The sequence below is a fragment of the Pithys albifrons genome, chromosome 15 (genome assembly GCF_047495875.1).
Source record: "Pithys albifrons albifrons isolate INPA30051 chromosome 15, PitAlb_v1, whole genome shotgun sequence".
NCBI classification, from domain to species: Eukaryota; Metazoa; Chordata; class Aves; order Passeriformes; family Thamnophilidae; genus Pithys; species Pithys albifrons.
The window spans coordinates 5,537,134-6,690,566 of NC_092472.1; the positions used below are offsets into that span (position 1 = coordinate 5,537,134).

Genomic DNA, 1,153,433 nt, shown 5'->3' on the forward strand with positions numbered 1-1,153,433 from the left:
TCAGGAGGTATTTCAGTTTGCTGTATGTGTCTGGTAGGCATTAGGACCTGGGATATTTTTTGATTTTCCTTTGTTAGTGCTTAACCTTGTTACCTGGTGGGAGATGGTGTGGCAGAGAGTTAATCAACACTGAGCTCAGGCACCCACTATGTGCTGTGAGCAGCTGAAAACAGAGGCCAGGGGTCAGCACTGCTCTCATAGCAGTGATGCCTGTGGTCTCTGCTGTTGTACCCTACCTTGCTGCTTCTACCTCTCCACTGTAAACTGAAATGTCCCCTGTAAGAGCCACAGCTTGGCTGCTTTCCCTGGTCTGTGGGAGCTGCCTGGTGTGGGCAGTTCAGTCTCAAACAAAGAGGGAGAACAGGTCCAGAGCTGAATAAATGCACATGATGGGCAATAAACACGTGAAAGCCCAAATCTGCTACTAACATCCTCTAGTCTCCACCTGCCTGAAAACCCACACAGCACTCAGGTGAGCTGCCATGAAGGTGGGTGCTGCAGCCATTCAGCCATGCACCCACTGCCTGGTGTGACAGTGCCCAGGACTGTTCAGTGACAGGGAAATTCCAACAGTGATCAGCTGCCTCTTCTCCAGAAAGAACAGATTCCACAGAGAGACTATTTTAAAGAAAATAACCTTTGCTGTGTAAAAGAGTTTCAGTATATGAAAGTTTTTGTGTAAAAGCAATGACTCTGGCATGCTCTTCCCATGGCCTCTGGCAAAGCTGGAGCAGAGTGTCAGGGTGGTGTCCCCACTGCAGCACTCAGCAGAGCCTGCTTTGCACTGAGCTCACTCTGCTGGGCCGTGCTCCAGTTCATCGAGGATTTCTCACTGATGTAACCGCAGTGCTTCGAGTACCCCTGCGCGTCCCATTCGTCTCCATCCTGCAGCTGGCTGAACTGTGTGCATCCTGTGCTTATCCTGCCAGTATTCCTCGCTGGGACCCATGCCACCTGCACCTTTGGCACTGCCAAGCGCAATCCCTGTCGCAAGCTCAGTTGCAGATACTGATGTGAGATGGCAGTGGAAGGGGCTGCCGCTGAATTCCGAGGGGGAGAGAAAGGAAACGGCCTGTCAGAGCCCCGCCGAGATGTGCAGAGCGGCTGGAGGGAGCTGTGACCGAGCTGCTCTTTCCCAGGGAGGATTCTCCACCCCGTCCTGGGTGGGATCTTGGCTGTCCTGCTTAAAGCCGAGCAGATGGGGTTGGAGTTCAGTTGCCCAAGGCAGGACTTGCTTGCTTGCAGGGACACAGGAATAACTTCTGCACAGGACAGTGATCTGCTGCAGTTCACTCTCCCCATGGAAGGTAAGAGGACGTTTATTTTCTTTCCTTGGTTAGGCTATTACTTTGCTGTAACGATATGAACCAAAAAATGAGGCATGAACTGTTGTGGGAGATGGAACAGCAAAGGTGTGGGTCTGGCTCTTCCTCCTGGGATGTGCTCATTTGGGCTCATTTAACAGGAAACAGAAAGTTTTGCAGTGATTGATTTTGTTTAAGACTTAGCAAAAAAAAAAAAGTTATTAGAAATGTTGTGATCTAACACTTTAGCATGTGCAAGTCCCACAGAGGGCAGGACTCAGCGGTACAGCACAGCTGTCCCTGCAGGGCACAGCAGAAGGTCCCTGTCTGGCAAAGGTTTCTCCTCTCGAGGGGAACAGCCCCCCATACTTCTTCCTCCCAGGGATTGCCAGGACCCTCAGCACTCCCGCCGGAGTCCCATTCCTGTGGTGTGTGCACAGCCAGGGCAGGGAAAGGCTTTCCCAGGGGGACCCAGCAGGGTGGTGGAGCTGGGAAAGCAGCAGCAGTGCTGTCAGCAGGGACAACATATCAGCCCTTGGGAAAACATCAGTGTGGAGGAGAAGTCACCCTGAACAACGATGCCTTTTCCTGAAAAGTGATAGCAAAAGTGATCTGTTTTTTGGGAGGAATGAAGGCTAGAGGGGACCTTTGGGGTGGGTGTCCTGAGCCTGCAGCAGTGGGTGGCTGCCTGGCACCCAGCAAGAGCAGGGGCTGGAGAGGGGCAGTGGGTGCTGCTCCAGGCCCCCATACTCAGCTGTGCCCCCAGGTCCCACCCGTGTTTCTCAGGGTGGTTGTTGTCTCAGCTGGCTCAGTCCTCCAGTTGCTGTCTTACCTCACTCCTGCTGTGCCCAGGTCTCTCTGGCAGGGCTGGAGCTGCCTGACAGCAGCCCCGGCTGTGGGAGTTGGTGCCCCACACTGGGGCAGTCCTGGCATTGCTCCTGCCATCAGCTGGGCCAGCCCCAGCTCTGCCTTTGCCTAAGGCTTGATTTGTAATGCTGAAAAAATCCTACAGCGACTGTGACAGCTCTGTAGGAGGGTATTAGGCATCTGTGTGTCAGATGGTGGCCTTTAGTTTATTGCTTCATGTATAACACTTTGTATTCTCAGGGCAGGAGAGGGAAGTGTTACAGTGAATGTTTTCAGAAAAGGAATTAGTGTCATGCTGTCCCTCCCCAGTGACTCTGCCCTGACAGACAGACACTGGGACTGTGGCTGCCCAGCCTCACTGGCAGCTCTGCTCTCACATGGGCTTGGAGGACTCTTTGCCAGGACCACAACTGGGAATAACACTGCATTTCTTGTCCTTTGCCTCTCAATAAAATAAATCAGGCTGAGTTTTCAACCCTCTGTTTGCTGATGCTTTCCAGCCAAGTTTCAAGTCAATTTGTTTCTCATTGCTCTGCGTCACTCTGGCAATGTGCCGAGCACAAGAACTGAGAAGAAACACAATTAGTTTGCTGCATTTGAGACCAGGGCTGAGCGGCCATCTGTTGGTATATGCAGGTCCTCCAGGTGATGGAAAAGGTGAAATTTTTTAAGGTAGAAAACTACTTGTGTTTCAGAAATTAATAACTTGTTGACATAAACTAAGAGTCATAAGAAAAGAGTGGGTTGCATTGGCAGGTATTCTGTAAGACATGGAGCGCTGATACAATGAATGCTGTAGGAAATGACCCAGAGGGGTTCTGGCCGGAGGGCAGGAGGGGCTGAGCCACTGGTCATGCCATGCTCAGCCACAGGGAAGGACCCTCTTTGCCCATGGCTGCTGTGCCACAGGGGCACTGGACAGGAAGGAGCCAGCATCCTCCTGCTCTCCTGAGTGCTACATTCCCTGGTGAGGGCTGCTGGCAAAGCCAGGAGGAGTCATGGCATGAAGCCCTGCCTGCGGTGGGCAGCAGGGCCATCCAGGTCCCAGCAGCACCTTTGGTGGGGTGCAGTGGTGGGGACACCGCTAGGGTGCTGCAGAGACACCTGAGCAATCATGGGGCTGCTGGGTCAGCACTTCTGGCTCAGAGCAGGAGTATCCCCTGTCCCAGCACTTCTCCTGTGGTCAGAGAGCTATTAAGAACTGAGGACATGGTTCAGGAAGCATTTTCATGCAAATTGTTCTTCTTTTTTGTATAAGTTTGCTGTTTCATCTTCTGAAGTTTGACATTTAGGAACACTTCCAGGGTTAACATTAGCTGACACCTGCCAAAAACCTGGTCCTCCAAAAAATCTGACACCTGCCAAAAACTAGTCCAGCAAGCCTTGCACAACAGGGGTTGAGCACACACAATGCCTGCTGTACCCATCCCTCCTCCACCTCATCCTGTTTCCCTTGATGCTCCTGGGAAAAGGCAGGACCTGGAACTGTTGGAAGGAATGCTTGTGTGGGAAGGGAACTTGGCTTCTCTGGTGAATACATCATATAGAATAAGTAACGACTTATGCATTAAACAAAGCTTTATGAAAGACAAATAGAAAGGAGAGGCCCTGCTGACAGCTCTGAAGGTTTTACTGTGATGCCTGACATGTTCTGGCACTTGAAGCCTGGGCACCACTTCTGAGTCTCAGAGTAGTTCAGAGACCTTAGGCAATTGAAGCAGGATTGGTGCTGCTCACTCTGGTTTCAGCTTCCTGGGGCTCTGGCACTGCTGACCTTGCTGTTGTTTCCATCATCCTCCAGGAGTGGGGTGTTTGTAGGGGACAGGCCTGTGGTGGGTGCACAGAGGGCACTTGTGTGAAAAAGCTGGTGCTCATGTGCTGCACAGCAGCTTCTCACATTCCTGCACTTCTCTGAAAGAGGATCAAAAGCATCCTCTTGAAGTTTGCCCTTTTTTCTCAGTTTTACTCCTCATATTTAGTATCTGTTCCTTCCTCCCTTCTTTCACAAAGCAGCCCAGTAATCAGATGACATCCCTGACTCACGCTGCCTAGGCACTCATGATAGGGCCTTTCTATTTGTTAGAAAAAGCCTATTGATTTAATTTCTGTATCATTATTCAAGCTAATATGGAATATGTCACTGATGGTGGTGCATGAAATCGAACAGTCTGAAAAAAAAGAATGGTGAAATATTAAATAAACTTTGCCAAAGGATGGGGAGGAGGTGGAGGTGAATGTGCAATAAGGCTACATGGTGCTGTGGCTGCTGCTCCTCCTCTCTGGCTGTACGAAGGCTGTGTGCCCCTGGCTTCTGGGAAATGTTGGCAAGGTCACCTGAGCTGGTCAGACACCAGCACTAGTCACTGCTGGGGGACATGGGTGGAAAGCCACGTCAAATATGGACAAGCTCTTTTCCAACCCCATCTAACTCCTATGCCATGAGTTGTGGCTCTGGAGGTGATGCTGGCAGAGCAGGTCACCCACTGGTTACCTGGGATGGGAAGAGGACAAGACCTGTCCAGGATCTCTCCTACCTTAAGCAAGGAAGATGAGAGCTGTCTGCCAAGGGGGATATACTGTTTCTGTGACCAGCACACCTTGGCCTTATTAACATCAGCTGTCATTCTCACTGTTACATATAAATACGTATTTATGCATACTGAGGCACCTGGAGAACATGTAATAGAGCAGCCCCACCTGGGCTGGCTGTCCAGGGGCTGTGGGAAAGGCCTGTCAGGCACAGCTTTCCCTGGCTCTGGGGTAACTTGCCACTAGATGTCACAGTGTGCTTGGGTTTGCGGGGACCAGGAGTGCCACTTACATTGGGGACCCCCAACCAACCCACCAAGACCAGGGCAAAACTGCTCCCTTAAGTCCCTCTGCTGAGCTGAAGCACACAAATAGCATCTTTATGTTTGTTCTTGTCTTTCAGAGCAGATTGGAAGCATTCTTACCTTTCATGTGTCATTCAGTAAAGTCTGAGAGATCAACAGATGACTGTAGAGGTTCACCTGGTGCCAGCCCACCGGGGTGAGCCTCGTGGGACCAGTGCCCTGACAGATATGCAGTGGCCCTGCTCCCACTGCAGCAAGTGTCAAACCCTGGTTAGCATCAGGTACTTTGGCAGGAGTGACACTCTGTGTGTGCTTCAAAGCTCTTGCTCCAGTGGGGACATGTTTTGCCATCAATCTGGTTCCCACCAGCACGAGGTGAACAGAGAGCAGTGCTCGTACAGCTGTCTGGAGCTGACCTCTGCCTAAACCATCCCAAATGGCTATTTATAGGCACACAGGAAACCATGCTGGACCCTGCACTTCCTCTCCCATCCAAGCTGAATCTTTTAATCAGCTCAGCAGCACAGAGAACGTTAATTTGTGTGCTTTTCCACTGAGCATTGTGCTGGGCAGTGGTAGGATGTTCATGCAGTCAGCTTTGGGCAGGCTGGTGATGAGATAGGCAAGTCACCTTCTGAATTTGTTACAGCTTTATAGAAATTGTATGTTGTACATTGTTAAAAGACTAGGAGTAGATTAGAGAGTGATGCATTTGCTAAATAGCTAAAGGAATGACAGATTTATAACCTCCTGGCTGAAGTGATTTATGTACAGACCCAGACTGGTGAGGCCACACCACTCCCTGCATGCAGGCAGATCTTGGTGAAGATTAGCTGCTCAATTAATGATGGCATCACTCTGCTGCCTTCCTTCACCACCAAAAATGAGCATGGCTTTGCTAATCTCAGACTGAACAAATGAACAAATGACACAGTCAGGTGTTACCTGGGGTGGATGGAGGATTCTTTCCTTGTGTTCAGTGGCACTGCTGAACCTGAGACCAGGATATGCCCAACCTGAGCAGGGATCTTGTGCTCTGGACACTGGTCCAGCCTGGAAAGCTGCTCCCTCCCTGCTCCCATCTTGCATACAGAGATGTTGGGTGGACACAACAGCTAGTGAGGGGAGACAGGGCCTGTGCCCTGCATGTTCAGGCAGAGGAGCCACTGCCTGAACCCCCAGAACTCAGAGAAATGTGAATTCCAGCTTGTGCCCCAGCTGTCTGGCACTGTGCTGCCCGATCACTGAGGAGTGTTCTCTCTGCCACAGACAGGATGGATGGGCTATTGCTGCAAGGCACCCGCTGCTATTAATTTTCACCACATGAATCTTTCTCACCACTAACACATTATTGTTTTGCTTTGTCTGGGATTGTCTTTCCCCATCTCCCTTGGCACCAGTCCAGAATATCTACAAATCTTACTTAGTCACAGTCAGTGACTGTGCCTTAATATTAGGAGTCTCCTAAAATACTCACAGTGCTGCTTTCTCCTTAGAGAAGGAGCTGAGTCTCCCTGTCATCCCCACTCACCTGCAATAGCTAACACAGCTAAAGGTGCTTGAGCAGAGCTGAGTTCTCCTCCAGAGAAGGAGGCTTTACTGGTTAGGGCCAGCCTACATGCTGGGGGGCTGTAGTGCAGTTTCAGCTCTGGGGAAATGGTGTAGCCTCACAGCATTTCATAAAAGCATCATCACAACCTTTCCCTTGCTCCAGGCAACTGATGCCAGGGGAGGCCACCTGCCCAAGCCCCAAAGACAGCCAGAGTGTGAGGAAGGAACCTTCCCCTTTCTGGAGGTATAGGTGGCATCAGAGGATAGATTTGTCTAACATTTACTGGTGTAGGATAGTGCTGGGACTTAGAGAAGCAACTCTTTGAAGAAAAACCCCAACATTAAAGAAAATTAACATAAACGTAATTTTCTGCAGTTATCGCCAATCTCAGATTAATTCTGCAGCATGACCAAACTGCTGCAAGGCCCCAGACTAGTTTGTTAAATATGTACCACTGTATATATTGAATGTGATCTCTGGACATGTGAGGGCTTCTGGAAGAGAGTGCAGATAAGAGCTGGCTGGAAGGCAGAAGCCCAGGAGCTCTGCAGGAGCAATCTGTGGGCACAGACACATGCAGGGCCCTGAGTTTCCTTTCACTTGTCGGGATTTTTTCACTCCTGTTCTGTTCTGCCACCCTGAGGTGTGTCAGGTTTTGATTTGCACCAGCCAAAGAGCTGCATGTGGAGCCTGGCCATTAAACCTCCTGCTGAAAAGCTGTGTGGCTGTTAGCCCAGCTCTGGGGAAGAAGTGGGGCTACAGGGCAGGTACCTCATGTTCCACAGCCAGCCATCCTCACAGCCAGAGGGTTTGACAGAGACTCCAGCACTGCTTTGTTCCTTCCCCAGGGCTCTGTGGGCATCCCTGGAGGTGCAGTGCATTAGCTTCTCCACCTCCTGAAGGCAGAAACAACTTTTCCACATTTATTCTGCTCTCATGTCAGCTGAGAACACAACACAGGCTTGTGCTGCATTCCCTGTGGCTGATCACAGTGCCCTGAGCTGGGACCTGTTGGTGCCAGGGGACTCTGCACCATAAGCAGTAAGGAAGGTGCCTCTGGGCTCTGCTTCAGAGCTGCCCAAATTGCTAACATTTCAAAACCACATAGACTTTGTCTTCAAATCCCTGTGTATGATGTCTGTTGAGGGCAGCACTGCTCTTTCCAGGAGAGGAGCTGGAGCTGAAGGTGGGCAGTGCCCTCTGGTCCCACATCCAGGTGTCCCACAAGTGTCCATGTGTCCTGCAGTGGGGCTGGGCAGGGCTGGGAGCACGCACAGCTAACAGGGCTCCTGCTGCATCCAGTCTCAACAGCAAGGGGCTGTGAGCACAGACCAGGCTCCTGGGGTGTAGAGTCTGTGAAGCTCAGGAAAAGAGAAATTCTTCTTTGGGATCTTTACTGTAAGCAGTTGGATGGTAGGGATTGTGATGGCTCTGCTCCAGAGGCAACCCATTCCCGGGTGAGGAGGCAGTGATGATGGATGCACCACAGCCAGCAGGTCTCCAAGGGGGAACAACCCCCAAAACCTTTCTGTGCCCAGTGAAAATGCACAGGAGAGCAGCTACTCAGTATCTGCCTGAATTAAGTGTCTGGCTCAACATCAGGCCAGATGAACCAGTGGGCATTTTTCCCTTGATGGAGATCTCCACAACCAGCCAGCTAGAACCTGGGATCCATCTACATGCTCAGGTAGGGCAGTGAGCTGGAATGAGGGGGGGTGAAGAGGGAAGGCTTTGACTGGGATCCCAGGACTGTTGAGCACTTCAAGACAACCCATGTACAGTCTTTAGCACACAGACAGAGCCCACGTGCACTCTGAAGGTATGGGATCCACCCTCAGCCTGTCCTGGAGTCGCTGCTGGCACAGGAAGGATCTGCTGCTGCCAGGAGAAGGGAGCACACGATGTTCAGGGAGGAGAGGTCAGGTCTCTTCCTGTTTAGATATTTTCAAAAAATGCTTGAGCATTTTAGTGGAAAAATGACTGAGGGAACCAACCAAATTAGGAAACAGGAAATACTGCACAGGAATAAATATAGTTTTGACAGCTGAAATGAGAGGCAAGTGGCTGCCAGGTAGGGCTGGTAACCACCCTGCTGGGCTTGCAGCTTGTGCAGAGACTCAGCAGCCGAGGGGCATGTTCTCACTGCCAGACACAGGGACATACATACCCAGCAGTGTGCCAGGTGTCAGAGCCAAGTCACTGGGTGTCTTTCCTCCTGGATTCTCCCAGCATAGTGCCAATAGTCAGCAAGATTTGTCCTTCAAGTCAGGGACTCCTAGCATTTCCAGCAGTGGATACAGAAAGCTATGGCACTAAAATCAGAAGTTTTCTGGAGTATAAATAGTAGCAGAGTTCCCAGTGCCAGGTTAACTGTGCAATGATATTAGCTGTTCCAATCTGATGTCAGCCCTGCCCTTGATTCTCTCTCCCCTGCAGCAAATCACTGAACCTCCCCAAGCTCCTTTCCAGCCATATGTTAAGTTGATGTAATGCTGCTTTTAAGTCTGTGCAGTTACTCAATTACTCCTGCATCTGATTGTCAGTAATACGCCCTCAGGGCTTTGATTCAGTTTTGTCCATTGATTTGCAGTGTGACCTTGGGCACCACGTTAAATACACTTTCAATATTCAAAGGGATTGTGCTCATTTATGCTCATGATCATGCTATCCAAGCTCCTACTCAGCTCCCAACTCTTCAAACAGAGTCTGCTTGTTATTTATTGTGAAATTTAAAGATAGAAGCTGACTTAAAATACAAAAGAGTTCTGGAGGCCTAAGTTCCATTCAAATTCTCCTCAAGCGAATTTCAATGGAGCTTGAAGAGTGTAAGAAAGGTAGATACTTCTGAAATGTCACCCTAGCTGTACCTGCAGGGTCTGACATTCCACAGACACCTGAATTACTCAGGCAAGCTTCCCTTGCTGATCCACCCTGATGGCTGTGGAGCTTGCAGAGCATTCAGTATGCACATATTTAATACCTGCTCGTGCTGGAGGGGGAGGACGCCTCAAAGTGAAAACTGCTGTGCAGTTAAAAGTGTTCTTCCTCAAAACTTAGCACTTCTCAACCTCAAGCTGAGTAATAGCAGGAGCCCCTGAATATCTGGGGACATTTTGGAGGGGTTGTGGGGTTCTGCTTTCCACTACCCTGTATGTTCTGTACCCTGGAGGAGAGAGCTGTGGAATCAGTAAAGGTGTCTGTTTGAAGAGGGTTCTGCTGGAAGAGTGAGTGGCCAAAGGAGAAGAGTGGACAGACCTGAACCTGTCACTGGGGTTGACCCCTGACAGTGATGGTGCAAAGTTTTTGGGCGTGTTTTCTCTTGTGCATGTTTGTATAAGGAGCAATTATGGTTTTTCCTTTAACTTTATTGGATTCCTGTGAAACAGCATGGACAAGAAGTAATCTTTTTTTCTGAATATTTTAAGAACTTGTGCCTTGGTTTTCTGTGTATGTTCATTGAGAGTAAATGAGGCTTGGAAAAACTGCTAGGTTGGGTCTACCCTGGGAATAAGCACACAAAAATTACGCTTTCCTAAAAATGTTCTTTGCAATCCCACCCTTCAGGAGTGATCTTCCCTGGAATTAACTAGCCCAGCACTGGCAATCTAGGGCTGAACTTCAGCTCTTGTTCATGCTCAGCAGTTACTCTTAGGGTACAAACAGCTCCTTGGAGCCCGGGGGTGAATTGCTGAGGAACAGCATGCCAGGCAGAGTGAGGATTCCAGAATCTGGCTGTCTGTCACTCCAACCCAATGAAAATCCAGGGCCTGGAGGACAGAAGGTTGGAGTGGGACCTCAGTGATGGCAGCAGCAGGATTTGCTCCCCTCTTGGTGTTCCTCCCATACCTGCAGTGCAAAGGATTTCAACTGCAGCATCTCTGCACTGCCATCAGTGCTGATGGTGCTGAGAGCAGGTGGGGTCAGCACAGCCCTACACAAGAGCTCTGCTGTGCAGCTGAGCACTTTGGATCTGTAAAGTGCTGCATTCTCCTTGCCTGTGAAACACTGAAAGAGTGTGATTGCTGCAAATACTGCAGCTTCCACACAGCAAGCCTCAACCCCCTGAAATAGTTACCCGACATCAGTGAAGGCGAGGGCAGTGCTAGACTTGAATGGTTTAAATAAGTGAAGCTACAGACCTCAGCTGTGCTCTGATTATTTTCTTTGAATTTGCTTCCTTTCCATTGCTTTTTTTATACCGAGACATAAATAATGTTAAATTCCAGATCACCCCTGGGTCCAAAATTTAGCTGTAACAGGGACTTCTGCCAACTTTTACAAAAGGATTTTGCTAACATGAAAGAAAAATAACTCATACATAATAAACACTCCTCCTGACCCACACTATCCTTTTGCATTTAAGGTCAAACAACTCTGAAAGGAGAGAGAAAAAAAAGAAAGATAAAGGAGATGCAGAGAGTCAGCTGCAACAACAAGCCAAACCCTTGCATGAAGGTCCTCCCATCAGGGTTTGGATATTTAAACTGTTCACAGCTGCCACTACATTTTTGCCTTGGCCTGAATAATGTAAATACTGGGCTGGGTAGTGCTTTCCTTTACACTGGTGTAAATCCAGGCTGGAGATCCAACCTTGACCTGGCCATGCACACACTTTGTCCCTGGGACCCCTGCCCTCTGGTGAGGGGACCTGTTTCCTCAGAGGAGCTTGCCATCCTTTGTTGCTTGCTGCTGTGTTGAATAAAAGGCTAAATTCCTCTTGTTTCTTGAAATAAACTTGCAAACCCCTTGACCTTCCTGAGTTGGAGGAATATGTTTATGCATTAATTCCGTTTGTCTTCCTGAGTGTGTAAGAGAGACAGCAAAGAGGCGAAGGAGAGTTGGGGAGCTGTGTGACCAGCCCATTTTGATATCAGAGATAAGACACCAATTAATCCCACCCACTTTACAGTATGCAGTCATTCCTATTACTTTTTGGAGGAGCAAGAAAATGAATTATTTAATTGAATCCCCTGTAATTTTGCTTTATATCAAGTTCATGACACAGCAGTATAACCTTTTGGGTTGTGTCATCTATTCTCACGATGTCAGGGCTTATGGACTTCTAGAAAAATATCAGGAGGTAATTCTGCAGCAGCAGCTCTTTTCTAAAGAGTTAAACCATCCAAACACATCTTCTGTACACTTTGATTGCTATCTGAACTCAGGGGAACCAGAAGATACAAAGCTTAGCAGTGGACAAGAGGCAAAGCACAAGGAGGGCTGGTTACTGGCATACCTGATTTAAAGTGTAGAGCTTTATTGAAAGGCTGTGGCAGCTGGAAGAAGCTCTTTAAGACAGAAATCATCTTTGCTCTGAGGCTATAGCACTGGGAGTCCCCATGGGTGTCATCACCAGGTACTTGTAATAATGTCACCATTTCCGAGACTCTTGGCATGAGCAGCATGGCAGGAGAGGAATTGTGAAGGGATAATGGATAGGAGGATGAAATTGGGAGGAAAAACTTAATTGGAATTAACTAGCTGAGAAAAGTCTCTTGATCTGTCAGACAGTGAAATTGCCTCCCAGGAGCAATGGTATAGTCCCAACCACGTGGGCATTTAAAGCCAGTCTAATATCTGTGATTCCCTGAGTTAACTGGAGTATCTCAATAATTGGAACTGACACAAAGATTTATCTTCTTTGATTGACTGGCTTTCATAGAGGCTCATCTCTTTGTGGTGCTGCACAGAGCTTTCAGGGCAGCTGTTTGCACTTAAACTGCCAGGAGCTGACAGTGTGTATCCATTTCAGATCTTCAAATGTGTTCTTTGAAAAAACACTTAAATCACTGGAATAGACAGTACTAATCAGTCTACAGGAAAATGGAGCATCCTTACCTGGGGCTCACTGCTATAAATCTCGCTGTGCCAGAGCTCAGCCATCCTACAGCAGCAGGGCCTTTTAGGTGCATTACTGCCAAACGCCCAATCAGCCTGAAAAATTGGGCTGCTTTTGGCCAAGGCAATAAAAGGAAAAGGTGTTTCACCCAATGTATAAAAACAAATGGTTGGTGTGTCAGCAGTTACAGCAGATAAGGATTAATCACAACAAGATGCTGGAAATGATCTCCCATGCTGGTTTTTTTCTGATTTCAGAGAAGACAGTGTGTGGCAGCAGGCTGGCCTGAGGGGGGAGGTCCTGGAAGGGGGTTTGTGTTTGGCTTTGCCCATTCATTCACCCCCTGTGTGACCTTGTGCATATCTCCTCTCTCCCTCTGCCTTCTCCCATTCAGCAAAGCTCTTCAGAGCCTTCCCCTGTATATTGGTCCTTTCTGCAGTGTGCAGGTAGGACCTGAGAAACTGAGATGCCTTTTATGATGTGGAGAAGCACAGCACTTTGGAAATCAGAATTTATGGAAATATAAACTCCCAAGCTGATTAGAGTGTGAGATTTACAAGCTAGGACTATCCACACCAGGCTGGACACAGAGAGAGGAACCAGGTATTGCTGCCAGAGGAGAAATCCTCTTGGCACATTGGCTACTGGCAGCACCAGGACAAGCTTCAGGTCATAGCTTGTGGATGTTACTTCACTGTTGCAAGGCTGTAGGAGGTCTGACTCACAGCCTGGCTTCTCAGCTTAGAGACACAGCCTCTCCCAGGCACACCTGCCTGCAGGCATGCATTTCTGTGGACAAGAGTTGCACAAGCTCTGTCTGCAGGGAGAGCAGCCAGAGAAGCACTGCTGGCTCTCCTGCAGGATTGCTTTGAGCTCCAGTCCAAAGGGACAGCTTAGCTCTTCCTCCAGTGCCTGCCCCACACAGAAAAAGGGAGCTTTATGCCCTGAGGATTTCTCTAATGCTTTATGCCCTGAGGATTTCTGTAATGCTTCGCTGAGGCCTTGCTGTGCCATTCAACCTTTCAAGTCTCTAATGGGTGCCTCTGGATGTTCTCACTCCTCAGCAGGCTCCTCCACTGGTCACAGGCTGGTGTGGGGGGTGTGGGGTGTGAGACATTTCCTCTGCATCAGGACATGTCTGTGTGTGAGAAAGCACTTGTGTGAGAAGAAGGAAGCAAGAGAGCAAAACAGATGGGAAAACAGGAGGATTCTTTCTCAGGGACACAGCCCCAGTAGCAGGAAGGGATATGGGTGCCAAGGGGGTGCAGATCTGGGAGGTGGGCAAAGAGGCAGCTCTACCACCTGCTGGGCTGAGAGATGCTGGAGTGCCAAAGGCATGAGGAAACCACCCATCTGTCACTGTTCCAGCCACATCCCAGTCACCAGTGCCTCTGGATTCTGGAAGGTGCTGGACTCCTCTATTTCAAGGCACTTTCAGGTTTGAAGGTCTTCAAGTGTGGAGAGCCAGTTGGCCTCTGTATGATCAGCTCTACTCTGCTGTTCACTGCCCATATGACCTAGTTGGGAGAATGAATGTAAATGAAATATGCTCATGTTTTGCCTGGAAAGCTGTCAGGTATACAAGGATAATATTCTGATTTACTTTTGAAAAGTAATGCATTTTTAAGGGGTTTGCATCTCATTGGAACATTCTTTTTCAAACTTCTCTTTCTGCTCAATGAAAAACTTGGATTAAATATATCTATACCCGGGGGGGGGTGATATGAAGAAAATTTAAAGTGAAAATTAAGGAGATAGTTGATAGTAAATGGTTATTTCACATTCAAAAAACCCCAAACAAAAACAGAAGACCAAAACAAACAAAAAAACAAAACAAAACAAAAAAAAACACAATAAAGGAAAAAAGGAAAAAGGTGAAAATATACTTTGAAAGGCTTTGGGTAACACATGCAAAGCTAGAGCCACTTTGTACCCCAAGGAATTTTACACAGATGTATATTCCTTCTTTACACTCTTCTATGAAGTTTCTTCCTTCCCTTACTGTTTATAAAGTCTGCTCAGGAGATCACCTCTTCTGCTGAGCCTGACCATCTCTGCATGTTGGGTTGTTGAGTAAAATCCTTTTCTTGGGGAGCAGCCCAGAAGGGCCCCACTGAACCATCTGGGCAGGGAGTGGCTCAGAGCCCTTTTGGACCCACATGGAGCAAGTCCAGCAGTGGTGGCCCTCAAGTGCCCTGGGAGAAGGTTCTGCTGTTGGAAGACCCTGCTGCTGGTTCAAACACACCACAGGAACAGGGAGCATCCTCTGTTTGCTGCCCACTTGGCTCAGGAGGGCTTTGCTCCTGCCCCACCGGTCCCAGGCTGGTTTCCTACACCTGTTCTCCTTCAAAAAGACCTTGAAGAGCTCTGGCCTGAAACTGCCAGCTCTTCTTACAGGCCACAAGTCCTGCTGCTTCTCATGTTGAGCAAGAGTGCAAATAAATATTGGTTGTAAAATGATTCAGTCTTTATGAAACCCAGCTAGACTTTTTGGCTTTTAACAGCATCAGCCTCGAATTACACGTCTGGACTAGACACAGTGCAGAGATGAATTTCCTTTAATTTGTTCCAGAGTAGCTCACCATTTAATTCAACAGAGCAGTTCCTTGTTCTCCTATTCTGGAATGATGGATTGTGAAATGCACTCCCTTAAATTAATCCAGACCCTTGATTTCTGTCAGCAGAGTAATCTTTCTCAGCGGTATGCTAAGTATGCTTTTAAAAGGTATGGTGAATATGAATGATATGCACTTGGTTGATGATTTAAGTGTTTACACTTTCCAGCCATCACAGAAAAAACAAATGTGGCTTAGCAGCATTTCTTTTTAACCTTTTAGAAGTGATCATTCAAACAACATCAAAGGGACTTAAACGGATTTCCAAATTTGACGGTACAAGTGAGGGCAACTCCCCTCTCGTCACAGAGCCATCATTTTGAAACAGGGCTGAGCAAAGCTTAGACTATTTCTGATTGCAGGGCTTCCATAGATCATCCAGAAGGATTTCTATTGGAGCCATTAATGGTAAAATATTTCATGTGTGTGCTGTCACTGCTTATGCTGGCTTGATGTTGCAATGGAGCATGTCCTTTATTTTTTTTCCCCTGTTGCTGTTTTTTTCTTCTTAAAGATGAAGTGGGGCATTTTTGGAAAGGAGAAAAGAAGGAGTATGAATATTTTGATTTCTATATTGCCTGCTTTATAAGAACAGCAAAAAGTTATAGTGAAGTTGAGTAAGTGATATTGATGTAAACCAACCCATCAGGCCCTATCAGCCCAGACTCACTCCCTGTTATCAGAGGTGAGGACTATCTGAATGCCACAGCTAGAAACTGCACAGCATTCCTGTGTCCAGCTGGAACCTGGCAGCAAGGGTTATTCTTCAATGTGGGGAGACAAGACAGATCCTCCTGCCACAGAAATATGTGGCTGTGCTTTGTAGGCAAAGGTAAATGTCCCTAAACACATGAACTGCAGTGCACACCTACCCATTTGCTCTCAGCAGGTTTACACCTACGGAAAAGGGCACATTGACACGTCTAACCTCTGGCCTTGGCTGAGATCTGGGTTCCTGCTTTGTGTGTAGTGGCAGTATGCTGGAAAGGGTGTTTAGAATCAGGAGTTAGAATTAGTCTCTTTCTTCACTGCCAGTGGTAGACATAGATATGGTATCCTTTCTGCAAAAGAAGTTTAGATCTTACTGAGAAATATGTAAAAGGACTGTATTATCCCAAATATTAGGTCATGTTTTGCAGAAAGTGAGAAACTGTTTTCCTGTAGGGCCCAACCTACAAGATGTGTCCATGTGCTGACATCCTAGTATTGACAGGATAATCCACTTTGTCCTTCTAAAGCCTTTTACAAAGGGAATGTATACTCAAAATGCCTAGGTAGCTAACGTGTACCTGGCACCTTCCACACCTACCTCTGCCCCAGCCTATGACATTTGCCTCAGGTGATGCTGTGGATATTTGGCAAGCAGAGGAATCATATGTGTGTTTTCTGCCATTCTGTCTTAGCCACCTTTATTTGCCTCACTCTTTAAAAAAGAAGGAGAAGACTTCCAATTTCCTTCACACTCCTTGCCAGCCCACTCTTAAGACAACACATGCTGTTGTGATCTGTCAAGTCCTCTAATAGTCTACACAGTCAAGCCATCAAAGGAAAAATTGCTTGGTTTAATAAAGGAATTGTACTATGTCTGAATGGACACAGGCTCCCATTTCAGGTAGGCTGGCACCAAACTTTGCTCCACTTTTAGCCAAGGACTTAGTACTGCTGAAATCTGAAATGAGCTAAAGAACTTGAAGGTCTTTGGATGTGAAATTTTAGTGGTTTAAGTAGTTTAATGTCAATATTTCTTTTTTGAATTTAACACCCATCTTCTTCAAATTCAAAATGCATGAAATAATGTGGAGTTTTGAAAGTCTGTTATAGTCAAGTAGTAAAATAAACAGTTGAGAGGCTTTGAGGTCTTAAAACCAAGCTTTACTGGGCTTGTTACTTTTCCTAAACAGAAACTAATTGTAAACTTGGTTTGCAGTGGTGCCAAGATAGTGGATGCCTTTACACCCATCACCTGATAGTGGAGACCTTGTGGTTGTCTAGAGATGTTATGGAAGATACAGCCATGTATCCTAAATATGAATTAAATTAGAACTGAGATCCAGCTGCCTTTTGTGTTCACACTGCTGTGTGACAGGAGCACGGGCTCAGTCTCCAGCCCTGGGCTCAGAGCCTTTCTTAGAAGCAGTTTGCTAACCAGAGTGGGATCTGTCAGCAGCTTCAGGAGAGCACCTGGGAGTGGCTGAAAGATGGCACAGAGATGACAGAACCAAAAATTGGGTATTGGTGTCTTTGGTAGCGACTTTGTGTTCTTTATTATTGCTATTAACATCAAATCATAACTAAACCAGGACTAAGGCTCGGTGTCTCAGAGCTGCACTGTGAGTGCCCTGCCTGTCTCACAAACCTCAGCCTGGGTGCTGAAAGCCTCTGAATTGCTTGCCAGGGGCTTTGCATGAGCTGGTGTGAGCCACAGCCCACCCGATAACTCAGCCCTGTGCAGGGCTGTGCTCAGCGTGGGCCAGTCAGCTTGGGCACTCTTGACATTCCTGGATGTCTTCTAAACATGCTGATAGAAATGTTGTTTAAATATTTGCGAGTTATTTAAAAATAGTGCGTCAAATCAGCGGCCCGGTGACGCCCGGCAGAGCTCTGGCCGGGACGAGGGCCTCGTGGAGAAGGAAGAGGTCAGCACGAGTTATGTACACAACTCAGGCTCTGACGAGAGCCACACTGGATGCTCGGAGCACAGAGCCTGTTGGAAAGCCCGTGCACGAGGGGCCCTGGGCTAAGGGAGCCGAGTGGCCCTGTGGTCCTGAGCCTGGATGGATGAAGGATGCTCAGCCACCTCCAGCAGGTCCATGGCTGGGGCAGGAGGGTCTGCCTGGGGTTGGGGCATGCCCTGGTTCCTGGGATGGGCAAGCAGAAACACTCCCTGGTACCCAGAGGACCACCAAGCCATGCCAGGGCTGATGGGCATTCCTACCCCATCCTGAGCTCTTCGTACTCTCTTAATACTTCCCTGGCTTGGTGCCTATCTGTGTCTTTGGAGAATTTTAGGAAAGGAAAGTGAATTTTCAGTCCCACCGTGACTGAGGCCTTTAAGCAGTGTCTTCTCCCTACTAATAGATGGAGCAATTTTATTGGGGTCACCCTTTGTAGGGTTAAAGGGGGTGTGTTAATGACAGTCAGAAGAGCTCAGGCACAGCAGCATCAGAAAGCTTGGTAAGAAGATTGGAGTTTATTTTATTTTTTAGTTACAGCATTACCTCGTATATACTCATGTGTCCAATATGTCATGACACTATTGGTTAGTCAGTTCACCCAACATACATGGAAACATTTGACTGGTTACAAGGTATCTCACATTCTACAGGTGGCTCCTGCTCCTTAAGGGTGCCCTCATCAATTAATTACCTTAGACATCAGGAGATCCACACACACACCACCATGCCCTACCCATTTTAGGTCAGTCCAGGTGGCTGTTGGACAGAGGGAAAATCTGATAGACAAGAGAGCCAGACATTATCTATTCATTATTTAAAATATTTATTTCCAAAGCTTTAAAATATTCATAAAATATTTTGAAAGTGGATTTTATATGTGAAGTGTATTCTCTTCTTTCAGTAAACAATTATCATGCAGAAAATAAAATAAGCTCCCAGGAATTGCTGAGATACATTGTAGTCTATTAAGGAAGCTGAGCCTACTGTAACATATGAATCTGGTTTTATGTTGCCTTTAAATCCATTTGACATCCATTCCAGGCCTATTGTAAAAATGAGATACATGATTAGAGCACCACTGTTTTCTTTCCAAGGTATTTCCACTTTTTAGAGTTGCTGCAAAGGAAATGATTTTTAAAGCACTCAGAATATTGACCTGTTTCTTGGCTCTTGTCACAATCCATAGAATGGCTGTAAGGGGAGATCCTCTGCAGTTCCCCGTCTAGACAGCGTATCTTGTACATTTGGAAAATGGATTTGCAAGTTGCTACTGCAATTTTACACTTTGCCTTACAGATACTGATCTGCAGTGTCTTTTTATTCCCCCTCACTGGTTGCTTTATTCTTGCTCTCTTTGACATCTTCTTCTCATTTGAAGTGCCAAAGTGAAAAGCCAAAATGAGCCTTAGCTTCTCTGAGGTCCAGACACACGAGTTGTTCTGCTTTTGAGATGAAAATGCTACTGTACTTATGGAATTTATTGAGGCTATTTATCAAAATCTTTTGGCTGTTATTCCTCTCAAATGAAAATTGCCTTTTCAGAAGTTTGCCACAGGCCTAATGTTGGACATTCAAATGAAAATCTTGAGCTTATGTCATAGAAGTGAGGATATAGAAAAAAAACCCACAGAAATAGAACTGCAGTGTTTTCTGGTAAGCTCTCAAAGATTTCTAAGAATTATCTGCTGATGATAAACTTGAACCAGGAAAAGAGTAAATGGCATCAACTGTATCATAAAATCATAAAATATAATAATTGATTTGGCTCCAATTGACCACCACTACTTTTTTCTGTCTGTTATTGACACATTCCTGGAAATAAATTGTTAAACACAGGCAAACATATTTGAAAAGAGTTTCAGCTTAAGGGGGAACACAAACAGATCAAGGTCACTGTGGTATTAGTTGCTCATACCAAACAGCAGATCTGCCAGCTGAAGGTAAGATCTGTTGGTACCTTGTTTTTCATCTGGATAATGTTTGAAAATAATGAAACAAGGACGTGAATGTGGCAAAACCAAACTACTGTGGAGAATTCAAGCCAGTAATTGTTAAATTTATTTAAGCAGTATTCTATCAAAACCTAAATACCTTTCAGATTTTACTATTCTAATCATCAATTTTACCCATAAATTATCAAAATTTCCAAAGTTCATAATATTCTAGGGCTTCTTATATGTGAGCCACCACTCCCTGCTCCCTTGTAATAAATCACTTCATGTTCCTTTGCATCCCCATTGCTCACACTGAGGGCAGTACCACACCAATGGCAGTAACACCAGTTCCCAAACTCTACCACTGTCATTCTCTGATATTTATTTAGCTCCAAAACGAGAAGTTCTTGGGAAAACTCACAAAAAAACCCCCTGTTCTCAGGAGATTTCCAATGAAGTAGATCTGACTGCACGTGCAGATAAACTCAGGATGGGCTTTGCTCTAAGTGTGGCACTTGTTTCCTGAGCTGTTAAGATATTGTTAAAAACAGAAACTGTCTTTTAATGTGTAAAATCAATCTGCTAAAATTAGCAGATTGGTGAAAAATTGACCTGTCCAGCTACTTGGATTTGTTGCTGAAATGAGTGTCCATGGGATCTCTGAGTTGCTTTGTACAACAGCTGAGATATAATGAAGACAGAAATAAAATAAGCACAAGGTACTGCTCTGCTTTTCTGATCAGGCAAGAAACAGCTGTTATTCAGTAACCATGACTGAAAGAGGATCCAGAATTTGGATACAGATCTTATTTAATTTGGTCCTGGTTCACAGCAATGTCTGAGCTCCAGAGGGAAGGATTGAACTGTGTGTCAGTCTGTGTGTCGTCTCATCTGCTTAACCATTGATGGTGGGAGGCTGCAATTTCTTCAGGAGTTTTCATCTGTGACACTGTTTCCCTACATGCCAAGCCCAAAATCCAGTGCAGTGGCAGTGCTGCCACCCAAAGGGTTTGTGTCCTCACTCAGCCTCTGCAGCTCTGCTGCTGGGGACACGTGGCTTGTGCTGCACTGACTGGGCAAAGGAACAGCACAGAGTGGGTTGTGATCAGCTTTGCACCTGCAGGCCTGGTCTATGTGTCAGAGGGACACAGCAACATACAAGTGATTCTTGTGGGTTATTTTATACAAAGGGCTTTTATTCCCCACGTGTCAAAGTGTCATTTCCAGAATGGCTCATTCATCCATGCCTAAACCTCAGCCCTTTGGAGGAATGTTGGTAAGACAGAGTGGGGTTATTTATTTAAATAGCTGAAAATGTCCTGGTGAGTTTGTTCTCTTTATGTGCTGCTGGACTGACAGGCACTCTGAGTGACAGTAAAGTGCTCCTGCCTGGGTGCCCTGGCAAGGGCCAGGGGGTGAGTAGGTGGCAGAATCGCTTCAGAAGACACAGGACAGCACGGACTGTCGGCTGCATTTCAGCACTGAGGCAAAGGGGAGCTGCTTCTCTCTCTGACTTCTCCCTCCATGTCAAATTTCCACGGTGAGCTGTGGCAAATGAGGGCTGTGTGTGGCTCCCACCTAGTTCACCAGGAGCTCTGGTATTTTTTAATTATTTCCTCCTCAGTCAAGTACCATTAAAACCAGTGTGTGCCTATTAAATAAAGCAAATTTGGCAGTCTGGACAGGAATGACTGATTACTTGCTTGATGCTGTATTTTCTTCCCTCCTTGTTTTGGCTTAGCTTGTACCTGGTGAACTCAAATTCACAACCAGCACAACCCATTTCCCCAAGCAATGGGGCATTACATGGAAAACCTGAGAAGCCACGCCAGGGAGACACAGCAGTGCCCACCTCTGTTCAGAGATGGCACAGCACTCATCACCACTCCCATGTCAGAGCCCCTTGGGGCTCACCTGCCAGAAGCAGAGGTTGTGCCCAAGCAGACAGAGGGCTGTGGAACCAGGCTCTGTGAATCAAAGTTGGTCAAAACCTGTGGCTTCTTATGTGGGAAGAGTTGAAAGAAGATACTTTTCCATACAATTCTACACATATTATGTAGAGGAGCTTCAGGTACTTCTGGATGTTCTGTCTCCTCCCACATGATTGTCTTGCTGTCCCATTTCCATACTGTCTTTGGCAAAGACCACCACTGTCCAAGACAGGACACTGTTCACTGGTGGCATGACAGGACCTGGCACACATGCTGCTTATGCTGGGACTTGCTCTTTTGGGTTTATTTTTCACATGAAACCCCTCTAGAGTTTCCTTCTGGGGAAAATTTGAGAGTAGCAGATCCCAGCATGACTGCTTTGCTGGGAAAAGCATTTTGTCATTTCTAAAATGGTTACTTTGGATAAAAAAACAAGCATCAATGACAGTGCCCATGTGTGGTGCATGTGAAAAAAAGAGTCATCTATTCCCAAATATCTCAGGTCCAGACATAAGCAGGAGCAATACAAAAGCTTCCTCAGGGCCATTTCAGCAGCTTGTTCATTCCACTGCGCAGGGGCTCATCTTTCTGGAGTGTAAATAAGCCAGGCCCAAGTTCTCTTATGCTTCTAGAAATGCACTTTAATAACATAGATGGAAAAACCTTTCAGAGATGATACTTTGCTGGGAGTAGAAAAAGTAACAAATCACAAGCAGCAGCCATTTCCCCCAGCAGCCTATGCAGAATTAGTTTTATTAAGGTTCAACAGTTAGAAGTTGACATTAACTTGATTTTTTTCAATATGCTTTCAATCCAGTTATATATCCAAAACATTGGCTACATTTTGGTAGGAAGAACTGAAATGAAGCCTCTGAGGGTGCATTATTGATAAAGTGCTTTTCCTTCCTCAGAAACATCTGTTTGTGAGGACAGATTTTGCAGAACTCGTTCCTCAAGCATCCTGGTCAATGCTCTGTAGATTGATATTTTCATGTAGAGATTTCAGAAGTGTTGGTGGCTCTGCCTTTAGTGTCACCTTTGCCTTTAAGTGGCTCTCGAGATAGGAGAAAAGATAAGTGATTGAGAGCATCAAAGTGCTGACTCTGCTTGTTTCTTTCAGTTGGCAGAGGGTCAGGACTGTGATTTCTCTCTGGGTACCCTATTCCCTGCTCTGGGCAGTGAAACTCCTCCATGCTCTGTTCCCAGGCAGGAAGCTTTGACACAGATTTTCAACTCTGGAGGAGAAACTCCTCAGGGAACTCCATGCAGCCACTATATTTCTCCTGAGTTTTTTCAAGTTAAGTGTTCTTGGTGAATCCGTGAAACAAGATGTTATGTTCTTTGTTGCTACATTCTCTCACCCACATTTTAGGAACTTCACTAGTTCTGAAAGAATTCTTCAATTTGTTTAGACTAACCATAAAAGTTTCCTGAGGAAATCTCTGGAATTCATGGTGATAGCATAGTGTTTTCCTCTTTAAAAAATGCTTGACTTCTAACAACAGCAGGCAAAAGCTGAATTCCAGCTTGAGGTCTGACCTGCTCTAATGAGAAGCAGATTGCACAATTTTAATGGAAATAGGAGCCGTGGAATGTAAAGCAGGGAAGATCAGACCAAGTCATTGTCACCTGCTGGACGAGGCAACACTCTGTGCTGTTAACCAGGATCAGCAATTCCACAGTATTTCCTTTCAGAACAACATAGAGTAGTTGGGATTAATGTACCAGCAGGTAAACAGCCATATAAGAGGACCAATTTCTAAAGGATACAGGAATAACAAGGACACTTTGCCTTTCCATTTAAAAAGAGAGTTTGTATTTAATTCTTAGTTCTGGTATTACAAGGGGAATCCTCCCTGGTTTTTATTTTGCAGGATTTCTAGAAAAGAGGTACATTCCCTACCATTTGGGGTTGTTGTGACCTAATTGTAGAAGGTTGAGTTTGGAAAGGAAGACATAAAAATTACAACTAACCATTACCTGACCCTGTCAGGGACCAAAATCCATAGCAGGGGTTTCCAGATTTCAGGTCTGTGAAGGTAAGCCTGAAAATGAGATAATGCTTTATCTGCTGCAGGTTTCACTGGAAGGTCCTTGTGAAAGCAGCCAAGGAAAATTTATTGGGAGGTGGAGAGTGGGACTTGGAGACACATTATTTAATTTTGTTTTTCAGGAGGGAAATCTGCTGTTAATTCTAGAGGGCCAGTGAACATGCCAGTTTTCTCACATAGATGCCTTCTGACAGGAAGACCAGAGTGATAATTAGATGCTACTTTTATAATATGATGGATTAATGTTTTGTCTTCACCTTAAGAGCACTTCAGCATATCCAAGAGTCTATGTTTAATAACATTATTTTCCTCACTTTAAGCAAAGTTAAAGACTATTCAGCTTACTCTTGTCACAAGAGGAGAAAAGTAGTGACACAGGTTTCTGCTCACACACCTTTCTCCCTCCAATATACATTTGAGCAGTTTTTCTAACCTGCCTTGAATCAAAGATAATAAAGTTTCAGTCTTGGTCCTTGGGAAAATACTTTCCAATCAATGGATTTCCTTCTCAGGAATTTTTGCTTTTCTTAACCTGTTTTCTTTTTTCCCTGCTTATTTTATCTGCTTATTTTCCATTCTCAATCCTTTTCTAGTGAGCTTATTAATTTTCTTCTTTGCAACTGACATTATTCCCCACTACCTCTAACATTCACCTCCTTTAACTGTCTTAATGTGTTGACTGTGGGTTTGGTCTGCATTTTTCCTCCCAATTGGTCTAACTCCTTAATTAACCATGTAGCTTTTCTCTGAACAACTTGTTTCCATAGAAATATCTCTCTTGATGTCTATAGTAGAGTCACAACTGAAGTGAGATCTCCTGATCTCCTGTGTCAACTCAAGATCATCAGTGAGGAAAATAGAAAACTATCAATTTGGGATTTTATCAAGAGAAAGACAGAAATTAAATTCCAGTCAGTTTTTATTCCTGAAAAGTGTATGTTGAGGGAGGTGGTTAAAGGGAGTGAGGGGAGAAAGGAGTGAGGTGATCCCTTGTATGGGAAATATTCCAGTGACATAGGAATTGAAGTATGCAAGCAGCTTGGCTTTCATGAGAAGTGACTCCACTGCTTGGCACGGAGCCTGTCTGAAATAACTTCAGTAGTTTGGGGGTTCTGCAGAGTTTTGGTTGAGCACTAGTGAGGGATTCAGCAGTGGCAGGCTCGTTTATAACAACAATTCATTTTGGCCTTGCAGTACTTTGTGAAGTTGTTTAAAATGCCCCACTCTGTGATTGTCTTTCACCATATTTGAGCAAGAAGGAATATGTCTGGTTTGAATTCTGTGTACAGAATCCCTGCATGTGCTGACCTACAGTGGACTGATGGCTGGGGTTTGGTCAAAGCTTGTAGTGAAACCCAATAAAAGTGTTCTGGAGAGTCTTTGTCAAGGGTAAGTACCCCCAGAAAAGAGGAAATCAAGCAGCAATGACCATTTTGAGGAAAAGATCCCATTTTCCAGGCTTCAGTCCCAAACAGTGGCATGAGCTTTGAGGCTTTAGTATTGTTATTGTGTGGTCCTTGGTGAGCTGCAGAGCTGGGAACTGAAAACTCCAGGTGAGCAGGAAACATTTTCTTGTCATCTTTCCCTCTGGTATGGGAATCTCCATCAGCAGCCCCACAATCCTCTGGCAGGCAGATGGGTGTGGAGAGCTGTGAAAATACCCAAATGCCTCTTCTGAACCTGTGACAACTGTAATTCCTGCTGCAGGTAGAGGTGCTAAGGAGCAGCTTCTGTGGTGTGCAAACCTCCTGTGTGTGGGCTGAAGCTCCTCAGGTCAGGGAGATGCGGGGACTTCCAGGGTTCAGACAATAGGATAGAGAAAATGATCAAAGAGAGCAACGTGATTCCTGCCTGAAAAGCCTTCAGAAATTCTTCACTGAATGCCATGTCCTACTGAAGTGGTTCATCCATATGATTTCCTGTGGGCCTTTTCTTGGTCCCTTGCAGCACTAGGAACTTTGATAGTAGTTTATTGTTAAAGAGAGAGAAAATGAGCATTTTAGGGTGGGTTATGCACTGACACCTCGTGGGAAACACCCTAAGCACAATGGGTGGGGGGAAGAACCTGCACAATGTAGCTAGAGCATTTTTATCATATGGGAGCAGTCTACTGATGTTATCCCCATATTTAAATTATACATTCTGTCTCTCTAATCCAAGTACATAGCTGGGAATTTAATCAGAGTAGGGTGTGTACTTTATATATTGCTTTGGGTGGGTCTGGTTAAAAACATTTTCTTGGCTAAGCATAACTAACACTGTATATCACAATACCTTAATTTCTTTTGTGTTGTGTCACCCTACACCTTTTTTATTGTGCCATACACACTGTCCATTTAAGAACCAATTGCACAAAACTAAATCATAAGTCTTTACAAATTTTGCAATGGTTGTAATACAGAAAATTGATGATAAGGAAAAACACCCATAAATTTCAACCACATTAGGGTATAATGTTCTTAAATGAGATTGGGTAAAAGAAGTAAAGAAAAAAAACATTATTTCACCTCTTATATCTTCATTTAGGAAAAAAATTTTAAAAAATGGCATCCAGAAGAATTCTTATTTTAAACAGAAAATTTTTGCTTATCCTCTTTATTCAAGTTCTTATTTTAATTTCTGGGTTTTAAGGTCCAAACTGTAAGAGCCTGAACACTACAAGAAGCTACCCTACAGAAATTTGGAGACTGGTCTGGTTTCCTATAGTGGTTCATTGAGTTTGAATTATCTTTCAATCTCTGTAAATCAACACAGCATCCCACCCTTCTGTCTGCCCTATAGAACTGCAATGCCTGGAGGTCCAGCACATATAAAATTATTGAAGTTAACATCTAGGGAAATAATTTTAAATGTATTATTACTTTGGATATGTTCTTCAGAGGCCAGCCTACATGACCCTCTGTACCTGTTGATTATCCCTGCACAATGATTGTTCAGGCTGCAAAGGCTGATCATGGGGTTTTTTATTAGATTTTCTCTTGTATCATTAAAAGCAGAAAGTCAAATCATAACAGCAATGAACTACACTTGCTAATAGCAAAGAAACCGAGTCTTTTGCAGAGTTCCCAAAGCACAACAACATGTTTTTAGCACCCAGATTCGTTGCTCAAATGCATATGAATGTTTAAGACCACAAACTGCTTTTTGTTGAGACTAAGTCCATGTAAGCAAAATAAAAGCTCAGGTTGTGCCCGTTCCATGAAAACCACTGTAACGAGGGACCTCATGCAAAACAACGAGCTCGTGAGCTGAAGCATTGCCGGGTTCCACTCGTTAGCAGGAATCAGAGCAGTTTTAAGGATGAATCCCAGCTCTGCTCTGTTCCATCTCTGCTCCTGGGCACAGCATCTCCTTGGCAGGATGCAGCATTATTCAGATTTTTGTGTGCTTTAGGTATTTGTTAGGAAAGAAAATACAGAAAAGTAGCTAGTTCCGTAAAACTTTGAGAAATGACTTTGTCAAAACTTTAAAACATCGAGGTAAGTCAGCAGCGGCCCCAGAAGGTGCTGGTTTGCCTTTGGGGCTTCCTTCGCTCTGAACAAGTGCGGGGCATGGGATGGTGTGGCGGGTCTGAACAGCGGGGACGGACAGGGACATCTGCCAGGTAGGGGCAGATACCTGAGGGACAGCCCTCCTGAGGCACCGCACCGAGCGCGGGGACACGGAGTGCGGGGACACGGAGGGCTCTGCGGGGACACGGAGCGCGGGGACACGGAGCGCACTGTGGGGACACGGAGCACTCTGTGGGGACACGGAGCACGGGGACACGGAGCACTCTGTGGGGACACGGAGAGCGAGGACACTGAAGGCTCTGTGGGGACACGGAGCGCTCCGCGGGGACACAGAGCGCAGGGACACGGAGCGCACTGTGGAGACACGGAGCACGGGGACACGGAGCACTCTGTGGGGACACGGAGAGCGGGGACACTGAAGGCTCTGCGGGAACACGGAGCGCTCCGAGGGGACACAGAGCGCGGGGACACTGAAGGCTCTGCGGGGACACCGAACGCGGGGACATCGAGCGCGGGAACACGGAGCGCTCCGCGGGAGCAGCCGGGGCGGGAGGGGCGGTCCCCGGGCGGGGCGGGCTCGGGCAGGGGATGCGGCCGCGGGGGCTGTTCCTTGCCTGGTGCAGGGCCGTCCCGAACCCGATCGGAGCGGCGGCAGCGGCCGCGGGGCTGCGGCAGATGACATCCCCCCGTGAGGATCCAGGTGAGTGCTGTGCCAGGTGACATCCCCAGATGAGGATCCAGGTGGGTGTTGTGCTGGGTGACATCCCCCCGTGAGGATCCAGGTGGGTGCTGTGCCAGGTGACATCCCCAGATGAGGATCCAGGTGGGTGTTGTGCCAGGTGACATCCCCCCGTGAGGATCCAGGTGGGGGCTGTGCCAGGTGACATTCCTCCCGTGAGGATCCAGGTGGGTTCTATGGCAGGTGACATCCCCAGGTGAGGGTCCAGGTGGATTTTATGGCAGGTGACATCCCCAGGTGAGGATCCAGGTGAGGGCCATGCCAGGTGACATCTCCAGGTGAGGATCCAGGTGGGGGCCATGCCAGGTGACATCCCCAGGTGAGAATCCAGGTGTGGGCTGCTGTTTCCTACCACTGCTTTGTTAGTCTGACAGCAGCTTCTGGTCTGCCTGCACTTTGGGTCACGCTGTTCTAGTAGCTGCTGCTTTTACTCCTTAGTTGGATGCACTTGAAAAGTGCTGAGTAGATTTTGTGACTTTGCTGTGTATCTTTGAATACCAACAAGCTCCATCAGGGTACAGTGACCCAGTAAAAGGTCATCCACAGCACAGCACAGCCTTTAGCAGGGCCAATAAACCAGCTTGCTTTTAGATACAACCACTTACTGGGCAGTCTCTTTTGGGTTAAATAGTTCTTTATGCATAGATTGAACCTCTGTCACACACAGAGGTATTATCAGCATTTTGTATAATTAAGGAAAACTTATTGCTACATGATGAAAGGGCACAGACAAATAACTTGTGTTGGGTTTTGTTACTTCTGTGCTAGAGGTTTATTGATATTGGCTCTGGTGGAAGTGAGCAGTTACCCTTCCTGCTACAGCTCCTCCTAGAATCTTGCATCAAGTGTTTCTCAATCACGTACAAGGGTCCCATGGAAAAACATCCATAAGGAGCTTTTGCGTCAGAGAAATGTGGGATCGGTTCCTGCTTTACAGCCAGCAGGACCAAATCATGGACAGGCAACATATGTGTGATTAGGCAGCAGGGAGATAAATCCCCTGTCTCACGCCACTTACTTGGATAAGGATTTTCCACTGTGGATTGCAAATTATACTCTCATTCCTCCTAAAGCTGATGTGAGTTAGACACCTAATTCCCTTCAGTACTTTGAAATTCCTACAGAGCAACCACTGCCTTCTCTAACTTACATAGAAGCAATTAAAAGATCAGCCAGCACTGACAAGCTACTTAATGTGGTCTGCAAAAAAAGTGCTTTTAAACTTGTCTAGGTCCCAGAAACCAACATGGGAGGCAAATGACAAGGACCTAAGTAAAGACCTTAATATCAGCTTGGGAGTTCTAGTAATCAGCTTGAGGAGCTGAGGCCAAGAAGCTGGACAAAGATGCAATTAAGGTTGCCACAAAGTTCTGGAATACATTGCAGTTCCCAGCTGTGATAACTGAAGAGCTGGCTGCAGTTCCAAAACACCAGCATGATAGTAAAGTAGGAATGAAAGGACAAATATCTTGGCCTTTTCATTTTCCAGACATTTATGTTCACTATCTGCATGGAGCCTAAATTATCCTGGCTGAATTCCAAGCTGTAATCTTTTTTTTCCTCTTCCTTGAGTGGGTTAGTAAAGTACTATTAGGCTTTGATATTTTGCATTGCACAGGGGAAAACAGAATAAACATTCCCACTTATTTATGCTCCATCTTAGCTTTTAGACAGTTTGACAGTTTTACAAGTCCCTGACTGCTTATCCTGGTCAGTGCAAACACCCTGCTCTGAAAGCATCATGTTTGAGCCTTCAACATGGAGAGAACATGTTCTGACTCTTTTTAAGTAAGAGGAGATAAATAAAGTAAAACAATTGTTGAAGATCCAGTCACAGGTAAAAAGCAGTTCTGAACATCTTCTGGAAATCAGAGTTCTAGCTCAGCAAATGCATTTTTCACAGAGAGTGTATAAAATGAAATACCTCATTGGCAGCTGTAAGTCATAGGGAAGATGCACCAACTTTAATAGCCCTGGGAAGACACACAAACTAGAAAGATGTAATGGGAGACTCATAATTTTATCTTCAAATAGAACCTGAAAAGCCCTTGTCACTTCCAGCAGTGCCAGCACAACCAGCAGTGACAGGATCGAAGGCAGTGCATGAAGGACCTGCCGACTCACAGCTGATGGCTCGTGAGCTGAAGCAACAATGTCCAGAGTTTGATGTGTGGCTGCCAAGAATGCTCGGGGGTTTTATTCCAGGTCTGGAGAGGCTGAGGGGGGAAATAATTCAGGTTTGTCAGTGATGAGAGAAAGCAGCAGCACCTCCCCATGCTGGGGCAGTTGGCCCTGCTGTGGCACATCCAGCAGGTTTTGAGGTGGGGGCTCTGGGCAGGTGCTTGTCTGTGGCTGTTGAGGAGGGTTTACTGCCATGAGGGAAAAAAAGTTCTTCCTATACAATGTCAGAAATTGAGAAAGAGCAAAATACTTTGGATTTTTTCCTGTTTCATTCTGGAGTGGTGTAATATGTCGTCAAGATGAAGAGTTAGTCCTACCCTTTGTTCTGTTCTCCTGTCTGCACGTGGCTCTGTGCTGGGCTGGTTGAGAAATCCAGTCCTTTCTGCAGGCACCACATTTGCATCCTGCAGAAAAGGGGGTAAATAAAATCCTGCAGAAACTAATGCTGCAAACAAGGAAACCTCTTAAACTGTTTTGCTTCCTGGCATGGTTTTGGAAGAGCACAAATCCCTTTAATTAATGAAGTCCTGATCACCGTGTGATTCCTACCTGTTGAAACTGGAAAACTACTTTGGATGGAGATTCAAGGCAAAGTAATGCATCTACCATGGATTTTAGAAACCTGCTAAAAATTGCTTTGAAATAGACCTACAATGAGACACCTCTGTGAAAAATGATACATTTAGGTGAAGGTTTCACACCAGGCTGAGCTCCCCCAGAGCTGCCAAGTGGGGGTGGGCCGGGTGTGTTCCCACATCTCACCCTGCAGGTACCCACCACAGCTCTAGTCCTGCCACTGGACTTCATCAGAACATGTGATAGCTGACTCTGAAGCTGGAACATCACAAACTTGACCTTATGACAAAGAAGTGACTTGTTTTCTGCCGGTTTGGCTGATGAGACCTCCTGGCACAGGCTCAGGGTGTCAGTGAGGAGGGGTAGGAACAGGCAGTTGGGGAAAGGAGAGGGAGAGGTCTCCTGCTTTGGCGGTAGGTCTGTGCAACTGCAAGTCACACTGCATCCTGTTTGTTGTGTTTGTTCTTTCAAATACAATCTGGTATCCTCCCATTGTATTTAGAGGGAGCATTTTTATAAACTTGAAATACAGTTTGACACTCTTCTTTAGCTGAAGTTTGTGGTCATCTCATAATAAGGCTGACTTGTCTGTTTCATGTACAGCTGTCACAGGTCCCTTGTTGTAAGGAAAGTGCTGCTTCTTGAGAGGAAAACATCTCAGAGACAATGCCCAAATCTCAGCACAGATATCTTTTCATTATTGCAAACAGTCCTGTTAGTCCTGATGTTCACAGGGATTCAATACACGCTGTAGCACCTGGTTTCTAAGAACCTGAAGAGTCTGAGCACTCCAGTCTGCAAACAGGACAGTGCTCAGATGGAGGAACACAGTTTTTCAGCCCAGGTGGATGGAGGAGAAGTGTCACAGCCAAGCTGCTGCAGGTACTGGGGCTCTGGGCAGGGGGGTGCAGTAGAGCACAGAGGGCATTGCAGTGGGGAGCAAAGGGCAGCAGCTGTGCAGGGCTGGTGTGCTGGGATGGGCAGGCTGGGGCACAGCCAGCAGTTTGAATGCTGTTTGCAGTGAGACTGGGCTGAACCCCCAGCACAGAACACACCTGTGGAACACAGCACAGCCAAAGCATGGCACAGGCCATGTGCTCTGTGTTGTGTCTCATAAACATTTGGTAGTAACCTACCACCCGTAGCCCACGGGGAAATAGCTGGCTTGGCATGGAAGTGTTGCTGGCAGCCTCTCATCTACGAATAGTAAGCTTTGCAGGACTTTTTTTTCATCTGCTTAATTATGAAATCAGTTCATGGGAGGGAGGTGACACATTTAGGTTGCTCTGCTATTTCAGTTGTAGAGATAGCACCCAAAAGATGTCAAAAATTTGTCATCCTCTTGTAGGACATCCAGCTCACAGGCAGATACACTGACTGCAACAGTATTTGGGGGTGCAGCTCCAAGCTTTCTTTCTGAAGGCTCTTCTGTTTCCAGTTTTTATTCAGAAAGAGTCAACTTCTCTCCAACAAGCTGATCTAACATCAAGAAGGACTACACAATTGCTATCAACTTGGGGTTTTTAGTACATTGGTTTAAAAGTTGGTTGGTAAACCTGGAAGATACTTTTGCTGTGAGAGTGTGACTCCAGAAATGGGAAATCAAACTCTAAGCAGACAGAGAGGTTGGTTGGGAAGGTGTGTGTCATCATGTGCAGGCAGGATGGGAAGCCAAGCTTGGGATGGGTCTTCACAAATGACTCATCTATACTCTTTGTCTTGCCAAAAATACAGCATGAGGGTCCTTTCAGTAGCCTCAAAGAGTCTTCAAGAAGATTGTCTCTGCTTTTCATGAGGAATTTTGCATAGGAAACTGAGCTTTGACTATTTTTCAATGCCTGCCTTAAAGAATCATGCAAGTTGCCAGGAGTGTGGTTGCTCCTTTAGCTCCTCCATATTATAAGAAAAACTTCTAAGTGTGTATGGCATGTTCATAACAGTTATTGCCCAAGGTGGGTATGTTAGTTAATGCTACTCATGATTATTGCTCCTTTTACATCTCTATGAGTTTTATTTGCAGGGACAGCACTGCTGGGGAGCTTCAGCTGCATTTTGCCATTGGTATCTAATGAGCTTCACTTGTCCTTCACGTTGCAATGTCATGAGAGCAAAGCAGTCCTGCGTGCTACTTTCCTTTGAGCAATTATTTCTTGTTTCCTTTTTATTTCCTCCACTCACTCTGATCATTGTCATAGTAATACGGGCTGGTCTGGGAGTTTCTTCTCATCAGAGTAAAATTCCCAGCCATCTATTTATGATTTCAGTTTTCAGAAGGAGGAGGCAGCACAGATGCCACTGAAATGTGGAATTATCAAGAGGACCCTTTAGGTAATTATTTTAGCAATGAATTATCACATAAAATCTAATGGCAGATATATTATAGAATCATATAATGTTGTGGATTGGAAGGGACCTTAAAGATGATCCAGTTCCAAGCTCTCCTGCCGTGGTCAGGGACACCTTCTACTATCCCAGGCTGCTCCAAGCCCTGTTCAACCTGGGCTTGGACACTTCCAGGGATGGAGCAGCCACAGCATCTCTGGACAACCTGTGCCAGGGCCCCACTACTCTCACAGCGGAGAATTCTTCCTAAAATGTAATCTAAACCTCCCCTGGGACTGTGCAAAGGTACCTTTAAAGGCCTGAAGATTTTCATTAGCAAAGAAGACTCCTGCAGCTTCTGTGACCTTGTCCTGTGGAAAAGGCCACCTGAGTTCAGGAGAACTGAGCAGTTGCTGAGGTCTGGAATTAGGACAGCTGTAGTTTCTCCACACTGAGATGGCTAAATGAGTCTATTGGGTTCTTCTAAGTGCAAATCACAATGCTTTGTGAAGACTTCTGGTGTTAGAGTGGTCACACTCCTGGCTCTTTTCTAAAGAGTATTTTCTGTCCTTTTTTGCTCTGTGAGTGCAATGCTGATCTCTTTTCAGTCCTATCTCTTGGTATTTCATAAATGCTGTGTTGTGGTAAAATTACGATAAAGTATGACACTAGATACAGTAATAAATGTAGGCATAATATAGATAAGCTGTTGTGGAAGAAATTAGTTTCTGTTCTGCAGTTGGGGGAAAAAATAGTTGTGCATCTGTTTTATGTAAAAACATCCTTGTTTTCCTATGGTATCATAGAATCATAGAATCTATTGGGTTAGAAAAGACCCTCAAGATCATCGAGTCCAACCCTTGGTCCAACTCCAGTCCCTTTACCAGATCATGGCACTCAGTGCCACGGCCAAGCTCAGTTTAAAAACTTTCAGGGATGGGGAATCCACCCCCTCTCTGGGCAGCCCATTCCAATGCCTGAGCACTCTCTCTGCAAAGAATTTTTTTCTGATCTCCAACTTCAATTTCCCCTGGCAGAGCTTGAGCCCATCATGCCCCCTTGTCCTATTGCTGAGTGCCTGGGAGAAGAGACCAACCCCCACCTGGCCAGAACTTCCCTTCAGGGAGTTCTAGACAGTGATGAGGTCACCTATCACTTCATTCTCAGATGAAAAAGCTATAGAGTTTTGTGGAGGGAAGCCTGTTTTATGGATGGCATTGTCCAAAATAATCAAGTGGTAATGGAAACAATTTAAAATTTAGAAGTAGAATAATAAAATCAGGGAAGTTGTGCAATTTCTTTGCTGAGTTTCTTCAATCTTGCACTGATGACTTACAACTGAGAAGTTCGAGCATAACAAGCAGGGTATTTGAACAGGTATGTATGTGAAGTGCCTTGGAATCCTAATCTGTGAGTGGATGTGTAAAGAAAATAGTTTTAAAGAACAGGTCTAGCACATCATGCTACACTTTAAGGTGCTTTAAAAACGTTTCTCCCTACTGAGCATGCTTGATTTTAAGGTGGTTTAAAAACCTTTCTTTCAAAGGAGTCTTTGCCTTTAGGTCGGTGTGTGCTGCAATGTGAGCTGAAGTACACACAGACTTACAGAAAGGGTATTTGGGAATTTTCTTCTCCTCTACAGCCCCAGCAATTTCTAGTACTGGCAGAGATTAGAGTCTGATGGCATGTGCTCATGCCGACCTGTTGGTGTTTTTGGGGAATCTGGTGAGTGCTCTGTGAGTCTCTGAGGTTCCATTCAGTGGGAATGGTACAGAACTGGCCACAGGGCTTTAGGAATTGTCGCAAAAGGAGCAGTTAACTCTCGACATCTGCTGTGCTGCAGTCACTGCCAAGCTGCGTAGGTAGTTGGCAAGGAAATAAATATTGATAGACCCTAGCAACAGGTACTCCTGAGAACTCTGCTTCTGGGAATGCTTAGGCCGTGACCAGGGTTATTAACCTTGTGATAGCATTTTAAGTTTATTTATAGGATTTGTTTGTGTCTTATCACCATCTCTCAGAACTGGAATGCACGAAGGGGCTCTGCTGTGCCAGGGCATGGATGTGTGTTCCACACCTTCTCTGGTGACTCAGTTCAACATGCAGCAGATGCTTCACCCTCCGTGTCTCAGGGGAGCTGATGCACACTGATGTAGGACATCCCCAGTATGTGCTCACATCCAGACTCTCCTATGTTTGCTTACCCATCCTATGGCTGCTCCAGGGCCTTGTGCATGGAAGTGAGTTGGACACAAGGATTTATTCCTGTTTAAAGGTATCCTAACAAAACACTGATATACAAGACCCTCAGAGAATCCCCCAGGTGCAATTAGCTCACGCTGTGAGAGCACTAACTGTGGTGAGCACTGCCCATGACCAACTGTGTGTTCTCCTTGCAGAGATTGAAGCCAGAGAAGCCTGTGACTGGCTGAGAGCTGCCGGGTTCCCCCAGTATGCTCAGCTCTTTGAAGGTATGATCACAAAGACTCGTCAAGCAGCTGGCGATGAACTTGAGCAGAACTGTTCTCATAAATAATCTGTTTCAGAACCTGATAATTTTGATGGAGGCACTTCCAAATTCTGTCATATATTCATGCAAATCTTCAGAAAAATAGGAAGCTGGTGTGTGTTCTTGCAGAAGGGACATCTCAGCAGGGACTCAGTAGAATTCTGTAAAGGATCAAATCTTTCCTGGTTTGCTTTTCCCATTGTTAGACTGTAACTCAGTCAAATCTCTGCTTTTGTGATTTTTAGTTGCTTATATTTTCTCAGGCTCTTTTACTTGTAGTGCTGGAGTGGTTTTCCAGCCACTGATTACAACCAAAACTCCTCTGAGGCTCTCCAGCCTGCCCTCTGAGCCAGATTGCTTTATTGATCTGTTGAAAAAGAATGTTGCAAAAATCATCTTGCAATCATAAGCATTTAAAATTGATACTCAGCATCAGCCAGTCAATTAAAAAAAAAAAAAGGAAAAGAAGGAAAAAAGGAATTTCAGCACATTTTCCTGTCATTAAATCTACGAAGATTGATTATTTCTTGTGGGGGAAGAATGGATTTATTAAGAACTTGTATAATTTTCAGGCCACATTTATGCTTTTACCTTAAAACTCTTCAACATATATTTATTGTTACAAATACTGAATGTAACAAAAGCTAATCTATTTTTAAGCAAGATTTTATCAAAGGGCTATACTTAAAAGAACCTTCAGTGACTTCTGCCTGCTGTCATTCCCACCTCCCCCTGTTCACTGCAAAACTGAGAATTTGAAGCCAAGCCCCAGAGCTGCATTTGAAAGCTGTGTGCTATAAAATGTGCTGCCTCATGGAAATGCTTCCTGTCTGACTGCAGCAGATTTTATTCTCTAAGCTGTGTGTTGGAAATGTCCATTGCTTCTGGAAAATGAATCCCTTGCATTACCTTGAAGTTTAATTTACTTACTAGGAAAATTAGGCCTTTTTTTTGTATTTCTATTTGTATTTTGTATTTTTGTCTATACCACTTAGTCATTGCAGGCTCCTGGAAAGGCAGAAGTGTTTGTCTGCCTGTAACTAATAGCAGCAAGCAGGTCCCTGCATTTATTCTACTTGCCCAAAGAAACTGAACCTCACTTATTTGAAGGATCTTTGTATGAATATATAGCTAAAGAAATAGATTTAGATTCCTTACACCTGTGATGAACATGTTGCAAAATTGAAATTGCAATTAAAACTCAGATTTCAGATTCAACTTCTCTGTTTACAGATATGCAGTTTCCCATTGATGTAAAAACTGTAAGGAAAGATCATGAATTTTTAGATGGAGATGCCATTGAATCACTATTCAGGTAAACATGAAATATCAACCATCTTTAATACCTCCAGGCCCCACAGTTATTTGTCATTCATCTTTTCATGCCTTTGTTTATGCCAGAGACTTGCAAAGTCACCAATTCTGTGACTGAAGGAAATCACTTAAGCACATGATTTAGTACCAGTGAAGTTAGTTGTTTTAAGAATTTAAAAGCAAAGTAACCACGTGTTTGCACATCTTCAGCCAAGATCTTGGAGATGTTATACTGAGCATCAAATCTGTCTTTTCTGTAACATGAGATGTCTGCAGGCTGGGAAAAAATAATCAGTTCCCTGCAAGCACGACAGGCTGCTCTCCAGGATCACATATAATGGAGTGCAGGAATTTCCTCTGGCCAGCCAAAATCTGTTCTAGCTGATAGACTGAAAAAAATCACCTGCACAAGATCTGTTCTATTTCCCTGAATGTTGTTTAAGTGAGAAGCAAAGGTATTGATTTGAAATTATTGTTTTGCACAGCTGTTCAGAGCACACCAGTGAAATTGCATTGTCAGTGGAAAGGCAAACCCACAGCCCTTTGGCCTTTCCCCATGGAAGAGCCAGGGTGGTGCAAGGCATTCTGCTTCATCCAGCAGTCACTGAGGCATTGTCCTTGTGAGATTGTTCAGCACAGTTTCTTCAGCAGAAATCAGATTTTATAACTCTTAAGGGACTGGAAAGTTCCTCTCCTGGCAAAGTACTTTGGTCCTTTTCTGTGCTGTCAGGTCGCCCGAATTCAAATCCTGCTTGCAGCAGGAGCACCAGGAGGAGTTGTTCACATTTACATCTCTAAAGCACAGCAGATACTCCAGGACTTTGGGTCTGTTTTGTTGCTTGGTATGACTTGAGATTAGCTGAGTTGATTAAAAACTTGGTTGTAATAATGCCAAGGTCATGGGTTCAATCCCCTGTGTGGGCCATTGACTTGGACTCGATGATCCTTGTGGGTCCTTCCAACTCAGAATAGTCTGTGATAATTAGAGGAGGTAAAAGATGTGAGAAGTCACTTCTGTCCTGGGTGCTCCTTGGAGGCTCTGGGTGTGCCCAGATTCAGGATTTCAATCTTTTTGATTCCACATGCTTTAATTAAAATAATAGATAATAAAGTCCTTCTGAAGAATAAGATTAATGTCTTCATTTATTTAAAAGTTATTTTTTAACAAGCCCACTCAGACTTTCTTTCATTTTCAAAGTCTTAAATCAATATGGTTTTTCACAATCATTAAAGCACATATGTGGGTTTTTTTTTTAGTTAAATGATTAATTATGGTTGTCTTCTCTAGTAAGATGGCAGAACTGGAAGTGTGACCATCATGGGGTTGTTATTGGTGCTGGTTTTGGCAAAATGTATGAGGAACCTCTAACAGAATGTCAGTCATGGACACCAATAATTAAAGCTCAGTGGCAGAAGATCACGACTGTATTGGCACACGATTGTTTTCAAGAAATAAAATAGTTTAAACTTAAAACTTCTGTCTTTTTTCTCATACCCCAGACGGCTGAACACACTGAACAGGTGTGCATCCATGAAAGTGGAAATAAGCCGTCAGAGGAGACGGGTATGTTTGTAAAACACAGTTACTCTTCTCATTAAAAATGTGCTCAGCTGTTGTATCAAAAACCTGGTTTTGAAAACTGCACGAAGAATTAGCAGCTTCTGAACTTCCCTCTCTATTCTCTTCCATCCTGCAAAGCTCTTCCATTTGCATTTTCTGCTGAAAAACATAGAGATGGAGATTGAAATTATGCATTGTTCATTTTGTAACTTCTTAACGTAGGTTAGGGGTGGGGTTTGAAACAGTTTTAAAAATTGATTTGACACACTTTAGCATCCAACAGTTACACCAAGGCCCCACCTCAACATGTCTATCATTGCTTTCCTATGTAATTTCACACTTTATTTAAGTCCTGAAAGTGAAATTTCACTCTTGCTGAGTAAGCAAAGAAATTAAATGGACAGCCCAAATGTTCAGCCAATAGAAGATGGATGGGTTTTAGCTGTGGTGGATTTGTCCCCTCCCACAAAAAGTTCTGCAGCCAAAACAAAGTGAGAGTCACAGTTTGGCTGGGAAACTCTGAGATGCTGGACTAGTAAGAAAATAATGCCATCTTCTGGAAAAATGTCTAGATTTTTATTTGAAAGTTCTACTCTGTCATTAGGGAGGAATGGGACAAGAGGGAGCCCACAGAGAAGAGACAGGTGGTTCCATCTCTAACACTTTGCTGTCCCAGTGTTCCCTTGGGATGGGGACAGTAGAGCCAATGGAGCACTGGGACAGGTGCCAGGGGAGGCTGAGGAATCCAAGAGGGTGCCACAGATATTGATGCAGCCACAGCCCCACAGCCAAACACTGCCAATGGATGAGTTTTGGTCACAGAACTGTGAAAGCGTGTTTGTTTGGCTTTAGGAAAAGTCATGTAAACCCAATACAATGCCATGTCTTTGGATATGCCACAAAACAGGATTTTTGACCCTTAGATCAAATCCTCCACCTTTTCCTGTGGTAAACTTAACCAGCTTTGTCAGCATGTTTGAGAGCATTTGTCAGCAGTTTTTTCATCTAACTCAGGGCAGACATTCAGTGACTGAATGGTCTCATTTCTATATGTTGGTCTTGGAAGTTTTGGATGTAGGCAGAAAATTAAATCTCCTTTTCTGTTAATTTTTTTTTTTGTTATTTAAACTTTGCCAAACTTTGCCCTTGAACTGTGTTTTGTTTGTTTTGTTTTGTTTTGTTTTTTCCTTCTAAGAGTGACGATTCTGAAGATGATGAACCTTGTGCAATAAGCAGTAGGTGGGCTTATGAGAGGTGCAGTCAGAGGTGGTCTCGAATCCAGAGCCTGGAAGGTTTCCCAGCAGAGGAAGGTGCCAGTGCATCAGTCCCAAGCAGTCCAGTACTGAAGATCATCAGCAAGGAGGACAGTGTGTTTCTGGATCATGGAGAGAGGCACGATGTGTCCTCAATTCACAGCACCAGCAGTGCTGACAGTGACATTGTTAGCTCCCCAAAACCTTTTGAAGATGTGGAAACCAGTACGAGCTCCTCGAGATGTTCCTCAGTTAAAGTACCCTCACTGGACTCTACTTTCAGTTGTTCTCCTCCCCCCAGTGAATTTTTAAATATCACCAATGAGCAAAAGTTTTTGGATAAGTCACCATCTAAAAAGAGGAAGAGCCTTCTAAAGAAAATGGAGAAGCTGCACTTAAGGAGCTGCAACTTAAGGAGTGGTCAGTCAAAGGCCAAACCCATAATAAGTGAACCTGTTCTTCTGGAAGGGCTTAATGAAGAAAAGATGAAGATGCTGAACTGTGTAAATATTTCTGACCTCTCTGGCATCCAGACAAAGAACAATTCTTCCTTTTCTCCCCGGAGCTGCAACAGCAGCAATCAGTGTGGGCAGAGCAGCACAGTGAGCACTCCAAGTCCTGGTACACAAGCAAGCAGCCCCTGTGAAGGAAGGGGGATGCTTGCAGAGCACACAGACTCCAGCAAGCTCTTCCTGGGGAGTGATCTAGCTCAAGAAAACCTGAAAAATAACATGACATTACAGAAGAGCCAGATGTTTCAAATACCACAAGGCCATAAACCTGGCACTTTCCCCACCACACTTACAGACAGCTCCCTGTCTGCAGTAGACAACTCTTCTGTCAACTGGAGAACTGGGAGTTTTCATGGGTGCAGGAGAAGCCGGAGCAGAAGCAGTTCCAAGGACCCCAAAGCCCCCAGGAGTCCCCTTTCAGGCTCAGATAACAGGCTAAGTGTGTATGATAACATGCCCAATATTGACCTTGATAATTTGGAGGCAGCACAAGTTGGTGATGATGATGTTTTTTCAGAACTGAACAATGTTATAGCAGATGTCAACGGTCTCAGAAAGTTGGTTGATCAGTGGACAGAGAAGCTCTCAGAGGATGGGGATTCTGACTTTGCCAGTGATTTGACCTCCTTGTATCCATCCTCCCCTAAAGAAAGCTCTCTTGAAACAGAGGACTCAGAAGATAAGACTGTAGGGGACACTGAAGGAGAGAACAGCTGTGGCCTGGGCAAGGAGGTCGGTGCTGCAGACCTGACGTACTTCACAGACTCTGGAAAGACCCACAGGTCAGCCATCCTTGTGTTTCCCTTCAATTCTGGCCACTCAAAATAGGATTGCTTTGCCAGAACAAAGTATTCTCGAGTCTGTTCTGGGCAGCAGGGTCTTTGCTGCTGGTGCCAGGTACCACTGGTGTCACTGGTAGCACTGGTGCCACTGGTCTGTGGGCACTCTGGGGACATCTGTTGAAAGTAGGACAGTCATGATCTGGATGAGCACTCAGATATTTGGAATCAGGCCTTAGAGCCAGCTCACTGGATTTCTTAGGGAAGTTGTTTGTATTGCCAGAGCACCTCCTGGATGGGAAGTAGCTTGTTTAAGTGCAACTAACTGTGGTGCTTGGGAGATGCAGGTCCTTTAGAGTCTCAGGTGCTTCACAGATGCAGGTAGAAAACTAATGGAGATGATGGAAATGGTCTTAAGCTTGAACAATATTTATCCCATAGGCACAGGAAGCAACACTGGTCTGTGGAAGAGAGTGTGAACCTGGAAAGCCTTTCCATCCAGGATGGCCAGTCGGCTGCCCAGCTGGCCCGGACACAAAAGCTGGCCTTGTTGAGACTCACTGCCTTAATGGACAGATATTCCCCTTCCAGTAAGCAGGGCTGGAACTGGTAAGTTGTCTAATACAACTTGTGCTGAAAAGAGAGGATTTGATGCAAGCAAGTGAATTTCCTTGCCTGTCTAGATTACAGATATTAAAGCTGAGGAATTTCATCCTATTAAATCTCTGGCAGCTTCCTGGTTATTTCCAAGGGTCCAGGGTTTCCTCTCCTGTGGGCTGAACTTTGGCTCCTTGCTGATGGTCATGCTGTTACCGACTGTAAAGGACATTATAGTTTCTCTCTAAGTTTGCCCAATTTGCAGGGCTTTGTCAGAGGTGCTTCATAGGGATTGTGGGTCCTGAGGCGAGAGCTGACTAGGCTGAAAATGCAGTTCTAGAGCATCGAGTCTTTGTTTGAACTAAACCAGTCACTAAGTCAGATGCTCAGAGGACTTGGAAACATCAGTCCGCGTCTTGTGATACTTGAGTATAAAAAAAAGTTAAAAAATCCTGCAGTGCCCTAAAGGGATGGAATGTATTTCCCATGAGGATGCTTTATTAAAGCTAATTTCTGTAAGGAAATAAGGAAGTAATTCCTGTAATCACCTTTACTGGTTTTCTCTCTCTGCTGGTGCTGTGTGTACAGGTTTGTGGCAGGATTTGGGCTGTGACAAGGTACAACTAAGTCCTGTCCCATGCATGAACAGCAGCGGGTGGAATGTGCTGGAGACCTAATAAGTTGCACGTACTTGTTTTTTGTTTCCAGGACCATACCAAAGTTCATTAAAAAACCAAAAGCCTCGGACTACAAGGACAAAAATGTGTTTGGGGTTCCTTTACTGCTGAATGTGCAGAGAACAAGCCACCCACTGCCCAACGGGATACTGCAAGCCTTGGACTACCTGAGAAGCCACTTTCTTGACCAGGTATGAACTCAAGGCAGCCCAGAGCAGCTCTGGGCCATGGATGGATCTGCTCCAGGGAGCCAGACTCTGCTTCTCTCGTTTGTGAAGGACTTTCTTGTCCTCAGGCTTTGAACAGGCAGAAAACTGTAGGTCTGAGCAGGCAGCCTGTGAGGACATAGTGCTGATTCCTTCTGGGAATACCTTTAGTCCTGTGTGGTGTTTTTGTGCCTTGCCTCACTGAAAGCCTCTGCAGCTGGTTTAGGCAGTCAGGCTGTCTTCACCTGGGGAGGTGTCATGTCTCTGCTCCCTAAGGAGGTAAATCTGCCAGACAATGACATTGTTCCCTCTGTTCTGTGGTTGCTGGTAGTGCCAGAGCTAATGTGAAAATTAACCTTGTTTCAGCTGAAATGTACCACTAAGCAGAGAGAAAACACATTACAACAGTGCCTGTAACATATTTTTGCGGATCTCAGCTCTGTATTTATCCCCTAAGTGGAGGTGGCAGTGGAAGTGTGTGATGCATATGGTTTTTCTATAGCATAGCTGCAGAAATGGGAGACCCTGTGACATAAGACATGCCAGTTAAAGAGAGGACTTTTGTTTTCCTATGCTTGGCCATGGTCTAGGTGTGTAAAATGTCATGGCAAAGTACAAAAGCATGTGTGTTCTGTGAGGTGACAATACTAGTGTGTTCCATTTTGAGGTCCTGGTATCCATTTGGTTAACATAAATAAACCAAAAATGCAATACTGTCTCAGTGGCACACAGGGAAGTTGTGAGCAGAAGTTGTGTTGGGGTCGAGTTCATGGGAAAATTCTAAATCTTGGTTTTGCCTGAAAGTTAATTGACCATTATATTAAAACCAAAATCCTAATTCCCCTCAGGATGGCAATGCCCTTTGCCAGTCTGTGGATGGATTAGATGTCGTGAATCTGAGTCAGTTTGTGCCAGCACAGTCATTGATGTGTGTTTGTGTTTGGATGGACACACATTGGTGTATTTAAACCTGCCCCTGCCACATGTGAACAGAGCCTGCACAAGCAAATGGACAGATGTCAATAACACTGATTTTAAAAGTCAAAAAGAGTAATTTTGCATTAAATAAAAAGCAAACAAACATGACAATTGGTATGTCAGAGCTGGTTCTGTGGGCATCAGGTGTGGTTTGCTTGGTAGGAATGTCTGTGCTGCTTCTAATGATATGAAAGTGTTTGGTGTTAGACATACTGCCATAAGGTCTTTGCTATCAAAGGGAAGGTGAAGGATCAGTTATTTGTCAGAAGTTTGACTCCTGATGGCTCCTTACTTTGCCTCTAATATTTTCTTTTACCTGCAGGTTGGCCTGTTTCGAAAATCCGGTGTTAAATCCAGGATTCTGTCTTTAAGAGAAATGAATGAAACCAACCCAAACAACGTCTGTTACGAAGGGCAGTCAGCATTTGATGTGGCAGATATGGTGAAGCAGTATTTCCGAGACCTTCCTGAGCCTATATTTACCAGCAGGCTCTGTGAATCCTTCCTCCACATCTACCAATGTAGGTAACAAAAGATGTGGTTTTCCAGTTCCTTGGATGTCTTAATACTCAGCTGTACAAGGCAATGGCCAGACTAGGACTAGTGCCAGGTCCCCAGCAGTCAGAGGAGACAAGTCAGGCAGGGCATTTCTGAAAAGATGAGTTAATTGTGGCTCTGGACTTCAGAGCTTCCCATCTGCATCCTGTGAGCCAGCTATTTCTGTTCCTTGAAGGATGAGTGTGTAATAACATGCCTTCTTAAACCGTGTTTTTAAACTGTCATTTCCTGATGCAAAATGAAGAAATAATCTGTTTCCCTTTTTCAAGGTGTGACATAGCTCCTTGTGCAAGAACTCCTGTTATATTGATGACATTTCTTTATTAGGGTGCCCAAGCACAGCTCCTGTGAAACAGCATCTTTGCTGGGAAATGCCAGCAGCTCTCTGGCTGTGCTCACATTGTTACTGTCCTGGAGATTCAACCCCAAAAAGAAGGAAATGTGAAGCTGAAATATCACATTTCATAAAGTTCAAACAGGTTCAATCTCCAGTACTTTGCCCTCAAGGAATTCACTCTCAAAAAGCAGCTGAGTTGGGGAAGGAACTTGCTGAAGGGGCTAATGATGTTGTTGCTTTTGAGAAAAGGTTCCAAAAGGCAAAGTGTGAGATTTCTGAGGGGAGAAATCAGAAATCATGGTTTAGGTTCTGCAGCCTAAACCATGTGACATTTATTGATATAAGTCAATTGGGCTGCTTCCGTTCTGTGCATCCATGAGCAGGATCCCAAGCAGGGCACTGAACCTGTAGGTTCATACATCTCTCTGTCCCTAACTTCCCAGCAGACAAGGAGAGGCCATTACATCAAAGGTACCATTTCTCCTCTTGCCTCTGCAAGCCACGTGTGACCTTCATATTTTTTTCCGTTTTCAGACGTGCCAAAGGATCAGCAGTTCCAGGCTGTCCAGGCTGCCATTCTCCTTCTCCCCAAGGAAAACCGAGAAGCTTTGAAAATCCTTCTGTTCTTCCTGAGAGATGTGGTTGCTTTTGTTGAGGAAAACCAAATGACCCCAACCAACATTGCTGTCTGCCTTGCACCTTCTTTGTTTCACCTCAACACCCTGAGGCGGGACAGCTCCTCCTCCTCCACTAGGTATTGATATCTTGATCTTCAGTGCTGCTGTCCAGAGTTCTTTGCTGGAGCAATGCTTTCTTTGGCTGGCCCAGGGTCAGTGTCGGCTTTGGAGGGGGAAATAGTGTGTTTGTTCATGGGGCTTGCCTTAAATCTGGTTGCTCAGGTGCAGCAGGAGCTGCATGGAGCGATCCAGGCCCTCACTGTCCAATGCAGAGGGCAGGTGTGAGTCCCCAGTGCTGTGCTGCTGACCAGCCTGTGTGTGTCCCTCACCTCTGCTGTATTCTCCATGGTTGTGCACAGGTCCAGATGCTCAGGAACCCAGCTTGTGGCCCACTACTGGCTTTAAAGTGGTGCCAGCCTTTGGAATTGTGTTCCTGCACTGGCAACCTGAGCCCAGGTGCCGCTTTAAGGCCCTGCAGGTTCCTGGCAAATGTAGGAGCTACTGGTGCTGGTTCTGCTGGGTGATAAGGCGATCATTCCTGCCAAATCAAGCCACAGGGATTCTGTAAATTTATCTTAATAAGTAAAAGTATCTGGGTTGCATAACATCCCTAGTTTGTACGTGCAGGGAGGAAGGTGCCCTTGGGCCAAAGGAGACAAATAATCTCTAAGAGCATTCGTGCCTTATCTGGCCCCCTGAGGCAGGGCTGTTTGCTCTGCTCTGTGCTTTTGCATTATGGACAGATGTGTGTTAGGGCAGGGGAGCACAGCTGACTGTGAAGGGAGCATTGTGCACCCATCAGTGTGGGGGGTTAAACATCTCTCTTGGAGATCTGAAGGACTAGTCCCAAAGCAGAAGCTGTCAGATGTGCTGTTGGCATCTTTCAGGCTCTGGAGAGCACAGAGGAGCAGAAAGAAAACACTAAGGATTTTCTTCTGGATGGTGTAAAACATCTGAAAATGCCTGGGGCATTCCTGTGCTGAGCCAGCTCGTGGCAAGGCAGCCATGGGGACACTGAGAAGGCAGCTGGGGATGCGATGGAGCGGCAGCAGGTCCTGCTGGATTGCTCATGGGAGTCACACTCTGGGAGTTGTATCTCTTTGGTATACATCAACAGTACTCTGAAATGCTAGGACCAAAAATAGAAATAAAGTTTTCTCTTTGTTGTCAGTGTTTAGAGGCCAGGATGCTTTGAAGCTTTAGCTTTGCTGTAGCTGTGCATTAATGCCTTGGTGCAGGGTTCCAACTTCAAAGGATGTGAGCTGACAGGTCTGACTCTGAGGAGCAGCGCTGAGCATTATTATCTTCCACCCAATTTTCAAGCCATTTGGCAGGAATGCACACACATAAAAGTTTCAGAAGCCTGGATTAATGATGTCATATCATAAATATGAATTAAAAGAGGGCACTGTTTTTGAAATGTATTTAGTGTGGTTTGGGCCAAAGGATTAAAAAAGTTCTACATAAGCTTTGCAGGTATCAAAGGAGACTGATATTGAAGGCTACACACAAATCAGTTTGGGGTCATTGCTGTCCTTGCCCAAGTGTGTGATGACATTCTTGGGGAATAAAATCCTTGGCTTATCTTTCTTAGGCATCCATTACTACTGGTCAGTGGTACCCTGGACACTTCTGGGGTGTGCTGGGAGGGAGCTCTGTCTGTGGATGTTGCTGCAGTAACATGACACGAGCCCCTACATGGCACACATGGGTCATTCTGTGCAGTGTGTTCTCCATGTGATTCCCAGCACCTCATTCAGCCTTCCTTTCACCTTCCCCTCTCCACAGATCCAGCCAGAGGAAGTGCAGCCTGGGGAAGCCAGACCAGAGGGAGCTGAGTGAGAACCTGGCAGCAACACAGGGCTTGGCCCACATGATAATGGAGTGCAACAGGCTCTTCCAGGTATGTCACTCGCTGTTGCAAAGCAGAAGCCCTGAGGTGGGTGGGCTGCTTGGAGCAGCAGCTGGGCCATTGCTCCTCAGAGGGCACTCCCAGCCCAGCTGCTGCTCTGAGCCTGTGACAGGGGAGTCCTGTTGATGCTATTAAAGAGAAAATCGCTGTCATTGCAGGTTCACTGCAACTATTTGTAAGGTCTGTGTGAGCATTCCTTCTTTCCTCTCTACATCCCCAACAACAATGGGGATTTGACTCCTTGGGCTTGGAGTCACCTTAGAGAGCAGCCCTGGGATAAAGGCTGCCATGTCTCCTTCTCAGATAGTGGGTTGAAGTTGAGGCTTTGCTCCTGAGGTCTGGCCAGAGCAACAGCCATGCCTGGCCATGGACCCCATTAATCTGAACCTGGACCTTGGCCCACAGACTGACTTCCCAGCTTGACCATGGACTTTGCCCATCCTTGTGGACTTGCCTGGTGATTGCCAGACTGTGGCTGACCCTGGTTGCTGTCCGTGGACCTGATCCTGACCTCCCTGGCTGACTCACCTTCCTGGCTCTACCTCGGACCTCATCACCGTGGATGTGTTTGATTACCTGGACTTTCGGCTGACCCTGGCTGCCATCTCTGCCCAGCTCAGGCTCTGTGGGACTGGGCAGCTGCCCTGTCAGCCTTGTTATCCCACTTAACACCTGGTCCCCTGCCCTCAGGGGTGCCATCTACCCTTGGTGCACCCTGACTGTCAGCTCGGACCTTCTCGAGCTCTGCTCCAGCACCTCATCTGGGCAGGGGCCACTGCCCCATGGCTGCCCTGAACTGATGTGGGGCCCTGCCCCAGGGCTCCTCCAGCACTAACTCCCACAATGAGCCCCTGTCTTCTGAGTGACACCCCTCCCCAGAGCAGGGGGTCTCCAGGGAGCCAATCTCTCCATGGTATGAGTGTCCAAACTGAACAGGGTTCCTAAGTGACCCTGTGCATTCCCTGCCAAACCACAGGTCCCCATTTCCTCAGCAGTGGCCTGAACCCCTTTGCTGGCCCTGAACCTGCTGTCAGCCCTGTACCCTGAGGTCAGCATGGGAGCTGGTCCTGTCCCTTGCTGCATGGCTCCCTGGAATAGCCCCTGGGGACTCTGAGCTACCCTTAGACACATGGACATCCCATATCCCCTGCTATGACCAGGGCACTTTGCCAGCAGCATTGCTGACTCCAGCCCTGAGCTGTGAGGGTGCCCCTCACCCAGGGGTGCTGGGGTCCTGCTGGAATGCCCCCTGCCCTGCCAGGGGAGGCATTTGGTGCCAGCTCTCGGGGATTGCCTGGAAAAGGCTGTCCCCCTTCTGCTGGAGGCCACAGGCAGCTCAGCAGGGCAGCCTCTGCTGTGCCCCTGGACACACACCCGCTGCTCTGGACCCAGACCTGGACTATGGTCACCGTGGCCACTGCTGGACTGTGGCTGACGCTGCTTCCACGACTGAACCTGACCCTGCCTGGCCTGGCCTCGGCCCCTGTGAGGACTCAGCTCATCGTCACTGCCATCCCCAGGCCTGTCCTGCACCCCCCAGGTAGGGCTGGAGAGGCACTGCCCAGCCCTGCCCAAGCCTGAGAGGGAGTGCACGGCCATGGTAGGGGAGTGGGTGAAGGTGAGTGCACAGAGGGGGATAGGGAGCACAGCACTTGGTCTGGACAGCTGGTGGGGCCCCCAGCACACATGGCTGCCACCAGCAGGGTGGGTTTGTGGGCACTGCTCAGCCAGCCCTCGGAAGGGAGCATTTGCACAGGTCTGCACTTGCTCAAGTGCCAGCCAGTGCTCACCATGTGAGGTGCTGGGCACTGACCAGCTGTGACAGTCCATCCCTGCCCCAGCTGTCATTATGGGGAACAACATGGGACATCAGATAAATACATACAGATCTCTTGTATCTACATAGACCTATACATATATGTATGTACATATACATACACACATACCTGTGCCAGTGAGCACCTCTATCAATGCAACACCTACTCTCTAATGGTAGCAAGGCTGCATTTCTGTGCTGCTTTTGGAGTCTGAAGGTTTTTTAGTAGGCTTGCAGTACAGCCTCCAACAAATCCCAAGGCAAAGGCAGGAGCTGTGACTCCTTGTAGTTACCCATTATCAGTATGTACCCTGCATAGAGGTTTGCCAACTCCATAGGGATTCAAAATGTTGCTGCTGAGGGAAAAGGCATTTCCCTTCTGTTTTCCTCTGAGGCAATGAAGTTAACTGATTTGCTCCTCCCCTGGGCTTCTTGCTCCTCCAGGTACAACTGTTGCCTGCCTGTACCACCACAGATGACATCTAAGGCCAGGTGACCTGCACATAAGGTAAAGAGGATGGGGGGGATGACCAGAGTAAGGTTGTTTCTGGGAGTTTGGGTGGGTGCACAGTGGTTGGAGGGTTTCCTGGAGGTATCCTTGGGTGTTTGGGATTCATGGGCTTTGGATCCTGCATTGAGAACTGCTCTGAGCTGTGCCCACAGCCACTTGTGCCTCTGTACCTGCAGCCACTGAAGTCACACTCTTTTTCTCTTCTTTTCCTTCCTCCCACCCCGTATTTTCTTTTCTTCTTCCCTTGCCTGCTTCTTGCTTTTCATTCCTCTCTCTCTTCCTTTTTCTCTTAAGGGGGTGCTGCTCCCTTAGAGCACCTTCCCTTACCACAACCCCACCCCAACAGACACAGACAACTCCAGTTGTTTAGTCCCTTTATTGTCCTTCCACAGGGCACAGCTACATCCTCTGCACAGGCTTGATCCCCAGGATGTCGAATCCCTTGGCCATGACAGCGGCAGTGGCTTCACATAGGAGCAGCCTCCACATGTTCACCTTCACAATCTGGCCTGGAAAACACCAACACACAGGAGCTGGAGCAGCTGCTCAGGACACCTGATGGTGCCCTCCCCAGGGGAAACCCCTTTGCCCACAGCCTGGCCCTGGACTGGCACACTGAGCCCTTCCTGCTCTCCCCAAGCCGGGCAGACTGTCCAGCCCTCGTGTTTCCAGGTGCCTGGCTGCTCCCAACTCTACTCGACCTTCCTGCTCACAGGAAGATGACAACATGGGCTGTCCTCTCACACTGACACTAGTTCTGCAGCAGCAAGTAGTGTGACAACAGCCTTTCCAGAACAGGAAAACACCCTGGACAGTGCCTGCATCATGGTACCTTACAGGCATGGGCAGCACCCCACGGCCAACACTCACCACTCTGCCTGTCCTTCTCAACGCAGTAGCAGTTGTCGTAGAACTCGGTGAAGGTGGTGGCCAGCTCATAAAGGTAGTCACAGAGCGTGTGCAGTAACAAGTCCTCTAGGATCTTCTGCAGGATCTCAGGGAACCTCAGGATGCACTTGCCCAGTTTCCACTCCTTCTCATGGTCAAGGATAAGCACCTCTTCCCTGGCTGCCTTCCGCAGCATCTGCTCGTCAATGTTGGCCAGGCGAGCGATAGCCCTGCAATGAATGATGCCAAACACGTGCTGCTTGTGAGGCTCCCACCGCTCAGCCTGCCCAGGACCAGCCTGCCACCTGTCTGGCCTGTCCCAGGGCTGATGTCCTCCCTTGCCCAGTCCTGGGTGACCAGGCCAAAGAGGGCAATCAAGCCTGGGGATGCAGGGGGAGTCCCTGCCCTCGGGGTGATCCAGGAGGGCACTGCAGAGGAACAGGGAGGGATGGGCTCTGGGCACCTGCATCAGCAAGGACAGATGATGCTGCCAAGCAAACCAGGGCTCAGGGTGCCAGAAAAACTCTGGGGTATGGCAATACCTGAGCTGAGCAGCTGCCAGAACACAGGTGCACACTTTTCCAATGACCTAAATCCTCCTGATTAACAGAAACTCCCAGAGTTCTCTTCCTGGGACATGGGTCACACAGAGGAGCTGTTTCAGGTGGCAAAGGACACACCATTTGCAATGACAAATAAAATACTGCCTGTGGTGCACACCAGTGTTGCTGCCTTCTCTTACCAACTTCCACAAGCACTAATGTGGCCATCACCCCTCTCCCCACACGTTCCTCTGTGATGCAGAAAGCATCAGCACCAGCTCCCACTGCCCTCACCCACCTGATCCGTGTGAAGGCATACAGCAGATAGGCAGCTGTATTCCCTCGGTCATCCAGCATCTTGTCGAAGGAGAATACGTAATCGTTTAGTCTGTTGTGGGACAGATCTGCATATTTAATGCATCCAAAAGCGACCGATGTCTGGGCAGCTTTCAGCTCTTCTGCTGTGAGGACCTGGTGCAAATTCAAACCAGGTTACAGTCAAAGAGGAGGAACACCACGTTGACCTCATGAACCACAACACTCAGCCCTGGCCACCCAGCAGGGCTCAAGAGGAAAGCCCAGGCTGCTCAGGGGATTTTAACCACGTGGTAGCGGTACTCAGTTCACATGAACCTCTCCACTTCAGGGCACCAGACAACCCCACATTCACGCCTCACTTCTCTTGCAATCAACTAGTGCTGCAGCCCTGCCCAGGTTAAGGCTGATTCCATCTTCTTCTGACAGCCCATAGGACCTCTGTGCCTCACAATGTCCTACCTGCCAGGTGTGATGTTTATACTGTGCTCCTGCACGTACACACAAGGAACACCTGGCCCTGGGACCTTTCAGTTTCACCCCACACTGCACAGCCCCAAGGAGCTGCCCTTTCCAAGTCCACTGCCTCACACTGCTTGGACAGACTCTGGTCCTTCTGTTACATTCCACGGTCCACACTGTCCAGTTCTCTCCAGGTCATCAAGGAGCAAGACAGACAGAAATCTCATTAAAGGGCTTTGAGCAAACTCAGCCACAGCCCCCAAGGGAAAGGTTCCAACCACCCATCATCAGAAGTCAGTGCTAGCCCAGGTGGCCATGGCTGCAACTTCATGATCTTCCATCACCTCCTGCATCTTGGGGGAGTCACAGTTGTTGCCATCACACAAGGGAGACCTGACAGTACCTGCAAGGCCAGGTCTCCTGCCCGGCCCAGCTCTCTGCTCTCATCCTCAGGAAACTCTGCACTACTCAGCACAGTTCTCAGGAAAGATAAGCAATTTGTCACAACTACCTTGTCCCGTTCCTTGTCTTTCAGCTTGTCCATAGCTCGTTTCAGCCCTTCTTCCAGCAGGTCTATGAGACGCACTGTATCCCCTGAACGAGTTTTGAACTTCTTCCTGAAAACATAAGAAATGACCACCTGAGTAAGAGGCAAAACACTTCCACTCTCTGCTTAGGGCACCACAGGCAGATACAGGACATGCACCAGAGCCTCTTGCAGGGATTTCCACTGCTTACACCTTATGGCTTAGTGAAAAAGCATATGGCAAATCATTTTGTATTGAAGAAACTGCCATCACACAGACAGCTACCAAACTGAGAGAACACCCACAGGGTGATGATCAGGAAGGCTGCAACAGTCAGAACCATCCCAATTCCACACAGGATACAATGCCAGTGCCAGACTTTTCCCAGCTTATGTTCCACCTACCATTAAGCAGGTAGAAAGTAATGGAAATCGTGGCTTTTACCACTGTCATCTCCCAGGATTCACATCAGCTGCCACTGTGCTTCCACCACACAATCCCAGTGCCCTTCCCCAAATGCCAGGCAGCAGAAGCCAGGCCCTGGAGGGAATGTGACCACAGCACCAGCGACTGTGTGAACAATGACACACAACAAACTGACAGTTATAGATAACAGCATGGGATGGGGTGTGCTCTTCTGGGGTTTTTTTGGCATATCACATACTTGTCAACAAAACAGAGCAAGTCTCCTGCATTCCCTCAAACATCCTCTCCAAGGCAAATAGAGAAGAAAAAGTACACCCAAACACTTACTTGTCTTCTCCCAGCACCACTCCGAAAGCTGCATGGGCCACTCTGGTTACTTTGGGATCATACCAGCCAATCATCTGTCCAGCTGCAAACACTGTTTGTAAGTGCACAGACTGCAAGGAATAAACACCAACAACCGGTTCTCAACCCACTCCTCCAGGTGCAGTTTTTTTCACAGTTTTATCTCATTCACAATGATGCTTTCACAATGAGGATTAAAATGTATCAAGCTCCACAGACAAATTCTGCTTCAGAAAGTTCAACCTTTTGCAGAGCTTTCCTGGCTTACAGAATCAGCAACTGGCCAATTCCCATCACTGCTCAGGTAAGGGGTAAATATACCAACCATACACAAGACCCTGTGGTGTTCTCCCTGCGTTCCTGTCACATCCATCATTTTACACACCTTGTGATGACCTCCAACAGCAGGGACAGCAGAGCCTGGTGACTCACCTGGCCACTATCAACAACGTAGATAAGGATATCACCCTTCTCTTCACACAGCCTGTGTTTAAGAGCAGCTAAGTCTGATGTGTCATACGTGTAACCGCCGTCTGACTTCATGATTGTCAGTGGGACAGGGAAACCTGGGACAAACACGATCTTCCGGCCATCATCAACCTGCACAAACCCTAGAAAAGCCAAGGAAAACATGCAGTTTTGTATCACAGTCTGGAGGTTTGTGGGCCAGCAGAAACACTTCCCTGATGCTACCTGCAAGAAGAGGCCATACACTCACATGATCAAATAATTAATGACTTACAATATGAAAAAAACCTACATGAGAACTCCCTTGTCAACTAAGTCACATTCTACTGCCCTCCCAGAACTGCACACAAGGACACAGTTCTGTACAGACATGGCCTTACCAGGAGACACCTAATTTAAAAACTCCCATCACTGGCATCCAGATCCACCTGTACAGCCACAAACTCAGCATCACAGAGAATAACATTAAAGGCAACAGGTATTATGATGATGCAATGAGGACTTGATATAATGTTTTTCAGAGGTAAGACTAGTCAGAACACTTCAGATGGTGAGACTCAAGAACTGCTAAATCCAGACAGGAATACATAAAATCAGAGACATTTTATGCTGCATTTGGCTTCTTGCCAGTTTCCAAGTTAACATGATCCAAAAATCCCACTGTCTTCACAGAGATTTCTCAAAGTTCCCACACACTCACAACACTAGACCAGAAGTCTGTCCTGTATTACTACTGACTATTTAGTGAGGATATAATAAATTCCAGTAGTACCTCACACTATTGCCTACAATTATCACAGACAAACAGATTTGTCAGCAAGAAAGATTCAAGCTTTCTGGAGTGAAACACTTAAGAATCAATTCTGCTAATGCAGAAAGAAGGAAAAGCTGTAAAAGATCCAGGAAATCTGGCTGAGGAAAAAAGCAAAGGTGGGAAACACGCAGCTTGAAAATCATCAGCCCTAGTCCTCCATGAACAGGAGCAGGGTTACCACACCCATCCTCACAGCTGCAGAATTTCTGACCCAAGACCAAAAGCCTCACCTTTATCCTCAAATTCTTTCACAATGTCTTTCATCATCTCATGGTAGAATGACTCCCCTCTCTCTATGATTGTGATGTCCAAACAGTTGTAGATTTTCTGGAATTCTTGAGGGAAACAGAACAAAATATTTCTATTAAAGGCACACAGTGGCAAATGTTTACCAGTGGGCACAACAAGATGTTATCCATCTCTAGGTCAACTCAGGAGACAAAAAAAGCTTTCACAGACAGCCCAGTACTTTGCCTGCCCTGGCTTTTTGGTTTAAACTTCTCATAGCAATGTGGCAGTGGTTTTCCAAAGAAAACAGGAGCATGGGCTCAGACACAGAGGTGAGGAAAGCCCCACTGTTCCACTGCTGAGACACATTTTTGCATTTGGCAAAGTCACCTTTGCGTGACACGTCACAGATGAGCTCCCAGGCCTTAATGAACTCGGGGTTTTTGCTCTGCAGCAGCACCACACATTGGTAGGCACGTTTCTTAAACTCCTCCTCTGTGTCAAACCTCCGCTTGGATTCCTGCAGGGAAACACATGTGAAAAAGCACTGCTTTCTCCCCTGAAACAAAGAGCCACTCAGAACAGCCCCTCCAAGCAAGCTCATCTCAAAAGACAGAGAGGCTGCAAGCTTACAAAGCCCTCTGATCATGCCCCGTACAGACAACTCAATACCAGACACCACAGTTCATTGCCCCGTGGAAGGTTATTGCAATAATCTAATAAAGTGATTCAGTTCTCTTGTTTCTCCAAAATACTCTGCAATCTGTAAAGTTCCTTAATCTGCTTTTGAGATGTTGTTATAAATATCACAGTTATTTGATACAATTACCTTGTAAAAAGCTTGGAGATCTCCAATGGGAGGAGAAACAGTTAAGTAATCTGGAAATTTGTCTTGGAGATGAGCAATGAGCATTCCAAACTGGGTGCCCCAATCTCCTAAATGGTTTAACCTTGAAGCAATTGAAGAGCACAATAATCATTTCTTAAACATATACTTTAAAATACATTTGAAAAATATATATTCTAAAAGAAGAAACATAATTCCAGAAACTCAGACCAGTCAAGCCCACCAATTTCACTCTAAGGAAGTTGCCGCCCACCTCAATTCTTTACCCTGCTACACTTGCTCAGCTTAGTATCTTACTACACATAAAGACTTATTTGCTATGTGCTCATAAATAAAGAGCAACACAGACCAAAGCACAGAGACAGGTACTGCACAAACAGCCAAACAAGCCCACCACACCCCAAGGTCCAGTCTCACCTCAGAACATCATAACCTGCGAATTCGAACAGCCGGCACATGCTCTCCCCGATGATGGTGGACCTCAGGTGGCCAACATGCATCTCCTTTGCAATGTTAGGGGATGAAAAATCCACCACCACCTTAGAGACAGCACCAAAGAAACACATGAATAAAAGGCAGTGGACATTACCACACCTCAGTCTGGGTTTTGTTGAAGGGGGTGAGCAGGGGGAACAAGGCTCACCTCTGCTGACCCTCACACCCTTTGCTGCCAGCAGCACCCAGCAGCAGAGAAGGCCCAGAGGGGACATCAGAGCACGCTTTCAGCCTGGGGCTTTGCTGCAGCCCAGCCCAGGGTCAGGGATCACTCCCAGGCTGACCTGGACACAACACCTGCCCCCAGGGAGCCCCATTCCTCACCCCCCAGAGACCACACCACGTACACACAGCCTACTCTGTGGCCCCAGTGCCTACACCACACCCAGTACTCTGCTCTAACAACCTGCTGACATGGACATCTGCTCAACACGTCATTTCAGGGGTGAATTTCAAAGCTACCCGCAGTCCAGCACGTTTCACTACAGCAGGTGCCTGTGTGCTTAATGCTGTACCTTTTTCCTTTTGCCAATAGCTGGTGGCTGAACTCCATTCATCAATAAACTGCTCAGCTGCTTCGACACAAAATCCTTTCTCAAGTGGACATTGATAAAACCTTCAGAGGAGAAAGACAGCAATGAGTGCTGGGGCTGCAGAAGTGCCTCAAACCACTTTGTTTCCTTGGATTTCTGCTTCCTCCCATCAAGCACAAGAGCACATGAAGTCAGCATGACACAAAAAACAGTTCTCAGCCACAGGACAACAAAGCTGTCACTACAAGAAATTTCTTTTCCCAGATTAGGAGAGTCTGATTCACACCACTGTAGCCTTTCCTGCAGGAGTCAGGTGCTCAAACTACACCACTGACATAACACCTTTTTGTACACTGTCACTCAAAGGTGAATTTATAAAAACAATTCTTTATGAGAAAATAAATAATTTGGCTTCCAGAATGCAAATCCAAATCCTGCTTTGTCTCCATTTAAAAAATTAATATCCTAAACCATATAGTTTCACCTGGGATAATCCCTGCTTGTGGGATGACATTGTTTTACTTCTCCTGTTTCACAGAGCCAATCAACAAGCTTCTGCCCAAGCCCTGGAGGGGCTGTGCCATGGGATTTCTGTGTTTAAGATGTAGCCCTAAGGAATATGAGCCCTTGTGTTGCTTCTTGGGTCACAGGGACAAAACAAGTGCAGTAATGAATAACCTCCAGGCTACTCCAGCCTTCAGTGCTGAGGCCCAGCTGTGCTCACCATGCAAGAACAGCAGGAAGGACATACCAATTTCTGCTCTCATTTCATGACTGTGACCCAATACCCATCACCAGTATTCGAAGGCGAAAAGTCTTTAAGCACCAGTAGAAAAATTGTTAATTAAGGGGGTCAGGGTCACACTTGGCAATTCTAATACAGAGGTAAATTTTCTGCTGCTGCACAAGTCTGAGGGCTACAACCAAGACAGAAGCAGCCAACTCACCCTGCAGTTTTAAATTCAAACTTCAGTTTTAAATCATAAAACAGCTGACCTCGGCTCAGCTTCCCTGTTCACCATCTAGTATAAGACTGCCCTTTCTGCTTTAAAACATACCAAGTGTTTAGAATGAAACTAATCTTACCAGGACCAGCAATTTCGACCTTCTCAATGCATTCATTGGCAGGAATATTTTTTGATATTTTCTCAGCGATTTCTCGTGGGCTAACCTTCTGTTCCTTGGTTTTGAGCAGTATCTGAAACACATGAAGAAGATCAAGCAAAATTCAGTCCTCCAGAGCATTCTGCAGAGTGGAACAGAAACACAGATACTGTGGCACTGAAAGATTCTCGTGGTCCTTTAGCTCCATAAGGCAGAGACACACTCAAAGAAAAACATCTCTAGTGAATTTAAATCAGTTCTCCACAGCAGAAGCCTGACCCAACACATTCACTCCCTTCTGCTCAGGGCAGTCTCCATGTCAGAAGAAAATCTCCCAGGCTATTTTTCAAAACTTGTTAAGTGGTTTGGCAAATTTGTATTGTTTTAAGCTAGTAAAAGGGATAAACCCTTTAAAAATCAGCATATCTGGCATAGAGTCCTTCACACTGCTTCACAATCCTGTTGACCAGTCTCATGAGTGTCCTCAGCTCTGCCAGCATTCGTTTTTAAAATACTGAACTGGGCCTCCAGCAGACACTGAGAGTAGTTTCAAAGCAAGTCTGTTGATATATGATTAAAAGCAACCAAAGCAAACTGCCTTAAGTCCTGCCTTAGTCTCGAGGTTAATAAATAGATAAATGAAGAAATAAGTCATATCCAAAACCTCAAGCAACCAAAGATAATCCTAGCACCCTTTCCTTAAAGGAGCATCAGAAAAATTACTGGGGAAGTAGCTCCCTTTTTCCCTTGAGACATGAGTGGCCCTGGAACTCAAAAAACACAAAGCAATGATTGCATCAGAGTGGTTTGGGTTAAAGGGACCTTCACACATCATCTAGTCCAACTCCACAATTTCCCTGTCCATTCCCAAAGCATCTTCTCACATAGCTTTTTGCAAATCTTACAAAAACACCGTTTAAAAGGATTCTGTGAGCTAGTTCAACCCAATCCTTACAAAACACACTGTATAAATTACCACAACTATTTCTTTCTGAGCAGGTGATTTTCTGTTATTGCTGTGAGGTGTTTGAAAACAATCTATCACCTCAGTCCCATCAGGGCCACAAAGATGAAGCACCTCTTTGTCAACTCAGAATTTACCCTGCTGCTTGGATCTGCTAACTTGCAGTCTGTTGCAGAATGCATTTCTACTAAGGTTTTCAGATTCCTGTTTAACCTGTTGTACAGCTGATCATAACAGGATCTTTATAAAATGGTAAAAGCTTAGAATGGGAGAGAAAAGCAAACTTTTGTAGCCTTTAAAGCTACTCAAAGTGTAAACTATAGGAAAGATAAAGGCAAAACCAGATTATGGGCACGTTATACCAGATTACAGACGTGTTATCTGAACCGTTCCAGAAACGGTTACCATACTCCATTTACTCTAAGGAGCAAGTGGAGCTCCTGGCTGAATCCCCAGGCATTAATACGCTAATGAGCTCCCACGGAAACAATGGGCATTTGTGAGGGCCCTTTCCACACCAGTGCCTTGCAGGGAGAGGCTGCTGCCTGGCACGTCCCAGTGCTCCCAGTCAGGGCACTTCCCACTCCTCTGGCAGTCCCAGTGACCCTGACTTTGTACAGGGGACACCCTGGGGACACCTGCCCCACAGCCAGGCCCCTAAAACTTGGCCAGACAGGCAGTACAGACCCTGCCCCTCTCACCCCCTAGCTCTGCTGTGCTGACACGCTCCCAGAGTGCTGCCTGTGTGAGCATTGCCAAGCTCTGGCCCAGGATCCACGGAACAAACTCCCCAGCCAAGCCCAGCAGTAGGAACCCTTATCCACCAGAACAGCTGAGAACCTGGAACTGGAAACCCTGGCTTGGAGAGGACCATTCAGACACCGAGTTATGCGAACAACGTCGGCACTGGGAAAGCCGCGTCTGCCCGAGAATCCCAACCGCGACTTAATTGGGGTAACGGCACGGTCAGAAAAGTGGCAGCGCTCCGAATCCCGTGTCAGTGCAGTCACCCAGGGTGCTGGGCCAGGCACAGCATGCTAATGAGACCAAGGGAAGACACACGGGTTGGTGAGGGCAGTTTCCGCCCTGGCACTCCGGGCCAGGCGCCTGCTGGCTGGCACGTATCGGAGCCACCTCATTGTGCTGGCACAACGGGCACAGCAGCTGCCCATGGCAACCTGGGGGAGCAGAATTCCATGTGTGGCAGGGCAAGTTCCATGTCAAAACTGCCACTCTGTGGGCTAATAAAGGTGAATTGACAACAGAGTATGTAAAAAAACCCCCAACAAGTTGTTTCTGTTGAGATTGCCAAATGAAAGATCTGCGGTTGCAGAGTCTGTTTAGTCGCTCCAAGGCATCAGTGAATCAAAGTTTGGGTGTTCCAGCACCCAAGCCAGAGCTCACTACTTTCCTGGTTTTACTTCACCACAGTCCCAGTTCACTGACCAAATGTTAAAGTAACTCTTAACCTATTTGGGTCCTCTTCGGTCAAATATCTCCCCAATAAGCAGCAATACCATAATTTTCTAACTAACTGCTGATACCAAGCAGGATAAAAAAACCCCACTCCTTCCTTGGCACACACTAAACAGGTGTTCTGTAAAGTGGAACCATCCTTAAAGCTACCTGAAAACCTCCAACATCAGAACATTGGAACAAAATCCCCATATTCGCTGCCTTTTGGTAAGTTAAAATAAAATACAGATGCCACCAACCATAGATGTAGGGATGCCCACACAGCCTCCCCTTAGCAAATGCTTGGACAACAACAGCCAATAAGATAGGAATGAGGGCACAAAAAGTGTGTGGAATAGTGGATTCCAACCAGCTGAAAAGAGCATTTGTCACAAAACTGAAAATGTAGGAACTCAGCACCCACAGCAACACGAGGTGTGAGCAGTGAGGGGAACCTGTAGTGACAAGGATGAGGCACCTGTTTGTCACCTGCCCTCTGAGAAAGGGGAATGTGCACATGACTGTTCAAATGTGTGTGGGGATCTCACACTTTCCTGGCACTAGAGAAGAGCATTCAGAGATATGCAGGTGTTTCTCAACATTTAACTCCCCAGAATTGTGATTTATTGTTTTGCTGCTTTTACTTCCAAACATATAGCTCACTAATTGGTAGATAATTGCACATCATTAGTAAATCAGTGCAGCACTTAAATCCTGATTTGATTTAGATCCAATGAACTGAGCATTTTCCTGTGTTACACGTTAACTCTCTCATACCAGTCATCTAAACAGAGGTCTAAAGGTCAACTCTGTAAAGGCCCCAAATGCCATTAGATACTCACTCAATTCTCAGTCCAGACACCTGTAAAAAGCCTGGAACAAGTGTAGGATTGCAGCTCTCACTGTGCTGTCTGTCACTTACCTTCCAACAGACAACATCCCCATGTTTCCTTCTTTGTGAGGATTCCTTACACTTACCTGTGATATGGCCATGGCACTGTTACACTGGTAATCCCCAAATTTGGGCTGCTGACTTGGTGTCACCACTAGTGGAGGGTTTTCTAACTCTGGGTAAGCAGCTTGAATAGCAGCTCCAAAGATCTCCTGAAGACAGCTGTTGATATTAATCATGCTTTTTGCTGCTTTACTTCTTTCCTCTTGAAGGCTCTGGGAAAAAAAATCCAACCAAATCCAGAAGGCTAAATTCACAACATTGAGGAACTGTTACATCCCACTTTTCTGGCTGCCTGGCAAAGCACAGCTCACAGATCTGGCTGACACCTCTAGGCACAGGAGTGACATATACAACATGAAAATTAGGTGATTCAAGATCTGCTTTTGCTGTTGAACTCCCTAGCACAAATCTTCCCCTAAATTCAGGGCTGCATTACTTCTCACACCTTTGTCAATGATCCTGGGACTGAATTCATCTGGGCCACTTGGTACATGACTGGCCAAGACGTGACAGTGTGGGCTTACTGACCTACTGACATTTTCCATAAAGTAGGTTTCTGTTTAAGGAACCAAAAAATACCTGACGTGCCCCCAGTTAAGGCGCCAGAACACAGAGTGAGCCCACTGTCACACACCACTAGCTGTAACAACCTGACATCATTTATTTAGCTTGTCCAAATGAGAACAAAACCCACATGCTAACTCAGGAACTCTTTATTCCCTTACCTTCTGAAGGAAATTCAAGCGGTACTTGAGCTTTGCGTTTTCGTCTCGCAGCCCCGCCAGACTCGGGGACACTCCCAAGCACCCAAAGTTCTTCAGACGCTCAATTTCTGCTGTTAGCAACTTGATCTCGTTTTCCTGAAAAGCAAATGGAATTGTTACAGTAATTCCTGGAATGGGGACAGAAGGTGATGAGCTACAAGATCTCAGACTCAGTGCTATTTTGCCTCATGAAGGTAACGGCAATGACATGTAAGTTGAGTAATTCCAAACAATTATTGTGTAAAGATTATTTCCATTTGTATCAAAACTAGGGATTCTAAAACATTCTTTTAAAAAGACAGTGAGAGGATAATATCACTAATATCAGGACAAAAATGCAAGAAATACAACGGGTCATGCTAATAAAAGATCATCCCAAAATAAGCACTTTCTCCAGCTTTTTTAATCTAAGAAACATGTCAAATTATTTGACTCAAAATTCCCTAAAGCCTCTTTCAGCCAGTTTCACCATCTCACAGGCCAGTTTCTCTTCCAGAGGAGAAAACCACAGTCACTCACACAACCTCAGGAAGCTCAGACCCCACCTGGAGACAGGAATGCCAGGCAGTGCAGCCTGCTGCTCCACAGGGGCATTTCCAGAGAGTGCACTCACTCCCACCTGGCCACACCACCTTTCCTTCCCTGCCTTCAGCATGGCTTCTCTCTTAAAATTGTCATAAGACATTCAGGAGCAATCAGGAATTTTAGGTGGACCTCTATAGTCCAAATAAACAAATTTCCTGATGTCTCTCCAGACTTCACAGCCTGGACTCGGGCAAATGCTTCAAAAGCCCAATGGTTGGAAGCTGCTGCAAGGAGCAGGAATTTTCCTCACCCCACTCCCTATAGAAACCAAAGAGCTGGAATTTCATCCCTGTTGTCCATCTCCTGTCCTCCCCCACAACAGGCTTTGTGCCCTGAGCCACAAATGTGGCTCACACACAGAAGCCTGGAGGCTCCTGGAGATTTAAGGGACTCGGTGCCCCATAGATATTGAGGGGCTGGAGCGGGGCCAGAGAAGAGCAACGAGGCTGCAGAAGGGACTGGAGCACAAGTGCTGTGGGGAGAGGCTGAGGGAGCTGGGGGTGTTTAGCCTGGAGAAGAGGAGGCTCAGAGGTGACCTCAGCACTGTCTAGAACTGCCTGAAGGGAAGTTCTGGCCAGGTGGGGGTTGGTCTCTTCTCCCAGGCACTCAGCAATAGGACAAGGGGGCACGATGGACTCAAGCTCTGCCAGGGGAAATTGAAGCTGGAGAGCAGAAAAAAAATTCTTTGCAGAGAGAGTGCTCAGGCATTGGAATGGGCTGCCCAGAGAGGGGGTGGATTCCCCATCCCTGGAGGTTTTTCAGCTGAGCTTGGCCGTGGCACTGAGTGCCATGATCTGGTAAAGGGACTGGAGTTGGACCAAGGGTTGGACTTGATGATCTTGGAGGTCTTTTCCAACCCAATCGATTCTATGATTCTATGACAGAGGGAGAATCAGCAAGCATTGTCCACCCTGGCTCCAGCCCCTCAGGTCCCTCATCCAGGCCTTCCTCTGTCAGAACTTCCACAGCAGGACGTAGCTCAGGTTATTATTGTAGTCAAATAGGCCACCAAACCTTAACAAAAAGGACTCATTTACTTTGTTGCTCTTGAAACAAACAGAATATTTAATTAGGAATAAAATTGGGACATTGCATCTCCTGGTCGTGTATGATCACTTGAACAGCAGCTCCCAGAAATGCTGCTGTGACCAACTGCAGATGCTCAAACACCTGAGGTGAGGCAAAACAACCCTAAGATCGGCCTATTTGTGGGCCAAGCTGAAAATCAGCACTTTTGAGGTCATTCTTCAGTTGTGCTTCACTTCTTTTACAGCCTCAAGGTCTCCTCAGCTACACAACAGGATGCTGCTTCCTGCAGTTCAGATGTGAAAAAACAGGACTATGAGAAAAAAACACAAACCCAAACTTTCTCAAATCCTCTGCTTTGGCTTTTAGACAGCTAAATCATTGAACAGCTGTACCTTGAAAGTAATTACTTTCAAATAGTCCATTTCAGCTTTTCCTTTAGCAACCCAAAGCATGTGCCCCAACTGTTTTTCTCTCATGAAACCTTCCTCCCTACAACCAACAGCAAATAGATTTGTTTATTTTCAACTTCTCTTCCTGGCCTGACCTGGTAGTATTTCACATAACTTGGAGACTCATTTGAAAAAATCTTCTGAACCTCAAGTTTAAAATAGCACAAGAAAGAATTCATTGTGTTTTCACAGCTGAGCCACTACAAGTTTCATGACCATTATTACTACAAACTGACTTAAAAGAACATCAAAGCAGTTACTTACACATCTTATTCCCTCAAAGCCTAGAATGTGCCTTAAAGAAAAGCACAGAGGTAGCTTCTACTTTTATTATCACACTATCTGTAAGTTCTGTTTCCACAAAGTATTATCTTTACTCTAGCAAAGACACCAGCTTTAGGACAGGCTACCAAGAACCCAAGGAGAGTTCCGGATTGAGGGCAAACATTGGCCAGAACCAGAAAATCACATTCTTCTTTTGAAACTAAAATCACTGCATCTCCAAGACAAGTAGCAGCTCACACTGCTCCTGCATAAGGATTTCCCCCAAAGTTCTAACCACTGAAAGAGATGTTTCAATACCATTGGCAAGCTTTTCAGAACAGGAATTTGCTGTGGATTTTCCTCCACAACCACAAACACCTCTGGCCATCCAAGAGAAGGCCTGCAGGAGGTGAGATGACCAATATCCTACTGCAGCTTCTTTCATACAAGCATGGATGAGGAAAGAGGTTTATCCATGTGCACAGCCAGAGCTAGGATTCTCAGGAATCACTGAGCCCTGGGGCAGACATCTATCCCAAACAGCTTTTCCCACACAAATACAAGGTGACAATTAGTATCCTAATCTGGCCAGGAGGTAAAAAACCCTCTAAAACAAAGCCACAGCTCAGCAAGAACCATCTAGCTCTTTCCCATGACTGAACCAAACCAGCACAGACCCCTGGAGGCACCTGAGCTGGCCCCATTTCAGATTTGACCAAGGCCATGTCTCAGCCCTGACTATCAGGTGTAGTGCTCCTCTTCTTCACAAAGTTTCAGAAACAATCCTTATGTTACTTGAGAACTGAGAGCAGAAGGTTTGACCATGAGGGCTCAGCTGCCTACCCCAGTGCTGCTGCCACTTCAGTCTCCCTTGCTGTGCTCATCAACAGGTAACACCAATGATGAATGGGTGGTCCCGTGGTGTAAAGGAGAGCACTGTGGACTCTGAATCCCAAGGTCCTGAGTTCCAGTCTCAGTGGGGACTGTCCCCTGGCAGTTCAAGCCTCACTGCCGTCCCATCCCATCAGATCTCGGATGCTCAGCAGGGTCAGCCCCGGTCAGTACCGAGGGCTGTGACAGTCCTGAGCACTTCACTGTCACTGTCCAAGCTCGCTCAGCCATGGCAGATGGACCTCAGGACTTAATGGTGGGGCCAGTTCTGTGCATGCTGTGCCTCACCTAAACAATCCACTGCACAGGCTGGAAGGGCTCACCCATGTGGGGAGAGCCCTTCCCAAATCTTTGTTCTCGAAGTTTGGCCATACTAATGATGAAATGAAGTTTTCATTCAAATGACCCAGCAGAAAAGCCTGGATTGATCAATGCCTACACTGCATTCCAGAATTGATGCCGTTGGAATCTCAACAGCTGATGGTCCTCATGGGTCCCTTCCAACTTGAGGTATGCTGTGATTCTGTGACCTCCACACCCATAACCACATTGCTGAGCTTGCCTTTAGACATTTATGTCATAAATGCCCCTTATCACTGTATCTTGTGATAAAGCTAATCCTCTAGGAAATCACCTGTGAACACCAGATGTGACTGAAATTATGAATTCTACATTCTTTCTGAAAACCAAACTACTCTGCAAAACTACAGATAACCCCAGTAACTCCTCTCTCACGGCACCATTCAAGTGAGGGAGACAACACCAATACACCTCTGATCTACAAGATGTGTGACTGAGAAAAGGAATGAAAAAGCTGCTTTTCAGGTCCTAAAGTGTCACCCCCTGGTTTATTCTACCTGCACTGTCTATCACAACTTGTCAGTAAAGGGTCATACCTGATGACCACCTCATGAGAAGCTGCAGGAATTACATGAGGCCATGCTGACATCTCCAAGGGCTCTTTGGTCAGCTGAGTACTAGAAATCTTCCCCTCACCTGTGAATACAAAAAACCTACAGCTTTTTCAATAGGACCAAAATCATCCTTACATTATCCCTTAGCACATCAGGCTGTCTTCCAAAGATCCCACTGAATTAACAAGAACTTTGTACAGGCTTCTGTCCCTACACTTTAACATGACAGGGCTTTTCTCCATCACAGTTAAAATTTAAAAAAACAGAGAAAATGGCCTGAGAAAGCATGGTAAAGGGAGCAAAACAACTCTTTTCTTGCCTTCTGCAGAGGGATCTGGACAGGCTTGAGAGATGGGCTGATTCCAATGGGATGAAGTTCAACAAGGCCAAGTGCAGGTCCTGCCCTTTGGCCACCCCAACCCCCTGCAGCGCTCCAGGCTGGGCACAGAGTGGCTGGAGAGCAGCCAGGCAGAGGGACCTGGGGGGACTGAGGGACAGGAAGCTCAACAGGAGCCAACAATGTGCCCAGCTGGCCAAGAAGGCCAATGGGATCCTGGCCTGGATCCAAACTAGCGTGGCCAGCAGGCCCAGGGCAGTGACCCTTCCCCTGGACTCTGCCTTGGGGAGGCCACACCTTGAGTGTTGTGTTCAGTTCTGGGCCCCTCAGTTCAGGAAAGAGCTTGAGGGGCTGGAGCGGGGCCAGAGAAGAGCAACGAGGCTGGAGAAGGGACTGGAGCACAAGTGCTGTGGGGAGAGGCTGAGGGAGCTGGGGGTGTTTAGCCTGGAGAAGAGGAGGCTCAGAGGTGACCTCAGCACTGTCTGGAACTGCCTGAAGGGAAGTTCTGGCCAGGTGGGGGTTGGTCTCTTCTCCCAGGCACTCAGCAATAGGACAAGGGGGCACGATGGGCTCAAGTTCTGCCAGGGGAAATGGAAGTTGGAGATCAGAAAACAATTATTTGCAAGAGAGAGTGCTCAGGCATTGGAATGGGCTGCCCAGAGAGGGGGTGGATTCCCCATCCCTGGAGGTTTTTCAACTGAGCTTGGCCGTGGCACTGAGTGCCATGATCTGGTAAAGGGACAGGAGTTGGACCAAGGGTTGGACTTGATGATCTTGGAGGTCTTTTCCAACCCAATCAATTGATTCTATGATTCAATTCTATGATTCTGCTCAGTTTTATCTCTACTCCTACTCAGCAGGCTCAGTGCAGTAACCCAGCACACGGTCCCTACTCTTGGTTGGGTTATTTTCCTGAAGAGCTAATGACTCCTGCAGGCTGGCTCACCAGGCTCCAGGGAATGCTGCAGCTGGCACAGGGAGCACGTGGCTGGGAGTGAGGTGACAGGGAGGTGGAGGCTCAGGGATGCCACATGGCCTCCTCCAGCCTCCCGGAGTCACAGCTGAACACTGTCCCTCCTGCTTTGCTTCACTGACTGCAATTTGTCTATGGACTAAAGACCACATTGCAGTGATGGCAAAGGGAGAACCACCTTGCCAGAACACCTGAGATGTCTTTCCTCCCCTAGCAGCAACAAAGGAGGAGTGGAAAATCAAAGGCTAAAAGGAGCTGCAGAGATTCAACAGCCAGATTTATTATCTCAGTGAATAATGGCAGTGCTTGTCTTATGTTTGCAAGCAGAAAACCCACTGGAAAGTTGCTCAAGGACACAAGAGTATGGCAGGCATAGCCCCACAGTCCAAATGTCCAGAACCTGTTACATGATCCTGGGGCAATCCATGGAAAATCAACCTGCAGGAGTCAAAGCTTTCCTGCACTGTTTCTGTACTCGACTGTCAGTACTGGCCACTGACTGGGACAGACCCGGCAGTTTTATTTATTTTTCATATTTCTCGCAGTCACTGAATAGGGAAATGGTTGTCACCATCTCTTCCCAATCCCGACCACCTCACGGACGCCACAAATCCGTTGGAAAAGGCCAGGGCTGCCACGAGCATCCCTGTTCTCCATCCCGCAGGTGCGCCGGGAGCGTATCCCTGGGTACCCCGGCCGGGAACGGACCGACCCAGGAAGCGGGGAAAGGACCCAGCGCCGCGTCGGAGCGGCTGCCGAGGCCTCTGTTTGTGCAGGAGTCTGTCAGGAGTGCAGTGTCGGGAATGAGGAAGGGCTTTAACGCCGCGCTCCGTGCGGCACCCGCGAGAGCGGCCCGGGAAGCGCCTCCGCCCTCCCGATCGCGGCTCCGGCGGGACCGCGGTTTCCCTGGGCCGTGCCGGGTTATCCCGGCTGACCCCGGCTATCCTGGCTGTCCCGGCTATGTCGTACTGCTCCCAGCTGTCCCGGGCCGCTCCCGGTTATCCCGGGCCGTTCCCGGCTATTCTGGACTGTCCCGGCTATCCCGGACAGCTCCAGACTATCCCCGATCATCCCAAGCCGTTTCCAATTAGTTCCGGGCCAATCTCGGCTATGCCGGGTGTCCACGGATATCCCGAACCGTTCCCGGCTGTCCCGGGCTCTCCCGGCCGCCCCGCCCGTTCCCGGCTATCCCGGACTGCCTCGGACCGCTCCCGGCTATCCCAAACCGTTCCCGGTTATCCCGGGCTATCCCGGGGTGTCCCCGCCCGTTCCCGGTTATCCCGGGCTGTCTCGGACCGGTCCCGGCTATCCCGGCCATCCCATCCCGCCGCTCCGCACCTGCCGCGCCAGCCGCGCCGCGCTCTGCGCCACGCGCGCCTCCATCCTCGCGCGGCCGGAAGCGGGAGCGGCACCGCGGGAAGCGGAACGCGGCGGCGGGGCGGCGGCAGCGCCCCCTGGCGGCGGGGAGGACCCGGCGCGGCTGGATCCATCCCGGTGGGAATTGTGCGCTGGGAACGGAGCCGCTGCCCCAGCGGTGCCCTGTGTGCCCGGGACTCTGCTGGGAAGGGCAGGGAGAGGGAAGGCAAGGGAGAAGGGAAGGCAAGGGAGAAGGGAGAAGGAAGGAGGAAGGAGGAAAGGGAGAAGGAAGGAGGAAAGGGAGAAGGAAGGAGGAAAGGGAGAAGGAAGGAGGAAAGGGAGAAGGAAGGAGGAAAGGGAGAAGGAAGGAGGAAAGGGAGAAGGAAAGACAACAGAAAAGGGAAGAAAGAGGAGAAGAGAGCAGGAAAGGTAAGGGGGAAGGGAGAATCAGAGAAGGGAAAAGCACCCCCATCACATCGTTCAGCACTTCCACGGGTGAAATGTTCACGAGGAATGTCCCATCCCCAGGGTGTGATACAAAATGGGCACCGGGAATGGAAAGTGCGGAGGAAAAACAAGTGACAGGACCCAGGGAACGGCTGGAGCTGTGCCAGGGGGGTTGGGATGGATCCCAGGAAAAGGCTCCTCCCCAGAGGGTGGTGGGCACTGAACAGGCTCCCCAGGGCAGAGCTCAGGGAGCGTTTGGACAAGGCTCTCAGGGACGGGGTGGGATTGTTGGGATGTCTGTGCAGGGCTGGGGGCTGGACTGGATGATCCTTGAGTGTCCCTTCCAACCCAGGACATTCCATGATCCTATGGAATACCTCAGCTGCAGTGCCAGCAAAGTCTGCAGGGGGTGGTGGGGAACATTCCCTGGGAGAGCAGGAGAGTTTGGCACGAAGGGGCTGGGATGGGGCTGGCAAGGCATCGAGTGGCTCTCACCCAGCTGTGTGCAACATGGCACTCTGTAACAAACCAGGGAGCACTGACTGACATCTCTAGCCTTGAGTAAAACCTGACTGTAAACAAAAGAAATATCCTAGGAGAAAATTACTCCAAGGTATATCCACCATCTACCTCTCAAAAATGCCTGGTCTGAAGGATGAACATGTGAAAAGCTGTATGATTCCAGATGGTGACAGAAAACCCCCTCATTTTAGGTGCCAGGGGATGAGAAGATTCACACCAGACAAAAAGCAAGAAGGCAGCTTTGTCCAGAAAGGTCACTTTATTGGAAAACCTTAAAATGGACTTTAAACCTGCAGCCCTCCTCCCACAGCAGTGGTTTCAATGGGCTCCCCACGTTACCTCACAGACCCATTACAGACATGAGCTGCAGTACAAATGTTAAAAGTGCAAGTATTCTGAACTTCACACCTACTTTTATGACCTGGCAGGAAACACAGACGCTTCACAGCTCACAGAGAATTCGTTCACAGCACTTGGGAGTCCAAACTGGCTCCCTGCATTCCCCACGGGGTACAAAATACATCACTGAGAGTCCGATGCAGAACATCATAGAAGGTAGGGGTGAGGTTCCTTCAAATTCATTTTATTGCAGTAAAACCTCTAAAAGGTAGAGCTGTACAAAAAGTCTAAACAGCATTATTTAAGAATAACAGCACCTTACGCTGCATTTGTTCTTATTTAAAATTCTATTTCCCAAAAATACATTCCTAAATATACAAACTATACAATCTTGTCACTTTAATGCTGGTTTCTGTGATGATATAACTTTAACCTAAAAATCTTCAAAACATCCACATACTGACAAAAGCTCTAATATACAAATGCCTTGGTACCTTCATAATACCACATAAATAACTTCAAAACCCAAACTGCATTTGTAGAATTGTCCAGAAAGCAAATACTTTATGGTGATCACACATCGTCTGCAGAGAGCGTGGGGATGTTTATCCTTGGCCGTGTGAAAAATGCCATTTTCTCTCTGAAAAAAAAGATGATCAGTGGTTAATGCAACAGGAATCTTGCCAGAAATGTCCATCATCCACGTGAGAATTTATCCCACCAGCTGCTCCCACGGGGAACATCCTCCCACAGCCTACACCTCTTAATTTCCTTATCAGACAGGAGGCTATGGTTAAACTCACAACACTGACCTTACCAAAAGCCAGCTCTGAAAGGCTCAGGTGTTTTTTCCTCCTGGGTCTGATCCTTAGGGAAGCAAAGGGCTGCTTCTGTGTCAAAGAATCTGTTGCCAGGTGGGGAATGATTTGGAGTACTTTGATCATGTGCAGTACTGCAATGAATTTCCCTGACTCTCATGCCTCATACTTTGACATAAAAACACAGAAGTTCTTACTAACATTTAACTACTTCTACAAAGATTAGAGTTCCTCATCAGCACCTTAGTTATCCATAGAAAAATCATGGCAGCAGCCAATTTTTCCCCTCCTCTACCTGCAATTACCTGAATGACTGGACTTCCAGAGGTTCCTTCCGACTCTGCCCTCGCAGCCTGTGGACATCCTTGGCAGCAGCTCTCATCATTTTATCAGCCTTGAGCTCACACTTGTGTTCTGTTTTTTGCACCTAAATAAAGAAGGAAAAAGTGTTGGGTTTGTTTCCAGGAGGAATTATTTTATCCTGACTCATTTCCAAGTACGACACAATTTCATCTGGAGGTCTGAGGGGTTTGGAAACTGTTGACTCTGGAAATCATGAGCCACAGAAGCTAAACTGAAGCTCATCAGCTAACCATTGTAATGGAGAGAGCTTTTTGTGAGGTCTTCTTCCAGCTTTTGGTAAGAATTATGGGTGCTATCAGCACTGTCTTGGTATTTTCTCAATGTACCTTTCAAGCCAAAAGATCAGCTCACACAAGAACAGGGCACCCCATGTTCCCAAAGCACCTTGAATCAACTCCCTCCTACACCTGGTGCCATCACACCTCAGCCTCTGCCTGGTGTCAGCAGAGGTGCCCAGTAAATCCCAGAAGCTGAGAAGGAGCCCTGTACACGAGGGAGGGTGTGATGTAGGGTAAGGTAAGTGCCAACCACCACACACCACACCTGCTACAGACTGGGAGGCTGCACTTGGCAGAACAGATGGCTCCTGTCACTTCTCATATTTGTGCCTGTGCTAGGGCAGGAAATCTCTGTGCTGGGAAATGCCAGGGTTCAGGGCTGACAACTTTATGGAGCTGTACGTGGAGGACACAAGTGACTAGTGCTGAGGCTTCCTTTACTGACTGTCCCAAGTCCCCATCTCCACAATCCCATTTCTCAAACAAGGTGAATGAAATCCAAAGGCAGGTATTACTCACTCGTTTCTCCACCAGCCTCAGCAGCAGCCGAAACCTCTCATCGTCCTTCACCCACTGCGGCAACTCTTTTTCACCCTGACTTTGAGCTTGCTCCAGCTGCTCCTTCAGCTCCCTCAGCACTGAGATCTCCTGAACCAGCTGGTCGTGCCAGGTTTTTGAGGCTTGCAGGTCCAGCTCCAGGTCCAGTGAGGTGCGGATTAGACGCTCTGTACCGAAGGACTTGACTGAAGGCTGGAAAGGAAGAGGGGTGTGAACACAGGGAGGAGAACTGTCCCAACACTCCACCCAGGAAGTGCCAAATACATCACGAGACCCATTTTTCCAACACTTCTCTTTGCACAAACCATCTCTATTGATCCTGCTTTCCAGTCAGTCTCAAGACAGAAAGCACAAACTCAAAGAAGTCTTATAGGTAAGTGTTTTGATTTCTGTGTTTCCACTAAAGTTCTTCTTTGGCAGCTTCTCCAAATCACAAGTTTTGCTTGCACACCTTGCTCCTAAGTTTAATGCTTCATCTCCAGATGAATCCCCAATGTTGCAGGAAACACCTGTGACTGTTTTTTCCAGTGACATATTATGTTGCCTTCTGCTATTTTCAAACACAAGCTGTCCCCCAAAAAAACATCTCCTTAGCAGCTCAGTATGAGTATCCTGGTGGAATTTTAGTGATTGCCATCACAAGGAGCACAGGGGTTCATTGTGTGCCACAGAGTCACTGCAATGGGGTCACCTGAGCGTCTGAGACATTCTCATCACTCTCTTCCCCAGCTCCTCATATTTTTTATAAATACTTAGGAATCTCATAACAATGAACAGCAAAACTGTGCTACATCTTGCTCTGACAAGATGAAAAATACCAGGAACCACTTTCCTAAATTCATTGTTCTAAATGAATTCCAGCTTAAACATTCCTGTCATATTCCGTTATATCAGAGATTTCTCGAGAGCCTTGAGAGACTTCTCACACACAAAGAAAAGGTTGTGAATGAAAGCATGTGGCAATTGATTTATGTTTGCAAATTTTTCCTTTAAAACAGCTTTCTGCTTTTTGCAAGTGTCTGTGCCAGATTAAAAAGAAGTGATGATGTTCTTACCCGTTTCACTCTGACACTTCGTCTCTCCATCGCATTTCGAACGAAGGGGGGCTTTTTGGATAGAGTTGAACTGTCACTATCACTGCGATTCAGCTGAAAAGGAATGTGGAAAACACGTATTTTTCACGAAAGAAATACAGGCAGTGCATGCACACATTATCAGTGAGACCAGAGGTTTCTGAAAGTGGCTGTAAGCAGAACTGTGAAGTTTTGTGAAAGGCTACAGCAGAGAGCTGCCACCCCCATCTGAGTGCATAACATGCACTTGGCACAGCCAGATCCTGCCACAAGCCTTGAACTCTGTCCCTTTTTGAGAATAGACTGTGTGGAAAGAGAGACATGAAGGGTATGATATGGGACTTTATCCCACTACTGCTCTTCTTCTGTGCGAGTAACTAGCCTGGGCAAAACAACCTAGAAAAATAAGCCCAAGTAATAATAATAATAAATTACTCTTTTCTAGCACCTGTAAAGCATGGGACTATTTCATTGGACGTTTCTCTTTTCTCTAACGACATGTATTTTGAGCTAGTGGTGGAAGAGGCAGGTTTACCTGAAAGCTCTCCCTCTGGGTTTGTCAGCTGAAGAGCTGTCATGTTACACACATACAGCCTGCCTTCTTTTGTGATTGTCTCTAGAATCTTACAAAGAGCTCAGCTAAGCACAGTTTAATTTCCACCTCATGATTCTTTTCCAAGTTGGGGGAGGAGGGGAACGGGCATGTGGGATCTGCATGTGCTGGGACACAGGACCTGTGCCAGCCAGGCACAGGCCACTGCTGCAAAATAAGTAAAGTTCGTTCCTCTGGAAGCTTCTGAACCAAAGAGAACCTACACAGCAAATCTGGCACAGCTGTATTAAGAACATGCCCACTTGGGACAGGTCATGCATGATAAAAAACAGTGCTTGCTCCTTTGCCAATTCCACTTAAAAGACAAGTTATTTATAGTTTATTCTGACCCTCAATTCAGAAAATAATTGTAAACAAACATTTCAAAGCAGAGGAAGTGACATCTGACCCAACACGTGACCTGTTCAGTTACTTCCAGACAAAGCACATTGGTGACTTACAGACTTCCACTGTTTTTTGGCTGACATTATCAAGTACTTACTTTTCCATTTCTATCAAGTTTTCATGTTCACCTCACCTAAAGTCAGGTGGACACAGTTAACTTTCAAGTTCAAGTTAGCACAGAACAGTTTTAAAGCAGCAGGAAAGGGTTTGATATGTAGATTATTCATCACTGTTTTCCAGCAGCCCTTCCAGGTCAGTTTGGGCAGCTCAACATGCTGCGTGTACCATGAACATATATGCACATACATATCTTACAAATTTGTGCTTAATACTGTTAGTTCCAGGGAAAGATACTCGCTAGGAAGTGAGGACAGAGCAACTTCTGAAGTTAGAGGAGTAGAGAAGAAAGTACTGTCAGATTTCTGTGAAAGATTCAGCCTAAGTGAAGATTGCTATCATGCATTAGAGAGAACCAGCATTTGTAATGTCAGGACTGCATCTTCCTTACCCGACACACATACTGGCTCTGGGGGCCTGGGGAGAAGGTTTTGGAGCGGATGATGGTGCTGCCTCTGACAAACTGAGTTTGGGGTGGATTTGTTGCTCTTTTGTCTTTCGGACGAACCACAGTTGAGGAGGACTGTGCAAGGCTCTCTGTGTTGGTCTCTTTATCCACCTGGAAGACACACACTGCAGTGTAAATGCCACCTTGCCATTGACCCCATGACTCTCACCCAGGGCTGTCTGACAGCCACCTGTGACACGTCTCTGCTTTCAGTCCCACAGGTGTTGCATTAAAAACCCAGGTATTCTTTAGCCCTTTCCATGCAGGGTGTCTGTCCTGACACTGCTCCTGAACTCTGGCTGCTACATGAGCGGCATCGCTCCCTAAGGGCTCCACGTCCATTGATTGCTGTACAACACAATTGATTCCAGAGAGCTTTGCCTGTGAATCCAGGACATCACTGTGACCTGGCAGTCTCACAGAGAACAGAGGTATGATTTTAAAGACCATTATCTTGTTGAGCATCAGCAGCAAAGATCCAAATCGATGTACAGAGAGCACGTGTACAGCATACCTTTGTTTGACTACAGCTGCATTCAGAATTAAACAAGGTCAAAACCACTGTCACATTAATGAAAACAGGTTTCATGAGCACCTAAAGGAAGGCATGAAACAGCCCTATACTAACTGTGAGACAAAATGGTCACAAAGTTACTTACAAAGATTTTGGGTAGATACAACAATTAATCATCAATGATGAACTTTTAGGTAATTGCCGTAGCCTTGGTCAGCTCAACAGCAACCCAGTCAGGTGAGGAATGAGAAGATTTACTCATCTTTCTGTTCAAAAGGCCCTTGGCTGTACCTTCTCTGCTATTTCCATGTGTAGCTGGGAATTCAGACTTTCTTCTGTTTCCCACAGTGATTTTCCAGCACAGAATTCTTCCTCCTCCTCTGCTTCATTTTCACTGATCTCGTCCTGCTCTTCTGGATCAGGAACCTCTTCATCTTGCCTGTTAGGAACAGCTTTGTTATTGAACTGGCCTATTGTGGCCAACACTGGTGCTGCAGCATGAGTTATCTGCTGGACCAAAACACACCCCCAAGGCAGACAGTTGCACTGGCAGGCCCTGTAGCCACGGGGGTTACACAAACATAGGCTTAGAAGGGAACAAGTGAAACTGGAGTGAAACTGAACCAGAAGGCAACATTACAGCCAAAAACTTCATCCTGATCTGGCTTCAAAAGAAGGAAGCTGATGGTTCAGCCATGTGGTCTGAGCTTAAGGTGAGTACATCTTGAGGGGAGCTCTCAGAATGCCACTAATCTTAATTAAAAAGTGTTGCTAGAAAAAAAATGAAGCATTTGATGATTAACATCCTTTTTAGCTCCTCTGAACTCACAGAAAGCTTCTCCATCAACCCCATTGGTCAGGCTTGCTTTTTATTTCAAGTGTTGGGCTCCATTAATGAAATCTGAATCTGAACCATATAAATAACAGCCTTGCACCACACAGTGGAGTTTTCAGGACATCCATAGAACACTGAACAAATAACAAAATTAGCATAGTCCTGTTGACTATTTTCAACACTTATCAGCTTTGCTCTCATTTTCCATGCACAACCTCCAGAACAGAAGAAATAGGATTTTTCACCAAAACAGAGACAGAAGCAGCCTCCCACGGCTCAGTATCATCTGCTCTTTCTCTGCACATGAATACCCAAATGCTCTGATCACCCTACAACACTAAGATGGTAAAATGCTACCTACCAGCCCTCTCCACTAGTTAAAGTGCTTCTGCTTTCCTCCAGTTTCTTCTCCACAGCTTCCAGTTCAACAGCTGTCTGCTCTAAGAGTGCTGAGACAGAGTCCTGAGGGGAACAAGAGGCTTCTTGTGAAGAAGTGACTCTGGCAAACTGCACGGTGCCCATCCTTTCAGGTCAGAACAGCCCCTCCTTTCCTGCAGTGGCAGGAGGGAGCCCTGCATTGTTCAAGCAGCCCGTTGCACATCCAGTGCTCAGCCCAGCCTGTGTGAGCACAGCTGGCCCAGCTGCCCCCGCACATGCATGGCAGCAGCTCTAGGCTGAGCCTGTTCCATGCCAGGCACATGCAGAGGTGAGTCTGTATCTCACCTTGTCCAGCAGGTTCACTGCAGCGAGGTGAACTGCCTGGTGGGCAGAAAGGCAAGAGCCTGCCCATCATCACCTACACCAGGCCACACACCTCATCCCTCAGCTGTGTGAGGAGCAGGTTGCAGTGAGTATTTAGCCCAGGACAAGGGCATATCTGTAACTGACATGTTTATTATTCTGCTGCATTGAACGTTTTCAAGTTGTAAATACAAACACATCAGCCCTCCCTTCTCTATTCTAACAGTCCTTCGGCCACACAAACCCACTTGTTAGTGCTGTTTAGAAGAGATTTGTTTGACTAAACAAGTTTTTCTTACTGTTTTTTCAGTGCAGAGTACTTCAGAGTGACTGTTTTCTTGTTTATTTTTCCTCTGTTGCTTCTGCTGATATTTATAACTAAGGAGGTTATACCAACGGGTTGATTTCTCTCCAGATCTACATATTTCAGCAAGGCTAATTTGTGCTCCACCCTATGGAGAGCAAAAACACAGTCTTAGTGTAATACTCAAATGAACAACTACCACACCAGTCAGAAGAAAAGAGAGTGAAAATCCAGGACTAGTTCACTTTGGCAAGTCTGATGAAAAGAAAAATTGCCTGTTTATCCCATTTCAACAGCACCGGTAATGCTTTATTTATGTTTATTTTTTAGCATTGTCTAAGGCTTCCAAGTAACAAGTGTTTCTGTACAGCAGTGTACAAGAATCCAGAAGTATGAACAGTGTTACTGCAGCCAGGATAAACTACAGTCAGACCTTCAAAGGAAAGGAGAAAGGAAAAGGAGAGGAAAACTCCCTTTCAAGAAATTTGCAAGGCTGACAAAAGTCACTGCCCAGACCCAGATGTTTTAGCTTTGTAGGTTCCATTCCTCTTCACCTGTCTTATTTTTTACTGCATTATATTAACACATAACCTGATACATTCCAAACCAAAGTAATTGGTCCCCAATTACACTACAATAAATGTTTCCAAAAGAAAGAACAATAGTTAGAGCTTGACATCAAATCACGAGAGAAGTGGTCTGACACTCACCAGTAGTTCTGTAACGAAACATTTATCTAATAATATTTTTTTCCTGATGACAGTTGTTACTGCAAAGAATGTTACGTGGGAGAGATCATACAGCTAAGGATTATTAACACTTACACAGAAATTGCCATAACTTCTGTCTAATTAAAGGGGAAACAAATACAAAGTATGAAGATAGAGCTGGATACTAACCAAACATTCCTCAAGGTGAGACTTATCTACAGTGCAAACATCAACTCTTAAAGTCTTCTGGCGCAAAGCAGGGTAAGAGATGGAAACCCAAAACACTTCATTGTACACAAGATTGTCCGAAGCTTCCACGGGTCTCGTGCGGAACAAGCAGCTCGTGCTTTCCGAGCAGGGCAGGACAGCCACACGGACGTTCCTGTGGAAACAGCACTGCACTCAGGGCTGCCCTACAGGGGGGCAGCTCCTCACATCTGTGAGTGAGAGTCACCCTAAGCACTGGGGACAACACTGTCCTAGCCTGTTCCCTGGAGCATCAGTCAACTGAGAAAAAAAGGAACATCTCGTCACAACATCAGAGATGTGAACTGGCAGAGACTGCCACAGACTTCATCCTTCTGAATCTTGTAATCAGACATCATGGGATCATGTTTTACATGTTTTTTTACATCTGTGCAGCTTGTCACACCACTGTATGTGGAAACAGCACAAATGAATCAAATTTTTGTCAGCTTATTCAGCACACAGCTGAATTTAAGAAACTTGTGCCTAGAATGGGTCTGGTGAAGCTGCATTTTCCTACACCTGCACCTGTGCAGGTGCCCAAGGAGGAGTTCTGCAGCAAAATGAACAAGCCCTCTCCACTCAGTTCAGTTGCTCCAGGCACCGCTACAATTAAGAACCTCACCAGCTAGTGCTAATTCCAGGCATGTCTTTCCTAGTAAATACAGACCTCCTGAGGAAAAAATTGCACCTAATTCCAGTTTACAGGTTTATTAGTTCATAAGTGTTGGCACACATAACAAAGTATAGAAATATTTCAGAAAGGGTGAATATTTAAGAGTGGGAAAAACCATAAGCCCATGTCAGTTTTATTCCCACTGGAATCCAACACAAATATATCAAGTGTGTTTATTTCACCCACTTACACTTTTTGATCTTGTTGTAACAGCAGTGCTCCAACATTACTCAGCTGGATGACCAGTATTGCAAATTGCTTATTTTTCTCATCATATCTAAATTGAAAAGACACAAAAAAGCATTATTGTTAGAGAGGTGTGCCTTGGACTCCATGAATGAGTATTCAACTTGTTTCATTAATACAAACAACATGAAAAATCTACTAACAAGACAACACTATAATGGGACCATGATTTGCCTGTAGTTTAAAACAAAACCAGTTGCATATTACATGAAGTTTTGCTACCAGTGCATCCAGAATATAGAACAGTCCAGAATATCCAGAACTTAGTTCAGATGCAATGGGCTATGGATTTGACCTAACACACATTGCTTTTCCTGGGGTCTAGTTAAATTGGTGTACTGTAACTAGAACTTTAGAAAGGCCTTATATAATGACTGTGATATAGAAAAGGTACTTCAAGTATTTTCACTTGTACAACAGTGAAGATGTTGTGGGTAACCACTGTTTTACTGTAGATGGTCATGACAAACAAACTTTGTGCTACATATTTTTCCTCAGATCTCACACAAATTCCACTGTCATTTAAGTAGGATGCCTCTGTGCCTGCCTTGCCCACTGTGGGGTTCAGGTGGGAGCAGTGACTGTGACTGCCATCTATTCTTAGCAGACATGAAGGAGGGTAACTGGGCCAAGAATCACCTGGAGTTGAGTGTAATTCTCAATTACACTACAGAGAGTGCATTAGTTAGTTAATACTAACAGCACAGGATAAGAAAACAGCACAGAAAGCACTATCTTTTAAATCCCAGCTATCATTCTTTCTGCTGGAAGGGAAATCCAATGAAAATGTGTCGCGCTTACCTCATTGCAATTTGCACTTTAGCTGTCCCAGCTGCTTCTGTATCCTCACTGTCAAACACCATCACTTCTGACACACATGGTCTGAAAGGAATCAAAGACAATTAAAGACTTGATTTGCCTCTTATTGAAGTGTTTGCATTTAGGTGATACAAGATCTTTTTGCTGCCATTCAGGGGTTGGGTGTATGGATTTTATAAAACTAGCAGCTAAAACAAAGCCCATTTAAGAAGCAAGTGCAATCAGCCTTAGAGGTATGTGTTACAGTGCTTATCAGCACAAAGTCATATGTCTTCCCTCTTCATTGCCAAGAAAAAAGGCCACACAAAAGACTGCAAAAATAAGGCAGTGGGGGATTTTTTAAAGGGTTCCCTTGACTGATTTTAGTAAAAACGGCTGACTGCCCTGTAAGAGAAATAAGACTTTACAACTGCAATCCTGTCCTGAATTGTGACAGCAAAAATTCTCAAGTTTTATTAGATTTAAGTAATTTCTTTGTTTCTTTAAGAAATCAAACTTGCTTAAGCACATTAAAAGTGACAGAGTACAGTGACTGGTCTTGCTGGAAACAGCTATTCTGCATCATTTTTCTCCCAGTGTTTTTCTCCTCTCCAGTTTTATGCACTGAAAGTCCCCAAAACTACATTCGTTGTCTAATTGACTCAAGAAGCTATGCTGCAGCACATGAAAACAAGATTAGCATTCTTCTCTTCTAATTACTTTCCATATTACTGCTAAGCACCCTTGCATTTCCTTAGTTTTCAGCTACAAAGGGCACACAGATAGTACATGTCACCCTTACAACTTAGAACAGGCATCAAAATGACACTGAAGGGGTGGTAAGTCAATAACCCCAGCAATGCTAAATAACATCAGACATGTGAGTGTGCATGGGATGCCTCCTGTAATTGTCACATGTCATCCCTCCTCCCCTGTCCACAGAGCTCCCTGTCCCACTGAGGGGACACAGGAGTCCTGAGACACCCTGACTGACCAGGCTGAGCCCGTGAGCTCTAATTTACAGAAGTTTTGCACTTCCTTGTCAAAGTGGATTGTGCTGCAAACAAAAATGACTCACTTATCTACAGAAAAAATGAAGATAATGAATGAATGAGGGGAATATGAGATGAGCAATTTTTCACCTCTACAGTTGTGTCCTGCAACTAATGGTCCTATAATTCAGCTCAGGGCTAATAAAAGCAGTAGGAAAATCCATGTTAGATGCAGCCAAATCAGGTGCTAATAAGATCAGTATCTTCCAGTGAACATTTTGACAAAGACCCTCAAATAGCTTTAGCAAGCAGCATGGGAGGCCCAGAAACCCAGCAGGAACAGTGACTCCCAGCACTTGGGAACTGCATGGCAGCACGTTTACACATCCATGAGGCACTTCGAGGTGCTTCTGCTGTCTTCCTTAAACATCTCAAATCCTCTCACATGACTGAGGGCTGTCACTAACAGCAGAATGGCTCACTGGGAGGAAGGGAACTTTACACCTGCCAGATGGCTCTGCTACCCTCACCAGGGCAGCAGTCACAGCTTACCAGCACCTCCACAAACAGAGCAGCTGTTCAAACAGCTCTCTGTGAGCTTGATTTCAGCTATTATGGGAAGCCTGGGTCATTTTGATAATCAAATCCAACCTGCTCATAGATTTTTCAGAAGCATTAAGAGACCTGAGATCGAAAATTTCAGCCACCAAATTACAAAGAAAGGTCATAACCAGCAGTATTCCAGCTGACTTTTTGTGCAAAGCTGAGTCATTGGTTTTGTCCTAGAGACAGATCTGATGTCTACCTTTGTACAGATGCCTCGTATACTCCGCTATCTCCAGCAACAGATTCATCAGACACTGCAGCGGACACACACGCCACCTTCAGTGCTGGCCCTCCAGATGTATTTATACCTATCAGGAAAGCACAGAGGAAAACAAAAGCAGGTGTTAATGAAAACAAACTCTCTGGATAAGCAGCAGCTTTCTTCTTATCTTCCCCTCGAATTGCATCATTTCCCCCGCCCCTCCCTCAAGTATTGTTAAGCAACAGGCACATTTCTGAAGACAGAGAGGACACAGGTAGGGTGGGCTGAGCTCAAAAGCCACCGTGGAATGGGTGCACTGGGAATGTGCCTGACTTTTCTGGGGCTTTTTCTTCTCCAGGGAAATGTGAGGAACAGCCTGTGTGGTGGCTGTGAGAGCAGGGCTTCCTCACACAGTCAGTGCCCATGAAACCCTTGGGACCTGCAGCAGTGTACCCACAGGTTGAGGTGACACAGGGTGTGTTGGGTGTGTCACAGCTACCCTGGCACCTCCATGGGCACGAGTTCTCACAAGCAACACGAGGAGAGGCTTCCAAAGCCCTGGAAAGGTACCCACGACATGATGGGCAACATGCAGAAGAAGCAGAACTTCTAAATTTGAGTGAACTTTTAAATCTGAACCAATGAAACATCTGCTTCAAGTCTCCCCTTAAGCAGGCAGCAGACCTTCTGGTCCAGCCACCCAGAGAGCAGTGGCTGGGCAAACTCTGCTGACCAAGCTCTGGGCAAATCTGGATTATGTGGAGGGATATATCCTACCTGGAGAGCTTATACCAAGTTTAACTTCAAGGAGGGGGAACAGCCACTACGTGACTACCCCTAAACCTGAAAGGTTTGTGTACACAGGACATAGGGCAGGTCCAGAAAGACCAGGATAACTAGCTGAACATGGGGAGAAAGAGAGTATAGGACTTAAAACAGTAGCCGTGTACAGGAATGCAGGGAAAAGGAGATGGGGAAGAGAAACCACACAAGGTGAAGCAAGGAGTTTTGCACAGCAGTGTTACTGCACATAAATTCCTTGTGCTACAAACCAGGGAAAAATATGTCCTGGAAATGTCTGTAAATTGTGCACCTTTTCACTTGAAGGTTTCTGCAGGGATGTGCTTTCACCAAGAGCATGAAGAACTCCATCTGCCAGTGTGGCTAACAAGGGCTGGGCTATACCCAGCCCTCAGATCCCCCTCACTGTCAGGGTTGTGGGAGACCTGCTCTGAGACTGAAGAGGTGCCAGGGTCACTTTGGGAGCAGCTGTGACCCCCCAGTGCAGTGCACTCCTCTCCAAGGGGCTTTTGTTTTTCAGCAGTGCTCCCTCTTTCCTATTGACTTAGTAAACACTTTTCCCCAAAGCAATATAAGATTTCCATCACATATTTTCATTATTACAAAACAAGTTTGAGTTTTGTTTGGTTTTTTGGGTTTTGAGTTTGGTTTTTGGTGGGGGGTTGTGTTGTTGGGTTTTTGTTGTTTTTTATTTTCACAGTCTCACAAAGCCACTTAAAGAATTAAAACCAGCTTTGAATAAACTGGTGGAAAAAGTGTGCAAGCTCGACACAGGGTTATGGAATCCCGTAAGGACTTGCTCTGCAGCCAACAGTAGAGGGTGCTACAGGTAACACCAATCCATTGAGACATCTCTGCCATTTGGACCCATTTATCCATGGATTTTTTGACACTACCACCAAATGGCATATTTTGTCTTGGGATTCCCATGAAACCACTACAGAAATAAAATGTCCAGACCTTTTTCCCATGGGCCAATCCACAAGAATAGAAGTTAGCACCTGTAACACAGTGTGTCAGTCATTAACTGAAACAAGTGGATCCATTTAATTCTGGCATTCCCAGTTTAATCCATCCTCTCTCCAGCCCTGTGCAAGGGCCTGGTCCCTGCTGTGCTCTGGAGGCTGTGCTGGAGGTTTGTGGGCAGGGGCAAAACTGTGCTGCTTCTTTCCCCAGTGCTGCTTTGCACCTCCTAGTCTGTGGTTTGAATATGAAAATAACTTCTCCCTCACTGGCTGGATTTCTAGATCAGGTTGTTTGAGTTCTACACACCACTCTCAGAAATGCTGCTCTGGGAATCCCTTTCCATGAGGTTTCTTTACTGGGAAAGGCAACACAGGTTGGCCTCCCCACACTTAACCTCCTTTTCTCCTTTAGTTACCAGTGCCATCTAGTCTTTTCCACCCAGAAAGCCTCACTTTTGATCACTTCCCTCAAGCACCTCTGGGCCAAGAAAGGTGAATACAGGGGGTGCACAGACCCCAGCAATGAAGTGAGTCTCTGTACAGTGGAGTGTTAAAGTGTAAACCTGAATAAAGATGAATAGCTCCCTTTAAAGGACTCATCATGCAGCCATCCTTTTCCTTACTGTTTTTGCAGAGGATTTGGAAGCTCAGCCCTGCAAGTCTTAAGCTCTTTCGTGCAGCTAATTAACACAAAATTTGGATTTTCAGTTTTTAGCCTTAAGTCTCTGGAGAGGTCTCACACTAATAAGAAAGTTTATGGAAGATTTCAGAACTGACTCAACTCTCTTCCATATTTCCAGGCAGATAACACTACCTGTGTTTTCTCACCATTTTTTCCCACTTATATCAAGAATTTAAAGCTTGTTCTTTTCTTCCTGCCATTTGCCCTTCCACAGGCTCTCCTGGACACACCATGACAAGGCTTTGAAGAGCCATGTCATGCACTTTCCTCACATCCACACCATTTAATCTAAGAATGTCAGATACCAGGTTTTGCTATTAGTTTCACATGAATCGCTTTTCAGGTGAGAAAGGAAACCTTATTTCAGTCTCAAAGGCAGTAAAGGTTCTGTTCTAACAGCAAGACAAAGCAAATCCCTCAGCTATATACTACTGAGCTGTGCTTACAGGACATGTGAGTGTGCTTTGCCCAGGACTGACCACCCCAGATCCAGCCACGGCGCTTCGAGTGTTACACTGGACCACCCCCCTGCTCCAAAATGCCTGAGGAATAAAATCTCATCTCGTTATTGCCCTGAAATAAACTACTTATGGTGATTATTTTGTCTGCTGACTGGCTAACAGCAGTAATCACTTAATCTGCTTAACACCTGAGCTTTCACTTTAACAGCCTTGGCAAATCTTGAAGAGCTAAAAAGGTTAAAACTAATCAGTGCCCAGTTCTAATAAGAATAATTAGTGTTTCCTACTCAAATGCATAATACCTCTTGCTTGTAGGAAAATGGCAGCACAAAGGGAATGATTTGTACTCGTGTCTTTTATTGTGTTTTAAATAGTGTCAGCCTTCTTAATGCAGAAGGCAGTGATAACATGGTACTGTTTCCCCTTATTCACACAGGTTGTTCTATAATCCTACAAAAACAGAAACAAAATGCACTGCTGGTTCATAAGACTTTAGCCTGCAAGTTTATATTGTTATTAAAGCTCTTCCTCACTGCAGCTACAAATCCAGTCCTTTTACTCATTGGATTTTACCCAACTGGAGTCACAAGGGCTTCAGACAAGCCCTAGCACTGTGCTCTGGCTGTGTCTCCTGCCTCCCATCCACTCCAGCCCAGCCATCACCTCAAAAAAGGATGAACTCTTCCCACCCAGCAACAAACCATATGCATATATGAGAACATCCACTATCTCTAAATGTCTTACTTTATCAAGCTCGCAATCTAAACACGTTTTTGTTGCTAAGAGACCATTCGCCTCAAAATATCAGAATTCAAGCACAGCCTTGACATGTCTGCTCAGCTGAAATTAATAAATTCATTGCCACTGATTTACTGGGAACCAGAGCAAGATCTTATGCATTCTGAAGTGGAGGGGAAGGATTATTATTATAATTTGTTAACCATTAAGCTAAATGGCTTTCCCAGCCCTCCTCAAAACCTCGGTCAAAAAGTTTGCATCAACATGGCATTACGTGTCTCCCAGACCCAAAACACTGGATGACATTCTGAACAGTTCGGTGTCAAATTAAACCAGGAATCCCATCACAACCACTTATATTGGCACATGAAATCCCCGTGAGTTGTGTACACATGCCTGTAAGTACAATAAAATCACACTTTAATACAGTCTTTTGAAAGACTCATCAGGTCGGCAGCATTTTTTGGGTACAAATTAAAATACCAACACTTCCTCCCAAACAGGACAGAACTCACAGCTGAAAACACTTTTCAACATAAAGATATCAAGATGACAGGCAGCTTCTGAAACACTTGCTTCTCAATGCTTAATGAACTACATTAAAAATAAATGCATGCAGTGCATGCAAATCTTTTTCCATACCTTGACCTAGATGTTTATCTCCTGCTCTGGGCTCTTCCAGCCTACAGTTGCCACTCCCAGTGCTCAGGGTGAGTTCTGAGAGATTTGTACTTATCTCTGCATCATCAAAATCCATATGGCTTGAAAAGGCATCACCAGTTAGGAGTGGGTCTATCACCAGTGGAGAGCAAGGTGGAGATGGAGAAGAGAGGGATGACCTTGGAGACAGCGATGTCATGGATTTTGGAGTACCAGACAAGGATCTCAGAGCCTGGATGCGGCTCGTGGTATCTGCTTTTTGAGTTTTTGCTACTTCATTTTCATGAATAGTGGTGATACAACCTGATGGTCTGAACCCAGTGGCTCCTTCCAAGAGCAAGTCAAGCTTGTTTTGATATTCCGAGTCCAACTGCTCCAACTGCTCCAGGTGCTCGAAGTAGAGATCAGTGAAACTGGCTGAGGTGGATGAATCTTGGCTGGAGGTGGCCAGAGATCCTCTGCTAGATGCAAGGGACCCAGGGCTGCTGCTCGAGGAAAGGGAAAGCATGCTGGTGGAGAGACTGAGGGAAACAAGGCAGAAAACAATTACACCATAATTTCTCCTGAAAACCCTGGAATGTCACCAGATCTCTAAGCCCACATGTTTTTGCTTTGTTAGCTCAGGCCATTTGCATTAGTCCCCACAGCAAACCAGACCCACAGTCTACACAGCAAGAACACTGGGTCACTTCTCAATAAAAACAGTGTCATTCATCCATATTTTTCTGCTCAGCATATCAAACTCATGAGAGTCCTTGTTTAGCCAAAACAACTGTAATGAACAGTTTTGAAGCAATTAAAATTAGTGACACTGCCCTCCTCCCCACAAATGTCTGGAAAATATCTATGGCTCCTGTTAAGCTCCAAAGCATAAAAAACAGCAAGGCCCATGCAAGAAGATGAAGTTATTGCAAAGAACTGTCTGACCATATGGAAATTTTCTTACATTTGCCTCAATTTTGGATCCACAGACAAAATGCAATATCACAGCTGCCTGAAACTGGCCCTCAGAGATCACAATAGACAGCAGAGCCAGCAGCTCCCAGAAAACTGGCAGGATTTACCTACATGAAAGATGCTGCATGGAATACAGGGCCAGGAGAGCAAGGGAAGAGTTGGGGCTGGGCTGTGAAATCAGTTCACACACATCATTCATCCCTAGAGTTCCAGGTTCAGAACATAACTGACAGCAATATTAATTTTAAGCAGGTGCTGAACAGAAGTCTGTTCAGATGAGAAAGCCCAGACACCACAGCACAGTTTTCTGCTCAGAAGACCCAACAAATTCTCCAAGTAGTGACTACAACATGCACCATATCTAGAAATTCCATTTAAACCTACACTCCTGCTCTGGATATGAAAAACCTTGCTCATTACTGACCCTCACTTCAGATAGGGATTAGCTACTGAAAAATTCTGCATATCCATAAGTGGCTTAAGTTGCCCCACTGAACCACAGTGAGATGTTAATAAGCCTAATAAATCCTTATTTATTATTTATGGAGTAAAAGCTAGAAGCTACATTTGTATAATTATGTCCATGACCTTATGAGAAAAAGGCAAGTATGCTTCATTTAGTATAATTTTGGCACAAAATGTCTTCTGCATTAGTGAGACAGATGTGCACTGCATCACACTTGTTCAAAAAAGCTTCTGGGTGAAGTACAACTGAAACATGAGAGATGTTTCCCAATACTGGCAATATATAGAGATCTGTCAAAGTCTAATAAATTTACAACTTTTCAGTATATTTCACTAAGGAAAAGGTTTTAATTAATCTTTTCCCTATCAAAAAGCTCTGCTCAACTTCCTTTTGTGCATAGCTTTGAATGCCAGACATTTTGCATTATGGGGTTAATAACAAACACTTATTCTTCTGAAGGAGCATGCCAAGAACACTGGGCACATGGTTAGGAAGAAATTAGTTTCACATGCTTCTTGGTCACCTCAAAAGATCCCTAATCAGCTAGGTGAAATGAAAGTATGATGCATTTCCACTGCATAAAAGCCTCACAGATAGCTATGCTCCATGGTGGCTTATTTACATGTCAGTCTTGCACTATGATTTCTTTCCAGTCTTTTCGGTGTCATCTTCACAAAATCAAACAGAATCCAAGTGGAGCAGAAGCTACAAACAGAGTAAATTCAGTACACACTGATAGGAAAAACCTCAACCAAACAAAAACCCCACCAATCCTTCTTGTTAATCAGAACAATACAAACATAGTTTCAGCAAAATGATGGTTTGACCTTATTGCCTGCAACTTGTCTGGAAATAGTAATCCTGTGCTTTTCCAAAAACACAGCCTGAACTACCAGATCACATTATGGCTGCAGAAACCTTCTGAACCACAACAGATTCAGAGTTACCTCAATACATTGTCTGCATTGCAAGCAACATTTGCAAATTATTTAGAAAGATATTGTCATGACATTCATACATTAATGTGTAGTTGCATTACTAAGATCCACTTCACTTGCTGTGTGTGTTAAGTTGTCTTTAAGGTACTTTATTAATATGATACTTCAGGAATTCAAACTTCAGTGAAAAAACCCCAGCTATCCTTAGTCACCTAAATGTTACAAGTCTGGACTAGAAGGGACTGTGCAAACCCCTGTTGTCAGACAGGCAGTTCCACAGAAAGTCCACTGAAAAACATCCCTCTACTGATGTATGACCCTCAAGGCTTCTCTCTCCACTGACTGCACAGAGGTCTTAGGTCACTACTATAACTGAAAGGCCTTTTAGCCCTCTCAGCTGAGGGATGAAATTGTTAGCAGAGAAAGGCAGTTAAAGCACCTACAGCTTCTGGAAAAGGTCACCCACCTTTTCAGCTGGGTGTGCAACATTGCAACTAATCGTGTTGTTTCTTCCAGCTCCCGGACAAGCTGATTTCTTTTGCTACTCAACTTCAATCTAAGAGAAGACAGAAGAAAAAGATCAGCTAAAGCAGCAGTTAGTATTTAAAATGCAGAGTAAAGATAAAATCTCCTTTTTTATTCTGTGAAATCCTACAAGAGTTAATAAGAATACCCAATGTGACAGAGGACAGAATTTGGTCAAGATGGGTAAATGTTCACCAATTTCTGAAAATGTGGAACTCAATCCTGAAAACATTCACAACAGGGCAAAATAATTACAGCCAGCGCCATAAAAGTTAATGTTCCTAGGATCAGGCCTCAAAAGAGGCAGATTTCACTCACTATACACTATTGCATTCCTGTAGATACTATGATAATAAAGGTATAAATGCCTTCATTTCCTTTCACCAATGTCTATGACTAAGGGTTACATGATTTAGTTATTCACCACCTCATTACAGCTCCACATCAATTATTGACTTTAGCAACATCTCAGCTTTATTTCACACCTGAACTGGTTTGAGACAAACACGTGCACTTGGGTGCTCACACCTTGATTTAACAGGTCTCTGGACACAAAATCCTTCCCCAGAAACAAACTGTTTCTTTGGCACACTAGAACGTGACCATATTCCTGAAAATCCCAAATGAAAGTGTTCATCTGATGGCAAGACCAGAAACATTTGTCAAACCACGGATATTTCAGGCTGGTAAGATGTCTACATTTTTTCCACCATAATAAAACAATAAAAAGACTATGTAGAAAAATTGGTGTCACCTGGACACTGACCATGTAGAAAAAATGAAAATACAGAGCCACAAAGAGTGAATTCAATCTGCCTATTCCATAGATATTCCAGAGACTGCAGCTACCAGAAACATTGTTGTAGCCACCCACATTAATATATGCAGATTGTAAAACACCTGTAGGCAATGCCTAATGCAGTATTCATCCTCCCTGTACATTCCCCTGAGATCTCCCCCTGCAACACAAGGAAAATTGGGGAGCAGAGCTGGCATTTTTTTCAGCTAGTTTAGATTCACAGGATATTCCCTGCAAGTCCCACAGCCCTGTCAAATACCAGATCCTACAGGAATCACGTACAAGGATGCTAAGAACAAACAACAAATTTTAAAAATTTAAAATTCCATCTGCTGACATTTACCAAGCTGCAGACTGCACAGCGAGTGTAGAAGGTGCTGTGAGGTGCTGGCTGCATACAGAAACATTACACTGCACTAACTGTGTTATTCTGAGTATTTCCTATAAAGGATACATTGTAGGAACAACAACCTTTCCCCACTAGCGAAGGGAGACTTGTGGGTTGCTTGGGAGGATTTTCAGAAGCTTTCCAAGTGGAGCCTCCTGGGAATCTGAGGGCACACTGCTATGAGCAGGCAGCCAGGGGAGGTTGCTGTTTGCTCCTGGCTACCTCTTGCCCAACAAGGCACATTCTGTCCTGTGCCCACTAACCCACCTCTCAGTTAGTGCTTTGCTCTGAGTGTCTCTGGCTGCCTGCAGGTCTTCCTCCAGGCGCCTTCTCTCCGTCTCCAGTCTCTCCACCTCTCCTCGAGTCCATTTTCTGGGGCTGATAAATCGCATTTCTTTCAGGAGCTCCTCCTTCTCGTTAATGAGGATCAGACGATCCCGCTCCGAGTCCAGCACGCCAGGCCAGGCCTCACTGTCCAGCTTAGCCAGTTGGATTTTAAGGTTTGCTATTCTGGAGGGAAAAAAAACAAAGGTAGTTATTCCCTGAGTACCTGATTTCCTGCTCCAGACACCCAAAGGTGCACCACAACCAACCACATCTTCCACTGCCACGAGGAAGAATCTCAGCTCAGGAACAACTACCCTCATGTCCCCCTTACCAATATTCTGTCAAAGTGACACCACCCCTGGGATGTGGACAAGCAGAATGGGATTTTCTCAGGTTTGTTCTCAATGAAAAATTAAGTCTCCAGATAATCTACAGTGTCCACCAGTCCAGGAATAATATAACAAAAATTCTGGATCTCAGAAAAAGCCATCAGATGTATTCCAGGTGTGTCATATGCCTCAAGGCCAATGGCCTCACAGTAGCTCGTGTGGAGAGCATGATGTGCTAAATATCTGGTCTTTAATCAGCTTTATGGAAAAGAATTGTATACTCCCTATATATGATTCAGATAAAGATCAGTGTCATTCAAAAGTTTAGGAACTCTTTTGTTGTCCTTACAATGAGGAAGTTAATCCTGTCTCCATGCTGCTACTGGAAGAATCCACCTGTTGACTCAGCAATAAGCATTTTGGACATTAAAGAGCCAGAGTACTTCTGGTGCACCCTGCATCTGAAGATGTGAGGAGTCAGAGAGGCAATAAAACCCTACCTAAATCCAGAGCTGCTTATTTGTATCAAAATTAAAGTCTGTTTTCACTAGAGGTATCATTCCAGTTTAAAGTCTGCATCACCAGTCCTTCAGCACCAGACCACATGAGCTCAGGCAGAAAGGTGATGACTGAAAGCAACAGCAATACAGATCTAGAATTTAGCAAGAGCTTTGACTGACAGCAGAGGAGAGCACAGCTTGTGGCAGGTGAGGAGGTTGCTCGCTCCAACTATCTGCCCATTCCCAATTTCCTGAGTGTGTGAAGTGCTCAGTTTGGCTCCACAAATGATCAGCTTTGCATTGCAAGACACAGAGGGAAACAGAAAACCAGCAGCAGGCCAGGATACAGAACGAAGGGTGGTAATGTCAGTTTTCCCAAGGGAAGCTGAATAAGAATTACCAAGGACTTGCATTTCTAGAACTCGCACAACCCAAAAAGTCAAGTGGCAAGCAGGGAATGGAAAGGGCAGAATGAACTGCAGTGGAAAAATTAGAAAAGCTTAGAAGACAAACAAGAAGAAAAAGTATTCTGCAATGTAAGGCAAGATATTTGCAAAAATAATTCACCTGACTGAAGACCAGAGAGTCAAGATATGTGCCCCTTCACGTGATTAACTCAGGTTAATCTCTCACTTGGGTTTAGTAGATACACAAGAAATGGAAATGAAATGCTGTACATGTAAAATGAATGTCCAATATTCATCTCCCTTTGGAAAGGGCTTTGTGACATGATGACAGAATTACTGGACTTAAATTGGGCACAACAAATAGTTGCAGCTACTAATCTGGATTCACCTCCTTCTAGAATTTGGTTTCTGCTACAGAAGCGCAGACGGTGCCGCTTCCTCCAGCAAACCAGCACGTGTGCAGGCACAGAGCAAAGTCAATGCCAACCACAAGCAAACCCAAAGCGTTGAGAGTAAGCAATAAGATGCAGATCTGGGCAGCAGCAGCTACACAGCTCCTGAGTGGCCTTAAAGAATAAGGCTTTGTCTTCCAAGCTCCAGAGACCAAGAGGAACTGGAGCCCTGAGAGAGCCTGTGAAGAATTAGCCTCACACACCCTGACCTGCCTGCACTATCACAGGAGACAGACTAGAGATCACCTTCCTGAAGAGAAGCCTCACTTTCTGTAAACCCATTTCCCACAGCAGGTTGCTTACTCTATTTAAAGTTCCATAATTGATAGATATTCAGCTCAACTATTTTTAGGTTGTCTTAAGAGCTGTTTTGTTTTTGAGTGCCTGATTAAGTGCAGTACTGTGCTCCAACGAAGAATTAACAGTGGCATTAATTCGTAATCCAAGAATTCCTCTGTGCATTTTGAAGGGATATGAGTCTAAGAGGATTGGCTGGCATTAATCTGATCACTTTTGGCATACATTTGCATGGATATGGCTTTTCCACGGGAATTTGTTCTCTCTGCATTTCCGAGTCCAGCAGATTTGTTAAACTAACCTCAAGTTTTACCTTGGGTAAATGATCATTCTTTTTCCTCTTCTCAGTTAAAAGGAGATTTATGTATTCTATTTTTCCAATAAAACAGCACCATTACAAAAGGAACACCCTGCAGACAGTCTGGCACTTGGCTGACTCAGAATTCATGCCTGAGTCTGAACTGCATCTCTGCTGAGCCAGGCTGGGTTTGTTGTGCTGGGCTCAGGTCACACTGTCTTTCTGAATGGCCACCAGTGTGCAAGACTGAACAAATACTGAACAGGAAGGTCAAGTTTTATTGCACTGTTTCCTTTTTACCTAGAAAAGGCAGTTAGATGATTTATTCATTGTCTCTTTGGAGATTGTTCAGAGCACATGCATCTCCACTGAGCAGACTTTGAAATCTACAACCAGTAATTAGCAATCCTGTATCAGATCAGCCTCTGTCCTTCAGAAAAAGCAAAACAGCTAAGTGGGAGGTGTGGTCTAAAAACTGACCAGTCAAATGCCCACTGTTGCAATGCTACTCAATGTGACATTAAAATATTTCATCTTAGGAGCTTAGAAAACATGCTTCTAAAATCCCAGAGCTGCCACCAGTCACATCAAATCCAAGCTGAAAGTTTAACTGTTGAAGGAAGTAAAACAGTGCAGAGTGCAAGTGCTACACAACTGAGTTACTTCTGCATGTTTGAAACTGTACAATATAATTTAGCTACATTTATGCTGCAGCAACTCTCTCCTTGTTGAGATGCAGCAATGACATCTCCTTTGACATGATACCCATTATCAGATTCCAATCCAATTAAGCTAAAGGTTTGTCACTGCAGCTGCCCTCTGTCCTTTTTTGCAGGTTTTACATTATCTGCTTTAGGGTTCTCGTTGTCTTCTGTGCTGTGACAGGAAAGGACTTAGTGGTGGGTAAGGGCACAGGCAGAACTGTGTCCTGACAGTTCTGGTGTAGTGAAGTTCAGCAAGTTATTCACCTACATCTGTGCCTTTAGTCAGGGCTACAACAATGGTGTAAACAGTGTCTGTCGTAGTCTGCTTTGAAAAGCCTCAGCCCCTTACAAATCTAGTGGTTCTAAACTAAATAATTTTGATTTCAAGCCTTAACTTTTACCTTGCCAGAAAATGCAGAGCTAATAGGACACATGTATTTCACCATTTGGTTCCTTCATAGTACGTGTGTGGGCAAAGCACTTACCCTTTTTGTGTTTTTGGAACATTTTAATGCTGTTGTGGGGACAGGAAACACTTCTAACATCACAAGGAAGAATTTTCACAGGAACAGAAGGTTCCTTGTGAGTCACTATATCCATAGTATTGTTCCAGTTTAAACCAGTCAAGGTATTTGTTTCTGCAGCTCCTACTAAATACTGTGCCAAACTCCCAGTGCTCTGATAGCAGATCTTTTCATTTTAGCATCAATTATTCATATCCTTTCAGATCCATCTTTCTTCACAGTAATGTTTTTAAACTCTCAGAAAAATCTATAGATAATCTAAGACAGACACGGGGAATGGGCATCAAATATTCTTTAACTGCAAGATGTGTTGTATGCCCTTCATCATTACTTCACATGAACTACTGCACTGCCTTAATAAAGTTCTGCTTCTTTTTAAAAAGCATATTCATTATGCTCTCAGGTTTGTCACTATTCCCTTCCCCTCCTTGGAAAAGAAACAAGCTAAATAAGAGTAGTCCTCTTCAATCGGAAATGTAAAGTCAGTGTGAATTAAATTGCAGTCTTCAGCAAAGCTTAAAAGGCAATTTCAACACTGAAAAATTAACCAGTGCATCTGAAGGAATAATATTTTTAATGTTGCTTTAAAAAGTCACTGAATGATTTGAATGTCAAGGTAGTTTGGCAAATCTTGGACTGGCAAAATAAACAGTTCTGATGAAACTGTTCCACCAAGAAGACAAGTGTAAATTGGTGTCAAAAGCAGCTGGGCACAGAGTCTCTGACAACTGCCACAGACACAGATCAAATTTTATGCCATTGAGAAACATGGCCTATTAGCCATGCCAAAAGAGGAAAATGAGAACATTATGAGTAATCTCAGCCTTAAAGCTCTTATTTCTAACCAGAGACTGGATTAAAATCCTTCTCTTTGCATATATCTCAGTACAGATTCTACCATGCATGTGAACATTTTTTATTCTGGAATTGCAAGGTCCCTCTAGAGCAGTTACGAATGAAGAAGTCACCATCACTGAAATAGGACTAGGCCAGCCAAAGTCTAAATAATAAATGCTTGGTGGTTTTTCATTTAGCTACACAGTTGTGTTAGCTATTATCTAGTAAAAAAGTAAATCCTGGAAATCCTTTGCTTAAATTGGCCTGTTAAGTAGATACATATTTTTTTTAATCTATTCTCCATTCATCTCAGATCAGAGGGCAAGGGTGAAAACTTAATTTCTAACAGATAAGCTCTGGAATTGCAGCCATTGACAATATTTTGATATGTTAGGTGTTAACACAATACACATTTCCCCTTATCAGACTCAAAGCCATGCAAACATTCATTTCATTTTGAGTAGGCTAAAGAGATGCCTTGCAGTACAGTCTCCTTATTAGGAATGGGGAAGCACTGGCAACAGGTAGCAAAACCACTTATGTCCCCATAGGTGTGGCCAGACTGAATTCTTCATGTATTAGTCACACCTTAGTAATTTCTAGGATGGTTATTTATTTCTTCAAAGATAATGCTGGCCCAAAAAGCCCATTGTCTCCCCAGCTCAAAAATGACCATATTTATTTAGCAGTAATGCTGGGATTCAACCTGGTGCCACCTTTTCTAGTGAAATATCCTCAGAATAAGCTGTGTGACAGACCAAAGGTGCAGTGGTCCAAAGCATTACCTTCTCTTGGCTTCTTCATACTGCAGGCGCAATCTCACTTTCTCAGCCAACTGGTTATTGCTGCTGGTAACAAACTGAGACACAAAATACAACATCAGCAACGTAGCAACCACTCCCCTTTGGTATTTCCTATTGAAATCCATGAGGTTACAAGTGACACCTGCTCTTGTCAAACATTTCCTAGGTAAAGCAATCACAGAATAGGAACATACTGCCTTTGGTTGTATTTTTTAATGATTTCTTCAAATACTTAAACCTCCACAAGATTCAGAGACTCTTTGTGGCTGAGTTGATTAGAAAAGAAGTAAATCTACCACATCTATCCTGGGCTTCTACTTCCATGCACACACAAATGGCTTTGTGATCCTTTCCCTTAAATGCTAAGTGATTCATTGCATTTTGGTTTGGATGACATCTTGCTTTGGCTGTAAAAAGGGACAGCCCATCATGCCCAACTCTGCAGATCTTTAGTAACATGTGGGGGCCTGACTGAAAGTGGCTGCAATGTTTAAGTAAAGGTTCACAGGAGGGGCTCTGTGCTGTCCTGTGAGAAATAAAATGCACCCATAATACTGACAGTTATGATCTTGCTGCACATGTGGACTGAGGGTTTATGAGCTCTACATGCTTGATGCCATGAAAATATCTGCACATATGCCATTGTTCTTACTTGTAACACAATAAAAGCCAAACACACTCTTAAGGGAAGAGTTTGGCCCATATGTAGCTGTAGTTTTTTGTTTTGGAGCATATCATTGCCATAAAGAGCTAAGGGAAGATTTGTATCACAAGAGGCTACACCTCCTGGCAAAATAAAACTTCCCTTTTATTCCCACCTGAGCTATTCTGATAGAGGCAGTGTGGAGAAACATGAGGTTGCCCTTAGAGATAGATTAATGTGGCACAGGAAAATGAAGGTCCCACTGAAGTTTCAGCCAGGAGAAGGCATGATTTCAGAGAAACCTGCCCATGTCTGGAAACTCATACTAGGGCAGTACTACACATACTAAGGCATAGTCCACATGCCCAGGGTTTGCCATGCATTACTCACATTTCCTGAAACATCTGTCTGGGAGCTGACATCCAGGTACTGCCTGGGTAACAAAGGGCTGGAGCTTTCCACAGACAGGCTGCTGGCCCACAGGTCTTGCTGAGATCCTCTGTCGTTCACAAAGCTCTCTTTTAACCTGGCTAAGCTCTAAAACCAGAAAAAGTCAGGAGGTGAGCTCACTTCTGCTCAGAGCACCTCAGCAGCTACAGAACTTCAGCCTGACCACACGATTAAGGTCTGACCAAGTTTGCTGAGCCCACTGAAACTCCACAAAGATGAGGTCAGGCCTGGCTGGGTTGCATCTCCCACAGCCTGGAGCAGTCCAGAGGCATCAGCACCCCATCCTGCCTGGACAGACAGGCTCTTGCCTGGGGGTGGCAGACCAAGAAGACTACAGGGTTCATTTTTAAACAATAAACCCTGAGACAAACACTCATCTCTAAGCAAGGGCTTATTACTGTTGGTTGTTGTATTTTATACTTCTTATTTCCAGGATCTGAAGAACCAAAAGGCTGCAGTCCAACCACATCACAGAGCTAGTTTATGTTAATAAAAATCTCAATTACATATCTGAAACACAGAGTACTTAAATTACATCCCAGAAATTCAATCTTATAGCAATGGTGACACAAGTCATCTTGTTTCAATACCTGAATGAGGTCTTGTTTTTCCTTCTCCCCTGATGTGATGGCCTTCTTGAGAGCTTTCATTTCACTTAAAATGGCTTGTGCCTCATCAAGTTTGTAGCCACCTTGAGTATCAGACATTTTCATGTCAATTCTGTATAGAAATGAAAAAAAGCAAGTTAAGTTAACACTTTGTAACATCCAGTTAATTGAATCATCCTAGATACATGGATCTGGACAAGAATTTTTAAGAAAAACACCCTCCAAAGTATAACAAGGACAATAGAAGGAACAAAGAACCCCATCCATCACTGCCTCAGTTACTCCACTCAGGAGCACCTTAAGCATTCTAATTTTAGCCATATCATCATCTCTTTGACTCCTTAGGGAGGATAAAGGTGCCCACAAAACCCCCCAAAGGGTATGGTTGGACAGACTGCTGCTAACTGCCTTGTTCCTAAGCTAGAGAGGATCAGCCATCTATGAGAATTACCTGATTTTCAGTCATGATTTCAAAAACCAGGCACAGATGTATTTGCTTGCACAACCTAATTACAAGGCACCTCATCCTTCCCTTTCCTCAAAGGAATTCTACTATAGTTGACATTCATAATAAATATTTATTTAAAAGATGCCAGATGGCTAGTCATACAAAGGTAAGTACCTGAATCTTTTCCTCCCCTTCCACTTCACCTCAAGCTTTTCCTCAGTGCCCAAAATCAACAACTCTTATAATTAAGACAATAGGCTGTACTGTGTCATCTGTATTGAGCCATACTGAGATAAACAGAGTACCAGTTAACTGACAAGAGCCTGGTTCAAAATCTCTTGCCATGAAGCCAGTTCTGATGTGGTCAATCACACACAGGCATTGATTTGAGACAATCACCCCCATAGCTGTGTACTTGTTTCAGCTGCACATGCCTAAAGATATCAGCAGCAACACATTTCAGCTTACGTTATTTAGGCAGCTATTTATAAATGTAGTGGGGGATGCATCACAAGCCAGAAATGTTCTGCTCTGAAAATAAGATCTTGAGAACACACTTACTTCTTCAGTGTTTGAAATCCATGCTCTTTGTACTGGAGCTCTTGCTTCATGTGAGCTACTTCTCTCTTGAGTTTATTAACCTGCAGCAAGGTGTCACATTTTTAGAATGACATTTTATGTGAGTATTTAGGTACAGCACTACCCATTCAATTCAAAATTGTGCGGTTTAGACAGTACTCTAAACAAATTTTCCAGATAATCAGCTTCTCTCAACAGCAGCAAACAGCTCTAAATGCATCCTCGTCAGGACTTTATCACTGACTAGGGCTTTATCCAGGACACACTATTATGCCTGGGAATTGGGGTTCAAGAGAAGTTCCAACCTCCTAAGCAGAAAAATCGAGAAAAATTCAAGAGAGACAAAACAATAAAGCACATGTAATTTTTACTCAAAAATGTTTATAACCTTTCCAGTCACTAAAAAACCCATTAAGCATCAAGACAGGAGTTCCACTCCACAAAAGCCACCTTCCAAGATACCAAACTAAAAGGCCCCACTGCACGAGTAACACAGCAGGATGATAATACATACTGTAAATCCACTGACCCTACAGCTTGCTGTTTTATATTCCTCCACAGAGGCCACACTGACCTACTTTACTTTAGTCCTTTCTTTTTCCCAAACTGAGCTCTGCATGAGAGCGCACACAGCCACTGCTGACAACCCGCACTGAGCCCAGGACAAAACAGCTGCCAGTCTCTGGAGGGAACTCACAGCTCCCCAGTGCTGGGGCACAACGAGGAGCCAGCACATACCCCACAGCGTAGCTGTGCAGCAGGATGTACTGCCAGCTGCCAAGGAAGTCTGAAGTCTGAGGGAAAAAAAAATGTTTCAAACTCCTAAGGTTGCAACATTTCAAAATTTTCTCCTGGATTAAAAATAGCAACATTAGCTCTTCCAACTGCTTTGGCATCTCCTTTCAGTATTTGCCATGAGGTCTGCAAATATCTGAAGATTACTCATGGCAAGCAAAGGTCCCTTTGTACTACTCACCCTGGATTTTGTAGTAGCAATCTCCGCTTTGAGGATCTCCGGGTCATACTTGGAACTTGATGATGAGCCAGAGAGCACTAGAACAAAAGGAGCACCCAGTTCAGCAGCTTCACCCTCCTCCCCAGCACAAACCGAGACCTCCCATTGCCCCTGCACACCCAGAACTCCACACGTTGCTGGTGTGGGCCTTTTGCCCTGTTTCCAGATCTCACCCTCACAGGGAGAAAAGGCAACAGTGCAGTCACAACAGTGCACTCCACTAAAAGTGTATACTAAAGAGGCTAGAGCGTGTACTGCATCTCCAGAGCTTGGATTTGTTCCAGGTTAACACACTTAACTCGGATTCCCAAACATGTTCACTCCATTCAATAGTGTGACTTTCTGCATTTCCAAAGACATGTAAAAGAACTGAAGGGACAGGCTCACTTAATTATTTTTTTCAGACTTTCTCATTGAGCAAAACAATCTGGTGAATATTTAGAAGCAAAGAAAAGCAAAGAATGAGAAAGAACTGAAAATGTGACCCAAGCCTTCTCACAGCCTTGAGGACACAACCAACCCTACAGTGTGTCACCCTGGATTAAATCAATGTCCCATTAGGAGCAGAACTCTCTTCTCAGCAGCACTTAAACCCCTCCTGCCTCAGAAGGTACAGAAGCTCCCCAATGTGCAATGTTGTTAGAGGTAGCTGTAGGCAAGGGAGGTATTTTGATCCTTGCAGCCACCAGTTTATGCCCCATAAAACATGGGAAAGCATTTCCAGTTCCTTCTGTTTGGTTGTAATTTTCAAGACAGATCACATCACACCAGTGTAACTCATGTTCTTAGTGTACTGTTCTGATGTATCAGTACTCAGGTGGAGTGCTTTTAAGACCAAAAACTCTACTTCAGAGATGATGGATGGTGCCCCTGTCAAACAAGAATCCTTCAGCTGACAGAAAACTACTTAAAATCGTTTAACATCAGGCACAGGATTAGCCAGTGAAATTGTTCACAATAAGACCTAACTCCCAAGAGTAAAGCAGGGAGAGGTCAGTCCACTGATGGGGCAGGCAAGAACACAGAGTGTCTGCAATTATGAGGATTATAAAAGAATTTCTGGAATACTTGCAGGCAATAAATCCTCCTTTGGCCACTTTCCAGCTCCTAACTAGTAACAGTGAGGAGGAAATATTGCATTCTATAGACGTCTCTGCACCAACTCTTGAAGCAACAGGTATTGATGCTTCCTGTGTGACGAAGAATGTGGAGCACAAAACAATGTTCTTCACACACACAAGATGCAATCCAGCAATGCTGGCTTTTACACAGCACCCTCTGACAGTTCCTTCCTGCCAGGGAATCTGCAAGAGACCTTGGAGAGGAAGGTTTTGGACATGTCCCCCAGACAGCCATTCAGCTGGTATGTTAAACTAGAAAGGGCCTGGGAATGCTGTTCAAGATGGGCATTTTTGCCTTGTTTCTATACTTCAAACCGGGGAATTAAGGAAAATACCATATAATATCTCTTTTCCACAATGAGCCAATCACCATATTTTTTCATGTCTCTTGAAGGCTATGCTGAAAACCTGCGTGCTGACTCCAGTGACTGAGCCAGCCACAACAGTGCTCCAAACCAAACAAGTGTTGGGCAGCTACTGCTTTTGAGACAAACTGAGCAAACGTGAAGAATGACAAGGCATAACACACCCCAGTGCTCTATCAGAGGACCAGCTTCATGCATTTTTACCGTCCTAGTTACTGGCTAAGAGTTCACTAACTACTCACAGCTGGTCTGAGAGCCCAGTTTGTGCTCCCAAACATCATGCAGCTGCCGATATTCTTGCTGGGCCAGTTCAAGCCTCTGCTGTTTCACTTGATAGATCTCCTTCTGTGCAGCAATCGCCTCCTGGGCCAACACCAGGTAGTCTTTGAGCATGTGCTCCTGCTCCCGCCTCCATTGCACTCGAGGGTCTTCTATCTGTGTGGTTTCTGAGGCAGAAAACAGGAGAGAGCAAGGTCAGTGGAATGCAGGTTTGTTCTGCTGCCTGGACAAGCTCCACTATTTATGACAGCATTTTAAAACAGTCCCTTGCCCTATGCCTGTAATAAAAAGGAGGAATAAAGACATTTTCCTTTTCTCTTAGGAGGTGATTGTTGATCCACAGTGAATTCCAATGAGCTTTGTTGAATCATTGTGTAGAACAATTGTCATACAACTTCCCAACTCCTCTGCTGCTGAAGCCATCCTGGTTCTGACTCTTAACAACATCCACTCGAGAACATGCACACACAGCTCTAAGATACTGACATTGACTGTTAGACTTATCTTTATTGCAACTGCTTTATAACATACTAATAAAATACCTCTACTTTTTCACTGATAAAAAACCCCTTCAGAAAATATCATTGCCACGTGACTGCATTATACTGCATCTGACAACATGAAAGCAATTACAACTCTGCCTGTCCTCCTGGGCTGCCAAGTGGCTTTTATTAAAGAGGGGAAAGAAAACCTTCTCACTCAGATTCCATAGGTAAGTAAAAATAAAGACTCATTAAATGACAGGATGTATTCATGAAAGCTTCTCATATGACATTATATGAACAGAAGGGGAGCAAACACTTCCTTCATCAGAAGCAGGCACAGCAGTAACTCAGTGAAGAATCCAGGAGGTGGAGTTTAAGGTAACACAGGCAATGCAGTCATGAGCAGTTACACCACTTCTATCTCTGTTACCCCAACACAACCAATTCATTGCTTTCCAGGTTTCTAATCATGAAAAAGGCATAAGGACACAGACACACAGATAGTCCTAAAACTAATTAGGTGAATTTATTGTCAGTATTTGTCTCTGTTTTGTGAGGAATTGTCCAAAACATTTTTCATTTCTATTTCAAGGCTATTACATGTTCTTGTTTGGAACAGGTTCCAATATTCAGTTGACCAAGTGCTCTGAACTGTCTAAACTGACATGCTTGAATAAGGATGCCTAGTTACCACATAATGAATAAATAATAAGGAGGACCTGCTTGAAACTATCAGTAGGAATCTAATCTGCATATCTTAAGAGCCTCTTTAAATATTTAGTAAAAGCTGCCAGGGTGGAAGGTATGAGCAGCTTTTAAGTGAGTCAGGCAAATACTAACACTTCAATGCACAGGATGTAGGGGAGAGAACAGTTTGACAATAATCCTCAGAGCTGAACTAGAAGTAAAGGATTTTCCCCAAGGGATGGACACACGACCATTTTCACAAGCTGTCCATGATCATGCTGAGGAGAAAATTAACAGGCTACTCCAGCAATAACTTGTTTTAACAACATCTCAAGACCCAAAAGAACACATGGCACTTCAAATTACATAACAAAACTTAGAGAAGCTGCAAAAGCTGATTAAAAAAAACCCCAGTACAGTTTGTAGAAGCATTTCAACAAAAAGTCCTTTACAGGTCCTGCAAGCACAAGCAACATTTCAGCTGATGTAATATTAAAGCTAAGCCTGGACTTGAAAAACTGCCCCAAAATAACTTGAGAAAAAAGCAGCTGATTGTGCCACCTGTAGGTGTTGGTGCCCTCGCGAGACAACACTATGGTCTCTCTTAGAGGGAGCAAAGGAAATGTCAGGAGGACACAGCACCTGTAAGACTCCGAAATCCCCAGGCTCCTGCCTCTTCTTGTCCCCAAATCCCATTTTCCAGATAACCATTACTCACACTCGGATGGAGTAACTCGCCTCACTCCACAGTTGAATCAGGAGGGGAAAGTCTGCTGTGAGTTACCCAGGGAGCTGCCCCCACATTCCCAGACACAGAGTTTCCCTGGACCAGATTCCATGAATAAGCACCAGGAACCGTGACTCGGGACACTTTAATTTCAAGCATAATAAGTATCTTGGCAAAATACCCACAACTCTTGTAGTCTAATTCAGGACACAGGGTCATAAGTCTACCTAGACATAAGTCCTCAAGCTTGGCTATTTCCAGTTTTAACTTAGACTAGCAGTCCATTCTTCCCATAATCCCAAGAAGGGTGGTAGAAGCTGCTGCAGGGAAATCCCTCCAGGGAGGAGGAAACCAGGAGGAAAACTATAAAAATATTCAATCCTGAACACCTCTGTGAGGTGGTGAAGCATTGCCACTGCCCTAAGCCCACACAGCATCTGACAGAGAGAATGCTCAGCAGCCAGCTCATGGAGAGCATGCACAGTGCATTTAGGCATTGAAATGCTTGTTTCCATGTTTTTTCCAAATATTCACCTCAAGCTTTTCAATAATCACAGCACTAACTGTATCCCCTTGATTGCAGCTTTGAGCTTTGGTTTTCAAACATGTAATACCAATCAATGAAAATGCTGGCCAAGGGCTCTTGATGGGTCCCAGCTATTGAGAAATGCAAAACACATTCAAAAGTGAGATGAAAGGACTGTAGAAATGCAGGCTGTTACATCATTTGTTGTTCTGTGAATTCTTAATATAATGTTGAGCTTGTCATAAATAAATCTGGTTGGTTCATGTTGGAGGAAGGTAGCCCTACTATGCTTGCATCAGCATCATGTCTTTGTCCAAATCAAATTCCAAAGAAGTTCTCCCAGAGAGATACACTCAGGGCTATGCATTAATACTGTATTAGGAATATTCTGGGTACTCAATTCAATTTAATTGTATTTATTTTCCCACAGAGAGGTTGTTAGGATTGTTCTCCATCTCACTTCTTCTAATGGCTCCTGGCTTTAGATTTAATTTAAGTCTGTCCTTGGGATTGTTTCTGATAATTAGTCTCAAGCACTTCTGCAGGATGCAGCAAGAACCACCATGGCTCCATCCCCTTCACACCCTCTGACAGTTCCTTCCTGCCAGGGAATCTGCAAGACACCTTGGAGAGGAAGAAGGTTTTGGACATGCTCCAGAGGATACTTCAACATAAACCTCAATGATGAGCTTCTTGATTAGTTTAAGGTAAGTGGAGATGGTTTTGCTCTATCATGATTCAGATTAAAGCTGGCATAAGAAATAGGGTGATGAGTTTGTTTCTCTTCTCTTTAACCTTTTAGTTGAAATTCTGGTTCAAATCTTGTAGCCTCTGACATCCCACAGAAGTGTAACTGTTTTAAAGCAGCTGTCATTTCACTAAGCAGGTGTCAGCAGAGTTTGAAGGCTTCTCTGGATGCCCTTGAATCCTGTGAGCAGCACAGACCAGGGGGAACAGCTCTGGACCACACTGGGCTCAGACCTGCAACCAGACCTCTGCATGCCCACCCTGGGGCCAACTCAAATGTACAAAAGGAATCATGTTTGGTTTGTCTCAACTACACAGAATCCTTTAGGTTGCAAAAGACCTTCAGGAGCACTGAGTCCAACCATAAGGCTTCCATAACCCACAGCAAGCTCCAGGTTAAGGCTATTTTCCCAAACCTGGACTCTGAAATGGACACAAGACATGGTCTTACAGATCTATAGGAGATCCCAATTGCTGCCTTGCAATTTAGCACCTTCTCAAGTAAAGTTTGTCCAGTCCTCTCCCCTGCAGATCCCCTTTGTCTTGCCTATCCTTTCTTTCCCACTATCCTTTCCTGTAAAAAAAAAAAAAACAATGTTCCACATTACTCAGGATAAAGCCATTTAAAGATACGTAAATCCTGTGATTTTAGGATGACATAAGCTCTAAATAAAAATATTTTTGTCACCTTCATATCTGGAAACTTTTGATCTTTGTATTGCAGAGGTCACTTAGTGTCTTTTGGGAATAGGCTTTTCATTCTCTGTTTTTAATACCCAAGAGCAGTTGCTAAAGCCTGTAAGGTACAGACACAGTCCTGGTGAAATTATGGCATTTGTGAAAAAGGGTGTGAAGATGATGATACCCAAGGGAAGGAAAAAAAAAACCAAGGGGAAAAAAACCAAAACCAAACCACCCAACAAACAACAAACCAAAAACCACCAGACTTCTACAATTTTATTTTTAAAAATATCTTGTCACTTGCTGAAAAAAAAATGCTGAAGTTCTCAGTTGAAATCCTAGAAGTAGCCTTAAAAAAATCCCACAACTTCAAGGCACTTCTGTCTTTTAAAAGTTTTTCTCTTTGTATGAGTTACAAGCTTCCCCAAAAGAGCCTGGGCATAATTCTGCTGTGAAATTCTGGACTGCATTTGGAGCTGTTCTGTAAAGAGAATCAAAATCACTGATTTATTTTATTATTTTTTCAGGGAATTTGTTCTAGCATAACCCAATACACTTACCCTATTACCTCTCTGTAATGATAGATCAAGTGCTGTATTTTCTTATAATTCAAATGAGCTTACAAAGTTAACCCTTTTGGTCTATCAAGCATTCTAACAAAGAGCATCGTTTGAGGACACAAAATAAAACCACCACAAGCCTGAACTTGCACACATCTCAGGATATCCCAAGCTTACTTGAGAGCTTCCTCCCCAAAGGCAGTGCAAGCTCCTGCAGCAAAGGGAGCTCGTGCAGTCATTTTAGCTGATCCCTGCCAGGGGAATCAACACAAGACCTTTGCACTGTTTCTGATGGTCTTGCCACAGGGACAAATTCCAGGCTAAGAACAAACTCCAGATCACTGCTACCTAGTTGGACTCCTCAGCAGAACCAAATCTTACAGAGGTGTGTCCCTAGGATCAGCTTCAATGTCACTGCCAGTCTGAACACTGCAACCCAAAAGGTCTCAAATTCCTTGTACAATAGAGAAAGACAGGATTTGCTTCCACAAGCTGCAGATCTCATCCACTCTAAAACACACTGTTAGCAACTCTGTGGTTTTATATTCAGTGTATTTCAACACAGGCACAGAACAATCACTCTGCAAAAATACAGTAACATGTCACTTACTGGTGTTGTGGTCTATGTAATAGACTCCAACCTGAGGGTCATAAGCTTCTTCCCATCCTAATGGCAACTCGTCACTAATGCAGTCTGCAAAGGTTAGTGGCTTCGTATACCTGAAAGGCAAAATAATATTTAGCACAGATAGAAGAACACTCACATCTCTGTTCCAAACAACTGACCAGAAAACAAGTGCTACAATGGCTTCAGTATCAAAACCAAAGGAAGTTGAAAACAGTGTTAAAGCTTTTATTCTTATCAAATAATACTCTACCAATTGTTCCCTTCCTTCATCTGAAGTTACAGCAAGAAGAATTCATTCTGACAGAGCTCCGGAGCCTTGCCCAGCTCAGCCAGCACTTGCTCGACAAAGGAACATTAAGATCTTTGCCAGTAACAATCCTTGTCTCTCAAGTGAAAGAACAAGACTGTTTGCAGGCAAGTCCTGTACCAAAAATATGTAGACAAGAAGGAGCAAGATGAGAAATTCAATTTGCATAGCATGAATAATTAAGACTGAACAATCAATAGCAAGTGTGGAGGACTGTGGGACCACTTGTCATGCAACTCCTCTCATTTGCATTGCAATATGTTCTGTTTCATTAATGACAAACTAGATTAGTTTCTCAGTATCACAAAAATGTGTAACCCACTCCGTCCAAATGAGGAAGTATTTCCACAGCACTGCTCTGATGAGTTTTTCTATCAAGAGACCACATCCAGCAACAGTCTGAAGGCTTCTATGGCTAAACACAAAGCTGAGAGTACCCACTCCTTGAGTGACCCCACAGATTTTAATCACTGAAACCATGTCCCTTTCCTCCCTTTGACTCGGAGTTAATGAGCTTCAGCTTGCACCAATAAAACACAACCAAACACAGCACTACAGGGAGGCACAAGCCAGGAAGAATTCCTCTTGCAGGTGTCTCATCTCCAGCTGCCAAAAGCACAATATGCCATCGACCCACCACAGAACCCCAAAGCACCTGGTATATCTGGAAGGGGGGGCATGACTTTGTGTTGGGACTCACAGGTCTGACTTACTCTGACTTACCTGGGGAGTCCTTTGAGCACAAAGCACAGCACACACTGTAGAACATCACGGTCCCTTCTCAGCAGGCACGTACTGAGAGCAACTGGGTCAAAAAGCAGCCATGGAGCTGCACCCAACTCTGCCACACACAAGCAGCATGTCACAGGGAGGCAAGAGGGTAGGAGAGAAAGTCTCCAACCCCCTGGAAAAGATCGAGCATGTTTGCAGAAAGTCTTTCATATCCAAAGGTAATTCAGCAAGGCTGACAGCTCGACAAAGAGTTTTACTCAATTCTGAGCATACTTCATCTGGAGACACTGAGAAACCAACTGGTAACTCCATATTAACACCTTACAGTCACTCATCAGTGTTAGGGGGAATTTTAGGGAAAAAGCCTCCAACCAGAAGAGGTTCAATATAATTCTCTCCAAACATGACCCATACATCTGGTATGCATTAAGAACAAGGTGGGGACATTTTGTAAAAGCCATGTAAGCCACCAAGTCCTCTACTTACCTGCTGCTACATTTCCCTTTCAACACATTGCCCTTGCCATAACAAGCACTGTTTGAATTACTATTTCCTCAGAAAATTTCCTTTTAATTTAAAGCTCTGCCATGCAAAAGAACTCAGAGCTTCACAACATAGATCTGTGAAACTTTCGAAGGGTTTATTTTTACAGTTGTTAATCTAGATTGTGTACCAAAAGCATGTTTGTGTAGAAAATAGAGGTTAACTGAAAATAAAATAGAATCTCAATACTTGTGATTGCTATCCCTTATCCCATGTTATTCCCCATGATCAAGCTATTTCCTCAGCTCGAGTACCCAGTATTCGATCACATCCAAGATGCACAAGGGTGAAAATGCAGAGCAAGGTCAGATACAAGCCACTCTCTGGAGATAACACAGGTGAAAGTGCAGTAGCAAACGTGTTGGCAATTCACTCTCTGCAAATGGCATCTGCTTTTGTTCAACATTAGTGGTTCATGTGGAAGCAGGACAGGTAGGGAAGAAGGATGCTGAAGTGCTAAATGCTGAGCTATGGAGGACCTGCTCCCACCCCTGAGAGGGGCACAGGCATGCTGGGATCACAGAATCATAGAATATGCAGACTTGGAAGGGACCCATCAGGATCATGCAGTCCAACTCCAGGTCCTGCACAGGACTCCCCAACAATCCCACCACGTGCCAGACAGCATTGTCCAAACGCCTTGTAAACTCTGACAGGCTTGGTGCTGTGACCACTGCCCTGGGGACCCTGTTCCAGTGTCACACCACCCTGTGGAGGAAAAACTTTTTCCTGATACCCACCTCAAACCTCTCCCAACTCAGCTCCATGCCATTTCCTCAAGTCCTGTTACTGGTTATGAGAGTGAAGAGATTGGGATCTGCCCCTCCACTGCCCCTCAGTAGGATGTTAAAGACCCCAGTGAGGTCTGACCTCAGTCTCGTCTTCTCCAGGCTGAACAAACCAAGTCCCTTCAGCCACTCCTCACACGGCTTCCCCTCCAGACCCTTCTCCATCCTCATGGCCTCCTTTGGACACTCTCTAATGGCTTCATGTATTTTTCTACATTGTGCTGCCTAAAAGTGCACACAGTACTCAAGGTGGGGCCACACTAGTGCAGAGCAGAGTGGGACAATCCCCTCCTTTGGCCAGCAGTGGGGAACTCAGCCTGCCCTGCCCTGCCCGGCCCTGGCCATCCCACTGTGCCACACAGGGCACGGTCCCCAGGAGAGCCCCTGGGCACAGCCTGTGCTGCAGACTCTGCTCAAGGGCTGGGCAGGGACACCCTGCAGCCCACCCCGGGGTCTCACTGCTCTCCTGACACCCACACTCAGGGTAAGGGCACCTTCTCCTGCCAGCCCAACAAAACTTCAGTGCCTTCAGGATGGTCATGCATTCGCAAAAACCAGAAGACAACCATAATAACTGGTCTCCACTTGTTTTCTTAAGACTTAAGAATCAAGCTGATTTCTGAAAGCTGTCTAAGGGCTGGTCTCAACTTCACACACATCAGGAAACCCAGCATGATGACAATTTGGTGGAGCTGCTGAGGACTTGGTTTCAGTAATTACTTGATAAGCATGACACTGTTCTTCCATTGCACAATATTCTGTAAGAAAAAATCAGTGAAAAATTTTCACCTCTAGTCTGTGATAAAGCTTCAATTTAACACTTATTAGATGTCATTTGGAAAAAGGGAAAGGAAGACAAGTTAGTATTTATATAAAAAGTCACAGAAGTACTGTGCCAGCCAGGCCACAGGGAGTCCAGGAGTCTTTCCCTGTGCATCATTTGATAACACTCAAAATATTGCTGTGAATTGGTAATATGATTGCTGTTTTCCTGCTTCTAAAGAGAGATCTGTAAGAAGACATGCAATTTCCCCCTGGATTTGCAGCCTGACATTGCACATCAGCTTCCATTCCACCCTACAGACTGATTAAACCAGAAACCATCCCTTTCCCATGCCCCAGCTACGGTGCTCAACATTTCTGGTGAGTGATCCAAGCATCCCCCAACACTGAGCAGTAATTAAACCCATACTTAAAGTACATTAGTTGAGGGTGTGCTACAGACATTAAACATACCTCAATATCTTAATTAGTATTACACACTGAGTGGAGTTTCTGCAGCAGAATTCTGCTCAAGAATCACACCTAACACTAATATCAAACTCTTTTTTTGGTTAAAAACAAAAACCCAAACAAACAAAACCAAAACCAAACCCCAGTGTTGAGCAGCACTATGAGACCCAGGTCTTGGGAATACTTTCATTAGAGAATGGCACTGTAGTGCCAAGGCTTAATACCAAATTTATAATGGTTCTGTACTGCTTTTGTCCAGTCCTACTTTGTTAAAGGCAGTCGAATTGCTTCCAAATGTGCTCAGGAACTGTCAGACTCCATAGGAAGCCAAGACCAAGGAACTGAAGGATGCTTATTCCTATTTTCCATATGAAATGCAATGCATGAACTACATCCAGCCAGTTCTTTCAGCTGGAGTTTCAGAAAAAGGGCAGGAAAATCAAGGCAGGATCAGTCTGCTCTAGCAATGACACAAGCCAACTGGAGATGTGCCAGTTACTGGGGCTCAGAGACAGACAATTATCTCACTTGGAGTCTCATATTTTCAGTGTATCTCAAGGAGAATCCACCACCAGGCACAGACCAGCGCCATCCTCCCTGGCTGACCACAAGCTGCCAACTATCCTATTTGTAGATAGGAGTAAATATTCATTAAAGGAGAAATCTGTCATTCAACTAGCAAACAGAAGAGCAATTACCTTTATAAGTAAGTTAGCAATTCCATTTGTGTGCTGGTTTGAAGGTGAACCAGCAAGGGAAAATGAACTCACCACGAGAGAGATTATAAGTCAGAGCTAAAATTTAATAATAATATTATTATAACAACACTGACACACAAGGGAAATTGCTTTCAACTCACAATACCCCAGCAGTATAACCCAGTGTCCTGGGGCACAAACCCAAGGGGGTTTGTTTGCCCTTGTGCTGAGACCCCTGTGGCTCCCCCAAGTCCAGAGCAAAAGGTAAAGAAAAACCTGTTGGTGCAGGCGAGGGCTGTGGTCTGGGCAAGAGCGGTGATCTCCTGCTGTCGAGGTCCTGCTGCTGCTCTGGATCCGACGAGAAGTACCCGAGGTCTTCTTACCCACCACTTATGTACCCTCAGGGAGCACTCAGTCCCTCCCCCTGGGCGGGGACTCACACAATGGGTGATTAACTCTGGGAGCCAGGGGGTGTTGAGCTGTTGATGGCCCATTAGCAGCTCCGCCCCCCTCAGGCTGGGTGTGAAGTGATAATGGCTCCCTGGGCAGCTGCTGCTAATGGCCCATTGTCCTTGGGGAATGAATAGAGGGGGTAGAATACACAGCTTTGATCACCCCCACACAGGGTTAGCTGGTCCCTCCTGCTGAACTAGGACAATTTGTTATAGACAAAACAGCTATTTCCCCAAATAACTGCACCTTCACAACTGTATTACTTACTTTTCTAAGCTTCTTTGCCTTGCCATTGTGGGAAAAACTGGAACAAATCAAAGCAGCAATGCTACAATTGCAGATGAAAGACATGCAGTGTGTTGTGCAGCCAGACTTTGAATACAGCATACAAAGAAAAAGGAGATTATTTCTTTGTTTTAAGATATGAATTTAGAGGTTGTTATGAAAACTGAAATAAACCAGTTTTCCAGAAGGGGTCCAAAAATCAAGTGTCTCCCTTAGCACACTCACAGTGTAACATGATGGATTAAATGAGCAAAAGAAGTTTCTTTCTCACAGCAAGACATGATTTAGTTAGTGCATTATTGCTGCCTAAAACAGGACTGTTCCTGCATGTGGGAAGTTAAAGCTAGAACATATCTGCAGGACTATTCCTTTGAAACATCTCCTTTACAATTCACAAAGCTTTCTGAGCTGCCTGGGAAAGAAATCTCATCAGCTCAGTCAAACCATGTTATCACATAATAGCTCCTCTCTGAACATAGACTCAAAGCAGCAATCTACAAAAATGGACCCTTTGCACCACTGTGCTTATAACTAAGGAAGGAAACCTACAAAATGGTTTGTGCATTCCTTACCCTCCTCCATTAGGGAAACCTCCAGATTCACTCATCCAGCTTTCAGAAAAAAAGTAGTTCACCCAAAAGTTTAGAAAATCCTAACTTTGACTTCTGATCTCCAGACGCAAAGAGGGATCCAAGGGGGTGAACTCAAAGTCAGCAGATACAGCACTTCTTATTAAACCCAAACTGGTCTAGTTAAAGAGATGACACTTTGAGACATGAGGCTTGTCTGCATCTTCCAGCCATGCTCGCTTTGCTCTAATGCATCAGTTAGACCAGAACTACCCTTCAAATGCCTCACCTGCTTCTAAGCTGGAGGCTGAACTTGGTGTGGAGCTCTACAGGAGAAATTAGCCTGAGCTAGAGAAGATATTTATAAATCATAGCCTAACTCTGGCCTTCTATCTCACCCCTAAGGCATCCATATGTTCGTCTCAGATCAGCTCACCTGTATCTCACATTCATCATACCTGTGACTGCACTTCCCCCATTAGGCTACATTTTAATGAAAGTCATTATTAGGAATATTTAGTATTTTGAATAAGAAACATCAAGCTAGATTTATCCATTTACATCATGTTCTCTTAGTGTTCAGTATGTTATTTTTTTCATTGAAGTGCATTGAAGAAATTCAAATTTACTTGAACAAGTGTAAATGCTCATTAAGACACCTGGAAACCAGGTCCCCACAGCAACCACCACACACAGCACGTCAAGGACACCATTTCAGAAACTAATCCTGATAAAGAGAGGTAAAAGATAACAGCATCCCCCAACTTCCTAACCTGAGAAGCATCCAACAGTCTTCAGGCATAGGCAAGCTGAGGGGAAAGCTACTGCTCGCCCACCAGCCATGGTGAACATACTGAGACACTTCCATCTTTGCAAAACATTTGCCCCCAGTAGATCAACTATTTGTACAGCAAATGATGTTCAAATCCCACTGCCACAGCAGGAAATAGAAAGTTAGTTTCCTACCTGTATTTTCCAAGTCACATCATTTTTTAAATGAGAAGGGCTTCTATGTTTCTTACTTTTTATCATCTTCAGTTTCTATCACAGATAAAACTGGAAGTCAATGTTATCATGTGCAAACAGTATTAAATGGAAACTTGCTCATCTCAGATTCAGAAAGCCTTTCTATACTCTTTAACTCCACTGTTGTCAATCAAAAACCTCATTACACAGGAAACTGAAGGCAAATAATCCTTGTATAACCAGTTTTTGATTGACAGAAGGTTTGTTAAACATGTCTGTACAGAGACTCCTGATGGGAGTGGGAGATGGGTGACCTGTGCCACTTACAAATCTGGAGTTCATACTCCAGGGGTAACAGAAATCAATTCTGAGCTTCTTAAAACAGAGAAAGCTATTTTTGTAACTAGTGGATTTCAGTATCAGTTGGTGGCCCACAGCCATGGAGTAAACCCACGGGCAGCTGTTGGTACAATGTGCATGTCCGTAGATGTGCAGGCAGCAAATGGTGCCCTTGGGTCAGCGAGATGGGAACATTCAGAAACCAACAGTGCCCTGACAAGCCTCTACACCTCACATAAACCCACTTAATCCCTGTGTTTGCAGGGTTCCTCACACCCCATAACAAAGTAAAGCCATTTAAACAGGAGAGCCTTATTTTAATCAGTTCAGACCATGGGGCCTTCCATGAAATCCTTCATGGCTCCCTGTGGGTGAAACGCCAGACCAGGGGATGTCCTGCCCTTTGCCATGCCCAGAGCAGCAGCTCCCTGCACAAGGCACAAAGGTGGCACCTGCATCACTCAGGATCTTCATGTCAGCTCCTCTTACAGCTACACCATTAGTCACCAAACCCTAAAAAACAGCTAACCAGCTCTGTTCAGCTCTCCCCTTCCCTGCTGCACTCACAGGCACTCACAAAGTGTACAGGTCACACAGGCTTCACGGGCAAGGAGTCAAGCCAGCTAACAAAACTATGGCTTGTGGCAGAGACTTCCACTCACACCATTTCTCTTACAAAACCAAAGTCTTTAAACCCAGCATTTTGTGGGAGAAGCTTAGAGTCAGGTTTTATTTTCAGTGGCTTCTACTTCAATTTTTTTTTTTTTACACAGCATTTCTTCATTTCTTATTTGAATATAACTCACTGCTCATTATGTGCCAGGACATGCTGCACAGAGCAGAACAGGGAATGAGCTAAAAGCACCTGGTTCCAGCTGTGACACTGGGGCAGCTGTACACAAGCTCCCCATGGGTCTGAGTTTTGAGGAACCTGTTAATGGGCAGAGCTCCTACTGCACCTCAGAAGGCTGCTGCAAGAATCACTGCCAGGAGGCTCGACACCATGACATACAAGCTGCTTTGTTTTTAATGAGGTCATCCCATTCTCAAGACAGACGATGAGTATTTTTAAACTTCAGCATAGAAAAACCTATCACTTTGCAGACAAATTTTCTAGGGCTACAGCAATCTCCTCCTCACAAAAGCTTTTAAAAATAGACTCCTACACATTTATTACTCAACTTGGTGATCCAGCCCTCAAACACACCAGGGCCACTCGTCACTATAGTAACTATTTTCCCTGGGAGCATCTTCTCTCACTGCTGGGAGAATTGCCTTTGGAGGCTGGAGGTGTGGTTGTGAAGAGGCCCTGGTTTATGATCTTGCTGGCAAAGCTTTCCTCACCCATCACGACACACCTGGGCATGATGAAACGCTCCCTTGGATTCCCACTCCAACTGTAATTGAGGGAAGAGGTGATGAGAACGGCTCATCCCTACCAGCAGCGACACAAGAGGCAGCTCTGGGCCACATGGCACCTTCAACTTCACTAAAGCCTCACCAGCTGCAGTGGAGTTAAGAAGGGGGACCTACACGCTGAGGGGGGCAGAAAGGAGTAACTCAGGGCTACCATAAGCAGACAGGAACCATGAATGGGAATGTGCCTCCCAAGGGACAAGTAGAAACCTTTAAGAAGCAATCACAAATTTGAGACGCTTTTTAACTATAACCCAAAGGAGTCTGATAACAGATCAAATACAATATTTCAAACTTTTGGAAGCCAGACATTATCCCAAGACCTACACCAAGGCACAGTCACCCTAAACTTCTAGTAACCTCAAAACCATGTCATTTTAGTGACTGTCAGTGTGTGGTCCTGGTCTTGGTGTGCTAAAGGATAACTGGGAACAGAATTACACCCCTTCCAGTATGAATGGGATCAAGTCTGAGAAAAACACTGTATTTGAAGCTGTTACTGCAAACTAAACAAATTTGCTTAAACTAACAACATAAACATTACCAATAGAAATGCTTTAAAATAAACATGTCCTCAAGCAACTCAAACTGAAGAGTTGTTTGCTTTTCAGAAGTCGTTCCTTTCGTTGCCATGGTTATTGAGCATCTTCTCATCCTCCTGAAGATCTCTTTCATCTTGTATCTCCTCCTGCCCCTCAATACTCCACGCATTTGGTCACCTTTAGAATAAGCAAGCCCAACATCTACCTTTAGAGCTTATTTTCCAAGCTGTCATAATTTTAAATACTTTTATTGACACAAGAACTCAGTGCTGTCCTCTACTGTTCTTTGGCCAAGCCATGAGAATAACCTCTGTATCTTGTTAAGCTGACTTTAAGTTGAGTGTAATTTGCTAATTTAGATCCTTTCACTTAAGCAGGCAACATCTACATTATTCTTTTTCTACAGAAATTAGTCACATGCTGCCCAAGTAGACTCTCCACAAAAGAGATCAGGAGACACCAAAGACACCTGAAAGTCAGGCAACAAGTCTGTATTTCAAGCATTCCAAACACAAATGTGTTTTTACCTTTTAATAGCAATACAATTCTATTAGTCAAACAGATTCATGGAAGCATAATTTTGTATATAATACCAAATTTATGACCCCAGCAGCCACAATGAGCACACCTAGCACAGATCAGTCAAACAGTTAACAGTTCTCTCCGCTTCTGAAAAGGCTTGCATGTTTACAAGCTCTACTTTGCACACAGTGACAGTCTGTTTGTCCATGTATTTCTTTTCAGTACAGATCATTTACCCCTGGAAGCAAAGAACTACGAAGTTATTTGCAAGGAGAAGATCATCAAAAACCACTTACAGATTTTAGATCATTCCCAGAGATTAACAAACTGGTTCTGCAAGCAGGAGAGAGGCAGGAGGTCAGTCATACCTTCTTAATCACTCAAACGCAAAAATTCCTGGGATAGTTCAAGGTTAAAAAGTCAGGAAATGGAAGCTGAGGCTTCTCACAACATTAACTTGCCTGCCAGCCTGTATATCCTGCATGCTTTCCTGAACTGATTAAGCAGAAAAGATATAAAAGAGTAAGGTACAACTTGATGAGAACAGTGCAACATGACTGAACTAAAAGCATGCAAGAGTTGGAATTTAACCATGCAAGTAATTAAAATGTCTTTAGTTTGAAACAGCTGGAGTTGTTTAAGTATGCCTTCAGTTCTTGTAGGATAAGCAGCCTTGCCACCTGCACAGCCTGAGAAGATCGACTAACAAGTCAGCTCTCTCTTCACTTGGAAGTTCAACTGTTCTGGAAGAAGGGGACTGGCCGCTTCACAGGAAGGGATAAATTGTCTACCAAACATCCAGAGTAGTCGGACTAGTTTCTTGGCATATTTTGGAGATTATGAACTGGAAGGCTTGTCTCCATTCTTACAGCCTGCATTCCTACTTCCCTGAAAGGCTGCCCATAGTGTGGGTGGCAGCAGTTTACTTTGGCAAGATGCCTCAAGATAAGGAGGTGTTTAGGGCAGACTCCCCCCACAATACAGATCCTAAAGCAGGGAACCAATACCCACAGTCAGGAAAAGATAAATATTTGAGATGTCAGCAAGGAGGTAAGAATTGAACAACTGCTGCACCTCAGCATTCAGGAACATGTTACCCATGGACAGCAGCATGCAAAGATGGGCAGTGCAGCAATGCAGCACTGGGCTGACCATCCAGATCTCTATGAAGAGGAACAAATTTGGGATTCACTCCACAACTGCACTCATTGAGCACTGAACTTTCACTTCATGCACAGTGATTACAAACCTTAATTCTTTGAGAAAAAATGCATTTCTCACCAACATGTTCATCTCTAGTGTGAAAAAGCAGTGTAACTGTGAATGCCTCCTGCAACACTGTCAGCTCCTGTGCCCTTTATCCTCATGGCATTGGAGTGGGAAGAGACAACTCTAGGGTGGCATCACTGGATTCATCTAGGGACCTAATCCACCCAGTGTAGAAACCAGGCATTTCTAGTATGAAAGCCTATTTGTAAAGGGTCAAGGGCAGCACAAGAGGCTGGTTCACATGCACGGGGTTTGTGTGCTGCTCCCTGTTCACCTCCTGCTAGCATTGGGCTAATTGTTAGCTCTGTACAGCAGCTTTAGCAGAACTTGCCTGCTTGCTGTTTCAGCATTATAAACATTCTTACTGAGTTATATAGCTATTTGATGGTCCCAATCCCAAACAGCAACATTATCAGGCTCTCTGCTCTGCATCCCCTGCAGAACACAGTCTTGGTAAGCAGCAGGGCATCACCAAAGCTCATTTGGTTCTTTGCCCTAAGACAGATCAGTTACAGCCACTCAGCTTTTATGCAATGCCTAGATCAGTTCTGAAAACATTTCATGGCTCTCTGATCTGATATCAGTCTGGCAACTGGGAAACCTTGTCCAGATGGAGCTGAATCCAGTAACGCAGAGGAAACTACCAGGTCATGTGAACTCCAAAGAGGCCTCAGTGCTGCCACAGGAGTTCATGGGCCCCTTCAATGGCATCGTAAACTCAACAGTACCAGGCATGAACAGGAAAATTTCTGACTGCCTGCAAGAATCAGAGGAGATGCCCGGGCAAGATCATCTTGGCAAAGGGGACAACACAGAAGAACAAATATCCTTCTAGTTGCAAGACAATTGTGAATTCAAGGTACAGAATACATACGTCAGCATAAGCATTGCCCTGCCGACTGTAATCCATGCCATATCCTTCAGGAGGGGCAAACCAAAATTATTTCAACAGGCTCAGCCTTGTGAGTTAGCAGTGAAGGCAGCCTTTGGGAATAAAAGCATGGCAACTCACTTCTGATCCAAAAAGCAGAAAGTCCGGGTTGCACAGCCCTCAGCTCATGGATGCAGTGACTGCTGAAGTACATAAGCACTTGGAATTTACAGTATCAGCTTTACTATCTACTACGTTGCTGTAAGTGTTGATGCAAGGTCTTCTCGGTTCCTGAAAAGCCATACTGTACAAAAATAAACAGAAATGTCAGAGAACAGATGTCTAGAACAACCTCATGAGAGTAAGGCTTTAGGAGATGTAAAGAGTTAGAAGGTGAGAGTATAAAATTAATAGGTTTAGCATCTTTTTCTTCCAAAGTAACAGAGCCTTGAGTTACATGTAGTTAAGCCACAAAAAAAATTATGCCAAACTGCATTTATAGGCAGAAGTGTACAAAGCACTAAACATAGCCCAGTACTTCACACATTGCAAGGGAGTCAATAAAAATCAACAACTATTGAAGGTTGTTCACGCATTTGAGGACAGCAAAAGTGAGATTTGCATCACCAAGTGAGTTTGATTGATTTACTCTTATAAACATCATTTATTTTTAATGATCCACTATCAGTATGTTTTGCCAACAGATCAAATTTCTGTTAATATGGAAGTTATAATGTCTCTTGCTCTTTACATTCCCCTTCCCCACCTATCTCATGTGGTTTAAAGCCCACTTGCAGTCCTTCTGCCAGCTCTGAAGGGGCACAAGCAGCCGGCTCGGGATTTGAGTGCCCAGAACTCAGCTCAGGAAGATCAAAAATAGTCCATCTGTAGAGAGGCAAAGGCCAGGAACCACAGCTCAGATCAAACTGAGAGAAGGACTCTGGTTTTGGCACCATCTCCTTTCAGGATTCTGGAACTGTGTCACCACCATGAAAGTCTTCAGGTTCAGGACAAACATGCATTTCACCACAGCAAAGCCAAACACATCAGCCCCATGGTGTCTTGAAACTGGGTGCTTGCAGCAATTGTGAGTAAACCCAGAAGCCATGTGTCATTTTTCAGAGTTCAAGCAAGAAATCCTTATGAAAATTTTATTTTTCAAGGCTGTTTACAACTCAAATTTTATTGCAGGGAGCACTACCTGAAGATCTCCGAACACAAGCTCATGGATGGAATCAATATCCAACTGTTCACAGAGGATGGAAGCAGAAAGGCTCAGCAGACAGGTACAACCAGTAAATGAGATCCTGATCACAAATTATCACTGGTTGCCACAAAAGCAAGTTGTCATTTTTAAACATGAGCGTACACATGTGTCAAAGTGTCATGTTTCACCATGGGGTAACTGGCAGCATTTTTCCTGTTAAGGTCTTGTGGAGAACAGACTGCTCTGTGTTGTGGCCTGAGGCAGTTAACCAAGTTTCTACCTAATGCAGTGTATCATATTTTTTAAATGTTCAATAGACTTCTACAGAGGTACCAGGTGTATCAAAAGCTTTTTAGTTATTCCTCAGTTCAAAACATACAGCATTTCTTTCCACTAGGCAAGGACTCGGCATACATACCACTTCATCACTGCTGCTCACACTTCATGCTCCAGGTATGTGACAGAGACACACCTTACATAGTCTTATTATTTAATATTTAGCTACTATTTTACTTTGGAGTATGACCAAGAGCACAGAAACCTACTTTGGAAGGAACAATCTCTTCCTCTTTCCAATACACTCTGGTGAAGGGGGCTAAAACCAGATTATTTGTGTCTTTTTTATATCTCTCTATTCCCACTTCTCCCAAGGCAGTTCAAACCTCCCTGACATCCGATCCCGTCAGATCTTGGAAGCTCAGCAGGGTCAGCCCCGGATTAGTACTTGGATGGGAGACCTCCTGGGAAATGCCGGGTGCTGTAGGTTCTAGTCCTGAGGACTTCCCTGACACTGTCCAAGCTCGCTCGGCCGTGGCAGATGAACCTCAGGACTTAAACGGTGGGGCCAGTTCTGTGCACGCTGAGCCTCACCTAAACAATCCACTGTGCAGGCTGGAAGGGCTCACCCACGTGGGGACAGCCCTGCCCAAATCTTTGTTCACGAAGCCGAGCCACACACACACACATTCCCACTTCTCCCATACATGTGTAGTAGGTTTGTACCTCATTCAAGCTCCTGGCCTGTATGGCAGCAGAAACACCAGTTTCAGTACCACCATGCTCATCATTCCACCTTAGAAAGTGAAGGAGGTGAATCCCAGCAAACAGGCTGCATTTCATCCCAGTTGTACAAGCTGGGTAACTTCAAAGAAAAAAGCCAAAGATGCTAGATTTGTCTAAATCAAGTATCACGGCAAACAAATGCTGAAGTTATGGCAGGAAGGTCAGGCACGTTCCACCTCCCTGAGCAGAAGCCATTCCATTCCACAGTACCTAAAACCAAATGTCTCAAGATCATCAGCCACATCCAAATTCCTAGCACACACCTACACCTACTAAAACTGAAAAGGATCTGAATTTGTTCAGTGAGAAAAGGTTTTTACCCAAATGCTCTAAGCTAAGCATTTAGAAAGGAATTATCTAAAATACACCATGGCAAATGCCTGAATTCCTCCAACAAAAAGCACACAGCACACAAGGGTAAGTTCAGATAGCCACAAAGAAAGACAGGTTTTTGTTCTATTATTCTCAAGAGAGAAAAAAAACAACAAAAAAACCCACCACAAACCAATGAATTTTGAGTATCTGCTCCCGAAGCTGCAGTGCAGCCTCAGCAACTAAAGTACCACAGTCAAGGTGTAACAATACTTAGATTTCTTCAGGAATGCAGCATTTTTCATTTTAGAGCACATATTCACAGAAGTGTTGATTTATTTTTTGCACTGCAAGAGTTGCTTTATCTGCACAGTGTCATTTTCCTGGCACATGCTTCAGGATTAAAAGCACACAGAAAGCATTTTAGAAAAGGATCCATTTCTAGGAGATGCAGTTTCTTAACCTGAATTAGCATGTGACTGTACAAGTACACACGACAGCACAGGGGAGGAAGGGAGGGAGAACTGTGTTGGACCCCCAGCACCAAGACATCAGCAACTGAGCCAGGCTTATGGGGTCTTTTGCTCCCATAAAAAGCACCTCTCCCACCTAAAACCCTACACAGCTTTTCCTTGCTCCCCTTCCCAGTGCAGCAGCTCTGCACGCCCATTACACCCTCCCATGAACTGCTGCTGTCTGGTAACACAGCAGAATAGCACCCTGGCCCTTCTGCCCAGTGAATTCCCAGTGGGGTTAGCAGGACTCAGCTTGCCAGGGACTGAGTGTTAGGAACAAGAGCAGCACAGGCAAAAAAAATGCTGCACCCCCCTCGTTGGTTGTGATGAGCTGTCTGACTGTTCACCAGATTTCTGGGCACTAAACTCGCAGATGAGCTTCATCTGCCATGGAATCATAATTAAAACAGGTCCCCTCCAGTGGCCCATCTTCTCCAGCTGCCAGGCTCTGTCTCGCTACTGCCTTCAGGCTCGTTATTACTTCTAAATGCATAGAACCCATCAACTTTAGGAGCCGGTGCCTTGGATTTACAGGCACTCAGAGCCCGCAGCCCTGGCGGCTCTGCAGCCGCAGCGCTCGCTGTCACACTGTGCGGCAGCGCGGCCGCCGAGGAATGTGCTCGCTGACTGCACCTTTTCATCTCGATAAGGATTTTCAAGGTCATGTTCGCTCCCCTACCGGCTCCTCCCCGGCTCCAATGAAATCCCAAGCACGCAGCCCTGGCCCCTGGTGCGTGTTCCCACCCTCCGCGTCTCCCGGACACCGGCACAACCTGTCGCATTCCTCCGCAGCAGCAAAGCCCAGCCTTGCCCTGTGCTGGCAGCCCCAGCCCAGGGTTAGGAACAGCAGTGGCAGCCGCTGCGCCAGCAGGACCAGCAGCTCCGGTGCTGCAGGGTCAGGATAGCACTGCAGTGAGGCTTGCGACCTCCAGGATAAACATTTCTGAATTACGTATTTCAAATAAAACCGGATTCCAGTCGGGGCCAAGGTCTAATCAAACTCATGGGCCAAGAGAAGGGCTCTCGTGGTAACATGCTGTGCACGCTAAAGCACATGCATACAGGATCTAGTGAGCCTGTCTTCAAGGACACAACATGGGGACTGCCTCTGGGGGCAGCCCCCATCCCCACATCCCAGAACCTCCAGCCAAACCAGCCCAGCATCAGCAGCCAAGGGGGAAGAGCTGCTGCCAGCTCAGGGGAACAGGCAGAGGTGGTGGCACTGGGCCTGGGAAAGCCCTTCTCCTCTGGGCACAGGGGATGCAGCCCCTCTCTTGTGCCCAGCAGTCATTGCTGCATGGATACAAGAAGCTTAAGGACCTGCATACACTCCCCACACCACATAAGGTTTCTAGCTAGCTACTGGAGAATCATACATGCTGCCAGCTTACAAAGCCAGCTAATTATACAATCTGTTAAGCATGTATGCGCACACAACAGTGCTTTGAGTCATTAGGGGACGGGATTTATACTTCACTGCACGCATCTTGCTCTTTGTGAGTGCGTGCCTGGATACAGCCAAAACGAACACAAGTATCTGGAATGTCTGCAGCTCGCAGGCCAGCGCATCTGAATACAAAGCTGAGTCCTAAGAGGCTCTGACTGGCTGCTGTGACCCGCAGTTGCACACATTGCTTCCCCAAAGATGTCTAAAATCCTTACTCCCCTTTTTACCACACTGAGCATCTGGAAGCAGAGCACGGCATAATGTTTAAGCCACGTTGTGAAGCTGCAAGAGTGATGCTGCAGAGGACACAGCAGCATTGCAGGTGATGGGTTGTGAAGACAAAGAGCTTGACATCGGAGCCAGCAGCAGTGCCTGCCATAATGTGGCTGTCCCGGATTTAATTCCGGCAGAAGGGCACTGGCAGGGACCTCTGTTCCTATGGCAGCAGCCACTCCTCGAGGGCCGAGCCCATGCCAGATGGAGATCTCTGTCCTAGGTGTCTGCCAGACAGAGAATGCTGTGGCACACCAGAGAGACTGTCTCTTCCTTACAGTCAGTCTGTCTCTTCCTTACAGTCTGTCTTCATTTAACAGTGTCCAGTTTTGCTGCCACTGATGTCAGGCAGATCGACTGCAAGGCAACAGCTCTCTGCAGAGAGCCCCAGATGATGGCTCAGACCAGGGCTCCCTTCCATGCTGCACGTGGCCAAATCATTTGACTGTTTTTTATGTAGAAACTGAGAGAAATAGCTGTGTTTCTCACGGATTCTATGATGTTTCTGACATTTCTTATTTTTTAAAACAATTTCTAATGCTGAGGATTTCACTTTGGCTTCACAGATCTCTAAATATCCAAAACAACATGCAGGTGAGTTTTAACCCCCCTCAACTGGCTCCATCCCCATAGCACGGCTACATCCTATGGAATGCTCTATCCTAAGCAATCATATACCTATAGGTTATGCTATACTTTCACATGGATATACTTGACACTGTATGTTCCATTTTTACCTTCTAGGCATTGCCATTTTATGTATTATTTAACATAAACTTCAAAATAGAATGATTTTAAACATTTGGTGGGTAAGGCACAGAATATTATTTCAGGGCTTTGTAACAAGTGAAGCCAAACCACCTACATTTTCACACATTTCTCTTCCCTGCAATCCACAGAAGCAGCAGAAGGTACTAACTCTGTAAGAGTTTCAGCTTTGTCTTGGAAAATCTAAGGTGGTCAAAATAAGATCTTAAAATGTAGCAAAGTCCACATAAACCCAGCACAGTAGGAAATCAGATCTTTCTTTGTGCCATATCAAGCCCCAGCTCCCTTCCACCTGTAATGAGGTATTTTCTCTCCCTCAGTTTTCAATGCAGAGGATGTAACCAGGAAAAGATGATGGTGAGCTACATCTATGCTCTGCTCAGAAAATAAACTCGGTAGAGCAAACAAGCTGCAGGATCTGCAGGTGCTTTAAGGACATTTCACTCCTGAAACATTCTTGTGGGGCCTGGAATGCCCCCGGTCACCAGTACCTCTCCTAGAAAATTACAAAGCAAGGTTCTGAAAAACAAACTATGTCAATGCAAGTCTTCTCTATGCACAATCCAAATCCTTTGTAGCTGACATTGGTAGAAACACATCCCTTTACCTCAGTCACATTTTCCCTTCTTCCATTCAATGAAAAAGAGGAAAAAGCTGTTTGGGGCTTTTTTTCAGACAGCATAAAATAGTATTTCATGCTCAGATCCCTCAGTAACACATTTTCTCCATAACTATCACGTTTTGTAGCTTTCATATATGCCAAAGATAAGAAGCAGCTGAATGAGTCAGTCTAAGTCAAAACCAGTATTTGTAGCAAGACATTTGAGGTAAAACTGAAGCATCTGGGGAGGTGGAAAGTGTTACTGAAACCAGATCTGTGTGGGTACAGACACCTCCCCTGTAAGGGAGCTCAGGGTACAACACCAGGAAGAACAGCCTGCACACACCGTGTGTGCTGCTCTCTAACCAAGCTATGGCAGGCACTGCTCCAATTATCAGCTGCCTGATCTGGCCTCAGCTGTAGCTTGTTTATAACTCACTGAAGCTGTTAGAATACAACCATTGCTGCTGCTCAAGGCAATTACCTAAAATATCTCAGCTATTTGTTTTCATCCTTAAGTCAAGGCTGTGTTTAATTGATCTGACACTGTGCCTTTCAGTACTGTACACCTGCTCTTAAGCAAGGCATCGTGAGAGCTTGCAGGTTCAAAATTTGCTGCTTAACTGAGTGCTGCTTCACCATCAGCACCTGAATGAGATGCAATCCCCATGCAGTAATTCTTTTTTAGCAAATAATTTCACTTTGTTATCCTTTTTATTAATTTCTACACAAATGCTGATCTACACCATCCATGCAGAACTTACTCCCATCGGCACAGCTAAATAAATTTCTATTCACAGTTCAGCTCACCTGCAAAAACCAAGCTGAACCTCCCTGGCAAATCAAATACTTTTTCTGCCCTTGTCTAGTAATTTTAATCTAATCTACAGACTGATCCAGGGAACCAACTTGCTATCAAGTTCCAAAATCAGTGATGAATCTGCAGAACTATTAAACACACAGACCTTATGGGCAGAGGTCTTTGAATACTTCTCCTTTCCACTAATAATGTCCTTTATTCAATGTCCTTTATTCAATGTCCTTCTAATAATTGCAAAATCAATGGCATAAACAGATGCTTCTCCTGTTCCAGACTGGAGAAGACAAAGGGCCATGATGTTGCAGAGACTGCAGTGCTTGGAATGAATGAAATATGACATTGAAATTCTAACAGCATTTCAGAGAAAAATATTGAGTGCTCTGCTAGACTCCTGAGCAACCACACACTGAGCAAGGCCAGAATGCAGGTAAAATGGTGCCTCCAGTTACGGATGCAGAAGATGCAGGAAGGATATCCAGAAAGCAGCACATACCTTTTTAGGTGTCACCTTCACTATGTCGCAGCAGATGGAATTACAGCCCACAGTGCAGCACTGAGAAAACATCAATCTGATATTTAAGCTGTCTGCTTTGAAAGACAAACTACAAGTGACACAGCTGCCTGGCTGAACCCACACTCACCACCTGTGGTGCCAGGCTAGCACAGCACAACTGCTCCGACAGCAGCTCAGGATTGAGCCTGACTTCCAGGAGAACCATGTTGGCAGGAAGGTCACTCCCACCCCAGCAGGTCACTGCTGCCAGACAGTCCTTGGGCCATTCCAGCTCACTGCAGCAGCAGAAATTGTGCCCAAAAAAGAGGGAGAAGTTTCCTGCATGCCAGCAAACTTGGTGAGGAGTCAGATGGGCACCTGGGCTAAAGGAATGGCCACCTCCCTCCCACAGCAGGATAGCTCAGCCACTCCTCAGCCTGCTCCAGCCCTGCCAGTGGGGCTTGTGCTCAGGCCCACAGCCAGAAACAAGGCCTGGGGAAAAGATTTTTACCTTTTCCACCAGCAAAAGTACAAGTGGTCACAACGCTGTAAGCAATGGTTCACTGCACTCTTGTGAGATGGATCCAGTGCCAATCACTTATGGTTACTAAAACAGAGGGGAATCAAAATCACCTCCCATCCAGCCTCTACCTGAGCAGCACTCATTTCAAAGATGGGATTTGTTAATACATTTCCCTCTGCTGGTTTTGCTCACTAATGTGTAACCGAAGACAAACTCATACAGCCTCCCAGTAATGAGAAACATCACACCTCACACAACAGCCATTCCTCTGTGTGCACCTGAACTGCTCCATGGTGAAGTGACTGCCATATAAAGCCAAGAAGTTGCCAACTCAGGGTTCAATTTAAGGACAACTGTGTTTGTTTCCCTCAATTTTGTCCTTTCAATAAAACTACACCAATTCAAGTTCTTCAAGTACCCAGTGCTGCATTTTACACGCCCTTCTGTGACTTCCCACCAGCTTAGAAACACTGATGCTCTGAGCACAGCACATGATACAAACTCTCAGTGCTCATTGTAAAAGCAACAACTTTTCAGTCACCTGGATACATTATTTCAAATCAAGTGAAGCACAGCTTTGTACAGCAGAGCCCCAAGCACCGAGGGGACATCTTCTCTGCTTTGTGCCTCCCTGAACGCTGCACTAGACAGCAACAGGGAATCCAGGGCTCTTCTCTGATCACCAAGGAGCAGAAACTACCTGCGACTGGATGAGGAAAACAAGTAAACAGGACTAAAAGGGCAATTTGTTACACCTGTGCCAGCCAGAAAAATACATATATGGTCCTTAGTGAATTGAGTGCACTGCTCTGTCTTGTTCAGCTCAGTCAAAGCATCCCACAAGTGAGCTGTTACAAAACAGGAGTAGGAAAGCTAAATCAGACAACACACCTTTCAAAGACAGCCTAAACTCAGTGGGGAAGAAAGAACACAAGAACTCTGCTGGATTTTCCCATCCAGCATTGAGGTACTTTATATTCTCCCAATGCAAAACTATGCATAAAGGAGAAAGAGCTCATAAAGGAGCAATTCCAAAATGAGCCATCAGGAACAGCAGAGGGGAGTGCAAGAAACACTTTGTGATAGTCCAGATACAAGAACAAACCACGGTTTTCCCAAAGGGTAAACAGGGATTTATATAAATGGAACTGAACAGGCTTAGGTCCAGCTTTAAGGAACTTCAGTTGTTTTATAACTGCCCATAAACACCAACCATCACAGAGGTCTGGTGCTACGTGGCCACCAGTCTGTGTGCAAGCAAAGGAGCTGTGGATCTAGAAGGGACACAGGACTGCTAATTCCAGCTGCAAAAGAACCCCGAGGAAGGTGAGGGCAGGCACAGAGCACATAATACAGTCACAGTGTAAGACCCAACCTTATCACAGTGGTACTAGAGGCACACGCTAAGCTCTATTTTTTCAGTAGGATGCCTGGTGGTTGCTGTCCCATTTGCAGAGTATCATTTAGGGCGATGACTGAAGGGCAAGACAGACCAGTTGCATCACCCCACCCTTCCCAGGAACGCTGTCACTGAGCACTCACCAGCTGTAACAACCCAAGGTGCAGGAAACAGTTATCCCATAGCAGTATTTTTTTTCCCATTCATGTGTTAGAAGTAGATACTTTGTGTGCAATATTTTAACACTTCTGAAAACCAAAAGCATTAGCAAGAGTGTATTCATATTCATCTTCTAGAGTTACATGAAGAACTGAGGCTACATCTTTTAAAGGCAATTCACTTCCTTTGCACAAAGCCCACCTATTTCAGGCAGCAGCACCCCAAGCTGTTACTTATCTGCTTCCTTCCCTACCTACAGGATATAAAACTTTAGACAAAGGTATTTGACATTAAAATCAGTTGAGAAAAAACATCCTAAGTTTCTAAGCCTATTTGCTTTTCTTAGCATGATAAGCTTTACAGTATTTCCCGCAATTCTTTGCTTTGTGTTTTGTTCAAAACTTAATGATTTATACTAATAAAATAATGCCCAAAGCACAACAGAAATCTTTTAATAGGGTGAAAATTAAAGTATCAGATCTATTACACCACCCAGCCTTTCCCCTCCACTGGAGAAGCATTAGAGCCTTTGGACATCTCATTTCAACAAGAAGGTTATTTAGTTCTTGAGTTTGGAGTAAAGTATTTAATCACTAAAGGATTTGCAAATTACACATGAATATGCATGTACCACTTCTCACCATGACATAAATCCTATTGTATATTTATGAATGGATTGCTTTGCCTCCAGCTTCTACATGTATATAAACACAGGTTTTAATCTTCAATTCCTTCTTCCCTCCCTTCTTTTTAAGGGGTTGCTTAAACAAATTTGCATTTTTGGAATCTATTACCTACAGCGTAATTCTGCCTTTTTTTTTTTTCAACTTCATAAACCTTCTCCCATCAGGCAAAATGAAATGCTTACTTTATGAAAGGATTTAAAGACTCTGTAAGCATGGCCATCAGAGAACTAAGCAACAGTGTTATACAGTTTGGGAATGACAGATTTGAAGCAACAATCACTGGAAAAAGAAGTGCATCAGAGCTGGGAACACAAAGGCATGGAATGACAGGTCAACAGCTTGCCTTCAATGGCAGAGACACCAGTTAAGGGGAAGTAAACCCTTCATAAAGATGGAGGATGCCACAGAAATACCAAAATCATTGTTGTAAAATCCCCAATACTGACATAACTCCATTATTCCCTACACCTTTCAACGGGCATCTCGGCTGGTCACGAAGCAGTTGGACCAAAGCGGCATTTCAGCCTGTCCTCAACAATAAGAAAGGCAAGAGGCAATACCATCACTCAGAGAGGTGTTGCCACACATCTGCCCAGCTACCCCAGGGAAGTAATTCCAACAATAACACCCTTAGAGGGCATTGTTAGAGTGATTTAACTCAGGTTATTTCACTGCAAGTGTATTCTGCACTAAATCTGACTGCAAAGGAACACTTCCCAACATGCCACACTCCATCAGAACTGTCACAAGCAGATCTCCAAGCAGAAGGATTACGGGTGTGAATTACCACTTGGGCTGTTCTCGTTTTTGCTACTACACAGCAAAGCCCTAACACAGAGGAGGAGTAAATGCACCAGATGCCACCTTCTCTCAAGGACCTGGTGTCACTTGGCAATGCTCAGAAAACGGGAGCAGCCTTGAGCCCCAGCCCCACCTTCCCGACTGGGGCTCTGGCAGCAGCCACGGAGACGTGATGGGACACGGCCTGAATCAAGAGCAAACCCTCCCATCCCCAACCAGTCACAGGTCTAAAGCAGGCTGTGAACAGCAGACTGCATGTTCACCTGCAGTCATTAACTGAGACCTTTTCCCAACAGAACCACCACAGCACCTGACTCAAAACCCAGAGTGACCCCACTAGAAAGGGCCACCAGCTCAGCAAAGCTACTGAAGACAACACAACTGGTCAGAACTACCATGCAAGGGCCTGTGTCTGGGAAGCAGGTAGAAAATAAACCAGGAAGTGCTATGGGGGATTAACTACAGTCTACAGGAGAAACAGAGAATAAAGATGAAAAAATTCAGCAGAACAGTTGCTTTAGGGATAAGAGTGGCATTTACAAAGGAAAATAAGTCTGAGTGGAGGACTCTGTATGACCAGTTCAGTTGCAAATTTGTCTTTGCAAACTGAGATTTTGTTATGCAACCCTTTTGCAAATGACCAAGCCAGTCTCCACCCACCCCTTCCATCCACACAGTCTTCTAAAAAGAAATCTTAAAAAGCAAGTGAGGAGCACTGCCCAAGGAGTATAACAGATCAGGCAAGCAAACAACATGTGCTTTAAGAAAGTATTCCCATTCAGGTTATGCTTTCATTAGCAGATGATGGCAGATACCTTCAAAATTAGATTACCAGTAAACCAGTTGTATGAGAACTCACCATGCCTGCCACACAGTAGTCTATGAATAATTAACAGACAATATATGACAACGTATCTGCCTTCATTCAGAATTACAGACCAACCCAATCAAAAAGATACCACACTGATATTGGACAGACTGGGTTTAAGTTAAAATCTGGAAGCTTCCACATTCAAATTTAAAAAGCAAAAAATAAAAAAGTCAGGAAGTCCAAGATATCTCCCAAACCTTGGTGCCACAGAAAACCATGGGAACACAGCAGCATGACATTTCACTTTCCTGTGTATACACATGAAAATAAGGCAGGAAAACACTCACTGAGGTCTGCAAAGAGATGTTTTTGCCAGATAAATCTGTCCATGTCTCAAATATTGGAAAACTTACTTTTTGAGAACTAGCTGTTAAACAGTTTAAAGCCTTCTGTGTATGTGTCCATATAAGAATTAAACAGTCAATGTCCCATCAAGGCAATAACGTGTAATTCTGATGATTAAACCCTGTGGTGTGAAATGCTTACTAGCAACATAAGACAAGTAAGCCTGGCTTACTGAGTTGCTGGCTGACAAGCTATTTAGGTTACCTGGATGTGGAGATGACTTCAAGGAATTCCAGAAAAATCTAAACAAGTGGATTAACTGACAACTGGAAAGAGACCAGATGCTGAGAAACGTTGAGTACTGAGTTTTACCTCCTTATTCTCTGCAGGGTTAACACACACTGTACAAATACACCTGAGCATCACCACATACACACCCCAACACCCAGCACTGTTCAAAGTGCTGATTTAATTTCAAGTCTAACTATGACAAAATTCTGCAATACCAAATGCTGTCCATGTTATTTTTTTTTTATAAACCACAATTAGATAGCAAAAGCTCATCTGAAACACTAGATACAGTACAGGTCATTCTAATTTAGATAAGCCTTACTATTTTTTCTAAAAAAAACCAGTTCTTTTTCTAACCATGTTTTCCCTTGAGAAAAGTTTCCATCCCCTCTATACAGGAATTCATTCAGAGCAACAGCAGTCAATAAAGCTGCATCACTGGCATCACTCCATTAGTCATAGGGAGCACCTGGAAAAATCCTATAAGGAATGCAGAAGCTGCTGTGGCAGCAGAGACCTTCCAAAGAAGGAAGAAGGAAGGTCTCTGGCTAGCTAAGTCCTCTCTTCCCAACAAAACAGCAAAAGTCATAAGCAGCAACCAGAAAACTGAAATAAAGTCACATCAGATGCTGAGGAAGTGCCACCATTCTACCAAAGGTCAAGTCTGAACATCAGAAGCACATCAGAAGAGCACTGCACCAATCTAAGAGATGTTACAGACAAGAGCAGTATCACCACCTGGGCATGGACCTTACCCTGGGGGGCACTGCTGCAGTAGATCTATTCCATCTCCTGGATCAGTGGCATCAGATGCAAGAGCACAGCACACACACGGCCTCAGAAACCTTTGTAAAGCGCCAGGGAACTACAGGAGCCCCATGGGGCAGCAGCAGACAGGCTGAACATCTCCCCTCAAGGAAAGCAGCACTGGATGAGTAGCTTTAGAGCACCACAGAACATCCACCTGCACTACTGCAATGCAGGACATGAGGAGCCCACCCTCACCCATCTGTCTGGTCCCCGTGAGCCCAGAACAGCAAGTGCCCCATTCCTGAGGTGCTGCTGCCTCCCCACTCCTACCCAAACCCCTCCTCCCGTGCATTTCAGCAGCTGCAGCACAAGCCAATTCTACCAAAAGAGTGTGATCCACTCCCAAAGGGGTTACCACAACCTTCTGTGAACCAGGCTGACTGACCAGCACCACCCAAGGCAGGCCACCAAGAAGAGATACCTCACAGGAAATGGGCTGGATAATATGCAGAGCTGCATCACATGTGACAGGCAAATACCTTCCATTATCATCCCCACCCAAATCCCCTTTGAGATAATGTGGATAAGCAGCTCAGAAACATACCCAGCCTTTCCAACAGTCCAGCTATGAGACCTTCAAGTGTGCAGATGAAGACGTCAGCAGATGGCTCCTCCTGCTCACTCAGGTTTAGGTGCTGTGGTGTAACAGATTACTGCTGCTAAGAGAACCTGCTTGAGCCCCTCAGAGGATGTCCCACAGGATTCGTGCACCCCATGGTCTGGAGATTGCATGGGCAAGGGGACAGCCTGCACAGCTGGGCCACCAGCATGCCTTCTAGCAGCTGCAGAGGCTCACCTGGCACGTGCCATCACAAGTTGTGCCTGGCATAAGCAAAACTAACACCAAGCTATCCACAGTACAGCTTTACAGAGCAGTTCTGGGACTACCTGCATCTTCCTGTGGCGCTCTAAGGATCCAGAAGATTATTTTACCCACTGCTGCTCCTCTGCAGGCCATGCTTGCTGTGGTAGGGTTGTGAGAGATGAAATAGCAGAGAGCCCTCTCCTCAGCAGGGGACTGCCCTTGTTCTGAGTACAAGGCTATTCAGGCAGTTGAAAGTCACATATGAGAAATTTGCAAGCTGCTGCAGGGTCATTTAAGCAATAGTTTCACTTACATTTTAGTTCCAAATAGCTGTGTGACCACCTTACATCTCAACTCTGCATAGAGCAGATATGAATGACTGCCTCTTGCAAATCAATACTGTTTATTGCGTGCTTTAAATCAATAAAGCTTTCCCCCATAGAGAACATTCTTCTAAAATAGTGATTAGGCATTTGAGGAGAACTAAACAGTTTCACTGAACAATGCCATTAGTCCTGAAACATCAGTTTGACATCTCAGCCAGAAAGCACTTTGTCAGAACTAATTAATCCCCACAGCACCTCTGCGAGACTCAAAAAGCAATTCATCTGCTTTTTAAATGTGTTGGGTACTTATGTGACAGAACGTCGTGGTTGGGGTGGAAGCCGTAAGTATCAGCATAAACTGAGAACAAACCAAGCCAGGAGAACCCATCCAAGAGTATGAAAAAACCAGTGAACACTGACAGCTGTAGGGTTTGGCTTCTTTGCATCTTCCTGTTACACACCAAACCTCCTGTGACTATCTGGAGAGTCTTCCAGATGTCACTTCATTGAATGAGTGGCAGTGAAAAGCAGTTATTATTCTACTGGGAGCAGTTTTGCCCACTGTTTGTTCAGCCAATTATCTATGCATGTAGCTTAAAAGGGAGGGGGGAGCAGTAACCTTAGGCTCTGTGAACAAGAGCTCTGAGTTTTATTTGAGCAGTTTAAGCTAAGTCTTCATTACCACAAGCAAAGCACGTAACCTCACTAAACAGGTCTCATGAATGGCAACCAGCCAGCATAAAAAGTATTTCTCCCCAAGGAAGTGGACAATCTGCATAGCACTCTTCTGTGTGTATGGAGTAGCACGAGTCTACATACCTGCAACCTGACTCTGCCAAGCTGCTGCCACCCCTCTTTATTAATTATTATTTCAGCAAACACTTGCCCTGCTGGTGCAGCACTCAAGGCCACTGGGTCCAGGCAGCCAACCCCTGAACAGGGAGACCGACTTTCCCAGGCCAGCTGCATGGTCTCTCCCTCTCTTTGAGAGAGGCTTGAAGTTCTCCCATATTTTGACACAACTGAGTGTCAAGTGAAGCCCAGAACACTTCAGTGCTGGCACACAGTGGGATCAGTCCTGGTAACGTGCTCAGGAATGCACTGCAGGGCGGTGACAGTGCCCGGCATGCTGGGCAGAGTGCAAAGCTGGACTTGGCAGCGTGCAGTCACCTTCAGGAGCACAGAACAGGAATCAATCATTTACTAATACTTTCCTCCAGCAACTGAGATCAGAGCCTGTCCGAAAAGGTGGAGTGGTAGGTCAGCAACAGGAGCACCCTGAGCCATCTAGCAAACATCACTTCTTTTTGTACAAGTTATTTCATTAAACTCCCTTGGACAAGTCTTCCCATGTCTTCCAACAAATTTTCTGGCACAAAGTAGAGGAATTTAAATCAGATTCAGAAAGGGAAAAGTTTGCTGCAAACTCATCTTCCAATAACTGTGCTAGCTATGAAGATGCCCTGTGAAAAACACCACAGCAGGTGCTCTACCTCATTGCTGATTTCACCTGGGCTCCAGCAAGTGAAAATCCATTCTTCCTGTAAAAGTCAGTCAGAAATTATGGGCAAAGCAAAGCACCTCCAGCTCTGGGAACACCTGCTAGGCTGGGCTGGCAGAGAGCCTGACCAGGTCAAGTGCCTGGGGACAGTTTCACAAGTGCACCCTCAGCAGCATTCCTGGGTTGCCACCAGAGACAGCCCCACTCCCACACCTCCCAGCCTGCTGGCTCTACCCAGCTGTGCCACCACAAGTTTCTGCACAAGAACACACACCCTGGATCAACTGTTTCTGTACAATTAACCCAGAGAGCAAAATAACATTTTTCAGCCAGACCTGCATTGATATAGAACTTTATCCTGGCAGCAGTAGCAGCTTAAGGTGCCCCATCAGCAACACCACTGAGCACCTGCCCCAGGTGGCCAACACAGCAGCCACCTCTCACCTGTGTTGGTGTGATGGCCCCTGATAAGGCCTGATGGGCTGAGGAATTCGCCTCAGCCCCTGGCGGGATGCTCCTGGCCAGGACAAAGGCTTTCAAACTGGTAAGATTAACATAGGGTGGAGTGTTGTTTAAGGAATAACATGCCCCCCCTTTGCCATATCTTCTATGACTGCTCAAAGGAGCCACCCCCTCCAGGCATCTGCATCACCATCACCCCCCCCAATACATTGACTGTTGGTCACAAAACCACATGAAGGAAAAAAAAAAGGTATAAAAAGTGTTTGGAGTTTAAACTCCAGCAGAGAGGAGTGGGAGAGGGAAAAATGCCAGCCTCTGAGAGGGTAACTGCTGCAACTTATCCTGCCTTCTCCTCTTCCTGGAGCAATGTAAGAGGGTGAGACCATGTGCTTTCTATTTTTTTCTAACTTTATTTTCTTAACTTTACTTTCTTCCTTTCTTACTTTGATTCTTACTTTATAAGCATTCCTTTTACTAAATGTGTTTTGCTACTTTAATACTAATAACAGTAACTTGTTTCACACTTTGCTGTTTTATATTGGTTTTTGCTTTCTGCTATTCTTACTTTATAAGACCAGCTCTGTTTTGCAACTACAGTAACTTGCTATACTTTCAATGTGCAGTTTCTTTTTCAACATGTATGTTGATAAGAAGCAGTTTTGCTCTTCCCTTTTGTTTTATGTCACAGAGAGTGGTGTGCAAGATATTTCATTGTCCTGTGTTATGGAGAGTGTGTCTGGATAAGTGTTTTAGGTGGCTGTGTTTTAGTTAGTAGTTCTTTGTTGCTGGTTTCTGTTGTAAAAATGGGACACATTGCTGTATTGTAACTTGAGTTTAGTGTGTTTGTCTCTGTAGAACGTGTTTTGTGCTGGTTTCTTTTGGGGTCTTTTATTATCAATTAAATACAATCTTGCAGCTGAACGTTATCACTGGCAAAGCAGAAACCACAATAACTGTCACATATTTGTATTAATAAGTGTTATTTCAGGAGCTGTTGTCAGAAAAGTTCTTTTTTGGCTTAAGTGTGGCTTCATATTAGAAATCAGAAACCCTTCCAACCTGTGTGCTGTCAGTTAAAAGACAGACAGTCTTGGGGAACATAAGGCTCTGATTCTCTAGAAGCGCTTATTGCTAATAATTTCCTCCCTGGCTTAAGTGTGGTCCTCACATCAGGGGTTAGAAAACCTTCCAGCCTGTGTTCTGTCCTAGTTGGGCAGGCAGTGCTGGGTTCATAAGGCTCTAATTTTTCTGGAGGTGCTTATTGCTAATTTTTCTCCCTGGCTGAATTGTGGCTTCATATCAGAGGTCAGAACCCCTTCCAACCCGTGGGCTGTCTGGTAGTTGGCAGACAGGGTTGGGTACATAAGGATCTGATTGTCTGGGAGCGCTTACAGCTAATAACTGTTAATTAATACAGTTAAGACTAGAAATCTTTGTATTTCTGTCTCCCTCCTCCCTTTCAGGTGACACACCTGTCATACTCACACCTTCTGGAATTTACTAACCAATTTCCTGCCTTTCCACTGGATGGAGCTCAAGATAACTACTTTGATATGAAAATACATGACCTACATAGGGATGAACCTGTTGATTCCATTGCCAAATAAGTTTCCAGTCAGTGGCAGTGTCACTAACTTCACAAGCTGTCAGCCTTTGAGGCAAAATTCAAGGACTGATCTTGTGACCGAGATGACCTTGCCAGAGCAGAAGATGAAGCTCAGTCTACATATTTCTAAACAAGATGATTTACTGAGATTTCTTCAAAAGCAGTTCTGATCTTTTAAGGCTCAGAATTCCCCAAGATGCATTAAAAACTGCTGAGCTGAACAAAGCTTCACATTTTTCATTTTTTTCATGTTCCAAAGGGAAGTGAGATAAAAATAATGCTTTTAGTAGTTCTAAAGTCAGTGCCAACATCCTCTGTCACTACACATCTGTGCACACCAACCCTTTAGCACTGATGCCCTTGCTAAAAAGCATCACACCTGTTGTTTCCAGCCTCCCTCCCCAGTTTGAAGTGAGCTTACACAAGTGAGCACACTGACTCTGAAGGCAGTCCCTGCAGTCTCCAAAGTGATCAAGACATCCTAAACCAGGCTTGCCTGGGCTGCCCAGAGGAAAAAAAACCAACCAAAATAAAGTCAGATTTTTCATAACTGAAGCAGTGTGATAGATTTCAGTTCCAGTTCACTTTTTCCAGTTACAGGTGCATCCTGTGTTAATTCATCTTGAAAGACATGGATTTCAGCTCCAATCCACTTTTTCCAGTTACAGGTGCATCCTGTGTTAACTATCTTGGAATACACTTGATATTAATAAATTAAAATAATTTCAAGTGTCACAGAAATCTTACTGACTGTCCTTGTCTCCCTATATATTAGCACTTACATAAACCAATTACCATGGAAAAAAAGCAAGAACAGCCCAAGTCCTACACATTAGGACACCTGTTCCCAGAGATGGCACTTAGATGACTTTGAAGGCTGCATTTTTGTCACTTCTGTACTCGTGGAAAACGGTCATCAGCAGTTTCTATGGGCACACACTGAGCTGCCTGTTCTTTATAAAGTAATCAGCTATTTTGGGGAATTTGAACATGAGAAAGCAGCAGATTCACATATATATGACAGGGTGCTTAGCTAGCTATCAGTAAGGAAAGGCAACAGCAGGCATCAAACTAGGAGCCTTCAGCTGCATGACCTCTGCTGCTGCCACTGATGAAAGAAAAAGCTTGGAAAGAGAAATGTTCCATCTTGGAGAACTTTTCCCTCTTCTCCTTTTTATTACTGATTTTCATCTACATAAAAGCACGGCTCCTTTTATCCCTGCTGCCTTTTATTGTCCTCCCTTCTTCCAGACCTTTTGCTTTGGAGAACTCTCACATTAGTGAGTTAGCTGTATTTAGCTTTATTCCAATGCTTACAGTTATTCTACAGTTAAGCAAATAATCCAAGGAGTAGAGAGTTACATTCAAAATTTTAGCATGATGGTCACATTTCTAAATCTTCAGTACAGGAATTTTGGAGACCAAGTGTGCAGAGCAGACTGGGGGTTAAAAGCTTAAAGATGCAGAGGAGACAAAATACTCTGCAGCATTTCACATGAAGCCTAGAAGGGCATGGCTGGATGATGGTGTTCTCTATATGACATGCCTGGCTTTTCTCCACTGAAGTCTTCAGGCTCAGCAAAACTGAATCTTCTTGAATGAACAGGTGGCCCTGACTATTTTGAATATACAGGTCTTTTGCATGTGACTCCAGATAAGATTAGTAGATGTTGACCCTCAGCCTTGGCAAACCTCTTCACTAAAGCTTTGCTTTGGAGGTTCAGCCTGCAAAAACCTCCATGTGGAGTAGGAAAGGAATTCAGGGAGCAACTGCAGAGAATGTGGGCTTTCACAGAATGAACATATCCAACCCTTTACAGCAAAAAGAGCTCTCAAGAAATGAAGGGCCATCAGCTGAGGCACTGCTGCCTTCCAAAACTGAAAACATCTGCTGCTGTTTAGTAGCTTCACCAAACTTAAACTAGAAGTGCTCCTATTTCACCAGCTTTCACTCTCAACAGGAGTCCAGTGACTGAGGTAAAATGAGAAGTTCAGCCAGCTCCATCTGAAATAACCTGCTTACACCACCAAGCCAGTAGGAAGAACACAAATATTCGAGAGTGGGGCAGGTTATCAGGTATACCCAAATCCTCAGTGCAATCCTGAAACTTTTGGGTTGAAAGGCAAGGAGAAGTTAAAAACTTCTGAGACAGTCTGATGGAGAGCTAAGGTTCTCTAAAACAGGTGTAAAGAGCTGAAGGACAGCACACCACCAGATCCCAGATTCCCATCTCTAACCCTGATGTCTGATGAAAGCAGAAATCTCACTTGGGACACTCTCTTGTTTCAGCGCTGCTCACACTGATGTTTAAGAACAGGCAGCAGCTGGTGCTGAAGTCTGGAGTCACCACTGGTTTTTTCTGCCTGGCCACCAGCACAGCAGCTACCAGAGCAAACACATCCTCTGTGTTAAGGAAGCCATGAGGACAACCCTCTGGCATAGTTTACCAATAGGTATGCACTGGTGCATACCTGAAAGATCATGTTTGGTTTTAGACCTAGGAATGGGATTTTTTTCCCCTAGCTCAGTAAGGTTTGATTTCCCATTACAATGTATTCAGTTCCTAAATTACCTAATTTCAAACAAATCTACCAAAAAAGTCAGCTATGAGAGCTTCCTTTTAGACAAGGAAAATCACAGTAGGGTTTTGGGTTTTTTCTCCACCTGTTCAGCAGAACTGCCTGTAGCTTTTTAACCTGAAATTCCAGTAAGCAGGGTACCTTGATTCTTTTCTGTTACACCATACCACAGCTACAGTAGCAGTTACATCACCTTAGATGATTTCCCAAAATGCTCTAATGTCCACAGATTTCTCAGGACTGCCCTGAAGTCTGGAAAGGTATGAGGTAAAAGTGCTCTGACATGCAGTTGCTTCAGTCAAGATTCCAGACATCTGAGCATCACTCTAGTCAGCTTTACAGGAGAGGGAGATGCCACCAGTGATTTCCAACTGGCAAAGTCTAACGGCCCCTCTTACAGCCCATCTGCAGGAGTGGTGTCATGTATTAAACAAGAACTGGACAGCCACCAGCCCAGCTTTTGATTTCACAGCCCAAGGCCAGCTGAGGTCCCACCTTTCACACTCTGCCTCCCCTTCCCTGCTGTGGATCTCCCTCCCCTGTCTGCCCACAGCCAGGTCTGCTTCCCTCCCAGCCTACTGAACCAATCTCAGTCAGCAGGACTACAAACCTGACACCAACAGCTGCCACAAAAACAATGGGTGAGCCCATGCCCTGAAGCTAGATGGTATCCCTGCTCGTGCTTATTTCCACTAAATTAAGCTAGAGTGAAAGATTTAGGGAAGGTTTAAAAACCTCTGTGTTCTATCTTTCACTGCTGCACCCTGAATAAACCGATCAGGTTTTACAAAGGTACAGTACCCCTGATAAGCAGCTGAGTTCAGAGTGAGCCTTAACACACACACATCTGCCTCCACATTCCTCAAATGTGCAGTTTTACAGATGTCTTACCTAATATCTACTGCTTTTCACTGGGTAACACACAGCATGTGTAAGTACAGCACACAGAGCACTGTAGGAAATTCACACTCTCAACTCCAGCAATTTTAAAGATGACTTGTAAAAGGCCAGGCTTACAAATGTTTAAACTTAAAATACACTGATAAAGTTCAATGCTCAGTGTGAAAATCCCAGTTCACTACTGCAGGGAGCAGGCATCTTGTGCCTTGAGCTGATCAGAAATCCCCCATCAGCTGCTTTTCACAACCAGTGGTAATTACTTGGAAGAGAAACTTCTTTTCTGTATACCAGAGCAGGATTTCAACTCATACAAGCACATTATTCCCCAGATGATGGGTAAGTGTTGTGTCACATAGTTGTTCTAGTATGGGCCAATAAACTCTTCAAAACTTTGAGGATTTTCAGGGGGAGCATCCCCCTGAAATACGGGTTGTTTTCTCAGTACCACTACTGGAAGATGACTCAGATGCAAAGCTCGTCAGGGCCACATGTATTCAGGTGTATTTCTATGTGCACAATAAATATGTCATGTGATAGGAGTTATCAGTGCGTGTTTGAATATTCTCCTTTAACAGTGGTGAGCAGGTAATGGTTTTGCAGCAACTCAGTACATATGGCTAAATGAGGCATCCATTTAGTCACTTCTGTCACTCTTGAATCACTAACCAAGGGCACACAGGAATTTTTATAAGCCTAAATGAGGCCTATTAGATTTCTCACTTGTCTTCATTCTCTGTAACAAAATAAAGATGCCAGGGAAACAGTCCTAATTTAAGCTTCTATTGACTTTGATGAAGGTTACAAAAACACCTTGAAACAACTGTGTAACTGTGTTACTGGCTCTTCTCAACCACATTACTGAAACAGAACCCCAAACCGACTTCCAAACCCCCAGCAGGTTCCATTTGTGTTCAGTACACACAAGGATTATTCCTGGAATGCAGAACACTCCTTGAAATCTTGTAAAACTGGACAATCATTCACTTCCATGCTTAACAAAAAACCCATCTAAGTAAACAGAGTGAAGGCAAAGTCCTGACATCCCACCACGAATGGAAGCCCCTTGATGGAACTGATCGCCGGAGCAAGGGAAGGAAAGGAACCCCAATGCAGAAATCACACTCTCTGCCCCGTAACAACTCCCTGTCCGATGGGGAAGCCCGTGAGATTTACCAGCGACAAACCGCATATTTCACATTGTTGGAATTTCCAGCTCACTGAGGCAGATTTTTGAGTTGCTGTGAGCAGGAACTTCGGCTAACAAAGCATTAAACGGGAAATTTAGAAACTTCTGATTTCAGCAGCGATCCAGGAGCTGAGTTTGCTGCACGCTCAGGCTGGCTTCCCAAAACTGCCTCGAGCGTGCAGCTACAGCGTGCTGGGACAGAGCAGTGCTAGGAAACGACCTGGATCTCGAGCTGTCTTTCTTACTTTCTCTACGTGACTGATACAGGGAAAGAGCCACTCAGAGCAAGGGGATAGTGCAGGGAAGACGGCGGCAGAGAGGGGCGATGAGACACACCCTGAAGTCCGCGACCTCCGCGATGGCCGAGCTCGGCAGAGCCACGGAGCTGCTCGCAGGGCTGGGCCACGATGCGGGACCGGACCGGCGACAGCTCAGCGACCCTTCCCCGCCATCCCCCCGCGCTCCCGGCCCCTGGCCAGGGCGACACGGCCGCGGTGCAGCGAGCGGCGGGGACTGCGGGATGGCTGGGAAAGAAAGAACCGGGCAGGGAGACGAGGGCTCGGAACTGCAACAACACAACTCGCTGAGCTCCCTCCATCCCTTCCCTCCCCTCCCGTGCAGAGGCGGGCGCCGCTGCCCTGCCAGGCCCGCAGGTAAAGCCACGACCGTCCTGCGCTCCCATTCCCTCCCCACCCCTCCCTTCCCGGGGTTCGGCAGCAGGTCCCGCCGGGCCGGGGCACGCCGTGCCCGCCGCGCCCGCCCACCTGTCGCGGGGGTCGACCCAGCTGGTGGTGCGGCTGCCGTGGTCGATGTAATACACCTTCCCGTCGTAGTCCCGCGCCTCCTCCCAGCCCTCGGGCAGCGGCAGCTCCTTGCGCGGCATGGCCCGCACCGCCGCCCCATGCACCGCGCCGGGGGCCGCGCCGGGGCTCCCCTCCCGCAGCGCTGCGGGGGCCGCGCCGGCCCAGGCGCGCAGGAGGCGCGGCCGCCGTGGCAGCTTCACATGCCGCCCCGGCGGGGCGGGGCCCGCGGGCAGCGCCGGGAGAGGAGTCCCGCCCGCTCACGCCTCCATTTCCTGCTCCGCCGCCGCCCGCGCCGCCAGTCCAGGCAGGCACCGCCCCCGTCGGGGATGGACAGTCCCCATGGACACGGCCCCGCCCTCCATGGACATGGACACGCCTCCAAGGCATGGACACGCCCCCATGGACACGGGCACGCCCCCTCAGGCACAGACACGCCCTCCATAAACACGGGCACGCCCCCTTGGACACGGACGGGCTCCCTTGGACATGGACACGCCCCCTTGGGCGCAGACACGCCCTCCATGGACACGCCCTCATGACATGGACACGCCCCCTATGCTCACGGACACGCCCCCTATGGAGACACTCTCCCTAGATACGTCCATGGACACGCCCTCACCATGGATACGGACACGCCCACGTGGACATGGACACGCCCCCTATGAACTGTCTATGGACACCCTCCATGGATACGCCCCCTTGAATACCCCCCCGCACCGCCTCTCCCAACGGCGGCGCGCCCGAGAGCGCCCCCTGCCGGCGGGGCAGGACGGGCTCAGGCCCCGTGGGGGGATCCCGGGGGATCGGGATTCGGGAATGGGGGCCAGCGCCGGGCGGGACAGCCCGGCCAGGGCCCCGGGGCAGCCGCTGTGAGCGCAGCCAGGCATGTGGGACCAGCGGCTGGGCTCGGCCCCATCGACGGGAAGCACCCGGGCCAGGGCCGGGAGGGGATGCTCCGTGCCCCGGGGACACGGCCATGGAGACAGAGGGGCACATCAGCCCCTCCCCGGCTCTGCGGGCATGAGATGGCCATGACGACGGGGACACTGCCCTCGGGTTCCCCGGCTCAGCTGGGCAGGGCTCTCCACAGGAGCCATCGGAGCAGCCCCCCGGGGTGACTTTGTGTGGGTTCCAGAGGGAAAGCCCGTGGCAGCTGGGTGCGTGGGTAGAGCTCAGAGCATCGAGAGGCCGAGGGATAAGAGGGCAGCACAGCAAGCCCCGGGGACAAGCGGGTGATGGGCCGGGGGATCCCACCCTGAGGACACCGACCCCTTCCCGAGCAGGTACGGAGCGTGGCTCTGGCTCAGCCGCCGTGCAGGATGGAAAGAGCTATGAGGACGTGTCCAGCACAGTCTTCTGCCGCCACATTTCAGGCGTTTAGGCTTGAACAGCCAGCCCATGACACAATGTCACGACAGGAGATCCTGCAAGCACGCCATGAGGCTGTGAGCTGCGGCGGGAGCGGAGTTCTGTGTGAGGCAGCGCCTTCCCCCGGGAGCACCAGCCGACGCCGCATTCCCACCGTCACGGGTGGGGGAAAACCAAAAAGTTTTGTCGAGCTGCACTATTGAAACAGCAGAATGGAGCAGGGATCCCTGCCAAGCACAGCGGTGGAAAAGGAAACTGGAGGATGGGAAGAGGGGGGAGCCCCGAGGGGCTGGAGAGGAAAAGTAAAAGTGAAAAAGACAATTAGAAATAACGTCTTATTTTTGGTGCCAGATTTTGAGGGTAAGATAACTTCTATCAGGCTTTCTGACAACCTGCTGGGAGTCAGAAGTGTGAATTCTCCAGAGGCCGAAGCAGAATGCAGGAGCAGTTGGCTGATGAAGTGGTTGAGCAGGGAAGAAAATGAAGACAAGTAAAACTGAAAGTGAGGCATTTGGAAAATAGCCTGATTTAACCCCATTTTATCTGAAGCCAGGCTTGGAGGGGGCCACTAAACGTGCTGCTTTTCTGAACAGGGCCATACACGAGGCTTTCAAGTTAATAATAAACCAAGAATAAGGGGATAAACACTCTGTCCAGAGCTCTGAGCGAGGCTTGTGGTTTCTTTTGGAAGGGCAGGCTGGGAGCACTGGGAGCACTGGGAGCAGCGTCGCTCCAGCGAGCACAGCCCGGGACCGTCGGGAGCCCTGGGCTCACCCAGCGATGTGCAGGGGATTTCTGCAGGGCACTGGAGTAGTCCCTGCCGCTGTCATTTTCTCTTTTCTGCTTTAATCTCCTGGATAACGGTGTTTCTTTCATAAAACACTCAGCAAAGTGCTTAAGACATTTCAAAGGAGAGACTGGAAAAACAGGAATAAACCCCAGCAACAACCAATGTTTTAAAATTACCAGAGAAGAAGCAAATAAAAAAGTGATAACCAGTGACTGTGTATTTTCATGGTCCTGTGTTTGTGGTCTTATGTTCAAGTACAGAGATACTTGCACTAGGCATGTTTATTTTCAGGTGTTTTTTCAAATTTTCAGGGCATGTGTAGATCATACAGCAAAAGGCTGTATGTAAAGAAGCTTTTGAAATAAAGAACCTTTTCCTGGTATCAATTGTGTTTCTGAAGAAAGTAATCGTGTAATTTCTTTTAAGATAATTGCTTTTGAACTGAATACCTCAGAAAATATTTGCAGGTAGTTCTGACTCAAGTCAAAAGATCTTATTTTTCCTCACCTCTTTATTCATTAACTCAGAAAAACACCCCTGCCATTGAACCATATAAATTTATAAATATAATCAGGAATGTGCATATGGTAACTTACTCCCTTTTACCACTTACACTCACAACAAAAGAATTCAGTGTTATCAGAGTATGTTTGAACGGTAAAGCAATAAACAAACAGGTGATTGTTTTCTCAGGAGCAAAGAAAGGGAAGGTTTGGTTCATAGGTAAGCGCTCAGCTATGTGAAAAGGAAGAACAGGGCAGAGGCCAAAGTCTGCAGATACGTCTTTTTTTTGCCCTGGAGTCAACATCTCCAGCATCATCTCATGTGCTTCATACCCCCGTCCCACCAGAGTCCACAACGGGCCAGGCAACAAACTGCTCAGGAATTTTCTGCTGGTGGGTTCTGTTTTGGAGAAGCTAGTTCCTTGCTGCTCAGGATTTTTTTTCCCTAATACATTCAAAAGTCTGTAATTTTGTACTTGACACTTAAAGCTCTATTCTAATTGGCTGAAAACAAGAAAACGAATTCAAAGGTGACTATTGTCCTCTTACTGAATACTTTCTAATAGCTGAACTGAAATAGGAGGGAAAATGGGTTTAAATTCAATTGCCAGGAAACAATTTCATTTACCCCAAATACCACATTTTGTTTAAAACCTCCAGCCTTGTTCAACTTGAAACAATCATGTTATTTCTTTGGAGAGCTCCCTTACCCTTCCAGAAAGCCTCTTTCCCATTCTGCCCCCCCCCCCCCCCCCAAAAAAAAAAAAAGTATATGTCAATTTTTTTTCAGTTTTCAAACAGAATTTTATTTTTATAAAATGGTCAAAACCAGGTTTGGAAAGATGGAACATATCATTGTGGAAGCAACTTGAAGCCTTCCTGCTTTCAGAAGCTGTTTCCAACCTGGCAGGAAGAGCCGAGGTGCCCACGAGGCAGGGAAGAGTGCACACAACCTGCTGTACTTTCCAGCCCCAACATGAAAGGCACTTTCTGCAAACATTGGCAGAGCCACTTCATTGTTTTATTTCAAACTAGTCCTTAAAAGACCCATTGCTGGAGGCCTTAAAAAAAAAACGGGCAGCTGATATCCGCAAAGCCATCCTGTTGCTCTGGCAGGTGTTGGCTGCACCTTGCCCGGTGTCCTGCCGGTCCTGGCACCTCTCGTTCCAGACAGGGCATCTGTCACTCTGTTCTGTGCATAGGCAGCGTGGGGCTCGGTGCTTCCTCACACACCGTGCCGTGTAGCCCAGGTGGGATGTGAGAAGAGAGTCTCAGGTTCCTCTAGCAAGGGGATTGAATAGGACCTGTGCAGCAAGTTGGGTTTTCCAGTACCAAGAAGTCTTCTGATGTTCTGGCCTCTCACAAGAGGGTTGTAAGAGGTATGTGATTAGTTGGTTCATGAAACAAGGTGCAACAGAATCACAGATTCATTGAGGTTAGAAAACATCTTTAAGATAGTCAAGTCCCCAGTTGTGGGGCCACCACACAGAGCTGCTATGACCCAGGATGAGATATGGTAGTCTGCAGGACTGTCCCCAGCCACTGCTGAATCAGGGTTCTGCTGAGTCACAGGCCAATATTTACACCAGTGCAAATGTTCTGGCCATCCCCTGCCACAGGCAAGGCTGACTCTAACACAGCAGCATCATTAACCCCCAAAGGCAGGAAACCCTATGTCAGCCCAGCTCTGCTCAGAAGAACAGGATCCATCTGTGACAGTTCTTGTGGTTCCTGGGGCTGTCAGGGCTGCCACAATCACGTCACTTGGCCATGGGTTTGCTCTGTGCCGCCTTCCCAATCCTTGGCACTTTGTACACCTGCATCAAAGATCTTTATCATTCAGCAAACAAGCCTGCAGTGAGGGAATAAATTCCTAACTATGACCTTTGGGTGACCTGAGGGGTTTTTTTCACCACAAACAAAACAAGTTTTGGATTTTTCCCCCCAAACAACCCTTATCTCTGTTGTTTTATTAGACCCTTGTGGGCCCACTGGAAGCACTGCAATTGTCTCTTGATATTGCTGCAAAGGTTGGGCATCTGTTTTCCCTGAATGGGTGGATATGTCTTGCAACACACACTAGGAGCTGAATGTGTGTCTTCCACATATAATAGGGAGCTGCTTCACCTAACTGGGGGAGCACTCAAGTGAAACTGGAGCAGTTCTCATAGCAGTGAGAGTCTGCAATCTCACCATGAACCCCTGCGCCAATCCCCCCACACCCAGATGTCCCCTAAAGGGCATCACCATTTGGAACCTACCACCCAGCTGTCAACCCAGCTGCTCATGTGGGGCTGTGCTGAGGACATGGTGTTAGCACTGAGCTCCTCAAGATCTGCCCTTGGCAGCCACCCTGGTGCTGTGGATGGGAGTGAGGAATGAGGCCAGTCACCCTCAGTTATAAGAGTTTAAAAATAGCTTAAAAATTTCCATCAACCTGTCATAGAGAACACATATGACAGAAAAATCAATTGGTTTGTTATCAAATGTTGTTTTCACTGGCCCATTATTTGCTCAGAAGTTAGGGGGAGCTCCTCCCACAAGCAGGTTTCTCCTGGTCATGTGTCAGCTCCCCAGCCAGAGCACCTCACGTTTTTGCCCTGAAAACAGGAACTTTGGCATTACTGCCAGCATGATGTGTGGCCCTCAAACCAAGACTCACCTCCAATCCTGTGTGGGTGTCCTACAGCAGCAGAATGGGGCTCTGGGATGTGCACAGGACACGGCATGGCCAGAGTGCATATCCAGTGTGACAAGTGCCCTTAGCTGCACACAACAGCCTTCCATGTGTGTGTCCACGTGCACTGATACCCCTAGTGGACCTTGAGCTGTAAAAGCACCTCAGTACACGGCCAAAACGATCTGTGAAACACCCCTGCAGATTGGAGCTGCAGAGGCACTGCTGGGGCAGCAACATGTGCCTGACTCAGGGCAAGGGGAGCAAAAGCTATTTAGTTTTGCCAGCGTGCATTATGTTCTCAACTTGAGAGATGGGATTTTTGTATTGAGGCTGATTTTACACTATGGTAGTGACAACAGGGCACTGCAGGTGGGATTTCTGTGGTCTAGCAAAGCGCTGTGAAACCTCTGCCTCTTGTTAGTGTTAACTAGCAGTTTCAGTGCCCCACCTGGGCACAGCAGCTGGTAGTGCTGAATGGGGAAGGGACAGGTGCCACCATCTCTCCAAGTGGGAAGTGGCTGGGCAAGGGACGCCGAGGCTGATCTCATGACCAGACTGCTGCTCTGCAAGTTGGCAGTGGGACAGGAGCCAGGTGCCTTGGCAGTCTGTTCTGCTGCCTCTGCGGTCTGTCCAGTGACATGTCTGCAACTGCCAAGTGCAGGAGCAGCACAGGGACCTGCCCTCCAAGGGCTGCCATTGCTATTGGTGGCATGGCAGGTTCCAAAGGGGACAAGACCACTTGTACCAGCGAAGGACAAGGTGAAGGCAGAAGCAAGTTCCCTAAGGCTTTCCCTTCCCACCTACATACATCACACCTGCTCAGCATCGTGCTGTTTTGGTCAGATGTGAACTTGAATCTGGCACTCAAAGGCTGATGAGGGGGTGCTGATACCCACAGCGCTGCAGGGATTTATCCCTGTGCAATGCAGGGCCAGGAGCAAAGGCTGAGTGGCTGTGGGGCAGTGCAGCAGTGATGCTGTGGCTGGATGAATGTGTGACTACAGCCCTGAGGAGGCAGAGCTTCGCTCCTGTCCACACACAGCAGCTCACAGCTGCAGCAGCAAAGAGAGGGAAAAAGCACCCCAAACAACCCCCACTCAGTCATGGTACCATATAAATCAGAGATACTAAAAGCAACTGTTTATTTAAAGCAGCTTAGTTTCACTTTGAAAATACTTAACAAGAGGCAGAACTCCAAGGACCACTTATTCCACCCATTAGTAATCCAAATGCTGCTCTGTAGCTGCTGCTCATCCCCACATGACTGAACACAGCACTGAGCCTTCCCAGCAGGGTGGTTATTACCTTCCTTTCCTCTTGGGGCCCCCAAACCACTCCTGAGAAGCCAGGGGAGGCCTGTGACCACAGGCACAGTAGCATTTCTCTCCTGCCCATGGTACAAGGGTGGCTGGTGGTACCTGTCACACCTCAGACCAGGTACTGGTGGCAAACTGAGGTGGGTCCAACAGCCAAAAGATCTGCCAGGCTGCTCCTGCCAGGGCCTGCAGGGTCTGCGGCAGCAGGTGAGGTGAGGGGTGGCCAGTGGGGCTGGTGGAGGCACAAACGCAAATCTGGCACAACAGACCCACTTCCTCAAGCAAACAGGCATGGATTTTAAATCACAGCGAGTTCTGCAGTTACATTATCTGATGGCAAATATGACCAAGTATACAATACGTTCCCCTTAGCTGTGTCAAACCTTCAGGAGAGTAAGGGGGCTGTGCTTCCTGTGCTGGGGTGGGTGAGAGCTGCTGTGGTGCCCAGTGGTGCCTGGCAGTGCCCCGCAGCCTTGCTCTGTGCCCAGCAGTTTTGGTCAGTGCCCAGCTAGGAGGAGTGAAGGCTGGCACAGCTGCAGCTGGGCTGGGCTCACAGATGGGAGTTGGGGATCCTGGTCACCCCCCAGCTGAAGCTGCCCCATGTGAGGCTCAGTGCAGCAGCACCTCACCTTGAGTTTGTGTGAAGAGCAGCATGGCACAGTGAGCCCTCTGCCAACTGCCTCAGCAGGGACTTGGTGACAAAGAAAAGGCCTTCATGGTCTTTGGTCATTCCTGGTGTGACCTGCATTCAACCTGCATGGGAAGAAAATCTGGACCAAGAAAGACTTACATTCTCTGGACCAGGATCAGGCAAGTGAGCACAAAAATGAATATGGACAAATCCTTGGTGCTGATGGCACTGCCAGGCTGTTCCCTGCTGGCTGTGAAGTGTCATTGCAGTTGGGGGTGGTTCTGGGCAGAGAGGCTGATAAACCTCAGGGTCCTCGACATTTCAGGGGACAGGCTGGAGAAAGGGGCTGGTGGGAGCCTTGTGAAGGTCAGCAAAGGGAAGTTCAGGGTCCTGAACCTGGAAAGGAACAACCCCAAGCACCACTACAAGCTGGAGGCCACCCAGCTGTAAAGGAGCTTTCTAGAAAAGAACGTGGGGGACAACAAGTCGGCCATGAGCCAGCAGTGTTTTTGCAGCAGAGCAGGCCAGCAGCATCTTGGGTTGATTTGGCAGGGCATCACCAGAGAGCTGAGGAGGTGTCCCTTCCCCTCTGCTCTGCACCAGTGAGGCACAGCTGGAGTGCTGGGTCTGGTTCTGAGTGATCTGTGTAAGACAGACATGGACTTATTGGAGAGAGTCTGGCTGAAGGCATTAAGATGAAAAAAGGACTGGAGCATCTGCAACAGGAGGAGAGGCTGAGTGAGCTGAGACTGTTCTGAAGGGAGGTGGCTCAGGGGTGATCTTATCAGAGTGTACAAGTATCTGAAGGGAGGAATAATCCTGACAAGGCAGCCAGGGTTGTCTCACTGGTGTCCAGTGACAGGACAAGGGGCAAAGGCAGAAATACAGAGAATTCTGGTTAAACATAAGAAATACCAATTTTACTGTGAGGGTGACTGAGCACTGGAACAGGTTTATGTCTCTATTGTTGAAGATACACTAACTCAGCTGGAGATGCTCTTAACATGGGACTCTCTGAAACCAAAGAAAGGAGCTGGGCTTCAAGCACTCCACCCACATCACCATCTCCTTTTCAATAAGTACCCTGTGCTGTGTAAGGAAAGTGGGAAACCTCTCCTCTCAGGTGTTTTGTCCCAAGGTTTTTAATGACCTGCCTTCCCTACCTGAGCAGAGACCAAGGAATTAAGATGAGGATGTCTTCTAAAAGATCCCTACAGTCCTCAGAGGCAAATAAGAATCTGTTTATTATCCCTAGAAAACCTCTGACAGATGAAAAAATCTGATTTATAAGGAAGAACCTATTGAGTCACTGACTATTGCAGGCCACTTAAAATTAGATAGTTGTATTACTGATTTAATGCACTAATATTTCTTAATATTTTACTTTCATTTACTTATTTACTTATGGCTGCAGTTAATAGAGTTTGAGGAGCAAGAGGTATTTGACACAGTCACAAGGCCTGGGCTTTAGCAGTGCAGGCAGTGGTACAACCCACACAGTTTTTCTGGCTGATTTCTTTTTGTATGCAACCACCAAGTTAGACTAAAGCCTGCCAGAAGCTGTCATCTAAAGATGTAAAACTTCTGTAAATACAATTTCTTCAATAGCAATGCTGCTGAGCTGCTGTAGCAGAGCCCAGATAGTCTTACAGAGCACTGCCTGCCACCTTCTGTACTCATGATGCCTTTACTGCCACTTCCATTGTAAATCCTATTTGTTAGAGATTTATAAATTGGCTGCATTCATTTGCTTGTCTGAAAGTTGGTACATGGCTCTCTCCCATGGTGTTTTTACCACATTTTACTTTATTACTCGCTTTTTTTTTCATCCTTGGCTCAGAGGCACCACAGAAGTAGCCTGACTAACCATTAAATCCTTCCAAGATGCTGCACAAATATTTTAATGAACAAGGAGGTGAGAAGATGTCAAACCTGTTCCATCAGAAACATGTTTTTAAGAGCAACATCCCCCTCCTGCTGCAGGAAGCTTTGGCAGGACTGGTGGCATGTGCTGGGCTGCAGGTGAGCTGAAGCTCATGGTGGGTACCAGACTGACTCTTGCCTTGGCACCAAGCTCACGTTCCCCAGGTTAGAGGTGGCTCCTGGGGCTGGTAGTAGCAGAGGTTGGCCAGCCTGCAGCATGCAGGGTGCTGGCAGGCAGCCCCTCAAACTGTGGGGGAGAGGCTGGCAGGATTGAGTCCCTGCCTTCTCTGCCAAGCTTTTTCCTTTCTGGAAATCTGTCTGTATGTCTGACTTGTGTGCCTGAGCACATCCCCCCGGTGATTCCACTGCTGTGTTTTCACTTGTGTTTGGTGATCGTGGTGGGGAGGCTGAGTTGACACAGGGAGCTCTTGTCCAGCTGAAATTAAAACTACCAACTTAGCCCATGGGTGTGAGGGTGCTGCAAAGCACCCTGTGGTGACTGTTGTGTGACAAAGTCTTACCTGTTCTCCCTACTAGCTCAGGTAATCACCTGCCAGGTGTTGCTGTAGGCACAACACAGCTCATAACCACAACTCCAGTTGTGCCCAGCACTGCTGTGCTGTGTTAGGCAGGAGCAGAGAAAGCTTTATCAACGTAGGGGAGTTGGTGCTTTGACACTGGCAATGGTAGTTGCATTTCTAGAGTTCTTGGTTGTGTTCAAGCATTGCATAACACTGTTCGTTAGAGAGAGACAGACATACAGGGTAAGGTTTTGTTGACCTAAACAAGCAGTTTTACAGCATATAAATATATGTTTGTATATTGATCCAACCAACAGCAGAGCCTTCAGAGACAGACCCTGCCCAGCAGAGCCATCTATTAGAGCCCACACTCCCTCACTCTTTTCCATAGGCTGACTGGTTGTAAGGCTGTAAGTTCTTGTTGCTAATTCAGAGATCTGCAGAGTAAACCCTCTTAGCAGCTGTGACAGCAACTGTGCTGTGGTGGATGCCGACCCTGCTCTGGACAGAGCAGCCCTCAGCACTTGGTGCCACAGAGGCAGAGAAGTGAGTTTGATTCCAGACGAGTTTCAAATGCAGTAAGTAATGTTTAAACTAGGTAATCCTTGTAAATAAGAAACTTTCATACTGCAGGCTATACCTGAAGAGTTTGGGAAGGAATTTTCCTTGTTGGCAGAAAAGCTCAGAGGCAGCTCAGAGGCAGAGGGGTCCCCATCTCATTACACCCTTTTGCTAAAGCCAAGGTGACTGACACACTCTACATTGGGCTAGTAAAGCCCCATTTCCACATTCAGAATTTCCCAGGGATATTTATTCTTAATTCCTCTTTGAAGAAGAAACTAAAGTTATAGAAGGCCTGATAAATTCTATATTTCCTGAGATTAAGGGCCCTGTGCTTTACATTTGGATGGGGTAGGACTTGTAAAGCCATCCTGCTTTAGTTTGTAAAGTGTGACCTCACCGTGAACAGACAGTTAAAACAAAGGCCACCTGAGTACAAGACTGACCTTCACATGGGGTCCTCATGCAAGATCACCAGAGGAACAGAGGACAGTAGGATACAGTGACAGAACTTTGCCTTTCAAGTTTTCTAGTGCTGTACCCTTAAAGCTGCATGTTGAACATATCCCTATGTTTGACCATGACTGAGTGCTTCAGAACTGTTTGAGACACTGCTGGCAACAGGGTCAACCTGATAGAAATTATAGCACAAAGCAGTTAATGCAAATTATTCAATGGCATTTAATCCTGATATGGTTTTCTTGGATTCCCAAGGAAGACTGATGCTTCTTTGGCAGGAAACTGGACCAACAAACATGAAGAGCCTTGGAAGGAGGTGTTTTGTTCAGGTGAGATGAGAGATGAACCTGTTATTGGCACAGTGTTTCTGGCAGGAAACTTCTGAGAGGCTGCATTACTCAAGGGGTGGGAGGTGAAAACTAGCAGTGCCAGAACCAGGCTCCCAAGCAGCCACTGAGAGTTCTCAGAGCCCAGCCTGCGAGCTTGTGTCAGCCACTGCACTACAGGTATGACAAGTGGGCATGGTCTTAAACTCTGCCAGGGCAGGTTTAGGTTGGATATTAGGAAGAAATTCTTTACAGAGAGGGTGGTCAGGCATTGGAACGGGCTGCCCAGGGAAGTGGTGGATTCCCCAGCTCCAGAGGTTTTTAAGACAAGACTGGATGTGGTACTTAGTGCCATGGTCTAGTAGCTGCTGTGGTAGAGGATCAAGGGTTGGGCTTGATGATCGCAGAGGTATTTTCCAACCTGGCTGATTCTATGAAAAAAAAAGGGGGTCTAAATGCTTCCTTCTCCTCATTTGTTCCCATGAGAGTGTTGTGGATCCACTGGTGTGGCCCAGATTTAGGAGGAGTGTCTGTGTGTGCCTTTATTTGGGGCACACTGAGACCCCCAAGGAAGGCTGACAGGGCACTGCTGGGGACTGGCATGGACAAGGCAGTGCCAGGAGGCACAGACTGGTATCTGTGGGCATCATGAGCAGAACAGCCAAAATGCCATGGAGTGCCACCTTGAGAGGCTCAACACCTGTGGTGGTGAGGAGCAGGGTGTGCTGAGATACACCTACACCCACAGCCAGTCCAGGCTTTGGGCTCAGTCAGGAAACAAAACGGCTGTTTTTTAAAGCTGAAATGCAGGGTTATAAATACCCAATTCCTTCAGTTACAGCAATCCAACAGGAAAAAGGAAATGTAGTCTAATGTTGATTCTCCATCTGGTTTTAGCATCAAACAGAAACCTTTTCTTAGATTCCTGCTCTTTCTGCGAAATATTCAGCTTACAGTTGAGTTAGGAGGGCAAACCTGCATTTGTAGCTCTTGGGCTGGCCTGAGCTCATGCACTGTGCCATCCCCCAGCCAGGAGCACCTCCCAGGCTGTGTCCCTTCATGGCTGCCCTCGGCCAGTCCTGATCACAGCACTGTTGGGGACACAGCCACAATGCCACTGTTAAAGCCAACACTTAACTACTTCCTCATAAGAAGAATCCAGTTCATCTCCTTGGCATTGCTTTAGGTTAATCATCTCTTCCATATGGAAACGTGCAGCAGGGAGGAGAGGGGACATGAAAGAGCTTTGAGAAGAACAGGAGATACCAATTTGAGGGGGGTGAGAAAAGGGAGGGTTGTAGAAAGGGAAAAGGAGGAAGAGATTCCTCAAGAAGCAGGGGACCACCAGAGAGCAGGCCATGGCCACACCAGTCCAGTTATCTCTCCCATTGTTAAGTGAAACCTCTTCAGTATGGCCTCTAACAATGAGATGTTTTTCCCACACATGAGAGAATCTAGCTCTTTTGTCATAATTACAAAAATACAGTGCTTGTTCCAATCAGTTTGTGCACCAAACCCTCTCAACTGCAAGAAAAAATCCATCTCAACAAATGACTGCAGCAGATTACCAGTACAGGGCCAGGTAATGCAGAATACTGTGATCATGGAAGGTGCCTCCACCTTGTCATTTCATCTTTTATACCTGCATTAAAAAATAAAAAATAACAGCACCTCCTTAAGAGGTTTCACTTGTAAAGAACAGACTGGTAATGTAACAGCACTTCAAGCCCAACAGCACAGAAAAACACCTGCAGTGAAGGACAACCAGGACTTCACCTGAAAATGCAACCAGACTCCTCCTTCAGAGGATGAGTAACAGGGCTGGGGGTTCCTGTGGGTGCACTACATAGGGGGAACACGTAGGTGTAACCCCCAGTCAGAAGGGGGTGGCTCTTGTTTGCACAGCAAAAATTAGATGTGCTTTCTGAGTGCTCCAGGTGTTACACAACACAGGCACTGAACGGTTCGGCTTTAAAAATGCCCTGGAGTGAATTAATGCCCATAATCAACTCAAGCATCTCTGTCGGTATCATGAATCATTAAAAACCTCATTTCCAACCCCAAAAGCAACACTGTTCTTGAAATTAAGTAGAGCTCCCTTGCTACATACTTAAATGAGATAAAAGTGGCAGGACTCTGGTTGATGGATGGCTCCCTTTTATCATCACCAGGAGTGACTGTTTGCTTAGGAGAGAGTCTTTGATCTTACCTCCCATTTTTAAATGTGGCAGAAGTAAGCAATCTCCCAAAGAAGACAGATTTCATGGAGACTTCCTGGCTCACAGCACAGCTTTCCATGTTCCACTTAATATTATCTTACTACTTTTTCAAACTGTTTGGAGGTTACTTTAGTGCAATTAAACTAATTCCAGGATTGAAACATGGCAGTTTGAGGGTTGCTAGTTGTGAGGTGCAGAGAGGGAATTTCTAAAGCATTTACCAGCTTTCTCCTGTGTTCTAAGCAGAGTTTTGGGTTATGTCTACATAGGACTTTGCTTGCCCAGAGATGAAAGGACCAGCCCTCTGCAGAATCCATGAAGCAATAAGAAGTAATTTCCATATATAAGATGCTGTGTGCATTAGATGACAGTCAGACATGAATCACTTTTACAGGATTTTTGCAATGGAAGACAAGTAATTCACAGGAGTTTTAGAGACTTTATTTATGTATAAACAATTTAAACACTTTGCCATAAATTATCTTTGCCTGTCTCTAGTCTTTGCTTAGCAGCAAATTAAAATTAATATAAAAACTCAATGAACAATTCATACATGTATATTACAAAAAAGTTCTTGTACCAAAGTTCTTATTAGACTTTTTTTCCTTTTTTTTTTTTTTTTTTAGTGGTGACCGTAATGTGATTGTCTCAGTTTCTCGACCAAACAAACACACTAATAATTTTTAAATCTGAAACAGTGATTGTGCCTTCTGGCTGATGTATGTACAGGGTGATCTGACGTGGTGCCCATTTGCAATAGTGTAACACAATGCCCACAGCTCTACTGGAACTGATACCAACAAACTACTGAATCTAAACAGACTACACCCTGTAACTGTGTTATACTGTCCACAATGGAAATCTTCAAAGACAAACAGAGTATGAAATTTATCTGTAGTGATTTATAGCCACCATTTTGAATGTAACTTTACACTCTGCCCTCTTTGAATAAGTTAAGCTTCAGGCCAGACAAGTGGAGGGTCAGAGTGCAAGTGTGGTTTTGTTACTTTTAAATATATTTTCCTTTCCTATTTCCAGTGCGCTCTCACTTGCATTCCATTTGTCCTCCAGTTGCTACACACAAATCACCCCAAAGTCATGTTTTAAATGCACCTGTATTTTGCTTTAAATGAAAACCTCTTGGATATTTATCAAACAAGCAGTCTGAATCATCTGTGTTTCATCAGCTGGTTAGTGAAAGTGGCCCACTTGGATTTCTTAGTTTGCTCACGTGTGAATGGAGTGAGGTAATACAATACGAGGCCTTCTTTTTGTTTTTCTTTAGACCCAGAACAAGTGGGTAATATTTCAGGGGTACTTTTTAATTTGTACGGTTAGAGTTTTCAGTCTGGCTTTAGTCCACTTCAGGATGTGGTTTTTAATCCCTTGAACAGTAGCATTTAACTCAAAAAATATGAGCTTTTTTGCCACTTACTATCCCAGAGTAGCTCAGCCTAGTGCCCCCATTTAGGTCTTCATCTCCTTAGGAGAGGAGATAACAGTTGCGACTACTGATTCATCCAGCAAAGGATGACAGCAGGTTAATTTGTTACCTCTTTCCCATTTCATTCTGTCTTAAAAACTGGATGTTGCTGCTACTGTCTGCTAGCTCTGGGTACTGCTCCACGGGCAGGACATAATATCCCTCGTAACCTTGAACCCTTCCCGTGTTCAGGAGCTGCTGCCTCTCTCCGTCTGTCCATACCCGGCTGCCCTCTCGGCCGTCCCGTGCCCTCTGCTGCTCCCTGGCCCAGGCCGAGCCCAGGGCTCGCTGCCGAGCCTGGTCCAACACTCGCGCCTTCTCCTCGTCCAGCGTGTCGGGGCTCAGTCCGTAGCGGATGCTGATCAGCAGGGTGGAATACTGAAACTCAATATTGGTAAACCTTCGAGTCCTGCCGTTGACAAGGAGCGTGGGCTGGGACACGGTGACGTTGATGCCGCTGTCCAGGACCTTCCTCCCGCTGGTCATGGCGAGGGTGACGAGGTCGCTGTCGGCCGAGCCGATCTTCACGAAGTAGTGGGTGTCCCTGCCCTCGATGCTGTAGTGCATCTTCTCCAGGTAGTGAGCGCTGTTGAGCACAGAGGCGATTTTCCTGCTGTCGTCCGTGGCTATGCTGGAAACGCCCGTGGTCACACGGCCCTCCTTCACGGCAAACATGATTCCCTTCCCAATGATGGGAGTGGTCGTTGCGAACCAGTGACCTGCTTTTTCTCTAATACTGGCATGTAATCTTTTGGATATGACCTGTCCCTCGAGCGCCATGAAAGCCTGGTTGTGCCTTTCAGTCGTCTGCTGCACTCCTGTAATCAGCTGGGGAAAGCAAAACAAAAGAAAGAAAAAAACCACCAAAGAAGATACAGATCTGAACATATTCCTTTCAGAGACTGATAATGATCTTTGCTTTGCTTTTTTAAGGAAAGCTATGCAGTGACAAATTCCTCTCTATGGAAAGACCACCCTCAGTTACCCATCCTTATACATATCCTGTTCAGAATCAGGTATTAAATACTCATTCAGCAAATGATTTTGCCTTCTGTAAAACTAAATAAAATACTTCTCATCATCCTTCATAACATCTATGTACCACACATTTCAATTCTGGCAAATTTTATAGTGTCTAGTACAAGAATAAGAAAGACCCAAGTCTAGAGCAATTTTAATCAGAGCTGAAAACAAACAGAATGAATGTATTGAAAGGTGGCATTTAACTTCTGAACACTTTGGCCCAGAGATTTCAACCAGTATATATAAATAAAATGTTTGTGAATGTAAGGTTTTTTGAAAATAGATAAAATTTGGACTCAAAAGGAATTCCTGAAGAGGGGATTTAGACTCTCAAATGAGTTAGAAGCCTGTGAAAGTGACATGTTCAGGTTTGTACAATCATTTCTATTGTATTACCACAAAGATGAAGTAAGCCTAGCAAAGACTAAGTTTGGAATTGGCCTAGTACTCTTCTTAAGTTTATTAAATGGGTTGTCTTTTATTATAAAGGACAAAAACAGTACACCCAGGTGGCCCACAAGGCCAAGGGGATCCTGGCCTAGATCCAAACTAGCGTGGCCAGCAGGCCCAGGGCAGTGACCCTTCCCCTGGACTCTGCCTTGGGGAGGCCACACCTTGAGTGTTGTGTTCAGTTCTGGGCCCCTCAGTTGAGGAAAGAGATTGAGGGGCTGGAGCGGGGCCAGAGAAGAGCAGCGAGGCTGGAGAAGGGACTGGAGCACAAGTGCTGTGGGGAGAGGCTGAGGGAGCTGGGGGTGTTTAGCCTGGAGAAGAGGAGGCTCAGAGGTGACCTCAGCACTGTCTGGAACTGCCTGAAGGGAAGTTGTGGCCAGGTGGGGGTTGGTCTCTTCTCCCAGGCACTCAGCAATAGGACAAGGGGGCACGATGGGCTCAAGCTCTGCCAGGGGAAATTGAAGTTGGAGATCAGAAACAAATTCTTTGCAGAGAGAGTGCTCAGGCATTGGAATGGGCTGCCCAGAGAGGGGGTGGATTCCCCATCCCTGGAGGTTTTTCAGCTGAGCTTGGCCGTGGCACTGAGTGCCATGATCTGGTAAAGGGACTGGAGTTGGACCAAGGGTTGGACTTGATGATCTTGCAGGTCTTTTCCAACCCAATCCATTCTATGATTCTATGATTCTATGAAAACATGTACCATGGTCCACCTTTAACCTGACAAGTACTGAAGTTAACTGGAGTAGCAATTCAGAGCCTCTAACTAGGAAAATGACAAAAAATGATAAGAAATCCTCTTACAGGGTGAGAAGTAGAACCTGTTTTTAACCAGTATAAGCACCAACCTAAGTTTAGTGCAACACATATGTTATTAGGATGGTTTTACCAAAGGTACAACAGATGATAAATTACCCTGACAAACTCTCCCTTTGTCATTGCTAATCAAGTTAATCGAGTTACAACTTGTTAATCAAGGAATAACTCAATAAAAGACAAACTAATGACATTGTAATTATGATAACAACGAAGGCTGGCAAGAAAGGCAAATGTTCATTAGTATAAAAACTAGCTATACTCACTTCATTTTACAGTGAATTAAATACTTGGCCTTCTGCTGTAACTACAGAAAAGGCAGCAATTCTATCCACAGAGTGGGGCAAATTTATCAAAAAAAGTAACTTGATATTTCTGCCTACCTGTCCATTTTCACATGCTTGACTCTCAGACAGCTCGTAGGGCGGTGACACAAAGTACATTTTTGCTCTAGGGAAACCAGGAATAATGTTGCTAAGCTGAAATCCAAACATCACCAACCAGCTTTTGACATCTAAGAGTTAAAATAAAGCAGGAAAGTGAGAAACAAATGTGTGTAACAAATAGAGGAAATAAGAAAAAGAATAGTAAGAAATCCGCCCTTGACATCCTTAATTTCAAGTAGCAACCAAAGGCACAATTAATATTACACTGTGGAACTTTATGGAATTGTAGCAGCCATGAACAGGCACAGTATAAAATCCTTGAGATTTATCCTAAATACCCCATCAGGGATATACCACCTCTTTCATTCTTTTTCCATCATAGCACATGGATTATCCAAACATTTTCTGGTTTGTAGTACTTGTTCCGTTCCATCTCTGACACCTTCTGATGTGGCTACTGTAACCTATAACTGTATTGTAAAATGATATTTTATTAGGTTAACACTTTGAAAACATTTGCAAAGTCCTTTGGGGAAATACATGGCTTCTCTTCTGTGTCCTAGTTCTATCAGCTGTCGTCGGGTCTCAGGAGGCTCCATTAAAAGCAGTGAGAAGCTAGACTTGTAAATCAGATGTCTAAATTTAGGCACCAAGAATATCCTCCCCATCCCTCCAGGGAACGCAGGAGCTGCACTGGGAGGGTCATAGCTCAGCTCTGAGGTGAGCTTTGGCAAGTTCCAGCTGTGGCTTCCACCAGGAAAACTGTCTTCAGATCTACCTGAAAAAGCTAAGGAACTACATTAATAACAGTAATTCTCCCTCAGCAGGTATTAAGAACTAATGATGTATTTTAGTTACCCAAATGATGTTTTTAACAAAAAAAGAAAAGAGTCCATGACCCTGTTTTACATTTCCCATTCCTGATTCATGACCGTTTTTGTTTAAAAATCTTTCCTATCTTTTCCAGTGGCCATCTCTCCTTGCTGGCCCACACTGGCTCCTAATGTTGCAGCTTCTTCCTGTGAGCTGAGCTGTTGCAAAGCCTGTTTTCCCCAAAAGTCTTCTTTTCTTAGCCATTCTGACTCTAAAATAAGTAGTAAAATATTCTACCTCTGCGATGGTGTCTGTATCTGTCTCCCATCATGCAGTGACTCCTGTATTTTTCCTGCACCTTTAGACAGCACAGGGTCACTGCTCCTTTTAAGGCTTCAATTTATTTTATAGTTAAATGGTATCTCCCAAACAATTCACTTCAGCTGCCCTAATTCCACAAAAACCAGAAGAGGACCTATATACAAAGTAGTCACTAATGTGCTTTGCAGCACTACACTTGCTACAGGAATTCCTTTTCAGCAAAGCCTGTGAAAAAAGCAGTGTCAGGGGTTAACAGTAAGAATGGATTGGAGGGGAGATGTTTCTGGGGTTTTTTTTGTTCTCTGGGATTTTTAAACTATGACAGCATAGGTGCCACCATCATCCCTTCTTGTGCAAGATAATCTGTTTAGTCCATACAGCAACAAATATTTGCATCATTGATGAAATATTTTTATCAACTACAAGGTGTGTGTTGTCCCAAAATGCAATTTATCTTTCTAGATCTCCTCCAGTGGATGGAAAAATTAAATTAATGCAATTTCAGAATGTAGCAAAATGCAGTAAGGTGATGCTGAAAATTTCAATCAAACAGGGGTGGATGAAAATAGGCATGTTGTTGAATTTAGGACAACAGAATTTGATCCCAAGGTAATTTCAGTCACCAGTATTTTCACTCTCAGATACAAACTGCACTGTCTCCAAACTGCAGAGTAGCTCCAGTGGAATCTCTGGTGTGTTACAACTATTAGGTCACAATGTACTAATGAAACTTGTTATGATTTTCTTTGAAGGAAATGCAGACTTTTCTTGAAATTTAAATTACTGCTAAAAGTAAGATTGCTCCACTTTAAAAATGATATCACTGCTCTAATTATTGTATATTGCATATTCAATCCTGAAAAAAGTGCTTTTCCTGAAGACATATTAATTACCTTTCCTTTTAGAAACTGCCAGCAGCTAGTTCGAGTACTGTGTGATGTTACTAAGTGAAAAATTATTCCTAATTAAGAAAGGGTTACTAGTTTTACACAGTTCTAACATATGTGATCAAAACTACTTTTGTTTCTCAGCTCTACACATTCCTTAACATTTCTTAGTCTTTCAGGATGAAATAATTATTTAAAAATCAAGGATTTTGTTTTAATGACTAAAGACTGTTTGCACATTAAAAGTTAAATGGTAAAAAGAGGTTTAATTGAATCCATTCTGGGTGCTAATTCATAATGTGCCCACGGGCTCAGTCAGTAGTTAATTTTGAAAGTAGCCTTGAAAGGAAGAGATCTGAGAAGTTCTGGTTTGTGATTCTGAACCAACCTGGCAGTAATTCCTGCAGGTGACTTCACTTGTCTTGATACAGAATTAGAATGAACACATCTTCATACAATACTAATTCAATAGGAAAAGCACTATGGCTGAGCCGAAATTTCTTATTAATAAATTAATATTATTTTTATTTTTTCCCTCCATAATTCATCATGGCTTCTCACTTAGTGCCCTTCATTCAAGGAAGAGCAGTACCAAAGAATCAGAACTAGCCAGGCCTTTTCACAGCACAAAAAGGAAAATGGTCCATGCTTGATGGGAGGATTCAGCAAAGGGCTAGTAAGGAGAAGTCAGGGTTTCTTATCAAATCAGCTTCCAAAGTGTAGTGCTATGTAATATAAATGTGATGAAGTCTCACCTGTTACATAATTCTTTAGATCCAGTTCATTGCTGAGAGGGTTGTTACTCTTGAACATGTACAGATTGAAAGGAGCGGGTTCTTGGCCAATTTTTTTCCACATGGTGTAATCAGGAGATGTCCAGCGCCCAGCCAGGACATCATAGTCCCTTTGGGTAAAATGCACAAGTTTGGTTAAAGGATCATATAGCCCTCCATGGAACCCAATGACCAGCTGGAAATCTGGGTTAGAGTCATAGTAAATCTCCCCGTACGCCGTGTACTGAAGCTGTTTGATCATGAGGCCGTTGATGCTGAACACGGCCAGCGGAGTGCCCGTGTTATCAGAGGCCACGTAATACTCTTCCCCACTGCTACTCTCCATTGCAAAGAGGTGGCCTTGCAGATCGTAGTACAAAGAGGTAATTTCAGAATTGGAATGATTGTAGACATGAGTTACCCTTGTTGGATTGTGAAGATCAGCATAAAAGTACTGTACGTGATGCCCCAAGTTGGTCTTACAGGAAGCCCTTCGGCCCAGCCCATCGTAGCGGTACTGGACACTCCAGCCATTGGCTTTGTTGTAAGCTCTTGTCAAGAGCCCTTTGGAGTTGTACTCGAACACATCCGCGCCCCTCTGCCACAGGAACCCGTCGTCGTCGATCTTGTACGGGATGTCGCCCAAGCGCGTGATCCTGTCTCTCAGGTCATAGCGCAGCGGCATCAGCCGGACGCTGTTCCCAGGATTCAGGAGGTGCAGGTTTCCATTCAGATCGTAGCTGTAGCGCCACGTGGGCCTGTCATTTACTGCCACGCTTTGCAGTTGCCCATCTCCATCATAGTCATAGGTGTATTTGGTTGTGTTGGCATAGGGACCGAGTTTCAGCTCCCTTTTGGTCACCCTCCCCATGCTGTCATACTGCACAGTCATCCAGTACATCAGAGACCGGAACATTTCATACTGAACCTCTTTAATCCGTCCGTGGGTATCAAAGTGCTTACTCAGTGTCATAACTGCTGTGGTGATAATTTGATTTATATCATAATAAATAACTCCAAATTTGCCAAAATGCTCTACTTTGCCAGAAATCTCATCGTAACGGTAAAGATCAACTGGGAGAGGCGTCTCACTGATTATGGGTTTGATGCTTGCAATTCGAAAGCTGTTATCGTGATATGTATAATCAAACCTTGCATTGACCATGCCTTCTTCAGAGAACCTGTAGATTTGTTTGTCAACAAGAGGACCAATTTTCCGATAGCGAATCGTACAAGAAAATCCCCCACTTTGCAAATTCACCATTTTCAGGACACCTGTAGTCTCATCGTATCCAAAAGTAACCGCAGTGCTGTCATAAACAATCTCGGATAATTTGGACAGCTTTCCATACTTGTAGAAGACTTGCCGGCCAGTACCTAAAAACGATGTTTTCAAAATCCTCCCATCATCGCTGTAATCAAAAATGACGGAGGCGTTGCTTTCAGGAGGGTTATAGATGTTTCTGATGTAGCCAATAGAGGTGTGAGTGGACATGCTGTGCCGAGCCACGCTGGGCATGGTGACAGCGTGGAGGCGGTCTGAGGAGTCGTACTCGAAGATGTACTGTCGCTGGCTCTGGAGCAGTAATACCATGGACTAGAGGGAAAACAAGAATAAACAGTTACCAGCTTTCAGCATGTGGCCTGCGGGAGGGCACTGGAGAAAAGTTTACCGAAGGGGCACTAATGTTAAATGAATACACAGAGAATCAGATACATTAGTTAGGGGCACGGAGCTGCTCAGGGATGTTGTCAGATTGCCAGATGAGAGGATCTGATGCTTGGAAATCAATATGCTGACGCTCCAGAGAAAGTGTAGGTTAGCAACCTGTGAGCTACCCTCCCTGCAGGAGCACTTCTTTATTCTTTCTTTTTCTTTTTTTTTTCTCCTGAGGGATATACAGGAGTTAGACAAATGACTTGATTTATCTTTCTGCCAGCAGTTGTAATTCACAACTGTTACTGTGAAATATGTGAGAAAGCAGGGAACATCAGCTCTGGTTTGCTTAGAACAACAAGAAGGGAAAGGGAAAACAATGTGCAATTTTGCAGTATTTAAGACAATTTTATGACTGAAGTGTCTTAATTAGGCAAGTAAATATGCATTACCATATTTTCATTTAATAAGTAATGATTAAAGATGAATTACCTGTTTCTACATGAACCTTTTGTCAGGTTTAGTCATGCATTTTTGGCTTAATTAAGCACAATTCATTGTGTTAGTTTATGCTGTTTTATAGCAGCCTTGTTGCTGTCAGGAAATCAAAAGACACAAACCTTGAACACAGTTATTTCCCATTAAAAATTAGCCAAATTCAGCTAACTAATTGGCAAAAAGGGAATTTTGAGACCAGGGTGAAAGAGAAAAGAGACCAAAAAACACCACCTAGTTTTGTGAAATTTATAATTCTGCTTTGCAAAATGTTGTTTGCTCAGCAAAGCCACTTAACTCACGGAGCAGCATGAAGTGATGGAGTTGCTTTGTTCTGGTACAGACTGTCCAGCAATTATAGAGGCCAATGCACCATGTATTAGAAGCCACACATTGAAGTAAGGTGGACACTTCAACAGGATGAAATAGCAAAGATCCAAGATTTTGTAGAGTTAAAGCCAAGATTTTACAAGTTTCACAGGTCATGTCATTGAACAGAGAAAAGGTGTAAGTCCAACAGTGATGAAGTTGTTTCAAGACCACCCGAGGGATGAAGTCAAGAGACCACTATCCAAATTTCAAGCAAAAAAGGAAAGCTTCACCCAAGATTTCACCCAGTCATTAATATGGAAATTAAAAGGTGTCAACGATGAACTTAAGACTATAAATGGCTCATTTTACATGAACAAGTTAGGTAAGTTTTTGCCCAGTATGAACTTGCCTCCAACGCTGTCAATAAATACCTTTACTGCTAAAAATACAAAAAGCCTCTTAGCAGTTATTTATTTTGAAGCATTTTTCACTATCACAGGGATTCTTAACAGCTGGAATGCATCAAACTTTAGAAATTTTGTGTGTGTGTGTGTGACGTGTACAGCTTAAAATGAAGCTGGACAGTACTTTGTGCCTTTGCAGCTGCTGCCAGAAGGTAGCACAGCATCACCTACGTTCTCTAGGTAGGTGTAGCTCCACACTTTGCCGTCGGCGAACATGCGGGACACGACCCTGCCCTGCTTGTCGATGTCCGTCCTCTCGCTCATGGCGCCGCGCTGGAGCCCGGCCAGGCGCCCGCTCAGGAAGTAGGAGACGTTGACGGCGGCCAGGCCACTGCTGGGCAGCCACAGGAAGGGCCGGCCCAGCTGGTCGTAGATGATGCGCAGCGTGAACTTCCGGTGGTCGTCATAGATCTTCTCCGTGCGAATGTTCCGGTCGTAGTCGATGGACAGTAAATTCCTCCCGTGCACCTGTGGAAGGAAAGGAGGCTGCGCTCAGGGCGTGGTGGGCACTCCATCCCTCTGGATTTACAGCATGCACAGCAGAGAGATCCATTTTGGGAAGGGTCAGATGTCTTCCTGACAACTGGCTTTTGCTTTCTACTTCTCAATATATTCAAATTTGTGACTCTGAGTGTTTTGCTGGCATAATTCCCATCTCCCTGCAACAGGGGAGGTGTTATCCTAGAGAAAAAGGCTTCCCTTATGGTCAGAACATGCAGACATTCTGCACACCTAAGTATTAAAGTGCAGAGAAATGAATCACTTTGCATGGAAGTAATTTTTCTACTTCTGCCATCAGTTGTTGTTCTCACCCCTTAATTGTTGCTTTTTCCCTACAAGCACTCTAAGAACAATAGAAGAAATTATAATTTTGTGTCTTCACTGAGGTTTAGCCACTTGGCTTCTGTAATTCCAACACCCTGCTTAGAATTCAATCACTTATTGTTTTCTTCATTTACTTTCCAAATATTCAATAGCTCCTTCAGCAACCCAGTCACTTGGGGTGGTTTCTTTTCTTCTGTTCAAAAACCCTGATCATACAGGCTGGGGAAAGATGGACTTCTAGTGTTGAAAATCAAAAATGTCAAATAATTAGGTTAAACATTTATATTTTTCCTTTTTTTTTTTTTGAGTTATAATCTTCATTCAAAGTACAGCATGAGGTGTTTCAGTGCCAGATTTATTTATTTATTTATTTATTTATTTATTTATTTATTTATTTATTTAAATAAAAGAGCCAAACAAGAAAAGGAGAATAAGGATGCCAAATGGAGAGGCTTCCACTGAGAGTGCTATAATGAGAGATACATAAATACATTCACTGGGGGCTAAGCCATAGAATTCAGGCTAATGCTGTAATCTGATAAAGCTTCTTAAGTAATTTAATTGTAGATGCATCATTAACAAAGCAGAAGTCTTTAAATTAGATACAATTTGAGAGCAATGACTACTTAAAAAGTATTCATCAATTTCTGGGAATTTGTTCTTCAGCTTATATTTTACAGTGGCTTTGATTAAGCAACGTTTCCTCTTTCTCGAAATTAAACTGCACATCAAACAATATGTAAATTAACCCTGAGCCTTTCTTAAGGACATAAAAGTTATTCTGAGATATATTCACTGGCAAGGGTAAACCCAATTCCCACCCCAACCAACTCAGTAGGAAATCAGTTACACAGAAAGCACATTTAAAATTAATACAATTTTGTGTTTGTAAAGAAATAATTATTTCAAATTATTGCTCATTATCCTAATTTTTTCCATTAATATAATTTATCTCTTTAGCAGTTTGCATTTCCTCAGTGGGCAATTACTAGAAAAAAAAGCTCTCTTCTGTAGGTTTTCCCAAAGGTTATCCCAGCAACTTCTCCTATGATTCAAAGGAAAGATAAGGTATTTTTCTTAAAACACCTTGGGGCAAAATAAATCATATTCTGCTCTCCCATTGTAATGAAAGCAAAGCCAGGGAAGCCAAACTCAGCATCAGTACTTTCTTAACTGGTTACTCTTGTTTGGTAGGATCAGTCCTGGTGACAGAGACATAACAAAACTCTTTCCATTAGCAGAAGAGGGCTTTGACTTCCTAAAAACATTTAGCTATAGAATTAAGGGGTTAGTATATGACTGACAGATTCCAATTTCTAAAGGATAGACAGATTTTCTAAAAGAAAAAAAAAGCTTTCAGAAAAATTAAGAACTGAATTGTAGCTTTTGGACTTTTGTTCGTTTCTGTTTTGGCTTTTTGGTAATTTCTGAAGCTTCATAAAGCAATTGGGATTAATTGGGTTCCTTCCCTCCATTACAGTAACTGCAACCATAATCTGCATGTAGGAAATTCTGATACAGGTATCCTCTCTTTTCTCAAGAACATTATGGCAGTTATTACGGTTTTTTGCCACTGAAAACAAAATTAGTAAGTTGGTTTGTTTTTTAAATGGTTACAGAGACAAGAGCTGTGCACACATACAAACATCACTTGGAGATGCACACACAAACATCACCTGCTTGGATAATCCACTAACTTCATTTGCATTTGTACAATAAGTAAGACCAGAGAGTGTAATTGCAGTATCATATTAATTATATAGAAACCCAAACAGGCTGACTAACTCCCACTCTTCCTGGGAACAGTAATAACAGTTACAATTATCACGACTGCAGATTACCTAACAAGCCCTTTCTCTTTTGTTCACGACCCACATGCACATCTGGTTTTCCCTCAGCTGCTGCTGAAGTGGCTGTGGGGATGTGCCCTTTGTGCCCTGGAAAGGTCTGGCCACAAAAATCACTTACATGATGCTGTACCACCACAGAAACTCTTCAGAAGGGAATCTGATCAAGGCTCTGTCTGCAGCCACCACAAGACACTGAACGTGTGCTGCATAAACCAGCAGTGGACAGTGAGTGGGAAAAGGTAAAGGTGAAGTGCAGGTCTTGCTTTCTCAGGTTGATGAAGCTTGCCAGGTGTGTGGGCAGAGGTTGACACGCACGGCTGTGACGTGCCCACAGCATGCACGGGCACAGCTGGGCCATGGGGAGCAGCACTACATGAGGACTCACAGAATCATCCAATATTTTGGGTTGGGAGGGACCTTTAAAGATCACTCAGTGCACCCCCCCTTCAGTAAGCAGGGACATCTTCAACTGGAACAGGCTGTGCAAAGTCCAACCTGACCTTCAGCGTTTCCAGGGATGGGTCATCTACCACCTCTCTGTGCAAGCTGTGCCAGTGCCTCACCACCCTCACCATACAAGATTTCTTCCTTACAATTAGTCTAAATCTACCCTCTTTTAGTTTAAACCCACCAACACCTGTCCTATCTCAACAGACCCTGCTAAAAGTCTGCCCACACCCTTGTTACAAGATCCCTTTCAGTACTGGAGAACAGGGGGATGTGCTCCACAACTACTGACAGTGCTGAGAGGTTGAGGTGCTCACCTGAGAGGTGAATCCCACAGAATGACCACCTCTTCAGCACCCCTGATTCTGAACTGGGGATCCAGGAGATGGCCCCCCACACTCTCTCACCTTTGCAGGTTGTATCCCTATGTGCCACAGCTGTCCCTGCCTGCCACCTGCTCCCCTCAATGTTCCAACACAACAGCTCTGTCTTGCTCACTAAACAACTTATCAACTAGAATAAATGAGATGCAAATAAATTCTGTGCTTTCTCCCTCATTTTCGAATTGCATTTTCAGTCCACTCAACCTGTGATAATCTCATAGTGATTTTCATTTAAAAGAGCTAAATGGATATGTGATTATTGTTACAGGAACTACCACCAGACAATTAAATGTTGAGGTGTTGCTAGATAAAGCATTGTTTTGATTTGCATAAACAAGATGCAAAAAAATCTATCTCAGGCAAGGTTTCAGCTCTAAGATGTGTTTAACTTCAGCTAATTACCACAAGTACGTCTATTAAATGTTTAGCATTGAGAGTTAGGATTACAGCAATTTCATTTCAGGGTCCTATTTACTTTTATTTTGAACACCCCATCCAAATGCAGAGGTGATCTATTTTCCACTTATAATCAACTGCTGCAGGTCAGCACATAAAAAATCAATTACACAGCCATGAAATCTAGTCATTAAGGATTAGCTGCTAATCTCATTCAATTTTTTGTCTAACTTTCCCCTCTCTCCCCAGTAAGTACATTCTGAGCATTTATGAGAATAAGGAAAGAGTTGTTAACTCAATACTGGGAATTAGATGTTAGGTAACAGGAAAATCCCAAAATCTAACATGCAAGTATTTTTTTTCTTTTGTAAATAACCACATAATTGTTTAAATATGTTGGATTTAATATATCATCTTGAACACACAGAACTGTACCTTGTGTTCAGTGATGTTGAAAGAATTACTAAAAGAATGAGGACTTGATTTGCACTGCATTTGTTTTCTTCCCAGTATCTTATAACTCTTCCAAAGCTTCATATACTGAAGCAGCCAGTGAAAGTTCAGATACTGAAGGGGGAGAAAAACAGGCCAGCTAAGCACAGAATGGGATTAATCCAGCTGCAGCAGATCTTTAATTTGGCAGGAGATGGATTACATGACCTGAGTGTCTTTCTTATCCTATGCTTATGACTTTGTAATTATAGCAATTATTTTCCAATTGTGCCATTTGGGAAAGGGAATAAACACAACACGCCTGTCTCGGTGAGTGTGTAAGGGGATTTTACAGCAGCAGAATGCAACTGCTCAAGCTGCAGTTGTGTTTGCTCCACAGCACCAAGTGGCTACAAATGACGAGCACTCAGATTCCCACCTCCCACCGTGTTCAGGGGGAACCTCATCGCTCTCTACAACACCCTTAAGGGACGTGTCAGGCTGAGGGTCAGCCTCTTCTGCTGAGTCTCAAGTGAAAGGATGAGAGGAAATGGCCTTAATCTGCACAGGGGAGGTTCAGATTAGGTATTTAGAACACTTTTTTTGCTGAAAGAGTGGTCAGGCATTGGAATAAGTAGCCCAGGGAGGTGGTGGAGTCACCATCTCTGAAGTGTTCAAGAAGCATATGGATATGGCACTTGAGGACGTGGTTTAGGGGTGGTTATGGGGATGCTCAGTTAACAGTTGGACCAGATCACTTTGAAAGTCCCTTCCAAACTTAATGATTCTGTGGGGGTATTTTTACCAAACTCTTTTGGCATACTTTTAGCAGCAAAGCTTCTGCAGCAGATTTTACCAGATGATCCCACTCAGCAAACTGACCTCTCAAAGAGAAGAAAGCATATCATACCAAAGACAATCCTGCAATTGCCATTTTTAACAAGTAAAAAGAGAGAACGCATGTCCTTTAAAATACAAAATTAATTTTCTGCCCGAAGAGGAAAAGATCATTATTGTAACGACAGATTCTACTTACCCTGAGCTTTCTTCCAAACACAGTCACTTTGCCTTTAATCTGTTCCTTCCTCAGACGCCATTCAATTGAGTTTAAACCATTTTCCATTGGTAGAGAAATATTACATCGTCCTATGGTGGGAGTCACAGTCCCAGCCAGGACATGAGGTTCGCTGTGAAAGCTAATGCTCATGCCATTGGCATACATCACTCTCAAAGTACCATTATTACAGAGCTGGTAGCTGTTCCTCACTTGATCTACAGCAATAATGAAAAGAAAATAATTTAGCTACTCCAGTCATAAAGAAAACATATAGCTTAATTTGATTGGTTTTTTTATTGCACTCCTGTTGATGTTAAATGAAGTCAGCCTGCAATTACCATTTACGTGGTACTATGGTGGAAATTACAGATGTTACTGATTCATGTAAAGAACAGTTGTGTTACACTGGGCCTGCAGAGAGATACTGTGTTTATTTCATTATGTTTTCCCTTCAGTCTTAATTGTGAATCAAAATGCACAGTGATATGTGTTCAACCACCTAATTTATTTCTGATAGGAACAAAAACTCCTGAAAACTGAACTGCTGGATAAACAACAAGCCATTAAACTCCAGGACAAAAAGAAAAAAGATTGCTGGACTCTTTAGAAGTAGGAAGAAGTAAGTGCCTCTTCTTTTTCCTTCCCACTGTTTAAAAACTGTCTCCAAGCAGAGGCTTTGTGCACAATTACAGTTTGGCTTTAAATGCTCAAGGTGTGAGGCTCCAACAGTGCAAGCTGGCAGCCAGAGTCCTTCACTCGCCTGCCTTCCTGCCTCCCCACCGAACCACAGCGGCCTGATGTGCACACCTGGCTCTGGGCTGTCAGACAAGAGTTACAGAAATATTCCTGTGCTTCTAAGGCCGTGTGGTTCTCCAGCTGTTTGGCACAGCCAGGTCCATTCTGAGCCAGGGTGGAGCTGCAGTGTGCAGCTGTCAGCAAAGCATCAATATTTGCCTGACAGAAGGACAGCATCTATGTAATTAATCATCTGGTGTAAGAGAAATAAAGTCTTTGTAACCAGACCTGTCATGGTATAATAGTCTATAAATGTTGACATTTATGTCAAGAGGAGGCTATTGTTTGATGATGATATTCTCATTCCGGTGACATTACATCTTAATTAAAAAGCCCCATCACTCACCAAATTCCTTTCAGTCTATCTTTGATCACTGCCTGGCTTTGCTCCATCAGATACAACGCCTGGGCGGTGCTGGAAAGCTCTCCACAAACACTGAGCCCCTGTGCTGCTGCTGTCTCCTGCCACACTTGGGCTGTAACACTGTGCCCAGAAATGACCATCCCCTTATTGTTCTACACTGTAACTAATGTCAGGGTACAAATTTTGAAGATGTCATTTCTTATAGCAGGAGGCTCCCTGAGCCTCTCCAGAAGGATCTCCTCCTCCCAGGCAGAATCCATCAGTCAGGCTCGCACTGAAGTTGGAGCCAATTTTCCAGTGAAATACAGAGAAAGGTGTATGTGTATGGCCAAACTTCGCAAATGAAGATTTGGGAAGGGCTCTCCCCATGTGGGTGAGCCCTTCCAGCCTGTGCAGTGGATGTTTTAGGTGAGGCACAGCATGCACAGAACTGGCCCCACCGTTTAAGTCCCAAGGTCCATCTGCCACGGCCGAGCGAGCTTGGACAGTGACAGGGAAGTTCTCAGGACTGTCACAGCCCCTGGTACTGACCAGGGCTGACCCTGCTGAGTATCCGAGATCTGATGGGATGGGATGGCAGGGAGGCTTGAACTGCCAGGGGATGGTCCCCACTGAGACTGGAACTCAGGTCTTTGGGATTCAGGTCCAGAGTGCTCTCCATTACACCACAGGAGAAATATGTGAGTGGGTGAAGTGACCCTGACCCAAGAGGCAGTTTGACAGGACTAACTTTCCCCAGCAGACAGTGACCATACGTACTTGACACAAAGCATCACTGTAAAATGTCTCTTACCTGTCACTTTAAGAATAAGCTTTACGGGAGATATATTCTTGCAAACCTTACATAATTTTCCCCCTGCTCACAAGTGTACTAATGACACGACTCTTTCTCAAGCTTGTGTGTGTGGTTAGGAGGTGTGCTGAGAAGTGTGCTTTGGTACCTTGAACAACTGTATAGGAAGCCTCCACAGAGGAGAGATTGGTGATGACCGTGACATCGTCATCCCGATTAGAATTCTCAATGTCGATGGTAATAGACTTTTCCATCTCTCGATGAAGACTAGTTACCACTCCAGTGGGACGTGTTACATTGGTCAGACGCCCTTCATGATCATAGCTAATAGAAAAGTTAGTGAGAGCAAAAAAGCATGAGGATATATGTTCATTTCAATACCCAAAGTATTAATAATGCACCACATTTGTGCAAAAAAACCCCAGAATGAGACAGATTTTCAAGAACATCCTGGCCATATCTATTTCTCTGTTCTTGAAAGAGTCTATGATGATGAAATAATATATTTTTAGAGATACTGATCTCAACTACATGGGTGTAAATCCAGCATATTTTAAATTATTACATTAATTAAATTATTATGAATATACAGAGTGATATTTGGCTCAAACAATTATAATTAGTAAGTTAAGCTGCATTTAATAGTTGCATTTCACTTTAAGGAAGGGGACTTCTGGTGGATATTACAATATACAATATACTGCATATTTGTAATTGAATACTTAGTGGAAACTAAGTATGGTCTTTAATGACATATCAAGGAATAAACTTGCCATAAAGGATTAAAAAAGACATCAGCCTGAGAACATCATAATTTCATTTCGATCTTATCTGTGGTGTTGAACTGCATTTTGGGGTCAGTATTTTGGCTCATAAAGATGAAAGATGAAAAGCACAGGATAGGTTGGAGTTGCACAAAGGGCAGCAGTCAGAACTCAGAATAGACCTTAGAAGATGAGTTAAGTGCTCCAGAGGCATAAAGACAGAAAAAAAAATAAAAAGGGCTGCTCTCCATGAGTTTATTTAGTTTAATTTATTTAGAAGTATAAAACCTGAGGATGGGGGAAAGAAGGAATGCTGCTGGAAATCAAATCATACCATTTCTCCCTTTCCTCTAGTGTGCTCTGTTTGTGTGCAAACATAAGCTAAAGAAGCAATCCCTGGGATCTTAAGGGCAAGAAATGGGGACCTGCAACAAAATCAGCACTCCAGTCTGCCACTCTGCTCGCTGCAGTTCTCTGCTCGTGCAAGAGTCTCTCCCCCAGCCACTACCAGAGCACAGAGAGGCAAGAAAAAATGTCCTGTGTAGATAAAGGGAAAAGTTTAGATAGAGATTGAAACCAACTGCTCATCCTTCGAACGTAGAAATCCAGGGAGCAGGAAGCCTGGAAGAGAACTGGTAAATCCATTGCATTGCCTGAGAGTAACAGAAGAGGAGAGGAGCACGTTTAGTACCATGGAGCTCGCTCGCTTCTTTGTACATCATGGTTAGCTGGAAAGAGGAAAAAAAGTCAGTGCTTTCAACATGGCTTTACAATTCTGAAACCTCAAACTGTGCCACCTGAACTGTACAGCACATATTCACAATCAACACACAGAGTGGCTCCTCGGGTATTACAAATAAAAAAACCTCACTTTCAGATCCATTGCAAATAGTTGCACTCATTCAACTGAATATTGGGGAGGAAGGAAAAAAAAATCACCTGTGGAGCAACAAGCCTTGCCAGAACCAATGGAAGTATTAGGCAAAGAAGGAAATCAATAAAACAGAGCATCATGCAACCTAAAAGGGACCAATAATACATTGGGTTCATTTAAGCAGTTCAGGATCAAAGAGATTAAGCAGCATGTTTTTTCTCAAGAAAACTCAGTAGTTTCTCTCCACATACACATAAATATTTTTATATATATATATGTATATATATATGGGTGTGTGTATATATATGTATATATTTTTATGCTATCAGCAAGATACTGGATAAAAGATAATATGTTGAGATAATCTATGAAAGGGGGTTTGGTGAAGTCTTTATAAAAGATCCTCAGAAAAAAAAATAAAAAATTGAACACTATTCAAAAAATAGAGATGAGGAAAGAACTTGATCCAGCCAAGAATCCAAAAAAAAAAAAGTACAAAGAATGGACAGTTTCAAAAATGTCAAAGGTTAATAATGAGAGATGCTCCCTGTATGTGGCATGTTTAGTTATAAGCAGAATGATGAATGATTTACATGTCAAACATTACAGGGGAGTCAATGGGGTTCTGTGATGTTACTTAGGACAAACTAGCAAAGTCTAGGAGTAGCCTCAGCATGACTGTGCAGTGCTTGGTGAACTTTCAGAAGAATGGTTGGTGAAATTCCCCATCAGCAAATATATTTTAGGCAATGCAAATGAGACATTAATTTAAATTCTTCATTCACATTGCTGGGTTTTTAATTAACCTAGGAAAAATTCCTGGGGATTGCTGTGGGCTACTCACTGGAAATCTCTGTTCAGAGTGCAAGGGCAGTCTGAAAAAGTAAATATAGATGGGAATGTACAGAGACTGAAACAGAAAAATGAAAATATTCCAGTGCTATTTCAAGAAATCAGGGTTTTGCCCCTGCCATGGGGCATGTTTCCCAGCCCTGGTCACAGTCTGGAAACCAGCAACAGCAGAGATTAGAAGGGTTTATAAGCATGTGATGCACACAACATATACAAAAGTCCTCTCCATGAAGATCTGCAGAACGAGTTTACGAGGTAGATACACAAAGTAGTCACTGCTTAAATGATATGTACACACTGTGACTCCAATACATAAGCCATTTCTACTTTGTCCATTGCATGAATAAAATCCTATTAAAAATATCTTAATGGTAAAAAATTAAAATTGGTAAAACAGAAACCTTTCACATACTACAAAATTTAACTGACATATTTCTGAGGGTTGGTTTTTTTTGCTTTTTTTTAAGTTTATGTACTATGTGAGAGAAAGCACTAAGTAAACACAACTTCCAGACAATTATCTGAATAGTAAGAAAAAACTATATAGGAATTAAATGGTTATATTCCTTTCGTCTTCATGTCATGAACCTGGGTGTAATGAAGTAATAAAGAAAATTTGCAATGGAAAATATACTAATTGACCTGGGACTGACTTCTTGGCATCTTCTTCGGAATCAGTCACTACCTATCAGAGGCTATGACAGAGCATCAAGGTGGGGTAACCAGATCTGATAAGGCAACTTTTATATCTTCAAATGAGGTGGGCTCTGGGTACCTGGAAATTCCTGAGCTTTTGCTACTGACTTCAGATACAGTCAGGTTTCATCCTAAGTTTGTCTACTCACAAAATTAGAAGGGGAAACAACCTTTCTTAGTGCCAGTATCTCAAAAACCTTCTGCCCATTAACTCACCAACACATTGCTATCTGCAACCAAGTGTCCCCAAGAGGCAAAGGTTTCCCAGGACAGCTCCAGGTGCCACCAGGGCCCTGGCCAGCCCAGGAGCTCCAAGCCTTCCAGAGCCATCCTGGGAAGCTGGGCCACCCAACACACCTGCAGCTCAACTGTGGGACACAGCTGAGCACTTGGCACCTTCTCAGGCAGCCACAAGCAGCTGACCTGTGCATCCCTTCAGCAAGCTTGTGACAGTGCCCTGAAGGCTGCCCTCCCATGTCCAGTTTCAGGGCACCTCTACAGCTTAGGCAATTTTTACTGCCAGCATCCTGATGTCTGAGGTTTAAGGGTGTGCTGTTTGACAGCAGCAGCCAGGACAGAGCCACTTCCAGCACTGCAGAAAGCAGGAACAGCAGCTTTTGACTTACCACAGAGCTGGGCAAGGCACAGACCTATATACATTTACATACACCCATATTTTCTCCCCCTTATAAAACCTGATTCAAGAAGAAACCGGCAGCAATCTCTCAGGATGCTCCCTGGACCAAGTGGAACACCACTGGGAGCCACTTCAAAGATCTGTGCTTTGTGCCCAGACCAAGCTTACATTACCCCATGTGAGCCTGCTGGTGGCTGTTCTATTATTGAAGAGCCTTGCCTGCTCCTACTGCAAATGAGCTGCCTGCACACACACAGGTGCTATCTATAGAACAGACATATGGAGGGTGTACACACACACAAAACCAGTTTGTGTCTGCACTTCTCTGCATATACAGATCCATACCTAGATGAACTGCAAAACTTAATTCTGAGAGCGTTTCCAGGGTAAAGTTTCAGATAAATGAAAGGAATAGACTCAATAAGACAGCACAGCACTTCAACACCTGGTTGATATAAATGCTCTGAAATAAATTTTTCATAAGAACTTTAGTTCATGTAGTATTTTACTACTTAGAAGACTTCTGTTTTTTTTTCTAGTTCTGCTTCCATTTTGACAGTTTTGGGTGCTGATTATGTGTGTATGAATGCATGAGTGTAACGGCACAGAAAGATATTTTGTTGTCCTTATAAACTCTCATTAGCTAAATATTTCTTTCATCTTCAATTGATATTAACTTATAGCTACCAAAATAAGTTGCAGAATGATGAATACAGAATATTCCCTTAGGAGCTGGTTTGAAGAACAAACAGAAACCAGTATGGGGTGACTGTGCACTGTGATTGTTTAGGTTTGTAAATTTGATTTAAATAATGGCTATACTGTCCTCTCACCTATGGGCTCCATGATAATGAGAATGCATGTACAAATCTGGGATATAAGTTATTTCTGCTGCCTCATCAAAGTTATTAATTATCCAAGACAGTTCTTCAGGCTGTACTATTTAGACCTAAAGATGGTACTTAACTTCCACTGATCTGAGGCAAAGGTTGTACATCTTTTCTTATTTGATCTTGGAAAAAAATTGCAGTACTATATCCACATTAAGTGATATTTTCAGCTGATCTCAGTAAGACACCTAAGCCCTTTTATATTTCCTTAGGATTCATAATACAATTTTTCTAATAACTCATGCTAACTTACTACTTGGTGTGATTCTCAGACATCAGTTGTACCAGTTTTGTGACTGGTAACTTTCTGATGACCTTTTTAGTCTTTTATTAATATTCATGTCGAGTTTTCAATTACTTCACTATTTAGTTTTCTACTACTACTAATTCATATGACTGAATCTTGAGTAAAAAACAACAAAAAAACCTACCTAGAAGGGCAACCACATCTCATCAGCAAAAAAATGAAATTTTATTCTGTCTATTCCAATGAGCAGGTAACATCTTGATGTGGTCACATAACTGGACTATTTTTGTAATAAATTTTCTGGGCAAGAAATAATATTTGCAAAATATTAAGGAAGAAACCCACTGCAATCTGTGAGCCCAGCCTAGAGGAGGAATCACGGTTTGGTGTGCAGGGCCCCACCAGAGGGCACTGCCTTCCTTCGTACGGGAGCCAAAGGCAGCGTGGACAAAGCACTGATGTGCAGAGCTGATTTAGAGATACTCTGAGCAGATTGAATACAGTGCTTTTTATTCCTGCATTACTTGTGTTATCTCTAAACAGAGAGAGAGTGGTGGCCAAGCTGAATGCATTAATAAACCAAAAGAGGTGTCTGTCATTGCTAGTCTGTAACCTTGAAAATAAGACTGCCATTTAAAATGAAATACAAAGACCTATTCATATTTTGCACTCACTAACTTGAGGAATGATATTCATTAAGCATTAATTAACTATTTTTAAAAATACATGGCATCAGATTTGCCATACTTAAAAGTTAAATATATTTTTTCAATATATCATTTTGCTTCTATTTTTAAAGTTGCTACGATGAAAAAATGGCAGAGAGGCTACTAAGAATAAGATAAATATTAATAAAAATCTGACTGGTTTTTCTAGATTTTTAATATACTTTTGAACTTCAACTCTTCAGATGAATTTCATTTAAAAAGGAACTTCTGTCTATTTAATCTATACACTCATGAGCACCAGTGTGCTTTTGGGTTATCTACAAATTATGGAAGTTACACCAGGGGTCTGACAGATAGCTGGGGATCTAATTTCCTCACTTGTCTCAAGAATGAACAATCAGTGAAGTTAATCAACATTTTAACAACCATGAGCAGTATATGAGTCTGAACAGAAAGGCAGATAATTTGAGCTCCCAAAGAGGCTGCAGCATTAGGGTTCCTAGAGAGAGGCAGCTCAGAGGGAGCCGCAGTGCTGGGGGCTGCTCTGGCTGGGCACTATTGGAGCCGTGGTGACAACTACGAGCAGGTTCACTCACACGGGGCTCTGGACCTGGCACACAGCCCTTCGTGCTGGAGGTGGATGAGCTGCCTTGAACCCGAACCATGGGCAGGGATTTAGGTGGATCAGTACCCACACAAAGCACCCGGCACAACTGACACAATCAAGAAGCCACTTAACCATTTCCAGCATCAAACTAGACTGAGGTGCAATGGCCTCATTCAGTATCAGTGCAAAACCTACAACAAATTGCAGCGGGGTCAGTTCAGGGCCTACTCACTACCATTTGAAAAATAAAGGTACGCTTAATATATCCAAAAACATTCTTACTCATAAAATGTTGTCCATCCTGTTTCATCACTCTTCGTTGCTAAGAGACCACTGTTTCCGTTATATGTCATTAATCCGAGCTCCAGGGTCTGTGTTGAGACTAGCTTGAGTCCACCATTAGTGCCAACAGCCAGCGTGACAATCTGATTATCCGGCATCAGTAAGTGGCGGGGCATCCCACTGGCATCCCGACGGACCTTCAAGGAGTTGCCATTGTTGTCCATCACCTCCGTGACATCGTTATCGCTGCTATAGGTGAAATTGTACAAGTACTCCCCGGTAACGAGGCTGAGAGTGTACTGGTGAATCCCATCAGCATTGAAGACATACAGCTCCTGTTCTCCTGGAGATGCAGCTTCATATTGGTTAAAGGAATTAAGAATGGGCCTGTTTTTACTGACAGCCCTAATGCGGATGTTTCCAAGATCAGCTATGTAGATGGTACCATCTGGGGCCACAGCTAAGGAAGATGGTGAATTTAAGATGGCATCAGTGGCATACCCATCATCCCCAGCATAGCAATTACAGTTGACATCATTTTTGCAATCACAGTCTGAAGCTGCCCCTGCAAGAAGGCATATTTCTCCATTGGTAGTTACCTGGCGTAGCCGATTAATTTTTTTTTCATCTGTCTCACTGATGTAAAGAACTCCTGTGTGTGAGATGGCAATGGCACTGGCTGATTCAAGTGCAGAATGAATAGCCAGTTTGCTAAGAGAGTAGTCTATACCAGGAACCTGGCAGTGCATGGGGCGTCCAGCAATAATGCTAACTTGATGGTTTTCTGTGATCCGTAAAATAACATTGTTCTCTAGGACATAAAGGGAGTTGTCCATGGGATTGACAGCGAGATCAGTAGGCCACTCCAGCCGTACCTATGAGTTGCACAAATTATTACTGTAAAACTCGTAACTGAAAAGTACACTTCTAGTGTTTAAAATTCCATGTGTTACAACAGCAAATTAGTGAGGGGTTTATCAGCGTAAAGCACGAAACCAAGTCATGAACGGCAACGATTTCAAACAATGATTTCGCTTTTCGGAAATATTAAAGCTACGTGCGGTCGTAACTTTGGCTAATTGTGTTTCTGTGCAAAGAAAGAATGCTACATTGTGGAAGCTCTACAATAATTACAGAAAAACAGGCAATTAAGACAATAACTCCCATTATCTCAACCTTATTTCTCTACAGTTGCATAAATAACCTGTGTTAGCCACAGTAAAAAGGATGGTTCACTCATTTCAGTAACAAATCAAATATGCTATCATCTTGTGCTGCATAAAGTACTTCTTAAGTGGCCAGGCAGTCATCCAAAATAGATGCCCATTTCTTCTAAGGCAGAGAAGAAATTAAATGCAGTAAGAGTCTACCTGGGTGACATCCATGCTGGAATCACAGCTGAGAGGTCGAACAGCAGTTAGGTCATTGGAGCCCAGCAGGGTTGATATAATTCCATTCTGATCCACTTTTCTAATCATAGTGGCATCAACAAAATACATGAGTCCATACTTATCCACTGCAATTCCTGCAAATATAAAACCCAGGCATCAGTGCCCCCGGCTTTGGGACAGGCTTCATCTTATTGACAAGTTTACAAGATTCACTTCCCCTGTTCTTTCCTCTCTCCCAACCTGAGCACGGGTTCTGGAACCCTCCAAGTACCCACAGTTCTGCCAAATAAATGGCTTCAAGTAGGTTTATCTTTCAGGGCTTTAAAGAAAACCACAGAAATCTCAAACATGCCAAAGAGCCAGCAGAATGCATCAGCTCATTTCCAAATTCAAACTCTGCATGATATATTACATAAACCCAATTAAAAATTCTCTCCTAAGCTTAACTCTTGGAAATTTGAGGCTTTGCTTTCTTCATCAGAAGGCTCTAATAAGGATCAAGATTTTTTAGAATTCCTTTAAAACTTTTTAAAAACTAGAAGGGCATTGTATTATTTCTGGATGTTTTAAAATTCTTTGACCTGTTGCAGTAAAAATACGGGATGAACATCTGGTGTTTCCAGATGAAGACACAGGAGTTGCCAACCTAGAAAAAAGGGGAAGGTTCAATGCCTGTCACATTGGGAGTCAGAGAGGAAAAGCACAGAATGAAAGGGTGCTCCCTCGGAGGAACAGACGGATGCTGCTGCTGCCGGTTGGGAAGGAGGGCAGCCTTTTTCTCACTCGCCTTTCCTGCTTTGATTTGGTGCACTGCCTTGTCCGTTTCTTGGGCTGAAAATAAAATATTGATCTAAAAATTCCACCTTCAAATGGTTGCAGAGCTCATCCTACTGGACGGTGAGAGAAGATGCAGCTTCATCTTCTTAATTTCTACGTATTAACTGAAACTACTTCCTATACAAAGAAAACAGGACCTTCCATTTTTATTCCCTTTTATGATCACCTCGTTATTCTCAGCCACTGATGTTTGAAACACCTGGCAATACACCTGATTAATTCATCCTTACAATTAAGATGAAAGAACAGAGCAGAAAAAGCCTTAAAAAGAAACACATCCCTAAATCTCTAGATCATCTTGAAAACATTTTGTTAGAAATTAGAAACTGAAAAGGGCAAAAACCCTTTAATTTTTTTCCTCTGACTCTGAAGAAAAAGGAGATGCACAGAATAAAAACTCAGAGAAAAGTCACATCAGGCAGTTTTCCTCCCCAAAGACTGTATCTCAAACAGCAATTTGTTTCCCAGTTTACACGCTTGTTTCTTGGAGTGAGTGGTACCCTGCTAATTTGTGTTCTGTTCTCCTTGTGCAGCACTCAGTGTTGGGGTAATAAAGTTTGCTTTAACTAAACAAAGCACGAGCACTTGCCAATCCACTGTAATTAAAGCCCAGAATAAAAATCACCGAGCAAGGAGTGATTTAATTGCCAGATAATTATTTCCACATCCAGCCTAGCCGCACACAGTCATTTTCTCCGGCTCCTTTTCCCACTTTACCTCGAGGGCTCATTAGAGTTGCGTCCACTGCCTTCCCTCCATCCCCACATCTGGCTTCGTCAAAGGGCAGGCACTGCTCTCCCGTCCCTGCTACCACTTCAGAGTTACCCGCGAGGTCTTTGGTGCCTGTCAGGGACTTGACTTTGTATATCCGCCGACTATTGGTGTCCGATACGTAGAGCGAGCCTGAAACAGGGTCCACGGCCAGATAGTATTTATGAGCGGGATTGTTGCTTTAGAGAGAAAGAAAGCATAAAACAGAGACAGCTGAGCAGTCTAGAAACTTCACAGGCTTTCAGAGCTTGGATACTCATCAGGCACAGAAAGATCTGGAAAGAAAGTCTGACACCTTCATAGAAAGCTGAGGTCTGAAGGCCCATCATCTGAGGACCTAACTTGATTAGGGCCTGGTCAGTGTTCAGAGGGATTGTCATTTTAAATTTCACTCATCCTTCCACACTGAACCGTGCACAGCAGAGCCCAATAAGCCAGAGCTGCACAGCAGTCTTTCCTCTTGATCTCTTTAGCCCTTTAGATCTGCTCCAGGTCAATTCTCTTCAGCTTATCTGTTTCCCCCCTCCCCACCACCTTGTTTAACTTCCTTTGGAAGCAGAAGTCATAGGAGTAAGATCAAAGAATCAGCTTCTGAGTTACTCAGATTATACCGCAAGATTTGTGGGGTCTTGTATAAATGGGAGGCAGAGGCATAACAAATTTATTCCTAAAGCAAATTTGTTCTCATTCATTCTTATCAAGAATCTCATTTACGGCAGATGAAGTTGGTTATATAACTAAAACCAGAGACCCCAAGTGTCTGACTTTAACTCCAAACCTTCTGTTATCGAAAAACTGGTCCTCAGTTTGTGATTAGAATGGGCACTCATATGGAAAGCTACTTCTCTTCTGGAATATATGTTTTTTGACAGCTTGTCACATTTTGGAACTACTTTAGCAAATCATCTGAAAATTGAGAAATGTCAATCTTTGCAATATATATATATATACATTCACACACACAGAACTGCAGTGCAGAAATATTTTCAAAATTCTTGCCTGGCTAGTTTAACTCAATTTAGTTGGATTTTAAGCATGATGTGAATTTTGCAGCCTTTGGAGCTTATGGGTGAGCATAAATAAGGCCAATGGTGGTATGAAAGCATAGGAGACAAATGAAGACGAGAAAGAAAAAAAATGAAGGTTACTTACCAGTAACCAGAGGAATTTGCCTCCAAATATCCACACTCCTAGTTTCATGTGGCAAAAGTGCCCATCTCCAAGAGTGAGGATACACAGAGGTAAGTTTTGGTGGACATAAGCCATTTCTTGATCAGACTTGCTCAAAGTTATAATAAGGTCGTTTTTGGCAGATGGATCATCGGCACACAAAATAACTGTGGTCGTGTGGTCGTGACCAGATTTGGAGGAATGAGGAGGCCCCAAAATATCACTTTCTACAGTTATTTTCCTCTCTGCCATGATTTTAGGTCATTAACGGCTTGTTCTGAAACTGTAGAAAGTGGGAAGGAGATTGGTTTGATAGCAATTTGGTAGGCAGAGGCAATACCATCTGCTGAAGTCTAGGAGTGTAGAAATTAGAGATGAAGAAATACAACAAACAAAAAAATATTTGTCAGGTTTATTTCATGCATGGATCTCAGAGTACTTTAAAAAGATGGGTATTGCACCCATTTTACAGAGGAGGAAACTGAGGCACAGAGAGGTTAAGTGGTGTAGACAAGGTTATGCAAGGAGACTAGTGACATGCTTGAGATTAGAGCTCAATCTCCTTATTCCCCAAGTTCCTCTCCTTATCTTCAGCAGCAGACTGCACCTCTTCACTAGACCCTTATCACATTCCTTCTCATCCCTCCAAAAATAATGCTCAGTCTTCTTTGTCACATAGAAAAAGAGTTCTTGCCGCTTGGGAGATTCTTCCAGTCTCTCAGGTATCTGAGCTATACAAACACCTGCACATTTGCTGTTGTGAAATTCTGCTCTCTTCTTCCACCACTCTGTCTCCTGACACTGAAGAACATGCTCTGCTGTGACACTGGTGGTGTGCCCTTCTTCACAAATACACCCAAACTTATCTCAAGGCTGCCCTTTTGTGTGGCCCTTCTAAAACTAGGCAGGCATAGACTGGAGCTGGGCACGGACACAGCTGCTTGCACCCAGGGGCAGGGCCCTTGCTGGTCTCAGTGGTGAGAGCTGCTCACACACTGCCCAGAGAAGCAGCAGCCACAGCACAGCAATGGAAGGGTCCCTCTCCTTTTTGGATATGATTTTGCCAGCCCGTGTCTGCACTCCTGAGTGATCACACCTCTGCCTCCCTCTGCCCCTCCGCTAGCCCCAGGTGTGTCCTGCTCCTACCAGGATGGGATAAGGGATGTCAGAGTAAAGAGCAATGGCAGAACACAGGCTTATCTCCCTCCCTCTCCTCTCCTGCAGTCCCGGTGTGTCCATGGAGCTCATCCTGCCTTTCTCCTCCGGAATCTCCCCCAGGGCAATTGTGCCAAGGAGTCAGTCATGAGCTTTGTTTCCGAATTACAGAGTGACTCCCTGGAGCTGCAGACCTGTTGCATATCCCTTCCCTCTTTCCTGAGCTCTGTAAGGCAGCAGAGAGGGGAAGACTCTCCATGCAAATTTTTGAGGGACTTCGTCAGAAAACGACTGCTAGAAGGTGACATGCAGTCACTGTGTCCCCACAGGATTGATGAGACTATTGCCTCAAACAGGGATGTGTTTTATAAATGAGTAGTCAATATGTCTCAAACTGGTGTCTGAGCAATTAAAGACCTCTGCCTCTCTTCTCTCCGTGGCACTGTAATCTTTTATTTGAATTATAGGAGCCTAAGGATTGTACCTTGTTTTAAAAGATTTTCCATGGCATTCAGCATTTCTCAGAGGCCTCTGCCAATAATGTCTCTGCCTCCAGCCCTCCTGGATGAATGTGGTGGTCAGCAGCACCTGCAGCCTTATTCTGCTCTGTGAGGGAGCCTGTGCCTGGCAGTGCCAGCAGGACCAGCTTATCCTCCCTGTTCTCATAGGGGCATTAAATTCACAACAGTGCAACAAGAGCTCTTCTTCAAATCTAACCAAAAAGAGAAGCTGCCCAGAGCAATTCTGAGCACCTGAAAAACACACTTAGCTTAGTTGAAGCAAACGAGGAGCCTCCAACACCACCAATAATCATTAGCAAATTGTGAGTGAATTCATCCAGATAAGAATATTTACTGGTGTTACACTTGCCGTACCAAAATACACTGCTAAGGGGAAATAATACTATTTAGCCCAGACCATCTATTGCATCAACTTGTATTACATAAATGAAAAGTATGGTTTTAAAAGGGTGATGCACAGGACACCATGGAATAGTTTACAACAGCTCTTGTTCTTGCCCTTCGTTTTCTCCAGGATGAACATCCTCCCTGTCCCATGTGGGGCATGGAAGGAGGTTTCCTAAGCTGCTGCCATCCAGAAGACCTCAGCTGAGGCTGTAGAAAATTGCTTCTCCTAACATCCAGAAAGGTTATGCCTCCCTCCTGAATCTTACAATGACTGCATCTAGTGGTTGCATACAGCCAGCCCCACAGGTTGACTATTAAATGTATTTGACAAAAGAAATATAAACTAAATTATAATATAAACTGGCAAAGGACAGTAGGTTCAGAAAATCATTAATGACTGGGAAATGAGTTTTTGACCTATATGCAGTCATTTGTGCTTTTGTGAAAATGCTGTTGTAGTTTACCTTGACCATTTAGACCAATTATAGACAGCAGGGAGAGGTGTTTATCTAGAAGTTAGCTTGGGGTTCATTATACTTGCATTCTACTAGAAATTTCTAATTACTGTCAGAACTTATTTGGTTGCTTTTCGACTGCATTTCATAATTGCTAATGCTTATCATATTCATAACACACAATTAGCACATAAAATGTTTCTATATATGGTACATGAAGAACATAACATTACACAAGAAGCACAACACAAAAAGCAAACACAATGAAGCAAACAAACCATATCAAATTATATGGGAAAGAGCTCATGTCTTACCTATGTTTAAACTCTTTATTTCTTTATAGAAAGAGAACAGAAGAAAAAAGAACAAACAGTTAGCTGAAGAATAGATGGTAAAGCAAACATAGTATTTGTTTTATTTTACAAAAGGACACAGGAGAAGATATCTCTTTTCAGCACTAGCCTTAGCTTAGTTTACAGGTGAAGAGTGACTGGGAGGGACAGAGCTCCAAGGTAGTTCCCTAGTAGGATACCCCCCACCCCCACCCCTCATATACAGGAAACTTTCTGGCCCATTCAAAGAGTTTTCACTTGGAAATAAATGTAGTTTGTGGGCTGGGAGTGAGAGAAACTGGCAGTTTTCTGAAGACAGAGCTGGGCAGGGAGAAGTACTGGGCTTAGGATGTTGTCTGCCAGTTGGAGGTAACTTCTTTAATCCAAATAGCTTTCCAACAAGTTATTTCTAAAGAAATTTCCACTATGCAGGTTTTTTTCCTCTCCCCCAGTCTCTAAAATAATTGCTTAAAGCAATTTTGGATGCTCCTTGGTATCTATTGAAGCCTATCAAAGGAAATGTCAGAGCAGAGGAACCCGCTTCTAAGTGAGCAGTAAGGTGCTGTACAATGGGGGATAAACAGCATTAACTGATCCACAGTTTACTGCCCAGACACAAAGCCAAGGGAAAAGTGTCCTCTGCTTCCAAGAAAAAAAAATACATTCTCCACACCACAACGTTGCACTGCATTGATGTAATTTCCATTTAGGAATATCCACTGAATGAAACAAAGAGGGAAGTGACTCCTGAGATGCAGCACTTGAGGCACAGCCCTCAACTGGCAGCACCAGCATTAAGTGGGACATGCAACCCTTGAGCCAAAATCCCTGCTAGCCATTCCAAGCAGGCACCTTCATAAAGGACAGTGCAAAAGAAAAATGCACACTGGGATATTCCAATGTATAAAGTTACTCAAGATTTGTATTGGTTTAGGTGAAACCAAAAAGACACCAGTCGGGAAATCTAAATAAAGTCATGTATTTGGTTTGTAATACTTGTGGACATGCTATTGCAATGTTATTCAAGCTGCTTGATATGAGCTAAAGACTCTGCTCTCATTCATACTTAAATGGCTCAAATCTTTGAACTCTTACCCATGTAACTCATACAGACTTTAAGATGAGCCATGAATCACAATAATTGCTATAGATAATGTTTGCTGGAATGGATCTTAATTCCATTTAGAGGAACAGAAGGCAAAAGACATTGCTGTAAATCCTAAAAATCCGAGTGTCAAGTCCTTTGCAGCTGCCCAACACTACTGACGGTACAGTAACTTCACTGTTCATTTGTAATACTTTTAACAGCAGCTAAACAAACTATGCTGTGGAAAGCAGATTTTCATAAAGGGGAAAGTGGACAACAGCAGATGAAGAAGTCCATCTTCTGTTTCTTTACTGACATCCTTTCCTATTTTCCCTCTCACATGATGAAAACTGAAATTCCCTCTTAATCTCTCTGGCATAAAAAGCAAGCAAGGTGCTCAGACTGATACTGTTGTAAACTTTGAGGCAACACTTTCAAACATCAGGTGTGCTAAGAAACTTTGGCCCTGGCAAATATTAGGAACTGAGGTGAAACAAATGCCTTATATTAAGTATCCTAATCTGAATATGTTTCTCTTCACCTATAAAACTGTAGTCCTATTTACTAAAAAGCTAAACAGAACTGAGCCAATTAGGAAAAAAAATAAATTAGCATATTCTATATAACGCAGAGTTTTAGTGCATATTGATATAAATATTTATAGCAGGTCACACGTCCATGCCAGCTACACTTCTGTGGCTCACACTGAGCTGGTAGCAGAAAGCACTGCATGATCCATGACTTTAAAAAAAATATAATGAGGCAGCCTGATGGTGTATGAGGTAGGTGTCAGAGAGTGATTTCAGAGTAGAATTGGCCTGAATCAGATCTCTTTTCTCTTATATAGAATCAGAATTCACAATAGTGACATCAACAGAATGACATGAATGGAAGAGAGGTGTAAAATAGAGCTAAGCCTCCTATTCTTTAACAGTCCAATCATTTTGTGCTTTTTCCCACTAATTAAAAACTAAAAATACAGTGAAAGCAGAGGAATTGGTTATTGGCCATATCATTTAAAAAAAAAAAAGTGACCTAAATTCCCTCTATGTTCTTTGCAGCTATATCCAATTTCCAGGAGCACTAGTGCTGCTGCCTGAGTGGGTTCCAGAAGGGTCAGCACAGCCAGTGCACAATATTTTTCCTCACTTTTCTGCAAATATTCAATAGTGCTGTAAGTCTAAGTCCAGTTACATGAGTTAGGGTTTGAAGCAATAGCTCTTCCCTCTCCTAAAAGAATGAAAAAGGAGATGGAACAGAAATGGGTGAAGTGGTACACTCTACACTCATGCCTTTCCTATTAAGTGAGCAAATCTTAAAGTTGGAAAGGGGCATGGGATAGAGGGACAGGGTTACAATTTTAAAGAGTTCTGATGATGCAGAATGACTCTGTGTATCAACCTGAACAGCACTTGTCAACCTACAGAAACAGACTTATAAGAATGGGAAAGTGTCTCTCAAAACCACGGATAGGAAAACCTTCCCTCTAACCTCGTGAGACTGTTCCACCTTTGCTCATCACTGTGGCTCAGTACCTAAGGGCAGTCAGTTCTGTAGTTTTCAAACAAAACTGAAGGATGTATAGCAGTGAGGGGAGATTTCATCAATGATCACTGACAAGACAGAAGGAGGTGGTTTGTACTTTTTGTACAAGTAGATTTGTACTCTTAAGTCCCTCTCTGTAGTCACTGCTCTGATAAGTGACAGACTTTGAACTATGCATTTCTGTGCCCCATTTCTCCACTGGAATTTAAATAGGTTGAAAGTGACAATGTTTTTCCAAATTATAAAAAGTAATGGTAAAGGCTGATTCGAGCACAGGCTCCAGAAGTGATCACTCAGGTTAACACCTTACCTCAGCTCCAGTATGCTCGTGACGTTCCTGGAGGGGAAGATACGTCTGATGTAGTTAAAATCTCCAACAAAGAGACTTCCATCAATCCCCACTGCCAGTGCTACAGGGGCCAAAAGTTTATTTCCTTCTGCCAGACCATTGCAGCTCGGACAGGATATGCTTCTGCGGCGCCCATTCCCCATAATGCTGGTTATCACAGCCGGCTGCTGAGTTAGAAACTGATTTTCTCCGTTGCCTTTGTGCAATATACCTAATGACAAAGAGGAGAAGAAGTGGTTATTACCACCATTCATTTCAAGGGACTTCAGGCTGTTCTCTTTTCAACAGCTGCTCTTAAAGACTCTGCACTGAAAAGACTCCATCATTTGGTTTTTCAATGGTACAAGAAGAGCAAAAGGGCTTTGCAGTAGTGAAAATAAAGGTGTAATGAGATTCACTTTTAAAAAGCACACACATACACACCCAGAGCAAAACCTACAGCCAGAGTCCTTTGGAAATCATTATGAAAGAAAACACTGCCACATAGCCCTGGCCTGCCACTGTGGTTTAGGCTGTGATATTAACTGGGAAGGCAAACAGCAGAGAAGACGTGTTCCTTATCTGTCTGCCTGGATCCTCTCATTCCAGTTTCTTGCATTATATTTTGTCTGGAATTTTGTGCCAGCCTGACTGTTCTCTTTCCACCTCTCAGTCTTTCACACTTTTTTAAATGGAAAATGAAAAATGAGAAATGGAGGCACCAGAGAAGATGATAACACAGAAAATGAAAATGAAAAGACAGGAGAGAGATGAAACTCCCTACTAAGGATCAATGATAAAAGGCAAGAGGGAAGTAGTGCTACAGATCTTTATTAGGCTTCAAGGAAATACCTTTAAGATAGGATTTATTTTCAAAATATTTGTTCAAAGAGCAGACCCCTGCTCCACGAAGAGAGTGGATTGTCTGACAGAGTGACCATTTTCAGAATCATCAAAAACTGTGGACATCTGGCTGGAAAGTTTCAGCCTCATGTCCTTTCAGAAATGCAGTTGTATGATTCTAATGTAACTGGCTCCCCATTGGTGGCAACAGTGTCATGCACTACCCAAATATCTGTTTAAAGAGTGTTGGATCCACAGCTCAGCACTGGAAGTGTGTTCAAATAGCCTGATCTTGCCCACTGTCAGTGCTACTTTAGATTTATTGAGCAGCAACACACTTTGCTATTTGTTAATGCAGGGATCAGCAGGAAGGCTGTAAACAACACTCTACAGGGATCAAATAAAATGCATGCTGAGCATTCAGCTCCCAAAGAGTACAGTGTGAGGATCAGAAACATTCAGCTTTGGATATGGAGTGACAAAGAGAAGGGAGGAAAATACAAACAGGTTACAAATGAGAAAGACAAACGAAATTCAGTATCTCATCACAGAGTTATACTCCTTGTAAGCTCCATCTCAGGGTAGAGGGAAAAAATGTGAAACAAAATGAACCAGGAAGAGGTGTGGTTAATATCAGAAAAAACAAGGAAGGAGGAAAGATATTACAGAGGAATAAATGAACAACAGAATAGAAAGTAAAGATTTGGACTCAGAAAGACATGCTGTGCAAAACAGTCAAAAATTTGTTGACAAAAAATTCTGACAAATGCAATGTGTTCCATACCTTACCGAGCTAAAGATGAAACAAAAGGATGGAGAAATTGCATTTTTGAAAGTGTAAATATAATGCAAATAAAGAGTGTTCACAAACAAAACTGCATATAGGACATAAAGCACATGGAATTAACCAACTCACCACTCTTGACATTAAGAACATGATGCTTATCCAGAGACCATCCTCCTAAGTTGGAAGGATCTAGCTCAAATCCTTGCAGCAGTGCTGTTCTCTTCTCCCATAAAATCAGGCTGGGGCAAGTCTCATATTCAAACCCCACAGACACTGAAAGAAAATAAAGTCTAATATACTTGCTGAACAAACACTGAATTAAATGTCCAGATCACATTCCAATCAATCAGCATTCCAGTTCCCCAGGCCCCTCCAGAGGATGGAGTGATTACATTCCTCCCTTTTATTCTATAATATTGTATTCACATCTTTGACTGGACACAAATTTGAAACTTCATTGACATGTACTCTGATCACTTCTTTTAATATTTCACACTGGGAGGTGACTGGTTTGGTGGAAGGAGAGTGAGAAATACAATGTTTAAAATACAATAAAATTATTCTATCAGATAACAGGACAAGATCAAATTCTTAAGCTGCCAGATGTTCATGGCATTTATTTAGTGAATGCATTTTACATATCACATAACAAACAGCAATGAAAACTTTGTGTGCATTTAAGCACAAGTGCACTGTAAGTATTACTCTGGAAAGCATTATCCCCATCCAATAACTTAAGAAAGAAAAGCTATAGCAGAGAAGAATTAAGAAAATAATTAATATTTTAAAAATGAGCTGTTCTTTCTACACTGGCACAGCTTTGTTGCTTATTTTTAGCACTGTTGTATCAAAATTATTCTGATACTCAATAAAAACTGAAAAATATTATGATGATCACTCTTTCCCCCACCCACTAAAACCAAGCAAACTAAAAATAGCTGTAGAATTACAAGACTGAACAGCATTAGAAGAACAGCATTTTCATTTCAAATGTGTTATACCACAAGAGACTACAATAATGGCATGTGTGAAAACCCAAGTGCACTGCAGGCTGCCAGCCATGGGGATCATTTGTTAACTGAAAGAAAATAGAAACATGGACCAAAATTAATGGACTAGGTTTCACCCAAGTTCCTGTGTCCAGTTTTTCCTATTACCTGGTCTAAACCAGGTACCAGCCAGGAAACTAAGGCATGTTGAAGGAGTTTGCACCCTCTGAATATGATTTTTAATTTGTAAAAAACCAGTAGTACAAAGATAAACTATGTCAGGGAGATAAGAACTGTTCAGCCTATATTTGCTCCTCCATAAGAAATCTCTGCAGTTTTCTTACTAAGAATTAGAGGTGTTGGGAGAGTTTTGGAGCTTGTATATTCTGACTTACCTACAGCATCTGACAACCCATAAACCTTCTGCCCATAGGCATCTGTTTTGTCCCAGATAAATGTATATGCCAAGTTGGGAGATGCCTGGAATGATTTTTGAAACAAATGCCCTTCAACTGCTACCATCAAATGCACTTTGATTAGATTGAGAGGCACAAGTGTCTGAGTCATGATGATCTTCAGTAGGGATTTGTATCCAGCAGTGCGGGAGCTCAGGTAGCTGAGCTTTATACTAGAGCCAGGGATCTCAATTTCTTCATGAAGCACCTGGGTGGGAAAAAGGTCAAACATTTCACATTAGTGATTTTTATTTCTTTTTAAATATCACCTTGAATATTTTTTATGAACTTATGACTTTCTACTACTGGGAATGGCTACCCCCAAACCAGTGCAGTGACACAGTTCAGCTATTTTTGACAAAGAATTATTTGGTGTCTGGGTACATATTCTTTTTAAGAGCCCACTGCTGGCAAAAGGGAAAATAAGAAGTATTTTTACTGCAAGTTATTTGCAAGGGAAACATAAGAAACACAGTCATAGGAAACTGCAACTTCCACTGACAATATAAAGACTAACTGAACACAGTGAAACAACAGCACCAGGAGAGTTTTCCTTTGTCCTAAGTAACAAGCAAGGAAACAGACTGTGGTTAGCACCACATGCCAAGCCTTTGCAAAATTCCCTTGAAAGACGTAAGCTGTCAACTGAAATACAGAGATATACTTGATATATTGTATGATAATGGGACAATGCAAGGTAGTCAAAGATAAATGTGTCTGTGTGACATAAAACTGGGACATCTCCTGCTGCCCTCCTTAGAAAACCTGGTGCCTGTCAGAACAAATGCAGTTCTACAGATGCCTTTGGTGCAGCAGTTGCAGGGACAGGGTGACTCTCTGCTCAGGTCAGCACTAGCACCTGCCCACTGATTTCTGTCTCCTTTCACTCCCACTGTCCTTACCTGGGTTTCTGGCACAATGGGATTCCGACTGGGAGTGTCACTGAAGAACGTTGAGAGTGGTGATGAAATGATGACTGGGTCGGGACGGACAAAACCACTCAGATCACAGCTGGGAATGGAGTTCTCCTCTGTCTTCATCACAAGTGTGTCCATGGCATAGAAGCTATTCCATGGCAGCCAAACTGTCCTTTCCTGGCTCATAAAGGGGGCCCGTTCAAAGTGCAAGGTTAGGGATGCTCCACCATTTGCAACCAAGTCAAACCTAGAAAAATGTTGCCTTTAGAAGTGACAAGACTGAATAATTCCAGTAATAGCATTGGTGGCTAACAACACAGAGGTGTACCTACACCAATGGGTATATGTCTGGTTTTGGCTGGGATGAAGTTAATTTTGTTCCTAGTAGCTGCCACAGTGTTGAGTTTTGGATTCAGGGTGAGAACAACACAGATAACACAGGGATGATTTTGTTATTGCAGAGCAGTGCTTGCCCAGAGTCAGGGGCTTTCCTCCTCCTCAGCCCACCCCATCAGAGAGCGGAATGGGGGTGCACAAGGAGCTGGGAGGGGACACAGCTGGGACACCCAACCCCAAATGACCCAGGGGATATCCCAGACTATATGGTGCCATGCTCAGTATATAAACTAGGGGAGAAGCTGCTCCAGATCTCCTTGGGTATTTCTTTCACTTTTTGTTATATTCCTTTTCATTACAATTTATTATAAATACTATTTTATTTCAATTCTTAAATGTTTTGTCTTAACCCACAAGTTTTCTTACTTTGACCCTTCTGCTTCTCTCCCAGTCCCACCAAAGGCAGGGAGAGTGAAAGGACCATGATTATGTTTTAAATGTCATCCTTTGAATGATCAGTAATGGCATGTGAACCTCTGGCAACTAAAAGGCAAAAACCAGCCAAGAAAAGCAAGTCACCTGAACAAATTTCATTCTGATACATTATAAAATCTACATTAAATAATTAAAAAATGCCCAACAAACCCACAACATTTATTATTACAAACTACCTTTATACAGAGTCAGCAGAGAAGCCAAATTGATTCTGAGCTGGACACTGAATTATCCCTTTCCTAAAAGACCCTACCCATCAAGCACAGAATAGGACACGTGACAGTAAGAGAACAGTAATGAGAAGTGTTCCACAAATAAGAATTCCTGTCCCCAGGACAACTGATCTATCATTTTTCAGAAATATTACGTGTTTACTCCCAGGCCCCTAGACAATCACAGCAGTAAAGTGGAGCTGCACAGGCATTTGAAATCTGGCCTAAATGAGTGAAACGCTTCCAGGTTGTTCTTACAACAGAAGGAGGTTATCAGTTGTTCCATGTAAATGCTGGCAATGGAACAAATTACTCAGTGACTTCAACAATCTATTCAGATTCAAATATAGTGCAGCTCACCATTTACTGCAGTATTAAACCACTGAAATCAAAATTACACTTTTATTATAACAGATTAATATTCTGGGAAATGTGGCACTTGAATACTCCCTATAGTTAGTTGACTTACATTAATTATTTCAATTCAGTTGTTTGTATGCACGATCAAGATAAAATGGCAAATGTTTACAATGCCTGTGTCAGATCCACTGGTTTAGGTACCACAGCCAGGAAACCAGATAAACCATGACACATTGACTTTTGTTTATCTGAATTTGTGTGCATTTCAAATAAGCTGATACAAGGGGGAAAAAAGCACTTTTTTGCACAGCAGGAAATTGTCTAAATATATTCAATTAGAATCTTTTGATTACATTCTACCCTGAAGAAACTCAAAAGAGAGTGTATCTTCCAAAGAAAAGAGAGGCAGAAGGGAAATTTTAACAAAATATACTATTTTATAATGATACTTTTTTTTTTCCCTGGAAGTGTTAGCCTGCATTGCATTTTAAAATAAAACATTTCTGGTCTCAGCTGGATACTGCTGTAGTCCACAAATGTTTTCATAGATACAGAGCAATTTATTTGAAAGGAGCCTGCCTGCTAACACGTCATTACCAGAAATCAGCCTGCTCGTATTTACATGCACTTAGTATTCAAAATGCCATGTGAAAAATTACTTTTCTGTTTACTTATTAGCTCTTTGCCCTGGGAGGAAGGCAATGCCTGGTACCACATGGTTCCATTAGATCACACCATCTGTTAATCAGCAGAGGCACCACAGATGAAACAGGAGCTCAGTGGAGCGGGGACACTCACGTGCCATCCTGGCGAGTGATGGTGTAGCCATACTTTGGATACTTGACAAACGACACGTTGACCCCAACTAGAGGAGTTCCATCTGTAGTCACCACTTGGCCTCTTATGAGAGACACAAGACTGAGAAAGAAGCAGAATTCAAGGTATTAATTACAAAAGGAAAGTTATATTGTTTATAAATGAAGTAATGGAGCACTCCTGCCTCGTTTACTCTAAATCCAGTTTCCTCCAAAGATTTTTCAAATACTGAGGAACCACAATATTGCCCAGCTCCCTCTATACACCTAAACCAAGAAACTGTTCATCTAGACAGTGAGATGTGCATACAGAATGGGAGTTAGTGCTTTCCTTGCCTAACAAGGCTTTGCAGAGTCGAAAGCTCCCTCATATTCAGCCAGGCCAGAGCTGTGATCCTGCATCCCACTGGAGCTCAAAAACCTCCCTGTGGACAAGAACATGTCTGTGGGTGCCTAACACACTTGGAAAACATGCTGCAATGCCCTACCTTCTCTTAGACAACCAATTCTCCAGTTCAGGTTCCCACTGCCTTGTCTTAGGGAATGACTTGAGGTTTGTGCACTGCATTCAGTCCTGAGCTGGAACCCTCACTCTGCGCTTTGCCAGCAGGAGGAAGGATTTGGTTTTAAGGCCAGATTTATGCACAGGCAAAACAAAGAGTTTTCACAGCCAGCAGGATAATCAGCTTTGCTCAGCCTAAGGGAGATGAAGATGAGCTGTTCCTCCAAGAGGCACAGTCAGTTTTTTCTCTTTAGAGAGTGCTTTTTAAGTGCACAGCAGGCAGAGAGTGCTGCTGCTCCCAGCTGGAGAGGAGTCTCCAGCCCCTGGCTCCTTTCCCTTCCCCTTTCCCTCCACCCTGAGAAAAGCAGATCAGTGGGGGTGGAAGCTGCTTGGTACAAGGGAGGTGGAAAAGGAAAAGCTTCCATTTCTACAGTGGAAATGTGAAAACAGGACAAGATGACCTGGGAAACAGGGAGAGAGTTAAGTCCTCTTAATGCATAATCCTGAGGATCACAAACCCACATTTTCCTACCTGTATTATACTGGCTATTTTACAACTACTTCCTTGTATTTTTATTCCATACAAGGTGCAATATTTTCTTCAATATTACATAAAAGAAACTAATTAATGAAAATGAACCATTTCTGTTACTTTTCTTTTAGAACTTTCAACTCCTTCTTAACCCTTCAGGTCGAATTTTAATTTGCAAAGTAACACTTCACATCAGAATATGGAATTTAATAGAAACTGATACTTGCTAATAAAATCTACTTGGAAACATATCGGACCAAGATAATTGTCCTGGCATTATTCATTTTGTTTGAACTATTTTATGATACAAACACACAAAAGTAGTTGCAGGAAGAAAGACACTCAGGCTTCTCTGAGGGAACTGTGCAGAGTAGATTTAAGAAAGAAATCATCATATGGCAGAAGGAAATTAATAATGCCCATGACATAATTTTTCTACCTTGAATTTGAATACTTCAGGAAATAATTTGAAAAAAATATTTTGGTCAATAATCTTCCTTTTTTTTCCAAAATGCTAAAATCAAGAACACAATGGATATTAAGATAAGCTAAAATGTAGATAAAATCTAGATTTATAAGAAGTAATATTTTGACTAATATTCACACATAGGACAACCTTTCTTTGGTAATCTTTTAAAAGTGTAACTTACAAATTAACCTGAGAGTTGAAGTCTTTTTCCTTTTTTTTTTTAACAAGGAACTTAAATGCGTAAAAACACAATATATAAAAACATAACTATTTTTTTTCCTGAAAACGTAATTTCATCTTCTTTCTGCACAGAAATTATCAGTGACATTAAAATAATTTTGCAATCAATAAATTTGATTATTTATTGCTATTTATTCTTTTTCTTATACTAAGACTGAAAAAACAATAACCCCTATTTTGTCCCTGTTTTTCATGTCTTTCAATGGAGTGAGAGACTGAGCTAAGCAAACAGAGCCAGTATCTGTCATGGGAGCTACTTCTTGGAACAATGGGAGATTCAGTATATGTAAAACTTGGGAATCTAACCCTATGGCACTTTTAAAAAGTCAGTTTTAAAACTTACATTTTTGACACTATACATTAATTTGCCTAAAATTGGTCCCAAAAATAACAGCTGAGCTGTAGAATTATCAAAAGCACCTTCACAACTTAAGAGGCTAAGGCCAATTTTAACATCATTAATATGCCATTTGCAAGGATATGCTAAAACCTGCAGTGTTCTTGTGATGAATAAAACAGAACCAAGATTCCTGCCATCAGGACCCTAGAAAACATGCTTAGAAAAAAAAAATCTACCATTTCAGATGAGATTTTTTTCAAAGGACCCTCAGGATTGAAGTGCCAGCTCCTGCTTAGCCTAGAGCTCCAATTCATAGAATCACTGAATTGTTTGGGTTTGAAGAGACCTTAAAGATCATCTTGTTCCAACCCCCTGCCATGGGCAGGGACACCTTCCACTATCTCAGGATGCTCCAAGCCCTGTCCAACCTGGCCTTGGACACTCCCAGGGATGGGGCAGCCACAGCCTCTCTGGGCACCCTGTGCCAGGGCCTGCCCACCCTCCCACGGAAGAATTTCTTCCCAGTATCTAATCTAACCCTGTCCTCTGACAGTGTGAAGCCATTCCCCTTGTCCTGCCACTCCAGGCCCTTGCAAATTGTCTCTCTCCATCCTTCTTGCAGGTTCCCTTCAGGTCCTGCAAGGCCACAATCAGGTCACCCCAAAGCTTCCCTTCTCCAGGCTGAGCAATGCCAACTCTCTCAGCGTTTCCTCCCAGCAGAGCTGCTCCAGCCCTCTGACCATCTGGGTGCCTCCTCTGGACTTGTTACAGCAGCTCCATGTCCTTCCTGTGCTGGAGGCAGCTCTGCAGGTGGGGTCTCACCTGAGGGGGCAGAGGGGCAGAATCCCTGCCTGTCCTGCTGCCCACACTGAGGGATCAGCCCAGCACATGGTGGGGTTCTGGGCTGGGTCATGTCCAGTCTCTCCCTCACCAGCACCCCAAGTCCATCTGTTGATCCCCAGCCTGGATTGATCCCAAGGGTGTCCCGACCCTGGTGCAGCACCAGCACCTGGTCTCATTAAACCTCATGGGATTCCCATGGGCCACTGCTGGAGCTTGTCCAGATCCCTCTGGATGGCATCCTGCCCTTCAGGTGTGTTACTGCAATATTTATGCTGTCAACAGCCTAATTCTTAGGCTGTTTTGAAGACTCCAACCCATAATTATATTTAAACATCTTGATTATTTCTAATACAAATTCTGATATTTCTCCATTCTATGGCACTAGAACGTCTCCATAGAACTGGAAATTTGGAATGATAATCACCTGCCTCTGTAAAGCACTTGAAGACCTAGGAATGAAGTGTTAGATCATGTTAATAACACAACCCATTATCAGATGATAAGTGGAATACAGACACAGGGAATACACTAATTTTCATTCCAGATAGCTTAAGAAGGCAATGCCTCAAGCACTGATCAGCATCCAATACATGACAGGAAGCTTCTGGCTTCTCTTTACTTGAGGAAATTTTGCTGCTGGTAACTCACATAGAGCAGAATGTACCAAGCAGCCAGTGGACTATTTAGTTTTTATGCTGTGGCCTCTATCCCTTTTTGAACAAATTATTCAGCCTCATGAATTAGTAAGCTTCCCTTTTGTCTTGTTTTACTTTTCATACAACACTGCAGAAAAGTGCAAGAATTTCTCCATTTTAATTTTAGAGAGCTGATAAAAAAGATCACAACAAATGAAGTGGAAAACAGAACAACTTTTTTTTTCTATTTTTTTTTCCAAACAACTCCACGTGTGTATTCTTGGAGTATTTTATAGAATAGCATGGAATCTATACTATACAGGGTAGGATCCAGCAGGGATTTCCCACTGGAATATGGAAATGAGTGTGGTGTTTGAGCAGCACAGCAATGAATACAATGGGGACCTGCCTGGTGTATCCAGAAACCTCATGATTCTCTTTTTACAGACAAATATTTAGGGACCTGCTCTACATCACCCACTAAGCCTGTAATGGGATCCTGACAGAGAAAACAGTTTCCTGTAATGAACTCCAATCTTTTGGGCGTTATCTCAAATGAAGTTCTTTCTTTAGTTTTAACTTTGGTGATAGGAACATAATTAACATATTCATCAATTTCTTAGCATCTTTCCATGGAGACCTATTTAAATAATATTGATAATACCAATCTTCTTCTAAGCATACAATGGCATCAAATATCAATTAATGATGTGCTGGCTTTTAGACTCATTACAAATATATAATTAATAACCATACAAAGAATAAGCTTAGGAAAAAAAAAAGAAGAAGAAAGTCTCATCAGATGTACTGATGATACAAGTAAAACAGCCTTATGTAAGGAATAAATAATAAAACTCCCTTAGTTAATGTATCTTTAAAATTATTTGAAATGTTATTCCACTATTGAAACTTGTGCTAATGGCACTAAATAAAATGCAATCTCTTTTAACTGGAAATATATTTGCATTTTCTCTTGTTCTAGACTGCAGTCTTCACAAAATGTAAACCCCAGAAACTCCTACTCAGTGAAAGGAACTTTCTTCCAGGTGTTGCCAATATGTTAAAATGCTAATAAATCTCAGTGTTATAAATAAAGGCCACATCATAAACTGCAACAGAGTATGGTCAGTGCAAACACAGGAAGCACCTGAAAACAGCATCTCACATTAAAACACAAATAAAATCGGTGGGAGGAATTTTGCCCCCCAGTTCAGCTGCACAGATCCAGCGTCACGTTTATAGCTGGTACCTGCTGTTGAAGGGGTTTTCTCCTGGGATGATGTGAGTGCTGTCCTTGCCCACCAGGAGCTTGATTCGGTCATAGAATGACTTCACCGCCGGCGGCCCGGAGTGGCTCTGCTGGATGATGTCCAGGGGGTCCCGCGAGCCGCGGCACAGGAGGCTGTTCTGACACGTGGACTGCAGGCAGCAGTCGGGGTCCAGGCAGTCCACCAAGCCATCTGAAAGGCAACAATCCTCAGATTCAGCCAGCTGCACAGTGCCCTTGAGCACAAATATCCAATGGGAATCTTGAGGCACTGGGAAAAACTGCTAAAGCCTTCTCTTCATAGCATCTCCACGCACCAAAACGGGTAATTGAGCCAATAATGTGATGAGGACGAGGCTTTCGAGCACACTACTGGAGCACCACTACAAATAATGCATCACAGAATCACAGAAGATTCTGAGTTAGAAGGGACCCACCAGGATCACTGAGTCCAACCCTTAGCCCTGCACAGGATCATCCCCAAGAGTCACCAGTGTTAGATGAAGATTAATCCCCAAAAAACCTGTTAAGAGTTGAAATTAGGAAAAAGAAAGTGGAAGGAAGAAGGGATTTTTTGTTTAGGTTTATTTACCTATTCTTTGTTTGGGTTTTTTGTTTGTTTTTTTGTTTGTGTTTTTTGCTGGCTTTTTTCTGTTTAGTTGTGGTTTTTTTGTTTGTCTGGGTTTGGGGGGCAGTTTGGTTGGTTTGTTTGTTTTTTCCTTTATCTTCAGAATTATGCTGTTTCATTTCATTTGTTCAGTTTGGGGAACTGAGAGGAGATGGGAGCGACAGAGTAAGTTACCATTGTGTAAGTAAAATAATAATTTAAATTGTGACCATTTTTGGCAATTCACAAGAAGTGCTGCTGGAACTGCCACCTCACACAGGCATCTTACCCAAACTTGTGTGCATGCTTAGATAAGGAAGGACCAGCCACACAGTTGGTGGGATCAGTCATTATATCACATATTAGGTTGTTCATCAAGAATATTCCTTAAAAATGTATTTTTAAGAAAAAGTAGAATTTTAACACCAGAAATTAAAACAGAATCAATGGAAAGATCAATCTCCATACTTAGATAAAAAACAACTATTTTTAGCACATAGAGAACCTTCTAGCATTATCCTTTCCCTTGGTATCAGCATTAAACTGAAATACATTCTCTCAATCAAGTTCTACTGTAATTCAGAAATTAATAACCATTTACTTTAAAATATTATCATCTCTAACAATTTAGAAACATTTTTTTCATCTACTCTGGCAAGAATCAGGCACTCAGTCTGCAATCTGCTTATGTCTGTCAACCTTCAGAGTCTCCCCACGGTGTATTATTCTGATTTTTCAATACAAATACGGCCTGGGCATACAGTAAGTGTCATAAAAAGTAGAGAACATTCCAACAGGGAAGCTGACAAAAGTACCTTAGAGAAGAGCATGACTCATGTATTTTCAACATTTTCAAATGCACAACAGACCAGCACAGTGATAACTGGAAAAATAACAACAACAGAAAAACCCAACCCAAAACTATAAAAAACTTTTATTTTACAATTAGCCTTGTATTTCCAACCCATTGTGTGTGCCTGAAATGACTGTTCCTGATTTAAAAACAAAATTGCCAAGATATGCTGGCAATGCTTCAGTCAGGCCTCTCAAGACATTTGAGTCAGACAAACTGCCTTGTTGTGAGAGCTCTGTGTTGCTGTAAGGTCAGGCACCTGTTCACATTAAGAGCTCCATTTATCTTGAAATCCTTTCCAACGTGGCTTTAGGAATTCTCTGGTTTGCTACAGCCCATTTTCCACCCACTTTATATAATTCTAAGGACATCATTAGCTTCAGGGTATAACTCAAGGCAGTTTTCCTGTTAAGCTCTGAGAACTTTTTTCTCAGCACCCTGAGTGTTTTTCTCAGTTTGCAAAACCTCTACAACTATGAATTTAGAGCTGCCCACTGTTTAGTCCACTCAGTTCTTTTACTCAGAGGCAAAAAGCCCCTAACAACATACCAGAAATAACAGAGGCAAAACACAGGATAAAAATTACTCCCTTTTACATTTACATGTTCAAGCTGCATCATTTTTTTGCTATACCTGTTCTTAGAGGTGAACATAAATCACGCCTGTAATGACCTCATCATGCAGCAGATTATGGGCTGCTGTAACCAACCACTTGTGATGCCACCATGAACTTTGAGCTGGCATATCAATCTCCAGGCTCCTGTCAGTCACACGAATCACATCTCTATGCTCGCCAGCCCCCCTGGATATCGTCTGACATTGCAATCTCCAGTAAATTGCCCTGCCACTGCCAATCTCGCTGGTATCTCACAAACAATCAAGCAGGCAATCAAACTGCTCTGAATTGCCAGTTCAGGACCTGGGAGGCGAGAAACGTCTCCATTGAACACCAGGGAGAAACCTGCCTGTGATTCCCCTCGTGTGAGAAGGTTTCGATGCAGTTATGTGAACTCAGGCTCACACACTTTCAGCTGGCTACAACAATCTTTAGGAAAACCAGGCACAGGGTGTAACAAATACACACAATTCACTTGCTTAGAGCATTATTACTCATAATATATGGCGATATTCTCCTGCACTAATTTATTCCCAGATGGCAGGATTCAGGATTTAGGATATTTTTACCTTATGCAACAGCAGCACTGAGTTCTGGATCTGTTCAGCACACACAGCCAGACCCTGGGCACTGCTGTTTGGTATCAAAGGCTTATACACCACTGTGCTGTTCACACTGTTCACATTCATATTTGCTGCTATTACTGACTTTGCTGCTCTGAAATCTCTGACTCTATGCATGAAAGTCTTGGTTACTGTCAGAATACATCCTGCTTCTAGTTCGAGTTTGCCTAATTTGCTGTCCAGACTATTACCAAAGAATGGCTGAGATTGGCAAGGACTTCTGGAAGTCATCTTGTCCAACCCCCCTGCTCAGACAAGGCTACCATGAGGCCAGCTGTCCAGCTCCATGCCCAGACAGCTTCTGAGTATCTCCAAGGAATGGAGATTCCACAAACTTGCTGGGCACTGGGCTCTATTGAACAGTCACTGCACAGAGAAATGTTTCCCAGAACACATTTGTGCTTGGAGTTCCTCCTCAGGTGCACGACCTTGCACTTCAGGAGGTTTCTATCGGGGCATTTCTCCAGCCAGACTGCACTGTTACATAAGAAGCAAATTGTGACAAAGTCATTTATTTGCATTAGACTGAGTTGATTAAACAAGGGCTTGAAAAAAACGAACCTTTAGTAAGAGAAAACTCTGCTATTAGCATGAATTTTAATTGGAACTCAGTACTTTGGTTTTTAATATATATTTCAGAGCTTGTCATCTTCCAGATTTCCTGGGGTGTGCTGAATTATTTATATGGTTAATTCAATGACAAACCCCTCACCATTTGCCTCACCAAAATATTGCTGCTTTTCATGGCATACACATCTGAGTTTAAAGAGGGCACTTAGCAGTTCTCTGGAACTCTGCAGGCTAAAGGGAAGGACTGGAGAGGGAGCTAAGATGGTGCTGAACCTCTTCCAACAATCTGAGACCAAAAGAAGTCCTGACTTGGCCTCAAATGAGAGGAAGGAAATAGGAAATTTTGATCTGATTTAAACTGGCAGCACAGGAATTAACTCTCCATTTCTGCTGACAGTTCTTCTGAATTCCCAGATATTTTCAGAAACAAAGGAAGTGACACAGTATTCCTCTTGAAGACTTTACTTCTGCTAATGGATATACCCATTTCTTGACTTTCCACAAGTTTCTCAGCAGACTTTGCTATACAAAGAGAAAACTTTGAAGTATTACATGTAAGCAGACTCACCTACTTGTGCATAATTGAGAGGGCTTTATTAGCGTGTTCCTCTTGATCATTGTTACAAGAACTCAAAAGATCTCAGGAGGAATAATGACACATTTTACTGCTACGCTATTTAGAACCTCTCAGCATCAGTTTTTCTTCATCCCTGGATGTACTTCTGACCACATCCAGGTGACTGGATTCCAGAACTGTGCTACACCTTTCTGCAGAAAGTTGATGTTTGGGCTGTTGGGGTTCTGTTAAACCCCCACAAGGAAATTATTGTTCGTTTCCACACTTCTCCAAATACTTGCAGGTTGTGCTTCAGGTTCAGTTCATGATGCACATTAGAATGAGTGAACTTCGACTTGACACCCAGCTGCCTGAGAAAATGCTTTCTGTACCCAGCAGGGACAATTCTGTTTCCAACCCAAAACTCCCGAGCCCGTGCTCAGCAGAGGGCATCCTTACACTTCCCTCGCTGCAGGAGCTGGGGACTTTCAGAGCCTAATTCCTGGATTCTTTTTCTTTTTCCAATAAACATTTCAGACTAATGATTAAAATGGAGGTGGGGAAGGGGGGAGGAAACAGCAGCTACTACGAACCCTGAGGGCAAAAGGGTCTTTGATCACTCTAAGGGCAAATTAGTTAATTTATCATGATCCGATTTTAATTATGTGCAGTATTAATATACCCAAGGTGAAAGAATTAGAGATGCTCTATCAGATTATCAAAAGAGTAGGCCTTCTCTCTGCCAACACAGAAATATTTTAATTGAGCTCTGAAATTGCATGCAGAACTGCATCTGCAGGCAGGCTATGCCACAGCCCAGGATATCTTATTACCAGGAAGCTTTAGCTAATATTTAACCCAAATTTTCACACTTTTGAAGCTTGATCTAATTACTGTCAGCTATATTGGCATATATCATTCAAAATGATTCCATAGAAGTTCTGGGTGCTAAGAAGAAAGGAAATGCTTCTATTCCTGATCCAGCCCTGTTTCCTCAAATATATATATGGTCAGACTTCACAACGAAGATTTGGGAAGGGCTCTCCCCACATTGTGCCCTTCCAGCCTGTGCAGTGGATTGTTTAGGTGAGGCATAGCATGTGCAGAACTGTCCCCACCCTTTAAGTCCCAAGGTCCATCTGCCACAGCCATGTGAGCTTGGACAGTGACAGGGAAGTCCTCAGGACTGTCACAGCCCCCGGTACTGAGCGGGGCTGACCCTGCTGAGTAGCCGAGATGTGACGGGATGGGATGGCAGGGAGGCTTGAACCGCCAGGGGATGGTCCCCACTGAGACTGGAACTCAGGACCTTGGGATTCAGAGTCCAGAGTGCTCTCAAATAGCCTCAAATAGCCAAACTGGAAACACACTGTAAACTGTCAGCACATCCATTACACCACTGGCTTTGATAGCCAACTGTGAGCACAACGGAGCATTTTTGTAACCAAAGCTGCCCTTCAGGAAAAGCTGGATGGTAAATCCCAACTTGTGGTGAAGTAAAATTAACCTGGATTCTGTGTAATGCCGAGGGTTGGAGTTCCTCCAAAAACTCCTCACTGAGGTTTTAAAGCATTCTGACATATGAAAATGGTCAACCCCCAGCCCCAGCCCCCTTGCCTGCTCAGGATTCATAGAATCATAGAATTGATTGGGTTGGAAAAGACCTCGAGATCATCAAATCCAACCCTTGGTCCAACTTCAGTCCCTTTACCAGATCATGGCACTCAGTGCCACGGCCAAGCTCAGCTGAAAAACCTCCAGGGATGGGGAATCCACCCCCTCTCTGGGCAGCCCATTCCAATCCCTGAGCACTCTCTCTGCAAAGAACTTTTTCTGATCTCCAACTTCAATTTCCCCTGGCAGAGCTTGAGCCCATCGTGCCCCCTTGTCCTATTGCTGAGTGCCTGGGAGAAGAGACCAACCCCCACCTGGCCAGAACGTCCCTTCAGGGAGTTCTAGACAGTGATGACCTCTGGCAGCCAGGAAAACCCTCACTGCTGAGAGCACCAGCTGGAAGAACCTACTGCACGTGTAGCTCCAGCTTGGGGGCCTTCAGAACCTGTGAATTCCAATGGATTATTGATGCTCCAGCTCCAAACCACACCTTGTTCAGAGCAAAGCTGACCCAGAGGGCTCCAACACAAGAACAACCTTGAAAAAAAATGTTTGTTCAGCTCCAGTGTACACAGATATCTACATGGATTCCTTGGTGCCTTTTTAAACCATGGAATTTACAGTCACTGAATTTTTTTTTTCTTTTTCTCCAGGGGTTGTAAGAGCACGTTATTGTAATAACACACCCTGAGAGGGGCAGGGGAAGGATGTGTGGAAAGGTGATTAGAGGCTGACACAAAGTCTGAGCAGACTCACACCCAAGCACACTCATTAGCTCTTGTCAAACTTACATATTGTCTAGTTTTGATACAGATTTTACACCCCAGCCCACATGACTCACTCTGGCCCCCACCCACAGCAGATTTCAACTACTTATTGCATTTAATGTGTTAAACTTGACTATAGTACAGGCTCTGGGAAGGTATTTTCTGTGCCAAGAGTATTCTGGGTATTTATGTTGAGAACTTCATAAAATCTTTTGTCTGTGCTGAATTAGAGACCCCTGCTGAGGCAATGCTTGTTGAGGCAAGCTAAATTACATGATTTGCTTTTGTACTGTGAAATACTTGTATTATCTTAAATGTCACGAGCCTGATGCAGTATCAAGTCAAAGGATTCGTAATTTTCTAAAAGCAATTTTTTTCTAAATGTTTATTGCAGGAAGACACTTCTCTTTTCCTTCTATTTTCCTTCTGTCTAATTTCAGAGATGAGTTTTCTAAGACAACTCAAATAAACAGCATTTCAATCACTCAAGTGCACTGTCCTGACAGTGAACTTCTCTAGAAATGTATTTTTCTCGTGAATTGAAGACATTTCATAGTGGAGCAGAGAGCTGACTTTCTTCTCATTCATTATCTTTAATGTATTGTGCCAAACAGAATTATCACCAACTGTACTTCTTGGTGGGGTTACAGCTATAAAGTAACAAACCAAAGGGCAAAATTTGCCTTCTGCGAGATGCACATCTCCCTTTGGGAAGCCAAGAGGAAAATAAATTAAAATGCATTTTAAAGGGAATGTCCCACTTTGCATAACAAATAAGAAATTCCTCATTCTATTTAGCTTAGTATTCTGTACTGCTATGGGTTGCTTCCTTTCCTTCCCCTCCTAATTTTAGTCTGGATAATCACATTTTTGGGAGAAATGTGATCTGGAAAGTGACATAAACAGTCATTGCATTTAACATTTATGGGGTTTTTTTTACCTTTTTTTGTAACCTGTCTGCACCTATCATCTCCATCCTGATCAAATCTGAAACAAACCAATTTAGCAAAATTTTGGTTGTTTTCTGTTAGTTTGTTTTCTCTGAGATTACATAATATAACTGTCTTGCCCATAAAAAAAGTATAAAAATGAGCAATTTTGAAAGGATGCAAAAGATGTGAGAAGAGAGAAAGAAGGAAAAGAAAAGCCTAGAAAGAGCAACCCCAGTGGGCAATGCAGGCTCCTGACAAGGCTTCTTTTGCAGAGGCCAAGTTTCTTCAATATCTCTCCCAAGTTATCCCAAGATGCTCAGGACAAAGATCTCTCAATATAACAGGTCTGAGCTGCATCCCACATCCAGTGAAACTATTCTTTAGAAAAGACACGAGTTTAGCTGTGCATTACCTTGTCTGCTGTACCTGGAGGCACTGACAGGTCTAAGGGGAAATCCAGTTAAACACACACAATTTAAGGAGACTCTTTCGAGACACTAAAAACGTTTTTCAATTTAGGAAAAAGTAAATTATGATAAAATAGTTATTGCAAAAAGAGGGGTATAAAGAGCCACTGTAGTGATTTCTTTATGCAATGTATCAGAAGAAATAAGAGCTTAGAAAGTAATGTACCTTCTCCCATTCCTCAAAATACCACCTGTAAAGCCCTAATTTCCTAAAATAAATCCAGGGTGAATTAAATGGGTTATACGTGTCTGTTGGGGGGATTATATATTGTAATCACAATTACAGGTCTTAAGATAAAGCTATTTCTAATCCCTCCAAAAGGTGCTTAATAACGATTAGATTACTGAGGGACTGATTAAGGAGAGAAACTGGCTTTAGAAGTGGGCACAGTGAGTAAATTATGTGATCTAAACATGGTTCAGAAAACAGGAACACTTTCCAATTTAAAGAGGTCTTAGAAGTGAGTCAATGCCAGAATCCCCTTCCTTTTCAGTCAGGTTTCTTCCTTAAAGATAAATAAATAAACAAACAGATTAATAAGAGACTTTCAAGTTTTTTCAGCAAAGTATCCTATGAACCATAGTAACTATGAACAGGTTCATAATTAATCACAGATTCACAGAATGGGTTGGGTTGGACAGGACCTTAAAGATCATCTTGTTCCACCCCCTACCCCGGGCAGGGACACCTTCTACCAGATCAGGTTGCTCCAAGCCCTGTCCAGCCTGGAACATTGCCCAGTTAAGCTCATATCTCAGTCTGACCTGTGATGGGAAGGACAAAAGCAGGTGAACTTCCCAGTGCTGCCTCAGAACATGCCCAGCTCCACCTGCACAGCCCCTGGGGTAGAAATCAGCTTTGGACACCTCTCCTCCCTCTGCTCTGGAATCACCCTTTATTTAGGTGAGTAATCCACAGAGACATCTCATTTAAAATGAAGATTTGGAAGTCTCAACAAGACAGGGACACATCTGCCCCTTTAGGAAAAAACAAACTAAAGAACATTAATCTCAAACAGAAAGAAAATATTAAGTATAATCTTTCATTTTTCTCTTTCTGAACTACGGTATGGAGTTTGGATTGTGACAGATAATAGGACAGAGCAGGACAAATGGGAATCCCTCTGGAGTCAGTGGCAATGCTCTCCTTGACATCCATGAAATGAAGACTTGGCCCAAGGCCTTTGAATCTGATTGTGAGATACAATTACAATAAGAATGGCTGAACAGGGAAAGAGCTCCAAAATATGTTAAATTTGCTGCCACATGGGGAGGAATGAAAGGCAGAAAATGACAGCTCCCTTTCAGTGACATGCTGAAGGGACTGTATTTTAACAACATGCATAGATGGACAGAAAGGAAGGAGGTTCAGCTGTCCAAAGAAGGACCTCATTTAGGAAAAAATTAAAAAAAAAAGAAGTATTTTTTGCTACCCTACTGCCTCTCAAAAGAACAACTTGTGTCTTCAGTAGTACCCCACAGCCACCTGCCTACGTTAACAGAGTAATGTTGCCAATGGAGCAGCAAGTGAGTTCGACACTTTGCTGCAAATAAACTCAGCTGAGTTTCAAATGAAAAGAGTGACTGGGAGGAGAGGCAATTTCTTTAATAATCTTGTATTTTATGTGAAACTCGGGCTTCTGGTAACTACCTGGATCTTTAACATTGACTCCCATAGTCGAGTTTTCAGCTTTGTCTAATGAGAAAACTTAATTTTATCTTTTCCTTTCTACTCAGAGCCACAATTCTGTAAAGATGCAGGTTGAAGCACAGAGCACACATCCCTTCCAGCCCCTCCATTCCTGCACACTCCTCGACAAACATACAGATCACAGGACACATTCCTGGCCAGCTGTGTAGTGGTCCAGACACATAAAGAGCAGCACAGCTCAGGCAAAGGCAGAGCTGCTCTCTCAGATATTAAGTGATGAACACTATATTGGGTTTTGAGTTTTGGTGTGACAGTTTGACAAACTGATGGTGATGACAATGACTGTCCTCACAACAGGTATTGGAAAGGACCACATGATGTCCCAAAGAAATCTGAAACTCAAAATATAATCAAGCAAACTGCAACAGCAGAAATCACCAGGGCATGAGAGACTGAAGAGCTCTGCAGTGCCACAGCTTGTGGGTAACTCAGCCTGTGCCACACACAAACACAGCTGGCAAAGCCAAAGTGTCTTTGGTTATTCAGGTATGCCTGGCAAGTATGTGGAGAAAGAGCAGCTGAACTGGTGTTGAACAGCACCGGAGCTCCCTCATAAAAGCACACTATAGAAACAGAACAAGGATGGGGCTATGAGAGAGCAGGAATGAGTGTTGAATTAAAGTGCTGAGCTCAGGGTCAGAAGACAAGAGATTCATTTCCGCCTCTATCATAAAATCCCCATGTGAATGTGTGTGGGTCAAATGGACTTCTCAGGCTGTTTGGACCTTGGAACAAGCATAAATTTTCAATCTATTTACACTCACAAGAAGCAATGAGCAGCAACCTTTCCAGTATCTGGAAAAAAATGACTTCAACCTGCAAGCATTGAGAACATCGCACGAGTTCTCCCCTTAATCTTTCCAGCCTTCAGCCTGACCAGCCTGTTTTGTTTCAGGTGCTTTAATATGGTAAATCAGAAACCACACACTTTGCATGGTAATGGAATATATGAATTTGTCTTAATTATATAATGTTGTCTGGCCTGTTGTATGTGTTCTTTGCCTTCGATAAACTATTTGCCTTCTGTGAACCCAGTTTTAGAATTCTGAAATTTTACATTAGGATGAAAAGCTGAATGGTCTCAATGGTCACTTTTTTCTCCTGTTTGCCTGTCTGTTATACAAGTGCAGAATAATTACTGGAAAGATAAATAAACCTCTTATTCCAGTATTTCTAAGAATGTTTTCCTCCTTTCTTTGAGGAAATTCTAATGCTACATCCATTTCCAAATTGTCCTTTATCATCTTCAAAGCCTGCAAAGACTGCAAACCTAAGCAGTTTACCTTTTAGTTTCTTATATTGCACAATAACACAAGTTTAGTGGTTTTTTGTATATTTAAATGCCAACTAATTTAACTTGGCAGTTAGATTCTGCTCTTTATGATTCAGTAACAGCTATAAATCGAGTTCTAGTTGTCTGAAATTGAATCAGCTTTAACACTTCTAAAATACTTCCATAAGCTCTGATCATGTGAAACCAAGGAACTAATAGAGGATTTACATATTAAAACCAGTGAATGATACTCAGATGTGGCTAATATCATGTAATCAAAACCAAAGCCACCTGTTTCTCAGTTTGGGACTTAGAAACAATTTCTAAACCCTGAAATCTTATATAAAATTAAAGCACTCAATGAGAATTTTACCCTAGAAGAAGCCATTCAAAGCAGCCAAATGTTTCTTTGCAGATTTAGGAAATATATTTATAAAACATTTAGTAATCAGCAAACAACTGATGTGCTCTTTAGATTCATTATTGGTCCAAGAAAAGTGAAGGAGTCTCAAGGAAGAAAGCTGTGTCTGATGTTTGGTTTTTAATGGAGAGCAGGAGCACATGAAAAAGAATCTTTGTGTCTTACTAAGGACATTGTATTGAAAGTTGCTTCAAATGAAGGAGCAAATCAAGCAGTATTGTTTAAATGGCACAACTCAGAACTGGCCTAATACACCAAGGAACACTCTACAAATCTAGATAAACTAAAGCCACCTTTGAAGGGAAAGACAGAACACATTCTATATTTAGTAGGGATAGGCCTGGTAAAGAGGAGGGAGAATCAAACAGGGATGTCAGATAACACATGCCTGCTCAGCACACCTTGCTCAGCCCTTCAAAGCCTGGCATGTGAGCTGTGCAGTGTGACAGCAAGTGACAGCCACTGACATGGGCTGTGCATGGGAGAGCAGGACCCTGGCCCCTGGCACAGGCAGGACGGGACACACACTGCTGACACACACTGTGCCAGCTGCTCTGCTGTGCGCTCAGGCACTTCTGCAGCTCACGTGTCCCAGGGGCCACAGCAAGCGGTTCTGGTGCCTGGTCTCACTCCCCACCGTGGGCTGTAGGGTGGGACTGAGCCTCCCACCCAGCCCATCACCGGCACTGTGGGTCCCCAGGGCCACAGCTTCCTCTCCCTCACTGTCTGGAGAGAAGCACAACAGCACCCTGACAGCGGTGAGTGCAACCCGCTGCCCTTTCGGGACCGGCCATCGCAAGGCTTTGCTCACCTCCCTCGTTATCCTTGTTGTCGGCACAGGCGGTTTCCATGGCGACGCTGCATCCCGGCCCCCTCCAGCCGCTCTGGCAGACGCACTGCCAGCTGTTCTGGCCCAGCGTGCACCTCCCGTTGCCATTGCACAGGTCCGGGCAGCCATCTGGGATGGGAGGACAAAGGGAGAAGGTAAGCCCAGGGCACAGCCACCCCGCTGCGGTGTTACTGTGCAGACAAAAAGGCTTGGTCCTGCCCCTGGGACACACGCTCTTGGTGAAGAAACGGGACAGCTCCGAGAAATGGGGATCCGGCTCAAGCCAAAGGGCAGGAGGAGCTCTACCTGCTGCACCACATGTCTTAAGAACCCTGTAAAGGTTCAGACCCTGAGTTGATAGAAATGACAGTCTGTTGACAGAAGATCTGTCTCCTGTGTGTATAGACACGGGAGGGAAAACATCTCCTTTAACAAGCTCCTCAGTGTTCAAGAGGGCTTTTTGTACTGTGAGTTCCACCATTCTGCAGAGCTTCTCTAAACACAAAGTTTAAATAAATAGTTTTAGAAATATTTTTCCTTCACTGACAGTAATTTTAGAATACCTACTAATTTAACACTAAGTTAATGTATATCATAACGTAACGTTTCACACTTTCTGAAAAACACATTGGAAGAGTTATCCCCCAAAAGATGTATGTTTTGAATTGACTGTGGATGTGACATGACTTATTGTATAGCAAGAGCTGAATTAGGAACAAAAATATTAATTAGCTAAGCTGCTTACAAGTTCTAACAAATGTCCACAGGTGATAGAATACCTCAACTGCTTTTTCCTGGAACTAAATGAGTCTCAGGAGGCACTACTGGTATCTTACTGAATATTCATTATGAAAAAGGATAAGAAAACCAAACTGCAGCCTTGGTACATCCAACCAAATCCATCAATACCCAATCCACACCAGCATGTGGAGGTGACAGAAGATTTGAGGGGCCTGCAGCAGATCTCTCACAGCACCTCTTCATGAGTCAGCAGGAGAAGGCTGTGTTGCCATACTGACAATAGATGTTGAATCTCAAATGTTCACAAGCTCTCTTGTTAAGAGTTGAAAGTACAATCTAATCCTGCCACCCCTACAACGACTGGAGAACATGGAAAAATGTTCTCATTGCTGCTACTTTTGGACAGAAAATTTAACCTCAGAACAGCTTCCAAAGCATCACACTCTCATTTTCCTCTCCACCAGCAGTGATGGGTCACTGTTGGCATCAAGACCCTGCTGCAACTCTCTCAGGTCTCACCGACTGGCTGGGTTAGTCCTTCACGTTTGACACTGTGCCCCCAAGCTGTGACTATTAATTAAGTACTCCACTCCTACAGGCTTTTTAAGAGCACAAAAGGACTAATGGGCACCCTACCAGACTGAGGATACTCTTCTCAGCAATTGTGAGTGAGGAAGGTAGCAGTGGGAAATACCCTGAAAACAAATAAATATGTTTTCTTTGTCTGAGCAGCACCACATCAGACATGCAGCACTGGAGAAGGACTAAGGTGACGGTATGTTTCCTTTGTGCTCCTTGGCCTCTGCAGGGAGCAGGGAACAGAAGAAATGGTCAGGTTAGCACAGCTTTCCCACTAGTGCTGAAAGGCTGAAGCCCCCCAGAGATCACTAATTTGTTTCTATAAACCTGTTCAGAAAGCCATAGCTCTGAGTTTGCCTCTTCCTGCTCCTCCCAACTGCCTCAGCTGCTGCCAGGTGATGGCAGAGGGCAGTTCCTCTGACCCCACACTGGGTTTCACACTCCTGCAGCAGTTTCTCGTGTGCCTCATTAGGTCCAAGACTATGCAGTTCATGTTACACAGAAACCTATCAATAGATAGAAACAAGTCCTATAGGTTGTATTTCACAGATCACAGAATCCCAGACTATTCTGAGTTGGAAGGGACCCACAAGGATCATCCAGTCCAACTCTTAAGTCAATGGCCCACAGAGGGGATTGAACCCATGACCTTGGCATTGGTACAATCAAATTTTAACCAACTGAGCTAATCATTTCAGTGCAGTTGTGTAGGAAAAAAATAGAGTGCCCCTTTCACTCAAATTTAGGGTTATTTTGCCATTACATATCCCAGCTATAAAAACTTTCACTTACTTTTGCAGCAGCACAGGGAATGGATTCTCGAGATATTTATTTTACCTCTTTCATTTGTCAGGTTGTTTGAATGACCAAAATGATAACATTCAAGGGGAGGCATCACAGTGTGGGACAAATTATTCATTTTAAACGAAAAGCAAATACTAATTGTGAATATACACACACAGTTGGTTTTACACCGAGGCGCTGAAGAGAATTAAACCACTGAGGCAGTTTGCCTTGCAGCATATGAGCAAGATGAAAGCAGGAACAGTAGGGAGCTAGCAAAATCCCTGAAAAGTTTTAAGTGCAGCTGGGGATTAATGGACATGACTTTGCGTTTAGTGTAAGGAGAGAAGGCAGCAGTGCTGCTCTAGACATGATGTTGCTAGGAAACACTATGCTACCTCTCCAGAGCTTATTTAACCACAGCCTTCCAAAGACAGGCTGTTTGAATAACATAAAGAGCAGAAGGAAGGGAATGAACAGCAGTAGACTATAATAAGCTACAAGTACTCAGACAGTAACGTCTTCCTTTAAGGTCTATTAAATTAATGATATATTAACTTCAAAACATCTAACTAGGTATTTTGCATGGTTGTGTATGTCTCCATACATGCCTACGTGCCTATATGGATTTTCTGTTTTTCTTCAAGTAAATATCTATATAGCATTATAGTCTGATAGACCAACTAGATGACAGAGCTCTATTATAGAATCATAGAATCGATTGGGTTGGAAAAGACCTCCAAGATCATCGAGTCCAACCCTTGGTCCAACTCTAGTCCATTTACCAGATCATGGCACTCAGTGCCACGTCCAATCTGCGTTTAAAAATCTCCAGGGATGGTGAATCCACCCCCTCTCTGGGCAGCCCATTCCAATGCCTGAGCACTCTCTCTGGAAATAGTTTTTTTCTGATCTCCAACTTCAATTTCCCCTGGCAGAGCTTGAGCCCATCGTGCCCCCTTGTCCTATTGCTGAGTGCCTGGGAGAAGAGACCAGCCCCCACCTGGCCAGAACTTCCCTTCAGGTCTATCTATTAAGGATAAGTTTTATTAAGAAAAAAATTATAATTATGCACCACACTGACTATTTCTATTTAAATTTTCCTGTGGGTGCATGTGCACAATGCGTAGCACTGTATACACACAGCATGTCCACATGGCTCATGGGCTTTGATGGCCTTCAGGGGACTTGAAGAGTTGCATTCTGCAGCCCACACCTGGCAATGTGCTCCCTCCTGGCTGGCTTATGAATTCTCTGAGTCAGGAAGTCACAGAGGAGTAAGGCACTCACAGAGGGAAGGGCTATCAACATCTAATCTTAAGAGGTAATCCATGGTGGTATGAAGCTCTCAGTCACAGCCCTTCGTGCTAAGCAGACAGGTTGTTATTCCTGGTGTGTAGAGAAATTCTCCTCATCTTTTCCATTACAGAATGCTTAATGGAAAATGTCAAGAAGCAAGGTTAAAAAAGAAGAAAGTGCTTGTTTAAAGTGCTAGATTGACAACCTATTTATTCACAGAACAGGCAGAGTACAGGCAACAGCAGTTCAAGTGTCTCACACTTCTGTAGCTGCTGCTAAAGGTGAAACACTAATGCAGCCTCCCTTCTCTCTCAGCCTCCAGCTTGTCTGTGGGATTGGAAATTGGGACCTTCGCTACAGGTACACATGCATTAATTAAACCAGCAAGAAAGATTTCAGTATGTTTTGCAATGTTGCATCAGGAATCTGTGATGAACATATGTGAGATCATCAGAGTCAGACTCATTAAGAGTAGCAAACCCCACAATATGGCCAGTGCTTGTTTTGAAAATGGGTAGTGCTGGATGTATTTACAAGAGAACACTCACAGGTCCCATCTACAATGAAATTATTCTGAGACCAAATTGCAAGGTGATTAATTCATTTTTGAACTCAGCAAATTAATTTCCACTATCTAGGCAGTAAATCAAAAATTCTAATCCAATTTTGGATGAATTCTGAACTGAGTTTATTTTCACTCCACTGCTACTCATTAACTCCTGGTATACCAATACCACCTGGTCCAGCTTCCCAGAGATACATAGATTTTCCTTTGCATAAACTACTTTAAAACTCCAAAACAAACATTTAAAGTAAATTAAACCATAAAATTGGCCCAATTAATTAGTGGTTTCTGTCAGAATCATCAGAACTCCCTTTTACAGTGGGGCAAATTTCTGGAAAGAAAAGGGAAAGGGAAGCCAACAAAAGAGAAGTTAGAGAACTCCTGCTCTTTTATAGAGTGTTCAAATTTTGAAGGAATTGGTGTCTCACAGTACAATTAAAGAAAAAAGGAGGATAGGAAACATGGAGGGAAAAAAGTAAAATCTAATCACTTACAGAAATGGATGATGGAAAACCAGAAGTAAATGAAGATGTTATGTCTTCTGATCCTACACTGTCTATCAGCCATCTATCCTCCAAACTCTTCCAAACAAGATCTTCAAGCAGAGAGGGTTCCTTGCACCCCTCCCCATTTAGTGCACATGTGGTGCAGCTACAGCCTGGAATATGATATCCAGTGTTTATTTTTCTGCCTGACCTCATTTCACACATCCTGATCCAAAACAAAGCCTGCTGGCAGGAGTCTTCCCCTGACTTGAACTGAGGCTGGACCAGGTGGTCCTGTGGGTGAGGAAGCCCTGCAGCAGAGAATGTTCTACAGCACAGCGTTTTCTTGCTCACACAGGTTTCAAAGGGAACATTTAAATTACATTTAAATCCTCCTCTTCTCATTACAGCTGTTAACTACACAACTGGAGCAGACAACAGTAGTCTGGGAGATGATGGCACCTGAAGAATATAGAGAAATGACATAAAAGCAGCAATGACAATAGCCTGTTTAATTTGGATTTTAGAGGATAATCACTCTTTTCATACTTTCTGTTCATTCCTTCGGTGAGGTGCTGGTATGCCTATAGCTATCTAGCAAATAATAAATGAGGTACATAGAATGAGGCACCTAGCAACATTGAAAATAAAATTATGCTTTTTATTTGCTATTGTTATTTTTTAATCCTTCAATCCCAAAGCCTGCAGGGCTTAGTTAAAGCCAAAGAAAGGGCATACAAATAAAAATGACACACAGTGTTATGGGAAGCACACACGAGTTATTTTCTACAGAGCAACACTTCAGCTAAAATAAACACATGTCAATGCAATGCAGGATTGGTTGAGTGAGAAGTGAGGCCTCTTTGAGTGAATTTGGACAACTCCAGAACAGGCTGGAGCCATGCAGAGGCACTACCCCAGGCCTTTGAAGCAGAACAGTGACACTGATTGACAAATTGTTAAGAATTAACGCAGCCTTTCAGGGTAGCACAAAGCCCAGTGTCGCTGCTCCAGCACCACGGCAGCTCTGCCTGGTTTCCAGAGAGCTCACTTGGAGCAGGAGCTCCTCTGTGGCACTCGAGTTTGTCCCCAACATGCTCTGACTGCCTTCCTTGCTTCTTTTTGATTTTCCTTCCTATTTTTTTTACAGAAATCATTTTGTTAAAACTACCCAACACCCTAAATATTTCTTTAAGCTAGATATCAAACAAAGGAATGTATAGAATAAATATCTACTTGCAGGTGTGTCAGGCAGATGAATACATGGCTGAGTTAGAACTACAGAAGGACCCAGCTATAAATTTATTTACTGAACAGGCTGAAAAAAGGAAAAGGCCAAAAATTAAGTTTCAAGGACTCTGAAATCCTGGACTGTAATACTTCTTGTGCAGACAATTATGAATTTTAAATAAGATTCATTAAATTGCCTGGAGAATGTATGTCATAACAGAATTTCCCTCTAAATTCTATATGGTATCTATCTATGCAATTTTAGTCTTTCACAAGTAAAAGCAAGAACTCAGGGAACACCCAACTTTCCAAACAAAGTAGAGAAATATGTGAAAAACTTGTCACTGTTTAGAAGAAAAGTAAAGCTCTCACAAAAGGGGAACTGCTGATATTAAAAAGGAAGTTTCAAGAAAAGTCTTGAAAAAAGTCTTTTGGAAGAAAAATAACAATAAAATAAGATACAGAGACACACACACACACAGAATAAGAGAGGAAAGCTCATGTTGCAACACAGGTCACAAACATTTGAGACTGAAAAACCCCCAGGGCTGTCAGAGCATCACGCCTTGTTAACAAGGGATTGCTCCCAGCAGAACATTCCATTTTATCCAACTTCATTTTAAGTGACTCCAGCAGATGGGCCCCTGTGACTTTCTTGAGGGGGAGACACCCTGGAGGTCTCTCTTGTGTACAAACAACAGAATTCTCATCACCAGCTTTTGGTGTGACCCCCCTCCCCTCCAAGCTGCCAACAGCTGGGCAGGGAAAAGAGGTGGACAGTTTGTGCTACACCGTCCTGAGATTTGAGGTAACAACACAAATCCCTGTCTGCTCAGAAGGTTGAGACTACACACAGAGCTCCAGCTGAGCCCAAGAATTTGGACTACCTGTGGATGTAAAAGGCAGTTTCAAGAAGCAAGGGAGGCTGCATGATGGGAAGCTCAGTCCTAAGGTTGTCCTGCCAGGCAGTGCCCTGTCTGCACCCTGGTGTTGCCAACATGAACATGAACATGCACCACGTCCTGCACTGTGGCTTTATGGTGACCAGGTGACACCAGTTTCAGTTGTGTGCCAGCATGAGCACAGCAGAGTTAAGGGTTCAAACACAGGAAGGTGGTGTTGGGAGGAGTCCCTCAGAGAATTTTTCTCACCATACCAACACAAAGGTTTGGGCTTGGAGTGTCAGGACTGAGGATAAGACATGGCTGATGACTTTCAGATTCCAGCTGAATGGTGGGATGGAGGTGAGAAAACAGAACCCCAGCACCTGGGGGTGGGGAGAGGTTTTTTCCCCGTGTGCTGGCTTGACTTTTGGGCTTTTCTTTGGGCAGCTGCAAGAAAGGAGCCACTGCTTGATGGTGAGAGCTCTTTTTCTGGCTCTGCTCTTTGCTTTTCCCCCTCCATCTCTGGGCACCCTGAGCTTCAAAGAGACAGAGAAGAGTCACGGCAGCTTCAGGACACACTGCAGACCTTTTTTTTTTCTTCCTGGGGACAGACTTAGGCTGCAAAGAGATTCCTGGGAATTATCACCATTCCTCCACTCCCAGCTTTTTATTTTTTCTTTTTGCACAAAGGACAAGGAGAGAAAGAGAGAGAGTCCACGTGAGTGTTCACCCCTTGTCTCTGCCTCGCTGGGAAAAGACTGAGAATTCCCCTTGCAGCCAGCCCAGGTGTGACACTGACACTGTCCATAAATACAACTGCTCCAGGAGGAACCCACCATTTGGGGGTTGTTCTTTTGTTTTTACATTTGATGCTGGGGGAGTAGTTTGCTCTGATCTGTTTATGGTTATATCTATGTCTTCATATATATATACACAAATATAGAGTAGTTAAGAACAGTTATCCTTCTTATATCCATTTTCTAATTACAGTTCCTTTTTCCTAAATTTAATAAGGAGTGACATGATTATTGAGGAGGAATCCCCTCCTCTGGTCTTTGGTAAACAGTTTGGTTTCCCCCAAACTAAGGCAGTAGTTATGTGGGATATAAGCAAAGACTCTGCTGCAGCCCAAAGGCTACAGTAAAGCTCCAGGATTCCTTCTATAGGCAAAGAAAGAGATAATTTGTGAAGTTTGGAGCAAGAGCTGAAATTTGACCCTAACAGCACATTTCAGTGACACAGTGTATTCTTTCCAAATAAGACTCATACTCAACTCCTATTCATATACCCAGTAAAAAGACATATAAAAGATGCAGTAAAATTTGTATTTAAGATAGCTGGGTCTTTTGAATTAATCTTACTGTAACAAAATCCATTTAGAATATAATTCCAGGTGAAATTACATTCATAAAACCACTACCACAACCATAATCTTTTACTGTACTAATGTTTCTGATATTGCATACAAGGCCTGGCATCATCCTTTGTAATATGTAATATATTTTCATAAAAAGAAGCCTTCTCAGGTTGGATTTATCTCTAAAATAGGTCTTTATAAATAGTTTGGTGGCAGTGGAATGATAAAGTGACCTATCAGACAGGATGTGTATATTCAGTCAGTTGAAGGGCAACAACCAAAACACTGACTTCATATTTAAATGAATATATAACCTAATTACAATGCAATAACTAAAATTCCTACATTAATCACAGTGTTATGGCAAGTGGTTTCAGCCCTTCATTCATAAAAATTGGGATTCTCACCATAATTGCTACTCAGCCTCCTTGCACACAGTGCAATTTGCTTTTATATTATTTGAAATATATAACAGTTGTAGCTTTTCAAAAATAGGCATTTGAACTTTTTTGAACGAATGTTTTGAAAAAGTGTTGCTATACTTTTAGATACACTTATTAACTACAAAGCTTCTAGAACCTCATATGTGCTAAACTCCCTGTATACACCAAGATACATGACAGTGAGCTCTAATTTCAAATATTTCATAGAATCATAGAATGGATGGGGTTGGAAAAGACCTCTGAGATCATCAAGTCCAACCCTCGGTCCAACTCCAGTCCCTTTACCAGATCATGGCACACAGTGCCATGGCCAAGCTCAGTTGAAAAACCTCCAGGGATGGGGAATCCACCCCCTCTCTGGGCAGCCCATTCCAATCCCTGAGCACTCTCTCTGCAAAGAATTTGTTTCTGATCTCCAACTTCAATTTCCCCTGGCAGAACTTGAGCCCATCGTGCCCCCTTGTCCTATTGCTGAGTGCCTGGGAGAAGAGACCAACCCCCACCTGGCCACAACTTCCCTTCAGGCAGTTCCAGACAGTGCTGAGGTCACCTCTGAGCCTCCTCTTCTCCAGGCTAAACACCCCCAGCTCCCTCAGCCTCTCCCCACAGCACTTGTGCTCCAGTCCCTTCTCCAGCCTTGTTGCTCTTCTCTGGCCCCGCTCCAGCCCCTCAATCTCTTTCCTGACCTGAGGGACCCAGAACTGAACACAACACTCAAGGTGTGGCCTCCCCAATGCAGAGTCCAGGGGAAGGGTCACTGCCCTGGGCCTGCTGGCCACGCTAGTTTGGATCCAGGCCAGGATCCCATTGGCCTTCTTGGCCACCTGGGCACACTGTTGGCTCCTGTTGAGCTTCCTTTCAATTAGTACCCCCAATTCTTTACAATCTCAGACCCTGCTGATATGGGAAGTCCATGATCAGGGTGAGGAAGGGAGCACTTCCAGACCTCTCCTTTGACTGAAAACCCTCCAGTGGGGCAAATGTTCTTCTCCCTCTGAATCAAAGCCCTGATGGGTCAGCAGAGGAGGTCCACTGTGACTGCTTACCTTTTCTCAGGACACAGATGTCACCCACCATTTCTTCTACTTGAAATTTTAAAGGAGAATCGACATCACCGGCTCTACTGCTCAGGAAATATTTTTAAGTAACATTCTTTTTTGCAACCAAGTTTCAGTGCAGAGGCAGGGGAGGCAAACACCAAGCCAGGGTAAATCAGCCACGTCCTGGTAAGCTCAATGTACAAATACCTTAAGTACGAGCTACAGAAGATGCAGAGAAGGGCACTGAGTGGTAACAGCCTGTGCATTGGGCAACAGGGAGGATTGTAGGGAGTCTGTCATAAAAACTGTGAGCCCAAGTCTGATGTCTGACCTCCTAACAATCCTGCTCTGAGGAAGAGGCTGGACCAGATGACCTCCTGACATCCCATCCAAACTGAATTATCTATGATCCCTTCAGCCTTATCATTCATAATTCTCAGGGCAGGGAATCCCAGTTTTCTCAGGCATTATTAAAATATAATTACTTGCTATTCATTAGGTATTAATGCCTGCATAGAATTTATAATTTAGCTATTAACTTTCAGGTATGCAAACGCAGATCCTGTGTAAGTGCACAGGTTATCTCGGAAAGACGAATAAATATGAGCCTTAACATAAGTAGGCAGTTTGCTCTCTTACTGTGGAGCAGATTAGTATGTTCTGTCCCTTAATTTTGGTACAGGACTTGTGCACTATATTTTGCAGCTGACCTTCTTAAAGTATTAATCACATTGATTCCATGGCTGGTTTCAGACCTCAGAGTTCAAACATTCCAGCTGTCCCAAAGCAAAATCCAAAAGAAAGTGAAAAAGAAAAAAACCAGAAGTTTTTATGAAGTATTGTGGGATAGTTTGGAATGAAAAATGTAACATACCCTAAATGCTTCTCATACTCTTTCTGGCTTGCAGTAATCCTAGATATTCATGAATATGACTAGAGGTGACCAAACCCAATGGATATTGGAATATTAAAATAAATATACTTCACATGTTTGTTATTGCTAGAATTTATGGAGTTTTAATATGTACAAGTGTAAAGTATGAAATGATGCCCATGACCTAGGATCAGTATTCCCCCACACAGGCAATGTATGTAAAACAAATTAAAATAGATAAGCAATGCATTCTGAGTTGTGTGTTTGGCAGGCGTAGTATAGAAGATGAATATTTTAGTACATAAACTATAAACATGCCTTTAATTCCAAAGTGCAAGGCCCCATTCTGCACTCCTTGTCAATATACATAAGCCTCATGAATATCAGGCCATTTTCCAATTTTTATAGCTACCAACTGCACAAATACCTAATAAAAGTCATAAATAAACTGGTTTAAATCCTGCATACACAGACAAAGCATAAGTCAGTTCTTTTTGTTCCTTTTTTATCTGCCTATGTGGTGAAGGAAGAAACCTCATAATCCTTCATACATAGCCAGTTGCTTTGATATTTAAATACTAAATAAATCTGGGAAGGTGATTTTGATCTACTAGAGAGATCATCTTCTCAATTCCACCCCCAAGAAAGACAAATGCATTTAATCTGCACTTGGAAGAAATTTGGAAGAGAAACGAGTCTTTAGGCTCTGCTTGCTTTACATTTAACATATTTACTATGAGGCAACCGAGAGCTCTGCTCCTCCCCTCGCCTCACTAGAAGTGTCCTTAATTCTCTGGAACGAATACTTAAGTCTTTCTGCTGCTAGGCAGAGTATTTCTTTCCCATTTCTCTGTTGAAGGCATCAGAAGCACCAACAAGACTTTTAACCTGATTGCTTTGCATCTGTATTTGACAGTTTTAAAGCCATAGTGGGACAGGCAGGTTGTTACTCGTTATACTGGGAATGTTTGTCAGGAGAACTTCACTCAGGAGGTGAAACACAAGATAAGTGAGTTGGAGGTGCAGCCAAGAAGAGACCACCCCATCTCAGCTGCAATAGGACTGTATAACCAGTACATTGGATTAATGCACTTTATTCACTGATCCATGTCAGACAAGAAGGTGCACAACTACATATTGTCAGGATATTTGGTTTAGTTTGAAAAAAAACCCCAAAACAACAAACAAACCCCAGAGGGGAAAGCAGACAATATTATTATAAATAAAGATCAGTTATGAGGAATTCTTGTTCATCATCATCATAAACAACAACTAAGGTCTGTGCATGGGACAGCTAAAGGAAAATGTGCTACAGTTTTGTGTCATTAGCTCTTTCTTTGCAATGCAGAAAATACAGCTTGAGTAGCAGATCACTGAAAATCTAAATACCAAACAGGTATCAAACACATTTTTCTTTTCTGTTTTCTATCCTGATTACTAATCAAAAAAGGTCCCAGGATTCGTACCAGAGCATGAGATTGCTCTGAAGGGCAGCACTGCTGACCCTCAGCATTCAAACAAAATGATAACTCAGGTTACCACGCTGTTTCCCAGAGTTTCAATGGCTGTGGTGTCATTTTTCATTCTTATGCATAGCTGAAGTGTTAGCACACTTCTAGGAACACATTAGAAACTCACAATTATTAGGCTTTTCTTTAGTTAATAATCATTTGTCCAAAGCTGTGAAACCAAGCAGCCTTTTCCCATTGCACAGCAACAGGAAGCAGTTTGGAGCAGAAAGGCAAGTCCTGCCCTGGCTCGAGCTCCAGCACTCTCCACACTCCGTGCCATGAGGAGCCAACAAGAGAGCCCTTTGCCACACCAAAATGGCACCTGAAGGTCTCCCTGCTGAGGTTTGATGGCAGTTGGACTCTGTTGAGTTTCAGATCTCCACGGATCACAATCAAGCCAAGGGAATTTTGGAAGAGCTCAAGGTTTCAGAGTAAATACACATGTGGGACGTGCTCAATCAGGCACAGTGCATATCCAATTTACTGCTGTAAGACATCAGGAAGTGCTTGTAAAAATCCTTTTTAAGTGGAAAAGCTCTCCTGCAGTTTAATGACAGAGCCTTTCTCCTCCAGATACAAATCTGTCAATAAAGACTTTTAAGTGCTTTCTCCCCTTTGAACCTCCTTCTCTCTGACTGAAACAACTCCCTGACTGCCATTAGCTCCTATACTGGACTGAAGGCACCTAATTCGAGTAAGGGATGAGCAGCAGTAGCTCTGTGGAAGTTCATCTTTAATAAACCTGGACAAAACCCAGAAGCAACACCAAGAGAACACACATTATTTTCCTTTTCACTTCACTGTCATTTGCTCACTTCTGAGTGATATCCCTCCTCCCAATTTCTAACATCTTTATCCCGAGGAATAAAATACATAAAAAAATAATTAAGGTCTGGGGGCGTATTCTGCAAATAACTTTATGAAATGTTCCATATGATATCAATGGGGACACTCAGCTTAAGGAATCAGACATATTATATATGACTTGATAGAAATTTTTACAACTCTGGTGTTTTATCTCAGAAATGCTGACAAAAATCCTTGGTAGAGCAGAGGAAACTGTAACTACAAAAGTTGAATAACAGATGCAGTTTTTAAAGGAAGGCAAACATGATAAATTATCCCAGTTCTGCTGAATAAATATTTCCCTATAAAAAGCATCTCATACTTTAAACTTTCCATGCAGTAATTATTTTAAATTAAGTAATGAGGATTTTAGGGCTTTCATAGTAAGCAGAAGTACAATTACTAGTCTAGGATGACAGAATTTACTTAGAAAATTCTTCATGTATGGGAGATTGAAAGATTAAAAGGAATGGGGAAATAATTAGGTTTCACTAAGCAGTCTTAGTTTTATTTGAAAAAAAAATTCACGTGGTATGAAAATATTAAAAATTTCAGGAGATGCTTCTGTGTATCCCAAAAGTTTGCTATCTGAGTGATATTTTATACCTAATTAGCTGTCTTGATAAAGGATATGAACTACAGTTTGAAATCAAGAGTGGCCCTTACCAACTTTAATTCTCTTTTTTTACTCAGCGTACTCACAATCAAAATTGTTACAGAACATCTAACAAAAGATTCCAGTGAAAAATTGTAAAACTGGTAAGATCTCCACCTCCCTCTGGATCTGAAGTAAGGCAAGATAATGCTTAAAAAAAAAAAATATATATATATATATATATATTTCTTCATTCCCTCTTTTAGCTATTTGTGCAAGAAAAACATGGTATAGACACTGGTCTGTAACCCCCTCTCTGAGGAATATTGTGGAATAAAAGTGACTGTTGCCTGTTCAGCCTTCACAAAGAGTGACCTTGACTCTGATAACTCTTTCTCTAAACATGGAAGACTTTCTCCCCTCTAAATCAATATTTCTGACTTATTTTGGAAGGGAAAAAAAACGGTTCAAACATTCACAGGACACAATGAAGATATATATGGATTGGTTTCATGATAAAGAATCAATTACTAACGATCCAAGGGAGACAGTAACAAAAAAGCAATTTTACCCCTACTTTCCAAAGAAGCTAAAAAAAAAAAGAGATGAATTGGATCTAAAAATCTGTGCCACTGTACTCCCCTCCACCCCAATTCAAGCATCTATTAGCAGTGGAAGCAACATTAACCTTCCTTTCAGAATCCCAACAAGCTCCTCTGCAATGATCCAAGTCTAAAAACCTTTTAATTTATTTATTTTTTTAAAATTACAATAGGCACATTGCCACTGCTTTTCCTGTACTGGTATCAAATTAGTCTAAAAAAAAAAAAAAGAAAAAGGTTTTAGAACTAATCAGAATCCGTAAATATTTTAAGAAATTCATATTGTGTTCTCACTTTTCAGCAGTAAGTAATGATCTATGGCTTTCTGCTTTCAGTAATACCTTCCTAGTTCAAATACAAGTGATCCTGCAAGTTAAAACAAAAAAAAATAGGGAAAAGGAAGAGAAACACCCAACTTCTTTTCTCTAACTGCTTAATTCTGAGCACAGTAGCTGCCACTGTAAGACTCCGTGCTATAATGCTAATTCCTCTATTAATTTCAGAGGGAAGTGATCTGGAACCCACCACATACACATTTTGCTTTGCTTTATTAAATGGAAAGCAAAAAACTCGGATCAGTTTACATTGAAACTGTGCTGAAAAGTGGATGGTAACATGCTACATTAGGGACTGAGTTCTACTCCCTGGTATTCCCAGTGGTTCAAACAAAAAGTCAGTTCTCTCATCTGTACTAATGTGTCTCTGGTTTGGGGAGAATCAGCATCTTCTGGGACGTTTAGGGGGTTGTGTTTGTGCATTCTGAATTTACAAAAATAGCTTCAGCTCTATCCTTGAGGAACTCCTTCCACAGGAAACTCAGCAACTCCTTTTGATTCCTAACAATTGGAAAATCACATTATCTGCAGCAGTCGATCAATAAATCACCATGGTGTTCTAGGCAAAAAATGCTGTTGCTAAACTGATAGTTTTTTGTTTGCTAATTTGTGCTCTTGGATAATTGTCCTCTTAGTATTGCTTCTAGCCTCAAATCACCACCTAGCAACCCAGTCATATTTTTCACTACAAACTGATTCAGTTTTTAATTAAAAAGAGTGGTTTTAATCACAATCACACCATTATATTTATTTCTTAGCTACCAAAGCTATTATCCCTACTAATTCTCTTCAGAACAGGGACTGCATCTTGATGCACTGTGGTTCTTTAGCTCAGCTGTTCAATGCTCTGAAAAACTATTTGAAGGCAAATTAAAATATATGTGGTCCAGATGCATTACGAGTCTTACTCATTTTTCACACTCTTGAATAACTTTAGCCTTCCAACAGCTACCTAAAAAAACCCTGACCTGAAATTTTATAATTAACCAGAATAAATACAGGAGAGAAGCATCTTATGTGGGTTCCTGTAAAAATACACCAAGATGTTAGAAGTGTATATACTTTTCAATTGAATGATTAACTATCAGCTCGTGTAGTTCAGTCATGTCAAAACATTTTAAAAAGAAATACCTAAACCTTTCCTTGAGGCTATTTTGTTGATATCTTATTTTACAGCATTTTAAAAGCAGGTCCCAGCCTATTCATGCTGAGTTGGTCAACCTGTTCCACACCAGGCTGTTAAAAACTGTGAAGAGAAACTAAAATTACAGTGGGTTTAGAAAAAAGAAATAAACCTCTGACACTGATGGGTTGTTTGTTAAAATTATAGCTCCCTAGTTACAGACTGCAGGAAACCCCAGGCTGTTTAAAAGGCATTCTACAATGGAGACATTACAGAGGAGGTGGGTCGGACTTGGGTGCTTTTATGCAAACCATGTCTGAGAGAACCCAGAGACTGTTTTGCTCTTGAGCATCTGGGGGTCCCTGCACAGCCCCCAAGAACCAGTGAGACAGCACAAGAAATGCAACACAGCCCAGATGTTACACATCAGTCATGGGCCATAGAACTGGCACGTTACAGTAGGGCAGGAGCAAAAATGGCTTTTAAGGGTGGTAGAATGAGAGGCAGGAAAGCTTAACATGGATAAGCAGACAGCCATGTCTCCTCTGCCCAAATTTTCATTAGGGATAACGTTCTGATCTGTGTCACACCAAAGTCTTTGTGAAAGCAAAGTTGCCACATTTCCATGAAAACTGCTTAACTGTTTAAGAGAGATACTTGTTTGGAGTGAAATATTCAGATTAAGTGTGGAGCGTGCAGGGCTGAGGGTCACCTCTCAGATTGGAAAATCTTCAGGGAACAGCTGGGCCATGAATCCTTTCTGCTCTAATCCTGTTAGTGAATGAGGGGAGAATGACAACAAACACAGCACCCTTAATTTCTCATGTCCTGCTTTTGCTTTGGCTTTCAGTGTGACTGAACTGCTGGTAGATTAAGGAGACACCAGCACTGCTTTGTCTCCATCCATCCAGGCATGGACGTGTTTTGAAGACAACTGACAGGCTGAGATGGACAGGTATGTGTCAATCAGGGCTGTATCACTGAAAACACCACAGTAGAACGTGCTGGAAATTGTAGAAACCTGCCAGCTAGCTACAATTTTTTGGCAGCTATAAAATCAGGTAATAGTGAGCTAAATATTACTACAATTATTTGCACTTCCAACGTACAGAGATGAACACGGACCACAACATCGGACCTGAATGCCTTTAAGAACAATCAAGTTTGTACACAGCTCTTACATTTCAGTAACCCACATATTTGTAATTTCTTTGGGCAAACAAGATACACCACGTTATAATATTCCTGACTTTCACAGAACCACAGACTATTCTGAGTTGGAAGAGACCCCCAAGGATCATCGAGTCCAACTCTTAAGTCAGTGGCCCACACAGGGGATTGAACCCATGACCTTGGCATTATTACAACCAAGTTTTAACCAACTCAGCTAATTATATGATGATTTCTGTTGGACAACAAACTTTGCTTCTTTTTGGATGTACAGAAAAACTAAATCTGAACTGAAATAGGCTGAGGCTGCCTACAGGAATAATCTCCAGAACCAAAGTTATCCTAATGAACATTTCATAACCAGAGCAGAGTAGGGATGGAAAAAAGAACAAGAGAAAAGAGCTGGATAACATAAATTTTGTAAAAAACTCTCTTCAGTAAGAATGGCTCACGATACCTCATAACTCGTGCTCTGAACAAGTCCCCATATTCAATCCTTAAGATCTTTTTAAAAACTGTCTAAGTAAGGGCTTTTAGGGAAAGAAGGATGTATCAATATTCAACATCAGTGTGAATTCACCCTCAGCGAGCAGTTACTGCCTAAGAGGGAACTGACACTTTAAAGAGAAGCCTTTCAATGGTTTCGTTTTTCCCTGAAGCCCTAAATAGATCACACAGCAAAATCCTGAGCTGACACTTCTGAGGTGCTACAGAGACCGTTTTTTCCTTTTTATTTCTGACATTAATATTTTTAATACAACATTAAACTAAGAAAATATTGAGCAGAGAATTTCAAAAGCATCAAATATCTTAGGAAGACAAGTCTCTGACTTCTAATGCATCCTAACCGTTAATTTGATATTAATTTGGCAAGAAGCTGAAAAGGTAAGGCTTTGCATTTGAATTGTTATTCCACAGAGTTTGCAGCAGGCAGGCAAAACACAGTTGGCTTTATTTGCATCTTCAAGCAGGAAAGATTATCTGAAACCGATGCTGAAGATGCAGAGATTGTACTTTGAGAAGGTATAGGCAGGAATGCAAGTGATCAAGGAAAAGTTATCTTTAACAAGAACACAAACAGCAGGCCTCAAAAGGATGGGCAGGCATTATTCTCTCTTCTATTTCTTTCTTAGGAAGCATAAATATTACATATATATATACACACATATATATTTCTCGAGAGCTGGTACTACCTTTCTATCTCTACACAATCTATGTCACTGACCTCTCACAAGCATTCCCGTGTCTTTGTTGTTTTGTATCCAGCAACACCATGTAATTCACTCACTTGCTGAAGCTCTGCTTGACACCACAGGGTGCAAAATAACACAGAAAATATTATCTGCAGGAGAAGAGGAGATTGTCTGACGCTGGGAATACTCCTGTGAACAGCAAAATCAGCTCTGCCCTTTCAAAAGTTAGATCAGCTCCTTGATTGATTGCCCTTCCCCCCTTTTTGTGGTCTTTTAAGAGTTCAAGAATTGGCCAGAAAATCAATATAACTCATGTAGAAAGCCCTCCAAAAGGAGAAAAAAGAAATGTGGTTTTAGTTTGGGAAGCTATTCACCGGTATCTGCTGGGTGCATCTTTGAAGTACTAGACATAATGCAGGAAGTTTTGCTGAAAACACACTCATTAAATTTTTTTAGGCTAGAAAGGGAAGAAATAAGGTCATGTTCTGCAAATATCCTATAAAAAGAGAGAGAAAAAAAACCACTCAAGTGTTCTGACACTGCACTCTGACATATTTCAATCATTTACAGGAAGCCTTCAGCAAAGAATGCAACAGGAAAGTTCTTCCTCATGAATAACTTGCCTTTCAGCCAAGAAAGATCCCCAGCTGCCCCGTGCAAATTCTGCAAATGAGAAGGAATTCTGTTCCTAAACTCCCTGAAAGTCAAACCAGCCTCACAATACACAAATCTCTACACAGAATATATTTCCTTACAAATACACATAATCAGCTTATGATAAAGTAAGAGGATGCACATCATACTTCTGGATTCCCCAGTGCTACAGAAATTGTTTGGAAAGTTGATCCACAAAAGGAGCCAAGTATCTTTCAGCAGGAATTTGCAAAGTTACAAACCAGAAAGAAGAATTCCAAGGAAGAGCTGACCACACAGTATGTGATCTGGGGACTCCACAGCCAAGAGATGTCATTGTGAAGTTTTGGGGGTGAAATAAAAGATAACATGTTTACAAAACCAACAAAGCAGCTCAACAGCAAAAGCAGCTGGGATGCATAAAAAGCATCAGCTTTCAGGAAGAAGTTTATTTAGCAGGAACTTGCACCTTTACTGAAGCACAGAGATCCTGGATGACCATTTGTCTGACTGACTAGTACAGTTCCTTGGTTTTGGTTATAAAATGTAACATGATACAACATATTTGGGAGCTGGGGGTGTTTAGCCTGGAGAAGAGGAGGCTCAGAGGTGACCTCAGCACTGTCTGGAACTCCCTGAAGGGAAGTTGTGGCCAGGTGGGGGTTGGTCTCTTCTCCCAGGCACTCAGCAATAGGACAAGGGGGCACGATGGGCTCAAGCTCTGCCAGGGGAAATTGAAGTTGGAGAGCAGAAAGAAATTCTTTCCAGAGAGAGTGCTCAGGGATTGGAATGGGCTGCCCAGAGAGGGGGTGGATTCCCCATCCCTGGAGGTTTTTCAGCTGAGCTTGGCCGTGGCACTGAGTGCCATGATCTGGTAAAGGGACTGGAGTTGGACCAAGGGTTGGACTTGATGATCTCGGAGGTCTTTTCCAACCCAATCCATTCTATGATTCTATATGTGACCAAACCCTCTACCTTTTGAGTCTCTGCACTCGTATGACAGAAATGCAAATGTGAATGATGGGCAGAGAATGACAGGAATTGTTGAGAATCCCACAGGTTGCCTCATGAGGCACCCGCTGCTCTTCTGTTTTGCTGAACAGACACAGGGGGGAACCACCCTCCAACACGCCAAGGGTAGTTTGGCACCTAAAAGGCTGTCACAGATGTGCTTCTCAAGAAACCTGCTACCAGCTGGAAAAACAGTGGGATAGTTGTATCCCCCAGGTGATGAACTGGGATCTGCAGATACAGAAACAGCCAACAACTGTAACGTTTCTGGTCATGTCATCATCTATATTACCAACATATTTCTGTATCAGCAGTAATGAAGAGTGGTCATGACCCAAATATTTCCATGCATTTTTCAAATAAAATGAAAAAACGTGTTCCTCCCTCTACAGAGCATGCAATCTAAATTCCTGTCATCTTCGCTAGAGATTTTTTTTATGCTGTGATAGGTTATAAACTGCTACAGATTAATTTTAAGTTAGAAGTGCACTGGAGAAGACTAATATATCCAGCTCCTTCTAAATTGCTCTTTGTCAGATGCAATGGCTTTCCACTGCCTCCTCCCACACACTTTCCATCTCTCCTGAAAATTGCCTCATCTTTGAATCATTAGCGTCGTAATTACAACAAGAGAAATCAGTAGTAGAAGATAAAAATCTTTGACACAATGAGCATTATCATGGGACAAAAATATCTTGCTATATCCACAGATAACACAATGCTGCATTATTAATGTTCCTATTGATTATTGGCTTCATGATAAATCTTTACACTTTACTTGTGGTATTCCTTCCGGATGACAGAAAATATAAACATGTCTAAAAGCTGGAAGGGGCGTGGTCATCTCAAAACACTTTGGGGGAATGTGTGGAATTTGTAGTAAACTTTAGTTTTTAGCAAAACCAGAGGTGGAATTCTGTCCACCCAGAGTTCACCTGGGCAAGTCTTGGTGCTTTAAAGGGAGGGCATTTAAAGTATTTACCTACTGGGTGTAAGTTTGTTTGGATGTTTCAGAGTGGCTCAATATCCACAATGACAAGCCCTTGTTCTGCAAATACAGAACACACAGATCAGCCTTGTTGGTTGGAAAAAGAATCAAATCTACTTCCAAGGCATTAGATTCTTAAAAGGAGTGAAAGTACAAATCTTAACATAGGCCATTATGAAATAAATTCCTTAGAAGGAAGGCTTCCTTTGAAGCTCATTTAAAACAAGACTGGAAGGGAGCTCATGCAGTTCACTGACTTTCTGGTGAGCTCCCTGTCCCATGGCAGGAGGAATTACCCCTTTGCTGTTCCTGACAGGTGTTTGTCTGAATGCTTGTTAAGAGCTGCATTGAAGAAGAGTCCACAGCTTGCCTGGACATCCTACTTCAGTTTTTCATTTACTGTTATATTTTTTTCCTAACACCTAACATAAATATCCTGTTCTGTAACTTAAACTTCTTAATCCTGGACACAGAGCCCTTCCTTTTTCCTGAACATTTTTATTGTATCTGAAAAGTTTAGGTTATTTTCCAACATGTAGGTGACAGAATTGTGGTTCTTTCAAACCTTTCCTCTTCATTCCAGGCCCTGAAAACACAGAAGATAAGACAAAGGGCTAACGCAATTTCCAAATCCCTTATTAACTATGGAGCATCAGTTTTGATGGTTTTAGTACAGGGGCCAAGGACTCAGTGGAGGAAAGAGAGTGGCAGATCCCCACTCTGGAGTCAGATTTCCAAAAGGAGTATCAAGGCCAGGAACAGTGTTGGGTTCATGGTTGAACTCAAGGACCTTAAGAGTCTCTTCCAGCCTGGCTGAACCTCAGCAGAGCCTGCAGAGATGCCCATCACCTGGTGGGGTTTGGGTGAGCAGGGAGGCAGGGGGAGGTTCAGCCTCCATGCCTGGACCAGGGGGCAAAGCTGACTTGCTTTGAAAAGTAAAGAACAGAAAATATAAGAATTGTCTGGATCAAAATCTGCAGCAGAGCATCCATATTATCACATAGCCTTGAGTAGGGTCTTTCCCAATTTCTGTCTGAAGGGGAGAGCTTAACCTACATCTAATGCAGGGTGTGAGCAGGCTTGGGAATACAACAAGCAGCACAAAGAAAACCTCATGTATCACCTTCTGATGAGAGCTCACCTTAAAGGACACATTTGCAAACTTTTACACTTTACTTGTAAATATTCAGGATTAAATCCGGATTTCATTGGTCTCACAGTGAGATTTTTACCAGTAACTTCATAAGAGTCACATTTCATGCTGCAGGGATATGAATTACAGATGGAATTACCCTTTTTAAATGGTTTTTCTGACTGTTTCATAAGATCTCCATATATATCACACTGTCCTTGGAACACTCTCTTGACAGTTTATACACAGAACACCCGCCACAACCACTTAAAAACAACATTCAAATATTATTTTCAGTGAAAGCAACAGATCTGTTGTATAACAGCACACTTTAACAACACTCACATGATTCACAGAAAAGCTAAATCTTCCATCTTAACTTTCTGTCATGAAATTGGCTGGAGATTAACAACTTCCATACCTTAGTCTTTCACTTTGTTATTAGTTTTCCAATATTTTTTTCTCATCTACATTACCCTCTATTATTTAGTTGTAACTTCCTCCATAATTGCAATCAATGAATAGTAATCACTTAATAAACATATCCTGACAGGTCTATTTTTGCACTGGGAAAAGATTAATTTTCTTTATCACCACTCCAGTAAGCAATTTTTTTTTCTTGCTTGAAGTAGCAAAGTGAACTGTAGTTCTGCTGTGCTACACAGAGTATCTGAGCAAGACCAGACACTGCTCCTTTCACATCATTTGGATATAGATTTGTCAAAATCTGTGTAACTTGGCACATGCATCCATCTTTATTTGCATTCATTCTTATAGGTAATTCTATTGCACACAGGCAAAAGCTGCTTTGCACAAACAGTTTGTTAACACTGAGCTAATTCTGCTGTGCTGGGAGGCTTTTCAGAGTGCTTTTCTTAAAACCAGGTAATGCACAGAGAAACTTCACTTTGGTTAAAAATTTTGAGCTCAGATGCTCAACATTGAAATGCCCAGGAGTGTGTATTCTGTTAATGTCTTGTTTGCCTAATTTGATATTATATAGAATAAAACATCCTGAGTGAGCTTGGATACCTGCAGGTTGCTATGATGATTTCTTTCCCACTGCCATGTAAATAAACCATGTGAGACTGGTAAAGAAACACAAACAAAAGAAAATGCATTTTGGTTTTCCATAGAAACCTGCTTTTCTTTCTCATGATTTATATAGTTTTGTTCCAAGTGGGCTTGGCCTGAAGTCACTGGAATCAAAGCAAGTTTTCCTGCTGACTTCACTTCAGACCAGGCATAGCAAAAAGTGGAAATTCAGAGGAAATAACCTCTCCCACAAAGTTCACATTTTTTTTCTTCAAGGCCATATGGAGAAATTCTCAAATGTCTAGTGAGGTAAGCCTGGTCATGCAGTGCTCCTGAAAAACTCAAATGGATATTCAACAATACAAACTGTGCAAGGATGGGAAAGATTCACCCTCTGCTCCTCTGATGTCTTACTCTGGTCTGAGGCTTTGCCTCAGGACAAACAGACTGTGCAGTTTGTATTTTAAAAAGGACTAAATCATGGCTTTGGACTAACAAAATAAAATAAAATAATTCTAAAATCAAGGTTTTAACACATCAAAATTGCATTCCTGACTATTAGCTTTTCAGGTGGACCCTCTTCAGTGAGTGATTCTGACACTAAATGGGGTGTCAAACTTTCAGTTGGAAGCGAAACCATAAAGGCAGTTCTGTAAAATTAAAGAGCACTTTAGTTCTTCACATTAATGTTTAAAACATCTAGAACAACTCATCCTTGTACCAAAGTCTCAATTCACTGTAAGGACAAGTTTTCCAGTGGTAACTCCAAGCGTTTTTCATCCCAATACTGACATAAATAGCTTTACCATCATTGTCCTCTGAACTCTGCCTGTGTTTCAGTCCCACATAACAAACCAGTGGGGTCATGCTGAGCTGTCCCTCTGAACTGAATCCCATTCCTGCCATCCTGCTTTGTGCTTTTGTAAATGGCCTCAGAAGAATTCTCACTAACACAGGCTTATCACAGGAATATGCATCTGTCTACAAACAACAGACAACTTATGACTGCACAAATCTGATAGTTATAACCAGGAGGACATACCTACTTTTTTTGCACCATTTTCATCCTTGCCACAGGCAGAAGCACATTAAGTTTCAAGGATATGTTTCTAACACAAACCAAACAAAAAAAGCTTAGGCCTATTTTAATCACTTTAGAAGTCTCACCCTTCCTCCGGAAAGAATTGATTACATACATCAAGAATAGGGAGATAGTTAGTTCAAAGCTCTGAAAATAAGACTTAAAATCTCACTTCAGAGTTCACTAGTTCAGCCTGCAATTTTCAGCACACTTTGGAGATCTTGGTAAAAGGCATCTTTTTGTCTGCACAGTAATGAAGACTTTACACACACTAATTACTTCTAAACATAGGCATATTACTAAGAGATTAGAAAGCAAAACAAATTTTGCACAAAGCATCAACTTTTAAAATAAGCAATTATTACAGAATTTAATGAAAAAATACATACTAGGCATTTTGTAAAGATCTGGGAAGAGCTTAACATGAAAACAAAATGCCTGGATTAATCTAGCAGAGGTGTGTTGATATGATGGAAGTCTGAAAGCAGTTATGAAAAAACACTCTGCAGCTGTGCTGGTCACAAAGTGTTCAGTCATAAAGGCTTTGATTTAAATCATATTAGCATAGTGTGGCAAAGCATGCAGCACCACAACATCAAAGGATATGCCCTGAAAATACACATCAATTTTTCTTTTCTTTTTTCTTTTTTTTTTTTTGCTTTTCTCTCCAATAAGAGCAAACTTTTAGTTTCCAACTCATATGCATATCAGAAATGATTTGTATATCCAGGGAGGAATCAGAGAGGAATGAAAAAGAAAAACAGCTTGAGGGATGCAAGAATCTCACCATACTTTTAAGTAAAGAAATAACAATTCACTTGTAATAAGACTGTCCCATTAAGGTCCCTGATTGCCATTAAAATCTCAATTGACCTACTCTTTTCTTTGTTAAATTTACCACCTTAAGATAATGAAAACAGTATGATTTTGGTTTGGACTCAAGAGGTTTCTTTTAAGGTACACCTCACAGCCCTCCAAAAATTTTTCTGGAGAAAAGCACACTTTGTCTCAGCAGCTGGATAATCTTGTTCCAAGGAAATTTGTTCAGACTTCTCAGAGGGGATGTGACCACTGAGAATTTCCCATTTTTTATTTCAGCATAAAGAAAATAACAGTCTTCTCCTTTGTTTTGGGTAATTTTTCCAAATAATCAGCCAGATGGGTTGCAGAGACAAAATAAAGAACTTTATTCAGGAACAATTAATTTCCTTCTCAGAGTAACTTTTCTAACATGGTAACTGAGAGGACAGAACATCTTTGCTTTGTGTAAGTGTGTCCTTTTTGAACTTGCCAGGCTGACACATCCCAGCTGAGATGGAACTGTGCTGGTCCCAGCCCTCTGTGTGATGCCAGGATAGGAGGGAAGGGGACAGCAGGAGGCTGCAATGCCCACAGAGCCCTCTCATGTCAAGACTGTCCCCATGCAAACACCATTCCCACTGTCACAGCACAGAGAGTGCCAGGGAGCCACTGCTGTACCACTGGGAACGCTCATTCCTCCACCACTTGATCCCTCTGTGTGGTGATGTGTTTCAGATGTGATCTATGACAGCAGGAGAGCACTGAGGCACCAGACCAGGCAATTACAAAAGGTGCCATTCACACAAAGGAATGTTGAGTTAAGTTTGAAAATCTTGGCTTGGATGATGTCAGGACGGACCTTTTGTTACATCTTTACGTGGAATTTGTTGTTGTGGGGTTTTTTAATCTCTACAAATCATTTTGTGACTGATTTTAAGTGATTCCAAGAGCTCCCCTGCATTTCAGCCCCACTCTCTGTGCCAGAGTTAACCCCTGAAAGCACGAGGGTCCTTAAGGGAACAGCCCATTACAAAACACAACAGTAACTATGTCTCTACGATTTATGAAAAGAAAGCAATATGTGCCTGTTTCGGTGCCTGTCGTTTGCCTACCAATGGTGCAGTGCTCCCCATTCCAGCCCTCTCTGCATTCACACTTCCCATCTTTACAAGTCCCGTGCTCCGTGCAGCGGGGGTGGCACACGCGCTGGTCACAGGCTGCCCCCGTCCAGCCCTCCTCGCAGCGACACGCTCCGCCCATGCACACCCCGTGGGTGCCACAGTCCACAGAACACACTTCTGGGAGAGAAGAGAAGAGAAGGAATCACCAACTCATTTGTAGAAGGTAAAAAAAAAAAAACCAAATCAACAACAAAAATCACAACCCAACAACAACTGGAATTACAGATCTAGTAAAGGGACTGGAGTTGGACCAAGGGTTGGACTTGATGATCTCAGAGGTCTTTTCCAACCCAATCGATTCTATGATTCTACAGCGGGTGGTTCAGTGGCAGCGGGGCAGGAGCAGCAACCACATTGTGAAAGGAAGGGGAGCAGAACAGGCATGTCTGGGCTGAAAACTAAATGCCATCAAAATGTCTGTTCATATTCTGAGGAAAACTGGCATGTAACTCTTGCTTTAAAACTAAATTATATTTATGTATGTATGGTCAGACTTCAGGAACGAAGATTTGGGCAGGGCTCTCCCCACGTGGGTGTGCCCTGAGCCCTTCCAGCCTGTGCAGTGGATTTTTTAGGTGAGGCACAGCATGCACAGAACTGGCCCCACAGTTTCCGTCCTGAGGTCCATCTGCCACGGCCGAGCGAGCTTGGACAGTGACAGTGAAGTCCTCGAGACTGTCACAGCCCCCAGTACTGACCGGGGCTGACCCTGCTGAGCATCCGAGATCTGACGGGATGGGATGGCAGGGAGGCTTGAACTGCCAGGGGACGGTCCCTACTGAGACTGAAACTCAGGTCCTTGGGATTCAGAGTCCACAGTGCTCTCCATTACACCACGGGACCGCCCTAAATTATATTTAAATGTTTAAAAAAGTCTGCTGGTGTGTGCTGGACAGACCACTGCAGAGCTGTGTCCTCTACACAGACACAAATTTCAGAGGCAGCATCCCCAACACCTGTCAGCAGCTGGAGTGGGAGCAGGTGGCTCTGTCTTATTCACACCTGGACCTTGGGGGATGTATTTCACTGGTAGACATTGATTTGCTAAGGATGACAGTGAAACCCACTTAAAACTCATTCAGCAGAGAATGGTGGCAATTCAGGGTCGCTTAGACTGCAGGAGTGATGGGTAAAAGACACTTTCAGAGGAAAGACTTTGGATTCCTGTTACTAACACAGTCAATTATCAGATGTGTCACTCCAAAAATTCTACTGCTCTCTGCCAGCTGAAGTTGTAGAAAGACAGAGGGGTCTTTTGCCCCACACAGAACCAAAGCCATGGACAGTGAAACTCTCATTCATGATTTTTTCTGGCTTCTAACACACGAAGCAGAAAACACATATCTTCATATGCATGTTACTGGTGGGGTATTCTAAGTCATTAATCTTAGGAAATTACTGAATATTTTGAGAGAGTTGGTTTTGGCCCACAGCTCCATCTCTAGGTTCAACTTACAATATAAATGCAAAATATCCAGTAGATTATTCCCCACAAGTAGAACATTTCCTGTCTTGTCAAATCTGCGTTTTCCTCTTTTGCTCCCTGTGTTAGAATAATGAAGTTTTACATCTGTAGCTTTGGTGACGATGAAAATTTTAGCCAAGTTTTGTGCCTGCTTTTAAGTGTTACAAACTTTTAAAAAAATACATTATAGATTTTTAAAAAATATATTCCACATACAACTGAATAGGGAAAAAACCCCTTTATTTGAAAATCAATCTTCCTGGTTTGTGATGTTTTTCATAAATGAGTAGGATTTTGATGTGCAGTAAAGCAAACCCCCAGAATGCACTTAAGTGTAGTGCTCTCCACTCTTCAAATGTTACACACATTTATAAATTATGGCTGCCTTCACTTACAGTTGGGAAACAGATCTGGAGCACTGATGCAACTTTTTCAGTCCAAATGAGAGTCAGTGTTAGAATGAAACACAAACTCCTAAGCTGCATCCACCTCACCTCCAACTGAAAGCCCCAAACAAAGAATTTCATGAAAAATAGTATCTGAGATACATATTCACATCTTCCCAACTAAACTACACAAGAACCAACACATTCCAATTTTCTAAATTATTTGCATTTGAAACTTGCCATAGATACTGATGTCTTAACAAAATAGGAACAATGGTGCAAAAGCAGGGGAACCCCCCTATTTGTCTTACCAACGGAGCAGTCGGGCCCCATCCAGTTGGGATCACAGCTGCAAAGCCCCGTGTCAGCCAGGTAGGTGCCGTGCCCACTGCACTGGTCTGGGCACTGGGCCCTGGGCAGCTCACAGTTCACTCCTCCCCAGCCTGGGCTGCAGAGACACTCCCCATTCACACACACGCCGTGGTTGGAGCACGTGGGATCCAAGCAATCAACTGCAGAGGGAAACAGAAACAACGCAGAGAAGGGTCAGGTCACATAATGGAGAGTTTGGAAAACACACAGACGTGTGCTCGGAAAAGTCTGTACCACTGTGATGAGTAAAGCACATTGAGGTGGTTCTTCAAGTCCTATTAACAGCTGGTCTGAGAATGGGAAAGTGATTTAATTTATGTTTTACATTAAATAAAACAGGGTTTGACTGAACTATGGCAGTTTGACTGAACAGTGGTGAAGGGACTGGAGCACAAGTGCTGTGGGGAGAGGCTGAGGGAGCTGGGGGTGTTCAGCCTGGAGAAGAGGAGGCTCAGAGGTGACCTCAGCACTGTCTGGAACTGCCTGAAGGGAAGTTCTGGCCAGGTGGGGGTTGGTCTCTTCTCCCAGGCACTCAGCAATAGGACAAGGGGGCACGATGGGCTCAAGCTCTGCCAGGGGAAATTGAAGTTGGAGACCAGAAAAAATTCTTTGCAGAGAGAGTGCTCAGGCATTGGAATGGGCTGCCCAGAGAGGGGGTGGATTCCCCATCCCTGGAGGTTTTTCAGCTGAGCTTGGCCGTGGCACTGAGTGCCATGATCTGGTAAAGGGACTGGAGTTGGCCCAAGGGTTGGACTTGATGATCTCGGAGGTCTTTTCCAACCCAATCCATTCTATGATTCTATGATTTACTGCAGGAATGCTGTGGTGGGGACACACAGACTTAAAAATAGCACTTAAATGTATATATCAAGAGTTCCACACATTAGCCTGGAGACAATTCTGAAACACACTGAAGTTCCAATGGCTCGTGTATTGTACTTTAATTAAAATGTAAGTTAATAAATTGCAGTTTGAAAGGATTTTTCTTTGGAGTACCTTCATCAACAGTGTTATTATTACTCTTAAAATGTTAGAGCATTGTGAGAACAATTATGAGAGCCACTTCAAGTACCTAGAAGTCGAAATACCAGTGGCTTTCAGCTGCATTTAGGCTTGTAATCATTGAGGCACTTCGAAATGTTTGATCCATGGCTCATTAATAGCTCAGCTATGAAACTGAGAGCCTTAGTTACTTCAACCCATATTCTAACCAGCAGATTACTCCTCTTAAAGAAATAAAACCAGAAACAGATATGGATTTCATATTTTCTCAGTCCAGAAACAACAGAGGGAGAAAGTGAAAATAACTATGATGGAAAATGATGCAATGAAATTTCAGTTGCTATTTCAATCCTGATAAATAAAAGAATGTTATGAGCTGTCTTTCAAATAAACTTTATCAGTAACCTTATGAATTTCCAAATTATTATCTTATATCATGAATTTGTATAAGTACACTATGCCATACAGCAAATAAGAACATAGAGGCTTCATCAGCTGCCTTTTGCTGTGGAATTGAGGGCCAAGGTCAAATTCATGTCTTAAATAACTTGAATTCCTCTCATGACTGGTATATATTAGCTCACAACAACAGGACCAAGAATGATTGACATTCTCTCTTGCTGCTCCGGGAAGATCTGAGTTTATAATGAAAGTGATTTATCTCTCATCTTTCCAAATTGATCCTTCTAAATTAAGGCAGAGACATTTTCACTCTACCTGATGTGAACAATACTTGATCTTTCAAATCTCAACTTTTCTATAAACACAGAGCCTTGTCAAATTATTTTATGTAGTTGCAGAACATTTAAAGTATATAGATTAGACACAAACAGAGGATTGAGGCAGGCACAGAGAGGCAATAACAGGAGTTATCAGAATAGTTTTGATTTTAATTCAGATTACAGCAGTACAGGAATAAATTACTGTAAAATTTCCTAAAAGATTTTCATTTTAATGATGACACTGGCTATAGTTTTGGGTGTTTTAAAAGACTTAAAGCTTAGTTACTCAGACACAAAAATATTATAATGCAATTTTGTAGGTAAACCAAGATTGGTTTTTGCTCCAGCTCAGACAAAAATTGATAAATTCACATTATTTTAAAACTATGCAGAGTGCTTGTTGCTGTTACTCCTTCTTGGTGTTTAATAAAATCTCCAAGGTTTAGACTATATATCTTTCATACCATTTCTATTGAGCCCAATAGACACAGAGCTGTGATAAAACAGTCTGGTTGAATAAAGAAGTAAAGAACACAAAACCCTAGGTCATGGTACTTTCAGGATGAAGCCCTCCCCATACATTTAGTCTATTTTTTTTTTAGATGATATTTTAACAGAAAATTTAGAAGGGTAATATGTGTGTAACATCATATGTGGCAGGACAGCCACTTTTAGGAGATAATGATATGCCATAATGTACTTTCCTTGTCAGGAATGTATCATCTCTTCCAATTAAAGTACTAATGAAAGGAATGTGAGGCATATGAAACCCACCACCTTCTGCTACAGAAATGAAGTGCCTTTCCTCTATCCTGAACCACAGTGCTCATGCAGCTGAGACTTATTGCCACAGAATAAGCCTCTCAATGCCCCTAAGCTGTTTTACAGGATAGCACACTGAACACCTTTGTCCTTTGTTCTGGACAAATATACTTTCTAGCTGTTTTGTTCTATCATCTGGGTAAGTAGTAGCTTTCAAAGTTGAAACTGAGGAGGGTTTTACTTTGAGTTCCAATCTTGTTCTATTTTAACACACCCTCTTCCAGTTATCATCCTGGGCCAGATCCTCTGCTGTTAAAATTAGCATAATGTGATTACCTGCAATAGAACTGCCCTGCAAAGGTTCTGGCCCTGAGATGTGGGAGGGTTTGCCATGGTATTTAGTGAGGATTTATAAAGGGACTGTCTTTGGTGTTTAAACAAAGAACGCGCCTCAGCGAGCAGGTACGTGAGACTCAGAACTGCCGGCCCCTTGGCAGCTCAGATCATTAGAGCTCATTTAGTGTTGGGCCCTCTGTAGATTTGACAAAAAAGGGACTGCAAGCAATTTATATCCTTAAGGACAAAAAAGGAGGTCAAGGAGTTTTCCGAACAATATGTACTGTGAAGTCCCCAAAGAGCCATGAATTACATTTCCCAAGTTAAATGTCATTGAAAAATGACTCGAGCAGGAGAGTGACAAGAAAAGCAGCCTTAATTTAACCTAATTTGGTGATTTCACTCCTCTCCCCCCGAAACCAGAGTGAATGAAGCCTGACAAATATGCCTCTTCATCTCGGGTGCAAATTTGTTAATAGAACAACAGTGTTTATGCTGCAAAAATTGTGCATCACAAATATTGATTTTGGTGCCACTTCTGTTTCAGGTAAATTGTTTGAACAATATGACTATGATGAATAGCAGAAATAAAAAGCTATCGGGAAGACAAAAATGCTGACCCACTTGTTCTAATTCAATATCCTAGTTGGAAAATGGCAAATGAATCAACCTTCACCGTTCCTTTTGGAAGGTCTGATCAAGAGAGGAGATTTCATATATTATATTTAACTGTAGATACAGCATTTGTATCATTCTACCATTAAAAGGGTAAAATTTTAATTAATGTAAAAACTTAAATAAAAGTAGATGATGAATTGGAGAGACACCACTTCATAGTATACTATAGCACTTGAATTAATGTAATATGCACAAAAGAAATGGAATTTTAGAGAAAAAATATGATATTTTTAAATTTATTTGCAAATTCATTCATTGACTTATTTATTGCCCAATGATATATACAAAAGGTTATTTCAACCTTTCTTGTCATGTTATTGGCCCCTTCCAAGTTTACAGTAGATACCTCCTGCCTTTGTAATCCATTTATCTTAAGGAGAAAGCATATCCTTCCAATCACAGTGTTGATTAAATAATGCCTGTCCTTTCATCTCAAATAGCAATTCACCTTCCAAAAAAACTTAGTTGACCGAGTTTTGTAGTGGTCCCAGCTTTGGGTGGTGTTCAACATCTTTGTTGTATAAACTTCTCCTGAGCTGCAAATATGTTTGTTTTATTCATTTCAAACATTCACTTTAGGATAAACTGCATTAAGCACTACAGGAGTCTATTTCTCTTACAGAAATTCTACAATACACACTCAGTGTAAACTGAGAACTCGCAATTTTAAGTAGACAAAAAGGACATTACAGAATTTTCTGGATCTAGTTTAAAATGTAACCCATGAAAAACCATGGAAAAACTCTTGATAATGACTGAATTCTGGATTAGAGCTGTAACAACCAGTACTGTGAAGCTTTAGGAGATGACAGGAATGAACTGAACAAGCCATCGCAGTGCTGGCAGTCCCAATAGTGAGGATCTTTCTCAGGTTTTTTTCCTCCTTTTAGCCCTGTAAGTTCACTCAGACTAATGCAAGATTTTGTCCCAAAGGTGACAACTGTAGTCCAAAGAATAAAAGCCTTAGGGGTTTAGGTCCCCACAGATTTCTTCTCTTTGTTTTCTGATGGCAGAATCAACTCTTTATTATAGGGTAAGATAAAAATCAATACACATGGTGGACAGCTCTGCAACCCATTCAGAACATTCCAGAGAGACTCCTTAGTTCTAAAAGCATGTCATCCTATCACTTTAGTGCTCAAGCTGCTCCTCCTTTTGGAGGACTAATGAACTCTGGAGTGTCATCATAACATAACTTGAACTACTACAGCCCTGAGGATGTGCCAGGCTATGTTGAACTGTCTATTAGCAATTGTCAGGGGAATTAAATTCCCTTTTAAAACCATACTAACATATTTTAAAAAGAAAAGCAGTCCAATTTAGGTTGTGAATTCTAACAGAAAACACTGTGAATACAACCAGTTTTGAGCTTAATCCATGACTGCAGTTTGCAAGGGTTATTTTGGTATATTTGCTCATTTACATACACAAGGAATTGGACACTTTCAACCTGAAAAGGTTTTCTTTATTTAAAAGACAGTCACTGTTCATGTGTACCATCCACCTTTCCTTATCCTGTATGATTGCAGCTAACAGGAGTAATTTGCCCTACATTAAGTCTGTAAGTCACATGGATATCAAAGTCTTTCAAATTTGTTTCATCAGCTGCTGTTTAACAGTGACTGATACGTTTGCTTTGTGTGAAGCTGAAGCTGAACAATTTTGTCTATCACTGCTCCCTTTTCCTCTGCATTTCACTTCTAAAATGTTCAATAAATACAATACATGAGAAAAGATTTTTCTTCACTTTTTGGCAAAGGAATTGTTTGGCTTTACTTGTGGCAGACACTCTTAACACTGCAAAACAGTATATACAGAAGGCTCAGAAATTTTGTCTGAACTTTGATTAATGAGTAAAATTGTAATCGACCACATTTCTCCCCTCTTTGATAATAATCTGCTCCAGCAGTTTTATGCTTAGGATTTTTACCCTGTTCTTTCCTTTCAATAAATAATTCCAAAAGCCAGAGAACAAACTGACAACATAGAAAATAAATATCGTACCTTCCTCACAGTTCTCTCCTTTGTAGCCCACAGAGCAGACACAGTTCCCTTCGATGCAGGAGCCGTGACCTCCACACGAGGGATCAATGCACTGGCTGCTGGGCACATCACACTCTGCACCTTTCCAGCCACTGTAGCACAAGCAGGTGCCTTTGGAGTACTGACCATTGCCACTGCACAGAACTGGGCAGGCAGCTGGAAAAGGGAACGAGAGAAAAACAGCATCCAGGGTCATCCAAGTATTTGTGTCAAAGTGCACTAAAGATCCACTGCCAAACACTTAGACATGTACTCAAATATGTTAATTTACAGGGGAAAAATCCCCCCTAAGATAATGCGTAGTAGCTCAGTTATCATTTCCCAAAGAAATAACTTGAGTACTATCTAATAAACCACACATGTGTTGGGCATTCCAAGAAGACAACTCCTGTTCTTTATAAACTACTGCCAGTGTTTGGGGTAACTGATGGGTGGTGTGGACAGATTTGAGTCTGCCATTACTCTGCTTTCTTCCTCTAGGTAACATTCCATTTTCACAGACAGCAGAACACAAAACATTCAGTCCCCACAACATTTTATTATGTGGCACCTTCCTTCTTTCACAACACTTTCTAATGTAATGGCCCCACACTTTTTTGAGCTCCTTTGACTTTCACTGTAAGAATCTTGAACAAAAGAGTAACAGAAGCTTTCAGCTACTAGAAATGCATCTTGCCACCAATATCCTTGCTGAACCTGGTTTCCCCAAATCCCAGAGTGGCAGCTTTTACCCTGTGTGTACTGGCAAGAAAGCACCATTAACCTTTATCCCTCACCCCTGTATTACTGAGGGAGTAAGACAAATTCTGAGCAAATATTCATTTATGCAAATGAAGTGAAGGCTATGAATAATAAAGGCAGTTGGCAGGTCCTGGGTGCCAGGAATCAGATGTTGTACATATGCAGAGCAATGGAAAGAAACAAGTGGTTTATTAAAACCCAGCTGCATATAAATGTTACACTAAGACCTATTCACACTCCTATATGCTCATGTCTGTAAATGTGGCAATCTGCAAACCTCTGTGCCTGTCCAAGACTGGATGTGGTCACTTCCCAGAGAAATGGAAAAGAGGAATAACAGGAAATGGGAGTAATGAAGTGAAGCTTTGAGAAAAGATAACACTTTTGTGCTCTTCTCTTTGATGCAGTTGGATATAGATGGAAAAGTATTTCCCTGTCTCTTCACCTTTCAAAGTAATTAGAAACTAACTCCTGGTTTTGCAGTGCCAAAAATACACTCAAAAGCTGCTGTTAATCATTAAAAGGTCCTAATGTCTTCTTGGCTTCTATTATCCCTTTAACCTGGATGATCAAGAAGAATCCAAGTAATTGATTTCCTACAAAGAAATGTGTAACAGTCCAGTTATCCAACTTTTCCACTGCTCAGTCCTGCAACCCTTATTGATCTTACCTGTCCCATTGATCTGCTGCAAAAACACATTTCAGGATAGATTTATTTCACAAATTTTCCTATTTGAAATGGGAAAAAAATTGATCAGACAAAAATAAATTCAGATTTCTAACCTGCAATGTTAGCTAAAATTTGGAGTGCTGAGAGTTATTTCAATTAAAACACAGGTTGATGGGCCACATCCATAATCTTTTTTTAGCCTATTGTTTTCTACAGTAAAACAATTAAAAAATCAGTATGCTGAAGTTTGGTTTTTTTTGCTACTGTTCCTATATCTTAGAGCCACATTATCCAATAGGACTTCATTCTACTGCATTCCTGGTGTTCTGTCCTACCATGAGTCTTGTCCTGTTGCTTTCTTACTCCAAAAATGAACACAAATTCGAATAAATATAATTTCCAGCAGCAAATGTGATCTATGTTCACAAGAGCTTTACTGATTTCTGTGAAAACATTTATTCTCAAGTTCTATGGGGTTTGCTTTTTTGCAGCTGGTTTCAGAATTGAGTGTATTGAACCAGCTGGACTGAACCACCATGCAAATATCCATGATGTCCATCCTGCACTCCAGGACAGCCAGTTTGACATCTCTGTGCATGTCCAACACCCTTCCATGATATACCACATGCTGAACTAGCAGCAGCTTGACTGCTATGTGGCTATTCCTCCTGCCTGCAGGTCTTACACCAGGAGCCTGGCTCAGTTCCCCAGTGTCCACAGCCCTGCAGTGCCCAGGGTGCTGCTCCTCCTGCAGGGCATACAGGGGAGCCAGGAAGAAAGGGATAACCTCCTTCACTTCTCAGGTATGAAGACCTGGGGGCACAAACAATTCCTTTGTCCATAACTCTCCATTTCACTGCAATTAAATGATTGTTTGGGCTGACATTGATAGGTTTTCCCAAAAAGGTAGTCACTTCTGTCCTGCTCTCTTTATTTGCCCCAGTGAAGAGGATCTGGTGGCCAGTGATGAGAAGGAAGCCTGTCCTGAAGACCTGCAGCAATCACAAGTGCCAAGTTTCCTGATGCCATCTCACACAATCTGACATGTTGTAGAGACACTGGCCCTTTATTTGGGCCGCATTTTAACACAAAAATCTCTGTTTCTAGAACAAGGCAACGTGGTGGTTAAACCTGCAGTCCCCCTGTTCACGCCCACTACAGAAGGCAGTAATATTGTTGTATGCAAATTCTCCACATGGTTCCAAGCCATTGCACAGATTCAGAGTTATCATTATTGATGGTTGCTCAGTGTGGATTCTCCAGCTGCACTGGGACATGCTTTTGCTTTTTTCCATCCAACTCCTCACTGTGCTTTGATAAAACTGCAGGAAATGTCCCAGGAAAGCTGAATGAATCCATAGGCACTAGACAGTTTCTTTGCACAAACCACATTTGTTCAAGCAGTTACAAAGACAAAAAGTAAGGGTCAATTCACAAGCTGGATACAAGGGAGGAACAGCTTTTTTTGTTGGTTTACAGGTCAACATGTCACTCAACACCTGAAAGGACTTCAGTTCTGCAAACCTCTCTTCTGGAGTGAAAACTCAAATAAAGACAATAACTATTTAAACAGCACAGTTCTTTGTAAGAGGGACTGAGCTGAAACAAATATGTTCCTAAAGTAAATTAAAAAAAACCAAAACAACAAGAAAAAACCCCAAGCAACAAACCAAGCCACTTAAATGTGACCACTGTAGTCAGAGCTACAGGTGTCTAGACCTACAAATCTGTAGCAGGCATCAATTATCTGCTTGCCCTAAGTCTCATTAAGCACTGGGCAATTGCAGTCCAGCTAAAGGAGATGCATATCTGCTATTTGGAACTTGTCTGTAGAAAGGCCATTCTTAGCTCCTACTTTTGACCTGGATTTGCAAGGTTCAACTTCTAGGACACCAGAGACTGGCACAGGAGAAGAAAGATTCCTAGATGGTGCTGGGTCTTGGGCTCCCCACAGTAGTTCTTTAGTGTTCTCTCACTCTGCTGTGGTGCTTCAGGAATTTAAGTAAAGCTGAAAGCCATGTCACAGCTTTTCATTCCTCTCTTCATTCTTCTACCAGGTCAGAGGTCTTGCTGTGGTTCATAAATCTATTCAGTCCTTGTGAGGCTTGTCTATGAGTTGAAGAGCAATCTGCCTCCAGTGGTCTGGCACTGCAGCATGCATGGCCACGATGTCAGTGACACCAGAACTGACTCTGGGCAAAAAAGAGACTGTCATTTAACCTTAGTTGAGATTAAGACACTTGCAACTGAAAGCCACAGTTTAATCTACAAACCTCTGCTGGGGTTATTCTACAAACGATGTGACAGGAATATCACTTTGAGAGTAAGAAAACTGACGGAGATTCAGGGTCAGATTTTGGCATTTCCAAGACTGCCATGTCACTAGGATTGCAGGAGAAACATGTAAGCAAGAATGTAAGCAAGTGGAGGTTGTAAGAAGCTGGCCTGCAATAGATAGTTCTTCATGGATGTTTTTCCTGTGGGCTTAAAGGCTGTTCTGTGTGAGGAAGAGAGAGAATCAAGCTGCTCTTCCATAGAAAACAGAAGCAGGTAGCCAGAAAGAGGCCTGCTATGCTTATTTGCTAGAACATATTCTTACAGGATGAGAATCCAAACCAATCCACTCTAATTTTACATCCAAGCAGCTTCAATTAATGTGGAAACTACTCAGTAATTGTCTGGAGTTCTTGTTATTTAGGACTGTTTAAGTTTTCCTATGTGAAGTGGATGGTCCTTGTTCCAGGGCAGAACTGACTGCTCAAAGTCTGTTGAAGGAATGTGAAGGAAGGTGCTTTATGTAATGGAACAACCAAGTTCTATCTTATTTCCGTGGACAGAAAGGTTGCATTTCTCACACCAGCACTGTCAAAAAGTGGACAGAGGTCTTCAGGAGCAGTTATGCCATCAGTCAAGCAAGTTAGACACAAGGGTACGTACCCTGAGTGAAGTTTGAATATGCACATCAAGTATTAACCCTAAATGTGGTTTTAGTGATGTCATTCTGCCCTTTACTGGTATTTGAACAAAACCAGCCTGTTCTTCACATGGGTCTCTGCAGAGGAATGGATACTACAGACCTTTCAGTCCTGTAGGCTCCACACATTTAAGAACATCAGTTGAGCAGGAAAGACAAGCCAAACATCCCTCCAAAAGTTCTCTCTCTGAAGATTATCTTTGGAGAGTTACTTTGGAGAAATGTTAACATTCCCTGAGGCATGAGGCAAGGTGATTTGGTAACAGCCTGTGACACCTGGCTGAGGAGAGGAGGTGGCAAGGGGTCACACCCAAATGGTCTGGCATCACAAGCCACTGTTCTGTCCAGTGACAGAGCCCACAGGTTTCCCAGCTGCAGGCTGGGCACACACTCCTTTCACCCACCCTTACAGTGTTCACACACACATACTCACCAGAGGTGTTCTTCTAGAGCATGGCAAGAAACCAGCAAAGGATATCTGAGCAGTCAAACTCTTGGAGGCTGTTGCAGAACTCGGGTTAGTTACACAGCTGCTTGATTGAGAGGCCTTCCCCTGCTACTTGGAGTTCCAAACAGGATGTGAAGGCAGAGTTCTGGCTTGGTTTCTCTTGCTGTAGAGCAAACATTACCCTGGTGCAGAGAGTCCTGTACCACTGGGATCTAAGCTGTCAGTTCTCTACTGCAGGCTTTTTTCAGTTCCTCCTTATAAAACAGACAAATTGGTATTCTTCTCTTCAAAATTATTTGAGTCTCTGGGCACAAAGATATGCAGACTTGGAAGGTTTTTGAACTTGCATCTACAATGTTTCCCTGTCCTGGACCAGGCCACAAGCAATGCCCTTCTATTGCTCTTATTTTGCAAGCAGCTCAGTTTTACATAGAAATGTAAATTTTTGAACATGGCAGGAGAAGATCAGCTTCCTTTGTGTCATCTACAGGCTTAGGAGTCCCCCCATGTCAAATTTTTTTAATGTATATACCACAGGATATTGTGGTGAGATGCCCATGGCAGGCTGGTGAGGGGAGTGATGGGTCTGGATGGACAAAACTGCACCACGGGCTCATGTCTGAGTGAGGTTGTCTCCATAATGCTTGCAAACCCTAATCCTGCATATAAACATTTCTTCTCATCACAAGCTGGTGTGGAAAAAAGATGAGCTTTACTGCCTGTTCACAATGCAAACAGTATGGAAAATCAGGGCTGAGTGTTCAAGTGTGAATTTGACTGAACTAAGAGAGGACTTGGACACCACCTGAAGTGCCCTCACCCCAAGTACTGCTGGCTGTTTCATCCACCAGTTTTAGCAAGATTATCTGAAAAGCTAAAGCTCCTGGAAGAACATCCCATGATTGATCACAAAATTAGACAAATTCATGGAATGAAGCATCATCTAAAATTGTACAAAGTCCCAGCTCTAGAACCGAAAGAATTTCCTGAAGAAGCAACAAAGGCAAGTACAATTTTTACCCTTCCTCAACTCTGCTGCATGCCACCATACAGCTGAAATCTGGGGTGAAGTGCAATTTTGGTCTGAGCCATTATGGCTTTACTTCATTAATGTAACCTCTACACAAACAAACATATTCAGGGGAAAAAAAAAGAGACACTACTTGTTCTCCTATGTAAGATATATTCAGCCTTTGTAGAACTGTAGAGAATTCTGTCAGACCTAAGAGATATAAAGATTATTTTTGTCTGTAGGTCCTCCTGTTTAGGAGGAGCGAGTGAACTTCAGTCACAAAAAAACCCACTGAAGTGACTGGTCAGTTTTGATGTGCTCTTCGGACAGAGTTGCACAAATTCCTAGTTACATGAAGAAGTGAAATGCACACTCACATAATAAAAATACAGTTGCTCTTTGTTTCAATGACCACCAGGAATTGTACTGAAGACAGATAAAAGGTCAAAGTTCTTACCAATGAATGATACCAGTGACCCTTCTGGGTGCAGCTCCTTTAGGGGATGATTAATTCCCTCTCTAACAGCTCTCACTTGGACTTCCTTCCAGCAGAGATTAAGCTGCTACTGCTGAGAGATTATTCAAGGGTTTGCCAGTATAGAAAGAAGATGGATTATTGTTTTTGACAGTCTAATCTGAAACCTCTAAATGCACTCCAGGTCAGCTCCAGACTGGAGTAGAAAGAGAGGAAAGATCTAAAACAAGTGTTGTCTACAGCTGCCTGTTCCAAACACTTAATAAATATGAGTAGGGTCACATTGTATTGGTGTTTGTCTCTTTTTGTCTTTATGTTGGTGATGCTTATGTGGCATTTAGACTGCAAATACTGATTTCTCTTCAATGGACAAATTAGATTAATAACCAAGTAGGTAAAGACGTGTTTTGCTGGAGCTGAATCCTACTACAATTGTCTACCTAAGCCATGGATAATTTTAGTGTCACTCCAAAAGCTACAACCAAGTTCCCATTTTCCTAAGATGAAGTCATACCTATTTATTATGAACAATCCTAATCTAAATGACTTAAAATCCACAAAACCACTACACCCAAAGGAATTACAAACATTTGCATTTTAGAAAATCAGCCCAGTTATTAAAAAAGTTAATTGCTGTCAAGCTGATTCAGAATGTTGGCTCTAGACTTTACATTATTATAAACAAAATAGTACTGAGACATCCCTTATTTTATTACACATCATTTATTACACCAAGTATTTGCCCTTAATTGTCACATGGCTTGTTACACCAAGTATTTGCCCATAAGATATTTCTAAAAATTAGGAGACATATGAATCTACTTATTTGCAGTCTGAAAATGTAATTATTTCATTTGATAACACTTTGCTTCATATTTTCTGTTTAAACCTATTTTAATCAGTTGGCTGCACATTTCACTACTTCTCTGCATGCCTATAAGTTTACTGGAGTTCATTTACGGTTATGAAAAGCTGAAATAACTTCCAAGACCACTCCATGGTTTAGACTGTTTGTTTTTTTACCAGTTTATGTAGTTTTTATGCTACTTTACTGGTGAGAAGATGCCCCACTCATAGCAAAGTTAGACCCAAGAAAATTATTCTGCAATGGGAGACTGAATGAATCCAAGACTTTCCTCTTTGTGCCTCACAAACATGTTATTTGCATGGTCAGGAAGAACAGTGTTTGAATTCAGAGATCATTAACTTCTGTCAGGCTGAAACGTTCTGAGGAACAGTGACAATTAGGAAGATCCACAAAAAAAAAAAAAAAATTCTTCACAGAGAGAGTAATTGGGCATTGGAATGGCCTGCCCAGAGAGGTGGTGGATTCACCATCCCTGAGATTGATCATTTAAACGGAGACTGGCCGTGGCACTGAGTGCCATGATCTGGTAAAGGGACTGGAGTTGGAGCAGGGGTTGGAATTGATGATCTCAGAGGTCTTTTCCAGACCAATCCATTCTATGATTCTGATTCTTCAGGCTGCTCTAAGGCCTTGTGCTCTTCCAACCAGAACTCATCTTGTAGATGTTCACCCAGAAGAAGAACAAGTAACAACTATCAAAACCTGTCACTGCCATTAGATAGTTATTTCATGAAACTTTGCTTTACAGAACACACAACTAATTTTTATGATTTAACAGCAGTGCCACCCTACCCTGGCAGGCATCAGGTCAGCACTGAGGGGATGCACAGCCCTTCCCAGCCATGCCCTGCTGTCCCTACCTCAGGTGCCCAAGCCCAGTCTTACCAAGTCCCTTGCCCACCTCTGCCAGGCTGCACATTAGTAAGCAAGGAAGAGACTCCAGAAGAATTTCCAGAAGGACAAAAAACCCATCAGGTGTGTCAAATCTCTGACATTCAGAAACCATTTGAGGGAAGCAGCACACGCTGACTTAAGCACTAAAGTATGGATGCTTTAATTAATCCGGGGTGAATTTAATTGCTTTAGTTAAGTGGAAATCGGGTTAAAAATGATGCAGAGCATGCTGGGGTGTGTTAAAAACATGACATATGAGTTGGATGAATCGATAAATTAAAAGCGCACAGATGTTTTAATTAAACCCAGGAAACTTAACGAAGACCACTAGAGACTTTTAAGCCTATGATTAATTCAATTCATTTAAAATACCTGTAGAGATATGGGGATGGCTCCATTTGGGGAGTTATAGAAGTTCTCAATCGATAAGTACTTAAGCTGTTCTACAAAAAAAATGGCAGGATTTTTATAGAAGTGACTGAACAGCATTTATTGCATAATGAATATTTACATTCTTCTGAACTCTCAGCAAACCTTTGCTTTGGCAAAAATTTATCAAAAAGGTCATATTTTTTCTCACTGCCTTCAGTGTGAGCCCATCTGTCAAACAGACAACATTTACTGTTCCATTCTCTACTATTGTACAAAGTCCCTATTTCCATTAGATAATTGCTTTGCTTAACAACTGTTACAAAAATCCATGCAAGAAATACAAACATGTCTTCCCACACTATCTAGCACCAATTTCCAGAACCACAGCCAATTTTTAAAATCTCTTTGAGGCTGGTCACTTGGTACAAGAATATTTTGCTTGATGAATTGACCCTTACAGTATTTTCAATAACAATGCAGTCTGTAGGAATAGGGGAAATAAAAATTAAGAAAATGGCAGCTACATTGGAATTATTTTAATGGTGTATTGAAAGGACTGAAGTCCCATTACTGCTGTCGTGCAGATGAGCTGAGACAATCTCACTAAACACCAACAAAGATCTTAGTTCTCTAAAGACACTGGAGCACAGCAGGGGGAGAAAAAAACACCCCTGTGCTGTCTCACTGGAAGCCACAGTAGAACATAAAAAAGATTTTTAAATGGCATAAAACAAACTAAAAATGGGAGACAGAGAGAAAAGATGACATTTGAATGCACTAGACACAGATAACGCTGTGCTGGGAGTCCAATGTCTGGAGGACTTTCTCTTGTCAGTACATTCTGCATTCAACACTCTCAGCCTGTTGGTCTCCCCCTCCCCTGTTCCAGCAGCTGTGCAGCTCTCACTGCCCGTGCTAAAGGACAGCCTGCAGTTCTCTGTGCAGTACACTAAGATGATTTGCAAAGGGTGGACTGTTTTGCAGCCAGTCCAGGTCGAGTTCTGCCCATCTCCTATATCATTAAAGAGCAGCACAGTTCAATGTCTTTGTCATATGCATCAGTGTGTTCAAGGAAATGGAAGTTCCTCTGCCCTGGTTCTGGTTTACCACAGAAGAATGTGACTGATCAGTTTGTCACATATTTTATGTCTGAAAAGAAAGGAAAAAACAAACAAACACCCTTTTTCTGTGGGAACTGGTAACACAGAATCAGGGCTGTGAAACTCCTGCTTTAGATAAAAGCAGTGAAGACCATGCAGAGAAACAAGTTTTACTTTCTACCAACAGATGGAAAGAAACAGATGTTGAAATCAGCTACTGTCAGAGACAAGCATGTAGATCTTCATTTGCATCTTGATAACTTCATCACTAGAAAAACTGAGGAGGAAGGGAAAACCAAACTATTTCAGAGGTTTCAGTTGCTACCTCAGTGCAAAGATCCACTGAGAAATCACAGAGGATGCTTCAAGCTCACACAAAGCAGTGGTAAAGACAAACATCAAATACCAGAATCATCCTTCCAAACTTGTGTGTTATGATTCATAACAGAAGCACTAACAGCATGAAGCCACTTGTGCTTGTAGAATAAAGAACAAAAAAGTGAGATATTTCTTCAGATATTTTTGGTAAAATTTTACACCTTTCCTAGAGAATGTTGTAAAAACTATTGCTTTTTGTAAATGGCTTAGCCCTGGCTAAGCAGCAGTGCAGTGGATTCAGGATTACACCCACAGGCTGCAGATTAGGGTATTTAAAACCCCAAGCTGGCTTGGTCTTATTTTAGTTACCACTATTTGCCTTATTAAATTTACCAGAAAATATTTAAATCATAACATGTTTAACTTCACAGTTCCACATTAGCTTCAGATATTTAAACATTTTACTACATTTGAGTCAGAGATTTTTTTGTTTGTTTGAGAAAGTGAAGGAGGATGACGGTGAACTGAATTCAATCTCACCTGAATAGAGGCTAAAGATAGAAAAGTATCTAAATTACAGGTTGAAATCCAGATGCAATGTAGGTATGAAAAGAATTCATGCATGCTGAAATACAAAGCTTGGTTCTGTTATTCAGGGATGGCAATGTCTAAGGATCTTTTCAACCAGCTGCATTTCTCTAACGTGGTTTCCAATACCACTTAATCATAGTTGCTTCAGTGACATTTAACATGAACACAAGGACTCCAAGACATCCCAACACAACGGCAAAGACAAAATCTTAGAACTTAATGAAATAAACAAACACCAGGACAAGTCCAGGGAGACAAAGCAACCTAAAAACAAAATGCAGATTGCAACACAATTAAATAAGCTAACCAATTAAACACAGAAACAAATTACAAAGCACACAGCACGCTGAGCACAACTCAGCTCAGCAGAGTGCAGTTAGAGCAGAGAGATTCTTGGCCACCAGTGGAAGTATAAAGGGAAAAAGATTTGTGGCTTGCCAGACTTAAACTGCACAATGGTTTGTGTCCTGCATGTATTTGTATGCATGTCCAGTTCCTTGCTGCACTGGGAACCTTTTGAAATATTTATTTATTAAACCCCCACTGAAACAGAAAATATTTGTGCAAACACATGTGTTTGTATTGCACATGCACAAGAAGGGTAGAAGGATAAAGAAAGTGAAGTAACTGATAGTGCAGCAGCCTTCAAAAGCAGCTGTGAGGGATCAAATCAAGGTACTCAGTTTTTAATAAGCATGAAAATATTATATAATGCTGTTGAAGAAAAATCCATTAATAAAATTTTACTGTGTTTCCATCTTGGACATAAGCAAAGCAAACTTTCTTATCATACTAAGCCAGTAAAATTTGGTTCCAGTTCAGCTCCTGTACTGCCCCTGGCTCTGTCTTTGGTCTCTAAATTCCTGCAGGTTGGGTAGTGAATGATCAGATAAAGATGTCTGAGTGTTCACTGAAATCAGAGATTTATAATTCCTTACATGTCCCCTTTTTACCTATCACATTTTGCCCATCAGTGCCTTCCCTCAGTTATTTTCTTCTTGTTTCATTACTGAATTCCTCAGCAATCCCCATTTTTTTTCCCTACTCCTTTTGTCTTTGACATTTTCTCCTACAGAATAAGTCTGCCTTAGCTGCACCACCACACTACAAACTCTTTGGGACATAATTCCAAGTTCATAGTTGCAACTTAATTTAGAAACATGAAAGGGCAGTGCAATCCACATGCACAAATTTGGCTTTATGTTTATTGGCATTTTAATACAGAAAACAAATGCTAATTCAGTTGTTACACTAGATGCAAGTATCAGGTATATTTAACAACATTAAGTAAATAGAGTTTGAAAATTTAAAGCATTTTTGCTGCCTTGTAGAGGCACAATTATAACAAAAAGAAGGAAGGATGTGCCTCTAAACAACAGGAGCATTCCCACTTGAGATGACTCAGGACAAGCTCTTTTGTAGATAAATTCTTTACAATCCTAAATTCAAAGCTGGAATCAACAGAAGCCATAAAAACTTCAAGAACAATGAGAAGTTAATATTTTGCATGTTGAAAACTATAGTTTTAAAGGTTGTTTTCCCAAATATTCCCAATGCTAAAAGTAGCTCCTGGGTCCTATTTCAACTTTGCAAATATTCTCTTACAAAGAAGGCAAAGGGTCTGAAGCACCAACTGTAGCCCAGTGCAGGCTGGGGAGTAATCTGAGTACTTTTCTGTCACCATCCTGTTCCTAACAGCACACCTGCTAATCTACAATGTACTACAGAGACAGGAACATACTTCTAAACAGCAATGAAATGGTAGGATGCTAAATTACCTGTCTTGTAACAGAAATTTAACAAGGTATCTGTTGTAGAATTCTGGAGTCCAGACTCTGCAGTCCCCTGTTCTTACTTCTAATCTCCAACAGAATCCAGGAGGATTGATGAGGAAAGCTGCAGCCCAGACAGGATGGCTCCTGCATTCCCCTCCTTGGCACTGCTGATCGTGTGCCTTGAGCCCCTTTTGGAGCCATGACTACTAAAAATCTGAAAGAATTCAGCCTGTGACCCCATCAGTTCTTGGCTCCTGTTTAAATTGCCAATTAGAAAGAGTGGGAGTGATGGATTTTGTGTTTGCTCTACTTGTCTACCTGACACTGGATCAAACCTACTATCTCATTTCATGCAGGTTAAGTAGCAGCTGACAGACAGCAATGGCTGTCAGTCATTGTCAAAATAGCTTACATGGCCATTTATTTATTCTGTAATTATTTTAGGCAGAGTTAATGGCACAAACCCCTTTTTAGTGTACTGCAGTTCTGTAAGACTAAGAAAAACGAGGGCAATCACTGTCCTGTACATAAAACTCACTGAAAGGCAACTGAGGACATGATCAGTTTGCCAGAAATGAAAAAAAGTGTACTAATAAAATATGAGATTGGGAAAACAAGAAGAAAGTTTATAACAAAGGCATTTTAAGGTACTGAGTCAGAGAGGTGGGAACTGCTGGAGAGGAATGTTGCCAAAGACAGCCTTGCCTGTTCAAGTATCAAAATGATGCTTCCACCTACTGTGAGAGAAGCTTTGAGTGACAAGCCAGGGCTGTGCTGCTGCTGCAGCACGCACAGAAGTTGGCACACAGACACACATAAACACACAAAACCCAAAAACAAACCCACCCAGAAACAGATACAAAGAGAGAAGCTGAACATGCTGAATTTTGTCAACTGCAAGAAAGGATGTGAGATATGTGTGGGTGACAAGTCAGGAATGCAGCATTTCCAAAGAAAAGCATACTTTCTTTTTCTCCCCCAAGAGTATGATGTAAGTGATGAGACATGCTATAATTATGAACTTGGAAAATGCTTACCAATAAAGTTATTTCTTCTTTAATTTATTTTTGCTCTTTAAGCCACTTCTTCTCAGCCCTACCCTGCATTCTTGCTCTATCACAGTGGACAATACTATCCTTCTACCTACTATTAAGGTTCATCATCTGGATGTTATTTTTGACACATTTTCTCCTCTCACATTCAGGCTTTGACAAAGTCTCACAGATCTTTTTCTGCATTGTATCTCTTGGTCAGAATTCTGCCCTGGTTTTTAGCAAATAAAATCTACATTAAATGTAATAAACACCTTTTTCTCCATGTTGACAAATTCAGTCTTCATCAGTCACATTTAAATGCAACAGTGCTGCAAAAATCATGCTGTTAATTTGTTAATCTAACCTTCAGCTCTTCAGCGTGGCTCTTCTTTCCCAATCCTGTTTCAAGTCTTTCCCTCCTGTTGAATGGAACAGCAGCTTCATGCTCTAACTCCACTAACAGATGCCCTTCACACCACACTACTCACTGCTCAAATTCTGACTTCAAGCTTTCCATAAACTTAGGATGCTTTTGAGAGTCAAATTTTAAAACCTTGAGGTGTTTCCTATGCTCAGTCTCCCCTTTGAAGGCCCCATTTGGCCTCCATTAGCCACAAGATGTTATCTATTTGCCCCATTATCCCTCTTAAAACTGTATTTTCCCGGAGTGTTCCCCCACACAGAACAATCACACTGCTGGTGTGTTTTTACAATAGCACATAACTGCTTTTCCTTACATCTTCACATTCATTCCTTTTCAACTTGTATCGACCTGGTTCCTTCCTGGAGTCAGGCACTGCTTTTATTTCTTTTTTTGCAAGTAAAGTACTAACCACAACAGATCAGCTTTAACAAACACTATTGCTCATTATAACCTCTTCAGAATGCCCCAAACCCAGCACATTTTTCCCAGACTATTGTTCCTCTCCAGCCCTTTGCTCTGGAAGCCCCTCTGGTGTGGGTGTCAGCACGTTTGATCTGAACAGCTTCACTTGTCTGATCCATAAGCTGTTATTGCAGAGAGTCACTTGAATAGCACAAGACACACATTTTTTCTGACTGCCAAGGAAGACCCAAAGTGCTGCCACCCCTCAGGTTTCATCCCTTCTATGCAGGACAGGCAAAGGAAAGAGGCTCTTCAGTATTCAACTTTCCCCTCAAAGTCCAGGGAGTCTCTGTCTGCTTGAGCCATTTTTAGTTCCTACAATTCCAAGCCAGGTTTTGAAGACAAATACACTTTTCCTTACTGACACAGAGAGGAAATACAAACTCCTGTACGTTACCAGCATATGCCAGACACCATTAACTCGTGTGGGCCACGAAGTACTGAACTATTCAGCAGGATGCACCCCAAAATTTGCTCCATTGCAATCACTCCCAGAACATCTTATGCCACTGGGAACGTTCTAGACGTGGCACAAAGAGAACAGTTTCAAGCAGTGTATCCAATGGATGAAAAAACATTATGCACCATTGTCCAAACAATAAGCCTCCAAAAAACCTCAGAGTAAGAAGAGTCTCAAACAACTGAAAGCAGAACAACAACTGAAAAAAAGCATGAGTTGCTACTTCTAGCAATTATACCTTACTTACCTAGTAATTGACAGCTCTTTACATTTTTACACAGAAATTAATAGCACACACACAACAAAGAAAATGGCAGTGGCAGGAAATCTTATTGTGTTGCAAACAGCAATCCATTAATTTAAAGAGACACTACACTTTACAGCTTAGTAACTATTTCAAACTAAATAGATGTTGCAAAAGAAATAAAAAGAAATTTAAAAAAACCTACCCTTCTTTTTATACTTATTAAAGTGGCGCCGTCCTTTGCCAGTAAGCCAAAAACAAACAGAATGAAAATAAAATAATGAAAAACCCACACAAGGAGAACAGCAAAAGAAACCGCGAATAACATGAATCTGATTAATTAGAGTTCTTAAAATCAGATTAAAAAGTCAACTGATCAAACATCGTACAAATTTTTGGTTAAAAAAATCCTAAAGCCCTCAATCCATTTAGATTAAAATATTAAACATGTTTCTTATTACATTGCATAGTCAACTAAAAGTCTCTGCTAAATGGCAACTTCATGGCAGTTGACAGAAGCTACTCGAGTTCTTTTTTCCTGATCAGACACCATGTCCTGGCAGGCTGTGCTCATCATGCCAAAGTACAAATCCCATGTGATGGTACATTGTTCACCTTTTCAGAGTAGCTAAAGATGTTTGTGATGGAAAGCCTAGTATTTTAAAATGCAAAATTAAAGGAGGCTCTGTGCATAGTTGGAAAACAGTATGTGAAGTGTCTTTGGAAGTAGTTTTGGTAAAGGAGTGGGAGAGTTGCACACCCTTCAAATATGAGATGAAATGAAATCATAACCAACTCTGAGTCACTTCTAGGAACTCAATGTATCACTGAACTCTACAAATGGTGAATGCAAGAGGCCTGCTTGCAGATTTACCACAAAACTTGAAACCGTGAAAAACCAAAAGTATGATCAGACATCAACAGCAGGAAGAGAAGGACATCTTGAGATACTTCAGTGGTTATGTCATAGAGGTTACAGGAAAACAGAGATGAATATAGAAAGGTGGCCACACCAAAATAAGATAATCAAGCTGCATGTTTGATTCTTTAATTGATCCTTGGCCATTACATCACTTTTCAACCATAACTCCAACAAATAACTGTTAACAGGAGAGTACTCACAGTGCGGTTCAATTCAGGGCAAATCTTCCACTGGCTTTAACTGTAGACACTTTCTTTATCAGGACACATCTCCACACACTGAATTATCTTTTGATTATCAGATTTTCTTTCTCTTTGTGTGCCATATCTTATCCACATGAGATCAGAATGTATGATTACCTTTTCTGTGTATTAGATGAAATTCTTTAACCTTAACTAGGTTAAACTCCAAATGATTTCAATAGGAATTTTCCCTAAGCAAGGATGGAGTAACTTTGTTGATATTGGATACCTGAGAACAAGATATTTCCACAGATGACAGTGAGAAATAACACTCCCTCCACAGTACTTGGTAGGAGTGTTTGAGAGGGTGAAGTTTGTTCCACTTAAATCAGGGTATGAAAGTGTATTACAGACTGTGGGTTGGGCCAAAAGTTCATCTCTTTCCAGTAGTTTTCATGGGATTTTCTTGGAACTAATGGATCTTCAGTCATATCTGTGCTGTCTCTCACAGCTTTCCTTTTCATCTTTTAGAACAACACGGATGGAGCAGCACCTGCACACTGCCTGCAATGACTTGCCCTCACACTGCCTGCACATGGTTTGCAATGACTCCTCCAATGATTCATTGTCTCTGGAGGCCTCAAGATGAGCCCTGTTACAGGGGATTGACTCTCTAAGGGATCATGATTCCTATCTATTTGGCTTTCACCCAAAGTGAAGCTCTCAGACTGCTGTGCTACTGCATGGACCAAGTTCTAAAAGATCTGAGGAGCTTCTTCACATTTTCTCCATATTTCTCTGTTTGAGTCTTGCCTCAAATTGTTTTACAGTGGAGAAATGGGACATTGAAAGATGTGTTGCTAGGGAAATAATAATAACAAAACCAAATCAGATGGAAAGAAAATCATTATACTTCCATACTTGTGACAGCTTAAATATAAATTGTATTATTGTAAATGTGAAATAAACATGTGTCCATACATGTAACATGATGGGACAGATGCAATTCTCTATCTCATTTTACCATGTACACAATCCCAATTTTGATTTCTGTCTTCTGAAACTGCTCTCACGTATAATCAGCAGTCAGGCAAGCAGAAAAATATGTGGCCAAGAGAGGGGGCATGACAGTGCCTGAGCAAGGGGTGAGGCCACAGAGCCCTTGCCCCCAGCTCAGCCCCAGCGCTGGGCAGGGCTCACAGGGGGACGCTGTGCAGTTCTGTGCCTGCACAGGAACACCAGGGCTGTCAGCACACCCCTGGTGCCACTTCAGGTAGCTTTCCAAGCTTCTTTGTTCTTTAGAAATACCATGATGTCTGACAAGAAAACAGTAGAATAGTTGAAAGAAGCTTCCAAGAAACCATTTCTGCTTTTGAGGGGAAAGACACAAGACAGAAAGGACAAAGCGGGAAGCAGAGGGAATGCACTGAGGGGCAGGGGAAGCCTGACAGATACAGCTTGACAAGCACCCCAGAAAAAAGCTATTTTATCTGTCACAGCCTGAACAAAGTATTTTCCAGCATTAACACAGCACAGGGTGTTACACAGAGGTTGAGTACACAATGCAGGATTGCTGCACAACTCAGAATGCAAATGGGCTGAGAGAATGGCTGTGGATGTGTGAAGGGTGGCAGTGGAGCACTCACTGCATGCACACACTCACAGGGTGACACCACAGGACTGCTCACAGCTGTCAGCCTGTGTTTAGAGCACTCAGTAGCACACCATTTACTGGGTGGGATACAGATATCTCCTCTCTGTATTTGCCAGCTGGCTTAATTTCTCAGGTAATCAAACAACATGCACGCTGTATTTGAAGCCTTCTTTAAAGTGAGCAGAGTGAGCACTGAAATAACAGCAGTGCCTTTCCAAGGCCCTTGGGGTCTCTATTTTTCTTTTTCTTTTTTAATTTTTTTTAATACTGGGGCACCTTCAAGAGTCAAATATGGAGACTCTAAATGGAAATTACTCCCTCCAGAACAGCTATAACAGTTGCTCAAGGAGTATTTCAGACAGGCACGAGTATGCTGGATGCCCCCCTGCTACAGCAGGGAGAGAGCTGGGGCACAAATACCTGTCCTCAGGACTGGATCAGGAGTCTAAGAAGAGATGAGTAAATTTCTAAGGCCCTTCAATTTATCTCAAAAAGCTTTCAAACACCAGGAATTCCCTCTTTGAACTCTAACACTGGTAGTGTGCCTAAATCTCACACAAACTAAGAAAGAAGCACATTGTAAAATGTTATGAGTGTCCTCAGGAACATCAGGGAACACAAACAAGCCACTGAATTTAGACAACATATCTGATACTGGCTGTTTAACTAAGGAGGCCCTCCTTTAGGAATCTTTTCCCTATGACAGCTATCCCAAACTCTCAGAAATACTTAATAAACACAAACTGACAATCCATAGATGCCATTAATATTTTGTTTAATCCTTGACAGCAATCTATTTCCCAGTTTTAGTTGTTAAAATTTACAACTGAACTTTAAGAAAAGGTTTATTTTAAGATTTTCATCATCTCCTACTTGTTTTCCTACAAGAGGTGAAGTTCCTTTGGTCAAAGAGTAACTGCATATGCAAGAAAGATTCTTTGTACTATTAGTAAAGCTTAGGCAAGCCAGACTATATACTACAAGTTATCAATGAAGAGAATCAGTCTTTTGCTGCAGACCAGTTAATGACTATCAGAAATCATTAATAACTCCTCGACTTTTACAGAAAATAAATTTATTTTCTGCCATTTCTGCCAGCTACATCTGCCACAAAGGCTGTAGCTATGCAAGCTCACAGGCAATGTAGAAATGCTTCTTCTTGATCCTATTTAACTTGAGATCTAAGGAGAAGGAAAAAGCCAATTGATCTATTTGAATCTATCCTGGCCCCATGCTAGCTAGCAGGCACTGCAGAGCCTCACATCACAAACACACACTGTGGTTATTTGTAAATACAGAGGAAATGATACCTTTAGCACAATCTGCTCCATGAAATCCTGGGAAACAGTGGCAGACCCCTGACACACACTCGCCATTCCCATGGCAATGTCGTGGGCAGTCTTGCACCGAGTCTGAAATACAAGCAACACAGGCACTTAGACCACTGAATTATGCTTTAGATCTGTTTATTTTGTCCTCAGTACTTAGAGGAATGACCCCTAATAATATGAACAGCACAAGGTTTGGGTGAAGCAGAATGTACCAAGTGTTGTGGCAGTCTAAGTGCAGAGTTCTAGTGATATACTGAAGTCACATGCAAAGTCTCTGGGCACAAATAGAACTTGGAGTCTTCTGATTGTGCTCAAGTCCTCTGTTCCAACAGATAAATGTCTTAAGACCTTTAGAGCTATGTTTGAATTTATATTATGTAGCAAACATAACATTCATCAGGAAAATCAACACTTTCCATTTTGCAATGAGACTGTTTTTGCACCACCACTCCACCATGGGAAATGATTATCCCAAGGACTGTGGCTTCTTTTCCTTCTTCAGACATTTAAAGCCTCACTAATTAGGCTGAAAAAAAATATCTGCTGAACATGACAAAAAGGAGTTCCTTTCTTCTGGCAAATATTCTTGATACCAAAAAAAATGAATGAAAAAGGTGCAAGAGGTTGAAGTTCTGTAAAAACAGAGGACAAAGTTTAACACTGGAGTTTGAGTGTTGATGACTTCAATAACATGGGAAGAATAGGCTTAACAGCCTGATAACATTTCAGCTGCACCAAAACATTAATTTCCCATTATTTCTGTTATTATTTGGATAATACATACACTATTCTGCATAACAACCTAGAAAAAATTCCAATTTTGAAATTAATTCATAAAATAATTTTAATTTGAATGCTGTTGGGTTTCAGTGGAACATTATTTTCAACAGTGAATTTTTAGAGCAAAAACCTAATTGGGTGGTTGTTACTTTCACTAATACTCTCTGTTGCTGTTGGACCTGTGGTTCCAAGTTAAATGACTGTCAGTCCCACACACCAAACCTACAGCAGCAGTACAAGACAGAAAAGAAAACTTGGATTTGGGACTAGCAGAACCATACAGAGTATTTTTTGTCAAATTAAACTGCAAAGAAGAAAAGGATTCAAGTACAACTTTAAATCTGATTTCGCAGTGGCAGGACACAAAATACAAAAACTCTAAAGCAAATTCTTGAAGAGATTTTATTAGCTTGGCCTCGTGAAATGATTCATGTAAACAATGAGGAGAAAAATTGAAATGTAATGCTCAAAGATATCAAATTGTCCCATGAAGAAGCTTGCTTAGAGATTTATTCATCATTTTGCTTCATGGCACACAAAAGCATTTTTCCATGTATTCAAAATCATGGTAAGTTTAGAATTGTTTGGGAGTTAACATAGTATCTGTTATTCTTTCTCCCCTTCCACACCAGAGAGACATTCAGCTGCCTCACATCCTTTGATTATGAAGTGTCTGATACTGGTGTGTGGAGAACCACCTCTGAACCCGATAAAACACTATACTTTTCTCTAGATTTCATTCCAATTACTATCATTGCACTATCAAGCAGTCTGCCTGACTATTAGACCTTTGATGCTCTTGAAAGCTGTAGCCTAGACCAGGAAACTCTTTTAAGGGCACCTTATAATATTCTAAGGTTTTCTAAGCACAACAGGGGCATAACAACATAAAAGCGAATATTTTCTTGTTGTTTTTGGTGAAGCAGAAAAAGCCTTCTATGGACAAATATGCAAATATATATATATATATATCTCAACATATATAGCACCTAGTAACTCTTACAAAACCACATATAAGCCATGAAAAACAGTATTTTATTCATCTTGATTAAGGTTAACAGAAAGACATGTTTATACTTAATGACACAGCATTGACTATCCACCTACATATTTTAGGAGTTAAGCCAAAAATAATGAATTTTATATTAGGGCAAAAGGAAAAAAATTAAGCTTCATATTATTAATGTGACAAAGTTGGAAAATATCTCTGACTATTTAGTTTGAAGTTTAAAAACTGATTTGTATTTTTTGCAGTTTCTCTTTCCCTAAACTCCCAGGAATTACAGATTTATATAACACAGTGTCATTTAACCCTTCACCAGCCCGGGCAGAAGATAAAGAAGATATCTTGTGACAAGACAGTCAGCAAAGTTCATTAAGTGCTTCACAGTTCAACAAATCTAACAGAGCATGGAGAATCTAGATGTAGTTTGATTTTCAACTAAATGTAACCCTATTCTTCTAGGGAAACTGCAGGGAAGATGTTCTTTGGCTCTTGATTCCACCATAGTGAGGAGATGACACACTCTTTGGTGAGTAGTAAACTGTAAAACAGCACACAGCTAATTAACTGACTCAATTAATCTCTAGGGTGGCTGCAAACAATAACCTCATTTGCAGGTATCAGTTTCTTGAGCTGTCTTTCTACCAAGATTAAACAGCTCTCCTGTTGGATTCTATTCCACCTGGGTGTAAAGAAGCTTCTTTGGAGAAAAGCAAATAAGAAGTATAAAAATGACAGGTAAGTGAGAAGAATATTAACTGGGGAATGCTTCAAACCAGACTGAACTTATCTGAGCCTCGTTTTCCAAAACCAAACTCAAGATGTATGGGAATGCTAAAATCTTAAGAGGGAAATCATCAAATTAAAATCAACACCCCTTTTCAGACTCTTTGTCAGGAGCAGTGTTGGGAAAAGAAAAGCACAACAAACAGGCCAGATATTGAAGATTGCTAAGAAGTATTACAACTTTTAAGTATGGAAGGTATAAACAGAAAGGAAAAATGCTCAGCTGGTGGAAATACCTACCCAAAATGACTGTGCTGAAAGAGACCACTTCTTTGTCCTTGCCATCATTGTAAAATGCCAGGTGCCACAAACCCACATCCAGGTACTGCACAAACACAGCCTCGTTCTGCACAAGGGTCTGGATGCTCCGACGTTCCCGGGGCGACTCCACCACGCTCCATTTCTCTTTCCCGTCCAAGCGTTCCATGAAATCATACTGCAGGGGGAAAAAAAGAAAAAGAAAAAAAAAAAGAACACAAACAAAACCCCAAACAAAGAGACCTGAATACAGCATGATACTTCAGCTCAAAGTCTGACACAGTGTTTTCTCCTCTACCTTGTTATAACGAGATATGGAGGTAGGGAGATATGTCAGTGTGAAAGTAACATTTATTAGCTGACCATGGAACACACAGAGGTTCTGTGAATTGTGCATCTTTCCTCTGTACAGGTGACCAAAAAATGTACCAGTGGTATTGCTTGACAGCATGATTTTTGAGAAAGAATTTGAAATCTGTGGTTTGACCCATTATTTTTAGGTTCCTGCAAAGCTTTCAAAGCTGGAAATGTTCAACCTTGGAGACACATGCCCTTTCCCTTTCCTAAGTAATCACCTACAATAAACTCTTGCTGAAACAGGAACAGACATCTGAGATGTAGCTCCAGACATACCAGTGAATGGAAGCCCCCAGAATGTGGAACAGGAATGGCACAAACAGGAAATGTGTTTGTCTAACGTTAGGGAACTCAGCATCTGAATAAAACACACTGCACAAGTTTTACATCACAGAGTAGAAGCTGCTTACCTGAGGTTGTTTGTGGAACAGTCAGGGGCAAGTTTGACACAGTAACCAGAGGGAGCATGGAAAGGAATAACACAAATCAAGAGGCTGAAGGAATTAAACTTATATTAAGGGAAACTGAGAATTTCTGGTTGGATGGTTTCCAAGTACAGTAGAGCATTACATTAATCTTTGGAAAAGGGATCAAACAGAGCAAGTGATTATTTAGAGTATAAGAGGGATGGCACCATTAATGGCATGAAACTAAAAAAAGAAAGAAAAAGAATTTAAGATGAATGTCAGATAAGCTTCCCATCTATTAAGCTCAGTAAATAGCCTCCCAGTGGAGATGCCACAATTAAACAGGACTGGAAGAAATATTGGTTAGTCTACAACAGGGAATAACTCTGAATAACAAAGCAGCTGGACTAGCTGTCCTAATAGGCTTTTTTTCTGTCTTTATTGTCTGTGATTCTGGAGCTCTCAAGCTGATGCTAATGCTCAGCTGAGTGGCTCTCATAGTCCCTATCTAAGGGAAGCCCTTAAGAAACAACAAAAACAATACATCTAATCTTTTGATAGTTGTATAACAAGTCCCCTATGAAAACACATCTTGTTTTAGACACATTTATCTGTGTAGGAGTAGATAGGGATAGATAGACATGTCTAAAGAAAGATGTATGTGTTCAATAAAATACAGTAATAGTATGTGCTTGCTTGCCAGTAGCTTCATTACATTTCCCTCCGTTATCTCTAACACAGACTGTGCTTGCAACAGCTCTGGGAAAACCTCCACCTTCCCTTGCTTTCTGTTTAAACAGAAAGCTGTAATTCTGCATCCTAAACAGGATAAACATCCACAGTCTTGTACACTGAATTCCACTCATTAACAGTGAGTACCAGCAAATAACACACAATATGCATAAAACAATGAAGATTATCTCTTCTAGTGGAAGAGACAGAGAGCTGAACGGGTTGAACACTTCAGTGCTGTGCCTTGCACCTGTCTGGAACTGGGGTCTAGAAAGCTCACCTTGATAGCTGGAAATGTCTAAGTTATATACCAGCAAAACAGCCCTGACACTCTTGGCCTTACAACAAAGGGAAACACATGGAAGACTTCCTGGTAAACATGTGGAGCTGACACCACTACACAGCCACAAGGGGAATGCATGGCAGGGAGGAATTGGAGCCCAAATCTACTAATGCTGAAAGTGAGTGCATCATCCACTGCTTCCTACGCCTTTAAACAAGGGAAAATATAAGACAAGGGGAACAAAAAGCATCACCAGACAGTTAATATTGTCATCCACCTTTTTTCACACAAGATTTCTATAGGGGAAGGTAAGTCAGGTAAATGAGTACATTTAAGCCAAAGCATGCCAGAGATTTAGAGAATTCTGGCACATCAGTAACTTTCAGAGGATCCAAGGTACCAAACACACATATCTCTATCTCTTAAACCAATGACATTTGGAAATATTTCTAAAACCCACCGTCTAACAGCCAGAGGTTAAGGACAGACTCATCACCTCCTTGGGAAATGTTATTACTCGGGCAACATCTTGGGAAAAAGAAATTGTGCTCTTCAGAACAATCGTTCACAAAGGGTCAACTAAGGAAGCAGCAATAAAAGCTGACATTTCTCACTGGCAACACGCTGTTCGTCTCTGCTTGTGCTGGCAGGTTCCTCTGCCTCCCCTCTGTTTGATGCTGATTCCACCTCATAGAGTGCAGAAGGCTCAGCAGTTGGCCAGATCGAAGGGGAAGAGTATTCAGCCTGAAACTGCTTGAAGTAGTTTGAGCTGCAGAATCTCTTTTCACGATGATGGGGCGTGACCCAGTGAGAGCAGGTCCCTTGGCACGACTCGTGGTAAGGCTACAAGTCTAACTTTGGCACAGTGAAGACCGATATTGCCCCTCTCTAATCAAGCTGTGAGAAGTAATTTAATGCTCAGGCAAAAGCAAAATGACTAAACCTTAATAACCGTCTGAATGGCGAAGTACTGGTGCAAACTGACACAGAATAGAAAACCACATTTTTATCCCTCTTTGGATTCCTCAGGACTCAGGGGAAAAAAAAAAAAGAAAAAAAAAGAAGATAATGTATCTGGTGGTGGTTCCCTGGGTGTACTATTCATAATGTGTCAGGAAGGACTGGGTATATACATACCCCAAAACTGAAAATCCCTGACTGGAGGGTCACCAAGATGGCACTGTGAATTCATAACCTGATAAGATTTCTTCACATGGTTGGCTGAATCATCATTTTGCTTCTCCTGGCCCTGTTGGTTTTCTAATTTACCACACTTGAGAGATTAATTACTTTTATATAATGTTCTGCTGAAGATATCACTCTTGCTTTAAAGCTACTTATTGGCATATATGAATAGATTAGAAGGCCCAGCTAGGAAAAGAAGGCAAGTAGTTTCATGATCATTAAGCAGCAACTGTGGAATTCTTAATCTAACACAAACACACAACTGCTAAGGAAGAGACTGCTAAATCACATGAATTAGGGAATGGATGTATCAAACCAAACTGAATCTCTGAAGCAATTCGGAAGTTTCACTGACTTTTGACTTTTTTCCCTCTTTTTTATGATCCTTTATATTTCTCAGCTTCATACCCAAAGTCACATAAAAATGGCAAAAACTGCTCAGGAACAACATGCAGCAGAAATCCCAAATGGCTACATCATCAGAGCTCAATTTTGCAGCAGGGAGTACTTACTATGATTAAAGCTCCATATAAGCAAGTGACTTGCCAACCTACATGGCTAAACAAATTCCAAATTCACACTCTCAGGGAGTTTGTTTATTTTTACTACCCAGCATATCGAAACCCTACTGCTTACTTTTATTTACAAACCTAAAATCTCATACTAAGTTCTTTCTGGGCAATTTGTTTTTATAATTTCTCCATTCAGTGCTTTCCGTCCTCTGCTGCATTTTATTCATAGGCTAATAAGGACTTTCTTTTTCCAGTAACCGTGGGGAGTCAGCAAAAGAGTCTTGGAACTTTACACACACAGTGGTGACTCCACTGCCCAGGGCCATCCATCCAGCACAGATCCAGTGAGCCCAGTTCCACAGACACAGTGAACCAGTTGTAAATGCTGTGCTGCACAGAGTTCTCAGAGGTCAAGGCTGGAAATGCAGAGAGCCTGCACAATCTTCAAGGGTTTTTTTAGGTTTGAAACTATTTTCATGCCCCCACAAAATATCTGTTTGAAATTAGGAACTGAAAGGGAAGATTTCTTAGAGCTCTTGCCTTAATAATGGATGGATATTCAGATGGAGCAGGGGAACACATTTGGAATTGTGGCTATTATTTGCCTTTATGCCAAAGCCCTGCAGGGTCTCAGCAGCCAAGAAAACATATGTCAGGGAAACTTGTTTGCAAAGTGCTTTAAAATTAGTTCTTCATAAAATCCAGTTGGTAATTATTAATTAAAACACAGCCATGAAACATCTGATACCCTCAAGGACAGCCAGCCAGTTTGTTTCCATGCTTGGATGTGACACAAGCTGAGCAGGGCAGTGCAGCCCAGCACTCACAATCTAACTAAAGGTGTTTGAGCACTGGCTGAAAACCAAAGTAACACTGAAGCTCCCCAGCTCTTCAACTTGTTTCAAATAGAGCCACTTCCTCTCCTGAATGAAAACAGTTTTCATTTTGATACTAAAAATTTGTAGGTGTAACACACTCTGCTGACATGGAAACAACAGAGCTCCATGCACTCCCTTCTCCAGACACTGCAGAGATGTTCCTGTAAGGTTACCTTATTTCATGCATCATTTGGAACGTTCTACCAACATGCAGCAATATCCTAATTGCTGTAATCTCTGCAGTCGCTTCATGCATTACTCAACATTTACAGTTCATTTTCTCTACACTGTCAATTCTATTTATACCACTCTCTTCTACTAAATTCCTAATGAGCATTGTGTTCAGTTCTGGGCCCCTCAGTTCAGGAATGAGATTGAGGGGCTGGAGCGGGGCCAGAGAAGAGCAACGAGGCTGGAGAAGGGACTGGAGCACAAGTGCTGTGGGGAGAGGCTGAGGGAGCTGGGGGTGTTTAGCCTGGAGAAGAGGAGGCTCAGAGGTGACCTCAGCACTGTCTGGAACTCCCTGAAGGGAAGTTCTGGCCAGGTGGGGGTTGGTCTCTTCTCCCAGGCACTCAGCAATAGGACAAGGGGGCACGATGGGCTCAAGTTTTGCCAGGGGAAATTGAAGCTGGAGATCAGAAAAAAATTCTTTGCAGAGAGAGTGCTCAGACATTGGAATGGGCTGCCCAGAGAGGGGGTGGATTCCCCATCCCTGGAGGTTTTTAAACTGAGATTGGCCGTGGCATTGAGTGCCATGATCTGGTAAAGGGACTGGAGTTGGCCCAAGGGTTGGACTTGACGATGTGGGAGCTCTTTTCCAACCCAATCGATTCCATGATTCAAGCCTGCAATGTGCATTTTGTTATTTCTACATGGTACTACACAGGCTGGGTGGATTTTGCTCAAAAGCACTGTTTGCAGGCTGCTTTCCACTCAAAACTGCATTTTCACTGCTCCTCTAGAGCTCCACTCCCTGTGCACATGGCACATGAAGCTGCATCCAGACAAGTTTACAGCTCCATCACTTTGACTGACTAAACCAGGCACTTGGAATATTTGCTAAACAGAAAGACTGAGAAGGTTAAATCTCAGCAGGGCTCTCAGACAGGAACTGCATCTTGTTGTCTCAGGTTAATCATGTACCTAATTTGCTGATTATTGACTTGCTCCCACAAAGGATTTTCCTTGGCTTGACATATCAGCACTGATCAGTGATGAACTGTCAAGTGTAGCTGTTCACTGCTTTAGAGCTCATGTCCCCAACCTACAGAAACAAGGATTTTAAATTTCGTTTTTAAAATATCGTCTGGTGTCAACTTCAGACTATTTTCATTAATACAAAAGCACTCTGCTCCCTTCTGTCAGAACAAGGCTCCTTTTCACTAACTCAGGTCTGTAACAGCTTGCTTTTCTTTTTCTAAAATTATATCACTTGGTAGCAGCTTGACTGAATTTTGATTGCTGGGCAAAAATGCCAAGGAATCTTCTGCTGTTAACAAGCACCAGGACCCTGCATGAATGTGGGAAAGTTTATACTGGTTGGTACTGCAGATTTAGACCAGAGGTAGGGTAGTTTATACAGTAGATTATATTAGTGGATTTCAGCAACACCACTTATAGAAAGGGTTTGAAACTGCTTTATCTAAAGACTGGAAAGAAGGTTCTCTGAGGAGAAATCCAGCTCAGAAGGAAACACAGTTGGTATTTCTCATTATTTAATTTAACAGAAAGGTCATGAAATTTATATCCTATCAATGTGAGGTGGAGTGAAAAAAACCCCACCAAAACTTTGCTTGATCATGGCCTTCTCAGATGAGATCATAATGAAACCTAGTACAAATACATCTGATCATACTGCAATATAAAGTTCACCTTGAATTAAAAAAAGTATTTATTACTACCCGTTACTTCCCACTGGATTTCTTGTAAAAGACACAGGCATAACTCCACCATGTCTCTGTAAAAAAATTATAATTAACCTGTATTTATAGCAAACCTTGATGATTGCTTCAGAGCTTTGGTTGCCCTAAGTAATTTTCACCTCATGATTTATACTTTTGTTTGTTTTCCTCAAGTAAATGGCCACTTTTTCCATGATCAAATAGGGGAAGTGAGCACCAAAATTCTGAATTAAATGAGACATGCTCAGTGAATTATGCCATTACTTCATTGCAACAGCTGAAGATCCACAGACATAATTTCACCCTCAAGACAAGAGATTGAAGCATCACAGCCAAAACATTTTAAAGAAAAGCTCCCACCCTGGAATATCTTTTCTGTGGATATTTTTTGTGTTGCATGGATGTCTGGAAATGGCTTAAAAACCAGTCAACGGCCCTCTGCAATCTCCACAATTTATTTAGCCTTTTAATCAGAATTTGGGATGCTGTAAGCATGTCTAGTGATATGGAAAAGTGACCACATGCCCTCCCCTCCTTGGTTTGTGGGCTGCTGATCCTGATTCCTTACCAGGCAGAGAGATCCATTCAGCAACACAGGGAACATTTTAAAACAGCATAATATAGTAAGCTGATGGATTTTGAATAGTCAAAGCTCCTTCCTCGCAGCTTCTTAGAAGCAGAGGTCAGAAACCCATGTAGACCTCCTCACTCCTTTGCTCCCAACTCTGATCAAGGATTTTGGTCCTCAATTCCGACTACAGCAAAGAATAAACACCAAGGAACGAGAGGCAGTGCAGAAGAGTTCCATAAATTTGCCAGACTTTGGGAAGCAGATCCAAAAGTCAGATAATGTTCATTTTCCCCAGAAAATGAACTGGCTCACTGTTTGTGCCGTGAGTTTGGACACGCACATGGGCACAGATCACCCAGGGCTGGTATCTCCTTGCAGCGTTACTTCCCCTACATGGCAACATGTAGCAGTGAAATGATGCCAAAGCCTCTGGGCTTTTAGCTGAGATCCTGCATTTTAACCATCTATACAACCTCAGTTTGCTTTGCCAAATTATAAAAGAATCAGAAGCAGTTCTTTGTAAATCAGGGCGAGGTACCCGGAAATGTTAAATGAGCCTTTCCCAAAAGGGATCATGGAGTTCTACATTTGCTTTTTGGAAATCATATACTAAATAAGGCATTTAATTTTAGCTGGAGTTTCTGAATGAAGAATTGATTTGTAGCAGCAAGGATGTAGATGAAGGAAGGAGTCCTTTCCAAAAGGTGGCTGCTATTTCTGCTTCCCTTCCACTCTAAAGAATGGAGCCTCTTTTAGTGTGTCTAACTGCAAATATACTATTTCTCATTATAGTTTTAATTTCAGTAAGTGGGAATCTTTCCATTCACATTAATGAATTTTCAATATAATAAAAAAATTCTTTCTGTAACAGAAAATATTGCTATAGTTTCTCATAGTAAAGAAATTAAAACACCCACTCCACAGGCTAGAAGAAAAATATACTTAAGTTTGGTCTCAGTAACTTCACAGTGACCTCACCTACAGCCCTTAGCTCAGTATTACAGGTCACCAGAAAAATGTGGTGTACAACTGGATGGGTTTATCCCAAGTGGTGCCACAATTTATCAGAGATTTGCTTCAGTTGCAAGAACATCAGTGATTACTTCTTTTATCCATGTACAGTTGAGGTATGTAACAACCCAGAAATGGTAATATCAGTGTGGTCAGTCAAATATCACACATGAAGTAATTCACAGGAATGCCTAAACTTGAGCTGCATAAACTTCAACACAGATGCTCTGAACTTTCTGCATTTTGACATTTAAAGCCAATGAGTAAGTCAATAAAGTACCTGGGCATGTGATGGTGGGAGTCCTCTTCTTATATAAACACCAAAAAGAGCATCCTTCCCTAAGGATATGTTGAACTTCAGGAACTGTGGCTGGCTGATATGGATCTGAGACCTCCAAAATACCCCAGGGGGCACCTCCTGGGTGACCCTGTGTCCAACTTCTGTTTCTCCACTGTCTATGCTGCTATTCCTCGTGACCCACGGCCCTGTAAAACAGAAGCAAATATCAATCAAATGAGATAACTGCTTTTAATACAGGAGGTTTTACTCATTCAAGATGAACATCTGTGGTGATGACACCTCTTAAATCAAACTGTAGCTTTCTTATTGGGATGCAATCTGCCTGCGGCTTCAATCACTATGGAAGAATTTGGCCCTTATATTTGAAGTAAGAACTCTGTTAACCTTTTTTTTTTTTGAACATCTTCAATCTCCTAATCCCTCAAACCCTTTAATTCTGCTATTGCTTCTTACCGATCAAATATAGTAACAGTAGAGAGTCAATCAAGAACATGTGAATGCCCCTGTGCTCTTTTCAGTTGCATCTTTTACACAACTGGAGTGTAAAAAATTTACCAGAAAGGGGAACTGAAGGGGTAACTTCAATCTAAATGAACAGATCACCAATTTTTGTTACCACTGTTTTATTCACCAAAGTAGTGCAATAAACTGCAGGTCATAGACAAAGAGTTGACAGAAGGAATTAAATGCATCAAGAATGGTTTAGAGGACAATTTCTGTACATGCATCTTCTCCTTGAAAGCAAGTTGGCACAACTCAGTGCAGTGCCTTTCCCTCTGCCTGAAGCAGGGCCTGTCTATGAGCCCTGTGGTTAGTTAAAATCCATCACTTGTTGGTTCTTCATCCTGCATTATTGAAACAAGATACAAGACCTTTCTGGTGGAGTGCTCTGGCTTCCAGCCCATGAAACAGTCAACCTTTAACACATGGTGCAAATCCCTTCTGAACAGGTTCTGAGGCTACACATATTTTAAACACGGAGTTGGAAGTGCTTTCAAGCTATGGTTTGCAACAGTGTTTGATTTTCTGTTGTGTATTCCCAAACAACATGGGGAGAAATCCATTTATAAATTCTTACAGCAGACACTATAATGACCAGAAAAGCACAGAAAATAATTTTTAACAATCATAGAAATTAAATGACCATTAATATCACTATTAAGACACACTGGATGGTAGTGATACCTCTGATATAACCTGAGGGTGTTTGCAAAAACCTTAGTGTTTATTTGGTGCTTTTTTCTTGGTGCAATGCTATTTTCAATAACTGGCAAGTTACTTTTGAAATATATTCCAGCACTGTATGGATGTAACAGGATGGCAGAGAACAACATATAATTCCAGCAGGTAAGTACATAACAGCTTTTCTGTCTTGACTATCTTTAATTGAGAGAGCTGCAAAAGCACTGTTTCAATTATAGATTCCAAATTATCTGTGTGAGCAGCACTTACACTTGTACATAATGAAACAGATATTATGTTGGCAGTGTTTGGAAATGGTAAAAGAAGGCTCTGAATACCAACTGCTGCACAGGTTTTGGCAACTTGTTCTGTTTTATCATTTTCTATGTTAATGGGTCTACAAGAGCATCACAGCACTAACAAAGAAAGAGAAAGCAGAAGGTGAAACAACAGGCTGCAAAGAAAGGAAAAATGGCTGAGAACGTCAAGGAATGTGCCTTTAGAGACTCCCAAGAGCAGAGAGAGAAAGCAGATTCAAACATGTACTGTTTCAAACAACTACAGGATTTCATTTCTAATGGATTACTGCAACAGAGGATATCTCAAAGTTCCAATCTCAATGCAGTCGAGCACCAGCTCACCAGAATTCAAATGAGTCCTTACCCACATGGACAGGAAAACCAGGTACAGAGCACAGAAAAATGGCCTGTTGGGAGCTATACTGGAGTCACTGGCAGTGCTGGGGCATCACCAGAAAACTGAGGGCTCCTTTATCTCCTCTGAGTACAACAATTCTGAATTCTGTGGTAATAAATGATGAATTTTTTTCAACCTTCTTAAAAAGCATGCTGTAAATGATTTCTTTGGAATCAGACTGTGCACACCTTAAGGAACATCAGCTGGGTCTAATCTGACAAGGGCTCCTTGACACACTGAAAAACCTTGTCCTTCAGCACTGGTGTATCCAAACAGTCAAAGGAAAAGCTATTTCCAGTAATCATTATTATTATCCAGTGCAACAAATGCACTCAGCATGCAAATGGTAAGGCCACCACAGTCCCTGTTGGCACTGAAGTTTCATTGGCTCTTAAAGCAGCTCCAAAGCAGCACCATCAATGACTTTTGCAAATTATATTGCTTCCAGGTCTGTTGAGTATATATTCCCTACAATTTACAATTTGTAAATAAATGTAATTCTAATGGAGACTGAAGTTTTAGTATTTCTGGTTAAATTTAGCCTTAATATTCTTTGGATTTCCAAAATTCTGTATGATGTTTCTGCCAGGGAAAGGGTATTTTTCAGGACTCAGGAATCCTCAAATACATCAATTAAGATAAAACTATGATAATCCAGGATTCAGGAGAACCAGAGTTACATCCAAATTACTTGAGCATGCAAAGGTAAAAAAAGCTTTTAGAAAAAGATAGTTCCTTTATATTTCTCATTAAAATTTTGAAGTTATCGTCTTAAAAAATGATGAAAACTGATAAGACAATTGAATTTTTAGTTATCAGTCAGCTTAGAGACAAGATTCAGGTTCCTAATACTGAAATGATTCAGTTCAGATTTGCTATCACCTTTGGAAGCATCTTCCCACAGATGCTCTATTTTTTGTGGGTTTTTTAAGTAAAACATAAATGACCTTTTCTAGTATTTCCAGTTCTCCAAACCACTTCTAGAACATTTCAGTGTCTCAGGAATATTTACCTGGGAAGAGGACTGTGACAGAGGTTCAACACAGCAGAAGATTTTCAGAGCAGGTTAGATGATCAACTATCACGAGTGATCAGGGTGTGCTCAACATACAGCAAAGAATGGAACAGATGGGTGACTCTTTTCAAGTCTGTATTTTTGTAGTACAGCATTCTCTGTACCTGCTCTATATCCAGCCTGTGCCACATCTGTGAGAAACAGCTGCTGCCTCACCTCTGGCATCCCAAAAGGGATCCTTTTCTTTTGCTTTTAAGAATTTAATACCTGACATCCTGTTTTAGGGTGCTACATTACAATGCTGAAATAACACAATTTAGAAATGCTTGAAGTTGCATCAGGTTTCATATTTGCAAGTTTAACTAACAACTTATTTTAAGTCTAGAAAGACATCAGGGCTCTAAGGTTATGCATTGTTGGATCACATTCATAAATTCCAGCTGAGTTACTCCTGTTGATGAGACACAAAACTAGTGGCAGCATGTTGGTTCTGCTCCTTGCTTTGATGCTGCCAGTCCACCTGAGCTGGTCGTGATCTTGTTCTCAGGTGACTGCTTGTAAAACAGAATTATTCACAATGACAGAATTATTACAAATTCTCACCTTGAAGATAAGGAATGCAGAACAGTAACATAAAAATACTACAGGAGGTGTCCCAGCATTGGCCCTTTCATGTTCCTTCTTCCTCAGGTTGGAAATACATAAAGGAAATGCAAAGAGTATATGGCCATAGAAAATTTTCTCTTAGTTAACAGGCTTAAGTTTATTTCTTTAACCAGAAAAGCAGACCCATCACTGTGGCTTTTGTATTTGCAATGCCTTTTTCTGTCCTAACAGCTTCACTGACAAACCCTGTCTCTGTGTACTCCAGCTTTTTTTATAGCTGCCTTCAGTCCTCACCTCCTAATGCAGAGAACGTGTCTTGCCACCTGAGTCACTCCCCTCCAGCTATTTTTAGAAGCTTTTCCATTTTGATGGACCACTGCAGATCACATTCAAAGAACATCAACTGCATTTAAGTGAAGTTACAGATGTGACAAACTGACAAATCCGGAAAGAAAGTCTAACCCAAACAACTCATAGTATTGTGAACAAATGAATCCCAAGATCATTCTCTCTGCTGTGGGTGACTGTTGTAGTTTCATCTGTTTATCTCACAACCCCGTGGATACTTGATTTTTTCCCTTGTCATTCCCTCTCTAGAAACATCTACAAAAGAGTTTTAAAAGCATACTTCTTTGTCTTACCCAGGGGAGCCATTTCAATCACTCAGTCAAACATATATTCATCAACTAAATAACACTCACTCATTTAAACTGCAGTGTTATTTACCCAGTTGAATTACTATTTTGGCATATACATTTGAAAAGACTGTTTTAGCATTCGAGTATATTTGCCTTTGAAGGTCTCAGAGAGGCAACACATGACAAGAGCAATGCAAACTCCCCCTGCTAAGCTGTCAGCAGGTCTCATCTGTGAGCTGGAGGTCAGACTCAAGGTGGCAGCGGATGGGACATGCCCAGTCAGCCTTTAATTTAACCGATGTCAAGCAGTGTCAGCTGTGGAGGCAGAGCTGTATTTACACTGAAACCAGACATACTTGAGTATTTATAACTACAGTGCCCCGTGCTGCAGTTAAAATTAAAAATAAAAACGGAATCTGGCTGCCAGCAGTGTCACCCCACAGACACCACAGCGAAACAGCGACTGACTCCAGCGCTGCGACTGTGCCTTCATCAAGGGGTCACTGGGAACTGCACCTTGAGAACACTCTTGGCAAAGATCTAGCAGAATAACCATCCCAGTGGATCCACAACAAACTACCAAGATCATGTGGACCATCTCAAATTAAATACAAGGAATAAATATCACCCGTGTTGGTTAAAGGGAATTCTCTTTCACTTCTTTTCCTGTAATTCTGTATTTCATATAAATCACCTCTGCAGACATCGCTTTCCTTATCTTTATATCTAACTTATTTCTGGGGTTTTTTTTGTTACATAGCCAGGGGTTTTGGAATTCTGAAGAAATTTATGGCACAGCTGGGTAAAGGAAACCATTTGATATAAAAATACACTCCACCGACTTTTTGCCAAAAGAGAACATGTGAGAATGACTGTGGTTCTCCATGACAGTTTCATTCTTTCCTCAGGGAAATTTGCTACTTACATGACCACACATTTCTTAATGTTCCAGGAAACAAAAAAAAAAAAAAGAAAAAAAGGAAAAATAGTAGAAAATACCTTTTCTACACCATCTTCTGTGGAAAAATCAGTGCTATGCACTATTACCATACTAATGACTTACATGAACTTATGCTTCAAATTATCTACTACTACCATCTAAGTGCCTTAAGACTCAAGTGAAAAGAGATTCTTTCTGAAATGTGTACAACAGATTGACTGCTGCTGCAAAACCAATTCTCACAGCTACAATGAAGTAAAAAGTAAAAATGGGAGTCATCTGGAGTAGCTTCTGGGACACACCTTTGACCCTCAGTGATGCTGAAGATGCTGAGGTACCAATGAGCTGTTTTGTGAAGTAAGGAATGAAGCTTCTGATTTTGTATGAGCTTTCAGGGCTGCAGTAAAACAGCTTCTGATACAAAAATCCAAATCTCGGGTTGTGGGGTCACAGCATCCCAAACTTCTACTGTGGCAAAAGGAAAGCAAATCTTCAAAGGGAGCATCTGCTTAAGATCTCTGCTCTGGCTCAGCCCCAGAAAACAAGGTGGCCCTGCAGGTGAATTAAGCAGCATGTTCTAGTACCTTGGGGTACACCTGAAAACGTAGGCACATCTTCACAGTCACTTGATCATGGCTTCACAAGATTCACTGTTTGCAAATCATAACTGAACTAAAATCAAGATCTGTTAGTTCACTGCATTTCATAAAGAACAAATATATACCAGTATAATTTTCTACCTGAGCAGGACAATCATCTCTGATGGTGCATAACACACTTCATCACTTAACTTCGACCACAGCAACTATCACCACTAACACGATCACAAACCTAAACCTCCTCTTTTCCTCTGCTAAACTCAGCCAAAGACTTTGCTTTTGCTAAGACAGCCTGATGTATGTTCAGACGACCACATCTGCAAGCCTTCACAGAGTCCACATTAACAGTTCTGCTTGCTAACGTGTTAATTAAGATCTACATTACATTAGCCACATAACTACTTAATAAGATTAATCCACCTGGAAAATGATGGCATGTCTTGATTAAACTGAATGATGGTAACAGAAGTGACATTTAAAATACATTGATTGTTTATTACATTTTGATTGTCTGTTTCCAAGAGTCTGAAAGGAACTAGTAGAAACCCAAAGCTTCATGCTGTTTACATTGTTAATGAGGTATGAGCTTATCTTTTACAACGTGACAAAGAGATCCCTGCAGCTGTTGCCGAGTTCTTACTCTGACTGCTGAGTGGGTTTCAGCAGGAGCACAGCTGGGGGTACCACCAGTGCCTCTGGCAGTCGATCAGGAACTGTTCTATTTGCATCTGAACCTCAAATCATCAGGACATAAGGGTGGCAGATCCTCCCATTTCATCATTTTTGTTACCCCTGTAGCGTTGCCTGTCCGCTGCATTGCTGCTAAAATAGCTTAACTATTAGAAAATATTAATTTCTGTGTGCAACCCAAGATGTGACTCGCAGCTGCATCTGGCAGAGCCCTCAGCATCATTTGGAGAGGGCTGAAGACGACCTGTACAGCTTCACAATGTCTGCTGAGCTCAGCTTTCCACATTTATCCATGGAAAATTTCTGCTAGAACAGCAGGAATCTGGTTTTCTCCTCTCTCATCTCAAGTGAGATGGCGTCAAATTTAACAGCAAATTTAACTTCCTTCATTCATTATTGCCATTATATTTACAATGCTAAACTTGATATCAGGAAACAAGTGTTTTCCATGACACTTCAATATTTGAATATTTAATTAACTGTAATTGTCTTTTTGAAATTCACACCCATTGTGGTAGACAGTGAAATATCTCAAACTAAGCATGAACCTGAATCAAGCTGGTTGGTCCAATGAGACACAAACCCTCAATTATGTATTAGAACACAAATTAATATCTACTTCTTCCATTTAGTATATTTATTGTACCCAAATTGATCTTTTAGGTCCAAAATTGCCCACAATTATCTTTTGTGTCTTTTAAAATGGGGATTTCAAGGATCAGAGACCACAATCTCTTACTGTGTTTTTCAGTTTTATAAATCATTGCTACAGCAAATAATCAGGATCAAATACTAAGTCAATTTTGAATTACTAAACAATCTGCTAAATTGGTGAGCACACCAAAGACAATATGTCTTAAACAAAAAACTACATATCAAAGTATTCTTTATGTGAATTTGCAGCTGGAGTTAGTTTGGGTAGGTTGTCTTAGGTGTCCTCTACATGATTAAAGTTGACTTTCATGGTATATCTTGTCAATTAAAATGAAACAGAACATAGTCACATATTTTATGGCCATGTGTGTCTAACACACCACATAATTTTAAATGTAGAAAACATTTCTGGTATAGATTAACAGAATCCAGGCACAGAAAAACCCCATAAGGTCATCTGATTCACTTCTTTGTGAGGAAGCAATTACTCCCAAAAATGCCTCTTTTTCCCCCCACTTTTCCCCCAATTTAGATTTATTACTCCCAAATTCTAACATTATCCTTACAAACTGTAAGAGATAAATGGGCTTTTTTTCATGTCATTACAATCTATCTCATCCCTGTAGCAATTCTATGGCAGTGTCAATATTTTGTTTTTTTACAGCCTATGAAGGGATACTGTGTTATAATTTGTATTAAGGAAGGAATTTTTATTTACTTTTGCCTCTCAACCTAAATCCTTAGTTTAGCACAGCTTCTAGAGCATGGTGGACTTCACTTGCCGTTTTACAGCAGCACTGAGGATTTTTCTACCCATTGCACTTGCCTCCTCCTTTCAGACACAGCCAGTATTAGTGAGATGTATTGGGTAATTACAAAAACCCTGAATCTGTGTTATCTTAATAGTGAATTTTGTTTTCATTTAGATAGGAAAATGCAGTAATAAAGTAATTTACATTCCTCTTAAACTGCAGGTTTATTGTTTTGCACCAGAATTTAGTCTCTTAATAAGGAACAAGCAGATCAAATTGAATACCTGGTTTGTTTTTTCTTGCTTTTTTTTTTTCTTCTTTCAAATTGCTCTGCTTTAAAATGCCTTGCTTGCTGAGTAGGCACAGCTTGTGTTTAAGTGGCCCTTCTCAGACTAGGGGTTAAAGGTTTCTTTGGGAGACCCATGTTCTGAAAAGAATGGCTTCATCCTGAGCTGTGTCAATTATAGAAAGGTCACTCTCCCCAGCCAGAGCCCTGAAATGGTTGTTGTGTTAAAAGCTGTCAGAGGCTTTCCTAAAAACTGCTGGGATAGCAATATTAGCTTGGACATAATAAAAGGAAAGGTGAGGTAGAAAAACTTTCCACCCTCCCCTGCTCTAAGAATTTGTCTTTTCGTTATTTCTTCTGTTCATCCAAACCTGTCATTCATTTTATTCCACTGTGGAAGATTACTTGCCTAAATATTGTTCTTCCCCATTCCCCCAGGTTATCAACATTTCAGCAACCTTCTACAGAATGTCAGAAGAACAAGCAAACTTTTCCAACACGCTCTGAGGAAAGTTAACTGCAGCAATTTAAGACATAACCAGCAGTTCTGTCTCCTTGTCTCCTCTACAGGAGGTTACCACTTCCAAATCATCGGCATCTCCAGCGTTTCACATGTGCAGGGCTAATTAGAGTGGGACTGGGATAAACTGCCAGAATTTGCACTGAAGTGCCCCAGGCAGATGAGCACATTCCAAATCAACAATCCTGCTGCCCTATGTTTGCACAGAAATGGCAACAAAAAGCTGCAGGGGAGGGAATTGGGAAGCATGTTAAACACTGCAGTTCTCTGCTAAGTGACCAGAATTGCAGACCTGAGTCCTCAGGTTCCTGCCTGGAACCATCGGGTCCCTCACCTGGGCACAACCTGGAGGAAGTTCAGCAGCAATAGCAACGTTCTGCCTTGCATTTAGGGATGTGCTGTTCCTCCAGTTTGACCTACACCCAGTCAGAGATGAAAGCCAAACCAAAGAACACCTGCCTAAGCAACTTCAGGTTTTTGCCCCCACTGGGATGTAGGATGTCATGATGAGGAAGCCAAAGCTAGTTCCTCCACAGAAAACAGGAAGGAGCTGAGGTGAAGCAGCATTATTTATTGAAAACAAAAGCAAATCCATGAAATGATCAGCTCATCAAAGGACAACTCAGCTCCTCACACAGCTCTGTTTTAACTGATTTTTTCCCATATATCGAATGCAAGTATCCTGTGTCAGCATCTGTTTCTAACACTTGCTTTGGCAATTAGTGAGTTTAACACAAGCCACAGGTCCTGAGAGCAAGAGGATGTTCAGCTCTGAACAGAACTCTCCTGCTGACCAAAAGCAAGTGCTTGTACTTCTCCCTTTTCAGTCACACCATCCCACCATCACAGAACATCAAGGCCTGGGGGGTGCTTTGACTAATTGAAACATTCTGCCCTGCCTACTCATCCTCATTTTTGTAATAACCAGAGAAGGTCTTACTGTGATGTAACCAAGTAAATCCCTGAACCTCACCAGTAAAAAGCATTCAATTTAGATGATTAAAATAATTTTTGTGGCATGTAATTTCTTTGTATTTTTAACTTATGCTTTCCTGGTTTAAGAAAGTATTTCTGATTCTAGGTTTTCCCTTACTCTTTCTTCTCATTCCCTGTCTTTGTCATCCTCTACTGGAACACCATTTTTCTTTAAAAGAATCCATTTGTTGCCTGCATTGCTCATACTAATATCAAAGGACAGGCTATTTACTGTGGGTCAGATTCTGCTGTCCTTGATGTTTGCTGTTAGAATTCCTCCGAGAAAGAAGAAACAGGGATGTGGTCCCAGCTGCAAGCCCGTTCTTGACTTCCCTCAAGCAGTACAATGCACACAAGATTTTCAGAATCACAGAATGCGCCAGGTTGGGAGGGACCACTGTGGGTCCAATCTCCCTGCTGAAGGGTCTGGAGTATCTCCAATGAGAGAGACTACACACCCTCTTTGGGCAACCTGTTCCAGTGCTGGTCACACACGGGAAAGAAATTCTTCTTCATGTTAGGTGGAACTTCCTGGGCATCAGTTTCTGCCTGTTGCCTCTCATCCTATTGCTCAGCACCACTGAGCTGAGCCTGGTCCATCCTCTGACACCTCCCTTTAGATATTTACAGACATTAATGAGGTACATTAATGAGGTCCCCTCTCAGTCACCTCTTCTTGAGGCTGAACAGGCCCAGCTCCCTCAGCTTCCTCTTCCTTTGAGATCTCTATCTATGTCTAAAAACATCAAGCCAGCAAAAAAAGGTCCCCTTTCAGGACCAAGCCCTTCTTCAGCAGCATCCCCGAGGGAGCACATCCTCATTCATGCTGAGATCAGCTCAGCTGGTTAAAACTTGGTTGTAATAATGCCAAGGTCATCGGTTCAATCCCCTGTGTGGGCCATCGACTTAAGAGTTGGACTCGATGATCCTTGTGGGTCCCTTCCAACTCAGAATAGTCTGGGATTCTGTGATTCTGAGCTTCCAGAACTTCTGCCCGCTGATGCAGAACTCTGCCAAACCTCTGCCCCCACTGCGGAAAAGCCCCGAAATGCCGATTGCGGCTTTTCCCAGGGAGGAATCCCAGCCTTTCCCAGGCAGGTTCCCGCGGAGCCCGCGGTGAGGACCCACCTCTGCCGGCAGGGGCCGTGGCGGGGCCGTCGTCGCCGGGCGGGCGCAGCCCGTTGTTGAAGGTCGGTCCCTCGGCCGGCTGCAGCTGCCAGTTGAGCCCCAGGAGATGCATCGCTGCGGACACAAGGGCGGGAGACAGCGGTCAGAGCGGCTGCGGACGGGCACACACCCCGGGCGAGACACCGACGAGTCGCTCGGCTCAGAGGGATGGGAATGTGCAAAAAAAAAATAAACCCCAAAACCCCCACCAAAACAAAACCGCAACAACAGCAAAAATAAATAAACAAATCCAAACCCAAACAAACAAGCGGAAGCCCGATGACTCACACACATCTGTCTTATTTTTGTGCAGTTATCAGATCTTTTAAATTACTGAAGCAAAATGCTTTTTACAACCCAGTCGATGACAACAAGCATTCTGTTCAGACTCCGGCATCATGCACCACTTTCCCGGCTCACACACTGCAGGGGAAACATCCTGGGAAAACAAAGCACTGCTGCAAGTACCAGCTCCGAGTTTAAATTATAGGTGGTAATTTACACGTTGATTATAAAATCAGCTTTAGCCCTATGTATACTAATCACATTGTAATGCAATTACTTTGTGTTTAGTACAACTTATTTAAATCAACAGATGAGAATAACATAATCACAGAATGGTTTGGGCTAAAACTCATCTGGTTCCAACCTTCCTACCATGGACAGGGACATCTTCCCAAATCCCAGGTTGCTCCAAGCTCTGTTCAACCTGGCCTTGGACACTCCCAGAGATGGGGCAGCCACAGCTGCTCTGTGCCAGGACCTCCCACCCTCACAGGGAGGAATTTCTTCCTAACATCTAATCCAAACTTACTCTCTTTCAGTTTGAAGCCATTACACAGCCTGTGTCGTCATTTTGTCGATTCAACTTTTCTGACAAACCCAGGGCTTTGCCAATGCTGTGACCTCCCAAACCCAAGTCCCACACAGTCCCATCCAGGGAAGGTTTCCCTGCTCCCAGCACCTGCTCACGGTCTCTCCAGCCATCCCCATGGCACAGGCAGGACTGTGCCCCATGTCAGAGGCTGTGCAGCTGCACCTGGAGCATGAGCTGTGGGGTGGGAGCACGGCCAAGGCATCCCCCGTGCAAGTGCCTGAGTTACTGGCACTGTGGCAGGGCTAATTGAATAAGTCCTGTGCATAATGCATGAGACTTGACAGCTCTGAATCACTCAGCCAATGGATTTATGTGCATCTTCACCTTGTATAAACAGAAGCTACCTGCATACATCTCTCTGCTTTCATCATATTATCCCACAGCATTCTCACAGTACAGAGCAGTGGTGAGGGACAGAAAAGCCCACCAAGCCGTTTTTATTCCCTTTCCTTACACCCACCATCAGCACCCTTGCTGCTTACACAGGTTGTATGTAAACATACCACAGAAAAGAGCATTTCCAGTTATGTAAAGAGGCGTTTGAGAGGATTCACTATCCAGTTTAGAGGCAGAATATGCTTAAATATAATTATAGGCACCTTTAGAATTGTCAGATCCACACCAGATTAGCAGATATTTTGCACTCAATTCCAAGCAACTGTAGCAGAGCTGCTGTGGTCACAAATGGCCCAGCAGCCGCCACTCTATTATGTGTTCAGAAAGTAAATGGTAGGAAAAGCAAAAGCCTTCTCAGAGGAACTGCCATTACAGTGCTTGAGCCATCACTCAGGTAACCTCTCAATACAGAAAATCCATTTAGATGTGACCCATTCACATACCTATTCCTAAACCCCAAGAAAACAGAATAAAGCACCCCTGTCCCCAGAATCCATCTGTCCCAACTCCTGAAAATCTCTCAGAACACACTCCATGCAGACTTGAACCTTTTTGACTAAGGCTGCTGGGGAGCAAGACAGCTTTCCTAACAGCACCTTCCCCTGGACATATCCATGGACTTAATAGACATCTAAGAATGGTAAATAAAATCAGGAAATGTTTTGTGTGAAGAGGGCACTTGCCAGATTTTACATCCATGCTGAATTCACAATTTTTTTTCTATTATGAAAAAAATATTACATTAAAACCTCTGGTATGTTAAAAAAAAACAACAAAACAAACAAGCATGAACCTTAAAGGGATGTTTCGCTGAGAAACTACTCAAAATTTACTTCTAGGGAATGTTTAAGAATTGCTGGAAAATATACAAATGTTTTATTCATTTGCAATTTTTTCTTGTCTTGCCAAAACAAAGATTTTAAAAGGCTTTTCCAGTCCAAACTCAAACAAATCATTTTCTTTTTGGTGTGGCAAATGAAATTGAAAAATCCCTCACAAAGCTCAAACCCCACCAAGTCGCAGCTTATACAAACTGTGCCCTTGGAGCAGAGACGTCTGTGCTGGGGCAGTGACAGGGCTGGGGACAGGGGCAGAGGAGCAGCTTGGGGCATGTTTGTGCTGTCAGTAATTCCCACACCAAACACAGGCATCAGGTTCAGCTGGACCAGCCCCAAAAGCCAAGAATGCAGAAAGATTAAATGAATTTCAAAGCCCCCAAATGAAAACAAGTCACAGAGGAGAATAAGGGGTTTGTGTTTTATACTCTCAGTGCGACTATTTAAAGTTGCAATTTTTCTTTTTTTATTTTATTGCAAGCATAACCATAAATGTAGGTCACTTGCAGAGATGAAAACCTGCTGCTTCTAGTGTGAGCTAGTCCTTACAAAAGGGAGATAAGGAAATCATAACTAATAGTCTGTCCAAGAGAATTATAGTTGCTACCTCATAATTACCAGGTAAATTCAGACAAGGAATTATAAAAGATCTTATTAACATGGTATTAAAAAAGCCTGTGATCCATCTGCTTCCAAGCACGCCATAGTTTCATTAATAACTTCACTGCTCTGTGTTTTAATCAGAGCTGCACGTTAGGTAGGAGCAATTAGCGCTCCCTCCTAACGGGGCAGGGATTTGCATCTCTGGATCCCTCACAGAGACTGAGAATCTCCTGCACAGCTCACACATCCAGTGGGTGATCTACAAACCAACCTCCACTAAGACAGCCTAAGTCACAGACATGAGGAACGTTCACCTTCCACCAAGAATAAGTCGAGCAAAGTGTGTCAGGGGGAGCTGAGGGAAAGCTGCATGTTTGCAATGCATCCAGCACAGCTGACTGGCAGCCGAGCTGAGAACAAGGAAACACCAATTCTGTCCTGCCTCCCAACACCAGGAGATGGCAAATTTATATGATTAACCTTTCGTTCTGTTAATCAAACAAAAATGCCTCCAGCAAAGCAATAAGTAGAAGCCCATTTAATTAGAAATATGGGGATCCATTCAGATGTTGAGTGCGTGTGTGTCAGAGGAGGAATTTGGGTTAGTGCATTTGGGGCTGTTTCCTATTTTTTTTTTCTTTTTCTTTTCTATTTTGAAACTACAACTAAATGTGGCTGATACTCAGGTAGATCCAAAGCTGATCATCACAATATTTTCCAAACCAGCCTGCTTACTCCAGCACATTTTCAGAGGTCCAGATGGGGTTTATAGATCAACCTGCATGGTCAAATACATGGGTGAAGGTTTGAAACATGAAGTGCCATTTCATCTCTTACATGTATGGCGTATCCATAAATTACATTTTACAAAACACTTGTGTATATTTTGTAGATATTATTTTTATGGGTTTGCTTTTTATCCCCTCAACATTTAAGCACATTTTCTAAGGGCTTGTCTCTGATACCTGATTTTCAAATACTGAGCTTGTCAGAAAGTATCTGGTTCGTTTAACACTAATATCTAGTAAGTCAGAATAGTGAATTGTGTATTTATAGTCTCTAAAACATGAGAATTCAGAAAGAATAAATTTTGAAGTAAAACCTCGAGGTTTTGTTAAAAAATAATAACTTCTCACTCCCACCATAGAGAGCAAAAGCACCTGGAAGCCAAACCTGCATTGCCCATTGAGAACAAAAGCAGAGAATTGGTTCATCACTCCAGGTGGCAGAGTTGTCAAGGATCAGTCTAAGACTTATATAAGATAGAGGTTGTTAGAGTGAATCACATATTATTTAAAGAGAGTCCCAAAAGTATAAAAATCCACAGAAAACAGATAAAACTTACATGCAAAATTTTCTTGAATGTTCTCTAAGACTCAGTAGCGTCCCCACATTCCTCTTTCATTATTCTTCTCTTGTTCTGGCCATAAACCCACTTCATTCAGAGTTTAGCCTAATGCACAATGGTTTCCAAGCTCAGGAAGCTCTTTGTCTTATCTCGGTGCTCCTGTCACTCCTGACCTTGTAGTTTAAAAGGAGAGATCTCTGGTGTCCTTGTGTGCCACAGATCTCCCTGTGGTACAACTCAGTGTCTGCCAATAGGCAGTGCAGAATGAGGTTTTCCACTTAGCCCTTTACTCGATGGTATTCCTTCTTAAATTGAGAAATATGCAGATTAATGATCCATCATTTCCTCAATTCCTATTCTGCATCTTCCCCATTAGGGGCTGGAAAATATGCACTGCTTGTTTGTTAGAAAATTTGGTATTCCCTAAGCAACTCAAAAAGATGGAAAGATTATAAAAGTAAAGAGAATTCGGAATATTTTAATTTTCCACGTTGTCATGCTTACTAAACCCTGAATTACTGTCATCTAAAATGAACCCATCAAACTATGATTTCACTTTGTCACGACTGGATTAGTCATATCATGTTTGTCTGTAGTAGGCCAACCTCCTTCCATATGAAAAGACATCACTCCCATTATATCATGAACAACAGGAGCAAATAAACACTTAAGCACTTTTCTGTATGTGGGCCATTGTATTATAGGAGCAGAAACATTCAAAGTTTCCTTTCCATCCACTCATGAGGTGAACAATGATGTAACTCTGGATATTCCAGAACATTCAGTCTTAAACAACGTAATTTCCAAGTCAGGCCTAATGAATCACAGACATGACGAAACAAAAGGCACCTAATAAATCTTAGAATAATTTAATTTCATAGCATATATATATATACAGAGACCTCTCTGCTCATCTGGTTTTTATTTCATATGCTTTGAACATGGTTTTCATGCATCACAATATTTGTATGAAGCAAAATAAGTTTAGTGCTTTATGCTTGTGGGTGACCCAGATAACTTGAAAAGAATAAAAGTATCCCCCAAAGATTTAAAAATAGTTAAACATTATTGCACACTTTGGATTAGATGTTGCTCAACTGAGACTCATGGTCCTTTACCAGTTACTGCTTCTTGATCATGCAGCAGAACTCCAGGAATACCAGAAATTGATCTTACTGATCTCAATTACTATTCAAAAATAACAGTTACTTAAAAGACTAGAAACATAGTAATTTAAAGTTCTTCTACTATTCCTCAGGAGAAATGGGTTCGAGTTCAAGCCAAGTCACGAGCGAAATGAGTGCATTAGGCCTATTCCCCAGTGATTACTTGCCCCCATTCCAGAATGAATGCACAATCCATCACAGCTGACAACCTCTCCTCAAGAGATGCCCGAGACAGGAATAGCAGGGGTCTGAAAGTCAGGAAAGAGCAGTGGAGGAACTGCGTGGGAAAAACTTGCACAATGCCTGAAAAGACTCCACTGGATTCCAATCAGTGCTTTCAGGTCTCTGCTGAGGAGCAGATTCTTGGGGAGCTCCTCACTGTAACAAGGGAGGTGAGGAGCCTCTCACACCTGAAGGGGTTACAAGACAGTTCACAAACACACACACACACACAATCAAAATTTACTGACCTAAATCCCAGCTGAGATCCATATTTTGCCAATGTGTCTCACAATTACCAGAAGCTGAACCAGAGGACAATGAGGCTTTGCTGGATGGACAAATCTGCAAGTGCTGCTTATGGAGAGGGTACCCCCCATTGGGGACAACCAACAAAGGCCCTTCCCACCAAATTCAGACTTGGCAATTTCAGTCAATCATCGATCATTTACAGAGGCTGCCCCAATCCTCTGCTCCACAGTTTAGCTGGCCAGGCTGCAGCCACATTGCAGCAGCAGCCATGCAGGCACAGTCAGGATGCAGCTGGAGTGGGATGTGACTCCCTGGCAGGGGCTGAGGCAGGTTCCTCAAAGAAAGCCACTGCATCCAAAGACCTGAACTCACAATTATACATGTCCCTTTCACTTATGTTACTGTCCAAAAGGGATGGTATCTCCAGGATCTATAACCTTCAATCCTTCAGTTTAACAGATATTAAAGGGCTTGAAAAATCATTACCAAAGAATATGAGTCCTGTTACCTACAAAGAAGTGGTCTTAAAATAAACAATGTGAACAAGTAGCACCTTTCCTTGCTAGAGAAATAATGACATCTCTCCTGAAATTCAGGACTTATTGCCAGAACTTTCTGTTCTTCCTTCAATACCTAGTATGACTGTGACAAGGATTCCAGAGTCCTCCTGAGGGTATTCAAGAGAAAAATTCATCTCATTCCCACACCTTTTTCTAAAACAAAACAAAAGCCACATGGCTTGCTGGGTGGACCTCTGCCACTTTTGATATAATATCTACAGGACTATCTGAAGTGCTGTTTAAAAAAGGGCAAACATATCATATATGATACAATAGAATTCCAAATGGAAAACAGGCTGTGCAGGGAGGGGGCTCAGTCTGCATCTGATAATGCATTATTCAGGAAGACGCTTGACCAAGAACTGCACAAGGACACAACATAACTGAGCTACTGGGGCAGAAAATGGCAGAGGAAATTCAAACCCAGTTAAAATAAAATAGCCTACATTGGGAAAAAGTAATCCTAACTCCACATATAAAATAATGACCTCTGAGCTGACTATTATCAAATAAAAGGGCAAATTTGGGCTAGATGAGAAAGTTCCCTGAAAACTTCAAGTAAATCAAAGATTGAATCCTTATGGGAAGGGTGAACAAAGCAGGGAATATTGTCATGCCACCACCCCTCATTTCAGAAAACACCTCGAAAGACCAGAAGAAGGAAAATCAGTAGGGAAAGTACACACACGATTTGCTGTTCTTACAGGATAACAATTTCTGGATGTTGGAGACAAATTAAATTAAACTTGACTTGTATCTAACCCAACACAGCTGCTCCTACACATACACAACACTCCTTGGTGTCTCCACTAGTCCCAATGCTTCCTGAAGTGTTTGATCCATGTTTATCCCCTTCATTGTGCCCCAGCACATCCCAACCTACCCACCAGCCCAGATAATCCAGGGAACATTTAGTTCAAAACATCACAGGCAAACCCTGGATTTTTTATGCCATAAAGCATTTCCTACAAGCAGCAGGATTTCTGGGCTGAGAAAGTAGTACATAAATGGCAATTGCTGCAATGCCACAACGTGTGTGCAGGTTTCTCAACCCAGTTGTAGCTGTTCATTGGCACAACAGTAAATACTGTCATTAATTAATAGCACAGCAAAGTCAGTTATAATTATGAGAGATGCATTTTGAAAATATCTTGTTGGAGACGTCAGGGACACAATAGATAAGGATTTAACTTTGTTCAGAGTTCACACCAGAGATTAAAGATCAGCTAAAAAAATACATAATTCTCTGGACCACTAGTTCTTAGGGTATTTATGAACTCCTGTTTTAATATTGATGACCTCGAATCCTGCAGACCTCATAGAAAACATTTGGATGTATCCCTGATTATGTTGCCTCCTCTACTTGTGAGCATTCGACTGTTTGCAGGCAAGGTTAAAGTAGCATTTCAAAAATAGATCACTTGATCTAAATTTAATACTTGTGTTGTGAAATGTATGCAAAAAGTCCTGCTTATTGACTGTGATCATTGAAGCTCAACTGCAAATAGATGGCTCACTTTCAAGGTCGTTCATGCTCAGCAATTCATCTTAATCATCACTCTGCTATTTGCTGTGCACTACATTTTCTTAATAAATTTAAATTAAAAGTTCATTTAGGAAGCCCATATAAAGCATTTTCAAAATACACAACTTCAGGAATTACCAGATCGTGCTATTTTCAATAAAACAATAGGCCTGCCTGTATTACAGCTAGAGAGGAAAAGAACCATTTTGCTGCCTTATTTATCCGACCCATAACATTGAACAAGACCTCTCACTTCTCAGAGTCACTTTTTTTTAGTTTACAATGCTGAAAGTGCAGAATTCCATTAACTATAATGGCACTGCTGTGTATTTTTACATCTTGAAGCGTGGGTTTTTTCCACTTTTCCATCCATTTAATTAAGCTCATATTGTTACCCACACACAAGCTTCTGTGTGTCACCCAGCCCAAAGTTTATACCCTCGTTAATTGTGCCTGAGCTCTGCAATAGTTTTACACCTAAAATAACAACAACAATGTTTTGGAGCTTTCCAAAGGGAATGACAGTGTATTTTCCTGCTACAAGAGGAAAGCCATGAGGACTGATTAATCAGTGAGTTTATGACACAATGAATATAAGAAATCTCAGGCCGCCCTTCCTGCTGCAGAGCAAATCCAGCTCTGTGCCTCTCCCATCCAGAGCATTCCTAGAACCCTGCACAGACACAGAAAACTGGAATTTCAGCACCTCACTTTCAGGGACTTTAGTGAGGGAATCAGAGACAGAGGAAACTGGAATTTCAGCACCTCACTTTCAGGGACTTTAGTGAGGGAATCAGAGACACAGGAAACTGGAATTTCAGCACCTCACTTTCAGGGACTTTAGTGGAGGGAATCAGAGACAGAGGAAACTGGAATTTCAGCACCTCACTTTCAGGGACTTTAGTGAGGGAATCAGAGACAGAGGAAACTGGAATTTCAGCACCTCACCTTCAGGGACTTTAGTGAGGGAATCAGAGACAGAGGAAACTGGAATTTCAGCACCTCACTTTCAGGGACTTCAGTGGAGGGAATCAGAGACACAGGAAACTGGAATTTCAGCACCTCACTTTCAGGGACTTCAGTGGAGGGAATCAGAGACACAGGAAACTGGAATTTCAGCACCTCACTTTCAGGGACTTTAGCTGAGGGAATCAGAGACAGAGGAAACTGGAATTTCAGCACCTCACTTTCAGGGACTTTAGTGAGGGAATCAGAGACAGAGGAAACTGGAATTTCAGCACCTCACTTTCAGGGACTTTAGCTGAGGGAATCAGAGACAGAGGAAACTGGAATTTCAGCACCTCACTTTCAGGGACTTTAGCTGAGGGAATCAGAGACAGAGGAAACTGGAATTTCAGCACCTCACTTTCAGGGACTTTAGCTGAGGGAATCAGAGACACAGAAAACTGGAATTTCAGCACCTCACTTTCAGGGACTTTAGTGGAGGGAATCAGAGACACAGAAAACTGGAATTTCAGCACTTCACTTTCAGGGACTTTAGTGGAGGGAATCAGAAACAGAGGAAACTGGAATTTCAGCACCTCACTTTCAGGGACTTTAGCTGAGGGAATCAGAGACAGAGGAAACTGGAATTTCAGCACCTCACTTTCAGGGACTTTAGCTGAGGGAATCAGAGACAGAGGAAACTGGAATTTCAGCACCTCACTTTCAGGGACTTTAGCTGAGGGAATCAGAGACAGAGGAAACTGGAATTTCAGCACCTCACTTTCAGGGACTTTAGCTGAGGGAATCAGAGACACAGGAAACTGGAATTTCAGCACCTCACTTTCAGGGACTTTAGCTGAGGGAATCAGAGACACAGGAAACTGGAATTTCAGCACCTCACTTTCAGGGACTTTAGCTGAGGGAATCAGAGACACAGGAAACTGGAATTTCAGCACCTCACTTTCAGGGACTTTAGTGAGGGAATCAGAGACAGAGGAAACTGGAATTTCAGCACCTCACTTTCAGGGACTTTAGTTGAGGGAATCAGAGACACAGGAAACTGGAATTTCAGCACCTCACTTTCAGGGACTTTAGCTGAGGGAATCAGAGACACAGGAAACTGGAATTTCAGCACCTCACTTTCAGGGACTTCAGTGGAGGGAATCAGAGACACAGGAAACTGGAATTTCAGCACCTCACTTTCAGGGACTTTAGCTGAGGGAATCAGAGGCAAACCCTCAGCTTTGGAGAGGGTTTGCTGTGGAAGAGGGTTGGGCACAGTGCCCTCTGCATGGTACAAATGTCAGTCGTGCTCCTTCCACTCACCAGGGAACACAGGACACACTGGGCCTTTTCGGACACACAATGAAAAAGGAAAGTTGACTTCACACAATCTTAAACATAAAGAAATCCTTAGGCATAATTTCACTCTCAGCATGTAAACTTTTAGACAATAAACTGTTTAGAACAAACCTTTTGCTTTAAAGCATCCAGCCCAAGAAGTGTTCCATAGAAATACCTCAAAGGATCTATGAATGAGTGCATTGTTGTCAGCAGCAGCAAAACTTCTGCTAGGAATTAATTGCTTTCTTTTGAATAAATGTTATTAAAGATGAAAAAGGAGATAGAGGGAGGGCTATATGTTGCTTCCTTGTCATTGTGTTCACATAGAAAAAACAGGGGGAACCTAAAAAAGTAAATTTTTTTAAAAAATTGATCACCCCACCCTCCAAAATGACTCATTTCTTTTCCTCTGCACGTCAATAAACTGAATGGAATGGATTTTTCAAAGCACAGCATGAAAGATATACCCACAAATCCCATTAGCAGTAATGTGATTTGTGTGCTTATCTGCCATGCAATGCTTTGAAAGTTCATTCCTCTATTTCCATCTTCAGTTTTTCTACTTCCAAAAATACTTGAGAAGCTTGCACACCCTTGCAGCTGCTTTGGGGTGGGAGAAGTGGAGGATGTGAAGACCTAAGTCCCAATACCAAGGGAAACAACAGGCAGCAGAACCCCAACCTGCAGGAACATGAGTTGCACCTTAGGTGGTTGTTGGTTCCCCAGTCACTGCTCTGACGGGCTAGAAAAAAAATCCCTGGATTAGACTTCAACTTTTCCTGTTTCAGTCCTTTTTACTGAAATGTTTTGATTTTGTGCCACTTTGAGCAATCTTTTTGTCACAAGAAGGGTAACAGCATTGCATGCTGTCTTCAGAATCTGGAATCTCATGACAAAGACCTTAAAAGAGAAGCAGAATACAGTGCACTATTCATTTATTCTCATGACAGGCCTTAGATTGTACAGAGCACAGAGAGCTGGCACATGATTAATCAGCTCCTCAGACTGTGCAACGTGAACTCGCTTCTTATGGCAATTCCAAGAGTCAGGACTCCAAGCTTTTTGGTCTTGCATCTGAATTAGATGGCTCTAACTAATAAGAAAAGTGTATCTATTTTTATTTACCCAGTGCAGCATCTTTCAGCCTGGAATGCCCCTAATCACATTATACAATATCCACTTTTCCAGCCTTGCCAAAATACTGCCACTTTTGCAACAAGCTTAGAAGAGCAGAAAGGGATGCTCTAAATTCAAAAACAATGGAAATCCTTTTTTTTCCTTCCCCTGAGCAATTGTGAGCATTCAATGTTAGTACAAAGCAAATTGAATCCAATTTTAATTTCACACCTAAAAGACACCATTATCATGAACAAAGTAGCCAGCTCATCTTTATTCTGTTTCCAAGAGGAGGAAGAACCTAGATGAGACCTGAAACTGGTGTTTCAAGGAATACAGACACAAACATGCTCTTGCAAATCACTGAGGCCTGAACTTACAAGAATTAGAGTAACTGCTTTACTTTTAATACTGATCATAAAGCTAAGGGAGATCATGTCAGACATTTATTCGACTACGTTCATCTTCTGCAACTGCAACTGGCCTAATCTCTGCAAACATGTTGAACAAGGTTTTCATAATCTCACTGTTCCAAAGCATTCAGACCTTGACTCAGCCTCTGATTGTAAACCACATTGATAAGAAAAGAGTTTTTACCTTTATTATTCCCTTGCATACACTAAATGAAGTGGAGCTGCATGATTATGAATGGCTAAATTCATAAATGTATAATTTCTAATCACAGGATATATTCTTCCTCTAGTAGAAATGATACAGATTTAATTTAATCACCTGATAAAATCACAATTTAAAACACTGCATGAATGATAAAGCTGAAGGTTTTAATCTCTACACAAAGTAGTTATTGGAGTTAAAAGTTCATTACAAAGAGGAAATAAATCCAAAGATGAAAAGTAAAGATGTTTTCTTCCTCCAAAGCTTCTCATTCATTTTCAACACTATAAACTGTTTATACTTCTTTCACAATATGCTTCAAAAGGTATATATAAACCTAACCTAAATTGTATCTTGATACTGACATAAAGGTACAGATTATATTTAGCATCTAGGCAGGTTTAGACTCTCTATAAGCCTTGAAAAGATGACATTATTAATGTATTGTGATTTAGATGCCCTACTGAGCCAGAATAGAATCATACGAAAATCAAATATACAGGTTTTATTTGATAAATATCTTATATATACAGTCAGTTATGGCCATGTAACTCATCCTTTTGGGTAGGTTTTTATATTACTGGCAATTTTTAATAAAATAAACAATCATCAAATTGGACTTCAGTTACATTTTTGAGAATTTTTTCCATTGTCCTCACATGATTCCTGTTAATCATTTCCCATAATGGGTTTACTATAACTATTTCCAAGATTATACACGTCTTACTCTTGGCAGATTTCCAAGTCTGAATTTTGCACAGAAAAAAAATGCTTACAGCAAAAATTTCATTGTTTCAGAGACTGAAATCTCACCCTCCTGCATTTGTGCCTTCTCATCTTCCCATCCAGAATTCTCGAGCAGATGAGGAATTGCAAGCTGCAAGTGAGGACAGGATTTCTGTGTGATCACACCAGTGTGGGAGCACGAGAAATCAGGGAAGGCTTCCACGGTGCCAGGATTTTAATTTCACATCACTGCTTTATTTTGAAGTGGCAGAGTTGTGAGTTTTCAGACTGCAGCAATAGACGTTTTATGAGGAATTTCTCTCAGTGTGTTCGTGTCTGATTATCAGTTGCACGCCCAAAACATCCTGTTACACAATTTCAGCAGCCAATATAGGAAGGAACAAAAGCTTGCCTGTGCATCTGAAGTGCCAAAAAACATCATGACAACCACCAGTCCATGTAAATCCACTTCAAGCACTGTGCCCCATCAATAATGGAAGACATTTTTATTTAATTTGGATACCTACAGCCCCATTAATCTAAGGAACATCATCGTAACAGACACTTAGTGAAATATTAATATTTGTATTATTTTTTTATTATATCTCACATTGCTTTTTCTATTATGGAGGTTTAAGACAAGCTCAATTTGATCTTAGTATAACCAAAAAAAATCACTGCAGAGATTGCAGAAATCCCTATTACAGATGAGGCTGCTGCCCACAACAGAAAAGTGATGCCAGCTCAATGCACAGAGAGTCTGATACCTGATCACTACCAAAGCTTTCCTTGCATCCAAAGTGATGCAGAACCAACTCACTGCCTGAGGTCAGCAATGCAGAATCTCACCAGCAGTGGCTTCAGAGCTGTTTAAAATCAAGGCCCTTTGTAATCAAGGTCAAAATTGTCACTGCCTTCAGTGGATGGAGCGTCACTCCAGAACTCCTCTATTTATTTTTAGTGTTTTAGACTCTGAATATCATAACAATGGCTGAAAAAATAGTGAGTTTTACAAGCAACAGCAATGAAATCCATCAGAAAACTCTACCCTGCAAAGTCAACAGTTTCAGTTGCAGGGGGAACAGGACATGAGCTGTAATGCATTAGCATATGCATCACTGTATGCAATTAATTAATGAGTCATAGAATAAAATATGAGCTACATTACATACCCTCAAAAACCTTTGCCTTCAATTACATACACTTTGTAAGGCATAACTGAATTAAGTGTTTAATGCATTAAATTTTAATATATGTAACAGTTTTATTTAGTAATGCCAATAAAATAACTGGGAATTATCCTTCAAAGAGAAGACAACTCACACTACAAGGGGCAAAGAAAAATATATGGTAGCCAGAACTACACATTGTTATGTCATAACTAACACTCAAGTTCTACTCCTTCCTGTCTGCTACACCCAGCTGGCTGGCAACCAAACCAGGATTATGGATCTTTCTCCTTTGATGGATGAGACAGTAAATACCATATTCTAAAGAAACCCCAAACCCTAAACTATATTGAAAATCTATCTAGCATTTCAGCCTCACTTTTCACTATGAAATTTATTTTTCTTTTTTTTTTTAATCCCTTTCAAGAATTTCTTCATCTTGGAAGCAGGTATCAAAGCAGCTCCTCAGTAACTTAAAAGAAAAATGACTAGTAGCTCCTCAGTGTCACTGTATCTGACAAGTTTCTGCAATGTATTTACCTTCTTCTTTCATAACATTACGCACATTAAGAAGCCAGAAAGTGCCACAGTCGAGATTTTTTTTCCCCCCCCATCCATCCTGATTTGAAAAAATGCATTTCATTTTATGGTCTAATAGAGAAATTCTGCTTCTGTCTAGTGGAAGTGGCTGTCCTTACTAATTAGTGAGAAAGAAAATACACACAACCTCTCTTTTGCTACTATAGGAACCAAATTAAAATGAAGACACTACCAAACCTATTCATAAATCTTTACAAATCTACCTTCTAGGACAGGTTTAAAAAAAAAAACAACCCTGAGATAACACTTACAGAGTTATTTCACCAATTTTCCCATTTAAATGTAATTTTGACAATTTAATGACTGCATTTTTTCAAGAATAACAATGGTATTGTATGACTGTCATGCAAATGTAACTCAGGATTGCTCAGTTCATAGAATTATTTCAAAAATCTGTTCACATCCCATGGCTTTGCAGAGTTTACTTGAACTGCAGCTCTCAGTTCATTCTTGAAAACTATTTTAACTTCTGCATTCAAGTTCCTAGAGGTAAATTGTCACTTGAGATGCAGGATTAACAAACTTCGTCCCTATAGTACGTGATGGAATTTTATACAAAACAGTCCTTTTTTTCAGGGAGGATCAGGGGCCTTTGGGCTGAAGGGTCTCTGGAGCATGGCATTGTCAGCCCTCTGGCTGCAGAAAGCCCCATGGAAAGGCTGTTTGCACACTGTGCCTTCTGAAACACAGCACTGGCCAAGGCAGGGAGTAATGAAGCTGAAATGATCAGACAGTGCTCGAACAATGTCACTGCCTCCCAGTGCCAGGGAGGGCTGGGCAGGCAACGCAGCCCATTCTGCTGGATGTTTCTGAGCCAGACCTGGGAAGTTCTTTGAACCTTTACTGAACCAATTTTGCGTTTGAAATGTTTTCAGAACTTCTCTTCTCCATTTTAGCAAGCTAGACACAACACACTCCCCTGCTCCTGACAGGGAACAACGGGAGGGACGGAGCGTGCAGTGGCTAAGCACTCTCATTGAAAAAACCAGGGGATGCTGCAATAATTGTCCTGAGAGGCTAGAAAGGAAACAAGACTCTACGCTGACAGCTTAGCTCAGCGTGAGCTCTCATTTTTCACATGGAGCTAATTAAAAACTGAAATTAGTTAAATATGGAAATGACACTTGCAAGCACTTTAGCTGAATCCTGGCAAAATCCCTCCAGAGCGCTGCGACACTACCTGCTGCTTCAAAACTCCCCAACTGAATTTCACAGTTAAAAGGCTGAGCAAAGGGAAAGTTATTACAGAGATTTCCAATTCAAAATGTGTCTGTAAAATCCTAAATTAAATTTCATGGTAGCCCTTTCAGTAACGAGGGACATACTGTGCAGTCCAACGATATGGGGCTCAAATAACGTCCCTGCTTGTATTCTCTGATTATCTCACCTTTAGGCCCTGTGCTGGTTGTGCCAGAACTGTGCTGCTCACACGGATACCAGCACTACAATGCTACAAAGATAAGCCATGTACTGCTACTGAAGGAGTTATTTGGAAAGCATGGATGCACAGTGTATAAATGGAATTAATTCCACTGTTTAACAGCAGAAATCAGAAAATCAGAACTCAGCAACAAAAATATTTTATGCTTATGATTTTAATTTGTATTTGTAAGTGCTGAATACATATGCAGAGAAGGGGCTATACTGCAATAAATTACATGGCCTATATATCTATCTCAGGGCTTTACAGGCAAGGTAATAATAAAAAGCACTTCTACATATTTAAATGGGCATAAAGAACCAAGGGACTGGATATGCATAAAAGGTATGATGACTGACATGAGCTTTTTGACTAAAGCACCATGTGAATTCCATTTTGGTGCACGTGACTTGCCTGGTATGCATAAAAGCAAGGGGATTTGCCCAAGGGCAAATGTGAGCTCTGAATGCAGTTTAACGAAACCCGCCCCCAGCACAGTTCCCGTTGGAGCCATACCAAGGCATTGGGGATGGCCAATGGCTTTCAAAACAACTGGAGCTTTTGGGGTTTATTGTTTCCCTACATTCCATCCCTTTACCCTCGAGGCAATCTCCCCTCCCACTGGCCTGCTGCCACTATTGCACCAACAAATTTCTGTCTAGGAAAGCCAGCAAAAGATGCCACATAGCATGAAAGCCACAGTTACTCACTCCCGAGTCTGCTGGCAGGGGGGATTGCTGCACCCAGCCTGCCAAAACCTCTTCTCTGGCAGCTCTCTGTATAATCTGTACATCACACCCAGGCTTTGCTAGTCCAGGGCCTTGAAACATCTCAGCTAACCCAGCTGGAGGGGATTTGCTGCAGCTGCACCATCAGACCCTCTTATTTTATTGAATTTTGAATATGCGGTTTCAAAGCAATTCAAATGGATTTGCCCAAGGCTTCAGATCAGTAAAACTACTGATACCACCTGCAGCAGGCTTGCTACATTTGGAGCATTTAAAAACAGGTGACAGGATAGGAGTTTTCAGTGTAAGGACTGACTCTCATGAAAAGCCTGCTAAACAAACTTGGTTATTTGGCAAAGAAGGAACTGGATGGCTCTCAGCCCGATTCTCACAATAGTACTGGGAATAATGGGAAGCTCCATTTAAAATTATTTCTTAAATTGTGTGTGTATATATATATATATATTTTAGGTTAAAATGGAAGCATTTCTTTGATCACTGTGTTTCATCGATATGAATGGAGATAAAGAACAGGCTCTGCTGAACATATACCCCTAACAAGAGGGTGTGTTAAGAAACCCAGAAAGAGACATCTCAGGCCTCTTAATGCCATCCATCTCCTCCAGCAAGCAGAGGCAAAGGACTATGTTTCTATCTAGTTGTTGTCCAAGCCCATGGTCCATAGAGAATCTGCCTGATTGACGGGTACAAGCTTAAAAACTACTGGGACTAACGTGGCTGGCTATGAAAGCAGGAGCCAGAGCTCCCCACTTCCCATGGAACAGGGAGTCAGGGGGCTGCACACCAGCCTCTGTTGTTTCATTGCCCTGTATCTGTAGATAAAAACCCCATCTGGAGTGATGATATAGCACATAATCAGTACCTACTTCTCTTGTCTGTGGGTTTTAACAGCACCCATATTATTTGTGCAAGTAACTATCCTCCTGGGGGAGCAGTATTCTTAAAGAGAGAAATTATTTTTATCATCTTCTGGTTCTGTCTTCCTACCTGAGTGTACTCACAGCAAAATACAGCTTGGTGAGGGAGCTAGAGACAGAAAAGGGAGTCTGGGGAAGGGTTCTGTGAGATATAGTCAGGCAGCTCACTCTGAATAGCAATCATAAGGCAATGATTTATGGCTTTTAAAAGATCTCTAAAGAATGAACTATAAAGAACTCGCTAGAAAGAACAACATATATTCCAATCAAGTCGTGATTGTACTTCAAATGTGCAATGAACAGTCACTCTCCTGGCCAGCACGTGACACACCTCTGGGATAAGACCCAAGGCATGCTTACCAGGAGACCTTCCACTAATGCTTCTGGGAAAGTATTTATTCAAGAAGCAAATGGATGTTGGCTTAAAGGTGAGAAATTAAGACTGAGGATTTTTTTCTTCAGGCACTTAAAGGTATGTAATCATTTGCTTGTCCTTTTCTCTCCTCTTTCACTCAGAAATATCCAGTTGAGTTTAAAAACTTGAATCAAGGAGAAAACCTAAGCCTGCAGTCTTCCTTCTGGGAGGAGGAAGAGAGGAGGGGGCAAAGGAGACTGGCAGGCAGAAATACATTATTTATTCTTTCCATAAGCAAGACAGGCCAGGGGTGTGAGCCATGGACTTACACACACCAAGCAGAGAGGCTACAGCCATCTCAGCCTTGTAGGAACTGTTCCAGTGCTCACAAGATGCAGCATGCACAACCCAGCAACATCAGCCTCACCACATAAACCAGTCCCACATGCAGAAGGCAATGGAGTGGAGATTATTCCCAAAGCTGGGGCCAATAAAGAGCTGCTGGTTCCAGGAGGCTGGTGAGCCAGGTACCTCCAGAGAGTTTACAAGCTGGTTCTTTGAGCCATAAACAAGAACAAGACTCCTAAGAACATTCAGCCTCACTCTGAACTGCTGCCTCATACTGAGTTTCTCTGCAAACAGAGTCTAAAACTATCCCATAAGAGGCAGAAAAACTCACTTGCTGACTTTGGCAAATACAGGCTCCTCACCAGGAGCTACACAGGTTTTGCCCCATAAAGTGATTTTGGCATTCTACACAGTCTAAGTCATTAAATTAATTCTTTGAATTGTAAAACTTTAGTCAAGGTCATTTGCAAATGCAAACCTTGAGTTCAATTATGTTTTAGCAGTAGATGACACCATTACAAGAAAAAAAACCCCTGTTTTATAACTTAAGAGCTTTTCCCCTTGGTTATCAATTTTTAAACACAGGGCAAGGATAAGAAGTGTGCTTTTGAGAAAATTCTGAACACATAAATGTTTCAGATCAGTTCTACTGCACAGAACAAGAAAATGTTTCTTTTAATAGTGTGATTTGATGTAATTTGCCTTATGATTTTTCTTAAGGTACAGCAAATGCTGAACAGAAAATGGCACATATTTCATTTCAAGAAACAGAGCCAAAGTCATCCCTGCATCTTTTTCATGCCCCATTGGTCTAAGCCAATTATTTTCAATGTAGCTATATCAGTGTGGAAGAGGAATAATGCAATCATGAATCAAGTCCATACTATTTTTCATGACAATTCCACTTCAGCAAAGCCTCAGATATAACCTAGTGAACCACAGATCACACTAATATTTTATAAAATTTATTCAACAAGATATATTAAATATACTTACCTTTCTGCCTGTATCTTAGCAACTTAGCAAACCTTACAATATCAGAATGCTGGAAACAAGCCTCCAGTCTTTCCTACCAATGCAGATTTTACTTTTAAGAATAGGTGTGCCAGCACTGATGACCATAATTGCAAGAATAAATTTTCCTGAATGGTGCCATAATGCACATTTCCCTGTATCTGCACCCAGTCCTTAAGGAATCTCTTAATTAATGGTATCATTTTCTAGGCTATTTGCTAGATTTGTCATGTAAATTCGGTGGCAGGGATATTAAGGTTTCATTACAGGAGATATCAAAATAAAAGTATCCCCAATAGCTTACGTGTTCTGTGGCCACTCGTCACATGTTTTATCATTTCCACTGATTTGAGTAACAGCCCCCAAAGGGGTTTAATGGTGCTGTGGCAGGGCTGGGATAGTGGTTGGACTCAAGGATTGCAGAGATCTTTTCCAGCCTTGATGATTCTGTGACTGTGTGAGCCAAGAGCAGTGCTAAGTGGAGCTCAACAGCTGCACTGCAGGACTGGGATTTAATTCCTCATGGAAAAATGCAGTGGGACTGTATGAAAACCACAGGAGCTCATCCTCACCAGCCTTAGCTGTGTCTTTAGATAGATGACAACAGATCCTTATTATTGACATGGAAAACTGGTCTACACTAAAGCAACCTCCAGTTTTCCCATGTAAGAGCCAAGCAGCAGCTGAGCTCTGCCCAGGAGGGCACAGCCTGTGCCAGCTGGGACACGAGAGCCCAGAGCCACTAGGGCTGTGTCCAAGTGATAATGAAACTCAAGAGTGCTCCCTCAGTACCTTTCCATCAGCTTCTGCATGATTTAGAGTTTATATTCAAGCTTCTAGCCCTGAGCTCAGTACTGTGAAAGTGATTCAGGAGAGCTGGATCTTCTCTGAGGTACAAGAAGGGCCCAATGTCCCCTTCTCCCCTTGGCCCCTGCCACCCCACAAACACTGTGCCCAAACCCCGTATAACCAACTTGGGAAGCAGTGCAAGCATCCAATGGAAATGGCAATGCAGCAGGCACATAAAACACCATCTTAACAACATCTGTTAATTACCCACATGTTTGGTTCATCAGAAATACTGACAAATGCTGCAACTGAAAACATAAACAGTTCTCAGCAGCCCCAGCAGCCCTGCCTGGGTGTACCCGGGGCAGTGCCATCCTGCAGGCTGAGGTGGCAGAGAGTTGTACAATAAAGCATGGAACCATTGTCTTGCTAAAAGACTAATAAGAATTTGTTATTACTAAGAACTTTTCTTGGCACGAGCACTGCAAAGAACAGTGGCTGTGACGGGGATGCAAACCTGCTGAGCTGTGGAGGGCACGTGGTCCTGCACCCTCAGCCTGGCACCGACCCCGACACACAGACAGGCTCTGCTCTGTCCCCCTGCCCTGGCAGCTCCCAGCTCTGACCAAGACATGCTGCCTGGCTTAGTTTGCCTTAAATTTTCCTTGGGGATGGCTGCAGGATGCTTTTGTGTAGGCTGATGATTTAGGGATTGCCCGCTGGTATCAGAGAGAGAAGCATTTTTCCCTTCAGTGCCTGCTTTGTAAATCAATCATTAAATTATGTGCTACTTCATTCACATTTTTTGGGCTTCTGTCTGCCGTAGGACACCTGCTGGGGTGACAAGTGACAAAATAGATGGCACCTGGGGAGAGGAGGAGGAGAGCCAGGAAGGAGGAGGACTCTGCCTAGCTTTGCATGAGACCTATTGGCAGGAAGGCTCAGGCAGTGGCACATGAAGGCTGTAGACTGAAGCTATTGAATTTTTTAGTAGCACAATACACTGCATAACTTTGCTGTTCCACCACAACACAAGCACTTAAAGAGTAATCTTCAGAGCACTAAAATAAGATGTATCCAGCTGTGTTTCCATTCATACACATCAACAAGAAAACATGTAATATTTTATACTAATTCCACAGGGAAATCAAAGAATAAAAAGCTCTCAGAAACTGAATGGAATTGTACAAACACTAACGATCAAGAAAAATAAATCTAGTTTTATTAATCTGTATCAGAGAAACACGAGTGATTTAAAACATCTTTGCAACATCTCTCCAGCTTAATCTGTATCAGGTTATTTGGAGGAAATCACAATCTTATTGTCAAGATCAAAATATTCACTGTCTTCTTCAAAAACAACTTGTGAATTTTTAAAAGCAATTTGGGAATGTTGACAGATTTGTTGACATTACACACAAACAGGTACTGCTAACACATCTCCTTATCTCTTTTTTTTTTTCAAAGTCTCATAATTTTTTTTTCAGTAGTAACATACAAATTGCTTTCCTTGAAATCAGACTCAAGATTCCTGAAGATTCTTAAATGAGAAAACCCAGCATTGCCACTAACAGTGACACAAACAACACAACTACTCCTACAGCTCACAGCACTGAAACAAAGAATGTGTGGTATCAGCACTAGAGGATGGATGAGTGAACCAGAGGTGGAGAAAAAGCAGATTACTGTGCAAGCAGAGTAATTTTGAAAGCTTTAGTAGGGGATTGGGATCTGTTCCCTTCAAAAGAAAAGGAGAGAGCAGAAATCGCTGTACTCTATCCTTGTTCTGTGAAGTTCTTTTTACTGAGTTGTATGAGAAACAGAACAAAACTTGTCTTCTTCCCTTCAAGACAGAGCATTAGTGTGAAATATTCTTTTATTGTTATAGCTTCTTACACTTTTGTTTCACTTTCATTCTTTTTATTCTTTAAGGTGAACATCCTGCTAATAAAAGACACTGGGCTGATCACCCCAAAAACCAGGATTTGCCATTTATTCTTAGAACAGGAGCAGCACTGAAAGGTGCATTGAGTGGTCCAGCTTCACTCCTACTCTGAAGAAATTGCTCCTTTATCACTGTCTATACCTCAGTGAAAATAACAGTAAAAAAAATGCCTTAACACAGAGTGTGGGCCAAGGGTGTCACCTGAAGTCCTGGCAGCAAAAAGTGAATGCACTTAAAGTCCTGGGCTTTGCTCCCCTCAGCAGACCCTGCTGGTTTCTAGTTCTCCTCTGCCCAGCTTACAGAAGGAGAACAGTGAATAAACAGCTGCACTTGCCCAAGCAGCAGTGGTTCCCAGAAAAACATCCTAAAGAGCAACACTTCTCCCCAGAGGAACAGTAACCTGGGATCCTGAAATAAAACTGGATAGGCTGTGCTCGGTGAGCTGGTTCTGCATCCTGAAAGATCAGAGAGAGATTTTAACTGGTATGGTAACCCCCAAGGCTACAGCACTATCCTTGCACAAAGTTCCCTGGAAAAATCCAATGAGCTCAGGAACAAGTGGTGAGGTGGAGCAGGACAGTGAGAAAAGCACTCTGACTCTGATCCCCAAAGCTCAGCTCACCCCCAGAGTAAGCTCTAATACAATGTCAGAACTCAAATAGTATACTTGATATTCTTCATTAAAATACCTGTTGGCTATTCACAAGTAAAGGTGTTGAGATGTTAGCTGGAACAAATTATTCTGCCTACTGCAAAGGAAAACAATGTACAAAAATTGCTCCAGATGTGATATGAAGATGTAGAATTCTTTGCAAAGCAACTGGTTTTATCATTCCAGCACTTGGTGAAGAAGTCACTTCATTACACACCAACACACACAGATCTTTGCTCCTGAGCTACCTGGGAATAGGCACGAATTGCACGGAATGCTTTGCTGTCTAATAGGCATGAACTGTCCATCACACTTTAGCACCCTGTGTTATGATTTCTTTCTGAAAGCCAGTGCTCTTCCTTACCTCTAGTTACTGTTCTTTACCTCTAGTTACTGCTCTTCTTTACCTCTACTTACTATGCTACTTTTAAATAACACAATATAGAGCAAGACACTACTCAAAAGACACTCAAAGCCAGCAGACATTAGATCCATTTTTTACAGTAATGAAAAATATATACATTACTGAAACTCAATTTAGCCATCTGGAATGTAGGAATAATAACATTTACTTTCCCCACAGTAAAGTGCTTATAAGCTAAATTAGCATTAACTATTATTCATCTCTGTTCTGCATAACAGTGAATCATAGCCTTAACTTCAAGCATTATTTTTTTAAAAATGAGTAATTTCAACAAGCAGAAAATAAAACTTTTGTCTTTGTTTTCAATTTCTCCAACTATCATTATTTACCAGATGCTAATTTAGCCTATTTACAGAAAAATCAAGTTATTTTTTGGCTCCTCTGTGCTAGAATTAATCAGAAGCAGCATGATCCCATGTTTAATTTCAATCACAGCAGCTCTTGCTTTACAAATAAATAAAACTTACAAAATTTTTTACTGCTCCTAAACCAGATGGTTTTTTTTTCCTAAGGAAAATAATATTTACAATACTGGCTTCTACATAAACTTTTATTTAATTATGAGATCCCCACAGAATATGAGTTTTCCTTCAATAAAATCAAAGAGTATAAGTAAACCCATGTTTTCTTGAAAGACATCAACAATAGCTGGGTTAGGTTATCTAGAAGACGTCCAGACTGTCAAGAATTAAAACATGCATAAGGAAATATAAGCTGGGGGAAGAGGAACAGAAAAAAAGGTATGAATAAAAGAAATCTATCAATCCTGACTTTAACAGGGCAGGCAAGAGCTACGAGGCAGTACATGGAATTCCTTTTGCAGACCTGGGACTTAGCTTATTTCAGTTTAAGTTGCAAAAGCTGGTTATCAATATTCTAGCTAGATTCAGTGAGAGGACAGCAGAATTTCGCCCCATCTGTTAGTCCTTGGCTGGGACACCAGTGCTATTTGTTTTCCTAGCGTGGCATCCCAGCCCATACAACAGATTGATGGTGCCAGAGAGAGCCTGTGAAGTGGCGCCTGCGCTGCTGCCAAGGGCACGGAGGAAACGGATGGTCACATCCAGATGATCTTGCATTAAGAGAGGGGGAAGTGACAAATCTGCGCTGCCTCCCTGCCTTCCCCCAGCCCTTGCTCACAGGAGATGCATCTGACCTTCAGCCAGCCAAACACAGAGCAAACTTTGCTTTAGAGGTGTCCAAGGACACCTTCAGCTCGGGGCTCACCCAGCACGGGCTGCCAAGGGGAGGGTTTGAGGGTTTTCTGCTGCTTCACAGCTGGGCCAAACTGCTCTGTCCTAACTGCCTTTTCCCTGAAGACCTTCACTAGTGCCCTCTTCCATGAAAACCTGCAAAGGGAAGGGCAGCTTTGTGCAGACCCAGCTGACCTGTAACCTGCTGGCACAGCCCAGATTGAGTGTTCAGTGATCCTCAAACAGACTGTATTAAAACTGAGACAAAAAACACTGCTCGGAACCTGCAGCAACGATGGGTTTAAGTGACATTTCTTGTTATAGAAGTGCACAATTTTCTAATTCATTACACCAATATGTACTGGATTCCTCCAAAGTACAAACCACTTCAAGATGCTCTAAATTTCACCAAACAAAATAAAGCTATTCCCAGTTACTGCCTCATCCACTTTTGTAAACTTCTCCCCTGCTGCATGAAAGTCTACACCAACTATGATAAATTGTCCCAGCATGTGCATTTCCAACAAACCTCAGACCACTATACATGGAATATTTTCAAATAGGGGCCTCAGGTAAAATTCTGAAAAATACAAAATAAGCAAGCGAAAAAATAGGGGAAATATTTTCATAGTTTCTGTCAGTTTATAGTAATATTATTTATAGTACATTACACAATATTATCTACATATGAAGTAAGAGCATTTAGTAGAACACAACAAAAAGCAGGTGAAAGAAATCAGAAAAATATATGGAGATATCAGTTCAATTTGTAGATATCACATAGACATAAACACAACAAGCAAACTAGAGACATGTAAAATATAATTCTGTCTACTACAAATTTGGCCTTTTCATCATCTGCAGCCCCAAACTCTATTATAAGCTTGCCATTTCAATCCAGACCTTTGACTTCCACAAAAATGCTTTAGGGGAAAGCTGTTTATATTTAGAAAAAGCTTTAAAAGGTAAAACTATCATAGAATAATACTATCTTTATCTTAGCAGACTAGACAGAGTTCAAACTGAAATGGCATTTCATCCTAAGCAATGTCTCTATTTCTAAATGGCACGTGGACCATTTATATGACTGAAAATTGGGCATTAACGATTGCAGATTTCCAGTTCTGGAGTTGACAAAGGGGATATTTTCCCAAAAGTGACCCCCATGGGTTTCAGAGGAATCCCCCAACCCACAGCTGGCACTGACAAAGAGTGTCCTATTAAAGACTGAACACACCTTGCTTAGTGCCCGTTGGCACAAATTGTGTTTAACAGAAGATATCCCAGCAGAGGAGGGTAGGAAAAGCCCCACAGTCCTACAGACACTGCAGTGAGGAAAAAGCAACTAGGACTTGTGTTTTCCATCAGTCAAGAAAAGATATGATTGTTTAAATGTTCAGACAAGGGAAATAAAGACTCAGTGTTCTCTTTCCTACAATTGCATGCCTTTGCCTACCAGTACCCCTGTGCCTCACCAGCTCAGCAGTGACTGTTGAAAACAATTAACTGGCGTTCAAAGCCTTTCTGCTCTCTGATTAGTAACTCTTTCATATGAAGATATTCATGAGCACGGTTATTGAGCAAAGGAAAAAGAATTGCTGCCACCTTCAAGCTCCCTTGGTATCCAAGGCCTGTTTTGCTTGCAAGAAATTGCAAAGGTAAAAACAAAGATTTGGGGTCACACAGTAAAACTGAGTAAAAAAAATTGCAAATTTTTGCAAAAACCAACCCCACAGACACTTGCTGGTGACCTGCTGTATTCAGTAATTTACCCACGTGTGAACCCTGAACTAAGGAAACTGCTTTGTACAACTATAAAGAAATATTGACAATTCCAGAGCCACGACTGCACTAAAGGAAAAGCAAGATGTGCAGTACATGCAGCCATTCCCTCTTTGGTAAACTGCCCTGGGACTGCTGGCAGAGGCAAGTTGCAGCACTCAGCAGAAACTCTTAATGGAGAGAATTAAAGCAAAATCTGCTGCAAGTATGTAAGGGACAGCTTATAATAGCTGGAGAATAGGAATGTGTTAAGAGAACTGCGATTCCAAGGCTTAGGGCCCTGAGCTTTGGGTTGGGAAAAGGAAGGAAAAACTAAGATCTGTGCTCAGAATAAGGTTTCATACTCCAAAGGTAAAGAAGAGGATGGATTTTATGAAGTCAGCCCAAGGCCCTGTGCTGCCCCATCCCTGGGGAACGGTGAGCACACACACTGGGCTCAGGTACCAGGCAAAGCACCCACTGCAAACGGGCAAGCCAAGGGCCCGTCCCCAGAGCTGCCACACGTTGGCACAGAGGGGTTGGTGTTTGTAGCACAATCCACAGCCTGCAGTTCATGCTGTTCCTGTGACGCTGGGCCCTTTGGAAAAGAGTGCCAGAATGAGCCCAGGGACTGCAGGGATTGTTCTGGGAGGTTGCTGAAAACACCACCACTCTGCTAAAAGTAGCTACTCAAAGGTCTCCTGCTTCAGACTTGGGCTGGAATGCAGGTTGGGATGCTGAGAGCTTTGAACCTGGTATCCAGGAATTCCAAATTCATCGAACCAGGGAATTCCATACTAAATATCTGCACCTCAAATCATGGAAACCACAAGCAAACAGTAGATTTTCAAATGCACACATGGTCAAAGCAAAGCAAACTCCCACTGGGAAGGAACCTGTTGTATATCTGGTACTCCAGGAGTGCCAAATCAGTGTTAAGCAAATTGCACTGTGTTTAAAAGCCTTGTTGTAGCTCTTTACAGTTTTCTGCTGGTAAATATGGAAGAAAAGATGAGTGATTTATGAATGCTCACTTTAAAAAGTCAATCAACATATTAAAACAATGCTTCATAGCAGAGGGAAATGGAGCTAAGCAGAGCACATTCACAGTGATTTTATAAAAAGGAAATGCATAGATTTTTGACAGGAAAAAAAATCTAAAGATGAAGAGAACTGTGTGTATTAGATGTTGTTAAACCTTTATCTGGCCTGAAGCAAAAGATAAAACTCATTCTGTCAGAGATCTAAAAGTAAAAAATCTAAAGAGATGAAAATCACAGCTTTTTGACCTCAGTAACTTCTCTTTACAAATATTCCAAGATAAGATTGAGTGAAACCCTCTAACCAACTACATCCTGAAAACCACTACTATTCCAGTCTCTCCATTAATATGAGAGTGGGCAGTGCTGATCAAATGGCAGAAAACCAATCAAGGAGAAAGTTGCCTCCTGCTGCTTTCCTGGACATCTCTAAAGTCACTGCTCCCAGAACAGTAACCCCCAGGCCTAATGGGAGGCACTTGCCCAAGGCTGCTCAGGCAATTGCCCTGACCCGGGTTGTGCAAGCAAATAACGAGCCCCTGAATTGACTAAGGAGTGTCGGAACAACAGCAGAAAAAATGGGCTGAGGGAGCACATCAGCAGCTGGAGGAGCATCCTCAGGTGGTGCTCAAGGAGAATGTATATTTTAATTTGTAGCCCATTTGCTGCAAAAGGACAGAAGTTTAAGACGTGCCATACAGGACAATGTGGCAAAGAAAGGGAAAACAACTTTGCTGTATTTTTGAGAACAAATAGCTGTCTCTACCATCACATCATTGTTTTACTATTACCAGCTAATACAACAGCAGACAGAAAGTGCAGCTGCGGTCCATGGAATATTTGGCATTTCTGGCCCAAGTATAATCCCTCATGTAATGAAAAACCTATTTCTATTTCTGCATCCTTGCTACTCTTCATACTGAAGAGCCTTGCATCTGTCTCCCATTTATTGAAGCTTATTCTTCATCCAGACAGCCAGAGCTGGTTTGTATTAGAAATTAGGTTTTAAATCACTATTTTTCTATTATTTGTTTTAGGATTTTCAGGAAGCCTCCAGAGGTGCAGAAAAATTCTTCTAGTTGGAAAAGACCCTAATACTCTTCAAGAAACAAGCTCCAAATCCCTAAACCCTTGAGTAAGAACTTTGATGTTTTTAAGGTTTAGATTCTGGCTATAAAGACAATAACATTACAAAAGTTAAAATGACAAAAATGTTTAAAAAAAAAAAAAGTAAAACTCCCCCTGTAAGAATGAGACTAATCAGGTCCCTGAGCTTTTGTTAATGAGCGGAGTCTCCTTTTGATTTTCTCATGTGGATGGAGTTTTGCATGCCAGTGATTCCTGGAGACTAAGATGCAGAAGGGGAGATATATGAAGAAAGAAACAACAGGAAAAATAACTTTTTGGCTCAATAAATCTTATGGGCCTAAATTGCATCTCTTTTCTCTTGATGCTCTCTGCTACCCTGTGGCCAGTTTTAATATGATTCTGTATTTTCAGGTCCCAGCTCTGCACCACATTCTTTCAAATGAGCACAGTTTACTCCTCAGAAAAGAGCCTGGATCCTACAGGCACAGTAACTGTGAAGTTCATGGGACCACAGTGCATCTCTGCTAACTGTCAGTGTGCCTGCTGTGAAAGTGTTTTTCAGTTTAAAGTTATTTTGCACTTTCCACAGGCCAGCAAAACTGTCACAAGTGCAGGTCTTGCCCTTTGGCCACCCCAACCCCCTGCAGTGCTCCAGGCTGGGCACAGAGTGGCTGGAGAGCAGCCAGGCAGAGGGACCTGGGGGGACTGAGGGACAGGAAGCTCAACAGGAGCCAACAGTGTGCCCAGGTGGCCAAGAAGGCCAATGGGATCCTGGCCTGGATCCAAACTAGCGTGGCCAGCAGGCCCAGGGCAGTGACCCTTCCCCTGGACTCTGCCTTGGGGAGGCCACACCTTGAGTGTTGTGTTCAGTTCTGGGCCCCTCAGTTCAGAAAGGATATTGAGATGCTGGTGCGGGGCCAGAGAAAAGAAACGAGGCTGGTGAAGGGACTGGAGCACAAGTGCTGTGGGGAGAGGCTGAGGGAGCTGGGGGTGTTTAGCCTGGAGAAGAGGAGGCTCAGAGGTGACCTCAGCACTGTCTGGAACTGCCTGAAGGGAAGTTCTGGCCAGGTGGGGGCTGGTCTCTTCTCCCAGGCACTCAGCAATAGGACAAGGGGGCATGATGGGCTCAAGCTCTGCCAGGGGAAATTGAAGCTGGAGATCAGAAAAAAATTCTTTGCAGAGAGAGTGCTCAGGCATTGGAATGGGCTGCCCAGAGAGGGGGTGGATTCCCCATCCCTGGAGGTTTTTCAGCTGAGCTTGGCCGTGGCACTGAGTGCCATGATCTGGTAAAGGGACTGGAGTTGGACCAAGGGTTGGACTCGATGATCTTGGAGGTCTTTTCCAACCCAATCCATTCTATGATTCTATGATTCTAAGTTAATTTCTCCTCTTTATATTACCCTGGGATGCTTGCTGTGTACTCCTGACACTTTTCCAGCATCCAGGAATTTTCTCAGCATGTCAAGCACTATTTACCTCTCATTTAAAGCTTTTAATAACTGAACACAGAAATCCTGCAGCAACAGTACAGTCTGACAGGAGGAGCAGCACTTTCCTTCTGGAAAAGAAAACATTACCCTCACAACTCCAGTTCCAACAGTCAGGAGCAAATCCTGGGTTTGCTGACAAGTCACCTGCCTTGGATCAAACCACCTCCCTTAGAATTATGCAGGGGTTTCCTGGTTTCCATATTTAGGAGGCAAAGCTGTAGGACAAAGATCCTGACTGAAAATTGGAACTTCGTAATTTTGTTCTTCTGACTGCCATGAATTATTCCAGCTATGTTGCCAGATCTCTTGACAGTAGTGGGATGTTTTTGGACTTGCTGTTGGTCCAATTGCACTGAATTCAGTTTATGTGAAATTGGGATCCTGAGACCAGCAGTGGCTGCCTGGCCTCCTCCTGCAATGGACCTGGATGGAGCCTTCTGAGCATCTCCTGCAGTCCCTCATCCTCTGAGCTCTGCATTAGCTCTCTGCACTCATCTGCATCTCACAGAAAGTGGGAAGTCTCTTGCAGAAGAAACAATCAAATTGAAAGAAGATGCAAATATATAGAAAATGCACCATTCTTGCAGTTCTGATTTGCATTATGCTCAGATTTAAGTGAAACAACTGTTAACACACAGGGACAAGCAGCACATTTGCAACAGAGTGACCTTTCCAAGAATCTTGTCTAATGCAGGTTGATTCCTGCAAGGCAAATAATGTGCCACAGACACAGAGTGCACCTTCTCATCCAGCCACACTGGCATCAGCATGTGAAAACATCATCTATTCTGTGGGTTCTCTCAAAGTATTTAGTAAGAAAAATGTTGCAGGAAATCAGCAGATCAACCAACCAGCAAATTAAAAAAAAAAAGAGCTTACCATTCAATTAACTGCAGCATGGTTATACATTATGTATATTACCTTTTAAAAATTAAACATGACACAGAGGGATAAATCTGGACATCACAGAAAAGAAAACAAACTAAACCCAGAGCATATTTACAGTTTTAGGGAAGGTTCTGTAAGATCAGCATTAGGGAATGAAAATCCTTTCCCATTCAGAAACTGTATTAACACAAATGCTTTCCTTTCCTAGTAATTATTTAGTAGTAGCCAAGATAAAGACATTAATATTGTCTCATAATCACACAGTGGGGCTCAGTAGTGATTCTCTCATTATCAAATCTGCTCAACACACAAGTCAAAACATGATTTTTCTAACCAACCATATTCTTCATTTTGGCATTGTAATTCCAGCTTCTGATGTCAGAAATGATTATGGCAAATTTAGTAAGAGAATTCGCTGAATATAAAGGAAGTATACATGTATCAGTCCAAAGAGGAGCCCGTCCTTTCCACGCCCATTGCTCTAATAAATAAAATAAGCTTTGGCTTGCCTGTACCCATCATGGTCAAATTCTCTTCTGGAAAACATTCATTCACACTCAGGGAAAGGACTACATGTCTCAGAGCTTAGCACTCATCATTATTCAGGTAAAAATGCCTCAGAGCACTGGAAAGAGGAATAACTCTTGCAGTGGTACAAAGGGGGGACTGCCAGGCTGGGAGCAGCTCTGAGTGAAAGGCTCCCTGGGCAAACAGGAGCCAGGAATGTACCCTGGCAGCAGCACCCTGGGCTGCAGGAATGTAAGCACAGCCAGGAGGCTGCGGGAGATGATTATCCCCATCTGCTCAACACTCATCACTCTGCTTCTTGAAACCTTGCAGACAGTTTGGGGCCTTACAAGGACACCAATAAACTGGAGGGAGTCTTGGGGATCACAGAATCATAGAATCAGTTGGGTTGGAAGAGACCTCTGAGATCATCAAGTCCAACCCTTGATCCAACCCCACTGTGACTACCAGATCATGGCACTCAGTGCCACGTCCAGTCTCATCTTAAAAACCACCAGGGATAGTGAGTCCACCCCCTCCCTGGGCAGCCCATTCCAATGCCTGACCACTCACCCTGTAACGAATTGCTTTCTGATATCCAACCTAAACCTCCTCTGGCAGAGCTTAAGCCCATGCTCTCTTGTCCTACTGTTGGTTGCCTGAGAGAAGAGACCAACCCCCACCTGGCGAGAACTTCCCTTCAGGCAGTTCCAGACAGTGCTGAGGTCACCTCTGAGCCTCCTCTTCTCCAGGCTAAACACCCCCAGCTCCCTCAGCCTCTCCCCACAGCACTTGTGCTCCAGTCCCTTCAACAGGATGGCTGGGGAAAGGATGGAGCATCAGGATGGAGCAGCTGCTGGGGAAAGAGGGGCTGGGGGTGTTGGGTTCATCCAGCCTGGGGGAGAAATGGCTAAGGGGGCTCCACAACAGTCTGTTGGTACCTACAGGTCATCAAGTAGATAAAGCCAGGTGCAATCCCTGTCCCTGGAGCTCTTCAGGAGCAGAGTGGACATCAGACCTGACCCAGCTTTGAGCAGGAGACTGGACTAGACATCCAGAGGTCCCTTCCAAGCCCCATTATCCTATAATCTTGTAAACCTAAACGTGGAGTGCAAAGTTTGTCCCAAGGGCCACACAGGTTGCCATGGAAGACATCATTTTTCCCATTTATAACTACAAGGCCATCATGTGAGGAATTAATAACGAGGCACAACATCATGTGAATATGGTGTGTTAGGTGTTCAAACTCACTGAGCTTGGCAAGCCAAGGACTTTATTCCTGGACATACAGGATATAGAAGGTGGGTGGGATCTGAGTGGGGACATGAGAAGGCAGGTCAAAGTGCCATGCAACAAGACTATATAAAATTAAAGCCTGAAGAAGCAAAGGCTGAAATTAACTTGCAAACTCTTTTTTTAAACAGTTTTTAAAGTACAGAAAGGAGATAATTTCATCCCATTATATTATATGGTGAGTAAATTTTTCTGTCAGTTCATAGTGATGTGTCATTTCTCTCGCCAGAGTTCAGCTTCTTTTGCTCCATAATTTCTGTACTCCATTACTCTATTTTCACAAATTAAATTTAATTCCAATATTTTATTTTGTCTTCCTTCAAGTTCCATGAATATACCTTCAATAGTCTCTTTAGTACACTCAATAATTTTTTGTGGTTTTTTTTTCCATGGCATTCAGAATGCTGTTACAAGAGCTACATCAGCCACTTACAAAATCCTGAGACACCTTCCCATCTGCTATTTCTCCAGAGAGCAATGGATATCTTTCTAAAGGCATGTATATCTTTCTGCACTTAGATGAATTAAATCCATAAGCACACTATGTGCAAAACAACACAATGAGTCAAAGAAACACAGCAACAAATAATCAATATAAATGAATCCATAAATGATCAGTGGGCGATCTCAGTCTAAATAACTGCTAAGAAAGCAACATTTACCTAGGAAGAAATGAGACATTTTACTCTGATATTGAACATTGACTTTTCAGAGAGAATGACCAGAGGTTTATTTGATAGCTTTCTTTGACTTGGAATTATATTAGCAAAATTTAATCTTCAATATCCCTTATGCTTACCCTTCCCCTGAAAAATGGCCTCATCTCAGTTTGTTGGGCGAGGTTATAAGGCATGTCTCACTAAAACATCTCAATGCTTTTTCATCATTTTCCCACCTGAGTTCCTGCAAGACTCATTTTGCATCTACTTATCTCTGCTATCTCTCTGCCCTGACAAGATTTCATACCTGTGATTCTGGGATTAGACTACTAAAAAAATCCATAGACTACTAAAAAAATCCATAATATTCAGTATTTGCACTGATGAAAGTGAGAATAGGCTCTGCCACGCAGCCATCATGGAACCCTTTCTGATTTGTGCAGGGAGGATGCAAGGGCATGTGAAGCACAGCATCTACTCCACATCTGAGAGAAAAAAAAAAGAAAGCACCCCTGAGGACACCATTCTTGCAGCTTTGACTAGAAACAGCCAAAACCTCTACTGTATAAATAATGATTGTACTACTAAACTGCTAATTGTAAACACCATCTCTAAAAACAGCTTTTGGGAGCAGTGCAGGCCCGTGTGACAAATATTTTCTCAGAGCCATCCTGGACTGTGTTGTGCAATATGCATTAACACACCACAGGTGCCCTGAAAACACACCCCCAATAACACACAAAGGGATGTGTTCTGTGATCCCCTCTGTCTCCTGCCAAAGTTTCAGGTTGGCCTTGGTGGCTGAGCAGGAAGGGGTTCAGTTTCAAGAGCTGGCACCTCTGTGAGTTCTGCAAACATTAGTCTCACTGTGGTTTCAGGTGCTGAGGTTTACTGTATGAAAATCTGGGACAAAGATCTGAACAGGCTGCCAGACTGCCCCTTTACACTGAAATCCTCCAACTTCCATTATCCCTGAGATCCCTGCTAGGCAAAACAATGGCTACATTGGCTTTTCTTGGAACAAACATGTAGATCAAGCTTTCACTTTTGACTCAGGAAAAGCCCAGAGAAATTACACCCAAGTAATTTCACACTCACGTTCTCCTGTTATTTGTGGTATTAAATATATACTGCACCTGGAGCATCTCATCTCCAGGAAAACTGTTTCCTTGCCCTGATGAATCTCTCACACCTTTGGACTGGGGAGCAGGGACACTTGCTAGGCTAGAAAGCCACATCTGAATTTCCTGGAGGGAGGCATCACAATTCCCAGCACGAGCACAGAGTTTTCCTATGGAATGGGGCCAGATGCTTTTCCCTACAAGGCTCAAACCCTCTTTTCAGAGGCAGCATCACACAAGCTCATCGAGCTACTCTGCTTTTCTCTCTCACTCAGATTGACTGATAGCAGTCAATAAGAATCACTGAATGTGTGACATTTCCAATATGACAGGCATATTCTAAAATTTAATTATTGCCCCTAACTGACACCTATTTTCAATGCAAATTTAAGAACAGAACCTTCTGTCATCAGCTAATCTCGCAAGATGCAGCACTCCCTGGGTTTACATTGATTTCCAGGGAATCTGAGTGCAGTGATTGGCAGCCAGATGCCCTCTGCCTCTCTGAGGCTCCAGCTTTGCATGATTCTCCCTTTTTCAGTCTTGCTTTCCCAAATGCCTGGCATATTTGATTTCACTCAAGTCTGGACAAGACTAAGTCAGTGGGTTTCTGACTCCACAAGTGAAAAACAAGTGAAACATAAGAAATCAAATGAAACTTAAGTTCCTGTTTGTTAAAAATGACTCAAAGAGGGAGAGAGAGGTGAAAAAAGAGTCAATGGGTACAAAAGACAGCCACTTCAACAACCTGTTTTGATGAATCCTCATCTGTGGAATCTCAGTAATAAAGACAATTGGACTTCTATGAGTGGAAGAACTTACAAAGATGAACAAACAAACTTCATCGAAGCACTTACACTAACAAAGAACCAACTCATTTGTGGGAATAAAATAACCCAAGTGGGTATCATCACCTGAAGAATAAAACTTTATGCAAACTGTGGTACGTGCACATATTTGATGCAAAGATGAGACTCCTCCTTCCAAATAAGGAACTCCATAAATTTTCTTGTCTGTCACAGAAACAAATTAATACTGCTGGGGCTACAAGAGGAATAACTACATAAATTAACCATTTATTTCCCTGTATGTCTCATGTTCTGTGCATAGCTATTTTTCAGGTTCTAATTTCAAATATATATCTGAGGAATTAAAAAGAAAAAGAAAGAAAAAAGACATTTTCATTTGCTTAATTAACTGCCAGACCCTTTGGCAATTCAGTCCTTTCTATGGCACTGAAGTGAATATATTATTTCAAGTTTATGCAGAAACCTGAAATTTATCTTAAACCTCATGTGTTTTTAAGGTCAAATAACACTGAGGAATAAATGACTAATAACATTTCCATGTGAAGCTTCGGCACTAAAGGGGTAGTGCAAGTCTGCTGCTCTCATCATCTGTCATTTTCCTTTTATTTTTCCTGTATCTTCTTCAAAGCAGTAGTGGATAAAGTAACATCAGTACTCTCAAAGTTACAGTATGAGTATCCAGGTATTATTTTCAAGTGAAACACCTTTAAACCCATTGCAGCTCTTAATTTCTACAGAAAATAAGAGTTTGGGGTTTTTTTTCCTCACACAGGAAAGTCTAAATACTTTAAATTACCATATTTTTAATGTGCTGACATGTTGATGGTCAGATGTTCTTTGATGCTCAGAGATAGATTGGCAGAAATCAGAGCAGTGTAGGGGTTTACAAAAATGTTGTATTTATGTTTGGCAGCAATTACTTTGTGAAAAACACAAGGTGACTCTTTTTCTGCTCCTTCTTTCTTCTTTCTTTTTTATTTTTTCCCCTCTAAGTTTGGCATGAATCAAAAGAGCTAAAAACTAATTTAACATGACAAATGCTTTCATCACTCCCTTAACCTCTCAAGTGAACACTCTGACAAAGACAATATGTGTGGTGTATGCTTTCCTTTTGACACTTTATAAATTACTTTCTTGTAACTGGGTTTTACCACCAGCCCAATATCTTCAGGATGTCCTAATTTGAATGGCTGGTTCTACATTCTTCATATGTCACTCCTGGATAATGGGAATAACTCCTGGGCTTTGTGAAATGGCACAAAGCTCAGAGAGGACTGTGGGACAATTCTATTTCCATCCTGAATGCTGGAATTTACCGAAAGGGTTGTGCAATACCAGCAAAATACTCTGCATTTCATTCCCATCTGGCTGCTGAAGGAACAGGGAGAAGTGACAAACCTGCCTTTAAATACACTTTGTGTATCCCATGTAAAGGAAAGGTTAACTGAAGTGATTTTTTTCCTTTTCTCTGCTATGTAAAGCAGTGTAAGACTCAGCCATGGAAACATCTTAAAATGCTCTTTTTCATACACACTATCTGGCTTTTTTTTTTTCCTTTGTCCATTCCTTTAACCCCCTAAGCCCCCCAAATAATTTGATTTATTTACAACCTGGTGAATCTGATCCATGTCAAAATTTCTGCAGAAATCCTGCCAGGGTAAAGAAATTCAGGTACAGAACAGGATGTCTAAGATGGCAAAACAGATACAGAACCAAGTACATTCTGCACAAATAGATGTCCTATCACAGTGGAGCAGTGCAACATGCAGGAATTTTTCTGAGACATCAGTCAGGATGGTTTTCAAAGGAAGATTTAGGAAAACTCATAACTGTGGTACTGAGTGGCCCATAAAAGAAGAATCTGTCTAAATAGCCAAATTCCAATGGTATATTGTGATTGAAACAATCAATCCTTATGTATCTTAAAAAATAAAGTCAAACCCCAAAGTTACCTCCTAACAAGGCATTTGGCCATTATTTTGACAAACTATTAACTTCTTAAAACCTCAGTAATATCTTTATTTGACATCAATTATGTGGTGTGGCAAAAGGTTCCAAAGGTTATTTATGCACTATGAATTTATTTTAAAAGCTTTAAACATACTTCCTTTCCATTTCCTTCACTGGACTTTTACTTATGTGTTAGTGGAAAGGCAATAAGAATGCCTAATAATTTTTTTTTACTATTTATCATTTTCTATCTGTTATGAGATTTTATGTTTTTTCCTTCTCTCTGTAAATCACCCTCAATACAGATCTTTTCACGTCCCCCACAATTTCAGGCAGTTCTCTAAAAGCCCCGTGTTTAAATTTGAAGAAGGCAAGTTTTCAATGATCTATCCATATCAATTATCCAATTTCTTTTAGGATGGGGCAATCCATTTATAAATCCTGAAGACTCTGAGAACTTCAAAGTACTTTTCCAATATAATTTACATATTTGCCATCACTTCCTTTTCCCTTTTTTCTTGCCCCAGTCTTTCCTAGCACTGCTACACCGACAAACCTGAGGAGCAGAACCATTTGCTGCCAACTTGGATGACCTTTTCCTTTTAGCCAATGTAGCCCCAGTGATACAAACTCTGCTATGGTGAAGAGCAAGACATTTCCTTTGGGAAAATGCACAGAAGAAAAACATTGCCAGCACCTTTAATGCCTCTCCTTTTTTAAAATAAGGAGATGATTTAGCACCTTAAGTCATCCTACTGGAGGACAGCAAGGACTAGTTCATAGCTGATGGTCTGATACCTGCTCTTTGTGGAATGAATTGTGTGAGTTTTTGCTGAGAGTGAGGGAATTAATTTAATAAATGGCCTAACTAAAGCACATCCCTTTTACCTGAGGCTATGCAACTGCTTCTTTTTTTCTTTTCTCTTTTCCATCACTTCAAATTATGGTCACGGTGGATCCATCAAATTTATTCAGAGGATTAATTTCAGCTCTTTTCTGGGTTTGACATCCACTTATTCTTGCCTGTGTATGGCATGAAGCTTGTCAGGTAACTTCTCATTATTCAGTCCTTGAGCCAACACATTCTTCCAAACCCTGCTTTGTTGTGTTCATAACCAACTCTATTGTGCTCACATTTTTCAACAGAAGACCTCAAAAACTTCTGTCAAAACGGATCACTTGTGTCCTTACTTGAAATGATACATCATTCATCAATTATTAAGAGTCAATACATTGCTGTACATTCTCTCCTGTTTTATATATGAAAGTGTATAAAGCAATAACCAAGTTGCACAGCTTTGATTTGGATAACAGTAACCTAAATACCAAGGAGAAATACATTTCATAATCCACCACTTCAAAGTTAAGCACATGATTAAAATGTTCAACTTGCAGTGTATCATTTCCCATGTGCATAATCACTCAAACAGGGAGCTGCTGTATGATAACTGTCAAGTTCAATGAATCATGTGCTTCCCAACCTTTTCATTTATACACCAAACTAAGCTTGTTATTCTTCTGAGGCTTTACAGGAGAAATAGAGAGAGATGGTCAGGCCTCTAAAACTGGCTCTGTAGTTGTCAGTCAGCTCTTACTACTGTGTGAATTAATTGCAAATGGAAGCCTATTAATATGAAAATGGGATTTTCTTAGAAAAGAATTTCTATCCTGAAGAGTCAGATTATATGGGATCAACAAGAAAAAGAACAGAGAGAAAATTCAGTAGATCTCTATAGATTTTTATAGCATTATATATGAGAATTGTTTAACAGATGAAATAAAACACCTGCAGAATTGGTCTGGAAAGTATTAACAAGAAATATCACCAAGCCCCCATAATTTTGCCATTTATTAAGAGAAGAGAGAGAGTTTCTGCAGCAATCACTGCCATCAGTGTAGTGCTGAAGGCACTGAGAAAGGTACAAAACACACAGGTAGACACTTCAAAAACCTCTACAACAACATGAGTGGGATACGAGGGAGGGAAAACAGAAATAATTAAGAAAGACAAAATATCAGAAACATGTTAAAAAAAATTAAAATCTCAAAAAGCCAGAGAAATAATTAGGAAATGGTGTGGTCACTACTAATATATTAATAATGGGAAATAAGCATAACATTTAGAGTTTCTATCCTTTTCCTTACAAAACTAAGGATGTGTAGAATATGGGAAATACCAGCACACAGAATGGAAGTAGCTAATGATTCAGATCTAAACCCCCAGGATTTAGCCACACAGACCAATATAGAGATCTCCTAATCAAAATGATTTGCTGTTTTTTATCTAAAGGCAGAATGTGATGGGAATGTTCAAATTCAAACACCACTGAGTTATTTTGCTTATGTGGATTCACCAACTACCACAATTTTTTCCATATATTTTTTAAATATATAGCAGTACATCAAAAAGTCATTAATTCCCTCTGTTTGGACCATCTATGAGGTGCATATCCAACACTTAAAGGTAACAGTGTCCATCAATGCTGAACCAATTTCTGGCTTCCACTGCTCTTACCACACTGAACATGACTTGAACAATTTATTTTCCCTCAGTAATCACCATAAGGAATAATAATATTCCTTGTTCATTAGGAACACAAATTGTGAAGCACACTGAGCATCCTTTTGCCTGCTGAACTCCCGTTTGCTGACACAATTTGACAGAGACAACCCAGCCTTACCTATGAAATAGGCCAGCAGGATGGCAAGCAGCACTGCAGCAGCAATGGCAGACAGAGCAGCACATTTCCAGCTGCAGTACTTGGAGGGTTTTTTCAGCTTGAAGGCGTTCCTGGAGAAGGTGTTTCTGGGTAAGAGCCTGGGAGGAGGAGTGTAAACCGTCCCTGAGGTGAGCGGGTACCCGGGCGAGGAGCTGCTGAACAGCGGGGTGGTGCCAGAGGAGGTCTTGAACAAGAAATGCCTGGAAAACACAAAATGGAACAGCTGAAATGGCAAATCACAGACTCTCTAGGTAATCCCAGACTATTCTGAGCTGGAAGGGACCCACCAGGATCATCGAGTCCAACCCTTAAGTCAATGGCCCACACGGGGGATTGAACCCATGGCCTTGGCATCATTACAGCCAAGTTTTAACAAAGGACATCCTATTCCAGGTGCCACAACCTGCTAAATTTAACTAAAAAGGATTTTGTACGAAGAAATAGAGTGATGAAAGTTCTCATAGACTTTTTGCTACCAGAGCTTGACAACTGGCACTAAAACACAGTGTCAGGGTATCTTACTTAATCCTTTCTGTAATTAGATGCAACTTAACCACATAAAAGTCAAAACATGCATGACCAATGAAGAAACTGTGAGTTCCCTGAGGAATCCCCCACCCAACAGATATTCTGAGAAAACAATATTACAGTCTTGGCACAAACCACCTGCAAAAACCACTAAGAACATACAGAGCAAACCCCATAGCCCTGTAAGAAAAGATCTTGTGAGAATTAGAATTAACCATGATTGCTTTTATAAGGCTACACAGATTTCATTTGAACAACTAAGAAAATGCCCAAAAGCACAAAACTCAGCAGAAAAAAGAAAAAAAAAAAGACGACTCCAACTGCATATAGATTTGTTAAGAAAAAATAAAGGACAAAATATATTCCCTAACAAAATCGCAGAAAATCCCATCAACACATTCCAGACAGAGGAAATAGATAAAGAAAACTGTAAGACTGGTTTCTTTAGATTAACCTCTCACAGCCAGGAAGAAGTGACTACAAGTGTGTTCCCAGTAAGCAATAAAAGAGAAGCACAGAATAAAGGCAGTGGTCTTCAAGAAGGCCACTTAGTTTAAGACCAAAGAGCTCTGAAGGTTGATGCCCTTCCCTCTCCCCTCACAGCTCTGAAGAACAAGTGCTTCTTGGAATCAGCCAGAACAAAGACACTCCGTAAAGTCCAAAATCAAAATCGCAGCCTGAAATAACCCAAGTCTTACTTACTGCAAATGGGAAATATGTTTAACATTTTGCTTCAGATACAACCCAGCATGTCGCTCTCAAACCACCTGTTAGAGCTTGAAAATCCATGTCAGTCACTGTTTATTACGGCAACAATTTGGAAGTTTGAAGCTGTCCTAGTTCAGCTGGAGGGACCAGCTAACCCTGTGTGGTGGTGATCAAACCTGTGTATTCCACCCCCTCTATTCATTCCCCAAGGACAATGGGCCATTAGCAGCAGCTGCCCAGGGAGCCATTATCACTTCACACCCAGCCTGAGGGGGGCGGAGCTGCTAATGGGCCATCAACAGCTCAACAACCCCTGGCTCCCAGAGTTAATCACCCATTGTGTGAGTCCCCGCCCAGGGGGAGGGACTGAGTGCTCCCTGAGGGTACATAAGTGGTGGGTAAGAAGACCTCAGGACCTTCTCGTCGGATCCAGAGCAGCAGCAGGACCTCAACAGCAGGAGATCACCGCTCTCGCCCAGACCACAGCCCTCGCCTGCACCAACAGGTTTTTCTTTTCCTTTTGCTCTGGACTTGGGGGAGCCACAGGGGTCTCAGCACAAGGGCAAACAAACCCCCTTGGGTTTGTGCCCCAGGACACTGGGTTATACTGCTGGGGTATTGTGAGTTGAAAGCAATTTACCTTGTGTATCAGTGTTGTTATTGTAATATTATTATTAAATTTTAGGTCTGACTTATAATCTCTCTCGTGGTGAGTTCATTTCCCCTGCTGGTTCACCTTCAAACCAGCACAGAAGCCGAAATGTGTTTCCCAAGAATATTTTCCAGCCCACCATCGTGCATGTGACTACTGGCAAGCATAGATTAGTGTACACTGTTGCTGTCGAAGTCTGTATAAAAGACTCCAAGCCAAGTTTTGTAGGAGATAAGATAATGGGCAGGCACTTTAATGAGCAACCCCGCTCATCCAGGAATACATCGACGCGCGCGCCAGCAAGCTCTAAGTTCTATAGCTTTTATAATATAACCTATCCAATCACTACTGTCCACATGTCCAGTTCCACCTCTGTCCCCTCCCAGTTCCCACCCCTGTTGAATTGGGGCTGGGGTCGTTGGGACCCTCTGTCTTCATCCACCTCCTCTTCTTCAGCACACAAAGGTCTCTTGGACGCTCTCCAGGGCTTCGGGTCACGCTGCTCCATGTTTATGTTCTCTTCTGATATGCTTTAATCAGGTACCTTGAGGAAGAGACTAAACAGCTGGCAGATCTCAGCTGCCTGTTCTGGAGCAGGGGTAGAGATAGAAGGACTTTGTGCTACAAGCTGCTAAATATTAATTCACTAAAATCTACAGCATTACATCTACTGTGTCTCTAAAATCTACAAAATATGAAAATTGAAAAGTTAAAAAAACCCTTTCGGCATCAACACTTATTCTACAGAAGAGCAGGAATTATTTTAAAGGATATTAAAGATTTTTTTTTTTTTAAGGAAACCCAGAGTATAATAAATTGCACAGAACTTGCATACAGGTAGAAGACAGGAAAAGGAAGGCTGGCTGGGTTTCACAATTTTATGATTAAACATTCCCATATGAAGACAGCCTCTGAAAATATGGGTACTTTTTACTGAATTAATTTATAAGCTCCATTAATGAACATGAAAATCATTTAGTTTGACACTGCCTTTGGTAATACTGATTTTTAAACTCTAACTGGCTTTGTACATCCCTTACAACAGTGACCAAAATCTTGTTTGTTTCAGAAAATATTTCAGTCACCAAAGACAGTGGCAATATCCTCTGTTAGAACTTTTTCCTTGTGTTTTGAAGACTTCAGACACAGAAGTGTGCAATCAAACTCAGGCACAGGAATTCTAATAATTTAAAGAAAACAAAGAAGACAGTATTTCTGTTTCCTTTTTTTTTTTAACAAATAGAGCTGCACTTCTTTTTTCTTTTTTTTTCCTTATCCCCGAGGTTCATTAGATGTTAGAATTGCTTCTTTTCTGCACATTATACATGATCTATGAGAAAACACAGTAAAAGCAAATGCCAAAAGGGCTCCCCCCTCAAAATTACCCAGCCTTTTAAATTAAAAAACACACCTTCCAGTTACACAAGAGCAAGTAATATTGAAACTCTGATTTCTTGAACACTTCATTTTAAATGTTTCTGTTCTTTGCAACAGTTCAATTACAATAACTGTTGGGAAAATGATGTTATCATGCTGGTTATATTACACTGGATCTATCGACTCTTCTGCTCCTTCTGCCTGGATAAAACATGATTAGCACCTGATAGAGAAGCAGGTTTAGTCCTCTCTGCTTTGCTCTCTGGTGCTGGGAGCAAAAGGCCATTTCCATGACAGGACCTGGGGCTTGAAGTGATGTGGAGGATGAGGAAGGAGGGAAGGGCAGAAGAAAGAGAGACCTGGTGAGATAAAGGCAATCAGGAAGGCACATCTCTCATCCAGCTTAACTCTGCACCTGCCTCAGTCCAAGAGTCCCTTCTTGTCTGGAATCCTCATGGCACGAGTGACCCTCTCAGGGTGGGACCCAAGGGGCTACAAGAAACAGTTCTTCCCATTTTCCTGCCCAAAAGCAGGTCTTATGGAGTCAAACAGCAGTCCTTGGAACTGTCTTTATCTGCAATGTCAAGTTTTTTAAACCCAGGCATTTGATGTCCTCTATAGCTGAGAAGGCAGCTCCAGTACCATGGGAAATTTTAATATAAAGCATTGTTAAAGTAAACTCAGATATATAATGAAACTCTGCTCCCATTAAAATTGAATTAATGAATATCTAGATATGCTTTAATAGAACATGTCAATCATGAACTGTTTCATGTCAGAAGACAAAAAAAAGAAGTAGAACAAAAAATAGTTCCACCGTGATCCACTTTGAGATACATGAGGTATATAAAGAAAACCGAAACACTTATCCATACAAACATGATCTTTATGATATTATTGAAACTAATCATAGCTTGGTAGAAGCAAAAAAGGCTGACTGAAAAGGATGCGTGGAAAAGTGTCATTCTCAAAGCAAAGAAGAATAAATGTCATTGGATAAACCTTGAATATTTTCATACCCTTAAGTCCTACTCATGTATTTTGAAAGCTGAAAGCTCCCTGTCTCCATAGGAGGATTCCTGAAAAAGTGGCAACCATCAGAAGACAGAACAGCTTCTCAAAGTACACAAGTTCTGCCCTCAAAAGCTTAAAAAAGAGATTCAACTACAGATGTGTTAAATACCCACCAAGCCCCTCTGGTGCATTCTGAAGCTGGAGGTCAGATTAGCAGACACACCTTCATTCCAGCAAAGCACACCAGGGAGACTGAGAACATAATGGACAAAACACTTGGACCCCTGGAGTTCCGAATCTAGATGCAGCTACTAATGGAAATAAATTGACTTGTCTCAACTCTATCCCTAAAGCCAATGATCTATAGCCATATTTTTATGTGAGATTTGACATGCTCTGGTACAACCAATTGTCTGTGGGCTGAAGCTGCACAGGGAGAACATGAGCATTTATCAACATTAATTACAGGCTCACAGCAGTAAGGCTGGGAGCATCCTACAACATCTGCTTATGAAAAGAAATGATCTGATTTGTACCAGTTCACTTAATTTCAAATACATTCCACAGAAGAATTAAAAAACTGTATTCTCTGTCTTACCTGTTCGCCCATCAAACACAATTAAGAAAAACACATTTTTCTGCCTCACAATTAGCATTAGTAATTTGAATTAAACTGGGTCTAATTTTCTATTTGGAAAACATGGCAGTAAATTTGTTAAGTCCCAGCCCAGTCTCCCTAATTTCTGTGGATCACTAAGACAATCCCATACTGAAAAAAATACAAAATATGATTGTCAGCACTGAATGATTTGGCAATTTAGGTGTCCTTGGGAGCTGTGGAAGGAGCCTGGGTGCTGCTGACGGAACATCAGTGAACCTGCAGCTTGTTCTGTGCTCTCTGGGCTGCAGGATGAGCCCTTTGTTTGCAGCAGTGTGAGGGCACCTCCTCAGACACCAGGACAAAGGTGACATCTCGGAGAGTTGAGCTGCCAAGGGGACATTTGTCCACTGTTCTGCACAGTAATGGTAAATGGAAAAAGCTCTATTTTGCTTTTTCATTAATTCAGAGCTCTCTCTAGCATTTATTTTCCCACAGGTCAAAAGGACCTGTGGTGTTCAGGGAATAGTGGGCTGACAGAGACTGTATTAACTTCCATATTCTTTGAGAGAACAATCGGTTTTGCCCCCTCTTTTCTGGCCAGATTGTCATGACAGCACACTGCAAGGATGAGTGGAGGAAAAAAATGGGTTTGCAATGAAAAACTGTAATAGAAAGGAAGAACAAGACACTTTCTAACATAAATTGCTTCTTTTCCTCCTTGTACTATCCTAAAATTATTCTGCATTAAAAAAAAAGGATACATAGAGAACTGTAATGTTAAATTGTCTCTTTTTCATAGTTTTTATAGGGTTTTAATGGTAATTAATACATTGAAAAGCTACATGCCAAGAGAATAGTAACAGTTCAGTTTAATTGTTCTAGAACTTAAAAATATGTGGTAAAATCATATCTGTCTATAATTTTACAGGACATCTATTCTTAGCAGAAAAGAAACAATGGAATATAGAACATAACATGCTGGCTTTCATTGAGAGGAAAAAAACCCTTTCTTCAGGCTTCAAAGTCCTCCAAAAGGGTAGCCATGAGTCATTTTATGTCAGTGGAAGCCTCAAAGTGGCTGCCAAATTCAGACAGTCAAATTTTATGGCAGTTTTCAAACTTCCATACAAAAAGAAACTCGGATTGAAGAAAACTTCATAAGTGGTTATGCAAAAATGAACTCTGAGTGATAGACTGGTGCAAGTTTTGCTTACCTGTGCCTCAGTCTTTCTCCAAATGAGATTTAATTGCATGTTCTTGCAGAAAATAAGGGACTATCAGCCAGGTTTCTACAGCTGAGGGTTCTTTGATGTGGTAAAACTGCACAGAAGTTTCTACCCTTCTTACTGCCCAGAACACACAGACTTGGGTATCCCCCTAAAGCTCTAAAATTAGCAATAAAGGTTAAAACATGTTATTTTTATATGCCTAAATCATACAGTTATAAGGAATTGTCTCAATCACATCAAATCTACAGACTAAACTCAGTAAAACAGATTGGTCAGTGGAAAGCTACTTAAAATACACATTTACATAAACCACCTGGCCATTTTACACACATTGTGCACCCAAAGGGCTGTGCAAACAGAGCACAGTCCTCATGACAACACAGTTTCAGAGACTTCCACCCAGCTCCCAGCACAGCTCCAGTGGAAGTTCCTCAGCTCTTGGAAGGCTTATGATTCCCTAAAGGCTGGGTCCTTCCCCTCCCCAGGCAAAGCACTCCAGAAACTTTGCAGAGTGTAAAGCAGAGTGTCACAGGGTGCTGTGAGTACCAGGCTGGCTTGTCACTGCCACCCTCTAACAGAGACAGACAGTTGGACACACGAAGCACAGTGATTGAACAGTGTCTGACAGCAAGGCAGGGTGTGGGGCAAAAAAACAGGTGCCAACCTTTGGGCACCCTGATCTGTCACATTAATGAACAGAACCAAACAGGCAACGTTCACAAAGCCACACCTTACTGTACTACACTGGCAACACCAGCTCTTTCTGAGTACCTCTTTACAGGACAACCTGCTTATCTGGAAGCTGGAGATACTGTTGGATACACTTTTGTAACTTTCTAACCCCACTGCCATCTGACCCCCTGGAGTGTTCCCCAGGGGCTGTTCACCACTGCGTTCCAAGCCTGGCTCTGGTATGTCCCCATGGCACAGCCCTGTTGTGACACAGAGCTGTGGGAGAGGAGACAGAATGGTGGGAGGGTGGCAGAATGGAGAGGGGAAGGACTGCTGAGATGGGGTGTTAGCACCTCAAGGGGTGTTAGCACCTCAAGAATTGAGAGGTAGAACACCAACATGGAAAGGCATGAGAAGTCTAGAAGGGGAAAACCAGCCAGGCTAGAGGGATGCACTGGGGCCAATAGTTGGTGGCACACAGAGGCTCAGCAACCCTGGGGAGCCACAGTGGCCACCCCTCACCTTCCTGACCTGTGTGGTCAAAGGAGATTCTGGGTGCCCTGCAAGAGGTGGTGAGCACACTCAGCCTGTCTGCTTGAATTCTAGTCAGCTTTTGTGAGAGTTAGCCAGTAAAGAACTGCTTTGCACTTTAATTTCATGCATCTCTTTCTTGCACTGTTTTTTGTACCCCAGGAATGCAGCAGTGAAAATGCACAAAAACACACAAAACCAAAAATCAGTGTCTCTGCACATGCACTTATATGAAAGTGGAGCAGAATTAGTAATACAGATATAGGAACATTTAGGTATCTCTGCATCAGCTCAACTAGAGGAACTTTCCCTCTTCAAACAGAAAACCTTGTGCCCTTTTTTGCTGTAAAGTTCTGAGTAGTGTGTTGCATGGTGCCAAGTGATGAAATCCAGCAATGCCTACATTTGTTATTTCAGTAGTGAGGATAATGACACCAATGTTTTGCATTTCAATGGGTCCACTCAGTTTTAACTTTCTACATAAATTAATGAACATAATTTCAAAACGCTTCTATTATAAAAAGCATACATGTAAGCTCTCCACTATCTCTTAATTCAACTACTCACTTAACATGAAAAAAGCACTAACAGGGCTATTTCAAGCCTATAAATAATAGACTAGGAAGCAAAACTCAGAAGTCTAAGAGAATTTTATCAGTCTATATGTAAATTTAAAGAGAAACCAAAATTCATTTTTTTTTAATTAAAAAGTGCCATCCCAAAGTACCTGCCTCGTCCTGTGCAGTCACTCACACTGCTTGTTCACTCTGCACAACCCAGAACTTAAAAATGCAAACCAGCAAGATCGTGAAAACATGCAATTATCTGCAATCAGTAAAAACTTCTTTGAGCTTATGTGGATGTGAGTGGGAGTGTATCTAGATCGATTTTCTGAATCATCATTATGTATCCTGCTTTTGTAGTGTTTTCCTTCCCCCTTTTTTCTCCTCTGTCGGTGTCTGCATTTGTTATGAAAACGATACTCCAGTCGCCTGTAAAACAACCTTTCTACAGTGCTTTGGAATTCCTCCAAATACATGGCCCAAATGTGTTTCAAGTCCTTGGGGATGCTTTTGACTGTGCTTTCCTTGACTCTTTAAAATGCTTTTGATTTTTAGACAGGTCCAGAATCTATCTACACAGATCCCAATTATTTGCAAAGTCCCCATAACCTTCTTGAAACCTTCACATGCAGGAAGAGGAGAATGAAGGAGTCAGTGCTTGCCCCAGCCCTCGGTCTCAGGGGACCAGCCTGCTCTGGCTTATGTGCCTGTAGCTGCACAGTTTAAGTAAGAGGAAGCCACATAAGACAAAGTAAATTAGAGTGGGGAGTTACTTCACTGTTCCAAGTAGCTGTTTGTTATGCCCAATATATCCTAGAAATTCACATTAAAAAAAAAAGGAAAGAAATATTGTTTCACTGTTCTGTTCCAGAACATTTTGCCTCATGTACAAAGATATCAAAATATTGAGTCACTATTGAAAATAGGCAGACAATTGCAGAGAGCAGCTCTAGCTTGGAACTTTGACACATGCAGAAACTTCCAGTTTATGTATTCAGTTCAGAAGTTCTGCAGCTGATCTTGACACCTGAACATGGAACAGCAAGTGAGCATTAACAATGCTGCAGATATTTAATTTCTGCCTTAAGAAAAATTAATAACAAGCCCCCTCTCATTGGAGCATTAAATCCCTTTCCTCATGTCCTGGCTGTTTTTGGCACAACTGTCAGAGCCTGTGCACAGACACAATCATAGAATCAGTTGAGTTGGAAGAGAACTTTGAGATCATCAAGTTCAACCCTTGGTCCAACTCCAGTCCCTTTACCAGATCATGGCACTCAGTGCCACGTCCAGTCTCATCTTAAAAACCTCCAGGGTTGGAGAATCCACCACCTCCCTGGGCAGGCCATTCCAGTGCCTCAGCACTCTCTCTGCAAAGAATTTCTTCCTGATATCCAGCCTAAACCTCCCCTGGCAGAGCTTGAGCCCATCGTGCCCCCTTGTCCTACTGCTGAGTGCCTGGGAGAAGAGACCAACCCCCACCTGGCTACAACATTCTGTCAGGCAGTTCCAGACAGTGCTGAGGTCACCTCTGAGCCTCCTCTTCTCCAGGCTGAACACCCCCAGCTCCCTCAGCCTCTCCCCACAGCACTTGTGCTCCAGTCCCTTCTCCAGCCTCGTTGCTCTTCTCTGGCCCCGCTCCAGCCCCTCAATCTCTTTCCTCAACTGAGGGGCCCAGAACTGAACACAACACTCAAGGTGTGGCCTCCCCAAGGCAGAGTCCAGGGGAAGGGTCACTGCCCTGGGCCTGCTGGCCATGCTGGTTTTGATCCAGGCCAGGGTCCCATTGGCCTTCTTGGCCACCTGGGCACACTGTTGGCTCCTGTTGAGCTTCCTGTCCCTCAGTCCCCCCAGGTCCCTCTGCCTGGCTGCTCTCCAGCCACTCTGTGCCCAGCCTGGAGTGCTGCAGGGGGTTGGGGTGGCCAAAGGGCAGGACCTGCACTTGGCCTTGTTCAACTTCATCCCACTGGAATCAGCCCTTCATTCCTTCACTGGAAGGCTGCAGCTTCAAAACACTGGGTGCAGATGTTTCCCTGTTATGATGCCCCACAATTACCAGTGTGAGCACTGCACTGGTGCACACTGGGATACACCTCATGTTGCTGCTCCATCCATTACTCCCCCATTGCTGCCCTCAGGCTCACCCAGGGTGACTGCGTTGGAACTGAACTGGCAAAGAAACAAATATAGCTTGAACCCCAGAGAAAAGCAAATGTTTTGAAGAGCAACATGGGGGCTCTTTTAAGGGTCATGGGAGTTCTTTTCAGATTAATTTTCAGATTATTGCATCCTTAAACTGTCCTTTTCTTAAATTACCCCAGATTCGGACCTCTGCTTTTATACTACAGCCCACAGGATCTAAAGAAACCAATAATCACCAGAAGAGTAACCATCAACCTTTCCCCTGAAACACAGGAGAAACGTTAGGAGGTAACAGTCTTCCTTGAAGCCTAACAACACATCCTGGTGAGCAAGCTCAAAGAAATTATAGACATAGATGCAAAATTATCTTTACAAGGTTTGGAGTGAAAATATTTCAAATTATGAGACTAAAATATCAGACTGATTTCTATTTAATTTAATTCTTTTTCTTCCCCTCCTGGATTAAGTATTATTAATTATAATGGTACTAATTTGATATCAATATAAAGTACCAAAGCAGGTATTAGTACATCAGGCAATCTCAAACATCCATCCACGACAGCTCCCCTGTGCTCCTCCCTCACTGGTTGTTCCATTTCGACCAGTGCCTGTGTGAGGTTCCTGCTCCAGGACTCCTGCAGTGCCAAGAGCCACGTGAACCTCCCTTGCAAAGCAATTCTTTTCTTCCTGTGCCCTCAAAGCATTTCCAGCTTTAAAGCAGGTGCTGCCTCTCTGGCTGTCTGGCCATAACCAGACTCACACCGGGATGTTCAAAGGGAGTATTTCCATCCCACATCCCCTTGGAAAGTCATGATTAAAGCAGCAATAAAGGAACACCTCTTAACTGGGAGAGGCAGAAACCAGCACTTTGTTAGGAGGAGGAGGAGATGGTTCAAAACAGGCTGCAAGGAGGACAATAAAAGTTAAAGAGCATTAAACAGCAGCTCTGAGCCCAAAGGTAAAGCAGCTAAATACTGCAGAAATGAACCATAAAAACAGCCCCATAAAAATGCTACAGCCAGGCATTAGTGCAGCCTTACTTAGGGATATTTCAACCCTGCCATTACAGGCCCTTATTTCAAAGAAAACAGAACATTTCTGTAGCCAGCCAGGGCTCCTGTTGCAGCCATAAAGCAGCAGCAGACTGGGGAACGTGCAGTCCATATTTGCCTGCCTTGAACCAGAAACAAGCACATTGAAGTCAAGCCTCATCACTGCAAGTGTTCCAGGCCAGGCTGGGCTGGGATTGGGGCAACTTGGTCTCGTGGAAGGTGACCCTGTCCATGGTGATCCTTAAAGCTCCTTCCAATCCAAACCATTCTATGATTCTAAAGTACAATTAAGAACTCTGCATAGGCATTTTGCAAATTTGTAACACCACCAACAGCAATGAACTGCTGCAATACAGCTAAAGGTAATTATGTAAAAAACAGCACCACAAAGGGTACATGGAGATAGGGGTACAGTTGCCTGAAGAGGCAACATGAGCCCATGTGCAAGCAGCAAAATATTCCTTCACATTGCAAAGAAAATTAAAAAAAACAAGTCCTTAACAACCCCCAATCAATACTGAAACAAGATGGAGATTTGGAAAATGTGATGTCTCCAAACAGTCTGAATTTAGACCAAACTGCCTAAGGCAGCAAAGGAACAAAGGGAAGGTTAAAACATTCTTACCAGAACGAAAAAATAACAACATGCAGACACATGTTGTATTATTCAATGGTTTCAGCACTCGGTACTGTTAGATAAAGAGACATCTGGAGTCGAAATTGTGATCTGAGTTTTGTAGTGCTGACACAAAGCATTCCCTTCAGACAGCTCAGGTACCACTTTCTGTTTCATAATCAGTAACGTGACTACTTGCACATCATTTACAGCTGAGAGCAGAATCTATTGAAGGTAACTGAAAGGTGAAAACTAAAAGTTATGAAATTCTCCTGATAAAGCAGGTGCTGTCAGGGCTGGCTTTCCCTCCTGAGCACTCCACTACTGAGATTATTAAACAGACAACAAGATAAAAATTAAAAAGCAGTGTGCTGTGCAGAGGCAGAGTGAGAAGGGTCAGCGTTTAGCAGAAAGCTAAAGATATAAAGACTGAAGTAAAAAGGTATCAAAAAACAGCTGGTTTTTTGTTTTGTTTTTGGGGTTTTTTTTTGGTGGCTATTGGCATGAATGCAGATGAAATGTCACTTTTAAAACAAAAGAATCACGGGCTAATTCTCAAAGTCTCCCATGATTTTACAAGCATCCATTTCAGCAAAACTCACAGCAAACAGAAAAAAAAATCATCTTCTGAGTTAATATTCTTGTGATGAAACTTGTCATCAAGCCCTGTCAGGTGTGTCATTTCAGAAAAAGAAGAAAAATCGATCCTGAAGCAACTCTGGAATAGTCTTGGAACACAACAATTCTGCCAGGACATTCTCTAATGGCTTAATGCTTGCCTGTGACAAACCTATCTTCCAAAAGGCTCCAATTAACTGCAGGGTATCCTGCAACCTCCAAAAATAACAGTACTCACAAAGTAACCTTTGGTCATCAACATGTACATATAAATTCCCAGAGGCTTCATGATAAAAAACCAAAAAGGAAATAAAAACAAAACAAACCAAACAAAAAAAAAAAAAAGGAGGAGAACCAAAGTCAGTAATGGAGTTGACAGTCACCACTGGCAGGGAATAGGCACAAAATCAGACAGTAAAACAAACCAGCCAGGCAAATGCCCACTGCAGTGGCTCAGAGAATGACAGAATTATGACAAAGAATCCTTTTGTGAATATCCCCCAAAATTCTTTCCATGTAAAGTGATTAGTAAATTGGGACAACCTTAAGACTTCAGAAGAGACATATTTCAGGAACTGCTGTACCCAAGAACAATTTCATAGGGAAAAAGGTAGACCAGGTGCAGCAGGGACCACTCTAGACCAGAATTAAAACTATGTATCACACAGGAGGAACTGGCCTGGCTGAACAGGACCAACATTTTTATCTTGTAACTTTTAACAGTAAAGAAGAAATTCAGGATGCCCAAATTGAGTTCTAAAAAATAGCAGAGGCTCTCACAGAAGCAGAAGTTAAGAGTTGAGCATCACTCTATTTTTGGCTTGTTTGGGTTTTTTTTCTAGCCAAAATTAGCTCCAAACCTTACCTTTTTTTTTTTTTTTCTTTTTTCTTGCCATCTTGGCTTCAGATAAGTTGTATTTGCTTTTCAGCCCCCCACTTCTTCATGGCACCCTTGCTCCCATTTTAGCAAAGCAGGGCAATGTGAGTGCAGCCCCTTGTGCCCAGCCCGGGGGCACAGCCTGGCTCAGACTCCTGCTCTTTTCAGTCTGATTTGCTCCTCACATGGAGGTACAACCACTGATTAACTGCTGCGTAACAGCAGCCTGGGTGCTGTGAGTGAATTCCAGATATACCAGCTCATCCCAGAGCTCCAAACCAGATGACAGTCTTTGATGAAATTTTTGGAGGGCCTGGGCTGAGGCTGCATGGCAGTGTAACCACACCATATGCAGCTACTCGGGCTGTAACCCAGCAGAGAGGCATTCAATTCCTGGAAGGTTGCAAAGACATGTAACACCTCAGAAGCTGTGGCAACCAAGCAGCTGAAAGCCCAGGAAAAACCCGTGGAACCACAGCCCAGCTCCTCCACCTGTGCACTCTGTTTATCCCTATCTGGGCAAGCAACACCACCCTGCTATTCCAAGCACTTTATTCAGCACCACCACAACTAATTTTAAATTCTAAGAGATCAGCTCTGCCAGCTCTGCTATTTAAAGTGCAAGTTAAATATGTTTGACACTCCATACCCCAAATGACAACAAACCAGAATATTTGGACCAGCAGCGTGTCATGCATTTATTTATTTCTTTCTCTGTCAGGCCTAAGTGCTGCACCTTTTCATTTATATGCCACTGTTTGCCCCACAGGCATCAAGCTGGGAACACGTTCAGAAGAGATTAAAATCAACTCATGTGCTGGATGAGGTATAAATTAAAATTACAGCACTGTCAGTCTTGAATTTCAGATTGTTTCTCCAAGCTTCCCAAAATGCATAATGTCAAGTGAGCCTCTGTTTGTTACTCCAGGAAAGGGAAAATATGGAATTTCTCAGCAGCATGGTCAATAGGAATTCTAAGTAAGCTGTCCCTTGTCACAACACCTGATCTCCACAGACACAGTTCTCAAGTGAGCCTTTTAGGGGCTTTCAGGGGCTTTGACCCCTATCGTTAAATAAATCACTTGACTGCATCTAATTTTATGGGGTTTTCTTTTTGGTATTTTATTTCTTGGTCCTCTTCATCATGGGTTACAGTTACTAGGTAGTTGTGGAGAGAAGGGAAAAGGAACAGAAGAAGGGAAGAGGCAACTATGTTGATATTAACAATATTTAACTGTTCTTGCCCAAGACTATTCAAGTTTCAGGAGGGACATATTCAGGATTATTTTTTCACACAATCTTAAAACTTATACACACCATGCAAACTATCTAATATCACACAGCTATAGCTAATTATTAAGTAATATGTATGTCACAAAATTGCTGGATCCAAGCAGTCTTACTTCATAAAAGAGTTCTGAAGTGTGTTACTCTGTGGGGCTTGTGCAGGCTTCATTTTGTGCTTCTGCACCAGCTCAAGGTCTCTAGAAAAAATCCATTCTTATCTTAGCAGCACCTGCAAATTTGTCTTTGGTTTGCCAGCCTGAAAATGTATGAATCCCAACAGTCCCTGAGCCTGTGACATAAATATGCTGTACTAATGTCACGAGCTGTGTATGTAGAGATGGTCCAAAAAGTGGGGTGTGAACAGAGATGTTCACCTGCCTACCTTGGAAAGCAAAGCCAGTGGGAACTGATGGGTGTTCTAATGGCACTGGTTCCCAACGCTGTGCCAGCCAAAGCCACCACTGGCACAGAGCACACCAAACCCAGCTCCTGCCACACCAAGGGTTCTCCTCAGTGGCACCTCCAGGGTGTGCCCCAGCACCCACCTGGTCTCCAGTGGGACGTTGCTGTTGAGCACCCAGCTGTCCTGCAGCTGCACCGACTCCGGGGTGGTGGCCAGGTCGTTGGGCGCCGGAGCCGGCGCGTGGATCTGGTTCCGGCGGTTGGTCAGCGAGTTCCTGTTGAGGGAGTTGGCAGAGGAATGGTGATGGGACAGGGAATGGTTGTGAGGAGGAGGGAGAGGCGGCCTCAGCGTTGACTGGCTGTGATGATTTGAAGGGCCTAAAACAGAAAAGAAAAAGCAATCACGACTGTGTGTGATGGGTCTGCTCTCCTTGGCACTCTCAGGGGAACGCTGCCTGGGAAAGAGGCAAACCCTGCAAAGGGCAAGCTAAGGCTGCTTGGACCTGGAGGCATCAAAACTTGGGTCAATCAGATCAGGGATTATTTGAGATCACCAGCACAAAACAGTGTTCCCAGGCTGCACAGCTGGGATGTTGACAAGACCATATTTAGATTTAAAAATTCTACTTTATGGATTCTCCCTGGAGAAAGTCTCCTCTGGGGAGCAGCCAGGACAGCAGCCTCGCTTGATCATTCCCTACATCCACCCAGAGGAACTTTTTCCTCCCTGTTTCTATCAGGGATTTTAGGAGATGAGCCTTAATTGATTAAAAATAGCTGTTGAGAATATGGTCTTTAGGTTTCTATAAAATTTAACCAGAGATCTCAGTTTCTTTTCATTCACTGTTATTTTACCAATCAGCATCAAATGAACAGGATTTGTGCCAGTACAAGAAGATTAAACTCCAAATATGAAAGAGAGCAACAATGCAGTGATATCTTTCTTATTCTTCCATCTGATAAGGATTTGGCCTGTATTCTTACAGTCAGTAATGCCACAAACACACAGCAAGATCTGAAAATTATGCTACTCTTTCAACCTCTTTCATTGAAAAACAACAGATCATATTTTTAGAGATAAGGATATTAAGATTTCCTCCTTCTTTGAGCGCTTGTATATTTGCATTGATAATGAAAAATACTTTTTTCTAATCATTAATGCAAGTGGATCAAAAAAAAGTGTATGAAAAGAAAATTGAAAGAGCAAGTGTCATTCTAACCATGGTCACTTTTCTATACACACTTAATTACTGGTCTGCATTTGAGTGCAATTCCACACATTGCAATAATTTACATCTAATGCAAACAGCAAAGGAGAATGAAGAAAACAAATACTGTGCTACGAACCACACGCTCTAGACATTGTATCAAGTTGTAGTTTTCTAGTGAACATTAATCAATAATATTAAGAACTGATAACTCTAATGATGTGTGTTTGTTTTTAGAAACTGAAGCAAATTCTGTAGTTAATGAATCAAATAATGTAAGAAAACATCGCAAGGGGAAACCACTTGCAGCAAGACTGATCTTTTCAGAAATGAAACAAAGAAGTATAGAAAAAGTGCTGAACTGATTAATTAGCTATCAGCTAATTAAGACCAATATCTATAAAATCCCCAAATAAACTAAAAACCAAACACATCACATAACACCCCAATCCCCAGAACACCAGGAGGATATTTGACCAGCACAGCATCCTGAGCTGCAGCAGCATCTGCATCCTGCCTGGTCCTGAGCACCCAGCTTGGTTCTTTAGGGACATCACCTGCCAGTGCTGGGTTAGGGCTTGCACTCAAAGATCTTCAAAGACTTCTGTACTTAGATGGTTGGCAGTTTGTCAGTTCAACCCAAGACAGATAAAATGGTAACACCTTCCCAACCTAAAGGATTCTGTGCAACACCCCCAGGAGCAGCTCCCTCCTGGAACTGCCTATCCCAGGGAAAAGCAAGGAAAGCACCTGTTGCTCACAGCAACACAACCTGGGAACAGAAAGAGGACAGAGGTTTTGGAGAGAGGTCATAAATTTTCTCAAGTGTTTCTGTGGGCCCAAGGAAGCACAGGCTGATGAAGAACAGGCAGGTTTACTGGGACTTGTACAAGGCAAGTAGAAGTTGTCCTCTCACAAGAAACTTTAAGTCCTGAATGATAATCAATTCTGCATCCTCTATATGTTGCCTTAAATCCGCACAGCAGTTTCTTTATCTTCTCTGAATGTCTGTTGTCTGAATATGCACCCTGTGGTATTGTCAACTGCTTTAAATACAAAGTCACCTTTCATGGTGAACTGAATTCACCATGAAATGTCATCCCACATTTCAGGGCCATCATATGTGCTGCTTGTCTCACTATCCTTGTCTTGGCCATGTCTTATCTAAATTTGAAAGAAACTATTTAGCCCAGAAAGTTTTATGTTTAAAATCCCATGTGGACCTCCAAGAACATCAAATCTCTAATCTACAGTAGGCCCTGGCCCATTCCACACAGCAGGAAGAAAATGTGTTTGGACAATATCCACACGAACAGAAGCTTAGGTGGAATTATTCTTCTACTCTGTGTTCTGACTTTAAACAAAGCATGTTTGGATTTCAGTAAGTGGATATCTACAAGTGATGGAATACAAAAGGGTGCCCCTGTGTTGAAAGTTACTTCAAAAGCTTCGTGTGCTTCGTGTTTTCTCCACTTACTTGAGATGCAGCTTTTCCTTCTTGAGGATAAGTATGGAAAAGTCCCACCCACATCAACAAAATGGTTTTGCTCTGAGAGCCACAGAAGTGCCAGCTAAATAAAGACTCTGAATCTTGTCACCACAAAATCAGAGGCTGTTTTCAAAAGTGAGCCAAGAGCACATCAATAAGAATAAATAGCATTTCTGTAAGATTAAGGAAGCAAGAGCTGAATTCAGGTTACCACAAATTAATTTAATCCGCCTCAAGACTCAGTTCCCACACAGTAAATATGAGCCACTGTGCAAAGTGAGCTGTGCAGAGGTAACTGAACATCCTCTGCAGCTGCAAATCCTCTGAAATCTGACACAATGAATGCAACATTCAATAGAGAAAAATAAAACAAACACTAATATTAATGTCATATAGATATTATATAGTTTAGATTAAAACATACAAGAGCTTATATATATAAAAAGTACTAACTAGGGAGCACAGACACACGCTCATGTATATATGAGAGAGATAAAAGCTCAATATGCTGCTTCTTCATAAACCTGTTTAAATGAATCAAAAGCAGGAGCCGAACACTATTGAACTCGCCAGGGCTATAAAATCGGATTCACATCTGAACATCTGAGAACTTCTTTATGAGCATCTTTGCCTAAATTAAAACTTGAACGGCAGTACCTGCAAATGTGCTGAGCTCTGAAGTTCAGAGGAGTAAATCTCTCGTCCCCCAGTGAAGGATCAGTGGGTGGAAGGACTGGACTGTACAAGATGACACGCTCTGAGGCCTCTCACAAATTGCTTTATTATTGAGGAGCTTAAACACAGTGAGTGTCTTCATGGAGTACATCTGGCTTTTCACATCAGGAAAGAGATTTTATTTTTTATATAGTTGCCAGTATTGGTGTGGGGGAAAATACAGAGGAAATGATGCCTTTTCTCAATTATTAGTTGCATCAGGAGTTTCACCAGAATACACCAGACCAGCTGAAACATTCCAGATTCAAGGAGAAGTCTCTTAAAACCATAACAAAAATGAGAGAACTGGGAATCTGAAATACTGGCACTCTCCAAGTTTTTAAGTCCTCATTTAAATTCACAAATAAGACAACATTCCTAATTCTAATCAATTCTAGCACACATTGATTGTGTTGAGCACTTGCAAAAAATCAGGGCCCAGTGTCCACATAATCAGCCTGTGATCCTTCAAGAGATCTTACTGCAGTCAAGAACATCAGCAACACTCATTTCAAATTAGAAGCTGAGTGAGGATTAATTGTGTTCCAGTTGAGTAATCTGAGAATACAAAATCTGATCTACATATCTCTGAAGTAATCATGAGCTATACAATCAACTTATTTGGGTTTAATCTGAACCAAAATACTAAAAGAAGACAAAAATATGGTTTTGCTTGGTTCATTCTTTTCTGTGCTGAAACAAACAAACGAGACTAGCACAGAGGGAAAACTCAGCTGAAACAAGATGCAAAATTTCACTTGTCCCCTTGAAAACAAAACGAAAAAAACCACATCAAAATCCCAGAGTGGAGCAAAATTCTGTCATTATGCTGTTCCCTTCCACTGTATACAGAGAGAGCAGAATTGCAGCAGCCTCAAAGCCCCAAGCCCTTGGCTGTGGCCCTGGCTGGGCACAAGGCAGGGGGAAGGCAGCACTGCCATGGGAAACAGTGTGATGGGTGGGCACTGCAGATCCTTCAGGAGCCTCTGCAGCACATCAGTCTTACCCTGGCCCAGCCTGGCAACCCCAGGGAGCAGAGAATGCTGCTGGATCTCACAGTGTTACAGGGACATCAGCGATGGCCACGTGCTCCTGAGCACAAGCTTCCAACCATCACTTCTCTGCTATTTTTACAGTTTAAATGTTGACTAAAATACCAAGTGAAACTTCACATCTGCTTTAACATGGTCAAATTGTTTTTCATAGTTCCTCCAAGGCTTCGGTATGCTGACTTAACACACGAACTGAATCCAAGCAAAACAAGGATCTGAGGAGAACAATTTAATCTCCCTCCTCAGAGATGAAATTCAAAGGAGAATCAGCAGCATCCCTGATCTGAGTAAAGCGATCACTTCCCTGCATCCCAGCTCTTTGTCAATACTGCCTCAAAAAAGTAATGTAGATTTTATCTTAGTTGTGCTGAATTATCCTCTGTGCCATGATTAAATATTAAGCGACATATAAAAACCTTCTCATCATTCCTTTTCACAAAAGAACCAAAACTCACAAATATATTAATTTTCTGAAATGGACAATGATGAAACTATTTCCTTATACTTTAAACAATACAAATATTGAACAAGAAAAAATAACAAAGCTGATGCATTGAAAGAACAAATTCCTTTCAAAGGCCACAGACAACTCCTGTCAGGCAGCTTTAGAATTCCAGCCTGCAGAATTCCTAGTTCTTTGTTCAAGTTCCTCTGCCGCACTGTTTTCTCAAGGAAACCACATCATCTGCCATCACAATGAGTAACTGGTGTTTCACAGAACCACAGGGCCACCTTCCAAGCTAAATTCATCTTCAAAGGCAGCTCACATTACTCTGAGTCAGGGAGCAAAGCAAGCACTGAAACACAACAGTGTCACAGGAGCTGCTGTCTCTGGGGCCAACTGCCAGCCTGGGCTTGTAGCCCTCAGTGAGTGTGGTGGGTGGGACCAGGGGGTTTGTGCCCTGTCTGCTTCAGTTCTCCTGGCTCCTTGCTCCAATTCTCTACATTATTTTATGCAAGGCTATAGTTAAATGGCAACTAAATGTCCTGAAAATGTTTTCAACACATGCTGGAAAGAAGTAAGTTATCTCACTCCTAAGCATGGATACCACTACCCCCCTCTCTTGTTATTTTAAACCCAAAACATTTGCCAGGTGTTCCTTCTTTTGTCTGCATGTTTTTACACTGTTTGAAGCAAGAATAGGTTGAATGACTGGCTGTCATCCCAGACTGTACGTTTTAAAATGAAATTCAGTAAATGTGTGGTATGAAATGGTAAGTCACTTATCAGTGTCTGCCAGTGCACCACAGCCATGTCCTCAGCACAATATTAGAGTAGAAAATTAAATGTTGCTGTGACAAAAAAAAAAAAAGAAACAACAAAAAAGCCCAAATAAAAAATACCCCAGTGCTTACCCACAATATCCAGACAATCACAGAAAAAGGGAAAGGTGGTTTAATGGATCGAGTCTGGGACGTTGTCATAGTTTCTATATCCTGCTCTGGCTGAGCCAACCCTTGAGCAATCGTGGATGAATCACTTGTTATCTATAAGCACCTTTATCCATCTCCTTTTTCAGAGTGCTGAAGGTAAATTAGCTCAGCACTCAGAGGGCAATCAGATCCTGCAGCAGGAACAGGCAGCTCTGCCCGGTGAGCTCTGCCAGCCCCGAGGTGGGGCTGGGCACACAGACCGCGACTGCTGCCCCTGCCACACTGCCCGCACCAGAGGTGCCCAGACTGCTGCCCCTGCCACACTGCCCGCACCAGAGGTGCCCAGACGTTCTGCACACACATCCAAGGGCATCCAGACAGAACCAGCCTTCCTGGAGCAGGAATAGTGGCTTATTATCAGCATGGCTGGAGCCAAAGAAATGGCAGGTTTGGTGACTACGCTGGATGGGTCGGCTGGTTGTGAAAAAGCCATCCATGTGCACACTCAGAGAAGACCCTTCCCCAGCAGTTTGATCTGAGGGATTACAGTCATATAACCAATTCTCTCAAGTGAGGGTCACCTACAAAAAGGTTAAAACCTACTGCCCTACACAATAGTACTATCTGAGACATCATGTACTAATTGCATTTGTTGAGATACATCACTTAAATATTCATTATTGCACTGCATGAGGTGCACGGGTTGCATAAAATAATGTCTAGACAATGGCAAAACACATCACTTTAATAATAATAATGCTTTATGCAGACTCAGTGTCCTGTGGTCCTTTTATATACGTATATATATGCATATGTGTATATATATGTATATGTGTACATATATGAAAATGTAGGCATACTACTTCTAATTTTACCTATTGTAAAAATGAGTCATAGAGAAATTAGTCATCTTCTTTTTAATTGAATAATAATCAATGCATCTCATATATTTTCCAATCAACTGTTTCATTTTGTTTTCCAGTACTATATATACTATATATGCTTTTGTTTTCCAATGCTATACATACATAAAGCATATTTCAGAGTTTAAGGGTGTGTTTATCTTCTCCAGCTTAGATACACAACTCTAGTATGAAGAAGGCACTGATGTAAGAACAACTAAAAGGAAGAGCACACATACATGTTTCTAAGCATAGAATCGTAGAATGGATTGGGTTGGAAAAAAACTCAGAGATCATCCAGTCCAACCCTTGGTCCAACTCCAGTCCCTTTACCAGATCATGGCACTCAGTGCCACGGCCAAGTTCAGTTTAAAAACCTCCAGGGATGGGGAATCCACCCCCTCTCTGGGCAGTCCATTCCAATGCCTGAGCACTCCCTCTGAAAAGAATTTTTTTCTGACATCCAGCTTAAATTTCCGCTGTCAGAGCTTGAGCCCATCGTGCCCCCTTGTCCTATTGCTGAGTGCCTGGGAGAAGAGACCAACCCCCACCTGGCCAGAACTTCCCTTCAGGTAGTTCTAGACAGTGCTGAGGTCACCTCTGAGCCTCCTCTTCTCCAGGCTAAACACCCCCAGCTCCCTCAGCCTCTCCCCATATGCTGCAGTCCCTTCACCAGCCTTGTAGCTCTTGCAATGAAGTTCATCATTACTGTCATTACTGAGAATCACACCACAGAGAAAGCAAAGACATGGTTTTTCTGAGCAACATACAGACATTTTTCTGTACACAAATATTTAGTCCAGCCACAGAAGCCTGGGGACATTTTACTTACAGCAGTAAAGCTCAAAAACTGCTGCTTCTTTGGATGGTCCAAGGGGGAGCCAGAAAATTTTCCAGAGTGACATAACTGTGCCATAATTCCCAATTCATTGTGAGTCTGGAGTCAGGTGCCACAGAAAGTCATCCCTGTTAGAGCAGCACTTTGGCTCGTGCATCACCCACTCAGCACACCCAGCTGGCTTCCAAGGGGGCAAAAGAAATGCGAGTCAGGCATGGTTTAATGCATTGAACTGTCCTGATTATTTCAGAAATGTCACAGAATATATTACATGTTGTCCAAAATAGAAACAATTTTTTGTTAACCTCAACCTCATAGAAAATATATAGAAAAAGAGTCTCTCAAAATAAAATACTAAAGTAACTTTGTCACAGGGAAGATCTAATAGGAGACTGAGACCTCAGCAATGTCTAGGTGAGCTTTTTACTAAATCAGCCTTCCAGGTACTGCAGATCTTTAAGGAAGGAAAGGTCTATCAGCAGAGTAATGATTTCAAATCCTTCTGTTGCCCTAAGTCTGTAATGTCAAGTTTCACCACTGAGAAGTTTGGCAGCTGAAGTACTAATGAAACTGAATATATTGAACATGGCTTTCAACATCAAGTAATTTCTGTTTCCCAGGCACTATTACCATCTCTTCCCAGTAGCACTAAGTTTTGTCAACTGCTGAATTTTTTTCTAATTCCATCCTATACTTCTGCCTTGGGGCAACTCACCAGAATGCACACTGCACAGCAGTCTAGATCCTTTTCAGTTCATCAGCAGGATCAACAAAAATATACTACTTTTCTTGTCTAAAATAAATTAAAAAGCAGTTGTATCTTACTACAATGCTCTTCAATGGGTTTTCAGGGTTTGAGTGTATTTTTCCCTAAAAATACTTATCCTATTACCCCTTTGGTGCAAAGAAAGCATGAAAATGATAATTAAATACAGTTTGACCTTTAGGCTGAACCAACTGGTAATCAAATGGTGGAAATAACCCCTGATCTATAAGCATCGTTAACATGAAGGCTCACTGACATACACCAGTAAATACAAGGTTCATGGAGAAGCTTCCTGGGAGAATTCAATTTCACAGCTCCTGGGAAGCCAGTTATTTACTACCAGGACCATCTGTTTCCCAACATGTAGAACAGGTAAAAATAATTTGTGCAGAATATATGGAAAAAGTAAGAAGAATAGTTGCATAATGCTGGAGTAAAGAAAAGCAAATATAACACAAAGTACATGTTGCACTGAATCAGGCTTTTCAATGGGTTATTTCTCTTTTCAAAAGCAGGCAAGGTACAAATAAGTACAAGACAGAAACAGGGATTTGTCTGTCTCCAGGGTACTGCAAGCTGCAATAGTACATGACTGGCATTCCTTCCACAGGCAGCAGGATTTCATTTGAATTCTTTATTGGTTGGTGTTGGACAAAAGAAGAATGTCACAGGCCATTCAGATAAGAAGTCCTGTTGAAGTTTCCTGACTTTTCAAGGTGCTAGAGAGAGGTTACCTTTGGCTACCACAAGTAAAAGGTTCTGTTAGAGGAAACCATGAGTTAATGAGTAAAAATACAGGTTATCATAAAGTGGTGTATGAAAGCCCTCACACAGCTCATCACTCAGCAGTACATGAGCCAACATTAAGCCAGCAATTGTTAGACAAGTTTTTAATTAAGAGTTTTTATTGTGTGAAGTAAAAAAATCCCAAACAAGCAACACAATAAAACAAACACTGCAACCCCACAGCAACCCATGGTAAACCAGAAAACTTGATACAAGATGATTTTGGCTGTGAAAATGCTGGGTCTCTCCCCGGATGCTGCAGTTGGGCTGGGACTCCTCCAGGCACAGTGCCTGGTGGGACTGGCTCCAGGGGCTGAGCCCACCCCAGGGTGTTGGGTGTGCTGCCTTGGGCACAGCTCCATAGCAGCCTCCACACTGCAGCTGGCTCCCAGTCTGCTTGGAGAGCAGGAACATTAACTGACCAACGCCAGCACGATGAGCCACCCACTGAGCTTGTGCTGCCCAGAGACCCTTCCCACAGCACTGCAGCAAATACTTCACTGCTGCTGCTTTTACCACAGACAAATTGACTGCAAGCTGGAAAACCACTTCATAGCACAGCAGGAACAAAGCATTCCACTGAAAACTTTGTCCAGGTGGAAAAGACCAAGAGTTGTCTTATCTAAATAGCATTACCAACACTTCACAGAGATTTAGTCTTCATCAGGATGTTAAACTTGCATGCAACTCTATGTGTGCTTGAAGAGAATATGGATTTCTTTTTTTTTTTCCTTTTTATAAAATACACCTGCCTAATCAAAGTCAGTGAAACAGAAAACACCATCCCTGCTGCTGTCCTGGGACAGTGCTGCTTGCCCCTCTGCCATCCTGTGCCCAGCTGACCCAGCAGAATGCCAGTGCAGCCGTGCCTGGGGCTGCCACTTTCAGTGTGCACTGCTCTCACCTCACCAGCACGGAGAAGGCAATCGGATCCACAGCCTGAAGAGACTGTGTAATCATCCTGGCAGAAACCAAACCCTCAAGTGCTCCCACATTACCAGAACTAACAGAAGGCAGGGAACTGTAATGCCTTTGGGCAATGCTGCCTGTTCCCAGTGTCAAGGGAGGGCGAACAGCACAGCCCTCCCCATGATCTGTGTTTCTCAAAGCACAGCTTCACCCCAGCTACTCACATCAACTCCATCTTTACATGCTCTTCTGTCTGAAGCCCATGGGTTTATGTCTCTGACCAGCAGTTCAAAGAGACTCAAGAAAAGAGCCACAGATATTTGGTACTAATTGAGAGATGAGAGAACAGATTCCATTTCCTGGTTAAGGTATGAAAGCAGCAATCATAATTGCATTATATAAGGTTTCTTCCTTCAGAATGTCTGACACCACAACTAAGTGGTGTTTACAACCATAAGAGAAAGAGCAAAAAACCCCAACTCTCAGGTGCAATGTTGTATTACTAATAATGACAGTGGCAACATTAAAGAAGAATTTAAAAATGGACAAAGAGGATGACCACAATGTTTTATCCAACTACAGTCATATGAGACTACAGAGCAGTTAAACATCACAATTATAGTTTGGCTAAAACCTCTGGATGAATACCTGTTACCTTGTACAAATTCCTAGCAGCTTTTTCTAATGATGTGAAGCAATCAAAACCTATGCCTGAAATCTCTGCTTTACCCTGAGTGTGAATGGCTGGAATCCCTGAGGCAGAAAAACTTTGGGGAAGGTAAAGCCATAATATGATGAATTTCAGCAAACCCACAGACTAAGGGACAAATCTTTTTGACAAGCTGACTTGTGAAATCGTGGCAGAGGTGGAAAGGAGGTGAAGATTCTGAAATCAGTCAGGTAATTCTGCCTCTTTAAGCCACGGGGCAAGGAAAGAATCAGCAGAAAAGGGGAAAAGACACTAAATAAATGTGTCCTGTGAGCTCTTACAGTAGCAGGACAGTGGTCTGCTACACAGAAAAAAACCTTCTTGACTATTATTTCTAAATTAATACACAAGAGAAATCGATGTTAAGTCTTCTGTAGAGAAAAATTCAACCCATCAAGACTTCTCTGCAAGGACCTTCTATCAACCACATTTTCTAAGGAACATTCAGAAACAGAGAAGTCACCAAGCTTAAGAAAGTCAAGAGAGTATTTTTCCCCCTAAATATCTATATATTGAAAATGAAGTTTTTTTCATTACATTGTTACCAGCAAATTACATCTATCTACAGCTTTAGGTAGTGGGATACTTATTAGAAGTCTGTACTTATCATGGAATGAACCACGATCAAATTATTTAAAAAACAAAGTTATCTAGTTAAATTATTGCTGTTAGGCAGCTCTGACTCTCTGTGCCAATAAAGTTACATTACAAACTTTTAAAAAAGAAATTAAGATCCATTCATTCTTAGAAATTTTCTTGCATCTGATATGTGTGAAGGATTTTAATTTACACTCATGTATCAACTCAGACAACTTCACCAACAGTGCAAGTTATTCTGATAACAAAAAATCAGACTGCACTTTCAGAAGGGTGTCACAAGGTGGGTACATGTACATGGCAGTTGGATCAGGAATAAGGAGGATTTTGTCTCAGGTAAGTCAAAAATTAGGGTAATATTTGACAATACTGAGAATATCTCATGTTCTCTGCAGTGTCTGCTGTGTGTTCTTTTAATGTGCTTCAGAAATGAAGCCTAATAAAGTAAGGATGTCATCAGAATTTCACATCACAAACTGAAACAGAGAGAGCAGTGAACGAATCTGAAATTGTGAGACCAAGCCCTTCTCTCCCAGTTTGCTCCTGGTCTTTTCCTTCTTCCAACAGGCCTTCCTCATCTGACACATTTTCACCTATTATAACAATAAAACTCGTAAAAAATAATTCCAGTGGGTGCTAAACAGAAAGTATTTCATATTTAAATTTAACTATTGTTTTCAGCCAAGTTTGGTTTGGCTGTTTGGTTTGGTTTTGTTGGATTTTTTTGTGGGTTTTTTTTGGTTTTGTTTCTTTGGAATGCAGAGTATCTTAATTAAGTCTTGCAGTAAGCAGAAACAAATGGGGAAACTTCCACGTTGGATAAAGACCTGGAAATGCAGTGTCATTGTGCCTGATCTTTTAGCTGGCTTTTAAAAAACAACAACAAAAACCCCCAAGCCAAACCCCTACAGCTGATCAGAAATTTTCCAAGTTGTGTGCAGCACAAGCCCTGCCCATTGGAGAGGTTTCCATTTTTGAGCTTATGTCCAATTAGTATATTTTAACAGCAATGCAAGAGCACAAGCCATCCTCTGCAGGGCATGCAAGCCAATCATCCTGAAAGCTTAAAGGCTGTTCCATGCATATTTTCCACATCATAAAATAGTCTGGAATAAACCCCAAACTGCACATCAGTGGAGGATGCTGATACACATCTTGATACGGTTTCACTATTTCAATTTACTTGCATGTTTTTGATACAAGCTCAGGGAAATATGGCATGAATGGGGGAGAAGGGAATCAACTCATGCTGTACTTTGTGTTTTTATTAACTGAGACTCCACAAAACTCTAAATTTATGAAATACTCAAGAAAAAAATTATTAAATTATTCATCAGTGCTAAGACAATTAAGGAGAAAATGAAGGAACAAGTGGAATCTTGGTCCTGGGGGAGAACAGCTGGTCTCCTCATTAAAAGTATGTTTTGGCAGCAAAACACCCTCTGAACAGAGGGAACCTGCTGCTAAAGCAGCCTCAGAGTCAAATTTAGGAGCAAGAGACAAGGCCAGAGTGATGTGGAGAGTAAGGTGGGTACCAGGGGCGTGCTCTGGGTATCAGTGTGAGGCTGGCACAAGCTGCACAGCCCCTGCCCTTGGCAGAGAGATGTCCTGACTCTGTTGCACTTTGGAGCCACAGCATGAGATGGGAGCAGCCTCAGCCACTGGGCAGCTTTGTGCTCATGTGCCAGACTATAAAAAAATTAGCTTAAAACTCAAGGGAAGATGCTATTTTTATGGAATTGAGCCAGCACAGGCAAAGACAGCACAGCCTGGTGCCCAATGCCAGAGCTCTGAGGGGGGCTGAAAGACTCATCATTAAATGCTATCACTCCCTTCCTTCTCATCCTTCTCTTTCTGCTACCTGCTATCTTTAAGTGTGTGGGGTTTTTTTCACACTTTCCTTTTGTAGTTTTTAATTCTTTCCATCCCTGCCACAGCTCAAGAGATTTACCCCTTGGCTCCTCACCTCTTGCAGTCTGTCCTCCAAGATAATCCATTTACACTCCTGGTAAAACAAAAGCCAACCACTAAAAGACCAGCTCTCACTCAGAGGATCACAAAGGACCTGTTACAATTCCACTGCTAAAATACATGATTAGTGACAAGCATGACCTGTTTTCTTTAAAGATAGTATCCCTAAAACATGCCTACAGCAAAACCCCCCCATATTTCTGTAGCATCTGCTGAACCCCCCACTCACTGGCAACATCTTGTTCTGTATTTTTCAGAAACTTTTTCATATAACATCAAGGCCCATAATTCTTTTGTGACGCAGAAATCCAAAATCAGATACTTCATCTTAGTATTGTCCAATCTTACTCTCTAGTTAAATAAATCATTGCTAAAATTTTCCTCCCTAAATGCCATGCTCTTCTTTCCCATATTTGCCCATCTGTGTGGAGTATCTGTACAGCTGAAAGCAGAAAAACATAACAGGGTTTTTTTTTCTAATCAAATAATTCTGCTTAAAATTGTTAGTCCAATCCTTGCACAAATACAAACATCTTGCATAACTGGCATGAATTCTGACATCCCTGCACAGCACCAAATTACTCTCAGCCTGTTTCAAAACCTGATTCATCACAGAAAATATAACAATTCCCACTCCAATCTTTCTGTATCTATTTGTTCACTTAGGTCAGCTGGCAAAATAAGCATGTTAGCCTTTTCTCTGCTCCAGATATGTCATCCCAAAGCAAGTTTTGCATAAAAAGAAATGGCATGCTACTATCTTTGTAACAGTTATAGAGCCTTGGTTATAAATACTTCAGATGATGCTCAGACAGGAACTCAAGTGAGGCAGATTTCAGCTCTTCACATAAACAGCACGGAGAGTTACAGATTCAATTGGAATCAAACCTATACTAATTTCCCACGGATGATCAGCAGAAAAGGAAGCACAGATAAAGCAGAATTTCTGAAGTGATGGAATTTATACACATCACATTGCAAGTTATCAGGCACACAGAGTTATCTGGACAGGTACAGGTACTGGGCATTAACACTTTGATGTACAAAAGTGATCCACAGGAACGAATCCTGAGCAGGTGAAGGAAATAAATCCTGCTGGCCCTGAGCGGGGCTCCCAGTGCCAGGCTGGGCTTTGGGGCAGGGGCAGGGACATCCCTGCCCTCCTGCAGCATTGGCCCTGCCAGCCCAGAGCCACCAGAGCGGGCAGGAAGAGGAGCTGGCAGAAACATTGCTGGGAGGAGCAGTGGGGTGGCAAAGGCGAGAGGGAGCTCCAAGACAACCTCGAGGGCAGAGCAGGTGGGTTGGAAGAGGAGAAAAAGGAGCAGAGCTCCTCCAAGACAGCTGCCTTTCTCTTCAGGCAAGATTCAGGGTAAATGAAAAGAGAGGGAAACAACCAGGAGATGTGAAGGATGGGACAAGGGAATTGCACAGGTAGGAGAAATGCAGGACTGAGCAGGGAAAACTCCACTTCCCACTTCAGGCATATCTAGGGGGCTGCACCACATACAGACACATCTATACCGTTAATTACCTGTAAATACACATCCACCCCTTTTTGATTAGTGCTACAGATGAGCAGCAGCTTGTGTTACACACACCTTTCCCCTGTCCCAGTAACACTATCTTGTTTCCAAATTCAGAGATATTACTGTGAGGTCCTGTAACACCTAATTCTTAAACCTCAGTACTCTTCCAGAGGGTTTTAAAAATAGGGAGCACACAAATATACAAATGTTAAACAGTAAATTAAAAATACACTTTCTTGGAAACATCATTATTCTTTCACCACTGTTGCTTTTGAAAATCTGTGTCACTTTTCTTTCTCAACAAGGAGCACTTGTGAAAAATGGTTCTGGGAAAGAACACAAAGCCATGATCTTAAGCCGTGTTACAGAAATTATTTGAATCCTGCTACTTAAGAGGTACTGTTTGAAGGGCCAGCCTCAGCTGGGAGCAAAGACTGATAAAGGAATTCTCTTAAACCTAACGCTTGAAGAGACTACTTTTGGAGTCAATCCTAATCAAAGCAAGCAGTGACGAGAGTAAATTAATACTTCTATTTGTTATTCCTTACTCATAAGAAAAGATTGTTGTTTCCTAAGCTAACATAAACTGATCTGTCTCTTCTTTATGCATTAACAATTAATATGGATTCAACTTATAGACATCTGTAATGCTTTGGGCTGTATTTATGGCGTGATAATTGTCATTTTGAGGCAGAGAACACCAAGATGATAGAAAGAAATAGATGAACTGTTCACTCATGCTCCTATCTAAGGGACAACACTGTTATCTTGTTACAAAATACTGCCCCAAGCAATGAAAGTTTCATAAATCTTTTTTCCACCGCTCTTGTCAGCTTCTATTTTTGCCTGTGGCTGAATGTGATTATAAGCTGTTTTCAGCGTTACAAGGAAACAAAGTGATCTAGAATATAATGACTGGGGAGCATTTGGGAGCCCTCCTGAGCTGCAGGATATTTCCAGCTGCTTGCGGAGCTGATAACGGACTTAATAGAGCTAATGATTTCTAATACCACTAACACAAGGCTATTTTCACAGTGGGTAAATAATGACTCTTTTGTTTTGGAAATAGTTAAGGAGTCGTGTAGATGTTTGATAAGCACATGATACAGTATAAATGCAGCAGTATTTAGGTAACTAATGGTAGATTGCACCAGAGCTAGAAGATGATACACTTTTCTATTTCCTTCTAAGAACTTCAAAGTTTATAACCCCGTTAACACCACTGTGACAGCAAGGAGATTTCACTGTAAACAATTACAAGTAATGTTTTAATCTAAGCATAAACCCACATCCATTTGTTTCAGTGCACTGCATCTTTGTTTTTATGTTGGTAATTAATATTACAAATCTTCACGAGAAATAAAATAAAAACTAATTGGGTAGTAAAAGAAATTTTCTTGAGGGTTGAACACAAAAACTGCATCAATGGGGCAAACTATGAATAGCACATATTCCCTCAGTATTTTACTTGATCACAACTGTCTGTTTCTGATGAGGATTAACAAGATTTGCTTTGTTTCCTCCTTTCCCTGGGTGTAATCTGGTGTTCCCCACTCCCTGGCACGTGCTCCCACCAGGGAGAACTCAACTCTGTAGGCTACAAGATTCCTTGCAGGTTTGGGTTATTTTTATTGTGTTTTTGGTTTGGTTTGGTTTCTTTTGTTTGTTTGTTTCAGGTGGGGTTTTTTTGTTTGTTTCCTTTCTTTTTTGTATTTAGTTTGGCTTTTTTAATTTTTTTTTTTTGTTATAGGATTCCATACCGAACAGGATTCCCTGGATGGGATTGTGTTCCCACAGGCTCTGTGTCCCTCCCTCACCCCAAACAGGTGGTGTCGAGCTCCTTACAACCCCAACTTCTTAACAAGAACAAAGAAGGTTAATAAAGCTCTGATGAAGGCAACAAAGCAACATTTCAATAAAATAATTCAAGTTAGACAGAGCTCCTAAAGTCCAAATGAAAGAAAGAAAAGGACTTATGGCATGAATGGAGGATAATAAATTGTGTAAGGCAATAAAGCAATATCTGCCCATTATAAACTTTACAGATTTTAGGAAAGCACATGATAACCCCCATTGTGATGCATTTTTTACAAATCTGGAAATATTACAGGAAGCAAAGCAAAAAATAATTAAATTTGCCTAACTGTATTTCAAGGTATGGCTTCAGTGGTTAAAGAAAATGCAAACTTCAGCAAAGCTGCTGGTGTCAAACTGAGAATGCAATCTCTTCTCTGCTTTGTCTCTGCCATTGCTTCATTATGGGGAAACAACTGGGGAGTGGGACAACAGAGATATTTCATGGTCTCAGAGTTAATATCAGGTTTTGTTTATGCTGGTGCTACAGCAGCTCTGAATGACAGGTCAAACATGCAAGGAACAGCACAAGATTGTTCCACATCACACACAAATCAGGTTAAGTATTGTGAAAAATACATCTATAGGAACAGCAGGCTTCAAATTGGGTTTTGTATCAGGAGGCCAAGAAATACAAAGTTTGTAAATTCATACAGGAGACAGACATGGCAAAGCCAATGGATTTAATCACAAGGAGACAAAACCATGATCAAGTAACGTGACAACTGCAATCACTGACTTCTATGACTTGTTCAAATGATTCTTCTCCCTTAACACAGAAAGCCACCAGATGCTAATGCTTTCAGAATATATCAGGTACCACATTAATTGAATTCCTAAACACTAAGATTCAGAAATCAACTTTTTTTTTCTTTTTTTTTTAAGTTACAGAAATTCAAGAGACATCAAAAACTAAGCTAGAGCAGAGAACACAGCTGGCACAGCACTGCCAATCTGAGAAGGATGTCAAAGGCCTACACAATCTGAAAACCAAGAATATTGAGCAACTTTGAGAACAAGATGAGTAAGCTGCTCAAAGAATAAGAATTAAGCATTGCTTAATTAAAACCAGCTACAGTATCACAGGGCAGAGCTATATTACATGCATTAGCATATAAAAATGAAAAAGTAGGTATTTTGGAGATCAAGGAGCTCTTCTCTACTGATACAGGAGTTGTAATGCCAACCAAAATTACATTCAAACATGAAGATTAGGAATTTACAACAGGAAGAGACAGCTGTTAATGAAAAAGTTAAAAATCAGACATTGAATTCAGTATTTTCATTTAGAAAATGTTTACAGAATGAAAAAAGTATAGTAGGGGGTATTGAGCAAAAGATCTTGAAACTTGAGAAAATACAGAGGGGACAAATCTTGCTAATTCTAGAAGTTAGCACATTTCCTTAAAAATAATTACAGTACAATGTACTAGGCAGCCCTTCAGAAGGAAGCAAAGCTTTGTAACAGGTGGTGGGACAGAAGATGCAATTCAGTGATGACAAATGCAAAACCAACTTGAAATCTTCTATCAACTGTTGATCATAAACTACTTAAATGAACACCAAGAGGAGAAAGGTGTGGAGGGATGAATTTTTGTGAACAGATAAAGGAAAACAAGTGTAATGCAGCAGATATTCCAGGCACTCAGCAATAGGACAAGGGGGCACAGGCTCAAGCTCTGCCAGGGAAAACTGAAGTTGGATATTAGAATCAAATTCTTTGCAGAGAGAGTGCTCAGGCATTGGAATGGGCTGCCCAGAGAGGGGGTGGATTCCCCATCCCTGGAGGTTTTTAACCTGAGCTTGGCCGTGGCACTGAGTGCCATGATCTGGTAAAGGGACTGGAGTTGGCCCAAGGGTTGGACTTGATGATCTTGGAGGTCTTTTCCGACCCAATCCATTCTATGATTCTATAACATTCTAAATCCATAACAACAGAGGCAAACAGCAAACCTGTGAAGCTCTGACATCAAATGATGGAGTGAAAAACAATCATGGGCTGACCTATGCCATGCCTTGTGCTAACAGGCACAAACAGGCCACGTTAGGAAACACAGCATCATTCCCCAGGCTGGGGGAAAGGAGGGCTGTGTTCTCCCACATCCACCCTGCCTCAGTCAGGCTCAGCCTGGGGAAACAAGCAAAAAAGATTTAAAACCTCCATAACACAACTGTTCTCTGTAAACTCAGCATTTACCAAGTGAACCTCAGAGCGTTCTGTGCTGCAGACAGAGCTGAACCAGGAGAGGAGAAAACAGAACTTTCTAGGCCCATGACATCCCCCAGCTGGCACACAGCCTGGCAACCACATTCCCAAAACTCCCAGAGCTCTGCATGTGCATTTGTGCCCTAGTGAACACAATCCCAGCATTTCTTTATTGACTGTGCCCCTGAAAAATTTGTCCTCTCTCTGTGTGTAATGTGGACTCAGGTAAGAAGTCTTACTGGTTCTGTTAAGGAATTAAGAATTGGAAGAAAAGGTGTGCAGATGCACATTTTTGATGCTCAAATCACAGCTGAGTGAAGTCATTATTTCAAAATCAGTCAGTAATCTCTCCAAGTGAGTTCATATACTGGTGTTTTAGTGAGACACGTGTGCACATCTGACTTAGGCAGCTAAAAACACGTGTTTGTCACCATCAGGTGACAAGCACAGATTTTGGCCATACTTTGACATGTCTTGCACTAATAAAGGAAAAAAATCTACCCAAGGGGCCAGGTAGCCTCCAGGTGGCTGGTGATGGACTCCCCAAACACAGCCCTGAATACAGTGAGGGATTTCAGACCCGACAGCCACTCTGCTCTTGCTTAGAAGGACGGGAATTCTTGCAGCAGTCTCAGCCTGGCATTTCTCTTGGGAGATCACCTACACTGCCAAAGCCCACAGCAACACCCTTCTCTACTGGCATAAAGTCACCAGGTTACAGTACCAGAGCTCTTCATCAAGCCCAATGTGCAATTCTGTAAGATGTGTGTGCACAGCTACTGCAGACACCAGATTCCTGAGAGCCTCTGCAGATGGTCCAGCAGCAACCTATTTTGGAAGCTGTGTCTGGCAGAACCCCACCTGTCCTGTAGCTTTGCCCATGTGGGCAGTGTGGCCAAGAGCCAGTGCCCAGCAGGGAGGGCAGAGGCCAGGCTGGGGCACTCTGAGCTCTACTATGACTGAAAGGCATCTGGTAGTTCAGGCCCCCTGGGTCACACCAGAACATCCCTAACTTGTCCATGGGACTGTGGTTTCCCCAATTCCAAAAGCAGGAGTCCTGTGCCCATATCCTAAGCACAGTTTATAGCTGGACATAAAATGTACTGACAGAAAGTGGAGCTTTCTGTTCAATCCAACTGCTGTGCATTATACACATTATTCTTTTCACCTGTGAGTCAAGCCTGTTATTGGTATATATTGCTCAAATGAACTGCAGCATCAACAGAGCACAATAATACCAAAGGCACCACTTAGCCCAAGTACTGATAACACTGTCATAAACAATACACAATAATACATTGGCTTCAATTTTCTAACACTTCATAATTTTTCCTGGAAAGACACAATACCGTTCTGCTCTAGTTTTCTGATCATTCACCAGCTTTATACTAACCAGTTCAAATAACTATAACACATTTGTTCTTCAGATAATATAAGTTTACACAACTGATTGTTTTTAACTCTGAGCAATTAATAAACCCAATGCACTGCAAACAAAGCTGCTGGTCAAGGAGACACTGCATAGCAAAAACAGAGTAAGGCTTCTTGAGATGAAAAATTAAAGAGATACAGAGCTACAGGCATTGTTTACTCACATTTGAGAAGGCTGTAAGAGACAGGCATGCTGTCTGCCTCAGTTTTTATGGGGGATGTGGAAAAAATAAAAAAGAATCTCACTATTCTTAAGAGCCAGAAATAGCTCTGCATTTATTTGTTGTCCCTGACTTATCTATCTGCTGTCAGGTCTGTGCAGGCACATGCTGGGCTGCTTTTGCTCCCATCCCACAGAGCAGGACACCTCTGAAAAAGGACAATCTCTCTCCTTTCTATTTTTCTCTCTAAATATCATGTACTCGCCAAAACTGTATTTATTTTCTTGGAGTAAAACCAACAATAGTGGTTACAGGAGAAAAGAAAAAAATAAGGGAAGGAAATGGAAGTGGGAAACTGTCACTGAAGTGCACAGTGCTGGAGGAAACACACAAAATGCATTCACTGGCTTTGATGTCTCATGATCATAAGAGTTTCCAGACCTGGCAGGTGATTATTATCTTTGTCTTTACATATATATATATAGATATATATGCATATATCTATATATATCTCATTGCTTTTACCAGCAGCTCAATAAACACTTTAAATGCACACTGCACTTTCTTATGACGTTCCTCCTCTTACTGTATGAAATTTTGATACAGATTTTTTCCTTCCTAAACATATCCATCCGTACTGTTTCCTCCCAAGCTGGTGACTGTCACCTCCTAATCAGTTGGATTGGTCCCAGGATGTACATGAATGCAAACAGCCTTTTCCTCCCACACCATGTTCTTCTGCACAGTGCAGCATGTTTTCCACCCAAGAAGGCATCATGTGCCAACCATCAGAGTTTGGAACAAATGCTGAACTCCTGGTGCATGGAATTTACCCCAAGCTAAACAGAAGGGTCACCAAGTCACTGGAGGTCTGCTCAGTGGGTCACAGGTGCTGGTCTATGGACAGGAAGCAGGAGCAGGAAGGTGCCCCATTATGTCACTGCCATATCCCTGCTCACCTCTGATTAATTTATTAGGTTCCCATTATCAGCCTCCATATCTAAATTGATCTATCAAGGACTGCAGAGCCCATTTCTACCCCTGCTCTCTGCCAGCCTATTCTGATGGCCCTTAATATTCCCTTTCCAAAAGAGAGAAATTCATTACTCAGTGTGTAAAACTGACTAGTTACAGTCCTTTATTTACAGCTCCAAATTTGTCACCACACACAGATTATGCCAGTACTTCTTACCTACTAAACTGTTTGACATCACAGCCTTTAACTGAACAGGAGAAGGAACATAAGGAAGGAATTGAAGGCGAACTGTTCAAATGATTATTAGAAAGCAAAATATCCACAGGAAGCATAACAGCTTCCTGAGGCTGCTGGAAATTCAAATGTTTCTTGTTTAACTCTCATTTATACCACAAAGTTTTCAAGAAAAATTATAACAAAAACTATTTTTTACAAAGACAGTGGTACCTGTAGAGCAGCCCGTGCTCTACAGCTCTCTGGACTCCACTCAGCTCCCCGCTGTCAGAGACTGAAACGGTGAATGATTTATGCATTCTAAGAGACTTTGCAGGATTTTGACTTTTGCATTATACCCCTGATGGGCAGTTGGGCCCATCCCTTCCTCCAGTGCTAAAGGTGTCGAGCCCTGAAGGGGCAAGAGGAGCCGTTGCCCTGCCCTCCACATGAACCCTGCGAATATGGGGGTTCACAGCCCGGCTGGCGACACTGCTTCGTGGAAAACAACCCCCTGCCTCAGAGGGAGGTGCAAAAGGCATGCTGAGGGTATAAAGATGGACTGGTAACTTTGGGAATTTGGGCTCTGTTCCTTGCCCCCGCTGCCTGCAGATGGAGATCATGGCCTGCAGGACTGCTGAGATGCAACGCTGGATCTCTGGGCGGTGACTACGCAACATTCTCATCTTTTCTCATCTCTTCTTTTTCCCTGCTGTCCTGGACTCTTCTGTCTTCCCCCTATGCATCTTCTCCCCCCAGCCCCGCCTCCCACTAAGGTTATTCTCTATGTCACACTATAGGGAATTGTTAAATAAACACCGATTATACAGTGTCGTTTCACTTTAATCCACCCCAAAGGGAATGATAATAACAATCTAGGTTACCCCCGTCCCCTTCCCAGGAGCGGGTCATAACACCCGCTAAGAACAAGAAATAACGTTTTTAAACCATCATTAGACTTCCCTTCTGTTGCCCCAGTATTCCTCTATGTAAGTGGCATTTATTTATTCACAGGCATTGGCATAGCATTCCTTTTGTCAGAGCTGGTCTCGCACATCCCGGTGTCAGCGCGTTCCTACAAAGCAGCTGGCAGAGCAATGAAGGTTCCCGATTCCAGCCCGGGCTCCGTGGGCGGCGGGAGCGGAGCGGCTGCGGCGCCGGGTGCGGGAGGGAACGGCGGTGACACAGATTCAAACAAATTGCTGAGCCATCCCAGAGAGGAGCTGGGCAAACAATAGCAGCAAAAGCATAAATGTCAATTTGGAATGATAAAGGATACAATCGAAATGTAATATGAGAGGCCCCCAGACAAAAGGGGGAAATGGAAATTACACTTTGCTGGAGTAGCAGATGCAATAAACAAACAAATACGTAAACACGAGCATGAATATGCATGTGGAGAAATTCAGATCACAGGATTGATGGCTCAAGTAACCAGATTTCAGAGTAAAATACTGAACCGTTTCAAAACTGTTTGACTTCCAGATTTGAAGAAAAAAATATTTGTACTCTTGGCAATTTTGTTTTAATTTTGAATAATCCGCAAGTGTCTCAACACGTGCCTTCCCCTACATCCTGCATTTGCATGTTAATAGCACAACTGGCCATAAGACACAAACCAATGCCAGGAGATACTTTCTTGCAAGAAGATGGCTTTTTATCTGCTGAAAGAGCTGTCAAAAGGGTTCTCGAATTGCTTTCAGAATTTCCTCTCTCCTTCCCCTTCACGTTTGCTAGTACCCTACAGCAGTTTGCGGTCCCATGGTGTAATGGTGAGCATTCCAGACTCTGATCACAAGGTCGTGAGTTCGAGTCTCAGTGGAGACCGTACCGGGCAGTTAAATGCCTCTCTGCCATCCCATCCCGTCAGATCTCGGATGCTCAGCAGGGTCAGCCCCGGTCAGTACCGGGAGCTGTGACAGTCCCGAGGACTTCACTGTCACTGTCCAAGCTCGCTCGGCCGTGGCAGATGGACCTCAGGACTTAATGGTGGGGTCAGTTCTGTGCGTGCTGTGCCTCACCTAAACAATCCACTGCACAGGCTGGAAGGGCACACCCACGTGGGGAGAGCCCTGCCCAAATCTTCATTTGTGAAGTTTGGCCATACATACATACAGCAGTTTGCCAGATGAACTGTAAGGTTTCAAAGCTCATTTAAATAATATTATGCCCATTCTAGCCTTGGTAAAAAAATCAAATAGTTTCATCCAAACTACCCAATAACGAGTCACAAAGACCTACCCAAATTCACTTATCACAGCCTTAGTAGCACTATCACTACGTTCTACCTGATACACCATTTGATGAACCAAACCTTTATTTTGTTATGGGAACATAAGTCATCTGAGAAGATTAAATTTAACTTAACAAAAAAAGGTTGCAAATATGAATGAAATTACCCAAAGTTACATGTAGGAATAAGTTTCTAGAGCACAGCCTTGTAACAAAAGTTTCATAGTGCCACTACAGTGGGAGGGATCCTGTTTAAGGTTCTGACCTGCATCAGGGGTTGTCTGCAGACATCCATCAACCTGCCAACAGCAACTCCTTGATGTGAACAAAAATCAGCACAAAGCCAAATTAAGCACAAAAATGTGCATATACAGACATACAGAGCTACACAGAAGCACCTTCAGTCAGTGGAATTACAAGGCAGCTGTGACACAACTGATACTGTATCAAGTTGTGCATTTAAATAATGATGCATTCCAGGTGCCTAAAGGCGTGTCCTGCTCCAGACCTCAATAACAAAGGCCATGGGTACACTCCCCTGTCAACTCAACTCTCCTTAGTTTAACATTTCAAACTCTTACCTTCAAACATTGAGAGATGAGAGAAGGTGGAGAAGAATGAAAACTTACAGGCAGACATTTTATTTCTCCAAATCTGAAATTCAACTCCTGTTTGAACTACAGTCTCTGAACATGAGGTGAGTAATTTTAGATGAATGTAAATGGCATTCCTACCACTGCCATTTGAGTCCTTCAGGAGGCTCTTTATAACTAGTGGAAGTTACTGTTCCAAACTCATATGAGGCATTTAAAGTGCTTGCCATCAAACATCTTGAAAGACAATCTCACTTTTGGGCATTAGAAATTAGCCATGCTAATCTCATTTTATGAAAGACATAATACTGTTCTTTCAAGTATTCTTTCGGAATTGTGAGCTTCTGCTGAATCTGCCTTATAATCCAAGGCTTCCACTCACAACTCTTCTGTATTCTAGCAACGTGAACCTCCTTTTTATTTACAACCAAACAGCACTGATACTTTGCATTTTCAGTATTTTAATTTTTGCTTGTATCCCAGAGATATATTAAAAAGAAATATCAATATGCAATACTGCTGTTTCCAAGACTGCATCTGTTCATCATTATTCCAAGCAAAAATGTATATTGATTTTGTAAACATTCTATTATTTTCTGCATAGTGATTTTTTAATACTTATTCTTAGAGATGTAAATAAAGATTAATTTCAGTGTAGCTGCTCCTATGCCATTTTTCTGAAGATTAATAAAACTGATTAAATAATTTGAATGACAAAGGAATAAATAAATGTACATGCCCACCATTTTTTGGACAATCTTCCATCTGCACATATGCCCCATGCACTGCAAACTCCACCAATTATTAATCTTGTTCTGTGCTGTCTACATGAATATTCTGTTTTTGTTCCTTAAAGAACCACCAAATTACTTGGGCAACATCCTACAAAAACCAGATTGGCCTAGTCTTGCTTTGGAAAGGGGCAAAAGGCTTCCACTTTCCCTGGAAGACAGGCAGCAGGGAGATTTGGGGTTGCCTGGAGGAAAGAGAACAGGGGAACGTTCTGCTGGAACTGCCAGAACAGCCTGTGCTCCTCCCCTCGGACCAGGCACGTGGAATTGCACTGACTCCATCAGGGAAATGCTTCCTGACATCCCTGTGTCCACGTTCACAAAAGCTTCTCAGATTTCACATTTTCAAAGGCTCTGCAGGTTTCCTCTCCCCCCCTGCAACTGGGGCTCCAGACTCCTCTAAACCACCTACAACAGACAGTGTAGCAACACCACATTTTCCAAGGTGGGAACAAATAGGGACAAAAATCACTGGAAACTGGGAGCAGCAGCCTCATACTGTCCCCTGCACTGAGCAGACTTACAGAGTCTCTGCTGTAGGGACTGGTGAGGAAATCACTGGGAAAGCCTCTCTGCAGTGGGGATGGAACAGGCAGCAAAGCCTGGAAGAGGCCAAAGTTGTGCCACCACCTGCTCAAAGAGCTGCTTTGGTTTCTCTCAAACCATCAGCTGCAGAAGGGAGGGGCACCCCAGCGTGTGGGATCCACTGAATCTGAGCATCTCAGCCTGGCTGATGATGGGATATTAGTCAGGAAAATAGGAAGGCAAGGAAAAGGAAAGGTTGAGGTGGGATGAGGAGCTGGGAAATGGAAAGTTGTCAAGAGGATGGAGGCAATGGGAGAACACAGGGAGGTACTGGGAGAAACAAGACAAAGGTAAACCTGACAGAGGGCAGAGAGAGACATTTGAAGATCTCAGAAGAGGATCTCAAAACTATCGAGAAAGGTGAGGAAGAAACCAAAACAACAACAAAACCACACACACACACAGAGCCAGACAAATTAAAGAGGGGAAGGCAGTTCATAATCATTAGAAGGTGAGCAAGGGAATGAGAATCAGGACCAGACAGACAAGTACTGAATAAATAGCAGAGCTGGAAAAGGCCCACCAGGAGAATGATGGGAAGGAATTCCCTGTGGCCCTGGGGCACACACCGAGGCCAGGCACAAACTGCTGGGGCTGGGGAACAGAACAGGGCTCCAGCTTTTGCAGCAGTGCATTACAGTGGCAAAGGCTGGGCAAACTCAGACAGCACTGACACCCTTATTTCTGACAATTAGCACACTTCTATAGGCTGGAGTTTGCAACTTTCAGCCTCAGATCTTCTCAAGTTCTGTGTGTTTTATTTACTTTGGCCATTTTGCTGTAAAATAGAAAACTGTTATCAGGGAATAGGGACTGACAGCTTCAGCTGGTGAGCAAGAGCTGTGGCTGCTACGTAACAACACAGAGTTAATAATTTATTTGAGGGTTATTCTTATTATTTTTAATCACAATAACATTAAATGAGCTATGTACATACACTGTTGGAAAACAGACTTCACAGTTTCTGTCAACAGTGCTGTATGTGTTACGAGTTTGAATTTTTATTTGCAAAATTCCAGAGCTGCGAGTGAGTTGATCTCAATTTTATGTTGACACCAAAGCAGAGCAGATTAACTTGGAAGTGATGCCCAAAGCTTGAAGTGCTGTTGGACCATTTGTCCTTATTGAATGAAGGCAGATTTCAGCATTATATTATACACTGCTACTGGTGCCACAGTTCCAAATATTGTTCTTTTCATCACTCTTTGTCAATTATCTTGTGTTCAGAGGATTTTTTAACTAAATAAATATTCCTGCATGGTGAATGTCAGCATTAGGAGAAAAGTCCTGAAAAGCCAGCTCATAAATGAAATTCTGACTTCAGCAAATTTATTCTTCTCAGATAGCTACATTTCCAGAATAAGTGATTATCTCTAATATCACAACCTGAACATACCAAACCTGTATTGTAAAGGGTCTTGGCAGAGAAGGATGATAGGCATCAGAGGCTTAATGTTTAATTACTGAACAGTTTTCTGGAGAGTTAAGAGCTAATATCAGTCACTTGCTGCTGTTGGTTATGTGGCACAATATTGTGGTGGTTGTGATCTGTCAAGGAGAAGTGATTCATCAGCTTTGCTGTGTGCTCCTCAAATGCACAGCTGGTGGGAATAAAAAATGGACAGCTATTTATGGCAGAAAACCCCACCAGGAAATGTCTGACTCAAAACCCACATGAAAAATAAGTAGAAAGTCTTAATGAGAAGAGGACTGTGCATTCCTATAGACTGTGGTACACACAGAACACAAATTAGTTGCTGATATTCCCCTTAAGGCTGTTATGTTTTAGGAGCTAAAGTAATAACTAAAGTAATTCTCATGATAATTAATGAAGGCACCCTCCTTGCTCAACAAAGAGGGTGATGCAACCTGGGTTTGGCATCTTATTTTAATGTCCTCTCAATCTAAACTATGCAGCAAAGGGACAAGAAAGGGCAAGTTCAAAGAAGATTCAGATGTCTAATTTTTGGTTTGCTACAAACAGTGAGGACACATCCTGAGCTCTTCAGGGAGCTGAAGACAAGAACGTCCTCATTGACCCGCTGGCAAAGGGTTTGTGGGGAACAGCAGGAGTAGGTGAAGAACTCACAGACATAATGCCATTTTTACTTTCCACCAGCCAGTTCTTTTGTTCCAAACCACTGAGCAAGCTGGAGTAGAGTGAGGTAAAGATCCACAATGAACAGAATATACATCTGAGCATTTTTCTCACTGTATCAGAAATGCACCAACAAAGACTGCAGGAAGGTGCAGCAGTGCTGGGAGCATCACCACAGGCACAGAAGCTACCAGGGCTGATTTTCCCCTTCTGCAAACCAAACTCAGCACCACAACTGACAAGTGTTCACTTGCAAAGGCAATTTCAAAAGGCAAGAAGGTACATTTCATATATGCTGAACAGCAGCAAGAACAGATGTTTGTTGTGGTGGTCATGAGGGGACAAATTTCTATGCTAAAAACACTATTAAAAAGGAAACTTCTGCAGTTCTCAGTATTGACATGCTTCGTTGTATGACTGAGTAGTTGCATATATGTTTAAGAGCAAAGGGAAAAAGAAATGATTCTTTTTCATGTAGGAGCCTAAATGGAGATTAATTCCTGAAAAACTCAAGTTTGATTTTAAATATTGGATACTTATTTAAATTTGTCTGAAAGAGCTCTGGTCTCCACCCTCATCTGTTTCAATCTAGGTAATGAAATAATGTTTTAGATAATAAATAACAGGTGAATTACACCAAAGAGTTAACAGTAAGTATTAAATAATGAATCAAGGCAAGTCAGACACATAGCTTTGTTTGCAAAAGAACAGATACATCAGATTTGATCTCTAAAAAGGGAGCAGAGTTTAAGTTGCTTGGGAGGGTCATCTCTCTTGTTTTGTACCTACTGGCAGAAGGCACTGATTCTGCCATGGCTGCAGGAAGCACTGCCCTGTTTGCTGATAACTGGAAGAAGGAAGAACAAGAGGAGGTGGGAAGAAAGAAAAAACAAAAACTCAAAAATTCAAAAATAGAAGAGATGCAGTAGCATGCAAAGTTTTTCATCAGAGGAAGAATTAGTAAGAGGCACAGAGTGTTTCTGACATGTGGTGCAGAGAGCTCAGCAATGAGAATCAGTTCAGACATAGACATGAAAAGATGAACAAGGAGCAGCACCTCTGAGCACAGCAGGACATTCTCCAAAGGAGACAGTGACAGTGGGCCCAAAGCAGAGCTAATTACAGGCTCATCTTTGCCCAAATATCTCTAAGGGTGCAGCTTTCCAGCTGGTTTTGACAAAGTCCACAATGCTGCTGAAAGAGGCAGTTCAGCCCCTTCCCTCTCTGCTGGCAAGTGACACCAGCAGCCTGTTAATCCAAGTGGGAAGGAACCTTGGGCCCAGGCTGGCAGGGCTGTCACACGGGCACTTTGATGCTCCAGCTAACGAGAGAGCTCCCAGAGCTGGCACAAAGCAAGGCAGAGCAGCAGCAGCATGAAACCAGGGGCAAGGAAGGCAGCTCAGGGTTAGGCTGGTGGCAACCAGTAAAGAAAATAAGACACCAAGCTAAGACTACAACAGCCTTTGTATGTGAATGAACTCTTTCACAGCTGGCTATTGGCACTCTCTCAGTAATCAAAGGCTCTCTTACTTTACCAAACCTGATATTGGCCAGTGCTGCACTTTGGCAGGTGACACACAGGCTGCACTTCCAGGTACAGCACCACGAAGGTGTGTATCACTTATGAAAATGAGGTGCTTTAGAAACATTGATGCATTTTAAGCAAAAGGTGTCAGTCTCCTGTAGAAGTGACACCAGTCAGCTCCTTTTCTAGAGGGACAGGGGGGTTCAGCTGTGGCTGCTCACAGCAATCAGCTCGGTCTGAGCTACGGCAGAGCTGACTTGTGCTGCCAAATGAAGGCAATGTTTGCCCAAAAGTCTCAGCACTGGTGAATAATCAAAAGAAAAGGCTTCCAATACAGGCATCATTACTGAGACACTCAGAAACAGGGGCCTTTTGGAAGAGCCTGGATCTGAGGCTTGCTCTTGTCAGCACCACTGATTACCCTGAACGCTTTTTGCTGCTGCAGCGTCCCAGCTGCTGGGCAGGCAGGAGCAGGGGCTGAGAGGGTGGGGAGACTGTGCCCACCTGCCTTCTGAACTGGTTGGTATTTCTGCACACTGAGGGAAACAGGGTAAGGGTCAGAGTGACAAAGTGAAACAGGGATATATCCAGTTAAATGAAGGGATAAAGGTATTCCAGCCCTACACATTACAGCTCCTGTTCTTCCTTTTAGAAAATGTAAAGCACGCTCTCCTGTGGCTTAGGGTTGGGGTTTTTTGGCTTTTTTTTACTGTCTTTTACTCTAAGTTAAAAATTAGGGTGACTAATTTTCTTGAACCAAAACACTGAACAGTCTGCAATCTATTCCATTTAAGTAAATGGAATGGATATATGTGAGAACACAGCACGATTCCTCATATTATCCAACTTGATTTTCCTGTGGGCTGGCTATGGTTCCCAGTGTCACATCCATCCCACACTCCCAATTCCTGCCCTGATCCTGGCCCCCTGCTCTGAATTCCTGCCCTGATTCTGCCCCCCTGCTCTGACAGCTCTCCAGGGCTGTTTCCCAGATGCAAGAATTCCTGTAAGGCTTTCTACCTTCCAGAACATGTATCCTAAATAGCTGATCAAAAATATCTGCAGATTTTCACGTGCACAGTTTAACAGAACTTAAAAAACCTCACTTAAACCTTGTAGAGAAATTTATAGAAAATGGGGTTAGGCTGAAAAAATGCATTGGTTTAACTTTTGAAAGAAAGAGCAGGTTTGTATTTTCCCTACTTGCTTTCAGATGGCAGATTCCATAATGAACACTGTAAACATCAGTTGGATTTCCATTGAAGTCTTCCCTCAGATTTAAACTTTCCATTCCTTCTGCAGAAACAAGCTCTGTCCTAGGCTTAAATTAAATAAGAATTACTTTTGAGATAACAAAACCAAGAACCCTTCTTACAAGTCTCCACCAGACTGAAATTGTCCTAGGAGGAATGTTAGAGCTGGTGATGGACACTGAAGAGATGAAAAATCACTAGAGTTAAAACTGAAACCAAAAAGTTTTCATGAATTCCACTTTCAACAATTAGCATCAGATGCTAATTTGAGAAGATTATAGGGAAATAGGAGTTGCACTACCTAATCTAAAACTTTATCTAATGTATGAGATAATTTCCTTCCAAAAATAAATGTGTTACACATCTGCAAAAACAGCAAACAGAGAGGATAAAAAATAGCCTCGGTGGTTAATTAGGACCAAGCAAAAGAAATCTTTCTTAGATCTGTGTGCACTACCAACACTTACACTAATGGTGTTCCTCTGTAAGCTTGATCCAGCTTATTCCAAAACCCATGTTTCAATAATTTTGAAACAGCAAAACCAGAAAAAACATTAAATTTCCCTCCCAAAACACACAGGAAAATTGCTTGATGTTTCTTACAGAAAATTTGATCTCACAGAAAACCAGCGCTGCTTCTCATGGCTTGGATCCTCTCCCCTGCTATAGGGGCACAGAAACATTCCTACCACACAAGAGATTGTTTTTCTTAATTTCAAAATATAAATTCTAATTCTAAGGATGAACATTCGTGCCCTATGTAAAAACATGTAGCTGTTCTGTAGAGAAGACAGATAAGTGATACATATTTTTTTTCAGACACAGTTCTGATGTGTAACGATGCTTTGTTTGAGGTGCTTCACAGTGGCATTTTTGTGTGTCTTTCTGCAGAAATTTCCTAAAACTCAAGGAAATGTGAGCAGTGTGGCATGTTTATCTGACAAAACCAAACCCAAATGAACAACCCCACACACACACACACACACAACCAACCCCCACCTAAACCTCTCCCAGGCAACTGTGACAGATTCCATGAGAACCTGGGTCCTGTGCACATTAGAAATTCCTTCCTGCAGGGTTAGCAGGTGTGGGCTATGTCAAATAAATTTATTGCAGTCTGTGCTAATAACCAAAATTACAGAAAACCAAGATGAAAGTGCTCTGCATCCAGCTAATTTGAAGCTACCTTATGAGACAATAACAAGCTTCTAACAGTTTTCCCCTTTTTTAAAATACACTAATTATGCTTAATGTTCCCTGTCGCATTAGCTTTCATGGTAATTATATTTCAAAACTTTTGCAATTAGGGTACAGTTAATATTGTGGAATATTGCAATTATTTTTCATTGTGACACCTCTATTGAAAACTGGTGGCATAATGATCACGTTGTTCAACTAAATCAGAACTGTAGAAATATGGCAAATGAACCAATTTTACATTATTATTTCTAATTACAGATAATGCCCTTTTCCTTGCTTTGTCCAGAACAATTTCCCAAACACCCAGACTATTCCTAATTTATATAAAAAAAACTCAAAAAACCAAAAAACAAAAACTCCACCTGATTTCTCCACCTTCATTTTTATTATATACATACTAATATATATATCATATGGCATGTAAATATATAATTCATATTTTACATTTATGACATATGTGAGCGTGAAAATACGTGTATGGGCACCTCAACATAAATAGAGATAATTTACAACTGGTACAAATCAGTCAACTGCAGCAATAAATGTAAATGCCACTAAGCTGCACTCACTCTGATTAAGGATTTTACTCACTGATTGATCCTCAGAGGTAACTTCAAATGCATTAAAATGCACTGTACACCATTTCCAATTCAGCCCCACATTGCCCCAAAGAACATTTCCTTTTTTTCTGCTCTTTACTAAACTCTCCCTTCCCTTAAGCCTCTTCCTTGCCTTTCCATCATTAAACCCCCACAACTCCAGTCCTAATTCTGTTTATTGATGCTGAATAAGCTCAAGCACTTGAGAAATGACAACAGCAGAAATGGCTAAGAACTAATACATGTAATTGTGAAAATTTAAGGCTGGCTCTGGGGTTTTGAAGAGCTGTCTCTAATTAAGCCAGTCTGTAATTTGGTAGGACAGGACACTATTACACAAAAGGACACTCTGAAAAACACAGTGGAGGAGCTGGGGAGGTGCAGCCAAAACAAAGCAGCCAGACAGGTGACAGGAGACATTCTGTCATTTCCAATACTTGAGCAATTCTGAGATTAATTACCATTTACCAACATTTACATTCTTCGTATGGAAGTTTAATCAAAGCTCTCTTAATTAAGTTTTCATTTAAATTACAGTAAAGCAGTGATAAATAAATCAACCATCAAATCACTGCCTTCAAACAGAGAAGACCTTTACCAAACTCGCTTGCCAAACTCCACCATCTGCACATTTTCCAGTTACCAGACTCAGGAATTTCAAGGTTATATTACCATGTGTGAGATATAATTTCTACTCACTGTCAGACAATGCAAACAAAACATGTCTAAGATGCTTTCACACCGTTTCTGACATGAAAATATCGGAGAACAAATTTATGTGGCTCCTTATTCCCCTCACTAAAGGACAATGTAAGATTTAAGGAGAGCTCCACCAAAGACTATTTCAGGCAGAAATCTGAAAATTGCAAATCTCAGCTTATTCAGCACTGTGGAGTGAGGGTTTGAAGAGCAATTGCCTGAACAATGAGCACGTTTCAAAATGAACTCCAACTCTCTCCTCTCTGACCCTCTGAAACTCTAAAAGCTGATTTGAGTGATTAAATGACAGCTGGAAGTCCTGAGAAATCTGGCACAGAATACAATTTTTAAGAATGCCTCCAAGTCCTGCCATCACTAATGTCTCAGTCATCGCCCACCTTTCCATCATTTCTTGGCTCGTACTAATCGATATTTTTTTTTTACACTTTACGTGACTTTTCTTCTCTGGATATGGTGATTTTCATGCAATTTTTGTTTCCATAACTCAGACATAGAATCCCCACCATCTGCTGGGCACTGACAGAGTACAGGACAAGCAAACTGTGCAGTGCTGTGTGGTTTTGCCACTCCAGGTAACACTTAATTACTCTATAAATGGGAAGGAGAACACGACCCACAGGGATTACACTCATGTATATCTGTACATGTACATGTTCAATATGAAAAGCATCTATCAACTGTATGTCTCCAGGCTTGATATGGTGTCCTAGTTCAGCAGGAGGGACCAGCTAACCCTGTGTGGGGGTGATCAAAGCTGTGTATTCTACCCCCTCTATTCATTCCCCAAGGTCAATGGGCCATTAGCAGCAGCTGCCCAGGGAGCCATTATCACTTCACACTCAGCCTGAGGGGGGCGGAGCTGCTAATGGGCCATCAACAGTTCAATACCCCCTGGCTCCCAGAGTTAATCACCCATTGTGTGAGTCCCCGCCCAGGGGGAGGGACTGAGTGCTCCCTGAGGGTACATAAGGGGTGGGTAAGAAGACCTTGGGAACTTCTCATTGGATCCAGAGGAGCAGCAGGACCTTGACAGGAGGAGATCACCGCTCTCGCCCAGACCACAGCCCTCGCCTGCACCAACAGGTTTTTCTTTTCCTTTTGCTCTGGACTTGGGGGAGCCACAGGGGTCTCAGCACAAGGGCAAACAAACCCCCTTGGGTTTGTGCCCCAGGACACTGGGTTATACTGCTGGGGTTTTGTGAGTTGAAAGCAATTTCCCTTGTGTGTCAGTGTTGTTATTGTAATATTATTATTAAATTTTAGCTTTGACTTATAATCTCTCTCGTGCTGAGTTCATTTCCCCTGCTGGTTCACCTTCAAACCAGCACATATGGGCAAACCACAAATCACCAACCACATCTAGAAATATAAATGCCTATTAGATAATACCTGCTAAATATTGCTAATAGCAAATGTAACAATAGCTTTGAAATAGTTTAACATTTGGGTTAAAACTGTTGCTTAGTGGTTTAAAATTCACTTTTTTTCCTCATAAGAAAGAAACCCCACAAGTATTCAGAATAAATAGCTGCTTTTTTCCCCCTGAACTAATGGCCATATATAATATCGTGCTATAAACTCCATCCTAGCTAAAAATCAACTCATCTTCAAAGACTCCTCAAACATATTCTTAACTGACAACTTCAATGACTAAAAAAATAACAATTATAAAGAATATTTAAATTTTTTTTTGTTTCAATGGGATGATTCTTTCAAAATTTTTATCACTTTACAGATGAAAGTTTAAAGGTGACAATCACCTTAAAAATGAAGGGCTGCAAGATTATAAAGATTTATGAAACAAAACTAATATCTCTGTGCATCTCTAACTTCCAGCTCATCCCCTGCATTATCAGGTCTAGTGAACCCATTTTCTGGAGCAGTGAATTACGTAAGCACAGGTGTTAATTGCCCTGTTCTTCCTAATGAGCATCCTTTTCTACCGGACAATAATGTTTGTTTTACTGACAGCTGGCAGAAGGTTCCATGGAGATCTCAGAGGACACAGCACTTCAACCTGTGACCTGCTGGGTAATGCAATATTTGAGTGTAATGGTGTCCACCCTAAAGGTGCCAGGAAATTTGACCTGTGAAATTCCCTGACTTTTCTCGAAGAAACTTGGATCCCAAGTTCAGTGAGAAATCCACTGCTCATTTAATTTCTTTCATTAGAGAACTTTTTATCATCATCTGTGTTGTGTTTGGAAGTGGATGCACAATTTTATTTCCAGAAATCTTTCCTATGCAGTTTTAATTATATGCACATTTCTGATTTATTGATTACCTAAAGAAAGCCTGTGTGATGTACAACAGCTCCCTACAATGACACAGCAGAACTACGTGTTTCTCTGAGCCACTGATATTTAAGTATTCCCAAAGTGAGTACCAAGGGATTATTTGGAGCTTTTTCAATACTCAAAACATTTTACTGTCATTAAAAGCAACAGCATTATATTTCTTATTTGGTCTCATCTGTGAGAAAATTCAACTTTTATATTTTTTCCTGATTTAACACTTACCCGTATGGAATCTCAAATGTGTGTCTCTTGAAAAGGACTCAACACAGGCAGGTGGAAGCACAGGAACCTGGTTGTTTCTAAATTAAAAAAAATTCATAATGGTGTCTCTAATAATAATTAAATAATTAAACTGCTGAATTTTTCCAGACACTGAAACCTGATGGTGATATTTCTGTAGGATCTTGTTAATTTAAGTCAGCATGATAGAGCATTAATTCCTGAAAAGAATAAACAACAGTGTACTTTTCTGTTAATTAAATGAACCTAACAGACTGGTTATAAAAAAAAATCCATAATTTAGAGTCCCAGACAGAACAAAGTATTTAATGTATATATTCAAACATCTGGTTAAGAAACAAACAAAAAAAAACCCCAAGTTAAACATGTATCCTATGATCAAACCAAACCAACACCTAAGGAGAACAAACATCAAAGCAGCTCTGCAGAACCTGAATTTGTGCCTCCAAACCCCTTAGGAATTTGGAAATTTGAATTCAATCTGCCCATCCTTTAAAAAAAAATACTATTCTATAAACCAACCTATACCGTGCTATGAAGAAACCACGGAATGCAGAGGCTGTTGATGCAGCAGTGCCACTTTCCTCAAGGAAATTTAAGCTTAAAAATGAAGAATTTTGCATCAGCTGAACCAAGCTTGACTGAGCAGCTTTAGCAGAAGACTCAGCTGACCCGTTGGGGTTCCTGGTCTCAAGGAGCAATTGCTGCAACCCCCCAGAAAAAAACCTGCCATGACAAAGAGCTGTGAAACGGCACCAGTTGCTTTGTGACAGCAGGATATTAATGGAAATTGTTCCAAAAAAGAAAATGAAACAAGACTCTGTAATGCATTTGTGTTTCTGGCATGATCTCAGAAGAACTGGAGAATGAAGAACGTGGAATCCTTCCAGCTGTCAACAATAAAAAAGAAGGAAAAAGGAAAAAAAAATATTTAGAACTGGCCTGTAGTTGGAAAGCAAGGGGAAAAGTAAGTTTTGTGGTCATCTCTGCACTTCTGGATGCTGAGTGCCAGTGACTGGTGTTATATGCCTGTTTTCCATCAATCCTTTGGAGAACAGCTCTGCTGCCTCTGGGATGGACAGGGCCTTGCTTGCTGACAGTGCACTTTGAGGAGGTTGGTTCCCAGCCAGACTCTTGAGTTGTTTCCTTACATTAATTTTATAAGTACAGTCCCTCCCTCACCAGTTTTCTGCACTACCAGAGCCACCAGTTCTCAGGCTGTTCACACACCTCAGCCTCCATAATCTCAGTCAATCTCAAACTGAAAACTCAGAATCGTGGAAAATCCTCCTTTCCTTCAAGGCATCCTGGTTTCCTCTGCACCATCATTTCTCCAGCTGCACAGGGCACTCACCACCACAACTGCCTGGCATTACTGTGCCTTCTAAGTTCATGGGTTTTCAAATAAATATATTCAAATATAAATACTCCTTAACTGGTTTCTGCCAAGTGCCTGCCTCAGATCCCAAAGAGACAAATTATTTATGAATACCTAGCTGAATTTTTTCTACATTTTTAGCTGAAAAAGATAAAGGAGGAAGGGACAAAAGATTTGGAAAATGCATAAACTATAATAGTTTTTAAAAAGCTGAACCATTTCATTTCAAAGAGTTTTAAGGAAATTTTTTCATGTCTCATTTTGAGGATTTAAGTCTGGTTTTACTTTTTTATTTCTTTTTTTTTTCCTTTTCTTTCTTTTTTTTCCTTTTCTTTTTTTTTTTTTTAACCCCAGAGATAGCTAAAGAAAAAGTCTGAAATTTAGAGTGGGGAAACAACTCAACCCACACTTTCCTTGACACTGAAGTGCTTCATATTGCTCTTGCTAACCAAATATGCTAATTGAAAAAATGCAAATAATTTCTTATTTCATCCTTCCTGAGTTTTTTTTATTTCTTTGGTCTCCATGTTATTCCTTTTTGGTTTTGTGGCAAGATTTTAGGTACCCTGGAGGTGAAGGTGCCAGGAGATGATGAACCCTCCATGGCAGAGTCACCCAGGATTTATCTGCCCAGCCCCCCAGCACCTGACAGAACTCCAAGCCATCATTTACCCTCTCCAGCTCCAACTCCACAAACTCCCTTCTCTCCACTTTTGTAAATTATGTTTTCAGAAACCTGAAGCTGATAAACTAACAAAGATTTTACACCTTTTAGTCCTTGCTGGTTCCCATAATTGGCAGATTTGTGTCAAGTTAAACAATTATCCACCTGTTTGTGGGAACAAGTACCAACAAACGCGCTGGTGTTTTGTTAGGCAGAACATTTCACACCTCATTACAGAACTGAGGGCTGGTGTTTGGTGTACAGAATTGCTGCTGATTCCAGTACAATAAGCTATTTGTAAACCCCAAAATAATCATACATTGTGGATTTAATTAATTCAGGATGTAATATTAAAGTCCAGATTTCCGAGGTCTTCCCAAATCACCTGGATTTGCAGTTGGGACTTCCCATTCCATTCCATAGTAACAACTGCCCTCCAGGTCTGAATATTGAAGACCAAGAAGGACCTTTCAAAATAACAAGGTCATAAATGTTTTTGGTTTGGTGTTTTGTTTTTGTTTGTTTGTTTGTTCTGGGGGTTTTGGTTGTTTTTGTTTTGTTTTGGGGGTTTTTGTGTTTTTTTGTTTGTTTGTTTTTTGGGTTTTTTTTTGTTTTGTTTTGGTTTGTTTTTTTTTAGGGAGCACTGAGACAATACTGAACTTTGTTCTTATGAATGGAATTTTTGGGGCACGGTAGTTCACAGCAAGCCAGTCCCTTTTTGGCAGATTTTGAAAGATCTCTAACTTTTAGGGCTTTGCTGTATATTTAGGATTCCACCCCCACACATTACTTTTTAATAATTTATAAAAGGTTATTTATTTTCTAGTGCTCCTAAAGTAGCACAGCATGAGGGACAAGGAGTCTTCTCAAAACAATACAACTTCCATACTAAGTTGCCAGTTCTTCTTCCTTTTGATTTACTATTTTTTTTCAGATCCCAAATATGCAAGATGAGTATCAGTTATCAGTACAATCACAAAGATGCTGTTATGGTTCTGCTTGTTTTCACAAATCATTAGATCTGACCTGAATAAAAGGAGAGGAAAGCTCTCCTGGAAATCCCACTATTCCAGCCCAGCAAAAACTCAATTAACAGAAAGGAACTACTGTATAGGCACAACATGTGAGGCAATAGCTGGGTGGGGCAAGGCAGGGATGGAAGGAGAGTGGAAGGACAAACAGCAACAGGTGGATGGAAAAGGTCATTGGTGGGGACCAGGAGGCAGGAGCAGCAATGCTGCAGACTGGAAGAAAACCAGAATCCAAACCCACAGAATGGAGCAAGAGGCAAAATTTCATTCATGTTCCAGACTGAGCTGTGGAATCATTTGGGGAGATATAAAATGGAACAGGATTCCCAGGAATTAACTCTTACAAACATTCAAAGTCCTCAGCTTTTCTGGGCAAGAATCTGGCATGAAAAAACTAAATTACACTTTATTATGCTGGTCTACGAAAGCATTCCCCAGTGAAAGGCAGCAGAAGATGCAGAGATTGAGGCAAAGGAGTCCTCTTTACCACATGGCTCGATGCAGCTGAGGAACTGGGGTAGGAAGGAACAGGACAGCGTGGTTTGCTTGGATCAGCTCCGTTTGCAGCAGAGGTTTCATCAATGTCTGCAAACCCTTTCAAAGGACCTGCCCTCAGAGGGCAACGGGGCAGTAACAGATCAACAGAAAGGGAAAATATTCAGAGTAAAATGACGTAATCCACACCTTTTCATGCTGAAGGGATGTAGAAGACACGCATGGGAGAGCTGTGAGGCAAAGAGCCAGGCACGAACACAGAAGAAAAATAACAGTGAGAACAATTAATAACCACTGAGCCTTTTTTTTTACAGTGATGTGGTGAGGTCTCCACCTCCCGTAGTTTTGAGAATAAGATTGAGTATCTTCTAAAGGAAAAAGAAGTCCTAATTTGTATTGATTTCATTTTGCTTTATATGAAGACAAACTCATTTTCTAGGGATGTTAATGTGATAAATAGGTGACATATATTTATGGGCTTGCCTGATAAGATGCTAATATTTATAAACATATTAGAAACAGGTATCATAAAACAGTAAATCTATTGATGCAATTTTATAACTAGGAGTAATAATTAAGCACTAGATAAATGCACAATTTGTCATTTAAATAAAGCTTATCAAAATCAGGAAATCCATAAGACAAGATATTGACTCAGATGAAAAGTGTCTCCTTGCCTTCAAGTGCTTGTAATGGCACTTATTTGGATTTATAGGGAGAAAGAATGAAGTTAATAACTTTCTGTTATTACAAAACCAGCCAGCCAAGCCACCCACAGAACATTCTGTGCACAAATATTGCAAAAAATTCTGAAAGAATTATACCCTAAATTTTAGGTTCTCTACTTTGTAGCCCCCGAAGTGCAAACAGTTTGCATATGCTCAACTCTTCACTTTCAATCAGCTCCCAAATTGTGTTGGTAACTGCTAAAAACATGAAATGTTTTTTGAATGTTGCCTTTCTTCACAAACAGCAGCACCATCCACTATGGAACTAGTTAGGATTATGCCAGTGCCAATGAAAAGGAGATGCAGTTCAGAAGATGAAAAACTCTGTATCAAAAGATAGAATTAACAGAAAGACTGAAAAATTCTTTCCACACAGCAAGACTTAGAGCAGAGAGCATCAGCAAGATGCATTTTCTACATACAGAGGAAAAACCACACAAACAGCATCTGAACCCAGCATATGACAGAAAGAAACCCTGACTTTTGTGCTTATAATTGTAAGCCCCTGAGTGCCTTTCAGTTTTTGAGTAAGGTGCCAAGTCTGGGCTCCCCCCCTCTTGGGGCAATGACACAGAGCAACAATATCTACTCTCTAAGTTTCTGAATAGTTGCTGATATTCCCCTTAAGGCTGTATGTTTTAGGAGCTAAGGCAATAACTAAAGTAATTCTCATGATAATTAATGAAGGCACCCTCCTTGCTCAACAAAGAGGGTGAAGAAACCTGGGTTTGGTATCTTATTTTAATGTCCTCTCAATCTAAACTATGCAGCAAAGGGACAAAAGCTTCACAACCAGCTGCCAGAAGACACAATAAGCACTGACAATGAGCAAACACAAGGTATGGCCACAGACACCACGTTGTGTCCCAGCCATCAGGGTAGAGATCAGAAAACAGTCACAGAGTGCAAAAAGGAACCTTGGAAAGTTCGAGCTGCAGCTGCATTGCTTTGCTGCAGGGATTTTACTGGCACAGAGGCTTCCACATCTACAACCTTCAACTAAAATGATGTAAAAGCAGTTAAGAAAAAACCTCTCCAGCTCTCAAACCCATGGTGAGCTTAAGAAAAAGACATAAATACATAACAGAGTTAGAGCCTGCTCTCAACTCTATAGCTTTCTCTAACGCATTATCATTTTTATTACCATGGAACCTTCTGTTTGAGATTTGTTTGTTGCGATTATGAATTCATAAATTAATAAAAGCAGTGTTACTGCAATATCTTAATATCTGGAATCCTGTCTTCTGGCTGAAATTCAGCCATCTGCTGGCATCATCCACAGGGTACAGAGATTAGCAGCAGCAATAATATCAGTAAGAGTTGCAGCAACGTGGAGCTGATACTTAAGAAAAACTACACCCTTTGGTTTCAATGGGAAAACAACAGTTCATGCTGTTCCCTCCAGTTCCAGTTCCAGGTCAAAGCTCTAAAATTAAACTCAGTGCTCAAAGAGGTGCAACAGAATGAAAACGTGACTGGCCATTAAGGATTTAGAGAATTCAAGTATTAGAAACAACTTTTTTGGGGAAAATAATCTTTTTAAGACCGTGCTGTTACATTCATGCACTGTTTAAAGAATATGTGTAGAAAGACACTGTTGTTTAAAACCCCAAAGCCAGGCCAGGCTTCATGGCATAAACACCTGAAACCAACAGGTTTTAGTTTCTTTATCTTTATTGGATCATCACCTGCTGAAGTGAAGTCTAAGAAATACAGGGTGGTTTATGGTCTTGAGCTATATTAAGAATTAAAGACAAAATCTCCAAATCAGTGCTGCTTTCTTCTTCTGGGGCAGTGGCCAAGAGCTGTGGGTGCCAAGGTAGGAAAAAAGCCCATAGCTCTGAAATTCCCAATAATGGCAACAACAACGGAAACAAACAATTTACTCTTAATTTGGAAGCAGAAACCAAAATGCTCCATTTACAACACTTTTTTGCAATGTTGTAAAATGCCATCAGAAAAGTTCCTTCAGGCATTTCCTTGTGAATGTATTGAACAGGAAGTGTTGTTCCCAGACAGAATTGTACACACAGCTCTAATGCAGGGCTGCCTTTTGGAGGCAGATATGGGAAAGTATATGAAATAATTTAGAAAAACCAAACCTGCAGCCTTAACTGATTTTAAGTGTTGCTGATCTAAGCATAATTTCACCAATTCTCCAGTGAAGTATTCTGAAAGAGTTTCCAGTTAGAAACCACAGGAAAGTGACAGGAGGCCAAAGTTTGCGTTCTGATTAGTGTTCCTCCCTATCTGACCTCAGAAGTGATGCACAGAAACCAAACTGAACAAACCCAAAAGTGAACACAGCAAACAACAAGCACCAAAGTAAAACAACAGCCCTTTAGACAGCTCCAGTTGTAACACTGATAAGATGATTTGAATTCCTTGTCTCTGTTGTTGCTACTCTTTCCCACTGTGATAAGATCCCTCTGATCCCTTTTTTCTCCAGGCTGGACAGTCCCAGCTCTTGCCTCTCACAGTGTATCAGATGCTCCAATGCCTTGAGAACCTCAGTGGTCTTTCACTGGACATGCTCCAGGGAGCTCATGTCCCTCTGGCCCTGGGTGATGCCTTAAGATCCACAGTATGCAGATTTTAATATAGCTTTGAACACTCTAGAATAGTGACAGTCAATCACTGTTTGTACCTAATTTTTGAGATATTGTTTAATGTTCCTCCTCAAGGATTTCAATGGATAAAGATTTTAGCAAGAATATCTAATTTGTATAGGACATACAAATTAAAACACAATATATTGCTGCAGATACATCCCAGTCAGAACTATTCAGAAGGCCCAGAATCTTGAAATGGTTTCAACCAGAATAGAAGATGTTGATAAAAAGGAAGATATGGAGGAAGAGGTGAACTTTTACCACCTACTCACTTTAGTGTGTCAAGAGTGGTACTAAGGGAGGGACAGTTTGGGAAGGGGTGTAACAGCATTAGGTAATGCCTTGAACAGTTAATTAGGTAACTGCATAAAAGCAGGAGGAGCAGAAGGCTTTTGCAACTCTGCATGCAGCCTTTGAAGAGATGAGATTCCCGTGCAGCCAACGCTGCAATGAAAGGAAAGCTGTCTGCTAAAACTCACACACTGAGCCTTGGGGGGGTCTGTTAAGAGCTGGTTTTAGGCATCCTGGGGAGCCCAGCACTGCACTCAGCTCTTCAAATGGGTCTCACAGGGCACAGAAGGATCACAGCCCATGACCAAGGTCACTGCTTGGCCCCAGAACACGTTGCAGGCTCAAGGTCAACCCACCGTTCCCCAGGACCTCCTCAGGGCAGAGCTGCTGGTCAAGCCCAGCAGATGCTGGGGCAGGGGTTATCCCCCCTGAGCCAGAGGTCTCTCATTTCCCTTGGCTGAACTCCATGAGATTCCTGGCAGAGTGTTCCATGCTCTGTGTTGAGCCTGGTTCACTGTGGAACAGTTCCTCCAGCAACTGGGCATCACGCTGGGACAGCTACACACGCCAAGGTTTCCTATCTATAGTTTAAACCTTTTCTGGCAAAAAGCTGAGAGTGCTACCCCCTGAGAGATCCCAACTCTTTTATTTAGCCTCTTAAGTAAGCCAAAGTCAATCAGGAGAAAGAAACCAACCAACCAAAACAACAAACAACAACGAAAACCAAGCTATGACTTCTAGATTTTTGTTGCTGTTCCTTGATTTTCTGTCCTGTAAGTTGATAGATACAGAAACTTGGTCTCCATTCAGTAAGGGGTGAGTTCTCCTGAAGGAGATGGAATTATTTTTCTATAGGATTCATTTATTTCATAAAGATGACTATCTTCTCTGTGAGTTTGCATTCTAGACTAAAAACTGGAACTCCTCCTTTCCTTGCTGCCAGACTGCAGAGGACCATAAAACAAACACTTCCAAGCACTCCCAGCAGAGGATCTCAAACAAGACCTCCAGCTACAGTGCACTGATGAATGTTCTGGTTTCTTTCAGAAAAGAAGATTTTTACAAACAGGATCAAACTGCAAGGAGATGGTGGTAATTACACATTAATAATAATGAAATTCTATAGACAGGTTGTACCTGTTGAACATGAGAGATCCTTCTGGACATTTACACTGAATGTAATGACCATTGCTATTTTATGGTCATAAGCATAAAGAATTATATTCTTTTTTTTCAACTCTAAGTGAAAGACAACATTAAAGAACAACAATTACTTCATTCAAGCCAAGCTGTTTCTCTATTCCTCTCTCCTTGCTGCCAACAACTGCTTGTGAAAAAAATCAAAGCAGACTGTCTCCTAAGCAGTGTCCAAACTACTCTGGAGGCAAACCCTGGGACATTGAGCCAAATGCTTTTTATCATTGTCTCTGAGTTAAAAAGACACAGTAACACTGCAAAGCTGGGCCCAGCCTCCCTTCCAGTTAAACTTCAGCAAGTTCTTGGGAATTGTGACAATATCTAAACCACAGATTAGGAATTTCCTAAAATCAAAATACTCCAAAAATCATTCTGCTTCTGCTTTTGCTTTCCCACTGTTAAGAATGGTTGAACCTGATGAATGTGTCTGATTACAGACCCACTATATGAAAATCTATTATGTGAGTAGGTATATCCTATGCCTTTTACTCAAGCTGGAAAACAAATGCATAGTTTTTGTGTTGAGAGTCCAAAATTTCATTTAATAGCAAAAAATCCTATATATTAAAGACAAAAGTGCAGTCAACACAAACTCTTTTTTTTCCCTAAGGTTGAAAGCCAACCTATTACATTGTATTATTATGACTGAAGCCATTAAAAGGGCATCCCAACAAACTGAATCTCCTTATATTTCCAGAAAGAACATATATACAACACATCCAACAAGATGTATGTTGTATAGACAGATGCAAGATAGATGTAAGAAAATGGTGTGACAGCAACTGACCTTCTTAAAAAAGAAAAAAATCCACTACCTTTTCATGGTTAAAAGGTCTCATTTTCTTCTATAATATTTGTGTTTTTCAAAACACTATCAGCAGGTGCACCAGATTTCAAAAACCTCTTGTCCTTCATCACATATAATTGTGCTGCATATTATATTAAGAAATACAAGCAGAGGAATGTAAGTGATGGGAGTTCAATTAAAAACAGCATAATATCTTGTTGCATAGAAAATGATTCTGCAACTGAAATCAGGTTCTAATGAGAGAAAAAAGGAATACATTTTCACATATTTTTAATTACACAGAACTTCCTCAAACATGATTTTTAATAATATATTCCATTAAGTTAACATCATATTTAAAGAAAGTGCATTTTCTGATTTCATTTTAAGTCTGATTTTGAGCAATTATTGTGTCATTGTTCTGCAGCAGAAAGGTTGAATTCATTTACTGGGTGGTTATGCTGGTTATGATTGATGTCGCTTCTCCAAATGATAAACCAATCACCCCGATGATGTAATGTCATTTTAAGAGGGCTGTAATCACATTTCTCTCAAACTGGGAGCTCTGATGAGTTCTAACAAAGATTTATTGTAGATTAAAGGCCTTCATAATATCAACAATAGGTTGCTCATTTGATTAGGTAATTTTTTTAGGCAAGTGATTTCTCCATATATATTGAGGATGGCCATTGTGAAGGGCACAGGGCAGGATATGTGGATGGGGAGCACCCCATATCCAAAAAGATTCATCTCAAACCTGTTGAGGAGATAACCTGCAATTGCAGAGGTTGAGGCAAGTCTAAGTATTCAATCAGACAAACAAGAGGACCCTTCTGTAAAGTAATTAGCACAGGACTTCAGCAAATATTTCATATTCACCATGTGCTTTGAAGCCTCTCAAAGAAAGGCTGAAAAAAGAACCCAGAAAATGCCAGCAAATATTTATTAATGATTCAAAGATTATCTGGGATCTAAGCCTTAAATCTACATATCTGCAAAGCATCTTTTTTAACCCAACCCCAAATCCAAACAAAATATTTACATTTATTTACCATCTCCCACATGTCTGGATCTATGTTGCAAAGTTTCCATAGGAACTAACATAGGTATTGAAAGAAAATAACCCAGAAAAATCCCCACAACCAGTTCATGATCTACCTTTCCTTATCATGTAGATGATGATGAGCCACAAAAAATGGTAAGATTCTCCAATTTATTGTAAATATCATTATCTGTGCTATTTTCTTATAAACTCTGTAAAGGAGACATTGTGAAAACTACAGAAAAATCTAGAAACCACCACTAGAAAATGCCTATTAGTTTCCAGAGGATGCATCAAGTCCAGAAGAACACTCAGAGCTGAACAAATAATGATACAGGTGCCTATGGTTACGAATTTTTTTAAAATGGACACCTGCTTCTTATGCTCTGAAAATTAAAAGTCATTACACATTACATGACTCTTTATTAAAGAATTAAGTGTGCCATGTGTGTATGGGAAAGTTAAAATGTAGAATGAACAAATCAAACCTATGAGAGCATGCCAAAAATATTCCTTGGTCAGTTCACAGTAACAATTGTCAAAATGCAGGATATAAATAAAGTTATTATCTTTTAAAATGAAATATAAAGAGCTCTTCCACCAAACTTTCAGATGTTCTTTTACTGCAACTTCCTTAATTTTACGTCCTAAGAAAAGCCCTCCTGGTTCCCTCAGTCCCAGCAGTGGCTGCAAGTACTAAGTATTTTCGTTCACGTTCCCTGACCTTTCTTTTCTTCTGCTTATTTCATCCCTCTCCCATTTACTTTCCCCATTTCCCTTAGAACTGTCGTAACTGTTTAATCCACACACTTTAGACAATGTTCTCTCTTTTGTTCTTTCTTCAGCTGCCAACACTCCCCCATTCTCAGCTCTGAGATGATGCCAACACTCCCCCAACTCCTCCCTGCAGACAGGTGATGCTCCATCACCAACACGTGAGCTGCTTCTCCCAGGAGTATCACTTCACCTTTCTCTGCCCTAATTTCCTCTGTATTTTGCTGCCCTGTTACTCTCACAGGTGCTTTTGTGATTCCTCACTGGCTGATCTCGTTCTTAGCACCCCACCATCACTTCCTTACCTCGCAGATCACCATCCTCTCCAAGGACTTTTATGTCCTGGGAAAATTCACCAGGGAGCTCCAGTTTTCTGCTCACTGTCTTTCAAACACCTACTTATCATGCAGGAACCTTCCCTTTTACCCCTCTGTCAGTTTAGTTTCCTTAAAAGCGTTTAGTGACAGGCTTTGCTGAGATCTTTTTGAAAGCACGAAGACCTTTCAATCACCTGGATTCCCCTTATTCAGGAGTGGCTGACCCCTGCAAAGGACACCTAAATGTTTCTAAGGCATGAAGCCACACTGATTCCAAGATAAATCATACCCACTCCCCATTTCCATGGTTGCTACAGAGTTGCTCATTACAGATTTTGAGGTTTGCATCTCCCCAGAACCTCTTAAAAACCCCTTAAAACTGGCATTGGTTTTTTCCATTCTCATAATTCAAGTAGCAAAGAACACTCAATCTGAATTCTTATTTCTTTGTGCAATTGTGTTTTAACATATCTCACCGGGGTTAGGGGATAACTCAGGATGGGAGGAAGCCCAGGAGGGTCCAAGTGCAGTCTCTGCCAAGCAAGGGCAGCTCTGAGGTCAGACCAAGTAGCTCAGGATTTCAGCCAACCTGTCCTTGAAAAGCTCCAGGGACAGACCCTGCACAGGCTCCCTGGGCCACCTGTTCTCATCCAATGCTTAGGGGAAAAGTTTTCCCTGATATTCACTCTGAATCTTTCAGCTGCTCCCTGCCTGATCCTCCCATCCCACACCACTGTTAAAAGGTGTGCAACAGCATCTCCAGTATGCTCAGAGCTGTATTGTTGCAGGAAAATACCCTTTAGGCAGGTCAGAAACTGCCTATAAGATATAAATTTGTCATGTTTAGTTAAATATATTTATGTTTAAAAAGCTAAAATTAAGGTGCTATAATAGCCTTATTTTGTTGTGCCTCTATTTCTAAAAAGGAATTGCATCTTCATTTGTCAATTCTTGGCTGTCAAAATTAAAAGTCAGCACCTGCCAGTAAAAATAAAAATTAGACCAAACAAAAATACACACAGAGACTAAAAAAATAAAGGAAACCAAAGAAAACCCTAAGCCCTACAGATTCCATGAGTGATAGAGCTGCAAATGTTTTAAAACAGTGTCCTGAAAGGCAAGAATTTAATTTGGTGAAAAATAGCAGATCTTAGTTAAATGTGACATTGTAAGTATAGAACCAGACAGATTTGGAAACGAGAACAGACATGGACTGGCAGAAGCAACACACATTTATAGATACAGAACCTCATCACCAAATGAGATATTAGATCAGCCCACGCAGAAAAAAGAACCATTGTGTGCACCTCTCTCTCCTACAAGACACATCAAGGAGCATGAAACCTGCTTTGAAAAACAAATCCCTCTGATGACAAGAATTCAATAATATTTTTACTCTGCATATAAGATACCTAAAACAAAAAAATCTCTCTATAGTAAAATGAAGAAAAACCATATATGATGTATTGTGTTTCCAGAAAAGTTTCTATGAAGCAAACCAGTAAGATTTTTTTTTTGCCCCATTTCCACAGATGCTCTCGATTTTATGCTGATGCGAGAACACATTTGCAAATTAAACACAACAACAACAACAAAAAAAGGCATAAAACTGGCACAAACATGTCACAAACAAACTCCATATGTTTGCAATTTTCTTACCACTGCTGGAAGGCTGCTGTGGCCCTGAACACGCTCGCAGCAGGTAGGAGTTAGGAGAGAACTCCTCATCGGGATTGGTGTCCATGATTTGATGGGACGTGTTGCTGTCTAGCAATGGCATCTGGCAGCTAACTGGTGGAGGGTTATGAGAACTGGGCAGCTGAGCAGATGGGAGGAGGCTGGACGAGGATGTAGGTGGAATGGGACGACCTGGGAAGAGGACAGAGGGATCAAAGATCAGCAATGAATGTAATGAAACCAACCCAACGGCCAAGTAATTGCGCTGTAAGTGCCCATCCTTCCATCCCATCACTGCTGGGCAGAGCCCTCCATCTCTCCACTGGTACCAACCCGTCTCTTTGTATCACATTCAAGGCACTGGGAGCAGCTATGTAGTGAACTCCTTCCAAAAATTCCCCCTGCAGCATCATCCTGTAACTCCTCAGGTGAACAGATGCTGGGGGAATCCACCTGCCCAACAATGGACAGAAGGGCCCCACCCTGCTCCACGTGGGCACTGCCACTCTTGGCCACCAGACACCAAAACGTCCCTCACTGCACTCTCAGATCCTGCAAAATGCAGGTGCAGCAGGTACATATTTTACCAGAAAACTTTTCACAGAAATAGGGATTTTTCGAGAAAGGAAACTGTAATTTCTGAAACTACATCACATCTGTAATGTCTTATAATTATCATGGTGGGCTGATTTTTTTTCCCGACCAGGAAAATTGCTCCAGCACAAGACACTCTCAGAGGCACATAAGAACCATACAAGGGCTTTCTCAAGGCTAAGGTTTTTCCTGGAATGTTGTAGATCTTCCCAAAATCCACTGACAGGTGTGACAGGACTGAAGAGCAATTATTCCACCTTGGAGATGGGCTACACTGAAATCTGGGTTGGCAACTGGAAGCTTTGGTGTTCTGTGTCTTTCTGCACTGCTTTTCTGCCCCTACAGAGGGGCAGAATTTCCTGCCCAGCTCACCAGACAGGTTAATTCCACCCTTGAAGCCCAATCCTTGGTGGGTACAACACACCTCAGCCCACTCTAACAACATGGTTTTAGTGAACTAAACTAATGGTATCAAGTCAACAATAACATTCATACTTAGGCATTCTTTACTTTTGTGAACTCCCATAACCTCTCACCAACCCACTCCATCCAATGCACACAGGTTTGGGTTTCGTTGGTTGGTTGGTTTCTTTATGACCAGTTATAGGGATGAGAGGAAGAAGAGAAATGTGCATTCTGATCTCTGCAAGTTTCCCTGGATTGAAGAAATTGGTTGTGAATAATTTATACGTAAGAAAATATGACCTTTGTGATCTGCCAAAGTCTGTAAGGCAGAGATCTGCTAAAAATGTTAGAACACAGCAAAACTACATGAAATTCTGTGTTCTGACTTCCATCATTCTTAAAGAAACAGCAACAGGACAAACCCCCACTGGCTTTTTTCACTAGGGACATCTTTATTTTTTGATTCAATAATCCCTCACTTTATATGAATTACACTAAAGTTCATACCATTGGATAAAATTCTAGAGTCACACATAAAACTCAAAAAGAGGAGAAAAAGAAGAATAGCAAGAATATGAAAAATTCCAGCCCATATAAATTATATTTGGGGTGCAGCAATAAACCAAAGGCACTACTGAAAACTACCAAATTTCCTCTGCATGGTACCAGCAAAGAGCACAAAGTACTTTCTTCCCTTCAAAAACTCTGAAATTAAATAAATACCTGGAATAGCCAACTGACTATTATGATTATTTGTTATTATATTTTTAGCACTGGATATATTGATAAGACTGAATGACCAAGTTATCAAATGACAGAAAGGGATTTCAGCTACTCCAGAGTAATTCCCATCTGCTACATTCTTTGCTAGAGAAAATTCAATATGCATTGAATATTTTCATTGTGGACTTGCAACTAGGAGGAAATAATTCTAACAGTGATGATAGGAATAATTATTGTTATTATTCATGATGATGATATTCTTCCTTATGAAATACTACCGTGAATATCCTACACATTAAGGGAAGTGATTGAACAAAACCAGCTTCTAATTATTTCTTTGCACTGTGTTGGAAAGGAGAAAGGCTGAGGTTTGACACACCTCTGACAGGAATGTGACACTTGTGCCCACTGTGTGCATTTAATTCTCACTTATTCTGGCTCTGCTTCAACACTGTGAAGTTTAAAGTAGTAGCTTTAGAAATTCTAAATCTGCATTTACTTTATGTATCATATGAAAATATATTACTGTATTATAAAACTGTTGGACATGTGAGGGTATGAGATGAAGGAAAAGATTTTTTCCTTCTTTGTAAACTGCATATGGTATTTTAGAGCAATTTAGGTGCATTTTTGTGGAGCACATTGAGAAATGGGAAAAAAAAAAAAAAGCCCTCAAGAATCCTTTTGTCAGGAAAGCTAATCACACTGTTACCATCATGAAATAATACAGCCCAAATCCCTGAAGAGAACCTAAAATGTCTCATTACTCCAGCTCTGTTTGGATCTTAGGGGAAACAGAAGGTATGAAGTCGTTAAAATGCTGCATTATTTTGGTGGGAAGTTGGTTCCTGAGGAAGATCTGTCCCAGCACATGTGAACAGGAAAACACTGATGTCTGTGAGCCACAGCACCTCTTGTCAACCTGTCCTGTGCTTAGATTTCCTGCTAAGCTGCCAAACTTGATTAAAACTTTTCTTGTGGTTGGGAAGTTCCTGATCTTCCTATCGAGCTGATTTTCAGCATCTACTGAACATTAAATTCCCAGGATGGCCATTCCCTCTAGTGTTGTGGGGCACCAGCAAAGTGTCTTCTCCCTCTCTCCACACTCAGCCCCTGAAGCACTTACAACACCCAACCTTTTATAAAATTGGGTGTGAATTGAGCATTTTACAACACCCAACCTCTTGTAAAACATGGTGTGAACTGAATTGAAAAATTACTGAAGAGGAACAGAAAGACACTATGAAGCTTTGTTGCCTTAGGAAATGAATCTGCAGTACCACAGCCAAGAGAACAGCTGTGAAACTACCCAAGAGGAGGATGAGAATGCAGTCAGGATATAAAGAGCATGAGACATGCAGTTTATTTGTTACCATATACTCTGAAGTGAGAAATAATGAGTTTGATTCATGCTGGCTAATAAAAATATCTTGGCCAAACAAAGTTCAATGTACCTTTTAAAAGAACAGACTGAGCTTTACAGGTTTTCTAAACCTGAGCTGCTTGTCAGACCCATTCATGTGTCTTTGTGAAACCTCCCATCTCTTGAAATGATTGTTTCCATCTTTTCACAGTGGGATTTAGTAGTTTATAAGACATACTGCAACGTATGGTAACATCATATTCTATTACACTGCTGTTTCAAAAGTTAAAGCAATGCCAATAGAAGTTCCTACATTGTAGTCTAGTCTTCATGTATTAGTATATGAAAGCTTCTATAAATAAGGTTTTTATCTAGTTGTGCATTGGCACAAACCCTCTGCACTGGGTACTTCCAGTGCCAGCAATAACCTGATTGTGGAACATACTCAAAGAAAGATAAAACCAATACAAATGCTAGAAAGGGAAACCAGACACAAAGCTGATATATTACATTTTCAATAGGAAATTGTATTCTTCTTCCAATATCTGTTCATATGTATGTTCATGCTGCATATATTCATGCATGACAAAGACTTGTGCAGATACTGAACGCAGCATTTGCAAGGCATTTTTTCAAAAAAAGAGGAAGCAGCCAAGAAGAAAATGTTTCCTCCCATCCCCTTACTTTCCTCCTGTTATTTAACTTACTATTTGGAGTGGAGGCAAAAAAATTTGTAACTCTGGAGGGCATTCAGATCTAGGCTGGCTTTGGGCTTCCATGCCACATGGCACCTCTGCTGCAAGGACCTTCTTTAACCTCTTATTACTTGTGTTCCCTTTCCTCTTTAGATCAGAGCCTCGTGTTTCTTCACCAGCCCAAGAATTTTCATGAAACGATTCATCAATTGCACTTACACTTAAGCCTTGAGGCTTAAAACCTGCTGTAGAACCCCCATTCAGAAACCAGGCTGTGCTCAGGGCTGGTAATGATGCCACAGCTCTGCAAACACCTTCAGAGAGGCATCCTGAAAAGCTGAGGATGCAGATGAAATACTGATGTGAGGAATTGCTTTAATCTCCTTGTTAAGGACAAGTTCACAGCCAGCCAGAGGATGGACAAGGCACGAGCTGACCAGGGTGAGCCTGCCCTGGGTAGCCATGGTACAACACAGCAATGGGCTTACAGAAGACAGTTTTGAGCCCAGACATTGGTAAGACAGGTAAGATTCTGCTCATCTTAATCACAGTAGCACATTTGGAAAAGAGATATTTCAGTTGCTATTAGTCTGAAAGACCAAACCCATCACCAGAAGGAAAATAATCCAAAGGAAAAAAGACTGCTTGCAATCACTGCTGCCACGAATATACATAAATAAGAGACACAGTGAAAGAAGAGAAGAAAGCTGCTTATCAGTTACTGAAGGATATCTGAGATACCTGTTCCATACTCTCCATTCTTCCTGTTTCTGTAAAGGACCTGGGGAGTCGTATGGATAAATAAAGCCCATGTATATGTGAAACCCTGGCCTCTATATCACACCATGGGGCACGAGAGGAATCAGGGAAACTACAAAACTCCCTGGAATTTAAGACTTTTGAGCAGTCACCATGTAAATAAGCATTCCAAAATGTGTATGTATAAATTTATATCAATTTTTACATATTCAAGTGTATTTATCCACACACATCTAAACAGACATAAAGAATACCCCAAAATTTACTTTATTTTAACAGGTCTAAAAGCTCAATGCAGACTCATAAATAGCCCCTTGGCGTTCATTTGGTCAGTGGGGGAAGATGAAAACCACTTTGTTGCCATCCCACACTCTAAAGTTGTGAATTTCAATAACTCTGGTCATTAGAAAATAACTGGATCCCAGAGGTGGTAAATACAGATCTCAAAGATTATTGTATCTGCAATGGAATTCTCAAACTTCTCCCATGAGGAAAATCTCTCTTCTAAGGTTGGACATGTGTAAGAAATCCCTGTGTAGTCTGTTCAACCCTGTGCATTTTCAGCATGTAACACTGATAATTTCATATACCTGAGCAGCATATCTTCACTAATGACTTACATTTATGACAGCAACTTCCTATGTGTAGAGGCTTTTATAAGCAAAATCAAACTTCAACAGCTTTAAACAGCTAATAATCTTCACTATTAAGGAGTTATAAGTGTTTTGATATAATAGCTACAGTTAGACACATATATTACCATCAATAAAGTCCCTTTGTTCTACAGATGTGGTCATAAGAACCAGGACTGAGATAGGAAAACATGACACAAATCAGTGTCTCACTGTGCAATCCTTACCACAGTAGATTGCAGACAGAAGAGAAACTTTAAGATAACTTAAAAAAAAAATGTCTGGAGGATGTAGTAGCATTCAAGTATTAATGCAGGAAGCTGAGGAAGTAAAGAGGGAAAGCAGATGAGCTGTTTCTCCATAACTGATGGCATCAGAAACACCGTGTAAAACACTTAATTGGCAATTAAGATTTTGACATTTACTGATTGAAGCTGCTGATGTTCATGTTACACCAATACAAAGTATAGGACTCTGTGTGAAGTAATCCCATAAAATTATGTTAGTGACTTAAATGATGGGCAGGATAATCAACTGCAGTTGCTGCATTGCTCATATTTACTAAAAGCGTACACAGAAGGCTATCTGGTGATGGCATGGGCTGAGTATTAACGAGAGGTGATACAGGAGGAGGATCAGGTACCCTCCTCCTCTGCTCCCTTTCCATCAGGACACAGCGGGAAAGCTGGATAGAATCAGTCCAAGGCCCAGAGGCAGGACCTGTAACACTCTCACCACCCTCCTCCTCCAGCGCTCAGCACTTTCTCTCTCCCTTCACAAGTCAGCCCAAGTGAAGCACCCACATTGTCAGCAATGTGAAGTTCACTTGAAAGAGTGAGAAATGCTCCTAAATGTGTCAGGAAACAACCAGATAAGGTAAGATGCATATTTCTGCAGTGCAAAGCACTCTAAAGTAAGCAGGCAGCTGATGGAGGTGGAACTTTCCTGAGGCACAGCACATTCAGCAAACTCTCCTCTTCCTCCCCAAAATTGCTTCTGCGAGAGAATAAACTGCCTTCTTCCAATGTGTGTGCAAAGACGGCTCCCCAGGGGCCTGGGCACACTCAGGCAGAGTTGTGTGTATGTATGGCCAGACTTTGTGACTGAAGATTTGGGTAGGGCTCTCCCCACGCGGGTGTGCCCTGAGCCCTTCCAGCCTGTGCAGTGGATGTTTCAGGTGAGGCACAGCGTGCACAGAACTGGCCCCACCATTTAAGTCCTGATGTCCATCTGCCATGGCTGAGCGAGCTTGGACAGTGACAGGGAAGTCCTCGGGACTGTCACAGCCCCCGGTACTGACTGGGGCTGACCCTGCTGAGCATCCAAGATCTGACGGGATGGGATGGCAAGGAGACATTGAACTGCCAGGGGATGGTCCCCACTGAGACTGGAACTCAGGACCTTGGGATTCAGAGTCCAGAGAGCTCTCCATTACACCACAGGACCACCCATGGCAGAGTTATATTTCATAAATAAAATACGTATTGCCCTAACTAGCATAAGGAATATCAATATTTTGTATTGGGTGGAATTGTTACATTTAGCTGACAAGGGCTAAACTGGCATTTGTGCTTCCATGCAGGAGAAGCTGGAGGGGCCCCAGCAGGCAAAGCCAAAGTTCTTCCCTGCAGAGCCAAGCGCCCTGTGCTGCTCCCAGGGGAGGGACAAACCACAGCACCCAACACACCTCATCAGCAGGCAGAACTGGGGAACCTCCACTCTCAGCACGCTGCTCTCCTTTGACAAGACAAAAGCCTCAAATGAAGCACTCAGGAAAAAGAGGGAAAGAAACTCAACAATCTGTGAGCGTTTTCTTCAGCACCGAGTTGCTTTCTGTTGCCTTAAACACCTGCTGCATTTTTTTCTCTCAGGCAAACAAGCTTCAAAACAGCAAAAGAGAAAGATACGAATCTGGATTTGGACGAGAGAGAGTTATCACTGAAGAAAGGTACTTCCAGGGCTTCTGAAACTCCTATCTCTGAAAGCAAAGATGCACAAAACCAGCCAAGCTAGGAAAAAGGTTTTCACAGAGTCTATTGCACAAGAGTCAAAGGAGAAAACAAGATCTTCCTAAAAGCACAGGGCTGGTACTTCTGCCCAGACCAGTTTGTTGAAGATTTTAGGTATTTCTCTGCCTCAAAATGATAGTCAGGGCAACTAAGGATGAAGCTGATACCAGGGAAAGACAGAGGATGGCTCTGAAAAAATTAAAAGAGAAAGTCAGAAAAGAGATCTAGACTAAGTCATCACCTGTGATTTACATATCAATGGATCAGTTTTCTCAAAAGTTGTTATGAAAAATTTTAACATTATTTCTATAATAAAAAACCCCTCAAACATTAAAATATATTCATATTTAATATGTTTCTGTTCTCTGTTCTCTGAAGTAAAACCACTTATTGCACAGCCAGGAATACAGTTTGAGAATGGTAGATAATAGACAAGGGACAGGTGAAGAACCACCAGCAAGTCTTGGTCTCTGTTTTGTTGTTGTTGTTGGTTGGTTGGTTTTGTTGGGTTTTTTTTTTTTTTTTTATTACAGATCCATCCCACAAGCTTGTTCAACCTTTGGTATCTTTCTTAAATCACCAGACCATTGTATGTGGTCAATATTTTCTGAAGTACTGCACATGTGTGATCTCTGAATATGAAAATCACTGTACCAATGCAAGGTATTTTCCTTACTAAAATCTCTGCTGAAGAATGAGACTAACTTGGAAATCAATCACTTCTGACTTCCAGTGTTTAAGTTAATTTTTCTAAGCAATCCATCTAAAAAAATGTATCAGTTTTATGAAATTTGGATATTAAAAATAAGGAGAGAGTCATGACTTGAGAATTATCTAAACCAATTCAGTATGTAAAGGAATAATCTGCTGCTGTCAAAAGCTAATGTCATTTAATTCTTGTCTTGTTAAATCATCTGATGCCCCTTTCTTTTTTAGTTAAACAAAGATAAATAATAAAAGCAATTTACAGCTAGAAGATGTTAGGGTTCTGCAGCTGTTCAATGTCTTCTGGGCAGATTAGATTCTGTAATGAGAAGTTACAAGCCTCATTTTATAAAAGCTGTTGCTGTCTTGGGAAAAACACCAGTGAATAAGATTAGAAAACCCTTTTCCTTCATGAACCTATTACACTGGCAAGCTGATTACTTGGCATATGTTTGATACCTTCATGGCTGGAGAAAAGTAATTTGTTTCAATGATTTTTTTTTCCCCATCACTCATAAAGTCAAAATGTCTTCTCTAATATTACCCTCCCTCTGATTCAGCCAATAAAAGCAGAGACAAATCCACGGGAGCAGAACTCACACCAACCAGCACTAACTTAACTTCCCTAAAAAAAGGTTCTTCTGAACTAACTATAACTAACATTAAATTATAACAACTCATCAGCTGCCAGTTCCTTATGGGACAAAAATAACATTCTAAGATTAGGAATGTATTGAGCAGAAACTTATTGGAAGATTCACAACCATATGTGAATCAACTTTTACCTTTATAGTAACTTAATAATATGTGCAACACTTCAAAACTGGGATGAAAGAAAATTCCCTATTTATCAATCTTATCGGCTAAACATTCATGTCAGGGAATTCCACTAATGAAGGAGTTGTAATTAGGTGCTGGGTAGGTAATTACCAGGCCTGCTATGAAATCTTCCTCCTCAGATCAATCTGCTTAATTTGATCTTTATTTGAGGGACACCAGGAGTTCAGGCTCTGCTGTGCTACAAACTCCCTTCCACTATCCAAACACCTCCTGTTTATCTTCACCTTATTTTACTGAAATTCTAAACACTTCAAACCAGCCACTGGTGCCACCTCCACTGTGTATCCTCCTGAACCATGTTGGCTTTCTGTCTATTAGAGACATTTGTTTCCAGGAACATTGTAACACTCAGTGATTCAAGTGCCTGGAGCCACTGATAGGTGGGAAAATAACACTATTTTGAACACACATGAGAAAACTCCAACCTGTAATTATTTCACGAACACAGTCAGTACTAACTGGTGGGAGTTGGATAATGATGAGGGGCTTGTGTTAACTCTTTGCAGCCTCCTAAAAAAAGCAGCTCTAATTTCTGGTGAACAAATGTGAAATAAAAACAAGGCTTCACATGGTCTGTATTATGTAAATAGGCAAATAATTTAAATAATATGCTTAAAATCTGCTCTATCATGTGCCAGTGCTAAATTCTGCCTAATTCTGTTTCAGGCTATTAAAGTCTACTTTTCTTAGTTCCACCTACAGCTTAAATATGGTGTTTCTATTTGCTTTCTAAATGTGTGGAGAGCCCAGTTTTGAATTAGTGCTATGCCAGTGCTGTGACACTCCAGAGGTGCTTTTATTCTAGTGCTGCAGGATACTGAGGTGCAGTCAGAAAAGCATCAGGGTGATGGGAATTAATCTTCTCTTACTCTTGATAGCGATACATTTCCAGCATATTATCTTGAGAATTACATTTTTCTTGCTTCGTCCGGTTTCTTCTCTCAAGGTCCATTCTTGCATTTCTCATACAAATATTCAGTGTAAAGTCTCACAAAAGTTGAAACCACCCATTATATGTTTAAGAAAAAAAGATGTTTAGCTCCAGGAAGTGCAGTAAGACACAGGGAAGTTGCTGATGACACCAAGTTGGGAGGGAGTGTCGACCTGCTGGAAGGCAGGAGGGCTCTGCAGAGGGATCTGGATAGACTGGAGAGATGGGCTGATTCCAATGGGATGAAGTTCAACAAGGTCAAGTGCAGGTCCTGCCCTTTGGCCACAACAACCCCCTGCAGTGATCTAGGCTGGGCACAGAGTGGCTGGAGAGCAGCCAGGCAGAGGGACCTGAGGGGACCGAGGGACAGGAAGCTCAACAGGAGCCAACAGTGTGCCCAGGTGGCCAAGAAGGCCAATGAGATCCTGGCCTGGATCCAAACTAGCATGGCCAGCAGGCCCAGGGCAGTGACTCTTCCCCTGGACTCTGCCTTGGGGAGGCCACACCTTGAGTGTTGTGTTCAGTTCTGGGCCCCTCAGTTGAGGAAAGAGATTGAGGGGCTGGAGCGGGGCCAGAGAAGAGCAACGAGGCTGGAGAAGGGAGTGGAGCACAAGTGCTGTGGGGAGAGGCTGAGGGAGCTGGGGGTGTTTAACCTGGAGAAGAGGAGGCTCAGAGGTGACCTCAGCACTGTCTGGAACTGCCTGAAGGGAAGTTCTGGCCAGGTGGGGGTTGGTCTCTTCTCCCAGGCACTCAGAAATAGGACAAGGGGGCACGATGGGCTCAAGCTCTGCCAGGGGAAATTGAAGTTGGAGATCAGAAACAAATTCTTTGCAGAGAGAGTGCTCAGGCATTGGAATGGGCTGCCCAGAGAGGGGGTGGATTCCCCATCCCTGGAGGTTTTTCAACTGAGCTTGGCCGTGGCACTGAGTGCCATGATCTGGTAAAGGGACTGGAGTTGGCCCAAGGGTTGGACTTGATGATCTCGGAGGTCTTTTCCAACCCAATTCATTCCATGATTCTATGAAGTTAAAAGCTGGAAAATCCCACCAGTGGCAGAAAGGACTGAATATAAATATGGAAGAACGAAAAATATCATTTACCGTTCATGGGCCACACCTTCCAGGAATACTGGAATCTGCTCACTTTGCTTACATGAAAACTGAAAAAGGTTTATTCTTGAGTGAGAAGGTTTGTGTCACATTCTCCTTTATGTGAAAAGATTTAGCCAAAATAAAACCTTTCTGAGAGGCAGATTGCAACACAACAGCTACCAGACTATTAATTATTTTACCAGTGCTGTGTATTGCCATAATTAATGGCAGTCTGGGAGAGCAATATAGGAAATTAAAAAGATAAAATTTGCTTTTAATGAAAAGAAATTACAGACATTAAATGCTACTATATGGAAAAGGGATCCTTGCTCTGGAATGCTAAAAATACCTGTCACCTGATTAAAAGGCATTTGGAAGCACAAAACTAGATCTGTTAAAGAGGTAAGAAATCTTTTCATTATAAAGTTGCCAGAAGTGAAGAAATAAAGATACAAGTTCTTCATGTGGTTCTACAACAAATGGGCTCCGCTCTGTGTCTTTTGGGAGGGCAAAATCCCCACTGAAAATCAAAGAGACTCTGGAATGGCTTCAATGCTCCATCCTCTACTTCAGCACCAACTCTGTCTTTAAAATAATGACAGTTTCTCTCATCTGTTCTGTCTTAAAGCACTTTATAACTACAGCTCAGAAAGACACGGACAGAGAGAAATTAAAGCAACTGAAGCTGAAATGTGCTGCTTAGGAATCCAAAGTTTGTTTACACCATTAGAAGGCACTCAAATATATATCCCCGTAAATGACAAGGTCCCAGCAGCAAATTAACAGGAACAATTTTCCCATCTCAGGAGCTGTCAAGATGGGCTCTGTTAGCCAATTTATCTTACTCTAGCACATCTCTGCTGCTTGTCAATCAATATGTGAAACATTTGGTGTTGATTGCCATTTTTCTATCCACTTCCTTTTGCCTCTCGTACCAGGCAATTTACTGCAAGTCAATCAAGGTTGAAGCAGACCTTGTTTAAATAAAACACTGTTGAGTTCTTTTCACACCAACAATTTCAAAACCAGAATGAGCTGTAGCTCTTCACATTTACATTTATACTACTTTTTCTGTTTTTCCCAAATGCCATGCTCAAGCTATAAGTCATAACTAAACTCGGTGTAAGGCTTAGGGAGAAAGGAGTCAGGGAAGATGAACTGAATACAACTGTCTATGTTTTGCTGTCAAAAATTCAGGCTATCAATGCAGACAGAGAACATTAAAAAGTACTTAAGATATCTGGGATTGTTTCTTTTTCACCCTTCAAGTGTGCTACCCACACCATAAAAGCAACTTCTAACTTGTCTGGATTTTTTAACTCCAGATAATTATTTCAAATGTGCATTTAGACTGCAATTCTTTTGGTAAGAGGTGGCTCAACTACTGTATTTACAACTGCATGTCACAAATAAATGCATGAAGAAAATCAATTCTCCCAACCTAAAACTCGCTCCCATGTTAAACCCACTGACATCTTCCCTCTCACATCCAGATGAAACAATTGCAGGTCACTTCACATCTGATTTTGGCATCACTTGGCATCACCTGAAAGCAGTGAGGCAGAGAAACAGGGAGGAACATCATCCCTTGCAATACATAATATTGATGATACACAGTTCACACTAATGATACACTCTTCTACTACATAACATTTAACAAATGAAATTTTGAAAACTTTTCCTTTGCTTCTGCACAGTAAGACTGAGTTTCACATTCAATGCCCACTAAACTTTTCACTGTGCACTGTTACTGCAGGTGACCCTTCTCAGACAGGCCCCAGTTCAAGGATCTTCCTTCACTCTGCTGCAATAGGAAAAGAAATGCACATAAAATCCACCTTATTTGAGAGAGAGGTGTATACTAAATATATGGATATTACAGGAACACATACAAATATAAATATACACACACACAAGTAACGTGTATGCATATGGTGCCCTGACCCTAACAAGATCTATCAGTTATTTTCAGAAAACAATTCCCATTACTCATGAGAAGAAAGATATATGTTTGAGTCGATATTGATGTCACTAAAACAAAAAAGCAACCAACAAGCAAACTAAAGGTATTAAAAAGTGTGCCCTGCAAGTCAAAACCCAATTCCTAATAGGTCATACGGAGCTCTTCAGAAACAACAGCCCACAGTAAAAGCTATCATAAAGGCAGTATAACATTTCCAGATTCCTACTTTAGGCTTAACTAACTACAAAAGATAATGTGTGATTTTCATTTTCAAAAGATGCCTCCTACACTAAAGCATGAAGAGTCACACTTAAGTAACATTTATTTTATCATTTTCACTGATAGGAGAACACATATATTAAGAAATTCCCCATTCATTCCACCTCACCTATGTAAAACTTTCCTGGAGGGGAAAAAAAAAAAAAAGAAGCAGCCACTTTAATCTTGAGAAAGTTCTGGGTTTATTCAAATCTAAATTTTGCCACTGGCCGAGGCATGCATGGGACTTTTACAGTCCTCTCAGCTGTGTGGGTGCTACCTCAGAGCTTGCAGAAAGCTCCTGTCTGAAATCCAGCTGGGCTCTGTCCATTTGTTAGAAAAACATTTCCTCCAAAATAAAAGCAAACACAACTAACAAAACCTCCTGCACCTGCTCATAGCAAAGATTATCTGCATCAGTACCATTTCTCCCCAGGAGCTGCACCAATGTCCTGGGATGTGCTTGCTGATTGTGAATGTAAAAGGCAACGTGAAATGTTTCTGCCACAGAAGGAAGCGAGAGATGATGGTGAAGTTGTTTAACAGCTGGATGCCCTAAAGAAGCAACTGGCTGAGGTCAGAGTGGTTTGCAGCTGTACCATCTCTGCCCACCTCCAGCTCCGTGGCCTCTGTCCCCCAGTTCCTCTCGCTTTCCACTGGGGCCCTACAGAGACTGAACACAACATTTGAGGGGTTTTAGGAGAACGTAGATGAAGTTAATAAGACAGAGGACTTCAGGATAATGCAGATGAAGTTCATAAGTCAGAGAGGATCACCAGAGAAAGCAGTGGCACATCATCTGCCAGGAGTTTGCACAGAGTCAGTTACAGTTCTCTCTGAAATGCTGATCTCGCATTTCCCTATCCTTACCTTTAGCCAAAACTCCAGGACTTATCTCCTTATCTTAGTTCCTTATCTCCTTTTCCCCCTTCAATACCAGATTGTTTAAAACATTAATTTTAACATGAACCTGCAATTTTTGCTGCTGAGAGAACTTCACTTTCCTGTCTTCTCTACAGCCCCAGTGACTAATTGAGAAGATGACCTGAAGGCTCGAGGTCTAAAAGCTCAAGAAAAATATAAAAACCTGCTTAAAACCCTTTGTACAAAGAATGACAACAGACATAGGAAGAACCAGATCTTCCTGTCACTGGAGGAATTTATATCACAAACACCACATGTGAACACGTGTTGGAAAAAACAGTATCAATGCAGCAAGTCTGAATGATTTCTGTTATTGCAGTACATAGAAATCTAAGAGAGAGAGAAGGAGCTTGTTTTCAAACACAGAAATAAAAAGGAGCCTTGATATAAAAATATTATAATCTAAGCAGGGGTCAAGTTCCTTCTGTCTCTGCCAACTTCTGAAGAGATAGAATTTGTTAAGTATATAAGACTGAAAAAGTGCTTCTCTCAGCTATGGTGGGAATCACGTTAAAGTGGTACTGAGGACTAAATGGAGGAGATTTCTAAGAAAGAGTCAAAGACAATTTTAAAAGATGCTGTTTTACCTACACTTAGTGAAATGAAACCCAGAAAACGCACCCTCCTCTCTCCTCACGAGTCACGACCCCATCAAAACTGATCCACCAAACGGTTCCAGCAGGTCGGTTAATAGAAATAATACATCACAGTCCAGCCCATTTGGGGCTTTTGTTCTTAAACACTCCAGTAAATGGGCCTGTTTTTTAACTCCAACAGATAATTATGAAGTGCAATAAAAAATTCAAATTATGTTAATAGGCCAGAGAACAACGGCTGTTTCTGAAATCACTGGCAATTACTAGACATAATGGTTCTCAATTAAGCTGGAGGGTATTTTCAATCGTTCATAATTCACCATTTTAAAAGTATCGTAAAAATATATAAATGTGAGCTGTTAATAAAACTTTCAGACCAACAGTGTAGCTGTGCCACAAAAAGTAATACCTCTTTTATTTTGACAGTGTTTTTTCCCCTTGTAAATGGTATGTGAAGATATTATGAGTGAAGGGAAGGTGAGTACATGGGATTTGTGTCTCACAGTGCTCTGGTGTGGAAGAAGAGCTACATTCCTTCCCTAAGCAACTTCAGCTTCCCCTGGGAATACACTCAGCAATCATACAGGTGTTTACCAACTCTATTTTTAGCAACTGCAGCTCCCTCTATAAACTTCAATGCATATGTGGATGTGCAGCAGGGGACTCGCTGCTTGTCCACTTTCAGGTTGGCACTTCAGACATTTTTCAAGGGAATAAAATGGACCAAAATGAAAAAAAAAATAAGGCCCAAAATAAGAAATCATAAGGATCATTGCATGAAAAAGCCTAAGCATCATCTTTCAATTATAAGCTTGATGAACAGTAGATTTCCACCAAGTTCAGTAAAACAAACACCTTTAATAAATGAAGCCATTAAGGATAATCAATAGGCAATAATTACTATCCACACTTGCACTAAAACTGGCACTTACTTACCCACCACATATTTAACCTTGCATTAGGAAAATAGCACAGTTGGCAATTGCTAAATTCTCACTGTAACTTTACTACATGTGATTAATGATCAATTTACTGGAGATATGCTTGAACTCCCTGGGTAAATGTATTTAAACACCTGTGGGCATGGGGTTTATTTATTTATTTTGATGCCGTGAATGACCCCTCTCCCCAAAAACAGGACTCTGAGCACGTTAGTGTAGGGTAAGATAAAAAGTAAAGGTCCCTTAATAACACAGGGCCTACAGCCCACAGGAATACAGGATGACATGCATGTGTCCCAGTTCTTGTTTCCATGGCTTTTATAATAAGATCCCTCCAATCATTGCTTTACACATTTCTCAGTCCAGCCCCAGTCCCACCCCTGGACCAACCCCTGGAATTGGGTCTGGGGTTGTCAAGACCCTCTGTCTTCATCAGCTCCTCTTCCTCAGGCACACAAAGGTCTCTTGGAGTTCATCCAGTTCTGGCTTTTGGGTCACTCTGACCTGTGTTTATGTTTCATTCTGTGGGCCTTCTGATATCCTTCAGCTCTACCTTGGAAAGGAGTCTAACCAAGATTAATTAATTAAAGGAATTTGAGCTCCCTGTTCTGGGACAGGGGTAGTGATAGAAAGGGATTAAACTTAAACTGTTAGAAATATTAACCCTCTAAAAATCTACAACTACTGTGTTCCTAAAATCTACAAAATGTGAAAATCAGAACAAAAACCCCTTTGGCATCAATTTCCAAATCTGCCACACCTTAAATTATTTTCTCTAATCCAGCCTCTTCAACTTTCCTCTTGCCAAGAAGATAAACTTTTATGATTTTAATTCAAATCTATTTGCACACATATTCCTGAGTAAATCATTCAAGAAAATTCCTAACTGTATAAATAAATATTTCCATGTTTAAACAGCGACTCACAGTTCTGAGCACAACACTGTGTTTCATCAGTGCAAACTGGCCATTCATCACCCAGCCCTTGGGATCTGCTGAGAGCCTTTATTGCTTTGGCCTCATTAAAATGGTGCAAACCACGAGCTGACATAAACCTGTCTCTCTAAATACTCTCTCCTTTCATTTTTTAATAGTTCCACACAAAGGGAAAGGTTAAAGCCAATTAAAAGAGATACAAATACCACTATTATTGCCCCCGCAAACTGTTAGTTATCGGGTTTGGCCATTTCACTTTACAAAACCATTACTTTAAATTCTGAATGAATTAGTAATTAGACTGTTGATTGACTTGCCTTGTGTTCTGTTTTGCTCTGGGATATGGTGTGTTGGTATTTTTTTTATTCCCTTTGCTCTTCCACTGCTTACTTTTAGTCTCAAACTTAAAACTAAAGTAAATCTTAAGTGTTACAGCTGGACAAGGGTATCTACATAAGGACTAAACTGTAATTCTAACTCCTTTCCAAATGGGACAAAAATATCTGAAGTCATTCCTATGCAGAAAACACGTGTTCTTCTACCTCATTAAGATCATCACACAATATCAACAGATGCTTAAAAGCCTCTAGTGCTGAAGGAACTGTTGAGAAAATTGAAACAGAAGTACTTATGAATGATAATCTAATGATGCTGCAAAGATTTTGCTTTCCTGCACCACCTCTAACAAAACACACATCCCAAAAGCCAAACTCAGTTATTAAACAGATACCAATTTGATGTTACTTTGTACTGCTTGGCATGTGAGCAGCAGTCATCATTTCACTTCAGGAAAATAAAAATAAATTCAAAAGGCCGTGGTTGAAGTCTCCCTGAATTCCCCACGACCTCAGTGCCTGCCCAGAGCTGGGAACAGAATATCCCCATTAACGTTCTAATCACACTAAACAAGCATCTGGCTGCCATTTAAAATACAGCTTTTCTCCACTGATAATAAGAAGCGTTTTCTGCTAATTTCTGTTATCTGTAAATCTCTCTTGGCATTCCAGCCCTGCACTTAATGTGCTGTACACGCTCCACTTTATGCACAATGAACACTGCCATCAAATGTCAGCATGTCTTCTTGTTATCTTAAAGATAGGCAGGGATTCACTCCATAAAACATCTAAAGAATGAGGAGATAAGGAAGAAGGAGATATGTACTTATTATGCCACAGATATGCAACATAAATACATGTATATATGAGTGTTTTTCATTTACATTTGGGAAATAACAACCTTTTGCAAAAAAAAAAAGGCACTATTATTTCTTGGCCTGCTCTGTTAATTTAACTGCAGAGTGGGAGCTGGAGTCAAGTGTAGATCAGTTGTTTGTGTATTATCCCATCTCCAAATGAGCAGAGCACTCCAGCCCAAGCTCACGGGACCTGCTCATTTCCAGGTCCTGTGCTCTCTGCTCACTCACCTTCTGAGGGGCAAACACCTGCCATGCTTTGGTTTTCATACACCCTCTTCTGTTACACCACTGGAAAACTCATCTGCAAGTGACCCTTCAAAAATATGAGCACAGTGCACAGGCAAGAAGGAGCAGCCTTGAAAATGTGGTGTAACAAATTTCCCTCCTCGATTTACTGGTGGAGATCACAAGAAACCCAGTTGAGTTCACTAATACAAAGTCAGTACAAGGAATATCACAATCCTACCACAGGTTTCAAACTTTAAAATGGACAAAGTATTTCATCTGCATCAAAAATAGCAACATATTTGTTAAAAGAAAGAAAAATTTTAAAAACCTGTCTTGATCTTAAATTGAGTGCCTATCTTTTCAATTTTTATTAAACTTTGTTTCTTGTTCTCCCCCTCATTTAGATGCTTGCAAAATAAATATAATTATATCCAACTTTAATAACTTTGGTACCTTGAGCTGCAGGTGCTGGTGTGCTGTATCTATTACCATATTTTAAACCCTTTTAAGAAGATTGCATTAATTTCTATGATAATTTAGAGCCCATAATGCATTCCAAGATGTGAATAGATGTTAATCACCACGGAATGATTTTCCTGTATACTAACGAAGTCATGCTCTAACCAGTAAGTACTAACTTTTAAAATTCAATATTGCCACTGAAAGACTTGATTAAGACTTTGTTAGAGTAACGATACCTCTGATATGGGTTTGAAACTCCCAATGTAATTAACAGCTACGTCAATAGCTCTGCCCTTCCCATCTATAGAAATCACTAGGACAGAAAACGTTGATAGTATCCAGTTCATCTTTGCCCAGTATTATTAAAACTTACCCATCCTGATTTATCCTCTGCCACAGATCTAATAGAGCAGCCAGCTCAAAGACAGCAGGATGAAAGGAATCTTCATTATTACAATGATATTTTGTGTAATGTGACAGGTACATCACTGAGGGGAAAAGCTGACACACCAGTGACTGAGAACTATTCTCATTAAAATATTTAGAATGATAACACTGGGCAAGAGTTAGGAAGTTAAACCTCCATTTGTAACATCAATTTGGACAACTTCTAAGAAGAGCAAAATTCGAATTTAAATATCTATACAAAGAAGTGAAAAATGGCAATATTTTCCTAGAACAAGCCCATTCACAGCTTTTCCCCAGTGCAAAGGTAAATAAGGAATGCCTTTCTTCCTTAGCCCGCTAATTGTTGCTTCTTAACAGTTATGAAAACCAGGATTTACCACAGGTGGTCCGGGGCTTTGTCACTATTAGATAACCCCAAAAGAAGGAACATTCCAATGGACTGGACTATTTCACTGTCCCAAGGCCTGAGGCATGAGCAGCTCTCCAGGGAGCCTCTTCCAGGGTTTGGCCCCCTCAAGACAGCAGGTACAGGGACAACACCAACGTCATTGTGCCCCCTCAGGTCCTCAGTGAGCCAAACAACAGGATCAAGGGGTCATTTCAAACTTGCTGTGTGGTTAAAATTTTATGGTTGAGTTCTTACAAGGGAAAATCACTGTTTTGACATTTTTTTTTGTCTGTAGACAACAAGCAGGTTCAGGTGAGCAGCTGAAAGGGCTTCTGGCATTGTGATAACTCCAACTCTTGCTGCCTCTGCCAACAATTAACCCACATGCAGAGGCTGGACTGGAGCTGTGATTCAGCAGCTTAGGGAGGTCTCACACCTTCTGCCTTCTCATTACAATGAGGATTTCCCCCCAAAGTCTCTTCTACCTTTTCTGAGAGATTTTAATACTGGCAATCACTTCAGTTCCATGCTCTAAAGTGGGTTTCAGTTTCTGGGGTCCCCAGGATGGTGTCACCATAATCCCTGAAATACATTGGGATGTGCTGGAAGAAAATCAGCTCCCATGGGAAATATGACTCAAAAAAAACCCCCAAAACTCGCCAAAAAACAAAAAAACAAAAAAAAAAAAAACACCACCAAAAAAACAAACAACAAAAACCAAACCCAAACAAAAAAAACCCCATCAACATCCCCCCCCCCCAGCAACAACAACAAAAAAACCCCCCAAAAAAAAAACCATTGAGGGGACTTCTCCATCAACTTTTGCTATGATCACTTCAAAAACTTTGCACTCTTTCTGGCATGCTGACACTGTTGAACACTTTCAGATTCTGCTGCCTTCAGCAGAAGTTCATTATGCCTTCCCAAAATGTGTCAAAAGGTAGCAGAGAACAGTTAAGGCAGCTTAAAAATCCCAAATCCTCTGGAACTCAGAAATGTGACATTAGCATTCCAGAGCCAACCCAAATTTTGAAAAATACATTGAAGGATTCTGTAAGGATTGTTTACTTTTAAACAGTTCACTTCACAAGATTAGTATCTAATTCAGAAATTAAGTATTTAAATCTGGTTTACTTCTATTTTTAAGCAACAATCTGGGATTATTTCATGGTTGTGTATTTTTCTAGCAGCAGTCGATGCCATTTGAGCAGTGAGAGGATTTAAACTGCCACCAATACAAATTGAATCATTAACTGCTGCATGTAGAAAAATTCAGAATTGTTAATTTAAGTCTCAAGAGACAAGCGCAGGAAGAACTAATTCTCACACGTTTTATATAAATAATCACTTAAATCTGTACTTGTTAAGTACAAAATATGTGTTAGTGTAATAAAGAAACTGGTTCATAGAAATGTGATTATTGCCTTCCTCACAGAAAGAGAAATTATTTTAAAAATAAAAAAGTAGTATAAAACAAAGCAACTGCTTGAGGAATTAAACAACTAAACAAAGAAAATTAGAATGGCTTCAGCATCTTATACCCACAAGTTCCACAGAATTTTAGGAATAAGAACAAAGTTTAAAATTGTGAATAAAGACCTAAGCAAGGGGCTCACTGGAGAAGCCTCAGGTGAAAGAAGACGCAGGGAGTGCAGGTCCTGTCACTGCAGCTTGTACATTCTGCAGTTCCTCCTTCTCCAGCTCTCAACAACCCCAATATCACAGAATTTACAGACTCACAGGCTATTCTGAGTTGGAAGGGACCCACAAGGATCATCGAGTCCAACTCTTAAGTCAATGGCCCACACAGGGGATTGAACCCATGACCTTGGCATTATTACAACCAAGTTTTAACCAACTGAGCTCATCTCAGGGTCAGTTCTGTGGCTACAGGGAACTCGGATGCCCATGGAAGGACATCTTTGGGTTTCTGTCCCCGTTTCCCTGGGTCAGAAACCATCCCTTCCTCCCCACAGCCAAACTTCCAGTCTGAGCCTCTGGAGGGGTGGGAGAGGACCAAGCAGCCCAGGCTTAGGGGGCAGATGGTGACAGAGAACCAAAGGGGCCCCTTTTGGTGGCCACAGCCCCTGAGACCTGCTTTATCCACACATATGGAGCTTCCCTCGGGTTGAAGGATGCAAAGGGTGCAGGGAAAGACTTGCAAAACACAGCAGTGAAGGTGAAAAGGACAGAACAAAAGCATAGAGTTGTAAACTGAGTTAAATTCCATGACCTTCTGCTCTAATAGATCTCAGACATTCTAAGAGCACAGCACTACAACAAGTGTTTCGAAATCAACGTCATAAAAACCCTGCACAAGACTTGGTACTTCATTTGCTGGAAGTCTATCAACCAAACTCAATCTACAGAAGTGAAATGAAGGTGAAAATCACTCCTACCCATGTACTGGAGTAGGACAGAGAAAACCAGGAGAGGTGAGTAAATCTGTCTCACTAGAGAAAAAGGATTCGTGGCGCACTTGGTAAGAAATCTTTTCTCCACAAATGAATACTTTACACAGCTGGAAACACCAGAAGGGCACCAAGAATTAGAGATGTCCCTGAGGGCTCTGGGGTCTCCAAAGAACCAAGAGGCCACACTAAATTAACACCATTTAGAGACACTGAGGAGAGGAGCGGGTAACAGAAGTGTCTGTAATAACTCAGGGCACGCAGGGACTCTTCCATTTTGGCTCACAAATTGTCCTTCCTCATAGCAAGTTCCTACATGGGCAGCTCAAAGAACAAGATAACCAATGAACTGCAAACTGAAATGATTAAAAATAGCAACAGTTGAATAAGGATGATTTGTTTGGGGGGAATGTAATATGAGTGATGATAAATTTATAAGGACTACACAGACAAGCATTTAAAATATGTTGAGCCCTTCAATGTACTTCAGTGTTTAAAAAAATAATCAGAGTAGTTGGAATCCATGACAACTTCTTTTACAAATATTTTCTTTTAATTGTAAAATTGAAGAGGAATTTTCTACTGTATAATTTGTGATGTCAGTCAATCCACAAAAACCTAAGCTAGAGTTTGGAAGAATTTTCCCATTTATAGCAGCACATTACAAGATGTGTATTGATTTTTTATGACTTATTTCTTACACTGAAAAAGGGCAAATGCTTTGTTGTAAGACAATTACTGCAGCTACCACTTCAGCCTGTCCTGCTGTACAGTTGTCTGGTGTATCTTAGAAGATGAAGAATATTTTTTTAACTTGAATTGCACAATAGATGCAGTTAAAAAAAGGAAAAGGTATTCCCAGACTCCAAGAATTAAAAAAAAATGAAGAATTAAATATCACTGTCTAGAACTGCCTGAAGGGAAGTTCTGGCCAAGTGGGGGTTGGTCTCTTCTCCCAGGCACTCAGCAATAGGACAAGGGGGCACGATGGGCTCAAGCTCTGCCAGGGGAAATTGAAGTTGAAGATCAGAAAAAAAGTCTTTGCAGAGAGAGTGCTCAGGGATTGGAATGGGCTGCCCAGAGAGGGGGTGGATTCCCCATCCCTGGAGGTTTTTAACCTGAGCTTGGCCGTGGCACTGAGTGCCATGATCTGGTAAAGGGACTGGAGTTGGACCAAGGGTTGGACTTGATGACCTCGGAGGTCTTTTCCAACCCAATCCATTCTATGATAAAAGTTGAAAGCTTAAGACTTTTTAAAAATGCAAATCAGTGGCGATGCACAGAACATGCCACCCAAACACCTGATCACCATTATTCTTTAAGACATCTCACTCCCTTTTTAAGTAACATTTTTTTAGTCAAGTTCCTTCTTCAACTTGATTTCCTTAAACCTCTTTCCCCATTTAGGCTGTGCCACCTGACAAACGGTCCAATATCCTTTTCCTCCCTTCAATGGCCCTGCATATTTTGCCAGGAACAGGAAAAGTCGGAATGCAATCGCATTTGTGCTGATGCTAAATGTTAATAGATTTGCCTAAATGCCTGCTAATAGCACCCCTAGAATTAGCCAGACTAGTAGTGCATGGCTAATGTGTTGTTGTTGTTGTTGCTGCCTTAGCTGTTTGCTCCTTTTCCCCCTCAGTACCAAAAATAAAGGCATTTTCATGCGATGTTTCTGTCCATGTGCAGCCTGTGCTGCACCAACACTGCGTGGCACTGACACAGCAGCGCTGGGATTATAAATCCCCACATTCCGCTGCTTCCTTAAATTAAACATGAAAAGTTTAATGTTTCTGTAAATTAAACATGAAGCCCTGGCTTTGCCAGCCAAAATATGTCCTTCTATCACCTCTCCCAATTCCTCCAGGTGGCTTTTTTCCTTGGCTCTGTGCAGGCAGAGGATGATGCTTTTATTGGTGTGCACTTTCAGGATGTTGGGGGAGAACAAAGCCTTGGAAAACATTCTCTACAGGCCAAAACATTTAATAAATAAGCACTACCCTCCCAGAGCTCCAATTTGCTCAGGATCACAAAGCCACTTAACAAATGTAAAAGATTTTTAAAATAAACAGTTCTAAGTGGCTTAATTGAACAATCTTATTTTTCAGACTAAATAATCTGTGAAAATCAGATAATGCTGTGTTATGAAAAAAATCTGATTTACCAATTTGTCCTTGCAGTTCTTGTACAAATGCATCATGTTATCCAAGCCTTCTACTGTTTCAAAATACATGTAGAAGTATCTTGGAAGACACCACCTTCCTTTCTTAGAAAGGACTGCTAATTTCTAGCTCAGTTGACTGAGCTACCATGAAATACTTGACTTATTTTTATATTTCCTACAGGACAGATACCTGGTCCTTCTATTTCTGTTCAAAGCACATAAAAAGAGCTGCATTCTGACTTCAGGCTGCAAACAGTGACCACAGACAGAATTTACTACTCATTCAAAACACACACTGAAGACAAAGAAAAAAGCCAATATTGGCTCCAGGTCCCAGAAACTTTCAAATCTTTAATTAGACATTCCTCAGCCTAACTAAGATAATATCAAGAAAAAAACCCAAACTAAACCTACAAATCTTTTCATCTATGCCAAGGAAAACACACGGCTGGAACGGGTATGAAAAACAGGAATCAAGTCTCTGATTATATTACCTTTCAGAAAATTTGTTAGCATGTTATTAGCAAAATGTTTATTTGTTAATTATAGTTTTAATTAAGATACAACAATAAATTAGCTTTGCCACATTTCTGCAGCTATTTACCACCCCTGAGAGTTACATATCTCATGCTATATCTGTAAAGCTGCCTGCAGTAAATTAAAGGGTGATGGTTGCACTTTGCTCACCCCAAATCCTTCAGAAACTCGGAAGGAGGAACATGGTGTTCCTGCAGATGCCTCTGCAAACCCCCTCTGCATAAACACACCCACCACCATTATTAAAAAGAATGCCTCAAACCTGGTTTTCAAGAAGGAAACAGATTTTTTTTTAATTATTTATCCAATTACAGTACTCAGGGGGGAGAAAACCCCATCTCTCCAGTCCACACAATTGCCATGATTTGGCAAGTAAGGGATGCCAGATTCAAAAGCAGTGGTTTTCCTCCCTGAAAGCAAGAGCTTGACATGCCTTTGAAGACAATTATACAGGCAATTTTATCTTTCAGTTCCAAGTACACAGATATAAAGCACAGCTTTGATTACAGTTCCTCCTCAAAATGTCACCGAGCTCCTTCCACAACAAGGGTTTCCTCTTCACCCCAAATCCAAACCAGAGGAGTTCTGTCACCCCTTAAGCTACTTCAGTTGAAAAGGAATGATGAGTTACCTTCATAGGTTTTGCACTGTGAGAATAACTGGGAAAATGAGCTTTAGTCATGGATTTTTATTTATTTTTTTTATTCTGTCAGCCCCCAATATTAAAAGAAAAGAAAAGCAAGTCACATGGACACCTTTCAATATCCCATCTACATGTGCCACCTTCTTCTCCAAGAGTCAGAAAGCACCAAGGCAAACCTAAACCATGAATATCTGAAAGACAATTACTGGTTGGATGAGGAAAGCTCTGAGTCAATTCAAAGTCAAACACACAAGACCTGTTTCCTGTGGGTCAAAGACACAGCAATAAAATAGCACTAATATAACTAGGCTACAACAATTGCTTTGTTTTGGTTTTGTTTTCATGTTATTTGTGCTTTTCTCATTCTTTAAAAATTATTTGGACTTTTACAGTCAAAAAGTAACAAGGCCAAGATATATTTGCCAGAAAAGCTGAAAACAGAAACATGTTATATAAACAAACCAACAATTCCTCCCTTTCACACCACTGAGGAGTTCTCTGCTCTGCTGACACAGCAGAACTGGCTCATGCTGTGCAGCAGAACTCCTAAAAACCACTAAATGATACATGTGCATGAAGGAAAAAGAAGATATTTAGGCTGTATTTAATTAGTATTTTCACACAATTACTGACAAATGTTAGTTAATACTAGATAGAAGTACTACTGATTTAGTCCTTTAGTAGCAGCTCTTGGAAATACATGAGAATAAAGAAACTGTAAAGTGTTAGTCAAAAGTATAAAGTTCATCTAACAAGATTCTGTCATTTTCCAACAAGCTCTACCCAGAAAGAAAAATTGCTGTTTTTCTCCCATTTACAAAAGAAAACTGGTTTTCCTCTCTTCAGCCCAAGAATTGCAGTAAAATGGTACTTTAGTTTAAAAGGCACTGGAGCTGATTCCATTCTTGTGCTTTCAAAAGTCTTTCTAGTGCTGCTATTTCTGTATCCCTTGGCACACATCCTTTGCTGCCTTAGTTCTGTATAAAAGGAACAAGACCAGGTCAAGGGTGCAAACCCACCCCATGGCAGAAGGAAGGGAAGACCTGACCACTCATGTCCTTCTGGTGTTGCACTGCTTATTAACTTCTTAATTTCTCCTAATACCGGTTTGGTTTTAATGCCACGGTATTTCATAATGGCAACTTTTGCTCCATAAATATATATATATTTACATATATAGACTAGAATAAAAATAACTGAACAATATCCTGGAAAAGTGTGTTTCCCCACAGAAACTGACAACAACTACCTGTTAACCTGTTACATCAGACTGTCAGAGAACTCATATAATGTCATTACTATTTCTGCAGCCACGTTATTTGATTTCATCACACAGTTGAACAGAATGTACATTTACAGTCTTACACTCAAAAGCCACTCCTAGTAGGTCAGAGATATTATTGAAAATAAGTGTACCCAAAGGTGTAAAGCAGGGAGGGAGATGGTCCCAGCCACACAAAGCTCACACTGAGAAGGTGACAGGGAGAACCAGGAATTTCACTGGATTTGCTCCAAAGTTCTACTGCCTTGTCGTGGCTCCTTCTTATTTTTCTCAAATTAAGGAGCAGCACAAGAGGTGAGACTACTTGATTTCAATCTCAGCTCTATTACATAATTAGCATATAAGGCAGGCATTTGTTAGAAACATAATAAAAGGTGTGTGAATTGATATTGGAAAGGGTCCCCCAAAAGGAAATTCCCTTTGAAAATACTACATCTAATATTTCCCTTAGGAGATGTATTAATGATAATGTGTTAACAGTAAAACAGCAATAAACAAAAAAAAACATGAAAAATTTATATTTTATTTCGCCCTGTGTATTTTAGGAGAAGCAAATAGGTTTGGATTTTGATTAGATGGTTTCAATGAAAGGTCAGCCTTTTGACAAAGAGCTGTTTGACAAACCCTACTGAGCACTGCGGCCACTTGAAGCCTGCACTACATAGAGACATTTCTAGGAGAAAGACAGGAAGGAAACAGAAAGCAGAGTTAGCCTTTTATTCAAAGATCCTGGGATAAAGTCCTACAAAAACCACAGGGCATCTTGTCTCTGAAAGACTTTATAGTGAAATGTGATCATCAGAAATATGCACATATTTTACCCTGCTCACCTCCACAGAGGTGCTCACAGTCACAGCCAATTTCTTTAGTGGTCTGTCTGCACAGCTACGAGGAAGTGTAACAGATTTTGCACTTCCAAGGTATCACCTTCACTCCTTACGTTTCAATTTCTTCAGCTCATGCAGTAGCTGGTGACAGAAAAGTGAACCACAGCTGTCCATCCCAAATCACCCAGCCCAACCCTCCCCACCCAACCTCTGCCTTGCCTTCCCTTTCCCCATCCATCACCAAATGATTCTCCAGACTAAGACACTTAAACCCTTGTGAGACAAAGTATTTTGGGAACCTGTAAAGCCATCCTGAAACAAAGACAGATTAAGCAAGGTACAGTCACAGCTACACAAAGTTTCCCTATCATACCCACAACTTGAAGCAGTTCAAACACAACTCAGAGCTAAAGCAAAAGCTGCAGTGGATTCCAAGAAGCACCTGTGCCATCTAAAACCACAAGTCTTTGTATCATTTGAGACAATCTACAGAGCATATTATAAGCCATCATTGCAGTGCTTTCCACCTGCACAGAAGTCTCTGATCTTCCCTGACATTCAGCAGCCAATCCTCATCCTAGTCAGATATCAGAAGCACAGACATCACCGTGTCTTACAATTTGAGCAGGGAATTTCAAGTCACAAAGATATGATGATACAAACTGGACTGCTTTGCCTTACAGTACTTTACAGAGCTGCTCTCCCTTTCTTATAATTGCTTGTTACCCTATTTATGCCCTGATAAATCTTATTTTATGAATGTGAACTGTTCTATTTAGGCCTTGCTCTACATCTACTAGCATTACACACAGAATCTCAGACTGTTCTGAGTTGGAAGGGACCCACAAGGATCATCAAGTCCAACTCTTAAGTCAATGGCCCACATTCTACTTATATTCTGCTCAAAACTTGAACCTGACTGTGCTCTATGCTGAAGTTGCAGAAGATTTGTACACAAAAATATATTAGTTCTCCACTTCCCTTGAGGTGAAATCATGATAAAAACCAAAGTATGAACAAGATATGAAGATACGACCTGAAACTCAGAAAATTGCATCTCTGGTAACAACCAGCACATCCCTAAGTTGACCCTGAGGGGCAGGCTTTCTCTTTGCTGGGCTCCAGAAGGAACTCTCTGAGATCCTTTGCTCCAATCACACTGTGTACAGGTGGCCTTCCCAAATCTGGCCTTTGATGACTCATCTGCAAAGACCCCATTCCCTTCCTTTGCCTCGAGCCAGTTTCTGTAGCTGTTTACAAAGAGGCTGATCAACCTTCTGAGTGTTCTCACTGCAGCCCTCTAAGGTGATGCAGAAATACTTACACATTTCCTCTGGATCTCACTATTAATGTGGCTGTACCTTTGTAATTTTGGCTTCATTTGTTGTGCTTCTCTCTGCCATTTCCTGTCTTCATGTTGTCAACTTCTGTTTCATTCTTTTAATAGAAAAGCGTTTCTGAGCGAGCGCCTGGAGGAACGAATCCTGCACGGCGTGTGCTTTTGCACTTGTCAATCTTTGCCAGCCTTTAGCTGAAGAGCTTTTGATAATCTTTCGATTTGAAATGCCAGCAGCATGGAGTTGGGGTTTGATGAACAATGGTCTTTAGAGAGGAGTGGCAGAGGGGCTGGGTGGGTCCTGAGAGCTGCTGTGTGCCAGGCTCTGCCCCTGTCCTAGTTCAGCAGGAGGGACCAGCTATCACTGTGTGTGGGTGATCAAAGCTGTGTATTCTACCCCCTCTATTCATTCCCCAAGGACAATGGGCCATTAGCAGCAGCTGCCCAGGGAGCCATTATCACCTTCACACCCAGCCTGAGGGGGGTGGAGCTGCTAATGGGCCATCAACAGTTCAACACCCCCTGGCTCCAGAGTTAATCACCCATTGTGTGAGTCCCCGCCCAGGGGGAGGGACTGGGTGCTCCCTGAGGGTACATAAGGGGTGGGTAAGAAGACATTGGTAACTTCTCATTGGATCCAGAAGAGCAGCAGGACCTCGACAGGAGGAGATCACCGCTCTCGCCCAGACCACAGCCCTCGCCTGCACCAACAGGGTTTTCATTTCCTTTTGCTCTGGACTTGGGGGAGCCACAGGGGGCTCAGCACAAGGGCAAACAAACCCCCTTGGGTTTGTGCCCCAGGACACTGGGTCATACTGCTGGGGTTTTGTGAGTTGAAAGAAATTTCCCTTTTGTGTCAGTGTTTTTATTGTAATATTATTATTAAATTTTAGCTCTGACTTATAATCTCTCTCTCGTGGTGAGTTCATTTCCCCTGCTGGTTCACCTTTAAACCAGTGGGGCACATGCCCTTGATGGCAAAGGGGTTTTTCTGATTTTTCATTTTTATAGATTTTAGGAACACAGTAACTGTAGCAAATGGAGTGTTCATATTTGTAGCAGCTTATGTTCATTGTTTATACATCCTAACCCCTACCACAGATTAGTAGCTCAAATTCTTTTACCTGTTTAGGCTCTCTTCAAGGTACAAGAGCTGACAACTACCAGAAAGGCCTGCAAAGCAAGACCAAACATAAACCAACAACCTTGAGTCTAAGAACACTGGAAGAACTCCAAAGCCCGAGGAAGAAGAGCTGATGAAGAACAGAAGGTCCCAGTGACCCCAGCCCCAAAATCCCGGGGGGTGGCACTGGGGCTGGACCAAGAGATGTGTAAACTGGGGATTGGGTGGGCAATATTATAAAAACATGGAAATCAGTGTTCTAGGAAGAAGGGGGCAGCACGAAGATGTCATCATGTATTCCTAAAAGCCCCAAGCCTGGCCATTAAAGAATGTACCTTTTTATCTTATTCTACATTAACTTGGCTTGAAGTCCTGTTTTTGGGGGTACTCACGGCAACACCCTCACCCACCGCTCCCAGGTGGCACTTGGCAGAGTGCACGAATTCCCAACCTTCAAATCTGCCTTTTATTTGTCTTCCACACACTTATTCTCTTTGCATCTCTCTCAGTTTATGTCTCAGAGTGTTTACTGCCTCCACACTGCAAATCTCTATCAATTCAAAATCCAGGCTCAAAACTGTCCTTACGTGTTTGGTGTCACATGCACAGCAACCTTCCAGCTCTTGTTTTAATCACAAATTTTTACTTTTCAGTAGGAGTAACATTTCCTTCCCTGAACAGTTCATAGCTTTCTGTGTATAATATCTTGAGTATAACACAGTCTGTGTGAAGGTCTGGGACTGAGATAAACCTACACCAGGATCAGCCCCAGGAAGGTGCAGAACAATCCCTGGGATGTTTGCAGTTTGCTACAGTCCTGTATTTTAAATATGGGGATTAAGTGAACTTCTGATTTAACTCTTAATTATATCAAGTTATTTATATAATTATATATTCTAACATGTAATTCAAGCAATTCATACATGTTAATTATATGGAAGTTTACTGTTCTATGCTGAAAATTAATCATTAGGATTTTACTTTAGGTTTTTTTAGTACTAATAAAATCTTATTTGGAACTTACCAACAGCAGCAAATGCTAAGCTGAATTCACCTGCCTCTCTCAAAACCCTGAAATCCTAAACCATTATGATAACTTTGAATCAACTCAACTCAATGAATTTAATATTCAAGGGTTGGAACTATTGGAATATTCATAGCAGAATGTTTCAAGTGAGGAACTTAACTCCATGTTCTTAGTCAATATTATAAATGAAGTTTACAGTAAAAAAATTGGTATTTCTCTGCATCAGGGAAAGCAAATTGCATTCTGGCAGAAAACTGAATAGCCATTTCTTCCATTGCATCTTAATAATTTGCAACAATGCCTGATTTTTGTTGCCTTTTTTTTTCCTTTTTGTTATAATCCTGTTCTTTCATCTCTCTTTTCACAACCTGTTCCAAAAAACAGGCACCAAAACCAAAGAAATAGGGAACCAAATAAACCAACTCACTGGAACCTTCTGCAATAAAACTGAAAATCAATTATAGGTGTTCCTAAGGAGTTTGGGAACCAGTCCTCTTCCTTGCTGTCCCTACAAGCCCATCAGGGCAGGGATCAGCCACTGGAAAGCACTTAGTGCTGTACACAGGATGACTAAATAATGCCATAACTCTCAAGGTCATAAGGAGAAAACAAGATATAGCTGAGGAACATTAACATGAGCTTGCATCTTAGTTACCTTTATGAAACAGATGATGAAAAAACCCCAAGTCTGAGCACTGACACCTTTCAGGAGTAGTGGTTTAAAAGCAAATAATAAATCAATATTTGCACCAATTCCTGTCCCTTAGCTCATAAATGAGAAGCTGTAATGGTTCCATTATTCACTTAGGCCTTTGTGAGCTACTTCCCAAATACATCTTCTCCCCCTGGCTGCTTTTTCCTTCAAGCAGGTGTCTCTCCCCACAGTGGACTTCTCAGCACCAAGTGTGTGCTGGTCCTGTTCTCCACACCAGCCATCAGCACTTCACAGCAGGTGAACCAACACACCTGTTCACACCCATTCGGTTTGGGGAGGCTGAGATGGCTCTCCAGGACCCCTTTTCTGTGTGCCAGACACGTGGGAGATCCCACACACCTGAGGAGGTGGGAAGTTTCCATGAGCATTCTGACACTTGGATGCTCAGTCGTGTGAAGATGCAACAGAAAACAAGGAGAGGGAGAAAGGAAAAAGGAGATTTCATGGACTGACCTACAGGTCACAACCCAACCCAAATGTTTAGTACAGAGTGACTCGAAGTGTTACAATAAATCTCAGTCAATACCCATCACTTCAAAAGGCTTCTATTTTTCACTTGTAAAGCTGCTGAAAAAAGGTTATACCATATTTGGAAGGTAACATGTCCAACTGTTTGATGCCTGAGGACACACGGGCAGGCCAGCACCTTGTTCACATCCCACTGTTTCTGCTACAACACTCCCCATGTATCATGTGATTAATAATCTATAAACATGGGCAGCTGTGGGTAAAAAAAAATCATCTTTAGACTCCCAAAAAAGCACCTTAATTCTATGGACATCTTCCCCTCTTCATTGTACCCCATTAGAGAGAAATCTAACAGGAAAACGGTTTTAAATAGAAAATAAATTACTACTATCAGTGTTTATTTGTCTTTGTTATTTTCATAGCTTTACTTTTAGATGGGAAAAAACCAAAATGGGACTAACTTATTTTTTTATATAGCACAAAAAAGTCTAAAACCTGAAAAACATCAATGAAAAGAAACTGAGTTCTTGGCAGTTCAAGATGAGTTATTTTAAGAAGTAAATTAATGAGCAAGTGTAGCTTTCAGTTATGTTCAGCAAGTATATAAGCATTTGTTAAACTTTTGGTAGATATTTTTATTATGTTTAAATAGTTCAATGAATGAGGGCAACAGTGGCACTAAAGAAAACACAACAAACTGTAGGTGATTTCAAAAATGGTGTTTATAAGCAGTGAGATGAAAACTGCTCTCCAGAACGAAACCACCAAAATGCTCTTTCTCCCAGTATGGAGATCAGTAGTTTTGTAACAAAAATACACTAAGGAAAGCTGGAAAATTGGACTATGAATATTGAAAAAAATCACAAAATTAATTTTTGATTTACAGTGTTTGCCACTAAATCATTTCTTTCTCTCTCTTTTCAGTCTGTAGAGTCAGGACCTACCATACAATGGTGACACCACCAAGTTAAAACTCAGAACACCACTAAAATCTCTTACTTTGCTTCTAAATAGAAATAGGTTCTAATGAGAGTGCACTGGGCAGAATGATTTTTACCCATGTGATCAATAACTGCCTTTACCAAGTTCTGATGTCAAATCAACAAACTCTTTTTTCCCATTCCTTTTCTAGGAGCAGCTCATTTCAACACAGCATCAGTTCTAATTCACCAGAACAGGATGAAAAACCAGTAACAAAAAGGTAATCAGAACAATTTCACGTTCAGTCTGAGACTCAGTAATGTCAAATGATCACATTCATGCTAAAGGAACATCCACACATTTTACAAACTTGTGGGGTTTTGGGTTTTTTAAACACAACTACTACCAAAGTATTTTAAATTATCCCAGGGCATCAACAAGTTGAGATTATCTGCTGGCTTCCAGCTATTACATAATGGGTAATTAGATGGTGAAAATTCCAGTGACTTAGAAAAATAGTCTACATGTTAATTGCTTTTATGAGTCCTTTAATGTAATCTGGGGACAGAAAGAATTTTGGACTGTCTCTGAATAATAACATTACTGGCAGCAACCTTAATTTCTTTTCCTTTTCTCCCCAGACATTTCTTAGAGGTTTGGATAATTTCCTTCCCTCTCCTTGTACACTATGTATGCATTTTTACTACAACACTATTAGATTTTCTATTTAATTGCAACCAATGATCACTGACCATTTTTGATTCCCACCCACAAAGAGACAACTGCATTTTCATTAGTAATTTGTTTCTAGGTTGTTGTTTAGCATCTTTTTTCTTTTTTTTTTTAATGTTAAAACATAATTGAAAAAAGGACAGTTGCTTTCCTTTCTCCTTTCCCAGTGATCTTTGGCATTTGACTGTCCTCCAGACAGGGACCATGATCCATCTCATCTTGATCCAGACAGGCTGAAAGTGGTGAATTTTTGGCACCAGAGCTCCTCCTGCCACAACACAGGCTGCCAGAAGCCTGGCATGGAGTGCTGCCTATAAACACCTCTAGAAATGAGGTGAATGTCTAGTGCTGAACTGTCAAAAGCAGAATGTTTGTGTGATTTAGTTGAGAAAACATTGAGTGAAATTGAGAAAACAGAAAAAAACAAACCACACACACAGAGGAAAATATATGAAACCCCCCAGAATATTCAAAATTACCAAGGAAATATAAATAACACAAGAACTTCCACAACACCCCATCAGCATCATCTGGTTCAAAATGTTTTCCTTAATTATTCACATGTATCAACTACAGGATAATCCACAGAGTTCATGAATTCTCATAAATTTGTGGTGCCCCTTCCCCACCTACTGTAACAATGACACCACTGATGGCAGGAGAGTGGGGTACAAGAGACACAAATTTCAGAGCAGATCAGCCTAAACACTGAAACCCATCAGCTCAAAGCAGGAGAAAAAAATCTAATTAAAAAGAAATCACATCATTTACTGAAAAATGGGGACGTTTTCATCTGTTTTGTTATGCTTTGGGGGAGGTAACATCCGTAAATGACACAATTTTCCTGAAACTTGTGTGTTCTGCAGTCATTCCAGTATGGAATCCCCTCTTTGAAAGCCTCAGCAAATCTGAGCATGCATATTAAGTGCTCTACTTCCCAAGTCTTCCTACAGAATGACTTATCTTTATTCACAGAACTCTTGAAGAACACCTGCCATGGAACACCCTGTGCTGCTCTGAACAACAGGCTCTCACAAACACCCAAAACCCAGAAACTGCCTCCAGAATATTCCCAAAGAGCCCAGTTGAAAGTGGCACCTGGATTCTCTTCAGAGAAAGTTTGGAAGGGAAAAACAGAATAAACCAGCTGTGGATGCACAATTCCTGCCTCAAGTGCAGCCTCTCCTGGAATGACAATAATTCAGCCTTTCCAGGGTTTATTCCATCCTGTGTCCGAATGGTTTCAGCAAAGGGTGGACTCACCTCTACCAAACTCTGTCATGAAGAGCAGAATGACGAGCCTTGAGGCTGTGTAGAAACAGGGGAAAATGAGTGTTTGGCTTACAGAGTGTGGGAAATGATTAATCAAACATCCCTCCTACATAAGAGGAGTTGCAGGGAAGTAGGTGGTGGTTGGTGAGAGGAGGAAGGACACTTTTGCCTCCACGAATTCTACAGACAAAGGGAGCAGTAGGAACTTTGGGTCCTGCCATGGGATTCAATCTGATCAGGACTGCAGACATGACAGTCCCCTTGCTTTTTGCCTTTTGAAATTCGATTTAATCTCATTTTCTCAAGATTTCCTGCTCATGATTCTACTACCACTTAGGTACATCTCTGATCTAATAAATTAGCATTGTTGTTACTGAGATATTTAAGAAACACAAGGAAAACCAGAAAGAGCAAACTACCAACATATGTAATTGTCCAAAGGAGGCAGACAGATGGTTATCAAAGGTGGTTATCAAAATATAGAGAACAATATATTATTGTATTATATACACTACTGGTGAGCTGCAATCAGTCCATGTGCAAGTTAGTAACAAATCAGAACAAGAAAGATTTATAATTAAACTAATCAAAATCTTACAGGCAGTATAATAAGTGCTTCTGAATTTTAGATGTGGCATGCTGGTTCTCAAATCTTGAGAACTGCTGCTCCACGTGAGGCAAGCACCCTATGGGCTCCACCAAACAAAGTCTACATCTTAGAAACCTCAAATCCTTACCCAAGGCAGACTGTAGAGACTGATGTGCATTGCTGAATGAAAAACTGGCCTTTGTGGAAAGAACTTCAGGGCTCCAAGAATGTATCCAACAATCCATGTGCTTACCTTCCAAGTGCTGGAGAACACTTTTTCCCTCAACATAGAAAAAACCCCATACCCAAAAGAGTAAAGGGTTCTACAAAATTTCTATCAAAATAATTTCTTAAAAAGAAAAAAAAATCACCAGAACTTTCCTTTTCGTAGTTAAATAATAGGATGTCAAATCAGTCTGTGCTTACTCTAATAGGGTTAAACACACATTCTATAACCTGCCAACACAAATCAAAATATTTGATATTGTTATACCTTTAGCTCTACAAATTTGACTTAATGTGGTGAAAATTAAGATGCTCTATCCACTATAACACGTACCTGGTTCAGATTCTGACATGTAAATGATTTACAAGTTAGTTTATCTTCTAAGAAAGACAACGCTTCAAACCAGACACCCTGCACTCCTCTGGCAACCACAGAACCCAAAACAGGCAAAAATTCATCTCTCTATAAATATTTCTTAAGCATTTTTAATTATCCTGGATCTAAAGCTACACTCCTCTTCCCACAGAAGCATCCCTGACTTTGCTCTTGGAATGGAGTGAGAAGGAAGGCTGTGCCAGCCCCGCTGCGGTCAAGGGGATGGGACTCAGCTTGTGCTGTCTGAATCACACGCTGGCAGATGAAGAGACAGGTCTTTTGCCATCTGGAAAGCTTAATGTACCACTTTTTGGCTGCCATACAACCTGAAGGATTTATTCCCTGAGGTACACAGAAAGAAAAAAGGACATAAGAAGTTTTTATCTAGATTTAAGTGACAGACTAGAAAAAAAAATCAGTTTATGCTACAGTTTCACCATTTAAACTTAAGCAGTGGAGTAAATTTCTCATCCGTACAGACAAATTCTGATAAAAAAAGAAACTCAACTGATTGTCTCAATTTCTCCACGGTTCCCTTTCTGCATTTCAGAAGAAAACAAGCATGTGGATTTTTTACAATGGTTTGAAAATGCCATTTCACTAAAACTGAAGGTACATAAAAATGCCTGATCCTTTCAGGGCTTGTAATCTCAAAAGACCATTGCAAATGCAAATAGCTGTAGTTGTTACTGAGGAAACAGAAACAATGGGAAGAATAAGAAAGGCAGTGGCGGTGAGGATGAGACAGAAATTATCTCCCCTGCAGCAGGAAAGCTGGAATCAGTTCTGTTTTGCAATAGCAAGTCACGTGGCAGTCTGAGGAGAACTTCAATCAGCTTTATGATCCTCACAGTCTCCTTTAAATGTCCATGATTTATGCTTTGGCCAAACCGGTGCCCAGTGGTGCAGCAAATTCCTTTGGCATATTGATACATTTGCCCCATCGCTCCACCCTTCACCTTTGATCTCCTTCATATTAACCCCTTGTTTCTCAAAAATCTATAGTGAATAAACTGATATGTTCTCCCTGTATCTGCCAACAATTCTTAAGAGAAATAATTTCCTTTTTTTGGTCCCTGAAGCCAGAAACGTGCAACAGTATTTACACTTTCACATTGTTGCTTTTCTCTCAGCACTAGCACGAATGAGAAGGTGGTACCCAAAAACCACAGGTGAAAAAAAGCCCCACAATCTGAGCAAAAAGTACACAAAAGGCAGATGTGGAGGCATGTTGTGTCTCCTATTGCTCTCATTTCAATTTGACAGTTCCTTTACATTTTTTCCTTGTTTTTACAAGTTTAGCTTCAAGAACCATAAACTTCGATCTGAAGAATTTACATTAAATAGCATGAATAATGTCAAATTTATGCAAAATGGAAGGGAATTGCTGCAGATTAGCTGTAATTTTGATCAGTTGTACTTTAAAATGGAGGAAACCCCTTCACAGATACGTGCAGCAAAATCCACTATTTCTGGAACAGAAGGAGGAAAAGCAACAAAGCATGTCAGAGGTACTGCACATATTGTGGAAAAGTCTTTAAGCAAATGCAAATTGGCAGAATGGAACTATCTGAATATAGGGAAGAAAGAACAAAACACAAGCTAGAGCAGATGAAAATCGTGCTGTTCATGGTGTTAAAGTCACTTTAACAGCTACTGAAAATAAGGGACATTTCAGACTGCAAGGGGTTTTCTTCGTTCTGATCTCTGAGCATCCCACCCTGTAAGCAGAATAAAAAATACAGAACATCTGGAAATTTCAAGAAATCCCAACATCCCAAACTAGAGGGATTTGAATTGTGAGAACTGGAGCTCCTGAAAGGCACAAGATCCCTTCCCAAAAGTCCATCCCCACTGAACGACCTGAACTCTTCTGCTCCAAAAAGTGTGTTGATGCTGCAATTTATCTTCACCCCAGAGAAACTGGGAACACAGGTACAAACTGAGCCTTCCCAACTGCAGCTCTCCTGGCCCACTGCTGGCCACTGTCTCCACCCAGACCTGCTCCCCTCTGCTGGTACCAGGGATGACAGGAGAGGAGCAGAACTGTCACACACACACAGAATACAGGAATACAGAAGTGGCTTTGGCAGGACAGAGAGCAAAATATTTTCTAATATAAGACATTTAGAGGTACCACACACAGGTGGGACCTTACCATGCAGAATCCAACTCAATCTGTTTGCAAACCTGCCCTAGCAGTGACCACATGGCAGGTCCTTGCAGACACTACAGGTCCCTGTGGTAGAGAGACTGGACTGCACAGCTCTGATTTCTAGTTTTCAATTAAACTTCCTTTTCTGTTGGAACATGGCTCACCTGCTCCACCACACACCCTTCTGTATTATTAATTTGTTAGCTTGCTCGAATCACAGTTGAAAACCTTTCAAGCCTCGGTTTGCAGCAATAAATTCAACTGACAGCTGAAATTTGGAACGCTCACTTAATATTGATTCTGAATGTAATAACAAGCGACATGACCTTTTGGAGGGTGTAAAATATGGCTGCCACAACATCTGTGCCACATTTCTTGCTGTGTAGTAATATGCTCTAACAGCACGGAGCTGGCACTCAAGTTAAGCTTTATTAGCAAGCAGATCTCTCCATCTCTCTGGCTTCATTAAAAACCCCACAGAACCTCACCCCACCCCCACCAGGCTTCCCACATCCAGAACTCTGCAAATATCACTGTTTCGGAGACCTGATTTATCCTGCAGGAAGGAGAGAGGTATTGGAGTGCTCCAAGAGACCCCCCTGCAGTTCCAGCAGACTGAAAATCAGTACAGCTTCAATCAGACAGAAATCTTACACTGAGTATCCTCACCAAGTACAGGCTATGTTGTGTCCTGCGATCTTCCCACCTCTAAGAAAATCCCTTGACATCATTCCTTCCATTCTGACAGAAGCACCAACACTTTAATACCATTTTTGTGTGCTTTGATACCACATACCCTGTTTTCATTTAGCATTACCCCAGGACACCTTGAACTAATTTTCCTAGGCTGGATACAGGTTGGTTCCATGCAGGAATTTCTTTGAAGGGCTGGTATCTTTAAAGTATAGTCCATGTAGGCAGAATATAAATTTCTGCAATTCTGCAAATCCAATTTAAGTAAATTCAAATTATGCAAGGACTCTAACTGAGTTTCAAACCCCAAACTCTACTACAGAAGATACCCCCCCCACACTCCATGCATTATAGGAAAGGCTTCAAATAATTCCTGATTTTTATTGGTTGGCATAACAAGTAAACTGAAACAATGAATCCCTTTATCCTTATGAACAATACCTCCTTTATCTCTTAATGGGAAAGAAACACAATGAAGCAGATATTTACCATGACATCATTTTAATTTGTATTTTGTGATTTTAGTTTACACTGGCAAGTACTTGGTAGCAGCTACAGTTTTAAATGTGTCAAGGCTCACTGTCCAAGAAAAATTAAAATGTTTCATAATTAAAAATTAAATCAAACTCCTAAATAAAGAATTACTTGCAGTCTAACAAATAGAATATAAAAAAATGAAAATATTTGCTTTTCAAAAATCTTAATAGACCTTGCAATGCACAATTTCCTAGAACATGAACCTGTAGTGGCCTTTTGGGCCACCTGTATCAGACAGATTATGGCACCTCCCAGTCAGGCACTGAGAGCCCGAGATGTGTTCTCTTACTGGACATTTATAGATAGTTACAAAGAACTCAAGTTTATATGAATGTACCAAGGATACAAATACAGTCCTTGAGATGAACACCTGGCACAGGGAATAGATGCCCAACTGTAAGCTTTAAAGTCATACTTTGTGTGTACATATACATATGTATACTTGAAAAGCATACATTAAACATGTATACATGTACTGAAACATGATAATTCACACATATTACATTTAATGAATACAGGTACATTTGATTATTACTGAAGGCAGAATGAATTTTTAAGGATGATTACATATTTAGAATTTGAATTGTATTTAGATCTATTATATACATAATAAAATGGCCAGTTCCTATCTGCCTTTCCCCTTCTCTTAACATCATTTCATTTAATTATAGGATCAGCACCTGAACCAATCAACTGTCCCATTGTGCTGCAATAGATGAAGCTGTGACTAGAACGAAACACGAAGAAAGGCTGGACAAAATGGGACAGAATTACTAAAAGAAAGAATTACTGAATTGTTTCAATTACAGTGAAGTTGGGACTCACTTGAAGGAGATGAAGAAGAAAATAAAATACTTTAAAAGCTGTATCTGACCCTTGAGTTTCTCCCCAACTCATAATTAACTATTGCAAGGAGGAATGAATCTCAGGAAAGTAGTAGAGAAGTGACCCAAAGATGCCACCACTTTGGTCTCTGCCCAGGCTTCCATGGCACACACAATGCCCAAAACTCCAGCAGGTCAATCTCTGCTGAAGTGGGTTTGGAATCCACACACTCCACCTCCACAACCTCCCACTGTTCTCTGGACCAGCAGCATTCAGGAGCCCTCCAAGGTGGACTCAGCTGCAGGACCAGAGGGAGCCACACACTGAGAGCCTGGGGAGAGGGTTCTCACCGAGCAACTGTGTGAAACTCCAGAGTTTAACAACCCAACCAGGCCTTGGAGCTTTAAGCAGACACCAAAGCACTGGGATTAGTCTCAACAGTTTCAAACTCATCTCCCCATGGCTGCTCTTCATCCCAGAACCAGCTGCCCTCCTTGCAGAGCTGCTGCCTGCACCCTTTGAGGCATCACAAAAAGCAGAGGTAAACAACCCCCAATTGGATTACTCCTACATTTCAGCTGAGAGAGAACTCAAAACTAATCTGATTATATGTATATTATGAGCCACTAAGAATCATTTTGCCATAATTACCAAGCTTCCACACATAAAAAAGGGCATGTTATTTAGCACTGGGCTAATCTATCAAGTGGTAAGCTTCAAAGTGAATGTTGAGGGGGAAAAACACCAAAGTACAAACAAAAAATCCCCTGAAGTAGGTTTATGAAGCAAGGATATTTCTTTTTTATTGAACTGCAAAGAATTATTTAAGACACTTAAATGCACTGAAAGACTTTCACATAAAATACAATTTCTCCTTTGGACTTTCAAAGCTTAATTTCCAGTGATAAAACTTCTCTAAGTTCCAAAAGGCTCCAGAGCAGCAGCTGGAAACGCTGTCACTGTTTCTGATACACGTCTCCAACCCAAGAGCTCTGCCTGGTTTGGGTGGAGGAAGGCAAACAAAAAATTCATAGCCAAGGTTATATGACAATTACATTGATGCTTTATAGATGCAACTAAAATTTGTCAAACAACTAAAAACGAGCTGTATGTTTGTTTATAGATAACAGAGTGCTGAAAATGAGAAACTGAAGTAATGCAGTGTGATGTGATAAATGCATATATGCTCCTGCACACCTGTAAGGCTCCATTTTCACCAGAGCTGTCAGTAAATACATCAACACAACCTCAGGAGTGCAGGCACACAACAAGGAGTGAAATTCAGACAGAAAGGAGGAGGAGGAGCTGGAACTGCAGGGAGGAGGCATGAGGGAAAATAAGAGCAATTTTCCAAATTCCTGCTTATATGTGAGGGCCTTCAGACACCTTCCTCAGGTGTGCAGAGTTTGGGCAACAGTCAGGAGGAAATCAGGTTTGCTCAGGAATGTGTGACATGATCCCAGAGACACAGCAGAAGAGCATTATGACTGGAAAAAGGACCATGGATTTAGAGGGGCCGGGGAAGGATGAGAGAGAGGGGCCGGGGAAGGATGAGAGAGAGGGGCCGGGGAAGGATGAGAGAGAGGGGCCGGGGAAGGATGAGAGAGAGGGGCCGGGGAAGGATGAGAGAGAGGGGCCGGGGAAGGATGAGAGAGAGGGGGAATACAACCTGATTGCACTAAGTAGCAGTCTGAAGACACAGTGAAATGACTGAGTTTGGGACCCTGAGAAAGCTGGGAAGGCCCCTAGAAAAGATTTAGTTTCTAAACTTGCCAAGAGTGCTGAAAAAGAGGCTGGATATTGCCATAAGGTGACACTCACTTTTGGAACATCACTGACATGGGGGCAAGCCCTTCCTAACCTTCTAATCATCTAAGGAAGAGAATCTGGGAACTCTTGGCTGATCAGTCTCACTTAGGATGATGCTTAGAAATAATTTGAACTATTTTATTTTGGAAACCTTTTCCAAAAACATCACTGACAAACAGACAATCAGGAAGAGTTAATCCAGATTTTCCAATGGGCAATCCATGCTTGACCAAAATAATTACTTTCTACAATGAAATGACTGGCTACAGAGGTGAGGAGAAAGCAAATGATGGGACACTTAATTTTCAGTGAACCTCTTGACACCCTCTCAGCACCAGTGAGAATCCTCTTTGCTGCTCTCAGTAAGCAAAAAAGAAAAATTAATGAACTACAGTTTTCAAATACCATAACATTATAATAGGAATATAATGGTGTGCAGGTTGGTTTAAAAAAAAATCCTAAGGTCCATTTAATTCTTGCCTTTCATACCAATTAATTAGTAAATCCCAGTTGCAGCAATACCCAGCAGTCATCACTCTTAAACTGCCTCCAAAACCTGGACAATTGCCTTGTGAGCTGTTTAGAACCAGATGCAATAAAAGACACAAGGACTTGCTGTTAAGCTCAGACTCAAAGTCAGACACTTGTGATTCTCCACAGATAATGTGGCCAAAATTAGATAACACTGAAGCACGAGCAGAAATAGCAGCAAAACCTCTGGAGGCTTCTCAAAGAACTGCCTTGAGTCAGTCACAGGAAACATGGAGAGAACAGAAGCATCCAAAGCCCATCGTGCCTCTCCTTCCCTGCCATGCACAGGCACACAGGCCAGCACTGCAGGATGTCACCTCTTCAGCCAGGATCAGGCTTGGAAATGCTTGGATTTGCAAGCCTGGAATAATTAATCCCTTCCCATGGGATGTGTCTTAAAACATAAAGTGCAAAACTGCATTTAAAGCATAATAGTAAGTTAAATGTAGAGATGAATATAATTATATAAATATGCATATTCTACTTGGTAGAGTGTTATACAAATGGCATATATTTATATAGTACACAATGTGTAAATATATATAGGAGTATAGATTAATACTTATAAATAACTATGGATGAGACTGAAATGAATTCTAACTATGAAAGATATAAAACTACATATATTTTGTAAAACCAAGTACCCGGGCTCTAAATAATAAACTTTATATTTCCCTTAAAACATAAGTGTATATCAGTCTAAAATTAACTATACAATATGGGAAAAGAAAGTTAAATTCCACAGGTGCCACCAATTCAAATTCATCACGGTGTGCACGGTGCTACTGAATTACAGAAGGTTTTGAACTCATCAAAAAATGGGAGAAAATGACAACGTAGCACAGACAGCACCAATAAACGCCAGAGATGGCACACAGCAGGAACACACTTCCCACCACAATCCCATGAGTGCTGTGCCATAGCATTGGAACACGATGCCCAAAACTTCCCCCAGAGTGCTCTGAGGGCACAGACACTGACTTTGAGCTCTGTGTTCCCAACCTGCTGTCTGCTGTACAGGCCTGTCAGGCACACACTGTGCCACAAGGCTTTCTGACACAGTGCAGAGAACCAGCAAACTCAAACAACAGGTAATGTCAGTCCATAACTACAATGTGACTCCCAACACAAACACCTGCACAACAAACCAGACCCAAACCACTGGAAACACTTCAAAGAATTCCCAGCTAAACTTAAGGGGAGAGACTTTCAGATAGACTCAAGAATGGTTATGTGAGTCTGTGTTGTCTTTGAGCTGCAAGAAATTCCTTCACAAGAACTCCCCTGCAGTAGCTCAGTGCTCTTGAGAAGCACAACTATGGAGACTCTGCCCCAGCACAGGAGCTTTTTTAGTACTATCAAGAAACTGCTTCTGTGGTCAAGATTTGTTTCAAAAAACCCCTGTTACAACCACAATCAACAGTGTTGTCCAGAAGTATTTTAGCAATGTATTTAACTCCTCACTTTTGTAGCCCCATTTCTAGGTTAGCAACACTGTCACTTTGGAAATTGCTTATCTGCAATTGTTAAACTTACCTGTCATAAAAGCTGAGTCAGGGGAAGATTACAAATAGGGTTACTGTTATTGCCCAGCTGCTGGAGAATATTTGCAAAGTGAGACAAGCCTTGGGGATATCCAAATTTAGGTTCTAAGTCCAGAGAGTCTGTAAAGTGACTGCAGTGAAAAATTAGCACCTCTGGTCTCTCAGTGCCCCCTGTGGCAGTGAGAGAACTGATGCCAAAGGACAGAGCAGAGCCATTAACTCGTGAGACAATTTCGGATGGAACACACTCTTCTATCTTGACTTAGATGTTTAGGGTAGGCTGCAAATAATTCTAGCAATTTAAAAATAGTTATCTAACCACAGCTAATCAAGCAGTTACCTCTGCACTTCATGATACACACCACAACAGGGACACTATGTAGGGATGACCTATGTAGGATGGATCACTCTAAGTGCCTGTCTCATTTTACTGATGACTTTGCACAACAGCATATCTTTCATATAAGTGCAAATTGGACGAGATTAATTCTTTCTTTATTTTCAAGCAGCAAGGATCTTAAGCCCTCAGGCCAGAGGTTGTTTGGAGCCTATGGAATGACAGAACAGTGTAATCTGCCTTAGTATTTCCCCTGTGCCACCTCCCTTCAATCTTTCACATATCACCATATACTACTCTCTATTACCCTGTTGGATCTGGTGCTATTTATGTCTAATGAGTCATGTATGTTCTGTTCTGTTAATGTGACTAACTCCCTTATTTGGTGTTTTGCTTCAAGCTCCCACTCCTAGAAGGGGCTGATTATTTGAAAGCCTCAGTGTTACAATCCCCTCAAGCTTCAGGAAAAGGCTTCCTTAAAAAGGATGCAGGTCTAGGCTAAGGATGTAAAATAAAAAGGCCTCTAAAATAATCCATTTAGAGAAAACAGGCTCATGATTTTGTCAGACTTAGTCCATAACCCGCCCTTCAAAATTCTCCTTATTTTTAGTTCTGTTATTTAACTACACATATATTTTAACCTTGTTGATGGAAAGAAATATGACAGCCACAGAATCATCTAGAAAAAACACCAACATCTAATTTGCATGTTTACTAGTATTATACATTCAAAGATGAGGGTTTCTTCTCCCCAGTAACCTGCCTGCTACTTTTATATTATATCAGTAACTTTTCTGTGTATTTTCAGGCCCTTCTTTCATTCAATTGCTTTCTTGCATGGGGAAGCTTCTAATAGGCACAATTCCATCCACCTGCCTGACTTCACAGCAGCACTGAAGGGACACTGTGCAGCAAGGCTGATCTGCTAACCCAGCAAACACAAACCCAGCAAACACAAACCCAGCTCCTTCCACCACCACCTCGGGAATTTGGACATACACATTGCACTGCACAAGTGCCAAGATGGTAATCTCAGGCTGTGGGTAAAATTTCTCTGCCAGAGCTTTATCATTCTATGACTGCACCAGATAAACCTCCCAGTGGATGTTTACTGGGGAGCTGAGGAACTCATCTACATATCTATTTGCATGCTCATAACAGTCAGTTGCAGAAAAAATAGAAGGGGATTGGTAGAGCTCTCCATTGACACACCGAGCATGAACATTTATCCAGCAATCATAAATATGTATTCTGACAACGTTCTGCCATCCCAGTATGCAAGTGGAGACCAGAATAGCAAAGAGGAGTGAAACACACCCCCAGAAAGCCCACAGTTTCCAAGTATTTTCTAGGAATCTGAAATCATTAAGAACAGACACACACAGGACATTCTCTGGAACCTCTGTAACAATGGGGTTTTTGTGCAGGCGAAAACATTCACACAGTCAAGTGTAAAAAAATATTCCAAGCAGCTTATTAATCACAAATACAAAACAAACATATCAGTGCAACTGAAAATCACCAATGCTAATGCAGAAGGCATCTCTGATTAGAAAATGCTCAAAAATGATTACACAGATGAGCAAGCCTGATTTTTGGGGATCATCATCTTTCTGCATCTGACATGTAAATGTAACTATTCTGATAAATGAGAGTGGGAGGCAGCACCAAAATACCAAAAGTTGTATTTTAGTTTCAATTGATTTAACCAATTTTTCATAAGGAAGCTGTGATGAACTCTGTGGTTATCTGTCACTCTGCAGGCAGGTTGCAAAGAGGAGATGTAAAATATGCAAATCATGTTTCGCAGAGTGGGTCAAACCCTCTTTTTTCTTAATACTGAAACTCCCTAGGACTAATACTTTGGGATCTAAAGAAAAAAACCCCAAAATTATATATATAGCTTAAAAGAGAAAGAAGAATCAAGAGAGCCGGTGGAGAAGAAGAGTTAAATATTGAAATCAGTCTAAAAAAAAAAACCAAACCAGAAACAATTTGCCACCAATTCAAAGGGCATTATAAGTAAAGAATAGCAAATACCATCCTTTTCTTGCCCGTTTCTCTGCTGAGCCACAACGATGCCCCATTTCACAGAACTGCCCCCCTGACCTGGCTGGGCAGTGCTGGTGGGGCTGCACTTCCCATCTACTGCTGATTCTCACCACCACATTCCACAGAGCTCTGCCTGACAGTTGGCCACCCAAACCCACAGTTTGGCAAGCAGAGAGCATGGCCCACGTAGCACATGCAATACTTCTCAGCCCAGCAGACAAGCGAAGAGGAAGCTGCTGCCACCACCAAGAAGGGGTAAAGAAATCCCAGGGAGGGAAAGGCAGGGAACCACTCCTGACACCTTCTGCTGGTGGCTCCGAGCCTGCAGCCTGTTCCTGCTGTTTCTGAAGGATGGTGCTACTCACAGAAATGTCTTCCCCTCTCAGTTTGAGGGTATGTTTTCCTGAAATGTCTTCCCAGACTTAAGATAAGCTGATTCCCAGCAAAACTACAAGTGTATTACATGGTAAGCACTTCCCAGAATGAATTCCCAGGGTTCTCCCTGCTCAAGGTAAGGACAGGCAGACAAGTACCTGGAGAACAAGAGCTGGAATGTGAGGCCTGTTTGCAGCCTCACACATTGGCACTTCCTATTTTGACCTCTCAGGAATGAATTAAAAAAAGTCATATTTAGAATACAGCGCTTCAATAGCTCTGTTGGCAGCAACACTTGGATTTGTTTGACATTTACTGATCATCTGGTAAAGTTGAAAGCTGCAAATTCTGAGCTGCAGAAAGACAAAGCTAAGGAAGGAAAGAACCCAACACCAGCACCACGAGGCTGGAGGAACAGAGAGGCTGTGCCAGTAAATAACTTGAGACACAAGCACAGCCAAGGGAAGGACCAAGCACTAGTCTTAAGTTGTGCTCACTAAAGTTATTTCCTCCAACACTGAATGTCTCAAATGGCAGTGCTTCCTGCTAAAAACCTTTATGAAATCTTCACTGTAAACAATATTTCTCTCTCTTTCTTTTAATTAGGCCCCTCTTCCTGCCACACTTAAGAGTAACTTATCAGGCTTTTAACCCGATGTCATTAATAAAACATTGTCTGAAAAGGAGGATTAAAATAATTAGAGCACCATGAAATCACATCTTCAAATCCCATTAACGCTGACTCAGACCATCATTCAGAAAAAGTTACAGAAAGCTTCATGAAAATGACACTATTTTTGAACATTAAAGGACTCAAAACACTTCTGCATTTATTCCTTCTCCTCATTGCTGCTCAGTTTTCATTACTAGCATAGAGCCACAGGTGCCTTTCAGTGCTGATGTATCAGCATTAGGAGGACTAGATGTTTTTTCTCAAAAACAGGAAAAAGGAAAACCTACTTACAAAGCCTAGCCCCATATATTAGCTTTTGTTTTGTTTTAATGTAACTCTGAGCATATTTGCACATTTTAGCAAATATTAAGATTCCAATGAAAAATTTCAACACCAAGATAAAAAAGTTGAAAGGATGCAGAGATGTTGCTGAAATTCTCACCAACCATCCCCAAACGATCAAATTCTCTTCCTTTCTTTTACGGCCCCAAAGAATAAAGACTTTTCTCTATGCAGAAGTTTAAATGGTGAAAATGACTTTCATTTCCCAACCCAACAGACAGAGTGGGAATCAAAGTATGGTTCAGAGGAACAGCAAGGTCCTCAGGCTAGCCCCAAGCACACTGAGCTACAGCTGTCAATTTTTTTTCCTTGAAAAGTGCACTGGTTACAGTTGTGCTTAGGTTTTGTTTGAGAGACTATAAACCAAAAGAAAATTATGGAGTTTCAGGTTTGTTTGTTTGGGTTCTTTTATTGAAATGTGTTCCCATGAGCTACAATTCTATAAATAAAATGCCATTACTACATTTTCTCTTTGAGGCCATTGCACACCCTTCTCTGCTCAGATACAGTGAAGAAGTTTGGGTAGAATCATTGGCTTAAATTGCATCAAGTGCTTACACAACTGAGCTTGAATCATGTGCCATAAGATTGAGAGGTATTAATAATTATTACTGTTTTCCATTTAAGAAAACTAAAGAGTAAGCCCAAGAATATTAATTTAATTCTACTTCACAGTAGAATTCTACTGTGTTATATAGAATGTGTGGTCCTGTTTCACCACCCTGCACTTTTCTTTGCTCAGTTCCATGCAATGCATAATAACACAAAAGCTGTGGGTGTTCAGAGCTGTTTGACTGCAACACACTGGGTAAGAATCAAGTAGAGCCTTAGACTGGAGCCACCTTTGCTGGAGGAGGCACAGCCAGTGCAGCCCCTGCTGTAGAGGAGGTGGTTGCAGGAGCACAGAGTTACAAACCTGAGAAGAGGGCACAGATAAAGCACAGCAACATTCCAGGAAGAGGGAACTCCGATGGGGGAACTCTGGCAGTGCCTGCTCCAACCGTAAGGGATATTCAGTGGAATGACAGAAGAGGATTCACAAGGAGAAGCTGACACAGCAGCCCAATAAACCATCACAACCCCTGGTATTCTCCACATACTCTGGAGTAGCAGAGATGGGATCAGGAATAGGGGTGTACAGGGACCAAGAGCACTTTCTGAAAGGGATTTCAGCTCAAGAAAACCACAACATCAGTGCTAGACAATACCCTGCTGACTTTATAAAGAATGACAAACATTTTAGCTAATATGGACCAATTACACTGTCTCAATTAAAACATAGGGATAATTCACCTTTTATGTCTTTTTTGGACAATAATATGCACTCTGCTAAGTTAAATATCTTTGAATACATGCTTTAAAATCTGCAAAAAAGTTTCCCTTCATCTACTAATGAACCCTTTCTGGAGATTAAAACAGTTTCACTGTCTCCTGCTTATATTTTCCCCATGTAGTTAACACAGCTCAGTGCAGAAAAACTGTCCTGCTGCAGAACATGGAAAGTCAAATAGTGATTATTGCTGGAAAAAGCATGTTCAGCATTTGCATCTATTTGATGTCAGTGATGCTGCAGTGCACAGAAATCAGAATTCTGGCCTAGCCCTGAAAAAAATAGTGAAATAAAAAGCAGTAGATTTTTTTTAGCTCGCTCTTTCTGTCTTCATAACAAGAAGAGGCACTCAGTCACTGCAGTCTCTTCACATAAGAAAACACTGATTTAATAAGAGCAAAATTAGTAACAGAGCACATCTCACTAACCTGAAAAAGGCACTTTTTCAACTTTCAAGTCTATGTAATTTTTGTGCATTCAGTGTAAAATTTAAAACCATTTCTACCTGAACCAAAGGCATACCTGAAACGCCACATACAACTTTTCTTAACACAAACTAGGTCTGTGATTTTTTCACTGCACTCTGACCACATTATTTTAAAAACTGTCTATCAGTGATAACAAAAGCTATCACTGCTAAAAAATTTCAAAAAATACAATAAGGAGATACATATTTGCTATGAATCTGAATTTTCATTCACTGTTGCTCCTCTGTTTAACACTACTGCTAAATTTGGATGATATTCATTACATTGTTTAGAGTTTATAGTCTAAAACAGGTTAGAAATCATAACTGTTGGCATTTATGGTGTACCAAGATCTCTATGGTTTATAAACCTAAATTATAACTATCCACTCTATTCTGTTTGGTCATTCACAAATTGGTTTTATGTGACACTGCCCTGCAGGAAATTTAGGTCTGGGTTTTCAGGGATACTCAAATTCTATTTCCCTGCCACGCTCTTAAGGCTACAAACTGTTCCAGCTGTGTCAAATTAAACATTCACAGCTGGAATAACCAAGTGGACCATCATGAACAGCCCTGCTGGGAGAGAGTGTGTTACAGGGGCCAAGAGTAGAGCAGACAGAGTTTAGTAGAACTGAGGGGAGAAAAGAGAAAGGAACTAAAATGGCTAAACCAGGGCAACAATCCCTGCCCTCTCCTTATGTCTGAAAGGAGGCCCCAATAAATCAATGCTATAATTCAGCAGCAGATATTATTGATATAACTTACAAGATAGGACTTTTAACCAATTTCACACATAGTATACTTGTATTCACCCATTTGTACCTGTGTGACTAGTGAGCTGCACAGTTTCACTCATGTTTTGCATAAAATATGGAATTTATTCCAACTCCAGAAAATTATCATACGGCGTGACTGACACAACAAATGGCCTTCTCTTAAAGAGGAAAAAAACCCTGTTAATACACCTCCACAAAATAAACAATATATGCTTCTACCCCTAGCCCTCCTTCCTCCCTGCAGACAGACTCAGCGTGTGGTTCCTGAGGAATTAGTTGTAGAAGAACTCCCCTGCTGACAGCAAAATGCCAAATGCACGTCCTGCACATGTAATGTGTCTGACATTTCCACATCTCACCAGGTTCACATTTCTGACAAGTGCTTAAAAATATATGTCTTTTCAAATCTGTGTTTATTGCTACCTTGCTATCTCCATTTTACAATGTTTTAAAATGTTATTTTACTCATGAAAACACCTCCACATTTGTCTTTTGATTAGAGTAGAAGGAACTGCTTTTCTGGGGTCAAATACCTTTCTGGAATCAATGGGTACATTTCAGCTGATGGATGGTATAAAATGTGCAAGTATTATCTTCTTCAAACAAACAGAACTGTGAAAAACTGACAAGACTCAACATGATTGACACATTTAACATGGGCAGCACTGAAAATATTTTAGCAGCCTCCCTTCCTTAGCGTTGTTATTCTTTGCAGTAGGAGACCTTGGGAAAATCAGCAAAATTTTCAAGTGTTAAAGCAGTTTCTTCCCTACTTCTGTTTTTTTTCCCCAACAAATTCCCAGTTGGGATCTTTTCCAACCCAAAGAGGGACGTGGCACAGACACAGAACTGGTGCATCAACTGCTGTGGTTGAGTCATCACAATGATTTTTCTTAGGGAGCAGAAAACAAAAGTGCAGGTGCTGAAACCGTGCCCAGCATGTTCTGTCACACCTTCCCTGAGGTCTTCAGGCTTTACACACAATGGGCATTGTGTTAATTTCTCTCAGAACTTCTCAGATGCCTCTGGACAGCAGAACAAAGTGTCAGTCATGGCAAGTGATTTTCTCTAACTCACCCAGAGAGACCCTTGTTCCACTCCTGCCTTCATGTAAAACAAACCTAATATACACACACATACTGCATATACTGACATTAATGTTTTATATAGGCTTTGGAATTCATATTTGAAATATTTTCTCCTCATTAGGTATATGCTTTTGCTCTCAATAACAATGATATTGTCAATGACACCAACAGTCACTGGTGCTTATTAAACTTCATGGCTTTTGCAGTGGGATTCATAAACAACTATAATTTCTTTTAGAAATTCAGTTGAATAATTTTATAATGTTGCACATTATAAAAGGGTGAAGCCCAAAAAACCAGAAGAATTTTCATCTTTGCTACAGAATACCTGCACCATTCATTCAGTGAAGGCGTTTTTTCCTTTCTGTATTGTTAGTCTTGTACTTTTAACTTTGCCTGTCCCTGATCGTGACAAAAATAGATTTCAAGGAAAATTAGAGGTTTTTGAACTACCTTGGTATTCAGTCAGAGAGGTCATCCCTGTTTCAAAGGAAGACAGACCTTGCTGGATGCAACACAGAACAGCGAGTTCTCAGTAAATTCCTGCTATCTGACCCAGCCACAACTACTCATTTTTCCTTCTAACTCACAATAGACCCTGACAGAGTTATAAGGAGGATGACAAACACTGTCATCAAAATATTTTTTGCTTGAACTGAAATCACAATATTTCAAAATATTTCTCATGAATCAGGGAAAGAAATGAAGCTTATCATTCCTCTTAAAAAAGGAAACCAAGCTCAATGCCCTTATTGCAGAAAAGCAAACATCAGAGAGGGCAGAGTGACTTCAGACTGGTCTCATGTTCACAGCCAAGACCTGCTCTCCAAGGGTTGAACTCCCTTTGTTCCCTCCCAGGATCAAACATTTGGTGCCCTCTCTGAAGTGCCCACCTTCCAGACTAACTCCAGTTCACAGGGCAGACTTGGCTTGGGATTATTCTTGGCCACAGACAGGAGGACTTGGCCTTCATTGTGGATATATTCCATTCCTCCTTTCTTTCATCAGAAATACCTTCTGGATTAACCTGTTTTAGAAGTTCACCAAAAGTTTTAATTTTTAACAAAATTTTTATAACTGACTGATTCCAGGCCCTCTGTCTTATCAGGGAGTGTGACAGTGAAACAAAATTAATAAAGTTAATTTATCTGATGAAACACTTGGTTTTGTCTTGTCTATGTGTTCATGTTCTAGGGACAGTGAAATCATAAATTCAACTAATTTTAAAGATAACAAAATGATCAGATGTTCATCTCAGCACATACTAAAGACACTCAAATACTGTAATTTAAGTGAACTGTATCCTATACTTGCAGAAGATGAAAACTGAAGCTACTTTAGAGACTTCTCTGATAAAGTTTGACTTTGTTATTCTCCTACTGTGCTTAAACACAACACATTACTGACTTTTGTAAATAAATCCATACAATCAGTTTTATCTTCCCAATGGTCACAATGCAGTCTGGGGCCAGGGAGTAGGTCCTACACAGCACTATAAATATTGGTGCACAGGTATCATTTTTGCCTTTTTTTTTTTTTTGCACAGTCTCATCCTGCTGAATGCAGCATGATATTGCAGAACTTTATATTATCATATTACAATTATCACAGCTACAGTGATTTTGCACATTACAGGACTCAGGAACTAAAAGAATAGATTTCTCTTTCCCCATTCCCCTCTTTTATTTTTAATATTAAAGGCTCATATTGTCATAAGGCTTAGATGCAAATCATTTTTTTTCAGTTTCTAAGTTTTAGTCCCTTGAATTAACATCTCAATTTAAGCAATATCTCTCCTTGGCATTACATTACTGTAAATATTATACTTTATTGCTAACTGCATATTAAACTGCTTCTTTTTGTTACGAAGTTCTTAAAGCCTAAAAAAAAAAATTCTTAAACTCTTATCTAGGTAACAGATTGAATCGTGATTGTGGAACAGATTGAAATCTCCATAATGGGAGATCATATAAAAATTCCTCTCTAAGTCTGCTACTTCTTAAATGAACTGTTTAAGATGCAGGGGGATACAACGGAGGGGAGCAGCAGAGAAAGAACTGAACTGGAGGGTTCAGCAAAAACAGGAACATGGCAGGTGACATACCCAGGCTTGGGTACAAGGGAGCTCAAAAACACAGTGAAGGAAAAGCTGAGACTGATTTATTTGTTTTAACCAGAAAATGATAAAGAGTCCCTGCCTGCTCGACTCAGGGGTCAATGTGAAAAACACCAGCCTACCTGACTGAGAAATTCTGTCCTACATCAGGCACAGCAAACCCATCATTCTGTGGCCCTCCAAATATCTAACAGCAGGCACAGACCAGCTGAAGGGAAGGAGGCAAAACGATGACATAGGAACACCTTTTATATTTTATTTTTATTATTTCTCTTCCCTGTTTTAATTACTAACACCCTGACAACAGAGTCAGCAACAATGGAAATTCAAATGCAAACCCATTAAGTGGGTTTTTTTCATGCTTCCCACTAAAAGTGCCACTTAAAGAATGCTGCAGTTACTCATACTCCCTACACAGTGTATTTACCCTGCACACTGACCTGTCTTCAGCCAGGCACAGAAACAGGAATTTCCACAGGAACAAGATACATTTCAATACACAGGTTACCAATATCTCCAACTTAATGTAACTAAAAAGCAAAGCAAGTGAAAACTCCTGCAGTTCATCAGTCGAAATCGAGGCATTCAGCTCGAGGAATCAGGCCCAAAGATCATGCAAAGGTTTTGACAACCAACACAGAACAGAAAAGCAATGCCTGAGAGGAGCAAAGGGGAACATTACACTCAGTGCTGATGGTTTCTCCTGGATGTCCCATGTGACAGAACTGACTGTGGAACAAGCAATGCCCAAACTGCACACAATCACAGCACCAAACAAATTGGGAGAAGTTTTCTAACACTGAAACACTAACAAAGAAAACTTTATTATGCCTGTAACAGTCTCAGTCCCTTCTTTTCCCACACAGAGCAGGGCTGACTATTGTAGTCTCTGTCTTTGTCCAACTCCACCAGTGTGATAATGTGATGTTGCTCTAATTTAACCCAATTCTTCTTTTGTCTTTCCTGAACTGAAATGCCACTTTTCTTCTTCCCTTTGAGGCTCATCTCAAACAAATGTCTTTGTTCTTAATGAGACCAATCCATATGTTTGCTCCTGCATATTGTGCTCAGTTAATGGGAAGATTTTCTAACACCATAAAACCTCTTTTATTTGTTCCACTCACTGCTGTAACCGTAGCACTTGATGGAATGTCCCTCATCAATATGTCCCACTTCTGAACAGTCATCCCTCCCTTAAAATCAAGATTATTTATGTCCCTTTGGCATCTGCATGTCTCCTTTGCTCAATTCCTTGCCTTCTCATCATATGGGATGTGTTTAAAGACCTAAACCCAGCAAAGGCATTGATCAGGCAGCCTGCAGCAAAGCACTACACACACCAACTCAGGCATCAAAACTATAATTCAGGTTATTCATCAACAATTAAACTTGAAATATTTGCTTTGCTGATTACCAATAAATCTACAAATAGCCATTACCCGAAATCTCACTGTTTACTTTGGCTTTTTTCTATCTAATCAATGAACAAGAATGAAATTTTGCATCCTTGCTATTCATGTGGATTTTTTTCAGTAAAAAACAGAAATAGATATAAAAATAATTTAAAAGTAATGAGATTATTGAGGGTTTTTTATAAGTGTACATGCACAGTGTAAAAATATAATACAATTCACTGAAATTATTTGCTGCTCTTCTAATGTGTAATAGCTTAATGACTTCCTTGATTTAAATGTAGATTCCTGCAGTTCCAACAAGGTGCTCTGACATCAGACAGCTTTATGATATTGTCAATCCTCTGAGAAATCCTGTTTCCATGTCACACCAGGAGCAGCAGAAAGGACTCCTTGCACTCCCCATGACAGAACAAGATTAATGCCAGAAATCTCCAGAGTTACCAGGCACCCTGTGTTGGTGCTGGATGTGGATGCTGCTGTGTTGATGCTGCTGCTTCTCGCACAGAGAAATGCAGAGAAGCCCTGGTGGTGAATTTCATATTCCCAATTTTCAATAGATTTCATAGATCTGTGGACAAAACTGAGAAATGCCTCCTGGGTGCTGTTACTGGAGTTTTCCCTCAAGTCCTTTCCCCATCAGACCCCCCCTGAATTCTCCCAAACGTGCTGACCCACTACCCACTCCTGCATTGATCTTGAGCAAGTTTTCAACTTCTCATAGTAACCTGCAACTGTCAGAGGATTTCCTAAACAACTTTTGGAGGATTTACTAAAACAACTTCCTTTTGTCAAGGGAGGGGAATATGGAAAGAGAAGACATGCTTCACAAAAGGCTTAACACCACTATAAACCATCATCTTTTACCAAATTCCCTTGTTTCAGGCAGGCTTAGGGAATTTCTGCAATCAAATTTTATTTTCCCAAGTAATAAGAGTTCAGACTGGAAGCTGAAGAATTCCAGCTACAGGTTGAAAACCTACATCATGCCACAATGAAACCCCCTCCCAGGCTCTGAGCCTGGGGCTGCACGAGCCATACAGTAACCATGGATACTCATTTCAATGGAAAGAAATTGTTATGAACAACAAGGAAACTGTCAAATACATTGTGAGGAGCCACACCAAATCCTGAAAACTAAGAAAACCTTGATGCAAGGGTGAAGAACATGCAAAAAGTTCAGGTTTCATTTCCCACAGACCCATTTATCTCTTTTCTAACATATTCTGAATTACACACAGGCATCCATTTGGGATAGGACACCACCAGCAATCAGAAAAAGAGCAATCTTGGCCATAACCCTGTTACACACAGGTATGGAGAGGAACATCTCTGGGAAAGAATTCAAGGTGAGGAGAATGAAGGAAACACTTTGTCAGAGTCTGGTGAAACCCAGCACACCACCAGACTCTCCACTGCAAATCCACACGGAACCCTCTGAGACTGAAATTTGGATGCAGTGCTGGGGGGCTGCCAGTGTGTAAAGCAATTGGCACCACTGACCCCTCCCTGCACGGGCACTAAATACGTGCCATGCACACAGGGATCAGCCACTTCTCTCCACTACAACATGGGAGGGACAGGGCGAGTTACAGCTTGGTAATTAGTTACTTACTGAGTAATTTCGTCTCTTTTCGCTCCCATTTATGTATAGAACCAACATCATAATCTGAGGAAATGAACACTTTGTTACAAATAGCAACAGGCTCTGAAATGGCACTGCCTTTAAAGCCCATGGATCTAGGAAAAAACAATTATCAGCCTCAAATGCTTCAATTTTTAACTAATACAGAAGTTATGCACGTGTCTCGTGTGCAGCACAGAACGTGGTGATCAGACTTTTTTGATGGCCTTTACAGGGTCAATTCTGGGAAATACTCTAAGTCTGGGATTTATTTCAGAATGCTGAGTCTCTACTCCTTTGCTGTTCATGTTACTGGAATGCCCTGAAATAGTTACAGCAGACCAAGAAATGATCTGGGTTTTGAATAGATAAGATATCAAAAGGCTCGATAACATAAGTGTCAAGATTATTATGATTTCAGGAAACAAATTACAGGTCTCACACAAATTAATTACTTCTTTTCTATGTCACAGAAAGATATTAATAGAGACTTGCAGAAGAATTAAGTTTGAAAGGGATCTCTCGAGGTCACACAGTCCGTGGCTACAACCCCAAGGGCCAATCTCCAAACTAAATAAGGTCAATCCCTCACTCAGTTCCATTTCTTATGAGAGTTCCACATTTTGAACCTGCAGATACCTATTTCTGGTGCCTCAAATAGGAGACAAGAAAGGAAGGGACGAGCTTAGAACCCTCACGTTTGCTCCTGACTATGTAAGGGGTCTAAATTTTGCTGGCACAGGCGTGTCAGATGCTCCCAACACACACAGACTTCAGCAATATTCAGTCTTTTACTCTTTCTGTCGACACTGCCTTGCTGTGTTTAGGTAATTATGCAACGTGCTTTTACGTGAATAATGGGGATTATTTCCACAACTTACAAAGTGGCTATTCAACAATCAAATCACATTTTGCTGCTAACTCCAAGCATGCCATTTATCAATTTATCTCCATCAGAAGAAAGCCTTCAATGAACAATAAAGTGCCACCACTTTCCACTGACAGGAAAGGGTGCCAGTAATCCTGACTCTCCCAAACGAGGTGGGGTGTGATTATGAGCATCTATAAAATAAACAGTTGTCATTTTCATATAACAACTTTGCAAACTGTGACTTAAAAATAAATACCTGCCTTCTTAATTTCTTGTATTTTTAGCAACTCCTGTGCATTAATATTCTGTCTTCAGTTTTCTGTTGGTATCTGAACTCAAACATGCATTTCTTCAGGGTGAGTTATTATAATTACAAGAAATACTGACACTTCCTTCAGGTCAGATTTTTTTCTTTAAAAAGAAATGATGAAACAATAATAATTTGTCACATCACTTGACTGAAATATGTGCCACTTACACCAACACAGACCAGCAGGTGCACTGCTGAGTGAAGAACTCCCTCCTGCTATTACTTGCCAGGTAAAATTTATAATACGTCGAGATGAAAATTAAAGTGGGATTGAAGAGCCTCACCAAGATACAGAACTCCAGGATTACAGATGTTTAAGTACAGACAAATTCAGAAGAAAGATGATTAAAGTTGCAGTTATAAAATACATATTAACCTGCCAAAAGCCAGATGATGCAACTTCATAGGAACATTGTAAATAGCAACATCCTAGGAAAAAAAACCAACAAAATGCTGCCAGGATATTTGGAAGCCCAAAGTACAGCACACAGTCAACAACATCACAGTGTCTGAACATGTCAGTGCCACACAGGAAATCCCAGCTGGGGGCAAATCAACAATTAAAGAAGTATAAACTGATGTCTGAGCTGAGTTTAAAAAACCAAAAAAACCTAAAAATATTTTATATTAAAAATTTAAATTCAAATAGAATTAGTATCACATTATATAGATACACAAAATCTCAGTTATTGAAATTTCAGTAGCATTTATTTCAGGTGTATAAGAAAGTGAAGGTCATGCTACACAAAAAGTAATACTTTAATCCAGGGATTACAGTACACACATATCTACACAAATAAAGGGAAGTTCAAAATCACCCCTACAACATCTTCTCTATGGACTGGCTCTGACACATAATCCTGAAGGGCTAATGACAGCTTCCACTTTAAAAACAACTGGGATCTCTCAAAAAAACTCAAAACAAAACACCCAATCAATCAAGCTGTTAGAGGTTACCATGGTGCTGACTGGGTCTGAGCTTCTCATGCAGACAAAACCACTCCCAGCATCATTCTTACCATCTGGAAATGCAGGTCTTAGAGTCTTGCTTTTCAGCAAGCAAATATGACATCTTCTGACTTTGCCATATAAACAAGAGTAGGATGCTTGTACTTTAATTAAATAACTTTTCCCTCCTAACCATGGATAAACAGTTCCCATTTCTTACAGAGATACAAATAAAATTCTTCCAAAAATGTCTTTAGTTGTCAAGGCTTAGCTGGCTTATGAAATAAAATAACAGCAAAAAGCAACAACAATTCTGCCTAGGAAAACCACATCCAGCTGCTAAAACAAGACTCTTGTATTAACTTGAGATTTGGCAGAGTCTCATGAGAACAGAATATCCATCCCCTTCTCCCAGGGCCCCTGGAGCACCAGAAAAACAGTGCTGATAAAGCTGTGTTAGGAAGCCCCATCCAGGAAGGGCAGCTGCTGTCTTAGAGCATCCAGGAGAATGATTTATGGGCTTTGCTTTTGCTCTGAACCAGAAGGGCCACATATATCACACACTCAGGCATAAAAACACCTTCAGTACCGTTTCAACCAACGAATAAACTGCTTTCTTTCAACACAATTCTGTTCACTTTTTGATTAATTTTTAGCTCTAGAGTACTAATTGTTGAGTGCCTTAACTGGCTGAGTAGAATGCAAAGCAAAGTGTGTGCTACACTCCTTCTCAACAAATTTTTTAGCTTACTGAAGAAGGAATTACATTGGAACAGCTGCTAGAATATGTTTAGCACTTAGTTTACATCTTGGCATGTTTAGCATAGATAAATTACACACTGTGGCTCTGGGCATGGTCACTCAGGAAGGCAGAACTTGTGCTGCAGACCAGATTTCCAGCCCTTAGCCTTCACTTATGTGCATTTCAGAACTCTCAGCCCCTGCTGACACCACCATTCCTCCACTTTGGGACTGGATCATGTATGTATGGCCAAACTTCGCAAACGAAGATTTGGGAAGGGCTGTCCCCATGTGGGTGTGCCCTGAGCCCTTCCAGCCTGTGCAGTGGATTTTAGGTGAGGCTCAGCGTGCACAGAACTGGCCCCACCGTTTCAGTCCTGAGGTTCATCTGCCACGGCCGAGCGAGCTTGGACAGGGACAGTGAAGTCCTCAGGACTAGAACCTACAGCACCCGGCATTTCCCAGGAGGTCTCCCATCCAAGTACTAATCCGGGGCTGACACTGCTGAGCTTCCGAGATCTGACGGGATCGGATGTCAGGGAGGCATTAACTGCCTGGGACTGGATAAACCCCACTGAGCAATGGCAAAGCTCTGGGAAGGCTCTGGATTTTTGAGGTCTACATGAACAATTCATAAAGGACACACACATATTTTGCTGAAAATGGTGAATTCACTAGAAACACAGCTTAACTTTCCTTTAGTGGAACTTACTTTTCATGTCAGGTGCTTACAACCTTTTGGATATTACACTGATGCAAGCTTCCAAAAAACCTGCCCATGTATGCCAGGCATTCTGCTGGGGACAGGGTGGTGTGAGCTTACCATAGATTTTATTCTCCCCCAACCTTCAACCTGTTGAACAGTGTAACTTATTTGAAAGTTACAGTTTTATAATATTCATCAAAGAATACATTAGGAATTTAAATATCTTGGAAAACTCTCTCTCTCTCTACTACTCTGCTGTCTTTAAGGAAGTGGTCTCTGCCTGTGCCATTGCTTCTCCATGATCTCAGTTACTCTCCATGTGTATCTGCTGCTGTATAAAGATGTATATCCATATAAATCCTGTCTATCCATCCCATTTCTACAGCACAACACACTGCAGTGACTTTCTCCCCAGTTTCCAGACATGTCACTTGTTCCATAATAGAAGAAAAACCTTTGTGTTTGCATCTCTCAGTTCTGAGAATGCAACAGTTTAAAGCCAATATAATTTTACTACCTCTTTAGCCAAGACTCCTGATGCATCAGCCTGGGAGGGGATTGAGGTGTGAGCTGAGAGGTTCCAACACTGCTCCAACAAACTCATATCACACACAGTAATAGTCACCACATCCCAGATACAAAGGAAAATAAGACTTTGGAGCGAAGAGGAAAAGCTGACAGATAATGTTCAAAATTAAGGTCATTCTGGGAATTCACAAAATTCCATTGTGTATGTTTTTCCTATCAGAAATAGCACAACAGTGGAACTCATTGTGTATATATATAAAACAAAACAGAAGCTCTGTTACACATTCCCCTCCAATAAAACAAGTCATCTGTCACTATTAAGTGATGCCACTTCAAGAGCAGTGCCTGCCCTTTGCTGCTCTAGGCAGGCAAGGCAAGGCAGGGTTAATTAGTCACAGGCTCACCCAGCACATCTGACACCAGGTTCAGGCTGGGAAAGAGCATGAACACTGAAATAGAGAACAACAGAGGAGAAGGAAAATGAATCTTTAAATGCTAATTTAATTGTCATGTAAAACAATGGTCATACGAATGACCTTAGTCAAGGAACCAAAGGTCAAGGAACCAAATTTAGCATGGCAATTAAATTAATTAAAAGCAGAATAAGGATTTCAGCTAAGTACACATGAGCACAGAAATTTTAAAATCACATTTTTTTCTACATTAATTTGACAAGGAAAACAGGTAGAAGCATTCTGTAACAGCACAGCTGTTTTTAGATAATATTTCTTAATTTATACCAGGCAGCTCAAGCGCTTAGATTTTAATGATTTCTAAGTTTGTCTTCATGAATCTCCACATGTATTTAGTGTATCTACATAGTCACACTTAAGAGATATTTGCTTCAAATTAACTTTGAGACAATTTGATTTCTACTGCCACCACACACTTAGGACATCTCTGAAAAAGCACAGCAGAGGAAAGCAAATACCATTTCCATTTGTTGTGACCATTAACAGCTGCAGTACTTTATTAGCTCAGTAACTGGATTAACCACTCTGACAACCACAAATGCCTGACATGACATCCCTTCCTGACTCTGCAGCCTTGGCCATCTCTGAGTCACCTTAAAAGGAATGTCAATAATGTGTATCATACAAGTGGCTCAGAAAATGAAGAAATCAATACAAACCACATCAATCCTCTCTATATTCCTTAGATTCTCCAAAATCTATCCAAAACATACTTTCCTTATTTCAATTCTGCCTCAGATTGTTGATACAAACCCTAAATTTAACCTACAAAAAAGGCTGGTATCTGTCTTTAAGATATCAAGCTCACATATTTTTTAAAAATTTAATTTTAAATCAGACATAATGTTCAGAAACTGATGTAAAACAAAGCTAGTGCTGAGCCAGACCTAAGAAGTGAAGGGTTTGATCCTTACTACTGAGAGCAGAAGACAACAAGAAGTTTGACTGCAAGGGCAGTGCTGTTACTTCTCACAAGGTTTTCCACAGAGAGAATGAGAACTGATGGTGACTGAAAGAAGAGATGGCTTTTAATACTCTGAATATGTCACTTGCAGTGACTAAAGCAGGCACTGCTACATCTGAGCACGTGGCTGTCCAGCCTGTGCCATGGAATAACCTGGCAGGGAGGGAGCACAACCTCCTGGTGTTACTACTGAAAAAAAGCACCACCATCCATCCTTTAAATGATGATTTCATCACAGGACACACGAAGTCAAATTTCAGAATGCAAACTCAGGGGTAACATTTACAACTAATCCTGAGAATCATCAAGTATTGTTTGAGTGGCAAGAGGAGGGAGGAGTGCAGCAGCACAGTTTTACCCCCAGATAAATACACTACACTGCTCAAAGAAGGCTGGAGAGTTTTGGATTGGTAGCAGATGAACATTTCTGGTTTGGAATGAGAAACAGGCCACCTGGTTTTTATCCCTCACTGCAAATCATTTACTTTTCAAAAAAACCAGTCCATTTCTCACTTTCACATGCTATTTAATCAAAGAAAATCATGCTTTATTTTAGAAAAGGATTATGTCACTAAGTTTCATTAAGTCCTTTTGGAGGCCTCCTGGCATTAACACCACATTGAATACTTTCATTAACCAGGACCAGGTAGTTCAAGCCACGTGGGAGTTGAGACACAGCATTTTCTTACCCCAGACTTCGACTGAGAAAGCAAAGCTTTCATTTCCAATTAAAAAAAAAAAAGGAATGAAATATAAGCAAGTATGGGCAGAGTGTGAGCACTACAGAAGAACTTGTCTCTGGAGCACGTTGATGCTACAGAACCATCACTCAAAGTCCAAACAGTTCTATCAGCATCAAATACTAACTCCTAACAATCCTGCTTAAGGAAATAAATTTTGAAGCAGCATGAAAATGTTTTATCAGATATGTCTGTAAGTCTTAAAGGCAGGAGGAAAACTTTGAAGTTGGTTGAAAATACTGAACTCACTCATCCAGTAAGGCAATAAAGAAGTGTCCTGTGTGACTCAGCTTTTCACCTCTGCTTTTTATCCCAAGCACATTTAATTCCTCAGCTACAAGAAGACAATCCACTACATTTCTATCAAAATACTTGGCCTTCCACTGACAACTTCTGTCTGCAGTTATGCATCACCAAAGCAAAAATCTTCAATAAGCGGAAGGGTTTGCAAGTAACAGAGTTTAAAATAATTTACTGTAATCATTTCCTTGTTCCCTCTCCATGTTAAAAATACAGTGGAATGTATCATGTAATCTCTTAAGAGTCTATAAAGGTTTTGCCACAGATGCAGTTTGAAATAAAGTAACTTTATTTCCAGTTCACAATCCAAAAAAAAAGTTTCTATGGATAAAAAAAGGCTCCCTCAACTTTTCCTCCTCTCAGTGCATGCAAACTACAGCATTATGTGTATAATGCATTTTTTAAACCAGTCCTCCTCGTCCCCCTCCTTATTGCAGTTTCACAGCATGCATATGGGTATGAATAAGCAAGGGATTCTCCCCCCCAAGTGCAGGCCCAGCAGCTTGGGAAATATTGCACATTTCCATAAATGAGAAGGCACGTACAGAAGGTTGTCTTTCAAACAGGCTCGATAATTCCTAAACGAAATGTTTACACAGAGCAGGTCAAGCCAAAAGGTTTGCAATATCAGTATTTAACTTATGGAAATCTGTTTATCACTGCTAAGGAACATGGGATGACTTCAAATCCTCACTATCTAATGTAGGAATTTAGAACAACTTGCATGAATTCTCATTCCAATTTTTAATTACTATGCAGTCTGTGAAGACAAAACTCCAGAGTCAGATTGCTCTTTTTGTTCTTTCATCAGAACAATTAACATTAATCACATATTACTTCACAGGCACTGCTTTTCTACACATTCATTACTAAAATAATAAACTGAACGAAGTTTGAGTAAAAGTATTAATATGACCACAAGTAGAGATGTTCACACTCAAACATATTTCTGTCACTGTTTCCTCAGCCAGCGTTCATCGGGAGCCACTGCAAGGCTTTGTTTATACTCACTACATTTCAGGACTCCCAACAAATAAAGAAATAGTAATTCCTTTAAAAATATTTGTATTATGTTGGGTTTTTTCCCCAGATGTAATTTTCTTCTTAGACTCTGAGTGTGTGTATATATATACAAAAATATATATAAAAATTATATATATACACACAAATATATATGCAAATAACTTTATACATATAATTACATATATATAACTATATATACACATATATATACATATACACACACTCAGTTATTATTTGCATAACTTTTCAAATCCTTTGTGAAACCAAAAGCGAGGACAGGGATTTCATACCATTAAACAGACATATGTGGCAGAAAAGGACAGCAAAGAATTTGTTTTTACTTTACATTAATTATAAAGTTTTAGACACACAATCATGTCTCTGTGCAGTACATCCTGGTTTCCCACCTACTAGAGAATAAAGCAGCCAAATGATGGTTTTTTCCCAAGGTTTCCAATCCATAGCTTTAATTTCTATCTCAATATCTCAAAATGAAATAACCACCCATCCATGTGAAGATCCAGACATTTAGTGGTTTGGATTTATTAAAATCTCCTTATACTGATAACAGCAAGGGGCACATGATTTGGCACAGTAAACACAGGTTTAACAGCCTAATTGCTTGGATTTTTGTGGATCATTATGCTAATGCCTCTGCAGTGGAGGGCTGAAAGGAATTCCCAGCACAAAGCCCTTTCCTTGCTGGCTGAGAAGCAACAGGTAGTGGTGATGTCAGAAGAGTTTTATAAATTCCTTAGAGCACTTCAATATTTTCTTCAGTCTCCTGAAGAAGTTTTTGTCCTAGTTGAGCAGGAGGGACCAGCTAACCCTGCGTGGGGGTGATCAAAGCTGTGTATTCTATCCCCTCTATTCATTCCCCAAGGTCAATGGGCCATTAGCAGCAGCTGCCCAGGGCATCATTATCACCTTCACACCCAGCCTGAGGGGGGCGGAGCTGCCAATGGGCCATCAACAGTTCACCACCCCCTGGCTCCCAGAGTTAATCACCCATTGTGTGAGTCTCTGCCCAGGGGGAGGGACTGGGTGCTCTCTGAGGGTACATAAGTGGTGGGTAAGACCTCGGGAACTTCTCATTGGATCCAGAGGAGCAGCAGGACCTCGACAGGAGGAGATCACCGCTCTCGCCCAGACCACAGCCCTCGCCTGCACCAACAGGTTTTTCATTTCCTTTTGCTCTGGACTTGGGGGAACCACAGGGGGCTCAGCACAAGGGCAAACAAGCCCCTGTGGGTTTGTGCCCCAGGACACTGGGTTATACTGCTGGGTTTTGTGAGTTGAAAGCAATTTCCCTTTTGTGTCAGTGTATTTATTGTAATATTATTAATAAATTTTAGCTCTGACTTATAATCTCTCTCGTGGTGAGTTCATTTCCTCTGCTGGTTCACCTTTAAACCAGCACAGTTTTGTTACTGTTTTCCCTAACCTGATGTCCACATTTAATCACCAAAAATGCGCCTCCACCACACAGCAGATGTGTCATTAGCTATTTCTGAAAAAAAAACGAAATAAAATCATCCAGCATGAGAAGACTATGGAATAAGTCAACACTAGCAGATGGTGTTTATTTTATCAGTGCTCGTGTTAAAAATTGCCACCTATTGCATCAGTATCTTTAAGGTAGAAGCTTCACCCAAAAAGTGAAAAAGCTATTTTTTTTTTCTTAAAGCTGTCACAGAATTTCTTAAAATAACAATTCCTGTTCTCATGGCTTCCAGTTTTTAGGATGTGGTGCATTACAGAGGATGGGTTTGCATGAATCTGAGATCATCAGGTACTTTGCTCGCAGCAAAATACCTGTTTTGTTTCTTAAGCAAATTCCAAATGCTTTATTTCAAATACTGGTGGTGGTAAGACAAATTCTGTAGCACTGCTCCTAGAAGAGGCACCTGGTAGAACTGTCAGCCTGTTTTTTCCTAGGAGCTGATATGCAACAGTGTTTTACTTCCTGAGAATTTCCTACATTCTCGTTATTTTATTTTATCACACACTTTTGGCTTTGTGGTTTACATTCTCTGGTTGATTTTTTCTTCACAAACAGCCTGTTGAATGAGGAGCAACTGCACAACCTGGACTTGGCTACTTAAACAAATCACTGCTAAAATCCCATGATAAACCCAGGTTTTGCTCATGCAGTTGTGATCCAATTTCCATTAGAATGTGAACCTAAAACACATCCCAGAAACTCAAACTCGTATAATCCTCTGTAAAGTAAATCCACAATGAAAGCAGCAAAGTGAACTAAATTCCTCACTCCTGTGACTTAAAGAGAATTATTATGAATGCTTTCTACAGTATCATTACACAGTATTTAAATGCAATTTTCAACAAAGTAAAAGAACTTGTTTATATCTGGAGGCTACTGGACATCTCCCATTGCCACTGATGGTCTCAGATGGACCACAGAGAGATCATCGTCCCCAGTCAACTCCCCACACAACCAGTTGCATTCTGTCTTTGCATCTCATAAGCAGAAGATAAAATCCAATTAGTTTTCTTCCCCCAGGAAAAACTTAATTCCTGCCTTTATCAAACTACAGTTCAATAGATAAGAACCTAAAATTACTTTAAGACCTTACTTGGACCGACCTGCAGGACAGACAGTCCTGTGCTTGCTGCACCAACCTATCAAATCATATTCTAAGCAGTACACTATTACATTTATTTTTCTTTTTTACATTACTCAGTATTATAATACCTGGGTCCTTTAAAAGCTTTTGATAAATCTCTGAACTTTCATTCCATTATTTTACATCTTTAAAAACCCAAACAAACAAACAACAAAAAACAACAACAACAACAAAAGACCAGCACCAAAACCAAGGATGGCCTTATTCTTTTGTTTAATTTTGTTTTTAATTCTGAATGTTTAATATGAGATAGATTTGAGATACTTGGGGGTTGTTGTTTTGATTTTGCATTTCTTTAATCTACTAAGTATTCTCCATGAGCAGAAATATTTACAAGGTGAGATTTTGGGCTACTCCAAATAGTAGATGGGGAGATACTTTTTTTGTAAGACACTTGTGTCCTTTTTCCCTTCCAGAGTCAGAACATGGATCTGACAACAATCCTCCTGCCTGAATTTCTGAAGCACTGACCATTTGAATACCCATGGTCAGCACTTCACCTCCTTTCCCCCACAACCTCTTGGTCTGCACCAGCAGCACTTTCCTCCTTAGCAAAGTAAAAGCCGAGCAGATCAAGAACCCAAAGCTTTTATTAGACCACAGCCAAGCAATCCATGCCCTGGGTGAGCACACGCAATAACTGGGGACCTTCTAAACAAAGTCTGAGGGCTCTACTTATGGTGCTACAGAGAGTCCTCTTCTGTTGACACAACTCGCTCATGGGAAGCTTTGCAACACTATTTGGATGCACTCTCAGCCAGCTGAGGCTTCAGACCAAGGTTAGTGCCATCTGGCTGATTTTGGCAGCATCCACATTGATGTAAAAAACCCCCTATGACACTGTTTGAAAGGAGCAGAGACAAGGCTTCCTTTTGATAAATTCCCTCAAATTCTTGTCATGATACATTTGGGTGATATCAATGCCAGTCAGCACACCTGGGTCTAGAACTCACTGCCCCTTCCTAACCACATTTAGAGCACGCAGATTACTGGGAGTAAGTTTTTGTGTTGCTTGTCTCAGTTCAATTATTTTCTTAAATGCATATTTACTGTCAAGCCAGAGGCAAGAATTAATTTTATCAAGTATTTTTGAGTTGAGATATAGTTACTAATATATTCTCACATCCTTCTTAGTTTCTAGATCTCTGAACAAACACAGTACAAAAAATTAAAAGCAATATATCAATCAAAATTGTTGGAATTGGGAAGGGTATCAGGTTGTCAGGGAATATAACTAAATCAAAGAGAAACAATATTTGATGAAAAGCCTCAAAGCTTCAAATGAGAAAAGACATTTTTCATTTGGATGCAATTTTTTAGGCAAAACCTTTCTGTCATCTTGATAAATGCACTCCAAAGTATTATTCTTGGAGATTTAATACAGCTTAAATAGCATAACCCATTCATTCCACCTGTGCCAAAATCCCTTCTGCAACACCAATAATCAGGATGCTCCAAAAATGCAGAGAGATGTACAAGATCATTTCCATCCCTTATTAATTTCATCTTTATTACCAACCATATACATACCACCTTGGGCAATTTTTTGCATTACACATCAGCATTATGGAAATTTAATTGCTCTTCCAAGTGCTCTGGCTCCCACTCCTCCAAGCAGCAAGGAACAAACAGACCTTATCTCCAGCTGGAAAACACACTGAGCACTCGTGGGCTGCTTTAACTATGAAATGGTCACAGGTGTTCAGGACTTGCCAGAATCTGACTTAAGAAACTGTCCCAGTGCTTGGTCAGACACTGAGATTCAAAGAATGCCATTCACAAGGCTTTGTTAATTATCAAGCAATACTTAATCAGAAAGCAAAACTGGGAGTGATGAGAAAACCTTGGTTTAGGTCTCATGCAAATATTAAACAAGCAGAATATTATTCTTGATTAGGGCCCTCATTTTGCAAAGTGTTTCCTTCAGTGCTGAACTGAAGGGCCCAAAAGAAAAGGTACCTCTCATTTCTGTGCTGGGTCACAGGTGCAATGGGAGAAAAGAATGAAGTAACAAACCACTTATTTCATCTCATTAGGCAGTCAAATAGAAGGTAAAACTTGCAGTGTTGAGGACAAAAGACTTGATAAAAAGTGGCCCTTGCTAATTTAGTAAGGTACATGCTGATACTGCAGTCAGTATTGGTGCACATACCCAGTGAATGAAAACCACTCCTGGAATTCAAGGAATGTCAAGCCTAAGATGTCACTGAATCGTTATCTTTGTACAAAATTCCTTAAGAGGTCTTTGGATTGATATTACTACAGTTTGGCAAGTTTTTTTTCTTTTGCAGGTTTTTTTCCAAACATCCTCCTCCTCCCAAAGGAGTTTTGCTCTCAGGGAAACAAAAGGTATGTACATAGGTGGGGAGGAGTGGCAATTAAAAAAATCCTGTCTATCAATGAGGGGGTTCCCTACAAAGCCAGAAACACCAGCACAACTCCCTGATTGCTCTGCACAGCACTCAAGGTACAAAACTTCAATGACCATCAAGTGTGATTGTCTGAAACGAAACTCTTAGATCAAAAAAAATCAAAGTAAGACTGAAGATGAACAGAGTTATCACTAAATCTTTCATGGCAGAGTCAGATTTAAGAATCTCTGAAGAAACATGGATCACATGCAAGGTTGCATCAATGAAAATACAAAAAGTGCAACTGCCTTTGTGAAAATAGTGCCAGATCCATATTGTGTTTAAATGGAGCCTGCGTGTACCAAGATCCAGCATACAATCAATTGGGTTGGAAAAGACCTCTGAGATCACCAAGTTCAACCCTTGGTCCACTCCATCTCTTGCATGTCTTAGCTCTGCCCTCCACGGAATGATCCCCATAACAAGGAACATCAGCAGCTCAGGAAAAACAGCTCCTTCAGTGAATACTCCCAGTAAAAACCCCCACCCCTCATTAGTTCAGTCAAATCAGGAAGGGAACATTCAACACTGAAACAGAAATAATAGTAAAGAGAGATCAGGTTTACTCAACAGAATATAAAACACCCAGAAGGAAACAACAAACAAAGAAATCCCACAACACACAATCAGCAGGACACAAACAGGACAAGATCATTGCACAACACACAAGTTCTAAACTAAGTTCTAAGTTGACAAGGAATAGTTGAAGCAAAATGAAAACCTTACGTATGAGAGAGTTCTTTGTCTCAGCCAGCTGCTGCCAGCTTGTCTGTCTGTCTTTCAATTTCTCAGAAAGGTGTGTGTGAAAATCTAAATGAAATAAAACAAATAACAGTTTAGAGATGGCTCTCCTTGTCTTCCATTCCATTCACCTGTGGTGCAATTCAGCCAATAAAATGTTTCATCTCCTCCCACCCACAGCATTCCTTAATAATAAAAAAAATACATTACTCATTATTATCTAGAGATTGAGAGTTCTTATATCTTGTTGTCAATGACATATAAAAAGGGCATCATTAGGCACAAAAAGGACTGAGTGTACAAAGATGTGCCTTGGCATGTGTCAGAATTCAACCTGAAGGCCAGGGCAGTCTCCATCTGTGCTGTACAGAATGTGCTTAAGCTCACACTAAGTAATTTCCAGTGTACTGTTACTCCTATAGACAGGTGTGTATCATCACATCCTTCTGAAACCAAACTCTTAACATATATTTGGAAAATGGAAAATTTCAGGGGTAATAAATCACTTCTTGCATGTTTATTTTGCAGCTCTATGATGACTTTTACATTGACTACCATTACATTGACTACCAACATAAACAGGCTCATTCTGCTGCATCCCAACCAGAAAGGATCCAGTCAAACTCCACTATGGCAAGGAGAAATTTTTTGCCTAATAAACTCTCCAGCTCTAGGAATGGAGACTTTATTGCATTAAATAAAAAAAAATCCTTTAGTTTTAAATCACCTTTCTGTTTGACTAAAACCAACTAACTCAATCCCAGATTTTGAAAACATGAAGTAACCAGGAGTCCTCTCACATTTGAAAAGCACAAAATCAACAGAAAATTATTACTGAATTTCATAATAACATCAGGAGAGTTTTCTGATGTAGGAAACAGGAAACATGAAACATATTTTTGTCTATTTACATGATTTTCCTTGCACAAACCAACAGGACAAGAAGCCTAATAACTAATGCACAATCACTCCAGTTCTTGTTGTTCACTGTCTTTAAGTCTCCCCTGGGAAATGATTTTACTTGGTACATCTCAGGTTCAAGTCCTTCATAATTTTCATAAGATAACAATTTACTCTCATATTCAAGACTCACACAAATCAACAACAAATATACACTCTGCATACCACAGCAATTTATTGGATGCTAAGAAAAAAAGCAATGCATTGACATTTACAGATACAAAAACAGCTGACCAAAACAATAGAAAATAAACCACTTTGCACACTAAAAATGTAAGACAACAATTTAAGCTATTTGTTAGGAACACAAATATTTTGCTGCAAGAGAAATAATGTGAGGAAATGACAACTTTGACTCTTATATCACCAAATTTGGGGGGGAAAGGGATTTCAAGGGACAAGTTACACACAAAAGTCAGACAGAGTTTACTAAACCAGCCAAATGTCCTCTTGCCACATATGAAATTTAATTTTGATGTGGTATGACCACACACTCTTGATGATAGAGACTTTTGATTTAAAAGCAAGGAAGGAAAACAAGAGATTTTCAGCAACATTTCACTTATCAAGATAGTGGAGTTATTTCATGCTTATCAAGAAAGACAATTCAAAGAGCAATATGCAAATGAAGGTGTGTGAAGGGCAGAGCACAATCAGTATCAGTGTAAAACTTTGATAAATGAAGAAAAAATAATGCGCCTTTTTTGTTTCAGTATTAGTAGCAATTTCGCCCCCAAAACATAATATTTGATATTATTTTCATACTTTAAAAATGGGAGAAATTAAATATAAGTAAACACATGCAGGGATATATCAAAAAAAGTTGTGGAGTTGTTTCACTGAGCTTTTTTTTAATGTGAAAATGGTACTAAATTCTTAAACACGGCATAATTCTTCTGTGGTTCTCAGAATTCAATTAAACCAAACCATTTTAGCAGTTTACAATTTTACAGTTTCTGTTCTATCACAGTCTATAACACGCAAAGCTTTGACTCCTTTACTGTCTCACTTTTTGTTTCAAGTTTTGCTTTCGTTTCTCTCGCAAGAGGTAAACCAGAATTAATCCACCAACAGCCCATCCACTGACATTTTCTCACACTTCCCTTCAAGCCTTTGTGTGTTGCTGAAAGGGCTGTTTTCTCTCTCACCTGCCCATGGTCACCTTGGGAATATTTGATCCTTCCCAAGGATACAGATGAAGGCAACAAACTTCCCACCAGCAAGTTTAGCCATCCCTCTTTTTGTGGGAAACATCTAAAACCAATGGTTAAACATAAATATCCAAGCTCTGCTTCACCAATAATTAAAAAAAAAAAGAGACAAGTTTGTCACCAATGCCCGAAGGAAAGAATATTTAAATGTTGAGACACTTTCAAATAGTGTCACCTGAAGGGAAGTCTCCAGGGGTATTCCCTTCCTCTGACACTCACAGGGAGTTAAACCTAATTGCATTTAGGGTTATCTCTGGCAGCTACTCTTGGAATCAACCATCCTCATGAGGACTATTGTTCTAACTAATCTACTTATTAGGCTTTTATTCAGATTTAGTACAGTCTTTTATAAAAAATATCTCAAAGGGATACTAATGGATTTTGCAATTATCAGAGAGGAAAGAACAGACTGTGACCTACAATCTTTGGCCTTGCCAAAAATTAGGAAAAAAATCTTTTTTAAGTTAATCTTCAGATCATTAAGTTAATTGTGGTCCCCATCAGGCAGCACATTTCCATCTGGAAAAGGTAAAAGCTGTGTGGATTTGCTGTGTCCTCCTTCACATTGCCCTAAACCACAACCCGCAGTGCCCACAGTCCTTCTGCTCCCACAGGCACTGGCGGGGGGAAGGAAAACTGTTTTCTGTACCTGAGTGGCAAAGGGGAAGGAGTAGCAGCTTTCACCTTGCTGTCTCAAACCCCAGTTTAAAATAAAAATCAGTGCTGATAGAGGTAATTTTAAATATCAGTAGAAATATTAGCAAGTGTGGTAGTTAGGGCTTTAGGCCTCAGCCAGGCCTCAATTCAGCAGGCCCAGAGGATGTGACAGATCAGAAGGGACAAAAATCACCTGACTTAAGCAACCAAAGAGGGATTTCATGTCATCTGACATCATCAAGAAGTATAAAAAGAGATGGAGGTGGAGCTTCTGTCTCTTTTGGTCTTTGCCTCAGCCCCGTGAGGCCGCCCCGCCCTGTCCCTGCCCAGATCAGGCCTCACTGCCATCCCCGCTGTGTTATCCAGGGAGGGCAACATTGTCTTGTTAATTTTTCTCCTCTCTTGCTGGGAGGTTTCTCTGGAAGAGTTGTTGGAAGGTTTTGAGGGGTTTGGGTGGTTGGAATCTGTATTAATTGGTTGGGTGACTCAGTAGTTATTATTGTTAGTCTTTTTCTCACATTTGTATATTTATGTATTATATTCTGGTTTTAATTGTCTTTCTTTTGCATAATATAAGAAGTTTGCTATTTCAGGGTTTAGTGTTGTTTTTTTTCTCTCCCTCCTTTTCCCTTGGTCGGGAGGGGAACCCTTTCTCTCTGTGTTGGGCAGTTGGGATTCTGACAGCAAAGGCATTTGAGAACAGACACAGCCCCTGCAGTTCCTGCCCCAGTCCCCAGTGAGGCAGACAAGGTTGGACCAGCTGTTTGCCTTCTGATTGCTCAGCAAACTCATCATTCTCTTGATTCACTGTTCATCTCTTCAGCTACTCCAAACCATCTCCTCTCCAGGAATCAGCAGCCCTCTCTCTTCTTTCTCTCCCTCTATCCCCAGTTTTCTTCCTTTGGAATTTCCCCCCTTCCCAGTGCTCCCTGAATGGATACTTCCAACTATGCACTAGGAATTTTTACCCTTAGTTCCCAGGAACTCTGGCATTTCCCTGTTTAGTATTTCCCAACAGGCATCACTGAAAGCTTGGCTGCCCATCATTTCATATGTGCTCCACCCTCTAAGAGGACACTACACTGTTTATGGTTGGGGTTTTTGTTCACATAAAAACTTCCGTGAATTTTATAAGACTTGTTTCTTCCACTCATAATTCTTATGCTTCTGTCAATATTCATCTAGAAAATAACTGTGGAACTTTAAATATGACCAAAGCCTAAATATCCTCCCAAGCTTTGTTCTTATTTTCCCTCTTCTATTTATCAAAGTGGCATAACCCAATTTTTAGTGGTAATAAACAAATAAAGAGACGGTTTATTTTATCAAGTAGCACTTCAGAAACACTAAAAAAAAAATCTTACAAAGAAATACCCTGAGTTTCTCAAGCTGCTTCCCCTCCCTCTCAATATTTGCACAAAAACATCCAGTAACAGACTTGCTCCATTCCCATCACACCAACGAGGCTGAGTCTTGTCCCAGCTGTCTCTGATTTCATTCCTGTTGAGCAGAAGCTGCTCATTTCTATGAGCAGAAGCTGCTCCTCTGTTAGTGCCTCAGTATATTTTTATGGTTTCTCACTCCCATTTATTGATGATCATTATGGTTTTTGAGGAATAGAACAAAACCCACAACAACTGACAGAACACTCAGTACCAGGCAGGTCAAGGCTCTACTTTGTCCTCAAATAACCTGGTGGGGGTGGGGGTGGTTTTCCATCACACTCTACCCCAAGACTTCAGAGCAATCCAGGTGGACAGATCTAAAAATGTGGTACCTCAATCTCTACACACACAACTTTCCTATGGTTGCAAAAAAATTACTGAAAAAAATTTTAAAAAATCAGTAATGAAAAAGCCATGCCCAGAAGTGTGGGAACACAAACTGTTCTGCAGCAGGAAAGCCACACAACTTTTCCCATGTTGTCTTGACAGAATTACTACCTGCTGTATTACTCTATTATGTTCTACTGCTCATTTTATATCCAATGTTTTATTTTTTAGAAAAGTTGTGCTCATTTTTCTCTCCTCTGAAGCACATTCAACAAGTCAATTAAACTTGAAAAGCTTTACCTGCTTAGTACACTGGCAGCTCTCAAGCAGAATTGTTTTCCAATAAAAAACACCCACAGGACACATTTATGGGTGGAATTTGACAAAATAAAGTACATTAACACAGCACCAAATATTCATGCAAGAACAGCAAACACTACAAAGGAAAATGCCCTAATAGAGTTAATAAAAGAGCATTATAGTTCAGTGAACTCAACAATTACACCGTGTGCCTTTTCCTCAGCCTACCAAAAGTGAGGTTACAAAATGGAATTCTGAAGGATTTTTCACTCATTGCAATTTAGGACTTGCTAAATATTCCCAAACACCCCCAGCAGCAGATCTGCTGCTCCAGGAGCTGCATTTCCCCAGCACACTCTCCTGCCTTTTATTCAGGACACATTAAGCAATTAGCTGCATTAGAGGGAGCAGCACAGGACTCAAAATGACAAGCAGTTTGTGTTTCCACTTCCTCTGGACTCCTAAAAGCATCAGGATGTGCTTGTGCCACACTCAGGGACATCCATAATTCAGATCAGCACTTAGCAGAGTGCACAGAGGTGTCTATTTATTTGTGCAGAAATCTGCTACACTGAAGAACTCAAAGGGAACTGAAACCAAATTTCAAGTGGATTTCTTTAAGTCAAATTAATGGTTTCTTCTACTTTTATTTCCAAAAGGAATTAAATACAGACCCTGTTAAGTCCAAATTGTACATAGGAATGTCAACCAATCTCACAATTCTGCTTTAAGATTGTGCCACTGCATCAGTGGTAGTTTGGATGAATCTTCTCAAATGCCCCTGCACAGCCACCCCCAAACATCTAAAATATTCACAATTGCCTCAACACTGTCACTGACTCACAGAAAAAAAAGAAAAAAAACCCCTTCCAACTGAAAGTTTGCAACATTTTTGTTCTTCCTTATGCTGCTCCCTTCTGGTTTTGTTTAGCTTTGCCTTTTGAAGTAAAGGTCAATTTAACATCTCTTACTTCATGCTGTTAAAATGGTTCAGTGTCCCCAAACAGACCAATGACTCAGCTACGAGTCAGATCTCCACAATTTATAAAATCATAAGCCACAATTCTCATGGGAATAATTTACTGCAAATCAAGCTTCAGTCCCAAGCAGCACCTAAAGGTTCTATAAAGTTCCTACTTTACTCCAAGATCACCCTCTGTTCCAATGGTTATATTTTCAGATCAAAACCTTAATATCTTGAAAATCCAGTAACACTTTTACAAAATGACTTTTCAAATCTAACTAAAAAAAAAAAAAAAGAGTTTCTCATCCCAGTACCCTCCATAAATATGGTGACAAAACTCACGTTAGTGAAGATTTACAACAAAAGTGGTCAGTCAAAAAGTTTAAAATGTAGAGGAAACTGTAGACATTGTACCAATCAACACTTCAATTAAAGCACCTTCTGCTGTTTCTTGCAACTTCTGGCAGCACAAAAGATTGCAGAATTAAAAACATTACAGAGAAATCTAAAGACAATTTGAATTCTAAAAGTAACTCCATAAAAAGAATTTTTCTCCTTATTGTGGGATAAATAGTTTTCAGCTTGAAAGTGTAAAAAAAAAAAAAGGATAAATCAACCAGAAAAAGTTATCAGCCCATACTAATTTCCTGCTTCTTTTGTAAAATAAGGGAATAAACTCAAGTTAACTGCTCCTGATAAGACTGTCCTTGTTCTAATTTACCAACTAATGTCAGCAGAATGGAGCGCTGTGGCAGCTGTGGAAGGGACTCATAAAACAACAGAAAGGTTTTCCACCACAAGCCAATTTGAATAGTACTAAATTATTATAATCACGTTGGGTTTTGTGTCACCCAGCCCCTCCACCCAAACAAACAGCCAAGAAGTGATTTATTCTGACCAAAACCCAGTGTAAAGCTAAGGCATATGGGCAAGAAAGGTAAGAAGGCCCAAAGTGCTACCACATTAGTGACATACTGGGCATCTTCCCAACAACCTGACTATTCCACAGGTGCTACAACATCCTCTCTGCCTCCAGTGCTGCAGCTCAGCCAAAAGCAAGTCCCTAAGAATACAAAGGAAGTGATTGAGATCAGTGTTCCAGCCTCAAAAAATAAAACAAAGCTCTTGAAGCAATAACCTCAGCATCTGTCTGCCCCATTATGGTTATGTTATTCATTGTTGAGAATTATTGTTTGCTTTCAAATTGTTATGGCAAGTTAATTAATTGATGAGCCCCAAACACCTTTAGACCTTCTCCTGTCTACAGCAAGTTCCATTAGTGAAAAACCCCAAACAAACAAATTACAGTTTTCAAGTAATTTAGTTGGTAAAATGTAATTTGTCATCTGTGCCTGTAAACAATTTTGAAGAACTAAGAACTGACACTCAATTCACGAGCAGGCAAATTTACTGTTTCATTGTGGGTTTTGCTGGGGAAAAAGTTATGAAGAACAAGATTTCAGTCTCAAATTTTACCAAGGAGCTGCTGTTCAGCCCCTACAGTGAGATCACCCATAGCTTTCAAACAGAGCTATTCTTGGTATTTTTGATAAAGAAGGTAAATACAACCCACACAAGCAAAATCAAAGATATTTTATCACTTCTCTAGCCCAGGGAAAAGTACCAAATTAGAATATATGAAGGTAATCCTTGAGAATATCCCCTCTAACTCCAGGAGCTTGTCTCAAATTTATTGAAAGTTTTGTTCAACAGCTCTAGCAGGACTTTTCTGCCATCAGTGTCCCATGTCTGGCTCTGAACCAGTGTGAACTGCCAGTATTCCCAAAGCCCAGGGACAAGCAGTCCGACAGCTGCCCTGAATGTGCAGGAAGGAGATTTTGCTCATTTTGGATCTGTCATTTTCTAGTTTGATGTTGTACAGTTCCCACACAGGTTAAAAAGCAGCCAACAATCATTCCTTACTCACATTCTCCATGTCACTCACCACTGTGGAGACTCCAAGCATCTCACCAGTTCTTTTATAATAAAGAATATTAACCTATTAAAGTTATTTTTCACAAGGAAACTCTGCCATACTTGGGTAACCCATCTCACTGCTCTTACCATTTGCAATTCTCTTATATCCTTCTTTAAATGAAAGAATGAGAATTCAATATATTGTTCAATGTATGGACCTTTCACACATCTACACAGTGACAATATTTTCTGGTTTCTTCTTTAAATAAACTTTCCACTGGTTCCTCTTGTTTGTTATTAAGAGGAGTTGTTTGCATTACTGTAATTCCTATGGACAGCCTTGCACAGGATATTCCACTGTTGCAGTAACAGAACTTTCCTGAACATTTATAGACAATTCAGAGCCCCCCATAATTCCTGAACATTTATACACAATTCAGAGCCCACCGTATTTCCTCACCAATGTCACCTGTTGTTTTCCATCCCACCCATTTGAATAGTGAGATTCTTCAGGGAGGTTTCAGTATCGTTGTCTTCACTACACTGGCACACAGGAAATTTCCTGTTTTCCCAGTTCATTTTAAAAGCCTACCAAAATTAATTTGGCCCCATGAACAGACCAGCAGAGCACAGGAGGAGGAGGAGGAGGCTGTAACACACTCAGAACCCACCCCATAAATTCAGCTCTGCTATGTCACGTGTGTTGACCTCACACAGCATGGGAGGTGCTTCCCTCTGCACACAACGACTACAGTCATGGAATTGAGCTCTAAGGACTCTGCCCAGTTTGCACAAACCAAGCAGGTCACAGATGAGCCTGAAGAACTGCCTGGACAACCCAGACAGCCCCAAACACATCCCGAGTTTGTGCTGTGCACACTCAGGGACAAAGCATTACACACAGTGACTCAAAAGGGATGACGCTTGGAGCAAATACACAACTGCTTTCTGCGTGTACCAGAAGGATATTTATGATGTGACAAACTGCAGCATATTCTATCTAAGCTGCAAATACCGAGTCATGTGGTGATTGACCCAGTTTCCTGTTCATTTTAAGTGTATTTTTAGTTCTTCCTCGTTGATTTATGTTTTCATTAAAACCTGAGGGATATGTCCTTTTGAAGTGAGCTGCAGAATGAATGGACATGGGATGCTTTCCAAAGAATGCCCAGGCGTTTTCCCCAAATGTTTCCTCTCTCTTCAAGTCACGTGTCTAGTAGGAGCTCAACTCAAGAACAAATAAGCATCATTTGTTTACCCCTATTTTATCTTTCCTTCACAGGCATTTAAATGCAAATGTAAAGCAGAACAAACACCAACAAATGCATCGACTGGTAGTGCAGCTTAACTCCAATCACCACTGCCCTGCTCAGGGCCACAGCTCTGCAGTCAATGCTACCACTGTACTCTAACTCCTTTTTACAACTGAATTCATAAACAAGCACTTTGAAAATCATCCCAGTATTTACACAGGAGTGATGTAATTAATTTCTAGAATTTTGTGGAATGACATACAACATTTCCTGTAGACAATTTAGAAGATCATATTGGTTTAAAATAGAGCAGACAACCCACCTAAGGAAAGAGCCCTTTGAACACCTCCAATTGCACAGAAAACTCATTAGAAGGGTTTTCTTTTTGGAGAATAATGAGCTTAATTTGCAGTAAGTGGAATCTAATTGTTCTCAGATGAGAAATGTAAAGTCAAGGAAAGCAGGTCCACTGTTGTCAATTCTTTCTTTAGTATTGAAAAAGGACCATAAAACTTCAAAAGTTCTGTATGGACTCCAAAAGTTCAGAGCCATCCATAGCTGATTTTTTGTTGTTGTTTTGCTCCTTCTTTGCCACTAAACTAACCTACAACATTAGATTTTGTGTAATAAATAAGCACAAAATATTGCATAATGACCTAACTTCAAATGAACCCTGAATTACAGCAAAGATCTTGATAATTATATTAGGACAGTCAAGGTTTCCCTACAGCTTTCTGGTTTTCAAATTCAAGGAGGGCTATGTGTGTGATGACAGCTCTGCGTGCTCCTAAGACTATACTTACTTTATCCTGTCTACTTTTACATGCTCCAGAAATTCAGTTTTAAGCTGCAGTTTTCAAGTATTTTGTCAATCACAGTTTATCAAATGCATTCTGCTAAGGCAGCTGTCAGGACAAGATTCAGCACTGACAAGCTGTCTCAGCTCCTGTTCATTCTACCCTTAAGTCACCAACTCTTATTTTTATCTCTGAGGAGGAGAAATACTTGGCTAGAAAAGGCTCTACCTGTTCACTGAACAGGCAGTTGAGTCACTGTGTTGGCAAAGCTCCTGATCAACACAACGAGGAGCAGCAATAAATTCTCAGCAGCCCGTTTATGCCTCCCTTTTCCTTATCATAAGTGTTATTCTGAAAACACTCCTGGCACTGCACACAGAGGTGATTGAGTGCAAAGACACAGCGCAGGTTGTCAATTTATCCTGAAATAGCTTCTAGTGGATAGATAAAAGGCATCTAAACCAGAGCACAAGGCAGTGCTCTTACACAGAATCTCCACACTCCCCACAAAATATTCCAGGGGAAAAAAAATCTGCCCTCTGTTACACACACAAAAATGATGGCATCATTCATGAGTATTTGTGTTTATATTTCACTGTAGTGAAATATCAGTGCATACCAAAGTACTTTCTTATAATTTCTGGCAATTAACAACTTCATGGTCTCTGTATAAATGCTATTTCATACATCCTGAAATGGGATTCTGCCAAACTTGCCTTTTAGCATTAACTTTGTTGATTGTATTACCTAAAATAACGTTCACTTATAATGACAAATCATGACTGGGAAAAAAAATCACCTCCTCCACATCAGTTATTATGGAAATGCCATAAGACAGTTCACAGACAGCTTATCTCCAAATATTTTAGATAATCCAAATGGTGCCTTTTGATCCTGTACATGGTCTGTTGTGGGATGAAGGAGGGAATGTGAAAAGTACATCCAGTGTTAATCCACATCAAACCCTTCTGCTTTAAAGGGAACAGAAAGAACAAAGTTTCAGTCTTCATTAAAGGAAGCAAGAAAAAGGCCAGCTAGTGACTTGAACTTTAGAAGTGTTAAATTACATTTGAAACAGGCTGACATTTGAAAATTTCTAATTGTTGTCCATCTTTCAAGTGTTCAACATTGTCCATAAATGCCATATAAAAAGAAACAAAGCAATAAATGGGTCAGAGGCATCTCAAAACTAAGAGAAAAATCATTAGGATATGGACAGGATATGAACAGTGCCCCAAACACAGCATGGCACTGCCAAGCCCAGAGTGAGAGAAGGTTGGGCACAGAGCAGGAGGCAGGAGCAGGGATGCAGGAAGAGTCAGGGTGGGATGGCAGCACACAAACAGCAATGAGCAGCTGGGGAATCACTGCCCTGCTGTTTCACAGCACTGTAGTCTGGTGCTGTGACAGACCAAGCTGAAATCAGGAGTACACAAAGGGCTGTTGCAAGGTACCAACACACCCCAACTCCCTCCTAGGCAGATGTTTGTGTATGCCAGAACTGAAGTTTCATTTATACTCTCCATCCTCAAATAGCTTGGATAAAAATATTGGGACAGGTGAGCAAGGGCTCTTTGCCATTTCAGAAGGAATCTCTTCTACCTCCTAAATGATGCCCTTCACTGTATCACATAACTGAATTAAAAACTTGGATATCTGTGAGCATAGTGCAGATGATGTTCAGAGATCATTAACAGCTTATTCCCATAAATATGGGGAAAAAATACAAATACACACAAGGATGACCTGAGACGTAAATAGAAATCCAAGTCACAAATTTAGATGTCCATGCAAAAGCTGTGTCTCATGTTCACAGCTGGTTTTCCTGGTGAAAAATTGCTAAAAGAGGAACCACATCAGTCATTTCTCCCTGTTCATTGCACACTCTGTGCTGGCATATAATGGAGCAACAAACTAGAAAACCTTCAGGAAAAGTTGGAGTAGGAGATTTCACCAAAGAGCCAAGAAAGTGAGAAGACAAACATGCAACATAACTCTTAAAATAAAAAAAAAAATACCCAAACCAAAGCAAAAGGCAAACAAACACAAAACAACTCAAAAGCTGAATTAGAAAGGACTGTCCTGAAGAAATACATTCAGATTGTAATAGGTGGAGCTGAGCAATTTATTCCTCCAAGGCAAATAAACTGAGCACCTCACACATCCTTTAGGATTAAGGATATCATCCAAACACTGAGGCTCTCCTTAGAACAAGGCAGGGGAAAGGGCTGACCCTGGACAGAGGTTGCATTTCTTGTCCTTGCACTCCTGGGATGGCACTCTCTGTAAGAGCTTCTGCCTTCTTTTTGTGCTGGGCACAAACCCTGACAATCCCTGTTGCTCAGTGGATTCCAAGAGCACATTAGGATGGAAAGCTTCGTGTATAAAATCCTACATGCAACTTGTAATTTGCCAGCTAATGTAAAAACATGACAAGACATAAATTTAAGAACATTAAAAAGGAAATTTCGCATGCCAGTAATTTTTGAGACTTTCTTTTTTAGTAAAATATTGGACCAAGTTACATCAGTCAGTAAAAATTATTTCCACTTTTGATGTCTGCAATTTCTCCCAAATAAGAGAAGATGGCACAAAGGCAGAAGGCAAATCGGGTGAGTGAACAGGTGACTAAAAAGCTGTTTTCTCAACAGTGGACAGACGTGCCTCAGCCCTGCAGCAACCCCCCAGGGGTCAGGGCTTTTACCACAACGCCTCTGGTGCAGCTACCTGGGGACTGGGGGGTCATTAATCCGGGACATTAAATATTTCCCCGAGTCATCCACAGCCATGAGTTGTATTCAAACATCTGGGAGTAAGTCATGTATTAGCAAACAGAATTTAAACCCACATCTTTACTGAATGCAGTTATGTTTATCAGCCATAAAAGCCCGACAGCTGCTGACTCTGTTCCAACACAGAGAAACTCTGAGCTGTAAAACCAAGAGACAGCAAAGAGAGCTTGGCAACTGTGACAAAGCAGAATCTCTGTTTCCTAGAGGAAGCTGAAAATCCACTAATTCACCTTTCACCAAGCAGTGCATCATGATACAATTCACACATTCCCTGTTGAAGCAACCAGTGGCACTGTGACATTTAACTGGTCCTTCCCACCACAAAGGCTTTTTTTAGAATTACTTGGTCTTATGATTTCACCACAAGCATTTGTAACTATTCAAGCTTCCACACATCAAATCCTATTTTCCAGTCATGACAGATCCCAGATATACTCTGGTACACAGAGACCATCAGGTAAATCACAGATCTAACACAACTTCACAAAAGGGACAACTGCAAGGTGGAACAAACCACTTGTAAAAGGTGCAAGTGAATAATGTCCCTGCTGAAATAACCTTTTCACAAGGAGTATATCACAGTTTATCACCTTTGCTTTTGCCCTCTGACCCTGACAAAACCCTTTTAAACTGTTGCTTTGCTGGTCAACATCTCCAGGATACATTAAAAACCCCATATGGAAAGGATTTTCTTTATCCAACTTAGACACTAAACTATGCCCAAATTCGTTACAGTGAAGCCAAACCTTCCCCTCTCTACAGTCAGTGGAGAGAAATAAGCACTCCAGAGATGTTTTCAGAGGGGGTCTGTCCACCTAACTTAAACTCAGGACAGAATGGTCTTCCTCTGGAAAGTATCCAAAGGCATCTGCCACTCTCTGCTGACTCTAAAAGCAAATCAAGCACTTTAGTTGCAAAGTGGGTTCGTTAAGCACAACGGGGCTCAGAACTGTGTGGATTAAACCTGTGCTTTGGACACGTTGCTCTTCTAATCCTCAGAAGTGAGAGGAAAAACAATCTTGCTAAAAAAATAAAAAGGGTTCTTGTATGACTGGGTAATATAAACTGATCCAGCAAGTTAAAAATGCTCAATTTAAATGCCACTGAGCATGAACAACCCTTGGCTGCACTCAGGTATGAACAGCTCAGCCCAGGCAACAATTCATTCTGAAGAGAACTCAAGGCCTGTCACTGAGCATATTCCAGAGCTACTTCACTATTTTCCCAAAATTTCTGTTGCATTTTTCCTGCATTCTGAATGTCCAAGCAGTCCACTCATTGCACAGATCCACATTCCATAACACATCGCTGGTTTGAGGTAATCAATATATAAAGGGTCAAAAAATTCAAAATTCGTACCCAAAAATCATACCCAAGGACTTCAAATGGAGCACTGGAATATTCTCAATATTAAATTAACAGACTGACTTCTTGAATGATTGTTACAACTTACACACAGGACTTGCCATATACCCCATCACAAACAGAATATCTACAGCAACTGCAGAGGATGCCCAATAGTAATTAACAGAACATTCCTATGCTAAACTACTTATGTGCATGGCCAGATCCAGTGCAGCATTAGAGATTAACATATCAGTCCTATTTATTTGATAATTTACACAGACTCCCCAATTTTATTTCAAGGTATGCACAGCAAGTTTTTTGAAATTATTTTTGCAGACTTAAGTTGTGGATTTTTCCTGAACATCTCTGGTGTTCCAGGAGCCTCCACTTAAAACTATGAGATTAATGGATCCAAGTGGGAAATCCAGGATAGTTACTACACTGCATGGAGCAAACACAATATGTAAATACTACCAGAGTTTCCCTTACATTAAATTAGGGTACAAAGAAAGATTATATTAACAGAACTAGGATACATTGAACTAATTTACCTTCAAATATTAGAAGTAGTAAATTCTCTGCTCATTTGCAGTTTGCTAGGAAATCTCTTGATACTAAATATATTCATGTATATTGTTAATGTCAATATATATGTTCATGTTAATTTATTAGTTAATGCATTCTTATGTTACACTGTTCTTCACTGTTTCTCATGATTAATGAACATTATGTGTACTATGTTTATTTAGTTTTAAATTTTAATTATCTTGGCTTTCAGGAGGAAAAAGAACATTCTCATAGAATGTCAAAATGGTGCAAGTGAGGAATGGTAAAGTAGCAGTGTTATAAACTCTTGTTTTCTTCTTGTTTGGTTCATCTGAGGCAGCCAGATACAGAAACCCAAGGTGAATAAAAAGAACATTTAGGATTGGTTATTGAGATGTACCTGCCAGAGCTGTTTAATCAAGATGGATAACGTGTGCTGCAAAGGCAGCACTTCTCCCTTTCACAATCATCTTTGTAATTTAACTATCCTGAATATTCCTGAACTGCAAGAACTCTGGTTTTACCTTTTATCACCAAAACACCTAAACCCTCCTTGCCCTCTCCTCTCCCCATTCTAATCTGTTCCAGATGCACACACAAAACCAAAGCTGTGCGAGATCTGTGCCAACAGCCAGGGCTGCACACCCTTCACTGACAGCAACTCGCTGCACTATTTGCAGACTAAATAAACTCTTCTTCTGCATTAGGTTTACTCATCTCTCACATCCCCACAATGCTTCTTTAGAACTGGGCTGTAAACCAAAATAAATTCATCTATTGTTGTGTCATTAACCATAGTAAGCATTTTTCACATCCCACTTGTGCTCAGTAATTCTCCTGCACAGGCCCAATCCCCCACAAAACCAATCGCTTACACTTTTTTCCCCTTTATGATTTTGTGTCAGACCACAATTCTCTTCAGTTAAATGTAGATATCAACTCTGAAGACAGCAAAGTGAGGTCATGCCAGTGGGAAATAACAAGTTATCAACTCCCCAACTATATTAAAGGTCTGTAAGAATTTTAGTTCTTTGGCAAGTTAATAATTTACGTTGCTTTGCTTATTTCACAACCAGAGGATTTTTTGCCCACTGTTGAGAGCACCTTCTTCTCTAATATCAACACCATCTAACAGATCTGTGCAATGTTCACTCTTCCACAGATCTAATATTTAATTGCTTTAGCACATCCCTGACCTCACTATTTTGGGGAACAGAAATACAGCAAGAAAGGACGAACTGAGGTGATCGGGTAAATGAGTTTCACAAATCATTAACACCACGAAGAGCAAGGATTCGGTGCGTTACTTCAGCTTCATAGGATATAATTACATGTTTTGATTAGCAGATATATTTTCCCAGGCTCAGGTGTCAACAAGGGTTCAAGTGTATAACATGTATAAATGGGTGCTAATTTTACTAGTCATGAAAATGCGTTTTGCTAATTACATTTATATCCTCTCAGCCCATTCTCATTCGATATTGCCTCTCAGTAGTGCACCTTCCTGTTTATTTCCTTCCAGTGACATTTGAGCTCTTCCACATGACACAGTAATTCTCAAATTCAGTAGGCACAGCAAGTTACTTTCCCACTGAATACCTGTTGTAGATGAGAAAAAATAATAAGAGTTAAAGACATGTGTACAACTTTGTGTTCCTTTCTCCTGAGGATGTTTCATCTGAGATTACAATCTGATGGCAAAAGTGGTTCTTTTCCTTAACCCAGTTGATTCTTGCTGAGTGTGTAAGAATTTCTGGCCTTTGACAATAAAAAATAAAGGATCAAGACTGTTATAAGAGAGCCCTGAAGTTTCCTGCCAGTGCTACATGTTTTCCTTAACAGAAACGAGATGAGGATTGACAACTGAAAGAACCTCTTCCCACAGCCACCTATGGAACTGGTTAGGGTGGAAGGGACTGCCAAGGATCATCTGCTTCCACTGCCCAATCAGGAACATTATGGAAAATATTTAAAGTTTTGGATGCAAACATAGGATAAAACTATTAACCACAAGCTGCTGAATATTGGAATATCTATATAAGAACATATTTCTACATCTCAGGCTGCAAAACAAGGGAAAGACCCAAAGGGTTTGCAGCAGTGAGTTCAGCAGCATGAAGGAAGTAAAGCACCAATGCAACCAAAGTCTGACTCTTCAGGTACTTTGTTGTATATCTAAACATGAGGGAAGTCCTAAAAATAACAGTTACAAGCAACTTTTGAGAATATCAGTAATGCTTCCAAACTAATGCTCAGATCCTTTACCTACATCATACAATTAACTGGCTAACATGAAGCCACAACTCACTAGAGAACATCCCTGATTTACCAACAGCTGAACAGCCCCAGACCTGCCCAGCTCAGTCCTTCAGCTCCCACTGTGGCCTCGGAGTTGTTGGCATGACTGAGGCAAAACTTCCGAGCATATCACAGAACAACAGGACAAGAACAGAGGATTTCACAGAGTGGCTTGAGGACCTGCATGAATGAATGTGATAAAATATTGGTTTAATCTACTCAGGGTCTGCTCTTGCCACTAATACTTCAAGACTCTTACTAATTATGGTAAACATGACCAACTTAAAAGAATAATTAAGAGGGAAATCACATGGAAATTGCCAACATATTTAGACTGTGTTAAGTTATTGCAGAAGAGTGCTAGTATAGAGACTGGATTTATAAGCTTTCACATGGATTGATATAGAATCATAGAATGGATTGCGTTGGAAAAGACCTCTGAGGTCATCAAGTCCAACCCTTGGTCCAACTCCAGTCCCTTTACCAGATCATGGCACTCAGTGCCACGGCCAAGCTCAGTTTAAAAACCTCCAGGGATGGGGAATCCACCCCCTCTCTGGGCAGCCCATTCCAATGCCTGAGCACTCTCTCTGCAAAGAATTTTTTTCTGATCTCCAACTTCAGTTTCCCCTGGCAGAGCTTGAGCCCATCGTGCCCCCTTGTCCTATTGCTGAGTGCCCTCGGAGAAGAGACCAACCCCCACCTGGCCAGAACTTCCCTTCAGGGAGTTCCAGACAGTGCTGAGGTCACCTCTGAGCCTCCTCTTCTCCAGGCTGAACACCCCCAGCTCCCTCAGCCTCTCCCCACAGCACTTGTGCTCCAGTCCCTAATATATACTTCTATAATAATTACCAGCAACTCAAAGACTTCTAAAGCATTTAAGAACTTAATACAAAAACTTTCCTAGTGAACAGATTAAAAAAAAAAAGCCTAACCAAGCATAGGTGATTAACATTTCCCTTGTATATAGTCTGAAAGGTTATGTATGGAATCAATACTACATATTATTCTGATACAACCTGATGACAATTTATGTTTATTCAGTACATAACAAAAATAGTGTCTCAAAGCCTAACTGGAACTCCACAAGTACCTGCACAGTGTTACAGATATTTTAAAATAATATAGTGTCAATATTGTTACAAAAAAAAAAGGGATAATGATGAAAAGCTTCAGCTCATAATAGGTACAGTATGGCAGGTGACTGAACCATGCAACAGTTCCCTGAAGCTGAATGCAAAGCTTATTACAAAATGTAAGGTTTAAAAACCAGCAAGTTGACTTGTATAAAATACACCCTCAAAGCTCCTATCGTGTGGCTGACACAACAGACCAAGTGTGAATTCCTTTCTTCACTTCTCTCCTTTGCATGAATTACAGTCTGTGTCTTCAGAATTACCCAGCTGGGTGGAAAAATGCAATCAAAGTAATGATATTTATGAGGAGAGGCCTCTCTTCTTTTGCAGCACTCTGAAGGCTGCAGAGAGCTTGGCCTTCCTTTTAATATTTCAGATTTGAAAAATGGGAGCAATAAGGACATAAATCCAAAGATACTCTATGCATGTTCATTTTAATGGAGTCATCAGTACTATTTAGTTAACAATGCTCAAAATCTGTTCTTTCATATGGCCTTGCTAAAGGTTTTAAGGATAAGCAGCCACATTCCAGAGCATGGGAATGCTCACACACGATGTAAGTACATATTTAAGTGGTTTACACAAGGGGATTAAATGCACATGTTCTGCACTTGGCTTAAAAAAAAAAAGGGATTTATTTCTTCCCATCAAAGTTATTTTTACTATATATGAGAGCTTTTTGGCAAGTCCAAACAACAGCACAGTGGAAGGCACAGTATTTCTCACATGCAAAGAAGGTTTAAAAATTAGTTTTTCAGGGGTTTAATTGTATATACATCACATCGAGTCAGCTGCCATAACAGAACAATTGCTATATTCATGCTGGGTGTTATGAACTCTAATTGCTAGAAATCCTTTTCACTTCAAACTTGACAACATCTATATTCTTTTTTTTTCAGGACTTCTTTGTGGGGTTTTTATGCTAATTGTGTTAATAACAGAATAAGACTATACAGTGTAGTTTTATTCCTGATCATGAGAAATGTAAAGCACAACATGAGACAGAAACCTTAGGGGAGGGGAAAACCCCTTAAATATAAGGGGGGAAAAAGAAGCAAAGTTGTGCTAAAACTGGATGAATTATCAACACAGATTTTGTATTTATCTTCAAAAAGGGTCTGTATTAGAACTAAAACAAAAAATTGTGTAAAATATTTTTGAAATCACTGTGTTAAAGATTATTTCAGCATCACAGGTATCTTCACATCAGGAATATCAAAAGTTGAGCCTACAGCTTTCAATAAAATACTTGAGAAAACAAACAAACAAAAAGAATCTCTAACCAATTAATGATCATCTCAGAACGCTCAGAGAGGACGAAGCATCCCAGAGGAACAAAAACCAATATCTGCCTTTGCAAAGTGAGGGTTAGGGGAGGAAAAAGAAATTAATAGACCTGTCGGCTTAACTCTGATATCAAATGACATGGAACCAATTGCTAAACATGAATTTTGTGAAGATAAGAAATGAAGATAAGGAACAGTCAACATAGATTTGTTACAAGTGAATTAAGAACCAATTCAAATTTGTTGTTTAGCTAAAAGGGATGTGGCACTCTTGGAAAGGATTTCAGCAGAGTGTACCAGATATGCTTGATAGCAATTTAATCTTCACTATGAAAAGACCATGGAAAGATTCCTGGCCCAAGGGAGGACTAACAAGTCACTCCTGAAATATATTGTAGAGTATTTCTGCCCTTCAGAACTACAAACTTGAGAGCTCATTATCCTAAGAAACAATGGCATGTGGATTTTATAGTTTTTTAAGAACTGTCAATAAGTCCGTCAGAAATCACCCAGTAAATCAACAGGTAAACATCTGACCTCACTCAAAGAAAGGGAATAACACCCAGGTGTATGTTTGAACCATGCAAATGGCAAACCTACACTGCAGTTAAAAATACTCTACTGATACGATATGATGATATAAATATTATTTATGGTGGTACTTAGTAGAGATTTCCAAGTGAAAAGCAGAAAAGAAGCACTTCAGAAAAACATGAAGAAAAATGAGAGAAGCCATAGAAGGAAAGCAATCCCTGCTCCCCTGCACATCTCAAAATTATTGTGAGGTGACAGGAAAACAGATGATGTGCCACGTTTCTTAAATTGTTTGCAAACACTCAAAGAGAAGAGGAATAAATCCTTCCAAAAGCCCTAGACAGCATCGTTCCAGGAATATCAGTTCAACTTCCCTCCACATCTCTAAGTATCCTTTACAGAACAGTATGAAAGGGAGGTTATTTTGTGTTATATTATTTGTCACAAACGTGGGGAGTCCTTGTTGTGATGGTAAAATAGTGGCTTTGGCCTGGATGAGAAATCCCAGAAACTAAACTGTCTGGAGTGGAAGGGAACTGAGACACCGACATTCCACATGGATGGCCACCTCTCCTTCCTTGGGAAGCGATGAAGGGGCTGACTGAAAAGCCAGACAATTGTTAACATGCAAAGAGGGGATACTGTGCAGTTCTTGCAAGCCTTGTCACCCCAGGTCTGGCCTTTCAGCACTCAGTGGGGTCTGCCATATGTTCCATCCAACCTGGCTCTCCCTCGGCATCTTCTGGACATGCCAAACCCTGCCAGGCTCCATTCACACCAGCCCTGGGCAAACAGTGCTCTCTGACTTCACAACACACACACGAAAATCAGGCACTACATTACACTTATTTTTCACCTACAGAAGCCTAATTTGGAGAGCCACTTTCAAAGACACCTCTCCTGAAGGATGAGAACCCCATTTCTTTATTGCACAGGCAGATGGAAGGACCTTGCTCCCACTGTGCTGTGCACCCAGTCAGCCCATTATAAGCTCACAAACCTCCTGCTATAAAACATCCCAGCTACAATTTATGCGCTTAATTCACAAATTAAAAATTTTCAAGTAAAATACAAAGACACCATTACCTTGCTCAGCCTAAGCACACTTTTGATGTATTTCCAGGCTATTATTAGTTCACCTAGTTATTCACAAACAACAAGACATAAAAAGTGAATTTCTAGGTTAGCACAGCATGCCTTTGGGTAGCATTATACAGCCTGGGAAGTGGAATAAGCACCATAAAAATACATGGCCTGCCGTGCAGATGTTACTTTAGCAAAATGAACTCTGTATTTAAAAATCAGGAAAAAAAAAAGCCACAAAAACCCCAACAGTATTTCAGCACACATGTAAAAATATCCCCTACCACAGCTTTAATAGCCCTCCAATCTCAAATATATTTTAATGCTAAATTAGCTTATAATCCATTTCTGTTTTCCTACCATGAAAATCATTGCCAGCTTTTCTCATTAATCATGCTGTATTTTTAGGACTTCTGTCAGGAGAAGCATTATTTGCAAACACCTGTGTACTATTTAACAGGCCTAAAATAAAAACCTCCACCCCAAATGTCCAAAACAAAATAAACTCAAACCCAATCAAACAAAACTCTAAAAATCCTTCAAAACTTACAGATCTGATACATCAAGCAATATCTGTGTTTGAAAAGCCAAGAGCCTCAAGCTTATTTTCTCCTCTTTAAATAGATACAAAAAGTATTGAGGAGAGAAATAAAGTGAACAGAAATCATCCTGCCCCATCTTCATACACCTGCATTTCAGAGCCACGTTACCCACAGCACAGAACTGTTTGCAGCAGTATTTGTAGTGTGTGGCAGAACAACAAGTGTTTCCCAGAAGTCATTCACAGCGTTACATGGGGTTTGTTGCTCAGCTAAAGAAGAAAACATTTAATTTGATAAAATTCAGCCCTTTCCCTCTCTTGCTGCTCCACATTCTATGGTCTGTAATTACAGCACCTTCCTCACACACAGACACACAGAGGCAGAGCTGCCAAGCAGCTCCCTCTGGGGCCAATGGCACGGCTACTTTCCAGACTACCAGGAGGGGATGTGCAAACTGCCCTGCCAAGTACCCTCTCTGGGGAATAAGTGTGTCATTTCAGAATCCCTCGATTCAGATGAGTCAATCTCAAAACCTCTTGCTCCACTCTGATACCTCAGCCAAGTCATCCCTGCTGGCAGCTGGTCACCTTATACTCCACTGTTGCCAAAGTTCAACTGTGAACCCTTATGTTTAAATTGAGCACCGAAAGATTTCAGTACCAAAGCTCCTCATTCATAACCAAAGGATTATCTAATTAATATTTAGCTTAGATATTGAAGTTTTCAACAGCATTTGGAAAAACTCAGCTTTGGTAACCAGAACACCAATAAAATATACACTGCATCTGCAAAACCTTCCATCACCCTGGTTTGTTAATGCCTATTTAGAGACACCTGTGCTGAGCTCTCATTATTTCTTATTTCTCTTTAGTGCATCAAATGTCAACCAAAACAAAGTCACACAACACTCTCACATTTGAAACATCTGTCATTTTTTGAGATGTAAAGATAAGAAATGAAAAAAAAAAAAAGAAAAAAGAGGCATCTATTCTAAGTCTGCTTTGGTCAGAGTTTGTTCATCCAAATACAAATGACTCCTTTAACTCAGCCTGGGGTGCCTCAGGTGAACATTTGCCATCACAGGTAAAACAGGAGCTGTGTATTCTGTCAGTCAGTCCCATCCACTGAGCAATCTCCAGCACAAAGGGCTACTGTGAGCCTTGCAAAAACAGAATATTTTCCTTTAAGTATGAAAATATTTAATTTAGAAAGGTTTCAAAGGCAATATGATAGGAAGAGTGAAAAAACCCCTCAAACTAGTCATGACTCCACATTAATAGCAAAGCCACCATGTAGCTGCACCATGACTTTCACAAATGAAGGATTGGTTACGGTAACTGTGCCTTGATACACACATTCAAGTTACACCAAAAAGCTCAGGGACAGGCTCTCTCTCTCCAACAGCCCTGTGTGTGCCTCTGTTCCTCAAGAGGATCCCCAGTGTGTGCCCCAAGCCCTCTCAGAGGCTCTCCCATTGCTCCATGTTGCACACCAGCACTGTTCCTCTCCAACAACACTCTGCCACGTCCAAGAAGCAGCCAGGAGACTTTGCCCACTGGGAATTTATTTTGAAATGCTAACCAAGGGCACAGACTTCCACAACAATATCCAGCTTTGCTGAATGCAAAGTTGTTATCTGCTGAACCAAAAGCCTGAGATATAATTCAGTGAGAAGATGAGCTGACTGTTCCAGTGCTTGGTTGCCCTCACAGGAAAGAATTCCTTCCTCATATTCAGATGGAACTTCCTGAGTGCCAGTTTCTGCCTGTTTGGGCACCCCTGAGCAGAGCCTGGTGCATCCTCCCTCAGACACTGACAGACAATGGGGAGGTCTCCCCTCAGCTGTCCCCTCTCAGCCTGTCCTCATAACTGAGGTGCTTCAGTGCCCTCACCATCTTTGCAATCCTCTGCTGGACCTGGTCCAGGAGCTCCTTGTCTCTCTTGCCCTGAGGAGCCCAGAACTGGGCACAGCACTCAAGATGTGCCTCATCTGGGCTGAGCAGAGGGGCAGGATCAGCTCCCTGACCTCCTGCCCGTGCTCTTCCTCATGCAGCCCAGGACACCCCTGGCCTTCTTGGCCACTGCTGGCTCAGGGACAGCTGGATGTTCCATGATTCCACATCAGAGGAATGATGAGCAAAATTATAACTCTGAGTATTTAAGAAATCAGTATTGAAGAGAAACTTAATTTTACTTTGTCCAGAATATTCTCTTGTAGGGACATAAAATAAAAAATATCTAATTAAACAAACAAACAAAAAACAAAACCAAAAAATCCAAGTAACCAAACCCCAAAGATACTGGCAAGTTAGCAGCAGTTTCAGAATAGAGACAGGGATAAATAAAAGACAGAACAATCCTCAACAAAAGGGGTGATTTCCAACTCAAGCTTCTCTCCAGCTGTTCAGATGTGTACATACAGAGAATAAAATAACTCTAAGGTTGTTTTTCCTTCCTTGGGGAACTGCTGTCTTTTCCATCACTGCTAACACCACTTCAAGCAATTGTCACATCTGAAGATCTCTTTGCCTCTCCTCTGGACTTTTTTTTAAGAAAAGGCACTACAAAGCTTGAACTAGAATGCTATAAAATAGAGCAGATTTGTCACAGAATCTTACATTTAATGACAGAATTCCTTCATACACATACATTTTAAAACACAGATAAACAAAGCATTTATTTCTTTATCTCTTATCTTACTATTATCTAATCAGGTAAGTTAACCAGTGTAAGAAAAATCAAGCATTATCAATTTCCTTAATTCACCACATTCATAAACTTCTACAGTTGCAATAAATGGCACACTAATACAGCATGACCAAGGAGAAGCATGCAAAGGGTTTAGAGAATATACCTGATGGTTGGAACCTCTCATGAATTTTCTCTACCTGCCTTAGTAGTCCTTTATGGAATATTTTGAGCACAGCATGAGATTCAGTAGATATGCAAGCAGCATCCTTCATGACAACCCAGAGTGGAGCTGAACTCAGACCAATGTCTCACTATTTTCAGGCAACTTATAACAAAAGAGAAGCACACTGGCAAGGTAAAGACTAGTGAATATTCCAAGAGAAAAAAATGAGACCTCCAATAAAGGGACCTTCCTTTCAGGAAACAACCAAGTTATGTTCAAACATGTGTGTGCATTGTTACGATTGTACCAGCACTCATTCAAAATATAATATATTGATAAAAGGGCTTGTCCTCTACAAGATATCAGTTTTTAGCAGTGAACTCTGACACATTCAGTGTTGTCCTGTCTCCTTGAAATTTCGATATAAACAGCAAAGTCTGAAAAAGCAGCACACAGATGGATTGAGAGTAGGCAAGGTCAGCTAAAGACTAAATCTCCAGTTTTGACATTTCAGTGAAGGGAGTCTCTCCCATTTTAGCACACTATTGCTGCTTGTACCAGAGAGATAATTTAAAGAAAGAAAACATTTATACACATAAACCATGTGCACATGGGTGATACTATTTGCATTCATTGCAAATACATCAAGCATATGCAAAACTGGGATGAAGCATGTGAGCAACAATATCCATAAACTGCACATAAACAACATAATCATTAACAAGATGAAGTACAACTTCATTAACACAAAGGTTTGTAGCTGAAGATCCCTCCCGCTGCAGTAGCAGAAGAGTTCTAAGTATCCCCTTGTCTTACAGCTCATTCCTTTCCCAGCTTTGTGTGGCTCTTCTGTTGTGCCACAGGAGCTGACACGAACCAAACCCAAGGTGGGCACTGCCATCCTGTTCCCTTGCTGCTCTGCTGGACTTACCTTCAAAGCCCTGAAATGCTCTGTTGATCACACCCCTCCCTCTCTTATTAACTTCTGAGATATAGTGATGCTCTAATCTATAAACCTCAGGCCCTCTTGAACAGTCCTCAGAACCATCATTAAGTTCCCCATTCCTCACAGATCCCTGTAATTGTATTCCCAATCTGCAGTGGAATGCAGTAAAAAATATTGTTAGGGGAGTTCACTGGAGAAGCTTGGAGTTAGTTGGAATACCCAGCTGTCACAGCTCATTCTTTCCAACAGATTCCATGACAGCCTGCCAGAATTTGCCTTACAAATTGTTCCATGCTGCCTTAACAGAGCAAGACTCCAGAAAATACCTACAGGTTGGAAACTCTGCCTCACCTTTGCAAGGAACCGGCAGCCCTGAGAACCTGAGGACTGCTCAGGGGTCATGCTGAATAGTCATGAAACTGTTGGGAATTTAATTTCTTACCCTAACTGGTATGTTTTGGGCAGACAATGTTACAGAAATTTCCATTTTCCAGAAAACTTAAAAACAAGCTGACTTTTCAGCCTGTTTTGGAAGAAGCTCAAATTCCAAAAGCTAAGTGGAGGTTTTGATTAGCTCTGTGAAGCGTTTTACATCGTATGTTCTTGGTTGTGTGCAAATTCCAATACTAAATAACATACAGAGACATTCTCTAGCAAGCTTGGTGAGCTATGCATGGCCTACAGTTGCTAATGCAAATACAGAGCCAACTGATTACATCTGCTCAGCAGGGGAAAAAAAGGGAATGGCAGAGCAATAAAGCCACAATGATGGAAGGAATGTTTATCTCCTCAAGGCACTGCTGTATCAATGCAAAAGCACAGAAATGGACATTTCATGCTTAGCAGGATATAATATCTAGATAAACTTTCATTTAATTTCACAGGTTCAAAATAATCTTCGGTAACCACTTTTCACCAAAATCTAATTTTAATGGGATCTTTATAGTAACACACACAAAAAGCTGTTGGGAGGTTTCAGTACAGAATTACAACCACACAAGAAAGGCTTCCAAGGCTGTGCTTGAATGAAATCTCAGCAGCTAAGAACAGGGTTAGTGTTACATTCTGACACACACTGCAATTACCTTCTTAAGAAAAGATTTGATCCTAATAATCTATTCTTAATTTCATTAAGATAGTGAAAATAAACATCCAAAGCACAAAGACTGTAAAGACATTAAACAATGATGTGTCCAGGTGTCACACCAGGTATCTCTTTTCAAGTTGAGACAAAAGATATGAAATATCAAAGAGAAACTCTTCCATAGAAAAAGCTGTGTTGAAAACAGTACTGGCATTACAAAAACTACAGATTTCCCAAAAAAACCCAAGCAAACCAAATGCAAACACATTTGAACTTAAGGACTTATTCTTCCTGGAAGTTTATTAAATCTATTTTACACTGACTAATCAGTGAGTGAAAACAAGAACATTCTTAGGAACTACAGTTTTACAATACAGAAGTCATACCAGAGTTACACAGTTTCATATGGGATAGTCCTGCTCTCTTCAATAAGAATAAAATCAGTTGGACTATAAAGAGACCACTATTGGCAGCAATTTAACTTACTATGAAATGATGAACTTTCTGCAGAATTCGTGAATTATGATACAGAAATCATCAGGGGCTTTACCCTTCATGAATTATACAGAATAGCAAAACTAAAATAAAAGCAAACCAAAGTCACATCAAGCACCATCTGCATCTCTGTTGACAAAATTAAGGAAGACCTATTATGGGATGAAATAATTCAGTTCCATATTTACCTCATTCCTTTATAATAAAAAAACCCTGCTTTTTATGATAAAGTTTCTAATTTTGCAGTGGCTTGATGTGTGTATACAACTCTCATGAAAGATGGGTGAAAAATGCAAGAATTGACCCTGAGATCAGCTCAGTCGGTTAAAACTTGGTTGTAATAATGCCAAGGTCATGGGTTTGATCCCCTGTGTGGGCCATTGACTTAAGAGTTGGACTCGATGATCCTTGTGGGTCCCTTCCAACTCAGAATAGTCTGTGAGTCTGTGACATCAGATTATCAGAAGCACGGGTTGCATTGGTGAATTCAGGGATAACAAGTAGTTATGAAAATATCAACCTATATCCCCTATCTGAAATTACTTATATTTTTTAATTCATTCCTATTTATAGTTTCTCAATTAGCATTAAAAACAAGCAAACAGAAAACCAACAAAGAAACAGAAGCACATGTTGCACTGGTGAATTCAGGGATGATAAGTAATTATGAAAATACCAACCTATATCCCATATCTGAAATTACTTATATTTTTTAATTCATTCCTATTCCATAGTTTCTCAATTAGCATTAAAATAAAAATACAACAAAGAAACCTAACTGAACTAGGCATTTCAAAGAGTTTTGCCAGTATGCATCTTGATTCCCTCCTGCATTAAGCACTCTGAGTAGAGCACAGATTCTCAGAGATGCTTCAGGTGGCTCCAAGCGCTGCAGCAACTTTTCAATCATCCCTGTGCCCAGTTTGTGCCTCTCCCTGTTTAATTACCCCACTGCACTGCACAAACACAGAGTGTTTCCTGCCAGCCCCGACAAGCCCTTTTGCCGATGCGCGAGTCAGGACGCAGCGAGCTTCATTCACTCCATTACTGTGACAGCCACCGCTCTTCCTAACGATTGCTTTTTCCTGCCCCTGACAAGCGCGCTCCGTGCCAGGGCAGACGTTGGCGTGGTAATCAGGGCTGATGGATGGCGATGCCGGCGCTGCCCACGGTGCCCCCCGGTTTAATGCGAGCCATTTGTCACCGTGCCGCTATCGCGCTGTCAGCGCGGCCGGCGCGGTGCTCCGTCATCCCCCCGCAGCCAAGGTCACCTGGAGAACTCCACAGTGACAATGCCATCCCTGCCTGTCTATGGCAATGGCCTGGCACTGGCAGAGGTTGGGGCAGGTCATGCAGTACCTTAAAAAAGTTGTTGTGGAATGCTGTGGTTACTACAATGGTGAATTGAAAGGTGGATATAAAAGCACGATGAAGCAGAAGTGGCACAGCCAGTCAGCAACACAAACAGGGAGTTTCAGAAATACAGATTTATTGTGAATCCCTCCTTGTCAGGCTCTCACAGAAGACAGACTTAATTGAAGAATTATTTAACCATCCAAGGGCTTTTGGTACCAGAGCACCTTAAAATATAAAGACAGCATTGTATGAAACAGCAGTTAAAAGATCAGTCTCAAACTGACAAAATATGCCTTGTGTATCATCATGGAATTGAGTAAATTAGAATTTCTGTAAAAAAACCAAACAACAAACAAAATCCAGAAAAAAGTAGAACTTTACTCCCTACAATATAAAATGTAAAAAACAGGGTATGTTTTCTGCACTAATTGACATCCAGGAGAATCTAGGAAGTTTGGAGGGTTTTTTTCTGGTTTGTTTGGGGTTCTTTCCCCCTCTACAGAAGAGGAACCTTAGCAGCTTCCAATTCTTATTCTTCTTTTTACTCTTTTTTAAAACTATTTTTATTATTTTGTCCTTTTCTTTTGGTACCAACTCTTAAAAATATAAATACCAGTGAGATTTAGATGCTTATGCATTTTATAAATAATTTGCCTGTATCTTCAGTCATAAATACCCACTTCAGTGACTAAGGAATTTCAAGACATTAGCTGAGGATTTTACTGCATGATGTGAAAGAAAGGTTATACCAAAGGCATATGGGAAGTATCAGCCTACTGAAAAAGTCTTTTACAGCCCAATCCAGAATGCAGTATATCAGTCACACCATTCTGTCACTTAAAGAAACATAATATGAGGTTGTCCAGGGGGCAGAATACAAAACAGCACACACACATTTGCCTGCATCTCCATCCTAAATCTTGAGTATTTGCTGCCAAAAACCAAAGCCAGTAAAAAACCAGCATTCAAGATTAAAAAAAAAAAAACAAAACCAAACATAACAACAAAACCCCTCCATAAAATACAGAGGCAGAAAGTAGCTGTAATAACAAAAAATGAGGCAAATCAAACCACACTCATCTTCTGCCTACTACAGCAACCTGAATGGTGTGGGCAGCCCTGCACAAAGTCACTCCCACAGCTACATCCACCCCAATCCTCCTGGCAATTACTTTTGTTTGCAGGGATTGCAGGGATGAAGGAGGGAGAGCTGAGCTCACAAACACTCGTGCCAGGTGCTTTTCTGCTCTGCATTTCTCCAGGGCTCCCTAAGAACTGACAAGAGCTGAGAAAGCCTCTGCTCCTGCAAAGTCACTCACAACACTCCCACTCACATCCTAAACTGCAGAGACCTGTTTGATAAAGCCTTTACATACTGTACATGCATTACCTCTAATCTGAGTGGACATTCACTCTGGGTCTGTAAAGCAAATACACATTTACTGCTTTAGTCACCACAGAACAACTGCCCTCTCCCTTTTTCTGTGGTATATCATCACATCAAGAGAGACTCAAGGATTAAGGAGAAGGGTTGTTGGAAAGCCAAGAAACCAAAAAAGGCAGACACTTTATAGTTTAGTTAGAAATTCATCTAGCCCAAGAATGGCTGTCTCATACAGAACATGTTAAAAACCCATCAGGACAAGTGTCTGTCTCTCTTTAAAGGTCTCTTGCCTTCCTTCAGACCATTTCTTAAATAAAAATTTGGATTAAGTAGTGATCTCAACTTGCTGTGAAAAATGTAAACATGCCTCCTGTGCCAGCAGGCCAATATTTGGCTGCAAACTGTAGCTTGGCATTACCATAAGCATAGGAGGGGAATAATGACTAAATTTCTACATAAATGAGCTATTTGAAAACTTTCTATTGCAGGTCAAATTTATGTGAAGCTTCAGAAAATTGTGACAGCAGAATCCAGAAAGACAGTTAAGGAAAAATATGATTTCTTGTGACAGAAGAACTCGTGCTGTTTCTTATGCTGAAACCTTGAATGCCTCCACATTAGACAAAGAGTCATCCTGCAATGGTGGGTGAAATCCCTGCTGTCATGAAAGTTCACACCAAAATAGTCAGTGTATGAGTCTCCAAAAATTACCACTTCCACAGGTACAGTAAAAAAGAACAGCAGAACAATATCCCAAACCCTGTGTTCCTTTAGGAATCAGTATCACCTCATAAAAGTCAACCAAACCTCTGTGAAATTACAGAAACAACAGGCATGGGACAGAGAGGAAAAATATTTGTTCTGCTGTACTTTAAGTTTGTATGCCCAGAAAAATAAAAATAAAAAAGCGGCTGAGCTTGAATGAAAAGACTTGAGAAGCAGCAATGGGGGAAGGAAAAGAAGAAAACAGGAAAATAAAAACATTGACAGGTGGGAATGGCAAAAATTTAACTGAAGAAAAGATTAATGGAACTGTATTTGAGAATGTAGGTATGATTATGTATATATATAGCTCCTTAATTCATAGAAATATATATATATGCAAATGTTATCATAAAAATGTTACAAGCTTATCAACCACAGTGATGAAACCTTTTGCCAGTCTCAGTTTCCCGTGTCAAGATCTCTCCTCACATGAAAATAAGTGTTTGTGACCAGTTCTCAAACATAAGCAGTCACACAGATTACATTTGGACAATTTTATGTAAAGATGCACAGACACATTAGTAATATAAATAAAAGCACATTGGAAAAACAGAATCCTTGGAGAAGGGAGAACTTTGTACACAGTTTTAAAAAAATATTACCATCACACAAACAAAAACTACCATCAAGAAAACAAACCAAATATAAAGAGCTATTTCCAGTCTACTGCTATGGTGATATCAAGCAAACTCAGTGTTCCTTATCAAATAGTAAATACTCGTGGTGCCACTCTCAGATTCCTTGCTAACACTATTCCCTGCACAGGAAGTGATACATCTTGCAGTTTCCTCAGCTAAGTGCTTCACACTGCCTATTAAATATTTGAAGACAGTCTAGGGATTACAAAATTATTTTAAAAACTTTGAGCTGAAAAAAAACCCAAACTGTACTTTCTCAAAGATAAAAGGAAGCATAAACTAAAATTACTATATTATAACTTCGTACAAGATGAAGAGTTGAGGTATATTTATTTATTTAGGTATATTTATAGCTCAGTTCAGTCTGAATTTTAGAAGGAATTAGAAAATTACTCAACAATGAGTTATTTATCATGCTAAATAATGGTAAAATGATAATTACACTGGAGAGTTATCTTAATAAATGAGATGCTAAAGGGTCTTTGTTATCAACCCATGAGCATATAGAATTTAATTAGTTACCACCTATAAATGCTAATACCAGAGCTGCCAATCAATCTCCTACACAGGAACTGAGGAAACTCCCCAAAATATCCCAAGTGAATGCTGAGGAACTCTTTGGTTAGCAAACAGTTAACCCAACAGCAACATGGAGAGAAGGAATTCCTCAGAGAGCCTAAAGAAAGAGATGTTTTCATCTCATTACATCTACCTTCATAATTATAACAAACTCATCAGCCTCCAGATGAATACCACATATAATCATTTTCCTGCATATTTTCCAAAGCAGGAAACTTAACAAGACATAAATGCTACAGACTAATTTAGGCTATTTGCAGTTCTCATCTCATCTTGAACTAAGAAGAAAAGTAGTATAGTTAAGCTAAAAATAACTAGAGACTTGTGCTTGTTTATTTACTGCAGTTCTTGCTCAGAGCCAGGCAAGTAACAGGTTTACCCTTTTAAAAGGAGGTAAATTTAGAGCACAGTTAGACTATGATCTTTAAATAATAAAACTCCAGTGCAAATAACTAGAGAAGCTGATATGCTTCTAATCTACCTAAACGGCTGCTTCTATTAAAGAGTTTTAAAACAGATTTTAAAAAGTGGGAGAAGGCAACAAACTGCCACAAAACAAAAGCCAACCAACCAACCAAAAAAGCCCAAAAAACCAAACACACTCCCTATATCCCCCTGCCCAGAAACAAATAAAAAGACCAAAAGCCTGAAAATGTTACCCCACCAAAGATTAATTTCACTTGCACTGATATGGCAAAACAAACAAACCAGGGGATTACATTCAGTTGAACAAATCAATCACATAGCAAGTACAGTAATAAAAATCAGGAAAATCCAGACCCACTCAGTGTAGTGGAGCTGTGCCAGAACTACATTTCTTGGCAAGGCTCTGTGCCCACTAATTAGAGACTGAACCATTTGGGGAAAGTTACTGTGTGTCCTCAGGAACTGCTGCAGAGCTGTCCAAATCCACCTACCCCCTCAGCAGCGGGGCTGTGTCGGTGTCACACACCGGGCTCAGCAGCGGGGCTGTGTCGGTGTCACACACCCTGGCACAGCCCGGGCTCAGCAGCGGGACTGTGTCGGTGTCACACACCCTGGCACAGACCGGGCTCAGCAGCGGGGCTGTGTCGGTGTCATACACCCTGGCACAGACCGGGCTCAGCAGCGGGGCTGTGTCGGTGTCACACACCCTGGCACAGACCGGGCTCAGCAGTGGGGCTGTGATGGTGTCACACACCCTGGCACAGACCGGGCTCAGCAGCGGGGCTGTGTTGGTGTCACACACCAGGCTCAGCAGTGGGACTGTGATGGTGTCACACACCCTGGCACAGCCCGGGCTCAGCAGTGGGACTGTGATGGTGTCACACACCCTGGCACAGACCGGGCTCAGCAGTGGGACTGTGTTGGTGTCACACACCAGGCTCAGCAGTGGGACTGTGATGGTGTCACACACCCTGGCACAGCCCGGGCTCAGCAGTGGGACTGTGATGGTGTCACACACCCTGGCACAGACCGGGCTCAGCAGTGGGGCTGTGTTGGTGTCACACACCAGGCTCAGCAGTGGGACTGTGATGGTGTCACACACCCTGGCACAGCCCGGGCTCAGCAGTGGGGCTGTGTTGGTGTCACACACCCTGGCACAGCCCGGGCTCAGCAGTGGGGCTGTGTTGGTGTCACACGCCCTGGCACAGCCCGGGCTCAGCAGTGGGGCTGTGTTGGTGTCACACACACTGGCACAGACCGGGCTCAGCAGTGGGGCTGTGTTGGTGTCACACGCCCTGGCACAGCCCGGGCTCAGCAGTGGGGCTGTGATGGTGTCACACACCCTGGCACAGCCCGGGCTCAGCAGTGGGGCTGTGATGGTGTCACACACACTGGCACAGACCGGGCTCAGCAGTGGGACTGTGTTGGTGTCACACGCCCTGGCACAGCCCGGGCTCAGCAGTGGGGCTGTGTTGGTGTCACACGCCCTGGCACAGCCCGGGCTCAGCAGTGGGGCTGTGATGGTGTCACACGCCCTGGCACAGACCGGGCTCAGCAGTGGGACTGTGTTGGTGTCACACGCCCTGGCACAGACCGGGCTCAGCAGTGGGACTGTGTTGGTGTCACACGCCCTGGCACAGACCGGGCTCAGCAGTGGGGCTGTGTTGGTGTCACACACCCTGGCACAGCCCGGACTCAGCAGTGGGGCTGTGATGATGTCACACACACTGGCACAGACCGGGCTCAGCAGTGCCCAGCACGGCTCGGGAGGCTCCAGATGAACTGGGGGACAGGGCTGGGTGTCTCTGCTCACTCACAGCACCTGCTTTGTACCCCCCCAGAATGGCACTGTTTTTCTCCATCAGTGACTGTGCTGCAGGGTGTGCAAAGCTGCCCAACCTTTGCTTCCCCAGCAGCAGTGCTGTTGCACAGCTCCAGTGTGAGCATCCCTGAAGGCAGCCACAGTCTATGCCCTAAGGCAGCTGTTTCTGAGGGCACATCCAGAAAAGGGAAACAGTAAATATGCACGTACCCATTTGACACCAAACACAAATTTCCTGTTCAATCCCAAATCTTTCATATATTTTCCTCACAGTATCAATGTGGAACTGCAGGGAGGGCAGGGCAGACACAAGAGTGACCTCAGAGTGGTCCCAGAAAGGACTTTGCTCAAAGATGTCTCTGTGCTCCTCTTTCACATCCTCAAGAAGGGATTTTCTTTCCAGAGTCAGCACACACCTCCCCAGGTAGGGTCACTGACAGTTTCTGTACTAACCACCATGAAAAGTGGTATGCACACCAATTCCATTTTGAAGGAATCTCATTTATACATTTTTAAAGTCACCAGGGCAGTGAGAGCTCTGCCTCAGAGAGTCTTAAAATCTGGCCTGATAAAGAAATTGGTTTCTAACATACAAAATAGACTGAAATCTCTTTTAATACTTAATAAGAATAATGGACATCTTTCAGGTGTGACTTGATTAAACTGTACATTCAAGAAGAATCCAGTTTTCTTTTTCTACTTGGCAACTTAAACAACATATATTATGAAAGAAACTTTTCAGAATGCTCCCCCATCCCAAATCCCAAGCAGTATTAAGAGATAACAAAAAAAGCATATGGATGGAGGCAGCTAAAAAGAATTGACACAATCATTTCTATGTTTTGACAAAATATTCAAGAAGTTTAACAAACAGCAAATTAAGTTGCATTTTAAATGCTTATTTGCTTGCCAAAAACATATTTTACACAAACATTGAAAGCAACACAAAGCTTTTCAAAAACAGCTACTGTGGCTGAAGGGCTACATTTGACCTGAAATAATGGGTTGAAATCATACAAGTACAAAGGTTTTGTAAGTTGTTTTTTTAACACCCAAACTTATTAGCATAGCAGGTGTCTCACCATCCTTCTGTCAGCACACCCTGCACTGCCTTTGTGCACTGATTGGGATGCTTGAAAAGGTCATAAAAGAGAAAGGACAAAGAAAAAAAAAAGCAAAAAAAAAGCAGAGGGAATGTCAGAGTCTCATAAAACAAGCCCAAGTGCTGACTCATGCTGTAACCACACAGAGCTGAAAACTGGCCCATGACAGAGGAATGAAGGAGGGTCTGAACAATTCACTGCCCTCAGTTATGTATGACATTTGCATTCAACAGAATTGCACACAAAGGAGGAGCCCAACCTCCAAGCAACAGCTTCACTGGGACATCTTCTGGAATGTATTCCTGCCCTTAATTCCTGGTGCAGAGCAGTGCCCTTGCCAGTCCCCCAGGACAGTGGGCAGTGTTGTCCCTGTGCAGGCACACACAGCCCTGCCTGGTGCGGGGGAGGAACGGCTGGAGAGCCCAGCTCAGGCACTGAGGGCACCCTGGAGAGCCATCCTGCCCCCCTCCAACCACCAGAGTCCTTTTAGTTGACTGTTATTCTGCACTAATCAAGTAAAGCAGACTAATAACTTTCCTATTCAGACATAATTCATTATCCTTATTTACCCAAGCCGGCAAAATTTAGAAAGATCCTTCCTTCCAGCCTTTTTAATTACCAAAATTCTACTTGCTTTAAAATACCATAGTCTCCCTTGAGTATTCAGCAGAGCTGAAGATCACCATGGCAATAAGAAAATGGTGCCAATGTTATCTTGGCACTGACTGTCTACAGATCTCAGGAGACTTAGCACAGGAGAAAATTGAGCTCACGTAAAAGCAGGAACTCACTCTCTCTAATGATTTTAATACACCTTTTAGTTTTTGCTAATTTGATGTTAAAGAAGTTGACTAAAAACCCCCAAAATCTTAGAAGCACACACTTCCCTAAACGGGCAAACGCAACACCCAGTGAGTTTACTCTGTCAAGGTGAAATCCATTTTACTCCCACAGGTCCTACAGTTTGCTGGATACATGGAAAAGTGTTCCCAATGTACAAGAGCATGAAAAACAACCCACATGAAAACAAAGTTTGAACAAAAAGATTCCAGAGTTCTTCAGATCCCTTTAGGCTTGAGATGAAGCTTTTCCCTACAACTACAACATGCCAAAATCTGTAGTTTTGCTGCACAACAATGCCCTGTTTGTTTGCTTTTCCCTTACATTTTTTCCCCCTTCCCTGAACTGTGCCATTGAGACAAACACTTTTTATCAGGATTATATCTGTAATCTAGTACACAACAGCAGAACACAAGAACTGGCAGCAATAGAAATGAGAAGGAAATGTTCTGCAGTGACTGCACTGCTGCTCTAAACCTTAAACTGGCCTTTCTGGAAAAAGCCAACCCAGACAGGAGTATTTCCTGAAGGCCAAGCACCACACAGACAGCAATGACAACACACACCAGAACAAACCACTCCTAAGCCATGCAGGTCAACACAGAAACAAAGAGCATCCTCCCCTTCCAATTTACTGTAGTGCCAGTCCAGCTGCAGCTTGTCCTTTCCCCAGCATCAAACCAGCCACTGATACATTCATTCTTTTGCAGTCAGCACCAGGACAGTGGGATAATAGACTATATATCATCCCAAAGCCCATCCACACAAAAGGACAAACTAATTCTCTGCCAGCTGAAAGATGCATTTGAAATTTCAATGAAGAATGAAGATGCTGTACTGCAAACATCAAGAGAGGGATTTAACTCCATATAGTGCTGAGTGGATTAATCACCCTGAATTAGCAGAATTCAGTGTGAAAAGAAAGTCAATTCCCTCAATGCTCATTGTATAAATCTGGTTTCTGATTTCTACCACTCTGCCCATATGCATACAGAGTAATTTTGTGATTAATATAAACTTGTGCTGACAATATTAGAATATTATTTTACATTGATACAGTAGGCACAGGAGCACTGATACTTAACGTATATTTGGGGGAGTGAGTAGAAAAATTACAGTGGAGGAGCCAACAGTGACTCTTGCTCTTTCTGCATTCTGATGGTCAGAACATTGGCATGGGGCATATGAAAGCCACAGGCAATGTCTGGCTTTCACAGAGGCTGAAGAGTCTGGGATAGTCCAAACTCCAACTGGAATCAGATACTTGCTGCAGTCAGTGTCTCTTGTGCCCCTCAAATGCCTGAGTAACCAGAGTGGAAATTCATTCACAAATTCAACTCAATGTTTTAATTAAAAAACCCAGACATTCTGATGCAGCCAGGCTTTTTGTCATGTAGGTGAAAGGGTTGTGGGTTTGGTTTTTTTTTTTTCCCATCAGAAGGCAAGGAAGGAATAAATATTAAAACACTCTGTATGTGCCACCACACGGAATTACTGACACCTGGAGAGCTCTAGTTTAATATACAGGTATTGCAAACATATTGTACAGTTGAATATGGGTTTGAAACACACTGTTGAGATTGCATAGAAAGCATTTCTACTTTGCAAAAAGGATATTGCATTTCACAACACTGAATGAATTCAGATCATCATGAATAACATGAAAATAATGAAAATTCCACTATGAGGTCAGAAAGGCTCAGTGCTTATACAAGCTCATGAGAACTTTTAGCAACAAATCCAACAACCTGCACTGGGGATAAGTCTGGCTGGTAAAGGCAACATTGCTGAAGTTCCCGTGATTAGAAATATGATATCCTGTGTAAAATTATTGGAGTTTGGCATGGAAAACAGGAATAGAAATTGTTGTCCTTTGCCAAGCCAGCCTTAAATGTCTAAAAGGACCAATCACACTGTTCAGCTGACTTGAGTTCAGAGGGACTGCCATTTGCATAGCACTGAAAGGATGCTCAGCTGGTCACCAACACTCAAAAACCCTCAAGAACTGATCACCATTTCTTATTTGATAATAGAATTGTGGATGGGTGAGTTATTTTCCACCTTCAAAACATGCTTTTCAAACAAAATTCCTGGAAGAACATCCTTGGACTTTTCAGGACGGACTTTTCAAGTGCTCAGTGCCAAACTGGAGTTCCTGCTGTGCAGAGCAGTGGTGGGTGGGAGGCAGGAGCAGGATGGCACCTTCCAGACTGCTGGGCCTCCTGAGGTTTGCTTAGCAGACCTTTTCAGGAAAATAGCAGAAGTTTCTGCTGGATTACAGTTAGAACAAAGCTAATCCTGACTCAATTAGCTTATTGGTTTTCCCCCCACGGGGTGTGCCAGGATCAGAAAACTGAAAGAATTAATTAATTTACAGATATTTTTAGATAATAAGCTCAACCTTTCATGTTATCTGCCTTTGCATAACAAGGCTCTGTCCTTCTCAAATTAGTTCTTCTGAAGAAGTTGCTTCCAATGTGACCAAGAGAAAACGTGTGATCCAAACCAGAACAGATCATCTTGCTTGGCTTAAATGTCCTATGCAGACAAATGTGCTCAACCAAGTACACCCAAAAGGGCACAATCCAGCTCTTGAAGCATAACTGGGCACTGCAGATGTCAGTCCTCTGGGCACTGCAGGTCTCCTCATTCAAGCCCCTGCAATTGAATCCAGATTTGGGAAGACTTTTTTTGTCCCTTGAAATTACAAACTGTTCAGTACCAGAAGTACACAGAAAAATAAGGTCAGCTGCAGAAAGGTCCTTTGGGCAGTAAAATTGGGGGGTTTGAAAGGATCAGACTATTTTTTTAGATTTTAATTTGGTTCAAAGGGAAGATTGAAGTAAAATAAAAGGTTAGTGAGCACGGAGAGAATCAAGTTTTAATTCAACAGAACAATTACTAATTGGAATCAATGATCTTCAATAGTCAGATACACTATTACATCACATTATAGAAACTAGATTGCAACTTTTGGCTTAAGTTATTGGCCCAGCGTTTAACAACTGACCACTAAACCTGCATAACAGTCATTTCATTCCTGGCTATGTATTCTTTACCTCTCTATGTTTAGCTACTTCCACCTTCCCAGAGCGTTTCCACTAAGGATTGCATTTTTATTTTACAGAGTAAAATGGAAATACTGCTCCTTTATTAGGTTCATCTCTCTTGTTTGGGATGAGACACCAATGCTGTTTGTTAATTTAAAATGCAGCTCTTTGGCACATTTGCTTTATTTGCTTGTTGTTTCCCTTCTCCACCTTTCTGGCATATGACAAATGTTTAAACAATATGGTCTTGGTGGCAGATTAATGTTAGTACTTAAAGCACAAGGTCAGCTTTCTAATGCAAAAAGCAAACAAAAAATTCAATTGTTCTACAGTTTTTTGGGTTTTTTTTTTTCAACAGATGTATTGTCAAACCTTATTTACTCATCTTCATTTTATAGTTCCATGTATGCAAATTAATTAGGATTTATACCAGTCCTGCTGCTTAGTGATTTTCTGTTTTACTAACTGTGTTCTGAAAGGATGCGAGAAAATTCTGAAATTAAAATAAAATTCAAAAAATGCAACGTAATATATGCTCCCTCCTTCTCTTGTCATCATCCAGGTCCTGCTAATTAGAACTCAGATTCATTCTGAGATTTTAGAACAAAGCCCTTTTCTAAAGTAAGCACATTTCTGCTAGTACAATCTTGCTTAACATTGTCTCATAAGCAAGAAGAAAACCTTTAAAATATTTAGATCCTCTAGTTAAGCAAGTTATAATTAGATTATTAACTCAAGGGAGGAGATCATACCTTCCTTCCCACATATTTGTTCAGCACTTACCAGAACGAGACTTTGACCTACAGAGACATATGGACTGTGCCCAGTGCAGAATTAAGAGGGTGCTTTCAGGAGGGAAAATAGTTTGCTGACAAATCAGTTGACTTGGTTCCAGCTATAACACTGACCTACTTGCACAGCACACTGCAAAGCATTTACATTTCACTGCTGGTAAAGGAGAGGAGAAGGCAATTCCTCCACAGAAAAGAAACTTGGTTACCGCGCCCTGACTGTATTTTAAGTGAGCAGATTATCTAGATGCAAAACTCTTACAGCATATAAACTCAACCTCTCTCTTTCCAACATTCATGGGAAGGATGAACAACTGTGATATTCCATTCTGGGAAGGAAGGAAAGCAGAAAGACAAGGGGCTGTCTGTTCTCTTTTCTCCAAGACCCATATTAGCAGTGACAGAGGACAAATGTGGCCACATGGGAGCAAGTATTGTGTGCAACAACTGCAAGGACCCACTAACTGAGGCAAGGGAAGACTGCAAAGATAATTTTATTAATATTTTACAAGTAATAGGTATATATATATTATTATTTATAGAGCACTTGATCTGAAGTGCTTCTGTACAGATCTCTCTCTCTTTGGTTTTCTTGGGCTCTTATCAAACATGTAAAAGGCATAAATAAACACAGGTAGGATTGTAAGAAGCTACTCACATGATTATTACTCATTGAGCTTTAGGCAGAAGCCCATTTCTCTTCTGTCAGAGTCTGTCCTAGCCCTTCTTATTATTTTCATTCAAGATCCAGGCTATTCATGATAAATCCAACTGTTGTGTTTATGGGCAACACTGGCAGAACCAAACACAAATATTGAAGAAAACGAAGACAAACTAATTGTGAAGACCCCAAGCCTTACAAGTATTTTCTGATTTCTAAAATAAATAAATAAAGGTAAAGTAACTGCCTTGAATAACAATCCCTTTCATCTTTATTTGAAAAGGAAATACTAGCTAGAAGCATCTCATGAATCAAACTAATCCCAACTCAATATGGTATGCACATCAGCATATCAGATATTGTTTATCTGAAAAGTTACACTGACAAGTCCCTCTCAGCTCATCTTGCAATATCTGTTTGAAATCTTCCTCTTTTTGATCCTGCTCTGAAATCAGAAGCAAGTTGCCTCCAAGCATTTGAAATTTAGCTGTCAAATCAATCTCCATAAAACACTTGGAAAAAATAATCATAGCAGGTGCTGAGAAAGTTCCATTCTGGCCTCGTGAACAACTGAAGGCAGAAAAACTCTGCATGACTTTTTGTACTCCCACTGAATAACCTTTCCACTGTGAACTTTCTGGAAGCTACTCCTCTAGTAAGATGTGCTGTCATTGGAGGGAGCTGTTCCAGATGAAAACAAGCAACTATCATTCCATGCACAAAAGTTTCACTCCTACCACTTACACCACTTGCTTTCTTCTCTTTTGCTTTATATTTTGGTTCATACTTTTACCACTAAGGTTATGAGGAAAGGAATAAGGTGCTTTCGTGATTTTGGAAACCAATCAGAATATTAGAGCATCAATGCAATTAAATAATTAAAAATATAATGATTTATGTGAAGAGGTATTTCAATATACCACTTGGCATAATGAGAGCAATTGAATCCCTTCTAGACCGCAGCCTACTTGGCACTTGCTTATTTATCTACTTACTCATTTCTATTCTGCTTACAAAGTGAAGGGAATGGAGGAAATCTCAGGGGGTTTGGGGGGTGGGGGGCTAGTCCTGGCTGCAGCCACTTTCCCTGCAGTGAGGAAAGACTCCCCTGGAATGCTCAAGGCCTCCCTGTTACACTATTAGAGGAGAGGAATCGCATTAACCCCTGCCCTTCCCCATTGTACTTGCTGCCCACTGAAAACAACAACAGAATTACTAAAATCCCACACTCTCTAATGGGATGATAATGGGATTCAGAGGCCATTAGGGTAAAGGCAATCCATATTTTACAGTTTAATAAGCTCTTGCTGAAGATGCTGGATCCCTCTTCAAAGCCAACAATTACTGATTTAGTATTAACAAATCCTCAACTGTCAAGACTCCAGAATGCATTCGAGGTGAAGTCAACAGCTTATGGTGACAGATTTAAAAAATGTGTGTAGAAAAATGAAATCACTTAAATTGAAATAATTTGTAATGTTACAGTGATACTGGTTATTACTGTCATTTCCTATTTCTTTACATCTAAATGTCATGGTTATTCAAGTTTGCACATAATTCTCTCAGAGTTCTGAGGTGTTTGCTTTAGAAGGCAAGCACTTTTGTTCTGTTTTCTAAGCACACACCTCTTGTCACAAAGAAATAAAAACACTGAACAAGAACTGTGGGACCAACTGAGTCATGAAATTAAGTTCTCCACAATCACACAGACAATTTTTTAATATTATGATTACCTACTAGGCTGCAGATTCAAAAGAACACATCATTTTCTAATAGCATGCCTTGAAATGTAGGGTGAAAACCACAAACTTCCTCTGCCTGCTGTTAACTATTCTTTAAAAACACCAGTTGATATATTTTTGAAAGCTCAATGTGTTCAAGATTTTCCTACATCCTTTTAAGAGAGAATCATCTTATCTTTATTTTTGCTGTATCCAGTTGCTCCCCATTGCCTTGTGGAACTGACTGGGGATATAAAGAACAGTCCACAAAGGATCCAGTCACCAAAAATACACCTCACTTAGATACCAACCCAAAGAGCTGTTGGATCTAAAATCCTGCTTTCCACTATACTTTTGTTTACATTTCTGACAGGGGAGAAAAAAATTACAATAAAAATAGATGTGTATTTTAGAAGAGAGAATTCTGAGACTCAGTTTTGCCCCCACAAACATTCAAACAATTCTCAGAGAGGTGGATAAAAGCCACTGGATCTAAAATTATGCACCACTGCTGTTATAACATAATAATTTTGTGCCTGAGAACTCCATCAGACAAACACAACAACAGCAGTGCAGAAGTCAATTCCTCACCATTTATAGAGGCAACTTTTCTCTTTTGGTTATTTTAACTTCAGCTGCTCTTCAGTTTATATGGAGAAACTGTGAGATCAGTTCTTCAGCATCTATTCCAGCACAAGCAATAACTCTGCATCAAAGGCTACAATATAAAATTCTGAGGGGCCATGCTAATATCTGGTGCTTCAAGCAGAGAGCAAGCAGGTATGCCCCAAGGGAATGATTTCCACATAGTCATTGCCTGGCAAGTCCCTCTCTCAGAATCCAGTTTCCAAGAAAAACTGACTTTAGCCTTTCTCACCAAAAATGTCACCTTGTCCTGCAGTCCACCTTGAGTACCTCCCCAGCTTCCAAAAAAACCCCAACTTTTGACAGGTCCCCAACAGACAGCAAAGAGCCATGAACAGGGATGCCAAACTGACTGTGTGTTTCTCTGCAATGGGTAGAAAACAGAAGCTCCATTTCCACATCTTTTGCTTTGTCACACCTAATCCTTAAAGAAAACATTCAGTACATTCCAAGAGCAGTGGGGCAAGAAAACCAGAATGATTCCTGCAACAATTTAGCTCAAGATCTATTTTGAAAGATCCCTTGCAGCTACTGAGGGACATCACAGATTTTTGAAGCACAGCTTCCAGGCAAACTAACAAAAATAACTAGAAGCTAAGTAGAAAAGGAATTCATGACCTAATTCTATGACAGGAATTGTCCTATCACAATGCAAAGAGTAATTACAACATGAACAGAAGAAAGATATCAAATCCCACCCAAAGAGCCACTACGAGGAAAGGAAAGGAGAGCATATTAAGCAACTCATTTCTAAGGACCTTGATATAAAGACAGATTTAACACCTAACTCCATTTAAATCCAACCACACTGTTTACAATATTTTACAAATCTGTCATCTTAACACAACCCAGCTGTGGAATCAGAATTTTTTTTTTTTATTTTAGATAATGTGGTTGGGCAGCAACTGTCAGCACCTTCAAAGACACTAAAGCCCCCCAAGTGTAACCACAGCAGTGCAGAGAGAGTGCTAAAGTTGTGCCAACACACCTGGCCATGCCAGTGTGCCTTAAAAGGATCTGTACTGCAGCACAATCATTTATCAAACTGAGCAAGAATTTGTGTGCTGTGGATACAGACCACCCAGCCCCACTTTTTAACAACTACTGAGTTTTCTTTCTGGACTAAAGGTGAAAATCTCTGATCAATGGTTGGTGAATTAATGCTTGGGGAGTATGAGTAAGTTGTACAAGTGTTTCACTTTCACTTCAGTTGTTAATTAGATGAGGAAAAATATGATGTTAGTAAATACAAAGAGAAAAAACACAATGTAGACAGTATTGAAACCAAACATGCCCAGCAGGTCCCATCACAGCATTGTCTCTATGAATCAACACATAACTGAATCACTGCTAGCAGAATGCCAGATTAATGAGGTTTATTATCTCTGTGTTCACTACAGTGGACTTGGATTCCTGTGTCCTCTTGGTATAAAACTGACTTTAAAAAAAATCAGTGCCACAAGGTAATGAAACAGCTTATCATTCTCCAGAAAAAAGGAAACATAAACCAATGTACTTGTGTGTGTTCCAGGTTCAGAGGGGCTGGAGCGGGTCCAGAGAAGGGAGTGGATCTGGGGGGGCACAGCCTGGGGAAAAGGAGGCTCAGGGGGGACCTTCTCCCTCTCTACAACTCCATGCCAGGAGAGCAGAGGAGGGGGTGGTCGGGCTCTGCTCCCAGAGAACAAGGGACAGGACAACAGAAATGGCCTCAAGCTGTGCCAGGGGAGGTTCAGGTTGGACACCATGAACAACTTCCTCACTGAAAGGGTGGTCCTGGGATTGGAACAGTCTCCCCAGGAGGTGGAGTCACCAGCCCTGGAGGTGTTCAAGAAGTGACTGGACATGGCATTAGTGCTCTGGTCTAGTAGACAAGGTGGAGTTCAGTCAAAGGTTGGGCTTGATGACCTTAGAGGTCTTTTCCAGCCTAAAAGATTCTGTTAAAGCAGTTTTATAAAAGAAACTAGAACCTTCAACCACAAGCAATCAGTTCATTCAGAAGATTTCATGTTAAAATGTGGTTAACAAATATAAAACAATATTTTCAGTCTGGCCATGGTTAATTGGGAAAACATGGAAAGAAAATGTGTTGCCTACACTGAAGCCCTGATTTGCTTTGCATTTGATATATGCTCTCCCAAAAGACCATTCTAATTTTTATTTCACTCATTTTAAAAGATCCTCTCAGAAAAGGTGGGAAGGAGATGCAATATATAATGAGCTGTAATACAATAATCACCGTTTGGATTTCTGTCAAGTTTCTTAGAACGCAAATGAGCATTTATCAGGAATTGGCCCAAAACAAATAATTTACACTCATTTCCGCAACAAGACAGACATGATTCTCTTCCATTCAGCTCTTTGTTAACTCTGATTAATTAGTTCACATCCAAATTTCATTAGAAACATATTCATCTTTTCTAGGTAGCAACAACTGATATCCCGCATCTCAAAGCCTCATATTAGAAACCTGAACATCTGCCCATTCCTTACATTCTACTGACCTCTAGAGACTGTGTGTATATATGTATAGCACATATACATTATTTATGGCCATGTACACATACTAGAGCAACAGCACAATAGATGGACTTGAGACAAATCTGCAGGCAGTGTTTGGGGTTACAGTTTTTGCTCTAATCACACATTGTTCTTGGAAACGTTTCCTTTCCTATGTTTTCCAGGCAAGCAGAATCTCTTGGTTTTTTCCCCCTCCCTTCTCTGTGTCCTTCCAACACAAACACACTCTGCTACTACCTGTTATCTCCAGAACACAAGCACAACACACCCTGCAATCTGCCTGTTATCTCCAGAATTAGGCTACAAGTACAAATATCAACATAAATATTGAGATTATGCAGGTTTCATTTAAGCATCAATGCCTGATGGGGAGAGAGTGCTACAAACCAGACACTGCGAGCTACTGAAAAACAGACCTTGTTGTGTGTGGGGAGGGGAGACCAGTCTCTCCCAACTCAGTAGCAACACTTCTTCCCCCACCAAATGATAACATCTTGCAGCAGATTCCTTGTCTCCATTTTGCTGCCAGGGAAAAAAACAACTGTGCAGAAGCCTGTGTTGGGTTTGACATTTAGACCAAGCAGAAAGGGCTGAGGAGTTGAATTTGTCAACTAAAATCTATTCAAAATAGACACAAAATCCAATAAACAAAGAGAAATGAGGGGAACAGAAAAGACTGTGCTCTTCCCTAACAGTGTTAGAATCACTACCATTGTTAAGAGCCATTACTTGGTAATGATGTGTGGCCAAGTATAGCAGAAAACATCACCACAAATATATACAAAATTAACATGTGAAATTTGAAAGGCACTTGCTTGGTATTCAGTTCCATATCAAAATTCCTGGAAACATACATTGGGTTTTCTAATGTTTTACAGAGAAGAACCACTCGTGAGATACTTGCATTTGATTTTATCCTCTGGAATCTCACAAAGGCAAGTTTAGGAGAACAATCATGTTTTACAGTCTCACAATCACATTGCATGTGATAAAATCCAAATTTTGTTCGATTTGGAATCAGCTCTGAGCTACAGGTTGATATTTATTAGATCAATATAACTTATAGACAGCAATGGAGCTCTGTCTCTTCAAAAACTCCATGCATAAAGAACTGGGTTAGCTAAATATATTCTATACAATACAGCAAAAAACCCCAAAAAACCCACAAACCCCTTACATCCATTACTTCATGTTACTCAGGAGCTGAGCATACACAAGGAAAAGAGATACAACCATGTCTTTTCCTTTATAAGATTCTTAAGATGTCTTCATTGCCAAATCCTATTTCTATTTTTAAATTATTTTTATTCACCTTTTTATTGATGTATTTTAATGAGACCATCATAACAATGGAATAAATGATATGGATGCGTTTGAAAAAAGCTTCACAAACAAGTCATTAAATTAATATTATCTGCAGTACATTTTCCTATGTACATATCACAGAACTTACTGCAGACTCCTTGACACCCATTCTTCCTCTGCTCCAATAATGTGAGACTGGGGATGCAGTTTGAAATTTCAAACTGGCTTAAATTAAAATACATGGATTCAGATCTTTGTGTTTGTTTATACATAAATGAGCATCCAGAGAGAAACCAAGAAAGGCAGTACTGCTGCTACTGGAAAATGTGGTACTAAACTCAATTGTGGCCAGAATTGTTTACCCCATTCAGCTCTTCTGAGCTTTCCATAGTGTAGTCCTAAATAAAATTCCAGTATACAAATATATATCCTTGTTTTGCTCTTCACAACTTTGAGAAGTGAGAAATACAAAGATAAAGTTTATTCCTTAGGGCTACATTGTGTCATAAGCCTTTAAACTGAATTTGCCAATGTTTTCAACAGGGAATTCTCTTTGGAAACTGATGACATATTACAATCTTTTAAACTAAATTGCACACCCTTTCATTGAAGTGACAAATCTGAGTAACCAGAAGTGGGGAAGGCAGGAGAACACAGTTCTGGTAACGTTCTCACAGTAACAATCAGGCTTATTTTTCTGAATGACACAGAACTGTAGAAATGTCTCATGAACTTTGGGCCATGGCCAACTGAGATGCACAACATTTGATGGCTGTGGCTAATTGTCTCTAAAACATTAGGGACTACTAAGTCTGGGGGAAAAAACTCAAACTACACAATTGTTCAATAAATACATAAAGTGCTCACATTTCCTAAACCATCCTCATGAAATGTGGAAAAATGTCACTTCGATATATAAAGAATGCAGACAGGTTCCTGAAGGTTAAGGAACTGCCTTAGTATGTACATGGTTGGCATCTTGAGCAAGAAATTAAAGAAGCAGAACATTAAGGAAAACCTCTACAGGCACCAGCAAACACGTACAGAAAAAATCAAAACATCAACCCAAACCTTGTGAGACTAAAGAAATTTTGATGCACACATCTGCAAAACCCCTTGAAAATGCTAAACCCAAACTACAATAAAAACTACAATGCAAATGACATAGGAGAGAACTGTAGAGATCTGGCACACATTTCCCCATCTGCAGTTTCTTCCAATTATAAGCAGAAGGTGTAGCCATGCTGATAAGTATTATAAAATTCACTGAAATACAGCAATTTTATTCCTAAATTTGAAATATCCGCTCTAAATATCTTCAAATAATATATATTTTTTTAAATTTATGGTTCAAATAGGTACAAATCACTTGCATACAGAGTCATGAGTAGCCCAAGTTTGGCATGTTTACCCTGCTTTTCATGAAAAGCTGGGATTAAAGAAACCAACACAACACACATCAGGGTTTTGAATCTGCAATCAGATACAGCTGATGATCATTTCCAAAAATAAATATTCCCACAGATAGAGGTCAGTGGTTGCCTGAAATTGCATCAGTTAGTGCCTGTATACTAAAATCCTCATGTCCTTTGGGATTGCTTTATCATTTTATCAGATTAATTAATAAAACAGTAGTTTTAGCGTAGAGCACCACAGTTTTCTAGTCTCACATTAGCCATTGGGTACTCTACAATTTATTGATCTGAAACTCATTCTAGGGTTTCTCTCTGAATTTAATCACATGAGAAGATGTTAATCAGAACTGTTCATAGTTGAAAAAAGCAGATATAAAATAATGCATAAATTAAGAGAGTGTGGGTTTTTTTGTCTTTTAATTGTCCTGTGTGTTCATTTGGCAAGCTCTTCCTGTTCTTAAGGGAAAGCAACTTCACTGCACTGGAATTAAACTTGCGTGCATTTCATTTCATCATTTATAACTAAATATTTGTATTTTGTGGCTGTATTGGAAAAAAAAAATCCAAACCAACAATGTAGCTTTGAGGGATAGTCTTTCACCAAATCCTTTAAGAAAACACACATCAAACAATCTTAATACCAGTGATAAAATTTTAAAAGAGGTAAGTAAAAACTAAAAACCTTAAAAGGAGACAGGTGGTTGTATCTACATGTGCCTCATCTCAGCACATGTACCTATCAGGTTTTCAGGTGGAATAGCACCTACAGTAATGATGTAAAAAATTATTGGTCTCATATTATGAAACTACCAACAGCCTGGAGGTTTTTCTTTGGCTTCCGTAATCTCACTGCATTTCTCTCTCTGGATGAAATAATCTTTACTCTGCTCTCCAGCAACATCTACTGGAACATCAGTAAAATGCTGCTATTTCTATTAATCACCCATTTAACATCTAGTAGGGCAGAGTTAGCAAACGCCAAAAGATAAATGCTCTGCACTTCAGATCCTGCATTTGGGGCTCAAACAGATCAAGGTGGTTTGTCTTGAACCTTCCAGTTTTCTGCCATTTCAGAAGGAACAAAGCCCCATGACTAATTCCTATCAAAAACCATCTACCATTGACACTCAGAAGTACTTTATTTAAGTCAGAAAATATCATTAAAAGTACCACATTACATCCAAGACTCTAATTTTTGTCAAAGAAGTTAGTCTGAATTCCAATTTGACCCAACATGTGTGTAAACAGAACTGAAGCATGAAAAGAGCTTGGAAGAACACACAGAAACATTTTGAAACAGAGGTGTGGTGGCAATTCCAAAGCCAAATAAGTTCAGCAAAACTGTGGTTAGAAAGCAAAAATGTCCATAACAAAACAGTGAAACATTTATAACTTCTTTCAGCTGATTTCAAGCCCCCATGAAATAAATAAACAAACAAATATATAAATAAATCCTGACTCTTCCTATGAGGATGAACATGTATGATTAACCACCACTGAAGGTGAGTACTGAGGCACAAAGTCCTCCTTCAGTGGTGGGAGCCTCAGGTTCCCTGGGGGCCGGAGCCTGCTTGGCTTTCTGGTGCCTTCTCACTGCCTATCCTGCAGCACCAGCCCCTGCAAAGGCACACAGAAAGCACTGCCCTGGAATTTTGGGAGGGCTGGAGCACGGCACGCGGGACTGAGGCAGGGGGAAACTTGCACAGAGCCCAAAGTTCTGGATGAACAGGCTCCTCTCCCCCCGCAGCGCGCTCGGCTGTGGGTCTGCAACGCGACACCTGCCCGTGCAGCGCTGGGTACTCTGTGACAGCTCCCCGAGCGTCTGCTCACAGCCAGCTCATCAGTGTCCACGGCACAATTAACTCTGAGCGCTACAATATTATTTGCTATCCTCTAAAGCCCTGATAATGGTCTAACTGCCCTTGACTGCTTGCTCACTTTTTAGCGTGAGGATGAAATTCAGACCTGCTGCTCAGAATCCCTTCCTCCCATTCTGACTCTCAGTTTACTGATACAGGGAGCAACTGTAAAACACAGGAGAGAAAAAAAGGCACCAAAGCCAGTGAAGACAAGAAACAGCAGTCCCAATAGTTAAATATTCCAGTCGTGAATAAAAAGCACTTAGCAACATATAAAATTTTAAAAGTAATTAAAATTATTTTTTTTCCTTTGGAATCCCTATAAAACCTCAAAGCATTTTTACAGAGAATAACATGGCACGTTTCCCAAAACCACAAACCCTTTTGGCTATAGAATTTTAGATTATCACAAGGCTTAAGTTCACAGGCTTTGCCTGATAAATTAGCTCCTCTCAAAAACTGTTAAACAGAAAGCCCTTTATCATAATCCAAGTGCACTTGTGGACAGCACTTTCAGAGTTAACTCCATTTGACAACTGACATAAATCCATTATTCTAATTTGGTGATTGCTTTACTAAACACAGATGCATTTTATGAGTTTTAGTCACGTATTTCATTCAGGATGCTACTTAATCTCAATTTACAAAACATAAACACGAAATAGGTTTTACAGTATGTCTGAAAGGGTAGAGCTATTCATCCGACAAAATGCCAGGCAAACAAACCATATTCACCTACACCTAAACTCAATGCTGGATTTTGCCTTACACAATAAATAGTGAATAAGTAAATTATTATTATTTTTTAGTTTAGCTGTTGCAATCTAAATGCAGAATTCAAGCTCCCCGAGGGTTATAAGTCTCAAAAGCTTCTCTTATACTGAGATCTAAGCACTGAATTTAACCTTAAGCAAAGTCCAGCTTTCACAAAAGCTGGTTCTGTGATTTGATGCACAGAAAAAGAGGAAAAAACAAGCATTCAGTGTGAATACGGCATCTCCCCAACCCCATTTCTAATTCAATTTATAGCACATACTTTACATCTTAAACAAAAGGAATCTGCTACAACACCGATGCTGCCTCTTGCTGCAGTTGCTCGCCTCAGTTACAGAACGCTGCAAATCTGCCGCTCCGACCAAGCACTCCATAAAACACTCGCATTCAGCCACTTCTTACCTGCCTCAGTTGAAGGCTTCCTTCCCTTGTTAGCAGTATGAAGCATCCTCCAGCCTTCCCAATCCTTAGCACCGGCCTCGAATTGCACACCTAAGTCCCTTTTTCGCAAGAAAACGCTTATTGAAAGTGATTAGTTTTTGTTGTCCCTTTTAAGTCCCTCCTGCGGGAAAGAGCCGGGGAGATGTGACGCCACCTTTTAATCTTTTGCGAGAGTGAAAAGGCAGAAAAGGAGCGCTCGATCAAACTGAGCTTCACACATGACTAAAACTCGGCGGAGAGGCTGCGAGCTCTGGCTGAAGCACCACTAGGCGTGAGTGTAAGAACAGAGAAGAGGGGAGAGTCAATGAAATGTGACAACGTATGTGCATCAAAGACGGGAAAGAGGGAGAGAACAATGAGAGAGAGATCGCGACAGCAACGGGCGAAAGAGAAAGAATGAGGAGGGGAGGGAGAATAAGCATGAAGAGGAGAGTTTTGAAGCAAAGAATTCGCAGAATAAAGCCAAAGTGTCTGGCAGCTTCTGTTTTTACCTCGCTGAGCATGACATACTGCCTCTCTCATTTAGCAACACGTTCTTGTCTCCTCCAGGTTTGAAAACTGAGATAATCACAGCGTGTGCCTGTTCTCGCCTGGCTGGCAGACTTGTGTGCAGTATACCTGAGATGTCCCCCAACCATCTTCCAGAGAGGCATTTTATGTGCAATTAAGTTCACATGTTCATTAGGAAAGACACCTCCTCCCACCCCCAAAATACAGGAGCTGCTAAATGCTACATCAATACACAATAGAGTTTGACTGGCAGATGGAATTCTACTTATAACTACTAACAAACTGCCACTGATAAACAAAGGACTGAACAAATGTTTAATGTTGATAATTGAGTTTTCATGGCAACAAAATATATTAGCATTGATAAATGCTTTTTTAAAAAGGTATTTCAGGAACTTTATTCTCTTTACCTTGTAATTTTTAGATGAAGTTGCAGTAAGTAGTAGAAAAAAAAAGACTATGACCAGGAAATAACATTTTTAAAGGAATCCATAAAAGATACATTCAGATAGCCAGTATTTTTAAAAGGAATTACTAGCTAAAACCTAAATTTAAAATTTGAAATTAATTATGAATTCCTACTAATTTAGAAAAGGTCTAAGTCCTCATACAAGTGCACACTAAGTCCTCATACAAGTAGGTTCCTTTTCATGCAAGGTGGGGTTGGGCTCTGTGTGTGGATGGATTGGTTTTTCAGTTGGCTGGTAGTTTTTATGACTACAGATACCATATATAACATCAGGACAGCCTCAGTAATTCCCTTTTTTATACCTTTTACCTTTCCATGGTAAAGGCAAATAGGCTTTTTTGGCCAACTGGCAGTTGGTCAGCTGGCCCAAAGCACACACAGTACTTGTCTGCAGAACCAACACACGTCCACAATCAAACCTGGCTATTACATGGAGATGGAAACAAACCTGGAAAAGAACATATACTTCTTGCAGTGCCCTGTTTGGGTCTCCCCTTGGATCCCACCACCTCAGCTCAGAGGAGAGGAAGGACTGTGTCAGTGAGTTGAGAGGCTGGAAATCTGGACCTAGATTGGAGCTGTCCAGCACAATGCCGGGTCAGCTTGTGCAAGTCACACAGGGCTTCCCTCAGCATCTGCATCTTAAGCTACTTACTTAGATGAAAAAAAACCCCAAAACGTTTTAACAGCTCTACATAACTCAGTACCCTCTTCTGTAAGGGTTTTACAATTCCAAAGAGGAGGTTATAAAGATGAGCTCACAAATGATTATCAGGGAATCACTGGGGAATTTCAATGCTGAGTACTCGTACATCATTATTGTACCAAATAACTCTCAAGAACTGATGTTCTTCCAGGAATGCCAGCCTCCAGAATCCCACCAGAAACCTTCTGGACAGATGGAGTCCAGTTTCCATAATTGCATAGCAAAACTTGCAAAACAAATCTTTAAGCTGGCAAACTGTCCCATACCCCACACTTACTGATACACTTGTGATGGCTCCAGAGTTTATTTTTTGTCCCCTGGGGACTGGCATTACACTGACATAAATACAGATCCATTAAAATCAGATTCTCACTAAACCTCGTGCAAACTTCATCATGTGAGCTTAGAGTCATATTTACCATAAAGAGAAAATTATTAGTAAGAACATGGGGCTTTTAATCCTCTCTCTCTCTCCAGCATTAGTGTGACCTACCACTGGAGCAGGTTGTGTGATGGATGAAGTATTTCTCCTTGCTCTGCTGGTGGAATGAATCAATTGGGTTCCTTAGACTGTTTTAAAGTCTCCTATTTTATGGACATAAACACCATCTGAAAATTTGGGGAGGGGGGACAGTAAGATGACATAGAAATAGAGATCCATGTGTTCAGTTATTGCAAATTCTTCTGGAGTATTATTAGTAAATACTCTAAAGGGAGTGTCTATCTACCTTTTAGAAAGAAAACAAGCAAAAAGAAGTTCCAAAGTCCTCTAGGAAGCCCCTTTGCAGTGTTTGCACAGCCCTGTGCATACTTAAAATGAATAACAGGAACAATTAGGGAAGAGATCTTTCCTGTTTCCTATTAATTTTGTATTTTCTCACCCTTTTTGGTAAATTGCTTTTCTCATGGAAGTCGTGATAAGAAGTTTCCACATCTCTTACAATGTACTAGATTATATCCATGACAACAGCTTTTAAGAAATGCAAACACATCTATACGTACTTCTACAAGTATTTATTCATTCTCACAGGCCTATCCACAAATTCACAATGGAATCAAGCCCCTGCATTTGCATCCAAGGTCAACAAAACACTTGAAAACATGCATGCAGTTTGTTTCCATGAAAGATGTAAGATTGGGTAGCTAAAACTAAGCATAAGCTTGTACACTGAATAAATAAATTGTTTGCTGCAAGAACTGACCTTGAGTTTGAACTAAAAATGTTTGGACACTGAACTCCTTGACTCCTTACAGCTCCAGTGAGCAAAGCAAGTCATTCTCCTATGGAAGCAAGTCAGTCTAGAAATCAGCCCCATTTCCATTAGACAGGCAAGGTTTTGATGACCATGAATGCAAAAACTGTATTTTAGAGCTGTTAAATGTGCTTCCACTTAAGCTTCTTCAAGCAGTACTCCAGGAGCATCCCAGCACCACACCAGAGAGCAGTACAAAATAACTACTCACAGAAATGTACTAGTAAAGCCATTTTGTGCAGAGACATAAATAACTGATTTCCAGCCCTTTTTTTCTTTTTTACACTTTCAACATTACAGAGGAAATAACTAAATCAGAGCTTTCCCTCAATCTTACTTGAGGAAGCCAAGACAAGTTTAAGTTTAATCACAGAAAACCTCTTAATCCCTTACTTGTCTACTCTACTAGAACTGTGGATCATTCTTCTGTTTGCTTGAGGTCTAGAAGTCATTAGCCTGCATGCAAACACACACCCTGTGACCTGAAACTTGTGTAGTAACAAAATAGGGACATTCAACACAAGGCACTGTTTCAACAATGCTGAATCCCCATGATCCCTCCCAAGAAAATACAGTGCTGTGGAGAACAAGGAGCATCATGACAGCAAATTATGAGGAAATAAGGTGACTAATGACTACAAAAGCACTGATATTCATTGATTTAGGAGATCAATGAAAGCCTCTGGCTGTGCAAAATTGCTCATGACCACTCCCTCTTAGCAATACCCTTCTGTATTTACATCTAGCAAAGACATTCCCTGTCAATTACCTAGTTGGGTGACACAAACACAGAACTTGATTTTCCAACCTTTTGGTTTGGTTTCCTCCATTTCAGACCTGAAGACAAACTGTGTCTGGATGCATCTATTATTTTTTTTTTTCAGTTACATCCATTGACTTAATAAAACATACCACCTTTTTCCTCATAAACCCTGTTTCAGTAATACCTTTGGGTCTCTTACACCACAACTACTACACCAGCTGAAGGACACATTGAGGCCGTTCATCCCCACCCAACCTCCCTTCCCTGGACTGTGATTTGTTCAGTGCTCAGAGGACACACAAGAGTAGCACAAGGGTTAGAACTGAGGCACAGCACACAAGAAAATCCCTTGTGTCTTTTATTGCCTACACTTGACTTCCCAGCATCCAATTTACGACAAGAAATGCAACTGGTGTGGTAAAAGAAGTGTCAGGATCAGACATAATTTCACTGGTGCGAGGCACAAGATAAAGACCTTGCACAAGCAGAAGCCACACACAACAGCCTGGCAGGGTGAAGAAAAACTGTGATGCTGTTGCTGGTATGAATTATAAAACCACTTAAATGCTGCTTTTTGAGCATAACTGAATACATGTGATAGCATCATTATAAATTAAAACTGTTTATGGCCTCCATTTGGTCCAAACACTACAACCTTCCTCACTGTATGCATGGCTGAACAAACTGATCTATGGCTGCCTGTGTTACATGAGAGAAGGGCCAGCCAAGTGTTCTGCAAAGGAAACAAAAAGAAAAAACCAGCAGAAGCAGCTTGTAATGAGTCATGCAGATTCCTTAATGGCTACTAAAAATAATCTTTGATTCTTATCATTGTCAACACAGTAAGTGATAATAACTAATACCTAAGTTGTTATTTTGTTTACATAGCTAATTTGTAGTTTCCTCTATTTCATAAAAATAAGTGTTAATATATTTTGAAACCAATCATTTCATGAATGAATGGAAATCAGTACTTTTGTAAATTTTGCTAAAGTGCTAAAATAGGAGATAATCAGTATGTTCTTGGTTATTTGGGAACACTAATTTCAAAGGACATGTAATTCCACCCCGCCCTTGTATTTACTTGGGAAACCATAGAGGAATATGCGTTAAAATGACATTTCAAAATCCAGACTTCTGTGGCAACAACTTGTTGTCTGCCTTGCACATTTCTGTTTAGAATTCTTATTCCAACTAGTCACAAACGTTAAGGCCTTTTAAGACTGTGCTTAGTGCATCAAACAACTCCTGTAGTACCTCCCACTGAAGCAGCAAAACAATTACCTTCATGTGTGCCTAAATGGCAGCTGGTTCATGTGAAACCCTCATACCTCAATTAACATTAGGGATGGAAAGAATTATTTGCCTCCAAGATTCAGGTGTGCCTGCTACGATTTCTGCCTGTCATGGGCTGAGAGCTCCTCCAGGCTGCCCAGACACGTTGTGCTTGCAGAGACAAAGGCTGCCCTCCAGGAGAGCTCTGTGTGCAGCTCGGAAAGGATTTTCTCCACAACTGGCTAATTTAAGTTCTCTACATGAAGTACAAATCTACACTGAGACAAGAGTAGACTCCTTCACCGAGTGCACAATTTATGTTAGAGTGCAGGGCAACACAGAGACTGAACAAAGCCTAGTTTTACTGCCCAGTCCTCTGAATTAATATGCAACATTCATGCCTTAAGTATACCCTTGAGCATTCAGTACTTCTTTGAGCCCCAGCTTTGAAGATCTGTTGGTTTCCTATGTGCCAACTTGACCTATATTCAGGCTGACTTCTATTGTGAGATTATTTCTGCTATGACTTCAATTCCAGATTCTATATACTCTGCTTTGCTACACCTGTGATACAGATGGCAAAAAGCAGAAGGGTGTCAACAAATTCAAAGGCCACTGCTGTCATTCCCTAATAACCAGGGTCATCATATAACCTTTTTTTGTGCACTGATCTTGACACAAGCATATTTCCTTGGTAAGGTGGAAGCACAGAACCAAATCTATAAATTTCTTTAAACTGTTTGTTTTTGTCAAGAGTCCAAAGACCTGCAACCTTTCTGGAGCTGAGTTTGATCTGTGTCATGAGCCAAAGATGTCTAAAACTGTAAAGGATCACCAAAAAATGAAGGGGTGTGGAGGATGGAATTAATAACTTTTAAATTTTAATTTATGTTGAGTGAAGTTCTAAGATGAAAACAGAAAAATGGTGCTCCATCTCTAATACAGGACACAACAGAAGTGAAAAACAGCAACAAAAGTCTTACTTTTTAATGCTTGCTCTTGTTTACTCATGTTCTGACCCACAGTTCTTGCAGCTGAGCTCCACTTATGTATATCACATATTTTCATATTTACAGCACAAAGGTCTTACAGGATTAGGTCTTACCCTACCAGTAACACCTGAAAATTCATGTACTGGTTCAAATTGGTTCATGTAATGACCAAGAAGACCAGTATACCACAATATACCTTATCTCATGAAACAAAACTGCCAAGCCCTCTAAGTTTCCTAGGCCAGCTGAAGGGCCCCTGGAGAACTCGGAGGACCTTCCATTTCTGGGCATGTATAACTGCCCATAAAGAACAGTCCCCTTTACACCAACAGCTACCAGAGCTTCAAGGAGCACTGGAGACAGTGCTATGCCAGCAATGCCATAACAACATCTAAACCCACCTGCACAGTCCCCATGTGCTGCTGCCTGAATCTTACTCATCACATGAGTCAAGAGGTTCTTTTATTAAACACTTTCATGCTGCATCTGCACCATGACTCAAGCAAATTAGTAGACAAGAAAAGGGGTAGGCAGCTTCAAGAAAGTCTGGTTTGCTCCCTGTCTGATGTGGTGCAGAATACAGAGCAAAATTCCACAAGGAAGGGTTCACGTGGCATATTAAAGCACCCTTAAACCCCTTTTCTTGGCATTCCCTCAGCTCTCATCAGACACAGAGAACTGGGTTTGATGGACCTGTGGCATGAGCCAAGATATTTGTTCCTGCCTTTAGCTCTGTCACATCACACAGAGCACACACAGGAAAGCCAAAGATAAAAAAATGGAACATGGGAAGTACTGATTAAAATGTTGAGAACAGCAGAAGTTTGACAGGATTGACTCTTGAGAACTTTAAGATACAGGATTTTAAGTAAATTGTTTAAAAAGCTACAGAAAAGTTCAAAAAAGCATATGCATGTTAAAAATGCTATAAAAAGCAAATATGACACTACATTATAGATGATTAAAACTTAAAAATATTTCAATGCACGTTTTAGGTTTGGTTTTATGACAACAGTTTCACAGCTCTGAAACCCAACCAGATCACATTATAAATACAAGATGTGGCTTTTTAGGTATGTTCTTTCTCTTAAAAATATCCATAGGAATTTGCTGCATCTAAAAATAATCACAATTTAATAAAAACATTCAGTTTTGTCTCCTCTAGATGTTTTTTTTCTTTAGAACACACAGATTTTGATTCCATGGAAACTCAGCTGAGACTGTGCCATTTCTTCCACTCAACTGACTAAGAGCACTGGTGAATATTTGGCTGTTATTTGAAATGTTCTTCAACTTTATGAAATCAGAGTCATTAAAGCAAAAACTTTCCTGCAAACAGTTTCTGACAAAGTGAAAAAACAGTTAACAAAGAAGGAAGAGTTTGCTATTTTTACTTCTACTATTTTTCAGCCAACCAGTTTATAACAGTCACTGTCATTTCCAACATTCTCCTGGGACAATCACAGACACAATTCAAAACTTTACTTATCAGCCAATGCTCTTCTACAGTTACCTGATCCTCACTTATGAAATCTGGAGTAAAATGCTACAATATCAGACACTGAAGCACTCATCTTAATGTGCACCAATATTTAAGAGGTGTAACCTTGGGAAAAAACCCCAACACGAGAGAGACAATCAAAGTGTTGAAAAAACCTCAATTTCCCCTTTTCTTGAATGCCCTGTTTTGTGGGGTTTTGTTCTTTGGGGTTTTTATGACTTTCTATCACTTCTCCCTGTAGACACTACTCCTTGTCTACGAATGGAGTACAGAGAAACAGCTGGTTTGTAAAGATACTTTAAAAACTACTCTTGACAATATCAGGGAGGCATCAATACATTAAAAACCAACCAGATTTCCCCCCCTGAAATTCTTTATTTAGACAGTACTTACTGAGCTCTATGGAAAAACATATGAATCCCCAATGAAATTTTATAAAACCTTATTTATTATAGACTTTGTGCTGATTAAGGTTTCAAAGCAACTGTAATAAAGTAAAGTAATACCACACTGCTGCTGGTTTTTCTTTCAACATAGAGGGCTTGAGTGCAGTCACACAGTGCATAAATCATAAAGCCTGTTACAAACATTCTGTTTGTAGCACCTAGTTTTTGTCTCAACTCTAACAGATTTCCCATTAACCAAATTCACAGGCTATTAATTGGCATCAACCAAGACATGCTCATGACAAAGAAACAAAATGTGTGAAGAAACATATAATACTGTGAATTTCATTTTCAAAATGCTTCTCAGTTTGATAAGAATTAGCAAACCCATTCCGCCATCTTAAGTAAAGTCTGATCTAAGGCCTAGCTAGTTCCAACACATTTTCTGGTGTTCACTAGAGTAAAAATATTTCTTTATGCTTATCAAGAAGTCCTTTAAGAGCAATGAAAGGATGTTAGCAAAATATTACAATGCCTGCCAACGCTGAAAGTTCACAAGACAAAACAAACATTTACCATAAAGATAGCAGGAAATGTTAGTTCAGGATAAACCACCCACCACTAAAGATACAGATGCACTTCTCATACTTACACTACTGCAATGAAATCCATGAACAACCAGCACATAACCTGGTGTTTCTGGAGCTACCTGGCACCCTCAGGGAGCTCTGGCTGGGTCGGTGACCCACAGGAGTTTGGGCTGCACAGAGGAGCTCTGAGGAGGCCCAGGCTGCAGGGGTGGAGAGCTGGCAAGTGACCACACCTGTCCCTTGTTAGCTCTCCTTCCCTCAGCTGCCCCAAATTAAAGCAATCAGCACTCCGGACTGCAGGGGCACCTGGCAGGGAAATCCTCCCCCCTCCCTGCTCCACAGGTGCCACCCATCAGGAGCCACTGCCTCCCCTGGGATCCTGCCCAGCCACCACAGCACTGGCAAACCTACGACTTGTAGAACTGCTTATTTATTAGATACCTCTTTGCCTAAAGGTTTTGGAGCAGCTCATGGAATTAGGCAAGCACCTCAGTGCTCTGCTGTGTCACACTGAGAAACCTCTGCTTACCAAGAAGTGTGCTCAGATGTACCAAAGGCCAGCAGAATGGCTGAGGCTGCCAAACTAGAGCTGAGCCAGTCACTAACTGGGTAACACGTTTACAAGTTCTGCTGTGACACCTGATTTTTACTAGAACAGCAAGTAAGGAGGTTGCCAGGGCTCGAGCTATTCCACTACAAACAAAATGCTTTGCCCTCAAAGCATTAAAGCTGAGTTTAGCACAGCTGTACAGGTGGTATCTCCTGAGGGCTGGGGCTTCCACTCCGGGGACTTTCCCTGCTAATGCAGCACTTGCTGAATGCTGAGGCTCTTGTCAGACCCAGCCTGTACACCCAAAGGTGCCCAGACCAGAGGAAACCAAAGCTGGCTTCCTCCCCACCCAGCCCCAGCTGCCCTGGGAGAAATGGGAGGATAAGGCAGAAATCCTTTTCATTGAGTTCAGGTTTTTTTCACAGAATCACAGAATGTTTTGAGTTGGAAGGTGCCTTAGGACCATCTAGTTCCAACCTCCCTGCCGTGGGCAGGTACACCTTCCACTTGGGCAGGTTTATTGTTCCCCCTTTTTTTTTTTTTTGGGGGGGGGGGGGGGGGGGCTTGGGGCTTTTTGACGGTTTGGTTGTTTATTGTTTTTCTTTTCCTTTGAGGAGAGTGTTGTTGTTGGGGTGGTTTCTTCTTTTACCTTGAACGCGGCTCCGGAGGCAACCTCGCACCTGAGCCGGCGGCCAGAGCGGAGCCGCTCCCGTTCCCTGCTCTCCGCCCCTCCCAAGCCCGGGAAAAGCCCCTGCCCCCCGTGCCAGGGGCAGCTCGTACCTGCGGGCAGGGCAGCAGCCCCGGCGCCACCTCCATCCTGCTCCCCCGCCCGGCGCGGCGGCGGGAGATGCGCGGGGTGCCCCCAGGAGCCACACCTGGGCCGCTCGGGACGCACCTGCACGGCCGAGGGACGGACATCGCACACCCCCGAGCACCCCCCTCGGGAGCCAGCATGGGGGTTTGCTTTGGAACGGCAGGGAATGAACATCCTGGGCCGGCTGATGGGACAGCCCATGAACTTTCGGGCGACCGCCCGGCGCCCCGCGCAGCGCCCCAGGTGAGCCCCAGTCACCGCAGGGACCCGCACTGGGCGGGATGCGGGACCCGAGGGACGGCGAGGTCCACCGGGGGAAGGTCAGAGCAGAGAGGAGCAGGGGGTGATACAAACCAGAGCTGACAGCGTCTGAACAGAGCCGGAGCCCCGGAGAGAGCAGAGCAGAGATCCTTCGGATACCGGTTGCGGCTGAGATGTGCGGGGAATACCTGAGCAGCTGGGCCAGGCTCACCGATCGAGGAGAGATGCCAAAGGGCCAGCACTAATGGCAGTGCTGTCTCGCCACAGTCATCAGCATGACAAGGCTGATGCTGTAGGTGCCTGAAGAAACAGATCTTTTATTTTCTCAGAGACCCAGGTATAGACTGGGGGCTTAGCTCATGCATAAAACCCCAAATTAGCACAACTGATATCTGCTAGTAACATGAACAATTAACGTGCATAGTTTCCGCTTTAGATTAACAATTTTAAACACAGGATTACAGTGAATTTTTAACTACACTGCTGTTGAATGAGAAAAAAATAAAATTACATTTTACATGAATCTGATCTGAATGGTTTAAATGAAGTTATAATCAAATGAAACCTTATTGAAATTTAGGTGCCCCATTAGCCACTGGATTACAATTCAGCAAGACCAAAAAAATGTTTAAAAGCACACAAAAGAGAGTAGGAAATTGAACAACAGAGGGAGACAAGGACATGCAGAATAAGTACATATTCCAAAGAACAATATGCAAACATGGAAAGGCTTTTGCTCTCACTACAAAGACCTCACTCAATATGTGACTGTTTCAGTCTTTAAGCAAATCACTTACTTGGAATCTCATGTCAGCCAGTTTCTCTATGGCCTCAAAGACACTGAACTCACCTGCTCAGTTGTATCTTTCATACTTTGGCACATGAATAGCCCAGAACCCAAACATGCCCTCCTGCCCATGGCACTGATGGGCTGCCCCTCTGTGGGCCACAAAGCGCAGGAGTGTGCTCTGTACCAGTGCAAACAGACATTCCCATTGCACCTTCCTAGGGTAGGATCATTATTCCAGGTACTAAAATCAAACAAAAACCAAAACAAAAAAACACAACCAACCAATCCTTCTTAGGACAGGCTGAGATGAGAGCCCCGACTGACCCTGCACCTCTCAGTCTGCCTGCACAGGTGACAGATGCTGCCTCCTCCCATCCCCACACTCACCGAGGGGAAGGGAGGTTGCATCTATTTTGGTTTTAAGTGGATAATGACTCCATATGCTGTCCTGCAGCCAAGCAACAAATAAAAATCATAATGCACAGGCCAAATAACTTCCTTGGAATCGAGACACATTACTGTGCGTAATTCCCTTCTTAATGGTTATAAACAGACCAGAGCAATATACAAAAATAACATTCTACACAGAAGCATGATTATAATCAACTATGTATGACATTTCTGTGCCATTTGGGTTAACTTTCAACAGCATTCTAACAGAGTTTGTAATTTTTCAGGTAATATCTTGCTTCAGTAATTTTATTTCAAAGTAGAAAACAACACCTAAGGTTACAACTACTAATAGAGTTATAGAAACCACCTCAAATAAAAAAAATATTTTTTTTTAATTTGCAGTAGGGACCCCCCAAAAAAGCCACAGGACTATTACTGACAACTTATTTCTTCCGTGCTGACCAGAAAAATAGAATGTAAACAATAATATTTTTATTGTTCAGACAAGTTATATTGAACTCCTGGGAGTCAGTGTGCTAAAACATGCAAAACCCACGACTGAAACAGAGCCTTGGAGATCAAATCACATCTCAGTTTGAGATTCACTGCTGGATCATGGGAAAGACAATTATCTTTGATGTGGTCAATTTTTTTCTGTTGATATAATGGTGGTAATGATACCTCATAGGACCCATTTAAGGGTTTAATAACTAATGTTTACACAAAATTTTCAAGTTGCTAATTATGATTATTTAGCTGTTAGCCCAATACATATGTAAGGAAACAATATTAATGTACTCCCAAAATGATTAGGATCATAATTATTATTAATACCACATGGACAAGTGCAGTTGTTCCTTACCCACCAAGGAATGGTGTTTGTGTGACACTCTGGGCACCTGACAGCAAAGCCATGGCATGTATGGAAAGCCATAACATATGGAAACTGTGCTAGAAAAGGAAACATTGAAAGGAAAATATGCCAGCAAGCAGAGTTGTGAAATGCCTTAAAAAAGCCTGATTTATGGGCAGAGCAGGGGTGGTGAGGTCAGGAGGAAGCAGCAAAAACAGCCAAGGAAGTGGCCACAGCAGTGCCCAGATGGAGGAAGAAGAGAGAAGTAGCAGGAGTTGTGAGAGAACAGGAGGACACAGAGATCTGGGGAATGAAGTGTCATTTCCAGCTTTCTCAGTTTCACCCAGAAAATACTGGCAACAACTGCACTTGGTGCAGTTCTCCTCAAAACAGAGCAAGTTTTATTCCAGCAATATGAATACATTAGGGAAGAGAATAATTGAGAAGACTTTAGAAGGCTTCAGGAAAAGAAGAATCCTGTAAACAAGACTGAGCAACAAGTCTTTGAAAGAATCCTTTTGTTCCCAGAACAATGCTCCCAAAATCTGCTTCTTCAGAACAGTATTCATTTAAGACAAAAAAATAGAAAAAGGAACAGAGAGATAAAGGAAAAGCCAAGAACCCATTTCAAAAGCACTTTAAAATAATTTTCCTCAGATTTTTTGTACCTATGCCTAAAGGTACATTGCCCACACCCTGTGACACTGGAGGTTCTTGGGCTTTACTGTTTGCATGACTTTTACCTTAACTGAGGTACAGTTGCTAACAGGGCCAGCACACAACTGCAGCCAGCAAAACAAATTCCATTGACTGGCCTGTCAGTGAGTAAAGGACAACAAATCCCAAACAGTTTGTCCTGGTGCTTATAGGCAGCCAACTGGTGAAAACTCCCCACCCTGTTAATACCTACACTTGCTCCTACAGTGACTTCCAGTACAGCCCTGGGGCTGTAATTACTGTCACCTTTACTAAAGATTATTGCCAATGTACCTCTGCCCAGAAAAGGCAAGGCTCATACTCCAGATTGTCACAGTCTGCTACACCTAAGAATACCAACACTTCATACTTATCATATATTCAAAGTATTTTATGACTCCTAAAGAATAGACACAATAAGAACAATAAAGAGGAAGAAGGAAATTGTAGTTTCTGTAATTAAGAGCACTGGCTTTGGAAATCAACCATTAACAGTGATACATTTTTACTCTGGGAAAATCTGCTTCTGTCAGTCCTTCCTTGACATACTGTCAGCTGGGTACACACAGACTTGTGGGAATCCTAAAGGCCTGAAATGCCTCAAAGTCTCACAAGACCCCTACAAGCTCCACTGCAGTCCGTGCAACCTACACTAGTCCTCAATGTGATGTTTAAAGGTTTATTTGTTTCTCTGATACTAGCACCATTTATCTCACTGTAATCAATCTTTGCTAGAATAAATTTGTTTCTAAACACTCCCAAACCCCCTAGAACAGTTTCTGTAGCCTGTTACAGTATATTTGCCACAGCAAAAATAAAACAAGTAGCTTTAAACCACCACCACCCCTAATTCTAATTAACATGTAGTTATTTTGGCTGCAGTCAGTAGCAAGAAATACAACTTAAGGTAAAGCAAACTACAACCAAACATTAATGGAATTCAACATATTAAATTTAAGTGAATGGTTTCCATAGTCTGTGTCCCTGTATGTTCTCCATGTTCAAATTCTGTCTCTTTGAAAACACCATTCTGACACAGAGCCCACAGAATTCCTTCTGGGGGAATTGAGACTTTTCTGTTAATAACTAATGAAATACAGGGACTTCTAGCAATGTTTTTATACAATGCTCCTCCTACCTTGAACCTCAATCCAAACTATACTCTGACTGAGCAGCACCAGATGCCCCCTGAGGGGCTGCAGTGCTGTGGGTGACACATTTCTCCCCAGAGATGAAGTCCATCACATCCTCAGAACTTCCAATCTCACCCCTCTGCAAAGCTGTGAGTATTCCCACAGCAAAATATCTGGGATTCACACACGCTTTATGTGTGCTGTGGGACTAACAACAGCAAAGCAAAGCAAAACCCCATGTCTCCAGCAAACATAAAACAAAACCTGAAAGCAGAAGAAATGTTTACAAATAAATTCTGAAAGAAATAATTTAAACAGCTTTAACATTGGACTGCCAGTGTGTCTGTAAGAAAATACAATGAAGCGAGCAGTGTATTCAGGTTTCTCTGACTTGGAGGTAGCAGAGCCATGAACTTTAATGAGGCCAGAAGTTCACTATGAATTTAATCTGCCCAAAATTCACTACAATTCTTGCAGGATGGTGCAGGCCACACTGCTGCAGGACTGAAAGGGACACACAAAAGCAAACCCACTATGTCACCAAGATACACAAGCCGTATTTTGATGGAATGAGAACCCAGCACAATGCAGAGCTATATATTGAAGGCTTTTTTGTTTTGGTCATTATTAGGATCTATTATTACAGGGTTTTATTAAAATTATACATAATTGTAATTGCTAAGGGGTTATTATATCCTCCTCTATGTGAGAGGTAATGAATGGCCTAAATTAAGCAAAGAAACAAACCTGTAGGTGAATGCAGCCCTGTTCCCACTCTGATTTATTGCAGGATGTACTTACCATCCTATGGACTGCTCTGAGACAGAAAGGCAGACAAAAAACATTTTCTAAGTTTTTTACCAAAATGAACATTAGAAGTTTGGGGGTTTGTGTGAAATACAAAATAAAAAGGGATCTCTCAGGTTAGAAAGTGCAGAGTTCTACTTGATTTATTTAAATTTTCCACAGTAATCAGTTAGGCAGTTCCCAGGTAATGCAGAGCTGGGGAAGTGCAGCAAAGGTGCAGCTCACTCAGCCATATGCTGCTTTCCTTAAGTAACCCATTATACAAAAAAAAAAAAATGTATCTTCTGACAGCTTGTTTTGACAGCTAAAAAAGATTTAAATTTTTTGAATGCATTTGACTGAAAGGCAAAAATGTTAGATAGATGTTAATTTAGCAGATGTCTGGTTTTGCATCATCAGCCTGAAACAGGCAATTGCTAGCAAGTGTCCTTGCTGCATCACAACATGAAATCCTATGAATTCCATAAGGATATGCCTTTCACAAACTTCAAATGAGCCATTCTCATTCCAACAGAAGTAAAATTGTTGTGAGGAGATGGTACCACCTGGTTGTACTTCTGATCAAGCAAGTAAACACATCCAGGGATAATAAAAACGATACACTATCATTTACATTACAGTCTGCAATAAGGGAGCAGTATTGGAAACTCCATGTTAAAAGCATTAATTTACATGAGAGGAATAAACAAGATAGTCTCCTAAACCCAAACAGACTCCTGAAAATCTAATTAGCCCATGGATAAATATGGACCTATTTTTTTTAAATTTTGGTTTGCATTTCTTAAATAAAAATCTTTATATGTTGAGTATATTGTTACACTCCACATACACTTCTGCACAAGAGTTTAATTCTGGTTTTGTATTGGTTGTAGAAGCAACTGAAATAACTGCAGCTTGACAGCACAGTCACAGAGAGCTTTGGGATTCAATCATTGTCATCAAACTCATCCTGGTGCTCTCCTGACTTTGGTGGGTTCTATTGCATAGAAGTTTTACACAGTGAGTTTTCCTAAAAGCAGTTGGCAACACCCAGTTTGGATCCCCAAAGCAGCAAAAACTATTCTATATGTTCCTGTGTTGAATGTGCACACAGTATTATTGTCCCCACTTTACCAAAGAGGAAAGAGAAAATGAAGAGATTAAATTACAGATCAAGAACTATTCCCTGCTGATTTAGAAACGATCCAAACATCCAACCAACGAGCCTGAAACTCTGTTGCTGAAATAGAATTTGTGTTTGCTAATGCCACTTGGTCTCCAAAGAAGGAGAATCAGAGATATTTACCTACTTAATAGGAATATTACAAGACAAATCTAATTCATGAAAGGGTACTTAGAATTACACTGTCTGACTTGTACACTTATAGAAATTGCATTTACCTGTTCTAGTTATGATCTACATATTGTGGCAAGCCAATGGATTTGAGGAACTGAATCCAGACTTCAAAACAGTAGTTTTGAAAATGGACAATATTCATCTGCTTCAGAGGTGACCTCAGCACTGTCTGGAACTGCCTGAAGGGAAGTTCTGGCCAGGTGGGGGTTGGTCTCTTCTCCCAGGCACTCAGCAATAGGACAAGGGGGCACGATGGGCTCAAGCTCTGCCAGGGGAAATTGAAGTTGGAGAGCAGAAAAAAAATTCTTTGCAGAGAGAGTGCTCAGGCATTGGAATGGGCTGCCCAGAGAGGGGGTGGATTCCCCATCCCTGGAGGTTTTTCAACTGAGCTTGGCCGTGGCACTGAGTGCCATGATCTGGTAAAGGGACTGGAGTTGGACCAAGGGTTGGACTTGATGATCTCGGAGGTCTTTTCCAACCCAATCCATTCTATGATTCTATGATTCAGATTCCTTATCAAGATTATCACCTTTAATAAGGAGACACACCTGTCATTTCATGAACCTCACTCAGTTTTAACACTTTTTCAAAGAAGTATTTGGGTTGAATCTTCTCAGTTTTTGTTAATTTGTAGTATGTCCCATTTTCTGCCCAAGAAATAACGCAGCAAAACATAATTTCTAAGAGCTGAATAATATTAACGGTAACTCACTGAATTCTGGAAGACAGAATAAAACAATTTACTTCTAAGATTGTTTTTCTTTAACATACCTAGACTAGAAAAAGTCTAAGTACATTCAGATTATTCAGAACTGATTTGCTCAACAACCAAAACTAAAAAGTTAAGGAATGAATTTCCTTTCCCTGCTCAAGCCACACCTTGCAGTGACTTAATAAAGGTTTCGAAATTTATGGAAATGTTTATGGAAATTTATGGAAACCCATGAGGTTTACATAATTTAAATGTAGGAAATACAGTAAATAAAGAACCCAAACCAATGATTTTGTCTACCTGTCTTAGCTCTGTCACTACACGAAGCACAAAACTCAGGGTATTTTTTTAGTATATCTTTACAATAGGAAGGTGAAGAATTAAATAAAATGAGATGAAGCTTTTCAACAAGCAGCAAATCATCATGGGATATCAAGAATCTGCTTATGATTCATATTTACTATCTGGTCACTGTTGCTTTATATACACATCTTTGATTTTTGACCTTGCTAATTAGGCTGTGTGGAAATACCATCAAATGTTTGAGACAGATGTTAAACACCTGTGAGATCTACCACAAATTGATGTTTACAAGCTTGATTCCATCTGCTTGACTGAACAGAAAGCTCACAAATCCTGGAAAACATTCCTAACCAAGCTATGCTTTATTATTATTTTGGGTTTGACTGGTGTAACTATTCAACAATACTGACGATTTTCATGTTGTTTATTATTCTGCTACATAAAATCAATACAGACCAATAAAACTGTGTATATGTAGCACACCTTGGGATGAGAAAAAAAAAAGAAAATTGGGCTTAAATTAGAGCAACACCCCCCTTGCTCTGGACTGCCACAAACTAAACAGGACATGCAGGAATGGATCCATTGAAGACATTCCTAGAGACCTTTTGAAGAGGAGGCAGCAGCAGTGTCTGTGTGTCCCTGTCACCCATGGGGGGGTCGCTCTTGCATTGTCATTGACATGTCAATCACTTGGCAGAGGAGCAGCAACAAAGCCTTTGGGAGCTGAGTTATAAATTAGGACACTCAAGCTGACAGGGAGATGAGCTCAGTCTTTGAGGAAAGGAGAAAGCCAGAGTCCTCTAGAATTGCTATCAACTGAGTCTTCTTTCACCTCTCAGTGGTGTTTGAAGACAGACATGACAAAATTCCTGTCCTGACAAACACGCCCTGCTCTGACAAACACGAGGAACTCAAGAGAAATAAAAGACTCACCCCATGTTTAAAGAAACACAAAAATAAACCCCATGACCTGACAAAAAATATTATTCAACAGAAGAAAACCGTCCTGTGTTGAATATTTCCATACCTCTACTAGATGAAACTAAATGCCTATTAAAAAAAATCATTACATATTCTATCTATGGTGTAGTAATTCCTGACCAACTACAGCCTTAAAAAACAAGGAAAACCCCCATATTCTGTCTATTGTGTAGCAATTCCTGACAAACTACAGACTTAAAAAACAAGATAAAAACCCATAAATGAAGATCATTTAGCTAAACCCAGCAGTATGTGTTTGTATACATATAGGAGGTTTGGTGAAGTTCAGAAACTCTTGTTTCTGGTACAGACAATGCAGTGGCAAGGGCAAGGGACAGGAGTAGCAAACTGGAGTGAGGAAAAGAAGGTTGTACTCTCCAATTTGCTTCCAGTCATTTGCCTTCCTCTTCGTCAACACCCTCCTCTGTGCCTGGAACTGGGGCAGCACCACCTACAGACACACTTGGCCATTCCGAGCTGAGCAGAGCTGAGAGCCATTACTGCAAACATTAGAAAAGTCCCAGCACGTGGGAAACTGCCATTATGCAAACTGTTTGTGCAGCTCTGTGATGATGAGAAAGATGTGCTGATATGCCCCCTTAAGTTCCAAGGAACATGAACAGACCCTACCAGTGTAAGTCAGTCCATTTCCAATAATGCTGTCAAGCCACGCATGGAAACTGCGATAAAACACAGTCATTTTTCCACTTGCACAGATTCAATGCACAGAAATACCATCTCCTTCATTTTCCAGAGAGCTCTTTCTAAACTTTTTTTTTTCTCCACATTTTTATTAAGTCCTCATACAGTCTTTACAATCTAAGCATCGTTTTTCACACTTAATTTTCATCCACATGCTTAAAGATTTCAGCTGTACTCAGTGACCCACAGCGTAGGAATTGACAGTGCTTTTAAAAAGAGGCTAAGGCAGAAAGCAACAACAGAGAGCAAAACAGTAATTAAGAGCTCACTGAAATTGAGTCTGGGGAATAAATACTTTGCTCAGCAATAGAATAGGTAAGATTTCTTAAAAGCTGGCACTTGATCCAACAGCTGATAGTCACTTCTGTGTTGTTGGTGATTTTATCAATAAATTTGGGGTATAAGGATAACCCCCCTGCAGATCTGGCTGCCTGAACAGAAAAAAATAAGTAAAAAAAAAAAATTAAGTACATCCAGCCTTTATGCTTTTTATTTACATCTGTTTCCCATTCAGCTCCTTCAACAAAATAGACTATTCAATTTCTCTGATATTAAGGAACCAGATTCTGGAGAGTATGACAACTCCATATTGTGCAGATATTGCATCATTAGGAGGAAACATTCTGCTGAGGACAGTTGAAACTTCAGGACAAGCCATTTCCACTGAAATGGAAATCAATTTAGTGGAGATCACAGATGAATTGCTTTTTTGCCATCTAAAAGCTACAGTTTGAACCCACATTATCTTTAAAATTAAACTGATAGTAAACAGTTATTGAAAGATGTTTATGAATATGAATCAGAAGGCACACAGACTGGATAGACAGACATTCCATTTTCAGAAAGTTGAGCAAAAAGGGTTGTGTTACCAAACTCAGTAGAATAAAAAACGACAAGTTCTTCACTCCTCCAGCCATTTTCAATATTTTGTTGCATATTTAAATAGCATCAAACTATTTCATCATTAGTATTATTTTCATACAGTCTGGCTGTTTCCCAAATTAGGTTCCTGCTTATATGACTTTAGAGTGAACTCTCAAGAGTTGCTAAAGCCAGAAATGAAAACCAGATGTGAAAAATAGCTGGTTTTATTTCCTCCTTCAGGTTTGTATCTCGATGCTGACAGAAGCACAACACTCTGTACTGTTTCTGGCTAAAATGCATTTATCTGCTCTGTGACAAAATTACCACTAAGGTAGATTCTATTCATACAGAATTTATACCTCTCATAAAAGAAAAATGCAAAATAAACCCCATGTAACTTAAAAATTAATCTTCATAACAAGAAACTTATCACCATGGCATACTTGAACTGTATAACTTCAAAATGATAGAATTCCAAGAGCATTTTGATTATCCCATTGTGTGTTCAACTCATCTGGGGTTTATCCAGTTATCTGTTTTGTAAGGAGGAACATTACAGACAGTTTTTCACCTGCAAAGTAAAACCAAATCAAATTATTATTATATTCTGTTCTGTCTAGTGAATTTACCAGCACCTGCAGAAGTTTCAAAACACCTTCATTCTAATTCTTCTGGATCTCGCCTCACTCTCCATCAGTGCAGTCATTTTTCCACCCCCAATTATTGGAGCTTAATTTTGCTTTTTTATTTTAATTCACGCAGTTGAGAGAAAAATAAAAGTTAAAGTTACTGTACCTTAACAAATGTACCTAAAGTGGCACTATTTTTGCATGCATGAAAGCTCAAAGCCTCAACAACTCCCATGAGCGATTACTCTTCTAACACTAATTAGATATTTGCTAATTAGTGTCTGATGTGTGAAATGAAAAACATTTTGAAGCTGAAATGGATAGGGTCTATAAAGATAGCAGCACTATCCCAATTCCCTTTTTTTCTGTTATCATATTTCATAAATATTAATAAGATCACATGATACTACCCCTTCTATGAAATTATCTTTCTCAAAGAAGTCTATTGTTTGCTATAATGGGCCTGTGTCAATATTTTGCATTTGCTGTAAAGCACTCAATGGAGAGAAGTGTTTTCTCTCAATGTTAAAGAGATGTCACATTTTATGCATCATCTTTATGCTGCATTTGCTCATCCCTCTTTTTAATAGTTTACTGCACTCAAACTAAGAAATGAAAACAGTTTTGAATAATCCTTTACATTTCTGAATAATCTTAGTGAATTTGTCTCGTTTCTGTTGTATCCCAAATGAAACAATAATGATGACATAGTTTTTTTTTTCCTTAAGCAGATACTGAGAGCATCAAATTATTGCCTGTGATGGTCATTTTCAGGAAAGGTTTGGGAATGTTAGAATAGTTAAAATGTAAGAGTGTTTGAACACATTCATACTAGAGGTGTTTGAACAATATCTGCCTGTGATCATGCACAGAAAGTTGTTCCAAACTGCCAGGGAGAGTTACCAGTGTCTTTCAATGATATAAACCTATTTATTTATCAAATATTAATGTTAGGATCCAACAAAAAAAAAATCAAAGGAAAAGAAAAATTATTAAGGTGACAGAGGTAAATAATTGCAGCTGAGGAAGTTGATTCCCAACAAGAACATTGAAATGCTGTTTTGTTGCACCTGCTCACCTGTAAATACTGGTCATATCACAAATGATATCACGGGACTGATACCAACATTTTAAATGGGAGCTGAGCCTGAATTGACAGAGGTGACATTGAAAGCAAATCCTGGCTGGATTGTCACTCTCCTCAGGCTGACATTTTGTGATTATAATAATACTGATCAAGATGATTAAAATGATAATAAAAAGCAGGTTTGAAGAAGAAGAATTAAACAGACACAGGCAAGGCAATACATGGCAAGTGAAGCTACAATTTTGCATTTCACTTTTTTCAATGGAATTTCTTCATTTCAGCTCAAAGTCAGGCAGTTCATCAGTCCCAAAGGTGTTTCTGAAATAGAAACTGCCTTTCCTACCCATACACTGTGCTTTTCATTTTTCACATATTCAACAACAGAATAAGTTCTTCAATATCTATTTAGCCCAAGACAGTAATTTACACTTCACATTAGTTTGATACATTTCTCTAACTTAAAAGAATTAAAGCATCACAATATTATTCACACTGATATTCAGGGGCAAATTCTGATCTCACTTACATTTGTTTGCTTGCTGATACAAACTTACTAACATCAACTACAACAGCTCTGCCCTCTAGCCTTAATTACTGCTCCTTCCTTAACGAACAACCTGGCTTATCTTAGAATCATAGAATGGATTGGGTTGGAAAAGACCTCCAAGATCATCAAGTCCAACCCTTGGTCCAACTCCAGTCCCTTTACCAGATCATGGCACTCAGTGCCACGGCCAAGCTCAGTTTCAAAACCTCCAGGGATGGGGAATCCAGCCCCTCTCTGGGCAGCCCATTCCAATGCCTGAGCACTCTCTCTGCAAAGAATTTGTTTCTGCTCTCCACCTTCAATTTCCCCTGGCAGAGCTTGAGCCCATCATGCCCCCTTGTCCTATTGCTGAGTGCCCTGGGAGAAGAGACCAATCCCCAGTATCTTCTAAAACATACTGACAAATTTTGCCTTTTATAGGCCTAAAGATCCCCGTGGTAACAGGCAGTGATAGGGATCCAGAAGGAAAGAACAGAGTTCTGGTTAAAGCTGCATCCAAGGGGTCCCTGGAGGTGGACAGAGCCTGAGGTGGGCAGTGATTCTTTCCCTGTGGTTACACCGAAAAGCAAGAACCAGCTGAGACAGGTGTATGTGACATGATGCACTAAGCCATGTGTTGGTTGGGGTTTGGGGTACACTGAACTCAGGAGTTTCAGGGTTCCTGTCACACACTCCCTTACCCAGGGCAAACCTTCCCCAGCTTTGCCTTAGCAATCACTCTTCCCAGTCCATGGCACAAGTGACAGCACTCACCAAAGGCAATCCCACTGTCAAGAGCACTGAGTGCTCTCCTTGGGTGGTCAGTGCCCATTAGTTCCTCTTCCTGTAACAGTCAAAGCTTGTTTGGCTGGGGAACACGGGGTTTGCACTCTCAGCTGCCAATTAACATGAGCTGAAGTGCTTGTAATAATTAAACTTTACATTTCTGCATTCTGTACTTATTAATCTGGTCGTGCTCTGCTGACACTGTGAAGTAAAAGAAGCCACAACATGTTTGTTTCTTTGATCTGTAAAATAAATGACTGGTTAGAGCCAAACATCTCTCAAATACAGTACTCAGGGTGCATCTACCAAGAAGAAAAAAGGCAAGAAAGTTGAGGCACTTGGACAAATTTCTAAATTGTCAGGACAAAAAGACTGTAAGAGTCACTCAGCTTGAACAAGTTGCTGTGTGCAGGAAGTGCAACCGCTACTGAGCACGGCCATAACCCAGTTTTGGAGTGCTCTGGATACAATGAGGATCCTTCCAAAATACAGAAAGTGATTCTGGCTCAAACACATCCCTTCTGAAAATGAAACAAAGCACTGGTCATTTTGCAGCAGCACAAAATAACCCAAAAGGCCGTGCTAGCAGATTTTTGATGAAAGTTTTGCCAATTCTTCCAGAGGTCAGTGAGGTGACGAAGCTGCCTCAGAGAGAAGTCAGGGCAAGCACGTGGGCACTCTGAGCCAAGCACAGGGTGCTCTTTCTTGTAGAAATCATTATGGTCCTAAAAAGATTGCTCATATGCTCATTGCTAAAATGTACCTGCTGTATCATCAATGGAGAGGCAGCAGCTGCTGTCCTGAAGCATCCCTAAGAAACATTTCTACCAGGGATGATTAAGGGACAAATCAGATCTTCCTTCAAGCTACTTTTCCTTATGTAAAAATAGCAGATGTCTTGGAAGGGCAGAAATGTATCTGTTTTCAGAGGAGATGGAGTTCAAACAACAAGCCCTTTTTTTTAATAGGTAACTTCAAAGAAAACCTACACCATTCCTGTGTAGAATACTAATAATCTGCACCTTTGCATTCCTCTGTTTTACATTGGTCTTACAACCTGTTAAGGATATTTCATTAATGCAGTAAAAATATTTAATATTCAGTATCTAATTCTTTTAATTTCAACTGCTTTCTTGACACTCTTACAGCACAAATGTATGGAATTGTAGTTGAGAGCTAATCAACCTCACTGCATGGCTTAAAAAAATCCACTAATTAAAATGACTCTTATAAGACTGTTTTTGTGAGCCATCATCCCTGTGCTTAGGAAAAGGCTTGTCTGGCAACTCAGCAGCTCCCCACTTTCTGTGCTATTTTTGCCATTTCCTTGCAAAATACTAAATTAACTGAATCTCTAGAAAGGAAAATTTCTTATGCCTCACTTATCTATCAGGGAAGTTGTTCCTAAGGAACATGGAGGAAATCACAGCAGGAAAAAACCACCTTTCTTAAAATAAAAACAAATTTTTAAAAGTGTTTCTCTTATGACTAAACATTTCTTCATTTAAATGTCTGGAGAGCTTAAGTTTTAAGATAATGAAACTCCCTTTCTATGAAAATGAAATGGCATTATATTGTGTAATAAATGATTGTTTCTGCATTTTCTCTCTTCCTTTCACTAACCGAAATTTGACATTCATTGGCAAAGTTTAATTATTGAACTTTTTATCTAAATAAAAAAAGGAGAAGAATTTGTCAGAAGACTGATTTTATACAGCTGTCAAAGAATAACAGTGGGTATTAAAAGTATTTAATAGCCTTGGATTCACAAAGCTGCAGATCTTTCTCCACCTTGGTGAAAAGCTTGAAAACCCAATTGCATTTGCAGCTCTCCTAATGTTTCCTGGCACGTGGAACCTGCTATTTTTTATAAAATGGATTTTGGTCTTTCACACAACTCCATTGTATGTTGGAACTGTTCAAGATTCTACATTTTAATTTTTTTTTTCAAATATTTCTAAGTGCATGAGCTTTTATTCTGAGAATGAGACTTGCATGACTGAAGCTTAATGAGCTGAACATTCTGCTTTAATGTTCTTCCTAATGGATCAAATGGAGAATGTGCTAAAGAACAAATGAAAAACAAACAAACAAACAAAAATCACAAAGTTTGAGTTCAGGAAATGAAGCAAATGTCTGTTATGGCTACAGCTGTGTCTGAGCCTGATCTCACACAGTTTAACTCTGTGGAGCTGTGAGACTGTTCTATCCTATCACACCATGTGGGTGTTCAATGAAGGACCAGGGCTAGGAACTGCTCTGGAGAAAAAAGAAACTGAACAAAAATCACATACATTCATATCATAAATCATAGAATGGTCTGGGTTGGAAGGGACCTTAAACCTCATCTCATTCCACCCCCTGCCATGAGCAGGGACACCTCCCACCAGCCCAGGTTGCTCCAAGCCCCGTCCAACCTGGCCTTGGACACTTCCAGGGATGGGGCAGCCACAGCTTCTCTGCCCAACCTGTACCAGGGCCTGTCCACCCTCACAGGGAAGAATTTCTAACTCTAGTCATAAAATCTAATCTAAATATCTCCTCTTTTTGTTTAAAACCATTGCTCCATAGTTATACACATGAGAGTACAGAGCATAACATTTATTTCCAAGTCATTCATTAGACAATAACTATTGCTGTAAGGAGCTCAGGAGTTTTATTCAATAGACTCTTTAAGTATATCTAAGATTACTGATTTTCATTTTTTTTTGTTCTTTTGCTATTCTTTTATTAGACAGTGATATTTGCTAGATAATAATTATCTACTGTTGGAATTGAACTCCTGGGGAGCAGAAGGGGCGTAGCAGTACAAGAAAGCCCCACACAACCCACTGCACAGGGGTGCTGTCAGAGTGCCCAGGCAATAGCCAGGTCAGTGCTCACCCACAACAGGAAACAGGACAGCAGAGGAGATGGGGAGCTCAGCTGCACACCCCAGTTACACATCTCCCACCCCCAGAAACTGGGACACTTGAACAGTCTGCAAAGCAGCTGTAGAACAGCTCATGTTCGTGAACTGCCACCCTGTGGAACTCGTTTATCACTGGGATAAAACCCCTGAACACTGAAATCTGCTTGAGAGGGAAACACCAAAAACAAAACAGTCACAATCCCTGCAATATTCCAAAGAATAAAAAATGGTAAATTGTGTAAATCCTCATGTTACCACCAATAACTCTGCAAGGCTTAGAATTTTCCACTTAATAATTCACATATTTGTATTATATATATAGACAAAAATAAATTTGTTAAATATTCCAATGACACAGGATTAGTAGAAAGAGAAGCTTAACTGGGCACACCAAACTCCTAACCTGACAGCAGAATTCCCATGGTAATAAGACAGAAGATGAGGATTGGCCCCTAAACCAGTGGTGTTGACATGGCTGTAGATACTGCTACAAGTGGTGCAAAGCAGTTCTGTCAGCACCAGGATTATAAAGTACAACTGTATTGACATACTGCTTCTCCCAACATGACTGATTTTCCTTTTGTAACTTCAATGTGATAGATTTTGAAAGGGCCACTGAAGTGATCAATAGCAATTTTTCATGGCATTTTTGCTATTTCAAACTTATTTTTCCTTTGCTGTTTTCACATTCAGTGCACCCAAAGGATTAACCTCGGTCTCCATTCAGAAATTATTTGAGTTTAAGCAAACACATACATTCACTTTCCATCTCTTCAAACATCTGTGAAAAAGGCTCTTAGCACATTGTTGTTATTCATCCTCTCATCAGTGCTACCACCAGTACAAATAAATGTGCATAGGGAAGGCAGGAGCAATGGACAGTCCTATGGCAGTCAGACAGCAGAACTGGCTGAGCTGTTCAATGCCAGTAGAAAAGGCACTGGCAGTGACTGTGTGGCACCAGGGTTTGTGGTACCCAACAGCACAGGCCCCTGGCCATGCCAGCTTTGTCTAGCCTTGCTGGAGCTTTGCTTTTAATGATGATGCTTTTAATAATCAAGTGACTATTGCCTGATCGGTGTTACTTGTTCATAATTTGTATATTCAAGTGAAATAACCATGGTTTTTAAGGAATCTGTAATGACAAGTGGTCAGTCTGGGCAGCATTCCGTGGTTCAGACCCTTGTGTGATGCAGCAGTGACTGCAGAGAGGGCACAGGGTGGCTTGGGAAACACCAGCACTATGAAGGTACCAGAGGTCCTGGCACGGGAGGGGCTAATAAGTTTTGAAGGTTAGAAAAGAGGGGACAAGCCTGTAACACATGAGAAGCTGCACATCCAGTAAATGCAGACCTTACACAGAGCATCTGTGGAGTAGGAGCAAGGGTGTAAACATGTGGCACAAACTTCAGGGGAGCCCCAAGTGTTCCTGAGGTGAGGAGGATGAAAAATTCTTGACAGCAGCATCATGGTCTTCCCAGCCAAAGAGAAACACGAACTCCCTGCCAGCAGCACCATTCTCCTCCTGCCACAGGAATGACACCAAGACCTCCCTCCTGGCCTGAAGTTCACAGCCTGGGGACCCAGAGGCACAATGTGAGAACGGGAGGGGTAAATGTTGGGTAGTGTGTGCAACAACTTTAAATGTATTATTATTGACCTGTATTATTTATTTCTTTTTTATTCAGACTTTCTCCCTTCTCCCTTTCCTCCGTTTTCTGTAACAGCTGCATGTGGCCTGACAGTAATTTTTTGATTTGCCTGCTATGATTTCAATTTCATTCACAATAAATTCTCGACTTTACATATGGTTGTGCTTCTTTTTTGCCCATAATTAAGACTTGGGTGATAAAAATAAGGAGCTAACCTGCAGTTGAGGCTAAGTCTCCAGTTCCCCAGTGAAAGTGTGAGTTTTAACAAAAGCTGAAGATCCAAAGCATCTTGTGCTGCTGTAAGATAAAGACAAAAGCAGACTGTATTCTTTTAATTATTCATGTTCAAAACCCATATAGATTTTGTTTTGAAAGGCTAACTGTGATTAAAGAACAGAAGGAAAACATATGTCTAAAGAAGCACTGTTAAAAAAAAATACTTTAGAAAAATGTTTCATTGCATAAAAACCCCACCACCCTCTAACTTCAGGAGCTATTTAGCAAGATATTTGTGCACAACCAACAGGAAAAAATGCCTGAGTCACTGCGAGTGAGTGCGAATTGGCAGGTCTGCAGAGCTCAGCACTGGCTCTGCTGCCAAGTGTCATGCTTCATACAGAAGACTCACGCATCAGGTGTCCATGTCACACTTTTACTTCACTCTGCATAAATCTCACACAGAGAAATCTTGACAAGGATTGTTTTATGCCAACACAGTACTCCATAAGCATTTCTCTGATGGGAACTGGGAAGACCAAGAGCTGGCAGTTAGATCAGCTTGGGTGAAGTTTCGATTCCTCCACCAGATACAGAAGTTTTGCAGTGAACTGCAGTGCCAGTCGCTGCTGGAGCCTCTGCCCTTCCCCAGGAGCACGTGTGTGATGCCCTCAGAGCCTGCCCAGCCCACCATGGGCATGGCCATGCTCTGCTGCACCAGCAAATCTAATGCACACTGACCTTGGTTAGACTCCTGCTTTTAGGCTCTGGAGAAAACGTCTTTGTTTTTGTCAAATGAATGATGTAATGAAACCTGTCGTGTGGCAAACCACATTCAAACAGATTTTAGTGTGTCATGTAGCTAGAATTTTATGTTTTATTCTATTTGGTGGTTTGACTTCACTCTTTTATACAACACTCGCATGTTTTGTTTAATTCTGTCTATATTTCATTCCATTTTGTCACATCTGATTAACCTCTGTTTGAAACCCTTACTTTGCATTAGCACACTGGCTCTATTCCTATCTGTGTTGAGCTACGTGGATAAATCATGTGCTTGGAGCAGTGTCTCAGTAATCAAATTGTCTGCTGAGAGTGCAGTTCCATGCTGTAATTTCTGCTGGTGCTGAACCCAGTGTAAACAGATCCTACCCTCCTCCTCTCACACCCACTCAGCCCTGCCCGGCCTGCCAGCTCTCCCCACTCAGCTCCCAACTGCAAACACAGGAGCTGAGGACCTCACTCACAGGAACTGCTCTATTTTGAAAATAACCCAGCGACACAAACAAACAATAAAAACAAAACAAACCAAAACCAAACCAAAACAACACAAACACAAAGAAACCACAAACTAAGCATCATCTATAAACTGATGTGGAAACTTCTCCTGTAAAATTTCACCTGCTGAACTCCAGGAACTGTCACAGGGACAGGAGGGAGAAGGGAGACAGGATCCAGGCAGGGGCTCTTCCATCAGCCTTGCTGGAATTGCTCTCTGTGCAGACCTCTGCCTGGAGAGCAACAAGGTGATGGGAGACAACAGGCACCTCAGAAGGCAAAGGTCATGATCCTGTACCTTCCCCAAAGAAGATAATTTGCTAGAGATTTCTTCCTCTGTAGAGATCCAATTTCAATTTTGAGCTCAGCTGCCTCGGTATACGTTATCCACTATTTACCAAGACACCCATCCACTATTTTGCACTGTGTTCCAAGAAATGTGGGTATACACTCTGCAGATTATGGAATTTTGGCAATATTCTACAGCAATTTTGCATTTTGATCACGTTTTTCCCCCTCTATGTATTGTTCTTGAGTATTGCTCTTTTATTTTTAAAATCTCTTTTGGATATATCAGCTATATAGGGAAGAAATCCATTCTCAGAATTACTGGGAGCCAACAACTCCACAGCCACCTGAGAATGGCTTTTCCATTTATAACCCCCTGCAACACCTTCTGGGTGATTCAGACCACACACCTAAGCTGACACCTGCCTTGTGAGGCTCAGGAACCCTCTGCATTAGGCACCTCCAGGTCTTTTCCTTTAATGTGCTCCTGGTTCTCCCTTTCCACTTGCTGCTGCCCTTGATCCTCCCAGTGCTCTGATGCCACACAGAGTCTGGCTGCTGCCTCACCCAGAACAGTTCTTGTACTGAAACGTGCCCGGCGATCGTTTCATTCAGAGAAGGAGGTTTTATCCAGTTTCATCCTGGGAGTAGCAGTTTTCAAAAAGAACAACATTTATCAGGGAAAGAAAAAATAAAATCACTACTCCTTATGGTCTTGCATGAAAATTCCCTGGAAGAGTATATGGGATAAGCAACTTAAGTACAATTCCACCTTAAGCATAAGATTCCTTGGAAATTTTGTTCTCCAACAAGCAGAATATTAAATGTGCCTACTACACTTATCTCCTCCACTTGCACATTTATCTCCTTATCTTTTCAACTTACTCCTTTAAAATACTTTACAACATCCTGATTCTTGGACCCAACTCAGGCAGTGAACTCATTTTCCTGATAAAAACAACACTTCACTAACATGTACCAAGGTGAGTTCATTTAATTAGAGAGGAATTACATTAAGCATAATATTACCTTTTCCCATTTTAGTGACCATTCCTTGACTTTGCTTTCAGCATACATCCTGTTTGGTATGACAGTGGGAAGCTGGAAGAGGAATCACTGATACTTTACTGCAGTTACGTTTACCATGTGTGGTAAAACGTTCTTAGATAACACCTCTATTTGTCTGTGACACAGCAGGGAGTAAATGAAAATGTTTATTCTGACCCCTCCGCAGACAGAACTCCCTTAATCCACTCACTGATGAGATAACACTGTAGGATTACAATAATCAACTTGCAGTATGTCCTCTATTGGGGCACTAAAGATACAGTATTTCATATCCACTGGGAAATGATTCTTCGCTTACATAACTCTGACAGGTTTGAGATCACATTTTTCACTCCATGCTGAGCCCTCAAACTGCTTCTCTATCAAGTGGCTAATACTAAGCTAAATACTACAATTCTAAAAAGCCTGCAACTAAAAGAAAAATTGTTTCCAATGCCCACTATTGATTTAAGTAATGGAATGATAAAGAGACAGATGTTAACAATATACTTAAGCTTCTGAGCATCCTCACAGGGGTAGAGTTACAATGAACTGCTTGTGAAGGGCTCTTATTTAAATGTAGATAACAATCTCAATCTCTTCCTGCCCTAACACATTTAAAAAATTCTAATACTGTGGGTAAAGTGATTGCTCCGTGGATCCACCACTGCTCGTCATGACCACTGCCTAATGTCACACAGGAATTCTCCATTTGCCACAGAATTACTGAGTTTTGTCAAAATTCAAATAGTGAAACACGAGGAGGAGGGGAGGGAAGACGAGAGAACTCAGATTATTCATTCCAGCCAGGATTTTTTCCATACGCTTTTCTAAAGGAAATTTTAAGTGTCAAAAAATACATATCTTGTGCTCATTATTAAATGCTAAATACCACAGTGTTTTGAGCTGCCTTGTGGCCATTGTAAAGAAAACAGGTGTTCTAATAGATTATAAAGTGTGAGTCAGAGGATGTGCAGAACAGAATTTTAATGAGGCTGCGAGCACACAAGTCTGACTAGCCTTTTGAACATGATGCTAAAACACTGAAAGTAGTCTTAAAAGAGACAAAAAGCAGGAACACAACTAAAAAATCCTCATTAATGTACAGCGAGTGAATGCGGTGCGGAGAGTCATTAAGCCAGGCTTTGTCGGGCGGTGACCGCGGGGGCTGCGGGAGAGCAGCGAGAGGCTCCGGGCAGCCCTCGGAGGTGGGCTGGGCTGGGTCACAGGGACTCAGCATCTCTCGCCTTTGGCCCGCCCCACTCCTGCTGCTAAACAGGCACATTTCTTAATGACTTGCTCCGCTGTGTGAAGGTCCAGCCTGACGCTACAGTAACAACATGGAAAAATCGCCGCGGAGCACCCAAAGCGGCCCCCGGTCCCCCCACGCTCTCCGGTGTGAGCAGCAGATGGCACAGAGCCGCTGTGTGGGCTGCCTGACGTGTGCGCAGGGACCTGCCCAAAACAGCAGCTAAAAGCATCCTTAGCACATCACAGAGCCGCTCAAATCACTCCCATCGTGACATTCGCACGGAGCCTCTCCAACGGTTTGAAAAAATTATACACAAAGGCAGTCTGTGACTGACATTTAGGATAAAAGTAATTTTGAAAAAAAAAATCTCGCAAGCCCAGTATCTCAGGAAAGTTTTCTCTGACCAATAACAAAATTGCTGGCTGAAAATCCAGCATGGGCATTACTAAAAGGAGTAGATCCTTGGGATGTGGATGTAAAGAAGCGAAAGTGCTGTCCCAAACTGACCCCACACCAATTGCCCTTTGGTTTCAATCACGTGGTTAAACCAATGAAAAAGATAGAGGCAAAAAATCACGTCTGTACACGGTATAAATGAGCACTTGCACGTACAATCAGCTTTGTGTCAGTGTTTGTTTTGATATCTGTGAGCTTGAAGTTAAGCATAAATGTAAATACAGGAGTGAACCTTTAGTAAACTAGAGGATTGCATCAGATACAAAGCCATGTGCAACAGACAAAGTATTTGGGGCAAAAATATGACATTTGCTTTATACAGATTACCTATTCCAGTATAATTCCATCAGACTGTTAATGACTCACACACTTTATTAAGGTTATTCTCTTCCTACAAATTTCTGTCAAGCACATGCTATCGGTATCAGCGCTGTGTTTCTGCAGCGAGCTCGGCCATGCTTTGTGAAGCACACAAGTTGTTAAGAGTATGCATTTTTCTCCTCCCACACACTCCTGGACATATGCTGTTTACTTTTTAAACTCCAAAAAGTGAGCATAGAAAATTACTTCTACCCAGAGGATTTCTTTAGCTCAGCCTTAGAAGCAGCATCCACTCGGGTTTCTGGCACTGGAAGCTGATGAGGAATGACAGAGCATTAATAGGGAGGGAGGGAGGGAGGGAGCTGCTCCTTACTGCAAGGGTTACCTGAAAGTAGCAGGTAGAAAAGTCAGGACAAGATTCAGCAGCTGATTCCCTTCATAAAGGTAATTGTAACACCAATGGACAATCCCTTCTGATGCCAGCAGAGACGTGATTTCTAATCTACAGTCTTGAATACAAATGCAGAACAGTCTGATCAACTTGGCTGTATGAATTTTCAGTCAAGAGGGACAAGGTGAAAGAGCAAAGAGACTAAAAAAACCCTAATTTTGTGAAATCTCTAACTCTGCTCTGCAAAACGTTGTTTGCACAGCACAGCCACTGAACAGCATGGAGTTCCTAAATTGCTTTGGTCTAGTACGTCCTGTCCAGTAATTATAAAAACTGGTGTACCATGGTTAGAATTCATACATTAAACTAAGCTAGACATTTAAATAGGATGAAATGGTAAAGAACCAAGATTTGGTAGAGTTGAAGTCAAGGTTTTACAAGTTTGACAGGTCATGTCACTGAACAAAGAAAAGGCAAAAGTCCAGCAGTGATGAAGACGCTTCAAGACCACCCCGAGGGATGAAGTCAGGAGAGCACTACCCAAATTTGAAGCCAGAGAGAAAGCTCCGCCCAAGATTCCGCCCAGTCATTAATATGGAAATTAGAAGGTGTTAACTACGAACTTAAAGCTATAAATGGCATATTTTACACAAACAAGTTAGACAAGTTTTTGCCCAGTATGAGCTGGCTTGCCTCCAACACTGTCAATAAATCCCTTACTGCTCATAGATACAAATTTTTCTCTCAGCAGTTCCTCTTTGTGGTGTTTTCATTTATCAAAGGTTTTTAACTACTTTCCTGAAGCAGAGAAGGTAAAATGGCCCAACAACAGGGATAGCCCAGAAAAGGTACAAAAAGGCCAGGTGAGAACTAGCAGAAAGTCTGAACCCTTGGGAATGCCAGGCTGCCAGTCTGCTGCCAGTGTGGCTGGCTTGGCACCTTCAAAGACCTAGAAAATATAAAAATCCAAAATACCAGGACAAGGCCTGAGACACCAAATGTCAAAAGTTGCTTGACAAATGTGGTCATGTGTTATTTGAGGAGGGAGGAACTGTGCTTTTCTGATGCCCTTGTGGACATGTGAATGTATAGAAGAGAGTGTGTGCAATGTATTTGTATGTATGTGGGAACAGACTGCCCACACATGTGAGGATAAATGTCCTTTGGATATATAATGAAAGAATCAGCTTCCACACAAAATATCCTCTAGCAGGATAAACCTGGGGTACATCTCTCAACAGCAGAACTCATAAAACACAGGGCAGGTGCACACAGAATACCCCTAGGAGTGCTTTAATCCTTCCATTAAGCCCTTAACCTTCATACTCCATACTTTGTTATTTTCTGGCAGAGTTACTTTAGTTCTGTTATTCTTCTGGATGGATTTACACATTTTTAAAACAATATCAAATTAAATTTCTCCATATTTAGATAATCCTATAAAAACTTTAGGGATATTTCCTGTTCACTTTCATTCTTCTCTCTGATATTGCAGCTTTAAAACTGAGATGGAATTAGACTTGGCAAAACCTAATTAAGAAAATCACGAAGTTCAAAGTTGTATTAAAGAAAGAGAACAAGCAACTGAAAGAGAAAGCATGTTGAAATTCCAGTTTGCATCTCTATAAGCAAAAAAAAAAAAGGATTTACAAGTAAAATTTGTGTACCAATGCCTTGTAAGTACAAATATAATGAAACTACCCTGACTTTCACTCAAGTGCCAGCCCACACAGAAAATGCCTGTATTATTATAGCTTAAAGCATACATGTAGGTGGTGGGAAAGGTGACTAGAGTTTCATTTTCCTTGGTCATATACTCTGGTCTTTCTTTAAAAGAAAAACCTCACAACTATAAGGAACTGGAAAAACCAAAGTACATCAGGATGAATACCTCTAAATTATTCCACACACCCACCTCTCCCAATCACAATCAAAATAATTCATGATGCAGAAAACCTGTGACCTGAACACACTTTCTGCACTAAAAATACAATTTATCTGACTTATTTGCAACACTCATGAACAATACAACACATGCAGTGGGTACATTTGTATCACAAGCATTCAATCTGTAACCTGCCAAGCACCTTTAGCTAATTATTCAGTGCTCTGTTTCCCCCCTCAGTGAACTGAAGATCACTGGTGCCAAGGATGCTCATTCAGCCATGAACACAAGATCATCTCTGAGCACTTGCAGAATTTTTCTCTTATGAAGCTTTTGAATGTATAATTAGAGATTTTTATACCAAGTGTATACTTGTTAGCTCTTTACAATCTAGTGCAAAACATATGTTCTCAAAAGATATTAAAGAATAGCTTGAATGGGTATTTTGGGTCCTATCCAGATATTACTGTGGATACTGGACATTTTCAAGGCATCTATTTACATACAGCCAGCCAGGGAACATTAGCATTAGAACTGAATCTTTGATGAAAATAAAAGAAGCTTAGAATCATAGAATGGATTGGGTTGGAAAAGACCTCTGAGATCATCCAGTCCAACCCTTGGTCCAACCCCAGTCCCTTTACCAGATCATGGCACTCAGTGCCACGGCCAAGCTCACCTTAAAAACCTCCAGGGATGGGGAATCCACCCCCTCTCTGGGCAGCCCATTCCAATGCCTGAGCACTCTCTCTGCAAAGAATTTGTTTCTGCTCTCCAACTTCAATTTCCCCTGGCAGAGCTTGAGCCCATCGTGCCCCCTTGTCCTATTGCTGAGAGCCTGGGAGAAGAGGCCAACTCCCACCTGGCCAGAACTTCCCTTCAGGCAGTTCCAGACAGTGCTGAGGTCACCTCTGAACCTCCTCTTCTCCAGGCTAAACACCCCCAGCTCCCTCAGCCTCTCCCCACAGCACTTGTGCTCCAGTCCCTTCTCCAGCCTCGTTGCTCTTCTCTGGCCCCGCTCCAGCACCTCAATATCCTTTCTGAACTGAGGGGCCCAGAACTGAACACAACACTCAAGGTGTGGCCTCACCAACACTTCATAGATATCTTTGTATCACTGGCTTTATTTTCAGTAGGATTTTTATCTCCTTTTGTAAAACTTAATGACAGAAATTGATATTTTACAAGCTTGCTTTACAAGGGTAAATGGCTCTGCTTCCAAACCTGTTCCACCAAACTCCTGTTCCCTCAAAATCTCTATTATTATAATCCAGCTGAAGTGTTAAGAATAGACATTGCTGTTCCAATTATCAACAGATGGCTTTCATGCAGATTTTCTTTCAGTCTCACAGTCAAATGAAACCTGCTCTAACAACAACTTCTTCCATGTTTCTGTTTCTCAGAGTCAAGGTGAATCAAAGGAAAGGGAGCCCTTTTCCAGCTTAATGGAAAACGTGTTGATTGTGTTCTTACTGAGGAGAAAGGGCTGGGCTCAGTACCTGTAAACTCTCCCGTTTTCACCTTAGGGTGCTGCAGGTACCATTTAAGTTACATTTTAAAGCATCTCTATTGTCAAACGTTACATATTTACCTCATGCCTACAGAGAGTAGGTAGGAGTTTGACAGTGTTGCCAAAGAAATGTCAGTAAATGAAAACCAAATGCCCAAATTTTCTGTCAGAGAACAATACCCCTCCTAATTATTGCACATAAACTACAGCTTTTGTGTGCTAAACACCCAATAATCAGTTAACCCTCTAGGTTTGAGAACAAAACATTTAAAGTATTTAAATGACAATACCAGTGGAATGGCCATTTAAAATTAAAGTGCACGAGGTTTATTAGTTTATACCCTGCCAAATTGTTGAGTTCAGAATGCTCAGGTCTTGAAGGAAACAATCTTAATGTCTTCCATTGTATGCAAAAGAATAACCAAAGAAAAAGTAACCAAATACATTTTTATTTTCTTTTTTTAAGCTGATTGCTTGAAAATAGCCAGTGCATGAGCACGTCTATAAATCAATTGCTTCAGAGACTCAATGCAGGCAACTAACTAAAGAGAAATGTTTAATTGTCCCAAAGGAATCTTTAGCTTTTCTTCCCTTGCTCTCTACGATAAAACTGAAAATGGCACAAACACACACCTGATTTCCAATAACAAATTTATCAGATGTGGGCTTGTAAAAGCCAGTATGCCCCAAGGAGGGAGAGGAGTTTACAATTGACATCAGGACAGGATTATCTTTCCTCCATCCACATAAAATAACTTTCTGCCTGCTGGGTCCCAGAGCTCCAGGTGGGAGCTGTAGAGCTCATCTGGACAATGAGAACACCCTAAATCTCCTCTTGGCCCACAGAGAGGCCCAGCACAGCATCCCCTGCCATGCAGGGCATTCTGTCTGGGTTTCAATGACTTGAAAAAAGAAGCAGAGGCAACAGTCTCACTGACAGTGGTGTAATAATACCAACAGAGTGGTAAGCAAAGTTTCCTATTCCAGTCACAGCTGGTGCACCAAAGTCTGTCCTTAAGTGAAGGAAAACATAAAGTAAGATTTAAAAAAAATCCCTGTTATTTATTTTTTTTCCAGATATTACATTCACAAGAGCAAATACCATCCAGAGGGTTTCCATATTTGAAGCACAGCCAAAACTGGTGCTGTAGGAAACAGCTGTAACACAGCCTGTTAGATGTATTCAGTTTTGTTTTCAGAGCATCATTCCAGTGGCACAAATGATATTTCCCACATGCCCTCAGTCTGTGAAAGTGATGATGAAAGCTTCATAAATTACTGATACATTGCTTAGGCATACTTTATCAAATCAATAAATTCTTTATGAAGCAATGGAATGACGTGAAAGCTTCCAACAGAGACTGTATGTAGGTCTTCCTTGGGTGGTTGCTAAAGAGAAAAAACCCTTTGAAATTGAGATTGAGATGAACCAGCTTCACAATTTGACAGAGCACTCCCACAGCAAGGAAATTAGAACCACTTCATTATTTTCCAGCACTCTAAAAAAGAAGTGTGCTAAAAACACCAATAAAAGTTACACCATAAGAATGTAAAAGAAGGAGGAGAACCAAGACCACAATGGGTAAAGGCCAGACTTGGCTGTGGATACTGGTGTGCAGCAGCACAGACTGCTGTGTGCAACTAATATTGAGGAAAAATAGGCCTCTCTTTACCTTCTATCCTCTCTCCTGGAAAACTGTCAATTGAGAAAGCAACTGACTTTACAGGACATAAATTAGTCCATGTTGTGACTTCAGTGACAACTTCAAGTTCTCACACGGGTTACAAGAACTGCACAAGTTCTGTAAGACACACACTAACGTGTTCTACTCTATTCCCACTGAATGTACAGCTTTTCAGCCCTAGAAAACTCAGAAAAGCAGCACAGGAGAACAAACTCAGAGAGACACACATTAGTAAGTACTATGATATTATTCAAATTATTTAAAGCAAGATGAGCTCTGCCTTCTCTCAATGGATGCTAGCATTTACCAAGTTTTTATTTTCATTTCTCTGTCTAAATGTCAGATGTTTCCTGCTTATTTTCACATCTAAATACGCAGGGCAAACCTCAACCTGCTGCTCAGCTAATCCTGCAGGGCCAATGCACACAAATGGACTGAAAACAGTGCATTGCTCTTCTGTAGCAAGTTCAGAAACAACACATAACTTTCAATTAAAACTCACACACTGAGTTTTGCTTTCCCACAGAGCTGTGTGCTGAGAGAATCCTTTGGGACAAGGGGACCAGAGGGTGGAGACAGAGCCACTGAGCACCCCGAGCCAGCAAGGTGTGTCAGCACGAGCTTAACTTGCAGAGCCTACAGGGGACTACAAAGGGTCTGTGGAGATGTTTGAATAAAATCCCTGGTTAATAACTTTGCCAGACTCGAGGCCTGATGATGAAAGCATCTGGCAACTCTACTGCAACCAAGGCTTGAATGTGACTGCCCCCAGTGGAGCTCAGCAGGTTGGCTGAAGAATGCCAGTGCTCTTGGGGTGAGGGCCTCGGTTGTTTGCCACAGTCCTTTCCTTGCTACTTGGTTACATCAGCATCAGCCAGAAAATCTTAAATACCAAACAGAAATACAGTGTTTTGTTTCCAAAAGTGTCATCATACACACAGGGCCATCACTTGTGCTGCAGCTGCGTTATAGCCACGGCAGGCTCTGTTATTTTATTTAGCTACAATTATTGTCATCATTCCTGCAATGCCATAAATAGGCCTGGCACTTAAAATATTAGTTTCTTTCTCAAGTTTCTTGGATGCACAATTGCAATATGGAGCTGTTTATGGTTACTAGATGCTATAAATTCCTCTGCCATTTCTAGGAACCATTTCCTTTAACTACATACCCAAATGTACCTTCAAATGAACAGATCCACATAGGAGAATTTAATTCCTTAAAATATGCAGTGGGTAACAGAGACTGTTTAGAACATGAGGGAGATCATATTTGTAAACCCACCCATAAGCTTGGGGAAAATGCACATTTAAAAAGACTACTAGAATGGAGGTGCTTTATATTATGGGATTGAGGAATGACTCCATTGAGGAATCTGAGATGCTTGTGATTAAAATAAATAATAAAAAGAGATGTTTGAAAGTTTGCAGACTGGAAAGAAGCATTAAACCCAACACTTGCCATAAATGTGCTAGTTTTGGCTGGGGTAGAGTTAATTTTCTTAACAGTACAGCATGGGGCTGTTTTGGGGATTTGTGCTGGAACACAGGGATGTTTTAGTTATCATAGAGGGGTGCTTGCACAGAGTCAAGGCCTTTCTGCTCCTCAGCCCAGCCCAGCCCAGCAGTGAGGAGGCTGGGGGGACACACGGAGCTGGGAGGGGGCACAGCTGGGACAGCTGAGCCCACCTGACCCCAGGGATATCCCACATCTATGGAATCATGCTCAGTCTATAAAGCAGGAAGAATAAGAAGGAAGTGGGGATGATCACAGTGATGACATTTGTCTTGCCAAGTCACCAACATGTGATGGGACCCTCCTGTCCTGGAAATGCTGAACACCTGCCTGCCCGTGGCAAGTGGTGAACAAATGCCTTGTTTTGCTTTGCTCATATTCAGGTTTTGCTTTCACCATGAAATTGGTTTTTTGTCAAACCACGAGTTTTTCACTTTTACCCTTCCGATCCTCTCCCCCATTCAACTGGAGGGTAGTGAGCTGTGTGAGGTTTAGCTGCCAACTATGACAGTCCTTTTTGCTGCCCAATGCAGGGCTTGAAGGGTTTGAGATAAGGACAGATTTGATTGGGATGTGCCAGGTGGAATTTAGAGCTGTCATTGCCATTAGGCAATTAAACAGCAGGTTCCTGTGCTTGCCACGGGGCTCGCTGGCCTGGCTCTCTATCAGAGTCCAGTGCTTGTTAGTGGCTGCTCTTTGCTCTCACTGTGGTGCTGTGCCACTTATCACCTTACTCTGCTGTGCCTGGCAACGCTTTGATAGCAGCCATGGCCACTCACCTGGGCTGGCAGGTTGCCAGGGCACGGCTGCTGTGTCTGTGCTGCTGTACAGGACAGGCTGGAACTCCAGTCTGAACTGGAGTTGGAGGGACTGAGACCCTGGGTGAGTCCATGTGGGAGTGGGACACCCTCAAGTGTCTGTGCCCGTGGATATGCCAGAGCAGGGACACCTCGAAGCATCTGGGGCTATGTCTGTGGAGCAGCAAGTAAATATCCCTGAAGGGATTGTGGCCCAAAGCTGAGTCCACACTGGAGAATGAACACCTCAGAGCATCTGTGTCTGAGGTTATGCTGGAGCACCTCTATCCTATGGCCATGGATAAAGCTGTGACAGAGCAGGGGCACCCCTGGAGGGACTGCAGGCAGGTAAGGCCATGCTGGGGAAGTTCCCTGCTGAAGGGACTGTGGCTGTGGGCAAGGCCATGCTGGAGCAGGTCTATCTCTGAAGCCACTGTGGCCCATGGATTGGGCTATGCTGGAGAAGGTGCACCTCAATCCCCTGTGGCTCTGGATCAGGTCTATGCCACAGCAGTACTTTGCATTTATAGAAATATATTTCTGAACTACCTCTTTCACAAATAAATTAATACAACATTGAAACCACTACAAACAGAACTCATGTGCAGAACATACGCTTGGCTTATCAAAGTTACTCAGGAGAGTGAAAAATTACATTTATAAATTCTTGTTGGCAGGCTAAAACTAGAGAAGCCTTCTGCAACTTCCTTTGATGAATATTTTGAGCTGACACAAAGATGAAGCTCAAAATGTGGTAATCACATCTTAGTGAGGACCTTGCCTGCAGAGGAGCCCTGTATGAACTGATCCCTGACTGCAGCCACTTAGTACAAATATTTTTCTCTAACAAGAAGGAAATATTCAAGTACCATGACAACCATAACACAGATTGGTACTAGTGTCCAACAAAAGTAGACTAGAAATGGATTTAGTGAAGGATTGAGGTAACTTTTTCCAAGTGATTTTCCACCAATTTTAACAACAAACACTGAAGAGCCAAAAGTTTGCTGTCAGCAAAGACTTAAGGCTAAGAAAGAGAGAAAGGAGGGAAAGAGCTCAGTCTACCCATGTGAATCTCCCATCACACAGGTGGCATAAGGCTTCGACAACATCTTGAATCTTTTCAAAGAAATGACTCCTGTGAAACCCCACGTTGCATCTACAAACTCCATGCACTGTCCACATGTAATGAACAAGACCTACCCATGGTACAGTCACACAAAAACAAGGACTTTACAACAGTTCTTAAGCTACACATTGCAAAAATAATTGACATCATCCTTCCAGAGAAAATACCCTGCCCACAGAAGAGTCAGTGCAGCAGGGACAGATGATTCCCTTAGCCAGTGACATTAGTGAAAGGCTTTTGACTGAACAAGACTCTAGACTTCTTGGATTATTAGGATTAACAGTCTATTTTATTGCTTTGTTTTGCAGAAGGAGCTCTCTGGGTTTTTTAATAGTCATGTGCCCTGAATACTTACATATTTGTACATCCTTATGGGTGTGTGATCTGCCCCTGGAGCCATCCAAGGGAACCTGTTCAGTAATGGTGCATGGAACATGCCGATAGCAAAGCCAGCATCATTCTGTAGCACTTCCATTAAAGAAAAAAAAATAAAAAACCAAAACAGATACTAAAAAAATCTAAGAATGGCCTGGGCAGCCCTGCTGGGTATAAAATACCAGGACACACATCAGAGCTTCATCTCCTATGCCTCAGAAAGATCTGATGCTTCTCAATGTGAAGCTGGGGGACATCCCAAATGACTCGTTTCCTGTGTCAGTTCCATAAGGTCATATCCCTTCTTAAGGGAAAACACACAGCACAATTCCATGTAGACAGAACAAAAGGAGAGAGTCTGCTTCCCTGAAGGCTTCAGTACATCCCACACAGAATTCTTTCCCAGCTCCAGAGTTCCATCCAATAGACTGTTTTGGGTTAGAGACCAAAAAGCACAGCCAACAAAACCATCTTGAACTGTTTGACAGGGATTTTTCCCTTCTGAAAGCCACAGATTGTCAGCATCTATCAAGCCCTCCTTTCCAATTTAATTGAGTTGTAGTTTACACTCACAACAAACAATAAAGTTAAAGTAATGAGTTTCAATCACAGGACTCTAGCAAAGAGTGTAATTTATACAGGTAATTAAAGTCACCATCTTACTGTCCTTTCCTTGTTCTTGGTACTGTGCTGGAAATATTAACACCAGTGATCTTACAGTGTTAGAAACTTCTTCAGAGATGAGCAGCAATGCTCCTACCTGAAAGCAGTAACAGCCCTCCCTGCTCTGAAATGGAGTGAGCAGAGCTCAAATCCTGACTTGTTTTACTTATCCCAGTTTTTAAAGATCCAATAATACCTTTTGAAAGGACTTCCAGTGACTTGCTATGTTTGAATAGCATTTTAATAGTATTAATAATTAAGTAGTGATTTCAAATGCAATAAAGCCCATATACCTCTTTTGACTGAATGATTAAACAGGTGCAGGTCCAAACTCAAACAAATTTAACTTGGCTTTCACTATTTTACTTAATTTAGAATCAAGTGCATGTGTAACAACATTCAAAATGCTAATTAGCAATGTGAAAATAAAATCTTAAAATGGTTTCAAAGAGTAACTTTTGCACGATTTCTGAATTAACCTAAGCCAATCGCTTCTTCCTCCTAAGAATTAAATAAGAATTCAATTAGACAAAACCATTAAACAGGCAGCTTTAAGAGCAACTCTTCTTTCTGCATTTGAATATAAACACTTATCGTAATGCCAAGCAAGGCACCATTAAAGTCCCTTGTATTCAAGAGAATCCTTGACTCTTGTTATAGGAAGCAATTTTGATATCAGGAAATCAGTTGCTTGATTATTTTTTGTTTATTTATTTATTTTTCAAACTAAATTAGTGTTTGCCAAAACACTTCAGAATAGGAAACAGCTTTATTATGAAATTACTGCTAGTTTGTTCAGACTCCTTACAATCCCCAGTTCATGTAAAATGTCAGGTTTACATACTTAGAAGTAATCTGAGCAACCAGTGCCAGAAGAACCTGGATCCACCTTTATTTCCATGGGATCTGTAAAGACTTTTCAGACTAAACCACTTGCATTCAAATGAGGTCTGAGAAACACTGAGTGCCCCCGTTCTTCTGGGATCCCACACTCTCACAAAGCACTGCCTGCACTTCATTCTGCTGGACCGTGAGAGCTGGACTGGAAAAAGGGAACTGAAATCTCTTGGTGTGTGTGCAGGTGAGAGGAATACAGACACTGTTCTGCTTTAATGTCAAAAATAGCAGCTAATTAGTACATTATTGGTTGCTTCAATTGCTATTCATGTTCATCAGAGTATTTTCTTAGTATTAAACAACATTAGAACCCAGTCACCTCACAAAGGCAAGAAAAGGCAAAGAACCACCTGCTGCTCTTTCCTTGCTAAGGGATTCTCCCTTCAGAAGAACACCCGAATTTGCAGGTACAGAAAATGAATGAAAAAGCATCACAACAGTAACAACCAACCTGCCTGTACCAGGACAGCTGATGTCCATCCCAACACCTCTGGAGTCAGGGGAACAGCACGGGAGAGGAGGAGGAGGAGGGAGACACACGCTGGTCCCCACGCCCCTCTCATCTCCGTTTCTGGGGCAAGCACACGTTTATGTACCAGGGACACAGCCATGGAAAGTCAAAGGAGAGAAACCACGAAAAGAGCAGCATTAAGAGGCCAGGGGAAGGCCAGAAGGAAGTCAAGCTACGAGGGCAGGGAAGGAGCCACCTAGAGCTAACAATTAGCTGCAGGGCAGAGAAAGTCCCATCAAAAATCTCAAAACCACTCCCTTTGGTGGCAGAAGCTCCTCTTTTTCAGCTGCCTTTTCAGCTGCTCCAGACAAAGGGGTTTCCTCTTGCTGCATCAGAAATGGAAGAAGGAATGTGTCACACTGGCCTGGCCATTCCTCCTTCTGGCCAGAATCTTTGCACATTAAGAGGTAATTAACACCACGAGCCTATTCCTCCTCAGGCAAGGGAAGGCAGCACCTTGCAGGTGATGCTACTCAGTGCTCTTCTGTCCCACCTGCACACGCAGCTCTGGAGCTCGACCTCTGGTGCCAATCACCAGTTTCATGAAGAAAAGTAAGAGTTCTGCTGCTCAGTTTCCCTGCCTGACAAGTATGGGCACTGCATTCCCCTGGATAAGCAATGGCTTATTTTTCTTACTCTTGTGTTGTTTTGTGTAACAGTGTTTTGTTTTCTGATAAGACTACAGTCTAGCATTGTTGCAACAGGTTAATTATATTCTATTTTAATAAGCATCTTGGTTTAACCTCTGCTTGTATGAGATTAAACTCTCAAACTCATCTCCACGTTTTTTCAGACTGCCCGTGGTAGTCAAGAATTTTGCTTAACCTTTGTGATAGTTTTCCCAATACATCTTAATTTATTGTTAACTATTAGTACAAGTGTTCTGCATCCAGGATCTGCAAGGGTCTTGGTGACTGTGGTCTCAGTGGTCATCCCAGCCCTCAGGAGTTTCCACAAACTGGCAGTCAGAAACCATTGGCTCTGCACAAACCACACTGGAGGAACCAGGAGAGACAGTGAGGAGCCCTGAGATTCCATTACCCCTGAGGAAGAGCCTGTGGACACCTCACCCAGCTCTGCTTCTCCTTCATGTTGCTGAAAGCACCTGCCAAAGGTGCCCAGGCCCCTGATCTCCCTGTGCCACACTGGGGATCTCTGCACCCATGAAGAGTCAGTGACAGCCTCTCCAACCCACTCCTCACCCAGCTCAGAGGGGTCATTTGGGATGACAGTGTCCAGGAGGGGACGTGGGTGGCACCATTCAGACCAGGTGGACATTCAGCTCTTGGCCCAGCTTTTCTCCAGCCTGCTTTGATTTTGAAAAACAGAATGTCTTATCCAATATAAAAGCAGAAAATAAGCCAATCTTAAGTAAGGGTGGAGAGTTTTACAGATTTATCTAAGCACTTCAGCTACTCTTACCACACCAGGACAAGGTTTTTCAGGCAGCTCAAGGTGTGCTCCAGACAGCCACCAAACTCAGAGGTGGGTACTGACCTGTACCTGCCAGAGCTCCTTCCCACCCACTGGCCAAGCAGGAGATGAGGAAAATGATTGCTTTTCCACATTTTCATATCAGGAGCTCAAGGACTTACCCAGGGGAAACCACAGGTCAAGTGACAAGTCCAACAGTCCAGCAAAGACAGCCCACACTGGTGTTCCAAAAATTCTCTCCATTTTGTGACTGGCTTAGGATTTGCTGCCCAGTCATCATCTCTCCCAGAGCCACAAGGGTTTGGTTATTGGGGGAACGTGTGAATGCCAAAATGACCAAGGCACATCCAGCCTCCTCCTTCAGTACATACTGTGTGCTCCAATCCACACAATTGTGGGAAGAAATAAGGAAGAGGAAGGAATTCAGTTAAACAAAACACTCAAGGGGGAAAGGAGACCCAAAGGCAATTCTTTCTGATCAAGATCATAGAGATCAAAATAAAATAAAATCTTGATTTTAAGCAGAGATTGGGCTTGGGGGTGTTTCCCAGATTTGTTCAGCATTTCTACAATCCTGTAGAAACCTTTAGTCACTGCTGCTCACTTCCACATTAAAGAAATATTTTCTACTGCAGAATGCACAAGATTTTTCATCCTATGGCTTTAAGACAAGTTTTATATTCAGGAAACACAACAAAAAGGAAAATCAATGTTGTGTAGCATTTAGAGTCTGCATATCCAAGAAGCCATGATGACTTAATCACAGCAACAATGAACTGCAGGAAAAAAGTCAAAAAATACATTGAACTTTAAAATTTTACACCGAAGCAAAATAAACCCCTCCATTTATGCAGTACAATTACCACAAAACTATTTTGACTGTGCACAGTCAGTTAAATAAGATTCATTTAGCAACTTTTAAATATCAATAAGAGGCAAAGATCTTCATGTACAGGCCAGGCTTGCTCATTCCTGGGCTCTGGAGGGTATTCAGAAATGATTTCCTCAATTAGCCAGACATAGTGTCTAACGAAGGACCTACTTCTCATTAAGGATTGTTTAATCACATGTGGAGATTGGAAGGCATTTTCAGCAGCTATTTTTGAGTTTCCAATTAATTAAGAGATGCTTAAAGTGTTTTTTCAATGTATTTTCACCCCACAACAATCCCAAAGAATTTTCTGTATACCGAGTCATTCTCTACTACCCTCGAGCACAGGAAACCTGCAGATGTTGTCAGAGATGTGCCCCAGATCTCCACCTACATCACTCCCTGCTCTGAAGGCTACAAAGGAAAGGGGGGAAAATAAAAGGCCTTACAAAATCACAGAATGAAAAAGCAAGATACAATTCTGCTGCACAATTCCACCTTGTCTTATAATACCTTGAGTTTCCTTTTTAAAATCTGTAAACCTCTAGTAGTATTACACTTTATTAGCACTGTGCATCTTAAATCAACACCTTCCAATACTACAACAGTAGCAATATTTTTAGCTTTACTTCCAGTTTACTATTACCTTATTATTAGCTTAGTTGCCACCTGTGAAAGTTGATATTCCAGTAGGTAAGCTGATACTTTTTCAATCATCTGGCCTGAAACTCACACAGAAATGCATTACACAACAAAAAGGTCTCACAAAATACTGTTTTCACTCCAGACAACACAGACAATGAAGGAGAGATGAAATTTGTAGCTTAAGTACTGGAGTAAAATAAATAAAGCAGTAGCTGTCAACATATTAACAACAACTTAATCTCTTGAAAATGAGAAGCAGAAATGAAATCAGAAAAAAATATTCCTGGCAGCTACAGTTACAAGTGACACACACAAATCCTGTTTATTGTTCTCTTCCCATGTGAGCTGGTATCTTATATATCCCACTGCTTGGGAGTTGATTATGAAAGCCATGCTGGGGCCTAAGATTTTCTTACAACTACTGCCCTGTTTTAATTCCCACAAGAAAAGCAGAAATAGGTCACACCAGTTCTCACAGTGCTCTGCCTCGTTAATTTGGCAGGGTAACTTCTATTAGCAGCACACCAAATTCGCCTGTCATACATCACAAGCTGCTGACACTTTCATGCACACAAATAATTGCTTTTAAAGAAAGAATTACTGCATCAGTACTAAGTTATGGAGCACTAAGTAATTCGTGAGCAGCTCATCTGAGAAGTCTACCACATGGCAGGGTTTCCCATTCATTTGAATAAACACAGCTGAAAGGAAAAGTCTCACACTTTAAGTGTTCCTCTTCCCTCTACTATTATTTCCATATATCATCACGAATACTGAATGAGGTTTAGCAAATACAGAGGCTGACAAACTGCATTGCTTTTGGTGAGATAAATCCTTCCTTCAACAGCCTCATAACCACGTTCCTTTTCTGCCTTATCTCCTACTCTATTCTGCGCCTGTTCAAACCACTATTTTCTCTGCCAATCTTCTAAATCCTTTGCCTTTCTCCGCTCCTTCACTTTCCCTTTACTCCCATTACCACTCCTGCTTGTCCATATTTTAGCTTTATTTCCTAGACACAAGATGTAAGAACAGGGTAACTATTATGAACAAACACCAGAAATCAGAGCTCTGTACCTGATGCTCCCTTCCTGACATACCTGTTGTACACACATCATTCCAGACCTTGGGCATGAGGCATTAGAGTAAATTCACCAATATCAGTGATTTTCCCCAGTTCCCATAACTAGACAGCAATGTCATTAACAACAGCACATTTTCTGTGACATTTTTGCCTGAGTCCTTTTTTCCTTGAACTGATAACAAGAATAGAAAACAAATTACATGGTCTATACACTTAAGTGATTTGTAATGGATTCATTTCACACCAAGACGTGGTAAGTGACACCATCCAGCACGCCAAGGCAGTTTGTGATTAAATGTGAACAATAACTGTACAAAATGCAGGTAAGAGACCCAGCAAACCTGCAGGAGCTCTCCCTGCGCCCCTCAGTGCCAGCCCTCACTGAGCTGCTTTCCCAGGGGCCCAGAGGGGCTAAAGCCAAAGGAATTTAGTTACAAAGGCATGGCTGTGAGATGGGTAAATTGTCCTGATTGCTGCTGGGCAGCAAAGAATCCATCCTCAAAAGTGTAGCCCTGGCCAGGCCAGAGGGACTGGGACAGCTCCCGGGATGGTGCAGCAGCTGTAATGTATCAGTGTACTCACAACTAAACCAAAACCCAACAATCAAAAAAACCAACCAGCTGTTTGTGAAAGGAGATGCTGCTCCATGTTAAAATTTATTTCTTTGATTTCCCTTGGTAAAGGGAATGAACTTGTCTCAAAATGATAAAAGACTGTACAGGGTTAAGTCCCGTGTGAATCGATTTTCTTTGCCTCTGAAATCTTGTTGAGTCTGAAGAGACAGAAGACACTTCAGGATGCCAAGGGAGAGAATCTTTAGAGGTGGCCAAAATGCCCAGTATTGTTAGTTTTACATGAGGGAAGAGCCTTTCAAAAGGTAAAATTAAGATACATAGTTAAGAACTGCAGAGCAGTATTATTCATGCTACCAAAATCCCTAAAAGGTCTAGAATAAAAAAGACAAACCAAGCAAGATATCTGCAAGCACAACAAAAATCTGAACTAAAGAAACACACAACTAGCACCCATAAAAGATTAATTGAGAAGCTGAGAAGCAGAACTCACTGATTTCAGATAAAAAATTTTGCTCACCCAGTTGAGAGAGAAGGACCCAGAAAAGGAATGACTTCAAACTGAAGTAGATAGAGCAGGGCAGATCTCACCAGGTACACAAGAATTAATTAGCAAGTTATAACAGTAATATAAAAGAACAGAAACATTTCCAGTGGATTTGGTGGTTTAGTTATTTTATTGTTGATCTTTAATCCTCCTTTTACTTCCTCTTCCCCTGAAAAAGCTGAGATAAGAGGACTGCAGGAGCACACAGGTTAGCAGGAACCTCCCAAGATAACCTCCTGCTCTGGTCGGGTCAGCACAGACGGGGACCAGCCTGCCCAGGGCATCTACAGGTGCTTCCCAGGGGCCTGTGGGGACAGAGGTGTCCCCAGCCTCCTCTGGGCAACACAATCAACAAAACCCTGACCAAATCTAAAGCAAAAATGGTGTGAGTGTTCACAGATTATGAAGAGCTTGAGCAGAAGTTGTGAGGCTTAAAAGTGTATTTCCAATCCGCTTTACATAAAACTATCTACAGACAGCAAGTAAGTGTGTCGATGTATGTGGCCTCTTCTCTCCTACCTAAAGAGCTACCTGAGATAGATAACACAATTTTAGAACTCCCCCACACTGGCCTGTTTAATTTCTCAACCCTTGAATTGCATGAATCTTATGGTAGTTTTTGCACCAATAAAAGACGTTATGATTTTACAAAGCTGTGTATCCCAAGGGAAGTCAAAGAACTATAAACTGATTTTCATCCAGGGTTGGAGTGGGAATTTTTTTTAGGGGCAGGATTGGTAACTCCACACACACATTAAGACAGAATTCTTCCTTCTGACAAGAAGGGAGAACATTGGTTATCTAACTCTACATAATCTTCAAATCAATATGGGGGTTACGAAAAGAAGGAAGGGAAGGGAAGGGAAGGGAAGGGAAGGGAAGGGAAGGGAAGGGAAGGGAAGGGAAGGGAAGGGAAGGGAAGGGAAGGGAAGGGAAGGGAAGGGAAGGGAAGGGAAGGGAAGGGAAGGGAAGGGAAGGGAAGGGAAGGGAAGGGAAGGGAAGGGAAGGGAAGGGAAGGGAAGGGAAGGGAAGGGAAGGGAAGGGAAGGGAAGGGAAGGGAAGGGAAGGGAAGGGAAGGGAAGGGAAGGGAAGGGAAGGGAAGGGAAGGGAAGGGAAGGGAAGGGAAGGGAAGGGAAGGGAAGGGAAGGGAAGGGAAGGGAAGGGAAGGGAAGGGAAGGGAAGGGAAGGGAAGGGAAGGGAAGGAAGGGAAGGAAGGAAGGGAAGGAAGGAAGGGAAGGAAGGAAGGGAAGGAAGGAAGGGAAGGAAGGAAGGGAAGGAAGGAAGGAAGGAAAGGAAGGAAAGGAAGGAAGGAAGGAAGGAAGGAAGGAAGGAAGGAAGGAAGGAAGGAAGGAAGGAAGGAAGGAAGGAAGGAAGGAAGGAAGGAAGGAAGGAAGGAAGGAAGGAAGGAAGGAAGGAAGGAAGAAAGAAAGAAAGAAAGAAAGAAAGAAAGAAAGAAAGAAAGAAAGAAAGAAAGAAAGAAAGAAAGAAAGAAAGAAAGAAAGAAAGAAAGAAAGAAAGAAAGAAAGAAAGAAAGAAAGAAAGAAAGAAAGACAACACACCAAGATTCAGTTGGAAAGATCACAGTCACAGCCTGTTATGTTGACTAAAAATGTTACCAGATGGTTACCTTTGATTTGTTTTTGAAAATTCATTGCTTGAAGAATCAAGCAGTGTTTAATCCTGGTATTATGTTTCTTATTAAAATCCTCGCTGGTTCTACACTTGTGGATTACTGTGATTTTGAGAAGTACAACCACAGTGTAGAAGAAGCTTCACGAACTCCTCAGCAGACAAATCCCTACTTCTAAATATTATAGTAACTCCTGCTCAGGAAGTTTTATCCCACTGAACCCTCTTTTATTAGAAACTTTATGATTATAAACGTCAGCACAGTTTAAACTGAATACTTTTCTCACAGAACTGTATTAGCTGTATTTTACTGTGTTATTCTGCACGGGCTCAGCTTCAAATCCTCCTCATAACACTTAGAGTAGCAATAACACAAATGACACATAATTGGATCTTTTTTAGACTGCTACTCTTTCCACTCCCCTACTAGCAGAGCACGTAGAGACTTCTCCATTATTAAAACATTTCAGGCTTTTTTTTTTTCCTTATTTTAATTTTTTTTTAATTATTCCTCTTATAAAATTCCAACAGGCAGTGGATACTATAGAGCAGATTTACTGTACAGCAAATTAGGGAATCCTCACAAACCTGCCAGTGAGTCTGGAAAGAAATGGTACACACTCAGTGTATTTGAGAATGTGTTGAAAGAAAATGATGTACTGGGTATGTAATTATGTTATTTCCCTTTGAAAATAGATAGTACTGACAAAAGGTTTTTACTATAGATAATTAGTGCCTGAAATTCCTTTTAAGTGTGATTTATGATTAAAAGTTAAAATGTCAGGTTTTCTGCATAGATTGAGACATAACATTTTCTCAAAGATATTGGCATGCTTTTTCATTAAAATGTTTACTTTGAAAAATGGTGATTATTTATCATGTATTACCTACTCCTTTATTTGTGAATTAAGCTATATTAAAAAATGCACATCAAAATGAGAAGCTCAAAATAAAACACACCTTTTACTTTTGAATGAATTCCATGAAATATCTTGTCTAAAGTATTTATATTCCGACATTTCTATTCCTGTCTACTTAACAGAAAATTGAATCATGAAACCTGATGTAAATAGTTCTAATTTTACCTTGATTTACAGTCTAAAGAGATATAAAAAGATTAGTTGCAAAAAGTTGGAATGATCCAAACAGGATCACAGGAAAGGAGGATGTCTCCTATGGCTGGTCATGGCCATCAGCAGAACATCCTGAAACTGGGCAGGCAGAAGCCTCCAAGCAGCAAACCTGTGTAAAAGAACTTTTTTGGACAAGCAAATACATAATCTGTCTTAAAGACAACTTGCTTTAATGAAGAGAATTAGTAGTATCTCTCTTTGAATTCTTTGGGGATTCCAAATGATCCTGACTTGCCTGACACAGAATCATCTCAGGTGGGATTCCCTTGATTTATTGCAAACCCAAATGTGGCATCATTCTGGTAAGGAAATTAAAAACAAGAAATGAAACCCAAAACTATCTGCTCTTAAAATACAAAGAGGGTGAAACACAAAACATGAACCAAAATCATGTACAGAAGAAAATAAAATAAATCACTTAAAAATCTAAGTATTAAGCACAAATAACTGAGTTTGGTTAATAGTTGGTCAGTTTTTGTGTTGCTTCTCCATCTCCTCGTCCCCCCAAAAAAAAGAAAAACCAAAAAAATCCATCATGAGGTATTTAAGGAACATCAACATTCTTAAAACTAAGGTCAGTTGTATAAGCTGAGGCTTTTCTTCCTCTGCTCCATTAACAGTAAAGCTATTTGTGGAAACCAACCACTGACTCCATGTATTTGTCACAGCAAGATTCCGAGTCCATTATTTTTGAAGGTTTTTTTTTTTTGAAAGCTCCCCATGATTTTTGACATTTTGGAATGAAATGAGTGAGTGGGAGGGTTAATGTGCACCTGGAGCAGCTGCACCAGCTTTGCTGAGAGCTTTCCAATACCAACCCCCTGCACTGTGTGTGGGGCTGGGAGGGGAACAGCAGCAGCTCACTTGGAAATGAGCTCAAACACCTGAGCTGGCCACAGGCTACCACAATGCAAGAAAAAAAAATCCTTGAAATTAAAGGAGTTTTAAAATCTTCAATGTGAACAAAAATAGCCTCAAGTTTTCAGCACAGAAAGGGATCAGGTCTTCTACCAACCTCTAGAATTTTGGGCATTCCTTGCGTGTTTCTCATCCTCATTCTGCAGATTCCAGCCTTTAACAGGTGACAGTCCTAGTGCAGCACCAAGGAGGTGAAGCAAACTCAGGGGCAGCACATGAGTATCAAACACACATAGACTTTAAAAAAAATCTATTGATTAAGGAAGTATTACAAAATGTACGTGTGTAGCTTAATGCAAAACCAACAGGGTATTTATTATTGGGGCAATTTCCAAAGTTCAGTCCATTTGCTTCCTTTGTAATTATTTACATTTAAGGAACTTACAGTAATATTTCTAAACAAGAAAAACCCCACAAAAATACCTCTTTGAGAAGAAACTGGGGAAACTGGAAAAAACCCACCTTGGTAAACAAGTAGCATATTTACAACATAATGTGATGTCTTTATATTAAAGATACATTGGAAAGTTGCAAATGACAGATCATGAAAGCAAAATAACTGTGAAATTTTTAACCACAGCTACTAAATTCTCATATTTTTTTATACATCAGGGTTTGTTTTGACATGTCAAAAATAATAGATAATTTCTAAATTGTCATGGAAGTGAAAGAATATTTAATGTTTGTACTACAAAGACAACAGCTACAAGAATGAATCACTTGTTCACAACCAGGAACTGCTAAATAGAACAGTCTGTGAGATATTTGATAAGAGATTCACACATGCCTATTTGCCAGAGCCAAAAGCAACACTTGTTATAGTTTTTCTGTCTTCATTTGTATGTGTAATTTATTCAAGAGACAAGTAGGTGATAAATTATCCATAAACTTCATTTTGGCAGCAGAGCATAGGAGGGTTTTGCAGATCACCTGCAGGTGATTTGCCAGGGGTAGCTCTCTGTGTACCCAACACTCTGCCACACGCCCTGCTGGCACCTTTGCTTGGTGAACAGCACCAGGGAGAGCAACTAAAATCCACTGACAACCCAAACTTAGCTTGGTAACCTGTTTGTGCCACCCTGTTCTATACATTGATTTGTAGGAAAAGGCTAAACACAGGGAGAGCTGGTGGCACAGCTGGTGGCACAGCAGGGGTAGGGAACTGCCCAACTTCCAACATGACACTTCAGAGAACTGTTTGCTTTTGCATCCTTAAGCAAGACTGGCCAAAGGGATGCTGATAAATGCTATCACAATCAGAGGATGTGTGTTACACAAAGCAAGAGCTAGAGGAGAACTTTTAGTGATTTGCTGTAATGATGCAGTTCCCACTTCGTACCCGAGATCCTCCTGCTGCCTGTGCACTGACACCTGGTGCCACTGTCCCCAGCAGGAGACCCTCCAACCCCAGCTGCTGCCAAACATGCTTGAAACACATCCTGATTTCCTGTGACTCTACCTATGAGCTAGAAATTATTTGCCACTATTGCATCTCTGATCATCAAGCAGATTTCCAGCTCTGTGCCTCGTGTCTGAGTAAAAGTGCTGCTCCCACTGAGCGCCGGCAATTCCTGCCTCTTGTCATTCCTGAATAGTTCAAAAAGGCCCAAACCCCACGAATCTTCACTAAAGATTGTTGCTGTAGCTGATGACTTGTATTATAAAAACAGCTTTATCACACAGAATGTCTTCAAAACAAGACAATATGTATTGTGAAATCAAAGGAAAACTAAGTTCACTCAGAGAACTGGGGCCATTCAAAGCAGTTGCTTGCTTGTCACTTAGGAATGTGATATTCAATGGTATGTACATTAAAGTACTCAAAAAATATTTTTTTTCCTTTTTCTTGCCATTGTTCCCATACTCAGAAGCACACAGAGTCTCACTGACTAAAGAAAAAACTCTCTGGACTTTGATTTACAGACTTTTCCCTGCCAGGGTGACTGTTACTGTTTTTGCAATCGTACACATCTATTTCAATACTGCACTTTAAATCATTAGTTTCATAAATAGTTTTTCTGCCTATAGGGCTGACAGGTATAATCAAATAGCTCCAGTGGATTAGCCTTACAAACCTGAGCTTTCCTCACAATATGGATGAAGGAGTGGTGCAGGAACAGAGATGCACCAACTGCACAGCTGGCACAGAGCAAACCCATTCCTTCCCACAGCCTGGAGGTTTACTACTGCATCTTCTACTTCATTCCCTGAACTTCAGTTTACACAGGCAAAGAGACAGATCACAATTAGAAATGTAATTTAAATAATTGAAATAAATCCTCCATTTACCTTTGACTGCCCTGGGATTGCTATTCTTACCTGACTGTGGGTTATGCATTATTAAGGGAGCTTGCCTGGCACTGAGTTAGGCATATATAGAACTTCTTTCATGAATAAAGTTTACACTTGCCCTAACAGTCTGTCTGGTAATTCCTACTCATGAATAGCAACATTCAGGTAGGTGGGACATCCTCTGGGAATAAGGTCTGAAATCCTCAGGTTTATTTCTTGAGATTGCTGAATTCACTCGATGGCAATTGAATAAAAATGGGGCTCTGCAAACCTCACCCAGCTGCCTGGAGACACACTGTTCCTGCAAGGCTGACAGATTTGGTTAATTGTGAGGAACCCCTTCACTCGTAAAATGAAATGGCTTCATGTCATTTCAACAAGTGTGTACCTGGGAACCACAATATGAATTACTCTTAATTTATCTGCAGCACTGCCTGTGCTTTATGAAAAGTATATGTGTACATATAAACAGGGTAGAAATTAACTTCTGCCTAAGGCTACCACCAAATGTCAATTAAGCTGCCAGACTTTCAGGGGTTGGTATTCTGTCTCTCTGCCTGGGGGAAGATTTGTATTAAATTTATTGTTGAATAAGACAACCAGTTTGGCAGGGAAAGCAGATTAACAAATTATACACTATTTTTTTAAAAGGTGAACATAACTTACTGAAAACAAATTTAAGGGAGCTTTCTTATTATCCTTATAACCATCTTTCAATGTATAAATCTGGAGAGGGGAAAGCCATTAACTGTCTGTAAGCAGGATCTTATACAAGCAATATAAGTTAAAAATGCACTCTTACATTTGTTTTATTATTTCACTATTTTATTAACATATAAATATCATTGGAAGAAGCTTCTGCCATGCCCAGCAGAGGATGTAAAAACTAGTTGTGCTTCTAAACAAGACAGTAATTCACTAGCTGTTAAAAGTGCTTTGTTCTTTCTATTAAACAAACACATAAATTATCTCTGCCTCTCTTTGCAAAGAAACACTTCCTACCATTTCAAACTTAGGTCTGGCTCAATATTGCCCTACCTTTAGGGATGCTCAAATAGTTAGGTGCCAGTTTATATCCCAATTTTCTCCAAACACAGCCATTCAAGCCCAAATTCATGACTTGCACTAAAATTCACATGGTACTAACATGGACAGAAAGAGTGAGAGGTTTGGGTTCACCCCCATAACACTCACACTGGCTGTTTCTGTATGTGAACTCCATGATTTGAAGGCACTTTCCCATCCCTCAGCCCTCACTCTGCCAAAGTTTCCGTGTCAAGGGGAATGCAAAATTTCCAGACAGGTTCTCCCCCCATGGTGCTCTTCCTCAGGGGCGAGTTCCCATTTAAACAGCCAGTTTTGGGGGAGGTTCTGATGGGGTAAGACCTTGCTTAATTTATCATTAGCCACATAATCCAATTTTTCCTCTAGAGTGTAAACTGAGATATTCTGAGGCAAAAGCTCCACGTGCAGCCAATGCATGGAGAAGACCTATAGCCAGCGAGGTGTTTCCACTTTGTTTGTTATTCACTAAGATGGCTGGGTATCAGAAAGGGATGTGATCTGTGGGTTCTTTTTTTCCTAATTTTGAATAGCATTCTGCTTTCTCTTGTGATCTGCAAAAAATCAGGGTTTACAAAAATTATCTCTGACTATAGGGATTGGAGGACTTCAGTCTCCTCAACATGGATTCAACGCTCGGAGAGTCTGAAGAGTAAACAGAGCTATGAAAGTCATCATGGACATGCACAAAGAAAACATATTCCCATGACTGCTGGAGATCCCTATATAAATACACAGACACACACCCTGTCTTACCCCAGAGGAAAACAACCCAGACAATAGTGTGGCTACACTTCTGGAGGTACTGCCACAGTGCTGCTCATGCAACATCTCTCACCAGCCTGGCAAACTGGGCAATGGGGACAGGGCAACTCCCTTGCCCAGTCTACATGAGAGTTGAGTTTGTTCTGCTCGCTCCAAGTGTTCTCCTGCATTTAACTCCCATTACAAGGACAACACAGGCACTGGGAAATGCCATCACTGCAGGTGTCCTGCAGCTCAGCTGCTTGGAGCACACGCTTTCACACATTCTCTCCATACCCACTACCCAGGGTCTTTGCCATTCCCTGTACACTCAGCTCCTGCCTTTCCAGGATCCACTAAAGGTCACCATCAGCTCTTGGTGTTTGGAAACAAATATTGGCTAAAGGGTTCTTTGCTCCAACTGCATATTTGCAAAAAGTTACCAGTTTACAAACAGAGCCCCAGAAATATAAAAGGCCTGGTAGAGTGCTATGGCAAACAAGAAAATCCTCACAGATGGAGCATCTATTCTCTCATTTTCTCTCCAGGAGCATTCTTTGCCATTTAGATTCTTCCCACATTCAGTTATACAATAAAAATATCTTTTGCTGTCTTTTCCTCAAACCATCTTTTAGTAAAGCATGAAAAAGAATTGAAACAAAAGGATAAAATTTACTGAAATAAATAAATATAATTGTGCAGGACTAATACATTTTTCTTAAGATATTTTGCATATTTTGTCTATTTTTCCTTTCTCCACAAGGCAAATTGGACCTTACCCTCTGCAGGTCTCAGGGCCTGTAGCTGCAGGTCTGTAGCTGCCCTGTGACCTCACCCCTCAGATGTGGGGCACAGATTTCCTCCCCAAGCCTCATGATGATGTTCCTGTCCCATTATTTGCTGCTGCAAATCCTGATGTTGTCGTTATATCATGAAAATGCCATGAAAACCTCTGCCTCTTTCCCTTCCTTTTCCCTAGCCCTTCTTTTGTGGCTTCTCCTTTCTTTAGGGGAAAACAAGACTCAGAGTAAGGAGGTGGCCAAAGCAATTTCAGCAGGTGACAAGCAGGACCCAGTGATGTGTCCCCAGAAAGCTGCAACTCTCACCAGTAATAAACTATGTTGGACTATACCTGAAAACAACACCTGACACCATTTTCTTATGCTGTAGAAGACAAAGGGTAATGTCAACAGGAAACTAAATCATCACATTAGCAAATTTTCTGGTTCCTTATCACTTGGAGACAAAGGGGCAAATAGGGCTGTCAACAAAACAATCAAGTTCCAAAGAGGGGAAAAAAAATTATCAAGGTGACTGTACTTGTTATAAAAGAAATATTTTTGATTGCATTTTTTACTAAATATTAATTCTCAAGGAAGCTTTTTTATTTTTTTTGGCAATTAGGTACAAGCACACTGTTTAGCAGGGCAGCAGTGCTCAGATCTCATTTATTGAATGGACATCATTAGAGCCAGCAGAGCCCAGAAAGGTTATTAGAGCCTCATCTGAACTACGAAAATGTCAAGTCAAGAGGGAATGGTGAATGGTGATATGAAACTTATTGCAGTTATCTTATGTTAACGAGAAAAAACAATGCAGGGCTTCCAACAAAAACAAAACAAAGCAAGGAAAGCAGCAAGATAAGATGCGTTTATGCTCACAGCCAACAAGATATTCAGTTTTATATATTCCCAACATCATTAAAACAGCTCCATCTTACTATTAGTTGGTCATTGATTCTTTCTCCAATCCACCCAGTCAGCTTTAGCATTCTGGAGGCTGCTGGTTGCACCACTGACAGAAATGAATCATAGAATGGATTGGGTTGGAAAAGACCTCCAAGATCAGCAAGTCCAACCCTTGGTCCAGCTCCAGTCCCTTTACCAGATCATGGCACTCAGTTGTGTGTACAGGTGAATGGAAAACAGCAAAGAGCCTCTGTGGAAACAGTGATTTAGAGTTGCTTCTCTCCCACTAGTAAAACTCGTGTCACATCACTAATTTTCTCCACTTATTTGATGAAGTCAGGGAGGTCTGAGAAGATTTTAGAAAAAACAATTCTAACAGGACTGTCAAATAACCACGTGATTATGAAGATGGAATTCTTACATCAATTTTGGAATAACATGTTGTAGATCAAATTAAAGTAACTTTTAAATACAGGCCATATCTTTCCCTTTTTTTTTCCTTTCTTTTCAGATAAAGCTTTTGCACCTGTAGGAAACACAAACTCATCCAAAAGACACATTGCCAAAAAGCCCAGGCAGAGGCTCATGCCAAAGCCCTCCCTCCCCCAGCAGCTCACGTGCATCGCACACACGGGGTGTATTGAGGTTAATGTGCACAAAAAAAGGGTTTTTTCAAGACCAGCAAAAAGTGTTGGCTATGATCTTTTTTTCTTCTTTAGTGTACGTAGAAGTGTTATTTTTTTTTCACATGCTGTTCTACAAAAGATCTTTAGCACCTATTTTGGCAGAAAGCTTAAAATACCAGGGCAATCAGAAAAGAAGTGCAACAGTGACTTCAGAGAAAATTGAAGCTGAGCAACAGAGAGGAAAAAGGATCTTCAGTGATCTGTGTAGGGCATCGGTTCCTTGTTTTGCTCAGACCTGTTTGCTATAAATTAACACCTAAATTTTGGACCTTTTTTAAAGGCCTGTTCATTTTTTCAGGAGTGACACTTACATGATGAGAATACCTGAAATTCCATCACCTGTTGCCCAAATAAACCAAACCCAGTGCAGACAGGACTTGAATTATGGACCCTGATGCTCGGCCAGAAAAAACCCTCAAGCATTATCAGAAGATAATAATTAAAAGTCACATTGTAGTCCTTCTATACATTTCACAGAAAGCTTGCTATGATTAACATTAAAACAACGTGACAGATGATCTCAAAAATTAATAGGCAAGGATTGGTGCATTATAGCACAAGTCTCACTTCCTTATTTTCTTTATTTCTGCTTATTTAAGGCCCTGTGACACTGCTTTGCTCTGGGGAAGGATCCCAGTACTGCACTCTTTGCAGGGGCTGCAGAAAACTTGAGTCTGCAGAGCAAATTTCCGACCATAAACCTGTGCATACTTACACATGTTCAGCAGCAAAGCCAGTTGGACTCTTCCTGCCATCAGTTTGCTGAAGTTAAATTTGAAAATAAGAGTTTGTGGCCATCAAATCACTGTAGCATTAACCTCCAATACAGAGAGACTTTAAACTCTGGCCTAAATAGAATGACACCAGAGCCAGTATAATAGTTCAGAATGAATGGAGTCAGGGCAGAAAGGGCACAGGAGAGGGGCAGGGAAAAGCCAGAATGAATGGAGAAGGGAAGAGAACTTGTGCTCCAGGTCTCCTGAAGTCCTGGCAGCAATAGTTCATAAGGTTTGCAATCTGGAGGACGATGTTGCCTTATTAAGAAATGTTATCTTGATCTATAATTACATCTGGACCATATAAACTAAGCAATTAATTTTCATTGATACAGATTAATACAATTTCTCTATTTAAGATCCAAGGAACTGATCTGTGTGTTTGCAATCTTTGCTCATTTCATTTTGTGAGGCTGCCTATTACTGGCTTATTAAAGTCTCATTATATCATTAAGCCCAAATGTCAATCCTGGTCCCAGTCCAGGCTCTTCTCTCTGTATTTAGTCATTACCCACAGAAGTACTTTCCAATAGCAGTGAGTTTGACACTCGCTGACCAATTCAGTGTTGACAGTAACACTCTGAGACTTCCCTTCTTTACCTCTAACAGTGTGTTTACTCAAGAATTATATGCAGCATTGGGCAGCAAGGAAGATCTTTATTTGAAATTATATATATATATATTTTTTTTATTTTTACATGGGCAAAACTTTGAACAGAGGTGCCCAGCTCTCACAGCCACCTGCCTCACCCAGGCCAGAAACAAGACACAGATCCTGGTGGACTGCCACAAGATTATTAGAAATGGGCAGAGAATCCAGCTCAGATGCCATTTAGAAGAAAGAAGCATTTATTTGCTTTCTAGCCCAAGTTAAGATTGTCATATTTCATATTATTTTGCATATTCAGGAAGACTCACCTCAGTACTTATGACCATAAAGCAACCAAGATCAGCTCATTCCTCTAATAGAAAGGATTCTGTTGTTGGTCTAAAGGTATCACAGCTTCAAATTGTAATTAAAATAAATTAGTAAAAAAGTGAAAACTATCATTTAGAATTTCAGAAACCAATAAAATAATGGCTTCATCCTGCAGTTGGGAGGACTATATAAGAGATCTCTAAGTAAATAATTAGATATATCACTGTAAGCCAAAGCAGCATTTAATAATTACCCCCAAATACACTGAATTAGGAATTTTAAAACCATTCTCCATATTAAAACAAGGGACCTCATCTGCCAGGAATAGCTTCCAGAATTCTGTCTAATGTGTTGTCAGTATATTTCAAGTTCAACAATTTGATTTTAAAAAGCAGCAGATTTTTCAAAGATTATTCTTACACTGGCTAAATAAGATACCCATCTGTGAATTAAAATAAATACATTCAGGAAATTATCAAAATGTTCCTTAAAATCAAACATATGGTAAGTGTTGACTGTGTCAGGCTCGAGATAATTTCTCCAGTAGCTCAGCCCTCCAAAACTGACCAATCTCATGGGTTTGGTTTCAATATTTTTCTCATAATTTTCATTTTTACAGAGGTTTAATGAGTTCATCCACAGGGACGTGTGTAAGACCTGAAAGAACAATTAAAGGTAGCTCAGAAAAGGATGGGTTTATTTTTATTTTTAGTTTAGAAAAATAAACACCATATTGATAAAAGGTTGTTTATCATAAGGAGAAAAATGATGTTTGAACAGGGGTGGTTTTGGAAAAACAGCCAGACCCAAGGAACAGGCTCAGCTACTCAGAAATATTTTGCTGTGTTATGATCTGAACCAACTCCAAACAACAGTAAGTCCTTCAGACAGTGGCACCAGCACGAAGCATCTTCCCTCTGAACAGACATGCCCCCACCTGGGAAAGGACAGGCTGTTTGGGGACAGAAAGCTTCAAACATTCTGAATGCTAAAAAACACATTTCTGAAAACTAAAAAAAAATAGATTTTTAAAAATGAATCTCTGGGCTTCTCAGTAAAATGGGGGGAAATATTATGACTCAACCTTTCATCAGGGCAATAGAAGAGCCAGGGAATAGAAGAGGAAAGGAAAAAAAAAAGAGACTACAATGATAAAAATTGAAAAATGCAGTTTCCAAAGTTTGAAGCCCATTTGAATAAGAGACTCCCACCAACATTTCCCTTTCCCTTTCTTGGCTATTTATTAACTGATTTCCATTTCAATATATTATTTTAAGAACTCAAACCTGTGCTGTTTGGGGACACCTGTTTCCTTTTGAAACACCATTGGAAGGGAGATTCTAAGGGACAATTTACTTATTCTAGTTGCCAGGCTTAAAGCAAGAGATCCAAACACAGATTTTTCAGATTTCTCTATCAGTTTTTCCTGGTTTTAATGAAATACATAACAACCTTATTAATAGTTTTGGCACATACAATAGATGCGAGTTGGGGAAACCATAGGAAGGCTATGGAATTCCTCTCCATGTAGGCAGGAGCAGAGGAGAGGGCAGTTTCTCAGCTCTGGCACAGTGCTCCTAAACCCCTCAGCCTGCCTTGGAAAGGTTTACCATTATTAAAAAAAAAAAAAATCAAGTTAAAGCTGATCCAGTCCATTCTTTTTAGGCAATGCCTTTGGAGGTTAATGGAGGACAACGGAATGGAAAATTCCGTTCCTTCACAGCTCTGCAGGTGCACTTGCATCATGAAGGAGCCTCTGAATAAAGCAAACTGTACATATTACTACTGTCTTCAAAACAGCTTATGAACTTTTCAGTCCATTGTGATCACAGTTCCCTGTATTAGAAGGGAGCCTGTGCCCTCAAATCTTAACTCTGTGAACTCTTCCCTTTAAAGTACCCAACATGAGAACTTTTTCAGGAAGAGGAAAGTCTGAGCTCTAATGAGATCCTCTCTGACAACTGTAGAATAAAACCTTCTATTATATGTACTACAGAGATTGGAAACACATTTGCTATACCTCTCATTTTTCTTTACGATCCTCTCAGTCCCTTAACTAGAGTACAATGTCCCTGACTTGAATTTCTATCAGGCTTTTCAAGATGCAATGAGCAGCAGATTGCAGAACCAGATCGCTTTAGGAAAGGCAACTTCATGGAGAGGGGCCTGTTGTGAGCTGGACTAAACAAAGCACGAGCACTGGCCACAGTAATAAATACATAAATATGGACAAAGTGACACTTCGTACTCTCTTTGAAAATCAACCAACTGAATGAGTGAGCAGCAAACAAAATAACCCAATTCAGTCGGTGACACCCAGTGTTAAGCGGATTTTCTGCTGAGCAACAAGTGCCAGAGGGTCACACGGATTCCAGAGGCAGGATGTAGGTACCAGAGTCCTGGTTCAGCAGGGGAGGAAGGGAGGCAATGCACAATATGACACAATTCCTGGTATCTTCACTGTAGATCCTCTGCTATCCTGCACAACAAATTTAAGCGTAAGGTACAGGGAATAAAACACGAGGCCTTAACTCTGAAGCCCACAGGAGTGTGATGAGTTCCCTAAAGCTCTGCTCAAGCCAGAAAGGAAGATTTCCATTCCCAGATAACCAGGATATCAGCTGTTGCTATTTCAGAAGCATGGAAGCAGCTTTATTGATTTCAATTTTAAAGTTTAGAAATGATGGCCTTCATAAACACACACACATGAAGCTGAAGAGAAGAACTACACCCAGATCATGAAGGAGAGTAGCAGCTTAAAGACTACATGCTGTTAATTGTGGCCAGAAATAAAGGCTAAACTTTTGAAAACAGTGTCAGTTAGGGGGTTTTTGTTTGGTTTGGGGTGGTTTGTTTGTTTGTTTGCTTTTCCTCCAAGAGGACCAGCTGCTGAAAGATTTCTGTCAGCTCTGTGTGCCATGAAACTACTCACTCTTCCTGACAGTATCACCTCTATCGCTCTTTAAATCAAACTATCTGCCCAAGCAACATGGAGCCTCAATAAAACTCAATTTCTGCTGAGAACAGAGCACAGGCAACACCACTGACATGTTATCAAATGAGGACTTCCAAAGTGGCAAAAGAATTCACTGTTAGGTTTCTCTGAATTTTTAATTTTGTGAGGTTTTTAGTATTGAATGTCCTCCTAAACTCACTGCAAGAATTCATCACATCTCACCAATGCAGGTTAAACACCTGAATACAAAAGCACAGTGAAACCAAAACGCTCCTCTAGATAATCACTACTTTTTAATAAATATTCTACCTTCCTTTATTTTTGCTCTGTTTTGGTAGGAAATCCATTTGATGAAAACACTTCACGTGTCATTTTAATGACTGTATGAAATAATGGCTACAGGCCAACAGGAAAAGGGCTTGCATGGCAGTTTAATTGACAGAGCATCTGAAGTGTCCTTGAAAATTATTTAAAAGTTTATTGTGGTCCTGGAGGTCAAGAACGAAAGGCTTCAAACAGCAGTTCTGCTGAGGTCCTTCTCTGACCCAGATGCTGCACCTTTGATGTTCCTATTAATTCAAAAAATTAACTTAACAGACACCTTCAAAAACTCCCCTCTTGTGAGAATTGGCAATCATTCATATACTGTAGAGCTCAATAGTGTTTGAATCTCTGACTGGAACATAAACCTGTGATGAAGCATAATTACTTTAAACTAAATAACCTACACAATGCCACAAGCGACGTGAGAACACATTTTAAAAGTCACTAATTCATTATGCAAGCTGGAAAGAAGTGAAACGTTGAGAAGTGAAATACGTTGCAAACAAGCATAAAGTGGCACAAGGACTTTATATATTTATGAAATACCTCACAATATATTAAGGCATCCCTTTCTCATGAACATTGTTGATGAAGTTAACTTTGCATGATAATATCTGCTAAATTAATAGTCATTGCTGGGCTTGGCCATGAAGTTGGCAAAAATTCCATCACTTGCAAAGAAGGGATTGTGCTTTCTACATGGGCACCTCCTCCATCAGACATTTGGGGATACGGTTTGTATATTAGAAAGAGACTAAAATATAGATTTTGTACAGAAAACAACAAAAAAAGTGTCTTTATACTGAATGGGAAACATAATTTTCACTGTGCCAGAGGACAGAGAACACCTTAATGACTGTACCACACACACAAAATTATCAGCATGGCAGGCTGACAAAAGGGAGGTTAACTGACAGATACAATAGCATCACCTTAACCCAGATGTCAGGAAACGTGTCATTACTGATATTCAGAGCTGGAACAGAACAGTTAAGTGCCTCACAGAAAGCTGAATAGGCAGGCATTTAAAATACCATGTGTGTAAGGGGAAATTCATTGCTCACCTCACTGAAGGAAAAAAAAAATCTTTTTTGTTTTATTTTTATTTCAGAGCTTATCATTTTGTTAAATATCTTCTCTATATTGTTTTGGACAATTCTACAATATCCACATGTGGTCTCAGATAAACTATTTTTTTTTTCCTCTGAGTTTTCTGCCTTAGATCAAAAGAATTATTCAAAGTCTTAGGAAAAATCTGAGCTCAGAATTCAACCTAACTGATCTCCCTGTTCTGCATTAATATAATCTCTCATTCAGTGCAACAGGAAGCACAGTTTAAACACAGTGATGACAGTTGGTCAGAAAATGCACATGGTGAGAAACAAATCAGGATGGTTTGCTTGGTGGATTTTCAAGAATGCAGAGCATTTAACTCATGTTTAAATTATGACAAAACAGGACAAATGTTTCAAGGGAAATGAAAGACAACACAGAAACCATAGTTTGAATTCATTTCTCCTGTTCCACACACATATCTGGTATTCTTAAAAGGAGCTCTGAACTGTCCAGATAAGACTTGTCCTCTTTTTACTTTCTCAACACATATTTCTTTAGGTGTACCCAAGACCCCAGAAAGGTGCCCTATCCCCACTATCTGTAAGAATCACAAGGCAATGCCATTACAGAGGATCATGTTATGGATCACACAGAATATCCACACTGGTTCTCTTATTACATTTAGCCAGTTTTTTATATTTCCAGTAAAAGTAGAGTTGTGGGAATTTCAGGAGAATTTCCTTTGAAAGAAATCCATCTCTTGCTAATACCAGTGAAAGGAATGTGAGTGGTGAAGGGATATGTAACCTTAGTCTGACAACAGCTCCTGGCTGTCAACTCCACATACTGAAATTATGATATGAATTAGTATCTTCAAGACTTTGCTTAGAACAGATTTATGAGTCTGGTCTGCTCGGTGGAGGTGAATAATTTACAGTACCCCACCCCTAACTTGATAATGAAAATGAGTCCAATTTGAACTCTTAGCTCTTTGACATTGGAGAATATATAATGCGGAATTAGAATGGAATATAAATGCAGCCTGGATCAACCTATTAATCATTTTATGATCTTAGTAAAAAAAAAAAGGAAAAGAACTATTAAGAAAATGGGTCATTCAAATGAATCATTACATTTCAACAAATGTTAGCTTTAGTATTCCTCATCTAAGAGGAATCTCTGCTTTTACCAGATGTGTTTGTCCAGAGCCATCTTTTTTTTTTGTAAAACAGTAGACTGCAGTTACACCAAACAAATTGGTCCCCTCAAACTTTAATTAAAAATGTAATTTTTAGCCCTGAAAGAAAAGCCTTAAGCATTTCTTCATAAAAAAAAAGCAAAACAAACAACCAAAAATCCTTAACATTCTCCGACTTTTGTTCCCATTTTTGTAACATTTATCCTTATTACAACAGCATATAAAACTTTACAGAAGGGCAACAATGCAGTAACAGCAAGTTTTTCATAGCCAATGCTCAGGCAGCCAGATGACTTGATACATATATTAAAATCACAAATTATGATGCTTTAATCCCTTGGTAATGACACAGAATGATTTCTACTGGCAAGATCATAAAATCCATCACAATCTTCACAGCAATTCATATCCCAGTAGAATTTGAATTCATAACTAAGGGATAAGAAGGTCAGTGTACCAAGCTAGACAAAAAGGAACAGCCTGAACAGCCCCTGAATATTCTATTCCAAGCACTCATCCTTGACAAGCAAGCTGCAATTAAGATAAGATTTACTTTTATGCATCAAGTCCTCCAGTTTGATCCATGAGGCTGCCCACACTTTCCCCTATTTTTTGAAGCATCATTTCAAAATGTTCAGCACAACAATACACAAACCACTATCAGAAAGTGCAATTGTTTGGTTCTGTTGCAGAGCTGGTCTGACCCCAGGCCAGGGGAGGCTCTGAGCAGCACACTCCTCTGGAATTCCAGACTCCCAGCTTCCTTTCCCAACTCCAGGACAGCCTCAGGCAGCCCTGGACAAATCTCTGTCGCCCTCTCCAGTCAGAGAACACGAGAGTTCATCATCATGGCATCAAAGTGATACTGCAGCAAGAAAATGTATTCACCAACTTGGCTGCTATTTAACTGCCCCACAGTGGGACTGCTGTCACCCAAGGTATGGGGCTTCTTATTTATGCAAACTCCAGTATTGCAGCAGAGTTACTTATCTCCATCTCCTTCTTTTAACCCCATGGAGAAACCAATGAACTTGTGTTACCCCTGCCCACTGAGCTTTCCTGGGTCATTGTAATGGAGGATAAACCCACAGCATGAGCTCAAATACAGGCTTAAAAAACCTAATCCAAAGCAGGAGATCACACTATCTAATACAAGTATATCTAGACTTGAACTTTTCTCAAGTAGATGGGTACATCAAAGAGTCACAGGATCTGTAGGTGGGTCATCTAGTGCAGCCTGCAGCTCAGAGCAGAGTGCTCAGGGCAACACCCACTGCAGCTCTGAGTTTGATGAGGGATGGACAATCAGGTACCTCTCTGGCCAACCTGTTCCAGTACTAGACCACAGAATATCAACCTAAGAACCACAGAAATTACTAAGGGGCTTGAACTGAAAACCACAACCCAGAAATTGGAAACCTGTGACACCTGGCAAGTTGCAAGAGAAAATCATGTGACTTGGGTATGATGTGAACAAACATCAAATGCAGGTAAAAAATGAGCACAGTACTAACAGACAACCTTTTAGAGATCACAGAATCAAGAAGCCAAAGAATACAAGTAGCTAATAACGTGTATGGCTTTAAAATACATATTTCATTCTTTGTCTTCTGCACAACCACTACTTCTATTACAGGGGTACTATTTTGATTTGTTTTGGAGGCTTGGGGGGATTTTGGTTGCTTTTCCCCTGCAGTTTCTACCTCAGAAAGGCTTTAGTCCATTGCTGCTTTAGGTAGGCAAGAACAGGACCCAGTAAGCAGATAAAGATCTGGCACTCACAGTTTGAACAGCCCAGAAACGTTCAGAGATATTTTTTTTCACAGCCCCATCCTCTCCTGTATATTACAAGTGAGAGACCATGAGAGGGAACAACCATTTAGGTCATTAGAGCAGCATTTGCTACTCACCTAACTGTCCTCAGAGCCTGAGCCTCATTGATTTTCCATGGGACTTATCTACCCAGTCCCTCAAGGGCTTTTGAGGACGTCATCATTAAGCAGTAATTTAATCTTTTTCTCATCAGTTGCTCCCAGCCCTGACTAGTGGAAGTCAGAACCATCCCACTTGCCTAAAACAAATGCTCGAAACCAAAGCACACAGTAAAATTTTGATTTGCTGTAAACAGTATTGACTGAAGACCATAAGAAAACACACTTTGGAGAGCTGATGGGAGTTGCTCAGTGAAGAGAAACAGATTAAAATAGAAAGGTGAATCCCCATTAGTCATCCAGCCTGTGAACAACACACAAAGCTCCATTTTGCCATTTTTTTTCTTTTAATAAACTTCTATCTTCACGTATTAAGGTGGTTCAGGACAATTAAACTGCCATCTCAGACAGGCTAACCTTGCAAAAAACTTTAGTCACCCAGCTAGATCTGCTCTATTCTGATCCATTGCAGTGTGATGAACCATGTGTACTATGGCAGTGAGTAAAATTCCCCTTACTGTGCTGCTAAAAATACAGCACCATGTTAGAGATAACCATGTATGCCCCACAGAATACAAAAAAAAAATAGAGAAATTAATAAAATGACATTTCTCTCTTCCTGTGTTTGAGGGAAAATTCGTAGCAGCCCAAATTCTATTCATGTGCATCTCAGACATTATTATTATTATTATTGAAAGGTGTTCTCTACTTTTAAATATAACCAGCAGACAAATTTGAGCAACAACTTATTCCCAATATAAGATAGAGGAATAGGGACAAATTCCAAAATGCTTCAATACTCAACTCTAATTTTTATCTTCATAAATGGTAGACCAACTTTCTGCTCACATGGGCTGATCAGGGCTCTCCCTTGGGTTATTTTACACTCAGTGCTTCCAAAGCCAGGCCTGTCCCAGCTATGCCTCCCCACTTTGGGAACTGAGAGGTGCTCAGTGGGTACAGCAACACGTTCAGCAGAAATTCTGAAGGATTTTTCTCCCTGAAGAACCTTTTTCAGCCTTGTCCGCTCTCCTGCATTTTGTGAAAACATTTCGTGTTTTATTTTGGCAATCCTGGAAAACAAACCCAGCACTATTTTTTTACAAGTGGACTTGAATTGATGTATCTGCAGTAGAGAATTAATTTCAGTGATCATTCCTTGAGTATCATGTTTAAGGTCATCCTGCCCCCAAAGAGGCAGAAGGATATGACTACACAGCATAAATGTTGCAATTTCTCAGAGACCTCCAGTTGCAAGATAAGCTTATATCCCTTAAATTTCTGCAGCATACTGCTCTCCTGTAGGTCAGTGTAAGGGCACAGGGAGGTGATTATCCTGCATCCTTCTCACCCACTTGGTCCTAATTTCTTGTCTTTATCCTCTTTCTACACTTGTCAGCACATCTAGTGACACACAAATGCAACTTCCAACTGAATACTGAGGATTATTCCTACCTGCTTTACAAAAGCATAATATGAGGAGGAACATTACAAGGAATATTATCAGGGGGTTTAAGACCTCCATGTTTGGCCAGATTTCTGCTCTGGACTGAATGGAGCTGGAAGAGTGTCCATGTGACATTCATTCAGCAGCTTTTGCAATGAGTCTCTCTCAGAAATTCATACATTTACTCTTTCAAATTTTCTCTCACAAGAAGGTTGTTTGATATGCATTTCAGGCTGCTGAGACCCAAAACCAATTGCCAGTTCCTAGCTGATTTTTGGAGCTTGACTTTAACTGTGTTAGCTCCTGTTTATTAACTTTAAGATATGTATTTTTTATTTTTAAACAGAGCTTTGTAGTTTTTTTTCCATTGCTGGCAATTAATTTGCTCAGTGAAGGAAAAAAGAATACTTTCATGTATTGCTATGTTTTTTAATTCTCTGCTGATGTGTGATTAAGTATTCTCTTTCACACAGAACAAAGAGACTTGTTTCTCTGTTATTTTCTCCTCTTGTTTTAGGAAGTACAGATGAATCCATTTTATCTTAATTTGATATTTCTAGTAAAAATTAAACTGATATTTTACTTTATAGAGTTTTTTTAAAGTGTAATTTTTTTCCCCCAAAGTTAAAGATAAACCCAAAATATGTTTTATTTAAAACATTTTTGCCTGACTGTGATAAATACTGTGAAAGGAAGGTTTTTGTAGAAAGTTTAGACATAAGTTTGATATGAAGGTTTAAGTCTTAATTCCAAACACACTTCATACTGCACAAGGACAGTTCACCTTACATATTTTCCCTCTCAACCTTTTCCAGAAGTCAAAACTATTTTGCAGAAAAGAACCACTTAGTTAAATGACTTCACATTTAGCAAATGAGAACAAGAAAAAGGAGCTGGATCCAGTTTAAATTAGCAAAGATGAAACAGGGTTCTCATCCTGATCCCTCATTTCAAGATATGAAAATTAATAGAAAATTGAAGTTGCAGTACTAAACAGTGATAGATGTCAATTTAAGAAACAGGCTGAAGAAGATCAAGGAACCAGTCATCATGATCTGAATTCAAGGAACCATAAAATAATTGTGGTAACTAGAGATCAGAAGAAATCAAGACTGAAGTAATTTAGATGTAAGGGTATGGACTGGTCTTACAACAAGAAAAGAGAAAAGCAAGGCAGTGTGGAAGGGAAGGCAGCGGCCAAGGGAAGGCAGTGTGGAAGGGAAGGCAGCGGCGAAGGGAAGGCAGTGTGGAAGGGAAGGCAGTGTGGAAGGGAAGGCAGCGGCCAAGGGAAGGCAGCGGCCAAGGGAAGGCAGCGGCCAAGGGAAGGCAGCGGCCAAGGGAAGGCAGCGGGGATGGGAAGGCAGCGGGGATGGGAAGGCAGCAGGGATGGGAAGGCAGCGGCGAAGGGATGGCAGCGGCCAAGGGAAGGCAGCGGCCAAGGGAAGGCAGCGGCCAAGGGATGGCAGCGGCCAAGGGAAGGCAGCGGCCAAGGGAAGGCAGCGGCCAAGGGAAGGCAGCGGCCAAGGGAAGGCAGCGGCCAAGGGAAGGGAAGGCAGTGGCCAAGGGAAGGGAAGGCAGCGGCCAAGGGAAGGCAGCGGCCAAGGGAAGGGAAGGCAGCGGCCAAGGGAAGGCAGCGGCCAAGGGAAGGCAGCGGCCAAGGGAAGGCAGCGGCCAAGGGAAGGCAGCAGGGATGGGAAGGCAGCAGGGATGGGAAGGCAGCGGCGAAGGGATGGCAGCGGCCAAGGGAAGGCAGCGGCCAAGGGAAGGCAGCGGCCAAGGGAAGGCAGCGGCCAAGGGAAGGCAGTGTGGAAGGGAAGGCAGCGGGGATGGGAAGGCAGGAGGGATGGGAAGGCAGGAGGGATGGGAAGGCAGGAGGGATGGGAAGGCAGCGGGGAAGGGAAGGCAGCGGGGAAGGGAAGGCAGCGGGGAAGGGAAGGCAGCGGGGAAGGGAAGGCAGCGGGGAAGGGAAGGCAGCGGGGAAGGGAAGGCAGCGGGGAAGGGAAGGCAGCGCGGAAGGGAAGGCAGCGGGGAAGGGAAGGCAGGAGGGATGGGAAGGCAGGAGGGATGGGAAGGCAGCGGCCAAGGGAAGGCAGCGGGGAAGGGAAGGCAGTGGCGAAGGGAAGGCAGCGGGGATGGGAAGGCAGCGGGGATGGGAAGGCAGCGGGGATGGGAAGGCAGCGGGGATGGGAAGGCAGGAGGGATGGGAAGGCAGCGGGGAAGGGAAGGCAGCGGGGAAGGGAAGGCAGCGGGGATGGAAAGGCAGCGGGGAAGGGAAGGCAGCGGGGAAGGGAAGGCAGCGGGGAAGGGAAGGCAGCGGGGAAGGGAAGGCAGCGGGGATGGGAAGGCAGCGGGGATGGGAAGGCAGCGGGGATGGGAAGGCAGCGGAGAAGGGAAGGCATGCTGTTGCAGGTTAATAAAATGGAAATCAGATATTGAAAAAATGATGTTATTTTTGGCAGCCTTAACATTTACTGCATCCCCAAACCCATATTTATCCAGGCATTTAGGATATTTTACTGCTGGTTTGGGAGGGAGAAAGGTTGTATTTTAAGGAACAAATACTTTCTGGGAGCAAGAACCATTTTATACTGAGTTAAGATGCACATTGGCCAAAAAAGGCTACCAGAATGTCAAACAGGTACATGAGTGGCAAACCTTCAGGGATGAGGATACACAGAATGCATCCTGGGAAGGGTCAGCCCATGAATGATTCCTATAAAATCCTGAAGAAGCAATTCTTCTTAATGCTGGCAATTAGACAGAAACCACTGTAAATGACTGAGAAAATGAGTTTGATGAAATACAATCTAATATAACTTTATAAAGTGAATGTGTATCACTGAATTTATAAAACATCAACATAGCTTTTTTCTAAAAAGCAAAATGTTGTAAAATGCTAATACAGGTAGACAAGTAGATAATTACCCTTTCAGTATCCTTTTATTAATTTGCTTCAACTGTACAAAGAAAATAAGCTTTACTAAAGAAAAATCTATCAACCTACACATCAAGGCAAACCTTCCCCTCACATCTGCATACCTTTAGTTATATTGAATGGTCTCATTGTAAGAAAAGTACTAAATACTCTACAATTCCTACTTTGCTTAATCATTACAACAATAATTTGGTGTAGTGGCAACTGGAAACCTGACTATATTATTCTTCCACTTTAATAAGCTTTACAACTGAAAATCTATTGTGCCTAAACAACCTGGTGGAAAAAAAAAAGAAAAAAGGAAAGAAAAAAAAGAGAAGAAAGAAAAGAAAAAAAAGAGAAGAAAGAAAAGGAAAAAAAGAGAAGAAAGAAAAGGAAAAAAAGAGAAAAAAGGAAAGAAAAAATGAGGCTATTAGAAGAGTTCTCAAAGGCTTTAGAAAACATCTCATAGTGCTTAATTAATTGATTCATTCCCTTTCCATTCCTAAGCCATTGCCTCTGTAATGGAGATGAACAGAGCAGAGGTCTGTAGGACAGACCTGCCCACCCAGAATGCCAGGATGCCTCTGTTTGTTGGGCATCCCAGGACAGGTGGCTCTGCACAGTCTCTTCCATAACTTGTGTGCCAGTGCCAAAAAGCAGTTGCTGTGCAGCCTCAGCATCCCCTCACACCTATGGAAGTGGGCGAGGTATAAGCTCGGAAAAGCCGGTGGTTCAGGGCAAGGAGCCTGCAAAGCTGTCACAATTCCAGGCTTTTCCAGGGCCATCCTCAGCAGACCCTGCAGTGCCCGGCTCGCAGTGCCTGCTGGCCTGACCCGAGGCGAACCCGCAGCCAGCGTGTGCCTGGCAGCCCGAGCAGTCAGCAGAGAGGAAGCCTTGGAGGAAGAGCAGAGGCAAGCAGGGCATCTTCAACGAGAGGAATAGAGATTACAGTGCCCTACGGACACAGGGGCCTGCCTGCCTCCCTCCCTCAGGCTGGGGAGGTGGGGAAGGGATGACACCGCTGGAGGTGTCAGTGATTTAACCGCCAAGTAATTACATGAAGAGGGGACCTCGACCTTTATTTTGCTAACTGTCTATTAGAAGAACTACTCTAATTTTGACTAGGACAAATTAGCAATTTCTAGAAATAGTTCTTGACCTTGAGCACATAAACCTTGAAGGCAACTATCACACAGCAAATAATTAACTAAGTGATATATTACCAGATCATACTACAGCATCCTTTAACAAGATGACATTCTACATATTCAAGCAGCGAATCCCTGTTTTCCAAGTCTGAGTTCTGCACAGATAAAAGCGAACATTAATAAGGGAACAGAAACCAGAGGCTCAAGTATCTGAAGCATGAAGAGAATCATTTAAATTGTTTCAATCTTTTGTTTCTGGCACCATGCCGTCTAGTCACATAAAGCTGTAATTGAAACCATGCGGTGTGTGTAGTGGCTTCATTACAGCCTCTGACTGAGCCATCTCTCTGCTAACCAGGGCCTGATTTTGTGCATCCTTAGCATCAAGAACTCCTCACCTATGTATTTCCTAGCACATCTGGCTTCTTATTCCTTCTAGGAAATTAAAACTATCTAATACTGAAAAGCCACAAATTGATTTTGGAGTCCAGCTCCCATGTGAGATACTAAATGGCATGTCTGAGCATCTGCAAAATAAATCATCTGGGAAGATATTGTATTCATAGACTCAAAATATAACAATGGTTTAAATAATTGATTTGTAATACTTTGCTATATGATAAATACCCAGTTCACTGCAAATCCTTATTTGCTGAGTAATAAATGGCTTTTCACTGCCAAAAAAAAAGCATGAATTTTAGAATGACGTGCCCTGCCTGGAAATAACTGATACATGATTTTAATATTAAGTATATTGTTAATTACTACTGGAGAAGATACCATCTAAGTATCACCTCTAATATGCCCTGAAATGAAATCCATGTATTTTACACAACTCTATAAAATTAAAGCCTGATAATGACAACATTTGCAGAATTTAACACAATCATATCTATTTCATTAGACTTTGTAACAGTTCTAAGCCAATGAGTAAACTTTTATTCAGGAAACGCAGATGAAAAATTCTGTAAGTGTCCAAAACACTCTGTCCTCTAAAGTAAGGTATTGCCAAGTAAGCTGAAGCAACATAAAAATACAAAGATACAGGTCTCTGCAGTGCAAGGTTGCTGTCAATTTTGAGTGCAGAACAGTGAGAGGTTTCAGGACAAGTACTGTGCTTTCAGCCTCTAATGTTACTCTTTTTCAGAAACGTAAACAATAAAAATATTTCACACATTTGATGCATTTACTGCTGCTCTTAAACATTTAAACTTATTTGTTATAGAACAAATTTTGCTCTCTACAGTAAGAATTTCTAATGTTTTCATAAATAGTGCAGAAAAGGAGGATTAAGTCAAGTCATATCATCAAGGTCTGTCCTTACTCCCTTCTTAAAATGTTTTCAATCTTTAATATCAAATGGGCTTGGGTCATCATGCAAATAAATTGAATTTATGCTCAATGCAAGAAGAAAAATGCAAAGGAAACCAAGCCTGCCCTTTTAGTTTTACTAAAGTACCATGAGTTCTTCAAGGTGGAGGGGTGGGGGAGAGAGATCTATAGAAAATGAAGCATTCATAGATTGCTGCTGTTCTATCTCGAGGTCAACATTTGACCTTTCTTCTTTTGGCTGTTCCATCAGCCTATGAAGCCATGAGCACTTACCTTCTATGTTTCAAGCTCTAATAATCCACCTCTGCCCTGGGAATTCCTGGGGGGAGGAAGCTAAACACTTCACCTTAGCAAGCAATACTATTAACATGACATACTTTTATTTATTTGTGGGTTTGACCATGGGCTGTGTTGTGTGTGAAATTAATTTATTTAGCTGGAAATGAAAGTTTGTGCAAGTCTGAACTAAAAATGCATTGTTCTGTCACACTGTACAGGAGCTGATCATGTTCACGCCTGTGCTTGTCTGACCAAGAAGCTCCTCTGATCTAAGCAGAGCTGGTTTCCTATTTATAGGTACAAGTATTCTCATAACAAGTAAAGACTGGAATATTTTAAAGCTAAGATGGTGGCTTTACATAAAGCACCCATTTTATTTACACTAAATAAAAGCCAAGCTCCAGCACCTGATTAGTGCAATATTTAAAAGATTCTGTGCAAACAGTCAGCACCTTGTAGATTCCCTCCGCGTGATCCATTTCCTTCTGTAGCTTAGCAACATTAAGGCTATAACAAACAAAAGTTAATTGTGCCAACGCTAATTTCCATCTGTGATGCTCATCCAAGTGCACTGGAACCATTGCCATTTTAACCTGCAGTGTCCTGTGCACACCTTCCTCCAACAAACCCTTGCAGTGCAGCTCAGGGTGTTGTGCTGAATGAAAGGAGGAGCTCCACCGTGTCCGACTGTCCGTGGGAGCCAGTGCTGCTGAAGCAGATGTTTCATGTTGATAAGCAGAGACTGGAAAAGGAATTTCTAAGCCACTTTTCCTTTTCTCTTCACTTTCTCCACCGTCCCTTGCAATAACTGATCTAGTGCATGTGCTATGTATAGCCCCTGTGCTCGGAGGAGACTTCCCCATCCCTTTCCCTAAACCCAAATTAGCTTTAGTCATGCTAAATCACAAACCTCCTCCTTTCAAAGTTCCTTCTCATTCCTCCATTTGGGAACTCTCTCTTGCCATCAGATAGGGGCATTTAACTTCCTTTTGGTTGTCCTTTCTTAAGGATTTAAGAGGGAAAGGCACAGCCTAAATACTCTGCATTGGTGAGGCCACACCTTGAGTGTTGTGTTCAGTTCTGGGCCCCTCAGTTCAGAAAGGATATTGAGGTGCTGGAGCGGGTCCAGAGAAGAGCAACAAGGCTGGTGAAGGGACTGGAGCACACGTGCTGTGGAGAGAGGCTGAGGAAGCTGGGGTTGTTTAGCCTGGAGAAGAGGAGGCTCAGAGGTGACCTCAGCACTGTCTGGAACTCCCTGAAGGGAAGTTGTGGCCAGGTGGGGGTTGGTCTCTTCTCCCAGGCACTCAGCAATAGGACAAGGGGGCATGGGCTTAAGCTCTGCCAGGGGAAATTTAAGTTGGATATCAGAAAAAAATTCTTTGCAGAGAGAGTGCTCAGGCATTGGAATGGGCTGCCCAGAGAGGGGGTGGATTCACCATCCCTGGAGATTTTCAAACACAGATTGGCCGTGGCGCTGGGTGCCATGATCTGGTAAATGGACTGGAGTTGGACCAAGGGTTGGACTCGATGATCTTGGAGGTCTTTTCCAACCCAATCGATTCTATGATTCTACGATTCTAAATCAACACTATCAACACAGCTACAAAAATTCCTGTACAATGGGAATCTACAATCTTAGGCATGTGTTATCTTATTGCTAAGACATCAGAACTGCAGAATGCAAATTCAGTAGTATTCTATAAAATTGTAATTATAACCTGCCATATCCAGAGCATTTGTTAAATACACCATGGCATGAATCATCAAAGTTAAAAACCAGCACTGCAAGCCAGAACTAAGGTAACTGAAACTTCATTGCAACGCTAAGGGAAACAGGTGGGTTGGTACAAAAGCTAACCTAGATTTATAGAGTAGTTTATACTGGATGACACCTCTGGAGGTCATCCAGTTCAACCCCAGCTCAAAGCAGATCCAGTAAGACCTGGCTGCTCAGCACCCTGCCCAGTCATGTTCCCAATATCTCCAAGGGTGGAGACTCCATATCCTCCCTGAGCACGGTGTTTGACTGTGTTGAACAAAATTTATTCTACATTAATGAAGATGTCTTGAGTTTCCACCTGTCTGTTGCCCCTGGGAGAACAGGCTGGCCTCATCTTCTCTACACCCTTCTTGTAGCTTCCACTCCAAAAAACAACCTAAAAGACAAACTATTTTTTGGGTATCTCTGCAGTTTTCCTCTCCTTCTTCACCAGGAAGTGCCCCATTAGCTGCACCACCCAAATGTTGGGAAGTCAACTGAGCTATGCAGAACTTTAGGAACTGTGTATCAGTCTAAGTTTCCCTTAAAAACAGTTTATAAATTAAGTAACAGTTTACAAGTAGAGAACTACCTTGAAATACTGTCTGGAAAGTGTGAGCACACCACTCCATTTCAATGCAATCCAAGTTACAACAAATAAAAAATGCACAGAAGTCTAACAATAAGATAAATGACACCTTCTTCAGTGGTTAAAATATTTGAAGTAGAAATAATAATAAAAAAACCTATAAAACTTACTCTGGAATTTATTGTCCTTTAAAAGCTCTGTAATATTAGTTGCAATCACATCCCTACAAATTAAATATATATTAGGCTACAGAAATCAATGTAGTTCAAGAAAGTAAATCAAAGGCAAAATGCAGCTTTCTGATCATAGTGAAAAGACCTTGCTAAAAATGTAAGGACTCCTGAAGACTGTGAGACTTTTCAAGACATTTCCTTATCATTAGGCTGCTACTTTTGTGAAGTCAGAAAATATTTAATGTTTATGAAAATTTAGTTGCCGAGTTCTGTCAATATGTAAAATTGTATTTTAAGAAGTCCATTTTATTTAATTAGTCAAATTACTTGAATAAAAATGGCAGAAGTAGGAGAACATCAGAGGCAAATTTTTAACACTAGGTTATACCCTAGGAAAAAAAAAAAACAACTAGCCACAGAATCTACATTGGCAATTTTTTCAAGAGTAATGCAGGTTAAAGGAAGCTGTTCTTTGAAATTTCAGGTGGTCTTCGTAACACAGGTTAAAAAAAGGCTGAGCTAACACAGGGAAGAAGAGCTGCTCACATAGATCCAAACTGCTTTGGACACATTGATTCGGGGAGATATTCCCTGTTTAGGCTGTGCAGGGAAGACACTCTGGAATAATGGTACAGGGTAAGAGAGAGCCCTCGCACAGAGATCTTTCTGGAAAAAAGAAGACTCCAAGGAAATAGATTTATTGAGGCCAGTCACTGCACACAAACAATAAAGTATGGGAAGGAACAGGGTGAGATGCTGTGGAGCACCTACATGACTTGGCAATGTTCATTTTGGAAACAGATCAGTTTTAGTGGGAGTCTGAAATCCCTGTCTGCATCTGATGGAATGTAAAAAAATCTCACTTAGGTCCTGTGAAAATTTTACCTTGACATAAACCAGTAAATCTGAACCAGAAGGTGAGCTTGATTTTGTATCCCCTGGTGCAGTACATTTAAATATATATATACATATTTAGCCTGCTATGGAAGTGGGGAAAAGAACACAACTGGATTTCTTAATTCTTAGATTTAAAACTGTAGCATTATGAAGGCACCCTAGTGCTTGATAAAGATTATTATCTGTATTTTAACTGAGAAAATACAAAATAAAATCAAACCAGACCTCTAGCAATTATGAAGCCCATGAACTTGGTGCTGCCTGTCACACCTGTGCCTGCAGATATAAATTGGGATGTTGCAATAACTTTACAATCATGCATAAAAACGAACTATCTTTCAATCTGGATGTAAATGAATAATTTAAATACCATTATTATTCTAAACTTGGTGATTTCTTTAAACAGAAATAGCTTCTAATCTCCTTTGTCTTCACCCATTCAACCTCTGTGGGGTTTATGACTGGTCAAACATTTAGGTTTGTTTGAATTAACTAATGGCTCGGGGGTTTGTGAAGGTCACCACCCTGGTTTCCACACATGGCTGATTAACATCCAGAGCTAAAAGCATCGGAGATTAAATTTGGAGCTAAGCATCCGTTCTGGCAGGGACTGCAGTCACCACCTGCAGCACTGTCCTCCTTCAGCCCTCACACCACCCAGCCACCCACCCCAGGTCCCCCCTGGAGAGCTCAGCTCCCACACAGCCCACCCTGGGACTCCTTCCACGGAGCAGGAACCCCGTGAGGAGCAGAGCCTGCCAGACACACTCATCTGACAGGGGCCTCTGGTCCTACCCTCACAAAACTGAGAATATAAAAAACCTCCTCAGCATCCATCCAAACCCACCAATATTTCTGAAGCCGCAGGACAGACCTAACACCAGAACTGCTGTTTACTGTCAAAAACCTCCATCAGTATTAACTATACAGTGCTCAGCTTCTGTCTTTTCCCCTGCAACAACCTTGCTGGAGCTGTTGCTCCCACAGCAGGCTGCCAAAATCCTAGAGAGGAGAGAATGACAAGGAGAGAGAAAGAAGAGCACAAACTTAGCCAAAACTTGCTTGGCTTGGGCTCTCAGAAGCGGAAGGCGCCATCTCCCAGAACTACACTTGACTGCAACCCATCACAGAAGGAAAACACAACAGGCAAAGAAGCTGCAGCTGTTGCTGGAAAAGATGTACAAAGAAATGCTGCCAAATTTATTTCCAAAAGTATCACAAACCTGAACATCCCAGGAACACTGAGTGACTGCAATACGGTGCTATGTAAAGCAGATGAGAAATGTCACTCTACATGTTTATCTGCCTGCATGAAACAGAGGAAAATGTAAATATTCATTCTCTTACAGAAAGTAAACAAACAAAAAGCCTGCAACTTTTTATCAATGACCATAAGGCCAAAGGAATAAGGAGCAACAGACCTTGCCTAGGAAGGCTGGCTGTCTTTAGGGACTCTTCTAAGGTGCTGGAAATTGGGTTAACCTTTTATTTCAGAGCTCTCACCAACACCATTTAGGTGTAACATATTAAATGCAAAATAGAAATGCAGAATCATAAAAACACAGGAACATAGCAACAAAAAAATCTTAAGTACAAATTTAATGAGTTAATGCTATTTCAATCACTAATATTTTAATTTTCGCTAATAAAAAATACACAGATAGAAGTTTCTCACAGCACCAGGTCACACCAAGGTACTGTGGGCAGAAGCAGATGCACATTCGCTGTATCTAAAGATTTTTGAAACTTTTCTGCCTAATTCTACTACAAAATGTAAGTTTAAAAAACTCTTTATGATGGCAACCATATTATCCAGGTGCAAGAATATTTTGTCGAGCAGAGAATCACCCAGAATGACAGCACCAAGAGCTGTAAAACACTGCTGTTCATCACAGCCCAGCATTAAACCCAAACCTCTAAATCATGACTCTTTAGCCCTGGACGTTGTTAGCTGCCTCATCTGGCTCCTCAGCTGGTTCACTGCCCCATCTGTTCCTGCACTGTCAGCTTTGGAGGGGAATGCAGCGCTGAGACAGGTGAGAGGTTCAGTCATTTATGGGCAAAAGGAACAAAATTTAAGTCACATTGTTCTCCTTTTCGTCTTCTAAAAAGAACAGTAAGGAAGCTGATGATGAGTTATTTTACCTGTACCACAAGCCTTAACCACTCTCTAATACTAAAAGTCTATCTTGGAGTCTGAGCAGCTGAAGAAAAAAAAATTCACATTATGCAGAATGCTCAAGGAACAAACAACAACATTCATTTTTAGTCATTATTAACCCAACAGACCATCAAATGCAAATACTCCAAAGTATGATTCAATTAATGTTTTAACAATTACAGCTTTTCTTAATAAACACTTCCATGCCTTCTACAGATGATAAAAAGAGAAAGAAGCTCAAGTCTTTCTTTACAAATTTACTGCTGTTTAATAAATTATAATACAGCCAAAACAGAGCTTCAAGTGAGGATGCCTTTGCACAAAGAAACCTTGAAGAAGCAGACACAGTAAAACATGGTTGCAATAATGCCAAGGTCACGAGTTCAATCCCCTGTATGGGCCATTGACTTAAGAGTTGGACTCGATGATCCCTGTGGGTCCCTTCCAACTCAGAACAGTCTGTGGGTTACACATGCTCCTGTCCCTGGGATGGTTAACCCAGTCCCACAGAAGTGCAGCCCAGTGTCCTTTATCACCTCTGCCCCAGAGCAGTGCTGGGGTACCGGTGCTTTCCCTGCCTCCTGCTCACCCTGAGGGCTGTGCTGTCCCTCTCTGCAGAGGGGACACCAAACCTCTCCTGCCCTTACTGCTTTGGGAGCCACCAGGGCAAAGTTGGGTTCGACTTTGTTAATTGATACAACTCTCTTAAAGCAAGCTGGAACTGTGGGGTTGTATAGCAGATACGCATATGTAGGTACCTTTTCTCACTTTGTTCCTAAAGAGTGACTAAAAAACTGTGTCTGGAAATCCACTAAACAAGCTGAGAAATAAAATAGGATTTATTTTTGCTATTTGATGAGTTGGTTGCATACAATGAGTGATGTGAGCAACACAGGCCAGGCAGTGAGGGATAACAAACCCAGGGAGCAGCACCCCCTGAAACGTTCCATCTCTGCCCCTCAGGAGGGCGATGCATTAACTGATGATAAACCAACTCCACAACATTTCAGTTTGTGGAAGGCAATTTAAAATCCTAAAAGGCACAACAGTTAAGACCCTTGAGAAAATTAAACTTTGCTTTGGTTTCAAAAGATTTGGCTTTGATAGCAGCAAAAGGTAATATGGTAAATAAATGGAAAAATATGGAACTATTTTAAGTGCAGCAGCTTCTAGAAAAGGGATTCTTCGCAGAATTGCTCTCTCTGGATGGAAGGCCTAAGCCATAGGCTAAAAAAGGAACAATATTTCACAAGCGAGTAAGGAAAGTCATTGCAAACAGACTGGCTTTTCTCACTGCACCTACCTTATCCTAAACAGAATTTCTAAAATTAATTGAACCCAATCACCCAGCTTTCCATATGAGAAAAAGAAAAATAAAACAAACTCCCCAAAAAACCCAAAACCCAGAAAAACACACACACACACACACACACACACAAAAAAAAAAAACACAGAAAAAGAGGGAAGGAAAAAAAAAGCTAGCAGTGCTGTTGAAATGAAGTTGTAATATTTAATCAGTATTAAAACTGAGTTGGGAGCCAATCAATACCCAATAAATTCATTTTGGTGGGGAACTATTTAAATTACAGGCTATTAAAGGATTTTTTTTTCTCTAATGAATTGATGTCTCAGTTCTGTAGAGAACTTCTGGAGTGTTTTATTTAAAAGCTCAATTAACCCTTTGATGAATGAACAGTAATCTGTTGTACTGTTCTGACACGCAAAGATATTACAGACTTAACTAATATTTATAGCAGATCTATTTTGAAATTCTAAAGAGCTGTCCTTTTAATTTTCTTTTGAGAACCAATCACATTTTATTCCCAGTTTTTACCTCGTGGCACATCAGTGGTGCTGCTGAGGTGAATGAACTTGAGCTGAAGCGGAGGAACATTCCTGAGCCTGTGTAAGATGAGGCTCCTCAGCCCCAAGAGCCTTGAGTTGTCCCTCTCTGCTTTGTGTGTGCAATCCCAGGGACACAGAGCCCAGCTGGGGCAGAGCTGCAGGAATCCAGATTGCTTTGCTGATCCAGATTAGAAAAACAGTTGCTGTTCTCCAAAAGACACTGATCCAACTGGTGTTAGACGGAGAGCAAGAGATGAAATTTCAGGCAGCCATTGATCACTGCCATCTGAGTAATTGTTGCTAAACCTCGGGAGCTTCACAGAATTTTGTATTCAGTAGAGACACTTTATCCTGTGCCAGTGCATTTTTGTTATGATAATTTAAAATTGACAACATTATTCTTCGTGACAGAAACAGTTCATGATATTACAAGAATGTTGTTTCAATAAAATATCTGCATTTTGATGAGATAAACCCCAACATTTTAAAAGTTTTTAAAATAATCTGAATCGAATTTTTTTTCTTAAAATACATTGTACAAAGTTTGCAGTTTATTATAAGTTGTTCTTATAAAATATAAGTTAGTTCCTTATTCTTTCTATTGCCACATCCTACAAATAACAACTCCTGCATGTCGGGTTGTGTGTGAACATCACAGTAAAACTTAACAGAACCAGACAGGGAACGTTTGTCACATATGAAAGGCAGCACCAATAATTATTCAATGAATTTAGAAATCAACTCCAGCAGGGAAGGATATGAGATTCCTGCTGATATTGGTCATCTGAGAAATAATGATTTATTGCTGTTCAGTGCATGCTTACTTATGTGAATACAATTTCCCACTAAGAAATCAAAACAAACTTAGAAGTCCAAACATTAGCACGGTTCCTTCAACAGACTGGGAAATAAATTGAATACTAATAAGTGTGTTTAGCACAGCTGATTTAGTCCATGTCCATGAAGTGTAAAACGTGCAAAAACTCAATGTAGTCAAGTTAACCTTATATATCTTTTTGTTAATGGGTTAAGAAATAAGCACTCTTCTAGAGGGAGACTAACATTCCTTTTTTTCAGATCATTCTTAATGTTTTCTGTTACTTATTTTCACCTCCATTCACAACTTCACCTATTTGAATGCAGCTACTTTTGATTTAGAGCAAGGCAGTCAAACTCTATGTGTGAAATTTTAAATTAACACTGATGGCTTAACAGGACAAAAAAAGAAAAAAAAGCCAAACTTTCAAATCTGGCCTTTCAATTTGTGTGTCCAACTATACACGTATTTGATGGCTGGATCTGCAATGGGAATTAGCATATGGATGAAAAACAGCCAGGTACCAGAGCAATGTAGAACCTAAGAATATGCAGCACTACAGCCCCCAGACTCAGGACTGGAGACCAGACCACTCAAAGAAAAGTGGAATGCCCTAAAAAATGAGGGCTTGGTTTGTTTTTTTGTGGGTTGCTGGAAGACCTACCCAGTCACAGACTTAATTCCACTATGTCTTGCATTATATACAGATTTAAATCACAAGTAGGGGCAAAAATCTTCAAACTCAGCCCCCCAAAATCCAAACCCACACCCCTCACCCCAAACCCCATGGTGCTAAGAACTGAAGGGAGCCTTTCAGAGAACACTGAACCAGTTAAAACCATTGTGGGCAAGAGTTCTGCAGCTCTGTGAGATAAGGGGAAAGCACTGCCAGTGATTCCCTGCAGCAGCTCCCTGGGGGCTGCACCCACGAGGGACGAGAGGAGACACAACTCCTGCTGCCTTTTCTACATGAGCAACACTCTCACCATATCTGCTCTGCTTCACTTGCCCCAAAGCACAGAATCAGCAGCTTTAAGGCTCCTGTTTTAATTACAAAATGCACAGTTGAACCAATAAAGTAAGTTTTCGAGAAAAAAGAAAACCAGTGAGAAATTGTGTTGTTTTCAGTCTATAATGATATTCCAACCCAAAGTTGGTAGAATTAACAATTCTAAAACTGTACAGTAATGCCAGATGCTGCAGCCAGTTGTTGTTGACTCTTAAAAAAAAAAGTCAATTTGAACACATCCTGACAGTATGATGCTCTTTTACAACTCTTTTGTTTCTTACAGGGTTCCAGCTGGGAAATGATAACTGGAAGACATCTGTCCTCATATTCCAAAAAATCTGTAAAGGACAAGCTTTTTATCAGGCTGGTGACAGCTTTTTGTGGAAAATATAATTTCTCAGTTAATCAATTATCTATCCAATTAGATAGCTTTTTGAATAAATCCATCTTTTCAGAAGTGGGAATGACAACTCCTCAGCCTCCCACTAATATCCTACAAATATCCTAATCAGCTTCCTACAGTCATCCATGCTCTGTGAAGCGAAAGCCTGATTGGGGCTCCTTGTAATTGTGAGCCCAACTTCATCTAATAGCTCTTGCTAAGTAATAAGCTTACCAGATATCACAGGGAAATTATGGCACCAAGTTGAATACATACTTTGTGCTGCTCCTGAATGAATATGAATGCCTGTTTAACTTTACTTAGCTCTTGATCCTGATTCCATTCAGCTCAGAGAAGAAAAACAGCCTTGATATTAATGCAGCAGAATGGAGTCGGCAGGCACATAACCCACTCAGTTTCTGCGGAATACTCAGTTAAAGAGTATTTAACTCTAGTTAAATTAATGCCTATGCACTCCTAAGATTGGGTTTAAATATTGGAAATTCAAGAGCCAAATATTGCATGGTGAAAGATCCCTTCATTCTGATCCAGCTCTTGGCCAACTGTTGCAAGTTTGAGTCCAGACAACTGGATTGTTCTGCTCACCGCGGTGTCAAGGACCTTCCTCTGCAGTCACTGCACCGAAGGCAGGATGAAAAAGGGCTTTCTGAGAGACAGTGACCTCTAGATGATCTCCAGCCATTCCTTTCAATCTAAAATATTCTATGGTTCCCTAACACAGACTTAAGCCCAGGCCACCAATTGCTTTTTTTAAATGGATCTAATTAAAAAGGATCTAGAGAGCTCCAGAACGAGCCCACAAAACAGAACTGGCTGTTCAAAAGAATCTTTGAAAGCCAGACTAGAACTGTGCCTTTTGAAATCTGATTTATTTAGGCAGTCCCCATAAAACACAATTCTCTGCAAAGTCCCAGGTGCCTAAAACGTTTACATTTCCTATTGAGATGCAAACAATCAGGCATGGCCTTAATTCTGCTCCCAACTCTAACCCAGGTTAACCACCTTTCCCCCTCCCCAGTTACAACTGTACATGTACTTAAGAGAAATAAGTGAGAGGGCTTTTGATGATCATTTTATCTTTAAAATCCACCAGAAAGTAGCTTTTCTTCTATTTAACTCCCTTCCAAATTTTCCAGACGTTTTTATTGAACAGAACTCCTGCTAAACATCCCAGTCGGATGTCAGACACTTGTACTCCATCAGTGATTTCACTTTCAACGGTCAAACAGCAAAGTCAACCAATTTGCTACTTTGTTTCACTTCCTCCAAACAGATGAAAAAAAAAATATTGCAGTGGTAAGCACAAAACAGAAGCATTTGAATTTTAACTGGAACTAGTAAGGTCAAAATGATCTGTGCTTACAGAGCCAAGCCTGGTAACGTGGGGTATGAAATGACATTGGGCGAGTATTCCAAGAGTTAATGGATACCAAGAGGGACACAAATAAATTTATGTTGATATTTTGATGGAGAATTTGAAAGAGATTAGGTTCGTGGCAAGCTCCTGAGGGAACCATGACCAAGATAAGGAGTATGAGCTATGAGACTTCATTTCTGAGAATTACTTAGAAAAAAATAAATAAGCAGCCACAGAAGTTTTGATGACTGGTGTACAGAGACTTATACCTGGCTTGCAGTCCTTGGGGAAGAGTTAAAAAAAGAGTCCTAGAAATAATGGATTTTCAAGCAAAAATCATGATATATTGAAAACAAGTGAATAGAAAATACAAGGGGAGTGGTGGAAATGAAAGCAGGATGGTTCCAGAGAACCCAGAAAGCTAGAAAATTGTAAATAAGACATTTAAACCATCATAAAGACAGATTCATTCAAGTCCTTGGTATCTAAATGTCATTGTTCTATTTTTAGATGCCTGGTATTTAACACAAAATACGACCTGTAATAATTGATATTTAACTACTGTATTCAATTTGTAAACATGATATACAGGAAAAGACCAGATGAATACTTTATAGACGTTAAGAAGATGGAGCTGCAAGGACAGTGATTAAAATTGGAAGGGTTTAGTTTCCATCCTCGGAGATAGCAAACTGTACACATCAGTCCCTCACGGGCTGGTTCCCTAATTTGCATGAGCGCGATAATTGACAGCTTGTTAACAGCTTATTAGAGACTCGGAAACCCTGTAACAAACACCACAGGCAAAACTACCGAGTGGACAGAGGCTCCAGCCATAAATGCTATTTTAACAATCCCAGCTGAAAACTGCAGATCAACTACTGCCTCTTGATTAGTGCATAAGAAATAATTATGATTGGGGTGGGGCTGGAAAATCAGCAGATACAGGAGGGAGAACGTACAAACAGCCACACAGGTCGGACAAGTGGCCCATCCCTCCTGATTCCTTGTCTCCAGGAGCAGCGAGCTCAGGGCCAGTCCCTGCACACACTCTCAGCCTCAAGCAATCTGCAGCTCTGGGACTGCCTCAGCCAGGAGGGGGGTTCATGTTTAATAGCCACTGATGGATTTTCTTCTTTTATGAATTTCTCTAAATGTATTTTTAACCTCTGTAAAGTTTGGGCACAATTAAATGGTTTTCAATACCTTGCTGCTGCCAATCTTGCTGTAGATATTATCCTAATGCTCATGTGTGAGGGGTAAAATAAACAAACCAATTAATATTTAGTTGCAACTATTATTTCTCTGACTTTCTCAATACAATGTAGTTACGACACGGCATTACCACAGCCCACGGTGGAAAATGTCTATTAGCACGAATTGCAACATATCACATGCAAGACAATAACAGCATCATAAGACACAGAGAAAGCTATTTGTATTTTCTGGTGAGGGAGCACAGAGCTACTGAATGTTGTCCTTACTTATCTTAGGATGAAAGCCTTATTATAAGCTCATTTCAGTTGAACAAATCTCTCTGGGCTCCCTGCTGAGCAAGGCATTTAAACTTTAAAGCTAAAGGCGTTCATTTTGCTTTGCTGACAGTGAAAACCTTCCTGCCCAAGCTCCACGATGCACATGGAAGCTTTTAGATCGCTCAGTGGCAGAATGCATTAAGGCATTTAGCTGCTTACTGCGCCTCTCTGCAGTGCACGGACATCAAAGGCATTCATTTCCATGGGCAGCAAGAGTGGGCTCTTCAGCAGCCCGCTCAGGTTTAAGTGCTCTTTCCATTGCAAATACAGAATACAGTGGCAAAATATTCTGGGCAATATATTTTCAGAGCATCCTGACTCGCTGTTATTTCTGAGGAGTGTTTGGCACAGTGGTCCAGGCACTGGGGAGCTGACAGGCCCTTCTCTGGGTCACAGCACATGATATCCATCAGTGTGGGAAAGATGCACATCACAGAGCCACAGCTTTCTAATTTTCAGTGTTCGTGTTCCCAACAGCTTCTACTAACAAAGCTCCTTTTGCGTCTTTTCGAACAAAATAATCTTTTGCTTATCCCACCCAGCTGGTGCTGCCTGTCCATGAAAAGTTACTGTCAAACCCAAATACTCCACAGCCTGACCACACACTGCGAAAGGGACCGAGCACTTTAGTGAGCAGGATTTTAAAAGCTGCTCTGCCTCTGCATTGGGTGAATCAGAGATCGGGACCGAAGTTTAATCACTTCTGTTCATCCAAGTGTAACAAGACCCCAAATCAAACACCCAGATCATAAAAACTCCCTGCCATAAAAAGCAAGGCAAATAAAACATAAAATCATTTTCATCTGGGTCTCTCTTCAATTTTACCCAGCTTAAATGCTGGCTCTAGCCCTACCCTCACCAGCACTCACTGAAACCAACAGCAGCCTGTGAGGGCAACTTCTGATCATCTATTTGCAGAAGCTGGTTCTGTAGAACACCAAAAAAAGTATTTTAAAATAATGATGCTGAAAATGTGGCAAAAAGAGCACCTGAAATGAAATATTATGCTGTCTGTTATACTTTATGTGTGAGGGGTAGGTGGGGGCTTTTTGTTGGTTGATTAGGGTTTTTTTTTTTAAACACTCAGAGCTTACCGTTGCAAATAAGCATGAGAGTAACTTAGTACTAATTGCTATGCATACATAGATCAGGAAGATTAGGAAATTACTAAATGACTGAAGTGTTTCTTACCCAGGCTGCATGCAGGTAACAATATAGAGCTCACAGAAGTGCAGGAATAAAGCAGGAGACCAAGCAAAAAACTCACTGAAACACAGACTGCATTAATATATAGGACTCAAACACAAGATTTGATATCAATATAAGGATTAAGACAGAAAATTGTAAGCAGAAGGAACAGTCCATTCTTCATTACAAGACAAACAACATAGAGTGGACTTCAACTGTGAAAAAAAGACTCAAACATTAAGAAAAACTTTCTAATGACAAAGAAAGGAAAGGAGAAGAACAGATTAGTGGAATCGAGCAGGTCTTCACCACGTGTATAAACTGATATACCACGTCCATGGAGTAAGTGACCTTTAGAGGTCAGCCTCAGACTGCAGCTAGGAAAATGTTCCTCTAATTAAAATCAGAAAGTGAAATTGTTTTATGAAAATGAAAAAAAATTATTTGCTCCTAAAGCTGAAAACATGCACCAAAGAAACTGCTGGAGCAGACATAAAGCCCAAAGGCAGTTCTGCTACCTGGGTGCCAGGTAGCAAGTACAGCAGCCTGAAAAATCATCTCCAGCACCCACGTACCAGGGAGAGATCCCAGGAGGCATCAAAACTTATATAGTGGTTACCCATAAAATTAAGGATTCCTCTTACATCCTATCATTTAACAACTAAAATTATATTTCATATTTTCCTTTTCTTTACAAGAATTTTCACTGACATAACCAATATTAAGAAAAATTACTTAACACTCCATAAAGCTCAACAAGAATTTTAGTTTGATGTTCAGCAAAGACTGTATATCCATATATACCATTTATTAGGCTCACAAAAAGAATGAGTTAACCAGACAGTCTGCTGTCTTTTGTTTTAGTCTACTTTGTTTTACATGCAGGCTCTGCTTGTAACTACTTTGAAAAGATATTTGTGGAATTGGCTTTAATCATTAAGAGCATTACAGAGAGAGCCAACCCACAATATGGAAAATGTTAAAATGGCAAGATTTTAAATTTAAATTCCATGTGTCCAGCAAGGGCAAGCTGAAAAGAGTGGGAATTGCTACAGCATTGGCCGTGAGTCAATTCTTATATGCTGATTACCTCCTGTGACTACCAGTAATTTTGATGGGGTTTGGCAATCTTTATTTTACTTACAAATATTTGCATAAAGGCAAAATAAGGCATTTTAAATAGCCTCAAATCAGTCATAAGAATAAAACCGAGCTGTATTTACTGCCCTCCTAAAAAGGCCCTGCTGCTGCTGCACCAAAATTTGTGGTGCTCTCTAACTACTGAAATTGAGATTCAAGATTGTATTCACTTTTACCTTACCCTAAGCAGTACTATTTTCTCCAACTGCAAAGGAAACACACTATTATATACTATGCATTATCATATTATAATCTATTTAAAAGAACTGGCACAGCCACAATAAAAATCATCCTTTCCTGGAGCTTGTTCTTTGCAAATCACCCAAATGGTAGCAGTCGAGGAGAGCCTTTGGTTTCTTTTCCCGTTGGCACAGCAAACCCCTCTTGTTCGAGACACACATATCCCTCAACTTCTGTCAAAAGCAAGAACAAATTTCCTAACCAAAACTGAAAAGTCCTTGGCTTTTCAAATGACTATAAATTGCATGGCTAAGTGCATATGGCCACAGGGCTGTCACAGTTACTTTCCCTGACAATTCATCATAGCATACTAATTCTGTAATATCATTACTGTGTCTCTTCTCACTGTACTGATCCAGCCAGTTAATTTAATCAACTAATAATAGATTCAGAAATGGATGCAAAGGGCCCTAGCACTTCAAATTATATTACTAGAGATGCACAGCAGTGAAAACAATGTATTCTGTACTTGCCATTAAATATAACCTCGGTAACTTATACCCTTCTAGTAAGTTGGAAATTTTCGTTTAAAAGGGAAAGAAAAAATATTTATACAAGTTTAGAAAAGGTCTTTTCAAGAAAATTAAACCCCCAGTTTATTTCACACTAAGCATAACTTAAAATTACATTGCATTAATTTGCAGAATAAAATTATAACCAACCACTTAATCAATTCTCAGAATTACTGCAGGTAAGTTTCAAGATAAAAAAAAAACACTGCAGGAAAGAAATACCCATCTGTAGTGGAAGCTAAAGGTGTATGATTAACTGCAAAGTGAGCCATTCAAAAATGGACAATTAATTTTATTAAATTTTAATCTTCTCTGAAAATGTCAATGATGATTAAAACATTATTCTCTAACACCTCAGTCCATTTTGCCTGTCATGAAGACTAATACTTAAACTTTGCAGGGAAAAAAAAAAAGAAACCCAAAATGTAAGCATGACTGGAATGCAGAGTGCATCCAATTTTTGCTTCTGAAGCCCTGACAATCAGCGTGGCACCCTGAGAAATTTCTGACTGTGCTGCACAGGCTTTGATCTGATTTCTGCTCACTTCAGCTACGGAATGTGCACAACCCAAAGGGCACATCCTGCCGAGCACAGGGGAACCACACTGCCCATACCATTCCAACAGATCTGTGTATGTGTGTGTGTTCTCAACTGTATCTCATGCACAGACCTGCATGGCCTAAGAAGTCCCAGTCTTTCCTATCCAGCATGTTTTTGCTCTCCTTTCTCCCAAGCTGAGGAGCAGCTACTGCACAAACCACACTCACTGCACAGGAGGCTGGTCCTGGTCCTGGTCCTGGTCCTGGCAGGGACCAAACTCACCAGAGCTGCTTCACATCCCATTTGCACTACTGGAGCATTAAAAATGACAAGGATGGCACTCTGGGTATGGTGCATGGTGAAGAGACCATGTTTAACAGATCCCATTTCAACCCCCACAGAGAATTTTCTACTTAAGACTAAATCTGGATGAATTGCCAATATTAATCCAATTAATCTTTCGTGGAGCTTAGACTAAAGTCAATGAAAGTCTTCACTTGCTGAGCCAGTTTGTGTATTGTGGCCTAAAACAAGGCAAAAGTGTGTTTCCTAATGTAAATAGAGTTAATTTTGGCAAAACTCAGTGAGAAAGGGTGATAGAGATTTATAGACTTACTCTCTGGCCACGATTCAGGAAGGCAAATGTTTAACATTTTAAAAGCAATTAGAGGCCTCCAAAATGCAATTAATCTTCTGTACCTGTCAAAGTACTCTCCCTGAAATGAGGGTGCCTGAATTCAGCCTTACATTCAGGCCAGACTAAATACATATTTCTCAAACCCATTATGCAGAGCTCCCCGTGTGCTCTCTCTTTACGGTGTCCAACGTCATTTGCCACGAAGCGCGATCCCAATTATGCCGACCTGGTCTCAAAGCAAGGCATCTGCTGGAGCACCATAATCTAACAAAACAAATAATTTTCCTTTCATCAATATACAACAGCTTTGTTCATTACTGGGAAACTTAGGTGGTGAAGTATTGAGTGCTCTGCATTTTACGCTTAAATCAATGTACTGTCTTGCAGTTATGCCACCTAATGTGTTTTTAAGCCATGCGCTACAGAAATCAATGTGGTTCTTATTTGATATTCAGTGTTAAGTTCAGCCTCATAAATTTAGAATTGCACTCTGTTATTTTGATGGTTATGTATTAACCATGTCCTGTAAGTTTTATGATTTTATATTCAGCCGTGCAGTAAATCACACCAGTTATACAGAAATGGCAGGCGGTGGCTTTGCTTTACTGTCCGTTCTGAGCGAGAAACTAAAGGATGATTCATTTGACCTATCGGGGAAGAAAAATACAGTGTATCAGATAAAATTCAGAAGGTGTATCAGTAACAAAATTAGGCTCCATAAAATTTAACTGAGTCTTTTCTGAGACAAACTGATTTGCAGCAGATAAATGTGTTTGATATACTTCATCTTGCCAATATTTTACACTGGAACAGGTACACAAACAGTTGATCATTCTCTGGAACACATCTAGCAGGTGCTATGCTATTGTCTAGAAATCAAATGCCACACTGAAAATATTTTTGGATATTGATATACAGAACAAAAATCAAGCCCTTTTCCAGCAGCTTCTAAAATGTTGTACTAGTGGAAAAAACTTGTCTTAATTTGTTATTGATGTAAGTATTTAAATAAAGTTTTTCTTGTACAAGAAGACAGAAAAACAGTGCTCTGCAAGATTTGGGGGGGGGTAAAGTGGAAATTCTGTTTTTATTTCTATTTTCAATTTAACTCCTTGCCATGAAACACACCACAGGTTCCTAGACCACAGGGCAATATAAAGGTTGTTTAATTAAATAAGGGGAGGCACCGTGATTCCCTCAGTGACTGAGAAGACTTTGTTACCCCAGACCTCCTCTGTTGTCTTCCACCTTCCCAGGTGAAATCCTGAAACTAGAATCCTCTTTCATTTTCCAAGAGCTGTTAAAGAGTGGAAGGGGCATTTAAAATAATGGTGCACAGTACTGTAATCTTTTCTTTTAAAATCACTAAAGTTTAAAAACTAAATGGTTAAGAATCACAGAAAAGGCTGCGGGTTTCTCCCGACAGCAACATGAATCATGGAAAACAATCTGACAGTATCTACAGTGTAGCCGAGGGGAGAAACAAGAAGGCTTTTCTTTAAAAGTAGTGATGTACATTCTGAGCATTTGCATGGATTTCTGTCTCATCAGACCTCTCTAGTTCATTGCTATAGCAGAATAAAAACACGTTAATTTGACATCCCACTGGGCTGGAGTGCCCTGACCCCAGGGCAGGAGGTGCTCACACCTGCCCATGGTTTCCCTTTCTAAGTTTCCTGCACTTTCAGAATTACAAGTGAGATCTGTATCACACCATAAGCTGGCACTTTACAGTTCAGAATTAGCCCCACCACAACAGTAATAAAACCAAAATGTCAATGAGGCATGAAATGTATTAAATGAGGCACTGCCAAACAAGTGCATTTGGCCTTGCACAGCCTCCCACAGGCCAGTGAGCTTGGCTTGTCAGGCCTCACATCTTACACCACTTGCTTTCATTCCTCATCTTATTTTCATGAGTTCTTTTTGATAACAAATACCAGGTCTAATTAGGGTGAGTTAAGAATCACAAACAAAGCCACTTGTACGTGGCCTTGCTAGAGGAAGGCATTGAGAACTTACTCTGTTTCTGCTCTGGGATAACTACAACGTACAAGTCCTGATGCACTGAGTTTTTTCCATACAACTTTTATCAACATCTGATTTTTTTTTGTGCTTCTGGTATTAAACTATCCTCATCTGGTGCTGGGAATTAAGTTCTCATGTGGCAGGATCTATCTCCTCTAAAGATGCATCAGTGCAGAGAGTTCTGGAGTACTGGAAAGCCAAAAAACCTTCCTTTCCTTTCAGAACAGTCATCAAAGACCAGCCAGTGCACATCACACACAGAGAAATAAACCCAATGAGTTTCAAGAAGTACCAGATGACTGATAAGAAAAATAATCATACTCAAATTAACTGTTGTCCACTGGTACTTCTATTCTTTTACAGTATGTTTTCCCACAACACAACAACATGCTGAGAAGCAAAATTAGATGCTCTTATCTTCTGACATTTACTATAATCTTGAGTCCCGATTTTCACTGCACAAACCAGATACAGATTTTGATTCATACAGTGGGAAGTGAGAAATATTTATAGGTAAAGAGAAGGAAAAAGAAGAGAGCATTACAATATATGTTATATAATAATTACCTCTTCCTAAATGGGAAATTTTTTATTCATAATTTCTGTAAAGTTGAAGGAGCTCAGCAATTTATGGAAAGGATTCACCAGAACTGAAGCAACCTTTTGGTTGATTAAAACCCAGAAAACAACATCATGAGGACTGGGACAGTCCTCCTTGGAAGAGAAAAACTAAATTTTCTGTTAACAGCTAAGGTCAGTATCCAGCTAAAATTCATTTCATAGAGACACAGAAAAAAGAGTGTAAGGGGTGGTGGGGGGGAGAGATAGACCATAATACAGAAACACAATTTTATTAAAACCAGTAACCAACAGGGTCCATTTCTCCTGGACTCCTTCAGCAAAAAAATTCTGGGCAGGTTTCACCAACTCACCAATAGCCCATATTTTAACAGCCCAAGGGGAAACATAGAGGCAGCAGATTCTTGAAGGATTAAATGAAAAACAGTGCAATGTGTTTAGAATGTCCTGATACCAGCAGGGGGGAAAAAATCCTTTTCAAAGCATAAACTTTTCTGAAGGACCTAATCCTTGGCAAATCAAGAAGCCAAACTCACTAGGAAAGGGTAGGTCTAGAACAGATCAACAGAGTAACTTTCATGGAGCAGGAAAGTATAGGCCAGACTCCATGGAAGAGTCAAGGGAGATGACTCCTGCACACTCCCACTGGGGTCACCCCTGCCCAGTGTCCAGCAGCAAGAAACAGCTTTTCAGGAATCATCAGGTGACACAGACTTTGCATCCAAAGAGCAGAGGTGGGGAAAATGCAATCAATCAAGGAACACCTCTGGTTGCTAGCAAGGGAGAGTAGGAAGATACTCAGAACACCTTGTTCCACGTATTCTGTTATCATTTTCTCTGAAGAGGGAAAGGAAAAACCCCTCTGGTGCCACCAGACTCTTCCTGCCCCACCTGTGTCTCAGTGTCAGCACCACAGAGCTCAGCAGTCCTGGCATAGGCTGGTACCCTTCACCTACCACAGGATGCCACTTCAACACTTGGGCATTTGTCTACCATGTTCATTTATACATCCAAGGCCACCAAAACTTGCTTCTACTGCACATGGCAATGCATTATATCCACCCTTTTAATCTCTGCTTCTCACTGTGCTTTAAAATCTGCAATGCATTTTTTTCCACCTGCCTACCACAGGGAAAGATTTCCAGCAGCCATTAGCTACAGCCATTTTCACATCTCATTTTAACAAGCTATAAAAGCAGAACAACATGCCAATTACATGAAATAAATAAAATGAGTGGGTACAAGATGGCTAAGAAAACCTCTTGCACTGCATATATTTGTTAGAGAGCGTATTAGGGTTTCACTAATGCATTTATAATCCTGCAGAACAGTCTGGCACATCTGCATCTTCGGTACAACAGAATGGCAAAGATGAGAGAATCCTCAGAGAATTTCTATTTGAAATAATTTTAGATCTGTTTTATGTATACCAAGGAAGCTGCCAGTCAATCTGATCTTCAAACACGCTGAATTCCACAGAGGGAACTTTAGTAAACTGCAGACTGTTCACCTAAATGCATTTATTTCAGCAACATGAAAACTAGTAGTTGCATTTGGCCAATAATATGTTGCACATTTGGAACTTTGTTAAATACCTTAATTGTGTAGCAGAGAATAAGGCAGTTAATTTCCACAAAAGGACACAGAGGTGAATTTTATGTCTACGTCTCTGAACAAAATAAGCAAATTCACTGAACATATGGCTTATTAAATTTAATAGTTCCTTTCCAAGATGATTCTGATTGCCATGTTTTGAAAGATAGGATTTTTTAAAAAATTTCTTTTGGATATTTGCCTTTAAGCAGATATGCCATCTGTCTCCCCAAGCAAAAAGCAACTCAAGACTTTGATTACTATTTTCCTAACCAAGATTTGGGGTAATGTATTTCTAGTACACTGATTAACTAGATCTGACATCACATCTTGGACCTGTTTATTATTCTTTTTCAAAGAACTACCCACATACGTGCACAAATGTACTACATGACATGTGATGAGAGAAGCATAAGGAAGCACCATCACCTCTTGCATCACTTTCCAGCACTGTTGGTGACACCGTGTTATTCAAATAGGCATCTTGTATTTTCACTCAAGTTTTAAGGAGACAGATGTCTAAAGTATAACAGAACACTCCAAACTGGACTGAAGAATTCCTGTTAGAAAATGATCACATAAAAATAAGTTTAAAAAAAAAGAAAGAAAAAGGAAGCCACTCACAAATTTCATTATGAAAATCTATCACAAGACTCTGGACTGAGCAGATCACACAAATTCTGTATATCAAGGGGAAAAGTGTAAGTCTGTCAGGATGCCAAATTCTTGTAATTTGCATCATTTATACTTCAAATCCTCAGAAGTACAACTTATTTTTCCTGTCTAGTTATTTTCTAGGGAAATCTTCTTCACTTGTAGCCTTCGAGCTGACACGAGCAGTAACTCACCTGTGTCTGAACCAAAACGACTCTTTCATTCGCACTGATAAAGGTACAGATTATGCAGCTCCTCCTTAAGTCACTGAGTATCTCTTTCAAATGCGGTGATCGATGGGCTGATGGCCCCAGTCAGGCACAGCACCAGGGGCAGCACAGCCAAGGCTGCCACAGACACACTGTGGGTCGCTCCTGGTTCAGGGGGTCATCACTGCTGCTCACTTAAGTCAGTGAAGCCCCAGGTGTGGCTCTGGGGCATATTATCTTCAGCACTTCTCAACAGAGCTGAGCAACAACAACCTCTATGTATAAGGGAAAGGCATAGTGGAAATCAACAAATAAAATAAATAAATAAATACAAAAAAAGCAAGTTTCATCACCCAAGTCCTATGTATATTATGAGACTGATTTTTGCTACAACACTTCGCTGCTGTATAAATCACAGTATTAATCAAAGCACTTTTGAACAAGGCTTGACTCCTGCCCCACACCCCTCAAACTGGGAGAGCTCCACATGGCACTGCCCCCCATGCCCCTGCTCACCATCACGCAGCACCACAGCAGCTGTGACAGCTCCCTTTTCTGGACACCACCAAGCTTGCAATGATGTAAAATATGCCAGTTTAAAAGTTGTATTTAAGCTATTTTTTTTTAAATTTTCTTCTGTCCTGGGGCAGCACAGCCAGAGCAGAGGTGGCTGTGTCCCTGCCTGCCTTCCCCCAGTCAGGAGCTCTGGGTAACACCTTGCACAACTCACCAATGGCACACGAACACTTAAAACATTCTAACTTTGCAAGAAGCACAACCAGTAATACCACAAAAGCATTTTCTAATACAGTTCAACTAAATACATAGATTATATAACCCCGTGGGGCCAAAAGGACAGTTGTGATCCAGTTGGACAAATGGGTGACGGGAAAACGTGTGAGAAGCAAAATCTGCCAGATCAGAGTAAGAGCTGCAGAACAGGCAGCAAAGGTGTCCAGAGGAACACGGTCAAAAAGAAGATGTGCTGGGAGCAAGTAAGACCCTTTCTGGGGAGGAGGACAAGAAGCAGAACACACGGAGGAAGCGTGAGGACAAACAGGGCAGGTCCAATTCCTCACTGTGGCTCCAGGTCCCCACTCACAGCAGGAACGCTCAGGGCTCGCTGACTCTGCGTCAGTTCTGAATCAGGCACAGGCTGTGAAGGCAGTTCAGGTGCTGCCCTTTATAGTCACTCTGAGAGCACAGATGGGTGACATAACAATCCTCAGGTAACAAAACTACCAGGAGCAGCAAAGATAAGTGTTTTGAGACCATCAGGACACAGAACAAATTACATTAGTTTTGCAACCATTTCCCAGGCTGGTGAATGCTTTTTGGGCACAAATAAAGAAAGCATGGACCACACTGGTACACTCAGCACTGCCAGAGCTGTGCAGGTTTATTCCAGGTTCTGTATCTACAATCATCATATTTTTGCAGCTTTGCTGTAAATTCACAATATCTATGCATGAAACCAGAACTTTCTCTCATTATTGTTGATAAATCATAATAATGAAGTTACTCTCTGAGTTATTCTCAAAATTTTTCTTGCAATACCATTAGTATTATTTAATTAAAGCTTAAATGCACCTGCAGAACAAAGCTTTTAATTTCTAAATCTTGCAGAATTCCTGCAAAAGTTAATATCTACTAAACTTGATTACAACCTGTTCTGCTTACACAAACATCATAACAGCCCACAGAGGTGAAATTCAACCTGCCTTCCATGAATAAGCAAAATAGACCTTGAAAAATTAGATAAACTGCAATGAAGACTATACATCTAATTACAGTGTATCTCTTTTTTGGGGGACAGGCAGGTATGGCTTGTCTGTGAACCTCAGGTTGGAAGTTCCAATACACACTCTCTTTTCCTGCTGCTACCTTTCCTTGTAGCTCCTTTGTTAGAGCAGGTTTTCCTGTATTTCTATTCTAATGCAAAAATATTAACTAACCAAATACATTCACAGTTGCATTTTAAGCATGAATGAGTCACACATGTGCTCACACACAGAATCTGAAACAGAAATTACCATAGTGTGAGGTGTTCTGGTCCAGCATCTGCTTTTGGATACATATGGCTCATTGCTCTGGAAGTCTGTTGGGCTTTTATTGAATAACAATTTTTATTTCCTAGTTAGAGAATTCCTGTCAGAAATACACAACTTCAGTCCATACTGATATATATTAGCTGATTCCTTGCAGCTTTAAGAATCCCTTTGGTTCTTTAGAGGAATTACACTGAGGTGTAGCTGCATTGCCCTCCTTGCCCCGGAGCCCCCACTGCACAGCAGGACCTGAGACACCAAAGGCTTCTGAACAGCCCTTGCATTACTCCTTGTTATTTTATGTCAGGGCATCCTAATGTCTCTGCAAATACAATGAAATGTTTGAGAAAATAGGGTCTTTGTGATCACATCAGTGATTTTTTTCTCATCCTGCTCACCCAACACATTCTGTATTTCTAACAAGTGCATGTGCTGCACGACTGTCTGTTGGTTTACAAGCAATTTCTGACAGTGTCTTTAGGTCTGTGTCTACATTAATTTCAAAGATGCTGTGCTTTTTTTTCCCTTTTCTCTCTCCCTGTGCCAGTTTGCACATCTTTATAATACCTTCTGATTAATTTATCACATGGTAAAGATTTTAAAAAATCATCATCCTTTTGATCTAGAAATCCTTATATTTCATCTTTAATATGTTCTTTTGAGAGGATCTTTCTGGAGAAGTTGCCACATATGCTCAACTCCTCTGAGACGTAGCAGCAAAGCTCAAGAAATGCATCAAATCCCATTTTAAATGGTTTGGAAAGTTTTTGTTTGTTAAAACCTCATTTCTTTCAAGCTAAGAAGAAACCAGAGTATATTGCAGTACATATGGCACAAGAAGACTCACAAAAAGAAAATACATGAAACCAATATTTGAAAGAGTGTCAAAATTTATCACCACAGAAGAGATCTGAAGCATTTTTAACATGCCATTACTTCATGGACTAGACTCAGATAAGAAGGGGCAAAAGTCAAGAAAAGAAAAATATCGATTTCTTCAGATGGTTTTTCTAAGATGATCATTATTTCTGTAAATGGTCTGCTCCTCCATTTGTTTTAAGCCATGCAAAGAATTCATCATACATAGGGAAAGAGAATAACCCTCACTTTGCACATTAATACTGTAACATTCCCTTTATAAAGAGTGCTTTTAAGCCATCAGGTGTCAAACAAAACTGGGAGATTATCTGGAACCACATTAAAGTGTTAAGCTCAAGGCACTATGTTATATTAGGAACAAAATGTAGGAACGTGGAATAAATGAACTTTCAGACAAAGCCCAGCAAATGCCTTAATATTTTTACCAAGACTGAAAATTATGGGGGAAAAAGATGGTGAAAAATATCAGTAAAAATAAAAAGAAGAAATAGCAAAAAAAAAAACCCTTTGGTGTAAAATATGAGAGGACTGACCAAAGCCAGGAAAAGCAAACAGCTGCCTGCTCTACCTTGTTTACTCTTCATCATGTAGAATTATTTATCTTAGTCATGCTGATTGTGAAGTCCTCAGAATTCTGCTCAAATCCTCCCCCTCAACTCCAGCCGTCGAGCTGAAGGGCTGCAGTTCTGATGCTCCTGGAGTGTTTTCTCAAGACCTCTGGCAAAACAGCTGCACTGACAACACCACAGCAAACACTGATTATTAATGTCTGCCCACTGTGGTTATAGGTCTGCCTCCTGAAATTTATCACTGGTCTCTTATTTAGCTTTTGTTAAAATTAAAAAGTAATAATTCATAATTGTAATCAACCAGACTGCCTTCATCTGCCCTGTTATCTGGGGAAGTAAAATGTAATTACTTAATTCAAACCACACAAAAGAAAATCTGAAAACATAAGAGAAATTTAGCTTTAAATTAACAGAAATGTTAAATTAATAGAAACACTCATTTGAAAAGATTAGATGGCATTGTGTCCAGATGCTCCATTACGACCAGAGTGTCCTTAATTCTGTGTAAAGAATTTTAGTTCACAAATAGAGTCTACAGGGGACAGGACAATGAGTCCTGATGGAAACAGAGGACAGGCTTGGAGTGTGAGCCAATCCCGAAATGTAGGACTGAACTGGATATGGGTCCCCATCTCCAGATGCTCTTAGGCAAGTCAAATTATAGGTTAAGAAATAAAGTATCTGAGAGAATTAAATCCGGCTAAGTATCACAACAGAAGTGGTCTTGAAGTAGGCAGTAAATTACCCAGAAAATTAGAGCTGGCAGATGAATCGAGATGATTGAGACTCAAGGAGTCTTTGAGCAGCTGCCCAGGGATGTATTGACAGGACTGGGTACAGAAGGTTTCCTATTTCACTATTTAACACTGAAAAAGTAGAGAGTGCTGCAAAAGAAGAAAAGTAACTGATTTCCATATGTTATTAGCATTAGAAATAATTATTAAAATTAGAAAGAAAATAAAACTCCAATTTTTTATATCCCCTTCACACACCTGTAACACAAGCATTCAATTCCTAGCAAACCTGTGGCACTCACCCACATATTTCCCCTCCAAGGCCAACAGCCTGGAAGGTTTGCTACAGCAAGAGAAGGACTGAAGTGAAAACCAGCCTTTATATACAGATAAAACAATCAGAAGTTATTCTGTGTATTGCTACAGCATGTTTTTGAAAACCAGCACACACCCATGGTTAACAGAATGTTTTTCGACAGCAGTTTCCTACTTCCTTGCACCCAGGTGGTGTTTCATGGGCTGTCCCAAACCAGCAGCCTCCTTGGAAAACTTTTCAGCCCAAGTGTAGTGATGTCTGTTTTACTGAGTAAAAAGAAAGTTTAAATGGAAAAGAAAAAAAAATCTACAAAACCAAACTCCCCTCTGTTAAGTAATTATAGCCATTCCCTTGTTTTGTCCTTATTCACACCGTGTAATGTAGCTTAAGGCTATAGCATTATGTGGGAGATACAAAAATAGCATAGAACCCCTCAAAATAATTCTCCTCTTAAGGAAAACTGGAAAGAGGAGTAACTTCACTGTAATTCATCTCATTTCAAGTTTACTAAATATAAGTGTTCTGTGGAAAACTGATAAACCCACTTATCTAGTACCACTCAAGTTAAAAAAAAAAACCCAAAAAATTCCCCCAGGAATCAAGATTACTCATTTTTACAGCTCAGCATCTGAGGAAACAGAAGCTCTATTTTCACTCTTGAACGCTAATTTGATGTTGAGAAAAGTCCCTTAACCATTTGTGTGAAAAAATCCAACTGCTACCTTTCAATATTTCTGAATGACAGTCATGGCTCCAAGCAAACAAATGATGCTCACATATTGTGCCTTGCCTACAGGCATGTTGCTGCAATTGGATGATATTGTGCCTTCTTACAAGATGGTATCTCAGCTCCAATAGGGCAAACATGCCAAGGAAATTTGGGTTTCCAGAGGAACCTTGAACTTCCAGGCAAATACTATTTCATCAACTCAGTGATGATCTCCATACAAGCAACACATCATTGAAAGGCCTGAGTGCCCTGAACAATCTGCAGCTTCTCAGATAGTTATAACAGCTTCAAACCCAACAAAAGTCATCATTTCCACTGAATAGTTGCTCAGTTGCAAGATCTGACCCAGAGAGATGTTATTTTAAGGACTTCAATAATACCAGCATGATTTTTAATAAGGTAAAAGAAAAAACTTGCCCAAACTAATTCTTCCAGCTCAGCCCACAGGAAAATCAGCTTGCTAAGTTCATATTTTTATTTCATTTACCTGCATTGTGTATTTAGGAGCACAAAGGAAAGACCAAAGGATGGAAAGTATAAATATGAGTTTGTATTGTATCTAAATACAGCCTGACACTCTCTGGGAATGAACTGAGCCTGTGATACATCCCAGGAATGAACTGCCTTTCTTGAGGTCCAGCTTGTGTAAACCTCTCTCAGACCCATCACCTGCCCACAGAAGGGCAACCACTGTGCAACCACAGGCTCCTGGACACAGCACATACAAGCCTAAGGCTCTTGCACATGTTTAACATCAGGGCAGGTGCCTTGAGGAGCCAGCACAGAACATGCAGCAACTTATTTTGTAGCGGCAACACATCCTTCTGCAACTTCACAAATAAAACTGCCTCTTCCCCTGACCCTGATGTTCTGTTGCATAGCACCAAATATCCAGGAATTTGTGGAGATTTCACTGTAAGAAATGAGTTTTTTATACAACTGCAGTGTAAGTGGTGTTAATTAAAAGTATTCATATAACCAACCAAAGCAGATGACAAAGAAACAGCCCCTTTTAGGGCTTGGTTCTTCCAGCTACTGTTTTTATCTCCTCATAACTCTGCTGCCAGTTGTGAAAATTATTCTCGTTAAGGACACTTTCCTTACCGTTGTTTTACACAACTAAAGAAAGAGGTACCTTACAGAAGCAGTGCCTCTTCCCAAAGTCAGTGGGTTTAGCACAAGAATGTGGAAGATCACAGCAATGGCACCCTCTGGTGACAAACAACAACACATAATGAGGTCAATTACTCAGCCGGAAAAAAACATTTAAAGCTACTTCTTCATGTAAATCTGTTACATGGAAAGGATTCCTACTGCAAGCTGCAAAATGTAGGAGGTTAGGTTTGAAAACGATGATAACCAGCCTACAACAGCAGGTAAATTTAAGGAAAAGACAAGTTTCTCAAAGTACTTCCATCTCCACTCTATCATATCTTTATGTCATGGGTTTAGTCTAATCTGATGTTCTTTAACCATCAGATAGACAAACTAGAAACTGAGAAAAGGGTCTTCTACCTTTATCAGAGATAGCATTTCAGGTTCACATGTGGTTAAGATTTCAGCATGGTCTCTAGTGCTACCAACAGCTTTTGAGATGTTGAAGAACACTGATGAGAGGCCTGTGAGCCAAAGACTGAACAGCCAAGTGTTCTGAAAGTGGACAAACAGCTGCTCCTAAAAAAAAATTCTCTCATTTGATTTGAGAGGCAGAGCTTCAGCCTTCCCAAAGCATTGCCAATCATCCCCAGAGCTTCTTACAGGAAGGATGCAGAGAGGCAGCGATTTCTGGTGCTACAGAAAGACTGAACAAACAGATACAAGTACTTCCCTTATCAATGCCAAAGAAGGAGACTGTCATAGAATACATAAAAGCTTAAGTTAAACAGAAAGTTGTTTTTACCCTGTGTGAAATATAATGAAATTAAAAGTGAAGAAAACAGTTCACTTCCAGGTTGCTCTATAGTACCAGACAGAAGCCACACAATTCTGCCAGGAGCTTCTGCAAAAAGTCAAGTCACAGAAAAGCTTTATGGGTCAAAACATAAAAATCAGGCTTATGAATCAGATTTTTCTGTGCTCTGATCTAAAGAATAGAACTTAGGAAACATCTTTTTATTTTACTACTTCAGAACCAAGTAAAAAAAAGTTTGATGATAAAAGCCAGTAAAATAATAATCACCCTCTTGAAACTCATTAGGTATGGGATAATTTAATTTTCAACAAGCTCCATTTATTCTAGGACATACATATTAAACCTTTGGCACCAGAAGAGATAAGGGATCCTTTCCTACCCATTTTCCAGCTGAAGATGAATTCTATCCTACCTGAGCAGAATGTTACACTTCAACACCACGCTAACAATCAGCCCAAAGACAGGGGCTTTGAGAAGCTGACAGATGAGCTGGAAAGAGAAATGTGTGGAGTGTAAACACAAAGCAGAGCCCATGAAATATTTAGAAACAATAACGACACCTCAACAGCGATCTACGTGTGGCAACAGGACATCTCTGCACTGCCAGAGCTGATTGCTCAGGCTCAGGCTGAGCTTCAGAAATGAAGGACTGACCAGAAAAAACGGTGTGTGCCTTCACCCAATTATGCACTAATCACTGAAGTATCTTTGTAATTAGTAACATTATTAATAGTGGGATACAATATGTGAGGAAAGGTGCCAGCCTTTGGCTTGACAAATTTAGAGGGAGAGTTTGGTAAAATTTAACAGCATTTTGGAAGGCAGGACAACATAAATTCAGTGTATGGTTTCCTGTGATCTGTGCTTCAGTTTAGAAGGGAAATGGGAAATACACAGGGTTTTGTTTCATCATAACAAAATTTTGTTAAATGCCACATACAGACAAACCTTCCTGGGGAGGTTTTTATCACTCATCAGGCACTGACAATGCATTTAGTACCTTTTTGGATTGGCTTTATCTGATACACATCTCTGTTATAGAAAAGAATAAAAAGGCATTATTCTAACTCAGCTATGCTTTGAACAAAGGCACTGCCATTTCCTTACCTGGGTGACCTATATCATCCAGGTTTGCTTTTCTAAAACTAATAATTGACAAACTGAATAATGTGCTGCGATAGAGTCCCTGTCAAACATAGTTTCATCATTTCTCTCTACTAGATGGAAAGGCTCATCATTAAAATATTAATTGAAAAAATCTTGTGGTTATTTTGAGAGGTTTTTTTTAAAAAGCTCTCCATGTTGTGACCTTCACACAATGATGTAGCTACAGCTGCAGGCAAAAGCTCTTTCCCTATGAATTCAGGAAAAAGGAAGATCCCAGCTAGCCTCAGCAGTTTATGAACCCAGCTGCTACTTTATTTTTCTGATAGCCTGAATTCACCAGCCCATATTTCCGTTTTCCTCAGTTTTCTGGCTAAATATGAACTTAATCTAGGTCTCGATCCCTGGATGCCTCAGTTCATGCAATTGTGTGTGGGGCATTCATATAATCCAAAAATAAAACCACCATGAAGAGAGAGGCTGCAAAACAGGACCCAGCTTCAGCCAGGCCCTTGTGTGGGATATGGATGAAAAGCCTGATGATGCTCTACCAGAGCACAGCACGGGCTGTGGTTCCAAAGTCAGTGACACCTCAGAAGCAATGGAAGAACTCTGACTGAAATGAATGGGCACGAACACTGTGGACACTCATGGTGTACGACTTCTCCTCACCCTTCCTAAGAGGCTGATTTGGTTTGGGGTTTTTTTGTTGCTGTTGTTTTTGGGGTGGGTTGTTTTTTGTTTTTTTTTTTTTTTTCAGGTATTTTGGTTTGGTTTGGGGTTTTTTGGTTGGTTGGTTTGTGGTGGTTTTTTTATTGATTTTTTTTTTTGTGGGGGTTTTTGCTGTAGTTCTTTAATATTCCATCCATTTCTTCTATATTCATGTGGGTTAAGAAATAAAAGTATCCCTGGGAGGATGAAACCCAAGATCCTGATGTACAGGATCTCCCAAGTCAACACTGAACTGAGTGGAAGGTGCCAAGGTGCTGAATGCCAGACACAAGCAACTGAATGTCAAGATGACGTTTTTTTTCCCCCCTTTTAGGCCACCTAAGCAGAACTGTCACTCTTGTCACATTTCCATCCTCAGTTTCCAGAATATCATCAAACATAATGTTCCAGACAGTATTTATTGAGCTCTTTCAGCACACCAGTGTGTGTAGCACTCCTTCAGTGCATCATCCTGCCTACACCACAGTGTTTCTGGGTTTTGGTAAAATTGTAACAAAGTTTTAAGCTCTTAAATACTGTCATTTCATATTCCTGTCTTCCACAAGGTTTTAAAGTTTACCAGCACTACATATCTATTTTTGTCCTTAACCCCATCATCCAGCCTCCCTCTACACTGAATGCATAAGCCATTTACCTGGACAAAATTGAGTTGATGTGTAGTTAAGTCTTTAAAAGTCATCCCTGCTAGTCAATTCCCTCATTAGGAAACCACTTCCTATCAGAAGTGCCCTCAGGTTTTGAGAGCACATCAAAATTGGATCCACTTAAGCAACTGAGCTTTGATACTGTGCTTAATGACTTTCTAAATTTGTCATTTACAGAGTACTCTGCAAGGCTTCCTCGAGCAGAGCCGGAGCTGCCCGTGCAGAGCGAACCTCCCCGGCTCTGCCACCCGAGGAGCCTCGGCGGCTGTGACGTACGCGCTGCCATTTTCTGAGGAGATGACATTTCAATCTCATCACTTCCTCAGGACCATCTGGCCACTTTCTCAGCTCGGAGCAGATCATACAAGTGTGGCAGCTCTTCCCCTCTTTCCCTCCTGTCATTCCCGAGCTACCTGGGTGGCTCTGGGAGACAAACAGGCACAATGTTCCCAGAGAGCACCACCAGCTGAACTCGGCTCTCCACTGGGACACACAGGGATTCTGCAGCTTCCCTGCTTCTTCCTGCACGAAACATTCCATCTCCAAATTATAAAGCATATTGGATTTTTTACCCCACTTGAAGACTACACAGATCTGCTTCAACTGCACCATAGAATCATAGAATCAGTTGGGTTGAAGAGACCTCTGAGATCAAGTCCAACCCTTGGTCCAACCCCACTGTGATTACCAGATCATGGCACTCAGTGCCACGTCCAGTCTCACCTTAAAAACCTCCAGGGTCAGAGAATCCACCACCTCTCTGGGCAGACCACTCCAATCCCTGATCAGTCTCTGTAAAGAATTTCTTTCTGATATCAAACCTAAACCACCCCTGACAGAGCTTAAGCCTGTGCCCTCTTGTCCTACTGCCTGAGAGAAGAGACCAAACCCAACCTGGCTAAACAGTCTAAACATCCCATTTTAACAAGGAAAGCATTTCCTTTTGGTCAAAGTGAATATTTCTTAGTGGGAAACTTTAGGAAGCAAGCTCAATCTCCCACCTTTTTAACCCAAACAGAATTCTGGGAGCAGGAACATTAAAAACCTTCTACTTTCAAACAGTTCTTACTACTCAGAGACATTTGCATGCATATGACAAACCCAAAATGTTCTCAAGGGTAGAATCACAGTTTCACCATAATCTTTCCTGCAAATTATGAAGTGTGAAACAGAAAGCGGAAAAATATTAAAAATTAATGTAATAAAATATTAAGACCAACATGTCAAAATTACAACAGTAAAAATAAGAAAATAAACTCCTCTGCTGTCGTCTGTCTGGTGTCTTTTTGTAAACGCCTCTGGTGCAACAATATCTTTTATTTTCTATTATAAGTCTAAGTCTGTTAATCAACATCCCAAGAAAAGCCCAGATTATACTGTTCAATAAAATTTGAGCTCAGTTTAAGTTACGAAGTGTTTTGGTTTGAAGATTTACATATTCATTTGAGAAATTACTGTATTAAATGACCATTGAAAACTTCATAGCAGGAAAAAAAAGAGAGAAAGAGAAAATTTAATTTCCCTAATATTTCATAAGATTCAATCAGAAGTACAACACAAACAGTTTTTCATATTTTACCTTATATTTTTCCAACTGAATTTTCTTTATTCATGGCTCTCTTTCATTCAATAATAGTGATATGCACACAAGGTATTGCCTGTGATTCAGACTTTTAATTACTACAACAAAAACCACCACCAAAGTGATGTGCCAAACCAAGAGAATTCATTGTCATTGTTATGTCTAGAATAGCAAATAGTGATGGATATTGAACATGAACACACCAGTGCAGCTCCCCACACCACCTTTCCACATGAGTTGAACCATAACACCCAATGCTGGAGCCAGGCTGGCTCCACTGGAGTGTGGAAAAGCTTCTCCACAAAGCAAAGGAGATGAAGGGAGGGAAGGGAAAATGCACTACTGCATTCAAGGTCAGGATTGTCCAGGTTCATTCCAATAAATCACCACTTTCCCACCCCTCCCAAGGCACAGCTGGGTATCAGCACAGGGGTGGCTCTGCACATGCAGAACTGTTTCCTTCTCACAGGCTTTATCTACAAAGAGCTGCCAAACCCACAGTGTTTTGTTGTGGATTTCTGTAAAACGTGCACAGATTTCCACAGTGATTCCACGACCTTGAACTCTCCCTTGTTCTGCTGGAGCTTGGGATTGCTTTATTCCTCCCCATTCATTCTTGTCTTGCTGCTCAGTTCAGAATCACTACTACTAAGATAAAAGTATTCCTTGATCATCTTTTTTGGCCTGACACTATTTTAATAACATGGTTTCAATCCTGGAAATTCTCCTCCTCTCCCAAGACACACTTTTTTTTTCTTTTGTGACACACAAATGTAAACCAGAAACATCTCAAGCGTTTGATGTTATAATATCATTGGAGAAATTTTATGTTCTGTCACCTTCTACCAGTCATATTGTCTATCCATTATATCCAACAATGGTACTAATACATAAAGTGTCAGGGTGAAAACCTCCAAAAAGAAAAAAAGGTCACCAACACCATTCCAGATGTTTTCTCTTTCACAACAGGAGAATTACCATAATCTAGATTCACATCAAAAGCTCTCCTCCTGGATTGCCTTTGAGCCTACTAGTTCATTTCAGCACTCTGAAATACTACCACGACCTACTCTGAGTCCATGTGTTGCTTTTCCAGTCTCCTTTTCTCTATGTACAACTGTCTTTTCTCTTCTCTTTTGTTGATCTGTTCAGCTTTTCCCTCCCATCTGCCTAATGTCAGTTGAATTTAATCACCTCTCTAACAGCCTGGAACTGGTCATTCAATAATAGTGAAGCCACGAAAAGATGGCAGATCTGCTGCAAAAGGATTCTGTACATAAATGCTCCTTTAATTATGGTTATTCTGTTTTCACAGATTTTTAAATGGAAAGGTGTCTTAATTTACCATGTTTTATATTTTTGAGAAGAACATCATTTTCAGCTCAACTCAGTGTAAAAAAAAAAAAGGAAGAACAACTGTTCTCTCTTTATAAAAAAGACAGCAAAAAAAAAAGCCCTGGAAGCTTGGAAGAGCACTTGCTTCAAGGTCACTACCTAAACATACCCAGCTTTTAAGCTTTACTCTGGAAATAGAAACACTGTAGGCTTAGGAAAGAACATGACAACTGATGGAAAAGCTACTTTTGAAAAGTTTTCCAGGATGTTTTGGAATAAACAGTTACAGGAGTTATTAAAAGAAAAAACAAGCATTCAGGGACTGTGGTATATCCCCTGCATTTCACAGCTGTGGGTTCCGACAGGTAATTCCCTCTACAAAGCTGGCAGAGATGCTCTGCATTTCTAACTGACTTTTTATATTGTATGCATGACAAAAAGATTCATTTACTTCAATAAGCTCAATACTTCATGTTGAATAACAATTTGGTGACGGATTTGTGTTACACAATCACACTGACTTGTCTAAAGAAGAGATGACCAGAGCACAACAGCAGTATGAGCTGTGAGAAACAATAACAATTTAGAGCCTAATCAGACTTCTGAAAATAAAAGGGTTGTTTTGCAAATGTCAATAAGGTGTTTTGTTAGGAGGAATTTTAGTAGACCAAGTAAAACATGGAATTTAATGAGTTTCTATTATTTCAATTTATCTATAACCATTTCAGAGCTGCTAATATTTCAAGGTTCACAGCATTCTAGTTTATGATATAAAATTAAATCATACTAAATCTACAAGCACAGAAAATGGTCACAAGCTTTGTGAATGGATTTGAACGGGAGAAAAAACATATTCTCAGAGCAATTTTTGGAAATGAAGCCTCCTCTGTGCTACTTGGAGATGTGATAAAAATGACAAAATAGATTTCATAATACAAAAAAAAAAGCGGTTGTTTTGTTGGTTTTTTTAAATACAATGGTAGAAATTGCGATAGCATCCCAATATTAAAAAAAATAATCTTTTGGAGTTGAACTACTGTTTCATAACACAACACTTGAACTATATCAGGGGAAAAGCTTTAACAGTACTTTAAATAAATTCCGAGGTCTCTGCATCATGAGTTCCTGCTAACATTGCTGGGGATAAATTGGTAAAGTCTCCTTCGAAGCAATGTCTTGTTTTATGTCGGTATCCTGCAAATCTGAAACCACATCAGAGTGCAAATTTCTCCTGAAATATAGATTCTTGTTACTTCCTCTCCACACAAACACCTCGCAGGTTATTGATCTGCCTCTGAAGGACACGGTGTTTATTATGGAGGAAAGCAGTGCTGGGCACAAGCGTGAGAAATTAATGATGGTTTTCTAAGTGTCCACACTGTGGTGCTGAACCAGTGGGGCAACTGTCAATCTATATGATAATGCATCCCAAAACTTCATAAAATCAGTGATGTGAAAAAGCATTGATTTCTGAGCCAACCAGGATACGTGAGAGAGGAAGGCTAAAAAGTTTACTGAAGTTAACACCTCTGTGTATAGAACTGTTGCTTCAGACTTGCCTGATGTGGTTTTTTTCAAACAACCAAACATACAGAAACCTTGTAAAGTTAAAATGAATTCCACATACTGCCTTGCTGCTTGCTCACTGCTTGATTATAGTCTTCCTTCTCCTTCTAACATCATGGTTAGAAAAAGGACCTACTCAAAATGGATTGACTGCACCATATGTCTAATTACTTAATAAGTCACTCATTGACATGGAAAAAAAAGCAAATATACTATTCTTTTATCAATGTTTGTGACAATATGTCTAAAAGTAGGTCCCAATATTCATACAAAAGGTCCAGCAACCTGGTGCCACCAAAATGGAGACAACAACCACCTTCAGAGAAGTGAATTCCTGCTACAGAACTGAATCCCAATCATTCCATAATGCCAGAATTTTACTGGTCATGTTTCTATTTGAAATTATGCTCTGTAGCCTTATGAAAAGTGTACTAAAATCAATAGAAGTTGCCATATTTTCTGTGGAAATTGTCATTATAAAAAAAAGGAAAAATCAATTAACACGTCACTGGTTCCTTTAAAACATGGGCTTCCTTGTACAAATCATTATTAGTAAATGCACATTCCCTCCTTTGTTTTGATGAAGAAATGTATCCTGCTATGCCTATGAAAAGGAGATACTACTTGAAGGTTCAAATTAAATAATAATAATGTAAAAAGACTGCTGTTACAAACCAAATCAACTGCACTTTTCTGAACTGCTTTCTAGCAATGTATATATAAACTGTAATTTGGGTTTTCCTTGTTTGCTTTGACAAGCAGTTTGTGTTCCCAGTGCCTGGCACACACGCTTTGAGACCAAGACAACTGTCAGTAAGAACAGGGAGGAGCCCAAAATAAACACCTACAAAAATCCTCTTCTGAGGGGCACCCAACATGTATGTAAGTGATTTTACCACAAGAAACGTGTTTAGCAAAGAGCTGCTCCCATGAGCTGTACCAGCTGCTGGAACAGTTGCTCAGAGGGTGTGATGTTGGGGAGGTTCCTCCTCACCCCCTCAGAATGACAAGCATCAGAACCTTTATTTCTATTTTAACTGAGCTGAGTTTGCACCTTCATTGCTCTGTAGGATGGAATGCACATCCATCTAAATCCATTTTTACTATTTTCTCTCTTTAGTCCTTGGAATAAATGTAAGTGCAGAGAATCCCCCAGCTCCAAACTTTCAGGTGATCCCAGTGAAGGACATGGGTCTGGGTTCTGTGCATCTGGGAGCACAGCGGCTCAGCACAGGTCACTGAGACTCTGCCACTGTCAAGCTGTTCTGTCATAGAATCCCAGAATCAGTTGGGTTGGAAGAGACCTCCTAGATCATCCAGTCCAATCCTTGATCCACCTCCACTTTGATTACCAGATCATGGCACTCAGTGCCACGTCCAGTCCCACAGGTGACTGGGGCACTGCCAAAAGTTCATTTCTGTGACCTGAACAAACTACACCAAGCAGAAGTGCCCCAACCTGAGCTGTAGGTTTGCTTTCTAAAAGCCCCCCAGTAAGCAAACAGCAAAGTAATATTTTTACAACTCCAAAACCACGAAAAAAATATAAAATTAAATCTGATTTCACGAATTAGCATCACTGTTACAGCTACCAGCATATTGTGGATTATTAATATTACTTCAAGCTGTGTAGAAAAATCACATATGAGAAACCATTTCTCTTCCGAAATTTCTTTCTGCTTCTCATCATTAAGTTTAATTTAGTGTACTCGGAGCACAAACTTCTGTGAAAGATCATGGTGCGAGAAGTAAATTGTAAGAGCAAACATGATATATATCATATGATGCATCTGTAAGTTTCTTGATACCGATGGAGAAAAGGAAACAACATGTTTAAAAAGCAGATTTAACCAACGTGAGAAAGTGAAAACATCACCTTTAAAAGAGGACTTGTGCATTTTAAAGTATGACCACGTTCTCATAATTAAGAATATATGGAAGAATACATGGAAGGGCCAGGCCTACCGTTCTCCTCATCGGACTTGTTGTCGTTGTCGGAGTCGGTGAGGGTGAGAGCGGAGTTCTCGCGGCTGGACAGCCCCGAGCTGCGCCGGGACTTGATGCCCCTGCCCCAGAGGCGGATGGCGCGCTCCGGGGACATGCCCCCCTCCGTGTCCGAGTCGCCGTCCGAGCCCGCGCTCAGGGAGTAGCCCGGGTGGAGGATCCCGATGTCGGAGCAGTAGCCGCTCCGGTGGGGAGAGGGCTCACAGATCCCCAGCTCTGCAAGAGTGAAGTTGGTTCCTACAAGGGCAACAAAACACATAAAATTCAATCACTTAAAATCTAGAGCATTGAAATAACAGAGCTTTTTAATTTGGCTTCATGATGGTGTATACCAAAGAATTATATGCAGAGATCTCTGGTGCGCTGCTGTGGTAGTTTTGGCTTTAGTTTCAGCTAGGCCTGAGCTAGGCCTCAATTCAGCAGGCCCAAAGGATCAAAGAATCGATTGGGTTGGAAAAGACCTCAGAGATCATCAAGTCCAACCCTTGGGCCAACTCCAGTCCCTTTACCAGATCATGGCACTCAGTGCCACGGCCAAGCTCAGCTGAAAAACTTCCAGGGATGGGGAATCCACCCCCTCTCTGGGCAGCCCATTCCAATGCCTGAGCACTCTCTCCGCAAAGAATTTGTTTCTGATCTCCAACTTCAATTTCCCCTGGCAGAGCTTGAGCCCATCGTGCCCCCTTGTCCTATTGCTGAGTGCCTGGGAGAAGAGACCAACCCCCACCTGGCCACAACTTCCCTTCAGGCAGTTCCAGACAGTGCTGAGGTCACCTTTGAGCCTCCTCTTCTCCAGGCTCAACACCCCCAGCTCCCTCAGCCTCTTCCCACAGCACTTGTGCTCCAGTCCCTTCTCCAGCCTCGTTGCTTTTCTCTGGACCTGCTCCGGATGTGACATAGATCAGATGGGACAAGCATCACCTGACTTAAGCAACCAAAGAGGTATTTCATGTCATCTGACATCATCAAGAAGAGTAAAAAGAGAGGGAGGTGGAGCTTCTGCCTCTTTTGGTCTTTGCCTTAGTCCCAGAAGGATGCACCGTGCCATCCCAGGAGGGACAGGCCTGGCACCAGCTCACCACCAGGTTATCTTAGGGAAGTGAAATGTTTGCTCTTAGTCTTTCTCTCTGCTTGGGTCTGTCTCTGGGAATTGAGTTCTCCAGAGTGCTTTGCAGTTAAAAAGGTGGGATTTGCGATGGGGAATGGGGAGTTATTTTTTTGTCATTTCTAACTTATGTAAGTGTGTGTTATATTGCAGTTTTCTTTTAATTTCCTCTTTTTGGTATCAATATATGTAGTTTAAGTTTAAACCTGTTTTGAAGGTTTTTTTTTTCTTTTCCCCCCTTTCTCAGCTGATACCCTGTACTGGGCAGTTGGCATTTTGTCAGCTCAACTCAAGACAGCTGGTCTAGGAAGACTTAACCTCAAACATATTAAATTCAACTAAAATGGACAAATATACAAACCCCTCTACATTTCAGGTTACTATTTGGGCCACGAGTAACTAATCACTGAGGTGTGTGATTAACCTAAAGCTCGTGACAAGTGTTAATGAGATGACCTGCTTTAGTTTGTATCTAACCTTACATTTGTAGCAGCAGAGCTTTGAAGTTGTGCATTACTGGAAAAGAGCAATTTTTTTCTTCCAAAGCTCATTTTCTCCCACCCAAACCTTCCACAGACAGTGGAAAAAAAAGACAAACCCATCAGCCCTGTCACGTGAAGCCTCATCACAGTTCTGCACTTTTACATTTGGTGCAACTGGTAATTTAATAACTGTATAGAAATCAAGATAGACCTGATAAAACATTGCAACTGTTTTCTACCTTTTCCCACCATATTCAAGAAAAAAGTCTGCATCCATACCGAAATCAGGAGGTCACTGGGTTTGAAGGCAAAACTTTCAGAAACAATGTCAAAACACGTGCCCTTTAGCAGTTAATAACGACTCAGTGGACAGAGGCTCATACATTTTTAAAGCACGTGGAGTCCCCCGGGCTTCTCAGAAAGTACAGACTTGCTGCCTGATTTCTGCTTATCTATTTGTTTCCTACAGTAATGAACAGGGCAGGAAAAAAAATGGAGGGAAATATTCACTGGTCTCGAAGGCTTTCAAAGGTTTTGAAAAGCAAAGTAAATTGAGCTTCATTACATTGGGCTAGAAAGGAAGAACAGACTGAAGTCGCTGGCAGTGTGACTGCCAATTATTTAATTAATTTCTTAATTCACAGGAAAACCAGATCTGTGGTCTGTTTTTCTAAAAGAGTAGGGCTTTTATACAAAATCACTTTATGTTTTTTCCTCTTCCTCTATATATTTGTCAGAATAAAGCTCTACAGTGGAAGTTCATACACTACATAAACCACACAATTAAGTGTTTACTATTAATAAAAAAGTTAACTAGATTTTAAGTATTACAGCTTCTTTCACAGATTAGCCAGTAGAGCTCACACAGTTTTAAATGCCTCTGGTTCATCTTCCTGTATCTGCCCTGTCCAGCCTCACATTCAGCTGCTAAAGCATCTTTTGGATATGGGATGTATGAACACACCTACAGAAAGCAGAGCTGGGCCCCACTTAAGGTTTATTCCTCGAGCTCATCAATTAAAGGAAGGTGATGGGAGAGGGAGGAGAGGTGTCCTCTCTCACCCCCAGATGAATCTATGAACAGGCCAGCAGAGAGTGGTCACAACCTCAGGAAAGAATTATCTCTTCTCAAGAAATGAAGCATTTGGTGGCAGTGTTTAAGAAGAATGTAAGGCTGACATTAAAAAAGTCAGTTTGCTTCCATCAACACCAAATTAACTCAAACTCTCCTAGTTAGGAACATGTTTTACCTGCCTGCTAATATTTAATACAGCAATCAGAAATTTAGTGGTTGAGTCAAGAACAAGGAACTCAACGGTCCTAAAAATGAGCTTCTCAAGTGCACTTCAGTCTAGAGATTCTTTGCCTTTTTTTTTTTTTTAACTAAGTGAAGAGCTGTAGCATGGCACGTGAACCAAAGTTACTTTTAAAGATGTAAATTTTAATCATGTGCAATTTCAGTAGAAGCCATTTAACAAAAACAGTTTGATTGATTATAGAGTTTTGGTTTAGTCCTATTAGCAAACTAACCTTAGACTTATTAAAGAAAAGGTCAAAATCAAACCAAAATAAATATAAAAAATGTATTTATCCGAAGTTTAGTAGCTCCACACTTTCTGACTTACACAAGTGGAGCACATGTTGACATTACATATATGTTAAAATAACTAAACTCAACATGAAAATCAAGTTTTTCAAGTTTTCTTGTTTGCTGGTGGCATAAATGTCTACAAATACACACAAATTACAAATGTATTAGCTTAATTAAGCTGTTTTACATACGTGGCAAAACATTTTAATGATATTCTGTAGATTTTCACCCCCTTACAAGCCCAGCTGATTTCACTCTGATTAGCATCCTGTCTTGACATCCAACTCTGACTGTAACATCCGATGCAGAAAGCAGTTTGCAGAGCAATTCCTACTTTATTTGTCTGAGGAAAAATGGGGAAGGCATTGAAAGTAAAATAACCTATTCATAGAAATCATTCACCCATTTGAGTTTTATTATCTGGGAATTTAGCATCTTCCAGTAACTGAACAAATTTTAAAAATTTGAGAAGTGGATCACATTGACTCAGGAACACAAATGGAATCAGCCCCTGAGACTCTGGGAAAGGATTTTCTCTGCTGCTTCTCAGAAATCTCCTTACAATCTTACAACAGAACATCTCAAGCATCCTGATGGTAGGCATGAAATATTCTAGAAATGTCCCTGCCTAGTAAAGACATGCTCTCTGATAGATTCTAAATTAGATTGTATTTAATAATTTTTGGCATTTGCTTCTGCAAAATATAATTTGTTCTATAAGACAGCTTAACTTGTCCTTGGATACCTCTGGATAACAATTTTTTTCATATCTATACATTTACACATATTTTATACATACATACCTATTAAAAGTCATTGTCAGAGATGTATTTTATATATACATAGGCAAAAATATATTTGTCTCTATATATTATAATTCCTGATATGTTTATAGCCCTTCATGTAACATGTGAGGAAAGGGAGACAGAAACACTACAGTTATATTCTCTAGACCTTTTCTCAATCTGGATTGAGTTCTCCTCCATGTCTTGTTTCTGCCCACATCCCCTGAATAGCATATGAACTGCTGTCACCAATATATTAATCTCTCATTTGCTCAGCCATTACTGCACATTAAGGTATCAATGGCATCAGCAGACCACCCTTGTAAATTCACAGAGAGAATAAATATAATCTGGATGCACAGAAATAATTTATCCCATAATTCACAGCAGAAAGAACCCTACTGTTACTTTGCAGATGAAATACAGTCTCACAAAAGATGAAAAAATACCTGAGTCATTTCACATCCCCTCCCTCTGCCAGGAGGCTCCATGTGGGATCCCAGTGACACAAAGTTCAGCAAGGACAACACAGCCCTCCCTGCCCCAATGCCAGTGCAAACTGCAGCACCTCTGAGCTGGAGGGAGGCAACACACACACAGCATGGCCTGGGGTTAAGAGTTAGTGTCCCCTTCCAGGAGTATCTTCCTTACAGCTGTAACTGATTAGGAGCTCAAGCAAAGCACAGCAGATCCTTGTTGGTGGAAAAGAAAAGCTTATTTCTCTTGAAGAGCACAGCACAAAAAAGAAAATGTCAGAAGGTTTTTCATATGCAACAGAGTTTAGGAGCCTCCATGCCCAGTCCCTTCATCCCCACCTGCAGAAATCCCTTTAATTTTCGTTAAAGAAAAGCAGTTAAAACCAGCTGCTCCCTTAAGGTGTGTGTAATCTCTCCTACAAAACCAGACCAATTGTATACTAGTTTAGAAGTATAATATAATGTTATGTACTTGATCATCATTGCCCATAATCTACATGCTGTGAAAAGTCTCTCAATAGAATAGATGTTTCCCTTTTAATTAGCACATCACTTCTATTATCTCTTTAGCACGCTGCCTTTTACAGAAATTTACTATTTCTGTTATTTAGAGGATAACACTTACTAAAAGTGTGTTGAATCCAGTGATGTACCATTGTACTCATTATCTCCAGAGCCCAGAAATCATCCCCATATAAACAGAGGCTCTTCTCACCTCACCCCTGGGCAAAGGACTCATTTGGGTAATTACAAACTGCATGAGTTGCCCTCGTGAAAATTAATCTCATCCAGCTGTGATCACCACAAATGCCTCAGAGGAAGACACCTGACACCAGGAGTGCACAGAAGTGGTGAATTTGCCTTCAGCACCACATCAGGTTCTGGTCTAAGTTTAAAATCAAAAGGATGACTATCAATTACAGTCTCTGCTACCACAATCAATTACAAGAAGTCAGGATAACAAGAACACATATTTAAGACATTCCATCCTTTCTCAAGTTTCTGTATGTTCAGAGCTGTAATGGTTTTGCTGGCACAAGTACCACAATTTGGCTCCAATCTGTGCTTTATGAAGAGGTCTCTCTTTTTAACAAACTCTGATGCACACTTAATTCTTCTCAATTCTTTATGAATCCAGCCATTACAATGGTAGAACAAGTGATTACAATATCTTTTTTTTCCCACTTAGAAACACATTTTTAACATTGACCCTTTTTCTCATCTTCCTTACACCATAAACAATTGCAACCTCTTCAATATTCCCTTGGATTTCATCCATTTCTATTCTATTCTTTTCCCACTGTTAAGGATCCTGTTCAACAAAATGTTTTACCTAATTTATTTTTCTAATTCCACACCACGAGATGCTCCATTCTGAGACTCCAGACCTATGCTGAAGGATACACTACTGTCTTCCTGTATTTTTTAAGCTTTTCTACTATTGTATTTACAATTAAAATAAAGGGTGAAGACCCTTTTTTAATAACTCTCCCTTTTTGATGCATCACTATAAAACACAGTGTATCTTTCTGGTAGTTTAAGTGTACTTAAATCAGAAGGATCTTTTCTGTGCAACCCACAGGAATCTTACCCACACAATCCCAATGAATGGCCTTTGTGGCAAATTCATTAGCATGAAACATGCCTGGAAATTCTCCCTCTTACCATCATTGATATTACAATGACTGCAATATCCCATTTCTGAAGTCATCACAAATTCAAGAAGAACAGCACAAGGAATAGATAAGGTCCTTTTTCACTGTGAATCCACGAAGAAGAGAAAACACCCCATGATTTGGGAGGCCAAGTGAGGCAGAGGAGGCACTGGCCACTCTAGGCATGAGAATCACCAGCCTCCAGCAGGTTTATGGGCACCATTTCCTCCCCTTTGCAATATCCACAAAAGTTATAACATAAACAGTTTACCTGGGCTCTCCTAACACTCCTATTTCCAAACTCTTCATCCATTTTCCCCTAAATAATAAATAATGAATAACAGCCCTTTGGTAGCTTAAGGGTCAGTGTAACAAACTCCACCCCATCAAACACTAAAAGAGAACAGATTCCTTAGAACATAGAAAATAACAATAATGACCAGTCTATACCTTGTTCTAGGTTTTAAAATTGATAGCTGGGCTTTCACAACAGCAGGGCCTCCTACACACTTCTGTTCCTGCCTGCTCAGAACACTCACAGATGGCATATTTTCATTCAAGATCATTAAATTCCAGGTATTGCTACTCAGGAAAGCTGAACATTTTATAACCAAATTAATATGAACTTTAACCACTTAAGGATGCTAAATCTTACTTTCAGACATATGTGACACAGGCATCAGGAGATGCTTCACAGATGTTGCTGAGAAGTGTGAGAACAGCACAGAGGTGCTGCTGCCCATCTCTGCCTGGCACCCAACCTGCACACACAGACACACCCCCACTTACTGCAGATGGAATTCACATGCACATTGTGCAGTTTTGTTACAAATACAAACTCAGTTCATGCAGTCAGCAATGTTTAAAATTCAAGGGAAACACGGGGGGGGGGTTTCTAGGAAGTGAAACTCTGGCTGCCTTGGTCCCTTCTGTAGTGAACTGAGCAGAAGCAGCAAAGAGTGCACGTTGCAACACATGGTTGGAATGTAAAGTTCATTTCCCAACTTCTCTCATCAGTGGCAGAAAAAGCCTTTAATTGTCATTTTTATACTCTGCTTTGCTTCTCTCTGACTCGGAGATGGCCATGCTGTGCTGGTTTGGGCTGGGATAGTTAATTTTCTTCGCAGTAGCTGAGATGGGGCTGGGGTTTGGATCTGTGCTGGAAACTGCTGGTAACTCCGAGAGGTTTCAGCTATTGCTGAGCAGTTCTCACACCAAGCCAAGGCCTTTTCTGCTCCTCATATCCCTGCATCACCTTATGGTGATGAACTTACTTCTGATGATATGCTGGTTTAGGGAAAAACATGCATTTATTGTTCTCTCTACAAATGCTGATGTTGATTAAAGACAATATCAGATAGGGAGGACAAGAGGACAGAGCTAAGTGTCAGGCATGACTATTATTTATTACCTATCCCACACTGCTCAAGTTAAAATGTAATTCTTCAGGCTAACACTTCACTTTGTTAGCCTATCTTTGATTTACTGTAAGTTTTCCAACTTTTCCAAGCTCTGAGGAATGGCAAAAAGTGTAGAGCTTCATTTATTACTGAGGGCTGTGTTATCCCTACAGGTCTGTCCATTCTGAAACCTGAAGGAGACAGAAGTGTGCAATTCTGTCAGCAATTTCTCTGCTCTCCTCTGTCTCTTCGCCCTCCTGTGCTCTCCCTGGGTGCACTTCTCCTCCTCCTCCTCGCTGATTAAGTGCCAGCAGAAAGCACATTCCAGGCTGAACCTCCCCTATTATTCCCGTGCTGGAGCTCCGCAGTTCAGGGAGCAGAGAGACTGTAAAGTCCTGCCCAGACCTGACCCCATGGGCCTGGGCACACATTTTCTTTCAGCACTTCTGCATCCGACTCCAGTCAATCCATCTTATTTAAGCAGAGATGCATAGACAGATAGCAGGGAAAGATTTCCAGACTTGGGATCTCTGATTCAAAGCATGGAGGTGTTCAGTTCAATCAACACAACAGCATGTGATGTTCCACCACAGGCAAAATGAGGGATTTTCTGTGGCATCAATATCAGAACCAGCCAGACACTCCCTGTCTGGTCTCCAAACAAACCAGCCCTGAGGGACATGGCAAATTTCAACCCAAATAGTTTTATCTATCCAAGTTTTGAGGTGTTATTTTAAGAAATGTGTCTCAACTCAATTATACATAACACAAGTAAGATCTTCCTCAAAGCAGCTTCAGACCTCTCCTCTCTAAAGGAATGTATCATCTATAATTGAAAAAACAATGTCTGTTTTGAGATAAAAATCAAAAATCCCCGAGGTTTTGTGTGCTAAACATGCCCAGTGCACACCTGCATTGGCACAACATGTGAGTGGTGGCTTCCTGGGCACCTTCCAGCAGGAGGGGAAAATAATCTGTCCTTTTTAGGACTACTTAATGTCCAGTGAGACAGTGAGCATGACCCGGAATCTAAACCAACTCTGATCCCGTTTTCTGCACATTTTGTTAAAGTGGTAAGAAAACAGGAGAAATGGCCTAGATTTAAAACTACAACAGCACATTTTTTCCTCTGTGAACAAGACTGAAAATGCTCCTGCAGATGCAAAAAGAGATGTTTTCAGATTCTGAAATGAGTTGTGCCATATCACTCATGCCAAAATATGTTCCCCAATGCACGAGTCATCAGCTGGGCTGTTGGGCAGCACTGGGCACTGGCAGAAACAAACTTCCAGGCTGTGAAAAGGAAGACTGAAAGCAACCCACAAAGCCTGTGACTGAGGGGAAAATTGCACACAAATTGTGTTCTTTTCATCTGTAAAGTGTAGACCACAGCACTGTGATAACACAACTGTCCAAGTGATCTCTCTCTGCAGTGACAGTGCATTTGGGGGGCAAAACAGATACCAATTCACAGCTATGTACTGTGAAACACTCCAACAAGAATGTGGTCAGCTCTGACTCAAATTCAGCTCCTATTACTTTTTCTTTTACAAGTAGCAGAGAAAAAACAGAACATGAAGCCTCACGGTAAGCAATAATGTTCTTGCTGTACATTTCCCAGCTCAGGTCCAAACACCATCAAAGGGTGGGGTTTGGAGGGAGTTGTGGTTGTTATTTTGTTGTGTTTTTTGTTGTGTTTTTTTTTAAATATAGAATATTATGAAAAGGAGTTAGAGTGCATATTTTTTTATTCCCAAAATGGCTCAAACTATGGAATAATTATATTATATGCTTTTTTCTTTTAAACTGATCATGAAAATTCAAATCAAATTCACCACAGAAACCCAAAAATATTAAATGTACTTAAAGTAATTGCTACCATAAAGAACAGAGAAAATTATTTTGAATTTGCCTTTTTATGTTAGCCAAGCTGCTCAACACCTGATTATGGCTCCTGTCACACCATCATAGTATTTTCCTATGAAAGAAACACAACTGCACCTCCATGGAAAATGCAAACTTCAAAGAGGAGTCAGTTTTAGGGACAGTATAAGGAGAGCATGAAGTACAATCCAAAGAGGAAAGAATTACCATTTATTGTCTGTATTGACTACCCATATTTGCAACACACATTGAGGCTCATGTGGCTCAAAGCAGTGAAATAATTAGACCACAGTCCCACAGAATCTGAAATCAAGTTGCCACCACTGAAAAGAGGTTATTTGCATTCTAGTCAAGCTCACAAAGGTGTTGGTGGCCTGTCGTAAAACCATGTTAGTTATGTCAGAGAAGGACAGAGAGTTCTCCTTGTTCTCCAGAAAAACAAACTCTCAGTTGACTATATCTATAGATTAGATACATAGATAGATGATGGATGGATGGATAGACAGACAGACAGACAGACAGGTAGATAGACAAAAAGACAGACAGATAGATGATAGACAGGCAGACAGATACAAGTACTTTTTGGATAAAATCACTGTACAGCTGCTAATCTTCACTGATTCAGTAAACTGAGTTCAATTATTAAGAACAATTTCTATGAAAATGTGTATGAAACAATCAGGGAATAAATTAGCTGTTGATAATGTGCTGAATTAATGAAAAGCTTCTTATTTTTATACTCTTAAATCAAAATTTAAAAAGTGGTAACAAATAAACCACTGTTCTTGACTTGATGAATATGCTGTGCTCTGAAGAAACAGCAGAAGTCCCAGGTAATAAGGTTTTCATACTTCCATAACTGTTTAATTGGGGACTCCTGAAAAACCTGAATCAGCTGTCAACCCAGACAAAACCTTAATTGCTTCTTTCTCCCTTGCTTCACAAGCCAGGAACAGGGATATTCTATATTTTATGAAGGTCCCCAGGCACATGTAAAGATTTCTGAGCACTAGCAGCTGTCAGCTGCTTAGTCACAAGGTGCTTCTTCACTGTAAATACCATGTCACTTAGAAATAATGGTAATGTAAATTGTTACCTGTACAGTAGAAGAAAAGAAGTTCAAACCATTATTTGGCTCAGAACTTGTGTTTATTTTCTGAATGATGTTGCTCATAACAGGTTTTAGAAGTGACAGTAATGCCAGCCTTTAACTCTGCATTTCTCAGCCTACTGGAGGACCATCACTAGACCAACAGGAATGAGTTTGAGGACTGAGAAAGGAATTCACCTAAAATGGAAACAGCTGCCCCGAAAATTCAAACAATTTAAATGGAGCACCATTAAAAAACATGTAAAAATACATATAAACTTCCTGCCAAACTTAGAGAATAATGAAATTAAATCTATTTGAGCAGTACAATTTGGGAGTAAAAGATATAGATCTTATAAGCAGGTATCAAGGAAAACAGATCAAGCTCTTTGAGACAGTTTACCTGCTAAGACACAGACACAATCAGATTTTCTTTTATTTACCATTTGCTTTCTCCTGAGAAGATCAGGAAATGCCTGTATTTATTTGACTGAATTATAAAATGCTTTCAGCTTTTCTTTTATAATCCTAGTAAAATAATTAGTTATTTTCATCATCCAGTCAGTTGTGGTATTATAAAGGGAACAGTTGGCACCAATTCAGATTACTGTTGGTCCTGAACTTTGCTACAGCTGAAATACACACCCTTAATACAGGATTTCTTGCATCTCCCAATGATTATAATTTGTACACTGCACATACAGTCCCAGGCACAGACAGGGAGTGCACCTGGCCTTGCTGGCACCCACAGCACCAGCCCAGCAATCCCCAGTGCCATTGCTGGCACTGACTGGGCTCACCAGGCATCTGCAGAATGATGGAAGGAAGAAATAAAACCTCCTCCAATGCACCTCTTTCCTTTCTCTGCCCTGGCATTTCCCACACACTCACAACATGCTGCCACTTGGATTTTCTAGTCACTGTACACCCAAGTCCTTTGAGCCTGTTGCACTGGGACAGGCACTGCTGCTCCAGCATTCTCTGCCCACCTGAGCAGCACAGCCCTCCTTGGTTAATGCAAACTGTTCCTCTATTTCATCTACACCTCTGTCTGTTCCAGTGGTTTAGTATTTCAGTACCCATGTTTTAACTTAGATTACGTTTCCCTTCTTCTCAATGAAGAGAAGATTTGTGGTATGTGTCAATAAATAACTGATAGATTCTGTTTATTTTAACTTTCTGCTGTTTGAAACTTCATCTTTGTTTTATAAAACTCCTTTTAATGGTTAGATACTGTAACAGGTTGCCCAGGGATGTTGTGGGTGCCCCAACCCTGGCAGTGCTCAAAGCCAGGTTGGATAAGGCCCTGAGGTGTCCCAGCCTGTGGCAGAGGGGGTTGGGACTAGAGGATCTCTAAGGTCCATTCCAACCTTGTAATATTCTACAATTCAATGATTTTAACAACAGGAGCAGCTGTTGCACTTCTCTTTTGCTTTCCCTTCCATTACTGTGTGAGATTTGAAGGCCTGACAGCACTGACTTTATTGGTTAATAACGGAAGGGAGATGCAAGTGTGCCAAGCAGTAAGTTAAGCTTCTACCATCACTTTGGCATCAAATTTAACAGGTGGCAAGTGTGTGATCCTGTGAAGAGGAATTATCAAGATACCTCAATTAGAACTACAATTCTGTCAAATAATCTTTCATGTGTGGGAAAAAGTTGACCCTGATTTTCCAAAGAATGATTTTCCCCCACTAGCTCAAATACTCGACACAAGAACCAGTTGTAACTAAAGAAAATAAAAACAAAAACACCCAAATCCACCAACAAACAAACAAGCAAAAAAAAAAAAAAAAAAAAAATCCAACAACAACAAAAAACTCCAACCAAAGTATTTTACTGCCCTCCTCCACCTCTTAGTTCTGCATCAAAAATTTTAAGCCATAACCCAAAATCTTTGTGAGGTGTTATTATTAGGAGATAACCCAGTAAATATCAGAGAAAGCCAGACCAAACTTTGGGTTGTTTGGAAGACAGTTCCTGTGCAGGCTGTGTTATCTGACTATTTTTAACACACACGTCATCCCGCTTGCCAAGTGCCTTTACTTGCTTCATAAGTGCCTCGCAGATCAGGTGAAATGACAAACTCACATCTCCCTGATAAAGGTCAAGTATGCCTAGGTATCACACTATTACATTATTATTTTTATTTATCATCATCATCGTTATTATTTTTACTTTGGAGACTTCACTTATGGCACTCTTCAGATTTAACAAGCGGGAGATTAGATTGGATTACTCATTAATCCTCACTCTAGTTTGCAGGTTTCAGCCTACCAACATTTTAGGCTAGTTCACATATTTCCTTTTTGGCTACATGGGAGTCCCAGGCAGTTCTGAACCTGAAATGAGGGTTTCTCAGAAAGGGAGTACAGAGTAGGTGAGGACAGCACTGAGACCAGGGCTGGGAAACACAAACAATCTCGTCTCTCCTGCTGACAGGACCCCTTGGATGAGACCTTTCCATTCTGCTCCCAGACTCTTTCCATGACGTGAACACTGACAGCAGTGCTCTGTGGGGCTGTTGAACATCTCCTGCCTGTGGCCTTTCAGTCAGTGTCTTATCTGAAAAAATTGTTTCTTTAATTACCACTGTGAGAGGGCACCTGAGCCGAGCTGGCCGGTGGCTTCAGAGGCCTTAAGCCACCACGACAGGCTCTGGATACTCAGATTTATCCAGCACTTTCGGGCTGATGAACCTCTGATTCAGCTAAGCACATTAAAACTCGCCAGCTCCTCTATTTAAATTTCAGATTTGTGCTTCTCAAAGGCATTTGGTTGCTCTGTTTTCCTCTTTGTTATCTCTTTCAAGACTTCAGAACAGAGAATAGGCTTACATGCTGCAAAAGTACCCTTGGATTTAAGTTCTTCTAAAACTTACTTTTACCATGGAAAATGAACACAGAATATGTTTCATAGATTTTTTTATTTTGTATACATTTTTTTTAACCTGGGAATTTGCTAAACAATTTGCACGGATACATAATTGATGAGAGAGCCCTTTCATCCTTCAGTGGGAAGGGCAGAAGAAAGAGCCCTCACCCAGTGACCAGCCCAAGCTTCCAAAGTTTCCTGACCCTATAAGTCAAAGGAGAAATCTATATCTGAAATAATCAGAAACAAATGGTACTGATCAGTTGTGGTCCTCTAAGTTATTTTAGGGATAAGATTCAGAAGTCCAAAACAAGAACCCACAAATCAAGTCCTTCAAAGTCTACTATGTTCTCTGGGGAGGGAAAAGACACTTAAAAAAAAAAAGAAAAAAAGCATTTTTAATAAATTATATTCTTGTTGATTCTTCTTATATTAATGATATATAAGAACATGTTTGAAAATAAGCTCAGAAGTGGGACTGCTTTGAAAATTTAATGTAGGACAAGAAGCATGGCCAGCATGTACCACAGACCCTCGGGAAGTGCCCACCCAGGGAAACCCTGCCCTGACCACGGGCACAGCAGAGCTCCCTGTGGCTGCTCCAGGCTGGCAGTGCTGCAGCCTCTGTGCCCCCCTGCCACAGCCTGCCTGGCTCAGTAAAGCCTGGCCTGAGAGGGCTGGTGGCAGAAAATCTGGGAGCAGGAAACTGTAGTAACTCCCCCACTGGAGCTGTGTGACAGTGAACAACATGCTGCCATTTTGGTTCCATTTGACCTAAAATTGTGGCTTTAATCTTGGACCTGTTTAGCAATGGTTGCCTTTTACAAGTCCTGCTGCAGGCACAGTCCATGGCAAAGGGGCAATGCTGCTCAGAGTCTGCTGTCATTGCAGGCTAACACCACTGCTGTTCTTCTGTCAGCTTTTCACATTTCTGTTATCAATAAATTGCCCTTTGTAGAGGGGAAAAGTACCCTACACCAGACTGCTCTGATGAATGCCTCGAGCCCTCAAAATTAACAGTGAGAATCCTGTGGTCACTGTATACTCCCATCTTAAGAGCAGATGTGGCACTGTATAGTTTTGGTATTAAGAACTCTCAAGCTTCCTTTCAAGCAAAGAACTATTTATCTACTTAACACAGAACATAGCCAACTTTTGTTAAGTTTTATATATTACATTTATTTCAAAATGCTTGGCATTATTAATCCTTTTTATATTGTTAATATAAAGATTCTGCTTCAAAACCTCAAAACCCCAGAAAGTTTATTTTTTTCCTCTCTTTTTTTGCATTGCATGCACTGATGAACTAGCCTGCTCAGCAAGCATTTAACAGATTAGACACTTGAACATGGTTTCAGGCAATGCTCTCTCATGTTTCTGCGTATTGCCTGATAAACACTTCAAAGTAAACCGCTCATAAATATGAAATGAAAAGCCAAGAAGTCGTTATGCACAGCTTTGAGATACAAATCTCTTTATTCCCCTCTGAAGTGGAATTTGATTGACATAATGAGTCATAGATCCTGTCCAGGGACACACTGCCTTATCCCCTTTTCCTCGGGAGACAGGGAGTCTTTAAAGAAATCCACTTCAGAACTTTCTGACAGACAGCTCCAGGAGAAGTTGAACACCACACAGATTTATTATTTTGTACTAATACCTGCCTTAAGTACCGTGACACGTGTCAAAGAGTGATCCCAAAGCCACAAACAGGGCCCAGCATCTAACCCTGCTGGCAGAGCCAAAGCCAAGGTGTTCATTTTACCTCCTTATCACAGACAGGGTAACAGGACAACAAAGGAGGGTTCCTACAGACCACGAGGGGCCGGGCTGGGCTGGGCACTGCTCCCTGCAGGGCTCTGCCCATCCCCAGGGCCTCTCTGTGAGCCTGGGGAACCACAGCTCCATTCCCACACCCACTTGGGTCCAGTTATTTACTAATGGACCTTCATGGGGAAGCAGGTGAGCCCTCTTGGCTTGGGCAGCTCCACCTCCATCCACCCCTCATGCTCTGGTGGCACAGATCCCCTCCTGCCTGGCTCTGCCTGCTGGGCATCTCCCACCCCGGGGGTGGCCAGGGATGCTGGCACCCTGGGGAAGCCCTCAATGCCATGACCCTCATTAGCAGGCACATTTATCAGGTACAGACCCCCACAGTCATTTCCTGCATTTCACACGCCCGTGCTGTGAAGGAAATTAAGACTTTCATATGAGCAGGAGCAGTTAAAACCATCTAGCCTGAAAAACCTCTGAAATGCTAATTTAGATATTGCTGTTAATAAATGATACCCATAGGAAAATGACAAAACCTGAGTAATTGCTGGTCATTGCTATTCCACAAAATGTCTATTCCAATAAAAGTTGGGCTTTAAAGCCACCACAGTGAAACTGCAGATCAGTAGCACCATAAACAAAATTATGGTGCAATAAATTGCCACCCTACACTGTTCTATTCACAACCTGCATTTGTATTAGTTGTGGAGGTTTTTAGAACGAATCCAGAAAATATCTGCCTAAATTAAGATGCAACTTCTGGCAGTTTATTTGTTAGCCATGCTGTATGCATTAAATTATACATAATTTGTGGCTTTTGTTAGTCTCTCCTTGATATGAAATAACCATCCATAAAGTATAGGAGATCCACCACTCACAGCTCCACTTCCCTTTGTTAGTGGCAGTGCTATTATTAGTGTCAGATATGAGCCATTCACAGGATTTATACAATAATACAGACACCATTAAGATTTAAAAGGCAACAGTAAAAAATTAGCTTAATTTGTAGTGTTCAAAATGCACTCAAAAATGGTTTTATTTGGCCAATAAAAATGAAAGGCAAGTGTATAAAAATTGCACAGTGAAACAATGAAATGGGGAGAAGACTAAATATTAAGAGAACTGCATTCATATTACACATAAATAATGAAACATTAAAGTCTAGTTTTGCAGCAAAAGGCTGAAAGGGAGATTTAGAAGCTTAAGATGATGAAAAAGGCACAATATGGTATCACCCTCCATCTACAAAGAACCTCTCTGCCTCTTCTCAGTCCTCAGTGGCTGACATTACTCAGATATTATTTTTCCCTTTGAAACATTTATTGTTAAAAAACTTTTACTGTCCTTACTCATTGTTTGGAAATTGCAAACATGTTTTGACCCTGCCCTATACATTGTGACTACTCCTCCTTCTCTGCTCTGTATGAGTATTCACATCCTGAAAGTCAATAGTCTGCACTGACTGCTCTAATTATTAGCAAGCAATAAAGATTTAAATCAAAATACAAATACATGAATTGCAACAAATACTAAGCAAGATGGGCAAGTGTTTGAAAATGCCAAAAACTAAATCTTATGCCTATGAACAGGCATCCTCCAATTTCGAAATTTTTGATTATGGATTGCCCTTTCTATGTAAAATAAAAATCTTTGGCCCAAATTGCCACTGCTTGTAACTGTTTTGAGTATTTGTGAGGAATCATTGCCACACACAGAACCAAGGAATTATGGGCATGCACTTTGGTACATACCTGGAAAATCTGTCATGCACAAGTTTTAATTTTAACCCTACATCATTCCAGTGTAGTGTTGATTAATTGCCACACTGAAAGGCAAATGAGGCATCTGAAATATTCTGAATTACTGAAAGTCTTCACAAGGTCTCCTGCAGCCCTCACAATTCCTATACAATTAAATTAATATTACGCATATGAGTAAAATTACTTCAAAAATGAACTAGAACCTAAAATAAATAATACTTTTTCATGATAACTATCTTAGAAATAACGTGTGTTTGTATAAACTAATGTTGTTTTAAGAGATGACCCCACAGTTCCTGAGCTTTCATTACGAGCTGTGAGATGATTTGATAGGGCTTCAAGCAGCATTAGGTGTTCTGATGGGGCCCCCCAAGCACAGCTGCCAGTCACCCCCTTGGCACTGCCACTCACTGCAGCTCACCCAAGCCAACCTGTCTGCAGGAGAAATGCTCCTCAGAGATCTGCAGCTGCTGCTTAACCCACAGCTGAAAGGCAAGTGCTCTGCTCACCACATCTCTTGGCCCTTTGGCTTCATTCATTCACTAGCTAATGTAAATACATTGTTAAGTGAGTGATTCACTCCATTTCTTTGGAGAGAGTGCTAAATTCTGGAAGCCTTTAGGATGACCATCCATGGAGGTTCCAAAAAATCCTTATAATTGGTTACCAATTATGGAATCACAGTGAGAAATCTGGCAAGAGCCACTAAATTCTTTTTCCTTTTTTCTCTCTTCACTTTCCCTCCAAGAATAACCTTTCCTTACTGCACCAGAGTTTCATGTAAAATACGACACCAAGACAATTAGCATCTCTTTCAATTTTATGGAGTTATTTTTGTGCTGGAAGCCTGTTCAACAAATCAACATATTTCCATTTCTTTGCTCTGCTTTCCAGGTTTGATATCAACAGCTGAAACAACAGCTTACTGTTGCTCCTAAAGGAACAAGAATTCCATTAAACACTGCAGGAGTTAAGACAACTTACAGGAAGAAAGCCCAGAACACTTTTGCACGTACTGCTGAATGTAAGTTCTTCCCTCCATTGCTGGAGACAACCAACAAATATTTTGAATTACCTAAGATGTCAACAAGGAGTCTGGAAAGTGTTCTGACATAAAAATCTGGGAATCTGACCTGACAGTCCATTGCTTTGACATGAAAAGTGCTATCTTTTTTCTTCTAGATTTAAGATCTAATATATCTTGGCATCTTCTGACACTGTGATGAAAACACTGTACAAAGTAAATGTCCAGCCTGGAAGAGGAAGTTCCCTTCCAATCTCATGCTGACAATTTTCTTCATTTGTAACCAGATAGAAAACATATAGAGACAGTTTTGCTTCTACTTTTCAAGATTTGTAAATAAGGCTTATCCTAAACAAGTTCCACAGAGTTGGACATAACTGGCTAAACAAACCCAAATTTTGAAAGCATCTGCAATAACTTCCTTCCCTGCTTAAATCTCACTGTGAGGAGAGAAAAGAAGGTCTACCTTCAAATATATTATAATCAACTCTAGTTTGGCATACTGGGACAGTCATACCTGTAAGAGAGAGAGCATATATGCTTGTTCAGTCTCCGAATTGCCCTGAGCTTCACCAGTTTTCAAAAAACCAAAAAGTATACACAAAAAATGCCACAAAAGAACTCTGCAAAGAGGAGCATTTCACTTGGGAAGGTGCTGGTAAAGCAGACATTCATTTTGGTGCACACAAAACAGTTGCAGCAGAGTCCAGAGAAATGAGCAAGAACATTTTCAGCTCATGCATATGCTTATATTTACAAAAAATTCTTCATGCTTATGCCAACAGCTAAAATTTCTTAAATTAGAAAAAAAAATTCTGATAAAAAGTCAAACATTCAACAATTTTGTAACTCTAAGTTATTTGAAAGCTGGCAACTAAGTGGAAAGGCTTTATAAAAATATGGATAGGTACATGCACTTCTGTGATGGCCATTTTCAACAGTGCCACATATTCTTGCACTCTCAGCTCAGGAAACTATTTGGAGTACCAGGAGGTTCCTTGGCTGAGCTGCACTGCACAGCTGTGTGTGCAAGGGCCAGCAGTAACAGGAGCTCCATGTCACTTGAAGGATGCCTTCCCAAAGCCTGCATCTCAGGGATGGAAAGGGTGATCCTTCCTACACAGTGTGCACTGCACTGTGCATTTAGTCCTTGGAGAGCTTTCAGCATGAAAAGACTATAGTTATTACCACCATCATTATTATTAATGAAAAATACACATGTAAAATGAGGTTTCGAACACAGTGTTTTATAGCCCCTATTTGTCTCTGTGGACACACGCCATAATGGCTTTAACAGACCTTTAACACTCACTGACTAATTAATCTTTACACTCAGGACCCAGCACTGCGTTTTATTCAGTAAGGAGCAGAAAATAGCATCTGTGGATTGGGCTTGCAAGGTCCACTGCATGAATAAATTGACAGGCTCCAGGAAGAGCTGGCATTAAACAGCTCCTCTCCTCCCCTCAGTACCCCTGGAACAGCCTTCAGCAGCCACTGAAGCTTCCCCTACACAAACTTCTCACATACAATTTATTTTTATTTCCTAAAGTGACTCTTTTCAACCTTACAGGGACTCAGTCTTCCAAATACATTGACACTGATCGAAAAAAATATTACAGGGACTAGATATCACTTGAAAATATAACTGCATTTCCAGCACAACCAAAGCATGCACCAGCAAATTCAGCTTGCCTATGGAGAGCACAAACGAACCATACAAATTAATAGACCTCAGCAATTTGTCAGAAAAACCTTTAGGCTTCCATTTCCAACTCAAACGTGTTCTAAATATGGAAAAAAAAAAAGCACAGGGAAAATATTCTGCAAAAAGAAAGCACAAAGAGAAAATACACCACATGATTGCTTAATAGAATAAATTCAATCTTTACTCCTCTTAAAAGAACTTTTAAAGGTATTGTAAAAGAATAAGTGTATGGGGTAAATTTAAATCATCTCATTTGCATGATCCAGTCATAGCCAATAGAGCTTACCTGGAGCCCTGCCTTGTTTTAGCCATAAACCAGCCAACCAGAACACCTTCTTCAGTTACAAAAAATAAAGTATTATGTGTTTACTAGTCAAGCTTCAGTGTCAGATGAAATTACTCAGGATTCTATTTTTTTTCTAGTATAGGTAAACCCTGGTGACACTATGAAATTTGAGATCATGATACCTGTTTTATTCCATGAAGTTAACTTCAAGAATAGCTTTCTCCATTCCCTTTACAAGTAAAATTATATGGGAAACAAGCCCTGTGAGCTGCAGCACAGAAGCAGCAACTGCAACAGCACAGAACTCATTTTGAGAGTCAAAAACATCCTCCCAGGACTGTCACTTTATCAAGGGAGGTCACAGATCAGTTACTGGGTATTTCTTACAACAAAGCATTTATTTCTCTGTATGCCTGTAGAGATAATATTTGTCAGATTAGCTCTTTTTCTTTGCAATTCCTAACCACTGCTTTAACGAGTCTACATTTCACAGCAGAGCCAATAATTAAAGTCCAGTAGGACTCAAACCTGCACTTATTAATGGCTGGATGGACCCAAGTAAAAACACATCAACTCCCACACCTCAGTCTCCTCTCCTCACTCCCTCTTTTTCCTCACTTATTGAAGCACAGTTTCAGCTTCCCACCATGAATTCCACAAATTCCTCCCGTATCAATGAGCCATATTCCACTCTCAAGCCACCTCTAACTGATCTCTCAAGCCTAAAAAGGGAGGGAGGTGAATCATTGAGGAAACAAAACGCTCGTCTGCCACTGCTTGAGCAGCTACAGCTTATGGTTTTATCTCCCCAAACGTTCTCCCATTATGCAAAAAAATAAATAAATAAGAAAAATAAAGAAAGCAAAGAAGGTTTGTAATGCTGTGTGCATCAGTATATGTAAAAAAATACTTCAGAACTTAATAGGATTTTACAGGGACTCAGCTTTGTGAATTGCACTCATACAAAATTAAGGTAAAATATCTAAAGTCATTTCTATTTGATTTGAATCCACTGATGTATGACAATATCTGCTATATCCTGACAGCAACAGTCCAGCTGAAAGTGCAAGCACATGAAACCAGCAGCTGGCTCTCTTCCATTTACCTGCAATCCTCTCAAGTGGGGGAGGAAAGTTAACAATCACAGCGTAAACCTCCCCTCCTGCCTTAGAATGAAAGGAAACCCTGGCATAAAGTAAATAAGGAATCCATTAGATTAGTTTTCTCGGATTAACCATTTACTCAAAAGTCAGATTTAGGGCACCTTCTGAGCCAGCAGCACATCACACACGCATTTTAAAAGCAACATGGTGCAGAAAGAGTTGCTTTGTGTACAGCTACATCACCTTCTCCAGGACTGAAACAGCCCTTGCTCTGTCCCCCAGGAAACTGTAAACACAAGGAAAATATAATTCCAGCATAAGAAAGACTGGAAAAAGCAACTTAATAATTCCACTGGTGTACAAACAATGATCCAGGACATACCACTCAGATATAACACAAAGGGGATGGTTTGAGACAGAAGAGGAAGGCAGAAACTTGACTTCTGTCCCTTCCAGCACAGCCTCATCTGCACCAGGCCAGTGTCACAGGCAGGGAGGGACAGGCTGTGAGTCTGACACTGTATCACACACAGATCACAACTGCTGCAGGATGGGATCAGATGTGCCTTGATTCCCCCTGCTCCATGGACATGAAGTGAGAAGAGACAGGGACCCTTGGACCTAAATGTGTTGGTGGCACTGAGAACTCCAATAGTAACAAGGGGTATTTCCAGGCTAGAAGAGAAACGAAAGGTAAATTTAAATATAATAAGCATGACAGAGAACTCTACCTTAGGTTTCTTGGCTTTGATATATCTGCTTTGAATAGAAAAAAACCCCATCATCAAATGTCCCATAAAACACATGAGAACAGACACTCTTCCCAGGACAGGGCCACTGAAGTGCTTGCACACAGGCCATTTATTTACTTGGAACATATCTCATTATTTGCAAGTACCTGAACCAAATATTCCCCCTCCATCCTGTGACACCAGCTCTGCAGCTGAGCATCATTTGCAGGCACGACCATCCCACGGGAAGGGGAGCCTGACTTGTGCTGGGAATTGTGCACGGGATCCCTGCCTTGTAACACCCGATAGCAGAACCTTTACAAAACTGGATTATCTACATGAATGTGTCTGGGTAAGAATTTAACTGCACAAACCCAGAAGAGTTAAGAAGAAACTCTGAAGATTAAACTACTAAATGTACCTCTACAAAATCTGATTTTTGGAAATGTAAGAGCTTTACTTTGGTGCAATGGTTTTCAAAAATTCACTAATGAAGCTGAAGTCACTAAAATTACAAATAAGAGTGTCCACAAAGTGAATTAATGCAATTTTACTGCCATTTTAGACTATGATTTTTTTCCTTGGTGTCTTCATTTGGATACACCTATAGTTTAATTTTCTTGGTGCCACTGATAATTACAAGTATTGCTCCCATGTCAAAAGTCTCAACTTTTATGAATATATTTTTAAATTAATCAAATCCTGTATGAATGGGATTGCTTTGTTTAACCAGGAACATTGCAAATTACCTGGATTTTAAAATTCTTCTTGCATGTATTTTTATTTCTGAAGTTCCATGAATTCTAAAGGCTTTATCCTGTGCTGAAACGTTATGTGAGGATAAACTCATATTTTGTTGTTTTATCAACAGAAATGGGTGGATAAGGAAACTGCTGCTCTCCATGGACAGATGAGGCCACCACACAAATCATCCCCACGTGTGTATTTAGCACTGCCCATATTTAAGGCACATCATGCTTTGTGCACATACACTGACGTGGCACACAGAGGAGAGATTCCTGCCATTACCCTGCATGTTACAGAGCAGAAGAGAGGAGGATTATTGGCCAAAGGAGAACAACAACAAACTCAACCCTCATTCTGTGTTTTAAATCAAAGCTAACTCCATAATTTTATAAAAGGAATGTTTATTTTTAACAGTGAGATGGACCCTGAATTTCAGAAGAAAACCCAGCAAATCATCTTGTTCCAACTTCTTTGAATGAATGGAATGGAAGACTCACAGTGCTTAGAAGAACAGAATAATCCGAATAAGTCACTCTTAGCTGCTTCATTTTTTTGCTAAACACTGTAAAAATTTCACACAGGACTGCAGATTAGGCTGGCACTGACAATCTAAGCTGTTATCAGCTCCAGTGTTAGAAAGAATCAAGTGACCACAACAGGACACTTCAAACACAATTTTCCTTCTGCACTTCAACAACGAAGGCACTTACTGGCTACAAGGAGGAAAATCCCCGACTGAGACCAAGAGGCTGTCAAGGCAGAGTCTTAAAACATCCTCAGTTAAGCAGCAGAGACATTTTTTTAGGACTCACCCAGTGATACAAAAAAACTTGGATTCACAATGAAAGATTTGGTTATCACTGACCTCTGAGATACTATTCCCATTTATAAATCAGAGTTGGATGATTCCTAAAAATATGGGCAAATTCAGCTCATTTTTTCTTTTTCCTTCTTCCTTTTATTTCCCCACTCATACCTAAGGTGTGAGAGTCCTCACTCAGCCTCCACTATTGTCTCTCTTGAAGACCACCTTTCCTATTTCCTCCACTATCTTTTGTTCTCCCCAACCCAGCACTGTCAGGCTTCTATATTAAATAAGTTACATTAATAAAGCTGTCAAACTGCCTGAACAGCACTAATTCCTGTGCTAATAAAACCCAGTAAAGGCACGGCTTTGACTTCACCTCCGTAGTTTTCAATTCTATTTTGTAACGACAAATAAAGCGCACTAAGCTTTATTTTTCTAAATTATTATTACATTTCTTTGATGGATAAAGGCAATAAGCATTTTGCAGAAACACCAGAAAATTAGATGAAAGCAAGACACATGGATTTAACTGACGTGGAATTCTCTCTGGTGATAGATGGCTTCAAGTTTCACTAATCAGAGAAGTTTGCCAAGTAATTTCTGATTAGTTAAGAATACATGTGACACAGACAAGAGACAAGCAAGGGAAAAGCCAACAGTGGAAATATTAGCTAATATAAATAAAAATGGATTACTAATCTAAGTGCAAAGATTTTTTTTTCCCCTTTTTCAGCTCACAATGTTATTCATGCCCCTGAGCAACTCACTTAATCTCTTTTCTCACGCACTTTGTCTGTAAAATGGGAATGAACCAACATAATTTATCCCACTGGCATAATATGTGAGTTAGAGTAAGACAAAAAATAACAAAATCCAAACATCTCATAATTATTTAAATAGGATTTGGTACATCAGGATGACATATATAATCTCAGCTTTTGTTCTCTTCAGGAAAAACCCTATGAATTACTTAAAATGTATACATTTTTCACTCTTAAGCATTCCACCTCTGTCTTCTTCCATTTTATATCATTTTTAGCTACATAAAAGATGAAGTACATGCATTTCATGTTGTTTTGCTTAGACTTTAAATCTCGGGTAACTCTTCTCATTTACCACCTTTCACCACAAATTAACATGCACATCAAGACAAGTTCATTATCATTTAGAGGCCTGTTAAATAGATGAAAAGAAGAACTGCATCTTAAAGTGCCCTGGATTATCTGCTGGTATTCAGTACTGAATAATTTTAGAGTTCATAATAATTAGTTTGCTTTTCTTCCTTACTAATAAAAAAACCTCTGAAAGTAAAATTTACATTCCAAGTAAATAAATGCTCTTTGTTGGAAACAATATTGGTTTTCTGAAGGTAAGAGTGATGTATACATGAAATAAATAGAAAATGGAATTATATACATAAAACTATGACATGAAGGCATTTTGGTGTCTCTAAATGCAGTACTTTGGGCAATTGGAGTTGAAAAATTACTCATAGCTTGGAACAGTCCTAATTCAGAGAAAAATTATCACCTGCATCTTACAGATTGATGGAAACCCATAGTGAGACCTTCCTTTCTTTAGCCCTCTTTCAGCATTGATCCTGACCAGCCCCACTCATCTGCTCTTTATCTTGGTAACTCTCTGCTGTGGCAATCCTCACATCTCAAAATTTACCTTGCTGTAATTTCATTCAGATTTATTATTTTTTTTCCTGTGATTTCACAAGTCTTTATTTACCAGTATCACTCTGCACAGGTTAGAAGTCTTTAAGAAAAGAGAATCAAGATAAGAAAATCATTAAAAAATTCATAAAATTGAACAGTGAATACAGAGTAAAAAAAAAAGAAAAAACAACAACAACAAATGCATTGAAAATATTTTGCCAAGAATCTGAACATTTTTACAAAGAATTCCTTGAGAGAAAAAAACCCCACAAAATTTGACAGCCACGCTCTACCACCTGCGGATCCAAAAATATCCCCAGATTTCAGCAGAAATATAAAACTTCAAGCATAACAGTCTCCTTGACAGTAAGACAAGAAGCCACTTTGCACAAGTGCCCTCTCTCCCCTCATCTGCATTTCAGATGGCGCCGTATGGTAATTCACAACCTGGAGCCATGAGGAATTTCAGATAGTCCGTAAAAAATGTTTGTAAGCGGAACAGGAGGAAGGGAAATGATAAGGAATCAGTTTGCCCTCTTCTGCACCAGGGTCTGCTCCCTCCTGTAGCTGCTCTCACTGCTCAAAGATTCCCTTTGGGTCTGGGGGGCGGGTTTGCAGCTGCCAAAGACCCTGCCCAGAACCAAAGCACAGAACTCTCCTCTTGGAGCTGCTGAGTCCAGAAAAACACTCGCCAGTAAAAAAGGCTGCAGGAAGGTAAAATCTGTGCAAAGATTTAGCTCAACTTCACCCTCTACCTTGAAAGCTGAGCTGACAAAGTCCTTTGAGATACGTCATCTCTTTAGGAGAACAGTTCTCTTACATGAGCAAACAATAAATTAAGTACTTACTTTCATTACATATGAACGAGATGAATTTAAACCAAACATTTGGGCTTTTTTCTTATTTTAGTCATATTGCATAGCATTAAATTATACTGCTGGACTTAATGTAGTAAACATATTATGTACAATCTTTCTTATTAAGAAAAATAAAAGTACTTGGTATTCACTGATGCTCCCAATAACTTTGAGTCTGTTTGCTTGCTAAAGAGTCATATGACCTCCAGAGACATAGATTTTAATTCCTGTTTTGAAAACAGTACCATAAACATGTCCAGGGGCTTAATTTATTCCATCATTTGTGGAAATTTACTGTGCATTTCTCTAGCAGCATTTTTTGAGAAGTGACCATAAGTTCTCTCCTGCAGAACATTATTGTTGTCACCTGAAGAGGAGCAAAGGTAAATCTGTTCTTCTGAGCCATTTGTTTATTGCTTGCACACTCCTGCTTAGGACTAAAGGAGCCTTTCCCATGCTGACAAATCCACTCACTACTGTAATTTCTCTGTTATCTGGAATGGTCACTCCCTCTTTTCATCTAAATATAAAAGTTGCCCAGGGAAGCTGTGGCTGCCCCAACCCTGGGAGTGTCCAAGGCCAGGTTGGACAGGCCTTGGAGCAACCTGGGCTGGTGGAAGGTGTCCCTGACCAGGGCAGAGGGCCTGGAGCAAGATGGTCTTTAAGGTCACTTCCAACCTAAACTATTCTATAATTCTGTGGAAAAGACCATCAAATTCACCGTCTCCAACTAGAGCTTAAGCAACAAGGATACAAAAATCATCCTGGTGGGATGATTAAAATATTCACAGAACAGGATTCAAAACCATGGTATGGTAGGGAAATCATAATTTTCAGGAGGAAAAACACTGAATCTAAATTAAATCCCTGCTCTTCAAGTCCACTACTCCACAGCTGTGCAGATGGACACTGAATCAGTAACGTTAAACAATATTAGTAAATTTTACAACACAATATTACAATGTGTGTAAAAATGACCTCTTAATTTCAGGTTTCTTTATTCTGTCGAGTCATTCTATTAATTCCAAGTTGTTCCTATGCAGAGACATCCCATCTTATTCTACAGGTCATCATCCTGTTTCAGAATGCCAAACTTTCTGTTTCCTAAATATCACATCTGTATGGTAAGGGGATACATTGTCACACTTCTAAAATATTTTCTGGTATTTTCTTAAACTGGATACTAATATCCTCAGGAATAAAAGAGGTACTGGAGAAAAACTGGAGAAATCCTATTCAATTATGTTTTAGCAAGCTATAGAAATAGTGAGGAGAGAGAGAGATCAACAGAAAATTGATGCTAAAACAAAACTTCAGAGGAATTTTGTTAACAGGAACTGTCCTGCCTGGTGTGGTGATGGCCACAGAAAATGCCACACAGCAAATGTTTTGATATCCCTGTGTGAGATAAATATACTGAGATCAAGGTGGAACATTGTTGTGCTGTCAAAAAAATGAAGGAAGATGATGAATTTAAGCGACTGAAATTAAGACAGAGGAGTCTGTCATGCAATAACAGCTCATAAGAGTTACAAAACCGAGACATAAACATAAAAAGCAAAGCTGACATATTTGATAACCACAAAGGCAGCTTATTCCAAATACACTCTCAATTACAGTCATTTTGCATCACACAAAATGAAAAAAAAAGAGTTGAGGCAGTGCAGGATGACAACACTCAGCTCAGTTTCTGTGTCATCCTCCCCAGCCTCCTGCCTGGGGGAAAACCTGGGGGAAGAGGAGGCATTTCCCTCCAGAGCAGCTCCTCCTGCTCTGAGGCTGAACATCACCGTGGAAGCTCCAGGTTTTCTTTGAGGGTGACTCCTAAAGCCCCAGGTAAGCCTCACCCTGATGCCCCCTCTGCAGGGCAAAGAGCTGCGGGCAGAAAGCCCTTCAAGTGTTAGTGCAGCACCTCCCGTGTGCTGCTGGGGGGCAATTACCCTGAACAGCCACGGCACAGCCACCAAAGCTCCATTACTCCTGGTTAACAGGAAAAACAAGCACAGAGGTTCATTTTGCTGCAGAAATGGTGAAGAAACGGCAAACACCGCGGAGAGATTGTTGCACTGAGTCAACAAGGGAGACTCACAGAACTGAAGTACTGAAGACATCTAAACCCACAATCTGTTGTGTACACAGTGATTGCAGAGAGCAAACAGCATTTCATTTCTCTGTGCTGTGTTCTGCCTGAATTGCCCACATTTGAACAATCCTAAGCACAAGTGCAGGATTTTAGTCCTCTGTCCATACTAGGTTATACACATTTCTAAGTCCCTCAAATTTAATGTTCTTTCTTCTAATTAGACTGCTGCTAGATCTGTAGGCACTCTTATAAAACCACCTTAACCTTATTTTAATTTTTCATTATGAAAATTGCACCTGTTCATTAAATTTGGAAGACACAGCATTACAACTCTGATACATCATTCCTCATATTATTAACAACCTGCTTTATGCATTCAGTGCTTGAAGCAGATATTGGTAATAACGCCTTGCAAGTTTTACTTTTTGAGTTTGTAAGAATTTAGAAAAGAACTCAATAGGAGCACACACACTTAGCTGCCTAGTGATACACAAAGTTTTATTGCTATAATGATTTTAGCATTAGTGCCAAAAATTTAGGAGACTCATTAGACACTAAACCCTTAAAACAAGAAACTGTGTGTCTACTCCTCCTTTCCCCACCTCTCTGGTAAGATTACTTAAGAATCATGTCCCAGTTATCACTTGTTGTGTAGCAAACTTGTAGCATGTTGTGAATGATTTTAGTCAAAGGTAACACTTTCCCCACAGAGTTTAGTTTTGCTTTCATGTGATTCAAATGACTATCTCAGGGATAGAAAAACTTCAAAAGAAAATCGGATATTGCTATGAAATCAAATTGACTATAATCTATACAAAGTTGGGTTTTTTTTGTCCTGTAACTACATAGTGTGAAATATTACTATTATATTTTTAAAAATTTAATATGTCATCTTAAAATGCCATCTTTAAAACACAGAGCTCTACTGGAAGTAATTTTAAAAAGTGGCTTTACTGTGCTAGACCAGCTACCAGAGAAGGGGCCACTGCTTGGAGGAATAAAATTTATGCAATTTGTTCCACATGATTTTTTTTTCTTTCCTAAATTACCCAACAGAACATTCCCTCTGGCCTAAGCAGCAAAACCTAAAATACTGATAATTTTGACTTCAATACTGAACTGTCATACTGCAACTGAGCACTTCCTATTTCATCTAATCAAAATTTCACCTTGTTTCCAGCCAGCACAGAACTTGCCAACTTCAAGACAAAAACTGACCACTTGCTATTTGATATTTTTCACATGGAATAGTGGGAAAAAATACAACTGATGTGAGATATTTGTTCATATTTTCTTAACATTGGGCATTTCTTTATATAGTGCAAGTGCTGGTGGAACTGCCAAACCAAAGCCCCTCAGTGCAGCCTCTGTGTCATCCACCACACACCAACACCCTGAAAAGCCACGCCAGGAGAAGAACCAGGGACAGCAACTACCAAGACTGAACTTAAGAGTGGAGAAATGAAGGAATAAGGAAAGCAGCAATAGGAGAGTGCTGTGTGTGCAGCTAAAAGATGTCTACAAGAGCAGGAGTGGCAAGGCCCACCTGGGATCAGAACTCAGACAGAGGAAGCAATGCAAGGAATGAAACTGGAGAGGGATTTGTAAGATCATCCCAGCAAAATGTTAAGCTGAGGAAGCATCTTCCATGGCAATGAACATAAGACAAAGCCTTGACTTTCAAAATTACACTGAACAAACTGCACTGAAGAGACATTTCAGTTCTGATGACCAAACTGTTCTGCTCTTGCAATGCATTTCCAACAAGTATCCTGCTCTGTCAGAGGAATGATTGTCCTAAGGAGCATGGTTGGTTGGCAGAAGGAAAACAGATTTTAGCAGCATCCTGAAAGGGATGGTAGTTACACAGAAGCAAGACAACAGGAGCTGCTTCCAGTGCTATGTCAAGAACAGTTTCAAGTGTCAAATCCAGTTTGTAACATCCAGGTTTTGATTAAAGTTAGAAAATAGTGTCGACCTTATCTACTGTATTTTCCACAACATTTCTTTAGGTGGGTCGCTCCTCTCTCCATCGTCTGTCCTTGCTCAAATTCAGCTGAAATGAAAATCTCTTGCTTTGCTTTTCACTGCAGTATGAAGGAACAGACAAGTGTTCTCTTTGAGCTTCCCTGTGTAAGCTTTCTGCATCCATTTTAACAAGGCTCTATCACACACACACACACACAAACATCTGAGCACTGCTCCATATCACAGATTAGCAGCAGCATTCCTCAGAGAGGCTTTGCTCCAACCAGTTTGAAAAGATATCTTTTCATTCTGACTTAAACAGGATGTAGGGATTGCCACCAGCAGAGGGGAGGCACCACAAACAGCTATAACCCAACTATTCGGGGGAGATGTAAGCAAGTAATTACAAATAAAACTGCTTACATTCAGGCAACTTGTTTGGCAACAGCAGGATAGCATAAGGAAAGCTGCTACAATTCATAACAGCATCTTGTAATAAAACAGCTTTATGCATCCCTCTCAAACTGTTTAGTGCTCAAATCTCATCAGATGGCTGAGTAAGCATTACACTTCGGGACAGTAAATCTCTGTTTCCAATATGCTCTGCAGTCACAGACATGTACTTTTGCATTCACTGGAAGTCACTTCCAGCTAAGCACTCATATTAAAAAAAAAAAAAAAAGGAATACATAAAAATATCTGCATGCCATTTTGTCTAGTCAGCTATCTAGACTCTGAAACAATTTTGGAACCTTAAAGGATCAGCAGCTCAACAGGAACTGACTGCAGCCAGAAAAAGCTCACGTGAAGTTGGGTTGACAAACATCAAAGTAGCATCAAGTCACTGTCTCTTCAACATGTCTTTAGCCATGTCCCTGGGGCATAGATGGCATTGCTATGGGACATTTTGCTTTTGTTAGAGACAAAATAAAAGACAAGAGGGTTTAGAAACCACCAACAAACCAGAATCTCTGACAGAAGATGACACTGCACAGGCAGATGCTTGAAGAGCTCTACTTAGATGGATAGACAGAGTTCACAGAACTGACTTAACTGCAGCATCCAATTCAATCAGGCCAGACCAACAATGGGAAAAATTGGTGCTCCAACTACACAGGGCATCACCAGGTCTAAGGGCTAGAAACAGGCCAGCCTCCAAAACCCAAAGGGAAGCTTTTAACTTGGAGTCTGACTTCCCACAGCTGCTGCCCACCAGCTGAAAGGGTGGATTTTCTGTCTATTGCTGTTCCCAGAACTCCAGAATGTGCTTCATTCCAGGATAGATTACTGGGATCAGTGTAGAAATAATGTGATGAAAGTTGATGAGCAACCTGATAGCAGCCCAAGGAAGGTAACTAGTAGGTCTCCTGAACTGAAACTATGTCCAGAGACCAATAATATAAACCAAAAAGAACAAATAAAAAGTGCTGAGCCCTGCTTACCCAATTATTCTTCCTTCTTGGTTTCTTTTCTACTGATTTTGATTTCCATTTACAGGCTTTAAGTAAATTGGTCATCAGTACTTTGACTCCACTCCAAAACCTCCACAGCTCTCTAAGAAAGAAAATGAGTTTTGGTGGTGACTTTGTTTGAAAAATTCCTTCTGTTTTTCTTCTGAAAACTGTGCATATTTGGGTCCAGCCACAGTATTTGAAAAGCTTCTAAAAATGACTTAATCCATTGGAGGTATTAGGAGAAGAAACAGGGATGAGAAAACAAGTATAAACATATGATCATCACGACAGACCAACCAGTTGTCCTCTGACACTGGAATTTCATCCCTAGGAGCAAGAGATTTCAAAAGAAGATGAGGGAAAAGAAATCAAGACAATTTTAGAATAAACAAAACCACACCTAAAACCTGTTCCCAGAGCATCTGAGCTGAAAACTGACTTGGGCATTGGAGCAATGCACACACTCTGCTGCTTAACCATCTTCCACACACTCCAAAACACACGAAAATCTAATTCTTTCCTTATTTTGTCTGAAAATGCAAACCTTAAAAACATTTGGTATTGGAGAGTTGAACAACGTTTAATCCAAAATAAATGCTTTTATCAGTTAAATATTTACAGAACTTGGTTTTATTTAAACAGTTCTTTCTTCCTGTTATGAGAAAGGAGGAGAAGAAAATGGCCTGATTTCTTTTTAGCAGCAAACAAGCTGTAGAGGGTTCCCCCAGTTCACACAAATGGAATTATATTTATTAGTGCAAATTCAGGACTACAGGACTTCCAAAGGCTCATTTTCTGGAACATGCCAAAGATGCAGGAGAGAGATGCCCAATTCAAACCTGGATCAAGGATAAAATAGTTTTCAGATCTCAGATTTTATTGTTAATAGGTGTATTAGAAAAGCATCTAAGTATCTCCATCAGTTTGAGAACACTCACAATAATGAGCCTTCCAAACATTGACCCAAACCCATTTGTTAAAGTGTAGATCCTTTTCAAGACAAGAACACAGAGAAGGAGGAATATCTGCCTGAGATAGCCATTTTTGTTAGTAGAAATAATCCATAAATAATTGTTTTCATTTAGAACATGTTTTTTAAAAAACAAAACTATTATTTCATCTCCTTGGAATACATTATTTCCATTTACAATGGATTGAAACATGAGAAAGAGCATCCACAGATGTGCCCAAATATTACAAACTTCATCGAAGGACGTGTGCCCCTGTGTGCATGAGAAAATGGAGAGGGGTTTATAGGATCAAAAATTATTCTTTTCAGTATCCAAGGTCTTAGAATTCTATTACATAGCAGAGTAAAGGGATAAGAGGGGGGAAAAGCACATAAAGAACAGGTTTTCTTCAACAGTGAGTCAGGCCCCAGTATCATAAACGAGAGAACACGACTCTGAAGCACAAGATCTTTTTGCCTGATACAAATTTCAAACTATGAAGTATAGGAAGCCTAATTCCTAATAATTTTGAAGTTCTTTTGAGAAGGTATTTGCATTAAAATGGTTACTCTGTTCTACAGGAGGCCTAAGGATTTTTAAAATTTCCTTTCATTCACTGGGTGTGATAACTACATGAGTTGATAACATCTACTTTTTAGAAGTTACCCTGTTGTATGTGGTTTATATAATGTGCACGTAACTCTGTAAATGGGGAAAAGAAATAGAACTTACTTTAACTTAATCATCAGCTAATGAGGACTCCAGTACAGCAGCAGTACAAAAGTAGCTCTTTTGAAAAGCTAAATAAATGTTTAGAGAAAAGAAAAGGAGCATAAATCTGTACCTACCTATATATTTGCATCAGAAATCCTTTCATTCTGAGCCTCTAATTTAAACTGTAAACAAATGCTGATTTTTAATAATGATCAGAAGAGAGAAACAGCCAAGAATAAAAAGTTACTCCCCAAGAGAAACTGTGTGTACACAGAATTGGTGTATTATGCCTTGCTGTTGTTTATTCCACAAATACATATTAATATTAAAACATTGCTGTGCTTTGCAGCACTGGGGTTATTAATTATTACTGGAGTCCTCTGTCAGCATCACGAGAGTTGAGAGCTACACCCTCGTTCAGCAGGGCCCTGTCAGTGGGGCTTGGCCATGGCCAGAGCCAGCAGGTCTGAGCAACCACCACTGCCAGCAACGAAGGCACAGAGAGGGAAGGTGGAAAGTGGAGAAACCCCAAGAAAAGAGGATGGAAGGAGAAAGAAAGGGAAGTGGAAAGTAAGAGATTACCACAACTGATTTAAACTACCCTTTGCCAACCAGGGAGCTTGCTGCCCAAAAGGTAAAAAAGACCCAACTAAACAACAACTACAAAAAAACCCAACCAACCAACCAACCAAAAAAACCACAAACCAAAAAACCCAAACCACAAAAAAAAACCATTACAAACTAAAACACCACCAAAATCCACAAGACACCAAGAGAACACAATCAATGAAGGTACAGATGGAAGTAACCCAAACTCAAAGTCAATCCCATGATGTTCCACTGAAAAGACACTTCTAAAGAGATTTCCTTCTGGGGTTTATTGTGACTCAGATCTAATATACCCAAAGTTGTAGTTTAATTACTATTTACCAGATCATCTTAATATTACAAGTAAAGGCCACCTTGAAAGGTCAAGCCTGAAAGGCCACTTTGATGCAAGAGGTTAAACGCAGGAGGCACGTTAGGGTTGGGTTAGACCTTTGTACCTTTTCCTTCCCTAAAAGGAGTTTGGGGAAAGGCTGTTCTAAGGGTTTGTACTTCTATTTATGTGCTAGCCTAGTAATGCTGCTGCATAGCTCCTTTATTAACAGCTTCAACACAGGTGAAAGCACAGATGAAAGAGCTTTCATGTTTTCAAATCACTTAACAATAATAACCACATCATCTTTTATGATCTGGGGAGGGAGAAGGTGGGGGAAGGAGTTTTCATTCAGCATCTTTCCATTATTACAATTTTTTTTTCTCACTATGGCTGTGCTTTCTAGACAAGAGCAAGTGAAGGCAGTTGTCTCACCCTAATAAATATTTTACACTGGGATCACATATCTCAGAGGGAACCATTAAACACAAAGTCAGGTTGTGCTCTCACTCTAACCAGGATACAAGAAAAAGTCTTATTTAATGTCTTGAATTCAAATCTATGTATTAAGCATTTAGTTTTCAGAAAGCCACAAGTTCTGGAAAGAAATATTAAAACTAAAATTGCCAAAACTCAGTTGGATTTGAAAGGGGTACATTAAATTGAGCCAAAGAGTTGAGTACAACTCCTGTTTGATGACAAGATGGTCAAAAGCTCATTTTGGTGTTCTTGGGAATTATAAGGAGTGAGATAAAGTCTAGTCAGGGACTATTCCCTGTAAACAACATCTGAGTCACTGCTGAGCACTGAACACCTGACCACAGGAACTTTAAGTCTGACCAAGTTTAATCACTCTCATGAAATGTTCCTTCTGCACTGTGGTTCTTTGAATGTAAATTATTTGGGGACAGATTTATGATGGGAAGAACAATCAGATGAGAAAACAGCATTCATTTTTCTCAGCAGTCAGAGCTGCCCTAGAGCAGGCTGTAAAAAAATAAAATTTACATGCATCAAACTGCTCTGGGTTGCTTTGGCTTGGGATTTTTTATTAATTGATATTTTACTCTTTTTTGTCAAGGAACTTATTCAATATATAAGGAGAAAATCTGCAGTGTGAAATACCCAAGGGGTGACTAGCATGGCATGGTAACACAACTTCAGGTGAGAGAAACTGAGTGTATTACACCTCCCAAGTGCCCCTCTCTGAGAATTCTACTGTGATAACTTAATTTTCTGTGTGATGTTAATAAATATATCAGACAATCTTAAGGGGCATTGTAAGGGATTTGTTATAATCACTGTCACTTTTTAAAACTATTTTTTTAATGTAGCTATAGTGTTAAAGAGGATGCAAAAAATACACATTTTTTAGTATAAAATATAAATAATTTGAGCTGACATATAGAAAGGTATCAGCTGCTGCTCTTCCCTGAAATGATCTCACCATGCAAAGAGATGCTGTGACATGAACAGAACAATTCAACAGTGGTAAACAGAATTCTAAATATTTCTTAAGACTGTTGGGTCCCATTTAATCTGATGTGTGGGCTTAGCCATAATTTCAATAACTTCAATCATATCTTGAGGAGAAAACAATGGATTGAGGATAACAATTGGCTAATAAATTTTGCATCAGCTGAAGGCCAGAGTTTGGCTCAGGCAAAACCACAAAATCCACGAGCTATTGGATATCAAGTGAAGAACTCTGGAACAGCAAGATTTGCAATCACCTCTTTGAAATTCAGTTTAAAAGCCCTAACAACTCAGTCTTTTAAGAACAAATTGGTTACAGAATACACCATGAGAGGTGACCTCAGCACTGTCTGGAACTCCCTGAAGGGAAGTTCTTGCCAGGTGGGGATTGGTCTCTTCTCCCAGGCACTCAGCAATAGGACAAGGGGGCACGATGGGCTCAAGCTCTGCCAGGGGAAATTGAAGTTGGAGAGCAGAAACAAATTCTTTGCAGAGAGAGTGCTCAGGCATTGGAATGGGCTGCCCAGAGAGGGGGTGGATTCCCCATCCCTGGAGGTTTTTAACCTGAGCTTGAGTGCCATGATCTGGTAAAGGGACTGGAGTTGGCCCAAGGGTTGGACTTGATGATCTCGGAGGTCTTTTCCAACCCAATCCATTCTATGATTCTATAATTCTATGAAAAGTTGCCTTTGAAAGAAACCTCTTTAAAGAAAGGTTTTCCAAAATCTTCACTTTTTGCCTTAAAGAACATCTACCTTTACCATGCTGGGTCAGCAAATGAAGTCAGAAAGTATTTTGTTCAAACAGGAAAAAAAACCCCAAGTTTAATAATTGATTCACTTTGGTGGAAAAATAGATGGCATACAGAGAAATTCATGTATTGCCACAAGTTTGCAAAATATTCCAGATATCCACAGATCTCAGAACCATTCTCAAGCTTTTGACACATCCTAGCAGGAAGCATGAAAGTTTCTATTCATCTTAAAATACAGCATTCAGAAAGGACTTCTCAACATTAAATAAATCCTGTAAAGTCTTGAATGCTCTCTCAGATCCTCTGAAGGACTTTCCAGATCGATTGACTAATGAATATCCAGGGCAAGTATTGAGCTACAAACAGATTTTTGTCTACATTAGGGAAAATGTAAGACAAAGGAATAGCTCAAACTTGCATTGGACCTGCCATTTCAGCCAAGATCCTGAACATCTGTTTGAAAGATGTTCAGAGAGTAAGCTTGGCACAAAAATACTGCACCTATTCTGAATTACTCTGTACAAATATTATTATTGAAATGTTAAAAAGAGTTTAAAGGGGCAGTTTTATTCCTTAGATTGCATGGAAACATCTTAGGAAAAGCCCAGCACAACCAATGCCAGACTGAGACATTTCAGGTGATATTAGTCATGACTTTATACCAAAATTCCACACACTGCAGCAAAATAGCAACTACAGCCAAGCACAACTTTGGTTTGGCACATTAGTCCCTGATTAGCACACAAAGCTTATTGCAAAACAGGCAAACAATGAGGAAGTTTTTAAGTTTCTTATTCAGAGCTAAACTTTCAGCAGCATTTAATTTCCCTGTTAAGTGCTTTATTCACACCGGTTTGGAAAGGTGTTGATTCTTCAAACAGCTTCTTCACAAAGAATGAGACAAGTCAGAAGAGCAAGACAATAAATACTGCAGCAAACCAAGAATTGTTTCAGACTTCAGAATTGCTTCCAGTGCCATTTTGAAACCAGATACTCTGCAATAAGTCAAATGCATTTAGCTTTACTAAAAGAACAGACAAAATATTGAGGAATATATCTGCAATTGCTTAAAAAATATACATTGAGTTTGTTTATGATAGAAAAACAACAAAAACATCTCTAAAGACTATTTAAGCACGTTTATTTCCAACAGAATTTAATCCCATCAAAACACCCACTCTAGATTTTATTTAGAATAACATTACTTGTATAAATTCCTGGATGTCTGCAGCTGGAAACTGAAAGCACAAGATGTAATGAACAGTATTCCCACCATATGAACCACATTTTTATCCATATAATATTAATGTGGAAAGTGAGAACATCTACCAAGTCTTAATTTGGATCTACTTCCCACATTATCTCAAATTTCCTATCAATAGAAGAACTGTTTAGTCAGAAACATATCAAGCTTTCAAATCATACAGACCTATTCTCTGAAGAAATTTGCTTTCTAAACATAACAAAAGCAGAATAATAAGGAGTTACTGCTCATATTATCTAACAAAAAAAAACCAAAACCAACTTACTTTGGCTCTTTAAAATAATATTACTCATTTAGACACAGCAACATAGACTAGCAGGGGGAAATAATAATAATATAAAAGATACCTGAGAGTTTCAATTCAGTTACCAACAGTTTACACTCCCCTTCATAAATAGGGCAGATAAGAACACATTAAGATCAGGAGGAGGATGCACAGTTGTCAGATCAATAATCTAGAGAAAAAGACCATCATGAAATGCTGAACAATGACCTGGAAACTGAACTGAGGCACCTCAGCTGAAGCCTCAATCACCCAGCCAGGGCAAAGCAACATTGAGATGACTCCTAAGGCAGAGCAAACCAACTGAAAATGGCTCCAGTGGCTCACAAGTTCGAGTTGCAGTTTGATGTGTTAACTCAGGTAAACACCTACAAGCAAAGACAGACCTACAAGAACAGAGATCACCTCTGAAAACAGAACTGGGTGTTTGAAATAACAGTAGAACAGTATCCATTCTCCTACAGTTCTCTCCCCGAAACTCCTTGTAACTCTGGGTACACTTGGGCAGGGCACAGAGCCTGTCCCGAGGGGCACTGCCAAAGGAACTCCCTGTAACTCTGGTACACTCATACAGGGCACAGAGCCTGTCCCGAGGGGCACTGCCAAAGGAACTCCCTGTAACTCTGGTACACTTGGGCAGGGCACAGAGCCTGTCCCGAGGGGCACTGCCAAAGGAACTCCTTGTAACTCTGGTACACTCATACAGGGCACAGAGCCTGTCCCGAGGGGCACTGCCAAAGGAACTCCCTGTAACTCTGGTACACTCATACAGGGCACAGAGCCTGTCCCGAGGGGCACTGCCAAAGGAACTCCCTGTAACTCTGGTACACTCATACAGGGCACAGAGCCTGTCCCGAGGGGCACTGCCAAAGGAACTCACTGTAACTCTGGTACACTTGGGCAGGGCACAGAGCCTGTCCCGAGGGGCACTGCCAAAGGAACTCCTTGTAACTCTGGTACACTCATACAGGGCACAGAGCCTGTCCTGAGGGGCACTGCCAAAGGAACTCCTTGTAATTCTGGCGCACACACAAAAGTAGCAGAGCCTGTCCTGAGGGGCACTGCCAAAGGAACTCCCTGTAACACTGGCAAACTTGCACAGGGCACAGAGCCTGTCCTGAGGGGCACTGCCAAAGGAACTCCCTGTAACACTGGCAAACTTGCACAGGGCACAGAGCCTGTCCTGAGGGGCACTGCCAAAGGAACTCCCTGTAACACTGGCAAACTTGCACAGGGCACAGAGCCTGTCCTGAGGGGCACTGCCAAAGGAACTCCCTGTAACACTGGCAAACTTGCACAGGGCACAGAGCCTGTCCCGAGGGGCACTGCCAAAGGAACTCCTTGTAACTCTGGTACACTTGGGCAAAGCACAGAGCCTGTCCCGAGGGACACTGCCAAAGGAACTCCTTGTAACACTGGCACACTTGCACAGGGCACAGAGCCTGTTCCGAGGGGCACTGCCAAAGGAACTCCCTGTAACTCTGGTACACTTGGGCAAAGTACAGAGCCTGTCCCGAGGGGCACTGCAGAAGGAACTCCCTGTAACACTGGCACACTTGCACAGGGCGCAGAGCCTGTCCCGAGGGGCACTGCAGAAGGAACTCCCCGTAACACTGGCACAGGGCACAGAGCCTGTCCCGACGGGCACTACAGAAGGAACCAGGCCTGACTTTAAACATACCTTGCCTTGGAAACTCATCCGACTCCCTGTGCACCAGGTCAGAAACTCGATTTCCGTAGTGCATCCTGGTGTCATGGTCATAGGCCTTGAGGGTCTCGCTGGAGCTGTAGGACTTCTGCGTGGGCACTCTGCAGTCCTCGCTGTCCAGGGAGGAGCTGGTGTAGCGACACTCCTTCCCGCAGCGGCCCCGCGTCAGCGACCGGTGCCTCCTGTCCTTTATATCCATCTTCTGACTCGGGCACAAAAGCCACTCTTATATTTGGGGTCGGGCACTGCCACCTGAAAACATGAAAGGATAATAAAACAGTGAGCGATGCTGCTACCATGTTTTGTTTTCTTTTACTCTCCCTGACTTATCCTTGAAGAACAATAAGGCACAGAACAAGAAGAAAAGGAAGACCCACATAATGCATCCTTAGAAACTGAAATAATTGACCTGAATGGGTGGGGAGGAAAAAAGTGAAACGCTGTAAGAGAATTGTCTTCTATCTAAATTATCATCTCACTGAAGAGTTTAAAAAACAATGATGAAACACAAACACTGTCATCTTTTGATTTTCGAATGAGCCCTGGAAATGGCACAGAACTGGCAGAACTATATTTGTCCCTGTTATGCAAAGAAAAGAAAAGCAGACTCAAACCAGCCTTAATTATTTCTGTTGTTCCTGCAGGAGGGCTCGCAATTAAGACTGAAGCAATGCTGGAGAGTTGCATGGAGGAGATTATTCCTATTCATCCTTAATGCATCACAAAGCTGTACGTTATCATTTAACAGTGTGCTCATAAGTGGCAGCAACTAATTTTACTGCCCCTGGTTAACATCATCCAAGACCCTGTTCCTCAAGCAAAGGTTGGACTGGGTATCTCCAGAGGTCCTTTCCAGCCTTGCCATTTCTGCATAGTTATGATCTCTGAACACACTTTGGGAATTGGCTGCTCCTGTGCACCACAGAAATGACTGGATGTGGTTCTTCACAGCCACTCAAGATGATCAGTTTATCCATCTCAGCAGTTGGAGCTCTTGAAAATTGTCTCAATCTCTTCTTGCTCACTGGACCAGAAAGAGAGAGAGCTTCTTAGAGTTTACCTAATGAGGACACTCTTACTGTCGATATACACTTTAATATATTCATAGTTAACATGCACAAACTGCAAAATGAAAGATACTGTAAAAAGCAAGAACTGCAGTAAGCACAAGCACCCGAACCACTGGGGTGCTAATTATTTTGAGCTGGTGTTACTATGTATGTCTTCCTCTCATGTCTTCCTCTCATGCCCAGGTCTGTGCTAGACCTGAGAAATCCTCATGACAAAACTTCTTGCTGGAAATGAAATCTTCCCAAATAAAAAATACTCAGATTTGTTAACAAGGAGAAATTGGAACAAAACCTCTTGCTTTTCTGTATGTGGCTAAGGAGGTGACAAATTTAGCTGGGATGGTTGAAGACCTTCTCCTTGCCCTCCATCCCCTCCCAGTCCAGGTTCCTACTCAAAGCCCACCCAGCAGAACAATCCCAGGCCCTCACACCACCCACACCCAGGCCAGAAGCTTCACTTAAACCACCAAAGCTCTTCAGCTCTGCAATCCCTTCTGCCACCCCTGCCACGAAGGGAACAAACTCCAGCCAAGGTTGATAAGAAATGTGGAAGGCAGCCATGCCTTTCACTGGGGCAGCTGTTTGCACCTGCAGGAGAAGAGGTCGCAACCCTGGCATAAATATTGGCTAAATCATCACTGGAACAGATTATTATGGCCCTCAGAGAGAATAAATGCACTTGGCAAGAGGAGCTACTGACCTAGAGAAAAGGTTCCTTGGTTTCATTTAAATTCTGACATTTAGACTTGTTGTGGTTTTTGGGTTTTTTCTTTCTTTCTCTATTTTGAAGAACAAAGTTAGGTAACCATGAGAAACAGCTGCTTTAAGCCACCCACAGATCCTCTGCAATCTGTGAGCAAAAAGAAGTGTAAATATGCTTACTTTTTCCCCCTCCTTTTTCACTTATTTTTAACATTTCAGAGAGGGAAAAAAAGTCACAAAACAAAACACAGAGAAAAGCCAAAACAAAATCAGAGACATTCAGCACCTGACATTCTGTCAGGGTTAGTTTAATAATTTCAGGTTAAAGACAAAGGAAGACTCAATACACACTCCTGTTTCTCACCTCTCTGAACATCAAATGGCTAAGCTGACTCCTCTATATCCAAGTTGTTCAGTTCAATTCTCTGGTCCTGTAATATGTATTAAACTATATAACATATTGACTACAAAGCATATTAAACACTGGTGGCACAAACACCGGCTTGAAGTCTGAGGAGATATATGATCATTTAGATTAACAAGGCCTGGCTCTTGGTCCCAGTTCAATACTCCCTCCCTCAAATTCAGATATCAATTTACGACAATTATAAACAGAAACAGATAAATGCACTACAGCATTGAGTAAAAACTGCCAATTACTCTCTGGATGTCTTCATGCTACTATTGAATACAAAAACCTGTTGTTTCGTATGAATTCCATATTGTCTGTCAGTTCAGACAAACAAACAGCTTTTTGTTTTTGTGCCTGCTAAACTTTAAGCTTCCTGGCCTGACTTCTATTGTCTCTGAAAGAACATTTAATTCCTTCTTACTATAGTTAAAAGAGGGATTTACTCTGACTGAGATAAAACTTCTGAGTATTTCCAGGATATGAGCTCATTAAAGCAGGCAGACAAGAGTTTTTGAAATTGTTCCCTCAATAAACATTCTTTTGTAAAGTTTGGTGCAATTACCCTCCAAATACAAAACCAAAAGGGATTGGTAAGACAACGCTCTCCTGGAGATCACACCAGGAAATATTCCTCAGTCACCCACATGTCCACTGTGTGAGGTGCAATGTCTGCACTGTTGCTCCCATACCAAGTCTAAACACAAGAAAATAAATGTAGAAATATTATAAATGTGACCCAAGAGCTTTACTTTGACCTTTCTTAAGGAAAATCTTGATACAAGAATTAGGCTTCAAAATAAGTTCGTGAATAACTTGATTTTTATAACTCCAGACCATTAAAAATTTCTTGAACTTCACTAAATTTTAGAAGATTTAAAAGTGCTGTAAACAAATAGGAAAAAATGGGATTTTTATTCAATGATATGTTCATATTTATTACAGCACTTCTACATTTTTTTCCTGAATGCTTTTATGACTTGAGGACAAATCCCAAGCATCTGAGACTAAATATAGCTACCTAAATGCAACAAAATATTCTCATTCTTCTCTCCTCTTCACCTGTGCTTTGGGGATTTCTATGCCCTCAAAGCAGTCAGGCAAAAAGCAGCTCCCACAGCACTATCCAAAAACCATTCTCCAAATTCAGACAACAGTATCACCAGACACGGATTAAAACACGATGAAGTGAAGTTGTAACACACTCCTAGAAAACGTTTCACTTTTTTTTTTCATACTTTTTTACAGATGAAATACTGATTCAATTCAATGCCAAACACCTTCGCTGCTAGATAGAGAAATCTCTATGTAATGTGTTCCTGGAAAGGTGAGGTGTGATAGCTTTGGTTAAGTGAGAATAATAGTGAGATTCAATTGGAGTTTAGAACTCCTGATACTCTTTGAGTTCCTGTCTCAAGAGCACTCTGTGAACGGTTTATTTTGAGTAATTGACCTAAATAGTAACTGATTTAATAATTCCTTTTGTTTCAAAGGATTTAATTAATACAGCTCATTCTGACCCACTTAACAGAGCAGTGCAACCACTAAGAACTGTTTCTCTGGTCTACCTTTGCTTTCATAGAATCACAGAATCGATTGGGTTGGAAAAGACCTCCGAGATCATCAAGTCTAACCCTTGCTCCAACTCCAGTCCCTTTACCAGATCATGGCACTCAGTGCCACGGCCAAGCTCAGTTTGAAAAACCTCCAGGGATGGGGAATCCACCCCCTCTCTGGGCAGCCCATTCCAATGCCTGAGCACTCTCTCTGCAAAGAATTTGTTTCTGATCTCCAACTTCAATTTCCCCTGGCAGAGCTTGAGCCCATCATGCCCCCTTGTCCTATTGCTGAGTGCCTGGGAGAAGAGACCAACCCCCACCTGGCCACAACTTCCCTTCAGGCAGTTCCAGACAGAGGTCACCTCTGAGCCTCCTCTTCTCCAGGCTAAACACCCCCAGCTCCCTCAGCCTCTCCCCACAGCACTTGTGCTCCAGTCCCTTCTCCAGCCTCGTTGCTCTTCTCTGGCCCCGCTCCAGCCCCTCAATCTCTTTCCTCAACTGAGGGACCCAGAACTGAGCACAACACTCAAGGTGTGGCCTCCCCAGGGCAGAGTCCAGGGGAAGGGTCACTGCCCTGGGCCTGCTGGCCACGCTAGTTTGGATCCAGGCCAGGATCCCATTGGCCTCTGAGGCACTAACAGGAGCTCTAACTTTCTGAGTGAGGTATTTATTCAGAAAATATTTATTGATGATTCATAATGGCCTGCTAAATAAAGGGTTGGGCACATTTCACAGGAGTGTTGCCTCAGCTGATTTGGGCTTCCCACTGATAGTCAGTCACCCCAAAGCAATAAATGGCCCAAGCTGTATTTGCTGGGGATGTGCAGAGATCACGTGTGGCACAAATGACGTGTGTCTAATACACTTCCAGCTCAGTATTCACCCAGTATAACATTTATCGTGCTCAAATGAAGACTATTTAGGACACAACTACAGCAGGGGTAATGAGAGCACAATGTGGGGCAGGCCAAGGGCATGAAAACACTCTGACCTACAGGGAGAAGAGAGGTAAGGGGAGGGAGGAAAGAGAGAGGAGAAGAAAACACCCAGGATTTGAGACATGAAAAACAGTTTTTTGTTTAGGGGGTTTAAAAAAATTGACCACTTCTTGTGTTAGCACAGTCAAATCAATAGCAGGCATGGAGGGAGGGCTCAAAAGGAATTTTAATGGCTTAGTGATGCTCATGCCAAAACTCTCTTGAAACTTCCAGTTGATTCATTCACTCATCTAACTTAAGTCATGTGCTTGTTTCCTGCATTTTCTAATGATCCACACACACTTACAGCATTCATGGCCATCAGATCTGCCACCACAGCAGGCAGAGGGCAGGAATCACTTGGAAGTTCAAGGGAAAACACAGCCCTTCCCATTTGTGCTGTGCCCCAAAATCACATGGCACAACCAGATCCAAAAATTACAACAGTGCACACAGTACTGGGAACAGCCTTTTTTCTTCACTTGTTTTTGTTAACAGAAATAGTACACCATGTACCAATCTGTTCATTAAAAAAAGGGTCTCTTAAAAGCCTCTACTCCTTTTCAGGAACAGCAATCGGAAATAAGATTGTGATTTAGAGACTCAAATGCTGTTCATTATTTTAGGCAAAGACTATTTTTGAAATGAGAAAACGCAATAATTCACGTTTGGCACAGTACAAATTTTTAGGTAAAACATAAAACTGTTATTTAACTGCTCTATTTTTTGCTGATTTTAATATTAGTGGAAAAGTACCTCTCTATTTCTGGATTCCCTCTGCCTTTTTTTTAAAAAAAAGGCAATAAATAAAATGCCACTTCAAAAAGAAATACTACTACAGTATGTGCACTGTTAGATGAAATTATGTTGGTGACAGGTACACTGGTTTTGATTTGCACCAAAAGTCGAAGTATATTTAGACACTCTGTTTGCTGTAAGAACATAACTTCATTTTTCATTGATAAATTGTACATCTGATTTTTCATATTCTTTTTTTTTCCTCTCCAAATACTGAATTTCCCACTTAGTGTGCCACTCTACGTATGTGTTGAAAATTAGTATGACATGGGCAGCAGCTATTTCAGAGCAGCTGTGATGAATGATTCAAGTAACAGAAGACAGGGAGTGCTCACAGGCATTCTGTGCTGGGCTTTACTGCACACAACACTTGGGGGGTTTTGTTTGTTTCTTTTGCTCTTTTTCCCCCCCTTTTAATAAACAAAAGCTATAGGAAGTATTTTCAGATGAAGAGCAGTAAAAATGGGACACTCAACAACAAAATCAAGCACTGTGCCAAATATTTATCTCATATATGTATTTTTTATCTATTTAAATATACATATTTTTATTTCTAGACTATCTTCTCAGTAATCAGGCATTGGAATGGGCTGCCCAGAGCGGGGGTGGATTCCCCATCCCTGGAGGTTTTGAAACTGAGCTTGGCCATGGCACTGAGTGCCATGATCTGGTAAAGGGACTGGAGCTGGACCAAGGGTTGGACTTGATGATCTCGGAGGTCTTTTCCAACCCAATCCATTCCATGATTCTGTGATTCTCAGATATCTGTACTCCAGGAACTTCTTACAATTCCCAGAACTGTTTAAATCTATTATGAAAATAACATCCCATTAGGAAAGTAACACGAACTGAAGAAAAGCCCAGGAGCTTTTCTAACAGTCAGTCACTGAGTGCTGAGGATTCCCCCCCCCGTCCTCCCAGTGTGGGGCAGTGAGAGCTGATGGGAGCCCATGCTCCTCTCTGTGCTGAGAGCACTCACAGTCACAGCTGGCACCCAGGACAAAGGGACAGTTTCTCTCTTCAGGGTACTTTGTCAGCTGAAAAAGCATCCAGGCAAATTCAGATACAAAGGCAGAAATGTTCTGATTCTGGTTTCTGAACCTCCCGAGCTGGGGATCACCACAGATTTGGAAACCATACCAGTAGAATGTCACTATCTTTGAGGTTTCCAGCCCTGAGACAGAGCGTGGCACACATGAACCAACCAAGTCTTCATGTTCATCTCCTAAGAACTGAGTGTTTTCCCCCTCTGAGAGCATGAGAAATAGCAGGATTCACAAACATGTGAGGGGTTATAGAGCAGGAAGAAAAGTATTGGCCTTCAAGCCCCCATTATACAAAACCAATGTAGTGCTCCAATAGCCCACACAGTAAATTTAATTGTTTTTCTTGAAAAGTTCCAGTACATTCACAACAATATTATTTGGATCATACACAAATCTGAGGGATATCAAAAGAGACCACCACCTATGGTGTGGAGTCCCACCCCAGAAGCTCCAGCAGCCTCCAGGAGCAGATTGTGCCACAGTGACTCATGAGGGTGACCACGTTTTGGAAAAGCTCATTTTTCAGAGAGGGGCTTCTAAACCCCACAGAGCAGCACTAAGCAGAACATTGGTGGCTTTACTCATGAGGCTGAAGTGACATCTTTACTTCCTAAGCACAACAGTGAAAGAATTTGAAGGCCAAGGAAAGAAAAGGACAGAATAAAAATCTCTGTGCTGTGTTTCAAGGATGTGGAGTTGCCCAGTTTGTCCTGCTGGAGAGTGTCCACAAAGCTGTTTGCAAATGTTCATTAGGCTTTCAAGCAGCCATGAGAGCTAAATCTGTGCTGTCCTTGTTCTACCACGAGGTCAGACACCATAAGAGTCCCACCTGAGGTCACACAGCGAGTTCGCTGCACACTGGAACCCCCAAGTTCCAGTTCTGGGGTTCTTCTCTCAGATTAATTCTGACCTACATACTTCCATCATTCCATGCAGGCAGATAAAACCAAAATAAAACAAGTCATCATAGAACAATACAACAAGCCAAGGTCTCAATTAATGTGATTACTTGAAATTAGCACAGCTGAACAAGTTCACAGACTGGATTTAAAGATCAAATATGAACCAGCCACTTCAAAAAACTCAGTCTGTTAGAAATAATTACCTAAAGAACACTATTACTCTTCTATTGCCTAGAAAGAATAAACAATAATATTATCTACTGCTAAAATGCTGTTAATGAAGAAAGGTAGAATAATTCATCACTGTATAATTAAGACAATGCAGCTAAGCATGCTTTAATGATTCTGTATAATAGTTTCCTATCACTAGAGAATACTTTTGAAATGGGGAATAATTGTCTAAATAATTTTTGATTAAGTCCTTGGTCAAACAGATCAACATTTAGGGAAGGCAGATTGATCTGAATGCCCATACAAGGAGGGACAACTCGCTGTAGTTAATTGTCCACTGGTGATGCACTTTTTTCATTCTAATCCTGGGCTACAATGCTGTCTTTAATTAAGCTAATTGGATTTTTAACCTTACTAGCAATGGAGCCAAGACATCAAGCTGGTTGGAGCACGAATTGTGTTCCAGCCATTCCCCCTCTCTTTTGCTTTCACCAACACTTGAATCATTTAATTTTTCACCAGAATTTTCCAGTGTTCTGTCCTCTTGTCAGGCTCCTTTGTCTCCCCATTTTCTTAAAAAAACTTGATTTATGCCCATGGTTTCAGTTCTGGATTTGAATGCTGCTCATTTCCACAAGCCTTTTTGTAGAGCCAGGCCAACCACCAGCTGTCTCTGGGAGCTCCTGGCCACGGTGCTTCCACATGAGACTCCAGGGCTTTGATTTAAATATAGGACTGTGCTATCAAGCTGCAGAAATGTACCTGACAGCATCACAGGGCTTGTACTTATCTTGCACCCAAGCAGGTCCAATGCCAAGAATTTTAAGACAGTTCCTTCCTAATTCTTTTCTACTTCCTTATGTTAAAACATTCTGTAATTCTACACCCGTTGGGCACCTTCACTCCTGCTGGCAACAGCAACAGCTGCACCAGTGGGGGAAAGCTCAGCCAAAAGAAACCCCCTAGGACTGCACCTTTCACTTCTTGTTTACCCTTGCAGATAAATACTCTGTTAAGGGGGAACTTTTCCAGAATCTGAGATCCAGCAAAGCTCCTGAGCACATCCCATCAGAGGATGCTACTGTAAGATGATCACATTGCTGAAGAAGTTCCTAAGCTATTTTCAACCCTCTACAAGAGTGTTCTCAGAACTCATCAAATGTAGTAATCATGCAAGCAGTTATGAGTTTAGGTACTTCACTTATCACTTCAGCTGAGAACACCACCTGCTTCTGACTCTACACTTACATCATTCTCTCTCATTCTGGCCAAGAAACACTCCCTTTCTTTCTTTAAAGCTTCCACAGAACCTCTCCTACCTCAGTTTGCTACTAACAATTTTCATATGCTCATTAACAAGATGCTTTAATAGGTTTCCTCCCCTCTAGCAGTCTCAACCTATGAAAATACTCTTTGAAGAAGGCTTTTCTAGAGACTATTTTTAAGGTTATATAAACTCAGGATAAGAAAATTCACTAATATTTTAAAATGTCTAATAGCACAATGCCAATAAAGCTATTCCCACTTACACAAGTAAATAATCCACTCAGCTAAAGTCTGATATTCCCTTCTATCTGAGAGGGAAAAAAAGGAAAAACCCAAAGGAAACAAAAAGAGCAAAAAAAAGGCAAAGAGTCCTTTCCTTGTGTAAACTGGTAGCCTTAGTCCTTGGGAGTTCTCTGCCTTTGTAAACACACAGATTTTATCACAAATAACAGCTTCCCAAAGTGATTCTTTGTTCTAAAGGTTCAAGGTAAGCTAAGAAAAAGTTGAAAGAAAAAAGAAATAGGATTGGAAGACAAGGGAACATCATGATAAGACACACACAATGGATGACATTATAGCTCAACAGCTTCCACACAAGTATTTCTGAAGCATTTCAAATTCCAGATTGCCTCAGCCAGCAATGAAGCTTCACACAATGAAGGAAGAAGGCTGCACTCTTAAGTTTCTCAGCTGGCAAGTGCTGTTCCATCTCCCAATAAAGGAAAATGAATTGTATCACAGAAAGTAACTAAACCTCACAACAATGGATAAAATGAATATAACTATTTTTTTTAAAACTACCAATTGCAAATAAAAATCTCTGAAGTGAATTCCCAGTGCCCACAGGTCAGGGGTTGGCAGGGACAGAAGTGAAAGCTGCTCCACCCAAACCTGCAGGGCAAGGTTTGCTGGCATGTTCTCACAGCAGAAAAGGACAGAAAGGGTTACCCTGATTAAAGGAAAACTGAATAATTCAAGTCAAGAAAAATATACTTTTGGGAAATCAACCAGTCCAAGACCACATAAAATAGCCAATACCTCACAAGATTGTGAAGTCACTGTGCAGACATCACCACCTCTTCTGGTCCATCTCCAAATCATGAAGGAAAAGGCCACATCTTTCAGCAGACATATTATCTACCTCCTCACCAGGGAACTACCTGTAATTTAACATTGACTCTCACACTGCAATGTCCTTCTGCAGAATTCCTGGGTAGGACCATCATTGTGCTTCCTTTCCTCTCTGTTTGCAGAGAAGGCCTGGCATTTGCTGGTGGGTAAGAGGTTCCCTCTGTGTCACTCAGCCACGTGAGCAGTGACTGCTGACAGAGGCATCAGGAGGAAGCCCATCCTGGCTCCTCAACCCTGCCTGGGATCTTCAGCCAACACCCAGCAGGAGGAGCCTGAAGGCACCTGGAGGCAGCAGGGGCTTGAACTGTACCAGCACAGCACAGGGGAGCTCATGAGGGGACACTCTCAGAGCAGCCACTGCAGGAGAAACACAACCAACCACCTCCTATTCACTGTGTGGGGCAGAGTGTCACACAGCAAGAGTCATGAGGAAGAACAAGTTAAAACACTCTTCAAACTTGAAGGAATCTTTACAAAATCCATGTTGGCCTTTCTTTCCTTTGCCCTTTCACAGACTGAACAATAACCAAGCAGCAATATCTCATTTCTGCTCGAGACTAAGCTCACTGCATCAAAGCCAGCCCCCACAATTTTGCCATCTGGTGCCTGGATTGCCACACACCCAGCACAGAAATCCCCACATTCTTCAGCTGCCACGGTCAAACTTCGCAGCAAAAAGCATCAGCACTTTGTGAAAAGGAGAGAGAACAAATCTAAGGGAACCTGGCAAGTGAAATTGTAATAAAATTTAAACCAAACTTTGTTTCCCCTACCATATTCAGCTGTGTCACTGAATCAGGCAAAATAAAAATTATCACTTCAGTGATGACACTTGATTTAAACTAAGTATTTATTGTAGCTGTGCAGCTATACAGACATCCTGATCTACACCCACAGTATATGGAATTCACAATCTTTTAAAATTCCATACTCTCCAAAAATATTGGAATTGATAAAGTTTATAACTTTCTTTTTCAGAACAGAAAATTAACAGGAGGTCCAAACTTAGTTGATTTTTTTTTCCTAAGGACTAGTTGTTATGTACAGAAAAAAGATTAATAGCACAGTTTAACAAAAATTATATTCTAAACCCAGAATTCTCTACAGCTATAACCACCTTGTTAAAAGTTAAACACAAGCCTTAAAATGCTCTCTTTGTTCCAATGCTGTATTACCTACTTAGGTCAAAGAATTCTTAATACCATTATTTTCAGCAGTACTTTACAGATGGCAACAATATTGCATCGAGTTCTCCTCCCACAAAACAAGAAAGATTTTCACGAACTGGAGCAAGGCCAGGGAAGGATTCCAGTGTCCCAAGGGATTAGAGCACGTGATCCACGTGAGGAGGGGAAGGAACTGAGCTTGTTTAGCCTGTCCCAGAGATGGCCAGTAGTGGCCTTGCTGCTCCTAAAAGGCTGTGGAGAAGGAGGAGACAGGGTCTTTATTGAGAAGAACCCAAGGGCAGTGAGAAACCACAGGTGCAAACTGACATACAGGAACTTCTGAGCAGAAATAAAGTGGGTAAAAAACACTACAGGGACAAACATGTACTGGAGAGGTTGAGGCAGGGCCTGGGGGATTTTACTCATTTTTCAAGACTCAACTACATAAACCCCTTAGCAACCTGTTCTCAGTTCAGCATTGAAGCCTGGATTAGGGGAGCTCCAGAGGCCCTTTCCAGCCTCAGTGGTCCGTGACTATGATATTCTTCATCTAGGAAAAGTTCCATAGTAATAAGAAAGGTTTTTAAAAAAACCCAAACCAAACCAACACAACTATTTATTTCAGAAACAAGCCTGTAAAGTGAACAGATGACACAGCTCTGTAAGCTGAGCACACAGGCTTAAAAAGTCAGAGCTTTTTAAAGTAAAAAAAGTCATCTAAGCTTGCAGGTTTAAAGCCGAGTTCAAAGCCTGACCAGCACAATAAGGCAGAGCCTACACTGTGACTGCAGAGCACCAGCAAACACCTCTGCTGTGGGGACCCTGCTCAGGAACACTGACAACACAGCTGAGATGCAATGCCTGGGAAAAATGGATGGGCTTTGCTGCATCTCCAGCCTCACAGCACAGACCATCTGAGGGAACAGCAAATGCCTGAAATGCAGTTCTAGAGTGGAGGAACTCTACAGGAGCCAAAGCACAACTTAACAAAACTAAGAAGCACGAGCTCTCTCACAATTCCCAAGACACTACTGCAAGCTCATACATTTCCAAACATGTCATCTGACAGTGCTGACTTTGAAACAGTCCCTTAAAATGTGAAAACAAACCCAAAAGAAAACAACTCTGCCATATGTTGTAATGACACTACCATAAACCTAAAGCAAACAACACATGAGAAGGAACAGTAACCTCTAACACCCACCTCTCCACCAGCACAGCCACATTCCCATGTGGTGTAAATCAATACAAGCCCATTCTCTGTCCACTGAGGAGTCTGTCTTTTGTTTGGCAGCCAACAAGCACGGAATTCATCTGGGCTTCTCCTACAGATACGTGGCCAATGACCAACTTGAGCACTGTGTGTGATATACTCAGATATATGGTACATTACACTCTGGAAATCTATAGATTGTCATAAAACAGAATCAAAAGACCCAAACTGAAGTTGTTATAGTGATTTACCAACCATATCCACCCATTTGTACTTCCATTGCTGAGTGTGGCAGAGTCAGCAGGTACAAACCCACAGCCCCACAGAGGTCACTGGTGGTTTCTCTTGCTGTGGAATCCTGTCTGCCAACTGCAAGAGGCTTGTTGATTTTAGTCAATATGGGCTAAAATCAATGAGTCTTTTGGCTCAGCTGGACTGGTGGGGACAATATTTCCTTTCTGCTGTATTTAATTCCAACCAGAAGTCATTCTCTGTGTGTGGAGAACACAAGCTACAAGGGCTGAATGAATAGAGAGTGATCCTTCCCCTGTACTCTGCCTTGGGGAGGCCACACCTTGAGTGTTGTGTTCAGTTCTGGGCCCCTCAGTTGAGGAAAGAGATTGAGGGGCTGGAGCGGGGCCAGAGAAGAGCAACGAGGCTGGAGAAGGGACTGGAGCACAAGTGCTGTGGGGAGAGAGGCTGAGGGAGCTGGGGGTGTTGAGCCTGGAGAAGAGGAGGCTCAGAGGTGACCTCTGTCTGGAACTGCCTGAAGGGAAGTTGTGGCCAGGTGGGGGTTGGTCTCTTCTCCCAGGCACTCAGCAATAGGACAAGGGGGCACGATGGGCTCAAGCTCTGCCAGGGGAAATTGAAGTTGGAGAGCAGAAAGAAATTCTTTGCAGAGAGAGTGCTCAGGGATTGGAATGGGCTGCCCAGAGAGGGGGTGGATTCACCATCCCTGGAGGTTTTTAAACTGAGATTGGCCGTGGCACTGAGTGCCATGATCTGGTAAAGGGACTGAAGTTGGCCCAAGGGTTTTACTTGATGACCTCGGAGGTCTTTTCCAACCCAATCCATTCTATGATTCTATGAACAGTTGGCCAGCAGAAAGCAGGAATGAAGGACACCCATTATATGAACTAGCGTTGGTAGTTTTTGAGTTGTGCAGAGTCAGAAGAGTGTCCTAATTAACCATCTTCTTTGTAATCTCCCTTTTTTGCAGGTATGTCTCAGGTGAGCTCTCATGTGTGTTGACAGGCCCAGAATTTTCTGTTCCTGACCTTATCCCCAGACACACACCTGGCTCAGTCACACATGCACCTCACCCACAGGCAAGAACTGCTCTAAGCAACATCCTCCTGCCCCTTCCACCAGTGACTTCACTGATGCTCCAGCCTTTCAAGAGTTTCTCCTCATCTCAAAGAAAAGCACTGCAATGCTCTTTTTTAATAAATGAAGTTACTGAGGCAGAGAAGAGCAAAGTGCAGAGCAGCCCTGCTATTTAAAGCCTCCCTTGGCTGCAGTAGGTCATTCTGCCTTACAGGCAGTGGGAAAAAGAGTCTCCTATCTCTGTACCTCTTAGAGCAGGAAGGAAACTGGAAACAAACACTATAAATGCTTTATTATCCTGAACTGAAATCAATAAACTTGAACAGTTGTAACCTAATTTACCAGCAAACAGAAGTGAAAAGATATCTGACAAAGCTTTTCATATACATTAAGAGCCATCAGGTTGTAATTTTAGGTCAGTATCAAAACACCCCATGACCCACAGGAAAATGGTTCATATACCATTCCCAATTTACTCAGTTGCCCAAATTACCTCAGTAAATTCTAACTTGCATGAAAACTTTTATGAATTATTAAAATTAAAAAGGCAAAAAGTAAAGGAGAGAAAAGAAATCCTTTCCTTGATGCTGATGTCAGTGACATGCACATGTTGCTCTTCAAAAGCAGGGTCTGCACAAACAGTGGTGGAAACTGGGCCTGTGAGCTCCCTGTGTGGACAGGGAAGGGGTGGTGGTACCTCAGAATTAAAGAGCTTTTGATGAACCTTAGGCTTGTTATACTTCTCAGAAACAGTGTCCTACCCAATAAAGAGCAGGATCAAAAGGTGTGTATTTGAGTATTTAGTCATTGGCACAGCCAAAGCCACTTGAAGTGACACCTGTTATGGCATGACCATAAGATTTCCCATAGGACAGAAATCATTGACTCTGGACAGCTCTAGTTCTGCCTTTTCAATAACACAAAATAACAGGAGTCACACAAGACTGTATCCAAATATAGTGCATTTGGCAACAAGAGAGAATCCCTCCTTTATTAGTGACTCATTCCAGCACAGGCAGGTCCCTGACCCAACAACCAGCCTCCTACAGACAGCCAGTTCTGGGCTGATATGAGCAGCTAGAATTGAAATCAGAAAAAAAAAAACAAGTATTGGTTCAATTAGACTGGGAAAAAAACAAACCAAAACAAAAGAACACACACCAAAGAGTCTGTGAGTGAAACACTGGACTGGCTTCAATTCTAACAACATTAAAGATACATGATCATTATTTTCTATTTTAGCTACTGTAAGAGCAAAGGGTTTCCATTTCCATCACTCAGCTGTGCCATTTCATGCTCATTTCCTGAGGAAAGTAAGAACACAAACACCCCCAGACTGAGCAAGTGCACTAACAGTTAACAGCTGAGAAGAGAAGCAGCACAAGTCAAGCTTCAGCAATTTAACAAGACTGTCCAACTTCACAATTTTGATTGAAAGGTAAGTTTGAGTCAAGATCTGATATACTTGCAGATTCCCTTGCTTGAATTTCTGCATTGGGTATTCCTTTAAATAAACAAACATGTTGTTTATTCTGGCTATAAGTCCCTTTTCCTGATAAAAATATTGGCAAGGACAAAGCAGTTTGCATGAATCTTTGTTGCTTTATTACACTTTTTTTTTTAACCATTTAGTCTTATTTTTCAATTTCTGGCCAACTTTCACCTCTAGTTTTCAATATTTTTTAAAGTCGTGTAATAGCATGGTCACAAACTAAAATACTAAAATGGGGGGAAAAGCACCAGGAAAAGAAATACAATTCCTTAGAGGCAGCAGCAGACTGGCTTATCTCTGCAATTTGGAATTGATGGTTACATTTATATAATTCAAGATATGCAAAGGAGAGATTCTACAACACATAAACCCCAATTCCTTAGACTTGGGCAACTCCCCAGATAAAGACTTTTAGTAACCTAAATTGCAACTGAATTCATGGAAGTAGAATAACCTTTCACTCAAAAGAGTGATTCTTAAGCATAAAATAAACTACTTGTCTTATTCCTTATAAATATTTTCAAGGGACTTTATATACTCATGCCATATCTTGATGGAATCCTCAGTTTCCAGTTGGATTGGCTTAAATTTTCACACCTACTATCAATTCTGAAAGTAGTTTAGAAATTCTATCCTGAACAAGAAACTTTTCTCCTCTGTCTTGCACGGTGGAAAATGATACATATTGGCCCTTTTTAAAGCCATTTCTCCATCTGAAATACTTTTATCTTCAGTATAAAAAACTTACAGGAGGTTACTGGAATATTTTTCAATAATCGAGATTACAGAATTAGGAAATGTCCCGTTTAGAAATTGAGTTTTGAGTGATAAGAAGGAAACACAAACTGGTCCCTAGTGCTGTACCTCTATTTAGGCTGCACTAATGTTAGTTCTGATCCAGTGCAAGTGTCCCACCAGGCAGATCAGGGCTTCAATATACATGACTTAAAAGTTGTAATCCAACATGAAATCATGATACATCAGTTAATTAGATTTTGAAATGAAGAATCAGAATGCTTTTAAAAGTTATTTCTTTATATAGAGAGACTTTTCTATACTTCCTAAGAATTCCAGAAATCAGATAAGTCTAAGTCTTCTTATCTGTGTAGGTCCAGGCTAATCCTCACTTTGCCAAGTGACATCATTTATCAGAAGGACCAAAACCAGGTTTCTTTATCATTCCCACCAAGAATTTAACCATGGAAAAACCAAGTGTCATGTCATGAAAACCACCCCAAATTTCTACTAAAACATGCACAGATGACAATTGCTCTGTGTTTAAGCTCCACAGTTAAACCAAACCTCTCTGCCTGACCTTTGATCCTGGTACAGAAATAACAGGCAAATAAGAACAATAGAAAAGCATTTGGGGCAGCAGAGAATTTTGCTCTAGATCTGTGTGTGTAACAAAACAAGGAACACACCAAGTGCCCCAAACAGATGCACTGGACAGCCAGGTAAAAACTTACAGTGCAATGGGTAAAACAAAAAGATTTTTTAGAAAATAAAATAAGATAAATAAAATAAACCAATCAAGGTCAGAGTGTGGTGCACACATTACATAGCAGTGTCCTGACAATACTGTAAGAATTTCTTTCTTTTCCTCTGTTTGTTATCAGAACTTCATTAACATTCTTTGGGTTTCAGCCACTTGATTTTGACCCACTTTTGCATCTCAGCATTTATAAGCTTCTTAATTTTGACTGTTCCCCAAACCCATCTGCATTTCTGGAAATCAGACTCCTTGTTTCTCTTGGTTTCACAAATTCTAGGTGGAGTTGCATTTGGAACAATCTACAATTCTCTTTCTAAATGAATCCAGCACGGGATAACAGCACAGACTTGCAGAATTCCGCTATTCCTCATGTGCATTTCCAAAATTACTGAAAATTAATGAGTTTCTACTGTGTGTATTTATATGCAACTCTTTGAAGTCATCATTACTAGCCAGGAAACACCAGCTGAAGAAATAGGTTGATAAAAGAAAAGAAACTAAAACACTATCCCTGTTCCTGCTGTACCATTCAACACCACTTGGAACTGCAGTCCTGGACCCAAAATGCACTAATAGAGCAAATTCCTTGTCCAACACGTCATGCTGACCAAAATTATGAATTTCTAAGGATGCTGAACATGCCTTAAAATGTGAAGTCTAAAGACTTTTCTTCCCTGGAAGGCAAGTTTTTTTCTACCAAGACTCAATTCCCTTTTGTTCCAAAATAAATAAGATTTCACACACAATTGAGTTTATCTGCCTCGGATCGATTAAAACATTAAAATCAATCTTAAAAAAATGTATAGTTAACCAATCTGATTATTACTGCAAGCCTTGTAGGAACACAGATGTGCTGAATATGGAATTCACTGGTTGAAAGGTACTTTGGAAGGTATTTGGCGTTTCTAGGAGGCTTTCAAAGCATGTGCAGCCACTTACAAAAAGGATTCAGGTGCTCCATGCAGTTTGAAAGGAAATGCTTTTTGCACAGCATTAGTTTTATAAAGAGTCTTTTTAAACAAGTTTCAAAGAATGTCTAGTTCACATTATTAAAACTGAATTCACATAAAATTCAGTATTTGACAGAGCTAATGTTTAATTGTTTTAAGGAGTCTAAAAATGAAAATATTTCTTTCCTTACTCAACAAACATTTAACTAAAATGATATTTTGCTTTGTTTTCACACTGAGGATTGAATTTGACACCATAACAGAGAAAAGCAGCCTGTGCCAGTTAATGTGATTCTAATTACTGTACTCACAATTTTCCTTGTTTTATACTAGAAAGAATTTAATGAGACCTAAATTCAGGAGTAGAACACTAATGTTGTAGGAGAGGCTTTCAACAAATTCTGTTTCACCATCCAAGCAGCTCAAAGAATTCCTGAGCCTACACCAGCAGCATGAAGGTTTGAATCCAAAGGTGGACACAACTGCACCTTCTCAAAAGCCCACAATGCCACAGGCACGGCTGTTTTAAGCTCTAAGTGATGTTAAAGAGGAGTAAAAGTTACTGTTTTCTTCCCAAGTGTTTTAATTCTTACCTTAAGTCAGCTACCAGAGCTACTTTCTGTTTAACAGCACAAGGTTAATAAAAACTTTCCAAATAATGTAATAATCTACTGTGTAGATCTTCAGAATGAATTTTAACTTCTTCACAGAAAGATAATGATGATTATCAGCTCTGCAACTCCTGGAAATCACTTCACCTCCACTGAGTTGATGGAGATATGTTGATTTGCATCAGAGAATTCAAAGCCCCAAGCAGGGGCAGCAGCATCATTTGTAAAGTTCTTTTTCAGTGAAAACCCAATTTCAATGTCAGTAAAAGTTTTGGTTTTGTCAAAAATATGTTTGCATTAAAATGTAAATGCACCACTTAACATTTCAGTCAAACTCGGAGTACACATTACATGTCAGTTGATTCTAAATGTCTGAGCAACAGGACCAATAAAATCTCACTGTCACTGGACACACATGCCCCTGTCACACAATCTCTGCAAACTTGGTGGCATGCCCATTTTAAAATCTAAAAAGTGTAGTGTTCTTTGCCTCACATATTAATCCAAGAAAACAAACTTCTCAGGAAAGAGATCTGTATTACATCCCAGTCTACAACTCCATAAAAGGTCCCTCCACTTCTTAAAGTTCAAATAAAACACGTTAAACCAATGCTGGGACCCCCCCAGCAGTGATGGAAGGTTCACCAGATTCTCTCTCTACAGGACACTTCTAGAGCACAGCCAAGAGAAATTTGAAATTAGGGCAGCTGGATGTTCCATGGGTGTCTGAACTGCAGTTCTCATACAGGGGGGCTCCCAGCACTTTCTGCCTCCCAGTAATACCTGAGGAGGACAGAAGGACCTGGGACAACTGGGCCACCCCACCCAGCATCCTGCTTGAAACAGTGACAATGAGTAGAAATCCAGGGAAATGGAAGAAGAGAGGATGTAGGTCTCATATGTCTCAACTCACAGTCTTTTTAGCTCAGATTTCCTCAAACTGCTGTGAAGTAACTTAACCTGAAAGTACTTTCCAGTGTCTTCTGAAGCCAATGTTGATGTTTGGCAGCCACAGTGAGTGTTGGAGCAAAGGTTCACAAGCCCAGACTACCTGCTGGATGAAGAGCCACCTTCATTTGTTCATTTGAACTCCAGCTGAAGCCCACACTCACTATGTGGGGACTGAACATGCTGGGAAATGGCATGGACTTTCTATGGTTTTTTTCTAGAAAGTCTTTAAAAACAAACAAAGAAAATTGAGAAATCTTGCATAATTGTAGACATTGGGCAAGATAACCTTCAGAGATCCCTTTCAACCTCAACCACATTCTGATTTTGTGCTTTCTGTCTCTAAAATTGTATGTTCTTTTAAAAGACCGTTAAGAACGACTGTCATAGATGATGAAGAACAAAGAAAAAACAAGATGTAAGTCTTGGACCCAAAAGTAGAAATTGCTTTAAAAGTACTTCCAAAGAGACAAGGACCAAGCAGGCAAGTTGGTGAATATTTGCATGCAAACATTAGCATAGTTTCCTTTGGAATCAAAGGTTTTGCTCCTCATTTCCCCTCAGAAATGACATACACAAACATTCCAATAAAGGACATTTCCTTTCCATTATGAAACATAACAAGATGGGAGAAAAGTTGCACAGACAGGGCAGATGGAATGAGAAACTCTACAATAATTTATAATGGACTAACCCAACAGCATGTGCTGTGTTTAAATCCTCCCATAGACCTCCAAAGGCAATTATAGCAGAGGAGTTTTCAGAGTTCCACCTGACTGAGATGGAAAGGTCTGTGTACATGAAATATTAAAAACAAACTCACTATAAATAACCTCTAACTGAAGCACAGCCCCAGTGACAACTAACATTTTTTTTCCCCTTTTTCTCTCATTTTTGCCCCTTGACACAGCAGTGTGAAGGCTGTAAAAGGAAAGATGGAATATATATCTATAGAATGACCTAAAATTCTCCAATTCTCATGATGTTACCAGTGGTGGAAATGCACAAGTAGGTTTGTGGCCATTACCTTCACATTCCAGTTTCTTTACTGCATCAAATATAACTGACCACAAAACAGAGCAGTGTTAACTATAATACAATCCTGCTACATAATTTGCTGTAAGATATTTGATTTTTAATACTATGAAAAGAAGACTATTCCACATCTCTCCTAAAATATTTGTAAATTATACCACAGATTAAGAGGTGGCCCTAACCATCTGAGCACCACTTGATACTTGCTTTATGTTAATAGACATTCTCTTGAGTAGCTGTGCTTGAATATGTTATAAAGAATAAAAGGAAACACCGTTTAGCAGTGTTTTTAAAGCCCTGTGCAATTTCCATAATTTGTGACAGTTGGCAGATTTTGATAGTATCTCACATTGATTTTTATGTTTCGAGATGACAATCATTACACCATTATGTGCAGCTGGAGCAGTGGAACCTAACCTCCTAATTAGGATGAAAAACTGCTCCAGTTGCAACCCCAGTAAGTCACAACAAGTCAATAATTTTAATAAGAATTAATTTTAAAAACTCTACAAGGTTGTATTGGAAGTTATTCTGGCATGTCTATCGATTAACACTTGGTATTACATCCTATAGAGGACTCATTAAATACGACATCAATCTAAATGTAATATTTTGATATGCCTTGGAATTCTCAGAATTTTTCTTTTACTATAAAGTGAAATAAAATAGAACAAAGCACTAACAGGTTATTAAGGTAAAGCAGCTTTTAGATTGGATGTGCTGACTTGAGAGCAATAGGGAGGGTTACTTCACCCTGTGCTATACTAAACACTAAAAGGACACGTGGCTAAGAAAGGTGGCATTTCCCTTGTATGCCAGCATCAAATATCTCAACAAACTCACAAATTTCTGAACATAAAATATCTAATTGCTGCCACAGAGAATGAGTTCTATCTTGATTTCCCTGTTTATTATGATCCCACACGTATTTTGGAACATGCATCTCTGGGGTATGTGCACTAAAAACACGGCGGGATTTCTTGACTTTCCAGTTCCTGCTTGAATTTGAAAGAACTGCAACAACTCGGAATGAAACACTTGGTTTTTTGGGAGCTGCTAGAACATTTACTAACATAGCGACATGGTAACATTTACTCAGGCGGCATCTCCTTGCGAACATGAACATTTGCCGCTGGTAGGTGGCAGTGCTGGGCAGCCCAACACCCGCCGCTCCCGCACCGCAGCCCTTCGCGCCGGGAGTTTGTCAAAATAAACGACTCAAACGTTCTGAATAATAATTTAAACAACAAACGGGGCTCCTTCTGCCTCTGCTTTCACCTCCGGAGAACTTTATTCTTTGTACATAAAGGTGTCCAAATTAAATTTCCTCTCCATAACCCTGTGTTTTAGCGCAGCGGCGCTGGATGAAACAGCTCCCAAGACAAGAGCCAGACTGTTTCCAGCCTGCAGTCCTACACTCCTGTTCTCCAACACTGCACAATTTCTACCGTCTCTGTAGGGTCTGACCTCCCTTTTCTCTGCATCTCAGAAACAGAATTGCCTCGTGTTTGAGGTGTGTACTTTTAAAGCCTGTTTTAGTCTCCAGAAGTATTTGATGAAGAGCTCACTTTAATCTGATCCCTTTAAATGTTACTGCTTTTAACAACTTCCATGTTTACTGGAGTAGTTCCACTTATTTGTAGCTACAGATAAACAAGGGTCACACATATTTTCCTATACAGAATTTTGAGAATGTGCCTCGCTTTGTACAATGCTTATTTCCAGAAGGAAAACTTGTACAGTTCACACAGTCACTTGAATTACAATACAAAGAGTTTTTTTTTTCCCAAGTAAGGTAACTCAGCCTCCTCCAAAAGCAGCACTGACAGAACGCTGCTAAGGAAAGTTTCAGCACAGTGACAACTGCAGTAAATATAATAACAAACCATGTCACTTATTCAACTGTGAGAACTGCTTATATACTACAGGGTGTGTAAATAATACAGTGAGGGCTCTTCCTCATTTAAACACACACCCAAATGAGGATACAGAGCAGCTCTTACTGTAATATTAATACAAGAAGAGCATATTTGTTTTTGCTGCAGAACTGTTAGGGACCTGAGAATAACTAATTATGTATGAAGAGGTATCAAACATCTCTGCCCAGATTCTACCAACGATGCACATACAATTCCTGTATTCAGTACAGAGCTAACTGAGATTGTACAGAGTCCCAACTCATTTAACAAGCAGAGCAGTCAGTTAAGAGGCCTCAAAATCTGAAACTTGCAGATGAAAGCAGAGGCCACGTGGCTGCTCCCTCACTATCCTAAATCTACTTCTCAAGCCCAGTTCCAAACACATCTGAAGTCATTGCTTCTGGGGGGCCCACAAAAATATTCTTCATATCTAACTGACCTTACGCTTTATTTCTAAGAGGTTGATTTAATGTTCAAGAATGCATATCATTTGTTCCTTCTTTCCAGATTTAACCATCAGTCCATATCTTATGATCCAAATATTCTGCTTATTTTGGGGTTTTCTAATACAGAACATGAACGCTCTGGTGTCCAGTCATATCCAAGAATCCTCTACAATGACAGAATCTGAGCACTTCAAACACATATATTAGTTGTTTCCATTTCTACAACAGAATGAAGAAACCAGTTGTGTTACTGGAACACAGCAAGAACTACTCACAATGACACTACTTACCCATACCAACAATACAATCTGCAGAAATGTTAAATAATAGAGAGGGCGGTTCTATTTTGGTGTCTCTTACTAACATTTACATACAAGAATGCTAATTTCTGCCACTGTGGTTTGTCACTCAGTAACTTTAATGCCTGAATTCCTCTAAGGCACACGAGGACAGTTACTTGGGAACAACAAAAAGAGGTTTGTAAACAACCCACATCTGCTGCAGAGCTGAGTCAGTCCTGGAGCGCCTGGTGTTGTGCCACCCTGCTGAGCCAATGTTTGAGCAACCAAACTGCAGCTGGGAACATTTTACTCAAAAAACCTCTTTTCCTCTCACTGGCCAATAGTAGTTGTGCCCCCTGTGGTCCTGCAAGGCCAACAATTTGCCCAGGTGACCAAGAAGGCCAATGGGATCCTGGCCTGGATCCAAACTAGCGTGGCCAGCAGGCCCAGGGCAGTGACCCTTCCCCTGGACTCTGCCTTGGGGAGGCCACACCTTGAGTGTTGTGTTCAGTTCTGGGCCCCTCAGTTCAGGAAAGAGATTGAGGGGCTGGAACGGGGCCAGAGAAGAGCAACGAGGCTGGAGAAGGGACTGGAGCACAAGTGCTGTGGGGAGAGGCTGAGGGAGCTGGGGGTGTTGAGCCTGGAGAAGAGGAGGCTCAGAGGTGACCTCAGCACTGTCTGGAACTCCCTGAAGGGAAGTTGTGGCCAGCTGGGGGTTGGTCTCGTCTCCCAGGCACTCAGCAATAGGACAAGGGGGCACGATGGGCTCAAGCTCTGCCAGGGGAAAATGAAGTTGGAGATCAGAAAAAACTTCTTTGCAGAGAGAGTGCTCAGGGATTGGAATGGGCTGCCCAGAGAGGGGGTGGATTCCCCATCCCTGGAGGTTTTTAACCCGAGCTTGGCCGTGGCACTGAGTGCCATGATCTGGTAAAGGGACTGGAGTTGGACCAAGGGTTGGACTTGATGATCTTGGAGGTCTTTTCCAACCCAATCGATTCTATGATTTCAATGTAAATTCCCTCACAAAGGAACAGAACTGAGATAAGGAACACTGGACTTCCAAACTCCTATGGAAGTGAAAGCAGCAACACCACCTTCTTCGTTTTTCACAGCTTTTCTAGATCTTTCCCACTAGTTCATAATCACTTATTTTTCAGCAAAAGGTTAAAGCCTTTCTGGAAATGACAGCAAGCCAATATATTGTGGCTTTTTCCGCAATGCAACAGTTTATAATTGACTGCTTATGTAGTAATTGCTCTATTTATAGAAATTATTTGCATGAGAGAAGTGATTGACATCACCTGGTATTAATGATAGAGAGAGGGTTCATTTCACATTTATGACCTAAAGTTTCTACATAAATTATTTTCCTTTCCTAAGATGCTGATGGTTCCAGTGTCTTCGAAATATATCTGAAATTAAATGCCAGCCTTATCTTTTGTACATTATCCAATAAATATCACTATTCTTTCAAAATTACTTTCACAGCCTTTCTGTAACTGCTAAAAAAGACTCTTCTAGTCACTTAGGACAGTAACACTTAATAGCTTGGACTTCTGCCTTTTGAGATCCATGTCTGTAGTGCTGATTTTCTTCTAAGTATTCCAGCACAGTATGGATTACACAGCCTCTAATTTTGATGGACAAAAGCTCTGATGAACTATCAAGCAGCAGCATTTGTATATTAAAGCAAAAAAAAAGTAACACAACTGGCAAAGAAATTATGGATGGAGAGATCCTCCTTCTCTTAAGCTCTGACTCCCCAGTGGAGGATGGAAAATGTAGCAGGAAAAAAAACCTTAAAGAACCTATAAAAATATTATAGCCATTCTCAGGAACATGGGTTTGTCCCACAGGAAAAGTAAAGCTGATGAAACCAATCAAAAAGTATTTCAGATTGTAACTAATAATCAGATTTACCTCTCATATCATTTCATTGAGGTCAAGTGAGATGAAACAGTCATTGTGCAAGAAAACAAAATATTCACAGAAGGCTTATAAACTTGCAGTCTAATTCAGCTATTCATTAAAAGGATAATAAAGACTATGGTCTTGGAATTATTTTTTTTCCTATGCTTGGGTTCTGGAACTGCAGCTTATAGATATTTTCAAAGTAAAACAAAGACACATCTCATAAGAATGACTGAAACTATTGCCTGTCCATCATTCATTTGCTGAGTTACTTTTTAAGAGGTGAGAGTTTGAATACCATCACAACTAATTCCTGACAACACCTTCTTCTTACAGCCCCAGCCTAGGAAGAAAATACTCTGTTTTTATACAACACACTTGTTGTTCTACACCAAAAAAGGCATTTAGATTACTGGTAAGAAAATTCACAAAATTAAATTCAAAATCAAAGAGGGATTTGCACTTGTATGGCACGTAATGCCATCAAACCCCAAAACTTTCCATTTATACTGGGATATTCCAATTATTCTGGGATATTACAGGAGGGATTGAGAAGATGACTTGTACAAAGCTTAACAATTTAATTCAAGGCTTAGCTTCACATTTTACAAGCTACTTAGGAAGTACTAACACCTCTGTTGCTCACAGCAAACCTTTGAAATGCATCAGGCAGATAGCCTAAGGGTTAAAGAAAACATGCCTTGGCCTCTTAGGAGAGTTTATTTAGTTTCAGCAGGGCTTTAACACACAATTTTTTTCGCCCCTCTCCACCTATTTTCTCTTGGCCACACACAGATGATGTAAGCACAGGTGGAATATTGATAATTTAGGGGGAACCTTCTCAGGACAGGTGCCCTGTGAAGGCACAGGGGGTACAAAGAGACAGAGAGATGGAGGCAGCAGGAAAATGCTTCCCATGGACTTGCCACCTTCTCCACAAGGAAAACGTAAGGGCACAACTGCCAGCTCTGCTGCACTAGCTGTCCTTCCTCCTCAGCTGTCCTCCTCCTCCTCCTCCCCAGAGCACAGGAGGGACCCCAGACCCAGAGGGGCCCCTGTGGATACCCAGCTTAGAAGCACATCCACACACTGATTCTTACACTCAATCCTACGGTACCAATGCAACTCTTTGGGATTTTTGTTGTGGTTTTGAACACACTGTTTGCATCTTTCAAGATAGTAAAAAACTCTCTATTTAGTTGAAACTTATTTAAAAAAAAAAAAAGAAAAATTACTAGTTCTAAAGCAGAACATCTGAAGAAGTTATTTAAAATAAAATATACATCATGACCTTGAAGCAACTATGAATTCTGTGAAATTAAAAGCAAAGAATTGTTAAACCCAGTTGTGAGTATTGGCAAGCCATCAAGAAAACCTTTGCTTTCCTCTCTCTCTACACCTTTTTCTTTTTCCTCCTAGAGGCAATTTTCATCTTTTACTCTGTACAGAACCAACATCCTTTACATGAAAAGACACTGTCTTAATCAAAATGACTTCCCATACAAGTCTGTTTAATAAAAATTCATTGTTTTAATCTAGTAAGTGTAATATTAATGAAAACCAAATTATGTATTTTTATTATTCAGTTAGTGATGCTGCTCTGCAGCTTATAAAGTTAGTTCTCTTAAAGCTGAACATATTTTAAAACACAATTAAAAAACTCATTGGCATTTGCTAAAGCAACAAAAACCAGTCAGGGCAATACCGTTGATCTGATGTGACTGACACACCTTCTCAAACATCCATCTCTTCTTACACAAAAATGAAACTCATGTAACTAATATTTAACAGGTTTGACAATAATAATATTATTGCTTTATAAAAAAATCAATGTAACTTGGAGTGAACAAGCAACTTGTATGCTGGAAGAAAATACTTTACCTGACAGCTTTAGAAAAAAATTCTCTTAATGTATATGATCTGAAAAGAATTAGGGAAAATCACCAAGGACAAAAGAGATGTTATGGTACTACAGGAGGAATTTTTTCTGATATTACACTTTAAAATATGCAATCATGTCTTAGTTTGGTCAGTAGGACTCCTGTCTCAGTGCACAGGTTCAGAACCCAGAACAACAGGTAATTTAGGTCATACCACTGCAAGCACACACTCATTTCTTGCACATTGAAGTTTTTAAGAAGAGCTGAGTTCTTGCAGCTGTTAAGGAAAGACTGGAAACACAGTCCAAAGGTTGCACAGATCGATGAAAAACTTCACCTGCAATGACATCCACTGAAAAAAGTATCTGTGAGTCCCCTGAGCTTGTCCCCTCACAGAGACTCCTCACTCAGAGGAACACCCTATACAGCAGGAGAGGCTGATTCCTTTCATCTCCCACCTAAACTCTGTTCTTAAGATGAAACCAATTTCTTGGACATCTTCCAGGACACAATCCCACAGATCTCCTGACGCTTCTCAGCCTCTCAGCCTCGCTACTTGCAAATGCTTCAATGCACCAGTCCAAACTCTAATTTGCACCTTTAAGAGCTTCCCCACTGGAAGCCTGGGTCCAGCAGCGTATCCCAGCAACTCAAAGCACATTTTCCCTCACGAATTTATTTATTCAAACAACCAAAACCACCAAGGACTGCCTTCATTCCAACCAATACCTGCCAGCAATCATCTCAAGTTAACTGCCTCAGAAACAAGGCACACAGGCTCCTTCTCAGGGTCTGCCTGCCCTCCTAACTGGGCCATGCTCCCCATTTAGGGAAAAGTTGGTTGCTGCTTAACAAATTTATCTTTATCTCTTGCCCTCAACCTTTGTGTACAAAGTTTGTGGCACTGGGACACAGAGAAGAGAGGAAAAAACCAACTAATTAGTGATCCAGTCATGGCCCTCGATAGTCTCTTGAAACTATTTATCCTGAGACGTTTTATCTCTGGACGTTAATTCATTAAGAGACTGAAAAAATGAAAGCAATTTATTATGAAGCAAAAACCACCGAAACATGCTTGATAAAAATAGAAGCACAGACCTCTCCCACATCTGTCAGACTAATGCAAAAAAGGCCAGTCTTGAGACAAAAAGCACCAGGTCTAAGACAAAGTGCAGTGTGCACATCTCAGGCCTGCAAACCCCATCAGCTCCTCTTGGGTACTGATGCTTCCCATCCCTATAAGTGATGTTTTACCTGCAGGGGGCTGAAGTGCTCTCTTAAACACATTTTTGTATTGGGTCTTCTCATCTCTGTCATCTTTCCCTGCCAAGTGCAGTGGCTGAGCTGTGGGAGGGGTGGTGAGATCCTTTGGGAGGTGACACCATAGTAAGACTGAGCACAGTCACGCTGTCACAGGAGAGTTTTGTCCCAACAGCACCTCTACATGTTTCCTATCACATACATCAATCTTCTCTAGGTTATGAACAGCATTTTAACACATTTCTTTAGAAGTCTTTCCTTCTCTAACTCCTTTATTTTTTTTTTTTTAGGTCTGGTACCATCTCCAATTGCCCATTACCTACAAAGCCTCCACCAGGTCAGGGCAGCACATTCAAACTTCTCCTAACGTTTAATATTAGATTTCTTAAGCTCAAAGAATCAAAGGAAGCCACACTCTGGTGTATCGAATGCAACAGGGAGAGGTGATTTCAATTCTGTTTACTGAATTCTGAGGGAGAGGAAAGGAGAATTTACTTTCCCTCTGCAGGGAGCTGCTGTGCTTAATGGCTGAGAGAACTGTCTCAGACCTCCCTCGCTGGCTGTGCCAAGTTGTGGCAGGTAGCTCTGGTGCAGTTGTAGTCATCTAAGGACATAAACAAGACAAGGAACAATAATGACTGTCATTAGCCCAAAATGCAAGTTTAATAAAATAAAATGCTTTGCCAAACAAGCTGTGATTTTCAACATATTTCTCATTCCTCTTGCACCTAAGAAGCTGTCACTGAAATTTCAGCCCTGTGTCCCACACAGCAATGTTTAATGCTCTCTCACTTTCCACTATCAAATTATAAAAATGCATAATTTCTTTCATGCACAGGCTAAACCTTGACATTTAGAAGCATTCAGAATCAAGATCTTCTCAAAATCCAATATGAAAAGCATTTGTGCCCCTCAAGACACGTTGCTGGCAGTCAAACCTGTGGCTACTGACAGCAGTGCTGTGTGACAGAGTAATAACTACGGTGCATGACTACATACATTATTCACACTAAAGTAATATTATCAATTACAATCAGAATTCATAAAGCTCTACAAAACACCAGGTCAGGATGATTTAAGTGCCATTTTACATTCCAATATTTACAAGCTAATGCTTCACAAAATGACTGGGATGGATATAGTCAGTAGTATCACCTCTCCTTCCTGGGGAGGCAGGAGCTACAGCACTCCTAACTTTTATGTTAGGATAATAGTTGAAGGGTGCTGACAGTTTTAACCTACATCCCTTTATTCAGAAAGGCTTCTAATCCTGAATCTGGGTTCTTTGTTTTAAATCAGGGCTGTATTGATTAACTGTGAGCCTGAACGTATCTCAGCAGTGGCTGAGCTGGGTATCCACCATGGAATTAGGACAGTTAAACACTGGAATCGATCCTCTCATTGTAAAGCCACGGCTGCTGTGGCAAGCACTTTCTCTAAGCTATTAATTTTATTATTAGCACACCTGGAGACATTGTTTCCCTGAGGGAAAAGCAATTCAATTGTGTGTGCTGCAACAACTAGTGGCATATGATCAATGAGACAGCTGGGACCACAAGCTTTCTGCTGGAGCTCGGGGTGCCTGGGACAAAGTAGTTTGTAAAACAGTGACGATACAAACTAATATTACTTTGGTTTATGCACCTCATTGAGAGCACTTAGAGAGCTTCCAGTTTCCAGTGTCTGGTGCTTTTGAGCCTTTTTGGAGTAGTTCACCCATCTCAACCTTCTGAAGTTCTTTCCCTCTGACACCTGGTAACAACTGATGATCATCATCCTTTACCTGACCAGTGGCTCCTTCCATCCTTCCCCTGTGCCCCCAAAAGAGCAATCCACCACCCTCGTTAAAAAGCAGCAAAAAGACATATTTAACATAGAGAAGAAGGACTAGTTCCAAGTTTTTGCACATTTAGTTCTATTCTATGAGCACGTTAACAATGAAAAGACACAAAGCCCCATAGGCCTGGCAGCAAAGCACCAGCTATAACTGACTTTCTACCCACAAAATAACTGACATGTCTAACAAGCTCTGATCCAGCAATACCTGAAATTTAGTCAATATTTCAATATTCAATAATCAGTAGAACTTCACAGAAAAGGTGGATAAAACATGGACCATTCACTAGGTCCAGGCATATATAAACAATGCAACGATTCCACACTCCCAAAAGACCCCACCGAGCTTCACTTTAGGAGAACAAATCAACCAAACCCCTCATGGAAAAAAACTCCAGTACTTTTTGCAAACTTTTTAGGGGCTTTGGAGTCTTACCCTGTTTCCTTCTGAATCACCACTGTAGTAAAAAGCAAGCTCTGCGTTGTGAAACCTTGCAAGAGATTTAACACAAAGACCTCAAACTAACACAAATATTTAGCCTTAAAGACTTCCTGATAATTTTATGACAGTTGCTCCTCAGTCCACTGTCCAATTTCTGCTTTTTAACTCTGTGTTTATCTTACAATATTCCAGTGCTGAATACAAATAAAACCCCCACCATCCATCAGCAGGTGTGCTACACTTCAGAGAGCAGAAGGAGAAATCCAAATAACAATGACTCTGAGGAAAATCCAGAACTACTACTTTAAAAATACAAATTTAAGTTTGCTTTCAAGATGCTTCTCGTTATCATTTTTATATGTTGTAAATGGTCTTATTTTAAAAAGAAAACCACTGTAGAGCAGCAATTTAATGGCAGGTTCTACTGTTTTTCAAAACACCAAATTTATTTTTTTCCCTAAGTTAATCTACTCCTTACATAATTACCAAAAAATCATTACTGTCTGCAAATTCCTCTCTTACCTCTCCCCCCAAATCACAGAAATCCTGCAGGCTTGTTTTAATTTCACAGCATCAAAAATCCAGTTAAAATAAACCAACTTTCTCTATTCTAACTACATGTTCTGAAGTAGGATTTTATTTCTGCTGCACAACTCAGACACATACAAGAAACAATCAGAGGCTCCCTCAAACATGTAATTATTCATTTTTAAGTTATATTTCACCACTTTTTTTTTCTTCCTAGTATTTCTTCCTCTAGTATTTGGCCTAATGTAATCTAAGAGGGTAGAGAGACAACTACTGAGTCTCATTTTACTGCCTGCTCTGTTTGGGTTTTGTACAATTGATTGATAGTTGGTTATCAGCAATCATCCACTTAATTCCTTTTGACATGTTCTGGGGCCTTTTGCAACATCAGGCTGAATGCCAAATATTAAGAATCTGCTTGTACATACTTCCCCAAGAGAAGGGAAAGAAAAGTTATTATCATTGTATATCTACCCTGATTATATAAGAATTTTTTTGTTGTTAAGGGGGGGAAAAAAGGAAAAGCTCAATCAGCATTGATCACTCTGTGTGCTTTTCTGAAAGGATGAATTGCTTCCTAACTGAAATTATCATCAGCATCTGATCCAGGCTGAACCTGTGTAAACTGCATTCCACATGATAAAACCCCACTGTTTGGTCCAAATCATCATAAAGCAGAACAGGATAAGAAATAGCATTGAAAACAAAATCAACAGTGAAAGAGAAAATCAGCAAGGGAATCCTTCTGCCTTCATGCTTTCCTCCACAAGCCTTATAATAAGCATTAAGTGTTGTACAGACAGAAAAAAAAAATCTGAAGGCAGGTTTACATGACAAGAAAGACCCCGACCAACAGGGCAGGCTCAGCCATCACCTTCTCGAGAGAGTGATCTCTGACCCTCCTCTGCAGGGGGTATCAGCCAGCATTAAACCTCAGCTCTTATTCATTCCAAGCGTGACTACATAAGGCTGGAGGGACACCAGGCCTGTGGATGAAGCTCCACACACACATGACCTGTTGGTGGTGAGCCATCCCCAATGATGCCCCAAATGAACCCAACCCCAACAGCCCCTTGGTCACCACAGAGGCAGCAGCCTGAGTGCCTGTTCACTCTGCCCAGGGCCTTACAAACCACCCTCTGTGCAGGTAGGAAATGACAAAGAGAAAAAGAACATTCAAGCATCCCTAAGAGCAGCAGATGAGCAGGAATGTACATGCTGCTATTTCAGCCAGAAGACCCCAGGCTTGGTCCCCAGGAGTTTGATAAAAGCTGGTTGGACTCTGAAATACCCCTCTGTGCAGCTCCTGTGAGTGCCCCAGACACAGTATTTTTTATGATAAGAAACAGGGCAAGGTTTTTTGAGTGCAGAAAAGAGTCAGACAGTGGCTGAGCTCTCTGACCTACAAGCTCCTATTACACAAGGGTGCTCAGTTCCACCAAAGGGAAAAGCACCCACTCCTCTGGAAGGTGCTCCAGAGATGTGTCTTCTCCTTAATCTTAAAGTCCAACACTCAGAAAAAAAGATACAATCACCTACATATATTTTTTTTTTACCAAACACAACACAGAGTAATTGCTTATCAAATAGAACAGTGATACCAGACCTGGGGGAAAACGCTGTGGTCAGTGTGCTGGGATTGCAGACACACATGGCCTGCTGTCATTGTGGGAGAACAGAGCAAGGAAGGGACATGGAAGCAGGAAAGCTTTAGTAACCAGGAGAGGCAGAAGGCCAGAGGTGGTGTGCAGCTCCAGGCCAGTGCACTGCAGTGCCCTCTAATGTCACACACAGTCCTTCAGGTGGGGTGTTGCAACTCAACCACATTCAAACCCTTCTTGGCCCAGCCATTCAGAGCCCACAGACATCTCCTGTCCTACAGCCTGGCCATCAAGGACAACAACACTCTGTGCTGTATAATTCCCATTTCAAATTCTGATGGGAAAACATTGATTGCAAGTACAATGACAATCCCAGTTTTTAATGGTTATTTAATAAGTTTTAAATTAACCCCTTATTACCACCACTTGTGCACTACAGTCATTATCAGCCTACTGTATCCCTGTCTAATTTGTGTAATCAAGAAATGAAGAGACTTGGGGTTCACCACTCTGATGCTGACGAGCCATTTCACAGAATATTTTGAGCCATATTTGCCAAATCAGTCTAAGGACCTCCATCACTAACCATGGATAGCAGGTATCCCAGTCAGCAGATACTGTAACAGAACCGAGACACAGCCTTTATTCTTCAGTTTCCACTTATTTCTAAAAGGGAAATAAAGTAACTCCTTTGTCATTCACCTTGTGCACACACAGAAACAGTGGGTGGGGTGGGGGTCTCTATGTGTCTAGAGAAACCTTCTAGTTGCTTCAGTTACTTGAACTTCAAGCTCTCTAACTCAAGGAGAATTTTTCTGCACAGAAAAACTACGAGGCGCCTTCATTTCAGTAGATTTGAGACTGCACAGTCCTACAGCCCAATAAAAATCTTTTAACACCAAACTTGAGCAGCAGGCTCAGTACCGTCTCCTACACAGATCCTACAAATTGTATGTGGCCACTCAAACTAGGATTAAAGGCAGAAGAGCACAGTTTCACAGCTGTGTTTTACAGGACTCACTTCTTCTGATGCCTGGAAAATTTATTTTCTATTTTGCTCTCTAGCCCACCACTTCTGCCAGCATTGCCTCCAGGTGAATACATGGAAAGTTTGGCCTCTGCTCTCACTTCTCTTAATGACTTAGTACTAAATTTTCACCAATTTATTTAGTTATTCAATACCTATGTCAGGTACTGAATGTACACTTCAATGCACAATTCATTGCCAAATTGTTTTACCTCTGCCTAGGGATGCCACCACATAAACATTTAACTATTTCCCGAAATTTAAATCAATTAATGCTCCCAATTAAGCTAGTGGGGTTATTCACTATTCTTAAGCACATGGTCAATTATTAACTGAACATTGGACATTAAATCAAATTTATTAAAATGAATAAAAATGTCTTTCCATCATTCTGTACTGGAAATATTACTCCTATACTGTAACACTACCATTTATTATCTTTATATATTTACATGATGAGAATATAGCAAATAGTTCATGTTTTGGAGGGTATTACACTTTAAACCCTGCTTACATTAAACATGCCATCCATGTCCCTGCCTTTACAGATGCTGGCCAACCCTAAAGCTGTCTAAAAGAGTGTTTTATTCATAAATTCATGGAAGGCAATATGAATTCAACTTGTAGCTGGTAGATTAGCTGGGCTGTAGCTTCAGCAATATTGTTTTGCTCAACAAAGGAATTGCTGGATAGAGTTTGGAACTTTAAATGAAAAAAAATAAATTTCTTCTTGCAACAGATAATTGGACAGAAATATATTAGAAGACAGCTATTAAAATTCCATCAGTTAATCACTCATATATATATATATATATATATATATATATATATATAAAAGTTTCTGATGGATTAACTGAAGAGGTACAGGTGAGCATTTTCTTCTGCCTGACAGACAACACGTGTTCCATCAGTGGCAGCACAACAAACAGCTCCTGAGCCAAACCCCCTTTTGGTGAATTTTAAGCTTTTTGAGGCACAGACTGAAACCAGCACAGCCAGTAGGGCTGTCATGAGCCAACAGAAGCCTGAGCAAGACAAATTTGGGCTGTTTTAAATACCATACAACTTTCTAAATCTTACACTGTATTCACCATTTTGCTTATTGAGTAGGAAAGGGAATGACTAAGAAAATATTTTAACTAACAACCAGTTAGAACAAAAGATCAGTTTTAAGTCTATTAAAATATGGGCATAATGTCTGTTGATCTGCTGAGAAGAGACTGCAATTCTCCCTGAGATCCATCATGATTAATTCCTAATTAGGCAGAGGTTCAGGGGTATATTTGCCACCCCTCAAAAAAGTCAAATTCTCAGTGCATTTAGGGAGACCTGAGTGCTGGATTCTCCTGTTACGTATCCCTGAGGTGCAAATCAAATTACTTCTCACTTTGTTTGTGAAGCAGCTCAGGACCTGTCACAACATGCTGTGTTCACCCATGGCAAGGAAAAAAGGAGACAGTGAATATTTTTTCCTCCCATCTCCCAAACACTCAACCACTTCATTCTCCCTTGTTTCTTTAAAACATTAAATTTAGAATAAAATTAAAAAATAAATGCAAAAAGGGAAGCAAGCTGACATCCACAGCAAAGCATGCAATTCACACCACGTGTTAAAATACTAATGAGAATGCATTTGCTACTTTCTGTTTGATTGCCATAACCTGTTCAATGCTTGAACCAACCTGGTGAGTCACGTAAAATCTCAGAAAAAATTCTTGAAATTGACTTTTTTTTTTCCAAAGAAACTGGTTACCATTTCACTGAATTCTATCAGAATGTAGTATTACTGGACAATGCATTCGTGAGACAAAATATTAATTAAGTCCCATGCCAAAATACACATGTGTGCTGGTTTAAAGGTGAACCAGCAGGGGAAATGAACTCACCATGAGAGACATAAGTCAGAGCTAAAATTTAATAATAATATTACAATAAATACCCTGACATAAAAGGGAAATTGCTTTCAACTCACAAAACCCCAGCAGTATAACCCAGTGTCCTGGGGCACAAACCCAAGGGGGTTTGTTTGCCCTTGTGCTGAGACCCCTGTGGCTCCCCCAAGTCCAGAGCAAAAGGAAATGAAAACCCTGTTGGTGCAGGCGAGGGCTGTGGTCTGGGCGAGAGCGGGGATCTCCTCCTGTCGAGGTCCTGCTGCTCCTCTGGATCCAACGAGAAGTTACCAAAGTCTACTTACCCACCACTTATGTACCCTCAGGGAGCACCCAGTCCCTCCCCCTGGGCGGGGACTCACACAATGGGTGATTAACTCTGGGAGCCAGGGGGTGTTGAGCTGTTGATGGCCCATTAGCAGCTCCGCCCCCCTCAGGCTGAGTGTGAAGGTGCCAATGGCTCCCTGGGCAGCTGCTGCTAATGGCCCATTGTCCTTGGGGAATGAATAGAGGGGGTAGAATACACAGCTTTGATCACCCCACACAGGGTTAGCTGGTCCCTCCTGCTCAACTAGGACAATATGCAAATTAGGGAAATATTTGAATTGCCCCCCAAAAGTGAAATACTAGAACAAAGATTACTTTTTTTGGCATTCCCTGAAAGATGTCCCAGGAAGACCAAGAGAGAAGCACAGAGATGTGCTGACCCTGCCAGCATCCAACAGCCCAAACCACTGACACACAGCCCTCATCTTAAATGGCACCTTCTCCTTTCAATACAAACCCTTCAAAGAGTGGAAGACAAAATATGTGCAGTTTTATAAACTATACAAAAATGTTGTTCCACTTGATAACTGTAGTATTTGAGTAATTGCAGAAGAACTTAAAAATTAATAAAATACCATCCTCCCTACACCATATAGCTCCCCTAATAACAGTACCTTATTTTTCACCTGATTTACCATGTTATTAAAGCACAAAGAGATGGGTAGAACAACGTACTGAAGAAACAAGATGTTCTATCTAAGTTCTGTTTGGAGGCACATTTTTTAAAGATTAAAGAAGAGAGATTAAGAAAGAAATGCATGAAATTTTGCAAACATGAGAAACAGTTTGGAATCCTATGAGTATTACAAAATGACTATTATTAACAACAAATACTCATACATATTTTTTTACTCATCTGTGTGTTTCCTCCCTGCTTCTACAGTTTATTCTCACTGGATTTCAAAGCACACTCTAAACATGTCTTTGAGGAAAAGACTCGGAGAAGTAATTTCTGCTGAAATGTTGCAAGAGCTGCCCTGACTGACAAGTTGAGTATGCATAATTCAGAGAGCAGAGCTGCCTGAACTAAAGAGTAATTGGGTGGATGGGGGAAATAGGCAGTCTATGAAAGATTAGGATATTATTTTTTTATTCAAAAATAAGCAAACAAACAAACAAAAAAAACAAGATAAAAGGTAAAAAAGTAAAGACAAACATCCCATATAACTAATTGAAAGGGACGTTCAGACTAAAGAAAGTAAATTCTGGCACAAATGTGCTGCTTCAGAAGTCTGATTACTTCTGATTACTGACAAGTGATTACTTGTAGTCTATAAAGATATTGGGTATTTTGTCCATATGTGACCAAAACATTAGGTGAAGTCTAAGAACATGGTTAGTCAGGCACAGCAGATGACTTGTAGAAACAGCCTGACTTACCCTGCAACAGTCACGTGCCCATGTCTGGAATGCAGGGAGCTGCCCAAGCACTCAGGTTTGGGACATCTCCAAACATCTGAGCTGAGGCTGCTCTTCCCTCTGGGTACATTAAGGGCCACAGTTACACCACTCCCTTGGTCCTGACTGTTATAATTTTGCTCTTCCAGTAGTAAACCATTTCATTTCAAGTTGATTCTGCTCTTTCCTGTAGGTCTAATTTACCTGACACACAGCAAAAACAGAAGCTGAAATCAAGGTACTCTTATTCCCCTAAGAGAGCACATACAGTTTGGGCATATGAAAGCTTTAACAGGATACTTTCCACCTAAGATGGCTTCATCTTCTTTTGGTAACTTTTTGGCCATTAAGGCCTTCATCAAGGCCTAACAAACGAATACAAAACCTTCCTGTCACTGAACAGCAGACATGTTTAGGATACATGTGAGCAGCTGTTTAATAACTCAAACAATTACTACACTGTAGTTAAGAACAAGAAGCAGAATATTAAACTGGTAGGGAATTTAGACCAAATCTAATTTCACAGGCTGGAATTTGTCCAAGACACTGCATTTAACACCTTTACTCCTGTGAGCAGTGAGTGAGTTCTTTAATGACCACAAGTGGCCAAGACCTGAGTTTTAGATCTCACCTGACAGACAGGATAATGAGACTTCCACCACCACCAGGCTTTGCTCAGATTGACAGTCACTGTTCCATAATATTTCCACATCTCCAATTCCTAATGGAACCAAATAGCAAAGCTTTGCAAAAATGGTAGTATGGACCTTTCTTTCCCCATCCACATCCCCAAAGCAGTTGGACTCAGGGTCAGGACGAGCTTTAAGTGCAGGCACACCTCAGTTATTTTACATTATCTGTATTTTCCAATCCTTGACATACAAACACAAACACACACCTCTCTGAAAGCCACCACATCAGAAAACCCAAAGCATTCTCTCAATATATCATGACTCTAGGATATTACTTACACAAATTTAAAGGATTATTACCACACGCCTACATAAAAGACTGATACACACACAATAGACTGGAATGTCTCAAAAGGATGTGCCTTGTGCTGGCTATAAATAATTCAGATGGAAGAAACCCAGCTTGAGTTAAGCAGAATATCAAAATGGAATAATCACTCAGAATGCTTCTCTGACACACAAGTCTGCCATTGATCCAGTGATTACCACCTCTCAATTTATCAGGAAATCATTAATATTTTTTTCATGTGGTGAGCAATAATTAAAAACTTTTAGAACACGTACAACCTCCAGTCTGCTGGAATTTATTCATCTCAGCCCTTGCTCTTCACTTAGAAAGCTTTTTCTTCAGGACAAAGAAGGTCAGAAGTGCAGATTAATGGACTGGCACCAGTATCTGCCTGTGCACAAGTGACCTTGGTCACTGCAGCATCTTCCTGACAAACCTGAGAGGGGACACAATGAGCCTCTGGGACACAGTCAGTGTGCCTGGGAAGAGGATGGATAAAACTCCTGGTGGCATCTCAGTGAGCTCTGGGACACAGTGTGCCTGGGAAGAGGATGGATAAAACTCCTGGTGGCATCTCAGTGAGCTCTGGAACACAGTCAGTGTGCCTGGGAAGAGGATGGATAAAACTCCTGGTGGCATCTCAGTGAGCTCTGGGACACAGTGTGCCTGGGAAGAGGATGGATAAAACTCCTGGTGGCATCTCAGTGAGCTCTGGGACACAGTGTGCCTGGGAAGAGGATGGATAGAATTCCTGGTGGCATCTCCTTACTCCCAGCCCTCCTTTCCTTCCCAAAGCAACTGAGGCACACAGGATGTGCAGCACATTCCATGTGCACACCTACAACACACCAAGTACTTGAAGGTGGGACAATTTCCAGCCATGGATTAGCAAAACCACTCATGTGTAGCTTTCCTCTAATGATATGGAAAACTAATGGCTTGGTGAAAGGCTCTGAGGGATGAAGAAACTACTGCACATCACTGTGCATTACCAAAGAAGGCATAATAACACACTGCATTTTTTCCCCTATAACCTGAATTCTGGTATTTGAGCAACTGCACCACATTGTGGCTGTGCTGTATTGTATGACTGCGCTTCGTGCAGTGGCATTAATTTAATGATTTTTGTTAAACTTACCACATAATGGGTTTTCATCCCAAGTCCCAATATACTTTAGTAACTGGGAAAAGCATGTGGGGTTTCATTTATTTAGTTTTACTTTTCAAGCACAGTCCCATTAACTGGCTTACCCAAAACTTTTTGATGTATCCGGAGCAAAGGCAACCAATGGTTCAGTTGCAATCCCCCAATCCAAGCATCCTATCCCCCCTTTTCCCCCTCTGTAAATATTCTTGAGGATATTTCACAGGTGGATAAACAAACTAAGAGACATCAGCCATTCATGATTTACAAATACTGGTAAAAATGAGTATATCTCAGGAACATTTCTTACCTAAGTAGACAATTTTGATGTTTGCTACCAACCACCCTCTAAAAAGTTCCAACCATTTAAATTAATAAGTAACTTAAGTGTCACCTACATGTTGCATTTTAAGCCACTATCTCTCCAGTTTACCCTTCCAGGCCTGGGTCCATCCTCAGAGTTTAATTAATTCTACTAGACCTCATCAGACATGCAATCTGGCTAATAAAAAGGAAAAGCTTTATCAAGGTATTTATCTTCTTTATATAAATATAGAAATAAATATTTTAATGTTATTCTGTACATAACATACAACAATAATAATAATTAGCTAGATGCTACAGTACTGATTTAATGATTATGTCATTAGCACAGGAGAATCAAACAATGTTCTGAAACAATGAAGCACTTCTTTCCATTGCTTCAAATCTGTGCTAAAGTTACTTAGGGAAATAGAGAATTCTGCTCTTATTTATCAGATATTTCATGGCATACATTGCATTTTCTAAGCTCTGGGCATTCCTTTCATGTGCCATCTGCATACCAGGGATCTTTTTTAATCTATTCATTGCCAAAACAATGGAAAAAAAAATTACTATTACTTGGTTTTTTGCCCTCCAAATTGATTTTTACAAACAATTCATCTAATCTGGAATATATTTTTTTCTAAAAATATACCTATACTATGTGAAAAAAAAAGAACAGAGTGTGATGCTAAGCCTGACTTCAGTGACAGTCGTTACCTGGTTGCAGGCTGTGTCTCCACCAGTGAACAGCTCAACCCAAGACACCTCTGCAGAAAATGTGTCCAGAGGGTCCCTGCACTGCAAACAATGAACTTCTCTGTCTGCATTACATCTAGAGCTGAATATAAGGAATTTTAATGTGTATGTATGTTATTCACTGTAACAACTGTCAGGCAGAGGATCCTAAGATGGAACCACACTGACAGAGTAAGAGAGGGTTACTGGAGATATCAGAGGGAATTCCTATTACTCCTCTCTCAAGTTGGCTGCTGACTTTTCCCTGACTGATTGCTGAGTTTCTCTTCTGGATAAATCCTCTATGGGGCAAACAGTGTTGATCACAAGAGAGAGGGTGACTCTGGAGGACTGAGACCAACAGAGTTTTATCTGTAACTTCACTAGTTCCCAGGAGCCTTTGTATTTTTTGCATCCATATCATGAATATGGAAAATCTGTAACTTCCTTAGGATTCAGGTCACACATTATTTGTTTGCACCTTGTGAGAGAGTACAAGTGTTAAAATTAATCTACTAAGGTGAAGAAATAAAGACAAGCTGGTATGTAGGATGTGGGGTTTGCTGGGGTTTTTTGGTTGAGTTCTTTTTGTGTTTTGGTTTGTTGGGGTTTTTATTCATCTTGCTGTTGTTGGTTTTGGTGGGTAAAAGCATCCTCTTCAAGTCAGTCACTGTAATAGCTCTAAGACAAAAATAAGTTTAGCACAAGGTGCTTAAGCTGGGCTCAAGAGTCAAGGCAAAGCTCTTCTACAGCCAATAAGACACAGAGTAACAGTCAGATCTACAGCACTGGATGCTTTTCTGCTGAACTTCAAAATATAAATTAAAATCGGTCACACAAATGCATTTCCCTATAAGCACAAACCAACTTTGGAAGAATGTGCACTGCTAAACTGAAAGCTCTCCACCTGGGGTGCTGATGCTCTAACCAAGAACTAATGAAAATTTTTTATAAGCATCTTTTGAAACTGAAACTGTATAGCAGAAGTGGGAATAACACAAAACTAGTTACGAAAAGATTTCTGATGGTCTTGGTTAAGTTCTAGATGACCTTTGTTCATTCTGACAGTACAGGTAACAAACTAATGACTAAGTAATATATCACAGTCTATAAGGAGAAATTGGAATCTGAATTCTCTAGGAAAGCTGCCTGGTCAAAGTTGAACACACTTTTCCTTTTCTTTTACATAGAGTTAACTTGGCCCTATCACAGGTGTAGGGATCCAAAAAAAAAAAATCCAATAAATGTGAACCTTCACTCCATGGATTTTTTATCATGTACATACGAAAATGCCAACAATATGTCACACCTAAGAAACATCCTTTTATCCTATTTTAAAGCCAGTATTCAACTTAAATGGTAAGGCATATCTCTTGATCTTGTTTTGTAAAGGTTGCACTTGCTACAGGCTTAACACAACCGTGGGAGACGGTATGGAAAGGATCGATAAAGCAGCATTACCCTTTGTGATAGTGAATCTCTGCAGGCCACTCCAGCTTAACTCTGCTGCCTGCACTTACACTTCACACTTCCCCACTGGGAGAATGGCCTAAAACATAGTGATGGACTTACAAGACAAGGAGAGGTGTGTAAAAATTCTCCTCTTGTTCCTGCCCTACAGTTGCCATCTTTCTGTGAGTGTCATAAAATAATAATAATAAAAATATTCTGTTTGTTTATTAAGACAAAAAAGTGCTCACAAGTCCTGCAGAGCACAGGCCTGACCTTCATCACACAGTGCAGAGGCAAGAGGTTTTAACTTTCATATTAGCAGCATGATTTAAAAAAAAAAGAAAAAAAAAGAAAAAGAAAAAAGGAAGAAGTACAGTGCCAGCTACAGAGCTAGATATTATCACCATGAATATCACTAAATGACAAATCTCTTTGGTGCTACAGAAGCATAAAACATGAAAGAGCTTCTGTTTCAGCACACACCGGGCTGTTGGAAGCCACGTGTGGGTGATTTGAGCGTGGCCACTGGGCTGTATTGCTGACAAGTTCTCTATGGGAGAATCTGACTTACAAGTAAAGAGGGTTCTTGCTGCTTGAAAACAGATCTGAAGAGACAGAGGTATTTTGGGCACAAAGCAAAGTAAACAGCTTCAATTATAGGCAGTAGAATGGGAAAAGTCACAGGCACTTAAGTGGGTCAGACATAAGATGAAGCCTGGAACAAAGTCAGCAGAGAAGAAAAGAGGGGGATGTTAAAACCAGAAAGTTTTAAATACAGTTTAGAAGAAAAGTTTCAGAAATTGGGACAAGTGTTTTAAACTTGAGTCAGATGTGAAGGGTCTGTCAGGTGGAGGATACAAAGATGGAGATGACTTAGCTACTAGAGCAGAAAGGGAAGCTTCTTTTAATAAACACAGACATTGCTACATAATCACATTGCAAAGCACTAGAAAACATTGGTACAAAGGCTAACACCAGAGCCAAGAGGCTGTTGTGTAATGGTACTTTATCCAATGTGCTAAAAATATAAATAGGCACATACAGAAACAAAGTCAGCTATCAAAATCTTGTGCCTTTTAAAATTTAAGCATTCCAGAACAGATTACAGCGAGCCACTTGTACAGTGTGTCCTTGAAAAGTGGCAGATAGCATGTGCTTTATATTCTCACTCAGACTGTTTGGAGTTGGAGATCAGAAACTGCTTTTGAGTTTCTTTAAAATGATGCAGACTGATAAAGAATTAAACACAGAAGTGAGCTAAGCATGAAATTGCAAGCAGAAGAGTTAGACAGGTGATAGCAGCAGGTGGAAAAAGTAAATGATTCATTTGGAGACTGAGACAGACAAATGCCAAAGCTGTTTACATGAAAGGAGGCATGGAAATAACACTGATTAACTCCAGAGGCCCTAAACCTCCCCAGTTTGGTCAGAAAGCCAATATGTAAGTTTGCATCACCAATTATGAGAGCTGTCATTCCCCTTTGTATCCTCTTCTTTCCTCCCACATCACCCAACCCATCACCCTGATCTCTTCATCCTTCCCTCTTCCACCTTCACCTGCAAGCACCTAAATCGCAAGAGGTCACACTTGGAGCTGGGTCTGGATGCCATGATGGCACTCAGAGTCATGAGCATTGTGGGGACAAAGGGAACCACGTGTGGGAAATGACTACAGAGTGCTCATTTCTTTTTTTTCAGTGTTCCATCCTCATACCTTCTCAGAAAGGTCTCTACAGCAGAATGACAACCCTCTGCCTCCTAATGAGAAGTTATAAATGTGTAAGTGACTGTGCAACTGGTGCAATATGAGCAGACCAGCAGAGGAACACAAACTGCCTCACCTCTCCAAGAGAGCTTAAAGCAGTAACTACAAGAAAAGGATTTTTTTTCAAATAAACTCTCAAGAACAACTAATTGTATTAGCAAGATGTTTCCATAACTGCACAGTTTGAAAGTGAGTAAACATTAATAATTTCATAAGAGAAACTTCAAGCTATAGAACATGCAATGCTACCTGATGCAAGTACACAGCCTGTCAGGGATTCAGAACTATAACTTTTTTGTGTGTTGATTTCTTTTGTTTAGAAACAGGCTTCTGCTTTGCTTTGTTGTTTGCTTGGCTTTTTTTCCCTTTTAAACAGCAGTTGGCTATGGAAGACAAACCAAGCAGGTTCTTTCTTGTCAAGGAAAAGCCTTACTAGTGACTAAGCAGATATGAAAGAATCCTCCATGATGCAGACACATCTTGCTTGTTCATGATAGAGATAATGCATTAAAACAAAAGTCAAAAAAGTCAAACTAGTATTTTAGAAAATTCTGTATTTCAAATCTACCCAAATACATGGTTTTTAATGCAAACCATTTCATTTGTTTCCATGGTTAGTGAACAGGCACTGTCCTTTAGCAGGGCTCCACACAGGTGGAACCAACACTGGGCTCATCTGCAGCCACTTCTGCCCAGGCCACAGACCAGACAGACCAATATCTCCAGACAACGAAGCAGATGGGGAGCTGTCTAAAGGCTCAGGAGGCCAAGAGGCCCCTGCTGCTCCTGAGCAGGGGTGATCTCTGAGCACATCCCTGTCCCTCTGACTCACCACCCTGCTGAATCCCAGCCCTGATCCAACACCCCACAGGGCCCTTCCCTTGGCACCAGCGGGCTGTGAGTCAGCCTGAAGGGTTTGGCTGGGAGAGCAGGAACTCAGCCAAGTCCCAGGGGAGGCAGTCAGGGCACTAAAGGCTTGCCCAGCCATACCCAGTGCTCCTGCCAAGCACTTTGTCATCCCATAAGCAAAGCTTTCTGTAAGTATGATAAGGAAAACCCCACCTTGTTTGATGCTCAGCAATCCTGTGGCACATCTTCATTACCACTTGTTCCTACTCTAAACACACTCAGAATTTTGACTTACAAATTTTTGCGAGTTACCCAGAGCAATTGCTGAGTAATCTGGAAAAATAAGGTCCTGGGTACTGTTAATGGCAGAATTATTGCATGGGGGTAATAACAAAGAGGCAAAGATGATTTTTTTTCGTCTGAGTCAGAATTTTTAGTATCTACATCACATTTACTCACTTTCAGACACACATCCTGTTGCAACACAATGGGTAACTAAGTGGAAACTACTTTTGATCCCAGCTCTTTTGCTAAGTGGTCTAAACCAGCTACTATATTCCTCCTCTTGCTGGATTTAGCTTTGGGAAATGTATTCAGACACTGCACACATGAAACCTGCCCTATGGTTTCCTACATGTGCTGTCAGAGAACTAGGAAACATTTTGTCATTTACTGATATGCAGAAGTCTCAGTTTATGATCCAATTATTCAGCTGCCCATCCAGGTAAGTGCAGGTGCCATGGAGTCCATGGGTGCCATGGAGTTTGCACGTGGCACTGGGGGGCATGTCCTGCTGAAGGTGAACTGTGCTGGAGGGAAAACTAAGCCAGAGGCATTAGCAAGACTCTGTTCACTGTGTCCTCTTATTAAGTAAAATTAAATTAAATAACAAAGTTATTTAAAAACATTTTGACTGAAATAACAGCGTAGTAATGTCAGTTAGGAACCAATTCAGAATTAATCTCAATATTTTCTTACACTAAACAATGCAGAAATATATATAAGACTATATACATATTGCTGTGTGTTTACCTATATTTTATGTAGACAAAACATATCTGTATATAATAGATATTTATATAATTATATGTTTATAAAATAAGGTAAATAAACTAGGACCATTTGTACTTTCACTTGAAAAAAGTGATTCTACTAAAGCAATCTTGTCAGTTCTTAATCACCGAATGTTTAAATGAATCATTTCTCATTTCCTAATAAGTCCAGATTGACTGATGAAATTTCAGCAAAAAAGTGGTTAAAATTCATCTTAGCTTTTCCATGCAAAATTGGATTTCACTTTATCAGAAAACTTTCAAATGCAGGATGACTCGTGGTTACATACACAGCCTGCAACTCAGGGAGGGCACTATTTATCATTCAGACAACTTAAGTACAACACAAAAAAATCACCTTGAGACAAATGAGAAATTCTCTCTTGGGAAACCCAAAACTATATTAATATGATAAGAAGTAGAGCTTCACTTTTCCTTCATTAACTCTAGAAGGCATTTCTGATACAGCCACATAAGAGGTTAGAAAAAAAAATAAAGCTAAAAAATCCGCCAAGTTTCAGACATCCTTTTAGTCATATCAATCATTTCCAGCTCAACCAGCTTTTTTCATTGCTACAAAAGCATTAAAATCAAGATGGAGTTCAGCTGAAAAATGCAATGCCCAGAGGGAACCCAGTGCTTAGATAATCTAATCCATTTGGGAAACAAAAAGTTCATGTCAGGTATTTAGTAACCAAAGCAATTACCAGAAGCTGACTATTGAAATTGGGCTGAGTAATATTTCATCAGATTTCATCAATCCTGCTGGAGCAAAGGAAATCGTGGGGGGAAACAACCCACTCAGTGTTGGCTATATAGCTGAGATAAATAAAGATAAACTGGGGAGAAAAAACCAAAAAACAATGATTGCAGTATCTGTTACTATCTCCTAAACACAGTGCTCAGTATACAATACAGACAGTATTTCCAAAGCACTGAAATGTGGGTAGCAGAGTGGCCACCTCCAGTTCTGTATTTGCAGCTCAGTTAGGACATCCAAATCTTTATTTGCATTGCACATCTTCCCCTCTTCACACTCTCCTCTTAAAAACAGGAAAAAGATCTACCCCTGAGCAAGCAGGATGTCTATTATTAATCCTTGGATTATTGATATTAAGACCCATTAGTTGAGCAATTTGTAGGAAACCTGTCTGTTCATGTAACCAGCAGTGTCCAAAGCAAGTGTGCACCCACCAGTGTGCTGGAGATGGTTAAAAAGGATTCTTGAAGTTAAGATTTTTTTAGGTTAGGATTCTGGAAATAGTCAATATTTCACTGAAAGAAATTATAAAAATACATTTAAAAAAAAAACTTCGCTGAAAAAACCAGCCACCTTTTCAAGCAGACAACATTAAGTTTAAATAAATTTCCACCTGTGAACATAAACCAGCCTCCACACAAATGTGTTTTATGGCTGTGGAATGTATCACACCAGGCATTTCAGTCTGATTAAATATTTCATGCTCACAGTTTAAAGTGGCTTCACATTTAGTTTAAAATAAAATCCCTCATCATCTTAAAAGATCATCAAGTAGGCCTTGAACACACAGACATTATGCAAATGCTGGTTCCAGAAAGGCCTGTGTGGGTAAATGGGTGACGATCAGACACATCTGCCTTGGAAATTCATTGAGTCACATTCAAAAAACCAGAACAATTCCAACTCCAAAGCAAACTCCTTCGCTGTGCTGAGATCCCAGCAGCAGAATGGGGTTGGTCACAGGGGGTTGTGTGCTGGGGACCAGCACTGACTCATTAGCACCAGAGAACTCACAGCTCTGCCTAATTAAAGGAACAGGAAATCCAGAGCAGAAGCCTCTCCATTCTCACCAGGAGCCACCAACAAACTGGTCTCAGATATCTCAGCAAAACCCCTGGGGCACCTTTACAGCTTTTCTTACCCAACTGGTATTTAAGGTAGTACTTGAGAGCATCAAGGGGACTGCTCAGCAAACAGCATGACTAGTTAGTCCTCATGATCCAGTAAGAAATGGTAAACAAAAATAAATATTTTTGGAATGGTATTCACTTGGAACAGCTGCTGTTTATTGAACAATCAGTGTCCTAAGTGTTGGAAGTACCTTAAATGAATGTTAAAGAAAAATACAAAGCAAAACCATAAAAGACTCTCCAGAGAAAGAAAAAAATAACAGCATGGCCCTTATTGCTTGGTTTGTAAGACCAGCTTGTCTCTGGAAACTATGTTTGTGCTGAATGGAAAAACATTGTACCAGTTTTGTCCAAGGTGCTTCTATTTAACAACATTCCCAGGGAACCCAGTTCTGTTCCTGGAGTCACTAACAAGGACAAAATAGTGTAATTGTGTGCAATCCTCTGCCTTTCCACCTTTTCCTGGTTCCAAAGGATTCCAGTTCTCAAAGATTTTCCAGGAATAACAACTCTAACATTTCATGTTTTGAAACAGTGAGGAAATGCAGAAATTAGTCCAAGGCAAATTACTTTTATCACTGCTCTTCACATGGCAAAGGTTTGCAGAGTTTTTAGCACAAAGCTGCACGCTCAGCTCACTAACCTACCACAGTACCTTGTGGGGTATTGCAAAGGAAGAAGATAATCACCTTCAACATATCCAGAACCTTCTTCTAGGCTCATTCTTGGCCCCTGATTCACAACTTCTCTGAAGAAAAATACCTAAACACACCAAATAATAAAAAGAAAATAATCAGGATATTCATGACTTGCTAATAAGCCTGGCAGGATGGACAGCAATCATTTAACTCTGCCCTGCTGAGTCTCTTGGGCTGTCCATCCACCCAGAATGAACCCAATTAGCTGGTATCAAAAATGCCATACTTTGAGCAATGGGCAAAATGCATGAGCCAAATAAGATCCATCAGCGTGAGACACCTTCATTTCCATTTACTAAATATTAAGTGCAGTAGTTTGTCCCAAATTAACTCACAGCTAATGAGAGCCTTATTTAACAGCATTCTCCTCAAAATCAGAATGGAAGAAAGATTATTTCTGAGTACCCAAGTTTATCCAGCCATCTCAAATTCTTCCAGAGTACATTGTAACAGAGTATTTCAACTTGCATTTGTAACAGCACATTCAACCACAGAACACTTTATTAAAATAACATTAGTCGTCTGTCTTAAACAGACAGAAGTATGGCCAAAAATTCCTGCTGACACTTTATTATAAGCTCCTGCTCCTGTGGCACACACACCCCCTGCCTGCACCAGACACAAGAGCTGGCACAAACCAAGAGTATCTGCCCAGCTTTGCTCCCTTTCCCCACAGGGCTCCTGCTGCACTGCACGTGCACACACACCTCAACCTCAACGCTTTCTGCGGGTGTCTGTCTGTCCCAAAGCAGCTGACCTGGATTAAAGATGAGATGCACAACTTTGCCTTTTTAGCTGTATCAAACAACACTTTCACAATACAGCACTACAGCTGGCAAAGATAAAGATCCATTCTATTTCATGTATATATATATTCTCCTTGATTAATGCATTCATTCTGCCACCAGGAGCCCACTACAGGCAGTAAGGGGCTCTAGTCAGCATACACTTCATCTCACTCTCTCCTTCAGCTTTGCACAGGTTGTGGCTGACATTTCCACCTGGCCCACGTGGCAGCATTTTGACCTTGCTTTTAGAGGCTCTTTAGCATAAAATAATCTTTGTGGTGAGAGCCTGCAAGGTATGCTGAATTATGGGTCCTTTACAGCAAGGAAATAAACCAGCCTAGTCAACTGCTGACAGCACTCCAATGCTTTTCCCACAAGTCCTCTGAAGAACCAGCCAATTACCCTCCAATTGACACAAGTGACTGAAAAAAAGCATCCTCATTTCTACCAGTCGTAAATTCATTTGCAAGTAGCTCATCAAAATTAAATGTATACTTATTACAGACACAAAGACGTGCTTAAATCACATTAAAGGGATAATTTTTATGATACTTGTAATTATTTTCTCCCCCCAAAAATAATTTTTCTAAGCTGTACGTAGTAATCCTTCGCAAGCTTTAAACTTAAATCTGTTTCTTTACTAAAGTGTTTTCTCGCAGTGTGTGTGAATAGTGGTTTGCTGTAATAGGATTGCTCATGAGCTTCTGGCATTGATCTTTCCAGCAGAAAAGGGAGCACTGCTCCAGGGGTGAAAAAATACCCAGAAAGGACTACGTGGTGCTTGGGGAAAAATTTACAAAAAGGGAAGCAAACCAAAAGTGGGACTAAATCAGAGATAGTTGCATTCCTTTTGCAGTCATGACAAACTGGCAAAAGTTATGGGGATTAAAGAGTTTTATTTAGATTATTAAGACCTGGTATTAGGTATGAAATAGTTCTGGAAGGTGATGAGAACCAAAAAGATAAAAGACGAAGTACAGGGAATAACAGCAGCACTTATGACTGTCTGGCTTTAAGCTTGACTTAAAAGATTATTCACAATGCTGATCACTAGTTTAGCAGAGTCATAGACACATACACGTTTTTATGGACACATCAACAAACCTTTTTCCTTGTTTTCCCTGCAATGGGTAAATAACAGCATGAATTGAGAAAGACAGAAATGTGTGGCAGAAAACACGCTGGGTAACACCATTTCCATGAATCTTGCTCCTCTAGTCTGTGTTATTACTTCAATTATCAGGGTATTATACTTTTTTTAGACTGAATGTATAACAAATGAAACTGCCTTAAGGACTGAAGGCATAATATACTTTTAAAAGGCATGTAACTGACAATAAAGAAAAATAAAAGAGAGAATTAGCATTTACGTTACAATATGAAATGGCCTGCAATATCCTTCAAAGAGGAAATTGCATTTCAAAGCCAGGAAGCAAACAACTCAGTGAAGGACCAGATTAAAATATTCTCCAACAGGCCCATAAAATACTGCAATAATTTTATTAAATTTGGCTTTACTCTTCCTTAATAGAAGCACAGAGATCACAGGTATCAAAATTCTAAAAAGCTCATTTCTAATCAAATTACAGCAAATTTCAAGTTGTAATAGTCAAGCCCAACCAAAACCTCTGCCAAGGTTTTTTGTTGTTATAGAAGTAGCAGCTACTCAGTGCTTAAGATAATCCTCATCTTCTAGTTCTCTTTCCAGGGAGTGGACACCTCTTTCTGATTGTTACCTTTCCAAAGGCCCTCATCACAATTGCCCTGAGCACCAATTCAGACTGCACTGCATTCTAAACCCCCAAAATAAGGGGTTTTTTTAACCTAATCTTCATGCTAGATTTCCCAGAAGTGGCCAATTTCACAGAGCCACTACAGGGAGCTGCTCCTCATTCAAGTCTGGGTTTGGAATTCAGATGTGAACTGTTCCAAGTGTCCCTCCGAGAAGGGAGCAGAACAAAATGCTGCTTCACAGTTCCTGTGTCCAGGAATGAGAAGGTTCTAGTCCTCACAGAATAGGCTTATTCCTGAATGTTTTCTGTCCTCTTATCTTTAGTTACTCATGTTTCTATTTTCATGTTTCCATCACGCAAGAACAAATAACGAGATGATGTTTCATGATTAAGTACAGACTAATTGTAATCAAACCTCCAAGCTGTGCCCCAAGTAAAGTAACTCCTGACTGTTGTGGTTTTCTAGCAAATTTAATTCTGATTATTCTTTGGTGGCTGCCTCACTTGCAAAACAAGACCTCTGAATGAAGGGGAAGCAGCCCCAGTATGAAGGGCATGTTTCCCTTGAGATGCCCCACCACTGGGACCAGTGCAGGGCATTTCCCCTGCCACAACACACTGCCAAGTTATCCCACTGGGGTCGTGATTTGGCACTTAAATAAACTTAAATAAAGACATTTGCTGCAAGGGCAGCAACTTCACCTGGAGGGAAAAAGCACTCTGAGGGAAAAGCTGTAAATTCTTGACTTATGCAGAGTTAAAGCCTGGTGAAGAATGAGAGCAGGAGACACAAGGCCCAGCCTAAAAGTGGGCAAGAGGGGACATGCCACCCCTCCAGATCCCATGGGGAAAGGAAAAAGCAGCATCTGTCTCACTGTTTGATTCTCAGAGGAATTACAATGCTACTTAGCAGTCCACCTTCATCAAAGGTAAGAAGATAAATACTAATTCTACAAATCTGGTCTAATGCCTCACCCAAAGACTGATTACTGGAGATCTACAAAGAAAAGAGGGAATTTAATCTTTCATCCAAATTGTAGCAGGTAGATAAATTACACAAGCCCACAAAAAATTGACCTTCAACCAGCACTTTCTGATAACAGAGTTTCTCACCTTCTCTTTGATCAGATCTGTCTCAACATTTCCTGCAGCAGGATTTCCCTATATTTAGAAACCAATCAGTGCCAGCAGCTGCAAGAACTGCCCTCCAAGCAATTAAGGGTGGGAAATCCATAAGCCAAGCAATGCAGCGAGGCAGAAATTTCTGATCAGACTTTAAAGGAAGTTTTTAGGAATCAACATTCATCCCAAAATTAGGAGGCAAAACCTTGGCTTTTGCAAAGCATGACACTTTGAGGCACAGCTGTGAGGTTGGGAGCTTTCAGGCTAAAATTCAGAAATAAACAGGACTGTCAAAAACTGCTAAGGAGACTTTAAAAAGTGTGTGATCACCATGACTGAAGAAACAGTCCAGGAGGACCCAGGGGAAACATGAAGCTGTTCTGAAGCACTGGGTCACACTCTAAATGAACACTCATCTGAGTACCAGATGGTTGATGCAGCATCTACAGCATTTGATCCCAGTGGCTCCAAACACTTTGCATTTTGAGGACTCCAGAACCCAAATTTTACCACACGTGCAATGCAGAAAGGAAGGTTACTAAAAGAAGATGAAGTAATTTTTTATCCAGTAAGATGACATCACCTTATGTTCTTCCTCAGACCAAACCAGGGTACAACAGAGAGTATTTCTACCACAACAGAAGGTATGGTGTTGCCACAGCACTTCAGACTTACCTGATTTGCCTCAGGTAAAACTACTGGATTTCAGAATTGCACTCAGGCCAGAGAAAGGACAACACCTCATAACCAGAGCACGTCACAGCAGTCAAATTAAAGAGTGAATCCATGCCATGGACAGTCCCTTATCAGCACAAAAGCACTTATTTATCCTGTTTATTGCAGTGACAGCACACTACAAACTAAGGGCAGGTCTCTCTCACTCTGGGCATGGCACTGAGCCCTTCAGCTGCACCAGTGCCAAGGTACAACACACAGCCCCCACATGGGCACTTGGAAGTCACTGATAATGCTGCACTTGCACTAAGAAAACCCTTAAGAAGCATCAAATCTTTTTAGAGAGATGCAATCACATTACTGTTAAAATGAATGTTTTGATTTATAGAAATTATGATTCTCAGGGTTCTCCAGGTTAAACACAAGTAGAAGGTAAAAGACACCTTGTAATGCATTTCAGAAGAGAACTGTCCTCAAACTAGATGAGATAGAAGGTGTGCTTCAAGACAGAGGTGTCACAAAGAAAAGACTGTGCTAGTTACACAAACTCTACTTGAAATGCTGTCTACAAGCCCTCTGTTCTGCTAAATTACATATTGTTAACATTTTGCAGAGATTATTTCAAGATGCAGAACATATTAATTAACTGCAGCCTCTGGCCTACTCTTGCCTATTTTTCAAGTGCTAAGATTTCTCATTTCCAGTTTTTTACAAACCAGAACATTATGCAACCATTTTATTTGCAAATAGCTTTAATTCTAATCACAAAAACCAGGCTAATCCATTTGGCTTCTGCAAAACGTGCACTCATAGAAATCTATGCTTGATTCTCATCTGCTTCTACTCAGCTTCCCATCACTATTTTGACAAACTGCATCTGTATGAGACAGAATGAAATCCCAACAACCTTTAGAACACCTAATCCCTGCTCATTCTCACTTATAGAATTAGAAATTATGAGTTGCTTCTAATTGCTTTTGTTGTACACCAAGTTTTAATCTCAATGTTGCTCTCAGAAATGCAGATCTTTTCCCAGTCAGAACCATCCACTCAAAAACTAACAGTTTTCCAACAGAAACACCTCTGGAATCTGCTTTCCATACCTTCTCTCATGCAAACAGTTCCATTTCACCATAGTTTTTTTATACTTTAGGGCACATCAGCAATGTTCCCTCAACAATTAGGGGTAGGGGGCTAACAAACTAAACAAAAAAAAAAAAGAAAACACAGAAAGAAGGTATAATTTCAGTTAGGGTCAAAACAGACATAAGACTGAAAACATGCAAATCTATAATCATGTCTAAGAAAGGTTTCAATATCTCTCATAATGTCACTCCTACAGCCAAAAAGAAGGGAAATCTTCAGCTCATTAACTGTTGCCCAACTGAGTTATTGGGGAAAACCAATAAAGCTTATTTTCAGTCAACTAAAACAAAAAGAAATCATGTTCATAACCATCAACCTCTCCACAAACTCCATTTTTCTACAACTCTACTTCTGTAATCACACTGCAGAACCTGTTTACATCCAGCAACAAATATATGTCCCATTAACCACATGATAGTGCTAAAGAAACACAGTGATAAAGTTCTCCCAACTTCAGTAACGTCCTTCCATACACAGCATAGGACTGAGGAGAGAAAACCCTGAATCTTGCTCAATAACTTCAAAGCCACAGCTCAGTGTGGAATTGCACTTTTGCAGGAAGGAGCCAGAACATTCTGTGATTCCTCTTTTCTGACATGTTAATTGTTCTTCCCCACCCAAGGAGCACAGAGGCAGCACTGCCATATTTATTCAATGCAAGTTGAGCCACGGGGGTTATGGCACGTTCCTTCTCCACCATCAGCCAAATTATCTCAGTGCCCAACTCTTAAGAGGGGGCAATAACACTCCATCACTTGAGAACCTGTGGGGTTATCAATCATTTGAACAGCGTGAAGGCAGATTGAGCTCATCTCCCTGTTACAGGAACCTGGAGACGAGCGGCGGCCCCGGTGAATCATCTCCACACGTTCTCCTTCCACAATAACCTTAAAGAGACTCTGCCATCCATCTCCATCTCCAGGCAGCACATGCAGGGAGTGCTTTGAGGATTGGAAAGGATTTTATGTTGTGGCTGCAAAAATAGCCACTATTTTCTTTTTATATAGATGATTTTATACATATGTAAAAATAAATATATGTGTGTATATATATAAATATACATATTATTTTATAATATATATATGAAATACATATATATATAATTTAAAACCATATTTTTTTCTAAGGCTCCACATAAGGTCATTCTGTCTACCAAGAAAAAACACACTCACTGAAATCAGATTTTGGGGGGAAAAAAATCAGAAATAACCTTTACAGGTATGAGAAAATTCATGACACATGAGCACATTTGATTTTAACAGTGCAGAAAAAAATTTAAAAAAGTTCTCTTTCCATGTAGTTATTACTAACAGAATTAAGTGCCTATGCATACAAATTATCTGTGCACACAAACCTTCACAACAGACTTTTTTTTAAAATAAAATGAGAGAACCTTAGACAACACAGTGGTGACTGATGAAATAAAGGTGATAGATTAATTTAATTCTTAATGAGAAATATCACAGCCCTTAGAAAATCAGTTTAGTTGAATAAGAGATACCGGACTATGTTCCTCCCAGAAACATTTTTTTTAAGCAAGCCCTTTTTTCCTTTTTTTTTTTAAAGTAATTTAAATTAGAAAGAATGTATCAAACCCTTCCTTTCAAGGAAAAAAATTACACATCTGAATATGAGGCCACTGAAACAGAGCTGAAGTTTCATCTTGGCATTCGTAGGAAATTTAGAAATTTTTAGGAAAATGCTTCAATTTTATTTTCAGTTTGACTCAAAGTAAAACAGACCGAAAATACCTCAGTTTTATTTTTGGTTTGACTTAAAGTAAAACAGACTTAAAATGCAGCAACAGAAGGGCTGCCAATTTCCATTAGGCAAGCAATGCTTACACTTCTCCTTCCACTGGCACAACAGGAAGTGGAACCGTGTTTCTAATTATGCCACAGAGGTTTCTTGCACTGAGAAAAAACAAGATACAATTAAAGTTCCTGGGGAGGGTAAGCAGGTCTGTCCAAATGGCAGTTCAGGGAAGAGAACTATCCCCAGTTTTAACATTTAACGTTTTCCCACAGCATCAGCAATCAACACTACCAGAGCTTAAACCCTCCTTGAATTTAAACAGGAAGGCTGGAAAGAGAAAATGCACCTTGAGCAGAACAAATGCTTCAGTCGAGATAAGGACAACCCTGTGTGAGCTGTGTTTAGAGAATGGGCATCTCCTGGTCATTAGGGCTTAAAAATAATGTTCATTTTCCTTTGGCTATGCAGCGTTGCTCTCTGAGCTCAGTCTCTAAGCTCAGCCTATGCAGCTGATGCTTAAGGATTTTAGTGTGGTTTTGTAGATTTTTAGAATCATATAAGGTGCATAGATTCTTCTAAGTTGCTCACATCCTAAAGTCAGTTACTAAAGCTCTTCCTCACAAATTGTAAACTTTCTCATGCCCTGCCAAGGCCATGGTGTTTATGAGAAGCCACCTGTAGAGACAGCAAGAAGACAGAAGAAGGTGGCCTAGAGGTCCTGGAAAATCTCCATGGGGCAGTTCTGAAGACCCCTATGGGTGGGACACAGAGGGAAATGAAGATCATGGTTTGTTATTGATATCTCATATGTAAATTACTAGAGAAGTTATAAAATTGTAACACACCTGGTCACACCTTCTGGTGTGCACCTTAGAACCTTCTAATAAAGGTCACCTGTATATCTTTCTCCACTGAAACTGTTTTTGAGTATCTATTTTCCAGGAACAGGCAACACAGCCATGGCTGCAGGTTTCCCAGGACAGCTGTCCAGGGCAAGTTGGGCACGTGGGGAATGGCAGGCAGAGCAGGAACAGGAGCTGAGCCAAACAACCCACCTCATCCTGCTCCACCAGTGCCCAACAGCAGGTACAGTGGTACAGAACTCCCATGGCAGAGCCAGGGCTGGGAACAGCAACAGCCCAGAGACAGGGCAATGGCAGGGAGTTTTCAGGGAGTGCAGCAGGGGAAAGCAAAGAAAAAGAGTCATAAAAGAAAACTGACAATTCAGAGACTAAATCTCCAATAACTCTTTGATGCTTTGGTAGAGATTGCTATTTTAAAAGCAAAGACTAATTCAGGCCATCCTGAAACCTACAGTCATATGATAAACACTTATTGTTTTCACCCAAGTGAGAGATCTACCCCTATACAAAAACTGAGGCACAAGGAATCCCCTGACCCAGACTACAGGATGCCACTGATACACAATGTTGAGCAAACTGCAGTGACTTTCACCCCTCTTCCCACCCAGACATTCCCAGGCTGTGCAGCACAGGCTCCTGGACTCTATTTTATTATGGTAAACAGCAACAGTGGCACTGAGAATTATATGAGAGCAGGTGGCTCATTGCCCAGCAATATTCTGTTGGTAGATAAGCAAACTGGCAGTTTCTCAACAATCTTCAAGATTGTAAGAGATGCAACAAAAAGTTTATTAATAAGAATATCCAGCAAAATAACCTATATAGCAACTGACCTCAGATTCAAGCTAAACATCAGGTAAAACACCTTTCTTTCTCTTTAAGGATAACAGAAACACTCTTTGGTTCTTGAATCATGTGGTAAAAGAAGCTTCAAAAGTCATGTTCAAACAACCAGAGACATTCAGAGCAACTGCCCCAGGTAAATTTTTAATGCTAGCAGGAGTCACTGTTGCCAGAGAAGAAGCCTGTCACTGCCTGAGAATGACTAGCACGGGGAGAAAGCAGGTGTGGGATTCTCTTCCTGGCCCACTTGAAAGGGATGTCAGTCTGCTCTTGGATTGTGACAGACAGTCCCATCAAAGGTTTGGCAGGATGTGCCTGAGGGCTTCTACTTGATCCTTCTTTTCAAGAAATGCCAACAAGCTCTGAATGGTAGAAGGAAAGAGGCCTTACAAAACACATACCCTTATCAGAATTCTTTAGGAACAAATAAAGTTGGAAGAGTTTCAGAAAAGGGAGGTTAATTTATGGGGTGACCATCAGTGTAGTAGTAGACAGAATAAAAAAGAAAAGTCAGGTCCCCAGAGGGCCATATGGCCAATGAAGACTCTGTGCTTCCCTGGCCATGATACAACGTTTGGGTTTTGTGCTGTGCAAATCCTTCTCCTGAAAAACAGCAGAGCAGATTATCTGTTCTGCTTTCAGAGAGCAGACTTAGAAATCTGGCACTCAGGAGTTCTTGGGAGTCTGTGACCATGGATGTTCAGCACTTTTTGTTTAATTATTCAAACAGTCATTTGGCTTGTGTGAATGGCACAAATACCTGATGAGAAGGTAAGGGGTGAATTCTTTGATATTCTGCTCAAATAGAGAAGCTGTGATTTCATGTAGTCTTTTACTTCCTTCGTGAACATTCTGGGCAATGTTTTCATTTTTGAAGGAAGTTCAGCAAGATAGATGGATTGGCCAGTTTGTAAAATGTAACAGAAATTATGAAGATTTTGCTCAGTTAACCCAGTAACCAGTTTTAGTTGAGAGCAAGAGAGTTTTTACAGACAGTGTTTAGTTTCAATTTGCCACTATTGACTTTTGCAGCACGAGGAGGTCTGTTTGACCTCCTCAACAGAGATGGGTCAAAAATCAGATTCTGTTGATCAGACCCTTAAAAAAATGTCTGCAGCTCTTTCTTTTAGGCCTGGTACCTGCTTTTTTTTTTCCTTTATTTAGCCATTTTTTCCATTCAATCATTCACTAATTAGTGCCTTTGTTGCAGAATTTCATTTATAAGAAATGCATAATGAGAGTATATGAACATATGCTAATTCAAACTCACAAAACAGAAGAAGACAGAAGGCAATTCTATCAGGTTAATCAATGGTGTTGGGACAAGCTACAGCAACTCAGCAAAGCTGCTGATCTTCTCTCTATAAAGGTACAAGGAGCCAGGAATCACCCGAGATGGTTACCCCTGGACTGGGAGAACCTGAGGACTCCTCAAACTAAGGAATACTTAAAGGCCAACTGACCTAGTTTAAGAAATATATGTATAAAACACAGAGGTTCACAGGGCCCAACATAAGCTTTGTTTTCTTGATTAAATGGCTCTATACAAATGAGCCCACCCATATCAAAGCAAAATCACAAACACAACTGTTAGGCACAGGACTCATTCAGTAGGCCAACTGTACTGTACTTAAACAACAGTACTGAACAATGCATTAATTAATTAAACAATTGGTATCCACTAATAAAGTGACAGGTTCATCATGTGGCTGGATTGATCAGCAGGTGCTGACTGAACGCTGCCTCTTGGACATGCCACACTTAGTGACATCTGACATCTCATTGCAAAAGGCTGAGCACAAACCATTACATGCCCACCCAGGGCTCCACAAGAGGTGACACTAAGCAGACTGGGCAAGCTGGATACAAGGGAAAAGAGCAATCCCAGGAGCAACTACCCATTAGCACACAGGGTTTGGTGGGCAGAAGAGCACAGAGTTCTTCAGGCACAATTTCCTTGCATTCTTTCTTCCATTCAGCTTGGGCTGAGGGATTTTGGCATTGCCCAAGACACGGATCATATGGTTGAAATGTCAAACTCATAAGCAGAATGTAATTTACAGTCTAAAATATAAATTTAAAAAAATGCCACCTGCCTTTAGAGCTGTTAATTCTTTGATGTATGTAGCTTCCTTCAAACTGCTGTTGGCCATTTGGCCTCAAACCCTGTGCTGGAGCCGAGCAAATCCTCCTGTGAGTACAGAATTGATATTTTCATTGCTTAGCCCTAGCAAGAAGGCTTAGAAAAAATAAGGAAGCCTTAAATGCCTTGAATAAAAACACCTTCCAAAATATTGAAGTCACACATACACCATTTAAGAGCATCTCCTTTGTTGCAGCACATGAGGAATGAACAGCTACTGACCTGTTAAACAGTATTCACAAAATGAATCCCTCTCAACATCATGGCATGGAGCCTAATTCAGGCCATTTGTTCTACTGAAGAGAGTTCATAATTGCATATAATAGATATGAACAAAATATAATCATGAGTAAAAAAAGGAGTTAGTTTAGTTTTACTAAAATACCAGCACTGTTTGTATTTTGGCCAGTGAAGGACTCAGATGTAGGTGCCTCAATATGAGGTTTTTCAATGGCCACTATCAGTGAATGGAAAGGCACCACTTTGCCCAGAATGTCCCTTCTCAAGCTGCCACAAAATAAATGAGCTCCATGTGGTTCTTTTAACTATGACAGTGACTGCATCCACTGAGGTCGAGGCAGGATTTCTTCTCCATTTGTTTTCATTATTATTTTCCTGTGCACCATCAGCCCATTGAAAATCATCGATCCACTCATTACAACTGCAATTACTGCCAGTCTTGATATCAAACTCTATTCAGCATATGAACAACAGTTAACTCATCAACAGAGTGACATCCTGTGGAAAACAAACTTAGGACCATGTTTCAGGGGGTTTTAGAACACAGGCATTATCCACAGGTTTTGAATAATTGGTTAAATTCAGGCCAGTGTTTCATACATCAGTGACTCCTTTATTTTATTTCTCAGCTCTGTGTACTTGGCAACTGAAGGTGAAAGCACAGCCCTGGAAATGGCAACAGTCACACTACCATCAGCCTGTTGAGAGCCCTGATAAAAAAAGCTTATAAATGTCAAAGAGATTTTGTCTAAAAGAACCCAAAAACCCCACAACCGCACACAAATATGAATGAAAGAACATAAATTGTTTAAAGGCTATGGCATAAAAACTGACAGCCTAATTTACTTGAGTTTTTTAAACTGAATTGTAAGTGCCCCTTCATAGATTGACTTGATAATTTGATAATTTGTTCAACTCAGCTTGATTACAAGTCTGATACTTTGACATTATCTACTTAGATGGTACTGAACCAACACTCAAATGATTGACATTCGAGTAGCAAATCCCTTGACTGACAGACCCTGACCAAAAACATAATTAAATCATTACACAGAGAGATATTCCTACAAAAACAACCCTGTGAGATACCAATGCTGATCAAGAGAGCTGTCAGTGCTGAGTCTCACCTGTAGCCCAGATGGGCATTCACCAGTGACATACAAAGCTCCCTCCAAGAGCTGCAGCCTCATCTTCCATATCAACAGAGCAACTACACAAACTGGGAAACTTTTGCTGAGATAGGAAGGGAGACTAAAATACCAAGGCTAAATTAGGCACCAGACAAAAAACCAAAAAGCTGAACTCCAAAACAACAATAACTCTACCTCATATTTTTCTCAGCTTTTATCTTCTGATACTGTATTTCAAACACATCACAACTACAATATAGGAGACATAAGTAAATTATAGGTTAGTTTGATTTCTTTGAAACTTATGCACACTCACTCAGGCAACTTTTTTCTTCTTTTTATAAGTTTTCTTTCCTAAAGGAAATCATTAAGAGAAGCAGACCATTAAGGACAAATGGTACTCAACACTCATATAATCACAGATTTTCCTATGTGATAATCACATTAGACTTGATTCTTCTTCTCCAATTATGGAAAAATCAGGCATTTCCTTGGAGGGGAACTTAATAAATGCTCCAACCACAAGGGAAAAAAAGAAAAAGGGGAAAAATAAATAAAAAGAAATACAGTGAGAGCATGTAATCCAGGAAAACAGGCTTCATTCCAGGGTGCCTGTGGATGTGGGAGCCTTTCTAGCACAGCATCATCCAAAAGATACAGACTCTGCATGTACAGAATGTAGTACAGTCTCAAGAGTCATCTTTTAGTAACTGTTGGTGCACATACTTCCAGAGGCAGGGAAACAGCACAGACTGACAACATCATCACATTAAGACCCAAGGATAAACATCCTTAACTAAATAAACATCCCTCACCCTCTGCTGTCAAAAGCTCCCCAGCTACAAGGCAGAGCAGAAGGAATAGAAAATTTTCCTTGTGAGTGGATGGAAAATTCAGGGCCTTTTCAAGTCAATGTTAAATCTGCCTGTTTAACTCCTCAGCTACCCTGCCTATGGTGTTTTCTACCATAGTCAGAAAATTCTGTGGTTTGAGGGGGTTTTGTTTGTTTGTTTTTTTCTGTTTTGGTTTGGTTGGTTTTTCTTTTACTTCCTGCTAGTGCAGTTTTGGAAGATTTATCATTTAATCTATGGTGTGAATTTTCTGACATCTAGTTCCAAGATTTCATGCTCCAACAGGATATTCCATTCCAAATGTAGAAACCAAACCAGTCTGTTTGCTGTGTCACTGCCACCATCACGTTTTTCAGTGCCACTTTTGTGCAGTCCTCGTTATCCTGTGCTCTAAAAACTAAACACCTGAAAGAAAGGAGGAACACATGGGCCATGCAGATCCCTCACTCAGAGGAAGGTCCTGCAAGGAGAAGGGATGACCTGAGAGATGATAAATGCTGCTGTTCTCTACTCTGCATGTCCCAGATTAACTCACTTGGTCTGATCTGATGGTTGCACAGGGTGCTAACAGGAGCCAAGTGCCACTGGCAATAGGAACTGATTGGCTCAAGAGATGTCATTATCTCTGAAAAAAATGCATTGATAAAAGAAATCATTTCAGACCAAGAGCTGATAGAAGGAACTGATATCACCATAATTTTTTCCTCATTCATACAATTCCCACTAATGTGCATATTTGAGCACTTGTTTCATCCCTAGAGCTGCTTCACTTGCCTAAGAATATCCTCTTTTTCTCTTGCTTGAGTATTTCTATTAAAGTTCCCCTATATGGGACTCTGGCCAAGTTTGCACAATTCATTTTACAGTGGCACTCACGGGGCTCAGTTAAAGCAGCAACACCAAACCCCACACCCCGGGGCAGCCCAGGCACAGGAGTCAAGAGAACCAGCTCTTTCCTGCCATTGTGCAGCAGGAAAAGGGTGGAATTGTTGCCATCCCAGAAACACAGAGGGATCACTGGCAGTTCATCCAGGAGCTCCATGGACTGAGCTGCAGGGAGGACCTCCAGCCTGGCTGAACAGACAGCTGTGCATGAACTCAGGGGGAAAAGGAGTTCATGACGTTTGGAAGAAGACACAGTCCTCTTGATAGCACCAGTAACCTCTCCTACTTCTTGCACATAAATTTCTATTTACAATCCTTCAGAATAGTGAGACTTTTCCTTCCAAAAGGCTTCAGTAACTCTGCCATCAGAGCATATTTTCTTGATTGTCAAATACCTTTTCAATGCCGTATGTATACATACTACCTCCATGGTAGTTTTATCCCTCCTAGGAACACAAGACTGGAGCCTAACTCCTTATTTTTAGCATTCTCTGCTTCCATAGTGGCCACTATTATAATGAAGTGTTATCTGTATCACAGTGATGCTTCCTAATTACATTAAGCCCCAGTGGAGCACCCCTATAAGAACCACTCAAAAGTCTCATTTTTCCTAAGTAATAGTTACAAAAAATTCCAGCACGATAACAAGCCAAGAATTCTGTCTGAGGAAAAGACAGTTTAGAATTACTTGGTTTTGGAAACACACAAAATTTGAATTTCAAGCGATTGGAATTTACATTGTGGTGAAAAAAAGCAAAGTCCTAACCACATGGGAGAAAAGATCATCTTAATTAGGACTGCTGTTCTTTTCCTCTTGCTGTCCATGCAAAGAGCAGAGGCTTTTTAGTCCCAAAGTTATGAAATTGAGTATTACTTTTGTATAACTCAAATTATATTTGATTTTAACTCAGATAATGCTTTAAAAATGCAGCAAACAGAAACTTGATACAATATATTAATTTTGTGAACGTTTTTAGAATGCATCTTCAATAGCTGTTAATAATTAACATGATCAATAAAGGCTCTCAGTTACTTGAGCACAGTGATTACCACAATTATTACTAGCCATAAATTCATTTCCCTGTACTTAGAGGGTAATGCACATAGGCTGGTCCTTCACTGAAATATTTCTATCTTTTCCCTTAGAATTCTGGGAATAAACTACATCTTTAATTACCCCGGAGAGCAGATGACCAAATTACAAGCATATATTAGACAAAAGCAAAAAGCAGTAACTTGCACCTTCTTTTCTCTAGTATTTTGACAATACACCAAGAATAATAAATAAAAGACAATAATGTGAGAATTCAGGTTGTTGTTTTTATGATCTCTTCCACATGTACTGTGGGATCTGTGCAAAAACTTACCTACAAGTGGAAATTACAGACTGACATTGTTAAATGTGTGAAATCTATTAATTAGTTGCAAAATGCCTTCTGAGAAAAAAATGAACACACACACACAAATTTAAAAAAAAAAAATCACAGAAGGCAGATGCTTAAACTCACCAAGAAATTTAGGAATGACATAACGCTTTTATAGAGCTCATTTGAAATAATTAGGATGTAATAACAACGTAGGGCACATGCAAACTCCCTGCAAATACAGGATAATGCCATGTTTTCCCAGCTTGGGTAATTCCCCTCATTTCCCTCCATTGTATGTGCTCCACATAATGCTTACAGCCTGAAAAACGACGAGAAAATTGTACCTTTTATCATCTCTTATTGTTCCTCAGTCACTGCAGTTGTTTCTCAAAGCACCCTCGTGCCACACTCACACCACTTCTCCCTTCCTCTCTCCCATTTCTGCCTCATTAGAGGATATTTAACAATATCAACTATCAATTTCCTTGGTTGCTTTAAATTAGAGTAATTACTACCTGATCAATCAATTAGTCATTCTCATCAATAACTATTTCCCAGATCTCCTGCTTTAAGAGTTCCAACCACCTTCTATTATGCAGGGAACTGTTATTATTCCATTGTTTCCTTTACTAGAGCAATATTTCAGATACCAAATGTCTTGGTTTGGTTAAGCGACTTGGAGCCATGAACTTACTCATCCAGTTTGATTTTTGAGCTGGAAATATTTCTTTTTTAAATTAAGGTTGCAAACTGAGATGCTGAACAGCAACATGGCAACAACTGGAGTCTGTAGGAGACACATCCAGACTCTCCCAATGCAAAACAAACACTGACAAGGTCTTGCATCTTAGAAAATACAGACTAAAATTGTAAGGATCAGAACTGCAAGGCTGTTACATATTTATGTTCTTTGGTAAGTTTTGAAAGGTTGATTATAAAGCAACATTTTAAAAAATGCAGAGGGTATTTATTTAGAGAAAACAGAAAATGTTTCAACTCCCTAAGAAAAGAAATTTCTCCTTAAATCATCACACTGAATCGTTTGCTGCATCACTTGATAGATTTAACCCTTCTGCTCCCACTTTGGAAGCACAACAATCTCACAGCAACTTTTAGGTCCATCACACAGATAAAGGAACCTTTTCTCCTTTGCAATCCATGGAACTCAGGTTGTGATACCACGGATTAAACCCCAACCTTACTGACATGCATAAATTAGGCATGACTTTGCTGGCAATTTATCACAAACTCTGAGAACACTTTTAATAGCTCTTGCACATGGAAGAGAGTGCTGTGCACTCTGCATGGAAATATTCACTCTGGGAAGAGAAATTCAGATGAACTGGCTTAAGAATAAACTGGTACCATGTGCTAGTTTGTGTATTTAAAAACTGAACCACTAAAATGCCTTGCTTAGTTAACAAATTGCTTTCTTGAGAACTTCCCTGCAGACTGTTCACACTGCTCACATGCTCAGGAATACAACATGAAACACAACAGGACATGAGGGCAACGAAACTCCTGCAGATCAAATTTCCTTTTAAAAAATATATAGGCTCATGTACTAATCAGAACATAAAAATCTCATATTAATATAAAACTCATAATAAGCAACCTCACGTGAGCTAATTTCCATTCCTATATATTTAAATTTCTTTCCTTTTGCTAATCCACTTTTTTTTCTGGTTGTTTAACTTTTCTTGTAAGTTCCCTGTCTTAATTTTAAGGCTCTGTTTTAGCCTTTCTGCAATTATATTCGTACTGTCAAAAATTCAATGGAGATTGTTGGGTCCCTTTTTCAGGTGATATATTAACTCCTAGATGAAGGCTTGAATATTACTCAATTCAAAAAAGCTTTCATAATGCTCACTTCAATAATTTGCCAAAACACATGTTTGCACAAAGCTATTTCTCTCTGATAAATTGTACACATTGCTTTTTGAATCCTCCTCAGACAGTTGCTTTTGTTCAACTTATCAATACAGTAATTCTCATTTGGAGCTTAATTTAAAGTCATACTTCTTTTAATGTCAATGTTTCTTGCTATATTTTGTTCCTCTGCAAAACTAATTAAATGAACATTTGTTATGACTTGCTTTTCAAATTATTCATCTTTCTGTGTTATGGATTAAAACTGCAGTTGCCCTTCCCAAGAACTGAATCCTCCCAGCTCTATCAAGGACCATTTGATTTGCACAAATATATATTTTTCTCAGCTTTTAAGCAATCATTTTACATAAAGGACCTTTATAGAAAAGAAACAAACCAAACTGCCTCAAAATTTCAGTACTAACATTCTGCCTCCAACATACATTGTGAGGTTTATATTTAGAAAACTATCATATAATTTTATTCCACTGCAGTCAGAGCCCCTTGACTGACACAGAAAGTTTCATTTTCAATCTCAGTTGGTGTCTGTAGTTCCTGCTTTTTGTAACTCTTTTCAAATCAACTCTGATTATGAATGTTGGGAAATAAGGGAAGTCAGGGAAACTCCAGACTATGCTGTGGACTCCCTGGACCCCTTCCTGCACACACAGGCAAAGAAAAGAGAGAGAAAAACAAAAAGCCATTTCAAAAAGCAACGCTGTAAATACATCACAGAACTTTAAAACAAACAAATAAAAAAAAACAACAAAACCACAAACCTGCAGCAACTGAAGCATGACACATGCAATGGGATAAGGGAGATAATTCCAAAAGGTTTGTATTTCCACTGTGCCAGTTTGATGGCACGTCAGTCCTGGACCCACAATGGGTACTGGAAGCCCATTCAGCCAGGGCAGCAAACCAAAACACTAAAGCTTCAGCACTTCAAGCACCACTGCTCTCTGACAACTTCAGTGACAAAAAAATGTCACAGTCAAAGGAAAGAAAAAAATTTCAAGTTCACACCAAAACCTGCAGCTGAAGGCACTTTCCATGTTGTGGAATTATTTGCTCACTGTGGAGGAGCAACGAGAGGCTTGTGCCACAGAAGCAGCTCATCCATGTCAACAGTTCAGGTCTGAAGGACTGAAGGAGGTGCAAAATCACCCCAGTGAAAAGCTCAGGTTAAAAGACCCAACTGATGGCTTTGGGAAGAAGCAGTACCATAAAGCACAAGAAACTGCACCCACAATTAAAAATGGCAATTGTTTAACTGACAGAAATTACTCCGGCCCTGCAGATAATGAAAAATTAACTAAACCACAGATAGAACCAGGTACGGAGTACCTTTCACTGCCAAAATCCTTGCAGGGTCCCACCCAACCCTTTGAGGATGGGCCTTCTGTAAGTTAACTGCAGAATATGATGCAAGTCCATCTAGAAATGTTGTTATTCTTACAGTGATACAAACAAATTCAGGAATTGACTAATTTTTAATGGCAAGTAAGATCTTTGTTCACATGGCAACAAAGGTGTATTAATCAAGTTATCCTCTCATTAGCAAGAGGTGGCACAGAAGGGTTTTGGATTGGCTGACAATGAACAATAAGAGCACACCACACAATGCAAGAGGCCAAGGACAAACACCACCCACTCATCTCTTTTTTGAGCTCTCTCAGCAATGATGCTCAGGACCAACTATTCTTGATACTACACTTCATGAAGTCGTTATCAGTGATCACCAGGAGATACAGCTGGTTATCACTGAGAAATAGGCTGGTTCACTTCCATCAAAGAAAATAACCTGAGTGTAAGAAACTGTGGCAACAGGGAATCAAGTGACAGTCAGTCCTGAGACAGCACACTTGACACAGAATGACATGGGACCAAAAAATAGACATAAACCCACTGGTTTCTATCACTTCATCCATCTGCTAAGAAACACTAAAGCAGTGGATATAAATCTGGTTTAATAGTCACCATTTCAAGATTTTAGACATGTATTTTAAAAATTGATGCAAACATTTCATGCCCAAATTGTACCTGGGTTTCTGTCTGTAGCACCACCTTATGAAGGTACCCAAACAAACAGGCACATTTCCTTCCTCTTTGGGAAACAACTACAATGCTTAAATATAGAGAAACCTGGAGAAAATTCCAGCATTTTCTACACACTCTGAACACTGGGACTGAAATATAACTCATTTTGAATTCCAATTATTAGGCTTCCTTAAAACTAATTAAACTCAAATGTTGTTTATCTCTAATCAATTTCAATATAATAGCAAAGAATTTGATACTTTATTTCTTCATCCAAGAGCAAATACATAGCACAGCCTACACGAGATTGCCTCAGAGACCTGACACAGAATTATCTACAGTTACACTACAACCTCACCAAATTTTATCAGGCCCATACACATTTTCACTTAATTTTCCCAGTATTGATATTAATTTTTCACAAAAATTCAACATAACCATTTTCAGAGAGATATTCCTAGCAAGTTTAGTAGAAACTAAGATATGAAAGCTCAAAACCCCCCCCCCAAAACAATATAGTCTTAAACCCTCTATGATGAAACCTTGTGCTGCTCATTTTCCAACAAAAACTATTAATTCAGTGAGCAGTGGAAGTGAGGAAATTCAGTTGCTGATAAGCTAAATAAGGTATTTGTGAGTTTTGATTGATTGACTTTGGTGCCTTCCAAGCTACCTTTGCCCATGGACACTTTTCTAGAGCTGAGGAATTCTGAAACCTAATTCTCAAGCATTTAAACCCTTCTGCCTCTTCACAGGAAATTAGTTATCTCTGACATCTCCCAGCCTTTTATCAAAGTCAGCAGACAAGATGAAAAATTTCCAAACTTAAGTTGGAGTTGACAGAGATGCAGAAAACGCCAATTCCTCAGCCTTGTTATCTCACACAGGAGCTAAAAATGCCTCAAGACCAACTTTTCAGTCCTAACCTCTGCCAGTACCTCTGTCTCCCAAACTCACATGAAACAATCTGATTTGGGTTATTTAAACTGTAAAATAATATTAAGTAGGAAGCATAATTGTAATTTAATCACTGCTGCACTAATGAGCTGAAGCAAAAAGAATGGATTGATTTTCAATAGCTACTTTTAAAAAAAACCTACTTTTTTTAATTGGTATTTCATTAGTTGTGCTATATACAATTATGCAATAAAACATGAAATGATACATAATTCAAAAGGATAATTTAAAACTCTATTACATAGTTTCTTCTACAACAGCTATTAATTTTCAGACAGCTCCCATAAAGATTTACTGCATTAAATCACATGAGGAAAGAGTGAGCAATCCTGATTTACATTAAAACAGAGGAAAATGCAACAGCTCTGACATTTACCCAAGTACCCAAGTTATCCTCAGGTACTTTGGCTCATCTCTCATTTCAATGATGAAGTTGTTCAGAGAAAAACAGCTCCTATATGTCACATATAGATTAGTGAGCTGCTTGCCCAGTGAGCTCTCTGGCAAATCCTTCTCCTGCCCTGTGCTAATGTGGAGTTTATAATGGGAGACCATTGGGATTGGCAGTGAAAGGGACAGGAGAAACAATATCCTCCAAACAATGTGAAAATATCTCGATGCATATTACAGCAATTCTTTCATTCATGCAGACACACTCCCTTCAAATGATGTTACCAACAGAAGCATCCTGGTTGGAAAAGAAGGAGGCACAAACATCAGGAAGACTACACAATGTTCATGGAATATCAGCAGTCCAATTTGCCCATTTTAACATGCATTTTATACTTACAGATCATCTCATGTGTTGCACAGGAAATAACATTTTAAAACAGATGTAATTTCTACTTTGTTACATGTAACAATAAACACATTTCCATCCATGCAGTTCTGAAACAACAGAGAAAGTGTTTGTACAGAAGGTGAAGGAACCAGACTTGAGATGTGTATTCCAGTTGTACTATTGTGTATTTTTGTTTCCACAACATGCAAAAGCTTAGCATCAATTTCTGTTTAGCCAAACACATTGATTTTTAACAGACCTCAAGTTTGCTTTAAATAATTCCACTCTCATTCAAAGCATTCCAGTGCAAACTTAACATTTCAGTAGAGACTTAAGTTCTACTTAACATTTCTGCAGATACTTAAGTTCTTTTGCCTTTGTATTCTTCAGACTTTTAGTGCTCTTCCAATCAAAGGAAGCAACAAGAATGATCTTGTAACTGACTTCTCAGCCAAGACAAACTTTCATCACTCTCTTCGGGAGATACTTCACTTGGCTTGGAGACTTTTGCTTTGCTTTTGTCTTCTGTTCTATACTTCCAAATTATGCCCAAATAATTTGCACATTTAACTACCACCAAGATAGTCTCAAAATAACTGCTATTGCTTTACATGAAAATTTGGAGTCCTTAAGAAGCATGACATAGGAAACTGTAATCCTTTTTCTGACGATTATGTTACAAAACTGAGTTTTAGACCCAGTAGTACAAACTTCAGCACAAACTACTGTTCAAAAACTCAACAGGAGCCTTGTATTTCTCTGCAGAGATTTCAGCTTTTGGCAGCCTTTTCCAAAGAAGAATTATGCCTTTCTAAACAGCTACATAAGGGCTAAAGTAGCTTTCCATATATACAATGAACGTATTTTTAATTTGAGATCATTGAAAAAGAAAAACGCACGGTATTGCCTAACAGAACTGCAATAATGCCACAGTTTTCATTAATTACATATTGAGAAGCTGTTCCTCAGCTTAGACATCCTGCAAATTCCTACAAAGGTAAGGAACATAAAATCACAGAATCGATTGGGTTGGAAAAGACCTCCGAGATCATCAAGTCCAACCCTTGGGCCAACCCCAGTCCCTTTACCAGATCATGGCACTCAGTGCCACAGCCAAGCTCAGCTGAAAAACCTCCAGGGATGGGGAATCCACCCCCTCTCTGGGCAGCCCATTCCAATGCCTGAGCACTCTCTCTGCAAAGAATTTCTTTCTGAGATCCAACTTCATTTTCCCCTGGCAGAGCTTGAGCCCATCGTGCCCCCTTGTCCTATTGCTGAGTGCCTGGGAGAAGAGACCAACCCCCACCTGGCCACAACTTCCCTTCAGGCAGTTCTAGACAGTGCTGAGGTCACCTCTGAGCCTCCTCTTCTCCAGGCTGAACACCCCCAGCTCCCTCAGCCTCTCCCCACAGCACTTGTGCTCCAGTCCCTTCTCCAGCCTCGTTGCTCTTCTCTGGCCCTGCTCCAGCCCCTCAATCTCTTTCCTCAACTGAGGGGCCCAGAACTGAACACAACACTCAAGGTGTGGCCTCCCCAAGGCAGAGTCCAGGGGAAGGGTCACTGCCCTGGGCCTGCTGGCCATGCTAGTTTTGATCCAGGCCAGGATCCCCTTGGCCTTCTTGGCCACCTGGGCACACTGTTGGCTCCTGTTGAGCTTCCTGTGGCTCTGTATAAGTGAGGGAAAGCTCAGCTGGAGCCCTGTGGATCACGTGTGGATCCAGGTAACAAAACCTGTGTGACTGACAGAGCTTGGAAACCCGAGCAAGGACTGGCATTGGCATCAATCAGTCAAACACTTTGCTTTAGTAGGGGAGCAATTCCTGGAAACAACTCACCACAGGAGAGCCAAACACACCTACAGCACAGCAAGAGCAGCTGGTTACCAACCACAGAGGCATTATTTGATGTGCAGAGTTGGAGGAGCAGCGAGCCCCTCACCCCACAAACACTGAGCATCTGCCATTTATCATTTCAGATAAACCAACACCAGTTTCAAGTGTCCCATCAAATTAAATATATTTTATCTATATATATTAAAAAAAAAGTTGATACACAGCATCTGACAAAAAACCCCCACAACATTCTACCTACGGATTCTGATAGACAGCAAATCAAAATAACTCAAGCAACCAAATGCACTTTGTGCAAGTGGCTTATTTCACTGTGTAGGCTAAATGTATTTTGAGGAAGGATTACATTTTGTTTGGCAATTCATTTTATTGACAAAACGTATTGCATCAGATATTGCTTCGCATTTTGTAGACAAATGCATGTTGTCAAATTCCCCATTTCCTTTGGTGGATGAAAAGTACTTTTCCACAGATTCTACTCTTCTCTGCAGAGCACAATGAATTCTGCACAACAGTAGGTTCTATGAAGGTGTTTGCATTACAAGTTCATTTAAAATATTCTGATTTCTAAGAGTATACCTGGAATATATAATGAATAAAGGTTTTTAGTATCGATATGTGGGTGGTTGTGATAGGTCACAATAATCTACAATCACAATCCTTCCAGGGGTGGAGGTTGGGCTGCCCCTCTCCTCCTCAAACCAAGAACATCCAACATAGGTCTAGAATTAGATGTTGCTCATGAACAGCAAGGCAAAAGGGGCATTGGCTACTTAATTTCCCTCCATGGTGTCCATGATGAAGTTTTCTCCCCATCCATCAGCAGACCCAGAGAAACAGTTTTAACTCTGAAATTTAGAGAGGGAAGGACTTTTGCTGGCCCCCTAGTCCTGAGTGACTGTCATTTAAACTAATTGCATGTGGATGGACCTGTAGAAGTGCTTGAGAACCAGTGCAAAAAATGAAACTTCATTCTTGACAGTGTTAACCTGCTTAGCTCATCACACAGAGATCAATAACAGTGTTGAGGGGAAACAACAATTGATCAGATGGGTGAAAGTGGGAAGTCTTAAGCTCAGCTGCTAAACTAGCAAGGGTTAGCAAGAGTGCCAAGGGTCTTATAGAAACAGAGGCTCATTGCCCAACTGTTTCTCTTGGCTTACAGAGACCAGTTCACATCCTGATCCTGCATCCTTTCTTCTTTCTCAACCTCCTTACATGTGCCAGTTTCCTGGGAATTAAGAATTCACTCTTGGCTATCCAGGTGAAGATTATGGCTCAGTAAACCCTTCTGAAACCAAACAACAGCTTTAAATTGTGCAATCAATACTTCGAGAAAAATCAACAGTAATTTGAGAAAGAGCATCACTATAAAACAAAGCCCATGTTTTGAATTAATTACAGCTTCTCACTGTAAACTCGTGTACAAAAATATATATTTGTAAGGCCATGCATATTTAGCTCTTTGTCTTCAAGGCAAACTCTTCACTGTCTTGCTTTGAAGTAAGAAATTAATAAAACATTAGGGACACATTGATACTGTGTATCTCCTCAATAAAGCAGAAATAGTCAAGCTCACTCTTGTCTGTCACACAGGAAATCACAGAATAAATACACCAGAAGAGCAGACAGATTATAGCTCACCTAACCAGCACAGGTTAACTAGATAGCTGTATTTCAATTAAAGAAAAAAAGTCAACTGTTGCATGTCTTATTATCATCCTAAACCATCTTGGCAACAATTAATAGCCACCCAATTCATAGAAATTGCTTTCATTATTTTGAAGCAGCTTTTTTCTTTGGATGTAAGGACTAAGAGAAAAGAAACATCTGTTTCTGTTGCTAAGGAGATTGGCTTAAAAAAAGAGAGAGAGATAAAGCAAATATTTAGAATTTTTTTTTCTTTAAGAAGGAAAATTCCTTCCACTTGGATTTGACTACTTGCTTTATAACCAGCAGCACAGTCAGCTATCATATAACAAAGCACCAGAGTGTTTCTTTTTTTACAGTGTGACTGTTTTACTGCAATATATTCTGTACATTTATTCTGGGACAACATGGCACAACAAATGAAGATGCCCAGACACATCCACCAGCATCTCTGTGTCTGGAGGAGCTGCAGATGCTCATCCTCAAGAGTGGGTATCAGCATAATAAACTGGATTTCTGCTAAAGTGAGGGAAACTTCAACTGTCTCTGAAATGTGCCACGTGACAGTTATGACAAAGCCAATAATAAAAAAAAAAAAAGAAAAAAAGAAAGAGCATGCAATCTTGTAAAACAAAATAAAAATATCTCTACCAGTAGGCAGATTGTTTTAATGCACATGTTCACAGCACTGTAATTAACCTTGTGCTGTACAAGCACGGACCAGACTGCCAGGAGGTATAAAAACCCAGGTCAGTAGGGGCTGGGATGAAGCAAAGCTGCTTCTGTTCATGCTCAAAAAGGCAAGGTTATACCCATCTGCCAGTAGAATAGGTGAGCAGGTGCAAGGTTAAAATAAAATAAAAATCCAGTTATGCTGAGTTTATAATTTTCAATTATTCTGCTCAAACCCATGCTTAGGAAGTTAGGGATACTTTGGTTTTCTATGGTAGATCATGAAAAACAGTAGTACTTGTATTGTTTTTCCACTTCAGGTCACTGTCAAGGTACCAACATTGTGAGACAGATTTATGTAAATGAAAACTTGTCTAAGGCACAGTGACACTGAGAATAAATAACAGCTGGAAGACAACCAGCAAACCACAGCCTTGCATATGACTTCAAGTTTAAAAAGAGAACAATTGTGAAGTACAAAGAACACTTGGACTATCAGTGATCTTGCCTCCTAGACCCCCTGGAATTGCAGCACGGTGCTCTCCCTCCCCCATGCCCCACTGACAGGTTTTCCCTGGCATCATTAGTGCCCTTGGAGGGCTCCCTGTTACCCAACACTGATTTATTCCTGCAAGGTGTCCTGCCTGCTCTGAGTCTCCTTCCCTGCAGTCACCACCAGCCATCTCCAGGATGACATCCCAGCCTTTCTTCAGGCTTGCTGTCACCAATTCCTGTCCCAGCTCCAGCAGCAAACACAAACAGCTGTCAGCCAGCACTGATGGGGTAGTGCTTCCCAAGACAGAAATGTCTGTGAGTGCTGCACATTTTGATTCTCACTGTGGTGGCAGTTTAGCTCTCATCTACTCCTTTGGTTTTCTTCCTATCAAAACTGATTTTTGAAGATTCTATCCAACCAGATACAGCTTGTTGACTAAAAGTTTACTTGTGATTTGATTCCACACTGATTCAGAAGCAGAGTGAATTTTCTAACAGGCACTGAAAGCCTAATGAACTGGTTTGTACCAGCTACTCCTAGAAACACAAACAGCACAATACAAAGCAAAGGAAAAACCTGAAAGAAATCCCAGAGGCATTGTTTGATATGCAGATTTGGAAGAGCAGTGAGCCCCTCACCCCACAAACACTGAGTGCCTGCCATTTATCATTTCAGATAAACCAACACCAGTTTCAAGTGTCCTATCAAATGTCTACCATCAAATTAAAACATTAAAAACATTTGAAAGAAAACATTTACCCTTCTCTTAAAGATTTCTTTCCTCTTTTTCTTTAAACACACAAAAATAAGCTGTTCATGAGGGCAAAGGCATCAGCCTGGACTGGAATGAATGGACCCAAAATGCAGCTTTCTCCACTCATTCCTCATGTGTGCTCGATTCCACCACAACCATTTATCACACACCTCCACAGACACACCACCTCAAACTCCAGTCACAAAGTAATTACAGACAGAGGGTTTCTTCCAAGAAGGATGCTGACTGGGCACCTTTGCACAAGGTAGCTCTGGAATAGTTCAGTTCAGGATTCATCATGGAATGCGCAGGGCTACAGCACGGTCAGGCACACAGAACTGTCCCTGGAGCCCCACCAAGTTTCCAGTAAGATTTCAGAAATTGTTGCACAAAAATCTAGAATTGCCAGGACTGAGTTTTCGGTGCAGAAAAGAAAGGATAAAACCATAAAAATAAAGGACAGATGAACAAGAGCAGCATTGATAGGATTTCACATTTTCCTTCATGTCAGATTCCCTTACCCAGTGCTTGTAGCAGGTTACACAGACTATTTCTTAGAGCACCATCTGTCACAGGCTGTAACTCCTTTCTTTGGGCTCTCCAAGGACAGAACAGAATGCACAGAATGCCATTTCAGGAGTTTCTAGGAAAGATCTGCCCCCTTCAGCCTCACTTTAAAAAGCATTCAGATAGTTATCCTAACATTTCCCTCACAAGTCCACTCTAATCCAGCCTGAATATCTGCAGATTTCCCCCCACACCTCTTCACCCACAGTCCCATATTCCCACAGAAGCCAAAAGATGAGTTTTCTTCTTAATGTGTTCCCCCCCCCCCAGAGCCTTTTTCACACAAACGCTCATAACCCACAGAAACATATGAAAAACAAATGAATTATACAAGGTCATGGCACAGAATGTAGAATATTGTTAGTAAAATCTGTACCTATCTCCAAGAGAATTCTTATAAAATACCAAACACTATCAGCATCCACTTATCAACACTCAACTTTGTGTGCTACATAACTCAGTCCAAAAAAAAGGCCTTCAAACATCAGTTATCTTTCCCAGTACATTTTCACTCGACATTTAGTAATAATTTGGTGGTTTTCTACAGTTAGTTTTCTTCACTACATCTTCTCAGTCTGAATACTCATGTAGAGTCCACTAAAATATTTTAAGACACAGTAATCCTTTTATTTTTTCTTTTCCAAATCATCCTAAACTTACTGTTCTGCTTCAATTATTCCCATCTTCCACATATCTGACAGAGGACTGAACTTATCAAAAATAAGATTCAATTTCTCATCTGCTCATGCAGGACTTAAGAAATGACAGTGCTCCATCTATTTCCACATCAAACCTTGTGTTTTAGAGAATGCTGCCAAAGAAATTTCTCTCCCAACAACTGTTTGCAGTACTAAGGCCAATCTGTGGGCACAGGGCTTGATAAATTTAAAGCCACTCCTAAACTTAAATAGGTTAAATCCCATTAATATTCTACTAAACTCCAAAACAAGGACAAAAATGTAAAGAAATGGTATCTCTTCTTCCTTAGAATATGCTTTAGTAAATCAAGTACTTGGTGAAATGGCACAATTTAAAAAGCATGGGAAACACCTTAATTCTACTTCTGTAATCATCACATTACAATGATTCATTTTAATTGCATGTATATCCTTGCTCTGTCATCGTGCTGAGCTATTGCTGAGAATTCCAGGAAACCTCTACTTTACTGTAGCTATTAAAAAAAATTAAACCAATTTTCTGGTACCTTTTTTCTTATTTGAAATACAAAATTTATGCATGGGGTGAGGAGGAAATTCAGCAGTAGAAGTTACATTTGTTTTGTGGCTCCATTTCTGAGCGCTGATATTTTACTTACCAAATTCTGGTTGTGAGTTTGTGGCTTAGGAAACAAAAGATGCAAATACTCAAGAACAGTATTTTCTGTACTTTTGTTCCCTCTACAAATCACAGCAAACTAACAAATCAAACATGGTAGAGGCATGGCAGTCTGACAGTAACAAGAGGGCCACTTCAGCAATATTCTCAAGAGATTTTGGCTATTCATACCCATGGAAGTTTACAGGAGTTTTCAAACCATACAGAACACACTTTTATACACACAGCCCTAAAAATGAAAAAAAAAATTGCATTCTGCAGACCCAGGACTAAGAAGGGCACAGAAATTGGCAGTGATTGAGAGGCTGTTTTCTTCCCACTCTCACTGAAGAAGGAATTTACTGTCAAGATGCATAAACTGACTCCTCCCTTGAGGACTAGTCCAGGAGGGCTTTGTTCAGACACTTAAACTTCCTTTTTCTTTAAGGTAGTTACTTTCTAAAGGCTTTGATCCACCATGATGGGATGATAACAACCTTTGTTGAAAAGAAAGCAAAGAAAACACCCAAACAAAAATCAAATCTAAGAAATATGCTGAAATATTGATGTCACAGCCAAGGCCTCTGAGGAGCACAGAAGAGGCAGAAGGACACAGTGGAGGGAAATGAGTGTTGGGATCTGTTTGGGAACTGATGGTGAGTCTTTGTCAGTTATACAAAGCAGAACAAATCAAAAGGCAGCAAGAGGCACTGCCCAAGGGCAGGGCAAACACACAGAAAGGAAGGAACTGGGAGGTTACCAGCATTTCCTCCTCACACCAGCAAATGCACAGGAACATGAGTTTGAGATGTGAAAGAATAGACAGTGTTGGCTCAACAATGCAAAGTCAAACCTGGCACTTCCAACAGGCTGAAAACACAGGATGCCACCAGCCCTGGCACAGAACCCAGGGCAAACCCCAAACCTGCAGCTCAGGAACAGTCACTGTGGCAGGTAAAGACAGAACATCTCCCCAAACCCCAAAGCCCCCCCAAATGAAAGCCCAAATTAGCTGACATAGTACACTCCAAGTGATCTTGGGGTACTTATGTTCTTCCTCTGCCTTGGGGCTCTGTGAGGACTCCTCTCTGACCTGGGGGAACTGGTGGAAAGCCAGGGAAGCAAATACTCCCCTGCTAGGGAAGGAAGACTCTGCTCCTCACCAGCAAGGTTAAGCTGCCCTGTCCTAGTCTGTGTCTCAGCTCAGATCCAGCCCAGAGCAGATGATGGGGAGCAATAAGAAAAATTTGTTCTTCAGTACCTGAAAATCCTTCCTGGCCTCACTATTTTCCAGAGCAATGTAAATAAGTGATACAGAGGATGTAGCCACCGTTTTGAAAGGTTTAAGTGGGCACATTCCCAACCTCAGTTACTGCAGGGAATTATGAATTGGGTTTCACATTCAGCTTTACTCCTGACCTGCTGTCTGACCCTGGGAAATCACTCGGTGTTATTTGAAAAAATAGGCAGTAAAACCAAACAAACCAAGACTACAGCAGGGGATTTGGAGATTGAGCTATCAGGTGTTCTGAAATTTTCACCAAGGACCTACTTCTGCAGCCTCTCCCTGACAAACTGCAGTTGAGATACAGAGCAAAAATGAGAGCTTCTGGACCAGTATATTTTATCACTTAACGTTTGTTCTCCAAGAATTTGGTGTGAGAAGTACTTGTCAGTCTGTTCTCTGACTATGTGAAGATGGGTTATACAGATCCCCTAAAACACATCATGAACTTGCACATAGAGCATATACAAACAGCATATATATTGAATATATAGATACATTTATAATAGTCAAAACAATTTTCAGGAATCCCTTGTTTCATATTTGTAATTATACAGAACTGGCAGAAAACCATCATGAATCTCAGACTTGTAGAACAGTAAATATGAATTAGAAAACTCCACAATCCCACCAGATTTTCTTTCTCAATACAAAGAATACTGAAGCATTCCTGTTTTTCTTGATTTTTTTATACTACATAAATTTTGAAAATTTAAAGATTCAGACCCTTAGAGTAATTTATTTTACAAGTAGGGAGCAGAGATCTTAATGGTCTAAGAACTGAAGAAATACAGTCCTGGAGTCAGAAATTTACCTTCCAGTAGAAAACAAGTAATAAACTCAACTGACACATTGCAAACAATGTAGAACAACATGCTGGTGTTTTGCAGTGTGAGTGAAAGAATTCCCTTGGAATTTGATATTCCCCATATCTTTTCCCACAGTTTTGCCATGCATTTCAAGACATGTAAAACAACATAAAACATTTTATAAAACCAACTCAGATTAAAAGATTTATTTCACAAAAGGCATGATCTAGAAGTGGCTTCCTAAGAAATACTGACACTGAATTAAATGACTTGAGTACGAATTCTAAGGTGTCTCTCAAAAAAAAAATTGTACTTGGCAAAATTCAAATCCACAGGAGAAGAAAAAGCTGAAAATATGTTTAAAAAAGTGTCAACTTTGGTTTTTATTTTATTTTCTTATGAGAATCTATCAATAGGTTTGTTTCCTTCACTGCTGAGCTTCTCTAAGCCAGACACCCCATTTCCAGTGTGGGACACACTGGGGTAAGTGTGCTACTGTATATAATTACATTAATTCCCAAGGCATATGTACAACAGTAATTAAATTCTAGGGTGTCTGGTGAGCATTCTGACCCACAGACACCACAAAAGAACAGACAATGTCAAAGTTTCTTCCCTGCACAGCATACATTATGCATACATAGATTCAGAGCTTTATGATATGCAGCCAGTCACACAGACTAAATAGTTGTGTTCAGAATCTGAAAAAAAAAAGGCCAATCTGAGTGAAGGAAAACTTCCTTTGATGCCAGGAGAAATAAGTTCCCAACATCCTCATTTGATCCTGAATTTGTGAGGATGGGCAATGAACATCCAGGTAGGCAGGAAAAAAGTGGGTTTTTTCTTTACTTTTTTTTTTTTTCTCTCTAAGTGAAGCCTCCTGAAGTAATTCAGTTGAGCTGGAAAAGACTGAAGTAGATTCTGTAAAGGAAAGTGCTGAGACAAATTGCTTTCCTCTACAAACCCACTTTCCTGCAGAGATCTTGCGAGGCACTTTTCAAGCATAGATGGAACCACTTGGGCCGACAATATAAACACATCTCTGAGCGAAACAACACAAAGCTGCAGCCGGGAGTACTCACTGAATGGGCAGGGCTCTAAGCTCGGTCTCGCAGGCGTTCGGGGTCGTGTCTTTAGCTCATCGGGGGAGAGGGAACTCAGCGCAGTGAGCAACGAAAAGCAGGAAGGATCTGTCAGAAAATAAAAAAGCACAACTTTCAGAAAAAAACCCAACTGTAAAATACCCGTAATAAACAAGTTTTATCTGTTTTTAACTAACAAAAGAGCCACACAATCGACCCATACTAGAATAAATCATCTTCTAGATGTGTCTTTCCTTATGCCTCTCATTTTCCCTCCTCCTGTCCCAACTGCAGACACTCAAGCAATGAGATTTGATAAATTAGAAGTGTAATTTTCACACTGGTAAAATCAGCAAATAAGAAGGGACCATGTCCTCTCTACACAATCCCCAAAGAATTGTGATGATCTTGAGCAGTATTCCTCAAAACTTTTGCATCAAAGCATTTTTCCTCTGGTTATCCTTACACAGTAAAGTTAAACTACTCTTAGATGTCATCACTTCACAGACCATTCGTTGCTTCCCCAATCCATTTATTATTTTCTTTCTCAGTATGCAATACTTTCTGTATCTTACTTTACCTGTTGATTCCCATCTTTCCTTCAGCATTTTCATTATTCTCAAAAGCATTTTGGGAAAAACAAGTATTGCCTAAGATGTCCACAGCCTCAGCAAGTGATTTATTTTTGACCTGCTCAATGAAATGATCCAGGTGGAGCCAAAAGCACTTTTAAGATGACTTGGAAAAAACGAAGGTTACACCTTGTATTATGAAACTGAATAAGAAATAATGGTGAAAAAGCAATTGGTTGTGCTGCCAAAGAAATTCAAACAGTTGATGGCCACCCACTCAAAAAAAAATACAAAATCCCCACAGGCTGGAGGTGGGAACAAAGTTCACCACCAATACTAGAGCCAAATGTTTCACAAATACATACAAACCCCTATGAAGACAAGCTAATGCTTTTCACTGCTATGCATGAAACTTTTAACTATTTTCTTTTAACATCGAGAGCATTTAACACTGCCAGCTTTATCCATTGCTTTCATTGAATTTAAATTAATGGTACTTATTTTTGGTTAAAAGAGAAGCTTGATGTACTGGCACTACTTAACTACTGAGGTTTATCTCCCTGGAAATGAATAGGCACAATTGTATTTCAGGCCAACAGCTTTCCATAAAGCATCAATTATTGAAATAAGACAAAGAATTCGATACACATTGTACATTAGTATCGTGTAAGATCTTTAAGGCCAGAATCCTGGCATAAGATTTTCTAAGAATATGAATCAATGTGGAAAAAAAAAAAAAGAAACCCAGTGCTTTTAATGCATAAATGTAAAAGCTGAAATACAGATAACCCCACTAATTAGGGGTTGGAACGCAGTCTTTACTTTCATAATCTCCTTATTTTCACTATTATGCTTACTTTCTTTTGTGCAATCCTATCAAACCTATGCCTCAGTGCAAATTACACTTCTAATACATCCCTCCTGCTTTGGTAATTCTGTGCCATTCACAGGATTGGCTTATAACTGTTAATTCTTTTATACCTTCCCTGTTTGTATACCACAATTTCAGGCACTGCTGCTTTTGGAAGAAAAACATCCTCACGAGCAGGATCAGGTTCCAGAGATACAGACACCAATAAGCCACCAAGAAGAAGAATAAGGAATTTGTGAGAGCTCAAATCCACCTCATGCAAAAACACCTTTAATCCTCAGGAAAGCCCCCCCTACACAGGCTTTTAAAATGGATCATGAGGAGCTGTCAAATAACAGAATGACACATGTGGCCACTCGCAGCAAAAAATGAGAATTATTTTGGCTTTGGACACCAAAATAATCCTGTCCTGGGGCTCACCCATGGCACAGCCCCTGTTCAAGCAGGAGGGGACAGGTCCTGCAGAGCCCACCCTGCCCAGGCACTGCCCCATCCCACTCACCCCTCACTCTGCTGCTGGAGCAGCATCTTCCCATGGAGCAACGTGGAGGGAAGGGACAACAGACCATGCCAAAATGACTTTATAAAGGAGACTAAAGTAAGAACAGAGGGTTTCAAACTTATAGGAGATATAGTCTCATTTGCTCTTACATCTCCTTTGACACTAAAAATGTGCAGTAGAACTACAATTCCAGTTTTCAGTTTTTGCATTTCTCTGTTTTACAAGCAAGAGCTCCAAAGATGGAACAGTCCAGCTTTAAATTAATTAAAAACAAACAAACCCCCCAAAACAACAAACCAATCAAAACCCCATCCTAAATCCATACAGTAAATTAATAAACAAAAACCACAACACATTTCATGTTTTATCACAGGGTTTTCAACAAGGTACTTGTTATCGAGACTAATAACCCCATCAGACAAGTTTTGGTTTGGTTTTTTTTTTGTCTTGATGTGCCTCTCTGTGAGAGAGCAGGTGAGAAGTGTTTGTAAACATCTACCAGCACTTACAAACAAGCCTAACCAAGCAATAAAAGAAACAGAACCAGAGGGGATGAAGTTGCTCCTTTCAGATATCTCTTACAATAATATCTGATTCTTTAAAGATAATTTCAGAAGATACCATACAGCCTGCATAAAAATGGAGTGTAGTATTTATTTCTCAGAAGGGAAAGCACATCCCATGCAGTGGCCTGTCACTGACATGAAGAATTTCTGGAATCTGAAAGAATGTCTCTTAGTTTTCCAGCATCTCTTGATGAGAGATGATTCCTATTTCGGCTATTCCAGCACTGTCAGGAACCACAGCACAGGGCACTGAGCAGCACTGCCAAGAGGGTTAAATAAGTGGAAAGCAAGGTTGCAAATTACTTTGAGTGCCACTGGAATAACTGACATAAAAATCCATAAATTTACTATATACTGCAAGATCTGGCCCTTCAGAGCAATCTGCCAGGACTGCTGAGATGGTATCTACGAGCAGTCAGACACTTACAAATTTTGAGAGAGGATTTGGCACACTTGATGCTGTAGCATGTCTTGCCCTTGGTAATGATTAATTAATGAGTCGAGTTTCTTAGATGAAGGTTATAGATTACACACAGAGTAATGATAGAAATGGAATATTGCAGCTTCAAGCCAGGAAACAGCAAAATCTACATAACACAGACAATTTGTCCTGGTGGGCGCGTATTTTATGTTATATTTTATTAGTAGTACTTTTAATTTTTATTCTTTTCTTTTAGCCAGTAGATCCTTTCGTGCAAGGTACTCAACCACAGAGCTTCACTAAATCAATTTGCTGCTCCTTTTTGACACGCTGGCCCCAGGCCAGGCAGACTCACCCTATGGCTGCACAGCACCAACCACTCCACGTGCACACTCCCCAGGGCTGCTATTCCTGTTTAATTGGCTCAGATCTTGGCACCACAAGGGACTGGAGAAGTGTCCATGAACACCACGTGCCCAATTTGCCTTGCACTTTGCATTACACAGCACTTTGTGTGCTCCAGGACAGGAAGCTGAGAAGGATTAGCATTTCTATACGTTAAGGTACCCAGTACAAGGGCCAAGTAAGCATTTACTGGCAAGGCCATGGCCTGTTTAATGCAGGAATCTGTCACCATACAGGCAGATCTGGGACACAGCAATCCCAGTTTGCCTCAGCCCTCCAGGCTGCAGGCAGAGAACACGCCAGCGGCAGTCACATGTCGGTGTTGTGTGCAGGGTAAGGCAAAGAGGCATCGCTGCTACCACAGGGAGTGAGCTCCTTCCCTGGGCAACTGCCTTTGGAGCTGTGCAACATCTCCCCTTCCCCGAGCTAGGGCAGGAGCTGCTGTGGTTGCCCACTCAACCTGACTGGGTACATGACCAAATTATTGCTGTTTCCTTGGTCTCCTCCTGCCCAGATTTTAGTCTGCATCAGTTGTGTCCTCTGGCTCAGAGTGCTGCCATGGGGGCACACCCGGGGCAGGGAAGAGCACCTGGGAATGTCCTGCTCAGGTGCTGCCAACTGGCAGCAGAGCTGGAGGGTTGGACAGCACAAACCACTTCCCTCCTGACCAATCTGCTTCACTGACTCTGCTCCAGCAGCAGAAAAAAACCCAACAACCCAAACCAAACCCACACCACCAATCTTACAAACACCACCCAGCTTGGCTTCATAAGACTAACAGGTTGTTAGACCATATCTGATCAAAATACTGCATAAACCAAGGGTTCTGAAGAAAAGATACCATCACATCTTCATCCAAAGGCCAGGACAACTTCAAATAAACATCTGAGTTTTGGCTATTGAGTCCTTGACTCTGCTCACTGCTCCTTCCCCTCACACACACACACATCTCCCCCTTTCTTTGGCAGCTTGAATAACTGCAACCCAATCTAGCCCATGTTTCAATACAGACAGATAGATGCTTTCAGAGAGACTAATTGTAAGAAAAAGTAATATTAAAAAAATTAAGAAGTCTAGTCCTTTTATGTCAACTCACTCTGCATGATCAGTACAACCTTTATATTCAGTGTATACAGTTATCATCCTCCAGAAATTTACACAAACTAATGCTTTATAAAATACCAAACACTCCAGCAAGTCAGGGAATATTTAGAACCTGTATTCATTTGATATTTAACAGATGCCAATTACTTAAAGTGATATTGATCAAAACCTAACATCCTTGACAAATAGAAGGAAAATTTCAAGATATGTTTTTTTTTCACCATCCTGACATCAATACACATAACGGAAATTAGGCTGACAAGCTTTAGGACAAACTTGAAAGAAAAAAAAAATATTTCTTCTTCCTATTAGCCAGCAAAAGATATGAGAGTGATAGATAAATAAATGGAAATTAACTGAATTCTGTGTAATGAATAATGATGCTTTTAACAGCCATGAAATTATAAACACAAGTTTTTTCAATGTATTACAGCTGTAGAACAACAACAAAAAAATGAAATTACAAACCCCAAGTAATTACAGATTTCTCAGGTAGGCAAGTCCTATACTTCATAACTGACATATTTTCAAACTTCTAGCTTAAAAAATAGTATTTTTTTAACCTATAGTAGTAATAGTTGAAGACAACAGTTGAAATTTTCAAGAGACTTATTACATAAATTCAAAAAGAATGGAAATGCAGCCCTGGTAACAGAAAGGATCATGGCAAAAATGGCCATGAGGCAGAGAAGGAAAACTGCAGGTGAATCACAGCAGAATACAGAACCCAACACACCAATGAAGTAACTTTGCTCACTTCTTCAGAGACATAGCAACCTTAATCCAGATAAAAAGAAAAGCAGTAAAAATGAAAAATATACCAGTCTTTGACATATCTACTGAAAGATGGAACCAGCAGAGCAGGAAGGAAGAGTGCAGAAGCTGAAGTGAAGCAGTATGGTCACCCAAAACACAGAGGAGACCACGATTCCACAGATAAATTAAAAATGTTACAATGGAATAACAGCAGAGTTGGTGCTTAACAAGCACCAGCTGTAGTACCAACCCTGCAGGAAGAAGCCTCTTGTAGAATGGGAGAGCTGACACTAATAAAGCAAAATTATGCTCAGTGAAAAACAACATCATTTACCACTAATGCTGGGTGCTTTCTCCATGACCTATTTCTAGTTACAAACCAGTGTTTTAGATGGATTACGACCCCTGGATAACAAACCTCAAAGATTCTGTCCTGGGTCAGGGTATCAGCAGTTCCTAAAACTGCCAGGGAAAGAGCCTGAAAGAAAAAGACTCAAAAAACTCCAGAGGAGAAATGACTAAACCAAATATTTTCCCTGTGTATTTAAAGAGACAATGAAAGGAAGATTTATTCACTTCCTCAAGAACAGGTACAGTGTGTATTTAACACCTCCAAATAATACTTCTTGTTTGCAAACAAAACAAAACTGAGGACTGAAAAAGTGTCAAGTAAACAGGAAACATCAATCAATAATCTGGCGACAACAACAGGCAAATAGTGAAATATTCATTAGTTTCTCAAGAGGGAAAAAAGGTGTTGGAAGGAGAAAGATAAATGTCTGAGTAAGATGCATGAAAGGCACTGTGATGTTGGGCAGGAGACCAGCAGAAAACATTCTGGGCTGTGCCCACCAGAGCTGGTGACCCAGTAAGGCCCCAATCTGTACAAGCAAAGGGAAAACAACCTCTTAATATTGAGTTTTGGTTTAGACTTTGCTTTCAAGTAGCTCAACTAACCAAAACATTAATCAATGTCTCTGTGGAGTACAGACTACAACATAAACCTGGGCAATTACTAAAAGGTGAAAAGTCTTATTGTACACACATACATCCTACAAACACCACAACGAGCAATCTGCCTCCCCCACGGGTCCAAGGGATTCAACAAACAGCCATATAGGTAATAACCAGAGAAAATGAATCAGGAGGTTCACTTGGAAGCATGGAAATAAATTTAACACTGTGTTTATCATTGCTTTACACTGAGAGCTTCCAATTAAGCAGGGTAGGGGAAAATGGAGAAAACAATAAAACATACCGTGAAAATGCAAAGCGTCAAAGGGGGGCATTCATGGCAACCACACCCAAACAGCAAGAGACAGTGACCTCACAGGGTGAAGAGGCAAACATCAGGGGAGGGGGAGAGGAACAGGAGAGGTGGAGGATCCTATCAGGCCAAACACAGCTCACCCAGGATCAAAGGAATGAGGGCTATTAAAGTGAACGGAGCACCCACAGGACAGGGAGAAGACCTGCCTCCATCAGCCGTTTGGAGGTGCTGGAGCAGCAGCTGGCACAGCTGTGGCTGGGCAACACCTCAGCTGGATCTGCAACCCTGAACCCTCAAACACCCTGCAAATCAAGCCCTGGCCTTGCCATCCTTACATCACACCAGACACTGCCAGAGAAGCAGCTTCAAGCCCTGGGAAACAACCTTTAGGGGGGATGAGGGGAACTCCAACCATGGCACAGCACAGTCACCACTCCAGTGCAAGTGTAATTGGGTCTGGATATAAGCAAGGCTTAACATTGCACTAAGTGAAGAACTATTCCAACAATATTTTATGAAAAATCAATAGTAATTGCAATTCCAACCACTGTCTGGATAATCATTATTATTTACAGGCTTCCTGAGATAACCAGTATATTGGTTCTTTAAAAGGAATGAATTAAGTTACACCAACAGAGTCTCTCTCTCATTCACAGACATAACTCTGTGTGTATAAACAGACCCACTTCCCTCTCTACAGGAAGAGCAGCTAACCTGAGTTGCTGAAGGCACTTGCCTTTGAAAGTGTGGGTGAGAATGCTCTGGCTTTATGTACTCTGGCACACGTATGTATTCCCACAAACTGCCTAGACCACCACAACAACAAGAACACCACGATGCAGCCCTTGACATTAAATGGTCAAAGTCCCAGTGTGCTTTGATCAGACCTGAAGAGAACAAGCAATACATCTGCCACCACCTCCCCTCCCAAAGCCCCGGGGCAGCATCACCTCCTCCTCCCACCCTGGGAGAGCACTGAAAACAGCAATACAACAAACACCACAATGCACTGAATTTATTTCCTTTTGACCAAATCCCACCACTCAGAGCAAAGGACACCACAGAGAAGGCTGCAAGGTATGTTATCCTGACCTTCCTGACTCTTCTCTTACAAGAAACCAAAGACATCAAACAGAACTAGCAGTACTCTGGTTCAAAACACTCTTTTTCCTTTCTTCTCCCCTCCTTAAAAAAGGTGATTCTTTACACAGCAAATGCACATTTGTTAGGGAATGCTGAGGAGGCCACAGGTTTACAAGGATTTAAGCAAAAGCAAAAAAGATCCTCAGAGAACCCCATGGAGATGTCCTGAGCAGGCAGGGCCACATCCAGCTCTGGAAGTCCGAGGACCAAAAGGGCTGCAGGCCTGGGAAAGACTAAGTGGCATTTCAATTATGGTTGTCTCTTGTACTGTCCCCAGGTATCCACTTACAGCCATCGATCTGAACCTGGACGGCCTATCTGATATTTCTTGTTCCTTCTGGCATCTCTCCACCTCCAGACAGAGACAGAAAAGAATGATTTGCCTTGATAACTACCAGCTCATTCTGATAATGCCTTGTGCACTGGCAAATAAAGACAAGAAGTTCTATTTTCACCTTTCCCCAAGCTATTAATCCAACCCCGGAGTGTTGTCAGTGCATCAAAGTCTATGTATTACCTAATTTATTTAGGCCCACAAGCTGGTATGATTCAGAGACACAGAATCCAGCCACAGCACTGAAAACAGGCATAATGAGATGTTAATCCCCTTCAGTAAACAGCAAATTAAAAAAAAAAACAACAAAACCAAAACACAAACCTGCAAAGTTCACAATTGCTTTTTGCTCTTTCATGATTTTAGTAGATCCCCCTCCTTCACTCACAAAGGGCCACAAACATGCCACGTTTTCAAGAACTGTTTGACCTGTAAGTGTATTCTCTGCTGCACAGAGGATGAGCCACCCATGAGCAGCAGCCAGTGCTGAGGAGCAGAGCAGCACTTGGTGCTGATGCCTTGCTGCTAATGAGCAGAAACTGCACTTTGCACTCCTCTGTATCGTTAGGAAACGAGGCAAACTGGAAGGAATTTTTCACTCCTCTATATCTACGCATATTTGAAATATCTAAATATTGCCTGAAACTGCCTTTATCCCCCCCTCTACTGTAACCTGTGCTCTAGCACAACTATTGCAATGAAATTTTCCATCTTTAAGTCTAGCACTGCTCTAATAAAACAGTGGCATGAAACCACACAGTTGGTTAATTCGTGACACAAAACAAAAGGCCAACTGAGTGGCAAGCCAGAACTGTCACTTGAAATTAGGGCATATGACAACCCTAATGTGATTTGAAATGCAGATTTATATTAGGCCTCATTAAGCAGTTCAGAGAAATTTGTACATCTTTTTATTGGGTCTTTTATGTAATTACTTTTACAGAATGATGTATATAAATACATAAATAAAAATAAAGTCTTTCAAAATCATAAAATATTTTAATAATGCATTTTTTAAGTCCTATCATCTCAGCCATCAAAGTGGAAAAGGCAAGAGCCTTTACAGTTAATTAAAAATCCCAAACAACACAAACCATGATAAATAAATCTGGCATATATATTGGATATTCTTTCCAATATGATTCCCAAATATTCAGAGAATTAATCAGCACTTTGTCAGTTGTCTTTTAAGTAAGGGTTGTTTGTCCTAAAACTGGAGCCAACTTGATTTATAAACTGTAGTTTAAAGACAAGATTTACTTCATTATTGTAGGTTATTATTGTCCTTGTCTCTTACAAGACCTGACAACCCCTTAGCTTAGGGCCTTGACACAACACAGCAATAAAACATGCCATGTGTAAATGCTTATGGCTTATCAATAGTCCCTCATTTACAGAAATAATTGTATTTGTTCATTAGTCCCTAAAGATCCACATGCACATTCTTCCCCAGCATCCAACTACTGGCTGCAGTTTACTCATTTGCAACACTTATGTTCAGTATATTTGTATGGTAACTGTTACAGTCTAAAAATCTCTTTTATTAAAAAAAGAAGTCCTCAAGGTAATTGTTTTGGGCATTTCTTTTGTTTGTTTGGTTTTCTGTTTTGTTTTTTTTAACACACCTTTGGGAAAGTGCCACAAAGAGCAAACTTGATATCCCGCAGGAGATTCGGTGGAATTCTTCTGCTCCCAGCTCTCTCTATCACTCTGCACTGAGCAAACAACAGGACAACTTTCAAACCTGCAGGTGTTTTCATTAAATCCATATTGATAAACCATACTGTGCATGCTTTCATTTGTGCCAAACACAGACAAGACTCACTGCACCAAACGAGCTTAAAGGCCTCAGTTGAGAGTATTGGTATTTGAATACTGGATGGCACCTGTGAGAGGATAAATACACTCAGAGAGGATTTTCAAGTATTAAAAGCTAAGACAGTGAATCTATACATAGCCACTGAAGAAAGTGGAGCTTAAAAGGACACTGATTGCTCCTGGCTTTTCTGACTTATTAATAGACAAGAAGTTTGAACAGTTTCCCCTCCACACTGGAAATGGTCACCCTAAATGTCCATATGTATGAGAGCAGGTCAACCTCTATGAGGTAATAAACCTCTGGAAAACGTAATTAGTACCTAAATTTCAAAGTACAGAATTTCAAATAACATTTTGAAAAATACTTGGCTTATAAAAGAATACCATGAGCTGGACTTTGCTATTCAGTAATCCAAAACAAATATTGCTGCTGTAAAAATAGCTGATATACAAAGTACAAAACTTTATAAACATAATGATTAGCCATTCAAAATGTGACTAAAACCAAATTCCAACATGGTACCTTATGTAGCTATGGCTGACAAAACCTGCTGGGTTTAAGATTTTAAAATATTCCCTGCATTACCATGGTACTTGCAAAGAATCCCCTTGAGCCCATCTTGAGGACAGACTGTCACCCACATTTTATTCTCACATAGTGATGTTCAGCTCTCAGATTTTTACACCTTTTTCTGCTTTTACCAGAAAAGCAAACATTCACATGTAGGCTATTACTCAAAATTGTTATTTCTCAAGTAACAACCTTTATTCTCTGACATTTACTCCTTAATATTATGGTGGTCAAGATACATTCAGGCTCCCTTTGGGCGTCACTGCCACTTCTGTGCACCAGAAGGTATGAGCAGAGGCTGAGACTGCTCAGCCTGGAGAAGGGAGGCCCAGGCAGAGCTGCCCCATGGGCACCTAAACAGAGCCCAGTTCCAGGGCAAGAAGGCACAGAGACCCAGGACATGGCAGCTAAACTCTGCTTCCCAGCACAGCTGGTCCAGCACTGGAACAGGTCACTCCTGAGCTAGAACTCCAGATGGACTCTGAAAGGAGAAGGAACTTCTACAACAGACTTGGACATTCCACTATTATTTATATTTCAATATCATTTATATGCAATCTGCTATTTTTTTTGGTTTTGGAAGCTAAAACTTTTGATATTCATCTTCCACTTTTCTTTTTCCGATTTTCATTTCATACTGTACTCAAGTGCAAGACCCAAACAATTCAGTTGCTTACCTGCCCTTAAAAAGTAATAAGGGGCTGAGCACTCCTTTCCTGATTTGTGCTTGCCTTCTATGCAGTAACCAGCATTGTCACAAGGGTGGCCAACACTGAACTTGATTTGTCAAACAAGAGAACAACATAGGGAAAGAGCAGCAGTTTAGCAAAACCAAATCGAAATTAGTCTAACAAAGACCAATCACTGGAACAAGGAGGAAGGAATAAAGACATACTTTTAATGTCTCTTGATCCATTTCTATGAAATTTAACAGAGGGCAGTCACCCTGAAGATAATTAAATCCCCCTGAGCGCTGAGAAAATCTGTCAGATAGTAAAACAAGGGACTTGAATGATCCTCACCCCTGAGCTCTCTGGGGCTGATAACTCAGCCAGCTGGGCAGCTCCCACCCAGCACCCTCCCAGCACTGCTGCTGCTGATGGGCAAGGGAGGAACTTGGGGAAGGCATTGCAGGAAGGTTTAAAGGATGGAGGGAAACAAGAGCTGGCATCACTGCAGGGCAAACAGGACAAGGGGAAGATCACACAAAATATGAGCAGAGAGAAACCAGTAATCCTTCTGGTGGGAGAGCTGGTGAGGGGATCAGGGATGGAGGACAGAAATGTGCAGGCAGTGAAGCTTCATTAGTTCTGCTAATCACAGAACAATTTGTTTTCAGGAAAGTATTTAGTTTGTTTGTTGTTTGCCTTACAAGGATGAACAGGTGTCTTAATATACTCTGCCTGTGGAGTAACAGAGGGACAGCCAATACCAAGAGCACTCTGTTCAGGCTCAATTTATAAATGGAGAAGTGATTCTGCATTCAACAGGAAGGATAAAAACGGTATCCTGCTGTTCACAGTGGGAGACAGAATTTAAATATCCTGTAATATAATTTGGTACATCACCACATGTCAGCCTTGACTATCCTCATTTACACCAGTAAGCTCTTACACAAGAATAAATCTTTTCAATCCAAGGCAGTAACTTCTGATTTACACCAGGGCAAATGAAAGAGCAGGAGGTGCTTCTTATCATAATAAAATTTGTCATCTACTGTTAAATGTGTTAATGGCAGATATAATCACATGTTAGTATTGTATTACAAGATAACAGTATTGGCACTGGGGTGAGAGGGAAACTAGACTGCAATTTGGTATTAAGTCATTTACAGCATCATCCACAAAAATCAGTTAATAGGTTGTAGTGTTCTCCAATTTCAGTTGCTTTTTAATTAAAAGAATAAATCAAATCACAACTAAAAAGAAAATAGAAGTATCATGTTGGAGAAAAAAGTTTTTTCAAGAATGGCTTTAACATCCACCATTATGTTCAATTGTAGGTGATACAAGGTCACAACAAAGGTATCATTTCACTCAGTAAAGACACACATTAAACTATACGGGGAATGTTTTTTCTCCTTCAGTTCCCAAATTCTTCCACTCTGCGATGGTGTTTGGTCCCAGACACTTGTGGAAGACAGTGCCAACAAAGCACCAATTACAATGGAGATACCCCTTGCCTAAATGGTTCTGATAAACATTAAAATAAAAATAAAAAATCCATTTCTAATCAAAGATAGGGAGTTTAGAGAGATTTGGACTCTGGCTTCGAGCACCCTCCTCATTCTCAAGCTCAAGTGCCCTCTGCTGGCCCCTCACTCACCCAAACGGACACATTTCCAGATGCCTTCACTCAAACATTTTGTCCACCACTTTTTTTCAAAACCAGAAAACTTGTTTAGAAGAAGACACACAGACTCCTACAAATACACCTAATTCGACTGCTGAAAATTATTTTCCTTTTTACATCAGCCGGATCTGCTTTTGGGAAAATTATAAAGGGGGTTTAAACTTTGCACCAAGAATTGAGACTTTGTTGACTTTGCTCAGATCCTCTAATTCTGTGGAGCGATGACAGGCAGATGAATGAACAAGAGAATGACCAAACCATTGGACCAGTGCTAAGGAAAACCATGAGAGCAGGTGGCTACAAAGACAAAATAGATAATTAAATGTGTGAGAACAGACTGCAGAAGAGATTCAGAAGATACAAGAAGGGAGTATATAAAAGCCAGCCATGAAATAAATAAGTAAGGCATTTTCTTTTGGCTAAATTAAATTTCAGCTCTGGACTAAACCAGGATGATGAAGTCATTTCTCCACATCATTTCTCCAGTCAGGAGATGGGTAAGTCATCCCTTATTTCTCCTTCTGAACCTTCCCTAAATCTACAGGAGCCTACAGACTCGAGAGCTGCTGCCTTTGATTCCCGTAAGGTCTGCAGCAATCCAGTTGCTCAGAAGCTCAGCAGGGGGAAGAAAAAGACTGGTCTGTCTCTGAGAAAGGAGGACAGTTTCAGTCAAAGAATATTTTTTATGTGAAGAACAAGAAACTCCCGAGAGATACTTGCCTGGGCCACAGAAAGAAAACATTATTCCCAAGCTGCTCCATCTTTTCCTGTTCTTCCCTTGCCATTTAGACCCTTCACAAGGAACATCTCACAGAAAAACACTTTTTCTCTCCATTAAAGATTACAAGCCAAAAATATGTTGGGTTTTGTTTGGGTTTTTTAGGGTAAGGTGTTTCTCTAGTAGAGATGAACAACAGGACTCAGGCAGTAAGAAGGATCAGTAATGATAAGAACCACAATTAAAGCTTAAAATTGATCTCAGGCTGCCCTTATAAATCTTTCATCATTCTTACCATTAGCATTAGTTAGACTTCTATAATAAAACAAATATAATCCCTGAAAGGGCAGGTAGAGAAAAGAGCTTTCATGCTTGCTTACTGAAAAACCTGATAAAGGATACTAAGCATTACAATGCACCCAGATCATTAAGCTTTGGTCTTCAAAGAACGTTCATCATTAGCCAGTTTCTTTTCATAGAAATTTTGGATGCATGTTAAAAACATTTCGTTCCCTTCCCAGTATCATAAACTCCAAGCATTAGAAAAAAAACAACCCATAACTTTCTGTGTGTTGTTAAACCTAATGTAGTTTTAGGATTATTAGGATCAATCTTCTAGTGCATTACATGAACTTTAATGTCATCAATTAAAAAGTGGGGGAGGAATAATCAGCCTTAATTGGTTTAGCCTAAATAGAGTCACTGACATTCAACCACATGCCAATAGTTGCAAGTTTTCTGCAACAGAAACTTACCTCACCATCTCTGATGCTACTGTAAAATAAAAGTGTAGGACACTTCCTAGCCACAAAAACAAAGTCAAGCTTATATCTACAGCTAAATGACCTTGAATTAATTAAAAGAGGAATAGCTACTATTCGTTTTTCTGCTCAATTTAGGAATGTTCATAACAAAAATACTCATTTTAATTCTGCTTTTCTAGCAATAGGTGGCACTGTCAAATACCACTTGCATAAGCATCTCTTGTGCACCATCTCATTCTACAGTCAAGTGGAACATCTGCAGGGAAATGTGGCTGAAGTTATTTTCCTTTCTGCTTTCCCAAAACAGGGCAGAGATTACATCTTGCAGTTGTTTCATTTCCTGTTTTAAACTGCTCAAAAACATTTTTACAACAGTTAAAAACTCGAGAGAAATACGTTGCTACTGTTTGGAAGAGGATGCTACTGTAGACAGGTGGCAAGCAGGCAAACATGCTACATGCTCCAGCAATCTGTATAATACTGATATTAAAGAAAAAACCACAAAAAAACAAACAGAGCAAACCAGACAGAGTTTGAAAGTAGGGGTTATTATCTCAGCACTTTTTGTGACCTGTTAAAAACCTTCAGGTTCCACATTTTCCCAAATTTGTGGATAATATGTGTGGTTGGCAAATGACACATCCTCTTAACTTGCAAAATGAGCACTTGGCTACTCTCCCCCTTCAGCCTGTTGAGCACCTTTCCCTTTCTTCCAAACTCCCCAATCCCATGCTCTGTGCAACATTCACTCTACGTGCTGGTGTCTTTTCTTCTCCTATAGTGCTGTGCTGGCTCTGCATCCTGATTTCACAAAGATGCTTCACAACTGCAACACAGTCAGAATCCTGAGCTCCCTGTTTACGAGGCTGATCATGCACATAACATTGTTTTTGAGATTTGCCACTTCTCCGGTGTAAGTTTTGAAGTCCCAACTCCAATAGAACATGCTCCTCACCTCAGCTGTTTACATAAGGGATATACTTCATAGGAAAGAAAAGCATACCACACAAGTCTCTTTTGGCTTTTAATTTCTTTTGTTTCAAAGTAAAATGTGCTGGAATCCCAGAAATAACAACTGCTTGTCTCAACACAAAGAAAGAATTAGGCACCAAAGCTGTTTGCTCAAGTCTTTTGGTTCTTATGGCAAAAGCATTAAATCAGTCTTAAAAATACTACGTGCCACTAGGCAACCTTCCACTCTTTCTCCTCAGAGCAGGCACATCCCTGCTATTTGGCAGCACTTGCTGATGCAAGGCATGCCCAGACTCCAGTGGCAGAGCCCTGACAGGGCACGTTTCACTCTCCATTGTCCACTGGCCTCTGCCGTTCATTATCTCGACTGCTGTTGTGCAGAATAACGGCACCCTCTGCCCGGGAGCCAGGCATTGTGCCACGGGGCTTCTTTGAGCTGGAACACACAGCACTCCCCTGCTGCTCTGGAGCATCAGCCAAACATTTGGGAAACTTATTTCCTTCCCCAACTGGCAGAAGAGAAAAAGTAAATATGTTTTTAAGCAGGGGGTATGCAGCCTAAATAAAATAACATGCCACTTGCTGCACCAAACTCACTGTGATCTAAGAAACACTCTGCTGTGCTGAAAAATTCCTTCCACCAGGAAATCCCTCAAATGGAAACAGCTCCAAGAACAGCAAAATATATATGAAATTGCTAGAAAGTTTTCTCACCTTTTAAAAAGTCTCTGCTCTAGGACTTCGTGCCTGGGTAAGGACTTCGACTCTAAATATCCAGAACGGATTTGTTTAACTAGCAAATGATGTACAGCTGAGGTTAGCCAAAAGCCAGCAATCAGCTCAAACTACAGCAGATGTTTCCCCAGCTGAAGTCACTCAGCCTAATTCTCTTGCCCAGTGACAAGAAACAGGACATCTAGAACTCAGGAACTGTCACATTTAGGTTCTGTGATAAGGAATTAGTACCAGGAAAGTTATCAGGTGTGAAACTGTCACACATTTAAATGAGATGACAGCTTGGAATAAAAAACGTACACCCCAAATGGCAGCAGATTTTGTCTTAAAGGCTTCATTGCAAAAAGTCTGAACTGAAGAAATAGTTCTGTCAGCTTCAGTTGAACAAATCAAACAAAACAGGCAAGACATCTCACTCTGTGGCCAACATAGGAGCAGTAGCCAATGTATACAGTAAAAACCCCAACAACCAAACAGAGTAAGCACCTTGATGCACTGGGCAGAAATCGTTAGTTTAATTAAGATAAAAAGGCAATCTGGTATTAATCACATCAAATTTTGCTTCCCTGAATTCTCAGTTCCACTGCCTCTATGTCATCAATAAATCCTACTAATACATTTACCATTAGCATTTTGGTTTATATTTTCACATTACTGTCCTGTGGAAATTTAATCTGTGTCTTGTAGCAACACATTCTGTTTGCTCTGGTCCCAGACATACCTCAAGACAGTCTCATTTGGTGCCAGAACTAAAATAACCTTGGCAGAGGTGTGTAAACACAGGAAACCCATAATAATCCCCAGGCAGCAAGCACCCAGTGGGCTGAGCTGCCCAGTGCTCAGGCTGCCAGGGGTGGGAGCCACCAACACTGGGAACACCCAGCTCTGTGCCAAACACACTCACTCTGACCCAGAAAGAGAGAGAAGCTGGTCTTGATCTGTGTCTGCTGTGGCAGAGCAATGACACCCATTTTGGCCCCGCTCCCTCTTGAGCCTGGACACTCCAAACTGAGCCATGGTACACACAGTACAGCTCAGGCTGGCTGGGCTAATCATTGCAGGTACTGATTGTTGCTCACTGGTATCACAGAGATTGCCTAACTATACATAAACACGTGCCTATTTGAAGCCTGGAAATTTCCCTGAAGGCTCAGTCTCTTGGGAAGCTCCCATCACAGTGACCCCCCAGACCCCTGATAACAACACCCACCACACCTTGTACCCAAAGTGCACATAATTAGAAGGTGCTGTGACTCCAAACTCAGAAAGTGATGTCTCAGGGCAGTGTATTTGTGTTTATTATGAGGAACACAGTAAGTTAAGATGAAAAAGGCAGGTTTCTGCTGTGCAAGAGAAGAGCTGTTACAGGACATACCAACAGGTGTGCTCTGTAATAAATTTTCAATTGTCTCCTTGATTTATATACACGATGAGCACGTACAGCACTACATGTCCTGAATGATTCCATTTGTTACATGTAAATCATCGAGGTTTAGCTGCTAAGAGCAGTAAATGTTGCATTGATCATTGCTGCAAAGCTGGCTAATCCACATACCTCCTCAAAAACCCATAATCTAAAAAGACATATTTTATCTTCACTGAGCAATTAAAATGAAATTTTATTTGTGAAAGTTTGGGTTATTCCAATCTGCTTAAAAAAAAAACAACAACAAAAAAACAAGAGTAGACTGCATAAGCATTAGTCTTTTAGAGGACTTTTGAAAATAAGCTACTAGTAAATCTTCCCTGCATGTGGAACAGTATTAAATTTCAGCTCTGCCTCTAGCATAATTAAGTACCCACCAACAGCATAATACCTTCATTAAATTAAGGTGTTTGGAGTGAAATGTAAATTTGTCTTCAGATATGAGGTTGATATTTCAACCCCTTCACAGCCTGAATATCATTATGGGGGGCGGAGGAGGGGGAAGCACAGAATAAGCAAAACAGAGTTACTGAGCACTCCTCTTCTCTGGGTACTGCATAATCAGTAAATATAACAATTAAATGTCCATGTCTCTGCCACCTCCCACCAAGGGAGAAAAGAAAATAAAAAGAGAAACAACAAAAAAGCTGAGGGAGCTTTTTAACTGTCACCTCACTCAAAACAATGACTACTTTATTAACTTTTTGACATTCAGGTGAAAGTTATTTTTCTTCCATCAATGACACTTCTCTTCATGGGAAACAAAAAAGCAAAAAAAGCCCTTTCCAAAATAAAAAAGGCAACACCAAGGCCCAGTTATGCCTCCATGCAAGTCTACATCACCTGGGTCACTGCAAGAGCATGGACTGGCTAGGAAGACAGTGAAGTCCAACACTGGCTGCACTTGGCCAACAGGAACCATTCCTGTTAGCTCAGTGGGTTAAAACTTGGTTGTAACAATGCCAAGGTCATGGGTTCAATCCCCTGTGTGGGCCATTGACTTGAGTTGGACTCGATGATCCTTGTGGGTCCCTTCCAACTCAGAATAGTCTGGGATTCTGTCACCTCCTCAGTCCAACCCCCATGGATGGATGGCCAAACAAGAAGAATTCGGTTTTGGTAATGGCCAGTCACAACTAACCTTAATATCAACTTGTTTATGTTGATCTATACTTTAAATAAATTAATAAATATGACACTGAGTCAGGTTGGAAGAGTATGGAAAGGAGGCATCAACAATGCATTTACTTGGGAGAAAAGGTGCGCGTGTGTGTGTTTGTGGGAACCAAGTCATGTACAATGTCACTTCCTAAATATTTGCATTTCCAAGCATTTTACCAGTTAATATATCTTCAGAAATGCAAGATCCTGGAATGATTTGTCAGTATTCCAGTTTGTTAAGACATTAGGATGTACTTCTGGAATAAGCATAATTCAGTATGTTCCTCATACAACCAAACCACTGTCCTTATAAATATTTCTGTGTCTAAGTATAGGTATAGAAAACACTACATAAAAATAGTAACAATATTAGTGGGGAGTGTTTTAAGGGGGAAATCCCCCCACAAAACTAGGAGTACCATAGAAATAAAAATATTTGGCAATTTTATCATGACTTCTGGTACACTGCACACTTTGTTTGCTCAGACTCGAGTTAAAATTCTGAGCAGTCTCAAATTCTCATTCAGTTTTAAGGTCCAGAAAATGACCTCATGTATTTTTTCCAGGCCATTAAAAATCCCCCCCCCATCATTTGAATTTATATTTAGAATTTTTTCCTACAGCATTCCTGTGTGTCTGAATGTGCAGATGTGGGGTAATAAAATACTTCCTTTCATAAAGCCTAATATAAATGTTACTGTAAAACAATAACTGTCAGTTTCAGAACATCAATATTCCATATATTACAGGGGCTTAGAAATATAAGAATTAACTATGAAACTGCCCTATCACTTCAACTACTCTCAGTGTAAGTTAGACCAATATTAGGTAGTTGTCTGGTTTGTTTATGTATCATGTTTGAAGGGTCAAAAGATGATTTACAGCAATCAGCATTTTAGACTATAAATCTCCATCTACTGCAACCTAGAAAGTGCATACATTAAAAACAAGCTTGTGCTATTAAGCTGCAATAATAATTACTTTGTTGTATTTATCTCCCAATGTTACCACAGCCAAATTAAAAAAAAAAAAAAGGCAAACATTCAAGCACTCATTTACAGACATTCTCTTTATAATGAGAACAACAATGAAAGCTATTAGATGGCACACAGCTAAAGGAAAAAGCTTTTCCTTTAGGTCAAATATATCAGTACTAGCTTGTAATAATCAAAACAGAAAGATTATTCCTTTAAAATCCTTTAATTCTTGATATCCACAGTTCTAATCCTCAAGTCATTGTTGAAGGCCACTTTAATGTTTGTGTTATACTGTTTAAATTTTGGTGTCAAGACATTTTCCTAGTGCTAAACTACTCATGCTTCACTTTTGTAATTCATGGCATTTCAGAAACCCTTAATTTAATTAAAACCTTGTAAAACTAAGGAGGTTTGACTTCATTTTCTATATGCAAAGGAAGAGAAGCACGTTGCTTCATATTTTGTTTGAACAGTTCATTTCAAAATTTATTATAGTTTGCTATCACGCCGAGAATAATAAAGATATATTTTTAATTACTTCTGCTCACAAGAACAGACTAATACATATTCCATCAATATTACGATCCCCTTGGATGGAGAGAAGCTAAATGCTAACCCAAACAGATTTTAAAGCTATAATTACTTGGTAAACAAGGGAATCATACTAAATAATTCTACATTGAAAGAAGTTTCGGAGCCACTCCGTGCTGTATTTTCCTGCCCTGCTCCATCCCGCCTGCCGCAGTGTCACCGAGCAGCTCAGTCCCCGGTGACATTGCCGTGCCCAAGCGTGGCACACAGAGCTCCCTCCGCACCGGGCACTGCGCCGCCTCCCTCCCCGCGGCCGATGGAGTGCAGATAAAGGCACAGAGCCACTCCACGCACACCATACTAAGCAGCAAAACGCTGCTTTGATGATGCACAGCCCAACTAGAAAGCAACAAACCGGGAGGTCACCCAGGCAAGGTCATGCAGGAAGATTATTTCTAATCTGCTTTAAAAATATTATTAGGGCTTTTTGTTACGGTGTCTGTGGAAAGGCTCTCTGGTTGGCTGAATGATAAACGCTGCTATCTATAACAGGGGAGATAAAAAAAAAGAAGGGGAAAAAAGAGATATTTTCCAGCTCCTTTGCCTACTCAGCCATTTAAAACACTTTTCGTTTACAAGGACTGATGGCCTCTTCTGCCACATTTTGTATTTTGCTGTTATCCAGAAAGGAGCTCTTAAAGGACCGTGCCAGAATAGAGCGCTACATACACAACTAAGTTTCTCAGAGCAGTCTCTCAGCAAAAGATGCAGGCTGTAAAGACTATTAATTCCCTACAACATTTAGCTTTCCTCTCCTCAGCATTTCTCCCCTGCCCTAACACATCAATAGTGAGCTTCACTACATCTGCAGGTATTACTGCTAAAGGTCTTCATAGCTCTGCCTTCTGTTTCCCCGTGAAATCACCCGGTAATGAGGCAGCATTTGTCACCTCGCAGGGGCAAGAATTTACCAAATTTCCAGAAAAGCAAAACAGGCATTTGTTCTGAGCACAGAGCAAAGTACACAATTAAGGACTGGGGTTTGGACCTGATCCAAAACTTCCAAAGTTACTGAAAAGCTTTTCCATCATGTCCTCCAGACTTCCACATAGACTGGGGCAGCAATGTTATCAATTCACTTGGCCTGAGTAAAGTATGAGCACACCAGGCCATACACGATGGACCACAACAGGAGAATCACACCCATCCAAACCATTTACTTGGTAGAGTAAGAACTAGAAAGGTTGCTTTTTAAACTGCTACAAAATTATGCACCTGTAGAACAATGTCACCATTTTGTATTCTGTGCTGGTTTTTAATCTTTAATTAGGCTACAGAATAGCAAAGATGAAAAACACCTTATTAAAAAAAGTTTTTTAAAAAATTGAATCTTGCCATTAAGCTCCTTTCGCATGTTTAGCACTCAGAACATTTTGTACCAAGAAATAGTACAACAGTAGACATTGGTTTAATCCATTAAGTAGCTCTAACTTGGTCTGTGTTAAAGAAATCTTTAATTCTGATTTTAAATGAGTTTGCTTATCTAGCCCAATAACATCACCAAAACCTGTCTCACAGTCTCTCACAGCCTCAGCACCAAACCCAGCCCCTGACTCAGCCCAGCCCACGTGGCCAAATCCTTTCCTCCAGTCACTACCGTATTTGATAATTATTCCTGCAGTATAAAGCTGTATAAAATGGTGTGTTAGCTCAACTAAAACACATTAATCACAGCTCTGCCTGTCTCTCCCTCCTTTGACACACCTCCCACGGGACACAGCACCAACCTCTCCAAGGCCAAAGCCACCGGGTAGCCCTGGATTTACCTCTAACTAATGGGCATTTGATCAAAACAAGGGATTTACAGCAACAGCTACTACCGATGATACATTTCCTCTCATAATGGCAAAGCTTGGCAGTCTGAAAGGAGCTGCCTTCTCCCAGCTTAGTGGGAGATGCAGCTGGAATTGCTTGATGTTCAAAACAGTAAAACCAGTCCCTGAGAGTGTGTAACCAACAATCAGGTACAGCTCAGGGAAAAGCCAAATTAATAACCTCCATGTATGAGCCAGTTAATGCCTACATGGACTACCAATGGTTTTGTTTAACCCTGAAATGAAGTTGTACAGAGAAACTAAAGAGATTTTTCTTCTGAAATTCTCACAATTTGACCTTCCAAGTGACAACAGAAGGGACAAGCTGACCAGGGAGAGAAGCACAGTCTAGCCAGACAAGCACAGGGTGTGGGGAGAAAGCTACTTCCAGAACAGTCTAAGGGATCACTCCCCAAATACAGGACTACATTGTGTTCAGACCTGTAGGGATGTGTGCTGGATGCAGGGCAACAAACACCTCCACTGAGCAGCTGCAGCAAGGCCTTGGACCAAACAACCTTCCTAGATAAACTATTCTAGTATTTCACAGTCAAAAATGTGCAGTATTTAAATCTAAAACAATCTGAAGATGAGAAGGAAGTGCACTATCGGACACGTTTCAAATTAAAATTGTACTTGACATATGGGCAAAATGTTTCTGAAAAAAGAATCCACGACAGTTGAGAAAAAGGGTAAGATTTTTCCTTTATGCAAAAACACTCAACTGCACACAAACAGATGAGAAACAAGTAATTCTGCAGTAAAAAAAAAGCTGTTGGCTGCGGCAGATCACAAGCTGCACATGAATCAACAATATCATGCTGTTCCTCATTCTCTAAATATATACCATGTTTATATTTATATAGGGCTTTATAAACAAGAAAACAGACTGAAATGCTCCTTCCAACTCTGCTCAGTCACAGTCCTGCACAGTTTGCAGCTCTGCACTTCAGGAATGAGGAAAACCAGACAAGGCCTCGAAGAGCTCCACAAAGATAATCAGAGAAAACATGACCTACATAGAGCCAGACTGAAAAAAATCTCGATTGTTTAAAGAGGAGTGGATGCAGTAGATGAAGGGGATGGGATAAGGTAACACTTTCAACTGAAGATAATGTGAATATAAAGAAAAGGAAGAGCTTTGTTCATTTTCATGTAAGAATTAAATCAGCAATAGCATGCAATCTAACTGCACACACCAAAGTAAAGGTGGAGATTCTGAAACACTTTGTAATGAGAGAATGACCTGGGTAGGTGGGACAGGAGGTTTCATGGATTGACCATCCTTGGAGGCCTTTAAAAATGGCTTAGCCAAATACCTGATGCCAATGCCAATAAGGAGATTGCCTCATGTCCTCAGGCAAGGAACAAACCAGAGTCCCTCTTAAAGTCCTCTCCAGTCCTATTTTTGTGTGATCCTATCATTTCTGCTTGGCTGAGTTGGCCATGTTATCTACCAGTGTCAGACTGTTATAACTGCAGGTATTACTTGATTTTGCTTGTTATCCACTGCTCTCCAAACCCTCACCCCCAGCAGCGGCTCTCCTGCTGCCCACATCACTCATGCCCTGAATCCCACCAAACCAGTGCCAGCCCTCATACAAGAGAGAGCTTAATGGGTAAAGTCCAGTGCAGAACCCATTGATGTCACATCCTAAAACCTGGAGCATGGTGCTGGTTGGTAAAATGCACTACTGGGCATATTTGGATCAGCCCTGATGTAGGGCAATAACCAGATGCCCATGTGCAGCACAAGGGTTTGATACATCTCAAAGTGTTGCCCAGGCATCTGTGTGGCAGGGGGTTGGAAGGTTTATCACAGTTATGAAAGAAATCATGCAGAGACTGAAACTTTCTCATAGTCTTAATAAAAATATTTCAAAAGTCTGAATATTCTACTTTGCCCCTTGATTCTTGCAATGACTTGCACTAAAATGGTGGGGGTTGGGTTTTGACAAGATTAATCTCAGACCAAACCAGTTCAGTCATAAGCACACCTGGTTAAGAATCCAGTTTGCTCCAAAACAGCAGATCACCTCCTGTGAGGCCTGGATATTTCACAGAAATCCTATTACTCCATTATGAAATACTTCTTAAAAACTTCACCATATCAATAAAATCTACATATTGTTTCCCACTGACACTAATTAAGTATTTAGCTTTTATTAGTAGAAGATTGATTTATTAACTCTTCCCAAAACCATTATAACTTCAACTCAATGGCAATTCAAACAAATGGGAATTCAAAGATTGAAATTAACTTCCCCTCAGCCTTGAATTAGATGTGTTTTTTTCCAGCTGTACTTGGACTTTTTTCGGGTGTACTTGATCTTCAAACCCCTCATTTGGGGATGAATTTCCTGAATTTCTCAGACTACACTCCAAACACCTCCACGCTGATATGGTTGACCCAAGCACTCCAAGCAAGATTCACTTTATGCTCTTTACTGGAGTACCATAAGAAAAACTTCTCTCAAAGACACCATTCTCTACGTCCTACCTCCAAGATTTTTCTCTCTTTTTACCTTAATTCATACAAGAGGACCAAGAAAACTCTTCTGACCTTTCCCTCCCAATTCTACACTTTCATTCTGCAGTTGGTGTTTTGTTGTTATCAACTTCTATGTCCCAAGTTCCCCCTGCCTTAAAAGAAAAACCCAAGTGTTTTTACAAGTCTGGGTTAATGTTAATGGGCCTCACATCATCCATCTACCAAGTGAGTCAGCACAATAACCATATGTCTGAGCCTGAATGCAGATAAAAGATCTGTAGAGCCTTATTCAATGAGAGCAGAAAATTCCTACTTGGCTCTGCTTTTTCATGGCTGAATTACAATCTCACACGCTGCAACTCCAATTTTCCTGAGGGAATGTATTTTTTTGCCCTTCTTCTGAACATAATACTAATCTCATCATGTGTTTGTCATGTCACTCCTCGGGCTTCTGATAGTTTTTTTTATCCATTCTAAAGAAAACAAAGCAGGTCTTATTACTGTGCACGTCATTTAAAGGCTACCAAGGTAATGATCTTACAATATTCCACCTGTAGTTTTCAGCAGGAAAACCCCATCCTGCCACTGGTCTGGCAATACATAAACACCATTTTCTTTTGCACAGCACCTCAAACCATCACATTTAATGGAAATATAGCAAAGACTAATATTAACTCACAAGAAAAAATAGCACATCTCTCCCACCCTGCCACTCCCTCCTTCCACAAACACCACTGCCAGTGCTCTCTGAAGAGCTGCTATCTAACTAAACCTTTTTTTCTGGAAGGTGATTTGAAAGAACACTGCAAGCTAACTTAAAAAAGAAAATTAAATTTTGGTAGGACTGGGAAACAAAAAATCCAGGCCACACTTCAAATAAAGCTCACAACAAAACAAAACATGCAGAAAGGTGAATACAACAGCCTTGATTTTTGCTTTATTCACTGACTACAAAAAGTTTCAAGTTGGAGATGAGATATTTCATCTTTGTATCTAAAAAATATAACTCCTACTTTAATAGAATACTTTTTATCCTGGATGTAATGGGAACACACGTGTTAAGAGTTTAAAGGCAGACAAGCCATAGGCACTTACGCTCCTTGTAAAACTTCTAAAGAATATTTCCTTAACCTACATCCAAGTCTGAAACATTCTGGAAATATTTCACTGACTATAGGAGAAAATGTAACCTCTTAGCAAGTTAAGTTGGCAGCTTCTTATTATGGGACATGAATGCCCTCAAGTACTGAGCAACATGAGGGATCCTAAGCCTGAAGGACACCAGGAAAAGCAACTGGGAAAAAAGGGGAAAGCACAGAGATTGTCTCTCTGTGCTGTTCAGAAGGCACTTCTACACTTGCACAGGCAGTGAGTGGTGCTGAGGCAGAGCCTTCCCTGCGTGGGGTTGGCCAGTCCCTCGGTGCTGCTGCTGAGCCCCCTCTGCTGTGCAGGCTCCACACAGGGGCTGAGGCACAGAAAGCACAAGGGAAAGATAAAACAGGGCAACAGCAGGGGCTGTGCAGAGTATCTGCCACAGCAAAACGTGCTGGAAAAGAGTGGCAAGAGCCTCCACAGTCCCAGCACTGCCACAACTGTGCCTGTGAAAATGAACCACAACTTTAAGAACATGAGCATCACAACACAGCCCTGTGTCACCCTACTGATAAGTTCACAGGTGATTAGTATAAGCCTGGCAACAGGTGTTCAGGTTTCAACTCTAAATCTGCTCTTAAAACATTTTGAAATAAATATTCCTACTTCCCATCTCTTGAAAGAAGTTCCCTCTCTCTGCCAAAAGTAAGCGTCATCCTCAAGCCAGAATGTCTTCTTATCACAAGTTACAAAAGCAGTATGAAAAACTAATATCGTTCTGGGAAGCATCTCATTCATTTAATTTGTATACACATTTTGCCTCAAACTTAAAAGCAAAAACAAACAAAAGGTCCCAGGCATTCTAGACTACCATATTATTGTGCCAGAAAAACTGACAATTTAATTTGTCTGAATTTAGTATGTGGGAAGAGGCACATTTTAGTGGAGCCTAAAAATAAATCTTCAACCTTAAATTAAAGAGACAAGTAATTTCCCATTAGATACAGCAGCTTCTAGAGAAGTCTGTCAAACAATTTTGTGAGTCGACTTTGCACTTTTCATAGTTACAGTTCGAGGTCAAGGGGCAGTTCTAGTTCATGCAGCCTGACCTCCTGTACATCAACATGCTGTGGCATTGCCTTTGAGGACTCCTGGTTTGGGGTCAACAATCCATGCTGAGCAATGGCAAAGCTCCTGGACCTGATGTAAAGAGTCAGAGAGATGGAAGACACCATTTTCTCTGGTACTTCATCCTAATATTTGCACATCTGTCCATTATTCCCTATTTCTCTGCCTGCCTAGGGAAGGATGGTTTGGGCCCTTCCTTGTAGCTGCAGAAAACTCGTGCTGATTTGTCATTTCTGAGTTCTGCAGTTTCTCATTCTTCCATTTCATATTAGCCTCCCTCAATATGCCTTTTCTTCTTAGCTGTGAAGCTTAGCATCTGACTGAACCAGAATACATTATGTCTGAATACAGACAGGATCAGTATAGATGATTCTGTATTACTCTCTGCCCTCATTATTTACCACTTTGGTAATCTTTGAGTCATTTGCAAATTTTACCACAGTTCCATGTACTTCAGATCAATGATGAAACTGTTAAATGGTGTCAGGCACAGTGCTGATCCCTATGGAGCTGCACTCTATTATTATGACTAATTTTTTAGGTTTGTCAGTTGGCCAGTTCTTAATCCTTTTAACTTGTGCTTCACTGATACAGGGCAGTGCTATTTTTCAAACTGGAATGTCAAGCAATGTGAAGAACTGTCTTTCTAAAAGGGCTGTTACAGCTACACCTTCACCTTTGTCAGCCAAACCTTTGAACTTCTTTAAATACTGAAATTAAGCTTGCTCATGAGTCATTTCCTGTAAAGCTGCACATACTGAGAATTACATCCCTATTCCTTATTTCTGTGCAAATGAGTCTTTTGAAAGATTCCCATATCCTTCCCAGCACTGATGTCTGGATGTTCAATCTGCAGTTATTTCAAGTCTCTCCATGTCTGTCTCCAGAACAGAATTCTGAGCCGAAACAGACATGGGGAGACTTGGAATGAACCACGGATTGACTATCTGATCTTACCATGTTCTTATCATTAATTGTTCTTCCATGTCCTCTCCTGAATAAAAACACACAGTAAGGAGAGTTCATGGTACAAGTGTTGATGCATTTACACAGTTAATGACATGACTCTTTTTTTTTTGACAGGATTTTGGGATACCGAAAATGTCTTTCCCATTTACATTCACTGGAGACAAAACAGGTTCCCTTCTCCTTCTGATCAAACCTTTTGGACTCTGCCTATACAGAGGCAACTATAGGATTTTAACATCCTTTAGATACCTTTTGAAAGGAGATTGTGGTAACTTGGCAACAATTTCTGTAAGAATCTGAATGCTCCTCACTTTTTTGAACTTCAGAAGCCGAACAGCATTCAAATACTGCCTCTTTCAGTACCATTCACACATTGCTTGCCACTGTATTTCATCCTATAGTGCTGTACAATCCCAGTGAAGAGAACCTCCAAAGTGAACACCTTAACCTCTACTCAAGCCCAGAACTGATGCAAGGCAGGAAGATGGCACTCAGAGAAAGTCCCTAAATCAAATGTGACCATCCAAATACTGACCATCCAAAGGGTTGTGCATGTGCCAAAACTCCAGCAACACGGCTCAAATAACTTTCCAACTTAAAAAACCCCAAACCCAGACATATGAGCCCATTTAGCCCTGCTCTGTAGCTCTAACCAGAGGTATAGCTAAAGGGCAGTGGGAGTGATCCTGTGGCAATACTTGGCTATTCCAGCCCCCAGTCTACAAATCCAGCTGTGGCAGACCCAAGGCTGTTGTCTTTCCATCTCTCCCAGAGAACTACACATACCTCCAGCTTAGGTATAATTTAGGTATAATATAATTTCTTTTTAGTTCAGTTCAGTTTCTTTTGAGTTCTTCTCTTTTCAGTTTTTTTTTCAGTTTTTTTTTCCCCTTTGCTGGGAGGACTCTGGGGGGGAGGGAGAGGGCAGTCCAGGGTTGGTAAAAATACTAGGCCAAACCTGAGACACAAGGGAACAGCACAAAATGTTTTCTGGGAAAACATAAGTATGAAAGAAAAAATACCACAGAGCTACCCATATTTGATTAATTTGCTTGATTCTAATAGTTACAAACAATTTTTCACTATGCAGTGAGCTGATTTTTTTAGCAACCCCCCCAAAACACACAACCCTTGTAACTCTGCCTGTACCTTCCTCCCCTATAATCAACCCCAGCGTAGACTGCAGCTCCACGTGAGGGAAGGCAGCAGACCGAGCTCTGTGTAATTACCCATTTGATCTTATTAAGACACTGAATTCTAAAATTACAAGGCTGGGGACTGTGCACTGCTTCATTGCCATGTCCACAGGTACTACTCAAGCAACTGCAGCCTGGAAAGCTCCCTGCACTCAGTAGTTCAGCTCCTCTAACCAGGTATGTGTCACTTTACATACTGCATTACAATAATAGAACTGTTATGCACAACTTCATTCATTTTAACAAGGTTAGTGTAGAGAACAATACAAAATAAAATCTCTAGGAATGTAAAATACTCATCTATAAAATATCCATTTAATTTCATTAATGAGCATGTTAATGTGTAGGTATTAATCTGACAGGAATATATAAAATACATGCATGAATTAAACCTATTTTTGCAGAGATTTAAGGATTTGATTTTTCATTAGTGAATATCAAATTCTTTATGTAATCATTTATAATGAAAATTATAACAACACCATAACCCATGTTACAATATTGAAGCTCAGAGAAAAATATTCAGCAGCCCAGAAGTGTACAGTAAACTGTCACAGCAGAACTGGGCACACTGTGTTAACAGAAATAGTAATATATTAATTTACAATCCCAAAGAAATCTGGTTATTTGTCTCAGCTCCTCAGGAAAAAAGCTTCATTCTTAAAAATGTATTCTTGTGTTACCACAAGTTCCAGATAAACATCACTATTAATCCTGTTATGCTCTTTTGTAGCATTTGTTTCTTTGCTACCTCGTTAATAGAAGCCAACATTCTTCTACTATTTACAGAGGGCAGAATTATTAATCACAAATAATCTATTTAACCTTTTTTTTTGGTGCTAACTTCCAAATATTTGTGCAAATTGAGTATTACATTAAGCATAAAAGACAAGTAGATCAGTCACCAAAGAGCCTGGAACCATTTTACACCAGGTCTCCAAAATTTGAGTTCCACCCTGGCCAGCTGCCTCTGTAAGTGGGAAAAAAGAGCTTGCAGCACTCTGAACTTTATACTCCTTGATCAAAGAAGTAAAACAAGGAGAAAAGGAGGAGAGATGAAGGCATTCAGTTGCCATCAGTTCAAAGTTTTATTACAAATAACAACTCCGTGGCTGGAGAAACACACCAAGATGAAGCAATGAGGTATGAGCTGCTCACTGTTTACATCAACTAGAGCTGTCCAACATTTTATTCTTCCAGATAATCTAAAATGTGTGCCTTGGAAAAACACTCTCCATTAGATGCTGCCAATAATGGAGGAATGACCAACCTAGAAAGAAATTTTTTTTTACAAATTAAAAACCAAACTTTCTTGGCAACAAACAGTATTCTTGGCAAACAGAGCAACCTGGACATCCAGCAAGAGTGCAGGAACTGACACCACTGCTCTGCCTCGTGAGGAGGTCTAAGAAAAACCCTTCCTTGGGGGGCAGATGATGAGATCAGAGTCTGAATCATGGGGGAAAGGTTAATCTTGACTTTAGCTGTAATTAAGCATTTTTTCCTATAAAAGGAAAAATAAAAATTCATAATAGTGTAAAGTGAGTCAAATATCAACTTCAAGTTACCTCTTTTCTATTTTGCTTAATTTGGAGATCACCTCACCACTTTTAATAAATATCAAGATGAAAATGGCATTTGAAATCAAGGAGTAAAATATTTCAGTTCTGAAACAATTACTAACCATAGAAATAATATTAAAGATGCTATTCTTTCCTCAGAAAGCACTATCCAAACTAAATGAAGGCAAACATTGTGCAAATATACTTGTGTCTTTAAAACAGCCCTACAGGCACCTTTTGTTTCAGAGGCCAGAATTAAGTTGAAGGGGTCTTTGGCATCCAGCGTTAAAGTGTTAGGGAGGACTTTTGTGAACCTTGTTGGACTGTCAAACTCCAGTTTCACGAGACATAAAGACACGTTATCAGTGAAAAAACAGTAGTTCATGTTGAACATTTTCTATTCTAGCTGTACTTTTTTTTTTTGTAGGACAGCCCTCAACAAGCTTAGATGCACACACACAATCCAATATTAGACGCCTGCTACTAGTTGACTTCAATTGATTTCCAGTATTTCTGATTCCCAATGTATTTATCCCCACACATCTCATGAAGGACTTTGAATAGTGCCAGTCAATCTGTGATCCTACTGAATACATTATACTTTTTATGTTTATTAACAATTTGAACAACAAACTGCCTTACTGCAAATCTAACTAGCTTTATATATATGTGTGTTTATCTAACTTTGTATAAACTGCTGCAGTGCTGTTGGAGCAAAGAAAACATTGGAGCTGCAGCGCTCCAGACTGGGCACAGAGTGGCTGGAGAGCAGCCAGGCAGAGGGACCTGGGGGGACTGAGGGACAGGAAGCTCAACAGGAGCCACCAGTGTGCCCAGGTGGCCAAGAAGGCCAATGGGATCCTGGCCTGGATCCAAACTAGTGTGGCCAGCAGGCCCAGGGCAGTGACCCTTCCCCTGGACTCTGCCCTGGGGAGGCCACACCTTGAGTGTTGTGTTCAGTTCTGGGCCCCTCAGTTGAGGAAAGAGATTGAGGGGCTGGAGCGGGGCCAGAGAAGAGCAACGAGGCTGGAGAAGGGACTGGAGCACAAGTGCTGTGGGGAGAGGCTGAGGGAGCTGGGGGTGTTTAGCCTGGAGAAGAGGAGGCTCAGAGGTGACCTCAGCACTGTCTGGAACTGCCTGAAGGGAAGTTGTGGCCAGGTGGGGGTTGGTCTCTTCTCCCAGGCACTCAGAAATAGGACAAGGGGGCACGATGGGCTCAAGCTCTGCCACGGGAAATTGAAGTTGGAGATCAGAAAAAAATTCTTTGCAGAGAGAGTGCTCAGGCATTGGAATGGGCTGCCCAGAGAGGGGGTGGATTCCCCATCCCTGGAGGTTTTTATATGCAGATTGACTGTGGCACTGAGTGCCATGATCTGGTAAAGGGACTGGAGTTGGACCAAGGGTTGGACTTGATGATCTCAGAGGTCTTTTCCAACCCAATCAATTCTATGATTCTATGATTTGTTCAAAATAAACATCAGAAGCTGAATAAGGTGTACAGTACAAGCAAAGTAAAAATACAAACTTATCAGTTTAGTCAGTAGAAAGGTTAACAGATCAAGACACATTATCACCACAATTTAAATACAAGTATGTAAATATCAGATAACATGGATCACTGCCAAAATTTACTGAAAGAATATCCAAATAATCTAGGATGGTACTATGCTGTATGTGCAGCATTGGCATAAACAGTCAAAGTTAAGCAGGAGTACCTTGGTGGAATTTAAATGCTTTGATCTGACAAGTAGGTCTGAAATCCAGAAACTGTAACAGGATTTATGACCCATATAAGATTTCAGCTCTTTTTGTACCAAGAATAATATTCATTTCTCTATTAATGAAACAGCAGCACAGTACAATTGACAAGCATAAAATTATTTAGAAAAGCATTAGTGAGAGTGCAAAAAGAAGGAAGAAACTGAGAAAAATAAAGCTTTAAGAGTTACCCTAAACAAGTCCATTATGTAGGACTACACAGTCAGGAAATGACTTCCAACTTAGCTCAGATTCTGTCCTTCCTTCACGATGGGCAAACACTGTAAAGGACATTTGTCTGGGACCAGGAATGCAGGAAATAACTTTATCAGTGTTGGCCAACGGTTTGCTAGGACCAACTTTAAATTATCTAAATCCTGTATTAGTTGCTTTGGAGCACACACCACCACATATCCTCCTCAAGGAAATAATGGAAACCAATCCTCAGGGAGCTCCACTCTCCCAACCCTCTGCTTCCCTGTGCACAGTCACAGGGAACTCCCACTACAGGAGCACAAGGAAGGGGACTTTGGCTCTGGCTGTACCAACCTGGGGCAGCTGGGAGCAGCCACCTCAGAGAACAGCCGAGCCCTGAGCCCAAGGAGAGTGGCACATCCACAGTCCCATCAAGTCTAGGAAAGTCAAGTGGGATTTACAGTCAAATCCATGACAATTTTCCATCTCTATTTCCACAGCACAATTTTCCAAAAAGCTTATTAATCCTCCACCCAACACAGACAGATTTTAAGTGGCCAGAAGGACATTTCCCAACAGTGTCTTATTCTCCAGATCTGCTGGTCAAACACCAAATAAAAGGCCTTTTTCACAGAACAAAAGCCCACCTTGCCACAGGTAACCCCCCTGCAGCCTGGTTGGTCCCCAGAGTGCAGAAGCCTTCCAAGTGGGGCCTCCCCACAAAATCCAGAGCTGGGCACAGGATTGCTCTCTGGTACCAATGTGCCCTTGCCAGTGGCACAAGTTCCCATCTGCCCAGCAGAGCAGGGATAGGACTAAATAAAATGTCACAGGCAAGGCAGACACTACAAATAGCACCACACGTTCAGCAAGTAAGCACAGAGCATATGGATTCCAGGGGTAAATTGAGCATCTAACTGTGGTTTATACAGTTCTCCCTGCTTTAATAAAAATGGAAAATTGAATATAGAATTTTAGCCTGACTGTATGGTGAAAGCTTATTCTATAAAAATGTCTTTAAAATACTAACATGCTCACAAAACACTTGTTCTTTTTTTTGTTTTCTTTTTTTTTTTTTTGCTAATTCAGACATCTTAATAGAGAATTAAAAATTTGGGCACATTTGTCCCTGTCTTTGACAGATAGTGTGATAGAGAATAGTTCATTTATTGAGCCAAATATTGCTTAACATTATAATAAGAGTGTACATTATTGCTATTCTTCATTTTATTTAACAGTTAGGGATTTATAAGCCAAAAGAGCCTGGGATAAAAACTGAAAAATTATTAAAAATAGAGGAGAGAGTTAGGCAGTGTCTTAGTAGTTAATTTTATCTTCCCATTTTTGTTATGCCTGGCAGATGATGGGTTTATACTTCCTCATATTGTAAAATCCTCTTACAGGAATTTCTCCAGTGATCCGTAATTTCTCCTCCTTAACGTTTCCCACATTGCCTTCCTAGAAGTCAGACCAGAAAAAAATACAAATTGTGGTCTTTTTGTTCTACAGAATGTCCATCCTTCTACAGAGCAGACACTGCAGAGGAAGAACTGGAGACCAGTGGAATGGGATGCAGTGATGCTTTCCCTAACTGGGTGGAAAAGATCAAGATCTGCCCTTTTTTTTTTTTTCAAAGATGCTTTTCACCATCTGTGCTCATGACAGTTTTATTCTGGGCCAACAAATGGCCTTTTCTGAAATGCAAAATTAAGTTGCAATAGGGAGATAAATTAGACCAAAGAACAGACACTTCTTACAAAACCGCCACCTTATACTAAGTATTATTTTTTGTGTCACAAACCAATATAGAGGGTTGTCAGAGATATGAAACACCAAGCAATTACAAAAAGACAGGCAGATGACCACATGGGGACATCAGTGTGGCTACAGCTCTGTATACTTTCTGCAAGAGAATTAATTAATTAAAAAAAAAAAAGATATTTCCACATACATTCACTGAGAGAAATGCAAAGTACCAGTTCAGCGGAGGGGAGGAAATTATGATGGTGTTTATCACATCTCAATGCTGAGAGAGAACCTTTTTCTCAAAAAAGTGAACTTAAAACTCCATCTACAACTATCCTGCATATTTATCTCCTTTGCAGTCCACAGCATTTTGCTATGCACTTATTGTTTCATACTGCAGTTTTCTAATAAAAGAAATTGTAGTAATTTTCATTTCCAACCAGCACCAAATAAACCTCCCATTGCTGAGTCCCTCTCCATCATCACAGCTTGTATAACCCCAAACAACTTTCTATTCATGGAAAAAATGTATTAACTCCTTATAGAAGAAAAATTTTAAACAGAAGTCAGATATTTCCAAATCATGTTTTTGAAATAGTCTTTCTATTTTCATGTGCAGACTTAAGCTTAGAGCATTCTGTCTCTCCAGCAAGAAGAGAGATTATCACTATCACTTAAATGACCACAAGAAACACTGTTCCAGTTCTACTGAGGTGTTAGTGATGTTATCAGCTTCCACAAGAGAAAGGAAATTCAGGGCTGGGGTTTGGCAAGCTTCAAAATAGAGGTTTCTACACTTAAATCTCAGTTTAAAGCTTACAGACTTGATTCAACGTTGATTAATGGAACTGACTGTGCTTCAACTCTCAGCTAAATCACAGTTAAAAGGCAGATGAGAAGATACAGCTATGCTGATGTTTCAGAAATAGAAGCATTTGAATAGCTATCAAACATGCTATTTGATTTTATCTATCAGATACAGGAATATTTATGTGAATGAAAAAAACCAGTAAGAAAGAAAACAAATCGAAGGATAAAACGTTACATTTCTCTGACATATGATTGTGTAGCACTATTTTCCAGTAGTTTCATGTCATTAACACAATCTCTTTTGCATCAGAATATGAATTTTTATTATGGATGTCTTTATGTAACACTAATCTTTCTATTATGACCAGAAGGAATATACTGTAATAATATTAGAAATCTTCATTTGTTTCTTCAGTCAGTGATTCAAATTTGATGTCCTGGTTTAAACAGAAGTAAATGACTAAAAAAATGATGGGCATTATGCCATGGCCTTTTAACTTCCCCTACACGGATCAACAGCACAACTCACTTGCTGGAGGAAGCCAATACCCTCTGGGACAAATCATGGCAGTTTTGTGATCAATCACCTGCTGTCCCCAGGTCACACAAAGGTGTTACACTGTGGAACATCACAGGGGGAGCCCCAGCCCTTGAGGGTGTGCTTCTTTCTAAATACTGGACAGCAAGTGAAAGACTCAACAGGCAACAGAAGTCCTGTACTAGAAATATTAGGTGAAGAACCTGGAATCATGCTAAAAGTCTGTTAAATAACAGCAGCCATAGCAAAGATTTTCAACCCTGTAACACCCAAATCTTGCCATGAAAGCACTCTGCCTTGTGCTCCCTTCAAATGAAACATGGAACAATCCAAACATGCACCCACAGGTTACTCCACTTTCAGAGTTAGGGTGAATCCCATGGCTGTCTTTCAAGGACCTTTGGAAAAGTAAAATCACAGAATCACAGACTATTCTGAGTTGGAAGGGACCCACAAGGATCATCGAGTCCAACTCAAGTCAATGGCCCACACAGGGGATCGAACCCATGACCTTGGCATTGGTACAACTAAATTTTAACCAGCTGAGCTGATCTCAGGGTCAAGAGGATGAATTCCCCTCCCAATTCTTGATACAACAGGGGAGGATGATGTGCCCTCCCTCTCTGAGAATTAACCTGGTCTCTCTTCAAGTTTCCACCAACCCCAACTGCCACCAGCTGTGCAGCTTTTAGAGCAGTCTGAGCTACACTGTGTTGTAAATTAGAAGGTCAGTTTAGCCCTCAAAAGCTGTGCACATGCAAGGGTTAAAAAGATTTTAAGATTTTTAAGTCATACTTTCCATTGGCTAATCATTACTCAGCTTGAACTCCTGATGGTGAACTCCTTGACACTAATGAGCCCACATCTGGCTCCTCTAAGTCAAAATTACTTTGCTCTGTGAGCAGCTTTTATTAGCAGACCAATGACCATAATGAATTTTTGACAAGGGACGGCTATTCAGCACAAATCAACTTAAGCAATTCTTCCATCAGGTTTAACTGTGTTGTGTTAGAGGCAGCAATTGATTGCTGCAGGAAACCTGGGCCTCCCCAGCAAGCTGATTTCTTACCCTCCACCATGTAAGCAAACTCAACCAAACAAAAACCCCCACGCTGCCTGTGAATAGCCAGGTCTATCTGTCATCCAGTAAGCTGGAAAAACCCTGCTCTTTAGCTGGAAGTCACAAGGTCCAGTTATAAGACAGATCAATTACATGAAACAAAACTATAAACACCAAAAGCAACCGTGAACTACCTGATCTAAATGACCTACAGACATGAGATGCTAATTGGTCCCAACTCAGATTTACTCTACGTACAAGTCCTTATGGAAGCCCAAGTGTTTCCTTTCCCCCCAGAGTGCTGGAATGATCTGCCAGCTGGCTGGAGAGGATCTTTGCTCCTCTGTGTGCAGCTTTTAGCAGTACCAATACCCGCAGGAACGAAATGGAGAGAGTGGAACAAAATATCCTGTGCTTAAACACATAATATATTCAGTCAGGACTCGGGAAAGCTGGTTAACTTTATGATAATTGAAAAAGCTCCAAAGCTGATGCTTTCTCTTGGTTCTCTGGTTCAAGTGACCACAAATGAGGTTGTAACACATTGTTTTTATCACTTTCAAGAAGGCTTTAACCACTGAAGTTTACAGATAGACTTTTTATGTTTTATATACTTAACAGCAAACAGAGTAGCACACAGGGAGAGGGGAAAAACCAAGCTGTAAGTCTTGTTTTGTGTGAAACCTCATATGCAATATGCCCTGGCTGCCAAGGAGGAAAAAAAAAAGCCTCTCTAAATTCACCTGCAGCTTTTGGTCTCAAAATAAACTCATCTCCTGCTCATCTTAATAATTTTAGACTCCCCTTTACACCCCAGCTGTAAAGCACAGGGTGGTGGTGACACTTCCACTCCAAGGTACACACACAAACTCAGGAGCAGAACACCAGGTGAAATTTATGGGTCAGATACGTCAAAATATCTTATGAAAAAATGTCTCATCTTACTAATAATCTCTGAAAGCTCATAGAGGTTGTCACATCTTCTCTAAATTCAAGCCACAATGCTGATCTGAATATTTATTTACATATACATACATATATATTGCATATTATATGTGAAGATGCTGAAATATGTTTGAATAAAATGCAACTTGTAAACCCCCAAGCTCAAAATACTGCTGATGCCTGACACTTTACAAGGGCTGAACCAGTAAAAATAAAGGATTTCAAAATTTATTTCAAGAGCATTTCACAAGATGTCTGAATTTAAAAAGTCTTGGTTACCAGATAAGCAGCTGACAGTTATTTCTTGTGTTATGTATTTCAGAAATAACCTAACATGATCACAGTGTCTCCAAACCTCACATTCTCATTAAGAAGTGAGCAGGTGGGTTTCAGAGTACATGAAAGCATCATGCTCCTAGTAGAGGTAACCTTTTTTGTCCTCATTAGGATGAGTGATGACAGCAGTGAAAAAAAAAATGAAGCATTTTCTCTTTTCTTTTTCCTTCCCTTTCCCAGTATAGCAACAATAACCAGCAGAGAGGATTCTTTACAGCAGATGAATAGATCTGCACTGGTTTCACGGTTTAGTTTATTAGCCAAGAAGTATCCCAGGTCTTTCTACCTTGTGTTTGACTCAGGCTGACATAAAAAGAAAATGCTGCTTGCCATTGCAGCATTTGATCCAAGATTCTCCTTTCATCTCCTTCTTCTAACTTTGCATTTTGTCTTTTCTTCTGTCGTTCTTTCCAAGGTACTGCAGGATACAAATCAAACAGCATTCCACCAGAAGGGCAACAACTGCAAGATTAATAGAACACACCAACAGCTGTATGGCAAAAGACAGCAACTCAAGTTAGGAAATACCACCCGTGTGCAAAATCAGCTGGACACTTCAAAGTGAAATTGTACTGAAACCAGAAAAACCTGGTAATTAAACCAAAACCCCTTAAAATTTCGAGTGGAGAACTCGAGCCTTTTCCATGGCAACTCATGTTATCAGAGGTAAATACATTGACACACACAAAAATGTGCCATCCTAACCTGTCTGTCTTTCACACTACTCATCACACACAGCTGCACAAATGCCCCCACCTTCCCAGAGAGGGTGGGCACTGGAAGGTACGTGCCCATGTGGCCACTGTCAGGCTTACTGGGTCACCCTGCTCTGGGAGAAGACAAGATTATACCTAAAAGTTCACACAAGGAGAAAGGAAAATAACTCCAGACTGCCTTACGGATTAGAAAAAGGAAAGTCATACTTGTGACTCTCCCTTCACATTTTCCCTTCTCTGATAATTCCCTCTGCAACTCTTGTGTCTGCTTGTCAGTCCTCACCCAAAAGGCAGAACAGCCAGAAGGTGAGTACTGACCCAGGCTCTTCATCACCAGCACAGGCACAGCCTTTGGCTGCAGCAAATTGAGGACCTGGTGGTGGTTCCAAAGGCAAGAGGAGCCTTAGACACCTGCAGAGTCAGGAACCAGGGACATCATGGGCCATCCTTCATGCCCTAGGGGAGCAAACTCCAGGGGCTCTCTGGTTTGTTCCAGCCTTGGCTACAGCAAAGGAGCAGAGATGAGTGCAGGGGAGCTGATTCAGGCTCACAAATCCTCCAACTAAGAACAAAAAGAAACAGCCCATTGCCTTTCCATGCATCATTATTTCATTCAGTGTTCCCCCTACCAGTTTTTCTGCAAGCAGTAGGCTGAAGGATCATGTAAGAATATACATGCTGCTGCAAAGCTTGCAGAAATAAAGGATAGCCAGAATCTAAACAGATGAGCCCCAAAATCAGCAAGAACCCAACTATGTTAGTGTACACCTGATATGTAAACTTTTGTTTAGAAATGTCTTTCATTCCAAGACTCACAAATAGGATTGCACCTTCCAAAGATCAAAAGATATGACAATAACAAGAGGTCTAAGATATGCCCAAAACCTGAGGCTGTAGGTACTGCCATAGTAAAAGAGAATCAACATGGTTCAATATCTTGAAAATAATATATCTGACATTTACTACCCTGTAGCATATTATAAGCAAGGAAAAATAAAAATTAGGTTTAGTTTCTTAATTCTGAAATACAATTCCTGTACAAAAATTCTCATAAGACTTATTTTTGTTTTGAAAAACAGACACAATTTGTTTTCAATTTAAATAAAAAAGCTCTCATTTTGTTTACATCAGCAGTGACAAAAGTAAATATTTGCTCAGTAACTGTGCACAGAAAAACAAAAGAGGCACTAGCATTATTTCCTACCAATACAGAATGCTAAGTCGGTTTTCTGAAATCAATTTAAAAAATATTAATTACATTCAGTCACAGGACCATAAAATTAAGCAGCCTAATGTATCAACACTTGAAAAATACACTTGAACACACTTCCCTAGTGAGCAGTGGTCTAAGCTATCAGCTTCTCAACACTCCTATCCACAGAGCTCCAGTGGCTCCAGTTATCAGTTCAGGGAGTTACAGCTACAACACTCCTTTCCTCACCTGTGGGCAGTTCCAGCACGTCTCCTTCAGCTCAGGATACTGAAGGAAACAAACACTCATCAGTAAGAAACTATACGTAGTTTCATAAGTCTTGTTCAGAAACATGTGGGAGGTTTTGCAATTTATTCTTCATGCTGCAGCTACTGCTTCAGAAAGTCATAGAGCTGAACTCAGATTTTTCCTTGAGAGAAGCAGAGTATGAAGAACAGAGAGAACAGGATGCCCATCTCTTGCTGCCCTCACCTATAGACAGGAGGCTTTGAAGGAGAGGGTGAAGACATGACAGTAGTTTTGCATCCTCACAGATTTTAAGTAAGAGAGGCCATTGTGCTTCCCTTGAACCATCATATTTCTTGAACATCCCACCTGCCTGAGGTGATTCTACAGCTCAAGGTATGTCCAAGGGTGTGGTATGGCAGAAACATCACAGCACTCTCACTTCTGATGGGAGAGGTAAAAGTCTTTATAAAGTACTGCTTCTGAACTTACCTGCCATCCACTTTCACCCTTCCCTGCCTTTCATCTATTTTTGGCTATGTCAATTTTCTATCCTAATAAATAAGAGTATTTCATGACTTACACAGTTACTGGAAGCCAGAGTTTAACTAATATCATTTCAGGTCTTGAAAAGCCACTGAAGCTCTTGGTAACCTTTCCTTTTATATTTACCACATTATACAAAGTTCAAAACATTGAAGCTGGAGCTTGAAGTTCAAGGTTGTAGCCCATCTTTAATCTTCTACTAATATTACAGGAGAGCAGTTCTGGAACATTATGATCCTTTAATTATGAAAAATTGGAGATTATTAGCATGGCCATATCTTACAGATAAGACTGTGTTTTTACTTCAGCAAGCATAATCAATAGTGTTTCTGTAAAATTTGGTTTGCTAAATCCACTGGAGTGGAGGAACTCGGTAATTCCCTTTTAAACTGACTTTTACAACTTCCCAGCTGTCTAGTTCTCTACATTTGTCATGACAGACAAAGTTAAATTAAAAATTCTAAACCATCACCCTAGGGCAAAACTTGATAGGAAAGTGTAGAGCAATATTCTGTAAAACCAGTAATAGAATATATCCTAACACTACAGATAAAACACACCGTAATTTCTCTGTGTGTATTTGCTCCCCTACTCCTTGTTTAATAGATGTGATTTTCATGAAATCTAATCACAACTCCCAACTCAAATGGGTGTCTCGCACTGTTCTTTTTTTTTGAATAGTCCAACTGGTCACAAGGGAATCTCGTATGCATCAAGGCATGTGTTTAGGCACAGAGGTTGGATGTCACCTCTGTGATTGATAATGTTTGTTTTGTGCTCTGCTTTTCAATAACTCTTCACTTTAAGCAGCATTTTGCTTCTAAACAGGAGTGGGTGTAAGGACACTCAGCATAATGGAATGGGCCAGGTTTAATTCCCTTAATCACTTGGTCAGGGCAGCAGAATTAACTGTCCACATCTGTTCCCTCCTAGCACACATGCTTAGTTTTCCCTCTTATGCAATAAAGGAGTGTGGGGTCATGATGCCACATCCAGCCTGCCTTTGCCTCCAAAACTGAATGCACAGAGAACACTCACAGGCTGACTGTGGATCAACACAGACTGATCTTCGACAACAAAACACTTTTAATGTGGCAAAACCAGCTCCACCTTTGAGCCTCAGGTGTAACTTTTTATAAAATATGTCGTATATGCCCAAAGGAAAAAGCAGAGCTGTTGTGCAAATTGTAAACACGTAAATAGAAAAGCATACTAAACCTTGACATAAAATCTTTTTTAATAAAAATGCTCTTGATAGGCCACTGAAAATGGAGTGTAACTGCACTCCTAGTTAGGGTGAACTGTTCAAGATGATGTGCTCTGGTAAAGATGACGTTCAGCATCATTAGTCACACTGATAGAGTGCTCTGGAGAGCTGCTCAACAAAGGCCAGGGAGGGTTAGAGCCAAAGAAAATTTGAAAAGGTGTCATTTAGAATGGCAATTAATTGAGCCCCATTGGCTTGTGTTTCTGGCTGCTGGGAGGCCGATGATGGAGGTCAATGCTCCAAGGGCCTGGTGTTCCCAAGCTGGTGATTATCGGGGGGCTCACTCTCAGCTGGGAGCCACCCACGCTCACCTCCTTTGGCATTTGTATCAATTACGCTTGTTTAAGGATGAACAGACAGACAAATACTGAGTTCAGAAAAAAACCAAAACAACAGAGATCATGCTGGGAAACAAACACTGAATCACCAAAAGGGGAAGGGAGGAGTCACCAGCAGGCAGGTAAGTACAGGGAACACAACAGGAGTCAGACAGGGAGCTTCTAGAAGGTGACAGAACCCATTCATTTACAGGAACAGTCACATTGTTTCCTGGTATCAGAAATAAACTAGTTTTGGAGAGAAAGAAAACAGCTTTCTCCTTTAAGGCCAAGGACAAACAGGATGCTATGTTTTAGCAAGAAGCTGTTCTCTGCAACAGGTGTCATAAGATATACTAGATGCAAAAGCAGAGATGGCCAGGAAAAGTCCAGGTCAGCTGACAGCTGGAAGATTAGGGAGAACTCATTTCATTAAAAACTGAGGGGAACCTTCTCCTCATTTATACCCTTTACGGCAACATGTGTGTTGTTTTGTTTGGACGCTGTGCCTGCTCTCAGTTAGCATTTTGTCCTTTGCCTGACCTGAGCTGAGGGTCATTTGAAGATAGCAGGTTAAACACAAATAATCCCCTCTCAAGGCTGTGGCAGTCCATGGAATGAGGCAGGAGGTAAGACAGCTCGTTACTCCCTAGCGCAGGATATTCCACAGGGTAAACCATGAAAACAGGCTGAGCAGGAGTCCTGGAGGGGTTCTGGCAGCGCTGGGAACAGGGGAGCAGCCAGTGCAGCCTGAAGAGGAAGGAAAAAGCACAGCAGCTGGCACATCTGTGCCCCGGAATCCCTGGAGAGCCTGTTTTACCTCATCATCCTCCTGGGTAACCACTGCCAACTCTAGAGAGCCCAGCACAGCAGCACTTCAAACCCGCCTGTGAACCTCAGGTTTTATCACTACAGCAAATAATAAAGAAGTGCAAATGAGGATGATAACATTGCTTGTTTTACATGCAGAAGGTCAGGGAGCATGAATTAGTCACTCTCCTGTGTAGGCCACTGCTGGCTGGCTGGGAAAAGAACAGACTGCAAAGGATACTGTTCCCTCTCGCAGTTAAGGAGAGACACGTGGGGCTGTGATTCTGCCTCGTCTGGTCCATGAGCCCAGAAACAGCCAAGGAACGCATAGGAGAAAATAATCAACCACTGTCTGGAGATAAGCAACATATTATTTCTCCAGGGAGCAAGTGGGGGAACCAGGAGGCAACAGCTGCTTCCAGTCCCACAACTGCTGCCTTGGACTGCTCCCACTACACACGCTGCCTTACTACGGCTTGAAAGGAGTTGCCTCTATTTATAAATACAGAGAGATAAATAGCTATGTCTGAGTGCGTGTGTGCATCTGGTTGTAATGCAAGAGTAAGGAGAAAATATCCTTCTCACGCACATTAATGCAAATGTAAAGAGAAAATATCCTTCCTACAGACATTTATTTTAAACTGTGTGTGCTGGCATATTTTTATTTTAGAAAACTGATTACTTCATCATTGGATTGTGTCCTTACTGCACTTAGCAGTTTGGAAAAAGAAAAGTATGAATCCAAATGTAACTCACAGGACAAACAAGTATTTATTTGAATTTTTAAACAGCTTGGCAATTTTTCTTCTCCATTTCCTACAATAATATAAAGCATGTTAAATGGAGAAATGTGTTACGAATGCAAATCCTCTGTAAGTGAAAGTGTATAGAAAAAGAATAAAGCCACTGAGCAAATGCTAAAATAATTTTTTCTCCCAGCACAACTGGAAAGTAATGCTGCCAAACAGTAAACACACCTGCAAAACCAGATTTAGGGAATAAGTTAAATACTCTGACCTGTATATTTTCTGCCAATTGATCTATTTTTAATCCAGTGAACTTTTAAAGATAGTGCTTGCAACAACAATTTTTCATAACTGGAACTTTTAGAAACATTTGCTACGATATCCTGACGTGTACCTAAGAGAGTGATACGTTTAAGAGCATTCAGCCATCATATAATTACACACAGCGTATACAACAACCATTTAACGATGCAGCTAAGCCAATTTAGGACAATATGCTCATCCACTAAGCTATTACAGCTTAAATGGCATTCTTATCCACTTTAAAGTTCAACTTACCATTAATTGTTTAACACTAATAGAGTTCTGAATAAATAAAGTCAACAAATTACAATGCTATAGTTAATTGTAATTAATGTGGCTGTGTGCAAAATCCTACTTTCATAAAGAATTAGATGGCAAAGCAGATAGCTGTGCATTCACCTAATGAAGTTTGAATTCCTCTACTGCAAAACAACTACTTACACTACCAACTTCACCCAAATTAAAAATGGTCAGATAAACATTAACAATTAACAAAGAAAGACCAACATATTTGTAGAAAAAGAAATACTGTTACAGTCATAGCAAGGGCATTTGCATTTTAAGCCTTTCCACATAGGTCTATACACACATACACAAATACATATATATGTGTATATATATATATAAGAAAGGCAACACACCTTCTCAAGAACCCTGATTTATATGGTTTCTAACCGCAGTTTATTGTCTTATTTTCCCCAGTCTGTGTTCTAGTTCTTTCTCTCAACTTCCTACATTTAACTCAAAGCTGTGAGGGAAGAGCAAAACAAAACAACCCACAACAAAACAGAATCAAAGCCAAGTAATACAAAGGATTTTCATCTTTATCTATCTGCCTGTGTCTCTTGGTTATATAATCACAGCTGTAATCTCTGGTAAATGCAGACCCCATCACACAGCATGATAATGCTGGGGAAGATCTCTCCAAGCTGTGACATGTCAGAATCTAAACCGACGTTAGAGCTTCCGAAAGTTCCCATCAAATGACCAGATGGGGATGCAATCATCCAAATCTTCTGCAACACAAAGGGTAGTGAGACCACAAAACATTAGCTTCTTGATCATCTGTCTCACAAGTACTGGGAAGGAAATACAACAGAGAAACTTTTTCTCATGTGTCTCAAAAATTAAACTTAAGAGACTGTACCCCAAAATAGGCTCTTTGGTCAAATAACCAGCACTTGTCAGGCAGAGCTATTTGCCACATACTTAGATGTAACACCAGGTGTTTGACCATCACTTGCTAAGCATTCTTAAGACTCCACATCAGACTGCTCATTTCTATTCAGCAGGGCAGGAATCAAAGCTGACTTAAAAATCCAATATAGCTATCGCAGCTTTTTTTTTAAAGTATTATAAAATACATCTCTTTGAGAATATATTTTCTGTGAAGTATGAAAGAATGAAAGAAATCCATAGTACTTGCAGTCTGAATCACACACAGAATTCATATTTCTTGTAACTTCTTGTTTCTGAACTTCATCACCTTTAACCAAGGTGATAAACCACCCACCTTTTATTACCCAGCTCCTCTGAAATGAAGTGCTTACTATGCAAATTTTTGATGATACCTGCAAGTGGCCAGGGTAAAGAAATGCCTCATTTTCTTCAGATCTATCAAAAGAGTTGGCTGCAGGTGAGATGAGATTTTTAAGTTCATTCATGGCACTTGCTACCCTTACCACATCCTTTGTGAGAGAGAAATCATGGCTAAGGGGAAGCCTGAATTTTCAGCTCTGGAAAGGTATCAGACTACACCTATTCAGGCTTCAATATTTCACTTCTAAGAACACACAATAAATGGAAAGTCCACTCCCAGAGGATATGGCAATGAAAATAATGGAATAAACCTTGCCTCACTATTCCATACAGCTTGGACAAGCCCAGAATTCAAAGTGACAGTAGATTAAGATCAAGTAGGAGAGTTCATAAACTGCGCAGGAAAGACCTCTGATAACACACTTGGGTTTAAAAAGTTCACTCACAGTACTTTATACATCTCATTTGGAGATGCAGAGGCATAGCCCTGTGTATCTAATATCCCATGTACTTTATCTGCACTGGCTGCTGTCATTGGCAATGTACTCAGCCCTAGATAGATAGATATGTCTAAAGCAGAAAGACCATCATGTTTTCTCACATTCTGGTCTCTTGTCACAGATTACAAAATGAAAAATCTGTTCTTAGGAATTAGGCATCCACTCTCTTAATTTCTCATCCAGGGTACCATACCAATAACAAATGATGGACAGCACCACTGCAGCAAAGTGAGAAGAGAAAACAACTCACTCCAACAGCAAATCTAAGAATTCCTATCCTTCTGAACCAGCATAATTCACTCACTTAGTACTTCTACTTTAGAGACTAAGTCTGATGAGGAGCGGCTGAGAGAGCTGGGATTGTTCAGCCTGGAAAAAAGGAGGCTTGGAGGGACCTTCTCACTCTCTCCAACTCTCTGACAGGAGTGGGGAGCCAGGTCAGGCTCTGGTCCCAGGAAACAAGGGACATAACAGGAAGAAACAGCCTCCAGCTGCACCAGGGGAGGTTCAGGTTGGACATCAGGAGGAATTTCTTCACTGAAAATGGGAGTTGGGCATTGGAACAGTCTACTCAGGGAAGTGTGGACTCCCCATCCCTGGAGGTGCTCAGTAAACAACTGGACATGGCACTCAGTGCTCAGGTTTACTTGACAAGAGGTTGGTCAGCCAAAGGTTGGACTCGATCTTGGAGGTCTTTTCCAACCTCATTGATTCTGTGATTCAAATCACAGACCCATCAGAGGGTTAGACCCAGCATGGCAGCTGTTCCTCTTATAAAGGGCATGTGTTAAAAAGGCAACGGAGACTAAACTGGAGTGAATCCTGCTGTGGCACAGAACTGACCCAGGCAGTCCTGCCAACACCCAGCCCAGGCCCACACTGCACCAAAAGGTAAACATTAGATAATGACAGCACGTTATGCAATTGGTTCTGACATGCCTTGGTCATCAGGCAGCACTGGGAGCTGCTCAACAGACAAAGCACGTTTTCCAGTATTCTGCATCACAGACAAGAAAAACCACAGAGATTAGGACTATAACCAATTCAGAGCCAGCAGGACCATTAACTCTGTGCCCTCTAACCTGCATTCCTGTCACTCTGCATGGCAAGAATCAAATGCACCAAACAACAGCTACAAATTTGTCACCTTCAGTGCAACAGCTGAATATACAAATTTCCTGCTTTGCATCTTACCTGGAAAGCTCCATAAGCACCACACAGAACATATTAGGAACACAACAGCTATTCCTTCCCAGATAACTTCATTACATTTTCCCCACAACACAATCAAGGATTTAACAGTCATTGCACAGAAATCATCGCTACACTGAGGATGTAGGAGAAATCTGCTCCAAAAATGCATATTGTGAAAGTGTAACAGAGAAGCAAATTAAAGAGAGAAATGTTTTAGGAAATGAGCAAATAAATTAATAAAGCTTTAAGATGTTTTGGGTTTTCTCCTTCTCTGACACAGTAAATTTATTTAAGACCTACAGATTGCATCCATTTATTTGCCTTGTTTTGCTACAGGAGTTAAATAAAGCATAATAAAGTACACACAGATATATTTTTCCACAGTAGTTCTGACCTTTATTTTCAATTTGGAAAAAAAATTAATCTTAAAACAATATTATAATTGTGAAGTGCAATCAAGTACTACATTGTACTTTACACTATATTGTGATTTTATTTTATTTTTGGAACTAAGGCATAACCCACTTCTCCAATTATTTTTTTTTCCACGGCCATTAGAAGCCTTTCAGTATTTCATTAAGATTTAGGGCCTTTTGAAAAAAAACAAAGTAAATGTATTCCTTTCCAGTTTTGAGATACCAATCTCAAACTAGGAAACAATATTTTGGTATGAAAAAGATCAACAGACACAACAGGAATTATTTAATTCAATCATAATTCTATAGTTAATATCTCCTCTTAACACAAATTTGTTTCCATGAAGATGGAAGATAAAGTGTGAACCAGCCATCAGAAATTTCCCACATTCCCTTTTTTTTCTGAAGGAAATCATATGTATACATGCATATCCTTCCAAAAGTTAAACAAATTTATCTCAACACAGGAATGAAATAACAGCCTATATGGTGTTGTGCTTTTTCCAAAACACATTCTGAGCAGCAAGGGGTTTACGTAAGATTGTCTGCCAAGTCTTAACTTGAACTGTATTTTTGTGGTATTACCCTCACTTTAAATGACTGATTCACAGGAAAAGGCAGTTCATCATGTTTTCTTCAATACTCACAGATCTGAGAAGATTTCTTTTTTTTTAATTTTATTTTGTGTTTACTTTCTATCACTCAGAGAAATAATCACAGCCATCCAACACTTCTGAGGGTGGGCAGGGTCTGCAGAGGGATCTGGACAGGCTGGATGGATGGGCTGAGGCCAGTGGTGGGAGGTTCAATAAGATGAAATGCTGGGCCCTGCTCTTGGGTCACACCAACCCCGTAAAGTGCTCCAGGCTGGGAGAAGAGTGGCTGGGAAAGGACCTGGAGGTGGTGGACAGCAGCTGAACACAGGGCAGTGTGTGCCCAGGTGGGCAGAGGTCCAATGGCACCTGGGCTGTACCAGGAATAGTGTGGCAGCAGGACCAGGGCAGTGACTGTCCCTCTGAATTTGGGTCTGGTGAGGGCTCACCTCGAGTGCTGTGTCCAGTTCTGGCTCCTCATGACAAGAAAGACACTGAGGGCCTGGAGCTTGTCCAGACAAGGGAACAGAGCTGGGAAAGGGTCTAGAGAGTCAGTCCTACAAGGAGTGAATGGGGGAGCTGGAAGGGCTCAGCCTGGAGAAAAGGAGGCTCGAGGAGACCTTATGACTTTGTAGAACTACCTGAAAGGAGGTTGTAGACAGGTGAGGGTTGGTCTCCTCTCCCAAGTAATAAGCAATAGGATGAGAGGAAATTACCTCAGGTTGTTCCAGGGGGAGGTTTAGATTTGATATTAGGAAAAAATTTGGCACAGAAAGGGTGATCAGGCATTGGAACATTGGCCAGGGAAGTGGTGGAGTCACCAACCCTGCGGGTATTTAAAAGATATGTAGATGTGGCACTTGGGGACATGGGTTAGTTGTGAACTCGTTGGGTTAACAGTGTGACTCAGTCTTGAATATCTTTTCCAACCTTAATGATTCTGTAATTCTAACATAACTAGGCCATAATAAGAATCAGTCAGCAGTACAAAAAAAAAAGCTATTTTGTAGATAGCTAACGGAAACTCACCACAGAAATATCACTGGCTGGTGATAAACAGATGAATGATTCACAAATGCAAATGAGGAAAAAATATTCTACAATAACACAGTTGATTTTAGCCACAGTTTAGAAATGTGTTTACAAGATTGTTTACAAGACATTTTCCTTCCTATGCCCTTGTAAAAGTCCTCTACATGTGTAACATGAAAAGCCTCCTCCATTAATCCAACTCAACAATACCACCACCACCCCCTGCAGAGTATCAGTGCTGGAACAGATAAAAATATTGCAAAGCAGAAACCCTACAAACTTACAAAACCAAACCTGTGTCTAAAACGTAGATATTCTTGCATCACTAAGTTACTGATTTAGCCATTTACAATGCAGACATATATAGTGGCAAGGTTTTGTAGTTCCATAGTGATAAATCCACTTGCACCTTGCCCTCAGGTTATCCTGGATGAATGTTCAACCAGTGAATAAAACAGCAAAATGAGACTTCACACAGCCCTGTTTTCAGTCAGGTTCAACAATGTTGTCTCACCTAACAAGTCAGAAAGCCCAAGTGGACTTGGACATCATGCATCAAGCTAAGCAGCCTCAATTTTCTTCAAGTCTGATAGATCAGGTCTGGTCTTCCCACAAAATCACTGAAATATCTGTAAAGATCACAGCTCTGTCATCAGGGGTTAAAAAGCCTGCTTAACAAACCCCAAAGAAATTATTGCAAAGTGTGACAGATTCCTAGAAGGAACAATTCAGTAACCATTTGCTATGTGACCTTCATTAGAATTTTCTCCATTATCATGTTGCAGAAATCTATTACATTACTGACTGAAGCTATTAGTCACTAGAAATCCACTATCACGTTCCCCAAACTGGGGAATCATCATTACCATTAATTTCAAAGGGTAGCATTAAAAGAGACAATATTCAATATTTTACTTGCTAATTCTACTGTAATTTATATTAGAAAAATATGCAGGAAGGTTAGACCAGCCTTGAGAACCAGTCATTTTTTCTGAACCATTTTGTTTTCCAGGGAAAGCCTCAATAGTATGTAGGGCATCTGGAGATCCCTCAGTGGAATTCAGAGTTCAAGGAGCCGTTCTGCAGTGCTGATACGGGGTAGTCACAGAGGGCACCTATTTCCACATTTAAAAAGATCAGTACTGATGCAATGCAGGGAAACAAGGAGAGAGGCAGGGCATTCCCTCACTAAGCTATTATAGCTGAAATCTTTCATCTCGCTCTATTTCATGTGTGTTCCAGGGACTACCATGAAGACTTTGCTACTGTTATCCCTTCCTCACAAAATCTCTGTATGATGTAAACCATGATCTACTTTTCTATGCTTTTATTTGTCACGTTTCAGGTCCGATTACCAAATCAGGACACTTTTCTTTATGTGGTGTTTGATGAAGTCTCACTAGTTAGTTGGATGTTGTTCTTAGAACACACGATGCCAAATGAGTTGCCTGGAATATACAGTTACTTATTAGTGCAAAATTGCAGTTATGGAGTTAGAAGGTTTCTGCAGCACATACAGAACAGCTCAGCAAAAGAGCTATCTTATGATCTTAGCCTCTTTCCATACATTAAGGGCTTGCTTAGACAGGAAGCCTGAAAGGGAATAAAAGAGTTGAAGGGAAACAACACAGTATCACACCTTGTCAGTGCAAGGATCTTTGTATCCAGGCATGAAAATTTTACCATGCTCTAACTACCCAAGCTTTCAGTTGTCCTAACTCAAAATTCCAGTCACTTGAGAAATATATTCAATTTCTAAGAAACATACTTTGAAAAAAAGTTGGAGGGTTTCTGGTAGACATTTTAAATCCACCTATTTCTGTTATGAAGTGCTAGTCCAGTATATTGCAGAAAATAAGGCTGGGAGAGATGCCCACTGCAAAGTTGTCTAATCTGTCCCCAAGTGCAGGACGGCATCAATGGTAATGTTATCATCCCAGATGGATGGCTGGCCACTCTGTACTGCAATACCAGCAAGAGTGAGCATTTCACAGCCACTGCAGATGCACTATGCTTTACTATTGTTATCATCTGAAAGGGGATTTGGGGTTTGGGTTTTATTTGTTTTCTCTAATTTCTATCCTCAATCTCACTTGGTGAAAGCTTTAAAAAGTCCTAAGGGAGAGCATCATTGTTCAAAGGCTTCATGAAGTGAAGCACTGTGCCAACTGTGGTAAAGAACAAATAATCTTTCTGGGCTGGAATTCCTGCCAGAAAATGGGAAAACAGAAAGATGAGAAGGTCTGAGGAGAAATCCTGTGTGCCTCAAAACTAAGATGAACAAGTTGAATTGGAGGAGGAATTTTTCTGGCTATTCTTCTGTGTTGGCATAATGTCTTTACCATTATAAGTCGTGGTACTCAAAAGAGGATAATGGTGTCCTGAAAGGAGCTTTCACTGCAACACACAGACACAGCAAAGGGGAGGGGGAAAAGGTCTCTCTGATGGTGAAAGAAGCTACTGCCTGCAACAGAGCTGCAAATTCATCTTGCAAAGTCTTGGAAAACTCACATACAACAGACTTGGGGCCAGCTATAAATAAACCACTGGAAAAAGGCAGGCAGCTCTAAGATCTAACATTCCCAGTTTTCCCAAAAACATGTTTCCCATTGAGACACTATTCCATTATTCACAGGGATAATAGATTACAGCATGTGAGAAGACTGAAACAGTCCTTGCCAGGTGTGTCCCAGGACTTAAGAGGAGCTCAGCTCTTGTATTCCAAACTTTCATCTTTCAGTCAACACAGAGCTTTTGAGATGTCAGGGCAATGGGAACCAGGATGACAGTGGCATTTTAGTACTGCCACCCCATTTTAATTTGGGAGAGGCACAGATCCCCCTGGCACCTCTCTGGCACTCCATGGTCAGCAGTGAGGTGCACCCACCCTGCTCAGCAGAGGATTTCAGCCTTGTAGAATTTTAGAGAGAAGGGCTAAACTGGGCATTCGTTATTTGACCAAATCTGAGCCTTGGTAATTGAAAGAATATAATCCCATAATATGCTGCAAGCAATCAGTGAACAGGCCATCTACCTGCCACATATTTTCAACATAATGCAGCTGGTTTATTTTTTTCAAAAGACTCTTGTCCACGTTCAGACTAATCACAAAGGATGATAGCCTCTATAATAAAGCTGTTTATCTGAAATTAAAAATTGGATTAATTTTTCTTTCCCTCCTACACTACTGGAACCTCATCCAACTTCTATCATCTTCCAAAACACTTTCTAATTGAAACATTTGCAATTAAAAAGAAAAAAAAAATCACAATGGCAAAAGGTGTGCAATTAGCAAACCTGAAGACACACATTTTTCCACAAAACTGATACATTTCAGGCAGTAAATCCAGTTCCCAAATGAACCTACTACAGGAGGGCTGGAAGGAAAGCGCAGTTTGTAAACTCAGTGGGTGAACTCAGAGGCAACAGATCCAGACCCTTATCTGCAGGACTGCAACAGCCCTTTTTCTAAGTGGAAAATAAACTATTTTTCAGTGCATTTGCTTATCCTGCACCACTGCTTCCCTTCTCAAGGAAGGATTGTTTTCCATAATACAAAAAGCTATTACAGATTTACTATGTGAGCAAACTGATATGTTGAATAACTGCTAAGTAGAGAAGATGAATAAATAGCTCTGTGGACTTCCAAAGTAAGCAAAGTGGAAATAAACATCAATTCAGAACATTCAGCATTTAGCCCTAATCTGCTGGCAATGGACACAAATAAGACTTCATACACACAGAAGGAAAGGCACCAAATACACATACAACTTCTGGTAATAATTATTCAACTACAAACTTTGGTCTACACCTGTAAAACCTTCCTCAGCAATGACTCAGGGGAGCAGAGTAGGGAAGGGGGAGAAGGACAGGTAGAAGAGAGAAAATGGACACCATCCAACCCCAAAGATTCCTACGGGATAAATTCACCAGCCAACCACCTGACACAGAAAGCATTATTTTAAAATACACAACGACATGCATGCCATGACTTCTGACACAGACAGACCCATTCATGATAAATCAGTCCAAAATATTCATGAACTAACTGAACTAAGTCAAATAACCCCTGGTCATGGAGCTTACACCCTGGAGCTTTAAACACAGCTGTGCCAGAGTCCAGTGTAGAGCAGATAAGTGACATCAGAAGGAAGACAGCAAGAAATTTTTTAACCCACATTTTTGCTAGCTCACTGCCTGGACCCAGGATACAGCACACCAGCCACAGGCCTTCCACCTGCCATGCCTGCCAATATCCTTTTCTGCAAACAAGGTAAGACACAGATGCAGTAACACATAGCTGCTCCTCAGTACAGGAGAGTCCCTGGTTTCACTTCTGCTTGCACTGCCTAAATGGAAAGCAATCTCAAACCAGGTATTGAGTACCTTTTTCTTTAACCTCTGTGATTCCTTGTGTAGAGTGTGGTGCCAAGCCTCATCCTTTTTTTTCTTTTTCTTTAAAGAAAAACACTTAGAAAGAAGAAGCTGGCCTTCCTACCCAGCTAAAACAGCAACATGGATAAGCAAGGTTTGATCTCAAAATGCTACAATCACTGCCACAAATTCAGGATCATAAATCTGTTTGTTGTGGCTTATTATTTGAAAATAATACCTGCTAGCTATAAATGATAGGTTCTGCTGTGCCAATATATGAAGTACAAACCAGCATTTCATTAGTAAAATTGAAATGACATCTAACCATCTTTTAAGTGTTCTTCTTTCAAATTTATCAATTAAACTAAACTAGAAATGGACAGCAATAGGAAAAACATGTTCTTGCGGAGGTTGCCTTAAGCAGGTGATCCTTTCTCACATTCAATCATTTGAACAACAGCAGGACAACAATGAATATTTGCAGGATCAGACCTTGTAGTCAAACATAGCTAATTCAGGCTTAGCTGTCATTATATCAAACAGTTTTTATGTCACAAATTTAAAGACACTCCTACAATTCATAGGGATGAATTATTTGTTTTCATGAAAACTGCTTACAGAGTTTCTGAATACCCAGCAGGTTTCAGCCTCACTAGGACTAACCCAGTCTGGGTTAGTCAAACTTCTAAAACTCTGTTCCAAGGGCAGGAAATTTTCAATAATCAGAGACTCTTTTGTATCCAGGGCTAGATAGAAAAACTGGCAAATGGAGGCAGAGCAAAGGAGGCAGCAAACATAGCACCTTTACAGATCTAAATCCCACACCTCATACTGCTTCTCTTCTGCAAGAGCAAAGGAATGTAAAAGATTGTCTCCTTTGCAAGGAATCACCAGGGAAGAAGGGAATGACCATCAATGTTGGGAGTATCAACAGAATCCTAATTTTTACTTTCCCCAAGAAGACTGCTGAGGCAAAGTGAGTGACACTCTCTATCCCAGCACCCTGTGCAAAGGGAAAAGGTCATCAGAAGCTGCCCTTAAACTAACTGGGGTACAATTATAATCCTAATCTTGTGACACATGCCAAGTTCAACATCTATAGAATTGACAATTTATAAACTCCAAGATTCCGGTCAGTGAAGGTTATGGGCAGAGTGACTGGTGTGGAGGAAATGCATAAACTGCTCTGTAAAAGAGCAACCCATTAAGGGCTTATATTTTGGACTGAGAAACACAGGGGGAAGTGATTACTGTTCCTTTAAAGGAAAAAGAAAGGCAATTTAAGCCTGAAGGTAGCTGATACAGAATGCCAGCTGAACTAGAGGAACCTATGGAGGCCCCTGGGATTGCTGGAGACATGGCAGAAGAGTTGCAGTTAGGTAATTAGAGCTTCAATAGAAGAATAAATACTCCACAGGCAACCCAGAGGTCCTACTCACCTCTCACCACTTCTTCTCTCCAGCAGTGACAGCTGCTTGTGAAAGCCAAGGGAAAGGTCTCTCTCATTCAACTCATTAGTTAATAATTCTCACTGGTAATACAAGGAGGAACACAATAGCAGGAAGGGCTGGCAGCTCTTCCCTCCCTGCTCCGAGGCAGAACCCAGAGCTCGAGCTCTCACAGGCCCTCACCCCAGTCACAGCAATGCAGTGGGGGAGCCAAAGGCAGCAGCACAATTTTGAAAGAGAAAACACACCCCAGGGGCAGGTGAGGTGAACTTCAGGTTACTTTTTTTCCCTGCATTTTAATCCTGCTCCCCCTCTTCATGGCCCAGAGGGAAGCAGACTGCTGTTTGTAGCCGTGCTCCTAAAGTGAGGGGTAGCACCTTGCTAGGGAATGATCTGAAAGGAGCAGGAGAGGAGAGAGATGACACTGAGCCATTGGGGAGTCACTGCTTCAGATTTTTATTTTGTGATGGTAAGATTAGTTACCAGTGGAAGGAATGCTGGTTATCCACGTCATGATCTCAGAATGGCTGTGTCTCTCCTTTGCCCTGAAAAGGTGAAACAAAGTACCACAAAGATATTTCCACCTTCCTGTTTTAGAAGGAAGACTGAAATAATTGTGACTCTGATTGCCTAGGAAAATGCTGTAGCAAGTTCTGCTGCACAGGGAACCACTTCAGCATTGGTTCTGACCACTGTCATAATCCTGAAATGATTTGTTCTGTGCAGCTCCACTCTCATGTCATCTTTCAACCTCAAGCAGGTTGCAGAGAAGAAAGAAGGTGACAATGTTCTGGATTTCAGTCAGCATTCCTTAGCAGGTGGGACAGCTGAAAGAAAAGACAGCTGCACAGCTTATTCTTTATTCCATTGCTGAGGCCATTGGTGTCAGCTGAGATTTGCACTGGAATGCCACATACTTCAGTATTGGTTAATAAAGCTGTGACTTCCAAATTTAGCACTGCACTAAGACTTTTCCTCAGACTGCTCTGTGCCCACAACAAGCAGCTGGAGGGAAAGGGAAGAAGAGATTTAGGTTAGTCTCTGTACAGGGAGACAACTAAAGCCAGAGGACTTCTCTGCAAAAACAAAATAGGTTTGGTTCCTTTTATGACCAAGGCTATATACAAATCTTTGTTACTATCCCTTGTTTTTTAGATTATTAAAAACATCTACTACTCATAAATATTTCCTGAACAGACTCAACTACCAAACATATGCATTTATTTCAGATGACTTAACTGAAATACCTAGATCCAGGTTCATTTCTCAAGGATTTTCCACACCCAGAGATGCAAGACAAAGTCCTGAGGGACATTAAGAATTGATCTCAGAGTGCAGCTAATAGGAAGTTTTGATCATCCTATAGGCACACATGTATCTCTAAACAGTCAACTTTCTTCAAAAACCTGTTCTCTGTTGCTTCACTTCCAATAGCAGTCTGCACATTTAGCATTTCCCTTAACAGTTTTTTCCAGTGTTTAGCTGATATTTAGGCCACATGTTCCCCAGACTGATGGAAGCCTTTCCCCATGGGAATTTTCTGTACCTTCGTTGCTAGCAGACCTCCGTGTGTATATGTGTACAAAAACTCAATCATGTTATATAGACCTGTACACATGTAATGTAAGCACCAATGACAAATCAAACTGTTACAAAATTATTAAAATGGCTAATCCATTTCACAGGACTGCTGTCTTTACTTACAGCTGTAGTTACCTGTATCAAGTTTCAGCTCATTCAAATATTCTTCTATAAAGTAAGACTTGTCTTAAACTTTACCCTGGTTGGGAGGGGTCTGACAAAATAATTTTTCCTGCTGAACTCAATAATTCTGCTCTTCTATTTAGTGCTCTGTCAGCTTTGTAGAAGTAGGAGAGAAAACCATTTCCCCATCCTTTTAGGGCTTATGTTTTTGTGGATGTTCACATTTGCACACTCTCATGCAAACCAGCACTCCAGCCATACCTCACACCCTCAAAAACCACAGGCAATGGGAAAACATTTTCTCTGTGTCAAAACCACATAGAGAAAAGTTAGAAGAAATGCCCTGATGACAAGATCCCTTAAGAGAAAGTTCAATGTTCCAGACTATGTTCTGGACCATAGTTCTATGAACACAGTTCTGTAGAACAAAGTTCTGTTCCGCCTCCTGACGGACCCCAATTTCCTGATGTCCCCAAGCACAGAACCAAACCCAAATGCACCAAGGGCCTGCACATGCACAGCCAACACTGTGACTTAGGTAGAATGCAAACTGAGATGAAAAGTTATTTTCCTTAAATGCCTAAGTCTTTCGTAATGGCCCAAAGAAGTATCTACACAGTGAGAGCAGAACTGCCTATCACTTGTTTTAGCTGATTTCATAAAACTCATTTAATGTTGCAAGTTTGGAGTGCATGACATTCCTACCTGGGGAATGTATTTTTATATACTATGATGCATTTAATATTAACTTTTGCTACTTTATTTCAATTGATGTAAAGCAAATGCCTCATTTCCCACTAGCATCTGATTCATGGACAGTATTTCCTATAATGTTGGCAAGGTAAGTGTAGCAAGCAAAGTGAACTTTATTTTCAAGATCAAAAAGTTTTTCTCTACTGTCATTTTATATTTCAACATCTGGTATTCTGACTTTCTAAGTATTCAACTTTTGTTGTTATTGTTGAAAAAGGTGCTTGCCATTGTTTTAGTCTGTGGCACAATGTTGGAGCACACTATTATGGTAACTTATTTCTCCTTTTTTTTCAAAGATCCTAAGAGTCACTAGGCAATTACACTTACAAAAAGCATTGGGAAATTCCACTGTTTATATTTAATAGGACTTTCTATATTTTACCATTTTACATGTAAGTTCACATCCCTATGTGACAATGGCTTCATAACAGAATTTTTATAGTTTCCACTTACATTCATCCAACCCTTAAACTTAGATTTTTCTGCAACAGCTGACAGGCAGCATTGTACAAAGCCACTCAAAACCAGAACAGAACCAACACTTCTAATTCAATTGTTTAGGAAGTGACTTTCCTAAACATTCTCATTTTTCTCCCATTTAAAAATCAAAATAAAAAATAAAAAATTCCCGTTCAGAGTTAAGCAAACATAAAACTTCCCAGGAGGCATTTAGATTCTCACCCAGCTAAGCACAGGATTACTCACATGGAGGTGGGCTCTGGTTGCTCTTGCACACAATGTAAAAAGAAGACTGGCAATGTTGAGGTGCTGTGCTCAAATCTGGCAGATCTGGACTCATCAGCTCACGAAAAGCTTCTCTGGGTCTCTCAGACTGGTTACATCCACAGTAGCTGCTATCACTGTGCCCACCAAAGCCTTACAGGAACCAGCACAAGCAGGAGAGGCCAGTCTGGTTTCCTCCCTCCCACTCCCCCACCAGCCCCTCAGCACAAACCATGAGCGGTGCCTGCGGTGCCTCCTCTGCCACGGGCAGGCCCATCCTGGGCTTCCTCTGCCCACTTTAGAGAGAAGGTACCTCCACACTCTTCAAGTGTTTCACTGGTGTGCTCAATAATGATTTTGATAGACTCACACACCCCTCTGAATCAGCTTTTCTTTGCCTGTGTGGGCTGAGAAACAACAGATAAATCTGGAAAATTGAGTCCAAACAAAAGCTTTAAATGCTGCTACTAATGATAAAAGTAGCTACAGTGTGTCCCAAACTGCTATGAAAATTCTTCAAGGGCAGCTACTTATATATTTTTTACATTTTTAAGATATATTTTATTTCTGAAGGGTTACAGTTACTGGCTTGGCTAAACTGTTTTGGCTAAGAAGTCTCTTCAGAACAAAACTACAATGAGCACCCTATTATCCAAAACAGTCATACTCTGTTCTTAATCTTCCCATACTACTTGACTGGCATTATAGTTGGGAAAAAACAAAACCCAAAACAAACAAACCAAAGCAAACAAGCAAAAACAACAACAAAAAAACCCAAAACCTGAACAACTCAATGCAAACAAACGAAGGAATCACTGAAGCCAAACCACCCTCTCTCAGAGCAACTTTGTTTCCCTTAATCAGAGATTAAAATCTATCTTCTATAAAAGCTGTTCCTGAGTGAAAGAAAGCCTGACCTAAACCAAGCTGGATCCCTATCACCCAGAATGTGTCTGGATATGGCCACTGGTGTAAGGCAGTTTATGCACCACATATCCATTCACAACCTGCTCAGCTAAACATAAGTTTGTAATTCAGTGTTGTTCAGCTTCTTCCTAAAAGTCTTAAAATTGCATCCCTATTTGGATGACTACAAGGTTATTATGTTCAGCAATGAAGATGAAAGTAGACAATTTATTACTATTTGGCAGTAAATGTCAATCAATTCAACCCTAAAGAATCTATTTAAAAATAATTAAAAAATGAATAATATCTAAGCTTAGCACGTTTCCTGCTGATCCGAAAAGTCTATCTGATTATATTGAGTTAGTCAGCAAGATGAATTTAAAACAATATATTTAACTTCACCAGATTCCAGTGCAGACCAATAATTGTGAGACAAAACTAAGCTAACAGAGAATGCCTCAAAGCTTCTTTTAAATCTGTGTGTGGATTAGGTGGGACTGTATTGCAGGAAACACCTTACACATCGCTGGAGCTGCTCAGCTCCACCACTCCGAGCAAGGATCAGAAGAGGTTCTTTGAGGCTACAGACACAGCCAGAAGACAAATCTGGTCCAGTCTGATTGAGCCAGAGTCATTTCATAGCCCCTCTCTTACATAACTAAAAGCTCACTGTACAAGAGGTTTTTGTGCAGCAAGACCTTAGAGATGAGTCACCATCAGCTGGCTTGAAGGTTCTGGGCTGGGACACCTCCAGTCACATTTATGGACCAGTCCTACACACATTTATTGTCAGCAAAATGAGCTTCTCTGTTCTGGCACAGTAAGTACTGCATAAAACTGTTCTTCCTGATGAAGCTCTTGGGATATTGTAAGCAAAGTGTAGTTTAAAAAAAAAAAAAAAAGCCTGGAAAAAAACTTGCCATTGCCATTAAATATTAACCTTCTGAAAGAGCAAGTCAGGACTAAAACATCTCTTATCTTAATCAGTTTAGTACAAATGAATTTAATTTATATTTTAGGGTTGTATTTCCTGTTACAGATTCAGGGCAGAGAAGGGCAAACTTTTTAGAACTGTCCATTTATATAAAAGATTATTATTGTTTAAAGGACGAGTCCAATAATGTTTTGGTCTTATCTTTAAGCGTGGACTTCAGTGGTGCTGCTCCTAAGTGCATCTTTTGCCAAAAACATTAAGGATTCAGGGATTAAATTCACAGTAAACTGCAAACAAACACAAACCAGCTTTTCAAACATCAGTATATTGACTTGAGTGGTCTAATAGAGGCTTGAGCTTTGTCTCCATCTAATTTGACCTTCAGTTCAGTTTGACCTCTCAGACAAGAAAGTCTAGACATTGACCTTGATTGAACTGAACATTCTCCCTTTTCTAGGTTGTTCCAAATAATTTTAAGCACACAATCGCTAATACAGATAACACCCTTAATTACTCCAACAATAAAACTATTACGGGAAATTTCCTTTGACTGCAGAAACAAAAATGTCAGTATTTGACAGGAATATGCCAAAGCCATGTCCATGGTATATGACAAGTTGGTATTATAATGCTCCTTTCCCCAGAAATAAAACTATTCTTTAAAAAGGCAAAGAAATGTGACTATTAGTCTCCTCCAATCAATATTAACCACCAATATTAATATTAACCAGTGGTTAATATTGAGAGAAAGCATCTCCTCTATTTTCTCATGCAGCCTTGACTTTTAGCGTGAAATATCAAAAATGAAAATACAGCTCAACTTAATTACAGGAAAACATCATCAATGATGTTCATGTGTTAATTTTCCCCAAGCTATATAAGCAGTTGAATTCTAATGACACAAAAAGACCATTACATTATTTCTAATTATCTCTATAAAAAATAAGCACATAGAGAACTAAAATGTTATTGTTTTCTTTAAGCACTGTCTTAGTGGGAAATGTTTTTAAAAAGTATAACAAATATTCAAATATTATCTGGCCAAAAACTTTTTCTTTTTAATCATGCTATATAAGCATGTTAACAAATGGATTAAAAAATACTTCTTTGAGTTCTCAGACGCTGCCAGGACACCAAGAAATCACAGCTGAAAAAGTTCTCCTCTCATAATGAATTAAAGCTCAGATCTCACAGCTGGCTTTTTGAATACCACACAATCTATTTTGGTGTAATATATGACTAGTTTTTATTTATTACTCAACAACTCGGAACCTCAGCATATGGGCCAAGCTAAATTAATCATCAGCCTGGTTACTGACTTGCCAATGCACAGGAAAATGATTCCTAACAACACTCTTTGTGTATGTTTTAAATCTTGACAAAGCAAGAAAGTCACTTATCTTTAGGTTGTCAGCCCCTTGTAAAAATCGACTTTACTCAGCACTTACATAAAGCCCTTAGAAAAGTACCTGTCATCATTCTCTACGGTGGTTCTGTACCAGCTGAAGGATAACTCAAATGTCTGGAAGAATCACCTCTCTCAGTTCCTCTAAAGTTTGAAGAAAAGCTTTGAGCCTGTACAAGCAATGTTAGCTACCACACTTACATAAAGTAACCATTACTAACAGGTGATACTACTTAAAGGAGTGAGGGTTTAAATATGTCAAACAGCACTCTATAAAGTGCTCTATGAGGGCATTAGGTAGCTACACATACTTATTGACATACTGCATTCTGTATTGTTTCTGTAAAGCTTTATGTTTCTAAATTACTACTGCTAGACTTTAGGACTTTAGGACTCATGTCTTTTGAATGTCTTTGATCTCAACTATACAGCTAGATCTTATAAACAAAGTCTCCTTTAATTCTGTGCTCCTGCATTTCAATTCTGTTATAACACCTGTTTTCTCCATGTAATACAAGGTTTGGTAGATTTAAACAAGTACAAGCCAAACATTTTATATAAATATTTAAATATTCATGCACAGACATACACACACAGAGAGACAATACTTGCCGTTCTATTCTGAGCCTTTTAAAAGGACAGAAAACTTAAGTATGGACATAAAAAGCACATATTAAGACATCAGTACTATTTTATCCCCTGAAACTGCTACAAATAAATGTTCACACAAGCATCCTAACAAGGAGAGTTGAAAAAGGAGTCTGGTTCCGAGACAGAGAGTTAAGAGCTCAATTCGCACCATTAAGGCACCTTATTTCAATTTCAGTTTGGGTGTACGTGAGAGACAAAACAGTATCTTGTCAAACTGCCACTCCACGTAAGGTCTACCAGGGACGCGCTCCGCTGTGAGCACACGCTGGTACATTGTCTCAGCACTGGATGTGATACATGCCAGCAATCTCTGCCTCCACAGCCAGGAATTTATTATTAAGAGCAATTCCCAAACAGCTCAATCGCAGGGCTGTACGTGAAACACCAAAGCGTGTCTACGTTTATAATATTACTGTCCCTTACTGATTCCTGCAAATCTGCAGCAATGATGCAAAGCAGCATTTTTTTTTTTAATTCCCTTTCGGAATACAAATGCCTGCCTTCTCCTATTGCTGCCTGTTCCTAACCGAGACGCGCTGTGGACAATAGTTTCTGAATCAGCGATACCTTCCCACACTGTTGGCAAACATTGAAAAAATAAATAACAACATTGTACTCCAATCCCGGAAGAAAAGGGGTAAAGATAGAAATTAATTAAAAGAAGCAGCGTAAAGAACAAATGCAAAATTAAAGCACCGGGGAAATACCAGAAATACCAGCGATGAAGGACGAGCACTAACGGGCAGCAAAGCAGCAGCAGCACTTATTGCAGAGGCAGAGAGAATCCTCCTTCCCTGGAACTCATGCAACTAATGACCTCTCCAAGTGCTGAATTCCAGCCGCGGCGCACGGCCCGCGCGGTGCCGGCTGTGACACGCACAGAGCCCGCATCCCACAGCCCAACTTGTCAACTCCTCTAACGCGATTACGGCGCGGGGGGGACGCGAGAAGCAGGAGCGGCACAGACCCGAGCGCTGCGGCTCCGGGCGCCGCTGCCGAGCGCGGAGCGGAGCGGAGAGCCCCGAGCATGTCGGCAAGTACCGAGGGAAAGGCATTTACCGGCGGCAGCGGCGGCGGCGGCAGCAGCAGGTTGAGCAGCCCGAGCGCCTCACACGGTTCTCTGGGCGACAACTTCGCACCGGTGCGGATTCCTTCAGTGCGGAGGGGACACCCCCGTTCCCTGCGCTTCCCCTCCCGCGCTCCGCTCTGCTGCCCCTCGCCTCGCCTTCCCTTCCCGTGGCCGCCCGTCCCGTCCCTCCCGCAGGAGCGGAGCGGAGCGGCGGGAGCAGCCGCAGCCTCGCGCCGCCCCCGGGGGAGCGCGTGAGCCGCGCGCGCGGGGCGGCGGGAGCGCGCGGGGCGGGAGCGCGCCCCGGCTCAACCGCGGCCCCGCGGCCGCTTCCACAGCCAATCCCCGCGCGCGCCCGGGAGCGCGCCCGGGGGGAGAGCGGCGGGCGGGGAGCGGGCACGGGGATGGGGATGGGGATGAGGATGGGGATGAGGGCAGGGATGGGCATGAGCGGCCGGGAGCGGCGATAGCACCGGTAGCGGCACCGCCGCGTGTGCGTGTCCTCGCTCCCGTGGCCGCCCCTGCCCCGGCCGAGAGCTGCCGCAGCGGCGCGGAAGGCGGCGACGCGCCCGGTCCCCGTCGGGATGCGCGTCCCGCTGCCCCGGGCCGGGAGGGCGCGGACCCAGCCCCGCCCGAGCGCGCGGGGGCAACGACTGGGCGAAAAAAGAAATGTTAAAAAAATCCCTACCGTCTCTTAGCCATGAGTTAGAACCGTTTCAGCGAATTGTTGTCGGTTCTGCAGAACGGGATTACTTTAGCTAGAATCTTACGAGCTGGCTACGGGTGAGCCTCAGGCATCGTGTTCAGTGTAATGTTACCTCCAAATTCTGCGCGGAATACTTGTCTTTTATCTGAAATCACTAAATGTTGGCTATTATTGTACCTTTGATTTTCCCCTCCATATTGCTACACATCTGTGAGACCACCAGCGGCACCAGAAACAGGAACACTAAAGCAGAGTAGATCAGGAAACGAGGGAATGCCGAACTGCCAGGCACAAGCTGATGTCAACCTGTAAAACTTTGTACGTACTCTTGGCATGGCCAAAAGGAAAGTAGCAACTGGAATTAACCAGGAATCACAGAAACAGCCGTGAAAAGGAGACTTGGCGGTGGGTAATGTACAGCAGCAGGTCCAGCAGTGCCATTTAACATGACAACTTCATGTCCATATTCCATAAAATAGAACATCTCTGCAGGGAAAGGAAGTAAATTGGAGCACACTGGATTAGCTGTAGCTGGGAAAAGTGTACTGTAAATGTCTGATTAGAGAGAAACTACAGCACAGTTAATTTTTGAACTGCTACTATAGTTTTGTAACTGTCAACTAAGAGCAGGAGTTTTAAGGGGCAATCCAGGAAGCAGCAGGGAAGCAACTCTCAGCTTTTCAAGGTTAATTGAGAAAAGGGGAGAGCCGAGCATACTGGTAGAGCTTGGTAAATTACATGCAATGCTGTCGCTTGAGGACTGCATCTATTCACAGGACTGAAGATGATTCAGAGCCACAACTTCTCCCTGGCCTCATCTTTTCCCATGGCATTTCACAGATTTCAAGATGTGTCCTTGGCTCTAATGCTGTGGTCAAGATTTGAATGTAATATGCATGGTGATGTCTTGATTCTGCAGAGAGACTTGTGTGCAGATACACTGTAACAGTCATTTTATTGGAAATAACATCTCTGCTTGAAAACAAACTAGATGGCAAAAATGAATTCTAGAGACGTATTAAAAAGACTTGCAGTTAAGTTGATGAGTTGTCTCTATCAAGAAGAAAGAATTGCACTGAGATGGCAAGCAAATCCTGTCAAACTACATTTTGACAAATGCAAGTTTCAGTGAAAAAGGTAATGGAATGTCTGTAACAGCAGTCCATAAAGCATGTGACTTGATGCTTAAGATGATTAAACAGAAATTAGCAAAAAGCAGATTCCATTTGGCTCATACAACCTAAAGATATTTGTAAAACTTCATCTCATTGGAGTATTTGTAGCACTGATCTACAGAATATTATAAACCTACTTAATAGACCCCTGATTTGAGAGAGAACAAATAAATGGCTGATTAAATGCCATGCAACGAGGATTTGTTGCTGGTCAATTATGATGGATACGGGTTAATGGCACAGACCAGTCCAGACGCCTTGGTAAGGTGGCCTCATTTGTTCAACAGAGCTGTTCAAGTCAAGGTCACGCATCCAGTGAAAAAGAACACGGGTGACATTTCAGGCTGGGGGATTGTTTTCTGGAAGGCAGTTTACAATAAACAGCATTAGTTTGTCCTGGTGAATAACTGAATACATGTTCCCATTGTCATGGGTTAGTGAAGATGACAGCTGGGAGTGGATGGGTGGCAGAGAGAGTATCAGAGCAAAAATAAACACAAGTTACAGTCTAGGCAGCATCAGTAAGACCAGTGTGGGAATACTGACTTTGTGTCCACACTTAGGATTAGTGTTAATTACATAAAAATTGGAATACCTGAGAAACAATTAATGTAGCTTTTAGAAGGATAACTGTGTCTCCTCCCTAAAGTGAGAGTCCTAACAGAAGACAGGGAACCATACTCCCTCTTCTCTGTTTAAATTGATCTTGGATTCCTTTAGATGTGGTGCTGAAGCTTCAATGGAAGACAGGTTTGTTCACTTCTCTTTAATCTGGTGGTAAGGATATTCACCTGGGAGTGGGAGAAATGCAACTGAATATGCATGAGGCAGCAGAGAATAAACCAAATACCTCATTTCTTGGGTCAGGTCTCTTTAACTCCCAGACTGGCAGGTAAATGGTGACCACAGGCTATGCCCCCTCTAGAATGTTTTAAATACATTAGCTCTGTTTAGTCCTTTAGAGGAAAGAATGTAAGTGCCTGCCTTCAAGAACAAGCACCAAGAAGCGAAACTCAAGTGAAAATAAGTGTATTCCTTCAGATTTTAGTGAAGTGCCCGAGGAATGGGACTGCAGCTGGATCTCTGCCTGCTGGCTACCTCAGTTCCTGCTCTGTGCCTGAGATGCTGAACGGGCAGGGCTGCAATTCACAGCCTGGAGCCTGCAGGAGTTTTCAGCTTCAGTCCCCAGCATCTTTGGGGGCTCCCTCAGAATCACCTTGTCACTCACTGAACCTGCTGACATGAGAGCATCTTGTTGTCTTTCAGAAGGGCCATGGCTCTCTCTTCTCACACTTCTTTGAAAAATTGACCTTCAGTGTGATTTGAAAGGAAAGAAGAAAAGAGACGACAAGAAAGATTAGCAGTTTACTGGTGGTAACTGCTGGGTGCTTGTCCCTTTGCCTTTTAAGCACATGTTTGAATTTTCTAACTTGGAACTGCTGATTTTTCACCGTGTCTATTCGTATGTGGCTGCTCCACAACACGCATTGCTATAGCCTGATCAAAACAGGCATAATTAAAGAATTTCTGGGAGCTGATGCTATGTAAATGCCTTGTACAAAGAAGGTGAAATTTTAGTACTGCAGCTTATTAGTGATAGGAACATTTTACCTACAGAATGTGCATTCTGATGTCACTTTGACTCTAAATAGAACTGAAAATCTTTTGGAAAGTTGTATTGCACCTCAGATGTAAGTTATGGGATTGATGAAGTGGTTACTTGGGTGAAGTTCAGTGGTGGCATTACAGAAGGGGTCACTCCAGATGATAACCCATAATTTTTTCCAAACCTGTTAGCTAGATATTGTGAAATGGAACAATCCATTGTAACAACATAGGACTCTTCAGAATACAGAGAGCACCCACCTTCCTGAACAATGCCTCTCAAATACTTGAACACATTGTAAAGAGGCTTATTTTAATTAATTGTACAATTTCCTACATTTATAAAATATACTGGAATATCATAAGTTGCACCTGATTTAGATGTTCTATTTTCATTCTTAATTCTATGCCTGCAATTGCATAGTGAGAAACACATCCTCCAAATGGATACTCCAAATTACACATTGGAGTATCTATCTTTTTCAAGGAAATAACCCCATGGTGGTATGGGAGAAGTAGCCATGTATCATGCAGGGAGCTACCAGCAGAGGAGGAGTGGCATGATGCAGAATTTTAACACACTAGAACTGCTATCTTTGGTAATTCAGAAAATGTAGTGTATGTTTGATGTTACAATAAGAGAGTTTGTGTCACCTCTTAAATATTGCCAGAATCTGTGTGTAATTTGTGAAACAAGGAGGAAAGAAAGGTGTTGAAATTGTATTAGTATTTCCAGGTAGTTTCCAGTCTCTTTAGCCTTTCCCTCCCCCCCCCCTTCCCTTCTAGAGCCAGCCCATCCACCTTGTATGAATTATAGGCTGTCTTTGAAATGGCTCAAATGGAAGCACTGAGCAGGTAGAAAGCCACTTGCTATATGCTTGAACAGCTCTGAACAATTCAGTGTCATCAACAAGTTTGCAGTTCTGGAAGAAGAAGAGGAGGAAAAAAAAAAGATGGAAAGTCCTTGTAGGTAATACCTGCTCAGTGGAAAATAAAGAAAAAGTGAAGACTTTTACAGGCACAGAACACTGTTGTGCTTTAGAGGAATTGCTGCCTGCAAATGAGCGAGTTCAGTATGCACAGCCACCCCAACGGGCCCCCTCCCCATCCTCAGAATTCCACCTGTGTGTCACAGTGAGTGCCTACAGTGTGCTGGGGACTCTGGGCTTAATACCTAGTCCCCTTTTCCCTATAGTGTCTTTTCTGACCACAACTATTCCAAAGGAATTCTGAGGAATACGGCTCCCAGCTGATTGTTGGGCTAATGCCATCTGTAAGCAAATGATGAGCCTTTGATCTTCTGGCTGAGCAAGAGGAGGATTCACTGGGCACTGAGAATGCTTGTGTTTAAATTGTACAGCTCTGAGGAAACAAGACCTCGTGGGTAGTAAAATTAGGTGGCACTGTCAAAGAGCTGGTGGGATGCTCTGCATCCACAGTAGTTACTGTGCTAAGAGTGCTCATGGGATAATCCTAAACCACTACAAATGTTAAACAAAATACATGAATATCGGCACAATTCTTACTCTGTGAATCACGATCCAGGTATTGCACTTTCAGATTCCAGTTCCCACATACTGAAATCTGTACTGTCATTACTGTTGTAACACAAATGGAAGATACAGTTGTTAACTAGTCTTAGTTTGGTTTTGCAAACTCCTGACTGCTACTGAGTGTAATTGCAAGCTATTGCAATGTTAATTCTCTCAGCCATTTTAACGACTCTGACAGCACAGAGGATGAACAGTTTCATTTGTCTTCCTGCTGTAATTACCGAGACGTTGTAACCATTATGTCGAAGAAAAACTATTTTGCTTTATGTAGTTGTCTGTATATGGAAGTGCCTTTGCTTTTTTTGGAGTGGGAGAAAATACTACGAAATGATTATGATAAAAACCATGAAGGTCAGGGAGTGTTCTGGATAGTGACAATGAGTTCACTGACAAAGTGAACAAAGGATAAAATCAACATTTATTTCTGATGCCAGAAGTGGTTTTTCTCAGCTCTGCATGAAGGGGTGTTGGTGTGAATAGATTACACTCTGCACGGAGTGAATGAGGCTGAGTTTAGGTAAATGGCAGCACACACAGCCAGTTCTACTGTCTGGTCTGGGTGAGAGGTCACTGGAATAGTTTTAGCCACAACAAGTGGTAGAATAATTTATCTGGAAAAACAGAGGAAGAGAAAAGGAAACTAGCAAGGTGTAAAGGACACAGTAGCTGTTCTGCATGATACTGAAATCCCTTCAGTCACTCCAAGAGTTGAAGTGTGACTCAAAAGCAATGCTAAGTTTGCAGTCTGCATCAGCAGGAAGGTGTATAGTGGTAAAGACCAATCATCCACTGCAAGGCGCATGTAAAAATGCAAAGAATGGTTGGGGAAACAGTGATAAGAATTTAAAAAAAAAAAAAGTAAAAATAGAAGAGTCCAATATATAAAACAAGGCATGCAGTTTGTGACAGTTTACCTTCGAAGTGATACATTTCTATTCCTATATGAAATGTCAATGCAAACTTCACCACCAGCATTTGTTCCCTTTAAAAAAGACCATTCTGGAGATTGGGGGAGGAGAGGGGGGGTGGAATTTCTTACATAAAAATACTTCTATAGTTCAGTGAATCTTTTAACCTCCACAGGCTCACTTGCAAATATAAAACATAATAGAACAATAATTTTTCATTTTCTTAGTATGCAAGAATTATCAAGAGAATAAATATTAAATAATAATAAAGCAACATAAAATTCTCAGCACTGGGATAACTTTTTTCCAACAGGTAGCATAATTTCTTTGATAATGCACAGCATTTTTGATAAAATAATGAAGTACTAGACATAGGTCTTTAAGTAAGCTATTACTTAATTTTATTTTTGCTTTATTCAACCTTAATTGAGCCCCATCTTTCACGACTAATTTTTATGTTCTGCGCCTTCTTATACTACTTTTATAGCAAAGTATTTCCTTGAAAAGAAGTTCCATGCAAGCACACAAAAGTATTCACTTTCTTAATTTATCTTCTGACAAAATCCAACAACTCCATTCAGGATCAGGGCCCTATTTTTGCTGCTGACTAAAGAGGATGACACAGTCCTTTCTCTGTGAAGGTCATGGTTTAAGAGCCTGATTTCCTGAATACTGTATGAAAGAAGGATGATGAACTTAACTGTTATCAGCTACTTTGTGTGAAGAAAGGTGCAAGATAAAGAGGAACTTTTCATGCCTGATCTCCTTTCATTATCTGTTGTGTTAAACTGCAGTGAGCAGTCCCGGAGAAGCCCAATATTTAATGCATTGGCTACAACAGCACCGGGCAGTAGATTTATAAAGTGATACGGTACACACAGTTCACTTGCTGTAAATATGTATAATGCAAAGAAACACCTCCATTTATCACCTCTACCGGTAAGAACTCCTGCAGTGCGAAAAGAAATTAAGGCATCCGTAGGAGAATGGGAAGTTTGAGCAGGAATTATGTTTTCAGGGGTGTATAACCTGCAATGCCTGTTTTCAGGTTACAAATATAATGTGCAATAGCAATAGCTAATGAAATGGTTAGATGCCCAGTTTTTTCAAACTGTAGATGAACAGGAAAGAATAAAAAAACATAATAATTGTGAGGTTTACTCTGTCCAGATGTTTCTAAAAAGTTGAAAGTTAAAGTGCTGAAAAAGGAAAGAGAATGCAAGTAAGCCAAGGAATAATGTGAATATTTACTCAACTGGATAAGTTTAATGGATGTTTTCTGTTGTTTTCTTATATATATACACACATATATAATTTAAAAAAAAATTAAGTCATGTTTGCTATGTAAAATCTGCCAAATTAGTGACATACAATTTCCTTTGAGTTGTAATGTCACTTCATTGTCGTTTTTCTGTATTTCCAAACAATTGTTTAGTTTGTCAGGCTCATTAAAACATCATTTCTTTACACCCAAAGGAACTTGTAAATGCTGGTTAACACACTATGATACCAAGATTTATTAAGCAAGTTATTTTATTCTTCCCATTCCCTTCCAAAGACATTCAGGTACACTTCAGTTATTTGAAATAATTGTCTGGGCGCTCTCACATTGTTCACTGTAAAATAGGAGAGAGGCAGAACTTTCACACTGATACACATTTGCAGAACTGACATTTGTGAAACTGTATTTATGTGTTCTCTGCATTCTCCTGCCCTATTAGTGTTAGGAAGGTGTGGGGGATCCTTTGTATAATCATGTCATAAGCTATTCCCAGGCTAATTTCTGATCTCAGGAAAAAAAAAAGGGTGTAAGTTGAATCTGTCAGATCCTCAGAGAGAATGCACCCATGGGATATAAAGGCACCTCAAAAAGAGAACTGAAAATTCTCTCCCTGTCTCTCTAGGAATGCGAAACTTTGCTTACTTATACCAAGATTACCTTTTTTTTTTCTTCTAATTATTACTATTGAAATAGTAAACTGAGCTAGAAACTCTAAAACATAATATATCCCATGTAAAAACATGTAGCAGATAAAATTAAATATATAAACCCAAATCCATTTATTTGCATTGCTAATAAGATTCTGGAACTGGAGTTCACTCATCACTGAGCTCACTGTACACCATTTTTCATAGGAATGCTGCAGTTTCTCAGGTCTGATGACCTGCTGCACTCACAGAAAGAGTAAAAACTGACTTTTCTCATGTCCCAAATGAATATGACTCTAAATATAATTAAGAATATATTATGCAAGAAGACATAGTTTGGGCTATATGTGTTCATATTCAGACTTCAACACATCTACCAACGGGCCATAAAAACTTGGTGTGTGTCCATGACACCGATTGTTACTCCTGGCATAATTAAACTTGTCTCTGGTAATTAATCACCTTGACTGCCAACAAATAGTGTATTTATCTTCATTAGTATCCAGCATGTGAGGTTTTCCTTCGTGCCCTGGAGCCCACCCCAGGCTGGGGTGCCAGGGAGTGTGGGTTCAGCCCCCCAGGGCTGGGGGATGCTCTGCCCCTCGGGCAGGGGGCAAAGGCAGCCCCTTGGCACGGCTGTGGTGGCACTGGCAGAGCTGCACAGGTGGCAGCAAACCAGCCCCCAGCAATGTGGGAGTGCAGCAGAGCACACCCCTTCGGGCAAGGCACTCTGCACATGAAGCCCAACTCTACAGCCACCGCACACCCACGTCTATGCAAGGCTATGATTTTGTATTTTCAGCTTCCTCGCGTGTTTTAATTAAAGACAAACAGAATTATGGGCAGTACAAATTATTTTTCTCAAGTGAGAAACAAAAGAGAGGATGCCAGACTAATTTATTTGCTTTTGTTTGCATCTCTTTTTCCATGATTATTTTAACAAATGAGTTTACTAGCAGGAATGTTTGGTAAAATAATGAAGCAAATATTGTTAAATATTGTGATTATTCATAGCAGAACCTATAAGTTATGTTTCTTCAGTTGGAAAAGAGAAATGTGTTCCACGACCTACGTACCCATTCAAAAAAACCTTGAATATTCAGAAAGCTCTGCTTATGAATGAATTACAGACAAAACATTATGCATAGATATTATTCAGCAAACAGTTTGAACATATACATCAGAAAAACTAGTTTGTTTGGAAAACTTGCAAACACATAATGGAGCAAAGAAATTATTCATTATGAATTATTTGCACAGCATCTGTCTTACTTTCTCATGTTAATTGCCTCCGCTAAACCACATTTTCACCCCCTCAGTATGTAAATTTAAATGATTTTGCATATTTTCTGAATCCCCAGTAAATGCATGTTTCATTACCTTACTGCTTACAATTTTTGTCACTCTAATTGTGGTAGAGTTTATATAATTTTAAAAATCTGACCTACCAGCTTGCTGTAGATTGAACCTCTTTCTCTGGACTCTGAATATTGCCTAAAAAAAATAGAAAGAAAAGAAAAAGGAAAATTAAAAAAGAAATTAAACCCATGCCCATGAACTGCAAAGACCTATATATTAATTCCCACTGTATTTATAAAAGCCAAGGTTTGGTTTTAATCACAATACTTTTAATGTAATTATTATAAATCTAGGACATGACCCACAATTGATTTGAATTAACAGAGAGACTTTAACTGATTTTGAGAGCCTTCAGCAGACCTTCCCCTATAGCAACTGAGAGATGTATCACTGCATCCTTTTGTGCTGCATCTTGTGTATAATTCTTTCTACTATTCAAGCCTCTACTTCAGTTTGAATTCCTCTAAAAATATATATTTTTCCCTCAAGTTTGTAAAATTTTGATCACTGACTCATGTTGGCTCTTTAAGAAATACTGCAAGAAGAAAATGTGCACATTCTGTCCTGTCTTTTCTTTGCAGTGACTTCATGCCACCATCAGAAATAAGTGTTTTGTCAAAAGCTGTGCTGGTCCTGGAAACGAAATGCAAGTGTAACTCATCAGCCCCTTGGCAGCAGTGACCCCCCAGCCAAGCCTGTCCCGCCGGGTCCCTGAGGGTGCCTGGGGAAGGGCTCACCATTCTCAGCACTCCCACTTTGCTGGAGGGCTGCAGAAAGCACTCTTGTTCCAGCCCTTTGAGAAGTACAAAGATACACTTTCCTAATGGCATAAACCTTCCTGTTTAGGATTCCATCTTCAGCGTACCACAAACACATCAGCCCTGAAACTGTTTGCTTTTTTCCTACTTTATTCTGAGGCTACAAAGCGCTGGGTTAACATGGGTAGCACAACTGGGTAAAAACACGTCTTTGTGCTGTGGGCACAAACCTGGCTGAATGCTCACAGAAAGTGTTTTATAATAGCCATTAGTGCGTCGCAAGGCACAGGAGGCAGATGTTATTGCCTGCACATCTCTACTTAAAACTCAAGTTTTCCAGCATCCTAATGGATTACAAACGAGGAAAAAAAATCAGGATATAGTGTTGTGATAAAGTACTTTTTGCAATAATATGAAATCTAATTGTCTCATGTTCTACAAGTATTTATGGGTAATAACAGAATTTCTGTCATGAGAAGCTCCCCAGCACATCCCAGAAAGCCCAGTACTATTTTTTGCTGCTGATCCATCCACCCCTCTGTTCTGGGCCTGGCTGTCAGATGACTTCTGGAATGAAGAGCACCAAAAAATGTTGAGCTTAATCTTCAGCAACTCACTTTTTTGTAATATACCTTTAGGCTACTAAAGAGATCTATAGGATTCTCCTCTCTACAGGGTGTGTTGTCCTGTGTGCTTTGGCAGTTCAGTGAGCTGAGCTGATTCCAATGAGCCTTGAAATGTTAAATACAACTTGTAATATCAAAGCTTCTCATATCAAATAATTTTCTTCCTGGGGATCCTGGGGAGATTAAGAACTCATGCAGCAACTGAAATGTCCACTACTTACATCAAACATCTCAGCATTGGCTATACCAGTACCTGTTCATTGAAGGAATGGCTGGGAAATACAATGGCAGCACTTCTGACTTTGTAAATCAAGCATAAGGGGCACAGTATTAGGTCCATGTGGCAACAAGGAATGCCAAATGTTGGGGAACTGTGTCACAGAGGGACAGAAGCCTTCATGTACAACCTTGAGGTGATGCTTTCTTTGCAGCTGGTGTAGAAATTAATTTTGGGGTGAGACAGTAAACTAAATGCAGTATGGCTGCACTTTGAATTTCCCTTCAGTCTGCTTATCTCAAAGCCCAGAGAAAGAAGTTGCCTCTTCCTTATTGTTTTTCTGGTTTTGTTTTTGTATCTTGCAGCAGTGCCTGTTTATAGCTTGCCTATCTTCCTTTAATTCTGAGCTGAATTAACGTGAAGTATGGTTTGAATAGTCCAAAAGAACAACACCCAGAACACTCCTGTGTGTTCAGAATTGAGGAACAGGGACTGCCAAGACATTGGCTGCTGCTTTCCCACCCTTTGCTTTGCAGATGCAGAGTTGATACTCAGGGAAGAGTCTTTATGCTTGATATTTCAGACCTGCTCTGGTGGTGAGTGCAGGACACCCCTGCCCGTGCTGAGAGGCTGAGCTGTATCTCCTGCTTAATTCTGGCACGTTCCTGCTGACACATTTCTTTATACTATAATTAACTTTAATTGTCATATCTTAGAGGAGGAATATAACTTCTACCTATGCACTTCATGACAGTCTTATGAAAAACAAATATTTTGCAAGATAATTAATAAGTAACTCAGTTGGAAAATAGGGAGTTTGTGTTTTCCAGGACCAACATTCTAATTGTAAATGCAGTCACACAGAGGATCAAATGGTGCTGAAGATGCTGTTTGAAAAACTCTGAGAATAATAAGTGTGCAGACTCCAATATTGCCAACAATTAAAAGAATTCTATTATCATATAGGAAATAACTCCACATTTATTTCAGGATCCCAGTTCCAGGAGAAAGTGTGGAGTCTTGATCCCACTGTGGAACAACTGGGAACTGTTTAATGACAATCACAGTTAACAGAAAGGAGGAGCGAGTACTTTAATGGAAAGCATATTGTCATTTTCTTTGCATTAAAAGTCAAAGGCAATTAAAACATGATTTAATTAGAGAATATCTTATCAGCTGGAAAAAGTAAAATTGATTGATATGCAATGTAGAAAACTTGGCTGCTGCTATTTGTAAAGTGATGCTGAGGCTGACAAATTAGTCACTTGTTTCTTTTATTTGATAATTTCATGTATTTTTATATTTTCTTTCACCACTGAAAGCATTTAATTAGCTAATGTTTAATTGCTCATTGTTTGGAAATGGAAAATGTTATAACTGCATTGTGATTTGAAGAGTTGTTGGCACTGAGATTAAGCATCTTGCATGACTAGATCCTGCTCCCTCATTACTAAAAATACTTACCTGATAAAAGGATTTTTCCTGTGATTCTTTTTGTCTGAATTACTGGCCAATAAGATGTTGTAGTCCCCAGATTAAGCATCACATGGAGCTGGAAACAGGTCAGTGCAGCTCAGAGCAGCTACAAATCAGTGAGCAATCTCCTCACTTGGAAGAATCTGTATCACTTACCCAAGGGCTGAATTTGGCCATGCAAGGAATAGCCAACCAGGAGTGATGCACACTGACAAAATAGCAAACCTACTTCTTTTTAGATAGATAGACACACACAACAACAACATAACAACTCAATTTTTAAAAAAAAAATCCTCCCACACTCATTAAACCAGAAATTTGTACTCAATCGTTGCTTCAGTAAAAAGTTGAAAGGTGGCTTGAGTGAATAAATATTAATGAAATATCCAGGTGCCTGTTATTTTCTGTTAATTTTATTCTTCAGAAGTGATAGAGTTAATGACATGGTTTCATCATTTTTTGGCTTTTCCCAGTATTTCTGTTCTACTCAGAGAATATCAGCATGCAAATGTCTACATGGGTTCCAAATGAATGCAGAATGAACAGTTCTACAAGGAAATCATAGGACTCTTCCAAAGGACTGGCAAAGTAATCAATCAATCAATCAATCAATCAATCAATCAATCAATTTCAAATGGTCTGCAACAGTTGACTAAAATCAGATGCCAGTGCTTTAGAGCTAAGATACATGAACTTTGTTTATAATCCCTCTGTCCACAGAACTTCTACAACACTTGTAGGGATTAGCTGGGGAAAGAAAGAGAATAATCTTTTGCCAGACTAAAATAATATTTTCAAGGATTTTTTTTAAAGGTTCTATGTGGGTTTTTTACAGATAAAAATCTATTCTTCTTGGGTCTCTCAAAATCTTTTTGGGCTGTGGCAGTTGTGGTTTTCCCTGTCAGGAAAATCTATATAAAGGCAATTCTCTGAAGTCTGGTTTTCTATGTGGTTTGATTTTTTTCAAAGTAGAGACTCATAACAATTGAATATGATGAATAAGGTAATTTCTGTTTTGCTCAAAGAAAGGAGATCGGTGTACATGTACACCTTTTTATACTGGAATCAATTTAAGGGGATAGTTTTTCATATTAAATAGTTTATGAATAAGAATGGTCTCATTTAGAAGCCAGAAAATATACAGAATTCTGTTTAAATATTCTGACAGACAGAAGGGAAAAAATGGAAGAAGTAACTCAGTGGTCTCTGACTTCACTGTGCTATGTCTACTCTAAAAAAGAAAGCCCAAGTAATTAAAACAAAGATAACAATCAATTAGTTGTTTCTCAGATTGTTGGAGACAACTGCTCTCAGGGATCTCAGGTGTTATAACATATATTATATATCATAGTAATGCAAATGTTTCTGGGCGGTGTTTAGGACTTGATTGAAACATTTCATTTGAAAAGTCACACAAAAAGCTATAAAAAACCATCATCATGATATTAAAGTCTCATAAATGCACTGTTAGAAATGTATATTAAGTATATAACCTGCTCCAGCTGGAGATGTCCCTGCTCATGGCAGTGGCCTTGGCCTTTAAAGGGCTCTTCCCATCCAAACCAGTTGATGATTCTCTGTAGGAATGCCAGCCAGTAATTTATAAGTTTGGGAACAAAACCACTGAGAAAGCCTTAAGCTACATCCAAGGGGAATGTTTCATGAAAAACAGGGCAGTTATTAGGTCAAAAGCTTAAAGAGATAAACCAACAATTTGTTATTTCACCAATTAAAAGCAACCGGTAAGTGGTAGTTACAGAGCCTAATAAAATGTCTCTCATTTTTCCAGCTCATTATAAACATCTCTGTACTTCAGAGACTTTGGACTGTGAATTTATTAAAATCACCTGATAGCAGTAGGCTTGCCAAAAAGGCCTGATCACCCTTAAATAAATAACAAAAACATCTCACAACTGATGGCAGCACAAAAAGTGTTTGGGAACCGGCAGCTCCCCTCCAATTAATTTTACAAGATGCTTAAACCTTCTCTGCTAATCTATGAAGGTAAAGCCTTCCACAAGTCTGTGCATGAAGGTGTCATTGTCTTCCTTATTACTGTTGAAAATATTGTAAAACTACTAAATCAGGGTATAAAGTATTTAGCAGAAGTTCTTTTGTGCTCAGTGTCTTTCCCACTGAACCCACAAACAGCCTCTGCACAGGTGCTCACACCAGAGGGCTCAGGGACCTCCAGGAACACAAACTCCACTGGGAGGAAGAGAATAAGGCTCCTAAGTTAAAAGATCCAGCTGTATTTTTGAGTTTTCATTCCCTTTACAGGGAGTCTAAGACAGCCAGCAAGATAAAAACCTCCTCTCTTTGGTTACAAGTAGATCTACAAAAGGAATATCTGTTCTTTGCTTTATTATTTTGTCTGTTTCTTACAGGGAAGATAAGAAATACCTTAAGGAACATATTACAGGGATCAAATTTACAGAAATAGTTTAAAGTAATTTTATATATTGATGATTCCAAATAATTATTGTTTATCTTAAAATTTCCCCTGGGGAAAAAAAAAGAATGTGTGATATAAAGACATAACTTTTATATATCTGTTAAAAAACAGTTGAGTACAGACAGACAATAAATTCTGGGAATACAAATCTCTAAGTGCCTGGAGGAGATGGCTGTTCTAAACACAACACTGTGATTCCAATGAGCCAATTTACATCTGGAAGGCTGAGGAATGCTGGCAATGTCCACCTTGGGAGCAACAGCCACACACTCCCAAATCTCCCTTTCCTGTTTAAAATCCTTCTCTAATCATCTGTGCTTCCATGATAGCAGGAACATGTCAGATGCTGTTATGAATTACATGAAATTAAAAAAAAAAAGATTGGGAGGAAGAGCCTGCAAGGTGACAGAAATTGTTTTTAATGTATAACGTTTCTTTTGCAAATGGCAGAAACATTTGGGTTTTTACTAATAAAATATTAGTGACCAGTTTCTAAAAAATGGTTAATACTTCCTAACAAAAGCTATAAATAAGAAAGTAGGGCAGGCAGTGATATGTTTTGATGCATCTTTCACTCAGAATGATCCCAAAGCCCAACACAAACACCACTGATCATGCACAACTGTGGACTTGGGGATAATCACTGCTATTTAAAGGAAAGTAGCCCCACTCCCCACTGACAGGTTTCTAAGAGCAAAAGAAATCCTGCAAAGTTCTGTGAGGTGATGGCAGACCTGACAAAAATGGTAATGGAATTTTTGGCCAAGAAACTCAATATAAAGGCAAATAGAGAAGAGCTGCGTTAGTCAAACACAAGTTATTGGACTCAGCCCAGAGTAAATGGATGAAATGACGTGGTGTGGCCCAGAGAAGGTCAGGGCACACAATCCAGTGATCCCCCTGGCCCTGCAGCAGGTGAGTCGGGGAAACCCTGCTCTGCTGGAGCTCCCTCACTCCTGTGCTCCTGCTGATTTATTTATCACAGGCCATACACAGGGATGATACCTGTGCCTGATTACTGACGGGATTTGTCTGTGAATTATGTCAGTAAAAATGTGTTCAAGCAGAATTATGGCTCGTATGGTTGAATTTCACAGTGAGATCAAGGCCCAAGGATGAGAACAGGTATATTAATTTCCTAATGGGAACACATAAAGTGAATTCTTTTGTTCACTGTTTCCCACCATTGGTATTACCAGTGCAGCTCCTCTGTAGCAATAAAGAGAGCTGGAACAGAAAACTCCAGGTGCTGTAACATCCAAAAAAATGTGGGTTTTTTTCAGAGACTGCACCACATGCTGGCACTGTGCTGTATGGCAACATTCCCATCACAGCTCTCGCTGGGGATGGATGGTGAAGTCACTGGGAACTTTGGTATGAAAAAGTCCATGAATGTGTTGACTCCTAATGCTTTACAGATGATCTCCAGGCAAGTCAAACAAATTTTTACAAAGAAATCGAGCAGTGTCGTGCAGTGTGACCACAGTTCAGAGCTCACAGATTTCTGGTTCTGACTCCTCACTCTGTAAAACAGACATTTATTGTGTGCCTCATAAAATGATGCAGTTGGCTTTTTGCTTTCAAGCAACATTAAGAAAATAAGAAAACCAGTAAATTACAATCTAAATATCCTGGAGCACTAAAGGATTGCAGCTTAGCAGAGCCTCCTGTTCCATGTATGTGCATTTTATTTTATATGTACATACATAAAACTGGTGTCTGAAGAAATCTGTGTCATACAAACTTGTAAGATCAAATGTTAATTTTGCAAGACAACAAAATGCAATTAAAAATCCATCTGAATATACAGAAGGGAAAATCTTGCATTTATATTACGTATACCCTTCTGTTCCTGCAAATATTTTGGGTGTTGAGTTTTAACAGCTTTTCCTCATTATCAAATTTTTGAAATAAAATCCTGAAAGATACTTAAACCTGTTAACCAGCACACAATTGTTATTCCTATGATATTTCCTACTTTTTTTCTATAATTAAACTCAGTATAATGATATTGGGGGAAAAAGTCTTTCCAATATATATCAGAAAATATACCATCCCTTTACAAAAGTAAAATAAGAAAACCTGTTTTTACTTTCTAAATACTTATTTTCTCTAACAAATATCCACATTCAACGGTATTAATATAATTGTTTGAGCTGGAAATATTATTTTAGCTGACAATTTGTCCAGTAACTTTTCCCATAAAGTGGATTTTGGTTAAAAGATAGTGTTTGTTATACATATTTTACTGCTACTGCATCAGTGTATGAGTTGTTATTATTTGCTTTGCTTAGTCCTTGCCTATTTGCTATTCATTAGTTAAAGCAAATAACAAATTGGAGTCATGTGATAATGTCAGAGCTGGCTGACAGGATAAGTAAAATTCTATAAATGACCACTGAGGCATGAATTGTAAATAACTATCAAACATAAATACACAGTTAGGGTATGACTATGGGTTACATTTGTGTCATATTACACCAAAAGACTCACACAAAAGACTCAGTCAAATCAAAAATTCGGAATTTTAGAAGTTTGCCAATATGTTACCCTACAAAAGGTACTGTTCTAAAAATAGTTATTTTCTGTTGGCATCCACAGCTTCCCTGAACAATCTGTGCCAGGGCCTGCCCACCCTCCCAGGGAAGAATTTCTTCCCACTATCTAATCTAACCCTGCTCTCTGTCAGTGTGAAGCCATTCCCCTTGTCCTGCCACTCCAGGCCCTTGCAAATTGTCTCTCTCCATCCTTCTTGCAGGTTCCCTTCAGGTCCTGCGAGGCCACAATCAGGTCACCCCAAAGCTTCCCTTCTCCAGGCTGAGCAATGCCAACTCTCTCAGCCTTTCCTCCCAGCAGAGCTGCTCCAGCCCTCTGATTATGTTGGTGCCTCCTCTGGACTCTCTCCAGCAGCTCCACGTCCTTCCTGTGATGGGCCCCAGGGCTGGAGGCAGCTCTGCAGGTGGGGTCTCACTTGAGGGGGCAGAGGGGCAGCATTCCCCTGCCCATCCCAGGGTATCTTTGACTTTCTTGGCCCTGACAGCACACGGATGAGGCATGTCCAGTGTCTCCTCCACCAGCACCCCAAGTCCTTCCCCCAGGGCTGCTCCATCTGTTCATCTCCAGCCTGGATTGACCCCAGGTGTGCCTTGATGTAGACGCAGCTTCAGCATTTGGTCTTGTTAAGCCTCCTGAGGTTCCCATGATCCACTGCTCAACCTTGTCCAGGTCCCTCTGGATGCCATCCTGTCCTTTGGGTGTGTCACTGCACCCTCAGCTTGGTGTCAGCTGCAGATATGCTGAGGGTGTACTCAGTCCCTTCATTAACGAAGACACCAAATGGCACTGGGCCCACCATGGAGCTCTGGACACCACTTGCCACTGGTATCACTGGGACTCTAAGCCCAGACCACCACCCTCTGGATGCAACTGTCCAACCAATTCCTCACCCACCAAACAGGCCACCCATGGAATCCACCTCTGCAATGTAGAGAAGGGTGTCATGGGGAACTGTGTCAAAGGCTGTACAGAATTCCAGATAAATGTCATCCCTGGCCCTTCCCTTGCCCACTGATGTAATCATTCCACCATAAATGGCCAGGATAATTCTACAGAACTTTATTGTGGGATAATTTAGTTTGAATTCTGAAACCTTGCCAGATATTTCTACTTCTCAGAGATAATCTTTGTAGGTAAATGAGAGGCAGAGCAAGTCTAGAAGTAAGAGGAAGTATCCAATTCCTATGAAATCAGGGGCAGGATGCAGATCCTGGACATGCGAACAGTTATGGGTTGCTCACAAAACACCACTGAGTTCCACCCTTGCACTGTCTCTGCTTTGGGTTTCTAAAGCAAGACTCTTGGCCCTGGTTTGGATTACAGTTTCCCCCACACACACTTTTGGCTGTGGCTGGAACATCTGAAAGCACAGGGGAATAATTCCTTCACCTCCTTCCCCAACAGGCTGCAGGACATGGTGACCCTTGGTTGTTTATGCTATTTCTTGTTCAAGGGCAGAGCCAGGAGGATTTCCATTGCAATTCTGTCTGGGAATGTTATTCCAGAGGCAGGAGATACTTCACTGAATTTCGTATTAATAAGCTATGATGTTAAATAAAGCACTGAAAATCTTAATCAAAGTTATGAGTATCAACAAGAAGTGAAGTAGATAATAGATTAGCTGCTGAAAAAAAGTTTTCTCTGATTAATTCTATTATAGCTCACTAATTTAGTTTCCTTGAACTGTAACTTCAAATACCTATACTAATTAGTTGCCAACCTACAACACAATAAATGAGATAATGAAATAAAAATGTTTTAAATATCCCTGTCTATTATATGTACAATTTGCAGCATGTTAACAGACAAGAAGAATTCTGATTTTTTTAAAGGATATATTAGCATATCATTATGTACCTGAATGCCAAAGAATCACTTTCACACAAGAATAATGTTCAACTACTAAATCCACAGGAATTTGGAAATTAAGCAAAATGCTGCACATCAGATGAAGGCTGGCATGGGTTAAGCTTGTAGCAAAAGCAGACACATCACACCTTCCTCCATCACATTTTCACCTGCTCATGTGATGCACACTTCTGCTTTGATGGAAAATTCCTTTGGGTCTTCTTGGTGTAAAGCTGTTGGTGCTTGCAGCAAAATTTGCAGAGCAAGTGGTGTTTTCATTGGGTTGTTAAACCAGGGAAATATCCACAGCATTTTTCACAGTTCTTGAAAGGGACCATCAATTTCTGTTGGCTTTGTTCAATTTGGGAACAAGCTATACAAGCTTTTCTTTCTTTTATGAATTTGGTTTGAAAGTTGGTTTTTTTTTTTCCAAATTTGTCTATGAAAACTGAGCTCTCAGATTCCAAATTGACACAGAAGAAATTTGCAATATTCCCCATGTAAGCTGAAGAAACTCTGAAGGAGCCTTACCCAGACTGAGGCAGTACTATTTATTTTACTGAAAGCAGTGATGGCAGTCAAAGCATGAGCAGGGTGGCTTGTTTTATACATCAACCTTGCATGTTTTCCTGTCAGCTTTGCAGTTTGTCCTCCACAGCTTACCCTCCAAACAGCAGAAACTTTGGGGACAGCAAGCTGAAATGAAAGACTCACTGCCTCCTGTAGAGAAGAAACAAGGCCACCAAGGAATAGCAGAATATCTGTTTATTCCACTTTATGTAGCCCAAATTGTTGAAAAATATTTCATTATTAGAAGAAACATAATACAATTCTGTTAATGGTAGCATAATTTGTTGTTACTATTGTGAGTGAGTCTGTGAGTAATCTAGCTGGTGTAACAGAGAAAATCATCAAAGAAAATACTAAATGCAAAGTCTCGATATACAAAAGCAAAGAATGAGCTGGAGCAGCTGCAATAGCTTGTTATGAGTCCTCGTCAGGATTGTTCGGCTCGGGCAGTGTGTGCCAGCTGGAGTGCAGTTGCTCCGAGAGGGAGGTGAGATATCCCTCCTCTGTATGCAGGAACAACACAGCTAAGTGGGCAGAAATGCCCCAACTGGCTCGGTGTTTTATTGCTGCAGAGATTCTTGGAGGCAGAAACCTGTTTGACCACTTTGTGGAGCACAGAGAGAAAGTTTAGTTTTCTATCACTGCAATCTTTCTCCAAACTTTGTCAGTTGTTGGGTTTCCCCCTCCTACAGGTGTCAGCTGCAGAGTTGTGCTCACTGTTACTGGCTGGGTACAACCTGCAGGATTTTCTTCTGCCTCTGCCAGGGGGGTGGACATGCCCTGAGCAGCTGCATTTGGGACAAGAAACATCCCATTGCATCCCATTTACAACTTACCCTGTCAGGTTCTCACCAAGAACATTAGTTTGCAAGGTGATAAGGATTAGCATCATATGAATCAGAAGAGGAGATCCAAACATCCACTAATATTCAAAATAAGTGCAAAAGGCCTTTTTCACTAATTAAAACTGGCATACACTGAGTTTATTAGACTAAAGTCTGAAAACTCAGCGTGAGACTAAATTCACACAGACTTGCTGTTATACTGGTCAAACAGCACTAATCAAACTGCTTTATTTGAGGTTTGAGCTAAAGCCCAGGAGAGTCCAGCTGTTGCATTTAGTGAGCATGGAGTTCAACCCTTTATAAAACTCAGCACTTGATCCTTGTATAATTCAATTACTTGTGGCACTTGCTGAATATATTTTTTCTTAGATAATTCTTTACATGTAACCACCAATAGGCAGAACATGCAAAAAGCTCGGACTACTTATTTTGGGGGTTTTCAACACTTTCAAATCCTGTTTATTACTTTCTCCTGCTTCTGCCATCGTTAATATCAGGAGGAAGAAAAGAAAGGAAAGGAAAAAAAAAAAGGAACAGCCCCAGCTCTCCCAGCCTTTTCCCCTGTGTGAGATGCCCCAGTCCCTTCATCACCTTAGTGGCCTTTGCTGGACTCTCTCCAGTATCTCCAGATCTCTTTTATACTGGGGAGCCCAAAACCAAACTCAGCACTCCCAATACCACAAGGATAATATTTATTCACAATAATACATAAACTAAAGCAGAATGTAAATGAACTATGAGGAATTATAGTTTAAAAAAAGGAAAAGAAAAAAAGTGGAGTCAGAAATTTCTACGTACACACATGAAGGGGATGGGATTTCAGGTGCATAACTGAGTAGATGAATATACAGAACTTTTTGCACTCTAAGTAATAGAATACTAAGCATGTCTGCTGTGGAGAGGATGAAACATGGCAAATCATTCATTAATAAGTACCTATTTTCCTTGACAAATGCCTAATTATTCAGCAGAGTAATTTATTGTTCTGCATTAAGCTAAGAGACACACAAACTAAAATATCCACATCAATGGGCTCTGTACAGTATTCCCTGCTCACTCCCACCAAAACATTCACAAAGCTCAGCAGGGAATTTTCCTGAGAAGATCAGCTAATAATGTATTGTGCCCTGCAAATGAGCCCTTAAATCTCTAAAGTTGATTTTTGTCTACCAAACCACAAAACTGTCTTTCTCTCCTCCTTCTGTTAGGAATCCTCTCTGCCCATGTATTGTAACTCTTATATGTGCCAAGATATAACTCAAGCAATTAAAGCTAAAGAATGAAAATGCCAGAGTTTAAGGGAAAGCAAGAAAAAAAAAAGAAAAAAAAAGAAAAAAAATTACTAAGTCTTTAATAATAAAGCCAAGGAGAAGTGCTTATATTTCAGGTGAAATAGAGGGCTGACATTTGGTGGCCCATGGAAACACTTGAAAATAAAACCATAAAGCCATCACAACTAGTGAAAAATCCTTCCAGGCAAAGCAGCAAGCCTGGAAGGGAGAGAATGAATCTGCTGGCCCAACAGGAACTGAAAGGAACCATCATGCAGAAAAGTGGCACTACAGAATAGCTAAATGACAAGTCTGTATAGGTCTACCCCAAAAATATTTGAAATAATACCTGTCTTGAGAGCTTATGGTCCAAACCTTTTGCTTGATGCCAACAATGTGAATCAGGATGAAAGCACCTAAAGGAAAGGGACTTGCACTATGAAACAAGGGTAATGACAAATTATTTTATGGCATCAATTTTATGAAAATAAAGATAAGGAGGATTTAGCCATACTAGTAGATACTGTGCTGATTAACAGTGAATTGGTAACTGCAGTAGCTTAGATGTTACCAACACTGAATAATACTGAACTTAAAAGGTAAGCAGCTGAACTTCTATCAAGGTATGCTATTTATGTTTTGGTATCAAGAAGAACTGGGGGGAGGTGGGGGTAAAATTGTAGGTGTCCTAAAAAGACATGCAAAGTCTGCATCAATAACAGAGAACTGACTACCAGAGCAACTGAAGGCTGTATATTCATAAACACCAAAACAAGTATGCTATGACAGGGTCAAACATCTTTAATCTCCAATTTACTGTATGAGATGAAGAGGCATTCAGTTGGAACATGCAGAGATCACATTCCACATGCTCTAGCACATTAAATGCCAGTGGAATTAGCTATGAATTTGACCTAGAAAAAATATGTTTGAAATTGCACAATATCTACATTTATATCCTAATCCTTTCTTTTTTCACCTGATGTCAAGTTCTGCTTGAGTACTCGAGAAACTGGATCTTAATGACTGTTTGATTTTGACCACAACTGAGATTATTAGGCAATGCCACCCCTATTATGGGACAAGGAGCAGAGAGGGCTATAAAGAGCCAGAGTTTTCTCTCAAGCCTTTTTCTGGTTTTATCCAGGTTTCTGTGTGTCTATAACAATGTTTCGAATTTATATCTATCAAAGCAATGCAGCAACAACACCTTTCCACTTATGCAGGTGCTTCCTGCCTAAAGGCTGCATTCTGGGAAGTACTTACCTGCCTGATTTGTAAGGATTTCCCTGGGCAGGAGGGGAGGGGTTGCATTTGGGCCAGGCGTGAGCCTGAGTAGTTTAACCTGATCCTCAGTGTGCCTTTGGCCCAAGTCAGACCCTCCCAGGCAGCCCCCGCACAAAGATGAGGGGACAGTCCTGGGCAAAGCCCATTTCCCCCTTGGCTGTTTGGGCTCTGAGGAAACCCAGCTGTGTGCCTGGCAGTGGTGCCATGCCAGACTCACCCCATTTCCTTTCCTTTCCAACACAGAACCCTCTCCTCATGTAATGCATTTTTACCCAGTAACCATTTAGCATAAAAGACCCAGTGCAGAGATGTGAAAGGTGAAAGGAAGGTCCGAGTCCATGCTATTCCTTGGTGCCCTTTTTCACCTGTGGAGTGAGGATTGAATTCCCTTCCGCATCACAGCAGAACTTCAGCTGGAGTGTGAGAGTAACATGAGCAAAAGACCACAAACTCAAGACCTCCATTTCCTGAGAGAACACCCTCATTTTTAGCAGATATGGTATTGTTGTGATCATGATACATCAAGGGTACAAGCAGAGTTTGCAGAAAAAAATATTATCTTTCTAAGGCTAACTGAGGCAGTGAGACCAAAAACCCACCTATTCCAGATCTGGAGGTTTGTTGGTAGGCAAGGGAAGCACTGCCATTGCCTCCCAGGGGATTGAGACAGAGGGCTGTCAGAGTATCCATCAAGGCCAGGGCCAGGCAGTGAGACACATCAACCCCAAACCATCATTCCTTTCCCCCTTCCAAATGATTTTACATCATCACCTCTAATCACCTCCAGGCCAGTGATGAGCAAGCATTAACCCACTTGTGCAGGCTGTATCAAGTATGATTGCACATTACACTGCAAGGTTACGTGGAATGTATGGATTGATGTATGGCAACACTGCACAGTAAGGCACAAGCATTCTTTTGACAGTTGCAAGGATTATTGTTTACTTTTAAGATTTTTGAGGTAAGTGGAATTTAATTATGACTGCTTAACACAAGGGCATGCTATCCCAACAAGCCTGGGGAAATACAGCCCTCTCATTCTCTCCAGCCCATCATAAGGGCAACAAGATACACTTTCCCTTAGCTGGGAGTTGGAAGATGAGTCTGGAAGAAGGGAGAGGATCACACTGCCCAGTCTTTCCCAGGAAAACCACAGCTGAGCACCCTTTGGTGCACTTTGCTCTCATCACTCAGGCCCCAAGGGGTGCCCAGAGGTGCAGAACCCACCCTTTGGAAAGAAGAGAGGTAAAACCAACTGACACAACCTGCAAAGTTTTGCACAGCCTGAACATGGGTTTTCAGGAAAGCATTTTTTGATTTTTTCTATTGCTATAATTCTTAAAAGTTCATTACTGAATTTAGGGCTTAGATTCTATTTTTTGATATGAACAATAACTTATTTCTTAGCCAGTCTCTCTTGAAGCCAATAACTATTGTCTCCTTTGTAAACTGCAGTCCCCCTTGCTGCCAGAAATATGCGATTTGGGGGAATGATTTAAATGACAAAATGCTTACTTGTAGCAACAAAAGAAAAGACACAATATAAACTAAGTTTTAATAACTAAAAAGATCTTTAATTAAAATTGCTTTCCATTCAGGGGCTACAGTTTTCTTTACCCAGCTGCCCTCTGAAAGTTATTACCTCGAGTTTTCATTTTCCCAGTGCACAGCTGCAGAAAAGGTTTTATTCTGGTGAATGGAGGGCTGTGCAACAGCAAGGACAAAGCTCACTTAAACCAACAATGGAGCCAAGGCAAAAGTCATAACCTTCTGCTGTCTTAGGGGAAGCACACTTTTTGAATATAATCTCTCTGATTATGCCTAGTATGCAAAATGCAGTTTTATATCTGCAGCTCAAATAGATTTCAGTATTGCCACGGCATACTAATCACTGATGCAAAAGCCGTACAGCTCCCTCAAGGCATTTCAAAAATCTTGATTATTTAATCAGTGCTCTTGATTTATAAGGCGAGCTGGTTGATGACTACCAAAATGTGACATATTGGACACTCTCCAGATGGAATGCCAGTTTTCATTTGAGGTTAAAGAGGTAAAACTCTACAAGAGAGGTTTTCCAGTACCCTGGACCAGAGCTAGAGTTATATCAGATGATAAATAAAACCTGGCAGTTTGGCTTGCACATAACATTAAAACAGAAACTTCACTGAACTGTCAGTTGTAAAATGAAGTAATCAACTTTCTTGCTGCTTATTCTCCATTTCCATTATGAACTTTTTATTTATTTTACGTCTTCCATCTTCATGTCCTCTTACCTTTTTGAACAGCACTACTTTACCTTTTTACAAATATGTAAGTGATGAGTGCTGCCTTTTCATAAGCCTTGATTTCCCAACTGGCTGGATGGAAACTTTGAAAAATTCAGGTTCTTTTCCCTATAACTACATACTTATAAATATATATATATATATGAATTTGAAAATATTTTTTGTATCTAGATCTCTATATAGAAACATATGCTTAGGTATACATAAAAATAATTTAAACTCCTGCTTTAAAATGAAGATAGAGATTCATAAATTATATCAATTTCTGAACAGGTTTACTATCTGAGTTGCCTGGGCTTTGGCAGTCCCATGTCAGCAATGATAAAGGTTTCCATATGAAATTTCCACTGGTTTTCCTATTAAGATTTGAAGGAGCAGAACTGCTTCAAACTGAGACAGCAAAAAATTAAACTGTTATTTAGAACCTAATTTCAGGCCTGACCCCTAGAATTTAGCAACCTGATCACTCTGGGTACAGGCCTGTGTGGATATTGGAGGCCAAATGTTTCAAACTCGTCTTGAAGGTGTGGTCCTTTTTAGATGCAGTGACTGGCACTTAATATTTAAAGTACAGAGGATTATTTTAGCCAATCAGTCCTTTGTCCAGGTTCATGCTGCCCCCGGAGCTGGCAGGATTCCCCCCCTGCCAGTGCCAGCACAGCTGGGCTCCTTGCTGAGGTTGTGGCTGCTCTGCCACAGAGCTGTGGTTATCTGTGTGCAGTGCTCTGTCTGGCTGCTCAGGGGTGCTGAACACCTACTGACCTACGTGGATAACCCCTGTCCAACCCACAAGCCTTCTGAAGGTTAAGAGCCATCATGGAAGGCTGACTTGGGGGTTAAAAGCACCCTCACATCCCAGCGCAACCCTCTCAGGCCTTTTAAATCCAAAATGATGAAAATTATAATCAAAACATGGGAACTTGGTGAAAAGCTTGACATTAGAGGTAGGAAAAGCCATCATAGTGACATGCAGCAAAGCTACTCATGCTCACAAATATATTCATTCCTCATTTTAAAAAGTTCACTAGAAAATCCATCAGTCTGTATCCCAGTGGCAGAAGGAAAGGAAGGGCAGAGGAGTATGGATGGTGCCCGTCCTCAGCACACCAGGCAGACAGACAGACAAGTGTGGCAGCCGTGCCCACGTCAGCAGCAGCACCCTCTGCCAAAGCTCTCCCTGAGCTCCAGCAGCGACAGCGTCCCCTCCACCGAGGCCCCACACCCAGAACTTGGCACAACTGCAGGTTTGTGTTCTGTGGCAAAGCCAAAACATTTTAATAACTGCAAGAGTTCACTTATGAAATCTGTGTAGTTTGGGCTTGTGCCCTTTTTCTAATTACATCCTTGTAGCTTTCTCTGTACACGGAGGTTTGTATCATGTGAAGCTTTTAGAGAATATCTCACTTGACTGGACTTGTGGGTAAGACAATCATGGGGCAGCTCAAAGAGCTGAATTATTCCATTTTCTGTCAAGAATCCAAAAAATCTACTTGAAACACAGATGGCTCTTTCCCTGTCATCATCCACCTCCTCAGCTGATCTCCTTGCCATTTCAACCCCATACTCTGTAACAGTATTCCTGAGGAGTGAAGCTTTAGCACCTTCTTTTTTTCAGGGAACAGAGTTACAAGATGCTAAGTGAGGATGTTTTGGTCGTGGCTATGGATGTCCTGCTGCAGACTGACTGCACTGACTCAGGCTGCTGGTGCTGCAAGCAACAATGTCATAAATGTATGTGTATATATATATACATCATAGGAACTCCCAGGCCTTCTGCCATGAGTACAGCAGGATGAAAAGACCTTGCAGGGATTATGTCCCCACGTTGCAGCCTTGCCTGGCAACAGCCAAGCAGCAGGACAAGCTCCAGAGCCAGAATTTGCCTATGCAGGTTAAGAGCTGTGCTGCAGGGGAGGGAAATCATAACCCCAAAAGAGGTGGGAACTTCTGTTTGCACAGTAAATGATGCCATTTCTGCCAGCCTTGGCCTTCCCCCACATCCCACCCAGCCTCACTACATGGAACCATGTCAAGGGATCAAAAAGCCACATGATTTCATAAAAGGCTCCATTTTTCAGCCTAGAAAAGGGAGGCAATAATACTCTTTTGCTACCATGCTATTCTGTTTCTGCTATTTAAATTAGGGCAAAATTTCAGTTCTCCTTTGCTGGATCTAGCTAGGCAGAGTTAAAGACAGTTCTGGATGCATTTAAACCATTAAGGACTTCCTCAATGGAAAGTCCCTCAGCTACATCTCTGGTATGAAGCCACCAGGACATTGAATCCCACCCACTTCTCCACATCCTTGTACAAACATATGTTATGAAATTATCTATTTAGTCTTAACCCTTCTACATCCCTCTTCATTCCTATATATGTGTCTACACCTTCTCAAACTATTTTCTTTTTAATAAAAAGAAGCTAAAATAATCTTAGGAAAGCATTTCAGAAGAATCATCTCGTGGGTAGGGCTTGTGGTTAACAGAACATTGCACAAGAGGGACAAGAAAAGTATCTGAATAATTCCATGTACCTGACAGCAGCAGCAGGACATAGAGGCATTAGGTCAGGACAGGGGGATAACACAGTGCAAGAAAACAATTGGACTACTACTTTTAGTGTGAGAGTGAGTGCACAAGAAAGCTGAAAACATCATTATTCTTAACTGATGCTAAACCAACAACAGTGCAAATATCTAAGTTCAAAAAAGAACTTTTCTGTTTCTTTGCTGCACCCCTACACTGCTGCACCTGAAAGAGTGCAGGGAACTCGTCCTTTTTTCCAGTTGACAATTCAACTATGGGAGGAAAGTTCACACAGACTTTCTGTTCTTCAGAGAAGCTGGGTTTAAATACGTGCCCAGCACTTCTGACTCTGAACAAAACCATATCCTCATATTACCTTGTAAAATTCTGCTTCACAATATTGCCAACAGTAACATCAATACAGAGAAAAGTTGTACCTGAAATATTATACACATGTAGGATTATTGCAAACAATACTAATTCTTGTTTTCAACCATTATGTTGATTCCAACCTGTGTCCTACCCGTGTGGGGTATGCCATTTGAACACAGGGAGCAGGAAAACAGACTAGTCCTTTCCAGAATTTCTATTTGCTCCATATATCCTTAAAATAGAAACTAAAAATAAATTGACTTTATTAGTGGGTAACTTGCAAATTTTTTGGAATACAAAAGGGCAATAACATCTCAATCACTGGGAAATTTGAATTTTTCTGAAAATATACTGCAATTTATGAATTAAATAGAGAGAGAGAACCTATCTGCCTCCAGACAGATTATTCTGATTTGCAAGGGCAGAGAACTGAGACTTTACTCCTTCAATCTACACACACACCTTTGTCAGAACTAATAACCCACTTCAAAGGCAAGAAGTTTCATAGTACTTAATTGTGTGGCCTCTGACACATCATGCTGATTGAATTCATATGATCTTATATATTTGGGCATCAAAAGCCCTTTATTTTTTTCTTAATTAGAAACATAGATTCAGTGCAACTTGCTGAGAAAATAAATTAAATCCATATACAATACCTCTGAGCACTAGCACTGATTGAACTGGGCTGTTTAAATCTCCGTGGTTGGCACTGCTCATCAGTGAATTTGTTTACAAAGTGGAAAGAATGAGATGCTGTCAAAGAATGAAAAATACAAGGTAGATTTCTTGGGAAGGAGACATCCGTCTTTTTCTATTTGTGAATGCTGACGAGCAGGGTTTAAGGAGGGCTAATGTCGGCCATTCATCTTAATTAAAGAGTTAATTGCTCGTGTATCCTGATTTGGTTAGCTGATCTTAGTAACATGAAAAGCCTTTGCTTCCATGTCTGTTATTGACCACTGTAATGACATCATCAGTACGACTCAGGATTTATTCACGGCTCAGCCTAAACTCGTAACTTAAATAGCCTCCCACATGATAAAACTTTCAAGAGGGAAGGAGTTCTTTAGCATGGTACAGAATACAGAGAGGTCTGTTCAGACCCTGTTAAAATGTCTCAGTTCAGCTGTCATTGAAGTATTACTTCAAAGTCTCGAGTCATGAAGATAAGTAAAAAGTAATTTTAAAGACTAGTTCTCAGCAAATGTATATATGGAAATAGCATAAACTATCTAAAAATCGCATATCAAATATAAGCAAGAGACTTATTACTATTCAGTTTTTCACATCTGTAGTCATAGTCAAGTAAGCACTGACACAAAAACAGACAGGAGAGGTTCATAGCACATTCTAGGGCTTAAACACCAAATTGGTTTAGTCATGTGTTTTACAACACAAAGAGGGGAAACTCAGATGTAAAGAGAGACCAGTTAACTAACTAGAAAGTCTGTAAGGCTTTTCTGTACAATGTCTTTTAACATTTACTGCAGTTCCTGATGTTATTTCTTAAGGATTCTTCGCAAGAATTAAATTAAATTTTACACAAGAGGAAAATGGGCAGTACTAGTGCTTTTTGATTGATCAGCTATGTGGTACTTAAAAATTAAATAAAAGGATCCATTATAAAGCATAATACATTGTATTCACTTATCCTGGTAATGAGTCCCCAGAACTGATCTATTTATGTTATGCTACTTTCATGGGATCAATTCCTGTTGCTAATGACACTCATAACTTACACAGAGGCTTGAACCAGCCTCTAAGAAGAACCACAGACCACACATAACTCCTCAGAACGTGCTGTGAGTCTGGTTGCAGTCACAGAGTAGCTCCTGTGCACTCTCCTCAAATATCTGGAAGGCACTAAGGAGACTGTGATAAGGTGCTACAGCTCATCTGGTTTTATGGACTTCACTTTGTGCGTTTTTAACACAGTTTAAGCTTCTCAGATGGCTGGTTCAGAGAGCAGCACTGGCCCCTGTGCCTTCTCTGACAGACAGGAGATTTCAGTACTGATTGGGTTGCCAGGTATTCTCAGAACTCCTCCTGTAAAGTATAATAATAATAAAAATAATAACTTCTGTATGATATGAACAGAAAGCTACGTTGCCCCTCTCAGGGAACAGCAGCAGGGAAGTCCAAGACATGGAACTGAGCATGCTGCAGTGGACTTGTGTTACCCAGAACAAGGCAGACAGAACCAGAACTGGCCTGCCTCCAGACCCTGCTGAGAGGTCCATGGACACAGGACCATGCTTCAGCAGCTGCTCTCCTCCTGGGTCTCTAGTACGATGCCATGTGCCTCAGGAACACACCTCCAGCCAGCCCATGCACCTCTATAGTTACACAAGGGTGTGTCATGTATAAAGGGAACAGCACTGGAAATCAGGTTTCTTGGCTATCACCAGCTCTGCAACTGCCCAGCTGGGTAACCTTCAACAAGTTCCTTCAGCTCACTCTGTCCCTGTTATCCCCCAAACCACCAGTATTTCCTTCCAGAGATGCTGTGAGATTCACTACCAGGAAGGTGCTGACTGTGAGATAAGCAGTGCTGTCATTCCTGAATAGTTCCCCGTTGGAAAAGGCAGCACAGTCAGTGTATGGAGGTTACAAACAGGAGAGGACAATGGAGGTTAAATGGGACCCTGGGGGGTTGTCTGTCCCAACCCAGAGCTCAACACAGGGGTTGTTCCAGACTTGAAAGAATGCATGGACAGTCCACAACCTGTCTGGGAATCCCACTCTAGTGCTGGACTGCCCTTAGAGAGAAAAGCTTTTTCATTATGTCAAGGCTCCAGGTCTATGGAGAAGGTGTTCATAACAGCAGAATTTATCAGTAGAGTTTAGATGTCACTTGTCATCTTTCACAGCTCAGCTCCAATTAAAAACATCTTCTTAAACTAAGGATCATTCCAGTTTTACTTATACTCCAAGAAAAGCACCCGTTCAACCTTTCTGTCATACACATCAGTCTGTTTAGAGCAGAATCTTTAACAAGAATGACAAGAATAAAACTAATAAACTGCTCTGCCTTTTGGGACTCTGTGGAACAGCATGAGCCTGGTGAATGTCTTTTACATCAGCCAGGGCACAGTGGCACCCAGACTGCTGCACACAGGCAGCTGTGCCCTGCCAGGAATGCTGCCAGGAATGCTGCCAGCTCCTGAGCTCACCAGCACCCATTCCCGAGCTCAGAGATCTTTGCATTTCCCTGACAGATCGGTCTGTGGGATATGGTTGTAACCAGAGAACTGTTCACACCATGTTGGAGCTTTCAAAGCACCCCAATGCTTTCTCTTCCAAGATCTTATACAGGTCAGTCACCTTGGAAATACTTAACAACACTTGCAAGTATTTTATTACTTTTAAATCTCTTCTGTGATCTCCAGTTTGTTTTCTTATGCCTATACATAAACTAACACTTCATGGAAAAAACTAAAAGTGTCCTTGGATATAGACTTTGGACTACAAGTAGTGACTGTCCCTTTTGAAAGCTACTTTACATAACATTAAAACAGAATGTGGCTAAAGAGAAACGTGCATTTTGCTGTTCAATGGAAATACTATGGAAAATGTTGAAATAAAATCACTAGTGGCCTGTGAAGTAGTTAGTTCAGTAGTTTAGCAATAACACCTTTTGATTTGTACAGCTTCTACAATACCTTAAAATAACTTAAGAACAGCAAGTTTAAAAAGTTTTCTTTAACTAGCTAAACCCAGCTGCTGTAGCCTGAAGAGAGTTCTTTTGAGATAACCCATTTTTGAATTACTCGACTGTAATTTTTGCACCCCACATCAGGCAATGACTCGTGCAAGTTCTTCCAACATTACTGGCTTACTAATAAACATGTGCATGAAGCGGAACGGAGCACACAAGTTATAATTCTTTGGCTGTGCCTGGTAACATAAACAAGTCTGATACCATCAGCTGAAGAATCGAGGAATTAAACCCTCCAAAAGACTGATGTAAAGGATTGGACATGCTAAAAGAGATGGTGAAAAGAGGCTGCTGAGAAATGGAACAATTCAGGAGAGAAGCAATAGATGCACAAATGAAAGTAAACACGACCATGAGAAAATGCTTCAGCAACGTAAGAGCCACAACGGAGCCGTGAATCTCAAAATAAGCCAAAATTGGTTTTGAAGCAAAAACCAGCGTGCTAGGTAGGACTTCAAAGACTCTACTACAAGAGACAGAAATGAATAATAAAAAAATACAAAAGAGACAAAAAAACCATAACACACTAAGCACAAAATTAATTTACTCTCTGCCCTGCTCTGACTGTGTTAACCCTTTGGTGCCAAGATGTGCAAGCAGTGCAGTGATTAAAGCTAAGGAGTCTTTCAAGCCCCCTCAATATTGTATTTCTAAGCACAGAGAACAGAAGACAATGCATTCAAAAGAGGGACAGAGAATAGGTAATTAAGCGCCATACTGGTTCTAGGGTGGAAGATGCAGCTAATTACTCTAAAGAGTGGTTTGCTAAGTTCAAAAACAGCTGCAAAAGATATTTTTAACTGGATTAAAGGAAAACAGGCAGGTAAAGATTTGGCTTGATGCAAGATACACTCTTGGGTCTTGGTTCTGAATCACTGACACAAGGAGGATTTTTGCCACTGGCTTTAGCAGAACAGAACTAGCTGTTAATGGACTAAAAAATTAGCTATTTTCTTTCTAGAAATGTCACAATAATTTTGAATCCAGAGATAATAAATAGCACCACTGAGATACACTAAGATAGGTAGAAATGGAGTTTAAATGGTGCTGGGGAAGCTGAAAACTAAGTGGCTAGCACAGAAAAAGCTATATATAGAAAAAGAGATTTAAGCAAAAAAAATTGAAGTCTAACACATGTTCAGTGCTAGATGAAAACAGAAATGAAATATTCATGGAATTTACTTTCTAATATCTTTGCACATGAGGTTTTTTTCTTTCCTTGCTTGGTTTTCCAAAATTTCATCCTGACAATGTACTCCACGTTTAAGGACAGAAGACTCCAGAAACTTTTCACTGAGGAAATCTGTCATGATTCATACACTTCCAAACACCTATTTCAATCCTCATTTTCAAGTCCTTTTGCTAGTCATTTAAAAAATGTGAACTGTTTTGTTTCAGTATATAGTGAGCCATGAAAACCAAATTCTGTTTACAGCAGGACCAGATTTTCTATTATTTTAGACAGTCATTTTCACAGAAAAACCCTTTATGTGTCATTACTTATGACATTATAACCTCCCCTAGTTGGCCTCAAGACCTGGCTGTTTTGTAGCAGACAATATTTGACATCTTAGTTTGCAATCTCAGAAAAAGCCAAGAGAGCAGGAACTGTCCTGTCAGAAAAAAATGGCTTCAGAAGCTGGTAAATATTTCATATTTCTATGGTGATGTGATAAAAATTGGTATGTTTGAATCAAGAGTGTACCTGCTTTGTCATTAATTGTAGATGTCAATGCTGAGAGGTACCTGCAAGGCAATTAGCACTGTACTTGCATAAATGTCACCCCACTGCAAAGACAGAATGGAAATAAATAGGCAGATTGGCCTGGTGTATGTTTGGATTCGGAACAAGAATGCCAGAAATGTGATTCCCAATGGAGCCAATTTTTTATTATGTGCTGCTGATATGCTCCAAAAACCTCTCTCTTTTTTTCTGGTATATCGTGAGGTTAATGCCACCCATCTCTCAAAAATGTCCTGTGGAGATCATTCCTGATCAAAGCCATCATCATATTGATGAATACTAACAACAAAAAACACAAAACAAAACAAAAAAACCCCCAAACCCACCAAAAATAAAACCAACCAACCAACCAAAAAACAACAAAAAAATCCCACCCTGTACAAATGTCTGTAGTTAAGACTGTAAATGCTGAGACTGAGGTAGAATATTTTTTTACCAAATTGCTAAATTTTATTATATGCTTTACAGTGGCTATTTAATTTGACAATCCTTTTCTGTCCAGTCTTCCCCAATCTTACAGTCATGAGAATGACTGAGAGCTGAGTCCAGCTCCAGGCTGAGAGTTAAGGAGCAGACAAATAGAGGCTGATGTCACTGCTATGCAGAACTGAATAAACTGACATTTCATAGTTTACCTCTGTAAAAGGGAAACAACAACACTGACCATCCTCCTCCACCAGTTTTGGGCATTCAATCATGATTCTACAGAAGATTCAAATCTGGAATGTAACTGTTTCTACAGACTGGGAGGGTGGGCTTTTCTATTTCATCACATAGCCAAGATTTTATTTTTTCTGGTGTTTTTCTCCTTTAAACTATAACATATTAGCTGCTGGTGGCCTTTGAAAAACTAGAGGATCAGATGATGCTGGCTCTCCTTCTTTCCATCTGCTAGCCTCCACAGCAAGGAAACTACTATATATCTTAAATATTACTTTCCTATGAAACTAATTAGTACAGATGCAAGAATCTCATGGTCGTGAAAGGTTCTGTGACAGAACGTTAAAGTAAAGCTCATCTAGAAAGTTGGAAATCCTTCCCTATAAAGGTCCTTCATTAGTAGCACACACTAAACAATGATCAGTGCTGTATGATGAGAGACAAATTAATGAATCAAACATTACAGATTTCATCACATTGGCTCATTTGCATTTAAGCTGGTTTCCAGCTCTGTCATGCATTTGCTTTTAAACGAGCCCCTGTGGATAGTGCTGCAATGTTTGATTCATTAATTTGTTTCTCAGTGTACAGTAGTGCTCACTGTTCACTATATGGTGAAATACTTTGAAAATATTTGTTTTAACAACCTATCTTTTATTTTAACAAAGAAATAATAACCCTGGAGAAAGAAATCTGGCCATTTTACAACACAACTCCTGCCAAATCTCCCAGTTGCTACCCCAGCCCATCGTTATACCACTGTGATATTATCTGGATTAAATCTTCACAGCTTGCTCTCACATATTCTACAATTTCATAAAGCTTTGAGCCAGCTCTTTGGGTTGGCATTTTGATGCCAAATTCAGCTCCTGGGAAGTTAAAGGTGGCTTTAAGCCTTTGCTCTCCAGTCCTTGGATGGGTCCCAAGCAGTGACTTAGATGAGGCTCCCGGACCCTCGGTGACACTCTGCCACCACTGTGCCTGGTACCCCAGCTCCTGCACATTGCAGCAGAGTGGGCTGCTTGGCAAAGCCATCTCTGTGAGAGCTGAAAAACTCTGGAAAGGGTTTTTGGTTTGTAACAGCTTGAATGTGGTGACCTTACAGCACACTGCAAGCTCCATCTGTTTTAGAAGGAGAGGGAGGCACGTCCCTGCCTGGTCAGTGCACGGCAATGAGGTTTGGTATTTAGAGGGGTGCTTGAGTTCTCAAGCTCTTGTCTGAACCTCAAAATTTAAGTTATATTCTTGAATAGAGCCCTAATTAGACATGAATAGCTACGTTGTAGCTATCCTTGCTCATGTTTAATTCCAAAGAAATAAATACACAAGGTAAATGAAAAATAAGGAAGCTGGTTTAGTAGGCAGTAGGAATTGGAGAATAAAATGCTTCTCTAGCTGGAGCTTGCCTTCCTCTCTCATGGCTGTGATGGATTGCAGCCTCCAAAGGCAAGCCCATCTGACAGGAGGATGCATTTGGACTATGGGATTCATGGAAATGAGGGTCTAATTTAATGAGCTGTGCTTTTCATGGAGCAGGAAGGTTTTCCTATGCCGAGAGATGGAGTTAAGTAGCATCAGCACATTACATTGCACAGCCCTTTCCTACCTTTTGCTTTTTTTTAATTATTTTTAAATATATGTTGAACAGAAAAAGAATAAATGTAATTGATACCAAAGAAAATAACCATCAAGACAGAAAGGCAGCAGCCTAAACCTGCATTTCAGAGGCCTTACATGGAAAATAATGAAAAATTTCCCCTTTGCTTACTCCAAGTAATCCACAGATTCAGCTGCACACTAAAAAAAGCCAAACAAAAGACTCTCAAAAACCTAAAAGAAACAACCCCCCCACCCCTCCACTTCACTGTCAAACATAACCAGCAAAGCTACAACCTTCTGACTGCAGCCAACCCAGGGGCCACCCTACAGCCAGAACAACACGATCCCAGGAGAGCCCAAGTGCTGCATTTGAGGCTGTCCCTCCACTGACTGACACGCAGACAAAACCCCTCTCCTGTTTCCATCCCACCAGAAAGCCCCCAGGGCAGACCATTCCTTTTCTCTGCCTGTGCCAAGGAGGGATGAAGTTTGTAAGGGACACCAATACCTTTTGAAAGACAGCTTGACATTTTTCCTAAAATATAGACCTGATATTTTCTGCAGCAGAAAACTGCTTGTCTTTCCTTACAAATGCAATATCATGTCATATTTAACCATATCCTTAGTTGTATCTTCAAGGAATTATACAATGGGAAATTCTAAAAGTTATTTGAAAGGATGGAGCAATTTTAATGCCTATTACAAGAAATGTACCACATTGAAAAATACAATTTTTAATAATAATCTCTACATTTTTCTTCCTTGAAAGATTTTATTTCACAAAGACAGACTAAATACTTGCAGAGAAAAGCTGGGCTGGCCACATGTGAATGGAAGAATTTATAAATATTCCTGGAGGAGCTTGCACAATCCAATTGCAAGACATTTTTGTATTAAATACCCAATTCAGTCACTCTTTCTCAAGGTAGGAGTCCCTTTCTTACACCCTAAAGAGAATCCTGAGTCAAAAAATAATCAAAATGAGCATCAGGGAGGTGAAAATAAGGAACTCCATGTCAAGAGTGTGTTAACTGCCCTGCACTGCTTTCCCCCCAGTTCTCCCACCAGACTCATGGAGCTGGAGCAGTAATGATGGATTAGGAAATAAATATTGTAATGAACAAATGGGTGTGCCTTAATCCCAAGCAGCTCTTTGGCTGGTTGATTCTCTAACTCATAAAATGCCTCCAGTGCGTGGCATGGCTTAGTCTCCTGAAACAGCTGATTTCATAACAAAGAGTACATGACCAAATTCCACTCTAGGTTGTTCTGCTTTCAGAAATCAACCATTTAACAAGCCCCCAAAACCCCAACCCACACAAACCCCTGGTAAGACAAACCAACCCAACCCAAGCATCCTCAAATTGCAGCAAGGAAGATTCACGTTCAACATCAGCTAATTAATTTAAGGCATTTTGACACCAGGCTTTTAGACACCTAAGGAAGGTGACTCTTCTCATTTTAAGGTGGATTCAACAACTCTTCTGACTCTCCACTCTCTGCAATCCAAGTCCAGTGGACACCTGTATTTTAGATGGTGAACTCAGGTGAAATGAGTCCCAACCTAATGAAATCAATGAAGTTGATTTAAGCAGCACAGACTGTTCATGGTGCCTGTGACTTTCCATCACTTGTTTTTCCTTGGAGACCACAGGCTAATGTGGGTCAGGGAGAGCTGGGGCAGAGCTGCCTGGGAGGAGGGGCTATCAAAGTCAGCATCAGTCGAGTTAACTCTGCCCCAGCTCTTTCCAATACTTGTGTTAATGGTTTTATTTATTTACTACAGAAAACAGACTCACTCACATGCAAATAAATGGTCTTAAACTGTGAGTAGGAAAGAGTTCTCCCCTATTTCTCACTGATATCCTTCCCATTTACAGAAAACTCACATATCAATTAAACTCACCTGTTAATTAAAAGCTTGTCTGGAAAACTCCTTGCTAGTTGGAAGCAAAAGAAAGTATAAAAAGTATCGGAATGCCAAAGCTTTGAATTTTAATTACTTACTCCCAGGTTTGTTTGTGATCCCTCAGGTGTTGGTTGGGCAACAGCAAACAGGAAAAAAGAAACAAAATTATTTTGTAATTCCTGCTGTGGGGAAGAAAATGTATTGAGAAGTCTTCCAATGTTTTCTTATCTTGTTTAGATTTGTTCTTTATTAATGTACTTATAAGAAAGTATAAACACACACACACACACACACAAAAAAAAAAAAAGATTCTGGAAGATTACAGGCAACTACAGTGAATAATTAATTGTTCACCAGATTTGATATCTTTTTTTTTTTAATAATATGAGAATTCTTTTTGTGTTTGTCTCACAATGGAGAATATCAGTCTAATTATAAATTAGAATAATGCTTATAAATTTGGAATAAAGGCGATGGTTTGTATCAGATAATTGATTACAGATACATAGGAAATTTGATATGTTATTTTTTTACCCATCTAAATAGAAAAGACATCAGCAGTTTTAATAAAATCTCTAGGACTCATAGAAGTGTTACCCCTCTCTCCAGTGACCATATAATAATGGTTGAGGTTCTGATTATTTTCTTTCTTTCCTACAATTTTTAGAGAAATTATCTCAATTATCTCTTTTCTTTTCTTTTCTTTTTTCTTTTTTTTTTTTTTTTTAACTGAGCCTATAAACTAAACATGGAGGCAGGGAACAGTTTTTCTACATTTCCTCATCAAGATAATCATTCTCTCTCCTCCAAAGCCATAATATTTTAATAGCATGACATTTTTAGTGTCCCTTTATTAGGGATAAATTGCTGAGATACTGATTTGGATCAGCAATTTTTTCCAGTAAGAAAATTCATTTTGACCTTTTACAGAGCAATGTTTGGATGTGAAAAATTTGGCCATCTGAATGAGATGAAGAGTTACACATTGAGGTCTCCGAGAGCCGGGATGAGGAATTTCAGTTTGTTCTCAACATCCACACAATGAGCTGTTTAAAAAAGCTCAATTAGCAGGTAAATTACTGCTCTTGCAAATTGACTTGCACACAACTGGATGACAATGGCACGTGCAACTGAAGCAACTCTGCTCACGTTAAGTTTTCCTCCTCACCACATATAAGAGTTTCCAATTGAACGACAACAACAACAAAAAGTTAAAAAGGAACGTAAATGTTAAATAGTTTATTTACTCTCTCTATAAGCCACATTCAAGTACATTGAGTGAAAATACCAAGCAGGAACTGAAGGCAGGTGAGTTTGGCTATTTGTGTGGTGCATGTTCTAAGACAGCTGAGAAATCAGATGCTTCTCTGAAGTGCATTTAAGGGACTAGGAATGTTCAACAGCTCAGATTCCACTTGTAGTAAGTTTATGGCAAAGGTTTCCTCGTCAGATGAGCAAGACTTTATGAACTGTAACAGCACAAGTCATTTTGGGCTATTACACTCAGCTGAGAGCTGCTGGTTTAGCAGTATATGTTCATTTATATATTTGAGCAGAGATTTTTTCTCTCTCTACAAAGCTAAAAATTCTGAATATTGTGCAAGTGATTTTTGTAGCCTTAAATAAATGAAAATATTAAAGTGCGTGAGGAATAAATGGGAAGAAATTCAATCACAGTCTAAAAAACAAAGAAAAAAAATCCTGAAAAGTAGGCAGGCCCCTATCATGCTTAAATTTTTTTTAGCTGAATATCTTTTGAATGAAGAAAATATTTTGTTTACTGCAGTTTCCTGAAGGACAGGCCTTGTAAGCAGACTCTGATTTCCCATGGAAAATGCACTGCACTGGAGTAGTCATGATACATCCAAATACCCAACCTACAACTACTGAGACATTTTATGAATCTGTAATTCAGAAAAGAATGCCTTATGAAAATTCAAGACATCAGCAGGTCTTATGTAGGTTACTTGTAAATATGACTTTAAAGATTAATACATATTCTTTGTGGAAGAATGAGAATCATCTCTGAAAAAATGTCATGTGGCTGGAATTTAACATTAAGAGACGAGTAGGTATTTTGTGGCTAACACAAAGAGCAATTTTGGATGTTTTTATTTAAGAATTCATTCAGATACATCTTCTATTGTTGTTTCTGAAAGGCTTTGCTTCTCCAGCCCAGGACAGAGCCACCCCATTCACTCCAAGGTGATGCAAATACCCTGGAGGATATTTTGCATCCAAAGAACACCCTACCCAATGCCAGCAGGGTGGGCTGGAGGCACAGCAGGATTCCAACTGATGCACAACTATCTGAGACATCCAAGGGGGCAGGAAATCTTGGATTATCCAATGGGACAGTTAATATCTATCACCTACAGAATTCATGACCAGTGATGGAGAAAAGCACAACATGAACATTCAAGAGAGAAGTGTCTGCTGGGACTGGGTGCAGACAGCGGGTCCACCTGGTGTCTCCCCCACACCAGGGGAAGCTCATCCTGGACTTTACTTTTTAAGATAAGATGTCATCTTTTGAGCCAGGTTAGGAATGTCTAAGCTCATGTCCCACATGGTCTGTAAACTGTATAATCCTTCTACAAACACCAGCTGGTGATTGTGGATATGTAAGTCTGAGAAAAAGAAGGTTTGCTCTGCACCTGACCCTTGACAGTCACTGATGCAATTAATAACTCACTGGGATTTAAAAAAAATTTATATTACCAATTATAGTGCTACTGGGCCCTTTTCTTTCCTTGGTTTCATTGATCCTCTGGAAATGAAGGTGGAAGATAGAAATTCCATGAGAATTTTCCCAGTCATCAATTTTTCCTTATATCTAAAGTATGAGGAAGTATCAGGCATCATTTTCTGTTGATGACTGAACAGCTAAAAACTAGGAGGAAGAAACAGCAGGAAAATACATTATGAATTTCCCAGTGTTTTGCATTGTGCAGAGTCCTTAATAAAAACACCAGCTGAAAATAGTTTTAACTTCCTAGGAGAAATGGCAAAAACTAATGATCATTGTCAGTCTAATTCTTGTGAGTTTTTCCTCTCCTTAGCACTAGTTTCTTAATTTTTTTTTCATTTGTCATTCTTCTCTTCATATACATGTTCTATGCTTAACATTCAGACGTGTTTGAACAACACAAAAACCTTCACAATTTTGACTATTTCCAGCACACTTAACTCAGTTCTAAATTGCTCTAAAAGTGTTCATTTTAAAGAGCAACAAGAAGTACTTATTCATAGAGTCATGCTTTTTTTGTCAGGCTTGCTTTTTGGCATCCAACCTGACTTCCAGTGTTTTCTGCCTGTTGCTGTTAATTTGTGCTTCCTGGGTTGTGGCTGTTCTTTTCCTTTGTGGCAGCTATAAATGATTTCTTTTTAATGGTTATGAGACAGAATCCCATATAAAAAAGGCAAATCACATTAAGCTTCTATATGACCCTTGATCTTCTGCCAGCACATCTGATCCATTTCCAGAGAACACGAGTCCAGCTGTGTGCCTTGGTTAATAAATAAACACTTCCTGTAAAACTCCTTGTTTTCCTCCTCCCATCTTACTCCCCACGTTGTTTGAAGGAATCCATGTTAAATTTCAATCAGGATCTCTTTTCTTAAAAAACATTAGTAGTGTTTGAGGTCTGAAACTTTATAAACAGAGTAAATCTCCTTTTGCTAGTGAAGCTTTTGGCAAAATGTTTTTTCCATGTATTGCACAGTCTGTTATTATCATAGAATCATAGAATCATAGATGGATTGGGTTGGAAAAGACCTCCGAGATCATCAAGTCCAACCCTTGGTCCAACTCCAGTCCCTTTACCAGATCATGGCACTCAGTGCCACGGCCAAGCTCAGTTTAAAAACCTCCAGGGATGGGGAATCCACCCCCTCTCTGGGCAGCCCATTCCAATGCCTGAGCACTCTCTCTGCAAAGAATTTTTTTCTGATCTCCAACTTAAATTTCCCCTGGCAGAGCATGATCAGCACAGATTTTCTAAGTCCCAACAGCCTGGTCTCTGCTGAGTGAGAAATTTCACTACTCCAAATGAAAGGAAAGGATAAGGTATGGGAGTTAGTATGGAAATCTCTCCCTCACTGGGGAGCACTTTGCTGGTTCTATTCATGGTAAATATGAAAAAATACATCTGTCATGTTTAGCAATATAGACATGTATCAGCTGAGAGATGGACTAGAGCTCCCAAAATAATTTCATGTTGCCACTAAATTTTTCAAGTGCTGAGATGAAAAAAAAAAATTTAGCCCCCCCAATCTGTGCCTGCACAACTTTTGCAAGTAATTATAAACCAATTCCTTTATCAATTACAAACTGATTTGGGATTTAGTGCTATAGGTAATATTTAATGTTATACATCACTACCATATCTGATATATTTTAGACTTACAAACTGCTGGTTTAATTTCTCTGTGATCTGCTTTTCTACATGTCTGTAGGGCCGTGGAGGAGGCAATACAGGGACCCTGCCTTAGGCCAGACCTACCTAAGCCAAGCTTAGTGGCAGCACAGTGCAGGAGACCCTTCCCAGCCCCACACGGGGAGTGTGGGATCATCTCCCATCCCCTGGTATTTCACACCCAGAGGAGTGTGGGATGGCCCCAAAAGCTGCATTCCCCAGCACTCTGCACCACAGCTTTGTCAAATCTCACTATTCTTCCAACCCTATTGAGAGGGACTTCAGAACATGAGCAGCACTTTGAGCCTTCAGAACATGAGCAGCACTTTGAGCCTGTCCACGAGAAGCTGCTGCTGTTGGGTGAAAGCTGCCAGGATGGGGGGCTGGGGCATGTTTTTTTCTACAGGCACCACAACCCTTCAGCACTTTGACAATCTTCACTTTGCATGAAAATATTACAGCGACGCTTTGGGCTAATTTCAGGGATTCTCAAACGAGGATGGAAGACTTTGTTAGTGGAAAAGAAAGCACAGATCAATAGATCAGAGAAGGAGCGGAGCAGAGCAACAGTCACACTGTAAATGTCAGAGCTGAGCAATTTCCACACAAATACAATCAAGCTGCCATGGGCACACAGTTGCAGGCTCGGGGTGCCAGGCTGCTGCTGAGAGCCTGCGCTGCAGCCCGAGGGCACTCATGTGGCAGCGGGTGCCGCGACACTCGGCAGGGCAACATCACAGCTCTGCCCTTACACAGCGTCACTCCCCGGCAAGGTGAAGCTTAACACTTCACGGTGGCTTCCACACCCCACACCCCTCTCACAAACCAAAGAGCCCAAGTCAGGAACTTTCACTCCACAAGAAAATGCAGAGGCTCCTTTTCTCCCCTTAGTTTGCAACTTCTCTTCTAGAAAGAGGACACAGGGAAGGTGCAACTTTCCTATCTTGGGTTTTGTTCTAGCCTGTGGTTTCACATTCTCCCCCCAGAACATCACAGCAGTCTGACATCTGAGCACAGCTTGCCTTTGGCCCCAGACACCTGATGCATCTGGTTGGGTCTTGCATGAGAATCTGAGGAGCAAATGGGACTCTCAGTCCTACAGGTTTAATATTGTGCCACAAGATAAAAGTTAACTTTCTTTAAGGTAAGAAAGCCAGTTATTGCTACAAGGTTGGCTTCCAGGTTTTCACCCCAAAGCTGCTGCTTCTTCATTAAACCAGCTCATTAGTAATCCACTTCTGCATCTCATCTGTGACTTGAGGTTGGCATATCAAAGTCCTATTAAATTCACATATGTTTCTAGTTCCTTTACCATCTTATTTACCTAGAGGTTGAACCAGTCTGGCTTTCTGTCCTCCTGTTCAGACCATCCATGCATGTTATGTCAAATTAAACAACCCATTTTAATAGGATCCCAATATTCAATTAAAGTGTCAGCCTCTGGAATCTCAAATATTATTCAGCATTTGCAAAATAGCACAGAATATATTAAATTTAAAAATCTGTGAGCCAGCTCAATAATAAATCTGAGTAACAAAATTGCATATTTTCAGATTTTTAAAGTTTGGTAAGGGTAAATGGATGATTTTCAGAAGGATTCAGCAGTTGAGGTTTCCCCTTCTGGCATTTCTATCCAGACATTTGAAAATGTTTGATATCTCACAAAATGAGAATATTTGAAAACCTGACCATTCCTTTCAGTATTGAAATAAAGAACAAACTCTCTGAAAACATCACCCTGCTGTCTCTAACCACAGTGTTCAGGTGTTTTAGGTCAGCAATAATCAGAGTTGAAATTCCTGATGGGATAACTGACCACTTTTTCATGAGCCCTAAATTTGTAAAGACAACAAACTCTCCTCCTCAATGTATTCAGGATTTTGGATGTGAACTGTTGCTGCTCCATAATCTCCTCCTGGACCCTGCAGCCAGGCAGGCATCGCAAGCCTCTGCTCTTGTACAGGGTAACCAGAGTTTTTTGACATTTAAAATATCTAGAGGCACGACAAGAAGTTGTATTTGCATATACATAAATTGTGCCAGGGAAACTCGGTGAGTGACAAACCACCACCAACAAGCTGCAGCATTGCCTGTGGCTTTCACATCAAGCATGGCTGCGTTTAAAAATGTTACACTGCTGAAGAAAAGCAGCTTGACCGCCACGGCATCTGCTTTATTTATGCTCCTCTGAAAAGAGAAGGTATCTTTTAAAAATTACTATAAAGCAGAAAACTGCGTATTGTACTTATTTGAGACCTTTTGGTATTAGCAATCCATTGAGGGAGAAAAAATTTTCTTTTCAGATATGATACTTGAAATCAAGTTGTGTGTGAGGATTTTCTTTCTCATCCATCCCTGACTATCTGCAGTGGTATCTCCTGAGGCTAAACCAGGCTGGATGATGCCTGTGAAAGGCTGGTTATAGCTTAGTATTGCATCCCACTGGTGCATCTCCTTTCCCTCAGCTGAAGGAGCAGCTGAACTGTACAACTAAACCTATGGCTAGTGAGGATTAATGTCACAGAAAAGTAAAACATGAATTGGTTTTCATGTGACTGATGGTGCATATATTCCTGAGAATCACAGCAGAGTCCAGAGGGACATTTCATGCAGTTCAAACAAGCAACTCATGCAAACCATCTGCAGCTTAACCACATGACAGACCCAGTGGTGATTTCAGAGTTGCCAGCGAAACAAACTCCGATTCCTCCCAGAGAGACAAAAGCTCCTGCAAAACAGCCGCGAATGTTTCACACCTTGGCGTGAGTCTTGGGAGAGCTGACCAGAAGAAAAGGAGAATAAAGTAACATAGAAAATAGAGCTTAAAAAGAAACTAAATTAAACTTTTAAACCCCCTGGAGCTATAAACTAATGCACAAAGTAAAAATGCTCTTTGTTGCATAACACCCTGCTTTCTCTCCAGCCAGTAGGGTTCTGGACTGCACAGGAGAGTGCACTAAGTGCACAAGAGCCAAATTAAACAGTATTTTCTTTTCCCTAGGACAGTTGTACAATGAAAGATGAAAATGGAATGTGGAAATAGGTTTAACATTCCTTTGCTGAGGGTTATTTTTCTAATGATGTCAATTTAAAAAAAAAAATTATGTATCCAAACTGGTATCACAGGAAATAATCATAGAGTCCTTTAGGTTGGGAAAGACCTTTAAGATCATCAAGTCCAAATGTTAACCCAGCAGTGCCAAGCCCATCACTGAGCCATGCCCCTGTTTGTCTGAAGTGATCTGATATGATGCATCTCAAGATGATTTACCAGCTTAAAGAAAGATCCCCAACAGCCTTTCTCTGGTTCAGTGACTCCTACATTACACAAACTTGCTTCTGACCCTCCCCCTAGGAATTAGTACCTTTTTTCTGTCTGTGAATTGTTGTGGATATAGTGACTGGTACCAGCCACAGAAAGTGCTTTTCAATACAAACACCTCATCCAGCTGCCTTTACTTTGTGAAGCTCAATTCTTAGCAAAGCGGTACAATACATTTCCTTCCTTCTTGGAAGTCTCAGTTGCTATTTCAAATTAACCTAGATATGGAGATTAAACAACCATTTGGGGGAAAGTGCTAAGGGAAATAACATTGTCTGGTGTTTCTCAGCCAGAGTGGCTTTGGTGGGGATTAAATCTGTAGCACAGAAAATGGAGATGACTCTTAGAAATAAGAAATGAAACCATCTATTTTGTGTGACCTCCCCCAACAAACCAGGCTCGAGCAGAGCAGCTGTTGAGAGTGCCCTGCACATGCTGGCTGCTGGCAGAGCAGGGCTGAGCTGCTTTCAGGCTGGCTCCCCTGTGAGGGACTGCAGAGCTGCCTCAGTCCTTGTGTGGCCTCATTCCAGTTGCCAAGGTTTATCTCCCTGGTCTCACAGCCCTCTGTAGAAAGTCCCCAATAAAATTCCCTTTGTGCCCACAAACTGAATGCTGAGAGTTGGCTTTTGGTACCACCCCCCTTTTGCCACGGCACGCCGAGCTGGGGGGTCTCACTGAGAGGATTTCAGTGACTGAGTGTTCAGGCACACGACAGAATCTGACTCAAAGGCAGACGAGTCTCAGCTCTTAGAATTGTCTTTCCAGTCAAAGGAAATAGACTTTACAGGCAAACAGAAATAGATGAAGGGAAAATAATAATAAAAAAATCATCTGAGGCTCCAGAAGTTGCCATCAATTGCAGGACTGGCAGTGATGATAAAGGTCAGCAAGCTGTGTGAATCTGTGGTCTCACACACGCAGAGGCAGCAGAGGATCAGGTAACACCTCCTCCAAATTTCAGCCACCAGCAAATAATGTAGAGAGGTCACTCAGCCTCCCTGCTCTGGCTGTTGGGGGTTTCCATCTCAGGAAAGCTTCCTTGCTCCACTGTAATTGCTTTGGGAACTCCTGTTGTGCCTTCCCCATCCTTGGATTGATGCCACAGATCCTACAAGCTCAGCTTACCTCAGAAATAACAACTCCCATACTCAATAAGCCCAAAGCCTCTTCCATGGCTCGCCTGATTCCTGCATTACTTCAAAGAAAGGCTCATAATAATATTAAATCAATTGGTAGAGTCTTTTAGTTTTTATTTTGTAAAACTTTGTTTTTCGAAAGAGCACATGAATAATCAAAGCAGAAATAATGAGTCAAATCAGCAAACGCAGTAATTTCTATGTGTAAAAGAGTTTCAAATCAGAAATTGGAGTTATATTTATACTAATGACAACCTTAACATCATAACAGGCTCCAATTTTTGCATAAAAATGATACATTTTAAATATCTAAAATCTTGATGGGGATTTTATACTCTGTTTATGTAAAACCAAAAAAGTGAACTTAAAGTAATCATGTAAATTGAATGATAATAAGAGTTCTTTTATATTTTTAGACTCCTTCAAATGAATAATTTAAAAGGCATCAAGCAAAATATTTTATTAACATAAAGTTAATGGTATATTTTTATAGTATCTGATTTTCAAAAAATTTGCACTAAGGCATTATCATAATCAGCTCATGTCAGTAGTGTGCCATTTCACATGCTTTTATTTCTTACCAGAGTTAATGTACTCCCTGGCACAGACATTAACTCTAAACCTGTTCCTGAGCTGTTACTACTGCCTTTATTAAAATACTTGTAATTTTTTAACTTCTACACAAATCCATGCTCTGTGAACTGAAATTTCTGCTGGGACAAATCCCAATGACAAAATGAAGGGCACAACAGGGGGAAATTTCATCACTCTCAGACAAGGAGAAAGGAAATGAAAAGGATCAGGCAGTGTCTGTGCCACAAACCAGATCTCATGTTGTCCAACCAAGACAATTATAGACTGGCAGAGACTTCTTCATCATTCCCTAGTTGGAAAAGATAAAAAACACCTTAAACAGTGTCAACTTCAGGACAGGGAAAGTGATCCCACAAGTGTAACATTTGGGATCTAATTCAAGATATAATTTCTTTCCAAACAAACATTTACTGGCAGGTATGAGTTTGTAAAACCTCACAAAACTTACATTTAAACTGCAGCAAAATGCACAAAATTTATATTATATTTATTTTTTTTAAAAAATTATCTTTTTATTTAACTTTTTTTCTATATACATAGGGATGCCCTTTTTATTTCTTCTTCTATTATCCCAAATAAAGGACACATAAAACTCTTCTTCCAACCAGACAACTCTCATCAAAAATCAATGTAAAACTGAGCTTTTTTCAACTATGATTTCGCTTTCTAATGTCCCCTGGTTAATTCCCCTTTCCAAAATAATTGTTTCTCATACATTCTGATGAAGATCCTTCCCCTGGACTCTGCCTTGGGGAGGCCACACCTTGAGTGTTGTGTTCAGTTCTGGGCCCCTCAGTTCAGAAAAGAGATTGAGGGGCTGGAGCGGGGCCAGAGAAGAGCAACGAGGCTGGAGAAGGGACTGGAGCACAAGTGCTGTGGGGAGAGGCTGAGGGAGCTGGGGGTGTTTAGCCTGGAGAAGAGGAGGCTCAGAGGTGACCTCAGCACTGTCTAGAACTGCCTGAAGGGAAGTTCTGGCCAGGTGGGGGTTGGTCTCTTCTCCCAGGCACTCAGCAATAGGACAAGGGGGCACGATGGGCTCAAGCTCTGCCAGGGGAAATTGAAGTTGGAGATCAGAAACAAATTCTTTGCAGAGAGAGTGCTCAGGGATTGGAATGGGCTGCCCAGAGAGGGGGTGGATTCCCCATCCCTGGAGGTTTTGAAGATGAGCTTGGCCGTGGCACTGAGTGCCATGATCTGGTAAAGGGACTGGAGTTGGAGCAAGGGTTGGACTTGATGATCTCTGAGGTCTTTTCCAACCCAATCCATTCTATGATTCTATTCTCTAAATACCCCACCATTTAGAAGGGGATGGAGCATTACCATTGGCTTTGCTGGAGATAAATAGAGTGAGCTGAAGTCAGCCATGGAACAGAAGCAAAGCCTAAGCAAGTGCACACTTAGGGCTATGGAAACAAACTTGGCATGTTTAATTACCCTTATCAAAGCACTTGCTACTTTGATAATATACTGTGTAAAAATGCTGTAACATTTGAGAATAGTTTGAATTAAAAATTCCAATTGATGGTTTGTCAAAATAAAATCTAAAAAGGCTATGAGGGTAAATATGCAGCCTCATGAGTCTCCTTCAGTACTTCAGTGTCTTAATAATCACCCAGTAAACATTTGAAGCCCCCCAAAATGTTCAAATGATTAATTTAAAAAAGAAACAAAGCAGGAAGATTTTTGAATGTGGAGTGCTATTGCAGACTTCAAAGATTCCTTGCAAAGGGAACACTTTGTGATGGAAATATTTTTCCTCAGGGGTTTGCTATCACCATTTGATATTTTAGATGCTTTCCCCAGAATATTTTCCCCATTATATTACCATCTTCTCTACAGCAGCAAGAAAATTATTAAAAGATGAGCAGATGAGGAAAACCCATAAAATTGCTTGGTCTCTCAAGTTTTGAATTGGGGAAATACATGAAAAGAAAAAGATTAAGTTTGTAAGGAAGGCATCATAAAATTTAGAGCAATAAACTCTTCTAACACTGTGGGTAGGTTTGGGGTTTTTTGTCTTCAAATTGTGAATGACACAATAAAGACTTTTATTTTATTTATTGAACAATCCTAGATGTCCCCTGGAGTTCCACATCTCTGGCAGAGAAATTTATCCTGTGCAAAGTCTTAGTTCTAAACCTAAACATTACTTGAGACACCCCAGTCAGATTTTGAAATCTCAGAGGTCTCTGCTCTGCACAAAATGCTCTTTCCTAAATGCACATCTTGTGTTGGTGTTTATATGTATTCCTCTATTGAAAATATATCTGCAAGACTGTAAAAAATTGCAAAAACCCCCCAGATATCATTTAGTTCTATCACTCCCATCACAGGGAACAAAGATTTTTAAAAAGAAACAAAAAAAGAAACAAAACAAAAAACCCAAACCCAAAGCAGATGCCAAAAATAATATTAAAAAACCCAAACAAACAAAAAAACAAACAAAATCCCAAATCCACAGTGTCGTGCTCTGGTATTATTTAGGTAGTAAAGAGAAGAGTTAACAGAATTCACTATTCTTTAAATACTTGAGCTGGTAGAACCCATTCAGTCCAACTCAGTTTATCAGAAAATTCCCAGTAACTCATAAATGAAAGGAAAATTAAACACAATGAAATATCTATCATTTCAGAAGCTGAGAATTTTCCTATTATAGCCATGCCAGAGTATTTTTTCCCTTTTCTAATCCAATGACATGTTACATTAACATCAACTAATCACTGGGAAGAACAATCAAGTGAATTTGTACATTCTCATTTCCTAAAATCTTTAAACTCGGACTGAATAGATTTCCAAATTACTCTATTCATAAAAATAAGTCATTCTTCTTATAAAGGAGTAATTAGATAAAGACCTATCTCTGTGCACAGATATAGAAATCAGATTACATGACCTTTCTGACAAAAAATCACATTAACTCCATCGAAATTATGAACAGAGCAGAAAAATACAAATGTTGATACACAAAATGTCTGGATTTCACCAACCAAGCCTGCACTCAAACCTGGGCTAAAATGATGCTCAGGATCCATGTTGAGGGAAAACTGTCAACCATTAGTATGAAATTGCTGAAAATTAAACTCCAAGGAGAAAAATACCACTTTCATTTTCCTGCTGCAAAATGTCAATACATTATAAAATTTAAAAGAGCCTGGTTTGCTGTGAGGGCTGATTGAATAACCAAACCCCTCCTGTCTACACACTATGTCTCTACTTTATAAAAATATTACTCATTACAAGCATGAAAACATTTGCTTGTAGTTTTCTCTCTTTACATCAGTTTTATTAGCAGAACCTGCACAAGAATATAGAAGTGTAATTCCATTAAAGAGTACCCAAATCACCTGATGGGAAATAAAAATCACTAAACTTATACCTGACTATTGACATGTTGCCCTGTTATTAACATTTATTGCATTTTGAGTTAACAACAGCCACTCCTGGAAATCAAGCATATGGAATATCTCCTTTCAGCCCTCCTGAGAGACTCCCCAACATGGCCCTTTCTTTTTCAACCAGCTAACCTAGAAATACAAATTCCCAAAGGGAAATTAAAAAAATAAATGAATAAACCTGAATTTTGGGCAGTTTATGTAGTCACTGTTCCCTTCTCCAGGAGTGAAGAATGATCAGGATTAGTATCTCCTCTGGAAATTCAGGGAATTGACCAAATCAGACAGTACTCATGAATGTTTTTGAAAATGTTTTTTTTTAACATTGGCTCAAGGTCCACCACTAAACAAAGGCTTGATAATCAAGAAGAGAATTGTTTTTAAATTTTTATGCCACCTTGCTTATGAAAGTTTGGCATTTAAAGCCAAAACTGCACTTTTCCTTTTCTTCTTTCCTCCTAAGAGGACAAGGCCCTCACTGGATTGGGAAAGACATTCAGTCTGGTGTTGCCTAAATAATTAGACAAAATGTTGGTTTGGGGTGTGGAGATGACCAGATCTGTAAATTGAGTGGAAGGGCTTGTTAGAGACAGAAAGCTCCATGTCAGGTCTCCAGAGGAGACGCTCAGAGAGGTGCATGGAAAGGGTTTGGTGGCCTCAGCTCTCTACTGTTTAATGCAAGTAGGCAGGAAACAAGATCCCCAGTTTTCTGTGGCCTCCATGCTGTGGTTATTTTCTGCTGAATAGCACAGAAATAAAAGCTGTCATATGTATTTTTGGAAGTAGAATTCTTACAGGGGTAAAATAACTGTAATCAAGGGCAAGCTGAACATGGAGTGTAGGAGGATAAGAAAGGTTTGCAGGGCTGGAGGGTCCTGCAGAAGACAAGAAAGTCTGAAGTAAAGAAAACATTTTAAATGGAGCTTGACAAGAAACTTCCAGATTTAAAAAATTCTCTTTTGGAGTCCATGTGAGACACTTGTAAGATGTTTACATGAATATTTCTAGGGGTGTTCTCTGCTGTTGGTGGATTTGTACAACCTTCTACAATTGTCTCATTTGAATCAGAAAGCCACGAGCACTCAGGATAATTCCCCATTGCACCTGCACCTCCACAGAGGAATAATTCCTTATCACTTAATACCAAGATGGAACAATGTTGGTGGCTCAGATCAAGAATATGTCACGTACTGGAGGAAGTGATTAAACCCATCCAAACTAGCCAGCAGCCAGCCAGTCAGATCCTGGGATACAGCTGAGTGCTAACCCTCACATCTGTTTCCTAGTCTCATCCAAACATCATCATCAGATGCAGAATTCCAGCTTAGGCTCACAAATAGAAGTTAATTAGAAAAATGCTGAAGAAATGGTGAATGTACATATTTACTATATTCTAGTAGTTCTGTAGCCTTCCTTTACTCCAGCAAACCATAAACAGCTCTTCAGAAACTCTTTGCCTGCACTGTCAATGCCATTTCTCCTTTTGCCATAGGTTCACACAGAAATACTCTTCATCCAGTGTGTACTTAGAGCAGTGTGGCTGCACCACCCGTGCTGGGGAGACCTGACATAACCACACTCAAACCACCTGTTAAGGACCTTGTTCTTTGTGTGTACAACATTCTCTCAGGACTCAAACAAAATCCTGCCTCTGCATTGTTTTTTAAACAATGGCTTTTCTCTTCTTTTTTTGAATACAATGCTTCAGTCTTACAATAAGAATTAGCCAGGGAATAATAGCAGTGCACACAAAAGGAGAACAAAGCACTCGGATATTTCCCTGTATGTTTTGTTTCCATCCATGCACACGATACAGGAAAACACAACTGTGTGTACACACACACCACACACACACTCTTTAGAGCCCATAAGAGGAAATTAGTACAGAATACAAATGCACAGCATTATTATGTCAGTTCTGACCACAGTGTCAGCTGTACCTTTTTCTCCTTAGCACTTGACTTCTCTTAACTTTTAAAGTTGACATTTCTCATTGGGTGATATTTATCTGGACATCGATAGCAATTTCTCTGTCTTGCCTTATGATATGTTATTATTCAAGTCAACAACTATAATCTACACAGAAATAATGCTTCATCTGTTGATTACAGTCCCGGGAAGAATCACAAGGGAAAAAAAAAAAGAGGAAACTTAAAATTTTAGAAAAAGAAAACTGGGAGTGCATTGAAACTAACCCAGTCACATCCATCCATTGCAGGGATAAGGTGACTGTCCACACCAACTGCAGCAGTGTATGCAGGGCAGGAGAGATGAAGGGCTTGGTAAGTAACCCAAACCAGCTACCCTTTTGTTTCTTTTCAATCTTTTCTTACACTTTTACCCTTTGTAAAAGTAACAAAACAAAAACATCTACAAACAAACCAAGAATTTGCCACTGCTTATGCTGCTGGTTATGCTGAGACAATCCTGGTGGGCCATATCTTATATATCTTGTACACTTTTCCTTTTTCCCCATGCAGAGCTTTATAGTTAACATGTCGGATCTCTGGGACATGGGCAATCTTGTGTTCTTTGCCTGTATGTACTGAATAATGTAGTGTTCTGATTTGTGACTGGGCTCCCAAGTGCTATGATGTAATACAAATAATGAATGGCAGCACTTAATTTTTAATTTAAAATAAAATTGTCAAAAGTGATTGCTAATTTTAGACTTATCAACCAGAAACAGCTGGGATCTCATTTTAGGAGATCCCAAGCATCCATGCTCTCACATAATTCAAGTGCAGCTGGAGTGTTCAGATTGAGCACCCAATATCCTCAGCCCCAAAATTAATTGAGGATTTTGAAAGTGCTGGCTCAAATATTAGCACATTTTGTTGATTATCCTTTTGAGGGGCCTGTTCTTTCTGCATTCTCCATGCAAGGCAAAGGGGGTAACTGCCTTTTCTTCTGTGGTGCTTCAATAACCTCTTTCTGTTTGAAGGAACAGGTGCAAACTGTCTCACTTGAGGATGCCCAAAGAATCAAGTAACCTATGCCTCAAAATCCAAATGCATTTCTACCTCTGCTGGATTTTTACCCATGCCATTCTGTGCCCATTTGCTGGGCATCTTCCAGTAATTTCCTCCAGCACAGGGAGCTGGGATAAAGCTGCCTTGGACGCTGCCCTGTTCTTGGATGGTCAACAAAGGGTGCTAATGGCCGTGGCAGCTGCTTCCTCCCTCTGGGGGCTGAACATTTTCCCTGTGCTAACTCCACACTTGAGTGATCCAAAAGCTGCCAGCTGTGAGTCTGTCCTGAAACCAGTAACTGCTGCCATTTCACAATCTAACTCTCCTTTCTCGGGTGGGTTTAGTGCCAAGCACACAGCACTTTGGGAGCCACACACTCCAGCAGAGGAGCTGAGAGACACAAACCCGGGGCAGTTCAGGCTCCATCACCAGCACTTTTCCTTTATTCTGAGGCTGCAGCTGAAGGAGAGGGGGAAACCAACCTTAGGATTTCAAAAGCTGTGCCTGGAAAATCTGCCTTTGTGTGAATGACAAATAGGTAAAATTATAGAATCGAATGGAGATTCAACTGGATTAGCTTTTAATAATATAGTTTATTTTATTAGTATTCATAAGTGTACTTCCAGTCTCTCTCATTAGGGATGAGCTGAGAAGAGTTCAGAGCAAAAACCTGGGGGATGCCTCTGAAATGATGTGTGTATATGGGAGTTAGAAGTAACTCAAAAGTTAGTGCTGCATTTTACAACTTATGATTCTTGTTCCCACTGTGCAGAGCTGGATGTTTTACTTCTGCTTTTCAGACCAATGAACTTAGGAAAGCACAATAACTGAAACATGTAACCTGTCAGGAAACTCTCAGAGTCAACTCAACACATGTAGTACAACATAGCAACAGTTGTCACTTCACAGCACTCCCTTGTATTTCTGCTTCCATTTCATTCTCTAAGCCTGACATATAACAAATGCTTAAGAGAAAAATTAGCAAATCATTAGTGATTATATTCCATTGAGTCTTTAGAAAACTGATTTTTGGCAGGTAAATAAATGTTTCAGAAGGTCCTAGAGATTGTTTCATTTTTCTAAGCATTTTGAAAATGTTTGTATGTCTCACATAATCATTAAGATTTAGAAGAAATCAAACAAACATCTAAGTTTATATCCTATTCAGAGTCATTAAATGGAGTATCAAATATTTTCAGAAGTTAAAAATTCAATCCTAAAATAATCCCCAGAAATAAAACAGGAGCAATTATTAGAAATGCCAACAACTCCCAGGAATTCCAGCAGCTTTGGGAGTCAGGCTCTCCCTCACTTCCATGCCTGCACATGCCCCTGAAAGCCCCGAGTAACTGCAGGTGCCACACCTGACATTTCCGACTCCTGATCTCAGCAGCCAATTCATTTTGAAAGCTCAAATTATTTTCTCTCTCTAAAGTTCTTAAAATAGCTTATTTGTGAAGAAAAAAAGCAAACCAGCGTGAATCGATTCCTCGAAGCCAAAACTCGGAGCTGAAGAAAATACCTGTGCATTTATCACAACAACACAGTGCTGGAAAGAGCAATATTGCTGTGATGAACCTGGAAGAAACAATGAGGACTGGGAGAGGTGAGCACATGCTGCTCACCAATGCCAGAAAGATGCCATGCTGTAAGACAGTGCTGTTTCAATTTTTTTCTCCTTTTTTTTTTTTTTTTAGGCGAATCAAAAATAATTTAAATAAGAATTGTAAAGTTTCTCATGCATTGGATACTTACATGCCACATTTTTATTCTTTTAAGAATTCACTTAACATTAGGGGAAAAGAGTGTTTCTTAGGCTGCTGGAAGATTGCACAGTGCCAGTTCCTGATCCAGCCAACCAGCAGAAGAGCTGAAGCTCAGACAGCAGCACTAGTGAGTCCTCCACACTTCTCTCAGCAAAGTCCCTCAGCCTTGAAGGTCTCAGCTGCAACAAGAGCTTTGTTTTTCAATCTTCCCTGCTCAGATGGTCTTTGTACTCCCTTCTGAGGCTGTCAAAGGGTGTTAATTATGTCTGACTGTAGCCCGAGGCTTGGGATGTGAGCACTTGCCTATTAGGAATGAACTTTCACATGGCTGCGAACCTGTGCCAGCTTTAAAACAATAATGAAGAAGTAGAAATGCTTACATTTCCACCCATCACTTGTCACCAAGGTCCCTAACCATTGCTACTGTGCCTTCATTTCATTTTCAGAGCAGGACAAGCTGGGGAGCATTGCTGTCTCTCCAGGAAGGATGCACTGACGCTGAGGGGCTGCTGAGGTGGGATGAGGCTGGAGCTGCTCAGCACAGAAACAGCTCCACATTCTCTCACTCTTCTTTTTTTTTTAATTTTTCCTGAACTATCAACACTGACATTGTGAAAACCGCTCTGAACATGAACAAAAAAGGATGAAAGGAACTTAAATTGTTTCAAGTAATTTCTGTGGAAAGAGAGATATGTTGATCTCCCACCTTCAGTGCAAGAGAAACCAGATACTGATACTTCCAGTGACCTCTGGAGGAACCTACTTAATTCCACTGATTCTGGAGACTCACCAGCCAAGGCCCTCATTCCTGTGTGCTGGGAATAATCCCAAAAGATCATCTCTCAAAAATCTCTCCATGGCCTGCTACCATGGAAAAAGCACAGGAGGAAAGAAGGGACGTGATATTCAGGTTGTTCTGCCATGGGATTATCCAGGAAGCCACATGTGGAAGGCTCCTCAAAGGAAAACTGGACCCTCGGCTCTCACCTCTCCATCCCTTACATTTTGAGCCCCATCTTTCTTCTCAATAACTTTTTCATCTCTTGTGCTCTCTATTTATTTAGGCAGCTGCTCAGGCTCGGTTCCTTCACAATGGATGTTCTAAAAGTCATTCATTAGGTAAATATTCTTTCTTACCTGCACTGATTTAAGAGAAAAAAATACTATTTTCATATCCTATTAAATTACCAGTATATCCATTCTATACTCAATTTTGAGTGTTGAATCACAATTCCAAAATGAAAATGCAACATGATGCAATGGTTATTCATCATTCATAACCACAGAAATTTCTGAGAACTGCCAGTTGCTTATTATATAAAATTGCATATTTCAAGGACGTGAAAAGGGCTAAAGGGAATATAACATGTTTTTCTCTTTTCCTCCCTTCAGGAAGTCAGAGAAAGGGAGCAGAATCACAGTAAATATCTAGTCCTTGTGATACATTTCATAAAGGACTATTTTGTCTGTGTAAAGTAACCAGCAGTGGGATTTGCTGTAAAGCTGAACAGGGAAATGGATGGTTCTTAAATGCTGAATAACGAAAAAAATTATTTCTATCATTTCAGATCAAAATAGGGCACAGCATAAGGACAGGATTTTGAATGTAAATGCAAAGTTGTAACTCAGGCTGGTGAAATTATTGAATATACTGCCTAAGAACGTATTCCTTTTGCTGTTCAAAACACATTTATAAGCAGATTCTTTATATGAATCAGATCACAATTAGTGGACCTTGGGTGAGAACAAATCTCAACATCAGAGTTGCTGATGAGTTATTCATTTTCCTCTGCATTATTCATGATGTGCAATTGGTCAGCTAAAATCACAGCATCACTTTTGCTCCTGCTGTCGACAAAACACTTGGAAACATAAGAATAAAAGCTGTGCTTACTCATGTCAGGATATCTTTGCTTCTAAGTGGTTAGGGGTACTTTTGTACAAAGAACAGGCATTCCACCAACAAACCCAGCTCAAAAGTAGCCAGTAAGGCAAAGAACACAAAGCTCTCTGAATTCAAGTAATTTTTGGACCTAAGTCATAGAACAGACAAAGAGATCAGGCAGGCTGATCTGCAGCATAAGCATATTTCTGCTCCAGAGGAAGGTGCTGGGGGGGAGCTACACATAAAAAGCTCAAACTAAGAAGCAAACACCAGAAGGAGAGTGGAGAGGTCTGGATGGAGTCTCCTACCAGTATGGGATGATAAAAGACACTGATTACTAAATGTGTGTAACTACTACATCGTTCTTAAGTGGCCCTTCCTCATATCCAGGCAAACAGGGATGTCTAACCCAGGGTTCTGCTGCCATAGTTCAGCCCTCTTTAGTAAAGACATGTAGACAGTGTCTCCTCTACATTTTGTGGTACTTATTTCTACCATCACAAAAGATATTTTATACTTTGCTTTACCAGTGAAAAATGCCAGTTGAGCACTGAAAAATAAGCCAACATTTAAGCAGATGCATTTCTTCAGCTGTTACTTTAAAATGGGTATTTTTTCACTGTATTGTTAAAACCAGCTTTGGTCAATCAAACAGTTTTCTTGTTGCTGAGTCTTGATTGCTTCCATGACAACAGTGCTAGTTCATAGCAAGAGTACCCTCATATATAATTAAGGATTCTATAAGCTCGTTTGGAGAAGTTAAAAGATAACCTGAAGAACCTGCTATGTTTCTTCAGTTGTAGTCTCTGAACAGTGCTGTAAAACCACAAATATTCAGAATTTAGGTGACTTCACATTCTGCTCTGCAATGCAGCTGTTTGCACAACTGCTGTTAAAACTCTAGAATTTTCCAGCTAAACAGCATTTAACATGATTGACACGTTATTTGGTGTCCTGGTTGTTTGTGCCTTGATTTCTCCTCCCCAGCCCAGTGCAGAGGAGGGGCAGGGAAGGAGGGAGTGAGCAGCACTTGCCGGGCAGTGGGAACACTAAATTGGGGATTGCCACTCCTAACCCACAGCATTTGCAAACTGCAATTAATGACAATCCAGAAACAAACAAAAATAAATAAAACTATTGAAAGAAAAAGAAAAACCTAATCCATTTAGGAAAATAAAAGCTCAATCTGGGCCATGGAATACACCTGTCATCTCCCAAAGCATCCCAGAAGACCCTCCAACATGCAGACACGATACAGTCTGAACACTCTGCTTGCAGACCCTGCTGCCATCAGGATGCACCAAGATGTGGCTTCTCCTGAGGTCTGTGGGAACTTGGTGTCAAGCCCTGACTTCTTTGCTTTTGAGAATTTAATTCATACTCAGAGTAACAAAATTTTTTTTGTACTTCAATACTGATGTGATGATATCAAGGACTTTGACACAGAAGAATCTGGAGTTCAAGAGAAAAATCATTTAATGAATGCACAGGACATGCCTTATTCATTATGCTGAATCCAGCTCTGGGGTTGGGCAATGCATACACTAATTCTCTACTAGAAATGTCATTCTACATTCCTCATTTGTAAAATAGCTTTAAAAAAAAATCACGTTGTTTGGCTAAAAGAGCTTTCAGACCATTTTGAACTTTCCCAGTATGTTTTTTAAAGAAGGAGATAATCCTTTTTCGCAGCTATTGTGTTTTATTCTGTTGAAGGTTGCTGGCTGTAAAACACTGTACCTCCCTTTAAACTTTTCCATATAACTTGATTAGACAGCAGTAATCTCTAATGCTTTCATGTGCAAATTTAGGAGTGACCCGGAACAAGAGTTTCCTTCATCCCCATAGCAACCAGGACGATGGAAGAATGCCACTCACCAGGCAATGCAAGGCAAATTTCATCCCTTTGATGTTAATTAACAAATTGCTTTCAGAAAAGTCAATGCATTTTTCTTCTTTAAATGTTTGTGATAAATTTTTAATATGTCTGAAAAATGAAAGAACTACAGGAGCATTGGTGAGGAATCCACTGAGGCCTTGGCACTGGTGCCATGGGAGGGTCTGCACCAACTGAGGGTGAATTTGGGGACTTGGGAGTTGAGGGACTTGTACCTTCAACCAGCCATTTCTAATGCACACAGTGATGGGGCCCCTGCTGTAAGAAAGTGCTCCATTCATTTAGAGTGTCTGGCCTGTAAAATATTCAGGCAACACAGCACAATTTGTTAGGATGAGGTTATAAGAACATCCTGAGCAATGTTAATATATTTAGCATAGAGATCACTTCTGATATATACATTTTGTTTGCACAGTTCTCAGACTACTTGTCACTCCCCTTCCTCTTTCCCCTCCTGTCCCAATGCTTTACAGCAGCCACCAGTTCTTAGCACAAATTCCTTTGGGGACTATTGAACTGGTTCTAATTTTCCTGATAAGAGAAGGCTTGAAAGTTGTCAGCCAGCCAAAACCCACCAAGAAACCCCACCAGAGCTCCTGCTATGAAGGAATACTCCAATTCACTGGTTAAGATGGAAAAAACTTGATAAATTTGGATATTAGAAGATGCTTGAGAACATTTTGTGCCCAATTCAATGAAAAGCGAAATATCCAAAGGTTAAGCCAAAATTGAAAATAATTTTCTGAAACAGGAATTTTAAGATATGAGTTTAAAGAGAGTCAGTGTAACCTTGTATCCTGAAAAACATTTTGATTATAATTCAGAATCAGACATCAATGCATCTAGTGATACCAAAAGCACTTCTTTCAACAAGACTTGCATTATTTCCTACAGAAAATAGGACAGTTTCATAAACTCTAAATGTGTTGATGTGATGCATTCAAATTTCTTCCTTAATATTTCTTTTTTTTATCCTCCCTACCTTTTACAATTTTATTTATTTATTTATTTGTAATGTAAACCCCTGTATTTTGAGAAGACCTTCTGGTCAAAAACTTTTCATTATTTTCTAACAGGCAGGTTTTCAGCATTGTCTTTCCCTACCAATTTATATTTAGGGACTTTTTTTTTTCCAGATCTATAGTTTCTGAAAAATATGAGTCTACAAGAGAAAGATGAAGTTTTTTTAGACATCTCAGAAGTTGCCACTCCTATCTTTTAATTAGAGGGAGGAGGCAAAGGGAGTGATCATGTTTTCTTGGAAAAACATGAAAATATGCATTTGCAACACAGTAAACGAAACTAAAATAAACAAGAGGTTTTGAATTCTGTTTACTGGAAATGTCTGGTTTAATGGTGCTACTGCTCAGCCTTGTATGTGAGTCATGCTAATGTGTGAATCCATTCAATACAGTAGGATTATTTTGCCAAGCAATACAGGAGCAAACTCTCACCAGAACCTCCCAGAGCAGCCAGTCATATAAATTCATATCTCACAATGAAAAGAGAAATCAGAATGTAGCCTAATAGGGAGCTACACAAGGATTGCTCCCAGTGTCCTAAATAGAAACCAATATATAGAAGCTTTGTATGATTACTTTCTAAATTAGCACACTATATGAAAATTGCTATCAGAATTTACCAGGAAAATAACTGGAGTTTGAGAAAAAACACAACGCACTGGTTGACTCCCTGAGAGTTCATCTATATGTTTCTTATGTTTTTCCTGCATACTTTTATTACAGGTGTTACAAAAAATAATTAAAAAGTTAAATTTTACCTATACTATAGATAATATATTACATTTGCTACAGAGATTTAAGTACATATTTTGACAAGCATTAAGATGTAATAGTTTCTAAAGGGTCTGCCAGCAATTTAGGATGTGCCCAACTTTCACATATAAGGAGACACAGAAGTGGATATTCCATAAAATATTGTCCATGAACATCACTGCTGGAATATTATTGTATTTTCTACATCTACAATTTTCTATCTATAGGAAATAAATTAACCTCAATTTACTAGAAAACCAATCAAGTGCCCGAAAGGTCCAGATCCCTTGAAGGTGGAGTCACAATTTAAATGAAAGACAAAATGAATGTATTTGCTGTACACTGCAGTCAGCTGTGTAAGCAGCAAAAGGGCACACCTCCCTCAGAGGTCACTGAGTGACCACGCAAACCAAGAGTGGAACCTGTCAAAATAATAATAAGGCTTCATATTGATTTTAATTTCCATTCTTTGTTATTACGAACAAAAAAAAACCAACAACAAAACAAAACCAAAAACAACACCCAAACCCCCAAACCAAACAAAAAAATAGAAAATTAATAATATTTATGTCTACTGATGGTATTTCTATTGCTGGCTTGTTATGACTACTGGTATGTAAAAAAGAATAAGATAGGAACAGGAGTTTAGTAGCAGTTTAGTGTCATGTAAGGAACTGGGCCAAATTCACGTTGGCAGACAGTAAATTAGTAGCCATAAAGATTGGTAAAGATATTTCAAGCCTAAAGAGGGAGGAATTTCCATGAGTATTTTGCAAGGAACTGGATTCTGTAATCTTCAAAAAGAAAAAAGCTTGGGCACATTTTCATTCTCACAATGAGCAGAAACTTGGAATGTAAGCCGTGAGAAGGAGAGGATGACAGTTCTTGGTGGTGGCACCAAAGGAAGGCAGATAGGACTTGAAAACAACAACTTTAATTTACACACAAACTACTAATTGGTTATTGCAAAGGCAGCAAACTCCCAAATATTCAGATCACACTGCAGAGCAGTGCCCTGAAACCACAGCAGTGGGACCTGGTACAGCCAAAACAACTCTACAAGAAAAGGCAAAGGGGCACATCCAGGTTGGACACATACGAGTCATTCAGAGTGTCTGAAGCAAGCAGATGTATCTCAGATAAATAAACAGGCCCCTGAACATCAGGGAAACTATTCTGGCTGACAAAGGAACCCACACACATCCAAAGGCACAGGCACCTTCATTTGTGAGTGGCAAACGAGCTGGGCAATTTTGTATTTCCCATTATGTCTCCTATTGAGAACTCTCTGTATGCTCTCTGGAGTTTACAGCAGAGGGCTGAGGGAAGGAGTCTCTGTGTTGACAAAAGAGCAAAAACAGAAGAAAGGGAGTTGTGATTTTTTCTGCTTGATGGCTGAGCAATCACCAGGACACCTTTCCCTTATTAAACAACAAAAGGGGAATGTGAATATGGAATGTTTATTGGTATTTTCTGTGCTTGGCAAGAAGTAGTTTGCTTCTGCAACTGTGATGTGAAGAATCTCTTCATGCTGGATGGCTTTAGTCTATGGGCACCCTGAGGAGCACTAAGAAAGAATCACAGAAAGACCTGACATCAAATTGGCTGCCAGCAACACCCTCACTTTATACTATCATACAAAAACAGAGGAAAACAAGGATATGCATGAACAGTATGGGTTCCTTTTTCTGTGCTTGCTACCAAGTAAGTTCCTAATATGTTTGTGATATGAAAACATTTCACATGTACATCAGTGCTTCCAGGCACCCAGTTGAGACCATGGCAACAACAGATCTCTCTGCATTACTGCAGGAAAAGACTTCCCTGCTTTGCTTGCTCCAAGTCCTTTTAAAGCAAACTCAGCAACCACTTGTCTATCCATCAGCATCCTCATCCTCCCTCCACTGTCAGCACACTTCAAAAATCCGGCAGGACTTGCTTACTCGTGGTTCCATCAGGAGCAGGAGGTGCAATATCCTCTTCTGGAATCACTAACAAGTCAAACATTTTGTCATCTTAATTTCATACCATTTTAATATGTATTTTTTTCATGCTATGACAATGCACAGCATTGTGTCTAATTTACAGCACAGAATAATTTAAAGGAAATATTCTGATGATGAGATGGTGAGATAGAGACAGCTGTTTGTCACAAAAAATAGAGCATAAATATCATTACTCTTGTGCAGTGCCTTCCTTCCATACAGCATTCCCTGTCAGTTCAGCCAGGGATGTGCATCGTGTGCCACTTTCACTGCACCAGCTCTAAATGATTCAACAGATAATTACTTATCACAACAGTGCTAGAGATGCTCTCATGCATCAGGAGACAAAACAGTGCAGAAAAAAACCCTCAGTTATTGCCATGAGTTCTGCTGACTTGTGTTCAAGCTGACTCAAAGCTGACTTAGGCAGGCTGGTTACATTATTTAAAGGATTAATATTTTCCTGTGAATTTTTGACTTCAATATACAACACACCATATTGGATTTAAAAGATACTTCTATTTAAGTAATTGATAAATATTTGTTTAATAAAAAACAGGAGATACCTACAGAAATCAAATATAATCATCTAATACTCATATACTGACAACATTGGTCATAATATTTTAATAAATAGTATCTGTCCAATGTTTAATAAATACATTTAGGTCCATAAAAATATACTTTAGCTTGAAGATGTCCTATCAGTGAGATATATTGTCATTAAACATATTTCTTAATTATTAATAAAGACCTCTTAATTATTAAAAAAACCCTAAAACTACAATAATTCTACATTTGTGATGTTTTTCTCCAGATGCACTTCATTTTGTTTACAGCTCTGCTCATGTTCTACCCAGCCCAAACAGCACAACACCCTGCCCTGCTGCACACACTGGTGCAAAATACCCCAACATGATTCTGGTTTTCCTTTGTCGTGCTTTTAAAATTATCTTTTTTCTTGTGCTGTCAGTATTTTATTAATTTGACACTTCCAAAATGCAGCACAGACTGTTTGCTTATCAGTGTCACACTGAAGAGAAAGAATTTTGCATATTTGCCTATTGAATAATCACAACAACATTTATTTAAGCACAATAAGTCAAATAATTTAGAATGTAGCCAAGAGCTCCTGTCCTCAGGCAGGCTCATACAAAACTTGAGACATCCTGAGATGTGCTGCAGGAAACCCTTCTCTGTTTGCTGAGTGTGGAAATCCTGCCTTCCAAGAACTGCTGGTCAAACACAGACACTTCCCAGGTTCTAAATAACTACATTTTCCTACAATGATGATGTAATTCTCATAACTGTTTTTCAACTTACATTTAAGGAACTGTATTTTTTTCAGTAATAATGGCATTAGCTTACTGAAGTTGAATTTAGAATAGCAAAGAACAGGATTTTCATTTCTTGTCATTACTAAAGATAACTTTTGAACAAGGGTTGAATTTATTTGGCATCCCCCAAGGCTTGTGTGCTTTTAGGTTCCACTGTATTACCAGTATCAAGTGCTACTTATTTCCTGTAAACTGCTATAATAAATCAATTTCTTATTTTATATTTTAGTGGCCAGCAAGGAACCTTCAGATCATTGAGCACTGAATGTGACATTCAGTCAGGAAATCCCTTTATTGTTTGATAGATTTGATTATCTTAAAAAAAAATCGTGGATACAGGTCCTTTTTACACCTTTGCCCACTTATGGGTTGTGTATTTCATAAATGTCCTTAGGATATACTCTTTTTACTGTTCCAAATTATAAATAAATAAAATAAAATAAAATAAAATAAAATAAAATAAAATAAAATAAAATAAAATAAAAAGAGAGTGTGAGAAAAAAGAGAAAATAAGATTAAACAAGAGTGATGTCAATGCAATACAATGTCAAAGTCCTGTTTCATGTCGGTCAAGATGGCTCATCTCAGCCTTTTTCCTCACTTTGATGTTGGGGAAATGCAACTGTGCTGCAGTCTCTGAAGTCCCTTCCCTTGTCAAGTATTTTGAATTTTATGATAATAAATGAGGAGGGGGAGCAAGGAGGTTCAAAGGCCCAAACAGCAAACAGAAATGCTGCTATACAGCTAAACAAGCTATGTCTAAAGATTGCAAGCAGAAAGCTACACAATGAGGAATCAGAGAGTTGATTTCATTTTAAATGCTAAATGAAAATCCTCCATTTTAACACTTGGACTTCTAAATAAGTCATCTTAAAAGAGAAACAACATCCCAAGCAAAAACCCTGTATCTGACTACTTTACATAATCAAGGTTTATATTTACAAAGATTTCTTTTTCTGCTTTTCCTTTAAGGCAACTTGCTGAAATGATCTGCCCTCACTGATGTGGTTCACTGTCAGACTAGAAAAGTTATGTGGAGTGCAAGCAGTTGACAGGGTTATTACTTTATAAAAGGTTTTGGTTTAATGCAGAATTAAATCCATTTAATTCTGCTTTTGAAATAAAGTGAGAAAGCAAAACCCCATGGAAGGCTGGCTACGACACTTTCATGCCAAGATAGCAGATATCCCCTATCCTCAGGCCACCCTGCCCTTGCAGTCACCCACTGCATCCCCAGGGAAGCTGCTCTCTAAACTACACCATGGAGCTCACATATCTAATATCACATATAAACTGCACATATAGGAGCCCTCTTGCTTTTACTTCCTTAAAAAACTCCAAGCACTACTACAGTCACTCCCAAATATTCAGCACTCTTAGTCAAAAACTGCTGGCAGAAAAATCAACCATTAAACAGACTGAACTCAAATACCACCTGTGCTGGAATCCAACTGCCCTTATGTGACATGAGTGTCCATTCAAGGAGCCCTGGGAGAGCCAAATGTCTTCAATCCAACCAGAACAACTGAGTGAACACTGCCCTGCTCCGTATCTCAGAGCCCACTTGCAGGAAGGGCAGTTTCTCCATGCACAGGGGACAGAAAAGTGTTGCAGCTTAAGCAGAACCAAACAGAGAAGCCAGACCACAAGCACCTTCCTGACACCATCTCCATGGTTCTCACAGAGCAGGACACTCACTGGACAGAGACATAAAGATGCCATGAGGGCATACAAGGCCAGAGTTGGGAAGCCCATACATACCTAGGTCAGAGAAATACAAGAAGTCATAAAAAAGTTAGGTTAGAAGGTCACATTGACACCATCCACCAAAGTCTCTTTTAAAAGGAGGACTAAGTTGGCTCACAGTCAACTTCTTTACTACTGGACATCCCAGATCCTCCTTGGGGGTCCCTCGTCCTTATTTTTATCCATGTTGGGTGGAAAGTTTACTTTTTCCTGCAATGAAGGACTTTCCACATTTGCCACAAACCTGCAGGGACAGTAAAGGGCAGCCTCACAACGACATGGGCCTTCATACCATGACTGCACCTCAGCCAGTCCCAAGCTGCTGCTGTACAGCTGAAGATCTCTTGTGTCATTTACAGAGATATTGGAAAGGATTGCACATATATAACTGTGTGTTATGTTAACATAACACCTGATCCCACATGGGTTCACAAACAGAATGAGAGGCACTCAGAAATGATTGCCGAGAAGAGGACATGAGACTGAGACGTCACCAGAGACAGCCTGGAATAGGGGTTTTTGCCTCTTCTGTTATTTGGACAGGGAACATCAACTCTCCCATCTATAAGCAGAATCACAACGAGGGGAAAGGACAATATGTGGCCTCTAAAGGTGGGTGAGATGTAAACAAATAGCCAGCTACTTGGGGGGGTGGGGGGTATGGGGGGGAGGAAGAAGAAGACGACTCGTGTGTGATAGAGGTGTTCAAAGCAAACCTATAAAGAACTGAAGCCCTTGGGCTGTACAAGCACATGGCAAATACATACCCATCTGTACCATGTATGTATGGTACTTGTGAGTGTTGGGTATATGCCATCAAAACAGGGTTATTCACATCTTCTTTTCTCAAAAAAGGGTGAAGCAAATTGCACTTCATTCCTCTTGTGCTCTGCTGATCAACAGGGTGACCTGCCCAGAGTGAGAACCACTCCTGCATGGCAGACTTGCCACAAGGGCCCCAGGGGAGAGGAGAGCCTGGAGAAATTTGTCATTCTCCTGCTGGTGAACATGCTCTTTTATTGAGAGGAGGGCCAGCAACATTTCTGAGCTGCTGCTGTGCCTGTGCCATGGCTTGATCCGCTGCTGCTTCAGGCTTTGATGGAACATTTTAACAGCAACAGCCTGAAGCGTCTGAAGCATCTTGTGCTCGGTTGCATAAGCTTCCCCCAAAGCAGGGCCACACTTTAATACCTCCCCACATCAGGACAACCAGAAAGGGTCTAAGTAGGTGACTTAACTATGTGAAGGAATTCTGATGGAGGAAATGACCCATGTGTTATTCTGAAAGGAAAATCCTGCTGCTGTTTGCTTCCTCATTCTAAAATTGGAACCTGAACTATCTGAGGATGACTGTTTAACAGTGAAAATGTAGAAATATTCTAGATTAAAAAAATATCCTGTTTGCAGAGATTAAAAAGAAAAAAGGAAGAATAACAACAATAAGAATGTGGAGTTATAGAAGTCCACTAAAATTTCTGTTTTATCTGCTCTTCTTTGAAAAAAACATGTATTCCCTGCCATGATTTTTTGATGTTCCCCAGTAGAAAGGATTATATAATTGTGTACATGTTATTATCAATGGCACCTCTATGCTATGGAACCTCTGACAGTTTAAACTTAATTGCAGATGGCAGCTTATGAAATAATTATAAAGAAAAGATTGGACAGCAACCACAGAGATTTCATGCTTCCTCTTCATGTGTGTTTAGCACAATATTGTCGAGTCCCTCAACTTTAAAAAATCATGTGAGTTATTTATCAATCAGATAGTACTTTTGCTGACTGGGAGGTTGACTTAGTGCAGTAGGAAATGATACCATGTCACATTTGCCTCTCCAAGCCCACAGCTCTTCAGAAAGTGGCCCCACAGCCTCCCAGCCTGGCTGCTGGCCATGCAGTGACACTGCCCAGGTGCAGAATAGCAAGGCAGGTCCCCAGGCTGTGCTGTCAGGGCCGTACCCCCCACTGAACAGTGGATTCTCAGAGCAACAGAGTATCCCCTCGGGCTACAAACCTGGCTTGAAAAGGTGGAATTGGAGTATGAGGACCTTACACCTGCCTGATTCCATTCTCTGCCATTCATTGCCAGCCCCAGTGAAATTCCCACCCCTCCAGGAATTCACTAATTAAATTGCCAGTGGCTTTGATACTGATGCTACCTCACTCCAGGGAGAGTTTTGTCTGGCTCTCCAGAGATTATTTTAATGTGTTCCACGTTAAATTGGTAGGCACTTTTTAACCTGTTCCTTCCTGATTCCATCTCACCCTCACGTTGTTACTAATAGCACATTAAGCCTTTAACTACTCTTTTTAGTGAAGGGCTAACACAAAGTAGCTATTAAGCTTTTTAGCTTCCTATATAACTTTTTTTTTTTGTTCTTACATCCCTCTTAAGCAGAGGACTGACAATTCCTTTGGTTATTCCCTGGCTTCTTATGCATTTTAACAGCATGCTTTTCTTGCCTTTTACATAGTTTGCTAATGGTACCTCATTTGGAGCCTTTACCTTTCTGACTCCTCCTTCAGATTCGTCCTCTCTGCTGCAATTTTACTCTCTTCTAATGCAGCTACAGCTTTATTATTTCAAAGAAGCTGAAGAATTTTCTGGGGGGTTTAATTTCTTTTTGTGGGATCTGAGGTTTTCTGGGAGTTGTTTTTTGGGGGGTTGTTTGGTTCTTTTTTAATTTTTGGTGGAGGGAAGGATAAGGCAAGCAGATGAATAGGATTCAAGTACAACACACCATTTCTGTGAAACCCTTATCCTAAATACAGACACTTTCCTTTCCTTCAGTGTAGCTATTGAAGCTCTTTGTTGTGAAAAGCATTGATTACAAATGCATCCTTTTTTTTCGTTACTCTCATAAACTGCTCATGGTTTTCCAAACTACAGATGTTTGCTGTTTCAATTGCCAGTCACTGCAGTTATATGAGTTTTCTTTAAGCATGTGATTAAATAATAAGTAGCCTCAGGTCCAGGCTGTGGTACAGCTTTAGTTTAGCAACTATGCTAAAATTTAGGGTATTTTTAGGATCAGGAGACTTTTTTTCATCAAACACAGAAGTGTTTGGGAACATATGTACATTGACATCCACACAACAATATTGCAGTTTGGATCTCAGACAGAAATTGTGAATTAGTTATTAGTTTTTCATTATGCACTCAGCTCTTCAGTGGGACATTGCACCTTAATAATTATGTTGCCTGTAGAACTGGGCAACAGAGGCTGATTAACAAGCCTCAGCATCATATTATCATATAGAATAATTCAGACTGCAAAGAACCTCTGGAAATCATGTGTTCAGCCCCTCAGTGAAAGCAGGGGTGGCCTCAAGGGTAAATTCAAGTTCAGCACAACCTTCAGTACTCCAAGGTCAGTGTGAATGAAGCATCTGTACAAACCCTGCAATGCTACTGAGAAAGGCAAGCTGAACAAAGGGCTGCCTGGTGATGTCTAATACACCACTGACCTGCTGCCACTCCTGCAACTCTCTGATCAGCTGGACAGCTATTAATGCATGCACAGCCTCTTCAGGCTTTCTTTTCAGAACAAGATATCTCGTCCTGCAGAAGGACAATTTTGAAACTCTTTCCACACCCCTGCCATGACTCAGGCTCTCTGCAATCATGGAAGTCACATCTGCTCCTTCAAACACAAACAGTTTTGGTTCTTTTTAAAGAAAAGGGTGAAATAGTTTCCAATTATTTGTCCACAAATCGAGCTTTTCCATTTTGCACTAATTACAGAATCTTAAGAAAACTGCAGAGTTATTTTTTTATAATCTGTTCTTGTTTTAGAAAGCTTGTTTCAGAAAAGTGCAGTCCTATGTTTATTTAACTCTACCTGCATTATATTTTATATTGTCCAGTGTATTAGACCACATCTTTTAAATTCCCCAACTCTACCCTCATCACTCAGAATGCCTGATACATACTGAGAATGAAATTCTTTGCTCAAGGAACATAAAATATATTTAAATTCTCAAGCCTTACAGAAAATATGAAGACCAAATCATATCATGCAGAAACCACAACTGTGTTATGATAGATAATATTGTAGTGTACATATAATGTGATTATGATTTGAAAGATTTGTAGACTAATATTAAAATACAAAATAGACACTACAGGATGATAAAACACAAGATGAATCACATACAGTGTGAGAGACTGATTTTCCCCTACATTACACTGATATAAATCAGGGCCAATTCGGTGAAATCACTGGAGTGTGTGAGAAATGAATCAAGCCCAACATTTCTTTAATCTAGTCAGCATTTCTGTCCCCTGTTAGCAGACTTACCCTGCATTCTCCCCAAACAGAGGGCACAAAGCATCAAATTATCACCAGTTGGTGATAATGGACCAAGAGTATCCCCATCATACCAATTCTTTCACATGTTTTCATGGTATCCTTCATAAATGACTATAAAATTAACAGTTATTTCATTTGTGAAAGTGCATTATGAAGCTGGAGAGGAAAGGGTGAAAATGAAAACTGAAAAAAGAGCAATACAGTGCCTGCCTCTACAGGAGCTCTGCCTTGAGGATTCCCACATCGCTTTTCCTTGATGGAACATTATAAGATGCTTTGGTCTAACACACCACATTATTTATAAATTACACTGAATATGCACTATGATATATTTGAAAAGATGCCATTAAAGGAACTTCATACATGGGAAGGGCACACAGGCTTTTTGATCAGAAAGAAAGGACACTTGCATTAAAATAAAAAAGTCTCAAATCTTAGTTGGAGATGTAAAAAAAAACCAAAACTTAGTTCAGTTATTAATAAGAGAAGTTTCATTTTCCTGAGGGTCTTCTTCCAGTATCATGAGCAGAATTTTAAAGGGGGCCTGGACTATGTGTTCACATTTCAGATTAGTTGCCCACACTTTTGACAAGTTTTCCACATTAGAAAGTCCAATATAAAAGAACCTTAATTTTATCAATTTTATTTCTCAGCGACTTTGAAATTGGCATTATATGATGCTTCTCATTCATGAAACTAAAATTATTAAAATGAATAAAGCAATAAGTGCAATCTTTAAGAGGTTAATGGCATAATAGCAAAAGGAAAGGGAATTCAGAGGAAAAATAATGGAAGCAATTCTACAAAAATAATACAAATTCAAAGCTTCCAGAAGGTTTGTAGTGTAATGTGGGAGGAAGGAAATAAAGCACTGCCAACAAGTCACAGGTATAAAGCTTGACAGAGAGAGAAGACCCTGCCAAGAGGAAGTGCTAAGGGTTTGGTATCCATAATTCATTCATCTCGAGGGATGGGAGATACCTCACAGTGGCTCTGCTGTATCCTGACCCATTAGGAAGTCCTGCAGAGTATTGGCTGCACTCACGAGTTGGGAAAGTGCATGAAAGACACATCCACTTTGTAAATTAGTGCCTCCCATCCTCCTGGCAGAGGTTTAATCTCATCCCAGTGGGAAGACAGGGTGAGACTCTGAGCAACAGCTCAATCATCATCGCATGGGCCAAAGAAAGAGCAGGATTAATCACACTGGTGCTGAAAGGAGAAAGAATGAAAGAGCAGATACACTTCCCACTTGATCATTAGTTTGTGGTAACACAAAGGGTGATGAGACCTTGAAGGAGACACAGATGAAAGTGGAAGTAATAAAAATGGGCACATGTGAAATATGGGACAGGTGAAGAGGGAGGTGAGAATTGGAAGAGTTTGGAAGAAACAGCAATTAAACAAGGGGAGAGAGAGGATGTGCTTGTGAGTATTTTGTGTTAAAGAACATTTGGTATGGACATGGGAAGTGAAGGAAAAAAGGATGGTGAGAAACTAAAAATAATGTCAACAAAGAAACAGGGTTGCATTGTAACAAAATATAGAAGAAAACAAGTCAATTTGGAAAATAAGAGATTATTGGAGGGGTGGGTATTTTATAACAGAGAATGAATCCTAAAATTTAAAAGAGGGAAGTTCAACACATGTGAGAAAGAGGGAAATGAAATATGGAGTGGCCAACCAAAATTAGTGGTACCTAACGCAAATTAAAATCACACACTTTTGATTTTCACTGAGCACAGACCCTTAGAAGATTTCGTTCTATATAGAATCTCACATTTTTCAATTAGAGAAATGCAAATATAATTCCTCATGTAAACCACTGTGACTTACCTTCCCTTCACCTCAATCATGAGAAAACCTGTGGGACAGCTCTGATGCTTCCCAGACATATCTGTATGACTTTTGTGTTCCATGTGCTTTCCACTAACAAATGCTACTGAAAGGAGTCTGTGCCACACACACACAAAGAAGAAATTAGTGGCTCCTTCTGTGGTAAAATATTACTCATGAAATAAAAATCTATTCAGTGCTCTAAAAACAGCTGGATCTAGGAAGAACTCATGCCAAATACTCTTTTTTCCTCATCCAAGTATGGCAAGCCATATACATGTATCATATAACTTAGGATTTGAAAAAATTAACTATGTACCAACCAAACATCTCTTGAGATGGAGGACTGGACATGAGGTGATGACCATCTCCAAGAAGCATGGAAAGAAAGTGCATGCTCACAAACATTAAGCAGGCTTGTGTCTCACGGCTGGCCAAAGGTCTGTGAGAGCTGATTGCTCCTCTGCCTATCAATCTGCACTGCCTTCAAACTGCTTCCAGCTTTGCTTAATTGCTGCCTTCCTGTAACTGCCTGACAGTCTGACAGAGGCAGCATTGCTGAGTAATCCATCCTTTTTGTTTGGTTAGAATGAGATTTAGGGTGTGGTTAATAAAGGGAAAATGGAAAAGAATAATTTCCTTTGGAATATGGGCACAGAGTGACACAGAAAGGAATTATTATGAATTCTTAGAGGCAGTGCTTTATATCCATATCCATGAAACTGAAATCCTGAGATTTCACCTTACAGAAAAATAACTTGGATTGCACCTGGATTGAACGTAGTAAAAGAAAAGAAAAAAAAAAAGAAAAGAAAAGAAAGAAAAGAAAAAAAAAGAAAAAAAAAGATTTACATGTATACCACAATCTTTTGGTATCATCAGGACAAGGACAGAAGACAAAAGGGGAGATCCAAAAGGATCAACTGAAAGCAAAGGATAAAGCAGTTGGGTCCTTTTAATTTGACTGTGAGTATCTACTCATTGTTCTGCTGACCCACTGCAGTAAGTGGTATATTCCCCATGTTTCATCCTGCCACTTCCATGTTCCTGTGTCTGTCCCTGTGTGCCAGCCACCACCCAGCCAGGGGGCCCCACCAGTCCCACCAGCACACCCAGGGGTCTGGTTCCACTCCTCATCAGACTCATGTGTACACAAACATTGAGCTCAGAGCACAGGAGCTTTGCTGGCATCCCCACCACAAGTGAGAGACAGCTAATTGAGCACTTCCCAATAAGTTATGGATTTCATCAAGGCTCCCTGAAGAAGCATGTCAGCAGCAACACCAACAGCTACACACATGGACAAACAGGAGGTGAAGGAGCAGCAGGAGAATTATCAAAGACACTGCTTTTCACAGGGCTGTTGTGAATGCAACCCAGGAACAGGATTGGTCCAAGCACACGTATGACAAGATGACACCTTAAATTACAAGAAGGACAGTCAGATTTTTCAAATTGCTATCATTTGAAGCATCTGGTTGTATTAAAAATAAGCAAAGCTCAAGGGAAGCCCATTACTAAATGCCCATGTACTGAGGTCAATAATAAACTCTCACAGAAAAACTAAGCTATCTGTTTCCCTTTAGACAGAGTGTTAACATAAGAATGCATAAAGAGCGATTTTTTGATCAAATATATCCCCTCAGATAAGAGAAAGCTTCACAGAACTATTTTCATTGATGTGATAAGATAATATGTATTAGTCTAAAATGAACATTTCCAGAAAGTCCTGTTTTATACACAGAAATAAAACATTACGGCAAGTTTTGGCTGTTGTAATGTTGAATTCCTAATAATTTAAAATAAATCTTGAACAACTATTGGACAATTTTGCTGTGTGTTTTTCCAATATGTGATGAACTAAGGAGCCTGTAGTTTAGATACACGTTGGTTGGTGGCATAAGAAGAAAAATATTGTATGCAAGAGACCCTCTAAGAGCGCAGCCTTGGAGCACCACACTGGATCTTACTGCTGACACTCTGCTGGCTTTGCAGCTGGACCTGTGACTATGGTATGTTCCACTATTCTCTTTTGTCTCAAATTGAATGATCCAAACTGCCTTCAACTAAGTTACTGGAGGAACTTGTTGTTCTCATCCTGGGAATTGTGCCCATCTGGGAACGAAGGACATGTTTTTTTAAAGCCACTGCCATCTTGACTGTTGGGTTCAATTGTTCTTTCCTGGAAGTCCATCCAGATTTGTTTGGTTATTATAATTCTTAATTGTTGTTATTTCTTTTAGAGAGTGAAAATCCATTTTTTTGCCTCGTAGATCTGGGAAACTGCCCAAGATCCCACAGATACCGCCACGAATGCATAGCACAAAAACACCTATGGTTTTATCAAGCCAAGAATCTTCTTTAGGAGTTAATGGAGAGGAAGATCCAAATATCAGAAATGTCAAAGAAGTCCCTGTAGTATCTTTATCAGTAATAGGGACTAGACTGTTTTTAAGTGGAATGACTCAGTCTTGTCAGCCTCTGAATGTTATTTTGAGATCACAGCACTGTCCAGAGTCTTTTGTGTCTCTGTCATCCCTATCCTTGTCACCTCTCCTACACCAGCAATTGCTTTCCCAAAAATTGCTTTCTTCCTGTGAATCAATTAGGAAACCTAGACCAACTTTATGGCTACAGAGGTCACTTGGTTTTCATCAAGGTTGTCTTCACTCAAGTGGCAAATCAAAATAACTGAAATACAATACAATGGTCTTGCTACCCTTTCATTAACCACTGGACTCTGAGTGTCCATCACCTGCAGTCCAAAAATTGCTCATCGTGGTTGTTTTCCCAGCAAGTCTATGTTCCAAGCTGCTGCATTATGTATTCACTGCAAAGCTTATTCATGGTTATCCTGGCCACATATTTGGATTACAAAGGATTTTCCTTTGCCATGCTTGGATTACTTCAATTTACCAGAGTTTATCCAACTTAAGTTTTGGAATATATAACATGCAAGTATGTAGCCTGCAAGAGCAGGCTGCCTGCAGCTGGTCAACATGACCATTACTCAACAATTCCAAGTTGTTATTGCACATAATCTTCCTCCAGATACAACCAGATGCTCAGCAACCTGAGAGGCAGGTGTGAGGGCAGAGGCACAGCCCAGGCCTGTGGAGGGGCTGGAGCTGAGCAGCTGAGCCTGGGGACAGTGCTCACACACTTAACATCCCACTGCTGTGGAAAGCAGCATTTCTCAGCCCTGCTAAATGTCCCTATCAGCACACTTCATGTTTGGGAAAGAAAGCCATGTTCTGGCACCCTGCCCTTGGGTGGCAGAAACCCCACAGGCTGCAGCTCCTGCCAAGGGTTCCTCAGAGATCCAGGCAGGGAGATGCCAGACCTGAAGACCCGATCCACTGGCTCTCCTCCCTAATGTGGAGAGACAGGAAGGAACAGAGAGTTGTTCCCTGCCTGTTAAATAGACTGAGATCAACCAGTTCTGTCACAAGGAGCAAAATCTCTCCACTAGGTACTGTGAACCAATAAGATACACTTTTAAAGTATCAACACTTATTATATTGTTTTAAATATTATTTTATGTTAGTATAAATTAATAATACTTGTTATATAACCATTTAATCATTTTAGTAAAGCATTAGTGCTCTCTGTTACTGCACTAGCTCAGCTTTATTGCTGCTTCAGATTTCATTGTAAAATACTGAACTACATTTTGAAAGCCTTCCATCTGCTAAGAAAACCTGGCATGAGGGTGCAACTCATGACACGCTCGCCTGCTTCTCCCTTTCCCAAAATTCTCAACATCTCCTTCCCTCCTTGCATGGACTGTCATACCACAGAAGTGAGGAAGTGGCAGCTCACAAGTCAGGAATCACCATCATTTTCTGGCCCTGAAGAAAACCTCCTCTTATGAAAGCCATGCTGATTTGTGTCGTCCCCCTGCAGTCCCTCCCCTCTCATTTCACTGCCACCAGGGCTACGTTGAGAAAAGTAAAGCAAGTTGTGTTAGCAAGGATCAGTGTCAGGCAGAGCGTGTGGCTTTTCACACCCACTCACACCACCAGCAGAACCAGCAGTGCAGGTTATAACTCATTCATGAGGTTCAGTCTACACAGGGGAAAGTGTTGCCTAAGCTGACACCATTCCCAGATCCACCAAATGCACTTTTTCCTCATACAGGCAAATATAGACTCTAACTGAACCAGTGCTAAGGAAAGAAAATACTAAATAAAGCTGCAAAGCCTGAAGGAGAATTAGGCAGAACTGTAAAGAACACTTGGGAATTCTCTCTTCCAGAAGAAAAAGCCCACATGTTTATGTCATCTAGACACTAAGTAGATTTCTTTGAGAAAAACTGTTACATTATCTGAGTAAACATGTCAGTCAAAAACAACAACCAGCAATTTACAAAAATGATGCTCCATTATTTAACACAGAGTAAGGTTGCACGGGGAGAAGTGTTTTTATTTACACACTGTATCTAGAACAGGTTTGGGCTGAGATGGAATAATCATAACAAATACTACAGGTTTTGTTAACTCAGCAAACTCCCCAGGCCTAGTGCTGTCTTCTAAAGTATGTTTGGTTGTGTTTCACTACGTGGCTCACTGCCACACCCAGCTCCTCACTCCGTGTGTCTTCCAAGGGTTCTTCCAAAGAGCAAGAGGCTGACTCAAGAGAAAAGAGATTCTCCCTTATTTTAGGAGAAAAGGGAAATCTTTAGAGCAAGCCAGGCTTTAGCATCAGACTCTTGAGAACTGTTTATTTCACTGTGCTCAGCACATCACCTGATTAGGCTCTGAATTGTTTAATATAGCTGCACACAAAAGGAAATGATGGAATTGCACATTGCTCCCCAGTTATTGAGGTTTTGATTACAGCAGGCTAATTTTCTCATTGTACTTTCGTGGGGTTTCTCCTAACTTAACATTCTTTTAAGGTAGCCTGTGTTGAGGGAATTATCTTGTTTTTCAAAGCAAATTTCAGCTGATTACTAAGTATTTACATACTGTAATTTGAATGTCTAATTATACAATTAGTGTAAATACATGTAATATGGTTTATTTTTCACAAAAGCTGATAAGGTACATTGCTTTTTGCATTCCAGTGTTACGAGATTTTCATTGCTTGTAATACACAATCCAAAAATTCACGTGAAAAGCTTCCAGTAAAAGCTGTTTGTTCATCAGTTAACACTTTCCAAGTGATTTCAGGCCATAAACCAAAAAAAGACATCTGCCTTGTTGCTACAGACTGGAGCTCCCAATGACACCTTCATCTCCTAAATGCAAGAGTTGCCTTAAGCCTCGGTGTCTTTTCCTTGCAGAACTTCCCAGGAAGTTTCCTTCTACCTAAAGCCACCCAGCACTGCCTGAGAATTCCCAGTGGGCTGCACTCCTGCAGCAGCTCTGGCCTCACAGACACTGCCAGGGAACTTGCACTGGCACTGATGAGGGTACCCTGGAGGAAACAAGGAGAAGTGCACTTGGGAAGATGAACAGAGACAATGCCCCTCCACTTTTAGAGCCGCTCCCTTTTTAAGCAGTTACAGATAAGAACTTCCTAATTAGAGGGTGGAAAGTGCTCCTTGAGTCTCAGTTGCTGAAGCAACAATACACAGGCACGGAGCTGCAGGAAGCTGCCAAGCTCCTTTGCTCCTCCTCAAAAATCTCAAATATGTTTTCTCAGTTAAATTTGACTAAATCTGAGGCTTCAGATGCAATCCTCTCTCACTGCTCTTGGGCAACCTGTTTGCAAGTGATCAGGACTTTTTTGGAAATATGAAGATATGCAGCACCTGGCAGTGATTAAAACAATTATTTATAAACCAAATATTCAGTACAGATTAACACATAATTCTTTTAAATTACTGCACAGGTTCTGAATGACTGAAATTCAGCAGCAAGGCTGCCACAATTTCTGCAAAACAAGGACTTTTATTTGTGGTGGAATACATTTATGTCACACTGGGTTTATGTTTCCAGCTTTAATATAATTTCCTCTCACCCAAGCTAGTGTTGAACTTATATTTTTTAATTTTAATTTTCTAAAAACTCACACTTTGATACTTTTTTTCCAAACTTGAGTTTTTTCCTAATTAAATGTAGGGGAGCCATATTTACACAATGGGGAAAGATCCATTATTAAATACATGTTTCTGAAAGTATTTCCTTTATGTGTATTTCCTAGAACTGGGGTTCACCTCACAGAGGAAAAGCACTTCAGCTGGACACTGGATTTTAGAGCACCTTGGAAAAGAGCATCAAGATTTTGTAAGAGTATCACTTTGTCAACATGAACCTTCAATTTTAACAGCCACTGCCATTCCCCACAAGCCTTTTATGGAAATGTCCTTCACACACATTAATTTTAAAAGGGTGATCATAAGAATAGGAAAAATAAACGCCAGGACCTGGGCACTGACCTCCACACCAGCACTACGAGCCCTGTCTTGAGATAACCACTGGAGCAGCCCGTGGTACGACAGATAAAACTGCAAGCACACGGTATTTTCCTAATGTATACACACGATTTTGCTCCTCCATTAAAATACAGTAAAAGACTTTCATACTGCTAAATTTAACCTGTGAAATTAGCACATTGGAGGGGAAAAAAAAGGGATATTTATTTTATAAATGCACTGCACCACATCAGAATAATTTCAAAACTACATTTCCTAGAATTCTGGGGCCAGCAATAGAATACAGTCAAGTTATTAAACATGCTGGACATACACTTAATTTTCAGCTTATTTTTATGCCCCCCTGGCCTCAGTGAGATTTAAGAACATGTTTAAATTTTCTATTTAATCAGGGCCTCATTTACAAGGATAATAATGCCTTTACAGCATGTATTTTTCTACTGCAAGATGCGACTTACAACCCAAATGTGAGGAATATCATCTTTGGCAGCATTCCCTAAGGGAGCCTGGATCTATAAACACACGGATGTAAAGCGTTTGTTAAGGCAATTCTTCTTCCATTCTTCTGACAGTTATAATATAAATAACATTTTCTCCTTAGGAAGCAATCCAAATACAATCAAACCAGTATATTAATATCTGTTAAGGTAATCTTCAACTTTCTAACTGGTTTAGGACTCTGCTTTGTGAGAGACTGTGAGAAGCTGGATGCAGACATGAGGCAGGAGCCCTCCCCTCCCATCCCCTCCCATCCCACCCCACCCGCAGCACTGGGACAGCTCTGTTGTACCTCCTGTTTCTGTGCCATGGAAGGCAGGGCTGTCCCCCCAGTCTATGACAGATGCTTACACATTATTCTTTAACCTCCTCTTTGTTCTTTCAGTTTACTCTCAGAGAGGCTTTGTGTGAGCCCTCCCCAAGTCAGGAGTCTCAGCCGAAAGCCTGGACAGAGGACGGCAGGATGAGGCTCCTGGTCCACACTCAGAGCCATTCGACAGGAGAATGTATTTGTGAGATCAAGAAAGAGTGGCCCTGTCCAGCTCAGGTGTCAAAGTCACATCTGCTTCCATCAACTGCCACTTAAAAGCACTTCAATCCCACAGAAAGTCTAAGTCAGGCCCTCAGGTCTAGTTAAGTGAGAGTGGAAAAATCTCTTGTATATCAGCCGGAATGAATCAATTCAGTCTGTGTCAAAATGAAATAACTCACAGATAAACACAGTCAGAGCAGCCACTCATTTGGATGTGCTGGACTAAGGAGCAGACATGCAAGGGAGCATGACAAAAGAGCCAGAAATCAGCCCAGGATCAGAGGAACACAAGAAATCCCTAAGATGCCTTTTTTTCTCTTCCTTTTCCCCCGAACTTGCCAGTTAATCAGGAAATACAGAGAAGCAAAGAATCAACAGATTGGAAAACTCAGCAGAAGATCCAGAAGTTGGAAAAAACATGGGTTGTGAATATTTTGTTCAAATTAATATTCTGGCAGCTACATTTTGAACAAGCTGTAATTTGTATAAGGCACCTTCTGTTAAATTTGTGGCACAGAATTACAAGGACCAATCCAAGTTGAAATCAAACCATGGATTTGCAGCAGTACATCTCTTTACCCTGACTCACCCAGGCCTAAACTGCTGAGAGGGAGATATTCAAAATAAGAGAATGCAGATAAAGACTTAAAAGTATTTTTCCTTCGAAAATAAAAGATGCATTTTATCTCTCCAAAGAAACGCAAGTAAAATGACCTGTGTCAGTCCTTGACCATACTCATGGTCTGACAGCATTTGTTCTGTACATTCATTTTGTGCAACACACAAATTCAGAGCCAGCAATGAGTTTTTAGGAGCAGAATTAAGAGAAAGGCTAATCTATCAGCTATGCTGTCAACACTGTATTCAGAGAGATGAAGGCATAAGTATTAATCTGTCAAAATCAAAGCCATGGACAATGCTCACTACAGCAGAGTGGCTGAACCAAAATGAGTCTTTACTAAAGAGGTAAATCACTTTAAAGGGTGTATGTAGCACAACAGGGACAAAATAGTTGACAAACTATAAACAGAACCAAATGGACTGACTGTTCTTGCTTGTATAATATAGAAACTAATGGGAAAGTAAAGTAAGCAGCATGAATTGCTAAAACAAGACAAAATCCCAGCAAAATTAGTTGTGCTTTACTGCAACATTTGTGCAGGCTACAAACAATATTTCAGCTCTGATCTGATCTTTCCAGCCACACCACCTTGCCATTTCCTGGATTCCAGCCATGCTGCCTTGCCATTCCATAGAGTCCAGCCTCACTACCATGATATTTTACATGATGATCATGTGCACAGTTTGTCCAAATCTGTATTTTATGTGCTCAGTGAGGACACACAATGGGCACACACCTGTTTGTAATTCCAAACAGCACAACACATTTCAGCTTTGGTGGAAATTGTGCTATATATCTGATTTTTGCTTCTTTTCACACAACACAAATGGCTTTGGTAACCAGTACCAAACTATAATGAGCCAACCAGCTTTCATATTTTAATGATTAAATAGTCTGATTATTACAATGAAATTAGAAAGGAAATAATTCCAGGACACTGCAGGAGGTGAATTTGGGCAATCCTAAAGACACACCTGAAAGTTTCACCAAAGAGATCATCAGGTCTGTGCAGTGTGTTGGACCCCAGCACCACCCAGGCTTTGGCAGAGCAGCCCTGAATGGATTCCCCAACATAGGAAACCTCTGACCTCCTGCTAGAGCTATTCCTCTTTCCCTCTTTTCTCCTTCACCAGCACTAATATGATTGTAAAAAGCTTTAAGCAGGGAAAAGGAGCCCAGATCAATTTGATTTTAACTAACTTTATCTAAAAAACTCCTGTCAGACTCGCTGAGTCTGTGCTACACTAAAACAAGATGTTTCATTTTCCAAGCAAGTGATTTCTTTCCACTGCACATGAAACCTCCTTCTATCTCATCAAGGAGCATAAAGCAAAAACCACTTATGGAAGATACATTGTGAAGGACATGGAGTGGCAGAGATGACTTTCGAAAAAATTGCTTTATATTGTTCTGTTTGACACATGATTCTTTCTCCTCTTCATGGGTGAATTGTAAAAGTATTTCTAAACAAAGTTTTCTCATGAACTCATCAGTATGCATGTTCTGTGCTCACATTTAGGATCTATTTATAAAATCAATTCTGTTCTGGGCTCTGACAAACAAAACTGAAATGCAGCTGTGTGACATGTTGATAATTTTCATTAGTTCTAAAAAGCCTCAATAGAAATTACAATCTTACTTGTTAGAACCAAATAACCCCAAGAACCCCCAGGAAAGGTGACTTTTCTGAATGATCTTTGGTAATGGAAAGAAAGAAGGGAGAGGAAAGAAGTGGCTAAAAATTGAAAGGGAAAAGATGAAAACTGAAAAATCACAGATGTAAACGATTGAAGCCGTGCTGAGAGGAGAGTCTTCAGCATCACTGTCAGAGACAAATGTATATTGAATTATCCCTGCATTATTTGCACAGCCTCTATTACACTGGAGGAGTGTTTGCTCAAATTTCAAATAAGCTTGTTGCCTTAAAATCTGAAAATCTCATGGTGTTTAATATACAGAGCCAAAATTCAGCAACTATAAAAGAACAAAAACCACCCCCAAACAACAATAAAAAAGAAAGCAGAGTTTACAGTGATTCCTTTTGGAGTATTAGGTCATGGTAAAGAAATCACAAATATTTGAAAACTCTAATGGGGGAAGGCTTCAGAGAAAATGAGACAAATACTTTCATTAAATTGTCTTTAGGTAGCAGTCTACAGAGCAATAGAATAAAATTAATATTTATCTCCCTTTTTCCTATATTTGATAAAGAAGGTATATAAGGCAGTTCTATTTTCTCCTGATTAAGATTTGGGGATGTGATAATTCTGTTTTCTTAGAATACAATGCTTTTCAAACTCAGCTGAAGAACTACCTGCATTTCTTTTTTTTTTTTCCTTAAGGATATTTGTTGATTAAAGATCAGTCTGAAATATTCTTCAGGCATCATAATTATAGAAGAGCTTTCAAAAAACCAATAATAAATATATCCTAATAAACACTCCCAATTTATTTTTTTCCCACTCCTCAGTGTATCAGAATTCTGAGAATCCACCAACAAATCCCTTGCACACTGCAGGTAATTTTTATACAACTTTTGAAATTAAAACTGGGTTACATAAAAGGAAACAAGTTTTTTTTTCCTTTTTTCTTCATTTTCTGAATATCACAATACTTGGTTGGCTTTTCCCTTTCTGAGCCATTTAAAATGCCACTTAAATTTGTACGTTTTTGTGCAAACTGCTATTTCTTTAATTCCATAAGAGAGATAATGAGGACTGGTTTCTCTGTAATTCTAGTGTGATATTTTCCTGGGTGGTTTGCAAAGTACACAGTATGCAATTAGGGAGAATGCAGACAGTTCCTTTGTTTTCTGGTGGATACTCAATTTATTTAGGTTTTTTTTTTTTTGAGTCTTTGTGTTTATTTCTTTTTGCTAAGTAAATGCTGTGTGATTGGACATGGAGAGTGAATTGATGCTCTTTTTCATCTGTGGGTATTTATACTTTAACAACTCTGACAAGATCTGATTTTAAATCATGTCCTGCAGAATATTTAGAGAGGAGAAGGATTTTCTTCAACCCAGATCCAAATGACAATTAGGAAACAGATCACTGCTCAAATCTTCCTGCAGGACAACTGACATCAACCAGAAAGAGCCCCTTATGAACTCCAAAAATCAGAGTAAAAAGCACACTCTTGTACAGCAGGTTTGTTCCTCTGTGCCTGCACAGCCACACTTTGGAAGACAACAAAAGCAGAGCATCATCTCCAGTTTCACCGAAAAAATGACTGTGTTCAGCAGCTCTGACTGAATGGATGGCTTGTACATAATTATTGGGTATAAAAAACCTACATTGTATAGCAAAATATGCTTTTGTGAAAAAAATATCACAACTCCACACTCAGGTGATTTCTCTTTGCACAACAGTAAAGCAACAAGTGTCTGGTAGCAAGTCTGGGAAACATGAAGCCAAGTAATGATTTCAATGCTTTCTTAACAAATATGTAAGTATATATTGTAATATATAATATATATTGTATATAATTATATAATATAATATATAATATTATAATATATAAGTATATATATAAGTATATATAAGTATAATCCTTAAATGTTTGTATTCCAAGCTCAGCAGAAGGAGAACACAGGATATGTGGAATAATAATGTATTGATTTACACTCTTATTCTAACTGTAGGTGTACTTTGAAGCTCTACTGTGAAGAAAAAGTAGTAGAAAATTCCAACCCTCTTCCTTTTGTGCAAATGGTTACAACAACACTTCATCAGGCAACGTGGGACTGTAAATAAGTGGCCCTGTTTCTAAATAAAATTAACATGTAGGCAGTTATTTAGAAACATGCCCTAGGGTTTCATGGTTTAAAAAGACCTTGCAGAATTGCAGACTTCCCCCAAATATAAATACTCCTATAACCATTAATTTCTTGTTTTACTACACACTGAGATCCTGTCCCTGTCATTCAGGAAAGAAGCCTCTCCAAAGCCTGGACCTGCTTCTTTTCCATGAATTTTACAGTATCTGAAATACAAAAGACCTGCCAAACCACGTCTACACAAAAGGCAGGAACGATATAACATCAAATCTATTTCAAACAGGGAAAAACCACAACTTGCTTTGCTGCCTTTTCCCTTGGAATTTATTTCTCTGGACAGGAAATGAAGAGCAAACACCATCTGAGAACACCCTCCTGTAGATTTTCTGCACAGGAACTGTGGGCCTGCAAATGCTAAATTTTAGCATCCATGTTTCTCAAGTTCAAATTATTTTGATCATGTTTCATAATAACTCCTGAGGAGCTTTTAGAGTTGACCCACTGACTCCTCCTTTTAAATGAAGTGTAATCAAATCTAATCAAATCAAATTTTCGTCATCCATCCACCATCTCGATTAAAAGATTCACTTGCACAATCCCAAACTGCTGCCAGGGACCAGGTTAGTGGGAAACAAAAATACACTATAAATGGTGCAAACTCTCATTTTCAAATTTGCCAAAGGCTTTTTCCCATTTTACAGCAGTCCCACCATGCTGTGGATTCTCATCCCCATATTCAAACATCGGTACAGTGTCCGTAAATAATAAACCTGCCTCTTTCAAAAGCTTTGTCACCTCTCTGGGTGCAGGTTACACAGTCCAACAGCCATTCAGAGGACAACAGCTGTGCTTTTTAATGTTTTTACAGGTCAATATTTTATATCTAGAGGTTTTATACAAGCAGTTATTGCTATTAATTTCTAGTGAGAAGTCTGAGAAGATCAGAGAGGAAGCCCAGCCCGTGGGAGCAGTGCCTGGAGCTGGCTCTGTCCTGGTGCTGTCTGAGACCACAAAATGCCACAAAATTCATCCAAAAGGCTGACCAGACAATCAACAGAGTGAAATTAATGAGCCACTGTTAAAATTTGTTGTGACAAAAATGCAAGGATTCTAAAAAGGGGGAAATGGCCAAGCTATTCCAAATTTATGATCATGAATGAGGGGACTGGTGCAAACGTTATTTGTGAAGGTTAAAAGGAGGACAGTAAATGAAGGGGCTGGCAAAGCAGGGCAGCTGACATGGAACAGTGTTTGCAAGCTATAAAATGTGTAACAACCAGACTGAGCAGAATCAAAGTCATCCTGTATTTAAGACAGGAGCAAATAAACCACTCTGACATTAAAGAAGTCACCAAGCCCTCTCATTTTTGCCACACAAATCTCCTGTTTGTCATCACAATGAAACAATTTGGAACGTGCAGTTTGTATTTATGGTACTTTTTGGATGAGATGCCACCATCTCAACAAGAGTTAAGAACTGAGAACAACAACCTGTGGTGTGAACTATCAAAACCCATGCTGCCTGCAGCTGGCAAATCCAAAGCTAAAAAAAACCACCCAAAACATTCCTAAATTCTTTAAGCTTGTGGGAAACCAGCACTGGAAATGCAGCAAAAGAGATTTTACTTGTTATTTTCATGCAGAATGACATACAGATTTTAGCATTTGGAAGTAGTTTGACAGAGCTGGCTATGAAGAGAAAACATGTATTCCATGAAGCAAAAATCAAAATACTGTTTGGCTGAATTAATTGCTCTGGGGCCAGGGTGTCACCCACAGGTTGAAACAAGAGTCAGATAATGCATTGAGAATATCAGCAATGGAGAAGAGACTCAAATCCCTCAGGAATTCAGTGACATACATGGCTTTCTATTCCAAACTCAGGCTAACTTCAAGGCAGTTATTAACAGAATCCTGCAGATGAGAAAATAACCAAGGGTTGTTTCAGTATAAAGAAGGTTGCTAAACTTTTCCAGTCAGTTCAGGGTACAGATTCCTGTTCTATCATCACCCTTGTCATACCATGGCAAAGAAAGGACAAATGTGTCAGAAATTCAAAGGCACTCTTTCTGGAATGGCAAAAGTAGAATAAGAGAAGGAAAAAAAAATAAAAGGGGAGGGAGGAAGTAAAATAGGAAAAAGGAAGATAAAATAGAAAAGCAAAAAGAAAAGAACAGGAAAAGATCCTGATATAAAATTACAAAAAAGCTTGTTTTAATGTTGATGCCCTCAACAAATTCCCAGTCCTCTGAGAGGCTTGTGATTTGAAGATATCATATACACAACAGGCAGGGAGCTCCCAGGGAAACAGACCCTGCCAGCAGCAAAGGGCACGAGGTCTCAGCTGTGGAGAAACCAGAGGGACTGGCCAATACACAGTATTGGGGTGAAAGGAATACACACCCAGGCAGATGGTCTGAGCAGAGCAATTAGATAAGGCTCCCACTGATATGAGAGTTGTAAAGCACCAGGAAAACACTTTGCTAAGATGAAGTGTCATCACCACACACAGCTCCATGGCTGGCTGATTTTGGAGAGGCTGAGTCTTGTGGAGCTGCTGCTCTTGTGTGCTGTGGATTGATTATCCACTGAGGGATCTGCACACCTCAGGGGAAACAGAGCACACCAAATCACATCAGGAGATGGAAGCATGCAGAGGTGGCACACCAAACTGGAGTAATGGATGCCAAATGGGAAGGGAATGATAATCTAGTCACACAAACTTCTGCAATACTTTCACTTGTGCCCATTTAGCCTCATTAGAGCAATAAGATTCAATAACATATATCCAGTAGAGGTAAATAAAAATCAAATAGGAGAAAGCACCCAAACTACTTTTCAGCATTGGTTTGACTGACATTTTTTGTAACTTGGAGAAAAATAAATATAAATTTCTTCCCAAATATTATTTGATTCACAAACCCCAAAGACATTTGTTTGTGCTTTAAGGGATCAGTGTATTTCAATACTATCTGTACAAAAAGGCAGCAAATAGAAAGAACAAATGGTAAAAAATGGACCACCTTGAATACAAATCAGACTTAAAAGACTTACAAAGAAGGTACAATAGGTATATATAAATAGGTATATATAAATCTGGTGAACAATTTCTGGTCCAGCAAACCATATATACAATCAAAAGAGATACCTTCCCATTTCTCCACCCTGTCATGTGCCAACACTACTGAAAAGAGCACAGAGGTTTGGAGGAGAAGGCAGCTGGTTCCTGTGCTTGGGCTTAGAGTCACCTGCACATACAGAGGCCTTGGAAGTGGGTTAACAGCTGGAGGGTCAGTGCCTTTCCACTCAACCCTGAACCAACTCCTGATGAGACAACCTGCATTTCACAGAAACCAGCAGGGCACTGGACAAGTCACTGGAGATAACCATGATGGAAATGTAAATAAAGTATATTACTTTGAAGCATCCAGCATGAAGGTGTGTCTAGTCAGGCAGCAAAACACAGGCTGGGAAGGCTTCCCAAAATTATAACCATATCAGAGCAATGCAAAAAAAAATTATAACCCACATCAGCAATCAAAACTCTTTCTTTTATATTAAATAAAAAGAACATTTGATTAAAAAAACCCACAATATTGGGATTTGGACTACAGTCACAAACTCTGCCAGAATAAGAATCCTGAAAAGAAGAAAAAAAATAAATCTTATGTTTATTCATCTTTAGGAGATGTCAATACATTGACAGAAATATGAATAACCATAAAACTCACCACCCAGTATCAGAATTAGAAAAACGAATACTGCTGATGGATTAATTATGTTTTTTCCAAGCTATTCAGATAATTAGACATACTAAGTTCAGAGCTATTTTTGCAATGATAATGGACTTGTTTTGTTGTGGTCTATTTAACAAACTGTTGGACGCTTTTTCTAAAGCCTGTTTACATTCCTGTATATCCGAGCTTGATTGATATTCTGTCCTTTGGATTAAAGTGCCATGCCAGCAACACCACTGAAATAGTTCAAGACAATACAAACCTTGTTTTTCAAAGCTTCTACAATAAATCAGACTACAGGAACTCTTTAGATCCTTACTCAATTGAAATAAAGCATACTATGCTAAATAACTTTCTTTTTAATTTTATATGCACACACTCATGTGTGTGAGATAACCTCAGACACAAGGGCTCCCATTCAGCAAACTGTTTCAGAATTTCATAGAATCACAGAATCGATTGGGTTGGAAAAGACCTCCGAGATCATCAAGTCCAACCCTTGGTCCAACTCCAGTCCCTTTACCAGATCATGGCACTCAGTGCCACGGCCAAGCTCAGTTTCAAAACCTCCAGGGATGGGGAATCCACCCCCTCTCTGGGCAGCCCATTCCAATGCCTGAACACTCTCTCTGCAAAGAAGTTTTTTCTGGTCTCCAACTTCAATTTCCCCTGGCAGAGCTTGAGCCCATCGTGCCCCCTTGTCCTATTGCTGAGTGCCTGGGAGAAGAGACCAACCCCCACCTGGCCAGAACTTCCCTTCAGGCAGTTCCAGACAGTGCTGAGGTCACCTCTGAGCCTCCTCTTCTCCAGGCTGAACACCCCCAGCTCCCTCAGCCTCTCCCCACAGCACTTGTGCTCCAGTCCCTTCTCCAGCCTCGTTGCTCTTCTCTGGCCCCGCTCCAGCACCTCAATATCTTTACTGAACTGAGGGGCCCAAAGTTTGCATAAGTTAAAATAGTTCAAAATTTTAAGTAACCTTAAAATACATAGAGAGCACTCACAAAGAAACAGAACAAAATTTAGATATTTCCAAGTGCAAACAGCTCTGATCATAGTGGGCAGATTCTTCCCCTCTCACTGAGTTGGCTGTTTGAGGTGCCCTGTTCATTGTGCCCAATGCCCCCACTCTCAGCAGTCTCTCACCACATCAGCCTTTGCACTGACACTCCCAAGGAAGGAGCGTGTGAGGTGCCAGCCACACTCAGCTTCCAGCTCAGCCTGAGCCAGCAGCCTCCTGCACTCAGATACTGCAGCAAAGGCACACAAGCAGCACTGGCTATCCTGAGATATGGAAAGCTCTGAGGAGAGGCATTTATACAGCCTTACACTGCCTCGTCCTCACCCCAAATCTGCTCGCATGCCCGAGAGAGCTCCTGTAGTTGTGTGGACAATCCTTGCCTGCCACGGAAATGCCATGCAGAACAAATATGTATATGCAGGCCCAGTTTTGGTTAAGAGATACATTTGTACTCATTTGTGCCGTCTGGCTGCAAGGAAAATAAACAAAAATTGCACAGGATTTTTGAAAGACTACAAACACTTAACACTGGTATTCTTCAAAGTGAAAGTGGCTATTAGCCCACATGTATCTCAAAACATGTATTTGTTGTTAATGTGCTACAAATGAATAGAATCAAAATATGAAAGGTAACAGAAAGAATTCTAGAATTGTATAATGACACACTGCTTCTTCCTTCTGGGTACCATGACTCACAATGTGCAAATGTATTATGCAAAATACGATTAAAACAGAATCTGCATTTTACCCTTGGGTTCATTCAATAGTCAAGTGGAGTTAGAGAAAAAAAAGCTAATTTAGGATGAAAATAAAGCATTTTAAAATAAGATTTTTTGTATTGTGCTTCAAAGATCAATCCAAACAGAGACTTGAAATGAGCAGTGTGGCTGTTTCAGTGCTGGTTCATTTGAATCTCCACTTTCATTTGTATTGCACATCCCTAGAGTCCTGCAAGGGCCATTTGCTTGGTTTGCTCAAAAAAAAAGAATACAAAAATAAAAGAGGAGTTAACCATATTCTCAATCAAACACATTACTGGAACACATATTCAAGGCCTGAATACTAACTGGACTATCTTAGCCCTGTATGATATATCCAAAGTTACAATTATGTGGGTTGGAAGGGATTACACAGCACCAAATCACCTTATGTAAGCAAAATTTTCAATGAATTTCCATTATTTCATAATCCCAAGATATAAAATTGCATCTATGCCTTATCTTTTCAAAGTTGTTTGGTTTGTATTTTTTTGTTTTGTTTTTTATTAATCCCTCACGCAAATTAGAAATGAAGATTTATTTATTTATTTATAACATTCATCCAAATCAGCTTTGCTGGTTTTTCCTTGTAGCTTACAGTTTAGCTTGAGATTCATTTTCTCAGGGGATTCTTGTTCTCTGTCCATAACAGCTTTGCTGCTTTAAGCAATGCACTGACTGTCCAAGGCTGGAATTGCAGCTCCTTCCTGGGCTCTGTATTGGACCTGTTATTCTGTAGGTGGTAATTAAACATGGGATAGTGTGAAATGATACTCCTCTCCTTGAGGGGCAACCCTCAGCTCTGTCCTTGCACTACCCTTCAGCCTCCAGGAAAGAGCTGAGCTGATGCACATGAGGACTGACATGCTGAGCAGGAGATTGCACAGTGGGGTTGGTCATTTCAGGGAGGATTCCACCAGACCACCCTGCCTGATGTGTGTGCTCTTCCCTTGGGCTACTCCTGTGCTTTCACAGACACACAGAGCTCTAGTTCATCCTCCTAAGCACTCAGTCTCTCCCTCCACAGTCATTTTTTGGTTATATCCATACCAGCCTAATGCTGATATGTTCAGAATGCATCCCAAATCATGGCCCAGTGACAGATCCTTTTAAACCCCATTTGTGTATCCAGCGTTTCTCAGTAGTAGCATCACCTGTTTTGGTGAGTGTGTCAATGTGAATCCAATTCCTCCAGTGTCAGGCAACAAAACAAAGCTCAAAGTCTATCGACTTGTATTAGCACTTTTCCATCTAGAAGAAATCCAACTGGAGAGAGCAATTAAAAACAATAAACATTTCCAGTGTCTTTTCTTTCTCCTCCTTAAAGCAATCAAAGCACTGCTGATGAGGGAGGAAATGAATTGCTCTTGACTGCAGCCAACCCTTCATAGCCCCTTGAAACTCTTCTGGTGATCATGACCCTCAGTTTGACAGAAAATGCCCAGTGTGAATGAGCATCTACTACTCCATAAACAAGCCACAAAAATGTCTGGATTATTTACTAGAATAGAATTCATCACCCTCAGCATCTGGGTTTCTCACCTCAAATGACTTTTTGAAACTCAAAACTCCAGTCAAAAATAATTCATATCACAAAAGAGTCTAAATGGATAGCAAGAAGAGACACATTTGTTCAAAGCTGCTTAAGAGTCACTGATGATGGAAAATCAACTAGTCTTTATGCTCCAGCTCCCAGTGTCTCTAGCCAAGAGGCATTAAAAGAAAAAAAAATCAATCAAGGTTATTACCCCTATGTATATCTTATGGTGTGATACTTTCCTTTATATCACTCTGAATCTTCCACCTTCCCCAGAACAATGAACTTCAGGAAATGAGAGGAAAAATTTCTCTTGCTTTCAAGAACATAATTTCACAAGTGATTCATTGAAATTAGTGTAGAACAGAAAAAAAAAGCTGGGATAAAAGATGAAAATGGCCATTCTATTTGCTTTGTATTGATTCTGCTTTAATCTCTGTGTAAAGACTGGATTTTTCAGGGTGTGGGGCAGGGCAAGTAAGTGGAATGAATGGGACATAAAAATTACCTGGCAGTACTTAAAGTCTCCTGTTCTTTGTTATACAGACTGCTGAATATCCATCTGGGAGCTGCTCACCTGCTCTGCACATCTAACTCCAGGAGGGGCAAGGAACACACTGCTGCTGTTACCCTGGTGTATTTCCTTCCAATATTTGAAATGATTTAATTAGCCAATTGATCCATGAATTTCACAGAATGTAATTCAGCTGAATCTTCTATTCATATAAACACCTATCAGAGAACAAACTTGATTAACCGGAGTCTTCCCTGTCACTGAATTCAGGCAGCAAAGTTACATAACTTGAACTGCTTTTCTGAGTTTTCCTGACAGTCATTGAAAAATTGAGGGGGTTTTCCCCCTTGTGAGAGAAGAAGTAAATCAAAATTCAGATGTTTACCTCTCAACACTGAAGTGAAGCCATGACCTGAACATCAGTGCTGGGCTGAGCCCCTTAGGAACAGATTGTACCATTATTCCACTCCACTCCAAATAAGCCAACATGTTATGCCCATAAACACATTCTTGAGAGAGCCTAATAAATATTTCTATGAGCCTGGTGCATTACTTTTAAATAAACTGTGTTTCTTCCCCTTTTCTCTGTTCTTGCCTACTCCCAATTAATAATTATTTGATTCACAAAACATTCAAGGATCAAAAAGACAACAGACATGCAATGCTTCATGTTTTCTGAAATCTTGACCTAAAAAGACTGTCTATACTAGAATATATTCAGATTTGTTACTAATGCCAGGCAAGAACTGGATGGAAAGAAACATCCCATAGATGTTTGTGGGCTACTCTCTCACATCACAGTTTTCCAAGTTTTTTAATTCTCATTTTCCATCTTTATGGGCGCACAGCCCAGCCCTCAGCTTTGCTGGGCTCCAGGGCAGAAACTGGGGCTGGCAGAGGGCACTGGGGGACTGCAGAGCAGCCCAACCCTCAGCACCACATCTAGGTGCCAGGCCTGGCAGCTGGCAGGGACTGCTCTGCCACTGGGGGCTGTTGGGTGGGCAGCACCTTAATCACTCATCTTCTGCTTGGAGAATGTTTTCTGCTCTAGGGCTTGCAGAGAAGTTTTATAATGGAGAAAAACACCCCTTCAATTGCTCAACACCCAAAAGACTGAGTTTTGTGTCACTGAGGTACCCAGAGAGCAGTGAAAAGCTGGACTGTCTGTGTGTGCTTACAATGCATACATATGCAAAAGAGAACATCTCTTTAGTCAAAGTGTCATCATGTAGGCAGCTTAACTCATGTCAGCTGTTCAAATATTTAAAAAGTCAAATTATTCATTTGTATTTTTTACATTTCAGTCTTTCTGATAAATCTTACTTAGTGGCAAGAGCCGCCTCCTTCCTACTAAGCAACAGTTCCAGAAGGAGATTTAAATATCAAAATCTTGATATGCTAAAATTCGATCCTAAAGATTTTGCTTCTGCACAATGTCTTGGAAATTACTGCCAAATTTTACCTGAAAAAGGACTAAGATTTAGCATCAACTTCCACCTGCTTAATTGCATTTAAAGGGTACAGGCAGCTTTTTTTTTGCATTTCAGGAAAACTCTCAAATACAGAGTCAGGAAAGGTACTCCCAAAGCTCCTGTGAGTGTTCAGAACAACCACCACCTGCTGAAGCAGAGACAAGAGTCAGTTATTCTTCTGAAGTCGCTCTTACAGCACCTGACAAACAACCCAGAGAGAAAAGAACAGCAATAGGTCTTTCACCCTTTTGTTTTGCTATAAAGCACAAGAAGTAAACCCACTGTTCAGTCTTTACTGGTCTTTACTCTGACCTTCGCTGTCCCACTCACTCCAGGAATAGAAGAAGGACATGAAAACCAAAAAATTAAAATGTTAAAACAATTACAGTCCCATATATGACCTCTGGAAATTCGGATTTGAACTCCTGAGTGGGGTTATGAGCATGAAGGCCTGACAGCTGCAAAGATAAGCATTTCTATGTATCAAAACTCTAATATGCTTGTAGAGAGCTTTCCAATGAAATCTGAACCACAAGCAGCCTCTGCACATTTTGAACTGTCAGCAACAGGAAACTCAGAATTTTGATCAGTGCTTGGCTTTTTGAAGACATTTATTCTCTTCCATAAACTCTGTGCCTTGTTTGTCAATGAGTCAGCTCCTGTTAATAAGTCATGCAAAATGATGCAGATTGAAGTTGTGCAAAGAAAATTATCTTTCTTGAAACTACTGTGTTAGCTGATTTGCCTACTTAACATGTTGTGACAGCTTCAAGATCTTGAAACTGTCTAGAGAGATACACAAACCATTAAAAACTCCAAGAAAAGCTGCATTTGAAATAATAGCAAGTGTCAAAATATCTTGGAAAGCAGAGGGCAATAAAATATTAATAACAAACCAGCTGTTTAACGGCAGCCTACCAAACACTTACAACATGTTGGTGTTATTTATACAAGAAGAGAGGGTATGTCATATTTGGAAAATGATGTCTGTGGTTCTCCAGGATGCTTTAAGCACATGCTGGAAAAAAAAAAAGCTATTTAACTATATTTAAATTTAACCAGTGTAGTAGCAAAAATGACAACTTCCTTAGCTAGAAAGCTTTCTTTGTACACTGACTCTTGACAGCCTTCAGCAAAATAAGAACAAATAATGCCTTATTCTGATCTTTGTTATCTGTCAGTGATTTTTGTTTGTTGCTTGGTTCATTTTTAAATACCAAACACACAACAGCAGACAGAAGACTCCTGTAATCCATACAGGTTGAATGAGCTTAAGTAGATGCCTGTGACCTCCAGCTCCAAGAGAGAAAAAGAAAACCTGAATATCTAGATTACTCTGCAGGATTAGGGATCATCAGAATAAATGGATAATTTAATTTTGGAAATATTTTAAATATGTAAAATCCTTTTAAAAACACTAGATAGAGCCAGGTTTAAGCATTTTAGTCTGAGCTGTGGCTGCAAAACTTACAGGGCATTTATGACCTGTTACCTCATCCTGTTTTTATAGTTTGATTTTCTGGACTTTTTTTTCTTAAAAAAAAAGAAAAAAAAAGAAAAAAGAAATTAGAGAAACCTTTACCCTTTTATTTTTTTCCATGCTATTTTCTTAATGAGAAATTGATGAATGATGACATCTGGCAAGAGAAAAAAAGCATATGGTCTAACTAACTGTTTCTACAGAGGTTAAAACCAGCTTTGCAATTTTCTCTGGTTGCCATTGTGATTGACAGATCATCAAATAAATCACTCTTCTCCCCCTCTGTGCTGGTCCTCTGTACCATCAAAGACACCAGGGGGTAAATTTGCACTGTACTATATGAGGAATTAGACACACAAGATCCATTAACATAAATGGGATTTTTGCACCTAATTCCCTGCACATCAGGCTGAAAGATGTAGCCGTAGGATATAATAGTCATGTTTTCTTCTTTATTCTATTTATAATTTTTAATTATTCATTTCTACCATAATTGGGTTCTTCTAAAGAAAATTAAATGCTTAGCATGTTACCTAAAATATTGTTTAAGAGCCCTTGGGCTTGAAGTGGGAGATGACACCTGTGGTTCAACAACTCAGAGACACTGAGCTGAAGGATGGTTGGTAACACATCCTGCTTCCCTCACAGCTTAGCCCAAACCTCAACTGGTTTAGCCCAACCCATCCTGTCCTCATCTCTTTCAAAAAGTAATCAAAATGGACACAGTATTGGAAAAGGAAGTAAAGGGTGTTTAACTAGAGCAACTCTGGATCAATGGAATGGAACAGAAGAGTGTTGGATTTGAGATTTTTTTCCTTCATAATCCCTCAAGCTTACACAAAAGAAGCTTGCTGAATGACTTACACGCATTCTCTGCTTCCATTCCTTTGCTTTCATTGGAAATACTGAAATGCATCCAATTTCAATCTGCAGCATTTTTAAGTCTTTCATTTTGATAAATGTGCAAATAATAAATTTGGGTTGATTTTTTTTTCCAGAGGCTTAATGGCTATACTGAAAAAAATTAATTCCACTGCATTGACGTAGAAATAAGAAATGAAAAGTTGATGCTCAGCACATGATTATAGAATGTGATTTTAAGCAGATAACATCCTTCTTCATTTTTCAATCCTCAAATGGCAAAGGCACCAGAATTGTTGAGACTCAGGCTGTTGAAATTCAGTCGTTTATCTACCTTAGATCTGGGTGGTATTGCCCAAAGATTCAAAAAGAAGTGGCCCTTTGTACTGAGGGGCTCAAAAAGAGAAGATCACAGACAAAGCTTCATGAACAAACACAAGTAACAAAAAGAAAGTCCCAGGTGGGAAGAATGGACAGGTTCAAAGGGGGAAAAGGACATGAACAGCAACAGGGTCGTGGTTGGGTTTGCTGTCACACACCTCAAGATCTGAATGACTGAGATAATATTGACACATTGCCAGGTCAGACAAGTAATTTGTTGCATTTATCAGAGACTGAGGAGCAGCCAAGGCAAAAGATGCTGTCCCAGTAACGATGGTATCAATGCAGATGCAGCAAGTCAGGCAGGCTGCCCGTTGAGGGACACCTCTGGCTTCTGACCCAACAGGCAAAAGGAGGAGTCCCAAACAGCTGCTGGCTCACAAATCTGAACCACAACTGCCTTTTTGAAAAGTGTGAGGAAGGGGGAGGAGTGCTGAGAGATTAAATGCATAATTTGTTTTGGCTAAGAATAATATTGCAAATAAATGTCAGTAAAATATGCCAGACACAGAAAAAACACGAGGTGAAAGAAAAAAGGTCTAAATGGGAGTGTTAATTTTACAACCTATTCAACACATTTAAATTTGAAAGATAGAATATAAAACTGTGAGACACTATTTGGATCTTAATTCCAGCATTTGCTACCACCTCTTCTTCTATATTATCAGAATCCACTTTTTTAGTTTTTTAAATGCAAAGTCTAAACAAAGCACTTTTATGTAAGAAGGGTATGAATAAAAAGCTTATTTCTATCTTGGTCCATTTCTGACAAAGCCTGACAAACAGTGCCTCTGTTCTTTACAAGCCTGTTTTATATAACAAGCTTGTTTTGAACAAGTATTTTTGTAAGAAACAGCTATGCCTGTAATGATTTCTATCAAATGTTCTGCTTTCTGGTTAATCCGACAGCTTTACACATCACCTCAGCAAACAGAGAAGGGAAACCTGCACCAAGTTTTCATACAAGAATATATTTTCACATAGTATATAACGGTGCTTTTCATTCTTTCTCGGAAGATTTTCATTCCTTTTTTACTTTTCAGAAGCACTGATTGAGAAAAATCCAAAGTCCAGCTCACATTTACAACATCTTATATATATGGCCCCCTCATGTCTGACACAAGCAATTATCCAAACAATGCTCTGCCTTCATTTCTGCTGAAGTGGCCACACTTTTTCAATCACTCCTGAAATTACTGAGTGGGAGCTTTTTTGGTTGCTGCTCAAATGGATGTGGTACTGTTTGTCATCACTTCCCTCAGTTTCATTAGTCTGCATTTTGCTGTGATGAACAGAACTGGAACTGACAGCGACATTTTTAATGTCTTCTGAACTCTGGAGGTTTTCATTTACCAAACAGCTCCTGGGACTCCAGCTGAGGCTGAGCTCCCATGAAGATGCTTTCTGGTTGCTCCTGCTGGATTGCAATGAGCACAATTAACAGCCCAGCACCAAGAAACTCAACCCCTGAGTGCCAAACATGGGCTGGGACAGAGGCAGAGAGATCCACCTGTATTTCTGTTGAAGGCAGGATGAAATGCTGAACAAGTTCCAGAGCTAGTGCCAAGAGATTAAATCTTCTTGCTAATAGCATAGAAAAATCAATATTACCTTCAAGAGATTGCTGATAAAAGATTAGAGGAATATTTTGTACTTTATAGGAAACAGCTGTTGTCCTTATCTTTCAAGTTCTTTATAAGGAGATTCAAAATACTCTCGCTGACAAACTGTATTTTTTTGTTGTTGTTGTTTTTATGGATTCAAGTTTAAGAGTTTGTGTCCATTCCTTTGGGGAATGCAGTTCCCTGGCACTCTGAACAGCTTGATTTCCAACCAGGGCACAAGACAAACTGTATGTAGGAATGATGATCGTTAGTTTCATTTATATATAGGCATGTAAAGTATATATATGTGTGTGTATAATCTAAGTCGACTTCACTGCAGATTTCACTTTCTTCTGAACAAAATTAGGTAGGTGGCCCAGAAAGTCAACATCAAATGTACCTTTGGTCCCTTTTAAAACATGAAAGGAAAACTGTGAAGATACTTGTGCATGGAAATGCACTGTATGAAAACAGACACCTCATCTTATACATCTCTAAGAAACTCATTGTCTGCCTGTAAAGCTTTAAAATGTGCCCTTCACCATCTTCATGTTGCAGTGACAAAGCCTCCTATGCTCATTAGGAAATTTTACTAAGATAATCTTTTGACAAAATATACAAAGCAGCAAGTATCAAAACTAGCGTGGCCAGCAGGCCAGGGCAGTGACCCTTCCCCTGGACTCTGCCTTGGGGAGGCCACACCTTGAGTGTTGTGTTCAGTTCTGGGCCCCTCAGTTGAGGAAAGAGATTGAGGGGCTGGAGCGGGTCCAGAGAAGAGCAATGAGGCTGGAGAAGGGACTGGAGCACAAGTGCTGTGGGGAGAGGCTGAGGGAGCTGGGGGTGTTTAGCCTGGAGAAGAGGAGGCTCAGAGGTGACCTCAGCACTGTCTGGAACTGCCTGAAGGGAAGTTCTGGCCAGGTGGGGGTTGGTCTCTTCTCCCAGGCACTCAGCAATAGGACAAGGGGGCACGATGGGCTCAAGCTCTGCCAGGGGAAATTGAAGTTGGAGATCAGGAAAAAATTCTTTACAGAGAGAGTGCTCAGGCATTGGAATGGGCTGCCCAGAGAGGGGGTGGATTCACCATCCCTGCAGGTTTTAACCTGAGCTTGGCCGTGGCACTGAGTGCCATGATCTGGTAAAGGGACTGGAGTTGGACCAAGGGTTGGACTCGATGATCTTGGAGGTCTTTTCCAACCCAATCGATTCTATGATTCTATAAGTATTTTTTCTTTTTTCCTTTTTTTTTTTTTTAATTCTTGAAAAGGAAGCCCCTAAAATCATCATGGGAATGTCCCTGTCAGAACATTTCTTTCTCTTTATCAGAGAAGGTGAGCTTATTTTTGCCAAGCTGCTTAAGTAGTCTCATAAATATTTTTGTTATAATTTATGTTGGTGAAACACCTGAAAAATAATTTTCTTCCAGTTAATTTCAGCCAATGCTGTAATTACAGCCATGGGGAGGTGCAAGTAGAACTTGTTGTTTTTCATTACAGTGACATGAGAGATACTGTTCATCATCCTGCAATAATTTTGCCTCCAGATTTCGCCTTACACTGCAGAATCTTCCTACCTCATAAGAAAAAATTAAACCAAATTAATCCATTGAAAAAGCATTTAAAAATAAAATAATTGTCAACATTATTACTGCTGATTTTAGGACACCATGTACCTGTTTGTTTATGACACTGATGAAGAGGATAGATATGTCTGATGCAGATGTCTAAGTATCCAAAATCATCAGAGAAATTAAGCTGATTGCATCTCACTATGGCAAAGTTACTCAAACATAAAATTATTTTTGAAAATATTGGTAATCTGACTTTTCTGGGGCAGATCCTCAGTTCAGATAAGCAGTATCCTAATCAATGTATGATTTTATATATCTGTATATATACACAAATGTAAAGGCTGTCAATTGACACATATCTCCATGTAGGCTTAGTCTCTTAAGCCAGCATCATATTTTTATGATATTTAATTATAATCTGCTAATTCCTAATTAATATTAATTCATCTATTTCCTACAAATTATTGATTGACTAACGAATGAAGGAATCTTCCCACATCCTATGGGCAGGGATCACTTATTCCCTTATATCCTTAATTTGTTACTCTGTAATCTCAAACTGCAAGGCTTGCACAGCAAGGCACCATTTTATGACCAAGTTCTCCAAAAAAAAGCACCATCTACGAAGTACAGTTTGTTAAATTTAATTATTATGACTGTTTGTAGGAAAACTGTGGGAGAGACATACCATGTAGTTAAAATTATCAGAGAAAAGCAGCTTCTCTTTCCATGGTTTGTTTCTCTATTCCACAGCAGAATCACAAACCCAGTGACATGTGCAGTCCTGTGCAGAAAGTTTAGCAGCTTAAAATGAGTAGACTTGAATGGTTATTAAAGGTGCTGAAATTCAATCATAGGGAAAAAAAAACCACAACAAAGAAACAAAGCCAAAAAGCAACTACTAGTAACTGATTAAATTGATTTCTAAAGGTGAGTTATTTAAAATAAGTACTCCACTTAGTGACAGATTATTTCTTTCTACACCAATAAACAGAAAAATAAGGGTAAATCATTTTAAGTATACAGGTTTTGAATGAATGTGTTTCATAAATCATAAGAATAGTGTTGTGTTTGAGATTTTATTGTAAATTTAATTGCTCTTCATTTCTTTCATGATTGTAGTTGTAATTCTGAACTGAATATAAAAAACACAGATAATAAAAGAAGTATTCTCTAAGTGCTTAATTTATGAGACCAAAAAAAATTAAAACCTCAGGAAACTGTCTTGAAGTGTTGACCTAAATGAGAGATAAGTTTAGAAAGGATGTAAATTTTACTGAAGACACAGATCTGCCAATTTATGTTGTTGATTTTGTAAAACATACAAAATTCACAACCCAATGCAGGACAGAACCTGCTCCCCACTACATTAGAAATATATATATAAACACCAAAAAGTTATTTTTATGGTTGTGAAAACAAACTTGGAATTGTGAACACCTGTTTTCTCAAATAATTAAAAGGAACTAAACCAATACTATTGAAATTATAATTTCATACCTGCTGTAGTTCACATGGGTTTGTTTCCTATTTGTGCCAAGACAATAACTGATTTTGTCTCACTAAACTCTGTACCAACAACAGAGGAAAAGAAGGAAAGATTCTGACCTATAAATATGGAGAATATTGCCCTCAATGTGTTAGTAGTCCCTGACCTTTCAGGCTTTGTCAAGGAATGGACAAAATGTCTCACAACATTTAAAGGAAGCTGAGAACTCCAGACAGGGCAGCTGGCAAGGAGAAATCCAACATCGATGCTAAAGACAAAGGTCGAGGGCAAATATATGAAAATTACTTTGTACAAGAGAGGACAGCAATACTGTCACATCTGTCAGTTCTGCAGAGCCTCTGAATAAAAATTTCCCTTGAACCAGGACCCAAATGAGCCTTATAATTTGAAAGTGTAATTCCCCTTTAAAAACCCCTTTAAACACAGGGATAGCCTGAAGATGACTGGAACAGGAACACCACTCGGTCCCACAGAGGAACTGCACTGCTCACAGGTAGGGCAGATTCCCTGTTCCCAGAATGCCCTCATGCACAGAGAAAGAACTTCAGCAAATAAATGATTCAAAGTATTAGAAGACCAAAGTATTAATTTGCTGAGCTTGGATAGATACACTGAGAGGTTAAAAAGGTCTTTGCTGTGCCAGAAGCTTCAGCCCCTGCCTGGTTAGTGGGTGTATCCATCCCCTTTCTCTGCAGCAGATCCTGAGAACAGGAAGAGGGAAAGGTGTGTAATCTGCATCTGTAATCACAAGATAAAAGAGGAGAAGCACAGAAAGCTTCAAGCACTGCTGTTATGAAGATAATGCAGAATCAAAGGCAACAAAAGATCTGTTGGAGCTTCCAGGGATGGACAAGCCCAGCTGAGGAAGAGGCCACCACAGGCTGGGAAAGAGAAACTACTTTTGCAATGAGGCTTCTACTCATGAAAACAGTCGAACCCCCTGATCCTTTGTAACATCGTTGGGGTCTTCAAGAAAGGGAAGATTAGTACAAGTCATAAATAGATGTGTTTTAGAAAAGTCTGCACGTGCCCATCCCGGGGATAAAATTGGCTACTGGCCAAAATAGAAACATAGCAAAGTAAGGCTGTGAATTACAATCATTTTTTCTGAACTGCTTAGCAAGATAAAAGCTCTGTATCTCAGACATTTGCCCTTCCATGTTTGTTTTTGCTTTTCCCCTCTCTGATGGCAGAAAGCATCCATGTGATCCACCACTTTGCAGCCAAACAATCCATATTCATATCTGAAAGTGCACTCTGTAATCCCATCTCCAGATAACATAATTGTAATGTGAAGTGAAAAGTACTGAATAAATCACTTATCCTGATAAGTGTTTCTGTGTAAATCAAAGTCTAAAAGCACCACAATACTGGGGCTAAGATTCAAGCTAAAATAGGAATGACAATTGTACAGGGTATTCTCACTGCCCTGGTGACATCAAACGAGACTGGACGATGTACAACGCACCTTAATATCATTTTCCTGCTAGTGCTGGTGTGTGTTTTAAGGAGAGCACTGTAAAATTAAAGAGGAATTGAGAGGTAAAAGGAGAAAATTAAGAGAAAGCGGAAAGGAGAAGACAAACTGTAGATCTAAATGAGAAGCAGTAGGAAAAAAACTCCAGGGAATTAAATACTTGAAGTAGCAGGGAAACAACATGATAAGAAAGTTACTCTTTAGTTACTGCTTTATATAATTCTGTTTACCCAAAGCACAGAGAGATGAAACATAAAATGATTAACAGCCAACCGAGTAAAGAATATTTATAGCCATCTATCAATGCAGGAAGTTAATTCAAGTTCGTGTAAAAAGAAACATCAAACTTGCTGGCATTTAAAAAGTCAAGGTTAGATTATTTTAAATTAAATTTTAAATGCAGGTGAAATTTATAATTTGTTGTACAGCTGCTGACATTTTTGGTTTTCCCCAGACTCCCAGAGAGGCTACAAGGCTTTATCTTGAAGAAGAGAGGGAGGACAGGAATCAAATTCCTCGTGAAAAGATGAATATGTAAAAACATTCAACCTGCAATATCTCGTGGTTCTGATCACAGTCTTAGCCTTTACATCAGCCCAGCTCATTGTCAATGAGGAGAAGATATGGAAAGGGAAGACAAATCACACAGCCATGAGTGAGGAAGCAGCAAATTTAGCAAAGTACATTTCGAGATGAACTACCAACCCTTGGTTAATATTAAACATCAGGATGCAGCCACCCCACAGTTGATTTCTATCACCACTTACTCTGTGTAGTCCTTCATATCAACACAAAGTTAATTTTAAATACTTGAAGAGTGTTGTTTCCTTGGCAGTGTCTTATACAGTGTCTGATGCACCCTTTGCACTGATGAATGATTCAACAAGTCATTTAGGGGAAAGGACAGGAAAGTCACTGGTCTCTGCCCACAAAGAGGTCTGGTGGTTTTAAATAACATTTTAATTTGAATTATAATAAGGTTAAGAGTGGGATTCTGAAAAGTTCATGATAAGCAACTCTGTAGGGCATTGCAGCTGTGATCATTTGATCTTAAGGTCAGGGAGATTTTCTTCTAATTATTCAAATTTCATTTTGCTTTAGGATCTATACGTTTCTTTAAGTCAGAGCATTGCTCTAAAACAGGCCTCTGACACCTGGGGTGAGGCTCTGAAAGGTTACCTCAAGATAACAGCAGACAGCACACACACAAGCCTCAAGTGTTACCTTTGGAATGCATGAAAAAATTCATATGGCAAATAATCAAAGTCAGGAAAAAAATAAGTGCACATGGGCAAGTTTGTCACCCAATGTCAAAGCTGCCTGTTCTTCCTTCTTCTGCACCAACCACAGCTGAAACTGCAGGAAAGGCTTTATTCTCATGTTGACACTTCCTTTACTTACCCAACAGAACAGGTAAATAACCCAGAAAAATCTTGATATAGAGACCCCTGGTCTTAGATTTTGGAGTTAACCTTTGGAATAATATCCACAGAGTGCCCATGGACCAAACAGCACCAGAAGTTCCACATAAACTTCTGATTAAAGCATGAACCTTACACAAGTAATACACCTGAAAAAAGGCAGGTTTTTGCTTGTTCTTCCACTGATTGAGGAATCCCAGTGTCTGCTCAGGGCAAACTGCTCCAGGCACCGACCCACCCCCAGCACTGCAATCCTGGTGGTCACTCTGAGTGCAGCACTGATTTGTTCACCAGCAGAACTGCCACCTGTCAAACAGCTCCCAGCACTGCTGTTTGCAACCTGCAGGTGGAAATCACGATATAACCAGAGCACTGGGACAGCACCAAAATGTCCCAGCTCCTCTGAGGAGACAAGACAGGGAATAGGACAGACCTGCTCAGCTCGTCACTCCTGACACCGAACAGAGGGTGCCAATTTTAGCCAACAGTTGCTCAGTTTGACATAAGATGGGCATCACTGATCTATGAATATAAGGGATGAGCAGAACCCACCTCACTCCCCAGAGCTGTGGCTCACACAGCAAAAGCTGTCAAAGGAGAGACAAAGAGGGCATTTGGAGATGACATTCTGTCCTGCCTGGTGATTTCATCAGAGTCCACCATGCCCTTTGGGAAAGGGTGTATTGCTGTTTTAAGAAGGAGTAGGAAAGAACACACAGATATCTTTTATTTCTCTTTTGGCTATTCTTCATTAAGGAAAAAATGAAGTTCATTTAACTGAAAACAAGGCCATCAGCAGAACGTGCTTAACAGAGATGCCAAAACTCATCTGGGTTGGGTTATGGATTACTAAATCTCCATCCCATCTTAGTTTTCCATGCCTGAGGAGAAGGTCAGAAAAGCAAAAAAGGCTTGAGAAGTCACCAGAGGTACCAAAGGCAAGCCTAAAATAGTGTTTACTGGGGTGTTGTTGTGTGTCATCCTCACCTCCATCTCCCCAGGACCAAAGGGGTTTGCTGTAAGTGATGAGCCAGTTTGTGCCTCACTCTGCTGTTACATGTCCAGAGCACAGACTGTGGGGCCTGCTCAGTCTGGGGATTCAGCACCATTTGGTGTCCAGGTTTGTACTGGCCACACACCAGAACATCAAAGGAGGTTGCACAGCACCTTTGGGTTTCTTCTCTGCTGCTTAAGCTGATTGCCAACAGGCACATCACTGACACAATATCAGAGATCATAATGCAAATATTGTCCTCTGGAGATTCATTCCCCTCTCTGATCACCTGTCCCAGGCCAGTTAAAAGTCAAAGCGTGGGAACACTTCTCCCAGTTTCTGGTACTGTTAAGGTCATGAACTGAATTACTGGGATAAGCATTTTAATTGGCAATAGAGATCATCTCATCAAGTCTCACAGGGAGGAATGGCTGCCTTCAGAAGGTTTCCTTCCCCAGAAAGCATGAGGAATTCAGCAGGGAGCAAACCCAAGGAACAGACGGCACCCTCAGCCTCTCGAAACGGGGGCACTGTGTTGTCATTAATGACTAACACCAGAAAGTGTCGAGAGAAGCTGCAACAATAAGCATAAGGGAAACTGAAGCAATCACATCACACTTTCACAGTTAGAAAATCTCTCTGACATGCTTGGCAAGGAAGTTTAGTGTGAAGGGACTAGGAAATGCAGGATGTAGCAGCAGCAGAAAAAGAATGGAAAAAAAGCCTCTGCATTTGTTGATTAATCACAAGCATGTCCTTGAGTTCCCTTCAAACTTTTGACCATGACAGAAAAAAATAAAATATGCAATGAAAGCAAATGACACCATTTTTGGAAAGCAAAACCTCCACACGGTGCCATCAAATCTGACAGACCTAAGGCAAGGTACTGTATAGTGCTCTACAGGACTGGATGAAATCAGGATCTGCCAAAGTCAGTAGATGTCCAGTAACATTCTGAGACAGAGGGCACTTGTGAGGAAAACCTGAGCATCCTCCACAATACTCTCCTTCATCCCTGAGGTTTTTCCAGCTGTTTGGCTCTTGCCATTGGGAATATAAGTTAAAAAACTGAAAACTTTCCATTTGAGGAAGCTGGAAATCTTAACTAAAAAAAGGGATCTCAAACACAGCAGTTCTGTGCTCAAAAGGGAACAATTTTGGTAACTATGGATAATCCCTGACTTGTTCCATGACCACTGAGCCACTTTTGTCTGGTGTGGAAATTAATTTCTACTTTGGGATTCTGATTCTCCACAGAAAACCGTATTTTGTAAAGACTGTGCTTAAGGCCCATGAGGTTCCCTTTTGTTTGCAAGGAAGTGGCAGATATTTTGCTTAAGTGGTGGCTGCTCTGGAAGGAACACCAGGACAGACACTCGGGGTACGTTAACAGGAAGGGCAACACCTCCTGTCTGTTTGCTTGGTCCTGACACAAAGAATTTAGGCAAAATTATCCAGAAGTTAAGTGGGTTTTTTGCTATGTATTTTTTCTTTTTTTTTCCCTGTTCTGCAGTTTTCTTGGAAAAGCATTTTCAAAGGTATGCCCTAAAATTTCTCTGAGCTATCAGGGAGTAATTTCCTCAGCCTAATCTCCTCCACAAGATTGTAAAAACTGTAGGATAAAAGGAGAACTGTGGCGATTTACCTACTAATTAGTTGCTCTTATTAAGAAGAGCGAGATAATTGATTTTAGGATGCACTACCCCTTATTAAGACCTAATTTAACTGTATATCAAAGACTAATTAAATGGCATTACTCCATCTCACTGATGAGTTTTGATGCTTGGTGAATAGATTTGGGTGAAAGATGAACACACGGTAATAGATTTCTAATTCACACAGATAACTATAAACTAAGAAGCTGAGCAAAGGGAATTTTGGATTATCTAAAACTAACACATTTCTTGGTATTCCTTTACACTGATAGTCTGAAGGGAAATAAAATTAAAACATTTAAACACCTGCTGAGAATTGCAGGGAATGGGAAAGACAATGAAAAGGCTCTCATTGTAAACTCTTTATTTAAACATTTAAGTAATTTTTTACAGCGAGGAATTGGATTTTTGAAAGGGATATATGTTTTCACAGTGCATTTATCTGTTTGTTCTACAGAGCTCTGTAGCTGCAACAAGGACAACAAATAATAGATACCATTTATTTGTGCTATTTGTCAAAAGCATTTAAAGAAAATTGGCAACATCTCTCTCCACCTTAAGAATTATTTGAACTTCTGATTATTCAGATACCTTGTGGCATTCCAAGTTTATTTAGTGATGAAAAGGAAAGTAGAGGCAGAATTACATGCCTGCAGTTGTTTCAAATTGTCTGCAAGATGAAATAAACATGAAATAAGGAAAGATTAAGTTGATTTTGACAGAGACTGAGTTTACTAATAAATTCTGAGGGGTTTGATCCTTCATTCTTCATATAAATGAAATCATCTGTCCTGAAATAATTCCTTTAGCAATCCAGTGGCTGGTTTAATAAAAAACATCTTACAGTAAATTTGAGTGTGTAAAGTAAATAAGTGCAAAGCTTTAATCCCATCAATCTACCCTCAAAATAAAATGTTTTGTCCTCTAGACAGAATTGCTCTGACAATACAAACCCATCGTTCCCTTTAATCTGCGAGGTCACGGCCCCAGAGATTATGATGAGCTGTCTCTCAAAGCCTCACTGTGCCACAACACAACATCTCTTGGATAAATCCCAAGATCCTCACCCCCAAAACAGGGACTCGCTACAGCTCCAGGGTGTGTTTTCTCATTTCTAATCGTTTATTTCACTGACAAGAACACAATTGCACATGGCATCAGTCACATGTCACTTTTTCATTCATTTTTGGTGGAGGTGTAACCACAGAGCAACAACAATCTATGGTTTTCAGATGCCTAAAATAAACTCTACTGACTGAAGGGTGTTCATCTGAAACTAGAATTTTGCAGGTGTAAAGTTATTCTCTATTAGCTGAAGGATGTTTACACAAGTTTGGTGGGTTTTACTAATTCAAATAGAAACAGTAGCACTGTAAGGGGGCAAATGTTTATTTCAGCATTTGCACAAATCATATTTATAAATAGATGGGTGAGCAAACTATTTGTGTAAACACTCCCTAAAGAACACAGGGTATGACCAGCCTTGCAGCCAAGTTAAACATGGGAGATTTGGGGTCTTAAATATTACATTAAGGATATAATGCTGTTCCTTCCCATTTAACACACGTGTCCTTTCCAAGTCTGCACAAGCTGCTGGCTGGATTTTGAAATAAATATGCCCCAGCCCCTCTGTTACACCTGCATGGTCAGGACTGCAGATGCAAAAATGCTTCCTCTGGAGCTGCTGTGCAGCTGAACAGCCTTTTTATCCAGGTTTTTGCCTCACTCTCACTGTCACAGATATCTGCTAGAACAGAAGGATGGGTACCTTCAGTAATTTCCAGACAAAACGCACTTGTAGAGCTACTAATCCAACATAACGGGCAAAGCCATGCTGCTGCTCCAAGACCTTTCCTCAAAAGTCTACTTTTAACTTAAAGAAGAAAAAATAAAATATGCCACAATCCTTTGGCACTTCCACACAACTGCCTATCCCTTATTTGCTTTATTTGCATTTAGCTCTTTCAAGCTTCCTGCTGGCATTTCCTGCTTCACACCTTTGGAGATTACAGTCCCACCATGGTGCTTTCATATTCTGCTTCAGGTCTCTGCTCTTTATACTTAAAACACAGACCAATATTAAGTGAATGCAACCTTTGATCACAAGGTTCTCCTGCTACTGCCACGAAAGATAACTCACTATTGCACAAGAAATCCATGGGGAGAGAAGTGAACAGTTTGGAGGCTGCACCTGAATGTGAGAACTGTGACCACTTGCACTGCTCATCACTGCAGGCTTTGGGAGGGGAGTCACAGCCAGATTCGATTCCTCAACAAGATCTTTTTAAGAAATCCCTTGGCACAATTGCAAAAAGTAATATCAATGCTCAATATGCAGCTACCTGGGGACCCTCCCTTTCTGTTTGGTTAAAGACCTGGGCACAAGGAGGGATTTGACATTAAAAACAGGATGTGATACTGGGAAGAAGAACAAGTATTTAATTTCCCTACACTGATGAAAAGGTTAATCATAGAGGGAAGGTAAAATATCAAGTTGCAGTTTTTGTTGTTTACTCACTGAGCAACAGGAACTCCAGACAGCTGAATAACAACTTGCCCCCCTCTCCCTTCAATTAACATTTACAAAAAGCAAGATCTGACAGTAATCAGGAGCCAAATCTTAGCAATTATTAAAAAGCATAACACAAATAATCTATCAATTCGTATATTACTAAAGAAAGAATCAATGCTGGAACATGTTAAATGCCAAAATAAGTTCTACAAAAACAAGTATTGTGGAATGCCAACAACAATGTATGGTAATAAGTTACTATAATTAGTAATACAAGCCTTAAAATAACTGTATCCTCCCAAGTTTGCTGTATTCTGGAAAGGATAAAAATCTCCTTTTTCCCCCTTCAGTGTAACTAAAATGGTAATTGAAAGCTGATTTAGGATCAAAGACAGCCTCAAGGTTATTAATAGTTGTAGCTGGCTGTGAAGTATTCTCATCAAAATTTCTTGAAAGTGGATGCCCTGCCACAATGGAACCAAACTGAAATAAGATATTTTCTGAAAGACTTACAGACAGGAAAGCAAAACTTTGAGGAAGGAAAAAAAAACAAACAAAAACAACAGAAAACCCCCCAAACCCCACAAAAGTTTTACCACAGGATCTAAGGGCTGTTAGTTGAAAATTATTATAAAATGGCCTATTTGATATTTCTGGAAAAAAATATAACACCAAAAAAACAACCCCAACATCACTAACGAGCAAATATTGATTCCCATTGAGAAGTCCAAAATACTTGAGTAATTCTTTATTCTTTCTATCCAGGGTTTTCACAGGACACCAGCAATTCCAGCAGCTTTGGGTTTTACTCATGATTGGCAAAAGTCCTCATTTATAATTCCTCTAGGTACCTACTTCAATATTTGCATTTATATTTAAATTATTTTCTTCTATTTTCTAATAGTTTCTAAACCAATCTATTTTAAGTTTTTAAAGCAGTTGCACAAATATGCCATTTTGGAAGTGTTATTTTATGCATGATACGAGGCAGCAAAGTGAGACAGAAGCAGAGGAAACTTTTAGAGACAAAAGAAGGTGGTCACCCGATCCCTTTCTCAGCTGACCTGAGCCTAAATAATTCTGGGATTGAAACTAAGGCATCAGTTCCCAACTGAACTGACCCTATTTAGGGGTATTAAAGATGCAAACAAAGAATCCTCGTGCAGAAGAAAGGTATGAAGTAACAATTCTGCTGCAACCATGAGCTCTGCAATTACCTGAATCTCAACAAAACAACCCACAGAGAATGTGGCTTTGAATTGCTGAAACATTTGTTAAATTTTCCTTAAGTGTAACTACCATCTCATGGGAAACTGTAGTAACACACCCTGTTGATGTGTAGAATGCAAAAAAAATCCCTGAGGATCACTACAGTATATTCTAACCTTGGTGTTTGGGGCACCTGGATTGCATCCACTTCCTTTTAATACATTTATTATTAAAAACCCCTACTCGTATAACTATTTATTCCCAGTTGTTGTTCTCTCAAGCAATCAGAGCAATTAATTTAGGGATCCAAAGGAACAAGTATAATTAGCACAATTTAAGGGATGACCCACGGTACAAACACCAAATTTCAAGTTGTTTTTCTCCCCTTGTTATCAGTGCTAAATAATTAAAGCCTGCACAAAACCTGAGTTCATAGCTGAGAAGTGCACTTGAATATTTGAGACCTGCTTAGAGACTGATGACCTTTCAGGTAAGGAAGTGAGAGATCAGATGCAACGACTTGCTCACAGGCTCTTGTGCATTAGCATTACAAATTCCAGAGCCTTTGGGACCACAGGAGCTGGCAGTTGTTGGGATAAGATGATGGAGCAACATCCAATGATGAAATGAAGAAAAGTCAGGTGCCAGGATTATGCTTTTCCACTGACAATTAGTGTAAGTAACTCTATGATTCTCCAAGTTTCTGACTTCATTTTCCCCCTGGTTAATTTTACCTAATTTGACAACTACTATTTCCAGAATAGTCGGTGTAAATCTTTCAGGTTTCCAACACCCCATTTTGCCTGCCTGTGCCACATAGTGGGGGCAGATTCTTCATCTGGCAGTTCTGCATAACCTGCCTGTGTGAGCAGCCCTGGATCACCTGTGACCACCACACTTGCCTCCCAAAAGGAAGCAGTGAAGTCATGGAAGCAGCACCCTTGGGTGTTACTGTGTTGAACTTCAAAACTCAGAAATGTGTCTTTCAGTACATCTCTGACTTGCAACGGAAAGGGAAGCCACAAACAGACACAACCCCTCATGTCACCAGTTTGGATGTGCCATAATCTTCTGCTGACAAGATCATTTTTTGCTGTGAAAAAGAACCATATTGCGAAGCACACCACTGAACAACTAGAGAAATAAATAAATGAGCAGTGCTAGCCACAGGAAGAGAGAAAAACCCTCCTCAGTCACTCCTTACAGCAACAGACCACAAATATGGTCTGTAATTCACCACCTTGCTGCCCCCTCACCTGAGCAATACAGCAATACCAATCAAGGCAAGTACTTGAAAAGACTCTGATTACATCTCTAATTTTCAGCAAGGAGCCAAATCCCTGTGAATAACATATACATGTTTATTTCCCCAAATCAAACTTGCTGATAAAAGGAGGCCAAGAAGAGGGAAGCAGCTGCAATGTCAGGAGCAATCTCAGACACCCAGGGCTGCAGCCTGTGCTGCAATACAACAGATATTGTTTATTCTGCAAAGCACAAAACTATCACCACAGCTCAGGAAGCAGATCAATAGATTAGAAGGAACCTTACAGTCATCACAATGTCCTCTCTTCTCAAAAAAGAATCTCCCTTTAGTGCTTTAGGCATATAGATCTATATATGTTTTGGTTTTGGTTTAATAACAGAAGTTCCAGGTGTCTATATCCAAATATGCACAAATACACACACACATCTATATTTATACAAGCATAAAGAAGAGTGCATTGAGATCCACTTACACAGAAACAATCTTAAAGATTTGAACATAGAAACATTCCAGCAAAGAACCCAAAAGCAACCATTGCAATGGAAACCCTTTTGAAATTCACACAGCAATGAGTCTATATACAAACCACCCCACAACTACATTGAGAGCTATTTCAGAAATAAAGTGCACAAGCTCTTTACAATGAACACCAAATACATTTTAACAGACAACTAGATACTTGAACAGAAGTGGCAAAAAAAATTAGAAAAGCTAAAGGCACTAATCAAGTTGACTACTCAGAGAGGACAAAGAGAAAAAACTCAAACAGGATATCAGATGACTACAGGAGGAAAAGAGAGTGCAAGTGGAGATATGAAACTGCAAAAATTGGACAACAGCATGGAAAGTCAAAGTATGACTAAAAAATAACAAAAAGAACAAAGATAATGATGGATATTTAACCAGTAAGATTGGCAGAGGTAGCTGCCGGTGCAGAGAGGAATAATGCAGACCACAGAATTCACAAGGTCTTTGGATGAGCAAGAAACATTTTTCAGAAACTTTGTTTACAATACACCTGCTGTCATTCATAACCATTACCTTAGAGGAGACTTTCAGCAGGGGATAAACTCTGAAACCACTTCACAGAGAGGTGCTTGGACTTCTCCGTTGAATCTGAAAAACAGAAAATCACTAGTTAAAGCCATCAGCTTATGACACAGAGGTAGTACTGGCAAAAGTGACAGAAAATATCCGTATAAGAAATGTGCCCACTGAACAGAGAATGTGTCAAGGAGAGAGGTGGATTAGTGGCTTTATCTCAGAAGTGACAGATTTCTGCATTTCAGAAGTGCCACGCTGGAGTGGGTGATGGAGGGACTTACATGATCAAGAAGAACCTGTGGTTCACCAATAGCCAAGGGTTTTGATTTGATCTAAACTCTTGTAAAATCCTGAGATTAACCCCATACAGCCACTTTCCCCCTTTGAGTTCCAGGAAGATGTATTTCAGGGAGGTTGAACAACACTGGAAATATATCCAAAATAACATAACCCGAGGACAGGTTAGAAAAACATCAAAGTTTTGAACCTTCCTCCTACACCTCTCCACCCACCCAAGGAATAAAAAGCAGATTCAGGTGGTAATAAACTTTGTGGTATGTGCAGCTGGAAGGTGGCATATTCTTTTCATTTATCATTTATTGACAGATCATCAGGAAATCATTACATGGTGAAGATTGGATCTCTGCACAATCTTGGTGTAATTGAGCTCTGCTGTACACAAATATTGTAGATGATAAAACATTAAAGGGTTTGCAGTACTGGACCTGTTGTTCTCCTACATTACAGTATTAGGTTCAATCCAGTCAGCAAAAATAAACAAAGGAAAGTTTCTCAAAACTTAAAGAGTTTTTGGTGGATTAGAATCTATTTTGTTTACTCTTGTTAAGTGTTAAAATGAGATATCTTTGAGCCCTAGCTGTGGTTCCAGCTAGTTTGGGACTGTGATGTGAACCCTCCTCTCTCTGACAGGACAGGGAGGAAGCAGAGGGAAGGTGGGGCAGAGGCAGCCTGGCTGAATGAACAGTCCCAGTTCACAGGTCACAAATGCCCACGCTGCTTTGGAGGCAGCACCACTGCTCTGACAACGTTTTTAAGCTGCTTCCACAACCTCAGGATCTCCTTGGAGCACAGCCCTGCTGCAGGCTGAATTCGGGGAATATGCAGAGATCCTGTGACGGTTACAGACACTTCAATACATCCTGTCTGGTTTGGCAGGGGATAATATTAACACCATAGAGATAAGGACACGGTGGTGCTGTTGGAAAATCTCTGTGTGCTGCCTGCTGGGCTGTGATAAACTCTCTTGTGCTCCACCCATTGGGGCTGACACCAGCACTGCCTGTGCAGGCACTCAGGGGCAGGAGGGACACACAGACAGGTTTGAGGTGTGCTGGAAGGGGGAGCAATCCTGCAGAGGTGAACTTGGATTGCTCAACTTCTATCACACTTCAGGATCTTATGAGCTCAACTCCACTGTTACTGGACTCAGGTTCTGATTAGAAAATATGATAAGGATTTGAAGAGAAGGAGCAGAGAGCAAAAATTCAACAGGGAAGAGTGGAGCCAAGTGAAGACTACATAGATACATTTATTCTATGACCGAAGAGGGCCAGATAGAAACATCCTATAAAGACACGAACACCATATTTTCATTCTACCTACAGTATCAATATTACACAGCTGACTTTGAAGAGTTTTGGTTTCTAATACCCAACAAAGACTTCTCATCTCCTACAAAAGGCATGTTTGTTGCAGTGGCTTTTTGAAGAGAGGAGAATACTCAGCTATTGCTTAAGACTGAAAAGCGAGGCAGGAAAAAAATATCTGCATTCAGAATGGTTTTGCTATGCCCACAAATAAACAGTTTTACAAAATTCCACCATGCTGTGTGCTCCACTCTTGCTCCTCACTACATTTGTTCTCTGTCCTTGTGACTAAATACAACCTCCAAACTTCCCAAGCTCTTTCTTTGTCTTTTGGAAGGAGAGCTTTTTATTTATAAGTGGCTTTGCCAATCTGAATGCACAAGTCATGTCATATCAAAGTTCCAAACCATTATGATTTGTTTCAGACATAGAAGGAACAACTGTGAGATTTCCAAAATTAATTAAAGTTCTGGAAATCTTACTCCCCAATTATTTGAGGCCAAATAGTTGCAGCCAAGACTACTCTGGAATTATTTTTCAAGAGCAGTTATAATATGTTCTCATGGATTTGTAGCCATGGGGAGTTGTTCCTATCACTTCAGTTCAGAACTGCTTAAGAATTATTGGAAGAAAACAGAAAGAACATTTCCTTCTCAATGCTCTCTCTACAAACAATAAGGGTAACTACCTGAAAGCAATTTCCTTTCCTACACTATGTCTTAATATTAACATAATCACAAACACTTAAGACAGCATTCCCCTCACATCTCCATTATTAATCTCTTAAAGCTGAGTTATGAACAACGTAAAACATTAATGCATCATGCCCTAATAATTGTTGTCTTATTAGACCATTTGCCCCATATGCCTTATTAGATTGTGCAAGATAAGTTTCCATTTACCAGAAGATATTAAAAACCCCAGCAACAGAACCAAAACAATACCCTCGTCAATATTACTTCCATCAACAGCATTTTCATAAATTAATGAAAAATTAATGAAGCAGACAAAGTGTAGTAATCTGCTTAAATATTAATTTATACTTCCTAATTTTTAAGAGCACGTCTGCTGAACTCTGAGCAGTACTTACCGACAGCACCTGAGCCCCCACCCTGGAGCAGCTCTCTGTGTTCACACAAGGGCAGAGGATCCCACTGGCCCTGCTGAGAGCCACCTACAGCCCCAGCCATGGCACTCCACAGCTGGCAACAGGGGGAGCTAAAGCCATGGCACCCAACAGTTCCAGCACGTGCTCTCCTCACACTGCTAAATAGCTGTTCTCATGGCAGACTGGCCCTCACATTGGAAGGACTGCCACAGAATCAAGGAATCCAGCCAAGTGCTCATCAGGCTCTGAGATGGTTAAAAACCATCCCTAAAGGAGATGGCAGAGTCCTCAATCACACCTGAAACTTCTGTCCTCTGGACTTCCAGCATGCAGTTCATTTCACTACAGTAGTACAGTAAATTTGCATGTTTTTAAGTTCAATGGTACAATATTAAGTAGTTTGATAAGCAGACCACTACATTCAGGTTAGAGGCATGAGGGTTATTTTTCAATTTCTGCTTCCTGCCATCACAATTGCTTGCTCTCTAATTTTGAAGTTTGCAGTCAGCAGATTGTGATCCTACAAGAGACACTGATCCTTCAACATACTCAGACCAGACAGGAAAACGTGGCAGAAGAATTAAATAGTCTGTCTGACTACAAACAAATTTCCCATCAAAGCAATTCCTACCAGGCTTTCATTAACACAAGCTGAGCCCTCAAGCCACAGTGAGGGCACAAAGAGCTCTGAGCACATCTCTCAGGAGGGGTGGGGTGAGGGTTTGAGCAGAGGACCTGGATTCACAGGTCTGTGCATTCTAATTCCGTCTGTGTCACTGTCTTGGTGATCATGAGCGAGTCACAAAGTGTTTGCTTCAATTCCTTCATCTGTATAATGGCAATGATATCTAATTCAGAGGGATGCTGTGAGGATTAATTAGTTAATGTTGGTAAGTGCTTTGAAGATGAAAAGAGCTGCAGAAGAGATAATCAGTTTTACAGTCTCTAAAAGCTTTTACCATGTCTGCAGAATTATTTTGGAGTACCACATGAATATCATGGGAGAGAATCTGTCATCTATCACGTACATCCAGAGCAGGGGAGGGTGTGGAGGTTGGAGGGTTGGCAGGAGCAGGTATGTGAATGTTTCACTGTTAAATCACATATCCTGTTCTAAAATCTGCAGAGAACCAGCACAAAGCTCAAACTTCCTTGGTACAACCTACCTGTGCATCGCTACCACTTTCTTAAGAAAAAAAACACCAAATGGCTTTGCTGATGTAACTCCTCTTGATGTGAAATTTTGAAACCACAATGACTTTTAGGACTCTTTTCTCTGTGTGTGGACACTCTGGCTTTTTCTCAGTATATATATAATTATATATGCACACAAAGGATTTATATTACAAAGTTACAAATGCCTACGAGATGACAACTCATTCTCTGAAGAAATGTCTTCAGGATACAATATATGTGTTTAGCTTTGGAAGATTTACTTTTAGTTGCCCAGAAAGTCTTCAATATGTACATCCCAGCTGCATTTCCTGCCTTGATTGACTTACATTTACAATAATCAAAATGGAAGCTTGTAATTAGACAGTCAGAGTTCTCTTAAACTTTGCTAAACCAGCCAGGATACAGAAGCAGAAATGGTTGAAAAATTCAGAATTAAAAAAAAAAGTCTGTACTAGCTCTACATTACCCAGACATTTTTATATCCCACAAAAGAACAACTATGTTTCCTCTTTCATTTTTAACTAGACCAGTTTTCACAGAGGATTTTAAGTACAGACTATTAAAAGAAGGTCAGCCTGTGTACATGGAACTGCTTCATAGTTTGTGTGTTATCCTGGAAGAATTGCTTCCAAGTATAGTAATTATGTGAGCATTTTGACAAAGAATATATTGCTAAATACACATTTTTCAAATGACTATCAGAAAAAAGAAAAGAAAAATCTAGAAGATGCTCTGTAAGCAGAGCACAGCAAGACCAGCACAAATAATTAGAGTGCAATGGTGACAGATACATCTATGTGTGTATATACATATATATCTATATCTACATCTCTGTTTTATTCCAAGGCAAATGCAATGCTGACTAGTGCCAGCTTCACACAAAATTTCAACAATAATCAAGTACAGAACTTAATTAAGCCATAATTTCCTCTCTAAAAACAATGTCCAGTGGCTCTCCTACTGATTCTCAGTGGTTACAGTGCCATTAACACACCATGAGACAATCCACACTCAACATTGTGGGGCAATGAAATATATTTTGCTGTTGCTCATAATCATTATGTTTTGCTCACAGCCCTTCTCCTACCTTATGTCAAATGTCAACATTGACAGGGTAGAAGGAAAACAAAATAAATACTTCAACTCCCTCTTCTTTCTTGAGTCCTTTGTGCTTCTCATGGCAGTTATGATTATTTACGGCCCCCTCTGTGCTCCCAGGGCCGCCACCCACATTCTCCCACCACATCTAATACTGCAAGGCTTCATTTCTGTTTTGTGAAAGAAAGTGGAATGTCTTGACTTAGAAGCATCCTTTTATAGGGGAAAAGAAGAAACAGCCTGGAAAAGAAGTCCTGGGTAACTGGACAATCCTTTTCTATCATAATTACCCTCCTTCTTATGGTCTTTGTAAACTTCCATCACTCTCCTTTAAAATAGCTCAGTTCTGCTGACCCCGTGGAACTATTCAAAGGCAACTCTTGATCCCCCAGTAGGCAGGACAGATCTACTTTGATCATGGCCAGATGGTCCCTTTCAGGTTTTTATCCACTTTTCCCTTCAGGTTAAATTGTTCTTTTCCCTTTCCCAGTATTTATTCTTAATGCATTTATAACAAGTAGTTATCAATTCAGATCCTTTCTCCTTCAGGCCCAATGATTAAAAGCCTTTTAGACTCATTTGCATGACAGGTTACCCATTATCCTAATTGTCATTGTACAGTATCTGACCCATCCTTTCCCCACCCCCATTTATTTTAACATGAAAGAGCAGACTTTAAACACAGCTCCAGTGCAAGGTCACTTTAACCCCTCCCTGTGTGCAGCAAACACTGTGCCAGCTGCACAGCCTGGCCAGGTTGGGGTGGTGGGAGCAGCCCCTGGAGCAGCCCTTGGGTCCTGTGTGGTACCCACTTCAGCAGCTTCAAACTCACAGCAGCAATCCCTTAAAGACTACCAAATATTTCAGAAACCAACCAAACATTTTAGATCTACCATATGCACCAAGACTCAGTGGCACACAGGATTTTTAATTTTTTTTTCCTTTCACATGAATAAACTCCTTGAAAACCTCACAGAGGATCCAAGACCATTATTCCATATGCTGCACTGCCTCTTGCTTACCAATGCAGGATTCCTGACATGCACACAAAACCTGCCAAAGACAATTTACATCCCTCCAAATGCACAGGACTGGGTGTACCAACCACAGAAACACCAGCCATTAATTTAATGTTCCTACACAGTAACCGATACTAGAAAGAAATATGAACAATTAAACACTGCTAATTGCTGGGAAGGGTGCTGCAGGCCAGCACTCGGCCTTCAAGGAGCATTGCTGAGAGCTCACAGCACTCCTGCTCATGCCTGAATTTCCCATGGAGTCCTTGAATGTGCCAGGAAACATAATTGGCACAATTAGAACAGCACACCTTGCCACCCCAGCTCTGGTGGTCATTGTGCCACACCCCCCTGAGTCCTACACACAGACAATACTAAGTTACATATTTAAACCAACTCACCCAAATTCAGAGAGAGACAACAAAAGGGCAACCATCCTTAAAAGAGCCATCCTCCCTGGATCCCTCACTCTTCATAATCACAGAGCAACAAACCTTCATTCTGAGGAATTACCAAAAGGGCATCTTTCCCTCTACAGAAGTTTCCACTCTGTTCTGTCTGCACCAACTATGCACCTTCTGCAAATGAACTTCAAAAATGAGAAATGTGTGTCTTGTCCAGCAGATTAACACCACCAGAGCACATCCTAAGCTAAATACACGTTCAGAAAAATTTCTCTGTATTTTTGTGTTCATACTGGACTTGATGACCAGCCTGCATGCCATCTTCACTTCACCTTCCAGGGCACGATGTCATGGTACACAGCTAAGCAGGGTAATACCCTCCTGGACTATCCCAGCTTTTCATACTGCAGAAGTAAAACAGAAGGCTGAGAAAAGACACTGTTATGAGTATTTCTTAATAAAGATTTCTGCTGCTGCCTTTTTTCCCCTTTTCCTTTATCTTCTTTAGCTTCAAAACTGGATATTTTATAACACAACTCATATCAGATCAGAAAGATTTAATTTAGTTGGGTTTGCCTCTTTAAGAGATATCCAGCAATACCTGTGCAGGTGGCTACCTGGCTAAACATGGTGGTTTTCCTAAATCAGTTGATACTTTGTCATCTAGATTAGAGAAACAGCCAAGTCCTCTGACTAGATTACCTGTGTGCTCTTAGCAAGTCTATGATAAGGAAGAGAACAGCTAAGAAACCTTTTTCCTGTCTGAACTCTAGGAAGAGTGTATATCCTTTCTTGCTGCTGTCTTTGTGCTTGCCTATTTGCCTTCTCTGGCAGAGCTCTCCATTGGCATGCAGTGACCAGCCTTCCCCAAGAAGCTTTCCCCACTGCTCAGCGCCACCTCAGAGTGTCCTTCAGCCCATCAGAATTCCTCTTCATGGACAGTGCAGAGAAATGGGGAAGGAAGCAATCAAAAGAGAGGGAAAGGTATGCAACATAAAGCACAGCAAAATATATTGGCACATCCTTCCCACAGCAGATCTTGAAGAGAGCCAGAAAGCATTTTGGATTGATTTCCTCTTTCCCTCACCTGTTTAATAAACAAAACTCTCAGAATTGCATTTCCAGTCTTTCTTGCTTTGAGATTTCTCCCAGTGAGGAAGTGTTTGTGAGAGATGAAGAAACAAGTGAAACAGCTTTCTCCCTTCTTAATTTTGCACTATTTAGTTTTGCAAAATACCTTTTCAAACATATATTCTTTTTCTTTACTGAGTTCCAGAGAGTAAGAGAAAGTGCATCTCTACCCCTGTGACACACAGGCATCGTTTCTAAGCAGCTCAAGCACTGCTAAAACACGGGAAATATGCAGAAAAGTGCTTTAACTGTTTAAAAAAAAGACAGAAAACAACAACACAGCAACAAAACCCCCAACCAACCAGGGCAAATACTCAAGCAGTTGACTGTGCTGGAGAACAGTGAACTAGCCAGCCTGCATGGGAAGTGTGAGAATTGTCCCTGCAGCAGTAGAGACACACACTGTAATTACCTCAGCTCAGCATAATAGACTAAAAAGAAGCAAAGAGACAGTTTCAGTTAATCAAATTTTGTTTGCTCTATGTGTATGTATTACCTCACCTGATCAAAAAGCAGAAATATCCTCCATCTCACTTCGGAGCAACTGAAAAAACAACAGCACCTCTCCAGTAGCTGCACCAGCTCAGCTGTAGCTCATTTAAAGAATCACAGGCACAGCAGTACAAAATCAAGGCAACTGGAGCACCTGAAAGCACTTTAACTGTGCAGGAGCTCAGGTGCCCCCCAGTTTCACCTGTGCTGTGTGTTCCAGCTGTGACAGAGCAGGTAGAAACACTGTCACAGTGTGGCCCCAGGAAGTGTAATTAGAAACCCCACGTATTTCCAGAATCCAGGAGTTACTTATTTCATTTTAAAGTAGATGTTATTTTGTACCTAAAAATACCTCACTTTAATCAAGTCACTGTGTGACACAGGAGAAAATACTACAAGAAGAGTTTGGATTTCCTGAATTCCAAACTACTAAACCATGAGGTTTCTTTTCAAAATTTAAATAGTTTTCTTCAGGTAATTCAATTCTCACATTACCACCCCCTAGAAGCAAAATATGGAGAATATCTGGGTAAAAATTACAGGAATACAGATGATTCTAAGGCTGCTTTAACTTTTAGCACACTCTGACAGGGCTGTATAACACAGGAAGTCATTCTTGCTACATCAAGTTAAGCTGAGCTGTATTATCATCTCTCAATGGGGACTTGATGAAGTTGTTGCCATTATCCATAGTCTCTGCCTGCTTTCTCTAATGGCTCCTTAGTGCTCCTGTGTCTGCTGACCAGCTTTGTCTGGCTCACTCTCCTCTCACCAGCTCTCCAGAGCACTATGGAAATGGTCCCCAAACCCATTATAATATTTTAAAGTATGAAAAATCCAACCACTACCTACCAAAATGCAACTTTGGGGTGACAATTCTTGGAGTGACAACATAAACATATAGGAGGTATTCAGAAGCAGACCTGCTGGTTTGCCAGCCTGATTGCTCCTGCTTGGCACCCAGGCCTGAGCCAGGGGCAGGTGGGAGGTGTGAGCAGCCTTTCCTCTGCCACCTGCTCTGCCAGAGGGACATGATGTGTCTCAACACACTTTCATCACTGGATCACCATCAATCTGTCCATTACACAAAAACTTCTGAGGGGAGAGAGTCATTTCCAAAATGAAGAGGGGATGATTCCCTCAAATATTTCAATCACTGGAGCATTTTTGAGAACTAAGTGGCCCTTGAGATCCTGCTCCCAGCCATGATCTGCTTAACAAGAACAATAATGGCAAAATTAGTATAGTGGAAAGACAGTTCTGCTGCAGCCAAATTGCAGAATTTTACATGGCTGTTGTATCTTCACATTAGGCTGAAAACCAGAAGGAATGCAGGTGGAGGAAATGAGTTTAGGGATGGATTGTTCAGAATGAGGACAAAGTGTATCTTTCACTGAGAAACTGGACCTGGACTGCCAGTGCTTTAGCCAATTAACAAAGTTCAAAATGAGCTGAAAGCAACACAAATGTTCTTTTTATCTATTACATCACATGACATTCCCAGTGGTATAAAAGTTCCAACTATCAGACCAACATGTCCCAAAATCAGAGGCTGCTTTATATTAAATCTTCAGACGAAGGCAACGTTTCACAAATCTTTTTGGCACAATCAGTCATATCTGAAACTCAGATGAAGAGCTTCAGAAAACTGCCCCTCACAGGCTGTTGGTCAAAGAGGCTGGAGAACTTCCCAACAAGCCTTTGGCACAATAAATGTGTGTTATCCCAGTGAGGTGGTAGAGGTTTATTTAATATCAAAGCTGTATTGGTTGCTTAGAACTAACACCACAGACTGGAAATGCAAAACATTTAGCACTATCACCACTAAATAATTTATGCAGACCTTAATGTTGTCTATATAAGACATTACTCAGAACAGACTTGTTGCAGTGCCAGCAAGGACTGAAATATTCCCAACAGGAACTGATCATATCAATCTGACCTTGCTTTTTATAACAAGTCAACCTAAAGATAGGAAGGAGAATGACCTAAACAGTGCTTAACACCTTCAGCATGTTTGAAAAGGAAAAGGCTTGCATTTTCCTAGAAAACTCATTCCATGTTTCTCTTAATGAAGGCAAAACAAGCAGCAGCACAACTGTTGAATGGAATTGCAATAAAATATAACTTTTTTTCAGACAAAAGACCACAAAATCAGTTTTCATTTGGCTCAGTGACTATCCTGTATTTGAAAAGAATGTTACATATTCATTTCATTTATCATTTAAAGTCAGATAATCAGGAAGTCATTATGTGGCCTACACTGGGCAGCTATTCGATTAGAGAGTAATTGAACACTCTGTAAGGCAGCCAAAGCTGACAGGTTGGGAATGCATAATATCCTTCCCAGGGCACTTGGAAGCAGGGGAGAACTGCAGCAAAATCATTGTCAATCAAACCTGACAACCAAGTGAGAGAGGCTGGAATCTGCTACTTTGGAAACAGAGATACAGCTTTTTTTTGTGTAAGTTCCAGAGGCTTGTTATGCTTCCTGTGTTTATCAAATGATCAGGCATTGTTATTAAAAGATCATAACTGAAACCAGAAGACTTCATCTGGTCCACTTGTCTTTGCCATTTATCTGTGAGAAAATGGTGATCAAATATGAAAATGAGAGGAAAGGTTAGACTCACCAGCACAGTGTTTGAAACCTGGCTTTGAAATGTGCTGGTTGCTGAGAACAGCTCTTAACAACCACCACACACAGCAAACCCCACGTTCCTTGCAAAAACATTGCCCTTCCACTTGCTGAGTATTTAAATCACTCATTAGTACCATAAGAGCCCTGAGATTAAATCTTATTTTTATTAAGAGACTTGAAACTCTAATTCCAATTAGTAGAAATGCAAGTTTTCTAATTAAAAGCCTGTGTGTGCCCCCGTATTTTTAATCTATATCTTAGTAGAAACTTACACCTCCTTTGGTAAACACCTGTGCATTTCTCTGGGTATCTAAACTGTGCCCACACACAAAGCAGTAAATGTGCACATCACTGTTCTATCAGAGAGCAGGGAAAAGTTGTTGCTTGCATAAATACTTTTGTATCACTAACAAGCAGATTAATGGGGGTAGTAGATGATGTCCAACATCACTGAAATCATAAGCACATGTTCCAGCTACTCATGGCAGACTAAAAACACTTTCTAAACCCCAGCATCTTTGAGCTACTGCAGTTGATCTCATGGAAAGCAGATGCCTTCAGCTTTCCAGTTTGTCATTGGAGGCTTCTCAGCCTCACTGTCTGCACAGCAATGTGTGCCAGATGGCAGAGGTGGTCATGAGGTGATTTTCATATCTATATCATCTATATCTGTATCTATCATCTATATCTATCTATATATATCTATCTCTATGTATATTTATGCAGTACATCTCTACACATATCTGACTAAACAAAATGAAGAGAGGTAACACCTGGCCATTGAAAGATTACTCTTATTTCTATTGGGTTGCCACAATGGATCTCTTTTTTCTTTCTTCTCAGAAAGCTCAGTCCACATGCCCTGCAGATAAAAGGTTGAGAAAGCTGCAGAGTGGGAAACACAAGCAAGAAGCTCCTCAAGTTATCCAGACAACACAATAACCTCTGATAACCACCGTCTTAAATCATCCAGCCTACGCCACTAACAAAGCCTGGGAGTATAATGGAGCCTTTCAGTGAGAGCTGTAAATCACTTGAGGTAATTCAAACCCCGAGGGGAGTTGAATCCCAGGCTGGGCTAAATCCAGGCATTAGATGCCTTCCTTTAAAACAAAGGCGACATCTTGAGCTCTTTTGTGGGTATAGAGTCAGGACCTGGAAGGCAGAAAAGTCCTGCTTCGGGCTGTGCTCCATCACTCCCCACTGCTCCAGCCCCCTCGGGGTTTACACTGAAATTGGAATGTTCATGGAATTCCATCATGTCACTCCATGGAATTTATCTGCCAAATGTCCCACTGGCTGTACTCGGGCACAGCAATCAGTGGGTTGGCATCCTGGGGCACCCCTTATCCCACTGAGGAAAAGCTCCAGCATGAAATAGAAAGGAAGAAAGAAAGAAAAAGTGAGGAAAAAAAATTACTAGGAATGACAAAATTCTGATCTGCATTCTCTCTAATTCTCTAACATTAAAATATTAGCAAATACTAACTGTATGTTGCTAATGAGATTCTCTAGAGTTATTTCACAGACCAGCACCTGACCTACAGAAGAAAAGACAGTATATTCAGCCTTCAATAAAATTATAAATGATAATTTAGTAAGTGTATTTATATCAATTAATTTGTAAACTTGCAAGTCTTATAACTAACATTGAAAGTCCTAAAATTCCTACAATCTCCCTGAGCATTTGCCTTTATTTGACTTTCTTCCCCCTTTTTTCTTTCTCCTTGCTGTCTGGCTTTTTGCCTCCTAACACTAACAAGCACAAACAGGAGTAAAACCAGTGGAGCAGCACTAAATTGCATTATTCTTGCAGAGGTCATCTCTCTCCTCTTTTCAGGGACCAGCCCAGGGTTTGTGCTCTGCTGCATTATCCCAGCTTTGTTACCTGATACTACAAATCTCCAGAGCTGCTGAGGATTATATTCAATGAGGGAAGAGTAGAGAAAATTAAATGAAGAAAATAAGAGTTACTTGTCAGACAGTTCAGCTTTTCATGTTTTGGGTTCTACTACCAAGAATATTAAATTATGGGATTTTTTTTTTTTGAGTGGAGGACAGGACTGTACTGGAACTAAATTTGATGGGAAAATCTTCATTATTCAAAATAAAAGTTTGCATGAATTTTTTTTTGTCATCTGACAAAGGAATTATATTGAAAGAATTTAGTGACTTCTAAAAAAAATCAGCCCTTGATTTCTTAAAAGCTAAAATAAAAGGAGTGCAACGATAGTCCTATGATGATGATTAAAACAGTAGGAACAGTATGGAAAAGAGTAATGTGTCTGCTCAAGTTATTTCACCAGCAGGTCTCCTCTTTCTATATAACAGATTCTACAATTTCCTTTCATAAGGTTGTATGATCCATCTGGGTTCCTGAGACCAGCCCAGAGCAACTCTGCCCCTTGGTTTAGATTAAACTCTTGGATTTGTAAGGGATGAATGTCCCTCTTTCTGTTGACAGCATCTCTCTACCTCATTTAATGTTGGCATATTTCTCTGTATTTTATCAGAAAGCTTATTATTGAACATCTACTCAAAATGAGTCCCTGGGGCCTGGGGAAAATAAAAGGTTCCAGTTCTTAAGGAGTTACGAATCTTTTCAGTGCTTCTGCTTCTGGAAAGGGCCGACTCAACCCCAAATACGCATCTGAGTGCCAGGAAATCTTTGCATAGTTTTTCAGTCAGTGATGCCACTTTCAACCCAAATTCATTTCCACATAGAATTTAATCATAAATTTGTCAAAAGTCATGAAGAACTAGCAAGCTACACACTATTTCTTTGATTCCTTCCCTCAAGCTCCCCAAACAGGACAATATTTGTAAAAACACATTTATTTCAGCTGCTGTACAGCATCAAGTTTTACAGCTGAACTGGACATTGTTACCATTCCAGAGGGCTGCCACTGCCTTTCTTTATTTTCATACAGCATAAAGTTCTGTATTGCAGTTGTATTTATTACTCATGTAATGTATATTTAGAATGTGCACACAAGATTTACAAGCAACAAAACTCATTTGTCCACAGTGTGTGTCAGGAGAAAATAGTTTTGTATTAAAAGAAATACTGGAATGGAGATACCAAGATGCTGGTAAACGTATCTGGATGCACTCTAAAGGCCTTAAGTAAGTTTCATGATGGTATTGTGGAAAAAAACCCAAACCAAACCAAAACAATAACCCTGCAAGTAGTCACACTGTGGCTGAAAAGACAGAGCTACGTTTCCCACAAAAGTTGTACACCACTCAAATAATTGACATATTTACTTAAGGGTTTCAAATGGGAAATTATCATTTAAGTAAGAGTCAGAGAGTGCTCCAACATGTGGCTTTATAGAATTTTCAATTATAGCTAAAATAACTGAAGATGTAAACAGAGAGAGAGATGACTGTACCTTCAAACAGCGGCTTCAGAATTATTTGAACAGCACAAGGCTTATGAATCTCCCACCTATTTGTAATCCTGCCATACACTCTTATCTCTCATTTTGGTTTACTCAACTTGAAAGGATAATTTTCAGTTAAAATATTATTCTTCATGCTGATATGTGGTGTTTATGAGATAACAGCCCACTCTTTAAGACTTGGTCATACACCATTTAAAGTTGTGATTTTAGGACATTATGTAAGAACCCACACATGGCAGTGATCCACGTCATTGGTTATCTAAGGTTTTACAGGCTGGTACTGCACAGCAATACAGATGCTCAGCACAAAAAGATGAAAATATTTTATCCTCTGATCTGAAGATAAAATGGAGGCCAGGACATTGCTCCCAAACAAATCTTTAAGAATAATCTATACAATTGGAGTTCCACATAGAAGTGTATTCTGAAGTGCAACAACGTAGAGCATCTCCCCCCATAATTCATAAAATAAAAATGCATTAAATTGGAAGTGACTTGGTATTACAGCTCTTTGTTATAATCAAATTTAGTCTAAAGAAATGTTCTTACACACAGAGTTAACTCTAGCACTCAAGTCTCTCGGACAAAAAGGGAAAATACAAAATTGAAAAAAATCATTGAAATTTAAATGCTCTCAATGAGCATATTGTGAGACTGAAAACTTCTGAAATGGTCAAAATACATGAGCACAAAGACCCCATCTTTGAAGGCATCATCATTCCACCAGATGGTTGTAAAGTGGTTTAAGAAAAGATTTCTCCCTTTTTTATTTCTGAGCGTGAGGCAAACCCTTGCCCTCTGACCTCATCCCTCTTCCCACAAAGCGGGTGTGTAAAATTTTCATTTAGCATCTTTAGCAATCCTACATTTGGTTTGAATAGTACATTTTCATTTCATTCATCATTTAAAGACAGATAATCAGAAAGTCATTACATGGGCTGACACCGGGCCCTGCGCTCGATTGTGCTGTAATTGAGCACTGCAGAGCGTGTGCCAGATCTAATGGATAATGAATATATTCTGTCAGCAGAACTGCCTGGGCAGAGCCCCTGGGGCAGCTCAGGGGGCTGTGTGCTGACAGGGAGGGGCACACATGTTGTGCTGATTTACTGATGGAGTGATTGTGTAATTAGGTAATCAATGGTGGGGAGAGGACTCTGTGTGGACAGCTAATTTGATACAAATAAAGACCATACAAGTAGAAGGCTCATATCTGGGACAGTGTAAGATGAGATTTTGGGTTGACTTAATTATTCGTAAATTATTGGTGATACATTCCAAAAGTCTGATGGTGGAAGTCCAGTTCAAACATTACATTATTTTCACAACCTTTTTACAGTTACAGTATTACCTGTGTAATTTAGAAAGCTCAAATTTTCTACCTTGATTAACATAAAATTCACCTTGGTTTGTGTTACAGCTGTAGTTGTACTACAGCTTTTAACATTTCACACAGAGGTATAAACCAGTTGTGCTAAAAATGTGAAACATCTTTAAGCATTTACTCTACATTTACTCTGTTCTCACTAAAAGCAGGTAGTAATAATTACTTTGTTCTTCTGAGTGACAGTATATTTAAACAGAAAATGTAGAGGGAGAAGGTTTACATCCTAAATTATTGTTATAAATGGTACATAAATTTGTGATAGAAGTGACTTTTACTAGAAAAATATGCTACTTTTTTAACAGTCAGATGGCTGAACTCTAGTAAAGGTGATGAATGATTATTAATTCATATTTCTGTCCTTTTCCTAATTCAGACTGGCTGTACAACAGCAGCTTCTCCCTAAATAACCCCTCTCTCCTGGTTCCATGTTAGTGTGACACTGACACTTGGCTTCACATCCCTCACTCAACAGAGCTCTGTCTAATCCAGGCACTCTGGGATGTGGGAATGCCCCTGCCTGGTTTCCAGGCTGTTAGTGGAAGTGTCTCCACCGGGGGTTTGGCACCCATAGCACTCTGGATGTGGGAATGCCCCTGCCTGGTTTCCAGGCTGTTAGTGGCAGTGTCTCCACTGGGGGTTTGGCACCCATAGCACTCTGGGATGTGGGAATGCCCCTGCCTGGTTTCCAGGCTGTTAGTGGCAGTGTCTCCACTGGGGGTTTGGCACCCATAGCACTCTGGATGTGGGAATGCCCCTGCCTGGTTTCCAGTCCTGGTAGTGGCAGTGTCTCCACTGGGGGTTTGGCACCCATAGCACTCTGGATGTGGGAATGCCCCTGCCTGGTTTCCAGTCCTGGTACTGGCAGTGTCTCCACTGGGGGTTTGGCACCCATAGCACTCTGGATGTGGGAATGCCCCTGCCTGGTTTCCAGTCCTGGTAGTGGCAGTGTCTCCACTGGGGGTTTGGCATCCATAGCACTCTGGATGTGGGAATGCCCCTGCCTGGTTTCCAGTCCTGGTACTGGCAGTGTCTCCACTGGGGGTTTGGCACCCATAGCACTCTGGATGTGGGAATGTCCCTGCCTGGTTTCCAGTCCTGGTAGTGGCAGTGTCTCCACTGGGGGTTTGGCACCCATAGCACTCTGGATGTGGGAATGCCCCTGCCTGGTTTCCAGGCTGTTAGTGGCAGTGTCTCCACTGGGGGTTTGGCACCCATAGCACTCTGGATGTGGGAATGCCCCTGCCTGGTTTCCAGTCCTGGTACTGGCAGTGTCTCCACTGGGGGTTTGGCACCCATAGCACTCTGGATGTGGGAATGTCCCTGCCTGGTTTCCAGTCCTGGTAGTGGCAGTGTCTCCACTGGGGGTTTGGCACCCATAGCACTCTGGATGTGGGAATGCCCCTGCCTGGTTTCCAGGCTGTTAGTGGCAGTGTCTCCACTGGGGGTTTGGCACCCATAGCACTCTGGATGTGGGAATGCCCCTGCCTGGTTTCCAGGCTGTTAGTGGCAGTGTCTCCACTGGGGGTTTGGCACCCATAGCACTCTGGATGTGGGAATGCCCCTGCCTGGTTTCCAGTCCTGGTAGTGGCAGTGTCTCCACTGGGGGTTTGGCACCCATAGCACTCTGGATGTGGGAATGCCCCTGCCTGGTTTCCAGTCCTGGTACTGGCAGTGTCTCCACTGGGGGTTTGGCACCCATAGGAACTTCCCTGCAGTGTCTGTGAGAACAAGTTCCAGTCAGGGTTTGGCACCATGAGGTTTCCTCCCAGGACTCTGTCAGGAGATTGCACTGATGTGGATCTTCAGGGAAAAGCATTTCCTCATTACTCAAAAATATAAGGTAGGAAGACAATTACATCGTGAACAAAGGCCAGCAAACATGGTTGTCACTTACACCAGGTTGTTTCATACATGGCAAAGAGAAGCAGATGGTTTCTGCTTCATTTTCTGCCTTTCTCCCCTGCAAGCCTTTGCCAAACTGAGAGATTCCCACTGACACCCTGGGCAGTCACATTTACTCAGTCCCCTCAGTTCCCCTGTCTTTACTATGGACATGGGATCTCTTTGATGCCAGGCTTTAACCCTGGAAAGAATAATCCATTCTTGCCAGAGGGTAGCAAAGGAGAGAACATGCCTTAACAAAGCAGGACAAATCCTTTTTTAACTTTTCCCTACCACATTCCTTTCTGATTTCATTTGGGGCAACTCTGTAGCACATAGGGCACAATAAAGAAGCAAATGGAAAAGCGAGGTGTTTTCATTACAAATATTGCAGATTTTTCTCAGTTTCCCACAAGCAGAAGTGTCATGAAGAATGATATAGTTTTGATTCTAACACACTTTTCCCCGTACTGTCTTTGATGGTACACAAATGTCTGGACAGTGCTGCAACTATATGGAGTTACACACTGTTATGTGGCCAGGTATTTCTATCCTGTTTCAGGATGCAGATATAGAACATGCTGTGTTTAGAGCAACCTAAACTCCACTATTACATGGTTTAACATCTCCTCTCTTTCTCCCCACCCCTGGCCCTGTGCACCTGTCACACCTATACATCAATACCTAGAATAAAAACAGGTTACTACTTGTCTTTGTGTTTTTCATCTCTTTGTCCATTTTCTACACCCTACTATAAGATAAATACTCATAAGACCCTTATGCTACAAATCCTTTGCTGCTATGAATTTTGGTAAAGAGTTATACAGTACCATGAGGGGTTTTGCTTGGTCATTGGTTACTTTCCTTACTTAAGGCTTTACTGGGCTTTCTGAATGGTGAATTTTCCTTTCCTCAGCTTCTGTTTAGAGTATTCCCTCTTCCCAAATCATCTCTACTTTCCCTGAGTCCTGAGCAGTAGAACAGGTACATCTGCTGCTTAACAGGCACAGAGCAGGGATTGCTGAACCAGTACAAGCCAGCACTTCTTCAGCTCTTAACTGCACAGAGCCTGGGCAATACCTATCACATGTGCTCCTGCTTGCATTTCTTTCCTGACTGAATTTCCCAGACTCCAGAGATCCAGCACTGACAACCTCTGTCTGAAATTAAGACTATCCCTCTGTTACAGAGTTGTGATTAATGCAAACAGGATTTATACAGAGACTTAACTAAGACTCTCAAGATACCCTTGTGACATTAAGGAAACTCTGTCAATCACACTGTAGTGGTTTTGATTGTTTGGGGCTTTTTAAAATAGCATTATTTAACCTGTTCCTTGAAAGGTTTGAACCAGGCAAATGTGTGCTTATATATAATGTACTGTAAATTTTAGATTTTTGCATATCAAAATGCTCACCACTGTTGTTTTTCACTCAGTTCCCAAGTAAGGTTATTTCTCTCCATAATAAAGTCTTGACAAAGATTTTAAGTAATTTCAGAGAAAAACTAAGGGAAAGCTGAAGTTCCAAAATAAACCTCCCATATTTATTCACAAACATGACTAAGAGATATCAACTATTTTTGTTTAAGAAGCCCTTAAAACTCTTTAGGAGTATCTGAGTACTGCACAAGGACAGCCAATAAAAAACATTTCAAAAGCCATCGTAGACAAGGTGAATTTGCTGATAAACACAGACTAAAGAAATGCTTTCCTTAGTATTCCACAACATTCCAGCTGCAGGGAACTCCACACAAGTGGCAATGCCATTATCAAGGGGAAATGATGTTCTTTGAATGGTGTCTGGTAACGGTGCACATTATTTGTGATGATAATGAGGTAAAGCACACATTTATAAAAGACACTAGGAAATAAAATCTCATATTTATTGCTAGAATTAAAAGAAGCATAGTCTAACAGCCTCACAAACCTGTGTATCTCAAGTACTTCACAAGCAGTAAGGATAGTCTTTGAAATCCAAAGTTTGTCACCTTATCCCTATGAATTTCCTGCCCCCAAGAATCCTGTAGATCATCTGAATTTCTGCAGGATCCCAGGATTGCTCTGGAGCCAGCCCTTCATGAGATGGTGAAGATGTTCTGGGTAAGCAAGACACATTCCGCCCTTTAGGAATCATTCAGAAGCAAAGTGAGCTCTGATGCTTTACACAATGTGGGGAAAAGCAGTGAAAGATGTTCAGAGGTGGCAGAGAAGGAGGAGGGGGCAAACAAAAGGAATGCACAGATGAGAGAGAGGAATCTTTCCTAACAGTTCCTCAGCTCTTCCTCAAGACCAGAGAGAACAGTCCTCACACACAAGAATATGCTCAAAGCACAGAGAAGGAAGGGAGGAGAGGAAAAAGAACACACTAAGTAGATGAATACAAAAGGAAAATGCAACTGAGGTGGATGTGGATAGGATGAGTATAAAAATGTAAACCCAGCTGTTACTATTTCTGGTGAAGTTTATTATTTTTAAAGTACCTGGAGGAGACCTGGCAAAGCCTTAACTTAAATGAGGTGGAATGTTCTCTGGCAGACCTTTATTGCCTGGTTACTTCATTATTTGCAACTTCCACACTGCTCAGTGTGGATTTTATGATTAAATCATGGACAATATTTTTTCAAACACCTTAAAAAAATCAGGTTTAAATCAGCTTTAGCAAAGGACTCGAATGCTGAGCAGGAATAGCTTGGAAGTATTATAAAATAGGATACATAATATTAAATAAACAATTATACTAACAATGACAGAAAAGATATTAAAATATTTCAAGTAAAATATGTTTAATACTGAAATTAACCAGAATTTAAGTGAATCAGACTGTTTCCTTCAATAAAAAAATACTCAGTATAAAACAAAGAGTTTTGTAGAAAATAGCATTGCAAAAGTTCTTCTTTCCATGGAGAATTTTTGAGTTTACAATTGAAACACTTCTTGTTCTTCAGTCCCTTTGTATGAACACAGGGCTTCTGCACTTTTAATCATCTCCAGTGGTCAATATAGATCTTGTCCTCTTTCAACATTCTTAAATTTAGAGACCTTTTTATATGCGAAAGGATATGTGACATTTTACTGCTGAAAGAAATGCATGTTTTTGTGAGCCTCTCTACCTTTTAGTGGAAGCACTGACACCTGGTATGTGGAGGTGCACCTTCAGTTTCTGTGGTTCCATAACAGATTATTCCAAATACTGCAGGTTGCTGCTATTTAACAGGAACTTGAATTATAATTACTGCTCAGTAATTAATACTCAATGTCCTTAATTCAGCCCTCGTGTCACCCATCCCAAGAGTTTTGGATCACCCTGGGACTGTATTAGGCAGCTGTTCTGGCAGTTCTGCAGCACACTGTCACCACCTCAGTGCCACCTTGGTGCCTCCTTAATGCCATCTCTCTAACCCCCTTTGGACAACCGGAGAAAACGTAGGTAATTCCACCAAAAAACCCCAGATCTAATGCATTTTGTAATTTGTACATGGCAGGGAAATATATTTTTCTCATCTGTCTCTATTCATCAGAAATGAAAAATGGATTACTTTATCTCCTGCTTATGCCTGAACTTCATCTGAAAAACAGAGGACATTCCTAATCCCAAAGGATTAATCAGAAGGGAGGAATGGCTATTCTACACTTTCTGCCTCAGTCTGGTATCTCTGCTAAGCCACAGCATGTAAAATCTTTCCTTCAGCTCCTGTACCCTAAACAGTTTTGTCCTTGCCACTGAGGAAGAATATATGTTATGGCCAAGTGTGAGCTAGAGATTATTTTTAATGGAATTTTTCATTGCTAAGGAAGTAATGATACAGCAGCCTCACAGCACAATGTCTCATTCTGGAGATGAACTGTCATTTCATTCATGTCATTCAAACAGCAAACTTTCCTTCCTTTCCCTATAAAGCCAAACCCTCAGTGTTCTCATCATTTGAGAACTGTACCATAGCCAAAGAGGCCTAAGACAACATTATTGCATGCCACAAAGCACTTCTGCAAGTTCAAATGAGGAAATGAAAAATGTCAAACCTACACTTTTTCTTGTCAAATTGATGCTCCTCTACTATACCTTTAATGTACAACTTCTATAACTTCCATCAACTCTCTGGATTTCTTGAAGGTAAAAAGGCAGTTATGTTAGGCCTTTTTTAAATGCCAAAGAAAGAAATGTTAGAAATGTTTCCCTCTGCAAATTCTCCTAGTATTGTTTTGAAAAACAAGCCACCACACGACAGAGTCCACAATGTCTCCCTTCTATGGGCTTACAAATGTACTGGGTTTGGAATAACTTCTAAAGTTCTGAACATTTTCTCTGAGCAATCGACTTGGAAAAATCTCACCTTTACACATTCAGAATTTCATAGCAGCCTTGCTAAGGGTGATAAGTTGTATTTCAGAGAGCTGAAGTGTGTGTGTGTGTGGCTCGGCTTCGCAAACGAAGCTTTGGGCAGGGCTGTCCCCACGTGGGTGTGCCCTTCCAGCCTGCGCAGTGGATTTTAGGTGAGGCTCAGCGTGCGCAGAACTGGCCCCACCGTTTCAGTCCTGAGGTTCATCTGCCACGGCCGAGCGAGCTTGGACGGTGCCAGTGAAGTCCTCAGGACTAGAACCTACAGCCCCCGGCATTTCCCAGGAGGTCTCCCATCCAAGTACTAATCCGGGACTGACCCTGCTGAGCTTCCGAGATCTGACGGGATCGGATGTCAGGGAGGCTGAAGTGTAACAGGGGTAAAATAACTTGTATCACCCAGAGCTCCACCTCAAGGATCAACTTCACTGGGCATTTCATGTACTATTTCCATTAAACTGTTAAAATACTGAACATAAACAACAAATTCATTATCATCAGAAGTTTTCAACCCACAGTTACAGAGCACTGCATAGGCATAAATATAACCAATGTTAACTGCTTTGCAGGATCTTTGCCATGAGATTCCCTTCCTTTTTAACCCCCAAGGGAGCAGAAGCACTCCAGGACACCCCTGAGTTAGTGGGTACAGTCCCACCCACTTGAAGTTAAGATGGACCATAATTGCTTTGCAGAGTAACATAATGATTAAAAATAGACTTATGCATTGAAACTATTATAATTCAACTTCAAACAAGGCTCTGCTCCTTAGGCTCCTACGTTAACTCTTCTACAATGACCATTTCCTGAAATCTGTCTCTAACTTTTTGTTGGTAGGAAAATATAAAAGGGTTTGTTGTTTGTTGTCTTTATTTCCATCTCAGAGAATGTGGTGAATACTTAAGAAAACATATTTCTTCCTCTCTAACCTCCATTAGGATATACATGCCAGATTTGGGCTTTATTTCTTCCTTAATTTCTGTTTTACATGGTGGGCTAAAAGCATTTCACAGGTGTTTGCTGGAACTCATTAGGCTATTTGGAACTCCTTCATGCTCTCTAAAAGGCAATTAAAACGTGTCTGCAAATTACCTCATGTGGTCTGAAGCACAGCTGCCTCTTATCCCCCTGTTACTACGCGCTGTGTCCAAACAGAGCAGGAAAGCTGCTTTGATACCTGCAGTTTACAAAGGCAAAGCATGCCTTCATGAGGGACAAAAAATGCTCTGCATGCTTCTTAAGTCTTCAATGTAATTGCCTTTGTTGCCACAAAAAAAAAAAGTTTATAACGAGCTCAGAGACAGAACTACTTAATTAAGGAGGTAACAGAGGCAATGAGAAACCAGCGAGTACTCAAGGCATTCAAAGAGTAGTTGCTGCATGCACAGAAAACCTCAGTGTGTGCAGGTAAAGCAGATGTGATTGTAAATGGCTGAGATGCCTGGGACAGTATTTCTTGTTTCTACTTTAAAAGGAGGGGTAAAAAATTCCATTATTCCTGCAGGTACACTTATAGAACTTATTATTGTTCTGCAAATATCTGGCAATTAAAAACTCGGTTTGAGTTTCTATTTTAGTTACTTCTCAGAGAGATCAAATTTGCTAAAATAAAGACATTTTTACTGCTCTCTCAGTCCTTACTGAACTCCCCTGTTCATTAGAAATTCTGCTCAAGTAACCATTGAATGAAACAAACCTTTTTGCTTCAGTTTTGTCAAGTCTATTTTGTTACAAAAAATGAGCTGTTTATGACACTGAACATTTATATTTTCCCCTGAGATGCTGAAAAATTACAGTAAAATCCAACAAGGTTTTTGATAATTTGCTTTCCTATATGCATTTGGCAGTTGCAGAGTGGCACAGTGTTGAGCTAAAGCAGAAAGGTTCAGCTCCAACGTTTCTGTCCAGCAGAGGAAGGAAAAGGCGTGTCTGGCCTTTTATCCTCTGGGGTAACACAGTGTCCAGAACAGCTTCCAGGCAACAGCCCCATCCTTGTATGTCCCTCCTGTTCCCAAATTACTGACATAAATGGCAGCAAGAAGGGCTGCAAATCCTTTAACCCTCCTTGTATCTCTGGCACCCAGCATTTGTAATTTACTTTGAGCTCTAATGATTGCCTTGGCCCTTTCCAGCTATTGCTGATCCTCCATCCCAACCTACCCCAATATTTTCCCCCATTTTCTACCCATTCAGCCATGATCTCCACTGAAGCCTCAGCAGTCACAACACTCCATTCCACCCAGCTGCAAGAAGCCTGAACACACCTGTATTTACTCCAAACAAGTTGCCACCTCTCCCATTTCTCAGCTTACTCTCTCTCCTTCCTTTCACTCTTCTCATAGTCCTTAATACTCATTCCCTTTTTGTTCCTTTCTTCCAGTAAACCATAAAAGATGCATAAGTAATTTCCATGCATTTTAAACTAAGCAATGTCTGGTAGTTACAAAACAACTTAGTGTTGCTTACCGGGAAACTTTCTGAGCCATGCCAACTGCTCTGTGGTCTCAGGAAGGCTCCAGTGGAATGTGTGGGTTTAAAGGAAACCCTAAAGATATTCCACTTTTTAAAGTGCAGACTCAGAGGAGAGGTGAGGGCAGCTCCTGGTTACATTGCAAGTCTGAACATGTAGGGGAGACTTCAGGGTTACAGCAAGATCCGTCTGAAGAATAAAGTGCAGTCTAGAATGTAACATCCTGAGAAATGGCACAAACCACCCAAAACCTTTGGGTGTGATCCACAAACTCGTGTGTGAATCATTTGAGGAGACTCAGTAGGACAATATACTCAGATATGAAGACCCAACACAAAAGGAACCCCACACAATGTTGTATTTCTGGCCCCTGAGTCTGCACAGCACAACTGTGAACAAACAGCACGTTCTTCTCAAAGGAGCCTGAGGGATAACCTTGCCCTTTATATGAATACAAAATTATTAGCCTTGTCAGAGTCTTACAAGACATCAAAGTAATTATTTTGGTTGCTGATTTCACATCTGTTTTCAATGATCAGAAAAAACACTTATTACCACATTACTTTCAACCATCAAATTTACACTATGAAACCTCCAGTAAGTTGAATAATGCACTTATTTAAAAATTCTTAGAGACACTGTCTTCTGAATTCCTACAGCACCTTGTCCAGCCTACATCCATCTTAGCTGTTTCCTAAATGTATTGCAATAGTTATTATACCTTTATCCAGCTTTCAGAATCACTAAAGAAATTACAAGTTGTATTTCAGCTTTAGAAGACTGAACACTTCTTCCCAGTAAAAGAAAAGAATGAACCCCTGCCAACAGATAAATTATTTTCCTGCATGACAGCTGAGTACAAAGGCCTTTCCAAAGTTTTGGAATAGAACTAAGAAAAATTCTTCTAAAACAGAAGTATTCTGAAACTTTTGAACTTCCATCTGTGCTCAGCTGAAGTACAGCCAGTCCCAGGCCAAGATGGACAGACACACACTAATTGAAGTTAATTACACCAACTAAATGTATTTGTAATTTTGTAAATAAAATTCACCCACAATTCAATGCAAGGAGTAGTGGTATGACAGTCACAGTAATTATACTCTTTTCAGAACTGCTGAAATTTTGGGCTGTCATCTTGTAAACTCTTCCATGACTTTCGTGCTGATGTCAGTGACAGTTTGAACTTCCCTGCTTTGAATGCAAATTAAGATCCTATTGTTACCCTAATGGCAATGTTTTAATTTAAGGGCCACACGTGTTGTGTCATATAACAAGAAATGCAGCACATTTGGTACTGCCAGGACTCTGAGCCTTCACTTGTTAAACTTGTAGCAAAGTCATGTAGAAGTTTTACTGACTAAATCTAAAAGTTCTCTACCTATGACTCACTTAATTATCAGCTCCATCTGTAGAAGGATGATTCATGTAAATGTCTTGCAGGATCCATTTCTCAAAAAAGCAAAATTTCCATTTATTTTAGAAATTAAAGATCAAAAAATGGACAGAAATTCAGGAAAAGAGTGCCCATTTTCATTCCAATTTGTTTTGCTATAATTTTCAGTAGTGTATATTTTTAGACTTGAAGGAAGTTCATCAAAGAAAAAAGTTTGTAATGTTCATAATGAGTAAGGAAAAAAAAAGTTATGCCTTCATTCTGTTGGTACCTGTCTCGTTACTATTTTAACCTTACCTGCTTCGGGGTGTCAGTTTGCACTAGACTGCTCACCTTAGCTGAACTTTTTGGGAAGTGTGCCATCCATCCTTTCTGTCTTTGGACAGCAGCTGGAAGAGTTGGAGGAGCTACAGCTCCTACATACCACCAACTCCAGTGAGGCTACTCATCTGCTTTCAATTATGTATTAAGTATGTGCTGAATCATGTTAAAAAGATCTTTCTCTTCATGTTGAATTAAATAACATTTATTCCTCTTCATCCTACAGATGTATCATTTTCATTTCACTGGAGACCATTCCACATATCTCAGGTACTGTTACTGGCATGTTCTCCTCCACCCTCCCAAAATGACACCACTTGTCAAACTGATTGACATAACTTAAATAACCTTCCCAGATACAAATTTACAGTGGAAATACTGAAAAACTTACACAGATGAATGCCTGGTTAAAGAACAAACCCAACCTGATTGCTTCCCCTACAGGGTTCTTTTTGGTATAAAAAGAGTATATAAACCAAATGTCTGCTGCCAATTTTGTGCCTTTACAAGCACTAACATTTTAACAGCAGAAATGTTAAATATCAAAGTAATAGATGAGCATTCCACTAGAAGGCAATTTCACTAAATACCACAGGTATTAATCTTTCTGAATCTTAATTATACCCTTTTGACATATTATCCTTCTGTGACCTTTCCTGTAGAGCTGCAGGAAGGGATGGGAGGCAGGCAGGCAAAGTGGGTTGTGCCTCCAGCAGCCACACAGCAGGGTGGGGCTCACCATCCATGCACACACACGAGCAGCACAGCAGTCACCAAGCCACTATTTTCTGAAAGTTCTTATAGAATCATAGAATAGAATCACAGAATCGATTGGGTTGGAAAAGACCTCCAAGATCATCGAGTCCAACCCTTGGTCCAACTCCAGTCCCTTTACCAGATCATGGCACCCAGCGCCACGTCCAATCTGCGTTTAAAAATCTCTAGGGATGGTGAATCCACCCCCTCTCTGCGCAGCCCATTCCAATGCCTGAGCACTCTCTCTGTAAAGAATTTTTTTTCTGATATCCAACTTAAATTTCCCCTGGCAGAGCTTGAGCCCATCATGCCCCCTTGTCCTATTGCTGAGTGCCTGGGAGAAGAGACCAACCCCCACCTGGCTATAACTTCCCTTCAGGTAGTTCCAGACAGTGCTGAGGTCACCTCTGAGCCACCTCTTCTCCAGGCTGAACACCCCCAGCTCCCTCAGCCTCTCCCCACAGCACTTGTGCTCCAGTCCCTTCACCAGCCTTGTTGCTCTTCTCTGGCCCCGCTCCAGCACCTCAATATCCTTTCCTCAACTGAGGGGCCCAGAACTGAACACAACACTCAAGGTGTGGCCTCCCCAAGGCAGAGTCCAGGGGAAGGATCACTTCCCTGGTCCTGCTGGCCACGCTAGTTTTGATACAGGCCAGGATCCCATTGGCCTTCTTGGCCACCTGGGCACACTGTTGACTCATGTTGAGCTTCCTGTCAATTAGTTCTCCAAGGTCCCTTTCTGCCTGGCTGCTCTCCAGCCACTCTGTGCCCAGCCTGGAGCGCTGCAGGGGGTTGTTGTGGCCAAAGTGCAGGACCCGGCACTTGGCCTTGTTGAACATCATCCCATTGGAATCAGCCAAGTTCCACTTTAGTTCCAGGATTTACCGTCAGCTTCCCTTTTCTCACTTTGGCCATGCCTCAGAACATAGACTTTTAATTAATTGTTAAGAGTGTAGAACTATAAGATATTGCTGAAGAACTAAACTTTTTGAACTAGAACCATCCAAGCAACATTTAAAAACAATTAGTAATGGCAGTCCTTAATCGAAGCAACTGAATTTCAGCTTAGATTAGTAAGGGCTGGCAGTTCCAAGATTAAAAAAGTAATGATTCTGCCACTAAGCCACACTTGCACCAATCAATACTGAAAAGTATCCAGATCAACTGAATAAGCAAAAGTGGGTAACTTGGGCATGTAAGATTTAGGAAAGGTTGTTTGAGAAGTATAGTGGAGTGATGAGTGGAAGGAGAGTCCTACTCTGACCTCAAACAAGTTGCTTCACCTTCCCTGTCACAGTTTCCACACTCACAGAGATGTTTGAGATATCCTCCCTTTATGTTCCCCACTTCTTCAAACCAGAAGAAAAGCCCAGGCAAAGCTTTTGACTCAAAATTCTTGCCAACTCAGTCTGAGACTTATGATTATTTTTTTAGAATGTTTTAACCTTTTAATTGCCTTGCCAGCAATGTTGGAGGTGCAGAGTCATTCTCATAGGTATCATTAAGTTGAGCACAGCCTTAAGATGAATTCTTACCATTTTTGGTGCACAATTCTACTTGAGCAGAAACAAACTGAATGAATAATATTTGATAAATATTTACTCTGCATACCTGCACTGATTGATTTTTCTTAATTTTCTGTTTAATTTTATATTGCATTAAGAATTGCCCCTTTTTCCTGATGTTTTGTTCATTCAAAAAGGTTAAATGATTATTAACTCTGACTAAGTAGCAGGATAAGTGTCCTTGAAATCTCTGATGGTTTGATTGGGGCTGTTGCTCCCCTTTGTTGTGTTCTTCACTTCCTCTCATGTTTCACTATCAAAGTGACTTTCATAGTTTATATCCATGCATGGGAGAGAATTAAGCAGAGAACACCAAAGGTCTGACTGTGTGCAAATCCTAAACAGCTTTAATAGGGAAATACAAAATTGTCTCCCTACAATCACTCAAGTAATCATAAATGGCATCTTTATTCAGGATTAAACCTGGTGGATTATGTATAATCAGAGCATATGGTGATCCAGGCTTTTTTTCTGAGAAAAATGTGGGTTTATGCCTAATCATGCACTTCTGGGAAAGGGGCTTGCTCTTAAAATTTTGAATGACCAAGACTGAACTTTCAGGTCTGTGGGAAAGTTGAGAATCAGACAAGTGTAAGGAGATGTTTGGCAAATATATATGGGAATTCTGGGGGAAACACCCTCAGGGGTAGTCCAGTTTCTTCAGCTCTGGTTCAAGGACTAGTGAAAAGAATGCTTGGAAAAGTGTCCCGCCTACCATTGACACCAAATGTTCACATATGTAACTATAAACATTACTTTGTTAATTAGTTGAATGTGAAGTATGTCTGTACAGTTTGGATTTTATTGATTGTGAAGGTAAAAGAAGATTTTCAGTGGTGATGTAGAGCAATACTTTTCATTGCTCCATGGATTAACTCTCTCACATGACTAGTGTCTTACCCAGAGGTATTGTACCTAGTGGATTAGGACTTCAAATACTGCTCGGATACAAAAGCTCTTTACAGTAAAATCCAAGACTCTAGTAATTATTATCCAAGTCTTTCAATGATTTTTTGATGTTTGGGTTGAGCTTTCAGCAAGAAGATTAAAAAAGAGAGAGAAAAAATCCCACAAAAATATTTTCAGTTGATATAGGAGTCTTCAATGTCTCATCTATTGATTTTCTTCAGATCTTTAAATTCACAGTGTGACTTATATTCCATGAAATAGGGTCACTGACATCTGAAAATGCACTACAAAAAATATACACTTCATATCCCATGGACTGAAACACATAATTGTCTAATGAAAAGGTTATCCAGTGTGTTAAATCCATCACTTACAGAAATTCTTTCTTGCTTCGGAGTGAACAGACTTTGCTGCATTGTAAGAGAGGAAACGCTTTGTGGTGAGTGAAAAAGTCAGTGGGTGCTGCAGTGTTTGACCGAGAGCCCAGAGAGCCTTTGTTCTAACTTCATTCCATGTGAGATTTTATACAGAGATCTCCCTAAAGTGACCACCACAGTAACACACCCTCTGCCTGCAAACTTGTGTTTCTCACTCTGCTGCCTTCTCTAGTGCCAACAATTACCAAATAGTAAATAAAGCTCTAAGGATTAAAGGAAACTTGACTGAGCTACTGATGAACAAAAGCAGTCAAAGCCATTAGAAAGCTGTTGCACAACATGAAACTGTCTTTACAAAGTCCAACCCCTAAACCAGCACTGGTGCAACCTTATTTATTTCTCCTCTATATGATGTTTTGGAGTACATTTTCCAGCTTTTTTTCTTGATGCATATGAATGCTGTGATGCTCAATAATCAGATGATCTCCAGAGCAGAGGCTTTAAGAAAACCATTTCATAATGTATGACAAACTTTTCTCTTGCCAGTTGTATTCCTACTGCAGAGTAAATAAAAACCTGCACTTTTCTATGCCACAAAATTAAAAATTAAATAACTGAATGTTAAAGGCATTTTGTAAACTATTAAAATAACCAGAGTATATTTTAAAGTACTGGACAATTGTACATGTATTTAAATTTTCATCAAACCATTCATCATTATAGTCTATAGGAATTGTCACAGTATCTTATGCAGAATATTTTAATTTAATTCTTTTCATGAAAGATGGCAATTTTGGTATTTCACTGTGAGTAAAATGTGATTTCTTAAGGAATAAAATGATACAGTGCAGAGTTTACATTCTTTTAACTCCCTGACTGAAATTCCCCAAAGAGCTTAATTTAAATTCCTCCAAAAACAAAACAAAAACTCTTAAAAATTAAATGTGCATATCAAAATCCCTTAATAATAGACTTCCCCAAACCCTGAGTTTTAACTCAGTATTTAAGAGCAGAGAACTAGAGAACAGTTCCAATGATATATCAGTTCTGACACAGCCTACCACAGATTTTGCTAAACTTTTGAGGATTATTTACCTTAAATTTGTCTTTACTATTAAGCATTATTTGGCACAAATACAAAGAGAAGAGCCCAACAACTGCCACCCCAAACACCTTTCCTCCCAGTTGCCACCCTTTCCAAACCCTTAGGACCATCACAAAGTCCATCCATCCAAGAAACCCCATTCTGGATTGCCCCAGTCCTGGAATCTCTTTTCCACTTACATCAAAATTCAACTTTCCTCCTTGAGGGGATTTACTACTTTAGAAGCTGTTGCTTTTTGTGGCCTGACAGACAAAATACAATAGTAAAGGAGCTGAAATTACCATTGCAGTACCAACTTCAAGAGAGATTGTTGCTACAGATACACAGTTTTTCACTGAGGGATTTTTCATTTTGTCATGTGCTTGTAAGGCCCTGACTTTGAGAAAAGGGATGCAATTGCTTTGTGCAAGGGCAACCCCTCTGGAGCCATTCACACCCTTGGATTTAGTCTTGTTTATACCTCTGGCTGGACATGGGCCATGAAATCTGTCTGTCAGTCTCGGGGAGGCTTTGGAACAGGTTTGTACTGATTTCTATTGATTTTAGATCATACATTTATAGAGATGTTGATAGTATCTCACTTCTATACCCCACAGATATGTGTGTTCATCTCTGTCATACAAAGCTTCCACCGAGTAACCTTCTAGTGAGGAAACAAGTTGTTGAGTCAGTTCAAGGCAAAGGATGTTAAATCACACAAAATTACATTTTCTCTAGAGATACCACAGTTTGAATATTGACAGTTTACATAATGATTATTTTATTTAGCAGCACTTCAGTAAAAACATTCTGAAGGGTCAAATCCTGATCTCTGTAAATAATTAGGCATTCTGTACAGAGGAGTTGAAATCAGAAGTTTTACAGAGTCACTTTGCCCTATAAAAGAAAGGGAGATCCAGAGTTGTTCTTTAAGGCAAGACTAAAAAGGTTTTCTGAGTTAAGACAGAAATTAACCTTTGTTTGGTTTGCTTTTGGGTATTTAAAGGGCTTATTGGGAGCCACGACTAAGCCAAATGAAACAAAGTTTCAAGTAATCAAAGAGAACAATTTCTCTTGGTTTCAGCACAGTAAATATGGGGTTACTGTTCTGGAAGATGGGCACATCTGTGGAAGGGTGTCGAGCCAACTCCCAGGATTTTCTAAACACTTCCTGAACAAACTCTCCTCTCACAGTACTCCTGTCTGTGAACAACCAGCTCCTCCCAGCTGGAAGGAAGTGAAGCCTCAGGTGCAGCTGTAACCAGGTACAAAGAAGCCAAGGAATGGCTTTTCTTCCTGATGGGACAATGGGAAGTATCCTTTTGGGTAACAATACATGACATTATTGATAGTGTTCAGATTAACACCAGCAGAAAAGCTCTGCAGGAATTTATTAAAAATGGATTTATCAGGGAATAAGAATTCATGATTCACCTAAAGGCAAAAGCAACCAGGGAAGTTTGAGTAACAGCTTCAAGTGGATGATTAGCTAAGGGGATTCAACACTTAATAGCCAAAATAAATTACTATAATTATTTTATTACCTATGCTAACTGATTTCATTGTTTTTATTGAAATAACAGCTCCCTAAGGAATGGAACGTTGCTTCAAAGAATCCCAGCTGCAAGCTTCTGTGTTCTCTTGTGGCAATCAAACCCAACAAAAATAGCTGTCATTAATAATACTGCTAATAACTGTGCTACCACATCTTAGAAATACAGTTTGGATTTGTCTCTATACCTGGACTTGAATATGAAGTTTTCCGGCCACTGGGGGGTTTTAGATAGAATTGAAATAAATCTGTAAAGCACTTATTAAAATAAACATGAATATTTATAGGGAACAATGGAATGCTTTAAATAGATTTTAATAAATAAGTGTGATTAGTTGAGGAGCCTGAGAAATCTTTTAATTTGTCCTCAGAAGAATTATCAAAAAATCTGTGTATTTCTGCTTTTGCTTTCCCAGTGAAGTGTTAATAATATATCCTCTACACTGGAGTGATTTTCAAAGAACCTCACTGAAACTTCTAGTGAATTTTTATGGGGTTTCTCTATATCGCTTTCAAGATCTTACCCAAGTCTAACTTTGAGCTAATTTGTATTCATGCCAGTCTGTGTTTCTGGCCAGCACCTGCTGTACCCTCCCTTTCCTCAGGCTCCCTCCTTATAACCCCCTGCCATTTGGAACCCACTGGACAAACTCCAGTGGGCTGCTGGGAGCGACACACAGGCTGCATTCCATGGTGTGCTCTGGCCCCTGATAAACAGCAGGAGGATCCAGGGGAGAGCAGTGATGGCTTCAGTTCCAGGCAGCCCTTCAGTGATGTGCCCCAGTTCTGCTGCACTGGGACACTCCTCAACGTGCCCTGCTCGTTCCTACGGTGCTCATGCAGCTAAAGCTGGGATGCTGCAAGGCTCTATTTTCCTGAACTTCCAGAGAGCTGAAGTTCTCTGTGTTACACAATGCACAGCCAAATAATTCTGGGATTGAATCCAGTAGTAAAAATGCACATCCTAAGGACACTGATCAACAGCATATTTTGACTGACTATGTCTATGTCCCCCTCCTTTCTAATGCCTTTACAAATGCCCAATTCTCCTGCACAGCTGGGAAAACTCATTATCATTCTAATTGGTGGTGATGCATTGCTTTTTTTTTTGTTATTTTGTATAACATGATATACCAATACCATACACAAAATTGGGCACTGAGATTTTCTCATTTCTTACTTGTTGGGGCTTCAACATGTAATTTTAGGCCTAACAGATGTTACCCTGAACAAACAACTACCTGAGGTACAGCTCATCATCACTGCCACAAGAGCCAGGACTGGAAACCAAGACAAGAAATGAAAGCTCTCAGTCACACCACTGACATGATGAGGCTTCAACGTGGTAACACAAGTCCACTGTGAATTGTACTGTCATAGGATCAAAATAAAGCAGCTTGATGAACTTCCAGCCAGTGTGCAAAATACAGGAGACCTTCACATGTTCTTTGTTAGTAGTACCAGTGATCCTATCACCTGTCAGAAAGTGGTTTAGCCTGATTCCATGGTTTGGATTGGATTGGCTTGAGTTTGTTTTGTTTTCCAAGGAAAACAACTTTCTTGGAAGGAAAAGTAAAATAATGCATGTAAAAAAACTCTCTAAAATTAAATGTCGCTGTCATATGACAATACTAAAAAAAAACAAATCAAAAAACAACTACTGCATATTCAACGAGAGCCGGTGTTAATTAAGATCAAGTTAAAATTTAAACCTTCAGAATATGCTGTGGCTCCTCAGTATCTTTAAATTATATTCACTGTGTGCATCTTCTGACATTTCTAAAGTTAATATTTGGACGTCTAACACTGATAAGAATAATATAATCCTCACAAGGTTCTGAGGTAACAATATTTACATTAGTAGTCATGTCGTAACTGGGCATGGAATAGTATGAAGAAAATTGTTTAAATGCTGTTTGCTACATGGCATATTTTTTACACTGAATTTGGACTGTCAAAACTGTAATTTTTATGCTGCAGTAATGCAAATGCTGGGGTTTAATTTCCTTAACTTTGTTTTCAGGAAAAAATCTCAACCAACTTTTCTGCTTGCACAGCTTATCTACTTGTGTGCCTGGTGTTGGGACATCACAACACCACCAGAGCAGCCAACAGGAGGATGAACTGCTGCTCAGGACCCAACAGTCTCATTAGACATGGGAAAAAGTCATTCTGGTTATGGTGCAACTCAACAAACCCTGCCCCAATGCAGAGGGGAGTGGGAGAAGATTAGCAGGGACCCCTGAAAGCACCACCTGGTTTTGGGACTTGTGCTGGGATTTCTTCCATGTTAACTCCTGGGTTTGGATCTGTTCTTCATCAGCAGTGGAATCCAATCTCTTTGAATGTTTCTATCAGTCAACAAAATGTTCTGTACTCAAGTTGTCAGCTAATTCAAGTTGGATATAAATACTCTTAATCCTACTTCATCTCTTTAGGACAAATATACTTAGATGCACAAATTGCCTCTTATCTTTCATATAGCATCACATTCAAATCATTGTTTCAGTCATCACCTTTAAATCAGAACTTTATTTCTTTTTGTGTATTCTTTTCCTTATCACTGCTGATTTCCAAGACTGCATGTGCACCACAGACTCAACTCCCTCCTAATCACAGTCTGCTCCTTCTAAACTACAGGCACAGGCACAAAGCAGTGATTCTGTGACATCAAACTCACTCATGCACTAACAAACTGTGATGCTACAAACACTTGATTGTGGCAACCTGGAATAAGGCACAGCCCAGAAAGGATGATGAGAACAGAAATGTCTTCTCTTAAGCTCATCTTGGTAGTTGGCTGCAGTGACCAAAGGCATGGAGCAGCAAACATGGTGCTTCTCTGGTTTAAAACAACTTTGTGAACAAAATTCTGTCTGGAATAGCCCATGATCAATAAAACTGTGGCCATTTACCTGGGTGTAACTTTACCTGAAAATTAAGGTCCAAGCAGACCATTGTTTTAAAATATTTATTATGCAAACCAGTGTGAAATGTGTGCAACATAAATTGTTTGGGGGTTAAATTTTAAGCTTGGAGGTAAACACTGAACCATCATGTGATGTAAATCAAAGTCCCAGAACATTAAAGGCTGATTTACACCAGCTGAAGACCTACCTCCATGTATTAAATCAATCTTTGCAGAGAGTGATCTCACAGTAGTAATGAAATCACAGAGATGAGAGAAACAAGCCCAAGTTAAAAGAAAACAAACTGAGAATGATGCAGGCACATTCAAAAGCTGTTTAATATCTTTCACAAGAAAGAGGCAATGGGGAATGTCCTCCCTCTGCTGCCATTCATCTTGCAAATGCTGTAAAACAGGACGGCAACAACCCCCTTGTGTTGGTAGCTCCTCCTCAGTGCTCTCAGTGAGTGCCCAAGGACAGCTGTCCCTGCCAGCCCTGCCCTGGGACAGCCCTTTGCTTTCCAGGGACTCACACACCTGCTGGATGAAGAACACGAGCACTCAGGGGACAGCTTCACCCCGGGCTCCTGGCAAACACTTTGTTTAATGTAACCGAACAGCATCTATTTCAAGGCACAGAGAAAATGCAGTCTTGATTGTGTGTAGAGATCCGAACCTGGGAAGGAACACAGGTGCCCTTTATGTAAACATTTGTCTAACTGATTGCTAAATCCAGCAAGGAGAGGCTCTTTCCATTATTTGTATCAGTTTTACATCTATTTCTACTCAGTAACTGAAAGGGATGCAGCAAGAAGATTTCAAAATGGGAAGTAAACCAGTATATAAATTACACCAATTATGAGTCAGCCAAAAAAGGAGAGAGAACTGAAGTACTAAACAGGGGAGTAAAAAAGAGATTAAATTAGTAAACCAGACATATAGTTAAGTATTTCTGTAATGTTTTTCTTGTTCCTTAGTCTTGCCACTTTGTTTATGCTGATGGTTTTACATCCTTCCTCTAACTCTGCCTGAATGAGACAACAGATGCAATTGCTTTGCATGATCATGAAAAAATTATTTATAAGAGTGAAAGTTCTTTTCCTACCCCACCCCCAAAAGGACAACCATAGATTCCCAGATCGAGATGCAGATACTCAAATAGTCTCTCTTCTGAGTCACCTGAGATGAATTTCAAAGCAGAGGTGTGGAAGATGTCACAGCATCACATTCCCCCTGAGCAGCAGCAGGTGAACATGTGGACAGCGAGTTTATTTTGCTGCTGCTGTCAGCAGCTCCTTCTCTACCCCCCTTCCTAAACAAACATTCAGGACTAAAAATCTCAGAAAATATAAACCATTTCAACCATTTCAGACCTGCTTCTACTAGACATTTTAAATTCACCAAAGAGCTGGTGTCAAATTATTTACTTTTACATGTTTTTTTCCAAAGACATGCTCTTACCCAGGTTTTAGTTGCTTAGATCACTGCTGGCTTTAGCCACACCCCTGGGAATTGCACCAACCATATTGTCATACTTAAAATTTCATGTGATACCAACATGACTACATTTATGTCCAAAAGCAAATGTTTCCAGCTAGAGAGGAAAAGTAGAATGCCAAATCCAGTAAGTGGGAAGGCTGCTGTCTGCTACCATAACACTAACAATCCTGCAGTACACTGCTTTCTGCCTTTCCATAATTTAACAGTGGTTTAAAAATACAAGAAAGAAAAGCAGAAAGGAAACATGAAGAGGCCCAAAGTCCACACTAGAAAAATTCTAGTTTCACACCTAACATTAAAAACAATGTCCACCCAGGTACACACATTGTGTGTGTCCATACGATTTCTGTCATTCAGCTCATGCTCTAACTTCATGTGCCCCTTTTGCCCCTGCTCCAGAAGCACAGCTCAGCAGAGCTGTCAGGTACTTCCATAGTTCCTCCTGGGTTATATCTATAAGGAATTTGACTGCTGAAGTCTGTAGATTGGAGTATTCTGTAACTCCAGAGAGACTAAGCTGTATCAGGACACAGGTCTCATGGCAGAACACAAGTTCTCAATCCTGTGGATGATCATGATGTATTCAGGGACACATAACAAAGCTCATGTGTCAGAGGGTTATGGACAACATTTTAGGAAGGAACCACTGTGAAAGAGAACAAAAAAGATTGCAGTGGTGGACAAACATTCAATGCAAACTAATGGTTATTTCTTCTAGGTGAGAAAATGACAGTGCCCAGGGAGAAACCTAATAAATTATCATATCCTATTTTCATTAACATGATCACAATTCCCTCTGAAAAGAATTTACTTTATCAGCACAAAGTATTACAATTCTCACTCAAGCCTTGTCTTCAAAGATCTTTTAATCTTATTTAGTGACCTTGCTTTTAAGGCTGTGGCCTACTTGGAATTACTTCTTTGCCTGCCCCAGAGATGATATGACCATGCTGAAGTGTATTCACATCACAAAATTGCCTCCAATAACACCATACAACTAATACATTTAACCCTGCACACCCATGTACTACAACCAAACAGTATCATTTTACCTACACTAGTCAAGAATCTGTAGAGTCAGCCAAGAACTTTTCACTTTTATCTCTTTCAGTAAAGAGGATACTCAGAATTCTTAACTACTGATTGTTTCAGAGTTTCAGTTGTATTTTCTTGTATTTATGCTGGGCCACGTTCTCCAAAAGAGTTGAGGGCTGTTTACAAAAGCCCTACCATGGCCATTTCTTATTTGTGGCATCACAGCCACCAGCCTCATGGCCAGGGATAACTGCAAGTGACACAGCAATACAACCAAGTATTAAATGTTAAAAAGGTTCCTCTAATGGCTTCTAAAATAGTAGAGGAAGGCAGATCTCATCAGAGATAATATATGGCATTTACAGTAAGCAGGCATTTAAATTTGTTGTCTAAGATAATGGGAAAGCCAGTATTTATGGGGAGAATGAAACACAGTATTGGGCACGTCCCATACAGACACTCAGTAACCTCAACTGCATCCTTGACATCTGGATCAGCATTCTGCAGCTCAGAGATTGCAAACTGGCCTGATTCCAGCAAGTGTTATGAGAGTTACAGAATTCAAACAAGGCTTCCTCTCTGAGTGGTAACTGAACAGCAAGTCATTGAGGAAGGGTGAAAGCAAGTGTTAGTTTCAATTTTAATGATACAGGAGGAACTCAATGCCTTCCAAACAACTCTAATCATCTGTGTGGTTTTGCATTATTGTAATACACTGGTATGTACATTCATGGTTCCTGCCTTGCTTTAGAAACTTTTGGGTTTGCATACATATAGATACACATTTCAAATACGATACCAATAAAGTGATATGTGGACAATGCTCTAAAACTGACATGGCAATTAAAAAACATTACTTAAAAGAATGGACCCCTGAAATTGTACATATCAGTTTTACAGGAAATGCATCAAAATTCAGATCACACTAAGCTAAAATGTGTGATGTAATACCTGTGTTAACTGGTAATTATAAGCAGGGCAGTACTTTTTCAGTGTTGCTGTCCCAGGTTATCAGAGGGTTGTCTGCTACGACACAGCCTGGCAGGATCTGGCTCCACTGTAACCAGCAAAATAACAGTTTGCAGCCAACTTTAGAAAAAAAAAATAATATCTGACTCCCAGCCGTGATTAGAATGTCAGTTACAGCTGCTGCCTTGTTCTAACACCCCCACACATCTCAGCTCACAAGGACAAATTCAGTGAGAGAATGCCCTGCATTCATTGTGTAATTATCAACTCACACATCTTGGAAAGAGAGCACAGCTCAACACAGGTAGGACTGAACACACCACCATGAGATTATGGGCTGGAACAGGTGAGCACTTCCCTACTGTACTTAATAGGCTATTATAAAAGGATGACAGTGGGAATATAAAGTATTTCCTTTAGCTTGTGTTTTTATAGAAACATTTATCATTGGAAAGTTATATGATTCAGATAAGATGAAAAAAGCAAAAAGGAGTCAAATGCTGGAAGAGAAGGGCCAAGAACTTGCCCGTGAGTTGGCAGGTGGCCGAGAGCACCTCTGCTGGGGAATATGCAACTTTAATCTTTATTATGGAATGATCACAAATGGACTGTTTCAGAATACCATCTGTTCTCACTGAAGCATTGGATCAGCAGGCTGCATGCTTCAGTCTGTCCTTCACCTCAGATTTGGGTTTTCAGCAAAGCTCCCATTTTAAAAAGGGAGGGTTTTGGAAAAAGGAGCCTTTTGGAATGGCTGGTGTCATATCAAATTTAAATTTAACTTATTTGGGATTTTTTCTTTTTAATTTTTATTTTTGCAGTGTCTCTATTTTGACCTTCCACATTTCTCTGAGGTAAGCTCCGAATAGAATACTCATAGTAAGAAAGAATTTACTTCTGATTTCTCTTTTCCCTCTGCACAAAACTTAATGTTTTTACCAGCTGTAGTGTCCAGACAAGGTCTAATCAGTGTAACATTCCCCCCAGCAATCATTCCAGCAAATCACTTCAGTCAGATGTATCTGTGCATCTACAGGGCACGTGTACGAGCAGATCTGAATTTAATAATCATTCCAAATGTTAATATATAAAACATGGCCAAGAAATCCTTGTCACAAATGGTATTCAAAAGGACTTGACTCAGTTCAGCACAGCCATCCCTGTGCAGAGGGCACTCCCCAGCACAGCTGGCTAAGCCACTGCAAAGCCATTAGCCCATCAGCAATTAATCACTGCTCCTGTGCCACATCTGGCTGGAGATGCAATATTGCAGCTGAACATGCTCCTGGGGTATCAGCACTCCCAGGAGGGGGAAACAGAGGAGAATGGAACAAATCCTTTTGGCTGAAATAAAGATTCAGAAAAATCTTTGAAGGATTAAAAGCTGGGAGAAAGAAGCCAAGATTTATCAGCACAGTGAAATGTAACAAAGGCACCAAGAAATGCAGGGGATGTGGAGGAGGGCACAGCTTGGCTCTGGTGTGATCTTCTCTGAACACTCTGGGGGGTGGAAGGTATGGATGTACCATGACAGTTTGACTGTAGGGGTTAAGTGTTTGCAAGTTCCAAACTCAGTAAGGACAGAAAGAGACCTCTTAGATTCAGTCTTTGAATAAACACAGTTTAACTGCACGTCTTGCAAGTCCAAGTCAGCAGCTCTTTCAAAGATTTAGAGTTCCAAATTTCAGTCTGTAGTAAGAGTGATTTACCCATAGAAGCCAAACCAACAGAAAATGAGAGATAAGCAGCCACCCTTAAGCACTGGGTACCCAAACACTTCTAAAGAGTATTTGGGGAAACACAGAATTACCAAAGTATTCACAGAGTAACAGGATCCTCTCCCCATAGAGCTCCACAGGCCAGAATGCAGGGACCACCCCAGGGGATTTGGGAAGAACCACCTACTCACTGCTAAACCATCTCACCAGATGCAGGAATTTATCAGTAGAAGGGCTGAACCCACAACACTTTTTTAAGAAGCCCAGTGATGTTCAGCACATGTTCCATTTACACTCCTTTTACTGCACGTAATGCAACTGGAAAACATCCCTGTGGTGTTACAGTCCAGTCTTGCCAACTTTGATCCACACATACATGAAGAATGACATCAATGTGTAAATCTATCAGCTGATAAATCTTTTATACCTCGGATAAGAAACCAGATCTGGCTATGCAAACTGACAGGAGGCTTTCTGAGAAACCTTCATGCTGGAGAGAGGAGAAGAAAAAAAAAAAGACTCAAAAATAAACACATTGGGGCATCAAGAGACTTTTGCACATAATTTTCAACATCTGAAGAATGAAGAAAACAAAATTATTGGTTGCTTCTGAAAACCTCAGCTAAGTTCATATATCCTACTGGTGCCTTCCTGGCACACAGAGGAAGCACAGTGTGATGGCTGGAAGTTTCCTTTAAAAATCACAACCACTGTAAAAAATACAAACTCAGTTTTGCTCCCTCTGAAGTCAATGTGGTTTTTTAACTCTTTTTTTCTGAGTGAGAACAAGCCTTGCATTTTGCCACAAGAAAAAAATTGTAACAATTTTATATAAACCACACACTTCAGAAAATGAATAAATGAAGTGAACATTCTCTGTTATGTTTCCATTTTTAAAATTTTATTGAAGGTTTAGGGATTGCGAGACTATCAGCAGACAGGAAAAATGACTTTTTTCTGTTCCCTGTCCTTCTCCCACTTCTGCCAAGTTCCCTCCAAATCAACATCACAGGAAAGGAAATTGGAAATCATTTCAGGAATGGATTATTGACCTGGTTGATAAGCAAAACTACATCCTACCTTCACAATTCTTAAATGCAAAAATCTATAGAAAGATCATTCTCTACAGAGTCACATTTTTATTCTTTTTTTGTTCCTTGAGACCTCAACACCCAGTGCTTAGCTCTGTTTAAAAAATTATTGTTGTCAAATGCAGACTTTCTGCTGAGTGTAATCAAAATCTTCCGGCAGCATTTCTACCATTTTCTCTTACTGAGATCGGTGTGTTCATTAAGACAAACTTTGGAAGAAATTAAAAGCATGCTAATGAAATCCTAATTTGCAAAGGCAAAATGAAATTACTGTACTCTCTTACTAATGTGATTATGAAGGCTCGTGTTCTACGTCTGTTTTTTCCACAAAGAATTTTTAAGCAGAGTCTTGTTTAAATCTGGGAATATTGCTGGTTTGAAGCTGTCCTTAGCACACAGGCAAAGAGAAGACAGCCAGGGAGAAAGGTGAAATCGTGAAGTACAGGGAAGGAAAAAGGATTTCAATAGATTTAAATTTAAAAATAAAAACAAGTTTTTAATGTACAGTATACATGTTAAAGGATGGAAATCAGGCAATCATGAAGAACCAAAAATTTGAAAAAAAATAGAAGCAGCATGTAAATCATATTCCTCACTAGTACACCATTTAGTGTTCATCTTAATTTAGTACATGGATTGCAAGCTCAGAGAGGAAGTCCTGTCTTTGTTGCTGTAAATGGCCATGTTTGCTGTGGCTTTGGCCAGCCAGGGCTATCCCTCACTTCAGTCATTTACAGAACATGAGGCTGAATACTTCCCCTTCATTGTCATAGCAATTCACCTGCTGCATGTTCTGCAGTCCCAGGGAAGGCATCTCCTCCACCACCCACTCCATTCCCAGAGCTCCATGGGGCTCCACTCCTTGGACCCCCTGTTGGATGGCCCAGGACACGCTGCCTTCCACCGGCTGAGAAACGCAGAGGCCGCCCAAGGGCTGCACAGCAGGACAGTGCGGGCAGCTCTGGGCAAGGCAGTGGGGCTGAGCCATCCCGGGCACGGATGTGCCAGGCGCTGGCACAAAACCTGCCTGCATTTCCATGTCCCCTGGAACACTGCTCTCAGCTACAAATGCGTCCCTGTGCCCACAACACTGGAGGGGTTCTCGTCGTTACTTTGTTTTCTGGGTGAAATTACTGTAAGGCAGTGAGAGAATGGAGGATATTATATGAATTAAACCCCAACTAATTCCATAGAAAATCTGATGAGATTATGAGATTTTAGGCCAACTGCTGTGCAGCCTTCCCCACACCCTCCCCAGTGCATGGCACACTCCCAGAGCACATTGCTCCTGCACAGAGTCCCGGCTGGGCACTGCCAGGTGTAACTCAGAGCACTCTGCACTGTCCAAACTCTTATAAACCATGGTGGGAGAAAGAGCCAACTGCTGACAAACTAAGGGAACTAGGATGGGAAGCCAAGGGATGATTTAAACAATGGGTTTTCTAACACAATGTCCTACAAGTGCCCTAAAATACAGACTGCTTTGCGTGCAGAAAGAGCCAAAATCCAATGTCTTTGCTGTAAGAGGCAGCATTTCTGTCTACACTTTGGACATTCTTGCATTTGACAATGCTTCTTAAGGTCTTGCTGTCATTAAAAAGATAACTGAATAAAAGAAAGCTTTCTGAAATTAGATGATGCCAGATTATTTTTTTATCTAGATTAACTCCCTTATCCCTTTCATGTCCCAGATGCACAAATGCTTGCAGTGGCAGAGAACAAGAGGCTGAAATGAAGGGCTGGCTTGGAAAACAGGGAGCACAGATCATAGGGTTTTTTTCCATAGCAGTTCTGAATCTGTGGCCCAAGAATCTTTGCTACTGAAAATCAGGTCTTTTTAATCTTGTGCAAAATATCTGAAATCAGCCAGAGGTAAGGATGACTATCCTTGAATTTATCCTGCATTATGCTTATGGAATCCTAATTAAATTAAGTGTTTACTGTGCACATGCTCATTACAACTTACTGCACTCTATTTAAAACAAAAAGAATCCTTTTCCTTTGGAAACACATGCTTTCATCAGCTGTCCAGGTGGACTGCAGGAATTTTTAGCAGATTATTGACTAGAGTTTCCTAAGTAAGTTGCATAATTTACAACTCCAAGAATATACATCAATGCCCTTAAATTAATCCCCTGGGTCACTGCTGTATATATTGCAATGCACACTCCCTTCTCTGTGGTTCATGGCCCTGAACCTCAATTCTATGAGAGACAGATGCTTTTCAACACCAGGCACTGCCATAATATCAAACCCAAATCCAAGATTTGTTAAATAAGCTTCATTCAAAATTAATCAAACTCTTCCTTATTCCACATAATCACTACATTCATCTTCTCAAAGGATGAATACAACTTCCCAGCCTCTGGAAATTATACTGGACAGGCTTTTGCAGAATTAGCTGGGAAGTAAACTTTTTTTTTCCATCACCAGTATTAATGGGGGCAAAAAAAGACAAATCCTGCAGTGCTGGTCTCTATGTGCATCTCATGCCTTCTTGTTTACTGTAATGTTGGGAAAAGCTGAAAAATGTGTGGTGAGTGTTTGCATGTGAATTAGAGTTAAGAAGAGAAATAAAACCAGATGATTAGTTACTATTACTACCATATGTGTCCATGGCAAATCTCAGCAGCAGAAAACAAGCAGAAACAATATGGCTTTAAGCAATACAATGGGTTAGGAATTGCCAGAAGTTTTTATGCCCCAGAATACTCACTTGCTTAGGGATCCTGCAATTCTGCAGGTCAAAAATTCTCAGGACCCTGTAAATTGCATTTATTCTAAGTAGTGTACATTCCTAAGTGACTGCACACATGCAGCCTCCCTGCAATCCTCCCTCCAGCTGGTGCTGCCTTATCCCACTCCTAGGCCAGCAATAAAGGCAAACATCTCCCTAAACCTGTAGCTTGCCAAAACGTGTTTGCAGATGACCCATAAATATCTGCTTCCTAAAAACACTTAGCAGAAAATTCCTTGATCAGTAATTGCATACAATGTAATGGTCATAAATTAGTATAATAGAAGGGATAGTGTTGAATTTCCGTGTCCTTCCTGATGGTTTGCAGGGAGCCCAGCACAGAATACTGAGTGCTGAACATGAAACCTGCTGGATGATGCTGGAATTGCTTTCTGCACAGGAGCTCTGGTGCCTGTCATGGGAATATCAGTGGCAAGACAAATTGTTCTAAGCAGCTGAAATAATCTAAGCTTTAATCAACGGTGCTGAAGGTCAGTTAGATGCTTTGCTTATCCTCTCTATAGTTTCAGGCAGTTTGGAAACAAGTGCTTAATATTAAAGAATTTGTTTCTTTAAAACTGTCATGCAAGAGAGATTCCCAGAGCCTTATTACCTGAACTTGCAGGCAGCAGTATTGCTGAGCCAGAGGACTTTACTCAGCCCCACAGAGTTACAGATAAGGACAGACACTGAAAACTCATCAAGGGAAGCTTTGCCTACCCTGTTTGGACTCACATAAAATACCTGCTGCTGCAAAGGAGCTCTCAAGACATCTCAACTTGTCTGTTCTACTTAACCACTGACAGAGCTGATGTCACTGGTTTCCATCAGGACTGGACAGTGTCTCCTGTCACTAGACAGCAGTGTCTCTGGCTGATTATAAATGAATGGTCCTGATGTGCTCTGAAGGAAGTTTCATTAGGCTTGTCCATACCAGGGGAAAGTTTAATTCTTTTGGAAAAGTGTTTTCTAACAAAGCCAAAGTGTGTTAGCAAAACAAATTAGCTCGTACTGGGCACTCCACTAACTGCTTTCAGGGGCACATTGTCTTCCCACTGGAAGTAAAAAACCCAAAACTCTATTGCATCCAGGGATCAAGGTTTAACTCTAAGTGTTTCCGACAGTGTTGTCAAGGAGAAGCATCCGAGAAATGCGTTTCACTGCACAACGCCCACTCTGACACCTGAAAGAGCGAACACACCTCCTGATGCATTTGCTGGGGAGCTGCCAAGGCAGCAGAAGTGCACAGACTTGGTCTCAGACTTAATTTGTAGCATAAATCAAGATCATTTGTGTACCACAACAGTTGCAAAGTGGAAATTCAACTCTTGGAGCAGAGATGGCTTTGCATTTCTCAGCCACTGCTGCTGGAGTTTGGAGTCAGTGAGAAATAAGGGAATTTTGTGAGCACAAGATTTTGAAGCATATTAAGTAATTAGGCAATCAGATTATTTCCTTGCCACAGCAATGCTATTTCCAGTGCAGGTACCTCTTGAAATGCCCCTGGAATGACCCAAAAGGGTCAGAGGGATGAACACAGGACAGTTCTCAAGTTTATTTGTTTTTGTTTTAAACTGACCATCAATTTGATTGCATTAACACTCCAGAACATTAGTTACTATCTGATTATTAGTAATATATTTCTATAAGGACTGTGTAACTTAGAGTTTTTTAAATGGTGAATACACTTTAAAAGTAGGGATTTTATATAAAATATACAATTATTTTAGTTGACTTATAGAATAATTTACTTTAGGTCCAAACATTGACTTATAGAATAATTTACTTTAGGTATAAACATTGAAATTAAACAGTGTTGACAAGATTGTATTTACAGGTTGTGCCTATGAGAGTGACAATCTCATTTAGAACTGCTTGTCCATGGGCTATTCCAGAACCTCTGCTGGAGAAGGACATCTGACTCACAAAGTGGTTTAGGAGGATGGAGGTAATTTACAGAGTTAGTTTATCAACCTTTTTCCATTCCAAAACTTAGAAAGAGAAGTTCAGCAAGATAGAAACCCTTGTGCTGCTGTCCTTGAGAGAGGGGAGATTCATCTCCACCCTAGAGCTATTACTGAGCAATTCCATTTTCTGTAATTCCAGAAATACTTCATTTTTTTTCCTAAGACCTGTTTTGTTTCAAGTATAATGACAAAGGAATGGAGCTAAAGATTTATTATGTATTCAGCTAACATAACAACACAAACTAGCAGGAGGTGGAGAGATGGAGATGCTGTTTTTTGTGTGTACCTGTCAAAACTCAAGCTACCCCACTGCAAGGTGAAGCTCTTTCAAATCCAAACATCATATTTATTAAAGCATATAACAAATGTGTGAAGCAACAAGCTGAACTTGCCAAGACCACTCAGAAAATGGACTTCCTTTACTGGTCATAGACAAAAGAAGTTTCTGGTGAGCACCCACAAAATAAAAAAAAAAAAGGTCATAAATCCTGAGAAAATTTTATGACCTGTAGAAGGCTGACACTCAAAATCTAGAACCTAAAATAAAGAATAAATCTCCTAATTCCTTTGGCAGGACTGTGATTTCAGTCTAAAGACTGATTTGAAGATCATCTCTGTTCAGAGAGATAAAAGGTTATGTGACAAGAAGGAGAAAAAAGATAAAAGGCAAGAATGCAACACCACCTCGAAACTTTAAGGCTATCTGTGATTTCACAGCAGCATAAAGAGAAATGCAAATGATCTTCCTGAAAGAAGAATAAAGACAGGTAAATCACAACTCGAAGCCCTCTAAGTTATTGCTATTTTAGCTTGAATTCTTCGTGCAGGAGGATGAAAGAAAAACTCTTAACTCGTTCTCCTCATGGTGTGGATTCGCATTTTCCTAACCAAGGCAGATCTCAAATATGAGGCTCCCAATATTGTGAAAAGAGGAGTATTTTCACAGTAAAAAGGTTGAGAACTAGGAGGGTACCAAGTCAGAGGGTACCAATGAAAAATATATTTTTATAAATATATATACACAATATAAATACACACAAACAGATATATATATGGGAATGTATCTATAAGTGTATATACTCCTAGAGGAACCACCACCCTGGCTCTCTCTGTAATGATATTCAATTTTCTAACACTGCTTGCACCAGTATAACAAAACAATCAGAATTCATGCTAGTACAAAGGAAATGGGACTTTAAAAAGTGAAAGTTCCTCTTAAGTCATTTGGACAAAACCTTATAACAATGTGACATTAGTATCCAGCAGTAGGCAACAAAGTCTGGAGTAACTCATAGCACTCAAGGGAATTGGCCTCAATTTTACTGTATTTGGTGAATGCTGAACTTCAGTGTAGAGTTACTCACTCATTCTAGTGAGACTATATCATTAAAAAGTCAAATAACAAAGTTGAAGCCTTATCAGAAGACAGCATGCATTGAAATGCAAACTAAAAATGCATGTGCTACTCCATTCAGATTCACAGGAGTGACAAATTGCCCTAACAAATCAGTACTTGTGTTCAAGATATGTAAAGCTAAACCTATGGTAAGGAAATAGGGGTTTTCTAGTTGTGAGAAATGCCTAGTTCTGTGTGTAGCTTCAGTAAACTTTTAACATGCTTCTGCATACCAAGGAGGGATGGAGATTGCCAGAGTTTCATTTGCCACTTTACTGCAAAGCAGACACATGATTCAATCTTTAGAAGGTGGCTCACTTTAAAATCTAATCTCACATTCATGTAGCAACTCCTAATGAGCCCTCTAGGAGTAAACAAATTAGTCTCCAGGATGTATTATGCATTAATTAATCAAACTAATAGTATTATGAAATGTGTAATAGATGAAAATTAGTTCCAAGTACAGTACTTGCATTGAAGAATGAACAGAGAAGAATTAGAACATAATAAAAGTTTTCTCAAATTTCTACCGCTGTCACCTAAATCAACTATACTTCATTAATGACATATTTCTCACCCATTTAACTGCATGTTTTGGTGAGATAAATGCCAACATTGCATGGTATTTTATTTTGACTGCCATGGCAAATTCACTTTTGGAAAAATCCCTGTTGGTGATCAAGGTGAGATGTGAAACCTTGTGCTGACCCAACTACAACAGCCCAGCAGGTGGCACGGAAAGCCACTTCAACCCAAAAGGGTGGCAATGAGGGGGTGTCACTCTTACTGCAGTTCATTCACAGAACTGTTTCTTTGGCCCTGAGCAGAAAACCTGAAAAGTACACTATTCCTAAATAAAATATCCAAAGCACTGAAAGATCTGGTGTTTTGAGAGGGACTGGAAGCTGGGCAGGCTTGGGTGTTTACCAGGGAGATGCACTGGATTTGTTCCTCCCTTCTCCTCCTTGACTGTGAACGATCTAAGTTTTTAAAACATATTGGAAAAGATCCCAGAGGAGAGATAAGATCATTAAACAGATACATTGCATACAGTTGCAGCTCTTTCCATTGATGTGCTGCCACCCTCTCTTACTCGGTGTGATGCTGATGCCTGACCCCTGGAGCTGGGGAGGGCCACACAGTGTCAGGTTGTATTCCAGAGCAATCCATACTCGGCTGAGCACGGTGACACAGCTGAGAAGAGAACCGAGCACAGGCAGAGACATACAGCACTTTTACTAATGTGAACATGTTGGGGAAGGAGCCAGGAAGCACTAAACTCTGCATACTAAAGCAGACAGGCACATTATGGGAATGTTGCACTAAATAAACAGGCATATGTGCCAGACGAAATCACACCCGGGATGAATACGGTGGGAAAAGCAGGGTAGAGAAAAATGTATATCTCTAAGGCAACAGGCACTGCTATATTCATCAGGTAAATATTTTAAATTATATTTAGTCAGTTTTGCAATACTTCTGCTGTCTTCAGTCTTAACCACCTCTTAAATAAGAATCTCATTAACCTGCATTTTCTTCCTTTTGTAACACAAGCTAATGCCAGTAGGAGAGAGGATCAAGAGAAACAAATGCTCCAATCACTAATTCTGTCCAGAACTCTCTAAATGTCAGTCCCTCAACTACCCACCAGCCCCAGCCTTCTCACTTCAACAGAACTTGCTCATAGCTCTGCCTAACTCTGGCTTACCATTACAAATCAAAAAACCCAAATAAATAAAAAGCCAGCCCCTGTTCTAAGCCACTCCAAAATTATCAGTGGCTGCAGAAAGGGATAATTCAAAGCAGAACCGTTAGCTGTGGTTTTCTCTTCAGAATAACTTGGGAGTAATACACAGACTGGCTTTCTTACCCAAGCTTCCTGAGGTGCTTTCAATATCCAGCTCAGTCAGTATTTTCCCTGCAGGTAGCAGAACTCAAACTGAATTCAGGTTGCCTACAACCACCACCTGTTTTCATAGCAGACAGCATAATATGCCTTTAGGAGAGACGTGTTTGTTCAACTACAGTCAAATGATACTCCTCAGGACAGGAGAGATGTGCAAACCAGTCAGAGTGCCAGGACCTTTTCATACATGGCATATTTTCTCAAATACAGAACTAATTCACTTCTTCCCCAGGATTTTCTTTAGTACTCAGTTCCCAGCAGTACTCCAGCATTAAAAGCAGCTGAAGTGAACCACATCACCACGTTGGCACAGCAGAGGTGAGACACCACTGTCCTTCCTCACTTCCCCCCCTGCATATCATCACACAGCCACAGTGGGAGACAGAAGGAGCATTATGTGTTCACACTCAAGAAAGGCATCAGGCCTCAAAGCTGTTACAGCTGTCAATATGCATGGGCAGGGCTCAGCAACAACATTAACCAGAACTTTTTCCTGGGCACAAGTCAGGGAAAGTTCAGGGACTGAACTTCCATATGCTTTCAACAGGAACTGGATGCTCAACTGCCCTTACTCATCTGCCCTTTCCAGTGATGAAAAAACTTGGCTGAGAAGGGCAAATATTACAGTTGTTGTTAGTACTGTTCGTGATTTTCTATCTTATTAGTCACGAGTCATACACATTGATCTAAATGCAGTAAAAATGTATAGTTGCAAATATAGGCAGATTTAATGGTAGTCCTTCATTGACTCAGTGATTAATATGAACACTGTCATAATAAACAACACATTTTTAAATAGCACCCCAAAAATACAAACTATCATTATCTCACAATTGAATCAAATAAATGCAATGAAAAAAGTCATTTAACCCAATTAACATTTCACTTTCCCCAGTTCAGTAATGCAGAGAGCTGCACTCAGAAGCCAGTTCAGGGGCCCAAGAAGCAGCTGTGCCCACAGGCAGCACAGACCCCAGGCACTCCTGGGCTCAACTGCAGTGCACACAAGGCAAGGCCATGGGCCCCAAGGCCTTAAACCTGTGCAAGCAACACTCAAGCCCTGTCCTATCTTCCCACGGTGCAAACTTCTCTTGCACTTGTCTAACTCCACTGACTCCAAGGAAATTTTAGCTTTTTAAAACAAAGGACAGAATGAGTCACAGTCACAAGCAGGTCTGTGTAAATGCAGGTTGCATTTAACAACTACTGTGTTGCAGCAGAGTTGACTCAACAAAAGACTTTAATAACAGAGAACAAAGTCATGAAGAGCCTGAACTCTTGGCAATGGGATTTTCTATGGCCTCATGGATTAATTTCATGGAGAGCCATACACTGATTTCAGGATCACAGCCCAACATGGTCTGGAGCAATAATGAAGCCAGAGCTCAAACCAAAGTTCTGGAAACAGCCTCAGTGTTCCAGTGTTACATAGTCAACATATAAGCTTAAGTTAAGCTTTACGGAACAAAACCCTGTTAGCTTAAATGGTACGTCCTGTTGGCTTGGGAGGGATGTGGATCTGTGGAAGAGAGGACTTGCAGTACAAACTGAAACAAGCAGAATAACGCCTGCATTAAATCATCCTGTTATTTTAAGAAAAGGTTAATTTGTAAAACAAATTGAGCTTCATTAGGGACTAATTGACTGGAAAATTTTCTTTTCAAATATCTTCTAATTATACAGGGAAAAAAATCTTTTCAAATCACTTTTATAATTGAAAATCATCCATGATCAATTTCTTTTAATATTTAGTCAAAAAATACAGTACAGGAAGGTTTAACTGTGACCTGAGCACAGTCCGCACCAGTGTAATAAATGCAATGGGATAAATATATCAGTAGTACCATGTCTGTGACTGCTGGGAACAACCTAGAAAGAAATCCATAAGCAAGTTCAAACCATCGAAGTAAAACACAAGATTTTCTGCTGGAGTGATTCAGCAGAGATTGAATTCTCTTTTCACAACTGCAAAATGAATGCCAAAGACAAGAAGATTTATCTCACTAGGAAATACCTTTCTCCAAAAGGTGTGTTAGGCTTCTCCTCCACACCATGTGTCCTCAAATCCAACAGCAGGTGTCAATCCCTCATGAGTCACATGGACAGTGTTGGGTTTGTCTTTTGCTTTTACAAACCTGAATTGCAATTTGACTATTAGTATGTTTCTGGTCTGAAAAATTCTTAAGGAAATCCTTTAAGTACAGGACTCTGGTCCTTCTGATATGCTTTTTTTTTTTTAATAGGGTTGTTCTCATTTGCATTGGCTCCTTGTCTTGGTTTGCCTGTTGGGATTGCACACACTGTGACCAGAACAAGGCACCAACACGACCAGGAGTGAGGACAGTGAGGGCAAAATCACAACAGCCTGGGCCTATGTTATGGGTTTAACCAAGTAGGCCAAGAAGTTAGGCTTTAAAGTTCAGACCAGGCCGGAAATTGTCAGCTGAGTTCTTCTAGCCAGTAATATTGTATTCCATACCATACTACATCATCTCAAAGGGTGTAAAATCCAGTGTGTGGGAGTGGCTTGGTCAGTTCTGCCACGGCCGAGGTACAAGCCAGACATGATTCAGCTTTTGTCTTGGAGCAGGCCTTGCTCTGCCCCTGCTGCCTCTGCTTGCATTTTGTTTGCATTCAGGGAAGAAGAAACATTTTTGTTGTTACTCTTTCTGTTTCTTGCTATGTGTCTCTTAGAGTACTTACATATCTAGTGTAATAGACTTTGCTTTGTATGAATTGGGGAGTGGGAAGTTATTCCTTGTTATAGATATGCCTCCCTGACATCCGATCCCATCAGATCTCGGAAGCTCAGCAGGGTCAGCCCCGGATTAGTACTTGGATGGGAGACCTCCTGGGAAATGCCGGGTGCTGTAGGTTCTAGTCCTGAGGACTTCCCTGTCACTGTCCAAGCTCGCTCGGCCGTGGCAGATGAAGCTCAGGACTGAAACGGTGGGGCCAGTTCTGCGCACGCTGAGCCTCACCTGAAATCCACTGCGCAGGCTGGAAGGGCTCAGGGCACACCCACGTGGGGACAGCCCTGCCCAAATCTTCATTCGTGAAGTTTGGCCATACATACATATGTAACTTGTCTAGAAGAAGTCAGCTGTTAGCTAACTCAGCCCAGCTCAAGTCAGCTGACAATTCCCAGGCCTAGGTTAGATTTTCCCCAATATAAGACACAAATAATGGCAAAAGAATTCATCCCTGCCATAGCAGTGTGAAGAAAATCCTTAGGTAAAGACAGAAAAAAAACTTTCTGCTGTAATTTTAGGGTAAGAAAGGTGTGGTTTTAAGGAAAATGATCTATCACTTTGCTTATTTTATTTTTCATTTTCTACTTACATCCTTCACAAACATTTGGAGGGTTTGGGATACTCTGAGAAACTGGTTTTCTTTGCACCTGACGAAGCTGCCTTGAGTCAAGGGTGATTCCAAACTGACAGGTAAGAGTGAGGTGTTCCTCACCTCAGGGGGCACAGATCTACCAGCTGAGCCCAGGACATCCCAACACCAAGCCCCAGGAGCTGGGGTTCTAGCCTGGTTGCCAGAGTATCAAAAAGTGTTCTTAAAGATGCTTAATGGAGAATTAGACAAAATCTATAGAAGCATCCTAAAGAACAGGTTAAGACAAAGATCAGGACAGAGGGAATTAGGTCCAGCTAACAAGCTGTATTAAACCAAAGCTTTCTCATAGCAGGATACTGCAGGGAACACCAAGGGCTTTTGGGGGCATGTGAGACTTGAGTTTTGTTCATTATGCATGTAAAGTAAGGAATGGTTTATAAAAAAATACTAATACAAGGGACAATGGTTTAGAGAACTAGAAGGGTGTAAACTCACAGAAGGAAACTGCTGATTAGCAAAGATTGGAATAGTGAAAGAGTTACCCAAATAAAAAGGTAGAATAGTAGGAACAGTCTCTCTGTGAAAGACAGCTAAAACCAGTAGCTGGACCTACTTAAAAGAATCTGGAATTCAATCAAATGGCCTGTAACAAGCAGAAGGCTCCAAAAGGCTAAAAGGCAATTCAAATTATGCTAGTTGAGCTGCTGGGACAGCCTTTGTCCCTGAAAGAATGGCCTCAAGTCGGGACAATCAGGGATGGGATCAATTAGTCCATGATATGCAAACCTGGAAGTGTTGGAAGTTGACTGACCCAGAGGCAAAGCAACTCCACCAAGAGACAGGGTGGTTTTGTCAGACTCAATTCATGGTGTAACAAAGGATTATATATGTAAGGAATAAAAGAAGTTCATTTGAAGAATAAAATAATAGCAGACTATCACAGAGGTCTTCTTTTCAATTTGAAAGAGAAACTGTGTTTTCAGCCTCTCATGCTCAGGGACTACACTTGCTTACAAAGGATTTATTGAGAAAGGGTAGCCTGCCCCAGCATTGTACTCCCAGATACTCCAGAACTTTAAGAAACAGGACAGGGTAGTTTCAATATATTATAATTTTTTTATACATTGGCAGCTGAGGCATGGAATAATGAAGGAAATTATTCACAGTCACAAAAATAAGATACAGAACAAATGTCTTATCCCTCTACTACTTAGTCTTCCTTTCTTTACACACCCAAAAATTACATACATCTTTTTTTCCTGGGACATTGCAATAGCAGCTGAGATTCAGTTAATTATTCACTGCAATTCTCAAATATTATACAGCTGCCATCTATATAGCCATTTCTCTTGAGGAAATGGCTTTTATTAGGTGGGCCATGGGCTACAGTTATGGCCATTTGACCAAGTTTCAGAAATTCCTATAACTTCATTTTTTACTACAGGTATCTCTGAAAGTTGGCTAATACTCAACTTCACTTTAAAAAAGTTGGTTTTAAGTCAATGATTTTTTTAATTGAAGTGGTGAAAAGAACTTAGAAAAGTTATTTTCTGTGTGAAGACATATATTAAGAATTGTGATGTCAAGGAACGTTCTTCAGAATTGTAAAGGCAGACTCCCATTCCTCATTTTTGATTAAATAGAAACTCAGCTTGGTGAGCCAACAGCTCAAGTCGAATGAAAGGGATGGCCTGTCAGAAACACTTTTAGTGTAGAAAGTGCTCTGAATAGCATTTGTTCTCTTCTGGTCTCCACTGCAGCTTCCTGCATGGCATTTACTCTGCACTTTGAATGCAGAACTAGGAAAACAATAGTAAAACATGTTGAACTTCTGTGGTAATCTCTAAGTTTTCACCTTCTTTGTGCACAGGCTCTCCAATTGACATATGGGCAGCTGCCCAATGGACATCCTTTTTACAAAGGTCTGAGTTCCCTTCCCTCTCTTCAGTGAGAAGGTGGTTACAGAGTCAGACATCGAGGCAGTGGCAACTGTTCCCAACACAAACCAGGCAGAAGTTATAAATCCACTACACAAGACTTATTTTTAGTAAATAGACAATGATGAAGCTAAATTTGCCTAGATAAATACTGATTAGGTAGGATATAAGCCCTTTTCTGACTCACGCATGCAAGCTCATTAATATTAATGAGCTGCATATGCCTTGAGAAGACACAATCATTGTTCACTGAATGAAATGCTCTACCTAGTCCTCAAATATGAAGATACAAAGACAGTAATCACTTATTAGCTCACTGCATATGGGCTGGTGGAAATAAAGCCCTGCTCCTTTAGCAGCCCTCTGATGGAATGCCCTGATTGTAATCTCCCAAAACTGTGTCCCTTGCAACCATTTCAGAGCAGTTAAAATCCTACTGGCATATTCCAAGTACCTACTGCTGTCAGGGCTTGCTGTCAGAGTGACACCAAGGAAGTGATTTGCATTTGCAGTGTGATTGTGGAGCAGCAACATAATACACCGTGATTAGGAGACTGAGTGAACCACTTCCAAAAGGAAGAAAGGGCGTGGGATTAAAACTTAATATGACTTATATGTTAGTTTCATTTTTATTCTGCTACAAACTCTATTGCACCAAAACTGCTGCAAGCCCAATTCTACATGTCCAGTTCCAGTAACTCAGAGCTAAAGGGATGGGAATCCAAACCCTGTGCTGAGCTTGGCAGATCCCCACTGATTTACATGACTGACAGTCTGGAGCAAGACTCATAACTGCTGTGTGTTGTGAGCAAAGCCACATGGAAGCTGCTTCACTTCTGTCTGGCTGTAGGATTCAGCTTTGGAAATAATTATTCTCTTTTGGTGCTGGTAAGAGCCATCCCCACTGAACGCCTGGGCCTGAGCCCTGGGCCCAAATACCAGCGTGCCACCTGCTATGGCAGTGATTCCAACCCTTACACTGTGTGCTCACATCCCACTGCCCCTCCTTCCTCTCCACACTGAGTCACTACCTGCAAATAGTTTCACACTAATGAGGCATCACTGGAAAGTGTTGCAGGACCCAAGGTGGCAGAGCAGTGCTCCCCAAGGACCAAAATTCAAGCGCTTCTTTGTGTTTTCAGGCTTTAACAAAAGAGTGCAAAGCGGTTTGAAATGTATTTTGGAGTTTGCAACTGTAAAAGCTGAAGGGCAGACTATGCCCTTGAGTTCTCACTCGAAATCCTCTCTGTAAGCTCAGAGTTATGCACATATATAAATTAAAATAAATGTTTTCCCCCTTATTACTGCTATTTGAAATGTAAGCCAGCAACAAAGTTTAGGAAATACTAACAGCACCCACTGGAATGGGTGCCACTCTCTCTCAGCAGCATTTCCCAAAGAGTAAAAAATGTTCCCTTTATCGATATGGCAAGAGCAATAAGTTGGGATAAGGCACTGCTTTCCAACCTCAGCTTTACTTTGAAGAAGCTGCATAGGTAATTTCTCAGCATTACGACTGCACAGAACACAAAATATCCAAAGGTTACCTGTGCAACCAATGCCTTTTTGTTTTTGTTAAGAACCCACACGAGTTTGGAGATGGGCATTCCCCACTGAGAACAGCAGGTGCTAATTCACAAGACAATGATGGAATGATGCCCACTGAGAGTAGTAATATGACATTTCTTTTGGCAAAGTCAACAGGAGAAATTTCCATCCTCCTGCTTTTCAACAACTTTTTCTCACGCCTGGGCCAATTTGCCATTCTCAGCTATTTGAGGGGCTCTTTTAGAAACAGCGTAACTGAAAAGAACATCAAAACCCCTGAAAAAGACAGAAGAATAAAGGAAGGTGCTGAACTGGACTTAATGAAAGGTAGCAAGAAGAAAACTTTACATATGCTGGGAGATGATGGGAATCCCCTGTTTCCACTGATGGCAACTGCAGAATTCCTACTGGCTGCACTTTTACATCCTTTCTGTTTGCATTTTTGTTTTGTCTGTTTTTATTGTGGTTTAACCCCAGCCAAAAGCAGCACAGCTTTTTAAACAGAACTGCAGCCCAATTCTTCCTTTTCAGCTCTGTCAATACCCCGAGTGTAGGCTTGGTGAGCTGCTGCTGGAATGTGGTGATATTTACCTTGCAATGCCACTCATGGCGTTGCTTTATAACATGACAGTTCCGTGGAGACCTGGTGGAGATTTAAATGGCATTAGAGGGTATTTGCCAAACCATATTGCTAAATCCTGATTCTATAGGCCTTCCTGAGTAGCTCACTGTTGGAGTGACTGCCACGAAAAGTACAACCATGTTCATTACATTTGGTTGTTGAGGGTTTTTTGGGGGTTTTGGTTGTTTGTTTTTTTTTTCCTAAGCATCTGATATTTTATCCATTCCAGGTGCTGAAAGTCTGGATTGGTCAAACTGGATTGGAAAAACACTCCATGAGGCCAATTTTCTGTTTGCTTCGATGACTTGAAAATTCTTGCATTAAGCTTCTCTATTTACTCCAACATTACCAGATTTTTCTGGCAGTCTGGAAGGCAGGAAACGTGTACAGTGCTTATACAGTGACACACTTTGGGGAACCCTTTGTGTGACACCCCTCCAGCAGAAAGGGAAGGGGAAAGGTTTATTAGAACTAACAGAGCATTGCTATGTATAAGCTTCTTACTAAACCAAAGAAGTGTATTTAAAAATACCTGGGCTAAAAAGTTTTTTTCCTTATTCCTTGAACAGGCCAACCACCCACCAGCACTCTTCAGAAATTCCTAAAAACTGTAATATCAGTGTTGATGAAAAGTGTAACTGCTCCTGATCTTAAAAATACTATTCCTAACTGCATTAGTACAAGATGGTGAATCCCACAATTAAAGAGGTGAAAATCTTTTTGTGGCCAAAGCAATACCCCAAACAGGCAGATATTCAGTACCAGAGGAACTTTTGCTGTCAATACAATGCAGGAACTGTTTACAAGAGAACGCAATTATGGCATTAATTGGGCAGGAAGATGAAGGTCCTCACCACATGCAAAAGGTATAAATTTAAGGTCCAGACTGTAAGATGAGTTAGGGAATTATTTTCTTGTAAAGTGCTGGACTTTCCATGCCAAAAATAATATCCAAAATACTTTAAAAACTTTTTCATAAATAGCAGACAGGAACAGGCAGCAAATAAAATAAGAAATGATCCTCCATTTCCAAGCCACAGCGTAATTCTCTACATGAATACTTTTTCTGCAACTTAAAAAGATTGAAGGTACAGTCCACATCACTACCAGCAGTGGAAAGTTGAAAAATCTAGTATAAATTTTTTAAAATGGGTCCATGATTCAGAAAAAAAAATAAAAAAAAAAAACAACTAAAATTCATCAAAGAATATATCACCATTTCAATTATTTTATACATAAAGGAAAGAACAATATGTACATATATAACTATCCTGAAATATATAAAAAAGGAAAATAACAGTAACAATGGAACAGATTCTGATTAAAATTGAATTTTAAGTTAAAATTTAGTGTTCTGTGAGAATTAAAGATGTATCAAATGTTCATCAAAATCTCAAAACTGTTCTTTCAAATGTAAATTTTTTTACAGCTTTCAAGAGAAATGAAACACAAACTTATTATAATTATATATCTTAAGGAGGGGGAACATATTGCATTTGAGTTTGTTCTATGACTTCCCCACACAAAAGTAACACCACAGATAAATAAAATACAAATGCAAGTTTTTAAAAAAGACTTGTTTCAGAGTTCGAGAGAGAATAAGCCCATTGCTCAGAAAGGAAAAGAACTGAAATAAGGGAATCAACATTTTAAAAACTGCTGGTAGGTCCAAATTAGTGTGCAGTATTCTTTTATGTGCTTTCTACTCATTTCAAATCCCCATTAAAAGACTGTTTTCAGCACCACTCCCAGTTTAGAAGGCAGGTCTCTATCAAGTGAGATGGAAAAGGGGAGAAGTTCTTTGCTGCTTTGACACAAAATCTCTCATTGCTCATCTCAGTCTGGGGGTTCCCAGCTCAGCTCTCTGGGTGTCCTTCCAAATGGCACTCAGTGCTTCAGCAGCTTCTCCTGACAGCACAGACCATGGCCTGGAGGACTCATTTCTCCAGCTCCTCCTCCATTTACACCAGTGCTTTCTGGAAATTATCCTTCTGGAATATAAAAGTATACACTGATAGCCCAACTGAATGCTCCTGTATCCCTTTCCATGATTTATTCTTGCCTCTTCCTCAAAGTCTCTTAATACCAAGCATAGTCTACTATTTTCCAGTCAGATAGGGTAATAAAATAAAATAATTAATAAAATAAATAAATAAATAAATAAATAAATAAATAAATAAATAAATAAATAAATAAATAAATAAATTTAAAATAAATTAAAAATAAAAATAAAAATAAAATAAATAATTAAAAATAAAAATGAAATAAAAATAAAAATATAAAAATAAAAATAAAATAAAAAATAAAAATATAAAAATAAAAAATAAAAAATAAAAATGAAATAAAAAATAAAAATGAAATAAAAATAAAAATAAAATAAAAAATAAAAATATAAAAATAAAATAATATATTAAAATAAAATAAAATAAAATAAAATAAAATAAAATAAAATAAAATAAAATAAAATAAAATAAAATAAATAGTGCCCTGCTGTATTTTGTGCTCCTGCTGGGTTTGACAATGCTCCTCATGGAGTACAGCAGCTTCTGCAAAGAAAAGGTTCTCAGGATACTGACCCTGAAATAGTTGTAGCAGAGATGGGCTCCAGCAGCACGAGCTGCTTGGATCCCTGCACACTGTGGAAGTCACTGACCTGGAAGAATGTGTACCCTGAACAGCAAAATAACAACCCAGCCCTCCCCACTGGATTTGCATCACAAAGCAAAGAATTCCCGTAAATACAGTGTAAGCTTCAAACTCTGCTCCCCACCTTGTCACTCTTTTCAACTCCTTCCTCCAAGGCTCCCACAATTCCCACCATAGAAACTCACTCTCAATAACTCCTGACTAGTTTTTAAGTAAGAGTGACTACAAATACTCTCAACACACTGTTGGAGAAATAAATCTTTGAGGATTTTTGCTTTAAAAAGCACTTTGTTCTTTTACATTGATAGTCTTCTTGAAAATATATCAACTAGAAGGAGTTTAAGTACCAGTCTGGAACCTTCTGCCCTGAGATCACAGCTAGTCCAGTAGAATTTTTCAGTCCCTTCCAGGCCTGTGCACTGAGTGCTGCCATTCTGATCAGAATCAAATGTTTCTGTTCTGGTTCATATCAAATGTGATAGCATTAGTAATTAAATGCAGATAAAGTTCTATCTCAACATTTACCTTTATCTCAGTGGAAATAAAACATGATGATTCGCAACAAGCCCTTTAACAGTTTTTCCTTGTTTCCCCCATTATTGATACTAAAATTGGAATTAAGCAATTCTGCATTTCCAACAGAATAGGAGTTTTAGCTACTCATTCCTCCTAATCATACAGAATAGAATTTGATTAATTCTTCTATTTAACTTATTTAAACGCTTTAGAAGCTTTAGTGGTGTTGCAGAAATTTTGTTGGCAACAAACTGCTTGGAAAAAAGAAGGACAGTAGAATGTTACTGATTACTGTGGGGTTTGGATTAAATGTGGTTTGGTGGCTTTTTTCTGGAATACCTGAGCAAGGAAACAGAATTTCCTAGAATTATGCTAAAAAATGGCTGAGAAAGGAAAGATAATGGCAAGGAAGCAGCACTGGCCTCGGGTGCATTGACACTACAGTTGTCTGAAACACTTAATATCAAAACTAAAAATACCTGAAAGACATAAAATTAGAAGTCTTACCACTTCTTTGTAAAGCACGTAGGTGGATGCTACTTGGTGATATCCCTTGGCTATGTCAACTATAAATTCAATCTTCTGTTTCAATGTTGGACCAAATATTTTGTTGGGGTTTTCAGAAACGTGTAAAACATGCCAATTAGACAAATTAAGTATGTATTAGGAAATAAGAAACTACTCTTAATTGAGCCACCTCCCATCAACTGTTTAAAGACCAATAAAATGGGTCATTTTGACAGACACAAGGCTTCTTCAATATCTTCTAGCAGTTGAAAACATTTCCAAATTTAGGTTTGAAACAGTCTTTTTCTCATTTACTTCTTTCTCCTTCAAACTGTCACTTTTGATGGGTAAGTAGTTTCCTACACAAAGTGTTCTCCAGAACACACCAGCCTGCCCCTGCTTACCAATCTGGTGAGGAGGTGCAGAAATCCAAATGTGAGCCTGCTTCTCTCAGAATGTTTACAGAGTTCCAAGCAGGCAGAGCATTCCCACTGCTCTGAATTCAGGAGCCCTGTTAGAGGGAGCTGCTCTGCAATGCTGGACAGAAATCTTGCCTCAGTCACCACCTAATTGAGACTCTTCAGCTGCATTTGCCCTGTCTGAAACGCAGCCACTGCCTCTAAACACGGCTCACTTTGCTGGAAATGCCCAGTGGCCAATTCTCTTTAGCATGTGAGAATAGTTTTAATTCTAACTAGGATCTGAACTATCCTTTCTGCAGACCCTTCTGCAGTTGCTAATGGCACTTGGGAAGCAGAGCACTAATCAATCATGTTCCAAAGGTTTGGGATGAGGCAGCCCATGTCCCAGGCAGTTCTGACCACAGAAACGCCTCCAGCCTTTTGATCTCCCAACTTTTTTCCTCAAGATGCAGGAGGGTCTGGCTGTGATACACATGAAACCAGGCTTAACTTCTGATAGATGAGTAACTCTGGGAAAGCCAAGGGTATTTATGTGCTCCCAGTTAGGCAGAGGACAAGCTTTTAAAGGATTCAAAGGCTCTTAATTGAACAGCTGTATTGCCATGCATAATACCCTTCAAAGGGGAGTATTCATTTCCAAGAGGACTCTCCACAGAGCTAAAACTTTACAGAAGTGTTTGTTCTCATGAATTTTACTAGTATATTGTGAATAATGTCTATTAATATTCTACTCTGCTTAGTGTGACTGATACAGAAATAAGAGCTTCACAAATCAAGGATCGCAGAATCAGGTCCTTCCTTTTGTTGTGTTGCATTGGCAGATGAATGAGAGAAAGAAATAAGTTGGTTTCTAAAGCAGAGGGGATGTGAGAGCCTTTCTTTTTAACCTTGGATTTATTCACTTTGATGCTGAGTGTATATAAGATTAAGAAATGCTCAATCTCTTGACTGTAAAACTCTCTGCCTACTTGTAGCTGATGATTCATGGCTTATTGTTTCTCTAATAGTTCACAGTTAATTGGTATGTGAAGAATTAAAGATTAACTGTCGAAATGTAAAAGTGTCAGACTATTTTAAGAATAAGAAAATATCTGCAGATAAAGAACCACTATCTAAATAACCTCACACAATATCTACACAGCTACAAAATCAACCTTTATCCCATGGCACAACTGAGAATGCTTTTAAATAAGGCAGTTTCAATTTTATAGAGTCCCATAACTTGCAATCAGCAGCTCTTTAATAAAACTGAAATAAGCACCTCACAGTCAATGGGTATTTCTTATATTTTTTTTCACAACCAAAATAGGATTCACATTAAACTGAAAATTGGGTCATGCTTCAGCACACAGTAATTTGACCTAAAGATAACATTCCTATCCCACAGTTATAAGATGTGCCTTTCAGACAATGAAAACATTTAAGAACAACAATTTTAGGTAGTTTGTATAATGTAAAAATGTCTGTCACGCTCCAAAATATAATGAAACCTTTCAGTCTTGGCTGTACAGAACACCGTAGTATTGTATGATGGCATAATGTTGGCACGAGAGAGAGCACACAACAGGAAAAATGACACGTCTGATTTCACCTGATGGGTTATTCCTTGCTAATAATCTGCAGCAAAACTGAACTTACACTTCGTAGGAGGTAAGACAAGTGTTCACTGATGCCTGGGTGAACCATGAGAGAAGTCCCCAGGTCTTTGATCATGGCAAACTTTGTAGCCCCCGAAGGCACATTTCACTCAGCTCAAGTAGATCAGGCAGGAAACAAAACACAGGTCATTTACCAGGTACCAATTACACTGGGTTGTAAGCCAGTCACTGACATATTTGGAGACAAAAAACTCGAGGCAAGAGAAAACGAAGAAACGGAAAAGACAAAAAATAAACGTAATAATAGTGGAAAGAGAAATAAGAAAACAAGGATCATGACTATTATAGATAACACCAATGCTAACATCATTTGGATATAACTTACTGCTATCTTCAGATTGCAATTTTCAACATTTAAATCAAATACCTTGCAACTATCCCTTCCTGTTGCAAAGTTTAATAAAGCACAGAACTTTCTGCCCATAAATCTCAACACAGAGCCATGTGTAGGAAAATGAAAACCCCCTGACAGCACAGCCTCCCTCTGCTGCCTAGTAATGAGTGACTTGGACACCACCTGACTGTCCAACCCCAGATAAATATTGCACACATAGCAGGCAAGAAAGAGATTCTCAGATCAATCCCCACCTCCAAGAGAGCAGTAGAGTGAGACAAAGCCATTTTGAACTGGCTCATCAGAGCAGAACACAACCAGCAGTTTTATGTGGGTTTTTTGGGGGGAGAAAGGGTGTGTTTTTTTTAATTTTAAATTGTACCAGACTAGAGTGTTTAAAGGTAAGACACTGATGTGTGCATCTGCCACCTCAGCCCTAGAACACATCCAGGCACACAGACAAACATGCACAGTGGACTCCCATTACATTCCCTGTATAATGCTCTGACATGGCATTACCAGACTCTACATTGCCTACAAAATCATTTGAAAATGTCTTCATGAAAAGTCTCTCAAACAGCAGCAGGCCAGAATTCTGAACCTTTCTGTGATCCTCTTCCTTCCTTACACAAAATGGGCACAGAGTAAAAACCAGCAAACAAATAAACTCATATACTCTGTTTCTGTCACATTAGGTTTGAAGTCCATAAGACAAGCAAGTGAATTGTCTTTTCAACACCTCTCAGAGCAAGGGAATTTATGACAGATATGGAAAATGGGTAAGCCCATAGTTAAATAATTGGAACCAGTCAGTAACAAGTCTGCCAACAGAGAGGGAATTAAAATTATCACAACATTCTCCAGATATGGTGTAATACACTCTGACCACAACTTGCACTGCACTCCATTACACTACACAGACAGATGTGAAAGAACTTCTCACTCAGTATTAAAATCTGTTATAAAACATATATCATCTTATAGTCCAAAATAAAATTTAGACATGGTCACTTATATTGCATAAAATAGGAATGGGGAACTGCACTGACAATTAAATAAACACTTATAATCAATGAATAGCACAAGAAAGGGGGAGTGGGGGAGAAAAAGAAACACAAAACTAAAATCAGGGGGATATGAGGGTTTTTTTGTTTTGATATTTTTAAAGAGGAAAAAAAGAGAAGAGAACTGAGACTAATTATCTGTATTTAAACATGTGAAGATCTTACTGAGTCTACAAGGTTGAGATCTTGTTCCCTAATCAAGTGCATCAAAGGCACTCCCCAAGGCTCCCAGCAAAACTGCAGATCATCCATACAAATCATTTTTATTCCAAAGGCCCCAAAGTGGAGTGGATTTTCCTCTCCTCCCTGTCATCCTGCTGCACAGCACTCTGCTCCCAGAGGTGCACAGTTCTACAGCACAAGGCTTTGCAGACTCACAGTGACATTCCAAATGAGCTCTTTACTTGTTTTGTACTTTAATAATTATTCAGAGGGCCAGACTCTGCCCTCTTACTCTGCCACAACCTCTTGAACATCATTGACTCCAGAGTGTAAATTAAATAAGATTTTGGCCATCCTTTGGCAAGCACTATATAATTTAATGTTCTTCAACCTTCAGAATGATTGAAGTGCTTAATTTACTAATAATTAACCGCATGAAGTCTCTTTGAGGGGTTTATTGAGTTTAGTTCTATTTTAAGGGGCTAATATATAATATATAAGTAGTTGTGTGCAAGTCATACACTTTCAAACCTTTGTTCTGACTGCGAAATATCAGTTGGAATAATTCTGGTTTTTTGGTGCCTCAAAAACCATGCTGTGAATTTGTAGCTGCCAAAACTGCTTAATGTAAGAGCTAACTGTGCACTGCTGTGGGAATTCTGGTTTTAATACTTATAAAAGCAACCTTTTACTTGCACTTTTTCCTCTCGTGTCAAAATGAGTATAGACTTCAGTGTCACAATCATAATAAATGCATAGTAACTTGCAGAAAATTGTAAGGAGTTGGACTTTTCCACTTTTCTCGTCAAACAAGGAAAGATGCAGAGCATGATTTGCAGTGGGGTAAAAAAACATCACTGTGAGCAGCAGCCATGGCTTTGATTCAGAACCTTCAACTTCTACACAGGTTTAATTTTTTTCAGAGAGAGCCAAACAAACAGATAAATAACATTATTCATATATTCTTTTAGTTACCATCATGTTATGGAATAATCTCTTAATAAACATAGATTGCACTTCTAATGCACAATAATAAGCTGGTACAATCAAAGCTTGATTTTTTCCTTTTAGTTTCTAACTTAATAAGCCCAATTTTGCTGTGCTCAATTCTAGAACAATTATAATACTCAGCTGCATCAAGCAACATACAGATCTGGCACTTAAGGCAGGAGAGTGCTCCCAATTCCACACAAAGCTCAGAACTTGCATAGAATTGTGAAAAAACTCCACCTAAAAATTAGTTGTCTGAAACAGCCTCTACAGGTCTGAATTCAACATTCCTGTAATTTACTTGATTATTTTCATTCTTTCATGTAAAAGTTACTTTTATTTCTCAGGGATGTAAAATAAGCCTCAGAGTTCTTAAAACAGAGAATCCAAAAACCTGCTGTGAGAGAAATCTTGGTGTGATGTTATCAGTTTTTACCACCAGCACTGGAAAAGAAAGAAGACATTTGTAAGCTGGTCCAACACTGAAGTGTGAGAAGTCGGAGCTACAGAATAAAGCACAGCTAAAACATTCTTTTGATCTGAGTTATTCTTTATGGAGAGAATAAAATAACTTTCTTCATAACAGCTCCTGTGGGGCTGTGTATTGGACCTGTGGCCTGAGGAGTGTTGGTCACACAGGGAGGTTCGGGCTGTTGCTGAGCCAATAGCACAGCCATGGCAGGGGCAGGAGGAGCTGCAGAGCTGCCCCCAGGGATGGTGACCCCTTAGGGCTGTGTCAGAGATAAAACTGGGCAAACCAGAGGGAAGGGGGTATGTTATGGCATCATTATGTCTTCCAAGTAAATGACTGGAATAGACTTGCTGTCAGTGTGCACTCCAAGGGAGTATGTGAGACCCGGGAGAGATGGAGTTAGGGAGCTGTTCTGCTTGGCTTTACTAATATATACTTGGTCTTTCCTCCCATGAAGGATGTAGGGAATCCAACCACACCACCCAAAAAGGGTGGGAAACTCATTTCCACACATCACAAAACGAAATGCCTGTGGCCTTATCTCCCTAGTGGGATCATCCTCCTTTCCCACATGAGTGGGACTGGGGAGAGGGACAAGTAAGGCAGACAAAAACTGAAAGATGTCTCAAATGTCATTAATTCATTGTCTAAAGTTATCCTGGGGGTTTTTTTGATCAGTTGTGTGTTGGAGCAGCGGTTGTTTTAAGTATCAGCTGTTCTCACTATTGCTGATAGAAGTTCTTTTAGAAATCTGAAATATGAAATTAATATCATCATGCCCTAGGGAGCTTTAAGGGAGGAAGATTCACATCTTTTCAAGCAGGAGGCAAATCAGTTGTTAATGCACCTATATTTTGAAGGCACTCGAATTAATTGGATTATTAATTTCCATCTCTCTGTCTCTAAGCATCTAACTAACACCCAGAGACTGAATCTCTCTGTTTATTTACATATTTGAGGCAGAGAGGCATGATGCAGACAAGCTACATCACAATAACAATATCATATACTCTCCTATTAGGCATTTGCAAATTTACTTTGACACTTTCAGATTGATTTTGTTATAAATATATGTCTGATCAGTGGGGTTTCTGTGCTTGTGCAATAGGCAGGGTTTAAAACCACACAACCTGAGTACCAGGAATAAGTAAATATATCTTTCCTTCTTTCCATCTCCTCTGCTCAATCCTACATCACAACTCCTACAAGAATAAGTGACCCTGAAGACCTTAGAATCATAGAATGGTGTGGGCTTGAAGGAACCCTAAAGATCATCTCAATCCAACCCCTTGCCCCGGACAGGGACACTTTCCACTATCCCATGTTGGTCCAAGCCCTGTCCAACCTGGCCTTGGACATTTCCAGGGAAGGGGCAGCCACAGCTTCTCTGGGCAACCTATACCAGGGCCTGCCCACCCTCACAGGGAAGAATTTATTCCTAATATCTAAGCCAAACCTCCTCGGATTCAGTTTAAAGCCATTCCCCCCTCCCCGTCACTCATGTTCTTGTAAAAAGTCCCTCCCCAGCTCTCTTTGAGCCCCTTTAGGCTCTGGAAGGGGCTCTAAGGTCTCCCTGGAGGCTCCTCTCTCCAGGCTAAACAACCCCCTCTCTCAGCCTGTCTCCACAGCAAAGGTGCTCCAGCCCCACATCATCTTCGTGGCCTTCTCTGGACTCACTCCAACAAGTCCATGTACTTTATGTTTAACATGCTATTAGTCTCCTTGGCAAAACAATTTGAAAAGCATGATTTTTTTATGGATAATGTCACTTATCAATGTGGGAAATATTCCCCAACAGTAATTTGCCAACACTCTGTGATGTGGGCATAAATAAATACATCATAATGCAAGGGCTGAGACAGTGTCTGTCTGTCCACCTACAGAATTCACTTATTGTTTATTGAATACAAAGTCTGCTTCTGTGATCTGCCACATCTTTATTCAGAAAGATGGGCTGATTGCTGACAACTTTGATGCAATAAAGACTGCTGCAGCATTACTGGAAGAAAGTCATTTGATAAATGTATATTTTCCATTTTGCTTTAAAGGAATCTATTATAAGTGCAGCTGCTTTCCCAATGAAATTAATGCCGAAGTGAAGCTTCGTATTCCAAAGTAAAATGGGACTCGCTCTCTAATATTAGACTGAAAGGCATTGTAATGCAGCAGGAGGATTGAACTTTGACTCCTTCAAGAACACTGATTCATATAATAAAAAGGGGAAAAAAGGCTTTAAAAATGCTAACATCCTCTTTTCAAAGCTTAGCAAAGCTGCTGTCCAGAAAACAGAACAGCAAATACAGGTTCTGTGCATCTCAAAAAAAAATATACCCTAAAAAATACTATAAGGAATCGACATAAGAAAATTCTCAAAATCGTTTCAAAGTTTTTGAAAGGCACTGAAACACACAACTGGGAGGGGAATCTCTCATCCTTTCTCCAGTCAGTGATGATATACATTGCTTATTTAAATGGGGTTTAACCAAGTCATATACTGTTGGATTACAGCTAAGCTTTACCAATCCTTTATGATTACAACTTCACTTTTGAGAAATTCTCCCATTCCTTTCAAGATTTGAAAAAATGTTCCTGTTCAACACTGGCTATAAATGAGGGGGCTTTACTTTTCATTAAAGGTGTTGTTTTGGGTTTCTTTTTTTCCTTTCCTGGTAAAAGGAAGGAAGCAAGTCTATCTCCTATTTTATATATGGATTTCGTACTTCCAAAATGATGTGTGTAGACTAAATGTTCCCATTTCTGCTAAAGAAACAAACTCTAAATGTCAAACTGATACCTGGGTTTTGGGCTTTTAGACCCTTGACATGGGCAGAGATGAGAGATGTTTCAGTGGTGAAATATGAATGAATTTCTGGGTTTTGCCACTACAGTTGGCAAGCTCTTCATCCTTATCTCCTTTTTTCTTTAGAGACATTGAGGCAAGATAATCATTTTATCTGTCTCAATACTAAAATATACTCCAAATGCTATATTCCAACCCTTTCTTTTCTGCTCTCCATTCTCTCAGTATTTCCTTCTTAAGCCTTTAAAAATAAAAACAGCATGACTTTTCCTTAGTCTCTTCCAGGAAAATTTCCAATTATCAACATTTTAAACTTTTGAGCAACATAGAAATGATTTTGTTCTCGTGCATTCTTGGTTTTTTGCATCCATAAAATATTTTGGATGCAGAGAGAAGCCTTTTAAAGGAATACTCGATATTCTATCCTTATTTTGCAAGAGGAAAGCTGTTTTATATACCATCAAACAGTCCCTCCTCCTTAACAGCCTTGGTTGTAGGATCACAAGTCCCAGTGCAGCCATCTCTTTCCAGATGTTATCTTTTGTTTCCCTGCTTTCTTTGTGTTTGCCTTGCAATAGCCTGTCCTTTCCTGCTGGATAGCTGGCTAACTCATTTCTAATATTTAAACGTTTTAGGTTTGCTCTCACATGACCCTAATTCAGTGCATTTACACTACACTCAAAGGAGATGAATAGAGCCTACCAGATAAATGGCCACAGACTCACAGCCTTCAAGAGACTTATTCACTGGAGTAACAGTATTAGCCCGCAAGGGCACTTTCAAAAGCTTTTCATGCCTTTCTATGCTCCTGCCTCCAATCTCTGTCATTACTGGGGGATGTTGCTTTCAGACAGTTTGGGGTTTTGGTCACTGCCAGCTTGGGAAAGATTCATATTTTTGACCTTGAACTGAAAAGCTTCCTGTTGTGTTGGGGCCACTTGCACAGCTCCTTCCATCTTGCCGCTCTCGTCACATTCCAACTCATTTCCTTTCCTCTTCAGCTTAATCACTCTGTGATCCTGCACTTGGGTCCTCGTGGCAAGGGAGCCACCAGGATTGAGGAGAACCCAAGGCTACTGCAGGAGCTGTTAGCAGCTGTTTTTAATGGCATCTGACTCTGTGCTGTGCAAACCAAAGAGAGGACTCCATCCCACAGCCAGTTCACTGCCTTGGGGTCAGTGTGCCCTGTAACTCAAACAGCAGGGACTGACCCACATGTGCCTGATGCTCCTCCTGACCTCAGTCCAGTTCTGTGCACACACCTGTCAGGAAGTCTGAGCATTTTATGGCACTGCACCTGCTTTACTCCTTCCCTTCTAGATGTGCACATCAAGCTCACACTGACATGCAGGGGCAAAACAGAAAGGTGTCATAGTGAAATTAATACTGTGTCCATATTCTTATGCAAGAGTAATTTGTGTCAGAAACAGGCATGCACACTTCTGTCATGTTAGCCAGGGTTCACCATACAGCCACATCTGTGATTCCCCAGGAACTTTGGTTTGGATAGGAAAGAGCACATGAAATCTGAATTGATACTAAATTGCTGCTACAACAGAAAAAACATTCCTGGCAAGTAAGGACACAGGCTTGACATGGCACCTGGTTAAAGGCTATTCAGCATAAAAACAAAGAAAAGAGGCAGGAAAAGCAATAAATCACAGCCAGATACACAAACTCTAACAAAGAGTAGATAATGAAGACAATACCGAAGGCAGAACTCTCGGCCCCTGAATGATGGACATTGCCAGAACCATTCAAAGTCCTGAGGATCTCATAAGGGGTGAATTATTGCATGTCCTTGAAATGACTGATTTTAGTGCATGGGTGGTTGTGGGACTGTGCTTAATTTATGGGATGCTTTAAGCAGCTAATGGGAACATGCAAAGGAATCCTTGATATCAATTGGACTGGAGAGAACCAAAGATGGAAAGATGGAGAGGAGGGTTAATATAAAAAGAAGAGAGGAAAGAAAAAAAAAGGCTGACTGCATCCAAACAAGCTGCTGTTCCATAGACTTGTCTGGCAAGCCCTGCCCCTGATAACTCCAGTGTTATGAAACTCCATCTACCTATTTTCTGTGTGACTTTGGTCTCTGGTGTGTTTATGTGTGATACACAAGCAAACTTGAAGTTGGACTCATCAGTAAATCCTGAGAAGATATGAGACTGGAAGCAGGATAAACTGGGCTTAGGTTCTGGGTTTGGATTCTGTGAGGGCTTACAGTCCAGTGCAGGACTTAAGACACATGAGAAGTGAGAACTTCAATCAAACTGCAGTAGCTGGCAAGCAGGAATAAACTGGAAACTAGGAAAAAATGGTTAAGGCTGGAGATAGGGAGGCCAAAAATCAGGGCAACATTTCTGAAGCAATTTATAGCCAAGGTTTGAAGGCTTTGCAAATATGAAAGCAGCTGTGAATCAAGACAGAGAGAGTTTATAAACATGTATTTGTATGAATGTGTGTATATACACATGCACAGACTAAAAACTCAACTTCCTAATGATTTGATTTAGAGAGGGATAGAAGGAGTGGGCAGTGTTGGTCGTGCTCCCATAATTGCTTTGGGTGGCAATAAAGACAGTGAATGATCTGGCTTGATCTGTGTATTTGAGCAGAGCAAGTGAATGGGGAGGAAGGTGTGTTTGGACACATGCAGTTTTTGGGAATACACTGCCTTGCTATTGGCATGACCTGCAAATGGCAAGAGCAGGAAACAGACTGGGAAAGAGAAACCCAGGCTCCCTGAAGAGCCTCAGCCTATTTTGGATCTTTGTTACAATAATGTAAACAGATAATAACTCTGTGGTTTTCCATGGAAAGATGAGAAATCTGTTTACAATTTGTAGCAGGTCCCAGAATTTTTTTTCTCATACTCAATTTTTTTCTAACTACACAACTGTAAAGTTTTAAGTTCAACCTTTCTTGTTTGTTGATTTGTTCTACACCTTCTGTGTTCAGCAGCTCTAACATGATGAAGTGGAAATAAACCAATCACACTACAAAATTAATCCCTTTGTTCCAAAGATAACGATCAAAGCACATTCAATTGATGAGCCTAAAAATGGGGAAGTGGAATTACGAACCCTTGGAGTCTGTGCCAGGTATAACACAACACAAAACCACAACAATTATTACCAACAAATCAAAAAGGAAACACAACTACTATGGCATCAGTTCAACTCAGTTACTGCTCCACAGTCCACGTTGTTGGAATGGGCAGGTTATTTTAACCTGTATATTTTAACTTTTATGAAATGGCAATAAGAGTGGGAGCACTTTGGCTTGCAAGTATCGTCAGGAGGACTGTGGCACATCCTGTGCTGATATCTGAAAGGACAGAACCTAACTCACGTGGACCTCCAGCTCACTCTCACAGAGGGCTGATTATTACCAAAACCATGATGGAGATGAGCACATCCATGTCATCAGAATGGCTGTAACTTTCCTAGGCACTCAGTGATAACAATTGCTGATCCATCTCTCCATCAGGACTGACAGTGTAAAGGACAAGGTTTCTAGATTTTACAGGCTTGTAAAAGTGTAGTGCACAGGCAACCCCCTTTTCCACTTGCTGTTGTTTTATCTGGCTTTCTTTAGGAAACACTGTAATTAAAACAGCCAGTGTTCATGTTACAGGTACACATTTTGAGTGGCAACTAGACAGGACTCAGAATTTTGAGTACACCAGTTAGCAAGAGACCACTGGCAGCAACCCTTTGATTTGGTTTTGTCTCAGAAGTTAACAAGGAGTTACAGAGCAGAACACCATGCACAAAGCCCCAACTCTGGGTCTCTCAGGAGCTTCTCTCAGATGCTCAGCCTATTAGAAGCTTCATTGTATTTTTTTTTACCACTTCAGCCACCAGCCACCCATCCACTTGATACTACCCCATGGACATCTCTGGCATTCACATTCCAGAAGAGCACTGCATTTCCTCTATTGCAGCTGAAAATACGTGCTTCCTTACCTTTTATTACTCCTTGCACTAAAATAATCTTACTGGGCACTAACAGTGTTTAACACACTGGTTATATGCTTGTCAGTCCTTGTGCCCTGACACAAGTGTGGCCACTTTGCTAGAAGCACCACATCTATCTCTCCAGAGGGCCCCAGGGACCTGTAGGTGTCTCTGCTGAAGGAAAGAGCGAAGAGAAGACAAAAAAAGCAATCAGAAGGTGGACTGCAGTACCTGCTGCAGCAAGAGACCCGTGGCCAGCCTTGCAACCATTGTGGCAGTGGGTCTTCCAAAGCTGAGATGGGAGAGAATTCCTGCTTTTGCTAATTATGATAACATCAAAGTGCAGAAGAAGTAAAAACCTGTACTCTAAGGAGGGTACTTGTTCCTGCTGAACAGTTTTAACGAAAATGGGTGCATGAAGTAATTGCCTATTTAAACATCATTACTGTATTTTTCTTCCACCTTATTAGAAGGTAACTTGCTCCCTTTTCTATCCTGTGGCAGCATAGCAGACCATGCTAAATCACATTACATTTCTAAAAGACATTATAATATTAGAGCAAAATGAGAATGATTAAGATCTAGAACACCATTCTTCCAGTTCTAACTCCATTTTCAGACAACAGGTACACTGCCACTGTGAAGAGGCTACTGTTTACAGCTTGTAAAATATATCAGAGATTAAATCCCAACCATCATTATTCTATCCTTCGCAAGACACAAAATTAAGGAAGAAAAAAAAAAATGAAGGAAAGAACAGCAGCAGTGATGAAAATGAGAACACCCTGCAGGAGTTGATACAGCACGATTTCAGCCGGACAGCTGCTGCTGCTTTCTTCCAGCCTTTTGGGGGGTGATAATCAATACCTGCCATCCTCACTTCTGGTATTTTGCCTTACATACAATAGCATTTTTGGGGAATTCATATAAATAGCTATTAGATTCAAAAATAAATCCTTAGCTGAATACATTCAGAAACGCCTTTCCCCCCTGTGCTTAGAAGGAAGAAGGCACTTGAAAAAGATTCAATCAAAGTATAGAGGGATGCGATAGAAAAATGACAACGCAGCAGCTGTACCATCTTTCTAGCATAAGGAAAACAGCATCTGTAAGGAGAAAAGCTGTGTGCACACAACCTCACATGCACTTTCAGGCCTCAGTGAAGTAGCTGGTTTGGCAGCTTTGTAAGTTCAGTAAAAACATATGTAATAAGAGTGAAAGTATCTTTGCAATTCCCCTCTGTGACAGGCTCTTCTCTAAAACTGCAGTGATGATCCAAGCCACCAAAACTAATCCTTTTTAGCTTTTTCTCTCTGAAACTGGTAAGACTGAGGAGGAGGGTATGTAGGTGGGGGTCAAAAAAAGGTACAGGTACAGCTGTGGAAGCCACAGGGCCACAGAGCCACCCCCTACACCTTGGAATCACTTCATGGCTCTCCAAGGCTGCACTGAGTGTGAATAAGCAGCCTGCAGGTGAGAGACTGCCGCTTTCATTCCTGCTCCTTTCACTCAGATTAAATGGCTACATGACTCTAATTTAATTTTTTAAGGCTCAGAAATTGAGTGCAAAGTTTCTGGTTCCTTTGTTTGCTTCGAATATAAATCATGTCACCAAGAATTATAAGACTAATACTATTTTTGTTGGAAGTTCTGATAAAGGTGCTTGAAAGGAAAAGAATGCCTTCCATTATTAAAAAAAACCTTTGGCTTTCTCAATGCAGTCAAACTAATGCAATGACATTCCCTGTCCCAATATCAATAATATATTTTCAAAGTAAACATAGAATTGTATATTCAGAATTTTACTAATGTACATAAATAAATGTAATCATATTCTTAGGTACAAAACAACTATTTAGTCTCCTGTCTCAGAACTGATCTTTAGAGGTATTAATGAGCATATGAATTTTTTCTCTGCTTGCTCCTAGTACGTACCTTCCCCTCCCATAAATGTAGCAAGGGAATTTGTTATTAATCCAGTCAGTTTGAAGATCCCATCCTTCACACTTGAGAAAAACATGAAGAAGAAGTGGCAAAGCCAGGAGTTCCCAGACATTGAAAGACTTTGGTTTTGTTATGTTTTTTTTCCTTTGGTAAGGATTATGGTTCTATTTATTTATTTGCTTAAAATAACTTCACAAATTAATTTAGTCACACTGTTATCAGTACTATGTATTAATGAGTTGAGTTTCAGTTTCTAGAATTGCTCCAGAGACCAAATCTAAACGACTGGATTAGTCTGAGGACAAATCTGCACATGTATGGATTTTTAATAACTTTTCCAGCTCCATGGCCGCCGGCTCCTGAAGGGCCCGGGATGGTTCTGGCACGTCTGTGCCGTGCCAGGGGCACCGCCGAGCCCGAGCTGCCCGTGGGGTGCAGCGCAGACACACCGGGAGCGGCCCCAGGGCATGAACAGCACAGGCAGAGGGGAGAAGGCAAGCCAGAAATGCCTGCATTTTACCTACATTTTAGCTCTTTTGCCCCAATTTTGCCTCCCCTTTGGCCGTGAGCAGCGCACGATCGGAGCCAGGTGCCCAGAGCCCCGGGAGCAGCGGGGACCGCGGGATGCGGCGCTCGGGTGCGGGATGAGCTGAGCGGCTCTCACTGGAGGCTCCCTCGCCATCCCCCAGAGCTGTGCGAGCACATCACAGCGATAAAGGGATGATGAAGTGCAACAGCCCCTACTGTGCTCTTTCTCCCACATGCTGAAGTTAGGGAAGAAAAAAGAGAAGTACCAAATTCTTCAACATTTGCTCACTTCTGTTTACTAAACAATATTTTTCACAGCTTCCTACTTCTAGTTCTTAATGAGTATAATTTTATTAATCCTCCGTATTTGATGATGAATGAGCTGCAAACAAATCAAGGGACAGCAAAACGAATGGGCACAACACTTGGGAAACACAAAGTTACTTATTAAAATAGTTTCAGACATTTGTCTTTTGAGGTTGTTTTCAGAAAAGAAATAAGCCTCCTCCAATCCTTATTGAAACCTAATGCAATGTGGGAGATGTGTACTAGCTACTTCTGGGATAATCATGGTATGAATGTGCCAGTCAATTAGCTAACAGAACAAAATCTTTCATGAGAGCCTTAAGAAAACATTAGATTATACTATCAAATACACCTGGCTAGGTAATTACACTGTTGTGCAGTAGCATTTAGAGACACAAACCCAGCTGCTAACAATGCACACAGTTCCCTTTGGTACTCCAAGGCTTTTTTCCTGACTATGAAACACGAAGCAGAACTGGATTGCCCAAGGCTTGGCTGTGTCTGTGAGAAGATGTAACTGAAACTGAGGGAGAGGCACCTCGTACTGGGACAGCAGTCTCTGCAAAAGAGCTGCGAGGCCAGTCTGAGGTGCACGATGGATAAGCTGCATATCCTTGCTTCCATTTATTTAATTCAGCTGCTAAGCTTCTCAATCTGCATTTTCATGAGTTTTCAGGAGAATTGTAGAATCCAAATAGAAATAATCTATCTGGCTAACAAGGGTGCACCGACCAGCTAATTGTAGCATCTAGTGGAATACAAATGAATAGGAAATGGCTTTGAGCTAAGGGGAAGGCAGGAAAAAAGACAGTTGCAGCTGAGCATCTACTGCAGAAGTGTGGACAGTAAGAAGGACCAGCAGCAAACACAGGAATCTCCCAGAATATCTCCTAGAAGGTTAGTTTCCCTGTAATATTGTATCAACAAATCACAATGGTGTTGATAGTATTGTAAAAAAAAGCAAATGTAGACAATGTTAAATAATCTTCTTTCACCAATAGTAATTGAAGGGTGATATTCCCATTTTCAACAATCATATTCTATTAATAGATCTATTCTGCAGTAATTGGGTAGGGTTTTTTTCTCCTGTAAAATGATTTTCAGCTGTAAAAAAAATTAAGCAGATTCATGGAATCTGAAAAGGTCAAAGAGACCTGAATCCGAATGCTCTTATTTTTCATACTGTTGACCTACAGGGTTAAGATAAAAGTCAGTCACCATGATGATATTCATAGATGACTTTTTAAAGGTAACTTTGTTCATAGTGACAGAAAGATACAGTAGTTTGAGTACAAGCTCCAGGATTGAAGAATGAGGACAAATACCTCCCTGAGGAAAGTGGGCCTCATCCAAGGTCCACTGAATTAATTAGCATCAGCATTAGCTTTGCCTAAGGGGCTAAAGGCTCTCCTTTTTCATTGTTTATTACCTTTGTTTTGTTGTTGATGTTGCTGTTGAACAAGCTGCATATCTCACTGTAGACTGACATCCAAATCCACACTTCAATCAACTTTGTTAGCTAATCTATTTATGTGTCTAACACTTAGAAGAAACAACATTTATACTGGTGGTGTATTTCCACATTTGAACTCACTGACTTCAATTCAGCTGCCATCACTCCAACAGCAAAACAACAAATACTGCCTTGCAGCAATCTGAATTGGGGAAATTGTACACTATTTTCACTATTAGAAGAAATTTTGTACTTTCACCAATTTAATTGTAACGAACTAAACCTCTTCTTGAATGCAAATGTAGTATCACCCATCCAAATAATGTGCATTAGCAACTTCAAATGTGTTCAAATGACAAAGATGTGCTGCCCCAGCAGGACAACTCACTAACAACTCACTTGTAACTGGCCTTGCCAATGGAGCTAAGTCTGCTGGCAGTGCCACCGTTACAGATGCCACTGTCATGTTCTGTAACATGTTCAGTCACTGCCCAGCTGCAAAACAAGGTTTCACTTGAACACAGAACTGTACAAGTTAAGGAACTTTACTGTAATCTGGTTATTAGTATCCCTTTTTTGACTACCCTAATCAAGAGTTAGAAGAAACTCCTCCCACTGCAGCTGATGCCTGGAAGTCCCTTTACTGTTCTTGTTCCTTTCCTTTAATCCCCTACGGGACAGGTATTATCCTCCTTTTAAAGAAAAAGATGAAACTGAATAAATTACATCTTTTGATCCAAATAACAAAATCTTGACAGCAGAATTAAGACTGAAACTTTTAACTCTCTCTGCATTAACCGGAAATACTTAGCTTTTTTATCTTTAATTTTGGGAGGAGAATTGCAGTAATGCTGCAGCCCACTTCTGATTTTTTATGTTGTATGCATTGTTAATATTTAACATGCCCAGTGTTTCACACAGCTGCAAGAACCAAAATAATTTGTTGGCTACAACCTCCTACAGACCATGACATCTTTGAAATTTCTGTATCATCCTGACAGGTTAAAACACACATACAACATCTGGGGACACAAGAAGGGCAATTCTGTGCTCTCTGTCTCGGTGCTAGAGTACCTGTCTGAAATTTTCAAAGATATCAATACCTCAATGAGGGGAAGGTGACCATGAAGACTATGCTTTGTATAAGCAAGACCTGCTGATGTCTCAGAGAAATCACACACCCCCTCCTCAGAGCTTTGAAAAAGGCTGCTAAACAGGGAGCACTTTTCTTGCTGCACTCAAATATTCTCACTTAACTGTCTCAGAGGGAAAGGAAAAGTGAATAAGGAGCACCTTGAAGTGATTGATGACAATATGCAGCCCATTTGTGGGACAGCTCATTAGATACCATGAAAAGGGCCCCTCACAATGGACATTAAAGGATCCAAGGGGAGCACATTCTTGATAAGTTTTAGATCCCAACTCAAAGGCATCACGCCAGCATTCTAACAATGGGGTGAAGCCAATGTGGAACACTTCAGAAGGGTTGACAGGAATAAGGTGTTCAACTATGTATCAGGGATGATCAATGAGGAACAAGACAGAAACTTCTCTACTGATGTTACAGACCAGATAGAGGAGACTGCACAATATGGCAAAAATAAAATCAACTTTCTAAGTCAGAAGATGATAACTTCTGTAACAGTCACCCCTGCCATCACTGCTTCTTTTTCATGATTTTTCCTTTGATACACAATAATCTTCCGTACCATCTGAAAAATAAGTCTGGGTCTGGTTACCAGATCTAGCTTAACAAATGGTCCAATTTCTCCACTTGACATTTCAAATGACAAATCTTTTTATTCCCTTTTTTCACTAATAGCCCACAAGAAAATTTCGTTCCTGTCAGCATTGAGTTTGAAACAGACATTGGAGGAGACTACATTAAGCATAATTCTTACTAGGGGATGGAAAAGGAACAAATCTTTTGTGGCTGTACTCTGTTTTTAACTTTAGCACTTCCACCTGGCTGAAATCAGCACACTACAAACCTGAATGACATACTGCAGTCACTGTGAAAAGATGTTAAACAGTGCCAAGACCATTTCTGACATCTAAATAGACATTTTTATGACGAGGTAGCTGCTCATAACTAAGCTTTGAGATGCTGATGCTGACTAAGTCTTACCTGCTCATTTCCATTATCGTGTTTTAGTGAAATGAGAGAGGCCCCAGGAAAGGAGCAGCCCTGAAGTGCCCCCCCTGTGCAGCCGTTTCCTGGCTAAACACAGACAATTCCTCCTCTAAAGTCTACGCCAAACTGATCGTTACAACTTCTGTTTCTTCCAAGGTATTTACATTCCCATCAGCTCTCATTTCTCTGTCAAGAACAGTGAGATGTCATAGCTGGGGATAGTTCACTGGAGCTGAAGTAAAGCAGGCCTGTAAGCTCTACAAATCAATCTCCATGTATAAGTTGCTCCATGCTTTTAAGAAACCTTTTCCCCAGAATTAATTTCTCCCTAGTCTGATAGGCCTGACAATTCTGAAGTATCTGTTGCCTCCTCTATGTAAAAATCTATCAAAACCAAGGAGGAATTACATGTTGTACTGTTTTTAATCCTCTTCTGATTTGGTGATGCCAAAAGTAAATGCTTTTAAGGGAACTTAAATACAGGGTTTAGTCTGCTGGGTGCATTAGGAACAGGACATGGGGCCTGTATTACACCCCAGCAATTGTGATCAGCATGACTTAGTGCACTGCACCCAAAGGCAGGTGCTTCCAAGCTACAAGAGCAGCTGCCCTCGAATTTTCCTGTGACTATCACAAGGGAACAGCAGTAAAGCTTCAAAGCTGGGCACTGCAGACAGCTGGAAGTTTATCAGGTGACTAATCTGTTCACCAAAACTTAGTATTAGTGAGAATCACAAATAACTTTACTCAAGGTTGTTGTGTCCTTCTGAAACAGGGTAGAAACTTATCACTGCTATTTTCAGGTGTTGTGAACAGAAATTTAAGTAGGGACATTGCTTTAGAATTTGGGTACCAGCTGACCTAAACAAGCATAATTTACCAAGAAAAGGTACTCAGCACTTCATGAAAATCAGCTTCATTACATCATTTCAAATGCCAACACTAAAACTCTACATTCTCTTGACTATGACAAATATAAACTTTATTTATGCAGTCTACAATTCAGCTGCAATACCACTATTTCAGATTATCCTTTTGATGCAGAGAGTAGTGGATCAGGATGGGAAGTTTTTGTCCTCTCTCCCCTATCATTGAGCTCTTTCAAGGCAAAGGCAATTGAGGATACATTTAGCATTGCAAGACCAAAGAGACATTTTACATTAGAAAAGAGTGCAGTGATCACTATCAGAGAAACTTAATGGTTCCAGCTGAAAATGGGTCTTTCAGAACTGATTTTATCCACCTGCACTTAACTGAACAGTGCACAATAACCAACACAGAGAAAGCTGACAACCATTACAAGTGGATTTTGGTAAGAAGTTAAAGGCAAGAAAAACATGCTTTAATATTACACATTTTTTTATATTACTGCCATACACTACACTGATTAAAATCACTATAAACCCTTTTGCAGATTTTGTGAAACATTATCCTTCAAGGACTTTCACGCTTTCTGTACACACTTGTTTACAAACTATCTTGAAACTAAATCCATATTGTGTGTTTACAAGCCTCAGGATGATAACAACCTAGTTAGTGTTTATACCCAGAAATGCATAGGCATAAAAGGGAGAGACCCACTGAACTAATATTGATAAAATGTAAAGCAAAAATAAACAATAATATCTGAGACTGTAAGCCCTCGATAATCAGTATTTGGGGTTTTTTACTATAAGGTAAAAATAATTGATGTGAACTCCTGGAACAGGTTTATCAAAAAGCTACAAATAAACTAGAGATACTGCAAACAATATTCCTCTCATCTTCTTCCATAATGCTACTAAAAAAACCTCCATGAACCAAGCAAAAAACCATTGGACCAACCCAAAACAAAAAAACCAACCCCACCAAAAAAAAACCAACAAAAAAAAAAGAAAAAAGAAAAGAAGAAAACAAGAGAAAGAAAGAGGATTGAAGATCAGAACTCTTAATTTTGGAGGAGAGTTGATATAAAAAGCAACAAGTCTAATTTACTTTTACTGATTATTATGGACTGTTCTTCAACTCTTACAATGTTGTTGCAGTGCAGACAAAGCAGAACTAAGCAGATTTATATAATATTTATATTATTTATATTCTATGAAGACCCAACCCAAAAGTCCAATGCAACTACAAAACTTCAGACAGCCCTTCCTCAGTTCCTCATGTAATCTGTAGCAACACAAGCCTACAAATCTCTCCCCAAGCTCCTGTTTGCCCCCTGAGCTCTGCTCTGCACAAAGGCAGGAGAGCACAAGTTTAACAGCCCCTACCCAGTCCTGACAGAACACCGAAAAAGCTCATTAATGCTAATTAATCACTGTCACTAATCACTGTCACAAGCTGCCCACATCTCAGGACGTCCTATTTAAGGTCAGAAAATGAAGTCAGTAATTCCATACCCCAAAAGTTTGAGAAGACATGAAAAATGTGATTTTTCATTTGAAGATTAGCAGGTGCTTCTTATACTTCAGAAGTCAGTTATAAAGTATTCCCATCTACTGGCTTCAGACCTCTGCTGCTAGTAAATGACAATCCCTTTTAGTAGTAACTGCTCTGTAAAATACTTTTATCAAGGTACAGAGCAATAGCTTCCTTCTTTTTCTGGCCTTTTAATTTCTTTTGCTTAACTTTCTGATTAGCCATTATTGTGGTGCAAATTATGGAAGAGGAAATCAAAATTGCTTTAAAGCATGGCTCAATTTTAGAGCAAAATATGAAAATGAAGAGCTAGGTAAGACCATATAAAGCACAAAATTCTCAGAGACTTCTAAGTCTGGCTGCTGACCAGAAGAAAGTTGCTGACCTAAGGGCTAACAAAGCATCACACAGTTCATGAGCACCTGAATCCACAGCCACGGGGTCCTTAAAGAAGAAATCTAATGGAATTTGTGGCTTGATCTGCTTTGGCAAATCATCTGGTTTAGATAATGTAAAGTTGGATTCCTCTGCTTTGATGGCATGCAAATAAAGGAGAAATTACACTGCAAACCAGAGTCAAGGATGTCTCTGGAATAAACAAATATTATAGTCGCAGAATGGTTTAGGTTGGAAGGGACTGTAAAGATAAACTTGTTGCCAACCTCCTTGCCCTGGGCAGCACCACCTTCCACCAGAGCGGCCCTGTCCAGCCTGTCCTTGAACACTCCCAGGGATGGGGCAGCCACAAGTGCTCCAAGTGTTACCACATTCTAAGTGTTTACAAGAGCCACACAGGACTGTGTATATGAAGTAGCAGCTGAGCGATACAACAGAATCCTAAAATCAGTTTTTGTCTTGTCATTGTGAGTGAACTTGGTGTGGGTTTGATCAGTGCTTCCAAGAACAGTTTCCTTCTGTATCTCAGGTGTACCCACAACAATTTTGAAGAAAAGTCCTGAACTAGACTCTTTTAGGACCTTGAAGCACAGAGAACAGGATCCTGGAACCTGTAAGGTTGCTCCTGTTTCTTAGTCAGGAGAAAACAGAACCATTCGGTGTTTTCATCTGTGCAATTATTCAGAAGATCCTTTTGCTCTTTCAGAGTGATGTTTTTACATGACATTTAATAGTTATTCATTTCCTAGTGTTTAATGAAAGACAAATTTTGGCTTTGAAGTTCTGCACAGATATTCAACTGCATCCACCTCCCTATATGTTCATCTGTCTACCAGTCTCCATCAGCTGATCAACTCCAACAACCTGCAACTCAGTCTTACTGTCCCAGACTTTTACAGCAGTTCTATCTCTACATTTCCTCTGACTTCCAAGAAGCCAAAGCACTACACATTACTAAAAGGATAAAGAGGAAAATAAAAAAGCTTCTTGTGAAAATATAATAAATATGCAATAGGCCAGTTGTCAAAACAATAATTTCCTCCATTAGGAAAACATTTCAGCTGAAGAATACACTTATATCCATTCTGTGAGGACTTGCTTCAATATTCCTACATATCCAGCATGGAAAAAATCAAGAGTTTTCTGTAGTTCTGAAACTATTCTGCCAGCAAGTGATTGAAAACTTGGCTACAGCATTTGGTCCTGAAAACTCTCTCATCTCTAGCGCAATTCCTTGGAAAATGCACGGCCTGAGTTTCAATAGTGGAGAGGAGCAAGGGTTCTCATTTGCCTTCTATTTGCATACAGATGGCAGTTTTGCAAAGATAAAATTATAAGTTGCTACTACACTGTCAAAGTTCAAACAATCTGTGTTTAGTACAAACATTTCTAATAGAGTCACATTGCTGGATTGAAAATAATTAAGTAGACAATGGATTATTTCTCATCCATTTAATAGAGCTGGATGAGTATAGGGAGGGTATTTCACAGCCTGGGCACTCTGTTTTTTATGGTTTTTCCATGCACATCCCTGTTTCCATGGAACCCCTGCTCATGGAGGATGGATGTTCACAGAGAAACCACACCAAAAAAATTGGTTTCCTAATAGAATATCATTCTCACCTCAAACTTAAAGCAGAATTCATTTATTATGCAAGTACACAAAGCTGCTTTTCCCATGGAGTTTATGAATTTTAACTGTCAATAATACCCTGAAACCCACAAAATACTACTTTGTTTACTGTTGCAATCAAGCAATCTGTAATTTCCTAACAGGTAAGACTTTTCTGCCAAATTTCTGCAGTCTCTGTATCATTTTCCCTGTGTTCAGATTTCTTGATAAAGAAAATGTAAGTAGAAATTTGTTCTTAGAAGGTTTGCTAGAACAGTTTCAAATAATCTTTTTCTCACGTTGTCAGAAAAGTCTTTGCATAAAGCAGAGAAAGCCCTATGGCAGTTATTGAGATCTTCACTGATCCATGCAAAAATCATTTGCCCACTCATCCTAGAAAGTATAAACCTGCTTCTCCTTAAAAGATCCTGATCAGGGCTGTAATGATGTGTACAGATAGAGCTGGACCAGCTACCAGGTGTAATCTAAAGCTTTCTTTGTAAATCATATTGACTCAAGGCAGCAGCATTTGTTTATCTAACCTATGACAAAATTATTTGGCAAAACATGTATAATGTGAAGTATTTTCCGAAATTACCTAAAATTTGCCACTCTGTATTTCACCAACAATTTGGTTCAATTTGATGTGAAGTTGGTAACTAAATTAACTCTATGCATGAAAAGAGCCTGTCAAAAATAAATGAACATTATTTCAGAATACAAGACTTGAAAAACGTTGTTTTGTTTTTTGTTGAATTTACAGGGCCATCAGCATAGATTAGAAAAAAAAGTCCTTCCAGGGACTTCCAGAAGTCCTGATGGCTTACAGTGCTTCTGACTATTTTCTTGGTCTCACACTGGTCCTGTTGTTCAATTTCTGAGCACTATGTCTCAAGATGAGGTCTGAGGGAGGGAGTTTTAACTCTAGCTGTAAAAATCTTTAATGACCATTGTGGTCCTCTTAAATTCAGTTGTCTTTCCTGAGCTCAAAACCCCCCTGTTTATCTTGTGAATTCCACAATATGGCTTTGAAGTTCTGCCCAGCATTTTTGTCAGCAGCTCAGTCAAAGTAAAAGCTCATCAAATCTGCTGATGGCTGGAGAGCTCCCTCTGCAAACACTTCTGCTGCTGTGCCTGGCAGTTTCCAAAGGACTCTGGTAAGACTCGTGCCTGGCAGCTTCTAGGAGACATTTCATAGAATCATCCAGTCAGTTGGGTTGGAAAAGACCTTCAAGATCATCAAATCCATCAGCTCAGCACTGCCAGCAGCCTAAGCTGCAGTGACCATGCACTGCTGGAGTCTGCAATCCTGAGGGTGACAGGTCAGGCAAAGAGTTAAATCAGGGCCCTGAATTTTGGGGAAGCAAACTTCCATAACCCCTTGGGAGACTGCCCTCAGGGAGAACTGAGCCAGCAGACCTTTATGGACACATTGGATAGAGCCAAGAGCTCTCAATACCCAGGGCAAGGGAGGCAAGAGACTGGCATGGATGAGGAGGGACCTGCTAGTCAGACTAAAGGGCAAAAAAAACAAATGTACAAGCAGTGGAAGCAGGAACAGGTATCCAGGAAAGGGTATGGAGATGCTGTTTGGTTGTGCAGGGATGGGGTGAAGAAGGCCAAGGCACAGCTGGAGCTGAACTTGGTAAGGGACACAAAGAGCACCAAGAAGGGCCTCTACAGGATTGTCATCCAGAAAAGGATGGTCAAAGAAAGAGTAACCCCCTGGATAAGCAAGACTGGAAACAACAGATGAGAAGGCTGAGGCACTCAGTAACATTTTTGCCTCAGTCTTCACTGGCAAGCTCTCTTCCCACACCTCTCGAGGGGATGGATTGCAAGCCTGGCAGAGCAAAGTCTCTCCCACTGCAAAAGGTTTGTCCACGGGACAGGATGAGACACATCCCAGAATCCTGAGGGAATTGGCTGATGTAGCTGCCAAGCCACTCTCCAAGATTTTTGAGAAGTCACCACAGTCAAGTGAAGTTCCAGGTGACTGGAGAAGCAGAGACATTGTACCCATTTTTAGAAAGGATGGAAAGAGAACCTGGGGAACTATGGACCTGTCAGTCTCATTTCTGTGCCTGGGAAAGTCATGGAACAGATCTAGTGGCCATGCACATGGAGGACTTGGTTTTCAGGTAATGGAGGAATTTGCATATAATACTCCACTGTTTATCTTGGTAGAACAGTATTTCCCTTCAACTGATCTCTTCCATGTAAACAGAAACGTGCCTTTAGATTATGTATTTGAAAAACATTCACTGTGACAAGGGTTTGATTTGACCCTGCTACTGATGTCAGAGAGAGGTTCTATGGAGTTAATAGCATAGCCCAGCCCTTAATGCAGGATTTACTACAGACATTTGGCTTTAAAATTAAAATGAGAAATGCATATTCATACAGCCTGGTCTTTGAAATATATATACTGATATAACCTTGTTTACAAGGAAGTGCAAGTGAGATTTACAGTGGATTTAGAAAACTAAGCAAAAGCTTGGATTATTTCAAGTCAAAGGGATATGGAGAGCATATTTAAACACTGAACTGAATATCAAATGGAAATGATGGAAGTCACAATTCATTGCTGGACTATACATGTGCTTTTGTTTCAGACTTGTAGGATAAATAGTGGCACATACAGTCCCTTCCCCTGCAGCCTCTCCCAAAGTAAAAGCTCTGCTTCACTGTTTCTGTGGCCCTTGGTTCTATTTTGACTACTGCACTATTATTATAATAAATAACAACAAAACAGAGAGGAAATGATAAAAACAACTAAAAAAGGTCTCCTAATAGAACCATTTATTGACTTCATTAATAGCCTAAACGCTTAAAGGTTTTATATTACAAAGTGAGCAGCACTGAGACATCTACACATATTCTAATTAACAGCAATCACACTCACTAATAGTATAACCTACTGCTTAAGTAAATGAACATCCTTGCCCCCTGCTGCCGTGAAGGGGCTGATAGGCATGCGCCTTATTGACAAAGTAAGCTCATTTACAGAGTGATTGTCCAACAGGGAGCTGCTGTTTATTTGCAGAGTTTTTCCCACTGAACTCGCAGGGCAAACAACACGTTTAAATTGTTAATTAAAACATCAACAGCTAAATGTAAATACTACGGTCCCTGCAAGCACAGTGACACAAGTTGGTTTAGGAAGAAAGAAATACTCCCAGCAATTTTCTGGTTTAAAGAAATGCTGTAAATCCAACTATGCTACTACAGGGGAAGGAAGGGACCCTTCTCTGGTTGTCTCTCCAGTAACCACTGTCAGTGGTTACACATCTTGAAGAGCCCACAGCCTTACAGATACGTACAGGGTTTAATACCACTTCACAGCTTGTTTGAAGATACTTTTCTGGGAAAATAATGAGGCAGCTCCTGGCAGAAGTGAAGCCTCAATGAGACATGATGGGATCACCTTTGGTGGAGTTTTCAACCTACAAACCAAAGGCCCCCTGGAGTCTGCATTTTCCCCGGCTGAGCACTCAGCCTTTTCTCCCGAGATTAGTAGGACATCAAACAAGAAAAATCAAGCAAATATTTTAATGCTCAAGGCATCAAAAACTTCTACTTCATTCTGCAAAGTGAGGTTGTATTTTGGAAAACATGTCATTTTAGGAAAGAAACTGGTCTGGAGATGAAAAGGAAAACAGTCTAGTATGAGAAGGTTAATTTGTGGATGAAATACCAAGTGAGCACACAGTACTCTCAACTGTTAGAGCATGTGCTCCTCTCAGAGGCCTGGAATACAAATTTGTGTCCTCTTTTTTTCTGTTTCCAGCTGCAGCCTGCTATTCACTTCCCCACAGAGACAATGGCCTGAACCAGCAGGGAACACTGAGAACAATGCCCACCTGCCCCTCCTAACGTTCACTTTCTTAATTTAATAATTTCCAAAATCACACTTCTGAAATTATAAAAATTGAAACGAAACATTGTGGCTTTGTGTCAACTTAAGTCTTGCCTTAGCAAAGGTAATTTTTGCTGACTGGGCAAAAACAATTTGAAGAAATGTTTCAGGGCAACAAAAACACATTTACAAACAAATGAATCAAATCTTGTTAAAAAAATAACAAAAACCACTTCTACTTGAAACTGTCAATTACACTAACAAATCAGGGAGACAATGCTCTCTTCTCACATACTGCATTAAAGCCTATAAAGGAAGAAATAATTTGGTAGCTTTCATACAAATTTCTCAACAACACTTACTTTGTCACTTAGATAAGTGTTGTCTTCTCTATGCCCTTTAATCTGTAAGAGCAGAAAGACAAATCTCACTTCATGTCACTGCAACGAATTATGATCAGCCGAGGTGGGATTTCCAGAAAAGGGACTTTAATATGGTTTCTGTGCCAATCCATCAGCCCAGCCTTATTAGACCTCTAGAAAAGTGTAAAGCCTGTAAATCTGCAGCTCTAAATTACAGATTACACAAGCCAAAGAGGGCACTGTGAGGAGCCTTAGATTATCTGCTAAGCACTGTATATCTTTAGAAGAGAAAAATGAGTATCCTACCCGTAAGTGGGGAGGCATAAAATTATTAAAACTCATTTTCCTGACATTTGAGTGAAATACCAGAAGATGAAATTAATGCTTAAATTATTAAATAAATACAAAGCATTAAAATAACAAAAAGCAACAAGGCAATCCTCTCAGATTGTGTATAACTAGCTATTACTGCTAAAGAAAGTGATTTGCAGTCATTGTAGATGCTGCTTTGAAAATGCCAGGTTTGGGCTTGGGGGTAGCCAAAAAGTATGTCTGGAATTATTAAGAAATAAATTTGGAATGAATCCTAAAACCAGCATTACATTGCCACGTAAGTCCATGATGGATCTATGTCAGACACTGATTCCCCATCAGAAATAAGATAATTACGATGTGTGCCACAGATTTCAGGGGAGAAAAGATGAAGTGACTGAAAGTGTTCATCTCGAAATAGGTGACCTAAGGGAAATATGAAACAGGTCTACAAAATCATGCACAGTAAACAGAACATAAAGAAAGGTTATTCACCATTCCTCATGAAATAGGAACTAGAAGGAAAGGCAGAGAAATGCTCACACAGCAAGTTTAAAATGGTAAAACATGCAATTCATATCTGAAACTGTAAAGGGAAGTGCCACAGAATGTTATGAGGGATAAAATAGAAGTGGGTTAGAAAAGGGCTTGCATGACTTCATGATGGTTTGATTGCTATCAAGCAGGATGGTGTGAATTCAAATCCCAGCTCTGGAAAATACAGATTACCAGGAGCCAGTGAAGCCTGACATGGAAAGCAGCACTCCCTCCTCACTCTGGTGTGCCCAGGCTGGTGCTCCCACCCACCCACCAGGTGCAGGGAGAGTGGCTACAGAGCACATGGACCTTCAGGCTGAGTCACTGCTGCCTTCCCAGCTCCCCACATAGTGACACCTCAACACACCCATTTCATTGCTCTATCACCATTTGAGCAGTCTAGGGCCTGCTATAGGATGTATTTGGAAATGAGGGTATTAGAAACAAATGTTTGCAAATTTTCATCTAGTACTATTAAGTTTTGGAGAATTGGAAGTATGGATTTAATAAGCAGCCCTCAGTTGAAGCTGTCATGTTTACAGCTCTGTCAATGATCTCATTCAGATTATAGACCTCTTCATAGCATGATCTAACTTGTGGGGAAAAAGAATAAAACCATAGTTGATTCTGGATAGGTTTGGGATTTAATGCAAGTTATTGCTCTAACTATGAAGTACAGGTTCAATTCAACAGCTTCAATTTGCATCTTGTAACCAGTTTCTACCGTAATAATATACTGGGTTTATATGTAACAAATTCCATGTTAAAAAGTTTCCTGAACAAACCTGCTGCATCTCAGACATTTTTCCCCCATACTCTAGGAGGTCTGTTTGGGACATGCAGGATTTCCCAGTTCTTCAGCACTTAACAGATCAAGTGAACTCTATTTTGAAGATGTTTGAATGACTAATGGTGAGTGACATCTGAATTACAAATAGGTCTGCATTGTAATTGAACCACTGTGCAGACAGAAGTGGAGCTCCAAGATTTGCACAGTTAAAGAAAAGAAAAGGAAGTACTTTTTTAATCACAAACTTTATTAACCACTTGTCACAGATGCAACCATTGCAGCTATTAATCATTCACATACAAGAGCACTCCTGTTGGTTTGCTACTCCAAGCATAAATTATCATGTCAAAGATTAACCCATTTCCTTTCATTAATACTTCGTTTTATTTCCTTCCACTCCCCATTTTCTCTTGCAGAAAAGGCTTGAATTGTCTTTTTGGACAACAGGAGTCTGAATGATTAATCATAGTGACAGAGGGTTGACCACAGGGTCAACAAACAATGAATAAAAACATAAGACACGGGTTCATTCCAGGTTATACTCATGTTTCATTTGAAAAGTGAGAGAACAGCAGGGTCTTTTCTTCAGAAATTACTGCCTAGTAGTCAGAAGGCAACCTTAACACAATGCCTGTGCAGTTCCCTCCCCACAAAAACCCAGAGCCATTTGTTACTCGAGCTGCTGCGTGGGCCACCCAGTCTGGTGGAACAACACACTTCAGCAGTTTCCAAGCACAGCGAAACGCTGACGTCTCCAGGGCTTTGCCTGCTGCAAACAAAGGCAGCAAACAAGCTCCAGAAGCTTGCCCTGAAGTGGGAGAGAGGAGCATAAATACGGCCTGATGGCTACTGAGCTCATAACTTGTTGTCAGATCCTATAATCAGAAGTCCTCAGGGTTGTGCTGCTAAAAATGAAAGAACTGTGAAATAAAACAAAATGTACAGAACTGGACTTACTGATTGGGTAATTACAAGTCTTGTCCAGACTTCTAACAATTCTGAGAGGAAAAAAACCCCAACCAACCAGGATGTAAATTACATTGCAATTGGGAAATGAATAGGTTTTTATCACATTTAAGTGAAGGCCATTTTTTAATACGATGGCTTCTGACACCAATCATTGAGTGAGAGGCAGAATAAGGTCTAGTTCTGATAAAAGGCAAACAGAAAAGGTAACATAACCATTCTCTCAATGCAGTTCACAAGGAAGTCTTCATTTTGATGGTCATAAGAAGGTTTGCTTCTCTTGGACCAAGAGTCCAACAACAGTGATATTTATATACAATCACTGAATGACTCAAAATCCCAGCCAGTTTTCAAGGCCTAATTTGCAAGAGTAAAGGTTCAGAGAAGGATGAAGATTCAGAACTCTCCAAGAGATGAAACTCTGTTAAAAACCTCTTTAACAACTTTCATTAAAAGAATAAAGTGGTGACACCTCACTAGTCCATTTTACTACTTGCAAAACTACATGTGAAAACTCAACAAAGAGAGAAAATCTTCATGTGAAAGCAGAAAGAACGGGCCAACACTCAGAAAGATGATATAGACTGTTTTGCTGTGGCTTTCTTATATGATCTGTGCGATGATGGACAAAGTAGCAACCCTGTGAATTATGACAACTGTAAGCAGTGCCCCTTTCTCCAAATGACTGTTATTTCCAACAGATTTAATTCATCTGCATATCTAAGATTTCAGAGCTTGCTGAAAAAAAACAGTGAAATGTTTACTCACAGCTGCCACTTTTCTGATTTAAACTGCTCTTTGTAATAAATTTTTTAAAGTCCTAAAAATTTGTGAATGGAAACTTCAGCATATATTATTTTTATCTCCTTTTTTTTTTGCATGATATGTGAGTTGCCCCAAGACGTGGATTGAAAAAAAGGTGCAAGTGGATAAACACTTGATTTTGTCAAAAGCTTTTAGAAATAAACACATTGTAAATTTAGACATGAATTAACCTCCTTAATGGAACATTAAGATAAGCAGAATTGTGGCACAAATGTTTTCACTCTGACTTCATTTCTCTAATGCCACTATCAATGTCCAGCTACACAATGGAGACCAAAAATATACATGAAATCTGCCAATCTTGGAATGCTGCCTTCCCCTTGGGTAGCATTTTCTCAAAGCACATGACAAATATCAACGTTCCTATCTCAGAAGTTGGACACCCAGGTGGAGAGAGTGCCCAAGTAACAGAATCTAAATGGTCACAGTGTTTTATCCAGTACAGTCCCTCTTCCCAACACCAACCACAGACACCTTTGAACTGCAATTGGTTCACTCAACAGCATTCCCAGGCCAGGCTGCTCTGCAAGGACTACAGTGACATCCTGGCTGCAATACTGACCATCAAATAAAACTACCTCTCCGTGTGCTTAAAGCACTATGTGGATTTCTTGGAATATGTGAGTTCATAAATGCTCATTCCTTTACTTGCCAGTGCAAGCAGCAGCAACTCTTCAGGATTGCACGGGCATGCCAATATTTCCATATTAAAAAAAAAGCAAACAGACCCACTGATAATACTGACACAACTTTACCAATAAAAGTCAGTGCAATATAAAATATTAAATCAAATATATTTGATTAAATAACAATTCAAAACACACAACTACCTTACTGTGAGGATTTGTGTGACTGAACTTAATTTCAATCATCATCTCATTCTTGAGTGTTTTTCTAATCACTTCATTTTGCTTTGTTTCAGAACTCCTACAATTACCATGACACTTTCCAGGAAGGCAATTTTTGCCAACCACTTAAATGCAGGACTCAGGAAAGATCTCTATATACAATCTGCCTGATCTAGCTCGTCACCTGAGAGGATAAAGAGGATTTCCCTCGGTCTGTAGGCATTAACTCTGTGAGCTTTAAAATCCAACCCGTTCTCAGAGTGATTGCCTGCCCAGCTCCACTGCATTACCCCGAGTTCCTCTGAAATGCTGAGACTTCTGATCACCAAGAGCTCTGTAAACAGGACTCTTTCAGGGTAAAAGCTGGGGGTTGGGTTTTTGTGGGGTTTTTTTGTGGGTTTTTTTTGTTTTTTGGGGGGGTTTTTTGTTGGTTTTTTTTTTTGTGGGTTGGGTTTTTATCATGTCTAAAACTGAAATTATTTCCCTCATGTTTCTGCTCAGCAAAATGAAAGTATTTTGCTTTGGTAAGAAATGACTACTTTAATTCCAGATGAAATGCTTTCATTGTCAAAGTGTTCATCCTTTTAAAGGTTAAATGTTATAATGTAAGAAGATTTAAAACAAAAAACACAAACAAAACAAAAAAAAACCCCAAACAAACAAAAGGAAGGTCTGGTAATGAAAAACTGCAAGTTTTAGTCTAGAAAATGTCCAAATTAAGCTTTGCACTTTTGCAGAGAGTTTTGAGTTACACCTTTCAGACAAAAAAAAAGTACAAAACACAACGTAAACCCCATCCTCTATAGTCATGGAAAACTGGAATAACTTTGCCTTTTGGGCAAGTAACACACTGTGGAAAATTTAACTCAGTTTTAATTAATTTTGTTTATATAACAAAGTCCTTCTCAGGATCTTCCTTTCACTACTTTTCTCAGAGAAACTTCTCTCCTTAAATTCATTCCATGAAGTGGATCTCCAGCACAATCCCTCTGTGTTGATATTTAGTGTATTCATAACTTACTGAGAGATCAATATTTCTGTGAAAAGCTGCAGTTTTTAAGCACACAGTCAATGTGTCAAAGTTTTCTGTTCTGTGCCACTGTTCAGCTTTGCCTTGGTTTAAAATACAACTGCAGGTTGTTTAAGTGAGGTTTAATTCTGAGCTGTGAAGTATAATGAACGATTATTAGCCATTTGCTTAAACTAATTGTTTTGCACACCGGTTGGCTGCTGCATTTCATGTATTTTTAGACATAAACAGAGTTAGGACCGCAGGGAATATCCATTCTCTGGAGTTGTTAGGCAACCGTCTTTAAAAATACCCTTCCAAATTATTAATTATGTCAAGCTGAAATTAAAAACTGAAGATTTCACAAAGCTGGGGATAGGAAGGATTTCTTACTTGAGAGCCTTGTATCAAAGGTGTGATGATGCTTTCTCCAGTGTGTGCTCAGACCTGTGCACAGAGCCTGCTCCCTGAATGTTTGGGTGCTGTGGACACATTTCTCTCACGAGAAGCTTGGGAGATGCTGACACAGTAGCCCTACTCGAGTTTATTCTGAAACAAGGGCACAAATGCTGGAATTTATGGTGGATCCAAGGGGGCCCAAATTAGAAACTACTCCAGTGAAAGATTATTCTCTCTACACATCCTTAGAGCCATTTCAACTGTAGATTGCCTTATGACATTACACAATATATTCATTATCCCTTCATTTGCCATTATGTGGGGGAAAAAGTGAAGAGAAATGATTAAAAAAATAATTCTGAATAGTTCTGAACAAGTTCCATATAAATATACTAACTTTGGTGAGATGAAATGTATCAGACAAAGAAATAAATCTTCAACCCTTAAGAAGCTTTCTTGCAACTATTTTGCCAAATCATTCATTACAATGCTCCCATATTCCACTGATCACTGGGGGATATTGAACTTATTCTAACAACAGAGGGGATACATAACCACACATCAAACCACTTGGGAATGCTGGGGCAGTCATGCAAGTTAAACAAAGAAAATTAAACCAATTTTAGTTGTCCTGTGTGGGGTTACAAGCTGAAGAGTTTGAGCTACAACACAAAAGCTACTCCCAGTGGTAGCTGATACCTGCACACCAAAAAGCCTGTTCAAATTAAAAACTACAGGACCTGGAGGTTCACCCAGAAACTCTACAATCATTTTGGAGCCTTTTCCTGAAAATCAGCAGTGTTCCACTGGGACTCTCGGTCTTTGGAAAACCTTCTGTCCTATATTAAGCCACAGGTGTAAGGAAAATTGAAGAGGCTGCCTCGAGAAGCATAAACATTGTATTACACAGGATGCCATTAGTAACTGGGATGGTAGCATAAAATCCTACTTTATTCAGAGAATGACAGTTTATTTAGTGTGGCTCTGCAATTTGAAAATTTACTGAGGACACATCAACACCAATTTCTTGCTAAGACAAGCTGTGAGTGCCTCCATGGCTGACTGTGGCCAACAGAGCTCTTGCAGTGTTCACACGGGGCTCTGCAGGCAGCAAAGTGCTGGAAACCAAGAGGGAAGGTCCCTCCAATGAAATACCCATTCATTTCTCATGTTGCACTGTTCTGCCCCTTCTTTCCTTCTCTCATATATCATGGTTTTTGCAACCCAAGGTTTTTGCCACTGCTCCATTAGCTTGGTATTCTTTTCCAAACTGTTGTCAACTCATTCTTTTTCAGTGGCTGCCAACCTGCCTGTGAAGAGCAGTACCTGGAGGAACGTTGCCTGCCTGATTCCTACAGAGATTGCATGGTAATAATTTAGAAATGTATTACTGACCTACTAGAAATTCTGTATGAATTACAATGAAGACAATGTATGTTGATTTTAATTGTTCTGCTGAATAAAACCTGAGAGAAAATGACAACTTTTCAGTGAAAAATCTGGTTCCATCAAAATAAAGACAAATTGTGAGATCATTTAAATTTCATCATGATAGGATTGAAAATACGAAAGAATCTCACACTACCTTAAAAAATATTGAATGGGTTTTTTTAAATTCTGATTCAATCATTATTCAGTTATTCTGTATTATGTATACACTGTAAATTAAAATTTGGAGACAACAGAACTCTCTTTCATAGAAATAAAGACCTAAAGTCTTAAAACTACTTCTTCTTCCCTCACCACTTTTTTTTTTTAAATTTCAACATCCTTAAATACTTTTTCTGTTCTCCACTTATCCTTCCCTAGTTTACACTTAGATGAAAATGAAGTTTTGATTCTATGCTTTGAGCAAGAGAGATGCAGACAGTGGGGAGCACCAGCAGCAGGACCCTCAGAGCACATAAGGAATGTCAAACTCCAGGGCCTGCTCCAAATTTTCCAAATCATCCACCTGGCTCAGCTCATCAAACCCTTCTTCTGTCCTTCTGCCACCCACGAGAACTGACCAGAACTCTTTTTTTTTTCTTTTTCACAAGGAATCATACCAGAAAACTGCAGGTTTCCCTTATCAGAAATGTGTTTTCTCTTTCCAGATTTCTCTATTTCCTTTTTTCATCCTCCATCCTGAACAGCAAAAGGAAAATAGTTTTAAAAGCTCAGAGAACTTTATCAGCCCCAGATAGCTGGGAGTGCCCTTCCATGGGAGCAGGGCAGGGAAGGGGCAGCTCTACCACTGCCTAAGCTTTCTGTTCCACTTCTGCTGCTTTAATGCCACAACTTATCATCCCACTCTGGCAGGGTAACCCAGCTGGGAGATTTCAAACGACTTACAAGGAAAAGACCATCTTTATTTTGTGTAGTTTCTTTCTGAACTAACTGATTGCAAGCCCTCTGCAAACAGCTGATGGGAGTTTTTGCCATTTACAAACTTTCATGGAGAAAAATAGTCTCTGGGTTTTTTTGAGAGAGTAGAAGCACATGACCTAGAGCGAGAAGCTGAGGGAATGAGGCTGGTTTAGCCAGGAGAGAAGGATTTGGGAAGACTGGAGAGCAGTTTGCCAACCCCACGGGGAGGTACAGCAAAGCCTGAGCCAGGCTCTGTGTGAGAAAACAGCTGCAATCTGACCCAGGGGAGATTCCCACAGGACAGTAAAAGTGTTCACTCGGAGGGTAATAAAGCACTGGAACAGGTTTAATGGCAAGGCTGTGGAATCACCATCCCTGAAGGGATTGTAAACCTGACAGAGGCCCAGGCAACTTGGTCTGAATTCAGCACTGACATTGCTTTGAGCAGAACATTGGGCTAGAGGTCCCATGAGCACTTTGCAGCCTGAGGGGATCCATCATTCTACAAGTTCTGGTATAAGAGGAAACAATCTCACTTCTCCACACCTCCAAAACTCAAAACATTAAGTAAGAATTTTTGATTTCCTTCTAAACTTATCAAAAATGCATTCACTTTGTCTTGATGAAGAAGCAGTTGACATTACACAGACTGTTTAAAGGTTTCTACAGCTATTTTGAAATGCCTTGAATTCTGAAGGAGGCAAAGCTAAATACAGCATTCAAGTGGCAGCTTGCCTGGCTGCTATCAGAACCTACCCCTTAGTTTTGAGCATCTTGGATTTCATTCTTTCTTAAGAAGTAATTCTTCACCCATCTAATTGTATGAAAAAACTTGGGAAAGTGAAACTAATGGGATGACCTCTGCTGACTTCAACTTGAGTTGAGGCCCTAATTAAGGGAACAGTACACAGAAACACACTGTTCCCCTTTTCTCCCTATTTGAGCTCTGCTTGTATAATAAGAAAAAACTTACCACTTCATTGTCATGCCCACACACAAAATAAAATATGGTTTCAAAGGTCTCAAAAGCCAAACATAAGGAAGTCAACTGCTCTTACACTGCAGGAAACTAACAGGCATCCTACATTATAACTTGAAAAGAGAGCAGGGCTGCTGCTTCAAATCAAAGGACTCAAACCCGTGAATGCTGGTGAGGTGTGCATGTCTGCAGGCATGAGGATGCTGCTTCTGTCTCTGAATCACAGTTAGAGAAATACAACTAAGCAGTGACTCACAGGCACTGTTTCTGCCTCTTCATCACAAGAATGCCCTTTTAGTAAGCATCTTCTGTTCTTCTGAGACACCGAAGAACCATGACCCTATTCCTGGGCTGAATTGAAACTCACTGAAAGATGACTGATGTTACAAGAAATTTTACTTTTTTACTTAAAACAAATCCTTTGTAAAAAAAGTTTATTCTACAGCAGCAGCATAAGGAATGAGAAAATATAGAGATGCATGAAGGACCTAGCCAGTGTTTCTTTTAAAAGCATAGAGTGGTTCAAAACTCTGTGTGTTAGAGGACTCTGCTTGCAGAAAGCCGGCTGGAGGTGACTGGTACGTGGGGCTGCAAGTTTAAGCACTTTAATACTGGGTTGTCATAGAAAAAAAAAAGATTATGTCACAATTTTCAGATGTCTTTCTGAAGCTGTCAGTCATGATCCTGTTTTTGAGGCAGCATGCTGGACTCTGGATTCTGAATTTTATCTCTACTGGTTTTACATAAATGCTTCTGAAATAGAACCTATCAGTGCATGAAGGACAGTGAATCCCACTGACTTCTGGTTACCTGGAAGTACAAGCTGGTTAAGAATAAATTTGGAACTTTCTCAGAATAACAGAAGGCAAGGAAGGAAGATTCAGCTGAAGTGCAGATGTGTTCTCAAAGACATTCCCTGAGTCACCAAGAGAATGGAGTTTACCTCCTGTAAATGCACTGCCCAACACTCCTGCACAAGAGCACAGTCTCCCTGATGCCACAGTCAATGCAAGCACAGGATTCAGCCAGCTGTGCTAACAAGCACATTAAAATATAATTGCCCAGACTTCTTATTGAAATGTGCAAGTTCCAAGGAGTAAAAATGATGTCATTTGTAATGCAGAGCAGTAATTACAACTCCAGTGGTTTCCCACTCTAATAAATCCAAGGTGCTAAGCAGTGCTAATGTGGACTTGCTTGTTCAATTTGTCCCCTCACCCCAATCCACTGCAAACAAGCCGAGATCAATACTAACAAAACTGTCTCGGTGGTATCAGGTTCAGTTCTGCTGACGTACTATTATATCTTAATTTTCCTGGACACAAAATCCAACATAGTTAGACATACTCTGGAGAAATTGCTTCATTTATTCCCTTACTGTCATTAGTATTGAGATCATGGGGGTAAAAAAGAACAGAAACCTGCACAGCAGTGCAGCAAACAATTTACCATGTTTGCCTTCTAGCAATGTCATTTATTATTGCTTGAGACAGTTCAAGCCAGTTCATACCAGATAAAACATTTCAGCCAACCTAAAAATTATGCTCTTTTAGGGCTTTCACTAAAAAAAAATCCTTTCAATTCAATTATTACTGTGATATTTTTTTCCATATTACTATACAGAGCTGGTTATTCTTTAATTAAATTACTCTAGTAAGCATTTATTATAAAACACTAACCAGTAACTATCTTTTCCATTAATAAATAAAAAATACAATAAAAATTGGTACTAAACCCCCTACTAGTCGATATAACCCTTTTATTTTCTTGTGCTTACCATTTTAAATAACATGAATCACATTTTCTAAAATGCTTTCTATTACATCAAGACAGAGAATTTGAAATAATCCAGTTGGAAAGTAATAGCAAAAGGATTCTGACTTATACCAGAGTGGATACCCATTTTTTAGGAAAAAAAATGATAGAGCTCTTGTAGTGACTCAAATAAAAGATTATTATGAATGACTAGTAGACCAAAAATGTTGCTTTTAATGTTACAGTAAAAAGGCATGATTCACCTGATAGTACAAGATTTTAGTTCCTAATTTTTCTATTATTTCTGAACCCTGGAAAAAGTGCCCTTTCTGTGAGGACAGCTGAAAAGCTCAAAGGCAAACCCTTCTGTACAGGCCAAAGCAAGTTTAGGCATCACCACAACAGAATTGTAAAAAAAAATCAGAGCGCGCCCACTTGACCAGAACATTTTGCCCATTTTGTTTTGCTGCAAATATATCCATGCACACATATCTATAGATATAGTGATATAGATGTAGATACAGATATATATCAGCTTTTCCCCACTCCCTGTTCCTCCACACACATGTACCACATAGATTTTACTCCTGATCTACGGTATGGTTTGTGCTCGTGCAATTTAAAATATGTATGGCCTGGATGAGTCAATCTTTTCATTTCATGGGAACCAGAAGTTTCCAGTATAGATCCAGGCTCAGAGAGGGGTTAGAGATGCAAACAGTTTGCCTTTCTCAATCACCTTTTGGAAATTCTCTAGTATTTCACAAATCTCCCCCAGGCCAACAGAGCACAGATTATATTCTTGTTTCATTTTGCCTGTTAAATATAAATAAAACTACTGAACTTTCTTTGTACAAGGAAAGCTGAATGTGTAAATATTTGGAGGAACATGGAAACAAAACTCTTTTGGTTACCTGTAAAACAGTATTTAAAATACATCAGACTGTATCAGTTATGACAGTAACAGCTCCACCATTCTGACCAGATTTTAAAGGGAAAATTCCATAGGACTGAGGAGGGACATCACTGTATTCTCTGCCTTGTGACCACATGAAGACAACATAAAGCGAAATGTTAAGCACAGCTCTGTAGACTCAAGAGACAAGATGCTCACACTCCTGGATCTCTAAAAGGTAAGAGAGAAGCAGCAGGTCACAGGCAAAGCCCAGGATGGGCTGTAAACACTGAGCTGCACCAGAACCCTCAGCACATCCCCAGCACACCTGACCAGCTTTGCTGCACAGCACAGAAGGGTTTGAGACCTGCACACATTCACACCTGGGCGAGTTCAGAAGCACTCCTGCAATGGTCTATTGTATCAAAAGCAACAGATTTTTGGAGTGCCTTAGGACTGGAGAGCTGCTGCTTAGATCACCACAGACAGATGCAACCCCACCATTATTCTCACAGCTTCTCTCATTAAATAAAATCACAGCATTTTGTCACTGCAAAGAATTCTGACAATGACCAAGGAACTCTTCCAGGTCTGCATTAATGTCATTCCCAACCTTGTCTTTAATATTTTGAAAGGGTTGTTACTCTGAATTTCCCTAAACATACTGGTGTGAAGTGTTGTGAGTTAAATTATCTACACTGTCTTACCTCTCAAATGACAATGGCAGTTTTCAGAGTGAGTATATCCTTGGGAGAACACAATCTATCAATCACTGCTATCTAAAAGCATCAATTAACATACGAAGAATAATGTTGCAATATTAGGTGGTATCATAGTGGATTCTTTCACTCTTGAGAACAGAGAATTACTAGTAGCAACCTTATTTTTTTACTCTGTCTAAATAAACAGAATGAAGTAAATTCATGATTTGCATGAGAGTGGACTAAGCAAAAAAAAAAAAATCAATCACTCTCATAGGATTAAGTAGAGCTTCAAGATGACCAAGGTTGCTTACCTTTGAGAATAAACTATTTTCTAAAAGAGTCAATCTCAAAGACTTTGAACACACAAGTTGCTTTCAGCTTAATGAAAGCAAGGTTTACATTTTATTGGATTTGTGTTTGCTGTCTAATGTGGTAACAATGAACCATAGATAAACATTTAAATGAAATTAAATAGAAGGCATCTTTGATTTGCACAAAGTGAACCCAAGTGCAATTTTACTTGGAGCTACAGGTATAAAGTGGACTGGGTGTCCTCAGAAAGTCTCTTTAAAAGTTTAGGTTGGTTTTTGTTAACTGTAAGATTCTGCTTTTGGGTTATTCTCTTTTGAATGTATGATATGAAAATCATTGAGAGTGACAGCATTTCCCCACTGCCAGAATTCCTCCAAATGTTTGGAACACCAGAAGCACTTCTGCTGAAAACAGCAAACACCAAGTGTCAGTGTAAAGCACATCATATCCTATTTCCATGATTTTCTTAAATATATGCAGAGATATTCACCTGTAGTTGCTAATATGCACCCATGTAAATAAGGATCTGGGACAAAATAAAAAGAAATTTCAGTGTTATAAAACATTTTTTTTCATCTATTTGTAAGCTTCAGAAGTTCTTTATTACAGGACCTTTCTTTTTCACTTGAACATTCTGCAGCTGACCATACAAACACAGAATACTCCACCTACTTTTCTCCTCAGCCCTCAGGCACTGCTGTGGATCCAACGCAACGAACAGCATTTTACAGTTGCACCGTTGTTATAAACTGGCCATTCTTCCCCATTTTAAACCAAATCATAAATATTCACTTGAAGAATCCAACCAGCTTTCACACAATCCCACAGTAGCTCTAACGTCAGAGAAGGCCCCTTCTCCTACATAAAATATTTTTTGAGTTTTGATAACACATCTTAAGGCATTAGAATTTCTCCTGAAAACTAAGCTGAGCAACCAGCAGACAGGATACTTGAGAAATCACAGCCTACATTGTATGAAGATGTTACACACAGGCTCACATTCCCACACAGACTGGCAACTTCCTGCCTGAAATGGGGAGCTCAAGGGTGTTTGATTTTGTTAGGATACTCTAGGATGATACCAGCAGGACACTGATAAGGAGTCTTTAACTAAAAAGTGAGCAAGAAAATAACCCCCAAACGATTTTATATTTATTTAACAGCATAGGTACTTTTACCAGTCAGACACTGTCTTGTGACATGTCCTTAGAGGGTTTCTAAACCTTCTTCAATTCATCAGGCTTTATCATCCTAACAAAACCATATTTGATTCATCTCTGATGTTAACCAGGCCAAATCTGATTCATTCACAAACAGCTGGTGCTTCCATGCTTTTCCATTTCCTTTCAATGATCATATGTCCTGGTGGGAATAATGTCTTAGCCAGATTTCTGAAGTGAGTAAAATTCTTCTCTCTTTCATGCATATTCAGAATTTGTATTTCTGTGTGAAAATAGTACTTGGATTCGTGCACATGAAATTTCTCAGACTGAGATTCTGAACTGGGCTATTTTCTGGAGGTTTTGCTAGTGGTTTGTAGGTGCTGGCAAAGCTTCACTGCTGCCAGCACATCTCCACACTCACACCAGTAAGAATCAGAACCACTTACTCTGTCCAGTTAGCACAAGGATACAAGGATGGAGCAAGGAATCAGAAAATGGGGACAGAGCCTTTAATCTCTGGGGGAGGAAAACTCTCATCTTCTTATGTATGTGCACAACAGACTGACTGTGGGAAAAATCTCTATTATAACAGAATATAAATAATAAAACTTTTTATTTCTGCTTCCAGAAATTTTGTAATTATTGTAATTATTGAATCTAGAAGAGCAGAAGAAAATATCTTTTGCCTGAGAAAGCCAAGACTTGCTCTACAATAGAACAGTGAAAAGCCATTCCAGACAGCCAGACTTTACCTTCTCCACTGCTGTGAGTGCTGACATCCTTAACCCAGGTCTGTGATGGAAATGGTGCTCACAAATCAGTGTGATTTGGCAGGATGGATTTTCAAATATCCACCAGTGTGAGCAACTAAGGCTTTAATCTCTATTAGCAAGGCATTTGGTGCAATCAATGTATTGCCTCAGCCAGTAGCTGAGCTTGCTACACATGTGTAGTATGTTCTTCTCAGGTCTTCTTCTGGAATGCATTTGGCCTGGTGGTACCCTGCTGCCATCCCTAAACAACTGATCCAGGGGGACAGGGGAGGAGGGAGAGGGAGCACAGAACACCAGGGCTTCTAACTTTGGCTTAGAAAACTGGCTGCTCTTTTAAGAGCTGCTTCCACACTGAACTATACTGAAGTAACTCCAGCTGTATCATGAGAGTTATGTTTTATGGATTAAATATAATAATATGAAACCATAATTCTCCAAAGCACATTCTTGAAAATAGCTTGGAAAATAAGTTTCCAATCCACTCTCTCTAAATGGGTAAGTTATTTAAAAACAAACAGACAAAACAAGGAAAACCAAACAAAAACCAAAATATTTGCTATAGTATCAAGCAAACCACTGTTTTGTTTTGTTTTTTTTATTTAAGGTTGAAGTTATAACTTGAAAATTATTTAAATTCTTTTGGAAAGAGCGTCACTCCTAATTCCGTGCATCTGTGTTCAGGCTTATGAATATAAATCAGGACTAGGAGAATGAACACTAGTTCAGTTTTTAATACTTTTTATACCTATTATGAACAAATGAACTTTTCCCCCAGTTCTCTACCTGCCATCTCACTGGGCTTTGCATCTCTCTACAGCCAGTGTGGAGCCTCCTTCTGCCCTGTTGGCTTGAAATGCTTCTTTCTAGCACTTATCTCCTCTCTCAACAGGTTATTTTCTTGGTAGTAATAATTATAACATCCTCCAAATTGAACATGATGTTTATTTTATTGAGATAAGAAGTTGGATGCTGTTGCTCTGAGCAGATGTAACATGGTTAGCCCTCCCTTCTCTTGCCCAGCTACCACTTCTGGCCTTGAATTATGGCAGCCTGGCCTTTTTCTGATGTGCTCCAAAAGCATTCTAGCTGCAAACAGTATCATTGCAATGAAAATTTAATATTGCCTACACTTGAAAGCGTAGGAGTCAGACACCCTCGAGGCTGCCCAGGCCTGCAGCCTCACACACAGCAGCACGTGCCCCTCTGGCTGTTCATACAGGGGCAATACAGAGGCAGGATAACACCACAGGCTCTCCATGGCTGCACCTGCATCAGTGATTTCCCTCTTGCCTTGCACCTCCTCTGGCTGAGAGAGGAGGAACAGCGAGTGGTGTGCTCCGAGCTGTGTCACTCCATGGTGATCCCACCCACGGCACTCCTGTGCCAGGCACCCACCCAGCACTGCCAACTGCAGGGGCACCACAAACCCATAATGGGAAGGCAGCAGAGGGAGATCATGAACACAAGAAGAGCTTAGTGAAAAAACATCCCATGAAAGCTCTTTCCCTATTTCTTCCTTTAAACAGATATAAATTGCCCAGCAAGCTCCAGGGCAAGCCCAGAGAACTAATTCCCTGGAATTAGCCAATGCATTGCTGGAAAGGACACAGGTTATTTCTTCTTTTCACTATTAAACACGTGAAGATATTGAAGCAACAATTAGAACTCTCAGAAGCCCTCCCTTCTTATAGGGAATTTAAGAGTAAAATCTTGAAGTTTGCTGGAAGATAATTATTTGGAATCTGATGCTCAGAGGTGCAATGTGTTTCAACTGCCTTATGGAACTGCTTCACTCCACATCTCAGCCACTGTACAACACTTGCTGCAGCCCCTCACTTTGCTCCCTGGTTTGGTCAATCATGAAAAATGTGCAACTTGGGAGAGGTTTATCTACTAGATGAAAAAAAAAGTAGTATTGGAAAGATTAAAATTGTTCAGAATTCCTCACTTTGCATCAAGGCTGGAGAGTATCAGCTACAATGAAAAATATTTTAAAGACTGAAACAGAAATTGTTTAGTTCTAAGGTTTCTGTTACACTGTATCAGAGGAGTCTCAAGTTACAAGACTTGTCTAAGTTTATAGTTTGGGTTATACAGCACAGTGAATAACACACACATTTTGCTGTTCATCTGGGAAATACATCTCCTGAGAGCAGGGCATACCCAGTGCTTAGTCTCAGTGCTCTTTACTGAATCCTTTTTGTTTGCAAAGAGACTACAGTAGGATTCTTAAGGCAGTCTGTAAAAAGAAGAATCTCTTCAGAACTGTAATTAGAAGAAGAAATTAACTATTTCATATAATTAATGAACTGTATGTTAAAGAACAATTGTAGGACCTGTATGTACTGAAAATTCAGCTTGCATTAGGATGATTCTCTGACTCAGTCCCTTCTCTTTTTCCTCTCTGCCAGCACTAATAATATAAATACAGGAGAAAAGGCCCCTGCCCTGTGTGCTGCCTGACTTCCCCTGTGATGAAAGAGCACCCAGAAGTGTACAGTGCCAGGGAAATTCATTGTGTTCCCCATTAGCCAGACCTACAGCCTGCACAGAACGTAATTTTTTTGCTTTCTAGTGCTAAGTATATTTGTGACAAGCGAAACTCCCCAGGAACTGGCCATAGAGATAATCCACAACTCTCTGAAAAGTAACTTGACAGGGCCATCAAGTATTTTAAAATAGAAAACCTAAACAAAACTAGTACCAAGGCAGCTCTCATCAAATCATGTTGCTAAAGGAGACACAGTAGTAAGGCTGATATACCTCAGATGAAGTTTTTTATTCCATTGAATTTATTCTCTCTCAGGTTTACACAATCAAAGGAAAGGAAACAACACTTCACTCACTTCATATCAATTCATTAATGACAAGGGTGGCCAATAAACTTGTCTTGAGCAGCTATTGATTTTATTTCTTTCTGTTAACACTACTGTTTGGGTAAAACAAAACAACAAAAAAACCTCTGCATGTGATCAAATGTTTTTGTGGTGAGCTAAATAAGCATAAATTAAGATGAAATAATGACAGGAGTTGATTACCTTTAACAGCTTTAGCCAGTCAATGCCAGACAGTGTCTCCAGCTGTGATATGCTGCTTTTACAGTTGCAAGTTCCCCCTAGAATACCCATGTGTTCACTAAAACATGAAAGATAAGCCAGCAAGCCACTGTATTAAGTGTGTCTATCCTGATGTCTGTGAAAATTCATAATACACAGTTTGAAGCTACCAATGCCAATTACGATCCTCCTCAAGGAAAAAAAAATAATGTGGATTTAGTGCTGGCAAAGATGCCAAATTGACAACCAATCACTCTCCTGGCAGCCAGAACACAAACAGGTGGATGTAGCTGGAACACTCCTGCCCAGTGACAGCTCAGAGTGAACCTGGCACTACACCAGTTATAAGGGCTGGCAAATCATAGAAGTGAAAACCATCACTTGAAGTCTCTTGACTCAGATCAACTAATCCAATGGAATAAGAAAGGTTAATAAAGTAAAATATGTTGCAGTCCTTCAGAATGATGCCAGTGCTAAAATAATCACTTACCCTTCCTAAGGCAAAGTCAGGAAGGTGGCAATCAGCTCTCTCCAGCACCCACAGAATGTTTGTGTTAACTACGATCCTCTGTCTGAAAATACCCTCTCTCTCTATTGCCTCAGGAAAAGGGCAACACAAATGAATCCACAGAGATTTTATCAAATCAAGACTGAGGATATTTTTGGGCATCTTCCTGGTTTGTAACTTTTGAATACCAGCTGTCTGTGCTTGATACTGTACAGAACTGACCCAAGATGAAACTCCTCCTTTAATTCTAAGCTAGACATGGTGCTCTCAAAATAGATGATTCACCTGGAAAACACACTCTGTGCAAAGAAATCCAAATCTGCATGTGGAAAGGGGGTTATTACATTAAATAGAATAATTCCTAACTGCAGAGTTATTTAAATGCCTTAGGGAGGAAGAAGAGCCAAAGCAGTTTTATAATGATTTGGAAAAAGGTTGCTGGTCAAAGTTTTCCTTCTCTGTTTACCTTCAAGGCACGCTGCAAGGTACATCTGTTTGGGGTGGCTGCAGCACAGGCTGCTTTGAGATAATGAATTAGTTGAGGATGTTTATGTTCTGATAGATGCTTAAATTAATACAGATCTGGTCACTCTGACTCCTGAACAAGTACATAACTGTCAAGTTTTGTGCAGCTAAACTTTTTATACTTTATGTTAGTTAACAATAGTATAACTAGCACATCATTTGCTAAGTGACATTTACAAGAGACTTGAAAACTTATTTTTTGTACCAAACTTCCCTCTCTGGTCTCCTTGTTAAAGCAGATGTGGGATTTATTACATATGCACAGCTGATGGTCCACACTCAGGCTGGGAATGTACAGATGTGAAATCCTAAGCAGGACAGAGACTGGTGAAATTTAGGGAAACGGGAAGACAGCAAAGGAACATTTTGCTCATTTTTGCTTCTCCCTCTGTCCCTGGTAAGCAAAGTTCCTGTAAGAGCAACAGCTTTCAGGAAATCCTATTTCACAGGAAAGGTCCTGATGAGCCCTTGGAAACCTGCCTGCCAGCCTGGGTGTCTCCTGCTCTGTGCAGTCTCCCAAACTGACAGCAGAGGGAAGGACCACTCAGCACAGAACAGAGAGGCAAAGCTGCAGCTCTGTGACAGGAACCTGAAGAATTGGGAACTGCTGAGAGATGGAGTTCTATAAGGCCTCTGTTACCACACAGAAGGGTGTGCAGACAACACAAGTAAATACAAGAATGTGCAAAATAGATGCACAAATGCTCCAAAAGTGTAAACAACATGGACTACCCTGTCTGCTAATGAAATACTGACTAGGTATTGCAGGAATTGTTTCCTGTGCAATCCCCAAGCCCAGAAACTACTAGTTTAGATCTCTTACCCAGTTTTTCATACCTCAAGAGTAGCACTTTCTCTTTTCCAACACAAAACTTGGTAAGAGACGAGCTCTCATCTCCTGTGTGTACATATACAGAATTTTGTTTATATGTAAATGCCTGAAAAATTTGGAACTACAACCAGTGACATGTAAAACCCTGATGAAAAAGTAGCTGCTTCTCAAAGTGTGTTTTGATGAATTTTGTATGACCTCTTTAAAGATTCTCTAATGCATATTTCAAAAGATGTTTCAATACTGTAAGTTTTAGATCGGCTCACGACCGATAATTTAGATTTTTCCAGGACTATTCTCCTGTGGTATCCAGCTTCCAAAGTGAGATTTAAATGTATAGTAGTTCTGAATGAAATCGCAGGCTGAATACTAGATTACAGCATATAAAACATCACAAAATCCTTTGTTAATGCTAAATTAAAACCTCAGCTAAGGCAAACTTACTAAAAGTATCTGGGAATACAAGAAATAGAGGCTTTTTGTGCTTAGCAGTTTCCTTGTATGACTTGTTTCTACTGCCTCTGTATAAAGAATGCTGAAACTTTACCAATGATTTTACCTCCTAAGACATGCACAAATTGGAAAGAAATACATTATTTCTAAATAAGATTGTTTCTTACTAAAATAATCCCAGGCAATAAATAACCACAAAATTTACCTATTGCATGGGCGTGTAAACTTTAACCTACCAGAAATGTTCTATTATTTATTATTCCTATATAAGCTCTAGGCATTTTACTGACATTCAACTTTGTGAGCTCCATACTGCAGCTTTTCCCAGCTCCCTTCCCAGGCCCCAGTGTTGTGTTCTACCTGTTAGTCCATGAACTGGAGTCAACTCACTCTACTCCAGTAATAAAAAGGCAATTTCCTGCTCCTCCTGCTAACCCTGCCCCAGGGGAGTAGGGGCTGGAAGAGGGTTGGGCTCCCACGTTAGGCAGCAGTGATTAATTAGGCTGGCTCAGCTGCCTGCACAATTAGGGGCTCCCCTTGCGCCCTTGGGATTGAGGCATTGAGCACTTTTGTAAAGCACTTGGAGGAATTCAGATGGAAAGCCCGGCTGTGCCTCTGCCCACCCCACTCCGGGGTGTACTCATAGTGCAACTGCTTCCTACACAAAGAAGTTCAGGCTCACATTTCCCAAAGTCTTTAGTGCTCATTCAGGCCCCAAAACAAACAGTTTCAGTGGGAGCTGAACTCCCTGGCTACCAGCAACTGAAAAACTGTCCTGGGTTTGTTAAAATCTGTTGTGTCACTTGAGTAACAAAATGAAAGGGGGGGGGGGTCAATGGTATCCCTGCTTTATATCCAACTCTTGCTTTGCCATCTTCCAATATGACAAATCAGCCTCAAATTCTAGCTAATGCAAAAAACATAAATTAATTTTACATTTTCCTAAGCCCAAGTTGATTCACATCACACTTTATTTCACTGTGCTTAAAGCCTTGACACTCCAAAAGGCTGAAACGTGAGCAGCGATAATGACTTGCAGTTGAGGACAAAAGTGCTTTGAAGGCACCGTGGCAAATCTCCTCCAGTGTCTGCCTGCACCAGAGGGCAGCTCTGGGCAGCAATGCCCTCAGCCATGCCAGGGGTGCCCCTTGCCCAGCCTATACACATCTTATCTAGTCACTCCATTTGCTGGGATCACAGGAGTGCAGAAAATCCAAGGGGAGCTGCAGTACAGACCAGAAATCTCAGGTCCAAGAGGATAATTCTGCTGTAGATCAGGATCAAATTATTACTCTCTCAGCTTTCTAAGAATCACATTAGTCACTATAATTATATATTTTAAAAATAAAAGTGATAGGTCTATTTTCTCTGTGCTTTAACAAACTGATGATCCGAGTATTTGTCAACTGTTTTAATTCTTGACTTAATACATGCAAAATCTCAATTGCAAGTAAATCACAAATGAATGCAGAAATATGTTTATAAACCTTAGTTCCCCTGCCATGATAATTGCTTAATATCTGGCATTAATGATGTTTTTTCTAATGCCAGAAAACTGACATTTAAACACATTTAAACATTAATGTGCAGGCACTCATGCAGAGACAGGGGATTATTTAAACAGAAAGGAATACAGTTTTAGAGACAATCAAATAAAACATTTGCTGTCCTTCTGTAAAGGACAACCTGACTTAATCAAGGTTACACATGTAATACATTTTCATCCCAGGTTTTATAGCTACAGTACATGTATATTCTAAAAGCAAATAATTTCCAATTTAACATTGCAAATTTAATCTGCCCATGGCAGAGCACCTATCAAACTTTTGTAGAAAATCTAATACAGTTAATTCTAAACTACATTTGTTTAGTTTGCCTTCTTAGCTTGTAGCACATGAGCTGGAAAATACTTGCTCTTTCAAGATACAACTGCATAAAATTCTTAAAGGTAAATCGTTGTACCTGCTTATATTGGCACATAATGTATTTTCTTAATCCCTAATCCTGTTATGCCAATATTAAAAAAGCATTCTCAAACTTTTCTTGTAACTAAAACCCAACCTTGTCTGTCCAAAAGACAAGCTATTTTCTGCTACAGAGCCTGGCCCAGTCTCACTCCCTGCTCTATGGCAATGCTGTGCTTTGAGGCAACATTAATAAAGACAGAAGGGATGTTTATTGGGCATTTCCAAGGGCTCAGGAAAAAAGAGGGGCTTAGCTGGGGCTCTCTGACCAAGGAAAACCATGAACTATGTGATTAGTCCCACAAAAAAAAGAAACACACAAGAAGTTACTTTAATCTCATGCTCCACAGGCCCATTTATTACAGCAGACACTGTCTCACATCACAGGTGCTACATATAACAAATGGGGGAGATAAGAAAGAAAAAAGATTAATCAGTATTGGATTTTACTGAAAAAAAAACCAAACCAAGAAACCAATAAAACACCAAAAACCCCAAACCAAAGAAGGTAAGCTACTGTAATTTTTTTCTGACCTTACCCTCCTACTTCAAGTAATTGGACACATTCATGTAAACACACATAATGAAGTCATTAAAGTTTAAACCTTTTGGCTTAATCATAGGGCAAAACTGCTAAGGGACTATCATTGATCTCTGTGAGGGCAACAGAAAATTCCCTAAAACGGAGCAACATAATGATCAAACATAGATGGAATCAACAGGCATTTTCATCTTTATTTATTTTAGACATGGACTTGGCTTTTAGTGCACAATATTTCAAAGAAAAGTCACTAATGCTTGTGAGATAGTCTGGAGACTCTATTGCTGCAGAGCTAAAAGCAATCCCTCCTCAGGCCCAGGGACCTGACTGTCTCCAGGCCTTGGCACAGGCACTGCCTCTGAGCCAGGGCACAGAGCCCCAGTGGCTCCCACCTCGGAATGAGAATGAGCAACAAGGCATCAGACTCACTGCTATTGTTTTGAGCTAATTCCACTGGAAGATAAGCTACTCTTAAGACCCAAAGCATATTTTCGTGCCACAATATGAACATTTAATATCTGAAACTCTTATTTCCTGTGAAACCATAATACCCAATTGTTACAGCTCTGTGTCTCATTTAAATTTCTTAATTATTGCAAGCAACTTTGTCAATAGTATAACATTTTCAAGAGATTAACTTTTTTTTTTTTAAATAGTACAAGCTTTTATGCCAGCCAGCAACTCCTTAAAGGGTTTCATCTGTTTTGCATTACTAAATTCCCAGAGCAACTCAATATTCACAGACAAAAATAAAATGCTTAAATAATGTGATGATTGTGACACAGAGTCAAATTCTACATTTGCTTTCCAAACTACAATGGAAAGATTTGTGTATTTTGTGAAGATAACTACAAGATTTTTTCCTACTCACTGCACGCACAAACTGCTCAGTGAAAAGCAATAAATTTATATTTGAACTGTAGTAGTTTCTTTTGCACACTGATACACAGATAATCTACAAAACATCATGTTCCTCTAAAGCATTTTAACAGCAAACAAAAATGGGAAATCTAATGTCTCTAATAATGCCTCTTCTACCATATTTTCTAAATGCAGTTTTTCAGGTACTCAGGAAAGAAAAATGCTTCATGGTTGGTAGTAGAGACAGCTTTATTTTAATTAAAAAATATAATTTTTATGTGGAATTTATGTTTCATCTCTTTCATTCTGCATCTGTTCTCCAAGAAAAAAACAGGGTTTCCCAAGGCTGATGTGTGTCATTTGCTTTCTTCTCTATCTGGATATTCAACCCAGCTGAAGGAGCTAAAGAGCATTTAGGAAAGCTGTCTCTACTACCAACCAAAATTTCTCCTCTTTCCATTGAAGAGAAAATCAGCAGGTTATGACTGTTCTTAAACAAAATAAAATTCTGATGGATGAGAATGATTTTGCATTTCTCTGTCAAAAAGAAAGAAAAAAATGCCAAAAAAAACCCCAAATAAAGATCCCCTTCAGTTTTAGGAAGTTTCAAATGCTGAAGATAGACGTGCCAGACTGCCATCAGTTTGCTGCAGACATGAGGCAGGATGCCATAACTGTGTCATTATGTTTCTGAAAGCATAGCCAAAAAGTACAGTCATGTTACAGAGGAAGAAAGACACCTCCAAGGAAAAACTCAGCTATTTTGCCCACCCTCACAGCTGGCTCCAACTCTAAGCAATAAAAGCATCCTTGTTATAAGGTACAGGATATAGTCATATACCTATAAGGGCATTTAATTACATGTGTATGGAATACTTTGATATATTCATAGCTAATATACATATATGGGAGGCATTTTCATATACACACACGTGTATAAATAACTGAATAGCAATGAGATCAAAGACTTGATTTAAAAGGCCATTTTTAAAGCACAGAAATTCTAGGTTCCTATTGATAAAAGCCTTACAAAGAACTAGTTCATAGGATGTGAAAAAAATCAGACCATTGTGTAAGAACATAAATAGCATGATCGTTCTTGCTTTCAATGCATTCAGAAATCCATAAGTCTACACCAGAAAATCTCGGGCAAACAAGCCCAAAGCCCTGTATCACAACCTCAGAGAAATCTGTTGTTAAAAGTTCACATATGAACTCATTGCAACAGTTTAACAAGTGTCATTAAAGTTCCCTTTCTGCTTATCATTCAAAGCCATTCTACATGACCTTGCTGTTTCCAAATACCTCACTCTTGTGGTAATTCTTCAGCTAATTACAGCTGATTACCATATGGACTGGTGGTGTATAATCCAGTATTACCCCAACTAAATATATCCTAAAGTGTAATAATTTAAAGCTACAGTATCCAAACCAAGCCATTCCACAGTCTCACTGTACAGTAGAGACTGGAAAAATTCAGACCAAATACCCATAAGCAGCAAGTTTGTGGAAAATGAAACAAGTTCCTTCTCTCCTGCAAAACGAAGAGGTCCAGTCACAGAATTAACATTTCAAGCTGCTGCTTGAAATGATGCCACTGTGAGAGTTGGTGAGAAATGCTGATTATTATTAAATACATCTACATATCTGAACATTCACATGACTACAAGATTGCCCAAGAAAATGCAGCAGCACCACATAAGAGTTCACAGCAGTTCTGCTCTGCATTCCCCTCCTCCTTTTTCCAGGAATGCCACCACAGTTAGGGGAACAAGACTTGAAACTGTTAGAAAGTTCCCTCCATCCCTAACGGAGAATGATCTCTGGGGAAAAAACCAAACCCACTTATCTTCTTCATTGCCAAAATAGTAAAATCTGCCAGTGACTAATATAACACAGCAGGGCCTACTATGATTTAAAGGCCTGTTTTATTACCATAAAGTCTTGAAAATTGTCACCTTATTTGTGGCTTGGCTCACTGCTCTGCCAACCAGACTACAAGGATTCAGACCAGGTCATGCCCAGTGATCAAACTTCTGTGAAATGCCACAGAAGAACAAGGAAAACAGGCCAAAAACACATTTCCCTATTTCAGTGATTTCCAAATACTTCTATTCCTAAGGACCCTCATTTAAAAGCAGACCTGTTCAGTTTACTGTGCTATGGATGCCTTTTCAGCTGACTGGTATGTTACAAAAAACCTGTGAATGTGTGCACAAATAGTTTATGTGATGATATCCACCAGGCTCTGGCACTCCTATTTGTGTAGGATTTATATCTGATAGACAAAAATAAAATAAGTCTAGCTTGCAGATGGTTAAATAACTGAATTTATAAAGCTGACTGAGCAAACTGGCTCTCTTCAGAGGTTTCACTTTTAAATCTTGTTACTGCTCATTGGTGAGGATTTGCAAACACTGTGCCTGTCAAGCTTCCTGATCAGTGATAGCTTTGAAACTGAGCTAAAGCAGCATGGAGAAAAAGCCAAAACTGGATTTAGTTTCATTTCAACAACCATTTTAAACCTGTTTTCACTCAAAGAAAGAAGTTTCAGTTTGCTGCATATTTTTAGCAATAACCTTTGCCTAAAAAATAAAAACCTCCAAAGTGAGCACAGAAGGAAAATGTCCCAAATTTTTCTTCCCTGTTCATTTCTGGGGATTGTTTTAGGACCACATTTTCACTGACAAAGTGCTGAATCACAGAGCTGAATTTGGGGACTCATTACCTGTATGATTTTCTATAGCATGGTCAGCCCCAGAATCTGCTGTTTCCAAGCAAACTCTTCAGACAGACATTACATGTTGATTTACCTCTTCCCTGCCCTCACAGTGCCAGAGTAACTGAACGTGCCCCTCACACAATTGTTAATACAAAGTGGCTTTGCAGAATTAAATCTAACATCAATTCCTAGATAAAAAGTATGAGAGGATGTGAATGAGTAAATATCCATGTTCAGTTGTGTGCAATCAGCACATTTGGCAGAGCTGCTAATTAGGATGAAGAACATTACCTCAGAGGACAAGCCTTAGCCTTCCATAGGAGAGATGAACAAAGGAAACCCAATTTTTGAGTGAAGAGCAGGGTTTGAGGGGTACAGCATTACTTGCATTTCTTAATGAAACAAGAGAATTCCCGAGTACAGGAAATGTCCTACGACACGACCACCACAGTGAAAGAAATAGTGGAAAGCTGTTTGTGGGGGGCTTGGCTGTGCAAAATATTACATTTATTTCCCCTGTTCTCTCAAAGAAATGATGGAGACTTATCTTCAACTATAGGCTCATCCTCCTTCGGGGGTACTGGCGGAAGGGTGAGCATTTTGCTTTCCTTTGAAGTGCAAGCACACACTGGAGATGAAAGCAACTGCATTATTGTCTTTGATGTTTTTGATACCGAATTTCTCGTTTGATTTTTCTTTGTAGACGTTTGGAAAGTAGATTTATTTCCTCAATCAACCTTACCCTAAATCCTCAATAGGTACTTATCCCCTTAAATATCTGAAATTGATATCACTATATTTAAAAGTTTGAGTTTGCAGTACTTTAATAAATGCAAGAAATTCTAAAACATGCCACCGCCTCTTTATTTGTGCTGAGTCCTTAATCGCACTGTGTGCTACAAAAAGAGAAGAGACAAAGGAAATCCTTATAACTTACGTGAGACACCACAAAGAGAGCACACCTGAAGTTAAAAAGCCTTATTTAGAGCAACCCTTTATGGCCTGCTCTTAATATTTGGCAAACTACACTCATTAGACAAAACTGAAAAAAAAATAAAAAGCAACCCCCAAAAGCTCTTCACAGCAGTCAAGATTTGAGAGCTAAACCCTTCAGAAATATAACTAAGCCTCCAAGTGGATTACTCACATGAGTAAGGACTATCTGAACAGTGGGTTCCAGGACTCTGTGACAGGAATTGCATGAAACATAGGACAGCAGATGGGATAAGGATTCATATGAAATGATAATTTACATACAAGTTGCCTGTTTTGCATGTGTATCTGGTGAGCTTATTTAAAACTCAAAAATCTTACACTTTGGGAGCCAGGTATAAAAGAAAAAAAAGGAGATGGCAGTGGTATAATGATCATGCATACCAGCTTTAAATTTGTTTCCCACAGGCATATTCCCTTTTACTTATATTTGGAAACATAATTGAATTTCAAAACAGAGGAGTTATTGTTTCTTTTGAAAGGTATTTTATTCTTGTCATGCACACAGATGTATCAAAATAGAAGCAGGTGAAATTTTCCATATGATTTAGTACCTCCTACTTCAATTTAATACTGGCCAGATATGTTCTTCCAGAAAGTAAAGAAAATGTACATGCACATGCAAGCACACCTGGCTGAGAAATGCCTGCCAAGACAGTTGGCACCACTGCCTTGCTCTCCAGAACAGTCTATCCAGCAAGCAGGAGAACAGTTAAACTCCACTGTGCTTTACCTTACTGATGAGCTAAAGTGCATCATCACTCAAAGAACAGTGGCAGAAAGAAAAAATACATTACAACGAGGTGAAAAACTGACACAGCTGTGGCAAGAGCTGCAAAGATTTTTTGCAAAAAATTTTTGTTATGAAATACCCTACTGAACTGTTTAGTTACCTCATGATACTTCTAAGCAGCAGTGCCAGGGCTACATGACTTTTACAAGTTCTTAATATAAGTGGGAAATAACATGAAAGTCACAGTTGAGGATGTTTTCATCTTTATGAGAGGGTGTCTCCAAATTACAGATTTCTCAAATGAAACTGTCTTGGTATGATGTGAGGGAGCTTTGCCACTGATGAAGAAACTGATACTACTTTAGAATGAAGACATTCCAGGGAACTGCCAAAAACCCCTGATATTTTGTTATAAATCCTGGTTCTTCCCTTCAGAACTGCATGGACCTCTTTCATGAATGCTTAATTCTCAACAACAGCTATATTGCCTCTTTGCACAGAAAGCCAATTGCACCTGACAGTATTTAAAAGCAGTTCCTACATATGTATTGTGCTTAGTTTGGTCATGGCACATAAAGCTGAGAGAATTTCTTGTCTCTTTGTACACCTTGCTCCTATCAGGTATGTGTAATTCAAGGTGGTGCTAAAAGAGAGACTCAGCATTCAAACCTGTCTGCAGTAACTGTCCCCTCCTGGCTCCCTGGATTTCAGTCAGTGGCCTCAGCCTAACTGGCTCAGACACATTTGAAGTTCACCCCCAGTGAGGATGCCAGTCACCATCATCTCAGAAGCTTCTGTCCCCTCTGCCAGCCGACTTGCCCCAAGGGCACACTGCCCGCCCTGGCAGGGCCGGGGGAACAAAGAGGCTGTGGAAGGGAGTGCAGCCTCCCCCTGCAGCAGCACAGCCTCCCTCAGCAGCTGAGCAGGCACTGAGTTAACTCAGCAACCTTTTTCCATAAATTTGGACATAATGGAGGAATGGTTGGTAATCCCAGAGGACCTGCACACAGGAAAGTGTGATTCCTTCCACAGAGCAGGAATCCTGGGCCACAGCACACGTGACCTGGCAGCAATTTCTCTGCGCTGAATAGCAGCTTATCCAGTGAATTAATAGTTTGTCATCCTGGACCAAATGGAGATAAAGTACAAGCCAGTTCTTAAACACAACTAGATAGATGTGTAGAGAGGAAAACACTGCCAAAGGAATTGAGACAAGACAAGCAGACTACTCCAATTTATGGAGTGCTCCCAGTAAAAATACAATTACTGCAAAGGTTTGCTGTAGCATCAGTACCAGGATGCAAATGCAAAGCACATCTATTGCTCCTCCCCACGAGCACTGGCCAGCAGACTGTGCAACAGGACATGCAGTACATTCAGCACTGTCCCTCTGCAGCTGATCTTGGAGGTGGCACAAGGCTTGCTCTGAGAAGCTTTTAAAGTTCTCAGCTGTCATAGGTTTGTGTGAGCAAAAAGGAAGGTCAAACACCTCTACTGCTGCCATCTACAGCCCTCCTACCTGTTCTGGCATGCCAACTGGCTATGTGGCCTGCATCACATTTCTAACTTCAGTTAACAGCAAGAGCAAAGGGGAAGTGATGGTTTCATGTGACATGTTGCAATTCTCTTTCCTGGGATCAGTCCACAGGACAAAAATGTGCTAACCTTAATGCCATAATTCACTACCTCTTCAGGGTCAGATGGAAAATGATGTGGCTTTACTAACTGAGGAGTTGTCCCTTGAATGTTCTCAGAGAAAACATATATTGTAAAACATTTCCAGAAAACAATGTTTAATGTATATGTTTAACAGGACAAATATTTTTTGCTTATTTATAGAAAATAATAACAGTTTATTTTCTTTATCTTCTTTTATGCTTTAAAGCTGCAGCATTCCAGCTTGCACTTGTACATACATGTGCCTAAGACAACAGATATGCAATTATTGGCACTTCCAAGAAGCAAAATGTGATACATTATTTAAGACATCCTTTTCCAGAGACAAATAAAACTTCCTCTTTTATCCTGAATCTGTCCTATATAAACATATATTTGCCATTTCTGGACCTATTTCTAAACTACTACGTTGCAAACACGCAGCCATATAAAATATTTCCACCTTTCCTTGCATATATAAATTATAAGGCTGGTTCCTACCATTTCTCATTACACATTCAGTAATCAAAGAATTTTAACTCTTTTCAGTACTTCCCCCTGCATTCTGCTCTGTACTGTGTAAACCACTCTGGAGAGTACTTTGCTCTTTGAAGTCTCTAATTAAAACTACTTATATTTGTTAAGAAAAGCCAATTACTTGACCTCTGACTGCAAGCCACAAAGACATGAGTTAACTCTGTGACTTCACATGAAATATGCACCTTTTAAAGTAAAAGGGCATAGAATAAAACTCTTAAATCCTTTCGGGCATGAGCATTTAAGGGCGTGGCTTCTTGTTTCCTATCTGGAAAAAAAGTAAAAGGCACATGCTGAGCTTCTGTAATTTCAGTGGTGTCAGACAAAGATATCATCCTTTCAGCATCCTGGATAAACTGGAGCACAGGAAAGGACCCCTCTATTCCCAGTGTCAGGGGAGGCTCAAGTAGTTGGAGCATGTATTGTCCTTGCTATCTCAGTTCTACCAGGCATTACTGTTGGTGCCCTGCAGAACCAAAGATGGGAATGTGACATCAGTCATCTGCATCAATCAAATGGGAGGCTCCAGCTTCAAGTGTTGAGGCAAACTCGTAGAGCTGCCTTGGCTGCCACTGCACTGCAAGGCTCTGGAGAAACCTCCATCAGCTTGGCAATCAGGGGGGTTCTGGGGGAGGTTTTCTCAGGCTGGTGGGAAGGAATATATTGAACAGATGCAGAAGAAAATGGCTTGTGTGTGCAAACACAAGTTTCCATTCTTTTTCTAAAAGAATGAGCAGCCAACTCCTACTTTCCAAATTAAGTGTCCACCACAGTGGCAAAGCATCCAGTGCCCACACTGAATTAAAATGGGAACAATCATGTTTAGAAACAAACTTAAAAACCCCCAAGCATACCCACAAGATAAAGCAGTTCTGTGCAAAAATGTCTTCACAGCACACTAATTTTTATTCTGTATTAGAGCTACACTATGTTTTTAAAGCTGAACAGCCATTAATTGAGAAAGCTGCAGCCTGAAATCTCTGAGATATATGGAGCCCTCCAATATTCAGCTACAGCTTCCCAACAAGCACTGCTTACAAACCCACTTCAGTTACTATTTTCTGACAACTCCTAATGAAAATAGAACTGCATGACAATTTTTTTTCTAAGACATGAAATAGTAAACAAAGTATGTTACAAGGCATAGTGAATTAATGTTATTAGTGACAGCAATCTGCCAAAATCTGGCATAAACCTTCCACAAAGTAGATCACAGAGTCACAGAACAGTTGGGGTTGAGAGGGAGATATCCAGTCCAAGTGCTCTGCTAAAGCAGGGTCACAAGCAGGTTGCACAGTTATTTACTGAGAACTTACACCAGTTTTCTTACTGTCTATTCAAGTTTCTGCCAGTGTCAGAAACTGCTCAATTAATTGTCTTGAAATAATTGACCAGTGACTTTAGGAAAATTTTCGATTTCCAATTAGAGTTAAAAGAAATTAGGGCTATTGTGAAGTTGATGTCAATGTCACTGGAATAAGGAAACAAAAAGCAAAGTATATATATTGGCAGAACCAATCCATCAAACAACATGAAATGATTGAAAGTAGAAAAAATAGAGTAAGACAAAAGGGGAGAGATCTAGAGAGGTAAAAGGGAGACAAGCAGAAGAAGATGAAGTGACTAAGAATAAAATATAAAACCATGGTACGTGGCAAAAGACACATAAGGAAGGCAGAGCAGAAATTTTCAAAGTGAACAGGCTCCAGAATACACATTTAAGATCATAACTGAATAAACTGTGATAGTAAAAGGATTAAAAAGAGAACCAAAGCAGAAAAAAACCCACATTCCTTTTATTCATAATTTATATGAGAAAATATTTTTTTAAAATAGGAACAAGTAGTTAATGATCTGAAGAGCAGTATATGTGTAGCATCTGACAAATGGATTCATTTTACTCCCCTAGCTGACAAAAAAATGCTTCCTATGTATCTGACTCTTCCCTCTGCATTTCCCCCCTCTCCCCTCTCATCCTGATAACTCATGTCAAGTTTTTGGTTTTTCAAGATCAATTAAAACTCTTGGTTGGGCGCAGACCTGAAAATAATAGTCTGGCTCTGAAGCAGACCTTGTTCCTATTTAAAATCCCTGTTTACAAACAAAGGGATTTCTCCATACTTTTGGTCTTATATTCAGGCCAAATTGCTTTGCTATTCAGCTTCTAGAGAGTGGATTTCTTTATGAATCTTCTATTATTTTTGTGGAGAAGGAAAATGTGTCAAAACTGCAAGAGAACTGCACATTTCTCTTTTTGCTTCTCCATGTTCAACTTTGAGAGAGTGCAAAGAGATTCCTTGATTTCTTTAAAAAATGATGGTTTCAGTGTAAGAGACATCACCTGTCCCTAGTTTGAAAATGAAACTCCCAAACTGAAAAGAAACTGTATACACATTATTGATGATTAGCATTTTTTTAATTCTTTTTTTCTTCCTTTGGCAAACATAAATGTGTTTTCTACAGTAACGCTCTCAAAGGGCACAAATAAACTTCTGAAAGCCTCTTGAAGCAACAAGCCAATCTGATGTGATGAAAGTATTTGAGTCAGTCATTCTACAAAGAGAACAAAAACACAATAAACAAAAGAATTCTTACAGAGCTGCCTCCCTTCAGCTGTGGTAACTCAGTGAGGTTTTCTTTGAAAACTTTAAGCCAACCAAAATTGTTTCTGATTCTGGAAGTCCTAGTTTTTCCTGCTCACCCAAGGAAAAAAATCAGAGTTCCCATTTTAAGGCAGGGCTCTATTTCCCTGTTTACAGTATCTACACTCCAGCACATCACTGCTTTGGATTAAATTAACATCTCCATAGCACACTGAGCTCTTTATGGAGTGATGTCCACATGTAAAGGGAAAGAAATAATCCTTCTTGCTCAGACACCATTTGTGCTTAATAGCAAACAATAAATAGCTGCAAGAGAATGAGTAACTCATACTGGTCTTTAGGGATCTGGCATTAAACACTATTATCATTATAATTGGAATTGAATAAAAGCAATTACTTAATAAAATTGTTTTGATTCTTTCTGTGTTCCTTATTTTTTAGAGATCTGAAAATGACAAGCCAATTGAATTGTTCATCATGAACAAATCACAAACTATCCTGCATTAATATATTACAGCTACTCTGAAATAAACTATGAAACTTAACATTAAGGAACACCTTTACAATGAGGCATTTGTTTTTTATTCATTAAAACAGGCACTTTTTGTTTAACATTCGGTTGCCTTACCAATATTTACATTTACATTTTAAGAAAATTTTTTGTAGCATATCTAAATGAATTTAATTGCTTCAGCTGCTGGACAGTTAGACCTCAGATCCTTTCTCACCACACTGAATAAACCACCAGCCTGTTCCCCCAGTGTGTGTGTGTGGCTCAGCTTCGCGAAGAAGCTTTGGGCAGGGCTGTCCCCACATGGGTGAGCCCTTGCAGCCTGCGCAGTGGATTGTTTAGGTGAGGCACAGCATGCACAGAACTGGCCCCACCGTTTGAGTCCTGAGGTTCCCCCAGTAAGCACTGGCTAATTGCCAGCAGAGGTGTGGAGAGAGGAGCAGCCATTCGAGTGGCTTTTCCAGAGGGACAGCCACTTGCCTTGCCACTCCAGATCACAGGAACACTCCCTGCATTTGCCAGGGAACTGCCTGTCTGTGTGTCCCATAACCTCTTAATCTCTAACACACAGGTTATTTTAAGCAGTTTAAAAACAGCTCACTTGCACTAAACCAGATCTTTGTACTAAAACAGATTAAGGAGACCAAACATAAAAAGCTCTGCTGTCAACTGTCAGAGAGTGATAACGTGTGGCTTGTGGGAAAGGTTGATTCAGCCTGTTCTGGTAGAGGAGACCTGTCCACAGTTGGAAGTGTTTGGAAAGGAACACCATTCCATAAGGAATCAGAATTTTTTATTTTCTGGAAAAGTGATGTGTGTGTTCAAAGGTACTTGAAGAGTTAATACAAGGAGCCCTAACTGCACCTGGCAGGTGACTCAGGAGTTAGTTAATATTGGGGGTTTGTTTGTTTCTTTTAAATTGCTTTTCTTGGTAACAGATTTCTTAAATAGCCGACATTTTTAGCATCTTAAAATATGATCTTTATAAATCTTTTCTAAAAAGTAAATACAGTTTTATCTCAATAAAATATTACTTTAAAATAATTTCTGGGACAATTATTGCTAAAATATTTTCTGCCTTTCTCAGCTCCCTATCCTTGCCTGTGTTGCAGTGAGACAGTGTCAGAATTGGTTTCATCTCAGCTCTGTGGAGGGGAAGCAAAGCAGAGTTGGAAATAAATGAAATTTCTAGCTGTCCAAGGGGGCGGGGGGCTGGCCTGCTTATGCTTATCATACAAATAAAATAAAGGTAAAACAAAAGAGAAAACCAGAGAGGGAAAAAAAAAAAAAGAAAAAATCTAAAAGCCAAGTCCATTAAGAGATGCTGGGCTTGGAGCCAAGCCCAAAGCATCCTGCAGCACAGAAGCCCAACTCACCTAGAAACAGTGAGAAGGGGAATAATCTCCACAAAAGCACTGCCTGGAAAAAGGATCAAACTCCTCTGTGAATAAACTCTGCCTTCAAGGTGCAGAACAGCATTGGGGGAAAACCCCAAAACTACAGGTCATCTGAACTATCACAGAAGCTCCTTCCAAGAGTAATGACAGGATGATTTCCCATGTCTCCTGCAAGAGCTCAGCTTGTACTCAGCTGTCATCTCAAACATCATTTCAGTTGCAGTTTCATACTATTCCAAAAGTCATATTTGTACAGCTTTTGTGGAAGCTCTGAGCCTTCACAAGTGTGAGAGAGAGACAGAAAAGCACAGGTGAGACATCCAGCTCCTTTGTTTTGCCTGACTCACAGCTTGCTGTGGACAAGGTGGATGGCTCCCTTCTCTTCACCTGTCACCCACTGGGATGCTCCTGGTTGAGAAGTGTCCCCCCGGGCACAGAGAGGAACAGGCACCCTGAGTCATGTACAGCTGTCACCTGCCCATGGCAACCACCAGGTAGGAAATCTTAAGCTGTCCTTACACTCTTAAGCTGTGCTTGAGCACCTCCCCATTTTTGCATGTACAACTTTACATCATGTTCACTTGGAAATACTGTTCTAAGCACAAGATACTACAGCAAAGGGAGACTAAGTCCTGGATTTCAGTCTCAGAGGAGGAACTTGATCTACCACTCAAACCACCCAGCTTCTGCCTGAGTATTCCAACTGCTCCATCTTCCTTCCTATGAATGAGGGCAGTGAATGCTTTTTCCTTCACACCACTGATTTCAGTGTTGGAAGATCAGCTCCTACTAATAAGACTATACCTGACTCATTAACCTTTTTACAAGTCATGTTTCATGAATTCCTTCCCAAGTGACTTGAAAGTAAGCAAAGTTTACTTTGGCAGAGTTTGTTTCTCTAAGCCCAAAACACCAAAAAAAATTGAAAAAAAATTGTATTCAGAGACCTTAGAAGGAGTTTTCCAACTGTGAAGTCTAGTACTGTTGATTAAAATGGTATCTGGAGCAAAGTTAAATAATACTTCTGGGGTTAAATGCTGCAGTTACTAAGCAGAGAGACCAGGAAAAAAGCCAAGTTTGGCTGATTTCCCCAAATGCATCACTCTGACCATCTGTGAGAGAGGTAATGTTCTCTTAAGAGAAGAAACAATTATTGAAAAATAGGTTGTGGAATTGTCTTGATACGTATTTTGTTGTTGTTCAATTAACTCTTCATTTATAGGCTTCCCAAAGCACCAAAACCCCAGATAAACCCAAGCACTGCTGGCTCTGTTAATGTGTGAATTTTTTATTTTTGATGTGAGTACACACACAGTGCTACAGGTGAAGCTCCTGTAACACACCACTGTTCCACATTTTTTCACTTTGCAGTGTTTTACCAGCTTTGCAAACAGAACCCTGGTGATGGTTTTTTACAAGCAGAGAAGTGCACACCTTCCAACATTACCCATGTCTGTGTGCCTGCAACTGCCTCAGTTGTGCAAACTGAGAAAAGAAATTCTGCTTCAGAAAAACAAACTTACAAAATGTAAGGCTGATGATTGTCTGTCTGGAAACCTGGTCTTAGGTCTCCTGAAAGGTGTTGCAGAAATCTGGCACTGAGTAGTGTCCATTTTATTGCTGTTATGCTCTCCAGAAAGGCAGATTTCACTTAGCCTTTGCATTATTTCTGGGGTCAGAAATCACTGATCCTGAGTGGCAGAGGGTGATTTCTCCCCCCTGCTCTGCTCTTCTGGGACACACCACACATCCCTGAGCAGCCCTAATTCACAGGGATCACTGCCTGGATTGCTGCTTGGCCTTGCTATTGAGCACAGAGCAGCACAAACACATCACCGAGGCTCCTTTCACTCAGAACTCAATCATTAGTGTGAAAAAGATGTTAAAAGAATTTTGAGCAAATCACACCATCTTTTTGCTTCTCAACTCGGATCTGAGCTTCCTGCTACATGTGATCTCATTAATGCAGCGTTTGCAGGGGCAGGCCAGAAATAATTTTCTTTTTTTTTTTTTTAAAGCCCCAAACATGGTAGCTTTAAAAATTCTCAAAGCTCCACTGGCTTATCTGTCTCCACTCAGGCACACTTCTGTTGCCCTTTAGCACCACACACAACGTTATGATTAGTTTATCTCCCTACACATACTAAGGCATAGTTGCTTTAAAATAACTTTAGAAGAAATAGAACACACTTATTCAAATATATTTTGCTGCGATGCAGAATGCTACAAAGAGAGCAAGGACCATAGAATTAAGCACATGAATCTAAGCATTATTTCTAATGCAGAAAGCAGAAGATATGATTGCACAGCCTGAGGCTCAAATATTATTATCCTTTGAGATATAAACATTAAAAGTAATTGCCAGGAAAATTATTCTTCATCAATTACTTAAAATACACCAGAGTTGAACATTCCTTGCTATTTCTTCAAGGGAAACTACAAATGGGAAGATATTTGTAAACCATCTTTGCTTTTTCCTGTTCCTGTCCTGGGTTTGGGGGGTTTTTTGGATACTCATTGGTAAATTACCATCTCAACACCAACAGTTTGTTAGATTGTTCTCAAATACATTCTTCATTTCCCCCTTATCTGTATCTCTGTGTTGCACTACAAGTTATCAGAAATAACTGATCCTATTCATTGATTAGATATAAAAATGTTATTTAAATGATAGTGCATAAGTACAAGTCACTATGTTTTGAAATTTTGTTACTCCTCAGATTTGAATTATACAAGGTGAATTCTGAGCCATGAATTCCCACAGTTTACACTATTGTGCATGGAAAAACTTGTCAGCTATGATGAAGTCCTGACTAATCACTCAAGTAATTGATAAAAGTTGGTTATAATGACTGCAGGAAAATTAGATTAACTTGTTTGGTGCATGTAAGAGTACTGTAAAAGCTCTGGTTAAATATATTCTTTATGATATATTCCCTGAGTGAAATGGGAAGATATGTAATTCCCTTTACCCACTGCAATCTTTTCCTTTTTATTACCAATTATTTACACACATCCCTAACTACCTAGAAATCATTTGGACATTTAGAACCAATGGAGAATTTGGGAATAACAAATAACTCTCATCTAGGAGTAGGTCAATTAATTTGTTCTAAGGAAAAAAAACCCTCCCACTGAAACTTGAAATTGAATCATGTAATGTCCTGGATTTAAAGTTTATATTAAGTTAGGCAAAAAGAAGAAAAGAAAAGGGTTTCAATCATATTAAAAAGAGCCACTTTCTTTCCTTTTTTTGGACACTTAAACTGTATTCTCTGGAGACACTTGCCTGACCCAAAGCCGAACAACTGCCAAGACAGTGACACAGACCAGCGGGGATAAAAGGGATTGAACATAAAAAGACTGACTCAAAACAACCATGAAATGGAAGCATTTTTGCTTCTCCTGTCATAAAGTAACTCTGATTTCCTAAGGCACCTCAAGAGATGGTGACAGGCCAGGGTAGCAGGGCAGCAGTTTACATGGATTCGTGCCCCACCTGCCCGGCAGTGAAGGTGTGCCCAGGCTGTGCCTGTGCCCCACACACGAAGGACCGCAGGGCTTAGGAATGCCAAGGCTTCAGCAAAACCAGGCTGAAAGCAATTAAGGGAGCCTTCCAATTTAAAAAAAAAATCACACACACCCCCGCTCCCCCCCCCCAACCCCCCCCGCCCCAAACAAACAAACAAACCAACCTAACCATCCTGAAGAATTAATAAAGGGTTGGGGTTTTTTCCTGCCTTCCTTCCATCCTTTGTAATTAAAGACAGTCTGCAGACAGAAAATTAAGATTAACTATACCTCTAATTTACCATGATCTAAAATTAGGGGAAGCTGTTACAGAAAGCATCTTCTCTGTAACTTCAAAGACTTTGTCCCACAAAGCTTTGCTCACACGTACAGATCCATTTATTATTGCCAGTTTATCTACCCCTGCTTTTGCCAACTGCATCTAAGGGTCTTTCCCATTGAACTACAGTATATTGTCTTCCATACATTAGGATGTAGGATTGTATGAAGCCATCTCTTAATGAGAACAGTCTATAAGTTATACAGTAGACTGATCTTCTCCCACCTTGTACCCATTGCTTTATTTGCACAGTTTAACACAGCAATTTTCAGCTACTACCAGCATTTGTATTATGAAGTTATGCTAAAAATCTCTCATAGCCTGCATGAACATGTTTTGCAATATGTTCTTCTTGTATTTATTCTACAGATTCAGAAGCTGTATGTTTTCCTCTGCAGTGGCATGAAGCTGGCATTTTTAACCAGAGTGGGATTAAATTTTCTGTGTGATCATGAAGCATGAAAGCTTTACCACACCAGACAGTCCCCTGCGACCTCAGCTACAGAAATGGAATAACTTTAAGCAAGTCCTTCCTAGCAGTACTCCCTTTCTGCTCCCCTTCAGCTCCCTCCTCTGTTATGTTATTAATAATGCCAACTACTTTACACCTTGATGGATCATTATTTGGTTCTCTGAATGTTGATGATGTTGCAAAGGTAACAGAGAAAAAAATCAAAGCAACATCTAAAAATTCAGAAATTTGATTTGAGCCACTGTAGGTATAACAAAAGCAGCTTTAAAACAGATCACAGAGATGAGGAGTTTCTTTAGTAAATGAGCAACATGAACCTTTTATGATTTCTCGTGGCACTCAGGTAACTCCTACATGAAGTATGCAAAACCCAAACTTCAAAGATCCAAATATTTTCCTATCTACATTCCTATCCCTATTTCTCCATATCTAGTATTTCAGTTTTTTGTCTTTCAGATCAGAGGTACTAAGCAACTTTTGTCATCTGAATCCAAAATCTAGAATTTTTGCCCCAGTTTTTCTTCCCATTTTATTTATTACGAGCTAAACTAACTACAATCCTGATATTCCCACAAAATCCACTGCACTCAGGTCCACCCAGTTCTTCTGCAACTCTCCCATCTTCCTTATTTTCCTCCTGTGATGCTGGGGAAATGTAAAACGTTGTTGTTTCTGTAACTCTAACATGACAATCTCAGAGGAGAGTGTGCAGCCCAGCATTAGAGGGGGATCACCAGAACCAAGAGCAGACAGTTAAGAGGCTGACATTTTTTACAAAACTTTGGAATTCTTGTCACTGTAAAATAATAAGTAATTCTGGTTCATGTGTAAGGGAGACAAATGCAAGCAGCACACTCTCCTTGCAGTTCATTAAGGCTTCACCAATCTAAAAAGGTCTAGAATCTCAGCATGTGGAATGGGCATAAATAAATGACTACACACAAGCAAAGTCAAGCCTTTCTCCCAACCACCTATCTCCCATCCCCATAGCTGAATGCCCAGACAGGTCCACTCTGCATGAAACACAAATGGATGTGTTTGCACAGCACAACTTTGATGTGCTGCACTTACACACAGGCATAGATCCCACCAACACACAGCTGAGCAGCCTGGAGGGCAGGTCCTTTTTGAGTGAAACACCATCAGTGTTTAGTTCCTCCAAGTGGAGGAAAGGAAGGACAGATAGGAAATGCAGTCGAGTATTCCTGTAGACCTTCACCAATACTAAATGACTTTCCATGGAAACTTGCACAAGTGTTAATAACAACAAACTAAACATATCCAATGTTCTCAGCAGAGCAGATTTTGATCATTTGCAAAACTTGGAGGAAAACGTGTAATGACCCCACCACGTGATTCCTTCCATGTAGTGTGTGATGATGCAGTTCATGTGGATTCACAGGGCTGGTTTTGCTTCATATTTTGTCCATGTGAGAAAGGGTCACTTGAAAATTATTATCTATATAAAGTTTATATAAAATTTAAGTCTCAAACAGAAAAGAAAAAAAAATCTGAAAACGTTATAAAGAAATTAGGTTCCAAATATTGGTGAGCATCTAACCAAATAATCTACAAACTGAACCAAGTAACAGCAGATTTAGAGGTGTAAGTAATTAGCAAGTGACTGCAATAATTTTTGTCTCATCTCCAATACCCAAAGTGTGGTCTCTAGATACCTACAGAACATGCTGAAAGCAGCAGAGTCCTATTCATGCAGGGCCAGTGTCAGCTGAGCACCCACACCCCCCTGGGCAGTGCTGCAGGGGGACACACAGACTACTGTCCCCAGCACAACACTGCAACAGGACCACAAGCAACTTGTGCTAATGAACAAAGTACCATAAGATAAATCAAACTAAACAAGCGGAAATAGTTTAGTCATTACTTTGAGCAACAACTACAGTATATTTACTTGTACAAGAGTAATTCCTACCCAAATTCTTCAGCTGAGATTAAGGAGCCCAGTTTTAGGTGTCATTGACTTTTATGATCTGTGTTTCAGGCCTTTGAAGTTTTTTCTGCTGCTCAACAGTTTCAGTCCCAGTTACTCTAAAAATATTTAATTGAGCTGTAAAGACAGTACTAATAGGTGAGAAGTACTTCCTCTTTATAATTGAGTAGTCAGGCACAGACTAAGTTACAAATAAGCACATGGAAAGTTAAAGGAGAGGGAATTATTGAAAGATAAACACTTGAGAATTATTTTATTGGCTCTATCCTATCAAAACACACTCATTTTTATAAATCCATAAAGAAGTGTTCTGGTTTCTGAGCAGGTCTGTTATGAAAGATTAGTATCTCTCCACTAAATTTTGCCACGTGCTGTGGTTTAACCTGGCAGGCAATGTAAGCACCACACAGACATTCGCTTCCTCCTCCTCAGTGGGACGAGGGAGAGAATCAGAAAAACAGGCAAAACTTGGGGGTTGAAATAAAGACAGTTTAGTACAACAGAAAAGGAAGGGAAAACAATAATAATAATGATAAAAGAATATACCAATCTAGTGATGCACAATGCAATTGCTCCCCACACCTGAGCCAAGCCCAGCCAGCCCCTGAGCAGGGGATCACCAGCCCTGTCCAACTGCCCCCAGTTTTATTGCTCAGCACCACAGCATAGAATGTGTCTGGCATATCCTGGGGGTCATTTGGGGTGAGCTGTGTCCACCCAGCCTCTCCTGGCAGGGCAGCAGGAGAGGCAGAGGAGGCTCTGACTGTGCAAGCCCTGCTCAGCAACAACTCCAACATCCCTGTGTTATCTGCATGATTCTCCCAGCAAATCCAAACACAGCACTGTGGCAGCTACGAGGAAGAAAAGTAACTCTATCCCAGCCAAAATCAGGCCAACATATTTATAACATATAGTAACAGAACACTCAATGGACAGCAAATAAACCTTTTTTAAAAATGAATACAGATCAACTACTAAATTTTTAAAAGACCAGATACAAAGAATGGCAAACTCAAAGGCTTTAGGCAACTTGTTTGCCAGAGCCAAAAGAAGATCTCACAGAAGCAAGTCCAACATCTCTGTAAGAGCATGACAACAGATAAGAACATGCAATCTGGATTACTTTTTTCCTTGTTTTAATTGTCACTTTAATGCAAATACTCCAGAAATCAACGAACGTACAGAATTATTGGTGTGATAATATATTCAAACGTTTGACATTTACATTAATTGGAGATAATGAAGAAAATATTTTTGTTGTTCGTTGGATGAGACTAAATGGGCTGGAAATTCAAATGAATAAAACATCGTTACAACATACACTGTACACCTGTTCAGAGCTCTATTAGCAGCTTGAGGTTTTTATTAGGTGCAAGCAGAGTGATACAAAGACAAATGACCATTTTCACATTCCCAGGATAGAAGGAACCAGAGCTCAGTGTGTGGGGTCACTTAAAACTACAGAGCTCTGACAAGTGCTTAACTAGCCCCAAAATGCCTCCACTTAGTCTTGACTTCTAATTTTATAAATTATTTACAGTTTAGTAGGTACAAAGCTGGTGGAAAATGCCTTTTCTGGCAGCTTGATTGACAGGATAATTATACTGTGGTTTTGTGTTTAGCCCTGTTACGCAGAATCATAATGCCATAAAAACAAAATATGAATGTTATGGGCTTTTAACTTTGACAAGGTCAATCTGAAGCCTACAAACAGATGTCATGGAAAGCCAGTGCTGTCATTAGCCAGGTCCTGGAGTGCAGCTGTACCTCTCTGGCTGTATTTGAGTAAGACTAAACACTTTTTTTCTGTATAATTTTTTTAAGATGGAACTTAAGAAACAATACAGATATCTATCCATTCTCATCAATATTATCTGTTTTGAGGAAGTGCCTAGAATCCTTAGGGACAAGTTAAATTCCTCTGTGCAAGCCTTTGTATTTCAGGTAGTTAATGCTTTGCACAAATTTCTATAAATTTTCAGCTGCAAACCACCATAATTTGATAGAACTGAGAGTGCCCTGTAGAATTCACCTTTTAAAATAGATTTTATCTATGGTTTATGAGGAGTCATGATAAGGGGCTCCAGTGAGAGATGAGTGAGTACTCAGATCTTCCAAGAAGATGATACAAATACTAATTTCTTTTAAGGAAATACTGTATATTTGGATAAAACTACAGTTTTGTGTCCAAGTCTTTATTAACCCCTGGTGCTATTCATTCCTAACAACTGCAACCTTGATTAGCAATTAAAAGGCTCAGATAATTGGTAAAGATATTGAATAACAAGTTGTAACAAATCTGACAGAACTCAGTGTCCCCTGGGGCCCAAAGCCCCCTGAGCTGTACAGCAATAGAGTACCCACAACACTCTGGGGGCCAGGGAAGCCTCTGAAGAACAGCTTGAACTTATTCTTTATTGTAAAGGCTACTAAAAGGGGAAGAGATCTAAGAGGCATGTCTCCAAAGAAGAATTCTGATAATGGAATGAAGATAATATAAAGGCATAAAGAACAAGGGCAAGGCCTCAGTGCATGGTACAGAAAAGTGACTGCAGATATTGGGGGACCTTCCATCATGCATTTTCCTGCTTATTTAATATTGCAACTTCTACTCAGGCTGCAGCCCAGGAGGGGATAACAATTAAGTTCATACACTGTTGTCTTTTTTTCATGATTCTGGATTTCTGCCCACAATCATAACTACAACAACACCTGAGTAAAATCCTCTGCATGGAAACTGATTGTACTAATTAATGACCAAAGGAGCAGGAGACTTACAAAAACACAATACCAAACTGTACTGGAGCAACCAGGGTCACTCTTTATTTGATCTTGGGCACTCTTTTTCAGATTTTTTTTTCTTTCTTAGATGAGGTTATCATTTCCTATCCTGACTGATGCTTTCATAGAGGCTCAGTATCTGCTCTGTGGCTGTTAGTTCCCCCTCTTTTTTTATTCCTCCCCTTCTGTTCCCCCTTTACATATCTGCCCACGTGCATTATAGATAAAACTGTGCTCATAATAAAGCCTCTAAAAGAATATCATGTCAGGAGTGTTAGTAAAAAAGAGAAACAAATAGATTCTACCTTAAGATATCTTATTTCTCATTATTTCCAAACACTTCTTCCTATCCACTCCTTCTCATCAACCTAAGCAGTATTTTATCTTTCAGAAACACTGCAGGCAAAGTACACGAAGGAATGAATGCACAAGTGATATCAGTAGGACTCAGCTATCAATTTGGGCTTCCCTGTTGTCTTGTTAGAGACAAAGAACTGTCTACAGCAGGTTGGAATGAGTGATGGCTCACCAGTGCTTCCCTTAAACCATTTACTATGAGGTAAGTTGTTCTAAAAACTGACCTCTTCTATTATCAGGTACCCAGAAAAGCACCACTTCAACTCTGCTGTGACAGGAGATCCCAGGCTTCAGCCTCACACTGCAGTCTGTTAAAGGGAAATTTGACAGATCACATGGAGGCTCCACAACTGTTCCATGACTGTTTGGCTTCATCCACTTTGACAGGTCTGCAGAGAAGCCAATTCCAGCAGCAAACACAAAAGAAATCTCAGGCAGCACATACACTGTGCCTATGATAATATTTTCAGGTAGAACCATACTTTTGTAAATAGTTAAGATAGATTAAGAATGAAAAAGTCAAATGGCTTTAGCCTATGTAACCCCTACCTATCACTGCTATAAAGCCCATTGGACTCAAACGCTTTATACAATTTTTAAATTTAAAAGAATTAATTGGGGGGGTAAATATTTAGAATCATAGTTGTTGCTCTGGCTGTCCTAACATGGACCAAACTATGGTGACACATGGTTCAAGCAGAATGAGATATTGCAACAATGTGTGCACAAAATTTTAAATTCTTATATTTTTATTTTGCAGTTATAATTTCTCATACAGCATCATAAACTTGGGGTTTTTTGAAAGATGTAGGCAAATGATAGGGCACCAACAAAACACTCCACTTTTAAATTTGCCATATTTTATACAGCAGAAAAAACCCTACAGTTTTGGTTTGCCTGACTGCTGATGCAATGTCTTGTATCTTGTCTAAACTGAAAAGCAGGCCTTATTTTCCCTTCACTGTATGTTGCTTTTAGCTCAGAGGAAAGGAAACCTGTGTGTCACAATAGAACTGAAGGTCAGGGGGGTTATTCAGCTTGCTGTGGTGAGTAGTGTTGATCTAAATCACAGCTGCCTGCTCAGCGCCACTCACACAACAGGAAGAAGTGGAAGGGAGGTTGCACAAAGCCAGCATCAGGTTACTTCTCTCTCAGTCTTTGAAAAATTTTCTTACTCCTACAGCTTTGTTTCCTTTATAATGTTAGTGAATGAACCACCAAGGAAAAAAAGAATAACTAAAGGATGCCAAGAAATGGCTTAGGTGTCTGCCAGTAGGTATATGGAGGACATCACCTCGTTCCAAATAATCATCTAATTGAAAATGGCTTCCTAAGGCTTTCTAATTTTCTAGCTAACATATCTTAGTGCACAATCACTTAATCTGGCAAGCATCATTAGGGAGAGGAGTGACTGTGCTTTTCTTCTCACCCACAGGGCTTGATTCTGTTCTCCCTTGAGGTGGAAGTGCTTTTACAGCCACATAGCGAGGTAGGAAACGTATCTAGCCAAAAATCCCAGTGGCAGCAAAGCCTTCTGTTTGGGCTGGATCAGTTCACAGGCTTGGGTTGTCATGTGGCTGCATGTGAATGTGTGCAGCACAAACACAGGGTGGGAACATATGGGACTGCAGTGGTTCCTGATGAACTGAGCCTAGCATGGAATGATGGTGTGAAGTGGAGACAGGCCACAGGTTAGAAACTAAACATCCATTCAACTACTCGGAGTAAAGGCATCGAGGGAAGGACAACAGAATCACTCCTGTAGTTGACGTGTTAAAAGAAATAAAACACACCCACCCACTCCCCAAACCATCATACAAATAAGTATGGCTATGTTAAAAACCTAAATTGGAGTGCTGAGAACTGCTCTTATTTGAGAAGTGAGAGATCCTGTGGGTAAGGCTGCCTTGAGAGACAGCAGTGTCCTAATGCAGGTAAAGGTCAACAGCCCCAGCGAGGCACATCACCAACCCCAGCCATCAATTAGGCAGAAAGTTGTGTTTTTACAGCACATTTGCTAGCAATGCTTGTCCTGAAGTTTCACCTCTGAGGTAAGACAGTATAATTTACATGTGTAGTAGCAGACAGATCCAGAGCCATCTATTTGCAGTATTTTACAGAGCGATAGTAGAACAATTTTGAATGAACTATGGCCTAAATTGAGGAAGGAGGAAAAAGGTCAATAAACAGAATGAAAATCTCCTAATTTGATCCATTTGCTGACAACAAACACAGATTGGGCAAAATACCAGGCAACTCCAACAGAACTAGCAAGGTTAATGGAGCTGCTGCTATAACATATTGTAGCTCTAGTAGTGTCAGTGGCGATAGTGGTAATGTTGTAAACACAGTTTGTTTTCCATCTGGTGCGTGGTATATGCCCTTGATAAAAGGGTGCTGCATTATGCATTTCTGCTCTCCTAAATTTATTTACTCCTAAAAATGTATAATGATTTTAATAGCCATATACAGAGACAGAACTTCTGCTTTTAAAAAAATACTTGTAAAAAATTTCCCTAATGAGGTTAAGGAAAATATTCAATCAAAAATATTGTCATTATAAGCATGGGATTTTTTTCCCCTTCAAAAAACCAGTTCAACTACTTCTGCAGTTGAATACCCTCAGAGTAGTTGATGTGGATGCTGCCTAAGACTGGAATGGAATAAAATACTAACAATATTTTACATTTTAATTCATCCCGACCACTTTACCAATTGCATAATACACAGTTTTGAAGATATTAAACTATAAAACTATTTTTGAAGATATTAAACTATAAAACTATTAAAACTATAAAATATCTATGTTCCAAGGCAAATTACAATCAATGCTAAGTCTTAACTTCATTGCAAGTGACTTTGGATCAGGCCTTGAGAGATTACTAATATAAAAATAAAGTACCTTTCAGCAGCTCTTCATGCTGACATGCAGTAGTTGTGAATCTCAGACTCAACCATCCTGCACTCTTAGGGACATACACTGCTGAGCACATAGTTTTAACTCTCTTAATCAATGTCTTTAACTAATATTCTGTTGAAGCCTTGATCTGAAATATAGTCACTCTTTTCATCAAAATATTTACAAAAGAAAATGTGGAGCCTTGGAGATTCCTGTTTGAATTGTGCCTGGTATCTATGGTTACAATGTATTATGGATGGAAGGACCAGGAGCACACTGTGTGCAGTAGAAAGAGCTGCAATCAGACAGAATACCTAGAGGAGGTAATACATTGTCTAGAGAAATTATGTGTATGCTGGAGTAACCTGATTAGAGGGAATAAACCAAAGAGGGAGGGAAACTGCATGCAAATAGTCATCTGCTGGCACTAAATAAATATGAGTTAGAACTTTGGGCATTGTGAAATGGCCACAGAGACAGGCCAGCCTGAAGGGTAGGTGGTTTGCCATTCCCCACGATCCCATCTGCTAACCTTGTATGTCTGAAATGAGAGGTCTGCCTCTGCTTCCAAGGTGCTATTGCAGAGGGATGGTTGTCTGTCACTGAGAGAACATCTCAGTGAGTTAGTCCTGTCTGATGTTAATCCTGAAATCACCAACAGCACTGACTAACCAAGCAGTCTGAAATTTCCCCTAGAAGTGTTTGCTTAAAGTCTACTCCCTGCTGGAAGCATTCACCACACAGCTGTGCATCTGTTAAGACATCAAGCTCTAGCACTAGTTTGGGTTTAATTTTCAGAGCAAACACTCAGATATGCTGCAAACGTTTTGAATAACCTGTATTGAGTAACAGTTCAGTCAGTATCTGCACTTCATAGTAATGCCCAGTAGTGCAAACCAGTACCTGTGTGGGAGTGCAACACCCTGTGGACTGATCACAGGCAACAGACAAGGACTTCTTTAACAAACTACTCCAAAATCCTACTTTAAGCTTTGTGATGCCAGGAGATACCTGGTTGCTGTATTCTAGTGAAGCTGTAGAAGTTCTACAATATATTTGGTTTCAACAACTAATACTTAAGGAAGATAAATGTGCTGACTACAACCAAAAAAATGTCCATGGCCCTGGGGCATGTAATGGGTGGGGAGGACCCTGCCACATGCACTGCTGCTGCACTGCTTCCTGCACTGCTCCCTCCTCCCACCCCAAACCACCTTCACAAACAAGACTCTGCTCTGTCTTCCTCAACTGTTTTCCCCTGATTGGAGTGGGAATCCAAATCTCTGCTGGCTACTTTGCTAGGAAAGACCAGAGAAAGGATATGGAGACAGTGAACTGAGGAAAGGTCAAGAGAGAACAGGAAGAGGCATGGAAAGTAGGAACAAGGAGAAGGTTTTGCTTCCTCTCTTTTTTCATAGAAGGTGGCACTTTGTATGCACAGGATGCTTAGTAAGATCTTTCCTGATTAAACTAGGGAAGAATTCAGGCAAAGGACAAAGGATATCACAGCAGGACTTGTATTCTATCTTTTCTCCTTAATCTGAAAACCTTTTTCTTCTTAACTTGAAAACCCAAAAAAATAAATTATTTGCGACAATAATGAATCTGTGTATATACCAATATATTTGAAGAAGTCGAATCCTGGTTTAAGTTTTAGCATTTATATTGCCAAATTCATTCAATGAGATATAAAGACATTTACATAACAAAGGTAAAAAAGACATTAACAGTGTGAAGATTAATTCCATCCAACATGAACCAGTAGCTGTGGCCTCTGTTACCCTGAAGGTTGCAGAGCAGAATCACAATGGAGTTGGTTTAAATACAGGGATATAAATCCATTTTTAAGAGCAGAATTTTCACACTAAATCAAAACATTCATATCAAATCAATACTTTTTGCACACTTGGATAATGGAGACAAAAAATTCTTATTAAACATTTTCATCTAAGAAAGAAGCAACTGATCTTTTTTCCCCCCTCCAAAGTACAGATTTGGTGATAACTTTCTTTTTCTTCAGAAAAATGGAATCCAAATTTCTACCCACCCATGCCAAGCATTTTGTTATGCAGCCGTTGTAAAAATCCTAATTTTTCCAGTTCATCTTTCTACATTTCCTTTATTTTAGCCCCCACAGGGAAACAGAGCTGAAAGAAAAACAAGTTTCAGAAAGTGAACATCAGCCTTAGTAGCCTATTTTTCCCAGTGGAAAAGGTGAAAAATCTGAGTGTGAAATGATATATATAAAATAAGTGAGCACAGTTGGAGAGAAAAGGAGAGTTAAAAAGGAAAGAAGAGCTGATGTTAAAAAATTCTTAAATATCCTTATTGAATTGTCAAGGAAGTGAAAACAGATTGAACAAAACTGAAATGAATCATGTTTGTATTCTCTCAAACATTCTGAACTTGCCCTAACAGAACAAGGGGAAAGTTCAAAAAACTCAGTTCCATTTGACCAGACTTCCTTTGTTTTGTTCAGGTTTGGAGGAGAAAATTTTAAATACAGCTTTGTTGCTCATTACATTTTTTATCAGAGAGAAAATATAAGAACTGTTCTGAAGAAGCTTTTGAGAGAGACCATGTCCTTACCTGGAGAATCTGGATCTTGTGCTCATACTCCAAACTCTAAAGTAACCTCTGTATTTTAAGGAATGTGCTATACAGGCTTGTTTGGCTGACAGATAAGGTTTTACAGTATTTAATACTTGATTTTACCAGAACTTTTGAAAATGTTCCATTTTGACTGTTAGAGCTCATGTCAAAAGTTATTTTCTACTGAGAGGCTGGAATAGGAAGAGAATTGCTCAAGAACCCCAATCAATGTTACTGACAAAAAGCACCCCATGCCCCTTTCTATAGAAAGTGTTTAGATTACAGAAAATAATATGAATGCAAATATGGTGTTCAAATGACAGTACAGTTTCAGCAAAACTATTTCCAAGGAAAGCACACTATTAATCTCAGCTATCAGATGCAGAGAAGACATATTTAGGTTACACATACACCAAATTCTCTGGCTATTATTATGTACTGGTTACACTCCAAGTGCCAAAAGTCACCAGTGATGATGGCACTGGAGCTATTTAAGCAACTAAGATAAATACACTCATTGTAATAGGTTACTGCTCACACACACAATATGCATTAGCTTTTGACCTGATGAGTGTGGAGTTGAAAACAGTGAAGACAGAAAGCATAAAGGAGAAGATGTATTATTATCACCCAGCAAAACGCTGCTGAGTCAGTTACAGGGCCCTGACAAGCACAGGAGGCAAACCCCTGGTACCTGAGTTCATTAGCCCTTCTACTTATTGTGTTGCTCCAAACATGTGATTACACTGAATGACTCCACTGTTCTCTAACTCCTTGTCATGATGAGCGGCCATGCCCCTGCCATGGATGATGCAGCTGGCCAGGAAACCATCCTCTTTCCTTCAAGCCCATTGCCCCTTCTGTCCTCCATTCCCCACTCTGCCTTTTACACAGAAAAAGCAACTCTTAGAAATGACCAGTTTTTGTGAAAACAGCTATTGGGAAAGAATTCCTGATATGACTCCTTTTTAACATCATGAGTGAATAATTAATCATTTCAATTACCTTAGCACTATAAAACATTCCTGTGTATTTAAAGCCTCTAAAGCTGAAGTTTATAAACTTGACCATTACTTAAAGACTAAGAGTCCAAAACATTAAGCCACTTCATGGCAAATACCTTTAAAAGCCCTGCAGCCCCCAAGATTTCCATGATATTAAACGTGGTAACAATAAAATCTGATGTCTGTACACAGATTAAACTCTTGGGGATAGAAATTTTTTTTGTATATATTCCATTGAATAACTTTGGTTGTATCATTTAGGAAGCAGAGACCAGTTCCCGAACTGCTGCTGAAATGGTGCCATGGCAACAATAAGAACTCTTTATTCCCAGGGTATCTTAATTCCCCTAAATTATTTTGAGTAGCAAGGACTGAATACCAAACCTGATATATTCTTTATTTGTTCTGTTTGGTTCGTACTGATTTCCCTTCAACTTGCATTTTCATTTGCTTTCCAACAGCTGCTCAACTTCAACTAAACATGGATGATACCTCCAAACTAAGGTTATGGGCACCTAAATTGCTGCACCTCATGAAAATACACACTACACTCCCTCCTGCCTTTGGAAACTGTAAATCTATTTCCTGTTCCAGGGAAAGTTCTTCAGCAGAAGGACTGCACAATTTCTGTTGGATGTTTAACATCCTGTAAGTCTCCTCAACTAATGGAAACCCTCTGCTCAGGAACTGAAGGGAAGACATTCCACTGACTTCCAGACAGTGTAATGTAAATGTTTTAATCCATCTCTTAGTTTTATTTATAATTTTAGGGAAAGATATTTCATTAATCACTTTTTACTTATGCTCTCTATTATAAGAAACCTCAGCCACAGTTCTTTAAAAGGAATATTTTCCATGCAGTTATTACTTGGATGTATAACATCACACAATGAGACCATTCTGCCTACACTCACCACAAGCAGCACCTGTGATGGTGTAGCATTACTTTTACACCTGGTTCAGTTTACTCCAATACATTCTTTAAGCTAAATAATCTTCTTTCAGTTTACAATTTTATCCCCACCACCATTTTATTACAATTTGATTGATACACATTTTGAATGATTCAGCTGTAAACAGCTGTGGCTCTTGCATTTAATAATTCTTGAGGACAGAACTCCTCAGTCTGATGGTTCTTACCAACTAATTATTAAAATTTAAAAATTGTGTCTTAGTAATATGTGCATATTCCCATTAACTATACTGGAAAAAAAATAGCAGAATAAGATATGTGTTCACAAAATAAGATTTTTCTTTTAAAATTATTGTATTTCCTTTTTCTTCCTTTAGTTTTGAATGAATTCTTTAACTACTCCTTTAGACAATAGTAATTAGTGAGGCAGATAATTCCTGGAATGCTTCTTTTACTAATTCCCAGAATGCTTCTTTTTTAGATTCCTGTTTTTCATGGAATGAAGTAAAGGCAAATATTCTGTAATATACATATATTTTTTTTCTCAGTTTATCTTTGATTCATGGATCAACAGAAGAGTTATTTAATGAAAAACTATCTTAAATAAGACCTATTTGACACAAACCTGTCTAGGCTCATATTTAGCCATATTTATTCCTTATATAGATAATGTCAGAACTTGATTTTCCAGCACTCCTAATAATCTTAGAGATAACTCTGAAATTTACTTGCTATCTTTACTGAGATGACCTTGAATAACATAAAAGGTTCTGCACATTTTCTGGATTGCAAACTTTTCCCTGCTAGGCACCAGCTCGTAGTTTGTAATCACCATCTTGAGCATTTATTTTTCAATACACAGTTCTTGGGGGTTTGTGCTGTTTCTGGACTTGTTCAGAAAAAAAATATATTATCATTGTGATGTTTTCTTATATGTAAATGTACTTAAACATAATTATCAGACATTAAATGTCCAAAGTGCAAGTCAGATGTGCAGTGTTATTAAAGTATCTGAACTGTACCTTTTTAAATTCTGTGTACAAACAGAGTGAGGATCACTAGAAATCTCAATCCACTTTTATGACATTAACTTACCTTAAGAGGTGACTGATTGGGTGAAATTGCATCTAATGATATCTGTAGCACTTACTAAGTGCCACTCATCAAAGAGAGATCACAGTTTATACCAGTTGTATCTACTGCTGATTAAAGATAAAACTAAACCTGTATCTTTTAGGAAGCCCAGACACTTGTGAACTAACACACACCATAATGCAACATTTATTCTGACTCCTGGAAAAGTTCTCCTGCTTTTACTGCCTTCAGAGCCATTTCAGGAGCAGTTCCACAATAGGCTCCAGTTGCTCTCAGAGTACCCAAAGCTGCTGTTGACCTGCTGGTGCCCCTTGCACTGGCAATACTGACCACAGAACTGCCCAGTAACGTCCCACTCTAACCTGCTCTGAAAGGAAAAGGTGCTCTTATGGTTCCTGAATGACAGAGTTGTCTTGGGGAGAGGGGGTGTAACCATTTGAAGGTTTGGGTGGTTTTCTTTTCCTTGTCTGACTGGGCTGCTGCAGCCTTGCAATTGCCCATAGGGAGTCAGAGGTGAGGAAAGCAAAGCTGCCCCTCTGACTGCAGCACAGACTCCCACTGGCCTATGCTGACCTTGAAATTGCACCTAAGACATCTAAGATATTCATGCATTCCTTTCCATGTCCATTTTTGTAGCTTTTAATTAATTTTTTGATATGAGAACATGCTTTCAAGAGCTATCACACTACTATATTAAGTTTTAGAACCATTAGAGAAAAAAATAAAAAAAGAAATAACAAAAATATGAGCTTCAAAGGTTTGGCCTAGAATGATAAACATAGGAAAGGACATTCCCACACTTTCTTGGTGTTTCAAACAAGCTGTTTTCCAAAGGCAAAGAAAGGTCCTGATGTTTCTGACCTCAGTGGTTTTTCATCTATTTTCTCACATTCCAGAAGTTTGAGTTCTAACCATCAGAGTGTGAAATGTCACAGTCATTTATTTCCCTCTTATTAGCAAATATTGCATGTTTTGTACAACCAGCAATCCATCCAACATTAGGGTGCACTTATCTCACCTTGTAACACTAAGGGTCAGAAATCTAGTTGATTGGAGAATAAATTTTTAAACTTCTTTCTGCCTACCTGAAAATAGGAATTTAAAGCCAAGTCTGTCATAGCTCAATCATTCCAGAATATTCTGCAATAGAACTCCTTATTCCATCTGTTGTGGGAATTCAGAGTGTCTACATCTGCTCTACTTTGTACAAAGCCCTGCATTTGGAACAGAGATGAGCAGCACTCCCTGAATCTGTGGGCTGACTTCAGAGCAATCAGACAGCACCTAAAGGAGGTGCCAGAGGTGGGGATTTGCCTGAGATCCCAGATATCCATTTCCAGTTGTCTTACTGGGAAGTACTGGTAATGGGTGACATCTACAAACAAGAAGCTACTGGATCTCTTGGCTGGCAAGAATGTCTTCTGTGCCAGAAGAACATTCATACTCTCAGCCAATAAATTTAAAGTGTCTTTAAGCTCTATTCTCCTTTTTAATTAAGTTTCACCCAATAGTTCGGAAAAAATCAATAGTGCTACATCTTTATAGTTGTTGATCCCCTTATAAACTGATGCATCAGTCTGTTATTACCAACTGTAAGTGCCTCTTTCTGCAAAGGCTGAACTTCATAATCCATTTTGCATCTAAAACCACTCTCCCCAACACAATAACCAAGAATCCTCATGTCTGTGTGCACTGAGTGCATCCCCAAGGCATTATGCTAAGCAGCAAAAATAATTTTTGTGGAACTCTTTAGACCATCACACCCAGCAAGTACAATTCCAAACAGGTTTTCATTCACAATTCTGCACTGTAGATTAAAATATGTGTTACTACTTACCAGCCTTTTCTTCTGCTCTCTTCAAGACTGATGACTATTCACTCAGTAATCCTAAAAAAGAAGAAAGGAATGCTTAGTTTAGGTGCCTCTGTCAGGTTTAAATTGATATAAGAATCCCAAATTCATCACTTTTCAGAAGCATTTAAAGATTGCACAGAAAAAGAAATGTTGAAAAATGTTCTACAACTTGCTAAAAGTTTTCCCATAACCAAAATCTCTGTGACACATCTGAAGTTCTCTATGTAAGAAACATCTGTTTCTCACCATCCTCTTTATTGTCCTTAGGCACAGATTGACCTGCATATCTTTCTTTATGGTAACATTGCAGGTAAAACCTCACAAATTACAGCAATCCACAGTTCCTATTCTTCCTAATAATGGAAATAAGAGTTCAGGGAATTTAAAAACCAGAGAATCATCACTGCACCTATTCAAAGTACTCAAATGTCAGTTATTTTTCTCCAGTGTTTTCTTCACCAGTGGAGAAGATGCAGCTCCTGCCTAATTCAGAGCCTCTGACAGCTGCAGCCAAAAGCAGCTAATTTGAAGATCAAATAAAAAAATCTCAGAACACAAGGGAAAAATAAAAATTATTTAGACAGGTTTATAAAAGAGTCCAAAATGTTTTCTCATAGTTTATGCCAAAATGTTAAATATACATTTTTCTTATATAGTTATTTTGAAAGTATTTTTTAAATGCTTTCATCATACAATTTCATTGCAGAATTTGCAGCATAAGTTCATTAACAGAAGCTTCATACATAACTTAATTTATCTTAGATTTAGACTGCATTAAGACCTGTCTATCCCAGCTATGATTAGGGAATATTTTGGGTTATTTTTTAACCTCAGTGATTGCCACAAAGGCCTGACAGAAACTGCTTTCAGTGACAAGGAGGCTGGCAAAGCTACTTCTGTTTCCTACAAAAATGTAAAATAGCAACAACAAAGAACAGCACTTAAAGAGTAACATGAATTTGTATACAATACTCTGTTCTGAGGCAATTAAGAGTTTCATTTATAGCAGCTTGGTACCAAAGTAGTGCCAGCAGTGTTTATTAATTAAAGGTGTTTTTTCATCCCTAGTCCCTTTGTGAAGAAAGTGAGAATTAGCCTTCTGTTTCTGGGGAATTACAGTTTTCTAATCATTGAAAAAACCAGAGTGCCTCGTTCTGCCACCTTTTGGTCCCCCAAACCTGCTGCCTCTTCCACACGCCAGGAATTACAACAGCTCTTTGCAGAATGCCTATACGTGGCTTTAAACATCGCCCTACACATCCAGAATTATTTTGTACATCAACCAAAGTCTGTGCTGGTGTTCTTTGAAAGAAACTCTGCTCTTGGCTTTCAGAAGAACATGTTGTTTCATTCCCCTAAAGAAGCTCAGAACATCAAGGAAAATAACATCAAGTGATAGCGGGTTCAAACGTATTTCTAATCTTTACAACCCTTCAGTAGTTACATTAAAAAAGTGAGGCATAATTTATTTCTGATGAAACAGAGTTGCTCAGCTTTCTGCTAATAGGATCCTCAGGGCAAAAGGGGTAGGGAGAGCACTGATAAAAGAAGAGAGCTTCATTTTCCTGGTTTTTTGCTAGTCTGGAAACAATAAATTAATAATAGTGTTTACTCTGATTATCGTTGATTTAGGATAAATTGTTCTCATTTAGCAAATGGGGAAATGAAATTCAGCGCCCAAGGGAGTGAGATTATAAATCTATGCCACAGGCTACAACTGAAGACACATCTACAGATCCATTCTGAATTCCTGCATTAATTCCAGTCACTGCTGGTAGTAGGGAGGCTGATATTGTAGTACCATTTACCAGTTTAATGATGCAAGTTGCCACTCCTTTCTCCTCCTCTCTCTTTGCTTCCCCTTCTGCTCTCCTCATGTCCCAAAGGAAACATTTTCATTTATTTATTTAATCCTTGAAGGATCACTATGTTTTTTTGGGTTTTTTTTGGAAAAGCCAGTACAAGCCTTTCTCAGAGGTACACACCTATTTTTGGATACTGCTCATCTGAAATTATCCTTCAGCTCACCAATTCTTATTCAAGGTAGGAACTGAACAGGGAAACATAAGAACCATGAAATGGCATAACATCCTCTTTAAAAAAACCCATAAGTACTTCTCACAAAAAGCATTGAGAAAGCAATGGGAACACCATTATTCAGCCAAGAAGACAGCTTGGACTAAGGATACAGTTAAATGTATTTTCATTTCTTTAAAGTGCTGTAGTACCATCATACTTCTCATACTTGAAAACAACAAAAGACAACACACAGCACAGTCCTGAAGCTGATGGCTGACAGCAAAAGCTTCAGGCCAGTATTGCATTTCCTCCCATGGAAAGCATCACTGTTTATTACCACTCATTAAAATTTAATTTTATGGTGCATCTTTAAAAGGTCATTTTTAAAATGGGAGCATTATAGCCAATGTTACTGATTAGTTAACCACTTTGAGAACACAAATCTTCAGACTTGTTGCTTTCAACTGTGAAAAATAAATTATAAATTGGATTAATTCAGCTTTTTAAATAAAAAGTAGTTTATTTTTTTCCTACCTAACTAGCACAGTCATTTGCTTTGTTTTGATTTCTCCTGATAAATACCTTTATCTTGAAAATGATATTCTGTTACTACACTGATGTTTGGCTATGTATTCATTACTTCACATTGCATTTACTGCACTCTGAGATGGCATGTACCTTAATGTTTGAGTCACTTTTATCATAGCCACTACATTTATCATGTACACGTGGTATATGGAAGTGACAAACTAATCTGCAAATATCAAACCAAAGACCAGTTTAGAAAACAAAAATGGATATACCCAGATTAGCCTTCAAAGTGCTCAGCAGGCATATTTCAGCACCATCTTCATCATTTGACTCTTGAACGTTGTCAGTGGCTTTTGGTGCCCCTGGTTAGGGGTTTCAAAAGTTCAAATAATGACACACAGGAGGATAAGTGTGATATCCTTCTCAGTGTCTGTGTTATGAGTAAAAACATTGCTGACAATATCTTTTGAAGGACCTTTCTTTCCCAACTTGCATGTAAGAAAATGATGCAGCTGTGTGCAACAAGAAGATTCTTAAGCAGACTATTCCTAATTGAAAGAGGGAAGTACTGGCTGTTGCCAGAACTAAATGAGTCCTTGCACTGCTGCTGCACTGGGTGGTGGCAGCCAGGAAACACTTTGTTTTCCCCATGGGAAGAAGGAAAAAAAGCCAGAACAAGCAAGACATGCCAGTGTCACAGAAGAACCCCAAGGAACTGTAAAATCTAACCTACGCCTCCTATTCTTGTCCCCCCAGCTGCCCATACCTACCCTTTTAAATATCTAGAAATCAGTTTCTTAAAATTCCCAGATGAATTTGCAAATATGCAAGTAAAAGTTGACTTTTCAAAGTACTACAGAGCAGTAGATCATATCAGGTAAATTGAAGATAACTTTCTAAAACTGAGTAAATGGCTCATGATGTGACTTCATCACCTTCTTAGCCTCACCATAATTTACATTTCAGAGGGAAATGGTAATATGGCAAAGATTAAAAAAACTGGAACCAGACAAGCCCTGCTGTTAAATGAAGGCTTCTTTACAGGATACTTAAGTCAGACATTTAGAAGCAAATGTAATAATAAACAATCATCACACATGGAATCTAAGGAATATCAAGATTGCAAGGTATACATTTCATCTTCTTCTCTTTAATGTCATTAACATATTTACAGCACACTGTTTAAACACATCTCAAAGCAGAGAGACATCTGTAACAGATGTGTGTTCCAAGCTTTGATCTTCTAGCCTTGAAAATACCTCCTCAGCTCTAACTTCCATGCATCTTTTATTTTCAAGTTTTCCCAAGGTTTTAGGCACATAGTTCTGTGTCACTAATTCTTGGGCAAGACTACAGAGTTTCAAATCTTGTGCAGGCCTAAAACCAGCAGAAATGAAGGATTAATCTATCCATGATTTCTTGGAAGATCAATGCAGTATTTCCCTTCCATGTAGGTTTCAATCAGAGCTCCCCACAAAGTGTAACAGTTAACATTTTTTTAATGCACAGACAGAATATCCTGAGAGTAACTGCAGCTGGCACAGACACAGGGCATGGGATGCCTGGACTAAGTAGTTTGTTTACACTGATCAAATTCAAACACCTCAAACTGCTGCCAGAGAATGACCTAGGAGGTGTTGGTGAACACCTTCAGTCCTTGAAATGAAAGCTATTTCAGACTGCTATGGGCAATGCAGGATTCAGTGAGACGTGTGCCTTCACTTCTCCTTGGACTGCTACTGCATCCCGTGCTGAAATGACAATGGGCTTGTCCTGAAGGGAATGCAAGGCAGGCATGGCAAATATAGCCACGTCCTACTGCTAAATAGCATTTGTAGTTTGCCTACTGTGATATCATCTTGTAAGTAAAGTTCAAAACCTATGAGAAAACCTGGACTAATAAGAAATCCATTTCAGTAGAAGCACCAGGTTACATTAAGGCCAAAGGATTTGTTTCTTGTTTTAATACCTTTTTGAGACTACAGGCTTTGGCTAAACTGCAGAGAACCAACCAAGCACTCATATCTGTAGCTATCCAATTATCATTCTGAACTGCACCAGAAAGAGTAAACTTTAAAAGATCATGGTAAATGTTTTCCAGGGTAGCTGGTAGAAATTTGTCATTCTGGTAACAAGCAACAGCCTTCATGTAATGCATCACCAAATTATAAACCACCTCTAAAATCTTGAGTAGAAACAGATATAAATAGGAAAGAACTGAGATACAACACTGTCCCTGAAGTGTCCTAATTCTTACTCTACCATTCTAAAGAAAAAGCAGGAAGACTGCAGTTCAGAACTGGAGTTTTTTGAATTCCTTGCAGAGCAAGACGTTTATCTGCACAGTGCCATCAGTACGTTCACAAAGCAATATGATGAATGTGTTTGACTCTAAATTCATGTCCCTCCATAAGGCCTCTAAAGTTCTTTAAAGGCACTTGCTTTTTACTGGTAATAATTCCTTGACAGTATCAGGCTCATGGTAAGACATGCCCTGAAAAGGCTCTGAAAAAAATTTCCACAATAGCCTCTCTACAGAAAAAGTAGCAAAGCTGCCTGAACAGACATTCCTGGATTTTTTGCTCACACAATTTTCTGATAACCTTACCTATTATTTTCATAAAATCTTTTACATATGTATTTTAAAAGGTCTTTTTTAACCAGGGCAACTGGTTATGGAGAGGAATAGGAATAGATAGCAATAACTCATATCAGGGAGCAAAATGTCCTTTCAGATGCAGTTTGCAAACTTGCCCTTGTTTTCTATCTACTGCCTGTTTTTGAAATAATGCACAAATCATCTCCAGTACCATGGTAATAATCAACAGAGAATCAAAACCTGGAGTTTCTACTAGAGCACAAATCAAAAGCTGTTGGAATCCAACAGCTGGAGCCTGTCTCATTATTTCACTGTTCTTTGATGTGCTTTTCAGCCAAGTATCTTAGAGATTTACTTGCAGATATGTCTACCTACAAATTCTATATTGCTTACACATTATAGTTTCCAATGGAGATAAGGACACTGAATTCTCATTTAAAAAATAAAACTAAAAAAAATTCTTGTTTTCAAGCCTTTTATTAAGCACGAAATCCTGTAAATAGTGGAATTGAAAATCAGCTGCATCTAATAAAAGAATCAAGTTTGTTATTGACTTTGAGCTGGTAGTTTCCATTAGATTATCCATCATACTTTTATTATGTGATCAACTGCCTAATTAATTTTGTTCTCATGCACTTAGGCAGAATGCTCCGTGTTTCAATGGGGTTTACTCTAATGCTGCACCTGCGGCCTCAGAGATTTCGACAGCTCTCTATCATAAGTTTATACTGTGCCTATAATCATGTCAGCTGGAGTGTGTTCCAACTATCCAGTCTGGTGAATTATAACAGCATTACATTTCTGAGGCACTAGAAAATTTACATCTGTGGTTATGTACCATTGGACCTTAATCAGATGAAAGGCACTGAGAGATATTAAGAGAGTTAGATACAATATTTTGCTCAGACAGTTTTAGTGGATGTATCAGGCACTGTTTTGATTTTCCCTGCTTATCTGGTAATATGAACAGATGCAATCATGCTATTGTATAATGAATGTTGATTGCCAACAGTATTTGATTTTGCAACCATTCAGTAGTGATAATTAAAGATAACTTGATAACCTATACAGTCATAGTTAAAGATTGTTTTGTGTGCATTATTGCATAAATAAATGTCACAGAGAGAATGAATGTATTCACTATAACTTTTTATCTGGCATATATTTCAGGACAGAAAAAAATCATGACTCTTGATAAAACAAAAGTCTTCATTAGAAAATTTGTGTTATCCTTAATTTTCTTCTGGTTTGTGGAATATCCACTAAGTAAAGATTTAGTACTATATGACACATTAGCTGTAACTTCTCCAAAAAGAACAAGAAATGCAGTATCACTGAGGCTGGGCTATTGCCCCCTGACCACACCAGGTCTGCTCCAGGAGTGCTGGAGCCAATGGTAGCATGTTCTGTGATTACAATGAGCTCCAGGTAAGGCCCACATGTGATAGGCATCTAAAAGCTTAATAAACAGTTCAGAAACCTTAGGAAGTAAACATCTAAATGTACTTTTACCACTAATAAACTTCACCAAAATTCAGAAGTTTCAACCATTATAATTTTGGCCAAAACTATATTAACTTGATGTTTGGACTAAACTATACGTGCAGTGTGAGATAGGGGATAAGTTGGAGTTGTCCTCATCAGTAGCCCAGGGAAAAGCATGAATAGGCTCAGACTACAGAGGTTAATTTTTTGTATTTATTTACTTTTTTAACTGGGCATAATGACTCTACAGTTCTCCTGTGTAGTGGAAGAAATGTGCCACAGCCCTGCAACTGCTGCTTTGCTCATATCCAGCACCTTCGCTGGGCACAGTGTATGTGAGATGACACAGAAATGCATCTTTGTTCACTCAGGCATGCAAAACACTGGCACTGTACCCTCTCCACGCCCTGTATGCTCAGGAAGGCAGAGAAGCAGAAACACCTTCCTTTATACTCCACAACCAAGCCCTTTTCTGACTGTTTGGAACACACAGAGCCTTTTCCAGACGCAGACATGGCCTTAGCCCAAAGGCCATCAGAACTGAGCCTCCAACCTTGCAAACTGTGATATACCTTCTGAGTAAGTCTGTTTGGAGCAATGCAAGCCCTCTGTGTATAAAAGCGTGAGCAGGGGCAGCACCATGGTACAGCACACCCCCACTATTCCAGTCCCCAAACATGCAAATACTTTCTGTATCCCTGTAATAGCTGCTTCAGGCTGCACTGTTTGACTGCTGTGGTTCTGAAGTGCCTCTCCAGTGTCAATATTACATATTGCTTTTTATCTCTGGAGTTCTATGTTTCACTTTTAATCATAATTCAAGAGACAAGACAGTGAGCTTCTTAGTTCACTGGTCAATATAGTTAGCAGGTGAACTCCTTATAAATGACAGAACTGCTTTCATTGCAACAGCTCTTCCTGTTTTAGAAAGGATGTGTCAGGTGTTGAAACTTGCCAATTAAATTATGTTCATTCTTGATGTGAGCTTTAGCCATTGAGTATGTTGTGAGCTGAAATCTCCCTCTCCTGCTCAGTAAGAACTGCAACACTAACACCTATACATTCCCATCTGGATCACTGATAATTTGAAGCTGATAATTATTTCTGTTTTTCACTATGAAACAAAGATACCTGTGCCTCTGATGTATTTCCACTGTGTGTCTTTGTGTATGTCAGAAAGGTATCGGTCTCCTGCTATCTAAGAAAGCATTTCTGCTGACATTTTCCTTATGACTTTTCATTCCAATTTATAAAGCTACCTGTTGAGGAATTTCTATGATACCACCTATTTCCCATAGAGGCTACCACCTAAGCCTTGATTAGTTCACAGGAGATCAAACTCCCTAACAAGTAACTGTCAGTTCCAGTTTTTAAGATTAGAACTAGGTCAGGTTTGTTACGTACATCAATTCTTTTATGTAGCACAGCTAAGACAAAAAAAAAGGATTTTAGGGGAAAAAATAAAGGAAAACAGGACTGAAAGTCTAACTAACAGATAGAAAAATGCTTCTCGTCTCAAAAGCAAAATGCCACAAATGATTCTTTAAATCACCAACCCCCTAAGGCTGAAGTCATAGAGTCTCTAGCTTTGTCTAAGAGACCAAGAGACTTTACAATAGTTCAGGAGGTTTGTAACAGAGATGGCATATGAGCAGAATCATTTGTAATATGTAATTCCTTAGATATTCATTCAGTAAAGGCGGTGGAAATGATTTTTGTTCTGATGAGACAGAAATAGCTTTTGCACAATATTGATCTTTTCCATGTGTTGGGACTGCTCTGTGTAGTTTTGGAGCAGCTACACTACAACAGAAACAACAGTAAAAGCTTTATAGAAGGCTGTTTTGTATCCCATTTAATTACTTCTTTTTAACACTTCATGATAATACATTGCTCTGTGGAATCCCTGATGCCTTTCTACAACTCATGTCTGTTCAGTATTAACCCTTTATTGGGGGTGCTTTGTTATTTCAGGTTCAGATTAAAGAAATGCAAACAAACTGGAAGAGAGGAAAGTACCTTTAAAAAATAATCAAGGCCTGTGAATAAATTCCAAGGGACTTCTTCTACTTGGACTGACCAGCCAATCTGTATGTGACCACTGTGTCCATATCCAGACATAGAAGCAATCATAAACACATAGAAATATATTTCTTTTTTGTTTGCTTGTTTAACTCTATAAAAGTGAAGAAGTAGCCCCGTGAGTCAGTCAGAATGCTCACCCCAAACAGGCTGCATGTGTAAAGCCAGTTCCAACACTGAAGGACTAAAGCTGAGCAGTGTCCAACTTCACACATCCCAACAAAACCAGAATATACCCACATGTTTATTCTTCCCACAGGTCCTTTTCTTTAGCAGCTCCAGGCCTGCTATTAATCAACATCTCCTTCCTCTTGTGAAACAGAATAATACCAAAAGGAGCAAAACTCATCAGCTTGCCTTACTTAGCAACATTTGAGATGGAACCCTAGTTCACAAGAGCTCACAAGAGCAAGGGTTTTGGATTACCTATGGAAGATGGGAAGCAGTTGGCTCTAACCAGGGCATCCTGGACTATTGAGACACAAACAAGACCAAGATGAAAGATACTGTGGTGATCCCAAACCCAGGTGGACTGGGTGTTGCCTACTTCTAGCCCACAGCACCATGAGCTGAAGAAAAGCTCTAACTTCTTTTGTCTTAATATAAAATACCTCCTACTTCCAATTTACTGACTTGCAGCCAAAGCTCTTGCCTAGGAAACAAAAATAATAAAAAAAAGTAAAATATCAGTCACTACTCTTGAGCATGACAAGTTTCAAGATAACAGCAGAAGGCAGTTGTTTAAGGAATAAAACCAATTCCCTCATAAAGGAGAATTTTTTTAGAAAAGTAAATAAATATTACCATCTCATCTCTATCCCAAAGAGGCAAAAAAGAACTAAAAGAACCTTTTAAAAGTCCACAGAAGTTTCTGAACCTTTCCCATCTTTACCCTCAGAATGTTTTCTTGCTTGTGTAAGGTACCTTTATTATAGTTCATATACACTGCCTCTGTACTCATGGGAATACTTTGTTGCACACACTTCACCCCAGAGCCCTCCACCTCCTGTTTTTCCCTGGAACAGCGGGATCCAGCCTTGCATGAGCCTGCAGCACTCCAGATGGGTCAGAGAGCCTTGCCAGGCAGCCTTGCTCAATACCACAAGGTAATTTTACAGTCTTCTGTTTAAACAGTGAGCAGTGACTATGATTTCTGATTCAAAACAATAACAGCATATGGCACAGCTTAAATGGCTCTGCCATTTTGGATGGAGTGCAGGGGGAGTTATTTCGCTTTATTATAACACAAGAGCTGCATTAGCTGCTGCAAATGGACAGCCAAGAGTAATGAGATGACATTCAGAACGGGAGTTTGGTGGGAAGGCCTTCTGTGCAAGTTGGCCAAATGATGTAACACCACCACAGGAGTTCCAAGGGCTGATGAGGTGGAAAACATCATTCACTCAGTATCTCTTGAAATGCAAAGAGTATGGCCCAAGAGGTTGCCTGACTCCCCTCCTTTCGTTTTTTGTTTTGACTATCAGAATACCTAGTTGTGAATTACTCCTTGACAATCCTTCAAACCATTAAAATGTTCAGGCTACTTTTCTCCCTTCTTCTAAAATGTAGTTGCACTTTGGGCAGGTATCATACATTTGACTTCAAATTCCCTTTCTATAAACTCAGTTATTGCACAACTACTTTTATCATTTAAACAAGAAAAGGAATTCAAGAGCTTAAAAGAGCTATAAGACAGCAGATCAACACACTGGCAGTGAGTGACAGTTTAAGACCCCCAATCCCAGAGCTGAAACATGGAAATTATTTTTCAAATAGCGTAACTGTATAACACAGAAGTGTAACTTCATTCCTACTCTGACAAGGAATGCATTCTTCAGTTGTACAACTTTGAAGTTCACACAAATACTTTAAATTAGCTCAAATTTCTTTCACTCCTACCTTAAACCTCTCAGCATTCAAATTCTTTGCCTTTTCCCCGTCCAGACCTCTCGAAACAGGGGTTGTTCTATGCAGTTTTACCTACAACCACAACTATCATAATGCTGCCAGACACACTCAATCAAACATCACATATCCAGGTGCAAGAGAGCAATGGAATAACCTCCCAGTACTAAATATGCACACAGCAATGTTCACCTAAATATGTACCCAGCAATGCAGTTACATCCACATTACATTAGTGTATTTTCTTGCAAGAACGTTTTAATGGAAAGCAAACAACATATGCCAGTGGTTTAAAGGCTCTTCAGCAGAATCTGCTACTGAAGGCTGGAAACTTTGGGAACTACTACTTAAATCTCTCTTCTTTTTTTATGGCTTTTAATATTACATTTAAAAAAAACCCCAAACCCTCATATAATTAGAATATATGAGCATCAGGAAAAGTGGAGAGATGCTTTCTTTAAACAGATGCCCCAAAATTATAATCCACATTGCCGGCCCTCCCTTTCATCATGAGGAAGAGCTCCTCACAATTTTCAGTTTGCATTAAGCCAGTCTCAGAATCCCCAGTGAAAGTGAGAAAAAGGAAAGTTTCCTGCAGTTCTCACCCTGGCCCCGAATCCCGCTCTGCAAACACCGCCATCCATGTGCCCCTCAGCCCCACATGTCTGGACTCTGGCACTCCTCAGAGCCTCAGCCAGAACCCACACTCAGAGCATTCCCTCCTCTGAGCCCACCCCATCACCCTCCCCATCAGGAACAGACCATGGAGAAGAGAGATGAGACAACCCCTCACATTTTCCAGCCTGCACAAACCTGTCACACCTGCAAGCCTTCATTCCCTAATAATACACCTGGATTTAAAGTTCCTACCAGATCCAAACATCTGACCTCCACACCTCTCTAAAAACATCTCTCCAAGACTCAACTTATCTTTAAAAATCTGTGGGCTGTCTCCTATCTCGATTCTCTCGCACAAACTCTGAATGGTTGTAGAAAAGCAGCTTCTCATAAATCCTCTGCTTGCTTTGCTGTCCAGAGCTGCATCAGTAATCTTTGCCAAAGCTGCTTAGGGAAAGGCATCCCCAAACTGGGGGAGAACTGTCAATTCCTGCACAGGGCTATGAATGATCTTATAAGTAAGAAGATATGGTGACCTATGAAGTAGAAACCTTTCAGAATTGTGTTTTCCTGTTTTCCTCCCCTGCAGATTACACTTGAATGGATTGCTCATTTAGCAGCATAACTACAGAGTAAACCTGAGTATTTTAAAGCCTTGTTCTTGAGAGCTGCTTAAATACATATTGTGGAAAATAACTACTGCCCTTGGGACTAGTCTGTGTGAGAACTGCCCCCTGAGCAATGTTTGTGAAAAGGGAGATCCGTAGAAACTCTTTTGCTTTGTTTCCAGCCTGTACCATGCCTTGTTTCTGAATTCTACAGAGGAATGAGAGTAAAGCTGTAGTCAGGTGTTATTCTTCTTCACGGAATTACCATTTATTGTGAGGTGTAAAAGCAATTAAATAAGAGATAAAATGGTCTAATCTATATACAACTTCTTTTTACTTTTAGTATAACTTTATTTCTTTAGAGCAGCTCTATTCAGATTGGTGATGATTTAGGAAGAAAATAAAGCAGAACACCTAGATAGTTTATATCTAATTCTAACAGCTATCATCAAAGTGATATTACAGGCTTGTAAAATATATTGTAAAATTACTAGAATCATTCCAATGTTGAAATGAAAGCACAAACGCTGTGTTCACAGATGGAGAAATGAATTCCTTGACTTTTCTACTGGAATAGAAGTATCTTATGGAGAATATACAAAACACAAGGAAAGGAGAGTTTCTCTATGGAAAGGCTGACATTCCTCAGCATTTTACCTGGCACAGAAACTGTGTTTGCAACTCAAAGACAAAGTCAGTAAGAAATAATAAATTACACTAGTCACTGGTAACTTACATTGATGAATGGAGACTGAAAGATAGGCTTATTTTTGTAATGCATCTGTAATAGTGCATAGCAGTATGATTATAGAAACAGAAACCTCCATTTTCACCAGGAAATGAGCTAATTTTCATTAAAAGACAAATTTTCTGTCCCCTTACTGTGTAGATCTCAAGTTCCACACTGCTCATCCATGTAACTGCTCTGTAAAGCAAGCCTAATTTCTACTTATCTTTGAACATCTTTCCTCTTTTCCATATTGACAAGCACTTAAGGAGTAGGTGGCAGCTCTCCTTGTCATGATTGAAGGACAATTTAAACCCCAGCAGGTAAAGGCACAGTCACCTGTACTCTGGTTCTGACACTCTCTGACTTGGAAAACAGGAGACGGTTCAAAGATACTCTAAAATCAAACATCAAAAGGAATCTAAAGGTGATTTTGGAATTTTAATCTGGTAATACTGGAAAATAAATGAGAAATAGAGTCTGTCATTCACTTCATCCAGTGAAAAAAGATAAGGGCAAAAAATGGTAAAGAACTGTTTTGTAATGCATAGCTATAAGAAAGAATCCTCTGGATATCTGAGACTGAAATCTAAATGATCTCTATGTTCTTTTAAATCAGTCTTTTTTAATATGCCACTCCCCCACCCCTCCCAAATTTCATACAAGCATATCTCCAAATAAAATAATTATCTGCAGAATATTGATAATTACTTAATCAGCAGAGACTGAACAAACCAGGCTGAGAAACAACATTTCAAATATCTGCTTTCTCCTCTCTTGGTGTGAAATAAGAGTGAAAATGGAGTACAAAGTGCACTATTGAGCTGAGAGCAGTGGCTTAGAAAACAGAAAAACAGTCCTAATAAATGAGCTGATCTTGTAAGAACCCCAAAGCCTAAAAAGCAAATCAGTCTGTGCTTTTCTCTTTCTATTCCCCTTTCCAATTACCCCTCATTCCTCTTCTCTGAACTCCTTGCCCCTTTTCCCTCAACACACAGCTCATTCAATCTCCTGCTCCTCTCAGCTCCTCTCCTTGTCTGCATTTGAATTAAACTGTTCCCCTAGTTTTCCATTCTGCTGAAAGGCCAGGAGGACAGAATAACAACTGGAGCAGACATTGTTTCATTAGCTCAAGTGCCCAGCTCAGGGAAGCCTTGAACAGCCAAGGGGAACAAAAACAGTCACAACTGTGTTAGGGTTTAATTTACAAACCAAAAGCAACAAACACCAATACACAATCCTCCACTTAATCGAGAAGCTGAGGCTCTGAATTCTCAAATTCAGTTCCCTGTCTAAATTATGTCTTAAAGAGAGTTTGGAAGCTGTAAGGCCCACGATCATACTGAGCACAGCAAATATTGGAGGGGTTCCTGTGTGACTGGAGACAAAGCAACATGTCATCATGTCCTTAGTGCTGTACTCCCAGTGTAATAAAACCATGATTAACAGTTTGCACACAACCAGAGGTAGTTCCCTCACAGTGGCACAAACTCATTCCAGAAACATTTCCAACCATATGACAGAGTAGTTGCTATGTATATTCACTCCCACTTTTCAACTTAAGTAGCTAACAACTCTGTTAAGTGTAGAGTGAAGATAATTTTCCATTCCAAATAAACTGTCATTTATTTCTTTCAAGAACATCACCTGCAATGCAAAATACCTCTACCTAAGCAGAAAGCTTCAAAGTCTGCTATGTCCTTATTCTAAATTTAAATAGCACAAATTAAAGCACTTAATCTGCCATTTTAACCTATTGAGTAAAGAGGGAGAAAACTTTAAAACCCTTGTGGTTTATTAGGCATTGAAAGGTGCATCATCTTAATAATTTCTGAAAGTCTGAAATGTTTTACCACACCTTTACAGTTCTGAAGACACTCAGGTTGTGGCAAGTGTGGAGAGCAGCTGGACATACAAACCATGCTTCCCTCAGCTATTAAAAGACATTCTTCTGTCTCCACAGTGTCAAGAGAATGAAATCTGCACAGAATCCATACCAGACAACACATATTCCTTTGCTGCATCCAGTCATTTTAATTTCCAACCATTACTCACATTAACAATGCCATTTGTACTCAAGCAGGCCAATAAAAGATTTGCCAAGAATGAGTATTGTGGAGAAGTGCCTGGGTCAGGAAGGAAGAGGACAAAAGGAAAATTGAACTCCATCACACATCAAGGACAGATGGATTCTGGCAGAGGGAGAGAGAGAGGCAAAAACTCTATGGAAGCACAAGAAAAAAACATTGCACAGAATTTTAAGGGAGCAAAGGCAGCTCAGCTTAGCAGCAATATAGGAAAGAACTCATTTCCATTCCTGCAAAAGTGAATAATGTAAGTCAAGTATCCCAGAACTGCTACACTAGGAAGGGAGGTAGAAAGGGAGCCTTAAAAAGTGAGAAAACCAGGACTGAACTAAATGAACAAGCAGAGGTATCTAGAAAGAAAAGTTATAAAACCAGAAAAATGAAGTCATCAATACAGAAGAACAGGACAACTGCTGCATATATCATTTTAAAGAGCCCAAAGCACCAAAACCCCAACAAAACACCACACTTCATTCTAAACTTTTTACTATTGAAGAACATGAAACCAGACATGAAATCAAGTTCAGTTTAACTTACAAAGAACTTTTACCTGTGTAGCTGAAAGCAACAGTTGATTCCACACTTAATACTTTTGTGAAAGTTATCTTCATAAAAACTTTCTGTGACAACCACTTTTGAACTTCTGTTTGTCAAAGTTATATTGTGAATGTTCACTGGATATTCAGCTCACCAGTTACTTCACAATCAGTTTGATCTCACAAGCTCCCTTATTCATCAATTTATATCCAAAGTAAATGAAGTTCCACATCATTGTTGACCTACCAGATAAATACATTTTTTCGTGGCAAATGTTGGGGCAGGGAGAAGCTTTTTCAAGTGTCAAGACACTTGTCTTGCTTCTGCTTTACCTAAACTATTGGAACTCATACATTTTGGAGATACCTAGAAAATTTCAGAATATATTTCAGCATTTCAGAAGAGCCAGCCCCTCCCCAAACTCTCTCACAGGGTGTATCAGTGCTTGCTGACATGCCACCAGGCACCTCTGCCTGTTGACGATTCTGACCTTTATTAATTCAAGTCTGAGCCATCTCCACCACTGATCTGTCAAAACTGACACCTTGTCACACTAAGATTTTGCAGGGAGCATTCTGAAATAGTTCACAGGGCATTACATTGAATCTATGTGATATCCAGAGGAAATTTATGACTTTTAGGTTTTTCTTTTATATTTCTGTGGTAGGATGTGAAATAAATCAGCTCAGCATCCAAAAAAATGAAGACCCATCCCAGCAAGGGAACAACTAAATTATATTGAGTTGTTTTTATAAAATAGTTTTCAATAGCAGTTTTGTTTTTCTCCTCAAAATATATCCCTAATAGCAGTAATAATAAACAAACCGTAACACCTTGAAGTTGAACCAGGTCCAGTTTGAGGCCCTTATTTGTAGGTTCAACATATTAATTAACTGCACAGGAAACAGAACAACAGGACAGCAGTACAGTCTGTCAGCATCACCACTTGGGACAGAACCAAGATCTGGGGAAACCACTCCCTAAAATATTCCACCACCTGAGCTATTTTACAGGCAACAGCACCAATAGTGAGTTGGGGATACATTAGGGAGCTTCAAGACCTTGAAACTTTATAGGGTCTTTGCACTAATTCCCATAACACAGCAGACAGAGTCCATTAAAATTCTTGTGCAGTTGTAACATAGGTGTGGTATTTTTTATAACCACCTAAAGCCAGCTTAACACAAAAGCCAATAACCAAGAAGAAAAAAATACCCTGTGCATTACTGGCCTCAGTTCAGTCCATGAATATAACTCGAAAGAGTTTTATGTGGAAATTACTGACACTTAATGGTGGTGGAAGATGTTTCATTCATCTTGTTTCTTACATTAAAGAATCATTCACATGTTCTGCAGTGCCTTTAAGTTGCCTGGAGATAAACACAGCATAAAAACAGAGAGATGACTTTCTGCTAATTGAACAACTCCAGAATTCACTCCACAATGTCCAGTGAGCTGGATGCAACTTCTGCACTTGTAAAAGACTTGCAGGTATTAGAGATGTGTGACCAGCCTGGCACATGGTGTCAACCTACAGAAGTGTCACCTGATTTATTCAAGAGGTTTCCAGAACAAAAGCATAAACCTCAAGGGAACAAATTACTCCCACTTCAACCATTCCTTCATTAGGAGATATTGCTGACCCAGGAAGCGACAGTTTCCTTCCAAGTTTGCATTTTCTCTTACACATTTCTCTTCAGGCTTTGAAAGTCTTTGTGTTGTTCAAAAACAATAACTGTGTTTCTTTCTCTCAAAAAGCAGATCTGCTCATGATGACAAACCACAGTGATACTCCTTACAATGAACTGGGAATATCATCCCATAATATGCTCATTGTCATTATTGAAATACCATTTCCATTAACCTTTTTTATAAAAGGCATCAATAATCAGTTTACAAAGAGAAGAATCTCTTATTAGATAAAAAGCAGTACTGCTTGTGCCAAACTCCCAGTTTCCACATCCAAAGGACAGCAGAGCTGGAAGCAGCTGCAGTTATTTCCTTGGTCAGCCTTTTTCATACACTTAAATTTGAAAGCAAGAAAATTACATGCTTTGTAGATTTTCTGGAATTTGGAAATATCAGATTTTCAGTAATCAATACTGTGTGTTGTGATCAACTGATGTAAACTATTGAACTTTGATTTGCTTTGAAAAGCTGTGCTTGCACTGCCAAAGCTCAGAATTGTTTCTCAGATGAAACAGAAGGAAGAGACTTCAGTATCAGATGGATATCAGTGCAAAGGTAACCTTGTTTAACTTCCCTTAATATTTATATTGTTACAAATTCAGCAACTTTTATTTCACTGGGTAACTGCAACTTTTCAAACAAGAACTAAGATATTTAATTTCCAGGTCTTTGTCACATTTCCCTTCTTTGTGAGCTTCTTCCCTCTATCAATTTTAGTCTCTTTGGTGTGGATTTTACTTCAGATTTAATAGGATTTCATTTAAAGAATCAGAGAACCTCCTCAGGGGAAGGCACATCATGTCATCAGCTCCACAGGGGAGAAAGCCCAGAAGTTGAATACACAGAGAGAAATCAAATACACAAACCCCCTTCAAGGAAGTATAAAACAAACAGCAAATATTTTTTACTGTGTGGTACAGACTGATGAGTGGAAAGATACCGAGTTCTTAAGTTTTATTATATATTCCTGCTGAACTAAAGCACCCTATGAAATCTCAGAACAGATATTGGGCACAATCTGCCCATGCTTAACATTTGTATTAGTCAGCCCTTCTTTCACACACATTAGTTTTCAAAAACAGGCTGTCCATCAGAAAGAAAACTCACATTTACCTCCCTCTGTCTGGATAATATTGTTGAACATGAGCTACACGAGAAGTCATTTAGAAGAGCATTATTTATTGCATTTAAGTATCATATGGTACTTGCTCTCATATTTTAAGTCTTGTACAATGTGGAATAACCTCTGAAGGATGAAAGTATGTGAACACATCACTACACTAAGGCAGCCTGACTTTTTATTTGCTGTAACTTCACTGAAACTAAGTATTAGTTTGCTTGAGCTAAGACAATGTCAGAACCTGCAGTGCTTTATTGACAAGTCAGTTCTCTCCCTGGAACACAACAGTTGTACACAGTAATTCTTCTCAGTATGGGTATCCTCCCATTAATCAGAACATTTAGGGAGTTACATAATGGCTGCAGAAACTTGCAGGTTGGACTCTCTTCACTGACCTTCTAGAACTTCTCAGCATTTTAAACTCTTAAACATCCTCTCGAAGCAAAGACACTTTTTATTTCATGATGTAATACATAAATATATGAAATAACTTTTCTGTGCCAACACACATATTTCAGAAGTGGCAAACACAGCTGGGAAACTGAAGCTGCTGGATGTTTATGTTTGTTCACAGGACATCCTCTAAGTTTTCATTCCTGACAGAAATCACATGGCTAATGTGTTCTTAGGGACCTTCTCTAAAAGAAGCCCATTTTGATTTTTCAGATATTTTTTGTCTCTAAAGAGTTTGGGGTTTGAGCAGAAAGGCTGGGAAAGGAAAGGCAAGATAGAATTCCAGGCCAATTACAGACCATTGGGTTGTGTTCCAGTCCTGGGCAAACTTCTGGAACACATGCATTAAACTGACTATTTAAAGGCACTTGGAGATGAACAGCCACCAACAGAGGTTTCTTGAAGAGCAAATCAGTTGTTTGATAGCTGAGTTTAAATTCCTTCAACATAAACCTGGTAGCTAAGAGGAAAGCAGGAAATGTCACATTGACTTTAGCAAACATCCTGACACTCTCTCTAGCCAGATTGCCTTGCACAAGCTGAAGAAAACACGGGTGACTTGGAAGCCCTGTAGGATTGATGAGAAACACATTGGATAACCACCAGACACATTTATTTGTGTCCTGGTAATTATGGCCTGTCTTCAATTATAGCAAAAATATCCCAGAACAAGAGGTTTCAAATCAAAGGGACAAGGAAACAACACTGAATTGTATAGCAAAGTCACAAGGAAATGCCACTAACAGAGAACGTGAAGAAGGATGGAGTGTTTGTTTTTCAGGATTTTTGATGATTTGCAGAATAGAAAATTGAAGAGAAGCAATGAATTCACTCCCTGAAAGACACATTTACATTATTGACTCCTAGTCCAACTTCTTCACTCTGCTGCCTCAAGCCTTTTTCATATCCGTGGAAGGCATTGGTGGAAGTCTGGAAAAATTCAAGTGGGGTCCCAAACTGAATCCTGTCAATTACAAAGTGTAGGCCCCTTTGTAAGTTACTGCAGACTTGATGATAAAATGAGAACACACATAAAGCACCAATTTTCTAAAATCACAGTTCCCAATGAGAGTAAAGGGTGTTTGACAATTGCAAGGTAGATTAATCTATTAAGGAAACCTCCAAATTAAACACCATGGTTTATCCTAAATGCCAAAAAATACTGTAAACTCAGGAGACTTGGAAACACGATGGGAACATTCACATAATTCTTAATTCTGTTATCCCAGTAAAATGTCATTATAGGAGTGCCAGTCAGTGATGAAATTTTCTTCCAGCGTGGTTCTAACACTTAATACTAGCAGGATCAAATTGATAGCATGACATTACACTGCATGAGAAGTCTGTAAATAAGATGATTCATCCCCAACAGTAGCACTGGGACTATACAGAAAGCAGAAAACTCTCCTCCATGAATCTTAAAAATATGGTAAAATAAAAAGCCAAAAGATCCAGACAAGAATAAGCTAAACATGGGAGCCACGAGGTAATTAGCATTATGGCAAATCTGCTGGGAGAAGAAAAAAAAAAAAACAAAAAAAACCCACCCCAAAACAAAACAAAAAACCAAAACAAAACCAAAACAATCCCCAGAGCAACAGCAGAGCTGTATTCTCAGCAGTGCAGTAGTACAGTAGATGATCTAGATTACAGGTACAAACCACTATAACATGTGATTATTCACTGTCATGGGTAAGGGAGGATACATTGAAGGGTACGTGTCTCAGGTGTATTGGCACCCTCATGAAAACACAGGGCATCTCTTATACACAACTTATTCATCAATAGTTTGGTTTAGTGACTTACACAAGATCCAGCTGCAGAAAACAAGTCTCCCGAGCCAAGCTGAGCTTTGCCTTTTTGAAGTGCCATACAAAACATCAGGTCTGATTTCTGTCAGTGACAAAGTGGCAATCAGGAGCCTCAACTCCTTTGAGTTTGGCATAAACCCACACCCAGTTCTGGCAGGGCAGTGTGTGGACTGGGAAGGAAAGTCTGAAGTTAAACACACAGTTACACACCTTCTGTAGTCTCTAAGATGAAACCATTTCCTTGATAATGCTTTGTTTTTAGACAAAGAATTTGCCTAGAGAACTGATCAAAGAACTGATCTGTTGGACAAGAAGATGAAACTGCATATCTTCTTTTCTAATATATTATTAAAAAGTATCACTGTACCACGCACTTTATGATTCTACCAAAGAATCTACTCAATCAGAGGTTGTTGTTGGGCTTTTTCCTTCCTTTTGAGAACTGAAAGGGGTATTAGAGGGTCTTTACTACCTGCCCTTTTGTTAAATGTGTCTAGCTTTGAAGCAAGTATCTCTGAAATGAGGCAGATGGTGTATCCTTTGAAGTACCAGCTTATTCAAAGTAGAAGAAAAAAAAAAGAAAAAGAGAAACAGCCCCATTGCAGTTACTTTATTATGCAATGCACTTTTAATCTTGTAGGGATGACCACAGAAAATCAGAAGATGAAATCATGAGCCCTCTCACCACAGTTTGGCAAAAAGAGAAGCAGAACTACAAGGCCTTGGTTCAAGCTCCCCAATATGCAGTATGGAAGAAAAACCTCGCTGGAGTGATCAACTCTCTCACAGTGACACAGCAAGAATTGCTACAATGATTTTTTAAATCTACAGGAACTATGCAAGTTCCTGCTTTTCACTCCAAAGAAAGATGGAACAGTGGATTCTATCCAAAGGACAAGTCTAAGGAGACCAGAATCTGTCTTCTATCAGGAAGACTGGACCAGTAATATCATGAATTTGACAGGCCTGTATAACCAGATGTAAAAGAAATTAACAGCACACAAAACAAGAGGGAATGGAAAATGGAATCAAGTTGCACCAGGCAAGGGTTAGGTTGGACATTAGGAAAAAATTCTCTACAGAAGGGGCTGCAGAGCACTGGAACAGCTGCCCGGAGTCACCCTCCCTGGAGACATTTAAAAGAGGTGTAGAAGTGGCACTTGGGGACAGAGGCTTAGTGGTGACTTGGCAATGCTGGGTTAACAGCTGGACTTGGTGATCTCAAAGGTCTTTTACCACCTAAACAATTCTATGATTCTATGACTGAAAGACAACAGTCCAAGCAGAAAATGTCACAGTGAATACCAGGCAGCTTTTCAGGAAGACAAAGGAGTGGGGTTCTCCTAAGGATCAGTCTCCTCAGATGCTGCAATGAAAAGGAAAGACACCTGAGGAAAAATCTCTTTTGGTGACAGCAGGTTCCCCTGAGCTGAAAGTGCTGCCTGCTGGCAAAAAAAATGTTAGCTTGGGATCCCAGCAGGAAACATTCAAAAACGTGCAGTGGCTAAAAGCTTCTGGTTTTGTAAACAAAAAGATATTTTGCCAGCCAAATGTGGTTTTGCAAGTGCTTGCAGCTCCAATATAAAGAATACTCTAAAAACAGTAAACAGTGGGTGCATGTAAATACCAAAAGCTCATCTTTTTTTGTCCCTTAAATAATTAAACCATATCTTATTGACTAATGAAGCTATTTAAAGACATCAGAGTAACATTCCAGCCAGCATAAGCAACTGTTTTTGCCTCAAGTGACATGTTCACAGCAGTACATTTTATTATTTCCTCATAAAATTTGTTCTGTCATTTCTGCAAGAGAGTTATTTTTAGCTGACAGATAAGATGGTAAAAAAACCCCCAAGAAAACAACAAACCAAACCCCAAACATGCAAAGCTTCAAACAAAATAAATAGTGACTCATCAGTCTGAGACTACTCTTATAATAAGAGTCAATAAAATAGGGATTGGCCAATGGTGCCTTTTCTCAGCAATAAACACAAGAGTTGTCAAGTTATATGTAAAACTGGGAAAAGTGAGAAACCCACATTATACAAATGATTTCATCCATTAACAGTAGCTCTCTCCATTCAGCAGGCAGGCAACCAGTTGCAGTGTGCAGATGTACACACTGAATAGCAGCTTAGCCACCTGCTCAAGGAGGTTTAATCTTGAGCACAGATTACTCCATTAAAATCAAGCCCTAAACCCAGATAGTTTTAATAGGCACCTGTAGCTAGGGTGAACTAGTCTACACCTTTTGGCTATTCCAAACATGTAAAGCATTCAACTTCATTTAACAACCATGGAAAGACTGGGTGAATTCAGTTAGACACAGCAGTACACCTTAAGAAGGTTTCCAGCCTCTCTGTGCTACTTGGTTCAGCTGACACAGTAGAAACACACCTTGTGTTGCTGAGATGTACCCGCTGTGAACTACTACAGTGATTTCTATGCTGCTTTTTGCTTCAGTGGGAGCAGAATCAAGGAAAAGGATTAAAAAATCTCTGCATATGCATCATATTTAAAAATTCCCATAGAATACTCATTGCCCCTCAGCGCTCTAGTGATATTTGAGCAAAATATCAGTTATATAGTCCAATGGGTCAGTCACATTAGTATAGCAAGATCACAGATGACTTCAGTAACCAGAAGGATGGCACTGCCTTCCACCTGCCATGTACTGTAATCTACAAAGGTGAGATCAGTGGAGACTAGAAATTAAAAAAAAAGAAAAAAAAACCTTTCCCCTCTTTCAGTGAAAAGCAGCTTTGGGAAAGATGATGAACAACACGTACCTCATTCCTTATTAACAACACGTTTGTAACATGAACTGAGGAAGTTGTGATTTCTGTGACCTCCCACAGGTCATTTGTAACTATGTCTCCTATGAGTTATGAGCTCTTGCCATCCATGGACTAACTTCAATCTGGTGACAGTAATGAGACAAATATGTATTAGCTTCATGCCTCTGAAATTGTAATGCCCCGAGTGAATCCTTGACATTTACTATTTGCAATTTCCCCTCATGTAAAATGCAGTGTAAAAAACAACTGAAATGCACGAATGTGTTGGCAAGTAATTTCAACTTCATACTGACTCATTAAAGTTAGAACATAGTCTTTTCCAAATCATTCCAGGAATAAAATTACCACATATAAAAGGAGATGCCATATCTGGTAACATGTTCTATGACTTCAACACCAATCCTTGGTCAATTATTCTTAGATTTGCTACAAACACTCATAAAATTTTTCCACTCTGTTTATTTTGATCGTCATCCTGGTCTTTTGTTGGACATTACTGTGTGCACTCAGCTTTCAGGATGACTCATTTCCCTGCATTTACTGAAATTCTTCACATGTGGATGGCTGCAGGTGCTCTGTGTTTTATTTATATATATATATATATATATATATGAATCAAGGTAAATCCTGTATAAACTGAACCTCTCCTTACTCCAAAGACATCACATTTTTGTTACACAGAAACAGCCCATTGCAACTCCCACTATTCTCTCTCAGAACTCCCTAACTGGGAGCAGAATATCTATTTACAGTGACTCCAAAAATAACTTGACAGTCTATTGGGTAAACAACCCTTATTTGGAAAATCTTATAGTATAATATGTAGTTTAAAAGCCCAAACTGATATTTTGTCTGATGGGCTGTAATGGATCCTCAGGAAATAACAGGTATCTTGTAAAGACTCTTTATATATAATTATGTGGTGACTTGATGATAAATCAAACTGGATACACATAAAATATCTTCAATCTGCAATTACAGAGGCAATTTTAGTGTCCTATTCTAGATCACCTGACAGTTATCATGGGTATTTCTCTGCTTACACTAAATATGAAAATTTTAATGTCTGCAACCATTTCCTAGTCCATCTTATTTGAGCCAGGCTTCTTACTCATAATTCACACACAATTCCTGTACTTTCCAGCAGGGAGTACAAGATCCTGACTTCTTCATGAAATATACTTCAGGAAGCACAAAATATTTCTTCCCATCTTAATTCTGTGTGAAAAACCATGCAGCCAGGACATTTACCATGCAATACCACTGTATGGTGCTTTCATACTTAGCTGATAATTCTAATTTTAGGTTAGTGACTGCAGTAAAAAAAAGTCAGAACACTACAGACAACCCAGCCCAGCCCTATTCACTTCTCCTGCACACGACTCTCTTTCCAGACAATAAATACATGCCTGGAAGGAAAGTAGTAGCTTGAAGATTATGAACTTTTAAAATTGGAAAGATCAGTCACAGATATCTATAAATACTCTGTTCTGCAAATAAACATTACAAAAGACTGCGAGATATGGCACACTACAGGAAAGGGGTGCTTAGGGCTAAAGTTAACAGGAGGTCCAGCTTAACTCAGTCATCCCATATTAAAGCACACACACCCCACACAGAACAACTGACAATAAATTAGATGTCAAATCAAAAAGGCCCATGAATGCCAAGAGAAATTAAAGGTTGAAATATGAAGAACAGTGACCTGAATGCTCCACAATTAGCAACTAAATGATGTTTGGCACACTTCTGCAGGCAGGGCTTTACAAGGCACTATTACCAGATATATACAACAATTAAGGGACTATTTGAGCCCTATTTAAGATATTTCCTGATATTTCAGTGAGAAGTTCAAGGTTTGCTAACACAGTGCTGAGACTCAAGCAAGGGAATTGTTTTGTAAAGAAGCTTGTAGCTCTCACTGCAGCCAAGAGGTAAATGGAGCACTAACCATCCCAAGTAACAAATACAAGCTGGAGGTTCACTGGAGTATTCTGCATTTTCCCCCACAGCAGAATCACATGGTTACAGTCTTCAAAGTGAAAATAACGAAAGTGCACAGTCAGCAACTTTCAACATACTTCTCTAGGATTTAATGTAAAAGACTTCCAATTAAGCTGATTGTGAAGTCCAACCCATCTTGTCAACCTTTATATACAATTTATCTTTTCAAAATGTAAAAAATGACCCCATGCATGACCATTTTACAAATGTTAACTGTATATTCTACTCAATGGAATAAGAGAAAAGGTTTCTGGATGTTCCCCTAGTTAATCTGAATGATCAAATAATGTTTAGTAAAGTAAACATATGCATAGATCACTAGACTTAAATTCAGAATATTTTCCCAAGTATAGGTAACTTGATAATATTTTGCAAACAGTATTTTGATCCAAAAGCACTTAATTGCTCCAGCTTTCAGAGACAATTACTTCAAGAGACTCTCCAGCTAACTTCACTCTGTTATTTTTAAAGCTATTCTTATATGTGAAATGTAGTTTCTTTCTAACACATAAATCAGTTTAATTATGCTGCAATTACTTCCTTTTTGCACTCCCCTTTTGTTTTGCCCTGTGGAGGAGGCAAACCTGACACAAAATGTCACTATAAATAGAAGAGGACATTCCTACTGCCTGGCAATCCCGAAATAGCTTCCATGTTATGGAGACAATTCCCATTGTCAGTGGTTTAACTGTTGCTGTCACTGGTCTCTCGGGGTCCCAGTGGAAGCAGCAGCACAAAGAACATTAACAGAACAATTATCTAAAGCGACAAGGCAATAAAATATGAGAAGCACCATTAGGATGTGCAACTGTGCAGCACTCAGTGATGACATTCCAAACCCTACCCAGGGCACTGGCAGGGTCGAAATGTTTCAGCCACACATGATGGCAAAACAAGGTACAAAGAGGCTCAGAAAAGGAAAGCTTTGTTCAACTCTACAACTACAGCTAAGCTGGCAACAAACAATGCAACTCAGTCACGCTTTTCTCCTTAATGCTGGTGTATAAATAAATCTTCTTGCTGTAATTGTATATTTTGGGACAAGGAGCTAAAACTTGATCTGCATATTTAAGAGAAAAAATACATGCCATTTTACAAGGCAACCTAGCACAAGGTACATAAATCATATTAATTACTGCATTTATTATCTTTCAGCATATTTTTGCAATTGTAGCTCCCTTATGTACTTCATCTATAATTCTTGTCTTCTTTACAGTCAGTGAGGAGAAAATTACAGTAGAAAATATGGTTCTACAGCCTCAGTTTGCCTCATAAATTTTTGTCCTAGTTCTTCACCTGCAATAATCAACAGCTCCTTGCTAGACAGGCTACACTACTATTTTAATGGGAGAATCAAAAGATTAATGATGTGATATTGCACATAGAGGTTTTACTTAAGTTTCCTCTTGTTGGGCAAAAATCCCATTTCAAGCAGGGATTAAAAAAATAATCTAAAACCTGTGAAATTGACACACACACAGACAAAATTCAGCTTTAATACTCTGATTAGAGTGTTCATATACATGCTCAAATAAAGAAAGTTACTCTTTTCTTTAACTCTTACCAGAAAAGAAACAAACAACAAACTCAATAAAGTATTAAAAGATAAAATTAGTTATTTTCAGACTCAGAAAAAAAACTTCTATGGAGTGATAAAAGACCAAAAGCCTCTGAGTCACAGTCCCTGGTATCTTGGTAACAACAGATCCTGGCATCTGCCTTTCCTTATTTATTTGTATGATTAGCAAACAGATATCTGAGTGCCTTAATCCCTGAGACATCTACCCACCTACCACAACTAATTGACTGATTTTCTGCAGTCCACACTGGATATGAATCTGAAGATAAACAGTGTTAACAAATAACACATTTAGAGAACTCAGAAAATCTTCAATACCTTATATAAGCTGAATTATGGGCTGGAAACTCATTCAGTTATCACCATTAAGTAATCACTCAAGGATTTCTATAAAACATTAATGCTTCTTCTGTTTTAAGTTGTACTTGGCTGTTGCTCTGAAACTCACACTTGCCCTCTCTGAAGGACACTCCAGTTCTAAAAATTCCCACTTTCACAGCACCCCAGAAGACTTGGCTGCTCAGGCCTACCAAATTTTATCATTTCCACTTACCCTTAGACTTCAAATTGGAATCCTATCAGTATCTAGCACAGCTTCTCAGCTGCTTTGAGCACATAAACCTGCAAAAGCAAATGGTCTGTACTGTCCTAGATGTGGAGTTTTTCAAATGTCTGGCCTATCCCATTACTAACATTCAACTGTCCACCAAATAACTCCAGCATTTTAGGAGACAGGTCTTTTTTCTCCAAAAACCTGGGAATATAAACTATTTTACTATAGACTTCAGCACTTGGTATCCAGTTAAAAAGGCTGTTTACTTCTGCTATATGAAGGAAAACCATATGGGAAAGATTTCATATAGTATCACAATTGTGCTATTTTGGAAATCTCAGAAATTCTGCATTAAATCTGCTGATCAACCATTTTAACTTATTGTCTTGAAGGTGGCAACACCTCTCTAGACATCAAATCCCCAAAGTTACTAATCACGTCTCCAGTTTTTAATCCTTGTTAAAGATGGAGATGCCTCTCTGACCTGTTTCTGCTCTTTCCAGTCCCTGGATATTGGATTCACTATATGGATTAACACAGATTTCTTTCCTAAGGAAGTAACTCTAATCCTGTAGGGGTTGGTTGGTCACTTTGGGTTCACTGCCCTGCAATTTCTCATCTGGAACGTTCCCATCTTCGCCTTTTTTTGACCCCTGCAGTAAGAGACACTAAACTCATCTGTTGTTTCTGTTAAGAAATAGAACAAATTTTTAGCTTCCCCACTACATTCCAACTGTAACCAACATTCCCAATGCAAGTATTTAAGGCCTCCTAATCCTCCCAATATTTAGATTCTTCAGGGACAACAATGGGATAAAATGGGAGACACAAATTCTAGATTCAGCAAGGGATGGGCACAGCAATAACAACAAACAGCTTTGCACAGAACCTTTCTGTGGGACATTTAGGTGGAATATTTGCAAAGCTTCTCTTTGCCCCTTCCAGAGCACTGGTGGATGAAGATTTTCCCTTGTGTATTCCAAAGGTCTCGAAGACCTACCAACAGACCACTTCCTTTGCTGTGCTTTCTGTCACAGCAACAGGACTCCATTTTACCTGGAGCTTATTGGGGAACAATGAATTGTGCAGCTTTAAGAAAACAGTAGGAAATGTCAAAGATGCTCAGGTCAAACATATATTAAAAAAAAAAAAAAGGGAAGGAAAAAAAGAAAATAAAAGTGAAAAAAAAAAAGAGGAAAAAACCCCAAACCATCCTCATGTGTCCATCCACACACAAGACACATTCAAATGCAGATTTTCAAATAGTTTTATCTGTGGACAAAAGCCAAGTGTGGATTTTCAGGACAGTTCAGAACACTGAGTGCACACTGACTGGTATCCAAAGGTTATCCCTTAGGGCAAATTCTAAAGTAAATTCCAAGAACAAAACCAGGATTACTTTCAAACCCAGACTACAGCTTGATCAAGTCATTGTACAGAAACACTCAGCACCAGCAAACTGAGCCACTTTACACACCTTTTAGAAGACTTCCAGCTTTAGGAAGTCTGCAATTGGGCTGCTTTAAGTAATTTTTTTAAACAGTACCATAAAATATTCCATAGCATCATTAGATGTGGCCTTGTGAGTTGCACAGAGTGCCAACACTGCTGGGGTCAAATCTGGGTGGTAATCATGGGCTGCAGAAGTAAATCTGCAGTTTAAATTCATTTCTATTATCAGCACTTTACATGAGATAATGTTTCAGGTGGCTTTTTTTTTGCTTTGAGTTTGTTTGGATTTGTTCCCCTCCTCTCTTGCTTTCATTCACAACTCTGATGAGACTTTCTGCCTCCTCTCATCACCATCAAACTGCACAGAGGTCTCAATATGCACAATGGCTCCAACTGATATCACTGAACTTACAGCCTGGGCCCAAAATGTGAAATAAATCCACATGAACCTGCAGCAACACCAATGAAAACTAAAAAGTGTATCATGAAAAACTGATGTGAAGTATTTACTGTCACTCAGACATTGGAAGGGATTAGTTATGATTTCATGTTTAAATAGGCTAAAGATATTTTCTCCTATCTGTGAACTGCACCTGATATAACGTTATCATTGTACCTCAGGCTACCCTGGACCTGCTTTTATTATGCACTCATTTAGGTAACTGCTTCCTTTCTGTTGTACAAGTTGCTGAGCTGATTCTTGGAGCTTACAGCTCAACCAGCCCTTGGGAAAGAAGAGATCAGGAGTGTACTACAGGATATACACTAGTGCTCTTTAAAGGATATACATGAATTTGAAAAGGGTGTTCTCTGACTCAACAGATGAGACAGAACTTTCCACACAACTGTTAATTCAGTCCCTTTGCCTCTGTTCATATCCCTGTCTTGTGCTATGACAAATCCTGCTTCCCCTCTCCCCATTGAAGATGTTTGGGTTTTGTTTAAAAAAGTCATTGCCTAGCCTGAAACACTGCATGTCATTTACCTTTTGTGTGACTGTCCTGTATTTTACCTCACAATAGCAATTGATTCAACTTTTCATCTTTTCTTTCTGACCTTAACAATGTAGTACCAAAAAGTCAACAAAAAATTGCACCTCACTGTATTCTTGTTGTTACTTGACATAAAGGAAGGGGTGAGCAAAGCAGGATTGATTTGTGATTAATTATATAGTGATTTAACATGCCAATGTCCCTCTATACCATCCTCTCTTGCTTGCCAGTTAAAACAGCAAGAAACTCTTACATAGTACTAGAATTTCTTGTTAATTAGGTAGTGATTAGGTAATAAGCCAGTTCAGCACTTCCAAAAGAACAAAGGACTCAAGGTGAGTGAAGCACCATGACCAGCAGAGAGGATTTCCCCACACTGCCAAACCACTGTCCCTGCTATGGAGAGCAGATTAATTCATCTTTTGTGCTCTAGACCCTCTTGATTTCCTATGGCCAAGGTCCCACCCCCAGTTATGGACACTGCCCTAATTAGCACTTCAGTCCTTCCTTAAACATCTCAGTTTTGCTGCTCATAAATCACACAACAGTATTTGAACTTCTTGGAAACACTTTTAATGCAAAAAAAGCCCAACAACAAACCAAACCCCAAACTCAAAGTAGCGCATTCCGTGTTGGATTTTAAGAAAGGTTAAACATTAATTTAAAGTACAAGTGACCTCAGCATAGTGTATTTAAAGCTATGGAATGTAGATTTTAATTTTTATATTCTTTAATATTAGAAAACTACTTAGTGACTGGACATAGTACTTTATGGCTTTTGGATTCACTGAAAATAACTAATATTAGCAAGACATGAATTGAATTTATTCTAGTACTGGCAAACAGGACAGCTAATTAGTAGCAACAATTTACTTCAGAGCAGGATTTTTATGATTTGCTGGGTTATAACCTATGATTAAATGTATTTTATGTGTTTCTTTCACCAAGATAATTGATATAATGCATAATCAAGATGCTTTAGGGACACTTTTTTCTTAAAATGCAATTTAAAATAAACCACACTGTCAGAGACAGAATGTGTTGGACATTTTGAGGCTCCAAATCCTCATGTCAGTGTTATGGACACAAAAGAAGAGAGAAGGAAAAGCTGATTTCTTTCAAGCAGCACAGACAAAACACATATTTCACAGAATCTCTTTGCAACCTAGGTAATCCTAAAAACATTACGAATAATCAACTTGCACAACAGAACTTTCAAAACCCACCAGTGAATTAAGTGAGTGTTTAAGAAAGACCTGAGCACATCCCCTGGAAAGATCACACCATTCTAAGAGATGTTACATTTCTAGAGAAGATATCTTGAAAACAGACAGGAAGGATACAGATGATTAAATCATAAAAACAATTAAGCCTGTTTTAAACTTGTGTGCTAACAGCATAAAATTTGATGTAAAGAAGCAAAGAAAGACTACACATTTAATGAAGCTATCACTATGACAGCATCTAAAATGTGTTATTCTTGCCTTTTGAATCATTATAAACTGGTTTAGGTTCACTGCAATCTAATTTGTTTAAAATACCAGTCCCTGCTCTGATAATTTAGCAGTTAACATTTCCAGTGTTTTCCAGAACAACTACTTTGTTATTGAAAATAACTGACAGAGCAAATGATACTTGAACTAAACTTGAAACAGAATGAGAAACAAAAGAAAAAGTGGGAGCCATGGGTTAAGAGGCAAGAAAATGGATAAAACTGTGAAAAACAATAAATATTTAAGCTTGAATATGACATAACAAAGAGCAGAACATTCTCATTTGAAGTTCTTGTGCTCCTCAAAGTTTTCAAGTGTTTCAAAACTGTAAAGAACTAAGCACATTCTGAATCATAGCTTCTAAATTTCCATTTTCAAATCACCTGTTATTTTCTTGGAATGGGCTCAGGTTTCAAAGTTAACTCAGTACCAGCTTAGTTGATATTATCTAAGTCAAAACAGGTTTTATAAAATTATGAAAATGAAAAGCCTGACAAAAATTGCCACCAAAAAAGCATTTCCTGGATACTTGACTTAGGTGTATGAAGAGCTGCAGTCTGAAATTCAGAGCTGCAAAATACCATGAAGGCTGAGAACACTGAAAGTTTTTGAAGACGAGGTGCCTGTGAGAAAAACAGCACTCACATCAGACAGGAAAAAGTCAATGTTATCAGGCCTTAACATAAGCACACAAACTAATTTCAGAAAAGCACTCATTACAGTACTGGAATATTGTAAAACTGATGTATTACACAGGCTAAAAATACACAGGCTTTTTTCTGAAGCATCTTCATTAGGAGTAAAAGGACACAAAGTTCTGCACCAACTACTGTGGGTGAAGTGTCCTTGTGACTTGTCCCTGTCCTCTCCAGCCACAAGAGGTTATTAGTGACACAGGAACAGAGCTGGTCACTGCCATGTATTTGGGTTAGTTCTAAGGGTACCTGAACCAGAACTACTTGAGGAAAGGCACATTGCCAAGTGCAGCTTTGCACAACCACATACTGAGACCTGGAGCTTCAGTCCCCCAAACACATCTCAACTCTTCCATTTTGGCATGAAGAGAGAACAGCCATGAATGGAAGGGACAGATACAAATAAAATAGTGATGCAGGGGAATCCAGCTGCAAAGACAAATTAGTAGAGACATTCTCATGAATATCCATGCAGAACATCAGGAACAGACAATAGACAGTAACAACCATATTCATCCACAATAACCCACATCCCTTCAATCACATAAACCACCCATCTGAGTCTTTGAACAGTTATTCCTGATGGGTAATTAAGTGCCAAATGAGTAAGCTCAGCAAGGGCTTTGTTTGGTTGTTCTGGTCCCCCCTCTTCCCCCCAGAGAGCAAGTTAATATTACCAGAGACTGCTGCTGTCCCCATGGACACAGCAGGCACTGCATTCCTGCAGACATCCTTTGCCTTCTGTCTACCCAAGCTCTAAGAATGCCTACAATTTCTTACACAAATTCTGACAAACCAAACCACTATTTTCTCATGGGAAATTGTCCAAAGCATAAAATGAAAGCATCATTTGTGGTACTGTAAACCCAGTAAAGCTCTAAACTCATCTCTATTTTAAATTTAAAACAGAAAGAATGTATACAAAAAGCCCCTAAAAGAATAAATTCTATTCTAATTATTTATTCAGGAAAAGTAATGAACAGATCAGTTCTCAGAGGGTACTGCAATTCTCTTTGCATGTAAATGTTCCCCTTTACATCAAACCACTCATGACCTCACTGAAAAAAACCACAATTTGTTACATTTACTGCAAAAATTTGCAAGTCAGGAGGACCCTGATAGCAAGCTAAGTGATACATTTTTCCATAAGCAACACATAAATAAAATTATGCTTTAACATGCAGCTATCAGATCTTCTGTTTATTTCATTCTGCTGGAAGGATGAACTAAATGAATGCTTTTATTTTGACAGAGAACCTCCTCATCCTCTCTCAGCTTTCTTCTCACTTGTAAAGATGTCTTAGCCCCCCTCTATCAACTTGAAAGCTCTTACTGTCACCAGGCAGAGAGAAAACACCTCACAGTGTATAAGGACTGTCGTATGCCAATGGATTTGGCTGTCAAGCACTGAAAAGGACTGTCACTCAGTGCCAGAGGACTAACAAAGCAATTATCAAAAAACCCACATTCATGAAGCTCAAGACATGCAGATTAAAATGAGACTCAGGCAAATCTAACTGGAAATCTCTCTCCAGACTAAAAAGGTGTGACTTTCATACAGATTTCACAAAGCCTTTTCTTTTTAATCCCCTCCAGAAACACAAGAATCCAAAAAAACCCTGTTCATTATTTAGGAATTGGTAAATATTTGAAATGATATTTCAAGGGAAATACTATTAAACCAGCAACAACAAAGACATTATTTTTCTATTGCCAGTTATAAGGGCTAGAAGAGTAATCATTTTGATGGCTGGTCAGGATAAAAACTGGTCTAAAGAAGCCATGGAGGAAGGTAAATTTTGAAAAGATAGGATTTTGTATGGAAAGGACTCCAGATAGCTAAGCAGTTGTGTCTAACAAGGCAATGCAAGACAAGAGCACTAAAACCAAGCAGAAAAGTGCAGCTACCAAGAACATCATATTTAGCTGCTCAAGAAAAAGGCTGACAGGGAATAGTACAAAACTCCTAGGGAAGGAAAGCAGAGAACTGGAAAAGGGCAACTGGACAACATGGACATTCCTCTGTTCCAAGGAGCAGCAGAGGACAATCCTTTCACATGTGATCATATAAACTCTCAGCCTACCAGCTGTGCCAATATTAACTTGTTCCCACACCTCTCAGATTAAATAACCATTGGGTGCTCCTCTTGGACTCTTACCTGGTGTCTCTGCACACTTTAATACCTGCCTGAACAAATCAGCTCACAGAGGGAGTTACTTCCCAACAGGCAAGTCACATTAAAAGAAGTTTCTTAGCCTATAAAAAGAAATACCTTCTTAATAATTCCCTATTTCATTTTAAAAAATCTTCACAATTTAAACATTTTTAGTTTTGATGTTACTCTCAAAAAAATCCTACAAGCATTTGCACAACTATGAATAGCTTGTACCTTTTAAATGTGCACTTAATTGGTATTGCAAGGTGGGAACAGCAGAAGTGACAGTTTCTGGGTGCTGGGAGGATAACTGTTCTGCTGAGTTATGAAGATAACTCATGAACTACAGTCATCCTTTTGGAAAGTACATTTTTTCCCCTTGCCTGTATTGTATCCTAGATATAGTAAGATCCCTTAGATTTTTTGCAATGCATTTAGGATTTTCTGCTCCCACTTGCTTATCACTATTTCATTGAAAACTCTTGTTATCATTTTTGAATTGTTTGAAAGTCATCAGATATAGATCCAATACATTTGAAAGAGACATCTGAAGCTTAAGTTGCTGCCAGGCGCTCAGTAAAGTTTTAAAATTTCACAAATTCCATCAAGACATGTCAGACTTTTACATTAACCTTTAAAGCTGCAACGCACCATGACTGGGAAAAGCAGGTATCAGAGTGGAAAAATTGTTGAGTTTAGTTATGCCAAACCCTAAAATACTTAAAACATGCAGGTGGAAAAAAGGTGTAAAATGTGAGTATGATTTTGACAATTGAAATGTTACACTATCATTGGAACAACTACAAATATATCCAGGTGAGCAGCCTGCAGGACTTACAAAAAAGCATTTAAAAAAGCAGCAAAAATACATTCAAGACTTTTTTCCTGTACTGAGGGGGGGAAATCTTCTGCATTTGAAAATGTACTGTCTTTTAAGATATTCCTAACTACATTATTAGAATTATATATAAATGATTAAATCTGTGTTCTCCCTCTTGCAAGTCATGCTCTGTTTGTGACATTTACCAGCTGAAGGGTTGCAGGAGAGTTGGTAGATGTGAGTGACAACTTCCAACGTATTGTATTCTTTACAGTCCATTTTTTTTTTTTACACTCAGAGATTTCTAAGTTGGAGTGGTTCAGCCTAAGGAAAAAATGCAGTATGTGTTATACTCCTGTCGTGTCTCACATAGGGGGGGCACAGGCATCAAAACAGAAACGGTCAGAGAAATCTAAGAGGGAAATTCAGTTTGGAGAAAGCTAATTTCAAGGGGAAAAACAAAACCAAACCAAAAAACAAACAGTCTAGAACTGCACATTCACAAGACTTTTCCTGAGCATTGCTCAAATCCTGGCCAGGCTGGGGCTTGCCCAGCTTGGGGAATTTCCCAGCAGGCTGCATTTAAAAGTTCTGTCACCATCCAAGTTGGCTCTGTTGACAAATGTTTCCACAAATGCTTACAGACCTCAATGCTACTTCTCGTTTCACCTTTGTGTGCAAGAAGAAAATGTTCAGGGCTTTTTTTTTTTAGCAAGGGATTGCTATCAAGGCTCTCTGGTAGAAGGAGGGACAGCAGCAGCAAGGAAGGCAGTGCAATTGTTCTATAAAGGGACTTTGAGATCTTCCTACTCCAACAATTAAGCCTTGATCAGATACTTGCTAATATGATATTGATCAGAAGAATTGACATTTGCCTTGTCCTTGAGTGTGAATGCCATTCACTTGATGCCACGTCTATGCTGGGGTTCCAGCTGTCATGCTGGAAATAATCTTTTCATTCTTTATGGTAAATACTTCAGGAATGTAATTTTGTAAAATAGTAATAATAAAAAGACCACATTTACATTTTAACAGCCATCGTTATATTTGGCAAAATGTCCATAGGAAAGGTGTGTGCCCTTTTTAAGAAAAACAATTGCTGTGCTCCAGGTCAAATCATTTCACCTGCTGCAAAACACTTAAAATCTCCTTTGTTACTGAGCACAGCCAGTTGCTTAATAGCAGGCATTCAAAAAACACTCCTTTTGCAAAACAGTCAAAAGTCTGCCAGAAGTAGGTGCATTCCAGAAAAATATTTTTAATTGTCCAAAGACTTGGAAACCTGTTGTATTGATAAAGGTTGAGGGACACTCAGCTGTTGGAACATTCTCAAACTCCAATTTGGCTTACAGGTTTTTAAATACATCATTCATGTTACTGTCATTAACAGACTGGAGAAAAGCTCTGAGCACAGGACTAACACATGGAAATGTATCTTCTTTATGATTAGTGATACCATTACTACAGCATGCAGCTCATTCCTTTGCCTCTAGTAAAGAAGTTGTGATTACAGAGCATTCTCCTTGGTTTCCCTGACACACATTAGCCTCTCACACCTGACTTCCAGGGAAACTGGAAGTTATGCAAAGGTGCACTCAAAGACACAGACAAATTCCTCTGCCAGGATGAATGTCCTGTGTGATGGAGCAGAGATGGAAGAGTCTTCAGCCCTGACCTCCCGCAGGCAAACAGCTCAGGAGCAGGGCTAGGACCTTGGACAGCACCTTCACACTCGGCAAGAAACACAGTCCCCGAGCGGGTCCCGTTCAGACCGTACGTAATACCTGAAGCAAGAAGGTGAGAAATGCAAGCCTGGCCGAGGCCTGGAGAAGGGAAGACACAGGACATGGCACAGGAGCACAGGCACAGAGTCAGGAGAGGGGCACAGCCGTGGCACTGCCAACAACCCACTAACAGTCAGTTAAGAAATGCAGATCTGGAGTTTGATAAATCATAGAATCATTGAAAAGACCTCCCAGATCATCAAGTCCAACCCTTGGTCCAACTCCAGTCCCTTTACCAGATCATGGCACTCAGTGCCACGGCCAATCTCGGCTGAAAAACCTTCAGGGATGGGGAATCCACCCCCTCTCTGGGCAGCCCATTCCAATGCCTGAGCACTCTCTCTGCAAAGATTTTTTTTCTGATCCCAAGTTAAATTTCCCCTGGCAGAGCTCGAGCTCATCGTGCCCCCTTGTCCTGTTGCTGACTGCCTTACAAAACTGATCTAGAAGTAACAAAGAGAAGAATAAAAAAAGAATATTTAACATACGTAAAAGTAGCTGAAGCAACAGCCGGTTGTGGACAATAAAATACGCTATTCCTTCAGCTTGTTCTGCACTGTTTGGATCTGTCCCCTGTTGGCCCTGCTATGGTTTAAGTGTTTGCATGACACCTTTTTCATCAGCTGTGGTGAGAGCACAGCGTGTGGCAGGGGGGCAGTGACTTGGAGCGCTTTTTGTGCTGCAGCTACTCTGAGGATCTGGACTTGTTCACAGTTCCTTCAGTGGCAAGTGCCGATGGGGAAACTTTCACTAGCACAGCACAGCTCACTCAATGTTTGTGCTGCAATAAGCACTAAATCTTTCTCCTTACAGAGTACCAGCTTATCACATATCAAAATTATACATGTAGAACAATTAATATAACTTACCACACTTCTACTTTATTCAGCATGATAGAGAACGTCATTGCTTTACTATATAATTACATCAAGATAAGGCAGTGCTTAAAGAAAGTAACAGGACAGAGCAACACCTTTTTGTTTGTTTTGCTGTGTGACACAGAGACCACTGATTCACCTCATTCACTCACAGCCTCAACGGAAATGAATGGATGGAAGCTGTTTTTATTCTTCTGGTGAGTTATTCATTATCTAGTTTGCACAAAAAAAAACCCAAACCAAACCAAACACTACCCCCTAAAGCCCCCAAAACGTTTAAAAGTTGGGATTACATTAGCTTGCACAGCTGAAGGTTCTTGAAAACACTTCAAGAAAAGAAGAAAAGAAAAAAGGTCTTAAAAAGGCATTTCAAAGCAGCAACTGCGCAGCCCTTTAATTAAGTCAAATGTTTTCTCTGTAAGTATTTTATATCCCAAGTGAATATACAGTTGGCTACAGGAATGTGTATTTTTTCCCCACTCTGAAGTACTCATTAACTAGAAAAAATGATAATTTATACTTTGCAATATGTTACTCATATATAATAAACATCCACATTTACTCAACAAAAGGAATCCAACCACCTTATTTCACATTTATAAGCATGTTCATATTTGCAGTGCAAAGGGCATCCCTCATACAAATGTCAGGTTATCAGAAAGATGGTGCCAGCAGCAAATAAAACAGATTTTTACATCCTACTAAACACTCACTACTAAGCATGGTTATCATCTAAAGAAGGTTTGGAGCACTTAGCAGGTTATCACCTTAACAAAAGCAACAAAGAGGATGAATCAACACCTTTTTCAACAGAGAACACCTGAATGATGAATGAATCACAGAACAAAGATTGCTTTAATAAAATCCATATGGTGTTATTTATCTATTTATTTAGACAGGAATTAAATGAGCTCTTTTCCTTCAGAAACCTTCTCAAGTTGTTATTTTATTTTAGTTCCAGAAAACACCTATTTGGGAAGTGGGGAGGGGTGGGGATATTAAGACTAACAGAGGAATGTAAAAAACCCCAACCCTAATTTATAGAGGCTCTGAAGAAGGTCAATTAGCAAGACCATAAAGTTGAATTTTGCTATAACTAAACTGACAGATATTAAAAGTAATGTTCGATTGGTCTGATTATGTTTAAGAAAGACTGTCTCTATCCCCAGTTTAAGAGACATGCAAGATTTACTACAAGAGGCCATATAAAGGTACTTCTAGAGCTGAAAAGTCTCTTGTTAAAGGTGTTGGTATGGAGTAAAAAAAGAAAATTTATAAAGTTTGACAAAATAATCACCATCTAACTTTATCCTGATTCACAGTTGTGAAAATTAGATAGCTACATATCCTGCAACATCAAAGCAGAACAAATTTCAGGTTTTATTCCCTGAAAGTTTGTGTTCTTGTTTCTCTGTATTTGTTTCAAGAAAGGGACTAAAATATCATCATAAAAATTTTTCATATCTTTATGTGAGAGCATATTTTTCTCCAGATCATACACCTCCAGATATTAGAGGGTTTCTTGGAAGTGTAGAAGTTAAAATGGCAGACATTTACCATTACATCCATCAATTGTCCCTCCACATTCTTTTGCAAGCTGCCCTGAAGGAGTAACCCAATTGCCACTCCTGGAATGTACATGAGTGAACCAACAAACAAATACAGGAATTACCTGGCAAGTGAAAATACAAACCTTCTGTACCCATTGGGACATTGGGATTGAACTACACACTAAATCCATTCAGTCAAAGTGATGATTTCTAGAGGTTTTCATGACAATCTACATGAAATGAAGGAAAATACAAAGTATTCCAGAGATATCTTCCCTTTTTCATATTAAACAACTGCCTTTCCATCCAAGTGTACGAATCTGCAGACAAGGAGGTGCTGGACACCCAGATTATTGCACATACTGGCCACAACATGAATCAGTTCTCAAAAGTATGGCCAAAAATTCTCTGAATACAGGGGAAAATAGGAACTTGATAACTTGAAAGTTGCAACAGGATGTGCTCCAGCTATTCCAAAAGCTATACCTGTGGTACCCATCTGCAAAAGGCTCAGATGAAAGCAACTGACAGGAAACCTACTTGAAAATAAAAACCCAAACAAACAAAAAAGAAAAAAAATATCCCACCCAAAAAAACAAGCAAACAAAACCCAGTAGCTGGAGAGGCAGCAAATTTGGCCTAAACATTATGTGGTATTTGCTTGAGTAACACCTGTCTGAGCTGCAATCAGAAGAGCCATAGCCCTGAATCTGATTACCTTCCTCACCCATCTCTGCCCCAAAGTACAGAAGAGAAAAACTAAACTAAATGGGAAGAAGCCTATGCTGGTGAAACAACCTACAGCACCAACACTCTGACAGAGACTGACACTGCACTGGTAACACAATTCATGACAAATTTCTAGGTACCAGTTTCTCAGTTGCTATCACTAACCATGCTTATCACTTGAGAATTTACAGTCCTTCTGAAGTAGCCATAATATAACCCTGTCCTACTCCCCCAGCATCACATCCAAGCAAAAAACACCCTAAGAGCAAAAATGTCCATTTTACAAATCTCAATGACACTTATTTGGCAAAAATTCAAGTAAAGAGAAAAGCTGTTAGCAGAGGATGGCTTACACTCCCCAATTAACATCATTTTTGACAGTGTTACAGGATGGTAATCAGTCCAATGGCTTTTATGGACTTCATTCTTCCACAGGTTGGCTTAAAATAATAATTCTGCCTTTAAATACAAGGGCCTGCATGAGCCTTGTTAAACAGACATGCAGAGTAACATCTGAATTCTCATTCAGAATTGTAGTATGGACAAGTAATGCACCATAGAACATCTATACTGTATCTGTATGTTAGTTTGACTTACAAGAGCAGCTCAGTGAAACTACATAAATTAGGGGGTTCTTCCATGTGTGTTATCAAAACCCCAAGTTTTCGGGCTCATTTCAAACATTTGAGCTACTTAACATTTTAGTTTCAGAATCTGCAATTCACTCAGCCCTGACTATTTCATTTGGTATTCACCTCACTTGAGAAGTACCAGAATCCCTCTCCCTTGGTTTTCTCCTCAGCTCCCTGGCAGTTTGAGGTGCCTGAGCTTGGGGGGTTTCAGTCCACTCTTCCTAAACATTTGTCAGCTGGGGATGGACAATGCCCCACCAGATTTTACAGATACCATCTGCTAATGGTTAAATTTGTTAAGGATGTACTCCACATTAGTTTTGAAAAGAAAATGCTCATGATCTACTCCATCCTTCCCACAACTCTCAAAGCACCAGACACAGCCTAAAGGAATGCTTTCTTCATTCTCAGGTATCACAGTTCTTGCAGTGAGCAGCAATGTCTCTCATTGCCCTGTTTTGAATTCACTGTTTGGGGTATGTAGAGCTCAGAGAAGCAGAACTGGAACTACCAGTTGACACCCTTCTCTTCTGACTGCTCCACAATCGTAGCTCTTGGGCGTGTTCTACTGACTCTGCCACTTGTGAAAATTTCTATTCTAAGAGTACTTGGTGTATCTATAAAGAGAAAGAAATGCCACGGTGCAATCAGGTTTTATGCCCAGGGGATATTGCAGCAGCTGGACAGGAATAATTGTGAGTCAATGACAGGGCATGAGCAGGAGGCCAAACAAGTGCAGATTCAAGCACACCCTTTACGCTACTCCTTCATATTACAAGAGATGTCTGACAGGTGTTGGAAGTGTGAAAAGACAGTTAAGATTAAATAATGAAACACTTACAAAATGTCAGAAGGTCAGTGTGCCTACCTGCATAGACAGCACAAGAGAAAGCTTACCACAGAAACATTGAAAAAACACTCAGCCCCCCAAATAGCCAAGAAACAATATGTAAACCAAGAAAGTAAACCAGAACAATCTCCAGGAACTGCAGAAAGCACAGGACAGCGAGTCCAAGGCTCTCTGTTTACACTTGTGTACTTTTTGTGCCCTAATGGGCAGACAGAGCCAACTATGACAATGAGAAATTGCTTCTTCCACAGCCTGAACTCAGCCAGCCTCCTCTGAAGATCAATGTTTTCAGAGGCAATGAGGATCAATGTCTCATTACAACATGACCAATAACCTCAAATACTCTGCAGGTCTTCCTAAATCAGGCTAGACTTTCAGCAGTGCTTTTCATCTGGTTTGGAAATCTGCATTTTCACACTGTTTTCTGCTTTGCCCCATGGCTACAGTCTTGGAACTACCAAAGCTGTGCACAGCAGAGGAGGGTTTAGACACCCAGTGTAAGAGGGTAGGGATGCCCCTGCACAGAGTACATGGAGCTGGTCAGAAAATCAATATTGCAGCCTCAACAATGGCTAACAGGAACACCAACATGAGCAAAGATCATTTAAGAAATAATTCTAAATACCTAAAACTCTTAAGTGGCTGTCATAGTGCCCCATCAGAATGATTATTTAACCACTGAAAAGGGAAAATGAAGTTCCAGTGTGCATGAAAAAATCCTGCCACTAGCACAATCAGATACCAAAAACTCAGAGATAATCAGCAGGATTGCAGATTGTAACAGAACTTGGGAAAATAAAAGCAATCCTCAGCACTCTTCCATTGCTACAGCCTTCCCTTCCATGTCAGAAATACACATTCTCCCAAATGCCACATATAATCCATGTTCAGCCACTATTAAATGTTTGCACTATCTAAATCAAGCTAATGTTATGCTCCTAAATATCATGATCACCTGAAAATTTTACTTCAACAAACTTGAGATGAGAAAGCAAGAAAATATGGGGCACAGCTGTAAAGCCCAGTTAATGTGGTGGTAGGGAAGAAGTCTTATGTGTTTTTACAAACAGAATTAGCTGTAGAGTACTCAAACACAATCTACAATTATCACTTTTTTCCTTCTTTTTATTTTCCTTCTCTGCTTATATTAATAGGTTTTGAAACTTACTTCTCTCTTGCTGTAACATCTCTGGATAATATTAACAGCAAACCGAGGTCACATTTCTTCACATTTAAGTTAACTCTGTACTATTTTGAAAGAACAAACCAATTCAAAAGACAGTTTCTCTTATATTTCCCCCATATTTTCCATGGTGACTTGATTAATATCTTTCTGCAGAGGTATGTAAAACTTATTAAGAAATGCAAAATATGCTATAACTTGTATTTTCATTTTATTTTTTTACTACCTGGCATTCTTAGTGCCAAGCTTTACTTGCTTTACTTAACCTATGAAGAAATCCAAGTTACTTCTGTCTTGATGAGCAATAAAACCTGAAAATTGTTTACAAGTGAAAGACAATTAGCAATTTTAACCCCCCACTTCCAGTCTGCCATTTCAGCCAGAAGCAGTTCTCTTCAGGGAAGAGAAGAGTCAGTAAAACAGGACAAGAGGTAATGTTATCCATGCTTTTACCCCTCTGTGTCCAGCTGTTGGAAACACCGAAGTCACTCAAAGAATCTGATCCTGTTTCAGGAAAGAAAAATTAACTTCTTTAGTATGTTCATTTGAGCAGAAAATAACCAATGTGTTCCCAAGGGCACTTTTAACAAAGTAAAATCTTAAAAGCAGCAGCACAATAAATAAGTATTTGTGATTATTTTAGCTTTATCTTCAGAACTCAAGAAGAAAAACAAAACCTGAACTCTCGTTCACATCAAGTCAATATGACCCCAAATCTGCATCTCTTACCAGGCTTCCTTTACCTCCCGAAGTAAAAACTTCACACCTGATGGAAAAACAAATCAACAAACCAAACAGCAATAACAGTTCTGCTGAATTGAGAGCTTCTTTCACAGTGTGATTGGGAGGAGGAACTATAATGGTAAAAAAAAAATATTTATTGTTTACTGCATATTAGAACGACATTTTGTCAAAGGCACAAACACTGACAACTTCTGGAATTTTTAACTCTGCCTTTGCTATAGAATATATTCACACATTACCCTTAAGAAAAGGGGGCCTCAGCTGTAAAAGTGCTACATTTTTTCACAGATTTGGTATTGGTTGAACTGGGATAATGTGTTGCCAAGTTCTCCGAATCAAGTCCCATTCTCTATTTTGCTCCATCTTTCAGAGGTCGCAGGAGAGTCAAAAATACTTTATAAAGAAGCAGTGATAATAAAAGCTGTGAAACATAAAGACTAACCTCACATGGTGCACTTATAATAATTTTTCAGTTTTAATAAATCTGTTTAGGTTTGTTGTTTAATTTTGACTAGCCTTGTGGCTGAAAAAATTGGAAATTAATACCAGGAGAAAAGACAGGGACAGGAAAGTTAATGAGAAAGTTCCTGCAAACTGGCATATCCGAATACTTTTCAGACCAAAACAGCAGAGACCTGTTCATTTTTGTGTTTTTCCACTCAGCCAAAAATGCATCAGAAGAAAAGACCACACCTTGATACTACACCCAAATTATTGGTCTGCCAGGGGACTTTCTTAGTGACACAGGAAATGCTCTTCTGAAAAAAGGAGACAGCAGAAGGGAAACCACATGCAAAGCTGGGTATCTACAGCACAGTCATTAAATTTATGTTATAGATTGATGGGAGAAGTGAACAGGCAACTCACTTGACTTTCATAAAAGTGTAACATCAGGAAATACCTATAGGGGGTTAAAACCAAACCTAAACTATAAGAGGAGAACAACAACAAACGATCAGCAGCAAGCCCAGACATCCTAAATGAGCCTTTGATAAACTGGGATATTTGGGCCCTCCACCTTTTCCTGACTCTCCAGCACTGTCCAAGTCATCTTTTGGCAAATTATCTTAACATTCAGTTTTCACCTGATAGATCTTTTCACTTGTACAATCCATTTTGGAGACATAACTTGTTTTCTTTGCTAAGATTTCATTTTCTCCCATCTCAGAACTTGATGAAATCTATTTTGTAGTTCCTCATCTCCCAGCGAAAGCTGACAACAACTATCAGACAAAATGTAGCTGTCCCGTGTGAAGTAATTCATTTCTGTCAAAGATTAGACATTTTTTTCCCTTAACACAAGATGACTGATATTGTTGGGCAGGATCCCAAAGGGAGAGTTTAACCTCTGGAGTGCCAAAAGATCCTGAGGAGCAGCTTTTCTCCTCAGAGCACACAGTGCACTGGTGGAGGGAGGGGGGTGAGATGGAAGCTTCCGGAAGGCCTGCTAATTCCCTTCCTTTGGATTTGAGGTTTTCTCTACTCTTAGTCCTAATTATTTTTTACTCCACAATATTCTGTAAAATATCATGCAATTACACATTTGAACAATTCTAACTGGTTAATACTTGTCTTCTACTCCATACAGAACACACAGAATTCCTGAGGCGCGTTATACTCATGGCTATTCACGACCTTGATAGTAATGAATTTCTTTTAAATTAAATTACAATTCTCACCTGACTTTCTGTTTATGTTAACAAGGGCAACACTCATCTGCCTAAATCCAGGGGAACATAAAACATGTGAGCTCATCATCCAACTCCCAAACAGCCAGAGGGGACAGAAAAAAGGGACCTTGAAAACACCTCAGGCAAAGGCACAGGGAGGGCAGGACGAGGTGCCTCGCGCTGGGCAGTGCCTGTTCCCGCCCAGCACCGGCCACGGGCACCGCTCCGGGCACCGTCCCACCTGCCCAGCCCTTCCCAGGGGAGTGCCCTCAGGGTTCCTGCCTGTACCGGGCACCCTGGAGAGGCTGACCGCCCAGCCCTGTGCCCACCATCCTCTGCCAGCCCCGGAAAAGGTGCTTAATTACCTGTTAATTAAACAGGCATTAATTACCTCGCCCACAGAACACCTGCACTCCAGAGGAATTTCTCAATCAATTCGCTGATTCTCCAGGGAATAGGAAACAACAACAAACATGTAGACAAAGAAACAAAACAAAACAAACCCAAATAACCAATCCCTCTGTTTAAATGGCTAAAGGCTCTCGGGGCTCTCTGCCAAAGGGAAGGTCTGGGGATGAAGCTCGCTGAGCAGGCCACAACCTCAAGCACAGCACATTATTTAATTAATAACACTTAAGTGAATTGTATTTTACAAATAGACAGCAAGAATAACAAAACAGATGTGAGGCAAAGCTAAGCTTAAAGTTTCTCCCAAGAGGTAGATGAACCAGGGAATGAAACATTTTGGTGCTGGCATCTGATGTTTTCCTCAAGAAATAACTCTTGATGCCAAAAATACTCTGGAATCAGCATTTGAAAGGTTAATTAGATTCTCCATAAGCATTTCAATTACGGGAATGAGACATTAGCTCCTTTAATACATATTTAATATGTATCCCAACACATCCTATTTGTTTCAGATTTTCTCTGCCACGAGATTTCTCTTTTGCAGATATCATTATTAATCACACCATCCTCTGGCAGTGTCATGTTTACAGCCCAGCTCACCTCTGGGGGCCAAGGGCTACTCTAATCAAGAGCTTTAGTTGCACTTGTTTACTCCTTCCATCAGCAACATGAACCTGCTCTGGTCAGAAGTGACCTGCACGCTGTGTGTTCCTCCCAACCTGAGATGTGAATTCTGCGAGATGCAGCTCTGCTGGAAGAGCCCAGGTACCCTCTGAGAGCCCTGAATTCTGAGATGTGAATTCTGCGAGATGCAGCTCTGCTGGAAGAGCCCAGGTACCCTCTGAGAGCCCTGAATTCTAAGATGTGAATTCTGCGAGATGCAGCTCTGCTGGAAGAGCCCAGGTACCCTCTGAAAGCCCTGAATTCTGAGATGTGAATTCTGCGAGATGCAGCTCTGCTGGAAGAGCCCAGGTACCCTCTGAGGGCCCCGAATTCTGCGAGATGCAGCTCTGCTGGAAGAGCCCAGGTACCCTCTGATAGCCCTGAATTCTAAGATGTGAATTCTGCGAGATGCAGCTCTGCTGGAAGAGCCCAGGTACCCTCTGAGAGCCCTGAATTCTGAGATGTGAATTCTGCGAGATGCAGCTCTGCTGGAAGAGCCCAGGTACCCTCTGAGAGCCCTGAATTCTGAGATGTGAATTCTGTGAGATGCAGCTCTGCTGGAAGAGCCCAGGTACCCTCTGAGAGCCCTGAATTCTGAGATGTGAATTCTGTGAGATGCAGCTCTGCTGGAAGAGCCCAGGTACCCTCTGAGAGCCCTGAATTCTGAGATGTGAATTCTGTGAGATGCAGCTCTGCTGGAAGAGCCCAGGTACCCTCTGAGAGCCCTGAATTCTGAGATGTGAATTCTGTGAGATGCAGCTCTGCTGGAAGAGCCCAGGTACCCTCTGAGAGCCCTGAATTCTGAGATGTGAATTCTGTGAGATGCAGCTCTGCTGGAAGAGTCCAGGTACCCTCTGAGAGCCCCAAATTCTGCCCAGAGCTGCCCAGGCTGGTTACCTGCACAGAGGCAGCCACACAGAAAGCCTGGACTGTGAACACCACATGCACTTCACTCTAGTTACAAATTACAGGGAATTAAATGCAGTTAAATAAGCATTTGTGAGACAAGAACTCTTTCGTGTTTTGAAAGAACAGTTTTCTTTCTGAAAATGTGGCTTTATCAAGATCAGAATATTTTGCAAGAATATCCCAATTGCTCCTTACTCTAGTTTAGAAAGGACAAGCTACAATTCTTCAGCAAGGTAAAAATATTTAGTTGGAATTTTATTAATTCAAGTTCAGTTAAACTTCCATTGAACTTGCAAACTTTCAGAAAATAATGAATAGAGTGCTTTTAATAACTTGCACTTCAAGTCAAATATAAAAGCCTGAAACACTAAAAATCAGTGACAGATGAGTAAAAGGGAATGGAAATAATATTGAGAATAAATGGTGATACCATGTGACTGAACAGTCTGTGCTAGGGGTTTTTTGTTTGTTTTTATTTTCCATATCCATAACATCAATTTATAATTTTACTCCTGAACTTAATAAGGGCAGAATACCACCCAATATCTACCATTCCTATGAGAGAAAAACTGATACATAAAGAAACCTATGTACAATATCTGTGTTCTTGCTTTCTGTCTTCTGGATTTTTTTTGGTATGTCTGATTCTGCCAACATTTGATTAACAGGCAGGGTGAGTTTCCCTTAGACTTTAAATTAAACCCAAACAATTTGCCAATGCTGAGCAGACTGACACCATGTCTCTGTGTTTCACAGATCTATAGCAGTAAGCCTAAATTAGTATTCATTCATAGAAATGGTGACAGTGCTGGAGTTTTCAGCAGAAGTAGGATTAGATCTCTGGTAACACAACTCAAGGAGTCATGTTGTTAAAAAAAAATTTACGTTTCCAATCACTTTTGAAAAAATGCTGCAAGCTTAGATAAGTTTTTTTATGAAGCAAATAAAAATTACTAGCAAAAATCTTTCTCTTTGCCTCCCCATAACTAGAAATTTAGTCCACTTAAATGCAGTCTTAATGAATGAACCAATAATAGACTCACTAAGTCCATCAGCCAGCACACACAGGGTGCTTAAATAAGAACCTCAAAGATCTGCTGGAACTGTGGCACCCATGGGTGTACCAACTGGCCAGTCATAAGTGATCAAAGTATTGCTCTTAAATTTTACTTCTATGCAGAGCTGGAAGTTCTGTTTTCTTTCTTGAAATAGGTTATATCATAATTTCAAACCAATCAAAAACTGTCTCTGTTCTCTTCATTCTCCCATCTCCCAGTCTTAAGCTCCCAAATCCCATCCCTGTGGGCATTAAAAGGAAATATTTTCAGGATTTGTAACTTCAATTATTTTTGCAATTATTTGCCAAATTTCATTTCTGATCTTGTTCTATAATCCCAGTTACAGCTTCTGATCAATTATGTGATGCAACTTCAAACAACAAATCTTAATTTGTGCCTCACGCAAGACAATATTTTATGAGTCCTCTAAGGGTTGGCTTTTGGTAGGACTAGCTCAGAAAAACACAGCAGATCTTCCCCTGGGATTTAAATCACTTGACAATCTTTGCGTGACAATTTAATTAGGAAAATTAGCAAGGGAATACCTTGGACTATTGTAATATTTTGCTAGTTTTCAGTTTCCTACTAGCAATGCTTCCCCACCTAGTGCTGAAAGACAGATCTGACTGATTTATTGAGAGGAGCAATGGATCAGCTCTTAAGGGACCTAGAGAAACTTACAGTCATTTTAAAATTTGCAAAGGACAGAAAGCACCTGGGGTACATGAGGGTCATTCAAATTAACTAAATATTAACAGGTTAAGGCTGGATGTGGAGGAGGGGGTTTGTGTGTGCATGTGTGCAGTCATTCCACCTCAAGTTGCAGTTAAGCTGCTTTTTAGTGCTATATTTTTATCTGGTCATTTTGCAAACCAAGCAGTCCAGAATAATTTTTTGGTGTAACTTTTGCTCCTGTAACTGATTTGAGAAATCACATAAACACTCAAAAAGGTGGTGGCTCACATCCAGACAGGTTTGAGAATAGGAAAACCTGTTGCATGATGAGGTGCCTTTGTTCCTGAATTACTTCCCTCATCTTAAAGGAGACCTTTAAGGTGAATTCTGAGTGAGCAGCAGAGCTGATAAAAACAATCAGGAGTCAATGACACGAGGTGCAAGCTGAGGCAGAGGTACAGGGCTCTCATGACCAAATCTATGTTAGAACCTCACATTCACAAAGAGCTTGACTGCAATTGCCACCTGCAAAAAAAAGGCAATTTGGAAAAGACATTGCAAAGATAAGGTTAATGGAATTTTCCTAAAAGCAACTCCGAAGGGACTCTCTGTTAAAGGAGCCACTTTCCACTTTGGATCTTGGATTATTTCAGTTATCACTCTTACAAATTTAAGCAGGCTTCTGACAAAATAAAATGTATAAATAATATGCAGCCCTCCTTGAACTCTCACAAATCAGCCAGCAGTGAGCTTCAAATGAAAGACCTCAAACCAGCATCTTCCAAACAGCAGAACTATTTCTTCACACAAGGAAACTTAAAAGTGAACAGCAATGGACTGTTTACATTAAAGTCAGACCAGAAGGCCTGTTGACTTTCCCATTTATTCAAACTCTGTCTGAGAAGGGAGGTACCAGCAGAAGAGACACAGAGAATGTGGAGCTAAAAATAACCATATTAAACTAAGAAATACTGCAGAAACCAACAAAATTACACTGGAATTGGTGGAAATTATTAAGACTGAAGGCAAACTAAAAGACAACAAATGAATGGTCCAGGTCAGTCAGATACTCATAGATAGGAAATTTCCTAAGTTTTGTTACCTTCTGTATTTTAACACAAGGCTTACAGAATATACTTACAGCAGGAAAAACAAATAGTTTGCTTAAAAAAAAAAAAAGAAAAAAGAAAAGAAAACCCCTGGATGGAGAAGTGTGATGAAATTATCTTATTTCTTTTTGTAGAATGTTCAAGGGAGATGGCATTTTCTAATTTTAAGGTCTAAACCAGAAAATAGGATAGAATAGAACATGATTGAAGTTAGGGACAGCTGTGTTGAAGTTGTACAGTAGGAAAAGCAATAGCATTATAAGAAGGATAAATTTAGACTTGTGGACTGAGGGTAAAAGCTTTTTGTACCAAGCAGTACTTTTGTTTCTGATCCAAATAGGAGAACACAAGCCATTGATTCTGAAGTGCTCTCAGCAGCTCACAGTGCTGAGAGCCTTTCAGCTCTCCATCAGTATCAGTCTGCAGACCTTAGTTACCAGCCTTGGTTTTAGCTCTAAGTTAAATGGGTTCATTTTGCACAAAAAACCAAGGCACGTACAATTTATCTGCAAGTCAGATACAAACCCACAAAGCTCCTTTTGAGTCATGCCAGAGCCAGGCTATTGTACATCCTGTTCCCATCAGGTTGTAATGAAACAGTTTTTCCTTCAAGATATTCCTTAAAACTACTTTCATATATTACAATATATTTCATCTATTACACATATTATCCTTCCTTGTCTGCACTGTTGGGGAAATAGTAAAGTAACTCAGCTTAGTCATTTGATAGTTATCTGAGTAGGGTCAGTGACTGGCTGGCACCCCAGGGATGGGAAAGATTGGCAACACCTTAGGACTGACAGACACCCGAGTTTTAGCAAGGACTCCCTCTTGGGAGAAAAAGTTTATGAAGAGGAAGTCATCCCAAAATTTTGCTCATGGTGGCTGTCCATAATACTTGTATTTTACCTAGAATAGCTTCTATAGGATTGGATCCTCTTTACATGGTCTAATGTGTGGAGATCTGGGTTGAGCCAGCTATAAATGGCTTGTCCCTCTATATTTCGCTTATCTGCAGCCAAACATGGACAGAGTGCTACAGAATAGACTGGACTGTGAAAAACAATGCTCCTGTTCCTATTTATTGAAGGGGGACTCTGATCTATTAATTTAGCAGCATAAGAGAGTCAATGATCCTAAGCTTTCTGTCATTCCTGTGAGTTACACAGCTTGCCTTTCCTCTAAGTTATTGAACAAGACAAAAATTATTATTTCATCCCTAATTCTATCTTTACTGATAGGTGAACTCCATAAAGATATCCCAGTTCAGGTTACAGTTTGAATTTAAGGTTGTACATGCTGTTTAGCAACAAGGGAAGCATCATTTTTTCCTGGCCTGCCTGTGGTGGTTTTTCAGAACCTGAAGGAAAGCTCCATATGAACAGAACTGTAATGTTAGCCAACCTGCCAATCAAGACACTAATCCTCCACACATCTCTACCGTCAGGAGACAGATACCTGGAAGCTGGTGTGCAGGAGATAAAGAGGGAAGTTGGACAGGGACCAGAAAATGTTCAAAATAAAAACTAGATACGTATGTCCAGATATATTTTCCCTTGGAAAAAAAAAGTAATACGAATGACACCAAAGAATTTTGTCCTCCCCAGATTAAGCAGAGCTGTATCACATACTCAGGGCTGTTGGAACCCAGGAGGTACTTAGAAGTGACCAAGTACAGTGTTTTATCTTCCCTGCATTTCCAGACAACAAAGGCACAGTGTTCATGGCAGTGGAAGCCACAACAGTGGTTAATTTTGAGTCACCTTGGTGACTACAGAATGAAAAAATGAAATAGGGAATGTTTTTATATCCAAGTCTTCACTTTTCAATGCAATGACAACACAGTGATTCAGGTAAACAAGAAAAACTCATATGCCATTGAATATTGAGCATTATGATCTTTTATCCACCAAGAAAGAAAGGAAAGGATCACCACAACTATGCTGTCCAGCTACTATTTCCAGACACATTAGGTTCAAGCAGATAAATCGGAATAATTTATTAAGCAATTTTTTCTTGTCAGAAATTATCTTCAGACATAATTCTTAATGTAATTTCTGCCAGTAAATCTTGATCTGTAGCACATACAGAGGCCATTCATAACAGTAAGTTGACACTCAGTTTATCTGTTTTGACCAAGAGCATAAGTTTCAAGAGTGTCCGTCCTCAGGGACACACTGATCACATTTTTAAGATTAGGTTTATCTTAAAGCTCTAAGTGAATACTTGTAGTTATGAATGAGAATTTTGGTTTTTGTGAATACTCCTGCAACACTTAAAATTGGCTGGCTCACTAAATGTTCCTGCCAGTGAAGTAATTTGCTGGAATACTGTTGGAAAGCAAACACATAAGGGGTGTGAATCCAGTCAAAGAGAACGCATTTGCAAATCAAATGGATGGGGGAGGAGGAGTTGCATTCATTGAATCCAACAAAGACACTGTCACAATAAATACAAGAGCAGTTGGCAAGAGTAACCTCTGCAAGACTTGCTCTCTGTGCTCTGCTAAGGTATCCACACGTGTGAAGTTCCCACTCTGGGCAGATTTCTGTCTCTCCCAACAGCTCTAGACTTGGCCTATTGAACAGCTTGCAGAGCCACATCACTTGACTGGCATTAACATTTGCAGCTAGAACTGAAATGGCTTTTCTGAAGAGAAATCACTATAAATAAATGGCCATTGTATCTAGGGACAGGTAAATTTACTTAATGTTTTACTCCCATTTTATCTTTCACTAAAAAAAATGCACCAGGTACTACCATTATTACCATGACAGCGTGGGAAAGAAACTCCTGAAAGCTGTGAATTGTACATTAGCTACAACTAGCTATAGGATATTTATATCCCCACTTTCCTATTCAGGAGAGTACAGAAAAATAGTCTGTGGCATTAAAAAATACAGGATACTATTATTTTCTCCTAAAAATCATGAAGAAACTGCAAAACAGCTCTGTTCATCTCATACTTCATGACAGCAGGAAAGTCCACTCCCCCTGCTGTGGTCACTTGCCTCAGGAAAAATTCCTTCCCCACAAACCCCACCTCATTGCTACCTGTCACCAGATGCTCAGAGCTGACCCATCCTCAGCACATACTGGTGATGAGCTAAAAGGGGATCTGATTAACTCATGTTTCTGCTAAGAGATGCCAAACTACTCACCCTTGCAACTCGACAGCAACTGGGGCAAGGAGCTCCCTCTTTATCCTGACCTGTACAACAATGGTATCAACACCCCGACTGGAGATTTTAGAATTTACCAAAACAGTAAGCAATGAAAGTTCAGGAAACAGGAATGCATAAGTCAATCCAGCAGTGAAATAAAATAGTCATATTTCTCAATTCTTCCCTATGTCCTTCCAGGTTATACTGTAATTGGTTCAGGACAACAACTTTACTTGTGACTTGACTATTGATTTGACAATTTGAACATGCACACTTAATATATATATATTCTTTTTCAATAGAAATCAAAGTTCAATAGCAGAAAAAAAATGAAGTCAAGATAAACCATTTTTTGAAATGTTTGTGCTGACTAATATCTAATGTTTTGGTTTCATTAGATTTCAAAGAGAAAACTAAGTTTTCTGCAAATCTGTAACTTCTGATGGACTGTGGTTGGTATCTGCAGAGGCTCAGGCAAAAGAAGTGCATTGCAAAGCTTGCCTATTTTTTAATTACAATGGAATAAAAGTATTTTTAAAAAAGAGTGTATGCCTCTGTTAGGCAATGACACTTGTATGGAAGAGCTTCCAGTTGAGTTATAGAAGACAGGACAGTCTACCCTGGCTTATTCAATGAGAATGCCCAAAGGATTATAGTACACTTGGTCAGTGCTGCACTGGAACAATGATGCAGGGATGAAAGCCCACGAGCCAATCTGCTGAGCTCTGAAGGCAACTGCTGTGCTGGTTTATACAAATCCTGTCAGCAGTGTGAGTGAGGGCCAAAAGATAAGACAGCAGACAGCTGGAAATGATGGATCAGACAAACAGTTTAGAGAGGAAAGGTATTTCTTAGCCATGTAGTGTTTAACCATGTGTTACACAACTAGGAAGTACTGGTGACCTTTTAAGGTTCTGAAGTGTTTCTGTGCTACCTACTGGGCTGTCTTATGTCATGATGACTTCCCATTTTGCCTTCAGTAAGACATTAGGTAAGAAATGCATTTAACATATATAATTAGCAAATCTCACCAAATTTCATACATTTTGCACCTTTTACTTGTAACCTCCATGGTTTTTATGAGGGGTTCCTGCTGTCTTGAAACCCCCTCAGTATCTGCATGTCCCTGTTGTAGGTAACCAGCCTGGTTCAAAGTCCACTCAAGTACCTAGAAAGAATCCCAGTTATGCCACCAAATTTTAAATGAATCTTGTCTCAGAAATCAGTATTCTTCCTGGAATTCAATTTACAAGATAATAATACAAGCACATTCTTGAAATAACACACATCAAAAGAGTAGAAAAGTCTTGTTTTCTACATCATTCCACCCAAGGCAAATGTTTAGGACAAACTCAACAGGCAATCAGAGCCAGTGCAGATTTGGGGCTGATCTATATTTGAACTCTGAAACAATAAATAATACTTGCTCCTTGAGAGCAATTGTGAAAAAAAAATCTTTAATTTCAAATGCTGGTTAATATTAATTTATTCAAAAACTATTTTTCTACAAAAACTTGCTTTTCTTAGTATTTCAATATATTTAATATTTTATTGTTACAAATTTCAAATTTGAAATTCTGACTACAAGACAACTCAGTTCAGGCTGAATTTCAAAAGAGGCACAAATCAATACCCAAAGTTTCCAACTGAAGAATCAAACTACATAAGCAATAACTGAAATTGGGTAGATAAGGAGCCAAAAGACTTGAGTAAGAAAAACTCATCTTATTGATGTGAATGGGAAAAAATGCTGCATTTCTGTGAGACCAAAGCTCTGATGCTCTCTGGAGTTTGCATTCCAAAGTGGAAGCACAGAAGGTCCACAATGTGCTTTTCAAATGGAATGTTATGGAAAAGCAGTGAAACTACAAAGCACTGAAGAACAATTAAAAAGAATTTGTCAGAAAGCATTGCAGAATGGTGAAATGAACAAATCCTAATGAACTGGATTTTGCAAAAGAAAATTAAATTACATAATTAAAAGGTTTAGGGGTTTTTTTTTCCTGGTTTATAGAGTGAAAAACAACAAGGGACAGAGTAGTCTGAAAACACAGCAAAGGTGACAATCACCTTGATATACCTAAATGCAGAATATTAAGAATATATAATGTCAGAACCAGAGGAGCCACCTAAGTTACTGATATCACTCCCCTTCCACCACAGTAAAGACAAGCAGTAAATACTGAGCTCACCATGGTCCACAGACCATGCATGTTGCAGTCAGCAATGCTTTGCAGCCACACATCTTTCCTCCTAACTTATAACAGAGTTCAAATCAAGTTAAAAGGTAACAGCTGAAAATATTACAGGGTACAGTAGGAGAAAAAAAAAGGCAAGAACATCCCTGCAGTATCACAGGATTGGGCAAGATGCCAGATAATCATAGAAAACGTAATCCCTATCTAGATAGGAAGACAACATTCCTCCCATTTCCCATTTCAATCTCTATGTGGTTTGTTATCTGACCCGATGAAACTTTTCTACCTGATTTCAAGTACCTAAATCACTGTAATTCGAGATTTGAGTTTTAGACACACCAACCAGAAACCAGATAATGCGGGTGGAAGTAAGAGGAGCCCTGGCACAGAGTGCTGCTGGAAATACAGAGATTGATACCAGCACTGGGAAGTGGTTACTAATAAAGGAAGTGGCTACCTTGGATATTGAGGATGGACAGAAGTAGATCCTAAAAGATTGATCTTGGCAGAGATAAGCAGAAGAGTGAAAACTGAGTGTGTTCATGAACTGTATAGATGATTCAGATTTGGAAGTGGCATCACACTAATGCATCTTAGTGCCTGTCCTCTCAGTCAAAGCACTCCCAGGGACACTCGGAGGTTTGAGCCCCTGCCTGCCGACAGCAATACCTGCCTTGGTTGGCTAATCAGTCTGTGCTGTCCTGCGGGATGTGGCTGCACCACATCTGGCCACAGCAAGATCACGGGAGGTCTGTGCTTCCAAACACTCAGGGATTTCTGCACAAACCCTTTGACATTATTAACAGCACTACAGACACTCCTCTCCTTATTCCAGGTGCTTTGTATAGGAAAATTATACTTTTTTTTTAACTCCCTAGGCCATGGGCATGTGAAGCAGAGCCACACAGTGTTACACCCACATGGATGCAAACAGTTTGCTTCAAGGGGTGGAAGTTTTCACAGAGGTGGACACAAAACACTTTGCACCAACTTGTTCAGAGACCAAACTTTTTGCACCATGGAAAAGGCAAAAAAATATTATGAAGTATGAGATAACATTCTTTTTTTTCAAATGAAGTACAAGTAAGGAAAGTTTAATAGCGTTTAATTTCATATTTTTGTTAATTATATTTGCTGGGGTTCAGGATTTATGAATTGAAAGTTAATGGATATTAAAAATTGGATATTAGCTCTTTGCAAGATGAATAAAATCTGCCCATGAGTGACACACTTGCAAGACAGATGATTGTGACTTTAAGACAAAACAAGTACAGAGCAATACATGAAGAACATCTTATTTGGATTTCAGGATTGTGACAATACTTGGAAGTAAGGAAAATAATATTTTTATTATTTCCATTAAAGAAAACAGAAAAAACACCACACGTCCAGTATTTTGACCAGCTCTAGTGGCAGTTACCACACAATTTCCCATCAGTATTGGCAACATGTCAACAGCTTAGATGGTTTGGGTGGCAGGGATTTTAAAAAAGACAACCTTGTTAGAACCTTCCTGCCGTGGGCAGGGACACAGACCAGGTTGCTCAAAGCCCCATCCAACCTGGCCTTGAATTCTCCCAGGAGTGGGGCAGCCACAGCTTCTCCTCACAACCTCTTCCAGCATCTCACCACCCTCATCATAAACATATTTTTCCTCATATGCAATCCAAAGGTAATGTGTCCTTTTGAATATGAGATAATTAATAAATGCTCTACAAAGTAATGTAATAATCATTTTCCATGTGACCTGCTAAGGATTTTCTGAAAACATATAGCAAGAAAAATTAGGATTTTTAGTGTCAGATATTATTTGCTTCTGTATCTTTTCCCCTTCTCTAGTAATAATATCACAGCAAGCAGGACTTCTAGTGGTACCCATAGACATTGAAAAGCTCAGGTGAACTCTGCACACTTCAAGAACAATTTAATTATTTTTATATGCAGTAAGTGACAAACCATGTTCTTGATGCTGGAATCACTGAAGGATGTGCTAAATAAATTAGGCTTTTCCCACCCTAGACAAAAACACTGTTTTCTTGAACCATTAATTTAATATCCCTCCTTAAGTGATTTTAAAGAATTGTGATGTTACACTGCACATAAAGTCTCTTGCCTGGAAAACACTCCTTTATCTTCTAATAATTTCTATCTTTTAATCCACATTTTGCCATCCAAGGTGGAATAACTTAGTTCTTGCTCTAAAAGGCTATCAGTGTCACTTTGTGTGAGGTGCTCTGTGTGCTGTACCTGCCCCTCCAGACAGGTAAAATTGCCCACCACTAGTGCACACCTGTTTCCTCACACTGTGCCATGTCATCTCTAGAAATATCCACAGTTTCTGTGTATCACTAAATTTTTTAAGTGAGAAGACACTCTTGCCACTTCTGTTTTGTTCTCAGAAGCTGTCCTGGGTTACATCTCCCCTCTCAACTCTATGTGGCTTAAAACAAATTATATAAAACTGAGTGCTCAGCTAAGGAAGGTAACACAGGTCCCATGTTTGCCTTCAAACGACACTGTATCTGGGACAAATTGCTGTTGTTTCCAAACAAAAAACAGACAACACAAATTAGTAAAGAAATGTGGTGTTTGTCCCTTAGTCCCTCATAGCCTGTGACTGCCTCTAGAAAATCCTCTACAGATACTGGCTACTGATGCTGTCTGGAAGGGGCACAACAAAGTCCTCTCTCACCTGAAATACTTGTTTGGGAAACCTTCTACGCTAGTAAAATCCTGAAATGAAGTGATAAGAAACCAGAAGAGGTTTTTTTTTTCCTCTTTAAATTACAAGTTTCAAAGAGTTTAAAGGTCTAAATAGCATAGCAAGCTTGTCTGATGGACAGGACAGCCAGTAGATTCTATGTAATGTGGCAGCCATATGGGATTCTATGTTGATGGATTCAGCTTATACTGCACTTAAAATAGCACTGGTAGAAAACTTTTTCCTGTTACCTCAGAGTAAGATGCAGTAAATCAGGATAAACTCTATTACTTATAATGCATCATTGGCTCCAGCAACTGGAAACAGGACTTTATGTCTGCACAGACAGAACAGCTGTTAAAAGGAGATCCTTTTTCCCAAAATAGTCACCAAAATAGTTAAGGGTTGCAAACCTGAGAGACATATCCATCCAAACCACAGGGAAAATCAACTTACTGCTCAGGGAAATGATCAAATATTAGGAATCAAAGTAGAGAGCAAAATATAAACAGTTGTAGCTACTCCTTTTTAAAAAAAAAGTAGATACCTTGTAGACATAGAAGACAAGTCAAATGATTAAGTTGGCCTCATATCTCTTATGTGATGTTATTTACATTATGTACAGTACGGTTTCAAGTAGACTATAAATTTATACACATTCTGAAGAACATATAGAAAAATACATACACATCCTGACACCTGTGCATACATAGATCTTCTCTCTCCACTTTCATCTCCTTTCATCCCTCTCTCTCATCCCAGATGCACACACACCTCTGCTCAAATGAAATAATTCTCACTGCTTGAGTTGGCTACAGTCTTGAGTTCAAATCAGTGGAGTTTTTTTCTTCTGTGTTCACATCTATATTTTTTTCTCTACAGGATATAAAGCTTGAGAAGCATGAAAGATAGAGTGAAAATAAATTTGAATTCTATATTACAAAAAATGTGACTATCAAAAGATTCTTTCACAGCTGTGTGACTGCTGGCATTTGTAAAGAGTCAAAGAATCCTGGAATAGAAAAAGGCAGAAACGCAGTTGGGTTTTTCAATCAAGTGTATGGAGAAAAAGCAAAAGAAAGAGTCTATAGGAACAGCAAGAAGGTCTAGGGGTGGGTGACAGGTAAAACCTATTTCCTTAATTTAAAGAGTCATTTCTAGAATCACTTGAGCAGGAGGTTGATATGAAAGATTGGCACATTCAGTTTGACTCTAAATTGTGGTTTGCATTTTACCAGCAGTACAAGGAAGAAGATGAAAGATGTCCTTCCTTATTCCTTACTTAATTGAAGTATCTATTTAGAATGACATTTAATACAAAAAGATAGAATTTTTGTGTAGTTATTATTTGTATTACCAGAGCATCTGGGATTCCTCACCACAAACCAGAGCCGTGCTGTGCCAGTGATTCAGGTGCTGAGAACTGACTTGGTGTGCCATAGTCTGCAATGCTAATGGGCAGAATGAGACAGGGCAGCTTTAATCCCCCCAGTAAATTCCTGTCTGCTCTTCAAAAACTGTAGCAAAAAAGATCATCCACTGCTAGAAAGTTTCTAACTCAAGAGGAAGAGCTGCACACAAATGCTCAGTGAGGTGGTACTGCTTAGTTTGTCTTATCAGCAGCCTAATAATATCTTGGGGACAAATGTTGAAAATATCAAATATAATTTTGAGTGCAGAAGGAAAAACTTGTTAAAAATGTTTCAGAAGGACCAGTGAAAGAGAAAGTTCTTGGTGAAGTTGAAGGGAAGCTACTCACAAAAGGGCAATGCCTGTGCTCAGTTTTATAATCTTTCATTACTTGATCCTTTCCATTTCCCCTACTTCTCTAAGGCTCAAGTCATCCTTGCTTTGCATGGACTCACCAGCTTTCAGGCTGACACCAATTGCAGTGCCTCGTCTTGTGTGTGTTCTAAACTGACACAGGTGGTCCTGCCTGTGTCACCAAAACTCTGCTCTGAGGTTTTCAACAGAACTTGTAGTTACTTAGATACAGATTTACCTTAAACTGCAAAAAAATTTGGCATCTCTCCTTTTTTTAGAGCCTGATCGAGGGAGTGTGTGTGTGGCTCGGCTTCACGAACGAAGCTTTGGGCAGGGCTGTCCCCACGTGGGTGAGCCCTTCCAGCCTGTGCAGTGGATTTTAGGTGAGGCTCAGCGTGCGCAGAACTGGCCCCACCGTTTCAGTCCTGAGGTTCATCTGTCACGGCCGAGCGAGCTTGGACAGGGACAGTGAAGTCCTCAGGACTAGAACCTACAGCACCCGGCATTTCCCAGGAGGTCTCCCATCCAAGTACTAATCCGGGGCTGACCCTGCTGAGCTTCTGAGATCTGACGGGATCGGATGTCAGGGAGGTATTTAACTGCCTAGAGCCTGTTCATACCCGTTAGGAAAACTGTTCTCTTTTGGTTAAGTCTATTAGTTGTGAGAGGTTCTTCTAGTCTGGCCAAGAAAAAAGTAGGTAAAGAAAAACAGGCCGTTTGGATCTCATGTGTCAGAGAGGAACAAGATGCTTGTTGATCTTAGGAATTCACTCTGAATATCACTGAAATATCAGGTTGATTCTGTATTCTCACTGAATATGCAGACAGAAGCCAACAGACACCAACTGCCACCTCAGTGAGCTGGATTTTGTACCCCATGACTCCCTGTCCATGGCAGGGGCATTGGAGCCAGATGATCTTGAAGGGCCCTTCCTATCCAAACCTACAGTTCCTCTTAGAAAAAAAAATAATAGGTAAAAATCAGAAAACTTATAAATATGGCACACTGAGAGCCAAAGCTGAATCTGAAGGCAAGATGTGACCAATGCTGCTTTATATGGCAGCTAATGAACTAAACTACAGGAAAAAACACAAGTGATACTGAAGCCTTTCTGGAGACTCTTTTTTGTATTTCTTGGAGGAAATGCTCTTCACTTGAACTCTGCCAGAATTTTTTTTACAACTGTTCACTTTTTAGTTATTTTCTATAATTCAGTACATTGGGTATCACAATTTCTAAATTAATAATTTATTTTCTTAATAAAATTATAAGGTTTGCTACTTGTTGGCTCTTAAACTGACAAATATACAAATCCCAACAGATATTCACACAAATTATTTTATTTTGTAGGGGGGAAAATGGATAAAATATAGCTATGGATGCAGAGATCTTTACTTCTGGTCTTTAGGTTTGGTTCAGTCTCCTGTCTCAGTGTTTCTAAGCCAGCGGGGTGTCTGTGGCTCACAAAAACACCTTTTTATTCTGGTGCAGAAATGGTATTTTCTTGTGTACGTGTCATATAAAAATGTATCATATGGAAATAACATAGTAGCTAAAATATAAAGTTAAATGTCAATTGGAAGAGAAAGTATTTGATCTGCATCTTTCCTGGACAGTTTGCCCTTTGGATAAGCAGCCACTGTAATTATGAAAAACTGGAGAATGCTTTGCATATACTTTGCTTTTTCCACATAGACCAGTAAATGTTTTCCAGCAGAGGAAGCTGCATTTGCCCCTAAAACTGAGCAGGATAAATGCTCTGTCTGGGGTGATGGTGCCACTTCAGGCTGAACTTACCTATTGGCAAAGTGTCCTTCAAACAGTTACCTCAGTTTGCTAAATAACCCAGCCCAAATATTGAATAAGTACAATTAGAACAGTCGGGTTTGGAGAATATTTTAAGGAATTTTATATCCTAACTACAACAACTGCACTAGTGAAGAAATGAATATATACCCAAGTGTCTGTAAATATGTATCTATAATCAAACCATCCTGCCTGCTGTCACATGGGTATTCAGCAATGCCCCTTGAGCTGGAACAGCCAAGAACAGGAGTACCAGGGTGCACTACCACAGTTTGTTTGACTTGCACCCAGTTCTGTGGAGCTTGGCAAGATGCAAACCCCAAGCTAACAGGCAATCTACAATAAATAAACACATCTCTCTAACGAGCTGAAAAAGTATAAGGTCAGAGGCTGAGCTGACAACAGTCTAAGGAACATGTCTAGTTATTGGAATCCCAATTTTTGACATCACATAGTCAACTGATTTTGTATTCTTTAAATAATACTTGAAAAAGATTATCAGGGCTTCTCATATGAGAAATAAAAAAGAAACACATAAAAAAGATCTTTGTAGTACACCCTCAGAATTGTTTTTTTATTTTATATTCCATTTTTGAAGACTTCCTTAAAGTCTAAATCCCGAATCAGCTTTTATGAAAGTGGCTACATCAAACTAAGCTGCTCTCAGTGGGCACATCATTTGAAGCTTGTAATGCCAGAAGAGAAGTTGCCTTTTAAAAATGCTTGCATTTTAGCTAACTGCCTTTTTTTTTTCCTTGACCACTTCTATGTGACAAACTCTTGAAACTTCCATTCAGTTCTAGCAAAAAAAAATTAAAATTATTCTTTTGTTTGTGAATATCTTAAAAGAAACCCCAAGGAACAAGAGCACTTCTATCACAAAGTAAGGCCTTAGAAGAAGATTAAAATACTGTCAAGATTTACATGGAATTAATTTCTCTTCCTTACACAGGTATCATCTCTGAGCAGGAAAAGTAAAGTTGATCTCTTCCTCCCCTCTCATATGAACTACACTCTCAAATGTGTGTCTCGGTGCCTTGTCAATTAAATACCCAAATTTTGGTTGCCCTGCAACAACAGGCAACTCATGCAGTGAATCCCTCTGGGGTTTTTTATCAAGCCAATAAATTTTAAACACATCAGAAATGAAAAATATATGTTTGACTAAACCAAGCAGTCATATCGCTTCATGCAGCACAAATTAACCCTGAAGATTCATTTTGTCCAGAGGAAAACCAAGCCCCAGACACTGTTCAGCAGCAATTCCGTGCTCAGCCAGCAGGGACTGAGGGTTCCCTTCCCTTCAGCAGCTCCGCTCCAGGTTTGTAGGACCTTTGCCAGCGCTGTTGGACTCACACTGATCCTCCAAGCCCTGCACTGAGAGCAAGGGAGGCACAGACACCTGGAGCTCAGAGTTTTCATGGATAACAGACTATCCAGGGAATGCTCCTGGTTTTCATGTTATACACTCATCAGCATATCTACTCCTACTTGTGAGCAACAGCAAACAGAACAAAGATTGCTTTAACACAAAGGTTTTTAAGAGAAAATAAGTAGCCCAAGGAGAATATTTAGCTGTGTGCTTCAATGTTTGCTGTGTTTTATGACACAACATTTCCATGGTGAAAGTGAAGTGATATTCCTAAAGCTTTTTTATGCCTATTTAATCCACACTATATTGCATTTGTAACAAGCAGCAGTATTTTTGTGCCTGCAAGGCTGACAAGGCTGCCTGGCAATCATACTATTGTAATACTGAATAACTGATCTTCAGTGTTATCCCTTTAACTAAGGGATACATTTCACAACACAACTCTGGGAATAGCTGTGCACTTCTAATAGCAGATGAATTAGCCCCCTGCAATTTTTCCTATTGTCATTTTCCTTCTGCTGGTTAGAAACAATCTAACAAAAATTTATTACAAGGCATAAAACATGAGCAGATTGCCCATCTAGCAACTGTTTACGTAACTTGTGAAATATTTATACTGAAGTCTTATCATTCCTCATTTTCACATATTTTGATTTTTCTATTTCTCTATTTTAGGAAAAAAAATGAACATATCATGCTGTAAATTCAGATTTTTTTTTCTTTCTTTAAGCTTACTTTAGTGTGTTCTGACATTTTCAGGAAACTATTTGACAGACATTATCAGTAATTCATTTAAATTTGTCTTGAAAACTATCTTAAAGTTTCTGTTAGGTCTTTCAGTTAAACATGAACTGTAAATACTAGTAAGATGATGTTTCAAATTGAGATTCAAACTAACTGCTTCTCTGATACATCAAAGGATCATTAAACCTGTCATCAAAAATGCAACCAGCTCTTGCTGAGGCAGAAGAACAATGAGCAACAGACACAAGACAAGAAAGAGGAGTGTTACTCAGAGAGAACTGCAGGAAAGGTCGGTGCAGGCAAATGTGCCTCCCAGACAGGTTTGCAACAGAATTAGTCCATGTGAATACCTGATGAAACAGGTAACAGAGACTATCACTGTGCAGGGCCCCATGGCAGGACCTTCTGGGAGTAATGGACAGGCAGGAGACTGTTGTGGTTTGTTCATAACATATTAATGGATCCAAGGGAAAGTCCCACATGCAGCTGCAGCTTTATGTGAAAAAAGAACTGCTTTAATTTTGACACTTTGATTAAATTTCTGGAAAGCTAATCAGAAAGAAGCTCTGCTGTGGTGCCTGATTCTCCCTTGGAGTCTGACAAAAACACTTGGAGAGGGATGGTGGTCAGAAATCCAAGTATAAATGGATGGAGATAACCACAAGAAGTAACATAGCACTTCAAATTTCACATTTTTCTTACCAAGTGAATACTTTGCCAACAAATTTCCTGAATGTAGAGGACAAGACATATTCACAGCCCTCGCAGTCATATGCAGCATAGCTGGCACTTATATTTAAGCTATTAAAGATGCACTCAATTACCTTAAATCAAATACAAAGCTCTTTATGAAGAAGGTGGTGAATGTCAAAATTGCACAGCACTGAGAGTTAGTCCTCATGTGACTGACATTTGAACACTTCAATTGCATAAATATTCTTCTGTATCCAGAAATGCTGCTTGACCCATGAAGCTTGGAATGGGGTGACTAACACAGCCCTCAGCTCGATCTGGGGGCCCTGATTACTGGGGATGGCACACACACTGCTCTGCAGCACTTCAGGGGCAATGGGAACGCAGCCAGTGATCATTGCAATGCACAACAGCAGCAAAATGCAAACACAGCCATTTGTTTCCCAGCCAATCTGATAGAAGTGTAATTCATATCACTGTAATGAGGTCCTGCTTACTTCCTGTCCTTTTTGAAGTCTCTACACCTTCTCAAGGGCAAAATTGTTTTCTAAATAGATTCTACACGCATTCAGTCTTTTCTGTACTCCATAAGAATGAACTAAAATAACTCTTATTTACACACAGACCCCAACCTTGTAACATTTGCATGTTATCTGGGAGCCTGCAACCTTCTAAATCCAAAAACATCTCAAAGTCACACACTAATTTCTTAAGGATCAGGAAACTTCTTAAGGTCAGAAAAATATAAAATACAATTACCAAACAAGAACAAATACCTAAGGTACTTTATGTGACTACATACGGGAGAGAATAACAGATTATGCCACTGTTTTAGCTTACCAAGCCACATCAGCACTGATACCCAGAGGAAGGCTGGCACTGAGCAGCTGGAGGGCTTGCTGGTTAAAAAACAAACACAAACACCACTATCTACCTGCCCCCTCAAAAACAAAAACAAAACCACTAACAAAAACCCCTAAGAGCAACAACAACAAACAACAACAAAAAAAATCCCAACCACGAATCAAAAAAATCCAAGCATCTCCTCTTGTAAAAAAAAAAAGCTTCAATGAGGGCTAAACTCATTTTGTGAAATAAAAGCAACAAAAGGAAATGAAAATAACCCATTTCTGATAATCTGGGTATGTTATTTGTAATTTTTCCATCCCAATAATGCTTTTACTGACCAGTATTACTTCAGCTTCTTGGGTGTCAACCCCTGACATTCAAGTACCTCTTCTAAGAAAGTGCTTAGGAAACTACATGGGCAGCATCCGTAATACTGGACAGCTTAATATTCCCCTGAATATGCTGGAGCTTTATCTCCTGCTCTCAAATCTATCTGCTGGCTCTTTCTTTCTGTCAGGAAACAGATAACAAGCAAAGGTGGCCTGTGAAGACACCACAGACACACCTACACTTAGTACAAGTGGAGTGATTTCAGCCTAGCTTAGGCAAACCTTATTTTTTATTCCTTACTTATCCTGCATCTTGTCAATTCATCTCTGACCAGTGCCCTTTGATTTTTCACAGCTCTGCTCTGAGATTCACAGTATCTCAGAGCTTCTGTACAACATTGGAATTGTTTGTTCCACCACTGAATCCATTGATGGGCCTTGAAAACAGTCAAAAAGGACAGCCAAGGCCAGAATGAAACTATCCTTAGCAATAAATCTCCAGTTAAAATGCAGTACTTTGCTCAAATTTCTGGCACTTGGCAATTGCATATTTTCAAAAGTTAAAAGAATTCTTCCTCTTTTATTCATAATAACTGAAAGGTCTCATATAGCATCATTTTTACATATAGATAACAAGTTCATCACAACAACCTGTAAATGTAATCACACATTCCAATATATGTTCAAACTACCTCTGCAATATTTGATTTTCTTTAATATGTGTTATATTTCATATTGGTTACTCGTTATTAAATAAACAGCATTATTTATGACAGAACTATAATTGGTGTATGACATGTATATAACCAAGGACTATTTCAGCTATTTTGTTTTCCTCCCTTCTGTTGAAATAGGTATGATACAAGCCAAGGTTAGGGAAAAGAATTAGAAACCAACATTAGCAAGTAATCACACAGATGCAAACCAGTGCTCTCATTTCCCAGATAGTTCATACATAGACACTCCCCAACACACACCTCTTTCTACAGCAAGGGAAGTGAATCACCACAGTCTGGAAAACAAACTCTCTCACTGTCCTTGTCTCTCCACATATCTTCCCTTTTACAACACACTCTATTTTTCCTGTCTGATTCCTTCCTCCCCTTTTTCTTAAAACTCACTAACATTATTTTACATTTTATGTAAGCATTGTATGTGCTCACACAATAAAATTAACTGCAAATTTAGAGCACGTTGGAAAATAGATTTTGCTGCAGAATGTCAAAATTCTGCTAGGCAGTCAGTGCCAAATGGTCCTTCAGTCACATCCAGGCACGGGGACACACTCACACACATATAGGCTGTTATGGTGACTCAAAGTTTTGGCTCTTGAAAGAGACTGTTCCTCACAAACCCTCCATTTCCACATGTCTGTTTTCACTCCATATTTCCCAGATGTCACAACTTCACTTCTATTCATGCATCACAACACAGATTCAGTGCTGTTCTTTTCTGTGATCCTAAAACAGATTTAAGCATGGCAGGTGGAAAAACAGTTTCAGTAATCCCTTCATTACCTACTTCTTGTCACTTTAAAAAGTGGTAGAAGAATGCTTGAAGTTCTGCCCCAGCTAAACAATCCTTTGGAAATCTTTGATCCCTGCTTCTAAAATATCGGTTTAATTGGTCCCATTTCAATCAGGGTAAAATAAGCCTCCTGCTCTTGAAGTAATGTAACAATGTAACAATTGCCTTCATTTAATTTTTGCAGTCTGAGGGCAGCAGACAGGCCCATGTAATCAATCCAGGAGACTCTGGTTTACTTGTAAAGCAGATGTAGCTGAGAACACAAAAAACTTCCATTATTTAGAATTTACATTCCAAATTCAACAAGTGCTGCATGTGCCAGGGATAGACAAGTAAAACTGTGCTGACTTATCACCTTCCATTCCCCACAGGTATACACAACATTAAATGTGAATGTCATTCCACATTTACCCTACATTTCATGTTAAAGGTGAAACAAATACAATATAGAATGTTATCAAGCAAATTCCCTCATTACAGTGGCAAGTGATCCTCTGGAAATTCCTCAGACAGATGAAATATCCCCCAGCCCACAGCCAAACATACTCATTTCACCATGAATCATCACAAGTGCATTTTTTAAAAATTATCATTCAGAAAGGCTTTGCTTTCACCAGCATTTTCTTTGCATATCAAAGAGTTCATTCTATCACAATCACTATTAATAAAAGGACCAGAAAGGAAGAACAGTCCTTCTTATCTTCTCACCATCAATTTCCTTGGCAGAATCAGCAGGAAATGAGATCAAAGGCTGCCATAGCCAGCAGAAGGTATCCATTTCCTGACCTCCCCTTTTGCCTCATTTGCACAGTTTGCAAAGTGTTTCCTTTTCTTCTCTCCTCCTCTTGCTCCCTTTGCTCTCTCATCCCAACCTTTCCTGTATCAACAGAGCAGAGTGTTCCTCCATCCAGGCCTTGTCTTTTGACCCAAGCTCCAAAAACCCCCTTATTGCTGCTCTGTGCTCTACGGATTTTTTACCGTGCACTTGGTTCAGAATATTTTCAGACCTCCTTCACGGGAGTATAAATAATCTCACAGCACAGAGGCAAAGTTCACTTTGCCCTGAGAACACAGCCCCTCTCAAAGCCTTCTGCAGGTCCCCACCCACCTGCTGTAAGCAAGGGGTTATGGAATTAGGAGTGGATGAAGCTCCTTTTCAACTCAAATTGCTCTGTCAAGAACAGGAATCACACAGGATCAATTTTATTAACATATGAACCCTAGATTATTTTACTTTTTTTAATGGAAGGTTATTTGTTTAATCCCTATTAAATCCTACAGTGCATTTTTCTAAGACAACTAACCAGGATAATAACAGCTAAAGCAAACATAAATGAACAGAGAAAGAATAAGGTTTTATGTTCTACTCATTTTCTTTAAGAGGGACTACCTTTTTGACTAAGAGGAAGAACATTTCTAGGAAGATGGGGTTACTATGACAGTATATAAATAGCCCCAGCTGAGGATGTAACAACTGCTCTGCCTCTTCTAACACTGAGCAGGGCAGTAACTAGAACTGAGCTGACTATGGAACTGCAATATTTTGCAGCTTAGATTTCTTCAATAAGGCTAAGCCAGCTCAAAAGATTTCACTGTTGCTCTAACACACAAGCCTTTGATGTTTCCTCATCTTTACATCATAGAAGGAGCTCAAAGGGTTAATTAAAATTTAATGATATCGGCAGTACTTTGAAAAAGTTATGAACTTGGGTAAGATCAATCACTTTCTTGGACTGTCTGACTTCAAAGCAGACATTATGCAAAGGGGAAAAAAAAGTCTCTCATTCTGCATTGAATTCCTAAGCAAGGATTTCCTCATTAGTGGTCTGTGCATGGAGGAGATTCCACACTCACACTGGAAGGAGGTGAGATGCCAAAAAATGGTTAATCAGGATGTCATACCTTTGATGCTGGTCACATGTTGAATGAAGGCACCAATGCAAAGCAGGAGCCACTTGAACAGCCCCAAAATAGGAAGTCAGGGATTAAGGGATGAGCAATAATTTTTTTTCCAATTCACAACTTGTTTGCAGAGATTTAGCTAAAACCTCATTAGCTTGTTTATTCACTCTTAGTGACAGTCTCTGAAATGTCAACTGAAATAACAAAAGTAAACTTTTTTTAAAATGTACACATCTCTAGTTTGCATCTGTATATTTTATTTGTTTACCATCTACATTTTATTTGAGCTGACAGTTTTCACTTTCTGCAGTGTCTTATTCTGACCCGAAGGTATTACTATATTTTCAAAGGCAAATATACTCCAGATGACAAAATTATGAAAATCCTCTATAGGAGATTAAAGTTTACCACTGACTACTTAGATGTCTGGTGAAGATTAGGAAAAAATTATTTTAATATCCTCAGTATTGACAGTCAATTACCATGTCAGCTCAGAAAAGGCTCTGTGGGGAACCTGATTCAGCACAAACCTCACACCTTCCTCTATTTCAACACAAGCCTACTGTGCAAAGGTGGAATTGCAGTCTGTGGGATGATCACTCCTAGAGATCCATTTGAGACATCCCATGAGCACAACTAGAGCTCTCTTCCCACAAGGAGCCTCACCCAGAACCTGATTAGGGGCTCCAGAAGAGCTCAGAAAGCAGGTTGAGAAGTAAGGTCACTAAATTGTGTTTCTGCTTATATAAATGCTTATTTATGCTAAAGATATACCTTGAACAGGTTGAGGTTTAGGTGGGTTTTGTCGTTTGGAGTTTTTGTTGTTGCTGATGGGAGTTTTTTGTTGCTTGGATTTTTTTACTGTTGGTTGAAATACTTAATGTTGCATTAAGAGGAGGCTCAGAGGTGACCTCAGCACTGTCTGGAACTCCCTGAAGGGAAGTTCTGGCCAGGTGGGGGTTGGTCTCTTCTCCCAGGCACTCAGCAATAGGACAAGGGGGCACGATGGGCTCAAGCTCTGCCAGGGGAAATTGAAGTTGGAGATCAGAAAACTATTCTCTGCAGAGAGAGTGCTCAGGGATTGGAATGGGCTGCCCGGAGAGGGGGTGGATTCACCATCCCTGTAGGTTTTTTAACTGAGCTTGGCCGTGGCACTGAGTGCCATGATCTGGTAAAGGGACTGGAGTTGGACCAAGGGTTGGACTTGATGATCTCGGAGGCCTTTTCCAACCCAATCGATTCTGTGATTCTGTGATTCTCACTTAATCCAAAACAAGCACATGTGAGGCCAACCCTATGAGCTCTTTCCAACATAAGTGCACTGAGGAAGACCTGCTTCAATACCATTTTTAATCCTTTATGTATCCCCAGTATTTTTCTAAACACAGTGACAGATAATACCTTAATACCTCTTCATCATACCAGCAAGTTTTCAGAATTGTAGAGTCCTCAAACCTAACCTTATTCATCACAGAAAATTATTTTCCATATTCCCATCACCCCATGCATCCCAAAAGTACCAATGACATTTGCTCTTACACATCTACTACTTGATGGTATAAAATCTTGATTTCTAAGATAACTAAATTAGTCATAAAACTTTGAAAGTTGACAGTCCAGTTTTGGAAATTCAAGTACAGGACTTTTCTATCCCACAGGCTCCTGTAATATTAATAGTATTTATTATAGTGCAGAACTAGAGTGCTGCAGTGATGGGTGCCTTATGACAGCTTTCACTTCAATCATTCACTCAACACCCTACATAAATTCTGTTTGAGGCAGCAGTTTACCAAACATTTATTGCCAATTAATGACAATCTTTGCTGGCTTTTGGTCAAGATTATATGCTCCATTTTTTTTCTGTGTGGGTTTAGTACTTTTTTTAGATTTTCTTATTTTAAGTTTGTTCCACTCATCTTGAATATGCATTTACAAACCAATAAAGTATATCCAAAGAGCTTTAATACCCCTAGGCATAAACTGACATTAATTCATTCAAAAGCCTATTTGATTAATAAGAAAAGTATAATTATGAACACCTGATTCTTCATGTAAAGGGGGCACAGCAGAAACACCTAGTGAAGGTATAAGTGAAATCTTTGTATGTGTCTGGTCTGACTACACAGTTGATATTACAGCAGATTTCAGGCAGTGCATGTTTTACCATATATTTATTATAGTTTTCCCTAAGCAATCACTGTCATCTTATTTAATGCATCCACATGTTCAAAGACATACAGCTCTCAATGTAATTATACACCTACCACAAAACCCACTAATCAGGGTAAAGCCCAAACTTACTGCTGGTACAAAAGAAGAGGAATTTTAATTTAATTTAAAAGTGATTTGCCAAGTTATCCTGCAAAATCATGTCTTCTGCTCAATAACTGAAAACCAAGTTGTCTGTCAGACAAGTCAATATTTATCTCTTCATTATTTCAGTTGGCTTGTATAGACTCGTGCTAATTTTGGTGCCATAGAGTCATTAGTGGTATTAAGATGATCCTTCTCATGGTATTACAGCAAATATTTTAATAAAATTCTGGATTTTGTGTTGAGACTTCATCTGAATTATTTCTGTGTCAAATGGCTTCCATTTAAAGTGTATTCCACCTTCTTTTAAGGATACAGATGAAAAGGCAGCAGGAGTATTTAAAGAACTAGTGCTACAACAGATTTATTGTATTTTTGGCACTGACTTTTTCCTGTGCCCCTTTAATAGAGAGAAATTCTGTACAATCTCTTTCTGCCTTTTAGGTGGAAGATAATAACAGCTGCTATTTTTCAGGAGGGAAAATTACCTAGAGATGAGGCACAGCTGTCTGTCACTGAGGTCAAACCCAGCAAAACAATACAACAGGGAGGAGAAAAGGAAGGCCAAGACAGAAGCTCATCCTTTCAGACCTGTCTCTCAGTTCCTGACAAACAGCTGGGGACAGACAGGCAGGTCCTGGCAGCTCCTCAGGAATGGCACATGCACATCAGCTCAGCACTGATGGTAACATGGCCTGTAACACTCCTGGCTGGTCAAGAGGGGATGAAAACCAGTTCTGACCAGCCAAATCAGACTTTTTCAAAAGGAAAGCAGATGGACGAGAAAGGACAGGAAAAGGAAGCACAGAGGAAGGCTGAGCAAAGAACACACTCCCAGTGAGCCCTGGGGTTGGTCTCTAGTTGGTGAAGGAAGACTATTGCGTTCCCAAAAATGCCTTGGAGACCCTTGGGATCAAGGCAGTGGTGATTTTGGGGCTGTCACAAAACAACTCATAAAACTCAGCCCACTTAATCCTTTCTGGCCCCTCTTCCACCTGAAGTGAATGGGTGGAACAGCCCACTTGGTTTGTCTGGCACAAATTTGGCCTTTTTGTTGTCAACATTTATGATTCCCAACTTCAACACACTATGAACAATATTTTTATAAGAATAATTATAACATTTATTCATGCCTTTGTGAGTTATTTCAATCCTTTTAACAAGATTTAACACACATGTGCAACTGCTCTAAAGCCCTCGCTGGACTTCTGATGCCCAAAGCCCTCGCTGGACTTCTGATGCCCAAAGCCCTCGCTGGACTTCTGATGCCCAAAGCCCTCGCTGGACTTCTGATGCCCAAAGCCCTCGCTGGACTTCTGATGCCCAAAGCCCTCGCTGGACTTCTGATGCCCAAAGCCCTCGCTGGACTTCTGATGCCCAAAGCCCTCGCTGGACTCACTTCTGATGCCCAAAGCCCTCTGTTCCCAAGGTCAAAGAAGTTATTTTGAAATTTCCATACCTATGTCACATCAAAAGAAAAAGAAGCAACGAATGATCATGACAACAAAGAACTGCCATCATTGTTTTTAACATTCACCAAGATGTACAGTATTTTCATCTACCTAAATATTCTCTCTAACTTTTGTAGGCATCCAGATTTCAGACTGTATTTGAAGCATCCATTTTCTGGGTTTCTTCACCACAGTTTTATTCTATGTAATAATTTCTATGACTGAGTTTTTCCATTGCAATAGAGTTAAAGCAGCAATGCAGAGATATGAGAGAAAAACACCTGAGAAATTTCTGAATCAAATCTTTCCATACAAATTTAGGCTGCAATCTCATTTCTGTTTATATGTGCAGATTCTGATTGTTGGTTTCAGAAGGTCAGGCTTTGGTTTGACAGTAATGAAATCAGCAGTTCCCTTTTAAAACAAACAACAGTGAAAACTGTGTGTCATTTGAGGGTTACATTTTTTGGGGAAAAAACTGCATCTTATTTAGCTAAGCCAGGTATTTATAAGTGTCCAGGGGTATAAGTATCAGTTACCATGTCTTTCTTTTCCCTTATTCTGTGCTTTTCTTTATTCTATAGTATTGTTCTTTATTGAGGCTGCATAGGCACTGACTAGTCATAATGAACAATTGAATCCAGTTTTCTTAAGTGAAATACAAAAAATTTATACCTTGATATTAATCCTCTTCTTTTCTCAATGAAGTCCAAGACACTCACAGTATATAAATACAGAGTTGCAAAACTACTGAAATCGGTTAATCAAGGGCAGACTGTGAGTCTACTACCAGGGGTTTTCAAGTTTCTAGGTTTAAGGTTAGGGATGTCTCTTTAAATAAAGCTTTCATGCTGAACCTCAGGCTTTTCTGTTCCATAGTATCATATTTGTTCATCTGAAATATTTTTGAATTCTACTCTGCTAGATACACACTCTAGCCCAGAAATGAGAGGTAACACTGCTGATGCCATCAAGTTCTCTAAGCAGCTCTGACTACATGGGTATTATGATTTCATTTAAGAAATTAAAATTTCAGCCTGGTTTAGTTGTACTAGAGTCAAACTTGAATAAAAGTGAGGGATCTATTATGACACAAAAGCCTATTATCAATTGTTTGCAATAAAGTTGTGCATGATTAGGTATAAGTCAATGAGAAGCCCAAAGAGTTAAAAGGATAATCAAATTATTTGCATAAGAGCTACACCCTACAACCATTTTTATTACTGCTGATTACACTTGAAGGGCTGTCAAGACTAACAACCCACCAGGCACAGCAATCCATAGCAGAGACCAGAGTGAGGCCCGTACTGCAAAGTTCTATATACCAGAAAAGGCCTTACAGGTTAATGAGAACTAGTTGTGACCTTTGGGAACTGACAAGAGTGTCTTGAGAGGAGCAGAGAGCTCAGTGTGAGCTTTCAGACTATGGGTCTTCTCAAAGACCCTGTGGAGCCATGACAAACTACTCATTTTACTTTTCTGAAAGGATCACATGTCTGAGAAGACCCTGAGGAAGTTGTCAGGTAAAGAAACAAAAGCTTTTCTGTTGAGAAAAGGATCACCTGTCTTAATAAAAGCTTTTACTGTTCACTCCAAAGACTTTCAGGCTTTTTTTTCTTTGCTTTTTTTTTTAAATATACAACATTGCCAAATGCAATACAAAATGCCCTTGGCTGTTACCACTGTATCTCTTTCTGTGCTTCCTTTTCCCCACAAAACCTCTATGCTGTAAATGAGAAACCAGTTAAAAAAATTTTTTTTCTTTTCCTCCTTCACAAAGAGGCATTGCAGGAAGACAAACAGGAGAATAAGTGAAGAGGAAGTATACACTGTACCCTTTCCAAAGCACATTTATTCTGCCCCAGCCTGTTTCATTGCCTCTCAAGGGTGCAGTTTATCTGCTTTTGTACTTCCAAGTAGATACAGTGCCTTTATACTCCCTGAACATCTCCCATTACAGCAGTGCCACTCTTAATACCAAAAGCATGACACAGATTCAAAATATGTTGCTGTTCTATTAAATACTTTCTAAGCCACAATATTTTTAAAGATTCCAGGTTGGAGACCTATATTCCTTTAGTATATCTTATTCTTGATAAGTGTTTAGCCCATGGAGAACACAAATTATTTCATCCTGTACAAGTTGAAAATGGTGAGAGGGGAAAATAAAACAAAAACAAACAACAAATCTGCCCTTAAAAATAATAGGATTACATTTTAGTGAAATGGCATTTGTAGTGTGAATATTGATCATATGAAGCTTTAACTCCTTTTGTGGTTCTCACGCTTTTATGATGCTACAGTCAACCAATCCCTCCACTTAATATTAGCAGTGTGATCATCAACTGAGATTTGCCATGACTAATTGTGGGAGTTTGGCTACACTCTGCATGCCATTGTAAAACAAAGAAATATAAAGAAATTTACATTTCCTGACTGTAAGGCAGACTTAATAAAGCATTTTCACCACATCCTTGCATAAGGTAAAGGGAGTTACTCTGTCATTGTAGCCAAGATGGTTGAAGTGCTGAAAGAATTGCAAAAAGAAATAAGATCTTTCAGCAGACCAGCTGATTTCACTGGAAAAACAGACACACATGCACAACACCCATTCTTCAGGTCCCAAAGTGAAGCCAAATATGTGTTGGAGAAACAATCAATCTACTGAGTAACAAACATGTGAGAGTGTGGTGAACACTGTGGAGTCAGGAGGGAAGGCAAACACCAATACACAGGCCCTGAGGAAGAACTGACTTTTGTTTCATGAAGTTGTTTCTAAGATGACTGTCCCACTCCCCTAAAATTAGCTGCAACCATCACATTTAAGTGTCATCACTTACTGGAGATAAATACTTTTTGGTTACAAAAACTGCATTCTATGTTCCTACTCCATTTTTTAGCTTCTTTCAGCTTAATAACAAACCTTTTTTCTATTGAAACTTTGAGCTTCAGTGGTTGCTCTTGCAGAGACAAAATTCATCAACAGTAAAGAGATTGTACATCAGTCTCCATAATATGAGTGTCAAGAACAAGCAGTGCATGGGGTTTTGAAAAGATCATTGCACAGGTAGATAAAATTCCTTCTTTACAGATCACCAGGAGACCTAAGCCTCAATGCACCCAATTTTGGAAACCTTCAGAGGGTCTACAACAGAGATACTACAGTGGAAGGGTTTGGTAGTGCAGCAGTGAGAGTGAGCCATCCTGCCCAGCCACTCCTGGCTGGAATTATTCTTCTTCCACAGGCTGTCCACATTATTATCCAGTGAAATCACTGCTTCTGGATGAGATAAGCTCCTGTGAGTAAAGCTCAGTTTTGCCAGTGTAACCATGTGCTGAGTCACTCTGACACCAGCACAGCCAGTATAAACCTTCTTAGTACACTTTCCTTTTTTGTAGTTTAGAGCTAGCCTAGGATTCAGCTTTCACACAGAATTATACATACATTCATTTGTGAAATCAGAGGTTAAATGAACAGAACACATGTAAAATTGTTTGGGGTTTTTTTCTTTAATAACAGTTGGAACTTGCTCTTACCTGAAAATGTTACCAAAATCTCTTTCCATTTTCTATTTATGAATTTCCATTAATATGCAAAATGTTGACATTTCCTCAAACTAAAAGCCCCAGCAAACCAGTAATAACTCATCCTGTGTTGCCAGAACATTTTGACAGTCAAAATGCAAAAAGTACAAATAAAAGTGTCTGGCTCTCAACTTCTCCAACAGTAGAATACACAACCCCTCTCTGCCAAGATCACAATGATGAATGAATGAATGAATGAATGACAACTCTTTAATGAGACTACTTAGATTTCCCTGGCCTAAACTCTACCAGCCTTCCTGGTCTAATGTCTGTAGGAAGGCACACACTTTCAGGACCTCAGGGGGATTCACACCCCGCTAAACATGGTCTTCAAACCTGACTTTATCTGGCCATCTAAACCCACTTGTGATGCTCCACAGAACCTTTGTGTGAGCCCAATATTCTAATGACTTCTCTGGATACACATTAAAGACTTGAATGCCTTGATATATCAACAGCTTTCTGGACTAAACAATAAGAAGAATTGAAAGAGAAATCCTCATTAGTTTGCCATGAATTATTTAAGCAGAACTCCTCCTGGAGGAGCAGGTCAGCAGAGGGATAGGAGGGTGGCAGGTTCTCCCAGCTGTGCTCGGTGCCATCTGCCAGGAACAGCTCTGTGGTGGTGCTGGGAGCAAATTGCCAGGGCAGGCAGTGAGGACCAAACCAGGCTGGGGCTCCACACACATCCCAGTGCCACCAGTGAGCTGGGTGCCCAGGGTGCAGGCAGGCTGCTCCTCTGCCCAGAATGCTTTCACAGCCTCAGGGAAAGGGTGGGGAACCCTGGTTTTGCAGCTGTACAGCCATAGAGAATTCATAGGCATGATGAGCAAAAATAGTTGGAGAGATTTTAAAGAATTATCTTTGGGGGGGGGGATTTCTTCTTGCAACAAGTCAAGAGAAAACTACAAATCTGCACTGAGCACTGGCAGCTGAGTGGAATGAGTTCTCACCTACTGTATCACAAAGGGGCAGCCACAGCTCTGTGACAGAGCCAGTAAAGAGAAGGGAACAAATATTAAATGATTCCTATAACAGAAAATAAATCCAGTTTTGGCTATTTGTGCAATACCTCTGTTTTTGAAATATAAATGCCAAAAATGAGAGCATGTAAATCACTATTCCAAATCTCAAACCCAAAGATTCACCACAATTTCTCTGTAGCTCCACACACAAGATGATTCCCTGAAACATGCCTGGCCACAAAACCCTGTGCTAATGGCAGAAGCTTCTTGAACTGACTTTTCCAGTCCCCTGCACATGGCAGTGAGAGCAGAAACCGGGTAAAGCTTTGCAGGTCAGTGAGAGTGCTGCTTTTCATCAGATAGGAGACCTGGGGATGAAGGACTGACAGGCTCTCTGAAGGGGAATGCACCACACAAGCCAGAACCTGCCCCTCAGGGTGGAACCTGATGGCTGGTAAAAGACTTGTTAAGATTCACATCAGAATCAAGACTATCACTGCAACTGCTTCCATGACAACAAAATATAATGTCATAATGCATATTATGATTTCCTGACAGGATGAAGCCTGTTTATCCAGGCTGCCTCTTCAGCAGTGAACAGGATTGGAGAATAAGAGTTCACTTTGGGAACTGGTATACCACCACTAACTTTAACAGTTCAATGTTTTGATATAGAGATGAAAATATTTGGTTATTACATTCAGTTTATTTCCATTTCAAACAACACTACTTGGAGTAGTAACTTAGAATGCAATTTTTGTAATAAAAAGTATTTATCTCCAGTAATTGATGACACTTAAATGTGATGGTTGCAACTAATACCTGCAGTAACAGTATCTGTGTACAACTCACTTTTCCAAGCTATGCATAAACAATGAAATGTGATGATTTTCCTTGGAAGAATATTGGAAAAAACCTAAATCCAAACAGACTTTACTGGCACACAGGGTAACAGAACTGGATCACAAAACACAAACTATAACATAAACATAGCAGGTTCCAAAAAAGTTGGGTTCTTTACTTCCAACAACTTTTTAGGCCCTTCAGCAGAGTATATTATGTTAAAAATGGCTCTTTGTTCATGCATTTTATGGCAGTGATTAAGGGGGACAAAAACTTTAATGCTTCCATCTCACCTTTTATTGCTGTCTGTAAGAACCATATCCTGTTACCTCTATTCCAGCACTATTATTCCACTGGTTTTGTGTCAAGGAACTGTTTGACACCATGAATCTGCATGTCACACTGTACTGTACACATTCCATGGATTAATCTACAAGCATCTCATTTTCTTTGCCTCGTTTTCCAGGCTGGGCAGATCCAGTTTCTGTACTGAAGGTACTGCTCAGATACACAGCTCCTGCAGATCCCTTCAGTATTCCAGACACTGGAACCCCCATGTTAAGTGCTGAACTTTGGGAATGGTTTCTCTGGTAACCCACGTGCTCAGGATGGCCTGCACAGATGGAAGGAAATCTCACTCATGTTCTCCTGCAAGGAATGAGGGAAAAGCCACTGACCTGCAGCAGGACACTAATGAATTATTAGAGTAACAATTCCTCAGTCCTATAGAAGTATAAACACTACAAATTCTACTGCACAACTTAAAGGAACTACAATGAGGCTGGAGAAGTTCCATCCACACCTGACTGGCACAATCCCTGCTGGTGTCCTTGAAATGCCATCTCCATGACCAGGATTAGCACAGCCTGAGCTGCAGGAAGGGGTGGTGGTTATGGGTCTGTACTGGCTCCTCATGCTGGTAATTCCAGCAGGACAACAACCTAGGAAAATTATTGCTTCTTCAAACCAGTTTAGTGATCCTTTGATCCATCCTGCAGTTATTAACCTAACCTATCAGCAACCAAAGGAAAATAATTAATAGGTAAAAACATTGTAAGATCAGTTTCCTCATTCATGCCAAGAATCATGTTTTTTGAGTTTTTTGAAGGTCCTCCCAGGAACAAACACCTCAATGGTCATACATTAAAGCAACCATGACAGGACAATGACAGAGTCACCACACAGATCTATTTTAAATGGTTTTCTAATGTCAGGAACATTAGGGATTCTTTGTGAAAGGAACATACAAAGCCTTAAGTCTTCTATTTTTCATATTTTGTTTAAGGTTTTCACTTCAATCAGCTTTCTCTTCTTCCTTTTTAGAACTATCTTTGGCTGAGTGGCTGAAACTGCCAGTGAATACATAACAGTAGTTAGGCAATAATTTCCCCCTAGGATAAAATTACTTTTTGCATAGAATAAAAAGGAATTAAATTATTTGATGCTCAAGAAATAAATTTCTCAACACAATGAATCTATTTCTTTATTATTTTTAGTGCAATGAAATGCTTCTCTTCCAAATTACGTGTGTAATATAATAAAGATTGCATGCATAATTTTTAACCTTTCTGAAATAACTACGTAAAAATTATAAAAGCAGCCACAAGAACAATGTTCATGATATGCATGGCCTAATTACATGCTGAGAACATTTGTTCTGATTTTTTTTTCAATCTGAAATGCACCTTTTTTGTTTTCAGAAGCCATAGAAATAGCACAGCACCCTTTGCAGAATAATGCAGCTGCCATAACAGGACTCTGCAAATCAGGATTATTTAAGTTGAACTTGATTTTTTTTTTCCAAGAGAGTTTTATCAGATGTGACCTATATAGAAAGAGGTCCTATTAGAAAATAAGAAATATTATTCTCTCCTTTGATATGTAACTCTCAAAATAATGCTACTGAATCAGACAACAATTACCTTGTGTTGTACCCAGAGCAGTTTATTTCCACTCAGTCCGATGCTTGGCTACAACTGCTTTCATATTTGCCAAAGGAAAATGTTAAAATATTAATAATCCAGTAACCTATTCCATGACAGTGAGTCACTGGTTTGAACTTTCATTTCAGTTATGCACACACAAAGAGCTAAACTTTAATATAAGCACAGAAATGGGAGTAGATATGTTATAAAGGTTGTAATATCAGGTGTTATGTTTCCTCCTACCATGAAATAACTGGTGGCACCAGCCCCAACCAGGACTTGATCTGCACGACAAAAAGGGGCACATGTTACATGTGCATTTGTATTCTGTTGCATTCCATTGGTGAAAGAAATTGAGAAAATTCTGCTTGGAATAGCCAAGAGAAATATTTTTCATTTTCATAAAGGTGTTTTCATGTTACAAGAGGAGTATAAAAACTCCTACCTGAATTCACTATTAAAGCTGAAATCAATAACTAAGTCACTGTTTTCAATTCATGTTACTCATCACACTTGAGGAGAGAGCTCTAACAAATTTTTAAAGACTGTTAGTTTTTACTATTATATGAATTAAACAATAGCATATGTTGCTATTTAGTTTCTAGGTAATTACAATTGTATGTTTTAAGAATGAAGCCAAAATCCACAGGAATTCAATGCATTAAGATTCATTAGAAACCACCAGTTGCAATCCTAAATATTAATATTAATATCCCTTTCTAAGGACTTCCTGGCAGAGTAACAGGAAGCCATTTGCACACACCAAAGTTATTTCTAAAATAAGGAGATGCTCATTTTAGAAAGTACTTTAAAGAATTTTAACAAAAGTATTGTAGAAGAACCATAACTCACAAAAAGTATTGTAATGTTATTTGTGTTACTGCATCCTTCTGTTCCTTCAGAGCACCATCCTTGGAGACAGAATACTGTAAATACTTCAACTGATTAAAATGATATATAATAAATGTCCAAAATAAAATTTGTTCTGCCTTTCCTTACTAACATGTTTTCCATTTCTGTGCAGGGCATCCATATTGATTTCTCTTCTTGCAATGAGCATAACCATTTTTAATAATTAAATTCTTTGTACCGTGGTCACAGGTCTAAGGACACTGCATGGATGTCAGGTTATTGTGAGCTGACTGCCCCTCAAATCCCTCAGCAGGTACATATATCTTGGCATATTTGCAAGCATCAACCTCTAACAAATGGGTAATGAAGAAAAAATTATTGAAATGAGCATTTATTGCCAAGCCTTTAAATCTCAGCTCGGGGAAAATTTCCCTTCACTGTTTCTTTTTGTTGATTTTTTTTTGTTGTTGTTGGGTTTTTGTTTGTTTCATTTTGGTTCTTTGCTTTTGTTGGTTTTGTCGTGTTTGTTTCATTTTGAGTTTTTTTGGTTTTGTTTTTTTTGTGTTTCATTTTGGTGCTTTTTTTTTGTTTTTGTTGGGGTTTCTTGTTTTTTTCACTTTGGGGTTTTTTGGTTTTTTTGTTGTTTCATTTTGGGGGGGGTGTTTTTGTTGGGGTTTTTTGTTTGTTTCATTTTGGGTTTTTTTGGGTTTTTTTGTTTCATTTTGGTTTTTTGGTTGGTTTGTTGTTGTTTTATTTTTTTTTGTTTTTGTTGGGTTTTTTTGTATTTCATTTTGGTTTTTTGTTTGTGTTGGGTTTTTGTTTGTTTTTCTTTTGTTCTGTTTTTGTTGTTTGTTGTTTTTTTTTTAATTTACTACCCAAACCCACTAAACCTGAATAAAATACCCTAAACAAGGAGCAGGAAATATTTATTTAAATGCAAAATCCCAGTTCGCTTTGGTGGTTTTTTTAGAACTATTTCTATTTCTTTTACATAAAATCAGTGGACTTGTGTTTAGTTGTTTGTTGCTTTTTGTTTGGGTTTTTTTTTTTCAAATACAAGAATCTTTCAGCAAAGAAAGCACTCATGAAAATTACCAAAAATATGTTGTGATTTCAAGGTTTGAGTAGGACTTGCTCACACACCATCCTGATGCTGAGCCAGCCTCGCTGCTGTATTTAAACCCCTTTCCTGTTTACAATCACCTGCTCAGAGCACAAAACAGAGCAGACATATGGAGACAGCAAGTGACAGGTATGGAATATTGAGAGAAGGAATTTGATTGAATTTAATTTGGAAATTGATTGAAAGCCATTTGCATATGAAATATGTTTTGCAATTTGTTTGCTTGAGATTCCTTGCAGAGTTCAGTTTGCAGGTCGTGCAGCTCCGGCTGGGGCTGGTTTGTGGGATAAGGTGGAGCTGGGGCAGGAGGTGCCCGGTGTGCCCACTGCTGACCCCGCATTCCAGCACTCCTGTTACCCCATGGACACACCTGTCCTGCTGCTGAGCTCCTCCTCCTGCCTTTAGGATGGTTTGCATCAGCTCAAAGCTGGGAAACGCTCAGCTGAGAAAGACCAGAGGATTTTTTGCCAAACACGACCCTTCTGTATTCATGACATCCTTTGGTAGCTTAAATGGAGTGAAAAAATGCCTTAAATGGGAGGGGAGAAAAAAAATCACACAACAATGAAGTTTTTCTGCCCTGCTCATTTTGCTGCTGTTCCTCTCTCCATGCAGAGTGACAGTGGAACCCAAAGCAGCAGAGAACACACACACTTGGGTTGAGGAGCCCCAGCACGGTCTGGGCTTTTGCCCTGGCCCATTTCCTCAGTGCTAATCACAGATTTACATCAGCACCATGGAAAGGTCACATTATGGGTGACCTGAAAAGTGTTATCACCATTTCTGAAGAAAGCCCAACCGAGGCCAAGCAGCAAATTCCTCTTCTTAAAATTCTGCTATTCCATTCACCGATTCTCAAATTACTTGTTAATTTAGCTGCCGATTTCCTGTGGCTAATCTTACATACCTAAGTCTGCTTCTGTCTTCATCCTTCAAAGAAGAATTTAAAGCTCTCTAATGTAATTCAGAAGTTGAGACTCACTTTCACATATCCCTCTATCTTTTCTGCTTTAAGTCCATGCCCTGCATTTAAATGAACAACCACACAAAGAACTAATATTTTCTTGTAAAATTTAAAGACTGAAGACTTAGAAAAGGAAAAGATACTGCTGTTTATCTTAGGCAATAACAGCTGTCTATTGTAAGCAGAAAGCTCTTTGCATTAGATCTCTTGTCATTTTACTGGGGCAGTTCCATGTCCACAATATTAAATATATATACACACAAATGCCAAGCTGTACATGCTCTGATTGAGAGTAACTTTAATTCAAAATTCTTTAAATTGATCATTGTTTTTTTTCTCCAAGCATAAGAAATCTTAAATGCTGTAAAGAGCTGTTCTGTACCATCAGATATGTATTTCTTTGAATTGAATTAAACCCACTCCACCGATTTCAATATCAATGAATTGAGATATCTCTTACAGTAAAGAGAGCCAAAGAGGAGATATGGAATAAACTCACATACCCTTGCAGGAATTATGATAATAAATTCATCTTGGCAGATAGGATGACTTATTCCAAAGAATAATTGTCCCTTCCTGGTTGCCAAGATACAGAATTTTCACTCAGAGCATATTTTGAAAATTAGGAGTATTTGACTTTTTATAGCAATTTTAAGGTGGTCATAGAGAAGTGGGGAGTGTGGGGAGTAGTTAAAAATTGTTTTGTTGAACACAGGACAGAACCTGAACCAGCCAGGAAATATTATCTCCCATGATTTCAGCTTATTAAATTAATAGGATTGCACAAGCATCTAAATCTCACTGATTCCATCACCCTTTCACCAGATATTTCAAAGAGATTTTCAAGTTTTGCCATGATGTCAGCAGAAAGATGCCCACCTCCAAAACGCTCCCATTTCTAACAGGAGGAGATAACTCTGACAATTACCAACAAACAGCCTTTTGAAGAAATCAACTAAACAAAATCCTCACATTCCAAACCTTTGCAATACACAGGAATGGGGAAGAAATACTTCAAATGTGATACTCCAGTGAGCTTCATCACATCTGGTACTGCAGAACCTGCACAAGGAAGCAGGAGGAGCAGACCCCAACTGTAACAACTGCTCAGTTACCACATATCTCTGGGAACTCTCCAGCAGTAACTAAGCCTTTCCTCCATTAAAGCTCTGAGTGTGGGTTTTAGTGTGCAGCCCTGATACACTGATTTTTCTGCTGAGTTGTAGTAGCACTGGGAGCCCATGCTGAGCATGGAGCATAAGGGGAATTAGGAAAAGAACCCAGAACATCCTCCTCCCTCCCAACATACACTAGGACTATTTTCTATTAACTCTCATTCATATTTCACTTTATCAAGCAAACAGTTTCCAGACTAAATAGTTACTTTGACATCTGCAAAATGAAATGTATGAACATTGTAAAAAAAAGTAATTTCTGGTCACCTAATCCACTTTTCCTAATCCACTTAGAGTTCTGGTAGGGCAAAAACTTGATCAATTTGCTGTGGCTTGAAGAGGTACATGATTCAACATGCAATGTCTCTGCACTTTCACATGAAAAATGATGATACTAGATGGCACTGAGAAGAACCCTGAGAATAAGCCAAAATTTTTCAATTGATTTGTTTTCCATGAAATCTGCATTATTGGAGTAATTTTTTTCTTAATATATATTGCTGATGCCCCAAACTATTCAAAAATCTTAAAATAAATAAATAAAAAAATCTTCATTTATTACATTATACTGTCAGTATTTTAAAATACAGAATAACCCTTATATGTAGCAGTATATATTTTATTGCCTTTTCTTAATAAAGAAGTCTGATTTGGTTTGATATTACCAAATTCCTGAAATCAGATTGCAAGTAATAACTTTAAAATACCAAGTGAAAAGAACTGAACTAGTTGCTCTGCTCCACACAGCCTTGGTGTTAAACATTCATCTTGAGAACACCTGGCCCAAGTCTGTGGTACATTCCTCAGTGACTAATGGAGAATTGGTAACCTGCCTGCTTGAACAGTTCAACTTGTTTCAGTTCCAACTTGCACAGAAATAACCTGAACTGATATTCACATTTGGCTTGACTGCACCACCTCCCAGTTTAGATGAAACCTCAGAGCCAGGCACTGCATGGCTGAGCCCTGACTCACTGCAGGACAGCAACGCTGCAAAGCAACCCCATCAGAGGATGCTGCAGTGGCAGGTTGTTGTGAGATGCTTTTACATTATACAATTAACGTATTTAAGATGTATTTTTTAAACCTGTGGCTACTGATAGAGCTGGAACTACATTATGATCTTAGTTCTTCCCTGCTTCCTTTCCCCACACGGCTGCCACCTGCTTGAATACTATTTTCTCATTATAACAATAGTGGAGGTAGCTACAAGGATGATGGTCAAATAAGTGTTGAATTGCCTTTCTTTAAGTCTGTATTTCACTACTTTCACTAAAAGGAATGGTTAGTAACAGCTGTAAATGGACACTCCTGCTCCAAACACAACTGTATGTAAAGCCGTTGGTTTCTCACATGCGTTCACAAAAAGGGAATTCTGCTGAGTTTGTTACATTAATATCCTTACAAAATTCTTACAAAAAGAGTACCTTTGGACACAGTGATTAAATTTCTGAATAAAAAATGTATTTACCTATCACTGCAGTTTGTTTTTAACCATGGCATGCAACACCTTTATGAATATTCTGGAAAATCTGTTTTAAACTCACATTATTTGGTGCCCCTCCACAAGATCAGGGACTGTGTGAGCTATTTCATCTGGCATATACTCAAACTCAGGAATGAATGAAGCACATCCAATTAAGGCTGAAATTTCTTTGAACTTCGCGCTGTCAGGAGACCAGGAGTGTCTTATGCCAATTAGTGCAGTGGATAGGACTGAAGAACTTCCCCCTCACACTATTCCACTGAAGACAGAAGCTTTGTACTTCCACAGGAGTCAGTCTCAGTGCTGAAGACCAGGAGTAGTCTATCCCACCAGTAACTCAGCCCCTGGCTGCTGCAGGGGAATACACCTCACCAGCACTTACAGAAACATGTTTTGCTCCATCCTGTGTGTTATCTGCTATGCCAGTCACTGAGGCTGCTGCTCAGGTTGACACCATCTCTAGTTACAAGTGCTGATTTCCAATAGAAATATTGGAAATACTGGAGCACAAGCCCTATGGGGAGAGGCTGAGGGAGCTGGGGGTGTTCAGCCTGAAGAAGAGGAGGCTCAGAGGTGACCTCATCACCATCTGGAACTCCCTGAAGGGAAGTTCTTGCCAGGTGGGGGTTGGTCTCTTCTCCCAGGCACTCAGCAATAGGACAAGGGGGCACAATGGGCTCAAGCTCTGCCAGGGGAAATTGAAGTTGGAGAGCAGAAAACGATTCTATGCAGAGAGAGTGCTCAGGCATTGGAATGGGCTGCCCAGAGAGGGGGTGGATTCCCCATCCCTAGAGATTTTTCAACTGAGATTGGCCGTGGCACTGAGTGCCATGATCTGGTAAAGGGACTGGAGTTGGACCAAGGGTTGGACTTGATGATCTCAGAGGTCTTTTCCAACCCAATCGATTCTATGATTCTATGATTCTATTCCAGGGGGTCTGCTGATGTTGTTGCAAGAATGATACCCATTAAAATCAACACTTCATCACATCCACTAATATTAATTTTTTTATTTCGTTCATGCAGAAATGCAGCCTTACTGGGCTGAACTCCCTACCTGGGGTTACAGGCATCCTGTGTATTTACATTTGCCTCTTATGCAGGCAGTCCAAAGCTTTCATCTTTGTTCTTTGACTGCTGGAAGCTCTTTCCCTGACTTGGCACATGCATTTGAACCACAAAATTCCCTTTTAATGAGATTAGGGACCACTGTGTTAAGCAGCACTGGAAGGTGGGGGAAGAACTCTCCATATGGAACTGACCACCTATATGCGAAAAGGGGGACATGCATGAAAATAACAGTGCAGGCCAAAGTTCTGCAACCACAATGCTGTTTTCTAAGAGATGATATCAGAAAATGTTCAGCATTTCACAGGGAAAAGACTGCCAGGAAGAGTTAACAGAAGAATAAAAAAACTAGACATAGAAGCAGAGAGAGACAGATGAGTTGGAAAATTCATAGATGAAGGAATTAAAACCAGCAAAAGTGGTCATGACTGTCTTCAATCCCCTGCAGCTAATAATCCATGAATCCCAGATCTCACATTGGGCAGGTCATGGAAGACAGAAAGCCTGGTAAGTGTTAAGTTATGCAGATATTGAACTTCAATAGTAAGGACTTCATTTTTAGACAATATTTGGTTTGTATGTTGTTTTTTTTTTTAATGGGATGATTCCCAGAAGATTTTTTTGGTATTACTTGTAATTAATACTTAAATGCTTCTGCTCCACAGCAACAAACATGAGCTGACTGTCATAAACTTGGGGGTTTCCTTTGTTTGGTAGGGGTTTTTTTACATGTCAACAGGGTCTTGCCTGAGCTTAAGAGACTGAATCAAACATCATTCAAGTTGTCAAGTGTGAAATAACACAGTAATATTTGAAACATTGATTTTTCTTTAACAGACACCACTGTGCTAATGCCACTGCCTTTATGGTACAGACTCCCAAATATTGTATCCAAGTCCTCACTATTCACCACAGATGATCAGCTGCTCTTTGCCCAGCAACGTGGCACATGAACCAAGCCTTGCACAGCAGAGATACTTGACTTTTTCCATCACTAGGGACAACCAAAAAACCAAAACACTTGAAATCCTCTCTTTTTACACGACTATTATTCTTCTGAGGAGCTCCAATGCATAATTCCTTGCTCTGTGCTCTGCTTTTCAGAAAGACTTTGATCACGTAGAGTACCTTGTTACCTTAGATGTTCGGCCTTCTGCAGGGGCTAATATGAGGATGAGCTTTGTACAAACCCCCTACTAGGAAAGTCAAATCAAGTACTCTTATGAATATGCATGAGCAAAACAATGGTTACTCACTGCGCTGGGCGGCCCTGGAAGCAAGTCCAAATGGGTTTGATTTTGTGATTGAGATTCTTAATGGTCGTAATTATCCGTTGCAGCCATGCAGTACCAAACATGATGGGTAACAGATACTTAACCCCCCTCAAAAACCTACAAAAAACAGCAACCCTGAAGATTCTAATGCTCGTGTTGTAGTTCCTACAGGGCAATTAGCCCCTACTAATGATGTTTATATTTATATGCAAATGTATAAAACAGAATCTTAACAGATACTTCATACTTATGCTCCTGGGATCTGACTACCCCATCTGTCTGTAGAAAATATTTTCCATTAGCTGCGTGTGTTGCTGATTTGGCATTAAAAACTATTTAATCTCTAGTAATTTCTTTTTGATTTCATGTTTTTCCATTTCCTTCAGCTCTGTCATATAAACCTTTTACCTAAGAAAATGCAAGTTACACAGAGTACCAGCAAAGATCTTACCTACACTTGCAACAAGCAACAAGCCTTGCATTTTGCTTTGAGTTTTAATCATTTATATTTTCCTCATTTACCAGTACTCTTGAACTCAAAAATAATGATAATTTGGTAGCCTAAACAAACCTTTTTGAGCCACTCACTAGAGAGTCAGTGCTTATTTTCTAATGGTCTCTGTTACATGCAAGCAAGAGTGACAACAAATATCTACATACATATATCCACATACAACATTTTTAAATGATGCAACAGTTATTCTTTCTTCCTTCAGAGCAGGTCTTCAGAGACCAACCTTCTCAATAGGATAGAACATAAACCCATTATATTACAGCAAGTATTTTATTGAGCTTTGCACTAACCAGTCACCTAAGGCTCCTAGAACTAAGGAAAGGCATATTTCAAAAAATAATCATCTGATTGTTTGACATTCTAAGATGAAAGATATTAAACTTCCTAGACTTGCATATGCACAGGTTACTGAGAGAAGTCTGCCAGGAATTAAAAATCTAAATTAATAGTCTTAGCCCAACATAAAAATTTGGCTGATCAGTGCTTTAGAGACTTATGATGAGAGTTAGTCCAACCAATAATGACAGGAACATAACCTACAGGTCACTTCAGGTCAACTATTTTTTTTTCCCCCTGGGAATATCAACAAGTGAAACAACTGACCAGCTAATTTCAAGCTATTTTCTATCATCTCCTGCACACCACAGGTTCCATAACCTGTTTGTGCAACTAAAATCAGCACAGCCTGTGTTTTGTACCTTTTGGGACACTGAATCACCAAAGCCAACTCTGGGCCTTCCTCCTATTGCTGCCCTGACCTCCTCTGACAGCATAACCCAACACATCACTCTTCTTTTTATTCCTGTTTCAGGAAAATCTTAAAGACCAGATGCCAGAATACCTAAATAAATAAATAAACCAATAATAATAATAAGAATAATAATAGCAGCAGTAATAAGAAATAGAGAAGAGGGTGTCTCAGCTATGGCTCTGCTACACTGCAGTGAAACTGTCTTGTTTTGCTCTTATGAATTCTCTATATACATATCTGCTAATCACTAGAAGATGATTTGTTTCTGTTTATTATCCCGACTTTAGCAGCTTAGGAAAAGCACTTGCCTTGCAGGTCCCTCATCCAATATCTGAACAATCACAATGCATAACTAATTCTCATTAAGCTCAATGGCTTTAGCTGCAATTCCCCCACCTGTTCCCGAGTTTGAGATATTTTTTAACTCTTCCAGCACAAGAAACAGGAGCAGTTGTTTATTCTTACTGTATTTTAATTACTGAATTGTAACACGTCAGACTGTTCAAATGCCATCATCTATCTCTCTTGCCCACCCTGCTTCCTGCCCATTTGTTCTCCCCACATATCAGAAGGACAAAAAAATTCAATCAAAGATGTTTCATATGAATGTTTCCCCTTATATATAATGTTTTCATTCGGAGAAGCCACGGTCTAATTTTCCTGATCAGACTTCTTAAAGATTTCACCTTCACCCTGAATATAGCTGTGACAAGCAAGTCAAGGTCCAGCAATTCCAATTAGAGAGGTTTGCTCACCAAGGTAAAGCATATTGCATTTCCTGACAATGCTGTATTACAGCAGAGTTATTGTGAAAGGGTTTATCTTTAAAGAGGGCAGTAGGAGCTACAATCGCCTTATTCAGTGACTTAAAATTGTGACATAAGGTAATGGATAGCACAAAATATCTGCCAAGCACAATCTTTTTCTCCTATCGGTGTTCCACAAAGCAGAATAATCGCTTTCATGTGGTTCTACTCTCAAAAAAGAAGAAAGTGGCAAACGGGGACAACTTCAGCAACAATTAGAACAACAGTTTCCAGTAATGTTTGCATTTCTGTATCTAGTTTTACCTCTTATTAAGATAAAAGATCAAATGTCATTTAATAGTGATAAAATATTAATTGACTGTACATGGAAATAGGTCTAGAATTGGAAAGGAAGATTAAAATAGGATTATACTTCATAATTATATAAGAAGGATTAAGGAAACAGTGAGAAGCAGATACTGCCTATACAATCATATTCAGCACTCAGTTTCTTTGCAGTACCACCTGTAGGCACAGGGGAACTGAAACGACAGGGCTGTTTGAAGATGCATCAGCTTTAAGGTACAGAACACAGTTTGCATTGTGACAAGTCACAGAAGTATTAGATTCTTAATAGCTGGGGGAAGTGAGCAGAACACTAATCAGTTTTAAGCTTGTAAAGCATCTAAAACAGCAAGAAATTCCCATCACTTGACCTTAGGTGCAGTCCAGGTCTCTATCAGAGACCTGAAATAAGGAGTTGTCTTGCCAGTAAAGATGTCACCTGTATAGTACTGGTGTCAGTTACCCTATCAGGAGTCTGCAGTTCCTTTAGAATAATATATATGGAGTCTTCAATCAATTCTCACATGTAAAGATGACATAACTGTCATATAAACCTGTGGGAATAATTTATTTGTTGTCCAGTGCACAATTTCTGGAGATACTAATCATTCATTACCTTGCTTTAAGTGCTCAGGAGATGCATATGGTGTGACAGGTGAGGAAATGTTCTTAGTGGCAGGCAGCAACATTAGTTTGCTTTTCAACAGTGCTTTCTGAGAAAGCAAAGCCTTCTAGTTTTATAGGTTGTCTTTACTTCAATTTCTCTTGTGTACAAAACAAAGGGAAACCTTTGGCAATGTACAATGGAGGGTATTAAATTGCAGAAAGAATGAGTAGTGCTGGCCCAACTCAATCATCGCTGTAGAGCTGCTATTCTGTTCACTCATAACTAAAAAAACCCCAGAGTGTCATCACTGAAAATACCTACACATGCAGTAAGGGCAGCTCTCCTCCCACTACAAAACACTTGAAAGCATCAGACCCCCACATTCCAGCTTCAGAGTCAGTTACTGCTCTCTGTGCCACCCAAACACATGACTCAGATCTTCCTTGCTATTTCCTCACCAAGGGAAGGTGCAAACCAGCCTGGCTTGGCTTTGTATTCCCACAGTGCTTTTGCATATGTGGACCTCAAAGCACTTTACAAGGGTGGTTAAGCTTTATTAGCTGGATTTTACACTTGGTCTAGCTAAGTAAAGATATTTGAAGCAATTTGCACAAGGCAGTGTCTACTGCATTTAACATGTGCCATGTACCTCAGTCTGCAAAGTCCTGTTCCCAGCGCTCTCAGACTCCCTACACAACATTTTGGAACTCCATTTGCCTTCCTTTCTTTTACCTTCAAAATGGACTGATCCAGGTTTCTTCTAGAGAAACAGAAGTTATTGCTAAGAGAAAAAAGCTTCAGTCTGGTTTGAGGGTTTCACTCTTTCAAGAGAAGGTAGGAGGGACTATTTTCTTATTATGATTCCTGTACTTCATATTTACTGAGAAAATTAAGGACTCTATCAAACTCATAATAAACTATTAAAAAAACCCCATTAAAGTATAGTATTGGTTATATATAACTAGATATACTTCAAGCCTTAATTTGTGATAGGATCCTACAATTCTAGAGATGCACAGATAGGTAACTTTCCTGACTGACCCTAAAAATCTCTACAAACCAAAATAGAACTAAAACCTCTCACATATTGTTTATTTGGCATATTAGGGAACCACTGTGAGAGCTTGCAAAGTTGAGTCTTTAGAAGATTAAATACCCAAATACACTAAAATTGACACTAAAATTCTATCTCAAAATGAATCAATTATTCTAAAAGTACATATTGGCAAACACCTCTAAGAAATCACATACCCATGTTAAATATTCTGTTACAACATGGGGAAGGGATCTCACCTTCCTAATAAAAACAAAGTCATCAAGTGACCTCTGCCCAGAGAGAGATCTGGGATCCCCCAGCAGCACTTTTAACAAAATAAGCTAATATTTTAAGGAATTGCATAGATCTTGTGTAGATTAATGAACTTCAACCAGAAAACTTGCACAGGCTTATGAATATTGGAGATGAAAACTGGCTTAATACTTGAGAAAAACATTCAAAGAAAAATTGCATTATTTCACAAGCTTTTTCACACTCATGGGTGGTTCTTTGCTGCAATGCAATTCAGTCTTTCAAAGCTAGTATACAATGAACATTGTGTTATAAATCATATAAATTCTGTGCTTTTTATACCAAAATAAACTACTTGGACCGAGTCACAAGACACCTTTAAGTCTGATACTTGATCATAACAATCGGGAAAGACATGCTAATATAAATTCAAACATCATATAATCAAAATGATAGACAAGTTAAGAATTGTCAAACCTTCCTAACAAAAAATAAAAGAAAAAATTCTTATTCAGAAAGTGAATGGCTTTAAAGACTCTTCTGGAAATTTCTCAGTTTGAAAAACTTCACAGTCCACTGCTTATTGCAGTATCCACACTGATTGCAAGCATAAGATGGTAAAATGGATATATTATGCCTTAAATTTTAAGGACCACTGGTGATTGTTGTCACTTATGCTAAATTTTATTACATTTTATGACATGGGACTTGACACCTGAAATTTAAATGAGTATAAACAACTTAGTTAAACTGTGTGAAACACTGAGTGAAAGGAAGGCAGAAATATGATAATTTTCCAAGCAGACAATAGGAGTCAGCATGAGAAAATAAGCCTTGCTTAGCTGGAACTGGGCAAATCATCCACTGGGAGCATGAAATGAATTCTGACCAAAATTTTTGATGCTCACAGATTCCTTTGCTTACACAATTATTTTTCTTTGGCTATGATTATTCCAAAAGGGGAAAATATATTTCTCCAAACTGACAATGAGAATTACTTTGAGGTATTAAAACCAAAAAATTCCTTGTGTATCTATAAAATACAAGTATGTAATAGTTTCATAAAACTCCCATAATCTGTTGCCCCTCCAGTTTATGCAGAAAGCAATGGCAAATTTCAAAATAAATACTACCATAGAAACAGTGAAGATTCAGCCTTTCATTCTGGTCATTTTGTAAATAAACCCAGACCTGTAATTTACACACCTCTCCAAAAATGTCTCCACACAAAACCATTCTCTCTATACATATATTTATGCTAAACTAAAATTAAGCCTTAACATTTTTTTCTTCATCAGGATTAACATCTTCAACACTTGACAGCAGCTTTGATGCTGTGAACATCACAAAGAAAAAACTTCAAGATAAGTTTTTCCTTACATACCTTTAAGTCAACTTTGAAGGAGGACTCTCTTTTACCTCCCCAGGACTCATTCTGTCCTATATAAGTTTTCTATTACCTTAAGGGAGTGGTGCCTCCCAGTTTGGTTGGCAGGAAAGGTTCTGCACATAAACCACTGTTTAGATCAGGTGTTTTTACTGTAATGGTGCTTACACTTGGGTGACACAGGAATGGCAATCATTGTCATCCTCCCTGCAGTGCCCTTTTGCATCTCAGAAAGTTTTAAGTCTCTACATTGTACTGCAGCAACACCAACAGCACTGAGAGTGCCAGTGTAGGATGTCCTCTGCTGTCCCTCTGCTACACACCAACTGGACAGCCAGAAATTTCTTCTGTAGCTGCTGTTAGTGCTAAAACAACAGTGTGTTTCAGGAAATCTCTCTGCCAAAGCAGCCCACGTCTCAGACATACAAATGTCAGGGCCTTGAGCTCCTCAGCTCACCTGACCTCACTGCCTCACACCCCCACACCCCAGAAGGGATGAATGGTATTATGATACCTGTACAATATTTCCAGTTAGCTGGATGGAGAGATGTTTTATAGCCATGACAGGACAAACCAAATGCTGTTCTCACCTTGGAAAGATGGAAGAGAAAGCGTGAACTCCAGGTGGCACACATCAGTCAGGCCATCACATGTTTTAGTGGAAGGCACTCAGTGCTGAGAGTGATTTAATGATCAATGGTGCAATACAAGAGAATTGCCCTCTGCCAACACGTGGCTGGGAGTGCTCAGCTCAGTGCACTGGCACAGCAGCACTGCAGCCACTGCTCAAAACCACTTCTCTTGATCAGCTTGTTTTAGAGCAAGTGAAGACAGAATTAAATCATGATCCATAGATGTCAGCCAGGTGTCACCCACTAGGAAAGATGAAGAGAATCTTCCCCATGAAAAGCTGAAGTACTCTTTGCTTGAGTGAAAGCCATTTCACAACCATTCCCACATTAAGTTCCCCGTGTTAAAAAAGGTTCCCTTGCAGAGTCTATAGTGTAGAATGTTTCATTTTTAATTAATATTAATTGTAAAACAAAGGAAGACTCTTTTCTCATATATAAACTCAAATAAATGCAAATTAAAAAAATTCAGAGTAATACTCTGAAACCCAGGTGCCAAACAGTAGCTGCCCTTGAAATGCTTTATTTTTTCAAGTTAAGTCACTGACTCTTTTACCTCTTGCAACTGCACCCAGTAATCATGTTGCAGAACATAAAGCACTTACTTGGCTATCCTGAGTCATAAATGCTAGAGACAGAATAGCTATTTACTGCTCTCTGCTGTACTCAGAGATAGCAACAAAAGCCTGTAATACATCCTCCACCTGCAATTGAGAGCACAGCTGGAATACTGCATCCAGCTCTGGGGTCCCCAACAGGCAAAGGATGTGGATCTCTTGGAATGGGTCCAGAGGAGACCATGAAGTTGGTAAGAATGGTGGAGCACCTCTCCTATGGAGACAGGCTGAGGGAGTTGGGGCTGTTCAACCTGGAGAAGAGAAGGCTCTGGGGAGACCTTATTCAGCCTTTCAGCACTAATTAGGGGACTGCTAGAAAGCCTGGGACAGACATTTTAACACAGCCTGTTATAACAGGAAAAGAGGTAATAGTTTTATAATGAAAGAGGGTTGATCTAGGTTAGGTATAAGGAAGAAGGTTTTTATCATGAGAGTGGTAAAACCCTGGCACAAGTTGTCCCTAGAGGTCGTGGACATCCCATTCCTTGAAACATTCAAGGTCAAGTTGGACAGGGCTCTGAGCAATCTGATCCAGTTCAAGATATCCCTGCTCATGACAGGAGTTGGACTAAATGGCCTTTACAGGTCCCTTTCTACCCAATCTATCCTATGAATATGATGCATAAAATTATGTTCCTGTTACTTGTTTTGAAAATGTCCTCAATGAAGCTGTGAAGTTGCCAACTGCCCTTCCCGGAAAACTCATTTTGCTCCCCCAACACAGCTGCCTTTCTTTCAGAGTCACCTCTGCCACCATCTCCAACAAGTTCTCCTGTATGCTGAGAACTGGGATTTGTCAGTCTTTTGTGTTACACTTCACAGCATTTTTCAGTGTTACTTTTCCACCTTCTATGGTATGGACTGACTTAATTCCGCTTCTTATAATACAAGCGGAAAGAGAGAAAGGATAAAAAAAAAGATATTATTCACATCTCATTTCTATAGGAAAGTAGTCTGTGTTTGCACTGAGCATTTCTACTGCTCTGTGCATAAAGTCACTGGTGACACTTCAGCACTCTGTGGGACTCCAATTCCATCTCTCTTTGCACACTGTGTAATCATTGTCTTTCAGAAAGAACATCTGCTGGTACCTCCACATCAAAAGCTTCTTATCCTCTTGTAGTTCTCTCATTTGAGAGTACCCCATATGATGTTGACACTCTATTTTTTAATGTCCTCTCTGATCTCTTTCCTCAATGTCTTCCATAACTCATTGTATTTGACCTGCTCCTCTCTTCTGTTGTAATCTTCCTTTGTCTACCCTCTTCAATCACATGTGTTTCATTTCATTAGAAGTGCCTTCTCTCCACAGCCTGTTACCTACAATTTCCTCTTTGTTTTAAGCATGGCTTTCTTTGATTTGTCATTCAAACTTTGTGTTCCTTCAGCCAGAGCTCAAACTCCCTGTTGCTGGAGCCAGAATTCTCTCATCATTGTGGAGACATGTTTGGCTGTTGTGAGGTTTGACACCTGTTCTGCTGCCTGAGTCATTAAAATGTACTCACTGCTGTACTTGCAGCATAATCAAAATCTTGAAGGCAGTAGGTGCTTTTTTATTTAAAAAGGAAAGTCACAATACATTAAATGCAAAACAGGTAATCTGCTCACATATTTGACATCAGTGACAGAAATAACTAATCCATTAACTGAATTATTTAGTTCAATGCTTTGATTTGTGTTGGTATTTTCATTATTAAAAAGGATGAATAATCCATTGATACTTTAATTTAACATAAGATTCTCTTGTCATTTATTGTAATCCTATTTCTTCAGCAATTCATCCAGTAATTTTGATTGGCTTTGGGCTAGTTATTTGCAATATTTCTTTCATTTTCATCAGACAGGCAGACATCTCTCTTCCCATTTACAACAAAACTTAACTAGGACATCTTGCTATGTAGAAGGTGCTGCTTTGACCCTTCAGCATTTAACTTTACGTAAGTGTTGGCTCAGAGACAGCTTTGCATCAGCATCACAAACCAGACACTGTTGATCCCACATTTGAATAAAGAAAAACAGAGGTTGAACTCTGCATTTATCACAACAAAAAATGCACCGTGGAGGGCTTGGGCAAGGTTAAAGCAGTCACTGACAAATATTTGTTCAAAATTATGTGACTTTTTTTGCCTCAGTACAA

General features: G+C 40.9%; 4 protein-coding genes across 22 annotated transcripts; 1 reads left to right on the forward strand and 3 right to left on the reverse strand.

Annotated features, from left to right (window-relative positions):
* The first annotated feature begins 1,224 nt into the window (after positions 1-1,224).
* Positions 1,225-55,791, forward strand: LOC139679183 (rho GTPase-activating protein 7-like). 7 transcript variants are annotated; one of them, XR_011699154.1, is made up of 13 exons: positions 27,750-27,814; positions 35,332-35,403; positions 36,675-36,756; positions 38,256-38,319; positions 39,512-40,863; positions 41,302-41,469; positions 42,166-42,325; positions 43,641-43,839; positions 44,748-44,967; positions 46,679-46,793; positions 47,208-48,420; positions 49,063-49,126; positions 49,522-55,791. XR_011699154.1 is itself a non-coding variant. In XM_071570662.1 (12 exons), the coding sequence occupies exons 1-11, from the start codon at positions 1,301-1,303 to the stop codon at positions 49,102-49,104; spliced, it is 2,481 nt and encodes an 826-aa protein (XP_071426763.1). In that variant the 5' UTR covers positions 1,231-1,300; the 3' UTR covers positions 49,105-49,126; positions 49,522-55,791. The 7 variants fall into 7 exon arrangements, 6 of the variants coding, with proteins under 6 accessions (XP_071426765.1, XP_071426763.1, XP_071426761.1 ...); XM_071570662.1 differs by lacking the exons at positions 27,750-27,814; positions 47,208-48,420 and adding an exon at positions 1,231-1,307; XM_071570660.1 differs by lacking the exon at positions 47,208-48,420.
* On the reverse strand, positions 49,491-68,105 carry RARS1 (arginyl-tRNA synthetase 1). 2 transcript variants are annotated; one of them, XM_071570667.1, is made up of 16 exons: positions 68,042-68,105; positions 65,376-65,475; positions 61,223-61,357; positions 60,521-60,709; positions 57,106-57,217; positions 56,002-56,102; positions 55,409-55,530; positions 54,974-55,094; positions 54,535-54,664; positions 54,147-54,251; positions 53,067-53,245; positions 52,617-52,726; positions 51,848-51,953; positions 50,858-51,030; positions 50,000-50,247; positions 49,491-49,638 (listed from the first exon to the last, which is right to left on the reverse strand). In XM_071570667.1, exons 4-16 carry the CDS (start codon positions 60,671-60,673, stop codon positions 49,529-49,531), a joined length of 1,770 nt encoding a protein of 589 aa, XP_071426768.1. In that variant the 5' UTR covers positions 60,674-60,709; positions 61,223-61,357; positions 65,376-65,475; positions 68,042-68,105; the 3' UTR covers positions 49,491-49,528. The 2 variants fall into 2 exon arrangements, with proteins under 2 accessions (XP_071426768.1, XP_071426767.1); XM_071570666.1 differs by lacking the exon at positions 65,376-65,475 and having other exon boundaries at positions 68,042-68,104.
* A 1,485-nt stretch (positions 68,106-69,590) lies between these two features.
* Positions 69,591-140,585, reverse strand: WWC1 (WW and C2 domain containing 1). 2 transcript variants are annotated; one of them, XM_071570008.1, is made up of 23 exons: positions 140,283-140,585; positions 105,279-105,388; positions 100,219-100,422; positions 98,452-98,528; positions 97,458-97,537; positions 96,431-96,560; positions 95,781-95,927; positions 94,730-94,803; positions 89,537-89,779; positions 88,024-88,113; positions 85,179-85,717; positions 80,887-80,995; positions 79,093-79,173; positions 78,236-78,322; positions 77,313-77,505; positions 76,409-76,561; positions 75,730-75,830; positions 74,825-74,972; positions 73,963-74,130; positions 72,440-72,532; positions 71,346-71,576; positions 70,491-70,612; positions 69,591-70,007 (listed from the first exon to the last, which is right to left on the reverse strand). In XM_071570008.1, exons 1-23 carry the CDS (start codon positions 140,399-140,401, stop codon positions 69,941-69,943), a joined length of 3,366 nt encoding a protein of 1,121 aa, XP_071426109.1. In that variant the 5' UTR covers positions 140,402-140,585; the 3' UTR covers positions 69,591-69,940. The 2 variants fall into 2 exon arrangements, with proteins under 2 accessions (XP_071426109.1, XP_071426110.1); XM_071570009.1 differs by lacking the exon at positions 140,283-140,585 and adding an exon at positions 105,547-105,630.
* A 13,458-nt stretch (positions 140,586-154,043) lies between these two features.
* TENM2 (teneurin transmembrane protein 2) lies at positions 154,044-739,973 on the reverse strand. Of its 11 annotated transcripts, none has more exons than XM_071570612.1 (31): positions 739,873-739,973; positions 660,295-660,573; positions 620,907-621,182; positions 457,006-457,089; positions 387,218-387,427; positions 338,571-338,805; positions 323,520-323,758; positions 284,090-284,203; positions 273,388-273,593; positions 265,253-265,448; positions 262,423-262,524; positions 243,454-243,648; positions 237,889-238,089; positions 235,658-235,843; positions 210,192-210,338; positions 198,353-198,563; positions 193,526-193,645; positions 191,310-191,571; positions 190,348-190,615; positions 189,093-189,236; positions 187,316-187,565; positions 184,356-184,376; positions 180,300-180,532; positions 178,725-178,879; positions 177,355-178,229; positions 170,986-171,161; positions 168,865-169,100; positions 163,667-163,963; positions 160,550-162,164; positions 157,771-157,901; positions 154,044-155,929 (listed from the first exon to the last, which is right to left on the reverse strand). In XM_071570612.1, the coding sequence occupies exons 2-31, from the start codon at positions 660,518-660,520 to the stop codon at positions 155,168-155,170; spliced, it is 8,373 nt and encodes a 2,790-aa protein (XP_071426713.1). In that variant the 5' UTR covers positions 660,521-660,573; positions 739,873-739,973; the 3' UTR covers positions 154,044-155,167. The 11 variants fall into 11 exon arrangements, with proteins under 11 accessions (XP_071426713.1, XP_071426711.1, XP_071426716.1 ...); XM_071570610.1 differs by having other exon boundaries at positions 235,631-235,843; XM_071570615.1 differs by lacking the exon at positions 457,006-457,089.
* Positions 739,974-1,153,433: the final 413,460 nt, after the last annotated feature.

Excerpts from the sequence above, each read along its gene's own strand:
- LOC139679183 (XM_071570660.1), top strand. The coding sequence starts at position 27,790 with ATGACATCCCCCCGTGAGGATCCAG. Across the intron at positions 27,815-35,331 it reads ATCCCCCCGTGAGGATCCAG|AGATTGAAGCCAGAGAAGCC; the intron begins GTGAGTGCTGTG and ends TTCTCCTTGCAG. Across the intron at positions 44,968-46,678 it reads AGCTCCTCCTCCTCCACTAG|ATCCAGCCAGAGGAAGTGCA; the intron begins GTATTGATATCT and ends CCCTCTCCACAG.
- RARS1 (XM_071570666.1), bottom strand. The coding sequence starts at position 68,086 with ATGGAGGCGCGCGTGGCGCAGAGCGCGGCGCGGCTGGCGCGGCAG. Across the intron at positions 54,665-54,973 it reads ATCTCCAAGCTTTTTACAAG|GAATCCAAGCGGAGGTTTGA; the intron begins GTAATTGTATCA and ends GTTTCCCTGCAG. Across the intron at positions 49,639-49,999 it reads TGAGAAGGACAGGCAGAGTG|GCCAGATTGTGAAGGTGAAC; the intron begins GTGAGTGTTGGC and ends GGTGTTTTCCAG.
- WWC1 (XM_071570008.1), bottom strand. The coding sequence starts at position 140,401 with ATGCCGCGCAAGGAGCTGCCGCTGCCCGAGGGCTGGGAGGAGGCGCGG. Across the intron at positions 97,538-98,451 it reads TTGCTACTACAAAATCCAGG|GTTAATAAACTCAAGAGAGA; the intron begins GTGAGTAGTACA and ends ACCTTGCTGCAG. Across the intron at positions 78,323-79,092 it reads AAAGTGCAAATTGCAATGAG|ATATGATGAGAAAAATAAGC; the intron begins GTAAGCGCGACA and ends TTTTCAATTTAG.
- TENM2 (XM_071570610.1), bottom strand. The coding sequence starts at position 660,520 with ATGGATATAAAGGACAGGAGGCACCGGTCGCTGACGCGGGGCCGCTGC. Across the intron at positions 323,759-338,570 it reads AACGTCCCACTGGAGACCAG|GCATTTCTTGTTCAAGACCT; the intron begins GTGGGTGCTGGG and ends TGTGTTTTCCAG. Across the intron at positions 180,533-184,355 it reads AATAAAGAGTTTAAACATAG|CAACAATCCCGCTCATAAAT; the intron begins GTAAGACATGAG and ends TTCTCTCTAAAG.